The sequence below is a fragment of the Mustela erminea genome, chromosome 2 (assembly GCF_009829155.1).
Source record: "Mustela erminea isolate mMusErm1 chromosome 2, mMusErm1.Pri, whole genome shotgun sequence".
NCBI lineage: Eukaryota > Metazoa > Chordata > Mammalia > Carnivora > Mustelidae > Mustela > Mustela erminea.
This window is the reverse complement of record NC_045615.1, coordinates 142,126,317-143,279,749: the sequence shown is the minus strand read 5'-3', so window position 1 is coordinate 143,279,749 and position 1,153,433 is coordinate 142,126,317. Positions and strand designations below refer to the sequence as shown.

At 41.7% G+C, this 1,153,433-nt stretch overlaps 15 protein-coding genes, 3 long non-coding RNA genes, 2 other non-coding genes and 4 pseudogenes across 51 annotated transcripts; 12 read left to right on the top strand and 12 right to left on the bottom strand.

Annotated features, from left to right (window-relative positions):
* Positions 1-89,810: 89,810 nt before the first annotated feature.
* On the top strand, positions 89,811-91,836 carry LOC116584019 (annotated as a pseudogene).
* Positions 91,837-137,932: 46,096 nt separating this feature from the next.
* IGFBP7 (insulin like growth factor binding protein 7) lies at positions 137,933-214,369 on the top strand. Its single transcript, XM_032334413.1, has 5 exons — positions 137,933-138,499; positions 203,978-204,087; positions 212,027-212,143; positions 213,021-213,147; positions 214,112-214,369. The coding sequence occupies exons 1-4, from the start codon at positions 138,025-138,027 to the stop codon at positions 213,129-213,131; spliced, it is 813 nt and encodes a 270-aa protein (XP_032190304.1). The 5' UTR covers positions 137,933-138,024; the 3' UTR covers positions 213,132-213,147; positions 214,112-214,369.
* Positions 214,290-260,269, bottom strand: POLR2B (RNA polymerase II subunit B). Its single transcript, XM_032334410.1, has 26 exons — positions 260,200-260,269; positions 259,915-260,100; positions 254,206-254,278; positions 249,905-250,055; positions 247,755-247,867; positions 247,415-247,634; positions 246,677-246,835; positions 243,331-243,495; positions 240,186-240,382; positions 239,894-240,013; positions 238,559-238,745; positions 237,524-237,667; positions 237,143-237,282; positions 236,727-236,838; positions 232,485-232,639; positions 231,458-231,656; positions 230,981-231,149; positions 223,600-223,696; positions 222,243-222,337; positions 220,417-220,667; positions 220,247-220,336; positions 219,709-219,816; positions 218,338-218,451; positions 217,804-217,964; positions 214,989-215,184; positions 214,290-214,529 (listed from the first exon to the last, which is right to left on the bottom strand). Exons 2-26 carry the CDS (start codon positions 259,931-259,933, stop codon positions 214,440-214,442), a joined length of 3,525 nt encoding a protein of 1,174 aa, XP_032190301.1. The 5' UTR covers positions 259,934-260,100; positions 260,200-260,269; the 3' UTR covers positions 214,290-214,439.
* A 29-nt stretch (positions 260,270-260,298) lies between these two features.
* On the top strand, positions 260,299-273,345 carry NOA1 (nitric oxide associated 1). The gene is made up of 7 exons (XM_032334412.1): positions 260,299-261,845; positions 263,599-263,763; positions 264,430-264,635; positions 267,757-267,888; positions 268,966-269,082; positions 271,997-272,117; positions 272,820-273,345. Exons 1-7 carry the CDS (start codon positions 260,702-260,704, stop codon positions 273,017-273,019), a joined length of 2,085 nt encoding a protein of 694 aa, XP_032190303.1. The 5' UTR covers positions 260,299-260,701; the 3' UTR covers positions 273,020-273,345.
* A 17,856-nt stretch (positions 273,346-291,201) lies between these two features.
* On the bottom strand, positions 291,202-312,092 carry REST (RE1 silencing transcription factor). Of its 7 annotated transcripts, none has more exons than XM_032334407.1 (5): positions 311,738-312,092; positions 308,471-309,374; positions 301,412-301,495; positions 293,441-294,402; positions 291,202-293,407 (listed from the first exon to the last, which is right to left on the bottom strand). In XM_032334407.1, exons 2-5 carry the CDS (start codon positions 309,363-309,365, stop codon positions 291,833-291,835), a joined length of 3,516 nt encoding a protein of 1,171 aa, XP_032190298.1. In that variant the 5' UTR covers positions 309,366-309,374; positions 311,738-312,092; the 3' UTR covers positions 291,202-291,832. The 7 variants fall into 7 exon arrangements, with proteins under 7 accessions (XP_032190298.1, XP_032190299.1, XP_032190296.1 ...); XM_032334408.1 differs by lacking the exon at positions 311,738-312,092 and adding an exon at positions 311,358-311,437; XM_032334405.1 differs by lacking the exon at positions 311,738-312,092 and adding an exon at positions 310,936-311,059.
* A 4,393-nt stretch (positions 312,093-316,485) lies between these two features.
* On the top strand, positions 316,486-316,599 carry LOC116585375. Its single transcript, XR_004283576.1, has one exon. It is a non-coding gene; the product is annotated as a U5 spliceosomal RNA (small nuclear RNA).
* Positions 316,600-386,828: 70,229 nt separating this feature from the next.
* LOC116585316 lies at positions 386,829-386,920 on the bottom strand (annotated as a pseudogene).
* A 6,909-nt stretch (positions 386,921-393,829) lies between these two features.
* SPINK2 (serine peptidase inhibitor Kazal type 2) lies at positions 393,830-401,427 on the top strand. The gene is made up of 4 exons (XM_032334401.1): positions 393,830-393,999; positions 394,844-394,896; positions 399,188-399,297; positions 401,111-401,427. The coding sequence occupies exons 1-4, from the start codon at positions 393,945-393,947 to the stop codon at positions 401,154-401,156; spliced, it is 264 nt and encodes an 87-aa protein (XP_032190292.1). The 5' UTR covers positions 393,830-393,944; the 3' UTR covers positions 401,157-401,427.
* Positions 395,994-440,338, bottom strand: LOC116585115. Its single transcript, XR_004283470.1, has 3 exons — positions 439,972-440,338; positions 439,778-439,852; positions 395,994-396,556 (listed from the first exon to the last, which is right to left on the bottom strand). It is a non-coding gene; the product is annotated as an uncharacterized LOC116585115 (long non-coding RNA).
* Positions 406,180-408,137, bottom strand: LOC116585112 (annotated as a pseudogene).
* LOC116585114 lies at positions 429,683-495,411 on the top strand. The gene is made up of 4 exons (XR_004283469.1): positions 429,683-429,720; positions 443,074-443,280; positions 487,358-487,465; positions 495,081-495,411. It is a non-coding gene; the product is annotated as an uncharacterized LOC116585114 (long non-coding RNA).
* An 8,576-nt stretch (positions 495,412-503,987) lies between these two features.
* On the top strand, positions 503,988-533,430 carry HOPX (HOP homeobox). Of its 4 annotated transcripts, none has more exons than XM_032334399.1 (3): positions 503,988-504,275; positions 527,055-527,211; positions 532,740-533,430. In XM_032334399.1, the coding sequence occupies exons 2-3, from the start codon at positions 527,068-527,070 to the stop codon at positions 532,815-532,817; spliced, it is 222 nt and encodes a 73-aa protein (XP_032190290.1). In that variant the 5' UTR covers positions 503,988-504,275; positions 527,055-527,067; the 3' UTR covers positions 532,818-533,430. The 4 variants fall into 4 exon arrangements, with proteins under 4 accessions (XP_032190290.1, XP_032190289.1, XP_032190291.1 ...); XM_032334398.1 differs by lacking the exon at positions 503,988-504,275 and adding an exon at positions 508,195-508,300; XM_032334400.1 differs by lacking the exon at positions 503,988-504,275 and adding an exon at positions 525,916-526,038.
* A 31,943-nt stretch (positions 533,431-565,373) lies between these two features.
* THEGL (theg spermatid protein like) lies at positions 565,374-616,940 on the bottom strand. 4 transcript variants are annotated; one of them, XM_032334391.1, is made up of 9 exons: positions 616,341-616,940; positions 601,714-601,744; positions 592,378-592,443; positions 585,455-585,583; positions 581,743-581,880; positions 574,236-574,350; positions 569,682-569,813; positions 566,928-567,103; positions 565,374-565,742 (listed from the first exon to the last, which is right to left on the bottom strand). In XM_032334391.1, the coding sequence occupies exons 1-9, from the start codon at positions 616,813-616,815 to the stop codon at positions 565,655-565,657; spliced, it is 1,350 nt and encodes a 449-aa protein (XP_032190282.1). In that variant the 5' UTR covers positions 616,816-616,940; the 3' UTR covers positions 565,374-565,654. The 4 variants fall into 4 exon arrangements, with proteins under 4 accessions (XP_032190282.1, XP_032190281.1, XP_032190280.1 ...); XM_032334390.1 differs by having other exon boundaries at positions 565,374-565,716; positions 581,764-581,880; XM_032334389.1 differs by having other exon boundaries at positions 565,374-565,716; positions 616,341-616,939.
* LOC116585110 lies at positions 612,760-618,985 on the top strand. Its single transcript, XR_004283468.1, has 3 exons — positions 612,760-612,857; positions 615,944-616,218; positions 618,876-618,985. It is a non-coding gene; the product is annotated as an uncharacterized LOC116585110 (long non-coding RNA).
* Positions 618,986-623,332: 4,347 nt separating this feature from the next.
* ARL9 (ADP ribosylation factor like GTPase 9) lies at positions 623,333-640,590 on the bottom strand. Its single transcript, XM_032334394.1, has 4 exons — positions 639,872-640,590; positions 635,774-635,936; positions 632,925-633,100; positions 623,333-624,215 (listed from the first exon to the last, which is right to left on the bottom strand). Exons 1-4 carry the CDS (start codon positions 640,256-640,258, stop codon positions 624,036-624,038), a joined length of 906 nt encoding a protein of 301 aa, XP_032190285.1. The 5' UTR covers positions 640,259-640,590; the 3' UTR covers positions 623,333-624,035.
* A 1,197-nt stretch (positions 640,591-641,787) lies between these two features.
* SRP72 (signal recognition particle 72) lies at positions 641,788-672,562 on the bottom strand. Its single transcript, XM_032334383.1, has 19 exons — positions 672,420-672,562; positions 670,368-670,488; positions 666,836-666,959; positions 665,368-665,511; positions 665,177-665,288; positions 663,881-663,912; positions 663,114-663,238; positions 662,964-663,021; positions 659,059-659,190; positions 657,903-658,031; positions 656,650-656,722; positions 656,377-656,441; positions 654,884-654,979; positions 653,515-653,618; positions 653,297-653,374; positions 652,199-652,336; positions 648,043-648,080; positions 644,464-644,623; positions 641,788-643,833 (listed from the first exon to the last, which is right to left on the bottom strand). Exons 1-19 carry the CDS (start codon positions 672,526-672,528, stop codon positions 643,656-643,658), a joined length of 2,016 nt encoding a protein of 671 aa, XP_032190274.1. The 5' UTR covers positions 672,529-672,562; the 3' UTR covers positions 641,788-643,655.
* Positions 672,563-680,068: 7,506 nt separating this feature from the next.
* On the bottom strand, positions 680,069-703,877 carry PAICS (phosphoribosylaminoimidazole carboxylase and phosphoribosylaminoimidazolesuccinocarboxamide synthase). Of its 3 annotated transcripts, none has more exons than XM_032334385.1 (10): positions 703,672-703,877; positions 703,272-703,338; positions 700,315-700,512; positions 694,301-694,479; positions 691,405-691,584; positions 691,191-691,304; positions 690,437-690,520; positions 688,715-688,895; positions 687,217-687,375; positions 680,069-680,953 (listed from the first exon to the last, which is right to left on the bottom strand). In XM_032334385.1, exons 1-10 carry the CDS (start codon positions 703,756-703,758, stop codon positions 680,787-680,789), a joined length of 1,416 nt encoding a protein of 471 aa, XP_032190276.1. In that variant the 5' UTR covers positions 703,759-703,877; the 3' UTR covers positions 680,069-680,786. The 3 variants fall into 3 exon arrangements, with proteins under 3 accessions (XP_032190276.1, XP_032190277.1, XP_032190279.1); XM_032334386.1 differs by having other exon boundaries at positions 703,718-703,872; XM_032334388.1 differs by having other exon boundaries at positions 703,589-703,675.
* A 127-nt stretch (positions 703,878-704,004) lies between these two features.
* PPAT (phosphoribosyl pyrophosphate amidotransferase) lies at positions 704,005-738,232 on the top strand. The gene is made up of 11 exons (XM_032334384.1): positions 704,005-704,295; positions 728,450-728,516; positions 729,140-729,346; positions 731,589-731,701; positions 731,795-731,940; positions 732,501-732,573; positions 733,126-733,277; positions 733,682-733,809; positions 735,338-735,559; positions 736,562-736,682; positions 737,747-738,232. The coding sequence occupies exons 1-11, from the start codon at positions 704,168-704,170 to the stop codon at positions 737,941-737,943; spliced, it is 1,554 nt and encodes a 517-aa protein (XP_032190275.1). The 5' UTR covers positions 704,005-704,167; the 3' UTR covers positions 737,944-738,232.
* Positions 704,242-726,894, bottom strand: LOC116585107. Its single transcript, XM_032334393.1, has 8 exons — positions 726,459-726,894; positions 721,552-721,638; positions 719,171-719,605; positions 717,295-717,384; positions 711,209-711,280; positions 709,967-710,032; positions 707,131-707,267; positions 704,242-705,953 (listed from the first exon to the last, which is right to left on the bottom strand). Exons 1-8 carry the CDS (start codon positions 726,838-726,840, stop codon positions 705,888-705,890), a joined length of 1,335 nt encoding a protein of 444 aa, XP_032190284.1. The 5' UTR covers positions 726,841-726,894; the 3' UTR covers positions 704,242-705,887.
* Positions 738,233-749,876: 11,644 nt separating the features above from the next.
* Positions 749,877-792,203, top strand: AASDH (aminoadipate-semialdehyde dehydrogenase). Of its 10 annotated transcripts, XM_032334366.1 has the most exons (17): positions 749,899-750,077; positions 752,877-753,151; positions 754,858-754,978; positions 759,281-759,597; positions 764,245-764,437; positions 770,654-770,895; positions 771,868-771,974; positions 772,901-773,073; positions 773,711-773,903; positions 774,490-774,605; positions 776,635-777,427; positions 782,041-782,204; positions 783,640-783,762; positions 784,241-784,372; positions 786,079-786,350; positions 786,727-786,841; positions 790,078-792,203. In XM_032334366.1, the coding sequence occupies exons 2-16, from the start codon at positions 752,922-752,924 to the stop codon at positions 786,737-786,739; spliced, it is 3,189 nt and encodes a 1,062-aa protein (XP_032190257.1). In that variant the 5' UTR covers positions 749,899-750,077; positions 752,877-752,921; the 3' UTR covers positions 786,740-786,841; positions 790,078-792,203. The 10 variants fall into 10 exon arrangements, with proteins under 10 accessions (XP_032190260.1, XP_032190256.1, XP_032190259.1 ...); XM_032334365.1 differs by lacking the exons at positions 786,727-786,841; positions 790,078-792,203 and having other exon boundaries at positions 749,891-749,977; positions 786,079-786,564; XM_032334363.1 differs by lacking the exons at positions 786,727-786,841; positions 790,078-792,203 and having other exon boundaries at positions 749,900-750,077; positions 786,079-786,564.
* On the bottom strand, positions 790,499-1,059,367 carry CRACD (capping protein inhibiting regulator of actin dynamics). Of its 4 annotated transcripts, none has more exons than XM_032334353.1 (12): positions 1,059,168-1,059,367; positions 1,058,454-1,058,545; positions 927,012-927,154; positions 843,500-843,671; positions 816,974-817,109; positions 809,488-809,652; positions 806,983-807,051; positions 804,762-804,944; positions 801,109-804,094; positions 794,949-795,154; positions 794,241-794,403; positions 790,499-792,407 (listed from the first exon to the last, which is right to left on the bottom strand). In XM_032334353.1, the coding sequence occupies exons 5-12, from the start codon at positions 817,091-817,093 to the stop codon at positions 792,247-792,249; spliced, it is 4,053 nt and encodes a 1,350-aa protein (XP_032190244.1). In that variant the 5' UTR covers positions 817,094-817,109; positions 843,500-843,671; positions 927,012-927,154; positions 1,058,454-1,058,545; positions 1,059,168-1,059,367; the 3' UTR covers positions 790,499-792,246. The 4 variants fall into 4 exon arrangements, with proteins under 4 accessions (XP_032190244.1, XP_032190245.1, XP_032190246.1 ...); XM_032334354.1 differs by having other exon boundaries at positions 794,949-795,139; XM_032334355.1 differs by lacking the exon at positions 816,974-817,109.
* On the top strand, positions 1,039,628-1,039,765 carry LOC116585456. The gene has a single exon (XR_004283643.1). It is a non-coding gene; the product is annotated as a small nucleolar RNA SNORA8 (small nucleolar RNA).
* Positions 1,059,368-1,074,542: 15,175 nt separating the features above from the next.
* CEP135 (centrosomal protein 135) lies at positions 1,074,543-1,149,758 on the bottom strand. Of its 6 annotated transcripts, none has more exons than XM_032334357.1 (26): positions 1,149,505-1,149,758; positions 1,145,387-1,145,544; positions 1,143,681-1,143,871; positions 1,142,568-1,142,735; positions 1,140,064-1,140,205; positions 1,137,886-1,137,970; positions 1,133,019-1,133,147; positions 1,131,387-1,131,602; positions 1,128,031-1,128,096; positions 1,125,396-1,125,534; positions 1,120,811-1,121,034; positions 1,115,796-1,115,948; positions 1,114,751-1,114,903; positions 1,110,760-1,110,837; positions 1,103,005-1,103,156; positions 1,091,416-1,091,531; positions 1,090,996-1,091,150; positions 1,090,123-1,090,178; positions 1,089,200-1,089,368; positions 1,088,042-1,088,152; positions 1,087,550-1,087,735; positions 1,083,408-1,083,617; positions 1,082,128-1,082,330; positions 1,080,500-1,080,604; positions 1,077,841-1,077,953; positions 1,074,543-1,076,025 (listed from the first exon to the last, which is right to left on the bottom strand). In XM_032334357.1, exons 2-25 carry the CDS (start codon positions 1,145,497-1,145,499, stop codon positions 1,077,851-1,077,853), a joined length of 3,423 nt encoding a protein of 1,140 aa, XP_032190248.1. In that variant the 5' UTR covers positions 1,145,500-1,145,544; positions 1,149,505-1,149,758; the 3' UTR covers positions 1,074,543-1,076,025; positions 1,077,841-1,077,850. The 6 variants fall into 6 exon arrangements, with proteins under 6 accessions (XP_032190248.1, XP_032190249.1, XP_032190252.1 ...); XM_032334358.1 differs by lacking the exon at positions 1,149,505-1,149,758 and adding an exon at positions 1,148,866-1,149,460; XM_032334360.1 differs by lacking the exon at positions 1,074,543-1,076,025 and adding an exon at positions 1,080,324-1,080,358 and having other exon boundaries at positions 1,077,865-1,077,953.
* Positions 1,148,304-1,148,402, top strand: LOC116585325 (annotated as a pseudogene).
* Positions 1,149,759-1,153,433: the final 3,675 nt, after the last annotated feature.

The window sequence follows — 1,153,433 nt, the reverse complement described above, 5'->3', positions numbered from 1 at the left end:
CCTTCGGCTCAGGTCATGATCCCATGGTCCTGGGACTGAGTCCCGCATCAGGCTCCTTGTCCAACAGAGAGCCTGCTTCTCCCTCTGCCTCTGCCTGCCACTCTGCCTACTTGTGCTTTCTCTCTGACAAATGAGAAAATAAAATCTTTGAAAAGAAAAAAGAAAGAAAGAAAGAAAGAAAGAAAGAAAGAAAGAAAGAAAGGAAGAAAGGCAAAAGATCCAGAATAACCAACACAATATTGAAGGTCAGGAACAAAGTTAGAAGACTGACACTACCCAACTTCAAAACTTACTACAAAGCTACAATAATCAAGACAGAGTAGTACTGGCAAAAGAACAAACAGATCAATGTTACAAAACAGAGCCCAGAAACAGAACCCCATAAATATAGTCAACAGATCTTTGACAAGGAGCAAAGACAATTCAATGGAGCAAAGATAGTATCTTCACCAAATGATGCTAGAACAACCAGACATCCATAGGCAAAAAAATGAATGTAGACACAGACCTTACATCCTTCACAAAAATTAATTCAAAATTGATCATCAGAGACCTAAATGTAAAACACAAAGCTATAAAACTCCTAAAAGATAACACAGGGAAAAGATGACCTTGGTTAGAAGAGGGCTTTTTAGGTACCACAGCAAAGGCCAAATCTATGAAAGAAATAATTGGTAAGTTAGACTTCATTAAAATTAAAAAGGTCTGCTCTGCACGATAATACCAAGGGAATGAGACCAAGAAAAGCCCTGGGGGAAGATTAAGTGTAGAGGCCCTAAAAATAATGGTCAGCATGATGTGCCTAAAGGTCAGTCAGAAGAGCAGCAGCTGGGGTACAGGGAATGAGAGAGAGAGCAATGCAGTGTGAGTCAGAACAATTGTCATGATCAATTCACATCTTATAGAACACAATAGTGTCCACGTATACTATGTAAAGGAAGAACTTCCATGTCATGTTTAGGAGAGAATTTATGTATTTTTCCCACCTAAGTTTGTTCATCTTTATATTCAACTTAGGTAATAAATAAGAATGATTTAAAAGAGAGAGAAAGAGCAAGATTAAAGAGATAAGCCACAGATTGAGAGAAAATATTTGCAATAGACACATCTAATAAAGGACTGTTACCCAAAATATACAAAGAACTCTTAAAACTCAACAATGAGAGAACAAACATCTCAATTAAAAAATAGGCCGAACACCTTAACAGACACCTCACCAAAAAAGATGTACAGGTAGCAAAAAAGCATATGAAAAGATGCTCCACATCATTTCTCATTAGGAAAATGTAAATTTAGAAAACAATGAGATATCACTACTATCTCTGTCTACTAGATATCTATCTACTAATATATATCACCTATTAGAGTGGCCAAAATCCAGAACACTGACAATGCCAAGGCTGGTAAAGAAGTGGAGGAACAGGAACTCTCATCCATTGCTGCTGGGAATGCAAAACGGTACAACCATTTTAGAAGACAGTTCGACAGTTTCTTACAAAATCAAACATACTCTTACCATATGACTCAGCAATTGTGCTTATTGGTATTACCCAAAGGAGTTCAAAATTTTATGTCCCCATGAAAACCTGCACACAGATATTTATGGCAATTTTATTCATAATTGCCAAAACCTAGAAGCAACCAAGATGTCCTTCAGTAGATGAATGGATAAACATACTGTGGCATATCTAAACAATGGAATATTATTCAACACTAACAAGAAATTAGTTATCAAACCATGAAAAGACATGAAGGAACTTAACTGCATGTCATTAAGTAAAAGAAGTCAATCTGAAAAGGCCACATATTGAATGACTCCAACTATACAACATTCTGGAAAAGACAACACCATGGTGATAAGGACAAAATTAGTGGCTGCCAGGGGTGAAGTGGAATAGAAATGAACAGGCAGAGCACAGAGGACTTTTGGGCAGTGAAATACTGTATCTTATATTCATGGGTATATGTCATTATGTATTTGTTGAGACCTACAGAATGTGCAACACCAAGAGTGAATGAACCCTAAAGTAAAGTTTTACCCTGAGTAAAACTGTGGACTTTAGGTGATTATGATGTATAAAAGTAAGCTCATCCTTAGTTTCAAAAAAGAGAGGTACATTCTGGCGAGTGATGCTGATGAAGGGGAAGGCTGTGCATGTGTGGGAGCATGGATCTACGAGAAATCTCTGAGCCTCCCTCTCCATTTGGTTGTAAACCTAAAACTGCTCTTAAAAAAATGAATTCTTTAAAAAAAAAAAAAAAGAAAAAGAAAAAGAAAACAAGGTAGAATTAAAAAGGGATATAATAAATATTGAAAATGGAATCAGAGGAAGGAACAAGCTATTACAACCAGCGGTATAGGACAAGGAAGTTGCTTTCTTGAAAACTAAGTAAAATTTTTGATAGGCTACAGAAGTTTTGTGAGCCTAAGGACAGAGTCATAGCAGGACATGTGGCAGAGACCACCAGCTACTCATGGAAATCCATTTCTTCTTCCTCCTGGACCTGACCAGATTATATTTCCCAAAACTCTTGTATATTTCAGGGGCGCCACATGAGTAAATTTCTAACTAATAGAATATGAACAGACGTGAAGACTGGGCAGCCTCGCTGATAGAAACCTCTCATGTGAGCTTCTCTATGCCTTTTACCCACCTGGCTGGCTGGGACAAAGCTGACCAGGGCAACTCTGGAAGCTGTGTGATGAGGATGGCACGCCCTCCAGCAGTTCTATTCTATGTATCGCCTCTTGGATAAGAGCCTTTCTGCCCACCTGGGACTGTTCAGTAAGTGAGAAATATTTAAACTTCTTTTGTGTTTGAACCCATTATACCTTTGGGATCTACTTGTTGCAGGAGGTAGTGTTACCTTAACTAATGCAGGTGGTATACTGAGGCAAAGGTGAATAGAGAGGCCCGCAGCAAATACAGTGGGGGTTAACTGGAAACCTAACTGGTAGTGACATTGAGACAGATCACGTTAAAGAACTGAGGTTTCTTCTGGGGCGCCTGGGTGGCTCAGCTGGTTAAGTGTCTGACTCTTGGTTTTGGCTCAGGTTATGATCTCAGGGTCCTGGGATCGAGCACGGTGTGTCATGTGTTGGGCTCTGGGCTTAGTGGGGAGTCTGCTTAAGACTCTCTCTCTCTCTCTCTCCATTCCCCTGCCTTTCCCCTCACTCAGGTGCATGCACATGTGTATTCTCTCTAAAATAAATACCTAATTTAAAAAAAAAAATTGAGATTTCTTCTGTTAGCAGCAAGTCAAAATAAATCCACACTCTGATGAAATTAAACCATATGCAAATAAATTATGTTTTGAAGACCATTTTTATGAACATTTGACATTTAAAACTGTACTTCAGGTGTGAACATGAGTACCTTCTTACACTAGCATTCTTTTATTTTGCAAAAGAAGTAAGCCTCTAGAAATGATGCCCATGCTTTAATTTTTCCACTTGCCATTCCATTAATAAGCACTCATGAAATTGTTACAAGTTTTAGTTTCAGTTCCACCAACACATGCTATAATCAGCACCTGACAATGGAAGAGGACACTCAAGTAAGAAATACATGAATGCTCCTACTTTAAGGACAATCAACGAACAAACAGAGAAACAAAGATCGCAGCTGGCATTATGCTGTCAGAGAAAACGAAACGTTATAAAAGAGATTTCTATGCTCTTTCAAGCGTACTTTTCCCAAAGCCAGAAATGTGGCACATCGCCCAAGAAAGACAGGAAATAAGAAGTATATAAAAGCAATACTGCAAGAAGGAACAATAAAAAAATTAATTTGAAGCAGAAAGCAAGCACATTAGTGCAATCTTACTTTTCTGAATGAACAGTTTTCTCTCTAAATGCAATCTGTGAGATGAACGTTGGACATGGTTGAAATATCGTGATAGGTTGAAAGGAGGCAGGGGAAAAACTGTTTCTCAATTCAGAGGAAGCATGAAGTAGATTTTGAGAAGACAAATTTTGGTAGACTCCAAGAAAAATTCGTCTGAATAGGGAAGTGGAAGGCAGAGAAAAGAGTGGCAGACAATGTGAAGACGGGTAAGGAGAGTTCAAGATAGAGTGATGGAACAGAAAGAATCAAGAACTCAGTCATGTGACCACACCTATCTCCTGAGAAAACTGTGATTTGGGAGAAGAGAATGTGGATTTTCTTGAGCAAGCGTCAGTCTCTGTCACTGTGTACTTCTATGATTCTATCACTTCGCTAATCCACTGCCTCAGAATGAAATTATCAATCTCTGTTTTCTATTATAGAGTAAAGACAGACTTGCACTGATCAACATATAGCTATGAAGTAACTAGGTATAGCTAGCATTGTTAAACTTTGAGAACTGGAAAGGATATAGGAGACTTGATCCCAGGTATTTGATTATAAACAAAGGAAATAAGATCCAGGAAAGTCAAAGTTATAATTTACATTTTATCAGCTTTGTTGCACTAGTTGAGCTTCTATAACAAAGGAAAAAATACAGAGGCTTAAACAGACGGTTTATTTCTCTCACAGAAGAGTCCGGATCAGAGTTGGTACAGTAGCTTTCCAGCAAGAAGGGAGGAATGTTGGGAAGGACAAAGTTCTCTCCTTTTAAAGGCGTGATCCAAATGTACACATATTACTTCCTCTCACGTCCCAGTGGCCAAAACCAAGTCAAACTAGCAGCAAAGAAGGCTGAGAATTATGGCCTTTTGCTGAGCAGCCAGATGTAGAAGCAGAAACTTATTATGATGAGAAAGAAAGGGAAGATGAATAAATACTGCAAGTCAATACTTGTTACCTTAAAAAAAAGAGAGAGAGAGAAAATACATCCCCATTTATAGAATGAAACTCCTAATACTAATAATGTATTAGCCTGAAAGAAAATCATAAGAATGGTATGGCACTTCGATGGAGAATAAGAGCCTCAAATTCAGCTCTGTTGGAAATGAACTCTAGAAATACTCAAGGATGAGACAGATACCATCTAAAGCAATTGTTCCCAACATCACTGTGTGTCACAGGATCGCCAGTGATCAATGTCACTGAATGTCAGGGTCACCAGTAAAAATTATTTTAAAATATCAATGCCTGAGTACTACACATTCTAAATCTGGGTAGGGACTTGGACATCTAAAACTTTTTAAGTCCCCAAGAGTGAATAAGATGTTGGGGCTAAAATCAATACTAAAGGGGTGTCTGGGTGGCTCAGTCCATTAAGCATCTGCCTTTAGCTCAGGTCATGATCCCAGGGTCCTGGATCAAGCCCCACATTGGACATCCTACTCATTGGGGAGCCTGCTTCTCCCTCTCCCTCTGCCTTTTACACTCCCCCTGCTTGTGTTCTTTCTCTATCTCTCTGTGTCAAATAAATAAAATCTTTTAAAAATAGTTTTTAAATAATTTTTTTAAAATAAATAAATGAAATAAACTCAGTGATAAAGAGAAAATCAAAGACAAATATTCAAACTCACCTGAAAGGTTAAAATAAAAAGACTTATTTTAAAGATACTCCTAGTGCTTTTTTTTTTTAAGATTTTATTTATTTATTTGACAGATCACAAGTAGGCAGAGAGAGAGAGGAGGAAGCAAGCTCCCCGCTGAGCAGAGAGCCTAATGCGGGGCTCGATCCCAGGATCCCGGAATCATGACCTGAGCCAAAGGCAAAGACTTTAACCCACTGAGCCACCCAGGCGCCCCAAGACTTATTTTAAATAATTAAATATTGTCGAACTTTTCTGAGTAACCTCAATCAAAAGGATTTTACATTACAAAAGATTGATAATGATAGTATAGGATTGGTTTATCTCCTGGCTCTGTTACTGTTAGACTTTGGGCTGGTTTCTAAAGCATTCTGAGCTTAATGTTCCTAGCCCATAAAATGTGGGGTTTAGCCAAAATTATTGCTTATAGCATTCGCTCATGTTTTCACTTTTTGCTAGCTAGTTCTCTTCATTATGAACAACATAAGAGTGAAGCAAAAATAGGTAGCATTTAACAAATATTTATAAAGGTCTTGGTTTGTGTTAGCCTCTGCTAGGAACACAAAGGGAATGAAGATAAAAGTGGGCCAGGTTTCTTCCTTCTTCATGGAGCTTACAAGCTATCAGCTGCAAAATATTATACTGGGTCCTATATGATGTTGCTCGGAAGCCTAGTGATGGCCACCTTTCGGTGTTAGGAATATACAGAGGTCTTTCTTTCCCTTCCTCTGTCTCTGTCTGTCTCTGTCTCTGCCAGCCCTTCCCCATTTTCCCCTTTCTCCTTTGCAATCTCTTTTGTTTAAATTCAAATTTTTCTAACTATGTAATACTCTCATAATGGAGGAAAAAAGGAAATCCTATAAAAAGCATTATCTTTTTAAAACTTTTTAAAATATATATATTTTCAGGGTTACCTGGGTGGGTCAGGCAGTTCAGCAATCAACTCTTGGTTTCTGCCCAGAGTCATGAGATTGAGCTGCATATTGGGCTCTGAGCTCAGCACTAGTCTGCTTGAGACTCGCTCTCTTTCCCTCTGCCCCTCCCCAATCCACTCACTCGTGCTCTCTCTCTCAAATAAATAAATCTTTTAAAATCAAATAAAATAAAATATATATTTTCAAATTCCTGTTCTCTTCTGTAAGAGAGATATCTAAGCAAAATGTAGATAAAAATATTTGATAAGGTAGAGCTCATCCCAAGCAGGAAGAACCTCTGTAAGAGCTGAGTCCCTCTTCTATTTGCAAGGCTTTTAGGAAAGAAATCCAGATCCAGCAGAAATGTTACTGTGTGCATATGTTTGTCCACATGTGCCCACGTATGTGTGTACACACACGCTTGTACAGGTTTAATAGAGCAAAGGGGCAACAAAAGATGAATACAAATAAAAGACAGCGATGAAGGAACAATGAAAGAAAGAAAAATAGCATTACTCAAAAACAATTAGTTCCTTTTTCTGTAAGCCAAACAGCCTTGATAATTGAGGTTTCACAGGCAAGTCCTACAACATTTTCTCAGCTTTCTCTGGTGACCTTCACCTTGGCACAGCTATTAAATGCTGAGAGGCTAACTACTGTTTGCTTCTTGGATACAAAAAACGTTCAGTTCTCTCCAAGTGGTTCTGTGCTTCTCCTAAGGCAAGCAACCGCCCCCGCCCCGTCAGCTCACAATCGCTCCACTAGGGGAGAAGCACCATAGCAGGGTATATTCAAAAGACCAGAGAATCCAAAAGCTTTGGAACATGTGGTATGAGTGTTATTATTTTCCCAGTTGTTACCCTTTCCTTCCTTGTGTTTTGCTTAAGTTAAAGAATTCTGCACTTCTAGCACACACTAATATTGTTTGGGAGGAAGAAAGAGAAACCTAGCCAAGAACAGGGGCAAACTGAAACTAAATTCACAGTGTATCTTAAATGATACCACATGAACCTTTCTGTATTGCGTTTCTAAAAGGTCCCACTGTGGACTCTAGTATTAACATTTGCCTCAGAAACAACTAACACTTAATATACTTTATTGACACTTATTTATTAATAAGTTGTAGAGTTAATCATGGGACTTACTGTTGAAGCATTGCTGTTTAATCAATATACAGTAGAACCTCCATTTTTTTATTACCTGGTAAGTCTTTTTAACGGTATTCCCCAGTGACTCTTATCAATCAAACAAAAGGGGAAATGCAGTTATGTTCATTCATTACTATGCTTAATGATAGTCCATGGCATTTTTTTTAAAAGATCCTATATATTTATTTGTCAGAGAGAGAGAGGGAGAGAGGGAGGGAGTGAGCACAGGCAGACAGAGTAGCAGGCTGAGGCAGAGGGAGAAGCAGGCTCCCTGCCCAGCAAGGAGCCCAATGTGGGACTTGATCCCATGCACCAGGATCATGATGTGAGCTGAAGGCAGCCGCTCAACCAACTGAGCCACCCAGGCATCCTGAGCCCATGGCATTTTTAAAGGCAACTGTAAAAAAAGTCGGACATATATATATGAAAATGTGATGTCTCTCTATGTCAGTAATAAGTAGGAACAGTATTAAATGTTTGGTATTATGTGTTCGAGGAATAAATGTTTTGCCCCCTTTTACCAAAAAAGAACACGATATGTATACAGGAAAGTATTAAAGTTGTTTAGCATCCAACTAAAGCGACTGTTCTAAACTGAGGACTATTTTGCTCCTAGGGGACATTCGGTGATGTCTGGAGACTCGATTGTCACAACACGTCCAACTGACCTTCACCAAAGAACCTCCTGGCTTCTTTTTTTCCTAATAAATCTTGCCAAGACTGTAGGACCAGCCACTCATTAGTCCCTAAACAGTGTTAATTGGGGGCCACCCATGGGCTCAACATCACACAATATATATTTTATACATTTATATATATAACAATCACCTTGGAATATCATTTCCATTGAAGAGATGATGAAACTGAGGCTCAGGAAAATAACACAGCGTACCCAAGATCTTATGTCTGGGAAGGAAGTATTGGAGCCAAGAGGAAAATCCAAGGCTCCAGGCTCTAAAGCCGAAGCTCTTTCTATCACACCAACCTCTTAGCTCAACAGGCTCTGAGCTTGAGATATATGTGTAGATTTTGGGGGCAAGTTTCAACACCTGTGTGGGAGAGAAATATGATTGGGATGCTGATCCCAAGATCCTGTATAGGGCTCTGGATATGGATATAAAGGCTCTGATATAGCCTTTCTGGCCTTTCAGAGTCATCCAGCCTTAAGGCAAGGGAACTGGGCCTCCATATCCCACTGTCTCATAGACTAGTCCAGATTCTGGCTTCCCCAGGGAGAGAGTATGACCTTAGGTGAAGTAGCTTCTTATGGGGAGGATAATGGCAAAGAAGAACTCAGTCAAGAGTCAGCTTCCAGAGCTCCCAGAAGCTGAGAAAATGAGTGCCTTAGACCCACAAAGAGAACTGGGCAGGATCCTACAGCATCCATCACATCAGAGAACACAAGCCCCCCCCACACCCCCGCCATATTTCCTAACCCTAGCTGTTCTGACAAGGTTGAATCCTCTGTCCTTAGGGGGGGAAAAAAAAAACTGTTGCCTATTTTAGGTACCACTTACTATATGATTTTGAATCAGTAACTTAATCTCTTGGTACTTTAATTTCCTCATCTGAAATATGAAAGTACGACTCACAACGTGGCATTTTTCAGAATACAACTCCCGGAACCTAAGCACCTGGAAAATGTTTCCTGTTGCTGTATATTTCTTACTTTGGCTTTCCTCCCTTCTTACCAGCTGCTTCCATGTATAAAAAGTGCTTTAAAGTCAGATACCAACAGACATAGGTTATGGAAGTGCCCAAATCTCAGCTCAGGACTTTGGCCCATTGTTTACTTCAGTCCTACGACTGCTACTGCCACCTCACTTTACTCACTACCACTTAAGAGAATGATTCCTTAAAGGAAGCTTCAAGAGACTTCTTTATGCATACCTGAAGTACTCCTGGGCTCACTCCAGGACAGTGGTTGTTTAAATAATTCATGAGAGTTGTGCCTGCAATTGGCAAAGGCAAGGCAAATTGCACACAAACAGCTTATTCTTTACATGCCTGCACGGGGTCTTTGATAATACAAGATGCTAGCATAGAATTCAGTACTGCTTAAAAAAAAAAAAAAAAAGGAAAGAAAAGAAAAGAAAAAAACTTCAGTGCTCCAAAGAAGACAAGACAATATTTAGAGAACAGTTAAGCCCAAAAGCAATGGATGTGAAGGTGACAGCCACCAGGTGATAAACATAAAAGAGGTACGACATTCTTTTGCCAGGTTTGGACATGGTCCCTTCAAGAACCAGACCGTTCTCATTTTCAAGAGGATACAATAAATACAGAGTCGTTTTCTCCATACAGAAGCCTTGATGACTTTCTTAATGCTCCTGCCAAAATGAATGTTGGATGATGCTTGATGCTGTTGAACAATGACGATATTATCTATTTCTCTATGCTGTTAGAAAGCACTGTATTACACAGTTAAAGGTTGTGAAAATACACTGGGTCAGTGCAAAAGACAAGATACGGTTGGAATGGCAGTGGTATCCTTCAAATGCATTGTATTGACAGGAAGAGAAAAATGAGTTTATCTCAGAAAGCTGGCATGGCTGATAAGCCAGAATGGCCAATCAGGTAACCTATCTGGGCTTTCATAATTTTGTTTTTGTTAGAGTCATGAGCCCATTGCCTTCTCTTCCAACACAATTGCCCAATGTTCAACCAAAATGAACCATTCAATTTTATCCCCCAAACCGAAGTTCTCCCATTTCCAAAACATAGCTTATGTATCTTTCCTGTAACCAGAGCTGCCATCCCTCTATTTTTTTTAAAAGATTTTATTTATTTATTTGCCAGACAGAGATCACAAGTAGGCAGAGAGGCAGGCAGAGAGAGAGGAGGAAGCAGGCTCCCCGCTAAGCAGAGAGCCCGATGTGAGGCTTAATCCCAGGACCATGGGATCACAGCCTGAGCCGAAGGCAGAGACTTTAACCCACTGAGCCACCCCAGCACCCCCAACCCTCTATTTTTATCAGACAAACTCCTCTCCATCCTTTAAGGTCTATTTCGATGTCCTCTTTTAATACAAGTTTTTCTAGGCCCACACTCCCCAAACTAGACATGATCATTCCATGTAAACTTTAATAACACAGTCTGAATCTCCTTTCTAGCAATAATTATTCTTCCCTGTCTTGCTTGGCTTATTTTATTTATTTATAACATTTATTTTCCTCTATCTTGTAAGCATTTTAAAGCAACAACTATGTCTTAATCCTCTTTGCATCTTCTGTAGTACCTGACACTGTGCCCTGAACTTGAAAAGTTCAATAAATGTGGCTGGATTTATCAATAACACTTTCCCTTTGGCAGTTCGGAACTCACTATTCACCTTTTATTATCCCCGTACTTCCTCTGCTCATAGGAGTCAGCACAAAGTGACCTCAGCTACCCCTTGAAAATACCAGAAAATAGAAGGTTAGATAGCTGACACTGTTTATGAAAGGTTGCTACCCTTCTGACTTCCTGGGAGTTATGGGATTCTAGAGTTCAAATGCTCTTTAAATATCTGAATCTGAGGTTAAGTGAACTGCCCAACGTCACATATGGAGCAAACCTAGGACTAAGATCTAATGTAAGAATGAGATATTTTGTTGTTCAACACTGTTGTCATAGATTGGATTAGAGCTTTTCTCTTTTGAGGTCTTGAGCTCATTCATCCCAGGAATATAATTTTTAAGGTATAAACTTAATAACATTAATTTGCCAAAACAATAATAATCATAAGAAACCTTGGCCTTAACATGTACAGCCAGCATGCTCTATCCTGATTCAAAGTTTCAATGACAATTGTGTCAGATTTAAATAATACAAGCATGTACTTGCTTATGACAAAAACACTTCAGGTTCTGTTTGTACTATTGAGAACATCCAAAGAAAAATAAAGTTCAAGTAGAAACGTTTTGATGATTTTATTCTCAGTAGAACTCAACCACAAACCAAAGTCACAGAGGAATGATGCTTCAAATGAAGTGAAAATAATGAATCAATAACATGACTGGCAAATTCTGGGGAATGGATCAGAGTTCTGAAAAATCTTCACAAAAGATTTTCTTCCAGGGAGCTTCTGCAGCATCCAAATGCATTTATTATTGGCTCACTGCAATTTCTATGGAGCAGAAACTAAGCAAGACCCTTTCTGCTCACTTCCATTTTTCATGTGGTTGGCTATAACCTCATATCCCCTTGTTTAAGTGCAACCTCCAACCTGTCTTCATCAGGTTAAATTAAAAGATTTTTTACACCCTACAATCTGTGATTTTATAGCTTCCTTATACCCTAAAGTTAAGATGACCTTATGCCCCAAGACCATGTTTGGAAAGCTATCTAGTTTCAGTTTCTTTACAATGCCTGTGTGTGTCATTCTCCTCAGGGTGATTACCACGTAGTTGAGCATAACACAGTTCTATACCACACTTCTTCCATGTCATGAAGTTCAATACTAAATGCCTAGTGATTCTAATTATAATAAAGGCCATTGGAACTATTTAACACAAACTTCCATGGGGCTACATAGCCAAAGAGAAGCAAACACTTGTGCTATTATGTGGTAAATTCAGAGCTTGGCACACACAAAACCAAGGAAATTTTGATAAAGGCAGATTTATCTTTTTAGAGCTCTGTAAGTAATGAGAGGTCATATTGAAGATTTGCTGCATAGTAAAAGCACCTTCAGTCAACCTATCTGTCATCCCGGACAGGTCTTTAGGGGAAAGTCTATGCAAGGTAGAATGCCAAAAGGTTATATAAAGTATATGAATAAAAGTGGACTATAAGAAAAATGCTTTTAGTTTTGGAATTGATGAAATTTGACCATGAAATAATATAATTGGCTTCTATCAGCACAGTAAGATGTAAATTCTGGTTGAAACAGATACTGTCCATTCCAAATGGTCATCTTGGGAGTTAATATATACTCTAACTACACTACTCTTATTCCAAATACATCATCTTTCATAAAAATTAGTTTCAGGACACAGTCTGTCAAAATCTTCATCTGGGCTTTTAAGCTGGGCTTGATTTTTGAAAAACAACCTGCTACAGGCAGACTCTGAGGTGTCCCCATGCCCTCTGCCCCCGGGTTCATGGTTTTATGCAATCCCCCGTTCCTCAAGTGTGAGTGGGGTTCATAACTTGCTTCCAGCCAATAGAAGATGGCAAAGATGACAGAATATATATAATTACATATATAAAACTACATTATCTAAGATTATAACCCAACTTGCTAGTAGACAATCTCTCCCTTACTGGCTTTGAGGAAGCAAGTAGTAATGCTGGGAAGGTCCACTGAGCAAGAAGCTGAGGATAGCCGAGACAGCAAGAAACTGAAGCCCTCAGCCAACAGCCCACATAGAACTGAACATTGCCAACAACCATGTGAACTTAGAAGTCAACCCTTCTCCAGCCAAACATTCAAATGAGGTCCAGCCCTGGCTAATATTTTGCAACCTTATGAAGGACCCAACTAAGCCATGCCCAGACTCCTGACTCACAGAAAGCGAGATAATAGGTGAGATGGTTTTAACCAATAAGTTTGTCATAATGCTATTATGCAGTAATAGATAACTTACGTGAAAACGCTGGTCATTCTGAGCCCACACTAGTCAATGTAATATGTAATTTTTTTTTACCTTAGATACCATTCTTAAATCTTTTTTTAAAAAAGATTTTATTTATTTATTTGACAGAGTGAGAGAGAGAGAGCATGAGAGGGGAGAAGGTCAGAGGGAGAAGCAGACTCCACATGAAGCTGGGAGCCTGATGTGGGACTCGATCCCGGGACTCTGGGATCATGACCTGAGCCAAAGGCAGTCACCCAACCAACTGAGCCACCCAGGCACCCCCATTCTTAAATCTTATCCTCCTAATTACCTTTTCCTTACCTTGCTTTTCTACCTATTCACTCCTAAGATAATCAAGAATTCTCTGGAAAGGGAGGCACTTTCAATTTTACCTAATACTTTATATGTCAGATTAACAGCATCTAGCATTCATAGGACATTTACTATGGATCAGGCACTGTGCTAAGGACAGTAAAAGTTAGAAACATTCCCATTCCCATTCTAAAAGCGAGGAAATAGAATAAAATAAATTTCCCAAGGTCAAAAAGCTAGTAAACAGCAGTGCTGAGAATCTAGCTCAAAGCAGTCAACTTCCAGAGTTTACACAATTGAACATCTCTCCTATAAAGAATGTGCACAAGCACATTTGAGGTCCCTATAAGAAAAAAAAAAAAAAGACAAGCTATTCTAATGTTGGGACTTTGATTTAAGAGATTTAGTCATTTAACTTGTTAATAGCCAAGTAGAGCCTAAAAGAATCAAAGTTTCATTGCTGTGCCTAATCCTGCGCTCTTTCTACCACATGAATACCCGTCAGTTGTCGCTCTGAGGTCCTGAGGCTAATTATTTTGTGGGCAGGTCTTGACAGCCAGGGTGTGGCAATATCTAAAAGAGAATCTCTGAAACAGTTTTGAATGAAGAAACCATCAACTAAACACTTGGTGTAAATACACTCTAGGGTTCCATTTTGAAAGATAATACTCATCTCCAGTAGTATTTCTATGATCATAAAATTATAATCACCACACCTCATAAGCCAACACAAACTTTACAGTTATACCTCATTAGCAAACACAAAAATAAGTTAGTGAATACAAGGTACATAGCTCTGTGAAACTCAATTTCCTAAACCATAAAATGAGGAGGGTTGGAGAAGATCGATATTTCTCAAAGTATGTTCTAAAGAACACTAACCCCACAAGACATCAAAATGTGTTTGGGGGGGGACAAAACATGGGGAGGAAGAGTTTTTATGGTCAAACAAGTTTATGCTCTTTGCAGCTCTCTGGGAGGCTGATGTCAACATTAGCACTTAGAGGCTCTGAGAAGTTCTGTACTAAAGAAATCTATGAACTCTGCTGAACCCAGTGGCTTCAGAAGTTTTTAACCACATAACATTTTTTTCTGGGAACACTTTTATTAATGTCTTCTAAGACTCTAATTTCTACTTGGGAAATTCCATGAATTTACCTCAAGGTTAATTTTCATTTCACATGAGGTTAAAAATTAAGGTTGACCTATAAAAGGAGTTAGAAGTAGTTTGTTTAAGTTATATAAAACTTAGGAGGCAACTGCAAATGTCCCCAACAGCATACATTTTCTCCAGACTTCCAATCCATCAATTTCAGCTGTCTATTATCTACTTATTCTTTTCAAGGCACCCTGAGTTAATGATTTTGATGAATCTCAGAAAGAAAAATGACGTTTACTGATAATCAACCCATTTTCAGAGCAAAAAATCTTGGTGTAACCATTTATCCTACCAACTTGCTTCATGTAATCACACATTTCCCATAAAGAAACGGAAAAAGAGGACAAAAAGGTAACATTTCTATTACACAAGGACTTTGGGGAGTCTTCTCCATGCTGTTTCCTTATTTCAGCTAAGATAACCATGTTCAAAGGGTATATTAATCCTATTGACTTTTGCAAAGCTATTTAGAGGAATCTCACCCTTTTTTTTTTCTTTTTTGTCATATTAAGAAAATTTCCTCACCCAAGTCAGTTTTGCAGTCTGTAAAGTGGAAACAATAAAGCAAAGGCTTAGGGATTCACTTCATGTTCCTTTATCAAGCTACTTCCCACACAGCCAAGTCATTAGTAGCAGACGTAACAAAGATATCTTTAGGAAAATCGTGGGTGCTGCTTTACAGCAGTTCTTTTCTCTATGAATCATCTTGGCTTCAGCTCCTACTTTAGGCAAATCATCTTACTTTTCCCAGGCTTTGTTTTTAAGACTCTGTTTCCTCATCCACAAAATGGGCTCTTTACAGAGCTGTTGAGAGGAGTCAATGAAATAGTGTGTGGGAAATATCATTCAATACATTTACCAAAAAGGCATCTGTGAGCCTGGAACTCTGCTTTTAAGGATGCTACTGCACTTAACCATTATTATGACACTTACATGGTGACTTCTGTCATTCCAATTTGCATAAATGAGAGAACAGAAAAGTTAAGAAACCTGCCCAAGTTCACCCAGCTAATAAATAGAGTACTATGAATCTGAACTCTTCTCTATTTGCCTCTTGGTTCTTTCCATGGTACCACACCGGTGTTCAACAAAATGTGTTGTCTCCTATAGCATATATTTGCCAAGATGCTGAAACAAATTTAAAAATAAGGAAAGAAAAATAAGGAAAAAATAAGTCGGCCTGATCTCTAGGCAAAGTCATCAAGTAAGCCAAACTGTTCTCTATCCTTGCTGCGCACCAGGGAACAGAGTCCTCATGCTGCTCCCATACTAAGCCCAAGGATCTTCTCTCAGTGCCTCACTAGGGCTACCTCCCCAAACACCGGCCTGTCTTCTTGATCAATGCTACTCAAAGTAGTTGGTCCATAAGCTGTTTGTTAGCAAACAATGTTGAAATAAGGGGTTTGCACTAGAATGTAAATTAATATGTTGCCTCCTTCAATGAGGAAGCCTTGATAACAAAAGAAAAAAAAAAATAAAAGAGTGCTCAGTGACCTGAAAACTACTTATCTCAGGGTGGACTGGCAGCATTCCCCAGACCACACTATGAGTAGCAGTGTTCTACAACATTCTCAGGATCCTCTTTTTTGGGGCTCCTGGGTGGCTCAGTTGTTGGGTGTGGCTCAGGTCATGATCCCAAGGTCCTGGGATCAAGCCTCGCATCAGGATCCCTGCTAAGCAGGAACCCTACTTTTCCCTCTCCCACTCCCCCCGTTTGTGTTCCCTCTCTGTCTCTCTCTCTCTCTCTCTCTCTCTGTGTCAAATAAATAAAATCTTAAAAAAAAAAAAAAAAAAAAAAAAGAACCCTCAGTTCCCCATACCCAAAGCTGGATAACTGGAAGCCAATTCTGGCAACCACCTTTAACGAATAAGCACATATAAGGAATAGATCAAATTACTGACCCTAGTTTTCTATGGCTGTTGATATTATGAGTGTCAGTGTAATGGTAAAGACTGTAGACTTTCAAGCTAGACTGAGTTTGAATCTTAACTCTCATACTTAAAGGTGTGACATCTTAGGAAAAATAATCTAAAGTTTTCTGTACCTTGTTTCTTCATTTCTAAATAAAGAAATAGCAATAACAACAACAACAACAAAAAAAGAACCCTCTTTTTTCTTTCTCCAACAGAACATAACTGTTTTTATGGTCATTTCCCATATTCATTCTCGCTATTTTCTGTGACTAATATTAAAGCTAATTTATGTGAAGGTATTGGAGTGACTAACAGTTAATGTTTAGTGGCTTTGGGTAAAATAATTGTCACTTAAAATGGGTCTATTATAGATATTCCTTAACCCAGAAAATCATTCTAATAGTGAAGATTTTAGGTACCAAGTAAGACTATGAGAAATACATATTAGGGAGACAGATAAAATTTAGATGTTGCTTAAATCATAGCAAACTAACCCACAAATATGTGAGTATGTGCACATGCACACGTATGTGCTCACTGGTGACATTTGAGACACGATGTGTTACAGTATTATGATGTGAAAGTTAGGGAGAGAAGTTGCGTTGCTTACTCTTTAAAGATCCCTCTCCGCCCCCCCCAAAAAAAAGGAGAGAGAGAGAAAAACAAAAGATTTCCTCTGAGTTTTCCAGGGACAAATAGGGTAAACTTAAACCTTGCTTCTCTATCAGAGACAGATATATTTTCTTTCTCCTCTTCCCTTCCCTGAGTACTGAAGTACTAAAGCCGGCTATGCACCCAGTGGGCCAAGAAGAATGCCTGACACATCACAGGTACTCAGTAAATTCACTAATTCCCCAGCAAACATCCACTTAACACTTAAGTAGTGCCGGGCCTTTTCATACAGCAGGGAACGAAATGGATGAAGACCATGTCACTCATGATGCTCACATTCCAGTGGAAAACGCATTAAATAGAAGGGAGGAGGAAAGAAGGTGAAGCCTTTAAAAAAGTTCAAGTTGGGGGCAAAATGAGGAAAAAGCAAATTAAATGTGTGCAGCCTACATTGTATATTCTTTCACTTGACCATATCCAGAATGTTATGGAACCATCATAGTTCTGTGGCGGCTTGACTTTGGGTATTCAAATTGCTCCAAAAGGGACACGTTGGTGGCTCAAATGGTAAAGTATCTGCCTTTGGCTCAAGTCATGATCTTAGGGTCCTGGGATTAAACACCATGTCAGACTCCCTGTGGAGTGGGGAGCCTGCGTCTTCCTCTCCCTCTGTCTCTCCCCCTGTTTGTACTCTCTCTGCATCCCTCTATCTCTCAAATGAATAAATAAAATATTTTAAAAAATAAAAGTTAATGAATAAATTGTCCAAAAGGCAGCTGAACTGTGTTTAAGGAAAAACTTTCCTACTGAGATAAGATTACCATGGGAAGGCACAAACTCCATTCTCTTGAGTTTTTAAAACAAAATAAATAATCCAAAAATTATTAAAATTATTAAATTATATAAAATGATTAAAATCCAACTCTAATGGGGGACCATAAGGAAAAGAAAACACTGGATAGAGAATCTGAGCCCCTGCTGTGTCATTTATAAGCTGGTGACCTTGGCCAAGTCACCCCCCCACCATACGTCTCAGTGTCCTCATGTATAGAAAGAAGAGTGTTCAGTGACCTGTGGGTTCCCATCCAGTCCTATGATTTCAGTGACACTAAACTCTTCTGGTCTCTTCAAGTCCTGCACTTCTATATTTTCATTATTACAGGTTTTCAAAGAAAAAACTTCTGAAAGTATAGGCTTATCCTCAAGATTTTTTTCAAAAGTATAGCCCGCTACTGAGATTACCATCATACAGAGTCTAAGAGAGAAAGGAAAGAAAGAGGAAGAAACAGAGGAGACAGAGAGAGAGAGACTGAACCCACAATAATGTCATCATGTCTGCATATGGCTTTTAACATGGTTCTTACTGTCATGGCTGTATCTCCTTCCTTGTCATTACACACTTTTTACAGTATATACTGTTAAAAAGAAATATGAAAACCAAGTTTTGTCATTTAAAGCATACTGTAAGTGCACTACAGAACTTTCTATTAAAGTGAATCCTTTAATATCTTTTGTGATGTAAGTAATTGCCCCATATTTCATTTTTGTGATAATCTGGGTTTATATGAATTTATTTTTTTAAATTATAGCCAGTATTTACCAAGGGACCACTCTGACTCAGGCTCTATGCCAAAAAGTTTACACACAGTATTGTATCTAATACTAACAATAACCCCATGAAATCTGCAGTATGATTATCACCATCTTACAGATGGGGGAAATGCAGCTCAGAAAGGCTAAGTGACAATCCAAAGTCACCCAGTCGGTAGGGAGATGAATGAAGAAAGCAAACCTACATTTATGTGATCCTAGAGACCAAGTTCTCAAACACTACCCACAAATACTAAGGAAAAGGCCTACTCCAGGCACATCTGAACTATGCAGCCTCACTTTGTCCTTTGGCTTCTATTTTCTTAGACCCCAAAGTTCCTCCAGCCATCTCTCAGCTACTAAACCTTGTTTTCAGGTCTGACAAATGGCAAGGAATTTCCAGGCTAAGATACTGCTCTCAGAAGTCCAGGTCTGTGAGCAGAGATAGACCGTGGGTGGCTTAGAGGAGCGTAGACAGGCCAAGAGAAAGCTCAAAGCCATGTTATCTGGGGACACTTGGAAGAAGTGGGTAAGTTTGGACTGGAGAGGAAAAAACTCAAGGGAAACAGATGCTAGCATAGTCTTTTCATAGTTCAGTGGTCTCATTTGAAGAAGTTGCTTCAGCCAGAAACAGCAGACTTTTGGTACACTCAGCAACACAAATAAATCTTTAAAATACAGGAAGAAACAAAATGTGAGCTGTAGCACAATGCCATCTATTTAAATTAAAAATCTATGGCAAGAGAATAATTCCTGTTTTATAAGAACTCATACCAATAGAAAGATACACATCACACATATTAGGACTGCTGCCTGTGAAGAGTGAGGAGATGGGATAAAAGGGAAGATTTCTCCTATATTTTTTGGTCCAAATATAAAGAGAAACCCCTGTGCTAAATAAGCCCTGGCTGATAAAGCTAGGATTGGCAAGTAAAACTTGAAGAGTGCCATGCAAAACATATACCTTTCACACCTCTCCTTGCCCAATACACCACCATCTCTGGTCTGAACTACAGCCACAGCCTCTAACTGCTCTCCCTAAGTTCCCACTTTTCTCTGTACAGTCTATTTGTGGAGAAAATCTTTTAATGCATAGATCAGATCATATTAGTCCCTACCTCAACACACTCCAGTGACTCCCCACCTTATTCAGAGTATAATCCAGTATCCTTACAATGGCCCGCAGGACTTGGGTCCCATTCCCTGTTTAATCTCCTCTCGCACTCTCTCCTTGGTATTCCCCTATCCAACTGCATTGGCTTCCTCGGTGCTCCATGAACACACTGAGCACACGCCTGCCTCAGGGCCTATGCACTTACTATTTCCACTGCCTGGAATGCCCCAACTCCAGACATGTGTATGTCTCATTCAGGACTGCCCTTGAAAGTCACATGTCAGTAAGACCTTTCCTTACCGCTCTAGTTAAAAATTGCAAGTGCCCACCCGACACCATCTTTCTTCCTTTCTTAATTATCTCCCATCATGCTTTTCATTTTACTTGCCTTATTCACTATCTCCCTCCTGTAGAAAACAAGCTCAGGAGCAAAGGGATTTCTGTCTATTTGTTCACTGCTGTATCCTCAGAGTTTAAACTGTATCTGGATGCACTCCATAAATAGATGCACTCCATATATGGTATGCACTCCATAAATATATTTTAATTGATTTTTGTTCAACATAGAAAACTTCCTATAGAATTTTCCATTAATGAAATGAAATATCTCGTAAGAAAATGAGCTCCCCATCCTTGGAGGTATACACGCAAAGGCTAAGTGACCTTTTTGTAAAGACACCGAAGAAAGGAATCAAGCACTGGGTATTTGATTGGACCAGATATTAATCCAAGCTCCTGCTAACCCTGAAACACCATGGTTCGTCAACAACCCAAAAATGCTAAAATAAAATGCTTAGACTCCTAAAACTGGGCCTCAGGAGGTCAGCAAACGTTTAAGAAACCAGGATCATATTTCCAGTCTCCTCTACCTAGTGATCTGAGCACCAGCAGTTTGGGTTTGTTTTGTTTCGTTTTTAATCTTTTAAACCCCATGAGTCTATTTGGTAACATTTTCTCCTGAATACAAAAAAGCAGCATACATCTAATTGCAAATGAGAAATTTCAGGACAAGCTAGTGTTATCAAATAACTGTATTATCTGAAAAAAATTCATCATCTCACGTAATTTAAATTCTTGCCCTTTGATCCCTTGTGTATATTTTTGCATTAAAAAGTCTGCCTAAAATTAGTTCAATTTTACCCTTTGGGATAGATTTTAAAACAAAAACATGGAAGGATTAAAAAGAGGAACAGAATGACTGATAGTTGAGATTTCTTCTATAGAGTCTCTTGATTTATGTATGATAAGAAGGCTGAAAGCCTATGCGGAAAGACCAAAAAAGAAGAAAATGAATATTCTAGGGACCACACAAATTAGTGATGTCGCCATCCTCCAGGGAAGAAAATACTTTGATCCTATATATACAGTGATGAGAAAATCGCAGCACCCAAGAGATAGAGACCCTGCTTCAGAATCGATTAAATGCAGGCTAAAGTAAGGTCCAAATATTTCCTGTATTGCCTCTGCCCTCTGGTAGTAGATGGGATTCCTCAGTTGTATAAACAGCCAGGGGGTCCTACAAGTAACTAAATGATAGCAACAAGAGTGGCCCTCTGCTCCTGGAAGCAAAAATTCTGAAACCAACCTGGAAACTCTTCAGAGCAGAATAGGTGTTCCATCCCTGTTTACAGCTTTCCTTAGCACAGAGACTGGGGACCCATAAGGATATCCATTTACAACACTTTATTTTATCCAGGAAAGGGCACAGGTTTATCTCACCACTTTTACAGAAATCTATCCTTCCTAAACAAAGAAGGAGTTTTGAGTTTGGGATTTTTTCAGGTAATACACATTCTCCCACCTGTTGCTATCATACTCTGTCTCTGGAAAGGAGCCCACAAGTGCACAACAAGTAAGAACAGGAGCCAGTGATTATCATTTGTTCATTACATTACTTGTCAAGGTGAGGGTATCTCAGGGGATTTTTTTTTTCAAGTTTTTATCCAAATTCCAGTTAGTTAACAGTGCAATATAGTGATTCAACACTTCCCTACGACACCGGGTACTTATCACAAGTGCACTCCTTAATCCCCATCACCTATTTCACCCATCCCCCACCATCTCCCTTCTGCTAACCATCAGTTTGTTCTCTAGAGTTAAGAGTCAGTTACTTGGTTCTTCTTTTCTTGTTCCCCCCTAAATCCATCTGTTTTGTTTCTTAAATTCCACATATGAGTGAAATCATATGATACCCATATTTCTCTAACTAATTTCACTTACCATAATATTCTCTAGCTCCACCCACATCACTGCAAATGGCAAGATTTCATTCTTTTTCATGACTGGGTAATATTCCATTGTGCCTATGTGTGTGTAGGTGTGTGTGGCTGTGTACATACCACCTCTTCTTTTTTTTTTTTTTAAAGATTTTATTTATTTATTTGACAGAGAGAAATCACAAGTAGGCAGAGAGGCAGGCAGAGAGAGAGAGAGAGAGAGGAGGAAGCAGGCTCCTTGCTGAGCAGAGAGCCCGATGCGGGACTCGATCCCAGGACCCTGAGATCATGACCTGAGCCGAAGGCAGCGGCTTAACCCACTGAGCCACCCAGGCGCCCATACCACCTCTTCTTTATCCATTCATCACTTGATGGACATTTAGGCTCTTTCCATAATTTGGAAATTGTGGAGAATGCCGCTATAAACATCATGGTGCATGTAACCCTTCAAATCAGTATTTTTGTATCCTTTGGATAAATACCTAGTAGTACAATTGCTGGATCATAGGGTAATTCTATCCTTAACTTTTTGAGGAACTTCCACACTCTTTTCCAGAGTAGCTGCACCAGTTTACATTCCCATCCACAGTGTAGAAAGGTTCCCCTTTCTCTGCCTCCTCTCCAACACCTGTTGTTTCCTGTGTTGCTAGTTCTGGCCATTCTGAGAGGTATGAGGTGATAATCACTATAGTTGTGATTTGTATTTCCCTGATGATGAGTGACATTGAACATCTTTTTATCTGTCTGCTAGCCATTGGTATGTTTTCTTTGGAAAAATGTCTGTTCATGTCTTCTGCCCATTTCTTAACTGGATTATTTGTTTTCTGAGTGTTGCGTTTGATAAGTTCTTTATAGTTTTTGGATACTAACCTTTTATCAGATATGCATTTGCAAATATCTTCTCCCATTCCATCATCCATCTGTTTCGTTCACTGTGCAGAAGCTTTTTATTTTGATGCAGTTTATTTTTCATATACTCTGGTTTCTCTTCAGATTATACAAATCTTTCACCTTTTACCAAGAGTTTATTTTTGCTTTTGTTTCCGTTGCTTCAGGGCATATATCTATTAAGAAGTTGTTATAGTCAGTGTCAAAGAGGTTACTGCCTATGCCCTCCTCTAGGATTTTAATGGTTGGTTTTCTGTCTCACATTTAGGTCTCTCATCCATTTTCAATTTATTTTTATGTATAGTGTAAGAAAGTGGTCCAGTTTTCCCAAAATTGTTTGTTGAAGAGACTTCTTCCCATCGGGTATCTTTTCCTGCTCTGTCGAAGGTTAATTGACCAGATAGCTGTGGGTTCATTTCTGGGTTTTCTATTCTATTCTATTGATCTATTTTTGTGCCAGTACCATACCATCTTGATCACTACAGCTTTGTAATACAGCTTGAAGTCTAGAATTGTGATGCCTCCAGTTTTGCTTTTCTTTTTCAAGATTGCTTTGGCTATTCAGGGTCTTTTGTAATTCCATACAAACTTTAGGATTGTTCATTCTAGCTCTGTGAAAAATGGTGTTGGTGTTTTGATAGGGACTGCATCAAATGTATAGATTGTTTTGGGAATACAGATATTTTAATAATATTTGTTCTTCCAATCATGAGCTTGGAATGCTTTTCCATTTCTTTGTGTCTTCAATTTCCTTCATCAGTGTTTTATAGTTTTCAGAGTACTGATCTTTTACTTCTTTGGTTAGTTTTACTCCATCTTACTATTTTTGGCACAACTGTAAGTTGGATTGATTTCATGATTTCTCTTTCTGCCGCTTCATTATTGGTGTCCAGAAAAGCAACAGACTTCTGTACTCTGATTTTTTATTCTCAGGGAATTTCTAAAGGGAGTTCCCTAACACTGGCTGAATAGTGATCTACAGGGCCACTGGTCCTCTTTCTGAGATTTTCTCTTTTACCCTCCCCCCACCCACTCTCCTCCTGATAATGGGGTAGTTCATTCTATAGAACATATGTTTTCTTATAGAAATTGATACCCTAAAAGAAAAATGTTTTAAGTAGTTATTTAAGGGTAGATTTTGAGCAACCTCTGCATGCCTAGCATTGTGATCAGTAAGAGGTGAAGATTAGGGAGCAAGGGGAATGAGGAAAGGAAAGCACAGTAAAGAGAGATCTGTTTGTAACCACATGGAGCTCACAATCCATTGGATGGACAAGACTATTATTATAAATTAAAAAGTAACATAATATGGTATTTCATGCCATAGAAACAAAAGAATATTTAGCACTGGAGGAGATCAAATTTCATGTGGTTTAACCTGAACTAGGTTTTGAATGGTAGGAAAAATAGAGACAATAGTGAAGGTCCGTCTCTAGATAAGCCTGGCCAAAGTCAATCAGACAACTCATCCTGTCCCTTCTATGGGCCTCCCTTCTACAATGTAGCCATATGGGGCAATGGGGGCCACAAATAACCTCAGAGGAAATCAAATAGGCCATAGGTTTGCGGTGGGTTTTTTTTTAAGTTTTTAATTCCAGTTAGCCAACATACAGTGTTACTTCAGCAGGTGGACAATACAGTAATCCAATAGTTCCATACCTCACCCTGTGCTCATCAACACAAGCACACTCCTTATTTTCCATCACCTATTTAACCCATTAATAGGCCATAGATTTTGGTCCCACTTTATGACTCCCTTCAGGATTGTTCAACACATAGAACCTAATTCTCATAAAATACAAAATTAAAATGCTATGGCTAAGTCAGAAAAGTCTTCCCTTTCTACAGAGAACCATTCTATGCATATATTTGTGATAAGCTTTTCTCCAATGTGAGAATTTAAAATAGGAAACAACTAGTAAAAAAAAATTTTGAAAGCAGGTCCAAGATCAGGGCAAAGGGACCAGGTCCCAAAGAGCAGAGCAAACATTAGTGTTCAGATCCCAGGCAGAAGGAATCACGTCTTTAAGTGTGGTAGAGTGCCATCCTAGAAGTGACAGTCTCCTCCTATTAAAGGCCTTTATACTCATGTAAGTATGACCATACAGGTCCTGGCTATATTATCACAGACACATTACTTACATTTATATAGAGAATGAAGGCACGTCTACCTACTTCCAAGGGTATAAATATTGGAAATAATATAGACAAAGGTTTAAGACAGGCACTCTTTCACTGTATCAAAGCTTCTTGTTTCTTTCTGACTTTTTTTTTTACTACACCCAAATAACTAAAAAGTTACACACTCGGATCCCCACAGGGTTTTCTTCTCCTGTTAGTGCTGTGGGTCATCCTGGTTTAATCAGTCCTTTTAAAGAATCACCAGCCATTCTTCTGGCTGACATTTTAATCAGGTTTTCCCAAGAATCCCAAAGGAGGAGGGAAATGGAGTTGCAGTGAAAAAAAAATCCACTTTTCTCTACATGCCAGTAAATTATAACTTTGTAGCTGCCTCAGAAAAAGAACAAAAGACACATGGCAGAACATTTTTCTGGCTGAAAAAATTGACAAAGTGGTAGAACCAAATTCCTTGCAGTACTGATGGTGGGGTGGGGGTGCCAGACAGGGGCAGGGAACAAGTACAGTTCTGTAGAAGCTCAATAAATGCTTCAAATAGTGAATGAATAAATGAATGATGCAAAGAAGATTTAACCTATTATTATTCACTTTTTATATTCTGCTGCTTCCAGAAAGGATTTGAGGTGGTTGAGGAATTAATTATATGAGTCAGAGTTTATATGTTCTGACAACTATCACGGAAGTTAAACATTCAAAGATTCCAAATAGCCCAAGACTGGGAGCATTAATTAATTAATGCTAACTCCTCCTGCCTGAACAAGGGCCTCAGGCTAATAACATTCTGAAATTGCTTAAAAGCAGTTATAGTCACAAAACCAAGGTACACCAGGAGTCCACTGGGAGCTTTAATAACATTACACCTGAGCTCTTTATGTCAGGAGGGAGCTCAAGAGACCATTCACAGACTGAAGCAAGATGGGGAAAAAGCCTCACTCAGCAAATAACATGCCATTAACTTGGTGTGTGTGAATGGTACTCAGGGAAGCAGTAATTGAGTCAATAAAAAATCAGAGTGGATAAACAGGCCAGAATGGAAGGAGGGGTAAAACTGCCGGTTGCCGAGGAAATACAGAGTGAGACAAGTTGGAATATGTGGGTCACTATATCAGAATCTTAAATACAATGCACATTAAATAAATGGTAGCATATTATAATGACATGATAGAGGGAAGCAGACATTTAATAAAAATAATGGCTAAATTGTATCATGTGCTTATTACACACAGGGCACTGTCCTAAACATTTTACTCATGTCTAATCCTCAGTTAAGCCTCACAACAGCCCCACAAGGCAGCTTCCACAATAATGCCTATTGTGCATATGAGGGAACTGAGGTACAGGGAGGTTAAGTGACTTGTTTTTCATATATTATCTCATTTAATCCTCACTGCAGTGCTTTGAGGGAGTTCCCATTTCATAGAAAAGAAAACTGAAGCACAGAGAGTTTAGTAATTTGGCCAAGGTCACACATCTAGCAACTAATTATTCAACCAGGGCTCAGAGCCACCCACCCAACGCCAGAGCTGGTACTAACATGCTCTCTGCTGCATGAAATAGGTTTAAATTCACTGCAAGGACTATCTAGCATGAAAAGTTTGGTTTTCATAGTAATAATCATAGGAAATCCTCACAAAGAACTCACTGTGGGCCAGGGACTGTTTTTAATAATTAACCTACTCTTACAATATCCCTCTGGGGAAAAGAGTATATTATTTCCATTTTACAGATGTGGTAACTCAGAGAGGTAACACACCTGGCATAGAGTCACCTAGTAAGTAGTTGAGTGAGACTGTTTCGAGTCTGTTTTTAACCACCCTGCTCTCCTGCCTAAGAATGATGTTTTGAGGCCATGTTGAACAACATGACAATCGATAACGGGGAAAAAGAAATCAGCCAACAGCAGGGAATTTCCTTCCGAAGCCTCATCTTATCACAGAAGGGTATTCACATCATCATCGTGCCTCAGTGCCAACAATTACTTTTAAAACCGGTGGTCTAATCTGGGAGAAAATCTTGTTTCCAAGAAAGAGAAAACATATGAACGGAAGCACGGTGCTATGCCGCAGACTATGACAAGATGCAAAGACAGGACAAGCTGCAGCCCAAACACCTGTCATTTCCATCCCAAAGAGCAAAGCCCTCGGCTGCCTACCGGATGGGGAGAGCCTCACGACTGTTGATGCCGCCCACGAGTAACTAGAACGGCGCTTCCACTCCAGCATTCTCTCTGCCTTTGGAGAGCAGGCCATGACTTCATTTCATTTTTTCTGTACCCTGCTGGTTTTTTCTATAAATGCTATTGTGTAAAGAGACCCATAAGGAGATAAAGCTGAGAGATGCTGGCCTGTTGAAAATACGTTTTGTAGCCACTCACAAAATGTGACTCTCCCTGCCCGTGCTAAATGTGCTGCTGGGAGACCCTCCAGAGGTGTGAGCGCTGCTCCTTTCCCCTCTGCTAACACATCTCCATCTGCAGTGTACTGTGGGGAGGCAGTCACAAAAGATCAAACAAAAGGGCTGGAAAGGATTAGTCTCCAGTTCTACTAATGTCCTGAACTCCAGGAAAGTCCATATACTCCAGTGGCAGTGTCTGTCTCACAAGGCAAAGCTTTTGACCCATGGCGTGACTCTCTTTTGAGACCTTCCCATTCTCGTCAGTGATTCCTATCTGCTAAACCTGCAAAGATACAAGTCTTCTCCAGAGTATACCTGGGGTCTGCAAATCAAAGGAGTACCACCGGGGTCCAGATTTAAGGAACCTCATTAGATGCCTCATTCTGGATTCCCACACAACCCTGTGTTGCCCTCATCTCAACACACACCAATCACACTGTTTTGAAACTGCCCAGGAATGTGATGGTGTGTCTCTCCCAACAGGCAGTAATTTCTCTGTGACCAGAAACTAGGTTTAGTTTGCTTTTGTTTCTGCAGAACTTAGAATTATACCTAGTGGATAAAAGTACCTCAAAAATAGAGTGATGCAGGAGGCAGCTTGTAGCGGCAGCACCAGTCCAAGCTCTGTCAAAACAAAACCAGAAAGGAAGGAGGTAAGATGGTGGAATAGTAGGGAGACCCTGAGCTTGCCTGGTCCCTCGAACACAACTAGATCAATATCAAATCATTCTGAACAACTAGGAAATTGATCTGAGGATTAAGGAAACAATCCACACAATTGGAGGGAAGAACATGGCAGATATGAGATTTGGAACCATGAACTGGGGGACAGAAAAGCCACAATGCCACGAAGGGAAATGAGCCATTTTCATGGAGCGAAGTCAGGGAGAGAGGGAGTCAGTGAGAGAGAGAGAGAGAGAGAGAAGTGCATAGGGTTGGCACAATAGGCCACAGTGAGGGGATTCCCTTGATAGCACTGGGAGAGATCGTTCCCCTGCACAGTGAACATCTGGAAAAGGGTATTTTTACCTCTCTAAGGATGAAGGGCATTCCGGGAGCCAGTGAGTGACTGTTCAGCAGCAGGGGACAGAGGCACATGCATAGGGCAGATAACCTGGTCATATAGCTTTTCACCATGCACGTGCCATGCAACTGCTTTTCTGGGACAGAATGGTCCTGGGTACACCACAAGACTCTCATCCAAGGGAGGGGAGCGGGTCCACACTTTGCCAGGCCCTTTAATATTTAGAGTTCTGAATCCCAGCCACCAGCCAGCAGTTAAACCCAGGAGAACTGTGGTACCAGGCATGCTGACAGCCGGGTACAGATAGGTTGAGGACAGTGATCTGATGAAATCTCACACTTTTCCGTGAGGGTCCCCTGAATAGCAGTACCTGTGAGTTGCCCCCTCTCCACCCCCCTGCCGAACAAAGAGGCCATCTTGCACCTCGCACCACCAGTATGGTAGAACTTCATAGAGAAACACAGCACCCACAGAGGAGACTGGAGTCACTTACACCAAACCTTACCCCCACTTCAACCCCGTGCCCAGCAGAAGCATCTTTGTATGGGCAGGTCTGACTACGAGCCAGTGCAATGGGCCATTCCTTCAGAAGACTAACACAGGTCAAGCTGTCTGCTGATCACACGGTGCTCCAAAGTGTCAGCTTCTGTTCTGAGGGAAATAGAATCAGGCTTGCTTGCTTGCTTACTTTTTTCCTATCTTTCTTTTTTCTTTGGTATCAGATTTTGAGTTTTTTGTTCATTTATTGGTTTATTTCCTTATTTTTTGGATCAGGCTTCTTTTTTCTGTTTTCTTTTTTCCTTCTTTCTTTTTTATTCTTTGGAATCGGACTTATAGTTTTTCGTTTGTTTACTGTTTTATTCCTTTTTTTTCTCTCAGATCAGGTTTTTTTTGTTTTGTTTTGTTTTAATCAGGCTGAGAGAGAGAGAGCACACAGAAGGAGAGTGAGATGGAGAAGCTGACTCCCTGCCAAGCAGAGAGACTAATGTGGAGCCCCATCCCAGTACCCTGGGATCATGACCTGAGTAAAATGCAGATGCTCAACCAAATGAGCCACCCAGGCACCCCAATCAGACTTATCTCAACAAGAAAACCAAAGCATACCTAGTTAAAGGTCCAAAGATTCCCTAAGGCAAGCAAGGAGGAACTCTGTAAAGGACTGACCTATGGGAAAGAGCAGCCAAAACACAGCAGCAGAGTATTCAGAGCATACACCAGAAAGACTTCTGAAGCACAAGGCACAGGACAGCACATGACCTCTTCTTATTATAGTATTACTGTCAGGAGCAGGAAACAACAAGCTTTCACAATGCATAAAAGACAGAAATTCAGACATGATGATAATTCTCCCCAAAAGAAAGATCAAGAAGAAATCACAGCCAGGGATTTGGTCAAACAGATAAAAGCAATATATCTGAACAAGAATTAGAAAGACAGTCATAAGAATCCTATCTGGGCTTGAAAGAAGCATAGAAAACACCAGAGAAACCCTGGCTGCAGAAATAAAAGACCTAAAAACTAGTCGGCTGAAATAAAAAATGCTATAACTGAGATGTAAAACTGACTAGATGTAAATCACAGCAAGGACAGAAAAAGCAGAAGATTGAACAGGTGATATAGAAGATAAAATTATAGAAAATAATAAAGCTGAAAAGAAGAGAGGAACAAAACTATTAGATCATGAATACAGACTTAGGGAACTCATTATTTCCACAAAGCATGGTAATACCGGTATCATAGGAGTCCCAGAAAAAGAAGATTGAGGAAAAGGGGGCAGAAGCTTTATTTGAACAGATTATAGCTAAGAACTTCCTTAATCTGGGGAAGGAAACAAGTATTCAATCCCAAAAGGTACAGAGAACTCCCCTCAAAAATCAACAAAAATAGGTCAATACCAAGACATATCATAGTGAAATATGCAAAACATAAAAATAAAGAGAGAATTCAGAAAGCAGCCAGGGACAAAAGGTTCTTAACCTACAAAGGTAGCCACATAAGTTTAGCAGCAGACCTGTCCACAGAAATTTGGTACTCCAGAAAGGAGTGAGATGATATATTCAACACGCTAAATGGGGAAAAATAGGCAGCAAAGAATACTTTATCCAGCAAGGCTGTCATTCAGAATAGAAGGAGAAATAAAGAGTTTCCAACTCAAGCAAAAACTGAAGGAGTCTGTGAACACTAAACCAGCTCTAAGAAATACTAAAGGGAAAACTTTGAGCAGGCAAGAGAGACCAAAAAAAAGACTAGAAATGAACAGAGACAATTTATAGGAACAGTGACTTTATAGGTAATACAATGGCACCAAATTCATATCTACCAACAATTACTCTAACATAAATGGACACAGTGCTCCAATCAAAAGACACAGGATATCAGAATGGATTCAAAACAAAAACAAGATCCACTGATATACTGTTTACAAGAGACTCACTTTAGACCAAAAGATACCTCCAGACTGAAAGTGAAGGGGTGGAGAACCACCTACCATGCTAACAGACATCAAAAGAAAGCTGAAGTACCATATTCATATCAGACAAACTACAGTTTAAACTAGAGACTGTAATAAGAGATGAAGAAGGGCACCATATCATAATAAAGGGGTCGATCCAACAAGAAGATCTAACAATTGTGAATATTTATGCCCCCAACTTGGGAGCAGCCAAATATATAAATCAATTAATAACAAACATAAAAAAACCCATTGAGGGGTGCCTGGGTAGCTCAGCATTAAGCTTCTGCCTTCGGCTCAAGTCATGACCTCAGGGTCCTGGGATGGAGCCCCGTGTTGGGCTCTCTGCTCGGCAGGGAGCCTGCTTCCCCCTCTCCCACTCCCCTTACTTGTATCCCCACTATCACTCTCTCTCTCTCTCTCCGTGTCAAATAAATAAATAAATCTTTTTTAAAAACCTCATTGATTATAATACAATAACAGTAGGGGACTTTACCATCTACTCACAGCAAAGGACAGATCACCTAAGCAGAAGATCAATAAGAAAACAGATAAATTCCGGACGCCTGGGTGGCTCAGTGGGTTAAAGCCTCTGCCTTCGGCTCAGGTCATGACCCCAGGGTCCTGGGGATCAAGCCCTAAATTGGGCTCTCTGCTCAGCAGGGAGCCTTCTTCCTCCTCTCTCTCTGCCTGCTTCTCTGTGATCTCCGTCTGTCAAATAAATAAATAAAATCTTTAAAAAAAGAAAACAGATAAATTCCTAGAAACTTACAAACTACCAAAACTGAAGCAGGAAGAAATAGAAAATTTGAACATACCTACAACCAGCAAAGAAATTGGATTAGTAATCAAAAATATCCAGCAAACAAGAGTTCAGGGCCAGATGGCTTCCTAGAGGAATTCTCCCAAACATTTAAAGAAGAATTAATACCTATTCTGCTGAAGCTGTTCCACAAAATAGAAATCGAAGACAAACTTCCAAACTCACTCTATGATGTCAGCATTACCTTGATTTCAAAACTCAAGACCCCACTAAAAAGAGAACTAGAGACCAATATCCCTGGTAAACATGGATATAAAAACTCTCAACAAGATATTAGCTAACTGAATCCAACAGTACATTAAAAGGATCATTCAGAGGCGCCTGGGTGGCTCAAACATTAAGCATCTGCCTTCGGCTCAGGTCATGATCCCAGCGTCCTGGGATCGAGCCCCACATTGGGCTCTCTTGCTCGGTGGGGAGCCTGCTTCCCCGCCCCCACCCCTCCGCCTGCCTCTCTGCCTATTTGTGATCTCTGTCTCTCAAATAAACAAATCTTTAAAAAAAAAAAAAAAAAGAAAAGAAAAGAAAAAGATCATTCACCATGATCAAGTGGGATTTATCCCTAGGCTGCAGGGTGGTTCAGTATCTGCAAATCAATCAATGTGATACACCATATTAATAAAAGAAAGGATAAGAACCATATGATCCTCTCAACAGATGAAAAAAAAAAAGCAAAATACAGTATCTTTTCTTGAAAAAATCCTTCAAAAAAAAAAAATTGAGATCGAAGGAACATGCCTCAACATCATAAAGGCTGTAAATGAAAGATGCACAGCTAATTTCATCCTCAATGGGGAAAAACTGAGAGCACAAGGTCAAGAACACAACAGGGAGGTCCACTCTCACCACTGTTGTTCAACACTGTACGGGAGGTCCTAGCTTCAGCAGTCAGACAACAAAAAGAAATAAAAGGCATCCAAATTGGCAAAAAAAGAAGCCAAACTTTCACTATTAGCAGACAACATGATACTCTATGTAGAAAACCCAAAACAGTCCACAAGAACTACCAGAATTGATATATGAATTCAGCAAAGGTGCAAAATATAAAATCAATGAACCAAAATCTGTTGCATTTCTATACACCAATAATGAAGCAGCAGAAACAGAAATCAAGGAATCGATCCCATTTACAATTGCACCTAAAACCATAAGATACCTAGGAACAAACCTCACCAAAGAGATAAAAGATCTGTATTCTGAAAACTATAGAATTCTTAGGAAAGAAACTGGAGAAGACACAACAAAATGAAAAATCTTTCCATACTCATGGATTGGAAGGGCAAATATCGTTAAAACATCTATACTACCCAAAGCAATCTATACATTCAATGCAATCGCTATCAAAATACCACCAGCATTTTTCAGAGTAGAACAAACAATCCTAAAATTTTTAAGAGAGCAGAAAAGACAATGAATAGTGAATGTCCTGTGGAAAACAAAAAGCAAAGCAAGAGGCTTCACAGTTCTGGACTTCAAGATGTACTACAAAGCTGTAATCATCAAGACAATATGGTATTTGCACAAAAACAGACACACAGATCAATGGAACAGAATAGAGAACCCAGAAATGGACCCTCAACTATAAGGTCAACTAATCTTCAACAAGGCAGAAAAAAGTATCCAATGGAAAAAAGACAGTCTCCTCAGCAAATGGTCTTCAGAAAACTGGACAGAAATATACAAAAGAATGAAACCGGACCACATTCTTACACTATACAAAAATAAATTCAAAATGGATTAAAGACTTAAATGTGGGTGCCTGGGTGGCTCAGTTGGGTAAGCAACTGCTTTCAGCTCAGGTCATAATCCGGAAGTCCCAGGATCGAGACCTACATCGGGCTCACTACTCACTGGAGACTTTGCTTCTCCCTCTGACCCTCTCCCCTCTCAAGCTCTCTCTCTCCCATTCTCTCTCTCAAATAAATAAATAAAATCTTAAAAAAAAAAAAAAGACTTAAATGTAACACAGAAAACTATCAGAATCCTAGAGAAGAAAACAGGCAATAACCTCTTTGATCTCAGCCACAGCAACTTCTGACTAGACACATTGCCAGGGGTAAAGGAAACAAAAGCAAAAATGAATGATTAGGACCTCATCAAATTCAGAACTTTCTGCACAGCAAAGGAAACAATCAACAAAACTAAAAGGCAATCAATGGAATGGGAGAAGATATATGCAATAATATATCAGATAAAGGGTTAGTCTTCAAAATCTATATAGATTTATTTTTAAAAAGAACTTATTAAACTCAACACCCAAAAACAAATAATCTAGTTAAGAAACGGCAGAGGACATAAATAGACACTTTTCCAAAGAAGACATCCAGATGGCCAACAGACACAAGAAAAGATGCTCAATATCACTCATCATCAAGGAAATACAAATCAAAACCACAACAAGATACCACCTCACACCTGTCAGGATAGCTAAAATTAACAACTCGGGAAATAAGGGGGGTTGGCAAGGATGTGGAGAAAGGGGAACCCTCCTACACCATTGGTAGGAATGCAAACTGGTGTAGCCACTCTGGAAAACAGTATGGCTGTACCTCAAAAAGCTGAAAGTAGAACTACGGTATGACCCAGAAATTGCACTACTGGGAAATCAGAAGGATACATGCACCCCAGTGTTTACAGCAGCACTATCAACAACAGCCCAACCGTGAAAAAAGCCCAAATGTCCATCAACAGATGAATGGATAAAGAAGAGGTGGTATACACACAAACACACACACACTTACACACACACACACACACACACACACACAGAGGAATATTACTAAATGATCAAAAAGAATGAAATATTGTCATTTGCAATAACCTGAATGACTACATTGTATTATGCTAAACAAAATACATCAGTCAGAGAAAGACAAATATCATATTATTTCATTCATATGTGGAACTTAAGAAACAAAACATATGAACATAGGAGAAGGGAAGGAAAAATAAAAACAGAGAGGGAGGCAAAGCATAGGAGACTCTTAAATATAGAGAACAAACCGAGGTTTGCTGGAGGGGAGGTGGGTGGGGGATGGGCTAAATGGGTGATGGGCATTAAGGTGGGCACTTGTTTGGATGGGCCCTGGGTGTTGTATATGTGACGAATCACTGGATTCTGTTCCTGAAACCAGAGCTGCACTATATGTTAACTAATTGGAATTGAAAGAAAAAAGGAAAGAAGGAGTAAGGGAGGAAGGAAGGAAGGAAGGAATCTAGTCTTATAAACACATAAATTAATTAATTAATTAAATAAAACAAAACCAAAAAAATGGGGGCTCATTTTCATCATCCTTCATCGACTGCTTATGTCGCTATAGCAGATATTTTTTTTAAAGATTTATTTATTTATTTATTTGACAGACAGAGATCACAAGTAGGCAAGGAGGCAGGCAGAGGGAGAGAGGAGGAAGCAGGCTCCCTGCTGAGCAGACAGCCCAATGTGGGACTCGATCCCAGGACCCTGGGATCATGTCCTGAGCCGAAGGCAGAGGCTTTAACCCATTGAGCCACCCAGGTGCCCCTGTAGCAGATATTTTGATGGGTTGTCTCATTTTGTTTTTTGTGTGTTGTTGTTAGTGACTTTATTTTATTTTTTAATTATTTTTTATTATTACGTTCAATGGTTGTCTCATTTTATACTTCCAAGCAACCAAAATAACATAACTATTCTTACTCTATAGATGAGGAAACAGAAGCTCACAAGGGTTAAGTAACTTGTCCAAGATCATGCAGTTAGTTAGTGATCTGAGCTGGGATTTGAAACCAGGAAATTTGATTCCAACTTGCCTGAAATTAAACAAACTCTTCCACTCCTCCCCTCAAGATGCAAGTCCCATTTCTCCATGTTATGATTCTAGCTCTTCCCCCACCCCAGCCCTGTTTTCCCATGGGTGCTCTTTATCATTAACTTTACACCTAAATAAAAATGGCTGGAAGGCAGAGTACACAGCACCCCCAGTACTGAACATAAACCCAGACTCAATTCTCATAATTCAGACCAGACCAGACACACCTAGATTTGAACATGTTGGTACTGATCAGAAACCACCTCTGGTGGAGGGCAAGGCCCCTCCGGTGGAAGCATATGCTCCAGCCCCAGCTCTGCCTCAGGCCCACAGCCCAGCTGACCTTGGACAAATTTCCAGCTTCTCTAAGACCCACCTATTTAAAACATGAGGATAATCCTTCCTGCCCTGCATTTTTCCTGGACTAGTTTCTGTGAAGACTGCCTAACGGACACTATAAATGAAAGCACTGAATATCCTGTTGTACTCTCTGCCTGAGATGAGACAGCGTTAGGATCCAATGACTCTTATTTAGGCAGTGGAGGTGGATTGCTTTCATTTACTTATCTTCTGTATCTAATAAAAAGGAGCAAGAAAGAAAGCCTCCTTTCTAAGAGAGAGAGACAGAGACAGAAAAAGAGAATAAGAGACAGAAAGGAGAAAGGGAACAGAGAGAGGCAATGAGACAGGGAGGGAGAAACATAGCCTGAGACAGAATCACAGCCAAAGAGACAGAGGGCTGAAGATAGAGACAGAGAGAGGACTCAAAGCTAAGACAAAGTTTCATGTCTATTTCTTTAGACGCTACAAGCAAATTGCCTCCAAGATTGGGCACAAACCTAATTTTAATAACTTAAATTCTTTCTGTCCCCAACTGGTTAACATTGAATTTCCTCCTCTTTATTGGCCTTCTACTGCACGACAGTACTCAACCCACATCAACTAATACACGTAATAATACATGTGTATTACGTGTAACTAATACACGTAAGCGTGTATCAGGTTGGAGTAGGGTCCTGTTTGGAAAAGCCATATTGCCAAGTGAAGAAGCATTTCAGTTGCCCCTGACTTGTGACTCGGCATTTTCCCACCTGGGTCTCCCAGAACGTTCCCTGCTCAGCATCTTACTCTCACTGCTCTTACCAGCCCCTGGGCAAAAATGTGCTGGCCAGCTTGGGGTTCACTAAATGCGGCTGGACTGCACCAGGACTGCACCTGACCTCTGGCCAGATCTTCACATGAAGTCCTTGAAGACTATCAACCTGTCACAGTCTCAAGAATGATAAGCCTACTTCTCAAGGAGGACAGTAATGTTCCCTTATACTTTAAAGGTAAAAGGTAGAAAAAATAATAATAAAGGTAAAAGGTAGAACCCACATTTGTGGTGGGAACATTAGTCCTTGAGCCCAAGTCCTAAGAGCCTGACGACTGACTCTTCCAGAGATCTAGCTCCTGGTTATCATATAGATAAGCTCAAAGACTGCTCATTTAGGCACCCTCTGCTTGTCCTTTACTGATACCCTTTTTCCTTCCCAGATGGAAGTGAAGAGCTATATGCCTTATATTTGTCTCTTGCATCACAGTTTCCCTTTCACACACATCTGATGCCCTCAGCCTTCTGAAGTGATAATAAAGATAAGAAAGGTAAGTTTCAGAGTAGGTAGTTTGCTAATTAATACTCATGGAGCATCTGCTATATGCCAGGTACTATCCGAGGCCATTACACAAGCTACCTCATGTAAACCTCCAATCCCAGCAGCAAGAAAGTTATTACTTGCCCCTGACTCAGATTCAAGAGGCTGAGTGGCTCAAGTATAGGCATGTTGCATTCAGAGGGCTTTGGCTGGGCCAGACACCTTTGACTCCACATTTAGGCATCACAGCAGATTCCTTACATTTACCCCTTCAAGATTTCAGAGGTAGATTTATTTTTGAAGGGGGAAAAATATCTCACAGTGGGTAGATCAGTTTTGTCCTGGCCAATAACAGCTTGAAAAACAAAGTTCTGAAACCCAACATTTGTGTACCGTGAACAATTCTTCTGACTTGCCACTTCCCCTCCCTGTGCACTCAATAAAATGGAAGTGCTTGCTACTTAAAGAAGAGGTTTCTAAGAAATCCAAAACCTCACTTGTAGTGGTATCCTTACTACAAGTGTCTTGAACAATGAAAATTGCTTTCCTAAGTGAAACTAGACTCGAGTGGTTTGTTCTGCCCTGTTATAGTCGTCCAGTCAGTAGAAGTGTTTGTGTGATTTTTTTCAAAGTTCTGAAAACAACCCGAGGAGATAATAAAATACCATCCTCTTTATTGAAGTCTGAGATTCCCTAAAGCTGAAAACTGCAAATTGTGGTGTTTGATTGCCCTAAATGAAAATGTTGGAAGATAAAGAATCCCCTTGGCTCTAACCTTCAAGGAGCAAACCACACCCAGAGGCAAGGAAACACAGCCAGTCTAATACACGCTCCCTCTGCTAAATTCCATATTCTGCAAAAATTCGCTCTTCTACCTAACTACATTAGTGCAGAAGGCAATCAATATGAAAATGCCAGGTTCATCCTAAGGGATCCCGACAGCTGAACAAAATCTCGAAGCAGTTTCAGTACCAAAATTTAAATGGCTGACCCCTTATTCTCTGTGTGGCACCCTCTGTGTGGCATAAGATACTCACGCATTCTTGGTTTTCAAAGTGAAAGCTTTTCCTAATGAACCATGGATTATGTTGTTACAGTCTGATGTGAGACAAGGCCTTTGTAACCAATTGGAGGACCATCCAACCAGAAAGGCTTTGTTTTAGGAACCTTCGAGAAGGACTGTTTTGTTCTATGGCACCCTCTAAATAAGACCATCACTTCTCCACAACAACCACATATACCAGTGACTCTAGATGTACTCTTCCTCCTATTAAGTGATTCACTGTTTATGTTTCAGGTTGATTATAAGAAAGTGCTCCATACTTTCTGAGAGCACATTGAAGGAAAGCCACTACCTAAAAATCGTAACAAATCGAATGCCTCATTACTCCCATTGCCCTTCCTGTCACTGCTACAGAACACCCTGAGAAAAATTGGTAAATGAGAAAAGACTGCTTGACACTTAATGCAGACACCAAATTTGAGGAATAAGTCATGGTGAGCAGGGAGGATTTGATTGGGACTTTATTTAGAAAATGGAAGTATGCATTGAGAGAATATGCATATTATATTTATATTTAACAGAATATAGGTTCTAAACACCTTTAAACACTAAGTCTTAATGTGGAGGAGTTTTTCCATGTATGTTCCCCCAAAAAAGAACTGAATGACAACACAATTTAAGATCCATCACTTCCCCTTTGACTTTTATAGAATGATCATAGAGGGTTATTTTTATAAAAATATTCAAAGCTTTCTTCAGTGTTCTCAGGGGCCTCTATTTTCCTTTGATATTCATATCATTCTTTTGAGGCATTTTTCTAGTTATTATGGCTATGTAACAGATCACCCCCAAAAATTAGTGGCTTAAAATAACAACACCCACCTTGTTAATACATTCTCCCTCTGCTAAATTCCACATGCAGCAAAAATTCTCTCTTCTATCTAGAAGCAGCTCAGTACCAAAACTTAAATGGTTGACTTCTTAATAAGCAATCTGAGCAAGGCACAGTGGGGACAGCTTGTCACTGCTCTACTTGTCATCAGCTGGAACAGTCAAAGACTGGGGGCTAGGATCAGCTGTCAGCCTGCCAGTCATATGTCTGGCACCTGGTCTGGGAAGACTCAGCTGAAAGCCAAAACAGCAAGGACTCCTCGGGCTTCTTCCTCTCTCTCACTGGTCTCACCACATGGTCTATCCGACATAATGGCTTCAGGAGGCTGGATTTTACACAAGGCACCTCAGGGCCCCTGAGAGAAAAGGCTGAAGCCGTATCAGTCTTTATGACCTAAGCTGGGAAGTCACACAGAATCACTGTTCTGTCATATACTTCTATTCCTTAGAAGCAAACCTCTAAAGCCAGCCTATTTTCAAGAAGAGAGGAATTAAGGTCTGCCTTTCATGAAGGGGGTGTCAAAGAATTTGTGGACATGTCTTAAAATGACCCAAAGTGTCTATCATGTCATTATCTTTGTTGATTTCCTCTTCTGGTTGTTGACGGATTCAACTCTGCCAGATCTATTTGTCATTGGCTCTGTGTAAATTTGGTGTCAGGTCCATGAGGAATGGGATTTCAATCTCTTTTATTCAGGGCTAGGGTCCGATACCTAGTACATGCTACATGGAAGGTGTCCAAAAAATATTTGTTGAATTAATGACTGACTCAACAGTTACCCAATATTAACTTAGTCACCTCATGAAATCCTGCATCCTTTGTATGATGTGCAACTTTACTTTGCAACTAGTCTTCCTTGTCATTTTATTGTATTGTCTGAAGTTAAGAACTTGAGGCAATCAGCAAGAGACTGTTTCAAAAAATGTTGATGAGCAGAGATAAAAGCTAATACTACCCAAAGATATTGAAATGGGGATTAATATTGTAAGTGGTTACTTCATTTTACAGGGGAACATGAGGAGCTCTGTTCCCCACATGAAAGCTCATAATTGTAAGAGCCCAGATAATGGAAGACTTCAATAATAAGGACTCTCAGAATACCTTTCAGCAAACCAAAATCTCTCATCTCTTCAGGCTTTCCAGTTGTAGAAGGGCAATACCTCCCAAGTTTTAGCTTCTTGATGATTTTAAAATGTAGAATTTTAGACCAGGGTCAAAGATATAGATGGACAGATATTTATTATCTATAATAACAAAGTTATAACTAACACTAGTCAGCATCAAGTTTCCTGATTTCAAACTACATTTCAATGTTATAGCAATCATAATAGGATGTTGTTAGCATAGAAACAGACACATAGCTCAATGGAACAGAAAACAAAGCTCAGAAATTAACCCACACATATACAGCCAATTAATTTACAATAAAAAACCCAAGAATATACAATGGGAAAGGAGAGCCTCTTTATAAAATGGTATTGGGAAAATAGGAGAGACAAATGCAATAGGACGCAACTAGACCACTATCTAAACCATAAATAAAAATCAACTCAAAATAGATTAAAGATTGGAATGTAAGACTTGAAACCATAAAACTTCTAGTAGAAAACACTGGTAGTAAGCTCTTTGACACTGGTCTTGGTGATGATTTTTTGGATCTGACACCAAAAGTAATGGCAACAAACACAAAAATTTGTTGGACTACATCAAACTAAAAAGCTTCTGCACAGCAAAGGAAACCATCATCAAAATGAAAAGGCAATCTACCAAATTAGAGAAAATATTCACAAATCATATATCTAATAAGGGGTGATTTTCCAAAATATATAAAGAACTCATATAACTCAATAGCAAAAAAAAAAAAAATCCAATTAAAAAATGGGCAAAGGATCTGAATAGACATTTTTCCAAAGACATACGGATAAACCAGCAGACACATGAAAATATGCTAAACATCACTAATCATAAGGGAAATGCAAATCAAAACCATAATAAGGTATCACTTCCTACCACTCAGAATGGTTACTATCAAAAAGACAAGAAATAGCAAGTGTTGGTAAGGATGTGGAGAAAAGGGAACCTTTGTGCTCTATTGGTAGGAATGTAAATTGATGCAGCCATTACGGAAAGCAGAATGGAGGCTCCTCAAAATAATAAAAATAGGGACACCTGGGTGGCTCAGTGGCTTAAAGCCTCTGCTTTTGGCTCAGGTCATGATCTCAGGGTCCTGGGATCGAGTCCCGCATTGGGCTCTCTGCTCAGCGGGGAGCCTGCTTCCCCTTCTCTCTCTGCCTGCCTCTCTGCCTACTCGTGATCTCTGTCTGTCAAATAAATAAATAAAATATTAAAAATAAATAAATAAAATAAAAATTTAAAAAATAGAATTACCACATTACCCAGCAATTCCACCTCTGGGATTTTACCCAAAAAAATGAAAACACAAATTCAAAAAGATCCCCCACATACACTGCAGGGATCAAAAAGATCCTTCACATTCACAATAGCCCAGACATGGAAACAACCTACATGTCCATTTATGGATAAATGAACAAAGAAGATGCCGTGTTTGTGTATGTGTGTGGTACTATTCTTTTAAAAAGAATGAAATCTTGCCATTTGAGACAACATGGATGCACTTGGAAGGCATTATGCCAAGTGAAATAAGTCAAGCAGAGAAAGATAAGTACCATATGATCTCATTTACATGTGGAACCAAGTTCATGGATACAGAGAAGAGATTATGGTTACCTGGAGTGGGGTGAAGGGGAGAAATGGGGTGAAGAGGGTTAAAAGGTACACATTGCCAATTATAAAATGAGTAGCCATGGGGATGTAATGTATAGCACAGCGACTACAGTTAATAATACTAAACTGCCTACTTGCAATATGGATCTGAAATGAAATATGGATAGCAGATCCTGAAAATCCTCATTACGAGAAAAAAATTTTTTTAACTATGCATGGAAATGGATGTTAACTTGACTTACATTTTAGATGTAAAATGGATCATTTGCAATATATACAAATATCAAGTTATTACATTGTACACATAAAACTAATAAAGGGTTATGTCAGTTATACCTCAACAAAAAAAGGTTTAAAAATAATTTAAAAATTCAGATGACGTTTAAAATAGCTATCTAATTATCATTTACTATGCATCAGGAATTGTGCTTTCCACGTATTATCTCAGGTAATCTTTACAGCAAACCTTTGAAATAGGTGTTATTATTTCCTTTCTTGCAATGCTTAAATAAATTACACTTTCCTCTGGTAGTATGATGGAAACAGGACGAAACTCAAGACTAACAGCAGAGGGGTGCCTGGGTGGCTCAGTGGGTTAAGCCTCTGCCTTTGGCTCAGGTCATGATCTCAGGGTCCTGGGATCGAGCCCCATATCGGGCTCTCTGCTCAGCGGGGAACCTGCTTTCCTCCCTCTCTCTGCCTGCCTCTCTGCCTACCTGTGATCTCTGTCTGTCAAATCTTTAAAAAAAAAAAAAGACTACAGCAGAGCCCATGCTCTAACAGCCATACCTTCTCACCTCCCATTATTGTGGCGCAGAATGACTACATTAGGCCTGGCTATGAGACTAGTCCTACTGGGACAGGAACTCTAGTAAGGATCTGTCTCAGGTCTCAGCAAAGGACATTAAAATACCAGAAGGACTAGAATGACCCAGTTATAACCCAGCTGCATAAATAGCTTTCTACAGATGCTGCCACATATCCTCCTCTCTGCTGGTTTCTGGGCACTTTCTGAATAACTCTAATTCAAAACCCCCTCTTTTCAATTAAACAGAGCGCATTTTTTTCCCTGATAACTAAGTCATTGCTTCCACCCTATCTTAAGATTACACGGAATAAGAGTCTGACCCATTTTTAAGTAGTATGTTCAGAAAACCATATTTTTAAAAGCAACCTAAAAATTAGAAGATAACAAGGACCTTTGTCCCTACAGCTGATCTACAAAGACTCAAAATAGTTTACAGACACTATCAAACTCACGGCCACAACAAAGGTAGCCTTATCCTCTCCATTTTGCTTAATGGAGAAACTGAAGTAAGGAAATTATGTGACTTAGGCACTGTACGGAGATGATTCTGTTGACCCTGTTACAGGAGCTGGCTGGAAGGAGCCTGGGGGGTAGGGAGACTAGCCGTGGTGTAGACCAGTTTTCAAGCGACTTCGTGAAACATGGCTCCATACCCTGGCGATAAAAGGGTAGCAGATGGTACCTGCTTTACTGATTAGGATTTTGTGAAAGATTTCCTTTTCACAAAGGTATTGACCTCTAACAATGTGATAAAACCACCGACCTGGAGATATTTAGGGTATGCCACCTTTCACAAATAAACATTTAGTATTATTCGATGGCTATTCTGCAAGTCCAAAAGCAATCGCTCACAGCAAACCCTGAGCTCCTCTGAGCTATGCCCAACACATTACAGGTATTATTAACATTTCATCATTTTGCCGATGAGGGCATTGACGCTTAGGAAAGTAACTTGCCTATGATCATCAAGCCGGCAAGTGGTGGAGCCAGGATGAAGCCAAGCAGTTTGCCAGGATGAAGCCAAGCAGTTTAAGCTCCTTTATTCAGGGGCTCCGAGCGCGGGCTCCTGTGGTGCCAATCTGACGTCTGCCAAGATACGAGGCTGCAGCAAAACGCTCCGTTCCAGCGCCCTCGGGGTTTCCGGCCCTCCCGGCAGGGCGTGTGCAGCGGCCGGAAGTCCGAGTCCAAGTACAGCCTCAGGGCATTGTGCTCGCTCGCGCTCCCTCTCTCTCTCTCTGACTCAGTCCGAGTGGCAGCACTCTGCAGCGGGGCACCTGGCCTCCTCACCCAAGCCCCTCAGCCCGGGAACGTTCTCTTGTGAACACCATTGGTGCCGCTCCCGGGCCTGGTCGGGTAGGTAGAATGAAGTAATTCCCCCAGGAAGGGAAGCAGGACATGGCTGAGGCCTTTGGGGTGTTCACCCGGCTTAGGCTAGGTGCAGAGCGGAGAAGTAAGGCCAAGTCCAAACACTAGGGCGGGGAGAGAATGGGCTCTGACACGGTGACCGAGAGGGGCGTGAGGAACGCCCGCAGAAAGCAGGCCCCGGACGCCATCTCCTACAGGTGGGCTGATCTCGCGAGATCTGGGGAGTTGTCCGGGGCTGCCCCGAGGACCCCGGGATGAGAAACACACCAAATGCCAGAGGCTCCTTCCTTCCTTCTTCAGACAGTCAGTATGGATTGGGGGTCCTGCCACTTTTCAGGTAAACCCTAATCCTGACGGACACCTCCCCACTCAGCACATCCCCCCACCCAAGCCCTGTCAGAGCCGCAGGGCTGCCCTGGCTCACCCCAGGGGCTCGTTTGGGGGTGTGAGTGGTGCTGCGGCCCACGGGAGGCGCAGGGGCGGGACCGCCAGGGGTGTGGCGTGTCCGTGACCTGCGCTCGGCGGCCGGGCCGAGGGTGTCTGGAACGCGGGAGGCAGGGAAGCAGGGCCTAGGGGCGCCAGCTTCCAGGGCACCAAACCAGCCTCTGCTACTGGCCAAGGACGCAGCAACTCCAAAAGGCCCAGGCTGCGTAGCAGTCTGCTACTCAGCCTGTAACCCAATGAATGCCCTCACCCACCCCTGAAGCTCCTGTCAGAGAAAGAACTAGCAGCTTATACTCCAAACAAAGACTGCAGAACAAAAGCAAGGTGTTCTAGAGCAAAAAATCTGAAAGGCCTTTGTCCTGAGTTTCTGGGAGGGAGCCTGAGTTCTGGGAATTTCCGGAGTGATCGAAGTGTCATTCGTGCCTGAGTAATGAAGCCCCAGTAAAAACTGGACACAGACTAGCTCTTGGGTGAGCTTTCCTGGCTGGCAGTACTCTGTGTGGATTGTTACGCATCTAATTGCTGAGAGATTGATGCATCCTGACTTCACCAGGAAAGGATACCTCGTGCTTTGAGTCTCTTCTTTTGTCTGGTTCTGCTTGGTCTGACGTCTTTGCTGTAATGTAATGGTAATTGTAAGTATGCCACTTTCCTATGTTCTGTGAGTCATTCTAGCAGATTATCCCAAATTGGAGGGAACCCGCAAATTTGTAGCCAATTGGGCATAAATCAGCATGGCCTGGGACCTCCCCCCGCCCCCGACTGGGTGGTTTGTACTGTCTTGTGGAGGACTGTGCCCTTAACCTGTGAAGTCTGGCCTAAGTCTGGGTGGCTAGCATCAGGAGTCATTGCTCAAAGCTATGTGGAATATCCTGTATTCATGTTACTTGCCTAAAATTGATCTTCAGGGTTCAGAGCTGACCGTCATGTGGCTGTCACAAGCAACGGTTCTCTAAAGGCTGTAGGTTCCATGCCCATGTTTCATTATCCCACTTAACTAGGTGATCTTAACTTGAACACACCAGACCCAGGGTTTATTCACGGCAATGATGAACCACAACGGCTCTAAGACTTTGACCAGAGGGGAATTTCTGCTCATTGGCTCTTACATTTTTACTCTTTTTGACCGTCGCTGTGTCAGAATCTAAGATTTTGGGGAGCCTGGGTCAATCAGTTGGTTAAGCCTCTGACTCAGTTTCCATTCAGGTCATCATCTCAGGGTCAAGATCAAGTCCCACATGGGCTTGATGAAGTCCAACTTCATGAAGCCAACTTCAGATTCTCTCTCCCTCCATCTTCCCCTCCCCATCTCATGTACACACACTCAAGTCTCTCTCTCTCTCAAAAAAAAAAAAAAAAAAAAACCAGAAAACACTTAAGATTTTGTTCCTCATTAAAAGATAAAAGATCAGTATCTGAGTGCACCTAAAATTCTTTTGCACTGTGCTTCAGACCTCCAACTAGCTATAAGTCTGGACACAGACTTTAAAAACACTAAATAAGTGGGGCACCTGGGTGGCTTAGTCAGTTAGGCAGCTGCCTTTGGCTCAGGTCATGATCTCAGGGTCCTGGGATGGAGCCCCGCATTAGGCTCTCTGCTCGATCAGTGGTGAGTCTGCTTCTCCCTCTGTGATCTCTATCTTTCTGTCTCTCAAAGAAATGGGAAAAATCTTTTTTAAAAAACCACTAAATAAGTATATTTATAAGATTACAGATAAAGCATAATTTAGCTTGATCAGTGATTTAATGTGGATTTGAATTAAGCAAAGGAAAGGGAATAGAATCTTAGAATCATAGGATTTATATTACTCTTACAAAGAACTAAGTAGCAAATTTGGGAGCTATAAAAAGTCTTTGAGATAATCTAGTGAAAAACCTTCATTTTGGGTGTTAACTAGACTTACTGTGGTGATCACTCCACAATATATACAAATATCAAATCATTATGTAGTATATCCAAAACTAATATAATGTTATATGTCAAGTATATCTCAATTTTTTAAAAAAATTTTTTGTGGGTGAGGAAATTAAGGCCCAGAAAGGTTACAGTGAAATGTCTTTCCCTAAGTTACAAACTGTTATATCTGAAGACAGTATTTCCTTGGAATGTATTTTATTTTTAGAAACCATACTTGTTAAAATTCTCTTTTTAAAATTCTCTTTTCCAAAGCAGAAAATCTGAACCATCAATGTGATATCTTATTCACAACATAGTTTGAAAATGTCACCATTACTAATAGAATGACCTTACCTTTATGTCATGACTTAATGCAGGAATGTTCCAGGTTTTTGGAAAGAAAGGTCCCAGTTTTTATTTTCATGGAAGCTATCTTTCTAGGAGAGTAAGAAAATGAGAACCAGGTATCCTAGATCCTCTCTAGAGCTACACAAAGTTTCCATTGTTTTTCTTTTTTTCTGGATTATTCCCAACTCTTCAGTTATAAAATTGGATGACATAAAATGTGGCTTGTTTTCAAAATAGATGTATTCCTGAAAGAGAGTCTGGGCCACAATCTTAATCCAATAAGGCACTATGGTATTTAACGAAATCCTAATGTGAATCCTTTTGTAAAACCAAAAGGAAAATTATTTTCTAATGTGAATAAGCTCACCACAATTTTTCTGTTTTGTAAATTCAGATTTCTATACATAGACATTTCCTTTAAATGAGATTCCCCTGTATTACATATTCTCCATTATTTATTCTGGGATATGTGAAAAAGGCAGATAAATGTGGCAGAGTGTTTGGATAGTTCAGAAAGAGTCACCTGATTCAGGTAGAGCAGACAAAATTACAAAGGCTTATTTCCTTTATCCTGAACTAGGAAGGCTGTTTTTCAAGATCCAGTCAGTACGTAGTGCAGCAAATAGCTCACAAATGTTTAATACATGATCAACTGCACCTCACAATTTCACCCAAACACCCAGTGTATTATTCCAGTAGGCTGTGAGAGACAAGCATCAATCAACATTCAGGGTACCTCATCCTTTCTCAAGGTGAAAGAACTAAAACAACTGTATTATCTGTATGACAATCTCTCCTGTTTTATTTGGAGCTGCGTTCCACTCTGACCATCAGAGAAGCAATGACATAGTTTTAGTGCTGCTCTTATTAAATATTATTACTGTGGTGCAAGCTTGACGGTCGAGAGAGGAGAAAAAGGAGGCAGCTTCATTGCCCAAAGGAGATCCAGTAATCAGATGGTCTGCAGCCTGAAGAGGACATCAATCTTCTGAATCCAATTCTGACTACACACTTTAGCAGTGACTGTATAGTCTCAGTATAAAATGATGATGATATTAAGGCAATTGCTAACCTAAAAAGTGTGTGTTTAAGAAAGAGAACAAAAGGGAGGGCTCTAGAGATTCAGAGCACTGTTAAGAATACTAATTGATATTTTTAAAAAACAGTGCTGAGGAAATACACTACACTGGTCACGGGACTTTTTTTTCCATTGTAGTCCTTTGTCTTCTTTATCTTTTTTATGTTTTTTTGTGGGTATTTTTAAGATTTATTTATTTATTTGAGAGAGAGGGAGAGAGAAAAAAGGAGCACGTGCACAAGAGTGGGGGAGGCACAGCGGGAGAGAGAATCTCAAGCATGCTTGACTCCCCACTGGGTGTAGAGCTTGATCCCACAACCCAGAGATCATGACCTGAGTTGAAACCAAGAGTCAGTCGCTTCACTGACTGAGCCACCTAGGTGCCCCCTGTGGGGTTTTTTTTGTTTTGTTTTTTGTTTGTTTGTTTGTTCTTTTTAAAGATTTTATTTATTTATTTGACAGACAGAGATCTACAAGTAGGCAGAGAGGCAGGGAGAGAGAGAGAGGACGAAGCAGGCTCCCCGCTGAGCAGAGAGCTGGATGCGGGGCTTGATCCCAGGACCCTGGGATCATGACCCAAGCTGCAGGCAGAGGCTTTAACCCACTGAGCCACCCAGGCGCCCCCTGTGGGGGTTTTTTTAATGCCACTCTAACATCCAACCTATCCCTTTCCTGGTTTTAAGGAATACCTACCTCCCTGAGCATGGTCTTAGAGGGTTCCCACAAACTGCCACAGAGGAAGCTACAGAGACTGAATCCTTCCTTTCTCCAATCCCTAGCAGGCAATGCTAGCACATAATCAAGGCTCAGTCTGTCAGATGCTCTCACTCACCTGAATTTTGAGCAAGTGAAGCAAAGATAAAGGGTTGGTTAAAGGTACTCACAGCAGCAACATGACCACACAGAGGCATGACCAGATTCTCTTTGTTTCTTGACTCTCTGATTCTTGTTCATTTTCCAAACATGATCTCCCAATCCCCAGTATGCCCCTTTTTTGCATTAGAGTGAGAGTTGTTCTCAGTTACTTGCAACCCAAAGCATCATAACTGATACAGATCAGTATCAGGCCCAGAATGGGGGACATCCTGTGGGGGGAAAAATATATATGCTTTCCAAAAAAACTCATTATAATGTAATGTTCCTATCTTATATCTTATGTCTCATATCTCTACTATGAGAAAGACCTACAGAAAATGAATACTCCTTCTCTTGTATTTTTATTATTGCCACTGTATTTGTGAGACATTTTTCTTTTGTTACCTATTCTTCTGGTTGGGTGAATCCCCAAGAGTAACTAGGGAAATGGAATGATTGGTAACATGGCAGAGTTCTTTCAATAATCCCAGCTCTGTAAATGAGCATAAGAGATACACCTTAGGACTGAAGTAGGAACATAGTAAGAAATACAGCTGGGGACGCAAAGTTTTGAAGACAGAAGAAAAGTAGGCTTGGCTTACACTGGCAGGAAGCTGAACTGGGGTGAAGAGCCTCTCAGGATGGATCCTTCCACCATGGAAGCTCCAGAGCCTTAAGAGAAAGCAAGCCCAGCCACTGCTCTAGCTCAGTGAATGAAGAAGTTACGTGTCACTGCAAATGGAGAGTATGTAAACCAGGAGAAGTGAGATCAGAGCACCAGATAACCTGTATTCCAGGCAGGAATCGTGGAACTACTGAGAGAAAGCCTTCCACCTTCAAGCGAGACTTGCCTGGGAAGCAGAGAGACGGTACAGATGAAGGAGAGCTTAGCCAGAGCCAGAGGGAATGACCTTGAGGCTCATATGCACAATTAAAAGCTCAGAAGTAAGTCTGAGCAATGCCAACAAGGAACTGTCTGCCTTGCTTCAGATAATCTGTGCTCTGAAAAAAGCATCTCCATCTATGTTGTATATATTCTTTGGGTGCATGTTTATAGGTGTTTGGAGATTAGTACTGATAGTTTTTCCCATTGTTCTCTTAATTATTTCCCTCATCTTTGCTGAATCAAGAGCAAAAGATCCCTGGGAGAACTACCATACTCAATCTGACCTTCAAATAAACGAATACTAAGAAGTCTCTAAAAAGAAGATGAGAGGGGGCACCGGGGTGGCTCAATCAGTTAGGCAACTGTCTTTGGCTCAGGTCTTGATTCTGGAGTCCCAGGATCAAGTCCTGCATCGGGCTCCCTGCTCAGTGGGGAGTCTGCTTCTGCCTCTGACCCTCCCCCATCTTGCACTCACTGGCTCTCTCTCACACTCTTCCAAATAAATAAATAAAATCTTTTTAAAAATTAAAAAATTTAAAAAACAAAACAAAAAGATAAGGTAAACTCTGATCATCAATAATTGCTGACTCTCCAAGCCAAAGAACACACACAGGCACACATACATAAGTACACACACACATGCGCATATGCAAACCAGGAAGTCTGGCTAGAGCAGTCCTCACTGAAGCCAAATTATGCACATGAAAATTAAGCCCACAGAAAGCCTAAGTCATTGCCACCTGTCCATAGCAAGTATACAAAAACTGTAAGTGCCAATGGTCCTTTAAGAACTCACCTTTTGGGTGATTCATCTGCAAAGACCACTGAAGGGGTTCACCTCTGCAAGAGTATAGACTATTAAATAAAGTCCCCTGCTGAGGGTATGGAGCATCCTGACTAGAAACATAGGACCTAGAGTCAGCCAGACCTGAGGATGCCACCCAGCTGGATAACCTCTGCAAGTCACTTAAACCTAGTTTTGTCATCTGCAGGTAATAACAGCCACTTTGTAGGGCTATTTAAGATTACATGTTACATGTGTTGTGGACTGCATGTTTGTGTCTCAAAAAAAATCCATATGTTGAAATCCTAATTCCTAGTTTGATGACATAAAGACGTGGGCCTTTTAGGATGTAATGAGATTTACACGAGGTCACGACAGTGGAGCACCCATCATGAGATTACCTTATAAGGTCATCTTAAGAGGACACCTTATAAAAGAGAAAGAGACTAGGGCTCACTGTCTCTATGATGTGAGGATACAATGAGGAGACAACTCTCTGCAAACCAGGAAGAAGATCCTCACCAGACGTTGGGTCCGCTGACACTGATCTTGAACCTCCCAACTTCCAGTATGTGAAAAATAAACTTCAGTTTAAGCCACCCAATATGTGGTATCTCGTTACAGCAGCCTGAATTGGCTAAGACAGAATACGGAGCTTTTTGCATATTCCTTAGTATACAGCTGATGTTCAGAAAAATATGTGAATAAGAATATAGATAAATAAAAATAAATAGGTGAAGCCACTGACTAGGTAAGTCTGGGATTTCAGTGAAGTTCAGAAACGATCTGACTTACACCACTAACCTCATTCCACCAGGAAAATAGCTGCAAAGATGAAGGAGGGTGGACATACTTTTTAAATATACTTATTTGCAGTTTTTATTTTGAAGAAGTGGAAGCAACAGCTGCCACCATCCCCATGACAGGCCAGGCAGTTGACAAGTATTGGTGGAACCTGCAGAAGGCTCTGTTAGGGGAACGGTGACTCTCCAGCCGGCTTCATGTGGGAAATCAGGAGGACAGATTTTCTTAGGCAATGTTCTCATTCATTCCGGTTTCTGCTTGGCTAGAAAGAGTACATAAGCTGTTTGTCTCAAATGAACGCTCCAGTAGATAAAATACCAAAAGGGGTTTTGGGAAACATAACAAAATAAGAATTGCCACACTGGTTTAGACCAACTGTCTGACAATAGTACCAGGAGACATTTTGTAGGAAAGAGTTGCAACTTCCTCCATATTCGTGGCTTTGCAAGCTTAGAAACCACTCCTAAAAGTCCTTAAATTCCTACCAATGCGCTATTACCCACAACTTTATTTACACTCTCCTTGAGTTATTAGCATTGCCAACTAATACTGTGTATGTGGCAATGAGTTTATTTATTTAACCAACTCTCATTCCTATGTTTTGCTCCCCTTGAATGCAGACTTGATTCACTGCACAACCTGAAGCATGTCCCCAAGATGATTCTGTCTTAATATCTCCATCTATAAAATGGAAAAATAATAGTGGCTCCTTATTGAGGTCACAAATAAAAGGAAGAGATTCCTAGAGCTACATTTTTCTCTGCTGTGACCTCTACAAAGGAAGAAAGGGACTTCAAACCAGACACTTGAGTTCCATTTTCTGAGCTAATTCCTATTAATCCCACAAGAATCAAATAGTACAATAATGGAAGAAAGAAATATTAGAAAGGAAACAGACAAAAATCTTGGAATCAGGTTAAACTGTAACCCACTGAACCAACAAAAATGTGTGTGCCCATCCACAATTCAGGTATCAGAATTATAATACTGGATTATAATACTACAGAATCTATATGGCTCTACAAAATGGTCACTCATAAATAAAAATGTTTGGTGACAGTAAGAAGAGAGACAGCACTTTTTTTTCCATTCAAGCCAGAGAAAACCCAAAGACAAATAGTGCTGAATTATCAAAGTAGGAAAAATCAGTAACAGACTATGTATATACCTAAATCATGCAGGTCACATTGGAATTTGACAAGAAATTTTTATTGTCATATATCAAATTGGCTCCAGACATGAGTTACTTTAATCACATTTCATATCATATAGGAGTAATAATTAGAGTGAAGATTTGGAGAGAAGATTTGATATTTTCTATTCAGGAGGAGGAACTGTGATAAAGTACAATTATGAAGAAGTTAACATGGCAGGCAGGACAGAGTGAGCGATTAAATGACACAGTGGTCTCTCCCTTTCTTCCTTATTAAAAGCAAAAGAAATTTTTAATAAAGTAATATAGTCAGTTAGAAAGCCCAAATGAGTCCAGTGTGAAACATTTGTATGTAACTAAGTCATCTTACTTTCTTTGGAATTGAATTTAGAATTTATTGAGAAAATAATAATTAAAAGTAAATACCCTCTAAATAATTTATTACAATCTTATGATATGCACATTTGTTAACTATGTAAAGAGGCAAAATTTTGCTGCTAGAACAACATATATTATAGCTAAGGTAGTTTTATTTGTTAAAATGCTGAAAAATGTTTTTAATTAAGTGATATTAATATAAGTGCAAATAGAATTCTTTAGGGCTGCTGCTTCTTATAAAGAGGTCTTAAATATTAAATGAAGGAAAATGCAAACTACCTTAGTTTGTCCATCTTAAAAATGAAAGTTGTATGACCTTGTATCAAGGGAATGCAGTGTAGATTAATTAGCTAATTAGATCTTTGTTATATCCAGTGTTATGAAAGGCAAAATGTGCCTGTGGCCCTGGTTCAAGCCAACCTTTTTATCTAAAACACCAAGTCATTTAAGTCAACACAAGGGACTGTCACCAGATCAGAGCAAACAAACCAACCATAATTAAAGGTGTGGTTTAGTGCCTAGAGAATCAGGGCAATTTGCCCCTTTCTAGTTCTGTGGCCTTGTCAAGTTACTTGACCCCTCGGGACTCACTTTCGTAATCAGTAAAATGACTGGGGTTGACCTGTAAGGAGTTTTTCAGCGTTAAAATTCTCTGACACTCTATTTTTATATATAAGAGAAGCAAACAAATCACTCTCCACATCAGAGAAAGGGGCTGATTTGTTGTAGAGGATGGAACCACATCATGCGTCATTCCACGCAAGTTGGAACCACATCATGCGTCATCCCACACAGGCCCAAGGATGGGCCAAGTATCCAGAAGTCCTCCCACCTCCCACTACTCAAGTGCCTTCCTCTTGCCCAGCCACTAATAGACCCAGGGAGCACAGGAAGATCCTTAGAGTGTGAAAACCTGGTGACGAATTCGTTCAATCTCTAGCAAAGCAGGTATCTACACATCCCTTCTCATCAGTTTCTTCTTGACCTCTGTAACTCCCTTGCAAGTCTGTTTTACCAATAACTGAGTTGTCCCTTTGGTTTTTTTTTTTTTTTTAAGATTTTATTTATTTATCGGGGGTGGGGGGGAGAGCAAGCACAGGCAGACAGAATGGCAGGCAGAGGCAGAGGGAGAAGCAGGCTCCCTGCTGAACAAGGAGCCCGATGTGGGACTCGATCCCAGGACGCTGGGATCATGACCTGAGCCAAAGGCAGCTGCTTAACCAACTGAGCCACCCAGGCGTCCCCCCTTTGTTTAGACTATGCAAAATGCTTCCTCCTTTCTTCACTCACACAAAAAACATTTTAGGTTATTCTCATTCTTCCCACTCGTCGTTTATTCATATATTCACTGAACTAGCATTTACTAAGCAACTACTATGGGCAGCAGTCTTCACTAGGCCTTGATCTCCTTGTATAGTGAAGCCAGTGTGTTGCTTTGTGGTGGGTTTCTTCCATGGGGTTAGACTGTCTGGGTTCAGATCTCAGCTCTCCCACTCTCTGTGTTGTCATGAACAAGTGTCTTAACTTCTCTGTGCCTCAGTGTTCTCATTATTGTTAATAATAGGAGCCACTTCATAAAGTTTAGTGAAGAAGTAAGTCAATCTGTGGTTAGTGCCTCGAAAAGGACATGTTAAGACCTGACAAGCACTAGATAAATGTTAGTTTTTATTATTATCCTGGAACTATCTGAATTAGGCAGAAATCAGCAGTCCCATGACTGAGCTCCTGATGACATTTGACACAGTGCCTTCTATATAAAACATGATATTTCATGGCTGTGGAGTTGTTTGTCCACTTCAAAGGGCCATGGGGAATGGATTTGAGGAGCATTTGTCACTGACAAGGATTAGTGAAGCAAGCAGAGTTGCTACCTCAGAGAGCTCAGGGCAATGACAGCCACTTTGTCCAAGCCTGAGCAGTAGCAAAAGGATGGCAGTAGCCCAGAGAAAAGATCCCAATAAGGAAGCATTGCCAGGCAAATGCAGGATGACCTGAAGATTTGCTCTAGCTACCCCTTTTTAAAGATACTTAAGTGCATGTTGCATATTTATTAGAAAGGAACCATTTGCCGTGCCTGGACATTAATAGTAGTGGTAGTGATTGTAATTGTTGTAACAGTGGTAGTAATAGCAATAACGGTAGTATTTGAAATAAGAGTGATGGTAGCAGAGTTAGTCAGTAGTAATAGTAGTAAGAATAACTGTGATAATAGAAATAATCATAGCACGAGTAGAGTAGTAATCACAGTGGTGTCCACAACAATGATATGTCAGTAATCTTGGCAGTGGTAATGGCAGTGATAGGGCACAGGGAAGAGCAGGGATGTAATCTGGATGGCAACAGTGGTGGGAGTAAGTTCAGAGCAGCAGTAGGAGCGATGGTGTAGCAGTCATGGAAGCAGTGGTGACCATCGCAGCAGGGGTAGTTGCAGGGGTGGGTGCAGCAAAGTCACAGCTACACTGTTTTTTAGCACTGTTCAGAGCACTTTATACTTATCAACTCAATTGCATAAACACCCTGTGAAGTAGGGCTCATTAGAAATGTTGGTTTTACAATAGTGCCTATAACATTTTGAATTATTTCAGTTCTGATACCAAACTTGGATATGCTAGTTCCAGTGACATCTCACTAAGACTGTGGTCCTCCCATCTCCAGTCCTCCAGATCTCACTCACCAAAGCCCCCCACTCCCACTGACGTAAGCTGAAGCCCCAGAGCCTCTGTGCCTATGTTGTTGCTTCCCGTAGGAAAGACATCTGTGATGCTTGCTTGCTTTCAATAAAGGTGTCACTCTTGGCTTAGAAAAAGTGGGAGAAAACTGTTGCCCTCTGATGGTGGGCATGTTATAAAGTGGTTGCCTAGAGTATTAGAAGGGAAAGAGGGAAAGAAGTCCCTCACCTCCCTCTTGGTAGAGGCAGACTCATCACACCTCCTCAATGCCAGAAGGAGACCTGTCCTTGACTTTCTGTCACAACCTGCCTTCACACAACTCATTCTTTCTCTTTGATGAATTAAAGTGTCTCTAAAATGACCATTTGAAGTAGCGATTAGGAGTCAGATGAACTGGTGTGCAAATGTCAGATCTCTCCCTAACTGTGTGGCTTTCTTAGACTCAGTTTCCTCCTCTGTAAAATGAGGATAATTATTACCTCCTAGAACTGACCCTGCACTTGGCACATGTTAAGCCTTCATGACCATTACCCACTACTATCACTGAGGTTATTGCCATTATTCTTCCTTCAAACCATCAAACCTATTATTGTTGTGAATAAATATCCAAGTAACTCCTGCCCCCCCCCCCGCAGATCTTCCTTCACTATGTTACCCAAAATAACTCAGAAAATGAAACTTCAGGTCTATAGTGTCAGAGAATCATCCAGACCTCCATTCCTCAGACACCATATTAGCCTCCCATTGCTGCTGTAACAAATGGTCACAAACTTAATGGCTTTAAAACAATACAAAGTTATTATTTTCCTATAGTTCTGAAAGTTAGAAGTCTAAAGGGGGTTGTCAGGAGGCTGTAGGGGAAAAAATGCTGCTTGTTCTTTATAGCTTCCAGAAGTCTCCCACAGTCCTTGGTTCATGACCTCCCATCACTTCAGTCTCTGCCTCCATGGTCACATCTCCTATGACTCTTCCACCTTCCTCTTTCCCTTACAAAGACCTTTGTGATTATATTGGGTCCATCCAGATAATAAGGGTAATGTTATCATCTCAAGATCCTTAATCATCTGCAAAGTCTCTTTTGCCAAATAAGGTAACTTACGGTTTCCAGAGCTTAGAACATGGATACTTAGGGTGACCATTATTCTGCCCAACACAGATGTCCTGAAGAACTAGCTATAGAAAATACAGATGTCTGAGTGGCCCATTCAGTGTTTAAATATTCATTTCTGATCTTCTGTCCTCCCCTGATCTTCAGCACACTATCCAACTTCTTTGAGGGTCAGTTTCCACATGTGTCAAACAAGAATGGCTGCATTGCATGTATCAAAGTATTTGGGGAATAACCAATGTACTTGGGTTGTAAAATGCTTAGCAAATTTTAGAACAAAATGCCACATAAAAATAAGTAATAATTTAACTGTCTCGCAGTTCGATGAATAGACTCAAACTGCTTTAAGATCTTTGGTAAAAGACACTCTTCCAATGCCATGTATATGTTGGTGTTTTTGCCTTTGTCCTCGCTGCCAGCCATATATCAAAAGCATACTTTCATTTATTTTTCCTGTTTCAGATAAACAAATCTTCTGTGCCGGTGGTTTTGCTGAATATCTTCTCCCCTCAAGCCTTGCAGGGGTAGAAATGTAGCTTGTTTTCTTCCCTGGGTGTTCTGTGGGTGGTGGACATGGACGCGTTAGGCTTTTTGTCTCCATTTGTTCTCAAGCTACAGCTTTTGCTGCCTCTGACTTCGTTTTTGCTGTGTAGTTATGAGTTTGCCACCTCTCTTTTGAGCCTCACCAAGAGCCGCTCTGGCCTGATCTGTTTCTTTCTAGTTTTACTGTTTCCAAGGGAAATGGAGTCAATATGGCTGTTCACCTGCTGAGTTAGGAGTTTGCCCTCATACACACACCATGTTATTTTATTCTAGTTCCAGGGACCATGCCTCAATAGCACTTCCAAGGACACTTACACGAAAATGAAGTAGCCACTGTGTGTCCTTCACACAATTCCTTATGCATTGCCTTTGCTTCCTGGAGGGCAGGGATATATACCAACTATACCCAGGAAGGATGTACAGATGACTCTACTTTTTGAAGTTGACCTTCCCCAGAAACCAGGACCTACAGAGAAACAAACTTCTATTTGCTTTTAAAAAGAAGAAGAAGAGGGGCACCTGGGTGGCTCAGTGGGTTAAAACCTCTGCCTTCAGCTCAGGTCATAATCCCAGGGTCTTGGGATCGAGCCCCACATTGGGCTGTCTGCTCAGCAGGGAGCCTGCTTCCTCCTCTCTCTCTGCCTGCCTCTCTGCCTACTTGTGATTTCTGCCTGTCAAATAAATAAATAAATTTTTTTAAAAAAGAAAGAAAAATAAAGAAATCAACACTTGCATCACACTTTTTAACATAAAAAGACATGACTGTGTTTAGATAATGTGATGTTCCTGTGTATCTCCTCAAGAAAAAATAGTTATGTGGATGTATCAGCCCCATTGAGATATTTAAGAGAGAAGAAATTTAATATAGGGAAAGAGTGACAGTGGTGTTTAAAATGCTGGCTAAGGGAAAGGAGGCATTATCTAGAGGTCAGTAACTCGGGAAGTTGCCGTTGCCCCTATAGCTGGAGGAACAAAGGGGTGAATATGGTGCTACCCGAAGTCCACCAGAACACACTCGCTGTCCCTGTTGGAAATGGTGGATCTGCCCTTGTATTAGTTAACTATTGCTATTACATAACAAATTACCTCAAAATGTCATGAAACAACAAACATTTACTACTTCCTACCCTAATTGCTCTTTCAGAACCCCTCCTGGGCCTCCTCAATGAATCAGCTGATGCCCCCATGGTGTCTGCTCTACATGTAAAGCCCTACTCACCACTCCTCACTGGAACCTCTCATCTAGACTTGCTTTCTCAGACTGCACTCCAGGTTCCCATCTCTCCTGCCTCTTTGCCTTTTCCCTTCCTTCGAAGCTTAGCTATCCTATATTCCCTGCCCGTGCCTCCTCAGAGCTTTTTTGTTGCTGGTCAGCACTGTATGATAATAGGAAGCTTTGAGATTTATTCAATTCAACAAAATCTGTTAGGTGGATGCGGTGTTTCAGGCATTATGCTAGGCTGAGGGATACAAAGACGAAAAAGAAATAGTTCCTGCCCTTGAAGAGTATGCAGTTATATCAGGGACAACGATGTCTATAAAACAAAGTGATAAGTGCTACAATACAGGTACATTCTGGCAGATTGATTGACAAACCATACAGATCTGTCCTCAGTTGACTTCAGGTTATCTGCATCCTTGATTCTTGCTGGGGAAAAAAATGCAACCTTGAATTCTCAGTCATATAACCCTTATCAAATAAACTTACAATAAATAATTTATGGAGGTTTGCCTAAAAGACAAACAGCCCATCTATTACTTTAGATATCCTAAATTTTACTGTTCATGTACACAGAAGCATAATTCAGGTTTTTTTTAATCTATAAAAAACTAAAATAACATGGTCCATGGCCTTGTTTTCCTACCTCAGGAAAACTGCTTTTACTCAGTTGTATGTTGATGTCTCCTCATCTGCCTAGATCAAACAACATTTAAACATCTAAACACTGCTGAATGAAATTAAATATGTACCCAATGTAGGAATGTTGAGAGTGTCTTCCTCTACATCCCTATTTTTTTTTAAGATTTTTTTTTTATATTTGAGAGAGAAAGGGAGAGAGCATGAATTGGGGGGTGGGGGTCAGAGGGAGAAACAGACCCCTGCCCAATGTGGGGCTCGATCCCAGGACTCTGGAATCATGACCTGAGCTGAAGGCAGATGCTTAACCCACTGAGCCACCCAGGTGCCCCCGTTTCCATTTTCTAAGGACCCCGCAGAGAAGTTTTTCTCAGATCTCAGATTCAGGAAGAGTGTTCTGAGAACACCTCATTTGTTTTTGTCTTATGGATATAGCAATATCTTACAAGTCACTGGGTCTCCATTCTTGTTGTAGCTGCTGGAAGCGAAGATCAAATTATAGTGCTCCTCTAACAACTACATGAGAGTGGGTGATGGGCATTTGTTTTGCTGCCCTTATTTCCCCTTGACCCCAAATCCTCCTTTATCCTTTTGTAGGGATGTCAGTAAGATAGCTCAAATTCTCTATAAAATGGGGAGGTTTATGTTGATTACAAAAAATCATGCAGGTATGTCTATATGTTCTATTTGGGAGGAAGCATTAAGAAAATCATAGAAATTATATTTGATCTGAGTCTTGGAAAATTATGACCCTTCTCCAGTCTGAGAATATCTTCCCAAGTCAGGAGAATAGCAGAAGCAGAGACTTGTAAGCATAAAAATCCACATGGGCTTATGAGACCAGATCCAGAGGAAGGGAAGGATCTAACACTGATATGTTTGTTTTCCTAATCCTATACTATCCCCCCCAGTTAAAAGAACAGTTAATTAAAATGTAACTTTACATTGATGAGCCCTTAAGAAGTGACTCTAATAATAGCAGCTTCTTTTTTTTTTTTTAAGATTTTTATTTATTTATTTGACAGACAGAGATCACAAGCAGGCAGAGAGGCAGGCAGAGAGAGAAGAAGGGAAGCAGGCTTCTTGCTGAGCAGAGAGCCCGCTTTGGAGCTCCATCCCAGGACTCTGGGATCATGACCTGACCTGAAGGCAGAGGCTTTAACCCACTGAGCCACCCAGGCACCCCATAATAACAGTTTCTATCAGGAGAAATAAGTAGCGTTTTATCAAGTAAGCATTTTTCTGTTTACCCGATTTACAAGGCCTTCCCACTCTATCTGCGGGTTAGCTAAGTTAGATGCTAGGCCACCAAGAACAATAGCTGTCGCAGGCCTCTGCCAGTGAGGGTATGGCCAGGGTAAAACCGGAGCACTCATCCCTCAAAGCCCCGTTCATCGTCCCCTACTCCTGCAAAGCCATCTCCTGGCCTGGCTAAGCCTGCAGTAAGGGGAAAAGGGCAATGTGGGGGTATGAGCAAACCTCACATATAAGGGGAGATGCTTGTATGGTACCCACAGGAACTGAGCAATATACCTCCCCCTGGCTGCTCCTCATTTTCCTCTTCTGATTTGGACGTCTGAAATCGGATCTTTTTACCTGATCTCATTATTCTAAAATCACACTGCCTATCTTGACAATCTGTGATATTCATTGATTTTTCCAATCTGCAAACCATCTATATACATCACCAAAGACTCCCAGTAGCTAGAGATAACTTTAAAAATGAGTCATTCACCAGGCTCTAGGCAGGAAATTAAGATTTGTAATGTTGAGATATGAGTAATTTTAGGTACCTTTCATTACTTTGATTTCTTTTTTCTGGTAAATATTACAATTATTTAAGCAGCTGAGAACGTCATGCTAAAATGTCAGTAAGTACAGTAACAAATCTAGCTCCTAAGTGAGTCCCTACCAAGGCATCATGCAAACAATAATTTGCTGGAATCACGCATGAAAAACATAAGGCTATTTGAGGATTTGGGGTGATTTCTAGTCTGGAAATTGACCTATTTGAGAAGAAAGAACCATCTCCAGGAAAGAATTAACAGAGCAGTGGCTTTTGTTATTGGTTAAGTAAATTTCCAAGGTTTTTAAGTGTTGCTTTCTATAAATACCAAAGGAGAAAAATTGGGTAACCTTGATTGTAGTTTTACTATTTAGCTTTAATGGAGACCTTAGGCCAGCCTGGAGCCCAAAATGAGGGAAAGTCTCATGTGGGGGACCACACAGTGTAGTCAAAAGCAAACCTGCCTCTTATGCCTAAAGAGTAGTATCAACCTGAACAAACATCTTTCTGAATGCAAGCACTCCGCTAGCCTGAAAAGGCATCAGTAGCAAAAGGGATATATGGGAAACTAAATGTCCTCGATGCGCCAGCAAGAAACAGTGAAACGGCTCTCCTTGAATACAAATGAAAAGAAACCCTGCCATGAGAGTTCTAGCCCCAAGATGCCCACATACACCTCACTCTTACTAATCCCACCTCAGACCTAGCCCTGACTTCCCCACCCACCACACATTTACACAGCCATCACCTGTGTCACGACATGTGCTAAACACTCAGTAAATTGTCTCCAGGTGGCCTTTAGACTTTGTCTTCCTTTACACATTTGCATGTGCAAGTTAGATCTTTGTAGATTATCCCATGTGCCTGAGATCCATGCAGTTCTCACCAGGCAAATAGCTGTGTATAGCCATTGTCTAGACTTGCCCCAGATGCCTTAGGCTGAGACTATGAATACTAGAACATTTATTTTTATAAACCAACCCTCATGTGACAAAAGGCTAAATTACCTAACATATAAAGAGCCTTTACAATTAAAAAAAAAAAGGGCCAATAATCTTTAGGAAAGCAAAATATATGAAGAGACATTTCACTAAAAAAGAAATGCAACATTCTTTATAACATGAAAGAAAAATGCAACTCTCTTTCAAACTCTCTTACAATGAAAGAAAAATTAGAGGAGCAAAACACTTTTTTCCGTAACAGATTGAAAGAGATCAGAAATTTTAAAATATGTAGTAAAGTATCAGGGAAACCAGGTTCATAAACTACTGATGGAAGTATCAATTATTATAATCTCATAGGGCAATTAGGTGATAAGTATCGAAATTTTAAGTACATGTATACTTTGACCATTTTCCTGTGCAAGAATTTATCCGTCAAAAATACAATATTGCACATAAATAAAAATGAGTTGTGAGGAGATTTATGGCAATATTAACAATAAAAACAATAGACCAAAGTGAAAACTGATATTTGGATGCTTCCAAATGTCCAAGAGTCTATGCAGTTACTAAAATGAATGAGGTGGATCCAAAACTGTCTACATGACAAAGAGGTTTGACTGCCACACAACACATCACAAAGTAAGCAGGGTCACCCCCATGGCCCAGAACTCTTTATACAATCAAAGAAACCCACCTTGGGGCAGCATGCCAAGGCAGTACAGGTAATATCTGGTTATTTGATAAGGATTAAAGGTAAAATAGAACTCTTCAGGCAAGTATCTGTCTCTGGGTGTCTTAAAATTTCCATCCCACTGTGCTGAAAATATACCAAAGAGTGATCTTGCCCAGAAAGAAGAGAATGCCTAAGTTTAACAGGCCCTGGAACAAGGTCTTCTTTTCATAGTTTAAAAAAAAAAAGAAAAGAAAGAAAAAGCTAAGCTTCAATTCAATGAGATAGAATATAAAAACCTTTCTTACTAATTTGTTAAAATATACAACAAAACACCAGTTGCCAAGAGTTTGCCAATACATTTAATAAATAAAAATTTAAGACGACTAACTCTCTTTCATAAAACTTCAATTTTCTTCTCTCATTACTTAATGTAATCTCTCTCTTCCCCATGCTTTAAGAAAAAGCCTTAACTTTCCTTCACTGAAGTTCAGGTATCAAATAGCTTGTCCACAGTTCCCAGAATGCTAGCTTAGGGCAGCAGCTATCAGATTTCATTGATTTGCTGCTAGCAAATTGGAAGATTTAATGGTGTGACTTCCATATGTTGCTGGTTGGTGATCAGGTCTCACTGGGGTCTCTCCAAATGGGAAAAGAATTGCTTCCTGCTAATCTCAGGCAGCCGCATTGCATCCACATCCATTTGCTCACTGATCTTAAACAGAAAGAATACAGAGAAAGATTATGTTTCATTCTCCCACTGCGTCTACATAAAACCCAATTGCCATCCCTTTCTGATGAGCAAGATGTTACCTTGGCAACTACTTTGTAGAGCTCTTATTCCTCCCTCCCCTGAAGCTCGTCATTTATGTAAAAGTTATTTTGCCTCCTGATGGCTAAGATAAGACATCAGCCAGCCTGACTGGTTCCCTGGCTCTTCCAGACAAAGTTTTAAAACTGGTAGCCACGGGGCAAAATGGTGTATTTGACCACATAAAGTTTTTCAGTTTTTGTGTTTTTGTGTTGAAAAACACTTGGGCCTGAAAACACTGGGTCCACATTCTCAACGATCAGTTGTGGCTAGTACTGGTTTCTTCCCTGCACTCAGAGCTCTTCCTTTGATTAGATTACCTGGTAGGCATTTAGGTTGGGATCCCTGTCTGAAGATATATACCCTTTTAAAAGTGAAAATATTCAGAACAGAATAAAAGTTGTTCCTAAGCAAATATGTTTCTCTTTCTCAAAATTCAAAGGAACCTCAAACTCACCCAATGTCTTCCCAAATGCACCAAGTGTTCCAACACTATCCTTAACTTCTTGCCACCATTCCTAATTACAGCTAGCAATATGAGATACTTGGAGGGTTTCAACAAGAAAAAGCAAAGTTGAGGAGAGAAATAACTCATGTCCCCTGAGCAGTTAGAGTGACAGTGAAGTTGGTAAAGAAGGCAGTGGTCTTCAAACTGAAACAGGCATTGGAATCACCTGAAGAGCTTCTTAAAACACAGACTTCTGGGGGCGCTAAGTGTCTGATTCTTGATTTCAGCTCAAGTCATGAACTCAGGGTCTTGAGATAGAGCCCCCGCATCAGGCTCTGTGCTCAGCATGGAATCTGCTTGAGATTCTCTCCTCACACCCCCTCCCTTAAATAAATAAATAGATAGATAGATAGATAGATAGATAAAAATGAATGAATCTTTTAAAAAAATACTCACAGATTTCTGGATCTCAGTTTCTGATTCAGTAGGTCTAGCGACTTTGCATTCCTAACAAGTCCCAGTAATGGTCGTGCTCCTTGTCTGGCAACCATACTTTGAGCATCACCAACTTCTGGCTATATCAAATATATCTGTAAGTGCATAGTGGCCAAACACAACAGAGGTTTATTTCTTTTTTACAAAACAATCCATAACAAGTTTTCATTCATTCATTGAATGAGGGACCCAAGCTGCTTTGAGCTTACATCTCTACTAACAATTAGAAGCATATACAGTCGGGAAGAGAGGAAAGATATCAGGAAATCAAACCACCTTTATTTAAATTCAAGCATAATTAACATACCATGCTGTATTACTTTCAGGTGTATAATATAATAATGATTTTAATAATAATAATGATTCAATAATTCTATAAATTACTCAGTGCTCATCATAATAGATGTACTCTTAATCCCCTTCACCTATTTCACCCATCCCCCTACCCACTTCCCCTCTGGCAACTGTATATTTTGAGTCTGTATATTTAAGAGTCTGGTTTTTTGGTTTGTCTCTTTTTTCCTTTGTTCGTTTTTTTCTTTTTCTTTTTTTTTGTTCTTTTTTTTGTTATTCATTTTTTTCTTAAAATTCCATGTATGAGTAAAATCATGTGGTATTTCTCTTTTCCTTACTGACTTATTTCACTTAGCATTATACAGTCTAGATCCATCCATGTTGTTGTAAATGGCAAAATTCCATTCTTTTTTATGACTCAGTAATATTCCATTATATATATGTATATTCTTCTTTACCCATTTCTCTGTGGATGGACATTTAGGTTGCTTCCATATCTTGGCTACTGTAAATAATGCTGCAGTGAACACAGGAGTGCTTATATCTTTCCAAAGTCACATTTTCATTTTCTTTGGGTAAATACCCAGTAGTGTGATTACTGGGTCATATGGTAATTCTATTTTTAATATTTTTAGGAATCTCTATACAGTTTTACACCAATCTGTTTTCCCACCAACAGTGCACAAGGGTCCCTTTTTCTCCACAGACTCTCCAACACTTCTTATTTCTTCTGTTCTGTTTTTAGCCATTCTGAAATGGCTTTGTGGTTTTCATTTGCATTTCCCTGATGATTAGGACGTTGAGCATCTTTTCATGTGTCTGCTGGCCATCTGTATGTCTTCTTTGGAAAAATATTTATTCATGTCTTCTATCCATTTTAATCAGATTATTTGTTTTTTGGTGTTAAGCTGCAGAATTTCCTTATATATTTTGGATATTAACTCCTTATTGAATATATCACTTGCAAATATCTTCTCCCATTCAGTGTGTTGTCTTTTTGTTTTGTTGATGATTTCCTTTGCTGTGCAAAAGCTTTTTATTTTGGTGTAGTCCCAATAGTTCACCTTTCCTTTTGTTGCCCTTGCCAAAGGAGATGTAGCTAGAAAAATGTTCGTGTAGCTGATCAGTCTACTTTTTAAAAGCCTTGTCACAGAAGTGTCACATATCACTTCCATTCAATGCTTTATTGGTAAAACCTAGCCACGATGATAATATCTAGATGCAGAGAATGCTGGGAAACATAGTCCCTGACAGTACATCCACTTCCCAATTAAAATTCTACAAAATGGGTGGGAGAACATCTATTTTTTGTGTATATCTGCATCTCAGAAGCTATGAAAGTGGCTCACTCTTCCTCTACTAACTTCCTTCCCCATTACCAGAAGGCTCTTCTCCCTTCTTCTTGCTCATCCAAATCTCAACACCCTTCTGGTTATATTTAACCTTCACCAGAATTCCCAGTTAAAAAAAAAAAAAATTCTAGTCTTTTATTTTGATAAGTAGGTAAAGTGACTTCCCCCAAAGAGTTTGTTGCTTCTTTGGGGATATTTATTTTGATAATTATAACTTGAAAACAAGATTAATTCTTCTCCAGTTAATCAGAAGGAAAATATAAGCTGTTTGCATTGTAAGTTTTAGATTAAAGACTTACCAGAGTCAAATACCTCATCAAATTATGTTTCAAAAAATAGACAATCGAAATAAGTAATGAAAAGTGTCTAAAATAATTAATATTGTGACATTATAACCTAACAACTCTCCCTGTAGTGAATTAATACTTTCTAAAGTCATCTCTAGCTCCTGGGATCTAAAGTGAGTTATAGAGGTGATCTGTGGGCTTCTAAAATCAATTAAAACTAACAATGTGATAATAAAATGAAGTGTGGCTCATTCACCATTGCAAGTGAAACAACCCAAACTAGCTTAAGCAAAAAGAGAATTTATTGTTTCACTTAAAATGAAAAGTCTAAAGGCATATTTAGCTTCAGTCATGGCTGAATTCTGAATTCAACAAATGTCATCAGGATTGTTTTTCTCCATCTCTCAGCTTCATGGTGGAACAGAATGGCAATGACGGTTCTAACCCCTGTATCCTCTTTAGGTCCCAGCAGGTAAGATCAAGGCTACCTCAAAGAGGAAAACATCACTGTGGCTCACTGGAACCGATTAAGGGGTCATATACTCATCCTTAAACTAATCATTGTAGCCAGGGGAAATTAATTTTGGTGTCATGTGTGGAATCAGTTTCACTTAATCCATACTGAATTAAAGAATGTAGTTCTTTAGAGGGGAAATGTAACTTTTGGGGTTTGTGGGGGCTCAATGCCCCACACTTGGAACCAGTTGAAGGACCCAGGAGCCAGAAAGGCATCACAAGATTACCTTTATTACATGAGTTTAGGTCTGTTAACCAAGTGGGCTTGCTAATTCCTGAACTAGATGAATCTTCCCATCAGAGACATGCAGTCTCCCACAGGGGCCTGTCCCTATCAGATATGACAAGGAGAATCACGGAATCTTCTCTGCATACTGATAGGTGACATCAGAAAGGAAACAGGGCTCAGCCACTGCACCAAAACTCACCTCTCCAGTAAGTCTCTCTTCCCTCACTTGGGGTAAAGAGAAAGGAACCAGGGGTAAAAGAGCTAAGATTGTTACACTGAAAAATTTCATACACATAATATAGGAATAGAGAATAAATGTCTCCTGAAATTTAACAAGAGAATAAATGAATGCTGATAGCAACAACAGATGTCCACTACCAGTAAGGCAGGCGGGGCCGGGGCCGGGGTGGGGAAGCAGGCTCCCTGCTGAGCAGAGAGCCCAATGCAGCCTCTATCCCAGGACCCTGAGACCATGACCTGAGCCGAAAGCAGAGGCTTAACCCCCTGGGCCACCCAGGCACCCTAATTTAGTGTTTTTATACAAATGAAAGGTAACCAGGTATAAAAGTGGACATTATGTGGATGCGCTGGTATGAAATGAGAGTGAGTAGCCAGAAGAATCTGGTTGAAAGCTTAGGAACAAGAGTCAAGAAAAAGAGGAGATTCATATTGATCTGGACCTGATTCTTGAACATAAGTTTGATGAGAGTAGACTCCTTATCTTCCCTGCTCACCCTTGTATCTTTCCCCAGTCTAGAATGTGGCCTCTGGCATATAGTAGGTGCTCAATAAACATTTGTAGATTGGCTAAATTGGGTAGAGGGGGAGGGGAGAAATCAGAGGAAATTAAAATCCTGTTTGGAGTTACACTGGCCACAAAAAAAGTAGTGTTGATTTGTATCTAATATTGTATCTCGATCCTAACTAAAAGGATCCAATTTCATGCCATGTAGGAAGTATTTCGCTGACCTGGAAAAGTTCAAGGATTAGAGAACCAAAAATATTGGAAATGACAGGAGTCTTACAGGTAATTTAATATAATTCCCAATGTTTAAAACACTTGGGAAGCTCTTTAGAAAATGAGATACCCAGACCCCACTTCCAAAGATTCGGACCCAAGCAACCATAATTTGTAATAGTTCCCAAATGATTCTGACATGCAGCCTGGGCTGAGATCCACTGTTCTACTACAACCACTCATCCTTTAGAAGAGGCTGCGCTTAAAAAGATAAAAAGATGTAACTTGATTATCAATGAAAGAAATAGCCAGCTCTTAAAGTCAGCCCTAGTCAATTCCCAAAATGAACAGGCCTGAATCTCTCAAAATATTACCGGAACCAACTATTTTTATAGGCAGAAAAGGGTGTGTATTCCAGCCCAGTACTCTGTCTTGAAAGCCATGGGGAGCCATTGAAAAGATTTGCACACGGGTCATGATGAACAGGTAGTTTCCAGGGATGGACCTGACTATCATGGAAGGATAGGTTTGAAGGAACAAGTAGAAAGACAGGGAGGTCATGCAATGGCTATTGTCCTGAAATGAGCCCTTGATCGTCCAACATAAGATGAGATGGTGAACACGAGCAGTATTGTGTAAAGCTGTCGACAGCCTTCAGGAATGTTGGCCTGGGAGCATTAGTGGTGAGCTAGCACCCAAACAACGACAAGTTCCCAGCTCTGTACTTAGTCCAGCTTTGCATTCTAAACAGCTACCTGGCCTGGAGCTGCGGAAGCCCTTCTGAAGGAGGGGAGGAAGGGTGTAAAGGAAGAGAGTGTGAAGCACTGGCCTGGGGGCGGGGGCAATCAGCCTAGGGTGCTTAACACACTGCTGCGTTTTGTGACTAGAACCAAGTAAAGAAAGAGAGCAGTGATGGTTTTGTCAGGAAAAGCCACTTCTTGGTCACTTAGATGACCTCCAAAGTCCTCCAGGACACTGGGGCCATCAGGGAAAAGAGCTAGAGGAGTCACACCTTCTCCTTGGTAGACACAAAGCTGTTTCATCATTGTGATTTAAAGAGTAAGTGTGCTAGATGAGTAAACCTATCCGCCTCAAACAAGACTCCCTCAAAAATATTTTGCAAACCATCACCCAACCAGTGAAACTTTGTTTTCAGAATTTCTCCAGTTGGACCAAGCAGTCCCTCCCAAACCTTGGGGGTGGTGGGTGCTGCACGTATTTGCAGACAGGCCTGACCAGCACCCTCCTTTTGCAGAGGCTAAAATCACTCCAAGGTGAAATGATCCTCTGAAAGAGCTCGTGTTAAGTGGCTCTTCCAACAGGACTGAAGGCGTGGAGGTCTGAGTAATTTGCCTCAGGCCAGCCCTGAGAAGAAGCAATGCCATTCCCAGCAGCCCCCTCCCCTCTGCCCAGGGGGTTACCAGGGCCCCCTCAAATGCCTCCAGCAATGGGTTTTTTGCAACTTCCCTTAAGAGAGGATGCCATGGGCTAACAGACATCACTGTCAGGAAGGTTTTCATGCTGCGCCACTTACATTTTCTTTTCGGCAGTTTCAGCTCATTGCTCCTAATTACCTCCCCTTGGACCCCCCAGCGCACAGGATCAACAGCTTGGCCTGTCTCAGCACCTCTCTGCCAGAGGGTCTTCATTCAGAATGGCCCACTTAAAATGCAGCCCCACGCAGGCCGGCTCCGACTCAATGACAGGTCCCTGGAGTTGCCCACCTTCCTGCTACCCCGGCCTTGCTTGGGGCCTCCTGCTGGCTAAGCCAGGGAGCCCCAGCTGGCGAGAGCACACCAACGTCTCCTTCCTCTCTCTCTGCCCACCTCGGCTTTCTCACAGGCCACGTGTTCCTCCAGGACTGGGGGCCCCGCTGACGGAAGCTGAGCTCTGGGTACCAAGCCAAGGAGACGCAGCGTGAATCTCTCTCCTACAAGCATAGGTGTGAGAGCTGTGGCCTGCGATGCGCACGGACTTGGAGTAGAGTCAGCACTCCGTCGTCTACGGGCTGAAAACCAGAGAGGTTCATTCAATTCCCTCGCTCCTCCGGCGCCTTTTAACCAACTTTGAAATTCCTCTTGCTGCTGCAGGTGCCTCCCGTGCTTTGTCCAAGGGCCAGAGCCCTTGGCAGATTTATCTGGTAAGCATCGCAGGAATTTCAAAAAATGAGAACCGGAAGAAGAAGCCAGTCCCGAAGTAATTAAGATGATTTGTTTCACATGGTTCAGGTAGACACAAAGGGGAACCTGAACACAGAGAATAGAAGATCAAAGGGATAGCGAGGAGGAAGGGGAAGCTCAGCTCTGCCAAATGAAAACCGCGCTCCGTATTTTTAGCTTCTCCCAGAGATAAAACAGAGGGGAGATTTAAAAAAAAAAAATTTAACTTTTGCTTTCAGCAGTTGGCTTCCAGAATAAAATATTCAAATGCCTGATGCCATATTAACAAGGTCATAAGAGCTCCCCCACCAAAATCATTTGTCGGTAGAAAACACTGCAGTACTTAAGCCCCAGGAATTGAGCAGCAAGAATGAATATTCCTGAGGAAGTACTGGTGGCTCTTGAAAAATCCTCTCTGTGATAGGACCTCTCCTGCGCTTGGTACCCTGCCAGCCATGGGAGGTAAAGGCATGGTCGAGCAGCAGCGGGGCAGCACATGGGGGCACATGAGACCATCTAAGTGAGCCACCCTTCCAAGCCACAACATGGTATGTATGATACACGCCATGGCACATGGTATTTGGCTGTGTGGCTCTCCTTCCCAACAATATTGCTCATCAGCAATCAACTGTCATTATTACTTCCCACAGTGGTGATACTCAGCTCTTCTGCTACTTTGCCACAATAAGTATACACATCTCTCCTCTCCCTTAACTCTGTGGTTTCCACCTGATCTGCACCATCACACGCCTGCTCCTTGTTCACATTTTATCCAGAGTTCCTCACAGGCTCTGGGACATTACACTTTTCCAGGACCACAGTGACAGACCCAGAGCTAGATTCCGGGCTCTCGCAAAATGAAAGGAGGCTTTTCTCTTTGTGGTTCTTCCTTTCTCATCCCCTTTCCATACAGTGACTTCGAGATTCCTTCTGCTCCTGAAATAGAATTCTTTTTTTTTTTTTTTTTAGGATTTTATTTATTTGTCAGAGATTAAGAGAGTGAGAGAGCCCAAGCAGGCAGGGCAGCAGGCAGGGGAAGAAGCAGGCTCCCCAATGAGCAGAGAGCCCAATGCAGGACTTGATCCCAGGACCCTGGGATCACGATCAGATCCAAAGGCAGATGATCATGACCTGACCCGAAAGCAGATGCTTAACTGAATGAGCCACCCAGGCCCTGAGATATAATCCTTACCTCCTGTGAACAGCGTGAATACTCAGCTTAGTATTTACAACACACCCATAAATCAGTACCATCCTGACAATAAATGTTAAAATCCAGAAACTAAGGTTGGGGAAGTGAAATCCCGTGCCTCCAGTCAGAGCTAGCAAGTGGAGGACATGAGGGTCTGTACTACCTCTGTGGATAAACACCTGAATTCCGTTAGCACCCAAGACTCCATTCACCAGTGGCCTCTGAGCAGCTGTGGAGACTAAACCAAGCGATCAAACATCCACGGGGTATTGTTTGCAGTGCACAGACTTTTGACAGAATTGATTGATCTAAGTGTTGCCTTATGTGGGAGACTTCTCTGTACTTCACTAGAGCTTTGTCCTAGGAGGCTACTGCCTCCATGGTGGTCTTGCTCCAGGCCCCCTGGACGCCTACACACCATTGGAAGGATAATGTTAGAGATACCGACCACGATTATGGAAGGGAGCAAATTAATTTCTGTTGTGATCTCCAACCCATGACATGGTCTCATTTATCCCTTTGTTCTGTCTGAGCAGAAGGTCCCATTCATTCTGCCCAGAAGACCATGTTCACTCCTCAGCTCCAGTGAACCAGGATGTCAGGAGACTTTCTTCCCTGAGCCAGGCTTCAGTGGAGTTGTTTCCTGTGGTGGAGATTGCTATATGGACAAAAGGATGGTGTGGATAAAAAGAGACGGCCTTTTTTGTGTGTATCAGTGCTTCTCAGGCTTGGGCATACACACGAATCACTGGGGAGCTTGTTAAAAATGCCAATTCTGTTTCAGCTGTTCGGGGGTCCTGAGATGCTACATTTCTAGTTTGCTCTGAGGCGATGCCCACACCGCTGCACCTGACACTGAGAGGGGCCAGGTTTCCTTCGCACACAGCCCATTTTCGCAGCGAAGCCTTTGATGTGGCATTTTGACGAAGAAAGTCCTGTAAAGACTAGAGGCCACGGCTTGTATCATTGCTATGAGTAAAGGAGGGTTTTCCTCTGAAGCAGAGAACATTCCTCAAGTCAGTCACCTGGGAAAAAAACCCTTCAGGCCATCCAGAAAGGAAACTCCGATTTTGCTGGACGTGCACATCCAAAGCTGAGGCTTGAACAATTTTGAAGGGATCAGGGACAGGCCCACACACGAGGCCGTCACTGGAAGGAGTAAGTAAATTCTGCCACGTAGCCCTACCTGTATGCAGCTCCTTTGTTGGCCTGCCTGACTCAGCGGTGATTCATCTGGTGGGTTCGCCATAACCTGCGGTGGACCGATGTCACGTGGCTGCCGGAACCCACCAGTTTGCATATATGCTGGCAGGTGCTCACCACCCACTGGGCAGAATACAGACGGTGGCCCAAGGTTGGGCTGGCCCCACACGGGGCTTCCTCCCCGGCATCCCTCTCACACCGACTCACACCTGGTCATGTGTTTAGAACCTAGCATCTGTGCCCCCCATCTGGGGCCTCAGGGCCATGTCGTGATTATGTTTGTGTTGATTCAGTGTCTGCCAAAGTCAGGTGATTCCCATGGCTGTGAGCTGGGCTGGACCATGTTCTTCCCATCACACACATGCGTATGTACCTGTTCCTTAGAACCTGAAATAAAGTATAATTTTAGAAGAAATTTCCAGTACATGCAGATAGCACGAAGCTTAAAAATAAAAACAAATACAGTTTAAGTCTGAGAGACTTGGTTCCCCAATCCTGCTGGTAGTGGTGAGGTTCCCCGTGCTGTGGCTAAAGATGAGAACACAGCTCAAGAGAGGGAGACTTGGTGAAGCCAAGAAGCCTGACTTAGCACCCCCTACTGGAGGAGGAAATAGCATTCATGGCCTTTGCTTCTGATGAGCTAAGGGTCTTGAGCATTGGGATTCCTTGAAAGGTCATTTCTCCAAGCAGAAATCATTCGAAGTTTTGATCTTTCCTAATAGCATAACTACTTGGTGTACACGTAGTCAACTATAAAATAATGCCGGTTCCAAAGGCAGAGAAGCTGGGGCCAGACCAGCTTTTAATGAGCAACCCAGGGCCTGGCCAGGCTTTGAAGGAACTAGCATATTGAGGTATTAGTTGAACCTCAAAAACAATAGGTGCCTGCGCCCTCTAAGTAGCTCATGTGTTACAGATCTGACAAGTCTCATTGATTTAAATGGCTGGAGCACTGCTTGGATTTTAATCTCCTTCACCCTTATACCAAGGAGGTCGCTGTTTAAATGCTTTTACTTAATAATGTAAACACCTGTCACACGCCAGGGGCAAAGCTATTAAGGAGAAGGATTATTTAAAGCAATGTTCCTGAATACAACATTGCTATTATTGTCTTATCCTCAGTTGCCAAGGTTTCTTTCTTAGGACCAGAGCCAATGGCCAAGTCACCTAGTGCTCTGTCCCCCAGAGAGATCTGCAAAGGGTTACATTAACCCACACTGAGAATAAGCATCTATTCACATGCAGTCGTCTGAAGGCCTCAGACATCTGACCTGCAAAGAGTCTTGCAGTCAAAGCATGTGTCTACCAAAGTCCGTCATGAAAATGGAAAGCTATTTTCCTAAAGGAATCTTAGGCCATTATCCTGTAGATACAAGGCACAGGGACTAGACTCTTTACAAGTATCATCTCTTTTATACCAGCAACAACCTTGTGATTTAGTGCTATTGTCATCCCCATCATTTGAAGTACATTTGGTTAAGTGACTTTGTCAAGGACACACAGTACTTAGCAGGAATAAGATTAGAATCTAGAGCTGTCTTCAAAGCACATACTTTCAAGGACTAAGCACTATGACATATTGTGTCTCTCACTCTCAAGGGTGCATGAGTTTACCAGATAACCTAGTGAGATGAAAGCCTAGAGGAATGAGAGAGAGTAGAAAAGAATGAGCCAGAACCTGCAAGACGCTGAGGAGGAAAAGCCTAAGGCTGGGCTCTAAGGCTTGGACTGGGAGCTTTAGAACAAAATACTGGCATTAGGAGGCCCAGGAGTTAGGACCAGAAAAGCAAAGGACACTAAGACATTTAAGAAGATACCAAGATGAAAGATGTAAGAGCACTTCCTATAGCCCAGCTTAGAAGAGGGGTGGCCCTGCTCCCTAGTCTCTGTTATTTTTCCCAAACTGCTTCAATGGGGAGACACACCGGAGGCCAATGCACAAGGTCCTCCCTACCTTACCTGGTCACATCTTCTGAATGCTCACCATAGTGCTGGTCTTAGCAAAACCCAGGTCAGGTCAGCCTGGATCCTGCCAACAGGAACCAAGACCCTGATGTCATCTAACCAACTGTGGGTTAATGACATTGGCCCTAGAGGGGAGGGCAAGCTCATATGACAGCATAGGTCCCAACAGACACTGGTCTTTATCCAAGTTACTGATCAGATATCGGTATGGTTTATCAAGACCATTCCACCACAGACTTATCTTAATGATGAAAGCCAATCCCTTTGGCTTAGTCTCAGCACCTGAATTCAGCAACTCTTTGGTGAACAAACACTTTATGATACAGAACAAGAAGAGAGAAAATGATTCATTCAACAAATATTTATCAAACATCTTTTATAAACCAAGCACTGCCCCTGATACCGGGGATAAAGCAGAGACAGCGTCATCAATGTGCCCTCTGCATGTGGAGCTTTCAGTTGTGGAGGAGACAGAAAGCAAATGAGTAAAAGGGGGGGAATAATATTGTTTTGAAAGAAAATGATCACAGCATTATTTTTCCGGGAATGGTGCTCAAATAAGCAGCATCAGCATCACCCAAGAACTTATTAAAACAGAGGTTCTCATGCCTCTCCCCAGACCTGCTGAATTAAAAACTCTGGGCATAGACCCTAGCAATCTGTGTTTTAACAAGCCTAAGAGGGGATTCTGATCTGTGCTAAAGTTCCACTGAGACAGAAAGTAAGGGTGGGGAGGGAAGCATCTTTAGATATGATGATAAGGATAGACCTTTGTGGTATTCAGACTGAGACCTGAGCAATGAAAAAGAAACATGCCACGCAAAAGCCAAGAGAAAAAAAATTCCAGGCACAGAGAACAACAAGTGCAAAGCCCCTGTGGCAGGGAAGAATTTGTTATGGTCAAGTAACAGAAAGGAGAAAGGTACAACCAGAGCATAATTATTAAAGAGGAAGCTGATGAGAACAGAGACTAGCTCCTGTAAAGAATTATAGAATTCAGTTAAAAGCATAAATTCTTTTTCAACATCTCCTTAGCAATTCGGGGTCTCTTTTGATTCCATACAAATTTTAGGATTGTTTGCTCCAGCTCTTTGAAAAATGCCAGTGGAATTTTGACCAGAATGCCATCGAAAGTACAGATTGCTCTAGGCAGTATAGATATTTAACAAAGTTTATTCTTCTGATCCATGAGCGTGGAATGGTCTTCCATCTTTTTGTGTCTTCTTCAATTTCTTTCATGAGTGTTCTGTAGTTCCTTGAGTACAGATCCTTTACCTCTTTGGTTAGGTTTATTCCCAGGTATCTTATGGTTGGTGCTATAGTAAATGGAATCGATTCTCTAATTTCCCCTTCTGTATTTTCATTGTTAGTGTGTAAGAAAGCCACTGATTTCTGTACATTGATTTTGTATCCTGCCACATTATTGAAGTGCTGTATGCATTCTAGTAGTTTGGTGGTGGAGTCTTGTGGGTTTTCCATATAAAGTATCATGTCATCTGCGAAGAGAGAGAGATTGACTTCTTCACTGCCAATTCAAATACCTTTTATTTCTCTTTATGTCTGATTGCTGTTGCTAGGACTTCTAATATGATGTTGAACAAGAGTGGTCAGAGTGGGCATCCTTGTTGTGTTCCTGATCTCACAGGGAAGGCTGTCAGCTTTTCCCCATTGAGGTTGATATTCACTGTGGGTTTTTCATAGATAGATTTTATGAAGTTGAGGAATGTTCCTTCTCTCCCTATACTTTGAAACGTTTTAATCAGGAACGAATGCTGGGTGGGGTGGGGTGGGAGGTTGGGTGAGCCTGGTGGTGGGTATTAAGGAGGGCACGTATTGCATGGAGCACTGGGTGTGGTACATAAACAATCAATTCTGGAACACTGAAAAGAAATTTAAAAAATAAATATTTTTAAAAAATAAAATAAACTATCAGACTGGGGGGAAAAAAAGCATAAACTCAAAACTGACATAAATGTTCTAGTGAAAGAATCATGTTCCTATGTTGTAAAGCATGAATCTACCCCAGATTGAGGGTCAGAGAGGGATTCCCAGAGATAATGATTTTTGAGATAATCAATGACAAGTACAAGATTACTAAGGAAACATCATGTGCAAAGGCCCTGAGACAGGAAAGATCATGACACTGTCAAGAGAAATTGTAAAAGACTTTAAAATAGGCAAAAGTGAGTACTGGATATTCTAATGTACCCTTCCTAGTTATCTGTGCCTTCATTAACTGGGACCTATTTATAGCTATTGCAAATTATAGAAAACTGAGTAATACCCGTGACTCTTGTCCAGAGAAATGCAAATTAACTTTGCCCGGTATGCAATTCATTATTGTCCTATGAATATGACTAGCTATGCCTCTATTAACTAATTCATTTCAGCATTTCCTGATTGTCTGTTTACATGTGTGTGTCTGTGTGGATGTTGAATTCTCTTATGAACCAATTGCAACAGCTTACTGGTTCTCTCATTAATCAATGATTTTAAAGAATCTTTGACAGGGGCATCTGGGTGGCTCCTTTGGTTAAGTGTCCAACTCTTTTTTTTTTTTTTTTAAGATTTATTTATTTATTTATTTTTAAAGATTTTATTTATTTATTTGACAGACAGAGATTACAAGTAGAGAGGCAGGCAGAGAGAGAGGAAGGGAAGCAGGCTCCCTGCTGAGCAGAGAGCCCGATGTGGGGCTCGATCCCAGGACCCTGAGATCATGACCTGAGCCGAAGGCAGAGGCTTTAACCCACTGAGCCACCCAGGCGCTCCCAGATTTATTTATTTATTTTAAAGAGAGAGTGCAGGGAGGAGGGGCAGAAACAGACAGTCTTAACCAGATCCCTTGCCGAGCAGCACTGAGCACAGCACCCAGCACAGAGCCTGATGAGAGGCTCCACCTAAAGACCCTGAGATCACAATGTGGGCCAAAACCAAGAGTCAGACACTTAACCAACTGGGCCACCCAGGTGCTCCAAGCATCCAGCTTTGATTTCAGCTCAGATCATGATCTCAGGTTGTGACATCAAGTCCCTCGTCAGGCTCCGTGCTGGGTGTGGAACCTGCTTAAGATTCTCTCTCTCTCTCCTTCTCCCTCTGCCCCTCACACCCCCCCAAAATAAAAACCCTTGACACCAGTTTATTTTACATTTGTATAAGACTTATGATTTTATCTCTTTTAAAGATTTTATTTATTTGACAGAGATCACAAATATGCAGAGAGGCAGGCAGAGAAAGAGGGGGAAGCCGGCTCCCTGCTGAGCAGAGAGCCCGATGTGGGGCTCCATCCAAGGACCCTGGGATCATGACCTGAGCCGAAGGCAGAGGCTTTAACCCACTGAGCCACCCAGGCGCCCCTGATTTTATCTCTTTTAGAAACTATCTTTAACAATAGGCTAGTGTGGTAGTGGGTTGCCAAATGATGTGCAGGACACCCGTTAAATCTGCATTCAGATAAACTAGAATTTTCTTGCATAAATATGTCCCAAATGTCACATGGGACATACACATGCTAAAAAAGGAAAAAGGTATTCATTATTTATTGGACATGCACACTTGGATGGGTGCCCTGTGCTTTTATGTGCTAAACCTGAACGCATAGTAGTAAGGTCCCTACTGACAGTGCTCCCACAGCAGCCCTGTTTGCTACCAGGGTTGGGAACAGAAACCCGTTTCATTCAGTCTTTTGACTTCTGCTCAGAGGCCACATCAATGCATCTTAGAACATACACAATGGGATTTGATCCTGTTTCAGATCTCACACACGCTCACCCCACCTAAAATTGCCTGTCTCTTCCCCAGTGAGGATTCACTGCTTTAGTCTGAAGCTCTTCCATATTCAAGCTACCTATTAAGATGCAAATATCCCCCCATGAGGCTCTCCTAACATGGGCTAACATTTTAACAGGAATCAGCTGACAGGACATGATTCAAAAACCAAGCCCTTGAAGGGAAACAGAAGAGCAGCTCCGGAAAGGTGGAGGGGACAGGCAGGAAGGAGACCCCAAGAGAGGAGGAAGATCTTCGGTAGACCTGGGGTCATGCTTTAGTCCTCAGATCAACCTTGCAGGCAAAGTCTATAATATACGATCTGGGAAAGGATCATTTCAAATTTGAGGCTAAGTGCTCTTGCTCTTTTCCCCTGCTTTTCCCAAAATGTGCTATAAGACACCTCCAAAAGGCCTATCTTCATGGTAATATATTTTGGACCCAGTGGGCATCTCCACAGGCTGGCGATAGGAAACACCTGTGAAACGGATAACCCCACACAGACGCATAAAAGGCAGTTCCAGTCACCAGCAGGACTTCAATCACATTCTCCTGAGCCCCGTTAGGTCTCAGAGGAATTATCACTTCCTGCGTGCAGAGGACAATGAATGGACCCAGCTCTTCCCAGACGGGAGGAGTGGGAGCCTGGCAGACAGATTTTCTCCAGACTGAATAAATGCTGGGTGGTCTGGAGGGGAGGATCACTCTCCCCAAGAAGCATCCATCCCTTTTAAAGCAATGGCTACACACACCAACTTCAGTTCCCAACTTCTGTAATATTTCTCTGTTATAAATCGGGCAGCACAGCATGTGGTCAAGGAGCCATTACAAGCCCTCTCAAACGAGATTTTTTTTTCCCAGGGACTTAATTTCTTACAATGTTGGAGCAATTGTTCTCTTAGAAAGTAGGACAGGCTCTCTTTCAGCCTGCCAGACAAAAACAAAACTGAACCAAACATAAAAGCAAAGTCTCTGAAAGGATAGTGCACGAGCAGGTTTCCTTCCGAGCACCTGGAGGCCCCTCCTTCCCCAGCTGAAGCAGCTAGATCACTCTAATGAGAACAGATGGCACCTGTCGGGAGACGGGCTCCACGTTCTATGCTTCCCATGTCCTCCTCCTGAAACCCGATTTTAGCAGATTTGGAGCCGGTTGTTGAAGTGGTAGCCTAGTTGTGTGCCAGGAAAGTAGGATGTTAATACGCACTAATACATTTGCTGCTGACTTTTGGAGAGTTCAAGGCACTTCATAACAGAAGGGGTGAAGACTTCAGGAGGCCCGGCTTCAAGGATGCAGGAAAAAGTGCCACGAACAGCCACAGGACGTGACTCATCCCGTCAGTGCCAGAGGAGAAATTCAGCCCCGATGCCCCACTCCGTGATTGCAGCGACCTAAGGCCACCACGTGACTGGAGCAGGACCGCTCCAGGTGCAGGGTGTGGAGGGTGGGACGGCAAAGATTGCAGAGCTCGTTTTGGGTAGAAGAGGCTAGGCTGAACCTGAACCTGGTACCTCTGGTTGACCCCACCCCCACCCCCGCCAGTGGAGAAGTCACCATTTCTTCCCCTGTTCAGGTTTCCGGAGGCAGGTCAGGGGTGACCTTAGAAGCACCCCCACAGGGGTATCCACGGAATGAAGGCAGAGAGGGAGTGAGGTTTCCAGAGCAGCCAACTCCTGCATTTTAAACTCTCCTTTTCACAAAAGGTGTTTCATTGTCGTCATAATTGCCAAATTTAAATTACTTCTATTTTCAGGTCTCGGGAAGCCATAAAGAGAGAGAGGAGAGATTTTCGCGGTGAGAAATGAGAAATGATGAGGGGAAGAGGGCGGCCTGTGGAGCAGAGACTTAGAGAGGAAAAATGTTTCTGGAGTCAGCTGCGGCGGGGGCTTCGGGACAGCAAGGAGAAGCGCAGCGGGGGAGCGGGCAGGGGAGGGGCAAAGGAGAATCCAGACCTCGGGCTCTGAGTCAGGTCCGAGGTAAGGCCCAAAGGAAGTTGTAGGAAGGAATTTTTCAATCGGGATCATTGAAGATGAATATGAAAATGAGTGTAAAAACTGAAATCAGGTCGCTTTGTGTGCTCGTGAGCAGTGGTCGCCAGGGATGGGGAGGAACCCGCGGAGTTCTAGATTTCTTCTGTGTCTTTAAAAAAATACTAAAGCAAAACACAGGAGTCCCTGGAGAAATAAGGATGATAATCAACCATTGGACCCTCACTGTGCCCCAGAGTACAGGTGATATTGTGATGTATAATAAGAAATACCATTTGGTCTTGCTTCTAAAACCCTAGGAATGTCTTAAGTGATAAGAATGATCAAGGTTTCTTTTGTTACATTCATGTGGTGGCTTCTGGAATGCCCCTAGGCCACCTAAGGAGGGGGCCCAATTGGCAGAAGAACCAACCTGGTGAGGAGAGGGTTGGAATCTTTAGTCCAACCCCACACCCACACCCCCACACCCACACCCCCACCCCTCACCCCCGACCTCAGGGTAGAAGAATGGTAGTGGAGCTTGGCTCAGTCCCCAATGGCCAATGAGTTCATCAGCCATGCCTGTGGAATGAAGCCTCCAGAAAACCCCAAAAGGATAGGGTTTGGAGAGCCTGCAGGCTGGTGAGCCTGTGGAGATTCAGGAAGAGGGAAGCTCCACACCTCTTCCCCATACCTTGCCCTGGGCATCTCTTCCATCCGGCAGTTCCTTTTATAATAAAATTGTCATCTAGGAAGTAAAATGTTTCTCTGAGTTCTGTGAGCCACTCTACCAAATTAATCAAATGCAAAGAGGAGATCGTGGGAATCTCTGATTTATAGCCAGGCAGCCAGAAGTACAGGTGACAACTGGTACATGCATCTGTCATCTGACCACCCCCCCAACACCCCGGGCACAGAGGTTGGGGAGCCTGTCTTACAGCACTGACCCCTTAACCTGTGGAATCTGATGCTACCTCCAGGTAGATAGTGTCACGATTAAGCTGAATTCTTGGACACCCTCTCCAACAGGGATAGGCTCCCACCCCTTTCCCCCACTAAACACACACACACACACACACACACACACACAGAATTGGGTCCAGGAACCTAAAACAGGACACCTGTTGTCAACAAAGGCTGAAATTCCTTCCCCCTTGATTGTTCTTCTATCAGCTAAGTGTGTGTGTGCGCATTTCTCAATCATTTTTAAAGGCTTCGTGCAGGACTAGACTCCACTTTTCTTTTCTAAATAGATGATCCTTCTAATATTCAGAAACAAAAAGTGATATTACCTATTATTGGTAACTAGGGCTGATAATGATGAAGTTTTAGAATATAAGTGAGGTCCAGAGCTGACAACCAAGAAAGAATTCTTAAAACATCTCTGATGCAGAAAGGTGGTTTTATTAAAGCTAGGGGACAGGACCTGTGGGCAGAAAGAGCTCCTGCCCTGGGGTCTTGAGGAGTGGCTGATTATATCCTCAGGAGTTGGGGAGTCCTGAGTTGGGGAATCCAGAAGGACTGTCATATGCTAATGAAGATTCTCAGGATACTGGAGGCCTGGTTATTGTCAAGCCAAGCTGGTTTTTTTTCTTTAATGAGGTACCAACATGAAGACTGCTGGGCGTTTTCTGGTGGACTGTCACACTCCTCCTATCAGACATCCTTGTCAGTAAGCTTTAGGTTTAGAAGAAATTAACTTCATTTACATTTCCTTCCGCCTCAGTCTCCCTCAATTTTACGGCAGCAGGGAGATGCTAGGGCTTCAGGAACAGAGTCACGGGTCTCTGGAAGTTAGGCTATTGATAGGAAAGCCCTTGCTTGTAAATCACTAGGACATTTGTAAACTGAGGCAGACTCCTGTCCTGCAGGACTGTGATCTCTATTAGTTAACCATTTGTTCTCCCTGTAGACAGTCGGGAATGCCTGAGGAATGTCACACATGTCACAAGGTGAGGGGGTTGGGGGAGGAGTAGGTGCCAACTCCGCTTTGTCCTCAGCGAGCCTTTTACTCCCTCCTCAATAACTCTGAGGACCTATTACATGTATACACATTATATAATGTAATTTTTGCAAAAATCCTCTGGGTGTGCATTATTCTCCCAGTTTGCGAAGGAAGGAAGTGAGCCTCTGGGTGTTAAATAAATTGCCCAGGTTTACCAGTATGGATTAAATGTTTGTGTCCCCCCAGAATTCATGTGTAGAAGCCCCTAACCCCCAATGTAATGACAGTAGGCGGTGAGACCTTTAGAAGGGAACTCAGCGTGAGGGTGGAACCCTCACGAATGGGACTGATGCCCTCACAAGACTAGACCGGAGACAGCCTCGTGAGGGCTCAGCAAGAAGGCAGCCCCCAACAAAACAAGAAAAAAGCTCTCATGAGGAATGGATCAGCCCAAGACCTTGGATCTCCCAGCCTCTAGAACTATAAGAAACAAATGCCTATTGTTGAGGCCACCTAGTCTTTAATAACATCTCAAGCTGACTTACATAGCCACACACCTCGTTGGTACTGGAGCGAAGACTTGGCACGAAATCAGACTCTTTCTCCTACACGAGGCTGCATCTTTGCCTGACCCAATTCAGCTGTGCACGACCCCCACAGTCATATCCTCGGATTTGGGTGTCTCGTAGAGTTAACAAAGCCTTTCACATCTAGCGGTTAATTCAGAATGTGTTGCAAAAAGGAGGGCCTGGAATCTTTAGACCTCAGATCCTAGCTCCTAATACCCAGTGCACAGACCCACCATTGCACGTTATTTCTAACAGAAACAAACCAGTGAAACAAACTTTAAAGTAATAACATGTCGTGTTCCTGAGGATTCTCTTACCCCTGGCTGAACATGCTATGTGGCATGAACTTTCTGGACAAGGATTTAGTAATAAAAGTCTTTAAAAAAAAAAACCACATTCTTTGATCAAGTAACTCTGCTTCTAGGACTGTCTTAAGAAAAGGCTGAGTCATGTGCAGCAAGATTAAGAAAAAGGATATTCATCACAAGATAATAAATAAGAGTCAAAATTTGGAAATAGCCTGGGGCGCCTGGGTGGCTCAGTGGGTTAAAGTCTCTGCCTTCAGCTCAGGTCATGATCTCAGAGTCCTGCAATAGAGCCCAGAATCAGGCTCTCTGCTCAGCAGGGAGCTTCTCTGCCTGCCTTTCTGCCTACTTGTGATCTCTGTCAAATACATAAATAAAATCTTTAAAAAAAAAAATTGGAAATAGCCTGAAAGTCTATGATTATCTAAAGTCTAACATCATTAATTGACTGGATAGATTATAGACAGAATACCATACGTCCACTATGTATCAGGTCATCCAAGAATACATGAAGGTATGTGGAATGTTTCTAATACCCTTTATTTTTTTAAAAAAGATTTTATTTATTTATTTGACAGACAGAGATCACAAGTAGACACAGAGGCAGGCAGAATGAGGGGAGGGAAGCAGGCTCCCTGCTGAGCAGAGAGCCTGACACAGGACTTGATCCCAGGACCCTGGGATCATGACCTGAGCCGAAAGCAGAGGCTTTAACCCACTGAGCCACCAGGCACCCCTCTACTACACTTTAGATGAAAAAGCAAGTCAGAAAACAGTACATAAAGTATATGGTTCCCAATTTTGTTTGTAAAACATATCTACACATAAATATGACCAAACATATATTTTCCTTTATATTTTTCTAAATCATCTATACTGAACATGTATCTTTTCTAATCAGAGAGAAAGAAAATAGAATGTAATTTTTTATTTATTAACACTTGTACAATAAAGCCTCCCCACTAATCATTTCCTTGCCAAGAGGCTCCAAAGTCACTTTCACACCCACCCTTGGCCTCAGGTCTCGGTTGGAATTCAGGCTCATCTGCATTATTAACACCACCCTTCCCATTGTTCCTGCCCTCACGGAAGAGATTTGCTCCTAGGGCTCCTCCAGCATCATTCCTTCTATTTCTATACAGTGGTATAGAAATGGTAATTTTCTTTCTTAAAAACTGAATTTTTGGTTGAGAGTTTGGAAGCGCAGCAAATACCAGGTCACAGCCCGTGTGATAACTAGCCTCACAGGTGACGTTCTCCCCAGCCTGACTTGGAGCAAGCAAAGAGATCATCACTTCACTTCTAAATAGCCTCTAACCAAGCAAACTAAAAAAGGTTACTTAAGGTTTTGTGGGATATTTTTTTTTTAATTGCTTTGACACACACACATACCTGCCATGTCTTTTTTTTTTTTTTAAGATTTTATTTATTTATTTGACAAACAGAGACACAGCGAGAGAGGGAACACAAGCAGCGGGGGAGTGGGAGAGGGTAAAGCAGGCTTCTCACTGAGCAGGGAGCCCGATTAGGGGCTCAATCCCAGACCCTGATCTGAGCCGAAGGCCCACACTTAACAACTGAGCCACCCAGGCACCCCCTGCCATGTCTTTTGGGGAAAGGAGTGCAGGGAAAAATAACTAGGAGGCAACGTAATCAAGAATTTCATTTCTCCTGTCTCATTTCTGACCCTACCATCTTGTACTCTCTGACCAGTCCAATCTACAATAAGATCCGGAGGCACCCGCTCAGTTGCTCAAGTGTCTGACTCTCATTTTCACCTCAGGTCATGATCTCAGGGTCATGGGATCGAGCCCCACATCAGGCTGCTCATTCAGCAGCGAGTCTTCTTAAGATTCTCATATTCTCTCTCTCTCTCTCTCTCATGTAAATAAATCTTTAAAACAATAAAGATAAAATAAGTTTACAACCTGACATGTTGTTCGCACCGTGGGATTGCACACTTTACCGTTCTCTCAAATTGCCCCACTGACTCCTATACGCACATCCTCAGGGTCTCAGTTTGAACACCCGTGCTCCGACAAGCCTTCTCTGACCCTCCAAGACTGGGTCCAGCAGCCTGTGTCCCTCCAGCTGCCCTTTATTAGAATTGCCTCTTTCACTCGTCGGCATCTGCACCTGGACTCTAAGCCTCTCTAAGGCAGGGACTGTCTCTTAACCACCTGCGATTCTCTGGCAGGTAACGTGGTGTCCACCGCAAAGTAGACCCTCAATACATATTGGCTGAATGAATAAAGGTCTAATGTCCCCCCACCCCTCCCCAAAATCCCCAGCAGTTCTTGCTCCACACAGAGCAGCCATGGAAAGGACCACCCAGAGTCTCCCACCGTGTCCACAAATGATGTATTTTAGTTACTCCGGGAGGTCTGGCTCCAGACACGAAAGCTTTAGAAACTGGAGTGAATGATCCTATATCCACATCTGTCTGTGAGAAAATTTAAAAAGGAATTTATCCCTTTAAAGCAAAGTTCATCCCACCTACTACTCCAGCAGTAGAGGACCAGCAGGGTAGTGGCCCCATTAGAGAGCGACTCTGACACGTTGAACCAGCACTCTGTCGCCCTTGCTGGCTGCATTACCACTGAAGGCTGGTAGTTAGTTAGGCATTTTTAACAAGAACTGATTCAGTGGGTGTGAGTTTGCAAATGTGCTACTTTAATGGCCATTCATATTAACTCTGTGTAAAAAGGTCCCAGGTTATGTCTCCATCTAGTCTGCTGTTTATTTAGTGTTCGGTGTTAGAATGAGTAATAACCCCCTTAGCTTTGTGACAGATTGTTCTTTAAACACCAGACCCATCAGCACGCTGCCCTTGAGTTCCTGCTAAGCAGAGAAGATGCCTAGGGAGTAACTCCTCAGCCCCATGGGAGTTTGTGAGTTGTGAAATTGGAGGTCGGTGACAGCATAAACAAATCTGAAAATAGCTCTCATGAAAAATCTGCTGTGCAGTGAAGAACCCACTTCTGCTAGAGCCGGTTGAGACCTTCCATGGGCCTCAGAGCCCTCCCACTGAGACTAGTGCGGAGGTAGGAAGAAATGTGGATTTAGCCCTTGCAACTGACTTGGAAATACTAAGTTTGGATACAAGTCATTCTTTGTAGGGTTTGTTTTGTTGTTTTGTTTAAAATCCCAGGGTGTTTTTCTTTACCTCTGAGGAGACAGAAGTAGATAAGATACTCTTACCTTTTATTTTTTTGGTTGCAAAAGCAAAGCATGGACAAATTGATGGCTTGACCCATGCGGAAGGTGTTACTTGATAAGTCAGTAACAAGCGCTTAGGATTCTGGAGTCTAGAACATGTCCTGACTACTTGTTCATGTACCTGACACGGTGCCTGGCACATAACACATAGGCATACAATGAATGTTATTGGATGAATGAATGAATGAAATCAACTAAACCAATGTCTCTCAAACTTGAGTAACAGAAGGACTTCTTTAGGAGAAATAATAGTCTCTTGATCCCAGAGGTTATCTACCAAACCTCAATTTAAGCTTCATGCTTATTCTTTGAAATATCTATCAGCAGCAAATTATCATTGCAAAATATAATATCAGTCCTTATAGTTGATAAGAATACTTTATTATTATTGAAAGAAAAACACAATTTTTTTTAAGTTCTCATAGAATTCATAGACCTCAGTTAACACCAGCCACTCTCATTTGGAGAGAAACGGTACTAGATTAGATTATAAGCCCTTGAAGGAGGGCAAGTCGGAATGTTGTCCTTTCTGATACCCTCAGCACCTTCACCGGGTAGTTTTTCTGCCACTCTCTGAGAGTGATGGAGATGACGTGTTCGTGGCCAGCCTCCACCCTAAATAGTAAAGGACAACTCCCACTGCTAGGCAGGGAGTACCAAACACAACAGGAGAGCTTTGGAATGCACTGCAGCTAAGCAGAGCTCTAGTCCAGCTGGGTGTTCAGAGATGGTGTCACAGGAAATGTGGAATGTGACCTCGGCCTGGAAACATTAGAAGGACTTAATGATACAGAGGAGGAGGAGGAGGGCTTTAGCCATGAAGAAAAGGGAGTCCTTTCCTTTCCCGCTGATGTGCTGTCTTCTGTTTAACTGGATATGCCAAGAAAGGCAGGCCATAAGGACATCAGAAGTCCTGCCCAAACCTCAAAGAACTGCATGGGTTTTGATTAATGCCCAATCAGACTGGACATAATAGAAAGATCATTAAAAATTTAGGGGCGCCTGGGTGGCACAGCCAGTTAAGACTCTGACTCTTGGTTTTTGCTCAGGTCATGATATCAGGGTTCTAAGATCAAGCGCCATGGCAGCTCTACACCCAGTGGGGAGTTTGCTTGCGATTCTCCCTCTCCCCACTGTCCTCACTCTTGCTCTCCAGCTCGCTCGCTCGCTCTTTCAAATAAGTAAATCTTAAAAAAAAAAAAAATCTAAAGAGGGAGTACCTGGGTGGCTCAGTCAGTTAAGCATCTGCCTTCTGCTCAAGTCAGTATTCCAGGGACCTAGAATTGAGCCCTACTTCCGGCTCCCTGCTCAGCAAGGAGCCTGCTTCTTCCTCTCCCACTGCTGCTCTGCCTGCTTGCACACTCTCCTCAACGCCCCCACCCGTCAAATAAATAAATAAATAAAATCTTTTTAAAACATTTCAAGAAACTGTTAGTCCTCAGTGAAAAAATTCATCCAAGAGAGCTGGAAGAAAATTGTTCTTTTCTGCCACTTTGTCTTCATTCTACCCACTTCTGAGAATAAAAACGACTTTGGGCCACTCAGATCCTGTTCTTCTCCAAATCTGAAGTCTGTCTTCTAGGCTCTGAAACTTGCCTATGTTTTCCCCATGTATCTTTTTTTTTTTTTTTAAAGATTTTATTTATTCATTTGACACAGAGAGATCACAAGTAGGCAGAGAGGCAGGCAGAGAGAGAGAGAGGAGGAAGCAGGCTCCCCGCGGAGCAGAGAAACCGATGCGGGACTCGATCCCAGGACCCTGAGGTCATGACCTGAGCCGAAGGCAGCGGCTTAACCCACTGAGCCACCCAGGCGCCCTTCCCCATGTATCTTAATGCACAGCCCACACCCCTGCCCAGGGGGTCCTTGAAGTCTTTTTGGTGTGTATTTCCATATCCTACTGTCACATCATACCCAGGCATTCCATAAATGTTTGCTAAAAGAATACTGTTTGGCCATATAAGTACACAGAGTTATCCTATTGCGCTATCTCTTCTCCCACATTAAAATGTACTCCTAGCAAAGGAGCTGATCACTTCAGCCACCTTAAGATCTAACTAACACCACTTGGTATATTGCCCTGCCCAGTGGCATTTTAAATCCCATGTAAATCAAATTTTTTCCCAAACAGATTTGGAGATAGTACTTCAGAGTGTTCTTTGTTTCTAAGCAAATAGGTGTATCTTCTTAAGGCTGACTTTGAAGCCAGCTCTTATCAAACAGATCAAGTAAAATTTTGGCATACTTACAGAGAGATGGTAAAGTTGGTCCTGTGACAACAGATTTGAGCTGCAAAGAGCTGCCTTTAAAAAAAAAAAAAAAAAAAAAAAAAAAGCTACAGTCTAGTCTAGCAACACTTATTAAGATGAGATTTAACCAAAGACTATAAAATCTTAAATGGTAGATAATAAGGTCAAGCCAAGTTACTATTTTCAGCTCAGAACAGATGACAAGACAGGAGGACATAAATGGAAATTAAAAGAAAAGGGATTCAGAACAGATCAGAAGGTCACCAAAAATAATCAATGGCTGAAATGACTTTCTGGACTCATTCACTTGTACAGAAAATATTGGGTCATTGAAAAAGTAATGAGATGATATTCTTGGGAAATGGAATAGTTAAAATGAATGAGTCCAGATAGGCCCAGAGACTTTAATCATTCTGAAAAGAAACACTTGCTGGGACACTCTCTCCTAAACCAAGTTGAAATTTCATTCTAGGGAGACAACTAGGTATACAGTAAGAAGACTTCACTTTTCACATTTCATGAGTATATGCAATTCCTTCAAAGTTATAATGGTATTTAATATCAAGAGGCCTTTTATGAGTGGTGTCTCCTACAGGATTGTAACAAGAAAAAATGAGCAAGACAACCTCTAAAGACATGGAGCCTTGGAGTTCATTCTCAGCCAGGCTCCCATCCAAAGTGGAAAATCTCTGTGTACGCACACATCTCACAGCTGCCAATGCATAATTCCAGGGCCAGGACAATGCCGAGGCAGCCTACTTTGCTACTGGGTAGGGCTAATTGTTAGACAGCCAAAAGTGTCTCTTGCAGGGTCTAGCCCTCCTAGAGTTTACCCGTTGGGCAGCTCCATTGGATCTGTACACATATGTGTACAGATATCTACATATGTGGCTACTTCTGCTTCTAAATAGTAACTAGCAAATATTTAAAGGGAGCACAAGCTAAGCTTTCCTTTTCTAAGCCAAATATCCCCATTTCTTTCATAGGACATGTGTTCCAGACTCTATGCCCTCCTAACCACCATCTATGGAAATGTTCAGTCATGCACACTCACATGAACACATACAAACACAAACACACACACACACACAACTTAGAATCTTAGAGTGTAATGCTCCAAATTGAACATGTGTTCCCACATGCAACTATCTTCTTTGATCTAATAATGCCTACTCTGTTATCATAGCCAATTAATAGTAGTAGTAGCTACTATTTATTGCAGCCTACCATATACCAGATATAGGACTAGCCACTTTGCATATGTTATTTCTAATCATAACCACAGTTGATTTTAATATTCCCATTTTACAGATGAAAAAATTAAAACTCAGAAAGCAAACAATTTGCTCAAGTTCATAGATCTAGGAAATAGCTAAGCAAGGATTCAAATTCAGCCCCATTTGACTTCACAGCTGTCATTCTTCCCAAAATGCTATACAACCTAATATTTTCTTAAAGACTACCTCCCAGCTCTTTCATTAAAACTTGTGATCAGGGGGCCCTGGGTAGTTCAGTCAGTTAAGTATCCAGCTCTTGGTTTTGGCTCAGGTCATGATCTCAGGGTTGTGTGTCAGGCTCTGCACTGGGCATAGAGCCTGCTTAAGATTCTCTCTGTCCCTCTTCCCCACCTCTCCCTGCTTACACACGCTCTCGCTCACTCTCTCGCTCAAAACAAAACAAAACAAAACAAAACCTTGTGATCAGGCCCCAGGAGCTAGTCAAGGCCATGGCCAAGGACCAGGTGCTGCTGGTAGGTGTGGGTGGCATCAGCTGTGAGCTCCTCAAAAGCCACATGCTCACTGGCTTCTCCCACTTTGACCTGATTGATCTGGATACTATCCATATCAGCAACTTCAACAAGCAGCTTCTGTTTCAAAAGAAACAGGTTACCAAAGAAATGTACTACAGTTTTACCTGACAGCATCATGAACCCTGACTATAATGTGGACTTTTTTCAACAATTTATATTGTTGAATATTGATTATGAATGCTTTAGACAACAGAGCTGCTCTCAACCATGTTAATAGGATGGGTCTGGCAGCTGATGTTCCTCTTGAGAGTAGCTACCTTGGGTAAGTAATGACCATCAAAAAGGATGTAACTGAGTGTTTGAATATCATCCCAAACCTACCACAAGAATTTTCCCTGGCTGTACAGTTCACAGTACAGCTTCGGAACATAATTTGTTTCATTGTTTGGGTAAAGTGTTTGTTCAACCAGCTGTTTGAGAAGATGCTGATCAAGAAGAGACCCCTGGGGGCACCTGGGGGCAGCCTCTGCCTTCGGCTGAGGTCGTGATCTCAGGGTCCTGGGATCGAGCCCCACATCAAGACTCTCTTCTCAGCAGGGAGCCTTCCTCCCCCACTCTCTGCCTGCCTCTCTGCCTACTTGTGATTTTTCTCTCTGTCAAATAAGTAAATAAAACCTTTTAAAAAAAGAAGAAGAAGGAAGAAGGAAGAAGGAAGAAGAAGAAGAAGAAGAAGAAGTGTCCCCTGACAGAGCCATCCTGAAGCTTCCTGGGAATCAGTGGAAGCTAAAGCCAGAGCCAGAGCATCTAATGAAGAGGTGACATTAAATGTATTTTCACTAAGGAATGGACTGATCTGGTTAAACTTTTTACCACACTTCTTAAAGATGATACCTGTTATCTGTCGACAGTGGACAAAGTATGGTGGAAAAGGAACCCTCCACTGGACAGGGCTGAAGTACAAAGTCAAGGAGAAGAAACCAGTGCATCAGACCCAGAAAACGAACCCTAGTTAGGTCTGAAAGACCAGCAGGTTCTAGATGTAAAGAACTACGCATGTCTTTTTTCAAAGAGCACTGAGACTTCGAAGTTCACTTGGCAGAAAAAGGGATGGAGCTCAGCTCATATAGGACAAAGATGACCCATCTGCAATGCTTTTTGTCACCTCTGTGCATACCTCAGGATGCATATCTTCAGTATGAAGAGCAGATTTGATATAAAATGAATGTCAGAGAACATTATTCCTGCCATTGCTACAACTAATGCAGTGATTGCTGGGCTAATAGCATTAGAGGGATTAAAGATTTTATCAGAAAAAATAGACCAGTGTAGAACAATTTGTCTGAATAAACAACCAAACCCAAGAAAGAAGTTTCTTGTGCCTTTTGCACCAGACCCTCCTAACCCTAATGGCTACGTTATGTGCCAGCAAACCAAAGGTGACTACTCTCACATTACAGGAAAAGATGGTGAAAGAAAATTTTGCTATGGTAGCACCAGATGTCCAGATTGAAGATGGGAGAGGAAAAATCCTAATGTCTTCAGAAGAGGGAGAGACTGAAGCTAATAATCACAAAAAGCTGTCAGAATTTGGAATTGGAAATGGGAGCCCACTTCAAGCAGATGACTTCCTTCAGGACTAGGCTTTATTGATCAACATCCTTCAGAGTGAAGACCCAGGGAAGGATGTTGAATCTGAAGCTGTTGGTGATGCCCCAGAAAATGTGGGGCACAAAGAAGCTGAAGATGCTGCCAAAAGCATATGGCAGTGACAATGGGAGTTCAGCCTTCTACATCTACTGCACAAGAACAAGATGATGTGCTCACACACTCATCTTCTCGGATGAAGAAGGTCCTTCAGATAATGCTGACATCAGTGAAGAAGAGAGAAAAGTCATGAAGGAAATTAGATGAGAAAGAGACTATCAGTGCAGAGAGGTCATGTACAGAACAGACAGAAGAGTCTGATGATGTTATAGCTTCAGATTGAACAGAAATGCCTCTGAACAGAACCCTCTCACTACAGTAGATCATCTGGGCAGAACCAAGTTATTTGTCAAGTCCTTTGTTCCAAAGGGAAGAAATTGACACCAGAGACTTGAAGATGTGTCTGCTCCCTTTGAAGAAGCATTCATTTTGCTACAACAATTAGAAACATCATGATAGGGGCACCTGGGTGGCTCAGTAGGTTAAGCTTCTGCCTTTGGCTCAGGTCATGATCTCAGAGTCCTGGGATGGAGCCCTGCATTGGGCTCTCTGCTCAGCAGGGAGCCTGCTTCCCCCTCTCTCTCTGCCTGCCTCTCTGCCTACTTGTGATCTTTCTCTCTGTCAAATAAATAAAATCTTAAAAAAAAAAAAAGAAACATCATGATACACTGTATTGAAAGAAAGAATATAGTTTTAAAACCCTTTGAACAAAGCATGTGCATAACCAGTCATGAGATGAAACAACCCAATACATGTTGCCTTTTTAATGTCAATACTCTTAGGTATCATTTAACAGTTGTAAAATATTGTCGTTTAGTAAAGGTGACACCCAGTTATAAATAGTAGGCCTCTATTTTTGGCTAGAAGAATTCTTTTCAGCCTAGATCTAACCATTTTCATACTCTTAACTGACTAAAACAGATTCAAAGAATTATCAAGTGCTATGCACTGAAACTTATTTTTAAATGGTAACTGGCACAATGTATATTCATGTAAAACAATGTTAATTTACTCAAGTTTTCAGCTTGTACTGCCTGGTGTGTCTGTGTAGGAAGCCATTTTTTGTTATGGTTTTATTGTTATGGTTTGGGGTTATTTATATTTGATGTTTCATAAAACTCAATTATGACTATAATGTACTTATGAAACGAATAAATGGCATCTGCATACTTGTTAAAAAAAAAAGAAACTTCTGATCAACCCGACACATCTGCACTTTCATATATGTTAAAGATGTGCACCCAGCAGGGAGTAAGTTACTATACAAAGCAGTGGCATTCATCACAAGGCATGCTGGGAGAAAGGAACTGGGCCCAGGTTGGGAGGGACACAGGATTGTGTGGGCAGAGCTGTGGCACCGGTATAGGCCACTTGTCCAAACCCTTATCCAAGCAGACATGTAGCCAATGCAGCCCATCTCCAGGAATCTCACAGAGACTTGTGGGAAGACAAGAGCAGGGACGCAGCTTCCGACATAAAATATTAACCATGAGAATGTCAAGCTAACCCAAGGTCCTACACAGAATTCTGCCTCCACCAGGGCCTCAGAGAACAGTATATAAAGTCATGAGGAGAACAAAACAGAGCTTTGCCCCATGATCTAGAAAAGGGATGAAAAATAGGAAAACTCTTGGTATAGATACTCTAAGTATCTTAGAGATTCAGACAAAAGGAACCTAGGCCCAAGCTTGTAAAGCCTGATCTCCTGGGCAGTAAAAGATTAACGGAGCAGGCTTGGGGTGCTCAAACTCTGCACACTTCAAAGAAAGGACTCTCTCTTCCTGGGGTGGAGCCCCACATCGGGCTCCTGCTCAGCGGGGAGTCTGCTTTTCCCTCTCTTTCCACCCCTCCCCCTGCTCGTGCTCACTCTCACTCTCTCTCAAATAAATAAAACCTTAAAATAAATAAAGGAAAGAAAAGAAAGGATTCACCCTTAACCAGTTATGGAAAGATAACCTATAAGCCCTTGGGATATCCTAAGAAGAGTATCTTTGCATACCTGGTGGGGAGGAGACAGGACTGTCTATGTTAACAACGTGATACATGGTAAATGCCTATCTTTGTTTGCCTGGGATCCTGGCCCATACTCTGGGGAGGCTGGAGACTGATTAGCTAAGGTCACTTACACGAGCACTCTACGCCTACATGACAGATCCCTCAAACCCTGGACACCAAGGCTCAAGATGGCAAAACTTCATGTGTGCTGTCATGTATCATTGTGGGGGGACTGAGTGGTATCCATGCAACTCCACTGGATGAGAACAAGTGGAAACTCACACCTGGTCTCTCCTGAACTCTACCTTATATACCGTTTTTACTTTGCTGATTTCCTTTGCAGTATCTTTTCACTATAAGAAACTGGACCTGTGAGTATAAGAGCTTTTCTGAGTTTCTGTGAGTCCTTCAAGCAAATCATCAAACCTGTGGGTAGTCTTGGGGGATCCCATACATACCTCTCAATGGCGGGACATGGAGAGGAGTGGTTGAAGGGCTTGGAACTCAGAGGTAGAGCCCAACACAGAAGCTAATTCGAAAACTCCCTCTTTGTTGCCTATGTGGTTCTTACATAACAGACCCACTGACCTCTTGGTGGTCGTAGGGGAGAGCCAGGTCTGCATGCAGAAAATGGGGTTGTCATTTGGAATAACTGGGTTGGATCTAGGGGTAAAAATTCACACAGATGTCCCCATCTGGTATCCATTCAAATGACTTTTTTTTTTTTTTAAATAAATGCGTTGGCAGAATCTATGACTCTAATTGTGAAAGTAATACATATTCATTGTCAAAAATCTGGAAAACATAACAAAATATATTAAAAAGAAAACAGCCCATTGGAATCCCACCACCCAGAGGTAAGCATGGTTAAAACTGTGGTATAGCTCTTTCCAGTCAATTTCTTTTTCATGAATATGCAGCAGTGTCCCTGATGAGACAGAATTTAAAATTTTTCGTTAGCAAGAAAATCTGCAAGTTAAAAGTTGCCAGCCACTTCCATGTCTAACAAGTCATCTTGGGACACATTTTTGTTCTGGAAACAATCACATGGGCAGTTTCTTTTAGTTTTGCAAATGTAAGGCAGAGGCACCCATCGTAAGGCAACAATGTTCTTTGTCACAGAACATGTTTCTTGACAAAGGCTGCCCATTTCACCCTGCTGGCCCTAAAGCCAAATGTTACTGGGAAGTAGGTGAGCCAATCTGAGAGGGAGCCTAGAAGCTTCTAGGAGAAAAGAAATCAAGACCTCAGCTACATCTTCTCAGCTTTGCTAGCTTTCAAACACCTCTGATGAGTTTAGTTAGTCTTATATAGGAGCCCAGATTACAAAACAAGTGGTGTTTTCGTTTAGACATAACACATGGCCCAGACAGGAACCCTCTACTGCTGCGACCACCTGAGCACTATGGGTGTGAGAATACTGGGTATGAGGGCACACTAAGAAACTGAAACACTGGGAGCCCAGGCCATTACTGGTCCAGAACAGTGAGAAGAAATCTCTTTCCAGCACAGTAAGAACTATCCCCTGGCCGGCTGTGATAGCACAGCCAGGGGTGGCCCCAGGAGTGGCAGCCAAGTCACTAGACACCAGTGTTACCAGTGTTAGAAGCAACAATTCAGCCTACAGGGGACTAATAAGATTCTCCAGGGCCCTCTCCACAAGGCACGTATTCTTTAGTCTGAATAAAGTGGGACAGAGGAGGGTTAAGTACATCCCAAGAAGGGGATCACTGAGAAAGAGAAGAACATTTTCATGCTCAGTGAGATAGAGCCTCTATTCCATTCACTAGAGACAAGACCATATTTCATGCCCCAAGCTGACAAAGCAGAAGATACACACTTCACAAAAATATAAACCCACACGGTGTGTAACAAAAGGGGATTAAACTTCATAATGTAGATTTTGTTCCCACTTAACATTATATAGTTGACCCTTGAATAACACAGGTTTGAACTGCATAGGTCCATTACATATGGATTTTTTTCAATAAATATAGTCCAACACCATAAATGTATTTTATCATTCTTATAATTAATAATATTTTCTTTTGCTTACGTTTTATTAGAATACAGCATATATATGCATTATATATACAGCATATAATGCAGAATATGTGTTAGCTGATTATGTTATCATTCAGGCTTCTGGTCAACTATAGGCTCTACTAGTAGTTAAGTTTTGGGGAGCCAAAAGTGATATGTGGATCTTCAGTTGCACGGGGAAGTCAGCATCCCTAACACCCATGTTGTGCAAGAGCCAACCATATACTGAGCATTTTCTGACATTACACATATTTGGAAACACAGTATTAATAGGTAATAATAAATAAGACTCATGTAGTACTAATATAACACTTTTTTTTTTTACTTTTTTTTAATTTATTTGTTTATTCATTTGACACAGAGAGAGAGATCACAAGTAGGCAGAGAGGCAGGCAGAGAGAGAGGGAGAAGCAGGCTCCCTGCTGAGCAGAGAGCCTGATGTGGGGCTCGATCCCAGGACCCTGGAATCGTGTCCTGAACTGAAGGCAGAGGCTTTAACCCACTGAGGCACCCAGGTGCCCCAATACTAATGTAACACTTAAACTGTGTGAGGTAGTATCAGTAGCCTTATCTATAGATAAGGAAACTGAGGCACAAACAGGTTGTATAACTTGTTAACGACATGGCTAGTAAATGGAGAAGCTAGCATTTGAACCCAATTTTGTTTTGTTTTTTTTTTTTGTTTTTTGGTTTTTTTTTAGTCAGTTGCTTTTTTTTTTTTTTAAAGATTTTATTTATTTACTTGAGAGAGAGACAGTGAGAGAGAGCATGAGCGAGGAGAAGGTCAGAGAGAGAAGCAGACTCCCCATGGAGCTGGGAGCCCGATGCGGGACTCGATCCCGGGACTCCAGGATCACGACCTGAGCCGAAGGCAGTCGTCCAACCAACTGAGCCACCCAGGCATCCCTGAACACAATTTTGTATACATAGGATATATAATCATTTTCCTATAGTTAGAGAGTTCATTTTCCACCTATGTTTGCTATTACAGATATGCCGTGATAAATATCCTTATACATAAATCTTGGAGAGTCAATAAAAATTTTTACCTAAATGTAGAACTTCACATGCATTGAACTCCATCACTTTAAAAAGAAAAATGTTATTATTTGAGTACAGTTGATCCACAATGTTATATTTATTTCAGATGTGCAACATAGTGTCTCAACTTTTCCATATGCTCTGGTCACAAGTTGTCTACCACCTGCCACCAACCATCCCTATTATAATATCATTGGCTGTATTCCCTCTACTGTGCCTTTTATTCCCCCTTACTTATACATTCCATAACTGCAAGTCTTTGTCTCCCATTCCCCTCCACTCATTTTGCCCATCCCTGCCTGCACCCCCGTGGTAGCTATCAGTGTGTTCTCTGTATTTATAGGTCTGATTCTGCTTTTTGTTTGTTTAATCATTTGTTTTGTTTTTGAGATTCCACATATGAGTGAAATCATATAGTATTTGTCTTTCTCAGCCTAACTTATTTCACTTGGCCCAATACCCTCTAGGCTTATTAATGTTGTCACAAATGGCAAAAAAAAGCTCATCCTTCTTTATGGCTATATAATATTCCCATGTGTGTGTTGTACACACCACATCTTCTTTATCTGTTCCTCTATGAATGGACACTTGGAAGCAACCCAAGTAAATAATGCCTCAACAAACATAAGGGTACATAGATCTTTTCAAATTAGGGTTTTTGCTTGGGTAAATATCCAATAGTGGAATTATTAGATCATATAGTTTTTTAATTTTTTGAGGAACCTCCATATTATTTTCCACAGTGACTGCATCAATTTATAGTCCCTCCAATAGTGCATGAGGTTCCTTTTTATCCACATCTTTGCCAACACTTGTTATTTCTTTAAATTCCAGCACTTTTAATTTAGACCTGTGATATTACTTTATCTTGATTCTGCAATTCAGATTCTCCACTTTCTCCCCAACTTTTGTGTCATTCTGAGTTACCTGACCTGTTCTCCTCAAACAAATACTTATTCCTTCTTTATTTATTTATTTTTAGAAATCATTATTTTAGGTAGGCTCCACTCCCAACATGGGGCTCAAAAAACCCTGCAATGAAGAGTTGCCTGCTCTACGACTGAGCCAGCCAGGCACTGACCCAGTGCTTGACCCAGACCAGACAGGTTCCCATGGCTTGGTCTCTGTCTCTCCCAGCAGTTCTTCTCACACTCGGGCTCCCACTTTGCCAACCGTACCATGCTCTCTTGGGCCACAGGGCCTTGCCACCGTCTGTTCCCTTTCCTGAAAGCTCTCGCCTTCCCCTGGTGAACTCCCGACAGTCCTTCACGTTTCAGCTCAAGCTGAGGCCAGGGTGTGTTCTTTCTTATGTACTCACAGAACCATGTTCTTTTCCTTCCAAGTGGGAAATTCTTGCACTTCGTCATGAAATTATCTGGTTAATAGCTGTCTTCCTTTTCGCCGAAAGATTCCATGACAGCAACGGCCACACCTGCTTTCTTATCCTGGTACTCAGTGCTGCCCTTAGTGTGGAGTGATGTTCAATGCATGTTTGCTGAATGAATGAATGAATGAATGAATGAATGAATGAATACAGCATCCCATGGCACAGCAGTAGTACTACTGACCTTCTGCAGTGATAAAAGCATGCTTGGATTCATCAGCTTTCTTTCAGGATGATGCTCTAATCAGTATAATTTACGACCTACACACATTCTTAACCCCATGATATCACTAGAGGATGTCAGACACAGCTGAGATCAAGCCATCCTGTGATCAACTCCCTCCAGACAACCTCTTTACAGCCTCCAGTTATCCTTCCTAAGGCAGCTCTGATTACACAATTCCCTGATTAAGAAACTGTGGGGTCCACAGTGCCCTCGGGATGAAGTCCAAACTCCTAATCTTGACATTCAAGGCCCATCACATTTTGGCCTTCACCTGTCTTTTTCCTCTTGTCTGCTGCCCCTAGCATGGCCACCCCTGCCCCACATAGGGCAACACCACCAGTCTTCCCATACACCATGTGTGTGTATATCTCCGAGCCTTTTCTGTCTGTCCCCAGAATGCAAACTCTGCACCTCTGACAAACTCCTACTCATCCTTCAAGGTCCAAGGTCCAAGAACTAATGATTCCTTCTCTCAAATTCTTGTAGCATTTTGTACATCATTCTACTTTAGTATTTTCACCCTGGGTTACATGTAGATTTTTGTGTTCTCTGAGGGATTCTGAGCTGCTTGAGGGCCGGGACCATACCATTCACCTCGATCTCCCCAGAAACCACCTCTGTTCCTGACACAAAATAGGCATTCGATAAATGGTCATGCGGCTGTGCCTTTGGGCGTCACCCCATTCCACAAGCCTTGTGATACTTTTGAAAAACATTAGAATCTTAGAGCCATTGCTCACCAACCTGCCTAAGACCCAGGAGTAGGCAGGATGACGAGATTCTCAGCAACAGAACTGGTAAGTTCCCCGTGGGGGCCTTGAGTCTCTGCTTCCTCCACCATCACCACCAGCTGCCAACCTCCCCGGCTTCCGGCAGTCCGGTGGGATGCCTGCTTCATCCTGCTAGTCCTCTCCACTGCCTGTTCTGTTCTTCTATGCTTTTCCACCATCTACTTCTTCATCACTTAGCCACGGTTCTGGATGGCTCGAAGTGAAGCAGCTACTGAAAGAATACAGGAAAACCTACACTCAGAAATCAAGCACAGAGAAGACAGCTGGTTTTCTTGAAAAACTGAAATGGAGACATTCTGGGGCTCTAACCCTCACCTCTTTCTTCCTCCTTCTACTCATCTCGCTGCCTGTTTGCCCGTCGCTCACATGCTCCCTCTTCTAATTTACGTGACTTTTCGGCTCAGATCTCCATATTTAACTAGACCATTTCTTTCAGTATTCCAGTCCCCAAAATCTCAGAATAAGGTTCAGATCATCCCACTGCCCCTCCGCCAGTTTTATGGCTTTGGATCAGGGGTCCTGTCCCAGGCCAACGAGCCAGGGCTAGGACAGGGGTTCCGATCGTGTGGCTGGGTTTCCTGGACAGGAAGGGTGGAAGGGGAAGGGATGGTTAGATTTAGTGGCTGCATCTTTAGGTAAGCACGAGGTGAGGAGAGTTTTCAGTCTCAGACAAGCCTTGAAAGAGAAGCACCGGCTGTTTGGAGGTCAAGCATTGCCCACTATTCTCAATGGAATAGCCCAGAGACTGCTTTCTCCACATTGTGCCAAGCAGACCCTGTTAGTCTGGCCAAATGAAGACATGGGTCTGTAGCTCAAAAGAGAAATTTTGACTGGAGATGAAAATGTGGATATCATCAGGATTAATGGGCAATAAACGGTGCTGGTGGAGAGGAGGAGGTGGGCCTCGGCTCTATGCACGTAAATGGCTTCTCAGGGAGGTTGAGGCAAGTGGGAAGGAGGCTTAAAGGCAGAATGGGGGGACCAGGGACATGGAAAGCGTGGGCAAAGGACGAAAATTCCTGAAGAATAGAAAGGAACGGCCAGAACAGTGTTAGTCTTAAAACCAAGATCTCGCCAAGGTGGGATAGAGTTTGGAGGAAGGGCGAGCGTCAAAACGAAAGGGATCAACTATGACAAGGATGAGCTTCTGAGGAGTGGAGAGGGGGTGTTGGAAAGGGATTGAGGAAGTCAGCAAATCACAAGTTGGGGGGGTGTGCCCTGAGATAAAGGTGAACAGAGAGGAACTTGGCGTTACAGAGTGGTTTTTTTCCCTCTGAGATAGTTTCCTTGAAGATGTCTAAAAGCTGATGGGAGAGGGCCGATCTCTTCAGAGTGGTTGAGAAACAATGGAGAAGGAGGAGTATAAGTGGAATGAGATTTCTGAGGGTGTGGGATCCGGAGCACGCTGTGAAGGATCCCACTTGGTTAGGGAGAGGGAGCGCCCCACCACCGGGCGTGGCGGGTCCCAAGGTCAAGTCTAGGACATGGACCGCACGGGACCCAGCCCGCCGCCTTCCCAGCACGGCTCCAGCGCAGCGCGTGACGATGGTGCCCTCTCGTGGCTACCGTCGGCATCGCAGGGTACACGGAGCCTCTGCGGGCGGAAGACCCTAAACGAGAGGCGTGACCCCGGCCAGTGAGCGGCGGCGGCGGGAGAGGCGGTAGACCGAGGGAGGGGGGAGGGTGGTGAGGGCACGGTGGTCTCTAAGCATAAAGTTCACAACACAAGAGGATGGAGGGAGGAAGCCGTTTAGATAAGGGACATTGATCAGCCTTCCCTACGTTTCTCCGAGAGAGGAGGGGGTAGAAAACGATCTGGGCCAATTAGCCAAGCAACGGTTACGCCCGGAGCCACAAAAACACCTAAGTCTGAGTAAGCCCCGTGCCGTGCATTCAGACCTGTTGTGACCTGCCAGGCGCAGACCATCTGTAAATAGTGCAGCACAGCAGCATCAGGGGAGTCGGGAGGTGCTGCTACCTGCGCCTGGAAGCCAAGCACGGGGTAGTGGGGGAGGGAAGCCGAGGGGCTCGAGCGCCGAGAGGACGCATCGGCTGCACAATGCTGCCATCTACCGGACAGGTCCGGGGATGAGCGGCCGGCGCGGCGCTCCCAAGATTGCCAGGGCACTTGGATGCAGAGGGAAAGGGGTCCCGCTCTACAGTAGCATGGTGGGGCGGGGCGGGCTGTGTTCAGGCTTGACAACAGTGAGACTCACCTGACTCACATAGCGACTCAGGAAAATATGCAGGTGTTTCGTATTTTCCATCTTAAACTAACAAAGAAAAACCATACACCTGAAACAAATGTAACAATGTTAACGAACTGGAACTAAAATTTTGAAAAATAACAACAACAAAGAAGCTGCTAGAAACAGAACCACTCCCCAAATAAAAATCTCCGATGAAATGTATACAACAAAGAGTAGATCAGTCTCGGGGGTCTGGAATGGTGCGGGTGGCAGTCTTAGGGTCCAAGGGCATTCTCAGCCTTACAGATCTATGCACTGCATGGAAAGAAGGTTTGGGTCTCGAGTCTGTGAGTTTCTCTGAGGTCAGTTTCTTCATCTCTAACATGGCAGTAACGTTGGCCTCAAAGAAATATTCTTAGGATCAGATATGCTGGTCCTTGGAAAGAGTGTGGCAAGTGTCAAGCTACATGTCATCACAAATGTGATCAAATGCGAACTCTGGTTCCCTATCAGAGGTGACTGAACAAAAAGTCCCACAATCAGGAGTTGTTGGTGTTGAGGGGAGACTTTAAGATTCTCCATTCCGTTTTCCCAGATACTATTTTTAGTAAAACCTGTCTTTCCTAAATGGTTCTCCCACACCATCACTAGGGAGGTTGTAAGGAAGAAATTAAATCACTTTAGTAAAAAGCATAGCTCTCCCTGAGGAGAGAAAGATGGGGGCATTAGCTTTTTGGAGTTGTATCTGTCAAATCAAAATGTATGTCAGTCTTATTTTTGGCAGCTAGACCACATGCTAGAGATTTTTGCAGTAAGCATGATTTTCCCAATATTACTTAAGAGAATACTGAGGTTCAGAGAGGTTAATTCTCCAAGGTCACCAGGCAAGGAAGCAGTAGGTATAAAACTCCCCATGGGGGAGAGAAAATCAATAAACTTTGGATAAAGCCAGCCTTGAACATAGGCAATATACCGGCCCATCCATAATGTCATTTCAGATGCAGTATGAGGCCTTCCTTGCCTGATAAAAAGCACTTTCTCTGCCTGCTTATAAAGAATATGTTACCATTAGAGAATGATTCTTCAAGTTTAAGACATTTTTGTTTCCCCCCTTTTGAAAAGCAAATTCTCCTGAGAATGCTAATAACTTTAAGCTTTTTACATCATTTATACCTACCTAAGAAAAAGTTTATTGTATTCTTCCCCGGAGAGAAGCTTTTGATGGAGAAATGGATGAAAAACGTGTGGACAGTCTGCCTACTCACAGGAAATGAAAAGGAAAGGGAGGCAGGTTGCCCAAAATTGCCGATTTCATTATTTTACCTAGAATTTTGGCTTTGATGATAGGAGGTGGTTTTGGTGCCAAAACATCACAGACTGAAAAAACAAAGTTTGTTGGAGGACTCACATTTCCTCATTTCAACACTTAGTGGAGAACTACAGTAATCATGGTGTGAGTGTGGTACTGGCACAAGGCTTGACATAGAGAGAAATAGAATAAAATTGAGAGTTGAAAATAAACCTTAACATTTATGGCCAATTGATTTTTGACCAGGATGCCAAGACAATTCACTGGGAGGGGAAATGGTCTTTTCAACAGACGGTGCTGGGAAAACTGGATATCCACATGCAAAAGAATGAGGTTGGGCCCTTCAGTCACACTATATGAAAAACTTAACCCCCTGTGGATTACAGACTTAAACATCACAGCCAAATCTATCAAACTCTTAGAAGAAAAGATAGGAGTCAATCTTCATGAACTCAAGTTAGGCAAAGACTTCTTAGCTATGACATAAAAGCACAAGGAACAAAAGTAAAAATAGATAAATTGGACTTAAATTTTTAAACTTTACTTCAGGGGTGCCTGGGTTAGGCATCCGACTCTTGATTTCAGCTTAGGTCATGATCTTGGGGTTGTGAGATAGAGCTCTGTGCTGGGCGTTGGGGCTTGGAATCTGTTTAATATTTTCTCTCCCTCTCTCTCTCTGCCCCTCCCCTAAGTTTGCATGTGCACGTGTGTGTGCGCGCGCGCACACACACACGCGCTCTCTCTCTCTCTCTCTCTCAATAAATAAAAAAGAAAAAAAATTACATAAATATTTGTTGAATGAATGAAGCATGACCCCAGGAGACTTTTTCATTAACATCAAGCTGCCAAGTCCCCTGTGAGCACTCAGTTACGACCGTGCTTACCTGAGTATGAAATATCACCCATGCTATGAACTACCTGTTAAATGTCAAGGTCCAGAGGCACCTGGCTGGCTCAGTCGGAAGAGCACGCAAATCTCGATTTCGGGGTTGTGAGTTTGAGACCCACATTGGATATAGAGGTGACTTACATAAATAAAACTTAAAAAAAAATATGTCAAGGTCCAAAGCAGATAACCTGCCCCATCACCACCAGCAACAGTGATATCAAATAAAGAAGCCGAAGCTAAAAATAGAGTAAAGGCATTTAAAGATGCAGGTGAATATGGAGTGATCCAATAGAACCGTAATGTGAACCATGTGGGGATGTTGAATGTTCCAGGAGCAGCGATTTTAAAAATTAAGAAACAGGGGCACACAACTGGGTGGCTCAGTCAGTTAAGCAGCTGCCATCGGCTTGGGTCATGATCCCAGGTTCGTGGGATCGAGTCCCGCATTAACTCCCTCCTCAGTGCGGAGTCTGCTTCTCCCTGCTATTCCCCCTGTTTGTGCTCTCTCTTTTTCTCTCTCTCTGTCAAATAAATTAAAATCTTTTTTAAAATGAAGAAATAGCAGGTCAATATAACTTTAATAAAATATTTTCTAAATTATGATTTTTAAAAATAATTATTTTACCCAACATATCAAAATGTCATTTCAACATATAATCCATATAGAAACTGTGAGTGAGGTAACTTACCTTCTTTCATACTAAGCCTCTGAAATTCACACTCACCGCTCACCTGCATGTGGACCAGCCACATTCCCAGTGCTCCGTAGCCACACGTGGCTCCTGCCAGCGCCATCTAGAGGCAGCAGCATGATGTCCGACCACTTCCCAGTAAGGATGGTTGGCGTCTCTAAAGCCTTGCTTCTTCAGTGAGCCTGAACAAGTCTCCATGGGATTCAATGTACATGTCCCTTGGTCTTCTCTGATTTGAGAAAAATCAGAACCAGGGCCACTGTGTACCCCAAGTAATGGAGCCAGATGGGGCCAAGACTCAGGACCTGCTATTCACAACTAGTAAAACTTGGGGCAAACCACTCAGTCTCTCAAGGGGCTGATATCCTCCCAAATGAAATGTAGATCCTGCGCAAGGACCTTCAGAACGCCAGCCTGAACTCCCAGAACATGGAACTCGTTTGGGGTCCTACTACGGGCTGCTTCGGCAGAATGGCTGAGGCTTAACTTTAGAAAAAGAAGGAAATTGGGGCGCTGGGGTAGCTCATTCAGTTAAGTGACTGACTCTTGCTTTCAGCTCAGGTCATGAGATGGAGCCCTGTGTCGGGCTTCACACTCAGTGAGGAATCTGCTGGAGAGTCTCTCTTTCCCTCTCCTCACACCCCTCCCTGCTCATTCACACGTGTGTGTGCACACACTCTCTTGCTCTCTAAAAAGAAAAATAAATAAAATGGTTATTTAAAAAAACAAAAAAGAAGAAGAAGGAAACTCTACAATATATGACAATATGGATGGTTCTTGAGGACATTACGCTAAATGACATAAACCAGACACAGAAAGACAATTACTGCACGAATCCACTTACATAAGGAATCTAAAACTGTCGGATTCCTAAAACGCCAAGACTGGAATGGTGGTTGCCAGGAGCTAGAGGAAGGGGTAAGTGGATCATTATTAATCAACAGGCATAAAATTTCAGCTAATGAGTAAGTTTAACTTTTTACCAAAATTGGATTTTTCTTTCAACGGCTGAGCTGAGGCTTCAAAGGGGAGCTGCCGCTTTCCTGGGGCTTCATGAGACCCAGGAGGGAGGCCAGCCCAGGAGAGGCCACTATGCAGTGGATTTCAGGTGGCAGTCCATGGAGGGAGCTGGTGCTCCTTTCCAGCTCAGACACGGGAGACTTCACAAAGAACCGATCAACCGCCAGAACACAGAATGGGGGGCATTCTCTACAATGTGGCCGAGCAACGCACATGCTCGCACTCTCTCTGCCTTTTGTACCATCCCAGAGACTCAGAGACATGTGGGCCGGGACACTTACAGAAGCCAGCATCCCCAGAGAATGAGGCCAAGGTCAGTCATAGTAGGAGGACAATCCCAAACCCAGCAGGAACCCTCATAGCTGCTTCCCATCCTCTGCCCATCGTCTGGTTTCCCATCGCGTGCCCCCCTTCAAATTTCCATCAGAGCAGTTGCTGCATGTCATAGCCATAAAGAAAGCTAAACGTTCTCCTATTGTCTAATTTATGCATTGGGTTCCAAGAACACTTGACGTTAACCTCCTTCCAAATATTACCAAATTCATATCCCCATTCATGATGTCAGCCTCTTTGAAAGGTAACAAGGAAAAGAAACAAGCTTGAATGGCTTTTTTTTTTTTTTTGGCTGTCCATAGCATTCTTGGAAATCTGTTAGCGAGGCAGCCAACGCCTTCTCCCCTATTGTTAGCACCAGCTGGCCGGCCACGGGCTGACGGTACACTTGCCAGGGCCTGTGTTGCTCTCTATTGCAGAATCCAAACTGGCGGCTTTCTGCTCTCTGCTCTCTGCTCTCTGATAAAGTAAAAGAGGGGTCATGGGTAACTGGGAAATTATCTGAAGGAGATTTTAAAAAATGTTTAAGATAGTTCCTGTTTAAATGGAACCATACAGGATGGCCACTGAAGCAGGGACCCTTTCTAAGCGCCCCTCCTAGGCAGCTACACACCCTCAGGACAGCTGGGCAGGATGGGTTTGGAGGAAGCAGGTACAAGACAAGCAGACAGATGGAGGATGGAAAGAAGGTGGAGAAAAGGTGAAGAAGGGGACGGTTCTGATGCAGGGAGGTGTGTTTGTTAAACGCCTACATGGGAGACGTGTAGGTGAGCCACTCACCCTTCGGGAAGATGCTTGCTGCTTCACTGCAGGAATGCGGCCAGCAGCCAGCCTCCAGATGCCATCGCAAGCGGTGGGGGTGGGGGGGGGTAGGGGGATCCTGCCTCACACAGGAGGGACCCCTTCCCAGGGCAGCCACATCTGGCGGCTAAGTGAGGCAGGGACCCGCCACCATGGCCCCTTATAGGATCACGCGTCTGGACGGCACTCATCTTGGGACTCCTGGGTCCCCTGAGGCTTTGCAGGGCTGGCACTGTGTCTCAGCCTCTCTTTCTTCCTCCTCCTGTCTCGCATGGGAGCTGATCCCAGTAAATGCCTGGACCCCAAACTCCATTTCAGCCTCCGCTTCTGAAAACCCAAACTGCAGTGGCCTGGATTTGAGCATACTAGATGTTTGACATATGTTGCCCCTCTTAAGGTACACTGTTGTGTATAAGATACCGTGTTGGTTTATAGAAATACATACTATATAGTATACAGTATATGTAACATTGTGTATGGTATAATATTGTATAGTACACGTATCTGTAATATATGGACATGGACACATATTATTATTCCCCTTTTATAGCTGAGGACACCAACGCTCTGAGAGGTTGAGTCACTTGCCCTTGGCTCACACGGTGGCAGAAGCAGGTTTTCAGAAGGCCAGACTCTCGAGTGAACTGCTGGTGACCTAAAGTGTACCAGAAAGGCAGGGAAAGGGCGAGCCCTTCTCAGGGAAGAGCAGAGATGGGAGAGAAATTATAGTCACCTTACGGCGACCTTTGGAACATACCCTGTACCCAAAATACTCCTTCTACCTGGCCAACTGCTGGCTACACTCCCTTTCTCTCCAAAATTGGTGAGAAACTAGAACATATAAATCCTGAGAAGAGAATTGCTTCTCCTTACTGTAGTCACACGGTTGAGCCAGCCAGCCCCAGCCCCTCCCCGCCACCCCCCTCCGCCGCTGTCATCCCTGCTTCGCCTCCCTGCTCTCCTGTTGCCCTAGATCCCCGCTATCATGAGAGAAGTGATCTGACAAACTACCTCCTTCAGAGTGACACGCAAATGACAATGCGTGTACACGGGGCGAGATAATTCAGGACGCAGCTAATGTTTAACCTCAGCACTGGGGTTCCCGATTGGAAAGCTATTTAAGGCAGGAGGAGCATGACCTGTGCTGTCGCTTTGCAGATTTGTGTTTGGAAGTCCAATACTCCCAAAGCTGTTGATCTCTTTCTGGTTCTGTTGCCCATAATTGAGATAAGGTAGACAATGGTCCTTTAGAAATCGCCTCGTGGTAAAAGCAGCTATTCTTTACATGGATATGGTTAACATAGATATTTTCTAAAAAATAAAAAGCCAAAGCAGGGTTCTTCATTAAGCAACATCATGAAACCCTAGTCTCTAAATATAACAATTAAGGGAGGTCTTTTTAATACAAATAAATAAAATCACTTGAAATCCAATTTTACTAGTCCTTTCAGTAAGCACTTAATCAAAACAATGTGCCACTTTGGAACAGGGTCATTTTGAGTTAAAGGCAACTGGGGGTTGAGAGATGTAAGAAGTTCTCTGCCTTCCCCTTACTTGCCTAAAAGCAGGGCGTACATTCCTCTTTGTGTTTCTCTCCCCTCCAGCAGTCACCCCCACCAGCCGGAGAATCCTCTGTTTTTTTATTGAAGTATAGTTGACATAGAATTTTTGAGAAGAGCTGAGAAAAGCATTATCACACTGTGATGAGTTGGCGTAAACAGATCTTACTAAAATAAGCTTGATGTTCCATTAGTTCCCCCATATATTTCCTAGTCACTCCCCCACCATTGGTCATGCTTTGAAGCCTGTTGGGGACGGTTATTGAAAAGATGTGACCGCCAAATGACCCATGAGTGGGACCCAAGCAGTTGGAGGCTCTGCCTTCCCTTCCCTGCCCTTGGAAGGTAGGTTCTGACCGCCTTCCCGGTTCCCAGAGGCCACTCCAAGGACACAGCCTTGAGATAGGGATGTGGTATTGTGAACACCTGCAGAGTAGGTGTGACTAAGCCTGGGTAAGGCCTCTTTGTAACATTAAAGATCTAGTGGGCGGGCGCAGGGAGCTAGCCTTCCATTCTTTTCGCTGCACAAGATAAGCTTATTAAAACCTGCCACCTACCAACCTGGAGTGGCCTGCCTCTTTCTTCCCTCTCTTTGGGACCCAGGGAAACGGACTCTTTTCTCTTGTCAGTCTTTTATTACTTTATTTTTATAAGATTTATTTATTTACTTGGGTGGGGGGGGGAGACTCTCAAGCAGACGGCCAGCTGAGAGCAGAGCCCCACACAGGGCTGGATCCCACAACCCCGAGATCGTGACCTGAACCAAAATCAAGAGTCAGATGCTTAACTTACTGAGCCACCCAAGGCGCCCCATACAGGCATCTTTTTATTCAAGCCAGAGAGCCCTTTGGATTACTCTGGAGTTTCCCTCTGCCGGGGCTCCAGATTTACTCTGCCTCACAATGCAGGCTCTTGTTCTTAACTTCAAAAGAAAAACACTTTGTGAATCATCGGTCTATTGGAAGGGAAAACCCATCATCTTCTGGGCTTTCTCTAGGAGCGGAAACCCTTGAGACACATGGACAAACGACCAGCCTGGCAGTGGAGAGGTTTGGGTCCTTTTCTAACCCTGTTCTGTGACTTTCGCAATAACCAGTCTGGAGCCCAGTATCCTTACAGAGGGAAAGGAAGGGAAGCGGAAAAGTAGGCTCCAACTCCAAATCCTTCTCGCTCTCAGGGTCACCCCAGCCCCTTGCTCTCTAAGTTTCAATTTCCCCGTGTGTAAGCTGAGGGGAAGGGAAATTGACTAGACCAGCGCATCCCAAGGTGTGCTCCTGCCTCACCTACCAGCCCACCCCAGCAGCAGCGGCAACATTTGGGAATTTATTAGAAATGCAAATGTATGGGCTTGCAGAGACCTAAGCACTAATCCGAATCTCTGGGATGCAGCCTAGAGACCTGTTTTAGTAAACTCTTCAGGTGATTCTTGCTCCAATTCAAGAACCACTGGAGAAAGGATTTCACAGTTTTCTTCCCCATTAGAAACCCTTAAACTCTTTTCCCCCAACTTTAAGATCTCGCCCCCTCCCTCTCTCTTTCTTTCTCTTAAGAACAAAACAAAAAACCTGCTCCAAACTTCTCTCTCCACAGACTACTAACTTCAAGGGACTTAAAATAAAATTTGCATTCAGTCATTTCCATAGCAACCTTAACAAAACCATAGAGATGCTTTTGCTCTTTAATATACCTGCTCCTTCTTTTAAAGGGACTGTGTTCCTTTTTCACTTATAAATCCAATCTTACGTAAGGATAGCTCTTAAAAACATCTCAGTGGCACAAAATTACACTCCCAACCAGCAGAACAAAGATGTCATTTAAATCATACCGCTTAATTGATCCTATATTCCAGCTCTTCTAAAGGCCAACCCTCAAGATGGAACACAATCTAAGATCCTAAATCTGCAGGAAAGAATCTGTCTCCGTAACAGTCGTCTGCACACCATTATTGATTTCATACTCTATCCACTGACCCTGCTTCCAGAAATTGCTGCCGGATCTAGCTGGTGAGCCACCCTCCCGCACTCTCAGACCATGAATTTCTGGTGCAGCTAATTGTGCACCCAGCTCCAGGTTTGGCCCACAAAAACCTTCCTGGCCCTGGACACATGACCCATGTCATTCAGAGGTAGGAACATGACCCATAGAAAACAATGAGATATTGACAGAAACTTCTGGGATATACACGTGTGACATTTCTTCCTGGACTAGAGCGTGAAGTGATGACCCCTAGAACTCCACAGCCGTTTTAATCCCATGGCGGGAGACTTGTCTGAGATGGAGCCACTGAACAGGTGGAACCGTGAGGCCAGGAGAGTGGAAGTGGGGCCAGCTATCATTTCTGAGCCTGTCTCCGACAATGCCTGGAAGCAGCTCCCCTCTCTGGACCTTTTGGTCAAAAGCCCATTAAATTTCCTTTGCTCACTTTGGGTTGACTTTCCTATCACCTCTGACCAGAAACATTTTAATGGATACAGAGTATAAATTAATGCATCTTTGGGTAGGCAACTCGTCAGTGTCTCTAAAAAAAATCTCCCTGTGCATAGCGCTTGTCCTAGAAATTCTACTTCCAGAAATATATTCTTCAGAAATACTCTCACAGCTTTGGAAATACACACACACACACACACACACACACACACACACACACACACATTCATGAAGTTCATTGAAGTATTGTTTTCACAGCAAAGAGTTGGAAGCAGCCTAGTGTCATTTGATAGAGGAATGGACCAAGAAATCATGTTGCATCTGTACCATGGGACACCGTGGTGTCATTAAAATGAATGAGGTAGGGGCGGTTGGGTGGCTCAGTCGGTTAAGTGGCTGCCTTAGGCTTGGGTCATGATCCCAGGGTCCTGGAATCAAGCCCCATATCGGGCTCCCTGCTCAGCAGGGGAGTCTGCTTCTCCCTCTCCCTCTGCCCCTCCCTCTGCTCATGCTCTCTTTCTCTCTCTCTCTGTCAAATAAATAAATAAAATATTTTTAAAAATAAATAAATAAAATGAAAGAGGTACATCAATATAATGATGTAAAAAAAATTCAAATATCAGGGCTCCTGGGTGGCTCAGTGGGTTAAAGCCTCTGCCTTCGGCTCAGGTCATGATCCCAGGGTCCAGCATCTGGCTCTCTGCTCATCAGGGGGCCTGCTTCCCCCCCCCTCTCTGCCTACTTGTGATCTCTGTCAAAAAAATAAATAAAATATTTTTTAAAAATTCATATATCTATTGATAAGTAACAATTAGCAGTTCCAAAGAGTATTTTTATACTCTACTGGAAGCAAGAGGTATGAATATACGAATTGCAAAGGTCTGGAAGGATCAAATGGTCAATTCCATGGAGTGGGATAAGGGGACATTTATTTTAAAGCATTTTACATTGTTAAATTTTTACCTCTTATATAAACTACTTTGGTAAATAATAGAACAAAAGAAAGAAAGAAAAGAAAAACACTAAAAATACAGTGAGTTGTACTTTCTTCAGCAAACACCTAATCAGTGCCTACTGTATGCTTGGCTCTAGGCCAGGCTCTGCATATCCAGAGATGGACCTCAGTGTGAAGATAACACTCAGTGATCTATCTGTACCATAGGGTAACTGTGCCTCACCTACTATTTTGAAGATTTGGCCATAATGAATCAGAGACTAACTCCATCTCATAAAAGTAAACATGGGTTTTAGTATGTGTCTAGTAAAGTTATTACCACTAAGTTACCATTCAGGGCTATCAGGAAATTTCTTAGTTGCATTTTACAACTAACTAGTCTTTCAAAGACTCCCAAAAACCCCAGAGCTCCTGGAAATGGTTATGAGACTGGTGGGAAAGCCAATAGTTGGCATAGCCTTGAACCCTACTGGCCCCATAAACACTTGTGTTTACTTTGTGAAACAGGCAAATGAGTTTTTGATTAAAAGAACATCTCAAAAACGAAGATCAATAGGATTCCTATGTGCTGGGCTCTGCACCTCCTGAAAACTGACCCAAGACCACCAATTCATGTCCCAGAGACCACCAGACACCCTCTGTGAGGGAGAATGTGTAGTGGTTTCTAGAGAGCACTGGATTCCTTCTAGCAACGGAAAGATTTTAGCACACCTGTTTTATCCCCACCCCTGGGCAACCCAGTTTCCATGAAGCAATGAACTATTCACCACTCTCTTAACTATTAATCAGATCATTTGTTTACTTATGCCCTTGCCACTGCACTGTTAACTCCATGGACCATGTCAGGGGTACCTGGGTGGATCAGTCAGTTAAGCATCCGCCTTTGGCTCAGAGCATGATCTCAGGGTCCTGGGATTTAGCCCCTCATCAGGCTCCCTGCTTCTCTCTCTCCCTCTGCTGCTCCTTCTGCTTGTGTGCTCTCTCGCTCTCTCTCTCTCTCTCTGTCAAATAAATAAGTAAAATCTTTAATAAAAGAGAGAGAGAGAGAAGGACCATGTCTATCCTTCTATTTCCATCTCTAGCACAGGGTCTGACATGTAACAAGGGCTCAGTGAACATCGTTGAATTAATTAATAACCTATTCTGTAGTCAAACCATTTTTATAGATTTTTAAAGTGAGTATAGCATTTTCACTTCCCTTCTCTGAGCTGTACTACAAGAAGACTAAGAACTATAAATTAAGAAGAAGCAAATGAGATGGTGCATACGGAACCTTCTGTAAATTTCAGAGTCCTACACAGATCTCGGTGAGTAGTACTCAGGAAACTGGGTAATGTCTAAGGAATGGCTCCATCATGTTCCTAACTTAATAGTCGACTTCGAAAATGAAGATCGTGGAGCAGTAAACACTTCAATACATGGGTTAAAGTATGTTTTTCTTTATGTATTTTTTAGAAACCTGCCTCAATTGTGCATTCATGATGTTAACAAAGAGAAAACATCATGGGGTGGGGGATGGTGATCAACCCCAATCCTAAAGTCAAAGACTTTCAGAGGTAGATAAGACATGGGTCAAGTATTGCACTTCTATCCCCTGAGAGACGCAAAATCTAAGTCTATAACAGTAGAGTGACTTGGCTGGTGTCACCCAGCTAATTTTTCAAAGAACCAGGAGAAGATCCATTATCTCCTGGCTGACATTCTTCCTCTAAATCGTGCCAGGTCTGAAATTCTGATTGTGCTGGTTATTGTCAGACAATGGCTGGCATCTGGCTTTTCACTGTAAAATCAATACCTCAATGCAAAAGTTAAATCAACATTACACTGAGTGTCAGTGATAACAAATTAAGCTGCTTTAAGCTCAACAAATATAGCTTTTTCTTTGCATACAACTTTTTCTTTCCCTCTTTCCTCCTTCTCTTCCGTGCACCAAACTTGCACCTATCCTGGACACACCAATGCAACTGGCAATTCAGAAAGATTCAGCAGCAAAATGCCAGTCAGAGCAAAGCCCTGTTCTCAGCCACAGGAAGAAAGCAGTTGAAAATGCTGGGCATTCAAGTCACAAAAGATATGATTTCTGCCTGGGATTGTCCGATAACAGAAATGAATGATGGTTCTTTGCCTGAAAATACATATTGATTGTTGGCTGCGGATTTCACCATGTTTAATGCAGAAGTCACCATCCTTCAAATGTGTGTGAATTGAAGTTGCTGTTGCCTCTTCCTTACAGGATGATTTGTAGCAAGAGACAAGACAAAGCAGGAGAAATGTCTACATCTGGATCAGGCTTGACATCCTCCAGCCAATTTTCCACCCTGGATTATTTGATCTTCACTTCTATGGTGCCAGTTGATTGCACACAAGGGGCAGATGGATTGCCTGCATTTCGCTAAAATGGAGGGGCCCTGGTATTCTTTAAAAGCTTTGGCAGAACTGAACTCCGTAAAGATCACCCCATATTCCCAGGCCAAGCCACCATTTAACAACTTAAATCTCTAGCGGCCTGACCTCGCCTGCTTTCTGCTCTGCTGGCCTGTGAATGGGACCAAATAGAAACTGGCACAGAAGCTGGGGGTCATCACCTCTCCCCGAGCCAGACCAAACTTCCTCCTAGCTGCTCGAATGCAGCCGTAGCTCCTTGCCTCAATTTCTGTGCTTAAAAAGCATTAGGCTTTGCGGACTAATGTAGCTACCAAAATTCCTGCGGAAGATAGTTGACTGGTCATTCTTGGTCAACTGAGGAAGAGATCTGTCTTCCCAAGCATCAGTTTCATGCAGCTCACAACTTGAAGACCTCAGAGTCCAGTGAGCTCAGAGATTCTAAGTAGGAAGTTTCTTATAGTATAGAATTCAAGGGCTCCTAAAAGTTTCCCCTAACCCAAAATCCTTCCCCAACAGCCTATTATGGTATCAAAAATCTCACCATTATAAATCTGTTTCATCAGAGTTCTAGCAAATGAGGGTCTCTAAGTGGCCTTTGTAAAAATTCTAGAACCACTAAGAACACTAAATATTAGCTCCACCTTAGCAGAAATGTCTTCCAAGTTGACAAGCACTGAGCAAAAGGCTCAGTGTACGAAACATCCAGATTGGGGAGACACCTGGGGGACAGTAAGAGAGTCACAGACTGGAAATGCAGAACGGTGCCAGAGATTTCCAGTTTAGCCCAGGATCAGCTCAAGGAACACACCAATCTGGTTTATAAGAGAAATCAGTCCCACTGAACTGTTCTGAAGATGGCAGTAGTAAAATTCCAGAGGACATTCCCGGGAAGAGGTTTTTCATGCCTTTCCAGCTCTGTAACTCAATTCATTGCTTTCTCCTAGGTGCCTAATGAGGGAAACAGGACCGGCGCCTAGACACATGGAGGATTTGAAGAGGAGAAACATACTTTTCAGTATAACTGAGTGTCATTAAAAAGGTTTTTAATGCCTTATATAGCCAGCGAGACAAATTAGTTGACTTCACCTTGTTTTTTTAAAAGTATAAAATATTGCCGTTAGAGCAGCACCAAAAAAAATCCCGTTAGATACACCAATGCTTTATCATTGCTGTCAGTTCTTGCGTTATCTAACTAATGACTTAATCATCTTTCTCCTTCCCCAAGTTAGAACGGAGTTGGTTACCCCCCTACTCAGTTGAGACTTAGGCTATGCATGTGGTCATGGCCTCTTTATTATCTCTTCCCAGAAAAGTCTCTACTGCCTGAAATTCTTCTACTCTTTATGGATCCTGTATTGCCAGAGTTGGCACATTCACTAACTTTCCTTTATGGCTTGTTTTATGCGACCTTTACAGAGGGTCAGACTGTATAAGGCCACACAGTATGGAGGTCATTCTAAACATATACATGTGCCCACCTACTTCATGTGGATCTATTTTACTCTGATTTCTAATACTAACGGAAACAATTTACTTCTTGCATGTTAGGGCCACCAGATTCATCTGAGATTATCCAACAGAGCTATCTCAGTACTCGCTGGTCTCTGAGGAAAGCCGCCTAGGAATAAGCCCTCCCGACTCACTCCTCTCAAGCTTCGGACGTGCTTACCTCATTATCCATCATCTTCCTGCACATCTTCTCGGGATAAATGCTATGCCACTTCCCTTTTGAGAAAACCACCTCAACTTTCTCTTGGTTTTGTCCATTTTGCCTCCCACTATATCTTGAAATCCTAACTTTCTACCCCATGCTCGTTGTCACACTCCCTTTCCTCCACCTACTTTTATACTCTAAATGTGCACCTGGCTCCCCAAATTAAAAGAACATCTCAATTCTCTCTCCATGTAGAAAGAGAAAGACTAACTCAATGACTAAACGTTATGTCCCTTAGACCATCGTACGAAAGTGCCGGTCGCATGGTGGACACTCACAAGTGATCCTTCTCTCCACCAGCTACACCTCAGCGTTCCAGCCGAGCTGGATGGTGCAGCATAGTGGGAAGGGCAAAGGCAGACCTTCAGACTCAGGCGGATCGTGGTGTGCCTCTCAGCTCTCCCACTTACCATTGGATTTAAATAGGGTGTGGGGCGTTGACAATGTGGTGGGTCTTGGGATCGAGCCCCACAGCTCGAAGCGGGGAGCCTGCTTCCTCCTCTCTCTCTGCCTGCCTCTCTGCCTACTTGTGATCTGTCAAATAAATAAATAAAATCTTAAAAAAAAAAAAAAAGAATCAATGTGGGGTTTTTCCCTCTTCCACCATCAGGGGTAGGGACCATGATCTCAATGATCATTGCATCTATCTCCAGTCCCAAGAGACACACCTGGCATATAGAAGCCACTTACTATGTATTTGTTGCGTTAACATGCAACAGAGAACAAACATGACGATATCAGACCCCATGGACATATTGGGGGGGCAGAAAAGGGTAAGGCAGAGAGTATCATGATCACCACAGAAAAAAATGATAAGAAACTAAAGATTGCCAGAACAAGGGACTCTGACACTTGATTCCCTAGTCCTTTTTTATTTTAAAGTTTTTAAATATTTTATCTATTTATTTGAGGGATCGAGAGAGCACAAGCAAGGGAAGCCGCAGAGGGAGAAGCACTCTCTCCACTGAGCAGAGAGCCGAATGCAGGGTGTGATCCCAGGACCCTGGGATCATGACTTGAGCTGAAAGCAGACTCTTAACCAACTGAGCCACCCAGAAGCCCCCCGCCCCCGCCCCAGTCCTTCTTTAAGGAGATTCCTATTAAAAACTTTTTGAATGACTCTATAATTTTGATGGGGGCATTTTTAGTCATAAAATGTTTTTTGGGTTTTTGTGGGCTTTTTTTTTTTTTTTTTTTTTTTTTTTTTAGTCTTAAAATGTTTTTATGTCAATCCTTCCTTTTGCCAGAAAGGAGCAAGAATTTTAAACTTCCTTGGTTGGGTAGAAAGAGAAGACACGGAAGAAACTAAAGGAGGATAAATTATCTGAGAGAACACTGAGGAAACATATTCAGGCCTGGAATCCCGGAAACTCAAAGGCATCTCATCTTAGGTCCAGACTGAAGACGGATGTAAGTTCCCCTAAGGAAGGTTCCTTCTAACCTTTCTGAAAAGTGTTCTTGAGTGAGTCTCTGCCCCTTTGCCTTGGATGTTTTGAAATTAGGTAGCATATTATACTCCCTAATTTTAGCATTTATTTGTTTTGGTGAAAGAGTGTACAGAGAGTTGCAGAAGAGAGTCCAGATATTATTAGCAACTAGAAGCTCCACATGATTATTTAGCAAAAGACGGCTGACCAACACTCTCCCTGTGGAAGAGAATTTGCTGTCACAGAAAGAAGGAACACTTTGGTAACCCAGAGCCTCTGAGGTTGCACCTAAGGCATCCGTCCCAAGTTCCAACAGCCAGAAGGAAGGCCTTGATCAGAGAGAATCATCATCACAGAGACAAAGCTAATGATGACACCGAGGGCCGTTCCCAGGAGAAGCCAGGGGCTAGCGAGTTTCCACCTACGTGAAAAGAACATGACATTTTCCGAAGTGCTTGCTTGCTCTCCTTGGAGGAGCAAAAGAGAGCAAATCTGAAATACTATCAGTTCCCATTTTTAAAAAATAATACAATCTGCCGAGGGGGGAAAAAAAATAAAACAATAGATTCTGAAGATAAGAATATGAATTTTTAAAATCCTCTTCTTGGCTTTTCCTCTTCGTGATCCAAATAAAATGGAGTATTTTGTGGTCAGTTGCAAGACAGCTTTGCATGCAAAAGAATCCAAAAGAAAATATTGAGAAGCAATTTAAATCTTTCTAGAATGTCTCCTGAAGAGAAAATAAAGGGTGTTCCGTGGCAGGACGCTAGGGAAAGCCCCTTTAAGTCTTTTTTCCCCCATATTTCCCCCCAGCAGCTCCACACAAAAACTCCGTCTTTCTTCTTCTCCCTCCCAACCAGACCACGGGCTCAGAGATCTGTTCTGTTCTTCCAGTAGCTCCGGGCTCTTTCCGCCACAGGTCAGACCTGTCTCTCTCTGCCTTCCAGCTCTTTGGGCCTCACATCTCCACAATTAGCACAACCAACACTAGTTCAAGCCTCCTTAGAAAAGGATAGCAGGGAAAGCTGTGGTTATTTATATATTAATACTTTTCAAGGTCACCGACTCTATCATACCTGTACTTTCTAAAAATTTTTAATGAACATGTATAACTTTGCAATCAGAAAAAAAGGCCGTGTTACCTTTTTTCAGTAAAACATAGAGTATCCTTAAAATAGAATATCTTAGGGGCACCTGGGTGGCTCAGTCAGTTAAGTGTCTTCCTTGGGCTCAGGTCATGATCCCAGGGTCCTGGGATGGAGCCCCACGGCATTGCATGGGGCTCCCTGCTCAGCGGGGGAGGCTGCTTCTCCCTCTCCCTCTGTCCCTCCCCCCGCTCATGCACCCTCTCTCTCTCTCTCTCTAATAAATAAGTAAAATCTTTCAAAATAAATTAGAGTATTCTAAAAGAGTGATGCCCAGATTTTAAATCTTATAATCAAGTGCAATTTTAATAAAAAATCCTGGGGATTAACACAGGGCTAATAATTTTATATTTTGCTCCCCAAAAGGATTATTTTTTAAATCTGCTATCCTCGTCATTTCATAAAAGAGAGAGTATTTTAACAACCTGAACAGCAGAGTAGGCACGGACTCTCCCAGCTGGCTCATGGCTTGGACCAGTTCTTTAAGTCCTGGCTGAGAGTATTTAGCAAAAATAGAAAGAAATTGACTTCGGTTGATAAAAATTGGATACCCTTTTATGTTCAGAACAAGAGACAATTACATACACTTACCAATAACATAATATTTGAACTTATTTGCCGTTGTTTTTCATTTCACTCATTTCCCAGTATCCCTAAGTACAAAGCACTACACATTCACACTAAGCCCCTCCGACTCACTGGATAGAAGCAGCTTACGTAGCTTTTTCAAAGGGCTTTTATACTGTTTTCCCTTTGTCTTTCTTGTTAACAAAACATTCTCTTTCCTGAAACGTGTGTCCTTATTGAGGATGTAAATCTGGATGTTTCCAAACCAGATACATTTTAGGAGACATTACAGGCCTAAGCTGTATATGATAAAATAAATCACTTGTTCTCAGTAAGCGGGACTAAGGAATGAATTGTTGGGCTTCAGAATTTTAGCTGATTGCAGCTGCCAGCTTCAGACCACTGTCGGCTGGCTGGTTGGGGCTGGTTGGGGCTGACTGAGCGTCACACACGCTGGAATCAGAAACATGCAGACAAAACTGGCCCTGGCCACCACGGAGCGCTTTCTGTTTGTTTTTGTTCTTTATGCTTCCACCGGAGGGTCTCTATAGTTCATTAGGATTAGGAACAATATGCTTTTAATGCTTTTGAAAATTATGGCAGGTGAAAACCAGTGTTAAAAAGAACCATATTGCTGGGGTGCCTGGGTGGCTCAGTAGGTTAAGCCTCTGCCTTTGGCTCAGGTCATGATCTCAGGGTCTTGGGATCGAGCCCTGCATCGGGCTCTCTGCTCAGCAGGGGAGCCTGCTTCCCCATCTCTCTCTCTCTCTCTCTGCCTGCCTCTCTGCTTACTTGTCATCTCTGTCAAATAAGTAAATAAAAACTTAAAAAAAAAAAAAAGAGTCTCTCTCTCCCTCTGCCCCTCCTCCCTCTCCACCCCCAAACGTGCGCACGCGCACACTCTCCCTCTCAAAAGCAAAACAAACAAACAAAAACATATTTCTGATTTACACCAGCATCCCTTCTAGTTGCCTCCCCAGGAAGTAGCTCAGCTGACTTGCTTCTTAATCCGGCCCCACAAAATGCTCTTGAATAATGGGTTTGACTTTTAAGTACAGTTTAAAAACCACAAAAGAACAAGCACACACATCAGGGTACCCCAGAGAGTTACAATATGTGGTTGTAAAATGAAGAGTATTTTGAAAGTCTCACACGGTTATTGACCTGTTTCCCTGACGAGCATCTCCTCCAAGCCCAAACTGATAACAATTACTTTACCTTTGAAGTAATTAGCTATGACTGCTGCCAGATGTGGGAAGAAAAAGGGAAATGAAGAGAAGAACACCCCAGGTGATGACTGACAGGGTATCCTCTCTTTCCCAGGCAGGTGAAGAGAGGTGAGTCTGTGCCAAATGTGTCCATCTTTCCCCCCTCCGACTGGCCAGTGTCCCCTGCGGATAATCAGCTCAACGGCAGCAGTCTCTTCCCCTTCCCCTCGCAAATCTGCACCCACTGTTTTGTGCTGATGCAGACAGTTCATCCGATGTGCAGAGAGGACCCCACCCAGAGTGAGAGAATCAAGCCCGGATTCCTCTCCAACATCCTGGGGAGCTCCATCACCCCAGCGGCAAGCATGCCCACATGGATGGGAAATCGGGGGCCGTAGGACTTGGCACTTGCTGGTGCTGCCCTCTGAAGCTCATCCAATAATCCCCCCACTGGATGCAGGAGGTCTGGAGATAATGACTATTTCCTGAATATCGTGCTGTTTAAACAGCCCTGCTGTGGTGTTTGGAGAGATTCAGGATGTTTTTGCATCCCAGGTGCTGTTGGAGCTGCCGAGCTCAGCTAAACACAATGCACAGGCTTTGAGAACAGGTGGTGGCCCGCCAGATTGCTGGCAGTCGGGGTGGTGGCGGGTGTTTTTCTTGTTCCAGAAGTTGGCAGAGGAATGCATGCTTCAGTACAATCAGTAGCTTTCCATCCTCGAAAAAGGAATGTTTTCCCTGACACCAGAGCGTGAAGACACACTCTACACTGCTCAAAAGCCCTTTCTGAGACAGAACAAAGTCCAAAACTGCAGACTGCTATGCAGAATCATCCTCACTTTATCCCCGATTTTAGCTGAAGCATTTTGGCTGGTAAAATGAGCGACCCACTCAAGCTAGCTCAAGAGGGTATGGGTATGTGTAGAGGTGGTATTGGAGGAATGCCAGGGAAGAAAGAGTTCTGGGGCTCAAAGGAGCTAGGAATCCAGCAGGAATCAAATCTCTCGAGGACCACGTAGACACTCCCATCTCTAGTTCCCTCACAACTGTCAACTATTTTCCTGTTGGCCATAGCCGCTGAGCCTCCTAGTCTCTGTCACCCTCCTGGAAAGGCCTTCCCTGACCCCCTCTTCGCTGCTGTCTCTCCGAATTCTCTATCAGAAAACCCAGTTTTATCACTTCATTGCCTTTACCACTGCAGTGGGCTGAATGTCGTTGTTGTCCAAAGTCACATGTTGACATCTGATCCCCAATGTGGTATTATCTGGAGGTGAGGTTTTTGGGAGGTATTTAGGTCATGACCAAGACATAATTGCGTGGAACCTTCGTGAATGGCATTAGTGTCCTCCAGAAGAGGCCAAAGAGCTACCTAGCCCTCTTTTTGTCATGTGAGAATCTATAACAAAAAGCTGGCCATCTGCAAACCAGGAAGCAGGACCTCACCAAGACATGACCGTGCTGGTGCTCTGATCTTGGACTTCTGGCCACTAGAACTGTGAGAAATACATTTCTGTGGTGTTTTTACTGTGCACCTGGTTTATGGCACTTTTTATACAAGCCAGAACTAAGACAATTACCACCTGAATTTTTTTTTATTTAGCTGCTATTCATTTCCCCACTTTAACACGTGCACGGTGACAGCAGGACCTTGTTCTGGACATCATCGTAGCACTAGACCCTCAAATAGCACAAGGCAGGTGGCCCTCAGGAAATGCATGACCTTTCACACCCAGCACTCTCTGCTATGGAATTTATGTGATAACAGGTTTAAATTCCCAAGAGAGGATATCTGATGGGTTCCCTGACCAGTAAAGGGACTTGTGCCATTCGTCCAATCAGCCAGGGCCGGGGGAGGGGTCAGAGTCACCCTTTCCAAGGGACGGAAAGATGTGAGGTCTCTAAGGGGTCTAGGAGTGAAGAAGACACTGAAACTTGTCTCAGAGGGACTGGCCACCTTTGCAGAGTTACGTCCCACTACCCATGAACGTACACAAGCGTGTGGGCAACCCACTTCCTCTCCCCATGCCCGTGGGTCACCCTCCAAGATGCCTAGCTCAGACTAGACCCTCAGACTTGATGTTAGGCCACCCTGTATTTCCTGCTCCCAGATCTTGCCTCAAGCTATTCCGTCTTTGCCGGAAAGCCTCACCCCAGCTGGTCCAAGCTCCATCAGTCTAAAGACGTTATAACCTTATTTCAGAAATCAACTTGGATTCCATCCCTCGCCCAGATTCTGCCATTTGGAAGTAGCCCCTCCTTTCCCCAAACTCAGGAACCACCTTGTTGCAACCTCTATTAGGAACTTATTCCAGGCTGCTTTCCAAGAGAAAGGTAAGAATCATCTAATAAAATGCCACACAAAGACCCCTAGGGGTGATAACCCAAAGACTTACTCACAGTAAGACAGGAGTAAAGCATGATATCCATGCCAGGTACAAGAGGCCGTGATGAGTGTGCCCACACAGAGGACGCACGTCCTTGAGGAAGGCCATTGGGAAGAGGCTTCAAGGGTGATGAGGTTACATTTTGCCTACTTAACGATAAAGACAAGCCCAGTCTTTGCCCCAGTGCAGGCTGTCTCTAGATTTTACCCCTGAGACCAATGGTCATCAACTTTGGTTGCATATTAAGGTCACCCAGGATCCTTTTGAAAACTTCCCTGTCCGGACCTACTCTAGAGACTGTGACTTAATTGCTCTGAGGCAGGGCATGGTCACTGAGAACCACTTAAACTATATCAAACCACATGTCAGAAGAGAAAGACAAGGGCTCTGAGTCCCAGGTGGACTGAGCATGACCCCAGCTCTACCCTTTACCGGCTTCATCATCTTCAGCAAGTCACCAACAACATCTGAGCCTCCCTTCTCATACACACAAATAAAGTGATGCTAGTAGTGTTTATCTCAAATGATTATTGTAAGGATTAAAGAAAACAGGTTTAAAATTCTTAGAACAGGGGTGCCTGGATGGCTCAGTGGGTTAAAGCCTCTGCCTTCGGCTCAGGTTGTGATCTTGGGGTCCTGGGATCAAGCCCCGTATCAGGCTCTCAGCAGGGAGCCTGCTTCCCTTCCTCTCTCTCTGCCTGCCTCTCTGCCTACTTGTGATCTCTGTCAAATAAATAAACAACAACGACGACGAAAACCAAGTAGGCAGAGCAGCAGGCAGCGAGAGAAGGGGAAGCAGGCTCCCTGCTGAACAGAGAGCCCAATGGGGGGCTCAATCCTAGGACCCTGAGATCAGGACCTGAGCTGAAGACAGAGGCTTAACCCACTGAGCCACCCAGGCACCCTGGGTATGCATATTATTAAAGCCTCTTCCCAACAAACTGCTGTAGAATAGTATTGAACACTCTATGGTGTAAACATGTAAGGTAGTGTTGTCTCCACAAGAAAATATTAGTGCTTTAAGGAAGAGGGTTGCTTTGTCTTTAGATAGACCACCTCAGCCCAGTTATGGAGGAAAGCTGACTGGCAGGCCAGATGTACTCTACTCCAAAAAGTAACATGGTCCAGACTGACTTTTCAGGGAGTCGATATGCCCTCCAGGAGTGACATTTGTGTCAGCAACTCCAGCCCAGGAAGCAGCTATCTTGCCACAAAGCAACTGCCACAGAAGTCAGTAACTGCCCTTGAAAAAGAATGCTGTGCCTACAAGAAAGCAATGGGTAGCAAAGGTCCTATGGGAACATCACATGCATGTGGGCCTGGCATCTGTTATATTTTTCAGGCACGTTCGTATATGGGGGGAGGGGGAATGTCTCTGTGTACAAAAGACAAGGAGAAATACATTTCCTGTTTTTTATCAGCAAAATAATAGTATCCAGTTCCCAAATTCCATGAGAGAAATACGTCCTGGCTTTTTAGCTGTACTTGACCCTCTTCCCACCCAAAACTGGAACTCAGTCTGTAATGCAATGGTATGAAGCGGAGAGCTTGCAAAGTCTGGCTTGACTTTAATGAAGTTTGTCGGTAAGATACGCATGCTGTCCTTACAGTCTGGACCGCTAGAGAAGAAAAAATGGTCCATTGTAATCAGGATAATTATTTGCTGACTTAATTTAGACCGTGGAAATGTTGATGAGCCGAAGTCCCTCCTTTAAAACATAAGATGTGGGAGGAAATTCCAGCGTGGGAATGTACAGGCTAAATTAAGCCAGACAATTGCAAGACAAACCAAAAATATCTATGATAACAAAAGTATCCAGATCAGGACCCTAATTCGTGAATTAACCTGTTATTTTTCTCAGCTGTGTACATTAGCCAGGGCTTGGTTTTTTTCCTCCATTAGTAGAGGGTCAACAAACCATGGCCCGTAAGTCAAACCCAGCCTACCACCTGATTTTGTAAATAAAGTTTCCTTGGAACACAGCCACAGTCACTTGTCGACCTATCATCTATGGCTGTTTCCATGCTACAGCAACAGAGTTGTAGAGTTTTTGCAATTGTACAGCCTGAAAATTTTAAAATACTTCCTATGTGACCCCTTACTGGGAAAGTCTGCCAAGCCCTGCTCTGTTAAAGCATGGCAAATGAGGGGCACCTGGGTGGATCAGTGGGTTAAAGCCTCTGCCTTCAGCTCAGGTCATGATCTCAGGGTCTTGGGATCGAGCCCTGCATTGGCCTCTCTGCTTGGCGGGGAGCCTGCTTCCCCTCTCTCTCTGCCTGCCTCTCTGCCTACTTGTGATCTCTGTCAAATAAATAAAATATTTTTTAAAAAATGGCAAATGATCATCTCCCCACCAAAGCTAACCATGATAGCTTCAGTAAAAACATATTTAAATATATATGCTTGAAGATTTACTTTTGTATGAAATACGTAGAATAGCAATAATGTGTTTATTATTTGTTACATACCATTTGGGAAAAATTACTAAGTAAAATTGTCTTATACCACTAAATATCTATTTTTATATAGATAAGAGTTATACTAACAGTAAAGATTTCATTTCAGTCTTTATTCGTAATTACTAGATGGTTAGTTATTTTCACCTATCAGGGCAACTTGGAAAAGAAATACGATTCATATTATTTCTGTCTTGGTTTTTCCATGGATTAAATGTAAAAGGAAATGGAGCTGGTGTGTTTAATTCAACTCAGCACTTTCTAACAAGGATGAAATAGTGTCAATTATATGCACTGCAGTTGTTTTAAAGCAAACTGAAACATAAAATATACTCAATTTAATTAAAGCATAAAAATAAAATGAGGTATCAATAGTAAAAGAGTGAGAACAGCAGTATTGGTATGGTAATCTTATTTATGCATCTAGATTTACTGCATCCAAAATTGTGTGGGTTTTAAACAGTCATTAATGGGAATCTGGCTAAAATAGAGCAACAAAGGAGGAAAAAAACAATTTAAATAAGTAACATTTTTCTTTTTTGCATTTAGCCATCTTCTAAAGAAGGGGCTATTAAAATTTTAAATCAGTTTTTAATCAAAGTTTAGTAGTATAATATTTAATTGAAAACACCACCAGATGTTCTTTATCAAGACATCTTTCATAATGGCTAAATCAAGGCCTAAGAAGTTATTTAATGAGATAATTGTTGGTCTGTGAATACAGCAGCAATTTCTTATTTACTTATAACACTAAAACACACAGGTTTGGAGGTGAGCCGAGGTTCTGTTAACTGCTGTCTGTTTCTTGTCTCTCTCCCTGCGTGTTCCAAGCAAAGATGGGTGCTTTGCAACACCGAAACTCAAAGTCCAAGCCAACAGATGAGCCCCAAGTATCAGTGCCCTGGGAGATGGACACCCTCTTTGAACTCCAGGAAAAATTCCACTGATAAGATATAGGGCACAGGTAACACACTCCAGGGTTCACAGGCACACAAAGCAAGGAAGGGAAATCACAGAGCTTGGCTTGGGGGAAGAGTTCATTTCAGAAAACAGTATTTGACAATTTTGGTAGGCAGAATTCTCAACTGACCACCCAAGATTTCCCACTCTAATCTCCAGGACCATAAATATGATGATATAGAATGCCCACGATAGGGGCGCCTGGGTGGCTCAGTGGGTTAAAGCCTCTGTCTTCGGCTCAGGTCATGATCCCAGGGTCCTGGGATCGAGCGCCGCATTGGGCTCTCTGCTCATCAGGGAGTCTGCTTCCCTCTCTCTCTGCCTGCCTCTCTGCCTACTTGTGATCTCTGTGTATCAAATAAATAAATAAAATCTTTAAAAAAAAAAAAAAAAGAATGCCCACGATAATGTTATTTACATGGCAGAAGAGATGTTGCTGATAGAATGAAATTATGACTGATCCATTGACTTGTAGCTAATCAGAAAAGAGATTATCCAGGTGACCCTAGTCTAATCACACGAACCTTCTAGAGACTGAGAACTGTCACAGCTGGTGGGAGAAGAGGAAGTCCGAGGGATCTGAAGCTCTAGAAAGATTCAACACTGCTGTGACTGCTCTGAAGACACAGGGGGCTGCAGGACAGGATCCAAGAGCTGTCCAGTCGACAGCCAGCAAGCAAACAAGGACCTCCGTCCTACAACCCCTGGAACTAAGTTTTGCCAACAATCAAAATGGTCTTGGAAGTGGAGTCTTCCCCCAGAGCCTCCAGATAAGAACCCAATCCTGCCCATACTCTCCTTTCAGCCTCAATAAAGAACCCAGTCAACCTGCCAGCTGCCCAACTTATGTTAATTTGTTAAGCAGTGATAGAAAATGAACACCGCCATCCCCTCCATTATGAAGGCCAGAAGGACCCCACGTTTCCAAAGCATCTATTGGCTTTTCTTACTCAGACTCTGCTTGATCAAATACTGAGATCCCCTTGACACTCACCGTGACATTAATAAAACTCCCTCTCTCTGCAAGAAAAGATGGAACTGAGAATCTACAAATGTTAAGCAAGTTATACCAAGATCTGCAAGCCCCTTTCCCCAAGACAAACACTTTACCAGATGGAGCCTGTTAACCTCCCTGAGATTCCTGGGCAACACCTATCTTTCTCCAGAAAAGTTGTGCCGGGTTGGCCATTCAATGTGCTACTAACCGGCAGAGACAGACTTAGCTATGAACTTGATTCAAATGCGGTGATTGAATTCAGGTTAGACATTAACATCTCTGCTACATGGGAGGTAATAAAAAGAGTCCTTCCCCAAGCCCTCCGAATCAGTCCCTGTTTGTGAGAAGAACCCTCTGTGTCCACTTTGCCCTTAAAAGAGAAGGACTAGGGTGCCTGGGTGGCTCAGTAGGTTAAAGCCTCTGCCTGCGGCTCAGGTCATGATCCCAGGGTCCTGGGATTGAGCCCCACATCTGGCTCCTTGCTCCGCGGGGAGCCTGCTTCCCTTCCTCTCTCTCTCTCTGCCTGCCTCTCCGCCTACTTGTGATCTTGGTCTGTCAAATAAATAAATAAATAGAGAGAAGAACTAGAACTGCTTAGCCTTTTGAAAAAAATGTGTCTCACCAGCAGGGGCTGCAACCAGAATGGGGAATATTCAAATGTCATTTACTATTCTTTGAGATAGAGAATTAAAGAGCAATAGGAAACCCCTCTGATGCCTTGGAACCCCTGCCTTATTGCTTATTTTAAAAGAATGAGAGTCCCCAAACTTCCGTAGGTCCTAAAGAAGCCACTGGAAACTGAAGAACTCCACGGGTATGGAGGACGCCGTCTTTGTCAAGACTAAGGACTGTTCTCCTAGAGACCTTCTCATCAGCAGGTGGCTCAGAAAGCCAGCATGGAAGTCGTGCCGGTTTGGCTAGAAAGACCAGCGCTACATAAACTGGTTTCCATCTTGTCCCACTCACCATTTTAACTTCATCAGTATTCACACAAGTTTGCTTAAAAGGCGGGGGTGGGGCGGGCAGCTTGTAAAACTACTGAAAGATTTTCAAACTTAAGACAAACATTAGGCGTCTCTAACATTCTAAGTGTGGTCTGCAAAGTCGTTTAGCCCTAAGTTATACCAACAGAGCTACCCATGCAACCCCCTCACACCTCAGTCCCTCCCAAAAAAAATATGAGAGGAATCAAGTGGGGGGTAAAGAAAAAGAAAAAGAAAGCTGTGTTTATATAATTCCCCCAACTCAGTGAGAGGGGAAGTTCAAACAGCGATCTATTTGAGTCTATTCATGAATTTTAACAAACTCATTGGTTTAGTAATCCTATGAAAACACTGAGGAATGTGCAGGAAATAATGGAATAATAACATTTATTGAGGGTTAGTTATGCCCAAAGCACTGTTCCAAGTGGTCTATGAGTATTAATTCATTTAATGTCCCTACAACTTTGTGAGGTAGGTACAATTTTCATCCTCCTGTTACAGATGAGAAAACTGTGGCACAGACAGGTTAAGTTACTTACTCGAGCTCATAAACCTAGAAAGTGCTGGAAACCGGAATAAGAGAAAAAAGGGATCCCCCCAAATTTTATATATTTATATTTAAATAGAATATACACATAATGTACGGTGCTGAGTTGTCTTCGATAACAGAAAGTTAACCAGTGGGAGATGTACAGAGAAATTCATTCATTCATTCATTCATTCATCACGTATTGGCCTGAGTGCTAGAGATGCAGAAATAGTAAATCAGTTTTAAAGGCACCCATTATCCTTGCAATTGTACAGTCTGGTGGTTGGATTCAGGGCAGTAAAGCAAAGACCCAAAATGTGCCCCGGAGGGACCCCACTGCCAGACCTGAGGGTTAGAGAAGGCTCTTCCCACAGACGAGCAAGGATGCTCTGGGAGTCCGAGCAGATCGCCTCAGCCCTCTGAGAAGGGCCCCCCCCCCCAATCCTTCCAGCGCTAAATGTTTTAAAAATAGACCCCCAAAAAGAGAGGAAGAGACTGTGGCAACCAAATTCCAAAGGGGCGCAGTCATGGCCTCCTACCCTGAAACCCCCGGGGAGAGAGAAAGGGCTCGGCCAAGGAGAGCAGGACAGGGTGGATGGACCCGCAAGGCTGCAGGCTGGAATCGAAGTCAAATCCATCCGCAGATGCCATGGGGAGCCTGCGGTATGGACATGAGCGTGAAGCACACACGGAAGAGGGAGAGGAGTGGCCGCGAGCAGCCGACCCGAGACAGCCCGGGAAGAAGGAACCAAGACTCAGGTGGCTCGGGACCGCGGAGGACCGCGGAGGTCTACACCCGCAGGCGGGCATCACACAGATCCCGCAACAGCCGAGTCAGGGCTTGGCTGGGGTTCGGAAGCACGACCCTCAGAAGGAAATGGGGGCAAAGGAGGCAGGCAGGGTTCCGTCTCAGAGAGAGAGAGAATAGGATTTGGGAATGAGATAAATGTTAGCTTCTCTAGGGAACTCGAGAAGAAGACCGTGCAGGCGAGGATGGCACGTTCAGGGAACTGGGAGACGTTTGGTTTGGCAGGTCAGCGAGGTCAGAGGGGAAAGGTCCAGTGATGGGGCTGGAGGACACATTTTAAAATAATTTATTAAGGGGCGCCTGGGTGGCTCAGTGGGTTAGACCTCTGCCTTTGGCTTAGGTCATGATGTCAGGGTCCTGGGATCGAGCCCCCGCATCGGGCTCTCTGCTCAGCAGGAAGCCTGCTTCCCCCTCTCTCTCTCTGCCTGCCTCTCTGCCTACTTGTGATCTCTCTCTCTCTCTGTCAAATAAATACATTAAGCCTTAAAATAAAATAAAATAATCTATTAAAATTTTTCTATGAAGCCTGCCATTTTTCTTATCAACAGGGGGTGGTTAATCAACAGTACTTATTTGGGTCTAAACCTTCGATTGACCAGAGCTGCCTCAAGAGGCCCAGATTAAAAATGTTATATGTTCTAATTGGTTTGAGGCAGTTATACCAGAGAAGAGCTTTAATTGGGTCCCCAGTGAACCTCTTCTTGCAAATGCCTGTGGTATAGAATTACATTAAGAATGTAACCAAAAAAGATTCATCGGGCTATCTTCTGAGAGGTACATGAAGCTGGAAAGTATTGCTTTCTCACATTAAGCCAGTTTCCTGAACTTGGAAATGTCCATCACCACACGGACATGTCTTGGCTGAAAAGGTGAAAGGTTTCCCTCACAGGAACCTTTGCCACATCGTCAAAGCCCCTCCTAATACTCCCACTGTGTACTGACAGGACACCTCAGTTGGGTCTGCTTCCCACCCTGGGGGCTGCTCACGTCTCCAGGAACCCCACCCCCACCAGCTGTCAGTTATCCTGTCCCACAAAGGCCTGAGACATGGGATCACACACAGGACATGAGGGATTTCACCAAAAGCTAAAGAGACATGAGTTCCCGTCTCTTAAAGTTCTATCCTCTCTCCCCTCTCTTGACTATCGTATCCCCGAATCACTTTTTCTGCAGTAAGAATATCCCTGGGGCACCTCCCCTGCTCCTGAAGGCCTTGACTATGAAGCCAACCACCAGTACACCTCATGAGTTTCCAGAACCCAAAGATAAAAAGGTCTTCTCTGAAGCTTGAAAAAACCTAAAAAGGTTACTTCTCAATTAGGCATAGGAATAGACTCAAACGACCTAAGAGAATCCCACTCAACAAGAATCAAAAGAAGAGGGACTTTTTCCAGTATTCTCTCTGTTCTGGCACATCAATATTTCTCTTAAAAAGCAACCATTATGTGGGGCGCCTGGGTGGCTCAGTGGTTTAAGCCTCTGCCTTCGGCTCGGGTCATGATCTCAGGGTTCTGGGATAGAGCCCCACTTCGGGCTCTCTGCTCAGCGGGGAGCCTTCTTCCTCCTCTCTCTGCCTGCCTCTCTGCCTGCTTGTGATCTCTGTCTGTCAAATAAATAAATAAAATCTTAAAAAAAAAAAAAAAAAAACCATTGTGGCGCCTGGGTGGCTCAATGGGTTAAAGCCTCTGCCTTTGGCTCGGGTCATGATCCTGGGGTTCTGGGATCGAGCCCCACATCGGGCTCTCTGCTCGACAGGGAGCCTGCTTCCCCCTCTCTCTCTGCCTGCTTGTGATCTCTCTGTCAAATAAATAAATAAAATCTTTAAAAAAAAAAAAAAGCAACCGTTTTTATAAAGCATTAACACGAGGAGAAGGCAGTAATGAGGGAGGTGCCTTGGTGTTAGGGATTTGGATCTGACACTTGATGGCTCTGGTTGGTGACGATACCGGAATTAGCTTGTTACTCACCCAGGAGGCTGACACACCAGCCAGGTAGCTACATTGTAGTCACCGATAAAGTAACAATCCTGTCTTTTGGTTATCAGCTTTTAAAAAAGTAAATCTTTAGCATCAGTGAAAGGAATGTTGTTATTCTACTCCCTTAACAAGCTTTGAGAACAAAGCAAAGCAGTTATCAGTGAAAGAAAATTTGTTACTCAACATCTTTACGCCCTCGCTGACGATCTGTTCTGAAGAGAAAGGATCAAAGCTCTCGGGATAAATATCCTCACAGACTTTCTGACACCCATATAACCCCCCCATAAGCACAAAGTTTTCCTCACAGTTGAGTCTGTGCCTGAACCACTTATTCCCTGAAAATATTTTATTCATCCCGGCTTGATATTCTCCCAGGCCTCTAGCCACGATGAGGAGACATTCTTTATTTTTTATTTTTCTACTTTGCTACGGTGAGTTATGGGATCGGGCAACTAGAAGATTAATATGGGGGCACTGCCTCATTTACCACCAAATGATCATATCATTTCCCCCATAACAAAAAAGGATGGGGCCTAATTATGGAATAACCCAAGGAGATTTCTCTCTACTTGTTGTCACAGGATGCAATGCTTCTCTAATTTATTTTATAGGGGGATGCAAATGTAGAATTCTATGTTAATTCAAAGTTAAAGTGAAAAATAATGAATTTTCAACCAGGAAACGAAGCTCCCAGAGATTTAACAGGCTCGTGTGGTATGTCTGCTACCGTGAGGATTAGAGCGTAAAACCTAAATTTTCTTTGCAATTGTGTATGTTTGGAAGTCAGCTTGTGATTCAGTGACCTTCTGAACTCTTGAAAGGTTGTCAGATAATAGAGCAGAGAGAGAGAGACTGTCTGCCTTGATGATCTCTAAAAGTTCTTCAGGGATCTCTGTGCCCCTGATGACTTACGACTGGGGCTAATGGCATGCTCCGGCATCACCTTGCTTTCCATGACCTCCAGAGAGTCCTTCAAGTTCTGTGTCTCCAATATTGAATTTTATAGGCTTTTAATGCCTTTTCAATTATATCATTAGCTATTTCCCTGCATAGCTATAGCTCTTTTAAGAGATCAGATGTAGAATGCTGATAAGAAATCGGTTTCTGTCCTTTATTAAACAATGAGATTTTATCATTGAGGGACTTCACATAGAGAGAACCAACATCAAGGGCTCTGACTCTAAGTCAAATTTCCTGCAATGTCTCTATGACAATGTGGTATGATCACTAGGGAGCCTCCCCTTACCTTCCTAGAACTGTCCAAAAAGGATAGACCTGGTTTTGTAAAAAATCAGCACGGCCAAAATCAAACTCATCTGCTCCTCTCAACACAAAACTGCCTCAGCAGCAGCTTTCACCAAGTCTCCCAGGCCAGAAATTTTGAGGTTTTCTCTTGACTTCTTCTCACAGTTACCTTCAAAGACCCGTATGTTCCACATCTTAAACAAACAAACAACAATAACAAAAATAACTCTCACCCATCCCTTTCCCTCCATTTAGGATGACTGCATGTCCCTGTTGTCCAGGGCAATCTTGATTGATGCCTGTCGTCCCGACAGAAGTATGAGCAGTACTCCCTGTGCTCACGGAGGTCTCTGGGATGGGCAACAGATGACGTGGTCCATTCCGTGACTTCCCCTCGCCACAGCCCACTTCAAGCCCTCCTCGATTCTTGCCTGGATGGAAGTTGTAGTGGACAGTAGCAGTTGCCCAGTTATCTTGTCTCTTGTCTACTGATTTTTTAAAAATTTTAACTCAGGGGGCACCTGGGTGGCTCAGTAGGTTGAGCCTCTGCCTTCCGCTCAGGTCATGATCTCAGGGTCCTGGGATGGAGCCCTGCATCGGGGTCTCTGCTCAGCCGGGAGCCTGCTTCCCTCTCTCTCTCTCTGCCTGCTGCTCTGCCTACTTGTGATCTCTCTGTGTCAAATAAATAAATAAATAAAATCTTTTATTAAAAAAAAATATTGAACTCTGTGCCCATTCTGTATCAGACCCAAGGTTGGCACCAGGTTGGGCTTCCCTGTAAGGCTGTGCACTGTGCACACAGGAAGTGAGTGAGGCTGAAACTCAGCCCTCCCTTCACTTGCCGCACCGCGTATTTTGGTGTGGGCTTAGTTCTCCTCCCAGGAGGAAGAGGCGACTTCTTCTTCGCACAAAGACACCATCTACTTGCCAAGTCTTGCACCCCCTGTGCTGTATCTGCCCAGGAAGGGGGGAGGGGGCTTTCTTCTGGTTTATATAAAGACACTCCAAAGGTTAAAGGTAGCCCCTACTTTGTAGAAATGACACTCCTTCGAGTCTGTCCCTATTCGAATCCATTTGACTCTTCTGTACTGACCTTCCTATGCTGTAAACCTGATCCTGCCTCTCCCCTGCATCCTTCAACAGCTCACTGACACCTATGAGCTCGGGTCCAGAGTCGTGGGCGTGGTGTGCAAAAACCCTGATCATCTCGTATCTGCCTTCTCTCCAGAGTCATTTCTCCCCAAGCCTCCCCATGCACACCTCGCTTCAGCGGTGCTGGAGTTCTTCCTGTTGTTGGGATGTGCCAAAATCCTTCCCACTGGCCTCATCCTCTTCGTGTGCTGTTTGCCTAGGCTGGGGACATCATTCACGCGCCATCCCACCACCTGACAATCTACTTACTGGTGATGATGAAGAAGGGGGAGGGAGAGGAGGAGAAAATGAAATGATGATAAAGATGATGAGTGTCTATCGTAACAGACTGTTAGATAGAACAACTTTTCCTGTGCCTGGAAATGGAACTAGGATCCACAACCCACAACTACAGATGCTTTGTGTCCCCACATTCTTCAAAAGAGCCACCAGAATGTTTCCCAGTGCTAAATGGCCTACAACAACCAACCCCATCAGATACACTCACCTCTGCTCTGTATAAGCAGGTTGGGGGGGGTGGGGGGCAATGAGAGCCTCGTGGAGGACACAGAAGGGTTTTCCTCCCCTTCCATGCCTGCCCCTTCCCACCCAAAGAAGCCAAGGGGGCGGGGGGAGCCAATATACTTATGGTATTTGCAAAAATGGGAGACAAGTAGTCCATTTTCCAGTTAGATGTCTACTGGGGAGGCAGGGCACAGAGGGACACAGCAGAGCAGGCCGCATGGCCCCCTCAGCCTCCCACAGGTGCCATAGAAGTTTGCTGGACTGGGAAGTCTTGGAGATGCCCCCCGCCCCAGAAAGATGCTTGCTAGGTACATGGCCCATTGGCAAAGGGTTTGGGAATGTGCTATGGGTTGGGGTGGAGGAATGTTGAGCTGGAATAGAATAGAAAATAAGGAGCTGGGAAACAAATCTCTCATGTGCCATTGACCTTCATCCAAAGGTCACCAGGAACACACCTGTAGTCGAATACATCGGCTTTCTTACTCAATGTAGCAAGAGCGAATGGGCGGCAGAGTTCCCACAGTTAAGAGTGTTAGAAAGAACCGATTGTAGGATTTGGACTTCGTCTGAGTAATTTTGGGGATGGTCTAAGGAGGCAGGAGTTCACTCTGGATGGAGCAATTCTATGATTATCTCAATCATTCTCATCCATAGGGAAGGCAGACTTGAGTAATAGAAATAATTGGTAAAGCAGCAGTCTTTTTTTTTCTTTCAAGTTTTTATTTAGGTCAAGTAGTAGTCTTGCTTAGCGAGGGAGGGGCGGCTTAGTACTTTGTGGCCGGCCCCTCGTCTGGAGTACGGAGAAGAGCTTGCCCTTGTAGCCCTCGAGGAAACCAACCCTCCCAGCACCTTGATCTGGGGCTTCGAGACTCTGGAGCTGTAAGAAAATAAATTTCTGGGAGCACCTGGGTGGCTCAGTGGGTTAAACCTCTGCCTTCGGCTCGGGTCATGATCCCAGGGTTCTGGGATCGAGCCCCACATTGGGCTCTCTGCTCAGCGGGGAGCCTGCTTCCCCCCTCTCTTTGCCTGTTTCTCTGTCTACTTGTGATCGGTCTGTCAAATAAATAAATTAAATCTTTAAAAAAAAAATTTCTGTTGTTTATACCACCTTATCTCTAGTATTTGATTATGGCAGCCCGGCAAACTAATACGCATGTATAACAAGTAAAGAGATTGAGTTAGTAACAAAATACAGTCCGTGAAGAAAAGCCGAGACCCAGATGACTTCACTGGTGAAGTCTGCTAAACATCTGAGGAAAAATTAATACCAGCTCTTCAGAATCTCTTCAAAAACAAACAAACAAAAACAGAAGATGAGAGAATATTCCTAACTCACTCTGAGGCCACTATCACCCTGACACCAAAACCAAAAACAAAGCAAGCTGTGGTCCAATATTGCCAATGAATGCAGATGCCTAAACCCTGCAACAGCATATTAGCAGCATATTAGCAACAGCATATTAGCAGAAACATAAAAAAGGGCGATAACCATGACTAAGTGGGATTTTATCCCAAGCAGGCAAGTTTGATCTAACGGTCAAGAATCAATTAATTTGGGGCACCTGGGTGGCTCAGTGGGTTAAGCCGCTGCCTTCGGCTCAGGTCAGGATCTCAGGGTCCTGGGATCGAGTCCCGCATCGGGCTCTCTGCTCGGCAGGGAGCCTGCTTCCCTTCCTCTCTCTCTGCCTGCCTCTCCATCTACTTGTGATTTCTCTCTGTCAAATAAATAAATAAAATCTTTAAAAAAAAATCAATTAATTTGCCATGCCATATCAATGGAATGAAACACATCTTTAATTGATCCTCTCAACAGATCCAAAAAAGGCATTTAGCAATTTGAGAGTTAAAATTCCAACTCTTGGTGATAAAAGCACTCAAAAAAATGGGGGACAGAAAAGAATTTCCTCAGGGTACCTGGGTGGCTCCGTGGGTTAAGCCTCTGCCTTCCACTCAGGTCATGATCTCAGGGTCATGATCGAGCCCCACATAGGGCTCTCTGCTCAGCGGGGAGTCTGCTTCCCCACCCCCCCCCACCTGCCTCTCTGCCTCCTTTCTATCTCTGTCAAACAAATAAATAAAATCTTAAAAAAAAAAGAAAGAAAGAAAAGAATTTCCTCAATCTAATATGATCATCTATGAAACACAGGCAACATTATCCTTAGTGGTGAAAGAAAACATTCCTTCTAAGGTTAAGGTCAGAACCAAGACAAGGATGCCCACTCTTACCACTTCTTACCACATTATACTGGAGGCTCTACCCAGGACAGTTAGGCAAGGGGGGGAAGGCATCAAGATTAAACAGGAAGAAGTATGAAGTTCCCTCTATTTGCAAATGACATAATCTTTTCTCCAGACCCAGGCCTTTCAACGGACTAGAAGGAAAGCTGAATTGGTGATAATATCTTCTTTCTTGCAGGCAAGGAGTTGTCATATGGCTTTGTCCTCAGGCTCCATTTTCCTGCCATTTCTCCTTCTTCTGAATAACCACATCTGTGCCTATTTGCAGGTCTCCTTAGTAGCGCTATCACACAGCCCAGGCGCCCCCTTCAGTGACAAGAACGCCACTGCTCTTCTGCTTCCTGGGCAGTGAGGACCCCCAAAAGAATTCAACTGTCCCACAGGCTTGCATTCTTACTGCTGGCTTTGATGCAGGGTTTCAGGACACCATACAGCTGCTGTCAGTGTCCTATGCTCCCCCCCACACACACACACAACATGTAGAGCCTCAGAGCTTCATTCAGCCACACACCCACCTGGGAACTAACTTGATAAGCACCTTTGCTGCCTGTCTTCCCTTTCCGTCCATGTCCATCCGCCTCTCCAAACCCCACTGCAACTGGTGTGTCCTTATGTGGCCTCTCAAGTAAACTACTTGCCCTGGACTCCTTCTTCTCCTGTCAGGTTGTGGGGAAGGTAAAACTGTGACAGGATAGTCACAGTGGGTCATCATCAACTTAGTGGAACTTGACCAATGAGCTCACAATGTTGCAACGGAACAGGAAATACCAGAGTGCGCTCTGGATTTGTTTCAGTTTGGGAACGTATACTGGATCATGTAAACTGTATCTCACAGTGGGACGAAGGCAAGAATATTTGGGAAAACTCTGCTCCAAAGACTTCTCATCATTCCTAAACAATGGCCATGTCCACATATGACCTTGTAAAGAAAAGTGTCACTTTCCCAGAATATCTAAGGAGATGCCAAAAAAGAGTGCTAGGTTTTCTGGAAAGAAGGATGCTTCGTTTTTTATTACCTGAATAAATTTTGTGGTTGTATAATTTTCAAAAAAGTTTACAAAGGAATCCTAGGAAAGCCGATGAGACTGACATCACATTGTCGGTGGCATCGTGAACCGCACACTTGGAGTCAGCAATCCCATAAATCCTTGGATTTATACTAAGAAAAAAGAACTCTAAAGAACTAAAAGACATGTAGAATGACGCACGTTGCAGGGTTGTATGTTCAATAAAAAAGGGACAGAATTTAAAGGTCTGAATAGGAGGGATTTCTAAGGGCACACTCTCAGAAAAAGAGCCTTCGAGGGTAAGTCTGCAGAGCACTTTACAGGGAGATGGAGGAGGAAATGTCAGTCGTTTGTATCAAACACCTCATGGGATTACAGGGGAAATTGCTTCGGGAGCCTCAGCGGCACACCCAGCGGTGCCCTGCTCCCTGGAGAGGTGTGATGGAGATGCACCACAATTTAGAATGAACCCAAGGCGATGAAGCAGCTCTCTCTTGAATTCCAGAACTCACACTTGAGCTTGACCTGGCAGAAGCGAACACAGGGGGAGGAGTCAATCAGGAAGTTCCAAAAAAGAGGAGTGCTTGGCAATGGTTTGTCCTCTTAGCCCGGCACCCGAGACCACAGCCGGTCTGTGGCCGACGGGGACACAAATCCCCCCGTGGCGTTTTAAACACGATTTGTTCTTAAAAGAGTCATCAGCAGTCAGGTGTCCCAGGCCCAAGGAGAATTTAATCGATTAAACACAGGGTCGTCACGAAGTCGTTGTTGTCGTCAAGAAGTATACACATCGGGGCTGGGACAGGCGCCGTCCCCGCGGGCGACCCCGAGGGACTGGGGGGCAGGGCGCGGGGCTGAGCGCAGGGCCCCGGGCCCCGGGCGCAGCGGGGAGGCAGAAGGCGAGCGCAGCCGACGCGAGGCCGAGCGCCCCGGGCCCGCGCGCAAGCCCGCCCCGCCGGCAGGGGCGCGCTGGAGCCGGGCGGTCCCGGGAGGCGCGGCGCGGGCGGGGCGGCCGAGCTCTTACCGCCCCGGGGTGTGGTTCCCGAGGCCGGGCCGGGCGGGGCGCCGGGTTTAAAGCGCGGGGCTGCGGGACCGTACTCACTCGCGCTCCCGCCGCCTCCGCACCCAGCCATGGAGCGGCCGCCGCTGAGCGTCCTGCTCGTCGGCGCCGCCGGCCTGCTGCTCCTGCTCCTGCCCCTCTCCTCTTCCTCCTCTTCGGACGCCTGCGGCCCCTGCGAGCCGGCCGCCTGCCCGCCCCTGCCCCCGCGGGGCTGTCCGCTGGGCGAGACCCGCGACGCGTGCGGCTGCTGCCCGGTGTGCGCCCGCGGCGAGGGCGAGCCGTGCGGGGGCGGCGGCGCCGGCAGGGGGCACTGCGCGCCGGGCATGGAGTGCGTGAAGAGCCGCAAGAGGCGGAAGGGTAAAGCCGGGGCAGCAGCCGGCGGCCCGGAGGTGAGCGGCGTGTGCGTGTGCAAGAGCCGCTACCCGGTGTGCGGCAGCGACGGCGTCACCTACCCCAGCGGGTGCCAGCTGCGCGCCGCCAGCCTGCGGGCCGAGAGCCGCGGGGAGAAGGCCGTCACCCAGGTCAGCAAGGGCACCTGCGAGCAAGGTGGGCACGAGCGCTTTCCCTTCCGACCCCGCCCGGGCGGCCGCGCGCCCCCTGGCGGATCAGACCCGACAGGGCGTCCGCCGTCGCGGTGCCCGGCGACGACCCAGTGGGCATCCCGGGGGGGGGGAGACGGAGGCGAAGGGAGGAGTTGGCGCCGCCGGGAAGCGTGGACGACGCCCCCTCTTCTCTCTCCCTCTCTCTCTCCCTCTGGTTTTATTTTGATAGCTTGTTGTGTGCGCCCAGAAGTGAGGACTGGCGAGTGTATATACGTTCAGATGGCAAGTCGATTCGCAAAAGCTGCCCCCACTCTTTGGGAAAGCCAAGGATGCCCTCTTCCTCGTCCTTTCTTGGCTTGGGTGGGTAGGTAGAAGTGAAGTCAGAGAGGGGGAAAGAGTTTGACCATGAAGTGCAAAGCAAGGACTTTCAAAGAAGTTATTTATCCTGCGTTTAATTGGCTAGGCTGTAAGAATTTTGAAAATTGGATTTTGTGGTTCTTAATATTAGAGTAATTCACTTACTGGAAATTAAAGATTCTCAAACAGTAATCTAGCTAATTATTTGTGGACAAGAGGTACAAACTCTTGGAAGAATGTTTTTATGTAGTTTATATTATGAACCTTATGACCATTTTGTTTTCTTTCTTGTCCCATTTTTGTGTAACTCGTCCCCAGGATGCCCGGTTCAGCAGGAATGCCTTTGAGGTTATGTTAGATCATTTATTTTAATTCCAGACAGGTCCAAACTTGCCATAAATGAAAGAGGAAAATAAATAAGTGTCTGGACTTGTAAGGGGAAAGAGACCTCAGAGATTTTAACTCTGTCTGAAATAACATTTTCCGTAGGCAGTAATTTCAAGGGAAAGCTAGAGATCCAACCTTGGCAGTCCCTCTCCTGGCCCCAGCCCCAGCCAATGTAGAAAAAGGGAAGGAGGCAGTTCTCTTGAAATGACAGAAGCAGTTGCTTCCTTAAGCACAGCCCAGACTTTTCCCCACACTTTCCAAATAATTCTTTTTTTAGAGCTTTTCCCAGAAATCCATACTCTGATAGGTCATATGTCACTAATTTCAGAGTTCACTACTGAAAGCCTTAAGTCGTGTAACTTACTGTTGACTCCTTAGATTACTGTCACCTTAAACTTAGAAAATCACAACCCAAAATAATTCACAGACTTTTCCAACAGAAACACAGTCATTTGTTCTTTTGGATCTAATTTATCAGTCATTTCCTGAAAAGAGAAATGTGTGCAGTTTAAAAATTCATTCCAGGGCGCCTGGGTGGCTCAGTGGGTTAAGCCGCTGCCTTCGGCTCAGGTCATGATCTCAGGGTCCTGGGATCGAGTCCCGCATCGGGCTCTCTGCTCAGCAGGGAGCCTGCTTCCCTCTCTCTCTCTGCCTGCCTCTCCGACTACTTGTGATTTCTCTCTGTCAAATAAATAAATAAAATCTTAAAAAAAAAAAAATTCATTCCAAATACTGCGATTTTTCTTATAAACCTTCCAAGGGGAAATTTTCACCATAGTCTTTCCAAAGGACTGGTACTTGCTTATCAGAGCGGAAGGTTCGCTGGGTGATTGTTTAAGCATTGTTGCTGATTCTGGCTGGTTTTATTCCTTTTTCTCTCCTACTATGTGCGTCTCTAAATACACAGTGGGATTATAACATCTTGAGACTGAATAGTCGTATAGAATAGTCCCATCACCTGATGCCAGGTGTACCCAGTTTCTCAGCATCTTTTCAGACTGCAAACCCCATGAAGATACGGACCTAGTTTTTCTTTTTTTCTGGGAAAATGTGAAGGGAAATAGCATCTAAAACTGGCAACTTTGACATAAATTAGCCTTTTCTTCCCAAACTAAATTTAGAGATATGGGTCTAGTGCCTGGGACCGTTTATTATTACGCCATAGAAAGCAGAAAAGACCGTGAGGTCTACCAGTATACTTTTCTACAGCAGAGATGAATGGGGCCAAAACCAGATCTCCTGATCTATTTCTCCTGATGTGACAGGCAAACCTGACAGTGCTGTTTCTTTCTGTGCCATTTAGTCCAAGGGCTCTGCAAAGACTACGAGATGCGTTTTCTAGATTCCTCCAGCCATTTCTACCCCGAGAAGAAACTTGAGTTAGGCTTCCTCAAGTATTGAGAGGAAGGGGGTGTTCCTGTTCATCCCGTTTACCGGCATTTCTGGAGCATCTAGTACACGTCAGCACTGTGCTGACGCAAGTGTTCTCCAGCCACGGATGCACAAACAGATCTGGTCTTGATGAGTGAGAAACTATCCCTACAAGTCGCAATCTCGCCTCCTTAGAGTGCTTTCCTTGGAGCCCTGGAGACCCTCCCAATTATTCCCTTCTTTTCTGAGATCACCACCTACCTACAGTCTGGGGAAAGATCTTGGTCTGCTTGTTTTCTGTGCCTGTGATGAGAGGCAAAGCCGTCATCTTGAAATATGTCCAAATGGTAATGAGCTAATCATCTCAATCCTTGGAACTGCCGTCATGAATTTAGAACCATTAGATCTGATTGAGGTCCCTGATGTCCTGAGCAAGTGGAAGAGAGGATTTGACAATTCAGTTTGATAAAAAGTTCTGGAGGTGCTGAGGTCTACAACGAAATCACTCAGTTGGAAGAGAACAGGGTGCTTCTTTATTCTGGTTCTTGGTTGACACCTTTTGTTCGTGATGCTTTAAATCCGAGCTTCTTGGTGATTGCATTGCAGCCACTTTGGGTCTCTGTGTTGAGTACTTTGGGACCCAAGTTCAAACTACCTCTTGACCATAATGGTATTATTTTGGCCTCTTCTCTCCCACCCCCTCATGGTCCAGGCACAGAATGTTGCAGTTTGCTGTTTGCAATCACACCCTCACTATTTCGCACCCTTTGAATTCCAGGCCTTCCAGGATCAGCCCCTGTCCCTTTCTCCGTGAAGCAACCTACCCTCCCTGCCCCAACCCTACTGCGCTCCACCTACCCTGCACCCCCATGATGATGTCCTTGTCTTCCTTTGGTTCTCTGGAAGCATCCAGCCATTTTCCAACCATATTTATTGCACAGATACTATGTATATATAAGCAAGAGGCGTTCTACCAGAATACTAAGACACTGAGCTCTAGAGCCGGACTCTTGGGTGCGCATCTTAAAACCGTCACTTACCCTGGGGCAAGTTACTTGACGACTTGCGACTGGGCTTCCTCAACTGTAATAAAAAGGATTATAATCGGACCTGTCTCAGAGTCGCCCGTTGACATTCAGGGTTGTGGCGATTATCCACAGAAAGCACTCAATAGATACGTGTTGTCATTATGAAACTAGAAAGTATGCTCTGTGAGGAAAGGGAACTTTCGCTTCCTGATCTGTGCCTCCATCCCTGCCTGGCACTAGTAGATGCTTTAAACATGCGCTGAGTGAATTTTGAGTGTGCCAGGTGTTCTAGTCTCAGGGTGAGCAGCCTCAAATAAAATAAATAGGATCCCTCTCTCATGGCTTTTACTGAAAGCTTTAGACGGAAACAGCACATTTAACAGCGTGTGCCCTGAGAATGTACAACAGGGAAATGGGGTGGAGGCTGGGGATGGAGCCGTGTGAAGTGAGGCCGGGCCAAGCCCCGCAGAGGATCGTGGGACGATTTCGGCCAAAGGACCAGAATTCCCGAGGGAAAAACCAGCTCTGCGGGTTCGTAGAGCACTCCCCATTGTCCCCACACGGCTCTGGGAATGTCTGTCCTCCCCACTAGACCAGGAGCGTCCTGAAAGAGGGACTCCATCTTAGAATTATTTATAAACACAGTGGCTGGCGATTAGTTGGACACTTGCTAAATACATATTGGTTAAACAAAGGAATCCGTGGAAGAAAGAGCCTTCCCGTTTGGAAATGCAGGCTATGGACCCTGCTGCCTGTCTGTCTCTTTTCTCCGTGTATGTTCTGCCTTCCTGAAGTCTAGGCCAAGGAATACATCTGACCCTTGACTCCTCTTCCCTTCTAATGCTGTCCTGAACTCTAACATTAGGGGGTCAGTTTCCCCCTGAAATCCCAACATTTCTCCATCCCCTTTATGGTAAGAATTAGGCTCAGAGCTGCAGAAACGGTTGTGTTAATGGAAGAAGCTTCAGTAAAAGATTTTTGTTTTCAGAAACTCATTTCATTTGATGGGTTTTAAACATTGGCTCTTTGAAAAGCTCATTTAGTTAGCAACCTAAAAATGAACCTATCATTTAGCTGTTCCTGTTGTATTACTATCCACCAATGAGGTATGAACTTGGGATATTGTGATTTATAATAAGTACATATGTGATCTTACTCCGTTTCTGCCCCGAAGCTCCCAAAGCCTTTGGAATTTCCTAAGTGTGGAGGGTGGTCGAGTATCGTTTGCTGTGTTGATGAGTGACTTTGGGACTGAGGAGGGGCAGGCTGCCTGCTGGTGGGACCAACCACTTGATGATTCCATGGGAACTTTCAAGCCCACCCCTCTACCTCCCGGGAGGGGAGATGCCTGGAGATCAGGCTCAATCACCGATGATTGTCATCGAATCCTTAAATCATGCTTATGTAGAGAAGACTCCACAAATACCCAGAAGGACTGGTTCAGAGAGCTTCTGGGTCGGTCAACATTGGAGATGCTGGGGGAGTGGTGCTCCCAGACAGGGCATGGAGGCTCCAACCATACCCCTTTCCCCATACCTTGCCCTACACAGTTCTTCTGTCTGGCTCTTCCTGAATTGTGTCCTTTTATAATAAATTGGTAATTGTGTGAGCAAAATGTTTCTCTGAGTTCTGTGAGCCACTCTCTCTAGCAAATTAACTGAACCAGAGGGAGTGGTTGGAACCTCCCATCTGTGGCTGGTTAGAAACACAGGTGACAAACGACTTGTGATGGGCATCTGAAAGTGTGGGTATAGTCTGGTGGGACTAAGCGGTGCAAGCTAACACTGTCTCTGGGCAGACAGTGTCAGAAAAGGATTGTAGGACACCCAACGAGTGTCAAAGACTTGCTTGGTGGTATGGAAAAAACACGTCGCGACTGGCAACTGTAGAACTGTAGAACTCAGAACTGTAGAACTCTATGGAAAGTTGAAACAGGGATTCAAAAATTAAATTATTAAATGTCTGGTTTATCTCCAGGGATGGGGAGAATGGAAGTCCGTGCAATACTTTGTTAAGCTAACACAGTTACATCATAAGACGGCTCACAGGACCCAGAGGCAGAAGGAGCCTTCATCCGGATTTGTAGGAAAAGAGCTGGGAATGACTTCTTTGTAGAATAAGGCCCTGACGCCTGGGTGGCTCAGTGGGTTAAGCCACTGCCTTCGGCTCAGGTCATGATCTCAGGGTCCTGGGGTCGAGTCCCGCATTGGGCTCTCTGTTCGGCAGGGAGCCTGCTTCCCTCTCTCTCTCTCTCTGCCTGCCTCTCCATCTACTTGTGATCTCTCTCTATCAAATAAATAAATAAAAATCTTTAAAAAAAAAAAAAAAAAAAAAAAGAATAAGGCCCTGAGACAGGGATGTGAAGGAATTGGCTAGAACAGAGCTGGCCTGGGAGTTGGAATGGACTTAAAAGGGAGATGTGATGGGTATTATTAGCCGCAAAAGGACTGGCACGTGGTTCCATGGGGCTTCCTTGCAGTCGAGAGAGCAGAGGTGGCTAGACACTTGACAGAGCCCAGTGATGGAGGGAGACGTTTAGATGCGTCGAGGTTTAGAGGTGATCACAAGAGCAGTGGGACCTAGTGAGTGAAGTGATTGGATTTACGTTTTTTAAAAGTCTGTGTTGGCCACCCTTAGAATGGACTAGAAGAGGGCAGAATGGGGTCAGAGACTCCCATTAAGAAGCTGTTAGAATAATCCCAGCGAGAGATGCCTAGACTTGTTCACACCTTAAGCTTCCCAGATCTTAGAAGCATTGTTAAATCTGGGTCCCTAACCTACGGGGGCAAGCTGTGTGTTACCCGGGAGAGATGAGTGCATGGTGCTGCACTTTTTTCTTAGAAATGACCCGTCACATGGCTTGCTGGTTAGCCAGCCCTGCTCCCGAATTACAGACACTTTCTCATCTCAGGAAGCTCTTCCTTTCTCTCCCACAATCCCCGTTCCTCTATCCACGTTCCGATCAGACACAGAAGAAGTCAGACCCCAAAAAAGTCTACCCCAGCTTTTAAAATTTTTCTGGCCGCATTTTGCCCTTCTTGACCACAGAAACTTCAGGACCTTGGCTCATTCTTATTTTACCCAGTTTTAATCCCCGCATTTCAGGGGAGATTTGAAAGCCAGAAGAAACTTTCGACAAGACAATCGGCAGCTTTGGAAAAGGATCCTAAAGGACTTCAGATTCTTTTCAAAGAAAGTCATCCAAGAAACAAGTTAATGTTTCTCCATGGTTAGGAATGAGTTATTAAGTGGAAGGTGCCTGACCTTCTGTTCTAAAATTCCTCAGGAGATGGAATTAAAGGGCCTGGAATTTGTAGCCATGAGGCACATTTAGATTACACAGTAGGAAGAACTTGCTGGTTTAAAAAACAACAAAAACGTGGAATACTGTACCATGCTCCCGTAGGAGTCCAGAGAATTCTGTCTGAAAGTTTCTCTTGCGGAGAGCTGAGAGAGAATCTAAGTGAGGAGGGGAAGCATGCGGGAGAAGCTGTTACAAGTTTCAAAATCTTCGATGCTCTAGACCTATGCAATGGTATGATTGAGCTAAGTCGGCATCTGCTGAGGGCACTAAATAGGATTTCCATCCTTCCCTTAGAGCCTGCCCTCTGGGTTTACTGCAGATTTGCCTTCTACGGGAAGCTGCCTTATAAGGCCCTCTTTGGGGAGTTTAGTGACAACCCTGTCTTGGATGGAGCCCAAGGGCAGCCAGCCTTCCTCCGATCTAAATTCCTCCCCACAGAGGGGATAAGATGATGGTGCTTCCTTCACCTCAAGTTACCCCACGAATGATCTCACCTCATCTGTGTTTTTAATTGTAAGGTTCTTGTTTTTAGCAGCGATTAAGAAGGAACCCTGCATTGTCGTCGAAAGGACTTTTAAACCAGGGAGCCTATGAGTGTAACCTTTTTTTTTTTTTTTTTTTGGAATTTAGATCTAGGAGTGGCATTGTTAGAAAGATCCGAGGTGGGAGAAGACTTAGGAGTGTGTAAAGGAATGTCAGCTTCTTTTAGGCAGTTCTAAAGATTTCCCCGTGAGACCTTTACTGTTGAGGAAGGTGAGTGGAGGGGCTAGAAACGTCTAAGGAGAGCTTTCCCAAGACTGTGCTGGCTGGGTGTTCCAGGTCGATAAGACCCACCAGCCCACCACCCCCACAAAGCCTCCAAAGGAAAGTGCAGAGGTGAGGAGAAGAAAGCCTTGGTTGACTGGGGGGAGGGAGGAATTGGTTTTGTTTTACTTCAGATGGATGCGTTAAATTGCTGAACCCTTTTATCTCAAGTTGGGTTAATGGCAAAATGATCTGGGGCCCTTGAAAAAGCTGATGTGTTGAACTGACTTGACTGTTCTACAAAGGAGGGCGGGTTTGAGGCTGATAAGGACCCTAGGGGCAAGAAGGAGCGCCAGCTCCCACCTCCGATGGAGCCTGCGTGGGTGGATTCCCTGGGAGAGGAGGAGAGAAGCCCGCTGTAGCCTGGGCTGGGCCCCAAAGCAGGCTGAGGTTGCGGAGAAGTTCTGGGTCCGCAAAGGAAAACTGAGCCACGTTCATAAGGTAGGAAGTTCCTTACTTACAGTGGGAGAGCCAGGCACAAGCCCACATATTCGGAGTAGGGTTGATTATGAAAAAGCAACGCCCTCAGAACTTCAGGATAACCCACTTAATGAGTGAAGGAACAGTTAACCTGCTTCACAGGATGTATGCCATCCCATACCGTGTGTAGCACCAAATCAGTGTAGAGTCACTCTTGACTCTTAACTGGTCAAGAACTGTACATGGTTCTCATTAGTCATTATGGGTTCTCATTACCTTGTAGGTAATGAGAATATCTGATGTTTTTGCGTCATTTATGGTTAACGGTGATGTTTGCCCCTTTGCTCCTCACGGCAGCCTTGGAAGGTAAGGGGAGTTACTTATCCCAGTTTCCAAACACAGAAACTGCCCGTCAGCCATCCACAGAGCCAGAAGATGGCATTTCTGGTGTGTAAATCTAGGTATTCTCCAGGCTTGCTGTTCAAAGTGTGGTGCCTAGACCCGCAGCCTCGACCCTCAGCACGGTCTTTCTCCTCCATTAACCTAAAATTATTTCAAAATAAAGAATTTAAAACAAGAGTCAGGGGGCGCTGACTGGCTTAGCTGGTGGAGCGTGCAACTCTTGATCTCTGGATTATAAGTTCGAGCCCCACGTTGGGTGTAGAGATTACTTAAAAATAAAATTAAAACAAACAAACAAACAAACAAAACCTCTTCAGTGTGGAAAAAGTTTTAAGAATACCCTAGTGGATATATCTTGCTTATATTTTCTCTTTGATGGATTGACGGGGGTTGGATGATACATTCCTGTGTAAATAGTTCTAAAAGAGCTTTATGAGCATAAAATAGAAATTCGTTTTGATAACAAAGGTAATGTCTTAGTTTACTTGGCTTTTTGGGGTAATGGGATGCACCTTATAATAAGTGCCATATTGCATTCAGTGAAGGAGGGTATTTCTTGAATGTATCTACCCCACCACCCACCACCCACCCCCGCCAGATACCTGAGTTCCGTCTAGAGTCAGTCCCTCCAGGGCCAGATGGGGACGTCTCCTCAGTTGCAACCAAGGGCTTTTGAAGGGACAGTGCGCTGGGAGCAGCTGGCCTGAATATTTTCCCAAGGAGGACCTCTTGGAGCATAACGTTGGCATGTGGCGTTTGATCATTTGCTAGGCTGAAGGAGAAAAATTACTAAGAAAGCTGTCAGTACACTCCAGTGTTCTCTTTCACCTGAAATTTTAGCTCTGAGCACTGACTGAGCTCTGTCCCGCCCCCCATGCCCCCTAGCGCCCCCCACCACCCCACTCCCCCCACCCCCCACCCCACCCCCCACCCCGCCCCACCCCCCGCACGCTCTGGTGTCAGTTTTCCCAGCTGGGATAATAATATTTACTCCAGGTGTGCCTGGGTGGCTCAGAGGGTTAAACCCTCTGCCTTCCGCTCACCAGGGTCCTGGGATCGAGCCCCACATCAGGCTCTCTGCCTGGTGGGGAGTCTGCTTCCTCCTCTCTCTCTGCCTGCCTCTCTGCCTACTTGTGATCTCTGTCAAATAAGTAAAATCTTTAAAAAAAAAAAAAATAGTATTTACCCCATATCTAAGCTGTGATTCATTGTAGGGCTACTCTCTTTCAGGATTGAAGCGTATTTTTTGTCAGGTGATGACTTGCAAAAGAAGGAAAATCCTTGTCCGGGTTTGAGAACTCAAGCATAATCCATTTTGACTTTGTGAGAGGAAAAGAGAGAGCACTTTAATATTCTAACAGGCAGAAATGCAGCTGCCTTCAATCACCCTGTCCTTTCATGTTGTTTTTCTTGAAGAAGGGACGGCTCCAGCTTGTTTGGAGGCTTGTCTTTTCCCCGAGTGAGAGGGGCTCAAAGACATTTCCTTTACATCACGGGCGGATTAGCAGGCCAGCGGTCAAGTGGTTGAATGGGGAAAGCTTTAGATCTAACATCTGTTCTGCTCTCTTCTGGCCTGACCCCAAGCAAGGGAGAAAATGTTATCAAGAAACAGATCTCCTGGAACATTGAGAAGGTTCTGAAAGAGACCACACAGAAACGAGGCTTTAGGCGTTTGCCTGGGTAGCCCGCGCCTGCAGGATGCGAAGCGGCTCCTTCTCCACGGGAGCTCTCAGAAGTCTGTGCTCCGGGAACAGAAACCTGAACGTGAATTTCGGCAGCAGCGGCAGCAATTACCCTGCGGGCCTGGCTTCCCAGGGACCCCCCTCGGGAAGCCGTGCAGCATGTGACCGAGAATGAAATGCTTAGGCAGCAGCGGCTCTCCGTGAGAGGCAGCCAGGGGAAGGGATTCGTGCGGAGAGGCTTGTTAGAGCTGCGCGGCCCAGCGGGAGAGGGCCGGCTGGGGCAGAGAGCCAGAGGCTGCCCGGGTTTTGACCGGCCAGAGCCTCAGAACCAGAGGCCCCTCTCTGCTCGGGCAGGTCTCAGATCAGAGCTGCTGACGCAGCCTGGCTCTTTCTGCACCACCAAGCCTTTGGATCGCTGGAAGAGAACTGTCAGGGCCCGGGCAGGCCTGTTGGGACCGAGTTGAGACGAGGGAACATGAGCAGCCCCTCCCGCATTGCTGCCTCCTTGGAGGCCTCTTTCTTTTCACTCGCTCGGCCTGGCCTGTCCTTGCATGCTGCCCTTTTCTCCTGCCTGAGCGCAAAGAAATGTGGTTTTCTCTCTGCAACCCCAACCCTTTGTTAGTCACAGAGCTTGGCCAGCAACTTTATAAATGGGTGAACTCTGCACAGTCTGCACCACCACCACCACCACCACTACCCGCCCCCTCCGCGTTCCATCCCTAGACTCCTGAGCCACAGGAGCATGAATTCGCCACAGAGCTCGAATAAGCCAGAAGTTGGCTTGCCACCTCTGAAAGGTCCGTGTTAGCTAGGAGATGGTCGTTCTTTTCTTGAGGCTTCTTTGAGATGAAGCTTTTTTTAGATGCTTTAGGACCCTGGTTTATTCCATGCATCAGCGCAAACCCCGTGGCCCCTCCCAGGTCCAGTCCAGGAGGTTGGGGAGACAGCCATAGCCTCCTGGTGACCATGGGCTCGATAGGTCTCCAAGGCAGACCCCATACCTGCCCCTACCAATCGTCTTCAGTTCTTGGGACTTCTGGGCCACCCAGCAGCCGAAATCTGACCGATACAAGTGAGGAAATAACAGCAAAGATTGGCTAAGGGTATGAACTTTGGAGTCAGACCAAACGAGTTGGATCCCCCCTTTACCACTTAACTACTGGGGTGACCTTAACCTCCTTGATGCAGTTTTCTTGCTTGCAAAGCAGGTATAATAGTGACGTCTGCCACTTAGAATCGTTGGGATCTTAAGTGAGCTAATACATGAAAACCCTTGGTACCTGTCATATAGGAGAGCTTCAGTAAATGCTGTTTCATTTCAGTTTTTACTGTTCTTAGGATTATAAACCCTGATGCAAGTTAGTTTATAAGTACCTTGACTGTGACATGTTGATGTCTTTGCCAGGGAGGTTGGGGGAGGCGGGGAAAGAGAAAGAATCTTGAGCAGGCCTCCTGTCCGGTGCACGTCCGAACGCGGGTTCCATCTCACAACCCCAAGTTCATGACCTGAGCCCAAATCAGGAGTCAGGTGCTCCACCGACTGAGCCACCAGACGCCCCCACTTGATGTCTTACTTTGACCAATCCAGATGTAATTCTGTCCTATGTATCTTCAGGCTAGATCTGAAACCTGTGTTTAAATCTATGCCAACAAAATGCCAGGGTGATGTTCTTACAAACAAATCCCTGAAAACTTTCCATCTTGTTCAGGGATTTCAGGACAGGGAGTCCTCCATCTCTGAGAGATCCCACAGCAAATGCAAAGAGTTACATGGGAAAGCCCCAGGAGCCTGTCCAGAGGGATCACTTTGCTTTGTAGCATGGAATATTTCTGTCTTCCCTGTCCCACACTTTTTTTTCTAACAGCACTTTCAGATATAGAGGACATTTTAGATTCAAAGGACACTCAAATTATTTTTTTAAAGTTTTCATTTATTATTTATTTATGTATTTATTTATTTGAGAGAGAGAGAAAAGAGAGCATGAGCCAAAAGAGGGAGAAGCAGGTTTCCACTGAGCAGGGAGCCTGATGTGGGGCTCCGGCCCAGGACTCTGAGATCATGACCTCAGCCAAAGGCAGATGCTTAACTGAGCCACCTAGGCACCCAAAGGACACTCAAATAAATTATCGGTCTGTTTCTTCCCTGCATATAATAGGAAATGTTTTGGGGGTTCGTTGGTTGGTTCATTTAAAAACAAAGAAAAATAAAGATATTGCTCCAAAGAAGAATATGAACCCAAATCAGAGATTGGCAAAGAGTATGGTTAGTATTTATTAGGTACATATTGGGTATTATCCTTGACTCCTAGAGACTTATTGGTGCAAATAATAAATCCCTTTGCATGCAGTTCATGAATCTCCTCTTTGGCTTTCACATTAGCCTCAGCTTAGCAGGAACTCATTTAAAAATCAATACATTTAACTATAAACAGCCCTATTCGTCTCAGGAAGGTACCCACTTAGGTCGGTTCTTTGCATCTACTTGAAAAGTGGTGCCATCAACATCCCAGCATAGGGTGGAGAGCAGAAGAAAGGAGGGAATGGTAGCTTCTCAGCTCCACCAGCTTCCGAGGGTTTAAGTGACATGGACAGGGTACTGGAACCACCGACTCTCCCTGCACGCAGTGTGCTCTGTCACATTCTAAGGCAGTGGTTCTTGACCCTGGCTGGACATCAGAATCCCCTGGGGAGTTCTATAAAATTCTGAAGCCCAAGTTCTCCTGCAGGATTCTGATGTAAGTGGTTTTCTCAAAACCTGGGCAGCAGGACTTTAAAAAGCTCCTAGATGATTTAACATGCAGGCCAGATTCAGAATCATTGAACTAGAAAGCCTTCAGTGGACTTGGGGGTACATCGTTTCCTTAGGATAATAATGATGGACCAGTTTTGCTCTGTTTATCCAGCGGGTGACGTCTTGCAGCAGGGCGACTTCTTAGGATATCTGGTTCACCGTGGGAAAGGGGGAGCCCTAGAAAACTAAGCAGTCCATCCCAATGCAAACAGCCGGGTGGTTTGGCTGCTGCTTATCTCCTTGGCAGTTTCGGTGCTGTTATCGGAGTCAGACAGAATGGAACTGTTTCTACATCAGCATTTGTTGGTATCCAGGGAAGCTGGAATACCACCATACTTGAGGAAAAATACTGCCCTAAAGCCACACAACTCAGTCTTTCAGTCCTGTCACTAGACCCTAGGTTCCACGAGCCCCACTGCTTTGTATCGGTTTTGTTCACTGTTGAATCCCCGGTGTCTCTACTTGGGATAGGATAGTAGGGATCCATTACTTGTTGAGCAAATGAATAAATAATTAAGAGTGGATTATGGTGTGCCCTGTGGGGCAGGGGAGCCTTCATACTGGTGGACGCCCACCTTCTTTGTGTCACCTGCACCCTTGGATCTCCAACAGGGAGAGGTGACTGTCCAGCTTACAGGTCCCCCAACCTAGTGGAGGATCTTTCATCACTCAGCCTAGATCATCCTAATTGTCATCTTCTCAGATTGCCCCTTAAACTCCTATTCTACCGTCAAAACAACTGAGTCTGCTGTCTGTCTTAGTTCTGTTCAGTTTTTTTTTTTTTAAGATTTTATTTATTCATGATAGAGACAGCAAGAGAGGAAACACAAGCACAGAAGAGCTAGAGAGGGAGAAGCAGGCTCCCTGTTGAGCAGGGAGCCCGATGTGGGGCTCCATCCCACGACCCTGGGATCATGACCTATGCCAAAGGCAGATGCCCGGTGACTGAGCCACCCAGGTACCTCTGTTCTCAATTTTATCATCTCCCCCAGTCATCTACTGGGAAGTAATAGGGCACAGTATTCTACCACTGGCTGTGTGACCTTGGGAAATATATATAACCTTCCTGAGCATCCGTTTTCTCATCTGTAAAATGAAGCTGCTACCTTCCTCACAGGTTGGTTGTGAGAGTTACATGATGAATGCATTTTAAATGTTTAGCACTGTTTTGGGCCCACATTTGGCCCTTAATAAAGATGACTTCTGGTGATCTTTCCCCTCCAGTTAAACCGCAGTAGAGGAAGGCACAGATTCGCTTCATTCTTCTTATTTGCCCTGAGTTAGTGAGCACTGAGCCATTGCTCTGAGGGGCAACGCAGTTGAGTTCCTGATCATGTGTTTGTTAACCGGCCGGTCAGCACATAACTGTGTTTCATGCGTGTTTTTGCTTAAAGACAACTTAATTTATATTGTTGATTTGTTCCCATTGAACTCATAACCAACAGCCTATAAGTCCTGCTTGGATGAAGCTGATCAAACACACCCTGTCCCCGTGTGTGTGTTTGCTTAGAACACCAGACGGCACTTCAGCACTACACTTGGGGACCATTTTAAACAGTGAAATACCAGCAGGAAAAGAAAAATACAGTAAAAAAAAAAAAAAAAGTGGCAATAATCGACTGTGAAGGGGATTCTTGTTTACAGTAGGAGAGCCAAAACAAGGCAGGATGGCTGTGTTTGACCTCGGCTAGGAGACCTCAGTCTATTTTATTTTATTTTATTTATATATATATTTTTGTTTGTTTGTTTTTGTTTTTGTTTGTTTGTTTTGCCATTCTCCCTGTACATTTGATTTGGGAGGTTACAAATTTTAGTGAGTGAGTGACTCCACAAATACAGAATCCATGAATAATGGGGTTCAACTGTTGGACACAGGTCATGACCAGCATTTGGGAACTACAGGGTTGCTGAGGGCAGAGCCCACTGTGGGCTGTGCTTCCCTGGTATGCCCCAAAGCTGGAAGTTAAGAGCACAGAGCAGGTACTTAGTAGATAATTATTGGACTCCTTTTTTTAAAAATTATTTTTATTAACATATAATGCATTATTTGTCCCAGGGGTACAGGTCTGTGGTATCTGTACATTTTTTTAATTTTTTTATTTTTTTATAAACATATAATGTATTATTGCCCCAGGGGTACAGGTCTGTGAATCACCACGTTGACACACTTCACAGCATTCACCATAGCACATACCCTCCCCAATGTCCATAACCCCACCCCCCTCTCCCTACACCCCTCCCCCCAACCCCTCAGTTCGTTTTGTGACATTAAGAGTCTCTTTTGGTTTGTCTCCCTCCTGATCCCAATTATTGGACTCTTAATCCAATTTAATAAACACATGTCCTGTCCCTATGTCACCTGTCCCTGTGACAAGCTTCTGTTTTTCCCCTGCACCCATCTGCAAGCAGCGTTCCCATTCCCCAGGTGTTAGAAGGGTAGATTTTACTGGATTTCTATAGAGACAGCAGGAAGGTCCCTCCCCTTTCTCTCAGGAGCCTTCCCACCAGCTGGAGTCTCCTGTGAGGGTCCTCCCCCGCACAGAGCCCGGCTGGCAGGCGCCGCCCCTGACCTTGCCCGAAACCAGCCCTCTCCTCTCTCTTCAGCAACCAGGCTCTGTCTAGGCTCCTCCAGGTTCACCCATCACTTCTCTCAGGAGACAAGGTTACCTGGGTCATCACTGTCTTAGAAGCAGAAAATCGTAATGATTCCCTAGGAATCATGTCAAGTACCTTCTTGTAAATGCTGTGCTAGGTGCTGTAATAAGGAAATTTGCAGGGATGAGAAGGATCGTGCCCCTTCTCTGAGGAGCCTGCAAACCTGTGGTCTGATGGTTTGCAAAGTATAGGAAGGCAGAGAAGAGGCAGTTAGACTAACATGAAAGAGCCTCTTGTGCGTCAGATCAATAAAAATGTGTAGCAGCAAAGAAAATACATACAGCCCACCCCTCAACTCTTTATTTTTAATAATTAGAAGCCTTATTTTCAATGAAATTTCAAAGGGAACAAAGGTATGTTCACATTTGTAGTCTGTGACTACATTACAATTTAATTACAGACTTCATGAGCTTATAAATAATGGAACTATGGCTCGATGTGTAGTATACAAATGACCAGTTATTACTTTGCCCCAAGTGACATTCTGGAGTAGAGACAAATGCATTTTCTTTCTGTTTGCCCAGAATTGAGCTAAGGATAGATTGTCGATCCAAAAGAACCTCTAAGATTGTGTTTACCTGGGGGCGCCTGGGTAGCTCAGTGGGTTAAAGCCTCTGCCTTCAGCTCAGGTCATGATCCCAGGACCCTGGGATCGAGCCCCAAGTTGGGCTCTCTGCTCAGCAGGGGGCCTGCTTCCTCCTCTCTCTAAGCCTGCCTCTCTGCCTACTTGTGATCTCTTTCTGTCAAATAAATAAATAAAATCTTAAAAAAAAAAAAAGAATTTCTTAAATATTAAAAAAAAAAAAAGATTGTGTTTACCTTGGTAAACACTAAGGAAAAAATGTAGTAAATTCACTTTGTTTACCCAGTTCCCTGACAAATGTATAAAAGCAAGATATTGAATAGGTGCAAATGACTTCCCAAAATCACGAGGGTACTATTATTTTTTTAAAGATTTTATTTATTTATTTGACAGAGAGAGATCACAAGCAGGCAGAGAGGCAGACAGAGAGAAAGGAAGGGAAGCAGGCCCCCCACCGAGCAGAGAGCCCGATGTGGGACTCGATCCTAGGACCCTGAGATCATGACCTGAGCCAAAGGCAGCGGCTTAACCCACTGAGCCACCCAGGTGCCCCACAAGGATACTATTTTGACGTTAGTGATCCATTGTCAGATGTTTAACTTTTGGGACAAACTACAGTGGGTTTTAAAGTCTAGACTTTACTTACCCTTGTTAATTCATTTCAGCTGGTGTGCAGTTTGTGTGTGTTCTGGGAATGTGAGCTCATTTAATTTTGTTTTCAATTAAGATCTTTTTCATTACTGAAGAAAAACAAATGTTATGGAAACTTGCAGAATTCATTGAATTGTTAAGTGTTCATCATTGTTAATTTTTTTTATTGTACCCATTCCATATTTTATTGTATTTCATGCTAGTGTTTTTCTAGGCATTTAATTATAGAATTATTTAAATAGTGTTATTCACATTTTTATATCTTTTTCATTAATAACTATTTTCCAGGTGTTTCATTCTTATAAATTTCATAATACTACATGATCATTTGAGTGAATCCTAATTTACTCCAGTTTTCTTCTGTCATAAATAACCTTAAAATTCACATCTTTGGACAAAAAGCTCTTCTTTCTTCTTTCTTCTTTTTTTCAAGGTCTTTAGAATAGACCCTTGCATTGGAGTTACTGATTCAAAGGTATGGACATTTCAAAAACACTTTTAATACATATTGATATTGGTGATTCCATTTTATTATTTTTTTAAAGATTTTATTTGTCATAGAGGGAGAGTGAGAGAGAGCACAAGCAGGGGGAACAGCAGGCAGAGGGAGAGGCAGGCTCCCCGCTGAGCAGGGAGCCTGATGTGAGACTCAGTCCCAAGATATTGGGATCATGACCTGAGCTGAAGGCAGACGCTTAACTAACTGAGCCACCCAGGCGTCCCTGGTGATTCCATTTTAACAATTAGCTGCTTCTTGGGGCGCTGAGTGGCTAAACAGGTTAAGCATCTGCCTTCGCTCTGGTCATGATCCCAGGGCCCTGGGAGCAAGACCCGCTTCAGATTCCCTGCTCAGTGAGGATCTGGCTTCTCCCTCTCTCTCTGCCAGCAGCTCATGCTTGCTCGCTCGCTCTCAAATAAACAAAACCTTAAAAATAAATAAATAAAAGCAGTCTAGTCTCAATTAGACATATTTTCTCCAAAAAAACAAAAGGCCAAAAGCAAAGCATTTTAATGTGTAGTCGAAATTACTTTCGCATTATCTTCAGACTTGGATTATACTGTGATCGTCCCTCTCCAGTGTCTACAGATGGCTGAGAGTGACCCAGCCCCTCTGATAACATGTGCAGTGACTGGCCAGCACCCTGGAGCTCTGCCCATCATCCATTTTGCTCCCGGGCTTGCCAGGCCTTGGGAGGAGATAGATAGTTCGGGCTCAGCTGGAACTCCTCCATCAGGAGTCTGCTGCAGTGCCTTGCATTTGTTAAAGTCCGGTTTGGTCAGTCATACATTTCAAAATAATAGGGAGCTGGAGAGAATATGCCTTTTTGTACATCACTGAATTAGGATTCATTGAAAGCCTGTGCCTCTCTGCTAGAGTAGCTTGAAAACGTCTGTTGTAATGGCAGCCACCTCCATGCGATCTGAATGGTCAACAGTTTGCGAACTTTGGAGGGCTTTGTCTTTAAGGTTTTTTCACAGAGGAAAAATAAGACCCCTTCTAACTGTTTGACCGCAGTCAAACACATTATTGATTCTTAGCATCTCATTCAACTGTCGGTTCTCGGCATCTCATTAAATATGGGTTTGGTGCAGAGTAGTGAGCCCGGGGCTCGGCCACCTCTTTCATCAGCTTTTGTGAGGTGGACTGTCACACTCCAGCTCTCAGGGACAGCCTGTGGCCTGTTCCGCTTACTACAGCTGGAAGAGAATCTGCTTTCCATATTCTACTGCACAGGTCCTTGCGGCTCTCCTCGCGCCCTTAGAGACTGGCCAAGCCTTGCTTCCTTTTCCTCAAACCCTTCCTCTCCAGCAGTTAAGAGACAGTCGTCCTCTCCGTGCAGCGGTTGTTCCTGTGAGTACAGCAGTAACTACAGAGCACTGAGGATAGATTTATAAAACAGAAAAGCTGCACGTGATATTTCCAGCAGAGTTTTTCCCGTATTTGACCAGGAGTTAGGAATAGGAACGATAGCCTCCATCAATAGGGAATAGCACAGTTTATGAGCATTTTTACACATACACATATGTATGTCACCTTCCTAATCTTCCCAGGACCGCGTGGGGTATTATCCTTAGGTTACAAATGAGGCAGCCGACGCCCGGTGTGTTTGTGCCCAAGCAGAGCCCTAACTAACAGGAGTCGCTTGACGCGGGAGCAAGGATTCTGTGTAGGCAGGTGTGTACATGGGCGTACATGTGTACCCCCATTGAAAGCCCCGGAAGCTAAAATGGAGCCCCAGGACCAGTTGCACACAAGAGATGCTTCATTCTGGCTCCTGGTCTGTGGATCTTGGTTTCCGTTCCTCAGATGCAGTTCCCTGTATTAATGCCACGTGTCCACACCCTCCAGTGACTCTGATTATCACCAGTGTGCGGAAGGGCGTGTGCTTGTGCTGTGCTTTGTTTGGTTAAACCATACATGTCTTTTGGAAGGAAAAGATCCAGAAAATCTAACACTGTTCTTTGAGTAAGCTAAAAATAACTCAAAGTCAAGGTTTTGGCAGTGGCATTGCCTAGTACAGCAGGATAAAATGATTCCCCATGTGCCCGTGATTAACTTGGTTAATTACAAGTCGTCCAACTCCCAGTTGTGCACACTGCCTGCCTGGTCAGTTTTGCTCAGTAACTGGTGTGTCATTCAAATTTCTGAGGAAGGGGCGCCTGGGTGGCTCAGTGGGTTAAAGCCTCTGCCTTTGGCTCAGGTCATGATCCCAGGGTCCTGGGATCAAGCCCCGCGTCGGGCTCTCTGCTCCGTAGGGAGCCTGCTTCCTCCTTTCTCTCTGCCTGCCTCTCAGCCTACTTGTGATCTCTGCCTGTCAAATAAATAAATAAAATCTTTAAAAAAAAAAAAAAACAAATTTGGAAAATGCAAAATAAGTTTGGAGAGGTAATCACAAATCACTGCTTTCGCATTAATTTCTTAAAATTGTCACTAAAAAGCAGAAGTTACTTGGGGCCGCCTGTGCGGCTCAGTTGGTTGAGCCTCTGACTCTCAGGTCAGTAGCTCAGGTCACGATCCTCAGGGTCGGGAGATCAAGCCCTGCCCTGGGCTCTGTAGTAGGAAGTCAGCTTCTCTCCTTCTCACTCTGTCCCCACGCCCCCCACCCCCGCCGTGGGCTCACATGCGCTTGCTCTCTCAAATAATTACAAGTTTCTTAATTTTTAAAAAATCAGAAGAATTTTGTGAAGAACAAATTAAGTTTTCAGTCAATATGAATAAAACTGAGTCCTGGGAGATTTACGGTGTGCGTGTGTGTGCGTGTGTGTGTGATCTCTAAGGAATGGGAATGTGACCCACTCAGAAGTCCTTGAAACCAGCAGGGTGTATAATAACAACAGAAAGGCCTGACTTTGAACACTGCCAAAGAAAGCAGGAAATAGGTTTCTCATGAAGTATGACATTTATCTCAAGACTCAAGAAGTTTTTAGGCAAGGAGGTGAAGGAACATTTCTCAGCAGTTTTCTGAATCAGTCATATAATTTAGTTTGTAGTTTGTATTACTTTTTAGTTTGTAAGTACTTTTCTGTAAGTCTGTGCCTGATGAGAAGGTGCTAGTCTGGACCAGTTCCTTGAACACATAAGGGGATGGTTGGATTTGGGGAGGGGGAAGACCAGAATGATCACCGAAAGAGAGCAGCAGCTAGCGTCTCGGTAAGGAGTGTGTTCAGCTGCAAGTGACAGAAAATCTGGCTACAGTGTTTCATCCAACACGCAGTTCGTTTGCTTGCACAACAAGGAGTCCAGGTGTAGACTACTGCCAGTGTGGGTTTAACTGTGTAGCAGTTCCTCCCAAGGACCCAGGTTCTTTCTGTTCTGTCATCCTTTGCCTTCTGTTGGCTTTCATCTTCATGTTTAATAGCTCCAAGAAGGCTGCTGTGCCTCCAGCCATTGACTCTTAATTCAGGGTGGTGAGCAGGAACAGGAGAAAGAACAATGCTGGGAGCTAAAGTTTCCCAGAAGCTCTCCTTTCAGCGAGTGTCTGCCTAATCTCATTGGCCAAAAATGGGTCATTCGGCTACCCTAGCAGCTGGAAAGACTGAGAATAAGGAGAGTGGAGGTTGGGGCAGAGTCAACCCTTCCATGTCTGCCAGAGCGGGGCAGCAGTTTCTCTGCAGAAACAGGTGTTAAGGCAAATGCAAAGGGCGACTGGAAGTTTGGTGTTCTGTTGGAGTCCACAGACCACACACACCCACCCCAGACTTCACTCAGCAGTAACCACTTTTGAAAAACAGATGACAAAATAGATCATGTCTGGAAAAAAAATGAGACAAGCTTATTTATAGCAAAATATGTCATTCCCAAAATTCAGTGGGAAGAGATTCTATAGAAAAGGTGCCAAAGATCTTCACAGAGACCTTTATGAAAGAAAGGACATTTCACTCCTTAATGGTTTCCGTTCCAGAAGGGGTGGCTAGCAGATTTGAGGACTCCTGCCTAGCTTGCTTTTACTATGTGGAAAAGGACACTTTGAAGGTAAATAGGAAGAAAGTCTTTATTGTTTGTATGCAGATACATGCTATGAAGATGCTTAGAAAACAAGCATACTTTATGCAGCTTATGAAAATCAAACTTCAAATCATCCTCAGGCCTAGGTATGATGAATTGTTATGTTTTTATGCTTACTTAAGTTCCACATAGGGGCACCTGGGTGGCTCAGTCAGTTAAATGTCTGCCTTCGACTCCGGTCATGATCCCAGGATCCTGGGCTCGCCCAGGATCCTGGGCTCGAGCCCCACATCAGGCTCCCTGCTCAGCGGGGAGCCTGCTTCCCCTCTGCCTACTGCTCCCCCTGCTTGTGCTCTCTCTCTCTCTCTCTCTGACAAATAAAATCTTCAAAAATAAATTAAATTCCACATATTACAGAGGTGTTTGTTTAAAGAGCATGGGGTTCAAATCCCTGCTCCTCTAGTTACTAAATACCTGATTTGGGCAAGTTATTTGACACAACTGAGGTTCAGAGAAGTTCTCTGTAAGGTGGGGACCCAACAGCCTACCCCACCGGGCTGGTGAGAGGAGGTGCCTAGCGCACAGTAGGGACGAGCCTTTTGGTCGCTGTCCTCGTCATTAGAGCTCGTGCTGATGCTTCTGGAACACACCCAAAATACCATACTGTCTTCCCTCTTTTTCTTTGTTTAGAGACATGGTGATTGGAGATGGAGGCAGAGACGGAGTGGTAGGAGTGGTTTTAGGGATTGCGGGGAGAAAATTAGGGTTATTCTTGCACAAACTAGTCCAGATGCTCTCTGTTTCTATGTATGTGTAATTAAGACCCTGCCTTCTTCCGACATGGGATGTGAGCAGTGTGTGTTCCCACACTTTTCAGGTGTAATGACAGTGTTGTAAGAAAACACTGAGCTTGGAAGAGAGTCCAGATTGTACATTGACTGAGTGTGCTGGATGGTCATGTTACTTAGTCTCTTGCCCGCCCCCCATTTCCTTGCCTATAAAGCGGAGCTAGCAGGGCCTGTATTAAAAGGGTGGGGTTGGGACGCCCGGGTGGTGCAGTTAGTTAAGCATCCAACTCTTGGTTCCAGCTCAGGTTATGATCTCAACGTTGTGAGATCGAGCCCCGCTCAGGCTCCACGCGGAGTGTGGAGTCTGCTTGAGGTTCTGGCTCCTTCTTCCTCTGCCCCCCCCATTCATGCTCTCTTTCAAATAAATAAATCTTGAAAAAAAAATAAAAATAAAGGGGTAAGATTGTGGGAAATAAGAGAGTAATGGATCTGAAAGCCCTTTGTAATGGTAAAGCTTGATGCGAATGCAAGATCTTATTCCTTTTGGTTTTACCAATTCTTACGGCAGCAGCTCTCCAATATGCCTACTTAGTGAACTGTCTTGTGTACCTGTGTGTCAGGTGTTTCCTTTTTACTAGATTGTCCCATGTATGCCTGAACCACCTCCTTCCCTTCCAATCACTGCCAGCAAGTAGTGCCCAGGGACCACTGCTGTTACAGTGTTAGCCTGAACCAAGCGTAATTAGTAAGGAAATCCACCACCACAAATTCATACACAAGAAAATAAAAAGTACTTTAAAATCAGCATGGAATTGAGATAGTCTGCTCCTCTCCTGCCCTTCATTAGTTGGGTAATCAAGAGTTGGCAGTGTTCTTTCCAGAAGCTCATGTTTCATATTGACCTGGAAAGGTATTAGTCCAGGGAGCGATGGCAACTTTTATGTGAACCATCGATCACTTTAATGAGTACAAGAATGCATCCTATCACACTGCCAAAAGATGCGGGAATTAAGAGTGACTTGTTCACTGGTTAAATATGTGTTTTCACTGTGTCGGGTGCTATGTTGGTCCTGTGGCCATGAAACAGACTCCGGTCTCCAGGAGTATCTAGTTGAGTAATGGGCCTGTGGCGGCAGACTGTGTTGGTCCCCTGAATTCAATCTCTTCATAAAAACAGAGCCATACAAGGGTCGTTAGCAGAGGTTGGGGAAGAGAGAAATGGGAATTGTTAAATGGGTAGTGAGTTTTAGTTTTGAAAGATGGAGGAAGTTCTGGAGATTGGACTGCAACGTGAATGTACCCCCACGCTATTGAACTACACTTAAAAATAGTTAAGATGGGGGGCGTCTAGGTGGCCCAGTCGTTAAGCATCTGCCTTTGCTCAGGTAATAATCTCAGGGTCCTGGGATCGAGCCCCATGCTGGACTCTCTGCTCAGCAGGAAGCCTGCTTCTCCCTCACCCACTCCCCCCTGCTTGTGTTTTCTCTCTCGCTGTTGTGTCTCTCTCTGTCAAATAAATAATAAAATCTAAAAAAAAAAAAATAGTTAAGATGGTAAATTTTAGTTTTCTAATATTAAAATAAAGCCACTAGACACCAAAACCAAAACCTCATGGGCAGTATTTACCACACAGAGGTGACAAGCTATCCCCTAAAAAGAATCCCAAAAAACAAGTGTGTTAAACCACTTACGCCGCAAGGTCTGCATGATGTCGATAGCTTTGGGTGAGGAAGCAGAGGGAAGTCCTGAGGTGATGGACCCTATTATGGATCAATCCCAACACAACCAGGGGCACTCACTGGAAAGTGTGGTGCACCGAGTCCATTTGTGGCTGAGGGCAAGGGACCCACAGAAGGGTCCAAAGAGCTGAGGCAGTCTGGACCCCATTAGCTCTTGGAACTGACCAGCCCAGACTCTCTTCCAAGACAGGGTCCCTCACTAAGGAGAAACTGCTAGGAGTAGGATCAGAATTGGGCAGCAAAGAGACAACACAAATGAAAGAGGAGGCCAGGCAAAAGTGCAGAGGGAGTTAGCTCCTTGTGATCGCAGGACCACTCAGCAACAAACAGCCAGAGACAAAGAAGAGGGTCATGTCTTCTCCTGCATTCCACTTCATTCTTATGAGGGAAAACTTTTTTTCTAAGAAGTGCTCCAGTGGATTTATGTGTGGGTCTCCTCAGCCAGAATTGGGTCACACGGCCAGGCCTGAACCATTGACTGTCAAAGGGAATGAGACACTCACGCCCAGTCATCATCTACCCCTGAACCTTGAACCTTCCCTTAGCTCATGAGAGCCTGAAGACCCAAACACAGTCTAGTTTGCCATTAAGGAAGAAGGGGCCTGCCCTTTGGGTATATGATCAACAGTATTTGGAACAATTTGCTCTCATGCCCAGTTATGTGTTGGCTTCAGATATTGTACTCACAGTCTGTGGGAATCCTCCTGTTAATTGCATTCGGTAGACCTGTTACCACATATCCAAGATGAGTTCTCAGGGGTGACCTATGCACTTGTGTGTGAGCCTCTTTTCAAAATATCTTTAATTCTCTTGGATAAAATAGGGAAATGTTCTGCTGCCCTAGTATTAATTTAAATAAGTATTATTGACTACCTAATAGATCAGAGTCATCTGTGAATTGGGGTGGGATAGAAATGAATAAGGTACGATTTCTGTCTTTGAGGTTCTTATACTGTAATTAGTATAAAGATCATTTAAGCGTACAGCATAATTTTATTGTCTAAGTAGAATAAGTCTTAAGAAGCACCTGGATCTCTTGTCAAGCAATTCACCTACGAAGTAACTCAGCACCAATTACATAAAAATACAGTTCTTCCAGTTTAAAAAAAAAAATTGGTGGGGAGTGAAACAGCAAGGAAACCACACAAATCCAGTCATCATATTTTTAATACTAAGTGAAAATAGCTCAAAATGGAATTCTTGAGAGGTTAGTAAAAGGTGCCTTGGAATACCTCCTTCTAAAAGTTCAGGAAAACCAATTTTACATGAAAAAAACCTCAGAAGAGGATTAAGGTTGCTGCCATACTGAAAAGAAATCTTCTATAAGGGCAGAAGAGAGAATAACATCCTTGAAGCTAATGAAACCGTCCCCAAAGGCATGTGCTCCGAACAGATAAAACTGTAACTGGCTATTCAAAATGAGCTCAGACACCTCTTTCAAAGAAATAAGAGGTAAGAAATAACAATAAAATCAGACTTAGAAGAAGTAAAAAATGAGGTGAATAGTTCTAATTACAAATAAACAATTACTTTAGAATTAGAGGCAAAACCAAAAGAAACCCAATAACAAATAAACAAAACAAATAATTCATTGAAAGAAATAGAAAGGTCAACGAAGGATTTTTTTTGAGGCGGAAGGGGAGAGGCCGAGGTAGAGAATCTTTTTCTTTTTTTTTAAGATTTTATTTATTTGTTTGTCAGAGAGAGGGAGAGTGAGAAAGCAAGCACAGGCAGGCAGAGGCAGAGGGAGAAGCAGGCTCCCCGCCAAGCAAGGAGCCCGATGCGGGACTTGATCCCAGGATCCCGGGATCATGACCCAAGCCGAAGGCAGCTGCTTAACCAACTGAGCCACCCAGGCATCCCACAAGGCAGAGAATCTTAAGCAGGCTTCACTGACTTGGGATTCTGATCTCACGACCCTGAGATCATGACCCGAGCCAAAATCAACAATCTGATGCTTAGCCAACTGAGCCACCCAAGTACCCCCAAAAGAAGGAATTTAAAAAAAAGAAAGAAAGAAATGAAGAGAAAAAAGTAACTACTGAAAATATGTAAAGCAGATCTAGCATACTGATAATAGAGGTTGTTGAAGAAGGAAACTGATGCAGAACAGAATAAATACTTAAGGCTATATTCTAAGAGACCAAAATACAAAAACTGAAATACAAAAAAAATCAAAACCACATTTTGGAAGAGCAGACAGCCTACCTAAGGATATTGTTGTAGAATGGTAGACAACAAGTCATTCTAGAAATGTTACTGGACTTGAAAGAAATCCTTGAGCAATCTCAATAAAAAGGGAAGTGACTTATAAGGGGGAAAAAAATTTATCAGACCTTTAACAGCAGCTCTTTATGCCAGGGGAAAACAGTGTAACCACTGAGAAAGGGAGGCAAGTTAGGTTTACTGAGATCTGTTTTGTGAGCGGTGCTCTAGGAGTGGTATAAACAAGAATCACTAGAAGGGTCCAGGAAAAAAAAAGCCATCACCTTCAACTAGGAGGGCTTCATGGCAGAGGCAGAAGTGTTTGTACCTTAAAGAAATCTTGGAAAATTTTTAAACTAACATATTTCAGAATTACATTATATATAAATGTGATTTCTTCTCAATGTTCAACTATGTATAATATTGGATTCATTGCACTCCACCCTGTGTCCATATTTTCCTTAATTATTTTTACAAAAAATACGTAATTTCTGGCTAAAAGAGTTTTTCTTAATACTGGAATTTGAGTAATTTAGTCTGTGAGTCCAGAATAAGCTACTCTTTTAAAAATTATGTACAATTCAGTGATTTTTTTTTAAAGAGTAGATGTGATAAGCAGCATACTTAAATTTTTTTTAAAGATTTTATTTATTTATTTGACAGAGTTCACAAGTAGGCAGAGAGAGGAAGGGAAGCAGGCTCCCTGCTGAGCAGAGAGCCTGATATGAGGCTCGATCCCAGGACCCTAGGATCATGACCTGAGCCGGAGGCAGAGGCTTTAACCCACTAAGCCACCCAGATGCCCCAAGCATACTTAAATTTTTTTTAAGTGGAAACCTTGGTCATCGAGCTTTTGAATTGGTTGATAATTAAGACAAAAGTAGTTATATATAATAGAACAGAATTCTGAGCAAAATTAACTGTCAAAGTATTCTCCATTTTTTTTAATAGCATGTAAAATGGATGGCAGGATATATTTATATTTTAATGTATAGAATACCTTAAAATCTAAAGGGAATTTTCATTTTTTAAAAAATATTTTTTAAGGGGCGCCTGGGTGGCTCAGTGGGTTAAGCCACTGCCTTCGGCTCAGGTCATGATCTCAGGGTCCTGGGATCGAGCCCCACATCGGGCTCTCTGCTCAGCAGGGAGCCTGCTTTCTCCTCTCTCTCTGCCTGCCTCTCTGCCTGCCTGTCATCTCTCTCTGTCAAAATAAATAAATAAAATCTTAAAATATATATATATATATTTTTTTTTTTCTTTTTAAGAAATCTTTACACCAAACTTGGGGCTCGAACTCATAACTTCACGATCAAGAGTTGCAAGCTCTACCAACTGAGCCAGCCAGGTGCCTGGAATTTGCATTTTTATGTAATACTTTTTATACAAAGTAGTGGCCAATGTTAAGACTCCGTTTAGCCTGCTTCATACCACATTAAAAATAAATTCAAGAGGGATTAACTGCAAAAAAAAAAAAAAAAAGTACGACTAATAGAGCTATTCTAATGGCCCAGAAACCATAAAGGAGAATATTGACTGACTTGGCTGCGTAAAAATTCTAGGCTTCTATAGTTACTCATTTATTATTTTTATTGAGAACATGCTATTTACCAGGTACTGTTCTTGGTGCTAAAGATACAGCGGCGTCCTAAACAGCCAGTGTCACTGCTCACAAAGACCTTCTGTTGCGTGCTGTATGGCAGCCAATACCATAAATGTCTGGGGGGGACGGACGGACCATGACCTGAAGAGATTATTTGCAAAATACATGATAAATATTATAATACACAAGAGCTCATATAAAATAATAAGTAACCTAATAGACAAATACACAAAAGTTAAAGGTAATGAACTAAAAGAAGCAGCTGGAAATGGTCAACAAACATGGGAAGACTTGCTCCGCCTGCAAGGAGTTCTGGAAATGCAGTGAGAACCACCACGGCGGTGTTTCTCCCTTCAGCTTGGCCTAATTTCTGAAAATTCCTAACTCCCACTGCTGGGAAATGTGTGAGGAAATGAGCACACGTCCAAGAATTTCTAGCCTTTTTGAAAGTAATCTAGGAGTGTCTATTAAAATGAAATATTCTCATACCCTTTGACCGGGAAAGCATATTTCCTGGGACCTATCCTACAGATATAAAAGCACGAAGACATGAGGACATGTATAAGAGTACTTACTGTATCATAGTTTGTTTTGTATATAGAAAAAAAATGGAAACATCCCGAATATTCTTAAAGAAGTTTACCCATGTTATACAACGTTTTGCAGCTGTTGAAAAGCATGAATTTGATTTATGTATATTGTATTGACCTGACAAGAACATATATGGTATATTGATTTTTCAGTGACAAAAAGCAATTTGTTGGGTAATAGATATGAAATTTTTAATTTAAAAATGAAAAATATATGGATGCTAAAGAGGTTATTAGAGGCTTAGCATTGCTGTGAGATTAAAGTAGAGAGTTTACTGCCTTTTTATGCATTACTTGATAATATTTGAATTCTTACAATGATCTTGTACTTTTTTTGTTTTTTAACATCATGTGGGAAAACCTTTTAACTTACTCCATGATGTTTTGGAGGGTGGAACTGTAATCAATGGTAGAAGTTTCAGGAAAGCTGATTTTAGCTCATCTAAGGAAGAACTTTACCACAACAGTAATTCAGCAGTGGATTCGAGAACCTTGGGTGAGGGTCTCTGGAAATACTCAGGCAGAGAGCCATAAGCTGTTGAAGAGAAGACATTTGTATCTGGTTTTGAAGGTTGGACTAGATGTCTCTAAGATTCCTTCCAACCCTGATAGTTTTTATAATAGTTTTTTTTTTTCAGCATAACAGAAGTCATTGTTTTTGCACCACACCCAGCGCTCCATGCAATACGTGCCCTCCTTAATACCCATCAGCTGGCTCCCCCAACCTCCCACCCCTCCCCCTTCAAAACCCTCAGATTGTTTTTCAGAGACCATAGTCTCTCATGGTTCATCTCTCTTTCCAGTTTCCCTCAACTCCCTTCTCCTCTCCATCTTCCTGTCCTCCATGTTATTTGTTATGCTCCACAAATAAGTGAAACCATATGATAATTGACTCTCTCTGCTTAACTTATTTCACTCAGCATAATCTCTTCCAGTCCCATCCATGTTGCTACAAGAGTCGGGTATTCATCCTTTCTGATGGAGGCATAATACTCCATAGTGTATATGCACCACATCTTCCCTATCCATTCGTCCGTTGAAGGGCATCTTGGTTCTTTCCACAGTTTGGCGACCATGGCCATTGCTGCTATAAACATTGGGGTACAGATGGCCCTTCTTTTCACTACATCTGCATCTTTGGAGTAAATACCCAGTAGTGCAATGGCAGGGTCATAGGGAAGCTTTATTTTTAATTTCTTGAGGAATCTCCACACTGTTCTCCAACATGGCTGCATCAACTTGCATTCCCACCAACAGTGGAAGAGGGTTCCCCTTTCTCCACATCCTCTCCAACACACGTTTCCTGTCTTGCTAATTTTGGCCATTCTAACTGGTGTAAGGTGGTATCTCAATGTGGTTTTAATTTGAATCTCTCTAATGGCTAGTGATGGTAGTTTTTATAATAGTTTAATAATATTACGTAGTGAGACTTTTTTCTTGTTATTCTTTCTTGTTGTTTAATTGAGACATAATTGACATTATGATGTATTCGTTTCAGGTGTGCAAAATGATTTTTTTTTAATATATTGTGAAACAGACTGCAGTAAGTCTACTTAACATCCATCACCATACATAGTAACAGTGTTTTTTCTCATGATGAGAACTTTTAATGATCTACCCTCAACTATTTTCAGATACACAGTGTGGTGTTATTAACTTAGTCGTCACGCTGTACGTTACATCACTCTTATTTATTTTCTAACCGGAAATTTATACTTTTTGACCTTCTTCCCCCATTTCACCCACCACCCCCACTTCTGGCAACCACCAATCTGTTCTCTCTTGCATTTTTTGTTGTAGATTCACAAATAAATGAGATATTTGCCTTTCTTTGTCTGACTTATTTCACTTTGCAGAATGCCCCCAAGGTCCATCTATGTCGTAGCAAATGGCAAGATTGCCTCCTTTTCTGTGGCTGAGTAATATTCCATTGTTCTGTACCACACCTTTATCCATCCAACCATCAAGTGCACACTAAGGTTGCTTCCATGCCGTGGCTAGTGTATATAACGCTGTAGTGAACCTGGAAGCCCATATATCTTTTTGAGTTACTGTTTTAGTTTCCTTCACTTAACTACCCAGAAGTAGAATTGCTAGATCCTAGGGCATTTCTGTTTTTAATTTTCTGAGGAAACCCCATACTGTTTTCCATAGTGGCTGCAACAATTTAAATTCCCACCAGGAGTGCAGAAGAGTTCCCTTTTCTCCATGTGTTCACCAGCACTTAAATGTCTTGTCTATTTTTTTTTTCACTTGCTTTTGTTTTGTTTTGAGGGGGTGGAGAGGGGCAGAGGGGGAGAGAGAGTATTCCAAGTAAGCTCCCCACTGAGCAAAGAGTCTGACATAGAGTTCGATCTCACAACCCTGAGATTATGACCTGAGCCAAAATCAGGAATTGGATGTTCAGCCAAGTGAGCCACCCAGGTACTCCTTGTCTTCAGTGTCAAGGAGCTTATCATCTGTGTTTTATTCTAGGAGTTTTGTGGCTTCGGGTCTTACATTTGAGTCTTTAATCCTTTTTAAGTGGAGTTTTCTGAGTGCTATGAGATAGTGGTCCAGTTTTCCCAGATCCATTTACTGAAGAGATTCCTTTTCCCATTGTGTATTCTTGGTACCTTTGTCATAAACATACGTATGGGTTTGTTTCTGGGCTCAGTATTTTGTTCTGCTGATCTGTGTGCCTGATGTTTTTATGCCAGTACCATACTGTTTTGTAATCTAGTTTGTAATCAGGGAGGATGTTGCCTCCAGCTTTGTTCTTTCTCAAGATTGTTTTGACTATTTGGGTCTTTTATGTTTTCATACACATTTTTAGGTTTTTGTTTTCTGTGAAAAATGCCATTGCAGTAGGGATTGCATTGAATCTGTAGATTGCTTTGGGTAGTTACAGATATTTTAACAATATTAATTCTTCCAATCCATGAGCATGGACTATCTTTCCATTTGTGTGTGTGTGTGTGTGTGTGTGTGTGTGTGTGCGTGCATCTTCCTCAGTATCTTTCATCAGTGTCTTAAAGTTTTCTTTGCACAGGTTTTCCACCTCCTTGGTTAAGCTTATTCATAGGTATTTTATTCTTTTTGATGCGATTATAAATGGGATTGTTTTCTTAATTTCTCTTTCTGATAGTTTGTTATTAGTACATAGAAACATAACATTTTTATGTACTGATCTTGTGTCCTGAAGATTTACCGAATTTGTTGATTAGCTCTAACAGTTTTTGACTGAGTTGTTAGGGTTTTCAATATATAATTTCAAGTCATCTGCAAATAATGGCAGTTTTACTTCTTCCTTTTCAATTTGGATGCCTTTTATTTCTTTTTCTTGCTTTACTGCTCTGACTAGGACTTCCAATATTATGTTGAATAAAAGTGGCAAGACTGGGTATTCTTGTCTTGTTCCTGTCTTAGAGGAAAAACTTACAGCTTTTCACAGTTGAACACAATCTTAGCTGTGGGTTTATTGTGCGTGGCCCTTATTATGTTGAAGTACATTCTCTGTATACCCACTTTGTTGAGAGTTTTTATCATGTATGGGTGTTGATGATTATGTACTTGTGTGTTTTTCTAAACACCAACTAAATTTTTTTTAAACATTTTATTTAATTATTTGTTGGAGAGAATGCACAAGCCAGCAAAGTGGCAGACAGAGGCAAAGAGAGAAGAGAAGCAGGCTCCCCCTTGAGCAAGGAGCCCGATGCGGGACTTGATCCCAGGACCCTGGGATTATGACCTGAGCCGAAGGCAGCGGCTTAACGGACTGAGCCACCCAGGCATCCCACAAAATATTCTTTTAAAACACTGTATCATTGGGGCGCCTGGGTGGCTCAGTGGGTTAAGCCGCTGCCTTCGGCTCGGGTCATGATCTCAGGGTCCTGGGATCGAGTCCCACATCGGGCTCTCTGCTCAGCAGGGAGCCTGCTTCCTCCTCTCTCTCTCTGCCTGCCTCTCTTCCTACCTGTGATCTCTCTCTGTCAAATAAATAAATAAAATCTTTAAAAAAAAAAAAAAATAAAACACTGTATCATTACAACATTGGTGTTCTCTGTGTAACATAATAAAAGTCACTAAAATTGTAAGGTATTTTCCTTCCCTTCTTTTAGTTACACACACACACACACACACACACACACACACACAAATAGATTTAAAGTGGAGACTCAAAGATCTAGAGTGATTATCAAGTAACATTTCAGTTCACCATTAGCCATCCCCTGCCCTCTTCCCCATATCGTCCCGGTCTAGACTTCAAGCATAACCACCTCAAAGACACCAGTAATAGGAGAGTTCTCTCAGTTTGCTATCCACACTGGTCTAGAATGGAAAATGTCACAGTATCCTTTGCAAACTCAGGTTCTCTCTCTGGAAGATCTTTCTTATTGTGAGTGCTATCCTTTCTTTGGACTGAAGCTTACACCTGTTTTCTCCACCTCAATGATTAGAAACAGAGAATCAGAAATTACTCCGGGCTTCTATGGGACCTCCTGGAGGATTGCTTCAACCTTCCCATCTCAGAGGTTAAAACAAACAAACAAACAAACAAACAAAAAACTGAGGACCAGGTAGCACATGGAACCTGCCTGTGGTGAGAACTGGTACCAAAACCCACACACCCTCCCTGCCTGGCCAGGGCACCTTCTGTTGCTCTCGCCCTGCTTTTCTCTCAGACACCAGCATCACCTGCTTAGTTCTACGCTCGGTGCCTTTCGCCCACTGATACAAGGTCGCTTAGGTTCACACGACTCACAGAACTTGTGAAGTAGAAATTAATCTCTCCGTGTTGGGATTTGCCATCCCACACCGAAGTAGGAGTGTTTCAGAGCAAGGATGAAACTCAGAAACACACTCATTTTGGGCTGAGGACCTAGAACCTCTGCTTTTTCCCCTCTGGTATAGACCCCATGCCAAGATTTTATTTTAGTCAAAGCCTCACAGGATTAGGAACCAAGAGGAATTTTTTTTTTTTTTCATATCTATTCAAAACTGAAGCCTTACTGCCATTAGGAAGCTGGGGTTCTTTGCTCAGCGTCTGCTTGTGTTCGGGCTATGTGAAAACCCCTGGGGGGTAGTGGAGGCTTCCAGCACCAAATGGTCTCCACACAAGGTCCCAGCACTCCTCCTGGCCTGACAGGACGGTCACACCAAGGAGGATGTGACTAAGAAAGAATGTGACTTCAGAGACTCTGCAAGTCCAGACAACTTCTGATAAACATTTAAACAGAGGTTAAGAATGTTTTCTTTTCTGAAGGGAAACTATGTGGTCTATGGTGTGAGTGGGCGGGGGTCTTGGGGAATACATCTAAACATCAGCTTCCTCTTTTCATAATTCTTAAGCATTTTAGCGGCAGCCATTTTTAATACCCTGACAGGCTTTCATGCTTAGACTCCATAGCTGGGCGCTAGCCAAGAGAGAAGGGGGGTGGCATCTAGGAAGGCCAGCCAATTCCAAAGTGATTAGCAAGCAAGTTTAAAAATAAGCTGGACATGGAGGCCGGTTTCTCTGCTTCCCACCCTGAGTCTGGGAATGCTCCAAGAGGTGTCCACTCGAGGCACGCTCGAGGTTCCCTGGTTGGGATCCTCACTTCCTCTGCTGACAAAAGGGGGAAGCTCTGTGGAGGAAAAGGGTGTTGACTTCGGGGAAAGGTGAGGTGGACCAGATGGCACCTCTCAGCATCCTCAGCCCACCCCGGGAACTCGGGGGGCACCAGTCCAGGCCGGGGAGGAGAGAGCCAACACCGTTATCGGGCTGTCCGGGGAAAGGAAAACAGCCCAGTTCTGGTGACGCAAAGCACTTTTGTCAGTGGTGCTGAGCCAACTAATGTCTTCGAGCACTTTCTCCTCATGGGCTCTTTGCTTTATCTCCTCGCATTTCCTGCATGGTGTGTGCTGGGGAAGGCAGTGTGGATAAGAATGACACTTTCTCTGCTTGATTCTAAATTAAAAGTAAGAAAAATAATGTCATTCAGCAGGCTCCCTCTAAATGGCGGGGGGAGTTCAGGACAGGAAGAACAGGCTTTGATGTGGACGTAAGTAAAACCCTGCCTGTATCTGTAGTTAATATTCTTCCGAATCTCTCCACCTCCGTGATTTTAGCCATTATCCCCACAGCCAGGAGCGCTCAGGACCCACGGAGGGAGCGCGCAGGGCTGTCACTTCTTCTCCTTTGAATTTTAAGTGTGAGAAGAAATGATTTCATTTGGAAATCCCAAGTATTCCCATACTCAATTTCAGCCAGTTCTTGCTTTTCTGAGAATACTTTTTTAAAAAGCACATTCACTTGTTTGTTGGTTTATTCATTTATGTAGTCATTCCTTCATTCACTCATTCATTTGTTCATTCATTCATTCACATGTGCACGTTACCTGGCCGGTAAGCTCAGTAAATGTGGCAGGGACAGGATTCAGGGTAACCTTCAGGCTGGTGGCAGTTATCATCATCATCATCATTATTGTTATTATTAATGAGACCAACAGCACAAGAGTGACAGGGTAAAGCACTGTCAGATGTCAAGGTTGGGGAGAGGTTGCTGGACAGGCAAGCCTGCAAAGGTTCCCTGTAGAACTTGACTTGCTAACTTGCTTTCCCTTGAGCGCTCTCATTTTATTCCACTCATATCTTCACGGAGACATTGGGAAATTCCTTTCCCTTTGCATTTCACTTTCTCTCACATTCCCGGAGACTGAGGCTTTATTACCGTATTCAGCTGAAGGCCACATCCCAGCATTTGCACTGACCTTGGAGTGCCAGGGTAATTATTTTGTCAATTATTTGACTTTTGAGAGTGTGCTTACCTTGAAGAACCTCTGCAAAGGAGGGTCGTGTTAATGTGTAACACAGAGATAAGCGAGGTGCCGCTCGCTCTCTCGCTCTCTCTCTTTTCTTGGCTGTTCAACTGGAAAACTGAAACGGTTCCATTTGCATCTCGTCAAGCAGCGTTGAAAGGTGGGGGAGAAAAAGAGCTTTGACTAATGTACTACACCGGGATGTAAATTTGAGCAACGCAGGATGCAGTGAGTCATCTGCACTTTGCTTTCTGTTTTAAGAAAAAAGGACGTTACAGGACAGTGTAACACCTTGCTTGAAGAACTGGTGGTGTTTGACAGAAAGACAACAAATGGGATACTGTGAGTGGAGCCCGGAGGCTGTGCCCCCCTGGTAGGTGGGTTGAATGAGTGAGTCTCACTTGCGTGGACAGCAAGGTCATTTTTCTTACCCTAAATAGAAGATGTTGATCCTCAGGACTGGAGAACAACATGAGGGACAAGAAGAAATGACCCAACTGTAGCAGGAGGCACGGAGGCCCACCGGGAAGTGGGCGACCCTGTGGCTGGGAATCAGAGCTGCCCGGGTGGCACCCCGCAGGCCGGCGAGGGTGGGTGTTGGAGCTGGTGCACTTGAGCCTGAACAGTTCTGTTGGGAACTTTCCGTTATCAGAGAAACTTCCCAGTCATCATCCAAGTGCATTTCTGAAATGCCTGACTGTTCTCGGGGCTTGGTAAGCTCAGGATTAACCAGCCTTCCACACACCCAGTCCGTATTATAAGCAGAGATCAAGGGGAGGTGACTGAGCCAAAAAAAAAATTTTTTTAAACCCCAAACCTGAAGGTAAATGGGCAGCACGTATTTATTTCACTGACCCATCAAGGGTAAGGGTGTGCTGTGGAAAGAGAAGAAAAGAAATTGATTATCACGAATGAAGCTCTGGCATTTAGAGCTAGAGGGGTTGTTGAAGACTGAGAAAAAGAGATTGAAAGCAAACCCTGGACTTCTAACCACTTTCCATCCACCGCAAACAGTTGTTTGCTTGTATGTCTGTTCGTTGATTAGTTGAGGCCGACTTTTAGGTCACCTGTAAGATAATACGGGATAGTGGCTGGGAGCCTGGGTTCTCGAACCAAATTCCTTCATTTTGCATCCCAGCACCCCTACTTACGAGCCTTGTGACTTTGGGCACACTATTCAACCTTCCTTTGCCTCAGTTTTCCCTTCTATAAAATGGGAGACAGCCCCAACCTCAGGGTTGTTCAGAGGGTTAAATTAGTTACTTATCTGTCCATAGTGAGCAGTCAGTGAAGAGGACTTGTTGTTTTGTTATGACGGTTGGTGGGGAGGTGGGGGGCAGGAGTGAGTGGAAGGGCAGGGAAAGTCATGTGGAATTAGGGCAACAGGGTATGGGGGATGCAAGGAACTATAAAAGTCATTTAGTCCAGCCTCCTCCTTAACCAGGAAAACAAATCCGATTACATTTTGTTAAGACGTTATTTATTTATTTATTTGAGAGAGTGTGACCAGGGGGAAGAGCAAAGGGGGAAGGAGATGGAAGGGAAAGAATCTAGAGCAGGCCCTGGGCAGAGCACGGAGCCCACGCCGGGCTTGATCCCGCCACCCTGAGATCATGACCTGAGTCAAAACACATGCATACTCTCTCTTTGTGTCTCTGTCTTACTGTCTCTCTCTCTCTCAAATAAATCTTATAAATAAATAAAATGATAAGTAATTAAAAGGTTTCCTTTGGGATCAATCTATCATTGGACTGGATTTGGTTGAAACTATGAATAACACAAAGAATCCATCCCTCAAACTCTTCAGGCTTCGCTCATATCTCCAGGGCTGCATTTTAAGCAAGTCTGTTTCTTGTTGGACATCTTTAACTGCTGGAGCTTCGTTACCTTGACATTAAACTTGTGATGTGACTTTGATCTTAGTGTTTCCCTCTGGGGTCACTAAAATCAAGACTTCTCATTTCCTGACATGGCGTTCCTTCAGATGGTAGAAGATACGTAACAGGTGCTTCCCCACCCCAGGCTTCTCTTCTTTTAAACAGCCACATCACCTTCTGTGTTGGCTTTCAGACCCCACACCATTCTTGGACGGGTCTGGTCCACTCTTAACCTCTTAGATGGGACCCTGGGCTGCAGGACTGCAAGGATTAGTGCAGAACACACGAGAACCGTAGGCTCCCATGAATGCAGACCAAGGGGTCCGGTAGCCCCGTAGCCTCATCGATGTCATGGTGGGCTCCATGGTTAAATAAGGCAGAGCCGCAAGTAGAAACCGAGGAAAGAGCTTTCCCAGATTCTTCCGGGGTGAGCCACAGCAGTCGTTTGGTATCATTGCTGTTTGTATTTTAGATGAGAATTCCTCATTATGTTGCTCCTAACAAAGAGACCTTGGCATTCAAGATGTTTTCTTGATACTGATTTATTTCAGAGAGCACACAAGCAGGGGGAGGGGCAGAGGAAGAGGGAAAAGAGAGAGAAGCAGACTCCCCACTGAGCCTGATCTCAGGATTCTGAGATCATGACCTGAGCCAAAACCACTAGCCAGATGCTCGAGGGACTGAGCCACCAGGCACTCCAGCATATTCAATATTTTTTATAAGCTTTTACTAAATTCTCAGGCACAAGTTCCAACAATGAAAAAATGTTCCTTTCGCGTGATGCTAGGGGACATCTATGGCTGTGTTTATCAGAGATCTGTATTACAGATGGGCCAGGTTGCAGGAGAGATTGAAAGGTCTGGATATGGAGATTCTCTTGTGGCTCCTTTAGGGTCTGACGACGACGCTTGCTTGCTTTATGCCCCCCCCCCTTTCAGTTTGAAAATTATTGGACTTTATTTTTCCGGAAATATGTCAATTCTCTGTAGCTTTTCAGTTGCTGCTTTGAACTCTTTCTCTTAAAGGCATTTGTTGTTAGGCTGGTTGTTTTTTGTTTTTTCTGGTTTTTTTTAATGTTTTTGCTTCACTGAAACTTAGTGTGCTTTTTATGGTTTTAGACTTCCCTTGCAGAAATCTGATTAGAAAGGCACTTTAATATATTACTTGGCAACCAGACATCTGACAGTGTTGTAGTTCATTAGTTAGGAAACCTCCCCAAGCTTGTAGGAATGGACATTCCTCTGTGAACAGGGAAGCTTTGATCACTCCTGCAGGGAACAGGGTTTATCTTAATGCGTTTTGGGGAGCAAGGGGAAGAGGTGCTCTAAATCTGGCAAAAGGAAAATACCTGTGATTAAGAAAAACAATGAAACATTATTGAAGAAGAAATGTACTTAAGTTAATATTATTCTGTGGTAGCTCCGGAGCCTACTGAAGACAGAGTTTGTTTTGGAAAAATGGTTCTCCTTTCGCGAGCAAGAAGCTAGTTAAGCAGCCTCACACCAGATTACAGATTACACTGAACTGATCCTAATGAGGATAGACTTTTCAAAGCTATATTCATTTTACCATGAATAAATGGATTCAAAGTCTTACTCGTGGGTTTTTAATTTTCAGCTTTGAATTTGCAAACTATCAAATTCCTTCAAGGCTATGGTGTGCGGAGACGGCTCTGAGTAATAGGGTTGCTTATGCTTAAAGTCAGATGCCCTTTAGCAAAGCATTAGGCTTTGAAATGTGATCAGTCAAGGGTCCAGTAGGCTCCAGTATGCCCCACATGAGGCTGTTTCTTGTTGGGTTCTAGCCAGATTTAATATCTCTCTCAAAAAACACAACTCTACCCTGAGGGCTCCTAGGGCATTCAAAGTAGGTAACGCTCTATTGTTTTAACACAATGATACCAAGTGAAGTACAATTTAAATTCCTGAAGCATAACAGTACTTAGGCACTAGTAACTTTTTTATTTGGGAGTTCTATTTTTTTTTTATTTTATCTCTTTTCAGTGTTACAAAATTCATTGTTTATGCACCACACCCAGTGCTCCATGCAATACGTGCCCTCCTTAATACCCACCACCAGGCTCACCCAACACCTACCCCCTTTCTCCTCCAAAGTTTGTTTCTCAGAGTCCACAGTCTCTCATGGTTTGTCTCCCCCTCCGATTTCCCCCAACTCACTTTTCTCCATCTCCCCATGTCCACCATGTTATTCCTTATGCTACACAAATAAGTGAAACCATATAATAATTGACTCTCTCTGCTTGACTTATTTCACTCATATAATCTCCTCCAGTCCTGTCCAAGTTGCTACAAAAGTTGGGTATTCATCCTTTCTGATAGAGGCATCATACTCCATAGTGTATATGCACCACATCTTCCTTATCCATTCGTCCGTTGAAGGGCATTTTGGTTCTTTCCACATTTTGGCGACTGTGCCCATTGCTACTATGAACATTGGGGTACAGATGGCCCTTTTTTTCACTACTTCTGTATCTTTGGGGTAAATACCCAGTAGTTCAATTTCAGGGTCATGGGGAAGCTCTATTTTTAATTTCTTGAGGAATCTCCACACTGTTCTCCAACATGGCTGCACCAACTTGCATTCCCACCAACAGTGGAAGAGGGTTCCCCTTTCTCCACATCCTCTCCAACACATGTTGTTTCCTGTCTTGTTAATTTGGGCCATTCTAACTGGTGTAAGGTGGTATCTCAATGTGGTTTTGGTTTTAATTGGGAGCTCTATCCTTTTTTCTTTTAATTGAAAGCCTTGAAAGAAGCAAGATGTCTGGAAAGGTGATTTTTAAAAAAGAGAACTCGGTTATTAGAATGATCAGTATCGGGCAGAAAGCAAATGGGGTATTATGAAAGAAATTCAAGAGATAAAAGAGAAAGAAGGGAGAGTTTTGGCAAGAGTGACGTAGGCCCCTGAAGTAAGGCTGGAGAGTAAACTCGAGGGTCCCACATGGTGCGAGAGAGAAGTGAGTGAAGCCTGTGGTACTTTTCATACTTGCCGAGGGAGAAGCAGACCCCAGATGCCACTTCCTGCTCATGTTCACCTTGGAACCCATTCAGAGAGGGGTTGGAGGAAGCACACGGTAGTCAAACCATAAAATGGAGTTGTTCTGGGTCAGAGATGTGGTTTCCTAAGAGGAGAGCAGTTTGGAGCCGGCAGGGGAGCAGCGGTGGGAGCTCTGGCCTCAGGCGTGTTACTCACCTCCACACCGGTCCTCACTGCAGTTCCCAGTCAACACCACAGGACTGCGCTGCCGGTCAGCTAAGATAATGGACACTTGGAAGGTTCTCCACAGATGGGCAGTGATGGTGGGCGAAGTTGGAGGTGATGGTGATGACTGTGGTGTTGGATCTGGCTGGCTTACGGCCTGGCCAAGGACTGCGTACTCATGGGAGTTGACGGGACTACCCCCCACAAAATAAAGCCTATGCCCGTCCTAGTCTGATCCTCGTGCTCTAGAGACCCTAGTCATCTTGGGGGGGTTCTAGAACATTCTTAAAACCACCTCCCTCCAGCCAGTGTTGGCAGTCCATCTAGAACAGCCGTTCAAGACAAGACCTTCTAAGCAAACCCAAAGTTTTGGAAGCCCTTATGGACCTGCCTTCCTGGTGACCCAGATATCCGCCCTGCCACATAGGCCACCATACCGGCGTGGCTCCTTTGGGGCTGACCTGTTAGGATACTAGCCCCCTCTGCTGGGCTGGGCACTGGGTCTGTGGGCCGGGCCCCCAGTGTGGGCCCTTTATGGACTCCCACCCCCTCAGTGACCAACGAGGGAAAAGAAAGGGTGGCTTTCCTGCCCTGTGTGTTGGGGATCTGGGGTTGCTGTGTCTAAGCCTGAGTGACCAGTGCCAGACGTTTAAGTGTACAGAAGCGAATGTTCGTCAGCAGATGGAGGAAGGAGATGCTAGATGCGAGAGTCCCAGCAGGCTTCCAACTGACCAACTCTTCTCTCCCTACCGTGCACAACTCTCCTGGTGTGATGAGACACATGTGCGCTCCGTGAACAGCGTGGCATGTACCGTGTGACTAGGGGAGGCTTTCCAAAGGCCAGAACAGGAGGAGCGTTCTTTGTACATTCCAGCTGGCGTTTCCACTGCAGATGTATCAAAAATACGTGCCTTCCGTAGGACCTGGCAGTGCGCCCTGTTGGGCATCACTTGTGGCTATCGTCTACCCAAGCTGCAGTCTGAACGGATACACGTACTTCCTTCAGCCCGACTTGGCCACCGCCATAGGCACACGGGCCGCCAAGGCACTTGGTTAACCTGGTAAGGCAGCGTGTGCGGAGCAGAAGAAACAGGAGCTCCAGTAAAATGAACACGTGCAAGCTGGCCTTTGTAATTAGCAGTCTGATTTCAGTAAATTACTTAATAAATTGAAATGTGTGTGTTGTACCACCCGACATTGATCCTCAAGATTGATCACGTTCATTTTTCAGGATTTATCCATCTTAATCAAATAGGAAAATGCCCCAAGGCTCCACCTACTCCAGGGTTCATTACTAACCCTCCCCGCAAACTGTCAGCTGCATTGAGATGTCTCCAGCATCCGTAAGAGAAAATAAAGGTGTTCTTATTTAAGCTTTTGGTTTTATATCCACACATTTTGATTTGAGAACAGTGATAGTCTCAGAGAGGTTTTGGCCTGCAGGAAGAGACTGAGAACTTTCCATCATTATAAATGTGTCCTGGGGCCTCCACCTCATTTAACTAGAGCATAATGCAGAGGAGTGATTTGGGACTGACTTCTTCCCACAAAGTAATCTTTTTAAATGGCTTGCACTTTTTTTTCTGTCCCCAAAGGGATTTGTTAAATGTGCTTGTCGGCAGGAAATGTGTTTTTTTGGTGATAGCCATAATGGAAATGTGTAGATAAACAGAATCTTGGCTAATATCATAAGACAATCAGACATTTTTTGGGGGGAGGGGTTGGAAAGGAAGGCAGGATGGAGGAAACGAAGATAGGAAAACTTCTGTCAAATGCGAAAGGAGTATTTCTGGAAGAAAGAGAGACTCACCTAAGATTCCTGTAGGAAATCTAAGGAGAACTCCAGGGCTGAGGTCTCCTGATGGAGGAACTACCATTTGTGTTTTGTTGGAGGGGCCATGGGCAACCTCGAGGGACAGAAATCTCAGCATTTGGAAGTTCCCACAGTAGCCCAACCTATGGTTCCATCCAACTTCTCTCTGCTTGTTTGCTTTCTATATTTTTCTCTTCGGCTCCCTCCAGCCTGAAATAGTCCAAGAGACAAAAAAGGCATTTGGGTTTCCGCACCAGTTTGAGTTTCCTTCCCAGGCAAGCCAGTGTGTCTTGATGGTAAAGTTCTGTCTTGAAGCAGCACAATAGGAGGGTGTCATGGTGTCCTTCGTCCTGAGTCGTGGAAGCACACAAGGGGGAAGGCCTCTCAGGGGATCCTGCCCATCATCCAGGCACCCACCCCAAAGCCCCCCCTAATGTCTGGGCAAGGGGCTCAGAATATTTCTCTAGTCTTGGCCAAAGAGTCTTTCTTCCATGGCTTTTTTTTTTCCCCCTCTGGTGTCCTTAAGAAGGGTTCTACACCCAAGAGTGACAGTTGATAAGCTTCAGGGAATTCGTTTTTCATGTAAAAAGAAGTAACACGTTGAGAAATGACTGAAGAGAGAGGATACAGCGCTGTCCGTCAACTTTAAGAGCATTAGCAGATGTTCTCAATGTAGACACACTTGCCCCTTTCACCTTGTCCTTGGAATACCTGAAGTTTCCTTGCACTTTAACTCCATGCCTTCCGCTAATCCCATTCCTGGCTTACGGCCGTGGTAATTTTGAGTTTGAACTGTGAAAATTCAACCCTTATTATGCTATCTCCTCCCTTTTAATATTTTCTTTCCTTCTTCCTGGGGAAAATGTGGTGAAAGAATCTATGCATTCTTCATTTCTTACCCCAGTCATGTGTGAATGAACAGGAAGCATTTCTGTCTTTATTATCTTTATTTTTCTCTGCCATTACTGCTGTATTCCCAGGCTCCTCTTGGCGTGCCTTCGCTTGTTGCTTATCCCAGTCTTACTAGCTTCTGTTTTTCCCAGTTCTCTTGGGTATCGTGTCTACAGGTCTTTGACGTAGGGAGAATGAGATCATGCACTGGTGACATCAGGCCTTTGACTAGAGTTTAGCTTTTCAGATGCTCAGGTATTTTTTTAGGCCCACTTAATTTGAAACCTCAACACATCTCCAGAGCAGTAATTCCCAAACTTGTTGAAATTGCAACGCCCTTCCCTTATATTTGGTTTATAGGACATCCTTCCTCCTTCGCCACCCTGCCAGTCCTCCCGAGAAGAGAGTAACATTTGTGTCTGCTAATGTGAAAACAAGTAAAACTTTTGTTTAATTTTAAAGGGGTTCTTAAGACAGTATGACACTTACGTACTGGAAAAATTCTGGAGTGTTGCAAAAAAAGAATCACTGCCGTAAATCTTGGAAGAAGGTCATTTTAATCTCATGATTCCTTTTTTTAAAATTTTTATTTTGGTGGAAAATACATAACATGAAATCTACCCTCTTAACAATGTTTTAAGTGTACAGTACGATGTAGTTAACTATGTGCTCATTGTTGTACAGCAGCTCTTTAGAAATTTCATGTTGCATGACCGAAATTCTGTACTCCCTAATTCCCCTTCCCTGCAGCCCCTTGGCAAGCACCATTCTACTTTCTGCCTCTGTGAGTCTGGCTCCTCATGTACATAAAATCATGCCGTATGTGTCCTGTGACTGGCTTATTTCACTTAGCTTAGTGTCCTCGAGGCCCATCGAGGCCCATGCTGTTGTATGTGGCAGATTAATTTCCCTCACTAATAAAGTGTAAATACAAGACTCTTGAGGGGGGAAAAAGTCCCTTATATCTACTATGGGCTGTTTAAGTTTACAAATGCTCACAGTTAGGGCTTCTATTTTAAAAATCCTGGGGTGGGGGCGCCTGGGTGGCTCAGTGGGTTGAGCCGCTGCCTTCGGCTCGGGTCATGATCTCAGGGTCCTGAGATCGAGTCCCGCGTCGGGCTCTCTGCTCAGCAGGGAGCCTGCTTCCCTCTCTCTCTGTCTGCCTGCCTCTCCATCTACTTGTGATTTCTCTCTGTCAAATAAATAAAATCTTAAAAAAAAAGCTTTAAAAATAAAAAATAAAAAATCCTGGGGTGATAGAAGCTCTGATTATTATATAATGAGGAGGTAACATAAAAGATTCTAAGGTAGAAGTTACAAAGAGCATGTTAAGAATAGTCATTGGGGGGGGCACCTGGGTGGTTCAATGGGTCAAGCCTCTGCCTTCGGCTCGGGTCATGATCTCAGGGTCCTGGGATCGAGCCCCGAATCGGGTTCTCTGCTCAGCAGGGAGCCTGCTTCCACCTCTCTCTCTGCGCCTACCTGTGATCTCGGTCTGTCAAATAAATAAATAAAATCTTGAGGAGAAAAGGAAAAAAAAAGAATCATTGTTGGGGGCGCCCGGGTGGCTCAGGCATTATGCGTCTGCCTTCGGCTCAGGTCATGATCCCAGGGTCCTGGGATCGAGTCCCACATCGAGCTTCTGCTCAGCAGGAAGTCTGCTTCTCCCTCCCCCATTCCCCATGCTTGTGCTCCCTCCCTCTCCCTCTCTCTCTGTTTCTCTCTCTCTCTCTGTGTGTGTGTGTGTGTGTGTGTGTGTGTGTGTCAAATAAATAAATAAATAATCTTCAAAAAAAAAAAGAATAGTTGTCAGAAATATGTATTATCATCACTGCAGTCATCTTCTTGGGATTGAGCAATAATGGCCCAAATCAATAAATATCCATCCATGAAGACTCTGTATATGCGGGCATATTTTACCCTAACCCTTAGGGAAAGGACTTTATGACAAAAACAAAACAAACAAAAAACTCATTCTCCAAGACGTACTATGATTTTCTTTTTAAGATTTTTTTTTTTTTTAATTTGGCAGAGAGCACAAGCAAGGGGAGCAGCACAGGCAAAGGGAGAAACAGGCTCTCTGTTGAACAAGGAGCCGAACACAGGCCGGGATCATGACCCAAGCCGAAGGCAGGCACTTGTCAGGTGGCCAGGGATTAATTAATTCAAGAACAACTCCAGCTGACGATAGAGAAGGTTCAAAGATGTTGTATTGGTTGTTTATTGCTATATAATAAATCAGTGCAAAACTTAACAGCCTAAAAGAATAATGAATATTTGTTAATGTAACTCACACATTTTCTGGGGGTCAGAAACTGGGGACTGGCTTCTCCGGGCGTTCTGGCTTGGGACCTCTCAGGAGGTTCCAGTCAAGATGTCAGTGGGCACTGCAGTCATCTGAAGGTTTGACCGGGGCTGTAGGGTGTGTTTCCCCACTGGCTCCCTCACATGACTGTAGTCAGGAGGGCGTAGTTCCTCTTCACCTGGACTTCTCCACCGCAATGCTTGTGCATCCTGACAACATGGCGGCTGGCTTCTCCCAGAGCAAGTGACCCAAGAAAAAGCACGATAGAGGCTGCTATGCCTTTAATGACCTAGTCTCAGAAGTCCTATTTTGTCACTTGTACTGCACTGTATTTGTTAGAAGCCCACCCCACAGTCAAGGGAAGGAGAATTAGGCCCTGCCTCGAAAGGGAGGATTTGGTAAGGGGATGGGGAGACTCATGCAGCGGGAGATACACAGCAGACCTGGACTGACTATTCTAGTGATGATGCAAGGCAGGCAGAATTGGACACCAGTTCACATCTGTGGTTGACAGTCGGCTGGCGTGGGGCAGAGAGATCCAGGGGAACAACTGCCTAGCCAGACCAGAGCAGTGAAGAAGGTTGGGACCATGGCTTTGACCAGGGAACTAAGATAGATGCCCTGGGCCAGCCCAGGAGCTTGGTGCTCTGGGAGGGAAGAAGCAGTTTTCCCAATCAGACTCTTGTTTGCTGTTGCCAATGAACAGTGCACTAAAGATCCTTCCTCGGCTCAGCAGGAAGCTGGCTCAGAACCCAGACCCCACGGTTCTGTGAAGTAGGAGGAGGGCTGACATCTTGATGCCATTTGCCTCTGGACTTGCCCCTTTGTACGTGTCCGTCTGTTGGCATTTTCGAAGCTTAGATTGAGCCCTTCTCTGTTTTCTCTGTAAAGTTAAGATTCTGGGGTGGCCTCAGTCTTTTCTCCAAAGCCCCTTTCCAAAACCTAACTTTTGTTTACTGAGAAGAAAGTTGCCTGCATTGCCTCCGTAGACTGAGTTCATTTGTCTTGAGGGACGAATCAGAGTTTCGAACTAGTCTCTTTGGCTCCAGCTGTCTTGGCAGAGGACGGGGGAAGATAGTTTTTGCTTATGTGTGTGCTTGGGGAGGATTTCTTTCTTTGTTATTCTGGCTCAGCCATAGCCCGTGGGTGAGCCAGCACCTGGGACCTTGACAAGCCTCCATGCGTGGGCTGAAGTCACGTGGGGAGTTCTGTCCAGTAGTAGTACTGTCTGTGATGTTCCCGAATTCCAGAGTCAGCTGTGGTTTTCCAAATTCAAGACTCTGGGGACTTGGGGGGATTACTTTCCTGGAGCCATCCTTATCTGGTTTGTTCATGTTCTACTCATGCAAATTAGACGTCTTCCCACAACAAAACTCTGAGCTGCCCATTTTGCTTAAGAAATGGAGCTGTGGATGCTGAATGGCTTTGCTCAACAGCTTTTTAATCTCTCGGCTTCATTGCATCCAGGAACGAGTTAAGGCAAATGGCTAACACCCCAACCCCCAGCCTCACCTGTAAAATACCTTAGGGTCTAAAGACTAAAGTCTAAAGTTAGTGCCTATATGATAGTTGAAGAGTATGAAAGCATTAACAGAAAAGGATTTTCTTTTTTACTAGAAGAGGCAAATCTCAGTACTGCTTCTCGTCCCACTAAAACAGCCCCATCCCTCCACTGGAAGTTTCCTCTCCAGGTGGAATCCACAATTCTTCTTTCATGTTTGGAAACAGATTTTTAAGTTGATCTTTTCGCCTAAAATCTAGTATAAATGTTTTTTTTTTTTTTAAGATTTTATTTATTTATTTGACAGAGAGAGACAAGTAGACAGAGAGGCAGGCAGAGAGAGATAGGAGGAAGTAGGCTCCCCCCACCCCCGAGGAGAGAGCCCGATGCAGGGCTCGATCCCAGGACCCTGAGACCATGACCTGAGCCGAAGGCAGAGGCTTAACCCACTGAGCCACCCAGGCCCCCCTGGTATAAATTTTTTAACATCTTGGGTAACCGTGGCTTATGCTTTGCTGTTTTATTTTTCTTTAATCCATCGTTTCTAATTTAATAATATTGCTGGTCAGTGTGGACTTGCTTTTGCACTTGGAAGTGTTTGCCCAGCCTCCACTCTGGTCTCTCCCACTCAAAGTCTGACCAACGACCCTGGATTTTTGAATCTTCTAAATTGACTAATAAGCCAGCATTTTGCTCTAGAGCCAGTCTTTATCTCTTGTCTCCTGGGGCTTTATATAAGTTTTTAAATGAGATTGCTACTTTTTATAGATTTTTAAACATATGATCTATGTTAGTATAAGGGAAAAATACAGAATCAGCCCTTTTTCTGGCCCTTTGATTGCTTTCCTGAGTAGCTGAGTCAGCAACATAAGAAAGGCGTGCCTAAGCGTTGACCTGTCTATATCTATGGATGGTTGAGGACGACGTTTCAAGGCCACGGTTAACAGAATCTTGTCACTTTAACCCTTCCCAAGTGCCAAAACATGCCTTGTACAAACTCTGGGATAGGAGCGTTATATACAGCTGCCTGGCACCCCCCCCCAAAGTGTTTTTTAATAATCAACACAAAGTAAACCACTTTCTTGGAATGGTTCCTAAACTCATGCTATTTAAACCTTTTTTTTTTTTAAGATTTTATTTATTTATTTGATAGAAAGAGATGACAAGTAGGCAGAGAGGCAGTCAGAGAGAGGAGGAAGCAGGCTCCCTGCTGAGCAGAGAGCCCGATGTAGAGCTCGATCCCAGGACCCTGGCATCATGACCTGAGCCAAAGGCAGAGGCTTTAACCCACTGAGCCACCCAGGTGCCCCATGCTATTTAAACCTTTGCATAAAAATACTAAAAATATGCAACCCGGTGTGTGATTTGATAGAGGCATTGCTTCGCTCAGCTACTCAATTGTGTATTGAGTCCGTGCTGGGCAGTGGGACAGAAGAAAGGACTAAAGGAAATTGACAGGTCCTTACCAGGCACTGAGCTCACCCTCTGACGTGCCATGCAGACACAATCAGAATGCCTTGTGAAAATGCTAGGATAAGGGTAGATATAGAGAGCCCTGGAGAAATCAGAAAGGAGCCCCCATTCTAAATTGGGTGGGGGGAGGTGTGTGATAAGGAGTGGAGGGAGATGAGGAAGGAAAATGTGTTCAAATGACAGCTGAGGGTGCCTGGGTGGCTCTGTGGGTTAAAGCCTCTGCCTTCAGCTCAGGTCAGAGAGCCCCACATCGGGCTCTCTGCTCAGCGGGGAGCCTGCTTCCCCCCTCTCTCTGCCTGCCTCTCTGCCTACTTGTGATCTCTGTCTGTCAAATAAATAAAATCTTAAAAAAAAAAAAAAAGATAGCTGAGACCAAAGGATATCTAGTAGGAGTAAACCAAGCGAAAGTGGGGAGGAGTGGGAAATTAAGGCGGTGGGGATGGGGGATTGTTCCAGAAAAAGGAATGATATATGTAAAGCTTAGGGGAGAACAGGACATTCGAGGAAAACAAAAAGCTCTTTATGGCTGGCGTTGAGAGTTCAGGTGGGATGTGGCCAAAAAAAATATATATATATATATATGAGGCTGAGATGATACTCAGGGCCTGATATTATTTATTCTGGATTTTATGGTTTAGTAAATGTTTTCACGTAGGGCCCTTACCTTCTTTCTAGCAACTAAAAAGTTCTTCTCAAGATGAAGATGTAAATCTAAAACATAATCTATCCCATTTTCACTGTGGTAAGGATTGCTTGGCTCTACCCAGGAATGTTTACTAAGTGTTAACGTTGAACTTTAAAGTTCTCATGGGATTCCTGCACATATAAGGTACTTTCCAAGAATATGGCATCTTCTTCATGATTTGTTGCCGGGAATGGCCAGCAGTCCCTGTACCCACGGATGAACCGTTACTGTAAACTTTGCTGCGAGAGGAGAAGGAAAGGGGCTCAACACCGAGACACAAGACTCTTTGCTCTTTTTTGCTCCCACTTTTATTGGTCCTTCAGGATAATCGTAAGGCTTTGTCACTGTTTCTCAAGCATGTGATGTGTGACAGGGGGTCTTACTGAAACCAGGAGAATCTGTTTATAGGAAAGATATGACATGCTAATCTGCGTGTTCCATGAGTTCTGCTGTACATAGCCTAGGGGACAATGCAGACATGTCTTAGATCACAGGGCGGCTGTTTAGGTTAAGAAAGCTTCAGGGAACGCAGCTCCATAGGGCCTTCCTACGGCAGAGGAGTCACACAGGCCTCGCCATTCCAAAGGCCTATGCCCTTCTCTGAAACCTTCCCTGGCCCCCAGCGGCCTCCGTGTTACCTTTTAGCAAGCCAGGTGTTATGGCTGATTTCATGCTCTACATTAACCCCAACAATTTGTAAGACAAAACATGAAGTGTATTTTCTAATACTGATTGTCACATTAAACATTTATTGAAACCATTAAAATGCAATAAAAATGGGCTGCAGTTTCCAGATTGTTTTACTCCAAGAACTGGGTAGGACTCTAACCGTATGGTTGCAGTGGGGTGAGTGTCTGCCCAGCACGCAGTATAAGGGGGATAATTTTCACCTATCCGGAGCTGTAGGTCTAAACTACCCAGAACCACTCAGATAATCGCCTCTGAAGCATTTCAGGCCAGAGTGTGAATGGTGAGCCATGATCTCTCTTTAGGATTCTGTGGGACTCTTCTACAAAATGGCTTAATGTTTTTATTCTCTGTTGCCTTTTCCTCAGTATAACTTGTAGACATCGCTTATCTCACTGGTTGATGTTGAAAACCTCTGCAGTCTAGTTTGGCCTCCAGTTCTCAAGATTTCTTTTCCTTCTCTTGCAACAAAACAGAGCAAGATGGAACATTTCAGCCATCATGGATCATGTTGAGAGGCGACATGGAGGCTTAGGGTTTGCACTCAGAAAAACTAGAGTCATGTCCTAGCTACACTACTCTCATTTGGGTGACCTTGCACAAGCCACTGAACCTCAGCTTTTGTATCTGTAAAATGACTAGCTTATCTCACAAGATTATTGGGAAATCAAAAATAAAGTAATAGATAGAAAAGCTCTTTGTGGGGTATAAAGCGCAATACCAGTCTTACTTAGTTTTCCTGCAAGTAACACCTCCTTTCTTTGAGCACACTAATGCCTTTGCCTGCTGTCTCCTCACCTGCCCCATCCACCACCTTGAACTTCTGCAAGCCCCTTTCTCTTCTATGAATTCAGTTCCTTATATCATGGGACCAGACACATTCCATCCATATCATAATTGCTTATCTACCTGTGTACCCGGCCACACTCTCTGTATTGGGAACCCGTATCAGGTCCACGCCCTGTTTTTACCTGCTTTGTGCCAATGCAATGCCGAAATTCGGTTTAGTTAATATTCACTGTGGACTGTTCTTGCCTTTTGTGCCTTTTTTCATCGGGATTTTCCCTTACAGAATCAATTCAACTAGGCAACAGTAGAAGTTAGTGTTCTAATTACAGGGATGGATATTAAAGTTAATGATGATTAGATGACACTTTTTCTTTTGATATCACCTGATTATTAGGAATGAAATCTCTGGCCAGGCCACTTTTACATCTGGTGATCAGCGTATTCCAGTAAGATCTGTTCTTTAAACATCTTCTGAGTGTTACTAACATGACATTGGGAAAGCTATGTAGTGCCGAGCTACAGGATATTTGTGGAATTGTTATTCCTCAGTATTACTGTGTAGGTTAAGAGACTGCTTGCTCATTTAAAAAAGAAAAATTAGAACTGTCTGAATGGGATTAATCTCCACTCCCGAGATCATGACCCTCACAGGCCAAGTGTGGGTGGAAATATGGAGAAAGGTTCATGATTAGCCAACATACTTGTTCTTACTTACTTGAGTCTCCTTTGAGTTTTCTTCTCTTCAAATATCTGACGGGTTCAAAACCATAATCCTGGGGCGCCTGGGTAGCTCAGTGGGTTAAAGCCTCTGCCTTTGACTCAGGTCATGATCCCAGGGTCCTGGGATCGAGCCCTGCATCGGGCTCTCTGCTCAGCAGGGAGCCTGCTTCTTCCTCTCTCTGCCTGCCTCTCTTCTTGCTTGTGATCTTTGTCTGTCAAATAAATAAATAAAATCTAAAAGAAAAAAAACCATAATCTTTCCCCTGGACTAGAAGAGCCTTGGGTTACTTTTCCGTCTCCTCCCCATTGTTCACAAGCAGAACAAGCATGAACCCCCTTTGTGAACAGGCCCCGTCTTTGAAGATTCCAGCTTCCTAAAGAGGTCACACGTTTTGCTGGAGGTTTTTCCCAAGAATGTAGTCAAAAGACAAGGTCTGAGGGAGCACAAGCTGCAGGTTTTACATCAATTTCAGGAAGACTGAGGACATTTTCTTCCCCAGGTTTATAAAGAATGAGTTTTCTTACTTTTATGTGTGGTCGCTCTGAAGAGGTGCCAAATCTGAGGGCCCAGCTGCTCGATGAGGAAATTATTTTTCTTCACTCAAACAAAAGAGTAAACTCTCGAAGCCCGGGCCTGACGGTGGCTCTAGCAGGAACGCCTGTGGTGGAGGAAAAGGCTGGTTCCGTCGGGGCGAGGCTTTCACCTCACCTGTAGGATCCTTGGCATGCCGTTGTTCCCAGTCCTCACAAAGACACACTGTCTTCTCGTTTAAAACCCAATCTGCTCTTGAAACCATGAAAACTTCCCGTTTTTTCCTGCACTGTAAATAGAATTAACAACTTAAGGAAAAGAAAACAAGAAAAACCAACAAAACAAACAGACAACACATAGCACTGCTGCCTGCAAATAACCAACGTGCCAAAGCAGAGTCTGGTCCTAGAACTACTGGTAAGGGCAGCAAAGGGCATTCCCATGTCCCCGGGTCCCTTCTAGTAATGACTCCTCTGTGCACTGGCAAGAGCTTTGCTTTCCCTGCCTCCCCTGTCCCGGCTCACACCCACCCAGAGGGGCTCCACCCGGTAAGAGCCAGCAGGATTTGCCTCCCTAATGAAATCTGTGAAATCCTTATTCAGGGGGCACCTGGTTGGCTCAGTGGGTTAAGCCTCTGCCTTCAGCTCAGGTCATGATGTCAGGGTCCTAGGATCAAGCCCCACATCCGGCTCTCTGCTCGGCGCAGAGCCTGCTTCCCCTCTTTCTCTGCCTGCCTGTCTGCCTAATTGTGATCTCTCTCTCTCTCTCCCCCTGTCAAATAAAATAAAATCTTAAAAAAAAAAAAGAAAGAAAGAAATCCTTATTCAGAGTTCTCCAGCTCCTACCAGAAAGTTCCTCCTGAGCTGAGATCAGCCAGACATACCCATTTCTCTGAATCTTCGGAGCAGTGTTGTTTGGCACTGGTGAGCCCCATCAAACAGTCTGGCTAATCCAAGTCCAGACAGTCCACCGCATGCACATCTAGCACCTTCCATAACGTGAATCTCCTCCCAGCACTCAGGAAGAACGGCTTGCATGCGTGCCAGAACACAGAGCACGTTTGGAAAGCAAGTACCTGGTGGCACCCGTCACAAGGGCCCAAGACACACAGATGAGAATTAGCCCAGAAGGTAAGGAGAAGTGTCCTGCTCTGGCTTGAGCCTCAGGGACAGCCCTGGAAAATGCAGAACATGGGAGAAGAAACTGGAAATTCTGTCAGGAAGCTGGGAGGCCATCTGAGAACACTCAGCAGAGCAGCTGCAGACAGAGGCTGAGTCTGGGGGCAAATAGCTGAGAGCGCTCAGTCTGCGGACACAGCGGAGGAGAACAGGAGATAACCAGCGGGCACAGTGCAAGGCGGGCGCACGGACACAGAACAGGGGAGCTGTTGTGGGCGGCTGATTAACGTCCGGGGTTGTCTGCCAAGGAGGCAACTGTAACCATGAGCTCTAAGAAAGAACGAGGCTGGGGCCTGAAGGGAAAAACCTCACCAAGTAAAAATGCCAGGCGCCCGGTGCGCCGTTCCTCTGCAGCCCTCCCCCCACACCCCAGCCCCGAGGGGACTGTTTCCTCACACAGGGGGGTCCTGGGACCCTGCTCCTGGCCCTCTTCAGACCAAGACCAATGTCTTAACGGAGGCGAGCAAAGGGCAAGGGTCCGCTCTCATGGGATTTTCAGTAGGCCCCGCCGCTAAGGGTGCTGCCTGCCAGGAAGGGGGCAGTTAGGAGGCAGCAGAGGGGCAGGGGCAGGGCTGAGAACCAGCTGCTTTATTTTAGGAAAATGACCCAGAAGGAGAACTGCTAGGAGCTAGGGCAGCTGGGAGCTTCTGACAAAGCTTCAGACAAGGCCCGACTGTGGCTAGAGCAGGAGGAAGCCAGCTGGATCGTGTCGCAACTCTCTGGTGTCCGTGCCCGTCACCAGAACCGGCTCTCTGGAGTCTTCTCTCTCCCTCCCCAACGATTGCACCTCCCAGGGGCCCTCGGTCTCTCCCCGAAGACGTTTGGACGTGTTCTGTCTTCCAGGCTGGGTTCATGGCCTCTTGGCTCCCCGCCCGCCTTCTGTCTGTCTGTCTGTCTTCCTCATCATCTGCGTGTCCCCGGCTTGGAAGTGGTGTTGTAACCAAGTGCTTCTGCCTGGGGAGTTTTCCACAAGCCCCAGTGCCAGACCCCACAGCCAGACCAGTGAGCCACTCCGGGCGTGCCGCCCCGGTGTGGGCACTGAGTGCCCGGGGGTCCAGTGTGCGGCGGATCGGCAGCCTCCAGGGAAGGTGCCACCGCTGGAAGGCCAGGTCCCTGCCCCAGCGCTCACCCCGTGTCGGCCCCGGGTGTCTGGCTGCTGCTGGACGCCCCTCTGTGAGATGACCTGTGCCGACGGAACAGGTTTCCTCTTTCTGATTAACTCCTGCTCTAAAAGAACGACTCTCTACTGGCCTGTCGGCTCCCCCAGGCTTCCAGAACAGCCAGCCCACATGAAGTGATTTGCTGGGACCCCTACAGGGTCAGCCTCTTCCTGGACAGAGTGGAGCTACAGGAAGAGTTCGAGAACATCTGTTTCTTTGGGGCGGACCAAAGGGTAGCCCTTGTTCAGGGTGCAGGACCTGTGGGCCAAGACGAAGCTTTGAGAGTGAGTCACCTCCAAGCTCCGAAAGCCTTTTTCTTACACCGTGGGTCAGGAAACATTTCCTGACGCCTGACCATTGCTGGGCGCTGGGTGTGTGTGGAGGGGAGAAAGGGAGTGAGCAGGGACTCATCCCGGGGGAGCTCACGGTCTGGATTTTTAGGAATCCCAGAATCAGGTGGCAGAAAAGAGCCCCGTGATGGAAACTTCCCCACCCGTTTCTGTGCTCACGGAATAGGAACGAGCAGCCAACATTTTGCATATGTTGGATTTAAGGTGAGTCATAGTCCAGACGGGACAGGCCCATGAACTGTAGAGAAAAGGAATTTCCAAGACCATGTTAACAAGTTACGCCCACATAACTAGGGAGCTGCCCTTCAGAGTGTACTGCATATAAAGTCAGTTCTTCCGGAGGCTCCAACCAAGTAAAACTCTAGCCCGCTGATTTAACTTGTATGGACGTCAGTCCGTCTGGTAGGTGATGCTAGCAGGTTTTCCAACTTCTGTGCGAGCTCTGCCGAATCAATGACCTCACCACCCGGCATTGTTGCTGACGCAGCCCAGGTCTGCTCACCCACCACGTGGCTACCACAGTGGTCACCCTACCTTACATATCTGAACCCTCCGTGCAGGGTCCCTCCAAGGGTCACCCCATCCCGTGTGTTCCAGAGTCACCTCTGGGGGTCACACCCTTGGTCAGTACCCAACTCCTTCTCGTGCGAGACCCAAGTTGGAGGAAAGAATAAGAAAACATCAAAGTAAGATTTGTTTGTAAGCAGCAGATTGTTAAGAAGGAATTTTCTGTTCACGTTCCGTGGTCAACTTAGAGTGAAAATTTTGAGACACTGCAAGGTTCACAGTCCTCATAGAATGACTTGTGAATACTAGGATATCTGTGACAGTAAAAAAAAAAAGCGGGGGGGGGGGGGGGACTAATACAATTTAGAGAGATTTTCAATATGGAAGATTCGAGCCATAATGGGGTGTCTTGTTAAAACCCAGCAGTAAGTAGGAGTCAGGAAGTGTGATTCACAACGTCACCAGAGTTCTGTGTGCCATCACTAGGGTTTTGTCACTGGATGGGCTGCTTTCAGAGTGGCTGGGCCACGACTAAGCTATGCCTTAGCTGTCTCCTTCTCTGCTGTGGATGGGGTGGGGTGGTCACGTGGTCAGCAGCTCGCTAATTCTCGCAGACAAGCTGCCCATGGGGGGTGGGGGGGGAGTGCCAAAGCTGCCTGCCTTCTGTAGGAAGGAACCTACTACCTTGCCTTCCCAGGGCCAAAATGTCCACTAGACGGTGTTGACCTTGGTACTACTGGTCCCCACAGACTGTAGCCTTTCTTCTCTTTCCAAAGGGTCTCACACCTCAGTGCCCAGATTTAACCCCAGATCTGTCCTTTCCGCTTTCTTCCATGCAGCACCTTCCCCAGACCGGCATCCCACTCCCGCTCGTGGGTAGGCGCCTTCTCTTAGCCCGGCCCACAGCTTTGGACTCAGTCCCCACTTCCCCCATCCAGTCTGTTCCTGGACGGATGGCACTTGTTCCTCCTGAGTACTCCCTCCAGGCTGCCGCTCTCCTGTTTCCATGGCTACAACCTTGACTTTGCTCCCTAACCCCCACCCTGCCCTCCTCCTCCTGCAAAGGCCTTCAGAACCATCCCCTGAAATGCCGCGGGAATCCTGCCTCTCCGACACCGAGGCATGCGACACGGTAAAGCCCATGGCCTCCACCTTCCTTGGTGCCGCACACCGGATCTTCGCGGCTGTCCTGTTGCACAGTGCGCTCTCCCAGAGCCGGACCGCTGGGCTGGCTCTTGCCGTTTCCCTGCCCCCGCACCTCTGCTCTGACCAGCTCAGGCCGGTCCCTCAAGGTGGGAGCTGCCTTGACAGAAGTCCTACTCCTGAACTTCACGGTCTACCCAGGTGTCATTTCCTTTCCCCAACCGTTCCATGTCCAAGTGATGTTCTGTCTTCATTCTGAAGAGAGGATTTTTACCGGCTCCAGTCAGTAAGGAACCTACGTTGAAACCGAAGCAAGAACTAGTACTTACTGGTTTTTTCCTCTGTCCAGGTACCAGGCCCATGGCTGTATCTTCTTTGATCTTTCCACTAATCTAAGGATTTCAATATTGTCACCCCATTTCAAGATGAACAATCTGGGAGGTTAAATAACTTCACAGTGTCACATTACTTGAAATGCTAGAACAGAATCCTTGATTCCAAAGTCTGTGCTCCAAACTCACTATATAGTCTGTTACCTCCCCAGCATTTTGTCCTTAATCTAAACTGTTCAGCAACCCCCATCTATCCCAGTAGATTATATTTGGAGGAGAGGAAGCAATTCTTACATACTTTTGCCCCCAGCGGTGTTGACAGGGCCCCGTCCTGACAAACTACTGGGTCTTTGTTCACACTAAAGTGTAAATGACTAACAGTAACTAACATGAGCGGATGACTTTGCCTTAAACTAAAGCCCTGAAATGAAACCTGGCCTATGCTGCTTAGGATTTAGTACTTTTTCCTCCTGCCCTTGCTGTCCTCCACTGACACCCGGGAGACTGTGTGCTGGATTCCCATAGCCGGGCTCGGCTGCTCTGTCACCCCACCTCTGGAAGTTCCCAGAATGACTTGCCTTGGCAGATGGCTCTGCTCTTTAATTAGACACCGAGCTACTGCTTCCCCTTATTTAATATCAGGAAGTTTTTGCGTGTTTCATCCCCTTCCCCCTCTTGGCCATAGTGCCTTCCTACTATTCTTTTCCTAGTTTGTACTTTTGTTTAGTGCTTTTCCCTTCGATGTGTTATCAGAACTCAATCTGGGGATTTTTGCCAAGGTGTCTGAACTCTTCATCTCCATCTGTGGTATCACTGTTCTTTCTCCAACCCTCCTTTTTTGGTATGAATGCACATACTGTGTATGAACTGTTCCAAGATTCAGCATCTTTTAAGAGTTTAGATGAGTGTGGCTGGAAAATCCACTATAATGTAGAGAAGTCTTTATACTCATCTGTCTTAGCCATGTGGTTAAGTACTCAGAGCTATAATGCCCATCATATAACCCAACATGGCGCAGAAACCCTTTTTTTCACGTGAGGATGATTGATGATCCTTCCCCCCTGCTCCACTCCCGGCAGGCCTACCCTCCTTGCGGGGGATTCCGTGGCTAATATGCACAAATTAATTTGCATCCCCCGATCATAGATAGGTTAGTGAGTGGGCAGTAGCCAAGAAACATTGCTTATGGCAAGAGAAAGTCAAGTGGAGGATTAAAGAAAATGATGATAAATAATCCGCCAGCTGGTTAAGAAGTGGTTCTAGCATCACTTCGGTTAGGTGTTTCGGCAGCATGTACACGGGTGCGTTTTCAAGACAGTGGCTGTCTACTCCGTTCCAAATGGCTAATCATGTTTGTTGCGAATTTACTGCTGCGCTTGACCCACTGCATATAATCTGGGCTGTCCCTCCTTCCAGTGAACATGAGGAACATCTGATTCCAGAGTTTCCGGCTCAGTTCTGACTCCAGGAGGGCACTGGCATCTTCGGTTAGCCCTGCTGGGGCAAGCGTGATGATGTGTTAAGCTGTATGGCACTAACTGTGAATGCAACAGGATTTCAGAGAAGAAGGAAGTGGGAATCTCAGCTATACAGAAGTGCCAAGGGAGGGTGACGCTTCAGCTGCAGAGCTTCAAAGAAAGGATAGAGCAGAGATAATAGATGAGAGGAAGGCCATCCCAGTGGGCCATGCGTCATCATAAGTGGAACTCAGAGTAGTAATGAGCCAGGTAATGGTGGGGGAGCATGGGAGTGAGTTTGGGTAGAAGTTAGAAAAGCAGATTTGTAGCAAAAATGGAAGAGAAGATGAGGGAAATGGAAGCAATGAAGAAAAATACATGATTGAATGTAGTATCAATCAAATGGGACAAAAATAGACAATGGGGGAAAATTCGACCTTTGAGTATTTTCCAGTGGAATATAGTCAGCTTCAGAATGTGACCTCTCCTAACATCGTCTACGCAACTCTTTCAAATTAAAAAATTTGGCTCACTAGGCAACAGTTGAAACCTTTATAAGCTCTATTTTATTCATTCCTGGGAGAATGAACTTTGTCACGCGTCACGTACATTTGCTGGGAGCGGCCAGCAATCCCTGTAAGGAGGGATGAGTGATCACCCCAGACTTCACCGTGAAAGAGAGGAGAAGCCAAGGGGTCAACCTTAGACACAAAGAGCCTTTGCTCTTCTTCGCTCCCACTTTTATTGGTCCTTCAGGATAATGATAACGTCCTTCAGGTCCTTATCACTATTTCTCAAGCCCCTGCTGTGTGACAAGGGATCTTACTCAAACTAGGAGGATCTGTTTATGGGAAAGATACGATATGATAATCTGCTTGATCTACTAAACATAGACTCAGGGACAATGCAGACATGTCTTAGAGCACAGGGTGGCTGTTTGGGTTAAGAAAGCTTCAGGGAGGGGCACCTGGGTGGCTCAGTGGGTTAATCCTCTGCCTTCGGCTCAGGTCATGATCTCGGGGTCCTGGGATCAAGCCCCACATCGGGCTCTCTGCTGCGCAGGGAGCCTGCTTCTGCCTCTCTCTCTGCCTGCCTCTCTGCCTACTTGTGATCTCTCTTTCTGTGTCAAATAAATAAAACCTTTAAAAAAAAAAAGAAAGAAAAAAGAAAGCTTCAGGGAAGGCGACTCCTGGCGGCCTTCCTACAGCAGAGTGGTCACGCAGACCTCGGCATTCCGAAGGCCAGGGCCCTTCTTGGAAACTTTCTCTGGCCCCCAGTGGCCTCTATGTAAACCAGCTCTTATGGCTGGTTTCATGTTCTACATTAACCCCAACACAGACTGCATTTACATAGGCAGAGAGGTCACTGGGCTGAGTTGTGGGCCACCAGAGCTCCAGAGCCCGGCCCTGGAACTGCAGAACCTCACAGATGTTGAAGATTCCATAAGAGTGAGCTCTAGGACACGCTCCTGATAAGTATGTTCATTTCTAAACCCAAAGAGAAGATTCTCTGGCTCATCCTGGTTTCTTCTGTTAACAGTGGGTAAGTGGCTTGTCCGGGGTCTTGGCTTTCAGCAGTAGACACGGACCGAGAGCCAAGTGTTCTGTCTCCCAGAGGGCTTTGTTTTTTTAATGATGACATGGTAAGGACCTCTCAGATCAAGTCGAGGAGTGTTTTATGCTCTATAAGAGACTAGGAAATTGTTCACATATTTAAATACTTTATCATCATGCTTTTTATAGGATAACGAATTTTAACTATGTTCTACTACAAGTTCATGTAAGTCAGCTTGAGCAAAATATAGGTCAAATTAAAGATTCCACTTCAGGATCTATTCCTATGTCATTTGTGTGTGGGGTGTTTTGTTTGTTTGTTTGTTTGTTCGTTTATTTTTTTTTTAAGATTTTATTTATTTATTTGACAGACAGAGATCACAAGTAGGCAGAGAGGCAGGCAGAGAGAGGAGAAAGCAGGCTCCATGCTGGGCATGGAGCCTGATGCAGGGCTCGATCCCAGGACCCTGGGATCATGACCTGAGCCGAAGGCAGAGGCTTTAACCCACTGAGCCAACCAGGTGCCCCTCATTTGTGTGTTTTGTGAGAAATGCTCTTCTTAGCCTCTTCAGAATCAAATTGAAATATTCCAGATTCAAATCCATCCATCCACAATTTTCCCTTTTCTACATTTTTCATGGTTTCTCGGGATATAGCTCTTTCTAGGTTATAATTGAATATTCCTAAAATAATCTGGTAATCTGTGGGTCATTTGTCTAGAACTTAATTCAAAGGAGCTGAGGAGGAAGGAAGTACCTCTAGGTGGAAATTCTGTGGGAGACTTCTAACCCCTCCGAGGTAGTTTTAAAGTGACACTGACACATTAAATTGAATTTTAGTTTTCTTCCAACCTTAGGACTTCTTGCTACAACTTCATTTAGGATCTGGCTGTCTTCTGCTCCTCCGCTTCCTCCCTCCCTTCTTCTTCCTCCTTCCCTTCAGAGAACCATTAAAGAGAAGAGGTCAGGTAAGTTCACCAGGCAAGAGTTATTAAAAGGAGGGGGGGCAGGCAAGAAAATGAACTTAAAGAGCTAAGATGAAGAGAGATTGGATGAGCATGGGGTTGTGAGAAGTAGGAAAGGAAAATGCAGTAGGCTCATTTGGGTCCAGTCATCTGAGAAAGGTAAGTGTGTCTGAGGTGGGGAAGCGTTGGGGTAGACGCCTCATGCCGGCCACCGGGCAGTGCCGTGGCAGCTTGGTTGCCCGGGGTGGGGAAGGGGAGGAGACAGGTGGTGGGCAAGTCAGATATTCTCTGTACAGGATGTTTGCTAGACAGATGTCTGAGCAGCAGAAGTGCTTACTGGAACAAAGACAAGGATAAATAAATAACCAAACCTATCTGGTGTTTGTCCCCATACATTTAAATAGTCTGCAGCTTGTTTCAAATGGGATCCAAACACGGAATATGATCTAGACCGTATCATTGGTACCCTTGGCCCAGCCTCGAGAACTGATTTTCAGCTTTTTGCCTGAAAACAAGCTCAAAGGGTACCAAAACTTCCTTTACCCTTAAAAACAGAAACAAATTCTGGATCAGTTTAGGACTTCTTGGAAAAAAGGCAGAGTGGAAAGAGAAGCTATTTGGTTAGGAGTCGTTTCACCGAGCTCTCTCCTGAGGGCAGTACAGAAACTTCGGGAACTGGACTGCGTGACAGACATGCAATTCAAGATGACAGTTGGCGGTGAAATTGCTTATCAGTGGAGTGTGTGGGATGACGGTGATTTAGATTAGGGGGAGGGGAGTACAGTGTTGCTGGATCTGCCACCATATTACCCCCAAATATTTTCACTCTCCCTTTGCTTCCATACAAAACCTGTCCACTTGGTGTCCCTGCGGGTCCCATGAAGTCCCTCTCTCACTCTGTGTCACAGTGGCTGCCCACTCATCTTTCTATACAACTGCTGTCTTCTGCCTTCATCATGAGCTTGTCCATTCCCTCTTCACTCTCTGAGGAAATTTCCAGACCAGCGAGTGGCAAAGAACCAGGCAGAGTTTAGTAAGTAGGTGACCCAGTGGGTATCAGCACTGAGCAGCGTAAACAGGAAGAGTCTGAAACCATGGATCCTTCCAGCACAGGAAATCCGATCGGAGCCAGCGTGCCTCCGCCGGCTCTGGGAGGTTGGTTGGTGTCTTGAATATTAGTCTAATCATTCACTGATCTGACTCGGCTTTGCAAGAGACTACATAGCAAAACCTAAAGGGCATTCTGTAGGTCAGCACTTTCTAGTGTAGATGCTATTTACTCAAGTTTTCTTTATGTTCTTGAATCTGACATTTGTTCAAGGACATACGCAATAGCCAAGGGTTTTTGTGAATGTTGTGCAGCAGACGGGTCCTCAGAGCCCCTCTGCCCCTCCATCCCCATCAACTCAACGGATTCAACGAGTAATGCACAGTTTATGGTATGGAATCTTGTAGAATTCTTGGGATGGGCTGTTAGCAGAATTGATGAGCATTATGTCCTTAGAGTGATCTAAATATTGACTCAGCCCGTTCACCTCAGGTTTAATATGTGTTCCAAGGGTTGGGACAGAGAAAGAGGAACCCACAGACTGATTTGTCCTGATCTTGAACCTCCTGATGATGGCTCTCATTCAGAATATTTCTGGCTTCAGAAAGAGTTTTGAAAGAACTCTTGTGCTTCCTGAAATGTAATGCTTCTTGGAATAAGGAGAGGGTTAGAGAGGGGTAGATGTAATGAATCTGCCCTCTCTTCAGTGCTGTGCTCTGAATACATTTCTAAATTATACCACAGTCATTACTGGTGCAAGGACAGACACATAGAGCAGCGGAACACAAGAAAGAATCCAGAAGTAGGGGCGCCTGGGTGGCTCAGTGGTTAAAGCCTCTGCCTTCGACTCAGGTCATGATCCTAGGGTCCTGGGATAGAGCCCCACACTGGGCTCTCTGCTCAGCAGGGAGCCTGCTTCCGCCTCTTTCTCTCTGCCTGCCTCTCTGCCTACTTGTGATCTCTGTCTGTCAAATAAATAAATAAAATGTTTAAAAAAAAAAAATAAGAATCCAGAAGTAGACTCACTCATATATGGCCGATGGTTTTACTGTGATGGTTCGTCAAGAAAAGGATGGCCTTTTCTTTCTTTTTTATTTTTTAATTAATTAATTTATTTATTTCACAGAGAGAGAGAGAGATCACAAGCAGGCAGAGAGGCAGGCGGGGGTGGGGGTGGGGAGCAGGCCCCCTGCTGAGCAGAGAGCCCGATGTGGGGCTCGATCCCAGGACCCTGAGATCATGACCTGAACTGAAGGCAGAGGCTTAACCCACTGAGCCACCCAGGCGCCCCAAGGATGGCCTTTTCAACAAATGATGCCAAAACTGTTGATGTCCTTTGGGGGCAGTGGGGATGAACTTTGACCTCTACTTCCCAGGATACACAAAAATCAATTCAAGATGGGCCACAAACCTAATGTGAAAGGTAAAACCAAAGAGTTTATAGAAGAAAACAGGAGGTCTTTATGATCTTGGGCTAGGCAAAGATTTCTTTTAACAGGGCACAATTTCTTCAATAGGGCACAATTTCTTTTAACAGTCCTTTTTAAAGGACTAATCATAAAAGAAAAATGTGATAAATTGGACCATGTAAAAACGAAGAATATCTTCATTTTACAATTATGCCACGGGAAGAATTCATAGCATGTATTCAAGGCCTGTAACAGAAAAGCTTCTGTTCTTCCAGAAATTCTTCCAGGTGTCCCCAGAATGTGCCCCCTGACTAGACCGAGGACTCCGCGACTGGTTCTGACGTTAGGGAGACAGAGGCAAGTTAAAATAAGTGGTTTGTTATAAGGCTCAGGCATCGGGACCTCACAGGAAAAAGAAAGTCTTATATTCCTTGTGTGGTTTTAATACATGAGAGAGAGCTTTGTTCCCGAGCCCCTCCACAAGGGAATACTAGAATATTCTCTGAACAATCTCTTGAGGTCCCCTGAGCTTTGAGGTCATCCTAGAGAGTCTGTGTGTGGGAGGGAGGACAGAGCCACACGGACGGCCGCAGGGAGGTGAGGGAAAGTGGTTCTCACTCAGCCAGACCCAGTTCTCCTGTAGGCCCACCCTGGGGTCCCGGGACCCTGGGGGAAGCCAGGGATGCAGTCAGGCCTGGCCCAGACCTTTGCGGGGTCCTGTGTGGGTTCGGTCAGACTAGGAAGCACTGGAGACCGAGCCAGAAACACACACAAACGCAGCACGACCACGCTCACCCCATCCACATTTGTGACTGAAAAGCCAAGACCCCTGGCCAAGATAGAGGCTTCCTCTTCAGACCTACGGTTTAGAGGAAAGGAAGCACGAAATCTATTTAGGGCTTTCAGAACTTTGATTGTTTTGCACATTCTTACAAAGGGGAAAAAAATAAAAATACCCCGAGGGATTAGAAAAAAAAAAATCAGCATCTGATACTTCAGATGAGTGGGAAAAAATCTTAAATGCTGGAGTCATTTCCTTTCTATTTCAAAAAATTACTAGTGTGCTGGAAATAGCCTGTTGAAAAAGGGGAGATTTTGTGTCCTTTGAATCCTGATTGTGCCAGAAAAATTTTCCAGGCCTAAAGGGGAAGTTGTCCCTCTCCCAGGACACTGATGCAAGATGACCCCACAGTTAGACATTTTATTTGGCAGTGGACAGCCACGATTCGGAGGGACTGATTAACTCGTTCATTCAAGAACTGGCACTGAGCATTGAGGACTGGCCAGGTTTGGTTTGGGAGTAGGGTGCTGTCTTAGCTTCAGTGTGGGGGTGGGGCGGGGAGGCCCAGCACGGAATGTAAGGCTCCCAGCCCTGCCCCTACCTCTTCTGTGGACTGTCCCTCATGCCCCTGAAGGCCCCTGTGCTTGAAACCAGGCATTCAGAATGAGCAGAAGTGAAATACTAAACACAAGCCACCAAGAAGACGGTGTCTGTGCCTCCCTACAGCAGATGCTGGGTTTCAAAAGTGCCGCATTTCAGGAGTGCCTGGGTGGCTCTGTCGCTAAGCGTCTGCCTTCGGCTCAGGTCATGATCCCAGGGTCCTGGGATGGAGCCCCGCACCGGGCTCCCTGCTCTGCCGGCCGCTCTGCCTACTAGTGATCCCTTTCTCTTTCTCTCTCTCCGCTCTGTGTCAAATAGATAAATGCAATCTTTAAAAAAATAAAATTTTTAAAAAGTGCTGCATTTCAGAGCTGGGTTACTTGCTTGAGCTCCAGGTAACGTGTGAAGGATTGAGTGGGTTTCCCGTGCCATTGTATTTAGCCATTGGCTGGCGCTTCCTCCATAAAGGGCTCCACTGTAAATGTTTTAGGCCATTCGGCCTCGGTCACAGTGACCAGACTCGAGGCATGACTGTGTTCCAATAAAACTTAATTAATGGACACTGAAACGTGACTCTCCCATAATGCTCACATCATGAAATATCCATTTCCCCCTCCCCAACCATTTAAAAACACAAAGACCTCTTAGGCGCCAGGCAAAAACGAGTGGCAGGCCTGACTTGGCCCATGGGCCATAGTTTTGGCCAACCCAAGGACCTCTTTAGTAACAAAAAAGATGCGTCCCATTGATGATGACTTTTCTTTTCCTGTGAGGTCCCGGGGCCTGAACCTTACAACAAACCACTTATTTTAACTTGCATCTGTCTCCCTATCGTCAGAACCAGTCGCGGAGCCCTCGGTCTTAGTCAGGGGGCACTTTCTGGAGAGCACCTGTGTAAGGACCTTCTTACCAGACTGGATAATCAGACCGAGAAGGCCTGGAGAGATGTTCCAGAATGGGGAGGATGGGCAGGTACCTCTCTGGGCTCTGGCTGGGTGGTCTCATGCCCACCAAAGCTATGTGGGCAGTGCCTTGACACGTTCCCCCACTTGCCGGTGGCCCCTGCCAGGGACCTAGACACTTCAAGCCCAGGAAAGAGCTGTGTCCTTGGGCATCCTGGCCACGCCCAATGCACCTGTCACTGCTGCAGTGCCTCCCCCAGCTGAGAAGAAAGCCCTTTCCCCTTCCTCCGGGAGACCTAGGCCACCTCTCAAAGGTCTCTCTCTCCTTGCTGTCTCCCAGGTCACACGGCCAAGTCGCCATTACTTCTTGATCACCCTGACTTGTCGATTTTCAATCCTAAACCTTCTTAAAACAGGGACTGCCATCTTTTCTAAGTGCACAGCACAGTTTCAAATATCTTTAGATTTTTTTTCTTTAACTACCTACGTCAGTTATTCCCTCCCTGCCAAAAGTAGAAATTCTGGTAAATGGGCACCTGCGTGGTTCAGTCGGTTAAGTGACCAACTCTTGATCTCAGCTCAGGTCTTGATCTCAGGGTCATGAGTTCAAGCCCTGTGAGGGGGCTCCATGCTGGGTACGGAGCCTACTTTAAAAGAAATTCTGGTAAGCAAAAAGGAAAAACAAACATTTTGGAACTAAATCTCATTATATTAATTGGAATAGCCCAGATAATGCAAAACAGCTGGTAAATTTAAACCATTAAATGTGATTTAAGGGAGCAGAAAATTTTGTGAACAACACATTTTTCTTCCTACTGCTTTTTGTTTGTTTGTTTCGATGTATGCATTTCCAAAGCAGAGCTTCAAAGTCACGCTGGTGACAGGGGGATGCCAGTGCAGCCTTCGCAGCTTTCGATCGTGCACAGGAGGGACAGCCTCCCAAACAGAATCAAGTATTGACTTCCTAGTACGCTGACTGATGTTATAGACTGTTTAAAAAGATGTTCTCTCCTGCAGGGCCTTCCATCGTGACACCCCCCAAGGACATCCGGAATGTCACTGGCGCCCAGGTGTACTTGAGCTGTGAGGTCATCGGAATCCCAACCCCGGTGCTCATCTGGAACAAGGTCAGTGGCACAGCCTCCAGGAAGGTCTCCTAGGCTGACAAAGAGCTCCTCTCTCAGGCGCAGGGACAGCCACCATCTAAAACCTCTGGCCTCTTCTCTTCCCTGCTGCTCCTCAAAGGCAAGGCCTGTGGCCATCCTCCAGACACCGCCCCTGAGCCTGACCTCCAGAACGGTCTCCGCTCTGCTTTCCGTGTCGCTGCCTGAGCGTGGAGGTGTAGGAACTCGGAAACTGTCATGCCGAACACCCGAACCCACCCAGAGAGTGTGTGCACGTGTGAGTGCGAGCACGCGTGTGCAGGAGTGTGTGTGCCCGTCGGAGACGGTACAGCATGGCGGTTAACGATGTGAGTTCCTCAACCAGGTCGTAGAGTTCCAAGCCCGGGTGTCCGACCCTGAGCACTACGAACATTTGGAACTGGATAATGCTTTGTTGTGCGCACTGCCCTGTGCCTTGCAAGAGCTGGTCCCTGGCCTCTCGCGGCTGGCTCTACGCCAACGTGCCACCCCGACTCATGTCAAAAATGTGTCAAGGCACTGCCAGGTGTCTCCAAGGGGGAAAATCGCCTAGAATGAGAACAAATGCTCCCAAACTCAGTGTCTTTCTCTGTATGATGAAGGCAGCATGTAATGTTTGTAAAGATTGCATATAGTGATGTAGGTAAAATCCCTTGGCCTGTTCTCAGACACATAGTTAACTCTCCATTGATGTTAGCTGCTTTTCCCAGAAATACTTCCCTTCAAGTGGCATTGTCTTGTGTAACTGTCTTCACGTTTGAAGGGTAACCTATCCCCAGCGTGTCTGTAGAAGGGAAAAGAAAACACTTATTTGCCAGATCGAATAATGCATCACCATTATACTGCGCATTATTTTCCATGATTTCCCTCTTCGTGCATTTTGACTCGGTTAAGCCCCACAGCAATGTGAGGGAGTAAATGTCACCAAACTGGTGCTGTCAAAAAGGAAATAGAGTTTAAGTGAGAAGGCATCACCAGATACCCCTCTTTAGCTGGTTCTCCGCTCCAGCGAGCTCTCAGGTGCGCTCTCTTGATTATTTCCTTTGCTGGTATCTGACCAGAGGATCAGCTTCTGGAATTCCACAGGGTATCTTGGCTCCCGTGGTCAGAATCCTTATGTTGCAAGTTGTAGAAACTCCCTTCAGGCTGCCTTGAGCAAGAGAAAGGGAAGGTGAGGAGTGGTTCCAGCCTCCAGGGCTCGCACATCCAGGAACCCGGTGTGGTCAGGACTCTGTTCTGGACTCTCGACTCTCCATGTGTTGTTGGTCTCATTTTTGTCCTTCTACCTCCAGACGCTGCTTCCACACTGTAGGCGGCGTCGTTATTGGCCGCCCCAGGCTCCCATTATCCCTGGAAGACTCCAGGGGAAAGAAAGGGCTTCCCCTCTCCTTGCTGCACCGTGAATCCCATAGGACTGGGACTCAGGTGGGGTCACCTGCCGCACTCTGGCTCCCCCATGTGGCCAGAGGGTGCATCACCGTGTGTGGCCCACTGGTGGCCCTGAAATCAGGGTGATTCCAGAAAATGCCTGGCTATGGGGATGGGCAGAGACACCACCAGCTATATTACAGCTGACCTTTACAACTGTAACTCCTGTTAATGAGGACAGGGAAGGGGCGCCCGGGTGGCCCAGTCGGTTAAGCTTCTGCCTACAGCTCAATCATGATCCCTGGGTCCTGGGATCGAGCCCCTCATGGGGCTCCCTGCTTAGTGGGGAGCCTGCTTCTCCCTCTGCTACTCCCCCTGCCTGTGCTCTCTCACTCTGTCAGATAAATAAATGAAATCTTAAAAAAAAAAAAAAAAAGGACAGTGAAATTTCACCTCAATTTGTTTTTGAAAGGGGAGCGAAGAGCAGCCATCCAGGCCCAGATGTGCGCCTCCTGGCATAGGCTCCTCCGCTCCCCAATGCTTATGTGGAGGCTCCCGGTTTGTTCAGAGGGTGGAGACGCGGAGGAACAACTTTTCCAGAGAATTCCACAGAAAGCTCTGTTGCAGTTCTCTAGGGAGGACGCGGTGGGGGGCCAGGGTGACCCCAAGTGTGTGGAGCATGTGACCTTATTGGCCGATCTTGGCAGAGAGTAATTTCCTCCTTCCTGGCTCTGCTGTACCCCAGCTAACCTACGTACATCCCAGGACAGTAAATCCGCCTCAGGAATCTTTCCCTGGAAGCTTCCCAGAGGATCTGTGGCGGGAGGGAGGGGCCCGGGGAGGACTTGCCAGAACCTAGCAAAACCTCGGGGCCGGGCTCTGCTGAATTTCGTCTGCCTTTGTAGCAATTTGCCGCACACGTAACCTAAAGTAGTGTTTTTTTTTTTTTTAGGCAGACTGTGACCCACCAGCATGTCCTCAATTCAGTGTAGGGATCGCAACCAGCACTCTCTTTAAAAAGTAGAACAGAGGGGCACCTGGGTGGCTCAGTGGGTTAAGCCTCTGCCTTCAGCTCAGGTCATGATCTCAGGGTCCTGGGATCGAGTCCCGCATCAGGCTCTCTGCTCAGCGGGGAGCCTGCTTCCCTCTCTCTCTCTGTCTGCCTGCCTCTCTGCCTACTTGTGATCTCTCTCTGTCAAATAAATAAAATAAAAATTAAAAAAAAAAAAGTAGAACAGAAACTATCCTGAGGCATGGATCACATTAAGTAAGGGTATCATTTCCCACAACTCTTCTTTGCCACATACCAGATCCCAGTGCAAAACGCGTTTCTTGCTGCGGGCCATGTCCACAATTGAATAGGCCGTTTGTTTTCTCACCACTGTCCTTGGAACCAAACTGTTGAGAATTCAAAGAAAAAAATGTCACATTCAGATTCAGTTTAAGCACAGCATTGCTTTTTATTATGAATGGATATTAGAATCTCAGTTGTTAAGCCAGAGTTCAAAGAAGGTCGCAGGTCTTTCTTCCTCAAGGATTCTTAGCCACGGCAGAGCGAGCTTACAGAGCGATCCTTGTCTCGGAGACACTGAAGGCTACAGTAGCGCCCCCTTGTGGCCGCCACAGCTGGTGCGTGGGTCTGAACTTGACCTGTAGTTACTAAGTGATGTTAAGTCCCATACTTTCCCCGCAAGCCTCTGGCCTTAAAGGAAAGGAGCAATTTTTTTCAGATGGGGAAATGAACTGAAATAGCTGTATTTTAGGCTGAAATAGCCTTAATTCAGGCAAGTCAGAAATGCTCACGGAGAAGATAGAACACCTAGAATACCTTCCAAACACTTGCAGTTTCTGAGACTGAGACTCTCTCTCAGTTCTTTACCTGCCTGAACATTTCTGCAGATTTGAGCTTTCATGACCTCTAAGAATTTTTTTTTAATTAAAAACAGTAAGTGATAATGGTAATATTAGGAGAAACTCTCCAAAGATATAAAAAGAGTTCAGAATCTCCCACCTTCTTCCACTCCCTGAAATAACCAGCGTGGACTGTCCTGGTTTTCATCTTTCTGAAGCCTTACTTGTGCCCATAAACCAGCACATACCCCAGTGTGTGAGGTGAGGTAGGAATAGACTGAGAACATTACTGTGAAATTTGCTTTTCTCGATAAATACTTCCAGGGCATCCCTCCAGATTTGCTTCTCAGTAACTACACGATAGTCCGAGTATGGGTTTACAATAATTATTGAGCCATTGCTGTATTGTTTGCTTTTTCCAGGTTTTGACCACCTTAAATAACATGCAAGTATATATGTATCCTATATCCAAGTGCTCTTATTCCCACCCCCCTCCCCGTAGAGGATAGTTTCCCCCAGAAGATACATGACTAGGTAGAAGATTTGTTTCATGCCAGTTTTAATAGACATTCTCAGATTCCGTTCTAAACAGACTGTAGCAGTTCACACTCTCCCCAGTAGTGCGTGGGAACCATTTTCCTGCATCCTCAACAGCACTGAATATTGCCCAACTTTTTAATTTTTGTTAATGATAGGTAAAAATATCCTTTACTACTTTAATTTTCTTGACTACACTGAGAATATTTTTTTCACATTGTAGTATTTCCATTTCTTTGTGGTTTGGTAATCTTTTTAAAATTTTAATTGTTTTGAAGATTTCACTTATTTGAGAGACTGAGAGCAGCGGGGTTGGGGGGGCAGGAGGGTGCAGAAGGAGAAGGAGCAGACTCTCCGCTAAGCAGGGAGCCCAAACTGGGCTCCATCCCAGGACCCTGAGGTCATGACCTGAGCCAGAGGCAGAGGCTTAACCTATTGAATCACCCAGGTGCCTCTAGTTTTTTTAATTTTATTTTAGGTCCAGTATAGTTAACATACAGTGTAATTAGTTTCAGGTGTGCGGTAGTGTGATTCATCAATCCCACACATCACACGGTGTTCATCACACGTACATTCCTTAATCCCTGTCACCTGGTCACCTGGTCTACCCACTCCCCCAGCCCAGCCTCCCCTCGGTAACCATCAGGTTGTTCTTTGTAGTTAAGCGTCGTAGGGGCCAGTCGGATAAGCATCCCACACTTGATAGCAGCTTAGGCCTTGATGCGAGGGTTGTGAGTTCAAGCCCTGTGTTGGGCTCCATGTTGGGCATGGGACCTACTTTAAAAAAATCATCTGTTTCAGTTTGTCTTTTTTTCCCCTTTGTTCCTTTGGTTTCTTAAATTCCACATACAAGTGAAATCATGTGATATTTGTCTTTCTCTAACTTATTTTGCTTAATGTAATACCTTCTAGCTCCATCCATCTTGCAGATGGCAAGATTTAATTCTTTTTATGGCTAAATATTTCATTTGTGCGCGTGCGTGTATATACACACACCACGTGTTTATCCATCTTTCAACACTTGGGCTGCTTCTGTAATTTGGCTGTTAAAGATAATGCTGCTATAAAGATGGGGGCGTGCCTCCTTTAAACTAGTGTTTCTGTATTTGGGGGGTAAATATCCAGTAGTGCAGTAACTGAACCACAGGGTGGTTCTATTTTTCACTTTTTGAGGAGCCTCCACTGGCTGCGCTGCCCGCGGTGTATGAGGGACCCATTTCCTCCGCATCCCCCCCAGGCCGGTTTCTTACGGGTTTGACTTCAGCCATTCTGACATGTCGGCTGGCATCTCGCTGTGGTTCTGATTTGTATTTCCCTGATGGTGAGTGATGCTGAGCACGGTTCGTGTGTCTCTCGGCCGTCCGTATGTCTGTTTTACAGACACATTTGTTCCTGTCTTCTGCTCACTTTTAATTGGATTACTTTCTTGGGTGTTGAGCTGTAGAAGTTCTTGATGTATTTTGAAGAGAATATTTTCCTATTCATGTGTTATAGGAATTGCCTCTCCAGATATCATTTACCTATTTTTCTCTTGGGTTGTCTCTAATTATTAGTCTGTGGCTTTTTGAGCGATCTTGACCCTTTCCCGCGTATCACAATATTTTTTTCTTTGACATTTTGTCTTTAGTGGGTTACAGTGGCTGGGCATCTGGAAGTTTCAACACACATGTATTTATTTAATCATAAACCTCTTCTGAAACTTCACCAGAAAGGCCCAGCAAATATGTCCAACACTGCATAAATGTCCTTCAGTGGTTTCCTGAAACTCAGTGAACACCTTGAAATGCATTAACCTGTAAGAATCAGACTGTTTAGTCCTGCTTCTGTAACCACTGGCACTTTTCATTATTAATTGCTTATCTGCAGTAGCAGGCTTCAGGAAGACACTGTTGTAGCTAAAATACAAGCAGAGAGAGCTGAAGTGACTTCCTGGGCTCCCTCAGATTCTCCCCCTCGTTCAGCCTTCACAGCAAGCAGTGACTGCTAGCCAGTTTTTTCTGCCTGGATTTCTAAGGTTCAAACTCAGGAGCACTTCCAGCCCATTGCACATCTGTCAGATTGTCTTAAAAGCTACTTTTCTCAGCCTGCATCCTTTTTTTTTTTCCCCCCTCAAACGGTAAAGCACATTTATCAACAAACTCCCCCTCCCAAAAGGGAGCAAGGGAATGTGCCATATAAAAATTTACCATGTAGCAGTTCTTGACATTTCTGTGTGTTTTCTACGGGGTGTGTAGCTTTTTACAATATAGTAAAATAGGAGCTCTGTTAAATGTAAGTATTCACTTTCCAAACAAATGCTTGACGAGTACAGTTTCTCCGTACATAGTGGATCAGGCTAACAGGCACAGAACACCCCTTACCAAGAGCGACACAATCTGGGGACCAGCAGCTCTGTTGCTGAGGTGCCGTATTTCATGCAGGAGTGTTTTTCTGCTCTGGTCACACTCAAAGCTCTTAGAGAATTCTGAAATTCACTTAAGACCAGAGATACGTTACTTTGGCCATTGAATCAATCCTTACACCATTGTTAAAACCATTTTCAACTGTTTTCAAAATCTGCACTAGCATGAACTGGTTTTGCCAGCTACTGGGGAGACAGAAGGAAAAAATGCCTCCCGAATTTATCTGTTTTGTCTTGATAGCACTTCTGTGCGAAAAATATTAAGATAACTGGTTTTCTCTAATAATTGCAATAGGGGAAAATCCCAGGGGAAAAGAGCAAGGAAGCAAAATCCAGGCATCCCAAATCAGTAATAATGCAAGGATTTTTTAATTTAGTAATGCAAGGAGTAAGAGTTGGCCTGGGTGGCTCAGTGGGTTAAGCTTCTGCCTTCAGCTCGGGTCATGATCCCAGGGTCCTGGCATCGAGCCCCACATCGGGCTCTCTGCTCAGCAGGGAGCCTGCTTCCCCCTCTCTGCCTGCCTCTCTGCCTACTTGTGATCTCTCTCTCTCTGTGTCAAATAAATAAAATCTTAAAAAAAAAAAAGAAAGAAAAAAAAGTGTTGGCCCAAATCACCTCATAGTTTTCAGAGCCCCAGCCCTGGTGTCACGCCACAGGGAAAACAGAGTAGGTCTGAGGTTGAGACAAGAAGCTTAACAGCCTGTGGTAGGAGTAGGATCAGGAAGGGAGAAGCAACATACATGGAGAGAGTCCGCACTGGCAGCTGGACTCCTGGGACTCAGAACTTGCTTAGTAAGAAAAGAAAATGAGAACTACCTGTGATATTGCAAATCCTTTTTTCTAATTACAAGTAGTATCAGTAAACATCAACCTAGCTCTTAAAGGTGGCCCGGGATGGAATGAATACTACTTTGTGTATCCCTTTGGTCTTTTTTAAACCCATCCTCATTACAAGCTTTAAAATATTTTTTTGTACTCTGTGACTCAGCAGTTCCACTTCTAGAAATTTATGCTAAATGTGTATGTACAAAAGGGCTGCAAGTAAAATTAATTTTTCCATGTATTTTTCTGTATTTTCCAGAGTTTATTTTATGAACACAGTTCACAGGAGGAAAATTAGGAAAGTGTTCACTATTATCCTGAAGCCAAAGAGACTGAATGTCTTCTTAATCCATCCCTGTTCTCATCATGATGCACAGGGGTGGGCAGCAAGCAGCTTTTGTCGTAAGAGAACGGTGACAGCATGTACTTGACAGGCATTTTTGCTCTCAGGTCTTTCATAAGTCATTAGAATGAACGCTCAGCCCTCAGAACAAAAGGAACGGTATTGGTTTTGGACTCAACCTCCTGTTTTCTGTCATAGAGGGGGTTGCAGGACTTGGGCTTCCCACATGAGGTCCCAAGAATCAAACCTAAGGCTTGGTGACAGTTTGTCAAACACCGTGTGGCAAGCAAGAAAAAGCTCAGCAAAGAAAAGCAGTGTTTACAAGGGCACGAGTGAATGATAGTGGCAGCAAAGTGTGACGGTGTGTATTCCCCAAGCGTGCGGAAATATATATTAGTTCAAAATATATAGACTTCAAAGGGAAACTGACAGGAAGAAATAAAAGATCTATATTTAAGTATTCAGGAAAGAATAATATGGAAATTGCTGGGTTCAATCCAGTTAGAAAGTCTGACGTATGCCCCGTACAGTTCCAAGAATGTGGCTACTTCCAAGTTGATAATTCAGTGCAGGAAACTCAAGACTGTTTTCTTTTTTGTAGGTAAAAAGGGGTAACCACGGAGTTCAAAGGACAGAACTCTTGCCTGGTGACCGAGACAACCTGGCCATTCAGACTCGGGGTGGCCCAGAAAAGCATGAAGTCACTGGCTGGGTGCTGGTGAGTACTGAGAATTGGCAAGGATTTCATTCTTAGGATTAGACACAGCCAACCTGGCAAAGGTGCCAGAAGTCCTGCCAGGCTGAAAGGCTGTGCCTCACCAGCCACACCTCTTCGGGACAGGCCTCCCAGAAAACATGCTGCTCTTTTCGGGGTTAACTTAACAAAGAGCTAAGATTGGTTGAATGTTTTAGAACCAACAAATACATGGGAACTAATTTTTTAAGAATTCAAGGCAGGTGAGGGGGGAGAGAGAGGGTGGTGGGGTTATGGACATTGGGGAGGGTATGTTGAGCCCCACATCCAGCTCCTTGCTCAGCAGGGAGCCTGCTTCTCCTTCTCCCTCTGGCTTCCCCTGCTTGTGCTCTGTCAAAATTTTAAAGTTTTTTAAAAATTCAAGCAGAGGCGCACAGCTGACACAGTCCGTAGCGCGTGTGACTCTTGATCTCAGAGTTGTGAGTCCAAGCGCCATGTGGGGCCTAGAGCTTACTTAAAAAAAAAGAAAAAAAAAAAAATCAAAGCAAAGTCCTTACACGGAACTAAATGGCCTGAGCGTTAATTATTTTTATTTGGCCTTTGATACTCCTAAATTGTACTTACAACCCTATCAGCGTCTTCCTCGAACTGGTATGTGCACCAGTTTATGGTTCTTAAGCCTCGCAGCATGACGAGCAGCTGTCTGTGCTGTGTCCTCAGTGTGGATCCTCCCGCAGCACACGCGGGCAGCTGTCTGTCCCGCAGCCCGGTGCCTGCGCGATTTCTGGCAGTATCTCTGCTGTGAGTCCCCTATTCATCCTAAGAAATAATGGCCTCACTGAAGCCACGGGGAAAAGAGAGGTGCCCCAGAGGAGCTGAAGGTCCCTGCTTCCCCCCGCAGGTATCTCCTCTCAGTAAGGAGGACGCTGGAGAGTATGAGTGCCACGCGTCCAACTCGCAAGGAGAGGCTTCCGCGTCGGCCAAAATCACAGTGCTGGATGCCATACATTAAACACCAGTGAAAAAAGGTAATAAATCCATTTAAGGACTAGTGCTTTTGTTTAAGAACGAACAGAGCCAGGGATGAAAGCATCCGACACTGCTCTTACTGACGTTGTTATCAAAATGGAGAGCGCAGGGCTCTAAACGCGCGTCCCGGCGGTTAGTGGAAGGCTGCTGTCAGGACGTCACTGCTTTCACCTTCTCTCACATCCCAAACTTGAACGGAATGGCTTCTATTTCCCATAACTTCTCTATCCACATGGCAGTCTTCCCTGGTGTTGCAACTATTATATTAAATTTCCATTTTAAAGTAAGTTATTGTGAGCAAATCCGGTCCTTCACTTTGAGCTTTTATAAGAAAAAGCCAGAAGGGAGAGTATCCTGGCAGGAACCCAAACTCTCTTCTGTTGTACCATCAAAAGCTTCCTCTCAAGCACTAGCCCAGGAGCATCAGAGTAATGCTTCTTTACGTTTCTGTACTTCGCTTAGACTCATGTTTGAACTGGCTTCTTGTGAATCAAGAATAAGAAAATTTACTATCAGTATCTGCGGACCCATCCCCCTGGGGCCCTGCAGTATGGCAGGAGGAAGGACCAAGTAAACAGGGGCTTGGTCGGGCTCTCCTCGGCCAGGCTGTGCGAAGCCAGGTGACGAGACGACAGAGCTCAGCCTGACGTCCTGTTTGCATCTCAGCTCTGCCCCTTCCGCTTGGAATGCTGAGTGAAAGCTTCATGACCGAGGAAAGTTCTTCAGCCTCTCTGCATCTCAACTAGCTCGTCTGTGAAACGAGCTCTTCTACTTCTGTAACGAGGTCCATGTCTTACGCATAAAAATCCCAGAGCTCACGTTCCAAAGAGCACCCCAGCCTCTCATTTGTACAGCCCTCCACATCCCCTTCACATCTTTGTTTGGAAACAGTAAAAAGTACCTGAAAATTAGAAAGTCAGCCACATCCGTATCTGTAACTAATTTTCATCTTTTTCTAACTAGGTGAAGGTGCTGACCTGTAAACCTGCAGAAGTGTATCCGTCTGCCTCACTAGTAGTAGTCCTGGATCGCTGCAGCCCTGTTCTTGCCTAGTAACAGTTTCTTTTCCTCCAATCCACTAACGCTTAGTTACATTCACTGGTTTCGCACAGAGGAAATCCACAATAAAGATAACATCAAGACTCCTAAAAAAATTTATTGTCTATTTACAGAAGAAGAGCATGCATGTAATTGAAATCAGTAAAATGCTTTCTCTCACAATGCAGTACACTGGTTTTTTTAAATTGAAAAAACAAATATTTACAAGTATCTTGAGACTCTTCTGAAAGAGCTAAACACTCATCATTCGAGGGGCAATACTCATAGACATGAGTTCCTGGAAGAGCAGTTTGCACGCGTAAGGCATTCGCACCAAAGAAATCTGCGGGGGGAGAAAAAGGTCATTAGCAAAACTATTTGAAGTGATCCTACTTCCCTCGCCCAGAGAACGGTATAAGGTCTTGGTACTGAGCTGGTAGCGCTCGTCCTGCTACTGGGGCTTGTGGTGGTTCTTTCTCCCGAGAGGCTTTGGGATTTCAGCCTTCCTGCCAGACATAATTTATATTCACCCTTCTCAAGACTTTTTTTAAACTTCTTAATTTAAAATGTTTAAAATTCCTTGTACACATCCTTATTTCCAAAGGATGACCAGAAAAAAAAAAAAAAGCTTAGAGAAATTACCCCACTAAAACTGGTTTTTACAAAAATTTAATTTTCCATCATTTAAAACTAATCAAACCTGAAAATGCCAGTCTGTCCCACCACACTGAACCTGCCTGGATGATCAGACCAACATGGTTATAACCTAAACAAGTATCAACTGCCAGCAAGGTCTACACACCTGGGTTTTATTGCGGCAGCCCCGGCATTCGTACGTATGGGTCCTCGTGTTAGCAATTGCCATTATTCCGCAAAGATTGCAAACATGAACCTGATATGGATCTGATGCCTCAAACAATCTTTCCCTTAAAAACTGGGCTGCTCCATGGGCAATCTGACAATCTCGTTCCATTTCTCCAAAACGCAGGCCACCATCACTGTTAAGGAACAAAGAACAGATTATTTTGTACTTATAAAGCTGCTTCTCCACGAAGGAGAAGGCAGTCAAGCCTGAAATGATAAATGTTCACTGGCAAAAGTAATTGAAAGAACATGTGGGGGCGCCTGGGTGGCTCAGTGGGTTAAGCCTCTGCCTTCAGCTCAGGTCATGACCTCAGGGTCCTGGAATCAAGCCCCACATTGGGGGGGGGGGGGGGTCTCTGCTCAGCAGGGAGCCTGCTTCCCTTCCTCGCTCTCTGCCCGTGTCTCTGCCTACTTGTGATCTCTGTCTGTCAAATAAATAAATAAAATCTTTAAAAAAAAAAAAAAGAAAGAAAGAAAGAACATGTGAATGGTAACAGGTTTCCCCAGTATGGAAGTGGAAAGAAATGTGCTGTTTAAATGACCAAAAAGTGGATGGCTATGGCTTCCTTAACGGTCTCACACACAAATATAATGATTTCATACAAATGATTTCACCAAAAAAAGAGAAATCATCGGTCAACTCTGGAGGATACAAGACAACTAATTGATTCTTTTTCTTTACCAGTTTTCAAAACAAATATTTATCCTGCCTATATGAACTATGTCACGAGGTAACCAGTTGAGGAAACAAAGTTTCTCTCTACAGAAGTCTTCTAGCTATTAAGAGAAGACATAAAATTAGAATCTCATCAATTTGCAGTCCCTATTTAATTAAGGGCTTCAAATAATGATCACACATAGCTACTAAAATTCTAAGACACAACCAGATACTGGAAATAGACAACACTGTAAGCATTCCTGCAAAAGAATGCAATCTTTCCATTTCATCAAAGCTCAAGATCTAATTAGCTGTTTATAAGAAAAATAGGAATGTACAGCCCAGAAATGCAATCAGCAAAATCCAGAGTGTGAGAAACCCTCCAGGGCAAATAATCCAGTATCTTCAATAAATAAACTACAAGGAAATCAAGTCGAAGGGCAAGCTATAGTTTAAAAAAAATAAGAAACAAAACCCTTCAACTGTGAAACACAGATGTATTTGTATCCTGACTGAAATCAACCAACCTATTTAAAAATTATCCAATCAGGATGTACTATGGTTAAGTGCTCCAAAGTGTGTAAACCTGGCGATTCACAGACCTGTACCCCTGGGGTTAATAATACACTATATGTTCATTTAAAATAAATAACTAATCCAATCAGGAAATTTTAACATCAGATACTTAATAATAGCAAGGTTACAGGTGACCCCTGAAAAATGTGTAAGGGGCGCTGATAAATACAAATGATTCACTGAGATGGTTTCAGATTCTACATCACAGCTAACCTTTAAGAAACTACAACTGGTTTTGGCACAGCATCAAAAAACAATATCCATAGTCACCTAAAAAGGTTACTAAAATATTCCTCCCTTTTCCAAACACATATCTATGTGAGGTAGGATTTTTCCTCATATACTTAAATATAAAAAATACTGCAATGGAATGAATGCAGAAGCAGATACAAGAATCCTGTCATCATCTAGTAAACCAGCTCACTAAAGAGATTTGCAGGGGCACCTGGATGGTTCAGTTGGTTAAGCGTCTGCCTTTGGCCCAGGTCATGACCTCAGGGTCCGGGGATCCAGCCCCAGTCAGGCACCCTGCTCAGTGGGCAGTCTGCCTTTTAAGGGCATAGGATATGATCAGCACTGACTTATGCGCAACTGATGAATTACTGAACTCTACATCCGAAATTAATGATGTACTGTGTTTTGGATAACTGAATTTAAATTAAAAAATTTTTTTAAAGATTTGCAAAAAGGTAAACAAATGTCACTCATCACTAAATACGGTAAATGTATTTTCCATTAAAAATGTTATTTATGTTAATGTGTAATGGGTTTGTTTTTTAAGATTTGTTTGGGGGAGAGAGGGAGAACACGCACACAAAATGGGCAGCGCAGAGGGAGAGAGAATCCTCCAGCAGACTCTGAGCACAGAGCCTAATGCGGGGCTTGATCCCAGGACCCTCAGATCATGACCTGAACTAAAAACCAAGAGTCAGATGCTCAACCAACTAAGCCACGCAGGTGCCCCCTTATTTTTTAATAAATTAATATTTAAGTCTTAATTTCAATTAGTTACTATTTTAAGTCTTTAGCATGATTAACATCAATGGATACAATTCTAACAAAAGCTCTGAGGGGTCCTGGAACCAAGAAATTTGAGAACCACTCTTTCATAAATAAATGCTGAAATATATTTATAAAAGAAACTGATGTCTAGGTTTTGCTTAAAAATAATCAGGAGTTGGGGTGCCTGGTTGGCTCAGCTGGCTGTGCCTTTGGCTCGGGTCATGATCCTGGAGTCCCAGGATTGAGTCCCGCATCGGGGGTCTGCTTCTCCCACTGACCGACCTCTCTCATTCTCTCTCTCTTTCATAAATAAAATCTTAAAAAAAAAAAAAAATCAGGAGCTGGTAGGAGTGGGGAGATAAATGTAGTAAGACGGGCCACTGATAATCACTGATGGGGAGGGACAGGCCCACAGGGGCTTTCATTATACCATTATCTTTATTTTTGAATGTGTTTAACATTTTTCACTTAAAAAGGCTAATTAATAATAACAATGATGGTGATGCAGCTCTCTTACCGAGATCTACCCTCCATGGGCTGTCTGTTAAGGATCTGAATAGGTCCCCTGGCACGAGAATGAATCTTATCATCCACCATATGCTTCAAACGCTGGTAATATGTGGGACCAATAAAAATCTGTGATGTGATTTTTCGACCAGTGAACCCATTGTACAGGACCTGAAACAGATTTTGAAGTATAGACTTAAAAATATTAAATATACACACGTAGATTATATGATTTCATTTGTATGAAAACAAAGCAGACAGAATATAAAATCAAGAGACTATTTACCTTGGGGTTGGGGTGGGAGTAGTAAATGAAAGGAGACATGAGGGGGCATCTAGGCCCAAAAGTGCTCTGGTAATTTTTGAGATCTGGGTGCCAGTCACACAGGTGTGTTCACTTTGTGTGAAATAAATTCATCAAGCCATATATATATGATTTGTGCACATATTTAAAGCATGCATAGTTCAATATGAGAATTGATTTTTTTTACATGGAAACTACATACATACAGAAACAGAGCTACTAATGTAAGAGCAAACATACCTCATTTCCTCTAAGATGGTAGCCATAATCAGATAACAGATTAGAAATCTTCTGCACATTAACAGCATCATTAAATGGAGTGGCATCACCAATTTCGCCCTTGTTGGCTGATACCTTTTTTAAAAAAAGTAGTCTTTAAAAGGTGAATCCTTCTGTCGCCCCTTATAATCTTAATCAATAAAAATATATTCAGTTTTAAAAAGCCCTTCTAGGGGTGCCTGGGTGGCTCAGTTGGTTAAGCAACTGCCTTCGGCTCAGGTCACGGTCCCGGAGTCTCGGGATCGAATCCCGCATCGGGCTCCCAGCTCCATGGGGAGTCTGCTTCTCCCTCTGACCTTCTCACCTCTCATGCTCTCTCTCACTGTCTCTCTCTCAAATAAATAAATACAAATCTTTAAAAAAAAAAAAAAAAAAGCCCTTCTATATAGGGAAGATTTTGAACTTCAAAATCTGTTACAAAAAGATGTAATATTTAAATTTCATTTTATTAGTATCTTAAATATTTATAACAAACTAATCTGAAAAAATTAAAACTCAATTATAAACCTTCAAAAAGGAAGCTATCCATGAGAACAGATACAAAAGAGTGAAACTCCCTATTTCCCATGGCTCAAAGAAAATAACATTTTAACGCCATAAAACCAAGTCACCCATGTGTTAAGCTATAACCATTCTCTATGTTCATTCTCTATGAACAAGATACTTAAAAACAGCAAACCCCCACTGAACGATACATGAATATAGCTAATAATATAGCTATACAAATATTAAGTTCACAGTGAACTAACCACCAATGAATTAACTCCTCATCTACAGAAAAGAACTAGGCAAAAGGATAACCATATATGTATGCAGAGACTGGATGTAGTAAATTTTACAAAATTTCTGACTTAGCCAAAACTTCACAGATTTTTGCTGGGGGGGAAAAAACCCCACAATTAAAACCAACTTAAAAGCAGGAAAATAAGTATACTAGCTTTTTTCCAACAAAGAACTCAAATATGAGAAGTCACCATCATCATTTTGGAAGAAACACCTGTTTGGAACATTTCATTTTTATTTTATACACACACACACACACACACACGTGTATATATATATATATATATATGTGTATATATATATATATTTATTTGGGGGGAACATATATATATATAAATTTTTTTTTTAAGATTTTATTTATTTATTCAACAGGCAGAGATCACAAGTAGGCAGAGAGGCAGGAAGAGAGAGAGGTGGAAGCAGGGAGCCCGATGTGGGGCTCAATCCCAGGACCCCAAGATCATGACCTGAGCCGAAGGCAGTGGCTTTAACCCACTGAGCCACCCAGGCGCCCCAGGGGAACATATATTTTTAAAGGAAATCTCTTACCTTCCCTTGAAGACATTCAATCAAGTGACCAATAGTCATTCGAGAGGGAATGGCATGGGGATTTATGATGATATCAGGGGTGATTCCCTCACAGGTGAAAGGCATATCCTAGAAGGAAATTTTTATTTATTTATTAAAGATTTTATTTATTTGACAGATCACAAGTAGACAGGCAGGCAGAGAGAGAGGGAAGCAGGCTCCCCACTGAGCAGAGAGAGCCCGATGTGGGGCTTGACCCCAGGACCCTGTGATCATGACCTGAGCCAAAGGCAGAGGCTTAACCCACTGAGCCACCCAGGCGCCCCAAAGGAAATTTTTAAAAGGAGACAACTCTCAACTACAAAACTGGAACTGATTCCCCCCACCCTGAAGTTTTCTATGTCCTCAGTTCTGTTCAACATGCTCCATTCATATTCTTACTCAACACTAAAAAGTCAAGCCTCTATCACCTTTGCAGTTTTAAGTTAAAGCAGATTTTGATTCATTAAAATGTTAAGCAGAATTTTGGGTTCGGGTCAGGGAATTACAAGATACCTACCTCTTGTCTGTACTGAATACCGCAAGTACCCTTTTGACCATGTCGACTAGCAAATTTGTCTCCAATCTGTGGAATTCTAACAGAGCGGACCTGAATTCATATAAAAATAGGTTAACTTAAGCCAAACTGGTTAATTTTTATAAACAGCAATATGAAAAAGCTATACTCACCCTTATCTTACAAAATTTATATCCTTCCTGGTTGAGAGTTACCATAACTTGATCCACAATGCCTGTCTCACTGGTTCTCAGGAACGTGCTACAGTCTCTCTTGGTGTAGCGTCTATTAGTGCCCTCCAATTCATCTTCATTTTCAGGCAAGGTGACTGTTTTGCCTATAATAACATCATCTCCTGATACACGGACTCCAGGAGCTATCAAACCATCATCATCCAGCTTGTCATAAATGGCATGCCTCATACCTAGGAGGAAACAGACATGGAATTTTCCGAAATGGTACTACTATATAAAGTATTTAAAATGTCACATATTCCAGGCCATCTGGATGGTTCAGTCGGTTAAGCACTGGCCTTCAGCCGGGGTCAAATCGAGCCCTACATCAGGCTCCCTGCTCAGTGGGGAGTCTGCCTCTCCCATGCCCTCCACCTCCCACACCCACTTGTGCGTACACATACTCTCAAATAAAAGTCACATAATCCCTCCAAAAGATTAAAACCAAATACATATCAGTTCCAAGTTAGAGAGAAATTCATAGGAATCTTTAACACCATGAACCATGTGTAGTAATAATACAATGCTCTCAATTCTAAATACTACAAACTATTCTGAATTCTTAAAAAAAAAAAAACAAACAAACACTGGACTGAGCACTGGAAAATTAGATTATTTATATGCTGGCTGATTTTGGATACAGGTGTTGCCATCTTCTGATCTCTTACGTGAGAAAGAATATGCCCTCGGAGGGCCTGGGTGGCACTAGTTAAGCATCTGACTCTTGGTTTCACCTCAGTTGTGATCTCAGGGTCATGAGATGAAGCCCTGAGTCCTGCTCTGTGGAGAGTCTGCTTGGGTTTCATTCTCCCTCTTCTATCCCTCCCTCCTGCGCTCACTCCCTCTCAGTGAAATAAATAAATAAATCTTTTTTTTTTTTTTCCTAAAGATTTTATTCATTTTTTTGACAGACAGAGACCACAAGTAGGCAGAGAGGCAGGCAGAAAGAGAGAGAGAGGGAAGCAGGCTCCCCGCTGAGCAGAGAGCCCGATACAGGGCTGGATCCCAGGACCCCGAGATCATGACCCGAGCCGAAGGCAGAGGCCTTAACCCACTGAGCCACCCAGGTGCCCCTAAATAAATAAATCTTAAAAAGAAAAACAATATGCCCTCTACGCATATTCTTACAGAAATTTTGAATTTCATCGTATGTAAACTTAACTGCACTGGACATCAATTCACTACTATACAGAACCACTCACAGAAAATGAAATAATAGAAAGATGACTTAAAAACAAAACACATTTTACTTCACACAATACCATCAGAAGTCCAAACTGTAGCAGATAGAGTTTCCCTGGCATGTCCCATCCATCCCACTGCATACAGTTTTTAAGTGTCTGTGAAAATCGTAACTAGATAGTTAAGTTTGAGTTTTCTAGAAGAAACAAAAGTGCCAGGTATGACCTCGGTTTACCTGTTAACTGTATATGAATATTGTGGCTAGACAAATATGGTCACACTACAACGTGGAGAGGGAGGGAGTTCCCATGCAAACACATAAACTGAGGCAGAGTTCAGAGTACACGTAAAAAGGGCTGCAGTGTAACCCATGAAATCACATGACTTCTGTGATCGCCTCTTCAATGCAGAATCTACCAGGGTGGACCTTAACAAGCCAACTCCTATCTGCGAAGACATTCTCTTACTTATGAACTCTGCATAACATGAAACACACTCCCATGTGACGGGGCAGGGAGAGGTATTAAATTAGGAAAACCATGCTATGTTGACTTTAAATTCCATAATTTAAATGTATCACTTACCCTGGCATGTTTCACGAGTTGGCTTCTCAAAAACTTCTTCTTGATCAAATCCTTTTTTAGATTCCTGTTCTTTGTATGATCGATAGAAGACAGACCTAAAAACACATGGTGGTAAAGGTAACTTATATTTTACTTTTATGAAAGAGCTTAGAACATACTGACAATTTTCATTTTATTGATATTTGGGAGAGAATTTAAACCATGAATCTAGGACAAGAGTTTACTGTATTAAGAGTCAAAGTTAAGTCTTAAATGCTGTTACATGGGCCACACATACAAGCATTTGACCTGTAATCTTAACACTGCTAGATTATATGAGAACAGCAAAGACCTGAGGTCACTAACTGCAACCTCCTACCTAAAATAAGAACCCCTTCCATAATACTGCTCAGAGATGGTCACTCAGGATCTATTCCAATATTTCTCGTGAGAAGTTTATGGTAGTAAGCTATCATGCCCACCTTCTGGTCCTAGTGCTATCCTAACACTATACAAAAAAAACCCATCGGGGCGCCTGGGTGGCTCAGTGGGTTAAAGCCTCTGCCTTTGGCTCAGGTCATGATCTCAGGGTCCTGGGATCGAGTCCCGTGTCGGGCTCCCTGCTCGGCGGGGGACCTGCTTCCTCCTCTCTCTCTCTCTGCCTGCCTGCTCGTGATCTGTCTCTGTCAAATAAATGCATTAAAAAAAAAAAAAAATCTTCTAAATTTTCTTTTTTTTTTAAATTTCCAGTTTTTAACCAATCTTCACATGCTACGTATTTGAGATTGTCAATAAAACTGAGCATAATAAAAAAAGTTTGGGAAAAAAAACCCACTGTAATTTTTTTTTAAACCCACTGTAATTTTAATAGTTATTTATGGGTCCTAAGATTAATAGGTTTATTTTTAGACATTTCCATATTATCTAAATGTAAACATGTATTTGCTTAGCAAAAAAGAGTGGGGGTGAGGACCTCAAAATAGTAGCATCTGAAAATCCTTGTGAAGACACAAGACCTGTGTCTTCAGTCATTCATGACCATTAACCAGGCCTCCTGTTTTCTGGAGTAAGGCATTGATTTCACCACACTAAACTCCATACGGATACCTACAGAACAGTATGTGCCTGTCAGATTTCCAGAAAGTGTCATGAATGGAGGCAAAAGAATAAATATCTTAACAGAAAAATTTCTCTGTTGTCAGATCAAACCTTCCTCCAGCCTGACCTTCAAAACCACCAAAAAAGTTTGGATACATACATGTCAAATCTATTTTTAAAGAACTTTTTTTTCTTTTTCTTTTTTTTTAAAGAAAAAAAAGGTTTTATTATTACTGTTTGCACTGTATCTGTGTTTCAACAACTACTGTAAACAGCTGACCTGAAAAAGCCTCTGTCTACAGCTGAACGATTCATGATAACAGAGTCTTCTTGGTTATATCCCGTGTACGATGCAATGGCCACAATGGAGTTGATACCTGTAGTGCACATAAGAGCATATATTAAAGCCTCATCTGGGAAAAAATAAAATTGTTCCTTTCTTTTGTTTATTTATTTTTGAAAAGTTAAAGATTCCTTAAGTTTGTTATACCTGGTACCATTTCCACCATTTACGGAGCAATGTACCTGATACAATGAAAAGAAAAAGAAAAAGGCAAAGCTACAAGACATAAGACCCCAGGAATGTACATCTAGGGGCACCTGGGTGGCTTAATCAGTAGAGCAAGCGACTTGATTTCAGGGTCATGAGTCCGAGCCCCATGTTGGGTGTAGAGATTACTTAAAATATTAAAAAAAAAAAAAAAAAAAGAGGAACGTACATCTAATTGACACTACCTTATTTTAAGCAATAGCTGCACGTTTTGCAAACTGTGGCTGTGACGGTCCTGAACAAGACACGTTTCCTATCTAAGCTGCAGTAATTTTTCTGATCATGGATTATCATTCCTTCTGCGACAGATTTTTACATTCCTTTAATGCATTCAGGATGACTCGCAAAGTAACCTGCAGTTTTTCTGACAACTCGCTCTCTCCCTGCTAAGCACTGTAGCCCCGTTCTTCTGAGTTATTTCAGAACCTTGTGCTACCATATGCACCACTTCCACCACCAGATCTATAACCACTACCGAGGGGCTACCAGAGCTTCTTCCACCAAAATTGCCCCCCTTCATGGGTCCACAATTTGACTGCTGCTGTCCACTGTAAATTCCAAAATCATCATAGTTCCTACCACCACCATGGTTAACTCTTCCAAATTCCCCCCTTCAGGAGCACCTGGCTGACTCAGTCAGTTAAGCATCTGCCTTTGGCTCAGGTCATGATCTCAGGGTTCTGCGATCAAGTTCTGCATCCGGTTCCCTGTTCAGCGGAGAGTCTGCTTCTCCCTCTCCCCCTGCTTCACACTCTTTCTCTCTGATAAATAAAATCTTAAAAAAAAATATCCCCCTTCACCGTAACCACCATTTCCTCCACCACCACCACATCCACGTCCCTGGTGTCCATATCCTGGGCCCACCACAACCTCCTCTACTGCTATAACCAAGACGACCACCGTCATCACCACCACCCTCTATAACCATCTCTGCTGCCACACCACAGCCTCCTCTCCCACTGAAGTTTCCTCCATCACCTACGAAGTAGCCACACCCACCTCTACCACCTCTTTGTGATCCAGCACACTACATTTCTTGCTTACAAAATGTCTTTTCCACTTCACAATCCTGCATGTTAATAGTGTGGCATTTCTAAATAGCAATTATGTCAACTGTATCATGATCATCAAAAGTTACAAAAGTCCTCTCCTTTTCCACCTCTTCCTGTCTTCCATAACTTCCATGGTTTCAATCTTGCCACTCCTTTTTTTGTTGTTGTTTAAATATTTAAGTAATATCTCCACCCAACAGGATACTCAAACTCACAACCCTGGGATCAAGAGTTCCATGTTCCTCCAACTAAGCCAACCAGGTGCCCCAAGAGTTTTGTTATTAACTTGAATTCATTTCTAACACCTTAAAAATAAATTTACAAAGCTTAGAATTCAAACTTTTCTTGAAAAATCAGATCTGGCATCATTGGGCTCACTTACACACATCACAACCATAGCTGAAGCTGAATAGAGCTAACCCCAGTGGAAAGGCAAACCTCTCTCTAATCTGCCTAATGCTACAGGAGTCTAAGGCTGCAAGCCCTAACTGAAAGATAACACTAAGTACTTTGTGCTAAATATAACCTTGACTGCTCTCTACAAAAGAAGAATCATACTAACAAGAGGGCATTTGTTCTTCTGAGGACCTTGATGGGTTTGTGTATTTAAAGTTGGAGCTAAAGTGCTCTGCTTGGAGTGTGAAATTCTACAAGGAAAGGGCAGTATTGGGGAAGTGGACACAAGTGGATAAAACCCTCGTAGCAGGGAAGGCCTTCAGAGAATCAGGAAAGTCTAATAAATAGTCATTCTTCAGGTGTGCAATGAAAACTCCTCCTGAAATCTAAATGATTTCCTCCATGAAATCTTAGTAGCACCCACACTGGTCACCATCATTTCGTGTGGATTCTTTGAGAGAACTAGAAGAATTTTAAGTTTTACAAATGATCAAGCAGCATAATACAAGGAAAATACATAAAGATGCAGGTTCCTGAAGGCAGGGGAGGCTCTGAAAGGTGGACATTTGCAGAAATCTTGGGGTCCTGCATGATGTGATATGCTCCCACTAAGGAAGCCAGGAGTAGGGCATATATCACATCTGTGATACGGGGAACAGGCAAGACTTTCCCAGCATGTCCTCACATTGTGGTGGAGCACCACCTATGCCCTGCACCTCTATCCAGGTGATGCAGCCTATAGGTGCTCAACTGTCTTGGCCTTGTGAGGCTTTCCTGTCTCTTGTGTGACAATTCCTGGATCACCCACATCTGTGTGCTCCATCAACTACAGCCCAGGAGGCAGTCCCTTCCTTCCCAGAACCTTTACCCAAGGTATCTGGGCAAGTCTGAGATCAGCCAAATTTATCTAAAAACAGGAACTTCTTAATTATGCTTCTTATAGCTTTTTCTTAAAAGCCCCAAATCAAGATGCAATGTAATGAAGAGGAAAAGGAACAAGAAAGAGAGAGGAGAAAAGGTCAACATTTGGTCAAAAGGGAAAAACATAGGCCAGAGCCTTGAATTCTAGACTTCTATTTCTTAAGTTGTATAACTTTGGGCAATAACTTTTCGGCTCCTGTCTCCACAGCTGTAAATCAGAGATGATACCACCACCAATATTTATAATCAGTTAACATTTATTCCTCCCATACTAATTGCCAGGCACTAAGCCATGAGTTTTAAATAGATTTAGTCATTTAGTCATCACAAAAACTTTATGAGATAGGTACTATTATTATTCTCAATTTTCAGGTGAAAAAAATATCAAAATGCTTTTATGATGCTTAAAAGTAACATGTGTAAAGCACCTTGGATGGTGTTTCACGCAAACTCAATGCCCAATAAATACAAGTAACTTCAATAAAAGTATCTGTGAGCTGTGGAGCGCCTGGGTAGCTCAGCTGGTTGAGCAGCCAACTCCTGATTTCAGCTCAGGTCGTGATCTCAGAGTCCTGGGACGGACCCTCAAATCTGGCTCCAAACTCAGCAGGGAGTCTGCTTCAGGATTCTCTCTCCCTGTCCCCCCAACTCACTCTCTAAAATAAATAAATAAATCTTTAAAAGAAAGAAAAGAAAAAAGAAAGTATCTGTCAGCTAAAGGACTATAAAAATCTGAAATCTAGGACTACAGCCCACCTGTCAGCCAGGGTCACCCCTTCCTGCCACTTTGCTCTCACGCACGTCAAACCACAGCTCAGCACTGAGGACGCGCTAAGTCTCTAGACACACTTTTTTTTTTTTTTTTAAGATTTTATTTATTTGACAGAGAGAAATCACAAGTAGATGGAGAGGCAGGCAGAGAGAGAGAGAGGGAAGCAGGCTCTCTGCTGAGCAGAGAGCCCGATGTGGGACTTGATCCCAGGACTCTGAGATCATGACCTGAGCCGAAGGCAGCAGCTTAACCCACTGAGCCACCCAGGCGCCCAGTTCCTAGACACACTTTAACATGAAATTCTGTCACAAGGATTTTTGCTCCCAGAAGATGTCAACCACGGTAATAGTACAGTACAGAAACAGGAATGATACTCATCAAAAAAGTCATTCCTTAACATAACATGATTGGCTCCAACCCCTCAGTCAGGGCTCAGAATCTGGCCAATGAAGATGGCATGTAAGACAAGGCCAGGGGCAATAATTCAGCCAGGAGGTCGGGAGATTGGTTACATCAACAGAGTGAACCAAGAAGTACAAAAAAATGAGGTCAGTGGGAGCCAGATTTCTCCTTATCAGAAAATGGGAGTTCTAAAATAAACACTCCACTGTGGCGCAATGGATAGCGCATTGGACTTCTAAAATAAACACTCCAGTGTTGGACTACAATGAGCGATATTAGTGTGAACTCACAGTTCCTCTGACATACAGTCACAAAAATAGGCAAAATGGCAGGGGGGCAGTATGTGCATACATATTTTCCTCGGTTATCCGCTGAGAGAACCTAGAAATGATGATATCCTAATAGAAAGAAGCACACTTAGCACCCATACTATCCTTCGCTGAAAGGAGCAATGGCTGATTCCACGCTTAAGGAAAGCACAAAATACAAGTACGTAAAGAAAGATGATGGACCTATCAGGAGTCATCTTGAAGGTGTTCCCACTGGAAAATCTGGGGCAATTTTAGCATCAAAATGGAATGAATGATGGAATTAGAAAATCGCCATTTGGCAAAAATCATCCTGCTAAACTAATGGCTGAAAGTTTGTCAAGGAACAGAATATTTACATCGTCTCAAAGTATCTCTTCACAGAAGATTTACTATGACTTAGTACAAAATACTAATAATTAACAAAAAATGGAGAAATCTATTTAGACACCATCTTAATCATATGATAAACGTTAAAAGTCACTACTAATGGTACATATAAACAACATGTGCCTCCTGATAGGATGCAAAGAGAATACAGCATTATTTCTACACTAGTCCTGCCAAAAATTCATACCCTGAATATAATCATGGGGAAACAGAGACAAGGTCCAAAGTATAACTTGCCTGAATGCTTCAAAATGCGAGACAAGGAAAAACAAAAGAACTGCTCCACCCTGAGGAGACTAAGAGACATACAACTAAATGCACTGCACAATCCTGGATTAGATCCTAGACCCATGAAGGACATTATTAGGACAACTGGCAAAATGTGAACTAGGGATTGTTCACTAGATGGAGTTCAAAGCTAAGCTCCTGATTTTGACTGTGGTATTGCGGAGAATGGCCTTGTTTTTAGGAAAGATTCACTGAAGAATTAAAAAGTGATGTGGCTTCATGTCTACAACTTACTCTCTAATGGTTCAGGAAGAGGAAGGCGACAAATAAGGCAAATGTAAAACGTGAACTGGGAAATCTGGAAAAGAGTATACAGAAGTTCTTTGTACTAGTCTCACAACTCTTCTATCAGTTTGAAATTACCTCAAAATACAGTTTTTAGGATAGATACTGTGATTAAGGCATGAAGCCATAACAGAACCAAAAGGCATGTGTAGTCCCTACCAGCCATGACTCCACCACTTCATACCAGTATCAAAAGATTTTACCTCAAATCTAATCCTTTACCTTATTTCTTTTTTTCTGTAGCCATAAAGAAATCACTATCTAAATGTTGAAAAAAACCCAGCAGTGCAAGCATCCCCCAAAGATAGGAGCATATTGTAGGCAATCTAACAGACTCTGTTTTCCTAGACAAGAGTAACCCCTTGTGGAGGACTCTGAAAATAAATCATTCTAACTTATGAGAATATGCTATCAAAATGTTAGATCCCTTAGTATAGTTAATAATTAAGGCCATTATTTACTAAGCAAGTTCTAAACAGATCACATTACCCACAGTTAAAGCCGAAATCCTATTAATAATAAGGTAAGAAAACAGTTATACCAAAGAACTATGCTGCTTCCTTTAACATTCAACTCTTCTCTACCCTTTAGACTTTTTTACCTGTTGTCCAGTCTCCTTAAGAATCTCCTCCTGAAAATTCCTGATTCTCCTCATCAGCTACATCTCTAATCCCTTCTCATTTCTTTTCCTGGTGGCTAAAGTTCTGTCTCTGGCGAATTTCCCTCAGCCATTCTCATGGTATCCTATACTTACCACTAATAAACTTCACGGCTCTAGATTTGACCTGCTTCCAAACCACATTTATAACTATTAGAAAATCTTTTCTGGGGGCACCTGGGTGGCTCAGTAGTTTAAGCATCTTCCTTTGGCTCAGGTCATGATCCCAGGATCCTGGGATCAAGTCCTGCATTAGGTTCCCTGCTCAGTGGGGAGTCTGCTTCTCTCTCTCTCCCTCTGCTCCTCTCCCAGCTCATTCGCTCTCTCTCTCTGACGATAAAATCTCTAAAAAACAACAACAAAAAAACCCTAAAAACTAAGCATACTTAAAAAAAAAAAAAAGAAAGAAAATCTTTTCTGGGGCACGGGGGTGAGTCAGTCGGTTGTGTCTGCTTTCAGCTCAGGTCATGATTTTGGGGTCCTGGGATCCAGCACCCCCCACCCCACCCCTCAGGGAATCTGCTTCTTCCTCTCCCTTGGCTTCTGCCCCTCCCTCCTGCTCCTGTGTGCATGCTCTCACTCTCTCTCAAATAAATAATCTTAAAAAAAAAAAAATCTTAGCTATGGCAACAATTCAAAATCAACACACTGAAAACTGAATTTTTGGGGCACCTGGGTGGCTCAGTTGCTTAAGCAACTGCCTTCAGCTTAGTCATGATCCCAAAGTCCCAGGATCAAGTCCCAGGATGGAGTCCCTCATGAGGCTCCCAGCTCCACAGGAAGTCTGCTTCTCCCTCTCCCCTCTCATGCTCTCTTACTCTTTCTCTCAAATAAATAAAATCTTTAAAAAAAAAAAAAGCATTTTTTTTATATCTTACATCTAAAACATCTTCCTTCTAATGTGCTCCCAATCTTATGAAGAGTACCCCCTATCTTCTTGATCACCCAAGCCACAAATACTAACAATATTTCCAATCCCTATCTTCCCTCCCTTCATCACTCCACATTCAATTAATCGAGGGTATTCCAACAGGCATTTATCCCCTACTCTTCTTTCTTAAGGACCTTACCAATTCCTAACTTAGACCATTGCAAAAACCTCTAAATTATCTCCTTCCAATACCATACCTGACTACAATCTGTATCAACTGGCAGAATGATAGTCCTAAAATAAATCTCTTAATTGCACTACTTCCTTGCTACAAAAGGCTGGATGCGTCTTCATTCTCAAAATTCAACCTGGTCTCTCTGCACTATGAGAGACTCCTGCACTTACACTCCAGTCACACTAAAGTGCCAGGACTACTACTATTCCCATATCTCATACACGCATGCATCTAAGCCCTTCCTCATCCCATCTCTCAAATTCAAATACCCTTTCATCAACTTTACACTGGTCTAAAATGCCACCTCCCCTGTGAAACTGGCTCTAGATTTCCATTAGGAGTCAATCACTTCCTGTACCTCATCATAACACTTTCTGCGTATCTACCTCTTTATTATTTGTGTTGTTTCCCACATTATAAATTCTGAGAGAAGAAATGCTGTGTCATATGTATTTTATTAACCCTCCCAAGCACCCAGAAAAGTGCCAAGCATGACACGATCTTAAAAAACTAAAGACCGAAACTGAACATACCTGCTGGCAGCTCCCGAAATCTTAGATATTCCATAGACCGTGTAGTCACAAGTGGTTTTTGAGGATAATACAGAACATGGGCCAGTGTATCCATACGAACATGGAAGTTGGTGATATAAACTCCCATAGCCTGCTTACCCATAGCAGACTGATATGTGTTTCTAGGGGACTAAATGTAGAAACGAAAAGCAGAATCAATGAAAATTTAACTACTTCTAAAGGAACAATCTTCACAGGGTACTACATATATCAGGAATATGGTTGGAAAAGGTTATACTTTTTTCTGAAAGGTAAATGAACATTTGGAAAAATCAACTATGGCTCCTAACAGTGAAATATTCAGTATATTATACGCATATTTTGTAGGAATTCAAAGTCCTTTTCATCACCACCCTTTTAAGAAAAACTACAGATTAATCTAATTTTTTCTACTTCTCCCAATTCCTCACGAACCAGAAGTTAAAAACTGCTACCAACCTGGTTATGATCAGGAAAGGGAATAATAGATGCACAGACACCAAGTATCATTGACGGGTGGATCTCGCAGTGTGTATATGTGGAACAATAAGCTACTTCTTTCTCCTGTAAATCATCTGGAGTCATGGCAAGCATCACTGTTTCTTCTTCCAGTGTATCAATATATTCTACTACCCCACTGGCCACAAGATCCTGCCAACTAAAATAAAATTCACCTTATTTCCTTACTTACTTAAGTACTTTAACTAAACTTACTACTTAACAAAGAGTATTCCTGTATCTACATGTACAAATACAGAAAAGAGTTCCAAAATAAGTATATTATTAATAGTGGGGGGGGGAGCAAGTTACTAAACAATACACATGAAGTGTGGTCCTATAAATACTACTAGTTTGTCTGTCTTGTTTTGTCCTTTCTTTGAACTATGTGGGGGCACCTGGCCGGCTCTGTCACAGGACATGCAACTCTTGATACTGGGATTATGAGTCCAAGCTCCACACTGGTATAGAGATTATAAAATCTTTTTAAATAAATAAAGGAAATTATTTGTGGATATATAGATATGAGTTACTTTTTAAGAGGAAAATATGAATTGGGGGCTTTTATGTGTTTTTTAATTATATATGTTGTTTGAAATTTTTTTATAAAAAATATACATTTAAGTATTAAAAAGAAGCTTTAAAACAGGTTCATCCTTTTATTAAAATTTTTATTTACTATTATCCGTATTACATATTACATATACATAACTTATATGTTACTTATTATTATTACATTTTAACAGGTCACAAAGACTTTTATTCTTAAAGCCCTATAAGTCCCTTACGTGATGACAAAATTAAGAAACACAAATGTGACTGCTAAGAGTGTCTTTTTGGGGGCAATAAAAATGTTCAGGAATTTGGTAGTAGTGATTGATGCACAATCTTATGAATATACTAAAAACCAATGAACTGTAATACTTTCAAATGGTTAAATTTATGGTGTGTGAATTGTACTCAATTTTTTCTCACTGCATGTTCTTACCTGTAGTTGTTATATTCTCTCTCTTTCAATTGATCAATATGTCTCTTCTTCAAAAGTAGCTTTTGTTTTTCTACAATCAGAAGTGGCCTGCAAATACGGCCTGCATCTGTATAGATCCGAATCTCCCTCTCTCGAATATCTCTAATCATAGAAACCTGTAAGTAAAAAGACAAAAGAATCTCATGAATGTTTATTTTTTCTGTATCATTAAGACTTAGCTAAAAATAAAATAAAACTCCTAGTAAATTTCTTGAGGAAACAACTATCAAATAAAATGGACAAATTTTAGTTTATCATTGTTGAATATACTAAAAACCTAGGTATAATTTAAAATTTTGTAAAGAGGGGAGCCTGAGGGGTGCCTGGGTGGCTCAGTGGGTTAAAGCCTCTGCTTTCGGCCCAAGTCATGATCCCAGGGTCCTGGGATCGAGCCCCACATCAGGCTCTCTGCTCAGCAGGGAGCCTGCTTCCCCCTCTCTCTCTCTGCCTGCCTCTCTGCCTACTTATGATCTCTCTCTCTGTCAAATAAATAAATAAAATCTTAAAAAAAAAAAAAAAGAGAGGGGAGCCTGGGTAGCTCGGTCATTAAGCGTATGCCTTCAGATTGGTCATGATCCTGGGATCGAGCCCCACACAGGGCTCCCTGCTCAGCAGGAAGCCTGTTTTTCCCTATTCCACTCCCCTGCTTATGTTCCCTCTCTCACTGTGTCTCTCTCTGTCAAATACATAAATAAAATCTTTAAAAACAATAATAATAAAATAAAAAGTAAAATTTTATAAAGAACAAATATTTAAACTTGGTAATTATAAAGCTGAATAATATCTGGCAATAATGTCATGCAAGATAAAGTAAAATGAAGAAAATATATTTTTGGCCTCACAAACACTAGTATATAAACCTTATTTTGCCTTATTTTGGTAACTACATAGTCTTCACTTTGCAAACTTTCGGTAACCAACCCTGTATCACTGCATTGATATTTTCTCAGTAATAAGCTCAACTTGTGACACCTATCAAACAAATGACATAGTCTACCTGTCCAACACAGCAGTCACTAGCCACATGTCAATATTAAGCACCTGAAATGTGGCCATTCATTCTGAACCGATATAGGCTGCAGTGTACAACATGTACAAACTACAAAATAGACTTCAAAGGCAGTACCACATAAACACAAACAAAGCAGAAACAGATCCATAAATAAAGAGAACAAACTGGTGGTTGTCAGAGGGGAGGAGCTGGAGGGATGGGCAGATAGGGTAGAGGGAAGTAGGAGGTACAGGCTTCCAGTTACGGAATGCATAAGTCATGGGGATAAATGATACAGTGCAGGGAATGTAGTCGAGGATACTGTAACAGCATGTATGGTGACAGATGGTAACTACCTTTGTGGTGAGCATAATATAGAGAGCTGTCAAATCACTATTGTATACCTGAAACTAATGTAATACTGAGTGTCAATTATAATAACAAAAAAGTACCACAAAAAAATAAGGAATGTAAAATTTCCCATAAATAACCCTTTATTCTGATTAGATGTTGAAACTGTATTATTTTGGATGTATCAGGTCAAATAAAATATATCATTAAAATTACTTTAATGTTTCTTTTTTTTTTTAACATGGCTACTAGAGAAATTTAAATTACGTATGTAGCTCAGGTGCTACTTCTACTGGCAGAACTAGAAAATACATTCCCAGAAAACATAAAAAAATATTTTGGGCAGGGGCAGCTGGCTGGCTCAGTCGGAAGAGCAAGCAGCTCTTGATCTTTGGATCATGACCATGTGGGGCATAGAGCTTAAGCTGAAAAAAAGAAAAAGCAGGGGGAGGGGAATTTACAATTAAAAAAAATAATAATAATTACTAAAAGCACTGCAGAATTTGAAGTACCAATTTACAAAGAAATAAGTCAAAAAGGAAACAACTAAGATATAATCTTGGAAATCAGCTATAAAAATGAATTGACAGTGAGTTGGGAAATGAAAAAACAGACTGGTATTTCTCCTAGAAAAATACTTAAAAGTAAAATCACATCTTGATACTTCTATTGAAGGTTAAAGATTGGGTTTATTTAAGAAAGGAAAAGATTTGGATTACTGGCTTTAAAAATAAGAGTAAATCATAAAAGCTTGATCAAAAACATCAAGGTCTGGGGCACCTGGGTGGCTCAGTGGGTAAAGCCTCTGCCTTCGGCTCAGGTCATGATCCCAGCGTCCTGGGAGCGAGCCCCACATCAGGCTCGCTGCTCAGTGGGGAGCCTGCTTCCCCCTCTCTCTCTGCCTGCCTTTCTGCCTACTTGTGTTCTCTGTCAAATAAATAAATAAAATCTTAAAAAAAAAAAAATCAAGGTCTCCAAAACTAAGAAGTCGGAAGTCATTATAAAGGGAAAATGTTCTACACCCTTAACCCACATACTGTCCTTCAAAAACAATCTGAGGAGAAACACTATGTCTTTGAACAGAAACACCATCAGTGGCGCTGTCAATTCCTAGGAAAGATGTTGCTTTCAAATGCACTGCCTTGAATCCTTCGAAAATTCGTAATACAATAGTTTTATTGTCTTAACAGGACAACATAAACTGTGAGCTAGATCTCTTCAAAGCACCAAAGGAAAAAGGTGTATTTCAGTAGGTCCAGAGAGGACTACTGACAGAACAGCCTAACAGGTCCAACAGAAGGCAGAAATTGGTAAAATAAGGACCTCTGGTAGTTAGAAAACATGAAGGAAAAGAAAAAGTGCCAGACTCCTTCAGGAAAATATATACAATTCTCCCACTTACTTAGAGTCTCCCCAAATCGCTCTCTAACAGGGGATTAAAGTGGTTAGTCCAAGGACACAGGGTTACCTTGTATGTTCAATAAACACTTAATGTCTACTATTTGTCAGGTTCCATGCTCACAGCTGAAAATACAAAGTCATATTAATACATGTTCCCTGCCCCTGGAGAGTTAATGATGTGATGAGTGAGGCAGGCAAGTAAGTCAGAAGGTACTATCTGGGACAAGCACTCTGTCAAAAACATTTTAAGTTAAACCACTATATACAGTCATAGAGATCTAATAAATCAGGGGGTCATGGAAGAGCCCACAGGCCAAATCTACTCTCACTTGCCATCTATTTTTATAAATAAATTGTTTTATTGGCTTATCTACTGCCTCTGGCTACTTTTCACTACAACAGCAGAGGTGAATACACAACAGACAATATATGGTAAGCAAAGACTAATTTAGTATCCGGCCCTTTCTAGAAAACTTTTGCCAAGCTGTGATCTAATCAAACTTTTTTGGGGGGAAGGGGTGTTCAGGTAAAGTATCTTGAAGGAGATGAGAATATAAGTTTTACAGAGTAAGTGAGATTTACCTGAAAAAAAGTAGTAAGAACCTTTTTCCCTATTGCTCATTTTTGAAAAGAAATGGGGGACAGGGAACACATATATTCCAGGTTAAGGGAATGGGCCCATGGAAAGGTAAAGAGGCCTAAAACAGCATGAAGAATTTAATCTTATCCTAGAAAACACAGAAAAGCTAAAGGCGGCTCTTAGCAGAAAAGCATGGTATTACCAAAGTTCTCAATCACAAAAAAATCAAGCCAATTTTGGTTCTTGGGCTTTCTCTTAGTTACACCTGCACTCAAGTGAAGCATGCTGTTCCTGCCTTCAAGCTATGAGTACTTGCGGTTCAAAACCCAGGATCTGCCGGCTAGAGGAAAGCCCAGAACAATCAAACTCTGTTCCCTGCTCAGCTACATAGAAAAGAGATCAGCTACTGGCTTAACTGTGTTACAGTTTCTCTCCAGATCCACTTTCACCTAGAAAGAACCCACAGTGTAGATTAAGGGAAATCAAAAGACCAAGCCATATCCCTTAACAGTACACTAAAACCAAAAGTCCTATTTGGAGTAGTAATAAAGCCCATATAATATATATTAATGTTTAAAAAAAACTATCCTAATCCCAAAGTACTTCAATATCCACCTACATAAAGAAACCTTTAGAGATGTATCACATTTTAAGAATAAATCTCTGGGCGCCTGGTGGCTCTGTCAGCTGAGCATCCAACTCATGATCCCAGGGTCCAAGGATTGAGCCCCGCAATAGGCTCCCTGCTCAGTAGGGAGCCTGCTTCTCCCTCTCCCTCTGCCTGCCGCTCTGCCTACTTATGCTCTGTCAAATAAATACTAAATAAAATCTTTAAAAAAAAAAAAAAAAAGAAATCATGCACTCTTAATTAAAGACTCACTTCAGACACAATGATGTCCATCTGACGCCGCAATTTCCTTAGGGTGTTCATAAGTTGTTCAGGATCTTTATGTATTCCAACCCAACAGCCATTAACAAAAATCTTGGTTGCACTAAAATGTGAAACCAAAAGCATTTTACAGTTAGTACTCTATACTAAGCAACAACCAAAGATTAGCAATAGTTTCAAAAAAGAAATCCCATCTGGGTGCCTGGCTGGCTCAGTTGGTTAAGCATACACCTCTGGCTCAAGTCATAATCCCAGGGTCCTGAGATTGAGCCCCACGTGGGAAAAGCAGGGAACCTGCTTCTCCCTCTCCCTCTATTGCTTCCCCCTGCTCATGCTCGCTCCCTCTCTCTGTTAAATAAATAAATAAAATCTTCAAAAAAAAGAAAGGAAATCACATCTATACATACTCGGCAATAGCTGCAGGAGAAATTTCTTCTAAATTTTCCATACTCCATTCTTCTAAAAATTCCAAAATTGGAGAAGGCTGAGATCCAACTGAAATATAAGCCATCAGAGCTAAATTCTTCACAAGTCCTACAGCATGGCCCTAAAAATAAACAAAAAATAAATCATTCTGATTTAACATGCCTATCAAAATTCTTTTCCATAAACATTTTTCCTTCAATTTGATTTCAGGATTTACTCACGCTTTCTAAAAACAAAATCACAAGTAAACATTAGTTCCAAAACCACACAGCTTAATTAAATACTTACTTGTACAAGTAATTACATACCCTATGTAATTACTGGTAGAGTTTTTGTCCTAAATGTAAATTCTAATGTATTACCTCTGGGGTTTCAGCAGGACACACCATTCCCCACAACGTATTATGCAATTGTCTTGGTTTTGCTAGCTTGCCGTCTCTACCAATAGGTGAATTTAAACGACGTAGGTGAGAAAGAGTTGATGCAAAAGTCAGGCGGTTTAATACCTAAAAAACAATAGCAAATCTTTTAAGTTTGGACATTTCTGTTACTCAAACAATCACATTTTTGGCAAATACTGGAATGAGGCAAAGTCACATTTTTACCTATAATCAACTGTCAAACTCTCCTAAACCCTCCTTTCTGCATCTTGCCCCTGAATAATATCATGCACCCCCTAACTTAAGTGCCCCTTATAGCAGGGATGGCAAATATGTGATGTACAGTTCTAACATACCACATACTTTATGCTCACCTCCAATCACCAGACTGTTAATTCCGTTAAGAGCTGGCGCCCCTAACCACCAAACTGTTCACGGGTCAACACTGTACTGTACTTTGCATCAAGAGAAAGGAACACCCATTTATTCTCTGAGTGAGTGTCTAACATGGAGCTCCAAAAACAAAAAAATTTCACTAACATGGACTGTCTTACCCCCAAGCAGCTACACTTATTTAAATAACTATCTTGCTGCAAGCCAAAACCTTAATCTCTCTTAAGTAATCCTAACAGCTCGGACGCCTGGGTGGCTCAGTTGGTTAAGCAGCTGCCCTCAGCTCAGGTCATGATCCCAGCGTCCTGGGAACGAGTCCCACATCGGGCTCCTTGCTTGGCAGGGAGCCTGCTTCTCCCTCTGCCTCTGCCTGCCACTCTGTCTGCCTGTGCTCACTCTCGCTCCTCTCTCTCTGACAAATAAATAAATAAAATCTTAAAAAAAAAAAAAAAGTAATCCTAAACAGCTAATTCAAGAAAAATTTCATTCTCATAATTCAAAATCCCCCAATGCTACTATACCTGAGGGGGAAAAAAGCAAAGTCATTTATATTCAGTGAATGAAAGGATCTATTAGTTGCACAACATTTTTCTATCAAACCTGTAGTCACAGGCAATGTCCTACCTGAGATACTCCAGCTCTGGCTTGATGAGCTTTCTTTTGGTCGCCCCAATTTCCCGTAGCTAAAGAGTATTTTAGGCCATCAGATATAATCCTTGTTTTAATTGCCAACTCCAAATTAAAATCCTTTCCTCGATCAATAAACTTCTGTGCATAGATCCGTACTTCTTTAAGCAAATTCTTAAACATACTGCCAAATAAAATGGTATCATTATAAATATGTAAAGGTCAACAACATGCATTCTTAACATGGACAATATTGCCCATAATGCGAAGGAAAATAGGTGGGGTAGAGGAAGGGAAGTGTTTTTGTTTTGTTTTGCTTTAAGAATTTTTATTTATTCATTTAACAGACAGAGATCACAAGCAGGCAGAGAGGCAAGAAGAGAGAGGGGGAGGGAAGCAAGCTCCCCGCTAAGCAGAGAGCCTGATGTGGGTGGGGCTCCATCCCAGCCTGGGATCATGACCTGAGCCAAAGGCAGAGGCTTTAACCCACTGAGCCACGCAGGCCCCCCGGAAAGGAAGTGTTATTACTCTTTTTATGTAAAAAGCACTGATGTACTTACAGTACATAAACATACACGAGGGGAGCAACTAGGGGAAAAATGTCAAAAGTGGCTCCTTAGTGGGGTGAAAACAAAAGGCTGAAAATCAAGAAATCTATGACACATTAAAAAACAGAATGCATAGGGGTGCCTGGGTGGCTCAGTTGGTTAAGTGTCTGCCTTCAGCCCAGGTCATCTCAGGGCCCTGGCATCAAGCCCCGCGTCTGTTTCTCCCTATCCCTCTGACCCTTCTCCCCGCAGCCCCCTGCTCATGCATGTGCACACACTCTCTCTCTCAAAAAAATGTTTTAGAAAACAAAACAAAAACAGTATGTAGCAACTTTTTTTTAATTGAATTGTCTATTTTTTGTTTTTAAAAATAACTTGTCTGATTACAAAAGTGTTATATGTTCATTATAGGAAATATGAAAAACAAAGACATATGAAGGAAAAAACTCACATTATACCAATATTGCTAATATTTTGACAGATTTCCCTCCAGCTTTTGTTTTTATAAAATGTAAAAGCACAACTAAAAATTCCAATATCATCAGTACTCAGAAAATCAAGACAAATGCCTTATAAAGCTACAAGAGGAATAAAGAGGAATAAATAATAAACTGTTTTCATAAACTTGAAATTCTCAGACATAAAGCAGAATAAACTCTGGACAAGTGGTAAAGAGAATGTAGCTAACTTCAATGCCAAGGCAGTTTAGTACCTCTGTTAGTGCAACGATCAATCTAAAGTGAAATCTCTCTACTTTAACCAATATCATTCTATCATTCCTTACCCTCTAAATAAGAATGCAAGCAGTGGCCCAGCAAGATCCAATCTTTTGTTTCCATAGTGATCCCTGTCATCTAATTCTCTTCTACCCAAGGCTGCTAGAAGCAACCTATGAACCATGTACCTTTAAAAAATAAAATAAAAAAGAAAGAAAAAGAAGTGAAAAACAAAACATACAGCTTTCGGCTTTTTAAAAAACTCGTATGTTAAAAACACATTTCTGACATTTTTAACTTTAAGAAAAATTCCATCTCAATACTACCTTGGCAAAAATCTTAGAACGGTATTTAACATACCCCAAGAAATAAGCTTTTTTGGTCTCACAAAAGTCGCTGACACCAACATGAGGAAGCATTTCTTTTTGTAAGACTTCTTTTGCATATTTAATTCTTTTCTCTTTAGTGACACCAGGCTTTGCCCCTCTTGAACCAATGAAATTTAGTGCAACATTCTGTTCCTGGATGACAAAAGCTTCGTCGAGAGAAGGTTTCACCTATCAGATAATTCAAATGAAAGTTATTTTCAAATTTATATTTTCACCTTAAAATAAGTCAACTGTAACTTAAACTTATAACATGTTAAGTATCCCTATGTACCTAACAGGATATACAAAAATTTTTTTAAAAAACAAGGAATCATAAAATTGTAGAACTTGAATACACTTTAAGATCTAGAGATCTCTGACAAAATCCACTCATCAACACAGGTAATTATACTTCCTAAAAAAATAATAATAATAATAATTCCATCATAAAAAAAAAGTAGTAGTTTTTGGTTTTTACAATTTAATGAACAATGGCAAAACAAAAATCCCTTCTAAATATCCTAGACCAATTAGAAAAGTTTAATAGTCAACTTAAAATTTACTAAACTACAAATGAATAAATGCGCCAGACTGGTTTTAGCCTTGGTTTAAGAAGTTTTTAACCTATAAATAAAAGCACTCTGTGTTTTGTAAAAGAGAATATTTCAAAGGCACATTGTTATAGGAACCTACATCCCATCCCTGCTGCTAAACAGCCGTGGCCCCTGAGCAGTCATGTAATCTGTTTCCTTGCCTACAAAGTATTCAGTTATGATAATCTCTAAGTTTCACCATTCTAAAATTACAATTTTACACAAGGAGCATAAGGAATGAGAGGTACCACTGAGTAACTTTGGCGCCTGTAAATACACTTTAATCCTATCACATATACTGAAATGCCTTTCTTGCCTTTGACTTCTTAGGTCTATTTATCACTGATTCTCAAGTTTAAACATCCAAATTCCAATCATGGAACCAAAGATTAGAAAAAGGTAACATAAACCATTCAAAGTGAGGCCACATATTGGTAAATGGAAGTGGTCTTTTTAAATTGTCAATGTTGGGGACGCCTGGGTGGCTCAGTTGGTTGAGTGGCTGCCTTCGGCTCAGGTCATGATCCCCGCATCCTGGGATCGAGTCCCACATCGGGCTCCTTGCTCAGCAGGGAGCCTGCTTCTTCCTCTGCCTCTGCCTGCCATTCTGTCTGCCTGTGCTCGCTCTCTCTCCCTCTCTCTCTCTGATAAATAAATAAAATCTTTTAAAAAAATAAATAAATAAATTGTCAATGTTGTCGTGAAACTTCTGTTAAAAAGGGATAATGATAATATTTGCAGAAGAAAAAATTAAAGCACTTTTGCAAAGTGAACGCTTGACTCACAGACTGTAAAAATTGGCCCAAGCTTTGTAAGAGCTAAAGGAACATGTAGTAACTTTCAAAAATAAATAAATAAATAAATAGCATACAGAAAATGAATCATCTCTTTCACTTTACTAAGAAAATTCTAGTTTGAATTTGGTCCAAATCCAGTCTGAATCATTTGGGATGCCTTTAGATAAAAGATAACATATATTTTCCTTTAAATACTTAAGTAGTTAACATATTTAAGTATTTAAAGAAAACAAAAACAAAACAAAAAAATATATGAACACTGTTAAAAGCTTAAAGTAAAATCTAACCAGAATTCAATTTTCTCATGGAACTGTGTCAGTGCTCTAATAACATATACTCACTCCAACAATTCACTTTGTGACCAATGTTTAGCCTCCATTTAACCTTATTTCTCAGTAGTCTTAAAAGACTGGACAATTCAGGACAACTTTAAAACTATCAACTACCGAGACAAGAATCATTAATAAAAAGCACTGACAAAGAAATGGATATCTACCTAGACTCAAAGAACCTTCCCACAAAAACAGTAACTTTACTATAGAGGAACCTAAGAGGCTACTGTAGAGTTAATATTACAAATAATGGAACAAAATTCCATCACATGACTCCTGATGCAATGTCCTGGGAAGCACACAATATTGCTTCTTTATTTTTACTGGCAAAAAAGGGATAAATTGAATCTAATCATGAAGAAATACCAGAGAAGTCCAAATTGAGGCAAATTCTACAAAGTAACTGGTTTATTCTCTCCAAATACTTCAATGTTATTAAACACTGAGGGAAAAGACAACAAAACATTTTTTAAAGAGTCTGAAGAGACATAAAAATGACATCCAATACACAATCCTCGATTGGATTCTGAACCAGGAAAAAAAAAAAAACCATTAAGGGCATTATCTAGACAACTGGCAAAAATCTAAATAAGATCTATGGCTTGGGGCGCCTGGGTGGCTCAGTGGGTTAAGCCACTGCCTTCGGCTCAGTTCATGATCTCAGGGTCCTGGGATCAAGTTCCGCATCGGGCTCTCTGCTCAGCAGGGAGCCTGCTTCCCTTCCTCTCTCTCTGCCGCCTCTCTGCCTACTTGTGACCTCGCTGTCAAATAAATAAATAAAATCTTTAAAAAAAAAAAAAAAAAGATCTATGGCTTAACAGTACTGTAGCCAAGTGAAAGGTTCTGATTTTACTAACCATATTATGAATATGTAATTAATGTCTTGGTTCTTAGGAAATATACTTTGAGGAATTTAGGAGTAAAAGGCACAATGCCTGAAAATCACTCTCAAATGATCTAGAAAAAAATAATGTGTGTATATAAAGAGAATGTGAAATCAAATATAGCACAGCTAACAACTAGTGAATCTGGGTGAAGAGTATACAAGAGTTCTTTGCGACTTTTCTGTAAGTCTGACATTATCTCAAAATAAAAAAGAAGGCATCAACTATTCATTTTCCTTTTTTACTAAATCGCACCAGCGTTGTATGTTTTCATGATTTTCCTTACCAGGGTTTCTTCTTGATACTGTCCGTGAAATCTGGCTGCTTCTAGTTTTTATGTCTATTTTACACAAAATTGTCAAAAAAGAAGCTGAAGCAAGGCTGCAGGCTTTCACTACACAGTAAATGGCATGGGATTTGTGACAACTAAATTACTCTTCAGAGCATCTTTCTATTATGTTTTAAGATTAGCAACAGTAACTTTAAACCTCTTGTAAAACACTGCAAATACACTTTGTTTTCTCACATTACCATTTCCATCATCTCTGGATCTTCAAAATCGTAAATAATGTGCTCTAAAATATCTCTGTCAGACACAAAACCTAATGCTCTGAACACGATAATGATGGGAACTTCCTGCTTGATATATGGTAGGGTTGCCACAATGCGCTGACCAATAGCACTCTTTTTCGCACCCTAGAAAAATAAAACATCACTTGAATATCAATACAAAGAGATCATAGCCATGTACAAACATCTTGAGAATCATTTCATATACATGTTCATTGTATGTATTTCAAAGGAAGTATACCTTCATACTTTAAGGAACATACTATGGCTCCTTTTGAAAACCAATGGAACAGGTTTACTAACTTTATAAATCGGCTGATCATGTAGGCATGAGAGAACTTCCATCCTCTACTATCTGCCTGCCAAGACTCTCTTAGAATTACCCAATACTGCACTTGGAATTGACATTTGCAGCCAACTGACTAGCTACAAAAGAAGATGAACACTGATCCTGCACCCTGTCCCCTGGCAAAAAAACAAAACAAAACAAAACACACACACACAAAACAAAATGGACCACACAAAACTCTCTGGAAGAAAGACATGAGGGGTAAAAATATATACACACATATGGACAAATATGGGAAAAAAGCTAAGCAACAAATGAAAAACAAGTATTAACTCAGAGCTGGCCTGTAAAGTATCTCTCATTTGAATATTTCAAAATTAACAAAAAGCCTCTTTCCAAAAATTTATCTTTTCCAGTTTCTCTTTAACTGCACACACATACAAAAATAAAATGAAAGTTACTAACCTACACTTTCATACAAATAACTGGTTTCTCCCTTTTAATTATATTTCTTTCTTTAATATTAAGCTCTATCCTCTCTTGGCTTCATAACCCTACATTATCATGGTCCCTCTAATAACAATTTCTGTCATCTCTCTCCTATTCAGGCCTTGGTCGAGACACCTTATCCCAACTTATGGGTCTTCAGTTAACCACTCTTCATGAACAATATCCAAACCTTCATCTTGCTCTTTTTCCTGTACCCTCAGCCCTCATATCTCCAAATGCCATTTGGTTGTTTCTACTTCCGTGTCAGTTATTCCATTCAATCTATTATTTGTTTCATCACAGATCTTTCTCAGAATAAGAACACAAGAAAAATAATGCATACATCACGTACCCTCACAAAATCTTTTGTCTAAAAAATGAACTCATTACATTCTAAAAATCAATTCTTAGGGCGCCTGGGTGGCTCAGTGGGTTAAAGCCTCTGCCTTCGACTCACGTCATGATCCCAGGGTCCTGGGATTGAGCCCTGCGTCGGGCTCTCTGCTCAGCGGGGAGCCTGCTTCCCCCCCCCCTCTCTCTCTCTGCCTACTTGTGATCTCTGCCTGTCAAATAAATAAATAAATCTTTTTTTTTTTTAATCAATTCTCGAAAGTTTTCTTTTTATCCAGAACTTAGGGATAGAAACATCAGAATCTTGATTGATTCATACTATAACAAACATATCAAACTTATCACTAAATCCAGATGATTATTTTAAGATTTGACTTTTAAATAATCTTCATACCCAATGTGGGATTCAAAACTACAACCCTGAGATCAAGAGCTGTACGCTCTACCGACTGAACTAGTCAGGTGCACCAGATGATTTTCCTTTCTCTGCCTCTAATTCATTCATTTTGCCCATAGCTGCCACAATAACCTAATATACTGTTTTCATTTCTTTGCTCTCCATGATCCAGGCCAATCCTTCTCAACAAAGAATGCATATCTGCAACACCTGAGATCTTTTCCAAATACTTTTCCAAATACTTGGAAATACTTTTCCAAATACTTGGAAATACTTTTCCAAATACTTTTCCAATACTTCCAAATTCTTGAGCTTGGGCCCTGTTCTACCTATATTTATAAGTAAAAACCATTTTTTTTTAAGATTTTATTTATTTATTTGACAGAGAGAGAGAGATCACAAGTAGCCAGACAGGCAGGCAGAGAGAAAGGCGGAAGCAGGCTCCCTGCTGAGCAGAGAGCCCAATGCGGGGCTCGATCCCAGGATCCTGAGATCATGACCTGAGCTGAAGACAGGAGCTTAACCCACTGAACTACCCAGGTGCCCCCCATTTTAATTCTTTAAAACACCTATTCTACATATCTCTTTAACTTCAGGTAGTTAAAATTCTCTATCTCCAAGTTCTTCATTTGTATAAGACTTAAAAAGGTGGCATTAGGCTCTGCAGAACTGTTGGCAAGCCACAAGAATAGAGACCTAAATGTCCATCAAAAGGGAAAAGGTTAAATAAATTATGCTACATCTGCATATGGAATATAATGGCTACAAAATAATGATCAAGTGCTCATCCATGTTTTTAAAGCATACCAGCAAAGTCTAGTGTGTATCACATGCTCCCATTCGTATTTTTTGCATTAAGACTATTTCTGAACTGATTCATGAGAAATTATCAAAAGCAGCTGCCTCTGGGGAAAAGAATGGTCAAAAGAAGACTACTTTTTATAGTGTACTCTTTTGGGGCACCTGGGTGGCTCAGTCAGTTAAGTGTCTGCCTTCAGCTCGATCCTGGGATCGAGTCCCACATCAGGCTCCCTGCTCCACCGGAAGCCTGCCTGTCCCCCTGCCTCTGTCTCTCTCTCTCTCACTCTCTCCCTCTCAGTCTCTCATGAATAAATTTTTAAAACTCTTAAAAAAAATCACAGTATAACAAAATACAAAACTGTTATTTGAAATTAAACAGAGGCAATTACAACTACTTTCAAAAATAGTTGTAAAGATAAAAATCAAGAAATCTGAGTTACCTAACCAGCACATGACAAATATTCAAGAAAGCCTATCCATTTTCTTTCATAAAGATTTTATTTACAAAAAAAAAAAAAAAAGATTTTATTTACTGGGGCGCCTGGGCGGCTCAGCTGGTGAAGCATCTCCCTTCAACTCAGGTCATGATCCCAAAGTTCCTGGGATCGAGACCTGCATCGGGATCTCTGCTCAGCAGGGAGCTTGCTTCCCTCCCCCTCTCTCTGCCTGCCTCTCTGCCTGCTTGTGAACTCTGTCAAATAAATAAATAAAATCTTAAAAAAAAAAAAAAAAGATGACTGCAGCCTTATGAGAGATGCTCAGCCAGGGGACCCAGCAAAGCCACACCCAGGTTCTAGATTCACAGAAACTGTAAGATGATAAATGTTGGTACTGGAGTAATTTGCTACTAGCAATAAGTAAATAATACAACACCTACCTTAACACTGACAAAAGCTTTTTTGACTAAGAATGCAGTCTGATAAATTATAAGACTAGACAGAAAGAAATAAAGCCAAACAATATCATATTCCAGTCCATACCTGTCCTCCTCTTGCCAGCATGCTAACCCAAATAGTACTGGTGGGCCGGGAAGAATTCTCCAAACATGATCTACACTCTCCTGTGTAGGCATATTTAGAATCCTTTTTGGCAAACACATAGACTGTGTTTGTTGCCATTTTCTCTTGAGCAATCAGAACCTATAAGGACAACAAAAAAGTTATGCCATAAGTCCCACAAGTCTTTGAAGTAGAAAGAAGAGCAAAATCTGCATCTTAACCTGATCCATAGGCTCACTGAAATATCAATTCTTGAACTTTACAAACTCCATTTTACATAAATGCTTCACAGAAACATATAAGCTTGAACACCACCAAATCTCTAGCCTTTATAACATATAGCTAAATAAAGTTCTGGTTTATGTAAGTTGTCACCCTCTAAATAATTCCACTACCACCTCCAGGTTTTCTGTATATAAATTTACTTTTTAATTTGAACTTTCATAACTTAAATCTTAATTATATACTGTAATTTTTTTTAAAAAATGCTTATTATGGGACACGTGGGTGGCTCAGTCGGTTAAGTTGCTGCCTTCGGCTCAAGTCATGATCTCAGGGTCCTGGGATCGAGTCCCACATCAGGCTCCTTGCTCAGCAGGGAGCCTGCTTCTCCCTCTACCTCTGCCTACCACGCTGCCTGCTTGTGCGTGCTCTCTCTCTCTGACAAACAAACAAATAAAATCTTAAAAAAATAATAAAAATAAAAAATACTTATTATACCTTTTCTGATCCATTAATAATGAAATATCCACCAGGATCCAAGGGGCATTCATTTAACTCACAAAGATCACGATCTGTTAAGCCATTCAAGAGGCAATAAGTTGAACGCAACATAATTGGAATTTTTCCTATAAAAGTTTTCTGATGCTGAGTTTGAAGTTGTTCTTCACCTTCCTTAATGACTGTTTTTGTTATATCAACATAAAGTGGAGCAGAATACCTTTAGAAACAAAGATCACAATTATGTAATAGTAAGATATTTGCTAAACTCTCAACTGAACCGGTTAAAATTACATTTTCTGAATTGTATGTCAATACCAACTGCTGGAAAAAGTCTTACGTGAGATTTCTTAATCTGGCCTCATTTGGCATCATTGGTGAAGGAGCGCCATCTCTTTCCCAATGGGTAGGTTTAGAGAGGTAAATTTGTTCAAACTTCAGCAAGTATCTTGGCTAAAAGGAAACCAAAAACATGAAAAAGATAACTTTTTTCCGTAAGATTCCATTTTAATCAACATTAGCATTTTTCACTAGACGCAACTCTAGAAACTGCTGAAATTAACTCACTTTACTACTAGAGACTCTCCAAAGCCAATATCCATATTCCATAGATGTCAAGTTGAATACTTAATGGTTTTCTCAAGGCAAAAGACAAACAGTCTTAAAATATCCCAAGTAAATAAAGACTATGCACATAGCTCATATGCTCTGTGTTTATACCAAATAGTTAAAGGATTTGTGTAAATAATCTATATAACTTTATGTGCCCTCTCCTTGGTTAAGGTCAGAAGAAAAAAGTTACCAGAAAAGATAAATCAGATAATCAGGACAACTAAACACCAAAAAAAATTAACCTACCTCTTCAACACTCAAAAAAATCCTAATTGCTCTATAAAGGACTGAGAACTTCCAACTTCCAACCCTGACTATAGCTCACCCACCCCAAAAGGGAAAAAAAGTTTTCAATTAGTATCTATTTGCTCCCCAATAAAACAAGATCCATGAGAACTTTCCAGAGATAAATGGATATGGGTTTCTCTCTAAACCAAATCTTGGACAAAGAGACAATGGGGGCGCCTGGGTAGCTCAGCTGGTTGAGTGACTGCCTTTGGCTCAGGTCATGATCCCGGACTTCCAGGATCGAGTCCCGCATCAGGCTCCCAGCTCCTTGGGGAGTCTGCTTCTCCCTCTGACCTTCTCCTCTCTCATGCTCTCTCTCACTCATTCTCTCTCAAATAAATAAATACAATCTTAAAAAAAAAAAAAAAAAAAGAGAGAGAGAGAGACAATGCTCAGCAAGGAGCCTGTTCCCCCCTGCCCGCCCGCCCGCCTCTCTGCCTACTTGTGACCTCTGCCAAATAAATAAATAAATAATCTTTTAAAAAAAGAAAGAAAAGAAAAGGACAGATCAAGACAAAAATCATATACTGACTGTTGTGGTAATTCCATTCCCAAATCAAATAACACCAAGTATTTTCTTGTTGAACCCCTTAAGTATCTTTTCTCTACTAAGACAGTCCTACCCTGCCCTTCATGGTCAGCTTAAGTCTCCCCCCATTTTTTCCACCAAGTTCTGATACTCCAATTTCAGACCTCTTCCTCGATTATATTTAATAGTACTGGCACTTTGAGGCTGTTACATTGTTTTCTCTTTTGTTTTGCAAATACCAGGAAGAAAAAATGCTTAACCATAAAAAAGAAAATGTTTCTAAATGCCCATTTTCCAGCACAATGCCAGAAAGGCCAATTATTTTTGTTCTTAACAGCAAAAGTCTATGTAGCATCTCCAACCAGACTGAGAAGAACAGATCACCCCTCAGGAGATGAGCTACAGAAAAGGACTGAACTGGGGCTCTCCCTGACTCCCCCGACTCACTTTCTTTTTCAGTTTCACCATCTCTCTTCTCCTCAAAAACTAGGGATAGACTTGGACTATATATTTCTTTACAATCATTCATTTAAATTATAAAATTATAAATTACATTATAAAAGTATACTCTTGCTATGATTTTAATAATGCTAATAACAAAGACTATGAGGAACTTAGAAAAACAAGAATAGCTGGTACATTTGGGTGATTTTCTCTTATCTCTTATTTTGTTATAATAATGTATTTCTTATAAAATAAGGGGGAAAGTCCTTCAAATACATTTTCTTTCATGATTCCTTACTGTGAAAGAAAAAAGGGGGTCTTTCTGAAGCAATATGACTATTTATGCCTTGCTTCTCCTAGTAGATCATATTTCTTAAGTTCCCTCTCCCCAACTATTAAATCCCTACTATTTGAATAAGGATTAGGTTTCAGATTACTTGCAAAAATGTATCTCTTCATTAGTAAGAATAAATTAGGAACTGATAAAAGATGCTGTAAATACCCTGCTAAAAACACCAACTTTCTTTTCTCTTACCTTTAGACCAGGTAAGAGGCCTGAAATTTCAAAACAAAACTCTCCTTTCACATACGTTACTTTAATAGAATAATCGTCTTACCGGTTCTTCAACTTCTCCACTAGCGTGCTGAGCTTCAGCTTGTAGGTCTATAGGTGGAGCATCTTCCACAATTCTTTGAACAGACATCTGAATAAACTCATCAAAAGAATCCAGCTGTTGTCTGACCAAGCCTTTCTCATCAAAATAGGAACTGGGAAAATATTAAGAGTTCATAACCAGTTATAAGTCAGTGATTTCTCTAGCATATTTCCTCCTAATTAAATCCAACAAATAATCAATCATTAAATACCAGTCCATCATTACACAGATATGATGAGTTATCCAAAATCAGGGTGAGACCAGGAATACTTTCTTTGTAGAATTTGTTAGGCTTCGGGTAACACGACTTATACTTATGGGTAAAATAATTAAAGCACAACAAAAGAACTATAAGGAAGTGCTAATATAAATGTCCTTTATAGATAAGTTTTATCCAACCTCTTTAAGTTATTCATTTATTCATTCACTCATTTATTTGATTTCTACGGCCCACGTGGGGTTCAAACTCATGACCCCAAGATCAAAAGCTATACCCTCCTCTGACTGATGAGCCAGGCGCCCTTCATCCAACCCCTTTGAAACATTTTTTTCAAACTAAAGAAAATGTGGATACTTGAGCGGCACAGTTAGTTAAGCATCTGACTCTTCATTTCGACTTGGGTCGTGATCTCAACGTGATGGGATCAAGCCCCATGTGGGCCTCTGCGCTCAGTGAGAAGTCTGCTTACAATTCTCTCTCCCTTTGCCCCTCCCCATGTGTTCACTTGATCTCTCTAAAGGAAGTAAGTCTTAAACTAAAGAAAATGTGTAGTCAAAGATAAAAGAACTCTAATTTGAATAAGTGGGAAGATGATACCCATGACCAAAATATGGAAGATATAAAAACTTCAATTTTAGGTTTAATATTAGCTCTAATTTGTATATGTTAAAGGTGAGATGAGAGTAAGTCATTCAAGTGAAAATACTCAGCAAATGACTGATGATAAAAAATGAAGTATGGCTGGGGCGACTGGGTGGCTCAGTGGGTTAAGCCTCTGCCTTCAGCCCAGGTCATGATCTCAGGCTCCTGGGATCAAGTCCCAAGTTGGGCTCTCTGCTCAATGGGGAGCCTGCTTTCCCCTCTCTCTCTGCCTGCCTCTCTGCCTGCTTGTGAGCTCTCTGTGTCAAATAAATAAATAAAATCTGGGGGAAAAAAATGAAGTATGGGTAACAGATGAGAGTTACCAATAGATACAGAAATCACAATGAAGCCCTAAAGAAGAATGAAGAATCTGAAAGAGAGATACATGATTTACAAGGAAGAGACACTTATTCACATGAGGGAAAGGAGAAGAATATATATAATAAATGTACAAAAAAATGTGAGTACAAGAGCAATCTCACTCCTCACCACCAACCAGGAACAGCTGTATACCTGGTCTTCAGCGAGACTAAGGCTCTGAGATCCACCACAACCCTAAGGACTGGATTATCTCTCTGGCCCTCTGGAGATTCTCTCTCTGGCCCTCTGGCACACCCCTGTGTCTCAATTCCTTCACTTTGTAAGCCTTGCCATCTTGTACCTGTGACACTTTCTCAGCTTCTGCTCTCCTTTCCCTGGCCACTACCCTTATGCTCAAATCAATTTTCTAAGGCAATATGCACAGCCCAACTAATCACCAGTCTTCCATTTTGGCATCACCAGGTCACTTCACAGGTCATCAGCAGGCCATTAACTGGCTGACTTTAAGTCAAGATCTCACCCTGATTCAATCAATCATAGACATCAATACTAGAAGTTAGGTCCTATGGTAAATAACAGCACACAATCATCCTTACATAAGGTCCAGCCTAAAGAATGGATAGGGCAATTTTCTTCAGTATAGACTGTGAGCTAACAGGAAAGAAATTTCTCACAACCACTTGGGTCCACCACTGATATGTAAGAAACACATGGAAAAAGGCACTGTCTGTAATTAAAATAACAATAGTTTTTATAGACAATTAACAGTGAAAAAACCTTCACAAAACTATGGATAAGATTCATTCCCCCAGGAAGAATTCCCAAGATCATTATAATACTGTTTCATTAGACTGTTATCCCTGGGGAGCCTGGTGGCTCAGTCAGTTAAGCACCCAACTCCTGATTTCAGCTCAGGTCATGATCTCAATGTACTGGGATCGAGCTCCATGTGGGGCTCCGTGCTTAGCAAGGAGTCTGCTTCTCTCCTTCTCCCTCTGCCCTTCCCCCTGCTCACACGTGCGGGCACACATGCGCACTCTCTCTCGAATAAATAAATCTTAAAAAAAAAAAAAAAAGGTTGCCTTTTACACACCTAAACTACATAAATATCTCATTTTATAACTATCTGGATTATTTTACCAGAAGTCATCTTACTGAAGTCCCTAGTAATATTAAGTAACATCATAATCACACTGCTTGGGAAAAAATCATTTGATATTAAAAAGTGAAAAAAAACAAAGCATCAGCTCACAATAAACAAAGCACCTATAGTCATTTAAAACATAAAAATCAAGTATTTTGTAACAAATGCTAAATGGGTAACTATTCACAATAGTTTACCTTGAACAACCAATCACATATTCCGAAAACAATTCTTTAAGATCAAAATATTCCTTCTCCCTGGATATTGTAGAATATAGGCATACCCACAGAATATCTACCTAGTTATTTTTTCCTAGTCAGATGCCTCTTGGTGTCTAATACTGAATGATCATAGAAAATACAAATGTATTAATACAAAGTTTTTAGGGCACCTGAGTGGCTCAGTCGGTTAAGATGCTGCCTTCGGCTCAGGTAATGATCCCAGGGTCCTGGGATGGAGGCCCACATCAGGCTCCCTGCTCCACGGAGAGCCTGCTTGTCCCTCTCCTACTGCCTGCCACTCTGCCTACTTGTGCTCTCTATCTCTGTCAAATAAATAAATGAAATCTTAAAAAAAAAAAAAAATACAAAGTTTTTATAATCCATGTTTAGTAGTAAAAAATATACACTTACATTCCAAAATCTCAATACATTTTTAATAAAACAAGGTTCAAAAAGGTTCAGTTTTACTCCAAATACAACTGGTACAATGTTGGAAGCATATATTCTTTGAAAAGGAAGAAACTGTCAACAAAGAGGATGTGCATCTTGGCGATGAAGGGGCTCAAAGAGTTATCATCATGTTACTATATACACAGCAACTGTGGTAGCATTTTATATCCTAATACAGCAGGATGTTACTTCAATACTTAAAAGTTGTTTTTCTTACCTACATGTAAGGCTTCTGAGTTTTGTTACATTTTAATTACACATAGAACTGGATGGGGATTTGGGCTGAAATACAACCTAATGTAACTTTATCCATTTAAAATAAGAAAACCAAAAAATCAAATTAACACCAGTAATGGAAAAAAACAGCATCACATGCCTCCTGATAGACTGCAGAGAGAACATCACTGCTGCCAAAAGTAATCATTTGAATCTAATTACAAGGAAACATCAGAAAAACCCAAACTGAGGAGCATTCTAAAAAGCAACTGGCCTGGATTCTTCAAAAATTCCTAGGTAAAAAAAAAAAAAAAAAGGAAGACTGAGGGATTGTTCTAAATTATAGGAGATAAAAAGTAGCTCATGAAAACTAAATGCAGTATATAATTCTAGGTTAGATCTAGGATCAGGAAAAAATGTATCTTACTATGAACAACATTAGTGGGACAACTGGCAAAATCTGGGTAAGATCTGTAGATTAAATTATTGTACTGGGACGCCTGGGTGGCTCAGTGGGTTAAAGCCTCTGCCTTAAGGTCATGATCCCAGGGTTCTGGGCAGAGAGCCCCACAGCGGGGCTCTCTGCTCTGTGGGGAGCCTGCTTCCACCTCTCTCTCTGCCTGCCTCTCTGCCTACTTGTGATCTCTGTCTGTCAAACAAATAAATAAAATATTTTAAAAAAATTATTGTACTAATATCAATTTTCTGATTTTGATGACTTATGATTATGTAAAAGAATATTCTTAGTCTGTAACTTACTCTCAAATATCTCAGAAGAAAAATATGCAGAGAAAAGGAAAGGCAAAGAAAATATGTAAAGTTAACTAACATCTGGGGAATCTGAGTGAAATGTATATATGAATTCTTTGTGTAACTTTACTTAAGTCTGAAATACTTTAAAAGTTCAAGTTAAATATATAAATAGAGAAACCAGCTCCCATGTAGCATATTCATATAAACATCTCATTTTTAAGAACAGAATAAGCAAGAAATCCCTTTATAGGTTATTGTGCTTTTAAAGCTTATGAAGTTTGGTCTCAAAAGTTACCTGATTACAATCCAACATGCTTCTTGCCACAAGTCTGGGGTGATTTCATCATCATCTTCATCATATTGCATATCTGCAAAAACCAAAAATATTATACCCGTGTGCAATAAAATGCTAGTTGTTAACATCTCGCTCCTATGATTTGAAGTAGCAGAAACATATTTGTTAAATAAAAAGCAATTTTTTCACCCCACTTTTCTGAACTTTTAGTTAATTGAATTATTACTAATATATTACAATAGACATAGGTACACATCCAAGTACACAAAGGTCTATATCACATAGGCATTTTCCCAGTATACATTACAAAGGTTCAGTGTAAGTTGTTTGAGTTCATTAATATCCCATCTTCTCCAGAAAGTCCATGTAATTCTCATTAATAGCTAACTATAATGATAACTAGGAGCAAGCATACAGTCCTCTCTGATCAATAAGCTCCTCAGAGACTGGAGTGAAAGATTAGGGTAAGGGTGTAAATCCAGAGAAGGGTTCCAATAGTTGGGCAATACCTTCAGGTGCAGTGGTTCATTACAGCAAGATTTCATATAGGTAAAGGTATGACAGACAGATTTCCCAAAGATGGCCACAACTGTATCTGCCATTTTACATGCTCTTTCATAATGTCACTTGATATGCCTACCATCAAGATATAGGGGTTTAGGGGTGCCTGGGTGGCCGGTTATTAAGCGTCTGCCTTTAGCTCAGGTCACGATCCCAGGGTCCTGAGATCAAACCCCGCATTGGCCTCCCTGCTCAACAGGGAGCCTGCTTCTCCCTCTCCCACTTGCCCTTCTTGTGTTCCCTCTCTTGCTGTGTCTCTGTCAAAAAAAATAAAATAAAATCTTTGGGGGAAAAAGAAAGCTATAGGGGGGCCTATGTTTCCTCCTGGTAAATCTGGGTGGGTTTTTGGCACTGCCGTAACTAAAAGAAAGCAGCTGAAGCCACACTGCATGACTTAAAAAGCTAGGTAAGAAAAGGCAATGCAATTCCACCTTCTTTACTGAAACACATGCTTCTGGAGCTCTGAGTGGCCATTAGTTAAGTCCTACTACTCTAAGGCTGGTATTAGTACAAGGAAGCCCAAACCATACAGAAAGGACACTTACAGATGCTCCTATCAATCCTGGTCCTTGAGTCCTGCCAAGCCAGGTGCCAGACACGTGAGTAATAAACTCTCTAGATCATAGAGGCCCTAGTCGTCAAAACCCAACCTTTGAGTCTTTGCACTGAACCACTGACATCACGGAGCAAACAAGTCATTCCTACAACACTCTATCCAAATTCCTGACCCACCAAATTCATGAACACATTAATTTTTAAGCAGCCAAATTTCAGGATGGTTATGCAGCAATAGTAATTTGAACAACAGGGGATTTAAAAAATCAAGAGTGCACTGGTCTTCTGCTAATAGTCTCAACATCTTATCTAAAAGACAAGTGTGTTGTATTTTTGTTTTTATATTCTAACTTATATAGCCTGTAGAACTTAAGGGCTTCCAATTTGAAATTTAATACATGTTCAAAGCAAATTATTTAATAAATGCCTCTTGAGCAGATTGGAATTACTGATCCTGACATGTGGCTGGGAGTGAGTAAGAAAGACAAAGCTACCCAAAATAGCTCTGGGATATCTAACTTTGATGACAGATTAGAGATTACTATCACAGCCACAAAGAGAAGCAAAAAGGTGAGAAGGTGAGAGAAATGAGGGGGTTAGCTTTAGGTATACTTGTGAATCATTTATCCCTTTAAATACCTGCAGTAAACAACTGGATGTAAATATAAAGCTCAAATAAGGGAACTAAATTACAAACGGCTGAGAATCATGAGCAAGTCGTTGGTAGAATACGGAGAGCTTCCAAACAGAAGGAAGACTGAAGGCAGGATATTAAGGAATACCTCTATTACAGTCATGTGACAAAAAATGAATCCACGAAGGAGACTCATTCACTCAGCCATGCCCATTCAGCAAATATTTGTTGAATATATTTACTATATCCCAGACATTGGAGACACAACCTTCAACAAGTTAAGAGATGGCTGTATCCTCAGGGAGATCATCACCTACTAGAGGGATGCAAACAAGATGAAGTCAATTAAAAGGAAGAACAAAGTGAATGGACAGTTCTAACCAAGACCTGAGAAGTTATGGTAGACTTCCCCAATGCAGAGCTGGACAGAGACCTCAAGGATAAATAAATAGGAGTAAACCAGGCAAAAGGAAAGGGTGAGGAAGTGAGGGGCAGAGAAAGTAGTCTTTCAAAAAGAAAAAACAATTTGCACAAAAGACTTCAAAATGAAAGCTACTCAAGGAATGAAAGAAGGCTAATGTAGCTGAAGCACGGAGTGTGAGTGGTAAAAGAGACTGGTCTTTACCAATAGAGCTTTGAGGAACCATTCTAAGATTTTAACAAGAGTTTGGCTAGATCAGATTTTCATTTCTGAAAGATCACTGTGGCCACAGTATGGATGGTGAATGGAAACGCCAAGAAACCTGGAGCACACAAACCAGTTGAGAATCCAGGGAAATAATCTAGATAAGAGACGGTGGTGGCCCCAACTAGAAATTATAGCAGAGGGGACAGACAACTGACTAGATCTGACATATTTAGAAGACAGAACCCTCAGGACTTTGTGGCTCATTAGATAATGGGGGCAGAAGAGAGGAATCAAGAATGATGCCCACCCAGGCTTCTGGCTTCAACAACACAACAGGGGGAGAGCACTCACTGAGACAGAGAACACAGGACAAAACAGATTAGGAAGGATGATGAGTAACGGAAAATAGCTCAGTCTGGGCAGTGCCAACTTTGAGTAGCTTAGAGCACATCTATATGCATTGTGCAGTGGCAGTTAGATATGTTAGACAACTGAACTGGATATATAAATTCGAAGTCATCCACATATAAATGGTACCTAAAGCCATGGAGATGGAATCCTCCAGAAATAATACGAATAGAAGAGAACAAGAAGGAATGTCAGGTAAGAAGAATTACGTGAGAGTTATGTGGCAGAAGGAAGGAATGAGTTTCCAAGAGGAAGCCATCAACAATGCTGAATACCACGGGGTCTGGATAAGCTTTGAAATAATGTCCCTCTAATTTATCAATTGAGAAGTCATTGACATTCTTATTAAGAGCTGTTTTAATGTACTGGCTAGAGCACAATTAGATTGGAATAGGTTGAGGAGAAACTGGAAAATAGGAATTGGAAACAACAAAGAGCCTATTTCTTTTAAGAAGAGTGGCTGTGAATGAATGGAGAAAGGCTAAATATTGGAAGAAAAAGTAAACAAAGAGTTTAACAACAACAAAGAGTTTAATTTGTGAGTGTGTTTTTTTTTGTTTTGTTTTTGTTTTTTAGTACAAGAGATCTAATACTTCACATAGAAAAAGAAGCCAGGTGAAAAGAAGTGTCTGAAAAACTGATAAGGGTATATCCAATAAAGCTATCAAAATGGGGCACCTGGGTGGCTCAGTCAGTTTAAGCATCTGCCTTCAGCTCAGATCATGATCTTGGGGTCCTGGGATGAAGCCCCATGTTTCGCTCCCTGCTCAGCAGGGATTTCCGCTTCTCCCTCTCTCTCCCAACTCATGCTTGTGCTCTCTCAAATAAATAAATAAAACCTTAAAAAAAAAAAAAAAAAAAAGAGGGGCACCTGGATGGCTCAGTTGGTTAAGCACCAACGTTCAACTCAGGTCACAATTCCAGGGTCCTGGAATCAACCCCCAAGTCAGGCTCCCTGCTAAAGCCTGCTTTTTCCTCTCCTTCCCACTTATGTGGTCTCTCAAATAAATAAATAAATACTAAAAAAAAAAAAAAAAAAAAGATATGAAAGGACACAGGCAGGAAGGGACTGTAGACTCAATGCTGGAACAGACCTGATAAATGAAATAACTTTAACTCTCTTCCCATAGGATTATTATACATTGCTAATGAGAATATATTGGGGCACCTGGGTGGCTCATTCGGTGTCTGCCTGCCTTCACCTCAGGTCATGATGAGGAGTCTGGGATGGAGCCTCATGTTAGGCTTCCTGCTCAAGGGGAGCCTGCTTCTCCCTCTCCTCCCCACTTGTGCTCTATGTCTCTAATAAATAAATAAAATCTTCAAAAAAAAGAATATAAACTAGTATAATCTCTATAAAGGTCACTTCGTACCATCTGCAAAATGTTAAACATGTATATTGTTTGAGCTGACAATTCTATATTGAGGAATTTCTCCTACAGACATACTTGCATTGGACAAAATTACATGTACAAGATAATTCCTGGGGCGCCTGGGTGGCTCAGTGAGTTAAAGCCTCTGCTTTCGGCTCAGGTCATGATCTTGGGGTCCTAGGATTGAGCCCCGCATAGGGCTCTCTGCTCAGCAGGGAGCCTGCTTCCTCCTCTCTCTCTGCCTGCCTCTCTGCCTACTTGTGATCTCTGTCTGTCAAATAAATAAATAAAATTTAAAAAAAAAAGAGAATTCCTAACAGCACTATTTGAACCAGAAAAAGATCGGATATAACCCAAATACCCGTCAACAAAACACTACTTAAGGAACATTCGTACAAACTAGGTAGGTGTGAAAAAAAATGAGTGCTCAGGAAAATCTCCTAAAAATAATACACACACACACACACACACATATCCAGAAAAGGGTGTTACCTTTTTTTTTAAAGGGTGGAATACAGAATCCCATTTATATTTGCTTGAATATGCATAAAGCATTCCAGAATGAGAACCTACTGTGGAGGGGGCTCACCCTACACAGATGGTGGACAAGAATAAAAGCTTACACTTTAACCTTTTTATATTTACTACCTTGAGAGCCGTAAGACTATGCTACCCACTCAAAAAGTTAAGCTAAAAAAAAACCTTTTAACTTTTTTTCTGAGATAGAAATTAAGAAACCTAGTGATGCTAATAGGTTTTCAGACTCAAGACAAGAGAAAGAGAAGTTTAAACAGCAGAGTTTACGCTTTTGCTTCTTTTTCTCCATGCAGTGGCCTGGGAATAAGGAGAAACGGGAGAGGTGGCCACAAGACTGGGAGTCAGAAAAAAAGTGGTTTGAAATAGTAGCTGTGGAGTATGGAAGACCGAGCATTAAAAACACGTAATGAAAATAGACTCGACTAAGAATTCTACATGTGAAAAGAAAAAATAAAGACATACTGGCCCTATTCCATAGGATACAGAACACCTGAAAACTCTTCCATCTGTGGGAAGACGAAATTTAAAGGTCATCCTTTAAGACAATTTACTTAGACATATGACAGCATGAAGGAGCGCCCCGACATACACACTATACTCTTTCCAAAGCCTAGCATAATGCTCGGCACAGGCTGACACTCAACAATTCAACTATTCGAAATACATTCACTCTGGCTTTGGGGGAAATCAAGAAAGGAGCCCTTTGCTTCAAAGTCAAAACAGCGCAAACCGTCTTACTGCTCCGCACGCCATTTCAATCCGGGAAGGCGATGTCCGACTTAGCCAGGAGCCGAACGAGAAGAGAACAAGAATCACCCGCGCAGGGGCGTTAATGCGGTTCCCCGCACCCTCCCTCTCTCACAATCCCAGCTTCGTTCCCCTGAGGAATGTTGGGGGTGCGACTGGGAACACTGGAGCCGCGAGTAAGGGGGAGGCCGCGAACCCTCCATTGGGTCAGCTTCCCCTCTTTTCCCTCCTTAGGTCGTCGCAGAGTGTTCTGAGGAGTTACCTACCCTCGTCCGCGTCATACATATTGGCAAACGGTTCCCAAGTTCCTAACTCCTGGAATCAGAGAAAATCGAGCAGCAGCCGACAGCACCCGCAGCGTGAGGCGAGTAATTTCCGTCTCCGGCGTTCCCAGAATGCTCTGCTTCTCAGGCCAATGGCTGCCCACAGAGCAGCCAACGAAAGATCTGCGCCTGCGCAACTGGGAGGGTACGGTTTGTGAGGGTTAGAATTGCGCACGCGCAAATCGTAAACCACCGCCTCCAGTGGCTGATTGGGAGAACGGTTCCTACCGTGACGGTCGGATCCCGCCAATTAAATTTTTTGTTTTTCAATACTGTTGCACAAATAGTGACACTTGAAAAAAAATAAAGATTTATTAATTAAGGGGTTTTAATTGAGGCCGTGAGTATGAGGCATTTGATTTTTTTTTGCACTTCCCAGACCAAAAACATGAAGCTTTCAAATAATGTGATTCACTAAAAGCACGTTGTGCCAGCGGTGACTCGCTGAAGAAGCCTGAAAGGACACAAACCCTCACTACTCTCTCCAGCCCACCCAGCTGAGCCTAATCGCGGACGGTTTTGACGTAGCTTTGAACGGGATCTCCGGCCTTAGATACTTCATCGCGAGAACTCACGGAAGGAGCAGCGAAAGGAGACGTCGAAGTGCGCTTTCCGACAAATGACAGCCCACTCGTAGTCCCGGGCTTAAGTCAGGTTTTAAGGCGCATCTCAAACCCCAGTGCGCCTGCGCGCACGTGGCTCCGCCCCTTTGCCCGGGGTCGCGTTCCCCATGCTGCCTGCACGGTTCACCCGCGTGGTGCTGTGGCCCTTCCTGCGGGGATCCGCTCCCACCGTAGTGCACCATGTCCCTCGGGAGCCCCTTCTCCAGAGATGTGCGGCCGCCTCTTCCTCCCCGCACCCATCGGGCCTGGGACATAGGCTTTCCAGTGGCTCAACGGCGACTGGGGGTTACGAAGGGAGGACTGACACGGAGGAGCATTTTCTGTTCCCCGAGTACGTCCCAGAGCCCGAGCCCGCGCCAAACCTCGAAGAACAGATGCGAGAGCTGCAGCAGCGGCAGGAGGAGGAGGAGCGACAGAAGCAGCAGCGGCGGGACGAGCGGCAGCAGCAAAAGGTAGCCGGCAGTCGGGTACACCCGGTCGTGGGACACCCGGACCCCACGGTGCGGCCCAGCGGCCTGAACTGCTCGGGCTGCGGAGCGGAGCTGCACTGCCAGGACCCCGGCGTGCCCGGCTACCTGCCCAGCGAGAAGTTCCTCAGCGCGGCGGCGCAGACGGACGGCGGACTGGCGCGAACTGTGTGTCAGCGCTGCTGGCTGCTGGTGCACCACCGGCGCGCCCTGCGCGTGCAGATGAGCCGCGAGCAGTATCTGGAGCTGGTGAGCGCGGCGCTCCGACGCCCGGGGCCCGCCCTGGTGCTCTACATGGTGGACCTGCTCGATCTGCCCGACGTCCTGCTGCCCGACCTGCCCGCGCTGGTGGGCCCCAGGCAGCTAATCGTGCTGGGGAACAAGGTGGATCTGCTGCCCCAGGACGCGCCGGGCTACCTGCAGCGGCTGCGGGAGCGACTGTGGGACGACTGTACCCGCGCGGGGCTCCTGCGGTCCTGTGGCCACCGAGGGCCCCAGCACGCCGGCGAGGACCGGCAGCAAGACTGGACGGAGAATTCGAATACTTCCACCAGGCCCCGCACGGTGCTCAGGGATGTGCGGCTCATTAGCGCCAAGACTGGCTATGGCGTGGAAGAACTGATCACAGCGCTTCAGCGCTCCTGGCGTTACCGCGGCGACGTGTACTTGGTTGGCGCCACCAACGCTGGCAAGTCCACTCTGTTTAACACGCTCCTAGAATCCGATTACTGCATCGCCAAGGGCGCTGAAGCTATCGACAGAGCCACCATCTCCCCTTGGCCTGGTGAGTCTTAGGAGGCCCGCCCCCTTTTCTGAGAAGCTGAAAGTCTTGTTGCAGCCCAGGTACCTAGTACAGCCTTTCTTTTTTTAAAGATTTTATTTATTTATTTGACAGAGATCACAAGTGGGCAGAGAGAGAGGAGGAGGAAGCAGGCTCCCTGCTGAGCAGAGAGCCCAATGTGGGACTCGATCCTAGAACCCTGAGATCATGACCTGAGCCGAAGGCAGCGGCTTAACCCACTGAGCCACCCAGGCGCCCCTAGTATAGCCTTTCTTAATGTCCACCAGGGACTATCTGGAGCCTTCCATTTAAAAAACTCTCCCTGGGGCGCCTGGGTGGCTCAGTCCTTAAGCCTCTGCCTTCCTATCAAAGCATGATCCCAGGGTCGTGGAATGGAGCCCCGCATCAGGCTCCATGCTCAGCCAGTAAACCTGAGTCTCCCTCTCCAGCTTTCCCTGCTTGTTCCCTCTCTCGCTTCCTCTCTCTCTCTCTCTCTCTCTGTCAAATATATAAATAAAATCTTAAAAAAAAAAAAAAGTCTCGCTCTACTTTAGTCACTCCTCTCTTTTGTGTCGGTCTACTGCTTGGAAATTTAGTATATGTTAGTCAACACAAGGGAATATTTATGGAGCACTTCTATGTTCCAGTCACTGTTCTTTAGGCGCTGTAGATGAACCGGGGAACAGAGCAAGAATTCCTGCTCTCTTTGGAGGTTTTCCTGGTAGCTTTACTTCTTTGTTTCTCTGGAAGGTCCATCTTTTTACTTTTTTTCTTTCTTTCCTTCTTTTACTTCCTAAACTTCCACCCAGTCTTACTCTTCATATCTTAAGTTAATTCATGAGATCAGTATGCTATACACACTTAACACTTGAATAATTCACTAATGCTATATGATTTGTGGCTTTGAGAAAAAAAAGGTCAGCTTTGTGGGTTTTTTTTTTTAAGATTTTGTTTATTTATTTGGGAGAGAGACGGAGAGCGCAGGAGAAGGGAGGAGGTCAGAGGGAGAAGCAGATTCCCCGTGAAGCTGAGAGCCCGATGTGGGTCTCTATCCGGGGACTCTGGGATCATTACTTGAGCCGAAGGCAGTTGCCCAACCAAGTGAGCCACCCAAGCGCCTGGGTTTGTTTGTCTTTTTTTAAGATTTTATTTATTTATTTGTGAGAGAGCACAAACAGGGGAGCTGCAGGTAGAGGGAGAAGCAGGCTCCCTGCTGAACAAGGAACCCGATGCAGGGCTCCATCCAGGACGCTGGGATCATGACTGGAGCTGAAGGCAGACGCTTAACTGACTGAGCCACCCAGGCATCCCTCAACTTTGTGGTTTTAAGAAACTTTTGTAATTGCAAAATGGGTCCCTCTGTGACCCTGTTGGTATTTAACAGTTGGCAAAACTGCCTCATTTGTTCCTTTGAAACCAGTGTTTGACTTTAATAAGCTGTTCTTCTCTGTCCAGGCTTTTGGCTAAATTACACACAGAAGTGCTTTTATCCTGGATAGTAATGCAGTGAAAATGGAAAGAAAGCAGGTCTGCAGATTGGGGATTCAAACCCAGGTTGAGCCCTTGGGCCTGTCTCTGAGCCCATTTCCTCATCTGTAAAATAAGAATGATCTTGTAGACGGTTGTCATGAAGGTTAAGTGAAGTAAACTGCAGTACACAGGTCAGTGTAGCTCCTCAAAAATGTTAGTTTTCCTCCCCTTATTCCCTCTTCTCGGACAGTGTTTATAAGAACATATTTATTCTTTGGCATTTCAGGTACCACATTAAACCTTCTGAAGTTTCCTATTTGCAACCCAACACCTTACAGGATGTTTGAAAGACAAAAAAGGCTTGAAAAAACTGCAGCTGAGGCTGAAGAAGATCTTAGTCAGCAAGAACAACATCAACTTAATCACCTGAAAAAGCATGGTTATGTAATAGGTAAGCATCTTCTATAGGAGAACTCTTGTTCGGGCTATGCTAAAATTTTTTGTTGAACAACCTGAAATACAGCTGCCTAGGGCTAGCCAGTTTTTGTGGGGAGAGACTACTCTCCTTGTTCTGGAACAAAGAGGCTCTTGAGAGGCAAGGCTACTGTTTGGAAACCCAGAGTTCTTTGTGCTAAGAAAACTGAAACAGTAGGTACTTGGAGAAATCCAGGAGGGGAAACCTGCAACAAATGCCCAACCAACCGTTGTCAGCAGTGGAAGCATTTTCGCTGGGAAACAGCACCCTCTCCTTGCAAACCAGCACAGGTTGTGGACTCCATGTTGCAGCTTTAGATCAGATTATTGTCCCTCTTCCCTTGGTATCTTTTTTCAACCTTCTTTCACTGAAAACAGTTTGATTACCAGCACTTCCCCTCACCAGCAGCCACCGGCCCCTGCCCAGTGTACACAGCTAGCGACATATTTGACCATTGCAAGAGTCTGACCTCCACTGCCTTTGAAAACAAAGAGCAAAGGTATCATTGTAGTCTTGCTTCCCTACACCATAGTTAGTCTTACTTAGACTTATTTTTGATGCAAGCGAGGAGAATAAGTATTACCTGTCTGGAATCAAAAGCTTCAAAGGAGTGACTAATAGCTTAAATATAACTTGTTCTAGGAAGAGTTAGAAGAACATTCTTGTATTCAGAAGAACGGAAAGAGGAAGCCACCTTTGAGTTTGATGCTGATGCACTTGCCTTTGACATGGAAAATGAACCTGTTGTGGTTCCAGATAAATCCACCAAACGAGTAGAATTGACCCCGCAAGATGTGAAAGATGCCCACTGGTTTCATGACACCCCTGGAATTATAAAAGAAAATTGTGTATGTATTTGATGTCTTTTGGAACTATGAACTTTCAGTTGCACGAGTGCCGTCTTCATGGGCAGAACCCAGGAAAGGCATATCCTTTCACTTTAGACTCTGTTCTGGTTTCATTCGTAGAAGCAGTTTAGGGTGATCTGTGTGTCGACAAGATCTGTATTCCATTTGGTAGGCTCCACTGCTCACAACCTCTTTGTGTTATTGTGGTGGTTACTTCATTAGGGAGACATTTATAAAATCCTAGATTTTGAGGTTGGAAGAAACGTAACTATCGCTGTAGTTCAGCCCACCCATTCAGTGCTTGAATTCCCTCTAAACCTATCCATCCAGCTTAAACTGAAATAAGGAGGGACTCAACCATCCCCTGAAGCAGTGTTTCCTTGTCTCCCACGGTATCCCATTTGGCCTTTGACCTGCTCTTTGTGTGGAATTGAACAGTCTCCCTGTAACTTGTACCCTTTGTTCCTCCAAATGGTCCCATATGAAATGAACATAATGCCTCTGCAAGACTTTGAACTACTTTAAAGTGCCATGTCCTGTCTCTTCCCCACTCTATTCTGTTCTCCCAACAAATACTGAACATTTACTGTGCTGACATAATCCAGATGATTTCTCTGTTGCTTGCAACTGTTCTGAGAGATAGGCTTTTCATTAACTCAGGCCTCTTTTCAGACTATCTTCTAATTTGTTTCTGTCTTTAAAATATGACTAAAGGGTGCCTAGGTGGCTCAGTAAGTTAAGCATTTGTCTTCAGCTCTGGTCATGATCCCAGGACCCCGGGACAGAGCCCCAAATCAGGTTCCCTGCTCAGTGGGGAGAATGCTTCTTTCTCTCCCTTTGTACCTCCCCCTGCTTGTGCACGTGCTCTCTCTCTTTCTCCCCCTCTCTCTCTCCCTCCCAAATACATAAAATCTTTTAAGAAATATATGACACTGGGGCACCTGGGTGGCTCAGTCGTTAAGCAGCTGCCTTGGGCTCAGATCATGATCCCAGGGTTCTAGGATCGAGTCCTGCATCCGGCTTCCTGCTCAGAGAGAAGTCTGCTTCTCCCTCACCCACTCCCGCTGCTGTTTCCTTTCTCGCTATGTCTCTGTCAAATAAATAAATAAAATCTTTTAAAAAATATATACATATGACACTAAGAACTAAAGTTACTAAAGAACTAAAGTATAAAGTACCTTATACATATGTATGTATACATATATATACATATATATAAAAGTATAAAGTACCCTATATACATATGACACTAAGAACTAAAGTACTAAAGAACTAAAGTATAAAGATGAGCACAACTTAGAATAAGATTAAATCCACCTGTCTTGCCCTTAACACGTCTTTTACTCCAGTTACAATCTCCTGGGCAACTTTCTTTTATCTCATTAAATTAAGCCCATATCCTACGCACTCATTAAATCTCACAACTTTTTATTCATTTGCAATTTTGATTATCATCCAAGTTACGGCTTTACTGAAGAATGCATCCAGGATACAGCCTTACAACAGATCCATTAATCAGTTTCTTTTAATCTGGTTACTGACACTAGTTCCTGTTCTACCTAATTGTGTCTGTATATGCCTATGAAACCACAGTGGTGTCTTAGCTTCTTTTCATTCTCTGCCCTGCCTGGATCACTTAGTTTCATTCTCAGAATTATGCTCTATTTAGTCCCCCATGTGTTAGATTCATGTACATCTTTTAACTTTTTTGCGCTCCTAGAATAATTGCTTATGTCCTGTCTCTTCCTTAGAAGTCTATAGCTTCAGGGTGCCTGGGTGACTCAGTGGGTTGGGCCTCTGTCTTCAGCTCAGGTTGTGATCTCCGGATCCTGAGATTGAGCCACGCATTGGGCTCTCTGCTCAGCGGGGATCCTGCTTCCCCCTCTCTCTCTGCCTGCCTCTCTCCCTGCTTGTGAGCTCTCTGTCAAGTAAATAAATAAAATCTTAAAAAAAAAAAAAAAAGAATCAAGTTCATAAAAGTTTTTTATCCACTTTTTTACCTTTTCTAATATTTCTCTTTTTTAAAAATGTTTTTTGTTTTTTTAATTTTTTTTTTTTTTTTTTTTTTGAGAGAGGGAAAGAGAGCAAACACAGGGGGAGCTGCAGAGGGAGAGGGGGAAGCAGACTCCCCACTGAGCAGAGAGTCCGATGCAGGACTCCATCCCAGGACCCCAGGATCATGACCTTAGCCAAAAGCAGATGCTCAACTGACTGAGTGACCCAGGTGCCCTAAAAAAATATTTAAAAAAAAAAATACTTTAAGTAAAAATACTTTAAGTAACCTCTACACCCAGTGTGCGGCTCAAACTGAGAACCATGAGATCAAGAGTCACATGCTCTACCAACTGAGCCCCCAATGCCCCCATAATATTTTTTTTTAATCAGATTTTTATTCCTTAAATCCTACCAGAATCTTGTGCTTGCTGCTGTTTTCTCTAGTCTTTAGGAACTCTTCATCCTTAGAAGCCAGAGGATTCATAACTTTGTCATTTTTTGCTAAGCATTTGAGGGAAATAAGAAAACTGAAGACCAGACTTAAGAAAGGGCTTCTTCAAAGCTCTCTAACTGCTCCTAGAATGAGGGGACCATTTTGCATTTAATGCATGCATACTTGCCACTGGGACAGAAGGTAGCATATTGCCTTACCTTTAACTGAGAGCTACTGGTCCCTAGAAGCCTTGATGGAGAGAGAGAACAGATGTGCTGTTTTGGGATTAACACATCAGTGTTTTCAGTTCACATCAATTTTGACATGTGAGGGATGCTACTGACATATAAAGTCTCACACTCGCATATAAGTTCTTTTACTCAGTATTAAGTTGTGAAGTAAGAGTAGAGCCATCCTTGGGGTGCCTGGGTGGCTCAGAGAGTTAAGCCTCTGCCCTCAGCTTGGGTCATGGTCTTAGGGTCCTGGGATCGAGCCTCGAATCAGGCTCTCTGCTCAGCAGGGAGCCTGCTTCCCCCTCACTCTCTGCCTGCCTCTCTGCCTACTTGTGATCTCTCTCTCTCTATCAAATAAATAAAATCTTAAAAAAAGAGTAGAGCCATCCATATCTCCAATAAAAGTAAGTCTCAAAAAAAAAAAAGTAATTCTCTAAAAAATCTGCCCTCTGCTTTACAGATTTTAAACCTTCTAACAGAAAAAGAAGTAAATACTGTTTTGCCGACACATTCCATTGTTCCACGAACTTTTGTGCTTAAACCAGGAATGGTTCTATTTTTGGGTGCCATAGGCCGTATAGATTTTCTGCAGGTAAGGAAAGTCTGTACTGTTTAAAAATGACCTACGTTTACTTTAAGGATGCAGATGTATGAACAGGATTGGCAAATTGTTGATAACTAGCTCATGACTAAAAAGAATGTTGATACTTTTTTGTTTGCTTGTTTGAAAATACCCATAATAAAAATTTGGGAAAAAGAAATGGAGAGGAAAACAAGTAGTAGGTCTCTAAAACTAGATCTTCATTAGGATGTTGAATGCTCCATACAGCTTGGCATGAGGAAAAGATACTGTTCCTATCCTGTGGTGTTGTTTCACATGGAAATCATAGGTTAAAAAAAAAATACGTACAGGGTTAGTGTGCATTAAATAAATCCCACACTTTTTTAAGTTTTTATTTTGAAGTAATCTCTGCACCCAGTGTGGAGCTTGAACTCACAACTCCTGATATAGTCACGCATTCCACTGCCGGAGCCACACTACTTTATATCCCAAGATACGTATGCAATTATGTATGTGCTTTTCTGTTTGATATTCTTTTATATAGCATCATTCCAGGATCTTAGAGTATTTATAGAATTGCTCTCTGTCTTCCCAAAGTGAGAAGAAAAAGGGAATGAAACATGGATGTATCCAGCAATGGTATATGTAACTCATAGGCCATTGCTATAGCATATTTCTTGGGTTTTGTGTTTTTTCATAATTTGTTGGCACTTTAACCTTGCACACTTAAAACCCTTATAATCTTCATTAAAGCCCACAGAATGTTAAACCTAACTTTACACTGGCACAATCAAAGCATTTCCTTTTAACTTATATTTCCATGTATATACTTTTTTCTTTTCTTTTTTTTTTTTTAAAGTAGGCTTCGCGCCCTGCGTGGAGCCCAACATGGGACTTGAACTCACGACCCTGAGATCAAGAATTAGCCGCTTTAATTGAGCCACCCAGGCACCCATCCTTATGTATTTCCTTTATTTATATTTGTTTAAATCTCCATTTAACTTATAAAGGGAGCTTGATTGGGGGCGCGATAATTAATTGTAATTTGTAATGTGTTTTTGCAAGTTTTTCATTCTGTAAAATAACTTATTTTCTTCCTTTCTCAAGGGAAATCAGTCGGCTTGGTTTACAGTTGTGGCTTCCAACCTCCTCCCTGTGCATATTACTTCCTTGGACAGGGCAGATACGGTGTATCAGAAGCATGCTGGTCATACATTACTCAAGGTGAGGTAGCACACTTTGAAGATTACACAGTTAGGTTAACCTACACTGTGAAGCCCCACAGTCCTGCTAAGAAAGCCTTTGTTGGACATACCATTTTTGTTACATGATCAGCTAGCTCTTTCCTCACCTGTTCTGCTTGAGGATTTTGGCTGCAAAGTCATGTGGGCCCTATAAGAAAAGGGATGTTGTTTGGACTGATCCTAGAATACCTATAGGCTTGTGTTTTCTCTAAACTACACTGGCCAATACCGTAACCATGAGTGGCTATTTCAGTTTAAATAAAATTTTAAAAACAAACAAACAAATAAATAAATAATAAAATTTAGAATTTAGTTCTTCTGCACTAGCCACTTTCCAGCTGCCCAGCTATCACATCAATGCAGAAAGTTGTATTGGTTTAATGCTGAGTGAAGAGAAGATAGACATTTCTCACAACTGGGGGCATTCCTGGCATCCAGTGGACGGAACCAGGAATAATGGTGAACATCCCTTCAGTGCCCAAGACAGACCCTCACAACAAAGAATTATCTGGTCCAGAATGTCCATAGACCACGGTTGAGAAGTCCTGGGCTGAGTGGAAAAGCTCTCCCCCCAGGTTCTTAATCCCAGACACTTACAGATGATCCAGCTTTTTACTCCTGCTCTGCCAGTTCCCTTCTTCCCCTTGTAAGTATGCCCCAGTTTCTCTCATCTTTAAATAACAAAACAAAACTCTGTCCTGCTTATCCCTTTTTTTACAGCCAATACCACGCGTGCACCTCATGTCCCAACCTCTGCAGTCCCATCTGGCCCTTACTGTATCACTGAAATTGTTCTTACTAAGTTCACCAAATACTGCGTGAAAACTGTTTTCAACTTAGTAAGGCGTTACATACACGCAGTTAATGTGCAGTGTCTGTTGTATAATGTTGAAGATCACCAGCGCCAGACTGGGTTCAAATACCCTGTTCCACCACCCCACAAAGCTGGGTGACTCTGTGTCGTACCGATGCCACAGGGTTGTGGCGAGGACTGAGTTGCAAGGCACTGCTCTAAGCGCTCCATGAGTGTCTGTGATGACGGAACACATCTACAGAAATACCAGGTGCGTCCCGCAGAGGTGATTTAGTATTAATTAATGCTTATGTAGCCAAATATAAGCCAAAACCCAAAATACACACCTGCCCTTCAAACAGGCTAAAGATAAACCTCACGTGAGAAGTAAATGCTTCTTTCTTTCTGTATTTCCTAAGAAAGCCGGACTGAGATGAAAACTCCATTGTTTTCTCCCCCAGAGTGAATATTCCAGAGTCTTGTCGGATTTGCAGGGTGGGTGAGCACAGAAAGGCCATCAGCAATATAGGACCTACTGGTTTTTCTACACTTAAAAGCCTTTTGTTGTCCTGTTAAATTTGCTCACTTTTTAGGCAAAACAGTAATACACGAGTTGAAATACAGCTGGAGACTTAGAGGAAAGAAAACGACCTTAGTTTGTGTAATATGGCTCTTAGAAAAATGAACTCTGTGGTTCTCTACCGCCATGCATCTGTGTAGTTTTCAGAGTGGACATCAGGTAGATTCCACAGCAGCTGTCTGAGCCTTCTCTCCCACTGTAATGGAAATCTGTTCTGGGGGCTGCTCTGAGACTCATTCCTGCCTCCTGGTTTTCTTACCTCCCAAACCAAAGTCAGCCCTGCCTCCTCATTGTCACCCAGCCTCCCAATCCAAGCTGTAGTCTGACTTCATGAGACTGTTTTTGAGATCCGGAAGTATTGTCTTAGCTTCCAGCTTTAATTGCCCTCGCACCTCCACCCCAAATACACCTCCACAGCCACTAAAGCAGTGGTTTCAACCAAGGCTGACTTCTGCCCCCAGGGGACCTCTGACAATGACTGGAGACATGTCTGTTTTTCACAACTTGGTGGATGTTGAGTAGATGCCAGAGATGCTGCTAAAAATTGGACAATGCACAGGACAGCCTTCCCACTGCCCAACCAAGAAGAACTCAGCCTAAGTGGTTGATAGTGCCAACATTAAGACACCCTGCACTACAGAGATCATTCAGAAATGCAAAGCAGGCCACAGTATTTTTTTATTCCTATCTCTATTTTTCCTGCTTATAATGCCTTGGTAGTCCACATCACTGAGAAATCTAAACTCACACTCATCCACAGACAACATCCCCTGCACAGTTCGGCTACAGTTCCCTGAACTCACCATCCTTTTTCCTGTTCCTGTGTCTCGGCTACAGTTCCCTGAACTCACCATCCTTTTTCCTGTTCCTGTGTCTGTACATGATGCAAACCCAGAATACCATTCCAGTAACTCCAACCTGTGTCTCCAAATACTGCCCAGATACTGCTTGTTCATTAATGTTTTCCTCAACCAAAACGTGTACATTACTTCTTCCACCACATCCATCGTGCTTAATAGACACTTCCCGTCACATTCCTTACCTCGTAATTTATTTGCATGTTACCTCCACCCTCTAACTCCCTTTTGTAACATCTTGTGTCTTGTGTCCCCAGTGTTAAACACAGAGAGATCTGTTAGTAAATAATCATCCAGTTACTTCCCATGCATGGATCCATCTGTAAGCAGAAGCTGAACCTTACCTGTTACACCATGCCCTTCACTTGTAATGAGGCAGGGATTAATCTTTGAGGCCGGCCAGGCCTATGAGAACTAAGGTATTTCAAAGGATATTACCTTAATTGCCAAACACTAGTTTGTAAAGCTTTTTGAAGGGCTGTACAAATAGTGTAAAGTAAGAAAACAAGATGCCGCTGTCAGGAAGTCATCAGTAGACACTCACCTGCGGCTCTTGGCACTGGTATCTTCAGGCTTCATCTCCTCACAGAGCTCCCATGCTTTCCATTTGAACAGGAAGTGATTTGGGGTTTTCAGTAGCTGAGAATATTTATTTCGATGGCAGGTTCCAATGGGTGGAAAAGAACGAATGGCAGAATTTCCTCCTCTTGTTGGTGAAGACATTACATTAAAAGAAGGACTTGGGGAATCTAAAGCAGTGGCGGACATCAAGTTTTCTTCTGCAGGTAACTTTACACCAGGCACTTTTAAAAAGTGAACAAAGTCAGGGCACCTGAGTGGCTCAGTGGGTTAAAGCCTCTGGCTTCAGCTCAGGTCATGATCCTGGGGTCCTGGGATCGAGCCCCGTGTTGGGCTCTCTGCTCTCTGCTCGGCAGGAAGCCTGCTTCCCTTCCTCTCTCTCTCTGCCTGCCTCTCTGCCTACTTGTGATCTCTGTCTGTCAAATAAATAAATAAAATCTTAAAAAAAAAGTAAGCAAAGTCCCCTTACTGACTTCCGGTGTATTTTTATAGAAATGTTCATTTAATGGACACAGACTGAGGATTTTAGGAAATACATACTAGTTTATTCATTAAATGCAACCTACTATAAAAATAAATCTGTACCTTTTCACAAATGCATGCTTTCTTATAATATAGAGCAAAAGAGGGGCACCTGGGTGGCTCTCAATCATTACGCATCTGCCTTCGGCTCAGGTCATGGGTCTCAGGATCCTGGGATCGAGCCCCACATCGGGCTCCCTACTTAGTGGAAAGTCTGCTTCTCCCCCTACTTTCTCTCTCTGTCAAATAAATAAAATCTTTTAAAAAAAAAAAACATGGAAAAGAGAGTAGTAGCCTTCTTCGGTGCTCCATTTTGAACTTGAGCTTGGTGTTTTGAATAAGATGGTTGCTAACACCATTGTGTGTTGTGTCGCTTACCCGCATAGGCTGGGTTGCAGTAACAGCTCAACTGAAGGACAGACTGCGTCTCCGAGGCTACACCCCTCAAGGAACGGTTCTGACAGTCCGGCCCCCTCTCTTGCCGCATATCGTTAACATCAAAGGAGAGCGCCTCAGGAGAAGCGTGGCCTATAAAACCAAGAAGCCTCCTTCCCTTGTGTACAATCTGCAGAAGAAGAAAAAATAGATAAATAGTTGATATTGATCTTGTTCACACTGAATTTTAACTATACTAGACATAACTACATACGTTGAATTGTATTAAATATAACTATAATAAAGCTCTCTTTGCTCCCACCCTTTTTAAAACCACCCAGGACTGGGCCTGTTTGTAATGTACTGGATTTGTAAAAATAAGTTATTTTTTTGTAAGGTATGTATATGTATGTATTTGAGACCCAAAAGTACCTAAAAAGAAGTTCAGCTATGTTCAGTTTTCTCACACTATTTATTTATTAAGACCAGTTGTTAGGGGCACCTGGGTGGCTCAGTGGGTTAAAGCCTCTGCCTCCTGCTCAGGTCATGATCTCAGGGTCCTGGGATTGAGCCCCACATCGGGCTCTCTGCTCAGCAGCGAGCCTGCCTTCCCCTCTCTCACTCTGCCTACCTCTCTGCCTACTTGTGATCTCTCTCTGTCAAATAAATAAATAAAATCTTTGGGGTGCCTGGGTGGCTTGGTGGGTTGAAGCCTCTGCCTTCGGCTCGGGTCATGATCCCAGGGTCCTGGGATCGAGCCCCGCATCAGGCTCTCTGCTCCGCAGGGAGCCTGCTTCCTCCTCTCTCTCTGCCTGCTTGTGATCTCTGCCTATCAAATAAATAAAATCTTTTTAAAAATAAATAAATAATAAATAAAATCTTTAAAAAAAAAAAACAGTTGTTGGGCCGCCTGGCTGGCTCAGTCAGAAAAGCTACAGCTCTTGACCTCAGAGTCATGAGTGTGAGCCCCACGTTGGGGATAGAGATTACAAATAAATAAATAAATTTTAAAAAAAGATAAAAACACCAGATGTCATTTCTTGCAGCCTAACCAAGAGAGCAACACAACAGTTGGCATATGAAAAAATGGCAAAAAATTAATTTGTCGAAAATATATTGGTTTAAGGAAGATGGAAATGAGTAGGTGCCTCTGCACCATACAGTCATCCAAGTCTCCCAACTTCTGGAACACTCCGTGGCTTCGTCTCTAGGTCTAAGGTGGTTACTCAGGTTGTCTTCCCTTCCCTGCAAGTGGCAAGATAGAAAGTGAGTAAAGAACACAGTTTGCCTATTTCAAAGAAGGGGGAAAGGTTGGAAATCGCACACATTTTGTATCGTGCATTGGTCAAGTCATGGTCACACCCACCCACAAGAGAGCTGAAAGATCCTGGGGAAATGGAGACCAAGGGGGGGGGGGGTTTATTACCTAAGGGAGAATGAACAATGGGGAGTCAAGTAGATACTCACCTTACAAAATCCTACCTGAGAATCTTAAGACTCAGGTTATGTCTTTTTGGCATCCAGTCTATTCTGCAATTGTATCAGAGCACTTGTAACCCTTTATCGACAGCTGCCTGTATATACTGTAGAACATTACATCAGTCAGAAGTCTACTTTCATTCCAAGCTGAGTAAGTAGCACTGTAGCTGTATACAGTGACCAACTAGCAAGTCAAGTCCGAGATCCCAATGCTGAGATAAACGCTGGTGGGATTAGCCAGCCTGAAATGCAGTCAGGTCCATGCACTTCCTGTAGACTAAGGTTTGCCGTAAAATTAGTAGACATACCTATGTTCTCAGTCCTAACAGTATCCCCCAGCCCGCATCTCACTAACACAGCTTAGAATGAACGGTTAGCATTTTAAGATGCAACTTGCAAAAACTAGATCTCGCTTTCATCACATTTCAAAGTATATACTATTGGCATCTTGGGGAAGGAGTTCTTTTATGTGTGAAACTGCATTTCAATATGCCAGCATCCCTCATCCCCAGATAGTAAATGCCCATAGCAGATCCCCCTGCCCCATTAGTCACTGTGACAAACAAAAACTACCTCTCAGGCACCTGGGTGACTCAGTGGATTAAAGGTCTACCTCTGGCTCAGGTCATAATCCCAGAGTCCTGGGATCCAGCCCCACATCAGGCTCCCTGCTCAGCAGAGAGCCTGCTTCTCCCTCTCCCTCTAACTGCAGCTCTGCTTACTTGTGCGCTCTCTCTCTCTCTCTCTCTGTGTCTCTCTTTCAAACAAATAAAATATCTTAAAAAATAAAATAATAGATTAAAATTAAATAAATAAATAAAAATCTTTAAAAAAAAAAAGTACCTCTCCCATGTCCAAGCCTACCCTCCAGAGGGCGGTAGCCTCCCAAATTGAGAAAATCAATTTCTAGTTGTTTTTATTTTGGAAAAAATGAAATACCACTAATTTTATAAGTTAAAAATCTGGCATTTGTACAGAAATATAGAACTTAAGAACTGATGCTGCTGGGATGCCTGGGTGGCTCAGTTGGTTAAGCTGCTGCCTTCACTCAGGTTATGGATCCCAGGGTCCTGGGATCAAGTCCTACATTGGGCTCCTTGCTTGGCAGGGAGCCTGCTTCTCTTGCTGCCTCTGCCTGCCTCTCTGCCTGCTTGTGTGTACTCTCTCTCTCTCTCTCTGGCAAATAAATAAAATCTTTAAAAAAAAAAAAAAAAAAAAAACCAAGAACTGATACTGCTGTCATTACACCAATAATTTGTGAATATTTTAGAAAGCAAAACATTCCTCTTTATCGTCTCTAGGCTTATAGGCCTCTTGACTAACAAAGATCCGGTTTTTCAATGTTCTTTACTCAGACTCTCAGATCTCTTTGAGCTCTATAATTCAACGGTTTTGTTTTGTAAAGCTTGACTGAAGCAGACGTTCTAGGGTACCTTGCTAGAAGTTTCAAACAGTACAGTTTATTAGGCAAGTTTGGTTTCCCTGTTTGTATTAGTTAATGTCTTCTGGTCTTCATTTTCTCACCTATAAGGAGGGAAAGACATTATATTTTCTCAGTCCTTGTATAATTCTCAGCAAAAACAGGCAGGAAAGCCAGGAAAGAGTGGTTCCAATACCACTGACAAAAAAGATGCCCTGTGCCCAGAGAGTCGAGGACTTCAGCTAGGATCTGCGTTAATTAACTCCCCATTCTGCCAACCTAATACAGCCCGGGATCACTGCTGGTAGATTCAATGGCTCCACAGTGGATTTAACTTTAAGAAAGTTCTTACTGTGCTGGTTTCCAAGCTTTAGTCAGCGTAATGATACTTCTTAATCCAGTAGTCTAAGTATGAAGAGCTCCCTTGAATCAGTAAGCATTTCCATGATGGCAGCACACAGGAATCGTAGGAGAAATTAATGGCAGAGTGTCAAGACAGCCCACGCACTTTTCCACAGAACAGAGATGGTTTCAAGTGGCTAGAAAACAATTAAGCAAGTTTATACTAGATCATTTACAAGTTCTGCAGCTTTGTGGCATTCCGCATATCACCTCTTTTGCATTCAGGACACTAAAGGAAGTAAAATGCGTGCCATGAAGGTTTTTGACTTCTGTGTAACAGTAAACTCAAAAGTTGTTTTTATTTTAAGTTATACCTTATCTCTCCTTTTCCCCTCCTTGAAACAGCAGCATCTTCTTCCAAGTTCCTGAAACAAAGTTTAACACATTTTGTATTTTTAATCACCATAAATGGCCATCAGAACTTTACTGGGTCGTTCCCCAGAGTCTGAATTTGTTTATGTTACTCCCATGCTCACTTCCCATGACAACCAAGGAGAAGTCGAGCACAGATGCAATCCTGTGTGCTTGTGCTTCAGACACTTCTTACAAAATGGAGATCAAGGCCAGTTTCCTGCCGGTGACTAACTGGGAGCGCCCGCTGTGCCAGCGCGCGCTGGGGGCGGGGGGGGGGGGGCGGTGGAGGAAGGGGGAGCGGGCAGGGCTGCTATTGCTTCACTGAGTAGGCACCGAGTGCTCAAGCCGGGGCGAGCTGTTTCGTAGACAGCCTCTGATCATTTATCCTGGCTTCCCTCCCACTTGGCTCCGTCTTGTGGAGCAGCAGAATCATTTCCATTCTTTCTCAGACTGTTCCCTTTTCTCCTGGCTGCTTTCCTCCTCCCAAGGGGACTGTTTTCTCAACTGTCAAAGAGTCATGCTCAAACATTAAAAACAAGACCTCACACTCATGTGAATTGAGTAGAGAGCACCTCTGCCTGCTCCTAATGTTCTCTGCGTCGTGTTGTCTGCCCCATTAATGTCCTGTAGTGATAGGGGAGCGGTTCCAGATTCATATTTTAACACCAAGCAGGAACGATGCCTCAGTTCCCCCTTCATGTCAAAGAACATTGCTGTTCTCTCATTTTGTACAAGAGGTTCTTGATCTGAATATTCCCAATTCTGTCTAAAGCATCCTTAAAATATCCATGGCTTGGACCCCCAGGTTCCTGTTTTTCAAAAGCTTCCTTTTCTCTCCCAGATAATTCTCTATTTACCTTGTAGAAGAAATCCTACCTACTGGAAGAATTTCTTTGGTCTTAATATTCTCTCAGGTAGATGCAACAGATATGATGCTTGGTCGTAGATTTCATCAGTACTTCTAGCCAGTAGCTGTGGTAAATCTGAAAAGCCAGACCATACACACACACACACACACACACACACACACACACACACAAAGTAGACATGCATTGGAGAACACATCATCAGGAGATCTGGGAAGTGAAAGACTGCCAAGATCCTTTCTGTCTTTTCCCTGGAAAATAGCAGGTATTCAATGCATAATTGAATGAATTAGAAAATGAGGGGATTTTCTCATTTGATTGCTTGGGTTTTGCCTTCCCTGGAAAATAGAAACAGAGCAGACTTAAATTTGCTTAGTAGAGGGGCACCTGGGTAGCTCAGTTGGCTAAGCATCTGACTCTTGATTTTGGCTCAGGTCATGACCTCAGGGTTGTGAGATCGAGCACCCAATTGGGCTTGGCACTGGGTGGGTGTGGAGACTGCTTAGGGTTCTCACTCTCTCTCTGCCCCTACCCTCACAGGGCACACATGCAGGCATGCATGTGCACTTTCTTTTGTAAAAAATTAATTTTTTGCTTAGTAACATTTGCATTTTTCTAGGGTTTCTTCCTTTCCTGCATAAGGGCATCACATCGTGGTAGTTGTATTTTAGACTATTCATGGTTGCTATGATCACATGCTAGCCCACACATCTTTTTATTCCTTTACATTATAATAATAGTGGCTATCTTTTACATAGTACATACAATGATCTAGGCATTGTTTTTAAGTGCTTTACATATATTAGCTGAATCCCTACAGCAAACTCCACACAGGAGATACTATTATTACCTGCATTTACAGATGAGGAAACTAAGGCACAAGTAACTTGCCCAGAGTCACACAACTAATGAACAATGGAGCTGTGATTCCAACAAACCCAAGCCATCTAGGTTCAGCACCCCTGTGGCTTTGATTATACAGGGAAACACATTTTTCTCTTTCATTGTACAGTTCTAAGTATTTTGATATGGTATGTTTGTGTAACAACCACCATAATCAGGTTACAGAACAGTCCCATCTGACAAGCACCCAGGTTTCTAACCACTACAAAATACTCTCTGTATATGGGAACACATCACAAGTCTAAAGGAAAGAACTTTTCAACCTCAGGGCAGAAACATGTTATCTCAGAAAGGTCACTTTGAAGACCTCAAAGGCAATGACACAATCTCCATGGAAACTCTGTAATTGCCACGTAATTTTTTCTGGCTCCCTTTGAATCCTACTATGCACAATGGTACTGTGAGAAGAGTATTTCTCAGGGCTAGGGCAGAGTGAGTGTGTGATGTGCTGTCTTACTTCAGCAGTGCTGAGCAAACGTCAAGCGTCCCAGTGTGATTTCCTTGCTCTCTTACCATCTCAGAGAGCTTTAAATCAACTGCGCTTTCCTGGCTGGCTGGGAATCTTTTCACAGTGCTAGTTGAGCTTTGCCAAGTACCACGGACAGATCACAGCATGCGTGGAGATCCTGACCCACAGTTTTGATTAAGAAAATAGTAAATTACACAGGAAATGTGGAATGCAAACATCCAAAGAATTATACCACTAAACTACCAAAGAAAAGAAACGGACTTTTAGTCCTGACTCTATGAGTGACATAGAATTAGAACTGTATTAGAACAGAAGAACCCTATTCACAAATCAAATGGCTTCAAATACCATATTGATTTGGTCCTGAACTTAAATGGACTCGCATTTTCTACTTGTATAGCACTCCTTGTGTTCCTCATTTTTACATCATACTTTCACTAAAAGGGAATCCTGATTGCCTAACTGAAGACTTTCTATTATCTCCAGTTTTTCTTAGCATCTAACATCAGGCTTAAAAAAAAGTTGGTTTTTTTTCCTGTCTTTGACTTTAAACTCCATGATAACTCAACAGGAAGAAAAAATAGAGAAAGGGGATGACTTTTCTCTAAAAGTCAGATAAAAGATGTATTTTGCTGAAACACTAGCTAAAGAAAACGTCTTTTTCACAGAACAAATAAAGCTATTATGTAAAACCAATTCAAATTAGCTAAGCTTATTCTGAGAAATGTGAAAATTTTTAGCATGGGAACTTGGATGATACTCTTCAACAAGGGAAAACTATGCCTAATAGTCCCATTTACCCACTAACTCCCCCAATAGGCATGGGTTAAGTCACTTCTAGGTAGTTGCTCATTTGTTAATTGGAAATGCTTTTTTCTTTCTTTCTTTTTTAAAATTTATTTATGTGAGAGAGTGAGAGAGAGAGAGTGATCAGGAGCGGGGGGGGGGCAAAGGGAGAAACAGACTCCCCACTGAGCAGGGAGCCCTGTGTGGGACTCCATCCCAGGACCCTGGGATCACAACCAGAGCCAAAAGTATATGCTTAACCAACTGAGCCACCCAGGTGCCCCAGAAATGCTTTTTTATTAACTGCATTGAGAGCATTATTAGATTTGTATCCTTATCTATCTCTGGGTAACAAACTAAGTGACAAACCAACACTAAGTGACTTTACACGAGCATTTATGCTCCCATTCCTTAGTTCAGCAGTTTAATCTAGGCTCAGCTCAGTGACTCTCCTGCTCTGTAGGGACATGGACTTGCACAGCTCACTCTCCATCAGGAGCTCCAGCTGGGATGCTCGTCAGAGCTAGGAAACCTGGGCCTTTTTTCCAGCGGGTCACTCTTTCTACTGGGTCTCACCCTCAAGCTTGTTTACAAGGTGACAATGCTCAGAAAGAGCATGAGATAAGAGACAAGTTCTCCAGGAGCGGAAGCTCAGAAGCCATATGTCACTCTCCTGCAGTCTATTGGTGAAAGCGAGTCACAATGGCAGCCCAGATGCAAGCTGATTGGAAGGGCTACAAAGAATCTGTGCACCAGATTTTATCCACAAGTATCTAGCATGTTGAACACCTGGAGGAAAAAGCAGTGTGACATTCTATCTACTCTAACAACCTTATGAGGAGAATCCACTGTAAATCTACAAAATAAGAAATTTGGGGCTAGTTTAAATTTACTGCTGTATGTACCTATATGTCAGCTGCCTATAGCTATGTGACTGAGGAAAGGAGGGAGGAAAAGGCTATGGAATACTGATGCCGTCATAAACCTTTTAGGACTATTGGGTTTTTTAAAGATTTTGAGGGGGGTGGCTCAGTGGGTTAAAGCCTCCGCCTTCGGCTCCAGTCATGATCCAAAGGGATTGAGCCCTGCTCAGCCTCTGCTCAGGAGGGAGCCTGCTTCCCTCCCCACCACCCTGCCCACCTGCCTCTCTACCTACTTGTGATCTCTGTCAAATAAATAAATAAAATCTTTTAAAAATCTTTTAAAAAACAAGATTTAAAAAAAAATTTTTTTTTAAAGATTTTACTTGTCAGAGTACAAGCAGGGGGAGGGAGGGTAGAGGGAGGGAGGGTAGAGGGAGACGCAGGCTCCCAGATGAGCAAGAAGCCCATTGCCAGACTCCATTCCAGCATTCCTGGATCATGACCCAAGCAGAAGGCTTAACCGACTGAGCCACCCAGGCATCCTCCCCCCTTTTTTTAAGATTTGAGAGAGAGAGAGTGAAAGACCACAAGCAGGGGTAACGGCAGAGGGAGAGGGAGAAGCAGGCTTCCCCACTAAGCAGGGAGCCCAACAGAGGACTCCATCCCAGGACCCCAACATCACAACTCAAGCTGAAGGCAGATGCTCAATCTACTGAGCCACCCAGGTGCTCCAGGAATATTGTTTTTAACTGTGCCTGTATTACTTTTGTAAACTTTTTTTTTTTTAAAGTTCATTTATTTATTTGACAGAGATCACAAGTAGGCAGGGAGGCAGGCAGACGGGGGTGGGGGAAGCAGGTTCCCCGCTGAGCACAGAGCCCCATGCTATGCGGGGGCTCAACGGGACTCAGACCTGAGCCGAAGGACAAGGCTTTAACACACTGAGCCACTCAGGCACCCTACTTTTGTAAACCTTAAGTGAAAAAAAAAATCAGTTCAGATTCAAATCTAGCCTATCTTCACCCCCACGGAGCACTTAAGAGTTGTCTCAGTAAGTCAGCTATTCACAAAGTCTCTATGGTGGGGAAGGTAATGAGAACACAGAAATGAAGGACCTTTGTATCTCGAAACATTGTCTTACTGCTCTCCAAGAAGGAAAAAGCGAGGTTTGAGGCAGAATCCAAGCTGAGGTCCTGAGGCCCCAGAAATAATTCTTTCCCTGATTCCACAACCGGAGTGAGGGGTGGAGTGACATGAGGTTGGAACCCCTCTTTGACTTCTGGCCACCTACCAACACTTCTTGGTCTCTGTCTCTTCTCGGCTCTTTCCAGTCCTGTGGAAGGACACTGGGTCCTGGCTTAGACTGGAGCTAGAGACGGGTGGGGAGGGGTGGGAAGCGGAAGTAATCACACAGGCAGTCGCACTCGCTCCTAAAGCCAGCCTTTCATGTTTTACTAGAACTGTATACTGGGATATCTAGAAATTTGACAAAGTATTAGTTTACATTCTATCCCACTAGAGACGTCCTGCACACCACCCCTCCCCAACCCCTCGGGGGCCTGTGAGGTAGTGTTACTGCCTGGGACTAGATGAAGAGAGAAATGCCCATTACTATTACTGCTGTCAGTGTCAAGTAACTGCTGCCTGGTCAACAATAAATGAAACACGGAAAGATGGCACAAATAGCAGCTTACATTGTTTTAAAAAGAAGTTTAAAAAACACTTGGGTGTCCAGCAGGCACCAAGTGTATGGGGAGAAACCCATGGCAGGGACATCGGTCGCTCCCCTTCCTTCCCTCTGTGTCGAGTGGAGAGCCTACTACCGTAGGTCTCCACCACTGCCAGTCAGTTCTGGGAGACTGGAAGATATGCACACACTGCCAAGTATCTGCAGCTTGGTATTCTAATCCATGGATCGGACTAGGACAAATACCAAGACCTGTAATACAGCAGGCTCCCAGGGCCCAAGAACCAAGGGCATTTTCAAATAAATTCAGCTCTCAGCTTTAAACTATGACCTATTCTTGTGCTTTCAAACTGCTACCCGACAGAGGTACCTGGGTGACTCAGTGGGTTTCGGCTCAGGTCATGATCTCAGGGTCATGGGACCAAACGCACACTGGGCTCTACGCTCAGTTTGGGAATCTGCGTGAAGTTCTTTCGCCTTCCCTCTCCCTCCCCCTCTGCTCCTTCCCCAGCTCACGCTCATTCTCATCTTTAAAATATACATATGGCTACCCACATGATAGTGGCTTATCTAAAAATGCCAGTTTGTGCCATCTTAGAACTAGGCTTAAGGATTAGGGCACAAAATGCTTTTATCCTAGTTTACTTTTGTTTCAAAGAGGTGGATTAATCTACTGATGGTAAGCTTCTCATACGGTGTTTGGTAGATACAAACTGATTATTAGTTATGATAGAAGAAAGCCTATTTAAAGAGTATCCTTTTATCATGTTAATAGGGCACTGTAAATTGAGAACATTCCGATTAGGCGGATATCCTTTTGATCACTCCTAATTTTTTTTCCTTTTTATATATTTTTTCCCTTTTTATAACATCCATTTCCCCACATATTCTTCACTTAACCAAAAAGACACCGTGACACAGACCTGCCACTTCCTACTGTGAGATCAAGGAATGTACTTGTCTGTAGGATGCAATGTGGGAGAAACAACCTACTTATTAGTGATGCTGGGGGGTGGGGGTTCGGTTAATGTGATGTGCTTAGAACTGTGCTCGTACTTACACTTATACTTAGTACTTACACTCCTAGAGGCTAATACAGGATCTCCAAGCACTGCAGTTTCCCAATGACTAACGAGTTTTCTCACATGGGTTATGATTAAGTCCCACCTACTCTTACATGAAATCAGCCATTTTCTCTCTTTCCAATGCTTCCTTTAATGGAATTTCATACTTCTGTGCACAGGGAACAGAACATCTCATCAGAAAAATCGTTCTTTTATGCCAAGAAGATTCCCATGGGGCTCCTCACATGGTCAAATAGATGTGGCCCAGCTAGTTATATCTTATGTTCAAATTATAATTCCTTAATATGCCATTATATGGATAATATATTCATACCAGTAATAACAGCTGAGTGTGAGGCGCTATTACCTACCTCCATCTATGCTGAACATTCAATGTTGGGAATATTATTCATCATTCTGTTATTTTAAGCAACACTAAATTAAACATTCCAAATATATACATCTTCTGTGTAAAAAAAAAAAAAGCTTTAACATAAAAAATGCAAGACTTGATTGCCTAGAAAACCTGAAAGTTCTATCTTAAGAACACAAGCATAAACTAACACGATTTGTAAGACTAAAGGAAATAATGGGTCCTCTGAACCTTACTTCATACGGTTTCCACTCTCAGAATACTTGCAGGTTGTCAACCAATTTTGGCAGTAAGATGTCAGAAAAATAGGCATTGAAGAGATTAAACTATGACACATTCACCCTCTGGAATATTATGCAATAGTTACAAAGAATGAGGAAGTTCCTAGCTACTGACAAAGATCCCCAAATTCTGCAAACATCAATAACCCCATTTGTCAAAAGCCCAGAAACCAAACATTTTAATATGTATACAGATAGGGAGGTAAAGAGTTAACAGTAAACCATTAAATAGTTAAGTCTGGAGAACAAATCAGAGTAAGAGGGTCAACAGGAAGAGAGCTAGTCAAGATGGATTTTAACTCATTTATGAGAATTTAGTTCCATATGCATTATGTGCTTTTTAAGCAGCAATTAGGGCACACATACAAATACTAAAATGTGTGGTATTTCAAAATTAATTAAGAATTAGGATACTATTCTTTAAAATTGCCCCTTCCAGTGGTAGAATCTTGACCACTCATAAATTTACACCTGTAATTCATCCCTTAAGACATTCCAGAAAGTTTCCATAATTTTTAATAGTTATACCTTAAGAAGAGAGAAATTTGATATACCTGAGTTACAAAGTATTTGGTCATATATAAGTGTATTAAGTGTATTAGTGTATTAAGACTGGTAAGTCTCATGAAGCGACCAGAAAGGGCACTCCCCTTCCCCCCTGCCCCACTGGCTGAACTGGAGTAAAGTGAATGATTGCCAGATAACACAGAAAACAAGAACTGGAGTCTACCATAAGGAAAAGCTCTTTAGGCAGAACACAAGCGAACAAAAGAGGAAATCACTGATTTGGGCAAAAATAATTACATGCTAAAATCACTGGGTTTGTTGATAGTTTTGATATATCCTCCCACAGAATATTATGAAGGGAAAAAATGTAATAGTGAAATCTGGTGGACAACACCCTCATCAAGTAAGAGTTAACACCAATAATGGGACAAAATGACATGATGTAGGACCTCTGGTGTGCTGCACCAATATTTAGTATTCCTGCCAAAATGCATAACCTGAACTGAGGTAAAACAGTATTAGAATAATCTAAGTTAAGGAACATTCCTTAAACAGCTGGCATGGGCTCTTCAAACTCTTTCGTTGTGAAGCAGCAGCTAGGGAACTGTTGTCTGTTCGAGGAAACTTGAGACACGAGACAACTAAAGGCAATGGGTAACAGGAACAAAGGGATTGTTAAAGGTTAGTGTTAAGACATTTGGCACAACTTGAACAGACTGTAATATACTGTATCTGAAGTCCTAAATTTGGTAACAGAATGCCCTTATCCTTAGGAGACAAAAACGGAAATATTCAGAGATAAAGGGGTATGCCACTTCATTTCTGGTGGTTTGGCAAATCATACACAACACAGAGAAGGCAAATATGAGTGAATCCAAATGAGGGTACACAAAATTTCAAGGTACAATTACTGCGATTTCTAAGTTTGAACCGTTCTCAAAATAAAACTTAAGTCTCTTTCTCAAGATTTACTATTTCCTGCTACTTGGGTTGACTCTCCTTGCATCCAGAAAAATACCCTCCTCTAGGAATAAGAGATTTCTGCATTACCAAAATTTAAAAACATCAGCAAACTTACCATTATAATAATAAGCTAAAATCAAGGAGAAACAGAAATACACGCCACACACACAACTCTCAGCCCAGGCAACTATTTCCTCCACCAAGGACCACAAACTATTTCAGCTGCTTAATTAAGCAGTGAACATAAAAGCATTCGGACTCCTTAGATATTACAGTATCATCTGACAACAAAAGTTCACATATTACTTTAATATTAAAAGCTGTTTTCCAAGGGGCTCAGTGGGTTAAAGCCTCTCTCTGCCTTCGGCTTGGATCATGATCTCAGGGTCCTGGGATCCAGCCCCGCATCGGGCTCTCTGCTTGGTGGGAAGCCTGCTTCCTCCTCTCTCTGCCTGCCTCTCTGACTACTTGTGATCTCCGTCTGTCAAATAAATAAAATGTTAAAGAAAAAAAAAAAGCTGTTTTGCAAGACAAACAGGTGAATTACACAATTTACTCATGCCCAAATAAAGGACTTCACGTATTTTTTTTTTTAAAGATTTTATTTATTTATTTGACAGAGAGAGATCAGAAGTAGCCAGAGAGGCAGGCAGAGAGAGAGGAAGGGAAGCAGGCTCCCTGCTGAGCAGAGAGCCCGATTCGGGACTCGATCCCAGGACCCTGAGATCATGACCCGAGCCGAAGGCAGCAGCTCAACACATTGAGCCACCCAGGCGCCCTGGACTTCACGTATTTAAGGATAGTTACTTGGTGTGTCATGTAATGAAAGAGGTCCCAGTAGAACTATATACAAAGCACCAGGCTAAATCCTTAATAAGCACTTAACACTCAAAGCCACGCAATGGACAGAAATTCCATGTACCTTTTATAGATGAAAAAATAGGTTTAGTAAAGTTAAAAGGGTTTGCCCATTTTATATGGTTAAGGGAGAGAGAGACCCATTGTGAACCCAGCTCTAACTCAAAGGCCCTGGAGCACTTGAAACCATACTCTGAAGAGGCAATTTCTTTAATTTTTAAAGATTTTATTTATTTGCCAGAGGGAGAGAGAGAAAGAATGAGCACAAGTAGGGGGAACGGCAGGCAGAAGGAGAAGCAGGCTCCCCACTGAGCAGGGAACCTGATGTGGGACTTGATGCCAGGACTCTGGAATGACCTGAGCTGAAGGTAGACACTTAGCCCAGAGCCACCCACGTGTCCCTAAAAAGGGAGTTTCTTAACACTGAAACTTTCCCTCATTACCAAACACTAGCACACTGTTCCTAGCACCTTCACCAATCTGCCTTTATGGAGCTGAGGAGTGTGGGAGTACCCAGGTGGAAGCTCACACGACTATACTGTACTCTACCCACAAATAAGAGTCAAGTCCTCACTGAGACCTGGGGAGGAAAAAAGATGGCCAACAGGACAAGTGTAACTGTATAGCATATGTAAACATCCTAACCAAGGCTAAGTCCCTGGGAAAGAAAGGGACTGAAGACAGACACTTCTAGCCACTCCCTCTTTCATTAAAGGTAACATAACAAGTCAGACATCACTAGTATTTATATATTCAAGATAAAGGACCCACACAGCCCTGGTTGGGCCAACTTTCATGCTCTTTGTCATTGATTCTACCATTCCAATAAAGTGTTTAGAAATTTATTTTGCTTTTTGCTGTTAAGGAGTCTTACAAAAGAGGTCAGAAGGTGAATCACTCTCATCAGTATGAAGTATCCATTCTTTAGGACTCAGAACCTTCCAGGTCACTTGCTGTATCAGGACAAAGCAATCCAGTTGTTTTGATGCTTTGCATAGCCAGGTTTCTCTGACACCCTCTTTTTTTTTTCAACTCAACAAAAACACATTAAAAACACATTTCTCGGGCGCCTGGGTGGCTCAGTTGGTTGAGCAGCTGCCTTTGGCTCAGGTCACTGTCCTGGAGTCCCGGGATTGAGTCCCGCATCAGGCTCCCAGCTCCATGGGGAGTCTGCTTCTCCCTCTGACCTTCTCGCCTCTCATGTTCTCTCTCACGGTCTCTCTCTCAAATAAATAAAATCTTAAAAATAAATAAATAAAACACCTTTCTCCATTAACAACAACAAAAAAAAGGCAGATTCTTATTAAAAAGATGATTTACTGGGGCGCCTGTGTGGCTCAGTGGGTTGGGGCCTCTGCCTTCCGCTCAGGTCATAATCCCAGGGTCCTGGGATCGAGCCCTGCATCGGGCTCTCTGCTCCGCAGGGAGCCCGCTTCCTCCTCTCTCTCTGCCTGCCTCTCTGCCTACTTGTGACCTGTGTCTGTCAAATAAATATATAAAATCTTAAAAAAAAAAAAAAAAGATGATTTCCTTTCCTTTGTGTTTCATTTTCTTCTCAGAAAGAATGCTTAAAACAGTACCTTGGCAGTCAACACTCGGTGTAACTCAACTTATTTTCCCTTCAATGCATCTTTTCCAGTTATGAGTCAAAATGTACCAACACCAGGCCTGCTACTGAGAAAGGATTATTTATGTTAAAGCTGTATGGGAAGGGAGTATATAAGTACATACAGTAAAGCTGGATGTAAGGGAACCTGATTGGGAAAAAATTACTATGTAAAGCATGCCATGGTCTTCGGGTTGTTTCTCCCTGACCTCCATCTCCCAGAAAATTACAGTACAGGAAGATATGCTCTGGACTACTACCCACTGGATTGTCATCCCAAACAACAGACGGCCATGACCCTTCTACCTACCATGGTTTATCAGATGTAAGAATTTTGGAATTAATACACTTCCAATTCTAGCAAAATAAATTTGGTTTCTTTGATCCCTGACATATACCAATAATAAACAAAGGCATGGAAGGCTTTTTAAAACTTTATTTCAACATAACTATGCTTACAGAAATACACTCATACTGGTTAATAGAATGCCATTTAAGCTTAACTTACCCTACACAATTTGGACCAAAGACTTGGTACATGGTTTAAGCTTAAAAAAAAAAAAAATTATTTGCAATCTGGTTTATTTTTCATCTATTACAAATGTATATAAAAGATCCTCCCATCAAATGCTGCTAAAGCAGGCAGCAAGAACCTTGAGATATTAACCTTTGGTTTGTCTCGGAAAAATAACACGTATTGCACTGTAAGTTTATAAAATTGGTGCAACAAAACATTGTTGTAATGTTTCAATGCCAGTTTACAAAGATCAATTAACTAATGGATGTTGAAAAGGGTGGGGAGCCTATGTACACAAGTGAAAATGTAAAAGCTATCTGATTTAGTAAAAACTGCATGTAGATTGCAAGTCTACAGAAACGAAGATTCAGATAATTTACCAAATCTGAATTAACACTATCAGCTCAGTTCATCTGCTGAGGTCAACAAGGAAGCTGCACAGACTAGCTGTTTTTTCTGGTTTATGCAAAAAAGAAAATGAAGTTTCTTCCTCAGCTTTTCGGTCCAGAACTGATATTTATACTACAGGCAAGGTATTCCTTCCATTGTCAACATTCATGAGGTGACATGTGATGAGGTCTACTTGGGCTTAAATTTATTTGCATTAGCACTTAAATGCAAAACAGTCCCCAAAGTTAAAGACCACATGACTTTAGAAGTGACTCTAAAAAATAAAATGGCCCTTCTTGGAAGACTAGAACAAAACATCCAGCCAATTATAAGAAGCCTTATCAGAAATGTAGCCCCTTACAAATTACACCTCAATTAAAAAAAAAAAAAAAAGTAGCCCCAAAGCAGCTCTGAAAAGAGGAAAAAATATAACTTAATATATCTTGAAGTTCAATGTGAATATAGGTTGAGAAGACAGAAGAGAGATTTTCCTAAGACTACCTAGATTAGGCTTATCATGTATTCTAGTATTCAAGTTTATCTCTAGTTACTAAACATCAATTTACAAATAACATATTCACTTTTTATTCCTTTAACAAAAGGGAAAATTCTAGTTTCAATTCTATCCAGTGGAGGGGAAACTGAGAAAACAAAGATTCAAACAGTTCCATGCAAATATCACATTTTTCAAATGGAAGAACTCCCAACTAAACCAGAAGTTCTTATTACTAACATATTTTTCATTGAAACAATTTTAACAAGTACAAATACATGGCATTAAGGTTCAGAACCTAATATAGGCCTGACAATCAAGTCCTTGTTTTCTGGAAGAAAGGCCTCAAGTCCCACTCAATTTCCAGTAACAATGTTTTCACAGATCAATTTAATAACAAGGGGTTTTAATTTCCTTCATATTTTGTTTTTAGCACTCTAGTCTTAAAAACTAGATAAGAAAATTAGTCCAATTCCCCAGAAGTCTAATTTTTTTTCTTTTGTAGCATTGAACAATCCACAAAACCTCTTCCCCAAATGGATTCCCAATCTCCAATCTGTACTTAACATGAGTCTTTTCATACAGAATGTAAAAGTAACTTACATAAAATGTACCCATGAACATTAAAACTAGTTGTTAGAAAGATTTAACTAGCTTTATAATTTAAGATTTAAAACATAAATATTTGCAGCTTGATCTTCTGTTGACAATGATTGTCGGAGCCGTGAATTCATCTGGAATTCAACATCATTTATAAATTCCCATTCATGCACACAAAACACACACCATTAACACACAACTTACTCTTTTCTTGAGAGAATCTTCTCTTCTTTAAATCTTTGGCCTCCCAGTCAATTCCAAGTTCAAATGTCTTTTAACTCAAACTTCACTCTCAGATTTTTAACAAGTTTTCTACCCACACTTCATCAATGCTTTCCCTAGTCTTTCATGTTGCATTGCCAAACTCTGAAACCTGCCTCAAAGAGATCGCCAGGTGAAAGAAAATAAATGATATATAAAGTGGTTATTTCAGGACAGAACATGGGAGGATCAGAATTGTTCCAGATTCCCTACTGGAATCATACTTTGACTGAAATGAATTAACTGCTATTAGGAAGAAAAATCCTGTTGGATTCTTTCATACTCTTTGGCAACTGGCCAAAGAACCTACCAGGAAAGTTTAGAAGAACACTCTTTCTTAATATTAATACTATGTGCCCCCACAGGAACACCAGGATAGCTGCAATTCATCTGAGGCCTCACCTGTAGAAAGCGGCTGTCACAGGGACAGCCAGGACACCCACTAGTTTGTGGAGATCCCTGAGAAAGTGTGATTTTTAAAAAATCTGGACTGTACTTAGGTTTCACCTGCCTTTTTCACTGTATTCATAGGAAGTAAGTAGCAGCTGGTCTACCAGCACTCATACTACCTCTCTCAACCTAGGTTTGCTGTATCATTGCTATGGCTTTGGAATCTCACAACTGATATTCGGTATACCTTGAAGGAGTAATTATGTCTCCTAATTCCAGGTCTGCAGTTTCCAAACATCATTTACAGTTCTTTATTCAGCTGAGGAGCCATATGGACACCAACCATCTATGTAAAAAGGTCTTTCTCAAATATGTAACTTAACACTGTACATCTAGGAAGTAGTTGTACTAAAACAAGCCAAAAATTTTTATTTATGGTTGGTATCTGAGATTAAAATCCATTTAATAAAGAGCCTAGTGGTTTGTTTAAAGGTCAATATGAGAGCTGTGAACTCACTACATCCATTTAAAATAAATAACTTATGTGAAATACAGATTCCGGCATAGATGTAAGATGTGAAATTCAAAATCAATGGATTGAACCTGCATGTTTCATTTGCTCACAAATTTGCACACACTAATATTCTGCAAAAAAGACAATTGCAGCAAAGGAAAAAGAAAACTGCCCTTTTGCAAACAAGACTAAAAGCATCCCTCCGAAGAGGTCAAAATAAACATGCATATATATGTATAAAGTGTTACTGTTCAACAAATACTATTTCTAGAAAAAAATTGAACTGCATAGGTTAAAAAAAAAACAAAACAATGTGCAACATCTTAAGCCATTAAAGCACCAAAAAAAAAAAACCCCACAAATAAAAAACCCAAAACAAACAAAAAAACCACACCAAAATCAATTGTTTTTATGATGATTAACATATACAAATAAGAAATATTGATCAAAACTCAGAAGTAAATACCTGGACTGATACAATGTCCACTGCTGGGAAAATTTTTCTTCAATTTAAAGTCTCTCCTCATCTCTAAAAAAATCTTAAAGTGCTAACTTTATATAAAGCAGGCAAATTCTTCAAGTAATTTGCTATTTAAGTATGCCAATTTTTATAGAACTAAACAAAGAACTAAGAAAAAAAACTAACGTGAAACAAGCAGACAGACATGGCAAGGAAAGTGACAAGTTACAGCCAGACAAAGCAACAGAATGCTACAATACCACCTTGGCCTTCTCATTTCAATTAAACGTATAAACTAACAGATTTAGGTGTCTGCTGGTTTAGTACACTACCTTCCTTGGATTTGCTAAAATTTATCCATCAACAGGTATATAGAGTCCTAAGGAAAAGAGTGCCACTTAAAAATCAACATCGGACACTAATTAAAGCAATTTAAAAAATAAAAGGTTGTCTACAACTACAAACGAATATTAAATGTAATAGATCTTATAAACTAAGAAGTGAAGCCTTATCCTAAATTACTCCTGACCTTTAGCTGCTTTTTCAAGGAAGTAGACATTAACCAAATGGCGATTGAGGTGCTTGCTGTAATCTTTTTCCTTTCTAAAAGAGCGATCACAGAAGATACAAACAAAATCCCCCTCAGCCACTTTGACTGCCAAGGCTTCCTTTTCATTTTTCCTGCTGGTTTCTTGTGGCACTGGCCGGGCCCCATTTAATCCAGAGTCATCACTACCCTCTGACATGTTGTCACTTAGATCACTTCCATCATGACTATGGATGCCTTCGTCTTCATCCATTTCCTGAGACTCATTTACTGCCATGGTGACAGGAGGTGATGTCACAGCAGTTTTGGACACTGCTCCGTGATTTTCTATTGGCAGGGGAAGCAGCACTGGTGAAACAGGTTCTTCAACTGCTGGCTCTTTGCCAGGGGGGTTCTCTGTTTTGTTCTCATCAGTGTCTATTTCCATTTCACGAAGCTCAGTGTCAGTCGGACACTTAGCATCTAACATTTCACCCTCTGCCATAGTCAAGTTTTGCTCAGAGGATGAAATACCGGCAGATTCCTTGTTAATAGCAGCAAGACCAGCTAGAATCTTCCCTGCCTCTTCTACCTTTTGAAGAGGGGCTTCTTTACTTCCTTCACCTTCAGTGAATGATTTTTGGTCTTTTGACTCCTCTTCTTTTAAGTTTTCCTTTGGTGGTGGTGGTGATGGTGCAGAGAGATCCCGCGTACCTGCACTCTCCTTCAGAAGCTGGCTGTCTTTGACAGGCACTAAGCCAACTTCAATGAGGACTTGCTCCTTCTGAGCCACTTCACTCTGCGTGTTGGGCTTTTCTTTTTTATTATCTTTCCGAGGAGACTTTCTGGGACTTGGTTCCAGGTGAAGAGGCGGCTCTGTGGGAGGAGGCAGCTCCCTCTGAACAACCTCCATCTGAGCGGGCCCCCCAGGGGGAGGTGGTGGCTCTGTCTGAGCAGGTCCTATGTGAGCAGGCGCCACTGGAGGAGGTGGCTCCACCTGACCAACCTCCATGTGAGCAGACTCCATGGCAGGGGGCAGCTCTAGCTGAGCATGCCCCCCGGGAGGGGAAGGCACCACCTGAAAAGACCCCTTGGAAGGAGAAGGCGCCATCTGAGAAGACCCCTTGGAAGGAGAAGGCGCCATCTGAGGAGACCCCTTGGAAGGAGAAGGCGCCATCTGAGGAGACCCCTTGGAAGGAGAAGGCGTCATCTGAGGAGACCCCTTGGAAGAAGAAGGCGCCATCTGAGGAGACCCCTTGGAAGGAGAAGGCGCCATCTGAGAAGACCCCTTGGAAGGAGAAGGCGCCATCTGAGAAGACCCCTTGGAAGGAGAAGGCGTCATCTGAGGAGACCCCTTGGAAGGAGAAGGCGTCATCTGAGGAGACCCCTTGGAAGGAGAAGGCGTCATCTGAGGAGACCCCTTGGAAGGAGAAGGCGCCATCTGAGGAGACCCCTTGGAAGGAGAAGGTGTCATCTGAGGAGACCCCTTGGAAGGAGAAGGCGTCATCTGAGGAGACCCCTTGGAAGGAGAAGGCGTCATCTGAGGAGACCTCTTGGAAGGAGAAAGGGCCATCTGAGCAGGCTCCCCGGGAGGAGAAGTCTCCATCTGAGCAGGCCCCACAGGGGGAGAAGGCTCCATCTCAATGGGCCCCCCAGATGGAGAAGGCTGCATCTGAGATGGCCCCTTGGAAGAAGAGGCGGCCATCTGAGCAGGCCCCTCGGGAGGAGAAGGCACCATCCGAGCAGGCCCCTTCTGAGCAGCCTTGCTGCTTTTTTTACCTGACTTGTTCTTCAGACTTTTCTTCTTTGTACTTTTCTTCACGGAAGTATTTTGTTTTTTAGTCTCCTCTACTTTGCTATCACCTTTTGGCACTTCCTGACTACTTTTGGATTTGCCTTCTGCCTTCTTCTTCTTTTTTGTCACAGGTTCCTCATCATTAATAGTATCTTTTAAGGAATGGGCTTCAGTTTCCATCCTTCTTTTGCTTTTCTTGGTTTTACAGGTTGTTTCTGAATTATTTCCTGTATGCACATCCATTTCTTTAGTTTCCATTGCTGATTTGCGTGTTCTGGTAGTCACTTGAGTTGAAGCATTACTAAAAGACTTTTTCTCTTTTGAAACATTATCTTTTTTCTCCATTTTTACAGGCTTCTCATTCTTCTTTCCAGCCACATCCCCCTTTATTTTTGTCTGTTCTGTTTCTTTTTTTTCATTGGTAATATTGTTATCAGGCAGATCAGCCTCTCGTTTTTTGGTTTTCTTTAGTTTCACTTTTGAGACATCCATGGTTTTATTAGGACAAGTAGGATGCTTGGATTTGAAGTGATACTGAAGATTACACTTCTTAGAAGCCGCATAGTCGCACGCAGGGCAATTGAACTGCCGTGGATTAACGTGTAGCTCTACATGTTTTTTGAAATTACTTCTATCTGCTGTTTTGTAGTCACAATGTGGACAGTTAAGAGGTTTAGGCCCATTATGAACCTGTCTTGCATGGCGGGTTACTTCATGTTGATTAGAGGCCACATAACTGCACTGATCACATTTAAACGGCTTCTCACCTAAGGTAAACAAGAGATGTTAGAGAGAACATAGATTAAGACATGAATTCAAGCCATTTATTAAAATATAAGGAAATGGATATGTTGAAACACACACACACAACTATTCATTGAAAAGACTCGATCATGCACTTTACATTTACCATATTTATTTGTAGATCTTTTCTCTATCCCTTGACAATGACTCTCATACCAAATGGAAAAACAACGATTTCATTTAACCATCATCTTCTAAAACGTCCATCAAGCTAGAGCTCTTAAACACTATAAAGAACACCGATTCATCAAGAAGTACACAACAATTATTGGCAAAGTTGGTTGGGCTATGGATGTGAATTTGGAGGCAAGGGCACTCAAAGAGAAAAAATGTATTTTTTTTAAAAGAAAAGATCATTTTAATTGTTTTATGTTTCATGAAAACAAATGTACAATGGAACAGAATATATAATTCCCACACTTTTTAACTTGCAAGTTATTTATTATTATTATTTTTTTTATTTAAACATATAATGTATTATTAGCCCCAGGGGTACAGGTCTGTGAATCGCCAGGTTTATCACTTCACAGCACTCACCATAGCACATACCCTCCCCGTAATTCCCGTACATTTTTAAGATAAATTTTGAGACTTCTAAAGAAATATCTTACACTTCAAACTACACTCTCAGACCTTAGATGTAGAAGTTGTAAAAGTTTTGGGCTTAGGGAACAAGAGGTCTTTTCTTTAAATTTAAACCTTTTGCCTATCTCAGCAGGAACAGAGTCAAACTTCACTCAGCCAAGTCATCCAATGCCAGAATTGCTATTTTAAAGCAAAAATATAGCCAAGCCAGAAACCTTCTGATTTTTCTCTGCCTTCTTTTAACAAATGGGTAAAGAAACAGCATAGGTGAGAAAGGGCATACAAATAGATATGGTATGTAAAATAATTGAACAAAGTCATGATCATTAGAGATCATAGGTACATACAATACCAAAACCACCCCCACCCCCAAATTAAAGATAGAAGATTAACACATTCTACCTGAATACATACCCATCTAGATCACACTCTAGTAAATATTACCAAACGGTATCCATACCCCACTGGTCCAATGGAATGCATAGTAGAAAAATGGAAATTGACATTTATGAAAATTCATCTCTCAAACATTCTCAAATTCGTATCAAATCTAATTTTTTCATAAAGCAAATTTCTCAGACATTAAGCTTTACATGATGAGAAAATGTCTGATGAGAAAACCAAACTTACCCAGGTACATCAGATTGGTTAGATTGGTTATGTAGAAACCAAAACTTACCGAGGTACATCAGATTGGTTAGATTGGTTATGTAGCTAGCTGGACAACTCTTTTCCATGTTAGACTACTAACAGAGTCACAACCAGAGGTTTCTACAACATGCTTCATTACTCTTGTCCCCTCCAACGAATTACCTCAGTGGACACAAACATTTGCTTAACATATACAGACACAGAATGAGGAAGAAAATTAGTGGCATAATGGTTAAGAACTTTTTTTTAGAATGAGACTATCTGGGAGATCAAATATGGGCTCTTCTCCAACTCACTTTTGAGATCCTGAGCAAGGTACTGAAAACTCTCTAAGGCCCAATTTCTGCATCTGTAAAAATACTTTTAAGCTATGACCTATAAATAATTTAATCCATATAAAGCACTTAGCATGGCACAGACTTAGCTTGGCACAGCCAAGCAGTCCATATACACTCCCTATAAATCATCACTTTTGAAAATGGTACTTTTAGTATGGGTAAACAAAAGGCAAGATTCATATGTTTATCCTGCCCTTCCATTTAAACCCTACCTCTGAGTAAACAAGTAGCTGATGAATGAAGTTTATCTCTTTAAGAAAATATTTGTGCTGGGGCACCTGAGTGGTGGGTTAAGCCTCTGCCTTTGGCTCAGGTCGTGATCCCAGGGTCCGGGGATCGAGCCCCACATCCAGCTCTCTGATCAGCGGAAAGCCTGCTTCCCACGCCCCCCCACCCCCGCCTCTCTGCCTACTTGTGATCTTTCTCTCTCTCCTGTCAAATTAATTAATTAATTAATTAAAAAATATTTGTGCTAATAAAAGAATTGTAATGCCACTGTATAACCCCTAACAAATGAGAGTATTTACACAGCAAGCATCAAAGTGCAAGCCTCCACCTATGAAATGGTCAGAGAATGGGAGTTCATAAAAACCTATTTAAATTTTGATGGCAAAATTTACTTGCTCCATTCATTCCTTCTCAGTTTTATTTTCTTGCCTTTGAGTCGTGCTTGTATTAGATACAGTCATAAAACTGCATAGGTTTTTAGCACCTAATATATATTTTTTTGCTTTTTATCAATGATTTTAATTCTTTTCCAATTCTAGTATTATCTACATTTTTCATCTTTATAAACATGTCAGATGTCCACTTTATTCCTCCCAAATTAAATATATAGCAAATCCAAAAGAGGAAAGATTTTTATATACTTTACCTATTCTTTTCAAGATGAATCCAGAAAGAATAACAAAAGGGTCTTACTGAAGAGTAATGGGGCATACAATTGATTATTACTTAGCAAAAAAACACGAAGTTCTGATAAAGCAGCATGGGATGACTGTCAAAAACTATCTCATAGAAGAATGTCATAATATTCTTTTTGACAGAAGTCAGACTATCAGTTAGGGGTAGACCATAGGAGTACTAACCAGAAAGGGTGAGGAGGGAATATTTCTGAGGGTATATGAATGTTTCAGGTCTTCCTCTAGGGGGCAGTCAAACAGGAGAAACCATGTGAAGTCCCCGACCTGTCTGCTTCAGACACATGTCTCTGCATTTTCATGTGTGTAAACTGAACCTCAATAGAACACAGTTTAAAAATTTACTCTATACACCTAAAACTAATGTAACATTGTATATACTATACCTCAATAAAAAATACATTTACTGACTGAAAAAGCCCAAACCGCACAGTAAGTTGAATTTGACATGACATACTAAAATGAAAAAAACCACAAAGGCACTGGGAAAAAAACATTCTAGAATTCATTATACCCTCAAACCATAATGTCTTCCAAATAAGCCCAGCCTATTCAAATAGTGCCTCCACAATAATTATCAAATACTTGGTGAAAGAAAAATAAACTTATGGTTGAAAAAAGTATTTTCCATTTTAAGAAGAGTAATAAATAGAGATGGAAGTTGGCAAGTTGATGATCTTTAACAACAGCATCCATTACACTCATTGTGGGAAAATATTCAAGATGAATTCCTATGCTAGCAGAATGGGGAACTAGTCAGTGTGATATATAAAAAAATTATTATTAATAGCAAATACAAACTGGATGTATTTCATCTGGAATGAGATATTTCACCCAGGATGAAATGACAGCATCTCCACTGAGAAAAAGAAAGGGAGAACTGTGGATAATGTCCACATATCTCAGACTAGCCTGGTGGTGAAGGATACTTTTAATACCATTAGGGAGGAACACCAGTAAAATGGAGACCACCACCAGATAAGGTTATATTAGTGTGTCAATTTTTCACCTCATCAACATTCTGATCCCTTCCTAATTTGGCCTAAAGAAACCAAACTCTATGGTTGGAAATGCTCTAAGGAAATAACCACTGTAGTTTTGCTTTATAAACCCATCTGTCAGCTAAGCTAAAATGTATCAACTCCACAGAGCCTAATTTCTTTCAAAAATGAGAATGAGCACATACTTTTCCTCTCTGAAATACACTCACATGAACAAGGGAAAAAACAAGGCCCAGGGGACCTTAAAAATCAGATTCCAGACCACAGAGAAGGCGTGCAAGATATTCACTCCATGCAACCCATTCAAAAAAAAGACTACCTATCCAATCTGACCTAATTTAGCCTCAGTGTATTTATGAGGGCTACCAGCAACTTCAATTAAAAGTACTGAAACAGGGACGCCTGGGTGGCTCAGTTGGTTAAGCAGCTGCCTTGGGCTCAGGTCATGATCCCAGCATCCTGGGACCGAGTCCCACATGGGGCTCCTTGCTCGGCAGGGAGCCTACTTCTCCCTCTGCCTCTGCCTGCCACTCTGTCTGCCTGTGCTCGCTCTCTCTCCCTCTCTCTGATAAATAAATAAAATCTTAAAAAAAAAAAAAAAGTACTGAAACATAGGATCTCCTGGAAATAATTGCACACTCATACACCACAAACAAACTAACCATGTTTGCTTCCTGTTTGCAACTCAAACTACTGACACCCAGTAAAAGACGTATCTCTGCTCTCTCCATATGCTGTGGTTCCAATTCCGTTATGCTATAGCTTCTAGAGCCATTTTCTGAGACATAATTTTCTTTTAACGATGTTGATACCTGAAAATGGGAGGGGTGAGGAGTTCAAGGCTAAATCCTAGCTCTTCTGATTTAAAGGAATGACAATTAACCACAGATAAAGCATTTATGCTCTCTATATCTGTGTCCTAATCCATAAACTAGGATTAAATATTTAAGGGGTACTAAGATCAAAGATAACAAATCCCAATTTCTCAGTACCTGGCATGCATGCAACAAATAGTAGCTATTATTGGGGCACCTGGCTGGTTCAGTCGATAGGGCATGTGACTCTTGAGTCACATGGTTGTGAGTTTGAGACCCACACTGGGTGTAGAGATAACTTAGAAAAATAAAATCTTTAAAAACAGTAGCTACTACTCTTGAAAAGAATTTTAAAATACTTGCTGTACTCTAACAGTAGCTACTGAATATCATCTTTTTAATACAGCTAAGAAATTCAAAAGACAACAGTTAGCAAACACAAAATTATTCCAGCAGAAGTTACTGACTAGTCTAAAACACCACAGACACTTAAAGGGTGACAAAAGTATTACCCATTCAATGAGAAAGATCTAATCCAGTAAACCAGCAACACTAATAGTGGGTCAACCAGATAGGACTTCAAATGAGACACAAGTAGAATTCAAGCATTCAGATTTGATTTCTAGTGTACATATAATACAGGGCACAGAGACAGAAGAAAAACCCAGTGACACCGTGAGAAAGCAAGTAAGACAAATCCAGAAAGGGGGACATTCTATAGGAAAAACGGCCACGTTTCTTCAATCCCTTAGTTTAAGTTTCCCCATTGGTAAAATGGGGACAGCAACTGAACTTATACATTATTGCATAGTTATAAAGGACAAAAATTAGTTAACTCACATAAAACTCTTAAATGTTTTATTTAAGGGCTAGAGCAGAACTATCAATAGAACATGATGCCTACCGTCAAGGAAACCTGAAAGAGCTTCCCAATGACCCTCAGAAAATGAAACCAGGAAGCACCCCTAAGCAATAAACTCAGGTATATGGTTAAGTGACTCAACTCAATAGCTTAGGAGATTTAGAAAGAACATTCCAGTATATTAACATGACAAGCACTGAGGGTAAAGAAAAGCTAGCCCACATATTATGTGACTTCTTCATAGCTGCTCAAGTAAGAATCTGTACTATAATCAAATGTTACTCAATTACTGACTTAAAACAGCAATATCCAATAGAAATAAAATGCAAGCATATACGTAATTTTAAATTTTCTGATAGTCACATTTACAAAGGTAAAGAAAAGGTATAACTAAATTTTACTACTTATTTAACCCAATATAATTAATGTCATGTGAACATGTAATCAAAACTTAAAAAAAGTTTTTTTTAAAGTTATATTTAAGTCATCTCTACACCCAATGTGGGGCTTGAACTCATGAGCCTGAGATCCAGTAACATGCTCCTCCAACTGAACCAGCCAGCCACCCCAAAATAGGTTTTAGGTGCCTTTATTTATATTGTTTGAATTCTGCTATGTATTTTATACATTTCAGTTCAAACTAGCTATATTTCACAAGCTAATAACCGTATGTGGCTAGTGGCTACACAAGCAGACTGCACAAATTTCAGGCAATTAATGAACCTAATGGACATGAGTTTACATAGACTTCTGTTAACACCAAGATTTTGACATAGCTTCGCTACAGGGGTATATATTCTAAATTTGGAAGTCGAGTATTCTGATCAGTTGTGGTGGTTCACCAAGGTTCAAGGGTGAATTATAGCCAAAATGAATTATGCTAAGACCACCTATGCTGCTATTTACTTTTTAACTTTGCCATCTATCTACTTTGATAATGGGGACCAATTCTGGTTAGTGATCACCATTATTCCAGTCATTGGAGTGGACAAATCTCCCACTGCATTTATAGTCCTGCATTTTATCTAGTATAGGTTAATAAATTGAGATCCTGGATTATCTATTATTCTTTAAAGTTTGGCTTCTGTAAATCAGTTCACAGAAGCCCTATCAGCTCTCAAAAAAGGACAAACCCACATTTTAGGACCTGACAAGTGAAGAAGGAATTAGAAACCACACTATGAAATGTGGTGTTATATTGCGTTGGGAGTGGGGGAGAGGGTGAGAAGGTAGGCACTGCTCAAAATGTACGAACCAGTGTTGGTCTATAACAGCATTTCAAGTTTTATTAGTCAGAGAACTTGAAAATCTGGTGGAAATTATGGACCGTCCACCCAAGAACAGTGCATGTGCCTTTTATACTCAGTTTCAGAGTTTCACTATAGATTCCTTCTTAAGAACCTAAATTTAGGGGTGCCTGGGTGGCTCAGTGGTTGAAGCCTCTGCCTTCAGCTCAGGTCATGATCCCAGGACCCTGGGATCGAGCCTCGCATCGGGCTCTCTGCTCAGCGGGGAGCCTGCCTCCTCCTCTCTCTCTTGTCTGTCTGTCTGCCTCTCTGCGTACTTGTGAAATGTCTGTCAAATAAAAAAAAAAAAAAGAACCTAAATTTAGATACAGTGTCACATGAATACAACACTGATTTTTAACTCTGATTTCTAAATTAAAAATAAATCATAAATTGATTTTTAAAATAAACAAATAAATCATTAATAATGACCCAGTTTCAGGTCTGGAAGGATTTTGTTATAATGATGTATGGTTTACTAAAAATCATAGAAGGGTTCCCATTTCTTACCAACCTGAATGAGTACGCATGTGTCTAGTTAGATGAGTCTTCTGAGAACTTGAGTAAGGGCACAGTTCACATTTATATGGGCGTTCCCCTGCAAGAATAGAAGGGTTAGGGTTTAAATATGATAAAATAAGGTAAACAAAATCCTCACTAACAATAAACACAATATTCAGTACTGAGCATTTTTTGATAAGGATTCTTTTTCCTATTCCTGGCAAAAGAGTCCATTTTTTATTATAGATAAGTAAATGATTTAATTCAGAATTCACATAACTACATTTCAGCTTTGCGGACAAAAAAGATCACTGGCTTTCTGAATTCTCATAGCCCTTTTATTTTTCATAGTAATGCTACAAACTCTCACATTAAATATTAAGAACTGAATAATTACATTGATAAGGTATCAAGGAGCACCCTTAAAAAAAAAAATCAGAATTACCCTTAGGAAAAAATCTACCCAAATTTTCTCATGCTATCACTCAGAAATTTATTTATTTATTGGGATTTTTGTGAAGGGTAAAGCTATCATTTGAAATTGCTGCTTAAAACCAAGAATACGTAAGTGGGGATGCTTAAGTTAAAAATTTCAAGTAGGCAGACAGACATTTCACAGAACAGATCAGTGTTAAGGTAAATCCTGCTCATAAACCCGTAAGGACTGACAATAACTGAAGATGAAAAGATAAAGATTTCAGTACTAAAGAATTTAAGACTTCAACGGCAGGAAATATATGTTTTTGGGACATGGTTTGTCAAACACTAAACAGATTTTTTAAAAAGCTTCACACACACACACACACACACACACACACACACACACAGGCCTAACAATTTGTAATTTCTTTTCATCTGGTTTTGGCCACAAGATAATAATTACAACCCTGGGCAAGTTTCCTCATTCAAAGTAAAAGCACCTTCACTTACTGGAATTGTGAGAATTTAAATTTAAGATAATACACACAGAACATCTGATATTGTGCCTGGCACATAGTAAAGCCCTCAATACCACCAGTTATTATTTTGTCTATACAGTAAGTTACAATAACAGACGTGTCTAGTAAAATGGACATGGGAAAGAAAAAAAACAAGTGAAAATAGAGGAATACTGTAATGAGTAGGAAACGTGTTCCTAGTAGCCATACAGCTGTTATTAGCTGGTAGCTATAGGTCAGCTATAAGTAAGTCCTATCAATAGAATTCCTACTTCAACCTGGAAGAATTTTAGCTTAAAATATGTTGAAAGTATTTCTATAAACATATATAAATGACAGATAAGCACATGCAAAGATCCTCAATATCTTTACCCATGTGGGAAATGCAAATCAAAACCACAATGAGATGAAGACTTCGCAGCCATGAGGATGGCTATAATCAAAGGACAGATGTTAGAGTATTGGTCTGGGTATGGAAAAATCGGAACACTCATACAATGTGAAACTGTAAAATAGTGCAGCCACTTTGGAAAATAGCTTAGCAGTTCCTCAAATGACTGAACAGTTACCATATGGCTCAGCAATTCCACTCCTAGGTATGAACAGTTGACCCTTGAACAACATGTGTTTTAACTGTTCAGGTCCATTTATACGTGCTTCCCACCCCCCCCCCCCAACAAATATAGCACAGTTCTGTAAATTTATTTCCTCTTCTTCTGGATTTTTTTTTTTTAAACATACCTATATCCATTCATTCGTTCACTTATTTATTTATCTGAGAGAAAGAGATATGGAGCAAGGGCAAGACAGAGGGAGAGAATGCCATGCAAGACTCCCCCCAGAGTGCCGCCCAGAGACCAGAGAACCTCTATCAAATCAAGTCAGATGCTTAACCCACTGAGCCACCTAGGCTCCCCGTCATGAATTTTCTTTCAAGCTTACTTTACTCTAAGAATACAGTATATAATACATACAACTCATAAAATGTTTAATTAACTATGTTACTGGTAAGGCTTCTGGTCAATAGTAGGCTCTCAGTGGTTAAGTTTTGGGGGAGTCAAAGGGTATGTGCAGATTTTCTACTGCCCCTAAATTCTGCACTGTTCAAGGGTCAACTGTACATATCCAAGAGAAATAAAAATGTGTCCACATAAATGTGTGTATGAATGTTCATGGAAGAATTAATTATTCACAACAGCCAAAAAAAGGAAAACAATCCAAATATTCTGATGAATGGATAAACAAAACATGGTATCCCTACAAGAGATTATCTGGCAGCAAAAGGAAAACAAGTACTGTGCACAGGACATGAATGAACCTTGAAAACATTATGCTAAGTTAAAAAAGGCAGTCACAAAGGACCATATATTATTGTATGATTCTGTTTATCAGAAATGCCTAGAATGAGCCAATCCACATTGTATGGTATGTAAAATGCATCGCAGTTAAGCTGTCACAAAAAGAAAAGTTAATGGAAGAAATACCAAATACCATTATAGATAAACAAAGGGATCAATTAAGAATAATTTAAATTCTTTGTAAGAGAAAAGATTGCTCTGTGCAACTACGAAACAGGCATAAATACTCTAGAAAACTTAGTGATTTTTCAGTCACACATAGAGGCAAAAATGTCATCTTTTAGATTTGTGAACTGTTGTGTTTGTTTTTTTTTTTTAAGACTGTATTTAATTTATTTGAGAGACAGAGAGCTAAGAGTGGAGAGGGATAGAGAGGTAAGGGAGATGGTGGCTCTCTATGAAGCAGAGAACCCGATGAGGGACTCAATCCCTTCTGTGGGATCATGACCAGGGCCAAAAAAGGCTGATCCTCAACCGAGCCATCCAGGCACCCAGAATTTGTGAACTGATTAAAATTATCAAACCCACAAAATTAAAAATCTTTTAATTGAAGACTCAAATGAAAATCCTCAGCCGATCACATATTACTCACCAAAAAAACCCTGAACTTTGATTCTTAGTCTTAGTTGTATAGTATGACCTTGGACACATCACTTCAGGGTTTCCTCTCAGTAAACACAGGCTATTATAATTTAGTTCCTCAACAGATTGTTCTGCAGATTAGCAGAGAAGTACCCAACACTGGCCACTCGAAGAACAGAAAAAACCCATTAAGTGAATCTGAAAACTAAGGTACTTAAATGAGAAGTTAGTCTATCATTTATCTCTACTTTTCAGCATTAAATGAATTTATTTTCCTTTTAAACACAATTTTCAGAACCATGCATTTAACACCAGAGATACCCAGAATTTACATAATTGAAATATTATCCTCCCAATGCATACACTACCAAATTGTTTCAAAATGCTTACCAAAATTTAAAAAAAAAAATTCACAAAGATAACATTAAGAAGAAAAAAAAATCTTCTCAATAAAGTTCAACACTAAATTTTTGTGGGGGAAGGAGAAGACACTAAAATGTGAAATGAGATACATAAAACCAATGTTACCTTACTGAGAAAATATCAACTTTAAATTAATGGGAAGAAAAATTTATTGATGGTACAGTTAAGCATATAAAATACATCCATTAAAAATCAGTCACCTAAACTGCAGTTAAAATAAACCACTATTGGGGCGCCTGGGTGGCTCAGTGGGTTAAGCCGCTGCCTTCGGCTCAGGTCATGATCTCAGGGTCCTGGGATCGAGCCCCGCATCGGGCTCTCTGCTCAGCAGGGAGCCTGCTTCCCTCTCTCTCTATGCCTGCCTCTCCATCTACTTGTGATTTCTCTCTGTCAAATAAATAAATAAAATCTTTAAAATAAATAAATAAATAAAATAAACCACTATATAAAAAACATTATAAATGGCCAAGAGTTCTTGGTTTTCTTTTTCCCCTGCTATTTTATTTTATATTTTTTAAGACTTAATTATTTTAAGAGAGTAAGAGCATGTGCCCCTGCAAGCAGGAGTAGAGGTACAAGGAAAGAAAAGAGGCAGACTCCCCCTTTGAGCACAAAGGATCCATGTAGGGCTCCATCCCAGGACCCTGAAATAAAACCTGAGCCAAAATTTAAGAGTTAAGTCAGAGGTTTAAGCAACCGAGCCACCCAAGCACCCCAAGAGTTCTTGTTTTAAAAAACAAACAAACAAAACAAAAAATGCTTTACATTAAAAAATTGGAATACCAAAAAACCCCCCACAAAACTGGAAATACACACAAAATACTAAAAGAAACCTTTTCCAGTTCTTTCCGTTTTCTTTTTGGTTCTAGAAATATTCTTAAATTGACAAATTTAGATTTACAGTTGAAAACATTTTTAGCTTTTATGGGAAACATGAATTATCAAAATACAACTGACAAAATCAAAATGTATTAAGACAAAAGCACTGGGGTGCTGATCAGAATATTCTCTATATTGACTTGCATGGTGGGTAGGAGTACATGTATTTGTTAAAAGTCATCAATTATACTTCAATCAAAACAATTCATCAAAGTGTACAGATAAAAGTCAGGCCATGGCTACTACCTGAAAGCTCTACAGATCACAGCCAATCCAAAATTAAGCCCCAAGGTTTTAAAAAAAACTGTTAAATGAATATGAAGTAATTATGGCTGAAGTATATAGAGTAGCTAAGACTTTTAAGATATTGTACATGAGGTTTTGTCTGTTTAATTCAAACTATTAAGTGATTAATGGGATAGGATTTCCAAGTAACTATGACTTCCTATGCCATGTAATTTTGTTAATATTTGAACTTCTAGACTTCGGAAACTAAAATGGTTTTAAAACATGGAGACAAAAACAAACAAACAAACAAACAAAACAAAAAAACATGGAGACAGTCACAGGTTCTAACAAATTCCAAAGGATCTCCAAACATTTTTACTTGACTAGGTTTTAAGGCCATACACATAATACTGAGCATTCTCCTGGAGCTTAGAATCTTGCCACAGACACCCCACCCCCCCAGCCTTTTTTAAAGTTTATTTGCGAGGAAGAACATATCCCATGTGGGGGAAACAAGCCAACTCCACCCAAACAGAGCTTGATCCCACCACGAGAGATTATGACCTGAGCTAAATATCAAGAGTCAGGCGCTCAACTGATTGAGCCACCCAAGTGCCCTCACATCTTTCTTCTGACTGAATTTCATCTGCAAGTTTTACTGTTTAAGTCTACCACAATTCAGTAAAGCACTACTGATTCCCCTCCCCACTGTGCCCTACTTTACCTGTGGGTTTCAGTCCAGTGATAACTCTTGCAAAACGGATCTGATGCAAACAGCATCCTAAAACCCCTTTTCACTTGTGATCCAGACCACTATACTAGATTACCCTATCCGATTTTGTTCAGACCGCTAATCAGTCCTCAAAGGTACCAATTCTTAGCAGAAAAATGTAATGTGAGAAAACTACCAGGAAGTTGCAAACATTTCTTTAAAAAATGAGACTCTTTGGGGCACCTGGCTGGCTCAGTCAGTGGCACATGCATCGCTGCCATGATGGTGTTTCAGGGTGCTGAGAAGAAATGGGGGAGTAACCACAAACAGACAAGGTTTCATTTTGGTTGAAGATGTCCTAAAAATGGACTGTGGTGATAGTTACACACCTCTGTGAATATACTAAAACCAGGGAATTTTAACTTTAAATGGGATGAATTCTGCAGTAGTGGACTGTATCTCAACAGAACTGGTATTTACCAAAAAAATTGCCAAATGTGGTAAAATATCATTAACTAATGAGTACAGGTAATGAGTAGTACATATTGGTATTTTGAGATGTTTGAAATTTTTCGTTTTAATGTTGTTCCATTTTTTTTTTTAAGATTTTATTTATCAGAGAGAGAGAGGGGGAGAGAGCGAGCACAGGCAGACAGAATGGCAGGCAGAGGCAGAGGGAGAAGCAGGCTCCCTGCCGAGCAAGGAGCCCGATGTGGGACTTGATCCCAGGACGCTGGGATCATGACCTGAGCCGAAGGCAGCTGCTTAACCAACTGAGCCACTCAGGCATCCCCCATTTTTTTTTTTTTTGATAGAGTAACTTACAAACTAGAAAGGTTCTCTTACCTGTATGAGTTTAAACATGCTGAAAGACATGGTTTTTTATCTGAAAAATAGCTTCATTTTTCACGTGTGTTTGCTTTCTCAGGAAAATGATCTCAAGTGTGGTAATCCCACCAGTTTTTAAAAAACTTACTTTTCACATTTCTAGGTTTTGCAGACAAGGTTAAGTTGTTCCACTCAGGAACTCAATACCAAGATAATTTATCTTAAAAGTTTATGGCTTGGGCGCCTGGGTGGCTCAGTGGGTTAAGCCGCTGCCTTCGGCTCAGGTCATGATCTCAGGGTCCTGGGATCGAGTCCCGCATCGGGCTCTCTGCTCAGCAGGGAGCCTGCTTCCTCCTCTCTCTCTCTGCCTGCCTCTCTGCCTACTTGTAATCTCTCTGTGTCAAATAAATAAATAAAATCTTTAAAAAAAAAAAAAAAAAAAAAAAAGTTTATGGCTTCTGTGAAATGGATCTATGCAAGGGTTAATCACTGAGTTTTCCTTTTTGTCTAAGTCCTCAATTGCTTTAAGAAACTAAGCTGCATCTTAGATGTATTCACTACTAACTAAACACATCTTCTAAAAAAAAAAAAAAGTAGTCCAATTTAATTAAATGATCTACTTCAAGTTGTCAGAATAAAAAGTTTAACAAGAACATGGATAATATCTGTCTTGGTCATTCTGTGAAGTTAAGTGTTCTTCACTTATCCTCAATCCCAAAGTTATTACCGCCATGGAGAGAGAAACTAAAGCACAAAGCGATTAAGTTGACTTATTCAAGGTCACAAAGACAGCAAATAATGGGACCAGAACTTGACCCCAGAATCCCTTCTTCAGTGCTACTTTAACAGCCTACTGAATTAACTATCAAAAGTGAATTGAACTGGGGCGCCTGGTGGCTCAGTGGTTAAAACCTCTGCCTTCGGCTCAGGTCATGATCCCAGCATCCTGGGATCGAGCCCCGCATCGGGCTGTCCGCTCCGCGGAGAGCCTGCTTCCTCCTCTCTCTCTCTCTCTGCCTGCCTTTCTGCCTACTTGTGATCTCTGTCTGTCAAATAAATAAATAAAATCTTTAAAAAAAAAAAAAAAAAGTGAATTGAACTTATGGACTACAAGGTACTCTTACCTGTATGAGTTCGAACATGTTGAACGTAATTATTTTTTCTATCTGAAAAATAGTTGCATTTTCCACATGTGTATACTTTCCTTGGAAAATGGTTTCTTAAGTGTTTCCTCCAGTGATATTCGCTTACTGTGGTATACGTGCAAATGATGCACTTGTAGACTCGCTCATTATCCCCAGCTCTGGTGTGGTGTTTCAGGTGAGCAGTGTAGTGATCATACCGATTGGTATTATAGCCACAGCGGTCGCAGCGAATGGGGCCCTTGGAGAAATCTCCCTCCTCTGCAGTGGAAGACCCAGATTCTCTGGCTTTTGCTTGCTTCTCTGCACTTTCTTCCACGAAAAATTTCTTGGCACTATGAACTCTGATATGATGCACAAACTGCTCTTCAGATTCGGCTTCATACTGGCATGGCTTACAGCGAAAAGGTTTGCTCTTCAAGTTCTTGCATTTGTCCTCCGCTCCAGGGGTTTCGGGGGGAAGATCTTTATTTGAGCTGTAAATTTCTGGGGCAGCTGATACCTCAAACACAGGCTGTGGTTCTACAACACTGAGTTCCAAGCTTTCCAGTTCCATGTTTTCCAATCCACTGGGTTCACCTTTGATTTCAGCAGACTCCTCAAGTCCTTCTCCATCACTATCTGAAAAATTGTTATCTCCGACAGGCATCAATTCTGCCATCTGTCTTTCTTCACCAACCAGGTAATCACAGCAGCTGCCATTCACTTCCCCAGTTAAGGCCACATTTGCCAACATGATAAGCTGAGGCGCAGCCAACTCAGCTTTGGAGAGGTCATGCAAGTCATACATGTCGTTAGGCAAGGCCATGCCAATGTTGCCACTGCCCGTGAACAGCCCTCCTCCTCCAGAAGACTGCCCCATTACCTGGGTGGCCATGACTGTATTCTGAATTCAAAATAAGACAAAAAGTACAAAACCAGTTTAAACACAACATCCAAAACATTGCTCCAATACTTCATTAACTTAAAAAAAGGTTTTTATCAAATATAATCTTTCAATACAATGAGCTTTGTTAATCACTAAAATTAAAGCTTTGAAGTATTTTTGTACTACCAAATTTTCCTTATTGCAATCACCAAAAAAATCTCTATTATCCCTACAAAAATGTCTATCAATTGTCTGACATAACTCATCCATCAACTAGGCCTACCACTGGCATGTCCTTCCCTCAAACACTTTCAATTTTTTTGGTGAAAAAATAACTTCATTTTTATGTTAATTAAAATTATTTTTCAATTCAATACATGAATAGTAAACTGCTGTCCTCTCAATTCCCCCTTTCCACAGTTTACTGGTCAGAAAAGGGAGAACCCCCAAAACTATACTGTTCATTTGTTAAGTACAAACCTATCTGGACAGTAGAAGCCTGTAGTAGCTGGTCAACTGAACCGAATTTCATATAAACTCAACTAACTCCAGAAAAATAAACCACTGTGAAAAAGTACCACTTAAGTTTATTTTAATAACTAGACCCGTTTTAAAGAAAAAGAAAAAGCAGAACTTTTTTCCTTGTGTTTTTTTTTTTTTTTTTTTTAGAAAAAAGGAAGCTCCGTGTATTCAAAACTTCACAAATTAAAGAAACTTTCAAACCCTCTAATAACCGTACAACTCAACCCGACCATCAGCAACTTTCTTGCCTTGTGCTTGACTTGGCCTACTTGCTTAGGGGAAGCCATTACAAGATCACCTTCTTGAAAACATGTTGGGCTTTTAAAGTCGCCTTAACCACGTCACTTTCCAATCTAGAAGGTGCTATTCTCCAACGGAGTGCTGTCTTGCAAATTAGAAGCAGCAAAGTAAGTGGCAAGCACTCAAAAAATCGAATCGAACTCCAAACCCCAAAAGCAGTCCGTTTCACCCAGGTGCATTAAACACAAACCGACCGAGTTATAATGTACCAAAACTTGGAATCAAATGCCATCACAGAAAACAAACTGAGGGCCAGAGCAGTCCCAGGGCTTAACAGCCCAGGCTACTCGGCAATTTATCCAAACATCGACTTTTCTAATACCGCCCCCCCCCCCAACTACCGTCCCTAAAGGAATTTTCACGTTTGTCAGGAAGGCCGTCCAAGCACAGCCCGAAAACCCAACGTGTTGCACGAATTCCTATGTGCGGCTGCCACCAGCGCCGGCCTCGGCGGCGGCATTCCTGACTGAAATAGGCATTCGGCCATTTTCTCAAAATACCAAACACAAAGCAGCTCTTTGCAAACTCGGGCGCTCTCGCTTCCTCTCGGCTGGGCCCGCTCACTGCACACATTTACACACCAACTCGCGGGAGTTGCCCCAACACTCGTCCCGAAGCTTCTCCTGAGTTCCCCAACACTGAGAAAAGCAAGGCGGGCAAAGTCGGGGCGCCGTTGGGCCAGACCAAGTCTTCCCCATTCAGGGCTGCCCCCTCCCCGGCCCGCGGGCCCGAGTCCGGGAAGAGGAAGGAAAGTTACTGCGTTGCCGGCGTCCTAGCTCCTCTCACCGCCCCTGGGCTCACCCTCCGCAGAGGGCCCGGGAGGCTCCGCGGGCGCCCTCCCGAGGCGTCGGGCCCCTAGCGCCGGAGGGGGCCCCCACGCGCGCTGGCCGCCTCCCCCGCGCCCCGGAAGTTTGCGAACTCACTCCCCCACCGCGCCCCGCGGGACGCGCGCCCCGGCCCCGCCAGCTCGGGCGCCGAGATGGTCGGGTGCGGAGGGCCGAGGCGGCGGGGCGGCCCGAGAGCAGAAATCGCTGTCCAGCCCCATTGGCGGAACCGCCCGGGCCGCGGGGCTGACTCAACCCGCCCGGCCGCACTCAACGGCGCCTTCCGGCGAAAGGGAGAGGCCGGAGAGGGAGGGGGACGCGAGGGCCGCGGGCCGACGAGGGGCTGCGGCGGGACCTGGGAGCAGGAGGACGGGGAAGAAGTTTCAGGACCAGCGCCACAAGCAGCTCCGCTCCTCAGGACTGACTCGAAGGACGCTCGGGCCCGTGCGGAGGCGACGGCCCAGCCTCGACTGGGGAGGGGGTCCTGGCTCCACACCGCTCCCCAAGGACGCCCCCGGCCCAGCCCCCGGGCCGCGCCGGTGTAACCCGATCCCGCTCGGCCGCCCGCCCCCGCCCCGCGCTGCGGCCGCCGCCGGAGCCACAGTATCTGCAAATCAGCCCTGGACAGCGCCTCGCTCCGCGTCCTTCCGCGCCCTCCCCCTGCCACTGCCGCCGCCGCCGCCCGGCCGGCCCTCCCCCACCCCGACCGAGCCCCCAGCCCTGAGCCGCGCATACCGGCCTTCCTAGGCGACGAGGGGCGGGAGACCCGGCGCCGCCGCTCCTTCTCCGACTACTTTTCTTTGTTGCTGGAGTTTCGGGGGGAGGGGTGGGGGAGGATGGAAAAGTTGGGCGCTGGGGACGTCGAGGCCCGCAAAGGCCCAGGAGTGGGACTGCAGAGAACGCTCAGGCCGCCGGCTCTCGCTCTGCCGTCCCGGCCACCGCCGCCGCCGCCGCCGCCGGGGTCTGTGGCCCGGGGCCTCGGCGGCGCTTGTTCTGCTGCTGCGCCGCGAGCTCGCGGGAGCCGCACATTCCAGCACAGGAGGCTGCGCCGCGCACCCAGCCCGCGCCGCCGCCGCCGCCGCCGCCCGCGGGACACGCCCCCTCCACCGCCCGCGCGCGCCCGCGGGACACGCCCACCCCGCCGCCCGCGCGCGTGGCCGCCCGGCGCGCCCCGCCCCTTGGCGAAGGGGGCTGCTCTGGGCCCTGGCTGGGCTGTGGGCGCGCCTACTGGGAGCCGCACCTAATCCGCCCGGCCCCTCACTCTTGCCCTTACGTCAAAAAAGAGGCGAGCCCCGGTCCCTTTCTCGATTTCTTTCATAAACAAACGACAGAAAAGTTGCCCCTAGCCCTGGCGTGCAGGGATGAGAATAGATCTGTTAAAAGAAAAATCTGCAGGCTTTGACCGTTCTCTTTAGAACCACTGTCTAAAGCGTTTCGAGTGTAAAGCTCTCGAAAATACCCTTTAGAATCTCTTGAAATCTCCACCCATAGCCACCCTTAACTAATTAAACGTTAAACTCACGCGGTAGAAACGCATCCCAAATTTTAAACAATAAGCGAAGAAAATGCAGCCAGTTTCTGAGTTGTGAGAAGAAAATGTCTCGGTCAGATCACGGACTCAAAACAGAACTGAGGGGACAAGTCCATAGACCTGGCCAGTAGCAGGTCATTCCTGAGCCTTCAAAACACGATTTCAGCGGAGCAATTATCCTCAGATTACAAGGACAGTAAAGCAGAGGGTGAGGACATGGAGGCTGCCTGGTCACCACGTGTGGGAGAGGAACCTGGCTTCCCTGTTTATAGAGTGGCGCAACCTAAAAGAGAAAGAACGTACTCTCATGTCCCCCTTACCTTCTGTCTACAACAAATGCCTTCTTAGTTTGCCTTTGAACCCTAAATCATCATGCCCGTCCTCAAAAATTTATTAGCTTCCTTAAACCCCTTAGTTTGGCATTCAAGGCCCTGACCAACCTGATCTAGATACATTGGACTATCACTAGGATTAAAATAGAGGAAGCAGCAAGTGTTATGGGGGTTAAGAGTAGGGAGATGATCTTTAGCTACCAGAATCTAGATAACTTCTCACACTACAGCATGACCCAATCGTCCCTTACAGAATTAGGTGGAAAGTAGCAGAAGGAACATTTTACACAGTGAAAACAGTGTGCTCAAAAAACCATCAGCTGAGACTCGCCTAACTCCTCCTCCAGCTCCCCCAGTTCCTTCTCTTTAAAGTTCCTTCACTGGTTTCTCTTACAACACAGCTTCCACACTCTTCAGTTTCCTAGTCTACACCGCCATTAGGCTGTAGACTATATATTAGAACAGTATATTATTAATTAATGCAGCTTGTCCCCCTATATTAGAACAGTATATTATTAATTAATGCAGCTTCAGATGCAGGATGGAATAAAGGCCCTAAGGGCTTAATCACCAAGGGTCCAGTTACTTACTATTGAATGCAAGCACTCCCCCGTGAATCAAACTTGAGAGGTATTCATTTTCATTGAGCCAAAGAGAAAGAAATGAAGAAATGGAAGGAGGGAGGGAGGGAGAAAGAGAGGAGAGGAAGAGAGCGAGGGAAAGTAAGAAGGAAGGAAGGAAAGAGGGAAGCAGTGAAGGAAAGAAAGAGGGAAAGGAATGAGAGAAAAGAAGGGAAGGAAGAAAGAGAAAGAGAAAGAGGAAAGAAAGGACAAGAAAGAAAGAACTGTTTTAGCCTGCTACAAATTTGTCTACATTTATTCTTTTTTACTTTTTTAAAATTTTTTTCTTTTTAACTAAAATCTAATCTGAGTTGCATGGCCTTTTTAGATGCTGTAGCTCAGGGAACAATACTGGCCTCTGTCAAAGCCCTCAAAGGCATAAATTATTTTCTTTCTCTTTTTTTATATCCAAAAAGGCAAAAATGAAATATCTCTTCTTAAACTTACTAGATACATGTCCTTCATTTCCTCAGTCTGACTGCTTGCTGGAAATGTTTTATTAATTGCGAATTTATTCCCACATATTGTGATGCAAAAAGAAGAATGGCAAATTGGCAGCTGCATTCATTTAAAATTAGCAGAGGCCCTTGTTCAAGAGATGGCATATTCAGAGTGACCTAAATTATCATGACATGAAGGGCACAGGTCAAATTCAAGGCCAAGTTACAAATCAATAGAAAATTTCCTTGGGGGGAAGCTAGTGCTATGAACTTGAATTCTTAATTGTTTTTCAAGAGACAGTATAATTTGCTGCATCCAAAATTTAAGATCTTCTGCAAGATAAAGACTTTGACATGTGAATGAGTTCTAGTTTTCTTATTTTGAGAATATGGATTCTTTCCTATATATTTAATTCATCAATTTTTCAATTTTAATTATCATATGTTCTTAATAACATTTTCTCTGGAGATTTACTTCAAAAGTTTGATATGTTTTTGTGCTTTCATATGCTTTTTATTCCTATCCATGTTTCATTTTTTTTTTTTCCCTCTAGAACAGATCTTAGCTTGGCTGAACCCGCATGAATGTCATACTGAAGTTCAATTATCTGCTTTACATGTTACATAAACTCAAGGTTTGTGACTGAAATTGGGGTACAACTTCTCCAATATGATGTTAAAAGATTTTGCTTCCACTCTTTTGCTGTCACCAGCCCAAGGGAGACATTGGTGTGTCAAGGACTAACATTTTGGGTGTTTCTCCCACTGTCTGCATTTTCAGTAGTACCTGTCACTATTCACACTTCTGGGAATCTCTTCCCCATGTAACTGATCCTACAGGGACTGAACCCTGGCTCTGAAGTTTGTGCTCTGTGAGTTAGCCCAATTTCTATTTTGCATTTAGTTCAAGTGGACTTAAACGACAACACTGCACTAGCTTCTCTATAATTTTATTCCGAAACTTAAAAAAAAAAAAAAGATTTTATTTATTTTATTTGTCAGAGAGAGAGAGAGAGAGAGAGAGCAAGCACACAAGCAAGCAGAGTGGCAGGTGAAAGACCCCTGCCCTGGAGAGTCCCCTCCCTTAAGAGATAAATAGGATGGCTTTAGATGTCCTGACAGCAGCCCAGGGTGGCACATGTACAATTATCAAGACAGAATGTTGTGTGTACATCCCAGACTATCACAGGACTAATAAAGGATATGAATGCCCAAATTAAGGCCTTACAAGATCCTTCTCTCTCTCTCAGTGAATGGTTAAGTTCCTGGTTTGAAGGAGGACTATGGCCAAATCTCCTTCTCGGGCTTCTCATTCTTATCACCTTATTAACCTTAATATGTTGCTTTGTTCAGTGTTTCTCTACTTGGTGCTGAGACTCCCTTGCTACAATGACTTCACCACGGCAGATGATCCTTACCACGCACAAAGTCACTTCTTCACTGTCAGCGCTGGATTCAGCTGCCTCCGCCTTTCGTAACTCCCCTATACATTCCTCCACTGATCAATGTTGACCTGAGTAGGTAGGGACAGCTCTACGCCCCTATTCAGCAGGAAGAAGTTACAGAAGATGAGACCTTCCACCTTCAACCACCTTAAAGATTTAAGGGTCAAAATTGTTTAGGGGGAAATGATGAGGGAGCAGGAGGCTGGCTGAGGATGGAGAAGGGGCTGATGCCTTGCACCCCCTCTCTACCCACTCCCCTTGGTAATATGTGTGACATTCCTCAGGCACCCCTGACTGCCATAAAACGATAAATAGTTAACTTGCTGAGATCGCAGTCCTGCAGGACAGGAGTCTCCCTTGGTTTACAAATTTCCTTGGGATTGCAACGGGGAAGTTACCTTATCAATAGCCCTAGTGTCACCCTCCCCTCCATGAAAACGGAGGGGGGCAGAGGTAGAAGGAAAAGTAAATAAAGTTCAATTTCTTCTAAACCTAAATCTCATTAACAAGGATGCTTGATGGCAGGAGTGTGACATTCCACCAGGAGACTCCCAATTGTCTTTACTTGATAAGTAACCAGGCCTTCAATATCCTGGTAGTGCTTTTTTTCCGCATGCGTGGGCTAACCGGCCAGTTCTGTTTCTGTAAGATTGCTTTGTCTGCTTTTCGCGCGGGGTCCCCTGACCCAATCCACTGACGCCAAGTATGCCTGTTCAAAGGATCAATCAATCAGTGCCGTCCCCACCCAAAACTTGTTTGTACCTGTCTATAAAAACCCCCGCTTTCCCCTCGGTCGGGGTGCTCGGTTAGCTGGAGCTGCCGACCACCCGCCGGTACCTGCGTCCCAATAAACCTCTTGCTGTTTGCATCCAGTGGCAGTGTTGGATTCTTGGGTAAGGGGATCCGCGGGTCTTTCAGCAGGCAGAGGCAGAGAGAGAAGCAGGCTCCCTGCCGAGCAAGGAGCCCAATGCGGAACTCAATCCTAGGACCCTGGGATCATGACCTGAGCCAAAGGCAGTGGCTCAACTGACTGAGCCACCGAGGCGTCCCTATTCTGAAACTTATAGTGGGAGTTAAAAAAAAAAGGGGGGGGGTTGTGACAGAAAAAACACTGGATACTCTGATTCCTCTTCAGATCATATAAATGTTTCGCTTTTTACTAAAGATTTCTGTGGAAAGGGATGACTGAGTCTTAAGCCAATTTTGGGGATCCTTGTTTCATCAAGTTTACAAAAAAAAAAAAAAAAAGAGAGAGAGAGAGGGATTGAGGAAGGCAGGAAGGCAAAAGAGAAAAGAAAAGAACGGAGTGAGTGAGCACAGGGGTGCCTGGGTGGCTCAGTGGGTTAAAGCCTCTGCCTTCGGCTCAGGTCATGATCTCAGGGTCCTGGGATTGAGCCCTACATCAGGCTCTCTGCTCAGCAGGGAGCCAGCTTCCCCGCCCCCCCACCTGCCTCTCTGCCTGATCTCTGTCTCTCAAATAAATAAATAAAATCTTAAAAAAAAAAAAAAAGGAGTGAGTGAGCACAGGTCAGGTAGGCTAGAGAACTATTTTTCCTTCTCTCTACCTCTTTAATAAATCACTTCTCTTGAGTTTTCCCTGTAAAATGAAGAGGTTGAACTGTGATGTCTAAAATTCTCAGCATCAGGGTACCTGGGTGGCTCAGTGGGTTAAAGCCTCTGCCTTTGGCTCAGGTCATGATCCCAGGATCCTGGGATTGAGCCCCACATCTGGCTCTCTGCTCAGCGGGGAGCCTGCCCCCCCCCCCCCCCGCCTGTCTCTCTGCCTACTTGTGATCTCTGTCTGTCAAATAAATAAATAATCTTAAAAAAAATAAAAATTCTCTGAAGCCTAGGGTGCTTTTTATTCTGTTTGAAATTTCAAATCATGTGCAGTTTTTCCTAGTACAATTATATACATCTTAAGTTCAATGTACAGGTGTCCCTAGTTTCTTCTCTATGGTTCTCTTTTGCCCTCTGTGGAAACCCACCAGTAGCCTTGAGCCATACTGGCTTGAAGACTGGTGTTGTCTGAAGCCAGGGATCTGAGGCCTGGTCTAGCTCTATCCAATGCGGGATCATCTATCTATCCTAGCTTCCAGCAGGACCCTGACCTTGTGTTCTGGTTCTGACAGCTGGAACGCAATGTCTTATCCACTACAGTATCTGCAGCTTGAGGCACAGAGATGCCCCCTAAATGCTGAGAGAAGGAAGGGAGGTGACCAAGGGAACTCCAGAATGAGCTGAGCTCCCTCCTGCCCACTCCCAGAGCCCAGAACATTCTTTGAATTACTCTCCCCTTGTTCCTCTTCCCTTCAGCACCACTGGCCTCCTTGAAGCCCAGTTGTGGTTCCTTGTTCTGCTTGCCGTTCCTCTTCGGAAACACTCTCCAGTAGCCTCTATCCATGCTGCTCATTCCTGCCCCTCCTGATTCAGATGTCATCTTCCCATTTACCAAGTTTTTAGAATTACAGTTTCCTCCCCTTTGCATCCAATCCTGCTGTCCTTCCTGCTGTTTTTCTTATTAGCATTTATCACTAACTAGCATGCTATGCATTTTATTTGCCTTATTTATTTTCTTTCCTTACTAGAACTTAAGCTGCAGAAGAGAAATTGTTCTTTATCTCCAGTGCCTATAACACAGTCCTTGTTCAACAAGAGTTTGTGAAATGAATGGTTGGGGGATCTCAGCTTGGTTTCGGCAGTCTTTCAAAGCGAGGACACCCCTTACGTATATCAGTACCCCCAATTCAGTACCCATCACAGACTTCCCCTCATGCTAAATGCTAGCCTGCCTCTCTGACTCTCCCCTAAAATATTCCCTTCTCAATAATTAATTATTTGTTGAAGGAATAAAGATATGCTCCTGGACCCCTGGGCCCTGTGGTCTGCCTTTTTGTTGCAAATCTCCCTCTCACCTCCTCTGCGTATGGTGTTCTAGCCCACCGCTGGTTTCACACAGCAGTCTCTAGTTGGATTTTCTCTGGTGCCCCTACTGGTGCCCTTCCCCGCATTCTCTCTCTTTACTCCGGCCTTTGTCATTGTTCTTCCTCCCAGAATTCTCCAAAAATCTCACAACTGAAAGCGATCTTAGGGATCCAAGCTCTTATTTTATAAATGAAAGAAGATAGGCCTGCAAGTATTTGGCTTGTGCAGGTCTGCACTCAAGTTAGGGTACAGCTGAAACGAGGGTCCAGAGGCTCAGATTTCCAGCCAGTCTGGTGCTCTTTCCACATCTCTCAAAATCTCCAGTCTTCCCAAAATATAACCAGAACATATATATCCAGAAAATATAAGATTCTTCATATTAAAATAGGCTTAAACGGGAAGGCTAGGGAAGCCCTTATGGTATTCGATTGCATTTAAAAAACTCCAGCCCCCGGGCAGCTGGGTGCTGCAGTTAGTTAAGCCATTTGACTCTTGGTTTCAGCTCAGGTTCTGACCTAAGGGTCAAGACCCACGGCAGGCTTTAAGCTCAGCGTGGAGTCTGCTTAACACACTCTCTCCCTCTCCATCTATACCTCCCACCACCTCCCTCTCTCAAAATAAGTAAGTAAATCTTCAAAGTACTCATGACCCAATATTGACATTTGAACCTACAAAACTCACTATCAGTTTAGGGGAAAAGCGACTTACCTTAAAAGACAGCTTCAGAGAAGCAAAAAGCTCCCAATCTATGCTCCCGAAATGCCATGAAGAAAGTATACTCGTACCTCTTTTCTCTCCTGTGTCTTTCTCACCTGTGAGAACCTGGAGATAAGGAACTCAATATGATAATATTCCCTCCCCAAGTCCACAAAATCAAACATCTGACAGAGTATACCAACCTAGCCAAAGCTAAAACCAGGCACTGGTTTTATCAATAAATGTTTCTTAGATGAGTAAAACTGTCCCTTTTCCTTATTTGTCTTCAGATAATCACCTAACATATGAAAATGGCTAAAAATAAAAGAGCTGGCAATGTTAAGTATTGAGAAGAAGGATAAGCAAATGAAATTCTCATATATTACTGGTGGAAATGCACATTGGAATCGGTCTCTGTAGTTTTCTATAGAGACATTTAGCATATAATCCAGGTATCCTATTGTTAAAAAGAAAACCACAGGACCAAAATGGCATCACTTAAGCCAAGTTTCATCCTCCCCTGTAAATGGAGTCTTAACTGGTCAGTCAGGAATTTTCTGATCAACATCAATGAGGTAATCTGTCACATGGGCCCTCTTCATCCACCCCCCCCTTCCAAAAAAAGATGAGGTAATCTGCATGATAAGATTCCCGCTCTTCCCCCTAAGGGAAGGTGATCTTATCTGAAACAACCTTTTCTTTCCTTTTGCTAATAACTTCCTTGCCCCACCCTTCTTCCTATAAAAACATTCCATTTTTGTACACCTCCTCAGAGCGTCCCCTTTACCTGCTGGGGGTGGGGGGATGGTGCCCAATTCAAGAATTGATAAATAAAGCCCGTTAGATTTTCAAGTTCACTTGATTTTGTTTAACAGTACTAATTCGAGAGAACTGAAAACACACGCCATCCTTGCAAAGACCCTGTAGGAAAGTGTCCAAAAACTGGGAACAACCCAGAAGTCCAACTGGTAAATGAACAAACAAATTTTGATCTACCCATACAATGGAATAATAGTGTCAGGGAACTAAAACTTAGCCTTTACTCTCTTAGTTTAAGTGATTGGGGCCCTGCAAATTAGACTAACAAAGACAGATTAGCAAAAGATCAGATTTAATCATAGAAGGGTACCCAGTAAAACGTGACACAAAGGGGCTGTCAGAATTTGTGGCTTGGACACCACCGTGGCTTGGACATTTGTGGCCTGGACACCACCGTGAAAAGGCCAGGGGAGGAGGAGAAGGACACTTCGGGGAAAACTAATGACTTCTTAAGGGAAGGTTGGGGAATAGTACTTATGGGAAAACAAATGGCCTCAGGAGAAGAGATGGGAGGTGTTAAGAGTTTTGTGACAATGCCTTTGAAAAGATGTGGAGACCTCTCACCTTCTGGGATAAGTGACAAGAGTCTCTGTTACTGGTTGATCCTAGGGAGGGGATTTATGACAACTGAGGTCATTTTTTAGCTCTTCTGAGAGACTCTGCTTTTAGGAAGGTGAGAGATTTCAGGAACTCAAATGACTTCTAAAAATCTTTTTAAAGATTTTATTTTATTTTTATTTTTCAAATATTTATTTGAGAGAGAGTGAGTGAGTGGGGGGGCGGGAAGGGGCAGAGGGAGAGGGATAGAGAGAGAACTCTCAAGCAGATTCCCTGTTGAGTATGGAGCCTACACAGGGCTGGATCCCATGACCCATGAGATCACAACCTGAGCTGAAACGAAGAGTCAGATGCTTAACTGACTGAGCCATCCAGACGCCCCTTAAGATTTTATTTTTAAGTAATCCCTACACCTAATGTGGGGCTCAAATTCACAGCTTTGAGACCAAGAGTGATGCACTCTACTGGCTGAGCCAGCCAAGCACCCCTTCTTCTAAAAATATTTATGCTACATTAAGTGGCATATTCTGGACTCTTCCGGTAGCTATTGGAAGAATAGGAACTAGCTATAAGGCAACTGTATAGATGAGTCTGGAGAGAATTATGCCAAGTGAAAAAAGCCAGAGAGAAAAGTCCACTTACCGTATGATTCCTTTTATATAACATTCTAGGGAAGGCAAGAGACACAGTGGGATCAGTGCTTGCCAGGGGCCGCTGGTTAGGGAAGGGATTGACTTCAAAAGGGCAAAAGGGGGGTGCCTGGGTGGCCCAGTGGGTTAAAGCCTCTGCCTTCGGCTCAGGTCATGATCCCAGGGTCCTGGGATCAAGCCCCACATCGGTCTCTCTGCTCCACGGGGAGCCTGCTTCCTCCTCTCTCTGCCTGCCTCTCTGCCTATACTACTTGTGATTTCTGTCTGTCAAATAAATAAACAAAATCTTTTTTTTTTTTTTTTAAGATTTTATTTATTTATTTGACAGAGAGAAATCACAAGTAGACGGAGAGGCAGGCAGAGAGAGAGAGGAGGAAGCAGGCTCCCTGCTGAGCAGAGAGCCCGATGCGGGACTCGATCCCAGGACCCTGAGATCATGACCCAAGCCGAAGGCAGCGGCTTAACCCACTGAGCCACCCAGGCGCCCCAATAAATAAAATCTTTTAAGAATAAATAAATAAAGGGCAAAAGGGAATTTTGGGGGTGATGTCAATGGTTGTATCTTGGCTATGGTGAAAGGCTACACAATTCAACAAGTATAAACTCAAAATCCATAGACATGAGCAACTTAAATGGGCAAATTTTACTGAATGCATAGTATGCCTTAATAAGCCTCACCTTGGGGCACCTGGGTGGCTCAGTGGGTTAAAGCCTCTGTCTTCAGCTCGGGTCATGATCTCAGGGTCCTGGGATCGAGCCCCGCATCGGGCTCTCTGCTCGGCGGGGAGCCTGCTTCCCCTCTTTGTCTCGGCCTGCCTCTCTGCCTACTTGTGATCTCTGTCTGTCAAATAAATTAATTAATTAATTAAAAAAAATAAGCCTCACCTTTCAGAAATATAGCTGTAGAAAATAGAAGTGAGTTTTTCTTTGTCTAGGTATTTGTTTATTTGAGTTATTTTGGGAAGTGCTTGAAATCCTTTCACAAAATGATATATCTGGCAATGGTGACTTTTCTCCTAATAGAATCTCTGCCATTTTATTCTAAAAAGTCAATTTCTAGCCCTAAAGCTATTTTATTCTATAGATATTTACTAAGCACCTCCTCTGTTTAGGGCACAAGGGTGGGGTTGGGGGGTGGGAGGCGGTAAAGAAGTATAAAGTAGGTTTTGATCTTCAGCAGCTTACAACTGAGCTGGGGAAATAAAACCCTGCTTTAGTTAAAGAACAGATCATAAGAGCTTTTTGAGTTTGGAAGAGAAATTGCTTCCAGCTACAGCAAAGCTTCCACAAGGCAGCCCAGGATGTCTTGCAGGATGAGAAGCAGCCCATGGATATAGTTCATAAGGGAAGAGTTCAAAGTCTAGAGACCAGTTACCTTAAGGTCATGGCTAACGTGTCATTCCAGGAGGAGGAGGCTGGTTCTCTGATGAAACACGAAGAAGCAGGAACAGAGATGCAGGAAGGAAAGTCAGGTAAACCAGAAGAGCAAACCAGCTCGGGCTGGAGCAAAAGAGGACTAAAGGTGAAGTGCCTGGCATCAGTCTGGGCCTGGCACCCTGTTAAGTACCGGCTTGGCTTTCTACCAACGATGTCTTAAATAAGCAGTGATGAATTCTCTCAGGAAAACAGACAAACAAAAACACCAATGGAATCCGCAGGAGATGGTCACACAATCAAACCTTAACCAAATCACGCATGTTGATTGGGATGAAGAGAAAATGTAGATACCTGTACTCTGCTCAGAAGAAAGAAGGTGTTTCTGGAAGAAGCTGGTCCACCTCTAATCTCGAAAGGAGGAAAATGAAAGGGGAGAATTGGCTTGATCTCATGCTGTCCAGAGAAGACTGAGACACTGGATGTGGCAGTTAGAAACTAGATTTCTAGAATCCTAGATTTAGGACAAAGGACAGTTCACTGGATTCTCCATGACTTAGCATAGATGTCAAAATTATTTAAGCTCTCCTGACACTGACTGCATGCTCACAAAACAACTTAATAGTAATAATATTCGCCCCCACACTGTTGACTCCAGGACACAATTAAGTTATTAACTGGTATTCTGATTTTGGCATTTTCTCCTGCTGTTCTCCACTAACATCTACTACATCTCCTTTCCTCACCCTCCCACGCTGAACCCCAGCCACACTTGGCAGGCATCCTCCTGTCTCAAGGCCTATGCAGATGTCATAAAATTAAGGATCTTGAAATGGTGAGATTATCTGGGTGTGTCCTAAATCCACTGACATGTGTTCTTATAAAAGACACATGGAAGAGAAGGCAATGTAGAGACTGAGGCAGAGGTTTGGAGTGATGTGGCCACAAGCCAAAGAGGCTGGCAACCGCCAGAGGCTAAAAGAGACCCGGACTGGAGCTTTCCCTAAAGGCCTTTCAGAGAGAGCCCGGCCCTGCTGACACCTTGATTTTGAACCTCTGACTCCAGAACTGTGGGAAAATAAATTTCCATTGTTTTAAACCACCCGGTTTGCAGCAATTTGTTATAGCAGCCCTGGGAAACTACTACACAGCATGATTCCATCTATGTGACATTGCCAACTGATGGAGGTACACACTCAGAGTGGATTCGATGTGGCCCAGTGCTAAGAATGGGATGTGGGGTCGTGTCTTGCCAAGTTTGCAGGGGTACCACAAAGGAAATCTTTGTTGACATGGGACACTTCTGTCTGCATGTAAATCTTTTTTTTTTTTTAAGATTTTGTTTTCAGGGGCGCCTGGGTGGCTCAGTGGGTTAAAGCCTCTGCCTTTGGCCCAGGTCATGATCTCAGGGTCCTGGGATAGAGCCCCGCATCGGGCTCTCTGCTCGGCGGGGAGACTGCTTCCTCCTCTCTCTGACTGCCTCTCTGCCTACTTGTGAGGTCTGTCAAATAAATAAATAAAATCTTAAAAAAAAAAAAAAAAAGATTTTGTTTTCAGGGGTGCGTGGGTGGCTCCACTGGTTAAGCACCTGCCTTTGGCTCAGGTCATGATCCCAGAGGCCCGGGGTCAGGGCTCCCTGCTCAGTGAGGAGCCTGCTTCTCCCTCTTCCTCTGCCCCAACCTGTCCCCATTTGTGCTCATGCTTTCTCTCTCACTCTCTCTTGCTCACATAAGTAAATATATTTTTAAAAAAAAACATGAATTTTAAAAAGATTTTATTTCTATTTATTTGAAAGAGAGAACACAAGTGGTGGGATAAGTAGGGGGAGAGGCAGAGGGAGAAACAGGGAACCCCTCAGCAGGGAACCCTACTTGGGGCTCAATCCCAGGACCCTGGGATCATGACCTGAGCCAAAGGCAGACGCTTAGCCGACTGAGCCACACAAGTGTCCCTGTCTGCATGTAAATCTGATGAAAACTGAATAAGGTCTCTGGATTGTACCAATGTCAATTTCCTCGCTTCAATCTTATATTATAATTACATAAGATACTCTCATTAGAGGAAAGTAGGAAGGAGAACACAGGACCCCTCTGTATTATTTTTGCAACTTCCTGTGACTCTGTAATTACTTTAAAATGAAAAGTTTAAAGAGGTCATTTCACTTCTTTCTTTTTACTATTTTCAGTGCAGCTACTAGAAAGCTTTAAATTACGTATGTGGCTTGCGTTATATTTCTATTTGATCAGGGCTGCTCCAGAATGTTATTTTCCCCTGTGGGGGTTCTCTAAAGGAGTACAACAGCCTCCTGCTCTGAAATCTCAGCTTCACCTTCTATAATTGCAATAAAAACAATACAAGTCTGGGAAGTAAAGTCGTAACAGGAGGGAAAGTACAGGCTGAGTCAGACAGACCCGGTTGGAATGCTGGCTTGAGTCAGTCCTCAAGCCAATCATCCAACCTCCCTCAGTCTACCTCTCTTCGCCTGGACAATCAGAATAATGATGCCGTCTTGGCAGGACTCATGCGAGGACAAAATGAGCTCACAGAAGTGCCTGACACATATTGAACGTTCATTAAGTGTCCGTCTATTGCCTTTCTGCTCCAAGTTTCTCACGTCACATTAGATCTTGATGTTTCCAGAAAAGGGAAGAGGAGGGAAGTGATAATTAGGGCCATCTTAGGGGCGGTCTGCCGTGCACGGGAAAGCGCATTATTGTTTGGAGAGGCTTTCAAATACTTGATTTCATTCACTGTTCATGGTAATCCTTGATATAGATTATTGCTGTCAATCATTAACCTCCCGAAAGACCACCGGAAAAATTTGCTGATCAGGCAAAGGCAAGTTTATTAGAATCCTGCAGGGAGAGGGAGAAGCACCTTGACAGAATCTTAGTAATCGGGAAAGGGTATTTATAGGGTTCTAGGCCCAGGTTAGATGACTTCAACAGGTCTGGGAGGACAGGAAACTGGTTGGGAATAAGCAGAATTATAATTAATAGTTTAGGATTAGTAAGTATAGCAGGGTGAGGGTATTAAAACACGTATTAATGAGCAAGATGTTAATCTTGATTAGTAACTTGTTTTACTTGGTTCATAGTGGTATCTTTCAAGAACAAGAATTTCACAGCACAAATAGCTAAGTTATCTCTGTCTGAGCCCAGAACTCTTTAGCCCAGGGACAAGAAAGTAAGCAAGTTTCAGTTCTCATGGCTAGTAATTTTATAGTACAAACACATTAAATGATTAGGTTAATGATTCATGGTATATCAACAAGAAAAGATACTCTGCAGCCATTAAACATAATTATTAAAAGTACTGGAAATATGTTACTGTTGTATTTGATGATATAATGTTAAATGAAGGAAACAAAGGGGCTTCTGGGTGGCTCAGTTGGTTAAGCAGCTGCCTTCGACTCAGGTTATGATCCTAGGGTCCTGGGATGGAGCCCCAAGTCGGGCTTCTACCTCTCCCTCTGCCTGCCATTCCACCTGCTTCTGCTCTCTCTCTCTCTCTCTCTTCTCTGTCGAATAAATAAATAAAATCTTTAGAATAAATTTGCTTTAAAAAAAATGAAGGAAACAGAAGACAAAATATTAAGTTACACGGTTGTGACAATATCAAAATATGTGAGGATTTGGAAGAAAATATGCCAAGAAAATAATGCTGGGATGGTGAGGTGATGAGGGTAGCAATCAGGTCCTATCAGAAAACAAAATCCATTTCTAATTATTTAAAACAGAGGGAGCTGGAGACAAGATGCTGTTCACAGTGGTGGCGGAAGAGCTGAGAAGCCGACCAGGGCCGCCAAAGAGCTAGGGGTATCCAACAGGTGCGAGAACTTCCACAGTGAGCCTGTTGGGCAGGAGTCCAGCCAGAGGTGGAGCAAAGGCGGAGATCACTGGCCTGGCGAACACACTTCTCAGGACGGAGAGTGGGGGAAAATGCCAGACTTCTCACTTCCTCACCGCTGCAGTGTCTTGCTGGGGTTTTCCACTACCCAAACCCGGTCAGACAGCAGCTTCCGGGAAGCCTGGGAACTGCAGCTGGCCAAGGCCAGCCTCCTTCAGATGCAGAGGAACACAGCAGAGCAGAAAGAGATCTGAGGCCCCAGTGAGAGCTTTTCCTTGGCTTTCAAATATGTGTATTTGCTGGTATTACATTGCTTTTTCAATCTGGGGGCAGGGGGAGACTAAGCAGTCTCTTCTACTCTAAGGGCTGTGTAAATAGGTATCACCTCTTGGGAGGGTCATTTGGTTACGACTCAGAGATTTCATTGTACTGACCCCTTGTCCCAGCAATTCCATCTCTAAGAATTTACAGAAATATTTGCAAATATCTGCAAATATATGTATAATGTGTTATGTATATGGATGGTAATTGTAGCACTGTTTGCAACTGCAAAAGAACTGGAAATGCCCAAGTGCCCGTCAATAGAAAATTGGTTTTAGACATAGTCACAGGAATAAAATAGGGGCACCTGGGTGGCTCAGTCTAAGCGTCTGCCTTTGGCTCAGGTCATGATCCTGGGGTCCTGGGATGGAGCCCCGCATGGGACAGGGAGCCCCTGTCTTTCTGCCCCTCCCCATGCTTGTGCTCACTTTCTCTTATGCTGTCTCTCGAATAAATAAATATTTAAACAATAAAATAAAAGAGACAAAATAAAGTGTATATTGATATAAAAAGATATCTTAGGCACACTGTACCATTTTTAAAAAGCAGGTTTCAGGGGTGCCTGGGTGGTTCAGTGGTTTAAAGCCTCTGCCTTTGGCTCAGGTCATGATCCCAGGGTCCTGGGATTGAGCCCCACAAGGGGCTTTCTACTCAGCAGGGAGCCTGCTTCCCCCCTACCCTCCGCCTACTTGTGATCTCTGTCTGTCAAATGAATAAGTAAAATCTTTTAAAAAAAAAAAAAAGCAGGTTTCAGAACAGAACACAGAGGGTGCCTGGGTGGCCCAGTTAAATGACTGGCTTCAGTGCGGGTCACGATCCTGGAGTCTCGAGATCCAGTCCCCTGCATCAGGCTCCCTGCTCAGTGGGGAGTCTGCTTCTCCCTCTGATCCTCCCCACTCTCATACTCTCTCTCTCAAATTACTAAAATCTGTAATAAAAAAAAAGAAAGAAATTATTTAAAAAAATAACAACATAGAGTATGAGCCACTTTTTAATTTTTTAAAAAGGGCATATATTGGTATGGAAAAATAACATTTAAACTATTTGTGGTGATTTAGGAAGTAGGCTCACAGGAGACTTCTGCTTTCAAATAGCACTTTTCTTGCTGAATGAGTTTTTTGGGTTTTTTTTTTTTTAAGATTTTATTCATTTATTTATCAGAGAGAGAGAGAGAATGCACAAGCAGGGAGAACAGCTGGCAGAGGGAGAACCAGGCTCCCCCATGAGCAAGGAACCTGATGCAGGACTGAATCCCATGACTCTGGGATTATGACCTGAGCTGAAGGCAGACGGACGCTTAATGGACTGAGCCATCAGGCATCCCAGAATTTTCAAAATCATAATGAGTTTTATTATTTTATAAGTTGAAACACATTCAACCCAGCAAATACCTTACATGTCAGTTAGCCTAGATCAGTTTCGAGATTTTGGTACTGACATTTGGGCTGAATAATTCCTTACTGTGGAGGCACTGTCCTTGCATTCTGGGGTGTTAGCCGCATCCTGATCTCTCCCCACTAGATGCCAGTAGTACAACCCCCAATCCTGAGTTGTAACTGCAGAGACTGACAAATATCTCCTATGGATATGGTTGTCTCATACAGTGACCCAGTTAAATTTGAATTTCAGATAAACAACAAACAGTTTTTTATAAGTATGTCCTGTGTAATACTTGTTGTATCCTGTGTTTTTACTTGTTAAATCTGGCAACCCTACCTGGGGAGAAAATTGCCCTGGCTGAGACCCACTAGCCTGGGTGTTATGCTGCTTCATTGTTTTTCTGAGCAGCAGTCTTTGCATGGAAAATCCACCTGTTTGTCCCTTTCTTCACTGTGAAATAGACATGGCCAGAAGGCTGATTGGAAACCTGTAAAAAACTAAATCATTTTCCTGTTCTATTCTCTTACGCTACCACCAAATAATTAATAGTATCTTCTGGAAAATTCTCTCACCTAAACTAAGCCCTGCAATTTTTTAAAAACAATTTTATTTATTTATTTATTTATTTGAGACAGAGCGCACATGAGAAGGGAAGGGGGCAGTGGTAGAGGGAGAGAGAGGGACAAGCAGCCTCTCCACCGAGCAGGGAGTCTGGTGTGGGGCTTGATCCCAGGATCCTGGGATCATGAGCTGGGCTAAAGGCAGACACTTAACCGACTGAGCCCCCCAGGCAGCTGGTCTGATCCTTTTTAAGCCAGATCAGCTGTGCCTACAAAGGTTTATGCTTCAAACTTTGAATAATAAATAGTTAGACAGATATCAATAAAGGTTTAATGAAATGTCTATAGATATATTAAGTTGACATAACTTAATAAACTTAGCATTTTTACAAACGTCAATTTAGGGGTGCCTGGGTGGCTCAGTGGGTTAAGCCGCTGCCTTTGGCTCAGGTCATGATCTCAGGGTCCTGGGATCGAGCCCTGCATCGGGCTCTCTGCTCAGCAGGAAGCCTGCTTCCTCCCTGCCTACTTGTGATCTCTGTCTGTCGGATAAATAAATAATATCTTAAAAAAAAAAGTCAATTTAAAAATCTTATGGGCTAGATTTTCTCACCTCCTAAGAAATCCTGAGTAAAAATTATTGAGAAATCATAGCTGATAAATTATTTATAGCCAAGTATTTTTAAGAAAAAAAAATTATTACCCTTTTATATATTACATACACATGTAATATTTGACAGTGTACATCTGAAGATGATTGGTAAGATGTAAAGTAGAGTCTTGAAATGTAAATGTATGCAAGGCCTAGAAGGTTGAGGCGTGTTTCTCCCATTTCCTAGCACTGACATAAGTTGTTTACAAATGCTGGGGAAAAAGAAGAAAAGATAGAGTAACACTGGTTTTGGGAAGTGACTATATTGACTATATTGTTGTCTTATTCTTAATAATCTCAAAAATTGGATGTAGCAAAATTTAGCTTTTTTAAAATAGAAATGCACATACTTAATATATAATGTATTATTGGTTTCCGAAGTAGAAGTCTGTGATCATCAGTCTTCTATAACACCCAGTGCTCATTCCATCACGTGCCCTCCTTAATGTCCAGTTACCCCCTCCCTCTAACCCACCTCTCCTCTAGCAACTCTCCATTTGTTTCCTGCCATTAGGATTATGGTTTGTAAAATTTAATTTCCTACTTTTTTTTTTTTTTTTTTTTTTTTTAAGATTTTATTTATTTATTTGACAGACAGAAATCACAAGTAGACGGAGAGGCAGGCAGAGAGAGAGAGAGGGAAGCAGGCTCCCTGCTGAGCAGAGAGAGCCCGACGCGGGCCTCGATCCCAGGACCCCGAGATCATGACCTGAGCCGAAGGCAGCGGCTTAACCCACTGAGCCACCCAGGCGCCCTAATTTTCTACTTTGTATACTTCCAAATTGTTCCAACTCTTTTTGAACGAATGTATCACTTTTATAAAGTAAAATAAAATAATCATGGGCTATCTCATAACATTTTTGGGGGGGAATAAAAATTTTGCAACTTTTTTGGAGAATGAGATGGCACTGCCAAAACAAACACACACGGCATAGACCCAACATAACCTTCCATGGTGCATGGAGACGTACAAGAATGTTCAGTCCTGTGTCTCCAGTAAAGCTACTGGTCAGAATATTAGCCAGGATTATTTTGTGGAACAGGTTTATGGGAGGGTATTTTCATTTTCTATAACATGCATTTCTTTAATATGCATCTTTTTTTAAAAGATTTTATTTATTCATTTATTTGACAGAGAAATCACAAGTAGGCAGAGAGACAGGAATAGAGAGGGGAAAGCAGGCTCCCCGCTGAGCAGAGAGCCCGATGCCCAGGACCCTGAGATCACCCAGGACCCTGAGATCACGACCCATACAGAAGGCAGAGGCTTAACCCACTGAGCCACCCAGGAGCTCCTCTGTAATATGCATCTTTTAAGTTATAGTTAGATTCTAGGGTTCAAATTTGCTTATGAATTGCTTCGTAACTATTTGGTACTTAAAATGGGTCACCAAGTTTGCCCCTTTGTTTTTTTTAAATTTTATTTATTTATTTAAGAGAGAGTGCATGAGCCTAGACAGTGGAGGGTCAGAGTGAGAGAGAGAAGCAGGTTCCCCACTGAGCAGGGAGCCAAATGTGGGGCTCAATCCCAGGACCTGGAGATCATGACCTGAGCCAAAGGCTGATGCTTAACCTACTGAGCCACCCAGGCACCCCAAGGTTTGCCCCTTTGAATCTGCCTTCACAAGATTGGGGTGAAAAAATAATTTTAAAAGGAGACAAAATAGGGAGGTCATTAGCTGCTTGTTCTCGGGATAGCAGAGAAGCAATGTGGTAATGAAAGACTGGGAAGAAGGTAAAAGGGAGGGTGTTATCTGCAGAGTTCTGGATCCCATCCGCCAAAGAAGGCCCATCTCACCGGTCACTTTAGAAAAGAAACTGATAACCAAAGTGAATTAATCCTTTTATCAGTCAACTGCCACCCACCAAAACCCAGAGATTTCAGACTGAAAGCAAATAGGATGACCTCACCCACCTTCCATGAAATTGTTTCAGTGACTATAAACTATTACCTTTGCTTTCCATATTCTGAACCTATTAAATGAGTAATAATTCCCAGCTTAAATGAAAAGGAAAAAACAGAACTTCTTCAATTTTTAAAATTTTTTTAAAAGATTTATTTATTTATTTGACAGAGAGAGAGAGAGAGATCGATCACAAGTAGGCAGAATGACAGGCAGAGAGAGAGGGGGAACCAGGCTCCCCGCTGAGCAGAGAGCCCAATGCAGGGCTCGATCCCAGGACCCTGGGATCATGACCTGAGCTGAAGGCAGAGGCTTAACCCACTGAGCCACCCAGGCACCCCTTCAAGTTTATTTTTAACATGCAATATAAATTATAAATAGGCCACTATTTGGACACTCTTGGTGGTTTATGCAAACAGCGTGGAGACATTGATTACTCAGTTTCAAGGAAAATTTAAGGAAAAAAATAGCATTCATGGTTCAGGAAATATGGAAGATATATGGACTCAGTTTCGTTTCACAACATGCACTCTGTAAAAAGTTTTGATAAAAGGGATTCATATATGGGGACCCACTGAATGGTAGCTGCCTTGTGGCCCAGCCCAGGTCACAAACCCAAGGAAACCCCATGAAAGGATTTCAATCTAAAATGGAACCAGAGGCTGTGAAATGGAGAAGCTCATGACCATGCTTTGAGAAGAAATTTAAGAACCAAGAGACTGATTCCCAATAAATGCCTGATTTGTGAAAGACTGAGGGACATCTGCCAAGACTCTCTCCTATTCCTCAAGCCACCTAACTTACTTCTGGGACTCTGGCTGGGCTTCCCCCACTTTACATTCCCTGTGGGGGAGCCTATCCCAGACTCTCAACACACTCTAGCTTGCTACAGCACGTATTTCTCGAATTTCAATTCTTCTGAGATTTCCAAATAAACTCAATTCCAGGTAATTCAGACTTGCCCCAGTTTACCTCCTGATAGCCTGCATTTACAAGAAATGTCTCATTGTCAAGACAACCTAACAGAAACCAATCACAATCCTCCAACTCAGCTAGCTTACCCTACAAAATAGGACCTGCTAGGTTTTTTTGTTTTGTTTTGTTTTGTTTCGTCCCTGCCCTATGGACCTGCTAGTCTTATAAGGAAGTCCCCAGCCTCCCAGCCAATCACGCCCTGTTCCTATGTTCCCTCTTCTAACACTCTGTAGGACTCACGCCTGCCCAAAATCCCTTGGGAAGAGTGTTCAGTGCTTGTTAGGCACTGTAGTTCCCCAATCCATGGGTTGTATTACCTTGAACAAAAAACATAAACTTGTTATGAAATTGTATTAATTCTGTCATTTGACAGCGTGGACTCCCAATTTTACAGAAGAGCAAGGGCAGGGTTGGGTGTCTCTAGGCAAGTGCCATGGAGTCCAGCGAGCTGGCATTATCCATGACAGCAATCAGTCCTCATATCACTCTGCTGAGCCTACCAGGCTGGGAACCCGAGGGCGCTGTATAAGTAGAATAGTGCCAGGAAGCCCTCAACTGGTTTCCTTTTTTTTTTTTTTTTTTTTTTAAAGATTTTATATTTTTATTTGTCAGACAGAGAGAGCACAAGCAGGGGCATCAGCAGGCAGAGAGAGAAGCAGGCTCACTGCTGAGCAAGGAGCCTGACGTAGGACCCAGTCCCAGGAGCCTGGGATCATGACCTGAGCCAAAGGCAGGCGCTTAACCAACTGAGCCACCCAGGCATCCCCCCGGACTGGTTTCCTTTGCCAAATTGTTTCAAAGGCTTTAAATCTGACCTATGCCCGAAAAGTTTTAAAGCAATACTTTTTATAATACTGCATTATCATCAACATTTTCAAACATCAAAGTAAAGAATAGTGCAATGAGGGGCGCCTGGGTGACTTAGTCATTAGAGTGTCCGATTCTTGATTTTCGCTCAGGTCATGAGGTTAAGCCTCGAGTTGAGCTCCCTGCTGGGCATGGAGCTCGCTTAAGACTCTTTCCCTCTCCCCCTGTGTACCCCCCTCCACCCGCTCATGCACTCTGTCTCTAAAAAAATAAATAGTGCAGGGAATTCCATATACCCATCACTTAGTGAAGCACTGTTTTGTTGTTTTTTTTTTTTTCCACCCAGAAACTTACTGCGTTAAGAAGGAGATCCGTGGGAAGACACAAAATGCATAACTGATTTGCAGTCCCAGCTCTGCTGTGAATAAACCATGCAGCATTGACTACATTATGGGGCCACTCCAGGACTAGGTTTTCTCATTAATTGAGATAAAACTTGGATGGGATTTGGGGGACTTTCCAGCCCTTCTATCCTATACTTTGATCCTAAGGTTCATTCATTCAATATACACTCATTAAGCCACCATTACCTTTTGCCTTAATTCGTCTCCCTTCACCCATTCCTGCTCCTCTACATTCCATTTTCCCTCTGGTGGCCTGAAAAAGTCAACTTCTAAAATGCAGATCTGATCTCCTGATCACATCATTCCTCCACTAAAGTCCCCTTAGTGCCTTCCCATTCCTTGCTCCCTCTATGAGCTGTTCCAACTACCTGGAGGGTTCCTCTGGGCCTCAGCACTCCACCTCCCTCCATCCCAACACAGACACATTCTGCTTGGGCTACTCCTTCTCATTCTTCAGGAATCTGCTTAAGTGTTGCATCCTTCAGAAAGCCTTCTCCCGGCCTGGACCAAGTCCTACCAAGTCTGTATATGCTCTGTTAGTACTTGGGGGTCGTGGCCTTAAACACCGTGTTAGTTCGTCATTTTTGCGTTTACTTAACCACTCATTTCCCCCACCAGACTGTAAATTCCATAAGGCTGTGTTTACTGTGTTGGCCATCACTGTAATGCCAGCACAGAGCACAGGGCCTGGTACAGAATAGGCATTCGAATACGTATTTGTGGATAAATGATGCGTTCACTATGAGGCCTTGGGGAGAAAAAGACACTCATAGTTTGGTGGGGAAGACAGACTGAGAAGTGACAGGAAAGTGACAATGCATTACTAGAAGTAGTAGGATGAGGGAACAGATGCAAGACACCTCAGATCCACTCAGGAGACACCTAACACAGTTCTTGGCCAGGATAGACATACTAGGGGAGACAGGGAATTTGCGGGGGAAATCCATTCAACAAGCCTATATACGAAGTCTCTATGGGGGCAGGCAGGGGTGCAGTGAGAGAGGACAGTCTCAGTGACCTTTTGGGAATGTTCGGATGCTGACATGCCCACGTGACAGTTCCCCAGACTTATTTATTTGTCCTGGGGTCAGGTGCCGTCTACGCTTTCTCACTTATGGGGTTGGAGGCAGAGCAACTAATCATCAGTACTAAGTTGGGCTTGGTTAATAAATGAGTAAGAACTGGGTGAGCCCTTTTTTTTTTTTTTTAAAGATTTTTCATTTATTTGACAGAGAGAGCACAAGTAAGCAGAATGGCAGACAGAGGGAGAGAAGTAGGCTCTCCGTTGAGCAGGGATCCCGATGTGGGGCTGGATCCCAGGACCCTGTAATCATGATCCGAGGCAAAGGCGGACGCGCAACCACTGAGCCCTTTTTTCCCCGGGTGAGCCCTTTTTTCCCAAAGAAGGGAGTGGGGTTTACAGTTAAGGAGGTAGACTTTTCCTTAATTTAAGCTGCAAAATGACAGCATAACTTTTTTAAAAAGATTTTATTTATTTATTTATTTGACAGAGAGAAATCACAAATAGGCAGAGAGGCAGGCAGAGAGAGGGGGAAGCAGGCTCCCCGCTGAGCAGAGAGCCTGATGCGGGGCTCTATCCCAGGACCCTGAGATCATGACCTGAGCTGAAGGCTGAGGCTTAAGCCACTGAGCCACCCAGGCACCCCGCCCCCCACTTTTTTTTTTTTTTAAAGAGTAATCACCAATAACTTATCACCAAGTGTAAGGTCATCTTGAACTGAAAGTCCAGGGACACCTGGCTGGCTCAGTCAGCTAAGCGGATGACTCTTGATTTCTGCTCAGGTCGTGATCTCAAGGTCTTGAGATGGAGCCCCATATCCAGCTTCATGCTTAGCTCGGAGTTGGCTCCAAATTCTCTTCCTCTCCCTCCTCCGTCCCTTCCCCTGCTCATATGTGTGCTTACCCTATCTCAAATAAATATGTAAATGAAATCTTTAAGAAAAAAATAAAAAACAGGGTTGTAGAAAATAGAAAATATCGAACATTTCAGAAATGTGCACCTGAAAACTAAGATCTTCTTCTACATTACTTGTGCTCGAGAGTAAGTAGTGTCAATAGGTACATACTTAGTTACATACTTTTTTAACCATATACAAACATACATACAGAATAAAATTTTTTTTAAAAGATTTTTATTTATTTATTTTTGTATGAGACAGCGAGAGCACAAGCAGAGAGGAGAGGCAGAGGGATAAGCAGTCTCCCTGCTGAACAGGGAGCCAGATATGGAACTTGATCCCAGGACCCTGCGATCATGACCCAAGCTTGAAGGCAGCTTAACTGACTGAGCCACCCAGGTACCCCAGAATGAACATTAATTAAAATTACTTTGTATTGTCCTGAAACTTTTTTCCTTTTATTTTTTTTTAACTTTTTTCCCCTTTAATAATATATCTTGAAACTGTTATTTTATGCAGATCTATCTGGTTCTCTCTCTTTTTTTAAGGTTTTAATTTATTTATTTGACAGAGAGACAGACACAGTGAGAGACGGAACACAAGCAGGGGGAGTGGGAGAGGGAGAAGCAGGCCCTCCGCTGAGCAGGAAGCCCAAAGTGGGGCTTGATCCCAGGACCCTGGGATCATGACCTGAGCCAAAGGCAGATGCTTAACGACTGACCCACCCAGGCGCCCCTGGTTCTCTTTTTAAAATGAGATTTTATGTATTTATTTTTGAGAGAGAGAGAGAGAGAGAGAGACAGAGGGAAGTCTTTAAATAGAGATAAGGCTTTTGGTCAACTAGATAAAGATTGGTTTGCCCATTCAGGTCATTGCAGACTGATGTTGAAAATTCCTCTGGGACCTGGTTTAACCTGGAGAGAAAATTACCCACGCCCCCACAACCCTTCCCCAATGACTGTAGGTAAAATGTGTTTGAAAAAAAAATTTTTTTAACTTTTCAGATAGATATGTTTTGCTGAGATTTCTTTAGTGTTTAAGTGTTTAGTTTCTTTAAGTGTTTTAGGAGTTTGGATTTTTGTCTCTATGCAAGCAGAAACTAATAGGGGGTTGAAAGCAGGAGAAGGAGCTGATCTGACTGTGTTTGCAAAAGGTCACTTGGGCTGATGTGGGGGAATGAATGCTAGGGAAGTGTAGCAGCCTAAGTGAGGGTCTATAAATAATGCACAAAGGTCAAATTATTCCTTGGCTCAAAAGCCTTCATCTCAGGGTAAACCCGAATGCCTTTTAGTGTTCTGTCCCCTTTCCTGTCTTCTTCCCTCTTGCATACCCCCCCCAACACACACACACACACACACACACACACACGCAGCCACTGGGGGCCTCATGAGGGAGGGGTTTTGTTTTCTTCATTGCTAGAGGGCCAATGCTTAGCAGAGCTTTGCAGACTAGTGTTGATAATATTGGTTATCAAGTGCACGGTGCTCCTTTGTCTTTAGAATAAATTTTAAAATTACTGATTTGGTATCCAAGGTCTGTTTAGGGCAGTCACAGCCACATCTTATCATTAATGTTTAGGGCTCTTGCTGCAGCCACACTGACCTCACTTTTAACTTTCTCACAGTCTTAGAATTCCCTGTGGCCTCTGCCTACAAGGATCCTGACTTCCTCTTAGCCAACTCCTTTTCAAACTTCAAGTCTCAGCCTGCATGTGATTTCTTCAGGAAAACATTTGCTTGTGACCTTTATAGACCCTAACAACAAACACTTGTTTTTTTGGCCTTCTTGGTGTTTATCTCAGATTATTTGTTTTTATTGACAGTGAAGAGTTGGTTGTTGTTGTTGTTTTTTTTTTTAACTTCTAGACCTTTTATTTTTTAAAGAACAGTTTAAGATTTATAGAAAAATTGAACAGATAGTACACAGTTCCCACATACTTTGTCTCCAGTTTAAAAAAAAAAAAAAGCCACAGGCCCAAATGGCGTCATTTGGGGGCCAAGTTACCAAACCGGGCTTAATCCTAAACCCAACTGCAGTGTCAACTTCCCCCAGAAATAATAAAATCTTAACCTGTCAGTCAGGAATTTTCTGGTAAGTACAGCGAGGTAATCTGTCATATGGTGGCCCTTTCCACCCCACAAAGGACAATGAGGTCATCTAAGACCCCCTGTCTTCTCCCCCACCACCCTCAAAGGGAAGGTGATCTTGCCTGGAACAATCCTTTCTTTTCTTTTACTAATAATTTTCTTGCCCTATCCTTCCTATGAAAACCTTCCATTTTGCACAACCGGCCTTCAGAGCTCCTCTCTCTTTGCCAGATGGGAAGCACCCAATTCACGAGTCCCTTTATAAAGCCAATCAGATCTTCAGACTCTCTTGGTTGAGTATTGTTTTTTAACACCCCAACACACACACACACACAGTTTCCCCTCTTGTTAACATCTGTGTAGAGAGCAAGATGGAGTCACATGTCAAGCAGTGAGTTAAGCAGCCAAGGATGGCGCAGCCAAGACCAGGTATCACTAGAGCCAGCATGGGCTGACGGCACCCAGAACCGATAACCAGCAGAACCAGAAGAGGCCTGCACAGCCCCAAGACCGAAAAAAAATGCTTCAAATGGGAGATTTCTGCAGCAAACTGTCAGACTTCAGAAACTGACCCTCTCAGGTCTGACCACATGAAAAAGGCAACTGCCACCACAGGTTCTGTCCACCTGATCTCCTGAATCCTAACAGATTCTTCACTACCTGAACATCGTAAGCAGCATCTGCCCAGAGCTGACCCCAACTGGACTGAGTCCTCGTCTCAGCTGTGTGCTCACGGACTGACCTGGCACTTGGTTAACTTCCCATCTCTTGCATCTTGTTGGGCAGCTTTGTACTGTGCTTTGCTTTGTCTGACATGGACGAGGCCAAGTTAAGGATATTTGTTTTGTTTCACTCTTATTTATTTATTTTTCTAAGTAATCTCTACACCCAGTGTGGGGCTTGAACTCACAACCCCAAGGTCAAGCGTTGCGCACTCTACCGACTGAGTCAGCCAGGAGCCCCTGAAGCTAAGTTAAAAGCGTAGTGAAATGTCATTCGAGTTTGGAATCCTGAACTACAGTTAGAATCCTGCTCTACAGTTATGGTAACCTTGCTTTATGATTAAATAAAGCTGATATTATGGAAAGACATAACTCATGTCAGTGCCATCATAATGTGATTTTGATATCTTATATTAAAATGGTGCATTTTCAGGAAACAAACTGAGGGCTGCTGGGGGGTGGGGGGTAGGGAGAGGGTGGCTGGGTGATGGACAGTGGGGAGGGTATGGGCTATGGTGAGTGCTATGAAATGTGTAAGCCTGATGATTGACAGACCTGTACCCCTGAAACAAATAATACATTATTTGTTAATAAAAAATCAAATAAGGGCGCCTGGGTGGCTCAGTGGGTTGAAGCCTCTGCCTTTGGCTCAGGTCATGATCTCAGGGTCCTAGGATCAAGCCAGCATCGGGCTCTCTGCTCGGCAGGGAGCCTACTTCCTCCTCTCTCTCTGCCTGCCTCTCTGCCTACTTGTGATCTCTCTCTCTGTCAAATAAATAAATAAAATCTTAAAAAAAAAAAAAGACATTGAAAAAAATAATAATAAAATAAAATAAAATGGTGCGTTTGTTGAAGAACCATTATGTGTTCATTACTTTCCATACGTTATTATTATTTTTTTAAAGATTTTATTTATTTATTTGACAGACAGAGATCACAAGTAGGCAGAGAGGCAGGCAGAGAGCCCGATGCGGGGCTCGATCCCAGGACTATGGGATCATGACCTGAGCCGAAGGCAGAGGCTTTCACCCACTGAGCCACCCAGGTGCCCCTCGATATGTTATTATTAACTAAAGTCTGTAGTTTATTTAGATTTTTTAAGTTTTTACCTAACATCCTTTCTCTGTTCCAGCATCCTATGCAGAATACCAGATTACATTCTGTCATCATATCTCCTTAGGCTGTGACAGTTTCTCAGACTTGCTGTATTTTTGATAACCTTGACAGTTTTGAGGAGGCCTGGTAAGATGTATGGCTGGATGTTATTTTTTCAAGTAAACTTTCTATTTAAGTATAACTCCCCAATAGTAATTTAATTCTCTGTAGTGCAATCAGTATTAGTTTTTCCCAGTACACTGTAATCTCCATGAAGGTTAGAGTCACGTCTGATTTATGCATAGCTGTATCCCCAATGATTAGCATATAATAGACACTCAATATAAATTGGTGGATGAATAAATTATTTGCTCACGAAACAACAATTTGTGCAGCACTCATCATTGGAAATTCCCACTTACAGAAATTTTCCTTGAGGCAAAGTATGGCCTTAGTTTATCTGTACAAATCCTAGTCCTCCTTCTGGTTGAATTCCAGATTCCTCCTTTCCACTAAGTTTTTCCATATTATTTTACTTTACAATATGTCTCCTTTATCCATTTTTTTTTTTTTTTTTTTTAAAGATTTTATTTATTTATTTGACAGAGAGAAATCACAAGTAGATGGAGAGGCAGGCAGAGAGAGAGAGAGGGAAGCAGGCTCTCCGCTGAGCAGAGAGCCCGATGCGGGACTCGATCCCAGGACTCCGAGATCATGACCTGAGCCGAAGGCAGCGGCTTAACCCACTGAGCCACCCAGGCGCCCCTCCTTTATCCATTTTTTAAAAAGATTTTATTTATTATTTGACAGAGAGAGACACAGTGAGATAGGGAACACAAGCAGGGGGAGTGGGAGAGGGAGAAGCAGGCTTCTTGCTGAGCAGAGAGTCCAAATCCCTGGACCCTCATTATGACGTGAGCTGAAGGCAGACGCTTAACGACTGAGCCACCCAGGCGCCCCTTTATCCTTTTTTTTTTTTTTTAAGATTTTATTTATTTATTTATTTGACAGACAGAGATCACAAGTAGGCAGAGACGCAGGCAGGGAGAGAGAGGAGGAAGCAGGCTCTCCGCAGAGCAGAGAACCCAATGTAGGGCTTGATCCCAGGACCCCAGGATCATGACCTGAGCCAAAGGCAGAGGCCTTAACCCACTAAGCCACCCAGGCACTCCCCTTTATCCATTTTTTAAACATTCATTTTGTCATGTGCATATGGCTTTATTACCTGCTAATCCATAGCATTATAGAGTATAGTCCAGGAGCTGTTACTATAGCAATGTATTAGGAAATCAAGCCTCCTTTCTAAATTATTTATTTTTTTTAAGATCTATTTATTTATTTATTTGACAGAGAGATCACAAGTAGGCAGAGAGGCAGGCAGAGAGAGAAAGAGGAAGGGAAGCAGGCTCCCCGCTGAGCAGAGAGCCCGATGAGGGACTCAATCCCAGGATCCTGAGATCGTGACCTGAGCCGAAGGCAGTGGCTTAACCCACTGAGCCACCCAGGCACCCCCTAAATTATTTTTTAAGAAAACCCATCTTCTTGGGGGCGCCTGGGTGGCTCAGTGGGTTAAAGCCTCTGCCTTCGGCTCGGGTCATGGTCCCAGGATCCTGGGATCGAGTCCCACATCGGGCTCTCAGCTCGGCAGGGAGCCTGCTTCCTCCTCTCTCTCTGCCTGACTCTGCCTTCTTGTGATCTCTGTCAAATAAATAAATAAATCTTTTTTTTTTTTTTTTAAAGATTTCACTTATTTTATTTGACAGACAGAGATTACAAGTAGGCAGAGAGGCAGGCGGAGAGAGAGAGGAGGAAGCAGGCTCCCTGCCGAGCAGAGAGCCCGATGGGGGACTCGATCCCAGGACCCTGAGACCATGACCTGAGCCGAAGGCAGCGGCTTAACCCACTGAGCCACCCAGGCGCCCCATAAATAAATAAATCTTTAAAAAAAAAAAAAAAAAAGAAAACCCATCTTCTTCTGAGAGGTTTATAATTTTTTTTTTTAAGATTTATTTTATTTTGGGGCGCCTGGGTGGCTCAGTGGATTAAGCTGCTACCTTCGGCTCAGGTCATGATCTCGGGTTCCTGGGATCGAGTCCCGCATCGGGCCCTCTGCTCAGCGGGGAGCCTGCTTCCCTCTATCTCTCTCTCTGCCTGCTTCTTCGCTTCTCCGTCTGCTTGTGATCTCTCTCTGTCAAATAAATAAATAAAATCTTAAAAAAAAAAAAAGATTTATTTTATTTTATTTGACAGAGACACAGCGAGAGAGGGAACAGAAGCAGGAGGAGTGGGAGAGGGAGAAGCAGACTTCCCAGTGAGCAAGGAGCCCAACACAGGGCTCAATCCCAGGACTCTAGGATCATGACCTGAGCCTTAGGCAGACGTTTAACAAATGAGCCACTCAGGCTCCCCAGAGGCTTATAATCTACACGAGGAGACTGGACATGTACATAAATATAAATAACACTAAGAAAACATTGGATAAAGTGACAAATGAATGACATAACCCTGAAGTGTTTACTAGGTCTCTGGGAGCAGAAAACTCAATGGGACTAAGACAGTAGGCTTTAAGGAAATCTAGCAACAAGATTTTACCTTTCAAGTTATGAGAATACTTGGTCCTGGTAACAGATACTCAGTTGTCAGCCCTAGAGCCTGGAAATCTCTATAGGGGTCCTCCCAAACAAAAGATATCACGTGGCAGTGGAGTATGGTAGAAGGATATGAGCTTTGGAGTCAACATCGCAGCGCTGTCCATTATAAACTGTGTGCTCAAGGAAAAAGTGTGAAAGGACTCTGACACTGGTTAAGAAAAATTATCCAAAATTTGGAAATAGGCAAAAAGAAGGCTGTGTATCTTTTCAGTGATATACTTGAGTTCTGTCTTAACCGGCCTGCCCGAGGATGATTTAATTCTCTAGGGAAATGACTGCTTTTGCTATGCTCTTTGTTACTGATTAGGCCCAGATTCAGTGACGAGTTAACATGAAGTTACATGATAATTTGCAGACTTTTGTCTGATAGAGAAGCAAATAATTTCTCCCCAGCGGAAAAGATACCTCCAGTCTTAATGCCCTGTAGGACATCAACTGGTTTTCTCTCTCATCTAACACATTTATTTCAGAATGTGTTTCCTGGAAGACTTTATAAATCTCTATTCTTCAAAGGTTCTTTGAACTGGCTTTACCTTTGCCAGTTCCTAAGTTCCTTCACAGATAAGTTAAACAAATCTTACACGCACACACACACACGTCTGGGAGCCATATTTGAATTTTGGGTGAGTTACTAATAATTAATTTCCTAACCCCTTAGTTTCCCTCTTTGTAGTTAATGTCATATGACAAGACCTTTCCTTTGGCCAGAAACTCACCCTGTCTCCACAGCTTGTGGGGTTTATTTTTTCTGCTTATAACTTACTATCCAGTTCAGTTTTGAACATGTAAAGCTGGAAATGTCCATGACACATGCCAGTGGAGATGGCAGAAGTTCTGACCTTCACACTGAGGGAAGAGCCTGGGCTGACAATGTAAGTTTAGAAGCCATCACCATCATCAAGAAGGTATTTAAAGGGGCGCCTGGGTGGCTCAGTGGATTAAGCTGCTGCCTTCGGCTCAGGTCATGATCTCAGTGTCCTGGGATCGAGCCCCGCATCGGGCTCTTTGCTCAGCGGGAGCCTGCTTCTCTCTCTCTCTCTGCCTAACTCTCCGCCTACTTGTGATTTCTCTCTCTGTCAAATAAATAAATAAAATCTTTAAAAAAAAAAAAAAAAAAAGAAGGTATTTAAAGACATAAGGTTATGGGGCGCCTGGGTGGCTCAGTGGGTTAAGCCGCTGCCTTCAGCTCAGGTCATGATCTCAGGGTCCTGCGATCGAGTCCCGCATTGGGCTCTCTGCTCAGCAGGGAGCCTGCTTCCCTCTCTCTCTCTCTGCCTGCTTCTCCATCTACTTGTGATTTCTCTCTGTCAAATAAATAAATAAATAAATAAAAATCTTAAAAAAAAAAAAGACATAAGGTTAAATGGGGAGGGATGAGGGAGGAGGAAAAGGAATGAGAGAAGCAATGAAGACTGTTTACCTGATGCAACATCAAATTGGAATTCTGGTATAAAGAGACCCACGGAGGATGAAGAAGTAGCAAAGGACACTGGAGAGGGAATGAAGACATCAGAGAAAACAGTTTAGTGTCAGAGAAACCAGAGGGCTGATCCAGGTGAAATGCTGCTGAGTGGTAGTGACAGCAGGGACTAGAGTGCATATATTAGATATGGTAACGTGGAAGATGGCAGTGACTGAAAAGGTCACTTTTAAGTAATGAGTAATGAGACAGAAGCCTAGCTAGATTCAAATGGGTTGAAGGGTGAATGGAAGTTAAAGATGTGGAGACAGCACAAGTGGAAAACTTCTATTATAGATAAACCTGAGACTTCCAGTAGAGATCTAGACTCTACAACTATGTAGTACATTTTTTTTAAAGATTTATTTATTTGAGGGGTGCCTGGGTGGCTCTGTGGGTTAAAGCCTCTGCCTTCGCTTGGGTCATGGTCCCAGGGTCCTGGGATCAAGCCCCGCATCGGGCTCTCTGCTTGGCAGTGAACCTGCTTCCTCGTCTCTCTCTGCCTGCCACTCTGCCTACTTGTGATCTCTGTCAAAGAAATAAATAAAATCTTTTTAAAAAAATGCAGACCCCCCAGGGTGGTGGGTGGCTCAGTTGGTTAAGCAACTGCCTTGGGCTCTGTGGGGAGTCTGCTTCTTCCTCTAACCTTCTCCCTTCTCATACTCTCGCTCTCTCAAATAAATAAATAAATAAATAAATAAATAAAATCAATCTTAAAAAAAATTGCAGAATACCAGACCTCCACCAAGCTGTCTTGTACATTAAAATAATAAAAGCACTATTAAAAAAATAGGTAAAAGGAATTTAGGAAAACTTCAGGGAACTAAGAGATTTTTGTATAGAGGTAGGACAAATTAAAGCTAAATCTAATATGGAAATGTTTTCTAAAATCAGATTTATAAGTTCTAGTAGATTCTGTGACACTTAGTATTATTCATTCAAGTGAACTGCTAGAGAGGTTAAGCTCCTTTGTAAGTACTCAACTTTTTCCAGAGAGCTGGAATTTTGTATTGATAAGTAGAACTTATCTGATGACAATGAAAAAGACAAATTTCTTATTTTAAACTCAGTCCTGGCACAAAGTCATCTCTAAGAATACAGGTCAGATGGTAGAAGAGGTAAGATAGTTACTCTTCCCATATTTTTTTTCTTTCCCTTCCAAAATCAAGTATAGCCACTTAAAAAAAAATCTTTTTCTATTTCTAAAGAACTCATCTGACACTGCTTGTAGACAACCTAGCATTCTCTGTGACAATTTATTCTTGTTCTACTCCACAGTCAAGACACTGATAATTTTTTATTATGAGAAACCACCTTTCCCTTTCTGTGAACTTCTTGGCTTCGTGGAACTTTTGGTAACCACTTCTACCCGTAATTCTCTTTGCCAGGTTTGCAGGTACATTTTAATATCACTTATAGGAAAGAATTAGTCTATTTTAAATGTTGGGACAGGCTCAGAAAGACAAGGAGAAGAACGCCTGGGTGGCTTAGTCAGTTAAGTGTCTGACTCTTGATTTCGGCTCAGGTCATGATCTCGGGATTGTGAGATCAAGCCCCGTGTGGAACTCCATGCTGAGCCCTGAGTCTGCTTTGCTTGAGATTCTCTCTGCTTCTCCCTCTGCCCCTACCCTAGTTGTGCATGCACATGCTCGTGCACTCTCTCTTTCTCTAAAATAAATAAATAAAATCTTTAGGGGTGCCTGGGTGTCTCAGTCAGTTAAGCGTCTGCCTTTGGCTCAGGTCATGACCTCCAGGTCCTGGGCTGGAGCCCCACATGGGGCTTTCTGCTCAGCAGTGAGTCTAATTTTCTCTCTGCCCCTCCCCGCCGCTCATTCTATCTCTCTCAAATAAATAAAGAAAATCTAAAAAATAAATAAATAAAATCTTAAGGGAAAAAAAAAAAAGACAGACACAGATAAGTTAATGATGATAAGGTAACTTTTATTACTTCAGCATATTTGAAATGTGATTAAAAATAAAAAGAAAGAAATGTGATTGATTATGGAAGACATTGGGAGCCCAAAGTGTAACTTCTCAGGTATGTATGGCTGGCATCCTTAGGTTATCTTATAAGAAAATGGCCAAGATTGGGAACCTGGAAAGAAAGTAACTGAAAAAGGAGCCTCTCTTCCTTGACTAATTCTTGGAGTGTGATGGTCTGGGAATCAAGACACCTATTGAACTGTTTAAAGGTGAACATTTTACTCTAACTTAATTAAACTAATATGTTGGGGGACAGCTGGGTGGCCCACTTGGTTGAACATCTAACTCTTTTTTTTTTTTTAAGATTTTATTTATTTATTTGACATAGAGAGATCACAGTAGACAGAGAGTCAGGCAGAGAGAGAGAGGGAAGCAGGCTCCCCGCTGAGCAGAGAGCCTGATGCAGGACTCGATCCCAGGACCCTGAGATCATGACCTGAGTCGAAGGCAGCAGCTTAACCCACTGAGCCACCCAGGTGCCCCGAACATCTAACTCTTGATTGCAGCTCAGGTCTTTGTCTCAGGGCTGAAGAGTCTACTGTTATTTATTTATTTATTTGACAGACAGAGATCACAAGCAGGCAGAGAGGCAAGCAGAGAGAGAGAGAGGAGGGAAGCAGTCTCCCGCTGAGCAGAGAGCCCAACTCGGGGCTCAATCCCAGGACCCTGGAATCATGACCTGAGCAGAAGGCAGAGGCTTTAACCCACTGAGCCACCCAGGTGTCCCTGAAGAGCCTACTTAAAAAAAAAAAGATAGGGGCGCCTGGGTGGCTCAGTGGGTTAAAGCCTCTGCCTTTGGCTCAGGTCATGATCCCAGGGTCCTGGTACCGAGCCCCACATTGGGCTCTCTCCTCAGCAGAGAGTCTGCTTCCTCCTCTCTCTTTCTCTGCCTGCCTCTCTGCCTACTTATGATCTCTCTGTCTGTCAAATAAATTAATTAATTAAAAATAATTTTTAAGGGCGCCTGGGTGGCTCAGTGGGTTAAGCCGCTGCCTTCAGCTCAGGTCATGGTCCCAGGGTCCTGGGATCGAGTCCTGCATCGGGCTCTCTGCTCAGCGGGGAGCCTGCTTCCCTCTCTCTCTCTGCCTGCCTGTCTACTTGTGATCTCTGTCAAATAAATAAATAAAATCTTTAAAAAAAAATAATTTTTAAAAAAGATAAATAAATAAAACCACAAATAAAATAAAATAAACTACTATGTTGGATTATCCTATTTTATAACAATCCCTGTGAAGAATTGTCGTGGTGCCATTTACTGAGTATACCACTCCAAACAAGCCAATAATCTTGAATCCTATATCCCCACTCCCTCAAAGCTCCTTGTAGTGGAAAGGACATGATTTGATTTGATTTGATTTCACTTTATTGAAGCAATCTTTACACCCAAGTGGGGCTCAAATTTACGATCCACAAGAGCCACATGCTCCACCAACTGAACCTGCTAGGTGCCCCAAAATAACATGATTTTAGATCTAAATTTAGACCCCAAATGGAAACTCCTTTTTCTCATCTGTAAAGTGGGACTGATAGAACCTCTTTTTTTTAACTTAAAGATGTATTTACTTGATAGAGAGAGAACAGGGGAGGGGCAGAGAGAGAGAGAATCTCCAGCAGACTGCCTGCTGAGCACAGAGCCCGACGCACGGCTTGATGTAGGACTTGATCTCACAACTCTGAGATCAGGCCCTGAGCTGAAATCGAGAGTTGGTCGCTTACGCTTAACCGACCGAGCCACCCATGCGCCCCACTGATAGTACATCTTAAATGTGCTAGATTAAGACAGATCTGTAAACCTGTAGCCCATAGCCCCTACTCAGTAAATGTTAGTTCCTCACTCTGGCACTGCCTAAAATACGTTAATCCTTCCACTAAGACTGCCAAGTGTAGAAGGCAGGATGGGTGATGGAAGACAGCTCCTTAGGGCAGGATCTCTTTTCCCTACCTGTCCTCAGAGTCTCCCAGCTGCAGCCTTGCAACATTAACAATCTCTGTGACCACAGCAGAGGCAGCTTGGGGATGCACGGAAGATCCGAGATGGAGATGCCGCCCCAAACTATGATGGTGAACATACAGCGTAGGAAGAAAAATCACAGATTCCAGCGTGAGCGAACCTTTGGAAATTCCCTTGGCTCTTGGCGTAGCCTTCAGCAGAACGTGCAGCCCGGGCCACTGCTGGTACCACTGTTCCTGAGGCAACAGTCTCCATTGTTGTGGGCAGCCTCCCAGGGTAACTGACAGCGACAGGGGTTAGGAGAGGTAGAAAGGCCAAAGAACAGACATCAAAGGCAATTATCGCAAAACCCGACTTGCTGTGAATGGAGGCAGTCACTCAGAATCTCATTTTGGAACTCAACTCCCCAGACAGATTAAAAATTCTGATCATCCCCAAAAGAAAAATGAGACCCAGAAGCTTTCTATGAAAAAGATGTTTTGACCAAAAGCAGACCAGCATCTGCTTCCTGGGGCTGGGTGTTTCCTGGTTTGCAAATACATTCCTTTCCAGTACCTCAGAAGCTGTTTGATGACATTTCCAAAGTGGTCACATCTGTTTTCCATTGTGTGGCACGGTCACACATTCTTTCCTGCCAGCTGGTGGCAAAGAGTCATTCAACAGCACCTACTGTATGCATAGCATTGCTTCGGGTAATGTGAAAATCTGGCCACAGAGGTGGGCTCTGAGCACATTAACACAAACCAGAGATCATAGAGTAATTGGCTCCCTGTCAATTATTTTTGTCAGTATTGGCTCCAGGCCATCAGGAAAAATTCCTCTCCAGTTAGCCATAAAATCTGATAGAGCCAGTGGTTTCGATGGTCCCAGAGAATTAAGCTTCCCATATTCTTCTTATTCTTAATATTGGGAAATAGATCCCAAATTCTAATGGTCTCTCTCTCTCTTTTTAAGGTATTTTATTTTATTTATTTATTTTTTTAAAGATTTTATTTATTTATTTGACAGACAAAGATCACAAGTAGGCAGAGAGGCAGGCAGAGAGAGAGGGGAGGAAGCAGTCTCCCTGAGGAGCAAAGAGCCTGATGCGGGGCTCGATCCCAGGACCCTGGGATCATGACCTGAGTCGAAGGCAGAGGCTTTAACCCACTGAGCCACCCAGGCACCCCTTAAGGTATTTTATATACTTTTATTTTAGTGTATATATTTCTCAACTTTATCATTATTAATTTTGGGTAATAAACCTAATATCCCTAAAACTGAGATCCCTTTATGTTATTATTTTGCAATTTCCATTTTCCACTTAGCAATATACTCTCAAGATCCTTACATATCAATAAATACCCAAATTTGTATTTTTTAAAAGTTTATTTTCTTTTAGTAATCCCTACACCCAACATGGGGCTCGAACTCATGACCCTGAGATCAAGAGTCACGTGCTCCTCTGGCTGAGCTACCCAGGTGCACCCTCAAATTTGTGTTTTTCTTCTTACTACATAATAATAGCTAAAATTAAACATTCTATTATTATAACTATTTATCCATCCTCCACTTATTTCTGTTAATTGTCATGTTCTCACACCAGAGTGCAGAGGACTTGTCTGCTGTATTCCCTATCTGAATGCCAGGCACCTAGTAAGAACTTTGTACGTATTTGATAAATGGATGATTAAATGAGTAACAAAAAAATTTTACCTTAAATGCTAAGATATAACTATTACTGTATTAAATTTTTACTATTTTACTTTTCTGAAGTTGTTATTTACTCTATTTTAAAATAATCATGGAAGGAGCACATGGGGGGCTCAGTGGGTTAAGCGTCTGCCTTCGGGGCAGGGTCCTGGGATTGAGCCCCTCCCTGTTGAGCTCCCTGCTCTGCCCCTTCCCCCTGCTGTTCCACCCCCCTCCCCATCGCAACTAAATAGACAAAATCTTAAAAAAATAAAATAAAATAATCATGGCAATCACTGAATTATACTCCTGAAATGAATATTACATTGTATGTTAACTAACTGGAATTTAAATAAAACTTAAAAAAAATCATGGAACATACTCTTAAAAGCCCCTCCCCCCCCAAAAAAACACTTTAACAAGTAAAATAAAAATCAGGGAAAATTTTCTTTTTTTTTTCCCCCCGAGGCACATTTTCTCTCAGTATTTGGGGAACGTACTTAAAGGCCTGAACTACCTCCAAATATAAATCTGTAAAAGTAGAGAATTTGATTTTAAAACTCTTTTTTTTTTTTAAATATTTTATTTATTTACTTGACAGAGATCACAAGAAGGCAGAGAGGCAGGCAGAGAGAGGAGGACGCAGGCTCCCTGCTGAGCAGAGAGCCGGATGTATGCGGGGCTCCATCCCAGGACCCTGGGATCATGACATAGGCTGAAGGCAGAGGCTTTAACCCACTGAGCCACCCAGGCGCCCCGAGAATTTGATTTTAAATAACCTGTTTGAAAATGTTACCCAGAATAATCGGAAATCTAATAAGTCCTTTTGAAGAAGTCATGATAAATCTTCCCAAGACTGAAATTCGAGGAATACTGAACACCTGAAATGACCAGAAGAATCACTCACAGGAGCATAGACAGATAAAAATTATAAAACATCACAGTTACATGCTCCATTATATATTCACTTGCTCCTATTGAGCTTGCCTGAAAATATGCACTTCTTTATGCCTGGTTTCACAATCCTTCTTTCAGGACGGTATTTTTTGAAACATGGCACTTGTAGGCTGCAAAGGGCTAAAATTGTTGCTTCTTAAGAATGTGTTTATAGATCTCTCTGAATGAGAAACAGAGAACAGTATTCTTCCTTTGTTCCTTGCATGGAACAAATGAAGCTCAGAGTAACATGCAAAAATCAGAGGGAAAATGAGACTGAACCATAATAATAAAAACTCTGGATCATTCTGTGTTTGTTGATCATTATTAAAGATATCTGTGTATGGCTTCTCCAAACAAAACAAAAAGAAGAAAAAAGCCCTTTAGAGAGAAGAAATTTTCCCTTCATATTAATAGATGTTTACTAGGGGCATTCTCAAGGTACTATGGGAAATTCAGAGATGTCCATGACAGGACATAGACAGGATTGCAGCCTTTGGCCCCTGTTTAATCTTGGGGAAGATAAACCCAAAAAACCAGGCCCAGTAAAAAATGAAAATGTGGGGGCCCCTTCTTAAAAATTTTTTAGAATTTTCAAGAACATGACAACAGAGCATTCAATCAAAACAGAGCCCTTCTAATTGCAGGGCTCCATGCACTGAATAGATTACACACAGGTGAAGTGGGCCCTGAAGAAAACAACAAACCCTTAAGGCCAAGAAGAATGAAGTAAACACAAGAGAATACACAAGGTACTGAGCAAACAAAAAAAGGAAAAAGCCATCGGGTATTCGGGTATTCTTCATCGGGAAAGGATGGCTGTGTGGCTCAGTAGGTTAAGCCTCTGCCTTCAGCTCAGATCACGATCTCAACGTCCTGGGATCGAGTCCTGTATCGGGCTCCTTGCTCAGCTGGGAGCCTGCTTCTCCCTCTGCCTCTGGTCCTCTCCCTGCTTGTGCTTTCTCTCTCTGACAAACAAATAAATAAAATCTTTAAAAAAAAAAAAAAAAAAAAGGAAGAAAGGGGGAAAAGGACAACAGAAAGGGGCCAAAAGGTTATACAAAAAAAAGTCACTATTTCCTCCAAGGTCAGTGGGTGTGAGGCTGAGGAGGGTAGGGAATTAATAAGGGGAGATCTCCTTGTTTGGGGTCTGTACTGCTGTATTATTTGAATCTTATTATGAGTTTATATTTATGTATTTGTAATTTAAATAAATGGCTTGCCAAAGAATCTAGGCTACAGCTTATGGTTTCTTTCCTTTTTTCTAAGATTTATTTTTAAGTAATCTCCATACCCAGCGTGGGGCTTGAACTTACAAACCCGAGATCAGGAGTTGCATGCTCACTGATGGAGCCAGTCAGGAGCCCCCAGCTTATTGTTTCTTAATGCTTATCTCCAGAGTCAGGAGGAAAACAAATCTCAGTATTAAAAACCATAAAAAAAAATTAAAACCATTAGTTTTTCCTTCCTTCCTTCCTCTCTCTCTCTCTCTTTCTTTCTTTCCTTAAAGATTTTACCTATTTATTTGAGAGAAAGAAAGAGTGAGGGAATTATCAGGGAGAGCAGCAGAGGAAGAGGGAGAAGCAGGTTCCTTGCTGAGCAGGAAGCCCGACATGGGGCTCAATCCCAGGACGCCAGGATCATGACCCAAGCTGAAGGCAGACATTCAACCAACTGAGCCACTCAGGTACCCCTAGTTTTCTATTTCTGCACTAAGTCAAAGCTTAGTGGCTTAAAACAATAGTAAACACTAACTAGCTCAGAGAGTTTCAGAGAATTGGGAGCACCTGGGATACCTGGGTGGTTCGGTTGGATAAGCATCTGCCCTTGGCTCAGGTCATGATACCAAGGTCCTGGGATTGAGTCCCACATCAGGCTCCTTGCTCAGCAGGGAGTCTGCTTCTCCCTCTGCCTGCTGTTCCCCCTGCTTGTGCACTCTCTCATTCTCTCTCTCTCTTCCTGATGAAGGAATGAAGGAAAGAAAGAAGAAAGGAAAAGAAGGAAAAAAAATTGAGAGCACCTTAGGTGGGTGCTTCTGTCTTAAGGTCTTTGATGAAGTTGTGGTGAAGATGCAGCTGGGGCTACAGACCCATCTGGAGGCTTGATGGGGTAAAAGGATCCACTTAGAAGATGGCCCACTCATGACTGGACTACTTGGTACTGGCTTTTGGCAGAGGGCTTTGTCCCTCATCATGTGGACCTTTCTGTAGGACTCAAATGTCCTTATGACATGGAAATTGACTTCCCCCAAAGCCAAGTGACCCAAAACAGCAAGTCAAAAGCTGCAATGTCTTTTATGACCTAGACCAGGAGTTGGCAAACTACAAGTGGCCAATAAAGCCAGCTGCCACCTGTTTTTATAAATAAAGTTTTATTGGAACCCAGTTATACTCATTTTAGTACTTACTGGTTGCTTTAATGCTTCCGTGACAGCATTGAGTAGTTGCAACAAAAACCATATAGAGGTGCCTGGGTCGCTCAGATGGTTAAGTGTCTGCCTTCAGATCAGGTCATGACTCTAGGACCTTGGAATCAAGTCCCACAGCAGTCTCCCTGTTCAGTGGGGAGCCTGTTTCCTCCCTCTCCCTCTGCTGCTCCCCCAACTTGTGCTCTCTTTTTCTCTGTCAAATAAGTAAATAAAATATTTTAAAAAGAAAGAAAGAAACCACAGAGCTTGCAAAGCTTAAAATATTTACTATCCGGCCTTTTGCAAAAAAATTTTTTGCCAACCTCTGGTCTAGCCCTGGAAGTCACACAGCATTACTTTCATGGTATTCTATTGATTACAGAGATAAGCCCTGATCTAGTGTGGGAGGGGACTGCACAGAGTATGCACACCAGGAGCTGGGCGTCATTGGTGACCATCCTGGAGGCTAGCTGCCACATTCTTCCCCTCTCTAGCATTGCACTTGCCATTCAATATGATTAACTATCTGTCCTTGGGTTAGCCTCTCCCACTACTGTACTCAAGCACCCAGAGGCCTGGGCTGCGCACTGTTTCATCTTTGAGCATTCATGCATTCGCACAGCAGCAGCTTTCTGCGTAACAGTTCCAAGAGCTCAGTAATGGCTGGGCTCTGCCTGCTTGGGAACTTGGGGGAAAGTCTGACTTCACTGGGCAGGGGGCTTTTGAACAAATCTTTTTTTTTTTTTTTTAAAGATTTTATTTATTTATTTGACAGAGAGAGTTCACAGTAGACAGAGAGGCAGGCAGAGAGAGAGAGAGGGAAGCAGGCTCCCCTTTTGAACAAATCTTGAAGGATGGGTTTGATTACCTAGAGAAAAATGTCAGAAGGGAAGACAGATAAACAGAATACTGAAAAAAAATTAGATAGCAGTACAGCTGTTGATTATTTGGCTGATGAATTATCATAACCTCTTTTTTTTTTCCAAGATTTTATTTATTTATTTGACAGAGAGAGATCACAAGTAGTCAGAGAGGCAGGCAGAGAGAGAGAGAGAGAGATGGGGAAGCAGGCTCCCCACCCAGCAGAAAGCCCGATACAGGACTCGATCCCAGGACCCTGAGATCACGACCTGAGTTGGAGGCAGCAGCTCAACCCACTGAGCCACCTAGGCGCCCGACTTTCTCTTCTTAAAAGCCTATGCATGGGGCGCCTGGGTGGCTCAGTGGGTTAAGCCGCTGCCTTCGGCTCAGGTCGTGATCTCGGGGTCCTGGGATCGAGTCCCGCATTGGGTTCGGCAGGGAGCCTGCTTCCCTCTCTCTCTCTCTGCCTGCCTCTCCGACTACTTGTGATTTCTCTCTGTCAAATAAATAAATAAAATCTTAAAAAAAAAAAAAAAGCCTATGCATGAGTCCAGAACATTTTGGCTCCGAAAGGCAGAAGCCGAGCTGAAGGAGAATCAGGGAGGTGAAGAGGCACAAATGGGTCTCAGGGCTATCCTGGAGCCAGACTCTAATGTCACAGGAATCCCTTTCTCCCTATTTTCCCTGCTCCTTGCCCTGTATAGGGGCTACATGGCCTCTCATTTAGTGTTGTAGTAGAAGAGACTGACCCGGGAAAGGACTCTTTTTCTCTAATGCTGAAGGGAGAAATGCTAGGAAAGGAGGCTGGATTGAGACCTAGGCCCACTGCTGTGATGGTGGTTGAGAGTGAAGGCTGGGGTGCTTAAATTGGAGGTGCCACAAGAACCCCTGACTTGAGTCAGAGGAGTTGTACCTCTCGTGAAGAACCGGAGTGCTACCACTAATGGAAGAGAGGAGTACTGGGTGGACAGTGGTAATAATGTCTATTCTAACAGTGGCTTCCCTATCTTTTTTGATCTTGATGCCTCAAAAGAAAAGAAATTTAATCGTTAGGACTACTACCTGTATGCAATACTTTGGGTTACCTGGGAAGCAGATTCTGGATGGAGAACTGCATGCAACTTATTTATTGGGGAGTACTCTGGGATCAGCCCCTGTGACAGAACAAAGGATGCAGGACTGGGCAGAGGGAGAGGTTGAACTGTGATGCTCTTGCAACCCAGATGAAGTTTCCTTTGGTTCTACAGAAAGTTCTGAAGTTGGCTCATTAGTACTGTCTGAAATTGTGGTCAGAGTATGGTGGCCAACCATCCCACTTTGTCTAGGACTGGGCAGTCTCCCAGAATACAGGACTTTCAGTTTTAAAGTTAGGAAAGTTCCAGACAAACCAGGATAAATTGATGCCTATAGGAGGGGTATACCTCTGTACCCACCTTCCAAACTGACCAGCCATTGAATGTGGGCTTTCCCCGGGGGCAGGATCTTAACCCTGGATGACTTTGTTCTTTCAGACCAAGGGCAGCTTCTGGGGAGAGACTCATTTTGAGCCCTCAGTCAGCAGTAGGCAACATTCCTGGGAGTTGGGGACTATGTGTCTTAATCCTGTAAGGAGTCATCAGGGTAGAATACCACAGCATCTACTAGAATGTGTAAAACTAAACAAATGTTTCAGGGGAAAAAATACCTACTCTTTCTTTTTTTTTTTTTTTTCGTTTTTAAAAAATTTTTTACCCTTAAAAAAAAAATCTATTTATTTATTTATTTTTAATAAACATATAAGGTATTATTAGCCCCAGGGGTACAGGTCTGTGAATCGCCAGGTTTACACATTTCACAGCACTCATCATAGCACATACCCTCCCCAATGTCCATAGCCCCACCACCCTCTCCCATCCCCCTCCCCCCAGGAACCCTCAGTCTGTTTTCTGAGATTGAGTCTTTTATGGTTTGTCTCCCCAAAATACCTACTCTTGCTATGTATAGTGTACTCTTATATTTTCTGTTCTGTTCCTTTTGAAAAAATACACAGACCCTCTGAACAGGCACGTCACAAAAGATATTCACATAGACAATACACAAATAGCCATATGAAAAGATCCTTAACTTCATTAGTCATCAGAGAAGTGCAAATTTAAACCACAAGGCAGTACCTAGTCAAATGGCTAAACTGAGAAAAACAATGCCAATTGTTAGTAAGGCTATGGAGTAACTGGAATTTTCACACATCATTTATGGGAGTATAAATTGGCACAAGCTAAAAAAAAAAAAAAAAAACCAAAAACAAACAAAACTATTTAGCACTGTGTACTAAAGCTAAGCATACATACACATTTCGACTTAGCAGTTGCACTTCCAAGGTACAAACCCAACAAAAACATACATGTGGCCATGAGAAATATCTAAGAATGGTTTTAGCAGCTAGGGCATACCATATGTCCCAAAATGGCGACAACAATCTCTCCTGTTTGCTATCCTTTCCTCCAATGTAACCTAGAAAGTCTTCACTTTACTAAGAGGAGTAGGATCTGTGTTTCCACCCTCTGAAACTAAGCAAGCTTATGACTCATTTGTAGCAAACAAAATGGTGTGGAAGTAACGCTGTGTTAAGTCAAAAACAAAGTTAATGGAGGGTAGAAGAATACACCGCCCCCAAATACGGCATTTTGGCATTCTGATTCTTTTGAGCAGAAGGCAACTGAGAAAAAGCATGTATAGGCAAAGCTCTCTGCCATGGCTGTCTGTGCCTAAAGGTGGGGCATAGTTTGTAAAGGCGGTCCTCCCCTCCTCTCCACCAGGAAGGACAGAAGTTAATCATCCGATACAACTGTAGATCTTATCAGTCCAGAGATGGTACTGGAGGAATTTACATAACAAACCTTCTAACCTGAGCTTTATTTCCCAGTAGTTCCCTCATATATTTCCCTTCCCACAACCTGACATCCTAAAAACTTGAAGTCCTCTTCATCTGCCATTTCTCTAAAACTTTGTTACTCTTTTGTCAAGTTCTAAGGGCCCTTTGTGTATAACTCATCACCGAGTTTACATGTTAATCTACTGTTTTTTTCCTCCTTAATCTGTTTTTTTGTCAACCTAATTTACAGGACCTCAGCCAATCAACGAAGATGGGTGGAGGGAAAACAGCGTTTCTCTCTCTATCAGAAAAAGCCTCACAGTTTCTACCTCCTTCTTAAGGAAGGTTGTGCTTGCCCTTTGGAGATACTCTGTGAGAGGTCCAACTGCCCTAAGGCCACCATACTGTAAGGAAGACAACAACCAGAAGAATCCACTTACAGGTGACCTAATTGACCTACTTAGTCTTTTTTTTTTTTTTTAAGGTTTTAATTTATTTATTTGACAGAGAGAGAGTGTGAGAGCACAGGCAGGGTAAATGGCAGGCAGAGAGAGAAGCCGGCTCCCCGCTGAGCAAGGAGCCTGAAGAGGGGCTAACTCCAGGACCCCCAGGATCATGACCCCAGCTGAAGGCAGACCCCTAATTGACTGAGCCACCCCAGTGCCCCTTGACTTACTCAGTCTTTTTTTTTTTTTTTAAGATTTTATTTATTTTTTTGACAGACAGAGATCACAAGTAGGCAGAGACACAGGCAAAGAGAGAGCAGGAAGCAGGTTCCCCGCTGAGCAGAGAGCCCGATGTGGGGCTCGATCCCAGAACCCTGAGATCATGACCTGAGCCAATGGCAGAGACTTAACCCACTGAGCCACCCAGGCGCCCTGACTTACTCAGTCTTAAGAGCCCTCTCAAGACATGTACCAGCACCACCATCAATTCACCTCCAGCTGCTGGGTCTTTTCAGCCAGAGCCCCAGACCTCACCGGAGCAGAGCTAAGCTGTTCCCCACAAGTGCCCTTTCCAAATTCCCCACTCAGAGAAATCTGTGAACATGATAAATGACCATTTTTTATACCACTATCTATAATGGCCAAAAACCTGGAAACAACCCAAATGTCTACTGGGAACAGAATGGATAAATTGCAGTATACTCATATAATAGAATATTTTAGGGCAATGAGAACTATTGATACATACAACAACATTGATGAATTTCACAAATCATAATGTTGAGCAAAAGAAGTCAAATACAAAAAGTCAAATACAAAAGAAGACATACCATATGATTTCATCCGTATGAAACGTCAACATGGCAAAACTTGGGGCACCTGGCTGGCTCAGTCAGTAGTGTGAGTCCTGATCTGAGGGTTGTGAGTTCAAGCCCCTGTTGGGTGCAGAGAAAACTTCAAGATAAAATCTTTTTTTTTTTTAAAAAAAGGAAAAATTTGGGGCGCCTGGGTGACTCAGTGGGTTAAGCCGCTGCCTTCGGCTCAGGTCATGATCCCAGAGTCCTGGGATCGAGTCCCGCATCGGGTCCTCTGCTCAGCAGGGAGCCTGCTTCCCTCTCTCTCTCTCTCTGCCTGCCTCTCTGTCTGCTTGTAATCTCTGTCTGTCAAATAAACAAAATCTTAAAAAAAAAAAAAAAGGAAAAATTTATCTCTAGTGCTAGAAATCAGGCTGGTGGTTAGCTTAGGAGGAAAGTAGTGACTGAGGAGCGTTTCTGAGATGCTAGTAATATTCTGTTTCTTCAGGTCAGTCTGGCTACATGGGTGTGTCCATTCTGTAAAAATTTATTGAGCTCTTTTGATGTGTGCACTTTCTGCTTATACTTAAATAAAAACTTTTAAAGATGCTGGCCATGACCTACAAATTGATTTTCCAACCCACAAACAGAGTGCTACTCACAGTTCTATAGAAGTGGTGCCCTATGGAGTTGTATGGGACAGTGACTGGTAGTGATTTTGCCTCAGACAGCCAGATGGATGTCTCAGCCTCATAAGTAAGTGTCCCCAACATAAAGCCTCCTGAATATCAGAGCCAACTCTTGCCTGTTCCTGTCTACAAAGGCTGTGGGGAATATTATCCTTTCCCTTCAGATCAGGATTCAATTAGAGTGTGACCCTAAAGAAGTCAGAACTATCTTGGCATTTTAAGAACATGGACTTGGGGATTGGACAGACAGACTTTTGGCAAGTAGCAGGTTAACTTAATCACATATATATATATATATATATATATATATATATATTTTTTTTTTTTTTTTTTTTAAGCAAGCTCTACACCCAATGTGGGGTTTGAACTCACGACCCTGAGATCAAGAGCCACATGCTCTACTGACGGAGCCAAACAGGTGCCCTCTTTAAATATTTTTTTAGCGCTTACCCTGAGCTAGCATTTTACATGTACAATCTCATTTATTATCAGAACAAATCTGTGAAGTAACTTAGCTACTAGGACTCTCCATTTTGAGAGATGAGGCAGTGAAGGACTGAAGAGTTCTATAACCTGCTAGGGTTTCCACAGCTAAGCTCATTTCGATGGGTTAGAAATGTCTAAGGACTGGGGCACCTGGGTGCATAGTCAGTTAAACATCCAACTCAATTTCAGCTCAGGTCGTGATCTCAGGCTCCTGAGATTGACCCCCACATTGGGCTCTGCACTGGGTATGGAGCCTGCCTGAGATTCTCCCTCTGTACCTCCATCCCCTAAAAAAAAAAAAAAAAAAAAAAAATTTAAGGCTAGAGCCTGACATATTATTACAGTTTCTGGGCTTCCTGAATATATGGGCAAACTTCAAACTGAAGGACTCTGAGGTATGAAACTGGTCAGCCAAGAATGCAAGAAAGAGCTTACTGAAGATGCTAAAGATTCTTGGTAAAGGGTGATCAGGTTAGGAACTTGGGGTTGAGTTTCATCTCCCTTTGATTCATTTTGACTAAGTTGTCATTTCTGTTTTTCTTTTTGTACTGTTGTTTTTTCCCCTTCTATAAATCACTTTTTTTTTTTTTTTTTTAGATTTTATATATTTATTTGCCAGAGAGAGAGAGAGAGAGAGAGAGAGTGCACTTGCACAAGTAGGGGGAGCTGCACACAGAGGGAGAAGCAGTCTCCCCGCTAAGCAAGGAGGCCATGCAGGGCTCGATCCCAGGACCCTAGGATCATGACCTGAGCAGAAGGTAGACACTTAACTGACTGAGCCACCCAGCATCCCTACCAGTCACTACCTTTAGGGAAATGATTAAGATCTTCGTTCCTTTGCATATTTGTATGATTAGCTTCTTTGTATCATTCAGGTCTCCGCTCATTTCTACCTCCCCAGGAAACCTTTTCCTAACCTTGTCTGAAAGATCCTTCTTGCCGCTCTCCCACTCCTTTTATTACTCTTTAGTTTTCTTTTAACCAATTAGCAATGCTTGAAACCATATCATTTCGTTGTTTATTGCCTGTCTCCTCCATTATAATGTGAGCTTCAGGAGGGCTAAGATTTGTCTCCTTTGTTTACCCAACATCTCCAGTGCCTAGAATAGACCCTAGAAGGAGCATACTGGATGCTCATTAGAGAGGGAAGGAAGGAAAGAAGGGAGGGAGGGAGGGGGAGGGAAGGAGCTGGAGGGACAGAAGGGAGGGAGGATGGGAAGGCGGGAGGATGGCGGAAGAATGGAAGGGAAGGAGGGAGGAAGAGGAAAGGAGAGGAGGAGGAGGCTGGCATAAAGACTTTTAAGGACTTTGAGATAGCACTTTGTGTTTAAGACTATCTTGGTAGGGGCGCCTGGGTGGCCAAGTGGGTTAAAGCCTCTGCCTTCGGCTCAGGTCATGATCCCAGGGTCCTGGGATCGAGCCCCACATCGGGCTCTCTGCTCAGCGGGGAGCCTGCTTCCTCCTCTCTCTCTGCCTGGCTCTCGGCCTACTTGTGATCTCTGTCAAATAAATAAATTTTTTTAAAAAAGACTATATTGGAATACTAGCTGCTATGAGAGATTAATCCCTCAAAATCTCACTGGCTTAATACAAAAAAGCTGATTTCTTACTCACAAAATAGTCTAATGCAGATGTTCCTGGCTGGGCAGTTCTCCTCTAAGTAGTGATTTGGGGATCCAGGCTCCCTCCATATTAAAAATGTGGCTCCCAAGGTTGCCTTGGGAGTCAACTCCATTCCTGTCGGCTGGGAGGGTTCAAGGGCACAGCATGAGTCATGGGAATTCTAATAGGCCAGGCCTGGAAGGGCTCCATACCACTTTTGACCACACTGCACTTGATATACCTAAGTGGAAGGGAGGCTGGGGAGTACAGTTCTAGCTCCATGCCTAGAAGGAAACAGGTCAGCTGAACAGCTAGCCCAACTTTGCCGCTGTAGTTAAGTAAGTTGATTCCTGTTAGGTATCTGGAAATAAAGAGTTTAGAGTAAAATAATTCACTACTGTGTATTTATATTTATGAAATCTGGAAACCATTTGTTTTAGAGAATATCTACAGTCTCCATCTATAATAAAACCATTCCTTATTTTTGAGAGCTGTCTTTTATATTCCCTGGGGAGAGGAAAAAAAAGGAGAAACTTGAATTTGATCTTTGTAAAAACTTCATTTCTATCTAAATTGCCTTACAAGATTGTGAAATGTTTAAATATAAGCTATAGTTTTGACTTGATTACAAAACCAGCCAGAGTTGTATCCAAAGGTATGGATTTTCTAATAGTGTGACTGTCAACACTGCAAAATACATTTCCGAGGTTTTAAAATCTTACCACCTAGAAAGGAATGGGTATTTTTTAAACTTCCAAATCTGATTTAGGCCCAAGTGAAGCCTGGTATTTCCACTGTTTGCCTTACTATAATGTTTCTAACTTAATACTATATATAGTATTAATTATATATATATAGTATATATAATTAATATAATATATAGTATTAATTATATATAGTATATATATAATTATATATAATATATGGTATATATATTCAAAACTATAAGCTCTGAAAGAAGGGGTTTCAGGCCATTGGTCAGAGGGGTTTTAGAAAGGGGATACTAGGAAGGAAAAAAAAAAAACACCTACAGAGGTTTCTCAGGACTTTGCCAGGCACTGTGCCCATGCACTTGACTTCCAGCAATCCTCACATCGACACTGCAGGGAAGGTAGTGGGATCCCAGATTTACTGGTGAGGACCCTTTGTCTCTGGGAGGCTATCTAACTCACCTGTGACAGCAAGGGACAAAGCCTGGATGTGAGCAGAGGTGGGTCTGGTTCCCAAGCCCAAATTCTTGACTCGACCAGACTGGGGAAGAGAAAGAAAATGAAGAACTTAAGAAATGAGCTAGAGATCAACACTTAAGAGCCCTAGAATTTGATTCCTCAGCCTTCTCTTTCCTGGAAATGACAACTTCCTCTGTATCTCTGTTAGCTCTTAGACTGTAGACAGACGGAAGTCACCTGTGCAGTTAGAGTTTCAGATCCCAGGACCAGCTCTCTGATGTTTGTAGTCACTTATTAAAATCACCTCGCCAGGAGTTTTTCCGAAGTAGTTGTCTGCGGGAGCAATCAAGTTCCAACCCTCATTCTGACTGGGAAGTTTTGGCCACCCGGATCACGCCTCCATGGGAAAAATGAAACTGACAGATGAAGGGAGCAATTCCAAGAATAATTTTGGCGTTCAATTCAAAACTGGAAAATAATTTTCCTTCTTATTTGGGCAAAGAAAATGCCTCAGGGACAGTAAGAGCCTGCAGGAGAGGTTCAGCTGAGAGCCCTTTTTTCCTCTTCCCCTTTGCCAGGCTCATGTCTGTAAGAGTTGAACTATTTGCTACCTTCCCGAGTCTGTACTCAGTTGTTTCACACAGACCTGGAAATATGCACATCATTAAAGTAAAAATTAAGCCAAACAGCAAAACTTCAGATTGGGAGAAACAACTATCTTTACAAGTCTAAGAATTAAGCTAAAATTCCAGCCTTACCTATGAAGTAAGGTTTTTGAATTTTAAGAATTATATTTTGCAAAATGGAATGTATGTATCATTTTTAGAAAAGCCACTCCTGGGGCGTCCAGGTGGCTCAGTGGGTTAAGCCTCTGCCTTCGGTTCAGGTCATGGTCTCAGGGTCCTGGGATCAATCGAGCCCCACATCAGGGTCTCTGCTCAGCAAGGAGCGTGCTTCACCCCTCCAACTCTGTCTCTGCCTGACTCTCTGCCTACTTGTGATCTCTCTCTCTCTCTGTCAAATAAATAAATAATCTTAAAAAAAAAACCAAACCTTAAAAAAAAAAAAAGAGCAGCCACTCCTTTAGAATTTTCTTGGGTTGATAACATTTTCTTTTTTTTTTTTTTTAAAGATTTTATTTATTTATTTGAGAGAGAGACAGTGAGAGAGAGCATGAGCTAGGAGAAGGTCAGAGGGAGAAGCAGACTCCCCATGGAGCTGGGAGCCCGATGCGGGACTCGATCCTGGGACTCCGGGATCATGACCTGAGCCGAAGGCAGTCGTCCAACCAACTGAGCCACCCAGGTATCCCGGGTTGATAACATTTTCAAATTTCCTTTCTCACAGCTACTGCATATAAAGGAACAAATGTGGTAAGACCCAGTCCCTGTAAATTGGTATAATCTCTGTGGACCACAGTCCTGATGAAACGTACATTGGCAACATTTATCAAAATTGCAGTACAAAAATTACATACTTTTTGACTCAAAAATACTATATCCAGGAATTTATATTATAGATATACTTGCACGTGTACTGATATAGGTACATGGTTATTCTGCACCATAGTTTATACAAGGCAAAAGGATGGAAACAACTTAAAATTCAAGAGGAGTAGCTAAATAAGTAATAGTATATGTAGACAATACAATACTATGCAGACATCAGGGGCTACCTGGCTGGTTCGATCAATGGAGCATTCGACTCTTAATCTCAGGGTTGTGAGTTAAAGCCCCACGTTGGTTGTAGAGATTACTTAAAAATAAAATCTTAAAAAAAATAAAAAATAAATAAAATAAAATCTTAAGGGGTTCCTGAGTGGCTCAGTTGGTCAAGTGTCTGCCTTGGGACCGAGCTCCCACATTGGGCTTCCTTTTACCCCCAACCCCACATGGGGCTTCTTGCTCAGTGGGGAGTCTGCCTCTCCTTCTCCATCTACCTCTCCCCTTCTGCTCATGCTCTCTCTCGCTCTCTAATAAATAAAATCTTAAAAAAATTAAAAATAAAATCTTAAAGAAATAAAAAATAAAATAAAAATAGCATGCAGCCATCAGGATGAATAAGGAAGCTAAGATTTAATGAGCTCCAGGATATATTGTTAAATGAAAAAGGCCAAATGTGGACAGTGGTGCAAGCATAGACAAAAGTTTATTTGTATGGGGGGGCTATATATATTTTTTGCTTTATATGCAGAGACTGGTTTTAGAGGGACACAGAGAAACTTGTAACATTGATTACTTCAGAGAACTGGGAGCTCGTGAAAGACTACTGTACGCTCTTTGCATCTTCTGAGGATTGAACTATATGAACAATTTAAAAGGATGATTTTTAACTGAAAGAATTCAATTGCAAAATAATCACAAAATAAGAATAACAATAGCTTTTTAATAAATATTTTTTTCTTTAAAAAATAATAAATAACGGAAATTGTGGAGTTCCATTTTACACCCTAAAACGTTGACATTTGAAAGCACTCTTTGTAATAAGTTTGACTCCAAGAAAAATCCAAGAGAAGATCCAAGACGGAACTGAAAAAGATAAATATTATGAAATTTCTAGATATTTTCATGGCTTCAAAGTGTCTCTTCACAGATTGTTCATTAGTTGCAAGGGGCAAAACAGTATATAGTGAAGAAACTGGACAGCACCTTGACTGGATGATCAAAATTAATATCACCATCAGAGGCAGACAGATATTTTGTGATATCCTGAAAAGGTCACAAATCACTTACGGGAATGTAAAAACAGACTGTACTCAAAGGGAAACCCAAACTGAAGAACACTCTAATAACTGATCTGTGTTCTTTTTAAAATGTCAATGCTGGGGCACCTGGGTGGCTCAGTGGGTTAAAGCCTCTGCCTTCAGCTCAGGTCATGATCCCAGGGTCCTGGGATCGAGCCCCACGTTGGGCTCTCTGCCCTGCAGGGAACCTGCTTTCTCCCCTCTCTCTGCCTGCCTCTCTGCCTACTTGTGATTTCTCTCTCTATGTCAAATAAATAAAATATATAATTTTAAAAATGTCAATGCTATGAAGCACTGACTAGTCCACATTAAAAGAGACTAAACAGACATGAAAACTAAATTCAACTATATGTCTTCCTGGACTGGGTCTGGAACTAAGAGGAAAAATAATACTATAAATAACATTATTGGGACAATTCACAAAATGGGATTACAGATTATAGATAGAAGTAATGCACCAAAGGTTTATAAGAATGTTGTTCTTTGTAAATTCATGTAATTATAGTAAGAGATAAAGACATGTGACAAATGCAATTTACTCTCCAATGGGGGTAAAAAATAATAATGCATAAATATGCACACACAGGTATGTATCTACAGAGTTAGTGAATTATAAAGCAAATGTGGTGGGGTGCCTGGGTGGTACAGTCAGTTTAGTATCTAGCTCTTGGATTCCGCTCAGGTCTGATCTCATGGTTGTGAGATCAAGCCCCCACAAGGAGCTCTGCATTTAGCAGGAGTTAGTTTGGTTGGGTTTCTCTCTCCCTCTCCCACTGCTGCTCCCAACAGAGCTCATGTATGTGCTCTCAAAAATCTTAAAAAACATAATAAAGTAGGGCCGCCTGGGTGGCTCAGTCAGTTAAGTGTCTGCCTTTGGCTCAGGTCAGGATCCAGGGGTCCTAGAATTGATCCCGGTTGGGTTCCTTGTTCAGTGGAGAGTCTGCTTCTCCCTCTCCCCTTCACCCCTGCTCATGCTCCTCTCATGCTCTCTCTCAAATAAATAAAATATTTTTTAAAATTTATTTTTATTTTTTAAAAGATTTTATTTACTTATTTAACAGAGAGAGATCTCAAGTAGGGAGAGAGGCAGGCAGAGGGAGAGGGGGGAAGCAGGGGAAGCAGGCTCCCTGCTGAGCAGAGAGTCCCATGTGGGGCTTGATCCCTGAGACCGTGATCTGAGCCAAAGGCAGAGGGTTAACCCACGGAGCCATCCAGGTGACCCAAATCTTTTATTTATTTATTTTTTTAAAGCAAATGTAGCAAAATATCAGAAGTTGGTAGATTTATTGTGAATGTACTGATTGAATGTACTGAATGTACTGATTGCCACTCAATTGTTTCCTTAGTTTAAAAAAAAAAGATTTTATTTATTTATTTGTAGGAGGAAGAGAACACAAGCAGGGGAAGTGGCAGGCAGAAGCAGCCAGCTCCCCACTGAGCAAGTAGCCTGGTGAGAGATTCAATCCCAGGATCCTGGGATCATGACCTAAGCCAAAGGCAGACACTTAACCAACTGAGCCATTCGGGAGTCCCTCAATTGTTCACTTTAAAATGGTTAATTTTATATTATGTGAATCTCACCACAAATGAAAAAAATTGATGGATTTCAACAAAGTGTATAAAGGTACTGAGAATTTCTGTATACTATTCTTTAAACGTTCCTATAAGATAGAAATTATTTCAAAATAAAAAGTTAAAGAACTTCTATATGTCAGTTAGTTTCCAGGAAAATGGACACTTAGTAGATGGGTCAGCAGAGAGGATTTAATTTGGAAATCGAATCCCTTACATAGATCTTGAAGGGCAGAAAAAAAGCAAAGAGACATTGAGGTAACTCCAGGGTAATGCCTACAGGTAGGAGGGGCCATACTCTGGCAGAGGTCCCAACGAACTGAGACTCAGGCCTCTGAGGGGTACAGTGGGGCTGGTTCAAGAAGCATGGAAAAGAACCTGGAGGCTAAAACAAACTACTGCTGTTGCCACCACGGTAAACAGACATTGCTGGCTTCCTCCTCTTGATTTCAAGCACCCCCCCCACCAGTGCCCCCTCCTGGTAGAACCTAACAGCAGCCCACTGACAAAGAGAAGGAATGCAGCTTGTAGAGTTCCAGCCCCCGCCTCATGGAGCCCAACAGGGAGGATTCAAAACCACCAGCATGTAGGACTCAAGGTCCTCGGAAAGCAATTATTTCTGGGTTTGGATTTGACAGAGAATAGCTTAACAAAAAATACACTTCACATGTCAGAATGCTAAGATGCGTGTAAAGCCAAGCTTGAAAGAAAAGTCACAATCTTAAATACAAATACTAATACAGCTTGATTCATGATATTTGTAGTAATATTATTATCTGTAAATTCCTTTTTTTTTTTTTTTTTTTTTTTTTTCCCAACACAGGGCTTGATCTTACGACCCTGAGATCCAGACCTGAGCTAAGGGGCACCTGGGTGACTCACATGGTTAAGCATCTGCCTTTGGCTTGGTCATGAGCTCAGGGTCCTGGGATCCAGCCCTGCGTCAGGCTCTCTGCTCATCAGAGATTCTGCTTTTCCCTCTCCCTCTGCCTCCCCCCCGCCCCCAGCTCATGCTCTGTCTCTCTCTGAAAAAAATAAATAAAGTCTTTAAAACAAAACAAAACAAAACAAAAAACAAAAAATCTGAGCTAAGGTCAAGAGTTGGACACTTAGTGGACTGAATCACCCAGACACCACTATTTGTAAATTTTTTTTTCTATTTTTAAATTCTTTAAAGTTGATGCAAACACTGATTTAACAAATACTGAACCACTGCTCCTGTGGAAAATAGAGGGTTAGCTTCCCGTGACTCTTTGGTCATAATATTTTTGTCCAACAATCAATGCCTAAGTTTGTTTTATGGGTGTTTCTGCTTAAAGAAGTCTTAGTTATTATATATTTGTTGATAGGTTAACTTTGAACTAATGTCCAATAGCACTATAACTCATGTCTAAATGAAGCTCATCTAACAGGTGTATTTTCTCCTTATGGCATATCACAACATTCTTTTTTTTTTTTTTAAATTTTATTTATTTTTTTGACAGACAGAAATCTCAAGTAGGCAGAGAGGCAGGCAGAGAGAGGAGGAAGCAGGCTCCCTGCTGAGCAGGGAGCCCGATTCGGGGCTCCATCCCAGGACCCTGGGATCACGACCTGAGCCGAAGGCTGAGGCTTTAACCCACTGAGCCACCCAGGTGCCCCTCACAACATTCTTGTGCTTAGGAACAGTAGGCAGCCCTTCAGCACTTAATGTAGGGGTATAAACAGTGAAATCACAAATAAATAACCACACAAAAATGTGGAAAATGGGGATGCCTGCATGGCTTAGATGGTTAAGTATCTGCCTTCGGCTCAGATCATGATCCCAGGGTCCTGGAATCAAGCCCCATATCAGGTTTCCAGTTTAGCAGGAAGTCTGTTTCTCCCTCTACCTCTGCTACTGTCCCCTGCTCATGATGTCTCTCTCTCAAATGAATAAATAAAATCTTGGGAAAAAGTGGAATATGGGGCATTACATAGATTGTGGAAAGACATTCGTTTATAGTATGAGAGCTGAAATAAAAAGGCAAGAGTGTTACCTTATTCAACCTTATTCAATTCAGCTGGGAACAGGCACATCAGCCCAGTTCAAATTTTTTGCTATGCTGCACATGTCTGAGAATGATTGCAAAAGCACCCAAAGATTGATAATATGTAAGTGTGGTAGGCAGTACTGACATGGCTCTAGGGATTCCTAATTCCTATATTCACACGCTTGTGAAATCTCTTTCCCTTGAGCATGGATTAGACCTAACGATTTCCTACTAACAATAGAATACAACAGCAGCAATGGACTGAAGCTTCTTTAAGCAGATTACTGCAGGGGAGAAAGAGAATCCGTTTCCTTCTACCTTTCTAAGTCCTCAGCTGGGGCCTCTGTGGCAAAAGACGTAACAAGAACAAAACGAAGTGACATCGTTAACATGTATAGCTCATATATGCATGGGAGAGACTAAGAATAACTCAAAGAGCTGGCTTAGAGCTCTGGCTTATACAGTATCTTCAACAAACAACAATAAATCTGTAGAGAAATGACAGGACAAAGGAAAGTAGTTTTAGACTTCTAAAGGTGGCAAACTATAAGAAGGTAGATATATGGGAAACTAATGGCAAATGAAAGCAAGTTAGTGCGTGCCTGGCTGGCTCATTTGGAAAAGTATGTGACTTTTGATCTTGGGATTGTGAGTTTCAGCCCCATGTTGGATGTAGAGATTAGTTAATTTTTTATTTTATTTTATTTATTTTTTTAAGAGAGAGAGGTGAGAGTACATGCATGGGGCAGGGAGGGGGTGAGGGAGAGAGAGGATCTTAAGCAGGCTCCATGTCCAGTGCAGAGCCCAACTCAGGGACTGATCTCATGACTAAGAAAGCATGACCTGAGCCAAAATCAGGAGTCAGATGCTTAACCAAATGACCCACCCGGGTGCCCCCCCAAAAAAAATCTGAAAAAAATAGAAACAAAAGCTAGTTAGTAAAGCTTGTTAGGTAGATTCCTCTGTGCCATCTCCAGGTTGATATAGGTCTATCTAACATTGCCTCTGGTAATTTTTTGTCCTTCCTGGTAGAAAGAGGAGGAGAGACATCTTTTTAATATTTATGCTCTACTTTTACGCAAATAGGGGGAGTGCAGAGACATTTCCTTGTACCTGCTTCTTAACTGTCTTTAGCTCAAAATAATTTTTATATCAAAGAGGCATATATTAGGGGCTCTTGGGTGGCTCAGTCAGTTAAGTGTCTGCCTTCAGCTCAGGTCATGATCCCAAGGTCCTGGGATTGAGCCCCACATCAAGTTCCCCGCTCAGCAGGGAGCCAGCCTCTCCCGCATGCCCCTCCCCCACTTGTGCTTGCTTTCTCTATCTCTCAAATAAATAAAACTTTTTTTTTTTTTAAAGATTTTATTTATTTATCTGACAGAGAGAAATCACAAGTAGACAGACAGGCAGGCAGAGAGAGAGAGAGGGAAGCAGGCTCCCTGCTGAGCAGAGAGCCCGATGCGGGACTCGATCCCAGAACCCTGAGATCATGACCCGAGCCGAAGGCAGTGGCTTAATCCACTGAGCCACTCAGGCGCCCCTAAAAACTTTTTTTTTTTTTTAAAGATTTTATTTATTTATTTGACAGAGAGAGATCACAAGTAGGTAGAGAGGCAGGCAGAGAGAGAGAGAGAGGAGGAAACAGGCTCCCTGCTGAGCAGAGAGCCCGATGCGGGACTCGATCCCAGGACCCTGAGATCATGACCTGAGCCGAAGGCAGTGGCTTAACCCACTGAGCCACTCAGGCGCCCCTAAAAACTTTTTTTTAAAAAGGCATATTTTGGGGTGAAATCTTTTGGTTTCCTTCATTACAAAATACTGCTTTCATCTTCCTGGTTGGTTTTATCCTTGGCTCTTCTCTCATGACTGCTCTGATGGTGAAGGCCAGCTATCAAGGAACTAACAGCCAACCTCAAACCACCAGCTGGAAGAGGAACTGAGCCACTGAGTGAGTCTGGAAGTGGTTCTATCCCAGTTGAATCTAGAGATGATTGTGTCACTGACCAGTACCTTTTTTTTTTTTAAGTTTATTTATTTAGGTAATCTCTACACACAACATGGGGCTTGAACCCATGATCAGAGATCATGAGTTGCATCCTCCACTGACTAAGACAGCCAGGCACCCCTCATTGGCCAATATCCTGACTGCAGCCTCACCAAAGACCCTGAAGCAGGGGCCTGTGAAACTGGGAATTTTGACCCACAGAAATTATGAGATAATAAATGTATGCTGTTTTACAGACACATGGAAAGATGTTAAGCATCACAAGTATTCAGGTAAAAGCAAATTAAAACCACAATACCACCTCACACCTGTCAGACTGGCTATTACCAAAATGACAAGGAATAACAAGTGTTGGAGAGGATATGGAGAAAAGAGAACTTTTGCACATTGTTGGTGGGAATTTAAATTAGTGCAGCCGCTATGGAAAATCGTATGGAGCTTCCTCAAAAGAATTAAAAATAGAATGACCATATAACCCAACAATTCCACTTCTGGGTATTTATCTGAAGGAAACTAAAACACTAACTTGAAAAGGCCTATGTACCCCACGTTTACTGCATTATATACACCAGCTAAGACATGGCAGCAACGGTAGTGTCTGTTGGTGAATGAATGGATAAAGATGTGGCGTAAAACCAATGGATATTATTCCACGTTAGAAAAGAAGGAACTCTTGCCATTTGTGACAACATGAGTGGACCTAGAGGGTATTCTGATTAGTGAAATAAATCAGAGAAAGACAAATACCATATGATTTCACTCATATGTAGAATACACAAAACACATGAACAAATAAACAAAAAGGAGAAACAGACCCATAAATACAGAGGACAAACTGATAGTTGCCAGAGGGAAAGGGGGATGAGAGGATGGGCAAAAAGAGTGAAGGGGAGTGGAAGATACAGGCTTCCAGTTGTGGAATGAGTATGTCATGGAGATGAAAGGGACAGTATAGGGAACATGGCCAATTGTACTGTAATAGTGTTGTATGGTAATGACAGACGGTAGGTACACCTGTGGTCAGCCTAGCATGTCAAATCAGTATGGTGTACAGCTGGGGCAAATGTAACATTGTGTATCCACTATGATTTGATATTTCAAAAAGTATGCTGGGGATGCCTGGGTGGCTCAGTAGAGTAAGCATCTGCCTTCGGCTCAGTCATGATCCCAGTATCCTGGGATGGAGTCCAGCACTGGGCTCCATGCTCAGAAGGGAGCCCACTTCTTCCTCTGCCTGGTGCTCCCCCTGCTTGTTCTCGCTTTCTCGCTCTGAGAAATAAATAGATAAAATCTTAAAAAAAAAAAAATATATATATATATATATAAAAGATGTTATTTTACATCACCTTAGCAACAATTAGCAATAAGCAAATAATACAATAAGAAAAATTAAACAAATTAAGCACTGAATATAAAATTTTTTTAAAAAACATAAAAGATCAAATACAAAAATCAACAATTTAGAGATATAAGAAATGGTAGAACTAATAAATCCAAGAATTGACTCTTTGAAATGCAGTAAACTACTAACTTACCTAAGACATAAAAAAGAAGAAAAGATGAATATACAAAATAAGAAATGAGAATGGGGACGGGGCGCCTGGGTGGCTTAGTGGTTAAGCCGCTGCCTTCGGCTCGGGTCATGATCTCAGGGTCCTGGGATCGAGTCCCGCATCGGGCTCTCTGCTCAGTGGGGAGCCTGCTTCCTCCTCTCTCTCTCTCTGCCTGCCTCTCTGCCTACTTGTGATTTCTCTCTGTCAAATAAATAAATAAAATCTTAAAAAAAAAAAAAAGAAATGAGAATGGGGAAATAAGCACAGATATAGAAGAAAAATTTAGGAGTACTTGGTTGAGAAGCTAGTCTAATTGCTCTCTGTTGGGGCTGTTTATCCTTTTACCCTGAGCCATAGGCCCAAGAAAACCTTGCCTGTCCCTTTGGAAAAAAGAAAGAAAAGAAAAAGTACTTGATTCAATTTTATGAATTATTCAAGTTTAAAAGAAAATGTTTATTTCATACATGATTCCTTCCTTTTCCCTATGGGGAAGTCAGGTGATGTAAGTTTGGGCTTTATGTCTTATATCCTGATTATTCTCTGTAATTCAGGGTGAAACTGGGTAAAAATTTTACAAAGCAGTGTTAATCTACCAGCATGTCACCACCTAATAATGGTCATGAAATCCATGTTGTGACTCTTGACCAGAATTTTAAAATGACATACAATGAAAATTGGAATGTGATACACACTATTAATAAAATATACACTATTAATACACACGATTAATAAAACATAATAAGGATAAGTGTTGTTTTCATAAAACTTGTACTTCAGTTATGTGTGGGTTATGCATGCACATTAGTTGTTAGATAAAATGTATTTCTTGGGGTGTCTGGGTGGCTCAGTGGGTTAAGCCTCCTCCTTCAACTCAGGTCATGATCCCAGGGTCTTGGGATCTAGCCCAGCATCAGTTCTCTTCTTAGCCGGGAGTCTGCCTCTCCCTCTCACTCCACAGCTCCCCCTGCTTGTGCACTCTCTCCCTGTCTAATAAATAAAATCTTAAAAAAAAAAAAATTTCTTTCTCTTTGTCCAGTCAAAAGCATTTGAAAGTCACTTGTGCAGACTCAGGATATATGCAAAGTATTCTGTACACACAGAGAGCTCCCAAGAGTATCTTTAATTGGGAGCCCCAACACCAAAACATGGTGGGGATGACTTTTTGCCATTAAAACATATGCCACAACATTACAGGTTTCAAACTGTGACTCATTTTTTCCAGGGGTTAACGTTCCTTTTTCCACCTGCTGTAAAATACCATTGGTAATTTCCATCTGTTCCAATGATCTTGTATTTCATGGCAACTGCTAGACTTCTTCAGTTTTATCCATTTTAAAATTATGTTTGCATGTTTTTTTGTATTGAAAATTTGTTCGTTTCTTGCTACATGATGGATTCCTAAACTTTATGTTATTTTTCCTTTAGTTTTAAGCTATATATATTTTTTCCATATGGAATCTATCTGCCTAGCATATGGAAGAACACAAGGAAAACGCTGAAGATCAAACCTTTTCACCAGTCCTTTAGGTTGCCCTTACCTCGACCTTAATTCCTTCTTCTTGCTCTTCTCTACTTTACTCCTTAATTGCATTGAGAAGGCACTGGCATTCCTCTCTCCCCGCCCACACCCTGGGGGAGGAGCTGCCCATGGCATAAAGGAGCCCTCTGGAAAGGTCTGTGTGGCAGGGAACTGAAGACTGGCTAAGAGCCAGCAAAGATCTGAGGTCTGACAACAGCCACAGGAGTGAACTTGGAGGTGGACCCTCCCCTAGCTGAGCCTTGAGGTGACAGTTCTCCTGGCTAATAACCTTCCTTATCAGAGATCCAGGGCCAAATCTGTATCCAGATTCTTGACCCACAGAAACTGTGAGATGATGTTTGTTGTTTTCAGTCAGTATGATTTGGGGTAATTTGTTACACCCCAAAGGTAATGAATACTGAGGCAGTCACCATTGTTTCAGCCTTGTTGGAAGCATGGCTCAGCCTCTATCTTTGGTGTTGAAAGGAGCCAAATATGGTCTGTCCTCAATTCCAGATGAATATGGGCACATGTGGGCACATGACCCAGGCTCAGCCTGTCCAGGAATGGCCTGGGATTTAGTGACCTAAATCCTTAAAGTAGGGAGGGGTGAGAAATGATTCTTCACGGCATCTGCCCTGAGGGTTCCACAGCTGTGGTACCAATGGCAACTCCCCAGCGGGACTGTCCCTTTTCTCTAGTCCTCAATTTCCCTGTCTGTAACATGGACACAGTAACAGTTCCTGTAAGTTAGGGCTGATATGAGGATTGCACAGATTCCAGTCAAGTGTTTAGGTCAGCAGCTGGCATACAGCAAGTGCTATTTTAATGTTGATTTTTATTATTATTTTATACATGAGGAAATGAAGTCCCAGAGAAGTAATTCGCCAAGATTGGAACTCATATTGGAAGAGTGGAAGGGGATATAAGAAAAAGGGTGCTCCTTTCCCCTTTGTTTTTAGGGAACTTGTAGAAAGTTGCTCTAAAATTGGGAGGTGTTGACACTGAAGACAGAGATTGAGTGGGAGAATTACGAGTAGCAACGTAGAGTAGCAACGTAGAGTCCTGCTTCATCACCAGTTAAGTCATTCACTCTCCCTTGCATGTGTAAGACATCAGATTCCCAGTGTAGTCTGCTTCTTCAGGGCTGGACAGTGGACACACCTGGTTTTGAAAGGTGGGTTCAGGGCATCCCCAAGTTTTCCCTGTGGGCAGTCCCAAATAGTTACCACTTCCCGAGGGCTTCCTGTGTGACTGTGACTGGCACAAGTTAACCACGTGCTCTGTGCATTAACTCATGGGGTGAAGGAGCAGGAGGCTGGCTGAGGACAAAGCAAAAGCTGGCGCCTTGCACCCCCCCCTTCACCCGCTCCCCTCCATATGTGTAGCATTCCTCAGGCACCCCTGACTGCCATAAAATGATAAATAGTTAACTTGCTGAGATCACAATCCTGCAAGGCAGGAGTCTCCCTTGGTTTGCAAATGTCCTTGAGATTTACAACAAAGAAGTTACCTTATCAATAGCCCAATTTCCAGGGACACAGAACTCAGTTCCTCAAGCCCTAATGTCACCCTCCCCTCCATAAAAAAACCGAAGGAGGTGGAAGTAGAAGGAAAAGCAAATAAAGTTAAATTTCTTCTAAACCTAAATCTCATTAACAAGGATGCTTGATAGCAGGAATGTAACATTCCACCAGGAGACTCCAATTGTCTTTACTTGATAGTAACCAGGCCTTCAATATCCTGATAGTGCTTTTTTTCCCCTGCATGCGTGGGCTAACCAGCCAGTTCTGCTTCTGTAAGATTGCTTTGTCTGCTTTTGCACGTGGGTCCCCTGACCCAATCCACTGACGCCAGGTATACCTGTTCAAATTGTCAACCAATTAGCACAGCCCTACCCGAAACTTGTTTGTACCTGTCTATAAAAATCCTGCACCAACCCAGCTCTGGACCTCTCGGCGTTATCGGCAACAAGCGGCGCAGAGGTCCAGGTTCGAACCTGCAATAAACGACCCTTGCTGATTGGCTTTGACTCACGTCTCTGGTGGTCTTTTAAGGTGGGGGTAATATTCAATTGGCATTTCAGGGGCAGTTATTATTAGCTCTATTTTAAAGATGAAAAAACAAAAGCAGAGAGAGGTTAAGTAACTTACCTAAGGTCACACAGCTAGTGAACAGAAGAACTCTGAATGTGGGCAGTCTGGTTCCGGACCAGGCTCCTAACCACTATGTTTCCCTGCCTCTCAGGTGAAGTGTCTAGTCCTACCTACCTCTAGGAAGGCTCACTCAAGTGCCCAGTATCCAGCTCATGTGCTGGTCACTATGGTCAGCTGAATAATGGCCCCCAAAGATAACCCATGTCCTAATGTCCAGAACCTCTGAATGTTACCTTATACAGCAAAAAGGACTCTGCAGATGTGATTAAACAGAAGCTCTGGAAAGAGAGGGATTATCCCAGATTATCCAGGGAGCACTAATTATAATCACAAGTGCCCTTCTGCCAGGGAGCCGGAGGGGGATTTGAGGATGGAAGCAAGAAGCAAGAAGAGTGATTCCAGAAAGGTCAGGAGTGAAGGGACACAGGCAGCCTCGAGAACTTAGAGAAGGCAAGAAAATGGATTCTCTCCTACACCTCCAGAGAGAGCCATCCTGTTTACACCTTGCCTCTAGCTCAGCAAAACTGATTTCAGACTGCTGACCTCAGGAAGTGTAAGAACATACATCTGTGGGGTTTTAAGCCACAAAATTTGTGGTAATTTGCTACAGCAATGACAGGAAACCAGTAACAGTCACAAACTTTGAGGGTGCCTCATTTTTGGGGTCATGGCATTAAGGGTAGGCATTATAGGTAATTCTGCTCCCCTCGACCCTGCACGCCCCCCCCCCCATGAGTCATCAGTCCAATCATATACCAGCAGCTTTTGCTCCTTCATTCACACATATACAGAGTGCCCCTTAGAGTCTAGGCACTATCAGAAGTCCTGGGCTTACAGCAAGCAGTGAACAGGACAAGAGTGCTAGCTCATAGTTTCCATTTCCAACGAAGGAAGGGGACGGGGACGATACATGCACAAAGGAAGAAATATATTCTCTGAAGACAATTATTTGTTTAGCTTAGGCCTCAGTCATTGCTCACCTGGGTAACCTCACAGCCTTCTACCTGCCTCCTCACGAGAAAGACATCCTCGTCCAGTCTCTTTGTGAATAGGAGACCATGTGTGACGCACCTTCACCTTGCGCCCCTCCCCGCCCTCACCAATGCATTCACCAGAGTTCTTTTCTTTTTACATTTTTTTACATAAACACCACTCCCAACATGGGGCCTGAACTCATGACCCTGAGGTCAAGAGTCACATATTCCACCAACTGAGACAGCCAGGAACCCCCAGAGTTATTTATTTTAGATTTTTATTTATTTGTCAGAGAGAGACAGACAGAGCACAAGCAGGGGGAGAAGCAGTTAGAGGGAGAAGCAGGCTTCCTGCTGAGCAAGGAGTTGGAGGCAGGACTTGATCCCAGAACCCTGGGATCATGACCTGAGCTGAAGGCAGATGCTTAACTGACTGAGCCACCCAGGCATCCCCCAGAGTTATTTTCTTAAATGGCCCATCAGCCCTGAAGGATCAAGAGCAAAGAGCCTGGCTCAAAAGATCTTTCTGGCTCTGGTCTCCGCTCCCTATCCAGCCTCATCTCACTCTCCCCTTTCCTTGCCTGACCTTGCCTCCACAGCCCAGCTGACCCACGGATATTCCGTACTTAAGCCAGGACCCTACTCTAGGTCTTTGCCTTTCTACTTGCCTGCTGTAGAGTGCCCTTGCCCATTCCTCTTTCAGAAAGCCTTTCCAGGATCCCTAAGTTTGAGTTAGTTTTCCCAAGGGACCCGGGGAACATCCCACACATAGCACTCACCATATAGTAATATATGTACACGTTGTCCTTCCTTAATGAACTGCAGGCTCCTTGGGGAATGGGACCGCCCCCCTCTTTCATCTTGGAATTGTGAGTGTACCTTACAAAATCTCCAGGCACACAGGAAGCCCTCACAACACTTCCTGAAGGAACAAGTCTGAGTAGGGAGGTTTCACAGATCTCACCATGGGAGTGAAGAGAAAGAAATCATTCATGAGGGCTAGGTGTGCCTTTCAAAGAATGTGAAATTTCAGACATGCTGTGAGAAAGGGCCAAGGCTTGGCAGGGCGTCCCATGCTGGCAAGCTGGATCGGGTTTTTGGAGAAGTCCAAGGAGCCTGGGGAGGAGGCTGAGGGGGAAGCAGCTTATCCAGGGCTGCAGGCAGGAAGTTGGAAGAACACATAGGTTTTCAAACCACGCTGGCAAGGTACGTGGCTCTTAATGATTCAGGTATCAGAAAACTGTACCAGGCAGCTATGTTGTTGGGTTGGATGGATGGTCCATTAAGAGGTGCCTAATTTGGCCTAATCTGTGTGTGTTACACAGAGCCACTTCTGAACGCAGCTCTCATTCTTGCAGGAAAAGAGCTGGAAAGCTTCTTCCTTTATTTGGGCTGGGCTGCTTTAAGACACCTCTGACCGTCCCCCCTGAGGAGGAAGAGGCAATAGTGAGGAGGAAGAAGTCACGGAGAGGTGGCAGTTTTGAGATTCAGTGAAACCAGGCTGCTAGAACCACCAGAGAATCTACTGTAGGCCGGTTTCAGGCCCTGTAGGCACTTTTAAAGCAGGAAGGGGTGTGGCCTTTTTATTGTGGGTCTAAAGCTTGTGGACTCCCCTGGGGGTGGTTCTTTGGTTGCCATCCTTTAGAATGTTTACATATGACTTAGACACAATGGGACTGTAGTTGCACAAAGCCCTCAGGGGGCTGGTTTCAGGACCAGAATTAAAGGAAGATGGGCCTTCCATTCTTCTCAGAATCTCTTAAAACAACTTAAAGGACTGCTGAGCGGATCAGAAGATAGGCTGGGTGGGGCCCGAATTTGTATTCTCTTAACTGTTTTTACACTGATAGGAAATGGGAGAAGAGATTTGACTTGCACCCAGCGCCCACCTCATTCCCTCCCTGTACTGTTTTTACTCCACAGCAACCGCAAAAAGGTGCTTTCCTCCGGTTGCCACCAGATGTAGAATTTTCCAAGAGGCTAGCATTTTTGCGGTTGTTCCCGGTCGGTGACTATATCCTAATGCCAAATTTCCTCCCCCATTTCTGTGTCTTGACCCCTTCACGAACCCCACGTGTGTCCTCTCACCCAACATTTCTTCAGACACCTGGTACTGTGAGCTCATACTGCAGTGCTTGCTACCAGTGACGTTATTTGTGGAATTTTAGCTTAAAAACGGAACCCTGGGGCGCCTGGGTGGCTCAGTGGGTTAAGCCTTTGCCAACGGCGCAGGTCCTGATGGGATCGAGCCCTACATCGGGCTCTCTGCTCAGCACGGAGAGTGCTGCTTCCCTCTCTGCCTGCCTCTCTGCCCGCCTGTGATCTTTCAAATAAATAAAAATAAATAAATAAATAAATAAATAAATAAATAGGAACGCTTCAGTGACTGAGGAAAAAAAGTTTAAACCTAATTCCAAAAGAACTGAGGACCTTATATCCATATATATTTCTCCTCAATTGGGCCTCGTGTAGAAAAGACTTCCTCATGGGGCGCCTGGGTGGCTAGGTGGGTTAGATGTTCTCTCGATTTCGGCTCAGGTCCTGATTTCGGGGTCCTGAGGCCAAGCCCAAGCGTGGGCTTTGTGCTCAGCAGGGAGTCTGCTTGGGATTCTCTCTCTTCCTTTGCAGCCCTGCCCACGTTCTCTCTCTCTCTCAAATACATATATTTCGCAAAAAGAAAAAAGAAAAGAATAAAGACTGTTCATCACTACTCCATGCTTGGTTCACTGCCTTCTCGAAGTTTCGCAGTGGCCAAGACTGTGGGATGCCTGAGGTTCGAGGCTGTGTCATTTATTCCGGGAGCCGACACACAGCTGACATTCGGTCAACATGTTTGTATATTCAGGAAGAGAAGCCGCCCGTCTTCTCCGAGCTGACTTCTCCCTCACGCCCCGCCCTTTCTGCGGAAATCATAGACTCACCGCTCGCCCCTGCAACACCAAACCAAACAAGCACCCCCATAACCGTCCCCCTCGCCCCACGCCCTCTGGCTCGCCCCTGCCATCGGCTTTAGCTACTGTCTTTTCCCTTGCCAGAAAAAAAGCGCATAATTAGCCTCACTTCTCTTCACTCCCTATCCCCTGACATTGTGAAATCTGCCTCTAGCGTCCATTACTCACAGAAATTGTCCCCACCACATTGGTCAGGGGCCTCTTCATCAAGAACTCCGTGAGGCCTCGTTTGGTCTCCTAGCATGGCTGCTGTTGATTGCGCCACCTGCGCACGACCCCACGGCGGCTGCGCGGGCCACACCTCTTCCGGTTCTCCCAGGATCTCTTCCGGCCACTTCTCCCCGCCTCCAGTTCGGGGGTCTCTTCATTTTTAGCCCCTGCCTCGTAAACACACCTGTTGCCAAGGAGTCTAACAGTTATCCTCCTCTCCCCCACCATCAGTCTAGAACATTGTTCCCAAATGTGCTCTACCTCGATCGCCAACACGGGCATCAGGGACAGCCTGGGAGAAATGCAGCGTCTTGGCTCCTCCTTTGGCGTTCCCGCATCAGAATCTGCATTTTTCCCAAGTGACTCATCCACACGTTAAAGTTGAAGGATGGCTGGTCTGTAGCTGCACGGGCCAAGAGAAATATAATGCATGCCCTGTATGTGTAATTTAATATGTCTAGTAACTACAGTTAGAAAGGGGGCGAGAGGGGCGCCTGGGAGGCTCAGTGGGTTAAGCGTCTGCCTTGGTCATGATCCCAGCATCCTAGGATGGAGCCCCGCAAGGGGCTCCCTGCTCAGCCGAGAGCCTGCTTCTCCCTCTCCCTCTGACTGACGTTCTGCGCACTTGTGCTCTCTGTCAAATAAATAAATAAATAAATAAATAAATAAATAAAATAAAATCTTAAAAAAAAAAAAAAAGTGGAGAGTGGGGGCACCTGAGTGGCACAGTGAGTTAAGCATCCGGCTCTTGGTTGGGACTCTGGGTCATTGGACAGAGCCCCAAGTGGGGCTCTGCGCTCAGCCTGGAGTCTGCTTGGGACTCTTTCTCTTCCTCTCCCACTGCTCTTCCCCCATAAAAACAAATAAATAAATTTTTATTATTTTTTCTTTTTTAAAAAAGGTTTTATTTATTTATTTGATGGGCAGAGAGGGAGAGAGCACAAGCAGGGGGAGTAGCACAGGGAGAAAAAGCAGGCTCCCCTCTGAGCAGGGAGCCTAACCATGCGGGGCTCCATCCCAGTACCCTGAGATCATGACCTGATCTGAAGGCAGTCCTTAACTGACAGCCAATCCAGTCACCACCCACCACCCACTCCCACCACCAAATAAATCTTTAAAAAAGTGAAGAGAAACAAGTGAAATCAACTGTAATCACTCATTTAACTCAATATATCCACACTGTTATAACTTCAGCATGTAACACATATAAAAATGATTGCAGCATTTTTGCTGCTTCTTCTGTAGGAAGTTTCTGAAATTTGGTGACTATTTTACATTGCCAGCACATGTGGATTCACCCCACCGCATTTTAAGTACCTAGTAGCCACATGATCAATGGCTACAGTATTAGACACCTAGTAGCCACATGATCAATGGCTACAGTATTAGACACTGCAGCTGAGCAGTTTAGCAGGAATATAAGACTTTAGGGTTTAGAGCCAAACAAGTTTGTGTACGAACAGACTTTAGCACTTACTAGCTTTGTGATCTTGGGCAAATTCTTCTCTCTGCACCTTCTTTCCTCCGTTAGCAGGGAATAATATTCAGTATCCTATTCAGCCCCAGTGAAGATTAGAGATAATGTATATAAAAAGTACATTGCACTTGATAAATGGTGGCTATTAATACTTTTCCCTTTATCTAATTATATGCCAGGTTTGCCTCATTGATTAGCAACATGTTAATTATCATTATTATTTGCAAAGGTTTTTTAAAAAATTGAATGGTTATTAGAAGATGGCTTTGATGCTGCTTCATATGGTTCTCAGGGGTTGATTCAAAATATAAACAATGTATTTTTAAGGTTTTTATTTAATTTCTAGTTAGTTAACATATCAAAATGTAAACAATTTAAATCCTTGCTTTCCAAAGTTATATGGTGGCAGACTCTGAAGCCAGACTCCCTTGCTTCAAATCCCAGCTGTGCCTGTTTCCTCTTCTAAAATAGGGTAGGGCTTATAATAGTCTCTGTACTATGGAGTTTTTGTGAAGATTAAATACATAGAAGTTCCTCACAAGTACCTGACCCATAGTAGGCACTACAAATTATAACAATAATAAAGGACCCATTAACAATAACAATTATGAAGAGTTTGGGGATATTGGAAATGCTCCCATTGTGATGTTAAATAAAAGAAACAGAACACAAAATAGCTCCTCTAGTAACATCACAACTATAGTTAAAACGAAGTAGCTTAGAATTATGGCTAGGAGTGACACACTAAGTGTTAAGTGTGATTGCGTTTGGGAGATAGAATTTTGGGTGACTTTTTTCCTTTCTGCTTTTCTAAATATGCCTTAATTTTGTAACAAGGAGACCCAATTACCTTTATTTTTTAAATTGTTTCCTTTAAGAGGATGGGCTTTGGACTAAAACTCCCCAGGTTCCCTTGAGGGCATTATGTTAAGTGACATAATTCAGACAGAGAAGGACAAATACTGTAAGATCTTCCTTATATGTGGAATCTAAAAAAAAGGCCAAACTCAGAAACGAAGACTAGAATAGTGGCTGCTGGGAGCTCTGATGTGGAGGAAAGGGGGCAACAGACCAAGTATAAACTTCTAGTTATAAGATAAACAAGCTGTGGGGATCTAATATTCAGCATGGTGACTAGAGTTAATGATACTATATTAAAATACTAGAAAGTTGTGGGGTACCTGGGTGACACAGTTGGTTAAGTGGCCAACCCTTGCTTTCCGCTCAGGTCCTGATCTCAGGGTCATGAGATCGAGCCTCGCATTGGGCCCCACATTCAGGGCAGAGTCTGCTTGAGACTCTCTCTCCCTCTGCCCCTCTTGCTTGTGCTCTTTCTCTCCCTCTTTCTCAAATAAATAAGTAAATCTTTAAAAATATATATATATACTAAAAAGTTACTAAGAGTAAATCTCAAATGTTCTCACCACACACAAAAAATTGTAGTTATGTGAGGTGATGGATGTGCTAACTTAACTGCAGTAATCATTTCTCATAACTAAAATATGCAGATTGCAGTAATCTGATACAATGTGATCAGATCATCACTGTATGCCTTACACTTACACGATGTTATGCATCAATTATATCTCAAAAAAACTGAAAAAAAACCCTAAGAAATGGGGGATAAAAGATCTATTTGATAGATGTCAGAGAAGTGAATTTTAACTTTACTTAAGTAAAATATTAAAATAAAAAAAATTTCTGGGGCACCTGGCTGGCTCAGTCAGAAGAGTATGGTGATGTTTGAGCTCAGGGTTGTGAGTTCAAGCCCCTCTTTGGGTGTAGAGATTACTTGGAAATAAAATCTTTAAAAAAAAAAAATTCCCTAAGCTCCAATTCTGCCATCCTTTTCTCTACTGGTGACTTTGGGTAACTTGCTTAACTCCTCTGTGCCTTGATTTCCTTATCTATAAAATGGGAACAATAATTATACTTAACTCATAAGAAATGTGAGGATTAAATTATGTAATACCTGTAAAGGGTTTAGGAAAATGACTGGCACATAATTACCAGGTTTTTCGATGACGATGAAGAAGAAGAAAGCGATGATGATGGTTTGTGCTGGTGACGTGTGCCTCCTCTGGGTTTGAATCCCAGCATTCCCACGTATTAGCTGTTGGAGTGTGGGCATGTTTCTTACATCCACTAAGCCTCAGCTTCTTCATCTGTAATTGGGAATAATACAACAGGTCATGGTATCATATAAGATTGTCATGGGTGTTAAAAAACAAAGCCATTGGCCCAAGGTTGAGTCACTTTTGCCAGGCGAAGTCACCAAACTGGGGCTTACTACCCAGTTTAATTGCAAATTCAACCTTCCACAGAAACTTGGTCCTAACTGGTCAGTCAAGACTTTTCTGATCAGGCCCCCCCCTCCCCGCACAGTAACCTGTCACACAGACCCTCTCTGTCCTCCGCTGCCTTCTGCAAGTGAAGATGAGGCAATCTACATGGTAAGACCTTAGCCTGTCCCCTTAAGGGAAGAGGACCCTCCTTGGGACAATCTTTTTTTCATTTTGTACAACTCCTCAGGACTTCCCTCTTCTTGCTAGATGGGATGCAGCCAGATGGTTAATTCACTTAACAATTTGCCAATTACATCCTCAAATTTATTCCGTTGGTTTTGTTGTTATTGTTTTGTTTTAATGGGGAATGGGGGCTCCTGGGTGGCTCAGTCGCTTAAGCTCAGCTCAGGTCATGATCCCAGGGTCCGGGGATGGAGTCCCGCGGAGGGCTCCCTGCTCAGCGGGGAGTCAGCTTCTCCCTCTGCCTTTGCCTCTCCCCCTGCGAGTGCTTGCGGGGGGGGCACTCTCTTTCTCTGAAATAAACACAACCTTAAAAAAAAAAAAAAAAGCAAAAAACACACATGGGAGAATAAATAAGATCACTCATGTATAGTGCGTGGCTTACAGTAAGATCGATATTAATTTAAAAAATTTAAACAAATTGGAATAACAATATCTACCTCATAGGTTATTGTGAGAATAAAGTAGGAGCGCTTTGAAAACTCCTCTATGAGGCACTAGTTATGTCAACTCAAGGCCACCAGATGGCAGTAGACACCACCCAATACAGCTTAGCTCAGCTAAATCTGTAGCTAAGGGAGGGCTGTTAAGAGCACAATTTCCAGGAAATTACTTAGCAGGGTTATGTGACTACCGTGGAGTTCAGTGAGTGCATAGAGTATTTCAAACGAGTGAACTACCTGCTTGGGCTTAGGAATTGTTTTGTTTGATGTAGATTGCAAGAAAAAAAAATGATGATTTTTACCAGGGAGGCCTTGCACAGGGTCGTCTTCCCAAGTCAAAGCCACCTCCTTCCCCGACTGCTGGGCAAACTGGCACCTTATTTGTTCTTCTTATTAAACTCATTAGTGAAGGAACCAGCAGGACCGGACACCCGGCTCCAAGGAGAATGGAAGACACGAGTAAGCATACAGTCTGTGAGGAAAAGAACTTGGGGATAAGACTGCAATATCACAGGCAACCACACTGCTTTCTTGCTTTCTTTTTTTAAATTAATTTTTTTTTAAAGATTTTATTTATTTATTTGACAGAGAGAGATCACAAGCAGGCCGAGAGGCAGGCAGAGAGAGAGAGGAGGAAGCAGGCTTCCCGCCGAGCAGAGAGCCCGATGTGGGGCTCGATCCCAGGAGCCTGGGATCATGACCTGAGCCTAAGGCAGAGGCTTTTTTTGTTTGTTTTAAAGATTTTATTTATTTGTCAGAGAGAGAGAGGGAGCGAGAGCGAGCACAGGCAGACAGAATGGCAGGCAGAGACAGAGGGAGAAGCAGGTTTCCTGCAGAACAGGGAGCCCAACGTGGGACTCGATGCCAAGACGCTGGGATCATGACCTGAGCCGAAGGCAGCTGCTTAACCAACTGAGCCGCCCAGGCGTCCCTAAGGCAGAGGCTTTAACCCACTGAGCCACCCAGGCGCCCCACCACACTGCTTTCTGTGGTCAGAGGAAGAGCGCAGTGGGCTTCGGAGTTACCTTTTCTGCCTGACAATATCGTTTGCCACTGACCTCCCACAGGTTAGTATCTGACCTTACCGACTCTGGGCCCTGTCGATAGTACATTACAAGCCAAATAAGATGTAGAGTCAGATGAGCCCCACTTCGGTTTCTTAGACAATACTCCGGGATGACTTTGAAAAGGCGCATAGCAATATTTTGCCTTATTTCCAGGTTTTCAATAATTTTTCTTAAAAGCTTAAACTTGATGACAGAGGTAATAAGAAATATACATGTTGGGCTGTCAAACTTAATACAGTACAGTAGAATAAGTTCCTTTCAAATGATGAAGTGAATATCTACATCACAGAGCTGAACAGAAAGGAAAACGAGATAGAATTAGGCTTCTCTTTTAAAAGATTATCTTCCTGACCTTCCTTGGGCCCCACTACACTAACCATAAAATGGGCATAACATCTATTTCATAAAGCAGTTGATCTCAAATATTTTGTTCTTAGAGTTCGAGACCAAATTTTCTTTTCTTTTTCCTTTTTTTAAAGATTTTACTTATTTTACAGAGAGAGAGAGAGAGAGAGAGCACGAGCACAAGCAGGGGGAGCCACAGGCAGAGGGAGAGGGGGAAAGCAGGCTTCCTGCTTCTGGATCCCAGGACCCTGGGATCATGACCTGAGCTGAAGGCAGACACTTAACTGACTGAACCACCTAGATCAAATTTTAATACTCTTAAAACTTACTGAAGATCTCAGAGTGTTTCCTGTTATGTCTATCAATATTCCATCATATTAGAAATTAGAGTTGAGAAATTTAGAAAATACTCTCATTTAAATAATAATAAACTCATTACTTGTTAACATTAATAACAATTTTTTTTAAAAGATTTTATTTATTTATTTGTCAGAGCGAGCGAGAGTGAGCACAGGCAGACAGAGTGGAAGGCAGAGTCAGAGGGAGAAGCAGGCTCCCTGCGGAGCAAGGAGCCCAATGTGGGACTCGATCCCAGGACGCTGGGATCATGACCTGAGCCGAAGGCAGCTGCTTAACCAACTGAGCCACCCAGGCGTCCCACATTAATAACAATTTTTAAGAAAAAAAAAAACCTATGTTTTTAAAAGCCCCACAAAAATTTGGCTTTGATCCAGAGGACCCAGTTAAAGTTTCCACAGTGCCTTTGGTACTTCAATAATTTCTTTAAAAAAAATTTTTTTTTTTAGTAATCTCTATGCCCAACATGGGGTTTAAACTCATGACCCTGAGATCAGAGTCTCATGCTCCACCAACTGAGCTGGCCAGATTCTGAGGCAGTAATTTCTATTTAGATGAGATTTGATAACATACTGGTCCAAGACAAGCCTAGGAGTGACAATATATATATTTGGCATTTATATGGCTTGATTTACTACACTGACTAAATTTTTATACTCTGACCCATAGATTCCTGTAATCACTTCTGTATAGTGGGCTATATATACATTGACAGTGATTATTAATTTAACAGTTTGTATTTTTTTAAGGGCCTTTTATCATAGTAATATCACTAGATACTAGGATTAATCCCTGCTTCCTGAGGGCACAGATTTTAAGTAGGCTTTGCTCATTGCTAATCTGGTTCCTGAGATAGTGCATTTAATAGCATTTTGAATATTTGTGGAACGGATGAATGAACGGTAATGAACGGCATTTCTAGAATCACATATCCTTCTGGATAGTGACTATGCTTTCATTCAAAAATAATTATCTTAACAATTTTTTTTAACTTCCAAATTGTGACCCTGGAGGTTACCACCTATATTTCAAAGAGGGCTCTGAAAACTTCTCTGTGGTAAGAGTCATACATACCTCTTGAGAATTCTTCTCAAATGAGTATAAATTTGCTGATTAGTTAAAATTCTGAGAGCCTTTGGTAGTGGCCTAGGTAATGAGCTAGCAAAAAATGCTTCCATTAAACTGTTTTGACCACTACTTTCTGTTTTTTAGCTTTTTGAGACTGGGTTACTTTTCTTTAACTCAGCATAATGCCCTTGAGATGTACCCACATTGTTGCAGGAAATAGTTTTGGATTCACGTTTACTGTTGAGTAGTACGCCGGTGTGAATTACCACAGTTTAACTGCTCACTCGATAAAGGATACTTAGATTGTTTCCGGGTTTTGGCTATTACACATGAAGCTGCTATGAACATTCATGCTCAGGCTTTTGTGTCAACATAAGCTTTCATTTTTGTGGGAGAAATGCCCAAGAGTACAATTGCTGGGTTATGTGATATTTGTTTGCTTAGTATTTTTAAAGAAACCACCAAACTATATTCCAGTGGAGTTGTACTGTTTGACATTCCTGCCAACAACGAATGATCCAGTTTCTCCACAACCTTGACAGTATTTGATGTTACTAATATTTGTTATTTTAGCCATCCTGACAGATATGTAATGGTATCATTACATTGTGATTGCATTTCCCTCCTAGCTAATGATGTTGAACATCTTTTCACGTGTTTATTATTCACCATCTGTATATCCTCTCTAGTGTAATATCTGCTTATAAATTGACTATTTTCTAATCAGCTTTTTTTTTTTTTTTTTTTTTTTACTCTTGCGTTCTCTTTGTATATTCTAAATACAAGTCCTTTGTTGGATATGTGGTTTGCAAATATTTTCTCCCAGTTTATAGTTTCTTTTCATCCTCATTACAAGATCTATTTTTTAAAACCGTTAACAGATACTACACTTAATCTTAGCCAAAAGGCCGAGAAGCAATACTAGGTCTATTTTTTTATAACGATTTTATTTCTTTGAGAGAGAGAGAGAATGAGCAGGGGGAGGGGCAGAGAGACAAGCAGACTCCCGGCTCAGCAGGGAGCCTGACCCACGGCTCCACCCCAGGACCCTGAAGTCATGACCTGAACCAAACAGAAACACTTAACCAACTGATCCACCCAAGCACCTCCTCATTATAAGGTCTTTTACAGAGGAAAATTTTTTATTTTTGAAGAGGACCAGTTAACCAATTTTTCTTTTTATAAATCATGCTCTTCGTGTCAAGTCTAAGAACACTTTCCCTAGATCCTCAAGGTTTTCTCCTGTGTTTTTCTCTAAAATCTTTTGAAGATTTTTTTCTTTTTCAAAGAATGATTGACATACAATATTGTATTAGTTTCAGATTTACAAGGTCAGTCGGTGAAACATGCAACTCTCGATCTTAGGGTTGTTAAGTTTGAGCCCAATATTGGGTGTAGAGATTATAAAGAAAGAAACTTTTAAAAAATTTATAAAAAAATGGTCACCACAGTGAGACTGGTTACCATCTGTAACCAGGCGAACTTGTTATAATATTATTGACTAAATTCCCTATATAATGTACACATTACATCTTCGTGTCTTATATATTTTATAATGGAAGATTGAACCTCTTATCCATTTCACCTATTTCACCCATCTCCTGACCCCCCTTCTTTGGCAACCACCATTTTTACCAGTCTGTTTCTGTTTTGTTTGTTCACTTGTTTTGTTTTTTAGATTTCACATATATGTGAAATCATATGTATTTGTCTTTCTCTGTCTAGCTTATTTCATTTAGCATAATACCTTCTAGGTCCACCCATGTTATCAGAAATGGCAAGATTTTATTCTTTTTTCTCTTCTTTTCTTTTTTAATTTTAATTTTTTTGGAGGGGGGAAAGAGCTCAAATTGGGGAAGGGGCAGAGGAAGAGGGAAAGAGAATTTTTTTTAAAGATTTTATTTATTTATTTGACAGACAGAGATCACAAGTAGGCAGAGAGGCAGGCAGAGAGAGAGAGAGAGAGGAGGAAGCAGGCTCCCTGCAGAGCAGAGAGCCCAATGTGGGGCTCGATCCTAGGACCCTGGGATCACGACCCGAGCCGAAGGCAGATCTTTAACCCACTGAGCCACCCGGGCACCCCCAGGAAAGAGAATTCTAAGCAGATTCCAGGCCTAGCAGGGAGCCTGATATGGTGCTCCATCTCACGAAATCAAGAGTTGGGGTACTAACCAACTGAGCCACCCAGGTGTTCTAGATTTCATTCTTTATAGCTGAGTAATATTCTATCACATATATATATGATGGGTAAAGAAGATGTAATACATATGTTATATCTTCTTTATCTATTCATCCACTTCTGGACATTAAGATGGCTTCCATACCTTGTCTTTTGTAAATAACGCTGGTATGAACATAAGGCTGCATATGTCCTTTCAGTTTGTGTTTTTGTTTTCTTTGGATAAATACCCAGCATATAGATTGCTTTAGGTAGGATGGATATTTTAACAATATAAACTTCCAATCAGTGAGTACAAACTATCCATTTCTTTGTGTCATCAGTTTCTTTCATTGATGTGTTATAATTTTCAGAGTAGTGGTCTTTTACCTCCTTTGTTAAATTTATTCCTACATATTTTATGCTTTTTGTGCTTTTAAAATTCTTTTTGATGTAATTTAAAAATCTAGACGTTTCACATTTTACATTTTACAAATCCATATCTTATTGGAACATAGCCATGCCCTTTTTTTGAATTTTGGTCTATGTCTGCGTTTGTACTCTAATGGCAGCCTTGCCTAGTTGCGACAGAATACATGATCCACAGAGTCTAAAGTCTTTACTCCCTGGCCTTTTACAAAAAGTGTTGACTCTTGTTCCTGGTGAACAAATGCTAAGACGACTATATGAAAAGCACCATGGCATAAAATATTTCTAAGTTGTAATATCAACTGTTTGGAACCAAATTACATGAAGGCAGCAGCATCCACACACATAAATTAATAACAAATCTATCTTGAGGGGGTAAATGGCTTTCTTTTTTTCTTTTTAATATTTTAAAGCGTTTATTTATTTGTCAGAGAGCACAAGCAGGGGGAGCAGCAGGCAAAGAGAGAAGCAGGCTCCCTGCTGAGTGAGGAACCTGATGAGGGACTTGATCCCATGACCCTGGGATCATGACCTGAGTCAAAGACAGCTGCTTAGCCCACTGAGCCACCCAGGTGTCCCAGTGGCTTCCTTTTTGAAGCTGAAATTCCTACAAACACAACTTAACGCATCATTCCTGAGTCTATGTTCAGATCTCAGTTTGTGTTCGAGAAGCATCTGAAATAAAGATGTTTATTAGCAAGTATTTATTATTTGGTACTTGAAATCTAACAAAGTTGAATGTGTGTGTGTGTGTGTATAATATAACATATATACTCCTTGATGAACATCTTTGGCAAAATGAGCCATCTTCATTTTATGGCCTTTATTCCAAGAACATACATTATGTGACTCAGAAATGTATTAACACTCATTCCAAATGTACCTCTGGCCTCAAACTTGACGCTAGTCAGAACTCAGCCCGGCGTGGTGCCAGGTGGGAGTTTAAAACTGCATATTGTCTTCTCTTCCCAGTACTCGAGCTTGCTAAAATCAAAGGGTGGGATCCATGACTGTGCCAGTCATTATTTTAGGTCAGCTCTGAAACCACCCTTTCTGGACCCTGTGATGCCAGAATTCATTTCCGCGTTGCCAGCTGGCTTCCTGAGGTTTCCAGTAGGATGTGTTGGGAGGACCCCACAAGCAGGACCCAGGAGAGACTTGATCCCGGCTTGCTGGCTATTTCTTTCAGCTGTGCCCTCCCGGCCCCCCACCCCTCAAATTTCCCTTCACTGGAGGTAGCAGTTGCTTCCAGCCTCTGGCTTTGTCACGTGCCTCAGACTCAGACGGCCTCACTGTGCTCCCTCACACCCATCAGCACTGGGCTTGCAACATCCCTGCTCAGAGGTCCGAGTCTCTGCTTTCCCGCGACTCTCCTCCAAATTTCTAGATAATCTCTACCTGTTCTTTTCCCCTAGACCTAGAGGTGACACCTAAGGCGAGAATTTACCATCTTTGTGTGCTACCTCATGGTTCCCTTTCTGCTTTTTTGAGTTTTCCAGTACTGGCCTGGTCAATCCCTTATGTTAAATTCTCTTTGGGGGAATTTCTAGTGAGGCTTTTGTTTTCTAGACTGGACCCCGACTGATACAGGGACTATTTCATAGGGCCAACATCTGACAATTAGGCATAGGAGGCAAACAAGAAATGGATCTGCCAAGTCACTAACTTGCTGTGCCTCTTTGGCAAAATTATTTCTCTTTCTCCAAACTTCTCATTAAGATTTGCTGAATAGTTACCAAAATCTATATTCAGAATTAGTAAATACCTCAAAGGGTGCTTGCCTAGGGAGGAAAAAAAATCAGTAAATCAGTATTATTCTCCAGTACTATATTAGTTGTTGTTAGAGCGTATTAATGCATATGTTTCTTTCAGAATAACCATTCTTTTTAAAAATTTCTTAAAATGAAATCTTTTAAGACAAAATGATGTATTTGTTTATTTATGGATTTGTTTATTTATTTTATCACATACATAGACTAGTTTGCTAGGGTTGCCATAACAAAGTACCACAGACTGAGTGGCTTAAATAACAGAAATATATTTTCTTGCAGTTCTGGAAGCTGGAAGTCCAAGACCATGGTGTCGGCAGGTTTGCTTTCTTCTAGGCCATTCTCCTTGGACTGCAGATGGCCGTCTTCTGGATCCTCCCAACGTTATCCCTCTGTTGCGTTTGTGTCCTGATCTCGTCTTCTTGTAAGTAAGTACACTAGTGGTACTAGATTAGAATCTACCATAATAACTCTCCCTCCCGGGTTTGAATTCTTGTGTCCTGGATCCTCTGTCTTCCTCTTTTTGGTCTGTTTCCTTGTTGTAATGTCAGTTTAATGTTTCAGGGATTCACTCATTCAGCAATCATAGACTGGGCTTGGGTCAGGCACAGTGTTAGGCACAAAGGACAGGCAAGTAAGAGAAACAGACAATGTCCCTGTGTCCAGGCTGCAAGGGCTCCGTGGCCTTACAATGGCCAATGTGATCTGAAATAGAAGAAGGTGCCCCGTTGCCTAGGCACAGAATAACTGCCCTCTTTACAAAGGTCATCGTGGAGAATGTGGAAAGGGACTAAGAGGTACTGGATTCTGCCCTGTCTCAGCACATTTATGTACGTTACCTCATTTCATACTCAGAAGATCCTATTACCATAACACCACTGTATGAGGAGAGGGCAGAAATGGAAGCTCTGGGGTGTAGAGCTCCTTTAGTAATTTGTAGAGCCAGTCTTTTCGCAGCCATGTTATGTGATGCTGCAAAAACACGTACAAACCCAGGAATTAAGCTTTAACTCCTCCTTAACCCAAAGAGCCATTTTGCATATGCGCATTGGTGATTTGTTTTATTCTGACCACCCTTTCAGGTCAGGTCCTGATTCCCTAGGAATCCCTCATTTATTTATTCAATACTTGTCAAGCTGCTGGGATTCAGGTGAGGCACTCTTCTAGGTGCTGGAGATAAACTAGTAAACCAAAACAGAATTACTTCCCTCTTGGAGCTTAAACAGGTGGAGAGTGTCACAAAGTTAAAAACAAAAAGTCAAGATAAAATTCTGTGGCGGGGAGGTAAGGAGAAGAGGGAGGGAGGAGTACTAATTTTTTTAAAGATTTTATGTATTTGAGAGAGAAAGCATGAGCAGGGGAGGGCAGAGACAGAGAGAAGCAGACTCCCCACTAAGCGGGGCTCAGTCCCAGGCCCCCCGAGATCATGACCCAAGTTGAAGTTGGGATGCTTAACTGCCTGAGCCACCTAGGCGCCCTACTAACTTTATTTATGATCAGGGAAGTCATTTCTGGTGTGGGGCTGTTTGCGCAGAGACGGATGGAAGGGGAGGAGGAAGCTATGTTGGTACTGAGGCAGAGGGAGCAGCAAGTGCGAAGGCTCCAGGATGGGAGCAAGAAGGCCAGTGTGGCCGGGAAGAGTGAGTCAGGCACGAACAGTATGAGACCAGCAGAGGTGGGGGCACCTGGATGACTCAGTGGGTTAAAGCCTCTGCTTTCGGCTCAGGTCATGATCCCAGAGTCCTGGGATCAAGCCCCGAGAGTCTGGGCTCTCTGCTCAGTGGGGAGTCTGCTTTCTCCTCTCTCTCTGCCTGCCTCTCTGCCTGCTTGTGATCTCTGTCAAATAAATAAATAAAATATTTTTAAAAAAAGAGAGAGAGAGAGAGAAGAGCAGAGGCTTTGGAGACCATAGTAAGGACTTTGGTTTTCACTCCTAGCAAGGTGGGAAGACATTGGAAAGTTTCGACAGGACCCTCATAAGACATTTTGGAAGTCTCATAGGCTGCCTCCTGCCCATACCTGGCTTCCTTTTTATACCAAAACTCACAAGAGTTATCTAAACTCTGTCTCAACTTTTTCACTTCATTCCTTTCAACCCTTGCTATGTGGGCCCTGGACCCCATCACTTCTCTGAACTAGTCCTTCTTAAGGCCGTCAGTGACTGACTACATCCCGCTAAAGCCCATGACCGCACTCAGTCTGCCAAATTCTCAGCTTCATGGCAGCAGCGGACACGGTGGCACCCCTCCCCCGTGCTCTGTAACTCCAGACTCTGGCCTGGTTTTCTTCCTCCTTCACAGCTTTTCTCTCTACATGGTTCAAACCTCTGCATCCAGGGGTGCCCCAGGGCTCTGATCTGGACCCCTGCAATTCTTTCTTGCTGGGCGTTGGACCTAGGATTCTCGAGTACCTTTGACATGCTGACGTTTTCTTCATTTGTATCTCCAGCTCCAACTGTAATTCCAACTGCCTTGTCCACATGTCCACCGGATCTCCCACAGGCGCTGTCTCCAAATGGTCTCCATCACAGAGACCTCCCACCCTCACTCCCGGGGCTGCTCACAACAAAAGTCCAGCAAACATCCTTGGTTACTCTCTTCACGCCACTTGGTTCCACCTCCAGAGTCAATCATGAATCTGACTTCTCACCAGGGCATGCCACGCATTAATTTAAGCCTCCACCATCGCTTGCTTGGATTACCGCAAAAGCCACCTGATTTGTCTCCCTGCCTCCGCTCTTACGTATCTCTTGTCCATTCTTCATCCAATCTATCAAAGCACATGCCAGATCAGGGGCCTTCCCAAGCTTAAAATCCTCCATTGGTTTCCTGCTGCAACCAGAACAAGTCCAAATTCCTTATCGTGGCCGGTACCTCCACACCGGATGTTGGCCTTGGGGCCCATCTCCATTCCCCCTCCCTCTAATTCACCAGCGGCGGCTCGGCTGAAACCCTGAGCTGTCTGCTCCTGCTTCTGGGTCTCCGCGCTGGCTTTCCTTGAGCCTTTCCTCTTCACCAGGCTTCCTTCTCCCATTTCAGCTTTCAGCTCAAAAGCCACCTCTGAAAGGCTTTCCTCTCCACGGAGTCTTCCCCTTCTCCCACCACCTCTAGCACTTAATTCGAGAAATTACTGCCTGGATTCACTTGTTTCCTGCGTCTCCCCATCCCCAACACCTACACGAGAAAACCTCCAGAGAGCAGGGGCCTCCCCTGTTTAGCGCCCAAACACCGCCTCGGACAGAGTGGATGCTGAAGAAATAGGGGCTGGCTGACGGAATCTGTAATTCCAACTCTGTAGTTGTTCCCCAAAGTTGTTCCCCCAAAGTTGTTCCCCCAGGGGCTCCCACGAGGTTCTTGTTTGCTGCAAGGAGAGATCGCGCCCTCAACAGCTCACTCCGATCCTGGGCGGGATGGAAGGTGCGGGGTAACGACGGCCCCTCCCCTCGCGTCGCCCCTCCCCGCCCCCCGCCTCTCCCCCTCCCTCCCAGCCTGCCCGTCGCCGGTCCCACGCGGGCGCGCGGTGCTGGTCGCGCATCGCGGGAGCGGGCGGCGCTCAGACGGCGCTCAGACGGCTGACCGCGGAGGGAGCATGGCGCTCTCGGCCGTGCGCTTGGTGCTGTTGCTCCTGGCCGCGGACTTGGCAGGTAGCGCTCACCGCTCACCCGCCTGCTCGGCCAGGACGGGGTAGGGGGCGGTGCGGAGGACCATCGGGAGTGGGTCTGGCCCCCCCGCTACCCACCCCGGGATCCCGGCCCCCTGGCGGCCCTCCGCGCACCCGTTACTGGCGGTTCCCGCGGCCCGCGGCCGTCTAGGAGCGCGAACGTGGGTGGCGTGCAGGGCTGGGGGGTGGCGGGGGAGGCAGCGATGCTCTTTGGTTCCTGCCTGGCCTTGGCTCCCGGCTGCTCCGCAGTGACCCCCTGCCGTCTGCCCTTTCTCCCTTGAAGCCGATTTTCTGGAGGCCAATGCCAGACGTTGGTTTTTTACGGACACAGGGGCCTCCACCGAAGCTCTGCAGGAGAGCAGGGAGAGGGCTGGTGACCGCGGGCACGCAGAGGCTTAGGAGAAAGGGGCTTGAGGCCCGCCCCATTAGACGCCGGTTTGAAAACGGACTTAAAACGGTAGCCCTTAACGTTAAGTGGTGTGTTTGTTGCCCCGAGCCCCAGAGGAGAAAAATATCGAGAATCAGAGTTACTTCTCTTTTATTCCAAAGCTCCGAAGTTCTATCTCAGGCGAGCCTGTTAGGGTGGTGCATTACAGAACCGGTGCCAAATGTTCCTTCGCTGTGCCTGCGGGAGCGGTGCCAGAGGACGCCTGAATACCCTTATCTGGGGGTGTGGGCGTGGGCGGTGGGGGCTGTGCAAAGAAGCTAGGCATCTGAGACAACGGGAGAGGGTGGGCCGGGATAAACAACAAGCTGGATTTTAAAAGCCCCTTATGAGTAAGAATTGACCTTGACCGTGTACTTTAAGGTCTGTCGTCTTCTTGCAGCCTCTTTGGACTCTTTGAGCTCTGAGTTTGATCAGCCTTCGGAATACAGAACAGTAAGTAGGAAACCGCCTGTATTGTTTCCACTCATGTAGTGAAGACCAGATGGGTTGGGTTGGGGTTAGTTTTCAGGCCGGACCTGCCACTTTTTTTTTTTTTTTTTTTTTTTTTGACCTTCCACTTCTGAAACTGTTGACTGCCTCTTCAGAATTCAGATTCTAAGGCAGATCTTTTCATGCAGATCAAAATTGTAAATTTTGGTTGAAAATAGCTCAGTCCTTGAAGCCCTCAGCACATAGTTTCCTTTAATAGTTTCTTTGATGATTCAAAAAGTACTTGGTCTAATGGTTACGTCTTGTACTAGACATTTTATGAACATTATCTAAATAATAATGTCCACAGAGTGTCCTGACTGCAGCCTGTCTTTCTTCCTGTACCTTCCACCGCTTTCCCATAGCTTGTGCTCTTCTATCCTTATGCTATTGGCACACTGTTTTTTGTTTTATTTTTATTATTGTTTTTAAGATATATTTATTTATTTTAAAGATTTAATTACTTATTTGTCAAAGAGAGGGAGAGAAAGAGCGAGCACACGAGCAGGGGAAGCAGCAGCAGAGGGAGAAGCAGGCTCCTGGCTGAGCAAGGAACTAGATGCAGTCCCAGGACCCTGGGATCATGACCTGAGTGGAAGGAAGACACTTAACTGACCAACCAAGACACCCAGGCGTGCCATTATTTATTCATCTTAGAGAGAAAGAAAGGGCATGGTGTAAAGAGGCACAGAGGGAAGAGAGAGAGGGGAAAGCAGACTCCCTGTGGAGTGGGGAGCCTGATATGGGGCTCCATCTCCCCAACTCTGAGATCATGACCTGAGCCGAAACCAAGAATTGGACACTTATGACTGAGTTACCCAGGCGCCCCTGTTTTTTTTTTTAAAGGTTTTATTTATTTATTTGACAAAGAGAGAGAGATCACAAGCAGGCAGAGAGGCAGGCAGAGAGAGAGCCAGGAGGAAGCAGGCACCCCGCTGAGCAGAGAGCCCAATGCAGGACTCGATCCCAGGACCCTGGGATCCTGACCTGAGCTGAAGGCAGCGCCTTAACCCACTGAGCCACCCAGGCGCCCTTGTTTTGTTTTTAATTCCAGAGTAGTTAACATACAGTGTTATATGAGTTTCAGATGTTAGTGCCACACCGTTTTAATTACTGTACCTTTGTAGTAAGTTTCAAAATGGGGAAGTGTGAGTCTTCCAGCTTTTTCTTCAAGATTGTCTTGGCTTTTCAGGGTCACTTGCATTTCCACATGAATTTTAAGATTATTTTGCCAATTTGCAAAAAAAAGCAGTTGGCATTTTTGATAGGGATTGCATTGAACCTATAGAGCCATTTAGGGACAATTGCTATCTTAAGAAAGTGAAATCTTTTGATCTATGTATATGGGATTCCTTTTCACTAATTTAGGTCTTTAATTTCTTTCAACAATGTTTTGTAGTTTTTGGTGTTTAGTTCTTACACTTCTTTTGTTAAGTATGTTCCTAAATATTTTATTCTTTTTAATGCTGTTATAAATGGGTCTTTTTTCTTAATTTCATTTTCAGATGCGTCACTGCAAGTGTATAGAAATACAACTGATTTTTGTATATCGATCTTGTATCCTGCAGCATTGTTGGACTTCATTTTTAGTTGTAATCGTTCCTTTTGTATTCCTCAGACCTGTCTATATAAAAAGAGAAATTTTATATAAATCAGAAATAGTTTTATTTCTTCCTTCCCAATCTGATGCCTTTTATTTATTTTATTGCATAATTGTCTTTGCTAGAATATTCTATATGAGGTTGAATAGAAGAAATGAAAATGGACATCCTGGTCTTATTCCTAATCTGGAGGGAAAAGCATTCAGTCTTTTACTATTAGATATAATGTTAGCTGTGGGTGTTTTACAGGTGGTTGAGGAAGATGTCTTTTCTGCTTAGATTGTTGAGTTTTTATTATGAAAGAGTGTTGGATGCTCCTTTAAATTAAACTGCTTTGCTCTCAGATCAAACACTTCCCTCACCACTGTGCTTTTGGTTAGTCTGCTCTATTTCCTTGAGGTAGACATTCTCCCAAATCCCTCTGATCTACATTCTATCTGCCACCGTGTATATTTCTTTTTTTAAAATTATTTTATTTATTTATTTTTTCCATGTGTATTTTTTGTTTTCTTACACTACACTGAACTTCTTACAGGCAGGACTCAATTTGTCTTTGTCCTTGTTTATCATCTATCTTAAAATCTTTTTCATTTATCAAATACACAAACAAGGGAATATATCTGGTAAAGTATTTAAGAACTTTTCAGAAGAAAAGATTCAGAGTATAAAGCTCAGAGAATTATCTAGAAACATAGCACATCCTTCTACAGAAATTAAATTGATTCTAAGGAGTAAGTAAAAACGTGATGTGGCCCTCTTCCAGAATGAGAGTGTCTTCAAAAGCTCTGAGGAGCAGACTACCATGGGTAAACTCTCCTCTATAATTGGCATGTTGTGAGGTGTAATTTAGAGCCTCCCTAGATGGTGAACCTATTCTGAATTTATATATATATATAATAAAACTAGGGTTAATGGGGGCATAATATATTAATGAAATTATTTGACATCATTGATGAGTGAAAAGTATTTGTTCATAAAGCCTCATGTCTCAGCTCAAAGAAAATCCAGGAAGTGAGTAACCTGAATTTAATAAAGTTAAATGGTATATAGTCAAAGCTGGCTTTGAAATCATGAGAATTAGACTGAAAACAGCCTGGGATACCAACATTGTCTTCTCGCTGGATAGATCCCTTGGGGAATCTGAGAGACATCAAAGGTCTTCTGCTTAAAAAACAAAACAAAATAAACAGAACTTCCTCACCGGCCTGTTAGTCCTCCTCCAAATCCTTATATTAGTCATTCTTTGAGATGAAAGCATTTGAAAACTTCTGTTGAATATTAAAAAACCCTAAGATCTGCAGGCTAAATAGATTGATTTTGATTAGTTGTTTATCTAGTCCATCAGAGAATGTCTTCACATGATCGTTCCTCTGTTGGTGACTCTGTATTTAAATCCCCCCTTTTTTTTTGTTAAAAGATTTTATTTATTTATTTGACAGAGAGAGATCACAGTAGGCAGAGAGGCAGGCAGAGAGAGGAGAAAGCAGGCTCCCTGCTGAGCAAAGAGCCCGATGTCGGACTTGATCCCAGGACCCTGAGACTGTGACCTGAGCTGAAGACAGAGGTTTAACCCACTTAGCCACCCAGGCGCCCTCAAATTTTCCCTTTTTATAAGGATACCAGTAATACTGGATTAGGGTCCATTCTGCTGACCTCATTTTAACTTGATTCTCTATACAAAGACCCTATGTCCAATAAGGTCACATTCTGAGGTACTGGTAGTTATGACTTTAACATCACTTTTTGAGTGGGTACAATTCAACCCATAGCAACCCCTAAGGAAGGTCCAGTTATGAACCTGCTGCTTTCTTTGGTGCTGTTACATGCTAATACCTTAAAGGTCCAGACTAAAAGATTAGATTCTTGAATTTGTCTTGATATTATGCCAAGGGATTAAGGTGGAACGTAACAGCATTAATGTGGAGATAGTAGTAGGATGCAAATTACAAAGTTAAAGGATTGGAAAGTGAGTATGGTGTCCTGTCTTGGCCTTTCATTTAAAAATCAGCCAGGGCGCCTGGGTGGCTCAGTGGGTTAAGCCGCTGCCTTTGGCTCGGGTCATGATCTCAGGGTCCTGGGATCAAGTCCCGTATCAGGCTTTCTGCTCGGCAGGGAGCCTGCTTCCTCCTCTCTCTCTCTCTCTGTCTGCCTCTCTGCCTACTTGTGATCTCTCTCTGTCAAAAAAAAAAAAAAAAAAAATCTTAAAATCAGCTAGACTGGGGCACCTGGGTGGCTCAGTTGGTTGGGCATCTAACTTTTGATTTTGGCTCAGGTTATGATCTCAGGGTTGTGGGATTGAGCCCCGCACTAGGATCTGTCTTGAGCATGGAGTCTGCTTGAGATTTTCTCTATCTCCCTCTCCCCCTCCTACCTCCCCTCCCTTTCTAAGAAAAATTTAATTTAAAAATAATAAATGAATAAAAATCAACCAGACTGAGGTCCTTTTCTTACATATTAGGCATTAAACCATTGCTTCAATGTTGCATCTGGGTTTTTTTTGCATTTGAAAAATCATTTTGTGTGTGGCAAATAGAAATATTTTTGTAGGATGTTTCTAGGAAATCTGGGAGACTTGAGACTTTGTCTTCCCCTCCACTATTTTGTGAAAAGAATGTCTTAGTTCTGTAATTTCTGTCTTCCTCTCTCTTTTCTAGCCAAACTGCAATCAGTATAAATTACCAGGATGTCCCAGAGACTTTAGCCCTGTGTGTGGAAGTGACATGTCCACTTATCCCAACGAGTGTACTCTGTGTATGAAAATCAGGTAACATAATTTTACAGTACAGACTAGCCAAGTTTTCTTTAGTCTTTTTCTTGATTTTTGGTTGCTTAGGAAGTAGCAACTCTTTTCTTGAATGTCAGAATCATATGTGACATAGTAGTTCTGTTTTCAGACAACATTTAAAAAGACAATCTTTTAGTGCATTTTCTAGGTCAAAGCTAGAGAATGGCATTTGTGATTAACCAACTATAGACTAGATAATCAGGCTATGTTACTAACCATGGATGGGCAGTTTCCCCAAATTAGGAGTATATTTAATAGTTAAACTTGTGAAATACTAAGTAGTTTTTATTTATTTATTTATTTAAAAATTTTAAAAAAGATTTTATTTATTAGAGAGAGAGAAGGAACGGGAGAAGGAGCAGAGGGAGAGGGAGAAGCAGACTCCCCACTGAGTGGGGATCCTGATGCAGATGTCCCTAAAAAAATTTTTTTAAGTAGGTTCCAAACCCAGTGTGGGGTTTGAACTCATGACCCTGAGATTAAGAGTTGTATGTTCCATCAGCTGAGGCAGCCAGGTGCCCCTTGAATAGTCTTTTAAATTCAGAGGCATGTGCAGGTAACCTGTACCTCCTTCATTATGAGTTGGGACATAGGTCTTAACAATTCTACCTAGGAGAATACTAAGTAGTATGTGTTATACCTGATGTCCCTCACAGGTGACTGTGACGCCTCCCATAGGGGTAAAGCAGGGCGAATCGCAGGATTAGGCACATTTCAAATAACCACGTAGTGCCAATTTTAAATTCATGAATTCCTCAGTTTATTGCAAATTTTATCACACAAATTAGTCACACAAGAAAGTTAGTGGAGGGGTCCCCTGGGTGGCTCAGTCGGTTAAGTGTCTGCCTTCGGCTTGGGTCATGACCTCAGGGTCTTGGGATGGAGTCCTGCCTCGGGCTCCCTCCTCAGCAGGAGGCCTGCTTCTCCCTCCCCCACTCCCCCTGTTTGTGTTCTCTCTCTCGCTGTGTTTCTCTCTGTCGAATAAATACAAAATCTTAAGAAAAAATTTAGTGGAGGGAATTAACAAGCCCCTCTGAAGAGGATCCAGGAGGGCGTCACAAGGCGATCAGGGAGACACCTGTCCTGCGACAAGCTTTGGCCTGGATTTCAGGCAGGTCACCTTCTATGCTGACAGAGCCTCCAGCAGCATCTGTCTTGACATAGCATCTTCACACCTACAGCTTGGGTGGTCGATCAGCCTTCAGATGTCTGCTGGACAGCTCCCTTGCGTGAGAGTCTGCTTAGTTGGGTGTACCAGTTGTAACCAAGAGTCTCTGCCACATCAGCTCGGCCCCACTTGGTCTTAGCACATGTTTTTCAAGCAAGTTCTTACTTATGTGTTGGTCACAGAGCTAATGTGTATGGGCATGCCCTAGGTCCTACGTCAGACACCGACAAACAACTAATACGGGAGTTCACATTGGCCACTGACACCCTACGTCATCTTACTCTAGCTTAGCCTAATGTGTTCCGTGGGAAGGAATCATATCCAAAGTATCACGCCAGGACAGAGTATTCTGCTTTGTAGATTGGGGGTCCATTCTCTGATGTCAGTCTTTGGTGAGTTACCTCGGTCTTCTTGGAGTGATTTTTCTGAGGTTAGTGCCCAGGATTAGGAAAAAAAAATGATAGAGTTGAGGCTTTCACACTCACTGTGTACCAGATTTAGCTTTAAAAATGATTAAGTCAGCATCCCCTGAGAGGGAATCTCATGGGTCTTCTTGGTACAAAGGGCAGGACAGTTTCAGTATGATGGGTAATAAGTGTGTCTTTATGGTTGTTCAATTTGCAGGGAAGAAGGTCATGATATTAAAATAATCCGGAGTGGACCGTGTTGATGGAGCAGTTTATAGAAGAGAACTCGGAGGAACCACCTTCCACAGTATGCTAGATGAATTCCATTTCCCCTTTTCTCTTTCCTATGTTCCTTTGCATGGGATTTCTTAGCCCATGGGAGGTGTGGAAGAGGGCTATGTGCAGTGACGGATAATTAAAACAAACACAAAAAAAAACCTTGTTTCTTGGCTTTTGCCCTTTGAGTTAAGCTTATTGCCTGGTGCCCCTGTGCATTGCTTTATTTAGCTGGAATAAAATCAGCCTTGTCTTCAAGTAGTGCTGTTCTCTGTTGAATACCCGTTCTTACTCCGCAGCCTCCTGGTGGCTCTTCTCGCAGGCAAAGGTGACTTTCATGAGGGCGAAGTGGAGTCTTTGTTGAGAGGGCAAGATTTATTCTCTTTCCCCCTTCCTACACATCTTTCAAAGTTAAAGTATAGGTACCTGGACAGTGTTCTGCACTGGGCACATGCCTGTGAAATACTTGGAGCTGACTGTAACCCGAGCTGGTGAAGTCCAGGATCATGCAGGTAGAAATATTTCCTAGATTCAGTATCATCTTCCAATAGTTTCCCATCCGGGCTAATGCAGATATTTGGGTTTTCCCTCCTTTTAGAGCAGTGGTTCTCAGCTCTGGGGCGATTTCCCGCTCAGAGGACATCTCTCGATACCGTCTGGAGGCATTTTTGGTGTCACTGTTGAAGGTGTGGGCACCACTGACATCTAGTGGGTAGACGCAGGGGATGTTGCCAACCATCCTACAGCACCCAGGACAGCTCCCAACAACAAAGAATTTTTCAGTCCAAAATATCAGTAGTACTGAGATTGGGACATCCTGTTTTCGAGTTTGATACAAAATAAGAATAAACGTTAGCAATAATAAAGGCGATGGCGGTTACTTTATTTTTTTAATTTTTAAAAAGATTTTATTTATTTATTTGACAAAGAGAGAGAACACACAAGCATGGGTAGTGGCAGGCAGAGGGAGAGTGACAAGGACAAGCAGGCTTCCTGCTGAGCAGGGAGCCTGATATGGGGCTGGATCCCAGGACCCTGGGATTGTGACCTGAGCCAAAGGCAGATGCTTAACCGACTGAGCCACTCAGGGCCCCGGTAATTTTTTTTTTTAAAGATTTATTTATTTATTTATTTATTTGAGAGAGCACAAGTGGGGTGGAGGGGCAGAAGCAGAGAGGGAGAAGCAGACTCCCCCCTGAGCAGGGAGACTTTTGTGGGGCTGGATCCCAGAACCCTGAGATCATGACCTGAGCTCAAGGTGACTCGCAACTGGCTAAGCCACCCAGGTGCCCCTTATCTCTGTTTATTTTAGCATAAAGAGCTTCATTCTTAGACTAGCTTCACCTCCTGTGTAAGAGACAAAAATCTGAAGTTCTAGATTCCGTCCTAGCAACTTCCTGAACTAACAGGAAATCATTCTTTTCTACGAGCTCCAGGTAAAAAAAAGAATCTGAAGTCACAGCCCCTAAAATTGTACTACCTGAAAAGAAAATGACTCTTCTGGACAAAGACTCATGATTGGTTCATTACACATCCACGTTTCAGGCCGATTGTTGTGGCCACAGGAAGTAAGGTGGTGTAGGACCTATTCAGCTGACATGGTACACTGGGTGCATTGTTCCCAGAGGGAAGAAAGACGAAAATCCAAGAGAAAAAAAAACCAACAAATGTTAACTACAGGTTGTTTACAACTTCTAATGATTATAAAACTGTTTCAGAGAACGTTCCTCTACACACATCTTTGTCACTTGAAAAAAAACGTATTTACACATAAGATGAAGATAGCTCTAAAAAATTTTTGAGAGAAATTTATGCTTGTGTAGTACACATTAGTCATTGGGTGTACCCAGGACCTCTCCCTTCTGCCCTAAAGAAGCATGGTGACCCCTCACCATAGAAAGACTATAGTAAGAGGGCATGAGGCCAACACGTCAAGGAAGCAGAGACGGAAGACTCAGAGCATCTTGGTAAAAGGTGACATTCTGGGCTAGAGCTGAGGGATCCCTGTTTCCTGCCTTGCCAAGGTTTAGGCTTAGCTGGTCAACTTTTCCTTTGATTTTGTGGGCTGGCCCACTGTCCATTCAATATTCCCCGCTACACACCTTTTTTTTTTTTAAAAAGATTTATTTATTTATTTATTTATTTATTTGACAGAGAGAAATCACAAGTAGATGGAGAGGCAGGCAGAGAGAGAGAGAGAGGGAAGCAGGCTCCCTGCTGAGCAGAGAGCCCGATGCGGGACTCAATCCCAGGACCCTGAGATCATGACCTGAGCTGAAGGCAGCAGCTTAACCCACTGAGCCACCCAGGTGCCCCCTTTTTTTTTTCTTATAGCACTGGGAGTTGTGTTGTTATCACATAAACTCTTCTAATAAATTCAAGCAATTTGGAAACATATAAAGTAAAAAGGTCTCTCTCTTTTAGTCTCATTTTTTTTTAAAGATTTTATTTATTTTATTTGACAGAGATCACAAGTAGGCAGAGAGGCAGGCAGAGAGAGGAGGAAGCAGGCTCCCTGCTGAGCAGAGAGCCCAATGTGGGGCTCAATCCCAGGACCCTGAGATCATGACCTGAGCCGAAAGCAGAGGCTTTAACCCACAGAGCCACCCAGGCGCCCCTCTTTTAGTCTCATTCTTCTGTCCACTCCTCCTACAATGACATGGAAGGCTTTTATAGTCAGAAAGAATTAATAATAATGATTTCAATAAATGATTTAAAAAAAGATTCACCAGTGTAAGAATGTGTTAAAAGAATTTTGCTGCAGTACTGGTTTTATGACATTTAACTGTTAATACTTCTATGCTTTTTTGTGTAAACTTTTGTCTATTATCTTAAAGCATATATATACTTATATATATCTCCTATAAACTTGTTTTTCTTTTTAATATTAGGTTTATATTTATATTAGTATATGTAGTTTCTTCTTATTTACTTTTATTGTTTTTTTGAGTTTATTTATTGAGAGAGAGAGAGAGCGCGTGCCTGCGTGACAGGGATGGGGGTAGGGAGAAGCAGACTCCCTCCTGAGCAGGGAGCCCTATTCAGGGCTCCATACCAGGTTCCTGAGACCCAAGATCATGACCCAAGCTGAAGGCAGTTGCTCAGCCGACTGAGCCACCCAGGCACCCCTGTAGTTTCTTTTTTCTTAAAGCTACATAGTACATTATATTATTGTGCTATTATTTATCTAGTCTCAATTGAGCTGTATTTGGATTGTTTATTAGGATTTTCTTGGTTGAGGGTGGAAAAACCCCAACTTCAACGAGTCTAATTAAAGGGAGAAGTGGTTCCTGGATACAGCAGAATGACTAAGCACATGGGCTCAAAGTCACATACCTGCATTCATTGAGCAAGTTATGATTTAGCTTTCTTTCCTCCTCTGTAAAGTGAGGATGATAACAGTACCTATTTCACAGTGTTGTTGTGAGGAAAAAATAATACATGTCAGGTGCTTAGCACACCTGAAACATTGGCTATTTTATAGAAAACCATACCTTTAAAAAAAAATCAGCCTGCTTTTTTGACTTACCTGGCCCTATAACGAGGTATGATGTATATTTTCCCAAGTCATTACATAGAGATCTACTTCCTTTGAAAAAGAACTGCATTATCTTCTATTGTATGGGCATACCAGAATTTACTTACAATTCCCTAGTGATGGACATTTAGGTTGTCATTTCCCACCATAACAAATAATGTGGCAGTGCCATTTTGGTACATGTATCCTTCCTTATTTGTGCAAGCAATCTTTAGGATAAACTTACAAGATTGGGATTACTTGGTTAGAAGACAGGCAGATTTAAAATGTTGAAAGAGGGGTGCCTGACTGGCTTAGTTGGTAGAGCATATGACTCTTGATCTTGGGGTTGTGAGTTCAAGCCCCATTTTGGGTGTGGAGACTACTTAAAAAAAATGTTGAAAGAGACTGCAAAATTTCTTTCTGCAAAGGTTATACTTATTTATGCGCTTTTTTTGTGATAAAGGGAGTGCCTGGTCTTTTTTCACTTCCATGGTTGTGTAATTGAGGCAGTGTTGCCCCAAAGATGCTCAGAGTCATATTACAAATTCAGATTTGTGACCCTTTATTTAGTAGTTCCTTAAAAAATATTCTCTTAAAAATATTCTGATTATAAAAATGATATGTCGTCATTAAGTTACCCAAAGTGAGCAGTGAAAAGAATAATAGTACAAGTCTATGGAGAGTTCCAGAATAGAAGCTCCCAGAGGTTAGAGAGCTTGCCAGTCTTACTCATCATGGTATCTTCTTTGCTTGAGACAGTGCCTAGCACAGGGTGTATCTGTTGACTGAAGGAATGTTTGGGAGGCCTCATGAAATAATGACAACAAAACCACTAACCTCCCTGAATTTCCTTCCTTCACCCCAAAAGGCAAGACAATTCAAACACACAGCTCACGCTGCACAAGAGAAATAAGCTTTTGGATTCCTGCCCAGCACTGAATTTCATTTGTGTCCTTACGTTACTCTGAAAAAGAGAACAGCATTAAATGCCCAAGTAATCTTGAACAATTCTAGGAGCATGTCTTAAACCTGGTTTAGGACTTTTTTTTGTTTTTAATTAAGTATCTGCTCATCCACTGCTGGATGCCATAAACATTTGCGGGTTTCTGTTACGTGCTGGGCACTGGTGTACCATGATGAATAAAACATGCCTCTGCCCATTGCGGTCTACAGGGTCGCTCTTGTAAGTTTCTCTGAGAAGAGAGCACACAAAAAAGGGCACCAGCTGCAAGCATGTTAACAAATAAAAATGTGTATTATCCCTGATCAGAGACTTTGAGATGTTATACTTAAGAGTTTAATATTCAGTAGACTTTTTTGATAAAGCTGTGTGGGTTTAGGCATTACTATTTTTCGTGTATGCATAATACTGGCCAATTGCATTCACCATTAACTGGATCATTTAAATGACCAAATTCCACAATTCCCATAGGTCATCTCTATAGAAGGAAGTTTTATTTTTCTCTGTTGAAAATGGTTAAAGGTCTACATGCATTTTTTGTTTTTGGGTGGAATTTAATCTTTATTTACAGGTCACTGCAAGACAGGAGATTCCATATAGAAATCAGAAACCCACTTAGAGGGCAGCTTCCTACAGTTTGTATAGTTTGGAACTGGTCAAATAGATTTTTATTGTAAAAAGTGCTACAATAACAAAACATTTAAAAAGAGTTCTTAGAAGAGAAACAGTAAGACAAACTTCTACCAAACAGAGCACATAGCAACTTTCTGCCTCAGCTGTATGATCTAGAAGTTAAAGTTCCCAGGAGTGCGACCCTGAACTTGGGACGGATGGCCTTCAGAGATAGTTTCTGGCACAGCATTCTGATCTTCCTCTCCCACTACAGAGAAATACTTCTCAATCAAGTTTAAGGAAGCTTCGTACACAGACTCCTTTTCATGGTTTTGTAGAGCCTCAGTTTTGTCCAAACCTCCACATTCTTCAAACATTACACTAGGTTTCTCAGTTTCACCTAGTTTCTCAGCAGCCTGAAAGATGTTGGAAATAGCATCCAGAATGACCAGAATAATTTTGGTATTCTTTGCAGTTAAGAGGTTCATCAACGGTTCTATTACGCCACAGTGAATGAGGTATACAATCTGTTCAACTGTCCCACCACTTGTATAGCTGGTCACAGCCCAGACAGCTTCCTTTTGTGTCTTAAAGTCTGCCTTAGAGAGAACACCAATGAGGAATGGGACTGATCCATGATTCACGACTTGCTGGATCTGATCCTCGTGGCCGGCTGTAATGTTTGACATTGTCCACGTGACTTCCTTCTGAATATTAGTTTTCTAGCAGGGTTCGCGAGCAGGCTGGGAAAGACAGCAAGTGCTCCTGCATCTAGTACAACCTGAGTGTTCCTCTGTCCCAGTGACAAGATTTCCTATGGCTCTTAGTGCAGGAGTCACAGTGGGCAATTCAGTAGCTCCTAGAAACTTCACAAGCTGGGGCACAACTCCTGTTTTCCCAACCGTTTCAGTCCGTTCATTTGGACCATCAGGAAGGCAGGAGATGGCCCAGCAGGGATCTGCTAATACTTCTGTATCATCATGATGCAGGAGACGAACTGAGGTAGGACGAATCTGCTCAACAGCATCTAAGGGGCGTGCAGGATTCTTGTTGCTACAAAGGTTTGTGTCTGAGGAAGGTTACGGACGTAGCCACATGCTAAAGACAGATGACATATCAGGAACTTCAAGGAGAGCCAGTAGCGGGCCAACTGCACTGTACTGGATAACCTCTCAAAAACCTGCGATGTTTCCTAGAGCCCAGACAGCTTGTTCACCGATGTGGGCGTGGGAAGATGCCAACAGGGAAAGGAGTCCTGGGCTAGCACCTCCATCTGCCGCAGCCTTGGTCTGTTCTGATGGCCCGGAAGCAATGTCAGTGGGAGCCCAAGCAGATTCATACTGAACGGGACTACCATCGGTTCTGCCCACAAATTTTGGAATCAATCCAGCCCGGATTATGTTGTATTTTTCCCTAGGAAGCAGTTTCCTAGCAGCTTGAGTAGCCTGAAATTGGATTTCCACATTGTTGCTATTTATGCCCTTGACTGTCATCAACAGATGGTTCTACAGTGCCCTGGGTGTTGCGGGTTTCCTGCAGTGGAGGGGTAGCATCATCGGGAAATGAGCTTACGTTTCTCCTTTTCAGCATCTGGTCATCCTTCTTAGCTGTCCTCAGCGCCACGTGAACTTCTCTCTATGCCGCCTCGTTTCTGTACTGTCTTTCCCCTTGTTCTTGAACCCGTTAAGGTGGGCAGCTGGTGAATTAGCATTCTCGTTGGTGGACATGGTTATGAGACAAAAGGAGAAAGCTACACAGCTGGCTCAGGCGTCCACTGGAGGCAGTCTGGGGTGTGCTGGCTGCGGGTCAGTTGCCCTCAAAATGTCCACCACGGATCACCCCAAAGACGGTATCTACATGCATTTTTTTTTTTTAAAGTAGACTCTGTGCCCAGCGTGGCACCCAACACAGGGCTTGAACTTAGTACCTAAATTGAGATCAAGAGTTGGACGCTGAGCTGACTGAGCCACCTAGGTGCCCCATCTACATATTTTAAAAAGTGACATACAGGAAGTAGGTGGCCTGTGGGACTTTCTTTCTGTAGAATAAAGAGGTCAAAGTAATGGAGAACTACTGTTCCAGGGCTCTTTGGAAACAGCCTCTTAGTCACAAGGTCTCCAAAGAGAATAAAGGATCAGATAAAGCCACAGAATGACCTTGAACTTCCTCTAAGCCCATTCCAGTTCTTAGCCACGACTCACTCTGACACCGTATGTTTGTATTTATGTTGTATTGTACACACATCTAGATGATACAGACAAGAATTAAGATACAGAAGAAAAGGAACGTGGAGAAATGGACTCCTTCGCAGCTAGTTCTGGCTTGCCCAGATCTGTGCCTTTGTTTCTATCTTCTCCAAAGTGGGGAGGAAGCAATATATCTACACAGCATTTAGAAATATGACACACCACACTGGATCATTTAGACTGCCAAATTTCTGAATTCTGGGGGCCCTGGGGGGCTCAGTCGTTAAGTGTCTGCCTTCAGCTCAGGTCATGATCCCAGGGGGATCATGGGGGATCAGTGGGGAGCCTGCTTCTCCCTCTCCCACTCCCCCTGCTTGTGCTTTCTCTCTGTCAAATAAATAAATCTTAAAAAATCTGAATTCCACAGGTCATCTTTGGAACAGAGAATCTTATTTTTTTGTCTTGAAAATGAGATAATATTCAATTTAATGGGTCTAACAGTTGTATTCACCACTGTGTAATTCACAGAATTGGATCTATAGGCAAATTTTATAAGGCTCTATGATCTAAAGTGCTATCCTTTGTGTCTTATATTTTTTTGAGAGAAAAAGACAATCTGTTTCTTGGCACTCTAGTAAACTCAAAAGTTAATTTTCTTGTTGTGGAGAGAGATCATGTTTACATAACATTTATGATAAAATTAGATTTCATAGTTCTATGGCTTTTTTTTTCCCTATCCCCAAGTAACCTTAGGTTGCCTTATAAGGAAAGAAAAAACCATGGAAGAAATATATCCAAACGTTAACAAATTAAATCAATCTACATGAATTTTTCTTCAAGAAGTATACACTACTTTGATAATTATAACAAAACATGCCTTTTAAAAATTCATGGGGAAGAATAATTATAACCTAAGAAGCCATGAGATGAAAGGAAATCTTATTTGAATCAACAAATGTAAGAGCCAGGAATAGCCCACCAATAATCTTCTACAGACTTTTGCCGAATGTTCTTCCCCGTCCCAGGGTAATTCCTGGCCAGTGCTGAGACACAAGGGGGCAGTGGCTTCCTGGGAACGGCCAGTGGCTTGGGAGCTCAGCCAGAAACCAGTTAAGTGACGCGTTTCTCATTTGGTGCCACTGGCCTGGGAGAGTCAAATTTCACTTGCCAACTGCTTATTACAGCGTCTTTTCCTTTGATTCTCTGAAGACACATTTCTTCGGGAAAAAAACCCAAAAAACAAAAAAACACCACCACCAACAACAAAAAACCTGAGTGAATGGTCCATTTGGGATCCACATGGGGTCAAGGACCTAAGTGTCAAGATGGAAAATAAAGACACATAGAAACAGTTTTCCCCTCTGGAGGAGGAGTTAGCGAAACAGCCCCAGATTGTCTGGAGAAGCTGGAATTTGAAAAGATGCCCCAGGAGGAGGGTTAGCTGACTCAGCTTAGCTGACCGGAGCAAACAGCTCTGACACGGAAACTAGCCTAAGAGAATTTAGGAGACCCCTTCTCTGTGGTGGGCAAGTATATGAGGAACTTTCCAAACTTTCTTCCCAAGCTTTTCTTCTGCACCATCCCCCTCTGGTAGCCTTCATCCTGATGAAAACCTCTACCCTTGTGAGCTTTTGCATTACTTCTGATAAGGCACAATATCTAATATTTCCTTGGCTATTTTCAGTTTACAAAGTCTTCTATATTTTAGGGGCACCTGGCTGGCTCAGTTGGAAAAGCATGTGACTCTTGATCTCAGGGTCACGAGTTTAAGTCCCATGATGGGTGTAGAGATTACTAAAAAAACCCAAATAAATATAAAAAATAAAACAGTCCTTTATATTTTAGTAGGCATTTTTATGTATGTTTTCACCCACAATTTGAAATCTTTTGACTTTTGACCCTCACTTTAGTGAATTTTATTACTGGAAATAAGAACATCATCGTAAGAAACCTAATATATATTAAAACAAACAAACAAACACAACAACAACAGTGAAAGTCTGGGGACCAAGTGCCAAGGCCATTGCATTGGCCTGGCAACACGGACCAAGCTGAAGAATGGAGATGCTAGAATCTTGGCTATGGAGTTCCCCAACAAATTCTTCTCTGCAAAGGAAGAGACAGGCGGCACCAGAGAAGCATTTTCCACTCAAAGACTTTCAGAGGCGTCCATGCTCATGAAATTGGCAATGAATATCTGTGAGGCAGATGACCCTAACTTTCCATGTTGTATGTTAGTCTTTGGAGGAGTGAAGAAATCCTTTGTTTGCTATAGGGTGATTTCTTAGGAGAAGCTCTCCTATAAACCAAATATTTTGATAAGCTGCAAAAAGTCTGAGCTATGCAGAAAACCTCTCCAAAGGAGCATTTGCTATTAAGTTTTTAGGACTCTGTGGTTTTACATAGTTAATAAATGCCTGTAACCATATTCGAACTTTCTTGTTCGACTTTTTACAATTAGTTTCATCATGTTTGTGATAAGCATTGTGCTTGTAGGAAATAGGGGTTCAATTCATGATGGCTTCTCTTTTGTCGACCAGCAATGATTTGCTGTAAGTTGGGGGTTGTTGGGGCTCTGTTTTATGGTTTAGGGAACAGTCTGAAACAGGTTAAATGACCTTGGCTCCTGGCCAACTAAAGGGCACAGCGTGTCTTCTGACTCCAAATGTAGTGTCCTTATTTTATTATTATTTTTTTAAATCATTGTGCTCTCAAAATATCTAACTCAGTGGGGCGCCTGGGTGGTTCAGTGGGTTAAAGCCTCTGCCTTCAGCTCAGGTCATGGTCCCAGGGTCTTGGGATCGAGCCCCGCATCGGGCTCTCTGCTCAGTGGGAAGCCTGCTTCCTCCTCTCTCTGCCTGCCTCTCTGCCTACTTATGATCTCTGTCTGTCAAATAAATAAATGAAATCTTAAAAAAAAGAAAAAAACTAACTCAGTGAAGGGAGTCCTTTCGGCAGACCACCTCGGCTTCCTCTCTCTGTGGTGGATTTGGTGGCTGCCGTTTTCCATTCTGAACATACAAAACCACAGCCCTGAAAGAATTTGGTGTTTGCAGTGCTGCTGAGTGAGGTGCTTCTTCCTTAGACCCAGCTGGAAAAGGAAGCTGGTGTCCAAACAAGCGGCAGCCCTTGGAGGGGGAGGTGGAGTTAGTGTTTGTTGAATGCCTAGGGTGTCTGATCACAACATAGGGTACATCTGTGCCTCTGTGAGCCCCCTTTCTCGGCTTGGCTGAAATCACAGACAGAGAATAAAATAAGCAACAGACTGATGAGTGTAATGTGAAGCATTGGAAGTTGTCGCTGTCGTTCTACAGAAACCGTATTAGCAGCAAAATAAATCACAGCAACTTGGGCACTTTTTATACACTTAACTAAAATATAGATTCAATGTTAGGTCCATGAAATGGTAGCTTGTAAAGCTGGGATGCACACTTTTTCTGTGCTCTTTTGAACCGAGTCTCTCTCTTGCTTTTTTCTTTGGCTGTTTTTTTTTTTTTTTAAAGCTTTATTTATTTATTTATTTATTTTTAAAGATTTTTATTTATTTATTTGGCACACAGAGATCACAAGTAGGCGGAGAGGCAGGCGGGGGTGGGGGGTGGTGGGAAGCAGGCTCCCCGCTGAGCAGAGAGCCCGTTGTGGGGCTGGATCCCAGGACCCTGAGATCATGACCTCAGCTGAAGACAGAGGCTTTAACCCACTGAGCCACCCAGGCGCCCCTAAGCTTTATTTATTTGAGACAGCAAGAGCATGAGCTGGAGGAGGGGCAGAGGGACAGGGAGAAGCAGACTCCCTGCTGAGCATGGAGTGCCTCCCCCAGTGCTCTATCTTCTGACCCTGAGAATCATAACCTGAGCTGAAACCAAGAGTCAGATATTAACTGACTGAGCCACCCAGGTGCCCCTGAGTGTCTCGTCTGGAACAGATCTTCCTTTCACTTTCTTCTGCTCTCTCTCTATGGCTTCCCCCAAATATATACCTCACCAGCCTTCTACCAATGTCTGAACTTCCATTCATCATCAGTGTTTTAATCAAGTGTCGTCTCTTTCACATTCTTCTTCTAATGTGCAAACATCCCACCGAAAGGTAATGTGCTAAATTCTTAATGCAGAAATGGCTAGTTCTAGGCAAGTTTTGTGGCACGCTCCCAGCCTGTGGGGGATGTTACTAATCTGTCAGAGCTTGCTTTCTCATGCAGACCGGGGTTAGAACCCTCCACACAGCACGGCTGGCAGCCTCTACGGCTAATCAGAGCTGGCACAGGGGCTGAAGCCTACTTGGCATCCCTATCTTAGCAGTGTGATCTCAATGTGTTGCTAATATAATATCCCCTTGGTCAGGGTTCTAGAAACCAGGAAACTGTGAATAATAAGGGCATGAGAGCAGCTATTAAGGTCAAACTTGTCCTACATCACAGTTTCACCCCAGGCTCCTTGCCTGATACCATTTAATAACAGAAATAAGAAATCAGGGTGGCAGACCTACAACACAATACTTTTAACAACACACACTTTACAACAGTGGACTCTTATCCGTCCTTCCTACATGGATAACTATCCATCTCCGGATAGCTCATTCATCAAGTCTTGAGCACAGAAATTTGCCTATCTTTGAGCCAAGGGAGGACCACACATGGTGGGCCAGAAATTGCTAAGTGGAAAAATGTTAAGCAGCTACCGCCAAGGGGAGCTTGACAGTGTCACCCAGAAAATAACAAGTAAATGTCTCTCGCACACTTGGGGGAGATTTTCCTGGTCCTTCAGTGTCGCTTGAAGAACTGCCTTGAATTTCTCCTCCTAAACAAAAGTCAGTCTGAACTATCCCCATAATAGAGAAGCACTGGGAAAAATCATACAGAAAGAGAGAAGCCCTTTTAAGGGAGTGGCAGCTGCAGCTGGGCCGTGACATAAAGCACTGAACATGAATAAAACTCCTAATAAATATTAACAGCAGGAGGTAAAGCTGTGAGGTCATTTAAAGCTGTAGAGTCATTTCTGGGCTTGGTCTGACATTTGACCTATTGAGAGAGAAAAATCTTTGGTGGCGACCAGAAAAGTCTTGACAACCGTTCTTTCAAAATAAAAAGATTCTGATGTAGCTCTTGAAAAGTATTAGCAAAAAATATAGACTGAGGGGACAGAAAATGGGCGGGCGGCCATAGTTGAGGCAGGAATATTTACATTACCTTCAGCTAACTAAAGTTTCATTTATTCCTTAGTGATGGGTAGTCATATTTTATGTGTATAAAAATTATGTTTTTGAGTCATATTTTATTTTATTTTTAATTTTTTAAAAGATTTTATTTATTTATTTGACAGAGAGAAAGATCACAAGTAGGCAGAGAGGCAGGCAGAGAGAGAGAGGGAAGCAGGCTCCCCGCTGACCAGAGAGCCCAATGTGGGGCTCGATCCCAGGATCCTGAGATCACGACCTGAGCCGAAGGCAGAGGCTTAACCCACTGAGCCACCCAGGCACCCCTTACTTACTTATTTTTTAATAAATATGTATTGAGTCTCATGCCAGGGATGGGGCTGAGTGCCGTGGATATTCATTGTTACGAATAAGGACTAAGCTGGGCTATGTCACGGTTGGTACCATGTATTCAGCCAGATTGTCTGGATTCGAATTCCAACTCCAGGGGATCCTGGGTGCCTCAGCTGATTAAGTATCTGCTTTCGTCTCAGTGGGGAGCCTGCTTCTCCCTCTCCCTCTGCCGCTTCCCCTGCTTGTGCTCTCTCTGTCTCTCTTTCTCTCTGTCAAATAAATAAAAATCTAAAAAAAAAATTCCAACTCTGTCACTCGTCAGCTTGGCAAGTTAAATAACTACTTTGTGCCTCAGTTTCCTCATCTATAAAATGGGACTAGACATCGGCTCTATCCAGTAGGAGAGATGTAAGGATGAAATGAGTTAACATTAGTAAAAAGCAGTGAACACGGTGTGGCACGTCGTATATGTTGTCAAATAAACACACCAGTCTTTGAGTAGCTCACCGTAATGGCAGATGAAGAGTGACATGTAACAAAGCAAGTTACAGAATAGGTAATAAGTGCTCTAATGAGGTAGAGTGAGGAGCTGGACTGCCTTTGCTGCACGACAGAACACAGTAAGCCCTCTGGGGTCTGGACGGCATGTGTTTGTTCCATACCGCTCCCTTCTGTAGAACCACACTGGAGAAAACCCAGCAAGTTTTTATCACTCCTTTTTATAGCTGCTACCATGACAGCAACGTCCATTATGCTAATGAATAATTACCACAAATGGTTTTCAAAACCCTTTCTATCAAATTTAAATGATACTGAAACTTGTTTAGGGGACCACCTGCTAGAACTTTATAGGGCACAGGTGCAATTTATGTGAAAACAGGATTGGGCAGCTGTTCCGCAGTTTCTGCAGCTGGAACCCTGGGTGGGGCAGCATGGGAATTAGCCGTGGCAATGACCCATAGCAGAAAGGTGGCCGACGTTTGCATTGAGACGCTCGCTGTGTAGGGGTTGAAGGCGGACCGCCCAAGATGAGCCACTTTGGCAGGAAGATTATTTTGAGCTGAAGGCAATAGGGGCCCTACAGGCTCAAGAGAAAGTTTTGTTCCTCCTTTAACTACACAGAAGAATCTAAGCTGGGAGTCTTTCCCAGAATAAGGGTTATCAGCAGGGATAGAGTGACCCATCTCTGTGGCGGGACAAACATCTAATTACCAAACATCTGCTCTTCCAATTGCCTTGTGAAATGCATTCCTGTCCTCTGCAGTCTCAGACCCCCACCTCCTTCTCCTTAGTTCAGAATCACACTTATACCTTTTTGTCTATCTTTGGAACTTCGATGTCCGTGTAGATTCCCCGAATGTTGGCTATTACATTTGATTTTCTCCTGTTAATCTGCCTTGTGTCAATCCGATTCTTAGCCCAGCTAGGAGTCTTGAATGGGACAGGAATTCATTCTCCCTGACATCTACTTTATTTATTTTTCATTTTTATTTTTAAAAGATTTTTATTTGTTTATTTGAGAGAGCGAGCGAGCATGAGTGGAGGGAGCAGCAGAGGGGGAGGGACTAGCTGATTCTGTTCAGCAGATGCGGGGTTTGATCCCATGACCCTGACATCACGACCTGAGCCAAAATCGAGAGTCAGAGAGTTGGCCCAACTGACTGATCCACCCAAGAGGCCCCCTGACATCAGTTTAAAACAGAAGGTTCCACTTCCCAGGAACCCTTTCAGTCTTGGGCAAAAATGTAAAATTACAATCCTTCTGATAGGAAAGGAAAGCTTTAAAGAAGAAACACAAAACTAACATAATGATAGATGTCAATTGTATCACAAAAAAATAAATTAAAAAATGTACATTGAAAAAGCATTATTTCAGACTTTATACAAGAAGAAAGAAAGAGGGGTGCCTGGGTGGCTCCATGGGTTAAACCTCTGCCTTCGGCTCAGGTCATGATCTCAGGGTCCTGGGATGAAGCCCCACATCGGGCTCTCTGCTCAGTGGGGAGCCTGCTTCCTCCTCTCTCTCTCTCTCTCTGCCTGCCTCTCTGCCTACTTGTGATCTCTCTCTCTCTCTCTGCCAAATAAATAAATAAAATCTTTAAAAAAAAAAAAAGAAAAAAGAAAGAAAGGAAATGTAACTCTTGGGTCCTTTGAATTGGTGATAACTGGGAAGTACAGGAGAAATCAACAGACATTTACAGACTTTCTGCTGGGGGGACACCCACGTGTTCCTGTGCCTGATAAGCTACAATCTGATTCGGGGAGCAGGAAATAAACTGGTATAAAGTTAAATCAAAATACCTTTACATATAAGTTCAAGATAACAAGAGAAATGATATTACAAGATGGCTAATGGCCAAATGAGTTTCCCGTTCTAGAAATGCGTTGGGAATGGAGGTGAGAGGAAAACGACGAGTGTTCCCTGGGAGCTGCAGCATTCATGGGAAACTCCTAGAGTGGTTCTATTTCACGATGGTCCGGGACAACTGGTGGGACTTTGATACACAGAGATGAGGGGAGGAGCCATCATACACATCATACAGAGATGGTACGGCACAGGAAAACCCACAGAAGTGGGACAAGCCTCAGGCGAATGCAGGGGACGCGAGGCAGTGCAGGGAGAGGAGAGGACAGAGGAGACACGCCGTGAGATGAAGTTAGGAGTCACACAAAATTCTGCACTAACACACACAGCTCCGAAGCTTTGATTGCAAAGCCATCTGTTAAAAGACCAGTCTCCCTGTGTGAAGAAATACTACCTTTCCCTCTAAATCTATTTCTAAACTTACATCTATATTATTATATACAATATAGATATATATAGATATCTATCTATCTATATACAACTCAGCCATCAAAAAAAGAAATATGTCCATTTACAATGACGTGGGTGGAACTAGAGGATATTATGATAAGCGAAATAAGTCAATTAGAAAAAGACAACTATCATATGATCTTATATGTGGAATTTAAGAAACAAAACAGAGAAGCATAAGGGAAGGGAGGGAAAAACAAAACAAGACAAAACCAGAGAGGGAACAAACCATAAGAGACTTTTTTAAAAAAAAAATTTTATTTATTTATCTGACAGAGAGAGAGAGAGATCACAAGTAGGCAGAGAGGCAGGCGGGTGTGGGGGTGGGGGAGAAGCAGGCTCCCCGCCGAGCAGAGAGCCCGATGCGGATCTCGATCCCAGGACCCTAAGATCATGACCTGAGCTGAAGGCAGAGGCTTAATGCACTGAGTCACCCAGGTGCCCACCATAAGAGACTCTTAACCATAAGATACAAACTGAGGGTTTCTGGAGAGGAGGTGGGTTCGGGGATGGGGTAACTGGGTGATGGATGTTGGGGAGGGCATGTGATGTAATGAGCGCCGGGCTCTATATAAGACTGATGCATCACTGACCTCTACCTTTGAAACTAACAATACACTATATGTTAATTAATTGAATAAAAAAAAAAGAGTCAAGGAGAAGGGGCTCTGCAAGGGTATGAATGCCAGGAGGCATGGCTCATGGTGGGTTACAAATATGACAGCCTACACACTCCTTCTTAGGCTTCTACTGCAAGGTTCTTTGGTCAAAATCCTCTTTCACGGCCCAGAGATTTTACTTAACATTTAAGTTTATGCATCTCTGCTTGGAGGAAGAAGCCAGCCAGCAATTTCCCCCCAGGGAGGACAGAACCTAAACAGGAAGTTAAGTTTGTTGAGTCCTAAAAGGGACAGCTGTGATCAAGGCCCTGAAGCTGGTTAGGTGCCCAAAGCCAGGACAGAGTATCCGGAGAGGGAATCCAGTGTTTGGATTTGAACAACCAGGTTTCCTGTTCACATCTGCTGGGAAAGGTACTACAAGCAGAGAATTCCCCTAGTGATGCACAGAGCCCTGGCCCCCGGACATCTGAGCACTCCCAGGTGTGAAGTCAGACTCCACAAGACTTAGGATGGGAGGCCAGAGGAGTTGGCAAGTCAGCTGATGCCAGGTGAATGTTTTCCATATGTCATTCTGCATTGACTACTTTCTGCACTGGCTCCTTTTTTGTTTTGGACTTTTTTGTTTTGGACTTCCTCCTCCACTGCCCCCTCCCCCTTTTATTCAACATACCAGGTGCAGACTTGAGTTAAACAAACACCAGTCTCAGAATAACATTCTCATCAGCCCTCTATATAGAGCTCTTCTCTTCTTACAATTTACTTTTCCCCACCCACACCAGGCATGAGCCATGCCTAACTGTAGCCCTCCCACTCGGATGTGATTGAGATGTGGCCCTGAATACACATATATCCTTGAAACACATGTGTTGTGCTGCATATACACAAGCAGGAAAGGGGAGGGGGAAGTGTATTAAGGGGTCTGCCAGATGAGCCCTTTCCCGCTTTTGATGAGCTTTGTAGATGTCCTGCTCAACTTCCGCCTCCAGCTCGCCAGCCAGAGCGTTGCCCCCCACCTGCTCCTATGCGTCCACCTGAGAGGCTGGGAAAAGTGATGGACCACATTTACTGACCTGAACATATTGACGTTTGCAGTTCAAGTGAAGCTTATTAGTGACGAAGAAGGGGTAAAAATGGCTGTGGGTAGACACGTATCTCCTTTTGTAGGCAGGAAGAAGGGACCGGCAGAGGTTTCTGTCTGGGGAGAGGGGCGGTGCCTATGCAAGGACAGAAGCAAGGAAACAGGAAGGCTCGGGCGAGGAGCCTGGTTCGGCTTCATTCCATCCGCATTCACTTCCTTAGGAGCGGAGACGATAAAAAGTGACCACAAAAGACATTCACTATAAATGTGTTTTCACCCTAGGGGGAACATGGCCAGATGATCTTGAGATAATTTTAGAAACAAGGGAAGAGCAGGGAGGTGGTGGGATGGACGGTTTATGAACATGAACGGTAAGGGGAAGGGCGACTTCCCTTCACATTTGCCTTGCTTTCTACCTTCCTTACAAGAGCAGCTTGCCTACAGTGAAAAATATCCCTGCTGTGTTGTTGTTGTTTTTTTTAAAGATTTTATTTATTTATTTGACAGACAGAGATCACATGTAGGCAGAGAAGCAGGTAGAGAGAGAGAGAGGAGGAAGCAGGCTCCCTGCTGAGCAGAGAGCCCCATGCGGGGCTTGATCCCAAGACCCTGGGACCATGACCTGAGCCAAAGGCAGAGGCTTTAACCCACTGAGCCACCCAGGCGCCCCTGGTGTGTTGTTTAAATGCAAATATTTCTAAATTAAATCCCAACCCAAAGATAGTAAAGAAACCTTTGATGAATACTTTGTAAAAGCCACTGTGTAAACCCATGTGAAGGAGAAGACCGCTAGATATTTCAAGATGCTAAACTAAAAGAGAAAAATTCATGGGAAAAACTCTCATGCATTAAATATACACATGTGTATGGCACGTTTAAAGACTGGGATTGTGATGGTTCATTGTATGTGTCCACTTGACGGGTCAAGGGTGCCCGGGATTAAATCTATTTCTGGGTGTGTCTGGGTATTTCTGGATGAGATTAGCATTTTGATTCTTTGACTCAGTAAACTGAAGGCTCTCCCCAGTGTGGGTGAACATCAACCAGTCTGGTGAGGGCCTGAATAGGACAAAAGACAGAGGAAGAAGGAATTTACCTTTTATTTTTTCTGCCTCACTGATTAAGCTGGGACATCTCATTCACCTTCGCCTGTAATAGACTGGGCTTTACATCACTGGCTCCTCTGGCTCTAGGCCTTGAACTCCAGCTAAAAATGATACCACTGGCTTTCAGTCTCCAACTTGCAGACTGTAGATGGGACTTCTCAGGTTCCATAATCTTGTGAGCCAATTCCGCATGAGAAATTTCCACAAATCTATATCAATATCTGTCTTACTGGTTTTGTTTCTCGGGAGAAGTCTAATACAGTGACCTTTGCGGGGAACTGCTGATATTTCCATTACCCTGATTTTGAGATACCAATTCCGGCATTGCGAATGACTCTTGATTTCTTTTCAGTATTTTTTCAGTCTTGACATTAGTGTGGATTTATTCTTACACATTTATTTATTCTTGCAGCTGAAGTTGTCGCTCAGGCAGAGGGAAGGGATGTCGCACCCCAGTGCAGTTTCTCCCCCCTGTGAAAATTGCCAGGAGGAATCCCTGAGGGCATGCTTACTCACTGGATTTCAAGCTCTAGCATTAAAGTTTTGCCCACTTAATACTGAAATAACCTGGTGACGAAGCCTCTAGAAGGATTTCCTCGTCTCCTGGCAAGAGCTACTTTACCATGCTAACCAAGAAGCTGAGCTGTCAGCAGAGCCATCGGCAGAGCCATCGGCAGAAAGGGTGAAGATCAAAGAGGAAGTAGAAAGTTCCATCTCTTACAATTTCTCCCTGACTCCATGGAAACGTGCTACGTTTCCAAAGACACTTAAATTACAATCCATGACTGCACACCTATTTCTGAGCTACTCCAAGCAGGTACATAACTTATTCAATAACTGGACAGAAACCCAGCTGAGATAAACTTGGAAAGACACAGATCCTCTTCACCCCATTTGAGAAGACACAAGTAAATGAAGAGAACAATGGGCTGCTCTGGCGGTCAAACCTTTCAGGGAATTCTTCATAAAATAATCGGATTGGGTTTAGCAATATCTTCTCATCAGAAAATCCAGGCCTCTCAGTTGCTGGCCTCCATAAAATCCATTTGACTCCAACAAATCTATTTTTTCTCCTTGCTCTTGGCCACTGGGTATATGTATCTAATTTCTTTAAGCCAACTTCTATGTATTACAGTCTCATAATTACATAGTTCCCTGCATCCCAAGCCCAGGAAACAATTTGGCAAGTTGGCCCATGTCCCAGGTTTACTTCTACTATAGTCCAACTCAGTTTTCTTCTTCCTTAGAAAAGCACCAGGTAGGAGCACCTGGCTGGCTCAGTCAGAGGAGTATGTCACTCTTGATCTTGGGGTCTCAAGTTTGAGTCACCTGTTGGGTATAGAGATTATTTAAATAAATAAACTTAAAAAGAAAAGAAAAGTGAAAAAAAAAAAAAAAGCTCCCACTAATCTAAGACAGAAAACCACTGGCAAGCCAGCCAGGGCAATTCCTATAGTGCCAATGGGACTGTGAGGAGGGTCGGGGGGAGGGGCAGTGTTCTTTGTTCTCTTTGTCCAGTCTTCCCAGATCCAGAGCCAAATTCCATTCTTGCAGAGGTACAGTAGGTCAAAGGCAGAACTGCAATGTCCACACAATCTGCATTCCAGATTTTTCCATTCTGACTCTTCTCTGTATGCCTGGAATACCTTTCTCGATCTCTAGATACCTGTTAATTACTCTCTTCTTCTCTACCTTACTACCTCTTACGTAAAAAATTCCTCAACTTTTTGGTCGCTTCAAGCATTGATAGCAATTCAAAGTATTATATCTCCCAAATGTGCCTCCATTTTAGTAAGGATCAAAATCTCAGGATTTTGATTAAGGAACAGAGTGCTGACAATTGAATAGCAGGCATCACCTGCATCACCTGAGGGAAGGGGCTGCTTGAGTCCCTAAAAATCATACCGTGGAGGCAAAGGTATAACCCACCCACACTAAAACCAGTCCTGTCTTTAGGCTTTGGGGCAATAATGTCTGACTTTGTCTTGGGTTAGATCCTGAGCTGATTGCTCAGCCCCTAAAGGATTTCTCTGTGATCTTGTAACCTTATAATTTCCAGTGACTAAGAACACAGGTGTCTTTTCCACGGGCTATCTCCCCCTTACCCTCATCATCTCTTTGTCTCTGTCCCAAATACAAATGAAGTCTTGACTAAACAGATTGGACACAATGGATTAGTTTACCCCAGAGTGTTTGTCATCGTTGACTATGAAGTTCTTCTAGACATCAAATGGATGAATCCATTGAACATACACTGAGGCACTCTGTACTTCAAGCCCTGTGATAAGTACTGGGGAGCCAGAGATGAAAAGACATAGTCCTTGCCATGAGGAGTAGATAGTCTACTGGGTAGAGAGGCACATGAACAGGTTAAAAACTGTCATAACCTGTGATGGTTCGTATTGTGTGTCAACTTGACTGGGCCATGGGGTGCCCAGATATTTGGTCAAAATAAACATTATTTTGGAGTCTGTGAGGGTATTTCTATAAATAGCATTTGAATCAGTAGATGGCATAAAGCATACTCTCTCCCCAATGGGAGTGGACCTCATCAAATCACTGATGGCTTAGTAGAACAAAAGGCTGAGAGGAAGGAAGAATTCGCTCTCTCTGCCTGTCTTTGACCTGGAACATTGCTCTTCTTCTGCCTTTGGACTTGGACTGGAACTTACACCATCAGCTCTTCTAGTTCTGAAGTCTTTAGACTCAGACCAGAGCTATACCATTACCATTGACTCCTGGGTCTCCAGCTTGTGGACTGCAGATCTTAGATATCTCAGCCTCCATAATCATGTAAGGTACCTCCTTATAGTAAATCTCTTTATATATATCTTATTGGCTCTGTTTCTCTGGAGAACCCAGACTAATATATAGCACAAGCAAATTTTAGTACACATTCTAGGATGGGCAAGCAATGAAACTTTTCTAGTTTTTGCTGTAACTAAACTTGACTTTTAACTCCATTTAAGCCTCCATTCTGGCAGGTGGCAGAAAAGTAATCTTAATCAAGCTTTCTCAGCCGATCAGACTCTTTTCTCTCTCTTCTTCATGCTAGGGTTGCATCTCTATTCTGAGGGCTGGGTCAGGGCATTCTGATGAGGAGGGGGAAGAGTGGTTGGTGTGTGGGAATCAATGGCCATATTCTACCTGGTTTTTGGTTGTTCTTCATCTTTCTCACTAGAATCTCCTGAGGTGACTTTATTTTCTTATCAGATCATTGATGAGAAGATCCAGGCAATTATCTGCTGCTATGTTTTTCCTTGTAATCATAAGATTTCCTCAGGCTCATCTGCTCTCTCAGTTACCTTTACATCTCTTTTAGGGCATGGGAAATGTTTGGCTCTTGTTCAACTGACTCTATGGCTCTGGGAATGCCAGTGAAACAGTCTCGGGTGTTCTTGGTTTCAATGCACGTTCAAGCCATTTATACTCTGTGTCCACTCCATGCCGGGTGCAGGCAGGTCCTGTGATACTGGTGTTTAGGAACAACTTTCCTCTCCTTTGGGAGACCAACATGGAGGTTCTCTCTTTTTTTTTTTTTTAAGATTTTATTTACTTATTTGACAGAGATCACGAGTAGGCAGAGAGGCAGGCAGAGAGAGAGAGGGGAGGAGGAAGCAGGCTCCCTGCTGAGCAGAGAGCCCCATGTGGGGCTTGATCCCACAACCTTGGGATCATGACCTGAGCTGAAGGCAGAGGCTTACCCCACTGAGCTACCCAGGCGCCCCCAATATGGAAGTTCTATCATTTCTCCTCACTCCACCCTCAGACTTGGTCTGGAGCAGGACACTCATCAGAATTGTTCTTGATCCTCACCTCTGTTCCAAGGATCTTTACCAACTGTAAAGCGGTCTTATACTAAAGTCTTATACAAGCCTGCATTCTATCAAATTTGATGAAAAAATTTGATGAAAAAATACTTACTGCCTTAAATTCTTTGAGATTTTAGCTTCTGGTACTCAAAATCCAGATACTGGTGTTCCCAAGAAACTCTTAAGCTATTGCTTCTAAGCATGAGTTTCATAGTCTATTTTTAAGCTGAAAAACTAGGGGTTGATTCTCTCTTCTCTTGTCTGCATTTCTACTCTACAAAGCTGTACTGAGGGCAGTGAATATAGAATATTATCACTACTAGCCAAATGGGAGATGGGTGGAGGTGGCAGGAGATCCTAGAAACAGAAAACGCCAGATAACCATAGTGAGATCCACTGACACCTCCACTAGAAAAGCTAAAATTAAAAAAAAAAAAAAGAAAAGCTAAAATTAAAAAGACTGACAATACCGAGTTGTGAGGATGTGGAATCATAGCCAGCAGATAAATAGATCAATAGATGATTATCCATATGTCTATACTGCTTTGGGAAGTATAAATTGGAAAACTACTTATTTTCTACTAAATCTAAGCATAGGCATATTTCATGAACCAGCAACTCCACTTGGGTCTAAATCAACTGAATCTTTAGATTCACCAAAAGATAGCACAAGAATTTTCATAGTAGTATTATTCATAATAGTTAATACAACAAAAACAATAAAAAACTACCCTGGAAAAATTCTGATGCCCATCAACTGTAGAATTAATAAATTATGGTAATCCCACAGTGAAATACTCCTCAGCAATTAAAAAAATTACATCCCCATATAATAACACAGATAAAATTTAAAGAGATAATGTTGAAAAAAAGGAGTTAGACATAAAAAGATGTGATTTTACATGACTCCATTTATATGAAGTTCAAAAGTAGGCAAAACTAATCCATGGAATTAAAAGATTAGTGGTTACCTTTAGGGGGTCACTATCTGGGTTGGAGGGGGCATAAGAAAGCTTGCATTCATGCTGGATAGTTGTGTTCAGTACTCGCACATAAAAAAATCCACTGAGCTTCACACTTTAAGACTTGTGTACTTTCCTATTGCAAGTTATATCTTGTTATCATAGGAAAAAATAATTTAATATATGTGAGCTAGTAAAAAAATATATACTGGTGTCTTCTCTGGCTATAGGCATAGCGCTCCTAAAACCCTTGCAATTTTCTAAGTGATAAGAGTGTCCTTTGTTCTAATAAGACAATTCTCAATGGCCTCCAGGATAGCTCCTGGATGGGGACTCAAAAAACCAAATCACAATAAAAAACTTGAAATTTTTGGCCCCAACCCCCATTCTTTTGAGAAGGGTAAAGGACTGAAAATGGAATTAATAATTAATCATGCCTGCACAATGAAAGCACCATAAAAATCCCAACAGCACAGAATTTGATGAACTTCCAGGTTGGTGAACCTATCTATGCCTAGGTGGTATGATGCACTCCAAGTCCACAGGGACAGAAGCTCCTGGATTTGAGACCCTCCCAAACCTCCGCCTATGTATCTCTTCATCTGGCCATTCATTTGTATCCTTTATCATATCCTTTAATAAATTGATGAACCTAAGTAAATGTATCCCTCAGTTCTGTGAGCTGTTCTAGAAAATTAACTGAACCTGAGGAGGGGTTGTGGAACCTTTGATTTGTAGCCAAATCAGGCAGACATTGTAGGTAAACTACTACTTGGTTGTAGGGAACCTACGACTTGTGATTGGCATCTGAAGCAGGGAGGGAGTAGTCTTAGAGGACTGAGCCCTTAACCTGTGGGATCTGACACTATCTCCAGGTAGATAGCATTGGAATTAAATTAGATTGTAGTGGGGAGAGGTGCCTGGCTGGCTCAGTCAGTAGAGCCTGTGATTTTTTATCCAGGGGGAGGGGGAAACAGGGAGGGGGTTGTGAGTTTGAATTCCACGTTGGGTGTAGAGATTACTTTAAAAAAATCTTAAAAAAAAAAAAAAAAGAATTGTAGGGAACTGCACTGGTATTACAGAGAATTGCTTGGTGTGGGGACTAACCTCCACACATTTGGTGACCAGAAGTGAAGTATTTTATGAGTTGTAAAAAAGACACACAAGAGGGAAGGATTGAGTTTTTCCAACTCATTAAAAAGTGATCCTGCTTCACAATCTGTGTTGTCAATGCTCAAAGAGTTGTGTATGGATGGTGCAATGGAGAAGGCAGGTCAAAACCTGCCTTGGGGAGTCAGGGAAGGCTTTCATAGAGGGGGGACTGCCTGAAGCAGGTCTTGAAGGGCTTGTAGACATTGCCAGCTAGACATTAGGGTAATGTCTAGAGAATAGAACATGGAAAGGCAGGGAGGCCTAGCATATTTGGAGGTTGCAGGGTTTGGTATTTCTAGAGCATAAAATGCAATAAGGAGGGATTTACAGAATTATGAAATTGATGTAGAAGAAGACTATTTACATATAGTGGGTGGACCCAGTTATATTGTCCTGGATATGGATCCACTGAAGGTGAACAAAGGATTGATGTATAGATCTGCTTTGGAAGCATTGTTGTCGATATGTGGCCAGGAACTGTGTCTGAAGTCAGACAGACCAGTAAAAGGGGCTGGTGTCTTGTCCATCAAAGACATGATGAAAACTTGAAAAGAAGAAGGCAACAACAGTAGGAATGGAGAAGCAAATGTAGATCTGAGAAAGATGTCAGGGGCTGATGGCCAGGGCTTGAAAAAGGGCCAAGGAAGGACCAAAACCTCCAAGACTTAGGAGATATCTGGTTGGAGAGAAGCCTACAGAAGACTGAGAAGTTGACCAGAGAAAGAGGAAGAGAATTGAAGGGAGTGCAGACGTGGAAGGGGACAGGGGAGACATGAAGGAGACACGTGGGGACATCAAGGAGATATATTCCCACTATGGAGGAACTGACAATCCACTGAGCCAGTCAGATCAGGAGGAAAATGCAGCTCAAATTACAAGGAAGGTGTAGTCTGAGCCAAAGAGATGATCTGGGGATTTCTCTCTGGTTTTTCAACTTTTGCACAATTCTCCCAGGGCTTGACTTCTCTTTCTATAAAACAGGCAACTATGAGATTATCTTATTATATATAATAATATAATTATATATAACATAATTAGCAGGGTTGTTTTCTTAGATGAATGAAGTTATGTCTGTAGGATTCTTTGAAGTCATAGGGAAACAGAGCATTCTCATTTTCCTTCTCACCATTTTTCCATCATCTATAAAATTGGTAGCTTTCAACAGTTGTTAACTTCACTCTGGTCTGAAAAATAAAGCTAGATCTTAAATTTCTTGACCTCAAGAAATAGCCTCTGAGAACAAGTTTCAAATGACCACTATCATTCAGCCGCCCATATCAAATGTGTTACAATTATTTTTCACATATTAAAAGAGACGCATTTTAGCAAATATGAATCTCATGCCCACATTTTAAATATAAGAAATCCACACTACTCTTTGAATAGTTTTGTTTTTTAGCCTTGAAGCTTCTAGAACACACCTATCTTTAGAAAATAATGCCATGTGTTCAAAATGCTTCTCTTAGTACTGATAAAATATTTAGTAATATCATTTGCCTGAGCTTGTTCAATAATTTAGCAGGGCCGTCTAAAGAAATCTGGACAGTGTCCTAAGGCCTATAGAATAATATTGTCTGACCACCTTTAAGAGGAAAATTCTGAGAAGTACTCAGGAACCAGAGAGGGACACATGTGAATATAGTTTCTCTCCCCTAATTTTTCACCTAAGTTTACGCTGATGTAAGTAGGTATTTATAAAACACTTATTATCATAGCACATTGTCCGTTTATTTCTTTATGTCAGCTTGCATTATTTCTGTGATTCAGAGGTGCATTTAGTTTTTCAGCGCATTGTATTATTTATAAGTGGTGATTCTGCAGTGGCATCATCGCCTACCTTTATGACCACTCATCGATAAGAAATTGTTATGAGATCTCTCTCGGCAGAGATGTCATCGTCATTGTTTATGTTTGGAATAATGCAGGGCCACAGTCGCCCTTATTAAATGGTGCCAAAGTTATGAAAACAAAACCTACCAATCTAGAGATGTGTGGGTGGAATTAACCCCATCTTCTCTGAGAGGTTTGTATGATGACCGATTTACTGCAGCCGAGGAGGTAATGTGTTTGAATATACTTGAACCTACAAAATGTTCTGTAATTGTTGTGGCAGTTATAAGACTGCTAGAATTGAGTTTTTATCCTGCTTTCAATGTTTTGAAGAGTATCTATCTTACAGTGAATATTCACTGAATATTTGTGGAACAAATGGATGATTGAATGAATAGATAAAAATTGTCTTCCTAAGACCTTGTGAATTGTGGGGTAAGAGTAGAAGGCCATTATGAAAGCCAAGATAGTCAAATGAGGGATGATGAGAGGTTGCTAACTGGCAGAAGACAACTTGTCAGCAACCTATGGTATGGTCTTGCTATTGTTTTGGGGGAACTTGGTTGTTTGGGTAAGCAGTGATTAAATACTATCCTCTTGTTCTATGTTGCAAGAACATATCTGGTGTAAGACAGCACATGATATAATCATTGCTTCAGCAATGATTCCCTTAATCAGTGGTCAAGATGCCCTTGCCTTATACCAAATGCCGTGTTGCTAGGTCAGATTAGAACAAAATTTTAATTTGCATCTAGCTGTATAATACATTCTGTTCTGGTATATTAACATCTCATTTCATGCCTGCATTTCTAGGTTAATATTTTCAAATTTCATATATGTATGCATTTCTTTCCTTTTTTATACTTATAACACCTTAAATGTAATTCATGGTCTTTAATAAGTGGGTTTGTTTAATTTGATTCATTTTCTGTGGTAGAGAAAGGCCCTGACCCTTGGAGTTAAGCATGGAAAGAGGAGATAGATCTCCCTGTACCCTAAGTTCAGGCCTAAACTGCCCAGAGAAGGCTATGAGCTATACTGAGATGTCTTGGGAATGAGAGCATGGTGGTACTTCAGGCTTGAGCCTTAAATATAAACTGGCCCTGACATATCTGAAATGTCAAAAGGAAAACAAACATTCTAATATAAAATATAATTGTTTTATAGCATATAAAATAATTATAAATTATTTTATATCTTTAAGCAGAAAAAAGATGAGGGGTAGTAATTTCTCCTTTGGGGTAAACTATTCTTCTTTTTCCCTGTGAATTTCATGTAGGACAACAAGCTGTATTTCCATTATATATAGTTGTGTAACAATGAACATTAAAACATAGTGGTTTGGGGCCCCTAAGCAGCTGTAGTCAGATAGTGACCTGGCTGGAACCATCAAGATGGCGTCATTCATATGTGAATGGAGCCGTGGGAGATTCGACTACAAGACTGGCACCTCTATCGACATGACCTCTCCTTCTATGTGGTCTCTTCAGTAGTGTGCAGCCTGACTTTTTATGTGGTGGCTCAGAGCTCCCAAAGGTTCAAGCAGAAGCTGCTAGGTCTTCTTAGGCCTAGGCCTAGATCTGGCGCAATGTCACTTCTGGCACATTCTATTGTATACGTGAGTCCCAAGGCTAGCTCAGATTTCATGTCAAAGAGGACTACACGAGTATTAATTACAGGAGGAATGGTTCTTTGGGGGCTATCTCCAGAGATAGGCTACCATATCTTCTTTTGGTATGGATGGATTTGATACATGTGTCTCCAAGGAGCTAAACTGCCCTGAATGATAACGTGTAAGGGAAAGACAGGATATTATTTTTAATTTTTGATAAAGGGATACAGGTGTATTGCTGTACAAATAGATAGGCGATCAGGACAGAAGACTCTGAAAATAGCTGGAGGGTGGTTCTCTTGAATGAAAGGAGATTGAGAAAAACAAACTGGATTGGGTTTGCTATGCCTGAGCTGGGGCTACCCTGTGATCTAAATAAGACTGAATTGCCTCGACCTCCTGAGAAACTTTACCCAGAGGGGCAAGTTCAGCCCTGTTGGTTGAGAATGCGACATTTCAGCCAATTATTCTGGGAAAAGTTAGGCCCTGGAACTTAACACAGGCCTGCTGGAAGGGAGTTTTAGTAAGGGTCTGAATAGGGGCAGTTTTTTCCTCTACTTGGGTCTGAATTCTTGGCAGATAAGATGTGACCAAAGACTCACTCATGAAGTCAGAAAAGAAGTAAAATCTAGTGGCCTCACTGTGTGATTGCAGGCTGGGGTTTAGACTAAGCTGTGCTCCACAAGGGAGTTGTGCGGAAGGTTCAAGCCTTGTGAAGATTCGAAGCCCATGTCATAATTCCTTCAAATTAACCAGGAGCTTCCAGAAAATCTCCGTTGATTATCACAGCCTGTAAGCAACGTAAGTCAATCAGAGAAAGATAACTATCATATGATATCACTGATATGTGGAATTTAAGAAACAAAACAGAGGATCATAGGGGAAGAGGAAAATATAAAACAAGATAAAATCAGAGAAGGAGACAAATCATAAGAGACTCTCAAATATAGGAAACAAACTGAGGGCTGCTGGAGGGCAGGGAGGTAGGGGGATGGGGTAACTGGGCATGTGATGTAATGAGTACTAGGTATTATACAAGACCGATGAGTCACAGACCTGTACCTCTGAAACCAATAGTACATTATATGTTAGTTAATTGGATTAAAATAAAAACATTAAAATTTTAAAAAGAAGTTAAAAGTAAAAAATAATAATAATAAACATCACAGCCTGGTTTCAGCTAGTACTCTGTAGAAATAAGGGAGAGGCTGTGCTGGGTTGGGATGAAGCAGCACAAGGAAAGCAGAAGTTACCAGAGGGAGGGCATTTTAGGAATCTCTGGGGGAAGGATCTGGCAGAGCAAACAGTGCCCCAAGATAGCTCAGAATTGGCCGGATCATTGCTGAGGAGGCAGGGGACAACTTGGATGGACTTTGGAAGCAAATAAAATTTTCTAGAAATTTCCATAGTACTTTGGTATGTATCAAAATTAGGTTTCCTAAAAGCAAACTAAATGAGGGCTTAAGCTAATATAATTAGGCAATGAGAAGGAAAAGCAGCATTATGTGTAGTCTCTGGTGGGAAAGGCCTAGCCTACGTATTTAGTTTACAGGATACATAAGACCTGTGTTTGTCTGTCTGTCTATCTATCAATCACACACGTATATGTAAAAGGATTTAAAAAAATTCCTATAATAATAATCCTTTGGCATGATTTATTTTTCAAATAATCTATGCCCAGTATGGGCCTTGACCTCATGACCTCAAGATCAAGACTTGCATACTCTAGTGACTGAGCCAGCAAGGTACCCCAGGCATGATTCCTCCCCCCGCCCACGCATGATTCCTTTAAATTAAACTCCCCATGCAACAGTCTGACAGCCAAGAGAGACTTTGGCACAATCTGCTCTTCTGAACTTTGAGCTCCATGAATACATGATATCAGTTGAAAGTTGTAGTTCGAATTTGCCCTGAAGCTGACCAAAAACTATAGCAGACCACCTTGGATTTCTGGAGATAAGCTCACCTAGCCCCAAATATCCCCTCCAATCATGCTCTGGTCGCAAGAAAAACTTACACTGTTTGCATTTTCCATCATCATCCTTTCTGGCTTCTACTAGGAGATGAATGTATGAGCTCAGTCTCCTGGCTGGCACTGACGTCCGAGCTCCGCCACTTCATGTGACCCTATCACCTCCCTGTATCCTTCCTGAGCCTCAGCATTGTTGGCTCTATGTTCTGGTTTCCTAGTGGCCATTGCTTCATTCTGTTTTATTTTTTAATTTTTAATTTTTTTTTAGATTTTATTTATTTATTTGACAGACAGAGATCACAAGCAGGCAGAGAGGCAGGCAGAGAGAGGGAGGAGGAAGCAGGCTCCCCGCTGAGCAGAGAGCCCGATGTGGGGCTCAATCTCAGGACCCTGAGATCATGACCTGAGCCGAAGGCAGAGGCTTAACCCACTGAGCCACCCAGGCGCTCCTCCCCCCATTTCTTAACTCATCTCTATGTCCTTTATGAGCCGAAGGCAGCAGCTTAATCCACCAAGCCATGTAGGCACCTCTTCATTCTGTTTTAAAGAGTCATGATGGATTTTGATCCCAATTATTAACTGCTTCATAGAAACATTATTCTAGTGAATATTCTTTGTCTACCAGTTGGTTTCTTGCTCTTTTTCTTTTTTTGGGGGGGGGGTTCCTTAGAGGATCTTTGTGTAGTTCCTTGCACTGCTTTCTTTTCTATTTTTCACCATTGCAGGAGATGAGTTTTTGTCTTGGTGAACTCTTTACAGAAAGTTTGTAAGGGGAAGTGTCAGGCTACCTGAAATTCTTATTGATTTGGGTCAAAACAGAGGAGCATAGAGGAAGGGAGGGAAAAATAAAACAGGATGAAACCAGAGAGGGAGACAAACTAGAAGAGACTCTTAAACCTAGGAAACAAACTGAGGGTTGCTGGAGGGCAGGGGTTGTGGGGGATGAGGTAACAGGATGATGGACATTAAGGAAGGCATGTGATGTAATGAGCCCTGGGTGTCATATTAAACTGATGAATCACTGCACGCTACCTCTGAAACTAATAATATACTATATGACAACTAATTGAATTTAAATTAAAAAATAAAAGAATTTATTTATTTATTTACTTTAGGGGAGGGGCAGAGGGAGAGAGAGTCTTAAGCAGACTCCTTGCTGAGTGCTGACCCCAGTCTCACGACCCTGAGATCAGGACCTGATCTAAAACCAAGAGTCAGATGTTTAACTGACTGCCCCACCCAGGGGCCCCTGATTTGGGGTTTAAAGTGAGTTTGTTGAGTTTTGCTTCTCCCTAAGCAATGAAGGTAAGCAGCTGTGAAGTTCTTACAATCCAAAGAATTTTGTGCTACTGCAGACACAGAGTTTCTTGCAAACATGGCTAGTTTCTGGTTCCTCGGAAGACTCCTCTCTGTCTTTTAATACCAAACAAGGTCCAGGGAAACTCTTGGTGCCAGTGAGTGCACTCTTGCCCCAGTACTGTGAATAAGGGGAGTTAGGTGTTTTTTTTTTTTTTTTTTAAGACTTTCATTCATTTATTTGACAGAGATCACAAGTAGGCAGAGGGGCAGGCAGAGAGAGAGAGAGGAGGAAGCAGGCTCCCTGCCGAGCAGAGAGCCCGTGCGGGGCTCGATCCCAGGACTCTGGGATCATGACCCGAGCTGAAGGCAAAGGCTTTAACCCACTGAGCCACCCAGGCACCCCGGGGAGTTAGGTTTTGCCCCTCGATTTCAAGAGTTGCACCCAGCTCTCTCTGAGATACACAGCCACAGTGTTCCCTTGCTGTAGGTTTTTATCTCTGCATGCTCCCACATGCCGCCTTTCTTAATCTTTACTGCTTTGGGCAGTCCTTCCAACAAAGTGAGACCTGGGGCTTTCGTTATCTCCTACTTTCTAGGAAAAAGGAATTTGGGTCTTTGTTTTTCCATCTTTTTGTTGCCTTTGGCTGATTTCAAGGAAGAGAAAAGAAATGCTACTATGTTCAAGCCAGAAATAGAAACTTATGGGGTTTCAAGTCAGACAGACTTGGATTTGAATCTACTACTTGTTGTGTGATCTCTGTAAGCTATTTAATCTTTTTGTTCTTCAGTTTCCTTATCTATAAATTGGCCATCTTGGGATGGCTGGGTGGCTCAGTCAGTTAAGCGTCCACCTTCCGCTCAGGTCATGGTCCCAGGGTCCTGGGATCAAGTCCTGCCCTGGGCTTCATGCTCAGTGGGGACTCTGCTGCTCCTCCTGCCTGCCGCTCCACCTGCTTGTGATCTCTCTCTCTCTCTCTCTCTCTCTGGCAAATAAATGAATGTCTTAAAAAATAAATAAAATGGCCATCTTTATAAGGGCTGTTAATAAAATGAAGTGATGCTTGTAGATCTCTCAGGAAAATACTTAGCACCTAGTAGGTGCTCAATAAAGAGTAGTCATGACTATTAGAGTCATGGCCAAAAACTGTTTAACTTCTAGCCTGCTATTATTTGGGAAAAAATATTCTCCTAAATTAAAATAGTCACCTTAAAGAGATCAGAGTTTCCAAAGAATGTGGTCAGTAGATAAGAAATAGTTCCCAGGTATGACTCAACATCAAAGGGAGAGGGTGGATTTCATGGACAAATAAGCCCAAGAGACACCATGTACTGTAATCCACCCCTTTCAGGAATCACAAGACACATACCTCTGTGATGGTGTTGCAACAGGTCCCATCACGGAGGAACGCAGTACGCATTATCATAGAGCACAGAGAGTGTTCTGACACATTTGTGGGAGACAGCCTCTCCCAAGCATGCAGGTGAGTATCTCAAAGGACGATGAAAGAACTGGCAACTCTCCTCCCCCAGAGGAAATGGGCAGAACTTTACCATTGGGTCTGGGAGTCCTTCTGGGATAACAAAGGAAGCTGCTATTCACAAACACTCTGATTTCTTATTTTGGTAAGCATAGTTCCTACCACAGGCTGAGCCCTGCTCTAAATGTCGTCACATATACTAATGTATTGAAGGTACAACTGCTTGAAGAGTTTATTTATTGCCCTTTACAGAGGAGGAAAGAGTTCTCTTCTAAAGAATAAAGAAAGTGTTCTCTTCCCTGATAATAAGGTTCTAGATGGAAAGAGCTGTTGAAAGAGGAATGTTGCCTTTCTGGTGTGGGTGTAAATGTTCTTGGTTTCATTTATGTATTCCCTGGTAAAGGACAGTGTGTATGCAGCTCACACTGGTGGAATACTGAAAGAGAAAAATCCTATAAGGACAAGCTTGGTCCCACTGACTCTGGGATCTAAAGGCCTCAGCTATCTACCCCTCTATGTCCTTGATGTTTTGTAGTGGGTCCCAGCCCCTGGTAAAGGAAAGGAAAGAAAGCAGGATTGAATAAAGGGAGAAGCTGAGTTGTGATGTAGACCCAGCAAAAGGCTTCAAACCCTTCCCTCACGGAGATCTGGATCCAGAATGGCTCTGCAGAGTTGACCCAAGTTGTAGTGAGGGGTTGGGACTTTACACTCCTGTGTTGATGAGTCCTTGAAGAATGTGAACTATCCCTAAAAGAAGTTGACTTTGGGCAAGGCAATTTTATGATCAAAGGCAGTCTGCAGAGAGGGCTGACGGTTGAGCAGTCTTCTCACCACATTTCCAGCAGCTGGGAGACTAAGTCTTTCATTCCAGTAGAGGACCCAGGTAGTACATTTCCAGATAGGAAGTTGGTTTGTTTTTGCTTTTTGTTTTTTGTCCCCCGCCACAGACAGGAAGTTTTAATGTACCGAGTATGGCAGGGTGAACCCCAGGGCTCTGCATGTAGACTGGCTTGATGGCCAGGAAGTCGTGTTCCATGTCAGCGATAGCAAAGCTTGCAGGAATGGAACTGGCTCAACAGGAGGCAAAAGTTTTTAATTTTGATGAAGTCCAATGTATTTATTTTTCTTTCTTGTCATTTGTGTTTTTGGTGTATATATAAGAAACCATTGCCAAATCCAAGGTCATGAAGATACATACCAGTTTTCTTCTAAAAGTTTTAAAATTTTAGCTCTTACATTCAGGTCTTTGACCAATCGTGGATTAATATTTTATATGGTATGGTGTTGGGGCTCAACTTAATTCTTTAGCATGTGGATATCAATTTGTCCCAGCCTGATCTGGTGAATCTTATTACCATTGAATTATCTCAGGACCGTTGTTGAAAATCAATTGACCATAAGTGTAAGTGTTTTTTGCTGGATTCTCAATTCAATTTCATCAACCTATATATCAATCCTTATGTTAGTATTGCACTGTCTAGATTACTGAAGCTTTGTAGTAGGGTTTTTTTTTTAAGTTTTAAATTTAAATTCCAGTTAGTTAACATACAGTGTAATATTATTTTCAGGTGTACAATATTACTGATTCAACACTTCCATACAACACCCAGTGCTCATCACAACAAGTGTACTCTTTAATCCCCATCACTTATTTCACCCATCCCCCACCCACCCACCTCCCTTCTGCTAATCATCAGTTTGTTCTTTGTAGTTAAGATTGTCTGTTTCTTGGTTTGCCTCTCTTTTTTTTCCTCCCTTTGATCATTTGTTTTGTTTCCTAAATTCCACATATGAGTGAAATTATATGGTATTTGTCTTTCTCTGACTAACTTATTTTGCTTAGCATAATGCTCTCTAGCTCCATCTACATTGTTGCAAATGGCCAGATTTCATTCTTTTCTATAGCTGAGTAATATTCCATTGTGTGAATGTGTGTGTGTGTGCGTGCACGCGTGCGCACTTATGTGTGTCTGTATACCACCTCTTCCTTATCCATTCTTCAGTCAGTGGACACTTGGACCATTATCATAATTTGGCTATTGTAGATAAGGTTGCTATAAACATCAGGGTGCATGTGTTCCTTTGAATTAGTATTTTTGTGTTCTTTGGGTAAATACCTAGTGGTGCAATTGCTGGATCTTAGGATAGTTTCATTTTTAACTTTCTGAGGAAACACCATACTGTTTTCCACAGTGGTTGCACCAGTTTGCATTCTCATCAACAGTGCAAGAGGGTTCCCCTTTCTCCATATCCTTACCAGCATCTGTTGTTTCTTAAGTTGTTGATTTTAGTCATTCTGACAGGTGTGAGATGATATCTCATTGTAGTTTTGATTTGTATTTCCCTGATTATCAGTGATGTTGACCATCTTTTTATGTGTCTATTGGCCATCTGTATGTCCTTAGAAAAATGCCTATTCATGCCTTCTGCCCATTTTTAAACTGGATTGTTCATTTTTTGGGTTTTGAGTTTGATACGTTCCTTATAATTGTGGATTTTAATTCTTTATTAGGTATGTCATTTGCAAATATCTTCTCCCAAGGTTGCCTTTTGGTTTTGTTGATTGTTTCTGTTGCTGTGCAGGAATTTTTTATTTTGGTGAAGTCCCAATAATTTATTTTGTTTTTGTTTCCCTTGCCTCAGAAGACATATCTAGAAAGGGTAGCAAGTTTTTAAAATCAGCAAGTCTTCTAACTTGTTCTTTTCAAGGTTGTTTAGCTTCTTTGAGTCCCTTGAATTTCCATATGCATCTTTAGGATCAACTTACCAATTTCTGCAAGAAGAGAGCCAGGATTCTGATAGGGAATGTGTGGAATCTGTAGATCAATTTGGGGGAATATTGCCATCTTAACAATATTAAGTGTCCTGATCCATAACCATAGATGTCTTCTCATTTATTTAAATCTTTAATTTCTTTTAACAACATTTGTAGTTTCAGTATACAGAACATCCTCACTTAAACTGACTAAAACAGTAAGAGATCTTACTGTGTCCCTGGAGGGTTAGTTTAGAGTTAGGATGGGCTCCAGTAATGGTGTGGATCAGTTTCTCAATGATATCCTCAAGCACTTAGGCTCTTTCCACCCCTCCACTCTGCTGTTTTTCCATAGGGTTGTAAGTTACCTGCCAGGATCATCAGAACTACACTGCAGTGCTTCCTCTTTGAGGCTCTCCTGGCTTACCTTAGAGAGGGGTATGAGGGAGACACAGGGAGAAAGGAAGAGAAAATGTCTCTCCCAAACATGGACTCAACTCTTCATCCTCTGCTCCATTTAATTGGGCCAAATACCCAGTTAGGTTGCACAGCCACTCCTGGATCAATAACAGTCATCAGGGGAAACAAGGTGTCTCTGATTTCCCCAGTCATCACTCCTCTCAGTATATTACAGAACAGGAAACAAGCTAGGGGACCATTCTCATTTGAGGGAAATGGAAAAGCACTATAAATATTATTTTTTCTCCTATTAAATCCTATCACGTGTTGTGGTAGAACAGTTCTGTATCTTGATTGTAATGGTGGTTACATGTAATAAAATTGCACAGAACCACACACGCACACATACATACACACAAACACACACACAAAACACAAGAATGCATGTATAACTGATAAAATCTAAATGAGCTTTGTGGCTTGTACCAATATAAATTTCATTGTTTTGATATTATCTTACAGTTATGCAAGATGCTAACATTGGGGAACGTAGGGGGAAGGGTGCACGGGACTTCCCTATACAATTTTTTTTGTGATTTCCTATGAATCCATAATTATATTTTTAAAATTATATCAAGTGGATTACATATTGGAGTTTTTGGCAATGGTCAGCAATATGGAAGGGAGATCCACGGCAGATCTAGGAGTAGAAGGGAAAATTTGTTTATGTAGAGTATCAGGATCAGGTAGCTTAATCTCATATGACCCTTTTGAAAAAAAAGAAATTAAGGTATATTCTACATACAGTAAAGTGCAAAAATCTAGTGTAGCTTGAATTTACACACACACAAGCTCTTTACCAGCTGCAACCTAAGAAGGAACCCTCTCTCTCCAAGGAGATTGAAATCTCTCCTTGCTTCCTTCTTTGGAAGACCCACCTTCCCCCACGTTGAGCTAATGCAGATGAAGCTGCACTGGCGGGCCAGAGACCACACACCTGGCTTGCACCTGCCGCCCTGACTCCCCTGCTCTCCAGGGCTGGCCGGTGCCCACAGTCCCTGTGCCATGTCAAACTTGCCGCTCACAATTTTTTTTTTAATGCACCCAGTATAAAAAGTTGATGGTAGAGATTCCTCAACCAGCAGGAGAGGGAGTCCATAGTAAGAGTGTTGAGCACATTCCAAGAGACACTAGGTATGAGAGACCAAGTCTAAGAGGTAGGTGAAGGAAGATAGTACCTCTAGTCTTTTGTCATCTGCTGTCATCTTCTCAACTGCAGAGGTAGAGAGTGCCTTGCCTGGGGCCTGAAATCTCTGCTCTTCCCAGTGTTTTAAAACATGGCTGAAAGCTTAATGGTAACCAAATTGTTCAAGCTGCATTTACTTCACTGACTAGGGGCTTCTCTTTCTCAATGTGATTGGATATTTTAGGGCGAGAGGTCAAATTTCTCATTCTTGAACAAATATTTTATTTTATTTAAGATTTATTTATTTATTTATTTGACAGACAGAGATCACAAGCAGGCAGAGAGGCAGGCAGAGAGAGGAAGGGAAGCAGGCTCCCCGCCAAGCAGAGAGCCTGATGTGGGGCTCGATCCCAGGACCCCGGGATCATGACCTGAGCCGAAGGCAGAGGCTTAACCCACTGAGCCACCCAGGAGCCTCTTGAACAAATATTTTAAGTCCAAAGAGGCAGAGAAGCTAATGGGGATTGCCCATTTTTAAAACTTCCTGCAGCTCACTCATTTACAGGTACACTTAACTGAGCACAGGACCCAAGGTTAGGAAAAACCAGGCAGGGCTGCTCTATTTTCCAAATGGAAAGGCAAATTGCCAGAGCCAAGAACTGGACCACGCATCACCTCTGCTGAGGGAGAGGCTCCTATCACTTAAATCGGTCCAGGTCCTGCAACAGACAGAGGCCACACCAGTGAAGAACAACGGAAGTGGATTTAATAAAAGACTATTTTTAAAGGCGTGGGTAGGGTTAAGGGAAATCAGTAAGTGATGCTGAGGACCACAACGCATGCGCATAGAACTTTACCTGTAGGTCTAAAGAAACTGGGGAAGGAAGTGGTTACAAAGGTCGGACAGAGAAGCAAAGAAGAGGAACTGACTGACTGGCCAGCCTGGACCTTTAGCAGAGGAACACGTCAGTCTGAAGCCCAGCAGGAGAGACCCAGGGGACGTCGTGCCTCAACTGCTCTCTTTTCCCACTTTTAATCTTCTGCTGTTGCCTCCTGGTTTCCTAACCCAACTCAAGTCATGGCACCAGAGATCCTTGTTGATACAGTTCCTAAAGATCATGTCCCCAAAGCCCAGAGAGGGACCAAAAGCAGATCTGGTGGGATAGAGTGGAAAACACGCAGCGAGCACTCCTCTGTGCATCATGGCCGGCTGCTACCCCAGGGAGCACTGTCTGCCGGGGGAGGGGCACTTCCTACCCACTGGGGAAAAAGAACCAAGGAAGGAAGGAAGTTTGTCAGTGGTTCTCCTTGAGAATGTTAATCCAGGCTCACACACAGGGTCCAAATGGATTGAATCTCCCATTTTCTTTCTGCTGCTATACTCCTCGGTCCCCACATGGGTCGACACACAGTGTCCCACATGTAGGTTTGATGAAAACAATTTTACTCTATTTCTGGTGGCTTCGAGGATGCGAGGGTCACCAACACAGTCATCCGGCCCATAGCTCTATTTGTGAGGGACCATAAACATCGTTTGAAAGTCCATCTCAGGGAGGTTTTCAAATTAACCCAGACAACATTGATAAGGATATTAAGAACATGGAATAAGAACTTCTAGGCAGTCCCTGGATACCTGAGCAGTCATTAAGGTGGTTCTATGCAGACCAAGGGGTGGGGTAATTTTGAGCAAAGCGGGCAGAGATGAGGACACCATGGGGGCTGTTCCCTACAAATTTCTCTTCATCTCTCACCCAGAGAAGTGGCCTTACCTCCACTTGATGCACGTGCAGATATAAGTGCTTGGTACCTCAGAGAAGATCAAGGCAGGGACCAATCCTTCCTTTCTGTAAAAAATGAGAATTTGTTCGTCATGGATTTTTTTTTTGCATTAATTGATTTGGTAAAATACTGCATTATTATTCATCTTGATTCTGACTGTTTGGCATCTTCTCACTTGCCTCACCTTAGTCCGACTCCCAACCCTGCAGGGACCGCCTTTTATAAAACTTCTGGGAGAGATTTTTCAGTGACCTTGCCTGTTATTGTGAGTGGGAATCAGTTTGGAAATTTTTCAGGAACATAGCTAGTATACAACAAAAGGTCAGCTCCTCTATTTTCTCTCTGTGTGCAAAGCTCCTTGATGCAATCTAATGCCTCCAATAATACCTCAAGGTCCGGTCTCCAACTTTCAGCTCCCTCCCCAGCTCCGAAACTCCCTCTCAGCAAATGGGCAGTCTTTATCCTGAAGAGAATTTTGTTTAACCCTGAGAGGGCATTAAATTCGACTTATTAAAAAAACAAAGCATTTTTTTAAGTCTCCCTATTTTAGTTTCAGCCTGGCCTCTGCTATTTACTCAAAGTGCTTTTTTAACAAACTGGTCTGACAGAAACTGATACTGCAGGAAGCTGGAGCCCAAAACAAACAACCATATTTTTTTTTTTTAAAGGAAGCACTTGGGTTCAGCCCATGAATTGAATTGCTGAACAGGCTCCCAGCAAGTAAAACCCAGTTCTTCGCAGCCAATGCACTCCCTCTCTATCTTATCAGAGAACATCTAGCTCTGGCAGTGGGTCCCCTGACCCTCCGCCCTGGCCTTCCACCATAAAGCTCCCCTTCCCCCAACTTCGGCACCAAATGAAGGCTCCAGAGAGGCCGGCCTGCCTTCTGTCCTGCCTTGGATGGCCTGAGCAGGGGCCTCACCCTGACACACTGAAGGAGAAGTTCTTTCAGGGAGGCAGGACATTCCTCGACTACTTGAGTGTTTGAAGTGGCGAATTGGTTTCTACAAGTAGCAGATGGGGTGGAGGGGTGCCTGGTTGGCTCAGTGGGTTAAAGCCTCTGCCTTCGGCTCAGGTCATGATCTCAGCCCTGCATCGGGCTCTCTGCTCAGTGGGAGCCTGCTTCCCTTCCTCTCTCTCTACCTGCCTCTCTGCCTACTTGTGATCTCTGTCTATAAATAAATAAATAAAAATCTTAAAAAAAAAAAAAGTAGCAGATCAGTAAGGTCAGCAGGGAAAAAGACAGTAACATCATTTGTACTTGTACTTTCTTAAAGACAAAACAGAATGAAATGAAATAAAACAAAGCCCAGGTTCTGCTTAGAGGTCTCAGGCCTTGCCCGAAGGTACTCAGCCAGACATTCGACAGCACTGAAGCCCTGTTCAGCCCTACCTGCATGCCTTTCCCTGCACGTAGCTCTTAGAGAGCTTGATACGCTGGTGCTGCCTGGAAGGCCTTGGTCCAAGGGAACTGCTGTACCCTGAACAGACGTCTTAGTCTGTACCTGGGGTACAAGCCCCAAAACTGACAGGATTCTGCCTCTGACTTAGTATACCTTCTGGGTCTTTGGTCATTCACCTCCGATGGAGCCCAAGCTTGTTTGAGACACACCAGGCATGACCTTTGAAAACTGGCCTCCGCTGGGCCCGGAGCAGAGATAGAGACCCAGAACAACCTGAGGGGTGGAGCTGCCTGGGACTGAGCGGTGAAAACTTGACAAGCACCAAGCTGGCTATCTGTCAAGGGGTAGGAGTTGGGTCCCCTGGAATGGGCGGACCTGTCTGATTCACGGCTACAACTGGAGGTGGCAAGAGTCTCTTCCTTACTTCCTCCAAGTCAGCTGCGGACCCTGTGTTCTGGTCTTGGATACAAAGTTGTTCACTTAATGCGGTCACCGGATGTTCCTGCCCCCTCCTGCGAATGCGGGATCCCAGCTCCCTGCAAAGTCCGCCATGCTTGTGATCTTAAAACGTTCTGGCCAGCCCTAGGGAGTTTCTCTTGGGCCCTTATGATTGATTCAGTTCAATCACAGTATTATATCCCTGACCTCTGCCGCCTGGGTCCTGCACAGTTACTGTGTGCTGCTGAAGTAAAGGTACAGTAGGGGAGAGTACTTGTCCCCCACACCCTCTTAAGATTTTGCTTCATTATTAGCATGTGACAGTCCTGTGGTAGGCATCCCCCCCCCCCCCCGGCCAAAAAAAAGCCTGTGGAAGGAATGGTATTTGTGAATGTTACCTTATTGAGAGAGAAAAAAAAAAGATATTTATTTATTTATATTTTATTTTTTCTTTTTAAAAGTTTTTATTTTACTGAAAGAGAGAGGTACAGTGAAAAAGGAACACAGGTGGGGGAGCGGGAGAGGAAGATGCAGCTTCCCCACGAGCAAGGAGCCCAAGACGGGGCTCGATCCCTGGACCCCGGGGTCATGACCTGAGCCAAAGGCAGAGGATTAATGACTGAGCCACCCAGGTGCCGCTATTTTATTATTTTTTAAAAGATTTTATTTTTTAAAAGTACTCTCTACACCATACATAGTGCTTGAACTCAGCCCTGAGATCAATAGTCACATGTTCTTCCAACTGAGCCATCCAGGCACCCCAAGAATAAAAGTTTTTATAGATATGATTAAGTTAAAAATTTTGAGAGGAAGTGCTCATTTTCCACTATCCTAGGGAGCCCCAAATACAATTATTTGGGGGGTTTGGGGTTTTTTGTTTGTTTGCTTTAAATATTTTATTTATTTCTTTGAGAGAGAGAGAGAGAGCTTGCACAAGTGGGGGGAGGGACAGAGGGCAACAGAGTAGCAGACTCCCACACGGGGCTCGATCTCAGGACCCCAAGATCATGATCTGAGCCATCCAGGTGCCCCTAAATACAATCATTTGTACCCTTAAAAGACAGACATACAGAGAAGTCCCAGACACACAGATAAGAAACATGAAGACAGAGATTTTGGATGATGTGGCCACAAGCCCAGAAATTTCAGGGCAGCGTCAGAAGATGGAAGAGACAAGGGATGGATGGTCTCCTTGGGCCTCTGGCGGGAGTGCCGTCCTGATGAGAACTTGATTTCAGACTTCTGGCCTCCGGAACTGTGAGACAATAACTTTCTGTTATGTTAAGCCACCCAGTTTGAGGTAATTTTTTGTAGCAGTCTCAGGAAACAAATACAAACAGTGTCACTTATAGTCTCCTGCTATCCCACAGTGGTTTTTTGTTTTGTTTTTAAAATGAGGTGGGTGTTCTGTCACTGAAAGCGCTTTTGGTTATCTCCCACCATAGGACTAAGGCACGAATGAATGGGGATCCTGGGCTGAGAAACTAAGCCAAGTAGCCGCCACCAAACTCGAGAGCACATCTCTCCTCTGCACAAGCTTGTTCCATTGGGTTCTTCTTCCTTTAGAAAGAGTGCTCTCCAAAAGGTTCCTCAGCCCTGCCTGGAAGTCATAGAGACTTCGGACGGCTCACCCCCACCAACTCATATGACAGGTGAAAATCTTGCTGTTGGAAGGATCTCAGACTCAAATTGGGAATAACACAGATACACAGGTGTGTGTACACACAGTGTATAGAACTTATCTACCAGAGTTTCTAATGGATTCAAATGCATACGGAGAGCAGGACAAGCTTTTCTTTTTAGAGGACGTAAGGTAAAATTCCATTACACATGGAATCCCTATTGCCTTCCAGTTTTTTGAAACAGTTGGTGCTTTCCAAACCAGTCCTCCCTCAATTTCAAGAGGCTCAAAACTCTGCTGTGAAAATCTCTTTTATGTTGACAATTTATATTGTTGTATATTCTTCACCAGGAGAACAAGTTACCTCAGAGTGCAGCAATTTTTAAATAAAGCCACAGCTTACAGTGATGCACTTTTGAGTGCTCTAGATAATTCCCAAATAAAACATTGTCTTTATAAAAACATAATTGCACTGGGCAGCAGGCCCAGTGTAAATTTACTCTTAAAAATAATTTTTAAAACTATCAGAAAAGAATTTTTTGAATAAATTAAAAGGACTCAAAAGTGTGAGGGGGTCTAATGTGAAAATTCCCTTCCAGTTCTATCCCCTAGTCACCCAGTCTCTCTCTCTACTATACAGTTTACTTGCTCATAGGAAATAGAGAGGAAATTTGTTTCTTACTATTTCCAGAGATGTTTGGTACATAAATCGTAGCATGCTACATATACTTTGAAAACTTTTTAAATTGACGTATAATATGCATGAAAAAAAGTACATGACATTGAATCAGTGATCAAAAAACTCCCAAGAAACAAAAGTCCAGGGCCGGGTGGCCTCACTGGTGAACTCTACCAAACATTCAAAGAAGAGTTAATCCCATCTTCTCAAACTATCCCCAAAAATAGAAGAGAAGGAAAACTTCCAAATTCAATCATGAGGCCAGCTTTACACTGATATCAAAACGAGATAAAGATACTACAAAAAAGGAGAACTACAAGCTAATATTTCCAATGACGTAGATGTAGAAGCCCTCAACAAAATATTAGCACATCAAACCCCAAAACACATTAAAAAAATCATTCACCATGATTAAGTGGAATTTATTCGTGAATCAATCAATGTGATACATCACATCAATAAAAGAAAGGATAAAAAACCATATGATCATTTCAGTACATACAGGAAAAGCATTTGACAAGGTACAACATCCATTCATGATAAAAACCCTCAACAAAGTAGGTTTAGAGGGAACATACCCGACATCATAAAGGTCTTTTTTGAAAAACCCACAGCTAACCCCACAGTCAATGGGGAAAAACTGAGAACTTTACCCCTGAGATAGGAACAAGGCTAGGATTTCCAATCTCACCACTTTTATTTAACATAGCACTGGAAGTCCTAAGCAGAGCAATCAGGTAACAAAAAGAAATAAAAGGCATCCAAATTGGTAAGGAAGAAGTAAAACTTTAATTATTTGCAGATGACATGATACTACATATAGAAGACCCTAAAGACTTCACCAGAAAAAAAACCCTAGAACAGATAAATGAATTCAGTAAGGTTACAGGATACAAAATCAATGTGCAGAAATTCGTTGCGTTTCTATACACTAATAACAAAACAGCAGAAAGAGAAATGAAGAAAATAGTCCTATTTACAACTGCACCAAAAATAATAAAATACCTAGGAATAAACTTAACCAGGGAGATGAAAGACTTGTATTCTGAAAACTAAAACACTGATGAAAGAAACTGAAGACAACACAAAGAAATGGGAAGATATTCCATGCTCATGGATTGGAAGAAAAAAAATAATGTTAAGCTATCTATACTACCCAAAGAAGTCTACACATTTAAAGCAATTCTTATCAAAATACCACCAGCATTTTTCACAGAACTAGAACAAATAATCTTGAAATTTGACCCCAAAGAGCCAAAGAAATCTTGAAAAAGAACAAAACTGGAGGTATCACAGTCTGGTACTGGCATGAAAATAGACACATAGATCAACAGAATAGAGTTGAGAAATAAGCTGACGATTATATGCTCAATTAATTTTCAACAAAGGACTCAAGAATATGCAAAGAAAAAAAGTCTCCTGAACAAATGGTGTTGGGAAACCTGGATGACTACATTCGAAAGAATGAAACTGGACCTCTTTCTCACACAATACACAAAAGTAAACTAAAAATAGATTAAAGACCTAAATGTGAGCCTTGAAACCATAAAAATCCTAGAAGAGAGCTATAATTTCTCAGACACCGGCTGTAGCAACACTTTTCTAGTTATGTCTCCTGAGGTGAAGCAAGTGAAACAAAAGCAAAAATAGACTATTAGGACTACACTAAAAGAAAAAGCTCCCACACAGCAAAGGAAATAATCAACAAAATTAAACGACAATCTGAATGGGAGAAGATATTTGCAAATGACATATTTGATAAAGAGTTAGTATCCAAAATATATAGAGAACATATACAACTCAACATAAACCCCCCAAATAATCCAATTAAAAATGGATAAAAACACGAACAGGTATTTATCCAAAGAAGCCACACATACGGCCAACAGACGCATGAAAAGATGCTCAACATCACTGACTAGCAAGGAAATGCAAATCAAAGCCACAATGAAACACCCCCTCACACCTGTCAGAATGGTTCAAATCAAAGACAAGGAACAAGAGGATGTGGAGAAAAAGGATTCCTCATGCACTGTTGGTGGGGATGGTGGGAAGGCAAACTGGTGTAGCCACTGTGAAAACAGTATGGATGTTCCTCAAAAAATTAACAGAACTACCAAATGATCCAGTAATCGCACTACCATTCATATGGTCAAGGCCAGAGCCAGTTTAGGGCAAAACCATGAAGTTCATAAGTTGAAGGAGTTCCTGACCCTTGTTGAAGCAGGGGTCAAGAAGAATGACACTGTGATGAGGTGGATAAAATTGACCTTGGAGTTAGAAAACCCGTGTTCAAGTCCTGTGTCTGGCACTTACTAGCTGTGTGACTTTGGGAAAATCAGTTAACGTTTCTGAGCTCCAGTTACTTTTCTACAAAATGAAGCTAATAGCAATCAACTTTCAGTGTTGTTGAAAGTATTAAATTACATACAGTAGGAACTTATCACATACACAAGTAACTTATGTAAATTCAACACTTGTTCTTTTTATACATTTTATAGATTTCTCTCTCTCTGTCTTATTTATTTATTTGACAGAGAGAGTATGAGTTGGGGAAGGGGCAGAGGGACAAGCAGACTCCTGGCTGAGTGAGGATCCTCACATGGGGCTTGATCCCAGGACCCTGAAATCATGACCTGAGGTGAGGTCAGATGCTAAACCCACTGAGCCACCCAGGCACCCTTATGTTTCTTTCTTTTACATAATAAAATATCCTGAAATATTTTTATATGTAATGCTTATCATATATGCAAGATGTATGTTTCACACTAATGAAATATATACATGACTCGCTATATACAGTATTTTCTGAGTGACTTAAGGAGTTTTCATTTTGATCATATGCAACTTCTGCTTGACATGGTTATTTTGGAATCTCATCCACATAAGAGACTGGGTTCACTGTCCTCAGGAGATGCTCAATAAACTTCAGCTTCTTTCCTACCTTCTGCCTGTATTTGTTTCTATGTTTTAGAATCTTACTGAAGTACTTAATGTTCTCATGCTACCACATTCAACCCTTGTGAAAGGAAAGCATCCAATACCTCTATCATAAGGAGATAAAGATAGTTTGTTATAGCTTCCCAGGGTATCACTGCAGCGGAGAGCACAGGAGCAAGGATCAACCGAAAGGGCTGTGTGGGAGAGTATCAGGTATGAGTGGGAAAGGTATTTTGGAGCGAAAGTGGGCAGGGAGCTTCTCTGTGTCTCAAATGTCATTAAGAGGCAAGCACCAAATTTACCTCCATATAAGGCCAGCCCTATAACTAGAAAGGCATTATCCTGGTTTCATAATGGACCCGAAAGTCTTTCGTGTCAGAGAGTTTAGGTAGCCATGATCCTGTTTGTTGGCTGCACCATATAGAAGTAGTATAGTTTATTTAAGTAATACCCTCTTGATAGACATTTAGGTCACTTCCAGTGTTTTATTGTTATAGACACCACAATGGTGAATATTCTAATAGACACTCTTCTACATTTTTGAACTCTGAGATCATTAGGATAAATTCTTAGAAGTTGAGTTGCTGTCAAAAGAAAGGTATGTTTAAAATGTGGATGCACGGGGCGCCTGGGTGGCTCAGTGGGTTAAAGCCTCTGCCTTTTGCTCAGGTCATGATCCCAGGGTCCTGGGATGGAGCCCCACATCGGGCTCTCTGCTCAGCAGGGAGCCTGCTTCCTCCTCTCTTTCTCTCTGCCTGCCTCTCAGCCTACTTGTAATCTCTGTCTGCCAAATAAATAAATAAAATCTTTAAAAAAATGTGGATGCACATTAACAAATTATTTTCTAGAAAACATGTAGCAACTTATATATTTAGGAAGAGTGCATGGGTTTTTCTCACACCCTTGCCAAACACTGCTCATTGACAGCTTCTTCCTCTACCCTACCCCCTTCTTGTATAGTGTATAAAGTATGGTAATTAAGAGCACAGACTATGACAGCAGGATACCTAAATTAAAATCACAGCCTGCCACTTTCTACCTGTGTGTGATCTTGAGAAAATTACTTAACTTTTCTGTGCTTCAGTTCCAACATCTTTAAAATGGGGTCACAATAATATTTACCTGATAGGCTGTTGTGTAGATTCAGTGAGTTAACATTTGTATAGTGCCTAGCAAAATATCTAAATATCTTAGGTTAAGCCAATTGAAAGCAACAGTTTTAAGTTTCAAAAATAGTAAAAAAAAAAAAAAAATTTAGCAATTGCATAGTTTTTAATGCAAGCACCAACAAATGTAAGTTATTGTAGTTTTTGCCGATCTGATAATTGCATAGTTTTTAATGCAAGCACCAACAAATGTAAGTTATTGTAGTTTTTGCTGATCTGATAGGGGCACATAATAAGGTACTTTCAATTTAATATAGCTGTTATCTAGTTGAAATAGGTTAGTACTGAACCATGAACAGAGTATCAAATCAATGACTTGGAAAAGAAAACTTGGAAATCATCCTAAAAACTGAAAATGTAGGATATAGGTGCCATTTCAAATAAGTGCTTGGAAAATTGGGTTACAAGGGGTGTCTGAGAGTGGCAGAGCTCCCAGATATCAGTGTGGGGAAGCTGGCTGCAGAGATGGAGCCAAGGGGGGTGGTCCTCAGCTCAGGGTTACCTTAAACTGTGATCCAAGGCACAGTCAGGCCACTGCTTTTCAGATAGGGACCCAACCAGCTGCAGATCTGGGGAGACTCACTTTTCTCCTCCTGGAGGAGCAGTGCAGGAATCTGCTGTGTTTGGAGACTCCAAACGGGGCAGTGCACCAGAGATAGAAATCCTAGGTCACAGGCTGGGTGAGCATGGAGCATGACCGAGACCAGGGAGACAGGAGGCACAGAGGAGTGGGGTCCTGAGTGCTTGGCCCCTCAGGGTGGAGATTGGGAGCCCGCCATTTTCATTCTCCTCCAAATCTGCATGGAAAGCATTCAGGGAACAAAAGTTCGAAGAGCAAAACCGAGCAGATTACTTAGCCTGGGCCCTAGCAAGGGCGGTGCAATTCTGCCTTGAGCAAAGACATTTGAGGCAACGGGCCGCTCCCTTAGAAGATTAGCAAGAACATCCAGCCAAGACCAAGTTCGTCAATCAGTGAGAACTCCGGAACTCCAGAGCTAGTGGAAAGCAACACATAGAATTCATGGCTTTTTATCCATGATTCTTTAGTCTTTCATATATTTAGTCATTCATATATATATATATATTCGTATATTTAGTCATTCATATATATATGAATATATATTCATAGTCATATATATTCATATTCACATTCATATGTATTTATATATTCATACATTTAGTCATTCATATACATATGAATGACTATATGAAAAAAAATACATATATATGAATGAATTCTTTTTTTTCTCTCTCCCTCTTTTTCCTCCTTTCTTCTTCCCCCAGTTTTGGGTTCTTCTGATTTGGTTAGTGTATATCTTTCTGGGGTTGTTTCTACCCTTTTAGTATTTTGTTCTCTCATTTGTCTATTCTTATCTGGTTAAAATGACAAGGCAGAAAAACTCACCACAAAAAAAAGAACAAGAGGCAGTACTGAGGGCCAGGGACCTAATTAATACAGACATTAGTAATATGTCAGAACGTAGAGTTCAGAATGACAATTATCAAGATGCAAGCTGAGCTTGAAAAAAGCATGGAATATACTAGAGAATCCCTTTCTGGAGAAATAAGATCCCTTTCTGGAGAATAAAAGAACTAAAAACCTAATCAAGTTGAAATTTAAAAAAAGCTATTAATGAGGTGCAAAAAAAAATGGAGGATCTTACTAATAGGATAAATGAGACAGAAGAGAGAATTAATGATATAGAAGAACAAATGATGGAGAATAAAGAACCTGAGCAAAAGAAAGACAAACAACAAGGGGAGAAATCGAGAGCTAAGTGATACCATAAAATGAAACAATATTGGAATAATTGGGATCCCAGAAGAAGAAGAAAGAGAGAGAGGGTCAGAGGGTATATTGAAACAAATTATAGCAGAGAATTTCGCTAATTTGGAGAAGGAAAGAAACATCAAAATCCAGGAGGTACAGAGAACCCCCCTCAAAAATCAATAAAAATAGGTCCACACCCCATTGTTTAATAGTAGAACTTATAAGTCTCATGACAAAGAGAAAATCCTGAAAGCAGCTTGGGACAAGAGGTCTATAACAATGGTAGAAGTATTAGACTGGCAGCAGACCTATCCACAGAGACCTGCCAGGCCAGAAAGGACGAGTATTCAATATGAGAAACGTGTGCAGCCAGAATACTATGTCCAGCTAGGCTGTTTTTGAAAATGGAGAGATTAAAAGCTTCCAGGACAGGGACGCCTGGGTGGCTCAGTTGGTTAAGCAGCTGCCTTCGGCTCAGGTCATGATCCCAGCTTCCTGGGATCGAGTCCCACATCCGGCTCCTTGCCCCGCAGGGAGCCTGCCTCTCCCTCTGACTCTGCCTGCCACTCTGCCTGTGCTCTCTCTCTCTCTCTGACAAATAAATAAATAAAATCTTTAAAAAAAAAAAAAAAAAGCTTCCAGGACAAACAAAAACTAGAAGAATTTGCAAACACCAAACCAGCTCTATAGGAAATATTGAAAGTGGTCCTCTAAACAAAGAGAGAGCCTAAAAGTAATAGACCAGAAAGGAACAGAGACAATATACAGTAATAGTCACCTTATAGGCAATACAATGGTACTAAATTCATATCTTTCAATAGTTACCCTGAATGTAAATGGGCTAAATACCCAAATCAAAAGACACAGGGTATAAGAATGGATAAGAAAAAACAAGACCCATTGATATGCTATCTACAAGAAACTCATTTTAGACCCAAAGACACCTCCAGATTTAAATTGAGGGGATGGAAAACAATTTACCATGCTAATGGACATCAAAAGAAAGCTGGGGTGGCAATCCTTATATCAGACAAATTAGATTTTAAGCCAAAGACTATAATAAGAGATGAGGAAGGACACTATATCATACTTAAAGGGTCTGTCCAACAAGAAGATCTAACAATTTTAAATATCTATGTCCCTAACATGGGAGCAGCCAATTATATAAATCAATTAATAACAAAATCAAAGAAACACATTGACAATAATACAAAGTAATAGGGAACTTTAACACCCCCCTCATGAAAATATAGATCATCTAACAAAAGAGCCACAAGGAAATAAAGGCTTAAATGACATACTGGACCAGATGGACATCACAGATATATTCAGAACATTCCATCCCAAAGCAACAGAATACACATTCTTCTCTAGTGTACATGGAACATTCTCCAGAATAGATCACGTCCTGGGTCACAAATCAAGTCTCAACTGGCATCAAAAGATTGGGATCATTCCCTGCATATTTTCAGACCACAATGCTTTGAAACTAGAACTCAACCACAAGAGGAAAGTTGTAAAGAACTCAAATACATGGAAGCTAAAGAGCATCCTACTAAAGGATGAATGAGTCAACCAGGAAATTAAAGAATTTTTCCTTAAATTAACTTATTTAAGGAAAAATTAATTTAACTAATTAACTAACTAACTAATTTAACTAATTAATTAGTTAAATTAATTTTTCCTTAAATTAAAAAATTTAAGGAAACAGGGGTGCCTGGGTGGCTCAGTGGGTTAAAGCCTCTGCCTTCTGCTCAGGTCATGATTCCAGTGTGCTGGGATCGAACCCCACGTCTGGTTCTCTGCTCAGCAAGGAGCCTGCTTCCTTCCTCTCTCTCTGCCTCTCTGCCTACTTGTGATTTGCCTGTCAAATACATAAATAAAATCTTTAAAAAAAAATAAAAATATTCGGGGTGCCTGGGTGGCTCAGTGGGTTAAGCCTCTGCCTTCGGCTCAGGTCATGATCTCAGGGTCCTGGGATCGAGCCCCGCATTGGGCTCTCTGCTCAGCAGGGAGCCTGCTTCCCCCTCTCTCTCTGCCTGCCTCTCTGCCTGCCTCTCTGCCTACTTGTGATCTCTCTCTCTGTGTCAAATAAATAAATAAAATCTTAAAAAATTAAAAAAAATTAAAAAAATAAAAATATTCAAGGAAACAAATGCACAACTGTTCAAAATCTTTGGGACGCAGCAAAGGCAGTCCTAAGAGGAAAATATAGAGCAATACAAGCCTTTCTCAGTAAATAAGAAATATATAACCTAAACCTACACTTAAAGGAGCTGGAAAAAGTACAGCAAAGGAAGCCTAAATCCAGCCAGAGAAGAGAAATAGTAAAGATCATAGCAGAAATCAATGAAATATAAACCAAAAGAACAGTAGAACAAATCAACAAAATGAGGAGCTTGTTCTTTAAAAGAATTAGTAAGATTGATAAACCCCTGGCCAGACTTATCAAAAAGAAAAGAGAAAGGACCCTAATTAATAAAATCATGAGTGAAAGAGGAGAGACTACAACCAACACCAAAGAAATTCAAACAATTATAAGAATGTATTATGAGCAACTATACACCAGCAAATTTGACAATCTGGAAGAAATGGATGTATTCCTAGAGACATATTGTTGGGTCGGCGGTTCCGGTTCCGGGAACGCAGGAGGAACAATAGAAATAACCACCAGGGCCACCATCTTCCAGTCCCCTGCCCCCCTTAACCCTTGACTCTCCCGCCAAAAGGGTGTACGCCCAGGTCACATCTCCAAAGGTAACCCGATACCTATGCAGGAAACAGGAGTATCAGGAACCCTCACCCCATACCTTCCGATCACCAAATACCTTACCACATATGGATGTAAGCCCATGCCCTGCCTTGGCCTGATAAAAGACCTCCGCCAACTCCCTCCCAGTGCAACTTCCTTGACTCCCCCTTTCTGAGTTGTGGAACCTTGCCTGAGAGTGTCCACCTCTTCCTGGTGCGACTTTCCTTGCTCCCCTTCTCCCGAACCCTGAAACTTCGCTGGAGAGTGCCTTTAATAAATCTTGCCTTGAGCCTACCTCACCTGGTGTTGTGTTTACCTCGCCTGCAAAAATTTACACATATAAACTACCAAAACTGAACCAGGAAGAAATAGAAAACCTGAATAGCATAACCAGTAAGAAAATTGAAGCAGTCATCAAAAATCTCCCAAAAAACAAGATCCCAGGCCAGACAGCTTCCCAGGGGAATTCTATCAAGTATTTAAAGAATTAATACCTATTCTCCTTGAAACTGTTCCAAAAAATAGAAATGGAAGGAAAACTTCCAACCTCATTTTATACGCCAGAATTACCTTGATCCCAAAACCAGACAAAGACCCCATCAAAAAGGAGAATTACAGGCCAATATTCTTAATGAACATGGATACAAAAATTCTCACATACTAGCCAATAGCATCCAGCAGTACATTAAAAGGATTATTCACTATGACAAAGTGAGATTTATTCCTGGACTGCAAGGTTGGTTCAACATTCATATATCTATCAACATGATACAATATATTAATAAAAGAAAGAACAAGAACCATATGATACTCTCGGAAGATGTAGAAAAAGCATTTGACAAAGTACAGCATCCTTTCTTGATCAAAACTCTTCAAAGCATAGGGATAGAGGGTACATACCTCAATATCATCAAAGCCATCTATGAAAAACCCACAATGAATGTCATTCTCAATGGGGGAAAATGGAGAGCATTTCCCCTAAGGTCAGGAACACAGCAGGGATGTCCACTATTACCATTGCTATTCAGCATAGTACTAGAAGTCCTAGCCTCCATGATCAGACAACAAAAAGAAATAAAAGGCATCTGAATTGGCAAAGAAGAAGTTAAACTCTCATTCTTTGCAGATGATATGATACTCTATACAGAAAACCCAAAAGACTCCACTCTAAAACTGCTAGAACTCATACAGGAACTCAGTATAGTGGCAGGATATAAAATCAATGCACAGAAATCAGCTGCATTTCTATACACCAACAAGACAGAAGAAAGAGAAATTAAGGAGATGATCCCATTTACAATTGCAGCCAAAACCATAAGAAACCTAGAAATAAACCTAATCAAAGAAGCAAAGAATCTGTACTCAGAAAACTATAAAATACTCATGAAAGAAATTGAGGAAGACACAAAGAAATGGAAAAATGTTCCATGTTCATGGATTGGAACAAAAAATATTGTGAAAATGTCTATGCTACCTAAAGCAATCTACATGCTTAATGCAATTCCTATCAAAGTACTGTCCATTTTTTTCCAAAGAAATGGAACAGATAATCCCCAAATTTTTATGGAACCAGAAAAGACCCCAAATAACTAGAGGAATGTTGAAAAAGAAAACCAAAGTTGGTGACATCACAATTCCAGACTTCAAATTCTATTACAAAGCTGTCATCATCAAGACAGTATGGTACTGGCATAAAAACAGACACAGAGCTCAATGGAACAGAATAGAGAACTCAAAAACAGACCCTCACTTCTATGGTCAACTAATATTCAACAAAGCATGAAAGAACATCCAGTGGAAAAAAGACAATCCCTTCAACAAATGGTGTTGGGAAAATTGGACAGCCATATGCAGAAAAATGAAATTGGACCATTTTCTTACACCACACACAAAAATAGACTCAAAATGGATGAAAGACCTCATTGTGATAAAGGAATCCATCAAAATCCTTGAGAAGAACACAGGCAGCAACCTCTGCAACCTCAGCCACAGCAACTTCTTCCTAGAAACATCACCAAAGTCAGGGGAAGCAAGGGCAAATATGAACTGCTGGAACTTCATCAAGATCAAAAGCTTTTGCACAGCAAAGAAAACAGTCAACAAAACTAAAAGACAGCTGACAGAATGGGAGAAGATATTTGCAAACGACATATCAGATAAAGGGCTAGTATCCCAAATCTATAAAGAACTAATAAACTCAACACCCAAAGAACAAATAATCCAGTCAAGAAATGGGCAGAAGACATGAACAGACATTTCTGCAAAGAAGACATCCAAATGGCCAACAGACACATAAAAAAGTGCTCAATATCACTTGGCATTAGGGAAATATAAATCAAAACCACGATGAGATAGCACCTCACACCAGTCAGAATGGCTAAAATTAACCCGTCAGGAAATGACAGATGCTGGCGAGAACATGGAGAAAGGGGAACCTTCCTACACTGTTAGTGGGAATGCACGCTGGCACAGCCACTCTGGAAAACAGAATGGAGTTTCCTCAAAAAGGTGAAAATAGAGATACCTTATGACCCAGCAATTGTACTACTGGGTATTTACCCTATAGATAAAAATGTAATGATCCAAAGGGGCATCTGTACTCAAATGTTTATAGCAGCAATGTCCACAATAGCCAAACTGTGGAAAGAACCTAGATGTCCATCAACAGATGAATGGATAAAGAGGATGTTGTATATACATATATACTATGGAATACTATGCAGCCATCAAAAGAAATGAAATCTTGCCATTTGCAATGATATGGATGGAACTAGAGGGTATTATGCTGAGTGAAATAAATCAATCAGAGAAAGACAATTATCATATGATCTCTCTGATATGAGGAATTTGAGAGGTAGAGCGGGAGGTCATGGGGGTACGGAAGGAAAAAAAATGAAACAAGATGTGATCAGGAGGAAGACAAACCGTAAGACTCTTAATCTCACGAAACAAACTGAGGTTTGCTTGGGGTTTGTGGGGGAGGGATAGGGTAGTTGGGTTATGGACATGGGGGAGGTTATGTGCTATGGTGAGTGCTGTGACTTTTGTAAGCCTGATGATTCACAGACCTGTACCCCAGGGCAAATAATACATTATATGTTAAGAAAAATAATAATAAAAAAATTTCTGGATGGAAAAAGATGCCCTTAACAAAGTAGAAGAACCCCAGAAAAATACTTAGAACACCTATGATAGACAAAATGCTAATTTCCTTCATATATAAATAACTCTTATAAAACAATAAGAAAAATACCAACAACATAAAAAGAAAAATAAAACCAAGTGAATGTGTGAATAGACAACTCACAGAAAAAAGCTTTTAAACATTGGAAGATATGCTCAACCTCATTCATCATTAAAGAGGTGCAAAAAAAAACCCCAAAAAACAAAAAACCACCAAGGTACCATTTTTCACCCATCATATTGGCTAAGATTTTACAGTTTGATTCTCTTACCACATATATATTTCTCTTTTTTTTTTTTAAGATTTTATTTATTTATTTGACAGAGATCACAATTAGGCAGAGAGGCAGACAGAGAGGCAGGCAGAGAAAGAGAGAGAGAGAGAGGAGGAAGCAGGCTCCCCACTGAGCAGAGAGCCTGATGCGGGGCTCGATCCCAGGACCCTGAGATCATGACCTGAGCCGAAGGCAGAGGCTCAAGCCACTGAGCCACCCAGGTGCCCCTATATTTCTCTTTCAATAAAGCAATAGTATCGTTTTCAATAAAATAATGATTGAAGAAAATCTACAAGTGAAAAATAAGAACTGATGTTGAAACCAGAGATCTGATCTCAGATTATGATAAATTCTCCAGATTATTTAAAGTTTATCACAAATCTTGCTTTATTTCAACCCCTCCAAGATCTTCAGATAAACGAATGCTTCCTGTAGTAGTCACACCATGAGTGTTACACGGTGCAGGCTTCCGGAGAGCCAAGTTCCGCTGTCCTCCACTCTTCTCCTCTTCTCTCTGCTGCCCCTCAGGAAGACCGATTGATTGTCATGGAGTGCTCAAATTCTAGGATTCTTATTGGATCAAATTTGCTAGTGATCGATGTGCTTTAAAGTGTCATTCATTTGGGGTGTGGGAGGATTGGAGCTTTTCAGCGCTCTCTTCTCTCTCCTTGCTGCGGAGGTGGAGGATGTCAGAGCTCAGGCCTAGCTGCCTCTGTGTGTGTGTGTGTGTGTGTGTGTGTGTGTGCGCGCGCGCGCGCATACACCTCACCCATGTTGCAGAAGTGGACAGGTGGTGGCTTCTCCTTGTTACCCAAGGCCAGCCCCGCCACCTCTTTTTTTCCCCTTCAAATGCTGATGGGCCAAGGCCTGCTCTCTTTCCTGCACCTTTTTTTCACAGACACACAGGGCACACTACCCTGGTAGCCGTCCAGTCCAGCTCAGCACGAGAGCAAATAAGCATTCTCTATCGTGCTGCTTATGTGCTTCTTTTCTTTGTGTCTTGTTGGGTATGTCGGGTTGGATTTTGGTCTAAAGTGTCTCTTAGTCCTGGATGTCTGGGTGGTTCAGTCAATTAAGTGTCTGCCTTTGGCTCAGGTCATGATCCCAGGGTCCTAGAATCAAACCCCACTCAGGATCCCTGCTTGGTAGGGGGCCTGCCTCTCCCTCTCCCCTTCATATTGCTTGTGCTCTCTCTCACTTGCTCTCCCTCTCTCAAATAAATAAATTAATTAAATCTTAAAAAAAAAAAAAAAGTATCTTAGTCCTAATCAGGTTGGCAAAAAAAGGCTGAACCATTGTGGTTCTGTTGGGTTCCAGGACCAAACCTGGCCAGCAACGAAGCCACACCAGCTACTCCTGGGCGTGAGGCTGCTTGGGAAGGGGCCTTGCTTTAGACTTGGCTAAAGAGCAGCAGAGCTTGCCGCTGAGGAGACTGAGGAACTCAGGTAGACTTGGATTTTTGAAGGGATGCTTAGCCCAGAGCCAGGGCATAGTAAGGAGGCTCAGTAAATATTGACTGATGACTGAGGTTGGAAAGACAAAATCAACACATAGGAAAAATTTTTTTCCCACAATGTAAGAAGATGTCATCAGGGACGCCTGGGTGGCTCAGTTGGTTAAGCAGCTGCCTTCGGCTCAGGTCATGATCCCGGCATTCTGGGATCGAGTCCCACATCGGGCTCTTTGCTCAGCAGGGAGCCTGCCTCTTCCTCTGCCTCTGCCTGCCATTCTGTCTGCCTGTTCTCGCTCTCTCTCCCTCTCTCTCTCTGATAAATAAATAAAATCTTTAAAAAAAAATAAAAAAATAAAAAAATAAAAAAATAAAAAAGAAGATGTCATCAAACCCTACATTGTGAGGCATGGTCACAGTTATACAGGAGGCTGTATTAGTCAGGATAGAAACTGTGCACAATTTTTGTGCCACATAATTTATGCCAAATTTGACTGAAAGAAGATAGAAGATTTTTCTCTTTGACAGAACAATCCACGGAGCATAGGCTAGCGAGAGAACACCACCCTGCAAGGCCACTCAGAATCAAGGGCTTCTCTCACCATTGCTTAGGGCTGTAGTTCCCAAACCATGCACCACATTGTCCCAGAGAGCCTCAGCTAACTCTGAGGGGAACCACAGGATGTGTACCACTTCTGAGGCAAACAGAGGATCCTCCAAATCTGACAGACACCACATAGGCTAACAGCTTCAGTTAGTTCACAATTTCAACACTGAGAAAGAAATACACCCCTCCCCTTTGATGACATCTTACCTTTGGGAAGCTAGGTTTTTGGTGGTTGCTATGACAAAAGGCAAGTATTATGAAAAAATCGATGTGGAACAGGAAATGGGGTGGTGGTGTCCAACCTGATTCCAAGGTTTGAGGAGCTGAGCATTGCCCAGCAGGTGCACACATCCCATCACCAAGGGACTTTAGTTGTTTGGAAGTAAAAATATTTTTCTTTTGATTTATGTATATTATTATTTTTTTTCAAATGGCTTCTAAATGTTGGGAGATGATGCTCCATGTATCTCTCGTGGTTTTGCATATATTGTAAGTAGAGACTCTTATTGCCTTTGATCCAAACTTTTCAAGAATATGTGTATAGCTAATAGTCTTAGAAGACAGAAATAATGACTCTCTCTGGAACAAAGAGCAGGTCTATTTACTGTCTAGTTTAATAGAAATAATGTTTCCCTCTCAGGCAGAGATCAGGCAGGCTTACTGCCCATTATAAAAGACTTGGATTGCCAAAGCGTGGCAATCTGGGATTCAGGTTACCTCTCCTGTAACACAACCACCTGTGTGTGCTGGTGTCACACAGCTCCATGGAATGAATGCTCGGGAAACCAGAGCTAATGCTGTCACATGGGGTATTGCTACTGCTGTGAGTAATGCATTCCTTTCTCTCTCACCCAGGAGTCTCGTGTCTTCTGCCAACCTCCATGAAATGTGGCTGGCTAACTCATTAGCTTACAAATAGGATGAAATCTCAGACCCCTCACCGTTCTTGACACTCAGTTGTTAGGACGTAAGTACTTATTAGGTTGTTTGGACAAAGCTACTTAAGAAACAGAACTATTAATTCTTGCTTTTGGCCCATGAGGGCTGTGATAAAATTACTGAGATACTAAGGGTACTATAAACTGAAAAGTTGGACACTTCTGGCTCAATTCATTGTTCTCATCTGCATGTTTGAAAATAAGACTTGTTCACTTTCCAGCTGGCAGAGAGGAGAAAAGAAAAAGTCCAAGGAAGCAATTTCTTTTCCAAAGCAAGACAGGCACAAGTCACACACAGCTCTCCTGTTCACATCCCGTTGGTGAACTTAGTCACGTGGCCACAGCCAGTCACAAAGGAAGCCGGAAGAGGAATCTCTACACGAGTGTCCATATGCTTGGCTTAAAATCGACATCTATGGAAGGAGGGAGATGTATTTTGGCAGACAGCTAACATTCTCCACCACAGAGGTATTTCCCTCTGCTTAGTTATTGTTGCTGAAATAAGAGTGTAGGGTGAGATGTGTAAACAATCTCGTAATATCTTCACTGCAAGCTGGCTCTGTATGGCTTTTATAGGAGGGACATTTGCCTTGGTAACCACTTAAGCTTCCTTCCTTCCTTCCCTTCTCTTGGCATCCTATCCCAGTCCTAAATTCCAGGAACCCATTAGTTAGAATCTTTTCATTGGCAGACTCTGGGATGCTCTGCTTCTTGTCCTGGGCCTATCCTCTGTAGTGTGCACTCTTGGCGTCAGTTCTTGCGTGAAGGGTGGAGCTGGGAGTTGGGTAGGGATCCTGCACTTGTGTTTACAGCACGGTGGAGGAACCACATTTTTCACCAAATCAGGCAGGCTGGATTCAGGCTTTGATATGGCTGGAGTTTATACAATTTGGGGACCCTCTTTTAAGTACGCATAAAAAGCACAAAATAAATATCCAGAATGAGAAATCATAGTAGTTTTCAACTGAAAACTTGCGCAAAAGCTTTGAAAAAGCTGGCAAATATTACAAACATCAATTTTAAAAATATAACATTTTATTTATTTACTGTCTAACATGCCTCTCTAAAGTTTTGGGGTAATTTTTATATGATCAGTAATTCCAAAAAATATACAAAATTAATCTGAAATTAAGGCATACAGAAGAACAATTTTAACTTGCTTCTTGTTGTATTGACCTGAAAAAAATCATATAATCAAATTACTTTTATATCATTTACACTGATTTATGAGTGAATATGTGAGAGTTTTGACAGAACATTTGCTTCAACAGAGTTTGCTAGCACAAGGAGCATCAGACATGATGTGAGGCATAAACATCTGACTTCATACAAAGATAAGCTTGCCGTTGGTAATACTGCCACAGGTTCATAACCTATAAAACCTAGGAATTGTGATCAATTCTATTTTGCAAGATTTCCCTTAAAAAAGAAAAAAAAAATGGTGGTTTGATAATTATGTACACTGCGCTACCAAGTATATTTCTGATAGCAAACTTTTAACTAGATATAAATGAAAACTGGATCTTCTACTTACAATTGTATACATCTAATAATTCAAAGAAACTTCTGAAACTAGCTCTTGGTCCCATACATTCTAAACCTTATTGCTCTTCCACTACTGGGTGCTGGGTACCAGGGGACATGTTCATATCACCATTTTGTCCTTGGCCCTGAACTTTGATGTTATGGGACCAAATGAGTTGATGTTGTAGAGTCAGGAGAATTTCTGGCAGCCATTCCTATAACTAGGAGCTCTGGTGATAACTTCACTACTCATGGAAGTAACTGACAAAAACAGAAACGTGCCACTCATTCCAAACTTCAGAGATCCCCAACTCAACTTCTTTTTGGCCAGATACCAAAAATGCCTGTTGCCACTCATCACTGTTCAATAGGGAAAGACTGGTGGTGAAAAAGTCAGAGAGGAAAGATATAGTGGTCTTAACCAATTGCTGTTAAATATCATTATTTCCCAAACTTTACAAAAACACATGACCATCAGAATACTTTGTTAGGACTGCTCACTAGGCCCTGGCTAGAGCATGTACAAGTGAAGCTTAACCTCCATTAGCTTCCTCTGGCTAGAGGTTGTGAGTGACCACAAGGAGATCCATCTTAAAACAAATGCAATATCCTCAAAAACCAACTATTATTTTGAAGCACTTTATGATTTACAGAACTTTCATACTCATTATTATATTTGATTCCCAAAAGCAGCTTTTAGGTTGCCAAAGCAGATACCAAAATTTTGGGAAGTAAAATTATTTGCTCTAGGCAAGCAAAATCTCCCTGGACTGAAAACCGAGGTCTTCAGACTTCAGAATTCAAGCTCTTCTACTATATCATTCCAGAAAAGACTCATAAAGATATTTTTGCATGACATATATTAACTGCTCAAAAAATATCTGTGGGACAAGTGAAAGAAAAGAAAGAAGTCAAGCAGGAGCCAGGAATACTTTAAGTGACCAAGGAAAGACAGTCCTTCAGTGGGAAGGAAAATGGGCCAGAATCCTACCTTTCCAGCTGGAACGTATACTTCCCCTACATTTCTTCCAGATGTCAGCCTGTTTTCCATATCCCATAGTCCAGACCAACATTATAGGGAACAGGACATAGATGATTATTCAGTAAAAGGGCTCTGGGTCCATATGTTCTCATAAAAAAATTTCAGTTTTTCTGGGTTACAGGTGGGGAGTGGGCTGGATATTCCTCTGTAGGTGGGGGGTGAGGGCAGGGCAATGGGGAGCAGATAGGTGAGCCTCCATTAAGGTTAATTATAGCTCTGATACATAAATACGCCTAGATAGATTTTTGATGAGTGCATCATTCACCGGTTCAATGTCTGTTGCTTAATTTTAGTTGTTAAGTGTGAGGAGGCATGAAAAGAAATCTGTACTTTTAATTCAAAGATCAGCTGGCCTGATTTTTACTCCAGATGTAGTGAGATCGATGATATGTTCTTAAGCTTCCTTCCGTGTCAGGCCTCACACAGGAGGAGGCTTTTAATGCTGAATTCCAACACCTTAAACGCTGATGGAGGGATGGAAACATATGCAAGTTGATTTAGCATGGCCGGTCCATTCAGGAGTCTCGTGGGTCTCTGGAATTTCTGACGACTCAGTTTCTACCCCTCAGCATGAGAGTAGAGATGGGCTTATTTAAAACTGAGACCCAGTAATTTGGAGAACTGAATGATCAGAGTAGGAAGATCTCAGCCAGGAAGGTGAGGTCTGTTCTGAATCATTTTCATCTATGTTAAACCTTCAAAGACCTCTTTTTATTCCCCCTTGACTAAAATCCAAACTCCCTACTGTAGGGTCCCCACCAAGACCCATTTGTCCCAGCCTCTTATCTCCCTCACTCCCCATCCTCCTGCCACACCAGTGGCCCTTCTGGTCCTTGCACACACCACCATCTTTCTGTCTTGTAGCCTTTGCATATGTTGTTATGGCTTTTCGTATATTCCTATTATCTTCAGGTTTCAGCTTAGATTCGCTTTCTCATGGTGACCTTCTCCAACCACCTCATCTAAAGCAGCAGCATAACAGCCTCCTTCTACCACCCTTATGCACCATCATCTCACTGTTTTCTCCCTAGCACTTCACAGTCTAACATGTTCTTAGTTGCTTCCTTACTTATTTGCTTCCTCCACTAGACTATAATCTTCATGAGGACAGAGGACTTATTTCTGTCATCATCAGATATCCCCAGCTCCTAAGACAGTGCCTAGCCCATGAGAGATGCCCAATACATATCTATTGACTGAAGATTGAAAAAATTGTTTCCCTTCACAGCATTAGCTGACCTACTGGTGGAAGATTCATCTTAGCTCTCAGGGTTGTTTTTAAGGTATCAACACCTTTCTTTCTTTTTTTAAGATTTTATTTATTTATTAGACAGACAGAGATCACAAGTAGGCAGATAGAGGAGGAAGTAGAGAGCCCGATGTGGGGCTCGATCCCAGTACACTGGAATCACGACCTGAGCTGAAGGCAGAGGCTTTAACCCTCTGAGCCACCCAAGCATCCACCCCCCTTTTTTTAAAGATTGTATTTCTTTACTTGAGAGAAAGAGAGAGAGGGCACAAGCGAAAGAGAGCACAGGCCAGGGGGAGGAGTGGAGAGAGTAGCAGGACCTTAGGATCATGACCTGAGTCAAAGGCATATGCTTAACCAGCTGAGCCACCTAGGCGTCCCTCAACATCTTCCTTTGCCTTCCTACCCTATGTTAATGCTTTGGTCCATCTAAAGACCAAATAAAATCTTGACTTGGATTGCTCTGAGACCTCACTCCTTGTATACTGAGCACTCTAAGGGAGATGTTTTTGCAGTGGGTGAACCTGTTTCCCAAGGGTGTGTCCTCTCTCTGGTTGGACAAGACATGCCCTCAGAGCTTGCCAGGGCATGATTTTCCAATAATGGAAGCACTGTTCAAGTTCAACAGTCAGGGCAGCAAGAGCACAGCAGCCAGGAACATCTATGAGAGACAACCAGCAAGCCCAGGACAGACAGACAACACATGGAAAAAGAAAACTCTTGCATTAGAGCCTAACTAGGGCTGGAAATTCCACTTTGAATGAAATCCTCGCAGTTCAGAGCCAGGAGAGTTGGAGGAAACAGAAACACTCCCATCTATACATACATTCTCCACTGGAGCCCATTCCAGCTGCATTTGCTTCTTCAGAGCCTCACCAGGAGGACCTTTCTTGCATTGACCATCAAGAGCATTTGGTTCATGGAAACAAAGGAGACAAAAATGGAATGAAGGAAAAAAGAAAACGGAATGAAGATAGCAAGGCCACAGAGGACAAAAATGGGCTGCTGTAAAAACACTTTCTGACCCCAGAGGATGTTGATTTCTGGAATTTCCCTGAAGTCTCCTGGACCCTTCATCCGCACAAGGAGGAATACTACAACAGGGAGAGCCATGGCCTGATGGCCAGCAACCCTGAGTTCTACCACTCCCAACGGTGCCACTCACTTTGCCAAGTGACCTCGGACAAACCACTTCACCTTGAAACTCAGATATCTCTTCCATCAAGTGAGAAATTCAACTCAAAAAAATATGGCAAAATAGACATACAATTTTTCATTTTACCTACTTTTAAGGATATATAATTCAGTGACATTAAATATATTCACACTGTTGTGTAACCATGACCACCATTCGTCTCCAGAACTTTCTCATTTTCCTAAATTGAAATGACATACCTATTAAACAGCAACTTCTCATTCCTTAGCCCCTGACACTCACCATTCCATTTTCTGACTCTATGAATTTGACTATTAGAAGCACTGCATATAAGTGGAATCATGTAGTATTTGTCATTTTTTTCGTCTGGTTCATTTCACATAATGTCTTCAAGGTTCATCTTTATTGTAGCATGTGTCAGAATTGCCTCTTTTTTAAGGCTGAATAATATTTTTATATGTTTGCCCCATTTTATCTATTTATCCATTATTGATAGACACTTGGGTTGCTCCCACCTTGTGGCTATTGTGAATAATGCTGTTGTGAATCCGACTGTGCAACTGTCTGAGTCCCTGCTTTCACTTCTTTTGGGTATTTACCCAGAAGTGAAATTGTTGAATCATAGGGTGATTCTGTGTTTAATGTCTTGAGGAACCACCATACCATTTCCCGCAGTGCTTTACCTTTTATGTTCCCACCAGTAATGTACAAGGGTTCCAATGAGAAACTGAATTTTTATTAGTCAGAGGATCTATTCTTCAAAGGAAATATTCCAGGAAGCTCTGCATGCAAAAAGAATTATAGGGGAGTATCCCAGAAGCAATGGGGGTGAGGAGCCCAATAACTCCAAAGAACACTTCTGTGGAGTGAAATAAAAACTATAGAAGACATTCTCCCAGGCTTCTTCACACATCAAGCATCATTAGCTTACATTCATGTGATGTACTGAGCAGGTGTTAGACATACTTGATTTACTTATGCATTACCTGCTCCACAAAGGATTTGAAGAGATTTGCAAAAACTCATACAATAAAAATGGAAGAAACACATAGTTAAGGGTATCAGGGCAGAGAAAGGTAGAAGGGTGCCTTTAAGGTAGATATATGAGCCTGCACAGCCTCTGCCCACAGGCTCCCTCAGTCTGAGTGTTATAGATGAAGGAATGTTGGAGAAATCTAGGGGGAGACTTCTCTATGAACATATGGAATCTCATATGTCAATGAGGCCAGATTGTTTATGTTATACATGCCTTCACCCAAAGCTACGTTGCAAGACTCAAAGAATAAAAGGAATCTATTTTGAGTGGAACAGAAACATGTTGAGGCAGCAGAGTAAGTGCTTCTAAGCATCCACCCAAGTCATAGAGCCTAGATTTAAATCCTAGCTTCACTGACTGCTAATCCAGGGCAAAATACTTAACCTCTTTAAGCCTCCATTTTCCCTACTATAAACGAGAGTGATGCTAGAGATTGTTGTGAGAATTAAGTGAGACACTGTATTCAGACACGAGTCCAGGACCTGGTCTATAAGCTATCAGTACCTGGTAGCTACTCCCACGGGAATGATATTTCAGAGGTACACATGCCATATCATTCTTGTTCATTTCTCTGTCCCTGGCACGTAGCAGAATGCTGGCTTATAGTAGGTGTTAAATGGTATTTGTAAACTTGACTTGATGTATCTGTCTTTCTTGTTTGACGTGCCCTGTGCCACATTCCCTCTCTGAGTGGTAGGTGACAGGGTTGAAAAGCATGAGGTCACATTATTTAAAAGCCTTGCTCACTAGGTAACACCCAGAGACTAAATGCTCGTGGACTTTGATGAAATGCAAGCTGTGTAATGTACATAACCGTGACTGCCCAGGTCAAGGGCCTCTACAGTGCTTTTCTTCATGCCCTCCCTCTTTAAAGGAATGTGTCTTGCTTATTCCAACAAAGCATGTAAAATGATAAATTAGATAATAAATGAGGACCAGAGAAGTCCAAGCTTCAATTCAAATATTACTTTCTGAATGTTTAACATGAACATGTTTAAGACTCTCTGCTGGGCACTGTAGGATATTTGAAGTTCAATAAGAAAGGACTTCTCTCAAAGCATGTACTTTCTAATAATTGAGTGGCATATGGATTATGGTATAAATATAAGAAAAATGCCATAAAGAAGATCAAATGAATGATACAGGAAATGAAAGAAGGGAGAAATCATATTAAGTTGTAATTATCTGGATATGTTTCTTAAGGGAGGTGGTCGTTTCTGATGTCTTTGGATTTGTCATCATGGGGGGGTTGGGAGGAAGGCTTTGGAGGCAGGAGGAATGATGGGGGAAGGAGGCATGGGGCAGAGAAGCCGAGAAAGCTTGGCAATCAGTGAGTCAACTATTTTAGATGGATCATACAATACATGTAGAAGAACATGTCTAGAAAGAGAGCTTTGGGGGTCTTGAAGGTTCTGATGAGGAATTTACAGAGAAAGGAGAGCAACAGAGATTTTGAGCAAGAGGTTTATAAGATTAGATTGACATTGGGGAAGGGTCAACTGGCAGTGAAACGGATTGAGGTAGAGAAAAAAACAGGAAGTGGGGTATGACTTAGGGGACAGTTGAAGAGATCCACACAGAAGTTATGAATGGAGGCGTTGACAGCAAGAACAGATAAGAAGGACCGCTGGAGGAGGGGTTTTGCAGAGGAAGCTACTACAAGGTTTAACACTCCTGCTTTACTCGGAGAGAAAATGAAGCATGACTAATTCATCTTTCCCAAATCAGCTCTTGCAAGCTTCTGGTGAACAGACTCCAGGCTTGGAAGCCAAGTGTGGACCCTGGGTCTGTTGATTGGCAGAGTGGGTTGGAGAACTGGAAGTGTCTCTCGTTCTCCCTGATTCTCCATGTGCTTCAACCCAATTCACAGCCTCAGGGGAAAGAGCTAGATGAGGGAGATCTGAGGAGGAAGATTCTCCCCTTGACAGCCTCATCTGTGACAGAATATTGCACAATAGTCACGCGTCTTTTGGAATGTGACAAAGACCAAGATTATCAGCTTATGTGTTCCTAGCCTCCTGTCCTGTCCCCGCTCCACATCTTCCACCACCTAAAGAGAATTTTCTCTTGATTGCTCAGCTTCTCTCTCTCTTCACTTAGAAGAATTCTGTCTACATGTTCTGTGTTTTCCTTATGACAGAATAGCAGGGAGAGAGAAACCAGATGGGACAACTAGGAAGAAAGGAGGCGAACTCCTGGCTTGTTAAGTCCAGGACTACCCTTGGGTCTGTAAAATTCAGGTCATGGGCTAAATAAACAATATAATAAAAAACGAAGCCAGAAGATCAGGTCAATCTATATAAAAAAGGAGCTAAGAGAGAAATAGGGAAAAAGAAAATGAAAAATAATCTGGACTGGGTTTCAGAGAACACTTGAAGGGGAGACTTGGCGAATGAAAGGTTCTGAGACACAAAACATGTTGCTGGAGTTTCAACAGAATCTTTTAGTGATAATTAAATGTTGGAATTTCTGTTTGGGTTGCTTAATGTTTTTTAATACTTTATGTTTTTAATGTTTTGTTTGAATGTCCTAACACACTGAGAGTGGGCAACATTGCACCCCAGCTTATAGTCAAGTTGTAGACCAACAGAATGGTTACCAGTAGGAATTCTGGAACCAAACACTGGAATCTCAAATCCCATTTCTACCACTTAATAGCTGTGTGACCTTTGGCTAGACACTTCTCTGTGACTTGGGTGCTTTGTCTATAAAACGAGTTAATAAGAAGGTCTACTGTTGTTGTGTTAAGTGAGTTAATATTTATAAAGCTCATATAATGCTCACGTCAATCCTGGCACATTGTTAGAACCAGATAAGCATTAGCTATTATTAGCACAGCAAAATGTAAGATTGTAAGATTTTTCTGCTTTAGTTCAAGATGACTGCCAGAGAATTATCCTCAACAAAACAGATCCTAAGTTTTGGGGATCTAGGTGGTTGTGATAGGCAGATTTCTTTCTTTTTTTTTTTTTAATTTAAAATTTTTTTTTATTTTTTAAATTTCTTTCCAGTGTACCAGAATTCATTGTTCATGCACCACACGCAGAGCTCCATGCAATACGTGCCCTCCATAATACCCACCACCAGGCTCACCCAACCTCCCTCCCATCCCTGGTTCCTTCAAAACCCTCAGATTGTTTCTCAGAGTCCACAGTCTCTCATGGTTCATTTCCCCCTCCAATTTCCCCCAACTCCCTTTTCCTCTCCATCTCCCAATCTCCTCTGTGTTATTTCTTATGCTCCACAAATAAGGGAAACCATATGATAATGGACTCTCTGCTTGACTTATTTCATGACAGGCAGATTTCTAAAATGATCCCCAATGGAGGCAAACCATAAGAGACTTTTAATGATAGAGAACAAATTGAGGATTGCTGGAGGAAGGTGGGTGGGGGATGGGCTAATTGGGTGATGGGGATTAAGGAAGGCACTTGTGATGAGCACTGAGTGTTAGTATAATTGGTGAATTGCTAAATTCTACTCCTGAAACTAATATTGTACTATATGCTAGCTAACTAGAATTTAAATAAAAATTTAAAAGAAATGAAATGACCCCCAGTGATTCCTACCTCAGGGCTTTCACACTCTTGTGTAATTCCACTCCCCTAGATTGTGGGCTGGGCCTGGTGACTGGTCTGTAATTCATAGAATAAGGCAACAGTGATGGGATGCCACCTCTGTGATTAGGTTACAAAAGGTTGTGAGTTGGGTCTTGCCAGCAGACTCTCTCTCTCTTGCTGCTTTTGATGTCAGATGCCTTGTGGGAGAGGCACATATGGCAGGTAACTGAGGGAAGCCTGCGGCCAACAACCTGTGAGGAACTGAGGCCCTCAGTCCAAAAGCCTGTGAGGAATGGCCAATATCCACTGAGTGAGTTGGCAGTGGATCCTGCCTCATTTGAAACTTGATTGTAGCTTTTGGAGAGATCCTGAAGCAAAGATCCCAGCTAAGTCATGTCCAGATTCACAACCCCAGAAACTGTGAGGTAATGAATATGTGTTGTTTTAAACCACTAAGTTTTAGAGTGATTGGTTGCATAGCAATCAATAACTAATATAGCCATGTGCCGAAGCAGGAACTTGGGAACTGAGCCGAGGGCAGCAATCCAGCTGTAGGACATTGGGTGGAAATTGGGGGGGGGGGGCTCGAGAATGATAACCACGATAGAAGGAGTGTCCTCTGTTCAGCACTGGAGAAACCACACCCCAGGTCTACGTGCAGGACCAGGAGAGTGACTCAGGCTGAGCCCTTGGGGTTGGGGTAGCTGGGGCTGTCCTAATGCTTCCTGCTACAGGTGCACACCAGTCCGGGAACACGAAGTTCTCATCTTGCATCAGTGCCCTCTCCAAACATTTGCGTGTGGACTCTTCTGGAAATGCCTCCTTATCTTTAGGAAACCACTCCATTTGCATTTGTTTATTAATTCATGCAACATCTATGAGCTGGACAGTTCTACGTGGTCCGGATACACCATAAACAAGAAGAAGCGGTCTGCATGCACTTTACAATTTCTTTTAGCTTTACTCCTCTCTTTTAAATGCACCTCTGTCTCCTTCACTGTTGGCGGGGGAGGGAGGACACTTCTGATCACATACCTCTTCAAGTCTGATGTTCTCCATGGCGTTGTCCTGTCTCTCTTTTCTTTTTATCTTCTGTCTCCCTGAATGATTCCAGGCTCTATCCAGCACTTGTGTGTTGAAGATCCTAAATTTGCATTTTTAGCTCAGAATCCCGAATGTCAGATTATACATCCCACTGTAGGTGTTACTTCTATCCCAGATACTTCAAGCTCAAAAATGACCAAAATTAAATCTATTTCCTCTACTCTTCCCCTCTCCAGTCCTGTCAAAACCTTTTTTTTTCCTCGAACATTTCCTCTTCTAAATAACAGCTTCATCATCCAGCCCCAAACAGACCAAGAACAGGCATCCTCCCAATTCTTTCCTCCTGGCCTCCGCTTTCCTCCTCCAATCTCGCTAAGTATTACAGATTTTTATCCCCTCAAGGGCCATTTCCTGTTCTCCATCATGTCTGGGATGGGCCCATTTTAAGCTTGTGTCTTCCTTTAGTAGGTCTGATGCAATAACATTTACATTGATTTTCCTGTCTCTGTGCTCACCTCCTTCTGCCTCACCTTGCACACTAGCGTCAATGTGAGGTTTCTAATTGCTGAGCGATATAGCTCTGGCTCAAACCCTGCAATGATTCCCCATTGTCCACTGGGTGAAGTCCATATTAGCTTGCTGTTTGAAACCAGCCCTTCACAGTCTCAGCCTTCTCTCCAGCTCCTTCTGCACATAAACTCTGCACTAGCCACACCATTTGCAGTTTTCCTCACATGCTGTGACTAACACTTTTGCTTGAGAGGCCATCCCCTGATCTGGTCTATCAGGTGAATTCCAAGTCATCCTTCAAGCCTCAGCTTTAAACATTTCTAGTGAAATAGGCTCAAGTGACAGTTTGCTAAATGAATAAGGGAATGAATGAACAAATGAATCAACTGATCAGGCCTGAGTCTGTAGATGGGGAGATACATGGGCCCAGGCATGGGAGTTCTAGAAAGAGAGCAGAGGAAGTGGAGCTCTTCCTCTCCATCCCCAGGGCCCATAGCCCAGGCTTGTGCTCACCCCTTTATACAAATACACCTGCCACAAGCCTTCTAACCTAGTGAATTCGGCCCATATGGTATGAATCACATAAAGTTAGAATTAGCCCCTTAATTCCTTAAAAAGCCTCTAAAGAACATTGTGCAGATATACCATTTCTCAATCTGGTACATCTGGTTTTCTCTGGAGCACAGGAACAGATCTAGCTCTTCAGCTGAGAACCCAATGAAGAAGTTGGCTTACGTTCAGGTGTCTTGTTAAAAGATAAATGATTATCCTACTCATCATGGTGAGATGCTCCTCACTGAGACAAGTAGGAGAAAACACAGGCTGAATAAGGCCAGCTGACCCTCATTCCACATACCTCGATTCCACTCAGGATGGCGCATACTCAGTTAACACCCACTCACCTCCCTACTTCAGCCATCCAAGTCCCAAGTCCACTTCTTGACCTCAGAGCCCCTGCCTAAGCCTGGCCTCTCCAGACCAACCCAGACATGTGAAATGCTTCTCTCAAGAAGTACGCTCTGCTCGAGTGAGGTCAGCATTCTCTCTGATCTCTCTCAAAGCTCTTTCCTACCTTTCTGTCTCTGCTCAAGCTATGCACTCTGAGAGAAGGCCTTCTTGTCCCACTGACAGGTCAAAGCCCCACACATTTCAACCTCTCCCAAGTTTTTTCTCTCCCATGTTGGTGCGAATCTCTCCCATTTCTGAGTTCCTGTTGCCCTTAGGATCAGGTCTGAATATTCAAGCTCAGACTTTAATGGTTGGTCTATAGAACCTTTTCCATGGTCAGGAGTCTTGCAATCCATTAGCAAACATCTGTATTGCTTTGAGAAGGGTATTTGACAAATCAAGAAGAGTAGAGAATTAAAAAAAAAAAGAGTAGAGAATTAGAAGGACTCATAAAACCCACTGTTGGCAACTGAAACTCTCATACCCTGCTGGTGGGAGTGAAAACTGTTTGGCAATACTTATTAAAGCTAAATATTTACATAGCCTTTGACACAGCAAAGCCATTCTTGGATATACACATCCAAGAGAAAGGAGTACTCATGTCCACCAAAACACATGTACCAGCATGTTCATGCCAACTCCATTCTTAATAATCAAAAACTGGAAATAATTCAAATATCTGTCAATAGTGACTTGGATAATAGTCTGTAGACTGGAATGTTACACAGCAACGAAAAAGAATAAACTACCGCTATACAAATACCACGGAGGGATCTCACAGTCGTATTGTTGTTTCTTTGTTTTTAAATGTAATTATTCTTCAGATGGCCCAATTCAACATGTACTCTATTTTCATCTTACCCATTTTTTAAAATAAAGTATAGCTGACACACAAGGTTATGTTAGTTTCAGGTGTGCAACATAGTGATTCAACAGATCTATTTGTTATGCTGTGCTCACAAGTGTAGCTGCCATTTTCCACTATGCAGTGTTATTATAATACCCCTGATTGTATTCCTTCTGCTGTACCATTCATCCCGTGGCTTACTCATTCCATAACTGGAAGCTTGTTTCCCCACTCCTGTTAAACCTTTTGCCCATCTCTCCATGCCCCTTCTCTCTGGCAGCCACCCATTTGTTCTCTGTATTCATGTGTCTATTTCTGCATTTGGTTTTTTTAGGTCTCATGTATAAGAGAAATCATATGGCATTTGTCTTTCTCTGATTTATTTCCCTTTGCATAATATACTCTAGGACCATCCATATTGCTGCAAATGGCAAGATCTCATTCTTTTTTTCAGCTGAGTACTATTCCATTGTATAGTCACAGACATAATACTGAGTGAAAGAAGCAAAACACAAAAGATTCCACTTATATGAAGTTCAAGTACAAGCAAAATAATCTATGGTAATAGTGGTTATCTTTGGAGAGTTCTGAGAAACTTTGAGGGTTCTGAAAATAATACTGGTTTGGGTGGTGATCAAGTGTATATGTAGAAAGTTATCAAGCTGTATGGTTAAGATTGGTATAGTTCACCTGCTTTAAGTGATACCTCGATAAAGAGATAAACAAGAGTGTTCTATAGATATGTTGCTTTTGCTATCCAGCATTTATCTATCTTTTTCCTAAAGTAATTTCACCCAGATTCACCACTGGTCTTCACCTTCAGGGATTGTAAACAAGGCTGATATATAGGTCACATGATCCAGGACTATTCAATCAGAATGTTCTACACTCTGGCCATAATAATTGATTCAGGGCTAGACATCTGATTTTAACCAAACCAGTGAAATTCAAAGTCAGAACTTTTTTTTTTTAAAGATTTATTTATTTTAGAGAGAGAGAGAGAGTGCGCACACATGGGAGGGGCAGAGGGAAAGGGAGGGGAAAAAATCCCAAGAAGACTCCTTGTTGAGCATGGAGCTCTACCATAGGGCTTGATCTCATGACTCGAATGATCAGGACATGAGCCGAAACCGAGAATTGGTCACCCAACTGATTGTACCACCCAGGTGCCCCAAACCCAGAACTTTTAAACAAATCCTAAGCTTACATATACATTTACAAGAAGATGAGAGGTTCTATCAAAACATGTCGACTGCCTGTTGTTAGAGCTAGCTCCTCAGCGGGGCGGCGGGTGGGGGGGGGAACAAAACAGAAAAACGATTTCCTAATCCTCACAGTGTCCGTGCTGAAGCTGTTGTCTGACTGTGAGAAACAACTCCCTTCTATGCCCATCCTTCACTTGCCTTAAGGTTGTTGCCTCCCCGGTGAAGTGGATAGGAGTAGAAAGAGTATGTTTTTGGGGTTATCAGATGCCTCCATGAAGAATCAAGGATCACATGACCACAGTCTTGCTGCCAGAGAGGCTGGGCAATGTAGGAATGCTGAAACAAACACGTTCGGTGGTCCACGTTACATCACGTTGGCCACCACTAAGCTTGGCCATGGCTACCATTCTCACCAACAGCATCCCTCCTGTAAGCATGAGGTCTTGTCCTTGAGCATCCTGCCCCAGGACCTTCTCCAACACCATGAGACCTTGCTTAGACAACAGGTAAGAATAACTCCAGGTACAGGGGAATTCATTCATGTCCATCTCAGTAACTTCCAGTCACTGTGAGATGGAAACTGGCTGCTAAAGTCTCATCTAAAGTGATAGGAAACCTGTACCTTTCTCACCTTGATAACACGTTCCTATTTTTTTTTTTTTGAAACTTTATTTATTTGACACAAAGAGATCACAAGTAGACAGAGAGGCAGGCAGAGAGAGAGGGAAGCAGGCTCCCTGCTGAGCAGAGAGCCCGATGCGGTACTTGATCCCAGGACCCTGAGGTTATAACCAGAGCCGAAGGCAGTGGCTTAACCCACTGAGCCACCCAGGCGCCCAACACTTTACTTCTTGACATCACCTTCCCTACTCCTTCACTCCTACTTCAGATGATCTCTCTGGTAAATTCCCTATGCTAAGTGCTTCTGTCAGACTCTGCTTTGAGGTGGGGGGAGGGTGTGCACTCAAAGTAAGACAAGAGCTCATGGAAAATCTGGGAAGCACTAACTTTTCTCACACAGCAGGCTGCAGGGCTTTGTCAACATAAGGTAAGGAAAGGTTTGGAGATGTGAGAACCTCTCACAGGCCTCAGGGGTGTACAGAGCCCTTGGGAGAGGCAGGAGTACAACACCTTAGCCTCCCTCCTTCATGGATACATGTTGGATTTTACTCCAAAGTTATTTTGGAATCCCTTTTATTGTCTTATATTAAACCAGATTTTTGCTGAGAGGGCATCCCAGGGCTTAGTTCCTTCATGTAAAGGGCAGTAGCATGTTGTAATTCTGTTGTTTTTCTTTTCTGTTGAGATAATGTGACCCTGAGACTTTAATTTTTACATAAGATTATGCCCTCATTTCAGCTCTAATCTATAGCAAATCTGGTTGACACATTTAAAATCTATTATTACCTAGCTGTTATCTAACTTTGGCAAGTCATGCTTCAAAGGTAGTTCTGATCCCATAAGTATCTAATTGGGCCTAGAAGTTTCTGGGCCTTGCCAAGTAGATTTACAAATTTAGATCCCACTATGTTGATGGTGGTTAAATATCTACTTTTTTTTTTTTTTTTAAAGATTTACTTATTTGACGGATAGAGAGAGAGAGATCACAAGTAGGCAGTGGGTTAAGCTTCTGCCTTAGGCTCAGATCATGATCCCAGGGTCCTGGGATCCAACCCCACATCGGACTCTCTGTTCAGTGGGGAGCCTGCTTCCTCCTCTCTCTGCCTGCCTCTCTGCCTACTTGTGATCTCTGTCTGTCAAATAAATAAATAAAATCTTAAAAAAAAAAAAAAGAAATATGTACTTAGCTTTTACTCTGTGCCAGCCCCACAGACATTGTTAATCCCTACAGTGCTCTGGCCAGGTGGTAGTCATAATCTCCTTCCTTAGAAGCAAGGAAGCAGGAAGCAGGAAGCTCACAGAGCCTCTGTGACATCATGGGCCCCAGGTCATACAACAAGTACAACGAAAAGCAGAGATCTGAATGTGGGTCCAGTTGAGTCCAGATTTCTTGCTCCTTCATCTGTAGGTCAATATATCAATATATTGTTATATCAATATCTCTGGGTAAGAGAGTGTATGGGAAGGAGAAGGGGAAGGAGTATCCCACAAATCAGAGGGTCATAAGATCAGAGGATCTCAGCCTTGAAGGCAGTTTAGAGACCATCTATCCATACCTATGGGCAGGACACATGGGTCCTTCCTGAGGAAGTGCAGGCAGGTCAAGAATCAGGGGGAGGGTCCTGGCCAGGATGTGGGGCGGGGCCTATGTTGTGGGCAGGTGGTTGATGATGGCAATTATAATAAATGAACCACCTGTGCCTGCTTTCCCTGCTTTTTTCCACAGCCTTGAGTTGTGTATGTGTGTATGTGCACACTTGCACACAAACACAAATAGAATTCACCATTTTAACCATTTTATAGTGTATAATTCAGTGTCATTTATGATGTTGTACACCCATCATCGCTATGGAGTTGCTTGGCAAAGGGAAGCTCACTTCTTTTGTGAGCTTAAAAAGTCACTTAAGAAGTCACTCTTGGGGCATCTGGGTGGCTTAGGTGGTTAAACATCTGACTCTGGGTTTCAGCTCAGGTCATGATCTCAGGGTCATGGGATCCAGCCCTACTTGGGGCTTCCTGCTCAGTGCAGTCTGCTTGAGATGGTCTTTCCCTCTCTCTCTGCCCTTCCTCTGACTCCCACAGACTCTCTCACTCTCTAAAATAAATTAAAAAAAAAAAAAAAAAAGAAGAAGAAGTCACTTCATTCCCCTCATCCCCAGCCCCTCGCAAGCACTGCTTTTTCTCTATGGATTTGCCTACTCTGAACATTTTACAGCAATAGATCACACAATATGTAGTCTTTCTTGTCTCTTCTTTCCTACTTGGTATAATATTTTCAAGGTTCATCTCTGCTGTAGGGCATATCAATACATAATTTCTTTTTATGTTCACAATCTTGTCTTTTTTTTTTTTTTTAAAGATTTATTTATGTCAGGAATGCCTGGGTAGCTCAGTTGCTTAAGTTTACCTTCAGCTCAGGTCATGATCCCAGGGTGCTGGGATTGAGTCCAGGCATTGGGTTCCTTGCTCGGCAGGGAGTCTGCTTCTCCCTCTGCCTGCCACTTCCCCCTGCTTGTACTCATGCTCTCTATCTCTGACCAAAAAAAATCCTAAAAAAAAAAAAAAAAAAAAAAAAGGAAAGAAAGATTTATTTCAGAGAGAGAGAGCAAGCGAGCAAGCAGGGGGAGGGACAGAGCAAGAGAGAGAGGGGAAATAGACTCCCCGAAGTGTGCAGAGCCCAACAGGGGGCTTGATCTCCTAAACTAGAGATCATGACCCGAACTGAAACCAAGAGTCAGATGCTTAACTGACTGAGACACCAAGGCACCCCAGAATCATTATGTTGTACATCTGAAACTAATATAATAGATGTCAATTATGGCTCAATTTTTAAAAGTGTAGGTTAAAAAAAATCATCTAATCAATCCATTTTCACCTTTCCTTATCTGAGCCCACACCTGTTCTCTGTAGTGCTACCAGAGGAAAACTCCCAACTCTAGTGAGTAATGCCCATTTCTGTGGGGCTCTTGAGATGCCCAGTGATGCTTCCTTCCCTACGTCCCTGGGAAGGGCTTTCTTTTGCTCCCCTGGAGCGATTTCAAGGTTCTCTTGTCCAAATTCATTCCATGAGACCATTTCCTCTTTTGCTTCCACTGAATGACCTTGCCTCCAGCTTCTCAGTGAAAAGGCACCATCTGAGGGAGGCTCCGTGATTGCCCACGGTATACCTCTCACGCTCCTCTTCCCTTCCAGTTCAAATGGAAGCGACTTCCCTCCTTCTATCAAGAAGCATTCTGTTCTCTGGATCCCATCCCTTCAAGCCTCTGAAAAGATCTCACTTTCATAAGGCTCTAGGATTTATAAATCAGTCTATGTTCCCTTTGGCTAAAGATTTTACCAATTCCTTTTCATCCCAACCCCTGGAGATTCTGAAATGTTTTCCTCTCACAAGGTGTGCTTTGGCACCCTTTTCAGAATCCCTCTCTCTTCTCTATATCCACACCAGGTAGGAAGGATGGTGGAGGCTCATTGTGGCTCATTTGCATCATGTAAACCTTAAATACACATTGTGTAGTGTGTTCCGATATGGCGGGATAATACACTGAACCTTTGTCCTGGTATTTCCTGTCACTCTTTCCCTGCCCCACTGTTCAGGCAACCAGGCATTTTGTTCCGTTGTTTCATGGAAACGATGACACAGCAGAATGTGAACAAAGGACACTCATTTTTGGCTTTGGAATTTCAAAATCTCAGGTCTCAGGGCAAACACAATAACTTGGGAAGAATATAAAAAAAGCCAGGCTGTCCCTCTAGACTTTATAAAGATTCTACAGTCCAATTAGGGAGGAGAGAGAGGGGCCAGGGTCACAAAGAAAGCTCAGAGGCCAGTGGGCCATCATGGGGGATGTTGTGGCGCTGCCCACATACCCCCTTCATGACTGAACCCTCATTGCCCCCAGCTTCCAAGAGTAGAGACATCTCACCGAGAGACACCTCCCCAGAGCAGGCGAAGACGCTGCCTGGCCCAAAATAATACCCCTTCCCTAGAGACAACCAATAATAGTGATTCTTCTGTGTGGAAGGAGACAAGTCTGGCCTGCTAGCTTCACCTTAGGGGGCCTCTGAGAAGTCCTACATCTGTACCTGTACCCCACTTCAAGCTCTATCTGTCATTCTGAAAGAACCCCCTCACCCCACCCCTACCAGCTCCTGGCATTCAAATATTCACCTACATAAAAAGATTGTTCAAACAGGGCCTGGCTACTTCCAGGAAGATACACCTGTAAACTGAGGAATGGAAGGAATCTGATGAAGACCCCAGAGTTCCTGAAGTTTAACCTAGGGCATGAGAGGAGAAATGGCATGTGGCTTACATAGGTAGAGAAGGCCGGAGCCGGCCTCAGCATTCCCCACAGCCGTGAACTTCAGCCAGAACAGGACAGGATCAGGGATGTGGCCAGGAGGATCCGGTCATGGCACTGGCAGACAGCGGACCTGAAGATGCCTCAGGGTTAGGATCTGCACGGATGCAGAACTGAAGACCAGATGGGAACAAGGACATCTCAGAAGGTGCCACCGTGATGCCACCAAGCACCCAAATCCAGCCCCTTTCCTTGAGGTCCTGATACTATCTACACCACCCTGAACTTCATCAAGAAAAGGAAGTCAGGCTGGGAATAGACAGAAATGTCACTTACAGGGCACCTGGGTGGCTAAGTCAGTTGAGCATCTGCCTTCGGCTCAGGTCACCATCTCAGAATCCTGGGACCGAGCCCCATATCAGGCTCCTTGCTCAGCGGGGAGTCTGCTTCTCCCTCTCCTTCTGCCTTCCCCACCCCACTCATGTTCTCCCTCTCTTTCAAATAAATAAAATCTTTTTAAAAAATATCACTCACATAGGCTATGAAATCATGTTTATCATACCTCCCTGTGACCTCCAAGCCAAAAATCAAAACAAAAAATAAGCAACAGATTGGGGAAAGTCTTCAGCAAGTATAAAGACAAAGGACTACTGTTTTTAACAGGAGTCCACACAAATGGATGAGAAAAATTCAAAGACCCTAAATGGGAAGTGGGAGAGGAGAAATGGGCACCAAACAGTTGTAGTCAAGATCTTGGGTGGTGTGGGTGGAATTATGGAAGATTTTTACATTTCTGTATTGTTCAAGTGATTCCAAACTGTCACAATTTGGTTATAGTCAAAGCCAATCTTTCATTGTTTACGGTCAGACATTACTTTCTCTTTGTATAAACTGTATCAGTTTATCTCAATTGTCTTTTGAAGCACATTCTATCTTATTTTATGTGAGAAAAATGAAGCAATAGGCCTCACATAGTAAATGGTGGAGTTAGGATTTATACCCAGAGCCTGGCTCTAGCCTTGGTCTTGACCAGTATGTTATATTATCATATATTACATATGCCAAAGCAGCATATTTATCACAGTATGATTTATATGTATATATGTTTTATATATATCTATAAATATATATATTTTAAAAATTATTTATTTATTTATTTGACAGAGCGAGATCACAAGTAGGCAGAGAGGCAAGCAGAGAGAGAGAGAGAGGAGAAAGCAGGCTCCCTACTGAGCAGAGAGCCCGATGTGGGACTCAATCCCAGGACCCTGAGATCATGACCTGAGCCGAAGGCAGCGGCTTAACCCACTGAGCCACCCAGGTGCCCCTACAAATATATTTATATATAAAACATTCTTTGCACTGGAGGCATATATATATAAACATATGTGGGTTTTAATTTGCAGTTAAAATATTTGTGAGGACTACAGACACTAAAAATACTAATGACATAATATTACCCAAAAGATGACCCACGAAATGTGTGTACACAGAGATATGTAATTTTCTACACTAGCATAAATCTTTGAAGAGGCGCTCATCATGGCATGGCTGACAGTGATTTTTCTATTTGTCAAAGTGCATAAAGTGAGTACTACAGGCCAAGGGTTGAATTCATTTATCTGCAGTCCAGATGTCCAGGTTAGACCAGCTCCCTCTCCTTCCCATACCACCATCCTGGCTCATCCCACCATACTATCAACGTCGGGTTATTGTTCGCTATGGCACTAGGAATTTGTGAGGGAACTGAAGATCAGAGAGGAGAAGGGTCTTGGCCAAGGCTGCACAGCTAGGAAGAAGCCAAGCATGGACTTAAACCAAGCTTCTCCATGTTTATTCTAGTTTTTCTGACCCCCATTATAGTTGCTATTCCCATGCCATCATTCTACTTCCTTTTCTACCTAAGAATTGAAAGTTTTGAGAAAGAGAGAGAGCAAGCTCATGCGTAAGAGCATGCACAAGCCGGGGGTAGGGGGATAGAGGGGGGGAGAGAGAGAGAATCTTTTTTTTTTTTTAAAGAGTTTATTTATTTATTTGACAGAGAGAGAGAGATCACAAGTAGGCAGAGAGGCAGGCAGAGAGAGGGGGAAGCAGGCTCACTGCTGAGCAGAGAGCCTGATGTGGGGCTCGATCCCAGGACCCTGAGATCATGACCCGAGCCGAAGGCAGAGGCTTAACCCACTGAGCCACCCAGGCGCCCCCCGAGAGAGAGAATCTTAAGGAGACTCCATACTCAGAACCTAACGTGGGGCTTAATCTCATGACTCTGAAATCATGACCTGAGCTGAAACCAAGAGTTGGTCATTTAACTGACTGAGCCACCCAGGTGCCCCTGAAAGGTGTTTTTTTGTTTTTTTGTTTGTTTGTTTGTTTTGTTTTGTTTTAAAATACGCTTATTTTGAAATAAGTTTGGACCTCTAGGAACTCTGCAAAGATAGCACAGGCTCTGTATACTCTTCACCTGGGTTACCTTAATGTTAACATCTTTCAAAATGTGAAACATGTCAAATTTTTAAAAAATAACTATTACTGGGGTGCCTGGATGGCCCAGGGGGTTGAACCTCTGCCTTCGGCTCAGGTCATGGTCTTGGGGTTCTGGGATCAAGCCCCGCATCGGGCTCTCTGCTCAGCAGGGAGCCTGCTTCCTCCTCTCTCTCTGCCTGCTTCTCTGCCTACTTCTGAACTCTGTCAAAAAAATAAATAAAATCTTCTTAAAAAATCACTATTACTATGATTATTAACCAAACTAAGACTTCATTCAGATTTCACCAATTTTCCCACCAAGACCCTTTTTCTGTTCTAGGATCCAATCCAAGATACTACATATAGTTGAGCTAATTTTTCCTTTTATTTTTCTTCTAATTTTTTTTTTTTTATACACTAAAGCCATCAAAACCCGCTCTTCAAGTCCAGTGGAAAAGACTGCATAAACCTGCCTGTGATATCCCAAGGATGCTCAAGGAAATTTTGCTTTTTCAATGGCCATCCTCAAGAATATACAATCCAGTCAACTCTTCTAAGTACAAGGAACAAAGAAACCCTCAACTCAGCTCAAGGAAGGCTGTGGGGAGAGCTCATAGGAGTTCATGGAGGGGGAGCAAAGACTCAAGGATGGGAACTAGAAGAGCCGTATGGAATGGAGTCCATCATTCCTGGTTTGTCTCTGAGTCTCTCTCTCCCCGCGGCTACCCACCTCCCTTCTTGGCCTCCTTCTGTACCTCTCTTCTCTTTCCTAACCTACTTCCTCAGCTTATTTGTCCTACAAGTGCCCACATTGGCCATCTTGGCCTACAATCCTCAGAATTCAGCATGTGTCACCAACTGTAATTTCACTCTGATTAAATCCTAGCTCATATATCCCAGCCAACCCCTGATTCTCATGGGAGCTAGTCAGTCAATGAATGGCAGTTAAACTTGGGTCTCATTTCCAACCTAATCAACCTTGTAATACATCTATTACAATGTTCTTTCTTACTGTAGCATAAAAAATATTATGATGCAAGTTGTCACTAATCTTTGATAATAGATCCATTAGAATCTACTAAAAAAATAGAGAAAAGGGATCAAAAATGGAATTTTTAATTTTTGAGGGTAAACTAGACAAGAATAAATTCTCCAGGGATTATTAAATATAGTTTGCAGAGACTATCTCAAAGGATTTTGGACAAACTGCAAGGGATTCAAACATTTCTTAGAATTTCAGGGGAAACAGAATTGAGCTAATGTCCTAGAAAAGGAAGTTCACAGCTAATCCAAATCTCCTAATTAATCTAATAGAACATACTGGCTTTTGATGGTTTTCCCCTTTGGGAGAAGAAAAAATAACCTGCTTATAAATCAATGTTTCCTTAAACAGACAGACTGAAATTTACTACAGTTCTTCAGGGATTTTACGCTTCAATAAACCAACCAGAAAATTCTTCCTTCACTGTACTTACACACCCTGTTCTGCCACTGATACTTTCCATACTTCCTGTCTCTCTCTCTCTCTTCCTCCTTCACTCCGATCTGAGGGTCTACCAGGTGCCACATATTCTTAGGCCTTGATGAAACAGCAGCAAACAATAAGTAATAAAGGGGTTCAGAACATGTTACTTCAAAATATGCTGCTCTGGCATATTATTTTGAGCTAAAGTCACTTGAGAAACAACCCGTACAAGGAAAGCACTCGGAACTTTCCTTTTCTTCCTGAAAACGGGAGATGAAACTCCCAGTGTGAAAGATGCCGTCCTAATACCAGGAGGAAAAAAGAACATTTTTGTCACCAAAGACAGGGCGTCGAGATTGAGGGAAATTTGTAAACACAGGCCTTATTAAAATCTCTCTTGTCTTCTTCTAGTCTTTCCAAATATTGTAGTTACTTTTCCAAAACCGACACTCTTTTTTCCAACTTAGTATATAAGCACTTGGACTTAGATACTTCTTTTAATCTGTTAAGACAGTCCCAGCCAGAAACCCTAGGAGGCTAGAGAAATTTTGCCTCCCCTACAGTAGTAAATAAACAAACTTCAGAATTAGATGTGTAACACATTTGGGGACATATAAAGCAAGGGAGGGGCCAGGGGGTGCTGGGAAAGGACACTGCTACTTTAAATAGAAGGTCAGGGAAGTCTCATAAAAAGGGGATATTTGAGCAAAGCCTGAAGCAGGTGAAGGAGGAAGGTTTGCAGGTATTTGGGGCAAAACCAAATGGGAAAGTGCTGGGAGTGTGAGAACAACAAAGATCACGGCTAGCACCAGTGGGAGGCAAGCTGTACAAAATGGGCAGTTGAATCCAGCTCTGTGTCCAAGTTTTTATATTTTGTATGCCATGGTTTTGTTTTTGTTGTTGTTGTTGTTTTGTTTTGGGGGGTTTTTTTGGCATCAATTTTGGTATTTCATTCATTCAAATATTCTTTATCTCGATTACTGAATTTTTTGGCATCTCAAGTCTGATGCCTCCTCACAAGCTTCAGTCTGGCCCAGGCCCTGGAGTTGATGGAGGGGGTGAGGGGAGCCTAGAAGAGAGTAATAGGAAATGAGGTCAGAGAGAAGGGGAGGTAGGGATTCTGAGAGCCTGGCTTTCACACTGACGGCCATGGGAAGCTGCTGCCGAAACAAACCACTCCAGATGTAGTGGCTTAAAAAAACATACATTTGTATCTTATAGTTCTATAGCTCAGGATACAATTAAGCTCTCCGCTGGGCTGCATTTCTTACCCTGGGAACTCTGGAGGAGAATCTGTCCCATTGCTCACTGGCTTTGCTAGTGGAATTCAGTTCCATGCATTTGGGCGACTGAGGTCCTCCATTCCTTGCTGGGGGGTTGGTGGCCCCTTCCTGCATTTTCAAAGTCAGGACTGGAGGGTCAAGCCCTCTCAGCAAACTTCTCATAGTCTTCTGCTTCCCTCCTCCATGTTTAAAGACCCACGTGATTAGATTGGGCCCACCTGGTAATCCAAAACCATTCCTTCCCCCGCCCCCCACCAACCCATCCTATAAGCACATCTGCACAGCCCCTTTGCCATGCAGGATACCATCCTCACAGGTTCTAGGGATTAGGACGTGAACATCTTTGGGGGACCATCATTCTGCCCATCACCAAGGCTTTGAGCAATAGAGCAATGATCTCTCCAGCTGCTCTGCTGAGACCAGTGGGGGGAGAAGGAGGGGCAGGGAGGATCAGAGCAGAAACAGGGAAACTAGTAAAGATGCTGAAGCAGTAGTAATTCAGAGAAATATGGTGGCTTCGACAATGGGATGGCAGCTGTTATTGCTCAGCGTTACTTGTCAACGTAGCTAATCTGGGTGTTGCTGTGAAGATATTTTGTGAATATGATGAAAGTCCCTAGTGGGTTGACTTTAAGCGAAATGGTCCTAGAGTCAGGGTAGGCCTGATTCAATCGGTGAAGGGCCCTCAGAGCACACCTGAGGCTTCCCAGATGAGCAGTCAGCGCTGCCGGTGGACAGCGGCCTCACCTGACTCCTCAGGGCTCCTGCTTGGCTTTCCTGAGGGCCCACCCTATGGCCTTCAGACTCTCCTAACCAGCCCCACGATGAGGTAAGCTGAGTCCTTGCAATGAATCTCATATCCAACTGCTTCTGCTTCTCTTGTCGAACCACACAGAGGTAGAGGTACAGACTCACTTTTATAATTTAGATGGCTGTCGATATAGATACTGACTGATAGAGATACTGAAGGATTTTTTAAAACAGTGAGGAAGAGAGAATTTTTTTTTAAAGATTTTATTTATTTATTTGACAGAGAGAGATCACAAGTAGGCATAGAGGCAGGCAGAGGGAGAGAGGAGGAAGCAGGCTCCCTGCTGAGCAGAGAGCCTGATGCGGGGCTCGATCCCAGGACCCTGAGATCATGACCTGAGCCGAAGGCAGCGGCTTAACCCACTGAGCCACCCAGGTGCCCCAAGAGATACTGAAGGATTTTTGAATGCAGAGCCGATGGGACATGCTAGTGGACTGGAAGTAGGATGGGGGAGAGAGAGGAATCAAGGATGATTCCAGAGTTTTCTTCCTGAGCCCCTAGAAGGATGGCTTAGTTGTCTCCTTCTAAGACAGAGGCTCACTCTACCATGAAAGCCACTCCCAAGAGCGCATTCAATTTGCCCCCAAAGCAGCCCCTTTCAGAGAGAGGAGGTGCCCAGGCAGGAATGGGTGAGCGGGCCTGGCCAGCCCTGAGGTGGGCAGGCTTCTATCCAAAGGGGAAATGGAGAATAGAGTCACCTCTGTGTTCAGGCCATTCATCCAGAAACACTGTGGTTTTCCTTTGCATATTGGAAGAGCAGGTCTCCTTACTGTTCGCTACTCTGAACCTCACCTCCCCCGCTGTTCTGTGCTCTGTGGGAACCAGTTAGCTAAACCCTGAGCCAAAAACGAGCAAGGAGAGCTGAATAGAGACTTTATGAATAAATGTTGCTCTGTGGGTCATTTTCCTTGTGAGAGAACAGGGTGTGCTTGAAAGTAAAAAGTGTGTTGGGTTTTGTTTTTGTTTTTAATCTTCCTGGAAGGCAAAAAATAAAAAGATAAAAAGGAAAGAACAACATTTATTTGTCAGTCGGTACTGCTCTGGTTAGCAATGGTTGGGTCCCTGACCCCTCTCCAAGCCTCCCAACCTGGCACTGAATAAAACTGAAGACTGGAAAGGAACTTTTCCAAGAGTCTGGCAGCTCAGACAGATACTGAGGTGGCAGAGCTGTGTGGTACCAGCCCACACGCAGAGGGCCCCATTTCCTCTTACCTTCCAGAACGTGGCAACCAGGGCTCCACGAATCTGCAGTCCTGTTCAGGCAAACCTCCACTGCCCATGAACTGTTCCCAGAGAATCGGGACCCCCACCCCTGCAGGGGGCAGGGTGGGGTCACTTTCTAGCCTAGTCATTGCCAATATAAATGTTTGAGGGGCTCTCTGATAAGTCAATCAGTAGAGCATCTTCAACCAAAAGAGGGCCAAGTATTGTGCTTCTTTGCTCTCATACAAAAGGCAAAAGATTTCATGTCAGGAAGTACTTGCTTGTGCCCGCTAGTTTCCAGAGCCTCATCCTCCTTCTGCCCCTCTTCTGTACTGGCCCACCACCAGTCAGAACCTGATCCTTCCTCCCAGAGAAATATCAGGTGTTTGCTGTTCCTTCAAAAACCAAATCCTTGAGTTTCTGGTGGACTTCCGCTGATTCCTATAGGGTCTTTGGTTTCTGTCCTCCGGAAACGCTCACTGCTGAGGTAAAACCAGATGAAGTCCTTATCACCTCAGACCCATACTGCAAAGAACATGAAATATGTTTGTCCCATCTCCCCCCTGCCCTTGATCTCTACAGGAAAAGGAAAAAGCCCCCAAGGAGTCAGGTTTGGAATAAAAATATGCACCACACAAGATTTTTGTGAAGATTAAATAACTTGTGCCAAAACACGCTGGAAGCTGCCAAGGGCTCTACAGATTAGATATACAGAAGTGTTGGCTGAAAGCCAATCTAGATTGACAAGCACAATGCAGATATAAGAAGCTGAAGCCAACTCCGAGTCCCTGGTGGGTGGTAGCCAGACAAGGGATGTACAGTCATGGTTTGATGGGAAAAGAAGTCTCCCAAGAGAAAGAGACAAGATGAGATTCTTGGTTCAGGAAACAAAATCAAGAAGAGGAGAAATGCCACATAGTAAAGTAAAAAAAAAAAAAAAAAATGATCGTGCTATAAGAAGATCTATGGATTTTTCTTGTTTCTGTTCACTAGGACTATAGATGTATGAGAGACACACTCCGTGCTAAGGGCACACCACAGGGGCCCATGGGACAAGCAACCCCAGAGTCCTTGCCATCTCTGTCTCAGTGCATGGGTTCTAATGAGTTCTAGTTACTGGCATTCTCAGAGTCCTTGTAACTACAGCATAGATAGGAGACCAGTTTAGTCCAGCTGACCTGACTCTGTCGGGAAACTCCTCCACTGGGCATAATCTTGTTGACACGGGATGCCTGGAACTGCTGCAGCCATCTTGTTAGTACGAGGTAGGCAGGATGGAAACACACTGAGGACATCCAGAGCGTGGGATCTGGGGAGTGAAGGGAATTTGGGCTTCTACACGGTGTTTCCGGACAAGAGATTTGTTACTTTCTCTTAAACTTCTTTTCTGATGGTCTTGTGGTATGCGTGCTAACGAGACGATTGAGCTGCCTGTGTCTGTCCCACATTTCAGCTATTCCCAGAAATGCTTGGCAGAGGAAAACGGAGGTGGAAAGTGTGACAGAAAATGCCTTGGAAACCTGGGGAAGGACAGGGCATTGCTGGAAAGATGAAAACAAAGCGAATGTAAATTGATTGACGACTTGCTGTGGGCCAGGCACTGTTCTAAGTATTTTTCTATTTATTAGTTTGTTGGATCCAATTCTAGGAGGCAGGATGGTTATTTTCCCATTTAATGGATGATGTAACTGAGGGACAGAGAAGTGATTTTGCCCAAGGTCACAGAGGTTGAGCCAGGCTTCGAATGTGGGTTACCTAACTGTATAATCTTCCATGAAGTGGGTATAGCATATTTCCCTAGCCTGTCTCCAGTTAGAAAATGGGGAAGAACATACTAGCAAGGGCAAGATACATTTGTTTTTGACTCGGGTAACCTACAGAGATGTAGTATTACAGCTTTGAAGGTTAAAATGTTTTGGCCACTGCATCAGTAAAAATGCTTTTGGTGACAAGTAACAGCATACCTAACCAAAATTAGTTAAACAATAATATCGTTTATTGGTTTATATACCATTAAGTTGGATTCAGTCTGATTGGATCAATGATTTCATCAGGAACTCTTGGCTTTGCCTTCCTCAGTGTGTTTCCATCCTGCCTACCTCGTACTAACAAGATGGCTGCAGCAGTTCCAGGCATCCCGTGTCAACAAGATTATGTCCAGTGGAGGAGTTTCCCTGACAGAGTCAGGTCAGCTGGACTAAACTGGTCTCCTATCTATGCTGTAGTTACAAGGACTCTGAGAATGCCAGTAACTAGAACTCACAGCTTTGGTGAAAGGACAAACTTCTCCAACAAGCAAAAGGGAGGTGGGGTGGGGGGGCAGGGGTTGTGCCACTGATTTGGGCACCTCCTGAGCGTTTTTATGTTTTACTTTTTTTCATTTCTTAGCTAGATGCACAAAGGACAGACCAAGGTCATGACTTAATGCAAATTGCTAAATCATAACCCAAGCAACCCATAACTGGCTCCAGAGGGGTTTCTAGAAGGTCTGAGGCTGAACTTATGAGCTACACAGCTCGAAACAGCCACGTGATTCTCTGAAGAGACTGTGCCAACTGTAAAGCCGCATCTGCCCCGGCGTTCCCAGGGGTTATGGTGGCAGCAGCCGAGGGTCCTCGAATTTAGCCCAACCCTGCCTCCTCCCTGTCTTTTTGGAAAGAATCTGTATTGGTTTCTCTCTCTTTATTCTTTGATCTCATATCCTCCTGCTCACTCTGAAGAGAAAGCCGGCCAATGTAGGAAAGACTTAAATTGGGTCATTCCCTCCTAATAGAATTTTTCAAATACCAGAAATGAAGTTCCCAATGGTCACCAGAGAGAAGGGCTGCTATTTCCAGCACCAGAGTGACAGTAATTGTGCCTGTCAGAATTGAGTTCAGCTGCAACAGGAATATTAAACATGGCTTCCACATGGCCATGATTCGGAAAAGTCATGATTCGGGCTGGTGAGAAAGCTCCAGAGCTAGGACAGAGCTAAGGCATGATCAATAATTACCTTATAGAGTTGTCATACAAATTAAATAAGGTAATTTATTTGGTGTCTAGTTCATTATACACTCTCTCTTTTGGTTTGATAATGAAAGTAATAATAAATAGTATTAATTGAGCTTTATCTGTGTGCCAGGTCCTGGATAAGGGCTCATTTAATCTTCACAATAGCTCTATGAAGAAGGGACAGTCATTGTCCTGGTTTTATAGAGGGGGACACTGAGAGATTAGCTGTCTTGATAAAGATTGCCTAGATAGGTAGTTAGGGTGGAGCTGTGATTCAAACCCAGGCTGTCTGATTCCTGAGCCCAAAGGCCTAACCACCAGGCTACACTACCACCTCCTTATCAAAACCCTCCCACCTTCCAACTCCTTTACTCCCCTGACTGTAAAGCAGTCACAAGGTACCTGGGAAAACAGAACATGTAGACACAAAGAGCAAATTTATACTATTAGGCAGTGGGGTCTAGGTGTCAAATGAGGGTTATAGGTCAGATCAAGGAGAAGGCCCACTTCCCTGGAGTGGGCATGGAAGGTGCCACAGGGGAGAAGGTGGCCAAGCTGGGTCATGATGAACATGCAGGATTTATTTATTTATTTTTTAAGATTTTATTCATTCATCTGACAGACAGAGATCACAAGCAGGCAGAGAGGCAGGCAGAGAGAGAGGAAGGGAAGCAGGCTCCCTGCCAAGCAGAGAGCCCGATGCGGGGCTCGATCCCAGGACCCTGGGACCATGACCTGAGCCGAAGGCAGAGGCTTAACCCACTGAGCCACCCAGGCGCCCGAACATGCAGGATTTAGAAGAGTGGAGGAGCGTGGGCCAGGCACGAGGAATGGAGTGGGTAAGGCTTGGAGGTGGGAAAAGAAATAGCATGGTTAAGAAATAACAAGGAGGGGTGCCTGGGTGGCTCAGTGGGTTAAGCCGCTGCCTTCGGCTCAGGTCATGATCTCAGAGTCCTCGGATCGAGTCCCGCATCGGGCTCTCTGCTCAGCAGAGAGCCTGCTTCCCTCTCTCTCTCTCTCTGGCTGCCTCTCCGTCTACTTGTGATTTCTCTCTGTCAAATTAATAAATAAAATCTTAAAAAAAAAAAAAAAAAAAAGAAATAACAAGGAAACATTCTTGACTAAATCATAGGAGTCTTACAGAGGAATCCTGGGAGAGCAGTTTGGAAATAAAGATTGGAATTAGATTAAGAAGGAATTTGAAGGTCATTCTAAATTGCTGAACTATAGTCTGTAGACATCGGGCATTCACAGGGGGTCTGTGGTGGGGGGTGGTTTGAATGGTGAAATCATGTGATAGAAGCAGTTTCTTTAGGGAATAATGTGTTGATTGCGGAAGGGGTGACTTGGAGACACGAAGGCTGGGACTCTAGTTAAGAGGCTTTTGAAATGATCTAGACATGAGGTAATGAGAACTTGAGATGGAGTGTTAGCAGGAGGCATGAATGGAATGACAGGGATGTGAGAGACACCACTGGAACAGACTTGAGGGGCGGCTTGGTGACTAGGGCTGGAAGCAAGGGAACAGGAGGGATCAGAGATGCTTGCCAAACCTGGGGTGATGGGAGAACATTGCTGTTAATAGAAGCGCTCAGCCTTCTAGTCAGGTAGGAACTCTATTGGCCATCCATCCTCTGCCAGGTCTTGTGTCCACTGAGCATCCTCACACACTTGGCATGTACCCAAGGTACCTGGACCAGATGGCATCTCCTCTTTCTTCTTTGCTGCCAAGTGTTGCTTCCACTAGGGAAGACTCTAAGTCAGAGGGGAAAGCATAGAGTTTGGGCCAAATATGTAGGAATTTAAATCTGCTCTATCCATCACCAGCATGGTAAGCTTAGGCACATTCCTTAATTTCTTTGCAATTCAGTTCTCTTTAAAAAAGAGATGATAAGGGGCACCTGGGTGGCTCAGATGGTTAAAGGTCTGTCTTCTGCTCAGGTCATGATCCCAGGGTCCTGGGATCGAGTCCCGCATCAGGCTCCCTGCTCAGCGGGAAGTCTGCTTCTCTCTCTCCCTCTACCTCTCCCCCAGCTTGTGCTCTTTCACTCTCTCTCTCTCTCTCAAATAAATAAATAAAATCTTTTTTAAAAGGGCAGGGGGGGACAATAATACCTACTTGATTGGGTGTTGGAGGGATAAGATACAGAAAGCATTTAGTACTTAACTGACACAAGTTAGATGCTCAGTGATAACGGCTAATATACTGAGCTTACTATGTGCACTGTTCTTGTTGTTTTTTTTTTTTTAAGATTTTGTTTATTTACTTGACAGACAGAAGTAGACAGAGAGAGGCAGACAGAGAGGGGGCGGGGAAGCAGGCTCCCCGCTGAGCAGAGCCCAATGTGGGTCTCGATCCCAGGACCCTGAGACCATGACCTGAGCTGAAAGCAGAGGCTTTAACCCACTGAGCCACCCAGGTGCCCCTATGGGCACTGTTCTAACTGCTTGACTTACACTCACTGTTCATTCCTCACAACAATCTTATGAGGAGATACCACTATTACCTCCAACTCACAGATAAAGAAATGAGGTATGAGGAAGATACAGAGTCCACTAAGGTCACAAGGACAAATATGAGGCTGAACCAGAGCTTGAACCCAAGCAGTCCAGCTTCAGAATCTGTATTCTTCACCACTTCCCTGCCCTTAAAATAATGTTGTTTATGGGACGCCTGGGTGGCTCAGTCGTTCAGAATATTGCTTGCAAAAAAATTAGTGTTTGCAAAAAATTAGTCGTTCAAAATATTATTTGCAAAAAAAAAAAAAGCTATTGTTTGCACTTAAGGGATGCAAGAGGAGCAAAAAACTTCTCTAAGGGGAATATTAAAAGATACAGCCAGAACAGCTAGACCACCTACATGAGAGAATGGCAACTGGTCATAGTTTGGAATTGGTCCTTTAGGGCCCCTTTGGTTGCTGGATCCTGGAGAAGGTGAGTAAGGGAGATGTCCCAGGGGAGGCACAGAGTTCAAGGCCTGTGGTAGGTCCTCAGGAGGCTTGGGGCAGTGGTTTTAAACAATCCACACAGAGATTTCAGTATCTTAATTTCCATTGTGGCAGTATGAGTGTGTCCCAGCAAAACACTAGAACTAGTTCTCTTTTACAGTGTTCTCTAGTCAACCTGTAGACAAAACACAATGATTTTTAAAGGAAATTCTCAGTGTTGAATATTATGTGTTTTATTTATTATTAATTCCATGTTTACATTATTTAAAAAAAAAGATCTGAGGTGCCTTTGAGTAAAAAACTCTTTAAAAATAAAATCATTAAGACATGTATAAATAATAAACATTGTGAATGTAAAAGTTTTATACCTGAAAATCTAAACTGAGATGAACTGAAATATGGGACGAGTTTGCTACTATTGATTAGGAAAATAGACCTAACTGCTTAGATCCCTGTGTTTAGAATTAGGAGTATAGAACCAACATGGCATTTTGATATGAAGATGAGAAGTCTGAATTTATACTCTTCTTTTTTTTTTTTTAAGATTTTATTTATTGGGGCACCTGGGTGGCTCAGTGGGTTAAGCCTCTGCCTTTAGCTCAGGTCATGATCTCAGGGTCCTGGGATGGAGCCCCCAGTCAGGCTCTCTGCTCAGCGGGGAGCCTGCTTCCCCCTCTCTCTGCCTGTCTCTCTGCCTACTTGTGATTTCTCTGTCGAATAAATAAAAATAAAATTTTTAAAAAAGAGATTTTATTTATTTATTTGACAGAGAGAGAGAGAGGGCACACTTGCACAGACAGAGGGAGCAGGAGAGGGGAAAAGCAGGCTCCCTGCTGAGCAGGAAGCCCAATTGCGGGGGTGGGCCCGGGAGCAGTTGTCAATCCCAGGACCCTGGGATCATGACCTGAGCTGAAGGCAGAGGTTTAAGAGACTGAGCCACCCAGGCGCCTCCTGAACTTATATTCTTGCTTAGAAAGAGGCCCACATCATACACTATTCTACCTGAGTATCCTGTAATCAAAGCAAAACATACTTTATTAGCTGTATTTCCGCCAAGTAAAGAGCCAATCACAGCTTTAAAGTAAGTCACTAAAGAGAGAAGAAGGGAAAGGGTTTGCTTGGTAAATTAGCAGAGGAGCTTGTGATTTGCATTTCGTTTTTGCTTTAATGGCCTGCCTAAGAGTAAAATGCTGGTCTGGGTAGAGTCTCGAATGATCTTAAATAGGATAATTTGTATGCAACTATTTTTCCTTCACTCAAGTATAGGACCAGCCAATGATATGCAATTTTCTCTCATCAGAGGAAAAACCAAGAACTCTGCAAATACTAGGGAGCGTTATGGTGCCTACCAGTCTTCCTGGGGAGGCAGCCACATAAGATGTCTGGGATTCTGTCTGGCAGCACCTTCCTAGAACTTAGGAAAGACCATAAAGTTTGCTGTCATTGTTTGTTGGCTTAAGACTAGACCAAAGAATTTCAGAAGGCTTGTTTCAAGTAGCGTCTGTGATCAAGAAGATTGCAGTTTTCTAAGACTAGAAAGAACACCTTCCATACTATTTGTAGGATTGATACGTGTGCTGATTTTCCCAGATCTCATCACTCAGTGGGTAAAATGAGATTGCACTGGGATGCCCACCTTCTGACTGGGGCTTCATATCCCAAAGGCTCCCCTTCTGATTTCTGAGATTCTCCAGGGGTGTTTTATTTTATTTTATTTTATTTTATTTTAAGATTTTATTTATTTATGTGACAGATGGAGATCACAAGTAGGCAGAGAGGCAGGTAGAGAGAGAGGAAGAGAAGCAGGCTCTCTGCTGATCAGAGAGCCCAATGCGGGGCTCGATCCCAGGACGCTGGGATCATGACCTCAGCCGAAGACAGAGGCTTTAACCTACTGAGCCACCCAGGCGCCCCTCCAGGGGTGTTTTAGAAACACAAAGAACAGGCCTGCTCTCAGTGGGTACCTGCCTCATCGGCTGCTCCTCCAGTGACTACAGAGCAAAAGGGAAAGTGGGCATTTGGCTTCTGGGAAGAGGGGAAAGGGATGGGGTTGTGAGAATCTGTTCTTTGGTTTGCACAAAACAAAGCTTTAGCTCATGAAATGGCGGACACCTGGGTCTAGTCCTGATTTGTTATACTGCCTTGCATAGGTCACCTTGGTGCTTTTTGCTTCAAATCCCTTTACTAAAAATGGCAAGAATCCTCACATCTCACAAAGATATAGTGGGAACTGGCTATTTAAGGATTGGATGATATTTTGAAAACATCAAATACAAGGTAAGTGCTAGGTCAGGAAAACCAAAGACATGTGGCTTCCCTAATGAGGCAGCGGGAGGTGCCTGTCTTTCTTGCTTGCTTGCTTTAAACATCCAAAGGAAATACATTTTCAAGTGTCTGCACAAGATTAGGAGAGAATGATTTCACATTCCCCAAGTCAATAAATTGTTCTTTTAAATGAACTAAGTTGCGTACTTATGAAGCCCATGTTCCAAGGAGGATTAAGTCTTGAAAAATCTTACACAATTTGAAGTTCTATAACTAGTGGCATTAAGATTTTAGAGAATTTGAGAGGGAATGAGGTTCCGTAAACAACAGCTGATAATGACATCTAAAATTAATTAATTAGTTAATTAATTATCTAATGACTTTTTTTTTTAAATTTATTTGACAGACAAAGATCACAAGCAGGCAGAGAGGCAGGCAGAGAGAGAAGAAGGAAAGCAGGCTCCTCTGTGGAGCAGGGAGCCCGATGCGGGGCTCGATCCCAGGACCCTGGGATCATGACCTGAGCCGAAAGCAGAGGCTTTAACCCACTGAGCCACCCAGGCACCCCTCTAATGACATTTTAATAAAAAACACTTTTAGTCCTAAAATACTGGCATCAATAGCTTTAATGAAAACCTTTACTTTTAAGTAAAGTAAACACATGTTGAAGTCCAACCCCAGGAGCTCAGCATGTAAACTTATTTGGAAATAAAATCATTGCAGATATAATAAAGATGAGGTCACACTGGAATACGGTGGGCCCCTAGTCCAATAAACTGGTGTCCTTATAAAAAGGGGAAATTTGGACAGAGACACTTGTATCAGGGGGAATGCCATGTGAAGATGAAGGCAGAGATGGGAGGGATGTTTCCACAAGACAAGGGACAGCAGAGAGTCCCCACAAACTGCTAGAAGCAAAGGGAGAAGCATGGACCAATTGTTCTCTTATGACTCTCAGGAAGAATCAATCCTGTTGGCACCATTATCTCAGACTTCTAGAACTGAGAGCTTCCAGAACTGAGAGACAATATATTTCTGTTGCATAAGCCCCCCAGTTTGTGGTACTTTATTATGATGGTCCCAGCAAACGAATACAGTACATTACACCCATGTCTTTGACCCAGAAGAATCAGAGGTAATATGGAGAAGAAAGGGTTGAAGGAAGTTAACACAAGGTTCTTCAGTACATATTTCACTAATTTAGAGATCAATTGGGTTAACATTATTTTCTTTTTTTAAAAAAGATTTTATTAATTTATTTGACAGAGAGAGACACAGCAAGAGAGGGGCTGTGAGAGAGGGAGAAGCAGGCTTCCCGCCGAGCAGGGAGCCTGATGTGATGAGCAGGACTCTGGGATCATGATCTGAGCCAAAGGCAGACACTTAATGGCTTAGTAGCCAACCAGGTGCCTCAACATTATTTTCTTAAAATACAAAAATTTATTTTAAAGTTTATGATAATCAATTATCCTATCTATGGCATATTGTATTTTCCGAAGATGGCCATAATATCTCCTACCCCACATCACTCTTCTGGGACCGTGCCATTTCTGCAGTAAGAATTAAGAATTCTCCACTAATTCCCCTTGAGTTAGGTGGCCTTATGACCCACTTGTAACCATGTGAGAATATCGTAGAAGTGATGCCAGATGACTTCGAAGGCCATGTTATAAAAGTTGATGCTGCTGTCTTGGAAGCTGAATTACTTACACGGCAGCACTTGATTGCCATATTGTGAGGAAGCTCAACCAGCACCTGTGGAGAGACTGCATGGACAGGCCATGAGACTACCTGAGGGAGACACCCATTAAGACTGCAGCTTCTCTAGCTTCTCTGCTGTTCTAGTTCCAGCCACTGTCTGACTGCAACCATCTGTGGGGTCCCAGACCAGAATCTCACCTCCGAGTCCTCCCTGAATGACCTCAGAAATTGAAAGAGGTAATAAAATGATTGTAATTAGTTTAACCACAGCTTTGGAGTGATTTATCATGCAGTACTAGTTAATGGTCATGGCCTAATGCATTACTCAGATAATCAAATCTCTTGACTTTTGAATTAATTGTTCCAGACTTTAATTTTCTTTAGAAACGGGTGGGCAACACAGGAGAAAAATAATTTGGTGCCCTAGAAACATCTACTTTGCAGGTTTCCCCAGAGTCTGGTGGGCCATTTTGTGTGCCACCAAAAGCTGGAAATATCACTGTCCTTGGCATCCCCCCCTCATTAATTTGGGATATAAATATGAAGGAGGCACCATTGGATTTGAAACCACCGATCACACTAATGTTTATGTAAATCAGTAAATTTCTGATTTGAGAGTCCTTTTGTTCTCTCCTCCCATATGTGTCCTGATTACACAAAATTGTGCCATCAACTGCCTTGGACTCGTTAGTTATCACTGGTGCCAGAGTCTTGCATGTTGAATTTTCTAGTTTCTGCAACCTTCTATTTTCCATCAGGATCTGGCAGTAATTCTAATGCCTCTGACTTCATTTGTGGTGGGGTGGGAGGGCCGGGATGGTAATGATGGTCACGCTTTGAATCATCTCCAGCCCTCAGAACCTTCCTGATAAAAGCCCCCTCGTGTTGTTGGTGCTGACAATACTAGGAAGGACCATTTTCCTCAATCATTTCCTTCTGTTCAGAAAGAGCCTGGATTTTTTTACACCTTCATGTTCCAGATACTCCCTATCAGTCTGCAGCTTGTTTTCTTTGATTAAAGCCTTCTTCTATCAGGACATTTGAATAAATAATTCCCTTGCCTCCCTTTTGTTGTTAGAGTTCTTGCTCACTGCTTCTGGTCTCCAAGACAGCCCTCAGCAACTACTGCCAGGGATTAAGACATCTGTGAAATTCACCCTTGGGTTGCAAAAGGCCTTGCAAGGGTGTCTTTTGAAAACATTAACTTCTATTCCTTTTTCAGCCCTGAAACAGTAGTTACTGGGAAATAGTTACTCAGAACATGGCTATTAGTTAAGAATCTCCACGCACAATAGCTGAGGGGCAACAAGAAAGCTGAAAAGAAAGGGCTTCGTAATCCTTTATTTGTGACTCCTAAGTGGTAGCTGCTAAAAGTGACTTCTGCAAGTGGGCAGCTGCCTCTGCCATTTACACTTAATCAGATAATCACACGGCTGGGAGAGACCTTAATCCAGCCTTCAGCATTAGCCACGGCCGCAAGGCTTTCTGGATTGTTCCAGAATCCTCAAGTGCTGTGCTCACACCTGCACTTGGGAAAGTCAAAGCACATGGAAGAGAGGACACATTTCCCCCTTGAAACAGAGGCACAAAGACATTACTTTTGCCACCCAATCTTCTCTTTTCTTCCTAAATAATCTTTGGGTGGATATCAACCCCACTCCTCAAATATCACATGAGGTGCTGATCATTATCTTCATTTAACATATGAGAAAACTAAGGTTCAAAGAGGTTAAATTCCTGGAGCACCTGGATGGCTCAGTCAGTTAAGCATCAGACTCTTGGTTTTCACTCCAGTCATGATCTCAAGGTCATGAGATCCAGCCCCACATTGGGGTCCATGCTCAATGTGGAATCTGCTTAAGACTCCTTCTCCCCCCTCTCTCAGCCCCTCCCCACTCAAATAAATAAATAAATCTTTAAAAAGAAAAAAAAGAAAGAAAGAAAAGAAAAGAAAAAGGAGGTTAAATTACTGGCTACAATGTAAGAAAACTAGGACAGGTTGACCAACCCTCCCAGTTTGCCCAGGACTGGGTGTTTCCTAAGACATGGAATATCCAGTGCAAAAACAGGACAGTGCTGGGAAAACCGGGGCCATTGGTCACCATAGGTCTGAGCTAGGTCCACACTTTCTCCAGAATCTTCCCTCTGAATCCTGGTACCATCCTAAATTCTCTTCAGGCTGAGATTTGGCCTTGGGGCAGATGGGACAACGATGAACAGCACCATGAAAAACATAGTTTATTTCCCTTTGAGTCAGGGGACAAAGTCAATGGTGTTGATGTGAAATGTGAACAGTCAAGAAGGAATTCTGCAGATGTCTTCGGTGCTAAAAGGTAGTTTCATTATAACACAGGGACAGGACCTGTGGGCAGAAAGACCTGCCTGGGGTTGTGAGGAGTGGCTGACTGATCATATAAGGTTTTCTATCCTGCCGGAGGGGTGGGTGATATTAGGGCCTCAGGAAATTGAGTCTGTATGGTTCTGGAGGTCTGGCTGTTGGAAAGAGTGCCTTTTCTTTTCTTATAAGTCATGAGGACTGTTGCAAAGTGGTGGAGGCTCATGTCCTGAGTGGCTATGATCTCTGTCCTTTGACCATTTTCCCCCTTTGTCCTTGGGCAGCCAGGAGTGCCTGAGCAAGGTTACAAATATCCCACCTGGGAGGCGAGTGTACTTTGCCCTGAGCTTGCCTTTTGCTCCCTCCTCAATGTCATCTTTGGGAAGTCAACTCAGGGCACCAGGCCCTTTTGTAGTTTATTCAGAACCCACTGGAAAGACTAGTCTGGGAGCTGACTCTCCAGAGAGGTAGAAGTCCGATGCAAGAGTGTACACCACCTCTTATGTAATTCACCACAACAGAAGCCATTTTACAAGAGACCTTAAATCATCGCCCACTGCCCTGCCAAGACCTCATTACAGAAACCTCAGAGAAGGCCATGGAGGAGGGAGGTTTTTGCTGAAACGTGCAGAGCAGAATTGTGCTGAATTAGTTAAGAAAATCAGCATATTTTTGCCAAAAGCAGAAATTAAGAAATTTAGACATTTTTTCAGGGATGACGTAGAAACAGTTCCACCCACCCTCCCTTCTTCACCCACCCCCAACCCCAGCCCCAGGCCCCTAAATTCCCCCACCTCTCATCTCTTTTAAGATGTCTCCCTGGGCTGTAGTGGAAAGTCAGCACTGACCAAACACATGCCTGAAGTACTGTAGCTGGAGCCGGGTCCTGGTTGCTCCCTCTGTCACGCACGCATGCACGCGCGCACGCGCACGCACACATACACGTGCGCGCGCACAGCACGCACGCACACGCACGCGCACGCACACACGCATGCACCCACAGAGCCAGGTTTTACCTCTTATTGTTGGATCCCAGGAGGCTTAGGGAGGCCCAGGCTGTTGAGGAGGGGGTCTAGGGAGCCCTGGGGAGTGGATCCTTACCAATAGTAGTGAGTGGAGGGTTTCAGGGTCACAACCGTTGCTCACATTGTACCCATCCACTGATGTTTCCTCTCATTTCTCTCAACCCTAAGTGAGGGGAGCCATTCTCCCCTATGGCTGCTAGGGGTCCCTCCTCTCCACCCAGTAGCCCCTGACTCTCTCCCCTTGAAGTGCAGAAGATTAAAACAGAAAGGACCTCAGAGGGATCATCTACTCAACTCCCTCCTCACGCAGACGGGGGCTGAGGCAGGGAGAGGGGATGGGAGGTTCTGGAGTCACATGCTGAGTCCAGCCTGCCCCCCGCTGAGGTGAAGAGAAAGGTCTGTAGCTGCTAATCAAAACTTTTCTCTCCCTTCAGGAGATCCACAGCTTTAGCCCAAAGTATGTTCAACCCTTTCTCCACAGTATCAAACATGCATTTTTTGTTGTTTTTTGGTTTGCTTTCAGGCTTTATATTTTTGTTAGTTCCCTTTTTTCCTTTCTTCTTCCTCTCTGTTTCCAGACAAAATCATTTACAGAAGTCAAGTATCTTAAACAGACGGAGCTTGGTGGGCGTACCTCTGGCAGGAGTGGGGACGGCTTGTCCTTTCCTCAATGGGGCTCCAGTGAGTCACCCTGAGAAGTGGCCACAAAGGTCATGCTGGGTGGTGATTGGTAGCGTGGACTGTGCCGGGGTTTGACACCCAGTCGGGCAAGTTTCTACCGGAGGATTTAGTTTTTCTTCACCCCAGCTCCCCACCCGCTGCTTTCTAAAAGCACAGGGTCCACCCTTGAAATTTCATGGGTGTGGGGACTCTCTTTCCTCACCCTGTGTATTAGGGGATGACAATCAGGCTGAGGTGGCCCCAAGCTGCATTACCTTCCTGTCACTCAAGGAAGGGCAGCCTCTTTGGTGAGGCTCCACCCCTCTTGAGAATGTCACCCAGCAGCTCCTGCTGGCAGCAGTGAGCCCTCACACAAGGGAGAGGGGGAGAAGACGCATTTGGAGGCATTCATGGGTGAAGACAGATACCCCCTCCCCCTCCCTCCTTCCCCAGATGGCTGATGTTCCCCATTACCAAGGGCCTTCCCCTCCTCCAGTTGAGAGCATGAATGGGGTTTCTAGGGAAAACAATGCTTTGTGACCTCCCCATTCATTAGACTCTGGATGAAACAAAATGGAATGAGAGGAGACGATGAGTTTTAAGTCAAAGAGCAAAAGCCACGTGGACCATATCAGCTGGAACAGCCTTCCCCAGGCACCTTCGGCAGTGGGCGTGGGGCATGGGTTGCAGCACCCTGACTCCTCATCTTGCATTGACTCAGGACTCATCCACAAGGGCAGAGGTGGATTAGGTAAGAGGACAGAATCCACACTTGGAAATACATATGGCAGTTCACTGAAAGAATGACCTGATCTCTACTAGTTCACAAAAGGCCAGAGTGTGGTTCTGTTCTAACTCTCAGTCCCTCCTCACCAGGGAGAGCCATGGGAAATATCTCCAACCCAGGTCAGCTGACATCCTTTTCTGTAACCAGGTTCTCTGTCACTGCTGATCCTCTGCTACTTCCCACGCTGGTTTGGCCCAGGAAGGGAATGCTGGGGGTCAGCGCTTCCACACCATCCGCAGAGGGAATGAGGTTCTCAGTTGCTCTGCAAGTTCACACCTTAGGGGTAGAAACTTCAGCAAGTATGCTTCTACACTCTGGTCACCCTTCTTCCTAATCTGCTTCTGTCCAAGTCAGATTTTGGCCCTGGGGAGGTTTATATCCCTCATGATAAATTTTCTTAAATGTCTTTGGGAGTTTTCTGTTCCCCAGGAAATGGCTTTTTCTCTCCCGCCACCATTGCACACTTCTCATACATAAAGTGTCCCTCTGCACTTTGGTGACCTGCTTTGAGCAGGAAAGGAATAGCTGCCCGCTGTCCAGATATCACCGACTTCTCTATGTAGCTCTTCTGTGGGTGTTCAGAGTGTTCTGGTAGATAATTAGCTCACTTTAGGGGAGCAGTTGAAACTGGGTCTCCTACTTCTCCTCCATCTTGCCCCTCCAGTCTATGTAGCTCTTCCAAACACTCCCATTTGCTATGGCACCCAGGGCTTTCAGTTCACTATTTTGTGCCCATCGTGTGTGGGTTCCACAAGGATGACTAAAGAAAATTGGGCTTCTTTTTTTTTTTTTTTTTTTTTTTTTAAAGATTTTATTTATTTATTTGACAGACAGAGATCACGAGTAGGCAGAGAGGCAGGCAGAGAGAGAGAGAGGAGGAAGCAGGCTCCCTGCTGAGCAGAGAGCCCGATGCGGGACTCGATCCCAGGACCCTGAGATCATGACCTGAGCCGAAGGCAGCGGCTTAACCCACTGAGCCACCCAGGCGCCCTGGGCTTCTTTTTTTAACTGTTAGTGGCAACTACCATTTCTTGAGCATATACTATGTTCTAGGCATTATGCTAAGTGCTTTACGTATATTATCTCTAGCCCTTCTGGCCAACCTATTTTATAGATGGGGAAACTGAGTCTGAGAGAAGTTCTATAACTTGCCTTGGCTCACATAGGTGGGAAGTGGCAGAGGTTGGGACTTGAATGCAAGCCTGCATGGTTCAGTAGTCCATACACTTTCCTTTCCACCATTCTTCCAGTCATGCAACACGCACTTATTGAGCACCGACCATCTCCCAGACGCCGTTCTTTTCACCACACCCTTCATCCTAATTCTCTTGATCTGTGACAATGCAGAGAAGAGTTCCTGAAGCCCACCACAAGGAAGAGGTCTAGAACAGCAAAGAGAGGGAAAACGAAATTGCCTATTCGTGTGTTAATCTGAAGTTTGTTCATCACCCGGAGAAGATAAAAACTAGGTGAGAATTACTGTATCAGCCATCTGTTTCCAGCTTGCAAACCTGAAGCAGTAACTGGAGCTCCCAGATGCAAACGTGGGACTATGGGATTCTGCTGAAATATAATAGACAAGAGGAGGAACAGGAAAATGAATCTTAAACCCTTATAGACTGTTTGGCAAACTTTTCATGCTTAGTTGCAGCATGAGGCTTGATGTTCCTGAGAACAAATAGCTTCATCAATCCCATCTGACATAAGAGAAGATAAGAGGCTGCTAGCTTCTATGCTGTTCCTCGGATGCGCAGAAAATCAGTGGTGATACAGACTTATAATCCAAGCTTGTAGACAAAAATCACTGTAGCCAGCTACTTCCCTTATTTGTGGGCTGTTGAAATAGTTTTAACTAAAAATATAGTAATAAAAAATAGTAATAAAATAACTAAAGCTAAAAACATTAAAAACAAACAAAAAACCAAACCAAAAAACAAGTGCCATGGCCAGAGAGAGCTGCTTGAGTGAAACAGAATTGCCATGGCCTGGGCTGGCCATCATGGATTCAGCCAGTGTGGTGGCCACGTGACCCAGTTCTCAGCAAGGAGACATAACCAGAAGCCTGCCGATGGCTTCTGGAAAGACATCTCTAACAGAAAGAGACACTAAGGAGAAAGCCCATTTTCCCTCCTACCTGTCTTTGATTTTTTTCATTTAAGGATGGGACATACCAAGCCACTGCATCAACCCTGCTGCCACGATAGGAAGCAATGCTGTCACCCCGAAGACTACAAAATGGAACACAGAAGATGCCTGCGTTCTCGGTAACCTCATTGCACCACGGGCAACCTGAAACCACACACCTGCAGAGTTCTTAAGTGATGTCAAGTTGCCCAATGGTTTCTGCTGCTTTCGGTTTCAGTTCCATGATACACCGGATGGAGAGGAATTGCCTGAAGCCAATGTGTTATGCGGGAGTGAAAGAAACATGCGTGAACCAAGATGGGACCACTGATTCCAAAACTTCTGTCTCTTGGGTTACACAGCCTTCAAAGGAATTTAGAAACTAAGCAAACAGCACATATCTGTCGAGCACCTACTAGGTGCCAGACACTGTGCAGGGTGTTGGGGTTACAAGAGCAGGCAAGGCTGGCAAGGTCACCAAGGTCATGGGAATCACCTTCCGGAAGACTGATGGTAAACAAACAAATAAGGATAGTTGAAAACATTCTGAAGCAACTTCCTAAATATTGATTCAAATCAGTCCTGAGCGTAAACCCAGACATCAGCATCACCATCGTCATTGTCACTGTCCTGATAATTCGTGCCAGGCTCTGTGGGTGTCAAACGATAAACAAGACATAGACCCTGCATTCAAGAAATCTGGGAGGCGAGAATCCAGATTTGGCCATAGAACAGTCAAAAGTTAGGCAATGAATTAGGCAACAAAAGAATTCTTCTGGTAACCAGGGTTGGGATAGGCCGGCGTCCCCTGTCTCTGCTATTCTCCCGCACATGTTTTATCACCATTGCCTCTTTTCCAAGAGAGAAAGAAATATTCTTAATGATTGCTGCTCTTCTTTCCCATATGGCTTCTGTTCCTGAGAGAATCAAGGGGCCTTTTTCTTTGTCCAGCGAAGTAAAGAATGTAGGCTGTGTAAATCCGGGTGGCACTTACCCGTCTGTGCTACGTACCAGCAAATACTCACAGATACTCCCATAAATGATCTCACCAAAGCCTGTCTCCCTCCCTTCATCCTCTCAAAATCATACTCAGCGAATGTGTTTAGCAATGCTGTAATTGACTATTAACTGCCATATCTAACTATAAAAAAACAGATAAACATCGGCTAACTGGGTCCCCACACCCACGCACATACCCTCACCCTCAGAAACGCTTCCACTGACGGTCACATGAACCACGGAACACTCTCGCACGTTTGGAGCGCTTCTTCCCACAGGCTAGCTCACACACTGGCTTTTTATTTGAGCTCTCGTGGGGAATCTCTCAACTCTAAGATAGGAATTTCATTAACAAAGAAAGGGGAGGGGGGAGTCAGGAGGAAAAGTACGGCCGCAGAAGAAAGAAATTAAAATCATTTTTGAAGGGGATCTAAAATTGTATCCTCCTAGCCTGAACCTCCCCTATAACTGTTCTTTATTTGTACATTCTGTGACTGAAACACACACACACACACACACACACACACACACACACACACAACTTTTCATTGATCTGGAAACTGTCCAGGCTCCTAACTTGGCACCCAGCCCACAGAGCTGTGAAATCGACCTCACCAAGCCTGTGGTTTAAAATATGGCAACATCTAACTGGAAACCCATTCAAAATATAAGTATTATAGAGGGCACAGATTGCATGGAGCACTGGGTGTGGTGAAAAAATAATGAATACTGTTTTTCTGAAAATAAATAAATTGAAAAAATTAAAAAAAAAAAAAAAGGAACTTGTTGCAATGATCCCGGGTCCTTTGTTTCTTTCTTCCTCTCTCAGCTGCATCTCTCATGTCATCTAGGCACAGAGTCTTGCCTGGCCAAGAAAGAGAGCAGGGACAAGAAGGTGGTGACGAGAAAGTTCCGTGGAACTCAGAAGTCACCGCCTGCCTTTCAGACTCGAAGAACTAGGCGGGATGTAACCTGGGCATACTTTCAGCTGTTCCCCTGCTGCCCACGCTGCAGGTTTTTCAGGTCCTTGCTTGAGCGAGCACTCACAGGCGTAAATAAACGTGCTACCAGCAGCCCGCGTCAGCCAGACCGGCTATTTAAGCGGGCTGGCATCAGCAAACTCAGCTTCCAGATCCAGGACTTGCCTTTGCCACTCCACGTAAGTAACTTTCCGAGGTTTGCTTTTACTGCAGAGGAATGAAACTGTAGGAACTGGACCGCAGTGCCCTTCTGTTAGTTACTGCATGTGCTCTTCTGGCAGGGCAAGGCAGGGCTGAAAGGGAGGGTAAAAGTTCAGGGCTGGTCCGGAGCAGGGAGCTAGAGACCGCGGCTGGGAGGAAGGTAGCAGAGCCTTGGAGACCATGCAAGGCGCTGGGGGATCAGGCAAGGTGGGGTCCGGGCTGGCCTTTTGGCCAGCAGGTGAGATGTTTTTCTTGCTCTCTCCTCTCTCTGGAAGATACTCTGAAGCCTGTGTCTGCGTGACTGGGCCAGATGCGTTTGGGTTGATCCCTGAGAAGCTGATGTTATTGTTCATCTCCGTCTCGAATCAGACATCGCATTATTTTTTAGTATCTTTTTATGTCCGGTAAAGTAGAGTCAGTGGCGGTATCTCTGGAGGAAACAGAGATGGAGACGGCTCAGCGGTGAATCTGCAGCGCTATTTCTTGTTTTGTCTGGTTCTTCTAACACTTATTTACAACAGTGCAAACACTGATCTTGTTTAAGATGAAAAGGAACCCCACGCTCGAGGGGTTTGAGGCAATGTTGGTTTGTGATATTGGAGCCCAGCGGTACCCGGGTGTTTTGGTGGACTGTTAGGTACGGTAGGACAGGAATCATTGAGTAAAGAGGCACAGCACGCCACGGGACTTCGGTGACAGGGTCTTGAAAAGAAGAGGAATGCAGAAAGTTCCCAGGGGACAGCGCTGCCAACCCCACAGGCCTTGAGTGGAGCAGGGTAATAACCAGAGCAGGCAGAGAACAAAATAAAGGTACTGAGGGGAGGGGCAGGGAGGAGGAAGGGGAGCAGACCGGAGAGGAGTTCCAATTAGGCATCATATTAATAAAATACATGTAGGATTGCAATAGGAATAAAACACGACATCAATTCCATAGTTCCTCCTTTGGGGTCAAGAATCTGGTGATTAAGAATCTGGCAAAAGCCAAGGACCTTTCCCAGATAGTTCCCTCCGCCCCCCAACACACACCTTGACACTCATTTTCTGGAGCCCTCGAACTCCACAGACCCCCAAATGAATGCATTTAAGCTAATTTATCTTTTTTTTTTTTTAAAGAAGATTTTATTTACTTATTTGACAGAAAGAAAGATCACAAATAGGCAGAAAGAGATTACAAGTAGGCAGAGAGGCAGGCAGAGAGAGAGAGAGAGGGAAGCAGGCTCCCCGCCGAGCACAGAGCCCCATTCGGGGCTCGATCCCAGGACCCTGGGATCATGACCTGAGCCAAAGGCAGAGGGTTTAACCCACTGAGCCACCCAGGTGTCCCTAATTTATCATTTTAAACTGAGTGGAACTGCTGGTTAGGAGGCGTGGGGAGCTGGCCATCCAATCGAAGCTCACTTGTAAGGTCACCAAGGTTTGATTTCCATCAAGCAAATAATGAATAAGGGGTTTCTCTGTAAAGATAACTTAGGGGCCTGGAGGAAGAGAATAGAATACAAGATGGGCTCCTGTTCTCAAAGAGCTTGATATCTAAAATTTAATAAGAAGCTGGGTAAGGGGCATTTGGGTGGCTCAATGGGTTAAACCTCTGCCTTCAGCTCAGGTCATGATCTCAGGGTCCTGGGATCCAGCCCCACATCAATCTCTCTGCTCAGCGGGGAGCCTGCTTCCCTGGCCCCCCTACCTGCCTCTCTGTCTACTTGTTATCTCTTTCTCTCTGTCAAATAAATAAATAAAATCTTAAGAAAAAGAAGCTGGGCAAAAATTAGAGCATATTGTATGACTCCATTGATATAAAGTGATAGAAAATGCAAAGTATAGTAGCAGAAAGCAGATCAGCCGTTACCTGGGGAAGAGGAGGGGAGAAGAGAGGTAAAGGAATTACCAAGGGGCCCGGGAAACTTTTTGGGGTGGTGGATATATTCACTATGTGATTGTGGTAACCATTTTTTACGGATGAAAATGTATCTGATGGTCCACTTTAGACATGTGTGGTAAGGGGGCGCCTGGGTGGCTCAGTCGGTTTAGACATGTGTGGTAGTCTATGGCAATTAGGCTTCAACAAACAATACTTTAACAACACAGCTTTTCTATATAATTAAGGGCATTTCTAAAAAAATTCAGCCTATACAGCATACTGAAAATAAAAAGTATGTTTGGAAAAAAATTAATTCCATCAATAAAATGGAGGGTCAGAGGGTCAGGATTGAGGGCTAGTATAGAACCTGGAAGGTTCCAGAGATTATCTAACTCAGCAATTGCAGATCAGGAAAACAGTTTTTAAAAATACCCAGGATAAACCCCACCCTGACCAATTAAAAAGGATCTCTGGGCATTGTTTTTTAAAGCCCCCTCCACCCCCCCCATCCCCAGATTCTAATGCACGGCATGGGATGAGAACCAGTGAGACCCCAACCTCTCCTTTGCCACAGGAGGCTAAGGAAGCCCAGAGAGAAGGTGGGTCTGCCCCTGACCATAGAACCACCCCTCCCATGGCCCAGGGAAGACAGCAGATCTCAGAGGAAGAGGAAGCACTGAGACCACGCTCCTGGGTCCTCAAAACCACACTGGCAGCTCTAGCTAGGACAAGGCATCCAGCGCATTTCATGCAAATACTTGGAACCCAGACAGGCTCGGGGCAGCCAGCGGAAAGAATTACTCAGAACCACAAACGTGCATTATTTAGGGATTGTGCTAACACGTGAGAAGGGATGGCCAAAGGGGTGTTTCAAAACGAAGTCTTCCTTTTGTTCCCTCCCAAAATATCTGGGATAAGCCAGAGGATTATACTAATGGAGAGTCCCGCAGCAGACACACCAGGCTCTCTGCTGAGGTGCCCAGGGTGGCTGAGTTGTTCTTGTGGGGATCAGCTCGAGTTCTCAGCCCTGGAAGGAGCCAATCTGGCACCGTGGGGGCGGGGGGGGGGGGGGTGGATTTCTGTGTGAGTTCCAGTCGGTCCTGGGCAGCAGCGTGAGGGGGTGAAGTTTGCCTCTGGGCCTACTGCTGCTCCTGTCTGTTCCTCACCATGGCTCCCGGGTGGGTGCAGGGGTGCCCCTGGGACCGCCCACCACCCCTGCTCTGCCTGGGCCAGCTCCATGTGTTAGTTGGTTTCTCCGCTCCCTTCTAGTCCAAACGTATCTGATTACCAGGGTCTCATCCCCTCCGGGCTTGGCTTCTCCATCTCTGGAAAACTAATTAAAGTTATGATGTTAATAGACAATAATTGTTTAATGAGTTATGTCCCAGGATATTAAGTAGGTCCCAGCAAGATAATGTATCTGGGAATTCTTTGAAATGTTATCTAAATATAATTACCATTTGGGGCAATCAGGAGGATCAAAGTTGTAGGCGAAATGTATAATCCCGACTGGTAAAAATTCCAAGCAACTTGCTGGGGGAAAATACACCAAGATTGGGGGTTTGGAGCAGAATTCCTCAAATTCCATCCTGCAGGGCATTCCATAGGACTGCGGGGCTGCACAGCATGCTTTGTCTGAATTTGTCTATTTTTTGTTAAATGCATATGGGCTTATTGGAGATGGCGCATTTATCTTTTTGAAAAACAGAGCCACCTTAAGGACACTACAGTGGAGATAAAACATCAGGTAATTCTGCTCACAGGGCTTTACAGGTATTATATGGCTCACCCTCCTGCATGGACAGCTGGCGCTAGCAGTGCCAGTGCCTTGTCCTAGTGACAAGGGGCTTCCTTCCTTGGGGATGCAGTCCTGCAGCCGGGGACAAGGGACCCCCTCAGTTCCTGGGACTCTGGGTCCTTGACAGCCCTGTCTTCCCTCAGAAGCCTGAGATTGCTACAGCTCTCCTCGGCAAGTGGCAGTGGCATGTGGCACGTCCTGCCTCCAAAGAGGGGTGTGGCCAGGTGTGTGATTAACCTGTAGGGAAGCAGAGTCTGCAGGCAGCTGGGAGCCCAGAGCGGCTGGGCAGCCGGAGGGCACGGAGTCTTCCCCCGTGAGCGCGTAGCATCGAGGAGAGGACGGAGAAGGTAAGCACTGTCCTGGCTCCGGGGAGACCGGGCACTCAAGTTCGGAGGAACGGATTAGGCTATTGGCATCAGGTGGCCAGCCCACACTGGTTTCATGCTGCTGTTGGGAAGCCTGATGTTTCTTTCTCTGCCCAGAGTTTCACCAAAAACTGTTTTTTGGAAAATGAGTTGGCATGATTGCACAGCTGATAAACATCATTTTTGTAGGACAGTGACAGAATTTCTGCCTTCTTTGGATAGCTTGTCTTTGAATCCATCCCCCTCCCCTTTGTTTTCAAATTCTCTTACTGTGGAATGGCTTAACTCACTTGGACTTTTTTTTTTTTTTAAGACTGTGTCATGACTGAACCCAGATTAATTTTTAGATGTTGTTGATGGCTCCCTCGAACTTTTTAAAAAGCCAGGTGAATGGGGATGGTCCACAGAACTGTGCAAAGATGCAAATGTGGGCGGAAGTGTGGCATATGGCTCGCAGGAATTTATAAAGTACTTACCTGCCCATCTCAAAGCCAGCACCTGAGGATCCCGCGGCAGCCCCTGGACCACAGCCATCCAGCTCACCTTGGGCAGACTGGTAGAGAACAGCCTTTAAGGGATTCTCCTGGAGCAGGGGGTGTGTGTACCTGTTCTTTTCCTGGCTTTGGGTCCCTTGACCGCCCCACCCTTCAGTGACCCCAATATGGGTTTGACATGTCGGTGCTGTTGATTCTGAACACACGTGAGTTTTGGGTGTGTGGATTCATGACCAAACAGGTACAGGTCAGGTTGTCCTTTCTATTTGCTGGGAAACTCCCTTCATCGATCTTCAAGTGATAGGTTAAACACTCTTCCACAGAATCCCAGTATAAACAAGTCCCGGCAGACAACAGTCGAGCCTAGGGAAGTATGAGTCTGATGTTCAGGAGCCTGGGTCCTATTTTCAGTTCTCATTCAGCTCTAATGAAGTTTTGAAACAGAGGGAGCCTGAAATATCTTTGTTCCAGTGGATTTTTTTTTAAAGATTTTATTTATTTACTTGATAGAGATCACAAGTAGGCAGAGAGAGAGGAAGGGAAGCAGGCTCCCCACCGAGCAGAGAGCCCAATGCAGGACTCGATCCCAGCCCGATGCGGGATCATGACCTGAGCCGAAGGTAGAGGCTTTAACCCACTGAGCCACCCAGGCAGCCCTCCAGTGGATTATTAATAGCGCCTCCTTTCATTTCCAAAAGTACTTAACCTGAGCAATAAACTACATGGTTACCTCTGAATACCACACATAAAGGTTCAAGAGTACAATGAGTTGTCCTGCATCTTACGATGAGTTGGTGGCTGAGCTGGCTCTGGTACCAGCCCTCCCCACACCTCATTCTGGTCCCTGCCAAGTCACTTACTCGCTCTGTGACTCGGGTTCCCGGTGGGAAGCATTGTGTCCCAACAGCCCAGATGGAGAGCCGGTATATTTATGTTGGCTTGCCAAACAGAAGTTCAACATGAATGCTAGGGGCTCAAGGAATTGTTCATCACAAGGTCAAATTACTCTATTTGCTTCAGGTTCTAATGTTAGCTTATGGCCATGTTTGGATAACGATAGAAGTTCTTTTAAAAGTAGGGAAGTTAATTTTTACCTATTCTCATATGATTTCTTGTAATTTGCTCCTGGTAGTTTTGATAAAATGTGGCCAAACATGAAAATCCTCCAGATCTTTCAGAGCTTCTCTGTCCTTTGATGTTAAAAACAAAACCAGAAACAATCTAAGGCAGACATCGATCGGTTCTGATCTCTTAGTGTGTCCTGGGCAGGAAACTAATGGCTGCCACGGTAGCCACTAGGTCTAGAGGATCATAATGGAAGTTTTAAATTCTTGAGGACATGACGGGTCTACTTAGATAGTCTAGTCTTCATTTCCTTCCTGTATGGTTTCTCCCTAAGAAAATTTATATAAACAATGTCTCTAGCTCTTATGCCCCTCACTCCTTTCTAAATTTCTGGTCTACTGATGCTCAGGAGTGAAATTTGTTTTAGAAAATTATTCTTTTTTTTTTTTAAGATTTTATTTATTTATTTCACAGACAGAGATCACAAGTAGGCAGAGAGGCAGACAGAGAGAGAGGAGAAAGCAGGCTCCCTGCTGAGCAGAGAGCCCGATGTGGGGCTCGATCCCAAGACCCTGGGATCATGACTTGAGCTGAAGGCAGAGGCTTTAACCCACTGAGCCACCCAGGCACCCCTAGAAAATACTCTAATTCAGTAACTTGTACGTGGAAGTATCTGTCCTTCTATTGTGTGTTCTTCGTGCTCTTCTGTGGGAATAGAATGGCATCCTTTGGAGATGGCTGGCATTGGGGTGAATGAAGCAGGACTAAAGAAAGGGGGAAGTTTACTAAAAAAAAAAAAAAGAAAGAAAGAAAGGGGGAGGTCATCTCCTCTTTCATTAGCATTATGCCTGGTTCAGGTTCCACAATTTACTTGTTTATTTATTTATTTTTAAAGATTATATTTATTTATTTGACAGAGAGAGACACACAGAGAGAGGGAACACAAGCAGGGTGAGTGGGAGAGGGAGAAGCAGGCTTCCTGCGGAGCAGGGAGCCCAATGTGGGGCCTGATCTCAGGACCCCAGGATCATGACCTGAGCCGAAGGCAGATGCTTAGCTGACTGAGCCACCCAGGCACCCCAGGTTCCACAATTTAAAAGGGAGTTTTCTAGTCCTTTGAGCTAGCTTAGAAGAGCTCCTAAATGGCTAAATAATAATAAAATAAGGAACAGCAAAAGGATAACTTGGATAAGAGAAGGCAAGAAAACCATTTGATATCAGTGTTGAAAAGTCTGGAAGGTGATCATGGTGGTCAACTATCAGCTCTTCACCTGGCCAGCTGAGAGGAAACGGACCAACCCAGGGCTGGTGTGGGCTGCAGCATGAAGGGTACTGAGTAAGCCAGGAAGCAGTCCCTCATTATGCAAAAATACCTTAGGAAGAATTACACAAGCAAACCCTGAAAGAGGGGGCAGCCCAACAGTCCTTCAATTTTTAAAGTCTTTGTTTTGTTTTGAGGCTCGTGTCATCATATTCCTTAATTTGTGGTACACAGAAGACCCTTCTTGGGTTTTCCTTCTCATTCTACTTATTTACTCTCCCACTCACCCTTTATCTTGTTCTCTTAACAGCATATTCTTAAGACTGACCTATGTTGCCAATTATATTTCTAATGTATCTAACACCTTGTTTCTAACTAATTTTTATTGGTCTCCTATTTCTATGCACGCTTTGCTTATTGAATCCTCTAGTACTGAAAATTTCTGCTGCTTTCAGATCTCACAAATAATGCCATAATAAATATACTCCTACTTATGGTTGAGCACTCTTTAGATCTGGTTGATGGGAAACAGGAAAGGGAGAGGGGTGGGCTAGATGGTCTATGTTTACTTTAAGCGATGAGGAATACTGAATTGTCTGTGAGAAATGGAAACACATGATATCACAAGTACTAGTCCAGTATTTCAAATGTTTAGAAGTTTTTCTTAGTTCCTTAGTAACTTCCTTATTAAGAGACTGAAATAATATTCTGGAGCTTAAAGAGTGTGATCTTCAATGATCTTTCCTTTTCAACATGATGTTCTTCAACTTGGGCTGGTCAGTTCCGGAAGCATTTCATTTCCCCATATTGGCCATTTATTACCTGCACAAAGCAAATGAAATGTTCTAAGGGACCTTATTACATAGGGTTGGGTGAAGTTTCTAGAATGTTTTGCTATTTTAATGTTTCAAAACCCGTTGGCATTCAATTGCCCAACAGCAGATCCTGAGTCACCAGGAAAGGCATAGGAACCATAACAGGGATATCTTGTATTTATATAGTGTTTATAATTTATAGTGCTATTCATAAGCATAATCTTATTGAATCCTACAACAACTTTGTGAGACAGGTGGGGGTAGGATTAGTGTAGCAGGTGGGGATACCTTCAGCTCTAGATGAAGAGATGGCAGTTCAAAGCAATTAAGTTGTCCAAAGTCACTTGGAAATTTAAGTAACATTTCTGGAAGCAGAGTGAGGGTCTTCTGAGGCTCCGTCCAGCATTTCTTCTTCTTCATTTTTTTTTTTTTAGATTTATTTATTTGAGAGAAAGTGAGCAAAAGAGCATGATTTGGGGGGTGAGGCAGAGGGAGAAACAGAGTCCCCACCAAACAGGGAGCCCTCCAAGGTGCTGATCCCAGGACTCTGGGATCAAGACCTCAGCCAAAGGCAGATGCTTAACTGACTGAGCCATCCAGGTGCCCCCTCATCCAGCCTTTCTGCAACATCACTCTAATGCTCAGCGACATGACCTACAGTAGGTTGGTCATGGGCTGGACTTTGTAGAGTATCTGTCTTTTTCAATTATTTTGTGATGTTAATAAGAAGGCTCTAGCAGCACACCCGCTGTTTATCCCATTAGCTGAACACCTGTTCATAAAAACAAGTGGGTAAAAAAATAAGGCCCATATACTGAGTTTCATGGCAACAAGCAACATGCATGGTTGGACTTTGGCATAATTTGGAGAGCTACAAAGTACCAAGTGCATGTCATCTTATTCATTACCTAATTACAGTCATAAAACAAGAATGGTGGTTGGACCATAAAAAAGAATAATTGATTGAAGCACATCTGTGTAGAGATAATTCTTCAAAGAGTCTTTTCTTTCTTTCTTTTTAAGATTTTATTTATTTATTTGACAGAGAGATAGAGTCCAAGTAGGCAGAGCAGCAGGCAGAGGAAGAGATAAAAACAGGCTCTCTGCTGAGCAGGGAGCCTGACATGGGGCTTGATCTGGACCCCGAGATCATAAACTGAGACAAAGGCAGCCCCTTGACTGACTGAGCCGCCCAGGCACTCCCAAAGAGTCTTTCCTAGACATTTCAAAATGCAAAATAAACCTGAGAAAGTTATGCCTGCTTGCATTATGTTACAAACTCCTACAAACAGGCAGCCTAACCATCAACCCATCACGCATGTGCAATACCAGGAAAGTCCCTGACTACTCTTCTTTACCATGAAATCATGGCTCAGGCAAAAGTATTGTAGAACCCAGTATACATTTTTAAAAAGTAAATCATGATGAAATGTCCCCAGAATGACAAGTGAATAGCCTTTTTGAGAGTCAGGCACTGGGAATAAGAACCACTTCATAAAAATACTCTAATTTTTGTTGACATTCTAAAGCGACTAGATGGCTACAGGACCATATGACAATCCTACTCGACTCTCAGTTATCTGTGTGTGGCTTCACTGGATTAGATTTTTAAAATACCAGGCTGATTTCTATCATTAGTGTTTAAGTTTTGGAGCACCCTTCCTCTTCTAAGAAAGAAACCTATTTCTCCCTACCCTGCAACCTATTAATCTAATTAATTTCATTAATGTCTTCTAAGTCAAGCAGAATTAGGAAGCTAAGTGGGTTACCCAAAATGAGAAGTTTAAAACATAGAAAGGACATTGATAGGGGCATTTGGGTGGCTCAGTCGGTTAAGTGTCTGACTCCTGGTTTTGGCTCAGGTCATGATCTCAGGGTCATGAGACTCAAGCCCAGAGCTGGGCTCCTCAATCAGCTGAAGCCCCCAAAATAAATAAGTAAGTCTCTTTTTAAAAAAGGATATTTATAACCTGCCATTTTGACTTGTGCCATTTTTCCTCTCCACAAACAGTTTAGAAAGGTGGTCTTTTTGTTATTTGCTTCTAGCCTTAGCAGTACAAATTTCTCTTCATGTTTAATGGTTTGCTTTGGAAAATATTAAAGATTTCCCCCCCCTCATAACAGAAATCTATTTGTCTAAAAATCTGTTTTCTTGGTGTATTAGGGCATGAGACATTTTCAAAGAGATCTGATAAATCAATTTACTTCACAAGTCTCACCCCTCCTGGATTATCTGGTTTGAAAAGCCCTGAGCACACGGCTGGGCCGGTGGAAATCTCTAGTACATGCCGTTTTTTGTCCCTTTGTTTATATTTGGTCATAGGACTAAACTCTGTTTGGGACATAATGAATATTCACACTTACTAAGCATTAGCACAACCATACTAACAATACCCAAAGCAGGCAGAAGCCCAAGCATATTCACCCCATCAGACAAATTTCTATCCTACCTATTCAAAGTGAGGTAAAAATGAAAGGTCAGGAAATTTGAAGCTATAGTGTGCTCTCGGATCGGTGACCACAAAGCTGCAACCATATGATTTCTCAAGAGCAAAAAGAAGCCTCCTGTTCATTACTGAGGTTAGGAATATGTGTTTCTGTCCTCCAGGATTCAGAACCGCATCTTGCTAAACTCTAACAGCAGTAATGGATACCTAAATTCAACAGGAATATTTGTACTATCCCACACCTAAGTGAGAAATCGAATGTTTTATGTATACTAAGGGGACCAGATATCCAGGTTTGCCTGGGACGCTCTGACATATGCTGTTGTCTTAGTGTAATTAATCACAGCACCCCCTTTACACACAGATGCTCCAGGTTAGATGGCAAATTATTTGGTCATGTTAATTTAACAGGTTAAATATTAAAGAGCACCTTGGTTCAAAATGCGTTGTGGGCTCTTCAGTGGTCCTTTGAAGTAGAAACTAGGCACAGAGTGTTCAGCATACCGGGGACAGAGCCTGGAATAAGTCACTGCATTCCCCTTTCTCAGGTCAGTGACATTAGCAAGCTGCTGTTGGGGAATAGCATGATCATTTAAACCCAGGCCATGCCAAGCGTCAGAATTTTAGAGGAGAAATGATCTCAGAGGTCATCTGGCCCAACATCTTCACTTTTCTGGATGAATAAATTATTACACTTCTGGAAACATGAAGGTCATTTTATCGTTTTCTAAGTTGTTTCTTGAGCAGAATCTCACTGGATCACAATTGAAGTAAGGAAGGAAGTTTTTAGCCACATTTTATAGAGAAGAGAACTAAGTTTCAAATGCTAAAAACAAACAAACAAACAAAAAACCAAACACCTCAGCCAAGGTCATGTGACTACTAAGTAGAAGAGCTAAAATTGAAATGCAGGTCTGACTCTTTGCCCAGTGCTCTTTCCAATATCCCATACCAGTTTAATATTTTCATTCATTAACGAGGATTTAAAATCTCTCCCCTCTATGTAATTCAATAAAGATATACAACACTCCCTCTGTAACTAATGTTGTACACTCAAAATAATTTTATTTCTGCTTCTTTCTCCTACCTGCAAAGAGCTCAGGCCAGCAACTGAACTGTTCTGGCCTGACAGCGCCTCTTGGTGGCTGCCCCAGGAAATGCAAGGCACAAGACCTTTCCTACCACCCTCTTGTCCCTTGGGTAGAAGAAGGAGGAGGTGAGGAGTGTGCCAAATAATCTCTTTTTCTTTATTGTTCATTAATTATGTCTCTATAGGAAACTATATTTTCCTATAACCATAGAATATAGTTTCTATGGGAAACTATATTTCCTATTAATTATGACAACCTGCTTCTCACATCAGTGCTTCTCAGCATTCCCCTCCTCCCTCCTTCCCCCATTTTATTCCATTTCGGACCCGAACACAGCTCTGATGATTATGTTTTTATGGGTAAGTCATACTTCCCAAAGTGAAAATAAATTTCAATCACCCTGAATCCAATACGTGTTCACTATACACCCTACAATGTGTCAGGGACTGCTCCTGACTCTTGGGATACATCAGATTTGGGCTATAAACCTCTAGCCTCCTCCAAGTTCCCTGAACCCCCTTCAATGTCTGGACCAGAACCTCATTTCTCTGAGCCAAGGCTTAATTAAAACTGCTGTTTCTTAAGCATTTGCCTTCAAAGTGAGAGGACAGCTTATTAAATTTCCCTGAGATATTTCAACAGGATGAGTTTCTACCTTTTTTTTTTTTTTTTTTCCTGGAACAAACATTTTAGTTACACTCCCTCCGGTCGGTCAGTAAGCCTGACATTCTACCTACAGTTTACAGCGTTCTGTCTAGAGAAAACTTCTTCTGAACTCCTAACGATCACTATATAGACTTTCAGAAAAGCAACTGAAACAACAGGCAGATCTCCCGTGAGGAGACTAAGGAAGTGGGGTTGCCTTCTTCCATTTGCCTGTTTATTTCTAAGTAGGTTGACTCATTCCTCCACTTACTTCATAGAACAAAGAACCCAAGGTTTTATTACTGTCTTTAACCATTTCCCCCACGTCTTACCTACAGAGTTTCTACTTAGAGCATGAGTTGGGCTACCAGTGAAAAGAATTCTGTGTATACAAAGCATTTTCTGTCCAGGGTTAATTAATGACTAATTCACTGCGGGAAGACCTTCACAGACACCGCCCCCTCCCTTTTCATATCTTGCTATTTTCTGTAAGTGGCTGTAGAAAGTCTAGACCACTGACGGACTTGTTTCAACAACAGTTTCAGGAGTTTCCTTAATCACTTTGACTAAACTCTGTAAATCTAGGGAGTAAATAGCAGCCATAGTCACTAAGATCTACCTGGTCTGGTCGAAGCCAACCTTTCTGTTTCATTCTGTCAAATGCTGACCTCTTTTTCTCATTTGTCCACTATATTTTTCACATCATGTCATCTTTCAATTATGTCTGTACCCATTAGAGAAGAGCATGTGGGGAGAAGCAAGCCAGTCCGGCTGGTGGAGCTGGTAGCAGTCACTGAAATCACTAGCTAATCCATTTCGCTGGGTCACAGCCACGTCTGGTCACCGTGTTTCTGTTTCGAAACATGCCACAGGGAAGGGGTCATTGCTGCAAGACTGGCTCTGCCCCACAGGGGAGCCGGCATAGACGCAGGACACTGCCTTACTTTTGTCCCAGGAGCACCACCTGACTTTACTTCTCCTCTTTCCACAACCACCCTTCAAGGCTCTTCTGTCTACATGGCTACTCCATGCAAAGAGGAAATCTAGTATAGTGGCTAAGAACGTGGATGCAGAAGCTAGACTTCCTGGATTTGAATTCCTGCTCTACCACTCACTAGGCTTGTATTTGGGGAAAGTTCTATACCTCTCTTGGGGAAAGGGATAGAAGTTTCCATTTACATCAGTTACTACATGGATAAAATGGAGACAAGAAGAGTGCCTGTCCCATAATGCTACTTCCTCTGATGGCTACAGGATTTAACTTGTCTAAGACGTATGACGGTGCCAGGCATGGAGTAATTGCTCAATAAGTATGTTGTTATTGTGCTAGCAGGGATGAGGTGTCTGTATGCAACTCAAAAGCAGGAACCAACTCTGTGCTGTTTCAGGCAGTGTGGACTAAAAGATATTAGAAGGCAGGGAAGTTATTTTTTCCAATGTAATGTTTTGGTTTTGAACTTGGTCAGTCCTGGTTGTTGAAAACCATGTCTTTCCAACTTATGTCCTCAATCAAGTCACGCCAGATGCCACTGGCTAAGTTCAGCTCAGCAGACAAGTGATGAGTACCTGTTCAGTGCCAGATTCTCCTAATGACTGCTGGCGAGATGGAAATATGTAAGACCCATCCCCCACACGGGAGCATATCATTCAGTGGAGAAGGCAGGCCAGCAACAAATTATTTTGAAAGAATTTCAATTTGATCATTATTCTCATAAGCCAAGACAGCCTAGAAAAGTCTATTCACTAGTTCATAGAGTCTTTGTTCCTCCTATTTTGACTCCTCACTACTCATCTTCTGTATAGTAATGCTTCCTCATTAACAGATGGGAGGAGAAATTGAGAGGTGCCAGTGAGAAATGAGGGGGGAAAATCCAACAACTATATTCAAATCCACACACAGTGTAGAAGTGCTAATGAGAAAACATGCTACAGATATGACATCCTCACCGCCGCCCATCCCCACCCCATTAGTTTTGAGAAATTCCATCCAGGGATACATCTTATGATGAAGCAATACAGACAGCATTTGATTTTTTTTTTCCCAAAAGGTTATGATTTCAATGCTTATACTTTACCATTCCAGGTTAAAAAAAAATTTTTTTTAAATAAATTGCAGCCCAGAAAGACTGAAAGTATCAACTGTTCTTACCAGTTGTCCTCAGGAGACACCCCACTGAAGGCCTCGCTCACAGTTGTTGGAAGAACAGTATCTTCTACAAGCAAGCACTTCACAGTTTAGAAATACTTCCCCTACAATAATATCATATAAACTTTACAACAAAGTTGTGAGCTAGGTGAAGGTGTCTGTCGTATCCCTTCTTCACATGAGAGAAACGGAGGCTTGGCAAAGTGATGTTTTCTGTTTTGGTTTGTTTTAAAGATTTTATGTATTTGACAGAGTGAGAGAGGGAACACAAGCAGGGGGAGTGGGAGAGGGAGAAGCAGGCTTCCCTCCAGGCAGGCAGCCCAATACAGGGCTCGATCCCAGCACCCTGGGATCATGACCTGAGCCTAAGGCAGACACTTAATGACTGAGTCACCTAGGCGCCCCTTGTTTTGTTCTTTTTAGGTAGGCCCCACAACCAGCATGGACCCCAACTCGGGGCTTGAACTCACAACCCTGAGGTCAAGGCCTGAGCCGAGCTCAAGTATCAGACATTTACCCAACAGAGCCACCCAGTTGCCCCCAAAGTGATGTCTTGAATGATCAGTACTTGGGGCTTTTAATTGTTTGTACTCAGGACTGTACTAAGTCAAATTTCACTTTGCTCTTCATTCTGCTGCGTTTCCTGGAATAGGGGGTTCGAAAGCAAGAGGAAAGCAAGCTGAAAGAGAAATTCCTGGGAAGTAGTACAGTGAATTAGCAGCTCCCCACAGCCCGTAACGGCACACGTCAGATAGGCGGAAGTTAAAAGAAGGCAGGTCTTCATATTTTTTTTAAAGATTTTATTTATTTACTTGACAGAGACAGAGAGATCACAAGTAGGCAGAGAGGCAGGCAGAGAGAGAGGAGGAAGCAGGCTCCCTGCTGAGCAGAGAGCCCGATGCGGGGCTCAATCTCAGGATCCTGAGATCATGACCCAAACAAAGGCAGAGGCTTTAACCCACTGAGCCACCCAGGCGCCCCAGGACTTCATATTTTAAAGCCTTGGATTTCCAACTGCAAAGAGAGATGCCATCTCACAGCAGGGCTGAAGCATCAAAAACCAAACCTGATGACACCTTCGCCTGACAGAACCCAGGGCACAGGGAGGTCCTTGGGATGGGGTGGGCCAGCAACCAGCTGAAATGGCACGTGTTCAAGGACAAGTTGGCCTCTCAGTCTTCCTGCCTCATTGAGTCAAGTGCAGCATGTTCTGGGAGGACGGGTGCGTGTCGCTGTGAGCTGCCGGGTGTTCTCCATGCACCTGAAGCTGTTACACGGAGTCCAAAACCAGGAACTCAGATCTTACTACACAAACTTGAACAAATGTCCCCAATTTACCCATACCCCAAACAACGGAGTCAGAACAAAACCGGAGACGGGCAAGTCTGTTATGCTTGTGACCTTGGTGTCAGCCAGACACCAGGCTTTCTCAGGAGACATGGGGAGGTTTCTAAGAAGCCTGCAGAAGCAGCTAAGGGAATGAGGCTGCAGAGACCACAGCCAGTCAGCAGTGCTCGCCCCACACTGGGAAAGCCTGGCTGCCACCAGCACCTGCTAGTCGCTAAAATAACAGACAACAAGGCCAATTAGACCTCACAATCCAAACAGGTGATCCAGTGATATCTGAGAATCTCTGACATCAGTAGAGCATAGGGAAATTTTATATATATATATTTTTAAGATTTTATTTATCTGAGAGAGAGAGAATGAAAGAGTAGAAGCAAGTGGGGATGTAGGGAGGGGTGAAGCGGAGGGAGTGGGACAAGGAGACTCCACGCTGAGCTTGGAGCCCGATGCAGGGCTTGATCTCGTGATCCTGAACCCATGACCTGAGCCTAAATCAAGCGTCAGCTGCTTAACTGGCTGAGCCACCCAGGTGCCCGGAGAATATATGTTAAAGGTATAAATCAATGTTGTTGCCCAAGATAACCACAAACTGCGTTTCCTGCCTAGGCCAGAATAAAAAGTAGGATTCCGAGCCTTCTGCCGATGCTAACTTTTCTCAACTGCAAAACAGGACTAATTTCATTCTGATTACTGAGAGAGACAGACCCAAAGAACTAATAACAACTCGTTTTTGAACTGGAGTTCAGCACCCCGTGCTCGTGGCATCGCAGGCCAAACCCTTGAGCACGTTATCTGGTTTTTCATGTTTATACCATTTTAAACCCACGGCCTAACAGTCTCTTTCAGACTTCCTGTCTATCCCTACATCCTTTCTTTTTCTTTTCCTGGGTCATTTGAAATTCATACCCATTGTTTTCATTCGGAGACTTTGATATTCACTTTGCAGGGGTGGGGGATGGAGGGGTGGATAATTGATATGGTTAACAGGGGTTGGTTTTTTTTGAGCACAGAATCAAGTCCTGACTTCCAGGAACTCTGTAAAAGGGAAAATAGGAACATTTTTAGAATCAGACAGACAAAAGATCTACTATAATTGGTTTTCCATACATCTTTTGCATTGTTTTTGGTGACCCATGGAAAGAACAAGCTACCCTAGAGACAACCCTAAACTCTCAAAAAATACCTCAAATCTCTTGTTTGGCTGGAACAGGAAATACTTTTACACAGTAAATAGTAAACATATGGAGCCTTTAGCCCCGAGAACTTACGCAAGCTGCATACACAAATAGCTGAAAGAGATTTAGGTATTACTCACGCATGAAAAGAAGACATAACAATTTTGGCAAAAATTTAAAAGTTTGGCAGTATTGATGAGGAGGTGGGGCAAAGGAAATGCTATGCATGGTTTGTACAGTTTTGTTCAACAGAAATTTGGAAAAGAAGTTGATAATATGTTATAAAGTTAAAAGCCGCATATCTTGGGGCTCCTGGGTGACTCAGTGGGTTAAGCAGCCGACTCTTGATTTCCGGCTCAGGTCATGATCTCAGGGTTTGAGATCGAGCCCCAAGTAGGGCTCCCTGCTCAGCAGGGATTCTGCTTGAGATTCTCTCTCTCCCTCTACCCCTTTCCCTGCTCACACACACACACTCTCTCTCCCTAAAATAAATAAATCTTTAAAGAAAAAAAAAGTCACATATCTTGTGACCTGTTCCACACATGTATTCCCTAGAGAAACCCTCCCAGATTCACTTCAGAAGACATATGATTAAATGTTCCCGGGGCACCTGGGTGGCTCAGTAGGTTAAGCCTCTACCTTTCCATCAGGTCATGATCTCAGGGTCCTGGGATTGAGCCCCGCCATGGCAGGCTCTCTGCTCAGCGGGGAGCCTGCTTCTCCCTCTCCTTCTACTCCTGTTTGTTCTCTCTCTCAAATAAATAAATAAAATATTTAAAAAAGAAGTTCTAAGAGGCAGTGTTCGTAATAGCAAAAAACTGAAACCAATCCAAATATCCACCAACAGGAAAAGACCTAAATTATAGTATATTCACGAAATGGAAACATGAACGAATACAAATGAACTTCTCTACATGCAGATATATAGATGCATCTTGGAAAGATTCATCTTTTTCCCACATGTTGGTGGGAAAAAAGCATTCACAGAATAATCACATCAAATACTACTTTTATACAATTCAAAAATATACAAAGCTAAAATAATATGTTCTTTCAGGAATCCATACATATGTGATAGAACTAATTTAAAAATCAAGGGAATGATTAATACAAGAGGTAGAATCTTGATTTCCTCTGGGAGCAAATAAGCCATAAGGGTGGGATTGGGAAGGAAATACAAGTAGCTTCCATAGTCTTGGTCATGATTTAATTTTTAAATTGGATGGGGTTCACTGATGTTAATTTATTCTTCATAACTTACATGTATATTACAAATAATCCTTTTAATACCTAATGATCTTTCAAAATGAAAGTACCTACTTCCCTAATCTTCTAGGTAGACTTGATAGAAAACAACTTCCATGCTTTCCCTGAAAATGTCATTTTTAAAAAAGATTTTATTTATGTATCTGACAGAGTGAGAGACAGCGAGAGAGGGAACACAGGCAGGAGTAGGGAGAGGGAGAAGCAGGCTTTCTGGCAAGCAGGGAGCCCTATGTGGGGCTCGATGTGGGACTTGAGCCCAAGACCTGGGATCATGACCTGAACCAAAAGCTGAAAATGTAATTTGCCCAATAATCAGATAAAACTGGGCAAGATGGATCATTGGTCTTATCAGGGATACCTTATTAAGAAAAAATAAACTTCCTAATTTCAAAGTAATAAATGCTCATTATAAAAAATGGAGAAAACCAGAAAAAGATACAAAGGAAAAACTTTACATTATCTATAGTTCCATAATTTACATATAATCAGTTATTATTGTTTTTTTCCTTAGCTTTTTAAATATGTAAAACTAGAATGAATAATAGCATTTAAGAATATATTTTTTGGGGTGCCTGGGTGGCTCAGTGGGTTAAGCCTCTGCCTTCAGCTTAGGTCATGATCTCAGGGTCCTGGGATCAAGCCTCGCATCGGGCTCCTTGCTCAACAGGGAGTCTGCTTCCTCCCTCTCTCTGCCTGCCTCTCTGCCTATTTGTGATCTTTCTGTCAAGTAAATAAGTAAAATCTTTAAAAAATATATATTTATATTTCTGTTTCTATTCAGAATCCTCTTGTGTTATATGTATATGGTATATTCGTAGTCTAATGTTCAGTTTTAAGTTCTATTATACAAGTTACCCATATAAATGATAACTTAAATTTTAGCAGTTCTCTCACAGGAAACTTTAAGAAATAGGAGAAGGACAATCATTTGTCAAGTTTGTCAAATATTCTCCACTATAATTTTTGGCTTCTAAATCAATTACAGGTATTTGTATGAAGTGGAAATTTTCTTTTAATGACCTGCTTTCTTAAATTCTGATTTCAACATAAAAATACATTTTTCTGAAAGATTTTAAAAAGGTTTTATATTATTTCTAAATTTTTGAAAGCAGGAGAAAATTTCTTAAATAAAATTTGAGATTTTATTTATTTGTGTGAGAAAAAGCAGGGGAAGGGGCAGAGGGAGAGACAGAGGGACAAAGTCTTCCCACTGTTCATGGAGCCCAAAGTGGAGGGGCTCCATCCCAGGACCCTGAGATCATGACCTAAGCCAAAGTCACAGACTTAACTGACTGAACCACTTAGGTGTCCCAATAATTCATAATTTTAAAGGCAATTTCCCCATTCCTGACCATACATATAAAAAGAGTAATAACATAGTGGGCGCCTGGGTGGCTCAGTTGATTAAGCAACTGCCTTCAGCTCTGGTCATGATCCAAGAGTCCCAGGATCGAGTCCCTCATTGGGCTCCAGGTCCACGGGGAGTCTGTTTCTCCCTTTGACCTTCTCCCCTCTCAGACTTTCTCTCACTATTTGTCTCTCTCTCAAATGGATAAATAAAATCTTAAAAAAAAGAAGAAGAAGATTAGTAACATGGTTCTAAATTTTTTTTTTCTGGTGTGTATTTGTGTATTTTGAAAACTTTATTCCTTTAAGGGCAGTTGGGTGGCTCAGTCAGTTAAGCATAGTTTTGGCATGACTCTTGGTTTTGGCTCATGACCTTATCTCAGGGTTGTAGGACTGAGCCCCACATCCAGCTCCACGTTCAACAAGGAATCTGCTTGGGACTCTCTCTCCCTCACCCTCTGCCAGTCCCCAATCTCTCTCTGAAGTATTTCATCACATAAAAAGTCATCAAAGTCATGGGTTCGTGGAAGTCTGCAGTGAACACGAAGGAAATTTGGGCCAAAGAAACTTTGGAGATGGCCTTAAAAAATGATTCCATGGCTTTTTTCTCTTTTGGCCAGCTCACCACAGGACTGTCTATGAGTATCTACCACTAATAACCATTTGGTTTGCTATTAGTGGCTTTACAAAGAAGTCCGATGGCTGGGAGAGAAGAAAATAGTAACTGTGAGCTCACAGCAATTTCTGCAGGTTTGTAGAACCTGTAGAATTTGTAGAACTCGTAGAATTTCTACGAGTTTGTAGCACTGTCTGCGAGCTAGCTCATACAGGGAAATAGCTTTAAAATAACGATCAGGTTAGGGGACAATTGCCAAATCACCAACCAGGTGTTGGGATTAATTAGGAAAAAGCCGGCCATTTTCATTTAACCTCTTGAAAAGGTTTTGTCTTCCCTTGACCACGAAAGAAAACACTACAGGACGCATTACTCTTTGAATGTTCCATAAGTTATGAATATAACAACCGCGACAACAGAACTTGTGTTGAGATTAAAGTTTAAGGAGCTTTAAAAATACGTTTAGTTCTTTTCATCTGAAATTGTCTAGACTACCTTCAGAGAGGCTTTTCAACAGTTTGCTTACTGGAAAGAGTTGAGAAGCTTTATAAGGCCCAGGTTACCAGGGTGATTTGGTTTTTACATTTCCTTGAAAAGAGAGCGGAGGAGAGAAGAAATGAAGCAACAGCCGTAAACACTTGTCCGCCGACAAGGGCTGGAAGGACAGAGGTTTTGTGGAGAAACAGCAGGTGGATCTCACTCTAGAGGTCAGATCTGTTTGTTCGGTGTATCTTGGAGAAGTAGGTACGTTCACATGGACCTCCCACAAGTCTCCTTAGCAGCCAAACAAGTCCAGTGGCCCTTAGCCAACTAACCCACGGAGAACTTTGAAGTCAACCGGAAGCTACCCATGAAACCTCATACAAAGTCCTGTAACAGGAAGCCACACAAATAGAAAAGAAAATGCACCTGATTAAATGTAAGGACAGTAAGAGCCTCTGAGTTACGTAATAGTATGTAACAAAAAGAGATAAGTACATGCAGAGCAGTCCTTGAATCCGAGTCCAGTTTAGAAATCTATGTGCTTGGTTCATATTTCTGAAGGACTGAGAATTCTACAAAGCAAAATTTCTCCTAGAAAAGAGGCAGCATAACTGTGTCCATGGGATTAGATGGAAGGTTTCCAAGAAATAAAATCCGAGGCAGTAGTGTCTCCTCTCCTATACTCTTCTGGGCAAAATGAGCAGTGGTGGGTGTTTCCAGTGGGCAGATTAGGCTGGAGTTGGTATCCTATCAGCACAGTCAATGCGCTTTTCAAAGCCTCTGCCTTTAAACTGCTGCCCTCCTGATCTTTTCTGCCAGACTAAAGACAGGATGGCCTCCTGAGAAGGGTCTCAAAGAGTGCAGGACCGAAACCAAAACTAAGGCTCTCCCCTCTAGGGTGCTGGTCGTTAACTGGGCACGCTGGAATAGGAAGTCTTCCTGTGCCTCATTCTCCTGGGCTTTTCCAGGAGAGGACTGAAAATGTTCATCTCTAAGGTTCTTTCCAGATCTGAACTTCTGGCTCAAAGAAAAGGGGAGACAGGTGCCAACAGGAGATTAGGTGTTTCGGACCTAGAATCACCAGTACAGATTTTTAAATGGGGGAGGGGGCATATAACTCACCTAAAAACAGAGATTTCCTGCTGACCTGACAAGTGCCTTGAGCCCAAGACTCCCTCTCAGTAGAATGGCTTCTTATACTCCCTGCAAGCCTCTCCAAGTGACCTAGAAGAGCGGTAAAGACCTTTATCAGGGAGCGCAGGAGGCAGGTCCCAGAAAACCGTGTCCCAGTATCAGGGACGTTAGGCAGGCTCCTAGGCAGACTGCAGCTCCTCCCCAGGCACAAACCACCTCAAAACCGACTCAGGACTGTGCTGGATAATTTTGCAATGGTTTGTTTAAACAACAAACCAACCTGATTCCCACACTTGCGCTTCTCTTTTACTGCCAGCGAAGTCGAGCCCTGACCTGTCTCTGCCAAATCCTCCGGGACAGCTTCCAGACTGCAACGTCCGGCACCTCGGTACCTCTTAAATGGTGGGAAGGGAGAGGAGGGACGCACGTCTGCACCCCCTTTTTTTTGGACCCAGTTCAGAGGCTGTTTAGACATGGAGAGGATGCAGCAGGCAGTCTTGGTACCCCAAACCTGCCAGAGCAGTGTTTGGCTCTGAAGTAAGGAAATACAAGAGACTTTGAAGCTGGTCGTGCAGGGGGCTCCCGGCAGTAGCTACGCCACCGTGTCCAGACCACGCAAGGCCAGCGACCAGCCGCGCTGACTGGAAGCTGTGGATTCTTGGCTTCGGGATAATGGGGGGGGGGGGGGACGGGGCGGGCGGGATGGCAGAGGAGGTGGCAGATTGCAGAGTGACTCACACAAGCCCTCCAGGGGACATTTCTCCTGATGCTCAATTCCCGGTCCCAGCATGGGCGGGCGGACCCGACATCTCTGCGGACGCTGTCGCCAGCTCTGTAAGAGGCAGAGATGGGAAGCGCCGCTCCAGCTCCCCAACTTTAAGAAGTAACTTCCGTCCTTTGGGTCGTTTCTTCGGAGGAGGGGTGGGGAGCACCTGCCCTCCTGGGCTAGAAACCACTTTAGAGGCAGAAGGACGCGCGGACCGGTGAGACGTGTCCCACCCCCGCGACCTGTCGGGGCTGTCCCCGCGCAGCTCCCTCTCCCGCGGTAGGGGGGTGGGGGGGTGGGCGGGATTTGAAGGCGATTTTCAAAATCGCCGCCGCACTTCTTCCCCTCCCGCGTAGTCCCCAGAGCCTCGGGGTCGGGAGGGCGCGCCGCGTCATCTTCCTCCCGCCGCCGCCCCGGGCCCGGGCCCCGGGGAAAGTTGCCGTGAGAACCGCCCCGCACCGCCCCCAGTCCCGGGCAGGCCCGGAGGCCCGGAGACGCGCGGCTCGGCCGGCGGACCCTCGGGAGGCTCGGCCGGGGCCTCGCGCGACCGTGCGCCCGCGGGAGGGCGGCCCCGCGCCCGCGATCTCCGTCCCCGCCCGCCGCCGCGCTCACCGCAGCCGCTGCTTGCCTCCCCGCAGCCGCGCCGGGACCATGTCGGCGGAGACCTCGAGCGGCCCCACGCAGGACCAGGTGGAGATCCTGGAGTACAACTTCAACAAGGTCAACAAGCACCCGGACCCCACCACGCTGTGCCTCATCGCGGCCGAGGCCGGCCTTTCCGAGGAGGAGACCCAGGTGAGCCCGGCGCGCTCCGCACGCCCTTCCCCCGACCCTGGCCTGCCGGGGCCGTCTCGCGCACGCAGGGGTGCCGCTCGCCCTTCTCCGACCTGCGGTCGCTACCGGCCGCACCCCGGGGGGAGCCCGATCGCCGCCGCGCTCCCCCCGCCGCATCCCGGCGATCCGGCTCCGCGCGCCCCGTCCGCGCCCCCAGCCCCAGCCCAGGACCGTTCAGAATCCTCACGACCACCCTTCCCCGCGCTTCGCTGCGCTCCCCCGCCGGCCGGGAGGAGCGCGCCTTCCCTGCTCCGGCTCGGGAGCTGCGGCCCGGTCCACTCTCGCCTGGCTTCCTCCTCCTCCCGCAGCTCAATTTCTCCCCAGGGCGGTGAGCAAAACCTTCCGAAGAGGTGACTTGTGCGCCGTCGGAGGCCCCCGCTCTCAAATCTGTTCTCGAGAGGCGCGAAGGGACTTGAGCGATCGGCTGTAAATTCGGTCCTCGCGTTGGCAAACGAGGAAACTGAGGCCAAGAGGGAGAGAGTTGCCAGGATAGCAAGGGTCTTTCCACCGTATCACGCACGGCTTCCCCTTAGCGGCAGAGCTAAGATTGTATATAGTCAGGGAGATTTCATATTTTAAAAAATTCCCGGGCTCTAAGATGTAGTCTTTTTCTGGAGTTTTCCAAGAAGCAAAGCATCTGACATTACAACTGAAGGGAGTGGAAGCAGATGTCCCATTAAGTGCGCTGATGCATTTATCTATTTTTAAGAGTTCCTATGTTATTCGGAATATTGTTTAGGGTAGAGAATGCAACACTGCCCATGATTATTAACCTCCAGGTGCAATGTTGGCTTCTTCCGCTGACTTAAAACAAAAAACCAAAAAGCCCCACAACTCTATCCAGAGTTTTTCTAACTTCTATTTTCCCCCTGGTGATGGAAAAACAATTAGTTATGCATGATAACACTACTTGGAACTGCCCTAGCATCTCTCCCAGGGGAGCCCAAAGCACTTCCACAATTGTAGTCTCAGCTCTAAAGCAGAGACGGTCTTATTTTTCCCTTTTATAGACCAGAGCATCAGGCATTTTGACCTCTTCTCACCTTGAGCCATACTCAGCTGAGCCTTAAAAGCTTGTAATGGGTGCTCCAGGATAGTCTAGAACCAAGTCCCTGGATCCCAAGCCTAAAATGATTTTTACTAATTAAGCCAGATGCACTTTGGAGAATTTGCCCACAGAAAATCCTCTCATTCCTAGGTCAAATAGAAAGTCAAGCATATCCCTTCTTAGCAAAAGGGATGGAGGGAACAGCTGTCAGACTACCCAGAACCAGAACTTAATGGAAGGTGATTTAATGTAACCCAAGTCCTGCAGTTCATATTTCTTGGAACCCCCGGAGGGTGTAGCTTGCTGAAGCTTTCTCACTTAAAAACCCCACACTATATTTAGAAAAGAGGAGTGATCAGAGAGATAATAATGTGTCTTTTAAAAAGGCTGTAGATTTATTGTGGGCGCAGTTCCAGCTAGGGGTCTAAGCTGCTCTCAGCCTCTGTTACTCCCACGGTAAATCACTGTCACCAGTGAGGCAGAATAATTACGTCGCCCTCTGTGATAGCTGATCCTTGCCAGGTACTGTGCCAGGCGCCCTCTGTGTACTAAGTCATCTTTGTGTCACAGCAGGGCTCTGCGGTAGGTAGCATTAGCCCAGCTGGACAAATAAGAGAACCAAGGCACAGAAAGGTTGGATAACTGGCCCAAGGCCACAACTAGGAAGTAACAGAGCTGGGATTTGAACCGTGGCAGTCTGGGTCACAGTCCAGACTCCTCTAGCTCCCTTGTTGTCTTCACAGAGAGAAAGAATGGGACTGACTAGGGGATGGAGGTGAGGACCGAACCTTCCATTTCTTTTTATTTTTTTTTTAAAGATTTTATTTATTTATTTGACAGGCAGAGATCACAAGTAGGCAGAGAGGCAGGCAGAGAGAGAGAGGAAGGGAAGCAGGCTCCTTGCCAAGCAGAGAGCCCGATGCGGGGCTCGATCCCAGGGCCCCGGGACCATGACCCAAGCTGAGGGCAGAGGCTTTAACCCACTGAGCCATCCAGGTGCCCTGAACATTTCATTTCTGTTGTATTTCTTCCTGGAAAAAAAAAATCCGTGGATTACATGGATTTTCCATGTATTAGATGGGGGAAAAAATCTATGTATTACATGACAGACATCCCGGCTATGTTCAGTCTTTTCTTGACCGTCACCTTCTATGAAAGAACTGAAATGAAATCAGGTGAGGGGCAGGAAGAAAGAAAGGGCGCCTAATTCTTTTTGTGATTGAAGTCTACCAAGTCAGACTTCTGACAGCAGGTTCACCTGCCCCCCCCACCACAGGGCAGCCACTCTCCATTGCCCCCCCCCCGCCACCATCCTCAAGTGAACAAATGATAGATGTAACCCTGAAATGAGTGGGTGTAGGGGTGAGTCAGCCTCAGAGCAGGGCCCCTGGCTTCCTTTTCCTGCCACAGGGCCAACACCTTCTTCCTCTCTGGGGCTGCCACAGCTCTCCTTGGCCCTCTGCCTTCCTGTATGGACCCGCAGGGGAGCATCAGAGAGCCCAGAGCTCAGAAGGAGGCAACATTTAGCACCCCTTACTTGCTTTTGGTCCCATTTTCCAATTTCCCATCCTTTCCACCCAAACTCTTTTGCAGCTCGCTCCATCCCCAAGTGCATGGCTTGGTAAGAACGGTTTCTTCTTTAATCATCTCAAACAACATATATTAATTTTAGAGAGGGGGAGGGGCAGCAGGAGAGAGAGAGAGAGAATCTTAAGCAGGTGTCATGCCCAGTGAGGAGCCCAACATGGGGCTTGATCTCACAATCCTGAGATCATGACCTGAACTGAAGTCAAGAGTTGGACGCTTTCCTAACAGCCACCCAGCACCCCTCAAACAACATTTATATTTTTTTAAAGTGTCTTCTGGAGATATAATGCCCAATGGTGAACTTTCAGGCATAAACAAAATTCTGTTACATTGTAGCAGGTTTTGCTGGGATTCTAAATAACTCCGTGAAGGCCAGGGTCACGGGGCCTACATATAAGCTGTGTCTGGTGTCAGCATGTCCCTGTTTCTAGTCTTTATCTCTGTTGCCCCTTTCCACAGGGAGAGATCCCCAAAGCCAAAATAATATTTTATTTTATTTTATTTTTTATGCCTGATCCCTCTCCCCTACTAGAATCGGAGTCATATTCCAATTCAAATAAGCATGAGATGCTCGTTTGACACAATGAACTAGAGCTGATTCATATTGCTGGTACTTTGGCAGGGGAAGGAGAGATTAGAAGTTTGAAACATTCTCTGATATGATGACATTGATGACCTCTTCGTAACTGTCCCACTATAGGACAGTGCTCTCTGCTATTGAGGGGACACCTGCAGGAACCAAGAGGGAGATGAAGGGAGCTCTAATGTTAATAACTTTTTAAATTGCCTTTGCTGGGATCCTAGAATGGGTGTTTTTTTTTTTTTCTTCTCATGGTAGTAATAAGATACCTCCTCCATTTAAAAGATAAACCTTACAGAATCCCAACCCCTGTGTCTTTTATTATTTTGAAGTCAGTGTTAGAAGGGGCTGGGAAAGGTCTTTTATCAGTCCCTGGGGAGGTCAGGAAGACCTGGCATTTTCTATGATCACAAATTCAAGCCCAGTGTAGCTGGCCTTGGTTCTTAGGGAGGTTCCCAGTATCTTTATCTCCTCTTAATGCCCTGGGACTATTCCCAGAACTCCGTGGTTTTAGTTGTTGGACGTTGTATCAGTGGAATAAAGACCTCTAGAGGTCTCCCCCTGAAATGAACAAAACGTTAGTTACTAGAGAAAAGGACAGGAACAATGTTATTTTGCCTCCATCCCTCCCCACCGCTGTGTCTAATTATCATCTGTTCACTCAGAGTAAATAAATCTCCATCAATGGGGTGAGGTAATGAGGCATTCATTTATGAGCCAGTGAGGGATGAATGTCTTTCCCAGGGGATGACTGAAACAAGGAAGAAACGAATAAAGCCAGGTGGAAAGTTCGTATTGATATGAGGGAGATGTGATAAGACTCACCTCTGGAGGGAAAAAGAAGCAAGCGAGGTGTTTGATGGTTTTTGTTGGACAGCAACTCGTTTGCCAAATTATTACATACCCACCTGATTTAAAATATGTATCTTGAGAAAATTGTTACGCTTTTCTTGAACCTCGTGCCGTCCCCCAGCACCGGGGTTCGCTTTGTTAGGCATGTGGACGCCAATTTTCCAGTTCACAAATGTGGTCCTCGCCGTAGTTATTTTTGAAAACTGTCCATTAATATTCATTACTAGTATAGAGATATGGGTGGCTCTTCTGAATAAGGCCAGCTCATTTTGCCTTAAATGAATCCTGACAGAAAATGAGACTTTCCTCCTCCAAGTTTTAATTAGTCAGTCTTGAAAACGTCGCCATGTATTCAGCGGTAGTAACGGGAAATCTTATTGAATCAGACCTTGTCGCCCCAAAACCCCCACAGAGCTACCTCATTAGTGAAACTGGCGCCATGCAGCTCTCAAATATTCACATCTCACAAAAGAGACCATGGATTTAGGGAAGGCCCCAAGATGCGATGCTTCTGGACAGGGTCCTTGCCTTTTACCGTGCTGCTAAGGGCTGGGGGTTTTCTGTGCACAGGGGACCGGGAGACCCAGGCTGGCGAATAGGCTGGGATGTAGATCAGGTTGGCCGGGAGGAAACTGGGTTTTTAAAAAAACAATGTCGAGGAGGGACTAGTGAGGAAACAGAAACAGCAGACACTGATCCTCATGGGAGCCGATGAGTCAGAGGGCCCTGTGGGAAGTCAGACCTCACGCTTTATTCTCCTGTTTCCCAGCCTTTCATGCATCATGGCAAACATTGGGAATGATGATATTTCATGTCACACTGGGACAAATGGGCAAGTTGCTTGGGTAGGTGACCACTGGGGACTCTGCAGTCCGGGGCCTTCCCACAGGAATCTCTACGGTGATCAGTTGTCTGTGAGAACTTGAGGAAGCAGCCCTTGTGCTAGCAATAAAGGATGCGATCAGTGATGATAAAGTGAAAACCGTCTCTGCTTTCGTGGATCTTATATTCTAGAAGGAAATGTAGACTAAAAGCAAGTGAGTAAACATAGTAATTACAAATGGTAAAAGTTCTGTGAAGGTAGCAAAGTATTCAAATAGAGAATAAGGAGATGGTTGGAGAACCTGCTTTAGGTTCTCACAAAGTGGTTAGGGAAGACTTCATTGAGAAAGTTCTTTTTAAGCTGAGGCCTGAGAATGAGAGAGAGATCATCCGATAAAGAATGAAGACAGAACATGCTAAGCATAGGAAATAGCATGTACAAATGTCCTGGGGCAGGGAAGGTAAGTGTCACAGTGAGAAAAACCATCCCCGTGGACACATTCCTTTCCAGTTGGGCCACAGAGGCTACCTTTTAGAAAAGGAAGGGATGTTCAGTTTGCCAGTATGTGACAGGTAATTTTGCACATTTCCTTCCTCCAGAAATGGTTTAAGCAGCGTCTGGCTCAGTGGCGGCGATCGGAAGGCCTGCCTTCAGAGTGCAGATCCGTGACAGACTGAGGAGATGGTGGGCACTGGCAGCTGCCCTCCATGAAGACCATCCGCCATTTCTCTCCTCGGCTTAACCCAGCTTTTTGGTTTTTCAGTGTAGTGCTGTGTGTTCCACTGTTAGCTGTCCTGCTATTTAACACAACATTGTATTTTTTTAATGTACATAACCAGAAAAGAAAGTAACTGTAGGCAAATCCATGTAGCTTCTGTGTAAAGCAGTGGCTTGGCTGGGAAGCGGTGGGGCTTGCATTTCCTTTTGGTTCTTGATAATAGATGGTGTGAAAATCATCTAAGTTTGCCTTTTACCATCACATCTCAGTACCAATTTATTTTTACCATCCATTTCAGAGTAGGCAAGGCCTCTGTTGAAAACATAACATGAGGAAAACAACTTAGGGAAGTAGAGTCAGAAGGAAATGCTTCCTCCCTCATGTTAAGTTTATGAAAGAACCCAGTCAGGCTGGGAGTCAAAAACCCCAACTGGCAGAAGACCAAGTAACAGGAAAAAGATCCACAGAAGTCTTCGATTTACCTTATTTAAATGTATTTGTTAAATTTATTTTACTAAACAAAGTGAACGGCTTTTTGTCTCTGAAATATTCTAAATAAAAACTTTTTTGGTTGAAAATGTACTGGGTCCTCTGCAGGTTTTTAACTGAATAATCCACGCATCAAAGAAAAACAGAATAGCTCCAATGTAAGAGCAGACAAAAGAGCTGTCATTTTTCAAGTCCTTGCTACTCAAAGTGTGGTCCCTACCGGCATCCTCAGCGCTAGCTACAAGCTTCTGAGAAAGGCAGACCTCAGACTCCCATCCAGACCGACTGAATCAGCATCTGCGGTTTTAACAAGGTCCCCAAGGGTTTTACAGGCACATGGAAGTGTGAGCAGCACTGGTGTCTCACAGATCCTACAGGAAGTTTGCACCCATTTTCTATTATAGCACATTATTTTTTTTAAAGATTTTATTTATTTATATTTTTTTAACAATTTTTTTTGGTAAACATATAACTTATTATTAGCCCCAGGGGTACAGGTCTATGAATCATCAGGCTTACACACGTCACAGCACTCACCGTAGCACATACCCCCCCCAGTGTCCATCACCCCACCACCCCTTCCCTACCCTCCTCCCCCCGGCCACCCTCAGTTTGTTTTGTGACATTAAGAGTCTCTTATGGTTTGTCTAAAGATTTTATTTATTTGTTTGACAGACAAAGATGACAAGCAGGGAGAGAGGCACGCAGAGAGAGAGGGGGAAGCAGGTTCCCGGCTGAGCAGAGAGCCCGATGCGGGACTTGATCCCAGGACCCTGGGATCATGACCTGAGCTGAAGACAGAGGCTTTAACCCACTGAGCCACCCCTGCACCCCTATAGCACATTATTATTATTATTATTATTTATTTTATTTATTTGACAGAAATCACAAGTAGGCAGAGAAGCAGGCAGAGAGAGAGAGAGGGGAGGAAACAGGCTCCCCACGGAGCAGAGAGCCCAACACGGGGCTCGATCCCAGGACCCTGGGATCATGACCTGAGCCGAAGGCAGAGGCTTTAACCCACTGAGTCACCCAGGCGCCCCCATTATTTTTTTTAAAGACTATTTATTTATTTATTTGACAGAGAGAGGGAGAGAGAACACGTGCACAAGCAGGAGGAGCTGCAGAGGGAGAGAGAAGCAGGCTTCGTGCTGAGCAGAGAGCCCAATGTGGGGCTCGATCCCAGGACCCTGGGGATCACGACCTGAGCCGAAGGCAGAGGCTTAACCGACAGAGCCACCCAGGCAACCCTTATCATAGCACATTTAATGTCTTAATGGCCTTACCACTTCAAAGTGTGTTTGATTGGGGTACCTGGGTGGCTCAGTCAGTTAAGTGGCTGACTCCGGGTTTTGGCTCAGGTTATGATCTCACAGATGGGGAGATGGAGCCCCAAGTCAGTCTCTGCACTCCGCAGGGAGTCTGCTTGAAGATTCTCTCTCTGCCCCTCCCATCTCCCCCCAAATAAATAAGTAAATAAATAAATATTTTCTTAAAAATTGTGTTTCACTGCATGGGACAATAATTTGACCATAATGGATTAACCAAATTGGCTTTTTGTTTATTTAATTGATTAGTTGACTGTTTTTACCTGTAACATCAGCAAGTAAGTGCCTCTCTACTGTTGTCAAGGACTTATGGTCATTCTGTCTCCTACTTTGCTATCTTTAACTTGTAGCTTTTGTTTTCATGGCTATAAGGTGGATGCTTGGCCATTGAGTCTGCATTTCAAGCCAAAAAAAAGGGGCGGGGGGTAGAATGCCAGTGAAGTCTCTGATCTTTAAAAAGGGTTTCCTGGAGGCCCTCACCTGGCAACTGTCACTTACATATCATTGGCCAGAATTTAGTCCCATGCTATTCCTATCTGCAAGGGAGCCTAGGAAAGTGAACATTTTTAATTGGGCATATGGCTGCCTTAAGCAAAATCAGGGTTCTGTTAGTAAGAAAGAAGGGGAGAGGGGCACCTGGGGAGCTCAGCTGGTTAAGCATCTACCTTTGGCTCAGGTCATGACCCCGTTGTCCTGGGATGGAGCCTCAGGTTGGGCTCCCCGCTCAGTGGGGAGTCTGCTTCTCCCTCTCCCCTGTCCCTCCCCCACCCTGTGCTCACTTGTGCTCTCTCTCTCTCTCAAATAAATAAAATTTAAAAAAAAAAGAAAAGAAAGAAGGAGGATGGATATTAGAAAGGCCACTAGCGGTGTCTGCCAACCCTCCCTGGAATGACACTGGTCTGTACTTTCTTTCTTTTTTTTTTTTTTTTTAAAGTAGGATCCATACCCAGCATGGAGCCCAGTGTGGGGCTTGAACTCAGGATGCTGAGATCAAGACCTCAGTTGGGATCAAGAGTCCAACGCTTAACTGCCTGAGCCCCCGAGGCGCCCCATCACTGGTCTACACTTCTGACTCCGACCTACAAGGCAGGCACAACTTTTTTTAGATCTTTAAAATAAAGAGTCCAGAATAAGAAACTCTAACAGTTTTTCAGAATACAGATGTTTACAAGAACCCATTAAACATCCTTGGCAAATCTCCTCTCCCTATACCTTAAAACATTTCTTCTGGGAATAACACACATTGACCCAGGGTCTGGAAGAATAATGCCCCCTACATGCTCCCCTGCAACCTCGTGAGTGGTATCCTGAGCATTTCCCAGCACCACTGCTGGATGCTGACATCACTTTCTGGAAAGAAGGGAGGGAGGGAGGAAAAGAAAGAAAGAAAAAGGGGAAAGGTGGAGACGAGGTACAAGAACTCATCTCCACATAAGAAATACCTACAGAGAGAGAACATAAGAAATACCTTGTGTGCACATAAGAAATACCTACAGAGAGAGAACATTCTTCGTTCCAAGGCACTTTCATAGACACTGGCTAACGGAGAAAAGTAACTGTGGGCGAAGCAGATGCAGAGCACAGTGATGTACCCATGTCAGGGCCTGAGAGAGATGGTAAACCAGGTCTCAGACCCTCAGACATCTTCCTAGCACACCAGAGACAGGTTTCGAGAACAATCCATCCAGCACAGATGAGCTGACGAGCTGGGCAGAGAGTGTGCCCTGGGACTGAGAAGTACAGTGTGTGACAGAAGCATCGCTTCCTGTGCTGCTCAGGCCCAAGAGTCAAGAGTCCTTGACTGGCCCACGCTGGGACAAAATGAGATTCTGTGTCCTTTTAATTAACTAACTAGTTTGTTTAAACCAGTGCCAAGTTTTTATTTATTCATTTCTTGCCTTTGAAGTACTCCTTCATGATGTCCTGGGCTGAGTCTTTGCCGCGTCGTTCACTAGCGCACAACAACACCCTCCACCCCCGTCTTCAGTTTCCTGGCACGGCTCCCAGAAGCCCACCCAGTTCCCCAGCGGGGCCTCGCCATCAGCCTCCGTTAGGTGCATCTGGTGTTCGACACGATGGGCCTCCCCCAACCTGACTCGCGCGGGCTCGTGGCCATAGGATGCAGCACACAGGATGGGTGGCCTTGGAGCTCGTCTCAGGCCTTGGTGGCCGGGGCATCCCCGTGGCAGGCCCTCGCGGACCTGGGGGTCTTCCGCCTTCCTGGTGCAGCAGTCCTGTCCTCCACGGCACGGCCAGCTGCAGGGCCCTCCTTGCCCCTGTGGATCCGTTCCCCGTACTAACCTTCCTGAGTTGACTTTTTCAACTGTAATAGGAGGCTGGCAATACCCTACCTCGGAAAAAACACTTTGTAAATAGGAATAATAATTACTATCACTGCAGAGAACTAACGAGACCGGGACCAGGATCGGTGTGATGTCTGACAGCAGTCATAATGAAAGCCCAGAGCTCTACGTTTTACGATCAGGAGTCCCTTCTGGACACCCAGCGCCACACACCAGAGTGGTGACACCCACCCCAGACCGAGAACAATCGTCCAATCCCTCTACCTTCCCCGATGTCCAGGTTCTGCTGTTGCAGACGTACTGGCTGCCTAGACTGATCATTGCGCCCGGCCCCTTCCTCTGTGGCCACCTTTCTCTAGCAAGACTGTAGAGGCTGAAAACACTGAAATACTCCTTTTTCCATCCTCACTGGAGACTGTGGTGGTCGTGTGATGGGGTCCTGCTCCAGAGGCTTAGGATGAAGGGCTGGCTGGTGGTGAGGAGGTAGGAGGCCTCAGCGAGGGGGTTCACATTTCTCCCTAAAGAGGATGGAGACAGCAGGCTCTGCTTCTCCTGACTTGCCTTGAGCCAGTTTCATTTATTAATTGTAGAAATAGAGATAAGCAAAAAAGAGAAACAATAAACCCAACAAAATCCATAAAAATTGCCCATGACCCCACTACCCAGAGGTAAGCAGTGTAATATATTGAAGGGTGGCGTGCTTTTGAGGTTTTATATCAAAAGTTCCCAGGACCCCCTCCTTGGGTGTGATTAAGTGGCTAGAACAGTTCCCAGAATTCAGGAAAACAGTTTACTCCCTGGATGACCAGTCTATTGTAGAGGATTTGGTTCGTGGAAGATACGCTGGGCTTCCATGCCCATTGTGGGCACCGCACACTTCCCAGCACCTCCCGGAAGCTCTGTGAATCCTGTACTTTGGGGCTTTTCCGGAGGCTTCCTTATGTAGGCACAATTGAAGAAATCTTCAACTTTTAGGAAAGCTTTAGTCCACAAAAGGCCTGCCTTGGTGATTCTTCAGGGAATGGGGAAGAAACTGCTGGAGGCGCGTTTCTGGCACACGGCGGACTGAAGAAAAGTGTGTTTCCGTCTGCTCCCTTCTTGTAATGGGGTGACAGCATCCCTTTTCCTTTGGGGAACTCCTCCCACTTTGTCCTGGTAGAGCAGTTAGAGCCCCCCACGCTCCCCACCCAGGACCCCCGCTGGCCAATCACAGTGCCATCTCCCTGCACACACAGGGACTGAAACAAGGCAAGGGCTCTTGACCTCATGTGGGCAAAGTCCTGCACCAGAGTTTTCCCAGTTGGAACTGGCGGAGTAATTCTCTACTGTGCGTTTGCATGGAGAGTTAGGAGGAAGAGGGCTGGCGTTGCAGGCAGCCTTCTACCCAACCACGCAGAGAAGGGCATTCTGCCGTGGAAGAGAATGAAGCCGGGCAGAGATGGGGTTTCAAAGAGAAGCAGAGGAAGTGAGGTCAGGTCCGGAGGCCCTGGTTCTCACTCTTCCCTTGGGCTACCCCAGTCATCCAGGCTCTGTGAACCAAGGAATTCTCTTCTTACTGTGTATCTGTTATTGGCAGCACAAGGAGCCTGACTAATGTCAGAGTAAAGAAAAGAAGAGATGAATGCACAGAAGGAAGACTACCAGCTACTAGAGTAATTAAGAATCCAGGACTGGGGCACCCAGGTGGCTCAGTTATTAAGCGTCTGCCTTTGGCTTGGGTCGTGATCCCAGAGTTCTGGGATCCAGCCCCAGCTCAGGCTCCCTGCTCAGTAGGAAGCCTGCTTCTTCCTCTTCTCCTATTCCTCCACTCTCTCACTGTCTCTCTCTGTCATATATATCAATAGATCAATAAAATCTTAAAAAAAAAAACCTATTAAGAATTAAAAGACAAAAAAAAAAAAAAAAAAAATCCAGGAGAAGCAGGGAATCCAAGCCAAATTTTGAAAAAAGAGAAAAAAAAAAAAACAACCCAGGAATTTACAGGCCAACAAACCTTGAAAATAATTGGACAGAGTATCAGATTTTTCTCAATTGATGGAGACTCAAGAAAAAAATTAGTTTTGCACATTAAAGGACAAGATGACAAGTAGGTAATTTATGGACATTAAAGACATAACTTTTTGAACTGACAAAATGTCGTGGGTGACATTTTGCTCTTGTCTCTCAACCCTTGCCATCTCCATGTAGAACTTTGCTCCCCAGAGTCCACTGTCCACTAAAAGGTCATTTTAAAACACTTTCAAGTATATCCTTGCCCAAATTCAATGCCAAAGTATCTAGCCATAACAATGCTGATAAGAAAAATAATCTGAACCGTCACATTCTTTTCCCATGATGGAAGTATTGAGAGATGGTGAAGTGGATATAAGTCGGGCAAAGATCTGGGACATCAGCCACTGCTTCTGTTGGCAGGAAAGAACGAGATTTGGGGGTTTCATGAAGCCTGGGGCTATGCTGCTGTGCTCTACATAAATGATTACAGGCATGAAGAAGTAGAAGCTTCTAGAGATCTTCTCCCTTCTCCTTCACCGTCATTTTGTATGCTTAAAAGTACTTAAGTGCTGTTACTCTGGGGATATGCGCCTGTCAGTATAGATTTCGATGTGGCTTCCTGTAAGAGTTTACCACCTTAACTTAGAAAAACATAAGAAACATTAGATTTGAATCTCAATTTATGCAACTCATCCAACTCCTTACATATGATGGTAAACTGACTCATAGTTCATATGACTCATCCTTGGAGTTCCAGATTAGCAATGCAGAACGGTTTTCTTTTTCTTCTTCTTTTTTCAATAAACAGAGAGAGAAAGGATATGAGCAGGGGGAGGGGGAGAGGGAGAGAGAGAGAATCCCAAGCAGACTCCCTGCTGAGCAGAGAACCCAACCTGGGTTGGGAACCCCGTGATCATGACCGGAGCTGAAATCAAGAGTCAGTCACTTAACCGAATGAACCACCCAGCTGCCCCGGGAAGGATTTTCTTACTCTTTCCTCCAGACGGACGCTCCCGCTCTCCATTCCTTTCTTTGAAAGTATTTTATATGGGAGTCTGGCATTGTCTGGGAGTGAAGAAGGCAAGTTTCTGGGGATAGAGACCCTAAGGATGAGAATCCTCTGGGCCACAGCTGTGAACTATAATTCAGAAGCCCAGAATCTTTTTAGGATATATAATGTATATTCATGTATGAGAAAGAGAGTGCACATGTATATTTGTGTGGCTAGAGGCAAGGGCAGAGAATTCTGTGTGTCCCCTCAGCCCTTCTCAGCTTCTTCCTATAGTTTTATCTGAGGGGATGGTTGCCCAGCTGAAGACTAGCTTTTCTCACCTCTCTTCCAGTGAGGTATTTTAGCCTCCTGCTGTTCACACCTTCCCATAGTCCCTCCCCACACTGTACTAGGATTGGTCTGTGTGGCCAGTAAAGAAACAAATGATGATGGGTCACTTCTGAAATGAGGTTAAAAGACACTGCAGCTTCTCTGTCTCTGTGTCTGTCTCTCTTTGGGATCGTCTTCCCTCTGGGGGAAGCCAGCTGCCATGGCGAGCAGCCCTAGGGAGATGCCCACATGGCAAGCAACCAACACCTCCCGACAACAGCCAGTAAGGACAGACGTCTGCCTCCAACCATGTGAGTGAGCTTGGAAGTGCATCCACCAGCCCCTGTCAAGCCTTCAGATAACAGCAGCCCTTGAGATGTAACCTACCCAGCTAAGCTGCCCCTTATAAATGTTTGCTGTTCGAATCTCCTAAGCTTTGGGATAAGTGGTCTTGCCGCAATAGAGAACTAAAGTACTAGGTGTGGCTGAGGAAGTGACGTGTGCTACTTGTGGGTCATGCCTCTAAAAAGAATAATGTGCCCTCTTGTTTCTCATCCCACTTCCCCTGAACTAGAAGAGGACTATGATAATGAGCTGTTGTGATCATGTAAATGACAGCAATACCTTAGGGATTGGAGGGCAACAGAACGGAAGGAGCCCGGGTCTCTGTATTCTTCAAAAATATCAGGTTTAGCTGCATGAACAACCGACCTCCAACCAGTGGCTTAAAAGCACACTTTATGAATAAATGAAACAAGATGGGATCAGGAGGGAGACAAACCATAAGAGACTCTTAATCTCACAAAACAAACTGAGGGGTGCCGGGGGGGGCGGTAGGGAGAGGGTGGTGGGGTTACGGACATTGGGGAAGGTATGTGCTATGGTGAGTGCTGTGAAGTATATAAACCTGGTGATTCACAGACCTGTACCCCTAGGGCTAATAATACATTATATGTTAATTTAAAAAAATTTTTTTTTAAAAGCACGCTTTATTTCTCTATTTCTCCCACAAATCTGCTACAGCTCTGAGAATCTTTTCAGTATGGCTGTCCTTCATAGTAATAGTGCTTCCTTGCAAATCTCAGTGAAAGGGAAAACGTGGGCAACTAAATGCTTCTGTGGCACACTCCACACTCATATTTCACTGGCTAAAGCAAACTGCATGGCCCTCTCTAACCCCAACAGGGCAAAGAAGTACAATCCTCCATTATTTGCAGAGAAGGAAGACTGGAGATGTTTTTTCAACAGAACTAATATCTACCAAAGCACTGAACACCATCAAGTCATCACATCAGCCCTGGACTCCTTTCCGGGAAGGAGCCCAATAGAGAAATAATCTTTTATTTTGAGAAAGTCATAGTGTTTGGGGATCTCATTATAGAGCCTAGCCTGCCTTCTTTTTTGTTTTTAATTTTTTAAAAAAGATTTTATTATTTATTTGACAGAGATCACAAGTAGGCAGAGAGGCAGGCAGAGAGAGAGGAGAAAGCAGGCTCCCCGCTGAGCAAAGAGCTCGATGTGGGGCTCAATCCCAGGACCCTGAGATCATGAGCTGAGCTGAAGGCAGAGGCTTAACCCACTGAGCCACCCAGGCGCCCCTGTTTCATAAACAATGAAAGTTCGTAGCTTTAAAGAATGGATCTAGGACCTGCCTATCTATTAACTGGTTTTAAAGTTATCGACAAAGGAAGTGAAGGCACACAAACGGACAATCCTATTTGCTCTTCCAGATCCACTCTCTATCCTTTTCTACCCTGTTCTGTGGCCAAGGAGGGTGACGTTTACAGATTGCCTCAACCAAGCTCCCTTCCCTCTGACTGCCGGTTGAGTTACCCAATGATGTTCACTAGCAGCAAGATCCGAGGATAAGAGTAGGGTAATGTCAGTGTAGTTTTGTCCTGTCTCTGTCCATCTAGAGTCCTGGTTTGACAGCCACTATGTTCTTCTAGGCAAGGTCATAGCTTCTGGCAGGAGGCCCTCCCAAAGATATTGATCTCTTCACTTTCCAATAACCTCTCCCTTCCCTTGACCCATTCCAAGCCTAGAAGTAGTAACTGGTATTCGCCTTAATGTCTCACTCCCCCTTGTGGGTTTCCCACAATACTCTCACATCTTCGGAGGGCCCTTTCATGAATCATCTGCAGTACACTCTGCCGTCTATTTCCTGCCAGTACCCTGACCAATACAGAGCTTCTCCCTCAAATCACAGCTATAAATCAAAACAACCAATGACATAAAAAATGGGCAGATATGAAAGCCTCAAAACGATGATGATGACCTTTTGGATCGACAGCATAATTGTCAAAGCGAACAGGCATTAGCACCCAGATCTCACAGAGTCTGGGAAAGATACTGTCATTTATTGGCATTGTCACCATCAGGTGAGAAGCCAAGTGGCATCTCAAATATTTGTGATGCCAGGTCATTCTAGCGAAAAGCTCTCTGGCATACTTATTCCAAAATTAAAGCTTATCCTCAAATATCTCCATTATTCATTTCAAATATCACTGGCTTACCAGCTTAATTCCTTAGCTGGAGTTCCATGGAGTTCAGCCAGGAAGCTCTGAATTAGGATGGAATTTGCCAGGTTTCTGTTTGAACAAGATTCAGGAAGCCTCCAAAAATCCCACAGGCCACAAAGAACACTGTTTGCTGCCCACGTCATTCTATGGTGAGAGAAGAAAGAGAAAGAGAAAAGGGAGGGAGGGAGAGATGAAAAGAAAGAGGGAGAGGAAAAAGGGAGGAGGGAGGGTAGGAAAGAAAGAAAAAAGAAAGAAAAGAAAGAGGGGCGCCTGGGTGGCTCAGCCCTTAAGCGTCTGCCTTTAGCTTAGGTCATGATCCGAGAGTCCTGGCATTGAGTTCCGTGGGGAGCTCTCTTCTCAGCGGGGAGCCTGCTTCTCCCTCTGCCTCTGCAGCGCCCCCCCTTGCTTGTGTGCATGTTCTCTCTCTGACAAATAAATTAAATCTTTAAAAAGAAAAAAAGAGGAGCGCCTGGGTGGCTCAGTGGGTTAAGCCTCTGCCTTCGGCTCAGCTCATGATCCCAGGGTCCTGGGATCGAGCCCCTCATCAGGCTCTCTGCTCAGCAGGGATCCTGCTTCTCCCTCTCTCTCTGCCTACCTCTCTGCCTACTTGTGATCTATCTCTGTCAAATAAATAAATAAAATCTTTAAAAAAAAAGAAAGAAAGAAAGAGAAAGGAAAGAAAGAGGAAGGGAGGAAGGAATCTGCCTATCAAGTTCATCATCATCAAATGAGGAGCTGCCTCTTCTACATTAAAAAACCAAACCAGGGGCGCCTGGGTGGCTCAGTGGGTTAAGCCGCTGCCTTCGGCTCAGGTCATGATCTCAGGGTCCTGGGATCGAGTCCCGCATCGGGCTCTCTGCTCAGCAGGGAGCCTGCTTCCTCCTCTCTCTCTCTCTCTCTCTCTGCCTGCCTCTCTGTCTACTTGTAATCTCTGTCTGTCAAGTAAAATAAATAAAATCTTTAAAACAAAACAAAACAAAAAACCAAAAAACAAACCCAAAAAACCAGAAACAAAAACCCCTTTCATTTGGCAGTCTCTCCAAAGGACACAAAGTAGGGACCTAAAAGAAAATATGGTTTTGCTTCCAAACATATCTGCTTCCAATGGGGTATGTGCAGTGGCCAAAGAAGGGGTCAACATGGAAGGTAATTTTTTTTTTTTTGAGAGAGAGAGTACAAGTTGGGGTGGGGAGGGACAGAGGGAGAAGGAGAAAGAGAATCCCAAGCAGGCTCCGTACCCAGCATGGAGACCGATATAGGGCTCCACTCTAGACCTTGAGATCATGACTTGAGCTGGTATCAGAGGTCAGATGCTTAACTGACTGAACCATCCAGGCACCCCACAAAAGATGATTTTTATCCAGAAATATATCTACAATAGAAATTCCTCCATGATCAAACAGCACAGCTGAGAAGAAAATGAAAAATACAAGATTCTTCATTCATTTATTAAACTATTTCCCCATTCTAACCCAAAACAATGACAACAAAATCACATGTATTTGCTTAAATGCTTCTGGCTGTAAGTGACCAAATATCCAGCTGAAAGTAGCTTATCAGACTTTCTTTTGTCTCATATAAAAAATGTAGGTGATTCCAGGTTTGCCTAATTCAGTCGCCTGACTAGGCCAGAGCTCTAGGTTATCCTCTCTGGGGTCTCGTCTCCGTCTCCTCCTGATTGCAAGACACCGCTTCAGTCCCAAGCATCACACCCCACATAATATCCTCCAAATTCAAGAAGGAATAACCCTGGTTTTTTTCTTTAGATGACTCTCATTTTACCTTATCAGGGAGGAGAGCCTTTTCCCAGAAGCCCCCAGCAGCCTTGCCCCTCCCCCTCATTATCTAGAATTGGGCCCCAAGCTCCAACCACCCCATGCCTACAATTGGTGAAACTAGCACTTAGAACAGAATAACACATGGTGGAGCTCATTAAATATTGGTTGAATGAATGAATGGTGAATTGGATTACCGTGGTTGCCTTAGAAGACTAATTACAGGCCATCTCCTGGAACCCACGCTCCTAGCACACACTGCTGCTTGATGGATCAGGAAAACAGGCATCTCTTATCAAGGAAGATGGAATGAGTGGCTTTTGGGCAGTCAGTCAATAACAAAGGCCACATTAGGCTATTTTGTCTTATTTTATTTTATTTTATTTATTTATTTGAGAGAGAGACAGAGTGAGAGAGCATAAGAGGGGAGGTCAGAGCGAGAAGCAGCCTCCCCATGGAGCTGGGAGCCTGATGTGGGACTGGATCCCAGGACTCCGGGATCATGACCTGAGCCGAAGGCAGTCACCCAACCAACTGAGCCACTCAGGTACCCCTAGGCTAGTTCTTATTAAAGCAAGAATGAGAGCAACCCAGGAAAGGGTTTATTATTTTCTAATAGTTACTTTGGGGGAAAAAATGTTTTTGGGTTTAAACAAATCGTTCATGCAGGGAGGTATCTCATTAGCAGACAGTTACCATAGTCTAAAAAGAAATTAATCTTTTTTTTTCCCCCCCAGCTTAGACATCATTTCCTTCTGGATATTCTCTTTCCCCAAATGCAGGCTGCGTTAGGTGTATTTCCTGTCTATTACCAAGCACTGTCTACCTCCCCACAGAACAGCACTTACCACCCCGGACTGTATTTCCTGTTTCTTCTTCGTCCCTGCAGTAGCGGCTGTTAGGGTTCACCAGACTCGGTTTCCTTTTCTTTCCTTTTCCACCCAGCTACATTTCCCAACCTCCTTTGCAGCTGGGGGCGGCCACTGCTCCAGTCTGGTGGATGCGATGTGGGTAAGGTGGTGCGCGCCCCTTGCAGGCTTGGCCATAAAAACTCGCCGTGAGGTCCCCGGGCTCTCTCCTTCCCCTCTGCGGGCTGAACGCAGAGGGCTCTGCGGGCCCAGAGGAATGTGGAAGTAGCCCGACCAGGAAGGGCGGCCTGGAGCAGAATTCCTCTCCTCTTACCAACCTGAATTGGGCTATGAGATGCTGAGCTCTATGAGTTTTTACTGTGCTAAGCTACCGACAACAGGTGCCCGAGAGTGTGTGCGCGCGTGCAGGCGTGGGCGTGCACTTTTGTTACAGGTTACCCCCCCCCCGCCCCGCCCCTGACTAATACAGTTTCCCACTAGAATGAAAATCTCTTGAAACCAGAAGTCTCTTCTGTCTTGTATTTTGTTTGCTTGTTTGGCTCCAGACGTGGGTGAAGCCGGCTGGGGTCCGCGGGGAGGGGTGGGGAGCAGAGAGTAGAGTCAAGTGGTTGAAGAGGGGCCGTTGACCCAAGGGGTCTCTAGTGGCCTGGGGAGCCGAAGGTCAAGGTCGGCCTGAGGGGACAGGACAAAGAAAGCTTTGCTAGGGTCTCAGCTAGCACGGGCCAAGGGGCGTGTGTCTCTCATATTTTTTCATGGATTTTATATGCACTTTCCACGGGTATTCCTTGTCCTAGAGTAGTGCCTGTCACGTAACTGGCACTCACTGTATTTTTTAACGAAATAAATGTAATCAAGTCACTACTATGTGCCAAAATTGGCTTAACTTTGTAATGCTGTCTTGGTAATTTTCTGTAGCTCCTCACAGCTCAACATTGAAACTAAAAGTAAGTCCCGTTAAAAGGGGAATGGGGTTACCTGAGGAAATTGTCCTCCTACAACAAGAAAGGGAGAGAAAAAGCTTCATTACAGGATAGAACCTTTCCATCCCCAGCCCCGGGGAAAAAGTGAATGCAGGAAGCTTTTCCTCGATTTTTATGTGTTTAAAGGGACACTCAAAACGTTTACAGATCGAAAGGACAGTGTCAACAAGGTGCCCTAATATAAAGTCAAGTTAAATGGGCATATTCGTGCTGTTATCCCCAGCACACATTACGTGCAAACATGGCTGAACCTCTAAACAGTAGGAGTAGGGTTTGTTTTTTTTAAAGATTTTATTTATTTTTGGGGCGCCTGGGTGGCTCAGTGGGTTGGGGCCTCTGCCTTCGGCTCGGGTGGTGATCCCAGGGTCCTGGGATCGAGCCCCACATCGGGCTTTCTGCTCAGCGGGGAGCCTGCTTCCTCCTCTCTCTCTCTCTGCCTGCCTCTCTGCCTACTTGTGATCTCTGTCTGTCAAATAAATAAATAAAATCTTTAAAAAAAAATAAAAAGATTTTATTTATTTTTGTCTGAGAGCCCAAGCAAGGGGAGCGGCAGGCGGAAAGAGAAGCAGGCCACCCCGTTCCCCTGACCCCCAGCAAGGAGCCCATGGGGGCTTAACTGACTGGTCCATCCAGACTTCCCTCTCAGTGGTTTTTGAAACACTAGGGGTATCACCTGGTGTGTCTCTTTAGAAGTGTGAATTCTGGGACGCCTGGTCCATTAAGCAGCTGCCTTTGGCTCAGGCCATGATCCCAGGTCCTGGGATCCAGCCCCAGCATTGGGCTCCCTGCTCAGGGGAGAGCCTGCTTCTCCCTTTCCCTCTGCCTGCCGCTCTGCCCACTTGTGCTCTCTCTGTCAAATAAATAAATGAAATCTTTAAAAAAAAAAAAGTGTAAATTTTGTGGGGTGTCTGAGTGACTCCGTCCTTAGGCAGCTGCCTTCAGCTCCGCTCAGGTCATGATCCTGGGCACCTGGGAAGAGCCCAGGGCGTTGGGCTCCCTGCTCAGCGGGAAGCCTGCTTCTCCCACTCCCACCCCCACCCACCCCCTTGCTTGTGTTCCCTCTCTTGCTGTCTCTCTGTGTCAACTAAATAAATAAAATCTTTTTTAAAAAACCATAAATTCTGTGTTTTTAACCAGTTCTCTTGCTCAGTGAAGTATGAGAAACATTGCTACTACCTACCCTGCTTTTTCTTTTTGTATTATTGTTTTTCACTATGTTAATTGAAAAAAAAAAAAAGTCAGCTTCTCCTATTCCATCAAATCCCGTTAGCTAATGTCCACTCTAGGAAAAAGACCCCCCAATAACTGAGGGTTTCCTTCCTGCAGGCACTGGATGGGGCAAGACAGTTACAGGTGCCCTCTCTGGCCTCTGTTTTTATTCTTTTTCTTTCATCCCTCAGCTGCAAAGTGTTGCTGGTTCCCTATCTTCCAGATCCTTGCAAATTTCACGCTGCCAGGAGTTTGGCTCAGGAGTTTGCTGACTGCTCTTTAATCTCAGAACTGACCATGCGGGGGCGCCTGGGTGGCTCAGTGGGTTAAAGCCTCTGCTTTTGTCTCAGGTCATGGTCCCAGGGTCCTGGAATCGAGATCCGTGCATCGGGCTCTCTGCTCAGCGGGGAGCCTGCTTCTCTCTCTCTCTCTCTCTGCCTGTCTCTCTGCCTACTTGTGATCTCTGTCAAATAAATAAATAGAATAAAATCTTTAAAAAAAAAAAAAAAAAAACCTGACCATGGGAATTCTTCCTGTTGGTGAGTGAAAAATGATACAACCACTTTGGAAAAACCCTTCTGGCAGGACAGTGGATAAGCATTTATATTATGAAAAACTACACAGCAATATCAGAAGAACGAACTATAGATACACATAACAACATGCGTAGACCCCCAAGACCTTATCCTCTGCAAAAGAAGCCATGCACAAACCAACCCACGCTGTGTAATTCCATTCATATGAAGTTCAAGAACAGGTACAACTAATCCATAGTGATAGAAACAAGGACAGGGCTACTTCTGGGTGAGAGGAGCGGCTATGACTGGGAAGAGTTGTAAGAGGATTTTCTGGGAAGAGGGAAACATTCTCTATATTGATTTGGCCCATGGTTTCACAGATTTCTATATGTGTAAAAAATCACTCAGCTAGATTGATTCTAGAAAGTTAGTTGGTTTCCACGGCTCTCAAGAAGCAGATCCACATGTCTACACTTCCTACTTCCCTACCCTTCCTGCATTCCACAAGCCTCCGCGATTTTTTGTGTTCTTATTTACCAGAAGTTTCCTGAAGTCGTCCGTCTCTGCCTAGTCTTCCTTCTAGAGTTTCCTCCCATCGCTGTTGCTCTGAGTGGCGCCAAGGCTGATCCCGTGTGTTTACTGCCATCACCCACCTCAAAAGAGGGTTACCAGCCAGAGCTGCACAGGCTTGGCCTTCAAAACCTAAAAAGTAGCTGTTGCTGATCCTTTTCCTTTTTTCTAGTTCTTTTCAATTTTCTATTTTTTTAAGTTCTTCACCAATTTCTTTTTCACAAATTGCCTCCAGCTTCTGGGGAAGAATGAAAAAAAAGGTTAATACTTCAGTCGGTTGGTGGATTTCATTAGGGCCCCTGTGATTTGAGACCCAATCCCAGAGAGTTTAGCCAAACAGTGCACGTGGCGCCAAAGCAAGTTGGTGATCTGCTGGGCAGCGGACCCAAGAGGCTGGGGCTTTGGAAGGCTGAGATTAAAGACGGTTCAATAAAGCCGAGACTTAAACAGCTCGATTAAAAATAAAAAGAGGGGTCAGCAGCCCGGTGTAAAAGTCTTCACCTTCCCGGCTCCTTGCATCTTATTTTTTTGTTCAGAACTTCACAAACTATAACATCCAGATTTTTCAGAGCAGAAGTACCAACCCATTTGGACAGAATCCAACTTCAGTTCCACGTGGGAACAAAGATGCTCGCTGTCCGCAGCTGAATCCCAGCAACCCAACCCATGGTGAGAGAAGAACAGGAAAGCATAAAATAGGCCCTCTCGGAGGTACCAAACATTCCGAGTCACCCCCAGAAAGGAAAATAGCAGGGAATTAGGGGGGAGGTTAAGGGGCCGTATTGACTTGGAAGAGAGGCTTGTCCTTGAGGGCCACGCAGCTTTCCTTGCCTGTTACAGTTACTGGAAAGGAGATTGAGTGGGAGAGTGGTCACTTCTTTTTTTTTTAAGATTTTTATTTTAATTATTTGACAGAGAGAGAGATCACAAATAGGCAGAGAGGCAGGCAGAGAGAGAGAGGGGAAAGCAGGCTCCCCGCTGAGCAGGGAGCCCGATGCGGGGCTCGATCCCAGGACCCCGAGATCATGACCTGAGCTGAAGGCAGCGGCTTAACCCACTGAGCCACCCAGGTGTCCCTCTTTTGCATATTTTTACATGGGATTATTTTTCTTTCTACTGTTGAATTGTAAGAAATCTATATATTGTGGATATGACACCCTAACACAGGTATGGTTTGTGGGTTTTTTTCCTCCCATCCTGTGGGTTGTCTTTTCACTTTCTTGATGCATAAAATTCTTCATTTTGATGAAGTCCAATTCACCTAACTTTTCTTTGATGGCTTGTGTATTTTGTGTCATATTTAGGTCATACTACTTTGATTACAAGTAAAATGGTCACTTTCTTTCTCTCTAGCTGCGGTAGGTAGCACCAAAGATGGCTCTAGTGACCCCTGTCACCCGATACTCATTCCATTGCGGAATCCCCTTCCCTTGACCATGGGCAGGACCCTATGGCAAAAGCGATGGCATGTCACTTCCAAGATTAGGTGACAAAAAGACCATGACTTCTGTCTTGCTCTCTTTTGCACACTCTTATTCACTCTGAGGGAGGCTGCTGCTGTGTCGTGAGCTGCCTTCTGGAGAGACCCACGTGCCGAAGAACTGAGGGGAGCCTCTGGGAGGGGGGGCTAAGTCACCTCAGCTGCTCCTAGAATTCAGACACACAGAAACTGAGCTGCTAAGTATTCATGTTAAGGCACTGACGTTCGGGGTAGTTTGTTACACAGCAATAGGTACCTCATACAATGACTTTTTTGCAAGGGCGAAATGAGGGAAATTACTAAGCTGAACTAAACCCCAGCAGCTAAGCCCTCTTGCCCGTGAAGGTCAAGTGAATGGAATTCAGCTGGTTAGCACGAGCAGTCACTGAGCCCTCATTGCACAAGCATTTCATTTACTAAAGGGATTTCCAACCAGATAAGTATATATGGTAATTTAATATATGATATGCATAATAGAAATATAATGATACATAACTAGTTGCAGCTCAATAACACCTGTATCTCTGAAACACTCTTTCAGATCATCTGAACCATTTTCTCTCTTCCTTGCTTCCCCTCCCCCACAGCTGTTTCATTACCTTCAGACTGGTGTGAGGTTACAGAGAACAGGTAATTATACTACCTAAGCAAGGCAAGGTTAGGGAAATGACTTAGTTACCTAAATAATATGCAACATACATCAAGTGATTATATCTCTTGCTCCCGGGGCAGTCTTGATTTCAAGTCCTTCTCATGCTCTGAATGTGTCCTGTTTGGGATTCAGAAAATGGGATTATAGGGGCGCCTGGGTGGCTCAGTGGGTTGAGCATCCAACTTTTGATTTTGGCTCAGGTCATGCTCTCAGGTTTGTGGGATCAAGCCCCCCCACCCCCCACCCACCCCACCTCCCAGCCCCCCAACATTGGGCTCTGCGCTCAGCATGGTGTCTACTAGTCCTTCTCCCTCTGCTCCTCCCACCGAATGCACTCTCTCTCTCTCTCTCTCAAATGAATAAATAAATAAAATCTTGAAAAAATAAAAATTAAATGGGGCACCACACATAGACTGTAAGGTCAAACAGTAACCATTTGGAATCTCCTACAGGTTTATATAATTCACTTCTGTTTCAACTCACTCAATCCATTTGCACCATAACTGGGAGCTTTGGGGGCTCATGAGTGAAAACTTGACCAAGAATTCGAGATTCTATAATTCAAAAATAGGTCACAGACCATCTTCAAAGCCCAGAAAGTTCCAAAAGAGCAGCAGCAACCTAAGGGCTCCTGTGTATGGATTTAGCTCAGTCTACACAAGGATAATAATAAAAGAACTTGCCTTACACTGTCTGGGGGGAAAAGCCACGGCAGGGTCATGTTTAACACAAATCCCAGACAGAGGGTTGTTTGGCTCCGTGGAGCGGAGCTGCTGGCTGGAGGGAAGAGGGAAGCTTTGGCGTTCTGTCCCAGCCAACTGTCATTCCTTCATCTTCTCTCATCAGGAATCCACTATGTTGTCCAGTCCTGGTGCAAAATACTTATTCCATAAAAGCACATGCGTGTCTGGTCTGGCAATAAGAAGGACTCTCTCCCCTCACTTTCTACTCCTTTGCACGATGTACTCTTTACTGTTTGGGGGGAGCGGAAGAATGTGAGCCTTCTGAGTCAATTAATAAAGTTAATTTCTCTTTTAATGAGCCAGAGAATTGGGGGGATGTTAAAAAGCTTGGTAAAGTAGACCCAGATCCCATAAATGTGGGTTAAATGCAGTTTCATTTCATGATGATATATATCTACTGAGCGACTCTGGGGTGGCAGGTCTGGGGCCAGAAACTGGGGTGCAGGAATGAACGCTCCTGGACCTACTCTCACCAGATAGATCGCTCAGCATCCAGCCCCGGCACTGCAGCTGAGTCCCAAGGGCCGTGGGCTCCGGCCTCATGTAGTACAGCTGCTCCCTGAGGCCGCGAGCAGCTTCAGAACTGAACTCAGCTCGGGATCAGACAGAAGCCCAGACAGGGTTTCGGTAAGGGTCTCTGCCTTCCTTGCTTTTAAGAGGGGCAAAGCCGGAAATGGATATGCTCAGCCCATTATGAGATGTCCCAGCAGGGACCTCTTAGCCGCTTTTCAGCTCATATGGGGATCAGGAATCACCCCAGAGCCACTTAAGTGGGAACTGGAGAGGGGAAGGTGATCGCTCTAAGCAGCCGGTTCTCCATCTTCCGCACGCGACAGAAGGTTGGGCACCCAAGTCACTTGGTGTGATCCAGCTGGGGCAGGATGGACCCGTTGTTGGAGAGGAAAGGCTAGAGGACTAGAAAGGTTTAGAATGAAAGAGTTAATGTACTTGTGCTTGTGTTTTTGGGTTTTTTTTTTTTTTTAAGATTATTTATTTATTTATTTATTTGTCGGAGAGAGAGCAAGCGAGCACATGCAGACAGAATGGCAGGAAGAGACAGAGAGAGAAGCAGGCTTCCTGCTGAGCAAGGAGCCCAATGCAGGACTCGATCCCAGGACGCTGGGATCATGATCTGAGCCAAAGGCAGCCGCTTAACCAACTGAGCCACCCAGGCGTCCCTTAGAATGAAAGAGTTAATGGCCTTGACAAGGCTGCAGGTGGCCGTGGCTATGGAGAGCACTTCCAGCCCGGCTGTCCCAGGACTGGCGGCAGACTGGGCGGCTGGAGCAAAGAGCTCGTTCTCCCTTCCTAGTCAGCATGGCACCTGTCAGTGGTGAGACACCCACCCGGGGCCCTGGGACTCCAGCGCACCCAGCCTGGGGGGCCGCCTACCCCTACTGAGCGGAGCGGGGAATGAAAAAGCTATCATTGGACAACTCACACTGAAGAAAGTCCATAGGCTCATACAATCCCTTTGCCCCAGAAATAGGGTCTCTGTATCCTGGACCAAATTTTGAACTTTTGTCCTGGTTTCTGAGCCCCTTTCATACTTTATTTCTAATTCCAGTCACCCATGGGAGACAGTGGCCTTTTCCTTTTCAAGTTTTCACCCTTTTCCATCACAATGTACCTGTTCTGTCTCATTCCTTCAGGGTTTGTGTCCCGCTGAGTAACTACCAAGATAATCTAAGACTATCATCAAATAGCACGTTCACATTTTAAGATGGGCCTTTGGTGCCTCAGCTTAAAGGAATATAATATGTGAAAATTTTGAATCAACACAGCAGCGTTTGGGGGGTAGGAGACTCAATGTATTAAGGTTTCTGCCTCTTCCCTCCCTGCCCCCCACACACTAATACTAATATGATGACTTATACTCCCTATTTAATGATTTAATGATTTAAATCACCCTATTTAATGATTCAGACCCAAACCTTGCCACCTGATGAAAAACAGTTTTAAAATTGCATCCATTCTGATGAACTATGTTCAGATATATGCAGTATCTCCAAAGGTGACCAAAAAGGTAATAGTTGTCAATGACTGAGAAGGGAAGTCTTGTGATTTAGCGTCAGGGATGTGACCATCATAACCCCACAGGAGCACTCCAGAGCCTTCCTCAAAACTGGACAAGACGTAAAGAATAACAACCCAAGTTTGTCAGAGGACGCACCTTCTCTCTGCACAGGCATTGTGGAGGACACAAGAAAACAATTCAGACTATCAGAAGGCTTAAAATATACTAGGGGAAGACAGACCTACATACAATTAAAATATATGGCCAAATACTATTTTGAAACGCGGATTTCTTCCCTTTCTTCTCTGTAAGGCTCCTTTCCATCCCTGTAGCTTCAGCCTCCTTGCCTTGGGGGAGGGAGGTAGCAAGGGAGAAAAGAGATAGAGTTTGCAAGTAATTTTGCTCCTTGTTCCAAAAGCTTATATGTCCTTAGGGAATCCTTGGGGTGGGGCATTGCGGGGGAGATGAAAGAAAGAGAATCTGTGTCATCCCCAGACTGGAAATGTTTGCTCATTGGTGGGAGTAAAGGGGCAAAAATGAGAGGTCATGGATTCCAGGAGCAGAAAGGATCTGTGTCTGGCTTTGCAGAATAGTCACTACTAAGGCAAGAAAATCCCGGGGAATATGGCTGTGTCCAAGCAGGCAGGATCAAAGGCGGCCCTGCCAGAGATGCGACATCCCCGCCCCAGCAGGAAAGCAGCAGAAAGCTGGAGGACCTGCCGGGGACATATGGAAAGGGGATGACAAGTCTTGGCAGTAACTGTGTGGACCGAGCCCAGAGGACCTTCCCCACCCCACCCCACCCCACCCTCAAGCCCCAGTACTCAACATCTTGGCACTGGGGAGGCTCCTGGAACCCCAGAAAGGTGTGAGGCTGTTTTTTCCACCAGCTCAGTGGCACAAGGCTCAAAGTTAGAAAGCAAGCTGAGTTACAAAGAGGAAAAGAATGTTTTCCACAGACCTGAGTGTATGTCCATGACCAAAGGCAGAGAAGGTGAGTGGTCCCAGGGCTGGGGGAGACTGGGGTCCAGTTGTGGACAACGAGTTTGAAGTCTCCTGGATTACCAAACTTCCGTCCCAGGGAGGGCGTTAAGGAGCTGGTTCTCTGCCTGAGTAAAAACTATGTGTTCTGATGGTGAACTTAAATGAGGGATTGCTGATCAACGAGATACTAACAATTAAGCACTTTGTTAAACACCTTCATATATGTCTGTTGATGCGGTGAATCCTTTAATAAGAATCACTAAGATACAGCCTTTATTTACTGAGTAAACTGAGGGAGATTTGGAACCTTTCCTAAGGCTGAGATTTACTTCTCTGAGACTGATTGAATGTTCATGGTTGTTAACCTAATGAGAGAGCTTATTTTGGCAGTGGCTGTGAGACATGCTATTGCTCTCGTTTTGTTCTTTTATGCCCTTGCAAAATAAACAGTGCACCTTTATGCAAAGTAAATGAAGAACCAAAAGCATGTTTTAGCCTGATTTGTGTTGGATGATTCAAAATTTCCCCAAGAAGGTACCTACCAAGCAGCAATCTCCTTCTCCACCAGGTTACTTTTTCTCCTTAATTAATAATTCCATTTGGGGGGCAGCTTTAGGTTTTCAGAAAAATCGAATGGAAAGTAGAGAGTTCCCATGTCCAGGCATACCTCCTTTTATTGAGTTTCACTTTATTGAGATTTGCAGATACTGTGTTTTTCACCAGTTTAAGGTGTGGCAGCCCTGAGCAAGTCTGTCGGTGCTATTTTTCCAGCAACACCTGCTTTGTGTCTCTGTGACACATTTTGGTAATAGTCACAAATATTTGAAACTCATTATGATTATATTGCTATGGATGATCTATGATGAGTGATCTTTGATGTCACTATTCTAATTGTTCCAGGCACCACGAACCATGCCCATATGGGATGGCGAACGTAACTAACAGATGTTGATGTCTTCTGGCTGTTCCATCTACCAGCCACTCCCCAGTTTCTCTCCCTCTCCTCAGACCTCCTTGTTCCCTGAAATTAGGTCTATTAATAACCCTACAATGGCCTCGAAGCATTCAAGTCACATATCTCTCATTTTACATCAAATGCTGGGAATGATTAAGCTTAGTGAGGAAGGCATGTTGAAAGCCAATAGGCTGAAAGCTGGGTCTCTTGTACCAGTCAAGTTGTGAATGCAAAGGAAGAGTTCTTGAAGGAAACTGAAAGTGTTACTCTAGTGAACATATAGCTGATAAGAAAGCAGAACAACCTTATTGCTGATATGGAGAAAGTGTGAATTGTCTGGACCGATGATCAGGCCAGCCAAAACATTCCCTTAAATCAAAACCTAATCCAGGGGCACCTGGGTGGCTCAGTGGGTTAAGCGTCTGCCTTCAGCTCAGGTCATGATCTCAGGGTCCTTGGATCCAGCCCCATATCGGGCTTTCTGCTCAGCAGGGAGCCTGCTTCCTCCTCTCTCTGCCTACTCATGATCTCCCTCTCTCTCTCTCTCTCTCTCTATCTGTCAAATAGATAAATTTAAAAATTTTTTTTAAAAAATCCAAACCTAATCCAGAGCAAGGCCATGACTCTCTTCAATTCCAGGAAGGCTGAGAGAGGGGAAGTAGCTGCAGAAGAAAAGTCTGAAGCCAGCAGAGGTTGATTCATGAGGTTTAAAGAAGGAAGCTGTTTTTATGACCTAAAAGTGCAAGGTGAAGCTGTAAGTACTGATTAGAAGCTGCAGCAAGTTCCCCAGAGGATCCAGCTAAGAATGAAGGGAGGAGACTAGAAGAAACAACAGACTGTTAATGTAGATGAAACAGCCTTGTACTGGAAGACGATGCCATCTTGGACTTTCATAGTCAAAGAGAAGAAGTCAATGCCTGGCTTTAAAGCTTCAAAGAACAGGCCTTTGTTGGAGGCTAATGTCGCTGGTGACTTTTAAAGGAAGCCAGTGCTCATATGCCATTTCAAAAGTTCCAGGGTCTTTAAGAATTATGCTGAATTGGCTCTGCCTGTGCTCTGTCAACGGAACAGCCCAGCCTGGATGACAGCACATCTGCTTCCAGCACGGTTTACTGAGTATTTTCAGCTCCCTGTTGAGACCTATTGGGCAGAAAAACAGATTCCTTTGACAATATGACTGCTCATTGACAATGTACCTGGTCATCCAAGAGCTCTGATGGAGATGGACAATGAGACTGATGTTGCTTTCATGCCTGCTAACACAATGTCTGTTCTGCCGCCCACGGATCAAGGGATCATTGTGTCTTTTCTCAAGTCTTATTACTGAAGAAATACATTTCATAAGACTATAGCTGCCACAGATAGTGAGTCCTCTGATGGATCTGAGCAAAGTACATTGAAAACCTTCTGGAAAGAATTCACCATTCTGGATATCATTTAGAAGAACATTTGTGATTCATGGGAAGAGGTCCAAATAGCAACATGAATAGGAGTTTGGAAGAAGTTGATTCTAACTCTCAGGAGGACTTTGAGGGGTTCCAGACATCAGCGGAGGAAGGAAGTGCACATGTGGTGGAAATAACAAGAGAACTAGACTGAGGACTGGAGCCTGAAGAGGGGACCGAACTGTTGCAGGCTCATGAGAAAACTGAAGGGATAAGGAGTTACTTCTTATGGGTGAGCAAAGAAAGTGGTTTCTTGAGATGGAATCTACTCCGTGAAGATGCTGTGAAGACTCAAAATGACAGCAAAGGGTTTAGGATGTTACATAACCTTTTAGAGCAGCAACAGGAATTAAGAGGATTGACTCCAGTGCGAGAGAAGTTCTACTGTGAGCAAAATGCTATCAAACAGCATCACTGCTGCACAGAAATTGTTTGTAAAAGGAAGACAACTGATGTGGCAACTTCATTGTTTTATTTTAAGAAACTGCCACAGCCACTCCAAACTTCAGCAACCACAGCAGCATTCCACCATCAAGGCAAAACCCTCCACCAGCAAAAAGATTATAACTCACTGAAAGCTGAGATGGTGCTTAGCATTTTTTTTTAGCAATAATTTTCTCCTCCTGGTATGCCTGGGTGGCTCAGTTGGTTAAGCAGCTGCCTTGGGCTCAGGTCATGATCCCAGCGTCCTGGGATCGAGTCCCACATGGGGCTCCTTGCTCGGCAGGGAGCCTGCTTCTCCCTCTGCCTCTGCCTGCCACTCTGTCTGCCTGTGCTCGCTCTCTCTCCCTCTCTCTCTCTGATAAATAAATAAAATCTTTAAAAAAATAATAATAAAATAATTTCCTCTCCCTCCTCCCCCTCCTCCTCCTCCTGCCCCCCTCCTCCCCCAAGCACCTCCACCCCCTCCTCCTCCTTCTCCTTCTTCTCCTTTTTTTAAGGCAGACTCCATAACCAGCATGGAACCCCAAATGGGACTTGAACTATGAAACTGAGATCAAGACCTGAGCTGAGATCAAGAGTTGGATGCTTAACCAGCTGAGCCACTCCAGTACCCCCGAGTATTTTTAAAGTAAGATATACACAGTGTAGGGGTGCTTGGGTGGCTTAGTCGGTTAAGCCTCTGCTTTTGGCTCAGGTCGTGATCCCAGGGTCCTGGGATGAGTCCCACATCGGGCTCCAGGGAGCCTGCTTCTCCCTCTGCCTCTGCCTCTCTTCCCCTGCAACCCCTGCTCGTGCTCACTCTCTCTCACAAATAAATATTTTTAAAAAATATATGTACAGTGGTTTTTAGACATTAATGTTATTGCACAGTTAATAGATACAGTATAGTATAAACATAATTTTTATGTGCCCTGGGAAACTAAAAATAATGTCTCACTTTACTGTGATACTCATTTTATTGTGGTAGTCTGGAACCAAAGCTGCACTATCTCTGAGATGTACCCATACCCCAACACAGGTTACTTTCTCCCTTAACGTGCTACTTAACACACTACTGCCTTCAATCATGTAGCTCTAGGAAACTCTAGCCTAAAAAGATGAAGTTGCAAATAACTTTTATACCTGGAAGTATTTCACTGGTCTCATTAATTCTCAAAGCCTCCTTCAGAAACTCTTGCCCTGCTGTCTCTATCAATCCGTCACCCAATCCTAACTGATCCCAAACTCATAAATACCTAGCCACTGCCCTTTCCTTACTAGATGCGGCTAACATTCCATGAAGGTAGAGACCTCCCTTATCTTAGTAAGCTATAAATTCAGCTTTGCCTCATTCACAAGCTCTTTGGTGGTGCTTTGAGGGGAAACATTTGGCAATACTAGTCTTACCTCCGTTTTACAAGTGAGGAAATTGAGGCCCAGAGAGGTTGGTTAATTTATCCAAGACCAGAGCTAGTAAGTGGTGGGTCCGGGGCTGAAATCCTGCCATTCTTCTTCCAGAAAGTGCACTGCCAGCCACAAGTCTATACTTCCTCCCTGTGTATTTGAAATCATGCAGTGCAGTCATTTATTCCTTCTACACCAATGGTCAGCCTTGCAGTAATGATCTCAAAGAAGCCAGATCTCAAAATGGCTTCCTGAGCTAAGCTATGCTTTAAGCTTGCTGAAGCCAGGAATGTGGTGCTTTCAAAGTCTCTAAACCCTGAGGCCCTCTCACCTGCTTAAATTGTTACACAAAAAGAGGTGTATTACCTGGGATCTGTTACTGCTTTCCTTTGATGTCCTGCCTAGGCCACTGCTGCTTTCCACAGAGTGGCTGCCTGACCACCACCATTGTGTCTCTACTATCCTGGGGCGACTTTGCCCCCCCCCCCCCCCCCCCCCCCCCGCCGCTTCACACTGAAAGCAAACTGCTTCTTTCTTCTCCCCTGTGGCACACAGCCACCCTTCTCTGTCCCCTGTCTTATGCCTGCCCTGTCTTGCAATCCAGCCCAGGATGCTCAACATCCTGGAAGTTCCAGCAGACCACGCCTTGGCAACAGAGAGGGGGCAGGCAGACGCAAGCTGCCATGGGTGGGGAAGTTTCCCCGTCTGGCAGCCCCTCCCAGATGGAAAAGAAAACCCAACACAAATTAAGAAAGAACATGTATCTTCAGGCTCTCTCTGCTTACCGCCTGTGGTATGTCTCTGCTGCCAAGGGAGGCCATGGGCCAGGAACTCTTCAGATAGATCCTTAGGAAGCAAAACACTCCAGAAGGAGGAGTGGGAACTAGTTAAGGTGGAAGGTTTAGCTTTGTCAGTGACCAGCACACTCCTCTGCCTCAGTTCATGAAGGTTCTCACTTGCCAACTGTGCGTCACTTCAGCTCAAGCCTGCTGTGGGTTGCAGGTTATCTCACAAGTGGAAAAGGGGCTTAAAACACCTAATTGAGGGAGAAATGTCTGCCTGCTCATTGAGCAGACCAAGACCAAGGACATGCTCACAAGCCTAATGGAAGCCAGCTGCTGCCATCAGAACCCCTTATTTCTCCCCAACCCTCTTGGCATCGGTATGAGGCTCCACCAGCATATTACCAGTCTCAGTTAACTACTGCTGAATAACCAGTCAACCCAAACTTAGTAACTTAAACCAATAACCAGTTTTTCCCGACAATTCTGTGGATTAGCTGGACAGTGCTTTTGCTGGTCTTGCTGCCTCTCTCACATGGGCACACTTAGCCAACGGTGAGCCAGAGGATGGGCCCAGATGGGGGGTCTGAGGGGGCTGAGCCTCGCGACGTGGTCCTCAAGGAGGCTGGTGTCTTCCCAGGCAGCCCCAGGGCAGCATTCAAAGACGGCAGGAGCAGAAGTCACAAGGCTTCCTGAGGCCTGGGCGTGGAAGTCATACAACGTCCCTTCTCACTTCAGCCACAGTCTCTCAGTCTAAGCAAGTCACAGGCCAGCCCAGCCTCAAGGCATGGGGAAGCGGACTCCACCTCTGGAGAGGGCTGGGTTTCACTGGGACTGCAACGGGCAGCACCAAAGGGAGTAAACCCCATTATCCAGAAAGACAGGAGAAGCTTCTTAATCCCACAAGAAGGTTGAGAAAACAAGACCCACTTCCTATGTACTGGATAAGTACTTCCCAAGAACCCAGTGAGGTAGGGGTTAGAGACGAACATTTATCTCCCAGAGTTCCTTGGGAAGTCCCACTCTTCCATGTGGAGCGGCAGAATTCCCCAGAAAAGGACTTCTTGCCTCTTGCCCTCGCCCACCCCATTCCCTCCTACCCATGGGAGCAGTGACCCCTTTCCTAGTGATTCTAGGAGGAGTGCATGTCTTCCTTCTTGAGATCTCAGAGCCATGGGCGATTGCATTCTTTCTGCTCCTGGGGGTCGGGTGTGGCCCGTGGAGGGTTTTCAATTCAATTCCGGAAGAGGGGTACATTGGCAAAGCCATTTGATTTACCTAAACCGCCTTCTCCGAATAGCTTTATCCTTTGTAAATGAGTTATTTTGAACTCCATCTGCCTGGGTTTCTCAATTGTGTCTGAACTCAGGGAGGGAAAGAGGAAGTGTAATTTATTGGCAACTTTCAAATCCCAGCAGTGAATACTGTTGACCCCTTGTCACTGAGAAGGCAAGGAGCTTGTACATGGTTGCATAGCTAATACTTGGTGATGTTTCCTTCCAGCACCAGCCTCCTCCACCCGATCCCTGACTGCAGGAAGTCATTTAACATTTTTGTCCCCATTGTCCTTCCTTCAGTCAAATCCAGGCTGACAAACAAGTACCTTTAAATCTTCTCCTTCCCACTTATTCTTTACATTTCACATGTCAAGCATTTGCAACCCAGAGGTCAAGGGAAGCATGCTGACCCTTGAACATTCAAAGAGAATTAACTTGAAAACCCTCCTGAACCATAAGTTTGGTGAAAGTCCTGAATCCCTCCCATTCCCCTGAATGTGGGGTAGAGTACCAGTTGATCTTATATTACCTTATTCCCAGCGAATTGTAACCCCACAAACCTACTTCCACCAACTTATGAATTAACTCACCATTTTGTACATGCGATACATGTACAAAATGGTGAGTATCCCTGTATCCCTGGACATGGGATAAAGACACGTTGCCTCGAATTCCCCCGCTTAAACAGCCATGACACCAACCATTTGGGAGCAAAGCGGACCTCATTGAAAGTACCAGTGTTGGGGCAGTTCTGCATTGCCGAGGACCCCAAGCCTCCGCTGAGACCTGTCGCTGTCCATCCTGGCTCCCCTTCCACTTTATTATGCAAAGCTTGAAACACGTCCAATAGAAGTGAGAGTGCTATAACGAACCCTCTGTCCCTGTCACTTAGTTTCAACAATCAACTCACACTCTCATCCACTCCCTTGTTGAGGCTGCTTCAAAGCAAACTCTGGCGATCCCTTCATACACAAGTGCTTTAGCCCACACCTCTAAAAGACTGCTTTTATACCATACCAATACCCTCCTAAGTATAATTAGCAATTCCTCAATATCAGCAAATACCAAGTCAGGGTTCATACCTTCCTGGTCCCTCTTCTCTCCCCCCTCCACCCCAGGTTCAATCACACTTGACAGAGATGACTTGCACCTGTTAATCCTCAGTAGACAGGTCCACTCACAGCAACACAGACCCATATATGGACTGCCTACCTGAACAGGGCCATCTGTCTTATTGGGGACAGTAGGCCCAATGCCCGTAGCTCACAGTATTTTCAGGAGCTCACAAAGATGTTGCAGCTTTAAATGAGAATGAAAAAAGAAAATTTTAGTTAAAAAATATTTTTAATATGCAATATTAATATGTCCATCTTTATAAGAACAGTCATAAAATGTAATTTTTCATATTAATATAAGGAAGAACCCAGAAAGGCAAAAGTGCCCAGGAACCAAGCAAGTCTTAAGATAGCCCAGCACCTGGCATCTCCTTTGATCTCAAAGCATCCAAAAAGCGTCTTCTAATCTAAGTGTCCAGAACTGAACACATGCTTCTCTAGTTTCCTCTTCTGGTCCTCTCCCACTGAAGGGATAAATTGTGGAAATCAAGATTACCCAAATCAGGACACACCAGGCTATTTATTTAGAGCTTGTATTATGAGTCAGACATTGCTGCTTGCATCTGGCAGAGACTCAAAGACAGAGTGTTAAAGCTTTACAGGGGACAAGGAGGAGGTTTGGGCATGCTCTGATTAAAGGCTACTGGTGGGGGGAGCTCAGAGATGAGCTAACCAGAAATAGGGCATCCTGTGTGACTGGCCTGGGGAGTATATTTGGCTCTCTCTGGTTGGCCCTGAAACTTGGAGGTGGGGGCAAAAATTGGCAGCAGTAAGGACCACTGACCAGATCCTGACCCTTCTGGGCTAATTGTTACAGGGGTTGTGGTTTAGGTCCCTAACCTGGTGATCGCTGCGAAGGCTGTAAGTCAGAGTCTACTGTCGTAACGGCCCGGCCATTGTCCATTTGTGTATTCAGATGCTTCTAGCTTATTTCATAACTTAGAAATCCAGGAGTTCTTAACTGCTTCCCTCTCTCCCACACCATATTCATATTCAACCCATCACCAAATGCCATAAAAATTCACCTCCTCAAATCTCTTGTCAGTTTGTCATTTCTTTCCATCTTTACTATGGTACCACCAAACTGTTTTCTTCTTTCGTCCAACCTACTAAATAGCCCCCTGGTCTACCTACCTCTACTGTCTCCCTTCTAATTTATTTGTCCAAGGACGTTTTTTTCAAATGGCAACCCTGGTTACATTATCCCTGTGTGTACATTACTCCAACAACTCTCATGGGTTTTAGGATAAAAAGCATAGCCTTCAACATGGCCTCCAGGGCCCCGCATGGTCTGGCTTCCCTTCTTCTGCTCCTCTTGCAACGTGCAACCCCGTTTCTACCTCTGTTTGAATGAAACCGGCTTTCCTTCAGTCCCCACTGCATCTGTCCGCCTGCCACAGGGGATTTACTAGAAGGCTGAGGGCACCTGCTGAGTCAAAGGAGTAGGCGAAGGGTCACGGCAGCTCCAGGGACTCAGGGGGTAGGAGCAGAATAAGTCTCATCAGGGCACCGCTACTGGGAAACACCAGCCCTTGCACCACTCTGCATAAGCTCCAAAGCCCCAGGGGCGCCTGGGTGGCTCAGTTGGTTAAATGTCTGCCTTTGGCTCAGGTCATCATCTCAGGGTCCTGGAATTGAACCCTGCTTTGGGCTTCCTGCTCAGTGGGGAGTCTGCTCCTCCTTCTCCCTCTGCCCCTTACCCCCTGCTTGTGTGCTCTCTCTCTCAAATAAATAAAATACTAAAAAAAAAAAAAAAGTACCAGTAAAGCTTTAAACAATGAAGACAAAGTAATTCTCCAAAAGCAAACTGGGAGTTCTTATCAGGAGGAGGAGAAATGGATGTAGGATGGCTCCCAAATCAACAAATGTCCACTAAACACATGTTCCCACTACCTGGACTGACTTCCCACCTTCTATGTGGTTAGTTAACCTTACTCAATTTATAGATTCCAGCCCAATTATCCCTTCATTAAAAAAATATTCCTCTGCCCTCCCAAGGGAGTCAGAGTTCTCTATCCTGTTATTTCCAGGATTATAATCTCTCTGTCATGGCACTTTGCCACCTGTGTAGTTTTACATTAGTGAATGTGTGAATTACCTCCATCTCTCCCAATTGGCTCAACAGCCCATGAGAGCTGTTGGGGTTAGTGCGATGATCTCCAATGCCTGGTACAGTACGGGGCAAAGCAAAGCCACTCAACAAACATTCACTCGATGTATGAATCAAGCCATAAAGGTTTTTATTTTCCCATTGATATGAACTATCCCTTCCCCCTCTTAGAAGATAAAAGGAGCTAAATTTGTAAACAATTTTTTCCCAATTCATACTTTTTTACATGATTTTCTTTTTTTAAAAGATTTATTTATTTGAGAGAGAGTGTGGGAGAGAGGGAGTGCAAATGGGGGGAGGGGTAGAGGGGGGGAAAGCAGCAGACTCCCCACTGAGTGCAGAGCAGGATGTGGGGCTCAATCTCACAGCCCTGAGATCGTGACCTGAGCTGAAATCACAAGCTGGATGCTCAACTGACTGAGTCACTCAGGAACCCCCATAATTTTCTTATTTAATCTTTACAATAATGCAGCAGGAACCCATTTTACACATAAAGAAACAGGCACAGGGTGGGGGCAGAGGTTAGGAAGTTTGTTCAAAATCACATACCTGCCATAATGATCCATGGGGAGACTAAGCCAGGTCTGCCTGATTCCAAAATGCAAGTTCAAAATTACTACATGATATTGCCTCTCCATAACACTAGTTATCTCCTTAACACAAAGCATTGGAGACAGAACTCAGCCATCTGTAAAACTGGTTATCAGATAAGTTCATTTTCATGTAAATCTAAATATGTCATAAAACTTAGTTTCATTTGTAAAATACTGATCCCTGAAGAGAATAAAACAATTGAATAAAACAATTAAATTTTAAAAACTCTGGGCAGATGTAACTTGACAGAGAATCCAATGCTTACCAAATACCTTGCTTTTTCTGTCATTCCTGATAAATGACACAGCCTGAGTGAAGGAACAGAGATTGGGGCAGGGGTGATTATTTAAGGCAACCTCTTCCCTAAATTTCATCTACGGATTATGAAAAGCATTTCAAGTTATCCCAAAAGGCTTCACCGTTTCGGTCTTACTTCTTGGTTAAGGAGGGGAGGTTGGAAAGGCAACACAAAGAATTATTCCCGTTCCCAGGATTTACTAGAGCAGAGACTGAGCAGAGACCAGCTGCTGGGGAATATGGATCTCTCCAGGCAAAGGAAAACAAAGTCAGCAAACACAAGGAATTGTTTGCTCGGGTCAGCCAGAGCAATGAGATGGCCAAGATGCTTGTGAGGAGATAGAGCAAGGATAAGGCAGGCTCTCAGCTTCTCTTTTATTGTGTGCTCGAGTCTCTAAATCTGCTGAAGACATGACTGCAGGTAACACCAGGAATTGCTATTTGATGGTCACAGTGGTGTTCCCTGGAGGTCTCGATGGTTTGGAGAGGATGCGGGAATACGAGGTGATGAGCTCAGAGTAGGGAACTAAGTCACCTCATATGTTTTCTAGACACATAACTAGAGTCTGACTGATGCGGCTTTCTGTATTTAATGCACAACTGGTTCTGCCAGCTCCTGGATCCTTGGAGAACACTGACTTTTCAAAGCAGCTGGCTTGACTTTAAAGACATCTGGATCGTAATATATAATATGCACAGGAGACCTGAAATGGGGGAAAAAGAATGTGACCTGAAAAAAAATGAACAGAAAATGGAACTATGGTATTATTCTGTTTTGATTTTTCATAAGTGCCCCATGAAACAGGTGTCAGGACCCCCATGGTACAGATAAGGATGTGAAGGCTCAGGGAAGTTATAATAATGACCTGTGGTCAAATCCCGATTCATCTATCTATCAGATTCCAAAGCCCTGGCTCTTTCCACAGAAAGTTAATTCTGGAAATTTTTCAATAATCTGACAATGTTAAAACAAGCCCAGCAGTCTTCTGGTGGCCTAAAAGAAATCAAATTTTTGAAGTTCCCACCCGTAGCACCTTCCCACCAAATAATAACTTTGCCACTGGGGTAGACCCTGACACCTTTATCTTATTCTTCCCTTTCCTTTGTCAATGAACAGAGAAAGAGCTTCATTTCATTGCTGTTGAACTTTATTTCTTTAAAAGGCAAAACACGTTATAAAAATATAAAAAGATTATATAAGAATGAACATAGTCCCAGTTCCCCGAGCTGAAGACTTCTAAGACTCTTTCAGCTTCTCCTAGGCTTTCCTGACGATGCTTAAAAGGGGGATCAGGCATCATCTCATAAAGGAAACAATATGACCTGAGATTCAGGCAAGTTAAGAAATCTTCTAAAAAGTAAACAGGAATTAGAGTCCCTTTCTTCTTTGTGGAACATATTATTTATTTCAAGTAGGTCATAAACACACACGATGCAAAGATACGGAAAAACACAAAAGCTCTGTTTAGTAAAAAAGTAAATCTTTCTCCCACCCCAGTTCCCTCAGGCCCCCCAAAAGCAAGCATTGTTACTAGACTCTTGCATACTTTTCTGAGATATTATAGGCACATGCAAGCAAACATATGGCACATACCTGTTTTCTTAGAACATTCTTAGCATTGTGTGCTCTGTTATGTACTTGTATCACCTAACAATATGTTAGATAAATAGTCCCATATCCATCCTTAGAGTTGTTTCCTGGATTAAGTATCAGTACTCGCCCATTAACCCTTTAACTGCTGTCTTATATTTATGGTAAGACCATAGATTTGTCACAATTAATGTAACAGGTGATATGTTTTTGAACATTTCTTATATTTCTATGATTATTTTCTTCGGTCTTATTAGGTTAATTTTTCCCCCTCCCTCACACCCCCAGCTTTCCTGTCCCATCTTAGTGATAAATTTGACCTACCTTTTATTTGGATTGGCTAGTTCTTGAATTCTGGGAGATAGTTTGCAATGGATAGCAGCATAAGATACTGGCCAGTGGGCATCACGGTCAGGTCGATAATCTCGATGAAGAGGCCTGGCCTTAGCTAGAGCTATTATTCGAGGGGTAGGTTTGTATAGCAAGGCAGCACGGGGTATCTATAGTAGAAGAACAAGACATGAAAATAGATCCCAATTTTCCCATCTCTCTCTCTTTACAATGATTGCCCTAATTGAATCACCATCCAGGATTCTTTCCTGGATCACTGCAGCAGACTCCTCATTAGTCTCCTGTTTCCATTTTTGCTCTGTACGATCTAGCCTTCACATACCAATTACTGAGGGAGAGAATGAGCATTTTAATGAGAGCAGTCCATGAGCCAGACAGTGTTCTAAGTGGGGCACCTACATCATTCCAGCTAATCATCATAATAACCCTATGAGGTATGTACTTTCTGAAGCCCAAGTCAGATTATGTCACTCTCGGGGTCCAGAACCTTTCAACGGTTTCCCATTTTGCTGTGAATAATATTTAGACTCCTTATTGAGTCACCTAGAAGGCCCCACGTGACCTGACTGCTATCCCATTCCTCTGACCTCATCTCCCTCCCCTCCCCACCTTCATCATGATGAGCCTTGCCACACAAGGCCCCGCAGGCCCAGCCCTTTCCACCTTGGGACTTTTGCACCTGCTAGCTCTTCTGCTTGAAATCCTCTTCCCTCGACGGTGTCATGGCTGCCTCTTCCTCATTCAAGCCTCTAGACTCAAACATCACAGTCTCAAGGACATCCTCACTATCCAAAATACATCAACCTTTCTGATACCCTCTACAGAACACTTACTCAATCTTCTTTTTTTTTTAAAAAAAGATTTTATTTATTTATTTGACAGAGATCACAAGTAGGCTGAGAGGCAGGCAGGGAGAGAGGAGGAAGCAGGCTCCCTGCTGAGCAGAGAGCCCGATGCGGGGCTCAATCCCAGGACCCTGGGATCATGACCTGAGCCGAAGGCAGAGGCTTTAACCCACTGAGCCACCCAGGCGCCCCTCAATCTTCTTTATAGTACATACCAACACCCCACTTTGTGCACTTATCTCTTTGTTAGTATGTTTATTGTCTGCTTCTCCCCATTAGAATTTAAACTTCTTGAAAGAGGTACATGTTTGCCAAAAGCTAGAGTAAGTGCATAACTGGTGTGGAATATATGTTGATTGACTGACTGATCAACTCCTTCTGCTCTTACTTTGAAAATCACACCTGCCAGGTTGCCTTTCTTTCTTTTTTTTTTTTTTAAAGATTTTATTTATTTATTTGACAGAGAGAAATCACAAGTAGATGGAGAGGCAGGCAGAGAGAGAGAGAGGGAAGCAGGCTCCCTCCTGAGCAGAGAGCCCGACGCGGGACTCGATCCCAGGACCCTGAGATCATGACCTGAGCCGAAGGCAGCAGCTTAACCCACTGAGCCACCCAGGCGCCCAGGTTGCCTTTCTGTTACGTTGCTGTATCGGTGAAACTGGAAGGATGACATGCAGCTCCTGGTCTCTCTCTCTTAAATGCTCACTCGAAAGAATCACGATGGATAAAACACCCCCTCCGCAGCCCTGAAAGTACTATTTTGCATTGGTACAGACTTGTTTTGGGCTCTAAGAGTATGATTATCCACAGTGGTATCACTTTTTTAAAAGATTTTTTCATAAACTCCCAAACAAACCTAGCAACCAAAGAAAAACAACTGTAGCCCCATTTTGTACTCCAAAAAAACTGAAAATAAAGTGATTTGTCCAAGGGCCACAAGGCAAGTCATTTTAGCAAACGCAAATCCTGAGGGGTTTTGAATCCCAGGCTAGTTTTCTTTCCTAACAGAACTGCATATTATATCCTCAGTTCTCAGAGGGTAAAATTTATCCAACCTCCTTGGCAACATGGTCACTAGATATTTACTGAAAATTAAGTGGGGACTGGGCACCAAGTTGGCACTACAATGAATAGAGGGGAGTGTCAAGGAGAAAGAGGGAGGGAAGCCACTGAGTGTGCCAGGCTCTATGCTGAGCACCAACGCCTTCTCAATGATTTCAGACCGCAACAGTCCTCCCAGTGTCACCATTATAATCTCTCTGCTCACCTTGCTCCACCCAGCTTAAAGGTCATCCCCACTTCAAGATTTCGTCATGTGCTCTTCCCTTTACTAGAATATTCTTTTCTCAGATCTTCACCTAGCTGACTCCTTCTTGTCACTCAGATTTCACACCAGATAGTCCTTCCTTAGAGAGGTTCTCCCTGACTACCATATATAAAGTAGATTATTCCCCACCCTCACCCATAGTCAATCATTTCCTACTTTATTTTCTTCATCGCACTTATAATACCTGACCCTATCTTATCTGTTTACGTATTTTTTGCCTCCCTCCATCTTGTTCACTGGGAATGGTAGCTGGCATACAGTAGGCCCTCAAATATTTGAATGAATAAATAAGGTTCAGGAACACTGTCACAACATCACAGAGCTAGTGGTGAGGCTGGAATCTGAACTCAGCTCTTAAAGATTCCAAAGCCCATGCTCTTTGCCCTCTATCCTCAGTCTCTCAACATACTTCGAGCTAGGTCTTCTTCATACCACGGACCACTCTTTCAAGACTATCTTTCCCAACGACTTTGGCCTATGTCCTATAGTAGCAAAATAGCACTGGAGAAACAACCAAAAAATGAACTGAAGGATGTCAAGGCAGTGGTGGCTTACAGGACGGATGGGCAGTTCACTTTGTTCTCTTTCAAAGCACAGACCCTCTATCTTGATCCTTGGATGGGCAAGGTCTATAGTTCTTGGAGTGGCAACAGCAGTCAGGGCAGGTACTGAAATCTTGGTTCCAATCTAGGGGAGAAAAATAAAATAGGGTCTGTAAGTATTAAATCATAAATACCATCTCCATCAAGGTTCCAAAGAACGGTCTGACCTCTGGACCAGACTTCTCAACAAATCCAGCAGAAAAGATGAGAGTCTTGCAGTAACCCATGGTCATGGCTAAGAGGATCAATTTCCATCTTTCTCAAACTAGGTTGTATGAATTTCAACCCAGCTTTTCAGGAACTTACTGTTAAACTAAAGATGGGGAGGAAATGGCAACATTACATATTGACTAAGAGATAAACAGTAATGCTGATTTGTGGAATGAAAACTCAGCCAAGAGGATAGGCTCAGGCCTGCTACATGAGAACACCATAAAAGGGAGAGCTCTGTTTTGTTCTTAACTATTTTTGGCCTTTGGAAACTGGGACTCACGTTATCACAAATCCCCATGTTAAAATGAACTCAAGTGGTTCTCTTCTAATTGGAACAGGTAAGAAAAAGAAACCAAAGCCAAGAGGAAGAAAGGTAGAATCACATTCTCCATAGACAATGCTGTGCAAGTCCCCCAAGTCATTTCTAACTATCTGAATTGTGGAAATGTACTCAACTTATACGGTCTTCTATTTCAATTATGAGTATTTCAAACTCAAAACTTACCACAAGACTTTAAGAGGGAATATAATCAATAACTGGAAATAAAACAGGATTTTAACTGTGGGCAGAAAAACCATATACAAGGTATGTTGCGAATCTCTTTTTGTGTTAAGACAATGATGATACTAATGCTGACAGTGTTTTACATGTACTAATTCATTTATTCTTCACCTAGGGTATCATTTTTATTTGTAGTTCACTCATGGAGAAACTAAGGTACTATATGAAGTTCAGAAATTTATTTAAGTTTTTATTGTGAATAAGTTGCACAGCTGGGATTCAAACCTAAGGTCTTATTTGTCTGCACAATTCCACGATAAGAAAGTCTTTCTTGCGGGACGCCTGGGTGGCTCAGTTGGTTGGACGACTGCCTTCGGCTCAGGTCATGATCCCGGAGTCCCGGGATCGAGTCCCGCATCAGGCTCCCAGCTCCATGGGGAGTCTGCTTTGCTCTCTGACCTTCTCCTTGCTCATGCTCTCTCTCACTGTCTCTCTCTCAAATAAATAAATAAAATCTTTAAAAAAAAAAAAAAAGAAAAAAAGAAAGTCTTTCTTGGATTTTCCCACTCTTCTTTTGATATCTCTCAATACTTTATTTATTCTCTTTTATGAGTACCAAATAATCTTAATTATTTACCTATAGGTCTATGGTTTCTTCTAAATTGAAATTTACTTTAAGGAAAGGAACCATTTTGTCATTCTTATTGTATCCTGTATTATATAATTGATTAAGAACTATGTGTTTAATGAATTGAGTAAATGAGTGATTTATTTCCTTTCTTATTATAAGCCTTAATTGAAAACAGCGGTTGTCATATATTTCTTTGATTTTTCCAGAGCTTGTTGGAGACAAAGCTTTATTCACTAGAAATGATTAATTAGTACTTCTAGTTAGTACAGACACTAAGCCCAGACTGCTTCAGTGGTAAATTCTATCAAATATTTAAGAGGAAGAAATAATATAAATTTATATTAACCTACAAAGAATAAGAAATACTATTAATCTATGGTGATAGGATTCTGGAAGTGGTTGGCTCTAGGAAGGGATAGAGTGGGATTGACCAGAAACGGAGGAAATTTGGGGGGATAATGTTTTGTATCTTGATTGAGGTGGTTATTGAATGGATATATACATTTGTTAAAAGCTCACTAAACTATACACTTAAGAGCTATGCATTTTATATAAATTATAACTCCAGAATTTTAGAATATAAGCTGGGAAAAATATATATCTATATGGTGAAGAATATCTCTAATATGTAAAGAACTGTTATGAATCAATAAAAAATATACAGACCACTAGAAAAATAAATACAGCCATGAATAGACAAAAGTTTACAAAAGGAAACTACACAGGTAAATAAATGTTGGGAACTATTGAATTTATTAGCAATCCGAGAAATTGAAGAGTTTTATTAATGAGATAGAATTTTTAAAATTAATATTTTATAAAATAAATAATATCTAATGTTGCCAAGAACGTAGTGTGAAAGTCAGCCAAATAATCCAAGCGCATATGTAAATCAAAATCACTTTTGTTTGAACATATTTTGGGATAATATATGAATCACCTCAAAAATGTTCATACCCTTAGTCTGGTAACTTTACTTCTCAAATTTTTGTTCTCAGAAAATAACCAGATTGATGTCTTCGCCGAAATAGCTCAGTTGGGAGAGCGTTAGACTGAAGAAAATAACCAGATTGAGAATGATGGGGGAGGGGCACATTGGCAAAATGACCTTATAAATTAAGACAGTAAGTTAGACAAAGGCACGTGAGATATGCAGAGTACAGATGGTCAATACTCAAAGGTATCTGCTAAATATAAAATAAGAGTCTTCAAAGGCAAAATCTCTTGAGTCAAAGATTTTAAAAATCTACACAGGTCAATCAGTCTGAATAGGAGCTGCAGACATCTGTAAGTAGAAAGAGAATGATGGATAACAACTAAGTGAGCTATGAAACCAACCTTTTTAAAAAAAGTGTTGCAGTCTCTGTCCAAGTCACCATAAGAAGAGACAAAGTATGACATTCACAGAGGTTAAAAGACCTTCTACAGGGACACCTGGATGGCTCAGTCAGTTAAACATCTGCCTTCAGCTCAGATCATGATCCTGGGGTTCTGGGATGGAGCCCCACGTCAAGCTCCCTGCTCAGCTGGGAGCCTGCTTCTCCCTCCCTCCTGCTCATTCTCTCTCTCTTGAACGGTTTCTCAAATAATTAAATCTTTAAAAAAAAAGACTTTCTACAGTTCATCCATCCAAAGTCTCTGGTGACAAGTAACCTAAGGTACTTATGAGAGTAACTTGGCTTCCTTCATGGGCATGTGTATATTAAAACTCTGGAAGATTCAGCATTAACTGTAAAAAAGTTAAGAGAATTTAAATAATAGGATTAATACTTTGTATTAAGAATTGCAGGCGCCGGGGTGGCTCAGGGGGTTAAGCCTCTGCCTTCAGCTCAGGTCATGGTCTCGGGGTCCTGGGATCAAGCCCCGCATCGGGCTCTCTGCTCAGCAGGCAGCCTGTTTCCCCCTCTCTCTCTCTGCCTGCTTCTCTGCCTACTTGTGATCTCTGTCTGTCAAATAAATAAATAAATAATCTTAAAAAAAAAAAAAAAGAATAAGTTTGTGCAATGGAGCACCTGGGTGGCTCAGTTGGTCAAGCGTCTGACTCTTGATTTTGGCTCAGGTTATGGTCTTGTGAGATGGAGCTCTGTGTCGAGTTCTGTGTTTTGCAAGAAGCCTGCTTAAGATTCTCTCTCTCTCCCTCTTTTTGCCCCTTCCCCCTGCTCTCTCTCTCAAATAAATAAATAAATCTTAAAAAAAAAAAAAAAAAGAAGAAGTATGTGCAAGAACTGAGGAAATTTGGACATGGACCATGGAGTAGGTATAGTATTTATCAATTAAACTTCCTGATTTTGATAATAATTCTGTGGTTACATACGATGATGATCTTGTTCTTAGGAAATACACACTGAAATATTTAGGAAAATGGGTGTATGATGTCTGTACCTCTCAAAAATTAAAATACACCCACATACACACAACCCATATGGAGGAGATAAGATGATACAACAAATGGAACAAAATGTTAATTCTTGCAATTTTTCAGTAAGTTAGAAATTGTTATTAAAATAAAAAGTATGTTTATATTATTAAAATTAAAAGCATGTGCATGGGGGCGCTTGGCTGCCTCAGTCAGTGGAGCACATGACTCTTGATCTTGGGGTCATGAGTCTGAGCCCCACATTACTAAATATCAAAACAAAACAAAATAAAAGCATGTTGATGTTTAAGAGAATTTGGCTATTAGAGTGATCACCCTACAATGGCAACTTGAAACATATAATTGAGTATGTGACTTAGAATTATAACATTAAGTTGAAATCTTAAGTTTATGTCATTGTAGTAATATTGAGCCCTGGAAGTTACAGAAGAGAAAAGAACTGAGTGAAACAAGTATGAATTCCAGTAACAGTAATTTCTAATGCTGACCACCAACTCCAGGCCTGGGAGGAGGTATGACATTTTACCCCTTTATTGCTGATCCGTTTTCTACATGGAGAGAAATCAGAAATAAGGTCTAATTTTGCACTGCTGTTCTGCTTCTCTGATCAAATCCTAAGTGACACAGTAGCATAGAGGAGGTAGTTAGAAAGTTCATTTGATGAGAGGAGAAAATAGAAAGGGAGAAAAGTAAAATATACCTAGAAATAAGAGGAGAGCATGTTACAGTTATAAATGTGTTGTTACAAAATCAATTAGGAAGTGTTTCACATGGACCCACTTACCGTTTTTGGAGGAACATAGTTTGGATTTGTGGCTTTGGCTATAGAGAGTTGTAATATCCGGGCAGAAGGATAAGAGATTTGAAGAGAATCTCTTGTTAAGTAATCACTGTAGGGCCTATATGCAAATGGAACATGAAATATTAAAATCATTGGAGGAAAAATAACTGCATTTTTTCATTGCTGTACTCAACCTCTGATCAATTATGTATAATTTTTCCTATTTCAGAAAACTTTTTCCCCATAATCATTACCATAATCTGCCATATTGGTATTTTGTAAAAATTTTTTTTACTATGATCCACAGTAAGACATTATATTGTGATACAGTACATGTAAATCTGTGTGTGTGTGTGTGTGTGCGCGCACGCGTACATGTATTTAAAACAAAATTATTATGAAACAATGCTTGCTCTGAGCAAGGTATTCAGATTTTTAAAATTTCATTTGATTTCATTAAAAAAAACTGGAATGAGTTTCATGATACCCTGATGGATTGAGACTTGCAGTTTAAAAAACACTTCACTTCCTACCAAAACCTCGTATTAAACTCTGAGATAAAAATTCCAGCTACCACCAAGGACCCCTCTGTGACAGCCAGTCTCCTCTGCAGTGCAGCTTGAGATGGTACTGGCCATAACTCCCAGCAACCTGGTCAATTTTCATAGGCTGTTCCCCACATATTCCTTTCCTGGTACAAAAATCTATCAACCAACAAACCTACAAACCTAATTTGAAAAAAGTTTTTAATAAATAAATATATGATTGCACTCTAGGGGTAGTTTGTTAGTTTTTAAAACTGACACAAAATTAACATACCATAGAACTTACCTTTTTAAAGTGTACAACTCAGTGGTTTCTAGCATATTCACAGAGTTGTGTAAATACTGTCACTATCTAAATTCAGAATGTTGTCATCCCCCCAAAGAGAAACCCCATACTGATTAACAGTTCCTCTCCATTATTTCATTCCCTAAACCTGTGTCCCCAGAGCCACCAATCTATTTTCTGTTTCTATGGATCTGCCTATTCTGGAAATTTCAAATAAATGGGAACATACAAATATGTAGCCTTCTGTGTCTGGCTTCCTTCACTTAGCATGTTTTCAAGAGTCATATATAAGCACAGCATTCTTTTTATGGCGGAATAATAGTCCATCAAATGATTTATCACATTTTGTTTATCCATTCATCCATGGTGAACACTTGAGTTGTTTCCACTTTTTGGCAATTATGAAATGCTGCTATGAATATTCAGTACAAAATTTTGTGTGAGCATATACTTTTAATTCTCTTGGGTACATGCCTAGAAATAGAATGCTGATCATAAAACTCTATTCTTAACATTTTAAGGAGCTAGAAAGTGGTTTTCCAATTAAACTGCACATTTTGCATTTCAACCAGCAATATATGATGGTTTCAATTTCTCCACATCCACACCAATATGTAGTACTTTCTATTAATTATTATTATTATTATTATTGCCATTCTAAAAGGTTTGAAGTAGTAGCTTGTCACTTTAATGTGTATTTTGAAAATGACTAATGATATTTGGCATCTTCATATGTGGTTTCTGTTCATCTGTATGTCTTCTTTGGAGAAATATCTATTCAAATCATTTGTCCATTTTCTAAATTATACTGACTTTTTTTGTACAGTTTTAAAAATTACATATATATACATTCTGAATATTAATTCCTTACCAGATATATGATTCTCAAATATTTTCTCCCAATTTGTAGGTTGCCTTTTTACTTTCTTGATAGTGTCCTTTGGGACACAAAAGTTTTTACTTTTGAGGGAATCCAACTTATTATTTTTTGTCACTTATTTCTGTTGTCATATCTAAGAAACCATTGCCTAGGTCGCAGAGACTGAGGTCTATGTTTTTTTCTAAGGGTTTTATAATTTTTTCTCTTATATTTATAGATCTGTGATCCATTTTATTTTTTAAGATTTTTAACTTTTTAAATTTTATTATTATTATTTTATAGGTAGGCTCCACACCCAGCATGGACCTGAGATCAAGAGTCTGACACTTAACTGACTGAGCCACCCAGGCACCCCCAAGATTTTTTTATTTTTCAGTAATCTCTACACCCAGTGTGGACTAAACTCACATCCCTGAGATGAAGAGTCACATGCTCCTCTGACTGAGCCACTGAGGTGCCCTTGTGATCCACTTTAAATTAATTGTGGTTTGGGGGCGCCTGGGTGGCTCAGTGGGTGGCTCAGTGGGTTAAAGCCTCTGCCTTTGGCGCAGGTCATGATCTCAGGGTCCTGGGATCGAGCCCCGCATCAGGCTCTCTGCTCAGCGGGGAGCCTGCTTCTTCCTCTCGCCTGCCTCTCTGCCTACTTGTGATCTCTGTCTGTCAAATAAATAAATAAAATCTTTTTTAAAAAATCCATTTTGGTGTGAAGTAGGGGTTTAACTTCATTTGGATGTCCAGTTATCCCAGCACTAATTGTTTAAGACCATTCTTCCCCAATTAAATTGTCTTTTTTTTGGCACTTTTGTCAAAAATAAATTGACCATAAATATAAGGGTTAACTTCTGGACTCTCAGTTCTATCCCATAGATTTACATGTCTATTGTTACATCAGTAACATGCTGTCTTGATAACTGTAACTCTTAAATAAGTTTTCAGGGGCACCGGGATGGCTCAGTTGATCAAGCGTCTGCCTTCAGCTTGGTCATGATCCCTGGGTCCTGGGATAGTGCCCCACACTGGGCTTCCCACTCAGCGGAGGTCTGCTTCTCCCTCTGCCCCTCCCCTCACCTGTGCCCGTGCTCTCTCTCTAATAAATAAATAAATCTTTAAAAATAAATAAATAAATAAGCAAGCAAGCTTTCAAATAAGCTTTAAAGACTGTTTTTTGTTATGCTAGGTCCCTTCCTTTTCTATTGCCTTGTTAATTTCTACCAAAAATGGCAGCTAGAATATCAACAGGGATTGCACTGAATACATAGAGAGAGTTACCAGCATAACAAAATTAAGATTTCCAATTCATGAACGGAAATTTCTTCCCCATTCATTTCAGTCTTTGATTCTTTTTTTTTTTTTTAAGATTTTATTTATTTATTTGACAGACGGAGATCACAAGTAGGCAGAGAAGCAGGCAGAGAGAGAGGAGGAAGCAGGCTCCCCGCTGATCAGAGAGCCTGATGCGGGGCTTGATCCCAGGACCCTGAGTTCATGACCTGAGCCGAAGGCAGAGGCTTTAACCCACTGAGCCACCCAGGAACCCCATGTCTTTGATTCTTTTAACAATGTTTATAATCTTCACTGTACATGCCTTGAACTTCTTCTAAGTATTTTGTTTTTTATTATTTTTAATTTTAGTAAAACATATATAATATAAAATTTATCATCTTAGCCATTCTTTCTCTTAACATTTATTTATTTGAGAGAAAGAGAGCACAAGTAGGAGGGGGCAGAGGGAGAGACTCTTCAGGCTCCCCACTGAGCATGGAGCCTAATGTGGGGCTCAATTTTATGACCCATGAGATCATGACCTGAGCCAAAATCAAGAGTTGGATGCTTAACGGACTCAGCCACCCAGGGGCCCCCAACTTACCCATTCTTAAGTGTTAAGTGCATTCACATTGTTGTACAACCCTTCTGCAGAACTCTTCATCTTGTGAAACTCTGTAGTAAACAATTAATTTCCCCTACCCTCTAGTCTCAGCCAGCCACCATCCTACTTTCTTTCTTTACAAATTTGACTACAGTTGCTACCACATATAAATGGAATTGTACAGTATTTGTCTTTTTGTGACTGGCTTATTTCATTTAGCTTAATGTCCTCATGGTCCATCCATGTTGGAGCATGTGTCAGAATTTCCTTCCTTTCTAGGGCTGAGTAATATGGCATTACGTGTATTATAATGTTCTTTCTGGTGCTACTACAAATAGAATTGTTTTCTTACCTTCATTTTCAGATTGCTCATTGCTAATGGATATACAATTGTTTCTTTGTATATTGCTCTTAAATTCTGTGCCTTCCTAATTAGAAATAGTTTTACTTTTTCCTTTCCAACCAATGCATTTTACTTCCTTTCCTTGCTTAATTGCTCTAACTAGAGTCTCCAGTATGATGCTGAACAGAAGTGGAGAGAGCTGACATCCTTGTCTTATTCCTGATCCTAGGGAGATATCATTCAGTCTTTAACCATTAATTATTCCATTAGCAGTGGGCTTTTTGTATTTGCCCTTTATCAGGCTGAGGAAATTCCTTTCTGTACCTAGTTTGTTAAGAATATTTATTGTGACAGTCTTGTGTTGAAATTTGTCAAATGATTTTTCTGACTCTATTGAAGTGATCACATAGTTTTGCTTTTCTTATTCTATTAATTTGATGTATTATGTTGATTGTAGTCTGTTGATTCCAACATATTCTTGTATTCCTGGGATAAATTCAACTTGTTTATGAGGCTTTGTTAATTTTATTTCATTCTTTTCTCTTTCTGTTCCTCAGATAGCCTCAATTAACCTATCCTACAGTTTGCTCATTCCTTCTTCCAACTATTCAAGTCTGCTGTTGAGCTCCTCTAGTGAATCAGTTAAAATATATGACACAAAGTCCAAGTTCATATAATACATTTAATGGAGAGCCCTGTGTGTCTTCATTAAACGCTTGCTTTTTTTCCCCTTCACATAGTTCTAACAAGCTTAGTTATCTGTTTCTAATGCACAGAATTGGGGGGGAAAAGAAGCTAGTTAAAACTATGGAAGCAGCTAAGTGTCCATTAGCATATGAATGGTTAAAGAAGATGTGGTATATATACACAATGGAATATTATTCAGGCATAAAAAAAGAATGAAATCTTGCCACTTGCAACAACCTGGATAGATCTAGAGAGTATAATGCTAAGTGAAATAAATCAGTCACAGAAAGACAAATACCATATGACTTCTTCCATGTGTAGAATTTAAGAAACAAAGCAAATGATAAAGTAGAAAAAAGAGAGAGAGAGAAAAAAATAAAAAACCCAGACTCTTAACTCTTAATAGAGAACACACTGTGATTAACAGAGCAGAGATGGGTGAGCAGAGGAGTGAAAAAGGTGAAGGGGATTAAAAGTACACTTATCTTGGTAAACACTAGTGATATATTGAAGTGCTGAATCGCTATATTGTATACCTGAAACTTACATAACACTGTATGCTAACTACACTGGAATTAAAGTTTTCAAAAAGAGGCTAGAGCCCATTCCCCTGACCGCCCCCCAAAAAAAGGACAGGAAAACCATAAGCAAATATCTAATAATCTAAAAGCATAGAAGTCAGAATATTTAGTCTAAAGAAAAACTGTGCTTCAAACTTGAACAGCTCCTGGGAGGTTTTCCATATTGAAATATAAGAGTTTATGTTCATAATAAAGATTCAAGCCAATGAATGAATTCAAGCAAAGAAATCTCCTTAGGAAAGTAGGGAAACAACTTAGAAATACAGAAAGCTCTAGCATTCAAGAGGGTTTCACTTGTATGAAACAACAAACTCGGGTTGTGACATATTACTACTGGTTATTTATCCCAAAGATACAAATTGTGATCCAAAGGGGCACCAGGACCCCAATGTTTATAGCAGCACTTGTCCACAAAAGCCAAACTATGGAAGGAGCCCAGATGTCCATCGACAGATGAGTGGATAAAGAAGATGTGGTCTATGCATACAGTGGAATATTACTCAGCCATCAAAAAACTGATATCTTGCCATTTGCACTGACACGGATGGAACTGAGGGTATTATGCTAAGCAAAGTAAGTCAATCAGAGAAAGACAATTATCATATGATCTCACTCATATGTGGAATTTAAGAAATAGAGCAGAGGAACATAGGGGAAGGGAGGGAAAAATAAAACAAGATGAAATCAGAGAGGGAGACAAACCATAAAAGACTCTTAACTACAGCAAGCAATTGAGGGCCGCTGGAGGGGAGGTGGGGGGGGATGGGGTAACTGGGTGATGGATATTAAGGAGGGCATGTGATGTAATAAGCACTGGATATTATGTAACATTGATGAATCACTGACCTCTACCTCCAAAACCAATAATACATTATATGTTAATTAACTAAACTTATATTTTAAAAATAAATTAATTTTAAAAAGTTGTGACATTAACAAAGAATTTCTCTGGATTATATATACAGATATATAAGTGTATAAGTAAATATAGATCTATAACTATCAAATTATATGTATATTTTAACAAAATTAGCAGATTTTGTTGAATGAACTAATAAGCAAACAAAGAAATTTTGTTTGAGGAATTGGGGCTCTTTTGCTGGAGTCTATGATGGAAAAAGACCCAAGTTGTCCGGCTCAATCTCTCTATGAATGCAGGAATCTTTTCTAAAATCCATGTAAACTCATCATTCCAGCCTGTGCTTGAGTGAGCATTTTCAGGGGTTGGGGTGAAGGTGGCAGTTGACTTCTCCAGATAAACATTTCCATTACTGGAGAGCTGGTCAGAAAGATCTTCCTACACCTAGCTGACACCTGCTGCTCTGTAACTTCCTTGTTCTAGATCTAATTCTAGGATCAACACGAAGTAATTTTATTTTTCCTCCTTCCCTTGTTCAGACACTGACCCTTTCAATATCTGCGCACAGCTACCACTGCTTTCCTTGGTCTGTTCTCTAAGCTAAACATGTCATTTCTCTTAACTATATTTCATGCAACATAGTTTCCAGAGGCCTCAGTATTTCACTCAGCTTCTGAATACTCTCAGATTTATTATCAGTTTCTTTAGGTAGTTTATCAGTTTCTTAAGGTAGAACATCCATAAGTGAACACACACACTTAATGCATCTTAACTAAAGTACTAGACAGTAGTGCTGTTCCATTAATGCAACTTAACATTTTTCCAACAACCATATCACAATCTTAGCTCCCATGTGGAAGTACTACCTAAGCTATCTTTTAAGGACAAGGAGAAATTCAGCATTCAAAGCAAAAGGAAAAACATCTGAAAAGTCATAGAAACATAAGAGGAACATCAAGTTCTACAAATTGCAAAAATTTATGTTTCATTTGCCTGTTTCCTTTGAATTGGCTGACAATGCTAAGTTCAGAGTGAATTTGAGTTTCACCACAATTTGAGTCAAATGTGATTACTGGTGGGGCGCCTTGTGGCTCATTCAGTCAAGTGTCTTGACTTCTGATTTCAGCTCAGGTCTGAGGGTTGTGAGACCAAGCCCCAAGTCAGGCTCCATTCTGGGCAGGGAGTCTTCCTGAGGTTTTCTCCCTCTCTCTCTGCCTCTGTCCCAACCTACTCATGCGTGCTGTCTCTCTCTCTCTCTAAACAAACAAAACCCGCAAATATAATTACTGGTGAGGATCCTCTGATTACTGACAAGTGCAGCGTACAGTTGAGTTTTTACCCTGATCCTCCGAACCACAAGTTGACTTCTAGTTTATGAAACTACATACACTAAGATAAGAAAGATATTGTGAGGTTTAATGAAATTTAATTAGAATTTATGGAGATTATCAAGGTACTCTACCTATTTATTAGATATTCTTTCCTGAATCTGTTGGGCTGTGCCAGCTTCTGGATCCTTTTGGAGGGTCGGCTCAACAGGGCAGAAGAAGGGATCTCCCAAATTCCAGACTCTCTACCGCAGCTGTAGTAATATTGAGCCCTGGAAGTTACAGAAGAGAAAAGAACTGAGTGAAACAAGTATGAATTCCAGTAACAGTAATTTCTAATGCTGACCACCAACTCCAGGCCTAGGAGGAGGTATGACATTTTACCCCTTTATTGCTGAGCCATTTTCCACATGGAGAGAAATCAGAAATGGTTGCAGCCCTCAAGCTCTAGCTGGCTTCTAATATCCTATTCCAAAGTGGATTAATTTTCTGTAATAAACTGTGTTCTTTTAAATGACCAAAAAGGGGGTCTGGGTGGCTCAGTTAAGTGTCTGCCTTTGGCTGGAGTCATGATCCCAGGCTCCTCCGATCAAGTCCTACACTGGGCTACTGCTTAATGGGAGTCTGCCTCTCTTTCTGGGGCACCTGGGCGGCTCAGTGGGTTGGGCCTCTGCCTTTGGCTCAGGTCATGATCTCAGGGTGCTGGGATCGAGCCCCGCATCGGGCTTTCTGTTCGGCAGGGAGCCTGCTTCTCTCTCTCTCTCTCTGCCTGCCTCTCTGCCTACTTGTGATCTCTCTCTGTCAAATAAATAAATAAAATCTTTAAAAGTAAGTAAATAAATAAATAACCAAAACATAACTAATGGAAAGGGAAAATTTGCTCCTTTAAAACCAAATATCTTATTAGTCTCTCAGTGACATCAATAGAGTTTGCACAGATCTTAAAAGGAAAATTAAAGGCTATATAAACAACTTTATGCCAACACATTTTAAAACTTAGGTGAGGGGCGCCTGGGTGGCTCAGTTGGTTGAGCCTCTGCCTTCTGCTCAGGTCATGGTCTCAGGGTCCTGGGATCCAACCCCGCATCGGGCTCTCTGCTCAGCGGGGAGCCTGCTTCTTCCTCTCTCTCTCTGCCTGCCTCTCTGCCTATGATCCAAAATCTTCAAAAAAGAAATTTAAAACGTAGGTGAAATAGATAAAACTCTTTGAGAGACACATACTACCAATGCTCATTCAGAAAGATATAATCTGAAGGGCCCTTGTCTCGAGTTTCCTAAGCAATTCCATGGCCTTGCTGCCACAGCACCAGCTTTGTTTGACCAAGCAGCCTCCAGGCACCTTAAACTGACCTTAGCCCCCATCTCACAAGCACATGCCCTAGATATCAGTCCACCAAGTCATAAGTTAATGTACATTCCTGATATGACTTCACCAACAGCCCTGTGACCAAATCTCCAACTCCCAATGCCTTTCTTTCTTTATGCATCCTTTAGATATGAGTCCCAAGAAGCTTACCAAAGCCCTGCTCTTTTGTTTGAATTGACCAGTCTGGCCTTGGCCTAGGAAGTCCAAAGCACTCCCGCTGCAGATCCTAACGAGGCAGGGGCCCCGGGTCCTGCATCTCTCTACAATCTGCTTTAACTTCACATGTGACTCCTCGAGGCATGCCACCTACTTCTAGGATCTGTGAGGAACAAACTTCTCTATTTTCTCTATTTCAATTTCTGTTATGGTTTGTTCTTGAACTGTGACCCCATACCTCACTGAACAAGCGTTATTTTAACATATTCATAATAGCTGTATATCTATTAAATAAATCAAATTTATAGTTAATGAACTAGAGGGTATTATGCTAAGTGAAATAAGTCAGTCAGAAAGACAAATATCATATCATTTCACCCATATGTGGAATTTAAGAAACAAAACAGATGAACATAGGGGAAGGGAAGGAAAAATAAAATAAGAGGAAAACAGAGAGGGAGGCAAACTGTAAGAGACTCTGAACTCTAGGAAACAAACTGAGGGTTGCTGGAGGGGACGGGGGGTAACAGTTAACTGGGGGATGGGCATTAAGGAGGGCACGTGATGTGATGAGCACTGGGTGTTATATGTAACTGATGAATCACTAAGTTCTACCTCTGAAACTAACAATACAGTATACGTTAATTAAATTGAAGTGAAAATTAAAAAAAAAATCTTTCAACCAAAAAACTCCAGACCTAGATGACTTCATTGTGGATTCTATGAAATACATAAACAAGAAATGCAAATTTTATATACTTTCCAATTGATTCTATGAGAACAGAATTACCAAAAACAAGTAAAGACACTACAAGAAACAAAGACATTACCACAAAGACACTATAAGAAAAACCCAGACTAATAACCCTCGCAGGCACAGATACAAAAATTTTAATTTTATTGGAACACAGGCATGCTAGTTTTCATAACATCTGTGACTGCTTCCTGCTACAATAGTGGAGTTGGGGTAGTTGCAACGGAGACTTTGTGGTCAACTTTACTATCTGCCCACTTCCTGAAAAAGTTTGCTGACTTTTGACTAAAGTTGTAATCAAAAAGAGGTGAGAAATGGCTGCCTTGATTATCTTAGAAAACAAACTTCAGATAAATAATGGTATCTACACCTTTTTCTGTTATTTTTACCTCCCTCACTACTTGCGCTCATTCCCTCCCCCACCCCACAGTCTTTCTTCAAAGAACCAACCAGCAGAAAGCCTAGTTATTCAACAAACATGCACTAAAAGCCAATTGGCAATGGGTATCGATTATTACCTTTACATCTAATGATTAACTAATGGTAATCAAGCCCGTGGCGGTATACAAAATCCACCAGAAGCTGCCTGGATAAATAGTTCATGCACAACAATGTTGTAGATGGCACATATCCCAGCCTAATATTGCCAATTTATCAAAAAATTCAAGGGGCACCTGGGTGCCTGGCTTGAGGAGCCAACTCTTGATTTTGGCTCTGGTCATGATCTCGGGCCATGGGATCAAGCCCCATGTGGGGCTCCATGCTCAGCAGGAGTCTACCGGAGATTCTTTCTTTCCCTCTCTCTTTACAACCCCACAACTTGCTCTCACTCTCTCTTTCTAATAAATAAATAAAATCTCTTTAAAAAATATTTTCATGCAGGGGCACCTGGGTGGCTCAGTGGGTTAAGCTCTGCCTTTGGCTCAGGTCATGATCTCAGGGTCTTGGGATCGAGCCCCACATCGTGCTCTCTGCTCAGCGGGGAGCCTGCTTCCTCCTCTCTCTCTCTCTCTGCCTGCCTCTCTGCCTACTTGTGATCTCTCTCTGTCGAATAAATTTTTAAAAAAATCTAAAAAAAATTTTTTAATGCATTAATTTTTTATTCTTAAAGATTTTAAAAATTTATTTATGACAGAGAGAGAGAGCAAGAGAGGGAACACAAGCACCGGGGAGCTGGAGGGGGAAAAGCAGGCTCCCAGCTGAGCAGGGAGCCTGATATGGGGCTCGATCCCAGAACGCTGGGATCATAACCTGAGCAGAAGGCAGACACTTAGCAACTGAGCCACCCAGGCGCCCCTACATAAAATAAAATCTAAAAACAAAAACAAAAAACCCTCAAAATCTTGGTAAGCCAAAACATTATAAGATATAATACAAGTTAGCAATAGCTAACTTGCTCTGGAAAAGGTTTACTGTAGCGTCAGATTAGGAAATGTATAGAATCTTTAATCCTCAATAATTTTTTTACTACAGATTGGATTATTAACGGCTTTCAGATAAAGGCTGGGTTCCGTGTTCCTTTTCCCTAGGGACTCCTGATAAAGTAACCGGATAACACACAAACACTAACCTGTTAGGTACATATTGGTGGGAGACTTCTTTGGGATGGGCAAGCTCCTCGAGTCTCTTGGTCAGCTGAGTTTTCAAAGCAGTATGGGCGATAGGCCAAATAGGATCTTGATTCCCCCAAAACAGTTTTCTGTTTAAAAGCAGAAAAATCAAATGGTAAGGAATTCACTACTAATGAACATCTTATGATGTTCTCATCTTATGATGGCTTACACACTGATTTTACTTCACTTCCAGAACTATCTCTATTACAGAATTTAACAATTCCCAGTCATTAGAAACAGGTCAACTACTTATACAGTTAAAATAAAAAATAAAAGAAGATTGTTTTACCTACTGTCCTAAAACATGGTGACCAAAAACAAACCTATTTTCTGAAAGAGTTCTGTTTCTTCCATTATATAATTAACACTGTAATTTATAATCAGGTCAACATAAAAGAGGCATTCCATCTACCTAACACTGAGCTCCCGTGTGGGTGAAGCCCTATAGCAGGGGGTCAGAAAATCAAACAGGATCAGGGTAACATTAGTAGCTCCCATTTGTGAAATACTGTGGGCCAGGCAGTGGGCTCCGTACTGACATCAGATCTTAGGCATGTTTCCTGAGGAGAGAAAAGGAGAATCAGTGAGGGATTCACCTGAAAAGGCTTCGTGGAGGAAAGTGAAAGGCACAGATTTCCAGAAATGAGGCATATTCCATGTTGGGGTAACTGAGAAATGGGAATCATCAAGTACGGGTCAAGGCATGTTTGGACAGAGGCATGTTGGGAAATAATTAAGTAACATTGTTACAATGGGTAGGGAAGGCAGAAGGTGTCAGAAGAAGGTACCTTGGTAACCTAACTGAACTAGGCATATAACTGAAATTGCCACTTAATTGAGCTTAACTATTTAAAAGGCCCTGTTTTTTCTAACTTTATCTATATTTTTGTATACAATGTTTATTTCTCTACTTTGCAAGCATCAGCCAGTCACCATTAGAAATATTAATGAATGGGGGCGCCTGGTGGCTCAGTGGGTTAAGGCCTCTGCTTTTGGCTCCGGTCATGGCCCCAGGGTCCTGGGATCAAGCCCCACATTGGGCTCTCTGCTCAGCAGGGAGCCTGCTTCCTCCTCTCTCTCTGCCTGCCTCTCTGCCTGCTTGTGATCTCTATCTGTCAAATAAATAAATAAAATCTTTAAAAAATTTTTTTAAAATTTAAAAAAAGAAATATTAATGAATGAATTAATATTCCCATCCCCTACATTCTGCTGATTTCGTTTCCTATATATGGCTTAAATCTGTCCATTTCTCCTTATCCCTGTTGCTACTTTCCTTGTCCAGATCTCATCATCCCCATCATTGCCAGAGTGATCATTCTAAACCCCAATCCAATCAAGTCACCCCCTTGTTAAAGAGTCTTTAACAAGGACTCCCAACTCCTTACCATGGCTTACAAGGTCCTCCACAATTTTGACAAAGAGCACTGCTGCTCCAGCCTGTAAGTTCACCCGAAGGGAAGGAGCATGACTTAATCTTTTGGAGATTTCCCCCGGGACAGTTTAGGGCTGTACATGACACGTGTCCTGTCACAGTCTGATGAATGAAAGAATGGTGAAAACTGGGGACTCACCTGCTGGTGATGTAAAACAAAGAAGAGAGGAGACAATGACCACAGGGAGAAGAGGAGGCTACAGCAGAAGTCAGGGCCTCAGGTGGCAAGGGTCAGAGTGGGAGTGACTTTGGGGAAGATAGTAACTCTGTTTCCAAAAGAGAAGACTGGTGGAAAGAGGTAAGAGCACCATGGAATGGGAGAGGAAGATTTCAAAAGAAGACATATCAAATACATCAGAAAGCATCAAATATAACTTAGACATCAAGAATGGAAATGGGGGGGGAAAAAAAAAAAGACAATGGGACTTGGCCAGAAATAGAAAAAGTGAAAAGCTTCTTAAGGGTAAATACCAAACCTCTGGTGGAGAAAGGCTAAGGCAGTCAGGGATTAGGAAGCAGAGGTGACATATATACAGTTGACCCTTGAATAATGAGGGGTTAGGGGCACTCACCCCATGCAGTTGGAAATCTGCATAGAACTTCTGACTCCCCCTGAACTTAACTACTAATAACCTAATGTTGATCAGAAGCCTTACTCATAACATAAACAGTCAATGAACACGTATTTTGCTGTATTCTTACAATAAAATAACCTAGAGCAAAGAAAATGTTATTAAGAAAATCATAAGGAAGAGAAAATACTTTTAAGTACTGTACTGTATTTATAAAAAAAAAAATCTGATATAAGTGGACCCATGCAGTTCAAACCTGTGTTGTTCAATGTTCAACCCTGTATATTGGTTTTGTATTCATTGTTTCAAATTCAAAGCAAAAGGTACTTTAGACACAGCAATTATGTCAGTATAAAATATATGGTCCTGATGATGACTTCTAGGGACTGAACCTTTATAAGATCATTATCTGCTTGAAAATTTTGGCAATAAGGCACCTAGGTGGCTCAGTCGGTTAAGTGTCTCATGATCATAGGATAGAGCCCTGTGCTGGGCTCCACAGTCAGTGAGAAGTCTACTTGGGATTCTCTCTCTCCCTCTCTCTCTCTACCCCTCCCTCTCATGCTCTCTTTCTCTCTAAAATAAATTAACAAATCTTAAAAAAAAAAAAAAGTGTCACTAAGTCCTGATGTTTCCAAAATAGTATCTCCAAGAATTATCATGTATTCTCCTGAAGTGTTTAATTTGTATTTCCAAATGCTTACTAATGTCTCAAAAGCATCCCATATGACAAAATGTACCTCCCTCCCAAATCTGTCCCCCTCTCATATTTCCTTTTGCAGTTATAGTAACATTTTCCACTTTATTTCTAAAAACAGAAACCTACAAATCATATTTGACTCCCCCTCTCCCTCCAGTCTCTTCAAGTGTCACTAAGTCCTATCCATCTCCATCTTGCCTCTAGCTTTTCCTATAACCCTTAAAGCCACTCTCTTAAGACAAAACTTCATTATTTCTCTCCTGCTTTATTGTAATAGCCCCAAATCAATCTTCTTGATTCTAATTCTCCACGCTATCAAAGGGACCACGCCTTTCTAAAACAGCCATTGTGATATAATATAGGTAAATGGGCTTGGTGTGCAATGAACATAGATTGAAATCCCAGTTTTGGTACCTGCATTCTAGGTTACTTAACTTTTTTGAGCTCAATTACCTAATAAAATCAAATTTTTTAATGGTTTCAAAAAGGAGTAATTTGGAGAGGAGTGTTCTAAGATTACCGACAGTTCTAGCAATATTCATTAACACATCTCTTATCAATGTTTATGTGTATGTAGCCATCCATGAAAAAGAGACAATTTAAAGGATATTATATTCTTTGGCCAAAATTAACAAGACAGTAAACAACATGTGTTGGAGAGGATATGGAGAAAGGGGAACCCTCTTACCCTATTGGTGGGAATGCAAGTTGGTGCAGCCCCTTTGGAAAATAGTGTGCAGGTTCCTTAAGAAATTAAAAATAAAGCTTCCCTATGACCCTGAAATTGCACTACTGGGTATTTACCCCAAAGATACAAATGTAGTGAAAAGAAGGGCCATATGTACCCCAATGTTTACAGCAGCAATGGTCACGGTCGCCAAACTGTGGAAAGAACCAAGATGCCCTTCAATGGACAAATGGGTAAAGAAGATGTGGTCCATATACACTATAGAGTATTATGCCTCCATCAGAAAGGATGAATACCCAGCTTTTGTGTCAACATGGACGGGACTGGAAGAGATTATGCTAAGTGAAATAAGTCAAGCAGAGAGAGTCAATTATCATATGGTTTCGCTTATTTGCGGAGCATAAGGAATAACACAGAGGACATGGGGAGATGGAGAGAAGTGAGTTGGGGAAACTGGAGGGGGAGATGAACCATGAGAGACCGTGGACTCTGAGAAACAAACTGAGGGTTTCGGGGGGTGGCGATTGCATGAGCCTGGTGGTGGGTATTACAGAGGGTATGTATTGCATGGAGCACTGGGTGTGGTGCATAAACAGTGAATTCTAGAACACTGAAAAGAAATTTTAAAAAATAAAAATTTGATAAAAAGAATATTATGTTCTTAATTTTAAAAACAAGCACTTCGAAAATTAAACTTTCAAGTTATAGTAAAGTTTCAGGATGTAACATTAATATTCAAATTCTATTGACTTCATATACACCAGTAATGAACAATGGGAATTTGAAACTAAAAGCAGAAGACTACTTACATTAGCACCAAAAAAATATAAATACATACATGTAAATCTAACAACATAAGTATAAGATCTCTATAAAGAAAACTATAAAACTCTGGTAAGAGAAATCAAAGTAGAACTAAATAAATGGAGAGAGAGTCCATGTTCATGGATACAAAGAGCCAATATTGTCAAAATGTGAGTTCTTTCCAACTTGACCTACAGATCCAGTGCAATCCCAATCATTGTGGGATAGTGAATATCCACAAGTCACATCGTGGATATTCTTTCACAAACTGGTTCTAAAATTTGTGTGGAGAGGCAAAGGATCCAGAATAGACAATGCAATATTGAAAAAGAAGAACAAAATCAGAGGACTGCCAGTACCTGACTTCAAAACTTACTATAACCCTACAGTAATCAGACAGCGGTATTGGTGAAAGAATAGACAAAGAGATCAAGGGAAAAATACAGATCTAGAATCTAGAAACATCTTTCACAAAAATTAACTTGAAATGTATCATAGCTCTTAGTGTACAACCCCAAACTATAAAACTTCTAGAAGGTAATGTAAGAGAAAATCTAGGTGACTTAACTTTAGCAACTCATTTTTAAATATGACCAAAGCATGATCCATGAAAGAGAAAAATGGATAAGTTGAACTTCATTCAAATTAAAAACTTCTGCTCTGCAAAAGACACTGCTAAGAGAATGAAAGATGAGCCACAGACTAGGAGAAAATACTTGAAAGACACATATCTGACATCTGACAATCTTACAATACCAATACCACAGATGGGGTAGTTTATAAACAGAAATCTATTTCTCACAATTCTGGGAGTTGGGAAGTCCAAGATCAAAGCGTCAGCAGATTTGGTGCCTGTTCTCTGGTTCACAGTCAGGCATCTTATCGCTGTATTCCCACATTGCTGAAGGAGCAAGGGAGTTCTCTGAGGTCTCTTTCATAAGGACATTAATCCCATTCATGGGTGCTCCATCCTTATGATTTAAATCACCTCCCAAAGGCCTTACCTTCTAATACTATCATGTTGGGGATTAGGTTTTCAATTTATGAATTTTAGGGGAACATAAACATTCAGTCTATAGAATCTCATAAAAGATTGGTATTCAAAATAGACATAGAACACTTACATTTCAACATTAAGAAAAACACCCAATTAAAAAGTGCAAAAGAGCTGAACACATATGAAATATGCTCAGCATCAGGTCATCAAAGAATTACAAATTAAAATAATGAGAGAGATACAACTATACACCTTTAGACTGGCCAAAATACAAAACACCAAAGGCTAGTGGGGATGCGGAACAACAGGAAGTATTTTATTCATTGATGGTGGGATTGGTAGATACTTCAGAAGATGTTTACAATTTCCTACAAAGCTAAAACATTCTTACCATATGATCCAGAAATTGCATTCCTCGGTGTTTACCCAAATGAGTTGAAAACTTTTATATACATGAAAACCTGCACATCAATGTTGATAGCATCTTTATTCATAATTCCCAAAAACTGGAAGCAAACAATATTTCCTTCAAGAAATGAATGGATAACCAAACTGTGGTACAACGAGATAATGGAATATTCATCAGTGCTAAAAAGAAATGAGCTACCAAGCAATGAAAAGACACAGAGGAGCCTTAAATATATATTTATGTTAAGCGAAAGAAGCCAATATGAAAAGGTTATATACTGTATCATTTTAACTATATGACAGCATCGAATAACTGTCAAAACTGTAGATAGAGTAAAAAGAGCAGTGGTTGCCAGGGTTTTGGAGAAGGGAGCACAGAGGGAAAGAGGCGAATAGGTAGAGCACAGGTGATTTTTAGGGCAAGGAAAGTATTTTACATAATACTGTAATGGTGAATACCTGGCATGCATTTGTCAAAATCCAGAGAACTGTAAAACACAAAAAGTGAACCCTAATGTAAACTACAGACTTTAGTGAGTAATGTGTCAATATTTCTTCACCAACTGTAATAAATGTGCCAGACTAACACAAGATGTTAATAACGGGAAAAACGAGAGGAGTGGTAGTAATACAGAAACTCTCTCTGTACATCTGGCCAGTTTTTCTCTACACCTAAAACTGCTTTAAAAATAAAGTGTATTATTTAAAAAAAAAAAAAAACAATAGGAGATCAGGGGGAAAAAAGGAAAAAATTAAAGCTTTCCTCAAGAGACAAGAAAAGTGGGGATCCTGTGGTCAAGGCTCAGAGGTCACCAGGTCCTACTGGCCGGAGAGCCAGAGAAGAGGTTTGCTCTAGGCAGAGGCTTAGAGACGGTATGTTAGAAGCAGCAAAGTTGAATCCAAAGGATGGACTCAAGAATTTCAAAGTGGTTTTCAAACCCATCTGCTTATTAGAATCATCTGGGGGTTTTTAACACTCCCAAAGCCAAGGCTGGACTCCAGACCAAGTAAATCAGATTTCTGGGAAATGGGCCCAGGTATCAGTGTTTTAATAGGTCCCCAGGTGATTCCACATGCAGACTAATTTGAGAACACCGACTTAGGGGTAGCCTTCCATGTGTTGACTTAACTGAGGGGACAATATTGGTTCAGTGGGTCCAGCTGACGACAGAGTAGATAAACCTGGGATGCAAGGTTAGTGGGCAAGTAAAAACAATACTTACCTATTTAATGTAGGGAACACAGTCCTCCCAAACAAGTCTATGGGATGTTGTCTTACCTATCTGGGGTTCCCCATTGTTTTTTGGGCCTAGAAAGATCTTGGATTCTCTTCCTAGAAAATAAACTAACAAATACCAACTGATTAATTCAGAGAGAATGCTTTAAATATGATTATATCAGATAACTCCTACTCAAACAAATCCCATCTTGTGGAGGGGGGGGAGGAAACCCAGAACCCTATTTGATGTGATCTGAAGAGTAATGAAAGTTCAAAGTATTCAAAAATATTGTGGACCCCAAATTCTCACTCCTGAAGTCATGATAATATAGAACATAGTGAAACAGAGACAATAAATATGCAATAAAACTAAGAGTTTATTGTCTCCAGAAGACCTCAGATAAAATGCACATTTCATGGAAAGAATTCTCAATTCCCAAACTAAGTTAATTTGTAAATGGCCTGACGGCACTGGATTCTGAGGAGATTGCATAGATAAGTTTCAGACAGAGTATTTGGCTTTGGGAAAGCTACGAAATAGGCAAAATATGCTTTGAGTACCACTCAACCCCCTTTTCTTCCCTACTCTACTCCTTTGAACCTTCCCTGTTTGTTGCAGGGGGGAAAAAAAAAGAAATACACACACACACACACACACACACACACACCTATATGTGTTCCTCCACATTTCCAAGCCTCCCTTCAGTTGCTTATTTTCTTTATTATCACATAATGTATTATTTGCTTCAGGGGTACAGCTCTGTGAATCATCAGTCTTACACAACTCACAGCACTCACCATAGCAAGTACCTTCCCCAACGTCCACAACAGTTGTTTAATTTTTTATTTTTATTATTTGTTTGTTTGTTTTAGAGAAGGGGGAGGGGCAGATGGAGAGGGAGAGAGAGAATCTAAGCAGACTCCATGCGCAGTGTGGAGCCCTCCATGGGGCTTGGGCTCACGACCCTGGGATCATGACCTGAGCTGAAATCAAGAGTCAGAAGCTTAACCAACTGAGCCACCTAGGCAGCCCTCCCTTGTTTAGAGCCATGTGCATAGTTACATCCAACTTCAGCAGAAGTGTGGAGTATCAATTCCAGGGCAAGCTAAGAGCTTAGGAGCTAGTGTGCCTCCCCCATCTCCCTCTTCCCCTGTTGCAGTGACTCTGGAAGCCATATATTCCAGATGGCATAGCTAATAGAAGAGCCCAGCCATCTGACACTGGACTGCAACATGAGGGAGAAATAAACTTTTACTGCATTAAGTCATTACTGCATTAAGAGCCTAGCATCTTGTTACCGCAGCATTGCTTGCTATTGTGTTTTGTAGAATTGCTGAATTCCCTGTTTGTATTCATGATCTAATAATTTTCCTTCCCTCTTCTTTCTGGCTTCATTACTCTCCATGATTTTATCTCCTATATCACCTACTGATACAGGAGATACCAGTTTTTCCCGTCCAGGTTAGGATTACATCCAGTCAGTTCTGCATCTTAGTGAAAGCATTTTTTTATTTCGGCCTGACAAGTTTTTAGGTCTTTTATCTCTGCAGACAGGGTCCGGTGTCTTCTATGCTTCTTGCAAACCCAGCTAGTATGCTTATGCTGCTATCCTAAATTCTTGTGTAGGTATATTGCTTCTATCTGTTTTGAGCAAATCTCTGGGGGAGAGTTCCTCTGCCTTGTCATTTTGCCAAAATTTCTGTCTTTTGCGTGTTGTGGAAGATGGCATCTGCCCATTCTCTCATCTGCAGGTAGGGGGAACTCATGGCTGCTCAGGAGGCCCTCACAGAAGAGTGAATAATCTCCCCTCCTGTGTCCCAGGTTTCCGTCAGGTCCCTGTCCTCAACCTGTCCGGTCCCGGACTGCTGGCATGCCTAGCGCCACAGTTCTGTGTTTTATCTCTGGCCTCTGGCAGGGATTCAAAACCCCCAATCTTAAAAGACCCAGAAAGTGCGGACCTGCTCCCCTCCCCCAGAGAATAACCGTGCCATACGGGCACCATTCAGTCCCAGAAAAGCAGTTGCAGGGCCACACAGGTGCGTGAAGCATATGGTGAATGAAACGCAGTAAAGAGTTGTGACCAGGTATCTGCCCTCTGTGCACACCTCTGTGCACGCCTGTTCCCAGATGTGGAACAGCCACTCAGTGGCGCCCAGCAGATATTTTGTCCTTGCAGAGGCAATATACCCTCTTCCAAATGTACTCTGGGAAGGAGAACATTCTCTCCCAGTGTAACTCAGAGGATCCCCGCACCATGATGCCTTGTGCAAACCCTACGAGCTGCTCTCTCTTCCCCTCTCCGAGAAAAGGGCTCCCTTCCCTCTGCAGCCCTGTGGCTGTTCTCTCCTCCAGTTCATGGCTCCGAACCAAGCAACTGCCACATTCTCTCTCTCTAATTGTGCAGACTGTTTTCTTAACCCTTAGCTCCATTTCCTAGATGTTCAAAATGATATGTTGATCTGGCTGTGTTCAAGGGATGAGGCAAGCTCAGGGTGCCCCTCCTACTCCATCCTCTTACCTCTCCTCCCAAGATTTCATTCTTTTGATGGCTGAGCAATAGTCCATTATTTCACATCTTCTTTATCTACTCATCAGTCAATGGACATTTGGGTTCTCTCCATGACTTGGCTATTGTTAATAATGCTGCAGTAAACAACATCAGGCGGCGTGTATCCCTTTGAATCAGCATTTTTGCATCCTTTGGGTAAATACCAAGTAGAGCAATTGTTGGACCATAGGGTAGCTCTATCTTTAACTTTTTGAGGAACTTCCAAACTGTTCTCCAGAGTGGCTGCACAAGTTTGTATTCCCATCAACAGTGTAGAAGGGATTCCCTTTTCCCTGCATCCTTGCCAACATCTGTTTTCTGTGTTGTTGATTTTAATCATTCTGACAGGTGTGAAGTGATATCTCATTGTAGTTTTTTTTTTTAAGATTTAATTTATTTATTTGACAAAGACAGTCAGAGAGGGAACACAAGCAGGGGATGGGGTTAGTGGGAGAGGGCAAAGGAGGCTCCCCATTGAGCAAGAAGCCCAATGCGGGGCTTGATCCCAAGATCCTGGGATCATGACCTGAGTGGAAGGAAGCTGTTTAACGACTGAGCCACCCAGGAGTCCCTCTCATTGTAGTTTTGATTTGTATTTCCCCAATGATGAGTGATGTTAAGCATCCTTTCACGTATCTGTTAGCCATCTGGATGTTTTCATTGGAAAAATGTCAGTTTATGTTTTCTGTCCATTTTTTAACTAGGTTATTTGCTTTCAGAGTGTTGAATTTTGTAAGCTCTTTTTTTTTTAAGATTTTTATTTATTTATTTAACAGAGAGAGATCACAAGTAGGCAGAGAGGCAGGCAGAGAGAGAGAGAGAGGAGGAAGCAGGCTCCCTGCTGAGCAGAGCCCGATGCAGGACTCGATCCCAGGACCCTGAGATCATGACCTGAGCCGAAGGCAGTGGCTTAACCCACTGAGCCACCCACGCGCCCTGATAAGTTCTTTATAAATTTTGGATACGAACCCTTCATCAGATATGTCATTTGCAAGTATATCCTCCCATTCCAAAGGTTGCCTTTTAGTTTTGTTGATTGTTTCCTTTGCTGCGCAGAAGCTTTTTCTCTTGACGAAGTCACAATAGTTCATTTTGCTTTTGTTTTCCTTGACTCAGAAGACATATTTATTTAGTAAGAAATTGCTAAAGCCAGTGTCAAAGAGGTTACTGCTTGTGTTTTCCTCTAGGATTTTGATGGTTTTCTGTCCCACAGTTAAGCCTTTAATCCATTTTGAATTTATTTCTGTGTATGGTGTTAAGGAAGTGGTCCAGTTTCATTCTTCTGCATGGGGCTGTCCAATTTTCCCAAAACTCTTTAGTGAAGAGAAATTTTTCCACTGGACATTCTTTCCTGTTTTGTTGAAGCTTAGTTGACCATATAATTGTAGTTCTCTATTCTGTTCTCTATTCTGTTCCATTGATCTATGCATCTGCTTCTGTGCCAGCACCATACTGTCTTGGTCATTACAGCTTTGCGATAGAGCTTGAAGTCTGGAATTGTGATGCCTCCACCTTGGTATTTCTTTATCAAGACTGCGTTGGCGATCTGCAGGCTTTTGTGGTTCCACACAAATTTTAGGATTGTTTGTTCTAGCTCTGTGAAAAATGCTGGTAGTATTTTGATAGGGATTGCATTAAATGTATAGATTGCTTTGGGTAGTATAAACATTTTAACAATATTTGTTCTTCCAGTCCTTGAGTATGAAATTTTTTTTTCATTTCTTTGACTCATCTTCAATTTCTTTCATAAGTGTTTCATAGTTTTCGGAGTACAGATCTTTCACCTGTTTGGTTACGTTTATTCCTAGGTATCTTATGGTTTTCAATGCAGTTGTAAATGGGATTGGTTCCCTGGTTTCTCTTTCTGTTGTTTCATTATTGGTATATAGAAATGCAGCAGATTTCTGTACATTGATTTTATATCCTATGACTTTGCTGCATTCATGTATTAATTCTAGCAATTTTTTGGTGGAGTCTTTTGGGTTTTCTCCATAGAATATCAAATCCTCTGCAAATAGTGAAAGTTTTATTTCTTCCTTGAGAAGGATTTGGATGCCTTCTCTTCTTGTTGTCTGCTCGTTGAGGCTAGGACTTCCAGTACCATGTTAAATAGCAGTGGTGAGAATGGACATCCATCCCTGTCTTGCTCCTGACTATAGACGAAAAGCTCTGTTTTTCCCAATTGAGGAGATATTAGCTGTGGGCTTTCTGTATATGGCCTTTATGATGTTGAGGTATGTTCCCTCTATCCCTACTCTATTGAGGGTTTTTTTATCAAGAATGGGTGCTGCATTTCATCAAATGCTTTTTCTGCATCTACTGAGAGGATCATATGCTTCTTATTCCTTCTTTTATTAATATGGTGTATCACATTGATTGATTTGTGAATACTGAACCCCATATAGTTTTATATATTCCTGCAGCCCAAGAATAAACCCCACTTGATCGTGGTGAACGATTCTTTTACTGTACTGTTAGATTTCATTTGCTACTGAAGAAAGTTAAGTCATCACATTTTTGTTGAGAATTTTTACATCTACGTTCTTCAGGGATACTGGCCCTAGTTCTTTTTCAGTGGGGTCTCTGTCTTAAAATAAGCACTGGCCATGGTGTCAGGTAGGATTCAGGCCTGACACAGTGTGGGCAGATCCTTATGTGAAAGACATGGTCTCCCTAACTAAATGGTGACTAATGCCTCAAGAAGATCCTTTTAGGGGCGCCTGGGTGGCTCAGCAGGTTAAAGCCTCTGCCTTTGGCTCAGGTCATGATTCCAGGGTCCTGGGATCAAGCCCCACATCAGGCTCTCTGCTTACCAGGGAGTCTGCTTCCTCCTCTCTCTCTGCCTGCCTCTCTGTCTACTTGTGATCTCTGTCAAATAAATAAATAAAATCTTTAAAAAAGAAGCTCCTTTTAGAAGAGTGGGAGGAGGCAAGGCAGATTAAATCTTTAAATCAGGGGGCGCCTGGGTGGCTCAGTGGGTTAAGCTGCTGCCTTCGGCTCGGGTCATGATCTCAGGGTCCTGGGATCGAGTCCCGCATCGGGCTCTCTGCTCGGCGGGGAGCCTGCTTCCCTCTCTCTCACTCTCTGCCTGCCTCTGTGCCTACTTGTGATCTCTCTCTGTCAAATAAATAAATAAAATCTTTAAAAAATAAAATCTTTAAATCAGATTATCTATTTCCATGTTCCTCTGTCTAATTCATTTGTGCTGCTTCAGTCTTTAAGTTATAAAACAACAGGAGGCCAGAATGGTCAGTCTCATCTATAAATGAAAATAACCATGTCCATCTCAAAGGGTTGCTTGCCTAGCAACTTCTAACCATGAAGTATTCAATAAATGTTAGTAACTTTTTCCTTTCCCTCCCACGACATCTAGTATGACATCTTGTATATAGTCAATGCTCAGCAAATGCTAACTGATTTAAATTAAATTGGTACTTAGTGGCTTAAAATATAAACTTAGGGGCACCTGGGTGGCTCAGTCAGACAGCAAGTCAGTATCTGACTCTTGGTTTCAGCTCAGGTCATGATCTCATGGGTCAAGAGACAGAGCCCTGCATCAGGTTCCATGCTTTGGGAAATCTGCTTCAAGATTCTCTCCCTTTGCACCTCCCCACACACGTGCAAGCATTCGCAAAGGCACGCGCTCTCTCTAAAATAAATAAATCTTTAAAAAATAAAGAAAATATAAACTTAGTTTAAGTGCTTATAAGGAAAAATCATGGAACCGTCAGTAAACCTTTATCACTTGAATAGGTTTCTAGACAAAAGACAGGTTTAAAGTTAGTAAGAATGGTACCTCACGTCCATGCTCTTTTTTCCCTAATGTCCAATACTCTGGACTCCTCTAATTTTCCCCCTTTGCTATTGAAGTTAACCTATTTGCTTTTTGTCCCTCAGGACTCTGCTGCTTAATTCATGAGTTCCCAGTCCAAAGTTCTCAAATCCTTAAGGGACCTATGAGGATAATAATGGGGGGGGTCCACAACTCTAAAGGTCAAGTGGCATCCTACACCACCCACAGTCAGGCTGTAGAGGCTACCCCAAATACCCAATTTGTTTCTGAACTATATCATCTCCATGTTACTTCATGCTGATTGGAGGGTCTGATTATATGTACATCTGCCCTTAATTTTTAAAAAAATAATAAATGTGGCTTGTTTTGTAAACAACAACAACAAAATCTTTCAAAACACGAGATTGTGGTTGTTAAGTAGAGAAAAACAAAATATTTTTTGGTGGTAAAACATTTGTGATCAGCTATGTAACTGATATAATGCAACCCCCAAGTCATTCCTGTTAATATCTAGAAACAAGGAAGATACTGTCAATTGGGGGGAAATAAAAATCTACATTCTTATTCAGCAGCAGAAGGGCTTCATCAAGTCAGCCGGGCATGAGCCAACTTTCCAGGGAGGAGGGCTAGGTGGAGGAAAAAGAAAGCCAGAGTTGCAAACGAAAACATCTTATGTACCTTAATCTTAGAACACAAGTGAGCTTCTGGCTTCTGTCTTCACTTCCAAGCCAAGGTTTCTCTCACTACCTTTTTTCACTAGCTAAGTAAAGTTTTTTTAAATGTATTGTTTTATAGACCAATGACAGTTGCCTCATTTATTCCTACTGACATGTTAACAGAGTTGTGACTTCAACTGGAAATAATCTCATTAACATTTGCTAATTCTTAGTGGAGGTCTGCCTATCACCTATCCTCTTCTTTCACTTCTTGTGGATTATGTCAGCACAAATCCACCCTGTCTCTTTATCTTAACACAGTTTCCCCCTTCTTTCATGCCATCTTTACCTCACAATGTGTAGTCAGGGTTGTGGACGGAAACAAAAGAATGTGGTTGAAGGATTTTCACTCTTGAAAGTTAAGTTCGAGTTTGTTTGTTTTTTTTTTTTAATGAGGATTACATTGCTGTTCCATGTCTTCATTGGTTATTAGTCTCCTATAATTTGCCAATAGCTCAGAAAGTTTTTGAAATCCTTACCTTGAGTGCAGAATAATAATATACCTTTATGTAGCAGTAGTTATGGAAATGATTGCAGGTCAAAACTTTTGGGGTAATACAAACAACTCTCTCAGTCAAATGCTCTTTTACATTTAACTATGTTGTTTATTTGTTTTTTTTTGTTTTGTTTTAAGATTCTATTTATTTATGTGACAGACAGAGATCACAAGTAGGCAGAGAGGCAGGCAGAGAGAGGAGGAAGCAGGCTCCCTGATGAGCAGAGAGCCTGATGTGGGGCTCAATCCCAGGACCCTGAGATCATGACCTGAGCTGAAGGCAGAGGCTTTAACCCACTGAGCCACCCAGGTGCCCCTACATTTAACTATGTTTTTTATATTCAGAAAATATTTTCTTCCATAAAAATCAGGCACAGCATATTCCGTTAACAAGATTCTTTTTTTTTTTTAAGATTCTTTTTAGACGACAGGAATAAATAATAAAGATAGCATAGCTTTCTCATAGAATCAAGCCAAATTAACCACCCAAATAAAACATTTTCTTCACAGTCTTTTTTTTAAGTATAATACTTATCAGGTATAAACTATTTCACTGTCTAGTTAGGAGAGTTTGCTCACCCAGAATACTTTTATTTGCAGTAGTGTGGTATTTTAAGTGGGTACTTGGTAATACTTGGTAAATGTTAGTTCTACCAGCTCTTCTAATTCAGCCACCAAACAACCTTGAGAAAGTGACATAATTTATCTGAATTTCATTTTCCCTCAGTAAAATCTAGCTGGTTATATCTGCCCTATGAACTGAGGATTCTTGTGAGAAAAATGAAAATTTTCTCAGGATTCTTGTGAGAAAAATGAAAAATTTTTAACTGCAAAGTATTACATAAAGGTAAGGTGGTACTATTTACTTCCTGAAAGCGCTGAGGAGGAAAAACAAACTAGAAAGCATAGCAAATAAACCCAAAAAACTCTAGGGGTGCCTGGGTGGCTCAGTAAGCTGATCATCAGATTTTTGGTTTTGGCTCAGGTCATGAGATCAAGACGAATAGGGCACTGAGCTCAGCAGGGAGTCTGCTGCTCCCTCTACCATTACCCACCCTTGCCCAAGCTTCCACTCTCTTGCTCTCAAATAAATAAATCTTTAAAAGAAAGAGAGAGAGAGCTCTCCTTATCTCAAGGATGGGGGGGGGGATCCAAAAACTCTAAATAATAATTGTAAATGTTAAATAATAACAACAAATATGAATGATTTAATCCATTTTTTCAAAGAACAGATACCAATGAAATTATTATTATTTACTTCCCATCTAGATGAGCCATTGATATTAATCTTTGGTATTTCTCTTTAATGATTCTACTCTGTTACTTCTTCTAACTCCATTCTTAGCCAAACAAAGAGTAAGCACCAGTTTTCAGGAGGCATCTGTTTTGTGTACTATACTTACACGCTTTCTTTTTTCTATAGTGAGCACTTTCTCGAAATTTCATTAGCTACTGTACTTGAAATAGAGACAAGGGGAGATGGAGATACAATGACACGGAGCTTCACACAATCTGTGACATGAGATTGTCAATGCAGCATCCCAAGTCCCTTAAAGGTTCAGACCCAGCATGTGACATACACCTAGGATTTAGCAAACCAGTAAAACACTGAGTGAATCTGAGGAGAGCTCTCCTGCATCTCAATCTTCTTACCCCATCTCACTTCTTAATCAGTTTATCTCTCATTTCCTTTTTATACAGGAACTGTCATGAAAAAATGGCCTAATGAAGAAGAAAAAGTACAGGAACCCCAAAGATAGGCTTTTCCTTCAGATGCCCCAGATGGAGTATGCCCCATCAGCTAGCTAGTTGGGGAGAATACTACTATCCCTACAGTCTTACCGTTTTCTTGCAATGCCACAGACACCAGGTTCTACAAAAAGAAAAGTAAAAGCAAACATTAGATTTGATAAGAACAGAGAGATGATAAAGACAGCATCACAAATCAGTAAAAAAGAGACTGTGAAAAGTACCTAGGGGAATGGCTAAGTTAAATATGTCACACCATGTACCAAAATAAATCACAAGTAAATCAAGGAGTTAAATATTTTTTTTAATTGAACTGGAGCTAAAATAAGAGAATATCTACTTAATCACTAGATTTTAATCTGAGTTAAAGGTGACAAGAGAATACAGAAATAATATAAATAAAAATATTTAAAACTTAAAACTTTTATGTGCCAAAAAGTAAAACCTGAAGAGGAAATGAAAATATCTGGCAGCACATATGACAAAGGCTTAAACTGAGATTATAAAAGTATAGAGGAATAAGAAAAACACCGAGGTATGTGTCAAAACTTGAATGGACAAAGGACAGAAATTAAATTCATATATGAAGACATAAACACGCATATAAAGACATACAAATAAAAGTTCACTCTTGGGACGCCTGGGTGGCTCAGTTGGTTAAGCAGCTGCATTCGGCTCAGGTCATGATCCCAGCGTCCTGGGATCGAGTCCCACGTCGGGCTCCTTGCTCAGCAGGGAGCCTGCTTCTCCCTCTGCCTCTGCCTGCCTCTCTGTCTACCTATGCTCACTCTCTCAAACGAATAAATAAATAAAAAAAAAAAAATCTTAAAAAAAAAAAAAGTTCACTCTTGCTTGTAATTAAAACAATGTAAGTAAAGAATGAGATTTTTTTAAACTATAAAATTAGCAAAAAAAAAAAAGTTTTGCAGAGGATAATGAAACTAGATGGGTAAGATGAGATAAGTACTCTTTTGTACTGCTGTGGAAACCTAAACTAGTATACTTTATGAAAAATAATTTGGAAGTATAAGTCAGCAAGGCTGACATCCTTAATGTAATTCTACTTGTAGAAATGTACTCTAAAGGGGCACCTGGGGGGCTCAGTCAGTTAAACATCTGCCTTTGGCTCAGGTTATAATCCCAGGGTCCTGGGATCCAGCCCCACATCGGGTTTCCTGCTCAGCAGCGAACATGCTTCTCTCCCTCCCTCTGCCTCTCCCCCAGCTTGTACCTCTCTCTTTCTCTCAAACAAATAAAATAAAATCTTTAAAAAAATTATTCCAAGCAAAGCAAAAAATCGATGCACAAAAATGTTCATTGTGGTATCAGTGGAAAATTGGATAAACCTTAAGGTCTAAAACAGAATAAATGGTTAAGAAAATTAAAAATCATGGTTCGGGGGACCTGGATGACTCAGTTGGTTGAGTGTCTGACTTCAGCTCAGATCATGATCTCAGGTCCCTAGATCCAGCCCTGCATTGGGCTTGCCACTCAGCAGGAAGTCTGCTTCTCCCTCTCCCTCTGCCCCTACCCTTGCTCATACTCTCTCTTTCTCTGTCAAATAAATAAATAAAAATCTTTAAAAGAAATCATGTTCCCTGGTTGGCTCAGTTGGTCAGGTGTCTGACTCTTGATCTTGGCTGGTCTTGATTTCAAGGTCATGAGTTCAGGCCCCACAGTGGGGCTCAGCATCGAGCCCACTTAAAAAAAAAATCATGTTTAGTTTTTTGCTAAATGTGGGAGAACACAGATCATACGGGCCAAGTTATGTAAAGGCCTATTATAATAGGCCTCATAAGGACAGCTCGTTCCAGTTTTTTTGGGGGGGGGAATTTTTAATCACATCTGAGAGTTCTGAAGTACCACTGCCTACCCTCTGAAGTATTTTAGGTAAAGGAAAGTGGGTGTGCTCTGGCATCAGACAGGCACAGCTCAAGCCCCAGTTCTGGTACTGAGCCATACAAACTTTGGCAAACTGCTTAACTTCCCTGAGACCCAGTTTCCCTTTGTAGATAGGAAGGTAACGGGTATGTCTGTATAAAGATTAGTGACATATATGTGAAGTACCCTGCATATCGTAGATGAGTGGTGATCCGAATCATTAGTGACAACTTCAGAGTGTCAATGTGGGAGCACTGCAGGAAACACAGCAACCCAGTAGTGACTGGGTTTCTACTATGCGCAGCATGATGCCAGTGTTGAGAGAACAAAAGTGAGTAAGATAAGTTCACCTCTCAAGGAGTTTACAGCATAGTAGTAGATAGGTTACAAACTTTAAAAAGATGGAATTTTTGAATTGGGATGTTTTCTATTACTCTACTTTTTAAAAAAGATCTATCTATTTATTTTAGAGAGGGGAGCACAGACAAGTGGGCGGAGGCCCAAGGGAGAGGGAGACAGACAGAGAGAAGCAGACTCCCCACTGAGCGTGGAGCATGATGCAGAGCCCTGTCTAAAGACCCTAAGACCAGCACCTGGACTGGAATCAAGAGTCAGATGCCCAACTGACTGAGCCACCCAGGCGCCCCATCTATTACTCTACCTTTTAAGGCTCAGCTGACTCAGACCTAAGGAAAAGGGGAGAATGGTCTACAAATACTCCCCTAGTGTCCAGTCATACTGTCACCCATCACAGATGCAACACTTGTTCCGTGGATTTTTAGTGTTTCACCAAGCTTGGTTCCCAGCTTCTACACACAGGTCAGAGAGTCACTATAACACTGAATCAATCCTAAAAACACTTCTACAAATACTGATAATATGAATGACTAACATTTCTCCCATAGGCAGAGATTGCACCTTTTTTTTTTTTAAAATTTGACAGACAGATCACAAGTAGGCAGAGAGGCAGGCAGAGAGAGACAGGAGGAGGAGGCAGGCTCCCTGCTGAGCAGAGAGCCCAATGCGGGACTTGATCCCAGGACCCTGAGATCATGACCTGAGCCGAAGGCAGAGGCTTTAACCACTGAGCCACCGAGGCGCCCTACTTTTTTATTTTTTTTAAACAGAGGAAGAGAGGAGCAGAGCTTAGAGAGGGAGAGAGAGAATCTCAAGAGGCTCACACCCAGTGCAGAGCCTGATGAAGGGCTCAATCTCATGACCCTGAGATCATGAACTGAGCCAAAATCAAGAGTCGGACACTGAACAGACTGTGCCACCCAGGCACCCCTTGCACTCTTTATTTTAGAAATACTTTTGATGTTATTTCACCAATTGGTGGGACAGAATAGTTCTCAGGTGGCTAATGTCCCAAGCAAAACATTGTTACAATGGTTTCCAAATTTGTCTGCAGATTAGAACCACTCTGGGATTTTTTAAAAATTGTGGAGCCCAGGTCACACCCTAGGCCACAATCTTTGGAGATGGAACATAGGCACTGGTATTTTTCAAAGCAGACAATTTTAGGCTCTGCCACAATATTGTTTAATGGGTAAGACTACTGACTTTGGAATCAAACAGGCTGAAACCAAATCCTGCCTCTAATCAGACAGAGGAAAAGCATTTCAGACTGAGGAGATGGCAAGTGTAAAGGTCCTGAGGTGGAATCAAGCAAAAGACACAGGAAGATAGCTGGTCAGGGTGGCTGGAGGGAAGGGAGCAAGTGAGGGCAGCAGGATTTGTGGTTGGGCCAGAGCCCAGTGAGCCTTGCAGGAGTCACGCTTTTATTTAAATGCTACCAGAAGGAAGTCCCTGAAGGATTTTGAGCAAAATGATGAATACCAGCCTCCTCTAAGAGATAATCAAAACATTATGGCTGCAGTAGGCCCTTTAAATGTCGGTATTTTATTCTGTATCACACAAACTACACCACTCACGTTGCCACCTACAGCTAAAAAATGCCATGATCCAAGCCATTTGATGGAAAAGGCTGCCATCTGCTGGGAGAGAACCTCATGATGAAGCACTGTCCGCTGTGAGTTTCACTGCAAGCAGAGTAAAGCATTTTGTGATACAGAAGGATGAAATGTCTAAGTATAACTGTTCTTCACTTGGTCCTCCACTCTGCCTCCTAAAGAGCCCACGTTTGAGATGTTCAGCCTCGAGCCCTGGGTTGTACTGAATGGGGTACCACTGACCTACAAAGAAAAGGCAGGAAGCCCCTCTCAGAAGAGATCTAGGGGGCAGGCACAGGAAGAGGGGAGAGAGAGGCAAGCAGGAACTTGAGAGAAATAGAAGAGGTATTTTTGGAGATAAGCTGTCATGAGGATTGGGACTTGGGAAAAGTGGTGTCTCAACATTTTTAGTAGGTTTCACTTTATGACCGACGGTACAGTTACTTGCCTGTAAGATACTTCAGTAAGATCTACTTTAGTTAGTTTTCAAGGCTTTATGAAGTAAAATCTGTGCTTGCTCTATGTGCGCTATTGTTTTAGAGACTGGCTGTGAAGCAGTCCACTTCCACATTGGGTATGACAACGTAAACAGACAGTGGGATATTCTTCGATATGATGTAATAAGCCATGTGATCCATCACTACTGTTTATTCTCCTAGACACCGCTCCCTGGCACTGTGCTCTCCCTACTGCCTTAGCTCAAGGTCATGGGCAAGAGATAGGAGACTGAGGTTGAGAAGGCAGAGGCAGAAAAAGGCCAAGTCCTTCCGTCTGGTGAAACGACAAGAGCAACAGAAACCAGGGACTTCTGTGCAAACTAGAGCTCAAACGATTACATTCTCCAGCTAACTATGAAGCTGTGCCTCTTCTCACATGTACACTTTTGTGACCTTTTCTCTCATATTTCAAATCTATTTTTCATGTTCTTTTTTACCCGATTTCATCTATGTGAAGACAGCACTGGCAACCTGGGTAGCTGCTAAGAAAGCTGGATGTATAAATCACGCCAAACAGCCGGATAAATTCTGAACAGATCAAAGATTTAAATGTTTTTAGGAAAAAAAGATTATAAAAGAAAACACATGGGAAATTCCTTCATAACCTAGAAGGGGAAGAAGGCCTTTCTAATTACGATTCCAAACAGAAGCCATAAAATAAATGATTGACAAATTTTACCATAAAAACATTTTTGTAGCAGAATAAAATGAAATAAAAGAAAGTGAAAACAAGGAGACCAACAAACAAACAGAAAAAAAAAAAAAAAAAAAAAAAAACCCAGGTCATACATATCCTAGACAAACAGCTAATCTCCTTGTAAGGAAGAAAAATACCTAGGCAAGTCAAAAGGGAATTAGGCAAAGGACATGAAAAAATATGTATCAAAAAGGATGCTTAATGTTATCCACATAGTAAGATAAATGTAAATTAAAACTTAATTGACACACTAGCTTTTTAACAATTAAATTTTTTAAAACTCAGACATTCAACCACACACTACAACGGTGAGTCTATAAGAGAACAGACACTTTCATTGCCACTTTCATTGGACATACAAAATGCACCGACTCCCATGGAAGGCCATTTTGTTAAATCAAGTTCCTGGTGTGGGGCATCTGGGTGGCTCAGATGGTTAACGGTCTGCATTCAGCTCGGGTCATGATCCCAGGGTCCTGGGATTGAACCCCGCATTGGGCCTCCTGCTCAGCGGGGAGCCTGCCCCTCTGCCTCTGACTCTCTCCCCTGTTCATGCTCTTTCTCTCTCTCAAATGAATAAATAAAATCTTTTAAAAAAAAAAGTTCCAGGTGTGTTTACCCTCCAGTAACCCACTTCTGGAAATTTATTCTAAAGGCACACCTGTATGATGTGTACTAAATGACATCATGTACACGTTTATCTATTACAACATTGCTTGTAATAACAGCAACATCCTGGAACAAATGAGGTGTTACACTCGTAGTGGCACAACTGTGCCATAAAATATGAAGCACTGGATTTTTTTTAAAAAATGAGGAAACTCCCTATGTAGTTATTTGGGAAGTTATACTGTCAAGTGAAGAAGAGGATAACCTGTGCTACTCTTTGATAAGAAAGGAGGAACACACACATAAGCTTTACAGTATTTTCTTGTATTTATATAAAGATGCATAGAAATGAATGAAAGTGGCTACTTGTAAAAGGGGACAGAAGGACAGAGTAGGAAAGCAGAATTTCCTTGTAGTCCTTTTTTTTTTTAGATTTTATTTATTTATTTGACAGAAAGAGACACAGCAAGAGAGGGAACACAAGCAGGGGGAGTGGGTGAGGGAGAAGCAGGCTTCCCATCAAGCAGGGAGCCCGATGCAGGGCTTGATCCCAGAACCCTGGGATCGTGATCTGAGCCAAAGGCAGCTGCTTCAGGGACTGAGTCACCCAGGCACCCCTCCTTGTAGTCTTTTAAGATTGTTTTGGTTTTTTCATCATGTAAATGTCTTATAAATTTCAAAAAAGTTTTAAATTAAAAGTTTACTCAGTATGATTTCCCTCCATACTCCCACACTTGCCTGAGATTCTTTCTTTTAAATCACTTCCCTAATCCCTTATAAATTCAAATTAAAGGGAGCCTGGGTGGCTCAGTCAGCTAAGTACATCTGACTCTTTTTTTTTTTTTTTTTTGTCAGAGAGAGAGAGCGTGAACACAGGCAGACAGAATGGCAGGCAGAGGCAGAGAGAGAAGCAGACTCCCTGCCGAGCAAGGAGCCCGACGCTGGGATCATGACCTGAGCCGAAGGCAGCTGCCCAACCAACTGAGCCACCCAGGCGTCCCTACATCTGACTCTTGATCAAAGCTCAGGTCTTCATCTAAGAGTTGTGAGTTCAAGCCCCACACTGGGCTCCAGACTGGGCATGGAGCCTAAATAAATACATAAATAAATAAAACCCAAATGAAGTACCCTTAGTTCTGTATACTTTGAGAGTAAATATTTAATCTCTATTTCGGCCTATTTTAGGTAAGTACTTTAAATGAATACTTTGGTCCTATTTTTTTCCGAGTCTTTCTTCTCCATTAAAAGTAGACATTAGTATTGCCATTCAACTCAGGAAATTAAGTGATTGTGCTGTGGGATACTCCAATCTCCTTTACTTTGTATGCTCCATGGATGTGTCACTGTTACAGATGTGTTCAGCCTCCCCAACCACACTGACAGTCCTTCAAGGATGGGATCCTTGTCTTACTCATCTAAGGCTCAGTGTCTGCACCCTGAACATAGTAAGTACTCTATAAATTTCAAGAGGGACACTGAAGATTAGGTGATGATACACTAGTCAGGTGTTAGATGATGGGCCCTATTCTATAATACACATTTTAAAAATATATTCACAGGGGCGCCTGGGTGGCTCAGTGGGTTAAAGCCTCTGCCTTCGGCTCGGGTCATGGTCCCAGGGTTCTGGGATCGAGCCCCACATCGGGCTCTCTGTTCGGCGGGGAGCCTGATTCCCCCCCCCCCTCTGCCTGCCTCTCTGCCTACTTGTGATCTCTGTCTGTCAAATAAATAAAGAAAATGTTAAAAATATATATATATATTATATTCACAACCAAACTGCCATGTGTCAGTCATCTTTACAGCCCCACAGGGCACAAAGAGTGCCTTAGCAGATGTGCAACAAATGTTTCTTGGAGGAAGGAATCTTATTGAGCATAAGCAAGGTGACATGCTGACTAAACATTTCCTAATATTTACATGATTTTATATAAATATTGTATAAATATGCTGGATACTTATTAAGCTTTACTGAGGGAATTAATGTAAAGATAGGATTTTTAACCAACTGAGCCACACAGGCACCCAGTAAAGATGGGATTTTTAACAAGGAAAATCTAAAATCTAAAAAACAAATGGGTAAGATAGGAAATTTTAAAGTAGTATTTTCTAGGGGCACCTGGGTGGCTCAGTCGTGAAGCGTCTGCCTTAGGCCCAGGTCATGATCCCAGCGTCCTGGGATTGAGCCCCAGATCCTGCTCCCTGCTCTGCAGGGAGCCTGCTTCTTCCTCTCCCACTCACCCTGCTTGTGTTCCCTCTCTCGCTGTGTCTCTCTCTCTGTCAATAAATAAATAAAATCTTTTAAAAAACAAACAAACAGTATTTTCTAAAGCAGAGTCTGAAAACTTTTGAGAGTCTCATCATGAAGCTACTTCTGAGAGGGTTTCTACAGACATCATGAACAGGGAAGGCCCTCTAAGACTAGGCTTTCCCACCTTTTTAAAATGTGGACTGGCAGAGAAAGACCAGTAACATGTGATTTCACTCATATTTGGAATTTGAGAAACAAAACAAATGAACATGGGGTGGGGAGAGAGAGGAAAACCATAAAACAGACTCTTAACTCTAGAGAACAAACTGCTGGTTACCAGAGGCGAGATGGGTGGGGGATGGGTGAAATAGGTGATGGGGATTAATGAGTGCACTTGTGAAGAGCTCCCGGTATTGTATGGAAGTGCTGAGTCACTAAATTCTACACCTGAAACTAATATTACACTGTTTGTTTTGTTAACTAACTGGAATTTATTTTTTTTTAAGATTTACAAAAAACGTTTTTTAAGATTTTATTTATTGGGGCACCTGGATGGCTCAGTGGGTTAAAGCCTCTGCCTTCAGCTCAGGTCATGATCCCAGGGTCCTGGGATTGAGCCCCGCATCGGGCTCTCTGCTCAGCAGGGAGCCTTCTTCCCCCTCTCTCTGCCTGCCTCTCTGCCTACTTGTGATCTGTCAAATAAATAAAATCTTTTAAAAATATATATATTTATTTGAGAGAGAGAGAGAGCATGAGAGGAGAGAGGTCAGTGGGAGAAGCAGACTCCCTGCTGAGCAGGGAGCCCAAGGCAGGACTCAATCCTGGGACTCCAGGATCATGACCTGAGCCGAAGGCAGTCGCCCAACCAACTGAGTCACCCAGACGCCCTTAAAAAAATTTTTTTAAGTAATCACTACACCCAATGTGGGGCTCAAATCCACAACCCAGAGATCAAGGGTCACACACTCCACCAACTGAGCCAGCCAGGCACCCCATAACTAACTGGAGTTTAAATAAAAACTTGGAAGACAGAAAGGCAGATAAATAAATAAATAATTTAAAAAGAAGAAAGAAAATAAAAATGTGGACTGGGACCTGAATAGGGAATAATCATGAGACAATTCTGGAAAAATAATAACTATCTAGGGATAGGAAACCACAAATACAGATTCTGAAGCAGGGACAAATATAGAATTGGCCTTTTAGAGAACAGAAAAGAAGCCAGTATGACTGGGGCAGAGTAAGCAGGCAGGAATGGAAGGGAGTGAGGTCAGAGGGCCCACGGAATTCTAGAGACTCCTGCAAAGGTCTGGTTTATCCTAAGAGCAATGGGAAGCCACAGGCAGGATTATATAGTAAGGGTGGCATCCTTACTTTATAAAATAGCATCCAGTTTGATCAAGCCCCCCAAAATCCACTATTGCTCCCTAACTCCCCTTCCTTCACCTTCAAATCAAATGCTTCCAATGCAAGTTGTGACTTTTTCTACTTCTTGAATTCATTCATTTCCATTGGTACACCCTCACCCCAATTATAGCCATTTCTCATCTGGATTTCTAGATGAGCTTCTCAAGTAGTGTCCCTGATTCTGTGCGTTTCCCCTGAAATCTATTTGCCATTTTCTGGAAGCATTCAGTTGGAGGAGTGAGGGAGGAACAAGACTGGGAGAAAAATCAAGACTTCTATCTCAAAGTATATTATTTTTGTGATGCCTATGATATATCCATGGAGATGTCCAGTAGGCAGTTTGAATACATGAATGTGGGACTCAGGAAAGAGAGTAGAGCTGGAATGTGTAAATTGAGGAGGCAGCAGTATAGATATGCTATTTAAAGCTGTTAAGTGTACATATGACAGCCAGGGAGGGAAAAGTGAAAAAAAAAAAAAAAGGAAAGGGGTCAGAATGGTGCTCCTTAGAGTTCAGGAAAATAGGGAGGGCTCAGCAAATGAGCCCAAAAAGCAAACAGTCATGTAGGTGATAAACTGAGGGACTGTTGTGTCACAGAGGTCAAGATTAAGAGGTATATGTGTCAAGAAGGGTGTGGTCAATTGTATTAAATGCTGCCCAGAGGTTAAATAAGATAAAAATACTAACACCACTACTAATAATGGCTAACATCTACTAAGCACCTACCAGTACCACAATCTGCCTCTAAATGCTTCACAGGTATTAACTCAATTAATTTTCTTAACAACCCTAAGGATAGAGAAGGAACCATTGCACTTGGTGACAGAGACTGAATGAAGAAATCGTTCATTCAATAATAATTGCTAAGTCTTAACTTGTTCCAGACACTGCTTGAGGCATTGAGGATGAAACAGTGGAAAAGATTTTGCCCTCTGTGAGCTAAACAGTAAACAAACAGACACATAATATTGTACAGTCAATAAGACAAGTACTTTAAAGAAAAGGAGCAGGCTAGAGAGTGTTCTTTTTGACAGAGTGATCGAGTATATCTTCATAAGGAGACAAATACTTGAGGGAAGGGTGTCCTGGCAGAACAAAAGTCAAATGAAATGACTGTGAGGTGGGAGCAAGGAGGCCCACGTGGTTGGAGAGTAGAGATGGTGGGACATCTGAATGGGGAGGCCGGTTGGGGCCAGATCATGTGGGGCACTGCAGGGCTACTAAGGACTTTAGATTACCAACCATGTAACCATTAGATTACCAACCTCTCGACAGATGAGAACAGGAGAGTTGCATATAATTAATGTCCTAAGACCCGTGACCACCGTTTGAACAATAAACTGGAGTGGGGCAGGGGAATGGGGCAAGAGTAGAAGCATGAGCAAGCTGAAAGCTACTGTAGTGGATCAAGCAAGAGATGATAGTGGCTTATAAAGATGATGAAGCTTTAGGGGCGCCTGGAAGGCCCAGTGGGTTAAGCCTCTGCCTTCAGCCCAGGTCATGATCTCGGGGTCCTGGGATAGAACCCTGCATCGGGCTCTCCGCTCAGCAGGGAACCTGCTTCTCCCCCACCCCTACCTATTTGTGATTTCTCTGTCAAATAAATAAAATATTTTAAAAAAAAAGAAAGATGATGAAGTTTTAGATGTTGATAAGTGTTCAGTCACAATATATCTCAAAATTGAGGACACATTCAATTTTACATGCCTACTAAGTACTCAAGTAGGGATATTAAACAGACAATTGATTTGAAAACTCTGGAACTCAAGGAAAAATTTTGAGAAGTTACCAGCATACAATTAAAACCATGGAAGTGAGGACGTTGCCTAGGGAACAAGAAAAGTTCTAAAGAATCTAAGAAAACGAGCCATCTCTCACTTCAACCTAGAGGCTGGGAAGAGAAGTTCCTGACTCAAAGAAAACCGAATCAGATAAAATTGATGAGGTAGGAAGACAATGAAGGCAAGTAAAGAAGGACTTCCAAGAAAGAGGGAGTGAATGTGTCAAATGAGTAAGATGAGGATGAAGAATTAACCATTGATTTTGACAAGGCAGAGGTCATTATGACCTCAACAAGAGCAACTTCAGTCAAGTTAGAGGAGATGAATGTTAACGTGGTTCTTAAGAGAATGAGAAGTGAGGATATGGAGATAATAACAACTGTTTTTGAGGAATTTTCCTCTAAGGAGTAACAGAAGAACAGGAGTGGTACATGAAGGGGCACATGGGATTAAGGGAGGGTGTTTGGTTTTAAGATGGGAATTACTGCTGCATGTTCATGTGCTGAATGACCCAGCAGAGAAAATAAAATGATGCTAATTTTAGGAGCAAAGAGCTTAAAGTTAGATAGGATGGGATCCAACATACAGGTTGAGAGAATGGCATAGCAATAAAGACAGCTCATCCACCATTAACAGGAGAAAAGGCAGACTACATAGGTACAGATGCTTGTAATTTGATAGATTCTATGTTGGAAAATGAGTTGACAGGAGAAACGTAGTATGTTTGCCAAGCAGCATTGAGAGCCCACTTGAATTTCAAAGTCATTAATTTAAAATCAGTCAGCAGGACGCCTGGGTGGCTCAGTTGTTAAAGGTCTGCCTTCCGGTCCTGATCCCCCACCCCCCACTCCTGGGATTAAGCCCCACACAATAAGCCTTGCGTTGGGCTCCCTGCTCTGTGGGAAGCCCGTTTCCTCTCTCACTCCCCCTGCTTGTGTTCCCTCTCTCACTGTGTCTGTCAAATAAATGAATAAAACCTTTAAGACAATTTAAAAATAAAAAAAATAAAATCAGGGGCGCCCGGGTGGCTCAGTGGGTTAAAGCCTCTGCCTTCGGCTCGGGTCATGATCCCAGGGTCCTGGGATCGAGCCCCACGTAAGACTCTCTGCTCAGCAGGGAGCCTCCTTCTCTCTCTCTCTCTGCCTGCCTCTCTGCCTACTTGGGATCTGTCTGTCAAATAAATAAATAAAATCTTTAAAATAAAATAAAATCAGCATAGTTGTTTTTCTCTTGTCATTGCTTTTCAAGTGCAGGCAAGAACTGAATTAACTGGGCAAGAATGACAGAGGGAAAAGCAAGGGAGGTAAGCATATTTGCAAGGGAGTGATTCCATTAGTGGACCATGGACTATCAAGTGAGTAAAGGGAGACGGCAGACAAAAGGTGGTGATACATAATGAAAGTTTAATAGCATCAGTAGGTTAAAAGTCCTTCTGAAGCTGAAGAATTGATGGGGGGGGGGGGGGCTGGGTGGCTCAGTGGGTTAAAGCCTCTGCCTTCGGCTCAAGTCATGACCTCAGGGTTCTGGGATCAAGCCCCGCATCGGGCTCTCTGCTCAGCGGGGAGCCTGCTTCCTCCTCTCTCTCTCTCTCTCTCTCTCCACCTGCCTCTCTGCCTACTTGTGATCTCTGTCTGTTAAATAAATAAATAAAATCTTAAAAAAAAAAAAAAAAAGAATTGACAGAGGGGGTACAAGGAGGAGTGAGTGAGTTGGAAAGATAGGGCAGGGTTAGAGATTAGAGCCCTTGACATAGAAATTTTGGAAATAGCATAGCAATTGACATTACAAAGGCTAGAGAAGTAGATGCCCAAGATGGGGTGAAGGACACCATCATTCAAAGTGAGGAGGTCAAAGAACTGAGAAGCCAAGTGAATCATCCATATGGATACTGAAATCTCCATGCATAGTAACAGGGTTGGTGGTGGAGAAAAAGGCAATAAATCAGAGCATTTTCAGTGGAGTGAAGGGAAAAGAAAGCAAACTAGGTCGGTTGAGGAGAGAATAAGGAGTGGGAAAATGGGAGTGAGTATAGACAACTTTTTGGACAAGTTCTACGATGAAAGAACAGAAAAATGATGGCTATGGTGGGAGGAGGAGGGGTCTGAAGAAGACATGGGATCAAAAGTTTTTTCAAGATGAAAGATTCTCGAGAATCAAAGAGTTATAGAGTATAAGTGAGCATTCATGGGACTGATGCATTCGAAATGAAGAAATTAAATCTGTAGGAGAGAGGGGGGATGATGGCAAGAACAAAATTCTTCAGGAGACAAAAGCAAAATCCAAAGCAGAGTGGAGGACTTTACTTTTCACAGAAAAAGGCACAATTGTTCTTTGAAATATGTAAAAAGAATACATAGGTGTAGATTGGGGTAAAGAAATAGATTAGTGGGTAAGAAAATAAGAGATCTCGGGGGGCCTGGGTGGCTCAGTTGGTTAAGGGTCTATCTTCAGCTCAGGTCATGGTCCCAGGGTCCTGGGATCGAGCCCTGCATGTGTTTCCCCACTCAGTAGGGTGCCTGCTACTCCCTCTCCCTCTGCTGCTCCCCCTGCTTGTCCTCTCTCTCTGTGTCAAATAAATAAATAAATAATTTTTTAAAAAAAGAAAAGATGAGAGCTCATGACTGTTTCTATTTCCTCAATAAAATAGGAGACAGTCTTTAGCTGTTTTGGGGGGTTGAAAGTGTAACATTTGGAGGAGAGTAAAGAGGACAGTTATCTTCTCAGAGATTAGGAGAATTTACCAGATGAATAAAGTGGTCTAGCTAGGAAGTATCAAGCAACTAGTAAGACGTGTGGTCAAGAAATCGAAGTAAAAGAAACTGTATCATTGTGGGATTTTGTTCCGTTAAGAGTCAGCTGCTAAGGTGTAGGCAGAGGGTAGATGGTTAGGTTTAACCAGGGTTGGGGTTTTGCTTGGAGAAATATAGTGGGTAGCCAGAGTCAACAGTCAAACCACAAAATGGAGGCTGATAAAGAGGAGCCAAGGAAAACATGAGATTAAAAGTGGTCAGCTGAGGTACTGGAAGCCCAATGTGGACAAAGAATTGTTTAGGGTGGGATCATCAATGAAAAGTCCTAAGTGAACCAATGCGGTTAGAGCAAGGGATATTTATACCCAAGACTCACTAGCTCCCTAAGGTATCTTGTGAACTTGTTGAGGACCATAAACATTTAGCAAGTACACTTTGAATTCCTGCTCAATGAGTATTTTGTTCCTACAACTTTAATAATGTAATATCCTCCCTTCAAGGATGCCTTCCTTTAACTGGGGAGAAAGAGCATCTTAAGTGCTGTAACAGAGATAATGTTCAAAGTGGCAACCCAGAGTAAATGCAATGACTAACTATAGGGAAGAATCAAGAAGAGCTTCAAAAAGAAGTTACAGTGAATAATCAAGGACAGCTAAGAGGTCATCAGGGGGAGAGAGGAGAGAGTGAAGAAACTCAGTTTCTCTCATTTACCAAAGTCCTCAGTTACCCATCAGAGTCACATACGGTCCAGAGATAGATGACTGCAAAGCAGTAGGTAAATGACCCCAAAATCATCTTTCTTCAAAGTGAGCTCTTGCACGCAAGCATTCACATTCGGACTCCGGTTCCCGACAGGGCGGGGTGGCGGGGTGCCTCGGGAGGGGCCCCCACACCTACCACTCAGGGAAGATGGCGGAACCTTCGGCGGGAACCTGGTCACCAGAGAAGGGGAGATCACCATGGCGGCAGCTCTGGGAAGCAACTGGACTTCGTTGGGCCTGTGGAGCTCTCGGGGAGCGTGGGACTCCTGGGGTTTATGGGGCTCACGGAGCTTACGGGGCTTGCGGGGTGCTTGAGGCTCGTAGGCTCCGTGGAACTCATAGGGCTCGTGGAGCTCATAGGGCGCGTGGGGTTCAGATGTCTCCTCGGGCTCATCAAACTCGTCCCATTGGTCTCGGGGGCTCTGCTTGCTGGCCTCTTCCGGCTCCTCGGGTTCCTCAGACTCCTCCGGCTCCTCAGGCCCCTCATGCTTGTGCGCCTCCAGGAGCCTCAGTACTAAGGGCTTCCGAAGGGCTTCGGAGGGAGCGGATATTTTCCTCGCGCCACGCCCATCCGGAAAGGCAGAGGAGTCTAAATACTCCTCGTTCTCCATCAGGGCTTAGAAGCTCCAGCTGCGCACCGCGCGGATCGTCGAGGGGCGGCGCAGGCGCGCTCTGTGTCTTCCGCGGGGCGGGAGGAGCCCCGCCCCGCCCCACCCCCGCCCCACCCCCGCCGCACCCCCGCCCCACCCCAGCGACTCGGTACCGGGCCCTCCTCGCAGTTTCTCCGGTTGCCAAGGGGACGCGTCTCGCTCTAGGCGCCCGCCGGAGCAAAGGACCAGGCAGGCTCCTGACCCAGCTGTTCCCTGGGTTAAGGGCAAGGACTCTGGAGTGCTTCCCGTTACCCAGGCCTTGGGGACAACATAGCAGCTTCCGGTCTAGTTATGGCACCGCTCAGACAGCAGAACCAGGTCCCTATTGGGTTCAGAGGTTCTGTGGCACCGGTTCTCCAGAGGCCTTTGTTCCTTAACCGTGCTGGGAGGCCTTAGGGCCCTGGATCACTAAGATTGACTGCCGTCAGTTTCTAATAAATGCACAACAGTCATAATGTGGGTTGTGAGAGATGGGCGACACCAACATATCATCTGGTCCAAACTTAATATTCAGGAAAAATCTCAAATTCAGATTTTTTTTTTTTTTAAGATTTTATTTGACAGACAGAGATCACAAGTAGGCAGAGAGGCAGGCAGAGAGAGGAGGAGGCAGACTCCCCACTGAGCAGAGAGCTGGATGCGGGGCTCAATCCCAGGACGCTGAGATCATGACCTGAGGTGAAGGCAGAGGCTTCAACCCACTGAGTCCCCCAGGCGCCGCTCAATTCAGATTTTTAAAGTTTTCTTCTCATGAAGTTCTACACACAGTCACAGAGAAACACGGGATTACAAGAATAAGACGTTCATCCACAACTTGTGTTTCGTTACAGGGAACCTGTCTACTAAAGTGCACTATAAATCATTTTTTCATAAACCCTGTAATTATCATTGTATTTAAGTATAAGATTGTGGTATGTGCTATGGTGAGAATACATACATACATACATATGTACAAGATTGTACAATTGTATTTAAATACAATATACCAGAATTTTTATAGCCCTGTACCTGGCAAACTGCCCCTCCTCTTTAAATCATTATTATACTAAGAGATTTTGAAAGGTAAGTCATCTGGCCCTCTCCCAATCTGGAGGAGTGCTTTCAGCTAATTTTCATGTCCATGATGATATACTAGAGGAGAAAAGAAGTGGTAGGGTTTCCCTGATGTGGGGTTTTTGTTTTTGGTAGAAGACACTAGAAGTATTCAAGAATAAGTAATCTGTCCAAGTATATGATGAACCCAACTACACTTTTTGCACACTATGGGTATTCCTTGGACATACTCTGTCTCACAGATGCAAAAAGCTAGAAATATTTGGATTGTGGATGTCATCTAAGGAGAATGAGAAGATAGTGACATATTTGAATCGAAATCTGCTCCCTCAGACGTGATATAGACATGTGCAGTACTGTATGGAAATTCAAGAATTATATCCCAAATACTTGGAGAAATGAGAAATAAAGCTCTCAGAGTGTTTTAACTCAACACGTGAACAATAAGGTCAGAGTTCTCTAAACTCACCTTGAAGAGTCACTCCTAAGTCTGTACTAGTCCACCACTAAATGGAATGCCTTCAAGTATCATATCCTAGTGGTTATGTCTATTCAAAAATTGCAGAGAGGAGAGAGCACAAAGCCAACAGATTGCAAATGTTACATACGGCCAGTTCTTCAGGCCCTCTCAAGATGGATCTGTGACCTGATGCCACCATTATACATCAACAGATCCACGTTCACCAGGCACCTTTCTGACCCGACCCAGCTTCGCAGGGATTTCGATTACCGGGAGAGATTAAGATCACACAGAATTAATTCTGGTCCACATCACAGTTACCTATTTGCATTCTGATTTCATATACCGATCTCATGAAACTGACTTACATCTTTCCCAGGAGAAATTTAGGAAGCAATCTGGATTCTCTCTTTCCCTCACCCCTCTCCCTATCTCCCGTACACTGGCAACTCAAGTTCATCCTTCAAATGTGTTTTTAATCCATTATTTTCTTTCCATGTCCTTTCAGCAATGCCAGTCCAGACCACAATCAAGTCTCTGGATTCTGAAGTGCCCTCAAACTGGTGGAATGACAATCATGACCCTCCAAACTATTTAGAATAAATCTCAAGCTTTGCACCACAAGATGCCCCAGGATCTTGGTCCTTGCCTCTCTCTCCAGTCTACTGTGGGCTTGCCCCACCCCTGCTGTCTACATTCCAGCCTCCTCAGTCTTCTCTAACATATCAAACTCTTTCCCATTTCAGCATCTTACTACACCTGTCCCCACTGCCTGGAGCCCACTCCTCCCTTTTTTCACATACTGGCTCTTTTCTATCCTTTAGAGCTTGGCTTAAATATCACACACTCAAGTCTTTCCAACCCCCAGTAATTTTAAAAATGTTCCTGCCATTACTTTCTATCTCAGACCCGTGCCTCAACACAATTTATAATTACTTCGTCTGCTTTTTTGTTTTTGTGTGTGCCTCCGTAGCTAGAATATAAGCTCCTTGATGACAGGGACAGTCTCTGTCCTGGTAGTTGGTGCATGCCCAGTGCTAAGTAGAGTGGACAGCTGTGAACAGCTCTCATTCTCTCTATTGTTTTCCTGCCTAGAACTCCTTCCTCCTCCTTCTAAAAGTAGAACCCATTCTTTCTGTAAGGAACTCATTCCACACGGTTGAGGGGGTTAATCCTGTCCCCCCACCCCCACCCTACCACCAGGTCTGGGCAATTTGGCAACAGGGATTGGTTCAGAAATCAATATGTGAGTTCAGCAGAACCAAACTCCCCACCATGAGATTTGCTGGATGGCTGTTTTAAAAGAGAGGATCCATTTTACTCTGGGATCATGAGCTATATGGATGTTGTAGGCCTAGTGTTGAGAGCAGTTCCTTGCAGAGGGAATCTGAGAATAAAGCCAAAGAGAAAGTTAGCAGGAGCAGGAGGTGGAGAGACAGCCTTATTATCTCCAAACTCCTGAATCTGCCCATCCCTTAGATTTCCCAGTATAATGAGTGCCCCCCAAAATGCCTTTTTTGGGCACTAAGAGTTCTGGCATATAGTTGGTGGTCAATAAATGTTGACTAAATCAATAAGTGAAAAGACAGATTCATTCTTAGTGTGCTAACTACACTTAAAGTTTCTGAGCCTGGGAAGCTGGCAATGGTTATTATTTTAAGGTAATAAATGCCACTGATGAGGCCTATTGGAAAACCGGCAGCCAAGCACCCTCTTCGACAACCTGTCTTGGCTGAGTGTCATTTCAATAGGAACGCTTGTCATATACTTCCCTTGCTAGCCAGAGAGCATCTCAGGCTGTTGTTGTTGTTGTTTTAAGATTTTATTTATTTATTTGACAGAGAGAGAAACAGCGAGAGCAAGAACACAAGAGCGGGGGTGGGAGAGGAGAAGCAGGCTTCCCGCTGAGCCAGGAGCCCAATGTGGGGCTTGATCCCAGGACCCTGGGATCATGACCTGAGCAGAAGGCAGATACTTAACGTCTGAGGCACCCAGGCGCCCCTCAAGTCCCTGCTTTAATCATCCTTAGCATCAAGCAGCCACCATCATGTTGCCATTCAATAGCTCTTCACTGAGGGAAAAAACTCCGGCCACAACAGTTATTACCAAAATGCAGAAGCTAAAATCAGAGTGTGACAAAAACAAGACTGAACAGAGTTATCATTCCCTATCCAAAAAGCTTTTGGCATCACCTTTGAAATAAGTATCCAGGAACTTATATATACCCCCAACTACCTTAGAAAATCTAAAGAAGAGATAGAATCAGAGTTCGGGGCTGGAAGTAGTCTGCATTTGATTTAATCCTTTTCCGGAGTGAACACCAAGACACAATATAGTTAAAGGATTTGTCCAAAGGGCAGTATTTGGCAATCTTTAGGGCTGAGACTGAAATCCAGGGTTTCTGACAATCCTGAATCACTGGGCGATCCAGCTTCCATAGGACAGATAAAGGAAGGTCTGACTGACCTTAGAAACCCAAGTGGCTGTTGTGATGTGATACTATTCAACATTATTCTGCAACTCTGAAGGTGAGAAAGACAGTAACCTTAAAGTATCACTCTAACGTCTCATCTCTCAGAGGGCAATTAACATTTTGCACATATATGCCTAGGTTCAAGTATGTTTTATTTCAATCCAATACTTGATAGTGGAAGTTATGTGCTAATATTCAAAGGAGTAATCATCTTCACTAAATTTGTTTTTTATTTTGCCACAAATCCCAAATTTTAAAAGGAAGCATTTGCAGAACAAATCCTTTTATCAGGGGCACCTGGGTACCTCAGTCAGTTAGGCATCTGAGGTCTGCTCAGGTCGTGATCCAGTAGTCCTGGGATCTATCCCGGTGTCGGGTTCCCTGCTCAGCAGGGAGTCTGCTTCTCTCTCTGCCCCTCCCCATCTCCATGCTCAGTATCTTTCTCAAATAAGTAAATAAATAAATATTAAAAAATAAAAAAGAAATAGGGGCACTGGATGGCTCAGTCAGTTAAGTGTCTGCCTTCGGCTCAGGTCACGATCCCAGAATCCTGGGATCAAGCCCCACATTGGGATCCCTGCTCAGCAAAGAGCCTGCTTCTGGCTCTCCCTCTGTCTGCCACTCCCTCTGCTTATGCTCTCTCTCTATGCCAAATACATAAATAAAATCTTTTTAAAAAGAATTAAAAATAGAAGTTTTAATTTTACCTTCACTTATTTCTTTTCCAGTACTCTTCCTTTAATTAAGTAGATGTGAAGTTCTGACCTCTATTGTTTTCCTTCTCTCTGAATAACTTCTTTTAAACATTTCTTGCAAGGCAGGTCTATTGGCAACAAATTCCCTTGATTTTTTTTTCATTTGAGAAAGCCTTCTTTAATTTTGAGGATAATTTCACAAAGTATAGAATTCTAGGTTGGTGGGTTTTCTCTCTCAACACATTAAATGTTTCACTCACTCTCTTACTTGCATAGTTTCTGAGAAGAAGTACAATGTAATTCTTATCTTTATTTCTCTATAGATGGCTTTTTATCCTCTGACTTCTTTCATGATTATTTTTTCTTATCTTTAATTTTCTGCAGTTTAAAAATGATACGTCTATGTGTAATTTGGGGGCATTTATCCTAACTGGTGTTATGGACCTTCTGGGATCTGTGGTTTGATGCATAACATTAATTTGGGGAAATCTGCACACTCATTATTGTTTCAGATGTTTCTTCTATCTCTTTTTTTTCTTTTTGCTCCCTCTGGTATTCCCATTACATGCATTTTACATTTTTCGTAGTTGTCCTACAGTTCCTGGATATTCTGTTCTGAGTTGTTTTTTTTTTTCCCCCTGATGTTGCATATGGTTCTGTTGTCTCTTCTGTGTGGTTGTTTTTTGTTTTGTTTTGTTTTTTATTAAGTAGGCTCCACCTCCAGCACAGAGCCCAGTGCAAGGTTTGAGTTCATAACCCTGAGATCAAGACCCAAGCTGAGATCAAGAGTCAGACAGTCAACCAACCAACCCACTGGCTTTATGTAAGTTTTATAATTTTTCCTTGATAGCCAAGAATGATGTACTAAGTAAAAGAAACTGCTACAAACAGACCTTCAGTAATGTGGTAGTGAGGTGTGGAAGGGAGAAGTGTTCCGCAGTCCTGTGATTGGTCTTAGTCTTTTAGTGAGCCTGTGCCTCTGGACTGTGAACTTCACGTATCTGCCTTTGTCGTCTTCTTTGCTTATGTGGGACAAAATGCCTAGAATGGGCTGGAGTTGGGTATTTCTCTTCCCCAGGTTAGGGTTTGATAATACCTCAGGAAGTTAGGTTCTGGTTAACTAGTTTTCAGTGAAGACAGGCCTTGTTAATAAAGAAAGAGTGCTTTGGAATATTTTTCTTCCCTCTTCTGGAAGCACCAGGGGATTTTTCTCTGATATTTGCTGTGGGAACCTCATCAAGCTCCTGCAGCTGAGACTCACAAAATTGTAGGGACCCCACTATGCCTGGATTCCCTGGAGTTTTTTACTCATAGTCATCCATCTGAACCTCCAGCAATTCGTCAATCACAGTTCTGGTTTTCCCACCCTGGCACCGGTTCCCACAGTTGGTTTCCACTCATGAAGCTTTGCTTCAGTAAATTGTTACTCTCCGTATTCTCGTATTGGTTTCTTCAGTCTCAGGGGCAGGAGTTTGCCCTGTGTCCTCATCTCTCTTATGGATCTTAGAAGAGTTGTTGATTTTTAGTCTATTTAGCTTTTTACTTGTTAGAATGGAGGGGCAGCTTCCAAGCGTCTTACATACTGACTAGAAACTGAAGTCCTTTTTTTGTTTTTTAAAGATATTTATTTATTTATTTATTTGACAGAGACACAATGAGAGAGGGAACACAAGCAGGGCAAGTGGGAGAGGGAGAAGCAGGCTCCCCGCTGAGCAGAGAGCCTGATGTGGGACTCCACCCCAGGACACTGGGATCAAGACCGGAGCCAAAGACAGTTGCTTAAACACCTGAGCCACCCAGGCACTCTTTGTTTGTTGTTTCTTTTTTAAAATCAAAACAAGACACTAAATTTAAAAATTGGATTTATATCATGTTTGTAGATGAACAAAGTTATCATAAAATATTTCTAGTGAAGAAAGCTTATCTTTGTATAAGAGCAAAATTCAAGTATTTAAAAATCAAATCCTCAGTGTTCCCTCCTGTTCTAGTATATATCAGGCTCTTGAAAGAGAAGTCTTTTCTAAATCTTTCTAAATGCTATTAATTTCTATTTCTATGTATATCTGATAGTGCTTACTTTTCTCATTGCCTTATCCTGATATTTCTTTCCTTACAGTATTAAGTGAATCTTTTTAAGGAAAGGCACCTGGATTTTTACTTGAGAAGAGGTAGGTAGTTTATTAAAATATTTTACTATAAATCTCATGCCATCGAAAAACTACAAATGGTTTGAATGCTTACTAATGTTCACTTTAATTTTGTTGCTGAAAATCCAAATCCCCCCAAATATATTATTTTACTGATACTTTCAAAGTTTAAAATCTAAACACAGAGAGGCTCTTAATCAATTAACATTATCTTTGTATATATGTCATGCATTAAGAAAATAGGAAATGGCTTATTTTTTTATTTGACAGAGGAAACCTTCGGCTTCAAACCTGTCACTCAACAGTCCCCAGTGAGATTTAGATTGACAGCTGCACAGTGGGTCTGGGCGTGGTCACTGCATATCTGCAGCCAGGTGTGCAATCAAGTCTTTGGCATCTTGCATAACGGAGGGTATTTCTGAGCCGTTCTCAGTCACTTGGGTTCCAAACAAGAACATCTTCCTGTCATTTCCCACCTCAGACAATGCCAAAGCTTCATGGATATCTGTAATACGATAGGCTGCTTCGAGATCCTTCAACCCGAATAGAAAGAGCATAGGAAAGAGCTGGTTATTTTGCAATCCTTTTGGATAGATACATTTATTATTCTCATTTATTGCTCTCAATGATCTCACCTTCATTTTAATGTAAAGGATATTGTTACCCCATTATTATGATCCCAGTGGTTGTCTGAATATAAATATTTTAATCAGAATTATACCAACAGTGGGGCATCTATCTGGCTTAGTTGGTAGAGCATGCAACTTCTGATCTTGGGGTTTTGAGTGTGAGCCCCCTATTGGGTATAGAGATTACTTACCAAAAAAATGAGAGAGAGAAAAATAAAGGGCAGCAGAATTGTATCAGCAGTTATGAGCTATCATCAAGAAAGAATTTCTGGAATGAAGTTAAACCATTCTAATATCTTAATCAATTTTCCAAACACTGTAGTCAATATGCTCCTATTTTTTCCATTTCTTTTTTATTTATCCAAATCATTTTCAATAGGATCGATTTTTTTATTGAAGTATAGTTGACACACAGTTACATTAGTTTTCGGTGTACAACATAATAATTTGACAACCCCGTATGTTATTCTACGTTCACCGTAATTGTAGTTACCATCCCTCACCATACAATGCTATTACGATACCACTGACTATATTCAGCATATGCCATTGTATATGCTGTACCTTTCATCTCAGTGACCTATTTATTCCATAACTGGAAGCCTGTACCTCCCATTCTCTTTCACTCTTTTTTTTTTTTAATTTTTATTTGTTTGACAGAGAGATCACAAGTAGGTAGAGAGACAGGCAGAGAGAGAGGGAGAACCAGGCTCCCTGCTGAGCAGAGAGCTCAATGTGGGGCTCAATCCCAGGACCCCGAGATCATGACCTGAGCCAAGGGCAGAGGCCCAATCCACTGAGCCACCCAGGTGCTCCCCACTTTCACTCCTTTTTGCCCACCCCCCTTCCGCTTTTCCCCCGGCACCCACCAATTTGTTCTCTGTACTTATTGGTCTATTTTTCCTTCTTGTTTTGTTTGTTCCTTTGTTGTCTAGATTCCACATATAAGTGAAAGCATATGGTATTTTTCTCATTTCACTTAGCATAATAATCTCTAGGTCCACCCCTGTTCTCACAAATGGCAAGATCTCATTCTTTTTATGGTGAGTAATGCTCCAGTATGTGTATATATGCTACATCTTCTTTATCCATTTACCTGTTAATGGACACTTGAGTTACTTCCTTATCTTACCTACTGTAAATGATGCTCCAATAAACACAGAGATGCATATACCTTTTCGAAATGGTATTTAAGTTTTTTGGGGGGTAAATACTCAGTAGTGGAATTATTGGATCATAATGGTATTTCTGTTTTCAATTTTGTGAGGACACACAATCCTGTTTTCCACAGTGCCTGTACCAATTTACTTTCTTGTCAACAATGGACAGAAGTCCTTTTTTCACATCCTTACCAACACTTGCTATTTCTTGTCTTTTTGATTCTAGCCATTCTGACAGGTATAAAGTGATATCTCATTGTGGTTTCAATTTACATTTTTCTGATGATTAATGGTGTTGGGCATCTTTCTCATGTGTCAGACATCTGTATATCTTCTTTGGAGAAATGTCTGTTCATTGTATCTCCTACATATTTTTTAATTGGGTTATTTGCTTTTTGAATATTGAGTTGGGTAAGTTCTCTACATATCTTGCATATTAAGTCCTTATCAGATACATCATTTGCAAATATTTATTCCCAGTCAGTATTTGCCTTCTTTATTATTTATTTTATTTTTTTAAAAGATTTTATTTATTTATTTGACAGAGGGAGAGGGAGGGAGAGAGTGAGAGACAGTGCACATGAGCAGGGGCAGAGGGAGAGGGAGAAGCAGGCTCCCCACTGAGCAAGGAGCCTGATGTGGGACTCAATCCCAGGACCCCAGGATTATGACCTGAGCTGAAGGTAGCCACTTTTAACTGACTGAACCACCCAGGTGTCCCAGTATTTGCCTTTTAAAAAGATTTTACTTGTTTATTTGAGAGAGAGATAGAGAGACCACGAGCAAGGGGAAGCAGCAGAGGAGAAGGAGAAGTAGGCTCCCCACTGAGCAGGAAGCCAACGTGGGGCTCCATTCCAAAACTGGACCGAGGATCACGGCCTGAGCCAAAGGCAGCCACTTAACTGCTTAACCCACTGAACCACCCAGGTGCCCCTTGCCTTTTTGTTTTGTTGATGGATTCCTTTGGTGTGCAGAAGCTTTTTATTTTAATGTAGTCCCAACAGTTTATTTTTGCTTTTATTTCCCTTGCCTCAGGACATATCTAGAAAAATGTTTCTGGTGGCATCTGGTTGCAGTTGATTACATTTCTAGATATTGGTCATCCCAATATATTGCCTGTCTGAGATCAGAATTTACTTATTCTTAGAGCCTGTAGTGACATTTGAACAGTGTTAATAGATCCAGTAAACCTGTGTGCAATGTCTCAAGGTAATAAATTAATGATGGAATTGGAGAGGAAGAAAATATGAGGAAAATGTTGGATTAAAAAGAGGGTTCCTTGTAGTCATAAAAGCACATTATGGATAGGGTGCCTGGGTAGGTCAGTCAGTAGAGCATGGAGCTCTTCATCACAGCGTCATAAGTTGGAGCCCCACATTGGATGTAGAGTTTACTTTAGAAGAAGAAGGAAAAGGAGGTGGAGGAGAAGGAGGTGGAGGAGGAGGAGGAGAAGGAGAAGGAGGAGGAAGGGGTGCCTGTATGGCTCAGTCAGTTAAGCATCAGCCTTTGGCTCAGGTCATGATCCTGGAGTCCCAGGGAGCCTGCCCCATGCCTGGCTCCCCGCTCAGCAGGAGTCTGTTTCTCCCTCTGCCCCTCCCCCCAACTCATTGCATGCACTCTTTCTCTCTCTTTCACTCACTTACCATGCATTCTTTTCTGATCACAATGTTATGACACTAGTTATCAATCACAAGAAAAATCTGGAAAGAGCACAAATAGATGGAGGCTGAATAACATGCTCCTAAACAATGAGTGGGTCAACCAAGAAATCAAAAATTACATGAAGAAAGACGAAAATGGAAATACAAGGTACAAAATCTTTGGGACATAGCAAAGGCAGTTCTAAGAGGGAAGTTTATAGCAATACAAGCCTACCTCAAAAAGCAAGAAAAATCTCAGATAAACAACCTACCCATACACATTCAGGTGCTACAAAAAGAAGAACAAACAAAACCACAAACTAGCAGAAGGAAGGAAATAATAAAGATTGGTGCAGAAGTAAATGACATGGATACTAAAAAAATAAATAAATAAATTCCTAGAAACATATAACCTGACAAAACTGAATTAGGAAGAAATAAAATTTGAACAGACCAATTACCAGGAACAAAGTTGAATCAGTAATCAAAAAATTCCCAACAAACAAAAGTCCACACCACATGGCTTTGCAAACGAATTCTACCAAATATTTAAAGAAGAGTTAATACCTATTCTTCTCAAAATATTTCAAAAAAGAGGAAGGAAATCTTCCAGATTCATTCTATGAGACCAGCATTACACTGATACCAAAACCAGAGAAAGACACCACAAAAAAAGAGCACTACAAGCCAATACTTCTGATGAACATAGATGCAAAAATTCTCAACAAAATATTAGCAAACCAAATCCAACAATACATTAAAAAAATATTCATCATGATCAAGTGGGATTTATTCCAGGGATGCTAGAGTGGTTCAATAATTGCAAATCAAGCAACATGATACATCACATCGATAAAAGAAAGGATAAAAACCATATGATCTTTTCAACAGTTGCAGAAAAATATTTGACAAGGTAATTAATCCTTTCATGATAAAAACCCTCCACAAAGTAGGTTTAGAGAGAACATACTTCAGCATAATAAAGGCCATATATTAAAAACCCACAGCTAACATCATACTTAATGGGGGAAAACTGAGAGTTCTTCCCTAAGGTAAGGAACAACACAAGGATGTCCGCTCTCACCACTTTTATTCAACATAGTACTGGACGTCCTAGCCACAGCAATCAGCCAAGAAAAAGAAATAAAGGCTTCCAAATCAGTAAGCAAGAAGTCAAACTTTCAGTATTTGCAGATGTCATGACACTATAGAAAACCCTGAAGACTCCACCAAAAAACTATTACAACTGATAAATGAATTCAGCAAAGTTGCAAGATACAAAATCAATGTACAGAAATCTTTGCATTTCTATACATTAATAATGAAGGAGCAGAAAGAGAAATCAAGGGGGAAAATATCTCATTTATTAACTGCACCAAAAATAATAAAATACCCAAGAATAAACCTAACCAGGGAGGCAAAAGACCTGTATTCTGAAAAGTATAAAACTTTGTTGAAAGAAACTGAAGACAATACAAAGAAATGGAAAGACATCACATGCTCATGCATTAGAAGAACAAATATTGTTAAAATATCTATACAACCCAAAGTGGTATACAGATTTAATGCGATAGCTACCAAATACCAACAGCATTTTCCACAGAACTAGAACAATTATAGAATTTGTATTGAACTACAAGACCCCCCAAAAGCCAAAGCAATCTTGAAAAAGATAAACAAAACTGGAGGTAGCACAATTCTAGACTTGAAGTTATACTACAAAGCTGTAGTAATCAAAACAGTATGGTACTGGCACAAAAACAGACACAGATCAACAGAACAGAGTACAAAGCCCAGAAATAAACTCAAAATTACATGATCAATTAATCTAGGATAAAGGAGGCAAGAATATGCAATGGGAAAAACAAATAGTGTTGGGAAAACTAGAGAGCAACATGCAAAAGAATGAAACTGGACCATTTTCTTATACATACACAAAAGCCAACTAAAAATGGATTAAGGACCTAAATGTGAGACCTGAAACCATAAAAATCCTAGAAGATAGCACAGGCAGCAATTACTCTGAAACTGGCCATAGCAACATCTTTCTAGATATATCTGCCAAGGTAAGGCAAACAAAAGCAAAAATAAACTATTGGAACTACACAAAAATAAAAAGCTCCTCCACAGCAAAAACAACACACAACAAAATTAAAAGATAACCTACTGAATGGAAGAAGATATTCACAAATGACATATCCCGTAAAGAATTAGTATCCAAAATATATAAAGAACTTACACAACTTAAAACACAAAAAAACAAATAATCTAATTAAAAAATGGACAGAAGACATTAACGGATGTTTTCTAAAAAAGACATACAAATGGCCAAGAGACACATGAAAAGATGCTCTCAACACATTCACTCATCATCAGAGAAATGCAAATCAAAACTACAATGAGTTATCACCTCACACCTTTCAGAATGGCTAAAATCAAAACCACAAGAAATAACAAGTATTGGCAAGAATGGGGAAAAAAAGAAGCCTCATGTACTGTTGGTGGGAATATAAACTGGTGCAGCCATTGTGGAAAATAGTATGGAGTTCCTCAAAAGAGTAAAAATAGGGACATCTGGGTGGCTCAGTGGGTTAAAACCTCTGCCTTTGGCTCGGGTCATGATCCCAGGGTCCTGGGATTGAGCTCCGCATCGGACTCTTTGCTCAGCAGGGAGCCTGCTTCCTCCTTCTCTCTGCCTACTTGTGATCTTGTCAAATAAATAATTTAAAAACCTTTAAAAAAAAAAAAAAAGGAGTAAAAATAGAACTATCCTGGAATGCCTGGCTGGCTCAGTCAGTAGAGCAAATGACCCTTGAGCTCAAAGTCATGAGTTTGAGCCCCACACTGGGTATAAAGTTTACTTTAAATAAAAAAATAGAACTACCCTATAATCCAGTAATCACACTACTGGAATACCCAAAGAATAAAGAAACACTAATTCAAAGGGATATATGCACCCCTATGTATACTGAAGCATAATTTACAACTGTCAAAGTATGGAAGCAATCCAAGTATCCATCAATAGATGGCTAAACAAGATGTAACACACACACACACACAGACACACACACACGTACACACACACAGAGGAATATTACTCAGCCGTAAAAAAGAAGGAGATCTTGCCATTTGCAACAACATGGATGGATCTACAGAGTACAATGCTAACTGAAATAAGCCAGTGAGAGAAAGAAAAATACCATATGAAATTTAAGATACAAGAGAAACAAAGGAAAGAAAAAGAGACACCCCCCCAAAATATACTCTTAACTATAGAGAACAGTTTCCAGACAGGAGGTGAGTTGGGGGCTGGGTGAAATAGGTGAAGACAATTAAGATTATACCTACCTTGATGCACACTGAGTAATATTTGAAACTACTGAATTACCGCATCATACACCTGAAAGTAATATCTATTGCTCTATGTTCACTGGAATGAAAATACATTTTTTTAAATGTCATTTAAAAAAACAAATGGAAAGCTATGTATAAAGAAGATAACCATAAGCAAAGTAAAATAATAGTCAACAAGTTGCTGAGGAAGACACACAGAACGCCTACAAGTAATAAAGGATTATTTTTCTGAAGGATAGGAAAGATTTCTACAACTCAAATAAGAAAAGATAAACAACCTAATAGAAATTTGGGAAGAGATATTAAAAGAAAATTCACAGGGGTGCCTGGGTAGCTCAGTCAGTAGAGTGACCAACTCTTCACGTCCACTCAGGTCATGATCTTGGGGTCGTGGGATCAAGCCCCATGTTGGGTTCTGCACCGGGCATGGAGCTTGCTTGAGATTCTTTTTCTGCCTCTCCTTCTGCCCCTCCCCTCTCTCTCACTTGCTCTCTGTCTCTAAAAATAAATAAATAAAAGACAATCCACAGATGTGGAAATGAGTTTCAAAGAATGAAACGAATTTGAAACTAATAACCAATGCACATCTGAAAAGATGTTGAAGCTGAACTAGTAATTAGGGAAATGCAAATTAGAATAATAGGATAAAATTTCAGCTCCATCAGACTGGCAAAAATGAAAAAGGTTGACAATACCAAGTACTGAAATGGACGTGGAGCTGCTAAAATCTGTCATATTCTGCTCTCTGGAGAGTAAATTGGTGCAATATCTTTGGAAAGCAGCTTGGTAAGATCTAGTAAAGCTGATTATGTACAAATCTGAAAACACAGCAATTTCTCTTTTAGATGTATGCACTAGAGAAATGTTGATACATATCTACAAGGAGACACATACATGAAGATTCACTGTAACACTGTTTATAATAATAAACCATTAGAAATAACCCAAACACCCAGAATGAAAGTAGTAAAAATGTGGTATATTCATGCAATGGGATACTATAGAGCTCACTTGCATGTATCATGGCCTTTGTAGTTTATGGTATGTAAGATGCTCCCGTTTAAAACAAAACAAAACAAAACAAAAGCTCCTCTTTTAAATAAAATCTGCAGGACTAGCTTCTGTGCTGGACTGGAACATAGATTCCTTTAGGTGGTCGTTTGTAATTACTTAGTTTACTGCCATTAAGACATTCACCCTCAGAAGTGGCGGGACAATTAAGTTCCCTAATGACTGGCTATCTTAAAGCAATTGGAAGAGGGGCTTTACAAAAATAATGAATACTGTTATGTTGAAAATAAAACATAAATTAAAAAAAAGAAGAAAGAGGGGCTTTTACTATTACAATGCTGTAGATGTTTAGTATTTTTAACTTTTTTTATTGTGGTAAAATACACATAACAAAACTGATCGTCTTAACCATGCATGAGAGCACAGTTGAGTACATTCACCCTTCTGTGCAACGGTCCACCTCCAGAAGTCTCTTCATCTTGCAAAACTGCAACTCTGTACCCACAAAGCAGTAACTCCCATTTCTCCCTCCCCAAACCCAAGGCAACCATCGCTAGTATAAACCCCGGACCCGTTCAACAATGACTCCTCTTTCTCCTCTCCTCCCATTCCCTTGTAACCTCTCATTTATTTTCTGTCTCTATGAACTTGACTACTCCAGGTACCTCATGAAAGTGGGATCATATGATATTTGTTGTTTTCTTGCTGGGTTATTTCTCTTAGCATAAGGTCCACAAGGCTTATCCATATCACAGCATGTGCCAGAATTTCCTTTTCTAAGGCTGAATTGTCTGTATGTATCGTGTTTTATTTATCCATTCACCCACAGAGGGACACTTGGGTTGCTTCTACCTTTTGACTATTGTGAATAATTCTGTTGTGAATATGGATGGATGAGTATCTGTTCATGTTCCTGCTTTCAATTCTTTTGAGTATACACCCAGATGTGGAATTGCTGGATATGCAAATTCTATTTTTAATTTTTTTTTTTTTAAGGAACTGCCATACTGTTTTCTAAAGTGGCTGCACCATTTTACATACCCAACGACACTGTACAGGGTTCCAGTTTCTCCAGAGTTGTTTGTTTAATATTTTTTATGTGTGTGTAATAAATTCAGGTCAGGCTAATTGATCTAAAGCAAACTATTCCTTTATGTATTGTAGATGCTCAAATATTTTGTTGAAATCAATTCAACCACCAGTAAATGTTTACTGAATTAAATTCAACGCATATTTGTTGCATTTCTACTATGCTTGTCCAGTATAAGGGACACAAAGATAATGGTTTTTATTTTCAAGGAGTTTATAATCCAATAGATCTTATAAGTCTAAACTAAACTGCATATATAGCATATTGTTAAATATCTAGCTATTAAAAGTAGACATTTCTATTTCTTTAAGTAATAATAAAACTATTAAGTGAAACTTAGAGTTGCCCCGATTTTTACCTGTTTGTTTGCAAACACAACCAGAGGAAGGATTGGGTTTGTTTCAATTAATTGATGAAGGTGTTTCTTGGCTTCAGGTAATCTGTTGTGATCAGCTGAGTCCACCACAAAGATCAGCAGCAATCCTCTGGATAGGTACATTTCCCAATAGGAACGGAAAGGTTCACTGCCACCAACTACAGAGAACAGCAGAGAAAAAATATGCCAAAAACATAGCAGAAGCAGCTGCTGAGAAGGCAGGAAAGACCCTCTTAGATAATTTCCAAACACTGGACAGGTGTTCTGATAAAATGCCACTGTGTCAGAGTGTATCCAATTCTGAGAATGACCAGAGGCATGTTACTAGGGAAGTGGCTGCTGGAAATATTTACCCTCCATAAGTGGTTCAATCATTCTGGGACACAAAGACTCAGCATAAAGACTAGATACTACCATGAATACAGTGGATGCCCCCTGCCCTGTAACACAGAGCGGCCATGGGGGCCACCGCCTAACAGTTGAGCTCAGAAAATGGGAGTATGTCACTAAAATAATTCAGGGTGGTAGGTTAAAACACACCTTTCTCCAAAATAAGTTTCAAATAGACGAATTCCCTGGCCAGACTCACTTGCACAGTCTTTTTCCTTTATCAAAATCCCAGAACTAATTTCTCCTCTTAACACTGCACTAAGATTTAATAGGATCCTGTGGGCATTAAAGAAAGAAAATGCCTTTGGATTATTTCATTCCACTGATTCTTCCCAGAAGAAAGTTTCTGGCAATGATAATAATATATACACAATGGATTTAGTTTTTATTTTTCTCCTAGAACAGAGGCTGGCAAACTATGGCCCGCAGTCTAAATCTGGCCCACGGCCTATTTTTGGAAGCACAGGAACAGAGAATGGATTTTACATCTTTAAATGCTGCGGGGGGAGAGAAAAAATAACATTTCATGACATGTAAAAGTATCATATTTGGATTTCATTGTCTACAAATAAAAGTTTATCGGAACACAATCGTGGACTTGCCACGTATTGTCTGTATTGTCTGTGGCTGCTTCCACGGTGCAACAGAGTTTAGTGGCTGCCTAGAGACCATGTGGCCCCCAAAGCCTAAATTATTTACTACCTAGCCCTTTACAGAAAAAGTTTGAAGACCCTTGTTTTAGAAACTTAACAAAAACATTTAAAATACTTCTGGGAAAGGGCCTTGATTTGTCTGTTCTTTGTTTGAATTAGCTAGGCTAATTCCCTAAATAAAGCATTTTGTGTTACTAACTTTTAAAAAGAATATTGTGTAATCTTCTAAGTAATTCATATGGTTTCAACATATTTAGTTTAAGCATGAATGAACATTTGGGTTGTTCCTCATTTTTGTGTGTCTGTGTGTGATACCATCACATTTCACCTATATTGGGATTTTCATCTTTTTGTTATTAACTTCTAACTTAATTGCAATGTATTCAAAGAACATGGTTTGTATGATGCCCCTTCTCTGAAAAATTTATTAACACCTGTTGTATGGTCTACCAGGTGGTCAATTTTGATAAATATTACATGAATCTTTGAGAGGAACATGTATTTTAGCTTTGGGATGTAGCTAAAATTGTCTAATTGAACAATCTTATATTGTCCATTGGATGAAACTTGTTGGTTGTGTTCACATTCTCTGTATCCTTGTTGATTTTTTTCCTCTTTGATTTTAATAATTTGACAATATGTTGAAAATACCTCACTCCAATGGTAGATATGTCCATTTCTTCCCCTAATTAGATTCTCCCTTTCTTTTCATTCCTTTGTTTCCTTCCTTCCTTTCTTTTCACTTTTTATATTTTGAGACTATTTTCCTAGCTATCTATTTGGTTAAAATTATTATCTCTTCTATAGCTTCTGAATGAATTAAAACTTGTATTCCAGATAATGTTGTTAGCTGAAAGATTTGCCTACACGTTGACCAGTTTCTCTGCCCATACTTTCTTTCTGTAACTGAAAGGAAAAATTAAAAGGTGATTACAGTAATCTAAGGGAGAGACGGTGTAGGTTCCAGCTGACATAAGTGCAGTAGGAAAAGATGTAACTGATGAACTGATGAATTCCAGCTTTGTTTAGAGGTAGAAAACTCATAGTGTTTTATTTGTGGACTAGAGTTGGGGGTACAAAAGGAGACATCAAGGGTGACTCCTATTTTTTCTGGCTGGTAACACGATAGCTAAGGAACCATTTACGGACCAGTAGATTATAGGGAAAGGAACAGTAATGGAGATAAAGCAAGCACTTTGTCTCGACCATTTTAGGCTGGATTGGATTTATGGTTGGGTTGGATAGATAAATCTGGGATGGATAAATCTGGGTGTCATTAACACAGAGATGGTATTTTTTAAGGCCAATAGGATGGATAAATCATCCAAGGAGAAAATGTAAAGAACTGAATATAATGCAACTTTGGGGAACAACACGATCTCGAGAGGGGGTGACCCCAGAATTACTTTAGCATAGAGACTTCTGGGCTGCCCTCTGGTTACAAAAAGAGATTTGGGGCTTTTTCAGAGAAGGAAGTATGTGTATTTGCTGTATTTACTTAGATTGAATGTTTCTTGGGGTAGTGAGGGAATTGAGAGCATATTATAGGAGGGGGTGCTGTAGCCTTCCTTGCCACTCCCTCTCATACCAGCACTGAAAAAAGGAGGAAACAAGAAAAGGAAGTGATTTCCTCCACACTGAACTATTAAACTACATACGCATTCTAAAACCGTAGGCAAACCTGACCCAGTGTGACTTTTCATAAGGGTACAATGATGCTAACAATAGGTCTGGCTTAAGGTATAACAAGATAAGCCTATCCTGTTACTAATGAGAAAGCAGGCTTACTCTCCAGAAACTCCATCTGGCTATCCTCGGTGTTGATGCATACTGCATTGAAACCTTGGGTGGGTGCCACGCTGTGCTGGACTCTGTTTAAAGCTAGAGAGTGCAGAACGCTGGTCTTTCCTGCTCCATCCAGGCCCAACACAAGGATCTGCTTATTTTTCTCCTGTGAAAACAAAAGACCAATCAATAAACTCATGCAACCAGGGGCTTGTTTCCCTGGCTCCTGGCAGTGTGCCTGCCTGTGGTAGGACCCAATAATAATTGTGGAATTGTAAACCAGAACAAAAATTCATGAAACATTAATATGTCTAGGAGCACCTGGCTGGCTCTGTTGGTAGAGCATGGGACTCTTGGTCTTGGGGTCGTGATTTCAAGCCCCATGTTGGGTATAGAGTTTACTTAAAAAAAAAAAATTAATAGAACTAGGACAAGCCGTACCAGTCTGTATTTTATAATCAGCCATTAGTTATGTGGTATTAATCACACCCCCCACCTAGAATGGTGGTGATGAATCTATTAAATATAGACTGCATAATATAACAGGATTTATACGCGGTGCCATAGATCACAGGATGCGATCTTCACTTTGCTGCTTGAGTTCATGTCCACTGCGGATTGAAACAGAATTCAGTTTGTTGTTTGGGATCTTGGGATATCTGTGGTTCATGCACTCACTACATGCCATTCAGCATGTAAGCACCCGAAGTCTCATAGTATTGATCTGTTTTCTTTTCCCAATTGGATCACTAACTAGATAATAGACTAGGGGAAGTTTCCCCTCTTATACTTTTTAATAGAAGTATCATGATTAATGAAAAGGCTAAGGTTATAGAAACTGTTAAACAGGTTCCAATCACAAATGAACATTTATTTTAGAATCAGATGTTAAAACCTGTTGAACTTGACATAAACTTCAGAAAGAAGCAGACTTAGAAATTTTTATAACAAGTGATTGAGAGACAAGAAGGGCAGGTTGGTATGAAAAGTTCAGAGTGCTCAGAAAAGTGACTTTTAGGGTACAAAATTTAATGTGAACAGTAATAAATGACTAACAATACAAATTGCCCACAGGAACTCAATTCTATTTCCCAAACTGCCTACTGAAGAAGTTTCTCATGCACAAAAACACCAGTAATTGTCTTCAATTACATTGGTTTGGAAGTAACAATAATCTTTTACATTTATACTTGAACACTAAATGTTGATGTTAGATTTAGACTGGTTTTCTAGTAAAAAGTGAATTTTTTTCACTATCCCACTTTTTCTTCTTTTGAAAATAAGATCTATGTGAAAGTGAGATGTTTGAAGATCTGGTCTAGTAGGGTCTTGTATAGACAGCATAATTTATTAAAACTGTCTTGTGAATAAAAGAATTAGAAAAAGTACATGTGTGTTATGGAATTTTTTTTTTAAGATTTTATCTATTTATTTGACAGAGAAAAATCACAAGTAGACAGAGAGGCAGGCAGGGGTGGAGGGAAGCAGGCTCCCCGCCGAGCAGAGAGCCTGACGCGGGGCTCTATCCCAGGACCCTGAGCTGAAGGCAGAGGCTTAACCCCCTGAACCACTCAGGCGCCCTGTTTTTGGAATTCTTGATGGCTCTTAAAGCAAATGGTATTTCCATAGTTATTTTCTATCTTCATCTCCATTTCCCTCTCATCTGCATCTAAGCATGAGAGTATCATTCTGGAAGTGTGGTGGTGAGGAAGAAGGACTTCATGGATAGAGAATATCTCATAGGATGATTTAAACTGCATGCTCTAAAGCAGATTTGGGCCCAAGAAATTGCTGTAGGGTGTGAATTGTGTCCCCCTTACTGTCTCCACCAACGGCCCACTCAAGACTACCCCAACATACTTTATCAATTCCAACAAGCAATCCTCCCTCCATTTTAACATCTCCAAAACGAGGGTTTTACAATTCATGGTGTGTCTTTTTTTTTTTTTTTTTTTTTGGAGAGATAGATAGAGAGAGGGCAGGGTTGGGGGAAGGGGCAAAGGAAAAGGGAGAATCTTAAGACTCCTAGCTAAGCACAGAGCCCCATGGCGGGCTTGATCTCAAGACACTGAGATCATGACCTGAGCTGACATCAAGAGTTGGATTCTTGGGATGCCTGGGTGGCTCAGTTGGTTAAGCAGCTGCCTTCGGCTCAGGTCATGATCCCAGCGTCCTGGGATCGAGTCCCACATCGGGCTCCTTGCTCGGCAGGGAGCCTGCTTCTCCCTCTGTCTGTGCCTGCCGTTCTGTCTGCCTGTGCTCGCTCTCTCTCTCTCTGACAAATAAAAATAAAATCTTTAAAAAAAAAAAAAGAGTTGGATTCTTTTTTTTTTTTTTAAAGATTGTCTATTTATTTATTTGACAGAGAGAGATCACAAGTAGGCAGAGAGGCAGGCAGAGAGAGGAGAGGAGGAAGCAGGCTCCCCGCTGAGCAGAGAGCCCGATGCAAGGCTTGATCCCAGAACCCCAAGACCATGACCTGAGCCGAAGGCAGAGGTTCAACCCACTGAGCCACCCAGGCGCCCCAAGAGTTGGATTCTTAATCAACTAAGCCACCCAAGTGTCTGGGTATGTCATATTTTGATTGGCAGCATTTTTTTTTTTCTTTCTCAGTGGTGCCAAAATAATGGTATCTGAGATCCTAGGAAATATTGTGAGTAAAAATGGTTCCCTACTCTCCTGCCAACCACATGGCTGTCCTACTCTATCCTGTCTAGAAATTCTGCAGTCACTGCTTACATTTCACTTTATTTATTTATTTATTTATTTTTTGGCAAAACACATGCTAAAATACATGCTTTCTCATGTTGATCATCTCTTAAGGAAAGCTAGGATTATTGTTAAACCAAAAGTTCTGACATAATTTGTGATTTTGAGCGCCACTGTTCCCTGTCAATAGTCATTATTTTAACCATATATGGGTCTATAATAGTTTGTGTTTTACCAGAGATCAAATCGCCGTTAACAATTCAAATTGTTTAGAACCAGAAAGCACCTGTGAGCTCAGGAACTCCAGGAGCAAGAAGCTTATTAAGCTGATCCAAACAGTGCCAGTTTTTTCTTTCTTTTTATCCTACACCCCCTCAATTTTTTCACTGTGGTAAAATACACATAAATATAATATAAATAAAATATAAAACATACCGTCTTACCCATTATTAAGGATACGATTCGGTAGTATTAAAATACATTCAGAATGCTGAGACAGTCTCCCTCCCCTCAGAGCCTCAGGCAACCACCAGTTCTGCTCTACGACTTTGACTCCCCTAGGTACCTCATATAAGTAGTCATAGTATTTCTTTCTTTCTTCTTTTTTTTTTTTTAAAGATTTTATTTATTTGACAGAGATCACAAGCGGGCAGAGCGGCAGGCGGATGGGGAGGGGGCGGAGGGGGGGAGCAGGCTCCGCGCTAAGCTGGGAGCCCGACGTGGGGCTTGATCCCAGGACCCTGGCACCATGACCCGAGCCGAAGGCAGACGCCTCAACCCACTGAGCCACCCAGGCGCCCCCATAGCATTTCTTTTTGCGATTGCAGTGCCTGGGTCCTGGGACCTGTCCGTTAAAACTTTGCGACCACCCCCGTGGGCGCTGGTGGTGGGAAAACAATGGAAGCAGTAACCACGGAGAAGGTCCAGCCCTCGGACGCACGTGCACGAATTCGCGAACCCCGCACCACGGAGAGCAGCGGGACCGAGTCCGAGGGCCGCGAGGGCTCGGGGCTGGTGTCGGTGCGGGAGGCGGGATGCGTGCCGGTGCCGCGGAGCGCGGGCCGGAGATGCGGCGCGAGAAGGGCCGCTTCCGCCCGGTGCGGACCAACCGCGCCCTCCTCTTCCTCACCGCGGCACCACCCGCCGGGGGTGGGCGGGGGGACGCAGGGGCAGGTTAGGGCTGAGGGTAAGGCAGGTGACCGGGAGAAGGGGCCAGCGACGGGCTTGGGAAGCTTGGCACACTCGCTTCCATCCACAGAGTGAAATGCCCTCAAACCCAGACCCGAGTCCCTCCCGCGCGGGTCGGGGCCTCGGACGTAACAGAGCCGGCGGCGCTCGGGCCTGACCGTCCACGATGGCCTTGGAGAGCCGGGCGAGGCCCCGGTCCCTTACCGGCGGCTCCAGCGGGGGCTTTGTCAGGGCGCTGTTGTCCTTCTGCTCTTTCTCTTCTTTTCCCTTGAGCTGTTCCTTCTCTTTCTCGGTCTCCCGCTCTTTCCTCTTCTCCTCCTCCTTACAGTTACTCTTCTCCTTTCCTTTCTCTCTCCCCTTAATTTTCTCCTTCTCCACCTCCGTCTTTTTCTCTTCTTTTCCTTTTTCCCGAATTTTCTCTTTCTCTGGCTCCTTCCCCTTCTTCATCACCTTCCCCTTATCATTCACCTTCCCCTTCTCATTCACCTTCCCCTTCTCTATCACCTTCCCCTTCTCCACCGCCTTCCCCTTCTCCATCACCTTCCCCTTCTCCATCACCTTTCCCTTCTCCATCACCTTTCCCTTCTCCATCCCCTCCGCCCTAATTTCCTCTATCCGCGCGCCCGCGCGCTGGATCCTGGGTCCTGGGTCCTGGGTCCCGGCAGGTGTGGCCCCCGTGGCGGACGCAAGGTGGAGACGTAGGTCCACGCGGCGTAGACAACACCCGCGGTCACCGCGCGGCCGAGGCCAGTACCCCGGCGCGCTGGCTGCCGCCGCGCATCTGACGCCCGCTAGCGGGGGTCTGCGGCGCCGCGGATTCGCCGAACCCGGGGCGGGGGAGAGGACAGAGGGGGAGAGCCAGAGGGAGCGTTGAGCACAGGGAGGTGGGGAGGCCCAGCATCGAGAGTTGGGAGAGGCCCGTGGGACTTATCTTCAGGGTAGGAAAATCGCCCCAGGCGACCCAGGAGGTCGCACAATGCCCCCGATTCCCTAGTACTGAGCGCAGTGTCTCAGAAAGGCCTTCCAAGTCGACCCAGTTCCTGGTGTGTCACCTCCCCCACATCATCCTAGGGCCGCCCGGCCCACGTGTCTCCCATCCGAAGAACGCTTTGGAAGCCAGCGCCCAGAGCGTCCCAGAGGTTTCCCGGCCAGTTATCACAAGTCTGAAAGTGAAGTCCGTTATCTTCCCGCCCTCCGACCCGTGTTAATTCCACAAGGAAGGTCTAGAGGCCGATATCCAGGATGCTTAAGAGAAACATGCACAGTTCCTGTATTTTAAATTCCAGCTACACGTCGCTTAAATAAAATTACCTGGAGATTAAATTAGTAAATCCACCAGGAAATAGATACTAATAATGATGGGTAATAAAACTACAACTAAACAAAATGGTCATCCCCAGTGATCCTGTATGTGGCAAATTAGGTAACCACGGGACTTTTCAAAGGTGGTGTTAACATTTCTTAAATTGTTTGAAGGGTGCCTGGGTGGTTCAGTGGGTTAAAGCCTCTGCCTTCGGCTCAGGTCATGATCCCAGGTCCCGAAATGGAGCCTTGCAATCGGGCTCTCTGCTCGACAGGGAGCCTGCTTCCCATGCTCTGTCTGCCTCTCTGCCTACTTGTGATCTCTGTCAAATAAAACCTTAAAAAAAAAAAAAATGGTTGAAAAGTATACGGATTTTTTGTTGTTAAACTGCTCTCCATATACTTCACAATCTAAATTATCTTAACACAATAAACTGGCTTTCTTTCATCAGGATCTACTGTTCAGATAGGCTTGTAAACAACAGTGAATGACAGGCTGTTTCCAGGTTTGAGTGAATAATATGTTTTTAAGGTGAACAGTTTACAAGCAGCCTTGAAGATGCTGTGCTTAGTAACTTTAAAAATGTTTACTCCTCAGTTTGTTTATAAACACATATGAACACGAAGTTACATTGTAACACATATGAATCCAAAGTTGTCACTGAAGTTACAACTGGGTTCTCTCAGTTCCAGCAGGTTAGTTTTGAAGCTTTTTGGGAAGGGCAAGAAAGAATTCTAGATAGTCAGCTCAAAAAATTCTTAGATATACCAATCAGAAAGTCCTTTATAAAATGCCAAAACCCCAAACACCTTAATCTATACACACTGAGAGAATATTTTATTTTAAATGTACCACAGTGAATCGATGTATCCATACTGGTTTTTATAAATGTACATACACACACACACTCACACACAAAGTATATGTCCTTGATTAAAGACCTGTCCAAAAGAAATAATTACTAGAAAATTAATGTTTATACTTCATTTGACAATTATGACTTATTTAAATTGAGGTTTCAGTTGCTTAGTAATGACTGGTAGTAACAATGGCTAGTGATTCCAATGACTAAATAAAGAAATACAAATTTCACTGTTGGTGCCTTACTTGGGTCAAAATTTTTAACAATGGATAACTTTCACCAAAATTCTGGCTCAATTAACCTAAAAATGATTATCCTTCACCACAGAAATTTAATGGAATCCTAAATAACAGCTTACAAACAATTACTCCTGCGATGGGGTATATATTAAGAAGGAATAAGTCATCACTCTTACCAAAATATTCTTTAAGCTCAAAAAGTATTAGGTCATAATAAATCATTCATATATAAGAGGGTCTCTTGTTTAGATGTTACCGCAGATTCTGATTAGGCAGCACCACATTTCTTACTCTTGTAAAGGAGGAACGCCTTTTAAAAAACACCTTTGAAGAAGTTTCAATAGATATGTTCAGAGTCAAACACAGCAGCACTTTATTAACAAGGATGAAGTAATATCACAAGGAAATACTCAAAGTCTAAATTCAATGCTATCTTGGGCAGCACAAAATGAATACTAACAAGGGTGGCATCCCTGTGTGCCTGTCTCATAGCTGTTCAGTGGGAAAGTGGCATGTAAGCAAGGAAGACCAGAGCAACACCGACACCACACTGACTGTACAATACACTTCATTACTTTGAGAAGGGTAATGAATAGTTGTACCCCAGATGACAAAGGCAAATCATTTTAGTATCTATTGACTGGGCCAAAAAGTTCTGTTAAGTTGCCTACTACGGAACTCTGGAAGATTTCCTCTCTACCTAGAAGTCACTGTTCATGCTCCTGACAGGACCATTAAATCTCTCTATCTGAGACACTCCAACCCATCTAACCTCAAAACGCTGGGTCTAGGGTTCAACTTCCTGCAACACTGATATATTTTCCTTGAGTTCTTTAATGGGGCTAATGTCAGCATAATATCATCATAATCTGGAAACAATATGGGGTGCAAAAGAGTCCTAATTTATATGTGTGTGTGTGTGTATATGTACATACACACACATTTCATTACTATGTATTTAGTATGTATATATAGTTTCCCATACTCCAGGATCACATGACAGAGAATTTATGGTTAAAACTGATCATGACATTTACTTCAGTTTTTCGGTCGTCATTCATGTAATGAAGTGAAAAACACCAGTGTATTAGTAAGGTCCCTTTTTATCACATGATATTTCTAAGCAGATACATGGAATGCTCAGAAGATTCCACTTTCAGTCTCCTAAGGCCTCCTAAGACATAATTTAAAGTGGGATTTGATAGGAAAAAGTATCTTCAGGCTCCAGTTGAAACAGAAGTAGGTTCTGTTTAAATCCTAGGAAACTCTGGATAACATGCCTTGTTTGTGAACCTGAAAAAACACCAGATCACAGCGCACAAAGAGAAAGAATGCAACAGAGATCAAGGTAGGAAAATGCCCAATTATTTTGAGTCCTTATCATCTGTGCAAAGCTAGGTGGTACAAGTAGGCCACGTCTGACTAGGCAGTTTGAGCAAGGTATTTTCCTGTGTGATACCCAAGAAAATCATTTCATGAAAATGTGGAGATGGGAGAGGGATAGCTCTGTGCTTCTTGCTGTGTTACCTTTATTATGTTCCTAGTGTCAGTGAGACTAAAAATAGCCTGCAAAGAATGTTCTCATCACCAGCCACCTTTTCCACCTTTCTTCTTTTTCTGTTGCTGTTTCTTTTTTGTTGCTGGAGCCCCTGCAGGTTTCTGGTGTCTTGGGGGTATGATATTACTTGTAGATGCTGATGCTGTTGCTGCGCTGCCAGGTCTTGGGGAGGTTGGTGGGCTGCTCACAGTCTTACTGGCGTCCCTGAAATCATCAGATCAGGAGAGTGCTGGTCATTCATATATTCAACGAAGGAAAGGACTACAAAAACATATGTATGGGATTTCACTTTCTACTCCTAACAACCTCCCACACATATTCTATTTATTTTAAAGAGGGCTCCCAACTTCCTATCCATTTTTCTTTGGAATACAATATTTACTGCTTTAGAGTTACAGTAATATATGGTACATGCCTATTTTTAGAAAGCATAGGAAAAAGAAAAAAAATTTAAATGACTTATAAACTTACAATGTAAGAATAACTTGTTTAGTAACATTTTTAATATTTCTAGTCATCTTATTTATAGTATCTGTTGTTCTTTATACTCAATTAGTTGAAGGATTCAGTGAATTAAGCTTCCTTTTGAAGATACTGGAATCCTAACATTTACGATACAATTCTATAATCCTATATTCACTATATAATCAAACCAGAAACACCACCTTTTCTTTCCTTTACATACGCGTACTGGCAAAACACTTATTAAAGATAATTGACGGTATTCCTTATACTTAAAATATATCTTAAAAATTCTTACTAATGATACTGAGTCCATCTGAGAAGGAATCAACCTATGCTCTGAGTGACTTCAGCTGAGGAGCAATGACTTACAGTTCAGATGAAGCTCCTGCAGTTGCTCCCTGGGTCCCTTTTCCAATCTGATCCTTCTTTTTACCCTTCTTTCTTCCCCGGTAGTAAGAACGTTCTCGCATTGGTAGCCATCTTTCTGGGTCTGGGGTCACCTTTGGGTCATAATTCTTAGGCAATTTTCCTGTGTAATAAGTGATAAAGAAATAAGGTATGTCCACAATGTTTTCAAGATAGTTTGCTTAAAGAATGTGTCCAGGCCTGGGAATAAATAACATTAAAACTGAAATAAGTTCATCTGAGAAAGCTTTATTTGTATAATCTAGCCAGGGAAAAGACCTTATTAAGCATGACACAAAATTTTCCATCAAGGAAAAGACTTTACATATGTATCTATTAAAAAAAATTTTTTTAAGTTTCATTTATTTTTAAATAACTTCTATACCTAATGTGAGGCCCAAACTCACAACTCTAAGATCAAGAGTTCTGACTGAGCCAGACAAGTGCCCCTATATAAAAAATATTTAATTTCATTTGGTAAGAGATACATTTTTAACGGAAATAACAAAAAAGTTTGCATATTATATAAGAGAGTGGACTGACATTCTTAATACAGAAAGAGGTCTTAATAATCAATAGCTAAATCATGCAAAGAAAAACGGGCACTGCTGTAATTTGGATAAGCCAGGAGAAACTGAAATCGTAATCATGTGAAAAAATACTACCTCACAGGGCGCCTGGGTGGCTCAGTGGGTTAAAAGCCTCTGCCTTCAGCTCAGGTCATGATCTCAGAGTCCTGGGATCGAGCCCCACATCGGGCTCTCTGCTCAGCAGGGAGCTGCTTCCTCCTCTTTCTCTGCCTGCCTCTCTGCCTACTTGTAATTTCTGTCTGTCAAATAAATAAAATCTTGAAAAAAAAATACTACCTCACTAATTATAAATGAAAAAGGTAGCAAAATTCTATCAAACTAATAAATATTAAAAGCAGTAACAATACCCAGTATTGATGAGACAGTAAAAAATACTCAAACACTACAGCAAAAGTATACAATGGTATAGCTTTTGTAGAGAGCAATTTAATTTGGCAGTACTAGTCAAAATTTATACTTCTAGAAATTTATCCTGCAGCTACCCATTAGACACAAAGTTATGTGCAAGAATATGGGGGCACCTTGGTGACTCAGTCAGTTGAGCATCCAACTCTTGATGTTGGCTCAGGTCATGATCTCAGGATCGTGGGACTGAACCTGTTGGGCTCCACGCAGAGTGGGGAGTCTCCTTTTCTCCTCCACCCCCGCTTGCACTCTCTCTAAAATAAATAAATCAATCTAAAAAAAGGAATATTCCCTATGGTATTCTTTAAAATAATAAACTAACTTGGGGCACCTGGGTGGCTCGGTTGTTAAGTATCTGCCTTTGGCTCAGGTCATTATCTCAGGATCCTGGGATCGAGTTCCGTCTCTGGATCCTTGCTCAGCAGGGAGCCTGCTTCTCCCTCTCCCCCTGCTTGTGTTCCCTCTCTCACTGTGTCTCTCTGTGTCAAATAAATAAATAAAATCTTAAAATAAATAAATTGTCTATCAATAGGAGAATTATTAAATAAACTGCAGTATGCCCATACTCAAAGAAGCTATAGCTATGGGGACACCTGGGAGGCTCAGTGCGTTAAGCATCTGCCTTCGGCTCAGGTCACTATCCCAGGGTCCTAGGACTGAATCCCACATCAGGCTCCTGGCTCAATGAGGTCTTGCTTCTCCCTTTGCCTGCGCTCCCACTGCTTGCGCATGCTCTCTCTCACCTTCTCTGTCCCCAACAAATAAAAAAATCTTAGAAAAAAAAAATTAGAAGCTAAAGCTATGGGTTAAAAAGTACATTTACATTTAATAATTTGGAGAAATGTCTGCACAATACACTCTAAAGTAGAAGATTAAAACAAATTATCCTGATGACATTGTTCATATCAATTTTGTAAAAAATTTTATTGACTGAGCATGTAAATGTATAATAATATATGTTTCTATACACAAAAAATTAAATTGTAATTATCTCTGGGAGTATGAATTTTGGGGGAATTTTCCATGCTTTATTGCCATTGTTTGTTTGTTTGTTTTTAAGATTTTATTTATTTATTTGACAGAGAAAGAGATCACAAGTAGTCAGAGAGGCAGGCAGAGAGAGGGGGAAGCAGGCTCCCTGCTGAGCAAACAGCCCAATGTGGGGCTCAATCCCAGGACCTTGAGATCATGACTCGGGCCAAAGGCAGAGGCTTAACCACTGAGCCACCCAGGTGCCCCGCTTTATTGCCATTATATAATGATGGAAGTTTTATTTGTTTTTAGAATGAGCATATATCGCTTTTAAGTTTTAAAAAATACCCATCTGGAAACCATAAAAAAATAGAAAAAAAGTAAAATTGCAGGCTATTACTACCTCTAGTTATCAGTTGTTCCCTTGCAATATTACTAATACATAAAACAAATACTTAGCATTAACTCAATCTCAGGTTTGTTGAGTTCGAGCCCCATGTTGGGCATGGAGCCTAATTAAAAATAAACTAAAGAAAGAAGGAAAGAAGGAAAGACAGACAGAATGAATATGATTTATAGCAGAGATTTCCCAGACTCAGGAACAGGTAGATGGCTCCAGGGATAACTTCTGACTAGTTGAAGCCAAACATGATAATTCTACTACTCTTGCCAGGAATTAAAAACATGGCCTAAACCAATCAATGCATGTCATTCCCCTGGTTAATGGTTCCGGCTTGGACACTGACCTATGTTGGCCCATGAGATTAATCAGAAAGACATGACAACTGCAGAAAGGCCCTCTCTGAACTGCGGGATGTAAGTGACAAGCCCTGGGGGTGCCTGGGTGGCGCACTCAGTTGAGCATCCAACCTTTGGTTTCGATCTTAGGGTCATGAGACTGAGCCTTGTGTTGCGCTCCACGCTCAGCATGGAGTCTGCCTGGGACTCTCTTTCCCTCGCCCTCTGCCCCTGCCCTCTCCCACCCCCGCATGCACTCTCTAAAATAAATTAAAAAAAAAAAAAAAAAAAAAAAAACACAAGCCCCAACTGTTGCTAACAAACATATGACTCTAATGGGATTTGGTTTTGTATACAGATGAATAAAGAGATACAACTTCTAGATCAGTAAAGCTTTCCTATACATAGCCATTTTCATAAATATCCAGTCTGATGGGAGTTCAGTTTGTAGCTGAAAGCAGCCTAAAGAATAAAGGGCTTACTATGTACAAAGCATCATTCTGAGATCTTTACACATGTGGTATCTCATTTAATCCCATGAGGTATAAAATTGTCACATTCCATTTTATAGATGAAAAATTCGGGCAGGTACATTAAGTAATTCGTTTAGTCACAACAAAAGAGCAATGTTAACTACAGCAACAATCTGAATTCAGGCAATCAAACTCTCTAGAGCTGTAGTTTTTTTAAAAAATTAAATATTAGCTATAGTCAAGATAAGCATCACTGTTCAAAGACAGTAAAGAGAATGGTATTTTTGTCCAAAGACTTTTATACTGGGCTAAACTCAAGCTTTTATCTTGTAAAAGCTAAAGATAAAAAAAGAAAAAATCCTTACCCTTCTTTTTTTTCTTCTTCTTTTTCAAATCTCCCTGTCTACAAAGAGAAGAAAAATCATTACCATCGTCATGATAAAATGTTCACACAGCATTAAACATGTGCAGAAGAGTGAGCTGGGTACTTTATCCTTAGGCATTTAAGATTTGGCTCTGTCTCACCAAAGTTAATGTTAGCTAGCTGGGATACTAACATTGGTTAAGTTTATTTTATTTATTTATTTATTTATAAAAAGATTTTATTTATTTGACAGAGACAGAGACAGCAAGAGAGGGAACACAAGCAGGGGGAGTGGGAGAGGCAAAAGCAGGCTTCCCACTGAGCAGGGAGCCCAATACTAGGCTTGATCCCAGGACCCTGAGATTATCACCTGAGTGGAAGGCAGATGCTTAACAACGAAGCCACTCAGACACCCCAATACTGGTTAAGTTTAATCAAGCTTCGCACACTGTAGTTTTTGGAAAATGGTTTTAAATAGAGGATTAGCAATGTTTTCAGAAAACAGGTATCATTTATACTGCCATACATTAAGTCTATACAAAAAAAAGAAGAAATCTGCATAAGCATGAAAATCTATACTACTTTAAGTTACATGTTTGGCAAACTAGAGAACAAATAACTAAACTCTTTGGCAAAAGAACATGTATGGTATCATACATGCAGGGACTATCCCTGGGAGGGTATGTAAGACAAGTAACATTGGTTGTGATCTTGGAGAGAGGAGAGCACACAGGATGGGAAAAAGCTTTTACTTTCTGTTTTGATCTTCCAAATCTTAAACCTGGTGAGTTTGCTGAATCTTTAAAAATCTTTATTAGGGGAGCGCCTGGGTGGCTCAGTGGGTTAAAGCCTCTACCTTCGGGTCAGGTCAGGATCCCAGAGTCCTGGAATTGAGCAGGAAGCCTGCTTCCCTCCCCTGACTCTCGGACTCTCTCTCTGCCTACTTGTGATCTGTCAAATAAATAAAATCTTAAAAAAAAAAAATCTTTATTAGGTACACTTAAAAAAGGGGGAGGCGCCTGGGTGGCTCAGTCATTAAGTGTCTGCCTTAGGCTCAGGTCATGATCTCATGGGATGGAGCCCATCAGACTCCCTGCTGGGTGGGAAGTCGGCTTCTCCCTCTCCCGCTCCCACTGCTTGTATTCCCTCTCTCGTGCTCTCTCTCTCTCTCTGTCAAATAATAAAATAAATAAAAATCTAAAAAAAAAGGGGGGGGGGGAGGCGTGCTGAAAGGAGCGTGAGAAATTAAAAAAAAAAAAAACCAACCACTTCAGAAAAATTAAGTACTCTGACAGCTATAAGATGAAGACATAAAAATATCTCTGTACATAATCATACGTGATATGCCTCTATGGTCTATGGGAACTATGAAACAGTGAACTAAAAAGATGAGACAGCAACGATTTCTGCCGAGAATTCATTCTATCAAGCCATTCAATTGTGGAAATTCTTTCAGGGTATCCTGAAGAGTAAGAAATTGAACACACAATGTCGCACTTTAAAAAGACCTTCATCTCTCACCTGGACTATGTAACAGCCTCCTAAACTGTCTCTCTACAAATCACTCTCCAGCCATACCTGCAATTTCCCAAAGGTTCTCTGCCATTTGTTACTTATTTGCCTTTGCTCACACTTGGCCTAATTCATCCTCCTCAAGAGTCAACACAATCATCTCTTCTATGAGATGATTTCCTAACCTCCGACTGTCCCCAGGAAGGACTATACCATCCCCTCGCCCTGCCCCAGGGTACTCCTCTATGCCCTGCACAATCACAGCACATAAACCTTTATTGCAATTACTGCAATATTTTCTTCTACTAGACTTAGGTTCTTTTAAGGGCAAGGACCATAACTTATTTTTTGTCAACAACATAGTGTATCTTCAAAAGAAACTAAACCTCTGGGGTACCTGGCTGGCTTAATCAGTAGAGCACATAACTCACGATCTCAGGGTTGTGAGTTCAAGCCCCATGTGGGATATAGAGATTACTTAAAAATAAAATCTTAAAAAGAAAAACAAAACAAAACTAAACTTTTATATCAAAAAGTTAGCGCAGAAGCCTTTAATAATACCTAATGAAAATAATGTGAAATAATAATGTGAAATTAAAAAGCCTTAATAATTATCTAAGGAAAAGGAGAGGATTAAAGGACTAGAAAAGAACCTTATTCTAATTATTCAACTCTGAAAGAGGAAAAATAAATACTGAAATTAAATAGGGGGCACCGGGTGGCTCAGTCAGTTAGGCAACCACCTGAGCATGGATGGATGGGGGGAGGGAGGGGGAGAGAGAAAGAATGAGAGAGAGAGAGAGATAGAAGGAGGGAGGAGGGAGGAGGAGGAGGATTTAAAGAAAACGTTTAAATAGGCATTATTTGAAAATTCCCTTAAGATTTGGCTTGAATTTTTCATTCTGGGGTTCTTTATAAAGTTTGAGATGGGACTCATATGATGAAATGGAATTTGGGACAAGGTAGTATTTCTGAGACTCCAGTTCCTAATCTTAGTTTTAAAAATTGTGAGTAGGATGCCTGGGTGGCTCAGTAGTTAAGCATCTGCCTTTGCCTTGGGTTGTGATCCCGAGGTCCTGGGACCAAGTCCGGCTCCTTACTCAGCAGGAAGCCTGCTTCTCCCTCTGCCTGCAGCAAACCCCTGCTTGTGCTTGCTAGTCCTCTGATTAAAAAAAAATTTTTTTTTGTTCTATTATGAGGATGATAATGCTTTTTTACCAGAGTTCATAATGAAGTTACTCATATAGTGTTACTGACATATTTTTTTTTTAAGAAATAATTTTTTTTTTTTTAAAGATTTTATTTATTTATTTGACAGAGAGAAATCACAAGTAGTCGGAGAGGCAGGCAGAGAGAGACGGAAGCAGGCTCCCTGCTGAGCAGAGAGCCCGATGCGGGACTCGATCCCAGGACCCTGAGATCATGACCCGAGCCGAAGGCAGCGGCTTCACCCACTGAGCCACCCAGGTGCCCCGACACATTTTTAAGTTAGGAAAAAATTTACATTTCAAATGGCAGTCAGAAAAGGAGAAAACAGGGATGCCTGAGCGGCTGCCATTAACCATCTGCCTTCAGCTCAGGTTAGGGTTAGATCTCAGTGTCCTGGGATCAAGCCCCACATCAGGCTCCCTGCTCAGCAGGGAGTCTGCTTCTCCCTCACACTCTGGCCTCCCCCACCACCATTTGTGCTCTCTCTAGCTCCTTCTCTCTCAATAAATTAAAAAAAAAAAAAAGTTTTTTTAAAACGGAGAAAACTGAAAAACCATGAAAGCCACAAATTTGGGGAAGGGTTAGATCTCTTCCATTCTCTATTCATTCCAAGTCTCTATTCATGGAATCTTAAACATTTCACTATAGGCCTCACTGTGTTTCTGAGATGGCCAGCAGAAGAATAATAAGATTTGACTTCGTAAAAGTTAATGAAGCTAGCTAATCTTTCCCCCAAATCAGCAAAATAAACCTCATCTGAACTGAGTATAGAATGACTAAATGATGTGCTAAATATATATAAAAAATTTACAGGTAAATAAAGTAGGGGACAACCAGCTAATGGAATACTATGCATAAAAAGAACGAAATATGTCTACATTAAGAATACAGAGAAGGGACACCTGTGTGGCTCAGTTAAATGTCTGACCTGGGCTCAGGTCATTATCTCAGGTCCAAGGACTAAGCCCCGCCTTGGGGCTCCCTGCTTCTCCCTCTGCCCCTCACCCCTGCTCATGCTCTTTTCTCTCAAGCAAATAAATAATATCTTAAAAAAAGAAAAAAAGAACATGGAGGAATCTCCACAACTTAGTAAATGAAAGCAAGGTAGAAAACAGTTAAGTACAATGTAATCCCCTTCTGTAAAAAAATGATAAGTAAATCAAAAAACCCAAGGAAAATATTTCTAAATCACCTTTGTGTGTAAACACAAAGAAGATCCTGAAGGATATACACTCAATACAAAAGGTTCATTTGGGGGTGGGATGGAGGGAAGTGGTAAACAGAACGAGGACGAAGAATTGGGTATAGCAAAAAAGAGGGTAAAAAGAAACAAGAGGGACTTAACATTTATTCAGGAGGAATTTTCAGAGAATGCATTTTTCATTCCTTATGTAATTTAAAGTCCACATTAGTGAGGGTTACAACGAAAATATTACCCTTGCTCCTTTGGTTGACTATCTCCAGCAACTTTTCCACCCTTTTTCCGAATGTAAGTAGCACCAGGAGAATTTTCAAGAGCCTCCACATCTACTTTTAGAGACATGCTATCTGATGAGGGCAGGTGTTTACTAAGGCTGGAATCAACAGGAGTTCAGGAACACAATGTATACACATATATATGTCTGCCAAAAGAAAAAGTCTTTTTTTAAAATATCCTTTCTCAAAAGTAAAAAAAAAAATGTTCTCAAATCTTCTATAGAATAACAAATTAGGGGCGCCTGGGCGGCTCAGTCCATTAAGAATCTGCCTTCGGTTCAGGTCATGGTCCCAAAGTTATGAACTGGAACCCTTAATTGGGCTCCCTGTTCAGCAGGGAGTCTGCTTCTCCCTGTCCCTCACCTCCGCTCATGCTGTCTCTCTCTCAAATAATAAAATTAAAAAAATAAATAACAAATCAGTTGATAAGTTCAATTATATATTACATACCCTGAAAAAATAAATCATAATCTAATCATCTATTCGTTAACTCAGTGCTGTACTTCAAGATGGGGTTTAATAAAATCTCTATTCCAAAACAACTACCAAACATAGATTTGCTTGCCACAAAGGTCTGACTTGTGGCTACTTCCATGACTCCACCTTGGGTTTGGGAGCACACCCTGATGAGACTATGATCCAAACTCAGCCGATCAGGGCACTGAATATCTTATCTTCAGTAACTGTTAGGCATGTGATTTAAGGCAGTTCAGTGAGAATGACATTTCAGAATCTTTCACAACTACCCAAATAAAATATGCTTTTTCTTTTTCTTTCTTTTTTTTTTTTTGTGGCTGGACTTGAACCTGAAGAGATATAAACTGCATCTTGACTTCATTTTTGCTTCTGGATCAAACCGTACCCCAAGTTGGATCTATCACTGTATTTTTCAGTCATGTTGAAAATAAATTCTCATTTTTGCTCTTACTAGTTAGAAGAGTGCTCCGTTTGTTTGCTGATATTTACAACAGAAAAAGCCATGGTCAAAATAGGTATTGGAAGGGATCTAGCATGCTACTTGGGAACTGTCTGGAATAATAAAAAGCTCAAAAGGATACGCTTTTGCCTTCTCAGGATCTACAAGTGAGTAAGCAGAAATAAGCTGCGCCAGGGTGTGAATATCTTTTGGATTTTGTCTAAAAAAAAAAAAAAAGAAAGAAAGAAAGTTAGTGAACAGTTTATGAACCTGGAAAAAATAAACAAGCAAAATAACCTCCTTGTATCAAATAACAGCAATAAAATTTGCATTTTTACATCTTCAGCTTTCAGAACTTACTTCCATAGCTGTTCTAGGTCACTAATTGCCTCTTTCTTCCGCCCATATTTGAGTTTGAAATTTGCAGCTTCTCTTATCAAGGACAAATGAGCAGAAGATTTGGGCTAAAGGTTCAATAAAAAAGGGAAAAAATTTTAACTTAGATATCTACCAAGCACATGAAGTTACTATATTCATTAGACCCTTAAGATGGACCTATCTATTAAATTCCTCAAAGTTTGATTGAATGAACTGAACAACGACAACAACAAAATCACACAAACATACAGGGAGGGAGGTAGACAAATTATACAAGTGATGGCCAATTTTTCAGTGTATGAATTTGGATCACAGCCTATCTTATTTTAGATTGTGCACAATTAGAAGTATTTCCTTATATGGGACGCCTGGGTGGCTCAGTTGGTTAGGCAGCTGCCTTCGGCTCGGGTCATGATCCCAGTGTCCTGGGATCGAGTCCCGCATCAGGCTCCTTGCTCAGCAGGGAGCCTGCTTCTCCCTCAGCCTCTGCCTGCCATTCTGTCTGCCTGTGCTCGCTCTCTCTCCCTGTCTCTCTTAAGAATAAATAAAATCTTTAAAAAAAAAAAAGAAAAAAGAAATATTTCCTTATAATCAAATCTTAAAGATATGTCACCACAGTTCTCAAGCATTAATGCAGTATTTCCCAGAACACTACTATCCCTCTACTGTCAATAGCGCCAACAGTATAAATGCCACCTGTGTGTGTGTGTGTATTTATAAGCTGGATACTGCCTATGTAGAGACTCATGCTGGAAAAAAATGAAGATGTTCCTGTTCCATGTAAATATGAGATACAATTATTTTTTCTTTTTTTAAAAGATTTTATTTATTTATTTGACAGAGAGATAGAGCACAAGAAGGCAGAATGGCAGGCAGAAGGAGAGGGAGCAGCAGGATCCCCGCTGAGCATGGAGCCAGAGGTGGGGCTCAATCTCAGGGCCCTGGGATCAGGAGCTGAGCCGAAGGGAGATGCTTAATGATTGAGCCACCCAGGCGCCCCATGAGATAGAATAATTGCACATATTGATGTTCCACCACTTACTACCATCCACAAGCTCTCTAGCCACTAAAGATGAGCACTCCCATATGTGCTCATGTATTATCTTTTGAGATTATACACAAATACACATAATGAACCAGAAAGGACTTCAAAACCGTAACTGAGCTTTTTTTTTCATTTTGAAATAATTCTTATTTCTAGTAGCTTTATTTGGATCTGGTATACTTAAAAAAATTAATTTGACAATCTAACAGTATAGTGACTTGGAATATTTCAATTCTCGTAACTTGAGCTCACTCCTACACCTTTTTAGTTTTAGACAGAAACATGGCCTCAAAACAATTTACTTACCTGATGATTTTGATACCACTGGATAGCTTGCGTGAAGACCTCAATGGCACTATCAATATCCTCCTCATGGCTGTACATAGTCACTAATGCAGATACCTACCCAGACAAAAGTATAAATTAATGAATAAAATTTCCCTTTCTCTCCCAGAATAAGCTTTTTGAGAATGAAAAAATTAGGAAAAAATAGCAAATAAAAGTTGTTAGGCTCCCTGCCTATACCAAATTCATCATAAAAATTATTATATTTCTAGGCCATAATAACTAGAAATATCATGGTTCCTAAATACAAAGGTAGTTATCTATAAAATATAACTTTCCTATTAAACCAGTGTCAGTTCACACTTTGTTACTAGTGCATAGCAAGGTAAGTGTAACAGTTGAGAATAAGTGCTTAGAAAATTAGTTTATATAATAAAACACTGCTGGGACATCCAATGTGTGATCAGTGAGATTACACACACCAGTGTGGCTAAATTTCCATGGTAAGTTCTATCTGGCCTGAGCTACAAAAGGCCAGTGAAAAGCTTGCCTTGGTGTGTTGGAGGGACAGCAAGGAGACCCATGTGGCTAGAGTAGAGCGAGAGTAGGGGGAGCAAAATGAGATGAGGACAGAAAGGAAACAGAAACAAGAAGCTGGATTGTTGAGAAAATCATTAGAACTGATGAACCTCTGGCTAAATTGATCAGAAAACAAAAAAGAAGCCCCAAATAGCCAGTACCAGGAATGAGAGAGGGTCTTCAGCTATTAAAGGGATAAATAGGAAATACCTGAACAACTTTTATGCCAGTAAGTTCCACAATGATGAAATGGACAAATTTCTTGAAAGGTAATAGAAGGCCAGATGTGAAATTTTAGGAATTAGTATTTGATTCTAATATAGAATAATTGTAGTCCAGTCTTGAAAGTGTTAATCTTCAAAGGAGAAAGCATTATCATAATAGTATTATATATTTACTGAGTGCCAACTGTAAACGAGCTGTATTAGAGGATACAGACATGAATAAAAGTCCCTAATCAATAAATGTACATACCACCACCAACAGCGTTAGTCTCTATTTTGAAACAGATGCTTTCACAGCTATATTGGTGATTTCAATCTGTGATGACTGAATCAACACTGAACTAAAAACTACATTTATTAGCCACTATCACTAAATTTTTTAACTCAAAATATCACACTGAAGACATGATAAAATAATTTAGGCTAAGAAATATCCTATACGGGTCTTAGGTTGTTTAAGGTTGGCTTTTAGTGATAATATAAGGCTTAAATAGTGCCTGGCGTATTTGCCTGAATAATAAATCAATCCAAAGCAGAACACAAAATGACATTAAATGCAGACCAGATAAGTAACTTATTTTCACTACTACTCCTAGGAATAAACTACTACTCCTATGAATAAACAGAAATTAAATACAAAGAAACACCAAACATACCAATAGACTATATAATCCCACTGCTTTTATGGTCTTATTTTAGTTATAAACTCACCATGCCTGGTTTATGCTTTAACTCTTCTATGCTTCTCAATATTAGACATGCTTTGGATATATTACCTTAAGAAATTAAAAACATCATTATCATTATCATACTGAAGTAAGCTTATTATTAAAAACAACAACAAATTTAAGTCCTATTTTGTAGAATCTCAAAAAAAATTTTTTTGCCAAATTTTTAAAACCACATAGTTCACAACTACTTCAGAAACAATTCAACCATGTTTCCATTAAAATATTTTAATCATGATGAAATAATTATTAATACCTTGGGAAATTTTCAGCTGTGCCATGGTCAGCTTAATTTCAGCTGCATTTTCTGGATGCTGATCTGAAAACTCCTAAAACATTTTTAGTTGGAGAAAAAAAAAAACCCACAATTTATACAACTAACATCACACGGTTCAATTATCACTTCTACAGAGAACTTAAAATCCAATGTTTTGTTTTTTTTAATGATTTTGTTTATTTATTTGACACTGAGAGAGATCACAAGTAGGCAGAGACAGGCAGAGAGAGAGGGGGAAGCAGGCTCCCCACTCAGCAGAGGGCCCGATGTGGGGCTTGATCACAGGATCCTGAGACAAGGACATGAGCCAAAGGCTGAGGTACAACCGACTGAGCCACCCAGCTTTAAAATATTAAAGTCTGGTTTCAGGTCAAAATTGTAATTCTGGAAAAATTTCGAAACAAAATTTGAAAAATTTTGTTTTAAAATTATGCTCTGAAAGTGTAATAATACCAAGTTCCAGGAAATCACAATTAGAGAAATAATAAGATTACTATATAGTTTTGTTTGTTTAAGTAAAATACTCAAATAGATGCTGCCTCCTTACTGAGGATACCAGCTAGGTAATTTTGCCCTTCAGGATGGTCCTAATTTTACCCTGTTCAACTTTCCAGGATATTGAACCCTCAGGAATTACAAACATGTAATCTAATAGCTGATTTAGGATGATGAAAACCAAGTTAGTATCTCTGTATTGTTTGAGGTTTTGGACTGGGACTCATTGGAAAATATATTACTGGAAAAAAGAGGTTAAGCATACTCTGGCATCATAAACCTAAAACAAACCTTTAACTCATGCTAAATTGATCTTCAAATGAAAACCATTCTTCAGGTTTATGGTAAACATCCACTAATGCAAATGTTTTTAAAAATTTCTTTTAAAGTAGGCTCCTGACCCAATGTGGAGCCCAGCACAGGGTCCGAACTTACCCACCCTGAAATCAAGACCTGAGCTGAGATCAAGAGTCCAACACTCAACCAACTGAGGCACCCCGGTGCCCCAAAATGTATATTAATGTACATAAAATGTACGTAAAACATAAAACATAAAATGTACATAAAACAAAGCTGTAGCTCAAGAATTCACTACAGTGACACTCTGGAATTTGTCTAGTGGTATGTTACCTATTAGTTTTCCCACTTCATTTGCAAGTTTGCAGGCTATTATAATGAAAATGAAAGAACGATGCAACTACATGACAACTTATTAAAAATTCAAATAATTCCTTTACCTGAAGCAGCTCTATCGCTTTTGCATGTTGCTTTTCACGGCAGAGCTGGGCAGCTTGGATTAATACAGGCAGGAGATGCTCAGGACTTTGGGACTGTAAACTGGCAGATATTTTGCGGCACTGTTCTGCCTAAAAAACAGCATTTCCCCCCCAAAAAATAAGCTGGTTAATGAAAGTAAACATTAAGTGACCAAAGAGAAAAGGAGGGATGGGGATGGAAGGGAAAGGAGCTCAGCTGAAAGACAACAGTGAAGAACTCTCTGGATAAAGAAGTGGTTTATAGTGTCTATTCTCAATTTTCTCCTGTAAGAAGATTTCCATTTATTGAATTTAAGCTATGAGTTGCAAAAGGATTTAGGAAAGGACTAGTTCTTTGGGTGGCGGTGGTGGGCAGAAGGAGAAAGAGAGAATCTCAAACAGCTTCCACGCCCAGCTTAGATCCCAACACCCAACAAGGGCTTGGTCTCACAACCCTGAGATCATGACCTGAACCAAAATCAAGAGCTGGATGTGTAACCCACTGAGGCACCCACGCATCCGAGAAAGGACTAGTTCTAAATATTAATTTGGATGCTTAAGTTCCAGAGTTTTGTTTAAAAAAAGAAAATACAAGTATCACCCTTTGCTTAAAGCAACAAAATGTATAGGTATTTCTTGCCGAAGTATTCAAGAATAATCTGGCTCAGTTCTACATAATAAAAATGTTACTGCCTCTCACTCTCCCACTGAAAACCTCTGCTATGGAAGAATATGAAATCTTTAGAATTAATCCGTATTAGAATTAGAATTGATCTCCTCAGCATTTGCAACTTGAATAATTATGCACAAACTATAATGAAAGACAGATCTTAAACCTATAATCAAAGTTGACATCTCTGATGATTTCTACTTTAATTCAGAGAGATCAGAAATAAGATGAGAACAGTACCTCACTTACAAGTGTGGAAAGTGCTCTCTTCCTTTTAAAAGGTAGCTACAGACCTTTGCAAATAATTGGGCAAATCACTTGTTTAATAAAATCTATGAAATATGACATTCTGAAACATACACTGGTGTAAGACAAAAAATATACACAGATTGGACTGTTACATCCATTATGCCTCATATGCCATACTCCAAAAGGTTTAGCTAGAGCAATGAGAGATTTGTTACTTACCTGATTTGTGTACATAGCAAGTAAAGCTTTGTTAAATTCTATAGCTTGCAGCTGTTTCTTAGAAAGCTTAAACTCTACTCCTTCTGCATTGGTTAATTTCACCTTCTTCTTGGAGTCAAAGACATTTTGGTCCTGACAAAGAAAAGTTCATCTGCCATTAACAGCAATCTCAGACTTTAATCTTTTAACACTTCAAGGCTTTACTCCTCTTCCATTTAGTTATTTTATACACAAGAGAGCTTGGAAGATAATACATCTACCTGGTTAGGTTGTTTAAACCCCTAAAAAATCTGTCTTGGGTTCTTGGTTTTCTTTTGATTTATCCTTCCACTATTAACTGCTTGTTTTGAGCCTCTTGAAGAAAAGCAGACAGAACAAATCTGACACTGGAAATCAGGACTACAAAGGTACAAAGAAAGCTACAATCTACAAACTATGAATGAGGAAAGTAATTCTTTCCTCTTTGAAAGTCACTGTGTAAGCAAATCATTAAAATTCAGAAATAGATTCACACCCCTTTTGAAACCATTTTTAGCAAAAAAAGCTGATGTAACATAGCTACTATTTTTCTTTTCCTTAAGGCCCTTCTCACCTAGGCAGTAGCTCAAAGAAGCTCAAATTCCCAAACTTCTATGTGCAGCACACACAGTGTTATCTGCCTTTTAAAAGTCCTGTTAAGAATTACAGAATGTCCGGGCGCCTGGATGGCTCAGTGGGTTAAAGCCTCTGCCTTTGGCTTAGGTCATGATCTCAGGGTTCTGGGATCAAGCCCTGCATCAGGCTCTCTGCTCTGCTCTCTGCTCTGTGGAGAGCCTGCTTCCCCCACACCTGCCTGCCTCTATGCCTACTTGTGATTTCTCTCTCTGTGTCAAATAAATAAATATCATCTTTAAAAATATATATATTCACAAATATGTGATAAACTATGTTTTTCAAACCAGGTCTTCTACTAGTTTGAAGACTAAAAGGAGACAAAGAAGAAATCTAAAATAAATACCACTTATTCTGAGTTTGAAGCTTCACCACTGTAAAATTATTTTAACGTACAGCAAAAAACTTTCATATGTATCAATTTTTTTTTTTTTAAAGATTTTATTTACTTGAGATAGAGAGAGAAAGCACAAGCTGGGAAGAAGGATAGAGGGAGAGGGAGAAGCAGACTCCCTGCTGAGCAGGGAGCCCAACGCAGAACTAGATTCCAGGACCCCAAGACCATGACCCAAGCCAAAGGCAGACAGTTAACCGACTGGGCCACCCCGCTGCCCCACACATAAATCAATTAAGAAACCAGATCTCTAGTTGGTTCTCCTCTGTACTTTTTTAATACTTCAATTCATCATGCATACCACTGCCAGACTTCTCTTAAACTTTGTTATCATGGCACTTACTAAAAAATTTGATTTTCAAGGCCTTCTATACCATACCATTCAATCTAAACTTTTAAAAATTTTGGGGGCACATGGGTGGCTCAGTAGGTTAAAAGCCTCTGCCTTCAGCTTGGGTCATGATCCCAGGGTCCTGAGATGAAGCCCCACATCGGGCTCTCTGCTGAGTGGGGAGCCTGCTTCCCCCCTCTCTCTGCCTGCCTCAGCCTACTTGTGATCTCTGTCAAATAAATAAATAAAATCTTAAAAATTTTTTTTTTTAAATTTTAGCTAGCATGTATGTATCCTCTTAATTTCTGTTTTCTCACTTTCTTCCCCTAACTCATAAGTATTTCTCCGTATGTTCGTTTGCTTATGCTGTTGTTTAACCTTCAAACCATAACTCTCTTTATCAAGGGTCAGCTACAAATTTGCCAGCTCAGAGATCTTTTCTTTCGCCAATACTGTAGTTAAAAGTAAAAAATTTAAACATGCACAATTTTTTTTTCAATATCAGAGTGAGACTTTTAAATGATGTAATGATTGAGACTGACTTTCATTATTTCTTTTGCATTTATCTACTGAATTCAGCACTATTTTGAATAAAAAGTCTGTTGACTCAAGAAAGTTAGGGCGGTATATCCTTCTCCCTCTGTGATCTCTCTTGCTCTCACTCTCTCTCAAATAAATACATTTCTTAAAATCTTAAAAAAAAAAATAGAGATGGGTGCCTGGGTGGCTCAGTCTTTTAAGCATCTGCCTTCAGCTCAGGTCACGATCTCAAGGTCCCAGGATCGAGCCTCCCATTGGGCTCCCTGCTCAGCATCGAGTCTGATTCTCCCTCTCTCTGTGATCTCTCTCTCACTCTCTCTCAAATAAAGTTTTAAAAAATATATTTTTAAAAAAGTTTGGTATATATCTAGTGTTTCACACACTCTCCTTCCCGTAATTATAACAGGTAAAATGAAATCATCCTCACAGCATTTCAAATAATTCACACACACAGGCAAGTATATAATGTTGCTAAGATTCAAATGCCAGAATCAATTTTTGAAAACCTAAACCATGCCAAAGGCCTGCAACACGTTCTCTCTACTACTCTCTCTAATGCCATCATCTCAGCTCTGGAGCCCTCTGAATTTCTGCTATTGGAGGAGGGAAGTACCATGAAGGACTTTGTGGAGTCGAGACACTAGAATCTGAATCCAAGTTCTACCTCTAACAGGCTGTGACCTTATACAAATTACTTAACTCCTTTTAGCCTCAGATTATATTCCTACAAATTGGAGGCAAGTACTGCCACCTAAAAATACAAGAAGATAGCACTTGAAAAATCACAATTTATCAAAAGAAATCAAATGTTACTTTTCTTTTCTTTCTTTTTTTTTTTTTTAAAGATTTATTTATTTATTTGACACAGAGAGAGGTCACAAGTAGGCAGAGAGGCAGGCATCGAGGCAGGTAGAGAGAGACGGGGAAGCAGGCTCCCTGATAAGCAGAGACACTGATGCAGGGCTTGATACCAGGACCCGATCCCAGGACCCTGAGATCATGACCCAAGCCAAAGGCAGAGGCTTAACCCAGTGAGCCACCCAGGTGCCCCAAATGTTACGTATTTTCTACGGACTTTAATTTCAACTCTGAAATGTTCTTCCATTAAAACAATGTTCTAGGGGTGCCTGGGTGGATCAGTGGGTTAAAGCCTCTGCCTTCGGCTCAGGTCATGATCCCAGGGTCCTGGGATCGAGCCCCGCATCGGGCTTTCTGCTCAGCGGGGAGCCTGCTTCCTCGTCTCTCTCTGCCTGCCTCTCTGCCGACTTGTGTTCTCTGTCAAATAAATAAATAAAATCTTTAAAAAAAATGTTCTAAATGGTGGTTAATTTTACTAGTACGGTACTCTTTAGGATCATTTATATTCATACTTGTAATTTTTTTTTTATAAATTTTATTTATTTATTTGACAGACAGAGATCACAAGTAGGCAGGGAGGCAGGCAGAGAGGAGGAAGCAGGCTCTCCGCCGAGCAGAGAGCCCGATGCGGGGCTCGATCCCAGGACCCTGGGATCATGACCTGAGCCGAAGGCAGAGGCTTTAACCCACTGAGCCACCCAGGCACCCCTATACTTGTAATATTTTATATGTGGCTTTGGGGTGGGCATGTCTCCCTTTCCCCAAGATAAAAACCACCAGAAAGAAAAAAATTGTATAAAGAAAACTTGTCCTCAGACTCACTAGATGAAAATGACACATAAAATACACACATGCTTAGTTTAAAACTCCGAACAATTTATTTTTCAATATATAGATTCTCCACATTATTATAAACTGGGAAAAGGGTAAGACTGTCCAGAGATTGTAACTGCAAAAAAGTTTTATTAGCTGAATATAGCATGCAGAATCATCATCATAAAAGTTAAGCTGTGATTGTGATTTTGCTACAACCAGACTGTGCTACAGAAAAAAGAAGTTAACCGAGGATGAAGCAGGTAATACGTTTTCAATGTAAAATACAAGTTTAAGAAAGCCATGGATAAGCCATACCTTGTTAATAGTAATGATGTTGTTTGCAATCACAGCTAGCAATCCCACATCTGTTGGCCTGTGAACAATAAGCAACAGTCAAAAAGAAACAAACTTTTAAAAGAGGCTTCATCCCCTATAAAAGGTACTTCATTTTAATAACTTACTTACTTTAGTTTTATTATCTGATTGTAAAGTTGCAACGCTTCCTCTGTACGACCCTGCAGCTGCAGAATATAGGCCATCTGCCCATGAATGATGGCCAGTTCTGCCTGTGGGTCTTCCTCAGTCCCATCCTAAGGAGAAAAAGAAATTTTTTTCCCCCCGTAAATTCTCCAAATCCATCTCCATATTTACGAAGTATTCCAAACACTCAAAAGGTACACAATCTTAAAGAGAACTTATGATTTTCAGAAAACTTTCCTTAGAATCAGTTTGCTTAAATTTAGGAATTTGATAAAGGTGATTTCAAAAGCAAATTACTGTGTAAACAGGTGAGCACCAGAAAACAATAAAAGACTGGTGAAAAGGCTAACAACTGTTAAGGACCCTATAATGAAACTACTTCATGACTGTCTTTAAGACAACTGGAAATCATGACGGTTGGATTATTTGTGGTTCATTTAAGAAATATGCATGGGATCCCTATGAAAAGACCCATATGCAAAGATCTGAGCCTTACCTCTAAAACAAGAGAATGAATTTATATTAATATAAATTTAAAATAAAATGGATATGGCATATGAAAATTCTGGTATTGTAATTTCCCAGCCTAAGACTCCCATCAAATAATTGATCAAGAGGATTTTTTACTATGATTTATATTTAATAAATCACCACCTATTCTAACAAGTCAATAAATACTACAATGAAGCGCCCTACAAATTTATATTAGTCAGAAGTGTAAAATTTGGGTTTAATAACAGTGGAATACTTACAGAATCTTCTGATAATGAGCGGCGGCAAAGATCTATAGGAAAAAATGATTTTAAAATTAGTATTGCAGGAAACTCTCATTCCTTTCACCATTCTGAAGAGTAAGAATTAAATTTTTGGGCAGAAGATTTCAAGATAATTTTAATAACAAGCAAATTTGTAATTTATTATTAGCATCAACATAAATAATAATAAACATTACATAAATACTATCAGTCCTGGACTATTCTAGCTCTCTGGCATTTTTCTTTCATTTGTAATCTCTAGGTTAAAAAAAAATTTAAGGGCATTGAAAAAATATAAATGCAACAAATGTTCATCGCAAAAAAATCAATGACAAAAATGTAGTAAAGACAATAATCCCACCACCAAGAGACAACCACTATTAGCATTTTCATTACTATTTTTAAAATGCGGGCGCCTGGGTGGCTCAGTGGGTTAAGCTGCTGCCTTCGGCTCAGGTCATGATCTCAGGGTCCTGGGATCGAGTCCTGCATCGGGCTCTCTGCTCGGCAGGGAGCCTGCTTCCTCCTCTCTCTCTCTCTGCCTGCCTCTCTGCCTACTTGTGATCTCTCTCTGTCAAATAAATAAAATCTTAAAAAAAAAAAATTAAAAAAAAAATATTTAAAATGCAAAGGCACAGCTGCTTTTAAAATGAAAGTGTGATATTCCATATACTATTCTGAAACCTCCCTTCCCCATTTATTATATTGTGGACATCTTTATAATAAAGATCTACATTATTATTATTTTTTTAAATCAAGGCTTTTTTAAAAAAAGGATTTATTATTTATTTATTTTAGAGAGGGGGAGAGGGAGGGATGGAGGGAGGGAGGGAGGGGAGAAGCAGACTCCCCGCTGGGCATGGAGCCTGATGTGGAGCTAGATCCCAGGACCCATGAGATCATGATCTGAGCCAAAAACCAGAGTAGGACCTTTAATGGACTGAGCCACCCAGGTACCCCTAGATCTACATTTTTATTTTAAATGACTGCACGATATGTTTATGTCAGATGTTTATATTATGTTTATGTTAGATGTTTACCTCAAAAATAAGGTCTGGTATGGATGAAAATGGACAAGTACTCTGGCTTAGGGATTAGACACAAATAGGGAAGATATGCTGAACTGCCAAGAGAAAGGCTAGATGAACTTTGAGAAATTCCCACTGCATCATATAATTTCCAATTATATAGTTTCCAATTATAAATCTCACAAAAATCAAATTCAATTTTTGGAAATAATGTTTTACGTTATACGCACATTACAATTACACATAATTTTAATAAACTTCCAACCTTCAGCTTTTTGCAGGATTTTCATTGCTTGGCTCAGCTGGCCTTGTCCTATCAGAGCACATGCAGCATTGTAGCATAGTTCGTGTGTGCCTTCTTGGAGGCCCAAGTTCTCCTGTCATGGAGCAAAATACCAGTCAAACACTAGACAGGAATCTCATTTCATAGCTGTGTGGGTACACGGGGATACTCACTGGAACCACTTTTTCCCAATTGCTTTGAGCTGCAACTACTGCTGAAAGGTTTGTTTTTCTCTCTTCATCATAATCATCCTGGGAGTTTCGGACGAGATCTCTATACACCACTAAGCATTCATCATAGCGTTCTAATCGGTATAACTACGGGGACAAATACCAAGTAAAAGATCAGAGGGGAAGACAGATGTAGTATTATGCCTCAAACATCATATAAACCCTTTTTTGAATCACTAAGTAGGAAAGCTTATTCAGCATGATACAGGCAGTCAACAGTCTTTCCTTTACAATTTTTCAATTAGTTCTGGGTGCTATTAACTCTTCCAAAAACTTGGAATGAATGACTCTCTACTATACTGTAGATCTACAGCCATGATTCAAATAGAAGTCATTGTATTACCTCCCTTCCTGAGGTTAGGAAAGTGCCTAAGTAGGTTGTGAAACAAAACCTGTCCAAAGAAATCACCCTGCTATCTAAATCTAACTTATAATGAAAAAATTTTCCCACCCACAAAACGACTGTTAAGCCCCAGTGAACAGGAACAAAATTAGATGTTAACAAAAGGACTTAACATTTCTTAGGAGTTCACTATATTTAATCTTCATTTCCTTTTCCCAGATGGGGAAAAGCTAGGATAGGGTTAATATCAAGTACATAAAATATTATTCTTGTTTATTTCATTCAAGTTGTTCTCAAAGGGCAATAACAACTGCCACTCTGGGTAAATTAAGTCAACTATAAATGACCAGGATTCATGCCCTTCATCAAACTCAGAATGTTGGCAATTACCCTAAATTTGCCCAGCTTACCTTAAAAGTTCTTTATAAACCTACAATCCATGAACTTGTCCAAATCTTTCTCCAACCTGTATGTATTATTTAACTCTTACTATCTCTTGAAGACAATACATATATTACATCATTTGCCCTGACATTTTAAAAATCTTTAAGAGGGTTTAGTTACTTCTAAAACATTCCTGTCCTCTCATCATCAATAGCTCTTTTTTTACATTAAGCTTAATGAAGTCTCTCAAGCCCTTTCAGAATAAGATAGTTTTGAGGAATTCATAAACTAGTTAAATTCACCCAAATTCTTATCTATCATGATTTACTTTATTTTAACCTTAAAACAAAATGTGTTTAAAGCTAGAAAGAAATACATTTTCAAAACTGTATTAGTATATCCCTGGACTTCATCTTCCCAACTAAAAAAGTCAAAGTTTCATAGGATAGTTTTTAATTCTAATTTTCTAATTACCCTGGAGAAATAATTCATTCACAATTATAGATGCAACTGTTTGTGTGAAGATCAAGAGGAGAGATTATGTTCAAACCTCAAGAATTGGTTTGGTGGCAAGTTTTGTGGAGCATCAGGATGGGCTGAGGTTCCTCATCCCTGCTCCTCCCTACAGGTACAGTCATGCCCACTCAGGAAGATTCTCTACATGTACTTTAAAGCAGTAATTACCACTTGTCCATAAAGCTCCTTTAATTTGTCTGTCTGCTGATTGGCACTCTCTATTGTCTTCAAGGCATTCTCAATTCTGTTCAGCCTGTATTCACAATATGCCTTCTCAAAGGAAAGAGAGTTACTGAAAAAGAAAAACAAAACAAAACACAAAAAAGGATCTGATCATTAGTTAACACTGCAGAGCATCCACTATATGCCACACACTGCTGTAAGGACCTTATCTATAGTAAGTCATTTAATCTCCATTAACAATAGATGAGGAAGGGGCACCTGGGTGGCTCTGTCAGTTAAGTGTCTGCCTTCGGCTCAGATCATGATCCCAGGGTCCTGGGATTCAGTATCATATCAGACTCCCTGCCTAGCAGGGAGCCTACTTCTCCCTCTCTTTCTGCTGCTCCCCCTGCTTGTGCTCTCTCTCTCTCTGTCAAGTAAATAAAGAAAATCTCAAAAACAAACGAACAAACAAACAATAGATGAGGAAACCAACAAAGTTTAGTTACATGCCTGAAAATCAGTTCCCAAGTGGCAGAAAACATTACATCCATTTCCCTTGCCTCTCTGGCTTTCATGGACAATCTCAGAATTAATGGACCTTTGAAACAAACATTTAAGAATGAAATCATGAAATCAAGTAACTAAATACAATCTGAACACTATTTTATTTTTTTCAAGATTTTTTTTTCAGTAATCTTCACACCCAACGTGGGACTCTAACTCACAACCCTGAGGTCAAGCGTCATGTGCTCCACCAACTGAGCCACCCAGGTGTCCCTGAACACTATTCTAAATGAGTTATTACAGAAGTATCTTAGCTCTACTAATCAAATAAGCTATATAAATGTGTTCAAAAAGCAAATAAATAGCAAAGAAAAAGTAACTAGAATCTTAAAAGAACATAGTACTTGTAACCAAACAACTGATAAACACACAACAATAAAAACATTGCCTATCTACACTGACAACTCATCTACATTAATGTGACACTTGAAACTCATTTTGGAGTTTCACTTACTTATTTTTATTTTTTATTTTTTAAAATATTTTATTTATTTATTTGACAGAGGGAGACACAGCAAGAGAGGGAACACAAGTAGGGGGAGTGGGAAAGTGAGAAGCAGGCTTACCGCCAAGAAGGGAGCCCAAGCAGGGAGCCTGATACGAGGCTCGATCCCAGAACTCTGGAATCATGACCTGAGCTGAAGGCAGATGCTTAATGACTGAGCCACCCAGGGTCCCCTGTTTGCTTATTTTTAAAGATTTTATTCATTTATTTGACAGAGGGAGAGAGAGCACAAGTGGGGGGAGTAGCAGGGAGAGGGAGAAGCAGGCTCCTGGATGTGGTGCTCAATCCCAGGATCTGGGAACATGACCTGAGCTGAAGTCAGTTGTTTAAAAACTGAGGCACCCAGGCACCCCTATAAGTGACTTTTATTCACGGTTTCTCTATCTAGTGTTTGTTTCTGCAAGTAGAGGAAAATACATATATAAATTCTTATAACCTCCTTTTCTTTTTTTTTTTTTTTTTTTTTTTAAAGATTTTATTTATTTGACAGAGAGAAACCACAAGTAGACGGAGAGGCGGGCAGAGAGAGAGAGAGAGAGGAGGTAGCAGGCTCCCTGCTGAGCAGAGAGCCCGATGCGGGACTCGATCCCAGGACCCTGAGATCATGACCTGAGCCGAAGGCAGCGGCTTAACCCACTGAGCCACCCAGGCGCCCCGTAACCTCCTTTTCTTATACAAAAAGTATACTATATAGTTGTTGCCATTTGAATATGGGTTTGAACTGCCTAAGTCCACTGATTTGTGGATTTTTTCGAATAAATATAGTATAGCACCTTAGATATATTTTCTCTTATGATTTTAATATCATTTTCTTTCCTCTAGCTTACTTTAACCTAAAAATATAGTATGTAATACATAGAACATAAAAATACATGTTAATCAACTATTTATGTCATCTGTTAGGCCTCCAGTCAATAGGAGGCTGGCTATCAGTAGTTTTTGGGGAGTCTAAAGTCATACAAAGATTTTCAACTGTGCAGAAGGTTGGTACCCCAACCCCTGAGATGCTCAAGTGTCAACTTTATAACCCAGTATTTCATTAAAGAGTAAATATGTTGCCAAAAACTTTATTTTTTTTAAGATTTTATTTATTTTTTTCCCCCAAAGATTTTATTTATTCACTTGACAGAGAGAGATCACAAGTAGGCAGAGAGGCATGCAGAGAGAGAGAGGGAGAAGCAGGCTCCCCACTGAGCAGAGCCCAACCTGGGACTCGATCCTAGGACCCTGGGATCATGACCCGAGAGGAAGGCAGAGGCCCAACCCACTGAGCCACCCAGGTGCCCAAGATTTTATTTATTTATTTGACAGAAACAGTTCACAAGTAGGCAGAGACTCAGGCAGAACAGGGGAATGGAAGCAGGCACCCCAGCGAGCCTGATGCAAAGCTCAATCTCAGGACCCTGGGATCATGACCTGAGCTGAAGGCAGAGGCTTTAAACCACTGAGCCACCCAGGCGCCCCCCAAAACTTTATTTTATACATATTTCTTTGGGGGAATTAGACCTAACTGTAAATAAAAATCAAATTACAGTAAAAATTTAGAATATAAATTCACATTTCATGAAATGAGAAATTAAATAAATAAAAAAGATTAACAACAGCAAATCTGAGATATTCTGAAGACTGCTAAAGAACTCTGACACCAAACGATTTTGACCTAAAATCATAGTCACCTCAATAATTCTCAAAGGAGGTAAGCACAAAGGTCAGGCTATACCTGACTTATATACTGATAAATGTGTGTGTGTATGTATATATACATATACATATGTTTATATACATATATAAGTGTATATGTGTATATATATGTATGTGTATATGTATATATATAAGTATATATATATATATAAATACACTTATATACTGCCATACCATTCTAAAGGCCTCTACTTACACATCCTACCCTACATGTTCCACCCTGACTTTTTTTTTTTTTTTTAAGATTTTATTTATTTATTTGTCAGAGAGAGAGGGAGAGAGAGTGAGTGAGCACGGGCAAACAGAGTGGCAGGCAGAGGCAGAGGGAGAAGCAGGCTCCCTGCCGAGCAAGGAGCCCTATGTGGGACTCGATCCCACGCCGCTGGGATCATGACCTGAGCTAAAGGCAGCCGCTTAACCAACTGAGCCACCCAGGCATCCCCCTTTCTGACTTTTTAATTAAACTTCTGAATTGTTCTCCTTATATCCTTCAAAAATTCATTACATTTCTGACCCATATCCTTCAGCAGTTTACTTGCTTCTTAGTGGTTCAAAGGGAAGACAGAGGTAAAGAAAAAGGCTCCCTAAAGCAAAAAAGAAGATACTACTGCTCCTTCCAGTTTCAGAAATACTACTGCCAAGCAAAAAACGAAGGAAGATCAAAAATCACTGAATAGTGAGGAAAAAAGAAATAACATGGAAATGGTTATAGCTATGGTAACCATATTTCTAATAACTGCACAAACAAATAACTGAATCACTTACTTGGCTAACACTTTAGTGTGAGTATTGATGACATTCAAGGCTTCCTTGAAACTTCCATTTTGGATAAGGCATACCACTTTACAGTGTAGGGCAGTTACATCATCCTTGTTGATCTGCAGTACTAGAGAAAAATTTTAGGAAAACAATTTTAAAATCCATTTCCTTCTCACAGTTTTACTAAAATTTCCCACCCACTACCTCAAGAAGCTACATTTCTAATTGTATAGCAGCAACAACAATTAGTTGCAGCATTAAAGAAAATGACCCATCTTCATTTTTAACTTAGGAAGTGGCAAAAGGGCAGTTATAATTTAGTAAGATTTCCAATGAGATAGATTCCCAAGATGCATGTAGCAAAAAGAAAATTTTAAATAATGACATAAAGAACTAAGAACCTATTTTTCTCCAGTTTTTTCACCTTAGGACACATGCTACATCCTATACATTTCACCAATGGAAAGAAGTAAGTTCACCAAGAAAGAAAAAAGTTCATGTAGAATTTGGAAGCAAAAATGACCCAGTTTTGAATACAAGCTTGTCATTAGTGTCTTTAGGTCATGGGCAAATCATTTCACTGCCAAATGTTAGTTTTCTGTTCTACAAAACGAGTATGAAAGTTTATTAAGAAGATTAAATGAAAATACTTTAGTAAAAATTTTTAAGTTGTAAAGTATACAAATGCCACTTATTTTGCTGGCAGTACTTCCAAAAACCTTTCAAAATTTCCCTTTTCACATAAGACAACAGACCAAAAGAAGACAAGGAAAGACTCAGGTAGCAAAGTTTCAAAGCTAAACAGCTGTTTAGTGTCAAAATGACCCCAATCACCCTCCTTGCCCCTGGACAATGTTAGAAACCCAATTCTGTGTAAGAATCATAAAAATTTTCACCAATTAAGAGAATTATTGATCAACAAACTGAAAAAACAAAACAAAACTGTGATTAATTTCTGCAAAATACTCACTACACTGCTACTCAATAGTACTGGTTGCAGGTTTAGCCAAAGGCTAAAGCTAATTCAAAACAAGTTTAGGAATCAAATTAACTCTAATCAGTTCCTTAATCAGTTTCCTTACTGCCTGAAATCATCGAAAGTGCACTGTGGCACAATCACTTCTTTTTACATTAATAGGATACTGAAAATTATACAATCATGTATGCTACTGACATACTTTGTATGTTACTGCTTTAAAGAGCCAAACCCTGTCTTTGTAATCACTTTTTCAAATCTACCAAACACAAGCTGCATCTTCAGTAAAGAATTTACCATGGCAGAGAGCATTAAAAAGCATGGCCTTACTGCAATTACACAGTAAAAGATACATGAATATAATAAGTAAACCTCACACCAAAGGCAGCTGACTTAAGATTATTAGTTACAGGGCAAAAACAATCAAAAAACAAAAACCCAAAACGGAAAAACAAACCAGAAAACAGGCCAGACTTTTTTTCCGACGTTATTTCGAATGTTAATGCTTTCACACACACATCCTCTGATCTAATGACACAGGGGAGAGAGATTTTATCTAGGAGAGTGGCAGGCCCAACATCCATATCCAGCCCTCTCCCCTCTCCCCTCAATCTGTACAGCTCCCACCTTGTCAGCTCCAGCTTCAAAACTACGTGTCCCTAGCAGATTCCTCCCTGCGATGCGGCCCTAGAGAAAAAGCTCCCTCAGCAATACTGTCTTGATCACTCTTCTAAAAGGATGGAGAAAAGGTGGTGATGTGACATATTTGCGAATTAAGGAGTAAAAACGGAGGAGTCGAGTAAGAAAACAGTTTCAAAAAGGCGCATGGAGTTGCGGTCTCTTTAAATTCCACCCTCGCTACCCCGCGATGGGTAAAGAGGGAAGTACACGTGGCTCTAAGCAACCCTGGGTCCAGGGCTGATGAGGTGGAGCAGAGCGGCCGCAACCCGCGCCCGCCAGGTGTTCGGACCCCCGCGCCGCCGCCGGCTGGATCTCCGATCCCCGCGTCTGCTCCGAGGTGGTCGCGTCCGCCGGAAGGAGGCCGCAACCTCCCTGCGGCCTGGGCCCGCCCCAGCACTTACTCTTGTTGACGGTCTTAAGAGCGCGCGTGAAGTCACCGTTCTGGCCATAACGGTTTACTTCACCCCAGAGCGCAGACACCGAAACCCCCCCGCCGCCGCCGCTCGCCATCTTGGAGGAGACGCGGGGAGGGGCGGGGCGGGGCGACCTCTGCCCCGGAAGAGGATCTCGGAGGCGGCCCAGCGGAGGAGGAAGCCGGTGGTTGCTAAGCGTCTTGGATTCGGAAGCGTCGCTATCCCTGAGTCAGTGTTGGAGATCGTAATCTTAGACGTCTTCGCTAGAAATTTGCGTGGATAGAAAGAATTGAAACACCTTACCTGAAGCTGGTAGGAACGAACGAGGTGTCGGACCCCGGGAGGGGTTGAGAGGGGGTTCACCAGACAGTTTTGGCTCAAAGCAGCCTGCGTTTCTGGGGCTACAGCAGCTGGCGAGGCAGCGTCCGTGTCCCACGAGGCGGACGCAGCCGAATGACGATCTAGGGAAGAGAATAAGCGGTCTATAGGGTGGTACAAGTACTAGCTAGAAACCTTAGGGAGTCCTTTGAAGGAGAGTGGGGAGAGAAACGGCTTCTCTTTGCTGCTGGAGAAATTCCTTCAAAGAGGAATTATATTTGAAAAGGATCGTTAAAAGGCGGTTTAGGAAAACCTAGGGTAGGGTCTGAATAAAATTCTAGCAGAGAAGCGAATATGAGGAAAGGCACAGAAGAAAAAAAAGAACGAACAAGTGCAAAGCACCTTCGACGAAACCCCCTTGGCTGCGCTGTGAGCTCCAGTTCAGGAACAGTCGGCGGCAAGGCCAAGGATGATGTGTAAGGGATGAGAATGCCAGGGCTCAGATCCTGGCTCTGCGACTCTTGTGAGCAAGTTACTTATCCAAGAGTCCCAGTTTTCCCGACTGTAGAATAGGGAAAATATTATTATTGTTCTGGGCATAACATATACTTCATGCATCCTAGCATGTGCTGGCACTCAAGACAAAGACATAGGAGTTTTAGGGGTTTTGTAAGCGCTTAAATATCAAGATATATTTGAGTGTCGGAACCGAGTTTGTTCCGTTTGAGTTTGTTCTGTTGAGTGCTCTTAAAAACGAGAGGGCATTTTATTGAATGCCCCTGCGGACCCAAATACTGTCAAAATCCACTAACTCCTGCCACTTGCTCTCTCTTTCCCAGCATCCTATTCTTTTTATCCTTCAGTATTTCTGTACCTGCTTCCAGATTTTAAAAAGTACTTCTTTGATCTTGCAAACTAGGCAACATTCCCCGTCATTCTCTGATATAGCTCTGTACTTCTGAGCACTCATCGTTTGAAGCCTATCTCTTTATATGGATATCATTTTCATGAGGACAGGGACCACATTTACCTTTACCACAGTATCTTTAGGATCTAGTACACTGCCTGGCACATAGTTGGTACTCAACTTTTTTTTTTTTTTTATACTTTATTTATTTATTTGTTAGAGAGAGAGCGCGCGCGAGCACAGGTAGACAGTGGTAGGCAGAGGCAGAGGGAGAAGCGGGCTCCCTGCAGGGCAAGGAGCCTGATGTGGGACTCGATCCCAGACTCTGACATCATGACCTGAGCCGAAGGCAGCCGCTTAACCAGCTGAGCCACCCAGGCGTCCCGGTACTCAACTTTTTAACAGGAGTTTTTGCTTATTTCTTCCCTAATCTAAGTTCCTTCAGGGTAGAAAGTATGTCCAGCTCCTAGTTGTGTCCAGTGGTACCTGGTACGTTTCATGTCTAATCGATATAGTATAATGTAAAGCACTGCTGGTCTAATGAACTCTGTCTCAGGAGAAAATCTCTGTGAATTAGTAAAAATCATGGAAAGAGTTGTGAACTTTCATTGTGGAACTGTCAGAGATTTTAAGCTAATTATGCCCAGATTTCAGGAGGGCAAGGAAGTTCAGATGACATCTGATATACTCAAAATGTGTAATTTTTTCTGAGGAACAGTTCTATAGTTTTCACTGGATTCTTCAAAGGTGTTTTTATGCAACAGCCCCACTCCACCCGAGATTAAAAACCACAACCTTAGTGGTTATCCTGTTCTCAGAAGACTGACTTTATAAAAGAATTCAGTTTTAGTTTCTGCTTCAGGCTTGATCCCATACTGTATGTAGCTTCCAAAAATTCCTCAGAATTCTGGTATGAACTCCTATGGTTGTATTGCTTATGTCATTTTCATCAGGTTTTGTTGCAAACAGGATATAAGTATATGGATTTTATCTCCTTTTTTTTTTTTTTTTTTTTTTAAAATCTGCCATTTTTGAGATGAGTCTTCCTGAGTGGTCTTTTAAAGAATGTATCTGGGGCGCCTGGGTGGCTCAGTTGGTTAAGCGGCTGCCTTAGGCTCAGGTTATGATCCCAGGGTCCTGGGATTAAGTCCCACATCGGGCTCCCTGCTTAGTGAAGAGTCTGCTTCTCCCTCTCCCTCTTCCTGCTGCTCTGCCTACTTGTGCTTTATATCTCTGTCAAATAAATAAATAAAATCTTTAAAACAAATAGTTTATCTGATGCCATTCTTCTACCCTCAAGATAACTAAAAGCCTATCATGTAACATCCTTTGTGGCTTGGCCTCTACTTTTTTTTTTTTTTTTTAAGATTTTTATTTATTTATTTGACAGACAGAGATCACAAATAGGCAGAGAAACAGAGAGAGAGAGAGGAGGAAGTGGGCTCCCGGCTGAGCAGAGAGCCCAACGCAGAGCTCGATCCCAGAACCCTGGGATCAATGACCTGAGCCGAAGGCAGAGGCTTTAACCCACTGAGCCAGCCTGGTGCCCCTGGCCTCTACTTTCTATCTCCCCAACCCACATAGGTCTTCTGTTACTCCCTAGTCCCCTTGCATGTAATACTCCTTTGACATTTAGTTATGTGTGGTTCCTTGTTGCTCTACCTATGGGAATTTGCACATTTATTCACTCAACAAATATTTACTAAATACTTCATATGTGTTGGCATCTGGAATATATTGGTGGCTAGGGATACAATTAAAAAGATAAGACAACTCTGTATACAAAGAGTACATTCATTCACAATATATATTTGTTTTTTAAATTCCTCCCTTGTGTACTCAGAATCCCTGACCATTACTCCATATTAAGACAATGTAGTGTTTTGAAATTGTCTGCCCCTGAAAGACTCCAAAATTCATTGAGGGCAGAAATTGGATCTCGTTCATTGCTGCATCCCCAGGATCTTGCACATGACTGGTACTCAAATCCTTACTTTTTTGCACCATGGATTTAGCTACTTTTGATTTCTGAGAAGCTTCCGTGTACAGTACCTTGTCATTTTACCCACTCTGTGAAGCAGGCAGAAAACATATTTAGTTGTACCTTACAAATGAAGCTCACAGTAATGTGCCCAGTGGAATCTTTTCATTTCCATTCTACTGCTGTTTTCACTGTACCACAATGCTAAGTGAACAACTCCATGCCAAGTATTTTGAGGTCATGGGGTTGGTGCAAAAAGCACCATTAAGTATTTTCACTCCTGGGGCACCTGGGTGGCTCAGTTGGTTAAGCAACTGCCTTCAGCTCAGGTCATGATCCCAGGGTCCTGGGATTAGGCCCGTGTCAGGCTCCTTACTCAGCAGGGAGCCTGCTTCTTCCTCTCCCTCTGCCTGCTATTCCACCTTTGTGCTGGCAAATAAATAAAATTAAAAAAAAAAAATTCACTCTGACTTCCCAAGAACTGCTGGGCTGAAGATGTGTGGATAAGCCATATTATGCTGATTTTCTGTCCTTTTTTCCTGTTTAGAAATGAAATCAACTGAAGAGAATATTAAATTCAAGGTGATTTTCATGGCAAATCAGTTCCACTCATACCATCTTCTACAGTTTACCGAACGGGATATTACATAACATATTCATGTGTCAGGACATACTTTACATATGTTGACTCATTTAATTCTCGTAACAAACAGTATGAGGGAGGGAGTATTCTTAGTCTTATTTTACACTTGGAAGTAGAGGCATAAAAAAAAAAAAAAGTAATTTACTGAAGGTCACATCATCCTCCACCTGGACTTGTAATAGATCCTTAACCAATCTCCTTGCTTGTCCACACAATAGCCAGGAACTTTAAAAACATGTTAAATAGGGGCACCTGGGTGGCTCAGTGGGTTAAGCCTCTGCCTTCGGATCAGGTCCTGATCCCAGGGTCCTGGAATCGAGACCCGCGTCAGGCTCTCTGCTCAGCGGGGAGCCTGCTTCCTTCTCTCTCTGCCTGCCTCTCTGCCTACTTGTGATCTCTGTCTGTCAGATAAATAAATAAAATCTTAAAAAAAATAAAAATAAAAAAAATAAAAACATGTTAAATAGGTCATGTCATACCCCTACTCAAACTTTCCAGTGGTTTTTCTTTCTTTCACGCTTCAGTGTGGCCTGTAGGTCCTAAGTGATCTAGCCTTTGCTTACATCCTCTTCCAATCTTACCTTTGCTCACCAGAGCTCCAGCAATAGTGGCATGTTGTGAGAACCTCAAAAAGGCAGAGCTGTTTTCCTTCCGCACCTAGTCTGCGAACTTTGCCACATTTTTGCATGGCTTGCTTTTACATCATTGCTCTATTCTTTGCAAAAACCTTCCTCATCCCCAGCACTGTCCTATCATGTTAGTTATTTTCCATATGCACTTATACTTTTATGACATCTTTTATACTTTTAAGACATCTTTTATGGTTAGCCCCAATAAGATTTTTGTGACAGTGGGGGCCTTGTTTCTGTTCAGTGCTGCTTTCCTACGGCCTAGAATAACCAGGCAAACCATGTTATTTCATGAATAGATGAATGAATAAAGGTTCACACCACTTATCTTTATCTTTTATTTGGCTGCAGTGTTTACATTTCAGAAGGCTTGAAAGCAACAGCAACTGTAAGCATGCCTTTATGATACAAAGTATAGTACTGTATTACCTGGGACAAATGTTTCTTCCTTTTTATGTTCACCTACAAACCCAAAGAAAGTGTAATCACCCAAAGATGGCAAACCAGATAGGTTTGCATAAATTAATCTAACAGTTAAAATACTTTCAAACAAGTATTTTCTCTAGTATTAATGAAACTACCCTACTGAGGATATACATACTCTAAAAAACTAATAATGAAATTGATAATGACCATTGAAATGGTCAGTCCTATCTACTAGTCTAAATGTGTTTTGAAATTTCTCATGTACTACACCAAAGCAGGTGGAATTTTTGCAGATAAAGAAGAGCTAAAATTGCAGCCAATGACTATTCAGAGGCCACAAAACCAAAGTTTAAAAGATGTTAAAATCATCTATTTTTAATTTTCTTGTGAACTAATGTAAGAGAATAAAGCAGTAATTTCTACAATTCTCCCATGTCTAGCAGATTGCTAGGCATAGCACAACAAAGCAAAAGGCAATGTGAGGAAATAAAGTGTAAGATTATTCTCCTCTCTTGCAGCTTCCAATCCAACAAAGAAAAAGTGATTTGGGAAGGTTTCATGGAGAGAGTGAAGATGAAGCTCTAGTAACAGATTTTAATGACAGAATAGATACGAATAGTTTAAGAACTAAAAAGTACATTGAATAAAGATGTGGTATGTATATACAATGGAATATTACTCAGTCATCAGAAGGATGAAGTCTTGCCATTTGCAGTGACATGGAGCTAGAGTGTATCATGCTAAGCAAAACCAGTCAGAGAAGGACAAATACTGTATGATTTCACTCATCTGAGATTTAAGAAACAAAACAGATGAACATATGAGGGGGTGGGAAGAAGGAAAAACCATAACTCTTAATGACAGAGAAAAAACTGAGGGTTGATGGAGGACCTGGGTTAGGGATGGGCTAAATGGGTGATGGGTATTACGGAGGACACTTGTTATCTTGTGCACTGGGTGTCGTATTTAAGTAATGAATGACTGAATTCTGCTCCCAAAACCAATAGTGCACTCCATGTGAACTAACTAGAATTTATAAACTAAAACTAAAAATTAAGGAAAAAGAAAAAAAAAAAGATTAAAAGTACAGATAAGTGATAGTCCAAAAATTATAAGGAAATCATGTTCGCTTGATGGGTTGCACCAATGGTTCTTTTTTATTTTTTTTTAAAGATTTTATTTATTTTATTTGACAGACACAAGTAGGCAGAGAGAGAGAAGAGAAGCAGGCTTCCCACTGAGCAGAAAACCCGACGTGGAACTCAATCCCAGGAGCCTGGGATCAAGACCTGAGCCGAAGGCAGAGGCTTTAACCCACTGAGCCACCCAGGTGCCCCTGCACCAATGATTCTTAAACTATAAACCATGGATAGGCTTCAAGGGAATGCAGAAACTAATGGAATCTGTTAGTAAATTTTGAGTGCAATTCTCTAGGGAGAGTGTCAAGGGCATTCATATCTCCAAAGCAGTCTATGTTGCAAAAGAAATGTTAACAGTTTATGTTGTAGGTCCCTGGACAACTTCAAAATGTTGAAAATGCAGACCACCTAGATCGGTCCTATAATGTAGAATTTGACCCCCACTTGAGGCTTTTGTACAGAGGATGGGTAAACTGGATAAATTCAGAACTCTGTAGTAAGTGAGATGTGAGATGTCAGAGAGAAACATTAGGATGAAATAACACTTCTGGTTTGGGACAGAGTATATAGCCAGTTAACAGGCTGGATGGCAGATGAAGTAAGTTTGGAGCATTCAAACAGAGAGAGAAATGTACAGTTCAAAATACCAGTCTACAAACACAGACTCAGGAGTCAGTAATGCTAGTTTTAGCTGAAGGAGTTACTCCAACGATTACTTCTAAGTAATGTAGAGACTCAACAGAAGAAACATCAGTACTTAAAGGGAAAGGATAATATAAGAAAAATACCAGTATTAGGACTGGAATATCTTGGTGTCTAGTCCAAGAAACAAATGGTTAGAACAATCATATCCAGCCCCATGAGATGAGGTAAAAGAAGTAATAAAAGAGGTAGTAGCTTGTTAACAGTTCAGAGGAAGGTGAAAAGTTGTGGACAGTGTAAGACAGTGGCAAGGATCTTGTCAAAATTTCATCAGCAGAGATTTTTTCTCACACAACCACAGTGGTTTTTGTTTTTGTTTTTTTTTAAGATTTTATTATTTGTCAGAGAAAAAGAGGCAGAGTGAGCACAAGCAGGGGGAGCAGCAGGCCGAGGGAAAAGCAGTTTCCCTGCTGAGCAAGGAGCCTGATACAGGACTCAATACCAGGACGCTGGGATCACTGCCTGAGCTGAAGGCAGACACTTAATCAAATGAACCACCCAGGCATCCCTACAGCAGAGATTCTTAACATTTTTAATCCCTTGGATAAAGACCATGATTGCCCCCTTTCCACAAAAGCGAACACATACATAAAATTCTACATGGTAGTTTAAGGGGTTCATAGACATTCAGATTAAAGTTTAGTGATCTATAAAAAAAGTCCTCAGTGATTTCCAAACATGATTTATAGATTGATGATGAACTATTAACACCTCTTGGTAACAATCGCTTTTAGAGGTAAATCTTACTGGGTACCCTGCCCACACTTATGCTGTTATAAGAAAGAAACTAGTATGGTTATCAACTAGGAGATTCCAATTTTGGAAAATTGTGGTAGGCTGAGGATTGTTAGTTTTGCTAAAACATGTATTATCAGAATTAAAAGAATTTTATGATCCACAGAGGTACCCATTATAGCTAAGTAAGATTTACCAATTCTTTCATCTGGAATGACAAAGATGACTCTACCTTTTTTTTTCTCCGTGGGAAATTGCCCTGACATCCATCAGAGAAGCTCTCGGAAAAGGCCCCTATTTATGGTTTCCACAGTATCCCTTCATCTTATTTCATGTGTCCTCCCTACTCCCAACACCCATATCAACTCTAAACAAACAAATAAATGCAGAACAAAACAGCATCTTGGTCTATAGGTGGGGATAAATACACATCTATTTTGAGATACAGACTGCAAATAAAACACCACACCCTTAGGATTTTGTAAAGATCATAATGTAAAAGAGGACTATATTGCTCTTATCTCTCTAAGATACAAACATTTTAACTTTTTAAAACTTACGGGTTGAGATACAGATGGTCAAATAGTAGTTTAGAGCTCTATAATAGGACATTATTAGCAATTAAGAAATGTATTGGTTAACTACTTGTGACCATACAGTAGCTAAGAGATTTAAAAAGTGTCCTTACAGTAATTTCACTTCCTATAAAGAAATATTAATATGTCCATGGAGTCTACTGATCCATCAATCTAGAGAATCACTTATTCACTAGTAAATTTTATTGTTTTGATTTAAAAACTTTCACCTTGATCTTTTTCTGAAACTAAACAAGAAATGTAAAGTTTTTCTTAAAAAAAAAAAGAAGCAATGATGTTTTACAAATTGCCCTCTCGGATTTTCTTGTCAGCCTGCTTCAAGGAAATCCATGTGTTCAATATACTTGCTCGCAGCTTAGCCCATACCAAATGGTTGTTTAATCCAAATATCTGAGCAGCAAACTGAGCTGATCCTTCTGGAGAAAGTATGGTTGAACAGCCAAGACCTATTGGTTCAGAAAGGAAAAGACAGAATTTTAACCTGTTAATTAATAATGAAAAGAGCACTTAGTAAACTTTTTTAAGTAAACTTAAAAAAAAAAAAAATCTCTACACCCAACATGGGGCCCTCAGATCAAGGGTCCCATACTCTACCACCTGAGCCAGCCAGGGGCCCCAGTAAACTATTTTATGCTCAGAAAAGTCCTGCTGATAATAAAAAGCTACTGTATCATCCTTGTCTAAAGTAGGATCTGCAAAAGGAGTTCCATCTCTACTACTGGAGTGGTAAAGTGATTATTAAGAGCATTAAGTAATATTTCTCTACCACGAACCCGTATCTTATATACAGCTATCACTTTTTTTTTAAAAAATTTTATTTATTTGACAGCGCACGCGAGCAAGCACGCATAGCAGGGGGAGCAGCATGCAGAGGGAGAGAGAGGAGCAGATTTGTCAAGCAGGGAGCCCTATGTGGGGCCCGATGCCAGGACCCTGGGATCATAACCGGAGCCACCCAGGCACCCCACCTATCACTTTTTTGCACTGAATTGATCTGCAAAGAAATTCAGCTTTTTTGAAGTTCTTTTCATATACTGTAAAACCTTTAAATCATTAATGAAAGGCAATAGAAATAAAACAAGGATCAAGTAGACAGAAGCACCTATTCTTGGATAAACTTGAGGTATGTATTTTTTTTTTTTTTTATAATTTTCTAGCCACTACTTTTGTCTTTGCACTTTAACTATTCTAACATCTTTAAGCAGTAAAAAAGTTAAAAGCAAAGAGTAATTTTACAAAATATCAGGTTCTAAGTAAATTCAATATTAATAGCACCTAAGAAAGTAACTTCCTTGGGGGCCACACATTTACTCAGGCAGACTTTCTATTATAGACTGGTACTATTATACCTGTGTCACTTGAGTGAAGTACTCCTAGCTTACAGATCCAAAAGACCCATTTCCCCAATGTTCTTGGAATTCACCAGGCTCTTTGATTCCCACTACCTCCAGTAAGAATCAAGTATATATCACAAGGCAAATTTACTAGTTTATATTAATAAATCAATTTATGTAGCTCCCTCACATACTGTGTGATATTGGTCAAGGTACTTAATGTTAACTTAGTGTCCTTATCTATTAAGATGGGAGTATTCAACAAGTTAATATAGATAAAGTACTTGGAGCAGTGCCTTATGCATGGTAAGTACTTGATGAATGAAACAGCTGATGTCAACTGTTAGCAGTAATATTCTAGGTACAGGGTTCTATCTAGTAACTGAAATACCTGTGCCTACACTGCTCAGGATTCCCCTTCTAACATCAGGAAAGCTTAATTAGCAAAAAATTAGGTTATCTAGTGAGCATGCCATAAAAAAAAGACAGAGTTTTCAGGACTTTATAAAGGCCACTATAAAACTTTTCCTCAAAAGATTATCCCCAATTCTAGTGATTGGAATGTACAAATCTCCCAGGTTCCCTCTCTCTCCTTGGACAGTACTAGATAAAAACTGCCAAATTTTTCCGCATCACATTCTCCCTTTTCTAAACTCCACTGATAATACCTATACTATTCCTGTGGCATAAATTTATACTTTCGTTTATAGCCATAATAAATTTTTAACTAGAGAAGTTGATACAATCAGATATCCAGCTAAAGATCCAGTTAAAGATGGATTAATCACAAGGTGTATCCCTGAAACTATATAAAGATAGCATTAAGTAGCTGAATGTTACGTTTGTTCAGGACGTATACTGAGTACAAATCAAATATGCTCAGCTGTAAAATATATTTTTATTATGGTATCCTATTTTTTTCTATACTTGAGTTAAAGATATCTGCCAAAGCTTTAAAAAATAAAAACAAAAACAGGAGTAAATGGAATAAAGAAAATAGACACAAACACGTAAGAACAAAGAGAGAACAGTGATTACTTTTTGTCAGCCGAAAAGGAAATGGAGTGGTAACTAAGTAGACCAAGAAAATTTTATCCTAAACTGGAAGCAGGAGAAGCAATGTGACCAACGTTAAAAAATCCATGTAAAGGGACACCTGGGTGGCTCGGTTAGTTAAGCAGCTGCCTTCGGCTCAGGTCATGATCCCAGTGTCCTGGGATCTAGTCCCACATCGGGCTCCTAGCTTGGGAGGAAGCCTGCCTCTCCCTCTGCCTGCTGCTCTGTCTGCCTCTCTCTCTCTCTCTCCCTCTCTCTCTCTGACAAATAAATAAATAAAATCTTAAAAAAAAATCCATGTAAAGGTTTGGGCAATCCGTGGCCCTTGTACTTTTTTTTTTTTTTAAAGATTTTATTTATTGGGGCGCCTGGGTGGCTCAGGGGATTAAGCCGCTGCCTTCGGCTCAGGTCATGATCTCAGGGTCCTGGGATCGAGTCCCGCATCGGGCTCTCTGCTCGGCAGGGAGCCTGCTTCCCTCTCTCTCTCTCTGCCTGCCTTTTCATCTACTTGTGATTTCTCTCTGTCAAATAAATAAATAAAATCTTTAAAAAAAAAAAAAAAGATTTTATTTATTTATTTGAACAGACAGAGATCACAAGTAGGCAGAGGCAGGCAGAGAGAGAGGAGGAAGCAGGCTCCCCGCTGAGCAGAGAGCCCGATGTGGGGCTCGATCCCAGGACCCTGAGATCATGACCTGAGCCAAAGGCAGAGGCTTTAACCCCTGAGCCACCCAGGCACCCCTCCCCTATACTTTTGAAGGGAGACATGGGGGTGAAAATGCAGCTAAAAAAGGGGGGAGGGACTGGTTTTAAAGTCAAGAAGCAGTTAGGCTATCAAATCTCCTGCTCCACTCTCTGTACCTGAGGAATTGCCCCTTCTGCACCATAGCAGAGTCATAAATTCTGATGAAGGGAAAAAGAGGTTTTAGTCCAGACTTCTCTGGACTGGAGGGTACAAGGCATAGCTGAGACAAGCAATGCCGCAATGAAAACAGGAGGTGAAGTTTACACAAGTATTAAGATTACCAGATTCCAGAATGCTGGCAGTCAGGTTTATTTCTCAGTCAGGAGACTGAGACTAGAAAGATTCTCTGGATAATTCTAGTCACACATGAGAAAAGATCAAATGAATTCATGTAAGGGGTTATTCAAAGACCGACTCTACCAGATCACCCAACAGTGGAGCTTTTTTTTGGTGGGGGGGGTAAAGATTCATTTTTTTTTTAGAGAGAGAGGGGCATATTAGAGAGGAAGGGGTCAGAGAGAGAGAATCTCAAGCAGACTCCCTACTGGGCACAGAACCTTACAAGGGACTCAAACCCACCATCCTGAGATCTTGACCCAGGCCAAAACCAAGAGTCTAATACTTAGGCAACTGAGTCACCCCCTTCTGACAAGTCCCATCCCCTTACACAGACCTTGCAAATGGTTTTTTATAGTGCCTCACTCATAAGAACAGACAGCCAAGGATTACCAGACACCAGACAGGTGAGAAAAGGAGCTAATATGAAAGAAAAACTATAATAATTTCAGAGAGATAAAAGATATTATTGCAAAGATTAAACAAGAAAAGGATGGGGGGTGGTGGGAAGACCACAGAAGACAAAAAAGAGCTCTTAAAAGTTCAATATGCGGGGCGCCTGGGTGGCTCAGTGGATTAAGCCGCTGCCTTCGGCTCAGGTCATGATCTCAGTGTCCTGGGATCGAGCCCTGCATCGGGCTCTTTGCTCAGCGGGAGCCTGCTTCTCTCTCTCTCTCTCTGCCTGACTCTCCGCCGACTTGTGATCTCTCTGTCAAATAAATAAATAAAATCTTAAAAAAAAAAAAAAAAAGTTCAATATGCCATAACTGGAATGAAAAACTCAATAGAAGGGTTGGAGAAATGTTCCAGAGTATAGCAATGAGAAAGAGAAAAGAGAAACACAAAGCTCCTATTTTTATTTTTTTTAAAGATTTTATTTATTTATTTGACAGAGAGAGATCATAAGTAGGCAGAGAGAGAGAGGGAAGCAGGCACCCTGCCGAGCAGAGAGCCTGATGTGGGGCTCGATCCCAGGATCCTGAGATCATGATCTGAGCTGAAGGCAGAGGCTTAACCCACTGAGCCACCCAGGTGCCCCAAAGCTCCTACTTTTAATAGTAAATCCAAAAAATGAGAAAAGAAAGTGGAGGAGGAAGGAAAGTATTAAGTAACTGAAGAAAGTTTCTCAGGACTAAAGAATTAGAGTTCCAGGTTTAACCAGCCCACCGAAAGCCCAAGATGAAAATAATCATCAAGACACATCTCTGTGAAATTTAAGAAACACGGGTAGAGAAAGATCCTAGAAGTTTCCAGAAAAAAACAAAATTCACAAATGACCTAGGATCAGAATGGTAAAAAGGCACTGCAGTTTTCAGTAACTCTGGAAGTTGGAAGACAATAGAGTAATGCCTTCAAGATGCATTTCTTTTTTTTTTTTTTTTTTAAGATGCATTTCTGAAGGAAAGTAATTTTCAATCTAGAATTCCATTCCCAAATTACTGAGTGTGAGGCTACGATGGAAATGTTTTAGATGTGTGAGGTCTCAAAAAGTTTACCATCTGTAGCCCTTCCTCAGGAAGTTCACTAAGAATGCTCTCCAACAAATTAAGGAGTAAACAAAGAAAGGTGAAGACATGGGACCTAGGAAACAGGAGATCTAAAACTAGAGAAGGGCAAAATGGATGTCCAGGATGATGGTTAAGAGAAATTCTGAGATAATGACAGTACAGCAGGCCTAGAGAGAAGCCAGTCCATACTTGAACAGACGGGAAGGCTCAAGTTCTTAACATTTTGACACATCCCAAGAGCAGATTTACAATAAAATAAAAAAGCTTGGCATTTAAGAAGCAATCAACTCTAACTGAAACAACATGTATTTTCAGGACTGGATGATCAGATAATTATCTTGGACTACAATGTGCCTACCACAATACTGTTATTCTATGAGATAATGCTCAATTGAGAAGATTTCTTTGTATGTTATTTATTCTGTCCCCTAATTTATAGAAATAAAGTTTCATTTCCTTTACAGAAATAACATAATAACATTTATTTTAAAAAACTCAAAACCATGAATGATGTATTCTTGGGAGGGGAGCCCCAAATCTGGACTTGATTTATCTACAGATTTCACCAGCAGTTTATCACGGACTGAAAATTAGATGATTTAAAAAAAAATTACCATTAATTTTTCTTAAGTGTGATTATGCTATCCTGATTATGATTTCTTTTTATAGAGTTTATTTGAGAGACAATGAATGAGAGCATAAGTGAGAGAACACAAGTCGGGGGAACAGCAGAGTGAGAGGGAGAAGCAGGCGGGGGGGGGGGGGGCGGGGGCGGCGGCAATCCCAGGACCCGGGGATCATGACCTGAGCCATGAGCCAAAGGCAGCCGCTTAACCAACTGAGCCACCCAGGTGCCCCCATGATTATGATTTAAAAACTAAAGTTATGGCACTCCTGGGTGGTTCAGTCTGTTAAGTGTCTGCCTTGGGCTGAGGTCATGATCCAGGGATCCTGGGATCAAGCCCCATATAGGGCTCCTTATTCAGCAGGGAGCCTGCTTCTCCCTCTGCCTGCTCTGCCTGCCGCTCTACCTCCTTGTGTGCTCTCTCTCAAAAAATAAATAAAATCTTTAAAAAATAATATAAAATAATAAAACCTAGAGTTCTTATTGCTTAGATAAGCATATTTAAGTGTAAAATGCTGTGTGCTTGAAAATAATCCAGCAGAAAGGGCTACAGATATAATAAGATATTAAATGTTGAAGCTGAATAACAGGTACATAAGATTTCATGCTACTCTTTCTACTATTGTGCATGTTTGAAATTTTTCAATAAACAAGTTTTTTTTTTTGGAAGAGAGAAAGCCAGCCTGTGTGTGGGCGGGGGGTGCGGGAGGAGAAGCAAGGGAGAAAGAGAATCCCAAGCAGGCTCTACGTTCTTCACGGAGCCCAATATGGAGTCTGATCTACAACCTTGAGATCATGACTTTAGCCGAAATCAAGAGTTGGATGTTAAACCAACTGAGCCACTCAGGTGCCCCTTTAATAAACAATTTTTAAAAATTCATGTATCCTGGGGCACCTGGGTGGCTCGCTGGTTAAGGGTCTGCGTTTGGCTCAGGTCATGATCTCAGGGTCCTGGGATTGAGCCCTGCATTGGGCTTCCTGCTCAGTAGGGAGTCTGCTTCTCCCTCTCCCTCTGACCCTCCCCGGCCCCAGCTTATATGCTCTCTCTCTCAAATAAATAAAAATCTTTAAAAAAATAGAATAAAATAAAATTCATGTATCTTACCACTGGGTAGTCGAAGAGAAGACCACACATCCTGAGCTCCCCAGTCTGGAGTAAGTGGAGGGCAGCTGATAACTGGGTATGCGGTGTTACCAGACATCACTGGTCCTAAACCATTGCTTCTGCCTGCCACTGCCACAAATACAGTAGGAATGCCATCCCCTAGGGAAAGAACACATTTATAATTGAATTGAAGGTAGATTTTAAGATAGGTTAAAACAAAATGCCTATGTGTCTTAACTCCTTCAGTTCCTTTATTAGTAGTCTCCAGAAAAAGCATAAATAAGACACAATTATTGCATATATATTCAATATATATTTCACTTCACCACTTATTGTATCTTAAGTAACAAAGTAGCAAAAATAAGTTTGGCCATGTTTGAGACCTATAGTATAAATAGAGGACACAAGAGTATTAGTGAGGGAATGGCACAAAGGCCCTACTTAAAAGGATGTGCTTAGGCTCACTGAAACAAAGAATGACACTACTTGAACCAGTGTCTGTCCTGGGGTCCTTCAACCCACAGGGTACAGGGAGACCTTGTTAATGGAGACTAGAGGTTCAGGGGCACATTATCAATGAAGAAAGGTCAATTCAATAATATAGTACCTAAATATTTAAGACCCTTCAATATGTTTTCTAACACATCTCTTAAACATTTCATTCTTTGGTAAATTTTTAAGTTATTCCTTTGTTTCTTACCATAGAGATTTCTAACCTGGAATCCAGTATTTTATGTATTTGCACTTTTCTGGATATTTTATGTATTTGCACTTTTCCGGCTTTCATAACTTTAACAAACAGGTCTAGGAACTTATCCCAGTTCCGTAGCCCCTCAACACCCCGCCTAAAGCCTTAATAATTATGCTCCTATTAACAATTACCTTTAGAAAGAAAACTCAGATAACATTTTCCCCAGTTGAGAAATATTTGGTAGTTCCCAGGACTCTGTTATTTTAGATCAATACTATCCCATCAAGACATTTCTTTTAAATACCCAATTCTAAAATTATTCCTTAATTTCACATTCAACTACCCACCTCTTAGAAAAGGCTGACCACTAAAAATACTTGAAAGGATCTCTGCTTCAACCTCAGACCTCCCAAATTGATGTGGGGCCTATCTTCTGTTGGAGCATATTAGAAACAATACTCCAGGGGCTTCTTATTAGATAAAGACTCATTCTAGCCTTTATTTCCCTTCCCTGTTTCACTTTCTTTTGGCGGGTGGGGGCCTCTACTCTTTTGTTTATTCATTCTTAACATTTTTTTAAAAAACTTGAATGCCATCAACACACAACACTGCATTATTTTCATGTGTACCCATGCTGCATTTTCAATTCTTTTTCCCTGAGGCATTCTAAGTGCCTAGAGCATCTTACACTCTTTGGAAGCAAGTATAATGAACTTTGGAACTGTGGCAAATTCTTTTTCAGCATTATTAGTCCAAACATAAAATTTTTTGGCAAATCCTGAAATACTCTAGTTATGTGATATTTACCTTCATATTCTGCTTTAATCCTCAGAGTTTCATCTGGCCCTTTATGGGCAGACGTTACCCGAAGTTCACATGGAATGCCAAAATTTCCACAAGCCTTCTTTATTTTTTCACAGTGACTGAGATCAGAAATTGAGCCCATCAATACTACAACTCTGCACTGACTTTCTGATTTCAGAAGCAACTAGAAAAGAAAAACATGGATATGCAAAAGAAAACAGGAAAAATCGTCAAATACAGAATTGAGTACCATAAGAATAATTAGTTTACAGAGCTATAATAGAGTAAAATTATAACTGGACAGAATATTTTCTTTCTTAATAGTCCAAAGTCAAGACAGAGACAAAAAGGACAAAATGATAATTCATTTTTCAAAATAACCTCTTTATGGAAAGGGAAGCAGTCTTCATAATTAAGACCTAAAGAGTAATAAGAATTTTAATCAGGTAAGTTATACTTATTATTATGATATAAAGGAAAGATAAATGCACAACCCTTCTAATTAATACTCATGAAGCTATAATATAAAATATTTCATCCTAAGATTTTAGTCCATTGTGTTTAATGGAGGTTTTAAGGCAAAATCAGCCAAAATAAAGAGATCATATTATAAACCTTCTTTAAGTTAGTTGCTTAGAATTGAAAATACATGTTTCCAAGGAAATGAGGTCTTGAAAACTGGCTATGACCCTTGCATAACCATAAATCCCATTCAATTTTCATGGAATTATAGTAGTAATACTATAAATCTAAAAGATTTATTTGAGAGGGAGAACACGCAGGGGAGCAGGCGGAAGGGCAGAGGGAAAGGGAATCTCAAGCATAATCGCCGCTGAGTGCAGAACCTGAACAGGGCTTGATCCCAGGACCATGACCTCATGACCTGAGCAAAAATCGAGTTGGATGCTTTACGTCATGACTGAGCCACCCGGGCACCCTGACAATACCATACCATAAATCTTAAAAGTGACATTTAAATGGCACATGGAGTTCTAATTCTGAAACTCTACTTATGGAGCCCATGCTAGTACAACTCTGAGTAGCTGAGCAGCAGTGGAGAGGTGGGCAGGAAATATAAGGGGCAGGGAGGAGACAAGGACTCTAGGTCTCCCCATTAGAATCTGGGAGTGTACTGACCAGTTTAACAACAGGCGGTTTCAGTATGTCACTGAGGATAGTTCAGGTGGTACATTTCTTAAGGGTGTTCCTTTTTTTTTTTTTTTTTTAAACCACTGGGGAAAAGGACACCTGGGTGTCTTCACTGGTTGAGTGGATGACTCCATTTTAGCTCACGTCATGATCTTACGGTCCCTACATCAGGCCCTCTGCTCAGGGGGGCGTCTGCTTCACGATTATCTCTCTCCCTCTGGTTCTTCCTCCACGCACATGGACGCATGTGCGCACACACACTCTCTGAAATAACTGGGGAAAAAAATAACTGTGCCTTCTCATTTTTATTTTTTTTTAAACATTTTATTTATTTATTTAGAGGGCACATGCAAGCGGGGGAGGGAGAAAGAATCTGAAGCAGACCCTGCGCTGAATAGAGAGCCTGATGTACGTTTTGACTCCATGACCCTGAGATCCTGAGATCGTGACTCGGGCTGAAATCAAGAGTCAGATGCTCAACTGACTGAGCCACCCAGATGTCCCTATTGTCCTTTTTGAAGCAGATTTTCTTGGAGAAAAACACAGAACAGCATGGGTTTACTACAAAAGTTTTACCTCCACTCTTTCTGCAACCCACTCAAAATTTTTCTTCACCATCTGGAGCCCTTCGGGAGTTACTTCCTTTAGGTCACGATATGACTAGAAAATAAGATAGAAAGTTTAGAATACAGATATCCTACTGGTAATACTCTTGCTAAATGAACTTATTTGATTTCTGAGTTTTGGTTAGACTACAAAAAGCCTGCATAGCAAGGAATATGTCTGAAAATGGATCTGAACCTATAAATTCATTTCCTGAATTAGAGTAGAGGAAGTTCTGACAGTGAAGTACACCTGCATTTTCATTTAAGGTTAAGTGTTTTCTACACTAGTAACTAGGACTAACTGCCCTGACAATTCTTGTGTATTTAGAGAGCAACTGTCCTAATTTTATTTTTCATAGGACAGAGCAGAAATGGAACCTGGTAATATCCAGAACACTTGGATCCAGATTGACCCTTATTCTTGTAATTATGAAGACCCATCCTCTAGCACCTTAATTTTTAATTGTCCAAATAAGGATGACATTTGTTCTGTGTGACAGTCATAATAAATGAGTTATCTGTGCTGTAAATGCAAAGTATTATTCCTATTATTTTTTTTCAGGATATAGGAAATGTAAGAGATATTTATCTTTAGAAGTAAATAGCAATCAACTTGGTTCTTATCATATGGAATAACAGTTGCCTTTTCTTTTCCTCCCATCTTCCTAGTCACCCCTATCTTGCCTGATCAGGCAAAGGATTAAAAAAAAATCCTGAAGGATTACCTGTTTATCTTTCTGTTGGCTTCGATCTCCTGATGGCCAGAGTCTCCAGGAATCATTATCAATAACATCAGCAAGAACAATCTCTTTGGTGGTTATATCAACACCAAATTCAATCTAGAAATAGCATATCACCAAAGAAAAGTTTTCAAAACTCTACAACTGAAGACATTTTTCAGTTATAATCTTTACTCTCAAATCTGTATTTTATTTGTACCTTCATATCAACCAATGTACAGTTCTGCGGCAACCAGGATTTCTCCAATATTTCAAAAATAGCCTGTGTAGCATGACTCATGATATCCACTTCAGTTTGGCCTATAACAAGTCCAGCAAAGCAAAATTTTGCAGCAATTAGCTGTTCCTCAGACCACTGTGGATCATTGTTGGCATCATCCTGAAAATAAAGTATAGGAGTACAATTAATTTAAATATAAAAATTTTGAACTTTTTAAAATTTTTTTTATTTAACAGAGAGAGACACAGCAAAGAGAGGGGACACAAGCAGAGGGAGTGGGAGAGGCAGAAGCAGGCTTCTCATGGAATAGGGAGCCCAACGCAGGGCTCGATCCCAGGACCCCGGGATCATGACCTGAGCCAAAGGCAGACACTTAACAACTGAGCCACCCAGGAGCCCCCCAAATTTTGTATATTTTTTTTTTTTTTAAAGATTTTATTTATTTATTTGACAGAGAGAGATCACAAGTAGTCAGAGAGGCAGGGAGAGAGAGAGGAGGAAGCAGGCTCCCCGCCGAGCAGAGACTCCGATGCGGGGCTCGATCCCAGGACCCTGGGATCATGACCTGAGCCGAAGGCAGAGGCTTAACCCACTGAGCCACCCAGGTGCCCCGCGAAATTTTGTATTTTTGAGATAAAATGAAGTTCTTTTTTTCTTTGACCGTGAATTTCTCAGAAATATTTATTTTCTCTAAGGACTTAATTTCTGACATGCCCTTTAATTCACAATTAAATTCATAATTTAATTATTTTTAATTTGTCTAGTTTTTTTAAGTTTGTCTAGTTTTAATAGCTACTTTAAAATTTAAAGATATTTGGTAACTTATTCCAGCTGATAAAGTATTTGAAAGAATTTGCTCTCTCTCTCTAAACTAATTTAAAGAGAAGTTTGTGATTTTTTTCTTTGAGTCAACAAAGATAGTAAGAAGGCCAATGCACACTTTAGTCCACTAAATCTCTCCAGGATGCAGTTTTCATAATCTCCTGAACTTTCTTTTAAGATTTTATTTGATAGAATGCGCACACAAGTAGGCAGAGTGGCAGACAGAGCGGCAGGCAGAGGGAGGGAAGCAGGCTCCCTGCTGAGCAGAGAGCCTGATGCACACTGCTTGATCCCAGGACCCTGAGATCATGACCTGAGCTGAAGGCAGAGGCTTAACCCAGTGAGCCACCCAGGCGCCACCCGCCCTTTTTAAAAGATTTTAAATAATCTCCACACCCAATGTGGGGTATAGAGGGTGAGATCACAATCCTGAGATCAGGAGTTGCATACTCTGCTGAATGAGCCAGGCAGTCACTGCTCTTCACCTCATTTTTAATAAAAAAATTTATGTAAGACTATAAGTCTTGAGGATATTATTTAATAATTTAAGAGACTTTATATAACGATATTAGTGAAAAAAATACTTCCATTTTATTCTAAGTAGTGTTACAATTTCACATGAAATTTTTCTTTTATGAATTCTGGATCTGTATTATAACAATAAGATAAACATTTTAGGGGCGCCTGGGTGGCTCAGTGGGTTAAGCCGCTGCCTTTGGCTCAGGTCATGATCTCAGGGTCCTGGGATCGAGTCCCGCATCGGGCTCTCTGCTCGGCAGGGAGCCTGCTTCCCTCTCTCTCTCTCTCTGCCTGCCTCTCCATCTACTTGTGATTTCTCTCTGTCAAATAAATAAATAAAATCTTTAAAAAAAAAAAAAAAAGATAAACATTTTAAGGTACACAATTCACTGATTATACTTGATCTGGGCCAGAAGACTGAGAGGCAATTTTAGTTCCCTTTTTAAAAATGCTACACAAGGGAACTCTGGGTGGCTCAGTTGATTGAGCATCTGACTTTAGCTCGGTCATGGTCCCAGGCTGCTGGCACTGAGCCCTGCATAGGGCTCCCTGCTCAGCAGGGAGTCTGCTTCTCCCTCTCCCTCTGCCTGCCACTCCCCCTGTTTGTGCACTCTGTCAAATAAATAAAGTCTTAAAAGAAAAAAGTGCTACACAAGGTGCACCTCAGTGGCTTGGTCGTTTGAACATCTAGACTTGACTCCAGCTCAGGTCATGAGCTCAGGGTCGTGTGATAGAGCCCCATGTCCGGCTCTCTGCTCAGTATGGAGTCTGCTTAGGATTCTTTCTCCCTTACTCTCCCTCCCTCTTTGTTCCTCTCACCGTGTGCTTACTCACCATCTCCCTCTTTCTCTCTCAATAAATAAATAAAATCTTAAAAAAAAAAAAAGAAAAAATAAAAATACTATATAGACATTACTCCTGACATTGGAACTATTCTTAACAGCATGAACAAAGAGGGAAAGAGAAAGGCAGTTTTATTTTTTGTTGTTGTTGTTTTTAAAGAGTTTGTTTATTGATTTGTCCAACAGAGAGAGACAGCACAAGTGGGCGCAACAGGTAGAAGGCAAATCAGGTTCCCCGCCGAGCAAGGAGTACTGGATGTGGGATGCGGGACTTGATCCCAGGACTTGGGATCATGACCTGAGCTGAAGGCACACACTTAACCGACTGAGCCACCCAGCCATCCCGAAAAGCAGTTTCAATAAAGAAAACCAATACAAATTTATAATCACTGATTCCTACAACTTCATTACGTTTTTGCTTTAAGAGATATTGGTAATAGTTTTTCTGTATCTGAATATAAAAAGATCCCTTGTATTTGCCTTTATTTCAAACTCTTTAAAAATTTAAAAAGTTTCTGAATTGTTACTTTTCTTCCTAATAACTAATATTTTAAAAAAATTATTTATTTCATTTAAATAATTTAAGATAATTTAAAAGATTTTATTTAGTTTTAACAACATTTAAATCTTTTGGCTTTGAAATTATGTTTGTTGCTATATTATAGTAAGACACACAAGCACAGAATAATTACCTTGAAAAACAGCTCCACTTTAGGTGGGTAGAACTTATATCCCTCCTTGACACCAGGATTTCTTTTGAGAAAAGAACCAGTTGCTATTCTTCTACAGACCCATTCAATTGGAATCATTTCACACTTAGGTGCAATGAAAGCTGTCTCCCCACATTTTCTGGTGAAAGCAGTTTTGATACCTACATATTGATAAAAAGTTTTTAAAAAAGCATTAAAGTTGTATTAAAAAAGGTAGATCTGAGGCATAATAAAACAGCTGTTTACAAAAAACAAAATGAAACAAAACCCTATCTAGCCAAATGTGTTATCCCTAAATGGTACTATCAAAAATAAATTAACTTTTATTAAAAGTAGTAGAAGAAAATTATTAGTATGGCTTTCTTACTGCTCTTCAAAATATTCAAGAGTATTTCATTTTAATGTTGCATGGGAAAGTATATAGTGGATCAGAAGGTCTGGGTCCCAGTGTCTTTACCATTCATTCATTCATACATTCAAAAATGCTTTTGAGAAATTTCTCTGCCACCCAACTTTGTATAAAGCATGTAACTCACCTAAGTGATACTAAATTACCTTTAAATCAGATTTGGTTATACGATTCTCATAATTGACAGTCCAGTATTAAATGGGCCTTATTTATAAAATTTATATATTTTATTAAATATATATAAATATATATTAAATATATATATTAAATATATATATTAAATATATATAAATATTATATATTCACATATTTATATATTTATAAAATATAATATATATTTAAAATATATATTTAAAATATATAATATATATTATATATTTATAATATATATTTAAAATATATATTATATATTTTATAAATAAGGCCCATATATATATGGGCCTTAAATAAGGGCCTTTTAAATAAGGCCCATATATATATATATTATATATATTTTAAATATATACATTAAAAAATATATATATATTTTAAATAAGGCCCATATATATATGGGCCTTATTTATAAAATATCAATCTACTTGGGGCACCTGGGTGGCTCAGTGAGTTAAAGCCTCTGCCTTTGGCTCAGGTCATGATCCCAGGACCCTGGGATCAAGCCCTGCATTGGGCTCTCTGCTTGGCGGGGAGCCTGCTTCCTCCTCTCTTTCTGCCTGCCTCTCTGCCTACTTGTGATCTCTCTTTGATCTTCACAAATAAATAAAATCTTAAAAAAAAAAATCTAACTATTTAATCACAATCAGGTACAGCCCTGCATTTTGGATCACACTTTTTTCTTAATATTTGAAGAAAATAATCCCTGGAAAAAAGTATTTAACAGCTAGCAACGAGAACATAGTGGCCAATTTGGCCAAGAGCAAAGAAAACACTTATTCTTCATTTCCCTTCTATTTTACTCTAACTGCTACTAGAAAACTAGATAAAAAGCTAGCTTGTGATGGGAGCTATTTTACTTGGGGATGTTGGAAAATAACCTCTAAGGATAGCTATATCATGAACCACACAATCCAGCAATCCTACTCCTGGGTATTCCAGGTCCTAACACTGCAGCTTAAGATGAGCATTATTAATGTCAACCCATAACGGTTTCCAAGAGATGCTACAGGATTACTCTGTGCTGCCGTATAACAACATACATATGTATTTCCCTACATGAAGGGAATCTACATTTATGTAAGACCTGCACTATTCTAAGTGTTTTATGTTATCTCATTTAACCATAAAATTTTTCAGATAGCTATCACTACATTTTACAGTGAAAGAAACAGGGGCTCAAAGTAGTTAAGTAATCTGACATGTTGCCAATCAGTAATGGTGCCTGGACCAGTTTCAAAACCTGCATTTTCTCTGTACTCTCTCTGGGTTTCATCAGTAAGATTCAATTGAAACAGGGAATTGTGATATGCTGCATGAACAGGAACTATGGAAGAGAGTAAGAATGTAAGTAAATGGTCATTTTAACTCTTAAAGAACGATTGAGCTCATGCTAATGGATAGGCAAATGATTTAAATCAGTCCTGAACTACAGGTGTTAACTACATGCCTGACTTTAAGAGTTCTTCCTTTTAAGATCTGTGAATCTTTAGATATACATGCTCATTTCTCTAGCTTGAAAGACTAGTATCCAAATCTACTGTTCAAATAGAAAGAATAGTTACTTTTACTCAGAGGAAAACTCTTCCTCACATCTGAGAGAACCAAAAGCACAGAAGCAATCTACAGTAATGATTTAGTACAGGAAAAAAAAAATTGCTACCCCCCCCCAAAAGATTCAGTTTAGATGATACAATGATTGTTTCTAATATACATGCTAATCATCTTAACAAATTTCATGACTGGGTGGGGGGCATGAGGAAAAGAACTCTCCCCCATGTCTCACTGTTTGCAGAATGTAAGACTCTTAGTAAGATTACTAAGAAAGGGGCGCCTGGGTGGCTCAATCGTTAAGCATCTGCCTTCGGCTCAGGTCATGATCCCAGGGTCCTGGGATCAAGCCCCACATCGGGCATCCTGCTCTGTGGGAAGCCTGCCTCTCTCTCTCCCACTCCCCCACTTGTGTTCCCTCTCTCGCTGTGTCTCTCTGTGTCAAATAAATCTTAAAAAAAAAAAAAAGATAATATATTAAGAAAATGTCACTTCATACTCTGAATTACAATGGCAGTGTCTGACAGGAAATCAGCCCACATATCCTTAGGGCCACCCACCCATGTATTAAGCTTGCCTGGCTACTCATCTATGGTTTAACAACTGCAGGACTTACACCCATTATCACTACTAACACCTAAACATAATTATGGGAGGTTTCTGTGGGGGAACTGAGAATTTATAAGGTTAAGTATTGAAACTAAATCCACACATTTCATTTCATAACTCAGGTGTAGCATGTATATTATTTCCATGGAAAAAGTTTCACTTTTATCTATTGCTTGTATAGTATTTTTACAGTTTGCTTGTGATTGACAATGAGAAAACCAGAATCTTTTTTTACAAAATCTCATTTGGTGCTCTTCCCATTCTAACTTCTAGAAATACCTTAATTAGGAACATACATAACCTTGGTTATAAAGAAAGCAATTTTAAATACGCCACTGGTGGTCAACTAGGCATAGGATTTATTTAACTATCAGCAAGTAAAAATTAGATAAGGCAACAGAACCCCTAATCTGTCCTCTAAAACAAATCTAAGAATTTTTTAAAACTTAGGTTTTCCTTAATTTCAGTGTATAAAACCTGAAGAATATCTTTTTTTTTTTTTTTTTAAGATTTTTATTTATTTATTTGACAGAGATCACAAGTAGGCGGAGAGGCAGGCGGGGGTGGGAGGAAGCAGGCTCCCTGCTGACAATGCGGGGGCTTGATCCCAGAACCCTGAGATCATGACCTGAGCTGAAGGCAGAGGCTTTAACCCAATGAGCCACCCAGGCGCCCCAAAACCTGAAGAACATCTTTCAACATTTCTGTGAACCAAGAACTTTTAGTTATGTTAACGGTGCCAATACAGTAGTTTAAAGATAATTGTTGGTGGGGCACCTGGGTGGCTCAGTGGGTTAAGCCTCTGCCTTCGGCTCAGGTCATGATCTCAGGGTCCTGGGATCGAGTCCCGCATCAGGCTCTCTGCTTAGCAGGGAGCCTGCTTCCTCCTCTCTCTCTCTCTGCCTGCATCTCTGCCTACTATGATCTCTGTCAAATAAATAAAATCTTAAAAAAAAATAATGATTATAAAGATAATTGTTGGGAGTACTTCATTTAGGATTACAAACTTTCCCAACTTTCTCAGACACAGGACTTTCAGAGTTAAAACTGGGAAAGTCCTGGACAGAGACAATTTGGGTCACCTTAATTCACTTTCTGTTAAGGCCACAAAGTGCAGTGAATACTCCCTTACTGAATAAGCAAATACAAACTTGGGCCTGTACTGATCTTCCGTTTATTTAGGAATATATATATACCTATATATATATATATATCTCCATAACTATGTATAACCACCATGGAAACACAGGAGCTAATTTTTTTTTTTATTAACAATTATAGTATTAAGCAACTTTTTAAAATTTTAACATGTATAGGGAGAATGAGATAGCTTGGCAAGTTAAAAATGGACCACTTATCCATACTGCAAAAGGAACCTAAAATTAGTTTGATGCTCTCTGTAGCAATCAACTCAGACACTGAGAAACCACCTATCAAGGAAGCCTTTAAATAAAAATCCTAAAATCATATTATTTAGGAACTTTGGGTGGTCCTTTAAATTTATACAACATACACACTTTCCATGTATAGAGGGATTTATGATGTAGATGACAAATTAGGCTGGCAAACATTTTTCTCCCCACACTACATTAAAAATGTTCCACAGAAAACAAGGAAAGAAGAAAACTATTCAAGAACCCATTCTGTATGGACAGAATAGATTTAATCTGAACTACCTTGTTATTTTGCGGAAGGCAGGTAACTCTATGCTATCTGGAAATAAAGGTATTAAATTCCCCTTTGGATTTAGAAGATTAATTTAAGAGATTATGGACATACATTGAAGATCTTGCAGGTTTGGCTCCATGCCACCACAATAAAGCAAATCAAATGAATTTTTTGGTTTCCCAGTGCACATATAAGTTATATTTATACACTACTGTGGCCTATTAAGTGTTTGATAGCATGTTATCTAAAAAACGTATATGTTAGTTAAAAAATACTTCATTGCTAAAAAATGCTATCATCTGAGCTTTTTTAGCAAGTTGTGATCACTGATCACAGTTCACCATAACAAAATACTGAGAAAGTTGGAAATATTGAGAGATTTGCCAAAATGTAGCAGCAACATGAAGAGAACAAATGCTGTTGGAAAAATGGCGCCAACAGACTTGCTCAGTGCAGGGGCAGGGCTGCCACAAACCTTCCATTTGTAAAAACAAACAAATAAACAAACAAACCCCAACAATATCCAGGAAACAAAATAAAGCAAAGTGCAATACAACAGGGTTCGCCTGTTAACAGTTACTGGAAGCTCTAAGAAATGAAAGGGATAGTAAAAGGAGACAAAATTATTAAATTATAAAAATTAGAACTGGGAAAGTAAAAAACAAAGCTTTTTTTTATTACATAGATAAGGAACCAGAGGCTTCAAAGGTTGAGCAGTCCAAAGCAATGAGGCCTCTTACACTGGAAGAAAAGAGCTCAAATCTTTTATTAGCGAGATTTCATATACTACAGACAAATCAGCATTGACTGAACCCCTGAAGAAAAGCCCATTATCTTAATTCCCCTTTCTTTACTCCAAGTGCCCTCCACAGAATGTTTTGATCTAGTCTTTTTGAATAGATGTCTCTATAGGAAATGGTTTTCTTTCAGTTTTAGAGTAGGAGGTAACCCTGGAGATCTTTCATTGAGTTCAAATCCCTCGCTTGGGGCAGAATGAGAAGGTGTGGTAGCAATCTTCAAATACTTTTCAGGGCTTTCAAGTAGAAAAGGGATTTGAAATTCTGTCTGATCTCCAAGGATAAGAGCAAAGAATAACTGTATAGAATTGCAGGTACCAAATTTCAACTCCTCAATTGGAGTTGCCTAAAACCAGAACAGGCCTCCTTCATAGATCAGTCTCTCCCAGGATGTCTTCCTAGGAGAGAAAAGTTAAAGAGACGATATGCATGCCAGACAAAGACTGTAGCAAACTGTTAAGATTCCTTAACTAAAGGATACTGCTTACTAATTCCAAATTACATATTGTAGTGAAATTTAAGACTTCCTGGTTTGATTCAAGTAACTTTTTGAGACATCGCCAAACAACATGTTCTTAATCCAAATAATGTCATCTCCCCATGAAAGAGATCGGGGGTGTGTGTGGGGGGGCAACATTCAAAAGGGAGGAGATTGTGCGGGGAGCCACTTACTTGTTTTCCTGTAACAACTGAAAAATATAACTGGTAGTCAACATGTTGTTAACCCAAATAATACCATTTCCCCACGAAAGGACCAACATGTGCGTGTGAGAGAGAATGTGAAAGGGGAGGCTATCAGGAGAGCCACTTACCTGCTTCCTTTAACAACTGAAAAATACAACTGGTAGTTTTATTTGAGATTGCAGCTTTTCCTTCCAGGTGATTCTTTCTGGCTGCATTTCCTGCTGTTATCTGGTCCTTGGACTGCAGGAGGACTTTTCCTGGACTATCTGGCAATTCATAAACTTCTTTTGTTTTACCCTCATAGAGTTTCTTACCAATATTCAGTACTGTGGAGATAAAATGGAGACATCAGATTCAGAAAAAAATTTCCTAATTGAAGACTAAGTTATCTAGAATGATCAGAGAACACAGAATGGTTAAGGAATAATTTTAACAAAAAATTCATTCATCTGCATAGAACCTTATACCCTACAAACTATTTTCATAGGTATCCTCTTTGATTCACGTAACTGTGTGACAAGCCATAGTTATGCATGTAACTGAATTATGTGGGGCTTCGGGTTGAAAATCTAAACAGAACTTTTACTCCCCCCAAAACTTAAAGCCTACCATTGATCAGAAGCCCTGCTGATAACATTAAATGGCTGATTAACACATATTTTCTAAGTTCTATGTATTTTATGCTATATTCTTACAATAAAGTAAACTAGAGAAAAGAAAAAAAATCTTAAAGAAAATGTATTTGCAGTACTGTGTGGTAGTAATCGAAGGAAAAAAGTCCCTAGGTAAGTGGACCCGTGCAGTTCAAATCCGTGTTGTTCAAGGGTCAGCTGTATACAGATTAGAAAACTAAGTATCAAAAAGCTAGAGGTCATGCCGTTAGGAAATGGCAGAGCCAGACGAAATCCTATGTCTTCTGATAACACATTCTTTACTCTTCCCCCTATCAATCCTGCCTCTCTCATAGCAGAACTGAAGTAGAACTACTTTACATTAACAGTATTTTCACATATGTATTTACAATACAATTAACTAGCTTGTAGTGGGGAAAAAAAATGCTTATTTTCTGAGCCTTCCGCTTGGCATGACAGGCAAAATCGTTAAGTTGAGCCAAAAGGGTTTCTTGATTTTTAGTTAAAGTGCAAGGGGAGGCACTCCCATCCACTGAAGTTAGCCCATTTCTAAGCACCTCTATTAATCTTTCTTCCTTACTCCCCAGTGTTAATACTTTCTCCACACCAACAAATGTGGGAAATGGTGAGGAATAAGGACAAGGGAATCCAATTTAATGCAGGTCACAGACCTAAAAAAGTAGAGTCTGGTCATTAGAAAGAATGATTTAGATGAAGGTCAAAGATAAATGTTAAGTCCTTAAACTTAACATTTCCAAGGGGAGAAATCACTCCTCACGCTCCTAGAACAGACTCAATCTCAGCATTGGCATTTTTTAGTGCCCATGTACCAGGTACACTAGGGCTATACCAATACACAAGACAGAGTTCCTACTCTCAAGCAACCAAGTCTAAAGGAAGCTGAAATTAAACAGGACATCATATTAATTATGATGTGAGAAATACACAGTTTGTGGGATCACAGGTTCACAGCAGGCCCACCTAACCTAGTCTAGACACTAGAGCAGGAAGTCTGGAACAAAGTAAGGTTGAGTTTGAGATCTAAGGCAAGGATAAACATTTAGTCAGAAAAGGGAAAGGGGTTAGTAGTGGTGCTGGAAAAAAGACCATGGGTTAACAGTCCATGGCAGGACTTCAGTAGGGTTGGAGCTGTGTGTGTGTGTGTCTGCACACGTACACGCATAGTGAGGGAGAGCAGCAGCTACAGAGTAGGAAAGAATGGCAGAACTCAGCAGTGGTCAGATCACCAGTTAGTGGAGGTGACCATGAAACAAACCAGTTATAATTCAGTTTAATAGTTACTGCTGCAGGGTACCTAGAGGATGAATTCCCATCCTATTGTAATGTCCTGGTTCACTGACAAGGTTTAAAAGGCTCCTCAATTTAGAGCCTCAGCTTAGTGCTCCAACTTCAGATTTCTCTAGTCCCTTTCCAGAACTTTAATTTCTATAACTGAATTTCTAGATCCCACTCCCAAGCTTTTGACATGCTCTCCCTAGACCCAAACAGTGTTTCCTTTCCTTGCATTTCACTATTCATCCCTCAGGTCTCATACATCATGTTGACTGTGTTTCGATTTTATCCTAACAACCACCATGTGGCTTTTAAGCACTTTAGCAAAATGACAGATTTCTATATTAGATTAAGTCGATGATTTTTTTCCCCTAAATTCAATTTTTCTGTGTGGAAGACAATGTACTGACCAGCCAGCACAGCCAATTTGGTTCACCATAAATTTAGAAACTGAGTGTGGGGGGGAGGGCAAAAAAAGTTTTATCAGCATAAATGTCACATACAAGAGATCTTTTCTGAGGACCTAATCACTCGTAGATAAAAAGATTATGTAAACAGGATAACTGTAAAGTGAATCAGGCAAGTTTTGGCCTGGTGCTTTTGGAGCTCTTCTGAATCATCGTGGTATATCAACAGACTAAAAAACACACACACAAAATCTGGACCACAAAAAGTAAATTTTTCAGTAGATTCAAATATTAACTTTGGAAAGAGCAGGCTATTGACTTCACAGGAAAAGCAAGATTTTGAATAATCACTACATATGTTCCTGTGGTTGTTTTGCAGTGACTACTGATTACCAGTATGATTTCCAGGCACCTCTCCAACCCCTGTCCATTTCTTTGTAATCCCTCTCTTCCCCTACTTTGTTCTTTTCCTCAACCCGGAGCCAGTTCCGAGTATTTCAGAAAGTTCGGCGAGGTCGGGGAGCGCTGGGTTTCCTACGCCTCGGTTGGCGGGCCCGGGCCACGTGTTCGCCCGCCCAGCGGCCTAGAGGGGCGGCTGCGCGACCAGGCACAGCTCGGGAGGACAGGAGGGCCGCTGGGCACTCAGGTGGCGGCGAGTGCGCCCACTCCAGCCCGGGGTGGGGGGAAGGGGGACGGGAAGCCCGCGGAGGGCAGGGAGTCCCCGGCAGATTGCCGGGGATGCCTGTTACTCACCCTCAGCTGTCGCCATTATTCTGCCTGGGCTGGGGGCAGCGGCCGCGCCGGGAAGAGAGGAAAGACTCTGGAAAAGAGGAGTGGTCACAGAGGCTCACGGGGCGGGGAAGGGAAGGCGGCCCACAGACACACCCCCGGCCAGGCCTAGTATTGCCGGGCGCCCACACGCGCTCTCCGCTAGCTACACAGCCTGCAGCCACCGAACCCCCGAGGTCTCTGCCACGCAGGAGCAACTTCGACTCCCGGCGCTGGCTATACCCACTGAGACTTCCCGCCGCGCAGGCGCAGAGACACAGGCCGTCCCCCCCCCCCCCCACCCCAGTGCGCGGGCGCTGTTCCAAAAGAGGCGAAAAGTGGCGCGCGTTGGAGGCCCCTCCCGATTCTACAGAGGCTCGCTGACCGGCTCCCTTCTCCGCGGCGAGAGCAGATCATAGGTTGGAGCGTACCAAATAGTGACGGCCGGGGGAAAGCATGTGAGGAGGGCCATACAAAGTTTACATCCTCTGGGACAGAAGTGACGTTAACCCTACTACTCTCATCACCCCAGTCTTGGGTGTTAGAAAATAACGGAGATTTCCACGTGCAGAGAAAGTACGTCCCCGCAGGGAGCCGGAGGAGGACTAGCTCCACCCCCAGCAGTCTTGGCTCCTCCTCTCCGCCGCGGAGCCTCTCCCTCCCTCCTCACTCATTGGTGCAGCCTGAGGGGGCGGGGCAGGGTGTGCTGGAGGGGAGCGCTAATCACGCTTACTTTGGGAAAGCGCGCGCCGCCGCAGTAGCGAGGGTCGAGCGGCTGGGGAGGAAGCGAGCCTCTGAGGCGTCCGGGCCGAGCGGGCAGCTGGTTGGTGCTCAGGCCCCTGCTGCGGCGGCAGGTCCCTCCACGTGCTTTCGGCGGCGACATGGAGCTGGAGGAGTTGGGAATCCGAGAGGAATGTGGCGTATTCGGGTGCATCGCCTCAGGAGAGTGGCCCACGCAGCTAGATGTGCCGCATGTGATCACTCTGGGACTCGTGGGGCTGCAACACCGGTGAGCAACCGGCTGAGGGGTGGGGGTGGCGGCGTGTCTGCTTCTCTCTCCTTCAGCCCAAGCCGTTTCCCGCGGCACGGGTTAGCGACCTCGTGTGCGCCTGAGGGCCTGGAGACCGACCTCTGTTGCCTGGATTGATATCTGTCTGTGGCATCAGCTAGGTTGCCAAGGCGTGCGCGGGCACCACCTTGCATCCCTGGACTCGCTGCTCCCCCCCAAACCCTTAATGCTCTTTAGGGCTTCCCCCCCTTCCCCGGTGTGTGCACCCCTCATGAGTCTGGCCAATTTGTAAGTGTCGGGTTCTCTAGGGTTAGCGGAATCGGGACTTCCCCCCACTACTTGCCGGTTTTAATCTTGCAGAGCCTGGAGCTGCTTTTGTGAAGGTCTGTGTGGGGTGGCTGCTGGTTGAGGTCCTGCAACACGTTGAGGTGTTCTCGCGGAACCTTCGACACTTTTGTTTGCAAGGGCAAACAAAACAAGCCTTCGACAGCTTTTGTTTGCAAGGGCAGAGCTTTTGAACAACTTGTGGGTGTGAACGTAGTCATAGCTGTGAGAATTTAGGGATTCTAGGGTTCAGACCCTGGGAAACAGAGCTACCTGCTATTCAGAAGGAAGTACCGGTTGCAGATCTCCTATGAACAAACTAAGGGAAAATAAACCAGTCACAGGAAATAGTGCATCCGCAGAAGAGTCACGGGTTTCAGATAATGAAGGAGAAGTTTGTAGTAAGAGGATGCCAAAGAAACAACTCCCTTCTTTAAAAGAGGGGAAGGGGAGCAGTTCCTGTATGACTAGATACATACTGGTTTTTGAAAAACTGGTAGATCCCTTTGAGTTAAAAAATAACTTAAGTGATCCTTCCGTTTCTTACTACCTGGCATTTGATCTAAACGTAGGTTTGACATTCTCGCCGAAAGTATTACAAAGTTTTCTTAAGGCAATACTGCAGCAATAACTCTTAAGGAATTTGGCAGTAACATTTATCAGCAATATGGAAGCCACAAGTATAAATGCATTCCAAATGTTTTGCTTTCCCTAAACAAACTTGGATTGCAAGTAGTCTTTCTGATCTTTGTAGAGTTGCAGATACTTTAGTTTATCTTACGTACTCCCTTTGCTAAGAGCTGTTAGTAATTTAGAGTCAGGGTTGAATCAAAAATATTTTTAACTTGAATGACTCTAATCCTGGATAATTGTGGGTTGACCCTAGTATAGATCTTGTTTTAAAATACTGTACATTTTTTGAGAAGATTAGATAAATAATCCAAGGATAAACTAAAATCTGCTTATGTGGTAGTTCAGCACAACATTAGTTTAAAACATTCTTAGGATAAGTTATTTTAGATATTCTGTGAAGGGAAGAGGATCTTCAGTCTCTCCTTTAAATATGTGCCAGAAGAAAAAGGGTTTATTTGTTTGCTTAATGAATACAACTTGATTTCTAGCTACATGCACTTTTCTGTAGTTGCTTTCATATGAAAGAATAGGGATTAGACAGTACAAGATAAAAGCAATAAAAATGTAATTATATGATAATAGCACAGTAATAAATGGATTCTCTGAGGCTGCTCATCTAACCAAATAAGTCTTTGTTAAGCTGGTTTTGAAAATTGACCTTGTGATGTTTTCAGTAGCAGCAGCGAGGAACGTGGTAATTTCTGGGGAACAAATGTATTAATGGAAAACTATTTAAAATTTTCCTTGTGTAGACATCGAATCATTAAGGTACACTGAGAAGACTGGTTCTCTCCCATAAATTCATCCAGTTAAAAATTTTGAATTAGCAAAAGTCCTCACCCTTTAGAGAAAGTGATCTGATTGGAAGAATGATGAAATTCCCTAATGTCTTGAAGATAAAAATCTTCTGCTACTCTGAATTAATCTGTAGGATTAAGTTAGTCTGTAGAATTAGTCTGTAGAAATTAAAAACTAATGTTTTTCTATGACATTGAATCAAGGAGTGTTAAAACTGGACACCTAGATAGGTTGTCATAACTTAATATACAGTAGAATTAGTTAAATACACTGTTCACTGGTAAGTGGTGGTCTGTTGCAGTCTCTACCTCCTCACTTCCTTACACTCAATACTTAGTTGTTTTAAAACAATAGTAACAGGATTCTGTTGGATTTTTTTTTCCTTTTTGTAAAGGAATTTATCTCTTACACATTATCTTCCTAAATCACGGAATCCAGAAGGTGAGATTGCTATCACTTTTGCATTGTATTTGGTTCTGTTTTTGTCTTAAGTATAATCTGATCTAAAAACATTTAGTCTCAGGGATTACAGAGTACCTGAAAGTTATATTATGCATTTCATGTAAATGCAACTAGAACACCAATTACTAGATAGTCATGCACTGGATACTTAATTCAGATGGGTTCATTCAGAAGCACTTCTTTCTAGTAGTTCTGGCAATTTGGAGATTTATTCCATAGCTCTACTTTCTTTTGGGGAATTTTCGTTTAACATTTTCAGTGAGTTCTTTAGATACAAACTGTGTGTGTATGTGTGTTCACGACAGGTACATACAATTGCCACATGCTTTTTCAGTCCTAAAAACTTTGGTTCAGTGGTTCGCAGAATTCTGAACAAACCACACCTTTTTAGATCAGAAATCTTCACGTTTCTACCACAGGCATGTCTTTTGAAGACTAGAATGATGTGGACATACTTTGAGGATTCCATAAAAGGAATTATTAAAATTTCATAGATTTATCCCATCAATCAGCTGATGAAAATGCCCACCCTCAAAGTGAATTATCGTTTTCCTGGGTTAGGAATTGAATCTTAACTACTGATAAACATATTTGTACTTCTAAAAATTTAAGATTTACCTGATGAAATTGGATCGCGTATGGGGTTTCCTGTCTGTAGAAACATTCTGTAGAATCTTTCCGTTCTGTTACGCATTGAGGAAACCCATTTGCAGTGATCTCAGGAGCGGTTTTCTTAAGAGATACAGACACTGGTCCTGTAAATAGAGTATATGATATTATCAGTAGAAAGGTACTTGGGAGAAAGAAATGCACTCAGACAACTTATATAGAATTAGTTTCCAGTTGTCTTCATTTAGTTTGTTGGAGTATACAGGAATAGCTTGTCAGAGAACTTGCATTGAGTTGCAAAATTTAAGGCTGGGGATAACTTTATTTTGATTTTCATCTCTTAGTAAAAATGACCAAAATGTCCCATTTCTATAGTGTTTTACATACCCTTGGCTAGGGAAGTGACTTATGTTAAAACTGTCCTTGCTGGTTGTTCCAGTCTTTGGCTTTGAAAGACTTTCTAATTCAATTACTTTCGTAATTTAATGATCTCACTTTTAAATCATTAGTATTTTAAATTCTTCCAGTTATAACTATTATTTCCAACTTTGCTTTTTACATCAGTTTGAAGCAGGACTGACCCATCCGCAAAGGAGTTTCAAAGTACTACTGCTTTGTCATTCTGGTCAATATTGGAAATAGTTCTTTAACATAAGACTTGAAATCTACTTTCAGGTTTCCAACATCAGTTTGATCTTGGGCAAGTCTCCTAACTTCTGAGTCTCTTTTCTCATCTGTTGGGCTAGACTTATGTATTAAAAGTTTAATGGGCAAAATCCAGGGGGTTGGGAATGATACTTTTGTGTGGTTAGCCCCTAGCAATTTTCCTTTTCACTAGCATATACACTGTAGGGCATTAAGAGATGGCAAAGGTCAGGGCAACTCATCTGACATGCACTTTAGGTCCAAAAATGGAGAATAAAATTTTTAGCTCACTTGAGATACAATAAGGGTCGTTGGGGATAGGGATGTTCCTATTGTTATCTAATACTTCGTTCAAAAAATATTTGTTTAGGGGCACCTGGGTGGCTCAGTGAATTAAAGTCTCTGCCTTCAGCTCCGGTCATGATCCCAGGGTCCTGGGATCTAGTCCCCAATCAAATCCGGGCTCTCTGCTCAGCAGGGAGCCTCCTTCTCTCCCCAACCCCCACCCCCACCGCCTCTGCCTGCCTCTCTGTCTACTTGTGATCTCTGTCAAATAAATAAATAAAATCTTTAAAAAAATATTTGTTTAGCTCCTATTGTATATACATAAGGCACTGTGGTCAGTACTAGGGATATTCTTTTACACAGAGCAGATACCTGGATCTCACAGAGAGGCAGTGTTAGCCAGCAGGCTCAAGAGCACAGACTTCTCTATGCCTCCATTTCCTTCTCTGTAAATTGGGTGTAATGATAGCACCTATATCATAGAGTTGTGCTAGGAAGTAAACGCATTAGTATATGTAAAGTACTTAGAACTGTACCAGGATAGATGCTGATCCCATGACCCTCCACCCCACTCTTGGGTATATACTCTGCTGCAATGCATACATATATTTAGTAGCAGACATGCCCAAGAATTTTTATAGTATTATTTGTAATAACCTCCATTTGGAAATAATGGAAATGTCCCAACAGTGGAATGGATAAGGAAGGCAGTGGTGTGTGTGTGTGTGTGTGTGTGTGTGTGTGTGTGTGCGCACACGCACATGTGTATTTTTTATATAATAAAAGATTCTACACATTGAAAAAGAGCAAGTGCCTACTACAAGTAAAATCATGGTTGAATCTCACAGTGTTGAGTGAAAGAAGCTTGACATTAAAGAACACATACTAAAAAAGTAAGAACATCTTGTGTGATTCCAAATTTATGGTGATAGAAGTCAGAATAATCATAAGCTTTATAGAAAGATGATTATGACTGGGAGGCCTGCAGGGTGCTGGTGTAATTTTTGTTTTGTTTTAAAGATTTTATTTATTTATTTGACAGAGAGAGAGATCACAACTAGGCAGAGAGGCAGGCAGAGAAGGGGGGCGAAGCAGGCTCTCCACTGAGCAGAGAGCCCGATATGGGGCTCGATCCCAGGACCCTGAGATCATGACCTGAGCCGAAGGCAGAGGCTTAACCCACTGAGCCACCCAGGTGCCCTGGTGTAATGTTTTATGTTTTGATTTGAGTGGTAGTCTCACGGGTATGTCCACTTGGTAAAAATTAAGCTCTTCAACTATTTGTGTATACTCAAAATAATTTGATAGATTTTAAATCATAAGATGCTTAAATTTAATTATCCTAAAGAGAGATGTAGTGATTTGCTCTGTGTTAAGTTATTGGGATCAGAGAGAGACTGGAACTCAGGTTTTCTGAGTTTCAGTTCACTGCTTTTTCTTCTGTATTTTTATTCTTCTGTTTGCTCCACTATTTTGTATTACCTTTTCTGATACCTATAATGAGTCATTTTGGAACTACAGTTCACATAATTAGGTTGACTTATTTGTAGGATTGCTAAAATGTTATACTCATTACTAACTACCTTTAGAGAAAACTAAAACTGAGAACTTAGTACTTTGTGGGTTTTTTCCTTTTCCATCCCAGTCTTCTGATAGCAGCCACTGTAAATTGTAATTTAAAGACTCATGATGAATGGACAGTTGTGCAGAAATTTCTGACTCTGGGAAAGTTTCCATTTATTCTGTTACTTTTAATGAACTATGACAGAAATCATTGCTCAGCATTTTTCCTCTCACACAGCTTATAAACAATATATTTAGTCTAATTTGTCAAGGACAGGAATAAACATCTCTTATCAGGAAAAAAGAAACAAGTTTTTTTCAGTGCCAAAACTTGGCATTTCTCAGCTCTTACCATCTTCGTGTGCTTTTCTTTTGATGCTCAAAGTTCTTGGGTTTTTGGTATGACCTTCAAATAATTCTTAAAACAAAACAACACAGGAAAACAATCATTGTATAATTGACACCATTTAAAATATATTCATCTTCAAGCATTCAACTAAACTAAAGTAAAAACATTAAAGTGGTTGGGGAAATAAAGAGGAATGAGTTTAAAAATTAAGAATGCTTTGGTACAAGGTTTGGAAAGATTGAAATTCTTAAGTTAGGTATATGCTTCAAAATAATTTTTGGGGTCATTTGAACATTTAGTAGTGTAAGGATTTTATTTTTGAGAAATCTCTTGCACATTACAATGCAAAGAAAAAAGTTAATAGAATTTTTATTTTAAAAACTCAATTTCAAGGTTACCATGTTTCCATTTGGCAGTTCTGAGAGTTGGTCCTCTTAGAATGCAGTCAACTTCTTCATAAAATCTCATTTTTCTTTGAGGGTTGCCATTTTTCTTTTGTAAAACTCTGTATTCATATTTTAAATTTTTGTATTTGGTACGACATTGTTTCCAGTCTCTGTCTATTCCAAACTGCATTAGTCTTCTGGCAATTTCCTCAAATATTTCTTTGTTTCTTGTGGCCCTTTCAAGCATTTGTTTAATTTTTTCATCAGACCATATATGTATAAGCGCCTGACCTCATTGTCACACCAGTGTTTTCCAGCCTCTGTGTCGCTCACTGTTACAATCTGTAAATGATTTTTAGCATCTTCTAAAGGTATATGATTACCTATAAATCAATGTGATTTACAATTATGCAAACTTACAGATAAATCTTGTATTTGAATATCATTTACTTAAAACAACCTGGGTTGACATAAAGCACTGATAATTATAATAATTTCAATATGAGGGTCAAAATTTCTACCTATGTTCATATTCAAATAAAATATTTAAAAAATTAAAGCAGACTTATCTCCAGTATTGGTGAGATAATTTAGCTGCTTTTCATCAATAGGTAATCTTCACTGGATATTTGTAAATGTGGAGAGTCTTGGTATAACTACTTAAACTGGTATATATTAGCCTAAATTATTTTTTTCTTTTTTAAGTAGGCTCCATGCCCAGTGTGGAGCCCTATGTAGGGTTTGAACTCAGCACCCTGAGATCAAGACCTGAGCTGAGATCAAGATTCCAATCAGTGCTCAACTGACTGAGCCACCCAGTTGCCCCTAAAAAATTTTTTTAAACAGTTAGACCCTGTACCTGACACAGTGATACTTTGTGGTGCTTTGGGGCCGCCCAAGTCTTCTGAGACTGTACTTATGGTATCTTCCTCTGTCAGAAAACAAAGAGAATAGCAGTTTAAATTTGCTGTTTACAGAACTCGAATTTACTTTTGCAAGTGAAGGTTATACTGAAAAACTAGTAATACTGGATTCCAGCATCAAAACTAGCCTAAGGGCACCTGAGTGGCACAGTTAGTTAAGCATTTGACTCTTGGTTTCAGCTCAGGTCTTGACCTCAGGATGGTAAGATCAAATCCCACATGGGGCTCTGTGCTCAGTATGGAGTAGGCTTGAGACTTTCCTTCCCTTTCCCTCTGCCCTTCCTCCCCCTCTTTCAAGTAAATAAAAAAATCTTTAGGGAAAAAAAGAACCAAACTATAACCTCATAGCCAAGAACATTTGTCATCTCTAACCAAATTTTAAAATGCCTTTGTAGGATTCACCACCTTCAAAATCTTGGAAATAGTCTGTCTTAAAAGACCCAAAGCACATTCTCTATTTGGGAATATGAATATGATAGCACTTTTTTTTTTTTTTAATTTTATTTATTTAACAGAGAGAGAGAGAGATCACAAGTAGTCAGGCATGCAGAGAGAGAGGGGGAAGCAGGCTCCCCGCAGAGCAGAGAGCCCGATTTGGGGCTCAATCCCAGGACCCTGAGACCATGACCTGAGCTGAAGGCAGAGGCTTGACCCACTGAGCCATCGCGGTGCCCCTGATAGCACTTTAGACTCAATTTTGTAATGTCTTCATTGTTACATTTTAACACTTGACAAAGAGCTCTTACATCTCTTTTTCATTGGATCCTCATTGTAACTGAGAATGATCCTTATTGCAATACACATAAATAGGTAAAAGACCTTAAGATTAAGTGGTCTTGGGGGTGCTTGAATGGCTTAGTCCTTAAGTGTCTGTGTTTGCCTCGGGTTGTGATCCCAGGGTCCTGGGCATCAAGCCCCACACTGGGCTCCCTGCTGGGCGGAAAGCCTGGTTCCTCCTCTCCCACTCCCCTGCTTGTATTCCCTCTCTTGCTGTCTCTGTCTCTGTGTCAAATAAATAAATAAAACCTTTAAAAAAAAAGATTAAGTGGTCTTAGCAGTTCTCATGTTGTGTTGTTAATAGCAGAAAATTAAGAAACTAATAGTGCTTAGTGTGGTAAATATAACATGCATTTATCGTAGTATAGTATTGTGTGTATAGGAAGTTTACAAGTGAGCTGTTTGTAGTTTGGGGAAAGCTCTTCCTCAATAATATGTTGGATTGCCGTGTTGAAGTATCACAATGCTATGATAGTATTCCTTTACTCCTACTGTACTTTGCTGTATACACTGGGATTTTTTTTTTTTTTAAGATTTATTTATATATTTGAGAGAGAGGTGGAGGGGCAGAGGGAGAGGGAGAAACTCAAGCAGACTCCACACTGAGCATGGAGCTCTGTGTGGGGCTTGATCTCACGACCCTGAGATCAGACCCAAGCTGAAACTAACAGTCAGATACAACCGACTGTGCCATGGAGGTGCCCTGGGACATTATTTTCTTAAAAAACAGTTTGTGTTACTTTTGTCTGTGAAGTTACTTGTAATGGTTATTGTAAAACTGATACAATAATAGACCAGTGAGGCAAAAGGTGAGGTGGTTAGGGAGCCCAAAGCCTATGCAGCAATAGGTATGTGAGATTTATATTAGGACAGGACTAGATCTTATTTTAAGGACATGTTTGCACAGTAAGACTAGAATGAAGTCTAGCTTTTAGCAGTATCAATACATTAAATGACAGGTTGTACTTTGGAGCCACATAAGGCTGCCTAATAAGTTACTGTTTTTTAAAGTTGAAATTTTTATTGAGATAAACATGCAGTTTTTAGAAATACCAGAGATCCATTTCATACTTGGTCCAGTTTTCTCCAATGATAACATTTTATTAAAGTAATATACTGTTGGGGCACCTGGGTGGCTCAGTGGGTTAGGCCGCTGCCTTCGGCTCAGGTCATGATCTCAGGGTCCTGGGATCGAGTCCCACATCGGGCTCTCTGCTTAGCAGGGAGCCTGCTTCCTCCTCCTCTCTCTCTCTCTGCCTGCCTCTCTGCCTACTTGTGATCTCTCTCTGTCAAATAAATAAAACCTTTAAAAAAAAAATAAAGTAATATACTGTTAAATCAAGGATACTGACATTGTTACAGTTCACTACTCTGATTCAGAGTTCCTGTTCTACTTGTGCTCACTGTGTGTATGTGTGCATATTATGTTCTATAATAATTTTATCACCTTGTAGACTCATGTCTCCACCATCAAAGTCAGGATACTCCACAGTTCCAACACCATAAGGATCCCTCTCATTGCCCTTTTATAACTAAAGTTACCTCCTTCCATGCCCAAGCCCTTTCCCCACCCTCACCCCAGGGGAGAGCACAAGTTGAAGGTAAACTTTGGCAAACCTTATTTCAGCAGAATTGGAATTTATGACATTTTATCTAAGTGACTAAAACCATCACTTCTGGGCTCAAGCACATGCCCTACTTCTGGGAAATAGAAACATTTAGAGATTAGGTGTTTGGTGGAAATTTTGAGTAGTTAGTGCTAGAAAATAAGATATGTTGGAGGGTGGCAGTGTGGAAGTCCCTAAATTTAGCATATTTTAAGGAAAGAGAAGCATTTAGTTTCTGTTACATTTCTATCCCAACTGGTATACTGCAGTTCATTTCTGACACTCAGTACCTGGAGTCTAGCATTAGACTCCGAAGCTTTAAGGGATCAGTCTTCCATAACACTGCCCTTACTGCTCTCTGCTCAGCAATCTCTGTACCCGATGTGAGGCTCAAACTTAGAACCCTGAGATCAAGAGCCACATGCTCTACTGACTTAAGTCAGCCAGGCGGGTCTGTATTCTTTATTATGTCACAGCTCCTTAAAGAGTTTGTGAAAATATAAAAAGGAATAATTAGAAAATTCATACCTTTAAAGTTGCCTGTATTTAAATTTATCACCTTACCTAAGTCTCAACTTTTTTTGTACATTTATAATTTTGGGGTTTTCCGAAATTTTAACAATCAAGTCTTTATTTGGATCTTCTATTGGATTAAAAATTTAAAGTTTCTCGGGGCACCTGGGTGGCTAAGTCATTAGCGTTTGCCTTCAGCTCAGGTCATGATCCCAGGGTCCTGGGATTGAGCCCTGCGTCAGGCTCTCTGCTCATCAGCAAGCTTGCTTCTCCTTCTCCCACTCCCCCTGCTTGTGTTCCCTCTCTTGCTGTATCTCTCTCTCTCTGTCAAATAAATAAATAAATAATTTAAAGGGTCTTAATATTATGGTTCATGTGATAAAAATGCATGCATTATAGTTTATAATTTACCACTAAGATTATCCAAATTGTATTGAAAATGTACATAAGTGTTTTAAATATTTCATTTTAAAGAAAATTATTTCCAATTTTTGTTCTATTATAAATAGTAAATGAAATGGAGAAAACAAAAAAACTTGGCATAGCCTCTGACGTCATCTAACAATATTATCTAACAGTAGATAATTTAGTGCCCTCTGCTGGCCATCACATTGTTAATTTTTGTGAAATTGTGGGGATAGTGAGCCTTTTAATTTTGTAAATACATTTTACCACAGCCAAAAAAGAAAATAGATAATTTTAAGATCATTCTTTAAAGAACAGTGTAGTCTTTCACTTGTGATTTTTTAGGCTGATAAGAGTAACCTCCAATAGAATGTGTATATGTCGGTCTGCACCACTCACCCAAAATTGATCTACTTTTGACTGCCTATACTTGAAAGTGGTGACTTACGAGAATACAAAGATATTGAAGAATTCCACCTCATATATAAATAGCAACTGATACTGGAGATGAATTAAGTCAGTTTTAGGTTTACTCAGAAGAGTCAAGTAACTGACAAGACTGTCAAACACAGATTTCCTCGGTAGACAGTCCTTTTTCTGCTAACTTTCTGATTCCTTTTATCATCTCTTGCCTATGCCTCAGGCGGGGAGAAAATAAATTTATTTTAGATCCAAAGAAGTAGGTATTCGATTTTCATGGGCCATTTCTTTTTACTTATTGTAATAGGTAGGCATAGCCCAGGAGTTCTGTGATTCTTCCCAGTGATTAACTTCTTTCATATTGCATTACTCATGCATTTTTTAAAGTGATCATTGGAATTGGATAATTTTTCTACCCTAAATGGAATCAAATTGGATTTTATGTTTTACTTTCTTCAGCCCTCTGCTGGCCTTACTCTCTAAATATGACAACCTAGCTATGGTTTTCAACCCAGGCTGTGCTTGACGATCTTCTATAAAAATATAGATGTGTGAACACATCCTATAACACCCTAGGCCAGAATCTCCTTGAGTTCTAAATTGGGAACTAATTAGTTATCTAGAATCCAGGAGTTCCACAGCTCTAGTTAGATATTTATTTGAAGTAAGAATCTTATAGCACATATTTAAGATGGTTAACATTAAGTGTCAATGTTAACAATATGGGGCAATAGCAATTCAATTATGAAGTCAAAATGAAGTAACTTCTACTTATTTTTACATGAATGTTCATCACTTTATTGTGTTGTTGCTTTTATGTATATATGTGTGTATTTTTTTTTTTTTTTTATGTGTGTATTTTTTAAGTAGGCTCCATGCGTGGAGCCCAGTGCGGGGCTTGAACTCATCACCCTGAGATCAAGACCTAAGCTGAGATCAAGAATTGGGCCTACTGAGCTTACCCTGCTGCCCCATGTTTTGTTTTGAGTTTTTTTTTTTTTTTAAAAGATTTTATTTATTTATTTGACAGAGAGAGACACAGCGAGAGATGGAACACAAGCAGGGGAGCACCTGAGGGAGAGGGAGAAGTGGGCTTCCCACCAAACAGGGAGCCCAATGTGGGGCTTGATCCCAGTCATGACCTGAGCGGAAGGCAGACGCTTTACGACTGATCTACCCAGGCACCCCTTTTAAACATATTCCAAATTAACATATGAACATACCAGACAATTTTAAAAAATACTTTCAGTTTATATTTGATTTAATGTGTTTTCCTTTCACATATAAAAAAATTATCTTGAGATTTGTACTTAAGTGAGTCCAGGGGACTAACAAGCTAAAATCTTCTGAATGCTAAAGTTCTTAATTTTTTCCGTGGAAATCTTTGTCTTACTAAACACAGTCTCATTTGAGCTTTTTTACTTTCAGTGACAAGGGTCATTGCTGTGATGCCCTGAGAACCTTAGGAGCCCAGAGTTTTGCTCACCTTTGTTATCATACCCCTAGTCAGCTGCATGTTCCTATCTAATTAGTCTCCTTAATTTCTCCCTGTTTTCACCTTCACCATTCTTCACCATTAAAAGCCCACTGAGCTTTTAATCTATCGTATCTGATAAGTCAGAGAAAGAAGTTTGCCAAGAGTGTGGGGAATTTGATTACCTGGTTTGTTAATCAGTATGATTTTGTCCAAGCCTATATGAAGCTTTGAACTAAAAGACTATGTATGAGGTGTGTGATGGCTAGTTAAGCTTTTGCTTGGGGCATGATGATTCCCCCCATTACTCATTTTGGTTTGTGTAAAAGACAAACCATCATATAGAAAGCACTTACTTTCCTTCACCGCTTTAGTACCCTGTACCGTAGGACAGTGTTTCTCAAACTTGAGCATGCCTGAGCTCCCAGATGATGGTGAGGCTGCTACACTTTGAAAACCACAGTTATAGGGAACATTACTAACAGTTTTCACCTTCCATTTCTGTATTTTGTAAATATGAGTATTACTCTTCATATAATGTGTTAATAAGCTTGTATGTATGTTCTTATGATATCTTAGTTATTATAGAATCTCATTATATATAATATTACACATCAAATGTAATTAAACCATAAAACCCTTCATTAGGTCCCTACCCTCATGATCTCTAAACCTAATTACCTCCCGAAGTCCCCAGGCCCCATCTCCAAATGCTCTTACATATGTTGGTATGACTTTAGGGGTGACATAGTTCAGTCGATAGCAACATCATATCATAACATGTTATATATTTTTTCACACACAAAAACAAAAAATACTGTTTTACCTGTAGCAGGACTTTGTTTTACATCTCCCTCTCTTAGGTCTTCTGACATATGACCAACAAAGTCATCTTCAGCCGCATCTCCAGCAATGACTGTGGGAATATAGTGGGATATATGGTGGTTTGGTTTTATTTACTTTCAGGAAGTGTTTTTAAACTCTAATATGTTATTTTTACTTTTAAAGTGAACCTGATGGGGGTGTCTGTGTGGCTCAGGCAGTGAAAAGTCTGCTTTCAGCTCAGGTCATGATCCCAGAGTCCTGGGATCAAGTCCACCTCAGGCTCCCTGCTCAGTAGGGAGTCTGCTTGCTTCTCTGTTGCTTCTGCCCCTCCCCCACTAGTGTTTTCTCTCTCTCAAATAAATAAAATCTTTTTTAAAAACCTGATGCTAGATACTGTGCTTGTTTGCTTTTCTCTAGTTTACATTCCCCACCCATAAGTATCTTTAGTCTTAGGTCCCTATAGATACCTGGTATTCTAAGTCTTTAATGAGGTTTTCTGACATGACTGATGGAATCACCATCAGCTGTATCTCTGGCATTTACTCTCTGAACATAACCATGCTGCTGCTGTTGGGCGACTTTGTCACTAGTCATTTTAATTTTAACAGGACAGATGTGTGGTTCTCTAACAGACCAGTTTCTTCTCCACCAGCGAAAGATTTCAGGTCTTCTCGCCACCATTTCTCAATCCTAACTCTGTCATTGCCTCTCTTTCCGCTAGATACGAATTCATACTCTGAGAATTAGGACTGCATTGTTTAAGGCAGATATTAAATGATCTAGAAACTATATGGTTAGTAGAGGTCTTTAAGAACATCTTGTCAACTCAAGAGGAGACACGTGGTTCAAGATTCCACAAAGACTGAGCTAGAACCTCAATTTCCTGACTCTTGGTCTAGAATTCATCTAGTTTATTTCATGCTGTTATATCTCTGTGTGTATTCCTTCTCAATCCTTTGGGTTAAACTCATTTTAAAGAACTTTATGATGTGTCCCAGGAGAACTTATACTTCAAAGACATTCTCATGGATTTTGTGGTTTTCTAAGTTCTTTAATGTTCTTTTTCTGCTAACTCAATTTTACAGCAGTTACAATGAAAAACCTGCTTTTTTTAATAAAATATTTCATTTATTTATTTGACAGACAGAAGTCACAAGCAGGCAGAGAGAGGGGGAAGCAGGCTCCCTGCTGAGCAGAGAGCTGTGATACAGGGCTCAATCCAGGGACCCTGGGATCATGACCTGAGCCGAAGGCAGAGGCTTAAACCCATTGAGCCACCCAGGCACCGCGGAAAAATTTGCTTTAACTTCTGCCATTTAGAATGGCAGTTTTACCTTAGTAAAATTGGTCTATTTTTTTTTTTAAGGTCTTATTTATTTATTTGACAAAGAAAGATTGCAAATAAGCAGAGAGACTGGCAGAGAGAGAGGGGGAAGCAGGCACCCTGCTGAGTAGAGAGCCCCGATGTAGGACTTGATCCCAGGACCCTGAGATCATGACCTGAGACGAAGGCAGAGGCTTAGCCCACTGAGCCACCCAGGCACCCCAAAATTGGCCTGTTTTTAAACTTGTGGAAATCAATTTTATTTCATCGATAACTTCATACTACTTTCTGTGTTTTGGAGGATATTGCATATACATTAAATCTGTTTCATTAAGTGTGTAAGCCTGATGATTCACAGACCTGTACCCCTGGGGCTAATAATACATTATATGTTAATAAAATAAAAAATAAAATGACAAAAATATGTTTCATGATAAATTCAACCTTTAGCTTGTGAAACCTGTTTAACTTAGATTATATTCACGTTATTATGCTACTGAAATTTTCATATAATGTGACCTGATGTTTAGATTGCTTTTCTTTGCCTTCCTACCTGTCCGATTCTCTTCTGTTTTTACATTGGCACATCCGTTGGCTTGTTTTTCATCTTGGAATTCCTGTTGTTGTGATTTCTCTGTTTTATTGTGTCCCAAAATAGCATCCAACTCCGTAAAAAATTTCATACTCTTAGTTATGCCTTGGTCTTGAGCCATTCTTACAATCTTATATTCATGTTTTAAGTTTTTATACTTTGTTCTGCACTGTTTCCAGTCTCTTTCTATTCCAAATTTCTGAAGCTTGGCAGCAATTTGTTCAAATATCCTTTTATTTCTCACTGTTCCTTCTAGTTGTTGTTGTATACTTATATCAGACCAGATGCCAATTAGAGCCCTGACTTCTGGTACAGTCCAGTGTTTTCCTCCTTCATTTGCTATAGTTGGAATAAAAGGTGAGTTAATACAGGGTTCCATAAATGATGTAGAGTTACCTGTATCAGATGGGGAGGGAAAGAGATATGTACATAGGTTACATACATAATGATAAGTAATCAGATGTAACCTTAGTAAACAAAGAAATTTTCTCCTTAGGCAATCATAGCTTAGCTTTTTTCTGAAACTAATGGGGAGATGAAATACAGAACCTGAATCTATTTCTCACCATGACAGTGACTGGCTTTTAAAAAGTTGTGTTTTTAATTGGTCACATTTTTTTTTTAAGATTTATTTATTTATTTGACAGACAGAGATCACAAGTAGGCAGAGAGGCAGGCAGAGAGGGGTGGGTGGAAGCAGGCAGAGAGCCCGATGTGGGGCTTGATCCTAGGACCCCAGGATCACGACCCGAGCTGAAGGCAGAGGTTGTAACACTGAGCCACCCAGGTGCCCCTAATTGGTCACATTTTGATCATCTTTTTTCCCCCTGTCATTTCTTATTCTTCTATCCTGCTCCTTTGGTATGTGGTGTGTATATCACTATATACTGAATGTTGAATATATAATTTTGTATTATTTACTTTCAGAAAGCAATACATTTAGAAAATGGCTCATTGAGGGCAGCTCTTACTTGTTTTTTGTTCTGTGATAGGATAGGTGGAAGCAATTAATCTCCTCCTTTAATCCAGTGATTAAAGGAGGATGGCTACACCCGTTGGCTACTATCAGTATCTCCTGGGGAGCCTTTGTAAATGATTACTTTGCTGTTACTCCTACCCCTAATCCCCATATTGTGATTCTAGTGCGCAGTCAGGACTAAGAACCAAGACGGTGCACGAATAAAGGGTTGGAAAGAATCACATTATAACAACTGGTGCTTCTTAACTCCTTATTGAAAATAAAAGATGTCCCATTGACCAAAGACCAAATGTCATTTTAAGTAAAGTATTAGATTTTTTTTTTAAAGATTTTATATTTATTTGACAGACAGAGATCACTAGTAGACAGAGAGGCAGGCAGAGAGAGAGAGAGGAGGAAGCAGGCTCCCCGCTGAGCAGAGAGCTGGATGTAGGGCTCGATCCCAGGACCCTGAGATCATGACCCGAGCCGAAGGCAGAGGCTTTAACCCACTGAGCCACTCAGGCGCCCCAGTATTAGATTTTTTTAATGCAAGATAGTGTGTCAGAAATTCCATAATGCCTTCGGGAGAATGTCCCCACTTAGAAATCCTAGCATGGTACCTTCTGGTTATATCTCTTGCACAGTTTTGCAACTCATTTTATGGTAATGACATTACTTGAGGTTATACTGGTTATTTAAACAACCACATCTGTGTTTGTCTCAGATTTATGTTTATGTTTAATAAAAAAGGTTGTTCAAACCTCACTATAATGTAAGTCATTAAAAAACACTTTTTAGCATTTTCCTGAAGTATATAGGGAACTTTCTATTTTGTGGTGTGTTTAATGTTTTTGTTTTGAAATGCTTTCCAGTATTTTTCCTTGCTTGAATTAACAACCTTCAGTAAGAATTTAGAAGCAGAATGGGGATTTATGTTGACTTGAATTGGGTGAATAAAACTGTCCTTGACCTCATTGATTTGATACTATTTACTTTAAAATGTAGAGTTCTCTTTGTCTTGGACCTCAGAAGTGCAAAAGTGACATGTTCATTAAATATTAAGCACCTACGATGTATAATTTTCAACATTATATTCTTTATTATGCTTAAAGAATAAAGGGTGTGAATTTGAAGGCTAACATTACTAGGCAATTTACATTTTGTTAAAGAAATAATTTATTTTATAAATGTGACTATGGGATTTTAAAAAATCACTTATTTTAGAAATGATTTTTTTTTAAGTATACATAGGGGGAAACACAAGATAATCCTATAAATGTTTCTATCAGGAAAAGTCATGAAGTTTCTCAGAAACCAGTCTTACTTTCTGATTTGGAATTTGATCATTTTCATTGTATTTTTAACCCACGATACTATATACCTAGTTCCATTGGTCTGATATGAGAAACCAAAAGTAAAGGATTTCCTGAGAGGTCTTCTTTATCTTCTAATGTAACTGACATGTTGCCTGGAAAGAGAATAGAATTCCTGTTAGAGTAAGTTCTAAGGAAGGTAAAAATTGAATTAATAATGGCTGGGAATGCTAGTAGCTTGAGCTGAATTTGACCATATTCATGAAGGATTGAAGATTTGTAATGGACACATTTTTTTTTTTTTAAGATTTTTTACTTCTTTATTTGACAGACAGATCACAAGTAGGCAGAGAGGCGGGCAGAGAGAACGGAAGGGAAGCAGGCTCCCTGCCAAGCAGAGAGCCTGATGCGGGGCTCGATCCCATGACCCTGGGATCATGACCTGAGCCGAAGGCAGAGGCTTTAACCCACTGAGCCACTCAGGCGCCCCATGTAATAGACAGTGGTTTAATATGGTTTAAATACTTACCTATATAAAGAAAAATTTAATTTCTTCTGTCCACTGACATGGTTTATTTTGAACTTCCACTAGATTTGTTTGCTAATTTTATGTTTCTAGAGATGATTATGGTTTGTTTTCAAATTAAATTACATTTTTTAAAGTGAGATGTTTTCTTGGGGTGCCTGGATGGCCCAGTCAGTTAAGTATCTGACTTGATTTCGGCTCAAGTTACAATGTCAGGGTGGTGAGATCCTCAAGTCCTGGGTCAGGCACTGCACTGAGCAGTGCAGTGGAGCCTCAGCCGGCTTATAATTCTCTCTCTCTCTTCTCTCTCTGCCACCCCCCTCCTTATGCTTGTGCTCTTTCAGGGGGAAAAAAATGAAGTGTTTTCTTTATTTTTGTAATTTAGGTACTTTAACATAATAGACACTTGATAAATGATAGTAGCAATATAAAACAGAGGTCCTATAATGAGATAATCAGAAAACCTTGTTTAATTGGCATATTTGGTCAAATAGCTAAAATTTATTGGTAAATACTAACTTTTCAGAAATTAATCTATGTTTAAGTAGACCAAAGAATGTGTCACTTAAAAAGAGCCATGCCAACCTTGAAAAATGAAAATGATCCCCTCTTGATCTCCTGGTTTTATGGCTTGGGTGTTTTCATAAAATCAGGCTGAGACCACTTTTTAAAGTAATCAAATGAGGAAGGTAATTGTGAGGGAAAACTAAAATACGTCATTCAAAGGAACCCAACATAGAATTTTGGATTCAGTTGGCACATAAGATAAATCATAATTACAGTGAGGCTGAAGGTTGATCAAGAGGTAGTTAAGTACATTTTGATTGCCCTTTGTAACTTTCTGAATCAAAGATTTATTATTCATCATTTCCTTATTTCTTTTCAGTTTTGTTTTACCAGTAACAAATAGCATTCTAAAGTGTGTAAACCTGGCGATTCACAGACCTGTACCCCTGGGGATAAAAATATATGTTTATAAAAAATTAAAAATAAAAAAAAACAAATAGCATTCTATTTTACTTCATTATTAGGAGAACAAATATTAGGCATGATTTTAATCGCATGAACATTTAAAATCAGTTCATTATTTAGATGTATTCCGTTAAAGAATAAAAAAAGGAATGTTTGTCGTCTTGAAGATAATATTCGGGATTCCTATTTTAAACTAGAATAACAAATGAAAAATAAGGGAAGCACTTTTGTTTTCAAATGGTATACAGCTGGTGATACGAAAACTAAAAATCTGTAGTTACATAAGAATTCTCTTTAAGAGAAGTGTGGAAGATGATGTACCTAGTTAATGTAACGTGTGAGGTTTGTCGAGAACAGTAAGGGAAGATAAGGGTTTGATATTCTGATTTAGGGCCTAGTTTTATGTTTGTTGAAAACAGCCTAGAGCTAAACATTTAGGCCAGAGTGCAAAAGAAAAGCTTTCTTCCCAACTTCTTCAGGAGTATTTTTTTCTTAGGTTGATCATTCTTACCATCAGTTCCAAAATTGTATGCAAGGGTCCCATGCTCTGGAGGTGTTGTTTTTTTATTTTTTTTTTTCTTTGCTCTGGAGGTTTTAAATTGAAACCCTTAAGTCATTACTCCTGATGCGTTTGTATCAAGTAAGAGGAGGGAAATAGAGTGGAAATTTGGTCACTGAAGGAATGTGATCCAGGAGCAACAGTAGGTCAAAGGTATTCTGAGCTTGAGGATGATTAGAAGAATTTCCAGAACACGAAGCCTTTTAAGAGTTTGTATTTGAGTCCTTTGCCAAGGCTCAGTCAGGCTACCTGCTGGCTAACAGGGAACCAGATCCTCTGTCCTTACCACTCACATGAGGTTGATCCCAACAGTGGAAAAGGCACATTCATTTTCTTTCCTTCTTAAGTTTTCCATACACCAATAAAAATTATCCTGGTTCCACCACAGAAAAACCGGAAGACATTATAAATGAATCAGACCTGGAGAAAGGGCTTTCTAAGCCTTAAAAAAGACTGTTTGCATTAGCAATTTTAATTAAAAACCTTTGAAAAAATCCAGCCAAATCTGTAAGGCCAAAGAGATCATGCAATTTCTAAGACCTCAGTTGACATGAACAGTTAGTTTGTAAAAATAAACATATAGAAAACTGTTACATATCACTAGCAATTAAACAAATGCAAAATAAGTTATTTATTGCATATACCATCATAGATAGTTATTTGTTATTAAATTAGCATACTTCATTATTTGTTAAATTAGCAAAGTCTCTCTGCCACTTCCACCAGATTCTGTGATCTGATATGATCATAGAATGGGTTCTCTATAAAAAGGGACAGTCTTAAAAAAAAAAAAAAGGGACAGTCTAATTGTTACTAAAGTACAATTCTTTTAGAAAGCAGTTCTTTTGAAACACTATTTCAAAGTAATGATACCCTTCCTGACCAACAATTGAACTTCTAATAGTCTCTCCTAAAGTAATAATGTTAATTATGGACAAAAGGTATTAATTATAAAGGGGGCAAATATAAACTCTGCTTTATGCACTCAAATATTATGGAACCATTAAGTAACATTTAATCCTGAATTATAATTAGTTCTGGGTATAATTTAAAGATTATTATTAAAGTAAACAAACTGCTAATGTGCTTGTAATTTTATAATTTAAAAAGTTTAAAGAACAAACCTTGGCATCATTGTGGATATGTGGGAAGGGACTGCAAAGTAGGGAGACCAGTTAAGAGGTTAACTTAATATACCATGTGATAGATGAAGTTCTGCATGGTGGCAAAGAGAATGGAACAGAAAAAATAATGAAACATGTCAGTAGATTTTTTTTAAGGACTTAGTGATTGACCAAAGGTCAAGGGCACCTCAAATGTTTCTATGTAAGTGATTGGACATACAGTAATATTAAGGTGGAAGCAATTTATAGGGGCACCAGTTCTAAATGAGGGAAAAGAGTGTAGTTTTAGGATTTGGGTTTTGAGATACCTTAAACATACAAGGTTAAGTTGTTAATTATGGGCCCTCTGCTTGTAAGTGAAAGTGGAGATTTTGGAGCTGTAGGGGCACCTAAATGGGTTAGAAGGAGATCCTGTTCAGTGGAGATTAAACACACACACACACACACACACACACATGAGTAAGAGAGAGGGTGGGCAAGGAGACTCAGTGACACAAGAGAGGGGCAAAAAATTGCAGTTATTAGAACCCACATCTTTATTACACCAAGACCAACCTCTGGTTAAATTCAAAGCTTTTCAGAATCTGAGTGGTTTACTTATCATTAATCAATATTTATATAGCATTTAAATTTATATAGCATTTAAATGATGAAGAGTGCAGGATGGTTAATTGAATAAAATAATGTTATTGCTGTTTAACTTGACGATAACTGTAAAGCTTTCTCAGAATATGGTATAGTACCAGAAACGTAAAGGAGTATGTTAAGTGGAGTGGATTTTTTTACCAAATGATTATTGAGCTTTAAACACAAAGTTCAGATTAACCTAATTAACCAAATTAACCTAACTTCAGCTTCTGTCATTTTACCCTACCCCCCTTTCTCACCTGGTATTTTTTTCTACTACTTAAACCATTTTCTTTTGGGTGTTGCATTTATTCACCGGTGCCCTGTTTTCTGCGGTGTTACACATCATTGAATGTGTGTGCACGTAGCTCAGTGCTTTGCAGACAGTAGGTATTCGAAATTTTGAATTGAACAACTCTGCTCTTAAAAATAGCATCTGTAAGACTTTGGCTATGGGAGGTATCTCATTACTGCCACTGATTTCCCCACTTTCCCTAGTCCTACATTCAACTTCCACAGACCGAGCAAATTCTACGTAATTACGATGGGGCTTAACAACACAGCAGGTCAAGAACCTTGTTTTAATATCTAAATCATTTAATATCGTAAATCATTTATCAAATCTGTTTTTGTTTCACTGATGGTTTAAATGGAACTGTTCTTCCAAACGAATAATGAAATTGTTTCTTAGTTCCTAGTATTTTAGTGCTTTTATTGATAAATTTAGGAAGTGGGAATATAGATATAGAGCAGAAAGTTCTATCTTGTTTGGAGCTGTGGAGAAACAACAGCGGAGCATATATTAGATTTTTTTTTTCCTTTTGCCACTCTTAAAAAATTAAAACCTGAAATACTCTCAAAACCTAATCTATTTTCAAAAAAACATATCAGGTATTGCTTAAGGAGAGTTGGCATTAGTGGTTAATGTTGTTAATTATTTTAAGCATTTAATGTTGTTTCAGTGTTTTTTTTTTTTTAAGTATTTCACAGATTTAAAAAGTGGAGGTATTTAATCTTTAAAATTTTTACCTTGTGCAAAATAGCATAACAGGTCAGTTGTTTTTCTCAACTATGATATTCCAGGCTATGTTTATCATATGGACTCGGAAGTCCCTACTCTTATAGTTTGTTAGGTAAAAACAAAAGAATGCTACTTTTTCTTTTTACCTTCAGTGGTCCCTGGAGCTGCACTTTGGCTCAGCGTTGCCAGGCACCTGTCATTTGCATCTTCCTCTCTTAATTGTGTGGCAGGTTCATACTGCAGGATCGCATCCAGATCATGGAAGAACTTCATAGTTTTAGAGCTGTCTCCAGAGTTATGGGCATATTTAACTGTTCTGTATTCATATTTGAGATTTTTGTACTTTGCCCGGCACTGTTTCCAATCTCTGTATACTCCTAGTGCTTGCAGCCTTTTAGCAATGTAAATAAATATTCCTTTATTTCTCAGGGTTCCATAAAGTTGTTTTCGTATATTTTTTTCTGCCCAGACACTTAGCAAAGCTTTAACCTCTTCTTCAGTCCAGTGCTTTCCTGCTCCACTCTCCATGTTGAAAGTGACCTGGAAATGATTCACTATTTCTAGCCAAGGTTTTGTTTCCTAGGAAACCAGACGGCCGGTTGTCAATAAGCTCCAAAGAGCTGAAAAGATCTAGTTTAACTGGTTCAAGCTGCCTGAGGGGAGTAACTTGAGAAACTGCCAAATAAGCAGGCTCTGTGATTAAAGAAGCCTGGACCTAAATGATTCCTAACGTTTTTTCCATTTCAGCCTTAAGGGGAAATTACCCTTGAAATGGAAGGGAAGGAAAACCATTTTCTAAATTTCTTTTCTTACATAATGTACTCTGGCTTACTAAAGGATTGTTGATTTTTTTAAAAAATTATAAAAATGTGGTTGGCAGATGTTCATTCTGCCCTAAGATTTATGGCTAACATTAATTTTTCCCCCTCTGGTACGAATCATTTAGTCTTCTAGCACAGGTTAATATTAAAGACCACATCATTTCACTAAAGAAATCCTGTGTCACAAATGGACCAGTCTTACAGGGTGTATAGTATTATGCATGTCTATTTGATGTATTGATAATTTAGTAAAATTTCAATTTTAATTATTTTAGATTTTTACTTTGTAGGCATACTTAATGTTGTAGTTTTTCTTGTTATTAAAATGCCAAAATATCTACAGCATGTAGTTTAGAAAAAGATCTATTTTACCAAATAAGTCAATTTATTAATTAATAATGTGTACATTCATATATTAAAGATTTACTTTTTATTTCCACCCTGATGTATATTCTTTGGGACAAAAATTTGTTAATAAACATCTGATATTTTTATCATTTGTTCAGAACTATTAAAAATTGTGTAACATTTAGAACCTTTATTTTATCATTTGATACTCCACAGTAGTACAGATCCTCTTAAGTCTTATATGTTATCTGCTACCTCTGGCCTAGCCTTTGGCTTTCTTCTCTAATCTATATCATCGCCTAAAAATACGAACACAGGAAATGAAATGCAAAGTACCCAATCAGTTTAGGATTTTTAGAAGCAGTATTTGCCTTTTTTGTGGTAACTAAAGTGATAGATACTTGTTGGGAAAAAAGTGGAAAGCGCAGCAAAGCAAAGCAAAAACCTCAAAAATAAATGAATTTTGTTCATGATTGTATTACCCACCACTAGGCATTTTACCTGCTAGTTTATTTGGAGATTTCCATTTACATCTACGTACTCAACTTTATTTAGAGGTCACGTAGTACAGAGATTAGAAGCACAAGTTCTGTAGTCAGACTGTATTCTCATCCTGGCTGTGCCACCACTCTCTGTGTGACATTGGGCAAGTTACTTCACTTCTGTTTCTTTAGTGTCCTTATCTGTAAAATGGGAATTATAGTCATAGTATCTATTTCAAAGGATTGTTATGAGAGCCTAGTCAATCAGATCATTCATGTAAATGCTTAGGACAGTGCCTGGCATGTTAGTTAGAACTCAGACAATATCACTTGCAGCTGGCTGGTCACATCATCACGAGTGGAAGTAGCACTAGCATGCAATGTGTCGTCAGTTCCTGGATGCTCTTGAGAAAAGTATGCTTCATAGAGAAGCTTACCAATGAGGTAAATTTATATTTAACAGTTGATGCCTTTTTATATTCACAGGGGTCAGGAGAGTGCTGGTATTGTGACCAGCGATGGGAATTCAGTACCAACATTCAAAACACACAAGGTATATTTGAACATAATGAAATGTTGATGATAAAAATAACAATAGCCAGGTGATACCTAGTATGTTGGTGGGGGAAGGAAATTTGAACAGATGATTTGCATATAGAAGTCATACTCTGGATCAGCCCTTTCCATTTGTCAAATGAGAGTGCGTTTCTTTCAGCGTTTCTTTTCCTAGATGGTTTGCTAGACTGACTCATTGAAGCAGGTCATTTACTTAAACGTGCTTTGAATTTTTAAAATGCAATTGATTTAGTGTATTGTATTTGACAAATTTTATTGTTTAGTACATTTGTTCTTCAATGTTTTAATGAAAAGTATCTCATAAAACACAAACTTCAACATCGTGACTATATTAAATGCCATTGAATTGTTTACCCTTAAAATGGTTAGTTTTATGTTATGCGAATTTCACCTCAAATTTTTTTCTAAAGAGATGTCTTATTGTTCTTACAATTAGATTAGTCCTTATTTAAGATTAGAATTTGTAGCCTAGAGGTATTAAGTGAAGTGAATTGTCTAATTTGGGATTGCCTGAGCAGAAACTTATAAGTCTTTATTGACTAGGGCCACAAGTCTACTTTTTTTTTTGTCTAAGATGAGCTTTTACTTTGACTTTGCAAGGGAATGGGTCTTGTAAATCATGTCTTTACTCAAGACAATTTGAAGAAATTATATATTTCAAACCTTGGAATTGGACACACAAGATACGCCACTACAGGAAACTGTGAATTAGAAAATTGTCAGCCCTTTGTTGTTGAAACACTTCATGGGAAAATAGCTGTGGCACATAATGGCGAATTGGTAAATGCTGCTCAATTGAGAAAAAAGGTAAGTTTTTTTTTAATGCTTTTTTTCATGATTGGGATAAATGCATGAAATGAAAGTATTGGGGAACCTTGGTGCAGGATATTTTCTAATTGTTGCCACCTGTTACCTAACTGCAAAGGACAACTGTATTTGAATTACCTGGGCTACTTGTTATAATTGCAGATTCTAAGATATCTCCCCAGACTCTGGGGTGGGAGGGTGGTCAGTTTACATTTTAATATGCTTCCAAGGTGATCTGATGTGCTGCTTTAGAACAGAGATTTGGAAAAGTTAATATATGGTTGTTGTTGTTGTTGTTAGAAACAGAAATTAGGGTTTATGGACTCCTGTCCCTTTTAGCTTTGTCTTTATGTCCAAAGCATAAGAAGAAAATGGAACATAAATAAACTTGAAGATAACAAATATAAGAAAAAGTGATTTAGAAACACTTATAGGAAACCGGTTGGGGAAAGGGCAAAGAGAGTTTCCTTATGTTCTGTTTTTGTTCATAGCATGTTATTTGGAGCATTCTGTGTTAATTTGTGCTTATACCTTTATTCGTCAATTCATCTTCCTTTTTAAAAAATTTCTTGGTATGGGGCGCCTGGGTGGCTCAGTTGGTTGAGCGTCTGCCTTCAGGTCAGATCATGATCCTGGGGTCCTGGGATCGAGTCCTGCTTGGTCTCCTTGCTTTAGTGGAGAGCCTGCTTCTCCCTTGGGTGCTCCCTGTGCTTCTGCTTTCTCTCACTCTCTCCAGCACTCTTGTCAAATAAATAGAATCTTTACAGTAATAATAATAAAAAATAAAGTTATTTGGTATATTTATATTCCTGATAGCTTAATTATCCATTTTTGCCATTCATTTATGGATACCAAGTTTTTTTATTAATAATACCAAGATTATTATTCTAATAATCTTGATCTGGTCACATTGCAAATAAAACCTCAGGTGGCATTCATTAACAGGATGGTTCTACACACGCATTTGTCTCCTTAGCATTCGAGAACCAGGCATTTTACATGGGTTAAGTAGTGAGAGAAGTCAAACGATGGTGAATTTTGGTGGGTGGAAAATACCTAGACCCATGCCTCCATACCAATCATTGTCCTTTTATTTTTAATTCTAGCTTTAGTTATTTCCCAGAGCTTTCTTCTGCCCTCTTCTTAGGCTCTAGTATTATAATGATAATAAAATGTTTTTCTGCCCCCAAATGAAAAATCTTTTTAATTCATACCAAAAAAAAAATCAATATTGAAGTAAAACTTACTTAAAAAAAAAAAAAAAAGCCCATCGCTTAGAGATAACCACCAAAAGTTCGATTCTGAACAGTATCTAGCTCATTCTTTGTAGACATAACCCTTTACCCACGTGCTGGATTTCACTTCTACACATTTAGCTGCCTACTGAAAATGTTGTAGAGTATGAGTTTAAACTCAGCCTGTACATGTCGATGGTGACATTCTAGTCCTGGTCAGTCTTGCTCAGAACCTCGCAATCATCATGAAAGCACCCAACCAACTTTTATTACATCTTCTACACTTAATTGTTCAGTATGGTTAATTCCTTTCTTCTCGTCTGTCAGTGATAATCCGTGAGGAGTGGGTAGCCGCTGGCACTGCAACCAGCAAACCTGGCTTGAGAGGCCCCACTGTAGTATGCCACTCTTAAGGGAATGTGGCGTATTGGCCAGGATTGTCGAGGGCTGAAAATGTTAGAATCACAATTCCAAATCCTTGTGCCTTCTCTGCTCTCCCCCACCTTTATGGCGGGTCTACATTCCTTCAAACTCAGTTTTCAAAAGCTATTCTTTATGCCTCCTAGCACACTTTTTTTTTTTTCTTGCTTAAAAACCTTCAGAGACTTCCTGGGGCACCTGGGTGTATCAGTCGTTAAGCGTCTGCCTTCGGCTCAGGTCGTGATCCCAGAGTCCTGGGTTCCGGCTCCCTGCTCAATGAAAAGCCCGCTTCTCCCTCTCCTGTTCCCCCTGCTTGTGTTCCCTCCCTGCCTGTCTCTCTCTCTCTGTCAGTCAATCAATTAATCAATACATAGATACATACGTACATAAATAAAGCTTCAGAGACTTCCCATTGCCTCCAGCAGTGCTTCCGCATTACTGTATACATGTCATTAGTAGAATGCAGGATTTTCATAACTGAAATTTCACATGATGCCTGATCTCTTGTGTAATTGTGGGCTGTTGGTTGAAGAAGGGTCGGGTGGAGCTCTCCCTCTAATGATTACAATTTTCTCCATTCTAAATAGCTTCTGCGGCATGGTATTGGTTTGTCAACAAGTTCTGATAGCGAAATGATTACCCAGTTACTGGCGTATACACCTCCTCAGGAACAAGATGGCACCCCAGATTGGGTAGCAAGGTAAAACTAGACTAAGCTCATAGCTCTGGTAATGAGAGCTCTGTCTTACATGTGTTTATAACTGGAATTATTCATTCAATTATTTAATTCCAGGATTAAAAACCTAATGAAGGAAGCACCCACAGCATACTCCCTGCTTATAATGCACAGAGATGTTATTTATGCAGTAAGAGATCCTTACGGAAATCGTCCTCTATGCATTGGACGTCTTATGCCTGTATCTGATATAAATGATAAAGGTAATGCATTTCAGAAGAAATAAAATTTCATAGTGTTTTCCCAGGTCGTCGTCCTACTGTTGGCACACCCTCAAATCTTTAGGCATTGGAAGTCTAAGAGTGAGAAGGAACCAAGTGAAAAGATAGGTTTTAAAGTACATTTCCTTGAGTATTTCTGAGGATGAGCCATTTTTAAAGAATTTAATAGACATTTCCTGTTTTGTCTTGTCTGAATTGCCTTGGCCCAGCTTTTTCATTGATTGTGCTATGATTTCAGTGATTTTCTTTTTGACTTGTTAGATGTCTGTTTGAGACATTGAAATCGGTTTTTGAAAGAATTTTGGTATCATTAGTTTTATCCTTGGCTCAAGTTGAATGAAGATCAATTTTTTTTCTTTTCAAATTTTTATTTAAGTTCTAGTTAGATTCGTGTACTCCTAAAGTTGTAGAAATGGACCAAAAAGTTGTGGAAATGGATAGTTTTTAAATTTATCTATTTCGTGTTTAACTGTTCACTTGAAGTAGGTAGCCTCTTGTAAAATTTCTTAAATCTATTAACTAAATTGCCTTGTGATTTACAGAGAAAAAATCTTCAGAAACAGAAGGATGGGTGGTATCTTCAGAATCTTGTAGCTTTTTATCAATTGGTGCAAGGTAAGTTTTGTTTCACTCAGCATATTCACTTTTTCCATATCAATAAAAAATTTTTAAATGAAAGTTTTCTCTCTGATGTCTGTAAGAAGACATATCTATAAATGCAGTTTCTTTTGTACATTGTATTCAGCAGTTACGCTGACTTTAGTGTTCCTCTAATACCTTCTAATTCTGAAATTGCCATCTTGTATTCACAATACCATGAGACCTGTTTTTAGAAAGGAAGACTCAAGAATCTCCTCAATGAATAGTTACAATCAAAAAATTTAAGCCAGAATAAAATGTTCTCTTTAGCCTCTGTTCTTCTAAAACTCAGTAAAACTTAGGGCTTTTATTTTTCAAAATTCAAAATTAGACTTCAGAGGTAAAAGATAAACATATTAGATTTACTGCTGGAGGAATATTACTTTTTAATTTTTAAACCGTCTCTTAAATGGAACCACTTTTCCTTTATAAGGGCAGGGACTTGGTGTATACTTTACAATAGATTTTATTATCAGTCCTAAGGTCTGGTTTATTTAAAGTCTTCTTTCTTTAACATTGTTTCCCAAGATATTACCGTGAAGTCTTGCCTGGAGAAATCGTGGAAATAACCAAACGTAGTGTCCAAACTCTTGCTGTTATACCAAGGTCTGAAGGAAACCCAGTGGCCTTTTGTATCTTTGAATATGTTTATTTTGCAAGACCAGATAGTATATTTGAAGGTAAATAAAATATCTTTAACTTTTTATATAAGTGTCACATTTACCTCATCAAAATTTGGCAGTTCTTGGTTCGAAGGCTTACCTGGCTCTTCAGAGTCACACTGCTCTCTGTTGTGGATATGGGACTGAACCTACAAGTCATATGATGCCTATTTTTCTCTTTCATTTGACTCTTGGTTTTGTTTTCCTTTTTAGGAGGAAGGATTATGATGTTCAGATGTGTATTAAGGCTAGGTTTTTTTGAATAGTGAATTCCCCAGTTTAACTGTTTCCACTTTAGTTGTTTTATATGTTTTACTTTACTTCTTATACTCCATGTACAGCATTCTAACAAGCTAATTTTCTTAGAAAAATAATACCATGTTAAGAAAAAAATAATCCGTTTCCTTTCCCGAACATTCCAGACCAGATGGTTTACACAGTAAGATATCGTTGTGGTCAGCAGCTGGCAATTGAAGCACCTGTGGATGCAGATTTGGTTAGCACTGTTCCGGAATCTGCTACCCCTGCTGCTCTTGGTTATGCAGCAAAGGTATGTTCTTTGGACATGTAGTGAAATGCTTTTGTAGTTCTGAAATTGGAAATCCTTGTTTATAAAGAGAAACCAATATAGTGTAAAAAAAAAGAAAATGTTGGGTCCTTTATAGAGTTACTTTCCAGCCTTTTCATTCAATGGCCCTGTTTTAGTGGATTCTGCCCAAAGATTTGCAGAATGATCCCCTTCATTTAAAAAGATAACATCCTGGGGTGCCTGGGTGGCTCAGTGGGTTAAAGCCTCTGCCTTCGGCTAAGGTCATGGTCCCAGGGTCCTGGGATTGAGCCCCGCATCGGGCCCTCTGCTCAGCAGGGAGCCTGCTTCCTCCTCTCTCTCTGCCGGCTTCTCTGTGATCTCCGTCTGTCAAATAAATAAATAAAATCTTAAAAAAAAAAAAAAAAGATACCATCCTGAATATATATAGAATTTAGTGGTAATATTTACTTATTATTAAAACCCATTTCTTGAAGTAGCCTGGTATATTTGTTTCCTGTTTAGTATGGGTGATAATAAAGCCATTTATGTTCATTTTGCTTAAGGTTTTTAAAATTTAATTATTTTAAGTAGGCTCCATGCCAAGTGCAGAGCCCCATGCAGGGCTTGAAGTCATGACCCTGAGATCAAGACCTGAGCTGAGATCAAGGGCTGATCTCTTAACTGACTGAGCCACCCAGGCACTCCTTTTTTCTAAAACTTTTTTTTTTTCTAAAACTTTTTAAAATTTTATTTTATGTAATGTTTTTAGTACTATGCTTAATTTCATTTTTCATAACTAGGTTGATTATGTAACTATAGCGATCCTGGGGTGTCCTGCTCAACATTCACTACACTGAAAAGTTTAGGTTATTTGTTTTTAAAAGAAATAATATGCATACATTTTAGATTGGTATTACCTTGAAAGAAGGATAAATCACCATCTGCCTCCTCAGAAAGCATATCCTTTGTATACTGGTTTTAATTCATTTCTTACTGATAATTTTTAATTGCTATGAATTTTTTTGACAGTGATTTATCCTTTGTCATGTCTTCACATACTTAGTGTTCCCTTCCAAAACAGAGAAATATTTGTTTAAAAGCATTGAAACTCTTGGCAAATGAATTGGTTTTCCCACGAATTGGTGGAAAATATAATGAGTATATTACTTTGAATGATTCTTCTTTTTGCCTTTTTCCTGTGTAGTTTAAATAGTGAAGGAAAATTGTAATCTGTTGATGGTGAGTTCAGAATACCAATTTAAAATGTTTGTGTACATGGGGCACCTGGGTGGCTCAGTGGGTTAAAGCCTCTGCGTTCAGCTCAGGTCATGGTCCCAGGGTCCTGGGATCGAGCCCCAGATCAGGCTCTCTGCTCAGCAGGGAGCCTGCTTCCCTCTCTCTATGCCTGCTTGTGATCTCTGTCTGTCAAATAAATAAAAAATTTTAAAAAAATGTTTGTATACATATCATAATGGAAGCATGACCTAGAGAAAATAGGAACCTACAGTTCTCTATTGGGTCTCATGTCCTTTTATTTCTTGTCTATCAGTGTGGGCTTCCATACGTGGAAGTGCTGTGTAAAAACCGGTATGTAGGAAGAACCTTTATTCAACCAAACATGAGGTTAAGACAACTTGGTGTTGCAAAAAAATTTGGAGTATTGTCGGACAACTTTAAAGGCAAAAGAATTGTTCTTATAGATGATTCAATTGTAAGAGGCAATACCATCTCACCCATAATCAAATTGCTCAAAGAATCTGGCGCAAAAGAGGTAAGTGATATTAAAATTATCCTAAAGTGTCGATAATTAACCATAGGATACTGGCATAAAAATTGCAGTGTAGTACAGTGAATGAAAATGGATAGTTCAATAAAATTAATAGTCATTTTTCAAATAAGTTGTTTTAATAATAACTATGTGCAACTTGGAAAACATATATGTAGTTTCAAAACTAAAGCCACAAAATAGAATGCTTTTTAAATTTTTAGAGTATTTGTCTTTTTGAAGATGCAGAACAAATCCTGTTGTAATAAATTTGCCACATTGGGTTATATTTTTAAATCTCAGAGCTTATTCTAACTCACTGTCTCAGTAATTCTAATTATAGAAGTGATTTTTAAAAATAAACTACAATTACAGAAATGTCATTTATAACTAATAGTTGAATGGATTCAAAACTAAAGTCTGTTTTAGGAGGAAGTGGCATGGAAAGCAATGGCAGTCTTTCTACAAAGCTTTTAAAGATAATTGTGATTATGAGGGACGCCTGGGAGGCGCAGTCAGTTGGGACTCCGACTCTTGGTTTCTACTAGGGTTACCATCCGGGGATCGTGAGATCAAGCCCAGCCTGAGGCTCTGCGCTCAGTGTAGAGTGCCAGCGGGACTCTTTCCTTCTCCTTTTGCCCTGCCCGCTCATGCACGCTTTCTCTCTAAAAAGTAAATAAGTTGGATTGGTGTTTTTTTTAAAAGGTAATTGTGGTTGTGAGTTTCTACCTTTTTTATGACTGTTATTATGATTAACTCTTCAGAATTTTTTTTTTTTTTTAAAGAAAGCAAGAGAGAGCTTGGGAGCATGTGAGGGAGGTAAGGGGCAGAGCGGGAGAGAGAATCCCAAGCAGGCTCCAATCGCAGCTCTGTCTCGTGATGCTGAGATCATGACCTGAGCCAAATCAAGAGTCAGATTGCTTACTGACTGGGCCACCCAGGAGCCCCTTGCATGATTATTCTTAAAACGAATGTTAAGATAATGGGTGAAAATGATTTCTTTCCAAGGTACACATTAGAGTAGCTTCACCACCAATTAGATATCCATGCTTTATGGGAATAAACATACCAACAAAAGAAGAGCTTATTGCCAATAAACCTGAATTTGAACATCTTGCAAAATATCTGGGTAGGTATTAAAATTTCTCTAAGCTTTTTTTCACAGAGAAAATCCAAAGCTTGTCAGTTTTTACCCTTGTAGGAAAAAGCAATGTCCAGTATTTGTTAAAAATACGTGTTGTATGACATGTTGAGCAGATATTGAACACTCTTCCGAATAATGAGAGTGCCTGGTATGTATAGACCCCATGGTAAGTCTATATTGGAGACCTAGGCCAAGGTGAGATCCAGTGAAAAGGAAGAAAAGCTTTCCAGGTAGAGGGAACAGCAGGCATTTTAGTTAAAGCTTTCCAAAGATCAGATCCCAGGAAAAACAAAAACAATTTTACCACAGATTCTAATGGAATAATTTGGATGTGGGTACAAATCAGAAAGTGAAAAGGGTTATCTTTTATAATGAAGTCAGCAGACTTAGAGATCTAGGTTATCCTGGAGAAGACATTTGCGTTTCAAATTAGGTGAGATTAAACTATTTAAATGTTACACGGATGTTTAGCCGGTGTACCTTGGTACCTCCACACTGCTTGATTACGGCTGGTGTTTATTTTAACGTGGCTGTGCCTTACCAGTTAAAATATTTTGAATATCACGCAGTTGATACCTTATTGTGAACATTTACCCTTTGCCGGGAACATATCTATATTATTATAATAATATCGTGGCTACTCTACAGTTAGGCAAGGTTTCCCTAATCTTATAGATTAAAAAATAGACTTAGGAAAAGTAAGTGACCTTGAGCTTAAAAGTGAACCCAGATTTTCCTGACTTCAGAGTCTATTTTGTAATCAAGAAAATTACTCCTGAAGCTTTCTGAATGCATTCTAGATTTGAAGCTTCTACTGTTATTTTAAATTATATTCTTCCTTGAATTCCAATTTCATGTTTTAAAAAATAATAAAGGCCCAGAGTTTTATTACTTACTCCTTCCCTCCTCCTCCTCCTTTTAAAGAAGCTAAAGGAGGAATTTTTATCCTGGCTTGAGTTTTTCTGTTTGTAACTGTTGTCTTTTGAGGCAGATCATCTTTTCCAAAGGAAGTGTAATGACCTTTTCCTTTTTCTCTCTTTCCCCTATAGGAGCAAACAGTGTTGTATATCTGTCAGTGGGAGGACTGGTTTCATCTGTACAAGAAGGGGTAAAGTTTAAAAAACAGAAAGTGGAAAAGCAGGATATTATGATTCAAGAGAATGGGAATGGTCTGGAATGCTTTGAAAAGAATGGTCATTGTACAGCTTGTCTCACTGGAAAATACCCTGTGGAATTGGAATGGTAGCTGGTAGGGACAGATACGATTTTCTAAGATACAAAGTTGGTCAAGAAGTTTTAGTGGTGGTTAACACCCTATCCATTTACTGTTACTCCCTTGAAATGATGTAAAATGCCACATGCTTACGTTTACCTTTATAAGTTTTGAGATTTCTGAGAAAAGTACCAAAGTGCTTTCTTTAACAATCCTAGATAAATATTTTGGTGTTATCTAGGAATTTGGATGATCCTTTCAGTTTTTATTTCGTAGTTTAGTACTTTGAGGCTACCACTTCTGAGATCATATACATTTAATTTTGCATCAGCAACAATAATGCAAAGAATAGGTAAATTTCTGTTTTAGTGAGTATTGCCAGGCACTATACCTTCCCACAGATTCTTAGAGAATTTTGTGGACTGTTTCTTGAAAGTTATTGAAATTCAGTTGTGGAATATTTTCATAATTGAACCTTGCTAATTGTGTAAAATACTACAACATCGGTGTTTCTTTTGTTTTTTGTTATTTCTTTGAAACGCACAAGCATTGGCTAGCCTTTTTTTACCTGGTCAGAGAAGGCGGGGGTAAGTGGCATTTGGTAGGTCCATGCTTTAAAGAGTTAGAAGGAGGTTAGACTAAGGTGGTATGATGCAAACAGGACATGAGTTAAATAGAACATTTCATGCAAACCTTGAATCCTTTATATCCCCAAAGTGGCAGGTTCCTGGAGTTCTCAGTGTGGTTTTGACCTTGGCTTCCCTGTCTTACAAATATATGCCTTTTTGTGCCTCGCTTTTCCCGCCTGTGCAACGGGGTACTTATATTGCAAGATTAAAAATTACAGAAATATGAAAAAGTGTCATACTTTTGGAGGTTAGAATCATTTCACCCCTCAATTTTAAGATAGTGCATGATTATTAGGTTTTGAAATGTTGGCTGTTATTCTGAAATTGAGATTTCGTTCTGATAAAGGGAGACATACAGTTTAGCAGTGCTTTGCCGTCTGTCTTTGAGATGTCTTAAAAATGATTCTAAAAACAGGTCGGTGGAAGGAGTTTTCCTACATTTGACTATAAAGTATGATTCATACTACTTAGTGCCCTTATAGTATAAGCCCAGCAAGTAACCTAGTACATTTGAAGTAAAAAATAAATTTTTAGATTCTAACAACCTTTTTATCCTTATTAATTATATTCCTTTAATGAAGTGCTTGATCATTTGCAAACATATACACATATATCACACATATATGTATAAATATATATACATAGTTGAAATGAAATGATCAAGTAGAAACATGGTAGGGGCCAATTTTGTTTAAGAATCGAGATGACAACTATTTTGGAATTAGCATGCCCATCTAATTCTGAGCATCACCTTATCACTTTTTTCTACTTTTATTTTATTGGGATTTAAGAAACACAGTTTTTTAAAAGTGTTTTCTTATAACATCTGAGATTGAAAATTTTAAGTTGACCTGCCCCCAACTCCTGTTTATGTGAGATTTTTTAAAACATAAAGGTGTTTGTTTCTGTGTTATTAAGTTACCTTAATTTGATGTATATAGTGTCCAAATCCATTTAGAAATTTAATATTTATTAATAACTGAAATCTTCTGTCTTCATTTGGTATATAGTCTCATATGTTATATTATATGTGACAGGCCAAGATAAAATCTTGACAGTTCTTTAAGCCCATATGCAGCGGGCGGTAGTGGGTCACATAACCCTGTGGCAGTGACATAAGCAAATTGGCATTTGAATAAAGCCCTGGGACCATTTGAGTGTATAGCCTCTTGTCTTAAATGTATTCCTCACATCAGCATGGAGGAAACAAGACATGTGGGTCAATTTTGAATTGGCCTCACTTACATTTGATTTTTAAAAACAAGAGACTCAGGGAAAGTACTAAACCAAAATCTCTGATTTGACTTTTGTGTTTTCCATAGTTTTTTGTCTCCCATTGTTTTTATTTTGTTCTACTGAGATGCTTTTATAAAGGAATATGGTACTGTGAGAGTTTGGTAATTCTACAGATTTCTTAATGTTTCTCCATCATGACCTTTTATTTCCCAAGTTTCTGAAGTCAGTTAAATTACAGTTTTTTACATATACTCTCAAACGTTGTTTAACTGCTTTAAATTAAAATAAGCAGAGTATTGAAAATCACAAAACAGATTAAAAAATGTGTTTTCACAGGATCTTTATTGTGAATTAAACTAAGCCTACTTTTTTGTGACTTCATTGTGATGCGTTGGTGACAAATACATGTAATAAGTAATAAGTGTGTTTAAATATGCGTGTGTGCTTTTTTTAATAGTGACCTTTATTTAGTGCATTATAATGAATAGCACAGTAGTAGTGACATCCATGCTTCATTCTTGACACCAGCTAGTCAGATCTTATTTCTCTGATCCAGACATTTCAATAAATAGGCCATTGCTTATGAACAGGAAAAAACTCCTGGCTGAGTAGAAAGGACACATAACGTTATTTAAAATGTAATGCTAATAAGTAAGCACCATAATATTAGCAAGCTCTGCAGAAGGACTAGTGGGAATGGGGAGTGTAACAGAAGAGGTGTCACAGATTTCCAAAATGTGTGCGTGCATGTGTTTGTGTGTTGGGGGAATTTTTTTTTAAATCAAAGTAGGTAAATCAATAAACTGTGGTACATCCAGGCAATAGAATATTATTCAGTCCTAAAAAGAAAAGAGCTAGCAGACCACAGAGAGACACGGAGGGAACTTAAATGCATATTACCAAGGGAAAGAAGCCAGTCTGTGAAAGCTGTATACTGTGCGACTCCCAACTATATGCCATTTTGGAAAAGGCAAAACTGTGGAGACATGAGGGGTTGGTGGGGAGGAACATATGATAGGAAGGGCACAGAGAATTTTTGGACCATGAAACTGCTCTCTGTGATACTGTGATGGTGGATACATGTCATTATATATTTGTTCCAGCCCATGGTGTACAAAACCAAGAGTAAACCCTAATGAAACTATAGACTTTGGATGATAATAACGTGTCCATGTAGGCTTATCAGTTGAAAGATCATGGGGGGGCTGTGCATGTTTGGGGTTGGGGTTCGATTTTGCTGTAAACTAAAAGTACTCTAGAAAATAGTCTCTCTCTCCCTCTCTCTCTCTCTCTCTCTTTTTTTTTTTTTAGATTTTATTTATTTGACAGAGACACAGTGAGAGAGGGAACATAAGCAGGAGGAGGAGAAGCAGGCTTCTCGCCAAACAGTGAGCCTGATGTGGGACTTGATCCCAGGATGCTGGGATCACGACCCGAGCCGAAGGCAGACACTTAATTACTGAGGCACCCAGGCACCCCAATATAGTCTATTTTTAAAATAAACATACCAGGGCACCTGGGTGGCTCAGTGGGTTGAAGCCTCTGCCTTCAGCTCGGGTCATGATCTCAGGGTCCTGGGACTGAGCCCCGAGTCAGGCTCTCTGCTAGGTGGAGAGCCTGCTTCCTCCTCCTCTCTCTCTCTTCCTGCCTCTCTGCCTACTTGTGATCTCTGTCAAATAAAACAAATAAAATCTTTAAAAATATATATATAATAGGGGCGCCTGGGTGGCTCAGTGGGTTAAGTCGCTGCCTTCGGCTCGGGTCATGATCTCAGGGTCCTGGGATCGAGTCCCGCATCGGGCTCTCTGCTCCGCAGGGAGCCTGCTTCCCTCTCTCTCTCTGCCTGCCTCTCCATCTACTTGTGATTTCTCTCTGTCAAATAAATAATAAAAATAAAATCTTTAAAAAAAAAATATATATATATATATATATATATATATATAATAAACATACCAAGACCCACCTCTAAACAAAAAGTAATATATGCATATATGCTGTTGCCTCTGAAAATCTTGCCCCAGGGCGTCACTTCTCATGCCTTCTTCTTTGGATTTCAAATAGAGCCTTGTCAACTCCTAAGGAAAATTGCTTTCTTGTTTATAAGTAAAAATGAAAATCCAAGCCTCTCAGGAAAAACTGCATGTCCCTTAGACATTTTAGACTAAGCTATAGTACGCAATGTAAACTCATTTTTGAGTGTGCATAAATTTTTTCTGTAGCTGAGAAGTTGTTAAACGATGGCAGGAACCAATACTTTTTTTTTTTTTTTAAGATTTTATTTATTTATTTGACAGACACAGAGATCACAAGTAGGCAGAGAGGCAGGCAGAGAGAGAGGGAGAAGCAGGGTCCCATGCTGAGCAGAGATCCTGATGTGGGGCTCGATCCCAGGATCTTGAGATCATGACCTGAGCTGAAGGCAGAGGCTCAACCCACTGAGCCACCCAGGTGCCCCAGAACCAATGCTTTTAACTGTTTTGGAAGTTCTCAGGATCTACCATAATAACTGAACTCCTTGCCCTGTGACAAAATGGAAAATGATTGCACAAAAGGGGCCCACGGCCTTTGAATTTGCTTTACTGAAAATTAATTTGTTTGACATACTGATTGAGGAGATAATTTTGTGTTAACTTGGCTAGGCTGTGGTGCCCAGTTTGTTCAAACACCAATCTAGATTGGTGAAGTTATTTTTTAGATTTGATTAGCATTTAAATCAGTAGACTTTAAAAAAAAAAAAAAAAAAAGATTGATTTTAGAAAGAGCCTGAGTAGAGGGAGGGGCAGAGGGAGAGAGAGACTCTCAAGTGAACTCCCTGCTGAGCACAGAGCCCCACTCAATGCAGGGCTCAACGCATGTCGTGCTCAATTCCATGACCCTGAGATCATGACCCGAACCTAAATAAGAGTTGGACACCTAACAGACTAAGCCACCAAGGTGCCCCAGCAGTAAACTGAAGAAAGCAGATTACTGTCCAGAATGTGAATGGGCCTCATCCAGTCAGTTGTAGGTCCTTAAGAATAAAGATGGAGGTTTCCTGAAGGTAGAATTTTCAAAATTGCAACACAGAAACCCTGCCAGAGTTTCCAGCCTACTGGCCTGCTCTGTAGACTTCAAACTTGTTGGCTCTCACAATTTTATGAGCCAGTTTCTTTTCTTTTTTTTTTTTTTAAGATTTTATTTTATTTTTTTGAAGACTTTATTTACTTGAGAGAGAGAGAGAGAGCATGAGAGAAGAGAGGGTCAGAGGGAGAAGCAGACTCCCCGCTGAGCAGGGAGCCCGATGCGGAACTCGATTCCGGGACTCCAGGATCATGACCTGAGCTGAAAGCAGTTGCTCAACCAACTGAGCCACCCAGGCACCCCCTATGAGCCAGTTTCTTAAAAATATGTGTATCTCGGGGCACCTGGGTGGCTCAGTGGGTTAAGCCTCTGCCTTCGGCTCAGGTCATGATCCCAGGGTCCTGGGATCGAGCCCCACATCGGGCTTTCTGCTCTGCAGGTAGCCTGCTTCCTCCTCTCTCTCTGCCTGCCTCTCTGCCTACTTGTGATCTCTGTCAGATAAATAAAGAAAAAATCTTAAAAAAAAAATATGTGTATCTCTCTCTCTTTCAAACATATACTTATATATATATATATGTATATATTTTTTAAAGATGTTTTTATTTGACAGAGTGAGAGATCGCAGAGAGGCAGGTAGAGAGAGGAGGAAGCAGGCTACCTGCTGAGCAGAGAGCCTGGATGTGGGGCTCAATCCCAGGACCCTGAGACCATGACCTGAGCTGAAGGTAGAGGCTCAACCCACTGAGTCACCCAGGCACCCCTTTTATATATTTTATGTAGTATTTGTATGTATATAATGTTATTGGGTCCCCTGCAGAACTTTAATAAAATAGACTCCCTCTTGCGAACAATGGGACCTCCCTCATCACTTCGTTCTTTCCTAGCCATCTGACAAAACAAGCCTGAATGAACCCAGCCACTAATTTTCTCCATCTTCAACTGAGCAGCTGAGTACTGTTAAGAGTAAATCAAATAACACCATTATACCAGCTGTGTTGCTACAAAGCGCACAACAGGGAGCTAGCCTTGTTTTCAGGGTAGTATGATACTGTGATTTATAATAAATATATATTTGGTCTTTATCCTATTTCTAGCACAGTTATCCTAAAGTCCTTGAGATTTCCTAAGTGGTAGGAGAAATAAAGGTGTGGTTTAAAAAAAAAAATTCCAGTATAGTCAACATACAGTGCTAAATTAGTTCCAGATGTGCAATACAGTGATTCAACAGGTCCATATATTACTCAGTGTTCATCATGGGAAGTGTACTCTTAACCCCCCATCACTTCTTTCACCCATCCCCCACCCACCCACCTCCTCTATGGTAACCACTTGTTAATTCTCTGTGGTTGAGGGTTTTTTGGTTTGCCTTTAATAAAGATGTCACTATTCATAACAAACTCTTTTCAACCACACCTGAATTTATGTTAATGAGGTGACTTTCTAAAAACACCTACGAATAAGGACTACTTGCCTTGGGAACTAACCATGTGAACATCAGGTTGAACATCCAGCCCCATCTCCTTGACTTTGACGGAGGGGAGTGGAGCTACAGATTGAATCAACTGGTAACGTCCAATGATCTAATTAATCACGTCCTCAGGGCGCCTGGGTGGCTTCGTTGTTGATTGTTGGACATCTGCCTTCCGCTCAGGTCTTGATCCCCGGGTCCTGGGATCGAGCCCCCGCATCATGCTCCGGGTTCTGTAGGAAGTCCGCTTCTCCCTCTCCACTCCCCCTTCCTCTCTTGCTATGCCTCTGTCAAATAAATTTTTTAAAATCTTTAAAAAATTAATCATGCCTGGGGCACCTGGCCTCTGCCTCTGAAGCCTCTGTCTTCAGCTCAGGTCATGATCTCAGGGTCCTGGAATCGAGCCCCGCATGGTGCTCTCTGCTCAGCAGGGAGCCTGCTTCCCCCCCCCCCCCCCTCTCTGCCTGCCTCTGCCTACTTATGATCTCTGTCAAATAAATAAAATCTTTTTAAAAAATTAATCATGCCCTCACAATTAAGCATATAAAAACCCGGAAGGACACAGGGTATGGAGAACTTCCGGGTTGGTGACCTGGAGACTCGGGTGACTGGTATGCTTGGAGAGCATGTAGCTCCATGCTCCCTTTCCACATACCTTGTCCTCTGCGTTTCTTCCAACTGGCTCTTCCTGAGTTAATTGTGGGTTGGATGGAAAACCCACACATTGGAGGTAAGGTCAAGGATAATCAAAATTGTTTATGAAATTTTTATTCTTAAAAGAAATGACATTGGCAACTGAGATGAATGGGAAATTAGGTGAAAAGAAGTGAAGTTAGAATGCATCAATAAATGGACAAAGGATCAGCAAGGTTCTGGGATAGGCATTTGATATTTCCCAGGAATTGATGTAGTGGAGGGAGAAGAATAAAAAGATAGTTGGGGAGGGACGCCTGGGTGGCTCAGTTGGTTGGACGACTGCCTTCGGCTCAGGTCATGATCCTGGAGTCCCGGGATCGAGTCCCGCATCGGGCTCCCAGCTCCATGGGGAGTCTGCTTCTCTCTCTGACCTTCTCCTCGATCATGCTCTCTCTCACTGTCTCTCTCTCAAGTAAATAAATAAAATCTTTAAAAAAAAAAAAAAAAAGATAGTTGGGGAAACAGGTGCATACGAAATGAAACTGTTTTCAAGGTACTTAACTATTGAGTATAAGAAGTCAAAGAAATAATGCAGCTGTTGCCAGGTTCTGTATAAGAAGTGTAAGTCACCGTTTGGGAAGGGTCTAGGCTTGGACCCTACTGAAAAGCTATTACTGTCACTGTTTCATGGCAGTAGACCTGAGATTTCTGGGTCAAAGACAAATGCATTGCGCATGGCAAAAAGTGGCCAGAGCTTCATTTGTCAGTTCCCCGTTTCCCAAGTCCCACTGGGGAGATGGAGTTAGGCAGAGATGGATGTCTGCACTTGCAGTGAGTTGTGTGACAGGAAAGGAATATTAAGTTTGGGGGATTTGCTTTTATAGTAAATGGAAGCAAACCTGCTCCTTGGGAAAAACATTACCTCAGGTCTGGAGATCCATCACCCCAAACAGCCAGCCCTGACAAATGACCTGAATAAAGAGCAATCAATACCTTGTGTTTCTGGCATATCCAGCAAGAATTTGCAAGGACACCCAGGACCATGGCAGGAGTGTCCCTCCCAGCAGTTTGCTGGGTTCATGGGATGGTGAGGGGAGGATAGATACATTCTAATAAAGCGTTGAAGAAAGGCACCAAGGAGGTGGTTTTATTTTTTATGATTTTATTTATTTGTTGGCACACGAGAGATCTCAGGCAGAGGGAAGTAGGCTCTCTGCTGAGCAGGGAGCCTGATGTGGGACTCAATCCCAGGACCCTGGGATCATGAGCTGAGCCACAGGCAGACGCCTAATCGACTGAACCACCCAGACATCCCAAGGAGGTGATGTTTAAGCTGTGTTTTCATAAAAGGGGTAAATGTTCATCAAGCAAACTTGGGGAGAAGAAAGGGTATTTTAGCCTGAAACCCTGCCAGAACACAGGTGTGGATATTTGGCTCAGAAGATTTACTAGGGTCTTAATCATAGCTGAACTTCCAGGACCATGTATGAGGAATATGGAGGTTGGTTAAGTGTTACAGGTAGGGCTAGATAATGAACCATCTTGTTTATCTTGGTAAGGTATCTGAATGTCTTCCTGCAGCCAATGAGAGACCACTAAAGAAGGTCTTAAGCAGGAGAATGCTATGATTTTTTTTGAAAAAAGACTATATTTATTTCACAGAGAGATCACAAGTAGGCAGAGAGTCAGGCAGGGGGAGGGGGAAGCAGGCTTCCTGCTGAGCAGAGAGCCCCATGCAGGGCTCAATCCCAGGACCCTGAGATCTTGAACTGAGCTGAAGGCAGAGACTGAACCCACTGAGCCACCCAGGCACCGCAGGAGAATGCTATGATTAATCTGACATATATTTTAGAATTATCATTCTAGATTACCAGGTAAAAATGGTGTTTTGAACTTAGTCTTCTGCATTTGCTTTCTCTTAAGACCCCCTGAAAGTGACGGTAAAGGGACTTAAGAGTCCTAAACTCTCAAGGATAGACTAAAAGATTCTGGAGTCAAAAGCAAAGGGCTCAGCTGATTTGGAAAAGCTAAATTCTAAACCAGCAGCGGGAAAGCCAATAAACAATCCTATTTACATCACAGAACCTCTTAAAAACCTGAGAAGTTGGCTTCTGGAAAGGGGTGACGAGGGTAACAGCATTGAAGTTCATTTAGGAATGAGTTACATCTTTGTGCCCTTACCTATCACCGCTGTGTAGCCTAATTCTGAAGGCCCTTGTGTTCAGGAGAAAGTAAAACAATGTCTTTGGGGTTTTTTGTTGTTGTTGTACTAATTAAAACGTTAAAAAAAAAAAAAAGATCTGAGAGCGGGCATGAGCTGGAGGGACAGAGAGAGCAAGAATTCTTGAGATTTCTGAGCACGGAACCCTATGGGGGCTCAATCTGATGACCCTGAGATCATGACCTGAGCTAAAACCAGAAGTTGGACCTTAACCATCTGCGCCACACAGGCACCTTTTTAATAAAAAAAAATTTTTTTTAAAGATTGTATTTATTTGAGGGGCACCTGGGTGGCTCAGTGGGTTAAGCCGCTGCCTTCGGCTCAGGTCATGATCTCAGGGTCCTGGGATCGAGTCCCGCATCGGGCTTTCTGCTCAGCAGGGAGCCTGCTTCCCCCTCTTCTCTCTGCCTACTTGTGATCTTTCTCTGCCAAATAAATAAATAAAATCTTAAAAAAAAAGAGATTGTATTTATTTGAGAGAGTGGGCATGACCGGTGGGAGAGGGACAAGGGAGAAGCAGACTCCCCACTAAGCAGGGAGCCCTCAGGCAGGACCCTGAGATCAAGACTTGAGCTGAAGGTGGACTCTTAATTGACTGAGCCACCCAGGTGTCCCTTAGTTTTAAGTGGGCTCCTCACCCAGCATGGAGCCCAATGCAGGGCTTGAACTTACAACCCTGAGATTAAGACCTGAGCTGAGGTTGAGTTGGACATTCAACCGACTGAGCCACCCCGGTGCCCCTAAAACAATGTCTTCATATTGGAGGACATAAAAAACCTGAAATAGAATTAAGTGATAAGTTTTATACTCAATTCTGAGACACACACCTCCAAACATACAGCAAGCCCTTTTCTCTCAACTTGATTTTCAACAAACTTGTCCTACAGACTCTTTACAATCAAGTTAAATGTCCCACTTTTATTTTTTTACAATATTTTATTTATTTATCTGTCAGAGAGAGTACACACAAGCAGGCAGAGTGACAGGCAGAGACAGCAAGAGAAGCAGGCTCCCTGCCGAGCAAGGAGTCTGATGCGGGACTCAATCCCAGGACCCTGGGATCATTATTGAGCCGAAGGCAGCAGCTTAACCAACTGAGCCACCCAGGCGTCCCAAATGTCCCACTTTTAAATATGCGCAGGTAATTCATGACTACCAGATACCCCAGGAAGCCTCTCATGTGAAAGATAGTGTCCAAAACCAACAGAAGAAAAAAAAAAAGTAGATTGTACAAGGGGAATAAACAACTTAAAAAAAAACCCTATCATTACTATCCAAGTTGAAATTTTATAATAAAACCAACATCCTTCTAGCAGCAATTTAGAGTTAGAGCCAAGCGAGGCTAGATAGGCTTTAGGGAAAAGCTGACCAAGAAGACCTGAACTAAGGTAGCAGTAGCGGAAATGATGTGAGCATTTTGAAAACGCAGATTGTAGGCCCCTCAGTAGAAAACTTATTGAGAACCTATGGGGATGGAGGTCCATGAAACTAGAATCTTTAACATCCCACAGGTGATTCTGATGTAGTCAGCTGACTTTGAGGAGTGGAGACAGGCTCTGATTGGATATAGGAGGGTAAAGAAAAAGGCGAGGGTGGTATCTAGGTTTCTTTGCTGGCTGGATGATGGTGTTATTCTCAAATACAGAAACGTATGGGGACAACACCCCCCCCCCCCCCATAGTTTGAGTAGGCTGTGGTACATCCGTGTGAAAGCATTGTGCAAGGATAGATCTATCTCTTGCTTGGCTTACTGATAGTTTCTTGCCCCTGACCCTAAGGACAAGAGGATGTCCCATGACTTCTCATATATAGTCAATACTGGGCGGTCTTCTCAGTCCTTACGCAAAAATTTTTAAAAACCTGATCACTTCATCTCTGCTGTTGCAGAGTAGCTTAAAAATAACACTTATTGGGACGCCTGGGTGGCTCAGTTGGTTGGACGACTGCCTTCGGCTCAGGTCATGATCCCGGAGTCCCGGGATCGAGTCCCGCATCGGTCTCCCAGCTCCATGGGGAGTCTGTTTCTCTCTCTGACCTTCTCCTCGCTCATGCTCTCTCTCACTGTCTCTCTCTCAAATAAATAAATAAAATCTTAAAAAAAAATAACACTTATTGTTTCCTTTGACACCTGTAATAGTTTACATGTCTCCAACTGTAATAACTTGGTGACCAATTATTATTCAGGCATATAGCTTAGGTAACTCCCCCGCCCCCGAACTATTTTATTGCGACTACTGTACGCTGAAAATTTCTTAGTCATCGTTTAAGTCTGTCTCTTGCAATTAAAATGTCAGCCTAATTATAACAGGGACCTCCTTTGCAGGGTTCATCACGGCACTCAGTCTTCCAAACTCTACTTCTACTCTCAGGAAATGTCAGATGGATTAAGTCCATTTACTGTTGCATTTCACCGCTATATCACCTTCCTTCCCATCAAGCCTAGACATTCTCTTTCTCTCCACTGTGTGGACAAGGAGAGAGCGGTTTCAAATTAAAGTATCTCACCCGAGTTTAAGTATGAAAGGGCATGATTCTAAGCTGGTCAGCTCCAAAGTCTTGGCAAACCCTGTCCAAAATCTAGCGTGACAACAACAGGTGTCAGAGTTGAGCGCGGTAGGCAGAAGCAGCGCCAGGTCTCCTCCCAGGTTGCCGCAAGATCATACGGAGGGGGCAGGGCAGCGAGACACTGTCAGCCCGACACTGTCAGCCCTCGGTCGCTTCAGCTGACGTCAATGTAGCGACGCAGAAGATCACGCGAGAGCCGGTGCCTCTCAGATCCCGGCGGCCCGTGCGGTGGATAAGCTTTACGGCTTGTGGGTAATGGCTGCTTTCACGTGTGTTGGGGGAGATGCTGGGTTCGGTCGTTTGGAAGGTCCGGATGGGCTAAAGCTTCTGCCGCAGTCCTCAGGCCTTCTGAGTGAGTCTCTCAGGAGGCTGCATCCGGCGGGGGCCTGTGTGAGGGAACTGAAGTAGGGGGAGGCTTCAGGCTGGGTGTGCAGCTTCGTTCAGCCTCAGGGCCACCGCCTGGTCCGGGATGTGACAGTGGCGGCTGGCAGGTTGGTGGCGTGCAGAGGCTGAACTCATCTGTGTGATCTCTCCGGGGTTACCCAGCCTCAGACCCTTTGCCGCTTCGTTCTGAAAGAGAAATCTGCTCTACTGTTTGCTCGGATGGTTTGGAAGAGCGAACGAAAGTGTTTGGGGAGCTACAGAGTGCATTGTTACTAAATGTCATTGCAAAATGTAAACTAAGAAGCCAATGGATGCAGCACAGTAACGTTTCTAGATTATATAACTGTCTTTTTAAAATAACTGATAGCACCTGGGTGGCTCAGTGGGTTAAGGCTTTGCCTTTGACTCGGGTCATGATCTCAGGGGCCTGGGATGGAGCCCCACATCCGGTTCTCTGCTCAGCAGGGAGCCTGCTTCCCCCTCTCTCTCTGCCTGCCTCTCTGCCTACTTGTGATCTGTGTCTGTCAAATAAATAAAATTAAAAATCTTCAAAAAAAATAAAGTAACTGATAAGGTAGGAAGAGAACCCTTGGAGCACGAGAATTTGTTGACCCTCTTAAGACCTTTGGTAACTTAATAGCGTCTACTGTTGTAAAGGAAGTAGCGAATATGCATTACATATAAAATCTGCTTACCAGATTTGCTCCCCTCCATGAGGGGGGGTCTCAGAAATGTTTGGGAGTCGAATAAGTATATATTTTTTTATTGGAGAGAATGTATTTGATTGATAAAAAAAAAAACTTCACACAATAGATCTTGCCTTAAGTTTCTGTGGCAACCACCAGGGAACTGGCAGTTAAAAGTATAAAAACATCTGAATTATATAGATAATGTGTGGTGAGTGTTGCAATTTGCTATGAAAATATTTTTTAAAGTTTATGCTTTATAATCTTTCCCCTTTGATGTTAAGTATTTTGGAGAATAATAATCAGAATGTCCTCATGTGAAAAATACTTAACTGCTGTAATTGTTTTTGCATTAAAAATGCATTTTGGGGGGGCATACAGTATAGCATTTTATATATACTGTATACATACAGTATAACATTTTTGTGAAAATGCCTTATAATGTGAGCAATTTGTTACTGATAGCAGGAGAGAGTAATGGCAGATCTGCACTGACTGTACCTCCTGTAATAAATGTATTTGGCATAATTAATGCTATCAGCAGTCTTTATCCAATTTGTGTGTATGAGGAAAAATTCAATCTTTTTATCTTGTACATTACAGCAGAGAATATAGAAATGCTTATTAAAAACTACACTACAGTGATATTTTTACATTTTGTATTTAGATATCCTAACATTTTCAAACCTAATGGGTCTTTAAAGATTTTTTTTTTTTTTTTTTTTTATTTGAGAGAGAGACAGTGAGAGAGCATGAGCGAGGAGAAGGTCAGAGAGAGAAGCAGACTCCCCATGGAGCTGGGAGTCCGATGTGGGACTCCATCCCGGGACTCCAGGATCATGACCTGAGCCGAAGGCAGTCGTCCAACCAACTGAGCCACCCAGGTGTCCCCAAACCTTATGGGTCTTAATGGTGGTTGGTTCATTTTGCACTCATTAGGAATGTTCTGTTTCCTAATTCATATAAAATTTTTTTAAAGATTTTATTTATTTGACAGAGAGAGCACAAGCTGGGGGAGGCAGAGAGAGAGGGAGAAAGCAGGCTCCCGGCCAAGCAGGGGCCCCCATGCGGGACTCAATTCCAAGATCCTGGGATCATGACCGAAGCCGAAGGCACACGCTCAACGGTCTGAGCTACCCAGTCGCCCCTAATTCATATAAATAAAATTATATAGATAAAAGTTTTTTATTTTGAATCAATGAAATCAGTTCAAATATGTATACGCAAGTAAGAAAAAACTAGGCTACTTTGTAAATCTTGCTTTTGAAATATGGAAAGGAGTTCATAGAAGAGAAGAAAATCACTTTTATCTCAAGGAAATACCAGCAGTTGTTTCTTAACCGATGATCCCTAAAATATTTTTTTGATGAAGTACTGTTTAAAATCTTTATATTTTTATTGAAGTCCAGAGAATATTGAGAGAATGCTTTGAGTTGTAATGCTGTAATTTAAATGAATTTATTGGGAATTTAAATGTAGAGAATAAAGAGGTTATTCAGCATTTATAAAAGGGACTATTTGTGATCTCTGAAATATAATAAATAATATAGTTTATGTATAGTGGTCTAAAATTGGGTGGATGTAGGTAGTTCTTTCTTTTTTCTGTCGAGGGTTTATTGTGCTGTTCTTAAGTTCAGTTCCTAAAAGCACAGTTTATTCCCATTAGTCTTTTCAAAGACAGTGTACAGGATTTTAACCACTTTGCCTTAATCTGGGATGATAACCAAAAAAAGAAAAAAAATAAGCATGTAGTGCTTTAATTTGAGTTTTATTGGTTAATTTTTTTGTTTTTTCCTAATGTGGGCAGTCGAGAGAGACTACATTTTTACCTGTTTTTTTTCTCCCCTGTGTATACCACTCCTCTCCCAAATTTTCTTCCAGCACTGACCCAGTGTTAGGTCAGTGGTATCAAATTAATTTTCAACCATCTTGTATCACCACAGATCATTCCTGGGCTCTGAGATTATGTTTTTGATATATTTATTTTTGTGAGGAATGATTTATATAGAAGTTTCTCTCTCCCTTTCTCATCCTACCAGGTTCCCTAAAATTCTCTGTTCCCATAATATTTCTGTATGTAGGTGGAGTTCTCTGCTACCCATGATGCTTAGAGAAACTTCAGTGAAATGACTCTTCAAGAACTAGTGCATCAGGCTGCCTCCATTTATTCAGATAAAATAGCTGTATGTTTTGATGAGTGTAACAGCCAGCCTCCAGTTTATTATACCTATGAAACTGTGGTTACTGTTGCTTCAGAATTATCAAATTTCCTGCAATTACACTGTGACTTTCAAGGAATTCGGGAAGTTGGTCTCTTCTGCCATCCTGGGATAAACTTACCCTCTTGGATTTTAGGGTAATTGTTTTAATATTAAAATTTTAGTTTTCTAACCTAATTTATAATTCTTTAATACACAGAATATGTTGTAACTTAATATTCTGTTTACTATTTAATTTTTATGTATTGCTTGTTCAATTGTAAGCTGATGGAATTCATATTTACCCCCAAATTATTGTTTTTTAAAGATTTTATTTATTTATTTGACAGAGCACCTATGCACAAGCAAGGGAGACAGGGAGGGGTTCTCAGAACCCTGGGATCATGACGTGAGCTGAAGGCAGATGCTTAACCGAATGAGCCACCAAGGCACCCATACCCCAAGATTACTTTTAATCATTAAAGTTAATATGAGTTTATTTAGGAGAGACCAGAAGGTTTCGCTAATAGAATAGTTATATATCTCCAAAATATAAGGGCTTCTTTTGTCTGCCAAAAGAAAACAGTCATAAAGAAAACAGTCATAAATTCTGTTATATCAAAGAAAACAAGTGTTTCAGAAGTAATGTAACTGGTTTTTCCCCCCTGAGACAAAGTTTTAGGTACTCGGGTATTTAGTAAGTGAATGAATGAGTAAATGAGAGTTTTGGATGATGGTTCATAAAAACTGAGCTAGGAACTGAGGAAGACACTGATTTAAATGATCATTTGCGAAATGTTCATTGAGTTGTTCTAGAATATTATTCTTACATAGTGATTTCTGTATTAGGTTCTGCAGTAAATAAGAGCTGCTAAAAAAATTAGAAAAGTTGATCATCCCATGGGGTGTGTGTTAGTAGATTAATTGTATAAATGTAAAGCAAAAAATTAATTTTAAAAAAATTTTACTTTCATCCAATCATTGACAAATTTTATTGATAATTTCCTACAAAAATCTATTGTCCCCAAAATAATACCTCTAAGTATATATACCTACATATACTTTTTAAAAGTTTTATCTTGAAGTAATCTCTACATCAAAGTGGAGCTCAAACCCACAACCCCAAGATCAAGAATCATATGCTCTATTGACTGAGCCAGCCAGGTCACTCTACCTCAAAGTAATTTTATTTAAACAACTAACTGATTTTGGATCTTATTGCCACTTAAAAATCAATTTTAAAGTTGTTCCCCCACCGCCCAGGGTTTCCTGGTTTTAGTGAAATGTCATTTGTAGTATAGATGGTATTAATCTGCATACTAGTAAGTTACATGTGGATATTTACCTTACGTTATTATAGATAAGAAAGAAGACTCTGCTATTATTTGGTATTTTAGTAGTGATGTTAACCAAGTATATCGTACTTAATACATTATCTTTAAAAAATCTTGGATTGGGGCACCTGGGTGGCTCAGTGGGTTAAGCCTCTGCCTTCAGCTCAGGTCATGATCCCAGGGTCCTGGGATTGAGCCCCGCATCAGGCTCTCTGCTCAGCAGGGAACCTGCTTCCCCCTCCCTGCCTGCTTCTCTGCATACTTGTGATCTCTGCCTGTCAAATAAATAAAAAATAAAATCTTTAAAAAAAAATAATAAAAAATCTTGGATTTCTGTATATTAACTGATAAAAATTTAATAGTGGATATTCTCTCTTAAAGACAAAATAAAAATAACTGTAACCAAATATGTGTCAAGAAAAATATTGGGCATTTCTGATATAGTCAGTAGTAAAGTACATAGAGAAATTGAAATACTTAAAGATGACTTTCAGCAGATCTTCTGTGCTGACTCTGAACTATCTCTTTAGAATTCTCCAAGTCCCTGCTGCTTATGCTCCAGTTGATCCAGATTCACCACCAGCATTATCAATTCATTTTATGAAAAAATGTAATCTAAGTTATATTCTTGTTGAAAAACAGCAAATTAATGTAAGTGTGTGTATTTAAATTGGGGTTTTTAAAAAAATGTGTTTATCTTTCAGTTGAAGACCTGATGTGTCTGTCTGAAAATCTTTCCATATCCAGCTTTTCTAACTACAGTTTTTCCAATCTCAGCACTGTTGACATTTTGGGTTGGGTAATTGTTGTGAGGAGTGTCCTGTATATTACAGGTTGTTTTAGTAACATTCCTAGTTTCCACCCCCTGGATGCCAGTAGCACTGCTCCCCTTTGCCCCCCGTGAGTTGGGACAACCAAACTTGTCTTCAGAAATTATCAGATGTCTCCTGGAGGCACATTTTATCCCCTACTTCCTGTTGAGAAACACTGCTCTATAGCATGAACGTATGTTCTAGATGTGTACTAAGATACTGCATTGTTTCAAATTTCCTTTCCCTTTCCAAAGCTGTTTCTGTACTAGGAAAATTTTGTAATACTTGCCACAGATATAAAAGATAAATGTTTCAATTTACAGTAGTCAGCAACGTTAAAGAATTATAACCAGGCTTAAATTTTGAAAAAGAGATTAGCTCTTAAACCAGACTTCTCTGGAAAACTAAATTAATTTTTTAATTTTTTAAATGACTGCCAACCAGATACCTAGCCTAGGGACACTGCTATGGGAAATATTTGGTGTTAGGTGTTCATCAAGATGCATCCCATGTTTCATTATTTATTTTTAAAATATTCTTTTTACCAAGAGAAATAGAACATTATAGAACATAATGTAGCTTGTTTTTACCCTTTTTCTATCTGAACCAGTTTATTTATATATATATATATATATATATATATATATATTTTTTTTTTAGATTTTATTTATTTATTTGATAGAGATCACAAGTAGACGGAGAGGCAGGCAGAGAGAGAGAGAGAGAGAGAGAGGGAAGCAGGCTCCCTGCCGAACAGAGAGTCCGATGCGGGACTCGATCCCAGGACCCTGAGATCATGACCTGAGCCGAAGGCAGCGGCTTAACCCACTGAGCCACCCAGGCGCCCTGAGCCAGTTTATATTTGAGGGAACTGAAGTGCATTCCACTTGTGTACATCTCCATCTATATATAAAACAGAAATTATCAAGAGCTTGAGATGTAGAGGACTTCCTAGAGAATCATGGGTATTAAAGTCTCTAGAAAGAGACAACTGAGGTATAATGGGCTACATATAATGCGTTAATAAATATTCTCTAAATCTATTCATGTCTAGACAAGAAATTGGTTATTTTTTTGATGTAAGCAAAACTAAAATGGGGATGTGACGTTCGTTTTTCTTAACCTTGTTGAAAGTTTTTAAAAATAGGTGGTTGGTGTGAGAATTGTCAGTATCAGGTATTCTTTCTAACTGCTTATAAGGAGTTGGGCACATAGAAAATCCCCTAGAGGGGCGCATGGGTGGCTCAGTGGGTTAAGCCTCTGCCTTTGGCTCAGGTCATGATCTCAGGGTCCTGGGATTGAGCCCCGCACTGGGCTCTGCTCAGCAGGGAGCTTGCTTCCCCCTCTCTCTCTCTGCTAGCCTCTCTGCCTATTTGTGATCTCTGTCTGTCAAATAAATAAATAAAATCTTAAAAAAAAAAAAAGATAAGAAAATCCCCTAGAAAGTACCTTGCTTAATGTTCCATGACTCTTTTTTTTTTTTTTTTTAAGATTTTACTTACTTATTTGACAGACAGAGATCACAAGTAGGCAGAGAGGCAGGCGGGGGAAGCAGGCTCCCTGCTGAGCAGAGAGCGCGACTTGGGGCTCTGAAATCATGACCTAAGCTGAAGGCAGAGGCTTTAACCCACTGAGCCAGGCAGGCGCCCCTGTTCCATGACTTTACTATGAGTTTTCCTCCTTAACACATGAGCCGTCAAGAAGTATTTATTGAGCATGAACAATATGCTCAGCATCCACTAGAGCAGTGGTTCTCAGCTGGAGATTTGTCCCTCGCAGCAGACATTTGGCAATGTCTGGAGTTGTGTTGTTTTGTTTTTTTGTTTTTTTATAATGCTGGCAGTAGGGACACCTGGGTGGCTCAGGTGGTTTGGTGTCTGCCTTTGCTTGGGTCTCAGGGTCCTGGGATTGAGCCCCAAGTGGGGCTCCCTGCTCAGTGGGGAGCCTGCTTCTCCCTCTCCTTCTGCCATTCTCCCTGCTTGTGCTCTCTTGAGCTCTTTCAAGTAAATAAAATCTTAAAAAGAAAAATGCTGGCAGTAGGGGTGCCACTGGTGTCTGGTGGTTAGAGGCCAAAAATACTGCTAAAAATCCTACAAAGCACAATATGTGTTGTCCCTTACAAGGATTGTCTGGTCCAGAATGTCCAGATTGTCCAATTTATCTGGTCCAAAATGTCAAAATGTTGAGATTGAGAAACCGTACAAGTTGTTTGGGAAGGCATTAGTGTGCGAAAGAAGCCTGAGACCTGATTCTTGCCTTCTAGCTGCTTATAATACACAGTTGACACTAGGACAGCACAAGTTTGAACTCTGCGGGTTCACTTACACTTTTTTAGTAAACACAGTATAGTACAGTATCATACACATATTTTCTTATGTTTTTCTTTTTAGCATTGATAGGTTTTAATATAGTCATATTTAAATTCCACATTTGCCCCCAAAATATCCTTTTAGCTTTTTGTGGGGAGAGATTCAAAATCTGGTCAAAGATCATAGAATGCATCCACTTCTCATACTTGCTTAATAGCGTTTCATCTAGAACAGCTCCCCTGCCCCTTTAAAAATTTTTTTCTTGACCTACACATCTTTTAGAAATCAGTTATTGAGGTTTAATATATATATAAAAATCACCAATTTTATGTGTATATTTTAATGAGTTTTGACAGATGTTTTGTCAAACAGGAAAGCAGGTCACACCACACCTGATCCTTAATATACTTAACAAACGAACAAAACACTATAGGCTCCTGCATTGTGAACTTTTTCTCTCATTTATCTCCTTTATAGTAGTTTCTTTGATGTGAGAAGTTTCATTAAGCTGCTTTTTGTCAACCTAAAAAGGTGTACTCAAAGGAACCTCACTTTTAGCATGCAAAAATTAAATTTAGCATCTTTTTATCCAAATTCAGTAAATCTGTATTAATCTCTCTCCATCTCCCAAATACCTGAGCCAGAAACTCCGCAATCTTCTTATGCTCACTCCTTATCTGGAAAGTTATGCAATCCTTATTGACTCTAGCTCATAGGCTCTCTCTGTCCACTCTTGTTGCAACGGACTTGTTCAGGCCTGTATGTCGTATGTCAGTTGTTGCAAAAGGTTCATTAGAAGACTCTCACTTATTGAAAGTCTTACTAGTCTGTCCTTGATGGAGTAAAGTCTAGCCTATGCAGTTGCCACCTTCAGTTGGATCTCATTGCTTATAGATTATAGTGTAAAACCTTTAGTATGGAGTATACAGAGTTATTAAGGATAGCATCTCTTCTACTCACTTTCTCCCTCTCCCCCAATTCTTCAGCTCACTGGAGTGGTTAACATTCTCCATAACACTAGCTTTCTTGGATCATGTACTCTGCATTAGCTATTCTTGGACCAAAGCTACATATAACCCAGACATTACATATGATGTAGCAATTTCAGACCTTCCAGAGTTAAATTCAGTCTCCTCTGTTCCCATTAACATTTCAAGTATATTCATTTTCACAGTTGCCCTACGGTTGTATGTGTTTTATGTCTTTTTATTTTTTTAATTTTATTTATTTTTATTTTTTAAGATATTTATTTGACAGAGATCACAAGTAGGCAGAGAGGCAGGCAGAGAGAGAGGAGGAAGCAGGCTCCCCACCAAGCAGAGAGCCCGATGCGGGACCTGATCCCAGGACGCTGGGATCATGACCCAAGCCGAAGGCAGAGGCTCAACCTACTGAGCCACCCAGGCGCTAATATGTCTTTTTATTTTGAAGGTGACATTGAAAGTAAGGAAAGCACTGTATTCTTACAGGTTTCTAATATTTTTTAATCCCTAGTTATATAGAAGTACTCAAAACCATGTTGAAGGGGGGCGCCTGGGTGGCTCAGTGGGTTAAAGCCTCTGCCTTCGGCTCAGGTCATGATCCCAGGGTCCTGGGATCGAGCCCCGAATTGGGCTGTCTGCTCAGTGGGGAGCCTGCTTTCTCCTCTCTCTCTCTGCCTGCCTCTCTGCCTACTTGTGATCTCTGTCTGTCAAATAAATAAATAAAATCTTTTAAAAAAAAAAAAAAACATGTTGAAGGAAAGGAATAAATTAATACTTTGTATTACTTCTATGTAAAAAAGAATGTTTTTTAACATATTAATATTATGAACTTTGTTTCCCGTGTAACAGAAATTCAAATCTTCCTACGAAACATTATTGAATTATGATACACTTAAAGAACATAATGACCTAGTACTCTTCAGGCTTCACTGGAAAAATGTTGAAGTGAGCTTGATGCTAAAGGACAGAAAACAGAAATATGAAAAAGAAAAAATGACAAACAGCACAAATTCTGAGAACAGCAATGAAGAAAAGTCAGAAGAGCACATGGATGTGAGGTTAAAGCATTGCTTGGCCTATGTTCTCCATACATCTGGCACTACAGGGATACCTAAGATTGTCAGAGTCCCTCATGGATGTATAGTGCCAAACATCCAACATTTTCGGTGAGTTCTGTCCTTCAAATCCTTCTTCAAAACTTGTATTTTAAAAGAGAAAAAACATTTTTTTAAAGATTTCTTATTTATTTATTTGACAGAGAGTTCACAAGTAGAGAGGCAGGCAGAGAGAGGTGGGGAGGCAGGCTCCCTGCTGAGCAGAGAGCCCGATTTGGAGCTCGATCCCAGGACCCCGGGATCATGACCTGAGCTGAAGGCAGAGGCTTTAACCCACTGAGCCACCCAGGCACCCCAGAAAAAAATTTTTTAAAAGATTTTTATGTATTTCCTTGACAGAGAACGGGAGAGCACAAGCAGAGGCAGTAGGACAGGGAGAAGCAGGCTTCCCCCTAAGCAGAGAGCCTGATGTGGGGTTCTCATTCCCAGGACTGTTGGATCATGACCCAAGCTGAAGGCAGACACTTAACCAACTGAGCCACCCAGGCATCCCAAAAACATTTTTTTAAGTAAACTCTCCCCCCGATGTGGGACTTGAACTCATCACCCCAAGATCAAGAGTTGCATGTTCTACCAACTGAGCCAGTTGGTGGCACCCCAAAGGAAAAATTTAATTTTTATTTATTTATTTTTAAAGAATTCAAGAGAGAGCAAGCAAGCACAAGCAGCAGGGAGGAGTAGAGGGAGAGGGAGAAGCAGATTCCCTGGTGAGCAGGGAGCCCAACACTGGGCTAGATCCCAGGACTCTGGGATCATGACCTGAGCTGAAGGCAGACGTTTAAGTGACTTGAGCCACCCAGACGCCCCCTCAAGGGAGAAATTTTAATCTCTGTTCATTATAACTATTTTTTATTTTCTTATTTATTTATTTTTAAAGGTTTTATTTATTTATTTGACAGAGAGGGATCACAAGTAGGCAGAGAGGCAGGCAGAGGGGAGAGGGAAGCTGAGCAGAGAGCCCAATCGGGGCTCAATCCCAGGACCCTGGATCATGACCTGAGCTGAAGGCAGAGGCTTCACCCACCAAGCCACCCAGGCGCCCCTATAACTATTTTTTTAAAAATCGGTTCATTTATTTGAGAGAGCACGCACGTGAGTGGGTAGGTGGAGCAGAGAGAGAGGGAGAGAGACTGTCAAGCTGACTCCCGCTGAGTGCCGGGCGTGATGTGGGGCTCAGTCTCATGACCTGAGATCATGACCTGAGCCAGAATTGAGAGTCATACCCTTTAACCGACTGAGCCACCCACATGTTCCTGTTTTTTAGAACTCCTGTTCCTAAATTGATAGTCTTAAGTAATTGGGTCTCTTGCTTTGGCTATATCTGAACTTTAGTTCTTTGCAGGTTAGGACTTCACCTTTCTGATCCAGACCTGGAGCCAAACAGGGAGCAAACAAATGATGGTTGAAGCTTTGCTTCTAAGTTATCAATAAGAAGGAAGTGTATTCCTGGCAGAAGTGTGGGAGAAAGGAGGAGTGTGGCTTGCTAGCGTGTGCCTGGGCAGAGCTGAGGAAGAAGTGGGAGGGCAGGAGCCTTGTGACCAGAGGAGCAGGAGCCCGTTATGCCTTGTTGAAGAATCTTGCACTTAAATCCAGTAGACGTGAAAAGATTTGGATTTCATTAAGCTCATTCTTACAGCATTGTAGAATTGGGTTTGCTCATCAGGAAATGAAAAATCTCTATGAAGTCAATTCTCAGTTGAAGAAGAAAGAAGGAACTAGAGGAAGGGAACTAAGGGAGAGTCGTCTTAGGAAATCGAAAGAGGAAATAAACAAATAGTGATACAGAAACTTTGTGACTACAAATATTTGTGATATACAAATATATATTTTTATGTCATTTCAAGTTTTTTATAATTAAAAACTTCCTAACAACTGCATTTTAAAAATACAAAGAAATAAGAGGGGTGCTCAGGTGGCTCAGTCAGTTAAGCATCCGACTTTTTTTTTTCCTTTTTAAAGATTTTATTTATTTATTTGAGAGAGAATGAGAGCAAGAGAGAGAACATAAAAGGGGAAAGGGTCAGAGGGAGAAACAGACTCCCCGCCGACCAGGCAGCCCGACGCAGGACTCTATTCCAGGACTCCAGGATCACCACCTGAGCTGAAGGCAGTTGCTTAACCAACTTAGCCACCCAAGAGCCCTAACCATCTGACTCTTGATTTTAGCTCAGGTCATGATCTCAGGGTTGTAAGATTGAGCCCCATGTCAGGCTCTGTGCTGGCTGTAAATCCAGCTTTGCTTAAGATTCTTTTTCTCCCTCTGCTTCTCTCTCTTCCCCCTAAAAAAAGGTAGAAAGAAATAAGAAAATTCAACAATATCTTATTTAATTCAGAATATCTAAAATACCAATATGTAATCGGTATGAAAATTAGTTATTTTACACTCTTTATGCTTATCCTAAATCTAGCCAGTATTTTACACTTACACAGCCTCAATATGGATTAGCCGCATTTTCAGTGCTCAGTAGGTATACCCTTCTTATGCCTACCATATTGGACAGTGCAGATCTAGAAGAAGGGAATGGTGAAATGAGGCAGAGAGGAGTCTTGTAATTGATAATGTGGTCTTTAGTGACTTGATTTCCAAGTGCCCAAGACTGAAGACAGACTATTAGGCTGGGGATAAGGGAATGAGAAATAGGAAAATGGAGATAATCAAGTATTCATTTCTTGGAGCTAGTTTGAATGGGAAAGAAAGAATTCTGGGAGGGTATAGGTTTATCTTTGAGATGAGAGACTGGGACACTTGGGTGGCTCAGTCAGTTGAGTGTTTCACTCTTGATTTCCCCTCAGGTCGTGATCTGAGAGTCATGAGGTTGAGCCCCATATTGGGCTCTCCACTCAGTATGGAGTCCGCTTGAGATTTTTTTTCCTTTTCCCTCTGTCCCTTCCCTCACATATGCGTGCACACACTCTCTCTCTCTCTCAAATAAATAAAACCTTTTAAAAAGTTGGGGTGCACCTGGGTGGCTCAGTTGGTTAAGCGGCTGCCTTCGGTCAGGTTATGGTCCCAGGGTTCTGGGATAGAGCCCTGCATCAGGCTCCCTGCTCAGTGGGGAGCCTGCTTCTCCCTCTCCTTTGCTTGTTATTCTGCCTTACTTGTGTTTGCGCTCGCTCGCTCTCTCCCTCTCTGTCAAATAAATAAATAAATAAGGTGGGAAACATTAATAGGCTGGTGCTTGAGAATCGGTAGGGAGAATTGTTTTTGAAAAATCAAGAAAATAGTATTGTACAGGAGTAAGCTACTTTGGGATGGAAGGGCGAGGAATGTTAGAGGAAACTGATGGATAGTAATGTCCTAGGCAAAGTCACATGTTGAAGAGTATGAGAGGTGAGGCGGAGCGGAGGCGCAGGCTGCTTGAGGGGAGTGTAGCCTTGTCACTAACTATCTAATACTCTGTAATATCCTAACTACGTGTATTCTGCTCTTTGTCCAGCTCCTGAGAGAAAAAGCCAAAAGTGGGAAAAGTGAGTCAGTGGTCTGTGTTAGGCATCATTAAGTACGAAGGATAGAGTAAGTCAATTTTCTACCGGAAAAGCAGAACCAGGAGATTGTATCAAGGACTTACTATAAGGAATTGGCTTATGTTTGTGGGAGCTAATCAAGACTGAAGTCCATAGTGTAAATAGAAAGGAATGATCAGGGGGCAGCTGGGTGGCTCAGTGGGTTAAGCCTCTGCCCTCGGCTCAGGTCATGATCCCAGGGTCCTGGGATTGAGCCCCTCATCGGGCTCTCTGCTTACCAGGGAGCCTGCTTCCTCCTCTCTTTCTCTGTCTACTCGTGATCTCTGTCAAATAAATAAATAAAATCCTTTAAAAAATTAAAAAAAGAATGTTTAAAAAAAAGAAAGGAATGATCAGGTGCAAACTGGAACCCCATAGGCATGTGCTTGTTCATAGGCAAGTCAGGAAGGATCTAGGGGAAAGGGAGAATAATTGTAGATCTAGATGCTGTGTCTTTTTCAGAGAGGGCCTAACACTCTTTTTTTTTTTTTTTTTTAAGATTTTATGTATTTATTTGACAGACATCACAAGTAGGCAGAGAGGTAGGCAGAGAGAGGAGGAAGCAGGCTCCCTGCCAAGCAGAGAGCCCAATGTACCCAGGACCCTGAGATCATGACCTGAGCTGACGGCAGAGGCTTAACCCACTGAGCCACCCAGGTGCCCTAGGCCTAATACTCTTTAAAAGGCCTTCCAGTTGAGTAAATTGAGTTAACCCAGGATAATCTCCCTTTTGATTAAAGTCAGCTGAGTAGGGACTTTGTCTACAAAATCCCTTCACGGCAGGACCCAGTTTAGGGTTTGATGGAGTAACAGAGTGGTGTGTGTTCTGCTGAATGGCAGCTGCCTCCCTTCTGTCCTCCACCTCTTGAGAGAGGTCCCTTGTTTTTCACCCTAACAAAACATACTAGAAAGGAAATTCTGGGGAATGTGGTTTAATCCAGCCACACTTAACACATCAGAAACCCATCACAGATGATAAAATGCCATGTGAAGAAGTGGATACTGCTTTAAATGGCTTTTAATCCTCACATTCGTAAAGATGAGTTCTGGAATTAATAGCACCATTTTGGTTAATCTAAGAGTAAAAGAGTAAAAATCTGGCCAACATCCAGAAACTTCATGGTCATAATTTCTTAGGATATATGATTACCAAATGTTAGACATTTTGCATAACTGCATTCTGTTTTGCCTTAGGGTACTTTTTGAGGTCACACAGGAAGATGTTTTGTTTCTTGCTTCACCTCTGACCTTTGATCCTTCTGTTGTGGAAATATTTGTGGCTCTATCAAGTGGTGCCTGTCTGCTTATTGTACCAACTTCTGTCAAAGTGCTTCCGTCAAAGTTAGCTGCTGCTCTCTTTTCCCATCACAGAGTAACTATTTTACAGGTAGGTTTCGGGGGGCAAATGAAATGCTTTGGCTTTTATTTAGCATTTTTAAAGTCTTAGAGAATATTTTATATTCCTGTAGTTTTTTACAGTAGGTTAATGATAATCTGTTAGATTATTATGGGTTGTCTCTGATGATATGACGTAATTTGCTTGAGAATGAAAACAATCAGTTAATTCTATTTAGAAAATTATTTTACTATCCATCTGCTACAATAATAGCTAGAGGAAGTTGACCTCCACTCAAATCTTTCCCGATACACTGCTTCTTCTATCTTAAACTTTAGCTTTTAGTGAAAAACACAAAGTTAAACTATAATTAGTTAGGAATTTAGATTTTCTCACTTTTTATATCAGTATATTTTACAGTAACTAATGGAAATAAATTTTAAAATGTTTATCTGAAAGTATGTGACTGGTATACAAGCCTTAAGATATTACATTGCAAGTGGTTAAAGATATTACATTGCAAGTGATTAAAGATACTAAAGAGAATGAAAAATATTATATGCAAATCATGATAAACTAAAAATAGCAGATTTATATCTAGTGTAACAGACTCGAGGATGTTAAATTTCTGCCATAAAGGCAAAATTTGATACTGATTTGTTTCCAGGCAGTTTTTCATCCTTAAAAAAAAAAAAAATATATATATATATATATATATATATATATAAAATGTGTGTGTAATATATATAAAATCTAGTAATATAAAGATGCATAAAATATAGCAATATATAGTATATATATAAAATATATTAACGTAATATATATAAAACATAGTATATAGCAAATATATATAAAATATAGTAATGGGTATATCAATGCATATAAATTCTCATCTATGATGATCATTCCATCAGGCTTGACAAGACTTTAATATAATTTATTTTCCTACAAACTTCAAGGAGTATAGTTTTCAGGATACATTTGCAAAGTATCTAAGTAGATTTGAGAGATAGTTACTAAAGGAAAGGGGGAATTTCCTTCCATGTCAAGTCAATGAGTTCTGTCTCCTTAAATCTGATCCCCTTGCTTAACGTTTTAGCACAGTCTCAAATAAATTTACTTTAGCTGTGGGTTTTAACCTTTTTGGGGTCCTAAATCTTTGAGAAATGAATCTACATTTACTAATGATCTCAGACCACAGCAAGTTGTACATACAGTTTCATGGTGATTTTATTTTTATTTTTATTTTTTTTTAAAAGAGTGCCTTCTTTTTTTTTTTTTTTTTTAAGATTTTTTATTTTTATTTATTTGAGAGAGAGACAGTGAGAGAGAGCATGAGCGAGGAGAAGGTCAGAGAGAGAAGCAGACTCCCCGCGGAGCCGGGAGCCCGATGCGGGACTTGATCCCGGGACTCCAGGATCATGACCCGAGCCAAAGGCAGTCGTCCAACCAACTGAGCCACCCAGGTGTCCCGATTTTATTTAATTCACAATACTTAACTCTGGAGTATTATCAGCAGATCAAATTTGAGTTATTTTTGTTTTTAAAGATTTATTTATTTGAGAGAGAGCGAGCACAGGCAGGAGAGGGAGAGGGAATCGCAAGCAGACGCCCCACTGAGCTCGGAGCCCAACCTGGGGCTCCAGCACATGACTGTGAGATCATGACATGAGCCAGAACTGAGTTGGACACTTGACGGTGCCACCCAGACACCCCCAAATTTTGCGTTTGAGGAAGGAAGAGAAGTGCACAAGCTGATAGACTATCGTTTCCTCTATGTAAGGCATGCCCTGTCTTGTTAGAAGTTTGGGGAAGAAGAGCTGTAAAGTATCCTTCCAACTGCAAAGGGACTTTGAGATGAAAAAATGAAGCCAGCAACTCCTTATGGCTTAAACAGTTTCACGTGCGGTAATGTACTGACAGGGAGGATTGGGGACACGACGATGTGGAGGGGCACGGCTGTTATCTGCAAAGACCGGACCTTAGTGTACAGGTTTTACAAGACCAAAGGGATGTGTAGGGGAAGGCACTGTAGTAAGGCTGAAGGACTCTCTCCTCTGCAGGGAGCCTGCTTCTCTCCCCCCTCCCCCACCCCCACTTGCCTCTCTGCCTACTTGTGATCTCTCTCTCTGTCAAAAAAACAGGTAAAAATCTTAAAATAAATAAACAAATGTGAAACCATTTAGTTAGAGTGAAATCTCAGGTTGCTAGCTACCAAAATGTCAGCATAGTAGTGTTTTTCAGTTTTTTTTTTTTTTTAAAAGATTTTATTTATTTATTTGTCAGAGAGAGAGGGAGCGAGCACAGGGTGTTTTTCAGTTTTATGTGAATTTTTCCTTAGAAATTTTGAAAGGAACCTTAACATTCTGTTTTGTCTGTTATTTAGTAAGTCTTATTTTTCTGTGCCTAAGATGATCTGGTAACAAAGTGTATTGACTAGTATTCTGCCACTAAATTTTATCATTTCAGTTTATGAGTATCTGAAAGTTGTCGCTATTGCTTTATCTTGCTGAATATTCATAGCTGTGCCTTTTTTAGTAGTGTTCAAAGTTGAAATTATCTTCAGCACCAGAAATTAGGCTACAACATCTCTCTCTCTTTTTTTTTAAGAGTTTATTTATGAGAGAGGATGAGAGATCATGTGTACATAGGGAGAGGGACAAGCAGACTCTGTGCTAAGCAGCGAGCTCAAAGCAGAACTCTCAGATCACAGCCTGAGCTGAAACCAAGAGTCATGCCCAACCAACTGAGCCCCCAGGCATGTCCAGAACATTTCATTTTGACAAGAGATTTTCCTTATGATAAAACTTGGTGGGACAGATTACTTGATTTAGGATGCCTTCTAAGTAGGGTGGCCATTATAATTTATTACCAAAAAACCCAGAATCTTGAGAGTGAATCGAGGTGCTAAATTCCTAGACAGGAATCTGGAAAATAAATTTGTCCTGGGATATAGGGACATCCTGTTACTTAAATATTTTGGTAAATATTTAAAATATTAAATAAAATAAATTTTAAATAAAATATTTAAAATGTTAAATATTTTGATAAACCAAGACTTTAAATCATCTCTTTGAATTAAAATTCAAGTTGTCCATTGGGGCTGCTTCTAGCTTTTATTGAAAGAAATCATTTAAAAATCTTGATTCACATGGAAATTTTCTATGGTCAAGTAAAGAGATTGGCAGATCCTCTCCCTAATAGAAAGTAATGATAAAGCTGGAGAAAATTGACAAAGGCAACTACTCAACACTTCGGAAATCAACCAAAATTCTACAACTATCTAAAAGTGTTTGTTTTTAAAAACTGTTATTTTTTGCCTAAAAATGGAACTCGTGGCATTCTAGACTAAGCTGCTCTCCCTGCCTCCTCCAGCACAGTCAATACAGACTTTCCCGTCAGGGCCTCCTGCTCAAAAGGGCATTTATTCAGTTTGGAATGGTAGGTTATGTCCATGCCCCAAAGCACTGTTTGTGGAAATGATATTGATATAGGCCGGCATGGAGGGCTAAAAACTCCACTGGTTTGAGGTTGTGGTCATAGGGAGGGAAAGCACATTCTGGCTAAGGCTGCATTTGTGAATCAGACCAGATGTTCCAAGTACATTCCTGGCTGGCCTTGAGGGTATGTGCATGTATTTTAGAGATACAAAAAGACCCATGGAAAATAGAAGCTGAATTAGGCTTGAAAATGGCCTAAACTTTGAGTTCATACAAAACCATCTCTCTGGCCAGTCTGTCCAATCGCTGCTCCACTACTGAGCTATGCAGACACAGCGTGACTCGTAGGAAGTAAGAGCTAAAAATGAAAAAAAGAATATATGTTTAAGGGGCACCTGGGTGGCCTCAGGTGGTTAAGCATCTGCTTTTGGCTCAAGTTATAATCTTAGGGTCCTGGGATGGAGCCCCACATTGGGCTCCTTGCTCAGCAGGGAGTCTGCTCCCCACCCTCCCCATCCTGCTCGTGTTCTCGCTCTCTCAAATGAATTTAGAAAAAAAATACATATTTAAAAGGACAATTGAGTGATGACAGTGGCCACCCATCACCAAGAAGACAGATTTTACAGATTTAAACAAGGCTAGTTAGTAACAAGCAAAAAGGCAACAAAAACATAATGATAAAATGGTCAGTACATCTAGAAGTATGTTGTATCAAGAAGATGTAACAATAATAAATGTATATCCACCGAGAAATGAGGTTCCAAATACATGAAGCAAAATGGACAGGGTTGAAATGAGAAGTAGGCAACCCAATAGTTTGAAATTTTAATACCCCACTTTTAACAATTGAATGAAAAACTAGACAGAAATCAGAACATATAATATAGAGGACTTGAACAACATTATCAACCGAATTCCATTTACACAACACGACATCCAATAAATGCAGAATATTCATTCTTTGCGAGCATATTGAACATTTTCTAGGATAGATTCTATTCTCAAACCACAAAACAAATTTTGGTAAATTTAAAATAGAACCAAGTGGCATTCATTCCAGGAATGCATATTTGGTTTAAGTCCAAAAATCACTGATAATTATGCTTTTTGTTCATTATCTATGTGGTATATATTAACAGATGCAGAAGTATTTGGCAAAGTCCAACACTTGTGATAGAGAAAAAAACCTTAAAAAGGAATAAGACTTTCCCCAATATGATGAAAGGCATCTGCAGAAAACCACAGCTAACATCCTATTTGGTGAAAGACCACATGCTTTCCCCCTAACATTGGGAACAAGCCAAGGTTGTTTCCTTTTGTCCTCTCTCTCCATCATTACTCTGGTGGTTCCAGGCGGTGTGATAAGGGAAAAACAAAAAACAAAAAGCCAACACATTACTGATAGAAATTAAAGAGCTCAATAAATGAAGAGACATTAAATGTTTATGAATTGAAACCTCAATATTGTCAAGATCTATACATTAAACATAGTTCCTGTCAAAATCCTAGTGGATTTTTTGGGGTGAATTTTCTATGGAAATGCAAACACTAGTCCTAATCTGTACAGTGGACTACTCAGCAGTAAAGTCTCATAGTCTGAGTGTTTGTGCCTCCCCCAATCATTTGTTAAAATACTGATGAACAGTGTATTATACTATGAGGAGGTGTGGCCCTTGGGAGTTCTTTGGTCACGAGGGTGGAACCCTCATGAAAGGAATTAGTACTTGTGGAAAAGAAACCCTACAGAGCTCCTTAGCCCCTTCCACCTTGGGAGCCTACAACAACTTGACAGTCTGTAACCTTGAAAGAGGGCTTTTACCAGAACCCAATCATGCTGGCACCCTGATCTTGGACTTAAAGCCTCAGAACTGAGAATTAAGTTTCTGTTGTTTGTAACCTATTTAGTCTGTGGTATTTTGTTGTATCAGCCTGAACTGAGACAAAAAGGGAGTTCATAAATACATAGGTGCATCACAGAATTTTTTTTTTAATTTTATTTGTTTATTTGACAGACAGAGATCACAAGTAGGCAGAGAGAGAAGGGGAAACAGGCTCCCCACTGAGCAGAGAGCCTGATGTGGGGCTCGATCCCTGGACCCTGAGAGCATGACCTGAGCTGAAGGCAAGAGGCTTTAACCCACTGAGCCACCCAGGCGCCCCATCACAGAGTATATATATGGAGTGAAAGAAATCCGGTCCAAACAGAATACATGATGTTTGATTCCATTTTCATAAAATTCTAGAAAATGCCAACTGATCATTAGAAGATAGATCAGTGGTTGTCTGGAAAAGGGGTCCAGTCAAAGGGGAGAATTACAGCGGTAAAGTAGGTAATTTTAGGGCTGAAGAATATCTTCATTATTTGGATTATGGTGGTAGTTCACTGATGTATCTCTGTATCTGTATCTCAGTTTATGCTTTAAATATGCTTATTCTATGTCAGTTACACCTTACTAAAGCTGTTTTTAAAGATCTTCATATTGTTTAGGAACATTTTTTTTACTCCTTTATATACTTTTTTCTACATAGAGATAATGGAAAGGAAATATGAACTGATTTTATTTTTAAAAAATGTCCTTTTTATGTTTAAGACATCTTGTCTAAACTATCCAATGAAGCATAACTAATATTTTTCTTAAGTTTTTTGCTAAAGCAAAACTGATACCCCATTAAGAAGGGAATGCTGCTTCAGTAGATTTCCAAAATGATTTATACACACGGCCTTAATTTCCATGTGGGTGCCTGGTGTTAAGCTTTGAATTAATTATTACGGTATTTACTTTTTTAAAGAAGTAAAGGAAATAAATTATCTCTAATGTATTCACAGGCAACACCAACTTTGCTTAGAAGATTTGGATCTCAGCTTATCAAGTCAACCGTTTTATCAGCCAGTACTTCTCTTCGAGTATTAGCCCTTGGCGGTGAAGCGTTTCCATTATTGACTGTTCTCAAAAGCTGGAGAGGAGTAGACAATAAAACACAAATATTTAATATTTATGGTATCACAGAGGTATCAAGTTGGGCAACTTTTTACAGGATCCCAGAGAAGTTCCTTAATTCTACTTTAAAGTAAGGGTTTCAATTACTAAATAGATTAGAGAGAAACTGCATTTTTCCAATATCTTAACATTATTTTGATAGGCACTGCAGTAATAATTTTGGAAACATTATTTTATCTAGAAGTTTTATTTTAAAAATATTTTTAGAGAGAGTGAGGATGGAGGATGGGAAGGGAGAGAGAATTTTTTTTTTTTTAAGATTTTATTTATTTGGTGGCACCTGGGTGGCTCAGTGGGTTGAGCCGCTGCCTTCGGCTCAGGTCGTGATCTCAGAGTCCTGGGATCGAGTCCCACATCGGGCTCCCTGCTCAGCGGAGAGCCTGCTTCCCTCTCTCTCTCTCTGCCTGCCTCTCCATCTACTTGTGATTTCTCTCTGTCAAATAAATAAATAAAATCTTTAAAAAAAAAAAAAAAAAAAAGATTTTATTTATTTGGGAGAGCGAGCAAGAGGGAGCGAGTGTAAGGGGTGGGGGCAGAGGCAGAGCAAGAGGGATAAACAGGCTCCCACAGAGCAGGGAGCCCAATGTGGGGCTTAGTCCTAGGACTGTGGGATCATGACCTGAGCTGAAGGCAGATGCTTAACCCACTGAGCCACCCAGGTGCCCTGGGAGAGAGAGAATCTTAAGCAGGCTCCATGCCCAGCACAGAGCCCAGTCTCACAACCCTAGATCATGACCTGAGCCATAATAAGAGTCAGTTGCTTACCAACTGAGCAACCTGGGTGCCTGTTTTATCTAGAATTTTAAGATGGGAATCCAGAGCCTTTCTTATAACTGGTGCTGCAGATCTGTTATAACTTTTTTGTGACTAAACAAATAAATAACCTATAATAACCTTTCCACCTAACCTTTTGCTCTTGGCCGTCTTTGAATTATAACATAACCAAAACTTTTTATTTGGTATGATGTAATTTAAATACATTGGAAAATTTTCTATTCAAATGAGAAATTTAAATGTGATTTGGGTTATTGTGTTTTCGTAGATGTGAATTGCCGGTACCACTGGGATTTCCACTGCTTGGAACAGTAGTTGAAGTCAGAGATACTAATGGTTTCACGATTCAAGAGGGCCATGGCCAAATATTTTTAGGTGATTTTACGTTTGTTGATTGAGAATATCTTCTTTTTTTTTTTTCCAAGAAAAATACCTGATATGTTAATTTTATTCTATTCTTTTCAGTGATGATAATTTTTAATTTCATTCTCACAGTCATGAAACAGTTAATGTGTTACCATAGTCATTTCAGGTAACAATATTTGATACCCTTAGAGAAGATATAAAAGTAATTGAGAAATTGCAAGTTGGACCTTTATATTTATAGCCAAAATTCTCTATAATCGGTTTTTTTTTTTTAAGGTTTTTATGTATTTATTTGACAGAGAGAGAGACACAGTGAGAGAAGGAACACAAGCAGGGAGAGTGGGAGAGGGAGAAGCAGGCTTCCCACTGAGCAGGGAGCCTGACGCAGGGTTTGATCCCAGGACCCTAGGATCATGACCTGAGCCAAAGGCGCCTAACGACTGAGCCACCCAGATATCCCTAAATCAGTATTCCAAGAATTTTTTTTTAAAGATTATTTATTTGAGAGAAAGAGAGTGAGAGAGAGCATGAGAGGAGAGAGGGCCAGAGGGAGAGGCAGACTCCCTGCCGCTCGAGCGGGGAGCCCAGTGCGGGACTCAATCCTGGAACTCCAGGATCGTGACTGCCAAAAGCAGTTACTTAACCAACGGAGCCACCCAGGCACCCCTCTAAGAATTATTTTTAATCACTTGTATTTTTTAGAAATAAATCTTGTTTTATTCCTTTATTTTACTGAGGTTATTGTATTTACTTTTACCAGGTGACATTTAAAAGTGTGCTGCCCCTTTTTCATACAGATATTCAAAATGTGAAACTTAGTAATTGAACTTTTGAAGATGTTCTTGATTTGATGGTTTCTTTATTAATTTTCCATGGGTTGTTTATTATTATTATTATTATTATTATTATTACATTGGTGTTTATATCTTGTGAAGGTGGCAGAAAGAGAGTATGTTTTCTTGATGATGAGACGACAGTACCTCTTGGCACAATGCGAGCCACAGGAGATTTGGTGATGGTGAAAGATGGAGAAATGTTTTTCTTGGGACGAAAGGACAGTCAGATCAAACGACATGGCAAACGTCTTAACATTGAACTTGTGCAACAGGTAGAATTCTTTAAATATTAAGTCTCTACTAACAGATGTAGGTTTTAGAGGTAGCCACCACCAGTTTTCTGTGCCAGCATTCTCTATTCATGTTATTTAAACCTAAGATTTTTGGCATTAGTAATGAGTTACAGTAATAGGTGTGGGTTATTCAGTGTGCCCTTATTCTCAGCATGAAGAGAGTTGTTTTTTGTTTTAAAGATTTTATTTATTTATTTGACAGAGATCACAAGTAGGCAGAGAAGCAGGCAGAGAGGGAGGGGGAAGCAGGCTCCCTGCTGAGCCCAATGTGGGGCTCGATCCCAGGACCCTGGGATCATGACCTGAGCCAAAGGCAGAGGCTTTAACCCACTGAGCCACCCAGGCGCCCCAGAAGAGTTATATTTTAAATAAGTGACAGAATGGATTTTGATGACTGTGAAAATAATGGTTTACTTTGCTGTGAGAGTGATTATTTTAAAAACATGAAGAACCTAGTGTGCTGGTAATAGCAGTAGTAGCAGTCAGGTTTTTTTCATTAAGTCTCTAGCTATTTTACAATTTTATTTGACTGTTGATTTCAGACATGAGAAGTTTGAGCATTTAGGAAGTTTGCTTTTAAATGTCTTCTGACAGATTGGGGTAATCTCTCTCATAGGTTGCTGAAGGACTTCAGCAAGTGGAGTCTTGTGCAGTTACCTGGTATAATCAGGAAAAATTAATTCTGTTTGTGGTGTCCAAAAATGATTTCGTAAAGGAATACATCTTTAAAGAACTGCAGAAACATCTTCCAAGTCATGCGATCCCGGATGAACTCTTGTTGATCGAATCTCTACCATTTACATCTCATGGTAAAATCATCGGAAGCAGATTTGTTTTGGTGCTAAATGAATACTAATTCATAACTACTTTAAAGGCCTTTAAAATCCTTATTATTCTAAGTAATATTAGCATATATTGTGGTATACTCTGTTAAGGACTTTGTATAAGTAACTCATCTTATCTCTAGAAAATCCTGTGAGTGGATAGTGTAATTCCCATTTACAGATATGGAAAGTAAGGCTTAAAGAGGTTAAGTAATTTTCACAAAATTACAGTGCTGGTTAATGGTAGAGTTGAAATTCTATCTAAGACTTTTTGATTTCAAACATTTGTTCTTAATGATCATATTGTCTTCCCAATTTCATCTTTACTTAATATTTACATCAAAATACAGTAGTTGTTCAGTTAGTAGGGTCCTTTTTTAACTCACATTAGCTCTTCCTTTCTTACCACCCGTTACATTTTTGGTAGTGTGGAGCTACTTTCTTTAGAATTGATTATCTTTTACAAACTGTTGTATAAAATTTCAAAGTTTTTCATTGAAAAATGTGTGGATTCTTAAGACTAATGAAGATAGGGTCTGAACTGAAATTTTTAAACAATTTCTCTTTTTAGGTAAAATTGATGTTTTGGAGTTAAACAAGATATATTTAAACTATTTAAACTTGAAATCTGAGTGCAAACTCAATGGAAAAGAGGAACTCTGGGAAAAATTACAGTATTTGTGGAAGGTACAACTTTTACGATACAAGTTTGTTATTTTATAAAGAGGTCATGCTTTATCTTTTGGACTATTAACATCCTAATACAGCTGATAAACTTTTCTGAGAATGTTATTAATGCCCAAATGTTAAATAATAGAACATTGTTTATTCAATTTGTATTAAAATAGGGATTAGTTTCTCTAAAATTAAGCTCCTCATTAAGAAATTTATTTTTTTAAAGATTTATTTATTTATTTATTTATTTGACAGAGATCACAAGTAGGCAGAGAGGCAGGCAGAGAGGGGTGGGGGGAAGCAGGCTCCCTGCTAAGCAGAGAGCCTGGCGCAGGGCTCGATCCCAGGAAACTGGAATCATGACTTGAGTTGCAGGCAGAGGCTTTAACCCACTGAGCCAACCAGGCGCCCCCCACCCTAAAGAAATTATTTAGAAGTGAGGTAGACAGGGACACCTGGGTGGCTTAGTTGGTTAAGCATCTGCCTTCGGCTCAGATCATGTCCTGGGATTGAGTCCCACAACAGGCTTTCTACTCAGCGGGAAGCCTGCTTCTCCCTCTGCCTGCTTTCTCTCTCTCCGACAAATAAGTAAAAATCTTTAAAACAACAAGACAAAAAAAGAAGGGAGGTAGACATAAAAAGCACGGGTAGACAAGACCCATCTTGATATAACTTTTCTCCGGTGGGGCAGTGGATTGCAGTGCTTGTCAGAATTGAGAAAAATGGCCAAATCTTGCTATACTGCAGTCTGGTATAAGGGCTTAATGTCATTATTCCCGAGGAACTTGCAGTAACAACATGTATGGTTTCTGCTTAATGGAATTTGTATATACAGACCTCCCTCAACTTAGGATGAGGTTACATCTGGATAAACCCATTGTAAGTTGAAAATTTCATAGTCAAAATGCATTTAATACACCTACCGAACATCATAGCTTTGTCTAGCCTGCCTTAAATGTGCTCAGAACACTTATATTAGCTTACAGTTGGGCAAAAACATCTGACACAAAGCCTATTTTATAATAAATTGTTGGATATTTCAGGTAATTTATTGAGTACTGTACTGTAAGTGAAAAACAGAAGGGTTGTGTGGGTACGGATGGTCACAAGTGTATCAGTTGTTTACTCTTGTGGAGTAAACCTGGGAGCTGTGGCTTGCTGTCCCCCCCCAGCATCATGAGCTAATGAGTGTTGCTGGACTGGGAAGAGATCAGAATTTGAAGTACAGTTTCTGTTGGATGCATATTGTTTTCACACCATTGTGAAGTTAAAAAATCTTAAGGGGTACCTGGGTGGCTTAGTCAGTTAAGCATCTGACTCTTGATTTAGGGTCAGGTCTTGATCTCAGGGTCATCAATTCAAGCCCTGCATTGAGGTCCACACTGGGTGTGGAGCCTACTTAAACAAAAAAGCAAAACAACAGCTTAAGTCAAATCATTGTTAAGCTGGGGACTATTTGTATATATAGAAATATGTATAGTAAACATTTTAAAAAGTTTATTTTGAAATATGTGTATATTAAACCATAGGTCAGTACAGTTTTTCTTAGATAAAATGTGGAACTTTCTTGAAGGGTTCTGAAAAGAGGATGTAATTGTATACTCTTGCCTGAAAATAAAGGATATCTTGATAAAACGTCTCACTTCATTCTTAGATTCTTGAAACACAGTTTTGGTTTAGTGAAGCGAATGAATATAAATATTGTTCCCATGTTATAGAAATATCAGATTTTAATATTTTGTGGAGTTTATAATTAGTAAATACTATTTTTATAATTCCACTTGCTATTTTATGAGTAGGAAAAGTGCTCTAAAGGAAAATGTAACTTGTAGATTTAGAGTGAGTTTGTGACAAAATTGGTAGACTAGTGATCGTCTTCTTTACTACTTTAAAATTTAATTATTAAAAATACTATTTTGTGTGTCTTTTGTTCACATCATTAATGTTAAGTCCTATGCTCTATATAGTGTCTATAAATTCGTTGAATTGTTTTGGTTTTAGGCCTTTACTTCACTGTATTTCTCCCTTTTCTCATCTGTAGTCGATTCTGAATCTCTCAGAAGATCCTTTGAAGGTTCCCGATGAGTCACTCTTCTTAAACAGTGGTGGAGATTCCTTAAAGTCCGTACGGTTCCTCAATGAGATTGAGAAACTAGTTGGCACATCAGTGCCTGGGCTTCTGGAGATTATTCTAAGCAGTTCCATTTTAGAGATTCACAATCACGTCCTTCAGACAGTGTTTCCAGATGAAGATCTGGAATTCAGCAAGAATCATGCCACGAAAAGAAAATTCAGCGACAGTAACCAAGAAGAAACCAGTGGAAAATCTTTACATCAGAAATCTGTCATGACATTAAGTTGTGACAATGAACTAACTGCTTTTACTGCAGTGAGCAGAGGGAGTCAGATTTTGTCACTGAATACGAAGTCTTTCACTAGGTTAAGGCTTTGCTCTTCAGCCCATTCTTCTGATTTAATTTCACTGACTAATACTCAAAATGTAAAAAGCTTAAATCCTCCCGCTCTTCTTGGGAAGTCACAAGATGCATCCTGTGTTGCAGAGGTTTCTGAAGCAGGAACATGTGTGGCAGCGGCCAAGAAAATGGAGCTGCGCGTGAGATGGAGGTCAGACACCGGCAAATGTGTGGATGCTTCCCCGCTGGTCGTAATCCCTGCTGTCGAGAAGCCCTCCCCAACCGTGTACGTGGGCTCGCATTCTCACAGAATGACGGCCCTTGACCTTCACTCTGGCAAGGTGAAGTGGGAGCAGATTTTGGGAGACCGAATTGAATCCTCAGCGTGTGTATCTAGGTGTGGAAACTTCATTGTAGTGGGTAAGTTTCTGAATCGGAGGTTTATAGAGTTGAACTTAATTACCATATGATAACGCTGGTGTGCGCTAGGTAAATTTAAAAACTTATGTATGGTGGGTTTGTGGTGGTTAAAGAATAATCGTCACCCACGTGCTAATTCACAGTGCGGGCCTTGGGTCTTAGTCCCTGGATTTGAACCTAGCGCTAAAACTCCTCTCAGCTCTGTGAACTCTGACGAGTTGCTGAACCTCTTGGGACCACACGTGTTCTCCCGAGCATATGGGTATAATAAATAAAGCATGTTGCATCGTAAATTGTCCCAAAACTTAATGGTTTAGAGTAACAAACACCTCCCAGTTTCTGAGGTAAGAAAGGAGCAGCTTAGGGAGCCTGGGTAGCTCCATGGGTTAAGCCTCTGCCTTCGGCTCAGGTCATGATCTCAGGGTCCTGGGATCGAGTCCCGCATTGGGCTCTCTGCTCGGCAGGATGCCTGCTTCCCTTCCTCTCCCTCTCTCTGCCTGCCTCTCTGCCTACTTGTGATCTCTCTCTGTCAAATAAATAAATAAAATCTTTAAAAAAAAAAAAAAAGAGCCGCTTAACTGGAAGTCCTGGTTCAGGATTTCCCATGTGGCTGCGGTCAAATGAAAGCTTGACTTGGGCTGGAAAATCTGCTTCCGGGACAGCTGACTCACACTGCTGCCAGCAGAAGGCTTCAGTTCGAGCTGATGCTTGACAAGAACTTTCCAGTTTCTTGTCACATGGGCCCCTCTAGGCCACCTGAGCACCCTCGCAGCCTGGCAGCTCACTTCTGTCAGAGTGAGTGCTCCCAGAGGTGGGGGCAGGACGGAGGGGAGGGAAGGGGAGGACTTTATGACTTAGTCTCCCAAGTTGCATACCCTCACTTTTTTTCTGTTCGTTAGAAGCACATCGTTAGGGTGCCTGGGTGGCTCAGTGGGTTAAGCCGCTGCCTTTGGCTCAGGTCATGATCTCAGGGTCCTGGGATCGAGTCCCACATCGGGCTCTCTGCTTAGCGGGGAGCCTGCTTCCCCGCCCCCTCTCTATGCCTGCCTCTCTGCCTACTTGTGATCTCTGTCAAATAAATAAAATCTTTAAAAAAAAAAAAAGAAGCACATCGTTATTCCTGGCCTGTACTCAAGGGGAGGGGAATTTAGGCTCCAGCTCTTGAAGGAAGAGTATCAGAGAATTTGTGGACAGATTTTAAAACCGCTACAATCATCATAGAGCTTTTTTTTTTTTTTTTTTTTACGTTTCTTATTTTAATTCCAGTGTGGGTAACAGGGTTATATTAGTTTCAGGTGTGCAATGGAGTGACTCAGCAGTGCTGTGCATTGTCAGTGCTTGTCATGACAAGTATCCTCTTTAATCCCCACCACCTGTTTCACCTCCCCCCACCCCCTCCTCCCCGCCCCCCATAACCATCTGTTTGTTCTCTAGAGCTAAGGGTCTGATTCTTGGTTTGTCTCCCTACTCCCCTTGCTCGTGTTTCTGAAATTCCACATACAACATAGAGCTTTTGAGAAGATGAAGTGAGATAATTGCTTATGAATCCTTCGGTGCCTTGTTAGGTAGAGACGCGTGAAGCGTGGGCTCCCAGCTGCGGTTCAGTTTCATTAAGGTTATAGGTGGCTTGTACTTGACTAAGAATACGGGGTCCCGGGGGAATGCCTCCCCGTCCGTCTGCCATTCTCTTGACTCCCCACACTACATTAAGCTTTCCTTTATCTGCTTGTCGAGTCTTGTGGGAAGTGCTTCGGAGTATGTCTCCCTGCTCGTGGTATCCTAGCTGGGATGTTTGATCCTTCCCTCTGTCCATGTACATTTTGAAACCTCTGCTCCAGGAAACTTGCGGCGGTACCTGTGCGTGAGCACGTGTCATTCCTGTCCTGAAAGCTCACGGAGGTGACTGTTGGCAGCCCAAGGGTCAAGGCTTGTGGCACATGGTGGTCAGTTAGGACTTCAGACATTTTTTTTTTTTTAAGAGTTTGTTTATTTGAGAGGGAGAGAGAGCACGAGCAGGGGGTGGGGCAGAGGGAGATGCAGACTCTGTGCCGAGCAGGGAGCCCAGTGTAGGGCTCGATCCCAGGACCCTGAGCTGAAGTCAGACGCTTAACTGACTGAGCCACCCAGGTGCTCCAACATTTTTAAATTAAGAAAGAATTTACATGCAGTAGAACTTACCCTCGTTATAGCTCTGTTTTGACAGATGTGTAGTGTCATGTAAGCGCTCCCACAATCACAAGTCCATTACTTGGAAGATTCTCTGTCACTTTGTAGTGGTCCCTCCTCCTACTCAACGCTGGGCAGCCACTGATCTGTTTTCTGTCCCTTTAGTTTTGCTTCTTTTGGTTTTTGCTTTGGAGTCTGGCTTCTTTTCCTTACATGTGCTTGGGATTCGTCCATATTGTTGCATATATCAGCAGACTTGTTCTTTTTTTTTGAGAGAGAGAGAGAGAGAGAGCCTGTGTGAGCGGGGGTGGGGATGGGGTAAAGAGGCAGACGCAGGGCTCAGCCTCCCAGCCCTGAGATCATGGCCGGGGCGGAAATCAAGAGCGGGAGCTTCACTGAGCACCCGGCGCCCCAAGAGGTTTATTTTACTGCTGTGTGTATTCTGTTGTGTGAATGTACCGTAGTTTGTCCATTGACATGTGGGTTATTTCCAGTTTTTTTCCCCACAGTTTTTGATAATTATGAGTAAGACTGCTGTAAGCATTTGTGAATGGGATCTTGTGTGAATGTAAGTTTTTATTTCACTTGGGTCAATACCTAGGAGATGAAGATTATACAGTAAGTGTAGCTTTTTTTTTTTTTTAAAAGATTTTATTTATTTATTTGACAGAGATTACAAGTAGGCAGAGAGGCAGGCAGAGAGAGAGGAGGAAGCAGGCTCCCCGCTGAGCAGAGAGCCTGATGCGGGACTCGATCCCAGGACCCTGAGATCACGACCTGAGCCGAAGGCAGAGGATTTAACTCACTGAGCCACCCAGGCGTCCCCTAGTTTTAACTTTGTAAAAAATGGCCAAAATATTTTCCAAGTTGACTGAACCACTTTGCATTCCTACCATTGATATAAGAGAGGTTGTTGTTCCCGGTTGCTAACACCTGGTATGGTGAATTTGAAAATTTTTTTATTTTAGCCACTCAAATTGTTATGTTGTGGTCTTTCATTGTGGTTTTAATTTACATTTCTTTAATGACTAATGATGTTGTGTTTCTTTTTATAAACTTAATTGCCATCTGTGTATCCTTTATGACCTGTCTCTTCAGATCTTTTGCCCAGTATTTTTTTGCTTATTTTCATACTGGGTTCTGAGAATATTATGTATTCTGGATACAAGTCCCTTATCAGATTCATGTTTCACATATTTTCTCCTAGTCTGTGGCTTGTTTTCCCTTTTATTCGTTCACATTATGTCTTTTGAAGAGAAGTTCTTAATTTTAATGACGTCCAGTTGATCATTTATTTTCTATTATGGGTCATGCTTTTTGATGTCCTAGCCAAAAAATTTTTGCCTAACCCAAGGTCACAAAGATTTCCTTCTGGAAATGAACTGAACTGAAAGAAATGTTTCATTACCCAGCTGAGTCGTGGGGTACTGCACTGTGTAGGACGCTTCCCTTCGCGCGAACATCACTGAGCAGGCCACTGCCTTGCTACTAAGTAGTAGCTGTGCGAAAGAAGACGGCACCATCGCTATTCGGAAACTGGGCCTCAAGTGAGCCCCAAGGGAGTAGGTGATGCGCATAGGCAGAGCCAAGTAGAAAATGGCGGGCCATTGCCCAAAGGCAACTTCCCCTGAGTTAGATGCACTGCGGGGAACTTGAACAATCTTCTCCTTGTAGGTTTTGAGCACCCCTACGTCCCCCTGGGTTACTCTGGCTGCCCCAGGTCGGGACTCCTGCCCTGTCTCCTCATTCGCACAGTGGGTTGGGAGAAGCAGTCTGCTGGAGTGACGCGCCCGGGCCTGGAGCTCGACTTGTTGGCTTCAAGTCCTGGCTCTGCCACATGTCAGCTCATAGTTTTACCCTAGTAACATGAGCTCTTGGCGCTTCCTTTTGTCATCTGTAAAATGCGGATATCATCGCACTTGCCTCATTGGGAGGATTCCATGGATTAATAGATGTAAAGTTCCGAGAACGCTTCACCAGGTCAACGCTCAGTAAATGCTGGCTGTTGTGAATGTTCGCATTTCTTGAATAATATGCGCCGGTACCTACCCAGGTTATCCTGATTATCACACTAACTCTGGAGCAGAGGTGTCCACATACCGCAGAAAATAACTGAGGCTCAGCAGTGCTGGGTCATTTGGCCAGGGATGGCCTTGAAGAGATTTGATCCCGGGTCTGTCGAAGCCTCTCTGCTCTGCAGTGGAGAGTTTCTCAGTTGTGTTCTCCGCAGTGAAGCACTTCAGGGCACTTCAAACATAATAAGGTGTGTCTCCTAAGTCAATATTTTTTATAAGTGGTTACTGCTTTACATTGCTGAAATTTCAGTCTGAGCCGAACACAGATGGACACACGAAGAGCATCGAATATAAATCGTCAGGATCAAGGCTGGAGAATTATTTTCCAGGGACGTATTTAAATCTCATCTTTCCTATTTTGTCTCCCGACAGGCTGTTATAATGGGTTAGTTTATGTTCTGAAAAGTAATAGTGGAGAAACACACTGGACGTTTCCTACGGAGGATGCTGTCAAGAGCTCGGCAGCCGTGGATCCAACCACAGGGCTCCTCTACGTCGGCTCTCACGACCAGCGCGCATATGCTCTGGATATTTATGTGAGAATTCACCCCATCGGTTTCCTCTAAGCTTAGAAGAATGTGAAACTGTCAGGTGCTCTTGACTAAGGGAGCAGGTATTAACTCTTCCCTAAATTTAGCACTTTGGGAAGAATGAGTTAATTAACAGTCTTAATATCTGAAGACATTTTTAACTTCCTTACCAGATTTTCACAAATGAATTTGCTACTCAGAGTTTTTAAATATAAAGAAATTAGAATTACTATCTTGACAATAAAAGGATCACAAAGGAAAATATCAGTAAGACCTGATAAGTTGGGGAAACAATGTGAAGCAAGTGCTTTGGTTAAAAATCATTAATAAGAGGGGTGCCTGGGTGGTTCAGTGGGTTAAGCCTCTGCCTTCGGCTCAGGTCATGATCCCAGGGTCCTGGGATCGAGCCCCACATCAGGCTCTCTGCTCAGCAGGGAGCCTGCTTCCCCGCCTCTCTCTCTGCCTGCTGCTCTGCCTACTTGTGATCTCTGTCAATCAAATAAATAAATCTTAAAAAAAAAAAAATCAATGATAAGAAAACGGAAATAAAGAACAAAGGCAATTTATAAAGACCCATATAGAAAAATGAAGGCTCTAAACATAAAAGACCCCAAAGAAGAAATGCCTCGTAAGTATATTCAAGTGTTTCATACCTTTAATAATCAAAAGAATGAAAATTTTAAACTACATGATGAAGAAACAATATTAGATCGGAACGGTATGGTAAATGCTAGTGGGAGTTGGGGGAGGTCGTAACTAGTGAAGCCTCTGAGGAAAACAGTTTGGCCACAGGTAACTTTCATATCCTTTGATGCAGTAAAATTCTTCTATCCTGGCAAACCAGTCAGAAACATGGACATACGTGTACACCAAGATGTGTATTTCTAAGTTGTTCATAATACCAGGAAATCAGTTCCAGACAACGTTCAGTGATAAGATAAATTATTTTATGTTCAGATGGGATGTTATGGATTAAAGTAGTGTCTAAATAGTTTTACCAAGTAAGTGAGCTAAATGACATACGAGGTAGGGGCGCCTGCCTTCAGCTCAGGTCCAGGTCCCGGGATCGAGCAGCACATTGGGCTCCCTGCTCAGTGGGGAGCCTGCTCCTCCTCCCTGCTTGTTCTCTCTCTTCTCTCAAATAAATAAAATCTTTTAAAAACAAAGTAGATATATATTCAGTATATACTCAGAATGATCTCTGTATTAAACTGTGCATGTCCCAAAAATATCAAAAGGAAAAAATGCTAAACTATCAACATAGTTATCTCTGGGTGCTCCTTGTCTTTATGCTGACTGGAATCTATACGAGGAGCCTGTATTCCTTTTATACTAAGAATAAAAAGTTACTTAACTAAATAGACATAATATCGTGAGGATTAGGGCATGTAGATTTGTTAACCACCAACACAAGCCAATTAATTTGCTTTCTTATTTGCAGGAAAAGAAGTGTGTTTGGAAGTTACATTGTGGAGGAACTGTCTTGTCTTCCCCTTGTTTGAGCCTGCTTCCACATCACTTATACGTGGCTACACTGGGAGGACTTTTACTGGCTATAAATCCTGTAGGCATAAAATACGTATTGACGTTATTACCTATTTTTAAGTGTTTTATTTTTGCAATTTGAAGTAGTTTTTAATTAGATATAGTCGAGTTCTTACTGAACCAGAGCTCATTAAATATAACGTGAAGTCTAGAAGGATGAGAAAATAGAAGTTCTATGTGTCTTTTATCTGTTTTTTAAATTGACAGAAGTTTCCCTGTCATACTAGAACATAGAATGGTTTGAGGATAGATCTTATGTACTAATTATTTCCTGGTTTTATTGTAAGTTGTTATCACAGCTCTCATAAAGAGCACTAATTTCATAGCTGTGTGTACGTGTACTAGCTTCATTTAGGTTGTCAGCATGCCATTATAGCTTACTCCGATGTTTATAGCTTTGCCTCTGGGAGATTTATGAGTTTGTTTTGTAAAGGGTAATTGATTAGTAGATTAGTAGGATGACTTAAACGCTGTCAATCACTTTTTGCCCATGACAGGCCACTGGGAAGAGAGTTTGGCAATATTCCTGTGGAAAACCACTCTTTTCTTCTCCACGGTGTGGCCTGCAGTATGTTTGTATTGGCTGCGTGGATGGGAGTTTACTCTGCTTTACTCACTTTGGAGAACAGGTGAAAAATTTCTGGTTTTATTTTATGTATCTTTCTCCAAGTCATCGTAGTAAAATTTTATAAACATCGTTCAACTCCCTGTGTTGAAAACAAGTTTGATTTTAATGGTCAGGCCATGGGTTTCTTAATTTTGGAATGAGGGGATGGTAGATTGTCTTACTTTTTGAACGAGGGGATAGCAGATTGAAGATTCTACTCAAGCACGGTTCTGCTATTGTGCCATGCCGGCCTCTAATTTTAAAAACTTTACCAGCTTTTAGCCAATTTTATTATAACTTCTGTTGAGGTTTTGAATATTTAAAGAAGCCCCTGCCTTTTCTGTGAATACTGAAATAGGTTGCGTAACCCAGATTGCACCGAGTGGACGTCCCGTCTTCAACATCATGACTGGCAGGGAAGGGAGGCTGCTTCTGGGCGACATGAGCTCTTTTGTTGGGAGCATCATCTCTGCTTCTTTATCCACAGGTCACTGTCACTGAGGGCATAACTGGTGCTGGATGTGTGCTCTGGAGGCTTTGTGGTGGCCTCGAGCACACAAGTTCCAGCCCGAGTTAGCCTGGTCCTGGCCAGCATGGATTCTGCTGCTTTTCCTTCTACTCTCAGCTCTCATAGCCTGGCAGTTCCTCTTGCTGTGTGACAGTTACTTTGTGATGAAGTCTTTTATTATGTTCACTTAGTATTTTAATTTACAAAGTTGTTTGAATATGCTATTATTCCTTTTTTTTTTTTTTTTGGATGACCCATAGAAAGATGAGAGTGATTTTGTCTAAGTGAGGGACAGAATTAGGATTACAAATCCGATTTCGCGAAGAGACCCACCGTGTTCATTTCGTTCTTATTGTGCCGCTGTTACTGTGCATTTGCAAACACGACCTTAGACTTAGGCCTGAGGTTACTGCCTGTGTTCTCCTCTAGGATTTTGATGGATTCCTGGCTCACATTGAGGTCTTTCATCCATTTTGAGTTTATCTTTATGTATGGTTTAAGAGAATGGTCAAGTTTCATTCTTCTGTACATAGCTGTCCAATTTTCCCAGCACAATTTATTGAAGAGACTATCTTTTTTCCACTGTATATTTTTTCCTGCTTTGTCGAAGATTAGTCGGCTGTAGAGTTGAGGGTCCATATCTGGGCTCTCTACACTGTTCCACTGGTCTGTGTGTCTGCTTTTGTGTCAGGACCACACTGTCTTGGTGATCACAGCTTTGTAGTAAAGCTTGAAATCAGGCAACGTGATGCCCCCAGTTTTGTTTTCCTTTTTCAACATTTCCTTAGTGATTCAGGGTCTTTTACTTAATCTGTGGTTTGTTTTTTTAATCACTTTTGGTGAACCTGATTCTTAGTCCATTCCACATCCTTTGAAGCATTTTTACTCAGAGGGCTCGTACTGACTTCATTAAGAGGAACTGTGAAGTGCAGCTCCACTTGACCCTGAAAACTTAAACTGCTGTAAGAAGCGCGGCGGCACGCTGTACCCGGTTAACGTAGCATCCGTAAACACGGTGCGTTAACAGCCACTATAGAGAGAGAAATATTTTTATCTCCCTTGATTTTTTTTTCCCCTTAACTGTGTCTGATGAATTTCTCCAGTTTACAAAAATAAAAGGCTTTATTACTTTCTAAGAAAAAAAATTAAAAATCAAGCTTCACGCTGTAGGAGAATTGAAATTAGATGAATGAATGATTTTTGCCTTTATCACCCTTCAGGTCTGGCAGTTCTCCACCGGGGAACCAATCTTTTCGTCCCCATGTACCTCAGCATCAGAGCAAGAAATATTTTTTGGTTCCCACGATTGCTTTATCTACTGTTGTAATATGAAAGGTCATCTCCAGTGGAAATTTGAAACAACTTCACGGGTGTATGCAACACCGTTTGCTTTCCATCGCCAAGAAGGCAGCAGTGAAATGTTGCTGGCAGCAGCATCTACTGATGGGAAGCTGTGGATCTTGGACTCTAAGAGTGGACAACTGCAAAGCGTGTATGAACTTCCGGGGGAAGTTTTCTCTTCTCCTGTGGTCTGGGAATCAATGCTTATTATTGGATGTAGAAATAATTATGTTTATTGTCTGGATTTGTTGGGTGGCTATCAAATATAATCAGACTCAGTTCTTACTGGATTATCTGAGCTGTCTGAAAATATTATAAAGTATTTGGATAGTCTTATTTTTTACTAAAGATTATATTTTGCCTAAGACACTTGCCTATTATACTTTATTGGAGAAGGATTATACTTTACTTCAGTAGGAACAAGTGCTTTTAAAAGGAATTATAGGACAGAACCATCTATTTATTACTTTCTTTTAATTAGGCTACAGATATTCAACTTTGGGTTTTTTTCTTTTTTTTTAAAATAGAAGACTTCTGTGAAAAACAAGATCAGAATATACCCAGTGGGTTAAAAACTTAGTCCACGATGTGATGTTCCACTTAACCTATTTACAGTGAGATTTGTAACAAAGGTTTTCAAAGGTGAGGCTTTTTGTCAAATTAGGTTCCTTATTTATTAGTATTTTTAAATGAACAGAATACCAGTATTATATCTATATATCTGTGTCTTCCTATAGTAGAGTTTTAAGTTGATTTACCCTCTTTTTTCTAATTTTTGACACACAAACCTTAATATTTTTGTACCTCTGTTTATCAGTTTATTGATTTTGTGGCCGTAGGCCTTTTTTTTGTTGTTCACTGGCTTGGTGAAAGGGCACACAACAAACACTAGGAAGGGAAATACCCTATATACTTTCAATTATCCTGATTTCTCATAATTTGTATGGTTTGGGGCTGGAGCAGCTTCTCCAGTCCCATAGCACTTCGCTCACAGCCACATTTGCTGGCATGAAGATGCCCCCGTGGACCATCTCTCCTCCTCCTGGGAGCTGTGCCCTTTCTGCATCCTCCTCCTCTTGTACCTGGGCTGAGTCCATGTTCTGCTTTAGCCAGTAGAATGCACCGTGGAGGTGACGTTATTGTCACTTTTGAGCCTCAGCTTTAAGAAGGCCTGGCAGCTTCTGCTTTCAGGGAACTCCTGAGCTGCCACATAGAAAGTCTGGTGGCCAAATGGAGAGGCTGCGTGGGGAGGGAGAGGCCCTAACACCACGCTCTACAACCCGAGAAAGCCAGATCACGGGGACAGGGGACGTCCCAGGCACCGGGCTCCGGCATTCCAGCCAGCCCCAGCTGTTCAGGCTATCCTGGTGCCAGACGTTTAATTCCTCACCCACAGGATCCCGAGAAATAATAAAATGGCAGTTTTAAGCCACTAAGTTTTAGGGTAGTATGTTAGGGTAGTAAGTTTTGGGTGGTAGTAGCGAAGATCACTAGAACAAAACGTATGTGCTATTCTTTTTCACATCACTTAAATTACTCAAAAGATGGACAGATGTCTCAGTTTTCTTTGGAATTTCATGATCTAGTTCAGGTAATAAATCAGCATTTTTTTTTTTTTTTGCTGCGATACTGAGAATTTCGCCACTCGTGGTAGAAGTCACTGCTATTTAGGGCCTATCGCCTCCCAGACACTTGCTCCCAAGCACTTAACGTAACAGAAATGGGGGCGCTTGGGTGGCTCAGTGGGTTGAAGCCTCTGCCTTCGGCTCAGGTCATGATCCCAGGGTCCTGGGATTGAGCCCCGCATCGGGCTCTCTGCTCAGCGGGGAGCCTGCTTCCTCCTCTCTCTGCCTCTTTGCCTACTTGTAATCTCTGTCTGTCAAATAAATAAATAAAATTTAAACAAAACAAAACAAAAAAACGTAACAGAAATGTTTCCTATTGTTTAGCTTCCCTTCATCTCCATAGTCGTGGTATCAGTTTCATTTGTCCATTTGTTCTTCAGTAAAGGCCCAAATATCAAACATGCCAGAATTCTTAGCTGCAAGATACAGAAGTCAACTTGGGCTATTTTAAGCAGAAAATAACCTGTGTTTTTTTGTTTGGTTTTATTTTTAAGATTTTAATTTAATTTATTTGAGAGGAGAGAGAGAGATCACAAGTAGGCAGAGAGGCAGGCGGGGCAGGGGGGAGGGAAGCAGGCTCCCTGCTGAGCAGAGAGCCCAATGTGGGACTCGATCCCAGGACCCTGAGATCATGACCTAAGCCGAAGGCAGAGGCTTAACCCACTGAGCCACCAGGCGCCCCACTTTTTTTTTTTTTTAAGAGTTTATTTATTTGAGAGTGTGTGCATGAGAGGGAAAAGCAGACTCCCCACTGAGCAGGAAGACTGGTGCAGGGCTAGATCCCAGGGCCCTGGGATCATGACCTGAGCCGAAGGCAGAGGCTTAAATGACTGAGCCACTCAGGCGCCCCTAAGCAGAAAAGAATTATTAAAAAGAATATTGGATAGCTTAGAGAGTTGGGACAAGGACTAGAAGTCTATAGCCAGGAACAGTGAATTCCTGAAATCATCATGACTTTGGCCTGGGGAAGACACAAGCTGTTGTCCTTGAAGCTCAGATGCTCAACCCACTAACGCAGACGCCATCCCCGCGGCGGCCGGCCTGCCGCCCACATGCACATTCCAGTTACGAGGGCTGAAAGGGTGCTTGGCTAAGCCATGTGGCAAAGCCTGAGGCAAAAAGAAAAATCAGAATACTGACCCCAGTCTTCATTTAATATAGCAATAAAACCCCCTGTCTTTATTGAAAATTTTGATATTTGTTCACAATGGAATTTGTACTAATTTTTAAGTATTCTCTAAGCCCAACATGGAGCTTGAACTCCCAAGACTGAGTCCCATGCTCTACCAACTGAGCTAGCAAGTGCGCCAAGTACTAATTCTTATTTAAAAACAAATATTGTAATAGAGTAGGGTTTATCTTAATCAGCTTTGTGGCCCCCAAGGTGGAAAGCTTGCTCACCTCCCTCAACCATGCCTCGGTGTGTAGGCCTGTGAGTCAGCAGGTCTGGCCTGGGGCCGGAAGCCGCCTTTCCACCGGCTCCCAGCTTCCGCCACCGCGGCAGTTCTGCAGCCCACACACGGAGAAGGCGGCTGGTGGTAGTATTTTCTCTGACATGCAGAGCATTCAATTCCAATTTAGGACTGAAAGAAACATTTTATTTGCCCCTATTCATTACTTTTCTCTGGGTCACCTAGTAAAAAATACAAGGTAGCACGTAAAATGCCTTGAAATGTTTCTTTCTCAACAAAAGTTACATAACCGCCAGCTTACTTGTAGATGGTCACTGAAATGAGGAAAAACTTGACCTTGGAAAGGAAATTCCATCAGTGCTGAAGATCTTGTAGGTGTTTTTTATTGAAAGATCATTTTCCTTCAATAATAGACATTTTACATTAAAACTTTATACAACCAAAAATCTCAAAATAATATTAAAATCACACTAAGATATTTTTCATTGTTGTCTCTAATTTTATTATTGGTAAAAATATTGCAAGACACGTGTAACTAATGTTTCTGCTTTAAAATAAGCAAACTAAATGTGACAAGAAGAGACAATGAATACATACTATAATTTGCTGATAACTGGCTAAAATGATAATTTAATAGTAATGTGTAAGAAACAATTGCACTTGAAAAATTAAAAAAGTAAACAAAAAACTCTATAGTTATTTATATATATATATATATATGTTTATGAGCAGAGGTTAATCTGTTACCTTTGCCAAGAGAAGTACGTTTAAGTTAAAAAAAAACAAACAAACATATTTAACATAGCAATCATTCATTTAAAAAAAAAAGTTCTTTTTACAGAATTTCCCCCATAGTTCGTTGATCAGAAAAGACTGCAACACAACTAAAGCAAAATAACACTTCATTGGTATTTAGTGCAAATTTGGAGCCATTTTACACGAAATATTAAACATGGACCCTTTAGAAGTTGCTGGAAGTAAGTGCTGTGACTATCCTGTCCTCAGTGTACCCTTTTACTTTTGAAGACTTGAAGAGAAACTGTGTAACTGAGGTATTTTCTCCTACTTTGTGTGTGCTCGGTGCCATGTGCGCCAGCAGCGGTGGCTCACCTAGGACCCTTCGCCAGTGACCCGACTGCTTCCCCGTCCTCCACCCTCACTGCGGTGTCCCCCAGAGCTGGCGGGAGAGAGGAAAAGTTCAGGATTCTCGCTGCCCTGCAGACCAGGGCTCTAGTGGGAAGACTCCCATTAGAAAGTGTGTTCTGTCTGTAGTGACACCACGGAGAACGAACAAATGCCGCCACGTCTGATTTAGAAATGAACATCGGTGTGGAAAACATGCAGCGGGCTATTAATTGCTTCCCACAGAAATAAAAGAAAATTAGTTACACTGATTCTTAACAGATGGAAGGGCTGGTCTATAGAACATTAAAGCCAACTTGCAAGGGTACAACTGTCCGCTTGACCACACCTGCCCGCTGCTAACCATGGGGCTGAGCCATCGTTTCCAGAAAGAAAATGCCTTCTACACGGGGAGTGACAGCAACGATACGTTGCCAGTCAAATGAGCTCTGCGTAGAGGCAAATAACGATGGATGATGGTAAGATGTGTTTTTGCAAGAGAGGAAAAAGGAATGCAGCTCCCCATGCACTGGGCGAGAGAGGTGTACTTCTACTGTGGGGCTCGGTTCCGGCCGAGGAGAATGTGCCACCCCCGTGCGCTGTAATGTCCGTGTTGGCAACGTGTGGCTTTGCTGGTGGGTCTGTGCCTCATGCTTTTGAACTGCCACGTCCCTTCTCTGGACCACGTGTACGGATAGCAGCAAGGCCACTGAAGACTCGGAGGTGGTTTTTAAAGGTACCAAGGTGAATGCTCAAAATTATAAATGCCGTTGAACAGCTGACTGAATATGAATCACTCAACTATGGTGAAGAAACTTCCACAGAAGTCCTCAGTACAAAGGCTCCAAGTCTTGGCTTCCTGTTAAAATCTCCCTAAAGACCTAAGGAATATTCAGAGACATTCAACGTCAGTAGCTTCTCCTATCTTAGAGTAGAAGTCTGGCTTGGGGGATTGTTTTTTTATTTTTCCTCTCACTTATTTGGGTAAAATGAGCCTCCCCTTCAGAGTTTTAAAAGCTCGATTACCCTGGAAGCAGTGTATCCCCCGGTACTCCTTTGGGATGTGTCAGAATTCGTCTGCTAGACCTTCCCGGCCCGGACTCACAGGCTCTAACTCGGAAGGCAGGAGACGGAGCTGGACGCCTTAACCACCGCACTGGGGGAGATTCTCGGAGCTGGGAAGGCAACCTGTCGCTTCCTTTCTTCATGATCCTAAATAAAAATGTTCCCTCGGAGCCACATGGGCCAAATGTTTAACACGTCTTTACGGAGAGCACTGGTATGACAGGACCTATGGGACATCAGTGTGGCGGAAGGGTGAGGAGATGTGCTGTGTCAGGTGCAGATGAGGGGACGTCAGAAAAGCAGACACGGGCAGAGACGGCAGCCAGGCTGTTAGGATTCCCAGTTACTCAGTGCACTCAGGAGAACTGGCATCTTGTTTCTGTCTGTATGGCCCTTTCTCTCACCATGATTGTAGAAAAGGAAAAAACATATGGTAGGGTAAATGTTCCAGATTAAATAAGTTGGAGAACCGAAAAATCATTTAAAAGATTGGCAAAAGTCCTGTTCTAAATGGTGTGTGCATGTGTATGTGTAGAAGGCGCCTAGTAGGCTCTTGTGAAAAATTCTTAGTTTGGAGATTCTGCTTCACGTGGTCCCTCGAATGGAAGTTTCTCTTGAGAACAAGGAGGAGCCCCAGGCACCAGGATCTAGGATTGTGCAAATACACTTGACAAGGAATGCCGCCGATTCAGTTTCTGCACATGATTTTAGAGCCTATAACACATGCTGCTTTTCCCTAGTGTGGTGTCTTCACCTCATATAAAAAATAAATAACAAGGGCAAGAGAGGAGCCAAGAGCTGGCAGAAGTGGATGAAAGTCGCCCTACTTAATGATCTGCGGACAGTCGCTCCAGGCCTTGGCTTTCCTTTTGGCCAAAGCCAGCCAGGCTGGTTCTGTTGACACCGGGGCAGCATCCGGGGTTGAGAACCTCTTGGTGACTTCTTTCACCAGCGGCGCGGGGGGCGCAGAATCCGAGATCTCCACTGGGTTGCGTTTTGAAGGGAAAGGATAAGCGTAAGTCAGAGCCTCGTTCTGAGGAGTTAGAAGTACAAGATTCAGAAAGGAAACCCCGTGAGACGCTGGGCTTCTTTAGTGAGAAGGATTAGGGAAAGCAAGCGATGTGATCACAACTACTGCTTACAGAACGATAGTGCAGCTGCATTTAATCTCAGAGTTTCTGGAAGCCTAATTTTTATGCACAGAAGCTATGCCTCCATGATAGAAAATAAAAGGTAAATGCTGTGATTCTAGTTATCCAGCTGGACAGTTCCGTGAAGACAAACATCCAACCAGTAGCCTGAATTTATCTAACTGGTGAGGTCAAAAGCTACCTTCTCCCCCGAGCAGGCCTGGGCTGCCCGCCATCCCCCGCCCCCGCCCGCCCACCCGAGGCCCCTACTCCTGCCAGCTCTGACCACTGCCAGGCTTGTCTCCCAGTTCTTTCTTCACCTGACCTTAAAGGCTTCTTAAAGTGAGGGATCCGAGCTTATCTCGGAGTCCTATTTAGTGCCCGTGGCAATGGCCTACCCACGGAAAGAAGTCGGGAAATACTGATACAAAAGACAAATATGTCGAAACAAACGTTTGCTTCACTGAGCAGAGCCACTCTGAACTGCATTAAGTCTCTGGCACTTCCACAGAAGTCACACAGAGAAAGGTGTGATCCCTGACTTTGGAATTTTATTTTGAAAGAATGATCCCTGTGATAACCCATATGGTTAGAACCCTCAGGTCCTGGGTGTAAGATCAAATGGAATTACGTCCGTGAAGTTTCTGAGAAATTACACAGTGCTCCAAAGTGCTCTTCTAATATAGTTGTTTTTTTCTCCTCACCAGAACAGTATATAGAGCTTCCAGGGCAGGACCTCTTTATATCTCCAAACCTGAGCTAGCAGGTGACAGAGGCATAAAACAGTCCGGGTCTCTGGGTGCTTGCCCAGAAGGGAAAACAGGTGCTCTGCTAACCGCTGGGAGAAAGCTCGCGCCAACTCCTCTCCATCCTTCAAGTGATTTGTAACAAGGAAATAGTTTGAAATGTTACAGGATCGCTTTAACAGAATAAAGAATTTTTTTAAAAAATGTCTTTATGTGTCCCGAATATATTAACAGCAGTGTTTCATAAACAACTCAGCTGGAAAGCCTTGCCCTCTAAAGTCATGCTGGCCAGAAACTTGCTTTTTGAAATCCCCTCAGTAAGTGGAGACCATCCAGTTTTTGCCTGGAAACAAGACCCGGGTCCACTTTTCAGCCCAGGTTTGAAATCAGCCCCTTTATAGACAACTCTTGCTCTGTCCTGAACCTGTCAAAACCCCACTCCATTGAATCGTACCTAAACTTCACCCTTTCCCCCAAATCCTGTTATAACCTTGCCTCTTCCTTCCTTGAGACGATCTTAGGGTCTCCAGTCTCCCCGGCAGGAGCAGGTTAGTGCAGCTCACACCGCGGGGACTAGAGGCCGCCGGGGCGCGGCGAGGGCCCGGTCACATTCAGGAACTCGGGGGACCAGCGGATACCACACTGGGAACCGGAAACTGGCTGCAGCGGGAGGGTTTACCCCGTGAAAACTGTCAAATGCTACAAATCCGAGACCTCCCTGCGGCCCCAAGGGTGAGGGAACCGTGCACCAGCACACGCCCGTGGTGGAGGCTCCGGTGGGATTTCGCAGACGCTCCTCCGAGAGGCCGGGGTGGGTGGGGGAGGCAGCCTGTGCTCTGCCGGGCCTCGCGGGCTGCGCTCAAGCTCGCTCTCACGGACACAGGGCAGCTCGGAGACAAGCCTGTCACCACGCGACACAGGCAGGGACCTGCTCTCCCTACCTGTCACAGATGTAGGAAGCGTGTTGGCCTTTTTCAGCTGCTCCCTGCGCTCAAGCCTGGACGCCGCCGTCTCGGGCTGCTTCTCCTCCGGCGGGGCGCGGGCCTTGTGCGGGGACCCGGCCCTGCCGCCACCGCCGCCTCCGGGCTGCAGGCCGCCGCCGACCTGGGGGAGAGTCGGGCACGTGGGTTGTCAGCCTGGGGACACGGGAAGTCTGACCGTGCAAGGCCATGGGGCCCTCTGGCCGCTGGCCCGCAACCTCTGCCCGTCGCGGGGCAGCTGCACCGCACCTGGGAGCAGCGCGGGGCCGAGACGCCAACTGCGGAGCAGCGCGGCTCCAACGGAAGCCACTTTGCAGAGGCCCAGCGAGCAGCCCGGCAATTCAGGGCCGCAGACAAGACTCGGATCTTCCTCCCAAGTCCCTGCTCAAGTGCGATCCCGCTCCTAGTTCTCGTGTGGCCGCGGGCCTGGGTCCCTGCTCGTCCCGGGTCCTCCGGAGTCCAGGTAAGGGAAGAACACGAGGAAACCACAGCAAACCCGGAGCGCACCGCCCCGGTTGAGCGGGGCTCGGCTTCTGCTCTGGCCCAGGCGCTCTCCGCCGCTCAGCCGGGTTGCTTCTGCTCTGGCTTTTGGCTTTCCCGTAGGCCCGGCAACCTGAAAGAGAGCCGAACTCCGGGAGGGCAAAGTGAAAGCTGCGGACGGACACTCACATTCTCTCTGGAGAGCTTTTCTGCCTGCTTGGCCTCCCTGGCCTGCTTCTTCTCCTCCCGCGTCGCCTGCTGCTCCCGAAAGCCCTTCTGCTTCTGCAGCGCCAGCGTTATCCACAGCGGCTGCGCGGTGTCCGCCTTCTCCGCGACTTTGGAGCCATCCAAAGAGTGCCTGCTCTGAAGAGCCGGCTTTTCTGCGGAAAAAGAGACTGAGATATTGTGATTTATCTTTTAAAGATTTATTCATTTGTGAGAGAGAGCGAGAGGGCACGAGCAAGGCGAGGGACAGAAGCTGACTCCCTGCTGAGCAAGGAGCCCGATGTGGGGCTTGACTCCAGGACCCTGGGATCATGACCTGAGCCCAAGGCAGAGGTTTCAATGACCGAGCTGCCCAGATGCCCCAATACTGTGATTTAGAATATGTACTTGGGGGCACCTGGCTGGCTCAGTTGGTACAGCATGTGCCTTTTGATCTCTGAATCATGAGTTCGAGCCCCACACTGGGTGCAGAGATTAAACTTTAAAAACATTTTCTTAAAAAGAAATGTGTATTTGGCCTTTGTGCCCATTTCTAGAGCTCAGAGCTCCTAAAACCCTTGAAATTTCCTAAGCAACGAGAGCGTAAGTTGTCTCTAACTCTATTAAAGAGATGACTCTGGGACCCAACACTAAGGATGGGGCTGGTTGCCAGAAGAGCCAACCACGTGACTGGAGAGGCTGGATCCTTTCTTCCCACCCCCCCACCCCCCAACCTGCAGGAGTGGAGAGGGACTAGAGACAGTTCAGTTGCCAATGGCTGAGGACTTAATCAGTCACGCCTATGTAATGAAGCCTCCATAAAATTCCAAAAGGAGGGGTTTCAGGGAGTTTCTGCTTGGTGAACACGAAGAGATCTGAAGGGAGCGGTGTGCTCTCGGAGCAGAGAACGCTCCATACCGTTCCCCATAGCTTGCCCTTCTGTATCATTTCCATCTGGCTGTTCCTGAATTATAGCCTTTTGTAATAAAATGGTCATCTAGAAAGTAAAATGTTTCTCTGAGTTTGTGAGCTACTTGAGAAAATTAACTGAACCCAAGGAGGGGGTCATGAGAATCTCTGATTTCAAAGTGGACCGGAAGCACAGGTGATGGCCTGGCCTTGGAAATGGCATCTAAAGTGGGGACAGGCCTGTGGGACTGAGCCCTTAACCGGTGGGGCCTGATGCTATCTCTAGGTAGACAGTGTCAGACCTGAGCTGAAACGTGTCTGAGGATCATCTGGTGGTTTGGAGACCTGCCCTCCCAGCACACCGAGCCCCCAGCCCGGCCCTGCCACCCACAGAACTGTGCTCAGAACGGGGAAAGGTGGAAAGCAGGTTCGCGGTGAGACTGCTCACTCGGGATCCCGCACCCCCTACAGCTCATGACATGAAATACTCAATGGCCTTTCCTGAAATGAACTCTGTACGGATGCCTCAGAGACTTCTCTGCATGGGGAGGTAACAACTTTGATCGACAGAAACACAAAAGCATTTTCCTTCCCTCAAAATGGAAGTAAAAATAAGATCTCCAGTGTCAGAAAATCTCAGGCCTACAGGGGACCCAGGCTGTTATTTGATTTATTGTTCTTATTTATTGCTTTTCAACCCCTCTCCAAACATTCTATGTGAAACCCCAAAGGATGGGAGAGATACAAGGAGGCTGTTCTACCTGATGCGGCTGCTGGAGGAAACTGATTTTGGTCCAGTGCTTTCCGCTGACAGACGGGAATATAAGCGTCCACAGCAAGCCAGGGTCATGCTTGAGGTCACTCTGCCCAGGCTGGAGTTTGAACCTAGGACTTCTGATTTCCAGTCTGTGCTTTTCTTGTGGCTGACGGCCTCCACCGTGTGACCCGGGCAAACGTGCTCCGCAGGAGACGGGCAGCAGAGGTTGAGTAATTGGGCTTTTAAACTGAGCAGCCCTGGGTCTGACCGCAGGTCAAACTAAAGTTACTTGAACCTCCCTAAGGTCTTCTAATCCCTAAGTAGCCATGATAATGGCGCACACCTCCTCAGGCTGGCCAGAAGATGAAGAGATCGTGGGCGTCCGAACATTCAGAACAGGGCTTGGCATAGAGTAACTGCTTTACAAGTGACCTGTTCGGTTTTTGAGAATCATCCCCTTCTTTTCCCTCAAGTAAAAATTATGCCTTTTTAGAGATAATCATTCTTTACTATCTCAAAGGAAAAGGGCCCACCATAGTCCTGCTCTTCTGAATCCTTTACTATCTCAAAGGAAAAGGGCCCACCATAGTCCTGCTCTTCTGAAATCTACTACAAGTTCACAGTTTGATGATCTAGAACCTTACCAAACAGGGCTCTCAGGCAACTCGACTTTATATAGAGAAGAACCAAAGAAAATCAAATTAGGAATTCAAGCAAAAAAAGGGGCAGATTCTGCTTTTCTATACCTTTTAGATCTATAACACTATACAAAGAGAATTCCTATTACAGTGAGTCTTGGTTACACTATCCCTAATCATCAAATAAAGATTCAGGTATGATCTAACACAGTGAAGAAAACTGGCATACTTTGGAAGTATTTAAAAAACAAAATCCCTGAAAGGTATTTTTTATTAATCTTTAGTTAACCAAAAAAATTAAATACAGTTGACCTTTGAACAACAGGGGTTTGACCTGTTCAATTCTACTTCTATGTGGATTTTTTTTTTTATAAATACAGCACAGTACTGTAAATGTATTATCTTTCTTATGTTTTTCTTAATAACATTTTCTTTCCTCCAGCTTACTTTACTGTATAAATTCAGTAATGTACAAAATACGAGTTAATCAACTGATTACATTATTAGTAAAGCTTCCAGTCAGCTGTAGGCTATTAATAGTTAAGTTTTGGGGGAGTCAACTGTTATACACGATTTCAACTGTGCAGGAAGTTGGCGCCCCCTAACCCCCATGATGTTCAAGGGTCAAGTGCATTCACCACTTTAAGCATTATGCTTAACTGAGAAGCTCTAGATACATGGGGACTAATTTAATAAATTTTGGGTTTTTTACTCAAGGGCCGTGTAACACCTGTTTGTAAAATGTCTGAAAACCAAACTGCCAAGATCGAAATGGTTTCTATTTAAAGCAATTATGTAAAAGGATTTCTACACTAAACATTCCATCTGAAGGTCATTAAAACCATTGGCCAGTTTCCTGACAACAGTTTGACAGGTGTTTTATCACAAGGGTCAAAATACCTTTAAAGTATAATTGCCTATTTTTTTATTTGAAAAGGTAAATCACTAGCCAGATTTTTATTTCCTTAGAACTGTGGCTTGAATAGCACGTTCTGGAGTTATGACTGGACTTTAAAAAGGTACTAATACAGTATGAGAAAGGGCCTAACAGGTCCGGATTAGAGCCGGGGATCGATAAACAGAAAACATCTGAGGAAGGTAAAATGGGGCTTCTGTCTGAATTTCAGCCAAGGCTGCCCAAAGGCCTTCAACAAACAATGGCACCGACTCTCATATTCTGAAGTAAAGTTCTAGATCACCGACTTCGGACTGGTCCAGACAGCTACCACAGGGTCATGGAAAAATCAGAGTTGGGGGAAGAAGAAGCCCGAGTAAAACATTTTGTTTAAACCTATTCTTTCTCATTCTGAACTCAGTGGACGAGGGGGGGCACAGGCCATTCAGATGCCCTCCTTCGGGTTCTGGGGACACGAGCAAGTCCATCCCGGCCTTACAGGGTTTGAACCACAGCTCCTGAAGGCAGTAAATGCTTAGAGAAAGGGCCACTTACGATCGGTTCCACACACCATAAGGAGGTGGAAATTTCAGAACGAGATGACCTCTAGAGGACAAACGGGGGGATTACCTTTGTTATTTTCATTCCCACCCGGGGCGGATTCAGAGTCAGAGCCCTCCCAGTGGCTCAGCCTATGGACTGGTTCTCACTGGCCTCAGCCTTGGGGATGAAGTCTCTTTTACACCAGTGGCCTACAAAATAAAGGGTGTGTGTGCCCTAGGGAATGTGTCAGGCCATTCACTGGGCCTAAGTTAGGAAGAAAAGGTCAGAATTTCTGAGTATGTTTATATTAAAAAGAAAAATGAAATTAAGCTTTTCTAATATTTAATATTTGGACTGGCACAGACATCCTCACTCAGACCATATTCCAGAAGGCCACTAGAACAAACAGTGTATTGACAGCGCCCCCGCCGAAGGTGGAAGCACCAAGTGCAGGGAGCCAGAGAACTAGTAACGCTGCCCCTTGTCGGCTCTCCTCACTCCTTTGCTTTTAGCACACTGTGAGGTTACTATTAATACAAACACAAGAACCTAGCAGAGCTGACCAGCTCTTTGCCCGCTGCTTTATGACAAAGCCAGAGCTGTCAAGCAGCTGGCCAAAGAAAATAAAAGGAAGCACCATGATTTGCAACAGATTTATGTCCCCCTTGTTTCAGTGAACTTCACCCTAAATGCATGCGGAGCTCCAGGGGTTTTAGCTAATGACAGCACTACAGGCACACAATTAACAAAGGAAACTGGAGATCCAGGCTTTAACATTTTTATTCTGATGAGGGCATTCAGTCCAACACACCGTCAGCCTGGCCTAGCCTGGCCTAGCATGGTGTGGGAAAACCCCAGTGGTCTTTGGACGGTACCCCCAGGGCACGAGGCCCTTGCTTCTTTTCTAGCAAATAAAGAAAAATTCAGTTAGCAGAGCCTGACAGCCCAGAATCTGGATCCTGGGAAAGAAAACAGGGGCAGTTAGGGTTTTTGGTAGAAAATTACAATAAAGGGACTTCTCTATGAGAAAGAAGCACAACTGTTATTTCTCTGGGGAAAGCTAAGGAGAGTGATAGAGCCCCCCAGACTGTGAGAGGGAGATCATAAGAGCTAATGACACAAAAGCTAATGTCAAAACTGAAAATGGGGCTCCAGTTAAGATGGCAACAAAGAAGGATCCCGAACTCCTCTCCTCGCATGGACACACCCAATACACAGCTACATATGCAACAGTTTCCTTTAAAAGAAATCCAAGAACTCCTACACCTTGGGTGCACGAGAAAAACCCCACGTGGAAGGAGGCTGGAGAAGCTGGAGCACAGCCTCACCATGAACCCACAACTGGGACGGAGCCCACAACTCCGAGCTTCTCCTTGGGGAGCAAAGGGTTTGGACTCCACATCTGGTACCCCAACTTTTCAGACTTCTAAGAGCCAGGGCCCCCAAAACACCTAGCTCGAAGGCCAAGGTGGGGACTGCCAGTACGAGTCCTGCGAGGCTATGGGGAACTAAGGGACAGCTCTTACCCGCTTGTGGGACTACCATGGTGACCCCCCCAGGGCCCAGCACAGGGGGAAAAACAGAAACACAAAAGAAAAAACTGAGACTGGGCTTCTCATCAGCAAGACAAACAAATGAGGGAGAAATGGTCTGGAGACCGCAGGATCTACCTGCCGTCCAAGGCTTGGTTAAAAAAGACAATAAGACCTTCCTTCCGTAAGGCAAGTCACCACACCAGTACTGCTGGGCAAACAGCTCTTTTCTCGGCAAAAATCACTCTCCACCTAACAGTCCAACAAAAGAGAAGGCCTACGGGTTTCCTAATAAACCTGGGGTGGGGGGGATTTCTCTGAGAAACAGAATTTCTGGACTATCTTTCTGAACGTTACCTCCAACTGTACAAAACAAAAAAGAAAGTATCCTATGACGTTCTCAGGGGCCCCAGGCCCCTCCGAGCGGCCCTGGCCACTCTGGAGAAACCGGAGGGACTGCAGCTGCTCTGCAGGTTCTAGCAGGAGGCCTCCAGAGCCAGGCTGCCGGGCCGTGGCAGCGCGTTTGGCCCAAACTGCCGGGGAGCGGCCTGTGCACCCAGAAAGCGCCTCGGGCGACGCTGCGGCCGCTGCCCAGAGGACCTCCTCCGGGGAACCTGTGGGGACCAGCCCCGCACGGCCCCGCGGAGGATGAAGGACACGCGCTAATCAGGCCGGCATCTCGTGTGCACGGCCGACCCCTAGCGTGTCGCTCCGGGCGGCAGCAGCGGCCCGCCCGTCGGCCACGTCGCCGGCCCTGCGCAGCGGAGGAAGCGACGCGCCGGGTCGGGACCATCGAGCGGCCGCCCCGGCTCCCGCTGGGCCCCACGCGCGGCGCCGGAGCGAGGCCGAGATGCCCCCGACCGCCACCTACCTCTCCTCCCGGGCTCGGGGGTCGGGCAGGGCTTCTCGGGCCGGGCGGCCGGCGGAGCCGGGGAAGCGGGTTTGCGCTCGGGCTCCACCGCCTCCTCCTCGTCCCTCGGCGGCGCCTTCCTCGGCTCCGGGGGCGGCGGCGGCGACGGCGGCCGGGGCTCCCTGCTCTGCTGGGGCTCCCTGGCGGGCTCGCCGGACTCCGGGTCCGGCCTCCCCGCCCGGCGGGCCAGCAGCTCCACCAGGTAGGGCCTGCTCAGCTTGGAGAGCGGCGACGGGGGCGGCGTCTGACCCGCAGGCTTGGGGGCCAGCGCCGGCTTCGGCGCCAGCGGCGATCTGTGGGCCGCGCGGTCGTGCTCCGCGGCCGGTGGGGGCCCCGGGGCGGCGGCGGGAGAAGGGGGGGCCCTTTCGGCCGAGTCCTTCCAGGCGGACAGGCCGGGCTTCCTCTCGGGGGGCAGGGACGGGCCCGGCTTGGCGGCCACGGCTTCAGGCTCCTTCTCTCCCCTGGTGCCCCCGGGGGCCGGAGCGCCGCCGTCCGCGCTGTCCCCCGTGCTGCTGTGCCTCTTCTTCTTCTTCTGTTCCGTCTGCTGGTCGCAGTGGAAGCGCAAGGAGTAGTTGGTCCTTCTCAGTTTTATGCCAAACGGTGAGGCTTTTTCCTCCTGGCCGGGCATCGAGGGGTCTGGCTTCCCTCTCCCGCTGCTGGTCTCAGCGTCCGAAGTGGCCCCGGGCTCCGAATGGGCCCCTGCCTTCTGCGGCGGGTAAGCAGGGCTGGGGACAAGGAAAGACGGGAGGTCTTTGGCAAATTTGCACCCCTCCGTGGTGTCTGCTGGCTCTGGTTTCTCTGCACCCTTGGGGAGCTCGTTAGTATCCAGGGGCTGGGGCACCCCGGGGCCCAGCGAGGGTCTTTTTCTCGTGCTCTCTGCTTCTGTGTTCTGTTTGGAGGTCTCGGTGCCACCGTCAGAGAATTTCTGCCAAGCGGGCATAATGGAGAACTTGGCATTTACTGGGGGGGTCCTCCGGAGGTTCCCGCGGGAATCACTGCGGGCCCGGGGAGGGTGCTCGTCACCGGGCCGAGGCTGCTCGCCCTCCGCGTTCTTCAGGATCCTGGACCGAATGGACGCCCATTCGGCGAGGGCGGCCGCACTGCTCGGAGACTCCTGGGCGGCCCTGACCTTCCCGCTGCCTGCCCGGGGGTCGACAGGCGCTCGGGGCGGGTTCTCCAGGGCAGGGACGTCAACGTGCTTCTTTTCTTCCGACAAGCCCAGGAGGGACTTGCATGCTGTGTCCTTGATCTGGTTCAGGTTGACCGCCGGGCCGCAGAGCTGCGCTCCCGTGACCAGAATGGCTGTGTGGGGGACACTCAGGGAGGAGGGCAGGGCGTGGGAGGCCGCGCCGGCTCGCGGGGTCTTTGGCGCGTGGGGAGCAGAGGCAAGTCCCGCATCTCTCGCGGGTGTCACCGGGCTCAGATTGACTTTGGGGAAGAGAATCTGTTTCCCTCCCGATGACACCTGGAAAGTGTAGGGCCTTGGCATGCTCTGCCTCTCGTCCACTTCCTGCCACCGGAGTTCCTCCCCCTTTCTGTCTTTTTCCGGGGCAGTGGCTTCCTTCTTCTCCCCGGGAGTCACTTCCACTTGCGCCTCTTGTTTCTGGGGAGGCTGCGCGCTAGTTTCTGGTCTCTCTTCCCGACGCGCACGACGGTCAGGCTCCGGACCGTCGCCGCGCTGTCCGGGCTGCTCTCCGGCTGGCACGGCGTCCTGACTCTGCTTCTCACAAATCTTAGATTCCTCGGAGCTTTCGCTTTGCTTCTCGGGCTGCAGGGGCTCTCGTTTCCGGGGTTTCTCTGCAAAGTCCATCTTTGGACTCCTCAAGCCCCTTTTTTCGTCCAGCTGCTGCCACTTCTCCTCGTGCCCTCTCGCAGCTTCCCGACGCTCCCCTTCCGGCCTCCTCAGGGCCTCCACTTGCTCCCGCTTTCCCAGCTCTGCCCTCCTCCTGGCAGCTGCCTCTGCCTCCAGCCACCGCTTCTCCACCCATTCTCGCTGCTCCTCCTCCTCCTCCCGCCGCCGCTGTTCCTCTTCCAGCTGCCGTTGCTCTTCCTCCCGCTGCCGCTGCTCCTCTTCCAAACGCCGCTGCTCCTCCTCCCGCCGCTGCTGCTCCTCTTCCAAACGCAGCTGCTCCTCCCGCCGCCGCTGCTGCTCCTCTTCCAGCTGCCGCTGCTCCTCCCGCCGCCGCTCCTCCTCCCGCCGCTGCTGCTCCTCTTCCCACAGCCGCTGCTCCTCCCTTTCCCGCTGCTCCTTCTCCCACCGCCGCTGCTCCTCTTCCCGCAGCCACTGCTCCTCCCTTTCCCGCTGCTCCTCTTCCCGCAGCCGCTGCTCCTCCCTTTCCCGCTGCTCCTCCTCTTGCCGTCGCTGCTTCTCGGCTTCAAGCCTCTGCTGCTCCTCCAGCTCCTCCTGCCTCCTGAGCTCCCTCAGCTGCCTCTCCTCCTGCAGCTGCCGCGGCGTCTCAGCCTCCGCGCCGCTCCACACCGCCTGCTCTTCCTGCTGAGCGCGGCGCTGGAGGCGCAGCTGCTCTGGGGCCTCGAGGTGCCTTCCGTCCACCTGCTCCCTCCGCCCTTGGCCACCTTGCTCCTCCAGTCTCCGCCTCTCCTCTTGGCGCTGCCTCTCTTCGGCCTCCAGCTGCAGTTCTGCCCTCTCTCGCTCCTCGTCTTCTCCTTTCTCCTCCAAGAGTTCCTGCCTTCTGTTCTCCTCCCAAAGCCTCCTCTCCAGGGCCTGGAGCCTCTGCTCTTCCAGACGTTTCCTCTCTGCTGCCTCGGCCTTCTGCCGTTTGCACTTGGCCTCAAGTTCTAGCCAGTATTCCTCTTGGCATCTCTTCTCTTCTTCAGAGTCCAGCAGCTCTGGCTCTTCTTCATGCCAGACTGGCTTGTCTTCTCCCGAGTGTCCGTTCTGGTCCGGCGAGAGCTGATACAGAAGGCCACCATGTTCATGTGGTCCATCCTAACATTGGTAAGGAAAGAAAGAATTAGCCTTTTCCTTTCCAACAGGCAACGATTACCCACCCTATTCACAGTGCCCGTGGCCCTCTTAATCTCAGAAGAAGGGGCAGTTGTTCCTAAGTATGGAGCTCAGTAAACCCAGGCCAGAACACTGGGAATAAGTTGTGCGGGTGGAGGAAAACACATCACTTCGTGTTGACTTCTGGCCCCTTTGTTGGTCATTCTCAAGTTCCTTTTGCTGAATACAAATGAATCACAGGAGAACCAATAGTCCAGCATGAGAAAGATGAGAAAAAATGAGCTTTGCACGTCGTGTACCCTGAAACCTGTGACCTCAAAGGCCACCCTAGTCAAACCAAAGACCCTCTGGCTGAGCTGTGGCAGGAAAGCTGGGTCACACGGCAGGGGCAAAGCCAACACAGAGGGCCTGGGGGCCTTCAAAGGACAGCCTCTCGTTCTGGGGCCCACCAGCCCCCAGGCAGGCATGTTAGAAAGGGCGATGGAAAGTAAACGGGCTTGCTTTGCCCTGGTTCACTGCAACTCACCAGGTTCCTGATGAGACAGACCTAGTTCCTTCTACTGGCCCCTCATGGCACCGCCCTACTGGGTAGAATTAGCGCCAGCAAGCACGGGCAGCTGCCTGGTCAGCCGGGATGGGCCCCTCATACCCTGGCAAGTCGCCGGTGCTTCTTGGACACCCTCTGGTTTTTCGGCTTTACGGACAGTTTGTGCTTGGCGGCACTGTTGTCCAGGCGAGCGATGGCTAGGGGGATGGCATCCAGGTTGACACTTTCGATGGTTCCAGCAGAAGACAAGTGCCTTTTTGGCCGAGATGGTTTAACGGGAGCCACCTGTATGGAGAGGAAACCACATGGTCCCCATCAGAGCCACAGCCCTTGCTGGAGCCCGCACCTGGCCCAGCCCGGCCCCCGGGGATGGCTTGGAGCAGGTGGCACTCACTGGGACTGTGAGGGGAGCACGATTTGTTCTGCCAGTGTTATTTGCATCAACTCATAAAGGTCATTTAACCTTTCACAGACTAATTTTCCTACTTTGAAAAATATGGGGAGGGGGAAGGTTAGAGTAGATGGGGGGGGTAACATAGCCAGGGGGCGCAATCCTGCGCATAACTTAATTTAGCACTTAAAGTTTTGCGGGCACACAGCCATGCCCACTGCCCATTGTCTTCAGCTGCGTTTGGGCTGCAAAGGAAGAGCACAACAAGGGGGAGTGTCCTGGTTGGACCCTATGACCACGGAGCCTGAAATAAGTCATAGTTTGCTGAGCCCTGGACCAGCTCAACTCTGTGCTAATGACTCTCTCATTTAAGACATGACCTCAGACACCTGCAAACATCCCTCAGCTTCTACCTTAGTCCCTCTGAGGCAGGGAATGTGTCTTTTTCCTCTTTTCAGTCCCCTTTATGACCATGTTGCAAATCTCATTTGGCAAGTGCTCAGTAAATATTTTTAGGAAAAATAAAGGAAATGCAACAAACTAGATCGACCGTGCTTAGGGTATGAAATTGGTACCCACAAAAATGTTCTAGCACAATCACTCCAAGGCCACAGAGCACTGAGTTGAGTGCACCAAGCCCATGAGAGGGCGAGGCCCTGGCGCAAAAAGGAAGGGCAGAAATGTACCACCCAGGGGTGAGAGCAGCCGCTCAGGGTGACCAGCAGCACCGGAATGCAGATGGGCGCACTCAGAAACCACCACCCGGACAAACTACGCATCTAGGCAGGTCAGAGAGACCCAGCTCGGCCTGCACCCTGAGGCCACACTGAAAGAGGAGAAGCCACACCTGTTACTCCTGAGAACGCACCGGCCCGACAGGCGCGCGGCAAGGGGAGGGCTCCCAGCTGCACGGCGCCAGCGCGCAGCAGAGGGCGCTCTCGGCCCTCCCTGCGGAGCCGGCCGCTCCCAGGCACCGGCGGGGCAGGAGCGGAGGCCAGGGCCAGCGGGCCGCATTCGTGCTAGCAATGCAGAGCCCCTGGGGCTTAGCGCACAGCTTCGCTTTTTGCGATTACCTTCCATATTTGTGTGCTAAAGATAAAGGACCAAGCCAGCTCCAAGAGCAAAATGGATGCTCAGCAAATAATAACTTATGATAAGAAACAGAAGTAAGGAAAAATAATTCCAGCCTTTGGGCTTCTAGCTATTATTTCTTTATGGTTATCTTTAGAATACGTATCAAATTCTGAACTCTTGTTGAAGAGATGAATCAAACATTATTTCCACCCCCTAAGAGATGGATGAATAAAAAGCATTCCAGCCAAATGGGCCAGACTGAAGGCACAGAGAAGTACCAGCAGCTGAGATTTAAATGCAAGGTTGCATTTCTAGATCGTCCCATCTGGGCTGCTTCATTGTCTGGGCGGTGGCAGTCTGCGGCCATCCCCCTTCAGAAGACTCGGACACACTCTGCTCACTGTACCAGCCCCGGGAGGAGCCTCTGCAGACGACTGCTCTGGCTAGTGGACTGGCCTCTAAGGGTCCCCGAGACTCCTGTGGGCACAGTCCCAGGTTTCAACTGAACACAGAAAAGTTAAAAAACAAAAATACATACAAGTAGAGAAATGCTGAGGTGTTTTGTTTTGTTTTTGCATCTCTAAATGGAAACTCTTCCTTACAGACCTGTGTACCTTCAGGTGTTCTGGAATGCCTTTTCCAATGGCTTCTCAGGGTCTTGAAGGACCTGACACAGTTAGGAAGCCGTGGAAACGGACGCTCTAACATCTACCACTGGGGTAATGTTCTGAAGGAACTGAAGGTAATGGGTGTAGGCGGCATTTATGAATGGAAAAATGATACGGTGGATTGGAAAAAAAGGGTCCAAAATGGAAGTTGAAGTAAAGAAACTAAAAACTGAAGTTCAAATCACACTACCTTGTCTTCCATCTCACTTCTGGCTCCAGGCAGATTCAGAGGACTCTGAGAACTTGGAGGGTCACTGGACTGGAACAGTAAAGAGAGCGCTCAAGTCAGACGCCGCAACAGGAAGTTCTGGGCAGATAACCAGACTCGGCTGCGTGGGGAGAAGGCTGTAGCTGCCCGCAGAGAGCTGGCGGAAGTCACACTGGGGACTTTGCTAATGCTCAGATAAGGACTCCAGGCACGGAGCGTACACTTGCTTCTTTTCCTGAGTCCAGCACATCTCTAACTGGGCAGTCTCCAACCTCAGTCTCTGCTGTGGCTGAGACCAGGCGCCCCCCTCCAGCCACCCGACCTGGGAAGCAGGGCTGTGTCACACACCCGGCCTCCGACCTCAGAGCTTCTGGCTGTGCTCGCTGCCGAGGAGATGGATGAGGCAAAAACCCTTAGGACGGAAGGAGAAGAAAAAAGCTGAAGAGCCCCAGCCCAGTTGCTCCCCTGCCCTGGAACGCCCGCACCACATGGCCTGCACCTTTCTGATGGCCCCGCTGTACCTTCTGCCTTACATGGCCCATAGTTAAAAACAGGCGTTATCGGTTATTGTCCGCTCCGGAGCAATAATGTCAGCACCACACTTAGAAGCATCTTTAGGAAATACAGATCGGGTGCCTGGGTGGCTCTGTCGGTTGGACGTCCGACTCTCGGTTTCGGCTCAGGTCATGATCTCACAGTCCTGGGATGGAGCCCTGCCTCAGAGTCCGCTGAGCTGACCATGGAGCCTGTTTAGGATTCTCTCCTTCTCCTCCCTCTGCCTCTCCCCCACTGCTCATGCTCTCTTGCTCTCCCTCAAATAAAAATAAAATTTAAAGAAAAAAAAGAAGGAAACACAAATCAGACACTACTCCCAGAATGAGAAGCCCCCTTTTCCTGTGGTTTGTACAATCTGGCCTCTATACCTTGCTCTCCTCCCTTTGCCCCCTCCAGGGTCTGGTGGGCCACAAAGACCTGCTTTCTTTTGGGACACCCCCAGCCCCATCTCTGGGCCTCTCTGCTTGTTCTTCCCTCTGCGAGAACGTGGCCCCAGCCCCAGGTCTGCTCCGGTTGCTTTGACCTCCTTGCCTAGAGAGCAGCTCCTCACCCACCTTGTTACGCACTTTTCCATCACTCTGTTTTACCTTCTGTGCAGTACTTTTTCTTGATCCAGAGTTATTACATTTATACACGTACCTGTTGACTTGCCATGTGACCCTCCTGTCATCAGAATGTAAGCTACACGGAGGCAGCCCCTGCAGAAGGACTGAGCCCTGTCCTTCCTCGGGCCACAGTCCCCAGCACTTAGATCCTTAGTAACAGTGAGGACATTTGCTTCAGTCCTTGGAAAACTCAGGGCATGAAGGCTGATGGCCATCGCTGCTGCCTAGCGCTGGACAGGTTGGACCTGGTGGGGGCGCTGCGCCCGCCTACTTAACCACGGCAGCCCCCGCTGCCCACCTGTCTGGGAACCAGGAGGCAGGAGGGCCAGAGGCAGAAGTGGGCAACAGCGGGGGAATGGCCTGTTCTTTCCTTCCTCACTTTGCCCTACAAATCACTTCTCTTTCTTCCCGCCCTGATGATGTATTAGCTGATAACAGGCATGACTTCGGGGGGACGTCCATTTTAATAAACAGCCACGTAATTTCAGGCGCCTTGGTAGGCACAGAAAATGCTTTCTGTTGAGACTGGACGACCCGGTGGCTCAGCTCGAGGGCTCCCTGCTCCAGCTGCTGGGCGCCTGCCTCCTTCCCCAGTGGAGGCCCGAGGATGCCCTTCCCGCTGCTGGAAGGACTCTGATTCGGGGTCATGGTGTTTCTTTCCAAGTGTCAAAAGACCAGATTCAGATCGGACAATGCTAGACCAATATGACTTTCTTCCCTCGTTAAGTAGACTAGACTTCAAGATAGCGTGTTTGATATGTTCTGCCTCGTGAAGGACCTACTTCTTTCTTTTCTCATCTCCCTTTAAATTAGTCTAATCTGACGAGTAATCACTCGGTGCTACTACGTAAGCACTAGCTGAGTCCTGGGGCGACAGAGATGTGGAGACTCCAGTCTGTCCTCGAGGAACTCCACATTTAGAGACGGAGAGAGCACAATTACATGGACACGGATGAGTATGGGCGTGTGAGAAGCATGAAGGATGCCCAGCCCAGCAAAGACACAGGGGAGACAGCCCCGAGCAGGGGTAAGGCCGGCCAAGGCTTCCTGGAAAAGGTGGGCCCTGCGGAGTCTTGAAGAGTAAGTGGAAGATGCTTTGAGGAGCAACCGTGAAGGGCACGTCTCCCTTTCGCCACTCCCAGCTGCCCCCCGAAGTGTGCCTCGCTGCAGACCAGGGGGTGCCCTCCAGCCCCGGGCCACTCAGCAGAAAAGCTTCTCTCTCACATTCCCTGCTCCGCAGAGCCCAGAGTCTCTGGATGCCCTGGCCACTGCCCAGCGTCCTCCCCTCGCTTATCAGCAACCAGGTCACTCCCTGGAGGAGCCTTACTTTGTTCTCGGTGTCTGAGAGGAGGACGTCCTCGTGAGTCACAATCTCCATCGGACTGGTCAGGAGCAGATCCTCTTCTAAGCCGGCCTCACCACTGTCTGCCTTCTTCATGGGAATGGCACTGGGTGGTGGCCGCCCAAACTTGATGTTTTTGCTCAACTGTCGCTGGAGAAAAACCAAAGAAGGACATTCTGAAGCAGGGAAGTGGGTCGCGAGGAGTGCGGGCAGATGCCCCGCATAGCTAGGGGGTCCTGGGGCGCGTTCTGCGCACGTTTCTAGACTAAATACCATGCCAGTGAGCCACGATGCAGTTCTGGGATAAGTGGATTCGTTTTCCAGTGTCTGTTCCTTTCCCACCTTCAAGCCATGAGCTTTTTCATCCAGCCACCTCTTTCCCAGAGATGCCAACATTATCCAGGGGGCAGAGAGACCGTATTTTGAAACCAAAAGTGGGAATACATGTTATAACAAAATTTTTTCGTTAGTCCTATAAATGTATTTATTAAGAAGTCTCATAAAAATGATAAGAAAAGAGTTACATGAAATGCAGGAACCACTGGGGAAATTCTAGACCCTCATGGTTGCTGTAACCGGGGAGCCCTCCAGCTTCTCTTGGACACATTCTCCCTGAATATGTTTTAACCACCTTCCTCACCAGCCCTCACTCGAACACCATGTTCTGCTCACATGGGCACCGAGGTGAAGGGGGCCCCAATGCCGGCAAGTCCTTCCATAATCAATGCAGACATCACGGAAGACACAGAACGATCCTGTCCTGCCGTGAGGACTTCTCTTTGCCCGGCTGCAGTTTGACAGCGTGAACTGTGGGGCAGAAGGAGCCCAGTGGGGAAGGGACAGAGAAGGAGGCAGAAGGAAAGGGCCGAAGAGGGATGCACGATCCGTGGCAGGTAGGAGGGTGTGTGGGGGGGAAACGGGAGAGAAATTAGGAAGATCAATGGTGTTCAGAATTAGAGAAAAGCCAGATCAGAAAAATAAATATATTCTCTGAAGAAAAAAATTATAAATATAATGATAAAGGGCAAAATATTTAATGGGCTGTGGCAGAGAAAATGAACAACATTCAGGAAGCAAGAAGGGTACGCCGTGGCCACCTAAAGGACTACTGAATTAAATATGCTGTGCAAACCCGTGCCTTCGTCTACAGCAGGTTCACAAGCTCAGCGCTCCGGACGTGTCCCACCACATCGCTCTCTGCTGTGGGGAGCTGCCCTGTGCGCTGTAACAGCTCAGCAGCCGCACCGGGCCCCTGGGCACCAGATGCCAGCAGCAATTCCTTCCCTGTCCAGACAGTCCACTGTGGGGGTAAGAGTGCTGTGCCTGAGAGCTACTGCTCTAGACTTAGGGACTCCGGCTTCGTAGTCCTTTTGTGCCTCAAAAAAAAAAAAAAAAGAAAGAAAGAAAAGGAAAGGAAAAAAGAAGAGAAAAAGAATGGGAATGCATTATCTGATATTTACCTTTAATCTGGCTAATACTTAATCCCACAGAGCCACAGGGGGCTTTAGCAATCACACAGTCCAACCCCCTCATTTTATAAAAAATGTCAGAGGTTCAGTGGGGAGAGGTGACTGGCCCAAGCTTATGGAAAGAATGGCCGCGAAGGGATTTGAATCCAGGTCTCCTAAAACCATAGTCAGTGTTATTTGCTCTGCATTCCACAGGTTCTCACGAATTTGACATTGCGCCACTTTCTTCCTCTAGGGGCAGACATAGAGAGATGATGCTGCCTTCGTAACTCTGTGCCCAATTTCCTTGGCAGAGGACTCCCTTCGGGGAGATGCCCCTTCTGAACTCACGGGTACTCCGTCCACCCACTCGTGCCCAGCTCCCCCTCGGCCTTGCATGGTAGACAGTGAGACTGCAGAGACACGGAAGAGATGAGCCCAAGACTCCCCTCCCCGCACCCAGGGCACCCCAGCATGCCAAGTCAGGAGCACAGAAAGACAGAGGACTTGTATTTGATCTGCTGCTATTTCAGCCTGAGCCTGCCTCCCCTGGGAAGGAGCACACATCAAAAGCCCCGATATCAGCCAGTGAAGTACAGCTTGAGCAGCCTGAAAGGGATTTGGGGAGGGGAAGGCTGAGACAGGGTGCCTTCTCAGAACCATTTAGCGGGAAGCGGCAGTTAGTATCTACCCTAAGCAGATCAAGAAGCAGGCACGGTTAGAGCAGCCGATGGAGTTAGACAAGAGGACATGGTGTAACAAAGTCACAGGCCCGTCCAACTCTGCTGACCTGGGGGAGAGGGGGTCGAACGGTTCCTGTGTCCTAGTGAAAGCCCTAGCAGGAATTCCCTCGGGGACTCCCAGCCCGGCCTTCGGCTTACCAGTTATCCCTGCTCTGGATAGGAGTGTTGGCTGAGCCCTGGAAAGTGTGCTAAACCCCCCTCAGTGTTGGCCGAGCCTTGGAAAGTGTGCTAAACCCTCAGACTTAGACGTCCTGTTGTCAGGGTCTGCCATGTCTCCGTGTTCCGGAACGACTAAGATGAGGGGATTTCCTCTAGTTACAGTAGAAAGAATAGTTCTTTAACGAGCTTCCCAGGAGAACATGGCCTAACAGTCAGTGCCATTCCGTGAGGGGGTTTTGCCACCATCACAAAAAGAGAATGAAAATGCTGAAATTCTTCTTCATGAGGCACCTTATAAAATACTTATGTTGGTCCACCCTGATGCGTAAGAGACAGACAAGCGTATGACACGATGTAGTCGCAGTCTAGATGGAAACAAGCTCCAAAGATGGGAAGGCTGGCGTGGCGAGCAATGGCAGAGCTGCGCGCGGATGGAAAGAGAAGCCGATGGGATAAGAACAGGAGGAATGAGGCACACGGGACGAAGCTGGAAGTGGAGACGGTGGTTCTAAGAACTGAAATGGAGCATGAAGTCAAAGAGGTGAGCCGAGAGGAGGGTGCAGGGGTGTGGAGACGGGGGTCGGGGGGAGGAAGAGGTAGAGGGCGGAATGAGACCGTGACTCGCAGGGATGACTGATGTCACAGAGACGTGCACCCTGGCCAAAGAAACACAATGCTGTTGCCTTTGAGAATAACAACGTGCATTTCTGTGAAGCCTCTGATTTAAAATCCCTCTAAGAAAAATAAATTCAGGCTGGTGGTTTCGAGCTTAGGGGGATGAGGAGGGGAGGCCCCCGGTCATCAAAGAAATGCTGGCTGCTTTCAGGGATCGGGCTGCCGCCTCTCTGTCCAGACAAAGGACTGTCTTCCTAGACACACACCAGCAGCTGGCAGGGAGGAGACCTCAGAACCAGGCCAGGGTGGGACTGAGGGTTCAGGGCCATCGTGACCGACCCTCAGGTCTGCAAGGTGAGGCTCCTGCACCTGCACGTTTTCCCTCCCCCGGGCTTCCTGCTCCAAATGCTTCCTGCAGCCGCCTCAAAGCAAATAGGGCTGTCGAGACGCTGTGACTTACTGACAATTAGAATGTGCTTGCTGAAACCTATTTGGCAATCTCGGGTGTCATGTGACTTGAATGTAGGGCTCAGTGGGGCTTTTTTGTGACTTCATTTCTGTCCACTACTCAGGCATTGTCACGAGAAGAGCTTTGATAGAAGCAGCCCCTGACAACCAGACTGTCGGGGTGGAGCCTGCCCTGGTAAACTACTACCACTCCTCCACCTTCTCTACTACCCAGGGGCCCTTCACATACACTGCGAGGACAGCCGGAGAGGGGGGCAGGGCACTGCGCCTACACCGACGGGCCATGCCGCCTGCGGCTGTGAATGGGGTTACTGTGAGGACTGGAATGCAAGCTAAAAGGGACTATATTTTATTCATTCAAACTGGGCCATTTTGTTGTAACATGGAATGCCAGAGAGCGATGTTATAGGAATGCACATGCATATTTATGAGGCTTTCTCCTATGGTGTGGGAATTCCAAGCACATGGTATTCGGCAGCTCTGGCACAGCCAGGATTTAGATTCGCCCAGACTGCTCGCGGCCATCCTTTACACTGTGTCTGCGAGAACAAAGCAGAAGAAAAATAAAGTTTCTGTCCTCTTGAGTGAACTACAGATGCACCCGTAGTGAAAATGAATTCTTAAAGAAGGGCAAAAGAAAAAGCATATAGATTTACAGATATCTGCTCTACACAGAAGTGGCTGAGAGCGGGTATCTATCCTTTGTGTGCTTGACAGCTGCGTGAAGTGTCAAAAACCTCCAACATATGACACTTTGGCATTTTTAAGTGAAATCCAGCTCCGCGGGAGCCAGTAGCTACTGAAGACGGAGGCTGCTCCTCCCGGGCTAAGTAGTCCGTGGTCTAATAGAGCTAGCATCTTCTGACAAAGGTGTGGTATAATTCTAGAAATCACCTGCAGGCTTAGACTCCAATGTTCCTGAGTTTTATCGTCACTTGTTACCCACTCCATAGCCTGGGTCTGATCTGATCTAAGCAGGTACCTCCCTGGTCTGTGATCTGGGCCGCTGTAAGGAACATCAAGGTCACTGCAGTCCAAATGCAGCCAAGTGCGAAGCTTCCCTCAACGCTCCGTGCTACAGCAGGTGAGCAGTGGTTCCGTACAGATGGCAGACTTTGAAAACTAGAGGGCCCAGATCATCCATCATATTTACCCCCTTATTTTTCAGATGGGGACAGCAAGGGTCAGAGTCAATGACTTCCCTGGAAGCCGCACAGCCAGGTGGTGGGGAGGCCTGGGACAGAATTTTTATTTCACCCACTGGCCGTGGAACAGCTGACTGTTATGTGTAGGATTTTCAAAAAGGGCATCACTATTGGTCTGACCCCTATAACTGTCCTATATATTAGAATTTGTTCTCCCTACAAACATGCAATATTTTTATACTCAGGGAAAAAAAGAGTCATTTTTCTTGTAAAGTTTCAATCATTTGTGACGGAAAGTTTGGCAGATGACAGATTCACTTGATTCAGAGAATGCAGGCTTACTGACGACACTGCATTCAGTCACTCTGCCCTCAGAGCGGTTACAGACGACCCCGGCGCCCCCGCCAGCCAGCGCAGCTGGGATGACCACGTGTGGACACTAGAGGGCGACCTTTCCCAACACAGTCAGCACGTGCACCTTTCTGGGGGGTTCCAAGGACTGGGAAGTTTCTCAGGCCAGAGAAAAATGGCTCCCCTCCCCCACCCCCAATGGTATCACGATAGAAATCTCATTTCAAAAGAATGTCTTAATAGTGACTAATCAGCCTGCCGGGACATCTACTGTCAAATAGGTATCCGTTACTTTTCTGTTTTTAATAAACATACGTACATACACAAACACGATTTCGGACATAAAAAACATACATGCCTCTGACATAACTAACACCCTCATTCCATGCTGGAGTCTACGAGGGGGCGGTCTTTTATGCTGCTTACTGAGCACCAATATCAGCATAACGTTGTCATGGAAAAATGCAAAGCATTCATGCAAGTATTAATAAAGTTAACTACTGTTTCTATGACTTACCAGGAACATACTGCTTAGTCGACTGAAAAATAAAGCACAGTCTTTTGGGGGTGATACAGTCATAGCTTAATGTCACTCCAAAAATCACATTTTCTCTGATAATGGTCCCCATTTCCCTCCTCAAAGAGCAAAGCCTCTTTATTTAAAAAAAAAAAAAAAAAGTAGACTAGAGAGCAGTAAAGAAGCTTGTGAAGCCATACCACAGCAGAGGCAAAGTCAGGCAGACCTTGGGTGAGTAGGTATTGCCCGAAGGAGAGCACTTTCCTCACATTTTCCTTTCCGTTGTTAATAGAACTGCTGCTTCAGGGAAGTTGGTTGTTTTACATTTTATTTATTTATTTATTTATTTATTTATTTAAATTAAAAAATTTTTTTTTGGTTGCTTTACATTTTAACTGTAAGATCTGATTCTTTAAATTTGTGCCCCGCAGTGTGAGCTGGAACAGTTACTCGCACATTCTTACTGAGTTTCAACAGTGCAGAGTTATATGTTTTTTCCAAGTCCAAATCCACTTCCTGGTGGGGCAGTGGCATGCGGTGTGACGTTAGCACAGACATCATTTAAGACAACACACTATTATCTAATTTTTAAAGAACTCCTCGAAAGCCCTTATGAAATACAGCTGTTTCACGGACTTAACTCTGGAAGTCATTCCTCTTGGAAAGGGCATATTATGAGCCCGGGGTTCAGAACTTCTTAAGAATAATAGCCCAGGAGTCAAAATACTGCACGAAGGAAAGGTGATGTGGGGAGGGGGTCCAGCGTTTTCTTGGGCAGTCACCACCCTTCCTCTTCTCCAGCCTAGGAGAAGTGACAGCTTGCTTCGGAGTCTGTACACATGTAGCAGCACAGCCAGCAAGAACTGAGAGCAGAACCTGGTCAGGACATGCTAGAACCTGACGGAAGGGCCTGCGTCAGCGCTGAGGGCAGGACGGTGGCCCTGGGCCGTGGCTGGCAGCCGGTATAAAGACCCAGGCCAGCTCGGGTGTGGTTCTGGGTGTTAGCTATTTCCCCTCCTGCCATATGCTCTATCAGCTGAGAGTGTGCAGACATGTAACCACAGACCCCCAAATGCATAGCTAATGTTCAGTAGAAACAAGAACATTTCAAGAAAATAGAAAATTTCCTTTGAGTTATCGGCAGCTACTCAAGCCGGCTGTTCCCCCCGCCCTTCATTCATTTATACATTCGTTATTGTAGACTTACAGACAGATGGGAATCAGCAAACCAGAGTCCCTCGTTCATAATTTGGATCGCCTCCAAGCCTTCCCATCTCAGAGAAGTGCTTGCTTGGGCACTTCTGTCGGGTGAGTGAATCCTACCAGGCTATCGAGCAAACCTATGTGATCAGATCCCAGGTGTCTCTGCTCCTCTTGCTTTCCCTGGATTTCCCATGATCTCAATCACATTTAGTGAATAATTATTTTATTAAATTTTCATTATGAAGGAGTTACCACCTGCGTCAGTTTTATAGAGGAAAACTGCCCGACTCTGCAGCATGAGCAGGAGGGAGGTTGACGAGGTTCCTGGCTTTCCTCCAAGACAGGGTAGCTCAGGGGAAGCCAGATTTACAAATACAGCAAATAATAAAGAGTCTCCCCCATCACTGTCCAAGTAGGGGACGTGCTGTGCATGCCCTCAGCTACAGTCGACCCTGTGCTCAGGGATTATGGGCGACATTCAATGGTTACTTTTCCAACCCTCCCACCCCCACCGCCCAGCCAAGCCCTGAAGCTTCTCTTGGGTACCTGTCCTCATGACATGCAGTTAAAAATGAGGGAACAGCTCAACAGAACAGGAGTGGGGTTGTTAGGTAAGTGGGTACAGTGGTGACGGTGCGCCTCTCACAGGGCACAGAAGGCTTCCAGAGAACAGAGTCAGGGTTGAGAGAGCAGAAATTCTCACCAGGAGCTCCCCTGGCTCTCCTGCTGCCTTACTCGAGGCCACTCTCAGGATCTTCCCGCTTCCCCCCGTCGCCGGACCCCCTCCTATGGATCTGACTTTGCAATCTCAAGCTGTCTTACCTGAAGAGTTTTGACTTTGCCCAGGATGTTGTCCTGTGACATTGCTTGAACTGTCTGCTCACTCTCTGCTCCCCCATCAGGGATAAAAATACTGTCATGGGAAAATGCCCGGGTTCCCATAGAATAGTTGAAGGACCTGGAATGCAAATCATGTGCTTCATTTATTAGGATGATAATATTTCTTTTGGCAATTCAGTTTCCTACTCCTCCTGATTTAGGGGACTCCCCCCACAGCCCCTGTCTCCCTCAGAAAGCACTTCCAGCGTTGTGTCCTTTTCTGCGAGGGGTCAGCCAAGTCGCTGGTAGGAGAAAGGGTCTCTCAGAAATACGGGAGCTTGTCCCCAACACAGGGTTTTGGAGCCGCTCCAGGACAGAACTCAAAGACAGCTCTTGACTTGTAGAGGCTCCGGAACCCGAGGCCTGGCAGGAACTGGAACTGGAGGAGCCCATGTCCTGACAAGCCTTTCAAGCTGCCACTGTCCATTTTCCCCCAGGAAGCCTGTCAGCCAGCACTGTCGAAATCACGTGCAGATCTACAGGTTAGACGCAAGAGATTTTCTCCTTTAGATGACAGATTGTTAAATCCACGCCTCTAAGACAGAGACTTGACGAGGCCGAGAACTGCGGAGAGGACCTACAGGTATCGTCTCTGGGGCTGGACTCTTTAAGAGAAACACGTGTGGGGGCAATCCGGGGAGGCTTTGTGCACAGCGAGCGGCTCGGAAGCAGTAGGTACCCAACCGTAAACACGTTTCAGCTGAAGGGGTGCACTTCATGGAGTCCAGGCTTCCCCTTGGGGTGAGCTGCAAGAAGATGCGCGGCAGAAGCCCCTGTTTCCCCCACCCCCAGGTCTCGGACATAACTGCACTCTGGGAAGGCTGCTCCCAGGGGTGGGCGGAACCACACGCTCTCGGGAAGGCAGGGAAGGTGCATTTCGGTGATGCTGGTTGCGCATGCAGACTCCCGGGGTGAGAAGGGGCTTCCCCTGCTTCCCTCCCTAGAAGCGGGTCCCACCTGGAGCTTTTATCAGTGACCCAGTGTCAGTCCTGGGGGAGGGGCGCCTGCAGCTGGGGCTTCTAAACTGAATTACAGACACGCAGCAGGCGGGGTCCTGACCAGATCTAGATGGGGTTGGGAAGGCTGAGTACCAAATCCTGCCCTCGAATCGGCCAAATCTGAGCCAGCAAGGTGACAAAGCATATGAGGTTGAGAAACCAAAGGCTTGGATGCGAGCCTCCGAGCTGTGCGACCTTTGTCAATGACAGAGCCGCCACCAATCCCACCCTGATGAAAAGTTGTGCTGGAGTGTTACGGTTGTCATCTCAACCCGAACCCCTTGTTACAGATGAAACTCGGGGGGTAAATACCCATATCTAAAGTCACCTGAATAGAAGCAGTAGAGTGAGAAAATGAACTCAGAGCTGCGGATTACGACCCCTCTCCCAGTCAGCTCAAGTGTTTTAAAGCAGCAGAATAGGTTGGTCTTCCCTCGAGTGAGGGGAGGGGACGCCAGTGGGAGAGGAAGTGCCACGTGGGCTGGACCTGGATTAGAGAGACTGAACCGCTGGAACACCAGACCCTCTAGAGCAGCGACCCACTTTAGGAAACAGGAGGCACTGTTTCGGGTATGAATATGAAAAGAATCAAAGATCTCATTATCTCACTGTCTTCAGAGACTCTGGCCAGACGCATCGCCCTGTGCTCGGCTAAATCCCATTCCAGTTTCTTGGGCAACCTTAACTGGATCGTGAACTTGATCTCCCCGATCCCATTCTTCTTCCAGGCAGGCTAAGAATCCACACTCCCCTATCCTGCTCTTTCTGTGTTGCCCCAAATGTTCCTTGCTGCCAACTGAATGTCCAGCCATTCCCCACTTCCAGAGGATCAAACTGAAAAACGAAAAATGAACGGTAACGAGAGTGGTAGTGATAATTACAGCAGTAGGGGCAGTCACAGGGGCAATATCAATGCGGGCTAGATTGTATCAGACACGTGCTGTGTCCCTGTCGTTCGTGCTAACCTCTTCAGTATCATATCTGAATCCTCCTGATATATACTATTTAAACTGTATGTGGTAGGCACTAGTATGAAGCCTACTTACAGAAGAGGAGACGAAGGCTTGAAGACAGTGGGTGACTCGCAATGAATGAAGCGATGTGGATCGGTTTCCGGCCTCGTTTCCACTGGACTACTTGTCTATTTTTACAGCAATAATTCCACACTGCCTTTTTTTACTACAGCCTTTTTTTTTTTTTTAAGATTTTATTTATTTATTTGACAGAGAGACACAGCGAGAGAGGGAACACAAGTAGCAAGAGTAGGAGAGGGAGAAGCAGGCTTCCCACGAACATGGAACCCGATGCCGGCCTCGATCCCAGGACCCTGAGATCATGACCTGAGCCGAAGGCAGAGGCTTAACCCACTGAGCCACCCAGGTGCCCCAAGAATTGCTTTTGTGATAGCATTAGACCTACAGATAAATTTTGGGATAACTAACGTCATTACAATTCTTGATTTAGTCCGTGAGCATCAGATATCCTCATTCGTTTAGCTTCCACTTACTTTCTCCCAATGATGTTTTGTAGTGTTGTGCGTAGAGGCTTTGTACATATTTTGATAGACTTATTCCTACTTATTTGAGGTTTCTGAACTCATTGCAAATGGTATAGCCAAAAATTTTTATTTCCTAATTATTTATAGGTGGAATATTAAATTATAATTGATCTTTGCATACTGTTTTTAAAACTAGGCTTAGCTAAATTTATTAACTATAATAATATGACTTGATTCTTTTGGACTCTCTATGTATACAGACAGGTTGCCTGTGACCAAAGGCAGTTTTGTTTATTTTAAATCCATCCTTCCTTCCTTTCTTTCCTCCCTTTTTCTTTTCTTTGTCATCCTGCATTATCTAGGAACTTCACAAAGTTGAACAGAAGTCATGATCGTAGATTTGTCATGTTCTGGAACTAAGCAAAAATGCATTCAATATTTTACCATTAAGTTATGCTGTAACTTATAGATTTTGTGTAGGTTATATCACTGCTTCTTCAAAAAGACAGGCATCTTTTATTTATAGCTGATATTAAGATTTTTCTCTTTGCCTTGGTTTACAGCAGTTTTACTTTCTCATGGTCATTGTGAATTTCCTCTATTTTATCTATTTATAATACATACATAATACTTCCTAAAACTGTTACTTGTGGCTTTCATCAATTCTGGAAAATCTTCATCCTTCAAATATTGCTTCTACCCCCTTTTTCCTTTATTCCCCCTCTGATTCTCCAATGTTTGAATGCCTTACACTGTTTCCCATACCTGTCAATTATTTTCACTCAATATGATTTAGTATGGATTTTTTCTTTTTTAAAAAGATTTTAAGTATTTATTTATTTGTCAGAGAGCAAGCAAGTGAGCAAGAGTGCACAACAGGAGGAATGGCAAGCAAAGGGAGAAGCAGGCTCCCCACTGAGCAAGGAGCCAGATGTGGGACTGGACCCTGTGATCAGGACCTAAGCTGAAGGCAGATGCTTACTGACTGAGCCATCCAGGTGTCCCTTAGTATAGATTTTTCTACTGACCTAGATTTTAGCTCATTAATTCTCTCTTTAGTTATATCTAATCTACTGTTAAAACTATCTATTGAGGGGTGCCTGGGTGGCTCAGTCAGTTAAGTGTCTGCCTTTGGCTCAGGTCATGATCCCGGGGTTTGAGTCCCAGTTGGGCTCTCTGCTCAGCAGGAAGCCTGCTTATCCCTGTCCCCCTGCTTGTAGTCCCTCTCTTGCCATCTGTCAAATAAATAAAATTAAAAAACTAAAACAAAAATAAACAGCTATCCATTGAGCACTTAATTTCAGTACTGTTTTTCATATCTAGAATTTCTATTTGATTCTTTTTAATAGATTCCAGCTCTCTGGTGAAATTCTCTATCTTGTCAACTATTTTATTGAATGTATTAATCACAACTTTGAAATACTAAAACTCCAATATCTTTATATCATCTTTGGGTCTACTTCTATTATTCTGTTTTTCTCATAGTTTGTTTCTCAACTGCCTGGTAATTTTTTGATTGAAGTCTAAGTATCAAGAATGAAACCCAGAAGAGGCTGGGTTGTCTCCTTCCAGTGAGGACTCACCCAATCCTTTAGCCATCAGTGGCAGAGAGGATCACCTCAATTCAATTAGGGACTGTACTGAGCATGGCTGGCTAGCAATCTTGGTAATAAGGCTCAGACTACCTCTGCTTTGTCCTCATACCTAGGCTAAGGCCCCCTGTTGTCTCAACTGACAGCCTGGGTTGCTTCCTAAGGTCTCCCTCCTTGGTAGGCCCCAGACCCCAATTTTCATCTTTCTAACATCACACACTGTCAAAAACTGTGTTGCCTTTCAGCCTCTATCCTGGTGCAGCTTTATCAAGAAATCTATCGAAAGGAAAACTGATGGGGCCCCTGGGTGGCTCAGTGGGTTAAGCCTCTGCCTTCGGCTTGAGTTGTGATCCCAGAGTCCTGGGATCAGCAAGCCCCACATGGGGCTCTTGGCTCGGTGGGGAGCCTGCTTCTCTCTCTCTCTCTCTGCCTGCCTCTCTGCCAACTTATGATCTCTGTCTGTCAAATGAATAAATAAGATCTTAAAAAAAAAAAAGGAAACTGTCACCTAGATTAGATTCATTCTTCTGAGTTTCTCTTCTCTTGGGGATTTCAGTCCTTCAAGTCCTGACTATCTCGGCAGCCACAAACTCCAGTTTTTGTATTCCAGGCTCCAGGAGATTGCCTCCAGTTCTGCTGCCTTCTCCTCCTCTTGGCAGCCACTCTTAGGCTTTTTGGTCTCTTGCTCTCCACCAGGAATCACTTAATCCCACAGAGGAGAAACAATGTGCAGAAAGTTGGGCTCAACTCAGTGGGCTTGTGTTCTCTCCAGTATCTCATTGTTCAAGTCTGGTGCAGGAGCAGCGATCAGATGCCTTCAAACAGATGTCTTAAAATATTCTCTCTGCATTTCTACTTGTTTGTGGTGGGAGCGCTGATTTGCTTCAAGCTACTTCATCACAGCGGGAAGTAGACATGATTAAATAACTTTTTGATACTTACGAGGTTTCTACAGCTGTCAGAACCTACTTATTTATATGGCTATTACTCTTAAGAGGATTACTTTTCAAACCAAAAACATTTCTATCTTTTTCTTCTTAGATCTAGTTTTTGTCCTATTTTAAAGCTCTGAGAAGGAACAATGGAGGAGAATGGTAACTGGTTTATTGGTTACATGAAGGAACACTCTCTTCTAAATATTTCAGTTTACATCATGTAAGTTAACACTAAATCCTTGGCAATTTGAATAATCTTGAATATTTGGTGATCATGGCTACCAGCTCCGGTTCCAAACAACTCTACAACGTAGATTATTTCCTTTTCTCTGAAGGAGAAGCTGCGACAAAGAGTAGGGGAAAACACTGCCCAGAGTTCCGGAATTTGAGACAGGGCTGGAATTCAACTGAATAGGCAGCGTGTGGAGATCTCAGCTTGAAACTCGGTTTTTAGGAACAAAGAGTTTGGTGGCATCATTGTCCTTAACAGCTGGGAACTAGGAATTACATGATTGGGAGGTGGAGGGGCAACCTAACACAAACTGTACCTTAGCAGAGTTCATCTGGACTTCTTTATTCTTGACATTTAAAGACTTTTCACAATTGATTGCGAATCAGGCCAGTCCTTCCCCTTCCTTTTATTATGTGTGAACTTAGAGGCAAGGCCTCTGAGCCTCAAAGAGGCAACTTTCCCTCAGGCTTTATGTTCTCAAAAGGAAAAAAAAAATGCCACTTAGCTGTGTGGGAACCTTCTCTTCCCATGCCAAGAACACAGAGCAGCCTCTTGATCATGAGAAGAGATGTATAAGGACCTCTAAAATCCCCCGGATCTTGAACTTCTAAATGAAGGATTGTTAATACATTTAACAGTCCTTTAAATTTAAACAAGATCATCTAAAGTCAAATGCAAAGCACCTGTAGTAAAAACAAACTCCAGAAGGAAAGAAAAAGAGGCCCACTTGGGAAATCTGTAACAACACTGGTCTCTGAGGAGAAGTCTTCATTAGTTTAGGGAAGAATCACAGCCATGCCTTGCAGAGGTCAGAAAAATGGTCCCTTTGGCCGTGGAGGTCCAGGCAGCAGAAGCTCCTGGGGCCCTAGGGGCAGAAAGCATGGCTGAGATTCATAACTCTCATTTCCCTATCTCTGTCCTGGCTTTGTTGCTGATGTTACTGGAGATTGGTAGAGAGGCTCAGATTTCAGACATCTAATCAGAGGCCTCCAATCCTCCCACAGACCTCTGATTTGGTCTGTCCCTTTCACTCCTTGTTGACTCCTACTGTTATGTTTTCAAAGGCAAGGGTGGTGATTATGAGCTTGAGGCTCCTCCTCTGGTTTCAGCATCGCCTCTTACAACGGTCTGTGTGCGGCTCCCGTACTCTCCTCTCCTCTCCCCACGCGACCAGCAGCACAGTGGACCCTGCTACTTGGCTGTCCCACTGTCTGTAAACTCAACATCAATGAAATCAAGGTCATCAGTGTCTCCCACAAAACTCCCATTTTTTCCTGTTTCTTTGTTACTATCACCCCTCAGGCTCTGTGCAGTTATCATTTTATGTGAGGTCTGGTCCAGGTCAGGAAGAAGCCGTAGTGCATTAGACCTTAATGAGTAACATCATCTGTCCTTTCCCATTCAGAGATCCTTCGAAAACAGTGCAGAAATCAATGGGTAGGACAAAAAATCCTGAGCTCCCAGACCGACTTCGGCCTGCACTCCATGCGGCCAGCCAAGGCTCCTCCACCCCTGCTGCTTGGAGGCTGGGGCTGCTGCTCTGCGCGGCTCCAGTGGGCCTGTCTCTGCAGGGAACCAGCAGCTGGAGCGGGAGCCGCTAATCCAAGGCCCTGTCCGCAATAACAGATGGCAGGCCTTGCCCAGCCCACGGCCACTGCTCACAGGGCCCTCTGTGGCTACGGAGTCCACGACCGGACTCCTTTTGGACAACAGAAGCTGAGGTCCCAGGAGGTGAGCTTGACCAAGCCAGAACTGAAACCAGAACTCAGGCTCCTGAGTCACAGCGGATGGAGCTTTCTAGTTTGACTCAGTGTTAGTCATTAGAAATCCGTTAGTTTGGATGTCTTTAGGAACAAAGATGCTATGTAAATAACAGCTGCTTGACAATAAAGTAAGATTCCCAGTTCACCCAGGACTGCAAAGCTTATAGAAAAGAAGGTGAACCGATTTTATTGCTTAAATACCAAATCTGTGAACCAAATGAGGTTCCAGCACCCGTGAATTTTTTTTTTTTTTAAAGAGTTTTTATTTAGGGCGCCTGGGTGGCTCAGTGTCTGTCTTCGGCTCAGGTCCTAATCCCAGGGTCTTGGAATCAAGCCCCACATCAGGCTCCCTGCTCGGCGGGAAGCCTGCTTCTCCATCTCCCACTCCTCTTGCTTGTGTTCCCTCTCTCCCTGTCTCTCTGTCAAATGAATAAATACAATCTTAAAAAAAAAAAAAAAGATTTTTTATGTATTCATTTGACACAGAGAGGATACACAGAAGGAGCGGAAGGCAGATAGGGAGGGAGAAGCCAGCTCCCTGTTGAGGAGGGAGCCCAATACGGGCCTTGATTGCAGGACCCCAGAATCACAACCTGAGCAAAAAGCAGATGCTTAACTGACAGTCAACCAGGCAGCCATCTGCGAATTTTTGCGTATTTGTATAATATTGACTGAGACTATTTTGTTATAATATATACTTAAAGTGTTGTTTTAGCCATTTGTAAATGTATAGTTCGGTGGCATTAAGTACATTCACAATTATCACTGCATCTGTCTCTAGAACTTTTCATCATCCCAAACTGAAACTATCCCCATTCAACAATAACTATCCACCTCCTCTTCCCCTAGCCCCTGGTAACCACCATCTTTTTTTCTTTCTTTCATTTTAAAAAAAGATTTATTTATTTGAGAGAGAGAGAGAAAGAGAGAGAGAGAGAGACAGGGGTGGGGACAGAGAGAGAGAGAGAATCCAAGCAGACTCCACGTCCAGCATGCAGCCCAATGTGGGGCTGGATCTCATGACCCCGAGATCATGGCCTGAGTTGAAATCAAGAGCCGGACATGTAACCAACTGAGCCACCCTGGTGCCCTATCATTCTCCTTTCTATGTCTATGAATTTGACTATTCCAGGCACCTCATGCGAGTGGTTTATTTCACTCATCTGGTTTATTTCACTTAGATTAGGGTTCTCAAGTTTCACCCATTAGCGCGTGTCAGGATTTCATCTTTTAAGGATGAATAATGTTCTCCAAGATGTATACTGTCCCGTTTTGTCTGTCCATTCATCTGTGGTTGAACATTTGTTCCTACCTTTTGGCCAGGGTGAATAAATGCGCTTGGACACTGGTATTAATCAAGATTTTTCAAAATGTATAAATACAGCGTCATGACTTCTAACTATGTGTAGACATGGCTGAGGGTAAGTAGGTGTGCCTGATATTTTCAATTCACACCAAAGATTTGACATCACTTTCGTATCCTCTACCCAAATTAAACAGTCACTCTCTGGAAAGATGAGTGGAGACTTCACAGGACAAAAAATGGGGAAAAAAAGAGGAGAAGGAGAAGAGGGAGAAAGAAGAGAGAATCTCTTGACATTTGCCTAAAATCATGGGAAATCGGGAGGTGCAATGCTTCAAATGCTGATCGTGCTGAGTCACAGAGCAGCAGCCCCTAGGGTTCCATCCTGACCCCAGACAGCCCAGGAGGCTTAAACACCATAAACGGTTCTACTAGCTAGAGACCAGAGGCTTCTAATAGGTTGAATCTATTCTAACAGAATTGACTATTGATTATTAGCACTTAAACAGACTTGGAGTGGCTTAGGGGGTCCTGTCTTACCTACACCTTCTTACATTTAAGCCCTCTGATCGAAGTCATTATGGGTTTGGAAAGAGAGGAAGAAAGACTCATTGCTGTGCCTCCCCAACCCCACCTCCTTCCCTTTTATTTACCCAGAGTCGGCTGGACGGCCTTTATAATTCTACCCAGAAACTCTAAGAGGCTATTTCAGGATAAGTATTATAGTACTCTTGGGTGCGCTTTGGCAGCACACAGACCAATACCGGGCTGTTCTGAAGGGCCCATTTCTGAGCTTCAAGTTATCAAAGATTCCAGAAAACTCGGCTGAGGCCTGAGTGGGTGGTCCCGCTGTGCGGTAACACACAGAACTGGATGATTATGCTAGCAACCACGCCAAAAACAGTATCAAGTTCACACATTTAACCTTTGCTCAGGAGACGCTTTTATTTTTATGATTTTAAATTCTAAAATGACTTCAGAATTCTACAGTTGCTACAAGCATGATCTGAAGAGCTTCTGCTTTCCTGGGCCACTGGAGGAAAGTGCTGGCATGGTGCTCCCCCACCCCACTCCAAGGTGGACAGCGGCCACTCGAGGATCCATCCTTGAACATAGACAAGAACGTGTATGGGAGAGCTCCGAGGCAGGTGAAGATCCCTGAGGCAGCTGAAGAGCCAATGAACGTGTGACTGACTGTCACCGTGACCTGGTTTTACCTCCAGCCTATGGGAATATGATTGGCATCTCCAAAGGATCTCCAACTGAAGTTCTCTCCAAACCCACTTCTTTTTTTTTTTTTTTTTTAAGATTTTATATATTTATTTGTCAGAGTGAGCAGAAGCACGGAGAGCTGCAGGCTGAACAGGCAGAGCAGGCCAGGGAGAAGCAGGCTCCCTGCTGAACAAGGAGCCCGATGTGGGACTCGATCCCAGGACACTGGGATCATGACCTGAGCTGAAGGCAGAGGCTTAACCAACTGAGCCACCCAGGCGTCCCTCCAATTCCACTTTCTCTCAAACTCCACATCAGCCGTACAGCCATTAATTTGCCAGCATAGAAACTTCCAACAGTTCCCTTTTGTTAAAATCGTCCCAGATGAAGCTGCAATGGTTGGTGGCACTTAAAGTCTGCATGGCAGGGCCCCCAACAACTCTGGCTGCGTGTGCCTGCTGCTTAAACCTTGTTCTCCCACTAACCTGCTGTGTGGCCTTGGGCAAGTCACTACATCTCTATGAGTCTCAGTTTCCCCATCTGTAAGTGGGGAGGCTATTAGGGCCTACCTCATGAAACTTCTGTTGGGATTTATCGAGTTAGGATATGTAAAGCACTGAGAATAGTGCAAGCACTCACGTAAGCATTACCCTACTTCAGGCAGCCTGAAACACACAACTCCACTCCCCAAATACCCTCTCTGGGCTCTTCCTCTCCACGAATTGCCCAGTGCCAACCTCTCAGTTCAGGCCCTACTCATCCTTCCAAGTCCCGCTCAAATCTTATTGCCCCCACCGGCCCCTCCTGCTTCCTGGAAGAAAGGAGTCTTGTCTTCCTCTGAAAGGCCAATGCATGTGTCTCCTGCTGTTTTATGGTATGGCTGCTATAATCATGCCTTAAATAAGACAGAAAACAAAAGGGCTGTGCATGTTGTAAAGCGCCGCACAGACACTAATTCCAACAATAATGACGTCCTCTTATCTCCACTACAGTCCGGGAGCTGCATGAGTGCAGGGATCACATATCTCCCATAGTGCCTCCCACAGTAAGATTGTGAGTGAACTTTTTCAGTGCAGGAGTAAATGATTAATACTGTAGAAGAGTCAGTGTCTCAGATGGGTAGGTCACTGAGGGAATGGGAAGCTTGAGACAAACACCCTGAGGGGAGGAAGAGGAGTATTTTCAGACCATGGGTATTTTCCAGGTACAGTGGTCGTATTCATTGTGGTGGGCCTATGCCAGCACATGGGCAAGTGAGAAGGACAGTCAGCATCTTAAAAAGCTTCTTCTGGGCCTCCGTTTCGATTCAGATCAGGGAAGTGTTCCAGGCTCTGCTTCTTTCTTTCTGGGTCAAACCCTCTCTCTCCCACCTAGCTTTCCTGCTCTGTCAGTTTCATGCTCTGTCAGTTACAGTTCTTAGGTGCAAGCAAAAGAAGCTAACTTGGTCCCACTGGACCAAAAGAAAATTTACTGACAGTCTGGTGGGGGCTTGAAGAACCAAGAAAGCTAGAGTCAAAGCTTGAAAAAGATAGGAGTAGAGCTGCAGAGGTGCGGGCTGTGGGGGCCTCAGCAGCCACCGCACCACAGGAAAAGCCTCATTACAGGCACAGCCGCAGCTGTGTTCCTCACATCCTTGAGCACCGACCACATCAAAGTCCAGGAAAGAAAGACCAGCTAGCCAGGTGGGTCCCATGTCATGCCACACTGCACCCGAGGCGGGGGGCGGGGGAGTGGAAGATCTGGCCCTTTGGCTTGTCAAGGGAAGCAAGCACCATGTCTTATGAGAGGTACACACAGAGAGGCAAACTTGATTACCTGGGGGGGAAAAAAAAAAAAACTGGGGAAAAGAACTGTTGGAAAAGGAAATTGGATGCTGACTGCTAATTACCAAAAACTGCCACCACACCATGCTTCTGGGGCTGTGTCTTGATTCTCCTTTCCAATTTTGCCCACCCAGATGGACAACGTCCCTGAAAAGCACTCTGGTGTTTTGATTCTGCTTCTCTCGCAAGAGACTTTCTTGGTGGCGTGTGCCGCTGCCTGCGGTTCTCCACGCTACTGGGATGCCCAAGCCCAGGTCCTCCAGACTTTCAGGCACGGCAGATAATCTATTTCTTTACTGTTGAAGATACTCGTTGTGTTTTCTGCTACCACTGAAATCATCCTACCGGATACAGCCTTCCAGCCACTACTCTACACACAAGGCACACTCTGAGATGCGACTGCCATCATCCAACCTCGGGACGTGAGCCCACAGGGAAACTCTCCCCACCCAAAAAAGGAGAAGGCTTTCTGCAGCTGCATGGTTCACACATGTCTTAGGCCAGCCCCCCTACTCCTTATCCTTTGTCTTTTTTGGATAAGCATCATGTAATTTGGGACCACAGATATTGAGTAATTACCATAGCAATGATTAAGGATTCACTTCAGGAATAAGGAAATATAATTATAGTCCCCAGGCAGTTTGTTTCCATGACAACAGGGGCAATTGCAATTGATCAGCAGTTTTCTAGTTCTAAACAGATCCGTGAGTCTCATTCAAATGAAATGCTAAAGAGCAATTAAGTGCCCGCGGCAGACATCTCTGGAAGGGACTGGAGTCCGATCCTGCTCCATGCCACATCCCGGACTTTGGCATCCTGTGAAAATCTACAGCGCTCCACAGCTCTAGAGCACCAATCCCCTACTAAGCACAAGAGAAATGGGACAGGGCAAAAGAATTCCAGGAAGAGGAGGGAATTTTGGAATCTTGAAACAAACCGTCTTGGAACTGGAAGTCAAAGGATCATTTTCTCCAGCACGTGAACTCTGTCCTGGGTCTCCCTCGCAGAGGACAGCTGTCTAACCTAACATCAAGTTCTGTAAGGACTCCACGGGCGGTCTGTTCCATGCCTCAGTGGCTCCACCTGAAGAAAGACCTTTTCAGAAACCATTTTGGAATCAATTTAGTCTTGCTCTGGGCTCTGGAAATAGAAAACTAGTAGCTACCCCCTCCTTATCTCGGTAATAATATTACCCCAGCATTTGTAAAGTGCTATTTAATGGCAGATAGTGGAATGTCACGTGTGGTTTTTGTGGTCCTCGTGATAAGCCGGGAAGAGAACATATCTATTTCACAGCTGAAGGAGCCGGCTTGGTCAAGATCACACAGCGCAGGAATGAAAGCAACGCGTGCGCAAGAGACCATGACTCCCGCCCTGCTGCTCTCCCACACGCTGTGTCACCATGACTAGAGATCCTTCACCCTCCATCCCCTCTAGACTTGCTCGGCCCAGCTCCATTCGTTCTCCAGTTTAGCCCCTAGATGTCATTCACTGAGTGGTCTTGTCCCTCTTTTCTAGTCCCTGTTCAATCAGCACATCACAGGTTCCTAAGTAGAGTAGAGTATAACTGCTCAAGTCACTAAGTCTTTTATTTATTTTTTATTAACATATAATGTATTATTTGTTTCAGGGGTACAGGTCTGTGAATCCTCAGTCTTACGTAGTTCACAGCGCTCACCATAGCACATACCCTTCCCGATGTCCATCACGCAGCCACCCCATCCCTCCCACCTCCCTCCCCTCCAGCAACCCTCAGTTTGTTTCCTGAGATTAAGAGTCTCTTATGGTTTGTCTCCCTGTCTGGTTTCATCTTGTTTCATTTCCCCCCCTTTCCCCTATGATCTTCTATCTTGCTTCTCAAATTCCTCATATCAGTGAGATCATACGATACTTGTCTTTCTCTGATTGACTTATTTCGCTTAGCATAATACCCTCTAGTTAGATCCATGTCATTGCAAATGGCAAGATTTTGTTTTTTTGATGGGTACATAATATTCCATTGTGTATATAGACCACATCTTCTTTATCCATTCATCTGTTGATGAACATCTAGGTTCTTTCCATAGTTTGGCTATTGTGGACATTGCTGCTATAAACATTGGGGTGCACATGCCCCTTCAGATCACTATATTTGTATCTTTAGGGTAAATATGCCATAGTGCAATTGCTGGGTCATAGGGTAGCTCTATTTTCAACTTTCTGAGGACCCTCCACACTGTTCTTCAGAGTGTCTGCACCAGCTTGCATTCTCACCAAGAGTGTACGGGGGTTCCCCTTTCTCTGCCTCCTCACCAACACCTGTCACTTCTTGACTTGTTAATGTCAGCCATTCTGTCTCTGTGTGAGGTGGTATCTCACGGAGGTTTGGTTTATATTTCCCTTCTGCCAAGTGACGTTGAGCAGTTTTTCATGTGTCTGTTGGCCATCTGGATGTCTTCTTTGCAGAAATGTCTGTTCATGTCTTCTGCCCGTTTCTTGATTAGATTATTTGTTCTTTGGGTGTTGAGTTTGATAAGTTCTTTATAGATTTTGGATATTAGCCCTTTGTCTGATATGTCATTTGCAAGTATCTTCTCCATTCTGTCCGTTGTCTTTTGGTTTTGTTGGTTGTTTCCTTTGCAAAAGCTTTTTATCTTGATGAAGTTTCCATAGTTCTTTTTTGCCCTTGCTTCCTTGCCTTTGGCGATATTTCTAGGAAGAAGGTGCTGTGGTTGAGGTCAAAGAGGTTGCTGCCTCACTAAATCTTTTCTGACTTCACCTTCTGAAAAGCAGCAAGGCTGAATGATCTAAGGTACCACACGGGGACCGGAGAGCCTGAGCTCCATGGCAATCTCACCGACGACATGCTGTCTTATTACATTGCGTAATTCTCCTTTCCCGGTGGGCCAGGGGACAGTGAAACTCTACCATGGTGGGAAACTGAAGGATGAGGTAGATGAACACTGAACATACAGTGGAAAGAGTCAGCATAGCAAAAAAGAGCAGTATTTGTACATTCGGTACATGAATAATGTGAATGCCTGCTATGTGCCAGGCACAGCTGCAGAGGCCGGAAATACAGTGAACAGCCATGTAGGCCTGCTCTTATGGAAAGGTGAACCACGAGAACAATGGCAAGGAGGCCTGATCCAGGCTGAGGGGGCCAGAGTAAGCTACTCACTGAGGAAGGCACACTTGGGCAGAAAAATAAGGATAGAGGTAATGAGCTGGGAGCAAGTGGAGATGGGGGATGGGGTTCTTCCAGACAAAGGGCAGCCACACGCACAATCAGCTGACTTGGATTCTAGTCACACTTCTAAGACTAACAGCACCCCACTGTGATCTCTTCAATAGTCTGTGTCCCCATTTGTAAAGTGAAGGTATTGATCAGGACTAAAAATTACCTTAGACTTTTACTTTTTTTTCCCCCAAGATTATTTATTTATTTATTTGACAGAGAGAGAGGAAGGGAAGCAGGCTCCCTGCCTAGCAGAGAGCCCGATGTGGGGCTTGATCCCAGGATCATGACCTGAGCTGAAGGCAGAGGCTTTAAACCACTGAGCCACCCAGGTGCCCCTTACCTTAGACTTTTAACATTGGTGTGTGTGTGTGTGTGTGTGTGTGTGTGTGTGTGTGTGTGTGTGACTACTGAATAAGGGTATCAGTAGACAGTAAGATTTATATTTCTGTGTGTGCGCGCGCGCGCTTGCGCAGAGGGGCTGCCTGGGGGTCAATCACAGGCAATTTTTCTTTTTACAGTACAGATGTCTTTTTTTTAAGCATCTATCCTGCCATGAATTCAAAGAAGTGGATTTCAACAACTCAGGTTTCTTTCCATTTGTTCTAAAAAAGTGTGATTTTCTGGATGGAGCAGGCTGGCACTTGAACCCAAGGAACTTTCACTTTTGCTTCCTTCTTTTCCTGATCATTTTCCTTCACACGTTTCAGGAAGCTATCTTGGCTGTTAGAGGGCTTAACATGCGCAATATATATACATGAATTCTCTTGGCAAGAATCTTGTCCAACAGGACCTACAGCGTTCTGGGCAATGTTGTAGACTAACACTTTTGTCAGGGTAACACGTGTGCGGAAGTCCTTTTTGACAGATCCCATTGATGTCTCTAATATCACCTGCCTATAGATTCACAGGTGTGGGGCCAAAGGAACAAGTCTATGTATGTTTCCTAAAAGGCACAGACAACCATTTCCGATAGGCAGTCTCAAGCATGACCCCAACTCCTCCCCCTGTCCTCTGTCCCTTCAAGACAACTGCTTCCCTCAGTGGCGGGCCCTCAAGCAAACAGGCACCGCTGTTCCTCCCAACCAGCCTGCCCTACTGGACAATGATGTCCTGACACAAAATTATCATTTTCTGCTCTGTTCCACATTTCTACCTCCTATTTTGGGAATTTAGGAGAAGAGAATAAGCCCTGAATCTCCCCTGCCAATATGAACTTATCACCTCAGCCAGATAGGATCTCATCAATGCCACATTCATTATTTAAGACAAAGTCTTTTTTGAAATATAATTCACATGTCATAAAAATTCGACCTTTTAAAGGATACATTTCAATGATTTTTAGTCTATTCAAAGAACTGGGCAATTATCACCACCACCTAAGTTTAGTTTTTATCATCCCCAAAAGAATCTCCATACCCATTAAGAGTCACCCCCCAAACCACCCCATGCCTGGCAACCACTAATGTTTCTGTCTCCATGAATTTGCCTATTTGAGTCACTCATATAAATGGACTCATACATTAGGTGGTGTTTTCTTTTCTTTTTTTTTTTTTAAATTTTAATTTTTTTTTTTTTAAAGATTTTATTTATTTATTTGTCAGAGAGACAGTGAGCAAGAGTGAGCACAGGCAGACAGAAAGGCAGGCAGAGTCAGAGGGAGAAGCAGGCTCCCTGCGGAGCAAGGAGCCCGATGTGGGACTCGATCCCAGGACGCTGGGATCATGACCTGAGCCGAAGGCAGCTGCTTAACCAACTGAGCCACCCAGGCGTCCCTAGGTGGTGTTTTCTAACTTCTTTCTTTCACTTAGCATGTTTTCAAAGTTTATCCTTGTCATACCATATCAGTATTTCATTCTTTTTTATTCCCGCATAATATTCCATTGTATAGATATAAAACTCATTGTATTTATCCATTCATCTTTTTTTAAGTTGTCATGGATGCCATCGTGGGGCTGAAACTCAAGACCCCAAGATCAAAAGTCACATGCTCTACCCACTGAGCCAGCCAGGCACCTCAATTCATTCATCTTTTGATGGACTTTTGGATTGTTTCAACTCTTTGGCTATTATGAATAATGCTGCTATTAACATTCATGTACAAGTTTTTGTGTAGACATGCATTTTCATTTCTCTTGGGTGTATTTCTAGGATTGGAATTGCTGCATCATATAATTCTATGTTTAACTTTCTGAGGAACTGTCGAACAATGGCTGTACCATTTTACATTACCATCAACAATGTATGAGGGTTTCAATTTCTCTACATTCTCAACAACAGGTTACTACCTGTCTTTTTTTATTATAGCCTTCCTAATGGCCATGAAGTGATATCTCATTGTAGATTTGATTTGCATCTTCCAGATAACTAATGATGTTGAACACGTATATTTTCGTATGTTAATGGACCTTTTAATATCTTCTTTGGAGACGTGTATTCAAATAGTTTATTCAGGGGTGCCTGGGTGGCTCAGTGGGTTAAAGCCTCTGCGTTTGGCTCAGGTCATGATGTCAGGGTCCTGGGATCCAACCCAGCATCAGGCTCTCTGCTCAGCAGGGAGCCTGCTTCCCCCTGCCTCTCTGCCTACTTGTGATTTCTGTCTGTCAAATAAATAAATAAAATCTTTAAAAAAAAAAAAAAAAAGAAAAGAAACCACTACTTTAAAAAAATAGTTTATTCATTTAAAATTGTTTTGGTCATCTTATTACTGAGTTACAAGAGTTCTTTACCTATTCTGAATATGTCTTTTATCAGATGTATGATTTGCAGGGCACCTCGGTGGCTCAGTTGGTTAAGCGTCTGCCTTTGGCTCAAGTCATGATCCCAAGGTCCTGGGATCGAGCCCCACATAAGGCTCCCTGCTCAGCAGGGGGCCTGCTTCTCCCTCTTCCCTTGCCTGCTGATCCTCCTGCTTGTGTTCTCTCTCTCCAATAAATAAATAAAATATTAAAAAAAAAAGATGTATGATTTGCAAGTGGTTCCTTCCATTCTGCGGATGGTCTTTTCATTTTCTTGAAGGCATTATTTGCAGCACTGAAGTTAGTTTTTTTTTTTTTTAAAGATTTTATTTATTTATTTGACAGAGAGAGATCACAGTAGACAGAGAGGCAGGCAGAGAGAGAGAGAGAGGGAAGCAGGCTCCCTGCTGAGCAGGGAGCCCGATGCGGGACTCGATCCCAGGACCCCGAGATCACGACCTGAGCCGAAGGCAGCAACTTAACCCACTGAGCCACCCAGGTGCCCCTGAAGTTAGTTTTAATGAAGTCCAATTTACCAATTTTTTTCTTTTGTCACCTGTGGTTTTAGAACCTAAGCAATCACTATCTAATCATGAAGATTGACTCCTTTGTTTTCGTTTAAGAATTTTATAGTTTTAGCTTTTACATTTAGGTCTGTAATCGGTTTTGGATTCACTTTTGTGAATGGTTTAAGAAAGGAGTCCAACTTCATTCTGTGACATGTGGCTATTCAACTGTCCTAGCACCATTTGTTAAAAGGACTATTCTTTACCCATTGAATCGCTTAGCACATGTGGTGACAACCCATTGACTACAAATGTGAGAGTTTACATTTGTACTCTCATTTAAATTCCATTGATCTACATATCCTTATGCCAGTCCCACACTATATAGGCTACTATAGCTTTGTAGTAAGTTTTAAACTTGAGAAGTGTGAGCCCTCCAAGATTGTTTTGGTTATTTTGGGTCCCTTGCATTCCTATATGAATTTTAGAACTGCTAGCCAGTTTTTGTAAAAAAGTCAATTGTGACTGTGATAGGAATTGCACTGAATCTGTACCTCACTGGGGGGTACTGCCATCTCAACAATATTAAGTTTTCCAGTCCATGAATGGGAATGTCTTTCCATCTATTTAGATCTTTTTAAATTCTCTCTATGATATTTTGTTATTTTCAGTGTAAAAATCTTGTGTTTCTTTTATTTTTTTAAGTTTATTTATTTTCTTTTTAGTGCTCTGTACACCCAACATGGGGCTCAAGCTAACACCCCTGAAATCAAGACTTGCCTGCTCTTCTGACTGAGCCAGCGGGCACCCCTTGTGTTTCTTTTATTTAATTTATTACTAAGTATTTTATTCCTTTTGATGCTATTGTAAATGAAACTGTTTTCCTAAATTCATTTTCAGATTGTTCATTGCTAGTGTACTGAAATACAAGTGATACACAAAAAAAATACAATCTTATATTCTGCAACCTTGTTCAACCTTGTTTTTTAGTCTAGTAGTTTTCTTGTGGATTCTTTAAGATTTTCTAGGTATAAGACCACAGTATCTGCAAATAGTTTTACTTCTTTTCTTTTTTTTTCTTTTTAAGATTTTCTCTTTATTTTGAGAGAGAGTGTGTGTGTGAACATGGGAAGGGGCCAAGGAAGAGAGAAAATTTCAAGCAGACTCTACAATGAGCACAGAGCCTAATGAGGGGCTTGATCCCATGACACTGAGATCATGACCTGAGCTGAAATTATGAGCTGAACACTTAATCAACTGAGCAACCAAGGTGTCCCTTGGTCCCTGTCTTTTATTGCCTAATTATCCTAGCTATAATCTACAGTACAATACTGAATGGACATCCTTTTCTTGTTCCTGATCCTTCTTTTACCATTGAGTATGATATCTGCTGTGAACTTTTTGTAGCTGTCCTTTTTTAAGTTAAAGAGGCTCCATGTTAGTCCATGTTTTGAGAGTTTTGATCATTTGTCAAATGCTTTTTCTGCATCTATTGAGATGATCATGTGGTCTATGCCCTTTATTTTATTAATATGGTCTACTGATTTTGTATGTTAAACTAACCTTGCTCTCTGGGGGTAAATCCTGCTTGATCATGGTATAGAATCCTTTTTATGTGCTACTGGGTTCAGTTTGGTAGGATTTTGTTGAGGTTTTTATGTCTATATTCATAAGGGATATTGGTCTGTAGTTTTCTTTTTCATGTGCTAATACCACATCCAGGTAAAAGGATCATGAAAGGAAAGTCCCCTCCTTTTCTATTTGCCTGTAGTTTTCTTTTTCATGTCCTAATACCACATCCAGGTAAAAGGATCATGAAAGGAAAGTCCCCTCCTTTTCTATTTGCCACATTCATCCTTACATGTAAAGTCTGCTCATGCCCATCAGCCATTCCAAGTCCTGTCCATCACTTGGAGCCAATCTGAGGCTTCTTCATTCCCAAACCCTTTCTTGACTGCTGCAGTCCCAGAGTGAACTCAGCCTCCCCGATGCCCCTTCAGTTCTGAATGTACTTACAGGTGGCATTTACTATAAGGAGCTAGAGCTGAAATGACGTAGTAAATGCTGGGTGTAGGAAAGAAACTAGAAGCAGGACAGGTGGAGTCCTAGTGATTAGCAGAGCCTCGGGAAGGCAGCTAAGGCAGGAAGACACCTGAGTCTTGTGACCCAGGACCAGAAGAACAACTAGGGCCATGTGACTAGCTTTCCAATAAGGCCACAGCCTCTTGAAAGGCAGAATAATGGATGGTTAAGAATGAACTCTTTACTGCTTAAATACTTGATTCAGCAGCTTATCAGCAAGTCATTCTCTAGACTTGGCTTTCTTACCTTTGAAATGGCAATAGTGTCATGAACAAGACAAGAATAGCCACTCTTACCACTTTTATTCAGCATGGTACTGTAATTAGACAGGAAAATTAGACAGGTAATTAGACAGGAAAAAGAAACAGAAGGCATTCAAATTGGAAAGGAAGGGGTGCCTGGGTGGCTCAGTGGGTTAAAGCCTCTGCCTTCGGCTCAGGTCATGATCCCAGGGTCCTGGGATCGAGCCCCACATCGGGCTCTCTGCTCAGCAGGGTGCCTGCTTCCTCCTCTCTCTCTCTCTCTGCCTACTTGTGATCTCTGTCTGTCAAGTAAAATAAATAAAATCTTTAAAAAAAAAATTGGAAAGGAAGAAGTAAAACTCTATTTGCGGACATAATTTTATATATGGAAAACCCTAAATAAGCCACAAAAAAACCTGTTAGAACTAATAAATGAATTCAGTAAAGTTTCAGGATACTAATCAATATATAAAAATCTGTTGCACAGGGGTGCCTAGGTGGCTCAGTGGGTTAAGCCTCTTCATGATCTCAGGGTCCTGGGATCAAGCCCCACATAGGGCTCTCTGCTTGGCGGGGAGCCTGTTTCCCCCCTCTCTCTGCCTGCCTCTCTGCCTACTTGTGATCTTTCTCTGTCAAATAAGTAAATAAAATCTTTTTTTAAAAATCTGTTGCATTTTTATACACTAACAATGAACTACTGGAAAGAGAATTAAGAGAACAATCCTATTTACAATTGCATTAAAAAAAAAGACACCCAGGAATACATTTTTTTTAAAGATTTATTTATCCATTTGAGATAGAGCACACAGAGGGAGAGGAAGAGGGAAAAGCGGGCTCCCCATTGAGCAGGGAGCCTGATATAGGGCTTGATCCCAGGACCCTGAGATCATGACCTGAGCAGAAGGCAGATGCCCAGTGACTGAGCCACCCATGCATGCACCTTTCCCCCAGGAATAAATTTAACCAAGGAGGTAAAAGATCTATACACTGAAAATAATAAGACATCGATAAAAGAAAGTGAAGAGGACACAAACATAATGATATTCTGTGCTCATGGATTGGAAGAATTGTTAAAATGTCCATACTACCCAAACCTACAGATTCAATGCAATCCCTATCAAAATTCCAATGGCATTTTTCAAAGAAATAGAACAAACATTCCTAAATGTTATATGGAACCACAAAATATCCCAAATAGCCCAAACAATCTTGAGAAACAAGAACAAAGTTGAAAGTATCACAACCCCTGATTTCAAATTACATTATAAAACCTCAGTAATCAAAACAGTATGGTATCAGCATAAAAACAGACATATGGATCAATGGTATAGCCCAGAAATAAATACCTACATAAATGGTCGATTAATTTACAACAAAGGAGGCAAGAATATACAATGGGAGAAGGATGGTCTCTTCAATAAATGGTGTAGGAAAAGCTGGACAGCCACATCCAAAAGAATGAAATTAGACTACTCTCTTATACCATGTACAAAGTAACTCAGAATGGATTAAAGACTTTAATGTAAGACCTGAAACCATAAAACTAGAAGAAAACACAGGCAGTAAGCTCACTGACAGCAGTCTTGGTGGTGATTTTTTAGTTCTGACTCCAAAGGTAAGCACAACAAAAGCAAAAATCAAGATGTGGGACTATATCAAACTAAAAAGCTCCTGCACAGCAAAGGTAACCATCAACAATATGAAAGAGCAGCCTACTAGCTGAGAGAACATATTTATAAATCATATATCCAAAAAGGGGTTAATATCCAAAATATATAAAGAACTCATATAACTCAATAACAAAAAAACAGTCTGATTAAAAAATGGGCAGAGGATCTGAACATGTTTCTGAAGAAGACATACAGGTGGGCATCAGGCACAGAAAAAGATGCTCACCAACACTAATCAGGGAAATGCAAATCAATACTACAATGAAGTATGAATGTTAGAATGGCCATCACCAAAAAGATAAGAAATAACAAGTGTTGGCAACCATGTGGAAAAAAGGGTAAAGCCTCATGCACTGTTGGTCAAAATATAAATTGGTGTAGCAACCACAGAAAACAGTATGGAGGTTCCTCAAAAATTTAAAAATAGAACTAACATGTGGTCCAGCAATTCCTCTACTGGTATTTATTTATTTTTTTAATTTCTAAAAAGGATTTTTTTTTTATTTATTTGAGAGAGAGAGAGAAAGGGAGAGTGAACATGAGTGGGGGGCAGAGGCAGAGGGAGAGGGAGAAGCAGACTCCACACTAAGCAGAGAGCCCAATGTGGGGCTCCATCCCAGGACCCTGGGATCAAGACCTGACCCGAAGGCAGATAGATGCTTAACCAACTGAACCACCCAGGCACCCCCGCAACGGGTATTTATCTGAAGAAAACAAAGACACTAATTTGAAAAGATATATGCAACCTTGTTCACTGCAGTATTATCTATATGAGCCAAGATATAGAAACAACCTAAATGTTCATCAATGAATGAATGAAGAGGATGTTACACACACACATACACACACACACACGAACACTATTCAGCCATAAGAATGAAATCTTGCCATTTGTGATAATGGACAGAACTTGAGGGTACTGCACTTAGTCAGAGAAAGACAAATACCATATGATCTCACTTATATGTGGCATCTAAAAACTGAAAGAAACAAACATGAAGAACAAAACTAATAAATACAGAAACACACTGATGGTTGCCAGAGGGGAGGGGTTGAAGGAAGGGTGAACTGGGTGAAGGGATACAAATTTCCAGCTATAAAATAGTCATGGGGATGTAACATACACCATGGTGACTATAGTTAATAATACTATTATTTGTATTGTACTGGATATATCATTCTATGTATTGCACATATTATTTGTATTATATATTTGAAAGATGCTAAGAGGATAAATCTTAAAATTTCTCATCACAAGAGAAAAATTTTTTTGTTAATTTTGTATGGTGACAGATGGTAACAAGACCTATTGTGGTGGTCATCTTACAGTAGATATAAATACTGAATCATTATGTTGTACACCTGAAACTAATATGGTATATATGTCCATTATACATCAATTTTCTTAATCTCAATTTTTGAGAGAAATGGGGATGATAAAGTCAATCGCAGAGCATGTGAACATTATGAGTCATCTATGCAAAACATGTTGCATTAAGTTCAATAAGTGGGAGCTTTAATATATGCCATTGGATATTCCCTGTGAAAAAAAGGTGTGTGGTTAAAGGAGTCTTGAAAATGTTCCGTACTACATCCCCCTTCTCAAGAGATTCCCAGGACACATCAGCATCGTAAAAGGACTGAAAAGTCTGATGTAAAAGACCCTATTTGTTTTGGCTAAGAATTTCCCAAACCTATTTGCCAAGCTGACCCTCTCCCTCTTTTTAAAATTAAGCACATTTTGGGAAAAACAATTTTCATTGTATTTAATAAATAAAGGAAGTCACATTAAATTGTTAAAAACTGAACATGTTTTACTATTTTGCTTTCCCCTCAGGCAGGTATAATTTAAAGGCAGCAGCCTAGGAGAAATCAAGGCTTCTAACCTAGAGAAAGAACAGTATGCTTTAAGAGACTGAAGAAAATGAGAAATTTCAGGCAGAAGGAGCAGATCAATAATGAGCTATTTTTGGCCATGGAGACATTTCCAGAATTACAGATTCTTAGAGTTTGACAGCATGTTAAAGTTCAGCTCCTTTGAATTCTCACCCAGTGCAGAATTTCCCCTTCATCAGTCCAAACCCCTGCTGGCACATACCCAGCCTCCCTAGTTTTAGACAGCTCCAGAATTTAGGAAATTCTCTCTCACCCTGGGCTGAAATTTGCCTCCTTGGAACCTCTACCCAAGACCATGCTAGCAGAATTTCAAGGTTTGTGTTTTAGTGAGAGCTGTCCATTTTGGAGAGAGCAAACAAAATGCACAGAAACTTTGTGAATCATTACACAATCTAAAATAACATGATTATTAATTGAGCAGTAAACTGAAATTAAAAATTGTTGGAAACATGTTAATTATACTTCAGTTAAAAAAAAAGAAGTGTTGGAAACAACATCTTTCATTTTCTCCATCTGTGAAGGGGACACATAATCAGAAATTCAGCTATAGAGTAAGCAAGGTAAGCAATGATATAGTAGTTACTTTGCAGGTGGAGTTACTTTGCAATTGTCAATTTCTGAGAAGAAAAGGGGAATGTATATTTTAAATGACTCCTGTTTTCATGTCTTTTTAATTTAAAAAATATTTAAAGAGACATTTTAAAAAACTCTTCACCCAAAGTTTATCCTTCCAGCCTCCTTTATTATAAAAAACAACTGTTAAATAGTTAAAATATAATGTATGTCTCATAAACAAGTTTATCAGCAAAAGCCAGTAATAAGAACAGGGGACTTTACCTCTGTTTGAACCAATATGGAATTCTAAGGCTTTGTCCAACTTAAAACCTAAGGAAAACTCCAAGGGGGTAGATGGAATAGAACTTAAATGGGAGGAGGAACACCCCCCCACCCCCACCCCACCCCCGCCCAGGATCCAGGCTCTTCTAAAAGTCCCAAATCACTCACTAAGAAATCAGGGACTTGGCAAAACCATAAAAAGGGCAGGCTGTGTTTTCATAGAACAGTCCTTCTAAAGGAGAACTTTCTAGACTCAACCTCACTTTGCATTAAACTACTAGTTGGTTACACTTTAACACTTACACCTCATTCTGACACTGTAAGGCAAAAAAGGTTCACACTCCTGTTTTACAGCTGAAGGAATGGAAGTAAAACCAAAACATTCATACTGAACAACACTCAAGCATAGATCAGCACATACTGCCTTTGTGACAAATGATGAGTTCAGTGCTAGCTGTGTTCTCCTTTCAGTGAAATAATTTCCTTCAGTTAAATGTGATAGTGTTTCTACTAAAGAGAATAGAAAACAAATACAGGCCTGTCGAATAAAAGAGTCAGTATTAGTTGGGACCTAAAAATGCTGTCACTCAGCATTGCCCTGCTTGCCTAGGACTTTTCTAAGTTGTGCTCAACTGTAGTGTCTATTAGAATTTACTCACTGACATACAACCCGGAGGATGTTTTTGTTCTGGTCTGTCTTTGAGTCACAGCAGAAATATCACAGCCCACATCATCCATTCCTTCCACGCGTATTAGGGCAATTGGTGCGGTGCCCAGCCCTCACGGGAAACAGATTTCCAGCACCTAGTGCGAGGTTGCATAAAACCTGGTCCCTGACTTCATGGAACGGGCAGTCAAATGAGAGAGACGGACAGGTAAATCAATAATTTCCATAGAAAGTGACAAGTCCTCAGCTGGAGCCAGGCGTGGGATGCTCGGGGACTGCCAGCAAGGGTAATGGAAGCAGCCGAGGCAGTGGGAAAAGGCTTCTCAGCGGAGCTGACATCGAAGCTGCCCGGAGCAGAGTTTAACCGTCTCTCACTCCGACTTCAATTCCCAGCACCCAGGTGAGAAAGGACCTGCTCACCCTGCTTTTCTAAGTTCCTGACGCTGTCATGGCCAGATTTCTGTGCCTGGGCCCTACGGAGGGAAGAGGGGGGAAAGGGGAAGATGAAGAAGGGAGGGAGGGGGAGAGGGAAAGAGAAATTGGAGGGGTGAGGAAGAAGGTGGGGGACAAGTGGAGAAACAGAGAAATCAAAGAGCAGGGGCGCCTGGGTGGCTCCGTTCACGAAGCATCCAGCTCTTGGTTTCCTCTCGGGGGTGATCCTGGGGTCGCTCGTGGGACGGAGCCCCCCGCGGGTGTCACAGCCCGCTGGACACTGCTTGCCATTCTGTCTCTCCCTCTCCCGCTGCCCCTTCCCCTGCTTACGCCCTCACGCTCATGCTCTCTCTCTCTCTCTCCCTCTCCTTCTCTCTCAAATAAATCAATCTTTAAAGAAAAGAAATAGAAAACAAAGAGCAGAAGTTAAAACTTCATGGCAGGTTCCAGAAGTTGCTCGAGACTGCCAGAGGTAGGAAGGGCGACCGCCCCGCGCCAGAGCAGTCCGAGCCCCGCGCGCACAGTCGAATCCCGACCACCCTCCCGCTGCGCCGAGCGCCCGCCGCGGGGCCGCAGTCTCCTTCTACCCACGGGAACTTCTGAGCCAAAAGCTCCCCCAGCCAGCGGGGTGCTGCCTCTCCCACGACTGAGGGCAGCAAAATGAAGGCGCAGATCCCTGTGCTCCCCCGGAAAAGGGGGCCCCCTCCACAGAGAAGGCACCAAGAGCCCCAAGTCTCCCGCCTTCCCAGAGACGCGGCACACCTGGGATTCGTTCCGACCTGGGACTCTGCCAAGGCCCTGGGGCGGGGAAAGCGTCCACTGTTACCTTAGGTTGTCTTCTAGGGTCTCCTCATCTGAAGAGAAGGTCCCATTGCTGACTCTCCGGGGAGAGCGACTCTTATCCCCTGCCGACGCCTCCTGGGACGACGAAGGGTCTTTCTTTTTCCTCCGGCCGAACCACCTCTTCAAAGGCTGGAATCTGCCTCCTTTCTTCTTGTCTGCGGATGACAAGACAAACACACGCTGCCGTTTGCCAGCGCTGTACCTGGGCGAGAGCAAACTACCCCGGAGCCGCCTCCGGCCACGGGAGCTGGGGCAAAGGGCGGCCGGCGGAGGGAAGGAGCGACCAAGCCCTGTGCCAGCAATGTCAGGGCCAGCCCCTGGCTGGGCACGGTCAGGCACAGACACGCCAACCGCCCCGTAAGTCTCCTGCCACCGCGCTCCTCGGAAGCACCTGGGGGGGGGGGGACACGGTGGGGTCCCGAGGTTCACGGTGGCCGCACAGCAGCCCCCGCCCGTGCCGCACAAGGGTGGCGTCTGCGTTAGCAAAGCAGATGACCAGCGCCCTTCTCCACAGAAGCGGAGAAAAAAACGTAAGTCAGACACTTTAAAAAAATGTATCTACCTTTATATATGTCACTTTCTATGTGTGTGTGTGTGTGTGTGTGTGTGTGTGTCTTCTCCTGAGGATCACCCTGTTTTAGCTTTTGCAAGATACAGAAGGTAACTGCTGACTCTTGGCATAAGCTTTGCCCTCAATTCCCTCCATCCCTATATATTTCCAGTTTCTTTCTCCTGCCTCCTTTCAAAATCTACTACAAAGAGCCCCCAGAGGGCTGCTATGAACGTCTTTCCATATATCTCTTCACTCGTCGGGACCCGGGCTCAGGGCCAGCGTCTCTGACGGACATCCTCGGTGACACCGTTTGCTGCCCCTTCCTCAGTCACAAATGCATCCACGTCACTTCGCTCCTACCTCAGGGAAGAAAGCGGGTACCATCCTGCACCGGAAGAAGCATCTTTTCAGATCCTTCCTTTTCTTTAAGAAGTCATTTACCCAGTGGTCAATCTTTCTTTCTTAATTAATTATAGATTTATTTATTCACTTATTTATTGGCGAGAGAGAGATAGCAAGAGAGCGCATGAATGAGGAAGCAGCCTTCCCATGAACAGAGAGCCCGATGTAGGGCTCGATCCCAGGACCCTGGGATCATGACCTGAGCCCAAGGCAGATGTTGAACCTGAGACACTCGGGCCCCAGCCCCACCTCCACTTTTTAAAAATCACTTAACACTTACTATGCACCACTGCTTTAAAAACTTTCCAATTATGAATCCGGTTCACAATGACCCTATGAGGTCGACATTGTTAACATTCCCATATTACAGATGAGGAGCCTGAGGCACAGAGAGAGAGACTGTCTTCTCTATGTTATGGGAAATGTATCTTTGAAGCTGGGGACAGGAGCTCTGAGGGAAAAGAAGAGAAGAAAGCTTGCGGAGTGTATGGAAAAGTACCTGCACAAAACACACACGTATGGGTCCCCATCTGCGTATCAGAACTCCCGGACCTCTGCCGGCCAGAGTCTACAGAAAATTCTGGGTATAAAAATACAGTTAAAAATGTGCAAGGTAACCATCTCATTATTTCTTGTGATCTTCAGTTCTGGCCTTTCTGAGTCAGAGTCTGAAGTGTGGAAGAAGTAGTTTAAACTACTTGGCCCTGGGCTGTGATGTAAGACACAAAGAAAGCAGACAGAACAGTGACCTGTCACAAAAAGACAACAGCCTGCTGTGGGATCCTCACTCTAGATGCAAACAGGCCTTCCAACTTCAGTGGTCCCTAAAACAACAATGGGCTCTATCACACTTCAGAGATAGGGGCACTTGGTCTATCAGATGCCTCCCACCCATAAGGCTTTGTGCTAAGGCATGCAGTCCTCAAACCAGACTTAAATTCTTTTCATTGCGTTTATTTTTATTTTTTTTAAAGATTTTATTTATTTACTTGACAAAGATTACAAGTAGGCAGAGAGGCAGAGAAAGAGAGAGATAGAGAGAGGGAAGCAGGCTCACCGCTGAGCGGAGAGCCCGATGTGGGGCTCGATCCCAGGACCCTGAGATCATGACCTGAGCCGAAGGCAGAGGTTTAACCCACTGAGCCACCCAGGCGCCCCTCATTGCGTTTATTTTTTAACAGACAGTACCATGCTGTCTTAAGGATCACGGCTTTGTAATATAGCCTGAACTCAGGCATTGTGATGCCCCCAGCTTGGTTTTCTTTTATAACATTCCTCTGGTGATTCGGAGTCATTTCTGGTTCCATCCAAATTTGATTATTTGTTCCAGCTCTGTGAAAAACGTCGGTGGTATTTTGGTAGGGATTGCACTGAATGTATAGAGTTTTCTGGGTAGCACAGATATTTTCACAATATTTATTCTTCCAATCCATGAGCATGGGATTTTTTCCATCCTTGTGGTGTCTTTCTCCATTTCTTTCATAAGTGTTCTGAAGTTTCTGGGTATAGGTCCTTCACCTCTTTGGTTGGGCTTATTCCTGGGTATCTTACAGTTTTTGGTGCAGTTGTAAATGGGATTGATTCCTTAATTTCTTTCTTTAGTCACATTGCTAGTGTATAGAAATGCAACTGATTTCTGTACATTGATTTTTTTTTAAAGATTTTATTTATTCATTTGACACAGAGAGATCACAAGTAGGCAGAGAGGCAGGCAGAGAGAGAGAGAGGAGGAAGCAGGCTCCCCGCGGAGCAGAGAACCCGATGCGGGACCCGATCCCAGGACCCTGAGATCATGACCTGAGCCGAAGGCAGCGGCTTAACCCACTGAGCCACCCAGGCGCCCTCTGTACATTGATTTTATATCCTGCCATGTTAGCCAAACTGCGGAAGGAACCGAAATGTCCTTCAGCAGATGGATAAAGAAGATTCGGTTGCTCTATACAATGGAATATTACTCAGCCATCAGAAAGGGTGAATACCTACCATTTACATCGATGTGGACGGAACTGGAGGGGATTATGCTAATGAAAAAGGTCAATCAGAGAAAGACAATTATCATATGGTTTCACTCATATGAGGAAATAAGAAATAGTGCAGAGGATCATAGGGGAAGGGAGAGAAAACTGAATGGGAAGAAATCAGAGAGGGAGACAAACCATGAGAGACCCTTGACCCTGGGAAACAAGCTCAGGAGGGGTAGTGGGTGGGCGGTGGGGCAGCTGTGTGATGGGCATTAAGGAGGGCACATGATGTGATGAGACTAGCTGTTACATGCAACTGACAAATTACTGAGCACTACATCTGAAACTAATGATGTACTTACTATATGTTCGCAAATTGAATTTAAATAAAAAAATAAAAGACAGGAAGTGTGTGCAATATAGCTGAAATCATAATACTTAAAAATGGTGAAAACAAACGAAACAGATTGGAGGGTTTGATTTCAGAATGCTTATATGTTTTCAGTAGTTATGTATTTGGGAATATAAGCCAGAGATTTCCATGACACCTATTTCTGGTTCCCATCAATGGATAACTTTAAAAAATTATAATCCGTAGTCTTTGAAGACCATCAAAGAACATCAGGGCAGTGTTAAAAGAGCTGATCTCATAAAAAGGAATCAATTAAAATTTTTAAATTAAAAAAATTCTCTAAGATACTACAGGTATCATTATATAACTGGTCTTTGGCACTAATGAAATAAATGAATATTTTCTCTATGACTGTCCAAAACTCAAAATATGTAACTGATACCTGGTTTCTAGATTTGGCAGCATTATTATAAATGGTGAAACAGTAATTTTACATTTCACTTATTTAGGAGGTGAAACTCTTCCTTTTTCCATTTATATTGATTGCTTTTTTCCCACTGCAGAAATATCTAATCCCTAATTCTCTAATCAGAGATATTCTAAAAGGCCATAGCAAAATTCTAAATGTATCAGTTATGACATCATTATCCTTGGTCTGGGCCCACACATCTAGCTTTTAAGCTAAGCAGAGAATTTTAGATTACATCAGAATTTATGGATAGGGAAAAAAAAAAATCACTTGCTCTGAAGTCAAGGGGATTTGGTGGTATTCAGTTGAGCTGGAACCAAGGGAGTTAACTCTAATTAAAGATAATTATGGGGTGCTTGGGTGGCTCAGGCGGTTAAGCATCTGCCTTTTAAAAAAAAAAATTTAAAAAATAAAGATAAATTACAGTTTTTTACACTAGTGATAAGTTACATGTGTATTTCTGTATGGTCAGGGGGCTGATATGGTTATTTGTATTGCTTCAGTGTCCAGAATGGTGGCAGCCACCATATAACATTGGTCTGCACTGGTCATATTGTTGGGGAAGACAGAAAGTGAACAGAACTTGGAAGGAGCTGAATACGACGTTAAGGAAGGGATAAAGACAGCCTTGGGAGGACCCCAGGATATGCAAGACTTAGCTGAGAGAACTTGACAGGTTTTACACAAGCCCACAATGGCCTCCCTCGGGATCCATCTGTAGAGCTGGCCCCATTCCAGGGCTGCTAGTGAACCAGGCACTCTGGCACTTTGTCCCACACACTTGGTGTGGAGGCAATCACTTGGCACGAGTACACATACATTATCTGGGAAGACGTGTCAAAGTCCAAATGTCAATGCACTTTTCAAGAATTACTTGGAAAAGGCCATTTAGGCAATGCCTTATTTATTATGGGAAAGGTAGAAGAACAGTAAAACCTACCTCAACTATCCTCCAAAAAAACCAAACCGTCTTGCCACAAGAAAAAGAGATTCTAGGCCTAAGAACACCAGTTTCTCTTTGGATGAGAAGTCAGAATGCAGAAGCTTACAGGTACACTCCAAAGTCTTAGTATTTGGTCATACCTGAGTTATAAAAAATAAATTTCCCCTCCTCATTTCCAAAATACATTTCCTGTCAGAAATATCTTTACATCTGAAATAAAATTTTAAAAAGTTTGTTTTTATTATTATTTTATTATTGATTGGGACAACTAATTAATTTTCCAGGATTAATTTTATGAAAAGGCTCAGTAATTACGTTTAGGCCCACCTTACATTCCGAGAGCAAACCATAAGGAAACAACGTTAATAGGAAATGAAATTTTATAAATCAGAGAGGGAGTCAGATTTACTTGGTTCCAGTTTTACTCTCAAAGTTTGGTATAACATCTCTCACATCAAAAAAGCAAGTAGCTAAATTTTGTGAAACATTTCCAATTCTATGGCACAACTATCATATGAAAACCTGAGCATGGGTCTACAAACATCCATTAGATACACTATTTTTTTTTAAAGATTTTATTTATTTATTTGACAGGCAGAGATCACAAGTAGGCAGAGAGGCAGGCAGAGAGAGAGGAAGAAGCAGGCTCCCTGCTGAGCAGAGAGCCCGATGTGGGGCTCGATCCCAGGACCCTGGGATCATGACCTGAGCTGAAGGCAGTGGCTTTAACCCACTGAGCCACCCAGGCGCCCCCTAGATAAACTATTTTATGATCAGTTTTTGACTGGGGGGGCGTGCTGTGTCTCCACAGAATCAACTGGATTGAGTGCACGGTCATCACTGGCAGCCATCTTCTTCATAGGTGACACCAACACTTACGGTGAATATTTTTGTGTGGGTGGGGCCTAAAAGATCAAAGCAGTTTGAACAACATGGTAAAGCAGAACACTTCTGCAACACCAATGTGAACTATTCTAAAATACAACTGCCATATATTAGAAGTATATATAGTTTAGCAAAGTCTTCTCCAACATTAGTGTATTTAAGATGGCATTTTAGAGTTTTATAACACAAATCTACTTTTATTGGGTGGTTGGGACATTGAGGGTAAAGGCAAGGGAGAAGGAAGAAAGGTTATTCCTACTAAATTTGTTTTTACTGGCTGCAGCTCTAGTTAGGGGTTAAGTGTGTGGGCCCCAGAGGTCCGAATCTGGATCCCATCTCTTACTAGCCATGAGACATCTGCCTACCAGCCTCTCTGGAAATTTACCATCTTAAGTTTTAAGGCTGAATTTATAGCAGAACAGGCAGTGGGTGTTATATCTTCTTAATATTTCAGCAATTTTCTGTTGCAGTTTTTCACATGAAAGAATCCATATACACACACAGATTGCTTCAGAGGTCACAGTGATTTTCATTCTTTAAGTACTGAATTGAATTAATTTATTTTCATCATCTGATAATCACTTTAGGGATTTTTTTTTCATTTAAAAGAGTGCGCATTATCCATTATTTCATGGATATAATTACATGCCATTTGATGGCTGCATCATCATAATTGCTAGTTTATAGAGAAGATCCCAAAAATTAGAAATCACTGCTTAAGTCAAGCAAATCTGATTCATTTTCCATTTGTCATAAGGATGCAATTCTTACATTTTCATTTCATTTCTAAACCTAACATAATAAATGTGTACAATTTATCTGCATTGGATTCATATGGTATGTTTCCAAATGAGAAACAGAATTTCCCTATTATAGTTCATTTTAAGCATCACAAATGTTTTGGGTCTGGGGTTTCTCAGAACGTGCTCTATGGTTGGTACCAGGTTCTTATTCAAAGGCCAGTATGTTTGAGATTCCAGGTAAAATAAATTTCAGTATGTTTCTTCACTATGAGACCTTTCAGAGTCTCAATATGCTGGTTTCATTATCGCTTTCCAAAAGAGCGGTTCTGAATATGCGGTGCTTCCCAGGATTGACTTTCTGGTATCTGTCATGACTAGTGTTCCTCTGAACAGACCCTGGGAATCTCTGGTCTTCATTACTTCTTTCAAAAATCTTTTTTTAATTTACTTTAATTTTAAAGTCACCCCCACACCCAACATGGCACTTGAACTTCCAACCTGAGATCAAGAGTTGCCTGCTCTACTGTCTGAGCCAGCCAGGCACCCCCTCTTTCAGAAATCTTTTATTTTCTTTAGGTAACATATATTTCATATATTTCGTATACACACCTCCCCTGCAATCCAGAGCACAGTGCTCAGTAAACTCGAGTGAGTTGACTGAAGCATTTTGGTTAAATAAACCTAATGTTTACGACGGATTTCAAGCATGTATGTGAACAGCATTTATTACGACACGGTATACAGCAACTGTCTGAATCATGTAATTAAATTTCAAGGTAATTTCACAACATTTTTCCTAGGTCTGGAACATCAGAATACTTTTTTCTTTTGTTTTAAAGGTTTTATTTATTTATTTATTTATTTGACAGACAGAGATCACAAGTAGGCAGAGAGGCAGGCAGAGAGAGAGGAGGAAGCAGGCTCCCCGCTGAGCAGAGAGCCTGATGCGGGGCTCGATCCCAGGACCCTGAGACCATGACCCAAGCTGAAGGCAGAGGCTTTAACTCACTGAGCTACCCAGGCGCCCCCAGAATACTTTTGAGAAGAAACTGTTTGGTTAAAAATGATTACTAGAGGGGCACCTGGGCGGTTCACTCAGTTAAGCATCTGACTCTTGATTTTGGCCAGGGTCATGATCTTAGGGTTCTAAGATTGTGCCTTGCATTGGGCTCCCGTGCAGGGCGTGGATATTGCTTAAGATTCTCTGTCTCTTCCTCTCTTAGGGGAAAAAAAAAGATTACTAGAAGTACGGTGATCCACAGGCACTCGGTGGCTATCATATTTTTACTGCATCCAGTAATCCCAATACATTTTACCGAAGGAGTTGGCAACGTGTCAGGAAGGTCGCACGTCCGGTGCCATGTCATGGAAAGACGAAAGACTGAGATTCCGCTGCCAGAGAGGCGGGAAGGGGTATTACAGTGGCTGTCAAGTTACGTGAGGGAGGAAGGAAGTGTCTCCTTTTCTGGGGAAGCACAGAGGGAGGTAGCTATTTGCCTTGTGTTGATTCGGAAAATGAAGAGACAGGATCAATAAGACTCTTTTAGAAGAGGGCAGAGGTTTCTGGAACAGACGGTGAGAGGCCCAGGGCTGCTGGTGACTGGCATTCACAAGTCAGGGGCAGGGAGTGTGGTGACCAGCCCAAACCAGGGAACACCAGGGCCTGCACACACTCATGTGGACGGGCTAGGGCATATGTTTGATACCTCTGAGGCAGGCCTGAAGTTTGGATTTGCTGTTTCCTCAGACAGAAATATCATCTTCTTCCTTCTCAACCTGATGAACTTCTATTCATTCTTCAAGACCTGTGCCCTTGAAGATTTTCCCAAGTCACCGAGCCCAACAATAACTGACCACACCTGCCTCTGGCTTGCGTGTGCTTTGCTCACACTTCTGTGCCACACCATCTGTTATGAACTGACCTGCTGAACTGTGTCCTCTCAAAATTCATATGTTAAAGTCCTAACATCAGGTACCTCAGAATATGACTGTTTTTGGAGACAGAGTCTTTAAAGAGGTAATTAAGGTACAATGAGGTCATTACATGGGCTGTGTTCCAATATGACAGGTGTCCTTATAAAAAGAGATTAGATTATAAAAACAGGACCATGGGAGGACACAAGGAGAAGATGGCTATTTACAAGCCAAGGAAAGAAACCTCAACACCAACAAAACCTTGATCTTAGACTGCTAGCCCCCAGAATCATGAGCCAATAAAGCGTGGAGTTTAAGTCTCCCATTCTGTAGTGCTTTGTTATGCAGTCTTCGCACATTACAGTGTGATAGTAAAGCGGTCACTTTGGATCTTCTGTGTCTCTGTGGTTTCACACCTTTACTCACGTACTCCTACCTGGATGGAATACCTTTCTGCCTTTACCCAGAGAACTCCTAACTGTTCCCCCCAAATACATTCCAGGTGTCAAGATCCCTGGAAAGATGTCCTTTAACACTCTGGCCTGAGAGAATGACTCCATCCTCTGTTCATCTGAGCAGACGTCTACTCCAATACCACAGAGCAGGCTACAGCTCCCAGACTGCAAGGTCCCTGGGTACAGGGGCTGCGCCTTCTTCCTCCTATCCCTACGGCACCCACCATGATGCCTGCACTCAGTAATACGCATCCACTGGTCCCTATCCCTTCAGGGCATGTGTATCTTAGAAATCAGAACTTTTCAGATTATGTACATAAAGGTGTATTTGAACCCCAGTGAGGTCTGTGACAGCATTTTATCATCAAATGCAGGATTTCTGAAAAAACATCTATATTCACCTTAAGTTTTGCTAATAAATAAACCTGTACCAAACTTCTAAAGAATTTTTGAGATTTTGAAAATACAGATAAAGGATGGTGATGTCTTTATGGAGTACAGTCGCTCCTGTAATCACACTTGTTTTGACAATGCAAGCGTGTCCCAGGGTGATGGATCTACGCTATCTCATCCATAAGAAACATGTGGCGAATGCAGAATAGTGCACCCAGTCGAAGGGAGGTTATGTAGCAAAATGCACACAGACACAAGTACCTCAAATATCTACCAGTCACCCCAGACCACCACCGCCTATGTTCGAAGACACACTCGCTCATTAACACAGGTGGTACCGCAGCCTTCTGTCCAATTTCGGATAACCTGCCTTCCCCTATCTCCCGAGAGCTCACAAGTCACAGCCCTTCCAATGGACGGGTCCGCAAGCAAACTTCGGGTCTTTTTTGAGGCTTTGTCCTATTTACTGTAGTACTTACGTATTTCATTACCACTTAATATGTGGAAACCTGCTACTATTTTTTATTAAGGTCCTATTCTTTTAAAATATGTCATTGATCATTTTCTCATGTGTTAATACACCATTTTCCCCATTAGACTTGGTTTTCATCTTATGATTTTACACAGCATGTTGATTTGGGGCAGTGTATAGGTGATATTATAGCAGTCCTGAATGTAAATACCTATACAAAACCTACTGAATTATGTCTGTACTTAACCCAGGTCTAGGCAGGGACCTATGAATTAAAATCACAATGACCTGGCAGGTTTCTTGAGCCTGCTATTTCTCAAAGCCACATCAGTTTTTCAACTTTCTGTTTTTCCCACTGATCTGTCTCAAAACCTCCTTTGACATGTCTTACAACAATTCACAAGCAACACCAAATAATATTTAGAAATAGTAACAGAGGCAGACATGATTGCTAATGTGAAGCCTCAGTGTCTGGCCACATTTCTCCCACATGCTAGAAGATGTGTGGGTGCTACTTCTTTTGACTGCCAGATTATGCCACTTGAGTTTCAGAGAGTGCTGTGAGTAAAAAAATCAGGCTGACTTTGAGTGGGAAATATTGGCAGGGAGAGCCGCCTGCTACCTTACCCTGCAGATTTAGTGCAGTAGGACAAAAGCTTTAGGGACATCAGAGGCTATATTGATCAGGATTTTTTTTTTTTGAAGATTTTATTTATTTATTTATTTGACAGACAGAGATCACAAGTAGGCAGAGAGGCAGGCAGAGAGAGAGAGGAGGAAGCAGGCTCCCTGCTGAGCAGAGAGGCCGACACGGGGCTCAATCCCAGGACCCTGGGATCATGACCTGAGCCGAAGGCAGAGGCTTTAGCCCACTGAGCCACCCAGGCGCCCCATTGATCAGGATTTAATTAGAGAAACAGAATCAGTAGGAGATAGAGGCAGAAATGTGTGTGTGTGTGTGTGTGTGTGTGTGTGCGTGTAAGATGTAGTAAAGGATTTACTGCAAGGAATTGGCTTACACCAGGCAGTGGCTGACTAAGTAAGTCTGAAATGCACAGGGCAAGTCCTCAGGAAGGGCAGGCGAGAATTCATGAGCACAGATTGAAGATGCTGTTCACAGATGGAATTTCTTCTCTCAGGGAAGCCTTAGTCCTATTTTTAAGGGGCCTGTCTTTCTGTCTATCTGTCTGTTGAGAGGGAGAGAAAGAATCCCAAGCAGACTCCACGGCCAGTGCAGAGCCCAATGCAGGATTCAATTTCATGACCTGAGAATACAACCTGAGCTGAAATCAAGAGTCAGACACGTAACTGACTGAGCCACCCAGGCACCCCAAGTCCTTTTAATTTACTGATTCAGGCCCACTCAGATTATCTTGAATAATCTCCCCTACTTAAAGTCAATGAATTATGGATTTTCATTACATCTACAAAGTACCTTCACAGCAACAGTTCAATTAAGCAATATTTTTGTTTGATTAAATACCTAGGGATTATGGCCTAGCCAAGCCAATCCCACATCAAAATGATCATCATGCCCCAGGCCACAAGGGTGGCTCAGCTGGTTAAGTGTCTGATTCTTGATTTCAGCTCAGGTCACGATCTCAGAGTCGTGAGATGGACCCTGCATCGGGCTCGGCACTCTGAGGGAGTCTGCTTGAGATTTCTCTTCCTCTCCCTCTGCCACTCCCCCTGTTCATGGATGTACTTTCTAAACAAATAAATAAAATCTTTAAAAAAATTATCATCACACCCCACCCTATGTCAACCTGGCACCCATATACATCTCCTTTAACCATATTTAATCTCCAAATAAAGTCAGTAACAAAGTCATCCTTCCACTACCATGATACAGATAGCTCACATACATTTGAAAACACACAAACCTGCTCCAGAAGAGGATGTTTAGTTCTTGAGTAATTGTCACACTTCTCCTATAACTTACATACTGAGGTCTAATGCTATTATTAATACATCTTACGTTAAAGGATAAGGAGAGGGAAAAAAAATATTTGGTTGGTATATATACAACCATATTCATAACAAAATAAGGAAGAAATACCCATAACTATGAGTCCTTGTTTTAGCAACTGGCCACGTGGTCATAGCTTTCGTTACATGTAGATGTATATTTACATGAACACGTTTATGTAATCTTCCTATGTAATCTTTGTAGCCATCTCGTGTCACTACCTATTCCACATCCTTTTGTCCTTGGCAAGGAACTCAGCTGGCTACGGTTCTTTGCCTGGGAAGGTGACACAAACCTACATTCCTTCAAACATGGGCCATTAGCTGTCCTGAACTGGATTGCTGAAGTTTTCAATTACTCCACAGGACCCAGAGGTACTAGAAGATGCCATGAAAGACCTCCTATATTCCAGACATACTCTTCCTTACCTCTATTGTACAGTAGCAGCACAATTTTCCCTTGGTAGTCAGGATCAATCACTCTGGCCAGTACAGTTACCCCCTTCTTCATCGAGTCACTGAGAGGCATGAGGGAGTCCCAGAGGCCGGGTGACAGTCTCAGTTACTGGTTCAATGGACTCACCGTTGTGTTCCCCTGTGGAAGCACTCCTCCTCCCACTGCAACTAAGAACGCTAGACAAGCAGAACCTAAGGTCAAGGGGATGGCAAGTGAAAATTTTCCTAGCGGGTTACCAGGAGTAATAGTGGAACATTTCTATTTCTAGCCCTTTATTCCTAGACCCATGGAGCCCAGCTGTGAGAGAAACAGTCTCGGCCCGAGTGTTGCCCCTAGCTGCCACCGCAGCTGAGACTTCTAAAGCCCATCCCACCGTTCCATCAAGCCAGCCGCTTCAGAATGATGGGAACATGGTGAGACCAGTGAATTCCACGAACATAGGCCTATCAAGTTCCTTGCTCAGAAGGGATGTCTGGGTCAAGTACCATTATAGCAGGTAAGTCCACAGATGACAGTTTTGGCAGAAGCACTGTGTGCAAAAAAGGAAAATCCATGTCCAGAGTTAAGAGTCTGTTCTAGTAAGAACAAAGTGCTCCTCCTTCCATGATAGAAGTGGCCCAATGTAATGAATCTGTAGGTCGTAACTGTTTATCCCAGGGCATGGTGCCGTACTGGGGACTCAGTGCAGGTCTCTGTTGGTCTTGACCGGTGGAAGTCAGTGTTGCTGAGCTCACGTATAACTTCCATCCCTGCCACTATTGCATTTACAGGCTCAGTGACAAGCAGATGGGGAAAGGGGCTGACAGGTACCCACAAAATGTGTTGTCCTATGCACCTGGTTATCAAAATCCTCCTGAGGTCATCCTTTAGTTAGCGTTTACATGGGACATGACTATCCTGCAATCCTTTGCTCATTCAGAGAGGTCTACCCACCTCTTTGTCACCGATTTTCCAGTCATAATCCTTCCAAGTCTCTGACCATCTAAACCACTGGCTACTTATTACCTATGGACTGTAATAGACTTGTACCTCTGGCCATTCTTCCTTATAAGCAAAACAAACAATCAGAAGTACTGACTGAAGTTCTGTCCACTGGGAGGAGTCCCCTTCACCACTGTCCTTTGGGGCTATCTCGGAATGGGGCTGCAGTAGGACAGCTTTTGAGTGGAGCCTTAGTATTATGCAAAATATCCATAATCCAGAACTAAGTTTTCTCTTCTTCAGTTAGCTGGTCGTAGGGATCGCCCCATGAGGCCATAGGAAAGGGATGAGAGAGAAGGCAGTTTAGCAGGAATGGGGACCATGGGTCATCAGGCCACTTCTTCCTATAACTTTGTGCTTTATGGGCCTGCTTGAACCTGATCTTGCATATTCTACTTCCTTTTGATAATGGAATACTGTGCACACCCAGCCTTATGGCTTGGTGGGTCAGACAACACCCAGAGGGGCAGCTCAGGTCACATGGTAATTTGGTGGTGCGTGATGAAGTGTTCAGCGGCTATTAAGCCAAAAGCTGTCTACCCTTAGCAAGCCAAAAGCCGTTTCTCAAAAGACACGGAGTCATCTGCAGAGGATAGTAGGGTTTTGTCCCCAGATCCCGAGTGCTCGCTGTGATTCCTAGAGAGCCTGCCAAAGGCTCTACACAGTCTCCCTCTCAGTCAATGACACTCAGGCACTGCCGGACCTACTGGACCTGCTGCACCAAATGGCGGAGCAGCTGGCATGGCAGCCCAGGCCCATTACAGAACCTTCTCTTGTTCTGGGCATTACTCAGAGTTAGCAGAGTTTGGTCACTCAGTAAATGGCCACACACAGAAGAGAAACATGCTGCCTCCCAAAACCAGAGACCTCCTAGGTGTTGTGCCTCTTTCTGGTGGCAGAACGGGCCAGATGCAATGACTCACCTTTGACCTTAGGAGAGATATCACGACATGCTCCAGACCACTAGACCTCGAGAAACTTTGCTTATGTGAAAGGCCCCTGAACTTCAGTGCAATTTATTCCCCATTCTCCGGCATGAAAGGGGCTTACTTTCATGCCTAGAGTAACCAAACTATTCTAGTACTCTAGTAGCTCCCTCCTGCTCACCAGATCCCAGCACCATGCTTACACGTCTTCAGCCTCTCTGACATTCTTACGTGTCAGTGATTTCTGTGAAAAACAAGCTGATTTTTAAAAGATGCAGTATCTTGGTTTGGTACTTTTGTACTAGTAACGATGTCAAAATCTGTGTGTCTTTACATCAATACCTTCATTAAATTGAGAGCCGGGTGGCACTCATAAACCAGAAATAAGCCCTAAAGAATGTAATGTTTGTTGAGGACTGTTGAGTAGAGGACATTTAGGAACTTGGGTGGTTGTGACTGGCTTAACTGTGAATGAGTTCAGTGGTTAGATAGCTGGAAATCGTGACAAAAACTATAGTAATTACTGATACAACCCAGACTCAATAAAGGTTAATGAAATAGTTATTTAGTTACAGATGACAGAATGATTTGATTCACTAATATATTTTTTTTTAAACCTAAGGGCAGGTACAATCTCAGTTCCTGCTAGATAGTGTTTGGGGTTGAATTCTCAAACCATGCCTGAATATGTAAAAGTTCTTAGAAATAAAGGACAGAAGTCACTAGTTCTACTATGTGAGCAACAGTTCTTAATAACTTAGCCAAAATTCCTGCTGTGGCACCAGTGGCAAGTGGACCAAGGTCAAAGTGACGCTAACCTGTCGTAGACCCACCAGGCAAAGTGCTTATTGCTTGCGTGGATGAACTATGAAAAACAGACCTCAGGGACAGCAGAACGAAACCATGAGTGTTCAGATGGTCTAAGAAACAAATAAGAACCCACCTGGTCCTCTGTGCCTATCTGTAGATAGAGCTGCCTTGTTATCATTTCTGAAAACAGAAAAAAAAGTTGTTTTAAAAGAAAAAAAAAAATCTAGTCATCTCAGTGTTCCAGTCTGTGTCAGCAGTCCTGTCGGGCTGTTCTTCCTTGGTCTGAAACCCATTCTCTTGTGCTAATATTAAGTTTATTTTGCTCCTTATTCTGTTCTCATTGGCAGCACTAGGCAGGGACAACACAGTTCTTTGAGAATCACTGTCCTCCCCCAAGATTTCTCATTCTTAGACTAACTCTTGGACAACAACCCAGACAGGTAACAGACTCACTCTGGCATTGCCCTATTCTAGGGAGGGAGGAAAAAACAGCAACAACAACACAGCAAAAAAAAACCCACTACCAGTTTTGTAGAACCTTTCCATTAATTCATACGCCAGACATTGGTGAAATAAATGGTGATCCAATTTGGAGATGGCAAGGGTCCATGATTTAAATTTTCACTCTTGGATGTGATATCTCTGACTAGTAACCACTGGGTCTGTGTGATGTGGGAGGAGGGGAGAAAACCAAAGCTGTCCTTTGTCCTTTCCTGGTTGGGAATCACTTTTGTGAGGTAATCTACATTCTGTAGTGACGGTGTCCTAGAAATGCTAATGTTTGCCATACAACTCACTGTCCGAAGTGAGACGCTTCAGGGAGTCACAGGAGCTCCACAACTAACATCAGGAAACCTGCAAAGGTCGCTCCCAAACCACAAAGATTGTGGCCTGAATTTTGTTATCTAACTGCGGCCCCTCTGGGCAAATATTGCTGCTTGTCTGCCCATTTTAGCATCACCAAGTCCGACTAGTGGCTAACACTATTGACATTTTTGTTCACTGTTTCTTACCAGAGGACAAACGGTCTTCACTTCAAGAGGTTGTGTGAATATGGTGAAGTGAGCCTCAGAGTCTTGAAGATGTGGGCTTATTTAGTCACCTCTGCTATATACTAGCTTCCTGAAACCACAGCTTCCACATCTATAAAATGAGGTGACTAAACCATATGCTAGCTAAGGTCCCCTCCCCCACCCACCACCATTCTAAAATTCCATGAACTCTTTCCTTAAAAAGTAAGGCAAGCTCATAAAATTTGTAAATCTTTTCATAAGCTACCTATTAATTATGTTTTTTCTAATTCTGGTTTGTCCCTAAACAATGCTAGTTTTGTTAACACCGTGTCTATTTAGCAAAATGAAGGACGTCTTGGGCTTGGGAGAGGCAATAACGTAGTCTACAAGTTGGTTAAAAGAGGACCAAATCATTCCTTCTGTTTGTGTCAGGATCCAGGTCCCTATTGCTAGGAATGACAATGGTGATGGAGAAGAAACCAAGAAACCAAGAAAACCTCCATCACGCCATTGCCATCCTGAGGTCTGACTCAGTCAAGTTTTCTAAGAAAAGTGACCCATGTGTGAGCCTCAGATCAGAACAGAATGCCTGTCTGATTTTCTTGGTGTCTTACATATTCAGGAATGTATGCCCTCCCTGGACTCTCACCTCACCTAATATACCCTACAACTTTATATGCTGTCTATTAAACTCCGCCCATCTATGGCAAAGCCATACTATCGTGTCCAGCACAAGTCAGTGCTGTCTCTGCGAGGGCCCTGTTTCCACTGTGTACAGTGCAGAGCCCAGACCATGACTGATGAACAAATAGTTACCATAGACCTCCTGTGTACAGAGCACTGAACCAGCCCTGGCACAGCACAGGAACTCTTGGGTTCCTGACACCTGCTAGTACTCAAAATTTAGGAGAGTAAGTTGCTTTTCAAAATTCACAAAGTTTTCAAGATTCTGGCTCCTATGAGAAAAAGCTGGAATCTGACTAGGAGAAAAACCATGGAGCAGCTAATGAGGCTCTCTCTACCCGAAGGTCCAAAGGGTCTAGTCGTAGTGTCTGGGTCAAGAAGGTGGTATGTGTTTTCCCTTGAGGCATGGGAAGCCCAATGAGGTTTGGACTAAGGGGAATCCTCAGGCTAGTGTCTTTCAAATAACGGGTGACAGCCTATTCAGCAGACCCTCCAGTCAATGCAGTGGGCCATGACAAGGGTTCTTTAAGACTAAGCAGAAAAGAAGAGAATAATGTGGAATACAAAATGGGAGTGAGCTTGAGTTCACGAAACTTGTTTCTAGTTTACATGTGTGTGTGTTTATGTGTTTTTAGACACAAATTTATATACACATATGTTCTGACATGAAATAGTTCTTTCTCCAGGTCAAGTAAAAAATATCTCAGAAATGCTCATCAAGAGAAACTGCACACTTCCCAGTGAGTTAGACGTTCAGATGCAAGAGTCAGCAATGGTTCATTAACACAAGCCACTGCATACATGGCAGTCACTCTGGCTAAAGGAAGCCGGGAAACCTGTACTGTCACAAGCAATCAGAGAGCGGCCGGAGCCGTCAGTCACTTGGTGTCGCTAAAGCCAGAGCTGCTGTGCCCTGCTGTCACAATCTCTCCTTGGGCTTGGATCAGTCTGTTTCTCAAGCACTAAAACTATCTCAGAGTTGAACAAAACCTCCCACTTTTTTTTTTTTAAGATTTTATTTATTTATTTGACAGACAGAGATCACAAGTAGACAGAGAGGCAGGCAGAGAGCCAGAGGAGGAAGCAAGCTCCCTGCCAAGCAGAGAGCCCAATGCGGGGCTTGATCCCAGGACCCTGGGATCATGACCTGAGCCAAAGGCAGAGGCTTTAACCCACTGAGCCACCCAGGTGCCCCCAAAGCTCCCACTTCTTAATTAAAGAAGGAAGCTTTATTAAACCTGAGATTCTATGCCTGCTGAGCTTGGTATGGGGTATAACTTAAAAATTCATAATGGGGGGCATAACTTTAAAAAAGTACTCTGCTTTACCTTTGACAGACTATTCCTGCAATATAAAACTTCAGGCAGGAAATAGATCTGTGCACTAGATTCATTTCTGCTAAATCATGTTACTTAATGCTTTTCAAGCACCTTTCATACAACAATTTCAAGGAGTTGGGAATGATGGTGAAGTCGCTACCTGCTTTCCATATTATATTGGAGAAGCTAAGCTAGTTGAACAAGGTCAGATGCCAAGAGTAAAGAAAACAGGTCTCCGTACGTTGAGCCTGATCTCCAGCTATGTAGCTAGACAGGCACTCAGGTCAGAAGGCAGACTGTTGCAGAATATTCTATGCTTCTCCATCAGGTTTTCATGGATTTCTTTCCTAAACCAGTATCCAAAGTCCTGACAAAGCACCAGGGTATTAGGCAGAAGACTGAAGATCATTCTGGAACCATAAATTGGAAGTACTGTATTATGCTCCCTTATACAATGTGTGGGAAATTTTAGAGCTTGTTACTAACCTCCAGAACCTTACGAGATGTTCAAAAGAATTCACACACCCCAGTTAATGGCAGCAATGTTTATAAAAGCCAAATTACGGAGGCAGCCTAAGTGTCCCTTCATTGACAAATGGATAAAGAGTGTGATATGTGCGCACACGCGCGCACACACACACACACACACACACACACACACACACAGGAATATTATTCAGCCACAAAGAAGAATGTAATCTTGCCATTAGCAACAACGTGGATGGAGCTAGAGTATTATGCTACTATGCTAAGCACAGTCAGAGAAAGACACACCATGTGGTTTCCCTCCGATGTGGAATTTGAGAAACAAAACAAACGAGCAAAGGGGGATAAAAAAGAGAGAGAAAGGCAAACCAAGAAACAGACTCTTAACTCCAGAGAACAAACTGGAGGCTGCCAGGGGAAGCTGGCTGAGGGATGGCTGAAGGAGGTGAGCAGGATTAAGGAGGGCACTTGTGCTGAGCACCAGGTGGTGGATGACGTGTTCAGTCACGGTGCTGAACACCTGAGACTCATGTCACACTCTGGTAACTACCTGGGATTAAAATAAAAACTTAAAAAAAAGAACTGCACAGGATGAGGATGTGAACAGATTCAAGAAATACTTAGACACATTCATTCCCTATGGTTGCTAAGAACAATGAAAAATATTTCAAATATATTTATAATTAAATGAAGTTGATGGCAGAAGGGGCACGTGCTATTTTTCTCCATAAATAAGAATTCTAGCAAATGTTATTAAACTTTGGCTACATGCTGGGTTTGAAGTTTTACATGTAAGATTTCCCAACCACTCGGTAAGTTATTATTTTCCACATTTGTAGGTGAGGAAGCCAAGGCTCAAAGAATTATCCAGCCACTGTTAATATGGCTAATATATGGCTATGCTGAGTCAAACCAAGTCTGTCTAATTCCAAACACCACGCTCTTAATTGTTCTGCTGCATTCCAGAAGTGTGTACTGCAAACACTACGTGACTGAAACCTCACTCTACGTGAGGCATGTGACCTCTGAAGAGTTTGAGCCTCAGTTCACTTACTTACTAGTTATGAGACTTTGGACAAGTTCCATAATGTCTTAAGTTTCTGTTCTCTTGTCTATAAAATAGAGATAATAATAATACGTAATATCAATAAGCTTACTGATTATATACTGCATATAAAACATTTTGCAGAATATCTGGCACCTAGTAAGGATTCAAAAACATCAGCTAGTACAGTGCTGTTAGTATTAAGAAATTCATTGAATTAATGAATGGGTATGTATTGACCTTTACGTGGCATTTCTTAGATATTATGAAAAAGAGGGGCACCTGGGTGGCTTTGTCAGTTAAGCATCTGCCTTTCGCTTAGGTCCTGATTCCAGGGTCCTGGGATTGAGCCCTGCATGGGGCTCCCTACTCAGCAGGGTGTCCGCTTCTTCCTCTCCATCTGCTTGCTTCTCCCTCTGCTTGTGTGTGCACTCTCTCTCTCTCTCTGACAAATACATAAAATCTTAAAAAAAAAAAAAAAGAAAAGAATAAAAGGTGAAGAAGAGAGGGGAGAGTAGAATGGGAAATAAGGAAGCAAAATGGGAGAAAGCAGAATGAAGAGGGAAAAAATGTAAGGAAGTATATAATGAGAAAGAAAGTTTAAGAGCTTTAGATATTTTTCAGAGTAATTCAGGTTCACTCAGAAGATGTAAATAAAATTTCTTTATTCTGTTTTACCACAATCCCAGAACAAGTTAGTCCCTCTGGCACACAGTAGTATTCTAGAGAGCAGGAAAATAATGTTAACCCTCTTTCGAGTTGCCTACAGTTCTAGACAAACACATAAATAAGTACTATTTGTGATATACCAGATACATAGTCAGTAATACACACCTACACAATTTAAAATTAGGGGCGCCTGGGTGGCTCAGTGCGTTTAAGCCTCTGCCTTCAGCTCGGGTCATGATCTCAGGGTCCTGGGATCAAGCCCCGCATTACGCTCTCTGCTCAACAGGGAGCCTGCTTCCCCCTCTCTCTGCCTGCCTGCCTCTCTGCCTACTTGTGATCTCTGGTTGTCAAATAAATAAATAAAATCTTTTTTAAAAAAAATTAGAGTTCAAAGAACCATGAGGTGAGTCTCCTTTTTCCTGGGTGGGCTAGAAACTAACCTATATCCTGATAATGTCACTGGACTCTGTAAATATGCTGCAAGGCTCTGGGGTCAAGAAGAGACAGATACGTCTCTTAGGAGGAGGAATCTTCCTTCCTCTGACATGATCCAAGAGGACCTGTGGAGGGAGAGCAGGCCCCGGAAGACAACTGTGGAGGTAGGGCCTGGTGTTTTAGTGAAATTCAGTGCCTCTCAGTAATGCATTGAGTCCTGCTTACATCTCAATTTGTTTAAATCCACGCTTATGCTATCTTGGCAAGCAGATGGTAAGCTCCAGGAGGGCAGTGTCTTCTGCTTCCCTGCAACCCTTAAGTGACCTTCCTAATTGTGATGGGAGCAAAGGGACCTAATAAATACTTCTGACTGAGCTGTAGTTTCCGCTCAAAGCGAGCACATTAATTGCCAGAAGCTTAAAACACAGAATCTTTCATGTGTGAGCAAAACCACGTCCCTCAAATGTGTATTTTTCCTAGTTAAATGACAGCTCTGACTCAGAAGAAATATCTTCTAGGGCGCCTGGTGACTCAGTGGGTTAAAGCCTCTGCCTTCAGCTCAGGTCATGATCCCAGGGTCCTGGGATCAAGCCCCACATCGGGCTCTCTGCTCAGTGGGAAGCCTGCTCCCACACCCCGACTCTGCCTGCCTCTGTCTACTTGCGATCTCTCCCTCTGTCAAATAAATAAATAAGATCTTAAAAAAAAAAAAAAGAAATATTTTCTAATAACTTGAACGGCGGAAGTTCTGAAAACAAATTGCTCAGTGCCCACCTCCCTGGTGTCCCCACATTTTCGGTGGGAAGCAAGTCACGCTCCTGGTCTGCACCAGAGCCTGCTCAACAATGCGCTGAGTATTCTCCAACGGGCCCCCACAGCCCCGCCACTTGAAAGATTAATTCCCCATTTTGGTGCTGCTATGATGGTTTATTCATTTACTTATTTACTGGGGGGAAGGGTGTACCATTTTGAATTATTCTCTGCCTTGCAGAATTCACTCTTTCATACAGTTTCTCTTGATAAAACACCGTGGAGTGCTGCAAGTTTGAAGCATCCCATGCAAAATTCTCTCCCGAGTATCACAATACAACTTTCCATGAGGGTTCCCTCCCAGTTACTAACTGAAGGCTTCCAGCTATGGGGAAAGAGGAAAGGACCTGAGGCCCCTCACATAACTGTGAAAATGGGCTTTTCTTCAGATTTCCAAGTCACTATCAGTGGCCACTCAATAATGGCCAGATCACACAGCTGGAAAAGTGGCCGCTCTGTTATTAATCGCTCACAACACAGAAATAAGTCAGCCGAGAAAAGGCTATCAGGGGAAGAGTGCTTCAGTGACTAAGACGGAGCTAGCAAGAGAGAATTAAGAGCTTCCAAAGACACTGACTCTATCTGGGCCCCAGCTCTTATGAGGAAAGAGGAGAAGACAAAGTTCACAAAGGGGCTCATGCCACCGTGGTTTTTAGCCTCACTTTCCCCACCACCTTCACGACAGATGATGGCTGCAGAGCACAAAGCTTAGCTTATGGGTAACTCCTCTGCCCCAGCTCTAACGCACCCTTTCGTCTCCCATTCAACAGAGCCTGGTAAAATGTAGGTGAGTGGGAATCATCTACAGAGTGCTGATCTGAATGCACTCTTAACATTTCGGAGAACTTAGGTACCTCACTAATAACAGTGCTTGGGAAATACACCGTTGTATAAAGTTGCTGCCACAGAGGTAAAAAGCTGGAGGTTACACTTCAACGACATTAAAGTTAACGTTGGCAGCCTTTTGCTCCTATTCCCCAATTCAGGACAAGTCCAGAGCCTTCCCTTCACATTCCACAAACTTACCTTCTGGGCTGATTACTGAAGTCCAAAGTTTCCCGATCAAACCTATGAGATTCTTCTACCTGGCAAGTTATCCCAGTCAGAGATCCTGAAATCTGTGGGACACATGGCCCAGTAGGACATTCCCTAAGTCACGAGAGAAACTTCTACAGCAGGACTCAGGTTAGGTATGGGTACTGTTGAGTTGGTGTTTGACATGATTCTGCTTCCAGTAAGGAGAAAACGGTCAATGGAGCATTCCCCTCAGGATGCTGCCCGTGAAGTTGCTCTGAGAAACCTGGGTGAAACAGTGGAGTGCCCGCCATGCTACTGCGCACGCTTTCCCTCCTGACCCTGACGTCATTTCTAGGTCAGCTCATTTCATCTAGTCACCTCCACGTGTGGCCCCAGGGGAAGGTATGCAATCTTCTCATTAGAAGGTATCAGTGAAAAAATAAGGGATATGAGAGGGATTAGCTGCTTTAGTTCTATTCAGCCTTTTCTAGGTTCAGAGGAGAGGAAAATGGCATCTCAAGGAAGTTCCATTTCCACTATATCTGAAAAAAATAAAGATTCGCCAAGGAGTGCACTGCAGATGTGAGACCCGGCTGGGTGCTCTGGCCAGCAGGATGGGACCGCAAGCACGGGTCCTGGCGAGTGCCTCCTGCCCATCCTCCTCTCCATCAATCTACCTAGGGCACACGCAGACACCACTCCTCGAACGAGAGACTGAGGAACCACATGAGAAACACAACACGGCCTGTATCTTGCCTGAATCTTATTTACTTACTTATTTATTTATTTAAAAAAAGATTTCATTTATTTATTTGACAGATAGAGATCACAAGTAGGCAGAAAGGGAGAGAGAGAGGAAGAAGCAGGCTCCCTGCTAAGCAGAGAGCCCAATATGGGGCTTGATCCCAGAAACCTGGGATCAGGACCCGAGCCGAAGGCAGAGACTTTAACCCACTGAGCCAAACTCAGGCATCCGGCCTGAATCTTATTTAAAAGAAGAAAGAAAGAAATGAATTAGTTGAATACCAGGAAAGTATATTTGCCTGTACACAATGATCAGAAGTGCAAATGATCTGCTACCTTAAGTAATCACGGGAAGTTTGACTTTTACTTGACTTCTGTGAAGGGCAGCAGGAGAGTGAGTGCTGGAGAGAGATGATAGGTAGCAAGGTACCATTAGCTATTCTGCTGTTGTGTCTGACTTCAGGAAACACTCCGTCCCAGCCAAAGCAATGACTCAGCCTCCGCGGCCAGTGTCACAATAGGAACTTGATTTGCTGCAGCAAACACTGCAACACTCCTTAGAAAAGCTCTGCTCTAGCATCTCTGAAAGATTAATTAAATTAAGTGCAGAAAATGGAAAATTACTGTCACCATTGTACATTAAAAAGAGATGACTGAAACACAACGTGAACGTACTAAACACTTCAGTTCAGAAAACCGGCAAATATCTCTGCATTTGTTTGTTTCTGGTTGTTGATGATTTCATTTCGTTTTTTGACGTGTAACCAAATACTGTATTCTAGCAAACAGACCTCAGATTTAGGGAGGAGTCTGGGACTATTCCACACAGACATTCTAAAGAGATGGTGAAACTGGCCAGCAACTACACACCAGTGACAGCCGGCAGAGCGCTCTTTAGTACAAACTTACTCTCCTTTACTCAACAATTATTGCTGCCCTGCCATGATAAATAAAGACTTCATACAAAGTACTAAGATACCTGTAATATAAAGAGGAAGTGGTATGTTCCATGGAGAGAATCCTCATTTCTCAATGAGGAAGTCTTGCTGGGAGAAGGGAAAGACAGCCTGGGCATGAAGGATGAATACAACAATCCGCAGCAGTGAGCACAAAGAAACAAAGGTGAGAAAATGCAGGGAGTCAGGGAGCAATAAGCAGTTCAGACTGCCAGGAGTGAGGAGACTTGGAAGTGCTCCCAGATGTGGAGATCAGATCTGTGGAAGGTCACGACACACACTAAGCATGACGATATGTGGGAAATGCGTTCAGCCTTCATGAGCTGTGAGGAGGAGTTAAATTAAAAACTTCCACAATTAGAGCAGACTGGACAGCTGTAGGGCTGGAAAAGGGTCTTGGAGGCCCTTCTTCTGTGGTGGGTTTAACCCTTTAGCTGCTGGACCGTCAGGTAGTAAAAGGACTGAATGGGATAGAACAGTCAAGGTGTGGGCAAGAGAGGCATCTGGGGTTTTAGGAGGAGTGACCATTCACCAACGAGTATACAGTATTTCAAATTTTAGCAACCAATATAGCCACACCAATGTATATTAGCTGAATTTCAGCTCTAAACTAATTAAAAAAAAAAGTAAAAGCTAATTAAAAGCTTTCATTTTTCATATCTGTAGAGTAGACCTCTACTTGGATGCCCCAAAGCTACCTCAAACTCAGTATGCCTAAAATGAAAACCATCATATTCTCTCCTAATCATGTAACATCTTATGATTACCTCAGGAAATGCCACCCTAAGCTGATGGTACTCAGGTACTCAAGTCAGAATTCTGGCAATCACTCTTAGGCCTATAATATCATGGTCAGCAAAGGAAGCCCCTCCTAACTTCGGGAAGACACAACTGGGTGAATTTTGATAGGAACCAGGGCAATCTCTCTCTTTCACACTCTATGTTTTTGCATTCAGAACCTTCGAAAGTTTCCAGAACATATCAAATATAAGGTGATCCTGAATCTCAGGCACTTTCCCATTGTTCTAGTAAGACTGCCTTCTTGTCCCCAGCCAGAAAGTCTTGTAAGACTTCCTGGCCAATTTACCTGTATAATATTTTAGGCATACAGTTGAAATATACAGTTGAAATATAGTCAAATGTGTTCTTAAAATATTATATCAACTGAATTATACATTTACTTAACTATATTAATCTGAAAATACTGTATTACTCAACTTGGACATTTTATAAATCAGTGATATACAAATCTGTTTTCGATAATTTCTTTGAAAGTCCCCTTCACTATTTCATCTTACCAGTCTTTCTGAAATAGTTTAGTAAAATGATGGACTTAATAATCTTCATTTTTCTTATTTTTTCCTCACCATTGCCCATCTTGTTTTGTTTTTTTTTTAATTTTACTTTCCAGGAAAACTCTGTAATTTCACCTTCCAACAGTTTTATTGAACTCTCTGCTTCTTAAATGATTAATTTCCGAGAGTTCATTCTTATTCTCTGAATGAATAGCATCCTACTCTTTTTTCATGTAGACAGTTTCTTTCTCTTATCTCCCTGAGGATTTAACTATGTTTTCTTTGAAGTTTTCTTCAGCTCCCTGCATTACTTCTGATTCCCTTGAGTTCCCTTTTCCTGTTTCTTCACTCTGGTTTCAGCCTTTAATGCTGGTCACTTTAATCAAATGTTGAGTAATTCTTAGCTGTCCATTCATATTTAATAATGAAGCACTAAGAAGTTGTTTTGAAGCTGGTGCATGATATGAACTGCTTGGCTTCGCTGTATTTGGGCAAAAAGGCTGGTCTTTTTTGTTGTTTTTAACATACATAATGTATTAGGTTATGAGCTAAGTTGCTACAACAAAGAGGTCCCCAAATACAGTGGCTCAAACAAGTCAGGAGTTCATGTCTTTCTTTCTCGTTTTTAAGATTTTATTTATTTATGTGACAGACAGAGATCACAAGTCAGCAGAGAGGCAGGCGGGGGTGGGGGGGAAGCAGGCTCCCCTGATGAGCAGAGATGAGGGAAAGGGGAGGACAAGCAACTTTCTTTTAAGAGAGCTAAAGAAGCTGCTCACACGGCTGATAAGAATTTAGTTAGTGATTGGAACACCTGGGTGGCTCAGTCAGTTAATCATCTGCCTTCAGCTCAGGTTATGATCCCACATCAGGCTCCCGGCTCAACGGGGAGCCTGCTTCTCCCTCTGCCCCTCCCCCTGCTTGTGTGCTCTCTGTCTCAGTCTCTCTCTCCAACAAATAAATAAAATCCTCACTTGATCTTAGCCAAAAGGCCGAGAAGCGATCAAATAAACAAAATCTTAAAAAGAAAAAAAATTAAACATGAAAAAATAATTTAGTTTGTGGTCATACCTCCCCACGAGGGAGCCGGGAAATAGAGTCTCTAAGCATCCATGTTCCTTGCCAAAACTTGGGAGGGGTCTGTTAGTAAAAGGGGACTCTCAAATGTCAGTATCTTCAGATTTTTCTCCAGGATACTCCATTTTCTCTAGGAGTGAATCCATCAACCCCTTACTGAGCATATGCAGGCTACTGGTAATCACTGTCAAGTACACAAATTAGGGCTTCTCACTCCTACCTCCTCTGCGCCTAGTAGCTCAGAGTCTGGTGGTCCTCTGGTCTACCCTGGGGGTAGCAGAGACCCGGTTACCTGCCTGTATGGAATGGGAGTGGGGAACACCTGCTCCTTGGACAGACTTTCTCCCAAAAGCCCTCCTCTTGGTCTTCTACCAGGCCCCTGTATCCTGTGGTCCCTGATCCCTTTATTTCTGAGCTTTTCAGGGTTTCTTTGAATGCCTGCATGGTGAAAACTTAAATTTGAACTTGCTGTTTTCTTGCCATTCTTCTGCCACTTTTTGGTCTTCATAAATTCTAGTTTAGGGTTAACTATATCTCCTAGCATCATCAAAGATTAAGTCTGAATTTCGGTTTCTTGTTCTCTTTATTATTTAGGGGATTTGAAAAAGGAGAACTGAAGTGAAAATAGCTTTCCTATCTTTAAAGTGGAAATATCTTTTTCATCTGTACATGATATTATCACTGGAAATTTTATCTCAAGCCATAAATGTCCATTTGCTTAAAATAAAAACAGTTTTATTTTTCCACTCATCCTGTGGATGTATATTCATGATCTCCACAAAGTAACCACTAATTGCATTTCGTTTTAAAGTGATCTTTAAAAGGCTTATTTGCAATGATACCTAAGACTTGGAATTGTGAAGTCATTTCCCACTGCCCCCCATACTTATATTAAATCTATATTGAATTTCTCTGCTTCTTTTGTCAAATGGACAAAGTATACTTTGATAAGTATACAAGCCAGCAGTGACGGAGGTAATTCCAGGCTATTGTGTCTTTCTTAAACAACTGTTTGTGGTTCAAAATAATATAAGTGAGAAGGGTGCTTTATAATATAAAAGGGTTTTAAAGACCCGAATATAAGGCAACTCACTCTATTCTGAAAGATAATTTTGGGGAACAGTACTTAATATAAAAAACTTTGTAATCTGGCGTGGAAGAATTAGACTGGCTTTTTTTTTTTTTTTTTTTTTAAAGATTTCTTATTTGTTTACTTGAGAGCAAATGAGGGAAGGGAGACAGAGGGAAAGGGCGCAGGGAGCCCAGACATGGGCTCAGTCCTAAGACCCCGAGATTATGACCTGAGCCAAAGGCAGTTGCTTAACCAACAGCCACCCAGGCACCCCAAAACTGTCTTTTCTTAGCCCATTTGTTCTCATGTTGCACCATGTACACAATATGTCCTTGTCATCAGCCTCTTTCTCTGGCTAACTCCCACTGACCCTTCAAGACTCATTTCTGTTGTCTGCTCCTACAAGAAGCTTCCCTTGACTGGCTCCCAGGCTCTCCCCAAAGGCTAATCAGGTGCTGTACCTGTGTGTTTCCAGTCTCCACTGCTCCCCCTAAATAGCATTTATTATATTATAATCACGGGTTTATTTGTCAGTCTCTCCCACTAAACTGTGAGCTCCTGGAGGACAAAGTTCATGGCTTTTTTATCTTCGCATTCCTAGCATCTATAAACCATGCCCAGAACATAGCAGTTGCTAGTTACATATTCACTTATTGAATGAATGGGAGAAATGCTAATTTCTAATTGGAAATAAAAGTTCCTCAGTGAAATCAAGGGCAGAGGAATCCAGAGAGATCATTTACCTTGGTTACTTTTATTCACTCTTTCCCTTAGTGACTCAAATATTAACCGAGCGAAGCACAGAAAATGTTTTCTATATGCCTCAATTAAATGAAACTTCAGAAATAAAAATTTACCTTGGAGAATTAAGCACTGGATTGCTGGTTAGATAAAAAGATGCATAAATTTGTGCTTTGAGTATTTGTTTTAGTCAAGGCTCTTCAGTTCTACGGACGGAAATAGTCCCCGGTTAAAAATGGGGGTAAAGGGACGAAAAAAAACACAAAACCCCTATGATGAGAGGTCATATTGGAGAGAAGAGCCATAGAGGGTAGGAAAACTTTGTGAGCACTTCAGGCTACAACCCGCCCTTTTCCATATGTTAACCAGATCCAACGCAGAAAACAGCAACTACCCCAACACTTTGACTTGTAGGCTGAACAGCTGACTGGAAGATCTGAGCTCTTTTACCGCTTTCATCCACTATGGCTGCCATGATGCAGGACCATCCATCATGCTGATGTGTGGCAGGATGTCTCCCTGTCTCCCAAGCCAGGCCAGAGGCACAGATGGACTTCATCACAGCTGCACTAATGGAAGTCTTGGGGGACAAAATATGACTAAGTTTCCAAGATGTAGAGGAATGGGCTGATGGAGCAGAAGACACAGTGTAAGAGTCTTCTTTTAATTTTTATTTTTTTAAAAGATTTTATTTATTTATTTGACTGAGAGAGAGAGAGAGCACAAGTAGTCAAAGAGAGGGGGTAGCAGGCTACCCGCTGAGCAGAGAGTCCGATGCAGGGCTCGATCCCAGGACCCTGAGATCATGACCCGAGCCAAAGGCAGAAGCTTTAACCCATTGAGCCACCCACACATCCCCAAGAGTCTTCTTTTAATTAATTATTTATTTATTTTTAAAGATTTTATTTATTTATTTGACAGAGATCACAAGTAGACAGAGAGGCAAGCAGAGGCGGGGGTGGGGGGAGCAGGCTCCCTGCTGAACAGAGATCCCGATATGGGGCTTGATCCCAGGACCCTGGGATCATGACCTGAGCCGAAGGCAGAGGCTTTAACCCACTGAGCCACCCAGGCACCCCAAGAGTCTTCTTTTTAAAGACCAGGCACACAGCTGGCTAAAAGGAAGAGAACTCTGTGACTGAACCCGCCACCTACACCCTGCTTAAATTAGGGATGGTCTCCAAACATATGTCAATTTAATTATGAGACCAAGCTAGCAAAGGAAGAGGCAAACAGAGCAAAACATAAAACACACATACTGAACAAAACTGTAGTGATGGTTTTTGTGAAGTTGATTTATTCCTACAGGGACTCTCTCTTTGGGGTGCCCTACTTCCCCAGCCCAGTCCTCCCCTCCTCAGCCACCAAGCACTATGGTAGGTCTTTGGCGTATCTCAACCAGGGTATTTACTTCCACAGCCTTGTCAATCTTCTCTGCTTCTTAAGGTTGGGAATGATGACATTCATATACCTTTTGGTATGAAAAAGGGTCAACACATTTAACAAATGAATATAGTGCTGTATAGCTCCATATTCTTAGAACTTAGTATGTGCCTGGGTCATGTTACATGGATGAATAATAAAAAATCAATGAAATTAAAATATCTAGGATTTAATTGCTTTAGAAAAGTTCTATAGTAAGAGTTGAAGGGGAGCAAAAGATGCCACTTTGGCATATTGATTATTCTGAGTTAAAGTTACTTAAGAAACCGCCAGTGTAAGAATGATATACCAACCATCTCTTGTCTTCCTGAAAGCAGGAACTAAATCTCCATGTGAAATGTACACTCCCTGTAACGGGTGGGCAGAAGGCATCCTTACCACCGGAGACAGTGTATTCAAGGCTAAGAAGACTATATAAACTTTGTTACTTCCTCACTAACTTATTACTCCTAAGCCCAAACTTCTTTTCTTTTTATTTCTTCACAATATATTGTTTCCTTGTCTAAAAGGTATAAAAGTGGGGCACCTGGGTGGCTCAGTGGGTTAAAGCCTCTGCCTTTGGCTCAGGTCGACTCAGGTCATGATCGCCGAGTCCTGGGATTGAGCCCCACATTGGGCTCTCTGCTCAGCAGGGAGCTTGTTTCCCTTTCTCTCTCTCTGCCTGCCTCTCTGCCTACTTGTGATCTCTGTCTGTCAAATAAATATATAAAATCTTTAAAAAAAATAAAAGGTATAAAAGCTGCATGCTTTGGTCACTTCTTTGAATCTCCTACAATTTGTATAGGCTCTCAGAGGTACAAAATTAAATTTGTTTTTCTCTTGTTAATTTGCTCATGTCAAATTATAAGACCAGCCAAAGAGCATAGAAGGGAAGAAGGGAAAACTTCTCCTCCCCTACAAAGTTGTAGGTTTAAAAATTTCTCACAACTTTCATCTGATTTATTTCACACATAAACAGTAGCACAGCTGATGTCCATCTGCCCTTTAAAAAGTGTTTGTATTCCAGAAGTCTGCAAGTTTTGAGGTAATTATAACATAAAACCTTTTATTTGGGTCTGGTGTTCTTAACACATTAGGAATGTGGGGCAGGGAGTGGGGGTGAGGTCCAAGATATCCTGAAGCTGAATGTTAACTGACTCCGATGGTGACTGACTTTTTCTGCAATGGTTTATTTAAACTGACAACATCCATCCTATTGCTAAATTTCTTTATTTTTTAGCTGCTCAGATGACGTGAATTTGTTCCAGGATCAGTTTTGGTTAAATGCACTTAGAAGGCATTTGGGCCATTGCTCATTTTGGCTAAACTTGGTGGAAAGGGATGTGTTGATGGTTTTCTCTATCATCCTTTGATGAAAACAGGGAGTAGATACTGACTTTTTACATTAAAGGTCAATTTCCAGGGGCGCCTGGGGGGCTCAGTGGGTTAAGCCTCTGCCTTCGGCTTAGGTCATGATTCTGGGGTCCTGGGATCAAGCCCCGCATCGGGTTAGCAGGGAGCCTGCTTCACCCTCCCCCTCTGCCTGCCTCTCTGCCTACTTTTGATCTCTGTCTGTCAAATAAATAAATTTTTAAAAATCTTTAAAATAAATAAATGAATAAAGGTCAATTTCCACATCTGTAAATGGAGCATGATGATACCTACCTCACAAGGCCGTTGAGAGGAATAAATGGGATAATGTCAGTTCACCACATTGCCTGATCACAGTAGGTTTTCCATAGGTTTTTGTGGATCTGAATCAATTTAATTAAATAAGGGTGCTAGTCCAAAGATGCATGGAAATCAACTTCTCTGACAAAGAATTTCTTTCTCAGGGGACTACAGCAGATAAAAAAAAAAAAAAGGAAGTTTTGATACACCCATGGGGAATGTAAGTCTGAAAAACAGAGGACTTAGAAATCATCCCCATTTCCCTCTAAACTGCCCCAACACCACTCAATTCTATTTCACTGAGGAACCCCTAGGTCTTCATCATGTGGTTTCTCCCCTGCTTCAGGAAGTGAAGCCAAAGAGGAGTCAGAAAATATGTTAGAAGGTGTCTTTTCCTTCCTTGCCTACTGGAGCATGAGCTCAGAAAACCACATTTCACTCTGGATAGCTACGTGACGATACTGGAGTCAATTTGACATGGTAGGGATGAAATGAGAAGACGACACTTAGACAAGGGCTAACACGCCATCATCCTGTGAAACATAATCAAGGACAGTACTGAAATGTGCAATGGAAGTCCAACAAATATATGTCAAATTTCTGCCTATCCACATCAAGCACACCTGATCAAGACAGTCTCATTTTTGGCTGGACGACTGTAGTCCATTTACACATTTACCTTCCTCCAGTCCTCTTTCTGCAGAGTAGCTAAGAGATCTTTTGATAAGATAACTCAGATAAGGCCCAGAATCTTTATTATTGGCTCACTTGCTCTGGCCTGGCTGCTTCCCCAAGCTCATCTTTGCTCACTCTCCTGGGGTCACATTCCTTCCCTTTTGGTTCCTCAAACACACATTTCCTCCTTTCTTTGGGTCTTCGCTTCCTCAATGAAAATCCTACCCCTAATCTTCATCTAGATATCTCCTACTCACCTTTCAGGTTTCCGCTGAAATTGCACTTCCTGAAGGGTATTTAAACAGATCCCCTACTTTGTGCTCTCATGCATCTACACTTATTTACGACACTCATGGCAACTTGCAGTTTTATATTTATTTGACTGTTGTTTAAAGTCCGTCACTACCAGGACAGAAAAGGCTCCGTGAAGGCAGAGAACCTTTTTTGTGCACCATTGTATATACAGGCTCCAATACAGCACATGACTCATTGCTGAGCAAGTGGAAGCAAAAAGGTATTTGTTAATCATATACAATTTGGGGGGGGGATATACTCTGGAGTACTCCTAAAAACTTCTCTAAGGGTTATTATATGATTAGGCTTCTCTTTATAGAGACAGGCTTCCTTATTATAAGACTTGTATTAGAATGTTATTTCAATCCACTACAGTTCCCAATGACAAATTTTTTTTTTTAAGATTTTATTTATTTGAGAGAGAGACAGTGAGAGAGAGCATGAGCGAGGAGAAGGTCAGAGAGCGAAGCAGACTCCCTATGGAGCTGGGAGCCTGATGCGGGACTCGATCCCAGGATTCCAGGATCATGACCTGAGCCGAAGGCAGTCGTCCAACCAACTGAGCCACCCAGGCGTCCCGACAAATTATTTTTAATCACCGCCACATCTATCTAAAGTGTTTAGTATCTATTCAAAGAGTTGAATTATCGGACATAAGTTTTGTTTGAGTTTACAGAACTTTGAACTTGGGGTTCTTTGTGACTCAGTTTCCCTGAGGTATGAACTAATTCCTCTCAAATACTCTAATTTCAGATACTAAACTATATTATTATTTCTGCAAAAGATGTGAACCCAGAGCACACGCGCAACACACAAACACACACACACACAAATGGCCAACAAACTTCAGTAGTAACCAGAAAAATAAATTAGAAACATGAGACACTATCTTTGCAGATCAGCAAAGATGGAAAAAACATATATAACCTTGTTTAGTAGCTGCAAGAAAAAATTATTTTTTCACTGTACATTATTTGGAGTAGCTACTTAGCAATATATATCTAAAGTCTTAAAAAGTATGATCCAGATTATATTTTTCAAAGACAGCCACACCAATATAATCCATAATCCCATCCACTCTTCCTTGTGATGTTGCTACTCCTCCATTTAGAGTGGGAGTCTATGTGCCATGGGCAGGTCTGTACAGATGTGATGGTGCATGGCTTCCAAGGCTAAGCCAGAAAAGGTGACACTGCTTCCAATGGGTGCTCTACTGGGACACCCTAAGCTGCGTGAAAGAAGTCTAGCTACCCCAAAATCAACATGCCAGAGAGATGGAGAATGGCATCTGGGGAGTCCAAGCTATGCCAGCTCCCAGCTAGTTGACTCTTTGAGCCCTAGCACCACCCTAGAATGAGTAAAAGAGATTCCAGCCTCCCATCATCAAGCCAACCCAGCCCATCTCAAATGGAACAGAAATCAGCTATCCTAAGTGAGACAAGCTTAGTCTGAAGACTCATGGGTGAAATACATGTTGTTAGAAATATTAAGTTTTAATCATGATGTTAAACTTCCACTGAGGGGCAGGTAGGACATAAGGGTGAATTCTGAATTGTTGAAGAAAAATGAGAAGGAGGAGGAGAAGGGAGAGGGAGAAGGGGATGGGAAGTCCAAAGCAGCCAAAGCACCTGCCTTTGGCTTAGGTCATGATCCAGGGGTCCTGGGATTGAGTCTCATGTCAGGCTCCCTGTTCCCTGCTTCTCCCTCTGTCTCTACCTCTCCCACCCCCACTCCTGCTCTCTCTTGCTTAAATTCTCTAAGTAAATAAAATCTTTAAAAAAAAAAGTAGTACTAAATTTTGGGGTAGTTGGTTATGTGGCAGTAGATAACTATAACCTTATATATACTGTTGGGTTAAAAGATATCTATATCTATACATATATGTATACATATATGATAGGATGTACAAATATGTAGAGATAGGTATAGATGTTTATAGACATAGATGTCTTTTAACCTAGCAGTTTCAGTTCTAGAAATCAGTGCTAAGAAAATATTTAGAAAATATACAAAAATAGCTACAGAGCATTATTAATAAAACCAAACATTTTGAAACCATCTAAAATGTTCAGCAACTGGCAACTGATTAAATATTTTATATTCATACAATCAATCACTAGGCAGCAATACAAAAAAGGTGATGCATTTATGACAAGTAAATGAATCATTAAGTCATGAATCAAAAATTATAATTAATCTAATTCTTTCCACTTAAGGTCCATTTTTCTTATCATCTTTTATAAAAACTTATGTGCAAATAAATGGACCTTAGGTGTAAAAACGAGATTAGTATTCATATTCATTAGTTCATGAAGAGTCACCATTGGTTCATACCCAACTCTCCTTATATTATTTATTTGCATAAAGATATTAAAGCACATTGGTTGTTTTTAAACAAAAATTATACTCTACAAATTACTCTGCAATTTGTTTTTCATCTCATAGTTGTCACAGATTTATTATGTTATAGCATATCATATGTCTCCAGGTCTCAGATTTGGATTTAACTCATTCTTTTTTTTTTTTTTTTTAAGATTTTATTTATTTATTTGATAGAAATAGACACAGCGAGAGAGGGAACACAAGCAGAAGGATTGGGAAAGGGAGAAGCAAGCTTCCTGCTGAGCAGGGAGCCCGATGTGGGGCTCGATCCCAGAACCCTGGGATCATGACCTGAGCCGAAGGCAGACGCTTAACGACTGAGCCACCCAGGCGCCCCATAACTCATTCTTTCTAATAGCTTACCATAATTTATTCAAACTTTTCTCCTACTGATGGATATTCAGGTTGTTCTAGATTTTTCTTTTATATCATTACAAGCAATGCTATAATAAATGTTTCGGTTCATATCTCTTTAGGCACTGATGGTCTTATTTCTGTTACATAAATTCTAAAGAGTGGGTTTGCTGGTTCAGTAAATTTTAATATACATTGTTAGATTATTTTCCAAAAGGGATATAGCAGTTCATATTCTCAGCAGCAACTTCCCTGCAGCCTCACCAGCAACACATTCTTTCTCCCTCTCTCCCTCCCTCCCTCTCAAGGGTGGAAAACTTTCTCTATGTTATATACTTGCCATGTATTTAGGATATAAACCACTTGTCACATGCTACAAGTATTTTTTCCATTTCCCAATAAACTTTTCTTGTGGCATATTTTACAGCACAGAAGTCTTAAACTTTTTATGTCAGATCTATCAATCTTTTCCTTCATGGCTGCTGAGACCTTTATCTTAAAAGCTCCATACACTGTCAATGATTAGCCTTTGTGGGTATGGGCGGGGTTGAAGAGACTCACCTGGACAGGACTGTCCTTTCTGCACTGAGCACTTGAAGCACAAACATAAACCACTACTCTGCTGCCACTGTCCAGAGAGACTGTGTATCTGTGCGACTGTGAGCTCTAGACAAGTGGTCTGTCTGACACCTTTGTTCAAAAAAAGCAACTGCATTCCTTGAGCCAGCTTTACTGATGGAGATGTGAGCCAGCATATCATCAATCTGTAGCCCTATAAAAAACAGGCTAATCTATTTCTTGTTCCTTCAAGGAAATAAAAGTAACCTTCAAAATAATCTTTCTATAGCTATCTCACAAAATGGAACTTTCTAGGTTCTATAATATTTCATTGTTACTAAACAGAAACGTGGTTTATGCAAACCTAGGCGGCTCCTGCTTTAGATATCTCATCTGTCTTTGGTGAACGCTTTGACTTGATTAATACCCCAAGATTTATTGCTTTATGGCATCTGGTCAGCTCTGAATTAATAAGAGCTTTTACATTTTCTTCCTCTATTCATACTGTATTTTTTTCCAGGACAGAATCTTGCATGTTTTTCTATCAAGTGAAAGTAGGGTGAGGTATTTTAATTATTTTAAGAACTATAGTATGCAGACACCTTAAAAAGTCAATTTTATCATAAGTCCACAAATGTCAATGAATTGTTGAAGACATGCCCGTAAAAAGAATAGGACTCTACCCTGTGAATAAGATCAGAGGGCAGAGCAGAGGGCATTACATGCTTCATTCCCTATGTAGTGCTTCGGAGGAAATCAGAGGGCTCCCTTCACTGTACAGAATACACTTCTGTATTCTCAGTCTTTATCTTCTACCTAATTCTAGTTGTCTACCGATCTTTTTTTACTTCAGTCATATATATTTATGATACATATACTATATATGACATGTCCAATTATGCCATGAAAGCAAATCAATCAACATCCCTACCATTTCCCAATTTCTACTGATGGCACCATTAGGACTTTAAATCTTATAGTCACCTTTAGCCCAACATTGTCTTCACCCTATCAAATCCCTTGATTTTTAACAATTTAGTCATTCAGAAAACATTTATTGCACATCTACTATGTATTTTTCATTATGGTAAAATACATGTAACATAAAAATTTACCATTTGAACCATACCTACGTGTAGAGTCTGGTGGCATTAAGCACATTCACACTGTTGTATGACCATTACCACCAGTCATCTCCAGAACCTTTTCATCATCTCAAACTGAAATTCTGTATCCATTAAACAGTAATTTCCCATTCCCACCTCCCCTGCAGATCCTGGCATCACATCTATTTTCTATGAATCTGACTACTCTAGATATAATAAATACCACTACTTACTAATTTTTTTGTGTATCCTTAAGTATTTCTCTATGAGATATGGTGCTTAGTCAATAAATGTTCTTTAGCAAATTAATCACTGAAACATCAATTTTACAGCTGCTTGAATGTAAATTATGAAAAACTAAATTTCTGGATCAAAGAAACACTTTGATACTTTTTTACATGCTGGGAAATTTTACTTCAGAAAGATGCCAACTGTTAAAGAGAGATTGTATTTATCTATATGATATCATTATTTATGCATACAAACCAGCTGCTGATTTGTAGGTGAAACTGTTCAGCCTTGTTCCAATTTGCTAGTATTTATCTATAAGTGAGTTTGAAAAATATGAGTTTGATTACTATGCTTATTAGCCATTTCATTCCTTCTTCTAGCTCTTTTTATACCAGATTTCCTTAGCACACAATTAGTAATCCATGATACATTTTTATTTGTACTGAACAACTTGGTACTTTATCATCTTAATGTATGATGTGGTTATATATATTGCTGTTTGTGCTATTGTGTAGCTATTTCTGTAGCTTCTGTGGAGGCTTGGCTGGGCCTCTGATGAGATCCTGCTATTGGTTTTATAATCACTACATATTATATTATTTACTAATTTTTCCCCAGATATATATGGAAGATATTTTTTTTCCATTCTCTCCCTTATTTTCCTGTATATTTTTAAGTTGAATTTAAGTTAAATGATATGGGGACTATACTGATTATATATTACCAGTGTAAATGCAGATAATATAATCCAGTAATATATAATTATTGGACGATCTGGTTCAAGAAATAAAAGATGATGAAAGGGTAAGGTAGATTGCTGCTCTGATAGGATTCCAACTGTAGTTCTTACACCATTATTTTTAATGTGGTTTAGAGGATATTTCTTTTTTATTTTTTTTAAAGATTTTATTTATTTATTTGACAGACAGAGATCACAAGTAGGCAGAGAGGCAGGCACAAAGAGGGGGAAGCAGGATCCCCACTGAGCAGAGAGCTGGATGTGGGGCTCGATCCCAGGACACTGAGATCATGACCTGAGCCGAAAGTAGAGGCTTTAACCCACTGAGCCACCCAGGTGCCCCTAGAGGATATTTCTTTAGCTGTACTTATCCCCTGCATAAAATACGTGCAAACTCAGAAGGAAGGCATCAGCTTGGCAGAACATAAATAAAACAGCAGAATGTCTACCAGAAGCCCAGGACAGTGACCCTATTCATGGAGCTTCCTCTTAAGGACTATTCATTCTATGCATTCAACAAGTACTTGAGTACCCACTAGGTGCTAAGGATATAAATGAAAGACAGTGTTCCAGAAATTGGGCCCAAGATGGCAGTATAGGAACATCCTTAACTCATCTCTTCCCATGGACACACTGAATCTCTGCCTACATATACGGCAATGCCTCCTGAAGAAGAACTTTAGGGTTGATTAACCAGTTTCTGCACAACATAGAGGGACCACAAAGAAAGGGCAAAAGAGACAGAGACATGGTAATGGCAGGAATACCACCCCCCACTCTACAACCCACAATAGGGAAAGATATCGCTGAGGGGCCAAGCACAGATTCACCTCACCTGGGACACAGAAAACAAAACAGAACAATCTCCAAAAACCAACAGTGGTTTAAAGGGAAGCTGTAAGTAAAGGAAAATCTAGCTACAAACCTAGAGCATCTACCAAACAGTGGGAAAACTGTGAGAACTCTCACTTTCTCCAGGATCAAAGGAACTGGTGAACACCATGTTGATGTACCCACTCGTCCCTTAAAACACAGAGGGGAGCAGAATCAGACTCTCTAGTCAGCCTGATAGGGCTACCACAATGAGCCCTGGGCCCCTAAGCCCACACCAGTTCCAGCTGTCCCCACCAGGCAGCCCTTTGCCTGTACCTACCCTAGCTGTCCTCTGGGGGCACCTACCCTAGCTGTCCCTCCCTGCACAGATTGCTTCAGCTCATACTGACTCCAGCTCCAGCTCTAGCTGTCTTATTAGGGTGGCCAAGATATGGGGCATGCCAAGATCTCTCAGCCTTGCCTACTCCCACTCTTAACTGGCCAACCAAAGTTGCCAGGCACATGCAGTAGACACAGAACACATTTCCATACAAGGCTACTGATTTGAGACTGGGAGCAGTAGCTGTTTCACCTAATTCATAGGAACAAAAACAGAATGTAAAAAATGAAGAGACAGAGGAGTATGTTCCAATGAAAAAAAAAGATAAATTTTGGGGGGGGGGGTGCCTAAACAAAACAGAGATAAGCAATCTACCTGATAAAGAGTTCAAAGTCATGGTAAAAAAAGTGCTCATGAAACTTGAGAGAGGAGTGGATGAATTCAGTGAGAACTTTAAAAAAGAGACAGAAAATATTAAAAAGAACCAGTCGGGACACCTGGCTGGCTCAGTCAGAAGAGTATGTGACTCTTGATCCTGGGGTCATGAGTTTGAGCCCCATATTAAATGCAGAGATTAGTTAAATAAAAACTTAAAGAAAAAAAAAAGAACTAATCAGAACTCAACAATACAAAAGCTGAAATGAAAAATACACTAGAGTAAATCAATAGCAGATCAGAAGATGCAGAAGAATTAGCAAGCTAGAAGAAAGGGTAGTGGGAAGTACCCAAGCTGAAGAGTAACAAACAAAATTTAATGAGAATGGGTTAATAAATCTCTGGGACAATATCAAATGTATGAACATTCACATTATCAGGGTCCCAGAAGGAGAAGAGAGAAAAAAAGATGCAGAAAACTTACTTGAAGAAATAATAGCTGAAAAATTCCTTCACCTGGGGAAAGAAGCATACATCTGAGTCCAAGCACAGAGAGCACCGAACAAGATGAACCCGAGGAGGTCCACACCAAGACACATAATAATTAAAATGTCAAAAATTAAAGATGAAGAAAGAATCTTAAAAGCAGTGAGAGAGAAGCAAGTAGATACATAAGAAAGAAACCCCATAATGTTATCAGCTGATTTTTTTCAGAAGAAACATTCCAGGCTAGAACAGAGTGGCACTATATAGTCAAAATGTTGAAAGGGAAAAAAAAATATCTACAACCAAAAATACTTCTCAAGGTTATCGATAAGCATTGAAGGAAAGGGATGTCTGAGGGGCTGTCAGTTAAGTGTCTGGCTCTTATCTCAGCTCTGCCCTTGATCTCAGGGTTGTGAGTTCAAGTCCTACACTGCACTCCACACTGGGTGCCTACATAAAAAAAAAAAAAAGAAGAAGAATGAGGAGGAGGAGGAGGAGGGGAGAAGAAGAAGAAGAAGGAGAAAAATTGAAGGAGAAATAGAGTTTCCAGGAGGAAAAAAAGAAAAAGAAAAGTTAAAGGAGTTAATTACCAGTAAACCAGCCTTACAAAAAAATGTTAAAAGGGTTTTTTTTTTAAAGATTTTATTTATTTATTTGACAGACAGAGATCACAAGTAGGCAGAGAGGCAGGCAGAGAGAGAGAGGGGAGGAAGCAGGCTCCCTGCTGAGCAGAGAGCCCAATGGGGACTCCATCCCAGGACCCAGGATCATGACCTGAGCCCAAGGCAGGGGCTTTAACCTAATGAGCCACCCAGACACCTGAAAAGGGCTTCTTTAAGCAAAAAAGTAAAGGCTATAGCTAGAAGTAAGAAAATTATGAATTTATGAAAATTATGAAAGAAAAATTTCACTGCTAAAAGCAAACATATATAGTAAAGGTAGTAGATCAATCATTTATAAAGCTAGTATGAAGGTTAGAAATAGACGTAGTAACATCAATTATATCTACAAAAATTAGTTAAGAGATACGCAAAATTTAAAAATATAAAATATTATGTCATACACATAAAACATTACGGGGGGGAGTAAGAATGTGGTGCTTTTAGAATGTGTTCAAATTTCAGTGACCATCAACTTAATACAGACTGCTATCCACAGAGGATGCTATATATGAACCCCATGGTAACCACAAGCCAAAAACCTGTAATAGGATACAAAAAATGTAAAGAGAAAGGAATTCAGAATAACACTAGAAGTCATCAGAGCACAGGGGAGGAGAATAAAGGAACAGAGAATAACTATTAAAAAAAAAACACCCCAGAAAATAATTAACAAATGGCAATCAGTCAATACTTTAAATGTCAATGAACTAAATGACCCAATCAAAAGACACAGAGTGACTGAATGGATAAAAAAACAAGACTTATCTATACACCGCCTACAAGAGATTCACATCAGACCTAAGACACACAGACATTGAAAAGGAAGGGAGGTAAAAAGATTGTAAATGCAAGTGGAAGCTAAATTTAAAAAGCTAAGGCAGCAATACTTGTTTATCAGACAAAATAGGTAATGAAAAGAAAGACTGTAGCAAGAGACAAAGAACAGCTTTATGGAATGATAAAGAGATCAGTCCAACAAGAGGATTGTAAGAATTTTATGTATCTAAGCACCCAACATGTGAGCACCTAAATATATGAAGCAGTATTAGCAGACATAAAGAAAGACATTGACAGTAACACAATACCAGTAAGGGGACTTTATCACCCCACTTTATCAATGGATCGATCAACCAGACAGAAAATCAACAAAGAAACTGGCTTTGAACAACACATTAGACCAGATGGATTTAACAATGGATATACAGAACATTCTATCCAAAAACAGAATAAAGATTCAAGTACACATGGAATATTCCTCAAGATCACAAGTTATGCCATAAAGCAAGTCTCAATAAATTTAAGAAGATTAAAATCACATCAAGCATCTTTTCCAAAGTTATGAAACTAGAATGATTAAAAAAAAAAAAAAACCTGGAAAAATGTAAACATGTGGAGGCTAAATAACATTCTAGTAAACAACCAGGGGTCAATGAAGACATCAAAGAGGACATAAAAAAATACAAGGAGACAAATGAACATGAAAACATAGCAGCAGTTCAAAATCTTTGGGATACAGCGAAAGCTGTTCTAAGAGTGAAGTTTATAGTGTTACAGGTCTACCTCAAGAAACAAACAAAAATCTCAAACAATCCAACCTCATGCCTAAAGGAACTAGAAAAAGACAAACAAAACCCAAAGAGAGTAAAAAGAAAGGAATCATACAGATCACAGAGGAAATAAATGAAATAGAGACTGGAAAAAAACAAACAAACAATAGAATGGATCGATGAAATCAGGAGCTGGTTCCCTGAAAAGATCAACAAAATTTATAAACCTTTAGCCTGACTCTTCACAAAAAAAAAAAAAAAAAAAAAAAGAAGAAGAAGAGAGAGGATGCAAATAAATAAAATCACAAATGAAAGAGAAGTTACAACTGACACCACAGAAACAGAAAAAAGTAAAGAGACTACAATAAAAAAATTACATGCCACCGAAACAAACTTAGAAGAAATGGATAAACTCTCAGAAACATAGAGTTTTCCAAAACTGTATCAGGAAGAATTACAAAATATAGTAGAGACCAATTACTAGTAATGAAATTGTATCAGTAATCAAAAAACTCCCACCAAAAAAAGTCCAGGACTAGAGGATTTCACAAGTGAATTATATGAAACATTTGAAGAAGACTTAATACCCATTCTTCTCAAACTATTTGAAAAAAATTGTACAAAAAGAAATAACTTCCACATTCATTCTTTTTTTTAAGTGCTAATGTGCAATTTTATTTATTTTATTATTATTATTTTAATTAATTAATTTATTTTCATAAAAACAGTATTCATTATTTTTTTACCACACCCAGTGCTCCATGCTCAAACTCAACACACATGAAACAGGCAAACATATTAAAAATGGGAAGAAGATATGAACAGACACTTCTCCAATCAAGATATACAAATGGCTATCAGACACATGAAAAAATGTTCATCATCACTAGCCGTCAGGGAGATTCAAATTAAAACCACATTGAGATATCACCTTACACCAGTTAGAATGGCCAAAATTAACAAAATAGGAAACAACATGTGTTGGAAGGGATGTGGAGAAAGGGGAACCCTCTTCCACTATTGGTGGGAATGCAAGTTGGTGCAGCCTCTTTGGAGAACAGTGTGGAGATTCCTCAAGAAATTAAAAATAGAACTTCCCTATGACCCTGCCATTGCACTCCTGGGTATTTACCCCAAAGATACAGATGTCGTGAAAAGAAGGGCAATCTGTACCCCAATGTTTATAGCAGCAATGGCCACGGTTGCCAAACTATGGAAAGAACCAAGATGCCCTTCAACGGACGAATGGATAAGGAAGATGTGGTCCACATTCATTCTTTGAGGCCTACTCTACCTGACACCAAAACCAAGGGACTACTAAAAAAAAAATCATTGCCTAATCTCCCTGGATAAACATAGATGCTTATGTTCAAGCTATTACCAATACATTACAATGACCATTCATGACAATAAGGTGGTATTTATTCCAAGAATGCAAGGATGACTTACTATCCATAAATCAATCAATGTGATATACCACATTAACAAAATAAAGGATAAAAATTGTATAATTATCTCAATAGATACAGAATAAGCATGCGACAAACTTCAATATCTATTCATAATAAAAAGTCTCAACAAAGTGGGCTTAGAGAGAACATACCTCAACATAAGAAAGGCCTTACATGAAAAATGTACAGGTATTCCATGGTAAAAAGCTAAAAGCTTTCCCTCCAAGATCAGGAAAAAGACAAAGATGTCCATTACTGCCACTATTATTCAACAAGGTACTAGAAATCTTAGCAACAGCAATTAGACAAAAAAAAAAAAAAAGCACCCAAATGAGAGAAGAAACAAAACTGTCACTATTCACAAAAGACATGATACTATATATAGTACAGATATTCATATATATGATAATGACTCCATCAAAAAACTTAAAATTAATAAATTCAGTAAACATGGCATAAAATCAATATATAGAAATCTATTTCATGCCTATGCAAGAAAATATAATAGAATAAAAAACAGCAGAAAGGGAAGTTAAGAAAACAATCTCATGGGCGCCTGGGTGGCTCAGTCGTTAAGTATCTGCCTTGGGCTCAGGTCATGATCCCAGGGTCCTGGGACTGAGTCCAGCATCAGGCTCCCTGCTCGGCAGGAATCCTGCTTGTCTCTCTCCCACTCCCCCTGCTTGTGTTCCTCTCTTGTTGTGTCTCTCTTTGCCAAATAAATAAATAAAATCCTTTAAAAAAAATCTCATTTATAATTGCATCAAAAAGAATAAAATGCCTAGGGGGCGCCTGGGTGGCTCAGTGGGTTAAAGCCTCTGCCTTCGGCTCTCTGGTCATGATCTCAGTGTCCTGGGATCAAGCCCCAGTGTCGGGCTCTCTGCTCAGCAGGGAGCCTGCTTCCTCCTCTCTCTTTGCTTGCCTCTCTGCCTACTTGTGATCTCTGTCAAATAAATAAATTAATAAATCTTAAAAAAAAAAAAGAATAAAATGCCTAGTAATACATTTAACCAAGGAAGTGAAAAACCTGACTATACGACACTGATAAAAGAAATTAAAGACAACAAAAATAAATGGAAAGATATACCATGTTCTGAACTGTAAGGATTAGTACTGTTAAAATGTCCATATTACCCAAAGCAATCTATAGATTCAGAATAGTCATTATTAAAATTCCAGTAGTATTTTTTATAGAACTAGAACAAATAAGCACAGATTTGTATGGAACCACAAAAGACCCCAAATAGCCAAAGCAATCTTGAGAAAGAAGAACAAACCAGAAGGTATCACAATCCCAGATTTCAAAATATACTACAAAGTTATAGTAATGAAAGCAGTTACTGGCATAACAACAGACACATCAGTGCAGTGAAACAGAAAGCTCAGAAATAAACCCACATTGATACGGTCGATTACTCTATTACAAAGAAGGCAAAAATATACAATGGAGAAAAGACTGTCTCTTCAATAAATGATGTTGGGAAAACTGGAAAGCTACATAGAAAAAATGAAACTGGACCACTCTTACACATTTCACAAAAATAAACCCAAAGTTGATGAAAGAACTAAATGTAAAGCCTGAAACCATAAAATTCCTAAAGGAAAACATAAGTAATAATTTCTTAGAGATCAGCTTTAGCATTATTTGTCTATGTATGTCTCCTTTGGCGAGGGAAACAAAAATAAAAATAAAACTATTGGGACTACATCAAACTGAAAACTTTCGCACAGCAAAGGAAACCATCAACAAAACGAAAAGGCAACCTACTGAATAGGAGAAGATATATGCAAATGACATATCTGATAAGGGGTTAATATCCAAAATATATAAAGAACTTACACAACTTGACACCAAAACCCACAAATAATCCAATTTAAAATGTGGGCAGATACCCCGACTAGACATACTCCAAAGAGGACATATATATAGAGGACCAAGAAACACAGCAGAAGATACTCAATGTCACGCACCGTCAAGGAAATGCAAATCAAAACCACAGTGAGATGTCACTGCCCACTAGTCAGAATGACCAGTATCCAAAAGACAAGAAATAACAGATGTTGGCAAGAATATAGAGGAAAAAAGGAACCCTTGTGCACTGTAGGTGGAGATGTAAATTGTTGCAGCCAGTATGGAAAAACAGCATGGAATTCCTCAGAAAATTAGAAATAAAAATACCATACAATCTAATAATTCCACGGCTAGGTACTTACCTAAAGAAAACAAAGCCAGTAATTCAGAAAGATATATGCACCAAATGCTTACTGCAGCTTTATTTACAATAGTCAAGATATAGAAGCATCAAGAGATGAGTGTCCATCAACATATGAATTAATAAAGAAGATGTGATATATATAAAACAATAATATGCAGCAATAAAAAATAATGAAACCTGGCCATTTGCAACAACATGGATGGACCTAAAGAAAATTATGATAAGTGAATAAGTTAAAAAGAGAAAGACAAATGTATATAATTTCACTTACATGTGGAATCTAAAAAATAAAACAAAACAGAAACAGACTCATAAATACAGAGAACGAACTGGTAGCTGCCAAAGGGGATGGGGGTGGTGGAAAGGATGAAATAGATGAAGGGGATTATATTATATTTTTATATAAAGGAATTAGAGGTACAAAATAAATAATTCACAGGGATGAAAAGTAGAGCATAAGGAATTCAGGAAATAATATTGTTTGGTGATAATAACTTCGTCTGGTGACAGACAATATACTTACCATGGTAAGCACTGTATAATGTATATAATTGTCAAATCACTCTGTTGTACATTTAAAACTAATATAATATTGCATGTCAACTATACTTCAATTAAAAATAAAATTAAGGGGCGCTTGGGTGGCTCAGTCCGTTAGACATCCAACTCTTCATTTCAGCTCCAGTCATGATCTTGGGGTTGTGAGACTGAGCCCCGCATGGAGCCTGCTTAAGTTTCTCCCTCTCCCTCTGCCACTGCCCCTCACTGTGCTATAACTAACTAACTAAATAAATAATTTAAAAAAATATTCCCTCCCAGGAAACTTTTGGTCCAGAAAAATAGAAAGTTATAATATAGTGCGGTAAGTGCTACCACGGGGAGGTACAGAGTGACACTGGGGTATATCCATGGGCTAGCTTTATAAGTGAGTTCATACGAGATTCAATTCCACTTTTATGAGTAATATATGATCAAATCCTTAAAGTGTTCAGCAGTACTCTACCATTACACTGAATCACATATAATTTAGAAAACTATAGGAGTTTTTTCTTTTTTCCTTTTAGATTTTATTTATTTATTTGAGAGGGAGAGAGAAATCTGGAGCAGACTCTGCAGTGATTGCAGAGCTGGACACAGGGCTCGATCCCATGACCCTGAGTTGAAACCAAGTCAGATGCTTGACTGCCTAAGCCAGGTGCCCCCACAGAAGTTCTTTCAAAATTTAAAAATATAATATATATACAGAAAGTGAACGTATCTTAAATGTACAGCTTGATGAGTTTTTACAAGCTGACACAACTGTACAACCAGCACCTAGATCAAGAAATCAAACAGGACCATCATCTAGAAGTCTTTCTCATGCTCCCTCATCCTGATTTACAACAGCACAGACTGGTTTTCCCTATACTTCTTTTTTAAAGTACGCTCCCCACCCAGAGTGGAGCCCGATGCTGGGCTTATAAACTCACGACTCTGAGATCAGGACTGAGCTGACATCAAGAGTTGGACGCTTAAGTGACTGAGTCACCCAGGCGCCCCAGTTTTTCCTGTACTCTTTAATAGAATCATGGAGCATGTACTGTTCTGTGTCTGGCTTTGTGTTTGGTTGTGGATTGTTAATTATTAGTGCTGTTTTGTATTGTTTGTGTGAATCCACATATTTATTTCAACATACAGGCATCTTGGTGGTTTCTGGTTTGAGGCCTCTATTTATATTACTCCTATAACACTTCTGGTCATGTGTTTCAGTGAATATATGCATGCATTTCTGTTAGATACTCAGGTTGGAGTGCAGCTGCTGGATCCTAGAGTGTGTGTATATTCAGTTTTAGAAGTCAGACAACAGGAGTTTTAATATCATACAAGAAAAGCAGAAATAGCACTTGAGAAAACATCTACTACACTCTAAGATTAAATAAAAAGCCAGGATATAAAACTATATATATTCAAAACTATGTGGGTCTTTTGGTTGTTGTTGTTGTTTTAATCTTAATTTTTTTAAAGTAAACTCTATTCCCAATGTGGAGCTCGAACTCATGACCCTGAGATCAAGAGTCAAACGCCTAACTGACTGGGACAGCCAGGAGCTCCCGAACTATGAACTATCACAGCACATGGGAAAATAACCCTGGAAGGAAAATGAATCAGCAATGTAAGACTGACTATCTTTAAGTGGATGATCTGTTAGCAATTTCTTTTCAACCTTTCTATATTTCCAGGACTATCGAGCATATTAAATCCTATATATATTTTGATGTAAATCCACAGAACACCAAAGTGAAGATAGTTACGATGTTTAGAAGCTATGACATTCTCCAATCCGCAAGGAATTTTGTGAAGGTTTGTTGAATGACTCATATAGAATTCTATGTCACACACTTTGCCCATGTTTATGTATGTTCTTTCTTTAAATTTAAATTCAATTAGCCAACACAGAGTACATCATTAGTTTCAATGTAGTGTTCAATGACTCATCAGTTGCGTATCACTCCCAGTGCTCATCATGTCATGTGCCCTCCTTATATTTTGTGGCAAAGTCTTAGACTCACAGAAAATCAGAATTGGGAAAAATGGTAGGGCTCATCTGGTCCTCTAGCTTTCAAATATTTTTAGCTCCGGAAGCCTTTACTTGAAATTTTATATGAAAACCTAATACATACAAGTGAGAGACCAGGAACATTTTGAAGAGCCTTTGGGAGTCAGAGTCCTGCCGGTTTAGCCCTCTAAGGGAAACAGGTCCAAAATGTCAAGAATCCCTTTTTTTTTTTTTTTATAGATTTTATTCATTTATTTGAGAGAGAGAGAGAGATCACAAGTAGGCAGAGCGGCAGGCATCGAGAGAGGGGAAGTACGCTCCCTCCTGAACAGAAAGCCCGATGCGGGGCTCTATCCCAGAACCCTAAGCTGAAGGCAGAGGCTTAACCCACTGAACCACCTGAGCACCTCAAATGTCAAGAATCTTTAAGAGATACTCTTTGAAAACCATTGATCCAATTTAATCCACTCTGGGGGGTAAAATAAAAAGCTGAAGCAAGGCCATAAAGCAAGTTTGCTATAGAACCAGATTTTCTGACTTGGAATCTAATGTTTTCCAACACATCACTGCTTTTCAGTGGGACCTGATGCTCTCCAATCACAGGAATAATGCCTATGCCCTATGTCTCCCACCCAGGCTAGCACAGACAGCAGTGCCAAGAACATCTTTCTTTCTTTCTTTCTTTTTAAATCAAATAACTGATATATACCTGGCTACTCAATTAGAAAAGGCCAGATTACCACCCAGGGTTAATTATATACAGAAAAAGCTATGCCTGCTTTTTATAAAAGGAGGTAAGGATCACCTCAGTCTCTGTACCTAACCTCCTCAGTGGCACCAAGGACATGTCCCAGTACCAGTAAGGGGTAGATTAAGAATGTCAACAATAAAGCAGCTGGGTATGTAATGGACTTAAAACCAAAAGCAGGAAAAAGACCTACATGGAAGAAATTTCTTCCTGCCCAGAGCAATTAATGTGGTGAACAGATGGGAAGGGGAGCGGACTAGTTCAGGCTTTAAAGGGAAGATAAGACATATGAAGAAATAATAAGCAGTAAACCCCCAGTGCAGGGGCAAACAAAAGGGCATGTTTTTCTTTTTCCAAAAGATATTTTTAGTGCTGGCAGCAACTGCTCAGAGTGCTACCCTGTAGTTGTTTTTCCATCATTACAAAGGAACTGAGTACTAGAGAGACAGAATAAAAAATTCAGAATGAAGTCACAGAGAAGAGGCATCAATGGAAGCAAGAGGGATGAAAACGAGCTCCCAGTTCTGGTACACGTCTTACCCCAAGCCCAGTTCATACAAAGGCGAGCTTCTCTTTATCCATACGGTGGCATGCAATACTTCTAGAATTGGCGGTTATGATGAGGATTATGTGGTGGCATTCGTATCAGCAAGGAAGGATCAGGGTATATGATCAATGATGTTTTGATGTGGGTTTTTGATTGTGCTGGAATTACTGCTCCGTTGGTAATCCACACAGAGCACAGCCCAGGCCCTCCTCTGTTGATTCACCTGCTACCAATCGGGCTTGTCCCTTTTGTAGTGTCTCCCGTGATAATTCATCTTGCTCACACCTGCAAGCGTACTCTTCCCTTGTCACCACTGTCATAATATCATTGTTATTTCTGATATTTGCAGAAAACTTTATGACTTTTAAAGCATTTTTCACATCTGTTTTCTCACTTTACCCTCATGACGTCTCTGTGATGTGTAACTGCTGTTGGACAGATAAAGAAACTTGTGCTCCACATTATCAACAGCCAAACTATGGGAACAGCCCAGATGTTCATTGACTGATGAATGGATAAAGATGTGGTATAGATAGAGAATGGAATATTACTCAGCCACCAAAAAGAATGAAATCTTGGGGCGCCTGGGTGGCTCAGTGGGTTAAAGCATCTGCCTTTGGCTCAGGTCATGGTCCCAGGGTCCTGGGATCGAGCCCCGCATTGGGCTCTCTGCTCAGCAGGGAGCCTGCTTCGCCCCCCCCCCCCGCCTCCCTGCCTACTTGTGATCTCTGCCTGTCAAATAAATAAATAAAATCTTAAAAAAAAAAGAATGAAATCTTGCCATTTATAACAACATGGATGGAGCTACAGTGTTTTATGCTAAGTGAAATAAGTCAGTCAAAGAAAGACAAATAAATACTGTATGATCTCACTCATATGCAGAATTTAAGAAACAAAACAGATGAACATACAGCAAGGGGGAAAGAAAAAAATGAGAGAGGGAAACAAACCATAAAAGACTAGTTTTTTTTTTAATGTGGTAGGCTCCGTGCTAAGCATGGAGCCCAGTGCAAGGCCTGAATTCATGAACCTCAGATCAAGACCTCAGCTGAGATCAAGAGTTAGCCACTTAACCAACTGAGTCACCCAGGCACCACCCCACCGCACACCATAAAAGACTCTTAACATACAGAACAAACTGAGGGGGATGAAGGGACGTGAGTGGAGGACAGGTTATATGGATGATGACAGGTTATATGGATGATGACAGGTTATATGGATGATGACAGGTTATATGGATGATGACAGGTTATATGGATGATGGGTATTAAAGACGGCACCTGTGGGTCACCTGGGTGGCTCAGTCAGTTGAGGGTCCGACTCTTGATTTCGGCTCAGATATGATCTCAGGGTCCTGAGATCAAGCCCCTCATTGAGTCCTGCACTCACTGCAGAGTCTGCATGATATTCTCTTCCTCTCCCCTAACTCTTTTGAGCACTCTCTCTTGCATGAGTTCTCTCTCTCAAATAAATAATTCTTAAAAAAATAAATTAAATGATGAGCACTGGGTATTGTATATCAGTGATGAATCACTGAATTCTACTCCAAAACCAGTATTGCACTGTATGTTCACTAAAATTTAAATTAAAAAAAAAAAAAAGAAACTAATGCTCTAAGACTGTGAGTGATCACTTCAGGGTCTCATGGTTAATAAGTGGCCAGGTGGAAACAAGAATCTTGATCTTCAAGTTTTTAGTCCATCATTCTTCTATTACAACTTACTTTCTACTAAAACACATATAACACCATTAGATGTTACCTAACGTCCTTTTGAAGAACTTCACCATAGCCTCCACGTGGCTTTCCAATTCTTCCATACCTGGTGACTTCTCCTGTTTAACCTTCTCTCACACTTCTGTCCGATATGCACTGGCTGCTTGCTCAAAACAATACCCTCACCTGCAACATCCTCCTTTTTTTCATTTCACCAAACACCATACAACCTTCGAGGCTCGGCACCAGTGTCCGACAGATCAAATCTTCCACCAAAAGCAATTCACATTTTGACATTTCATTATATTCAATATAATTTGTAGTAAACCATAACTGTTAAATTATTTGTTACACCACAACAGTTATATTATACTTGTTCAATATTTTGTTTGTGTTAAACACCAAATCCTTCACCGTAAAAGGCGGTAAAACAGGGGCGCCTGGGTGGCTCAGTGGGTTAAAGCCTCTGCCATCAGCTCAGGTCATGATCCCAGGGTCCTGGGATTGAGCCCCGCATTGGGCTCTCTGCTGGGCTGGGAGCCTGCTCCCCACCCCTTCTCTGCCTGCCTCTCTGCCTGTTTGTGATCTGTCAAATAAATAAATAAAATCTTAAAAAAAAAATAAGGTGGTAAAATATACTTCTTTCATGAACATGTACTAGTGTCCAGCACAGAGGAGACACTCAATAACAAAAGTAGATGCTTTTTGTTTTTGACTCAAAACAGTACCTAGTATTCTATGAGGATATGGTCATCAAAACGACTGGGGTGAGGAAGATAGGGCAGAATTTCAGTCTTGAAGGAACTAGGGTACCAGGAAGGCTCCAAGGTAGGGAGCCACCTCCTGAAACTAGGTACACAATGAAAACAGAACAAGCAACAATTTGATTTGATGCTGCTTATATACATGTCTTGCTTAAGAAAGAAGACTAGCGGGGCACCTAGGTGGCTCAGTTGGTTAAGTGTCTGCCTTCAGCCTGGGTCATGATCCTAAGGTCCTGGGATCGAGCCCCGCACTGGCTTCCTGCTCAGCAGGGGGTCTGCTTCTCCCTCTCCCTCCACCCTCCCCCCCACTTGTGCACTTGTGCTCTCTCTCACTTTCCCTCTCAAATACACAAATAAAGCCTTAAAAAAGGAAAGAAAAAGAAGACTAGCTTCAATAGTGGACTCTAGGTATACATTAAGTAGCTCCTAAGAGACAGAGAGAAGGAAAGGGAGAAAGAAAAAGAGAAAATAAGTGTGTAAGTTGTCTCCTAAAAGACAGTTACCTTCCGTAGGACAGCTGGTATATATTATATCTAACGTACCTGTTGCTGATCATGGGAAGCAGCACTCATTTAAAAAATGCACGTAATTCCCTAAGACAATGCCTATCCCACACTTGTTTTTGTAAATAAAGTTTGATTGGAATGCAGCCATTAAAATCCTTTTTTAAAGACCTTCCTATGCTTACTTTTGTACTATAAGGATAGAGTCAAGTAGTTGCTGCAAAGCCTTTATAAAATATGAACTATCTTGCCTTTTAAAAAAGTTTGCTCACCTCTGCTATAAAATCTGGTTCTGCTTTTTATAGAGATCACAAAGCAATCTCTGGTAAGGGAGATTCAGAAGCTGTCTACAGATTTGGAAAGGCCAGAAGGTTTCCGCTAATTCCATTGCTTTGGTCCGTCAACCCATCATTTGACCATTCTGTGTTAGTGTATCTACCCGTGAAGCTGAGATTATTCTACCTACTCGTCTCCTGAGGCTGAAATGTTCTAGCACCTGTGTACCGTGTCCAGCTATGATTATTTCCTAATGCTCATGGGTCAGAAAAAGAGTGAATTGTCGGTGTATAACAGTCAGTCAAAGTAGTTACAGCAACAGCTTGTTTATCTGAGCATAGGAAGGAGTAGATTTTCTGAGTTAGCGAAAGTATATCCTTCACATTATGTTTATTGCTTTTAGTGGAATCCTTTCTTGAATGCATCTCATAAATTTTTTCGTAGCAACAGAGTATAATAAACACACTTAAACACTTTTTTGCTGACTCAGAATCACCATAATGAAATTTGTTACATTATAGCCCTCTGGGGCCACTACAGAATGGAGGTTAACTGAGCGAACACGAAAGAGCTAAGAAAACAGATTCGGTAGTTCTTGTATCTGCTTTTCTCCTTCCCTCATTCTCAGCAGCCATCCTGCAGTGGACTGTAAGGACTGCAAGGTGATCTAAATCATCTAACAATCTCATGCTGAAATTCCTAGTTAAAAATAAAAAAGTATCAATCTCATGGGATGGTCTGTCTTAATCCTCTTAGGCTGTTATGACAAAATACCATAGACTGGGTGGCTTACAAACAACAAAAGTTTATTTCTCACAGTTCTGGAGGATGAAAGTCAGTGATCAGGCGCCAGTAAGTGCCAGCAAGGGCCTCCTCTGGACTGCAGACTTCTTGTTCTGTCCTCACATGGTGGAGGGTGCCAGGGAGCTCTCTGGAGTCTCTTTCTAAAAGCACTAACCCCATTCAGGGAAGTTCTGCCATCATGACCTTGTCACGTCCCAAAGGCCCTACCTCCTAACACCATCACCTTAGGCATTAGGATTTTGACATACAAATTCTGGGGAAACACAAACACTGAAACCACAGCAGTTGGTCTAGTTTAGTTCACCAAATCATCAAATACACAGACATATGTGTCAAATACATAGACACATAGACACAGACACAGACACACACACACACACACACACACACACACACACACACACACATTTGGAAAGAGAGAGCGCACGGAAGGAGAGAATCTTTCAAGCAGACTCCCCCTAAACAAGGAGGAGCCCAACGCAGGGCTTGATCCACACAACCCATGAGATTCTGACCTGAGCCGAAACCAAGAGTTGGACACTTAACCAACTGAGCCACCCAGGTGCCCCAAATCATCAGATATTTACAACATGCTTCCTCTGGGTCAATTTACTGTCTTAAATTCAAAGCTGATTAAGACACAGTTTCTGTTCTTATGAAACATAAGATTTCAGCTTTGGTAGAAAGCCCAATGTTCTCCTCTAAGATTGTGTGTGAATAAGAAAGCCGCACCTAGAATGCAAGCTGGTGCAACCACTCTGGAAAACAGCATGAAGGTTCCTCAAAAAGTTGAAAATAGAGCCACCCTATAACCCAGCAATAGCACTACTGGGTATTTACACTAAAGATAAAAAGGTAGTGATCCAAAGGGGCACATGCACCTGAATGTTTACAGCAGCAATGTCCACAATAGCCAAACTATGGAAATAACCTGGATGTCCATCAGCAGATGAATGGATAAAGAAGATGTGGTATATATACACAATGGAATACTATGCAGCCATCAAAAGAAATGAAATCTTGCCATTTGCAATGACGTGGATGTAACTAGAGGGTACTATGCTGAGTGAAATACATTAATCAGAAAAAGACAATTATCATATGATCTCACTGATATGAGGAAGCTGAGAGGCAGGGTGGGGGGCCACGGGAGTTAGGGAAGGAAAAAATGAAACAAGATGGGATTGGGAGGGAGACAAACTATACAAGACTCTTAATCTCACAAAACAAACTGAGGGTTGGTGGGGAGTGGGGGAGCAGGGAGAGGGTGGCTGGGTTATGAACATTGGGGAGGGTATGTGCTATGGTGAGTGCTGTGAAATGTGTAAGGCTGATGATTCACAGACCTGTACCCCTGGGGCTAATAATACATTATATGTTAATAGAAATAATTTTTAAAAGAAACCTCAAAATTGAAAGAAAAAAAAAAAGCCCACTAACAAATTCACATGTATCTATTTTGCTCATTCAGTGTTATCTATTTTGTTTTCAGGGCTCCAATCACACATTCATTTTTCTGATAACAATAAACAATACCTAAATGGATAAGAAAAAAGTTCTTAGCAATCAAAACACATTTGCTTTCCACAGTCACAATCTGGTCTTACAACAATATCCCTTAAGGTGAGGTTGCCAAGCATAAATTCTATCTAAAAACGGAGACTTCTTTGTATTAAAAAGTAATATGTCAAAGAATCATTTTACAATAACTAATGTTCTGCCCTCAAATTACACTTTAAAGGTCCAAGGGGACATTAGGTATATTTCAATGTTTCAATGTTTCTCCCCTTGCAGTGACCTAAACCTCCTGTCTCCATTTAACAGTGATGAACTAAAGGAAAGTCCTAAATATTTCTACCTGATCATGGGTAAATCTAGCAGTAAGATTTTTCCTTTATAAGGACTTTAACCACCTCAAGACTCAAAATCAAACATAATACAAAATATAAAGGGTACCTGAGGTAAGAGAAAGACAGAAGAGAGAGAAGAGAGAAAAGGGAAGAAAGAAGGAGAGCGGTGAAGAAGGCAGAGAGAAATGGAAGCAAGAGAAAAGAAGATCAAGAAGAAAACGACAAAGACTAGTAATACCCAATCAAGATGTCGCTATTCAAAAAATCTCATCATTGAGAGAGGATCACAAATGAAGAGCTATTACCTTCCAAGAATAAGAATGGGAAGAGCCTAAGGTGAAGACCGAGGGACACGGCTTAAGGTCTGTATCCTTTGACACCTAACCCTTTCTAGATCTGATACCAACTGATGACACCTGGCTCCCAGCTCCGGGACAAAGGAAGGATGTACGTCACCTACTGTTCGGGTAGTGATGGAAAAGCTCGGTTTAAGACAAAAGCAAAATGTGGTAAAACAGTATTAGCAACTGAGGAAAAAAACCAGGTTTGAACCAGGATTAAGTAAGTGGAAGGTTTAGTCAACACAATAGAAAGGAATGATGAATAAAAGACTGGGGTAAAATAGGTTAAACCATCACTATTTACAGATGACATGAGGAAAAACCCAAGAAAGTCACCTAAAAACTACAAAATAGAACAGAATTCAGTAAGCCTGATGGAGTATGAATCAACAGCTTCATAAATAATAAATAAAAGATGTAATGGATGAAAAGACCTCAATTATAAAAACAGCCAAGACAACAAAATCCCAAGGAATAAACTTACTAAGAATATGAAGGAATATGGGAAGAAAACTTCAAGCCACCTTTAAAGGACAGGCAAGTGACCAAATGGAAAGGCACACCATGCTATTGACAGAAAAATGTGACATTATGAAGATATCATTCTCTTGAACTTTACCTAGAAGTCAAATGCAATTTCAGTAGAAAAGAACAGTGGGAAAAGCTCCGAGATAGGACAGTAATAAGGCAAAACCAGTCCTACCAGATACTAAGATTTTTATAGCCTCTCAATAATTAAAACAGTATGAAACTACTGCATGAATACACAGATCCATAGGAGACTAGAAAAGCCCAGAAAATAGATCCAAATACATTTTGAAATTTAATATACAACAAAAATGGCATCTTAAATCAGTGGGGAAAGACCATTCAATACATGTTGTTTGCAGAGCTGGAGAGCCAACTGGAAAAAAGATAAATTTGGAACCAATATCCACACCATATACCAAGATAAACTCCAAGCTGAGCAAAGATTAAAATGCTGAAAATTTAACCATAAACGTACCAGCAGCCACACAAAAAAAATTAGAACCTGACATTATCTGCCCCCTGGTGGAAGGACACCTATGAAATAGACTTCAAGTAAAAAAAAAAATCCAACTTAAGTCTGATCATGCCTTGATCCAATTACCAGTTTACAGAAACAGAAGAACAAAGAAACTACACTGCAGGGATGCCGTCAGTGAAACCCATGTTATGGGAGACTCGACACTCAGGACACTCAGGGTACAATTCTCCAGTGAAAAAATGCAAGAACAGTATGACAGTCATACGCATTTGTCATAAGGAAGGAAGAATACAGATTCATATTTTTTTATGTATACATCAAAAATCTCTAAAGAGATTCACATTAATCTAAACACAGTGGTATCCTGAGGAGGGAAAATTGGGCATTAGGGATGGGATGGAAAGAAGAGTTTGCTTTATACCTTCTAAACTTGAATTTTTGACCTTTGGAAATTCATTATTTATTTAAGAATTAAAGAAAGAAAGCAAAATTAAAGTACCAAGGAACTTCTTTTAAAAGGACAGTAGCTCTTAACCTTGAAATGACCATGATAAAAGCTCCTGAGTAGAAGCTCCTGAAGAAGTTAACAGCAGGACGAGATACTGAGCACCTAGATTCAGGTAATGTGTCTTGCTTTTCTCACTGGAGTATTACAGTAGTTTCCAAATGCATTTTTCTGACTACAGTCTTGCACATTCCAATCCATACTCCACGGGGCTGTTGCGATATCTTCATAATGTTGCAGGATCTTCCTAAAATGCAGATCTAATCATGTTTAAAGACTTTTGGAGGTTTCCTTAAAAATTAAAAATAGAACTACCAAAAAAGCAAACAAGCAACAACGAAAAAAAGTAGAACCACCATATGATTCAGCAATTCATGGGTATTTATCTGAAGATAATGAAAACACTAATTCAAAAAGCTATCTGCACCTCCAAGTTGACTGCAGCATTATTCTAACAGCCAAGACATGAAAACAACTGAGGTGTCCACTGACTGATGAATAGATAAAGAAAACACAGTATATATGTTTACAATGGAATGTTATTCAGCCATTAAAAAGAATGAATTCTTGCCATCGGGAATGAAATGGATGGACCTTGAGGGCATTTTGTTAAGTGAAATAAAAATAAAAATAAACTGAGGTCTAACGGAGAACAGATGGATGGTTGCCAGAGGTGGGGGTGGGGTGGGAAGGAAGATAAGAATGAAGGCGATTAAAAAGTAACTTCCGGTTATAAAATAAATAAGCTATGAGGACATAACGTACAGCACAGTGACTCTAGTTAATAATACTGTGTTGCATATTTGAAAGTTGCTAAGAGGGATCTTCTTCAAAGGTATACTGTTTTTTTTTTTTTTAAGATTTTATTTGTTTATTTGACAGAGATCACAAGTAGGCAGAGAGGCAGAGAGAAAGAGGAGGAGGAAGCAGGCTGTCCGCTGAGCAGAGAATCCAATGTGGGGCTCGATCCCAGGACCCTGAGATCACGACCTGAGCTGAAGGCAGAGGCTTTAGCCCACTGAGCCACCCAGGCGCCCCAAAGATTTTATCATAAGAAAATAACTAGAACTATATATGGTAACAAATGTTAACTAGACTTTCTGTAGTAATCATTTTCCAATATATACAAATATGGAATCATGTTGTACACATGAAACTAATACAATTGTGTCAATTATACCTCAATTAAACAAAAAACTTTCAGTGTCTCTGAAACCTACAGGATCCTGTTCAACTCCCTAGCATGGCACAACATTCAACAACTTTCACAGTCTAGCTTTACCTTCTCCCTTTTCCCAGGGTTTGCCTTATCACTTCTTGCTACAAATCCTAAACCCCAAACACACTGGATCACCTGCTGGATTCTGATATATTAAGCACTTTATTCTCTGTCCCTCGTAATCTCCCTGCTTCGAACTTGTGTCTTCTCTTCTCTAGCTAAGACCCACCTAAAATGTTCCAACTTTATGAGGTCCGCCCTCACTTCCCCCAAGCAGAACTTACTGGGACCAGCCTCCCCTCGTAGAACTAATTCGCACCTTCCATCAGGCTCAGAGTCCTCTGTTCAAATGTATAATACAGCGCTTGTCACAGCATGTCATAACTATTATTTGTTCTAGTCAGTATTTAATAAATGAATTATCATGCCTTACAGCCAACCCAACTCCTTCTCCAAAGATCCTAAATTCAAAGAATGGGATTCCAAAAAGAGAATCAAAAGCCAGGGTTGTAAACAAAAATTACTGGTTCACTGAAATGAATTTATTGGCTTGTCTTCATTCCAGATGGTCCTTGAAATCAACATCCTGAATTACTCACACAGCACATCGAGAGCAGCAGCGAGGCTTGTGCCCTTCTTCCAACAGGCTCCAGCAGGCTATCAGACTCCTTTGGAACAACGATAAGAACAACTTTCCCCCAGGCATATACCAACTAAAACCCCACTGTCTAATTTCTTAGGCAGGTGAGCGAAGCTGAATAGCTTGTTCATGGAGAGCCAAGAGTTGGTCATTAAGAGCAGAGACCAGAAATCACACATATTCCTAATTAGATCCCAGTGCTAATCTCCTAGAAAGCAAAGGAAGCCGTCAATCTCACTACTTTTTTTTCTTGCACATACAGGATATTTGAGTTGGTGAGCAAATGTGGGAGTGTGCGCTCAGAAATCCTCCGGAGCCCTGACAAAGCCACGGGGCATGGCTGCTGACCAAAGTGCTGGCGTGGAGGAGGCCCTCGGGACCAGCGGCTGCCTGCCCCACCTGTAGGTAGGTTGCCAAGAGTTTTGGCTTCCTTTTTTTTTCTTTTACTCAAATGTAATCTTTTGCATCTTCCTCATACACATCTATCTTGCCAGAGAACACCCGAGGCTACCAGAACCTGGGAGAGAGGAATGAGCAGAGTCTCTCTCACAGCCCTCAAAAGGATTCAACCCTGCCAACACCTTGATTTGGAGCTCTAGGCTCCAGAACTGTGAGAAAATGAGTTTCTGGTTTTCGTTTTGTTTTGTTTTGGTTTTGTTTTCACGTTCTATAGTGTAAGCCGCCCAGGACACGGTCCTCTCCTATGGCAGCCCTCACAAACTAGCACAACAGTTGGAGACCAATGGGATTCTCATAACCCCCAGCCAATACCAGCAGGAATCAAGCTCAGGTGAACAGAGGGACTGCCTCCTAATGTTAGTAGGTGGTACAGAGCTTAGCTCACCACAGAAAACAAATCCAAGCATCTTACTACTTCAGAATAATTTACGTCTCTATGCAAAGGTCAATTTTAAATGATGCTTCTCTCTAAATACCACACTCACTTTTTGTCAAACCAGGGTACAGAGAGTGGCCGCACGCATACACACATGCATGCGTGCATACACACACACACACACACACACACAGTAAATCCCTATATTGGGCTTTGAATAGATCGGAAGTTCCCACAGTTGTTGGGACTCTGATTGCAACAATTCCTGTCAGTTTAGCAGATGAGATTGGAACAGCTGCATCTTCAAAACACATCATTGTCTTAAAAAGATGTTCAGAGTGAATTGCAATTAAATTACAGAGCTGTCAAAAAGGGTTATAATAATAGCATTTATTCACCACATTTACAAGGCCAGACGTATACAAAAGGAAATAAAAGCTGAAGGAAAAAAAAAAGCCCTCTCCACATTACTTACCTCAGCAGGAAATTTGGTCGAGGGAAGAAGAAAAGATGAATTAGTTATCAGGCAACAAGCATAGCAACAACAATGCTCTGTGTTTCCGAGGGTCCTCCATTCCAGAAGTCAGAGGCACTTTAAGTCGCTTTAAGGCACTATCATCTGGTAGAGACTCATCTCTCTTTTACAGTTGGAAAAAGGAGGGCCAGCAAGGTTGCCATGACTCACCCACAGTTACAGACAAGCAAGGGAGGAGCTGGGATCTGAACCAAGAGCAAGGGTGACTCCCGCCAGTGGCCTGAACAAGGAAAGCAAAATCAGGACAGCCAGATCTGGCCCCTTGTTTTGCTCTCATCCAGAAGAGGATGTTAATTTATCCAGCAATTGTTTGTAATGCAGTTCTTGGAGAAGCCTGAATACTGTTCTTCGCTTCTGCCAAAATGACACAAGTAAAAGAGGGGAAGAAAATCCTCCACTGCCATTTATGCTAGTCAGTTCTGTTACTGATCAATAATGCATTCAGAACCACCGGAAGAATGGTACAGTTCACTTAGTCACCTTCAACTCGGTGTCCAAAAGATAAATTGAGGATAGTAAAGCTTATGCAGTGAGAAAACTCCTTGAATAAAAACAAAAAACAAAAAGCCAACAAAAAAACAACCCAGCTAACTAGATCACCATCCAATCCTGCAATCAACAAATATTGACCATGTTCCCTCTTTAAAAAAAAAAAATAAATAAAGATTTTATTTATTTATTTGACAGACAGAGATCACAAGTAGGCAGAGAGAGGGGGGAGGAAGCAGGCTCCCTGCCGAGCAGAGAGCCCTATGCGGGGCTCGATCCCAGGACCCTGAGATCATGACCAGAGCCAAAGGCAGAGGCTTTAACCCACTGAGCCACCCAGGCGCCCCTGTGTTCCCTCTTTGTGTATGATGTGCTAGAAACTGTCAGGGACACAGAGGGGTGTCACGTTTAGACCTGTTTCTCATGAGCTCATAATCTAGTGAAAGAGAAAAGATACACAGAAAGATAAAGCAAAACAAGGCAGCATATATACTGCATTCTAAACTACTAACTCGGCCATATAAACAAGTTCAGAACAAGAAGAAAACTAATTGATTCTTACCAGTTTCTCTTTCACCCTTTCTTCCCTGCATATGATCACATGATGGTGGCTTTCTTGGCGCCCTCAGGTTTACCTGAGTATTCTAAAAATCTACTTCAATTGGTCCTTCAATTAAACCTTCCTTTCCACTAGTAAGTGGTATTTCCATTATACATAAAGTCCCAGCCCAACCCCCATTTTAGACCCTACTTGGTGGCAGTGGAATGAATCACTGGGGAAAAGTAAGACATCTGTAACTGTGCTACACAGGATAAAATCTAAGACTTAATAGGAGCTGTTCTCTGAATTCAGTCTGAGGATAAATAACACGTGACATTGTTCTTCTATCCTGTGCCAAGGGCAGGTATCACTTATTGATCATGTAATTATTTTTCTTCTCAGTGCAAATACAGCTCTACAATCTTTCTTAACACAGTACCACTGAAAGCCACTGGTAAATGGTTAAAATTGACTTGGATAATAGAAGCCACTGGCAATTTAAGTCAGATGTTTGTGTCTAACCTCTTTTTAAAAAAATTTTTTTTAAAGATTTTATTTATTTATTTGACAGAGAGATAGCACAAACAGGCAGAGCAGCAGGCAGAGGGAGAGGGAGAGGGAGAAGCAGGCTGCCCGCTGAGCAGGCAGCCCGATGTGGGTCTCGATCCCAGGATTCTGGGATCGTGACCTGAGCTGAAGGCAGCACTTAACTCACTGAGCCACCCAGGCGCCCCCGTGTCTAACTTCTTAATAAGCGAAATGTGTCATATAACATTTACTGGGCTGGGTTGAGAATGTGATGAGCAGAGCATGATTCAAAGACAAGTGTGACAGGGACGGACAGCTATGCCCCAGTATCCGTTCTCCATTTCCTCAATGAAATGTTAAACTCCAGTTTTAGCCAGCTACCTGGCTCTCCGCTAAAAAGTCTGTAGCTAGGGACGCCTGGGTGGCTCAGTTGGTTAGACGACTGCCTTCGGCTCAGGCCATGATCCTGGAGTCCCGAGATCGAGTCCCGCATCGGGCTCCCAGCTCCACAGGGAGTCTGCTTCTCTCTCTGACCTTCTTCTCACTCATGCTCTCTCACACTGTCTCTCTCAAATAAATAAATAAAATCTTAAAAAAAAAAATTCTGTAGCTAAGTTCTAGATATAATCAACTTCCAGGAGTGTGTTTAAATGGGTGGAAAACACATACTAGGGCTGGCCAAGGAACAAAGAGAAGGAACGTAGGTCCCACATGTCCTCATGGAGAAAGCCACTATACTGTCCTGAACTTAAGCTGTTACAAGACAAATAAATTTCCATTGGATATAAGTTAATGTTATTTTCAGTACTGCTCTTTATGGCCAAGTTTATATCCTGACCGGTTTAAAAAAAATTATTCATACTATTATTTACACTATTATTATTAATTCACACTAACCTAGAGAACCAATTCTTTCATTAGGAACAAAACAATATGGAAGAGTAAAAGGAAGTTTTTCTTTCAAATAAAAATCAAGGAAAATATTCTTCCAATCTGCTTTAAATATTTTCAGGGATGAGTATCTCATATGCTTATAAAATCTGCATGTATGTAGGAAAAAGCTGAGCAAGAACAGATCTCATATGCCTTTGCATATACATCTGATCAGAGGGAATATCTCAGATGGAAGTTCCTGGATACAATACTGAGCCACAGGAGTACTGGAATGTTTCAAAATGACAGACCCTGACTTTTTGCCATCAGAGAGGGCAAACAAATCTGAAACAAATCTGAGGATCTACGTTAGAAAATAAAGTATGTTTTTCTATAATAAACACTGGACTTTTAACTTCCAGCCCTTTTCCCAACATGCTCACATCTATGCACACACACATACACACACACTTGCATACTCAAACACACCCATGCTTATACTCACAAACAGACATGTAGACAAACAAAACATTTACAAGGGTTACAGAAGAGTTTAGAACAGTACATGGGGGGCTTGGTCATCGGTCCTGGATCATTTTGGCTCTTAGAAAGTACCTCCCCCCAGTCTCTGCCCCACGTCAAAACACTCCGTGGTACTACCGTAGTCTGGACAGCAAGCGAGACAGATGTGTGGAGGCTCAGCCCAGTGCTTCTGCGACCCAGCTAGAACTTCACAGTGGGAACAAATGCAGGGTTTCCAAACCTTCCAAACCAAGCCAATATGAACGGATTCCATCTCCCATAACTCTTGGTGTGTACATTATTTACTTTTGGTGGGTGTGGGAAAGGAAGGGAATCTAATGTCCTTTTAATTTTTAACGTCAGCACCCTACTTAAAAAAAAAAATTTTTTAAACTCTGAAGACCTGATTACCTCAGTCCTCACCTTTCCCCGGCTTACTCTCAGGCAAAGCTAGCCAATAATCACAAAAAACCAAAAGGATTATGATGATTCACTTTTCTCTTTTTATATTTCATTGAAATTTTTCCTTTTTTAAACATGTATTATCTCACTTAGAAGTGAGACCTAAAAAAAATCACCAAATTAGAACAGAATGAGAGAAGAGTTGAGTGGATCTGTCTGCCTACTACTAAAGCAGCTCATTCAGGGAAGCTGGGGAGAAGGATTGCCAGATCCCAATAACAGACCCTTTTAATCATAAGAAGAGGAATTTTAAATATGCATGAGCAAAAACAACCCAAAAAAGTGCAAAGAGCTACAGCCTCGAGTATAAACCAGAGAAGCTGCAGTACTCAAGGAACCCAAATGAAGGGATCTGGATTATTGTATTAAGAAAAAAGGACAAGGGCGCAGGGGTAGAGCAGTCCGTTAAGTATCCAGCTCTTGGTTTTAGCTCAGGTTGTGATCTCAGGGTCATGGGATCAAGCCCCGCTCAGGCTCCATGCTCAGCGCAAAGTCTGTTTGAGACGCTCTCTCCCTCTCCTTCTCCACCCTAAGCACACACTTTCTCTCTCATATAAATACATCTTTAAAAAAAATAAATAAATAAGAAAGGACATTCTAGCTTACTGATCTTGCCACTCCGTGTCAAGGAACCCGCCAGGTTGTTCCGTAGGCCTGGTAAAAGTGTAGGGTTATGGGGCACCTGGGTGGCTCGGTGGGTTAAGCCTCTGCCTTCGGCTCAGGTCATGATATCAGGGTCCTGGATGGAGCCTCACATGGGGCTCTTTGGTCAGCAGGGGGCCTGCTTCCCCCTCTTCTCTCTGCCTGCCTCTCTGCTTACTTGTGATCTTTCTGTCAAATAAATAAAATCTTAAAAAAAAAAAAAAAGTGTAGGGTTATGCAGGCGTTTCCCTCCATAAGGACACCCAGCCAAGTGTGCTGGAGGTGAACGAAGGCACTCGCCATGTCCCAGCCAGGGGCTCCAGCACAGGACGGTGTCTGCCTGAAGGAGGGGCAATTTTTTGGACTATGTACAAGGTTTTGAATCATGGGCCCATGGGGCCGCATCTGCCTGGAGAGGACACTGTAGGATAGCAGATTATGCCAACTCCAGAATATGCCATGTTAGCACAAGGATTATTTTGAGCGGAAGGCCACTGAGAAGGAGATACAAGAAAAGCTCTCGGCCCTTTCCTTCTTTGCCTAGAAGCAAGACAAACATTTACAAAGGTATCCTCCCTCCCTTTCTACCAGGAAGGACAAAAGTTAGGGACTGGAGACAACTTAAACCATTATCAGCCTAGATACGGCACCAAAAGAATCTATGTAACAAACATTACTAACTAGCTTTTATCTTTCATTAGTTTCTCTGTATATTTGCCTTCCCGCAATTTGCCACCCCTAGAATTCAAAGTCCTTTTCCTTTGTCTTGTCATGTCTCTAAATATTTATTGTCCTGTTCCTAGATGGTATAGAAAATCAAATTCTAACCATCCCTAAAGTTATCGCCTCTGAGTACTCCCATTCTAAATGTGATACACACATTAAATAACTATTTTTTCAGGGGCACCTGGGTGGCTCAGTCAGTTAAGCATCCGACCCTTGGTTTTGGCTCAGGTCATCATCTCGGGGGTTGTGAGATCGAGCCCCCCGATGGGCTTGTGTTCATGTGGGGTTTGCTTGTCCCTTTCCCTCCCCTCTGCTCTTTCCCTGCCTTGCATGATTGCTCTCCCTCTCATTCAAATACATAAATAAAATCTTAAAAAAATAAACCTTTTCCCCCCATTAATCTGGTTTTTTTTTTGGTCAGTCTAATTTAGAGAGTCCCAGGTAGAGAACCAAGAAGGATAGTGAGAAAAACCATTTTTTTCCCTTACAACACCTGTCCCTCATTCTCAAAGAGTATTCTGTTTCAAGGATTAGAAGATCTATAGCCCCGTACTACGGAGTTAAGTACTAGGTGATCTCAAAAAATGTAAGGAGGAGGATTGGAGGGACTAACATGCGCACTCTCTCAGTATCAGGGTACCCCTGGGTTAGCAGGTGAGGCTAAGGTGAGCAGAGCCAGTGTAACCCGGAGAGTCCCAAAGAGCCCCGTGCTTGCTCTAGTGTTTTGCTTGTACTGTTTTAAACTTCTTGGTTTTTGAACAAGGTGCCCCACATTTTCATTTTGCACCGGACCCCACGGATTAGGTGGCCATTCCTTAAGGTACAGGTGGCACAGTAAAGGGCTGAGGATTTAGAAACCGCTCAATGCTGCAGCCTCTGGGAGCACAGTTCAATATGCAACTCTTGACTTGAGGGAGAAGGGACAACGGAACCTCAAGAAGCTACTGACCAGGCCCGCCTATAATCCGTGGGCTGGTAACAACAGAGCACCCAGGGCCTGCTACCAGGAGTGAGCAGCTCAGGGTGGTTAATTTTGTAACCTAGTTGTTCCTCCTGCAAGTATGAGGATTCGGGGCCCTCAGAGGATTACTCCCAGGTACCAGATAAAACAGTACTCCAGCTCAGTGATGGTCCCCTCCATCCTATGCGGGGATGCTTGACTGCTAGCTCAGGACAGCAGGAGGGAGAAACAAAGAGAAATTTCTTCACTGACTAGTTTGATCACAGACACTTCTTTTAAGAATGACAAAATTTGGGATGCCTGGGTGGCTCAGTTGGTTGAGCAGCTGCCTTCGGCTCAGGTCATGATCCCGGCGTCCTGGGATCGAGTCCCGCATCGGGCTCCTTGCTCTGCGGGGAGCCTGCTTCTCCCTCTGACTCTGCCTGCCACTCTGTCTGCCTGTGCTCGCTCTCTCTCTGACAAATAAATAAATAAAATATTTAAAAAAAAAAAAAAAAAAAAGAATGACAAAATCTGATTGTCGGACTCACCTGCCCTCCTCTCCTTCTCTATTACCCTTCAGCAGTTTTATCCTTCTCTTTTAACTTTTTAAACTATTTTTTAAAAAGATTTTATTTATTTATTTATTTGAGAGAGAGACAGTGAGAGAGAACATGAGAGGGGAGAAGGTCAGAGGGAGAAGCAGACTCGCCAAGGAGCTGGGAGCCTGATGCAGCACTTGAGCCCAGGACTCTGGGATCATGACCTGAGCTGAAGGCAGTTGCTTAACCAACTGAGCCACCCAGGCGCCCAACTTTTTAAACTTTTATTACAATGTGCAATACTACCAAGGCTAATTTTTTTTTAAAGATTTTATTTATTTATTTGACAGAGATCACAAGTAGGCAGAGAGGCAGGCAGAGAGAGAGAGATGCAGGCTCCCCACTGAGCAGAGAGCCCGATGTGGGGCTCGATCCCAGGACCCTGAGATCATGACCTGAACTGAAGGCAGAGGCTTAACCCACTGAGCCACCCACACGCCCCAAGGCTGATTTTTTGATAGGAAATATTCAGGAAACTTCATTAAGATCATAAGTATCCCCCCACTATCAGCAATGAGACAAGTGATTAGAGTGAAAATAAATTCTTTTGAAATTTCAAAATGATAGCACAAGTGAGGTTTTAAGACTTAGCCTACTTTATCTCCAAGTGATAGAATTATAAAGAATTTTTAAAAAGATTTTATTTATTTATTTGAATCTTAAAAAGGGGGATACACCTGGGTGGTGCAGTTGGTTAAGGGTCTGACTCTTGATTTCGGCTCAGGTCATGATCTCAGGGTTGTGGGATCCAGTCCCCTGGTTGGGCTCTGAGCTCAGCGGGGAGTCTACTTGAGATTCTCTCTCTCCCTCTGCACTCCCTCTGCTTGCAGGGAGAGAGAGAGCACGCACACGGGCCCATAAGTGCAAGCAGAAGAAGGGACAGCGGGAGAAGGAGGAGCAGGCTATTCACTGAGCAGGGAGATAGACGCAGGGCTCCATCCCAGGACCCCAGGATCATGACCTGAGCTGAAGGCAGATGTTTAACTGACTGAGCCATCCACGCACCCAAAATAGAAAGGATTTTTTTTTTATCTTCTTTAGATTCTTATTTATCTTCAAAATGTCTCATAATATTTTATGATTAGAAGAAACAAAAATTCAAAAGGTTTAACCTGAGTAAAAACTATTTTCACATATTTTAGAAAGACCTTTTTCCATATGAACTACTGATACACTATGGTTTTTTTTAAGATTTTACTTTTTAAGTATTCTCTACATCCAACACGGGGCTTGAACTCATGACCCTGAGATCAGGAGTGACATGTTCTACTGACTGAGCCAGCCAGGGGTCCCTAAACTGCTGGTATACTAATTAAAAATCAAATTTACCTATTCACTAAAGCTGGATCCTTAAGAACTTCTACTTGGCACTACTTCGATAGCTTAGCTCAAATTGCTCCATTTTCTCATCTTTGAAAGCCTGGGAAAGTCACATAATTTTTCAAATGTGGGGATTGAAAAACACAGAAAAAAGAAAAGTAAAAATCATTCATGATCCAGTTGGTAGGAAAAAATAAAATAAAAGCAAAATATCCCTCAACCCCAGTTTTCTTATATATGAACAAACTTATCTACAATACACTTTTTAAAATAAAAGGGAGATATACAATTTTCATCTTTTCACATGAAAGTATATCATACACATCTACATTGGGCATCACATACACACACAAATACACATGAACCTTGTTCTTCTTAATGGCTATCTGAACCATGATTTATTTCGCCAATTCTCCTATTGCTGAGCAATAGATTTTTTCTTACCATTGCAAATATGGCTTCAATGAATATGTCTATATATGCGTTTTTATATACAGTGCTATTACTTCTGAAAAATTCTTTTTTTAAGTAGGCTCCATGCCCAGTGTGGAGTCCACTGTGGGTCTGGAACCCATGACCCTGAGATCAAGACTTGAGCTGAGATCACATTGGACCCTTAACCAACTAAGCCACCCAGGCGCCCCTACTTCTGCACAATTCTTAAGAGTGTTATTCTTCAGCTAAAGAGAATAGACATTTTAAATTTTAAATAAATGCCATCAAATTAGCCTCTTACAAGGTTGACCAATTATACTCTCATAACATAGGAGTACCCCATTTCTCGCATCCTTTATTGCATATAACATTATCAGTGTTTTCCAAATGCTCTTAATCTGATTCCAAAAGAAGTTTTTTCATTCACATCCCAGAACATCTTTTCTTACAATTTTTGGTCGCTTGTGAAACTTCTGTAAATGTGCTCATATCCATGCCTACGTTTTCACTGTCTCTCTTACTGTTTGCTTTTATACACTTCATGGCTCAGCGCCCCCCACTGATGTCAGCTGAGTCCCTTCTTCATGAGGCCCGGGGCTGAGGCTGCCCTTACACTGAAGGGACAGTAGCATCTAAGAACACAATGGCCTCATTAGTTAATTTAATCTTTCATTGCTCTCACATCCTAGAAAGAAAGAATAAAAGATGCCATATTGCATGGAGCAGTGGGTGTGGTGCATAAACAATAAATCTTGGAACACTGGGGGGAAAAAAAGATGTCACCTGTTACGAATGACCCAAAGTATAAAGCTTTAACAGGGCTTTGCAATGTTCAAATACCAAGAGACAGCTTAGTGAAAAGCAACACACCACAGCATACACAACCATGAAGTTATTTTCTTCATTTGAAAAATTTCATGTGTACACAGAGCAATAAGAATCACGGCACTCCGCATCACACTGTGAGCAGCCTTAAAGAGACAGAGCCGTCCACTCCCACCAGAAAACTTGTAAATAACTGCACAGAACATTCCTATCATCCTTTGTAAAAATACCTGGATGTGTTATTAAAAAAAAAAAAAACAGAATAAAATTTATCAAAAAATGACAAATATTTGCTTAGAATGGTGAGTTTGGGAGATTATTTTTTCTCTTCTTTAAATTCTCTAAATGATATTTTAATTTCATCATTTAGAAGTAAGTTTTAATTCTGAAATTAGAGTGGTCATGGTTGCACAACTCCATGAATGTACTAAAAGCACAGAACTGTATACCTTAAAAAGGTAAATTCATGATATGTTTATTATTTCTCAATAAAGTTGTGATCTTTATAAAAGTAAAATTCTAAAGTTAAAAATACTGCATTGCAGGGACAAGCAATATATGAGAACTCTGCTTTCTGTTCAATTTTGCTAATAAAACTAAAACTGCTCTAAGAAAATAAAGTATATTTTAAGAAAATACTATGATGCGGTTTTTAATTTCCCACTATTTTATGTTAAGAATTCTGGAAGGCAGTAGAATACATAAAAGTTATAGCACAGACAAACCTCTTTGCAACCCCTTGTTCTTGGCCACAATATCTGATAAGCAGTTGAATGTGGCTTCTAAAAGGATCAGTGAAATTTGTGTCAGCATATTCAAAAAATTCTGTGTGACTTTGATCCTAAGGCAACTTCTTGAGCCTGTATAGTAGAGTGATCTATGCTTCCACTACACTTAGTAGAATTAACAATATTAAGATTGAGAGGGACAGTATCTTAGATATTCATTCTTTCTCTTTCTACTCTGGCTCAGGTTCTGGAGTCCCGGCTAAAAATTGCATTGCGTTGAACTAACTATTTCATATAAAAAAATTAGGTTCTAGGTTAATTAAAAAGTCACTAAGAATAAATTGATTCCATTTATCACCAGTGTACTTTAATGGACAAGAACTCTCTGGGGACTAGCTATTCTTTAGAACTTTCTATCTCAAGGCTAAGCTAAAAAAGGGAGAACTTACAAATATTGCATCTAAAGTGCTAAACAAGAAGGCATAATAATCAGTAAGATATAAGTGAACTGTTCTACTACAAAAAAAGGATAAAAATAGACTTCTGAATGTTTCTTTAATTTTTCAGTTCTTCAAGAAGATACATAAAAATAAGATCCATTTTTATTCCCAAATGATGAATGGAAACAAAAGAATATTTCTATGTTATGGCAGTCTGGTATATGGGATCGTACAAGTTTAAGTTAACTCCAAGTGTTATAAAATCTGTTGTTGAAAGCTCAGATAGGAAAATGCCTCATCCTGAAAAGAAACTTTTGAAATCCTCAGGAAGAAATCCTTAAATACTGGTTAGATTGCCAACTAAGGGCATAAGGAAATACTAGGTTCTTTTTAGCTAAGCCTATTTCTCACACCTAAATTAAGGTACTGCTAAAAACATGAAACAAGACTTAAACAATATTTCCTGCAGAATTTCACATTTCTTCTTTTAGTTTGCTACCTTGATCCAAGTCTTTTGGGGGGCTATATCTCGTTCAACTGACTGTGTTTTCAGATCATCTTCCCATGACCATGTAACTTAGAAGGGACATCTGTGACTGGAAATCAACTTTTGTTAAGGATTTCTTTTGCCCACTATACATCAAGCTGTGGGGACTGACCTTCCCAAACTGCCACTCTGTTCTGAAAGAGGTGAGAAGGAGCCCTGAAAAAATGCAAACAAATAATAACCCAGAAGCTGAAAAAATACGAAGGAATCCACCTGAAGAATGAAAACGGCTGGAGACTTTTGACTGAACTTAGGTGATCTATGGCTGCTCAGGTTTTATTAAATTTGAATCACTACCCATCAAAACAAAAATGAGTCACCTAAGGTTAATACTTTGGTCTCATTTTAAAGTATATTATTTTCTCTATGCCTTTTATTTTCCCTTCAACTTCAAGGGTACCAATCCTCTATTCAGTCTTGTTTTATTGTCTTTTTTTTTTTTTTTTAAAGTCAGCAGGGGGAAGGGACACATTTTCTTGTTCTATTTTATGGGCACTAAAAGGACATGGCCATGGCTCTAAGAAAAGTGTTACTTGTGAAGTCATATAGAGCACAATGCCTGGCATAATTAGATAATAAACTTGCATTAAGTAGAGAGTGAGAATTCTGCTTTTGAAGGTTCTGTGATCTACTTCATCACAGGCGCAAAGCGGTTCAGTGCATACTGTTTTTTCCTATTTCCATATTAACTACTACCTCCTACCCCATCTAAGGGACATTTAGACAAATATCTTGCTGTATTACAGGAGAGTAGGAATGAGACAGATCATTATGTGTCTGTTTCTTCCCTGATTAAATGCCAGAGTCAACTTCTAATGTCAAAGACCTACAATAACACAAATACGCTCTGGGGAAGGTGCCTTGTCCTACCTTCTGTTCGAGGCTCATGGTCAAATGGACTACATAATTTCTCATGATTTAAAGAAATAACAGCTTATAATGAAGCCTAGTTTATTTGGAGCTTGGATAAGAAATACTTGAGAAATCAACTTTATAATCACAGAATTGTGAAGATGAGCCACACGGCAAAATAAAGCTATGGTTTCTAATGAGGAAAGATAATGCTGTCAAGGGAGCCGCATAATCAAGGAAAAAAGAAAAACATTCTCCCCTGCCCCCCCCCCCAAAACTTACCCTAAACAATAAGGAACTAGGAAGGCCTAATAGATTTCTTTGTAACCTCCCTTAGGGATACAGTAAAAGCTTTATAACGTGAGTCCCAGAATATTACTCTGGGGCCACACTCTCACACACTGGCAAGCCATACTGGCCAGAGGGCCTGTGTTGTTGAGTGGGGGCAAAAAGGGAAAAAGAGAAGTTCAGCGCAGGCATAATGCAGAATGTCTTCCAAAGCTCTCATTTTCCCTAATTTTGATTTCTACATCATTGGAAGGAATTTTGGGAGAAAAAAATGAAATGAGAATTTAAAGTCAAAATATTCTAATCACTAGTAGTAAAAACAGATGTATTTTAGGGCTCCTTCAATGCAATATATTATGACAATTCCTATTTATATGGTATTATTGAAGGATGAGGTTAACTAAATGTTATTCCTTTCAGTATCACCAAAAATAAAAGCATTTTGAACAGAAATTTTTCTATAATACATTGTATGTACATGAATAGAATATAAACTGTTCCTGGGGTCTCAGGGCCATTGCTATTAGTTTCAAGGCAATAAAGTGATGTCTTAAAGGACGCATTCAAGATGGTCTGTTCCTATCAGTGCCCTGGTGCCTTAAAACATTTCTGTGCCCATTTTAAAGTAAGTATTCTGCCTCCTTCTTTCGTGTGTTTAACTGTCACTTCTTACTAGTTGGTGAGTCTGATTCTCAAAATTCCTTCTCCTTTTAAATCTGTGCTTCGTGTGCCTGTGAAAGAGGAGATTAAATGATCACGCAGTATAGAATTGTATGTAGAGAGAGAATCACTAGGTGTCAGGCGGAAGTCTAAGAAGCTCCCCCCGGAGTTTGGAGGATGAATGGCATCTGTTTTAGCGGCCTTTGCTTTGCTGTGTTCCAGGCAGTTGAGGTTGCTGTACAAGTAATTTATGGTTAAATCCGAGTAGTTCTGTACACTAGAAGCAGTAAGGAGAAGATGGCTTTTGTCTCTTTAATTTGCCGCTCAGAGTAGCCACTCAGTACCGTACCTGAAGCAGCAGCACCCAGAGTCTCATTATGGACATTCTGTGGGAGTTTAATTTCCTCCATGGCCATGAGTTTGTTAAACGTTACTGAAATTAAAAGTACAGCATGCAATCTGTGAGAGCAAACTTACAAAATTGTAAAAAGCAAACAAAACCAACAAAACCACATTCATATCATCAATTCTGTCCTAGACCTTCCACTTCCACGGAAGAAAACACATCACCCTTCATCATACAGACGCGTATAATTCGTAATAAAACGGAAGAGATGGGGGGAAGCAAACTGACACCTGTAATAAAACACTAAAATTATTATTACATTTCACAGTCCATAAAAACGGCACATTCACAGAATTACAGTCTCCATTAAACTGCTGACCCCTGCCAAGGGGGAGAATTTTACTGCACTCCTCACACCTGAAAGGGAAAGGTAGGGTTAGTTCATGGAGGCTTTCCCATTCAGTATTAATGGAGTCAGTGTTTACACTAGAGGAAACTACAGAACTCCCAAACTATGAAGAAGAAAACTCTACCTTGTCAAATACACACCTTCCCACATCTTATCTCTTCTGTATCAAAATGCTCTCTGATATCCAAAAATTTGTATTGTTATTATAGCATAATTTCTTATAATGTTTTTAAGCTAAAAGAATAGTAGGCTTATAAAATACAACAATAATCATGATAATGTTTTCTTTTGTTCCCATACTATTTTCCAAGTAGTTCAACAAATTTTGCAAATATTCGTTCTCACAGAGGTTGTTTATTAGGAAAAAAATGATCTTGGATTGACAAACTAAGGCAAAAATGATTTTTGAAACATTTAAATTTATATGAAGGTTGAATGTTACTCTCCTGCTTTGCCAGGTATAACAAGTTTCCATTTTAAGTTCTATTTCTTTACAAAAATCAAATTCTATCTGCTTTTCTAGCTATGCCCATAGTACCCATCTTCCTACCTGGTGAAAGTAATCACCTAAACAGTCCTAATACCATAATGTCTTTTTTTCTTTTTTAACTTTCTTCTACTTTTTCAAATACTAACCACATTTTTTATTAAGTATTACTTTCTCTGCATTCCTATAAATTTTAAACTTATATAAATTTAAAATTTTAAACTTAGATAAATTTAAAATTAAAAAAATAATTTTATTTTTTTAAAGTAGATTTCATGCCCAGCACAGAGTTCAACACAGGGCTTGAACTCAAAACCCTGAGATCAAGAACTGAGCTGAGATCAAGAGTTGGATGCTTAAGTGACTAAGCCACACAGGCACCCCTAAACTTCTGATCTCTATAATTTGTACAGTTTTTATCATCTACTTCTTTCTTTCTTTCTTTCTTTCTTTCTTTCTTTCTTCCTTCCTTCCTTCCTTCCTTCCTTCCTTTCAAGATCTTATTTATTTGAGAGAGAGAGAAAGTAGAGGGAGCAAGAGAGAGCGTGAGCAGGCTTGAGAGACAGAGGGAGAAAGAAAAGTAGACTCCCCACTCAGCAGGGAGCCTGATGTGGGGTTTGATCCCAGGACCCTGGGATCATGACCTGAGCGGAAAGCAAGTAGTTGACTGATTGAACCACCCCAAGATGGCCACTTTCTAATCCCCAGAACCTGTAAACATGTTACCTTACATAGCAAAGGGGCTTTGCAGACATGATTAAGCCAAGGATGTTGAGATGAGAAGATTATCCTGGATTTCTGAGGTAGGCCCAGTGCAATCACAAGGACCCTTACAAGAGAGGCAAGAGTGTCAGGAGTCATAGGAAGAGGGATGCTGACAGAAGCAGGGGTCAGAGAAAGACTGGAAGATGCTAGTAAACGGGAGACACTATGGCACCTCGAATATGCCATTTTTGCATATTGATTATTTTGAATTAAAGTTACTTGGGGGTAGTCAGTGCAAGAAGGACACTCTTAACTCTCCTGTGTGTCCCCCCTGAAAGCAGGAAATAAATCTCTCATGTGAAGGGTACCCTCCAAATGCCAGGAAGGCAGAAGATTCAAAACTTATTACCTCAAGACTTCCACAGGTTAGCCAGGGAGGCAAGTTAGGGCCAAGAAGCTGTATAAACAACCTTGGTTACTTTTTCCCTAATTTGGTACCCCAAACCCAGACCTTTTTGTTCTGTCAATTCTTCACAATTTTATTGTCTGTCTAAGAGGTGCAGAAGCTTCCTGCTCTGGTTACTTCTCTGAGTCTCGTGTTTTCAGGGGGCTCCAGGATGTATGAAACCAAATTTGTTTTCTTTCCTGTTTATCCATCTTATGTCCATTTCATTATTAAACCAGGCAAAGAACCTAGAAGGAAACATTTTTCCACCCCCTACACTACATTGCTGGCCTTAAGGATGGGAGGAAGAAATCAGAGGTCAAGGAAGTAGGCAGTCTCTAGAAGCCAGAAAAGGCAAGGCAAGGGATTCTCCCCCTTGAGCATCCAAAAGGAACATTGCCCCACTACCTCATTTTAGACTTCTGACCTCCAGAACTTGCATTGCTTTCAGCCAGTAACTTCAAGGGAATTTGTTAGAACAGCAAGAGGAAACTAATATACATCTTCAGATAATTATCAAGGTTTTTCTGGTCAAATAATTTTGGGAAACATCATTCACTCTATCTCCCTCTCAGTGCCTACAATTTAGGAAGTCCTACAGTAAAGAATCCTGTTTAACTTTGTTTAACTAAAATTTTCCATAAGTTCTGACCTTAGACTTTTGTACGGGCTATTGAACTGGAACTTACTTTGGGAAACAATGGTTTAAGGATTTACGCTATGGACGATGGCATCCAGAAGGATGTCGACATTCACTAATCTAGACTGAAATTCCATCCACTGATGCCATTTCAGTGAATTATTATTGAGTGTCCATTATAGCTCTTCATGTAACAGGTACTGGAAGAGGGAAGAAGGGACGAGATATAAAGACAAAAGAAAATATTACTGATTCCAAGGAAATTATCATTTCATATGGGATATAACATATTTACCCAAAAGTATAAACCGGGTAGAAAATGTTATGTTCTGTGTGCATATACAGGGGCAGAATGAGCTGTTATGGAAGTCTGGAGGCAAGAAAATGAGTAATTTATGGGAAGCAAGGGGTGTAAGAGAACGAATTATGGACGAGCTGGCATCTGATTTTGTCTTTGAAGGCCAGGAAGGCTGAGCGGAAGAGAGAGAAGAGAAGGAGAGCGTTTCGGAGTCGTGGCACCGGGTGATCACAGGCACTGTCTATCCCGGAACTAAGCAGTTCCCTACTGGGAAAGGTAAGACAAACCTTGGTAAGCCACATCTTTGTCTGCGCAATCATCAGAAGTATAAATTGGTGTACCAGTTCCAGAAAATTCTGAAGTCCTTATAAAAACACCATAATTTATGGCAAATAAACGAACATCAAATGACATGTTTTTTAAAATACACAAGTATTGGGGCACCTGGGTTTCAGCTCTTTGGGTAGAAGGTCTCAGCTCTGGTCTTAATCTTGGGGTCATGGGTTTGGACCCCGTGTTGGTCTCCTTGCTAGACGTGGAACCTCCTAAGAAAAATAAATAAAGTAAAATACAGTAGGGGCGCCTAGGCGGCTCAGTCAGTCATGTCTTTGGCTCTGGTCATGATCTCCAGGTCCTGGGATCAAGCTCGGTGTTGGGCTCCCCATTCGGCGGGGAGTCTGCTTTTCCTTCTCCCTCTGCTCATGCCCTATCTCTGTCTTTCTCTCAATAAATAAATGAAATCTTATAAGACATAAGATATAGAATCTTATCTATAAATAAGACATAGAAGTATATATAACCAAATACTTAATATAAAACTTTATCTTATGTGCTCCTTTTGGGGTATCTTTCTGCATGGAGTGGACTTTCTGAAGTTCCTTAAAATACATACTCAGTAAACTTTAGACTAAAGATGTTTTTTTGCTTTTCCTGGCTAATCTTCTAGTGGTAAGGGTGGCTTTCTTGATTGTTCCTTGGACCCCTAAACTTCAGTTCAGAATTGGAGTCACCTACTCCAAAAAGTTTCAATACCAACTCAGCATGAAGACTACACGTTAATAGTAAATGCTAAAGGAAGACCATCCCTGTGCTACTTTAGCTTCCTGTTTGGTGTCAGTTTTAGTCTCCTTGGGAGCAAAAACCAGCTCACTGTTCGTTCTTTGTAAGCCGAGACTCCAGAGCAGGGGAGGCATTCAACACACATTTGCTGAAATGGTGAAAGGATTATCAGAGTGAAATCTTGGCTCCACTCAAACCTAGAAAAAGAACTTTTTTAAACGTTTATTTCAACACGAAGAAGAAAGATTAAAACACATGGCAGTTTAGAGATAAGGAATTCAACAGAATTTTTTGGTGGGGAGTGGCCTTTAGCTCCTAGAAGAAACAGACTTACCACTTTCTAAAAGAGATGCCTATACTGTCCATGGGCTTGATCCAGAGATAGTGGCCAACCACGGAGTTATTTTCTGAAGTTTCATTAGAGAAAGAAAGGGCAGGATTTAGAGGATCATAGCCTCCTCCCAAGAAACATATTCACATAGGTGTGACCTCTGGAGATTGTGTGCCCCCACCCCGAGCCCCATTTGTCTGGCAAACACCTTCTCATCTTTCAAGACGGCTCAGATGACACCCCTGGGGAGGCCCTGCGGCTGCCTTTGGCAGTTGTTCACCCTGCCCTTTGTGTTGCCCAGCACTCTGTGCACAACTCTCTCAAATATCACTAATCACATTTTATACGGTTATCTGCTTACATATCTGAATTCAATTCCATAAAGTTCTGCTAGGGCAATGTTGGATTCAGAGGCTCCAGGGCAAGGACTCTGGCCTTTAGAAGCTACCTTCTCCTCCGGAAGACAGACAAGTATACAACTACTTCTAATGCTCGGCGACCGCAGGAGGACATGCATGGAGGGGAGACCAGGGGAGGGAGGGCGGGGTCAGAGTTCATACCCTGGCCCTCCGCACAGTGCCTGGCACAGGACGAGCTCCACACATGTCAGTGGAGGGAGGGAGACAGAAAGAGATGAAAGAAGAGGGAGGAAGAGCGATCAACAGAAGTGCCCCAGCCCATCCCTGTCGCTGCTCTGTGGTGTCCACTCATTGGTTGGTATTCTCAGGTCCCTGGAAGATATTTTGGAGCAGACAGTTGATGCCTCAGCCACACCTGGCACAGAACACACTCACAATAACCACCATCTGAGGGCAGCGAGTTGTAATTTGTCCTCCATTTAACGGTCCTGCCACTCCCAGGGGATCTGCCGGAGAGAGACTTCCAGAGGTTGCATTTGCTGAAAGCACTAGCTCTATGCCAATTTAATTCTCGAGTTCTGCATCACTAGACCAGCAGGATCTTTTGCTCCTGCAAAAAGATTTAACTAGAATTTGGGTCCCCTCAGAACCTTGTTTGCCATCCAGCTGCCCCTTTCTCTGCCAGCTTCATCTGTGCAACCTACCTTGGGTTACTGTGGCAGAGAGAGAGAGAGAGAGGAATCTCACGTCAGGCCCCTGCTGCCTGCATCCCGAGGCCCTCCCTGAGCAGCCTCTGTTCCAGGGGGGAGAGAAGGGAGGCGGCAGGATGGTCAGCCTCCTCTACAGATGAGAGTGTAAAGTATTTCTCAAATTTTCATCTTCAACGGCTGGTATCATTCAACTCCCCGGGGGGAGACTACGCTTTGTTGCTTAGCTAGCAATATAATCTCTAGCTATCCCGATGCCAAAGTATCAGTTACAGGTTCATCTGGATGATGGGATAAATTGGGGTTCAGACCACTAGACAACGACACAAAGTGGAGGTGGGGGGAAGGATGCCAGAGGGGACTGACCGCCATCCTGAAGTAAAGCTGAATTCTTCATATCCTCCCAAATTAAGTAACATTAACTTAAATCTAAACTGCGAGTTATCTCATGAAGAGAAACCCACCCGCAGCAGAAGTGAAGCAGGTATTCCTGAAGAGCGTTTTTTTTTCCTTCGAGGGCCTAATTAGAGAGACATTAACACTCCGGCAGCACCCCAGCTCTCCCACTGTTATGACAAGAGGAGACTGATATAAAAATGACTTGTGTTTAAAAATAAATGTTTTACCAGACACAAAAAGTCATATCCTGTATGATTCCCTTTATATTAAATAGCTAGAATAGATAAATCCCTAGAGACAGAGAGCAGATCGGTGGTTGTCAGTGGTTGAGGGGAAGGAGAAATGGGGAATAACTGCTTAACATGTACGGGGTTTTCTAATTTGGGGGGCGGTGAAAATGTTCTAGGATAGTTGCTCAACACTGTGAATGTACTAACGGCCACTAAATCGTTCACTTTAAAATGTCTAATTTGGGGGTGCCTGGGTGGCTCAGTGGGTTAAAGCCTCTGCTCTTGGCTCGGGTCACGATCCCAGGGTCCTGGGATCCAGCCCCACGTCGGGCTCTCTGCTCAGCAGGGAGCCTGCTTCCTCCTCTCTCTCTACCTGCCTCTCTGCCTGCCGACTTGTGATCTCTCACTGTCAAATAAATAAATAAAATATTTAAAATAAATAAATAAATAAAATGGCTAATTTGGGGGCACCTGATTGGCACAGGCAGTTAAGTGTCCTACCCTTGGTTTCGCCTCAGATCATGATCTCAGGGTTGTGGGATCAAGCCCCCTGAGCAGCCCCATATCAGGCTCTGCACTGAGGGAGCAGAGTCTGCCTCAGATTCTCTCTCCCTTGTCCCTCCTGCCAATAAGCACACATGCTCTGTCTCCCAAATAATAAATAAATAAATCTTTAAAATGGCTATTATTATGCTATGTGAATTTCACCCGAATTAAAAAAAAAATGTTTTATAATTAAATGTTTTCTAACTGAAGGCCTCAGTGTTTCTCATTTCTCAACCATTTACCACGACTGGGAAATAAGGAGGATTTTATTCCCATTCTGCAGTGATAAGAGGGATTAAGTAGGCCACTAAATTCTAATACTTGTCACCTTTAGGCCTTTCTTGTGAAAAGCCTCGTATTTTCCCAGAATGTCTGCAGCAGGGAAGTAATTCAAACCAGTGACCCCTGACTCGCTCGGCCCTTGACAATTAGCAGCAGCCGCCGCAGCAAGAGCAGCAACTGTTTCTCTGCCTTACCGGGTGCCAGCCAGGTCCTCAAAAGTCGGTGGGGCGCACCTGTGTTCACTGACCTCTGAGCCCGCCCCCCACGCCAGACCCAGGGGACCTTGCTGCATTCTGGGCAGTGGCCAGCTGTGGTGGGGACGGCAGACAAAGACTGTGGATCATTTTCATTCAGTAGGAAAATATGAAGACCTAGCTCTTGCCACACTCTTTCAGGATCAAAGAAAATCGATTTTAACAGAGTAGAAGCATCTTTGGAAGAGAGGCAGTTTTCCCTTTTGTGATTCTAAGAAGAATATATGCTTCAACACACAGATCCAAGCCAGTCAGCTGTTAAGTGAAAAGTGAAGCCCAAGAACTTGGGAGGAATAAATACATACTGAGAAAAGAGGTAAAAAGAAGGGGCCTTGAAAAGAAACTACAAGACTGTCACCACAAATCATGGGTAGCAAGTCTCTAAAAGCAGAAAGGGGCCTGCCCTCTCTCACCCCACACCATGCAGTCAGGGCCATGGACAAGGAAGCCTCGCAAGCCCTCAGCCAAGTAACTTTCTGAACCACTGAGTATGTCTCACATTCTACTTCTTGACATAGCTCTAATTTTTCTGTTTTGACCTTCTGATCTTTTTTCCAGCCACCCTTTGTCTCACCACCCAGACTTAACACTTAGCTTGAGGATTTGTTTTTCCTTGAGCAGGATCTAGAGATTCCTCTACACTGCCTTTGGTGGTTTTGTGCACATTTAACCTGACCCAGGGATGTCACCCTCATGACGTCATGGAAAAGTGTTCAGTCCTGTTTTGGGGTACCCTTCCTTTTCTCAGGTGCATCCTTCAAGACTAAGACTAAAAATAAAGCTCTAATGCTGATTTCAGGCTCACAAATGGCCAGACAAATTCAGTATTAAGAAAGAATTTTTTTAATATAATGAGAAAGGGAAATATATTAAATGCTCTAAAAATCCCCTAATTCTACTGTAATATGCCAACTGACTCAATCATATATTTTCCTATGTTGTATAAGAAAAACCCATGTACTGTCACAAAATGTTCTACACACCACAGAAATTACAGTATTAATTTTCTGGGAAAATTCTGAAAACAGGGAAATAGCATCTGTTTCCTGTGTCTTGTAATGCTATGGAATGAAATGCAAAATGGGAAGTGGGTTACGGAGGAGGCATCTACCTTCCCTTTGATAGGAATGCTGAGACAGAGCATCCATTTTGAGCTATCTTGAGGTTAAGCAGTATGGACAGGGACTGCAACGCCGCAGTGTGCAGTTCCTGTCCTCAGCCAGAACTGTCCCTGTCACCTCCAACTTCACATCCTGCCACAGGTGCGCACTGACCTGCTCTTCTGCTTACTGACGGACTCTGGGCAAGTCACTTATGCTTTCTGAACCTGCTTCTCCGCTAGGATGATGGGAAGAATAACACCTACTGTTAATTATTATTACGGGCTATTAATTTTTATTATGAGTTAAAATGTGCCCCCCAAAAGGTATACTTACGTGCTAACCCTCAGTACCTCAGAATGTGAGCTTATCTGGAAAGAAGGTGAGATCATACTGGAGTAGGATCCTGAATCCAGTATGCCTGTCATCCTTCTAAGAAAAGGAAAGACAGCCCTGGGAAGACACCAACACACAGGGAGAATGACATCGGAAGACAGAGGCAGAGTGATGTGATGTGGCACCAGACCCAGGAAAGCCAAGGATTGCTGGCCACCACCAGACCTATGAAGGGGCAAGGAAGGATTCTCCCCTTTATGTCTCAGAGGGAGCACTGCCCTCTCTCCTTTTTTTTTTTTTTTTTAAATTACACTCAGTTAGCCAGCGTATAGTACATCATTAGTTTTTAATGTAGTGTTAAACGATTCATTAGCTGCATAGAATACCCAGTGTCTCTCTTGATTTCAGACTCCTAGGCTCCAGATCTGTGAGACAATACATTTCTGCTATTTCAAGCCACCTACTTTGTGGTACTATGTTACAGTTGTCCTAAGAACTAACACAGTGAGAGAGCGATAACTTATTTGGTGTGTGTGTGTACGTGTATGTATTTTAAATGCAGAAGAAACACACACAGAAAAAAACCAAGTAGGCAGGAAGAAAACAAGGTAACTTTTCTTACGCATTTGAAGTAAGGAAGTGACATTTTCTCTGGAGCTGACGCTGCATCTCTAAACTCAGCCTCCCAACTACCGTCCTGTCCAGTCTCGGCGCCAGCTCATCGGCCTCCTGGCTATGACCAAAATAGCCCACCTTGTTCACTCCTTAGGGCTTTTGCTTCACCTGCTTCCTTTGCCTAGAACATGTCCACGGGGAACTGTGACTTCCTATCTTTCCTCAATGAAGCTGACCCTGGATGTTCCATTTAACACTGCAGTGTGTACTCCTGCGTCACCCGGCACCTCCAAGTCCCCTTAGGTTTTCTTTCTCTTGTTTCCATATTCTTACTGGCTTCTAATAGCCTAGTACTTTATTTATTTCTCTATTACATGCATTATTTATTATCTGTTTCCCACGATGCTAGAACATAAGGTCCACGAGGGCCTAGATCTTCATGTTTTGCTCACTGATGTGAACAAACACCTAAAACAGTACCTGGTTCATAATGGGTACTTGACAAAGATTCTTTAAAACCCATTATTTATTTTTAATTAACCACTTTATGAAGCTGTACGTGCGCACTATAAAACATTAGAAAAATTAAAAACTTCAAGTTCCCACCATCCAATAATATCTTCCAAGTTATGATAAATCAGAATGGTTTTCATCTTCTTTTAAGTGACTGTCTAAGGAATTCTGTCTTTTAAGGCAAAATGGAATGGATAACATCCATCTTACATGACTTGGTGCATGGATTACATGAAATAGTGTATCTAAACACTTAATGCTCATACAGGTATTTTCTTTCCTTTGATCTTGTCTTTAACTTTCATCCTTTGCCCCATCTTCTAAAAAGTAGCAGGTACTTGTAGACAAAAGAACAGTACAATGTTGTTGTTATGGGGGAGGGGGTGGGGGTCTCCTACACCTGACACTCAATATGGAGTCTCCAAATTCACAGTACCAAGTTCTATGGCCCAAATGCACCATGAGACACAAGGTCACTAACTATTCCACAGAATTTTATAACAGCAACAGAAGAACAAACAGTGATAATTACATTTTATATTATATCCTCCCATTTGCAAAAGCTTTTCATATTAATTTTTTTTATACAGATGAAAGAAAGGGGCTCAGAGAATTTAAGTGATGTGGCCAAGTTTATACAGCTGCTAAGAGCTGAGAATTAAATCTAGAATTAGAAGATCCTCAGCAACAAGGATCTTTTAACTTGACAGTGAAATGCATACTATCCATTTCTAGCATGCCATTCACAATAAATAAAATGTTCTTTAGTACTTTCTCCATAAGCTACTTCCTTCCCCATCCTCTAAAAGAATGACTTACCTATCTTAACAGCCACACGTCCTTTCCTTGCTGGGTAACTCTTCACCAAAATTTTCTTCTTGTAAGAAGGAGATCAGTGGTTAAGTGTGCCAGGAAATGGAGTACATTGCTGAGAAAAACCTGGGAGTCACTGCTCTTGTGAACTGTTGAGAAAAAACAAAACATCAAGAGCTTTATATCTTCAGTTCTCTTGGGAAGCCTCAAAATGAATCTCTTTTTCATTCCAGCAGAACTCAGTACAAAGGAGTGTTTTTATTTTTTTCCCTGAGGTTTTAAATTAGGTTTCATAAAATTAAAGTTCCTTAGCCTAAATTTATTCTAGTGCCTTAAAAGCATTTATTATAAATTGTTTCTACATTTGAAGGGACTGAAAGCATCCTCTCCATGAATACCAAGGTGCCCAATCCTTCTTACATACAGAATTATCATATTTATCTTTTTAAATTTTATTTTTTTCAGTGTTCCAAAATTCATTGTTTATGCACCACATCCAGTGCTCCATGGTAGTTTACCCAAAATTCAAGGAGCTAGAAGATACTAATTCAACCTAGCAGAGAATTAAAAGCCGTAATCATTAGATTGATCCCTCCCCCAGAGGTAGCAAAGGCACCTTTTTATTCAAATACCAATACCAGAGTTAATTTAATGGGCTCCCTGTGGGTAGGGCATGCACAATCTCTTAAAAAACATACCGGAATGAAAACCGTCACCCGGTGACCATAGATTTTTAACTGAAATGGATGTGGGAAATGTCTAGGAGACACTCCCCCCGCCCCCCCCCCCCGAATTCAGATATGCCTTTTGCATAGCTAGGAAAAGAAGACAAAGTTCTGAGGCAATGATTCAGAAAGAAATCTCTTCAAATCTCAGGATGACAACGGCTGTCTGGGCCGGAGGAGGAGGTGTCTGTATGGGCTTAGAGAAGGATTTCCAGCTCTGGCTATAAGGGGCTAGCTTGTATCAGACCAACTTCCCATCAAACACAACTAGAAAACCTGGATAAGTATTTAATAACCTGTTTAAAGGCATTAGAGTGCTACCAAGGTAGCCAGGACACGAGACGCCAAGATCTTAGAAGAAAAACAAAACTGACACAAATCATTATATTGCTTTTCCTTTCAAGCCACCTACTGATCTTGGGGCGCCTGGGTGGCTCAGTTGGTTAAGTGTCCCCAACTCTTGATTTCGGCTCAGGTCATGATCTCAGGGTTGAGAGATCAAGCTGCACTGGGCTCCATGCACAGCGTGGAGCCTAAGAGTCTCTTCCTTCCTCTGCCCTTTCCTTCCCCTCTCTCACTCAAAAAAAAAAAAAAAAAAAAAGACATCTATTGATGTTTAAGAGGCACAGGGCAAAACTGCTGAGAAGCCAAAGCAGAAAGCAGAAGCTTAGAGGCACATGAAGTGAGGAGACCAAAAAATACCAGAGCTGATTATCAAATCAGTTTGGTACCTCACTGGATTAAGAAGGTCTGCCCTACTATAACTGTCTATTAGAAGCATAAGCAAGCTCCATGGAGGAAGATTCATCTACAGTATCTGTGATTCTTTGTACGTAATGTCTTGCATTCAATCAACAATACCAGGCATGCCAGGGCATCTATTTAAGAAACAGACAATGAAAACAGGACCCAGAGGTGACGAGTCATAGAATATGGTCTTTAAAATAATTGCAATGTGTATGTTTGAAATTATAAAGATTATAAAATATTTTAACGCAGATCTCTCAGTAAGTCACAGAACAAGCAAAAAAAAGAAGAAGAAGAAGAAGAAGAAGAAGAAGACAAAGAAAAAGGATACATAAGATTTGAGTAACACAATTAACAAGCTCAGCCTTAGTAACCTATGTGGAAAAGGTTGTAACCAACTACTGTGACTACATATTCTTTTAAGATACACATGAAACATTTACAGAAATTAACCACATGTGGGTCATAAAGTAAGTTTCAAGAAATCTCAACAAATAGAAACCATGGAGTACTTTTTTGAACTTACTATTCTGAAATAATGTAGATTAGCAAGAAATAGCAAAAAGTAACTTTTTTAAAGCAAAATGTAATTTATATATAGTAAAATAAGCTACTTTTAAGTGTACAATTTGATACATTTTGATAAAGGAATCCAATTGTGTAACCACCAACAAAATAAAAATATAGAGCATCTCCATCACCACAGGAAGTTTCCCCATGCCCATTTTTGTGAAATGCCACAACCCAAAGGCAATCACTGTTCTCATTTCTACATTTCTATTACCACAGATTAGTTCTGAACTTCATACAAATGGGCTTATATAGAATGTAATCTTTTGTATGAAAACACCAAAACTTATAATATATTCTCCTGATGAATGGACATTTGGTTTCTATTTGAGAGCTATTATGAATAACACTGCTATAAACATTCTTGTACAAACCTTTCTATGAACATCTATTTCTATGAACAATATATTTCCATTTCTCTTGGATAAGCACCTAGGAGTGGAACTGCTAGGTTAGAGAGTTGATGAATGTTTAACTTTATAAGAAACTGCCAAACATTTTTCCAAAATAGCTGTATCATTCTATACTCCCATCAGTAACACAGAGAAGCTCCAGTTTACACAGCCTCATCGACATTTGGTGTTGGCAGACTTTCAATTTGAGCCATTCTAGTGTGAGGTTTTGATTTGCAACTCCCTGGTGACTAATAGTTGTAACTTTTTAAACATCTTCTTTTATGCTGGCTCTGTTGTAGGACTTTGGTCTATTTTTTAAATTATAGTTCTTACATTATTGATTTATAGGAGTTCTTTTTATATTCTGATACCAGTCCTTTGTCAGATACACATTACATATATTTTCTCCCAGTCTGTGGGTTTCCTTTACAATTTCTGTCTTTTTGATGAATAGAAATTTGTAATGTTGATGAACTCCAATTGATCATTTTTTCTTTATGTTTAGTGCTTTCAGTGTCCTTCAACAATCTTTGCTTAAAGTCTACTTAAAAGCCTAAAAAACATTCTCCAGGAGTTCTGCAGTTTTAGCTTTATGATCTACCTCAAACTGATTGTTATTTGTGGCATAAGACAAAGGCAAGAGGTTTATTTTCCTCGCACTTACTCTAGTAATATTTGTTGAAATGACCTTCCCTCCCTAATTTAATTGTCAAAGACCCTCATCAATTAATTGACATACAGTGCAGTATTTTCTCAGTTAAGCTAGAAATCAATATATAAGTGATAACCAGAGTCCTCAAGTTTTTGACAATTAAGCAGCACACATCTAAACAACCAAAGGGTCAGAGAAGAAATCACAGTGTTAATTAGAAAAAATTTTTGACCTAAGTAATATTGAAATGATAAATAAAAAATGGTGAAATGTAGCTATAGTTATATTTTAAAAGTTTAAAAAGCTATTGTTTATATATCTATCTCAAGGAATTCAAGAAAGATCATAGAGGGGTGCCTGGGTGGCTCAGTGGGTTAAAACCTCTGCCTTCGGCCGGGGTCATCATCCCACCTTCTTGGGATGGAAACCCATATCGGGCTCTCTGCTCCCCTGGGAGCCTGCTCCCTCCTCTCCCTCTGGCTGCCTACTTGTGATTTCTGTCTGTCAAATAAATAAATAAAATCTTAAAAAAAAAAAAGAACATAGATAAATCCAAAGAAAGAGAGAGGAAGTAAATAATAAAAAATAAGAGCAGAAATCAATGAACTTTAGAATAAAAAAAGTCATCAAAGGCAAAAAGTTGGTTCTTTGAAAAAGATTAGTAATACTAATAAATCCTTCAGCAAGCTCAAGGGCCAAAGCTGCTCCTTCTCAACTCTATTACCTAAGAGTGTTCTTCCCACAATGTTATTTCAGACAGACTAAGTCTCCTCAGTTCCTCTGTTGTTGTTCCCAAAGATAAGCACAGGGTCTATTTTGCTCATGAGAGTTTTGCTTTTATATTTTACAGAGAAGGGACTACAATATAACAGAAATAAACAGGGGGACACTGCAAAGTTCCCAGAATCTCAAATATGAGCTCTTTGCCAGCATCACTATGACGTCAAAACAATATTGACCCGATATCTAACAAGACAGCTGTCCCCAAGATCTGAAACTATCAATAAAACTATTTAAAATACTGATTTACATCCACTATTATCAGGAGTGAACTACATTCTTAGTGCATAGTCTGCCTTAAAATGGCAATTAACAACACAACAAGGCCAGTGTGATTAGCAAGACATTTTTTTAAAAAAGATTTTGGTTTTTTATATATTTGACAGACAGAGATCACAAATAGGTGGAGAGGCAGGCAGAGAGAGAGAGAGGAAGGGAAGCAGGCTCCCTGCTGAGCAGAGAGCCTGAAGTGGGGCTTGATCCCAGGACCCTGGGATTACGACCTGAGTTGAAGGCAGAGGCCTTAACCTACTGAGCCACCCAGGTGCCCCTAGCAAGACATTTTAAAATTAAGTCTCCAGCCCTATGACCCAACAATTGCATTACTGTATAATTATCCAAAAGATAACAAAAATACTGATTCAAAGAGGCACATGCACCCCGGTGTTTAAAGAGGCATTATTAACAATACACAAATTATGGAAAAAGCCCAAATGTCCATCGACTAATGAATGCACAAAGAGATGGTGTGTGTATACACACACACACACACGAATATTACTCAACCACCAAAAAGAATGAAATCTTGCCATTTGCAATGACATGATTGGAGCTAGAGATAGTATGCTAAGGGAAATGACTCATCAGAGAAAGACACATATTATTTGATTTCACTCATAAGTGCAATTTAAGAAACAAAACAGATGAACAAAAATGAAGGGGAAAAAAAGAGGGAAGCAAACAATAAGAGACTCTTAACTATAGAGAAAAAGATGAGGGCTGTTGGAGGGAGGTGGGCAGGGGACAGGCTAAATGCCTGATGGGGATTAAGGAGGGTACTTGTTGTGACAGCCCTGGGTGATGTACGGAAGTGATAAATCACTAAACTCTATACCTGCAGTCAGTATTACTTTACACATTATCCAACTCGAATTTAAATAAAAACTTGAAATAAGAAAAATAAAATAATAAAATTATATTAATTTTAATCTCCACAATGTGAATATAAATCTCTACATGTTTTTCACTGATGTTGACCCTGTTCACTGATGTTGACCCGATGATGTTGATACTCAATACATAGTAATAAGTATTTTCTTTTTCTTTTTTTTTTTTAAGATCTTACTTATTTATTTGGCAGAGAGAGACACAGCAAGAGAGGGAACACAAGCAGGGGGAGTAGGAGAGGAAGAAGCAGGCTTCCTGCTGAGCAGGGAGCCTGATGTGGGGCTTGATCCCAGGATCCTGGGATCATGACCTGAGCCTAAGACAGACACTTAATGATTGAGTCACCCAGGCAACCCCATAATAAGTATTTTCAAAAAAAGATAAAAGCCACACACCATTTGTAAAATACTCTACCACTGTGAAAAATGATTTAAATAATATACCAACATCAGCCACTTGTATTAGTAATTTATAGGTAATTACATCATGTACAGATGAAATATGGCAATCAAATTCATTCCTTAGTCAACAGTTAAAGAAAGTGTTGGTAGAAATCTGAGGAAATAAATATTTAAAAATTACTCACCATGCAAACATTTCATACTATCAATGAAAGTACACATGTTTCTGTCTAAAGAACTACTTTTTTAGTGAGCCGCTTAAGAAAGGAGTACCACGGAAGAAATATATGTTCCAATAATAAATGACTTGCTTAATGAAAACAATGTTTTATGGAGCACATATACACACTGAGTGAAAAAAAGGAGTCCTAGAAAAGTTAATACCACACGTGAAACTCACTCACAGGCAAGCTATTACTGAAAAGAAGTTGAATCTAGAAGAGCACCCAGAATGTCACCAATATCGTTAATTTCGTAGAGTCATTATAAAACCTTGTAATAACATGAGGAGTGATCATGACAATTTTTTACACTGGAGGCACAGTAGTTGCTTGGTTATTGTCATACCACTGCACCAAGAAGAGCTGTCAAATTTTAAGTTGCCTCACATTTTTTCTTTTACAAATAGACAAGTGTTCTCAAATACCATGACAGCTTCAGGGATGCCAACTATCAGCTATAAACTTCAGGAGAGAGATTTTTGATGTAAAAACATAAGCAGGGGCGCCTGGGTGGCTCAGTGGGTTAAAGCCTCTGCCTTCAGCTCAGGTCATGATCCCAGGATCCTGGGATTGAGCCCCACATCAGGCTCTCTGCTCAGCGGGGAGCCTGCTTCCTCCTCTCTCTCTCTGCCTGCCTCTCTGCCTACTTGTGATCTCTGTCTGTCAAATGAATAAATAAAATCTTTAAAAAAATAAAGATAATAAAAAATAAAAATAAAAACATAAGCATGTTTAATATTTTTTTCAAAAATAATTTAATAACAGTTCTGCTCACAGCCAGTTGTTATTTACTTTTCTGATCAAGTTGATGCTTTAAAAATAAGTGATAATTACTTGTCAAGGAAATTCATTCTATGGCAACAATATTTTGAAAATGGGTGCTCGGAGAGGTTTTTATCAGGTGATTTTGTTGTTGAAAATGATGAAAGTATCACCTAGAGGAGTCATCCTTGAATTCTCTCTTTTTCACATTTCCCTCAACTAATGTTAGCAAATCTTCCAAATACGTCAAGAACACAATCACTTCTCCCAGTCTACAGTGCTACCATGCTAGTCCCAACCAAAATCATCTCATCCCAGATGAGCTTCCCAGGTGAGTCCTGGCAAAGACTCTTTGCCCAACTCCTGCACCACACCATTGCCGTCAGCAGCCAGTCACCTTATTAACAACTAAGTCAAATCACACCACTCATTTGCCCCAAGCCATCTAATGATTTCCTGTATGTCTCAGCGTAAGGCCAAATTCCTTACAGTGGCCTATGAGTCATTACGTTATTTCCTCACTACCTCACTGACATCACTTCCTACTACCCTTGTCTTAACTTATTCCACTCAAACCCCAATGGGGCCCCAAAGGCCAGGCATGTTGTCTCAGGGCTTTCCACTGGCTATTCCCTTTGCCGGAAATATGTCCCCAGATATCTTCCCTCTCTGCCTTCAAGTCTTAAAGAACACTTTTCCACAGGGTCTGCCCCGGCCTCCCTACCTAAAATAGTAACGACTCCCACCACTCCCCATTCCCCTTCCTTGCTTTGTTTTTCTCTTTAATGCTTCTCACCATCTAACATATTTTAACTCTACTTATTTATCAGCTTACTGCCTATCTCCCTCTCCCACTGAATGAGAGCAGGAATTTTTGGTCTGTTGTGTGGTTACTGTTCTAGTCTGGTATGATGCCTAGCATTAATACTTGAATATGTGAATGCTGAAAGAACAAGTAGTCAGGGAAAACCCGCATATCCGCACACTTTAAAAAGCTCGGAAACAGAATTTTTCTAAATCTTCCAAATGAATTTTAATGAGTTTTGAATTCTTTGCTAGAAATATAAAAATGCAATACCTTAATAATAATCAGCAAAAATAACTGACTAACATGGGAAAATAAAACTTATCACTGAATTGAAACAAAAATTTTGGCATAGCTGATAGATATGACTGAAAAACATGTATTATGATTTACCAGGTGCAAGCAACAATGTCTTTCTTCTACTTGGTTCAACGTCTCTTTATGAATTATCTTTTTTAGCTACTTAAATTATGAAAATAAAATGAACTTATAACCATACCATCAATGTCCGTATCATACAGTGTTAAACCAAGAGAAAACAAAGAAAAAATAATGACATATTCAATGAATAAGTTTTCATGGAACAAAGGGAATTTTTTGTACTACTAATCAATAAAGTAAAATTTTAAACATGTTATCCTTATCTCACCCTTTAAAAATGTCAGTTTTGTAAATGTTTTATGGTACTCAAAATATTCTTATGTTCAACATTTATAAATAAGCGAACAACCATGGAGGGGGGCAGCGAAGTCTTCATTTACAGCGTGGAACCCACTATGCTAAAGACTTGGGAAAAGGGAAGAGGTACATCTTGTCCCAGTTGACAGAAACATAAAAAACACCCAGTAATTACCACAGTGTGGTAAGTACTATGATGCCACCCTCTGCAGCTCTGTCCCTCAATGACTCCTTAAATGACTCAAACTTTACAAAGTTCATGCTCCAGCAACAGCTAACTTCTGGTAATTTCTCATGCACAATTCTTGATTCTGGACACCTTCATTTCAATCTAGGGTTGCCAGGTAAAATACAGGATGCCATTTTCTGGGTAGCTAGGAACAAAAATAATTATCAACGTGGATTTCCCTAAGAAAATAGTAAAGGCTGAAAGCAACAAAAGAGCAAGAAAGAGAAAAAAAGACATTCCTCAAAAAAATTTTCTTTCTCTCAACCCTTTATCCTCCTTTTAGTGGCAAGTGAGAGCTAAGTTTAAAGTTTTGAGATTTCTAGAGGACCTCCCACAGCCTACCAACAACTGAAATGAGCTTATCCTTTCTCCTATAGAAGTTCCCTTCTTTCGCAGGGCTCTAGGATCTGGGCATCGACCAGAGATGCCAATACCTGTGCTGCTTAGATTCAGGAGCCCAGCTCAAATCTCACGATGTTTATAATTCTCATTAGTCAACTGGGATGGTGTTTGATATTCACCATTAACCCAAACTATTAGTGAAATATACCTCATTCTAAAGGAAGCATTCGCTTGATGAACAGTCAGTTCTCGTTATATACAGTGGGCATGCTCTGTTAGATTGCCATGGATACTGAATCAGCGACCGTGGAACCACTGCTCCTAGAAGTATAGGGTTAGGTTCCTGAGAACCTCTGGCCACATTTTGATCAAGCAATCAATATATCCACATAACGTCATTTCATGTGGGCTCTTATTGAAAGACATCTTTCAAAATACATATTGTTTATCTGTTAAGACTGGACTCCTGGCCAACAGCTCTATAACTCGTGCCTGAATGAACCTTATCTAACACACATATTTCTCTGTAAAGTCCACCACAGCCTCCTTGCACTTAGAGAACACTAAACAGCAGGCCGGCACTAGGCTGGGGAGGTGGGAGCGTATTTTTAAAAAGAGCACAATCACCACCAACAAAAAAACCTCCACAAAAATGCAAAACTACATGGTACTGAATTGACCACAAAAAGGATACTTATTTACAGTATGAGAGCTGAAACAGGAAGGCAGAACATTGCCTTGTTCGACCTCAGAGGGGAACATGCACACCAGGTAACTAAAATTTTTCGCTGATCTGTGCATGTCCGCAAATGACCACTAAAATGCCCCAAATATTGATTTTAGGGTTACAAATAAGTTTCAGTTAGCAGGCAAATTGGTAAACACAGAATCCATGAATAATGAGTATTGACTGCATTGTATGTATGGTACCAGGTCCAAAATCTGGTTTCTCTCTCTTAAATATCTTCCCACTTAGACAAAAGAAGCCAGTGGAACTCCAGTAAATCTGTGACTCCCAGCTCAAGTACACGAGCTCCGTGGAAGCCCACTTACTGTTCAGGTAGCAAGCTACAACGTGCCCTATGTTGAACACTCAGGTTTGGAACCCTAGTCCCACCTCTATTCATTTCCTTTCTCGTTTCTTCAGAGGGAACTTCGCGGAAGACTTCAACTGTTAATAGTTTGTGAACCAAGAATAATTATATCTGGGTCTCTTTTTCAGATATGACAACAAAATCAGCACTAATGAGGCAATATAGGCCTGGTATCACACCCTGGGGACTGATGGGGAAGAGGGAGAGGGAAGAAGAATAGGACCCTTCAGTGGGCTCAGAGTCGGTGTATCCAGGTAAATTCCTCAGAACAAGTTGATGAATCGACTTTTTCCTTTTGTCATAGCCATAAATAGGATGTTCCACAGCCCCTGCTGTCTGTGGAGGTCCCCCCTAAAAAACAAGTGCTGAGAGTCAGATGCTTGTAGTTCCAGCTGTCAGTCCAGCAGTGAGGAGTCCAGCAGGGGGGCAGGACAATATCTCCAGGATTCATTTACTTCCGCAAGGCATGGCTATGACTGCCACTTGAGAACAGATGGTAACAGAGAAACTACAGCTGAATTACTCAGAAAGTTTCTGCCTAGGAGCAGTAGCTATGCTGCTGGTTTGGGCCAGGTGGAATTGGGTTTCTCCTTGGGAAGCGTCCACTCTGTGCACAGGCACAAGCCAGTCACTCTGAGCGGCGTGTTCTCCATCCTTTCTCAACAACAATTGGCAAGAGAAGCTATGACTCCAGTTTGGGTGGCTCAGAGTGGACAGCAGGACCCATCCTGGGATATGGTTCTCCTTTTCCTTCTCCAAGGCCTGCAACCTGACAGCACAGTGTGGCAGGAATGTCTGGACTTCGGGTCAAGAACCTCAAATTCCAGTTTGGACTGGATATGAAATTATATGGTAAGACTGGGGTGGGGGGAGTAATATAAATTAGCTCCTTCCCTTGCCTCTCCTCATGCATGCACAAGCAAGAGGAGAACAGAAACTCTGCTCCTTCACCTCCTGCCTTCGTCTGCCTCTAATGTTCCAACAGAACTTCCGGGAACGTGCAGGTGCAAAAGACCTGCCCAACACTGTGTGGCTGGAGCTACAGGAGAGGGAAATCTAAAGCTATGAGCACATGGCCACATCTGCATAGATGTTTGATCTGCAGAGTCAGGCTGAAGGGTTCAAATCTAGCCCCTCCCACATCTTACCATTTTCTACTATTCCTCTGCGCGGGAAAGACCTCTTAGCCAAACTGCAAGTTTTGGTAATCTGAAAGGTTGCCGCTGGTATTAATTTTCATTTCTCATCTTCCTGTCACTATTAAATTTCAGAGGCAAGTGGTCTATGCCTTTTATCTCCATCATCTCAGCACTTTTCTCTCCTTGGCCCCTGAATCATTCCTAATCTGGCCAAAGTAATTGCACTTCTGAAAACCAACAATGACCTGTGACTCCCAAATAAAAGCCTTTGCTTAATATATTTCTTGACACTCAACACTCTCTCAGCTGCAGCCCCATATTGTGTGATGTTAACTGGACACCACCATTTAAAACTTTCTGCTTCTTTGGTTTCCTTTATAACTGTATGTTCCTCATTGCTTCTAACTCTACATATTTTTCTCCTTCTCTCTGATAAATGTTCAAAGCAAAGCAAATATCTATTTCTTACCAGCTGTAATGACAGCACGCTTTTCTAAGACTAACACCAGTCATTTCCTTACTCATTCTCTGTTATTCTCTAGGCCTGGTTAGTTTTTTTAAAAATCTTGTTTCTTTCCTTGAATGTCTCTTTAATCTGCTCTCTCTGTCCCCATCCTAATTCAGGCTCTCATCTAGTCATGCCTGACTTGCTACAACATCGTGCTATTTAGTTAGGCAGCCTCTGCTATGTGCTAAACAGTATTGCCAGATAACTCTGGGAAACTCTTCTCGCATTAAGTTATTCTCTTCCTACAAAACATGCATTAACTCCCTGTTATTCACAGAATAAATTTCTAAACTGAATCTGTCACTCAAGACTTCCCCACTAAACCTGGCCCTACTTAACCCATCTAACCCCTTCCTATTACCTACACCGACCACCGGCTATCACAAATTGTCTACTCTGGGCAAATCAGCGTCCTTGTATCCCACAAGTATCCATGATGACTCTCAAATCTAAGCTTCCTTACTTTCAATGACCAGCATAGAAAAAAAATGTGATCTTTCCTGAGCCTTCCAGTTAACATTCCCACTAACACTGTGATTCACGATCACCACTCCCAACAGAGCAACAGCATATCCATAAGCCCCACAGAGAGCTTCACTCTTCGTGGCTAATTGGATTGCACCAGGAACCACCATTCCACTCAAACCAGAAACCATATGAGAGACGGAGAGTCACAAGCCGAGAAATGACCTCTATGTTTGTAAAGACGGTATCATGGGGGCACCTGGGTGGCTCAGTGGGTTAAGCCGCTGCCTTCGGCTCAGGTCATGATCTCAGGGTCCTGGGATCGAGTCCCGCATCGGCCTCTCTACTCAGCAGGGAGCCTGCTTCTCTCTCTCTCTCTCTTTCTCTCTCTCTCTCTGCCTGCCTCTCTGTCTACTTGTGATCTCTGTCTGTCAAATAAATAAAATCTTTAAAAAAAAAAAAAAAGACGGTATCATGTTATTCCATTATGGAGGGGGAGGAGGAAGAACAGGGGAAAGGGAGGGTTTTTTGTTCTGCTGCTCAGTGAAAGTACAAACAGAACCTGATTATGAGACTGGACACATTCAGTTCTTGGCAGTAAAGTAGCTCACCAGATGTATATTTCTGTTGGTTGTCCTAATTACAGATGAGTAAAATAATCTATTGCTTTCTTTTCAACTCCCCAAAGGTAAATGTTTATAAGCACATCTTAGGAAATAAACTGCAACCTCCAAATAGCTATTAATTTCCTATATTTTTAGAGAAAAATCTAGGGTTCAGGCATGAAAAGATGAGCCTGGTAGGGGGTCATGAACCTGTACATCTGTTCGCCAACTCTGGAAGTTACAGCTTTGAGACAGATGGCCGAGGCGTCTTTCCTTTCGAGAGTACAGGCTTATCCGGTTTCACTGCCCTTTGCTTTACTGAGCTGCACAGAGACGGCAGTTTTTACCAAGTGAAGGTTTGTGGCAACCCTGTGTCGAGCAAGACGATCGGTGCCACTTATCCAACATTTCGTGTCAGTCACATTTTGGTCATTCTCACAATTCAGACTTCTTCATTATCATTATATTTGTTATGGTGATCTGTGATCTTAATACTGTAAATTGTTTTAGGGAGTCATGAACTGTGCCCATAGAAGATGGTGAACATAATAGATAAATGTTGTGTGTGTTCTGACTGCTCCAACTGGTTGTTCCCCCAACTCATTCCTTCTCCGGGGACCTCCCTACTCCGCGACACAATATTGAAATGAGGCCATTTAATAAGCCTATACTGGCCTCTAAGTGTTCAAGTTAAAGGAAGAGTCACAAGTCTCTCAATTTAAAGCAAACGCCACAAATGATTAAGGTTAGGAGGAGGGCATGTCAAAAGTCAACAGGCTGAAACATAAGGCCTCTGGCACTAAATGGTTGGCCAAGATGTGAATGCAAAGGAAAGCTCTTGAAGAAAATTAAAAGTGCTACTCCACTGAACATGCAAATGGTAAGAAAGCAAGACAGCCTTCTTGCTGACATGGAGAAAGTTTTAGTGGTCAGGACAGAAGATCAAACCAGCCACAACATTCCCTTAAACCAAAGCCTAATCCAGACCAAGGCCCTGACTCCTGTAATCTGTGAAGGCCAAGAGAGGTGAGGAAGGGGCAGGGCAGAAGAAAAAGGCTGGTGCATGAGGTCTGAGGAAAGAAGCCATCTCCAGAACACAAGGTACAGGGTGAGGCAGCACGTGCTGATGGAGAAGCTGCATCAAGTTCCCCAGAACATCCAGCCGAGAGAGAATTCATAGAGGTGGTCACACCAAACAGCAGATTTTCATGGAGACAAAACAGCCTTCTGTTGGAAGGAGATGCCAATTAGGACTCTCCTAGCTGGAGAGAAGTCAGTGTCTGGCTTCAAAGCTACAAAGGACAGGCTGACTCTTGTGAGAGGCTAATGCAGCTGGTGACTTCAGGTTGAAGCCAATGCACATTTACCATTCCGAAAACCCTAAGGCCCTTAAGAATTATGCTAAATCTACTGTCTGTGCTCTAGAAATCATACAACAATGCCTAGATAACAGCACATCTGTTTACAACATGGTTTACTATTTTAACCCCACTGTTAAGACTACTACTCGGGGTGGAGGGGCGGGGAGAAGACTTTTAATATGACTGCCCATTGACAATGTACCCAGTACTCTGACGGAGATGGACAATGAAATTAATACTGTTTTTGTACCTGCTAACACAATATCCACCCGTCCATTCTGCAGTCATTTCTATTTTCAAGTCTTATCATTTAAGAAATACGCTTCATTTAAAAGAAGACAGATACATTTCATAAAGCTACAGTGGTCATAGACAGTGATTCCTCTATGCATCTGGGCAAGTAAATGAAAAACCTTCTGGAAAGGATTCACCATTCTGAATTAAAAAATTCTGTGATTGGGGCACCTGGGTGGCTCAGTAGGTTAAGCCTCTGTCTTTGGCTCAGGTCATGATCTCAGGGTCCTGGATCGAGCCCCACATCGGCTCTCTGCTCAGCAGGGAGCCTGCTTCCCCCTGTCTCTCTGCCTGCCTCTCAGGCTACTTGTGATCTTTCTCTGTGTTAAATAAATAAATAAAATATTAAAAAAAAGAAGAAGAAGAAGAAGAAGAAGAAGAAGAAGAAAAACATATGTGATTCACAGGTCAAAATATCAACATGAACAGAAGTTTGGAAGAAGTTGATGCCAGCTCTCACAGAGGAATTTGAGGGATTCAAGACTTCTGTGGAGGAAGTAACTGCAGATGCGGCGGAAATTAGAATTAGAAGTGGAGCCTGAAGATGTAAGTGAATTCCAGTCATCTCATGATCAAAAATCTTTTTTAAACTACGTGATTTGTTGGACATCTTGGTGGCTCAGTTGGTTAAGCGTCTGTCTTTGGCTCAGGTCATGATCCCAGGGTCTGGGACTGAGTCCCACATTGGGCTCCCTGATTGGGAGTCTTCCCCGTTCCTTTTTCTCCCTCTATCCCTCCCTCCAACCTTTGCGAGCTCTCTCTCTCTCTCTCAAACAAATAAAATCTTTTTAAAAAGGATGTGATTTGTCTTATGTGCTGGTTTAGAAGATCAATTGTTGAAATACTGATGGTCTTTTCCTAGAAACTGGTTGACAAATGATCATTAGGTTTTCAGGCTAGCTCTCACATCTAATTATCCACATCTGTGAAGAATCCAAAGTTTTTCTGTGTTCCCAAATCCCCTTGATCTAACAGAATGCTGGGAAGGGATGGTTCCAGTTTCTTCTGTGTCTTTCCAGGGATTCTTTGTATATAAACCATGTATGTACGTGTTCCCACCCTTTCTCCTCTCCTTTTTCTTAACATCAAAATTGGATGTACAACACACTGTCCTTCACATTTGTTTTCCCTTAACAAGGCATGTTAGTGATCACTGCATATCAGTGCAGTACATCAGACACGTTCTTTTTAATAGCTATGTGGAGATAACATGCGTTACTTTTATTTAAAAATTAAAATAGTTTATAAATTTATTCATAATTGAATAATCTTAGGTAAATTTTAAATTTCCTTTTTTCATTATAAAAGCAGTTAGTAACAGCAATCACCCCAAAAGGCAAATCGAGAAGTGAAAAAAATTATCCACAGTGTCACTAAAACTATGTTGGGATAGTTCTTTCAAGAGAGTATTCTTAAAAAGTCTGGTGCATGGAGTGTTTACACCACAATCGCCAAACATGCTGTCAAATAGGCAGAGTCTAGGGCACCATCACACACTTACTAAATCAGAAATTCTCAGTTGGTCAAGTGTCTGCCTTCCGCTCAGGTCATGATCTCTAGGTCCTGGGACTGAGTTGGGCTCCCTGCTCAGTGGGGAATCTGTTTCTCTCTCTGCCCATCACCCCCCTTGCTCATGGTCTCTCTCTTTCTCAAATAAATAAAAAAATCTTAAAAAAAAAAAAAAAGAAATTCCAAATATGCAGTCTTAGCCTTACAAGAGTTATAGTTGAAGTTGGATAACCATTACTTGAAGGCCCTTTTCTCTGCCTTAAAAAAAAGTTTTACAAAGAAGATTAGTTGAGGTTTCACTTATTTGTGGAGCATAACAAATAGCATGGAGGACATGGGGACTTAGAGTGGAGAAGGGAGTTGGGGGAAATTGGAAGGGGAGGTGAACCATGAGAGACTATGGACTCTGAAAAACAGTCTGAGGGTTTTGAAGGGACGGGGGGTGGGAGGTTGGGGTATCAGGTGGTGGGTATTATAGAGGGCACGGATTGCATGGAGCACGGGGTGTGGTGCAAAAATAATGAATACTGTTATGCTGGAAATAAAAAAAAAAAAAAGCTTTAAAAAAATAAATAAATAAATAAAAATAAATTAAAAAAAAAAAAAAGTTTTACAAAGAAGACAAACAAACAAAAAACCAAATTCTTCGGAACAGAGAACAAATGGCCATCCCAAGAAAGGAGGTGGGTGGGGGGATAGGTGAAGAAGATTACGAGTACATATATCATGAATCAGCACTGATAACGTACAGCATTGCTGAATTAGTGTACTGTACACCTGAAACTAACATAACACTGAATGTTAACTATACTGGAATTAAATTCTTTTAAAATTTAAAAATTAAGAAAATTTGTAATTATATTTTACATGCATTATTGTATTCTCATTTTTTTTTTAAGGGTTTTTGAGAGAGAGGGAGAGAAAGTGTGACAGAGTGCACACACATGGGGGAAGGGGCAGAGGGCGATACAGAAAATCTTTTAGCAGACTCTGTGCAGAGTGCAGATCCCCACATGGAACTCAATCTCATGACCCTGAGATCATGATCTAAGCTGAAAACAAGAGTCAGACATCTAACCAACTGAGCCACCCAGGCACCCCCCTCCACTTTTTCAATCTGTAAAGCTAACGTTTTATAATAAGCATCTTTCCATGTTACTAAATTGTCTTCACTACCGTCATTTTAATGGCCTGCATAAACACTCCCCTGAATGAGCACTTCTTAATTTACTTATCTTTTCCTCTTTTGTTAGACATTTAGGATCATTCAAATTTCACCTTCACAATTCTTCTGTCCTTGGAAACAAGTAAGGAGTTAAGAGCTATGGCTGATACTTAGAGATAAATTTCACTAAGTGCCCATCTAATACAACTTTACTTTCATTTAAGCCATGTTTATCAAAGCCAACCATGTCCAAGTCTTACTAGGGACAACTAAGATGAGGAATTCAAGACTCTAGACCTGTTGAGTTTAAAATCTAGTATAGACAGTTTACAATCTAGAAATAATCCGCCAAAGTTCTATTTAATTTGATGGTCTTCGTAGGAGGTTGAGTTTTAACACCTCGAAAACCGCTACTCTTATTATTTCTATCTTATAGATGAAGAAACTGAAATCTAGAGGAATCAAGAAGCTTGCCCAGCATCACAAAGTGGAAGAATAGAGATTTGTACCTGAACAATGTGATTCTAAGGCAGAGATCAGCAAAGTTTTCCTGCAAAGGGCCAGACGGTAGATATTTTAGGCTGTGGGATCAAATGGTCACTGATGCAAGGACTTGACTCTGCTATTGCAGAGCTAAAGTATCCGACAATAGTCTAATGAATGGGCATGGCCATCCTCCAATAAAATATACCTGCAAAAAGACGCCCTTGCTCTAAGGCATATATATATATATATGCTGAGCAGAGAGCCTGATGTGGGGCTCGATCCCAGGACCCTGGAATCATGACCTGAGCCGAAGGCAGAGGCTTTAACCCACTGAGCCACCCAGGCACCCCAATGACTCAATTTTAAAGCTACAAATATTGTTAAATAATATTTTTCCTTATACAATATGAATGTTGTGAAAAATAATGAGACAGCTTATATATTATCATTTACTCAGCTGGATGTAATTTCTTTTCTTTTTTTTTTTTAAGATTTTATTTATTTATTTGACAGAGAGATCACAAGTGGATCAGAGAGGCAGGCAGAGAGAGAGGGGGAAGCAGGCTCTCTGCTGAGCAGAAAGCCCAATTAGGGGCTGGATCCCAGGACCCTGAGATCATGACCTGAGCCAAAGGCAGATGCTTAACCCACTGAGCCACCCAGGCACCCCTGAATGTCATTTCTTTTTAATGTTAAATTGGTGCTTGGTCTTTATTGGTTCCAAAGGAGATGAGTAAATAAATCAATCTTTTCTTTGCTCACATAGGAAAACCTTTATGTTAATAACTAGAAATTTTTATCGATTTGATTGCCACATACTTTTATTTTTATGAAGCACTATTAAAATTTAGGTGGCTCAGTCGGTTGGGGGTCTGCCTTCAGCTCAGGTCATGGTCTTGCGGGTCCTGGGATCGAGCCCCTCATCAGGCTCCCTTCTCAGTGGGGAGTCTGCTTCTCCCTCTCCCTCTGCCCTTCCTGCCCCCACTTGTGCTCTCTCTCTCAAATAAATAAATAAAAATAAAATAAAGTTTATGTTACATTGTATTTTCCCTCGGGACCAAAGAACTTTTACATTTTCATTTTTTTAACATGATGGGAAATAAAAAAATCCATATAACTCAGAAACATTGTACTATGTCCTCAGCAAGTTACACGTGGAGTATCTTCCTGTTATTTAGGTTTTCTGAGTTACAAAAGTTCTTTGAGTGTATCTCATGAGCAGTTTGACACTCATGGAGGTTCTGAGAAAAAACAGGCAGGAAGAGGCAGACATTTACTTTTAGGGAGTAAAGAAGATAATTTTTAAATTGCTCAAACAACTGCACACTCAAAAATAAAAAGGAATGAACTCCTGCTAGATGGAACAACAGAGACAAATCTCAAAAGCATTATGCTGAGGGAAGGAAGTACAAAAGGCTAGGACTGTGTGCTTCCATTTCTATGACGTTTGGGAAAGGGCAAAACTACGGGGCCGTACCTTTGATTGGAGGTTGCCAGGGGTTGGGACCAGGAGGAAGGGATGTGAGGGAACTCTTTGATCCCTCACACGGAATGATGGAAATGTCCTATACTTCGACTGTGGTATGGTTAACATGACTATACACAGGCCCAAACTGTACCTGCAAAAGGGTAATGTTTACTGTATGTAAATTAGACCTCATTAAGCTTATCCAAAACTGCTAATGGCAGTTTCTAGTCATTCTTCACAGACTCCTGAGAGGCTCTTGTTTCACTGTGTGAAGGAAGTTTCGGTAAATTAGATCACTCTGTGCTACGATCTGTCTCACTCATATCTTTGCCTCAAACTGCGTGGGAAAATAGAAATTGCTGACCGCTGACATTTTAACTTAGGTTATGTATTACTGCATTCAGAACTGTTTCTAGAGCCAGTATTTCAAGAACATTCACTGGGAGTCTACCAACTGCTGGGCAGTGACAGAGCAGCAAACATGACCCAGATCCCTGCTCTCTTGGAGCTCACATTCCAAAGGAGGGCTAATAGCTCACATTTATTGAGTGCTTACAATATGCCAGATGCTATGTGGACCGACATTTATCTCATTCAGCTACTAAGTGGGCAAACACTATTATTATCATTCTCATTTTCGGGTGAGGAAACTTGAAACCCTGAGAGTTAAGCACACATAGGTCCAAGGACACAGGGCTAGTAAGCAGCAGGAGCTCAGGCCAACTGCTCCCTAGTCCACACTCTTAGCCACTCTGTCTCTGTGCACTGAAGGGTACTGGTCAGCACAAAGGCTATACTTACATAGTCCCAGAATATCAGTACTAGAGGCTTAGGAAACACCTTTAACATGAAAGAAATCTATCCTATTTATACAGAAACAATGTTACCTCATGATATAGGGTTAAGCAACATTAAGAGATCATTTTTCTCAGAAGGAAATGTGAATTAACATACATAAATATGTTATACCTTATAGTCAAAGAAATAAAGGAAAATGAGATTTAACATTTTGCTTATTAAATTAGTGAGCAAAGAATTCAGACTGCAAAGATTAATGCATTATAAATGGAAATGGAAATTACTATAGTTTGAAAGGTAGTTTACATTCTGAGTCGTAAAATACTTACTTCTTTTGACCTAGTTTTTCCATTTATAGGACTTTATCTTGGAGCACCTGGGTGGCTCAGTTGGTTAGGCACTGCCCTTGGCTCAGGCCAGGGTCAGGGCTCTGGGATTGAGCCCCAGGCTGTCAAGCTCCCTGCTCAGCAGGGAGTCTTCTTTTCTCCCCCTTCGTCCCCCAAACACACGCACTCTCTTCTCTCTCTCACATAAATATATAAAATCTTTTTTTTTTAAGGTAGTCTAATTTTCTTTTTTATTTAAGCTTTTATTTATTTATTTGACGGAGAGAGAGCATGTGCACAAGAAGGCAGAGCGGCAGGCAGAGGGAGAAAGAGAAGCAAGCTCCCCGAAGAGCAGAGAGCCAATGCGGGCCTGGATCCCAGGACCCTGGGATCATGACCTGAGCTGAAGGCAGATGCTTAGCCGAATGAGCCACCCAGGTGACCAATAAATAAAATCTTAAAAAATATATATGTCTTTATCTTTAGGAAATAATCTAACAGATGGAAAAAAGTTATGCATGTAAAAATCTTTGTTGTAGCAAGTGATACAGATTTATAAAAACATTTATTATATAATTTAGTATATAAACAATTTAAAAATCCAAGCTTAAAAATTAAAATTAAAATTAAAATAAAACCTACACAGCTCTGATTGAAATCTGTCCTTTTCAGCAAAGTAGGTATTTGTAGTCTCACCTGCTCTGGTTTGGCTGTAGGTAACATCAGGTAAAAGAATGATAAGCAGAAGTGTGCCAAACCAAAAAATAGGCATCAAGATTTTAAAAAGGAAGAGAGTTCGTTTGCCAGAAGTATGAAAAGTCTGGTGGACATGTGTGACAGTATCAGGCCCCAAATTACATCAATCTGTGGTACTTCATTTTTTCTCATCTCCAAATGCCAGAAGAGAATAGAGTTTTTTTCTTTCCACAGTCCCTCCTAATTTTACACATTGCCAAAACACGTAAATTTATGCAAAAGCAAAGTGCTATTTTAGTCCTTCCTGACGGAATCACTTTTATTGTTATCGTCCTATAAAAACAAACATCTCATGCTGAGCTACCCCTACAAATCCAAAGGCTGAGAACTAATTATTACAATTACCAGGGATAATGAACATTTTTCAGCTAATTATTTTCCTTAGAGACACTAATGGTTTTGGGGTTTGTTTTTTTTTTAAACTATAGATCTTACCTAGGATGAAGAGTACCTCTGTGGTTTTCTTACCCTATCCAGACTCAATAAAGCTTTTGTCTGGCTTTATTATCCTGTGTGTCTTTATTGTCCTTTATTGTCCTGTGTGTCTCCCTCCTACTGTAGGGCACATCTTCAGGATAAAAGGTAATGAGGATACATTTACCCATATTCTGGTCTACCTTACAAACTGCAGGAGGGTCAAGGGCAGGAGCTCCTGGGGCAGAGAGTACTGAGAGTGAAAGCAGGACAGGTAGGCCAAGGTGAACATGCTAAAACCATCCTGCATGTATGCACATCAAATCATTTCATTTTCACAAATCAATTTATGCCTGCTTGGGAAAGGCAGGCATAACTGTCCTCATTTTACTGGTGAAGAAATAGAGGTTTCTGAGGTTTAAGCAGCTTGCCCAAAGTCACTTAGCTGCCAAGGGGCAAAAGGAGTATTCAAACCTGGATTCAGTGCAGTCACTTCAACCGGGTGTCCTTAATTACCTGTCATGCAGCACCTGTCTTCTGCTGAAGAAGGATATGTGATGTGCACAATCTGTTCATATTAACATGAACTTTATAAGTAGCTTGCTTTAAAAATTAGGTAGCAAAATAGTATGAAATCTGACCCTATCTGAAATCTGGGATGGTTAAAATATCAAAATACGGGAGTGACTTCGCTGTGAATTCTCTGGTATGGCTGCTTTTGCTAGGTTTTTTATAATAAATAGTCATCAATTTTAGAGAAACCCTAATTCCAATTAAAGTTATTTTTAAGATTTTAATATTTTTTTTTTAAATCAAGGATAAGAGGCCAGATACCATGTACCCAGCAGGCTGGAGAAGAGGCTACTGGGACTAGTTAGTCCTGGTGATGACGGACGGCATTTGCACAGTGTGACCATGGCTAGAAAGATTTTACCTGGCTTTCCTAAATGGACCCTCCCTCAAGAAATAGGAGAAAACTGTGATACAGAAGTAAGTGCCAGGATTTTTTTTTTTTTGCCTCTGTGGATACTAATGATATCTTTTTTTTCCTTTTCATGATAACTTTAAACCAGGGCCTTTTTTTTTTTTTTAAGATTTATTTATTTATTTTAGAGAGAGGGAGAATCTCAAGAAGACTTCCCACTGAGTGAGGAGCCGGATGGGCTCCAGCTCACACCCCACGATCACAACTGGAGCTGAAACAGAGTCAGATGCCCACCCAACTGGACTACCCAGGCGCCTCCCCCACCCCCCACCCCCGCCCATGCCAGGACTTTAAGAGTGATCACCGTCTCCAGGGACGTGAGTTACTGCAACCCTATGAGTGGTAACTGCTCTGCCATCACATGCAGCATGTAGCTACTTCTGCATAAGTAGGTGGGAAACATTCCACCGAGAAAGTGACTTTGGAGTGGATATGAAGAAAGAGATTTTTTGCCAGCTGGAGAAGCAAGAGCAGAGCAAAGGGACTTAAAGCTTCCGAGGAGTGAGAGTGCAAGCCTGTGTTTCTCTGGAGTTCAAATAACAATGCCGAAAAAGTGGTTGTGCGCGAGGATCTGTCCTGGATAAGTTCTCCAGCTTCCATCAATATGCAAAATTAGAATTCTGACAGAATCTTTCAAGAGTTGATTGATTGTGTGTCAGCTCAGTGACATCACCCTGATGGATGTGGCAGTTTGCTGTCCCCTTGTGATACACAGTCTTCACTCTCCATGTTGACATATCACACAGGTGATAGCCAGCCATAAAGATAAGGTATTATTTTCCCCTCAAACAAATACCAGGTAGACAAGTTGTGGGTCTTAAGCAGGGATTTATCTTCTTCTACAAAATACTACTAAAATAGTTGCCAACTGAGCTGAAATGATTACAGCTCCCCAAAATGTCCTTTCCTGAGAGGAACAGGCAGAATACGAACAAGGTCTACCTTTACCCAAGAAGGCAAAAGCTGGATGACCTTTGTTCTTGCCTCGAAGGAGTAAAAGACATCAATTTATTCATAGGATTTTCTGTAAGGACCAAGAGACTTTCAGGCAAAAGCGTTATTTTCACAAATTGAAAGAACACAAAAACAGGCCACGCATTTTCAGAAGGCTGTACTTGCATATTCCAAATATTTTAAAGAACATATTTATCCCACAGGAACAACAGGGAAACAGCATTTGGTATTTCTAATTCATCTGTGGAAAAGAGAGTATTTGGACGTGCTCAGCTGGTTAAGGTTCTGCCTTCAGCTCAGGTCATAATCACAGGGTCCTGGGATCGAGCCCCACTTTGGTCTTCCTGCTCAGTGGGGAGCCTGCTTCTCCCTCTGCCTGTTGCTCCCTCTACTTGTGCTCTCTCTCTCGGACAAATTAAATAAATAAAATCTTTTAAAAAAGAGAGTATCTGTAGTAAATGTCAATAACCACCTTTAGAGGCCTTTCTGGTTGTTGTTTTAGGACTGCAGGAATGCATGTATGCATGTGTATTTGTTTTACAATTGGCCTCATCCCACTGAGATTCGGGGTGGCTTTTGACAAGTATGTGTTATAACCAAATAACTGTAAAGTATTAACAGAAATTTTAAAGTCCAGACAGGGAAAACATAAGTGAGAGTAGAAATTCAAGACACAATGAAATGAAAGACACAAATAATTAATGCCATAATTAATGCCATAATTAAACTTCAAGTTAGACTTTGGGGCCGTAAGAAGTCAAAATAAGGAGAGAGGCACAGTTAGTCCCGTCATTCTCATTAGTAGAAAGGAAAAGGCGAAGAACTCCTCAGGAAAGCAAAGTTTTCTCGGTCTTGAATTTTAAAAGTAAATTCTCAGATGAAGCATCCTTTGGAGGGCACTGAATCGAGACAGCAGACACTGCCCTCAAAACTTCTTGTTAAATGCAATAACCGATTTCTTTTTTCCTCCTGATCATCCTTTGATTAAAAAAAAATATACACACAAACACAAGAACAACAACAACAGGAGAAACATTAAAACCCAGTTTCATGAAGGACATCTTTAAGCGACTGAGGTGATTTTTATTCAGCAATTTTATTTCAGAATGACTGACAGGACTCAGGAATTCAAAAACGAGTAGACGGGGCACATTCCTTTCAGGCAGTCTTCCAGAGAAGATACTCATTCATTCAGTCATTTATTTCTTAAGCTTCTCCTAGATGCTAAGAATCAAGTTGTGTGATAAGGATTTGAAAGTATGATAAGACATATTCCCAACTCTTAAAGAACTCATGATTTTAGTAAAGTCTGATTTTCAAAGATTTTTTTTTAAAGATTTTATTTATTTATTTGACAGAGAGAGATCACATGTAGGCAGAGAGGCAGGCAGAGAGAGAGAGAGGAGGAAGCAGGCCCCCTGCAGCGCAGAGAGCCTGATGCGGGGCTCAATCCCAGAACCCTGAGATCATGACCTGAGCCGAAGGCAGAGGCTTTAACCCACTGAGCCACCCAGGCACCCCTCAAAGGTTTTTTTTTTTTTTTAATCAGGAACCTTTTCTCCACAATTTTTTTACAATAACTCTTCATGGCAACTTAGAAGGGATGAGACAAGAACAGTATTTTCAGTGCTTCACTAAAAGCACTGATTACATGATTTCACAGCTTGTCTTTTGTTTCCTGCATGGCCTAAATTTAAAGCCCAGCTCTGCCCCTTACTAACAATGTGAACTTGAACCTCAGTTTCCTCATCTGTAAAAGAGAAGTAATTAATAATACTTATCTGATAGGATAATTATAGGGATGCAATTGAGTTAATAGATGTAAAGCACCTAAAACAGTACTTGGCAAATAGTATTCGGCCAATTTTTGCCAGTGTAGGACACAGTACTAATGTTCCCAAATACTCAGTCCCCTTCCTGGTTCCTCAGGTAGCCCCATGATACCCTCTGGTATCTTCACTGGTTACAAGGCATTTGCAGGATCCTGTAGGAGGATTATTTATCCCCAATCCACTGGACATTAGCACCTAAGTAGACATGATTAGATATGATACATACACTGTCTGAGTGGAAGTTTTAATAGCCAATGCATGCTTCTCCGGGCTCTCTCTTTTCCCTCCACTATGAGTACACTATGTCCAAAATAGGGACTGTTCCTTTGACCTGGATTATGGGACAAAACGACCCAAGGAGGGGTACCTGGGTGGCTCAGTTGGTTGAGCACCTGACTCATGGTTTCTGATCAGGTTGTGATCACGGGTATGGGGATCAAGCCCCACATTGGACTCTAGGCTCTGCATGGAGTCTCCTTGGGATTCCCTCTCTCCCTCTGTCCCTCCCCCCACTCATGCATGCACTCTCTCTAAAATAAATAAACAAATAAATAAATCTTAAAAAGAAAAAAAAAAAAAGGGCACAGGGAGCAGTAACAGATCTAATGCCAATTGTAATGTAATGTAGACAAGAACCAAACCTCTGTTCTTGCAAGCCACTGAAATTTCAGGGCGATCTGTTACCACAGACCAGCTGACTAAACAGCTATTATTATTTCAATTTTAACAAAAATAGTTTTGAAAAACTTTTAAAAATCAATAGATAGATCCGTATCTCACAACATCACAGCAGATTCTCCAAACATCTGAATATGTCTAACTGGCTCAGTCAGTTCAGCTTCCAACTCTTGATTAAGTCATGGCTTATGTCATGGTCTCAGCATTTTGAGATTGGGCACAGTGGTGGCTCTACACTCAGTGTGGAGTCTGCCTGAGATTCTCTCTCCCTCTCCCACTGCCCTCCCCTTCCATGTGTGCTCACAAGTACCCTCTCTAAAAAAAAAGAAAGAGTAACTTACTTCCTATTCTTTACTACTGCTTCTTTTTTCCCATTTATCTAGGAACTAAATCCCCTGACAAACCTTAGAGATAATGATGAACATCTCCCTGAGCCCGTTTTTTTACTCTACATGTATATCCTCTGCAGGAGCCAGTGGTTTACAAAATGGAAGTCAGGAGACTGGCTTTCCATGACCTTCCCTAGAAGAATGATGGCCTTGTATGACAAACTAATTTTCATTTTAAAGAGAATTCATTAATGCAGATTTCACAGAGGTTTATTAATAGATTCTCATTGATTCTGTTTTCCTGTCTCAGTCTTTTGTAGTTTTTAGAAAAAGGAGCTTCTAAAAATCATTTTATTCTCTTCCATCAACAACAGCATTTAATCTTCTCCGTACCTCAGAAAGGATGAGTTTCCTCTTCTAAGCAAATGCACTGTGCTCATTTTTGGCAACACGAGTACTGAACAAGTACTTACTGAATAAGTACTGAAGAGAGAAGTTCCTCTCTTCTAATATTAGTACTTTGGACACGAGCTGCTACTCTTATGGGCTTGGAATCTAATGGGGAAAATAAGAGAATAAGTAAATAACCAAATGCCTTCAAATCACATTAAGTACTACAAAGAAAATAGAGTATTTTAATGGAGAATGAGGTATGAAGTGAGATGAACTTAACTGGTAAGAGGCAGTTACCCTTTCTTACCTGAGTAGGATAAGGAAAACACAGCTGCGTAAAAGGCAAGAGGACACTGTTCAGGTGAGGCCCTGAGGTAGAAAAGAGCTCGGGAACTGAAAGAAGGGAATGTTTTCCTTGCTCTCCCCCTTCAGGAAAACAATGAGGAATATGAAATGGAGTTGATGAGCAAGGCCAAAGTTAGATCATGGAGGGGAGCTTCACTGGTTTGGATTTTATTCTGCGAAGAATGAAAAAAGACGTTGAGGGTTTTACGTAAGCAAGGGTTGTGACCTGTTTGCATCAATATAAAATATGTGGAAATGAACTACAGAGAAGCAGGAGTGAAAGTGGAAATACCAATGAAGACGAAGAAGAGAGCAAGCCAAGAGGAACTGGAGAAAAGTGGAAAGACATGCAGCATATTCTGGAGGTGAAATGTATAAACTCTGCTCACAGACTAAAATTGGGCTGTGGTAGCAAAGAGAGCAAAGGCTAAAGGCTGATGGTATGTTTCCAGCCTGAGAAAGGAGGAATTTAGCACTACACCTGAATGATATGAAGATGACGAAGGGAGGAATCCATGTAATGCCTGAAGTCGGGAATTCTATTTTGAACAGGTACAATTTAAGATGCCTGTGAGATATCCAACTGAAATGTCAGGAAAGAGAGTTGGAGAGCTACAGATGGAATTCAGAGGAGAGATCTGAGCAAGCAATAAACTTGGAAATGATCACACATCGGTGAGAGGGCATTCCCACTGGAGGACAGCTCAGCATGGGGAGTTGATGTCAGAAAGCTGGAAAATATTGATGTGTCAAAAACACAGAAGTCCCTTTGAAGTGGCTCTCACTGGCCAGAAATACTTACTTATTACAAAAAGAAAAAAAAGTAATTATACAGTGGAGAAGCCCAGTAGTCACCACCTTAAACAAATTTTCTAAACTAACAGCATCAGTAACAGGATCAATCAAAATCATCTGTCACTGAATAGAATGCAATGAGAAGAACACAGAAAATCACTGTGATGCTCGCAGAAAGATACTCAACAACCATTATTGAGAGATACCCAGCAAAATAAGTATCTTGAAAATGTTAGATCTATAAAAGTGTTAGAGTCATGAGAATCAAGGAAAGACTGAGGAATGGTTCCAGGTTAGACAGCAAAGGACACAGCAACCAAACACTACATGCGATCTGACCTGGAATTCATTATCATAAAGGACATGATTCAGACAACCAGCAAAACTTGTATAGGATCTGTAGATTAGATGGTAACAATATAATCATGTAAACTTCCTGATTTTGTTATCTTACAGATACCAAGTAGAATGTCCTCATTTGTAGAAAAAACAAACTGAAGTATTCTGGAATGTAGGGTACCATGTTAGTAACTTATTTAGAAACAGTTCAAGAAAGAAAAGGTTATCGGTACTGCTCCTGCAATTTTTCTGTAAGTTTGAGGTCTTTTTTTTTTTTAAGATTTTATTTATTAATCAGAGAGAGAGAGGGGGAGAGAGCGAGCACAGGCAGACAGAATGGCAGGCAGAGGTAGAGAGAGAAGTAGGCTCCCCGCCGAGCAAGGAGCCCGATGTGGGACTCGATCCCAGGACCCTGGGATCATGACCTGAGCCGAAGGCAGCTGCTTAACCAACTGAGCCACCCAGGCGTCCCCGAGGTCTTTTTTTTTTAAAAGCAACAAACTGCAATAATATACCTACATATCAGATTGTAAACATTAAAAGACTGACCAATACTAAGTATTTGTGAAGACATGAAGTATCAAAAACCACCATAGAGCACTGGAGAGGGTTAAGACTGGAACAATCATTTTAGGAAAAATCATATCCCCTATGACTCAGAGACAGCATTCTTACAGAATCTCCTAGATGTGAGTACCAAGATGTTTCATGTGGTGCTGTTTATGAGAATCAAAAACAGGAAATAGCTTACATATTCACCATAATAGAAGAAAATAGTAGATTTTTTATGGTATTTATATAGTGAAATATCACACTACAAAAATGAATTAGAGTAACACTCATCAACAAAGATGGACTCATACATAATATGAATGAAAGAAGCAAATACAGCCACTTAACAAAGTTCAAAATAACTAAACTACGTTGTTTAGATGGTAAAAACTGAAGAAATGTAAGAAAACAACTGTCACAGAATTCAAGGCAGGGAAGATGAGAGGGAATGGGTTATGAGGGTGAAAGACGCATAGAGAGTAGGGGTGGTTTCTGGATGTTGGAAGTGTTCCATTCTTTGCCATCAGATTGGTGCTCATTGTAAGGTTTTTTGGCAAAGTGTACATAATGATTTGTGTACTTTCTGAATATATATAACATTTCCTAATTTTAAAGTTATTAAAAACAACTATCTACATTTACTGAAAGATTACGGTTTGCCAGGTACTATATTGAACACAAATACATGTTATCCCATTTAAACTTTCCCAGCCTATGCAGCAGATACCATTACTGTATTCTCCATTTTACATATGTAAAATACATACTGAAGCTTCATAAATTATTTCACTTCCACACTAACAAATGGGGATATGACTACATTGGGGCTTACCTGAAACTTACAAATATAGCCATACAGCTGGGCGTTCAAGAACTGCTTTGATTTTTCTCTATTTTTCAACACATGTCATTAGAATTTGGACTTTTGGGGGCTCCTGGGTGGCTCAGTGGGTTAAGCCTCTGCCTTTGGCTCAGGTCATGATCTCAGGGTCCTGGGATTGAGCCCCACATTGGCCTCTCTACTCAGTGGGAAGCCTGCTCTCTCTGCTTGCCTCTCTGCCTACCTCTCTGCTGACTTGCGGTCTCTCTCTCTCTCTCTGTGTCAAATAAATAAAATCTTTTAAAAAAAGAAGAATTGGGGCTTCTTATGAGATTTTTCTATGAATTCCCTTATTATTTAGTGTGGTGCTTTAAAATTAAGGCTTAATAAGTATTGCTGACTAGCTCAACAATCTGTTATTTCCAATGGAACCATAAACTGTTATGTAATCTCCTGAGATATGTTTTAGTGTATCAGTAAGAGCCAAGAGCTTAAGTTTTCGATTATAAGGCAAAAGACCTTAAAGACATTTGAACTAGGAAACATTTACAATGAAACCAAAGCCAAGAGGTATGCATGACTTTGACAACAAGAATGAGTATAAACATGTTACAGCAATCTCAAGGAGACCAATGGACTTGAGTTAGTGTCCCATGTACAGCTGAAATGAAAAAGCTATTAAAGAGTTACAATAAAGGGGTGCCTGGGTGGCTCAGTGGGTTAAAGCCTCTGCCTTCGGCTCAGGTCATGATCCCAGGGTCCTGGGATTGAGCCCCGCGTCAGGCTCTCTGCTCAGCAGGGAGCCTGCTTCCCTCTCTCTCTCTGCCTGCCTCTCTGCCTACTTGTGATCTCTGTCTGTCAAATAAATAAATAAAATCTTTAAAAAAAAGAGAGTTACAATTAAAAATGGAGGCTTAAATAAATAAATAAATAAATAAATAAAATACAGGCTCTTACTGCTAGGATAAATGAGGCGGAAGAGAAAATTATTGATATAGAAGACCAAATGATGGAGAATAAAGAAGTTGAGAAAAAGAGAGGTTAACAACTATTGGATCACGAGGGGAGAATTCAAGAGATAAGTGATACCATAAGATGAAACAATATTAGAATAATTGGGATCCCAGAAGAAGAAAGAGAGAGAGGGGCAGAAGGTATACTAGAGTAACTTATAGCATAGAGTTTCCCTAATTTGGGGAAAGAAACAAGCATGAAAATCTAGAAGGCACAAAGAACCCCCCTCAAGATCAATAAAAATAGGTTAACACCCTGTCATCTAATAGTAAAACTCACAAGTCTCAGTGACAAAGAGCAAATCTTGAAAGCAGCATGGGAAAAGAACTCTGTAAAATACAATGGTAAAAATATTAGATTGGCAGCAGACCTATCCACAGAGACCTGGCAGGCCAGAAAGGATGAGCATGATATATTCAGACCACTAACCAACAAAAATATGCACCCAAGAATACTATACCCAGCTAGGCTGTCATTGAAAATAGGAAGAGAAATAAAAACTTCCAGGACAAACAAAAACTAAAAGAATTTGCAAACACCAAAACAGCCCTGCAGGAAATATTGAAAGGTGTTCTCTAAGCAAAGACAGAGTCTAGAAGTAATAGACCAGAAAGGAACAGAGACAATATACAGTAATAGTCACCATACAGGTAATATAATAGCACTATATTCATATCTTTCAACAGTTACCCTAAATGTAAATGGGCTAAATGCCCAATCAAAAGACACAGGGTATCAGAATTGATTAAAAAAAAAAAACAAGATCCATCAATATGCTGTCTACAAGAAACTTACTTTAGACCCAAAGACACCTCCAGATTTAAAGTGAGGGGGTGGAAAACAATTTACCATGCTAATGGACATCAAAAGAAAGCTAGGGTGGCAATCCTTATATCAGACAAATTAGATTTTAAGCCAAAGACTATAATAAGAGATGAGGAAGGACACTATATCACACTTAAAGTGTCTATGCAACAAGAAGAACTAACTATTTTAAATATCTATGCCCCTAACATGGGAGCAGCCAATTATATAACCCAATGAATAGAATCAAATAAACACACTGACAATAATACAATAATAGTAGGGGATTTTAACACCCTCCTCACTAAAATGGACAGATCATCTAAGCAGAAGTTCGATAAGGAAATAAAGGCTTTAAATGACACACTGGACCAGACGGACATAACAGATATATTCAGAACATTCTGTCCCAAAACAACAGAATACACATTCTTCTCTATTGCACATGGAACATTCTCCAGAACTGATCACATACTGGATTACAAATCAGGTGTCAACTGGTATCAAAACACTGGGATCATTCCCTGCCTATTTTCAGCTCACAATGCTTTGAAACTAGAGCTCAACCACAAGAGGAAAGTTGGAAAGAACTCAAATACATGGAGGCTAAAGAGCATCTTACTAAAGAATGAATGGGTCAATCAGGAAATTAAAGAGGAATTTTTAAAAATTCATGGAAACAAATGGAAAAAACAACAAATAAGCACACAACTGTTCAAAATCTCTGGGATGCAGCAAAGGCGGTCCTGAGAGGAAAGTATATAGCTATACAGGACTTTCTCAAGAAACAAGAAAGGTCTCAAGCACACAACCTAACTCTACACCTAAAGGAGCTGGAGAAAGAACAGCAAATAAAGCCTAAACCCAACAGGAGAATAGAAATAATAAAGATGAGAGCAGAAATCAATGAAATACAAACCAAAAGAACAGTAGGATAGATCAACAAAACTAGGAGCTAGTTCTTTGAAAGAATTAATAAGATTGATAAAACCCTGGCCAGACTTAACAAAAAGAAAAGAGAAAGGATCCAAATAAATAAAATCATGAATGAAAGAGGAGAGATCACAACCAACACCAAAGAAATACAAACAATTATAAGGATATATTATGAGCAACAATACGCCAGCAAATTTGACAATCTGGAAGCAACAGATGTATTCCTAGAGACACAGAAACTACCAAAAATGAACCAGAAGAAATAGAAAACCTGAATAGACTCAAAACCAGTAAGGAAATTGAAGCAGTAATCAAAAATCTCCCAACAAACAAGAGCCCTGCGTCAAACGGCTTCCCAGGGGAATTCTACAAAACATTTAAAGAAGAATTAATACCTATTCTCTTGAAACTGTTCCAAAAAATGGAAATGGAAGGAAAATTTCCAACCTCATTTTATGAAGCCAGCATTACCTTGATCCCCAAACCAGACAAAGACTCCATCAAAAAGGAAAATAACAGACCAATTTGAACATGGGTGCAAAAATTCTCACCAAAATACTAGCCAATAGGACCCAGCAGTACATTATAAGGATTATTCACCATGACCAAGTGGGATTTATTCCAGGGCTGCAATAATGCAAAAATCAATCTTGTCATACACTAGAGTAATCAAAAAGAAAGAACAAGAACCATATGATACTCTTGGGGCACCTGAGTGGCTCAGTTGTTAAGTGTGTGCCTTTGGTTCAGATCATGATCCCGGAGTCCTGGGACTAGGTTCCGCTTCGGGCTCCCTGCTCAGCAGGAGGCCTGCTTCTTTCTTGCCCACTCCCTCTGCTTGTGTTCCCTTTCTCACTATATCTCTCTCTGTCAAATAAACAAATAAAAATGTTTTAAAAAAAAAAAAAAGAGAGAGAGAACCGTATGTTATTCTCAATACATGCAGAAAAAGCATTTGACAAAGTACAGCATCCTTTCTTGATCAAAACACTTCCGTGTAGGGATAGAGGGTGGATACCTCGATATCATAAAAGCCATCTATAAAAAAACCCACAGCAAATAGCATTCTCAACGGGGAAAAATGAAGATATCCACTATCACTACTGCTATTTAATATAGTACTAGAAGTCCTAGCTTCAGCAATCAGACAACAAAAATAAATAAAAAGCATCTGAATTGGCAAAGAAGAAGTGAAACTCTCAGTCTTTGCAGATGATATGATACTTTATGTGGAAAACCCAAAAGGCTCCACTCCAAAACTTCTAGAACTCATACAGGAATTCAGTAGAGTGGCAGGATATAAAACCAATGCACAGAAATTAGCTCCATTTCTATACACTGCCAACAAGACAGAAGAAAGAAAAATTAAGGAGTTGATCCCATTTATAATTGCACCGCAAACCATAAGGTCCCTAGGAATATATCTAACCAAAGAGGCAAAGAATCTGTACTCAGAAAACTATAGAGTACTCATAAAAGAATTTGAGGAAGACACAAAGAAATGGAAAAACATTCCATGCTCATGGATTAGAAGAACAAATATTGTGAAAATGTTTATTCTACCTAGAGCAATCTACACATTTAATGCAATCCCTATCAAAATAGTATCAACTTTTTTCAAAGAAATGGAACAAAAAAATCCTAAAATTCATATAGAACCAGAAAAGACCCCAAATAGCCAGAGAAATGTTGAAAAAGAAATCCACAGTTGGAGGCATCACAATTTCAAACTTCAAGTTCTATTACAAAGCTGTCATCATCAAGACAGTATGGTACTGGCATAAAAACAGACACATAGATTAACGGAACAGAACAGAGAGCTGAAAAATGAACCCTCAACTCTATGGTCAACTAATCTTCAACAAAGCAGGAAAGAATGTCCAATGGAAAAAAGACAGTCTCTTCAACAAATGGTGTTGGGAAAGTTGGACAGCCACATCCAGAAGAATGGAACTTGCATACAGAAGAAAGAAACTTACTATCACACATAAAAATAGACTCAAAATGGATAAAAAACCTCAATGTGAGACAGAAATCCATCAAAATCCTTGAAAAGAACACATGCAGCAACCTTTTCGACCTCAGCCACACAACTTCTTCATAGAAACATCACCAAAGGCAACAGAAGCAAGGACAAAAATGAACTACTGGGGACGCCTGGGTGGCTCAGTGGGTTGGGGCCTCTGCCTTCGGCTCAGGTCATGATCCCAGAGTCCTGGGATCGAGCCCCACATCGGGCTCTCTGCTTGGCAGAGAGCCTGCTTCCTCCTCTCTCTCTGCCTGCCTCTCTGCCTACTTGTGATCTCTGTCTGTCAAATAAATAAATAAACAAAATCTTAAAAAAAAAAAATGAACTATTGGGACTTCATCTGGATAAAAAGCTTTCACACAACAAAGGAAACAGTCAACAAAACCAAAAGACAACTGACAGAATGGAAAAAGACATATCAAATAAAGGACTAGTATCCAAAATCTATAAACAACTTATCAAATGCAACACCCAAGAAACAAATAATCCAATCAAGAAAAGGGCAGAAGACATGAACAGACATTTCTGCAAAAAAGACATCCCAATGGCCAACAGAAACATGAAAAAGTGCTTAATATCACTTGGCAACGGGGAAATACAAATCAAAACCACAGTGAGATACCACTCCACACCAGTCAGAATGGCTAAAATTAATCAGTGAGGAAACAACAGGTGTTGGCTAGGATACAAAGAAAGGGGAACCCTCCTACATTGTTGATGAGAATGCAAGCTGGTGTAGCCACTTTGGAGAACAGTGTGGAGGTTCCTCAAAAAGTTGAAAATAGAGCTACCCTACGATCCAGCAATTGCATTACAGGGTATTTAACCTAAAGCTACAAATGTGGTGATCCGAAAGGGCACGTGAACCCAAATGTTTACAGCAGCAATGTCCATAATAGCCAAACTATGGAAAAAACCTAGATGTCCTTCAACAGATGAACGGATAAAGAAGCTGTGGTATATTTAAATACAATGGAATATTATGCACCCATCCAAAACCCCCAAAATCTTGCCATTTGCAATGACATGGTATTATGCTAAGTGAAATAAGCCAATCAGAAAAAGACAAGTATCGTATGATCTCACTGATACGAGGAATTTGAGAAACAAGATAGAGGATCATAGTGGAAGGCAGGGAAAAAATGAAACAAGATGAAACCAGAGAGGGAGACAAATCATAAGACTCTTAATCTCAGAAAACAAACCGAGGGTTGCTGGAGGGGAGGTGTGAGAGGGAGGGGTGGGATGGCTGGTGATGGACAGTGGGGAGGGTATGGTGAGTACTGGGAATTGTCTAAGACTGATGAATCGCAGAGCTGTACCCCTGAAACAAATGATACATTATGTTAATAAAAAAATTCATAATCCACATTAATTAATTAAAGACTGAAAAGTCCTGGGGCACCTGGGTGGCTCAGTTGATTGAGCAGCCCACTGTTGATTTTGGCTCAGGACATGGTCTCAGGGTCCTAAAGCCTATAAACTGTTTTAAGGAGTATCATCCAGTCTCAAACTTATTTAGGCATGAACACTTTTACTTATGAGCATTCTTTGTAATAGTGTTCCATGGAATACCACTTGGGAAATGCTGACACAGTTATATCTCTGGTGTGTATAACCAAAAATAAATGAGAAAATCTGAATGAAACATCTGGAATGAGAAATGAGATATAACAGATGGATGAGGTTAAAATGGTAAGAGGATTGTATATAAGCTTTGTATTTAAATTTTTGAAAATACACAAAATGGATGATTTTTAAGAAAAATATGCATTAACAAAATTTATTCAGAAAGAAGTAGAAAAAGGAATAATTTTTTTAAAAGATTTTATTTATTTGACAGAGAGAGCGAGAGAGGGGACACAAGTAAGGGAGTGGGAGAGAGAGAAGCAGGCTTCCTGCCAAGCAGAGAGTCCCATGTAGGGCTTGATCCCAGGACCCTGGGATCATGACTTGAGCCAAAGGCAGATGCTTAACCAAATGAGCCACACGGTTACCCCAAAAAAGGAATAATCTAACAATCATGAAAGAAATTTAAAAATGTATGATTCAACACTCCATTTAATAGGCTGTAGCCCAAGTACAGTCAAAATCTATTAGATCTTCTTAGAACAGAAGAGCTTTCTACTCTCTGGCATCCAGTTACTCTGGTTCTCACCAGTATTATCCCTTTCTAGGATTACCACAAAGACCTTCCAACTAGTCTGGCTCCATTCTTTCTTCCCTCCCTCGCCAACAAGTGAGGATCATCTAATAAAGGAATTTGATCATGTCACTTCTCTGACAAAAATCCTTTAATGGGTCCCTGTTAATCTCAGGAGGAAAGTCCATACCTCTGGTCATGTTCTACAAGGCTCTGAGAGTTCTGGTCTCTGGGAAGCACTCTAGTCTCATCTCTCAACTCTCACTTCTCCCACTCTTGCTCTAGTCCTACTGAACATTTTCCCTTTTCTCAGAAGCTCTATGTTCGCCCTCACTTTCAAATCTTCCCACAGGCTCTTCCATCTCTCAGGACATTCTCCATTCCATGGCCCACTATCTCTTTTGAGTGGACATTCTTACTTAAGTGTCAGGTTAAGCACTACTTCTTCTGGAAAGCATTTTCTGATTTCCCCAAACCTGAGACAGAGGATCTTCCTATTTTTTTCTCCATAGGCCATGTACTTTCCTTATTGTAGCACTTAATAACAATGACTTTTAATTTCCTGGTCCCATAACTCCATCCCTCAACAGACTACAAGCTCCGAGATGGCTGAGATTTTATCTTCTTGTTCACCATTTAATCCCCAGTGCCTAATAACATTCCAGGCACATAACAGAAGTTCAATATAAGTTTATTAAAAGAATAAATGAAGTTTAACATTGACACCAAAGATACAAAAGATAGCACCTACAATAAAACTGTAGGTTAATCTCATCTATGAGTATAGATGTAAAATCTGAATTAGAATGTTAGTGAATCAAATCCAGCAGTCTAATAAAAGATTAATACATCATGATCAAGGTAGGTTTACTCTAAAACTACAAGGATGACTCAGCATTAGGAAACCTGAAAAGAAAAATTATATAATCGTTTTGATAGATGATAAAGAATATTTGATCCACTTCAAAATTCATCATGATGAACTGACTCAGTATATTTAAAATAGAAAGATATTTAACTTTATATAAAGAATTTATTATAAAAGAATAGAAAATTCAACCTTAATGGTGAATCAACAGAAACAAAAACAAATGAGACAGGAGGCCTGTGAAAATGATTATTACTGTTTTGTATATTTTAGCTGAAAGGCAGTAAGACAAAAAGAAAGCCACAGTAAAAACATTGGAAAAAGAAACAAAAATTATAACCATTTCAGCTTATGGTTATCTGCCTTGATACTACTTAGGACTAAATGCAAATTTTAAGAAGTTTCCAGTTACATAAGCTAGTTAGAAAGTATAATAGAAGAAAAAAGTGCCTTAATGAAAAAAAAAAAAAATATATATATATATATAAAGTTCCTGAAAATGATCTTAACAAATAAAATATAGAACTTAATGAAAACTTCCCCAAAGTAACATCTAACTCAAGTCCAACCAAGTCAATGAAATTTCTGTCTGGAATTGGATTTTAAAATCTGATATTCTTCTTTTTTTTTATTTGACAGAGAGAGATCACAGTAGACAGAGAGGCAGGCAGAGAGAGAGAGAGGGAAGCAGGCTCCCTGCTGAGCAGGGAGCCCGATTCGGGACTCCATCCCAGGACCCTGAGATCATGACCCGAGCCGAAGGCAGTGGCTTAACCCACTGAGCCACCCAGGCGCCCCTGATATTCTTCTTTTAAAGGCTTTTATTTATTTATTTGAAAGAGAGAGAGAGAGAGTACGCACACGAGTCAGCATGAATGCAGGGGGAGGGGAGCAGAGGGAGAGGGAGAAAAAGATTTTCTACTGAGCAGGTGGGGGGCTCGATCCCAAGACCTGAGATCATGACCACAGCTGAAGGCAGATGCTTAACTGATTGAGGAACCCAGGTGCCCCCTGATATTCTTCTAATCAAATAAGCAATTGATAATATGTAAAAAAAGAAATTGTGAAAATCAATGAAAATTGGCTTGCCTTAGCAGATGGTAGATGGAATATAACACTGAAATTTCAGTAATGTGTTACCATAAAAGGAATATCCAGAAATAATCATGGGGACAGACTAGAAAATACATGAATAGACCAGAATTTACTAGAATTTAGTATAGGTAACATTTGGACTTTGAAGCTAACATGGAAAGAATGTATGGTTGAATAAATTTCCTTCTGACAGCAAAGTAAACATTTGAGGAAAACTAAGATAGGTGAAAACTTTATGAGTTCTTATACACAAGTAGATTAAAAGAACAAATATTTTTTAAAATAATAAATATTTTAAGGGCACCTGCCTGGGCAGCTCAGTGGGTAAAGCCTCTGCCTTCGGCTCGGGTCATGATTCCAGGACTCTCTGCTCAGTAAGGAGTCGGCTTCCCTTCTTCTCTCTCTCTGCCTGTCTCTCTGCCTACTTGTAATCTCTGTCTGTCAAATAAATAAATAAAATTTTAAAAATAATAATAATAAATATTTTAGACACTCATCAGAATACTAAAAGAAAATGTTATAGTGCTGAAAGAAGCAGGCTTTTACAAGCATGAAAACAAAGCCAAAATCATGAGAGAAAAGATTAGTAGAGAGAATTACAGAAAAATTCCAATTCCAATTAACATAAAATACCTAGCATAAAAGTTTTGTTTTTTTTTTTAAAATGTAAATTGGGAAAATATTTGATAATCCCCAGATTTCTGATGGATATAGGGAAATGGGTCTTTTTCTTACAAGATCAATAGTACAAAATGGTGTTTTCAGAAGGGCATTCTGGAAATATTTTCACAAAAAAATAAAGATGAAGAAATAGAATCAACCATAAATGCTATAATTAGAGAAGTGATTAAATTATGGCATAACCATGTAATAAAATACTATCTAGCCTTTAAATATCATAATATAGATCTATATTTTTGATATGGAAGAACACTAATGATATTTCAAAAAGAAAAATGGTTTAAGAAATAATCTGTGTAGGGGTGCCTGGGTGGCTCAGTGGGTTAAGCTGCTGCCTTTGGCTCAGGTCATGATCTCAGGGTCCTGGGATCGAGTCCCGCATCGGGCTCTCTGCTCAGCAGGGAGCCTGCTTCCCTCTCTCTCTCTCTCTCTCTCTCTCTCTCTGCCTGCCTCTCCATCTACTTGTGATCTCTCTCTGTCAAATAAATAAATAAAATCTTAAAAAAAAAAAGAAATAATCTGTGTAGCATAATCCCTTTGCTATAAAAGTTTTACATAGACAAAAGAATATTAACAATGGCTATTTCTGGGTATAAGAAACTGGGTGATTTTTATTTTATTCTTTAAAATTTTTCCTAGACTCTGATTTTTTTCAGTGAATATCTATTACTTAAGTAGTGAGTAAGGCAAACTTGTTCAAAATAAGAGAAGCTTATTATATAAAAAGAAGCTTTTTTTTTTAAGACTTTATTTATTTACTTGACAAAGAAAGAGAGAGCTAGGCAGAGGGAGATGGAAAAGCAGGCTCCCCGCTGAGCAGAGAACCTGAAGCAGGACTTGATCCCAGGACCCTTGCATCATGACCTGAGCCAAAGGCAGATGTTTAACCAACTGAGCCACCAGGTGCCCCTTTTTAAAATTTTTTAAAGATTTTATTTATTTATTTGACAGAAAGAGAGAGAGAGCACAACTAGGGGCAGTGGCATTCAGAGGGACAGGTAGAAGCAGACTCCCGCAGAGCAGGAAGCCCCATGAGGAGCTCGATCCCAGGATCCCAGGATCATGACCCAAGCCCAAGGCAGACGCTTAACTGATTGAACCAGCTAGGCATCCTGGAGTAACTTCTTGAAAGATTTAGTGACAGGCAAGTCACTGCTGGACGGCAGGTAACTATAAGGGAATTATTTCCAGTATGTTTTAAATCCCTCTGTAGTATTATTTAGTATTAATGTAGTAGTATTTCAAGACCTTCCTTTCCATCAACCAGCCCAGATTTATCTTCCAGTCTCTCATTACTCCCAATGTAAACTTCCTATCAAGCCAGTCTTTTGTTTCTTTGGTGGAAAACAAAAAAACCTGGTGTTTATCTCTGGTATGTAAGTTTTAAACAATTTTAATTTGTCACTCAATGTCTGGGTTTCATAAAATTCCACTTGATAGCAGCTACCAGAAGTAATGGCAGAAAACTGAAGGAAAGTTAAACCTCATCCCTTCTCTGATTGTCCCAAACCACAATGAATTCTTTCTCTGACTTCTAGAACAATTATTCTGTGCCACCATAACTTTTTATATACCAGTGAACAGTACTTTTCTCTCATTCATTCATTCATTCATGCTTGATTGTATTATTTTTTTATTTTCCAGATGAATTCAGCAGCCGAGGAACAGGCCTGAAGAAAGCAATAGCTAAAATTTGTCCAGGGTTTAGTTTTTAACTGGGTGTGCATTATGGAAGAGCAAGGGACTATGTTAGAAGGGACTATGAGCTCTTAGTGTGGATGGGATAAAAATGAAGATGAGAGAGAGCTGATAGGGAGGAAAGGGGATGTTTCAGAGCTCTAACCCTTTGAAATGCTAACTAGGCTGTTTAGGATTGTTTTTCACTTATCTTTCATTATCTGGGACTATAAATACACATTTTCAGAAAATAGGAATGTTTGTGTGCCCAGCAGTTATATAATACAGGAACATTTATGTCTAATAAAATACTATTAGGAATAAGAAATACAGAAATTCAATAGAAGAGAGAAGTTCCATCAATCATACTTACTAAGGAAGGATTTCTCTCTTTTTTAGTGATGTATATATGCATGCTTTAGAGACAGGTTCTCAAAAAATACAAATAGCAAAGGGAAACTACAGTAGATGGTGCATGGGACACCAAAAAGAGCACGAGGATAATGAAGCAGCATGTATTAGCCAACACAGATTCCCAAATTCACACAGAATCCTTTGCAGTCTCAGCAATAATCCTGAGCAAAGGCCAAAGAACAAGGTAAATTTGATGCATAGTGAAAGTGCCTGAGAGATTTCTAGCCCTTCTAGATTTCAGTTAAAATGAACTTTGGAGAGTATCTGTGGAAGAGAAGGGATAAAGGGCAAGAGGGTTGAGGCCTAAAATGCTAAAAGGAGTTAAAACATACATTTCCCCAAAAAAGAGAAGAAAACTAATTCTGTCTTTTGGTAATGATACTTTTATAAATATACATAGTGAGGCAAAACAAAACAAGTGTATAGTAATCAAAAAAAAATTCTTTAAAGCATGCAAAATCTATAATATGTAAAGCAGACTTAAAAACTCGAATACCAAGTTTTATTTATATTATGAATTTTATTTCAAATTCATTATGCAGGTGGGCAAATATTGAAAGGGAACAAGAAAATAAAATAATAAAAAAGAAAGGAAAAAGTTAAAATTGTAGGGATGGTTATGAACTTTTCTCCTTTTTAATATATAAATTAATTATATTTGTGCAAAAAAAGAAAAACACAAAAGACCTCAGTTTTTTCCTCTTCTACTGAATTTTCACATTCACTGTATTCCCAGGGATATAAGCCATGTTCAGATGCATTTCAATCATCTTGGTAGGCTGAAGCACTTTTCCTCCTCATATAGACAATGCCATGTGCAGACGTTCCTTATGAGGGAGGCTGGAGATGTGAGGCTGTGATATATGAGGAAAGCTGAGCGAACGAGGCCTCAGCCTTCCTTTCAGAACCTCATCTTTTTTAATCTATTAAAAAACAAAGGAAACGCTGTAAGCTTTCTAGTTACAAGATTTTTTTTTAAAGATTTTATTTATTTATATGACAGAGAGAGAGATCACAAGTAGGCAGAGAGGCAAGCAGAGAGAGAGGAGGAAGCAGGCTCCCTGCTGAGCAGAGAGCCCCATGCGGGGCTCGATCCCAGGATCCTGGAATCAAGACCTGAACCGAAGGCAGAGGTTTTAACCCACTGAGTCACCCAGGCGCCCCTAGTTACAAGATTTAAAGAGGATCACTTTTCTCCTCTACATCCTTGCCTCTAGGGATGTGGTGAAATGAACAAGACTCTTTCCCAGGTGGTCATGAAAAAGAGACTGAAGGACGGAGGCAGAAAGACAGAGAGGACTCTTATTTTCAGACTCGAAAAGGAGAAAGGTAAAGCAAGGTTTTTTTTTTTCTTGCTCCTAAGAAAGCTTCAGTGGCATGATGGTAATATTATGACAAATGAAACTGATTAAATATTGGAGCAATTTCACAAGTCCAGTACCATGAGGAAAAGAGATTTTATCACGTAAAGATACTTGTAATTGAGTACATGGGAGCACCTTTTGGTGAAAACGAACTTGAGAATGGCTTTTCCAGCTTCATTTGGACCAAATGATTTATAGATTTCATAACAACTTCACTAACACTTTTCTTCATGCCATTAGCAGGCCTTTCCTTAGAAGAACTATTATACATTGGCCTAATTCTGAAACCTACTTAAGTTATACTTATTATGGGAGGCTTAAATAATCAGAGCTTTTTGAAAGCTGCTGGAAAAATAAGAAGCCATCTTCAGGAAAGGATGGAAAACTGGGATCATCAAATGTATTTTCTTTGTTGATTAAAAGAGGGACAAGTTATTTTCAGTTTTCTAGGTTAAAACATTTGAAATTAGAATAGGCATCTCTTCTAATATTAAGCAGGGTCAAACCTTTTCAAATATCATGTTTCAGAGGATCCTGATCGAGAGATGAAAAACTGTCCTTTTACTCACAGAGAGTATGAGTGCAGTCACTGGTCTGGGTTAATAGAAACATTCTGAATTTAAAATCAGAGAACTGAAGTGTCAAGGATTTAATATCATTCCTTCATCATGCTATCTCCTAAGTCAATGATTTAAACCTCAAGATCATAATCTCAGAGAAAGTCATCAAGTCCAATATAGGACAATTGGGGATCACTGTCACCTAAACCTAGACTAGAATGTCTAATCCTTTGAGAGATATATTCAAAGGAAAGGCTTCATCAGCTAAAGTAGGCTTGATGCAAAAGTATTCCCTTGATGTTCAGTGGAGAAAGCAGCCTCTTCAATTGGTTACCCTCACCATTAAATCAAAAAGAATACCTGAAAATACAAACTCTTTAAATAGAGCTATTTCCATTTTTTCATTCTCTAAAATGTTGCCTGAATTGTGGCCATGTGGGATCAGATTTTCCTTCTTAGCTGAAGACAACTAAAAAAGCATTGGACAAAATATATGAATATATGAAGCAATGCTTTTCATATATTAGATAACAGTCAGTGCACAATAGGGGTCCCTAACAGAAGGGAAATAAGAGGTGAGCCCAGTTTACTGACTGCAGAGAATTTATAGCCAACAGTGCAGGTAGAAGGAAGCCAGGAGCAGCCCAGTGATCTGAGCTGATGAGAGTTGAAAGTTAGGGAAACCAATGGAATTGAAATTCAAGGACAGGATAGTAATAAGGAAAGGGCTACACAGAGAGGGAGGTGTGGAGATCTGCAGAGAATTATCATTCAGTCTTTAGCTGAGTACTGACTGGCACATGCATGTGAAAAAACTACCTAAAGCATGGATTAGAGGGCACAAGAAGTGGCGTTCTTACATGACCATGATTACTTCATGTTCCCACCATCCAGAATGGAAAGACTTTCTAACAGGGCAAAGAGTACAACTCTCACAAGGGTATTGCCTGAGGAGTGGGGGCAATGGAATACTGAGTTAAAGGCTGTAAATCAGATTGCTTAACAAGATCAAGAGAAAAGCTTAAACACATCAACTTTCCCATAAGCTCAACTTGTTCTCCAGGTACTACATCTTAGTACAAAAATCAAAAACTGTTTCAAGGAATTAAAAAAAGAAAAATCCAGCACCATAGAACATAAAACTCACAATGTCCAGCATCCAATAAAAATTTCTAGATATATAAATAAGCAAAAACCATGACCAATAATGAGAAGAAAAAGCAACCAATAGAAATAGACCCACAAATTATGGATAAAAGACAGTAGACAGAAGTGTTAAAACAGCTAACAACCTGAGACTCTGTTAATTTGAACCTGAGCAGATACAAAATATGCTCCATATGTTCCAAAAGGTAAAGGAAAGCATGAACATAATAAGGAAAGAAAGAGAAGATACAAAGAAGACCAAATCAACCTTATAAAGATAAAAAACACTCTCGGTGGGATTAACAGCAGATGAGAGAGTATAGAAGAAAATATGAATAAAGTGAAGGCACTGTAATAAAAAGTCTCCAAAACCAAAGACTACAAAATTACTGAAATGAAGGAAATGAACTGACTAAGCTGTGGGACAATATCAAGTGGCCTAACATAAGTATAACTGGAGTTTCAGAAGGAGAATATAAAGGTGAGAAGAGAGAAAATTTATTTGAAGAAATAATGGCAAAAAAAAAAAAAAAGAGAGAGAGAGAGAAATAATGGCTGAAATTTTCCCCAATTTTGCTAAACAAATCCTCAGGCATAAGAAATACAAAGAAAACCATACCTTGGTATAACAAAATCAAATTATTGAAAAACAAGTGGAAAAGAAGAAAATCTTTAAAGAGACAGAGAAAAAAGATACAATATATGCAAAACAATAAAGATAAGAATGACAGATTTCAGTTGAGGCCGGAAAACAGCAGTATATTTATAAAACCTGAAAGGGGAAAAAAAAAACCCACTAACTTAGAATTTGCTTTCAAAACCAAAGGTGAAATGAAATTCATCACCAGCAATAAAACACTACAAGAAATTCTGAAAGAAGTTCTTTAGGTAGAAGAAAAGTGATGCTAGTGAGAAATATGGACCTATACAAAAGAATGAAGATGACCAAAAATGGCAAACATGGGACTAAATATGAAATACTTGTTAAAATTTAAAATGTCTTTAAAAGATAGTTATTTAAACAAACAACCATAGTAAATTATAGGGCTTATGACCTAAAATCATGTCGAAGTAAAATATAGAAAAACAATATATAAAGGTTAATAAGGAAACGTGGAAATATACTAATGTAAGATTCATATAGCAAAAGTAAAGTGGGATAAGGTTATTCGGATATGAGGTATGACAAGTTAAAGATGTACACTGTAAATTCTAGACAACCACAAAGAAGATAATGTGCCAATACTGGAAATAACTGGAACCATAAAAAATACTCAGTTCTGCCCACACACCCAAAAAAACAATTCTGCCCCCAAAAGTCAGGAAAAAAAGAAAAAGAGGACAAGGAACAAATGTGACAAATAAAAAACAAATAGATGGTAGCTTTAAACCTAACCATATCAATAATCAAATGAACTCCAAATAAAAAAGAAGAGGTTGTTGGGTTATACAAAAAATAATAAAAACTCATTTGAAATACAAAGACAAATACAGACTGAAAGTAAAAAAATGGGGAAATATGTACCACAATAACACATTTTTAAAAGCTGGAATAGTTATGCTAGTATTAGACAAAGTAGAATTCAGAGCAATAATTATTAGCAAAGATAAAGAGTATCATTTGATAATGATAATTATGTACCTAATAACAGAGCTTCAAAATACTAGAGGAAAAACTAATAAAAGTGAAAGGAGAAACAGACAAATTTATAATTAGAATCAGAGACTTCAATACGTCTTCCAATAATTAATAGAACAAGTAGACAGAAAATCAATAAGACAACAGAAAACACACAACACTATCAACAAATTAACCGTGTTTATTGGGCCTAGTTGGGTCTATTGACTAAAAGATTGAAAAATGTATTACTCTCAAGTGACCACAAAAACCAGGTCAAATAAATTTAAAAGCACTGAAATCATACAAAGCATGTTTTCTAACCACAGTAAAATTAATTAGGTATTAATAGGAAAAAGATATTTGGAATATCCAAATAACTGAAAACTAAAAAATATGTTTTAAATAACCTCTGAGACAAAGAACAAATCAGCCACGAAGTCAGAAAATGTTTTGAACTGAATAAAAATGAAAACATGACATATCAACATTTGAGAGATGCTAAGGCAGTGTGTAGAGGGAAATTTCAAGTGTATTCATCTGACAAATCTCATCAAATTTCACCAATTTTATTTCAATAAAAATGTTTAGAAGCACCTTGAGCATTCAACTGTTCACTGTCCCTTCAACCTGTAATTGCCTATTTCCTCATTCCCAACCCACTCAGTAATAATACCTTTTTAAAGGATGACAGGAGCCCTGGCTTCATGGTGTTGACATCTATCCATGAAATACTATATTATTTTATTTTGAGAGAGAGAGAGCAAGTGAGCAGGGGAGAGAGAGGACAGGAGGGGCAGAAGGAGAGAGAAAATCTCAAGCAGCTCCATGCCCAGTATAAAGCCCAAGGTGGGGCTCGATCTCACAACCTGAGGTGAAACCAAGAGTTGGACACTTAACCCACTGAGCCACTGGGGCATACCCATGAAATACTATTTAAAATAAGATACCTCTTTTCCTCTACCAAAAAATATAGGTAGAGGTGAAAGGATCAGGAAATAAAGCAGATACTTGGTCAACACTAACCGGGGGGTTAGGGGGTGGAGGGAGCACTGAAGATGGACATTTGGCATTTCCTTGTTGCCTTTTATGCTCCCTGGGTATCCTCTTATGAGGAAATGCTTTGCAACTCCCGAAGTCAATCTGTCTGTCTTTGCCAAATGATGCACTGTTCCAAGAAACTGCCTGAGTTGCCCCCATGGCTTTAAGCAAAAAAAACCATGTAATTCAGCCTGTTTTCTACTGACGTACTTACATGCTATTCAGAAAAGAAAAACCAGTGTGATTCTATTCTTTCCATCTGAATCACAGATATAGCTCAGGTTCTACCCTCACCAGGCAATCGGCCTTCCCTGACCACTCTAGGACCTGCTGACATCCTTCCTCTTCCCATGATCTTTGATCTCTGAAGAAGTTTCAGTTTGTATCATGCAATTTATCATTACAATTGCCCGTTTTCTTTACTTATACTTCCTCCCCCCGAAAGATAAACAATATGACTCGGGAGAAGTTCAGTGCTCTGGCCTGAGCCAGCTTCTGACTAGCCTCTCTGGACGGAGCTGCTTGCCCACCAGCAGAGCACATCCTCCTCTTGAAGGCGGCATGCAGTTTTCCAGCTGTTATGCCTCCAACAAAGTAGACACTTCCAACCAAGGAGAAGGGAGAAAGGCTGTAGTGCCCATTTTGGCCCTGGGTCCTAGCCACACTCCTCAATCCAGCTTGATGAGCAATATAGTTGATAATATATTTTAATCTCCATCATCAGTAGGATTAGATGATGGGCATGACTAACTACTAGCACCAACATCCAAAATGCCTTACCTTCCTTTTTGTGACTGTCAAAATATCTACCTTTCCAGGGTGCCTTCCTATTCACGGAGCCTTCCATAATTCTCTGGGCCCCAATTTATCATTTTCTAGCATTTGCCCCAAAGTACTATCACTCCTACAATATTTATTCTGCTTGTCATTCTAGAATGTTGTATATATCTCTTTTGACACTTAAATTACAAGCTCTTTAAAAGAAGGGGCTATGTCAAATATTTCTTTTGTATCAATTCAGTTTAATTTTTATGTGCCTTTAACCTGGATCACCTTTGAAATTATTTACTGCTTGTTTTTAGGCAGATTGTAAATTCCAAGAGATAGGGAGTCGGCTCTTAGTAACACTGTATCTCTTCCACTGGCAGGGAACTTGACACAAAATAAATTCTCCACGATTATTGTGATGAATTGAATTACATTTTCTCTTACAAATTTATATCTACACCTAATCAATATCTGTTTGCTGACTAATTGACTGACAGGAAGAGAGTGAGATGTGGAAGATGAATTTAAAATTAGAGTATCATCTTATTTAGCTTCAGAATAACTAAAATCAAAACATCAACAAATATGTACAACAATTGTTTTTGAAGATAACAGTAAAATAATGAAAATTTTTCCTTTATCCACACTTTGTCCTTTGAAGTTTTCACACCTACAAATACTAATCTTTTTCGTATACTCAATACATAGGGTAAAAATCTAATTTGCATCATCACTGATTGCTCTTGTTTCTAAATGATCACTTTCTAATGTAAAATAGGCTTTCACATTGGAGATATAAGGAAGTCTTGGAAATAGAATCCAGTCAAGCTAACAGAGTTCTGAAACAGTGACTCAGCAAGAGTGCAAGCTACAAGGGCAATCAGACCTCCAGTAACTTTCTGCTGTGTTTGCTATTGCAAAATGGGTCAGACATTCGAGCTCTCTGCTATCCAGAGCCAATGCCAACTGGTGCATCTCGGCCTCGTAGCGGTCCCTTGACTTTCCTTCAGTAGCTCAGTAGCACTACAGCATACATTTCTTTTAGATGCTCACATTTAGACTTATTAGCTAATTGATTAGAAAGGGAAGGAAAAAAAATAAAGTACAGTGAGTGCCTAATAAATATGTATTTAGTAAGTGACTAATGATTGTCCAGTCTTAGACCAGGTTCTTTTGGTAAAAAATTTCTGTTCTCTAGAAGCCCGATAGTAGGAGTGATTAATACTGAAATAATACAGTCTGCAGTAAGTATGACTGAGTGATAGAGAAGCCACTAGAGAACAAGAGAAAGTGGAACGTGAGGAAGTGTGAGAGTCTGTGGTATAGCCGGTCAGAACAGAGAAGGGTAAGAGGGGTGTTTCATGGATGAGCTGAGTCTTGAAGAAAAGAAAATAGGGCTTAAAGTGGTAGATAAATGGGGCTGCTCATGAAAGAGGGCAAATCCCAAAAGTTACAATCTACTTGAAGTACTTTCAAACATCCATGTTGAATCTGATCTCCCTCAGAATAGGACAACCCATCAACAGATCAGGGTTGCAAAATCAAACCTGTTAAGACTCTCCCGAGTGGCTTTTGAATATGTCCCAGTTCTTTAAAAGAGCCCCTAAAATTGCTGTCATCCCTAAAGGCCAGGAAAAGGGCATACCACAGTTGTTACACATCTAAACAAAACATTTATTACAACCACTTTATTGAAGCTTCTGGAAGGTGTTAATTACCACAAACTGCATACCCTTGGGTGACTGGTCTGTCTAGAAAGTCCATAGTTAAGCTAGTTCCCTAGGGCAGTAGTTCCACATTTGTGGGAAACAGAGTTATTCCAAGGATTCCAGTAAGTTCGCATAAGCACCAAACTTTGTCTGAACACCATACTGCATTTCACGTAAAGATACTGCCATTTCCCAAATATATATGATTACTACTATTTCTAATTTTTAAATTATATTTTAAACTGTAACTAAATTCATAGACACATTCTTCATTACTATCATCTAGAACTCCTCAAGGAGCTTAAAGATAGTTACCCAACAAACGGTAAGTCCTAAGGAAAACAGCACAGAAAAGAGGTTCATCACATGGGAGGGCCGGGGGAGGGGATGCACAAAGATGCCAGAAAAGACTTTCCAGGGAAAGGCTTGAATTAGTGGTTGTTTTGTTTTTTTTTTTAAAGATTTTATTTATTTACTTGACAGAGATCACAAGTAGACGGAGAGGCAGGCTGAGAGAGAGAGAGAGAGAGAGAGAGAGAGAAGCAAGCTCCCTGCTAAGCAGAAAGTCTGATGCAGGACTCGATCCCAGGACCCTGAGATAGTGACCTGAGCCGAAGGCAGCGACTTAACCCACTGAGCCACCCAGGCGCCTTAGTATTTCTTTTTAAAAAGATTTTATTTATTTATTTTAGAGAGAGAGAGCAGGAGAAGGAGCAAAAAGAGAGAGAGAAGGAGATAATCTCCAGCAGACTGTACGCCAAGCGCAGAGCCCAAAACGGTGCTTTATCCCATGACCCTGAGACCATGATCTGAGCGGAAACCGAGTCAGACACTTAACTGACTGAACCGACTGAGGCACCCCTTGAATTAGTGTTTCTTAAAGATGAAAGGTGCCTCAAAAGTTGGAACACGGTCTTCAAGAGTTTTCGTATTTTTATTTTAGTAACATTCCTTAGAAATTATATAAACAAATTCCGGATCACCTGGATGCCCGCTTTATAACTGAGTGTGGTAAACAAGAATGAGAGTGGGATTTGCAACTGCAAAGTGGTCAAATGCCTGACCACCTGAGCTGAATGATACGCTAAGCCACTGAAGGGTTTAAATAAAAGCAACACAATCTGATTTATACTTTTAAGATCTCATACTTGTGACTGTGTGGGGAATGGATTATGCAGAGAGGCAAAAGTAAGAAACAGCAGTTGGGGGTTTCAGAGTAGTCCTGACATATAAGAATGACTATTTAGACAAGAGATACTAAAAATCAGATTGAAGGAAGTGGATGGATTTTTTAGGACTTGATTGGGGTTTTGTTTCTTTAAAAAGAAAACACAGGTCTCAGGTCAGGCCTAAAGGCTGAATAAGAGTTGGCCAGTGGAGGGGTAGAGGAAGAAACACACAGGGACAGCAGTTCCCAGAGGCGAGGGAAAGCATCACGGTTCATTCAAAGAACTAAAAGAAAATCAATTATTTGGGATGTTGACAGCAGTGGAGAAATACAGTAAGAGACAAGGCTGGAGGCAAGAATGGGGTCAAATGTGGCCATTTACAGAGTCTAAACTCCATCCTAAATGCAGTAAGAAAATGGAATGGTTTTAAGCAGAGAAGTGACATAATCTTTTCAAGCTGTGGACTCTGAGGTGTTCGAGGCATCCCCTGGATTTAGGAACATTAGGAGACAGTGCCCTGGCAAAAGCAGCTTCAGGGGGTAAAAATGAAAGTGGAGTTGGCAGAAAGCCAGTTTTGTCTCAGGCACAGAACGAGAAAACAGCTATGCAATTATTGTCCATTATGCACTAACCAGCTAGCAGGTGAGAAATTAAACAGAATGAAGTCTTTTTTTTTTTTTTAAATTCTGAGCTCCTTGGAAGTCTTTAATTCTGACAGATTATAAGATACACGAAAGTAGACAAATAGACAAAAAGAGGTGGGGAAGGGACGATCCATTGGATTTTGATTTTTTTTTTAATTTTACTTATTTATTTGACAAAGAAAGATACAGCAAGAGAGGGAACAAAGCAGGGGGAATGGGTGAGGGAGAAGCAGGCTCTGGTTGAGCAGGGAGCCCAATGCAGGGGCTCAATCCCAGGACCCTGGGATCATGATCTGAGCCGAAGGCAACTGCTTAACAACTGAGCCACCCAGGTGCTGCTGGATTTTGATTTTAAAGATTTACAGTAATTTTAAGGTGGTTTAAAACAAAATTAGGTTAAGAATTTATATTTATATTCTTTTACATTAAAACATTTATATTCTTTTAAATCTTGCTCCAAATAATATTCCTATATGTTTTATATTAAATATTATTTTTAGTAATAAGGATTTATGTCTTCTTTATTTGAATATATGATTGCAGTTTTACAGGAAAATGTAACTTGTTTAGTTACATATTACTTATGTACATTATGTTCTCTTAGAATCACTTATCCGCAAGACTATCCTTACTTTAACCAAAGTCCTAGTCATCCCTCAAGTACATAGTTCACAGAGAAGTTCCTTTCAGGACATCTTCCATCAAATAAGGTTAGCTTTGTTTTTGTCCTTCTGTAGAACTGGATGCCTAACTTTATCACTTTACTGATTTTGTGCCTTATTCATCTTTGTATCCCCCGGTGCACAGCACAGTGCCTGATGCATACTAAGTTGAATAAATGCTTCTCGAACTAATGAATCACTGAGATGCCTTCCAGTTTGAACCAGGCAGCCATTCCTAGGCACCAACATCCCCTGGTGGCAGTAGCCCCGAGGTGCAACACACCAGGTAGGAAGGAGTTAGTGCAGTTTGTCTTACAAGCCTAAAAAACTGTGAAGTAGCAGTAAATCCTCACAGACTCCAGCCCCCGCCCATCTTCCCTCCACCTCAACATCTAAATCCATACAACAAAAAGCCAGCTCAGACACAGTTCTAATGCTTGACCTGTTTCCTCAGAATCGAGCCAATAACACTTGTGATGAACATAACAAGAAGTTTTATAAACAGAATAATTAGTATTGTTAACTTTCAACAGATTCCTAAAATAACTATTTTTGACATATTTTCTTGGCTATTGAATAAATACCAGTTAAAATATTTTACCTCACAAATATTTTTTCTTGTTGACTCAAACAAAGACAGTCACTACAGCCAAATCTATTATTTATTTTAATGTGTATTTAACTCCTCTCCAGTGATCACAGAGTAGAGCCTTTCATTTTTTTTTAAAAATGTAGAAGAGAACATTTTATGTGGAGGTACAGAAACTTAAGGAATATTTTTATACCTTATTTGAACTATTATTTATTCATCTATTTCATAATAATAAACACTGAAACACGTTCCTAATTGCCTTTTTAGTTTGGGCGCATCTCGGAACAACAGAAAATGACCAGATCACCCTCGTTAAGAAGCATATACTGATGGCATGAAGGATCTGCCCAGCAAACAAATTAATTAAGCACCAGACTAAAGAATTCCAGAATCAGCAGTGACTAAGGATTCCTTTACACACAAAGAGAAACAGGAACCCTGTTTCATCCTGATAAAAGCTCTGCAATCATGTTCTCAGTGGTCTGTAGGTCATGCTTTGCAGACTACTTTATACTCCACGAAAAACAATAAATTTAAAGTCATCTATTATTTTATAGACCCTCAGTCTAGCGAGTTTGGATTAAAATTATTCCCACATTTGCCTACAGTTTAAGCAGCCTGTATTTTTCCTGCATTGTTTAACTTCCAGCCCCTCTGTGCCATACCACACCACCCCTATACACTCACAAGGAAAAATTGATAAGATGGGACACAGTGACAACTCCCATTTTATTTTGCTCAAATTCTAGTGCCTGCCTGTGTCTCAATCAATCTCTTCAACTACAAGAAAATACTGGAGAAAAGACAGTAACATTTCCCTCTTCCATCCATTGTGATACCAAGGACAGTATAATAGGAGTGTCCCATTGTGCAAACAAAGCCTACAGACAGCTTCAATATGTGCTGCCTTGGAGCTTGCTTTGGCTCTCTGGAGCAAAGCCGAGATTTAATGAGGCTTACCAGATTGAAGGTCACAATGGTATACCGAATAAGAGGGTTTTTACAGAGAACTCTACACTAATAAAACTAAAGAGCTACATATGGCTAATGGACAACAGAGACATACTAATAAAAGACAATCCATGACGAATAACCAGAATTTAATAAAGCCAGCCACATACACCCAGATACCTATCTTAACAGACTGTAAGGTAACATATGCTCTACAACAGGGAAAGCTCTGGTTCATAGGTAGAAAAATACTACAGTTCATTCACTTCCCAAAATTCCATGTGTAGCCTCTGTCTCCAAAAGTATCAGTCACTTTTCATATTAAATATGGGGGGTGGAAGAAGCGAAACCAGGGAATTTGAGAAAAAAGATTTCAATAACAGAATTCTTTTCTTCTTAAACTGGAAAATTCAGGTGCCCTGCTTCTAATTAACGTTTATTCTTAAAATAAAAATTTATTCCTCCTCTTTTCACTCCATAAGACCATTCTTTTTAGCTGAAGGTCCTTTTCTCACTACATTCCAGAACTTACGCTGAGGTTAAAAATGGGGGGTAGTTATTTTTCGTGAGAATAAAAAACAAACAAAAAACCCTAGGCTCTTGGGGCACCTGGGTGACTCAGTGGGTTAAGGCCTCTGCCTTCAGCTCAGGTCATGGTCCCAGGGTCCTGGGATCAAGCCCCGCATTAGGCTCTCTGCTTGGTGGGGAGCCTGCTTTAAAAAAAAACAAACCCTAGGCTCTTGTCTTGTTTCTGCTGGTGGGTAACCTTAGGGAAGTCACCTAAACCTTCATTGATCCAAGCTCCCTTATGCATAGGGGAGCAGAGTTGGAACACAACTGGGATCTTTAGTGGGGTTTCATCGTGACAACTGAACTTTAGAAGTACAAGAACCCCATAAAATTCTATGTAAAAATATCCTGTGGAAGAGTATTTTTTTTAGGGCGAGAATTCAGATTTTTCACACTTGGTAAAGAAGCACTGGCTAAGATAATTTCTAAGTACAAAGTTGTAGAGAGTCTATAATTCTATGATTCCACCATAACAACAGAGAAAGTAAAATTTTAAGTCAACTGGAGTAGAGAACAGCTACAAATTTTCATCCTCAGAGGATGGAAAAACTAGAAATACTGTTCACTCTACTGTGAACAATTTTAAGGGACCTGGGAGAGCCTAAGGAATTCTCTTAGCAGGGTTTAAAGGCCAGATATCCTCTCCCACCCTCAGCTGAAGACTCAAGGCCATGTCCAAAAGGGCATGGAAGAAAGTATTTGCATACACCTAGTCCCAAATCTTGATTGTTAAAATACCACTCCCCACAACAGCAATGGGAATTAAATAAATGGCGGAGTTTTAGTCTGGGCAGGGATAGGGATAGTAAAGTGACCCTGGGACATCTTGTTGGGCTAGTAAACAAGGAATTAGCAAAGACTAAAGCATCATGTTAAACGTCAACAGAAACAGGTTTGAAAGGTCTCCACTGATCGAATTTGTGCAACATGAACCTCAAAAAGAAATATGAGAGTAATATATCATAAATTCTAAAAATGTAAAGACCATGAGAACAAAACAATAAGAGAAAAAGAGGTATATAATGAGAGAGCAAATAAAAGACAAGGGAGAAAAACGAGAAGCTTTTCTTTGCAGAAGAATGCCAACTAATAATGTAGAAGATGCAATAAAATTAGAAAAATCACCATTTTGCTACCGCCATATAAGAGGTGATTTAGGATCATCAATGGATGTAAAAACAAACAAACAAACAAAAACCACTGGGAGTAAGATACTCACATGGTCTCAAAGTTATCACCGGACATAATCCTTACTACCGCAGCTTTCATTTCCTGAACCACATTTTAAGAATGAACGTAGCACTGGATATTCTAATTAAATGATATCATGGTGGGGCACCTGGGTTGCTCAGTGGGTTAAAGCCTCTGCCTTTGGCTCAGGTCACGATCCCAGGATCCTGGGATCGAGCCCCACATCGGGTTCTTTACGCAGCTGGGAACCTGCTCTCCCCCACCCCCTTCCTGCCTCTCTGCTTACTTGTGATCTCTGTCTGTCAAATAAATAAATAAAATCTTTAAAAAATAAAAAATAAATGACATCATGGTTAATGGGAATTAACTTTTTCAAACATATGTGAACTTAACAGTTTTCAAAGAAGTAGAACATATCACTTAATATACATTCAGCATCATTTGATAATTATTTGAGGATTCAGAAGGTACTCCTCTGATTTATATGACTATTTATTATCAGATGAACATAAAAGATGAAAAGATCACCACACAAAAGTAGGTCCCCACACAGCACACTAGGACTGTCAAGCTGGCTCTTGTCCCTTTCTGCTCCCCCGTGGCCAGTGGTTCCACTTAGGGATATCTCAGTCCACAATTGTTCTACTGTCCCTTCCTAGGCTTTAGAGAAATGAAAAGCAACTCTTCCCCATTCGAAGGTAGGGTGAGATGATGCAGAAAATTCTACAGGACAAATGTTTCCTCAACAAATGGTAAGAGGAAAGGGGGAAGAAAAGGAATGTTCACAGATTAAGAGACTTAAGAAACATATCAACTAAATGCAATGTAATAACCTTAGTCAGATTGAGATTCAAACAAACCAACCATAAAAATATATTTATTAAATAGGAAAATTGAAACACTCAATAGATATTAGAGGTTATTTTTAATTTTGAGGTGTGGCATGATTGAGATTATATTTTTTAAAGAGTCCTTTTTAGTAAGATACACACTGAAGAATTTATGAATAAAAATAGCACTTTAGTCTGGAGTTTGCTTTCAAGTATTACAACTGTGTGGTGGGGCAAGGGGATACAGAGCGAACAAGACTGGTTATGTGTTGATAAACTGTCCAGCCTGGGTGATGAATTCGCAGGTGTTTATTATACTACCCTCTCTCTACTGCTGTGTATGTTTGGAAATTTCTATAATTAAAGAATTTTTTTTTTAAGATTTTATTTATTCATCTAACAGACCGAGATCACAAGTATGCAGAGAGGCAGGCAGAGAGAGAGAGGAAGAGAAGCAGGCTCCCGCTGAGCAGAGAGCCCGATGTGGGGCTCGATCCCAGGACCCTGGGATCATGACCTGAGCTGAAGGCAGAGGCTTTAACCCACTGAGCCACCCAGGCGCCCCAAGAATTTCTTTTCTTTTTTTTTTTTTTTAATGTAAGGAGGCCCTATTAGTAATGGGTATGGAAAAATTGTGGTCAGTTAAGGTGTATGGTTGCCCAGCTTCTAGATCTATGAATAACTGATTTTGTTTCAGTAACCATTTACTGAATACCTGTTAGTTTCTGGTGTCTCTAGAATTTGTTGATACCCAAGGGTACTTTTAAGTATCACCAAGAATGTAGTAATTAACGGTGTGGTCTCTGGAATCAGATCGCCCACACTGGAGTCCCTAGCTCTGCCACTTATTGGCTGTGCGATACAGAGAAAAACTGCCTGACCTCTCAGTTTCCTCACCTATAAAATGGGAATATAATAAGAGCACCTGCCTCAGAGTACCTGTGAAGGACTTAGAGCAGTGCCTCACGCCTGGCCATGGATATTAAGGAGGGCACGTACTGCATGGAGCACCGGGTATTATATGCAAATGATGAACCATGGAACGCTACAGCAAAAACGCATGATGTACTGTATGGCGAGTGACATAACATATTTTTTAAATTTTTTTAATAAAAAAAAAAGAACAGTGCCTCACATATAGTAAGCATTCAACAAATGTCAGCCATTAATATCAGTATTCATCAGTCTCTCATATTAAAAGGAAATTTGACTCCCATTCCACTGTCACTGAAAATCTCATGTGAACACTGTCTTACTTACAGCTATTAAATACTTTAATACCATCCCAGATTTCCTAAATTTTCATGGTTGTGGCCTTTGTTTGTGACAAATCTATGCTTATAACAGTTTGAGGAGACATTACGTTCCTTCAGGATGAATTGACAAAAAAAGATACCAAGATGCCACCCCAGCTGTCCTTTAGTGAACCAGTTTATCTGGCAGTGTATTTTGTCCTCTGGCAGTACAGCCCTGATACTCATCTGTGAATATAAGGTCACATCATCATAAGCAGGGCTGGAAAATACCACCCAAGTTGATTCACCAGTAACTGTTGAGATTTTGAAATATAATAAAGCTGGGACATAGCAAAGAGGGCCAACCTCCTGCCTCTTTCTCTGACAGTGAAGATCTGGTGAGAGTGCGGATGCTGCGGGGGCTGGGAGCGAAAGCTGGACGGGAAGGCAGTGCAAGACACCGGAGGTGCTGGGACACGACCTGATCCTAGACAGGGATCGGGTCTATTCACTGCTGAATTTTAATAATATACATATAAGCTTCAAATTAGTCCATTTTAAAATCTGTGTCTCTACTAACCACTTACCCCACGTGGAATGAGTTTGGAGAACACCCGCCTATATCCGTGTGGAAGCAGATTCAGCCACACAGATTCATTTCTCAGAGGAAGTTTGTAATGGTTCAAAACTGCTCGTGCCTTCACAGTTGGTGGAGCCCACCATTCTACACATTCCTGCCCTCGGCAGACGGTACAAGGCATGTTTTCAGGGTAGGTTAGCATCAGTAGGAAATCAAAACAATAACTCAAGACTGGTCAGTAGATCTCAAGAGCGGGGCCATGGGAGTAGTCTGCTCCAGGTACAGAAAATAAGGGGATGTGATATCTGAAGACAATACAGAAACATGGATGGACCGACTAAAACTCAGTCCGCTATTTATTATCATCACGCACTGGCAATTCAAAACAGCGTCAATGATCGAATATTCCCCTCCACAAAAATCTTTTGTTCGTCTAAATTCCAAACAATTACTGTGGCCACTGCTGAATTTTAATAATATACATATAAGCTTCAAATTAGTCCATTTTAAAATCTGTGTCTCTACTAACCACTTACCCCACATGGAATGAGTTTGGAGAACACCCGCCTATATCTGTGTGGAAGCAGATTCAGCCACACAGATTCATTTCTCAGAGGAAGTTTGTAATGGTTCAAAATTGCTCGTGCTTTCACAGTTGGTGGAGCCCCCATTCTTATACATTCCTGCCCTTAAGAGCACATTCAAATAAACAATGATAGTCTGATGATCATAAAGTGAAAAGGCCGAATTTTAGTTGTTTCCTTTCTGTCACATATGTGACCATTTGAAGTTTGTTTTTTGTTTTTTGTTTTTAAAGATTTTATTTATTTATTTGACAGAGAGAGATCACAAGCATGCAGGGAGGAAGGCAGAGAGAGGAGGAAGCAGGCTCTACGCAGAGCAGAGAACCCGATGTGGGGCTCGATCCCAGGACGCTGGGATCATGACCTGAGCCGAAGGCAGAGGCTTTAACCCACTGAGCCACCCAGGCGCCCCACATTTGAAGTTTTTAACTTGCATATGGAGAACTACCAGGTGAGATATTTTTGTTTGGTAAATGCAGATTTTATCTTACACAGAAAATATTTTAATGGATATGAATAGTATCTTTTAAATCAGAATTTATTACTGTTTATAACTTTTTTCAAAACTAGATATATATCAGTAAACTAAATATATGTTAATAAATATATATCAATCTAGTAATTGTTCAGTGAAAGAGTGACTTACTGATATTATAATTACTATGTAGAAAATAATGATTGTTCCTGATATTAAATACTTATTAACAAAAAATAATTATGTCACATAGAGGAGCGGGTATTAAAAAGTGATGAATCCCAGGTTAAATGCACCAGATGCACCACTGTCTTTGATAGTCTTCTGTTCTGTGATTAACTCCATTTAGCAGTTAGCATTAGCACTTAGCATTAAAAAAATCCAAGACCCTGAGAATAAGTATCAGAGCCAGTAGTGCTGACTGGTGCTGGGTTCTAGCTATCAAATGCAGAAACAAACAAATCTCTATTATTTTGTTATATTCACATGTTTTAGAAATCAAACATGTTTTAGAAAGGGCAGGACGGGCACCTGGATGGCTCAGTGGGTTAAGCCTCTGACTTCGGCTCAGGTCCTGGGATGGAGCCCCACATCAGGCTTTCTGCTCGGCAGGGGGCCTGCTCCCCACACCCCCCGCCCCGTCTGCTGCTCTGCCTACTTGTGATCTCTCTCTCTCTGTCAAATAAATAAATAAAATCTTAAAAAAAAAAAAGGACAAGACAACACTAATCGAACAGATAATGGTCATTCACAAAAGAAATAGGAAAAGAGACCAACCTGTGAATTTCTGGCATTAATGCTACTGAACCATGGCTCATTTATAACCATTCCCCTAGTTACAATGACATATTATCTATCTTGTTTTTTACATCAGATTTTAGAATCTTTCAGAGTGAAATCCTAAACAGAGCTTTCTCATAAGATTCTAAAGGATACTTGGTTAGTAGGTAACACAGCCGCTCAAGATTTTTAAGCAGAGAAATTATATTGAGATTTAACAACTCATATTGTGTGAATTCATGTGAAAAAGGCTAAGATTTTCTAAAACTATCTGATCGACTGTTTACTAAGACAGAATAATTAGATAACTTCTTAGAAAATAAATTATGTTGTCCTAGCCTATTTGTGGTTAACTTTCAATTTTAATATTATGTGACCATTCCTTGAATGGCAAACAGTGGTAAATGTTTGCTGTGTGTCTAGCAGCGTGCTTGGTGGTGGTGGCTGGGCCTCACAGACCAAACCAAAGGAGCAAAGTCTCTGCTAGTCAATGAATTGATAAATATAAACAAATACACGTGGAAATGTGACCAGTGAGATCACAGAGAAACATACAAAGTGCTACAGAAACAAAAAGCAATAGCTTGAAATAAGCTCCGAACCTCAGCAACCCTGGATGCTTGTACTTCGAAGAAGGGCCTCCATGGTGAGCCATTAATGAATTTTGGAACAGGGTGAGCAGACACAGATGAGCAGCTCCTAAGTTTCTCTTTAGACACCTTGTGCATGGAATGTCTACGGGACAACGGTATGCATACATCCGACAGAGGTGGAAAAGCAGTTTGGAGTCATAAGAAAGGTGGGGCTCACTGATACAGTTTTAGGCGTCACCATCTGAGAGATGGGGATTAGAATCAGGGGACTGCATGAGATCGGCTTAGGGAAAGGATGTCATGTGGAAGAAAAAGACTGAGAGTGGAATTGGAGTATATATAGCTTCACATCACTGCTTAAAATTTTACCATGTGATTAAATGCATAAGCTTTCCTAAAGTATAGATCCCCATCTTTCACTTCTTTTATCCAGAAAAGTTGTTAAGAACACGGTGTCAGAAGATAGAGGAGGGTCAGTAAAGTATCTTCCGGACTGATTAAGCACTTTGGGACAGAAAACCGAGGCGAGCCGCTCCATACTGTTTACAGTTCCATTCAGGGTAACTGACCGCCAGAGGACACAAGGTGCTGGATGATCCGGGCACTATGCGGCCATTCTCTGCCCCAGGCTCTGCCCGGGCCGCTCCTTAACCCACAGCTATAATGGAGCGAGGGGCATGGTGGTGAGGGCACAGGGTATTTCTCTAAAGGTGTACCAGCCATCTCTACTACTTAGCTAAAGTGGGGCCTTCTGTGCCCTTTCCGCATTCCGGTCAGGGCATTCGTTAACTTCCACTGGACCTGCAACATGAAGCCCCAAGGCGGCTCAGGTGAAGGCACAAACAAAATGGAGGGCCAAAGAGTCAGTGTTGTCAGCTCTTCTACACATGGGCTCTGAGAGAGAGTCCTAACTCTGCCACTCAGGAGCTGGAGGGTCATGTCATGGGCCGGTTACACAACCTGCAGGCCTCAGTTTCCTTATCTGTACAATGAGGATATCATCGTGACCACCACACCATGTACAGTTTTTGTGAGAATTAGATGAGACGAAGCATGTGAGGTGCCTCCTACAGTGAATGGCACAGAGAACGCTCTCAATAAATGTTAGCTACCGTAATGGTGACAGTGACGAATCTTAACACACTTCTGGCCATATGGCAGGAACTTAATAAATCCTGGCTATGTTCCCCATGTTTTGAAAATCTATTTTCATCTCTTAATGAATGGCCCATATAGAGAGTATTTTGTGGAGCTGAATAAAAAATAATTCAATGTACAATACAGATTGACCTCATTCTCTGATTATGGACATACGACTGTCACTATACAAAAGAACTTGATTGAGAAATGACTGCACTCTTGTATTACTTCCCTGTTGATATTAAGTAACCTGCTGCTTCTGATCTTTTTCTACTTTAAACAGTCTAAGTATCTGTGAATAAATACAAAAATAAACCCCAAATTTCCTAATCACCCCTGAAATGGATGAAAATGCTTAGTCAGAGTGAACTAATGAGTTCTCAAAACTTCCATAATTATAGCTCCATTATTCCACTTTTTAAATTGTATCACAGTTAGCAACATGTGAGTCTATTTCTTCCCACAGATTTATAGGCACACTGAAGTCAAAAAATGTATTCATCACTGTATCCTCAGGATCCAAACTAGTGCAGCCATGTGACAGATACTCAGTAAGCATTCTGGATAAAGGAAGGAAAGAAGGGATGAACAAAGGAATAAAGTAAAGAATGAGCAAATGAAAGAACTCAGGAACATGCAGGACAGGAAAAGGGATAGCCTGGATTGTACAAAATAAAGAGGGTGGGCTGGATGATCTCTGCAGTTCCTTATGATTCAGCTGAAGACTAGTCTATGGTTGATGTATCTTATCATAATGCCTGTCATTAATGATGACAGTCTGTCAGCTGGATAGAAATAAATGATACAGTTTCAATATTCATAAAGTATTGCTATTTTTATGGAAAAGCAATTTTAAAAATTAAAAATCCACTCCGTTGGAAAGAGCCAAAGACATACTGTGGCACTTAAAAAAATTTTTTTTGACTCTGTACTCACCAGGCAAATAAACCAGTCCCACTTGGTATAGGGGTAGAGATGACAGACAACCGAAGGAAGAAAGAGGCTCAAAGGAAGAAAGAGGCTCAAAGTGCCATTCTGCAACACTGTCTGTGACTGGAAATCATAAGCATTAAACTGGTGTGCAAATGCAGAGATGGCATATGTCACAGACCATATGACCCTGGGTGCAATCAAACATAATAATTTAATACTTTGTGGAACTCTTAGGGGTAAAGACATCATTCTAGGTTAAAGAGGTTTCTAAATAACTGATCTCTTTGCCCATTTTTTAAAAAAAGATTTATTTTTATTGATTTATTTGAGAGAGAGAGCACACGTGTGCATGGGCAGAGGCAGAGGATCTTCAAGCAGACTCCCTGCTGAGAGTGGAGCCCAACACGGGGCTCGATCCCACAGCCCATGACATCATGACCTGAACTGAAACCAAGAGTTGGACGCTTTACCAACTGAGTCACTCTGGCACACTAGATACTTTGCCTATAGTAAAAATAACATCTTTTAAAATGTTACACTCTGGGGATGGACATCTCTCTGAGAGGTATCATTACAAAAAAGAAGCCATATTATTTAAGATGCTCTGGACTACAGGTAAAAGAAGACTCAACTAACAGAGGATTAAACAATAAACACATTTCATTTCCTACATAACAAAAAGTCTTTGGTTTTCAGAATTGGTTTAGAGTTCAGCAATGTCATGGAGAACTCAGACTCTTTCTGTGCTTCCTTGCCCCCATCCCCAGCATACTGGGGAAGAAGCCTTGTCACAAAATGGCTGCCACAGCTCCAAGCATCTCATCCTTCCTCACAAACGCATTTCCCAAACAGGAAGGAAGGTGTAGTGGTAAAAAGGATCTTCTAGTCTTAAGGCTCACTGCCTTATCATGGAGGAAAATCTTTCCGAGAAGCTCCCATGCTGACTTGACCTTACATCTTTTTTTTCCCCTAGTGAAGCAATTTTTAAAGGTACTTTTTATTCAATATATTTAAACAACAAAAACCCAGTGCAGCCATTTCTCCCACCCCTTGCCTCTGACAACCACCATTCTGTTCTCTTTATCTATGAGCTTGCCTTTTTTTGTTTTTTTAAGATTCCACATATAAGGGAGAACATATAGTATTATAGTACTTGTCTTGCCCTGTCTAACTTATTGCACTTAGTGTAATACTCTTGAGGCCCACCCATGTTGTTGTAAATGGCAAGATTTTATTTTCTTTTACAATTCATTAATATTCCATAGTGTATGTAAACCACAATTTCTTTATCTGCTTATCCATCAATGGACATTTACCTTATTTCTTTACCCTGGTTATATAAATGGTGTTGCGATGAACATGGGGTGCATATTTCTTTTCACATTAGTGTTTCTGTTTGCCACATATTTTTAAATTGCATACATTTATTTATAATAAGAAGTTTAAAAAGATAGCGGGCAGAGGTTTGACAGACTTGATGAGAACTGAAACTGTGAATATTCAGTGCTTTTAAGAAATCTACCATTGGGTGCCTGGATGGCTCAGTGGGTTAAAGCCTCTGCCTTCGGCTCAGGTCATGATCCCAGGGTCCTGGGATCGAGCCCCGCATCGGGCTCTCTGCTCAGCGGGGAGCCTGCTTCTCCATCTCTCTCTGCCTGCCTCTCTGCCTACTTGTAATCTCTGTCAAATAAATAAATAAAATCTTTAAAATAAAAAAAGAAGGAAAGAAATCTACTCTTAAGCACAGATCCTTTTCTAATCCTATACGATCACCACAGTGCCGTACAAAGTAGGATGAGAAGGATATGGGATTGAATTACAGCTCTGTTATTTATTTCTTGTAAAATGAAGACCAGAATGTCTACCCCCATAGAAATGAAGACAATAATATGTATGTTGATTGTGTAAAGGGTCTAATTTGCCATGTCTAGACTCAAGATAAAATTTTAATTTTTTTCTTATAGAAGTTCCTTTTCCCCTATATTATTATGAAAGCACAATATAACTGCTATGTTTCTGAGTCAAAGAACAGGAGTCCTATGACTCAAGGAAATAGAAAAGATCTATATATGCACATGAGAAATAAAATTTATTATTTCTCCCTGGATAGGTCTGGTATAACTTCTTATCATCTTCTGCACCACACAGAGAAGATGACTAAGCTTGCTGATCGAAGCAATTATTCAAGAGCAGAGGCAGAAGAAAACAAGGAGCAGCAAACACCTAACACTGACTGGCAAGGAGACAGATGAGCTGATCTTTTTGATTCTGAAAATGGGTCACTGTATCCTCAGCAGTAACCTCAGAATTCTAATGACTGTGGAACCCAGAGAATGCTGACCAGAGGAACAGAACAGTGGGATGAAAACAATGAACTTTGCTAGATGACATTATTACCAAATCATTTTCAAGGTGTGAAATCAGCTTGTATCTAGCAAGAATAGAGAGGCCCGGAATCGCATTCTCCTGGCCTCTTACCTTCTCATCCTTCTTAACATTACTAGCTGGAGGTAATAAAAACAGCAATGGCCTGAGAAGACACTGATCCAGGCTGGGTTCCTGGCTTAGGCTTCATTTCTTTGTGTTTGAACATCCATTTCTTCAGTAGAAATCAGGTGAGGCTGGGCCCCCATCTCTGAAGCATCTTCCAACACTTAAGACGCTCTGACTCTAGGAGCACTTTGATTTTTTGAACAACTTTTGCTTTATTTTATTAGCAATACCAATCTTCTATTTCCATAATAGCAAAGTTATTACTGGAAAAATAAAGGAGCACTTATATGATCATATTTTTCCAGTAAGATAAGAACAGCCAAGTATTACCTGAGACCTGGAAGTAAGGATGACTTGTCCAAAAGTCACCCTGATATTCAGGGATTTAGAAAAGGCAGTTATTTTTGAAAAAAGCAAAATTAGGGCAGCTGTGTGGCTCAGTTGGTTAGTTGGCAGGTGGCGACTACCTTCATCTCAGGTCATGATCCTGGAGTCCCAGGATCAAGTCCAGCATCGGGCTCTCTGCTCAATGTGGTGTCTGCTTCTCCCTCTGACCCATCCCCACTCTTGTGCTCTCTCTCTCTCTCTCTAATAAATAAACTCTAAAAAAAAAAAAAAGAAAAAGGCAAAATTAATAGTTCCAGAGTGAAATAAACATATTCTTAAAATTTTCATAACTCTAAAATATTTGGTTGTGTGGAAGTGCAGGTTCTAAAATGAGCACGATCAGCTCTGACGAAGGTAGGACCACAGCCCAGTGCATTACAGGGGCAGATAAAAAAGACTCAAGTCTCAGTTCAAAGGCCACTCCCTTCATTCAAAGATCTTTCTGAAACTCTACTCACATCCCTTACCCCTGTTCGAATTATTATAAACTGAATTCCACTGGCCTTCCACAGCACTTTTTTTTTTTAAGACATTTATTTATTTATTTGAGAGAGAGAGAGAGACAGTGAGAGAGAGCATGAGCGAGGAGAAGGTCAGAGGGAGAAGCAGACTCCCCATGGAGCTGGGAGCCTGATGCGGGCCTCGATCCCGGGACTCCAGGATCAAGACCTGAGCCGAAGGCAGTCGTCCAACCAACTGAGCCACCCAGGCATCCCTCCACAGCACTTTATTGGTACCTTTTATAGCACAGACAGCTTTCTTCCTGTCTTATGAGTATTTATACACACATTTTCTCATATACTCCCCAGCTGCTTATAATAATAATAAATAAGTACTGTGAAATCGACGATTCTCCAGAACAACAGATTTCCAGGTTTTTTTATTGGAATGTACAGGTAAGAAATACCTTACATAGTGACCCGGTGTTTCACAAAATACTTGCCGTAACTGAGTAAGACACACCCTGATATTTTCTATTCTTTTCTATTTTACTGTTTCATTCTTTTTTAATTCTGGTAGCCACTGACTAGACTGATGTTTACAAAACTCTACTGAGTCTCGTCCTACAGTTTAACAGTGCTCCAGAAGAGTTATTTAGAAAGAAGCAAACATTTAAGGGAAGACTTAGTTTCTGGAATTCCTTTCTGAAAATGATCCACAATCTACTTATTCTTCGCCTTCCTACAGTTGCTGAGAAGCTAAATACTTATCTTACCAGGCTCCCTTGCAGCTTTTTCTGGCAAATGAAATGTAAGTAAAAGTCACTCGGAAGTCTTGTAGGAAAGGGTTTTAAAGGAGCCAGAGTCTCCTGGCATGTCCCAACAGCCCTCTACCACTCTTCCCTTTCTTCTTGCCTGAAACGTGGCGCCAATGCCAGGAGCCGCACCATGCACCTACTGAAAGCCCAGGTACAAGACCTACAAGGACGAATGGAAGAACAGAAGGCGCCTCAGTCTATGGTGACGTCACTGAGCCAGCAGGTCAGCCGTGGGATGCCTACCCCAGACTTTCTACTATGTGAGACAAATAAAGTCCTTACTGCTTAAGCTGCTGTTAGGTTTCTGGTTATTTATAGTTGAACATATTCCAAATTGATCCTACACTCAATAACCATTTTTGTACTCAATGACCCTCCATGGGAGATAAATTTTTAAAAAGGGAAGAGTGTCTTTTCTGAAATATATTATGGAAGGTCTCTAATGCTTTTATTTATACAAGAACAGCTTTGGAGATCTCCAGTAGGCAAATGCCTCCAGTGATCAGTTCTCAGAAAAAAAAAAAAAAAAAAAAAGCTTTGTTTTGTAAACATTTTAGTCATGTATTAATTTAATTTTATCCCCAGGCACAAAGCTAGTCACTGAGAATCCAACTCCAATCTCCAAGAGGCTTATAGTTTGGTGTGAGAAGCAAACACACCCCTGAGATAAATGCTGTGACGGGATGCTGTCAGGGTACTGGGGCAGAACAGAGATGAGGCAGAAAAGATTCATATGCTTTTCAAAGTGTCAAAGGCAGTGAAATACAGAAAATTTTATTTAACCATCTTAGCAACTTCATTTCTCCTTTAAAGGAGGCCAAAAAAGGGGATTATTTTTTAAATAGGATAACATGGAGAAACATGTTCTCATGGCTTCTAATAAAACTCTTCTATGATCATGAGAAATGTCCCATGGAAATATCCCAGGGAAAAGAACTTTTTTTTTTTTTTTTTTTTTCAGTTAAACCTCCAAATAGCTTCTTACAAACTACAAAAAAAACCTTAATGCCTGTCATGTCACATCACGTTTATTTTGCATTTGTCGGTTAAACTGGTGCAATTGTAGGTGTTAATTCACTTAGCACTTCGAAAAGATCAGCAACCAAAGATAACTGATATTTTTACTCATCAACACACACTAGAATAGACATAGATTAGAACAAGACAGTAAATTTTGTCAAATAAAAACAGACCAAAATTTTAAATAACAAATAGTAGAAAATAGTAGAAACAAGAATTTGTTTTATTGCTTCCCTGCTTTTTGGGTAAGATCGAGTTTAGAAACAAGAATTTTTATTAATCCAGAGAGACTAAGTTAATCGACTCAAGCTATTAGAACAAAGTCCCATTTGGATCCCACTGACCTCCACACAGTAGTTTCACATGACAACTAGACTGAACAGATACACATGCCAACTATTTGGGATTTTTTTTTTTTTGGTCTTAGATGCAACACCTTTACTTACAGTGACCATATTTCAAACCAAAAATTAATGGAGCCTAACGGCTGAAATTGAAACTAATCTAAAAAGCCAATAACCTGATATAAATAATCACCATACCTGATCCCCAGCAAGCCAGGAGAAATGGGGGTGAGGGACTCTGTTAAAGGACTCTGTTAAACACAGAATTTAAGCAACATGGTCTAGGTACTTTGGCTCATGAGTATCTTTTTTCTCAAAAAAACAAAAGGTTTTTGAGAAGGTTTAGATAACCAGGACAAATGGCAAATTGTCATGTACACGAAGTCAGTGCTTCCTCTAACAATAACTCCTTCAGTTACTTTTATCTCTTTCTCTCCTCTTAAAGTTACCGTCCAGGGGCCATAAAAACTATGTTCTCTTCAGGTAAATTAAATATTTTAAACTTTTCAAATAACTTACATTTTTGGAGTTAGTTCTTACTTTTATTTTTACTTACTTTGCTTTTTTATATTTATGTTTCCTTTAGTAGCGAAGTTACGTATAAAAGTAGTTTTAAAAACCGAAGCGTTCTACATGGCTCATTACGCAAAACAGCAGTGCCTTCCCCATCCCATTTTCCCCACTTCCCAGAGGCAAACACATTAAAACCTTTTAATTGTTTATTTCGCCACTGACTCCATATCTCCAAAAACAATGTTGTATTGCTGTTTTTGATTTTTTTAGTTATAATTGTCTACTATCTTTTAAACTTCCACTCCCCATTCTCCCACTAGAGTTATTATCATTTTGTATGGCTCTATATTCAATGTCTACATTATTACTACATAAATATTTCCAGCTGACCACATGCTACACTAATGATTATATTTTCCCGAAGAACTCCTGTTCCTATCTTAAACCCAAAATCAGTGACAGTCTTGTTTTTAATTTTTTAAATGTAACTAACTACAATTATTATGAAAATTCTCCACAAATTGTTTACATCTTCTCTTAATAAGTTAAATATAAAATTCTTTCAATTTCATCTTCTTGGCAACATGGTCCCTGAAGACTTTGGACCTATTCAAATTTGGACTATTTTGTTCTCAAGGCTAACCACTAAGTTGTCATCTTTGAGATTTTCTTTCACCAATACCCTGTGCATTCCCTTTGCTTCACTTCTGTGTTAAAGCCTCTATTTCCTGCTTTTCAGGTTTCTCTCCCTCTTTCTCTCTGACATCTTTACTTTGATGAAGATATTCTTCTAGTAATCTGCTAGAAGAAAAAAATTTGAGACCTCAAATGTATGAAAATGTACTTATTTAACCCTCATATACTGAAGGTGGTTTTTTGTTTGTTTGTTTGTTTTGGTATTGGATTTCACTTTATTTTTTTCCTTTTCCTGTTTTGACAGAGAAAACAGTATCACCAAAAGGAAGCAGCCAGAAAGGAGCAGGTGAGCTGGACTGCAGGGATGGGAGGGGGCGGGCGGGGGCAGGGGTGGAGTTGATGGAGAGGCTCTATGTTCAGGAGTTCTGCTTCTGCTACCCAGATTGTGAGTTTCAGGGAGAAGGACAGGCACAGGGGTTGGCTAGAAATACTTCCCTCAGAATTCTGAAGGCATCACTTCATTTTCTTCCTCTATTCTTTGTACTGCTTTATTGTGCGCCCATGTGTTTCACCAGTGCTGCTGAGACCCTTGATGCCAGTTTGATTCTTAACAGTATGTAACCTATTCTCTCCATTTTCTTGGAAACTTTTTCAGAAACTCTCTTTCTCCCTTGTATTTTGCAATGTCACACCTAAGCTTCAGTGTGAATTCACTTCCATCTGCTGTGCTGAGTTCTCAATGGGCTTGATTTTCAATATGGAAACTGACATCCTCCAGTTCTGTGAAATTTCCTTGAATTATATCTTTGATGACTTTCTCCCTTCCATTTCTCCTTCTCGGTGGGTTTCCTGTGATTGGGATATTCTACTACTGATCCTCTAATTTTCTTTTATTTTCTCTCCTTTTTCTCTCCTTTCTGAGAGTTTTCCTCAACTTATCTTCCAAAACTTATTACATTTTAAAAATTTACTTGTTATTGGGGCACCTGGGTGGCTCAGTGGGTTAAAGCCTCTGCTTTCGGCTCAGGTCATCATCCCAGGGTCCTGGGATCAAGCCCCGCATCGGGCTCTCTGCTCAGCGGGGAGCCTGCTTCCTCCTCTCTCTCTGCCTGCCTCTCTGCCTACTTGTGATCTGTCTGTCAAATAAATAAATAAAATCTTTAAAATAAATTTACTTGTTATTTAAATTTCCTTTTTATATTTAACACTGAAATAACTTCAAATTTACATATAAGTTGCAAACTTTTTTTTAAAGATTTTATCTAATTATTTGAGAGAGAGGACATGAGCAGTGGGGAAGGGTAGAGGGAGAGGGAGAAGGAGACTCCTCATTGAGCAAGAAGCCCAAGGCAGGTCTTAATCCCAGGACCCTGGGATCATGATCTGAGCTGAAGGCAGATGCTTAACTGACTGAGCCACTCAGTTTCCCCTAAAGTGGCAAACATCTTAAAGTTCAAATATGTCTTTCACTCACCATTTCCTAATGTTAATAACCTATGTAACTACAGTACAATGATTAAAACCAGAAAATTAGGGGTGCCTGGGCGGCTCAGTAGGTTAAAGCCTCTGCCTTTGGCTCAGGTCATGATCCCAGGACCCTGCTATGGAGTCGCGCATCAGGCTCTCTGCTTGGGGGAGCCTGCTTCCCTTCCTCTCTCTCTGCCTGCCTCTCTGCCTACTTGTGATCTCTCTACCTGTCAAATAAATAAATAAAACCAGAAAATTAGTATTGGTATAACAATATTAACTAAATTTACATATTTTATTCAAAATGCACTAGTTGTTTCCCTAATGAACCTGTTTCTGTTTCAGGATCCAATTCAGGGTCTCACACTGCATTTAGTTGTTATGGCTACTTGATCTCTTCTAACCTATGACAGGTCCTCCTCAGTCTTTCTTTATCCTTCCTGACCTTGACACTTTGGATGAATACTGGTGAGTTATTTGTATTTACGTATTCTCTCAATTTGAATCTGATGTTTTCTCAAGACTGGATTGAGGTTATGCATTTTAAGCAAAAATACCAGAGAAGTAATGTGTTCTTCACATGCATCGTATTGGGGGTACTGGTATATTGTATTATTGGCAGTGTTAATCTTGATCACTTGGTTAGGTGGTGTCTGCCCTATTTCTCAAGTATAAATATATTTTTCCTTTTGTAATTGAAAAATGGAAGCAGGCAGGCAACTAAGCTAACTAGCCCATTTTGGGCAAAAGTAACTGATCTGGATTACAGTTACCTATTTTTTAATGTACTCCAGCTAAAACAAACAGAAAAGAGCTCTTTTCCCTCTGAAAACTTCAAAAATAGTGCCTTTCCAGAGAAACAGGACCCTCAGGATCTTTAGATCTAAGATATTCTGGGGATCTACAGACACAGTATTCATAGGCCCTTTTATTAAATAAGACTAAAAATTTGGCAAGCAACTCGACTGCATATTGTTTGCATCCTAACTTGGACTAAAATGTAGGTACCTTCCTGAGGAGGAAAGTATTTATTTATACAAATATGTGAGACCCAAGGCCTAAAATAGCTTGTTTGTTGGAGTCAACACATTCTCTTCTTGCCTCCCAGCAGCAAATTCCTACCTCAGCTAGCAAAACCAATTGTGTTCACCCTCCCTAAGGCAGAAGGTGAACAATAATCTAAAGAGGAAACTCTAACTTAGAAACTCGCTAGAGAGAGAGAAAGACACCCCATTTCTACAAGAGGTGATATCCCTGAACAGACCAAAGGGACGGACAGGGCTGATGGGCCCTGCCAGGTCCAAAAGCGAAGGAAATGACAAGATGGAAAAGAAGGAAAGAAAGGATGAAAAGGGTGTCAGGTAGAAATAAGAAAAGAGAAGAAAAGTAATCATAGTAGTTAAAATTTACTGAGTACATATGTGCCAGACTCTGTTCTAAATGCATTATAAACACAACGGCCCTTGAAGGAACTAATGTTCTTAAAACATTATGTACACTGCTTCCATTAGAAGTTCATGTGCAAGGCTGGCAAGTGTCACCAATTATCTCTGGTGCCACCGAAGGCAGATTCTGGGCTGCATGGCCTTAGGATGAATGCACGGAGCTTGGCCTTGAATAGGCCTTGTGCTTTGCTAGTAAATATAAATTTAGTGCTTTTCCACCAGGACAACCATCACAGCTCAATAGTGCTCATTAAATATTCTCATGTTTTTGTACAACCCAAGTGAGAGCCGATTATTAAAGACCAAGTTATTACAGAGGAACCAAGAAAAAAGGAGGAAAAAAGAATAAAGATTTCCCTCACCGTATTCAGATAAGCCAGCCTGCTATTTGCTTTAGGGAACTATATGACCTGCTCCGACTATAAAACAGCTTTCTTATGGCTGATGAGAAAATTTCCACACAGCTAATACTGAAAAGGTATGCAGATTGGAATAAATCAATCTTGCCAGCTTTGGAAATTTCCAAATATACTATTCAGACTGACAGTGTCAGAAGGTCAAGAAACGTACAAATCCCCTTCAGTAAGGACGAGTGCTTTTGAACACTGGCCGTCTCCAGAGTTTAGTCTTATAATTCTTTATAGAGTAGGATCCACTCATGGGACATGAACTTCATATCTCCGCTATCATATCTCCTGTGCTCTGTCAGCTATTTCTGGTTTATAATTCTAAGAACCCCTAGGGCCTTTCCCAACTCCAGCAGAAGTCTAAAGGACAGGGAGGATTTAGCTTGAGGAAGTGTGGCCTGAGAACAAATGGGTTTCTATGAAGAGCTTTAAAAAGACAAGAAGCCCAAACTTGAAGGGATAGTTCTGTTGTTGCATCAAGGGATATCAGAAGGGACACTGCCCCAGGAAAACACCCTATACATCATTCTACCTGGGCCTGAAAGTCCTTCAATAGGAGACCAAGCTCTAACATAGTAACTTCAATACCTACCCAACAACTTTTCAGAAAATAGGTTTTAATAAGGACAAAAGCTTGGGGTTGGAAGAATCCTCAAGGTAGAGATCACAGACAGGATTACTAAGGGTTTTAGCCCAAAGCTCTGGACGAAGCAATTAGATTTTCCAGGGATGGGATTGCAGAGTATCAAGAATGGAAAGATGGGAGTAAAATTAGCTATAATAAATATTTTTAAAAATCATAGATATTCCACATTTAGAATCATATTCTACCTAATCTCTAGACTCAATAAATTTTGACAAAAAACAAAGGTATTACAGGTTGAAAAGGATGCTGTCTCTTCACTGAAAAAGACAACCTAAGTTTGCGATATTGAAAGGCATCAGATAACAGTATTAACAATAAATAATTAATAGCCAACACCTTTAACATAGAACTTATTATGTAGGAAGCAATCTCCAAACTTATAAACTCACATTTATTTCATCTTACCCACACACAACCATATGAAATAGGCCCTTTTAAATGCAGCTAAGTCCTATCATTTTATTAAAAATGGGAACAGATTTATTTGCACTTTGCTCCTACCATATTAAACATATTAAGCTCAGAGTTTCAGTTATTTTTAACTTTGTCAAAAATAAAAATAACCGGCTGCTCAGAGCTGTCTTAAAGAGTCATTTGAAAGATCAATAACATACTCCAGGCAAATATCTTCTATTTTATATAAAAGATGTTACACTTTTTTGGGCACAGATAGTTCTGTTTATTAGCTTCAGTGTTCCTATTTGGCATACTTGCCACATCATAGTTGTTCTTTGCTTTTAGCGAGAGCACAGAGTTCATGCCTCTGAGAACCCTGAGTTCCCAGGGCTGGGAAGGAAGTGAAGACTTATAAAGAAAGTTCTTAGCTCCCTGGCTAAGAAAGAGATACCAGCACTAAACAGAAAATGGGACAGTTGGTTATCATCCATCCTGAAAACACGTGCTTGCTACCTATTGCTAAGTGAACAATCGAGAAATAACTTACTTTTTTTGATAATGAATTAAGAGTAACATTGAAGTGGGGTGCCTGGGTGGCTCAGTCAATTAAGCATCCAACTCTTGGTTTTAGCTCAGGTCATGATCATGGGGTTGTGAGACAGAACCCCATGTTGGGCTCCATGCTCAGTGGGGAATTTTGCTTAGGATTCTCTCTCTCCCTCCTCCTCCCCCTCCCCCTGCTCGTGCTCTCTTTCTCTCTCTAAAAAAATAAATAAATCTTTAAAAAAAAAAAAAAAAGAACAACTTTGAAGAATTATGGCAATGTAATGTTTTGAGAACTATGGACATACTCATGAAAAGATAAAGATATCTCCTCTTTTCTTCTACCTAAGGCAATGTCGAGATGTACAAAAGACATAGAATTAAAAAAAAAATCTAATAATAAAAGCAAGATTTCTACCTGGACACAGACTCTTACAGGACTATGCTAGGAGTTCGATCATTCTTTAAGGATTCTTTAAGGATTAAGGTAACAAAATATGACCCATCTTTGTCTTATGCAGGTAAAAGTAATAATTTGAGGAAGGCAGCAAAACTGCTTTTCATTCTTACAGAGTACCCTCGTTTTGAGTTCTTCAAAGCAGAATCATAGAAGGAAAGTTCTAGCGAAAATCTGTTCAGAAGGTTTCCCCTCTAAGTTAGTAAGTGGCCCTTCAAACCACTGCCCAGACTCTCTTAGATCTGGAGTTCACCCAGCCAGGTAGCTGCATCAGGAATGCTCAGAAAGTTCAAATGACCCATTGTGCAGGCTCCCTGATCAGGCAGTTACTGATCTAGAATTTCTTCTTCTAACGTCTAATCCTCTTTTTCCTTTTTCTCTCCTCTACCTCTCCCCTGCCATATCCTTTGAGTCATGAATATAAATCTTAATACAGGGGGGCCTGGGTGGCTCAAGTGGGTTAAGCACCAGCCTTCAGATCAGGTCATGATCTGATCTGGGGTCATGGGTCATGGGATGGAGTCCTGCATCAGCAATAGGGACTCTGCTATTTCCTCTGCCCCTCCCCCCCATCCTATGCATGTACAAGCACGTGTGAGTGCTCTCTCTCTCTCTCAAAAATAAATAAATAAAAATCTTAAAATAGGGCGCCTGGGTGGCTCAGTGGGTTAAGCCGCTGCCTTCGGCTCAGGTCATGATCTCAGGGTCCTGGGATCAAGGCCCGCATCGGGCTCTCTGCTCAGCGGGGAGCCTGCTTCCCTCTCTCTCTCTCTGCCTGCCTCTCTGTCTACTTATGATCTCTCTCTGTCAAATAAATAAATAAAATCTTAAAAAAAAAATCTTAAAATAAATAAATAACAGTACACTTATACGTAAACCTGCAACTGTGATGAGTGCTATGGAAGGTATGAGGCCTCCTGAGCGCAGAGTAGGGACAGGAGGAGTGCTCAGGAAGGCTGCTGCAGGAAAGAGACAAGAGCCCAGCCCTAAGAATGAGGGAGGGAGGGCGGGCGAGCTGCAGGCAGAGAGAGAAATGCACCTAATAAGGAAGGGAGATGGCGAGTGTGAAGCCAAAAGAAAGCCAGCGTGGCTGGAGGGCAGACAAGGAGGGATCTAGCGAGCATGAAGAGGGAGGAGTGCACCAACCCAGCAGAAAGAGCTAAGCAGTCTTGACTTTCCAAGGAGCAGTGAGAAACCCAGAAGGGCTTTTAAACCAGGAGATGATGGCTTGGGTTTTCAGAAAGTTCAGAACAAACAATGTCACATATGTCATTCACACACTCACTAATGAAAGTCCTCTGATCAACCAGTTTAGCCCCAGATCCTGTTATTAACAATACCAAAAAGTTAATTCACCCAAACGCATGATTTGACTATTTGGTAAAATAAAACAGAGGACTGGGAGGCATAGCCCCTGAGTTTTTGTCTGTTTGGAGACCTTAAATTACTCACTACATTTCTCTAGCCCCCCTGATTCCTTATTTGTAAAATGAGGAGATGGACACTAGGACCACTCAGTTCATTCTGTCTCTAGAACTGTGATTAGAAAAAAGAAAAAAAAAATACACTTTAAAAAACCCAAGTGGCCAATAAACATGAAAGAGATGCTGATATTCATTCATAATGAAAGAAATTAAAATGCAATAGATTGGCACAGAATCATGGCTGGCAAGGCTGTGGAATGACAGGAACCCATACTACTAAGCAGGAATGGAAACTGGTGCAACCACTTTGCAGAACGATTTGGCAGTATCTGGAAAGACTGAAAATGTACACAACCTATGACTTCACAATTCCACCCACAGAAGCATACTGTAAATAAACTTTCACACATACGCACAGGAAATATATTTAAGAACATTCATAGCAGCATCATTTTTTTAAGATTTTTTAAGAAGATTTTATTTATTTATTTGACACAGAAAGAGAGAGATCACAAGTAGACAGAGATTTAGGCAGAGAGAAAGGGGGAAGCAGGCTCCCCGCTGAGCAGAGAGCCTGATGCGGGACTCGATCCCAGGACCCTGAGATCATGATCTGAGTCGAAGGCCGCGGCTTAACCCACTGAGCCACCCAGGCGCCCAGCAGCAGCATTTTTGAACAAACTATAAGAACAGCCTAAATATCAGAAAGAATACAGAAATATCGTATATTCATACAATGGAAAACTACATAGCAGTGGAAATGAGTGAAATGGGGGAATATATACAACAACAAGGTTGACTCTCGTAAACAAGACTGAACAGAATAGAAACAAACTGAGAAGTATACATTTGACATACCTTGTATATGTCTAATTTTTGCACAATGATAATATATACTGTTTAGTAATACCCTCATTTTTAATAAGAGCACAGAGATATATATATAGGAAAACTAAATGACAAATTCAAGACAGTAGTCACCTCTAGGGGATAACGAGGGAAATATGACCGGGGAAGGGGCTTTGACTCAATGTGTAATATTGTAATAGCTTAAAATGAGTGCTGGAAGCACAGGTAATTATTATACTATTCTTTATACCTTTTTGAATATTTTGGAAAATATTCTTAACAACAACAACAAAGCATAGAAGGAATAGAAGAAAAACAGATTGCTTCTCAAATCAAATTTGCCAACAAAACAGCAGAACCTGATGACGTATAGGTAGGTTTAGCCTTGAGGAGAAAAGGGGTCAGGCCTTGAACCAGAAAGTAAGAGACCTGGGTCCCTGGCGTGGATGTGTCAATAAGGAACCACAAGCATCTGGATGAATCTTCTGGTGCTCCAGGTGTTAGTTTCCTCCTCTGTAACTAAGGAGGTAACAACAGATGATGCCAAAGGTCCTTTCTCCCCATGGTGCTCCCCACTTACCATCTCAGAGGGGGCTCCGGCACTGGGCAAGAGAAGGTTACCCCCAGATCCTTTGTAATCCAAATTAAGGTTTGAAATTTTGCACTTATTTATTTACTCATAAAATCTTATGTTTTTATTCTTTTGCTCACACCTGATACGTGTATTAGTTTTCCAGGGCTGCTATAACAGAGTACCAGCAGACTGGGTGGCTAAAACAACAGAACTTTATATTCTCTCACAGTTGTGGAAGCTAGAAGTCCAAGATCAAGGTATCAGGGCTGGTTTCTTCTGAAACCCTCTCTCCACGGCTCACCTTTCTCCTGTGTCCTCACGTTGTTTTTCATGCCCAGATTTCCTCTTCTTACAAGGATACCAGTCACGATGGATTAGGGGCCACCAAAAATCCTCATTTTAACTTAATTATCTCTGTAAAGATCTTATCTCCAAACAGTCGCATGCTGAGATACTAGGATAGGATTTCAACATATGAACATTGCTGGGGACACAGCTGAACCCATAACAACAGGAAAGCCTTAAATCTTTAGTGACAGGTTTGTGAGAAGAGATAGCAAAATTACTAACTTAAACTAATTTACATTTGCTAACCACTCTAATTCTATAACTGTCTGCTTCGAGTTACTAAAATGTCACACTTTTTCAAATGGACAATTTGCATCTAGGGCTACTTAAAAATTGGGTAAATCAATTATTACATTTATCAAGGTATGCTATTCAAGCAAGGTTAATTCTTTCTGACGTTAATAATGAGTAATTATGTCTTCTAACAATAAATCATTGTCTAGAAATAATCTGATTGGAAAAACACCACACAACTGGTTTCCACGGACTGACATCTGGTGCCAGAAATGACATACATGTGATTTCCACAGTATATGCTTCAATAGGCTCTGCTCATCAACAGACATCACCATTCCATAGTCTATAGCAACACACACGGCATTGTATGATGCACAGTTGGCCAGTCTGTCCCACTTCCAACATGCTGCTCACTTAATTTAGCCCAGTGAGCGACAAATTGAACTCTGTTGGCTTGGCCTGCCAAAGTCCCAATGTCTGCTAACCCACACAGAGCTTCCTTTCTTGAGCCTGTAAGTCACAGGAAAGAGAGCCAGGTCTCATTAGGGCAAAACCATCAAAGGACACTGAGGATCATGGAAACCAGCCATTTCGGAACAGTGAATATGCCAAAACCTAAAATGCCCAATGCGGGCAGCAGAAGGACACTGTTCTGAAGCCACAGACACGTCTTATTTTTAACTTGGGTAAAATGTGGTTTCGACCAAAGTCATACCAAAGGCAGGTGAATACAGCATCAAAACATGTTCTAAAGAACAGGTATTTATAAAGTCCAAATTCATTCAAAAAAATAAAGGAGCAGGATGAAACAGAGAATATGTCCAATGCGGGCAGCAGCAGGACACTGTTCTGAAGCCACACACACGTCTTATTTTTAACTTGGGTAAAATGTGGTTTCGACCAAAGTCATACCAAAGGCAGGTGAATACAGCATCAAAATATGTTCCAAAGAACAGGTATTTATAAAGTCCAAATACATTCAAAAAAAATAAAGAAGCAGGATGAAACAGAGAATATCAAACACTAATGTCAAACCCTAGCCCTAAAAAATGGTACCTGAACAAGGTATACATTAGCAGATGGAAAAAAGTCCAGACTACCCAAAGTCTTCCATGTGACTCTAAAGGTACCTACAAAACTCTTGAAGGATGAAGATGCAAGTTCTCAAAACAGACTTTGATAATTCAGACAGAGAGGTCCGCAATTACCTATACCTTCAAGTGAAAGTAAACAGCCACCTGCTCCTCAATCAAGGCTCACCAAAGTCAACACGAGTGCTGTTTTCAGGGGCGCCTGACAGCTCAGTTAGTTAAGCAACTGACTCTTGGTTCCAGCTCAGGGTGGTGATCTCAGGGTCCTGGGATGCAGCCCTGCATCAGGTCCATGCTTAGCACAGAGTCAACTGCTTGTCTCTCTCCCTCTGCTCTTCCTTTCATGCTTTCTCTCACATAAATAAAATCTTTTTTTAAAATGCTGTTTTTGGTGTAATTAACAGAATAGAAATTCACCAGAGAGTTCATATTGTTTACCTTGGTAAAGAATAGGTATTGGTGATGGGATCAAGAGTCAATATAGAGGTCTCCTGGGAAACTAGCTCTTGACTTCTGGGAATTATCCTGTTGACACCTTAAGTTCTTGTTATTATTAAGTGGAAGAAGTTTTAAAGAGTAGGCCAGAATAAGCCTCAGTAATTAATATTATTTTTTGAAGTTGATCGCACTTTATAGAATTAAGACCATAATAATAGTTACTTCCATTTTTACCAAAATAGTGTAAGTATATGCATATATAGTTAACATTAAACTTATGTCATCATATATAAAAATTAAAAACTTCAAATTTTTTTCAAAATTTCATTTATGAAGAAAATATGAAAAATCAACATAGATTTTACAACCTTTCCACAGCAGAATCTATTGTGCTGTTCAACCAAGAAAACATTATGTCTTTCATGGTTCTCATATTTTTTCACATAGGTGCCAGCTAGTTCCACTTCAATTCCAAAGTAACTTTACTAGGCACTCTATGTGTGCGGCAGTAAAATATTGGCAAGTCAATGTGCAAAGACAGCTTAAAGTACCAGAACTTCAAACTGGAAATTTACTAGACTTGCCAAAGAGCATTTAAAAAATATTTTGGGTGCCTAGGTACCTCAGTCATTAAGCATCCAACTTTCAGTTTTGGTTCAGGTCACGATCTCAAGGTCATAAGATCAAGCCCTGCATCAGGCTCCGTGTTCAGCACACAATCTGCTTGAAATTCTCTGCCTCTGCTCCTTCCCCCACTCAAGTGTGAATATGTCACTCATGCGCTCAAGGACCAGCAAAGTCCAGCAAAGCGTTCATGGTCTGAAAACTAAACAACCGTACAATTTTATTTTAGGGTTCCTTTAGAGAAATATAAGTGTTGATGTATAAAATATTAACAAGAGGAAAAATTAGCAAGAGGTCAAAGATCATTCCTTAAAATAACTGCCAACTAAAAATCAGATCAAAAATGAAAATGCCACTTCTCTAAAATTATCAACAACAGCAACCCTTCAATCCAATCCTCTGTCACTTCCTTTTCTCCCTTCAAATATCTCTAACAATTCCTTGACCCCCTGTACCACTGATCTCATATGATTTTTACCATCGTTCACTATTCTCTTTTCCTCTAATTTCTTCTTAGCCATCTTAGATCCATGGCCCCATCGTAATCATCACTTCCTTGAATGTACTTTCACCTCCCTAACACCTCTTCTCATTTCAACCCATTCACTTGTCAAAATACTTAAACTAGCTAAACCCAGTCCTTACCTCTCCCGCAACCATACCAGTGTGTCTGAACATGGCCAGAGAAACACATTCAACTAGATGTGTCATATTTTCAATTCATGACCACAAAACTCAAGCAACAGAGTCCCTGGCGGAGTCAGACAATCCTAATATACTACCACACGACCCATTCTTCCACTCTTCTAGACATCTATTCCACACCTTACTCTCTTTCCTCAAACCTCCAACAGGGCCTCCCCTGAACCCTCCGTCTCAGCCTTGGAACAGAGGCAGTCAGGCGAGAACTTGCACAAGCTCTCACCACTGTTCGCCCTCACTTCTCTAGCGGGGCCCACGTACGGTATTCTCTCTTCCCTCCTACCACGGCGAATGACATCTCCATTCTCCTTAGGCTAACCACCCCACTTCGTACATGAGACTTCATCCACTCTTGGCCACTCGAGAAGAAGGCTCCAGCAATTCTCCCCCCTCCCCTGTTCCTATATCATTAATTGACATAATCCCACTCAACCATTCCGGAAGCAGATGTTGGAAGATAGAAGCATGCTATATTTCCCATCTTTAAAAAAGAAAAGAAAAACTCTCTTGTTTCCATTTATAGCTTCTGTCCCATTTCTCTGCTCTCCATTACAGCAAAACTCAAAAAAGCTGTCTCTATATGCTGTCTCTGACTCAACTCCTTCTAGTGGCCCGTAAACCCATTCCACTAAGTCTGCTTCTACCACCATTCCACTGAGCTGTTCTTGTCTGTGTCACCGATGACGTTCATACGGCTACATCCAATGGTCAACTTTCAGTCCTCCTCATCCTTTTCCTGTCAGCAGCATCACACACAATGCACTGCTCCTTCCTTTCAAGAAAGGAAGAACTTCATCATCACTACCTCACTGGAGACTTTCTCAGGCTCTGCTAAGTCCTTCTCATATCCCAGGCCTCTAAACATTGAAGTAGTCCAGGGCTCAGTGCTTGAGTCTCTCCCTCTCAAAATTTATACTCATCCCCCAGTAACTTCATCCAGTCTCACAGCTTGAAATATCAGCTATATGTTGAGACATCCGGAATGTGTACTTCCAACTTGGCTCTCTCCCCTGAACCCCAGCCTCATCTATTCCTCTGTATCCTCTACCAACTCTACTTGTATATCTAATAGACATCTCAAACGTAATGTCCAAAGATGAAACTCTGACCTTCCCCTCCAAACCTGGCCCCTTCCAAAATCTTTCCCATCTCAATAAATAGCAACCCCAACGTTCCAAAAGCTCAGACAGAAAACTTTAGCATCATCCTTCACTCTTCTCTTTCTCTTACCTTCCTCATCTAATCCACCATCAAATTTTGCTGGTTCTACCTTTGAAAAATATGAAATATATAAAAACTCTGGCTACTTCTCACTACTCCGTAATACCATTATAATTTCAACTGTCTAAGCAAAAGTCTCCTACCTGGTCTCTGCCCCCTCACTATTATTCTCCATACAGACATCAAAGTGACCACTGTAAGTTAGATTACTTTTATTTTATGCATTTTAACCTCTTGTTTAAAATATTCTCAACACACATATAGCTTTATGCCATTTCTTTAAAAAGAAACAGAAAGTACCAGTCACAAAGAAAGAAATTGTTAAGCTTCCTTACTTCTTCCTGGCTGAAGGCAATATAAACAAAGCTAAAAGACAAAGAACTGATAGAAGATCCACAGTATATAAAGACTTCCTTGAAATTGGAAAGAAAAAAACAAAACCCAAACACAACTTGAAAGGGAACAATACTCATGATGAGGCAGTTCACAGAGGGGGGATATTCAACAGGTCAATAATGCTAAGAAATATAATTTCTTAAGTGTCCACCTTCAGCTCAGGTCATGATCCCAGGGTCCTGGCACTGAGCCCCACATCGGGCTTCCTGTTCTACGGAAGCCTGCTTCTCCCTCTCCCTGCCACTCCCCCTTCTTGTACTCTCTCTATTCCTCTCTCTCTCTGTGTCAAATAAATAAATAAAATCTCTAAAAAAAAAAAAAGGAAGAAGAAAGAAAGAAATATTTTATACTCATGAAATGGGCAAGAATCAAGCTGTCAATAACGAGTGGTGGTAAAGATATATATAAATTGTACCTCTTCCTTTACTGGTGGATATATAAATTGGCAAACAAAATACATTACATTTCTTTGCTTTTATTACAAGAACTGTAAATTTTAAGATTTCAGATTATTCTGTTAATTGTATATGGAATTCTGGAATACATATAAATGAATATATATACATAGATCATTATATAAATTTCTTCTGTATTTTTCTATGCCTACAATTCCAACCAAAAGGTGCAGTAGCCAGTAGAGTGGAGTTGCAAACATTATTATGACTCATTAGGGAAGATGGTGTAAGCAACTTGAGACACAAGGATTCAAAAGAAGCAAGTAATTCGTGGAAGAAAACATGTATCTATTAACCAACAGGGTTTTCAATGCATTTAGAATAGTTATCTTCCAAATACATTTTTCAAATCCCTCAGATATCTAATAAGATAGCAACCCACGGGGCACCTGGGTGGCTCAGTCGGTAAAGCAGCTGACTCGACTGCAGCTCAAGTCATGATCTCAGGGTTGTGAAATGAAGCCCTGTGTGGGGCTCCGTATCCAGTAGGGAGTCTGCTTGAGATTCTCTCTCTCTCCCTCTGCCCCTCCCCTATGCAGTGCTTGCGCGCTCTCTCAAATAAACAGATCTTTAAAAAAAAAAAAAAAAAAAACCATTTTTCTAACATTTAGGCTCAATAAATAATAACTGAACTAAAATTAAATTAATTTTAGTTTAATTAAACTGAAATTTAATAAATTTATTTAACTAAATTTATTTTAGTTATAGCTTAGTTTATTTAGTTAACTAAATTGACTAATTTAGTTTAGTTTATTTAGTTAACTAAATTTATTTAATAAATAATAACTGAACTAAAACCTTTCCACGCTATGCAACTGACTTCTGATCTTAACAAGGAGCCAAATTCCGGCTTCCAAATGATGTAATTGTAAAGTTTCCTTATTGGAACCAAGTCATCTTCATTGCCAGTGTCCCAGACCTGAAGCCCAGGGCCTGCCAGCCACAGTGCATACATTACAGACTAAGAGACCACCTAGGAAGTAAAGGCCACTGTGTTTCTGCCAAAAGAAAAGGCATCAGCATTTTCTTCCAACCAATCACTATCGTACATGGCCTTGGGCCAGAAGGGCTTCTAGTTACCTAATCTCTTGAAGCATAAACAAGGTCTTCAGAACTCTGGTATTGCCACTTTTGTAGAACAAGAATATCAGAAACATTCGGAAGACAAGGCATCACTTTGGCATGGAATCTGACACCAGAATTCCTACTCAGGGGCTTCCAGTGGAAGAACTCACCTACCTAGTGGAGAAAAATGACAGCCATCTAAAGGAAGGATAGTTAGCAAGGAGGCAGGAAACATGAGGCCCGGTTCTACGTGCTGACAGAAATCTACAAGGCCAAACTGGCTATAATATAATCTATTTGTAAGACAAGAATAATTATAAGACAAAAACGCAAATTAATATAGTGTCATAAACTCGCACAGCAATTTCTCAACACAGTCACTCCTTAGCTCCAAACACATTCAAGCACCCACAGGCAGGCATGACTAACTTATATCACACCAGAGGGGGAAGGAACTAACATTTCTAAATTAGAGGCCAGCATGATTTCCCAGTGTCTGGCATATAGAAGGCACTCTACCAAATCTGATTTAATCCTCAAAACAACTCTACAAGACAGTACAATTCCACTGAATAGATGAAAACCGACTAAAGAAAATCAAGTAAACTATCCACAGTTAAAATAAACAAATACAGAAACTACTACAAAGCCCTAGTAAGTACTCAGACCCCCATCAGTCTAAGTCCAAAGCACTGGCTAATTCATCTATACCAGTGCTGTCCCAGAGAAAAACAATACAAGTTACAGATGTAATTCTGAATTTTCTAGCAGTCACATCAAAAAATAAAAGTAAATAAAATTTAATTATGTATTTTATATAAGAATTATGTCAAAATATTATTAATTCATTGTGTAATCAACATTAGTCAATATTAATATTAAAAGGATACACTTTTTCATTGTAAGTCTTCAGAATCCAGTGTCATTTTACCCTTACTGAACATTTTGAATTGGACGAGTCACGTTTGGTGCTCAACGGCCACCTGTAGCTACTAGCCAGTCCAGGCCTATTTCAAAGAGATTGTTCTTCAGGGCCCCAAATTAACCAAAACTCTCCATGTCACAGTTGGTGGTATGGAGAGGCACATTTCTAGAAGCACCCTATTTCCTCCTTTCCCTGAGTCAGGCGCTTCTCACCCAAAATTTTCCCTCTGAAGTGACATCTTCCCTGATCCCAGGCACTCTCCACTGCCCCCTCCCCAGTCACCCACTTCCACAGCATTCTCTTCTCTTTGTCTTTTTAAAGATTTGTTTATTATAGAGAGAGAGCACAAGTGGGAGGGGCGGAGGGAGAGGGAAAATCTAAAGCAGATTCTCTAAGTCTGGGCTGAGAGCAGAGCCTGACTCAGGGCTTGATCTCATGACCCTGAGATCATGACCTGACTTGAAACCAAGAATCAGACACTTGGCCAGCTGCACTGTCCAGAAGCCCTTGTTTTATTTTTCTTCAAGGCACATATATTGTTTTTCTGTTCACTTATTTGCTCAGTTTATTGCCCACCTCCTGAAACTAAAATTTAAGCTCCATGACAGCAAAGCCTCTTCTTTTTTTTTTTTTTAAGATTTTTATTTATTTATTTGGCAGACAGAGATCCCCAGTAGGCAGAGAGGCAGGCAGATAGAGAGGAGAAAGCAGGCTCCCCACTGAGCAGAGAGCCCGATGTGGGGCTCGATCCCAGGACCCTGGGATCATGACCTGAGCCAAAGACAGAGGCTTTAACCAACACTGAGCCACCCAGGCGCCCAGCAAAGCCTCTTCATCACTGTCTCCAGAGTGTGGAACAGTATCTGACACATAAAAGGTATTCAAAAATATTCATTGCGTTAACAAACTGCAATAGCCAAAGGGCATGAATTCTCCCCACTAACTAGGAAATGCATTTGCCACAGACATAATGTCATATAGAAGTTAGTTCCACAGACTAGCCCGTGTCTGCATATGATACATGAGGATATGACGACATCAGTAAGAGGTTTAGCAGAGAGCAAATGCTCCTCAGAGGACCAGTGCATTATAAATATTTTCACTTCCCAGTGCCTAGTATAACCCCTAGAACATAGTAGGTCTTCAATATGAATGAATCCATCCATTTTAAGGAGAAACAAAAACCAATTCTAGTTACACTAGGGGTTAAACAATCATTTGACGGCAACCCAGGAATTTAACCAAAAATAAAACACAGTGTAAACATATGTTGCAAGTGGCTTTCCCTGATTCCTTAATTTGGTTTAGGTTCCCATGCCATACACGTCTGTATCAGACAAAAACTTCTCTGGTGTCATATAACAAAAATTCAACCCAAACTATCTTAAGCAAAAAAAAGGAAATTCACTGTAGAAATTCTAGGTACCCAGGTTGGATCTCACAAAGAACTCTAACCAGAAACCCAAATGCTGCCAGAACTTTCTGTCTGTCTCTGGTTTCCACACCTCTGAGTTTCAGATACATTTCCTCCCCATTCTCTTACTGGGGCTTCTTCCCCTCCACCAAGCCTTAGGGTGACCCTAAGAACTCCCATGCTTTCCCATTACTGTTTAGACATCCAGAAATTCCTTGGCTTTCCTGCCTCTGTTATATTTAAAAAACTCCTAGAGAAGTTATTGGCCTGGCTTAACAGGTGCTCACCTTTGAACCAATCAACCGTGGCCCCATCATTGGGTCAGCCTTAACAATAAGTAGGTGGACGAATGGGTATTAAGTGGAGATCCTAGAGAAGGGGTGCCAGATAGATGACCCCACAATAGTCCATTACTGCTTTCCGGAACCCTGCATCTCCCTTGTCACTAGAGGCATCACATGTGACTACAAGCACCCACTTAAGCATCCAGACTAAGCCATAAACTCAAGGAAGTGGCATATGTGTTTCTACTCGAACCCCTCACCATAGTAGTTTTTGGCATATTGATGCTGCTCAATATATTTGTTAAATAAATGGAATTATGCTCTTTTTTTAAAAAGGATTTTGTTTATTGGGGCACCTGGGTGGCTCAGTGGGTTAAAGCCTCTGCCTTCCGCTCAGGTCATGATCCCAGGGTCCTGGGATCGAGCCCCACATCGGGCTCTCTGCTCAGCGGGGAGCCTGCTTTCTCCTCTCTCTCTCTGCCTACCTCTCTGCCTACTTGGGATCTCTGTCTGTCAAATAAATAAAATCTTAAAAAATAAAACAAAACATTTTATTTATTTACTTGAGAGAGAGAGTGTGAGCACAAGCAGGGGGAGGGGCAGAGGGAGAAGCAGACTCCCCATTGACCAGGAAGACCAAGGCGGCTCAATCCGTAGGATCACGACCTGAGCCAAAAGCAGACACTTCACCAGTGGAGCCACCCAGGCGCCCCAAATGAAACGACTTTTAAACAAAATTTTTAGGTGAAGACATACAGTTAATGTAAAACTTCTCATTAAGAACTTTTTATACAAATGAGGAGTAACTCGAAACTCCATCAGCCCATGAAATAAAAGCTCTTCCTTTACAGGTAGGCACTTGGAGCAATTCTGCTGGGAATCCAGCAGACCAGACCAGAAAATCCTGCAATACCCTCACCAAAATGACTTCGTCTGAACGAGTCTTGTACACACACCAGCTAGGTTCCCTACAGGAAATGATGCCCACACGTGGCAACTTAACAGCAGACATCCTATCAAGAAAGGTGATAGGACTCAGAAAAAAAAAAAAAAAATCTGCAAAGTGAACCCTCTGGTAACAAAAGCAGCAACAGAGCTGAGCAGGAGAGGGAAGCATCATGTTTACTGCGCACAAAAGGCAGGATAAGGCGCTCCGTGGCTGGGGCAACACAAGCTCCGCGCGCTTACAGACTGACCCAATTTATCTGGCACAGCACGTCCACCTTCCAGTGGAAGCAGGAGCTTTCCAAGGCGTGTACATTTGTACTCCCAAACCTATACCGCGCATTCTAAAAGCTGCACTCTCCTGGCGATCCTAAACATGAATTCATTTGCTCCTCAAAACGAAAGGAAAATATACAACGCCATGAAAAAAAAACAAAAGTAACTTGGCCAAAATCTGTTCTCTGAGGCGTACCCATATTTGTAAACTCAAGTGGAAAGCTAAGTAAGCAGCCGTACTTGTACCCATTTGTGCAGTCCTTACTGAGCATTTCCACACTTAGGATTGTTCGATTATTATCCTGCCCAGGTTAAAGAGGAGGCCAGGCTCCGAGGAGATAACCTGCCATCAATCAGTTTGGCTAGAAATGGCTGGAACAATACTGTATAACCTAGGTCTTTGATACTAAATCTGTTGCTCTTTCCATTGTCCCAAAAATCACAAGATAATGTCAGTAAAAGTATTTCTTAAATTTACAATCAGTGCAAGGTACTGTTTCATTCCAAACGAGTAACTCGTCTGTGTAAATAGTGACAGAACCCCCACGCTCCGGCTATGTTAGCTACGGGATGTGGAGCAAGATATTTACTTAGCTTCTTTCGCTCTTTCCTTTCCTCCCCCATAGAACAGGTACAATAATGTCAACTGCACAGGGTTGTCGTAAGGGTTAAATCAGAGGAAGGCTCTGGGACTCCAAGAGGGACAAACAGGATTTCTTTGTCTTGGAGGAGCGCCAGTCCACGGAGACCTAGATATCAACAAGTAACTTCAATACACGTGGGCACGAATCTCAGCCGAGTGCCGAAGCACATACAGAACGAGCCAGGACGAGGGCGCCTTGGTGGCTCAGTCAGTAAAGCAGCTGCCTTCAGCTCAGGTCATGATCCCAGGATCCTGGGATTGAGTCCCACATCAGGCTCCCTGCTCAGCGGAGAGCCTGCTTCTCCCTCTCCCTCTGCCTGCCCCTCTGCCTGCTTGTGCTCTCTGTCTCTCAAATAAATAAATAAAATCTTAAAAGAAAAAAAAAAAATGAGCCAGGACAAAAGGAGCAGCCCAAGAAAAAATACGGAAACATGAAAGTGCATGCACTGCTCCAGGGCTCCAGGAATGTGGCATCCCTAGAAGAGAAAGTAGACAAAGACACAGGAAACGGGTCTGGAGAGGCAGAAGAGCCGGGTCATAAAGTCCTGTAGGCATGCTAAGGAGTCCGGGTTTCATTCTGTTAGCCTCTGAAGAGTGTGAAGGAGTGTGACATGGCAACAGATTTGAATATCAGATATGGCAACCCAGGGAAGGATGGATTTAAGAAAAATAAAACTGGGGAAAAAACCTGAAAGGGGTGATGAGAGCCTGCATTAGTAAGAGGGTAGCAGAGAGGAGGGATGCAGAGGAGAAGCAGTTAAGAGAGAAAATCAGCAGAATTCGCCAAATGATTAGGTGGGGAAGGAAGAAAACAAAAGAGATACAAGTAGGGGTGCCCGGGTGACTCACCCAGGAGACTTAGTCCCCAAGAGGTGGCCAACTCTTGATTTTGGCTCAAGTCATGATCTCAGGGTCCTGGGATCAAGCCCACATAAGGCTCCACACCCAGCAGGGAGTCTGCTGGGGATTTTCTCCCTCCCCCCGCCCCTCCCCCTGTGCATATACACATGCTCTCACGTTCTCTAACAAATATATAAATCTTTAATAAATAAATAAATACATAAATTTTTTAGAAAGCTCTTTTAAAAAAAGAAACATGTAGGTCAAGGAAGATGTTCACACTTCTGGCTTAGTGACTTGCATAACTAAGACGGGGAACAAAAGAGAAGCTTCAGGTTTTAAGAGAAGGGACTGGGGGAAATTTGATGTGAACTGAATTCTGTGATGTCTGTCAAGCATCTGGATATAGGAGGGTGAAATTAGGGGGAAAGGCACGTCCGACAGCTGCAAGCATGGAGGTGACAGTAAACACCTCAAATATAAATGAAACCATCTCAAGGAAGCACATAGAAGAAGGCTTTAGAAAGAAGCCAGGGCAACATGTAAAGCGCAACATTACAGGGGAGACAGAGGGGTGGGGGGTGAAACAGGGGTGCTGCTGTAAGAGAAGGAGCAGCAAGAAGCACGAAAATGAGCCAAGAAACCTGGTAATAAAGCATTTCAACGTGTGCCAGTGGCCAACAGTGTCCCTGCAACAAAGATGTTCAGTTAGGAAAGGGCTGAAAAAGCGTCCTTTCCATGTATCAGTGCCAAAATCACCAGTGAGCCTTCCAAAGGAAAAAGGAGACAGAGAGAGCATTTTTGTGGAGTGGAGGGAGCCATTACCAAATTACTGCGGTGGAGAAGGAAACAGAAGAGGAAAAAGTAGAGCTTGGTGTAGGCTTTCTCATCCCATGTGCCTACCTGAGGATAGAAGGAAATGTTCAAAGTGGTTCTGGAATCAAAGCGCCGAAGTCAGTAACTGGACCACAGGCAAGTCACTGAGTACACCTGCCAAAGGCACCAGCGGAGGGACTCACTACGCCACGCTGGGAAAGGGAGGTAGGACAGCTCCTGACTTCAGGGGAAATCACGTGGGAGAGGCAGAGAAGAGGAGAGACAGAGGTGGAGGCACAGGACATGGGGGTGCTGGCAGGGGAGAAGGTGGAGGGCAAGCAGAGAGTCTGGGGTGTGGAGTCCATAGTGCCCTCTTTGGGGTCTTGTCTTTCAGGAAACGAAAATGTTATCACATTCCAAAATGGGCTAAGGGGACTCTAAACAGAGCTTTGGACGGCTGGCTAAATGTGAGTAACAACATTCAACATTATCAGAAAGGAAGAACTGGAGTATTTCTTAACATTCACTCTCTGCCTCCCCTGGCCATTCCCAGGTCGCTCCCAGAATTCACAGTTGCTGGGGTCTACCTGTTTCATACTCATTTCTTTGCTCAGGCCTCCAGGAGCAAGACAATGGCTACTTCCCTTTCTGTAAGCGGAAAGGTCACACCTCCATATGCAAAAAAAGCCATTCCTCTAACCTGTTTCCTTCTCCCAAAAATCTGTATCCAATAAGAACTTTGGGGAAGGGGAGCCTGGGGGGCTCAGTCAGTTAAGCATCTGCCTTTAGCTCAGGTCACGATCCCAGGGTCCTGGGATGGAGTCCTGCATGGGGCTCTCTTCTCAGAGCTAAGCTTGCTTCTGCCTCTGCCTGCCACTCCCCCTACTTGTCCTCTCTCTCTCTGTCTCTCTGAAAAATATAAAAAATCTTTAATAAGAAAGAAATTTGGGGAATCCTACAGAATGGTAAGTAATAATATGTTTGGAATCCTGAAGAAGAATAGGAGATAAGAATGGAATCAAATTTAAAACCAAGGAAATAATCAGAGAAATTACATCATGAAAATGCATATTTAAAACAAAACCAGCAAACAAAAACCCTCGCCCCAGAATCTACTCTTTAGCCAGCTGTTGCTCACAGTCCTACATCTAAAAACAGCCAGCTCAAATCCTTCTTTTTTACTTTTCTCCCACTCCCCTTCTATTACATAGATCAGGCGTCAAGCAAATTAAGGCAAGGGAACCAAATCCAGCCCACAACCTGCTTTCGTATGGCTTAGGAGCTAAGAATGGCTTTTATGTTTTTGTAAGGGTTATAACAAACAAGTAAAACCAAAGTAGAGTATCAACAGAGATCTGGGAACAGGTGGCCTGGGAAGCCTAAAACATTTACTTTCTGGTCTATTATAGAGAAGGGCTGTCAACCCCTGTTAGACATGAAGACTCTGGTGCCAGTAAGGCAGAGACTTTCCTGAAGGCAGAGACTTTCCTGAGGGCACACAGCTGATTAGCAGGAGAGCTTACACAACAATCCTTTCCTTGGCTCTGGGTCCAGGGAGCTCCCCAACCATCACGCTTGGAGCAGATGTGACTGTCAACCAAACACAGACTGGCAGTAATTTCCACTTGAAGGTAAAAAAGGGAGTTGTTAAGGTATTCATGAGAGAGCCACATAAATAAACTTTAAAATAACAATACTACTACTATTTTAAGAACTCCTAGTTGAGTAATATCAAACAGAAGGCAAATATTTAGTGATGGGCAACACATCTTTCAGATTCTCCCTCTCTACTCTCACCTTTTCCTCTTTTTTTTTTTTTAAGATATTATTTATTTGTTTTTTAGAGAGAGAGAGAGAAAGCAAGAAAGCACGAGCAGGGGAAAGTGCAGAGGCAGAGGCAGAGGAAGAAGCAGGCTCTCTGCTAAGCAGAGAGCCCGATGTGGGGCTTGATCCCAGGACCGAGATCATGACCTGAGCGGAAGGCAGACGCCCAACCGACTGAGCCACCCAGGCATCCCTCGTCTTCTCTTAAGGTGCCTCCTAAAATCTATTCTACTCTCTGTCACCTGGGTAAGAGCGTTTGCAGACAAGGTATGTCAGGAAGCATGCCTTGTTCTTGGCCAAGAAAGCGCCAGCACTCCACTCTACCCACCCACATTCTCGCATAAACCCAAACTGCACAGCTATGTGGCAACCCACTAGCACCAGCTGCTGTTTGTGTTAACAGTAATTAAGTCAAAATGTCTATCTTTCAATACTTAAAATAGTTGCCTCATATGTAATCCATTCACCTAACCTTTCAAGTTATATATAATAATCAAAACTCACCTTGAAACTGCCAAGGCAAACTCCAACAGTAATACTTCCTGCGTAAACTTTCCATACCAACAAACTAGACTCTGGTCTGTTTTAGCTTTCTGTCTGAATGACCGTTCACACAGAACTCCTCTGGGGCAGACATTTAATTTCATTCACAAGCAACAGGTAGTGACAATTTCTCTGTCTTTATAAATCATAACACGTCCCCAGTCATCTCATCAGACATTTCTCAGTGCCCATGGCTTCATTCTGTCCTGAAGCCAGCAGAGCTGACCCTGACGCTAATAATATTAACATCGTCATAAATATCCTAAAAGGCAAGAAGCCAGGAAAAGAGGATAAATGAAAGTTTCACAGTATTATTTTAGAACGTTAAAATAGATTTTAGAAATCTAGTCCAGTTTTTTCACAAAAATACTAGGACATATTCATGAATAACAGAACCATGTGTAATGTTTTAATTAAGGTTCTCTACATGTCCTTTTGAGGAAATATAAGAAATTGTAAAAAGATGAGAAAAAAGAGAACGAGGGAGGGACAGAGAAAAGGAGGAAAGGGGAGAGATAAAAAGAAAAATCCTGGGGCACCTGGTTGGCTCAGTCTGTGGAGCAGGAGACTGATGATCTCGGGGCTGTAAGTTGGAAACCCACACTGGGTGTAGAGATTACTTTAAAAAACTAGGGGTGCCTGGGTGGCTCAGTGGGTTAAAGCCTCTGCCTTTGGCTCAGGTCATGATCCCAGGGTCCTGGGATCGAGCCCCACATTGGGCTCTCTGCTCAGCAGGGAGCCTGCTTCCTCCTCTCTCTCTCCCTGCTTCTCTGCCTGCTTGTGATCTCCGTCAAATAAATAAATAAAATCTTAAAAAAAAAAAACTAATAAAATCTTTTTTTAAAAAATTAAAAAAGGAAATAAAGAAAAATCCCCCACCATACATAGTTTCTGACTGTTCAGCCCAATTTAGTTCCATAGAGTAAAATCTCCTGGTTATTTTCTTTATTTGTGATAGTTTTGCTGGCCTTTTGGAGGGAAGGAGAGGGAAAGGCCTGGTGATACACCCCCATCTTAGAGTACACGTAAAATTCTGTCTTCTTGGCCTTCTAAAAATACACTTATCTAAAATCTTGTTCCTCATATCTCGCACTGAACTGATTCATTTGTAGGTTCGTGTGGAATTCTAGCAAAAACATTTTTAACCAATAACCAATTTTTAAGAAAATAAACACTGGGTCAAGAATGAATACAGATCATATTTCCAATAATCAAAAAGAAACTCAAAGTGTTTTTCTATTCTAAATGGAGACTATTTATTACACCAAGAAATTTAGGTGGGCTTAGGGTATGGTATGGTGTAGAATATATGCTCATATTCACTGAGTACTTGTCTATGTGTTTCTTCTCATAGCTCAACTTTACCCATTAACTGAAAGTTAATTTGTCACTTTTTCCATTAAGGAGAAAGAATCCCTTTGGGTGTCTCTTTTCTTTACAAAAGTGAATAACTGTGCTTTGCTACTGATCATTATTCAACCTGTCACTTGGCTAAAACCAAATTGTAAAAACCATTCTCATCCTGGACAAATTTCAGGGTACAAGATCCTCTCTAAATAACAAACAAACACAAAGGAACAAAGGCCATTTTTCTACTTCTGAAAATGTTTTCGTCTCGTTTGCTTTTAGTCAGTATCTTGGTATCACTTCTATAGTAAATTACAATAAAGGAAAAATGTTCCAACCTCCTTTCCACAGCCTCCTTAATCTCTCTTCAGCTCTAAGTGTGGAACACAGGAGAATGCAGAATCAATGTAGATATGCGTGTCCTTTGTGTCTTTAACTCTGAGTGTCTCTCTTGTTTTGTCTGTAATTTTTCTTTCTGTACATCTCCGTCTCTGTGTCTTTCTCTGACCTGCTTATTCCTCTTGCTTCTATCTTCTGCTCTCTCTTTATTTTCCCACATTTCCTGGTCTACTTCTCCAGACAACTCACAATGTAGGAAAAAAACTACATATTTATAACGGTTTTTAATTTATCAAGGAGAATGTGATGTCCTCTGTTCTTGGAAGCACAGAGTAAAAACTTTGTTTTCACCCAATCTAAAATGCCTACTTCATGTCTATTCATGTCTATTCCTTCTTCCATAACCGAAATTCCTGGCTCCTTCCCTCTAAATCCAAGCCTTTCTTTAAGGTTTACCACCATTTACCCAGTTGCTTACCCAGAAACCTAGAAGTTGTCCCTAATTTCTATTTCCCCAGTCCCATTTCAAAGCCGTCAGCAGGTCCTGTAGACTCTATAGCAAAACACGCCCCAAGTTTATCCACTTCACTTCACCCCCCTTACCGTCCTCCTCGTAAAAGACAGTGAAGTTTCTTGCTTAGACTTCTACAGTCTCCCCTCATTAGTAGCCCTGTTTCTCCTCTCGCCTTCCTTAAATCCATTCTTTACACAGCTCCAGAATGAAATTTTTAAAAATTAACCAGCTCATGGCCCTCCTTTACTCAAAGCTTCCCACGGCTTACCATTTCAGTAAGCATTTAATCCAAACTCATCAAAAAACAAAAAAAAAACAAAAAAAACACCCTACATTGATCTGGTTCCTACCAACCTCTCTGATCGCATCTTTTTGTCCCTCCAACAGACCAAACTCTTTCTGGAGAAAGGGTCTGGACAGCGGCTGCCCCACTGCCTGTAATGTCCAGATCACAGGATGGCTGGTTCCTTCTTGTCATTCAGGTCTCAGCTTAAATGTCACCCCTTTAAAGCAGCCTATATGGGCCAACAATCTAAAGTATCCTCTCAAGGGACTCTATCATAACACCCTGTCGTAAAGTTCTGCAGAGCCTTTTTCATTTTTTTTTTTAAAGATTTTATTTATTTATTTGAGAGAGAGAGAAACAGAGATAGTAAGAGCACTAGCAGGAAGGAGAGGGAGAAGCAGACTCCCCACTGAGCAGGGAGACTGAAGGGGGCTGGATCACAGGACCCCAGGATCATGACCCCAGCGAAAGGCAGACGCTTAACCAACTGAGCCACTCAAGCATGCTCTGCACGGCAATTTTCAGACATTTCTTGTTAAATTCATTTTTTTCTCTTTGTGTCTGTTCTCCCACCAGAATGTAAATGCTTCCAGAGCAGAGAACCGCTGAATCCTGTCCACTGCTCTAGTCCCAACATACAGAAAGTTTCCAAGAAATAACTTAGTAAGCTCTCAATAAACATGTGATGAATGGAAAGATGAACAAAAAAAAATCCCACATTCCTCCCAAAGCTCTCCCTTACCATCTAGCCAACAATATTTTTCCTTTATGACTTAATAGAATTAATTTGACTCTTACTGTCTTATTAAATCTGTTATACTGATGCTTTAAATTAACATATTATTTAACTTTTCATGAGGTCATTATTATACCACAAACATTAAATATGCACCTACTAGAGCTGAATGAAAAAGGCAGGGAAAAAAATGCATTTATCAGAAAACCAGTTAGGCCTTTTACCTGAGCATTCTATTTCAATGAGATCTTTGTATTTCTAGCTGTCACGATGAACAGGTACCTGAATCATTAAAAATAAAACTATATGTGATACACACTCCATAGTTCATCCAGGTGAGTCTTAGGTAAAGTAATGCAAAGCACAAAATGTTGCTGTTATTAAAGAAGTTAAACAGAAAATATCGTGCAGGGGTTTAATTTGATCTAAGGAAATTAGGTAACTGGGATAAGAGAGAAAACGCCATAAAGATCTAATATAGCTTGAGAAATGATGTATTTTAGAATTTCTTTTCTTTTATTAAGAAAAGAACATCTCTAAATATATCATTATCTTTGTTTAAAAAGGTGTGGTGTGCTGGCTGCTGGTCATTAAAGGATGGGTGCTTTATTTCTTATTTTTTAGAGAGAGGGAGGTGCGCAGATGAAGAAGAAGAGAGAGACTCTTAAGCAGGCTCCATGCCCAGTGCAGAGTCTATTGCAGGGCTTGATCTCACAACCCTGAGATTATCACTTGCGCCAAAACAAGAGTCAGATGCCTTACCAACTGAGGCACCTAGGTGCCCCATGGATGGGTGCTTTTAAAAGTAATAAATGTTGGGGTGTCTGGATGGTTCAGTTTATTGGGCATCCAACTGTTGATCTCAACTCAGGTCTTGATCTCAGGTTCTTGAGTTCAAGCCCCATGTCGGACTCCACTCTGGGCATGAAACCTACTTAAAAATAAAAAAAGCAATAAATATTTTAAGTCTTATCACTTTGACTTTGCTACTGAAACTCTTTGCTGATAAGAGAAGGCCTTGTATTTTGTTAACTATAGCATTCAGAAAACTGACCTTGTTAATGAGTTGGCAAACTACCACCATTTACCACAGCATGTACCATACTCAAGTTCAAAGGAGGCTCTCTGAGAGTGGAAGCTACTCTTCCGTTTAGAATCAGAGAGTATCTGACAGACAAGAATCTCTAGTTGCCCACACAGTAACATGTGTGCATTGTAATAGCACTGTAGAAAAACTAAAAATTATGAGGGACTTCTCAGATAGAGGTGACATCTGATCCTTGGACTTATGCCACAGCAGGCTCTTAATACAAAAGAAAACCTGCTGCAGTTTAATATCGGACCCAATGTACTTGGTTGCCTACAAATAATTTAAGATGATTTAGAATTTTTAAGCCATCTCTGAAAAAAACTGTATTTTATGGGCCAGACGAATGATCATATGTCCAGGGAACGTTACCATTTTGAGGTAATTCTTTCCTGTTTTTTACTGCCATTTCTTTTAATGTAGTTCTGAAAGGTATTTTAATATATTAAATACTTACCTAAGGACACCAATTACAACCATTAGAAACCAGTGTTTCGGGGCGCCTGGGTGGCTCAGTGGATTAAAGCCTCCGCCTTCAGCTCGGGTCATGATCTCAGGGTCTTGGGATCGAGCCCCATGTCGGGCTCTCTGCTCAGCGGGGAGCCTGTTTCCCCCTCTCTCTCTCTAATTGTCTCTCTGCCTACTTGTGAGCTGTCAAATAAATAAAAATAAAATCTTAAAATTAAAAAAAAAAAACAGTGTTTCTCTTTTTTTTTTTTTTTGAGATTTTATTTATTTATCTGACAGACAGAGATCACAACCCACTGAGCCACCCAGGCACCCGAAAATAGTGTTTCAAGGTTGCAATTGTCCTTATCCTGCCTCTCCTGTCCTACCTATGACACTCTCCTAGCACTCATGTTCTGATCATTCAAATTATTAAACTATTCAAGTGGTAAACCTACACCTGCCTTCAGATGCTGGGAAAAAGAAAACTCATCTATTACATAGTTGAAGTTGAAGTTTTTACATTTTTAAAAAAGAGAAGATTAAAAGAAAAAATTATTAAAGGGACATTAAAGGGACACCTGGCTGGCTCAGTCCATAGAGCATGTGACTCTTGAGTTTGAGCCCCATGTTGGGTGCAGAGGTTACTTAAAAAAAAAAATGCAGGGCGCCTGGGTGGCTCAGTTGGTTGAGCAACTGCCTTCGGCTCAGGTCACAGTCCTGGAGTCCCGGGATCGAGTCCCGCATCGGGCTCCCAGCTCCATGGAGAGTCTGCTTCTCCCTCTGACCTTCTCGCCTCTCATGTTCTCTCTCACTGTCTCTCTCTCAAATAAATAAATATTAAAAAAAAAAATGCAAAAAAAAAAAAAAAAAAGAAGAAGACATTAGAGATTAGTTTGGTTTTGACCCAGATGAAATAAACCATTATTAGGCAGAAGGAACAGAGAAAAATAATCTCTGAAGGGAAAAAAAAGTGTGATTCAAAAATGAATTAAAAATATTTTTTAGGGACGCCTGGGTGGCTCAGCTGGTTAAGCAGCTGCCTTCGGCTCAGGTCATGATCCCAGGGTCCTGGGATCGAGTCCCGCATCGGGCTCCTTGCTCAGCTGGGAGCCTGCTTCTCCCTCTGCCTCTGCCTGCCACTCTGTCTGCTTGTGCTCACTCTCGCTCCTCTCTCTCTCTCTGACAAATAAATAAATAAAATCTTTAAAAAATATATATATATATATATATATTTTTTTTTTAAATCCTCCTTCCACAAATAAAACAAAAAAAACAGGTGTGCACACACACATATATGCGCACACACATATATATACCCTTCAAGTCTGCTGTAATCGCCAATAAACTGAAGAGCGGTCTCCCCATCCTCACTCTGAAGTTGCTTTGGGAAAACATCCAGAGCCTGGTGTTAGATCCGGCACGGTGCCTGTGAACGGCTTCCCCGGCCCTGGCAAGACTTGCTGGACTGCACATAAAAGAACATTCTACCTCCAGCCAAGTGTCTGCAGAGTTGTTTCCTGTACAGCCCGACTTCACCTGCTCAGTGCTTCTCACTCCACTCTCTGGACCTGCCGTGCCTCTGAAAGTTCCCTCTGTGGATTGTTCTCTTGTAACTAAAATTACTTGCTCTCTCCCAGATCCCTCCCAGCCAGACCTCTCTGTCTCACTTTCTAGGTTGAACGCACTCTACTAATTGCATCCAGGGTAAACACTCTGCCCAACAAGGCTACAGACACCTCTTCCTCACAGACGTCTATAAATGGTAACCCTCTCCCCTCCCCCCACCAGGCCTATCCTGGCCTCCCAGATGAGACCCAGTCAATGGAAACTCAAGGGAAAAGGAAACTTGGGGTCTGTTTATCAAAAAAGGAAACAAATGGCATCCTGTTCTGCACCCTCTCCTAAAAACCTACTAACAATGTAGTCAGTTGGGTATTACTAGTTTTTTAATCTGGATATTAAAAATTAAGTACAAATACAAGTATAGGAAATAAACTAATTCACTCTAATACTCTGCTATAATAGTCGTAGGCTTCTATTTCATTTTATTTTGTTATAAAAACAACAGAGCAACAACATTAAAGATAATTCTAAAAAAGAAAGAGAGAAACCTCATAATTCCACAACCATAAAACACCAACTGCTGATCTGGAGATACTCCTTCTTCAACTCTTTACCATACACAAATTCATTTTTAGACCAGATCTTCCCATAGCTTCATGGCTTTGTATATTTCTTTCCCTCTTTTCATCTGACAAATTCCTACTCTCCTTTCAAAACCCAGCAAATGATAACTTCCCAAAATATCCCCAGGGAGAGTAGCATTCTGTCCCCATCTCTACTACAGCACTACCCCCCCCGCCCCGGGGTAAATCTCATCTGTTGTCGTAACTAGTCTTCAATAACTTGTATGCTCCATAGGAGTGGAGGCCGTTCCTATTCACTCTTGGATCCCAGGCCCTAACACCATCGAAGTCTAAGTGAAAAAAAGAAATGCAACAATTAAGACCCAGGTATGCAATACAGTAATATGGGTTCTGTGTCCAATACCCATCTCTAGCAAGTCCTAGAAGGAGGAAGGAATCTGTTTGCATCATAATCTCTAGTAAGAGGTTACTGAAAAACTATAAAACGACTTCCAAAAGGCTTTCTCACCGCGGTATGAAACAAGCCACGGGGTACTTAACTCCCATTACACACACACACACACACACACACACACACACACACACACATACACACACACACCACTGTGAGAGTGTGAAAGAGGCCTCTAGCATAGTGCAGAGGGCAGAACCCACTGGCATTCTTCTGTATTCAGAGAGAAAACCACACTCGTTGTGACAAATAACTCAGATGAATTATTAGGGCAGCAGCATGAGCTGCTGAGAAACAGCAACTGAGAAAAAACTAAATTTAGATGCCAAACCAAGTTCAAGTTAATAGCTCTATAATCTGATTTATCAATCAACAAAATATCATGGCATTCTGCTGGATGCTGGAAATACAGGGATGAAAGACAGGGTCCCCACTCACAGGACTGCCAGTCTGACTGAGGAAAGAGATAATAATCAGGCAATCAGAGCACAGTATGGTTGGCACCATGGGAGGAAATACTTAGTGCTAAGAACACACATTGGAAGGTCAAGGAAAGACTCCTGGAGGAAGCTAGGTCCTGAAAGATTTTAACAGAGAAAAGGGGTGGGTGAAAGGAAATATCTTTCTAGGCAGAGGGAATGGCAGGATAAAGGCCCAGAGGCATCTATATTATAGGATCTTAATACCTAATCACTGTATAGAGCAATTTTGAAGATCAAATTGGATACTGATGTGGAAGGATAAAGGACTTTGTGAATGGTACTTATTAGTAAGAATATAAAACTGAACGGTGAGTAAGAAAGCCTTATTAGCTCACGTGAAGCATACAACTTACTGAAGGCTAGTGCCTTTGCACGGTCTTCCCTTTTGTTTTGGTTCTCATTTCTTCTTCTAATAAAGACACTAGTCTCTTGAATCAGGAACCCCCCTAAGAACCTCATTTTTGCTTTAATTACCTCTATAAGTCTCTATCTCCAAAGGCAGTAATGTTCTGAGGTTTTAGGGGTTAGGACTTCCACATATGAATTTGAGGAGAAAGCACTCCCCCACCAGCCAATGAGATTTTTTAGACATTTTCTCCTAATGATACTTCCCTCATAGAATTTAAATACCTGTATATATACTGGGCCCCTTTAGAGGGCCACAAACCATTGTTATATCTAAGATTTTAGTCTCCAGCCCCAAAGAAAACAATTTTTTTGTCCCCCTGGAAGCAACATCACCCATGTTTTATTTTTTTGTTAACACTTTTCTGAATTTCATACTTTTTTTTTTTTTACAAGGATTAGGTTATACTCATTTAATCAGGAAAATAAGCGAAGTATTTTTTTAGATTTTATTTAAATTCAAGTTAGTTAACCTATAGTATTATTAGTTTCGGGGTTAGAACTTAGTGATTCATCGGTTGCATATAACACCCAGGGCTCATTACATCAAGCTTCCTCCTTAATGCCCTTCACCCAATTACCCATCCCCCCACCCCCATCCCTCCAAAAACCCAATTTGTTCCCTATAGTTAAGAGTCTCTTATGATTTACCTCTTTCTCTGGTTTTATCTTATTTTTCTTTCCCTTCCCCTATGTTTATCTGTTTTGTTTCTTAAATTCCACACATGAGTGAAATCATACGGCATTTGACTTTCTCTGACTGACTTACTTCACTTAGCATGAAACTCTCTAGCTTCATCCACACCCACATCCTTGCAAATGGCAAGATTTCATTCTTTCTAATGCTAAGTAATATTCCACTGTACATAGAAACCACATCTTCTTTATCCATTCATCTGTCAATGGACATCTGGGCTCTTTCCATAGTTCGGTCATTGTGGAGATTGTCACCATAAACACTGGGGTGCAGGTGACCCCTCAAATCACTATGCTTGTATCCTTTTGATAAATACTTAGTAGTGCAATTGCTGGGTCATAGGGTAGTCCTATTTTTAACTTTTGAGGAAACTCCATACTGTTTTATTATTATTATTATTATTATTATTATTATTACTATTATTAATCATCTATTTGTTCTTCCTTCTCCCATGGGCCAGTGATCTTCTTGAAGATCTTGGTAATCTGATGCTGGCACAATAAATGCTGACAGAATGGAACTAAACTCTAGAAAAATGTTAAAGTATGGAAAACTGCTTAATAGTTGTTCCTAAGGGCTGCACTGAGAGGTCACACTGTGCACTCTCCTGTCCCCACCATACACCTCTCAAAAGAGCCTCATTTTGGTGAAACCAAGATAAATGAACAATGTCATTCACTGGGAAAGAAGTCCCCAAAAGGCAGACCAAGAGAAGTGTGCGGGAGAAGGGTGAGCAATCCCAACAAACGGGATAAACCCTAGTCTTAGGGTTTATCTCTTCAAAAGTACTAGATAGTTGGGGCACCTGGCTGGCTCAGTAGGTAGGCTCTTTGTCTCGGGGTTGTGAGCTCAAGAACCATGTTGGATGCAGAGATTATTAAAATAAAATCTTTAAAAAAAAAAAAAAGAGTACTAGATGGTTAAAACATCACTTCCACTGCCCAGCCACCAGCAGTGGAACCCTCAAAAGGATTTACTATGGCCTAAAGTTTGACTGCTTGCCAAAGAGTTACTTTAACGGCTAAAATCAAAACTGTAAGACGGAGAGTTGGCTCATTTTTGTATACATTTTGATTTGGGGTTATAACAGTCACATCACAGCCACATGAAGATTCAGAAATTCAGCAAGGTGGCCTCGGGGGGAAAAGGGGGTCAGAAAGAAAGAAGGAGGGGGGAGAGAGGGAAGTACAGAGAGGCAGAAGGCAAAGAGCAAGTAGAAGAGATGGGAGAAGAAAATAACTGAAATGAGTCATGTCATCAGGTCAGCTAGCCATCTAGTCCATGAGTGTGTGTGTACAGTGAGGGCTTGCAAAAGGAGATGGGCATCTGCCTTGGACCCAATTTCAATGTGTACTGAAAATCCAGTGCTTAAAGGTAAGCATTTTTCATTCTTTTTTTTTTTTTAAAGATGTATTTATTTATTTGAGAGAGAGATCCTGAGTGAGCGGTGGAGAGTGGCAAAGGTAGGGAGAGACATAGAATCTCCAGCAGGCTCCTGCTGAGCTATAGGAGCCCAAGGGCTTGATCTAGCAATCCTGAGAAAATGATCTGAAATCATGAGCTTAAATGATTGAGCCACGCAGGTGTCCCTGAAGGTAAGCGTTTTTCAAATAGCAGAGCCCCTAAATGGAAGCCAATTCCTTCAGCTGGTGCTCAACAAAGGAAAAAGGTAAAAAACTGCCTGCTTTGGACCAATGAAAAACAGCGCTTGATCTCCAACATTGCACCTTCCTAAGTATTTGCAGGTAATAGCACCTGTGTTTGTTTAGCGCCTTTCCCACAAACTTTACTACCTAATCCAATAAGAGACAACACCACCATATGCAATATAAATGCCCGCTTTTGTAATGTGAGTATTAGAGAGAAGTAAAGCCACATTAATCAAGACAGGGCCGTACTGACATAAGAATAAACATACAGAACAATGGCATGGGATTGACAGTCCCGAAATAAACCCTCCCATTTACGGTCAATTGATTTTCAACCAGGGTGTCAAGACAATTCACTGAGGGAAAGAATAGTCTTTTCAACAAATAGTGCCAGACAACTGCACATCCACATGCAAAAGAATGAAGTCGAGGACCTTCATTATATCACACGCATAAGTTAATGGGAGTGGACCGAAGACCTAAAGGTAAAAGCTAAAATTATATAGTTCTTAGAAGAAAACCAAGGAACAAATCTTTCTGACCACAGTCAGGCAATGCTTTCATAACTGTGACATCAAAAACACAAATGACAAAATAAAAAGTAGATAAATTGAAATATACCACAATTTAAAACTTTTGTGCTTCAAAGGACAAGATCAGGAAAATGAGAAGACAACCTACAGCATGGAAGGAAATATTTGCAAATCATGCCAAAGGACTTATTTCTAGAATAAAGAACTCTTAAAAAATAATTTTTGAAAAACTAAACATAAAATTGCCAAACAATCTCAAGAGACATTTCTCCAAAGAAGATATACAAGTTACCCAGAGATGCTCAGCATCATTAACCATCAGGGAAACACAAATGAAAAGCACTGAGACACCACTTCATAGCCACTAAGATAGTCATAATTAAAAAGACCAATACTAATTAGCATTAACAAGGATGTAGGGAAATCAGAACCTTCATACACCACCAGGAAGAATGTAAAATGGTACAGCCACTATGGAAGGAAGTCAGGTAGTTCTTCAAGACATTAAACACGGTTAATCATATGGTCCAGGAACTGACTCTCGGAATAGCCCCAAGAGACAGAAAATATGCGCAACACAAACACTTGTACGCAACTGTTCACTGCATCATTATCTGTAATATCTAGAAAGTGGAAACAACCCAAATACCCATCAACTGGTAAATGGATAAATACAATGTGGTAACCCCCCCATGATGGAATAGTATTCAGCAATAAAACAGAATGGAGCACGGATTGTTGCTACAATATGGATAAACCTTGAAAATATCAGGCTAAGTGAAAGAAACCAGTAGTCACAAAAGACCACACACTGTATGATTCCACTTGTATAAAATGTCCAGAATAGGCAAATTCACAGAGACAGACAGTAAACTGGTGGCTGCCAGGGGCTGCAGGGACAGAGTAACGAGGAGTGACTGCCAACGGTTTTTTTTTTTTTTGGTGATGAGGATATTCTGGAATTAGTGGTAATAGCTGCACAAGTCTGGACACACACTGAAAACCACTGAATTGTGCTCTTTAAAAGGGTGTTGGGGCGCCTGGGTGGCTCAGTCAGTTAAGTGTCTGACTCTTGGTTTTGATTCAGGTCATGATCTCAGGGTCAGGAGACTGAACCCCTTGTTGGGCCCCAAGCTGGACATGGAGCCCGCTTAAGATGCTCCCTCCCTCTGCCCTTCTACCATCCTCATGCACTCTCTCTCTCTCTCTCTCTCTCTCTCTCCCCCCTCTCCCCCAAAATTAAAAAAAATAACATGGTGAATGTTATGGTATGTGAATTAAAACTTTAAAATCTGGTGTGTTTTTTTTTTAAAGGGATAAAAGTAGAAATTACATGATGGAACATAAGTTAATTTTCTTTTCTGCTCTTGCCTGTTCCCAGACATGAAGCAACATTGACATTAAAGCAAAAAGACTTCATTTCCATAAACTATCTTTCATTACTGTCAACAGCTTCAAACAAATTACCTTCAGGTTAAAAACTATGAGGGAATACAACTATGCCACACTATCAAATATAATGTATCCACTCATTTATTCAGTTCAGATGAACACCTTTTAAGGTACACAAGACAGAAAGCCTTAAATAAAAATAATTTATGAGAGTGAAAGTACAAACAGAAGCATAATTTAGGGCGCCTGGGTGGCTCAGTGGGTTAAAGCCCCTGCCTTCAGCTCAGGTTATGATCTCAGGATCCTGGAATCGAGCCACACATCGGGCCTCTCTGCTCAGCGGGGAGCCTGCTTCCCCCCACCCGCTGCCTGCCTCTTGGCCTACTTGTGATCTCTGACTGTCAAATAAATAAATAAAATCTTTAAAAAAAAAAAAAAAGGAAGCATGATTTATATTTCTTATACTACATTTCTACGTTAGAGTTCATACTTTCTGTTTTTTTTTTAAGATTTTATTAATTTATTTGAGAGAGAGAGAGAGAGAACAAAAAGGGGAAGGAGCGGAGGCAGAGGGAGAAGTAGACTCCCTGCTGAGCAGGGACCCCCCACACACCCCCCAATATGTGACTTGATCCCAGGACTCCACGATCATGACCCAGGCCGAAGGCACCCAGGAACCCCCAGAGTACATACTTAATCTGGATCTAATATATCTTAATCTGAAACTTTTTTTTTAAGATTTTATTGATTTATTTGACAGAGAGAGACACAGCAAGAGAGGGAACACAAGCAGGGGGAGTGGAAGAGGGAAAGCAGGCTTCCCGCTGAGCAGGGAGCCTGATGTGGGGCTCAATCTCAGTTCCCTGGGATCATGACCTGAGCCGAAGGCAGACGCTTGAAGACGGAGCCACCCAGGCACCCCCTAATTCTAAAACTTTTTTAAGAATTAAAGAAATATATAAATGCAACCTGTACTAAGAGTAATTGTTACAGTCTCAACATATTAAGGTAGAGGAGAAAACAACTTAGATCATCTATTGAAAAGGTAAATACAATTTTAGACAGAGAAGCAAAGGTAAATACAAGAAGAGTGATCTGTCATTATTGTTACCAAGAAGCTCTGGTATTAGTCTGCTCATGAAGCAAGAAAGGGTCCATCTGAAAAGACCCTGGTTACTGTGGGCACACAGCACGGATATCAGTATCTTTCTGCAAGGAATCAAGTTTTTCTTTTTCTGGGTTACCCTAAGTTTATCCTAGCACAAAAATTTTAGTAGAACACGGGTCTTACCAAAAGAAGTAACCTATTTGATTCTTAGAAGATGTCTGTTCAAACAGGATTATTATACTAGCAATTTGAATTCAGATAATATTATGAAAGGACCCAACTTTTAAAGCCTTACAAGGTCTTTTTACAAGGTAATAACTGTCACACAGGCTGTGCCAGACATAGCACACCGCTTCTGTTAGCAGGGCATCTGCAGAGCAGCTGCCAAGCAAAAAAGACAGCTCTCTTCTCCTCAAGTACCCAAAGGTACACAAATACAAACGTGTACACACACACACACACACACACACACACACTCTCTCTCTCTCTCTCTCTCTCTCTCTCTCTGGGCTGCTTCCCTCGGGATCTACCCAGCAAGCTCTGCTCTGCAACACAGGCTGGAAATGTCTGCAGGAGAGGTATGAGGACTAACGCTAAGAAGCACCAGACAGTGCCCCGGAAGTCCCGCGAAAGAACCAAGAACCGAGAAAGAACCGGGGAGAGGAAGATAGTAGGTTGGCTAGGCAGGTCTAGAAAGAATTCACAGGTGGTGTTGTTAAAGCTGTGAATGTGGGCGAGGAACTGGGGAGGGAGCAAAGAAGTGGAAGTGACTGCAGGCAAAGCGGAAAGGACTGAAGGCATGAAATCAAGAGGGAAGGACATGTGCACAGAGGGGACAGAAGTGCCTGGATGCACAGAGTCAGGGTGAGGAGAGAGAGGTGGCTGCCGAGCTGGAAGGGAAATGGAGTTGTACCCAGAAAGCAGAGGGCCTTGGAGGCCAAGCCAAGAACTCTTTGCTAATTTTTGCTTTCTGTGTAGATTAAGGGAGTCACTGTCAGTTCCTGAACATCTGAATCTCAATGTCTTTATCTGCAAAATGAAAGTTTAGGATTAAAAAATAGCTATTAACTAATAATAGTTTCATAAGTTGCTTACCCCAAGCTGTATGCTGAGCTCATACACACATGCCCATGTTAATTAAGCCCCTTTGAGTCTCAACCTGCTATGACTACTTGAAAGAGTCTACGATTCTAAGCAATCCTAATTCGTCCTTTGATCTGGTCCATTCTTTTGGAGTAGGAGTAGAGAAGGACCAGAGACCCAGCTGCCCTGCTGCGCCAGCGGTGTTCTGGCAGCTCCCTACTCAAGCTCCTTCTTGAGCAGGATAAAGGGCCCTCCCTCTCCTTTCTTCCTCCCATAATATAAAATTTCCCTGGTGGAAGCTATCTGAGGGTAGTATAGCACAAAAGCTTAAGAGCACCTTAAAAGTAGGAGGTCTCTAATGCAATACATTTTCCCCCTTGGTACTAATAAAGGAGGAAAGAGTCAGAGCTTCCCCCCACACTTCTGCCTGAATGACCTCACCAGCTAGCTTTCCTAAACCATCTTCACCTTCCCAACCTCTAAACATAAATGTGCCCTGGGGCTCAGTCCATGGACCTACTCTCTCAAAACACTTTCTTCCTGGGGGTCTCATCTATTCTCATTTATATAGATATAAATTTTTAAAGATTTTATTAAGTCATCTACCAAATGTCAACACAGCAGCCACTGAAAACAATGTCTGTTAAAAGAACTGAGATCTTAAGGGAGCTGAGATACCCGAGAAGGGGCTGAAAGGCAAGAAGACTGTGGTCAGAGAGGGGAGCTCCGGTCCGTAGGATTTAGAGCAAGAAGTCCATAGCAAGCTGGTAGGTAGAGAGAGGTGTCCTACGAGCTCATAGCTCAATCCTGAATCCTGACTGCCTAAATACATTGTTTCTACCCTCTACATAGTGCAGAGATATTTCCAGATGTTCATGAACTAAGACCTGCTAAAGTCAGGGTCTGGAAGTTTCAATCTAGTAGGAATGGGAAAGTCCTTATTTATTTCTTCTCTTGTTGCAAGTATGCTGGGTGGTATGGAATTTATATTAAACTATTCTTAGCTCTAACACAGATGCTAACACATTTGTTGTGGCTGAAGGAAGGAGTCCAAAAAACACTGCAAGACTCAATAACCTGAGGCTAGGTACAGAAATGGCTCACTGTCATATAATGAGACATTACTCAGCGCAATAAAACTCTGAAATATCCTCTGAAGAAATGCTTGTTTCCTTATTACCTTGAAGATACTGGCTCTCTAACCAATCAAATACAAATACTAAATGTTGAGAAAATATTTATAAATATAAATAAGATTGCATAAAAACAAAGTCAGGGGTGCCTGGGTGGCTCTGTCAGTTAAGAGACAGATTCTTGGTTTCCACTCATGTCGCTATCACAGGGTCTTGAGACAGAGCCCCACGTCCGGCTCTGTGCTTAGCGCAGAGTCTTTTCTCTCCCTCTCCCTGTGCCCCTCCCCTGCTTTTCTGTTCACTCAAATGCTCTTTCTTTCTAAAATAAATACATAATTTTTTAAAAAGATTTTATTTATTTATTTGACAGAGAGAGACACAGTGAGAGAGGGAACCCGGGCAGCAGAATGGGACAGGAAGAAGCAGGCTTCCTGTGAGCAGAGAGCCCAATGCGGGGCTCAATCCCAGGACTCTGGTATCATGATCTGAGCTGAGAACAGACGATTAACGACTGAGCCAGTCAAGCGCCCGTAAATACCTAAATCTTAAAAAAATTTTTAGTCATATGTATATGTATACATACATATTTATACATATAATTTTGATATAAAATTATCCCAGCAAAGCAGCTTTACGATGTCATTATTTCACTAACTAAAAATGAAGATGTGACTGCATCTGAGAACAATTCTTGTTCTCTTATAAAAAATCAAAATTGCACCCAAAAGTATCTGTGCTTGTTGAATCTATTTTTGTAATAGTGGCATCATGAAATTTATGCATTCTTAAGAACGGAGATGGAACCCTGGGCGTGGAAAGAAGATGTGATGAATAGTTCCTGCTTTGATGTCAACCTGTTTGCCAATGCTAACTGTACAGGAGACCGCACCTGGAGTTGATCAACTGCACAAAAAGTGGGCTCTTGTATGCACCCATCTTATCAATTAAAAAAAGAACCACAGGGTGCCTGGGTGGCTCAGTGGGTTGGAGCCTCTGCCTTCAGCTCGGGTCATGATCTCAGGGGTCCTGGGATCGAGTCCCGCATCAGGCTCTCTGCTCAGCGGGGAGCCTGCTTCCTCCTCTCTCTGCCTGCCTCTCTGCCTACTTGTGATCTGTCTCTGTCAAAGAAATAAATAAAATTTTAAAATATATAAATAAATAAATAAATAAATAAAAAGAACCACAGAGGCTAGGTTTTCACCTTTCATCTTTGCACCTCTACAGAGAAACATCAGGAACCAAGGCTAATTCTAAACTTCCTCACTGTCTTTGAGAATTTGTTCTATTTTGTGTTGATTTTACTTACTAAAATTAAGAGATGAGGTATCATGTGCTGAAAACTTACGTTATCCCCCATGCTACTTCTCCATCTATCACACTGTAAAGACAATTTCCTGAAAATATGTGCTGCATGTTTTTTGCTCACTTACTCAGTTTCACATAATCACTGTAGTCTTTGCCAGACCCTAAGAGCCAGGACTCTAAGTACATTGGTGTTTTCTTCCCATTATCCTAACTGTGGTTGGGTAGAGTAGTAATGGCAATTTTCTTTATTATAACAATGAAAACTATAAGCACACTCCTGCAACTTCAATTCATAAACAGTGACAATTCAGGTCAAAAGGGCAAGTTTCTTCAGAAAGCTGGATACAGCAGTTGCAAAAAGAAGACTTAGAGAAAAACATCTTGTAGATGGAACTATAATACATAACCCTGTCCCCAAAAGAAATAACCAGAAGGAAAGCTTATCTGGCTACTGATTGAACTAGTGGGTAGTATTTCTATCACCAACATGAGTTATGAGCATACCAAACAAGTGTACAATTAGCAAAATGTACAACTAACACAGAAGAAGATATCATGGGGAAAGGGAGAATCCCACAGGTAAAATATTTGTGCTGAATCAAAGTAGACAGAGATATGGAAGAAAATGAGAAGTATTGGGGTTATTAGCAAAGTTTTGGGAAGCAACATGGAGAAAAAAATACTTGAATTACCTAACTCAACTCCTGTGCATGTCAGATGGCGGGACTGTAAGCAGCCCTACATTTCTCAGGACTCACTCCTGGCTTTGCCCACTGGCTTCCCAGAAGAAGCAATTGTAAACTCTAAGGCAACACAGATCCAAACTGTGACTCAAAGACTTTGGTCATCTTGCCTTCTGGGAGCCTTCATTGAAAGTGGCAATATTATCATCTACTTCTATAGCTAGGTTTGTGCTGGCTGTTCGTTTTTTTTTTTTTAATCCCTTTTCCCCTTAATGTGTAACTGTTATAGTTAAGAAAACATGTGAACACTATCAAGAAAGTGAAAAGAAACTCACAGAATATGAGAAAACATGTGCAAATCCTGGACCTGATATGTGATTAATATCTAGAATATATAAAGAATTCCTACAACTCAACACCAAAAAAAAGGGAAACCACCCAATTCAAAATTGGGCAAAGGGGAGAGGATTCCGGGAGTTAAGCAGAATAGGAAGGACCAGGAATCTGTCTACCCCTCCAGAAAACAGCTCACTGGCAGAGCCTGTCTGATGCAATTATTTTGCAACTCTGGAGTCTGTTGAAGACTTGCGGCTCCCGGGGGTAAATGTGAACTACAAAATATAGTTAATTTGGGTCAATTTTAGATCTTAGCACAGTAGGACCTACCTATCCTCCACCCCCAGCCAGTGAGTTGCAGGCAACTGTGCCTGCATGTGTTCCTAGAGCAGCCTGCACAACTGGGCGCTAGGGTGGGCAAAAAAGCCTCTTTCCAATAAATATTGAGATCTGTGCTCTGATTAATGATTGCTGCTTCTGACCACAGAAATGCAGACAAAGAGGCTGGCAGCCACTGTTGTGGCACCTCCCCCTAGTGCTGCAAGCCTCTCACGGGCTTGACTGAAGTGACTTCGAGGGGATTTAAAGGGCCAGTGTCTCCACGCCTCCCCAACTTCACTTTTCACTTGTCCCCTTCTCAAGAGCTAGACACTAAAGACTAAGACATTTAAAAACAACTGTGAGTTACTCCACACAATCCCAGGGCAGTAGCTCTTTCTGACCACAGGTCTGTCCCCATGCTTTAACAAAATCACCACTTTGAGGCGCCTGGGTGGCTCAGCCAGCTGCCTTTGGCGCAGGTCATGATCCCAGGGTCCAGGGATTGAGCCCAGGCATCCCATCAGGCTCCCCGCTCAGCGGGAAGCCGGCTTTTCCCTCTCCCACTCCTCCTGCTTGTGTTCCCTTTCTCGCTGTATCTCTCACTGTTAAATAAATAAAATCTAAATAAAATAAAATAACCATTTTGCAAGAAAAACAAAACAAAACAACACATACACGGGAAAACTAGAAATGATCACACATGCCCAGGGAAAGACTCAGAAAAGACCTTCAAGCTAATCCTCAGCACAGACACGGCCTACAACAATTTAAAAAATAATAATAATAATAATAACAAAAAAGAGTAAACACACTAGGTAAAGGAGATACTCTGATTTCCAGAATTGCCACATTATTAGATTAAAATGTCCAGTGTTCAAACAAACAAACAAAAATCACAAGTTATACAAAGGAACAGAAAAGCATGACATGTTCAAGGAAAAAACCAAATCAACAGACTGTCCCTGAAAAAAGACCTAATGGCAGACATATTAGACAAAGACAGTAAAGCAAGTGTCTTAGAGATGCTATAAGAACTACAGGCAGATGTGGAAAGAGTCAAGAAAATGATATGTTAAGAAAATGGAAATATTGGGGCACCTGGGTGGCTTAGTGGGATGGGCCTCTGCCTTCTGCTCAGGTCATGATCCCAGAATCCTGGGATCGAGCCCCACATCGGGCTCTCTGCTCAGCAGGGAGCCTGCTTCCCCCTCTCTCTCTGCCTGCCTCTCTACCTACTTGTGATCTCTGTCTGTCAAAAAAATAAAATAAAATCTTTAAAAAAAAAAGAAAAGAAAATGGAAATATTAAAGAAAGAAAATCTAAAAAGCAAAACAAATTCTAAGCTAAAAAGTACAATAACAGAATTGAAAAGTCACTAAGGTGTATTCAAAGACAGTTGTGAGGAAGCAGAAGAAAGAATCAGTGGATTTGAAAATAGGACAACAGAAATTATTGTTGCTGAGAAACAGGAAAAAAGAGAGCTGAAAGGAAAGCAAACAAAGCTTAAGGGATGTGTGTGTATGTGACCACGGAAGAGAAGAACATATGCATCATGTGAGCCCCAGAAGAAGGAAACAGAAATAAGCAGGAAGGGGCACCTGGGTGACTCAGTCATTGGGCATTTGTCTATGGCTCAGGTCATGATCCTGGGGTCTTGGGAGGAAGCCCCACATCAGGCTGCCTCCTCAGTGGGAAGCCTACTTCTCCCTCTCCCACTCTCACTGCTTGTGTTCCCTCTCTCTCTGTGTCTCTCTCTGCCAAATAAATAAATAAAATCTTAAGGGGGAAAGAAAAAGAAATGAACAGAAAGAATATTTGAATAATGGCTAAAACTTCCCAAATTCGATAAAAGATGAATATAAACACTCAAGAATTTCAATGAATTCCAAGTACTTTGAACCCAAAGAGACCCACACCAAGACACATTATAATGAGACTTTCAAAAGATAAAGAGAAAGAGAAAATCTATAAAACAGCAAGAGAAGGGAATCACCACATACAAGGGAACCTCAATAAGAAAACCAGATATCTCAACAGAAACTTTGGAGGCAAGAAGACAGTGGACTAATATATTCAAAGCGCTAAAAGAAAAAAACTGTCAACTAAGAATTCTATATCTGGCAAATGTGTCCTTCAAAGGTGAGGGAGAAATTAAGACATTTCCAGATAAGAAAAAGTTGAGTGAGTTTGTGACTAGACACGGTCTGCAAGAAATGCTCAAGGGAATCCTACAGGTGAAATGAAAAGACATTACACATAACACAAAGCTGTATGGAAAAATAAAGATCTTGATAAAAATTAATATATGGGCAATTACAAAAGCTAGTATATAAATTGTAACAATGATTTGTACCTGTGTTCTTTGTTTTCCACATGATTTAAGCAACTAATACGTTTAAAGAATAAATATAATATTAACGTGAGAGTTGTTATTACTGTAACTTTGGTATGACTCCCAATCTTGTTTTTTACATAGCTTAGGAGACTAATGCATTTAAAAGGATTATTAGTTCGCACTGCATGGTATCTGCCCATAGCAGCTCATTCCTGCTGGGTGTTCAAAGGACAGCGCAATAGAAACTCAGTATCTGGCATCGTTGGTTTTCTTGGCTTCATGCATGTTAAACCTGGTATTTTTATTGAAACAGTATTCTTAACGGTTTTTCATACTGCTCAGCTTGAGATAATTTTCAAGAGGAAGTAATGCTTCTCCTTTTCTAGGGTGTTTGAAATTGAGAATCAGACAGATCCACACTCAGACCCTAAACAGGGCCCTGAAGTAAAGACATTGGATCCCAAAGATTACAGGTGGGGAGTTGTAAAGTATGTCCGTATTCAAATGGAGATGCAAGAAACCCAGCTGAAAGAACTCTGGAGTGACAGTGACAACTGTGGATTGATCAAGTTCTTTTTAAAAGGGATGTTTTGAAGATTATGATTCTAACTTTGGAGGAACTATGGTGATGAGCAGTGACTGGCAGTGGAAGTAATCACATGTAAAAACTCCATAAATAAAAATTTATTGGCTTTAAAAAAAAAGAGAGAGGATTATTAGTTTATGATTTGGGGCACACAATGTATAAAGATGTAATTTTGTGAAAACAACTAAAAGGGGTGGAAACAGAGCTGTAAAAAAAAGTTTGGGGATGTTATTAAAGTTAAGATATAAAATCATGTTAGTGTATTATAACTTTAGAATATTAAATGTAATCCTAATAGTAATCACAAAGAAAGTAGCTATAGAGAAATGAGAAAGGAATTTAAACATTTTACAACCAAAAAAATCAACTAAACACAAAAGAAGACAGTAATATAGGAAATGAGGGACAAAAAAGCTATAGGACATATAGAAAACAAATAGCAAAATGATAGAAGTCCCTCCTTATCAGTAATTACTTTAAATATAATTGGATTAAACTCCCTAATAAAAGACAGAGATTGGCACAGTGGGTAAAAACACATGACCCAACTATAAGCTGTCTGCAAAAGACTCACTTGAGCTCCAAAGACGCAAAGGTTAAAAGTGAAGAATGGAAGAAATATTCCATACAAAAAGTAACAAAAAGAGAGCAATGGTGGCTATACCAGTATTAAACAAAAGAGACTTTAAAAAATTTTTTTAAAGATTCTTTTTTTTTTTTCTTTTTTAATTTGAGAGAGAGAGAAAGCATGAGAAGGGGGAGGTTCAGAGGGAGTAGACTCCCCACTGGGCAGGGAGCCCGATGCAGACCCAGGACTCCATGATCTTGATCTGAACAGAAAGCAGTCACTTAACCAACCAACTGAGCCACCCAGGTGCCCCAGACTTTTAATTTAAAAATATTACAAGAGACAAAGGAGGACATTAAACATTAATAAAATGTTCAATACAGCAAGAAAATATAACAATTATAAACACATATCTAATGACAGACCATCAAAATACGTAAAGCAAAAACTTCACATGGGACATTTTCCAGGACACGCCATATGCTGGGTGACAAATTTAGTCTCAATAGATTAAAAAAGACAAATATCAGGGCACCTGATGGCTCAGTCAGTTAAGCATCTGCCTTCAGCTCAGATCATGATTGACATGATTCTGGGATCAAGTCCCACACCAGGCTCCCTGCTCTGGAGCCACTTCATTCTCTCAATCTCTCTCTCTCTCTCTCAAATAAATAAATAAATAAAATCTTTAGGGGGGGAAATAAAAAAGATGTCATACAAAGTACCTCCTCTGACCACAATGAGATGAAGTTAGAAATCAAGAACAAAAGTTAAACTGGAAAATTCACAAATTTGTGGAAATTAAACACTACACTTTTTAAACAACTGATGGATCAAAAAAGAAATCATAAGAAAAATTAGAAAATACTTAAAAGATAAATGAAAATATCTCTCAAAACTTATGGGGTATAGCAAAAGGTGCTAAGAGAAGTCTTCAGTTACAAACACTCACATTAAAAAACAAGAAAGAGCTCAAATCAACAATTTAACTTTACAGCTTAAGGAACTAGAAAAAGAACAAACTAAACCCATAAGGTAGAATTAATTTCTACCATAAGGTAGAAATTAAAACTCAGAGCAAAGGTAAATGCAATGGAGAACAGAAAATTTGAAAAAAAAAAAAACAAAAAAACAATGAAGTCAAAATTTGGTTCTTTGAAAAGATGAATAAAGTTTGACAAACTTTTAGCTAAATAAACTAAGAAGAAAAGAAAAGTCTCAAAACTACTAAAATCAGAAATGCAAGTGGGGACATTACTACTGCTTCCACAGAAATGAAAAGGATTAAGCAAGCACTATGAACTGTATGCCAGAAAATTCAATAACCTACATAAAATGGGCAAATTCCTTAAAACACAAAACCTACCAAGATTAAATCATGAGTAAAGAGAAAATCTGAAGAGACCTACAAGAAGTAAGGAAATAGAATCAGTAATCAAAAATCTCCCAACAAAGAAGAGTCCTGGACCTGAGAGCTTCACTGGTGAATTCTACCAAACAGGTAAAGAATACCAATCCTGGGGCGCCTGGGTGGCTCAGTTGTTAAGCATCTGCCTTCGGCTCAGGTCATGATCACAGGGTCCTGGGATCGAGCCCAACATCGGGCTCCCAGCTCCACAGGAAGCCTGCTTCTCCCTCTCCCAATCCCCCTGCTTGTGTTCTGTCTCTCGCTATGTCTCTGTCAAATAAATAAATAAACTCTTTAAAAAAAAAAGAATACCAATCCTTCTCAAACTTTTCAAAACAACTGAAGAGGAAGAAACACTTCATAACGCATTCTATGAGGCAGCATAACCCTGATACCAAAGCCAGACAAAGACATTAAAAGAAAACTACAGACTAACCCTTAGAATCACTGACGCAAAAATCTTCACCAAAATACTAGCAAACAGAATTCACCAGCATATTAAAGGGATTATGCACCTGACTAGGTAGAATTTATCCCTGAATTGATAGGGTGATCCAACATACAAAAAATTATCAATGTAATATGTCCTATCAATAAAATAAAGAGAATATACCACATAATTATCTCAATTGATACAGGAAAAAAAATCTTAACAAAAGACCACTAATAGTGCTTGACAACTCCTCAGCTGGCTTCCTCCATGAAGGTGAGGGAAAGGAGGCAAGAATTCCTGTTTTGATTTTAGAACTCCGAATTTAGAGTGATGAGCCTTTACTCAGAAAAATAAAGTGGTGTTTTTATTTCATTTAAAAAAAAAAAGGGGGGGGTGCGCCTTGGTGTCTCAGTGGGTTAAGCCGCTGCCTTCGGCTCAGGTCATGATCCCAGGGTCCTGGGATGGAGCCCCGCATCTGGCTCTCTGCTCAGCTGGGAGCCTGCTTCCTCCTCTCTCTCTCTGCCTGCCTCTCTGCCTACTTATGATTTTTCTCTGTCAAATAAATAAATAAAATTAAAAAAAAAAAAAAACCTCACAGCAAACATCATACTCAATTGCAAAAGACTGAAAGCCCTTCCTCTAAAACCAGGAACAAGGCAAGATGTTTTCTTTCATACGTTTATTCAATAAAGTACTGGGAATTCTAGCCAGAGCAATTAGGCAAGAAAAAAAAATTAAAAATGACCAAATTGGAAAGGAAGAAGTACAATTATCTCTGTTTACTGATGATATATATGGATCTTGTATGTTGAAAACCCCTAAGACTCCCTGCACACACACAAGAAAAGGTGTTCAAATACAGCAAAGTAGTAGGATACAAAGTCAACACACAAAAATCAGTTGTATTTCTACACATAAACAATAAACCATGTAAAAAGGAAATGATAAAAACAAATCCATTTACAATCACATCAAGAATTATAAAATACTTAGGAGGTGACTGGGTGGCTCAGTCGGTTAAGCATCTGCCTTTCGCTCAGGTCATGATCCCAGGGTCCTGGGATGGAGCCCCGCATCAGTTCCCTGCTCAGTGGGGAGTATGGGAAGTCTACTTCTCCCTTTCCCCTTGCCCCTACGCCTGCTCATGCTCATGCTCTCTCTCTCTCTAAAAAAAAAAAGAATATTTAGGAAATAACTTAACCAAAGAGATGAAAGACTTCTACAATTAAAACTACAGAAGATTAAAACTACAGAGATGGTGCCTGGCTGGCTCAGTCAGTAGACCACGTGACTCTTGATCTCGGAGTCATGAGTTCGAGCCCACGCTGAGCACAGACATTACTTAAAATAAACAAACAAATAAAAATAAAACTACAAAGTATTACTTAAAGAAATTAAATAAGATATAAATAAATGGAAGTACATCACATATTCATGGGTTGGAAGACTTGATATTATTAAAATATCAATACTCTCCAAAGTAATTTACAGATTCAGTACACTCCCCATTAAAATCCCAATGGCGTTTTTAGGCAGAAATTTAAAAACTCATCCTAAAATTCTCATGGATTTTCTGGGGGCCAGAATAATCAAAACCATCTTGAAAAAGAAGAACAAAACTGGAGGACTCACACTTCCTAATTTCTAAACTTACTATAGAGCTACAGTAAGCAAAACAGTATAGTATTGGCATAAAGACTGACCTAGAAACTAATAACATAGAACAGAAAGCCCAGAAATAAACCCTGCATATATGGTCAAATGATTTTGGCAAGGGTGCTAAGACCATTCAATGGGGGAAAAACAGTCTTTTCAACAAATGGTGCTGGGAAAACTTAATATTCACATGCAAAAGAAAGAAACTGGGGGCACCTGAGTGGCTCAGTGGGTTAAAGCCTCTGCCTTAGGTTCAGGTCATGATCTCAGGGTCCTGGGATCAAGCCCCACATCAGGCTCTCTGCTCAGCTGGGAGCCTGCATCCCCCCACTCTCCGTCTGCCTCTCTGCCTACTTGTGATCTCTCTGTCAAGTAAATAAATAAAATCTTAAAAAAAAAAAAAAAAAGGAAAGAAATTGGATCCTTAGTTAACACCATATACAAAAATTAACTCAAAATGGGTCAAGGACCAAAAGTTTTAGGATGTAAGACATAAAACAATAAAAGTCTTAAAAGAAAACACTGGACAAAAGCTTCACAACACTGAATTTGGCAACAATTTCAACACCAAAAGCACAGGTAACAAAAGAGAAAATAGACAAATTGGATTTCACAAAAATCCTCAAATTTTATACATCAAAAGACAATATTCATAGAATAAAAAAACAACCACAGAATGGAAGAAAATACTGTCAAAGCATATATGGGATAATGGAACAATACCTAGAATATACAGAGAAATTCTAAAACTCAACCACAAAAAAGCAAACAACCTAAATAAAAAACAGACAAAGGACTCAGACATTTCTCCAAAAAAGATAGAGGAATAGCCCATGAGCACATTAAAAGATGCTCAACATCACTAATCATTAGAAAAAAGGAAATCAAAACCACAATTAGATATCACCTCACACCTGTTAGGATGATTATTATCAAAAAACAAGCAAGCAAACAACAACAATAAAACCAATCCCCAAAAGAAAAGTGTTGGCAAAGATGTGCAGAAATTGGAAACCTATGCACTGTTGGTAGAATGTAAAATGGTATAGCCACTGTAGAAAACAGTACGGTGGCCCCTTGAAAAATTAAGAATGGAATTACCGTATGACCCAACAATTCCACTTCTAGGTCTACACCCAAAAGAACTACAAACAGGGTCTTGAAGAGCTATTTATTTGTACACCCATGTATACAGCAGCATTATTTACAATAGCTAAAATATGGAGGCAACCCAAGCGTTGATTGACAGATGAATGGAGAAACAAAAGGTGATATATACATTCAATGTAATCGTTATTCCCCTGCTTTTCAAAAGTTTATGACGTGCCACTTCCCTTTAACAAAAGACTCATACTAGAACCTGTTTTTGCTAACTGAAAGAAAGCTGAAAAGGATTTTTGATTTTACCAAAAAAAGACAAAAAGTAAAAGCAGGACTCAGCGTTTGTTTTGTAGAGACCCACGACAGAGGCAGCGCAGGGCCCAAGCTGCGAGCATCACTGCCCAGCTCCTTCCCCAGGCACCACACCCAGCATCTTGGCATCACGCAACCAGAGCTCTGAACTGTGCCTGTGAGCATCGGAGCTTTATCGCGATTTACTGTGTGCTTCACTGACAACAGGTGTTATAGGCATCCGTAAAACCCAAGAGGTTATTTTGGAGGTCTGAGAATGCTCAAAATATGTTTCATGGAAATTAATCGTAACTGCCTCTTCATTTTATGCCATTTCAGCTTACAGAGGGCTTCATGAAAGCACTCTACTTTCGGACAGCAGGAGAAACCCTTATTACCTATTATAACAAGTAATACCGAGTGAGGATGTAAGAAAGCAGAACCCTTGTGCCATTGCTGGTGGGATTTTAAAATGGTATGGTCATTATGGAGAACCGTATGGCACCTCCTCAAAAAGTTAAACCATAGGATTCAAGCAATTGTACTCCTAGGTATATGTCCAGAAAAATAGAAAGCCACAGCAATGTCCATAGCAGTATTATTCATAATCCAAATGTCTATCAACAGATGAATGAATTTTTTTTAAAAGATTTTATTTATTTATTTGACAGAGAGAGATCACAAGTAGGCAGAGAGGCAGGCAGAGAGAGAGAGAGGGAAGCAGGCTCCCCGCCGAGCAGAGAACCCGATGCGGGACTCGATCCCAGGACCCTGAGATCATGACCTGAGCCGAAGGCAGCGGCCCAACCCACTGAGCCACCCAGGCGCCCCCAGATGAATGAATTTTTTAAGGTGTGCTATATATATATACAATGTCATTTTATTCAGCCATAAAAAGGAATAAATGTCTGATATATGCTATAACATGGGTGAAACTTTAAAATATTACACCAAGTACAGTAAATCAGCCACAAAAGGACAAATACTCTGTGCCTCCATGAATAATAAGATTTATTCATGGAGGCACAAATACTCTGTGTCTCCATGAATAAAATGCTCCAAAGCATTTTGCCTATGTACGATAGGCAAAATCATGAGTAGAATCCAGGTTACCACAGGATGGGGGGAAGGGTAGGAATGAGGAGTCACTGTTTGATAGGCACAGAGTTTCTGTTTGGGATAATGAAAACGTTCTGGAAGTGAACAGTGGAGATGGCTGTACGACATTTTAAGTGAACTTAATACCAACGAACTATATACTTAAACTGGTTAGAATGGAGGGACACCTCGATGGCTCAGTCAGTTAAGCATGTGACTCTTGATTTCAGCTCAGGCCGGTCATGATCTTGGGGCTGTGAGACTGGTCACCTGGTGTCAGATCTGCACTCAGTAGCGCATCTGCTTCTCTCCCTCTCCCTCTGCACCTCCCCCTGCGCTCAGAGCACACACTATTTCTCTTTCTCTAAAATGAATAAATAAATCTTTTTTTAAAAAGGTTAAAACGGTAAATTTTATGTTATATATATTTCACTATAATAAATATGTTTTTAACCATTTGAGGAGAAAAAAACAAAAATATTGGAAATTCCAATATGATAATCACACACTAACGTGACCTGTTAGCACTACGTCCCAACAGAACTGCCTTTCCTCTCTTCTTCCTTCCTTCTTTCCTCTCTTCCTTAGGGTTTTCCTTCCTTCTTAGCTCTATACCAAAGAGCTAAACATTCTGAGGAAGAGAGATGCATGAGGGAATTCTAATGAGAATTTCATTTTAATAAAAAGCTAAATCGCATCACAGCAGGGACTGGCAGAATGAGGTAATCTAGAGCAGGGATGATAAACAACCAGCAGGCAGAACCGAAGACCCAGAAGGTACTTCTATCTTCAGTAAAAGGGAAAACGAAGAAAGAACAAAAATACATGTGCAAGCCCCAAGTTTTAAATCATTCAGTTCTATAACAACTGCTTGTAACTATCTTAAAGGATAAGATGAGTTAAATAATTCAGGCAGGGCCAGTTCACTGGCTGTGAAGTACCGGGCAAAGACACAAAGCAACATAGCCTGCATTCCAGGCCAGCAGACGCCGGGGGTCACACCTTACACCGTCTCTAAAAGTACAGCCTCCCACCCTGGCTTCCCAACACTGCAGACCTCATTTGTGGGAAATCAATTTAAAACTCTTCACGGTCCTCAATAAACAGTAAGTCCAGATTACCCAACCTAATATCTCATATAAAGAACAAGCCAGTTTCATGCATACTCCTCTGCTGATTCCTGCGCAACTATCTCCCATCTCCAAGAAAAAGGTTATGGGCCAAAGAAAAATGTTGGCATTCTTCAGCCTTTCGCTTGATTTGACAAGGATCATCCCCACATCAAACTTGGAAGACGTCAAGATGGACCTAACTTACTAATGATTCTTTAAAAAAAAATCATAATGCCACTGTTATGATTATAACTGGCAGAAATGGTCTCCTAAGATGCATTCCAGCTCTAATTAAAACAGGGCTGTCCCAGAGCTCCCACTTAATTTTAATTTATATTAAAATAACTCAGAAGAGCTATTCAATATACTGAGCAGCCTCCTTAAATCTAGTTGGTTAAATGTTAGCATCTTCCCTTTCCATGAGCCGCAAGGTTTGAGATGGATAATGAGCGGAGGGAGAGAGGAGGCATCCAAATTACCAACACAAGTGGCATTTTTTCAGACTCCGAAGAAACTGTTTTCTAAAATGAGATTATGCTGTACTTAGTCAAGCTATTTAAAAGATGGGAGTGCTAAAAAGATCCTGCCCATCAATAACCATATTGGTGGAACTAATCGAAACTGTAAGAACAACATCTATCTGGAAGCTGATTTTAATCAATGCTGAAGAGATTGAACTCCCGCAGCTTTTCACTTAATTATACCTATGATTTGAAAGCCAGGAGAGATTCCAAATATTCCCAGGGCTCTTCAACTTCAAAGTACTCTGGGCTACGCCATCCAGGAACAGCGCCACGTTTCACTCCACTCACTCAGCTTCACTTTAAAGCACTTGGGACATTATATTATATACTTACATGTTTACTATTTATTGCGCCTCTCCCACCAGAAAATCGCCACCATTGCAAAGGGCCCTGTGTGTCTGCTCTTGTATCCCAGCACCAACAACAGCTCTTGGCACGGACCAAGCCCTTGGTAGCTACTGTATCTGTTTACTGACTGACTGGAGAATTCTTGCCCAGTACCCTTTGATTTTATACATGAGACTATCTGAGGCCCAGAGGAGTGAAGTGACTTGTACAAGGTCACCAGGCTAATTAGAAGGAAAGCTGCCCTTAGAAGCAGGCCTCTTAAATCCCAGTCATCCTGCCAAAGTCAATGCAATTATGCCACTCGCTGCTTTGGATTACTCTCCACTGCCGTAAAAAAAAAAAAAAAAAAAAAAAAAAAAAAAAAAACCTCAGCACTCCTTACCTTTCTCATAGCTCTCCAAATTTTGCCTGGCCCACTTTTCTGCCTCTGCCACTGCCTTCCACACCAGATGTTCTTACCACCTCGATATGCATGGCTTTCCAGCTTACTTTCCACGCCCCCTCTCCATCTGTCAAAATTCTCCCCATCCTTTAAGACCTAGCTCAAATATCACTTCCTCCATAAGCGACCTCCTTAACTTTCTTTATTTGATCCTTCTTCACCAGAATAATCACTTCTTCTTCTGAGTTCGCATAGCATTTTGATCTATCCTAGCACACTTTACAGTCGGCCTTGTGTTTCTGCCTCACTAGACTGTGAGTTCTTCATTTTTATATTCGCTAGCAACTCCACACTGCCTGATATAAATAGCTGGATCAGGGGGAAAAGGAGGAACTAAGGGGAGGTGTACTCGATATGATTCCCCATACAACAACAGCCTCCCAAGCATCCCAACTGGCTGCCCCAATGACAAAGGAAACAAACTTAGCTGTTGCTAAAAATGAGAGGTGACATTAAACATGACAGCACATGAAATCAGCTAGTGAAATGCAGAACATAAATTGTAATGCATTCGTTCTGCAACAATGTAAGAATGCTACATTCTTAAGTTGGACTCTAAAACAAGATTATTAGTATTTTTGCATTCAAGTGAATCTGCATTCCTCCAACCTTTGTTCTTCTTGTGCTTTACCCATGGTACCAGCACATGGTGTATACAATACATGTCTGCTGCCATAAGATAAAGTGGGTTTCCGATGACTCAGGCTGGATGGAACTGGATGGTCACCATACTTGAGAAAATTAATAAAAGGATACCCCATTTAAAATGAAGTCTTGAGACCAGTAGGGGGAGCTCACACACTCAACACTCCTGGTCAATTTCAAACCCAAGGCAAAGGGCACCTTGCTGGTGGTACTACTTTTATAATCCCAGCAGCCCAGCCAAAGAAAGGCACTCACAGTTCTGGCAATTAGAAGCCCCTCCCAACTCGCCCTCGCCTCTATAACTACAAAGAGCAGTCCTCCCCTTTGTTCTCCAGTCTCGTCTATGGTTCTGCCATAGATTCCATGTCCCAGATTGCAATTCTCTGCTATTCCAAAATAAAAATCTTCGGCTGATAAAACAACTGGCAGTTTTATTTTTAAGTTAACATACTTTTCATTAAGCTTCATACCACAAGGCGCTGTTACTTATTTTCGCCAACTCAAGGGTAACCTTTAAGAGATTGCTATCTTGTTTTGTTTCTCTATACCCATGATCAACCAGGTTTTTACAACAGACAAAAAGCACAAAAAAATGGTAATCAGGAAATATTATTATAAGCCAATCTTCTAGAAGTAATCATGTATCTTTTTTCAATCTTCACACCACCCCTACTTAGAAAGACAAATTCCTGGGGCATCTGGGTGGCTTACTCCGCTAAGTGGCTGCCTTCGGATCATGCCTTCGGCTCAGGTCATGATCCCAGCATCCTGGGATCGAGCACCATGTCAGGCTTTCTGCTCACAGGGAGCCTGCTTCTCCCTCTCTCTCTCCCCCTATTTGTTTCTCTCCCAAATAAATACATAAAATCTTTTTTAAAAATTTTAAAAAGGGGAACCCTGGGTGGATCAGTGGGTTAAGTCTCTGCCTTGGGCTCAGGTCATGATCTCAGGGTCCTGGGATCCAGCCCAGCATGGGCTCTCTGCTCAACAGGGAGCCTGCTTCCCCCTCTCTCTCCTTGCCTCTCTGCCTCCCTGTGATCTCTGTCAAATAAATAAAATCTTTTAAAAAAAATTTTTTTAAAAGGTAAATTCCTGCATATTTCTAGCTAGTATGGATGATGAGATTAATTGAAGTGTCAGAGGCTGCCTGACAAAGTCATTGTTAACTAGTTGTCATTAGGTCACTGATAACAAACTGATAGTGTCTTAGAACTGTGTGGGCCAAAAAGAAAGACTAGATCTGAAGGTGCATAAAGTGAACATCTTTAAGATGTTCATTTGAACTGCGCGTGCTTATTGAGAAAGCAAAAATCTCAACCAGAAATAATAAAGACAAAAAATCTGGTCCTGAGGTCTTCTCCCTTTAAATTGTTGCCAATTCAAGACCGTAATGTTCACTAAACTGGCAGAAAACCCACATTCGGAGATCATGGCTTTGCCCCAGCCAGCTCTGGCTAGTTCTTCCTCAACTGGCACATGAGGAGCATTCATCGTTAAGAGGATAACAGCTCATAGCTCTTTCTTCAGAACATAGGCTAAGTACGTAATATCTCTTCACTTCAGCTCTTTTCCTTCCAAAAGGGATATAGCCTGAAAATCTTGCTGCTTTGTGAGCTCCAAGATGCATTCAAAACTATCTGACATTTTTGTAATAAGAAATACGTATTAAAGTACCTCTTTAATGAGCACCGTCTTATTTATCCAAGTTACAGCTGTTAATGTCTGATAGCTTAATGTGTTCTTCTCAGAAGCAAATAAAGCTGTAAGACCTCCGACCTATATAGGAAGCTAAAACATAGTCCACACATCAACATTACAAACAAACTCTTCTTCCTACAGATGAGCACACATGCTCGCACACACACACACACACACACACACAAATTGGCATAACACCTAATATACAATAACTCAAGCACAGCTCTTGCAACTTAATGATAATTGCCATGCACTAAATGGTCCTCTAATGGTTCAAAGAGTTCCATCTTCCAGAGCACCTAACCTATTAGCAAGAAGAGATTACAGACAACAGAACCCTGAACCTTTGCCTTCTCATCTGTAAAATGAAGGGCTGGTTTAGAACAGTGCTGCCTGGTAGAATGCAAATCACAAACGTGAGCTACAAGCGCGGTTTTAAATTTTCTAGTAGGCACATTTAAAAAAGTAAAAAGAAACCAGTAAAATTAATTTTAGTAATGTTTTATTCAAACTAACATAGCTAAAATGTTATTTCAATGTATAGTCTCTTTTGAAATTATTAATAAGGTATTTTACATTCTTTTTCCATACCAAGTATTTGAAACCTACACCACACCCATTTGGACAAGCCACATTTCAAATATTCAACAGCCACACGGACCCTATGTGACAGCACAAATCTAGATGATCTTTGGTATTTCTCTCATTACTGGAAATAATTTCAATGAATGGAAAAAGAGATGCGTACATCATGGGAGACTCAGAAAAACTGTAAGTGTTCCCTGTGAATTCAGTGAAGCTGGATCTGGAAACAACAGAGTAGGTACTACTTCATACCTACCCTGTTCTCGCTACCACAGTCACCAACCTACAAACCTAAAGGGCAATTGAGAACATTCAAGATAGTGTACAACTGCTTAATGAATGAAATGCCTAGAAAATCCTGACTAGGAAAAAACAACAGTTAAAATGGGACTTCAACAGAAAAGACAAAGAAAAATAATTGATGACCATGTTATCTTCTACATATTAAGGTAATGCTATGAAACGCAATTTGCACATGCTTTGGGGATTGCTTCTCTAATTACTCAGCATCCACTGTTCTAGAAAGAGTCATGCTGCTCCTCTCACACTGTCTTATTTACTAGTCCCTTTGTGATCAATGATCTGCCTCCGCCAGATGGCTAGTCTGGGTTAAGAGTACAATATGAGATCAGAGAACAAAGCAAAGCTAACTGGCCTTCCCAAGAATTGAACCTGTGACCCTGACCTCATTAACTCTAGAAAACAGTTAACCCATCACAAACATGCCTGGGCAGCTGCATCACTAAGTGCCAAGAAAGTCCACTCTGTCTGTCACAACAACGCTCTGCTAGAGAAAAAGTCACTCTAAATTTATTAACAACTTTTCGAAGTGAAGAAAACCCTGCATGCATCATTTAAAGCAGACTGGAATTCGCCACAAGCTTCCTAAGAACATCAGCTGGGGCCCCCACCTAAGAGCACAGAGGGCTTTGTCAAGGGGGTTCAGCGTACTGATATTTCTTTTTCCAAAAACAGTGATCACAGGACCATGGTCTTTCCTTTCTATGTCTCCTCTGTGAGGAAACCATGGGTTAACAATTATAAACAAGAATTTCCACAGATTAGGGGCGCCTGGATGGCTCAGTCGTTAAGCATCTGCCTTCAGCTCAGGTCATGATCCCAGGGTCCTAGAATGGAACCCCACATTGGGCTCCCTGCTCAGCAGGAAGCCTGCTTCTCTCTCTCCCACTCCCCCCTGCTTGTGCTCCCTCTCCCACTGTGTCTCTCTCTGCCAAATAAATAAAATCTTTAAAAAAAAAAAATGTTCACAGATTATATATTGAATCGAGCTTATCTCGGATTTAAATAAGAACCAAATTTCTCTATTGCATCCTCTCCCTCTCCCTACCTGTTCCCCTTTTTCCCTCTTAGTGCCAGCCAGTTCCTCACCGGGGAGCCAGTGGGCATCTGGGTGGATTGTTCTTACCCTCCCTGGTAAAAGCCCAACACCTTTTTAGTAAATTGTCCCTTCCTTTCTCGTTACTGGGAATAATTCCTCTGAGCAGCTGCTACCTGTTTTACATCTTAACAACCTGTCTCTAATGAGCTGAGTACTTACTTCTGATTTAAATATCTCCCAAAGTGTTTCAGGGATGCAGTTTCTGAATCTTTTCCTCAAACACTTAATATTTACTATAGTACAAGTTTTAGAAGCAAGTTTATTGAAATTTCCCCTTAAGCTTTAAAATACGCTTTTGAAAAATTCTGCAAACATCTGAAAGAGCTAGTCAAGATTTTAAAATCTGATGGAAAATATTCCTGCTTTTCCTTTTCACATTTCAAATAGAATCACCTTTTCACATGCAAACTTATTATAATATAAAAGCTATTACACATGATTGGGCTGTTGGGCTTCTTAAATGTTTCCGATAACATGTTAAGTATAAGACATTCAACATCTTTTAAAGGTTTTTACTCTGTATTTTTATTTCCACAGTTACTTAAGGATTTTTTTTTATTTTATGAACTAGGTTAAACATCTTGCGCTTCTCATGTATCTGTGGAAATCACACATATGTAAATCTAATACATGCATGTGGTTCTGTCTTAAAGCCACTAGCATAAACATCTAAATTGATTGTGCTCTTATTGCTAAGAATTTTCACATTGAGAGTAACAGTACTATCATTTTATTGTACATCTAAAATTAATAACATTGTATGTCAATTATACTTCAATAAAGAAAAGAATAATAGTACAAAATGTAATGGTAACCAAAGTTAATATCAAATTACAACAACGATTCAGCAGCTGGAACGTTTCTTGATGCTCATGGAAACTATACCAATTCACTCAGGGTCAAGTGTTAGACAAAAGCAATAAGCTAATAAATTAGCGTAAGATATAAGCTTACTAAATTTGTACAGATTTCTTAAGTGGCAAAACAATTTTTTGAGGGCTAAAGGACGAAAGGCTAAGGACGAAATCTGATAGCCAACAATAAATAAAGCAGTATATTCACTTTTATCTAATCTTAATAGAAAACAAAGACTGACGAACAGAAACACATGGATTTTCAAACCACATAAATAAACCATGAAACTGCTGTTCTTTGTCTAATATATCATCATGATCTACACAAACTCTAATTCTAAAATTACCAAATTTGAAAAGACTCACCTTAATTCAACAAATAAACTGTTTAAACATACAGTTAAAAGTTTAAAGCTCCCTGCAGAGACACCATAATGCAAAAACAGGAGGAATATTTCTAGATCTTTAAGCACCTAGTAATCATCTCATTTGTAAGAGATACTCATACAAGTTGACGGCAATAGGCAAACTAGACACTTCAAGAGTCTGAATCTGTAAGATGTAAATGTGAAAAAAACAGTGAAATCTGCTTTTCCACTCTCATTTAGAAATCACCCCGCCTTTGGCTCAGGTCATGGTCTCAGGGTCCTGGGATGGAGCCCCGCATCAGGCCCTCTTGCTTGGCAGGGAGCCTGCTTCCCCATCTCTCTCTGCCTGCTTCTCTGCCTGCTTGTGATCTTTCTCTGTCAAATAAATATATACAGTCTTAAAAAAAAAAAAAAATCACCTATTTGTAAATTCCAAGTACTATTTATAGAACATATTCCCTTAAAACATGCTTTCTTTCTGACAATAGTTTTAAAAGAGGAAATTCCCAAAAATCAAAAAATTAAAGTTGAAATACTGCTAAAAATTGTAAGAAACACTTGCAAAGAACTGAAATATTAAAAAAAATAAATTATAGGGCAGTTAGTTGTGCTTCCTTACAAGTACTTTATAAAATAAATACTGCCCAGTAAGTTTGAGACAAATCAATATACTATAAAATACTCTTCGTGGCTCTTAAGTCTTCATTTTGTGCCTTAACAAAAGCTGGCATTCATTCGTAATGAAGTCTTTTTATAGTTACACAGCTATTTCATGTCTCTTTTGAAGACATATTAAACCTTTGGATGCTCAATAAAACTGACCAATTAATTGACTCTATCATAAAAACCTGAGAAGCTATTCCAAAATATTTACATCAAAGAACAGCCAAAGTCAAAATTAATTACCAGTGTACCCAATATCCTTTCTTACTTTACTAAGTTGAAAATGTGCTTCAAGTGGATCCTTTCAAAGGAAACTACAAAAGATGTACCACAAGGGGTAAATTCTTGATATTGCCATTCAAATTTACATAAAAAGAATGACAGATCTACAGCAACCACTGGGACAGAATACTGGGACAGGGTGAGACTACAGAGAACTCAGTGTAAATTCCTGCTTCATCTCTACTAACTTTATGACCCTGGGCAAGTTAATAAAACCTGAGTCTTAATCTCAATTATCAAATGGAAACACAGGGCCAAATTACAGGCTGTTGGGAGCCCTAAATTTGATAACATATATAAATAGACTGCTTAGTACAGTACCGAGATCATGATAAATGCTCAATAAATGACTGTAATTACTACAAAATATTTAAGAATCTATTTGCAGTGTAATTTAATATTCATTCCAAATGATGTAAATGATTAAAAGGAAAAATATAAAGATTCATTAAAGATTTTTCTTTCATTTAACCTGATCATCCCTTACATTAGTGCTTTTCAAACTTAAGGTCCTGCTCATTAATGGAATTTGAAATCATTTAGTGGTTCTTAACCAGCATTTTTAAATAAGGTAGAATAAAAATATAAGCATGCATTGCACGTAGGAAGTTGAAGCCCTGATCCATGAATTTCCTTTAAACGTATTTGTAATGTGTCTGTATACTGGATGGCAATATAAAATTCACCTCTTACTGTGCCAAAAAAAAAAAAAAAAAGGAAAAAGAAAGAAAAATTAAAAGCCACTGCTTTAAGGGTGCCTGGTAGCTTAATCAGTTTAACATCAGACTCAGCTTCGGCTGAGGTCACAATCCCGGGGTCATGGGATCGAACTGGACCCAGGGTTCCACGCTCGGCACAGAATCTGCTTGAGTCTTTCCCCCTCCTTCGCCTTCCCTCTCTGCTCCTCCCCTACCCCTCGCACACTCTCTCTCTAAAATAATTAATAAAATCTTCTTTTAAACAAATAAATAAAAGCCACTGCTTTACATTACAATGAGAATAAAAATGATTAGTCGCCACTGAATGCTTAGTTTGTGCCACATACACACTGTGCTATGCACACACATGATTTCATTTGCTCATTTCCCCCCCAAACCCTATAATAAAGTACTACTACTTCCACCATTTTACAGATGAGGAAACTGAGACTCGGAGCTATTTAGTCACTTGCCAGAGATGCAGTGCTAGCAGCTTATTAATCCAGGGGTCAAATTCAGTCACCTGACTCTAGAATTCACACATTTAACCACTTCAGTTATTACTAGGTTGTAAAATATTAAGTTTTCCTTCTATACAAGTTATTCAAAAGTTAGACTTTTTCATGAAGCCTAATTTGAGAGTGATTTTCTGGAGTACAGTATTGCTTGAAAAAGGCAGTGTGATTCAGAGGTGAAAACACTAGGCATGAGATCCAGCTTCTGTCCCTGGCATTGCTGCTTCAGTGGCAAGGAGCTGGCAAGTCATTTAATCTCACCCTCTCTGGATTTCCTCACCTACAAAACAGGAATGATAGTATCTGGCCTGCCTTCCCATAGGCCACTGTGAGAAAGTATATTTACACGCAACAAATGAAATGCTTTAGCGTGCTACACAGTTATATGAGATGATCATTAATACCACCCAAGGAACCCATTTTTCATAGAAACGTACATCAAAAATGACCAAAAAAGGAAGGTCACAAGGCTTTCATAAACTCTATGTGGAAACACTGTGCCCAATTTTGACACACAGTAGGCCTTCAGTAATGTTCATTAAACTAAAAGAAGCAAATGAATTCAATCTGTATGCAAGTTTTATCAATTTGTTTTATTTTTCATTTCTTCATTCTTTGCATAGATATTTATTGAACACCTACTATAAGCCAAGTTAGAAATGCAGACTACAAAAAAAGACTATAAACTGTCCCTTGCCCTGAAGAATTTCATATTAATTTCAATTAATTTTTGTAAAATACTTCTTCATCTAGCAATAATTAAATTCATCCAGCATTTCTTATAGTGCATTATACTTTAGAAAAACCTACACAGCTTTTGTTTTCTGCACCAAACGCCTGGGTATGTCAAGTCAGTATGACTATTTTCTTGACTCCAAATTTACTGCTAAGTACTAAATCTTTAGAGTGAAAGTTTCTCAATGTCAGAAGCGACTGTAAAATAAGGTTTTGAAGAAAATACATTTTAATCCTGGAAAGGGGCAATCTAGTAGCACGATTTCTTTCCCTTCACATTTCTGAGTTGAAATAATCTATAGTGCAACCATATCTACCTACAAAAGATGCATTTTTCAAAATGTTTCTTTTAAAAAACCTGCCTTTGAAATTTCTTTTCTTACAGGCAATTTTCTCTTGAATGTACTGAACTAGGATTCAGTATTCTCACAGAATAAAGGAGGCAATCGTGAAGGTGTATTTCCTTTGTTGACATTTTAAAATTACTCGAAATTGATTCTTGTATTCAGATTCCTGAGTCACATACAATACCAAATAATTGATAGCCATTTTCTGTATAATTCAACAACTAAGATAGGTGATTTTTACACGTGAACATCCATTTACTGACAATTTAATGAACTGAAATTTGCTACAAGATATTTACTAAGAATCCTTTACTAAAACTGCCTTATCCTTTGTATTCTAACCACTCCCTCTCCATCACCACCACCCCCAACATTCTCACACTCCCTCACCTACACCAGATCAGTTTCCGGGCCATTATTCGTAAAACCGTATTAAAATTTCACAACACATGGTCGCAGTTACTAGATCCGCCCCCCCCCCCCGCCCCAACTACTGAGTCAATGTGTCTTTATGTGTACATTCTTTCTTAAAATCCAGAATTCAGAAAATATTACGATGCCTCTTTTCTGAGAACAACAAACATCAAATGAGAACGTCTGCCCTTCTGTTTACTGATAACCGTGAATAAAAGCCATACCCCACCTACCGTATCCGTAGGGTTAGGAGGTCCAATCTCACCACTACAGACCTCTGCAAGAAATGACGGTCACAGGACCAGGAAAACCATCGCAAGAACGCCTGGGAGAAGATAAGGAAAACACATTTTACACCACTGGCAGCGTGCAGTCCCCCGGCTCCAGCCCTTGGTAAACAGGGAGAACCTTTGTCTTGCCTCAGCCATCAGACTGGTGGCTCATCAGAATTGGGGCAACAAGAGTTTTGTGCGAAATGGCTTGGCAGAGGTTAAACAAAGCAATGCAGCTCCGGCGTGCGGAGAGGGCTGAGCGCGGTCAGCATCTGAGATCCCAGACGGCGAGGTCTCGCTCTGCCCCCGCCGCAGCAGGGACGCGACCCCGGGACCCCGGGACAGGATGCCGCCGCGCGGGTAGGAGAAAGGGAATTAGAAGGTCCCACGCTCTCGGCAAGTTCCCGGGGCGCAGCCGGTCCGCAGGTTCCTTCGCGTGAGAGTCAAAGCGGCGCACATCCAGCGCCCGTTCCTCGGGGAGGGTCCGCACCGGACACGCGGGGACACCGCCCCAAAGTCCCCCGGGCCCCCCGAGCCCACGCCCCCCGGGCCAGTACAAGGTCGGGACTCCCGGGGCGTCACGGGGGCGCAGCCCGGGGGTTCGCGCGTGCAAGGGAGAAGCCCGCCGGCTGCCCCCATTGTCTGGGTCCGACCGCGGGCCGACAGGGCGCTCACCTGAGTCCCCGCGTGGCGCCGCGGCTGGCAGAGCGACTGGACGGCGACCCGCGGTCCCGCGCGGGCGGCGGACGCGAGTAAGCCGGCGGCTGCCCGGCAGCACCCGCAGCCTCCGCAGCGGCACCAGCAGCGCACCCGCCCCTCAGGCGGCCGCGGCCTCCATTGCTCTCCCCGCCGCCGCCACCGCGCGGCACTGCGCGCCCGGCCCCGCGCGCCGTGGTCACGTGTTCCGCCGGCGCCTCGGGCGCTCGGACCCGCGCCGCCGCCCCGCCCGGCTTCGCCCCGGACCGCCTGCCGCCGCCGCCGGCCCCGGGCGCCCGACTTCTCGCGCCCGCCGGGAAGGGCGCGCCTCCGACAGCCCCGCTACCTGGAGGTGCCCAGGCACCGCAGCCGGCCGAGCGAAGGGCGTGGGGTTGACGCGAGCCTTCCGGAGCTGCAGGGGATGGCTCGAGGGACCACCCAACGCCCGGGGTCTGAGGCTGCTGGGGTGGGCTCGCAGGAAGGCTCGCGTGGGGTCGGAACCGGGCAGCATCCGTCATCACCGGCGGCAGGCAAAGCCGCCCGCTGGTACCTGGGCGAGCCAGACACTAACGGGAGAGCCACCTGGTCCCCAGAGGGAGCTTCCCCCCGCAGAACCCCCGCAGGGCGAGAGAGCCTTGGGACTCCTGGATGTCAAACTAGTTGAGAGATGCCCCGCAGAAACAGAAAGGCTCCAAATCGCTTGGCTGAGCCTCTGTACATCAGAACAGGGTGACATGGACTTCAGACACTATTGTCCCGAGCCACGATGAAATTAAAAATTGAGTTTGATATTTTAAAGAAAATGTTTTAACTTTTCATTTTGTGGCCTAACTGGAAACACTGAGACTTGTCCTCCATACTTCTTGCTTTGACTGTTTAACTGGAACTCGGAAATCAGTTCTAGAAACTAGTGATCTTTTCCTTCACCGTGCATGCAGAGATGCTTTATTTATTTAGATTTTTATTTATTTATTTATTTAACAGAGAGAGAGAGAGAGAGATCACAAATAGGCAGAGGCAGGCAGAGAGAGGAGGAAGCAGGCTCCCTGCTGAGCAGAGAGCTTGATGCGGGGCTCCATCCCAGGACCCTGAGATCATGACCCCAGCCAAAGGCACAGGCTTAACCCACTGAGCCACCTAGGCACCCCCAAAGATGCTAAAAGTAATTCAGTATCCTTATTAGTCAGGAAATTGGGAACAAAGTAAATAAATCCTCTGTGACAAAAGATAGGTGGGGCTCCTGCTCAACAGGGAACCTGCTTTTTTTTTTCTCCCTTTGCCCTTCTCCCCTGCTAGGTGCTCTGTCTCTTTTTCTCTCTAATAAATAAATAAAATCTTTTTAAAAAGATGACAGGTAACCCTCAGAGATACTCAATATTGAGCCAGATACCCCAATGCCAAAAACAGAACTAATAGTTGGAATGCAAGTGCATGACTTCGAAGAATAAACTTTGATACTGTGAGAACGTAGTGCATGTTGCTTTATCCAACTGGGTGTTTTTTTTTTAATAAATATTTTAATTATCCAGAATAAAATATGGTTGTGTATTTTTGTGAATATAGGAAAAATTCAGTTGTCCTGTGCTTGCATATTTTAACTGATGTCTGCTTTATTCCAAATAAACACAATGAAGAATTTTGCAAGGGGCTGAGCAAGTTCCTTCTGATTTAGAGAATCGCTATATTGTACACCTGAAACTAACACTGTATGTTAACTATACTGGAATGAAAAAAAAATCTTTCTAATTTGATCCAGTAGCACTAGGAGTTCTCAGAGCCAAAAATTAAATCTGTGTAGCACATATAACTGAAATCTTTTTCTTGACATATTTAGTCTTGCCAGCTACATGAAAACATACTCTATAAAAATTCAAATTTACATTAAAGAAGTGTAGATCTACTATCTTTTCAAATTGCAGAGCAAGATACCCTGAATTATACAGCCTTCAAATATTGAAAGAGTTCTAGGGAATTTAATGCTCATAATAGAACTTTCTAGTTGGACTTTGTGTCTTATGGGCCTCAGAAATCAGAAGCTATCAGCACCACTTTTGACAGGTGCTGTTTTTTCCCTCACTTTTCAAACACATTCCTGTGGGGCTATAATAATAGTGTGACACAGTGAACCAGGTATCAGCCCATTATTCTACTTTTGAAATAGCTGCCTTTCAGGGCGCCTGGTGGCTCAGTTGGTTAAGTGTCAGTCTTTGGCTCAGGTCATGATCTCAGGGTCCTGGGATGAAGTCTGTCATGGGGCTCCCTGCTCGGCGGGGAACCTGCTTCTCCCACTTCCACTCTCCCTGCTTGTTCTCTCTCTCTGTGTCAAATAAATAAAGAAAGAAAAATTTTTTTTAAAATAGCTACCTTTAGGGGCGCCTGGGTGGCTCAGTGGGTTAAAGACTGCCTTTGGCTCAGGTCTTGATCCCAGGGTCCTAGGGCCCCGAGTCCGGTTCTCTGCTCGGCGGGGAGCCTGCTTCCTCCTCTCTCTCTGCCTGCCTCTCTGCCTACTTGTGATCTCTGTCAGATAAATAAATAAAATATTAAAAAAAAAAATAGCTACCTTTCAGTTGAGACTTAGATTTTCAGAGACCATAATATAATACAAAAGATGCAGAAATGAGGAATTTTTAAAATATTTAACCACTGAACTGCTTGCTGTATTGGGGGTGTGGAAAGGGTGTGAGAAAGAGATTATATGGTTAAATCAGTAGTTCTCAATCCTGAGTAATTTTGCCTTCTAGGAGGCATTTGGCAGTGTCTGGAGACGTTTTTGGTTGCCACAGCTGATTAGCAGGTGCCGCTACTGGCATCTAGTGGGTAGAGGCCAGAGATGCTGCTAACCATCCTGCAACGCACGGGACAGTCCCCACAACCAAGAATTATCTAGTCCAGAATGTCAATATTGCCAAGGTTAAGAGCCCCTCAGTTAGATCATGGACTTCCAAAGCCTCTTGATTCTGTTCTCCAGCACATCTGCTTGTCAATCCTTTCCCTGTATATTAACATCAAATTTTCTTAGTGCTCAGTAAAGGAGTACAATAAAATCTTTCACTGGGTGGAGAGACTAATGAACTGAATTACAAAAAGTAATTGTGCAAACGTAAGTCATATGGATAATAAATAAAGACAAAAGATAGGGAAAGGGGTGCCTGGGTGCCTCAGTGGGTGAAGCCTCTGCCTTCAGCTCGGGTCGTGGTCCCGGGGTGCTGGGATCGAGCCCCTCGTCAGGCTCTCTGCTCAGTGGGGAGCCTGCTTCTACCTCTCTCTCTGCCTGCCTCTCTGCCCACTTGTGATCTCTGTCTGTCAAATAAATAAATAAAATCTTTAAAAAAAAAAAAGATAGGGAAAAACTGGGGCACCTGGGTGCCTCAGTGGGTTAAAGCCTCTGCCTTCGGCTCGGGTCATAATCTCAGAGTCCTAGGATCAAGCCCTGTATCGGGCTCCCAGCTCAGTGGGGAGCCTGCTTCTCCCTCTCCCACTCTCCTGCTTGTGTTCCCTCTCTCTCTCTGTCAAATAAATTAAAAAAAAATTTTTTTAAGGTAGGGAAAAGCTAAAGTAGTAGAAATATTGTGGTGTAGGAGGATCTTAATTGTCCCTTGCCACTTTTTCAGAGCCCTCTTGTGTTTGTCCAACAGCCTTGATCTCCAAAGTGAGAAAATTGACATGTATCACCATTTTGAAAGTTTCTGTGAATCAGGCATAAGGTTACTAATTACCTCTGACCACTCCAGGGGATGAGCTGTTGTAAATATTCAGAATTTATTGCGAGTGAGGTGGGCTTGTTTAAATGGCTCAGAGGGCAGGATGAGAAATCAGAATGCTTATCCTATCCATTGTCCTGACTTCCTGTCTCTGTGCATGGATCTGTCATTCAACATCAGACACTTCATCAAATCTGTAAAATGGGGGTAACTGTTGTATCTCAAATACCTAACACCTAAATTACAAAGTTATGATGCTATCTAAAAATAAAGTAATAGGAGGGTGTATTAGGCAAATACTAACAAAAAAATAAAAAAAATCATATGGGACATCTGGATACCCAGATGCAGAAGAATGAAGGTGGACAACTATCTCACACTACTTATAAAAATTAATTCAAAATGGACCATAGACCTAAAGGTGAGAGCTAAAACTATACAACTTTTAGGAGAAAACATAAGAGTAAATTTTTACATCCCAGAGTCAGACCATGGTTTCTTAGGTGACACCCAAAAGCACAAGCAATGAAAGAAAAAAATAAATAAATTTAAACTACATCAAAATTAAAAATGTGCTACAAACGATACCAAGAGAATAAAAATATATTTGAAAATCATGTGTCTGATAAAGGAACTTATATACAGAACATATAAAGAATTTATCCAACTCAAGAATTTAAAGGCAAACATCCAGGGCTGCCGAGGTGTCTCAGTCGGTTAAGCATTTGCCTTCAGCTCGGGTCGTGATCCTGGGGTCCTGGGATGGAGCCACGTTTTGGGCTCCCTGCGCAGCGGGAAGCCTGCTTCTCCCTCTCCTGCTCCCCTTGTTAGTGTTCCCTCTCTTGCCGTCTCTTTCTCTGCCAAGTAAATAAATAAAATCTAAAAAAAAAAAAAAAGGGAGAGAGAGAGAAATGAAAACAGCCAAACAAAACATGCACATGAATGTTTATGGCCAAAAAATTGAAACAATCCATATGTCTATCAACTGATGAATAGATCGAACAAAATGTGCTATTAACCATACAATGGAATATTATTTGGCGATTAAAAGAAATGAAATACTGATACATGAAGCTGCATGGATGAACCTTGAAAACCTTATCCTAAGTAAAAGCCAGACATAAAAGACCACATATTATATGATTCCATTTATACTAAATTAAACTGTATGACAGGTTAATCTATAGAGACAGTAATGAACTCATGGTTGGAGAAGGAAAGTTGGTGGAAAATGGTAACTCTTGGTATGAGGTTTCTTTGAGGGTTGATGAAATGTTCTAAAATTGGTTGATGTAATGGTTGCACAGCTCTGTGGATATAATAAAAATCATTAAATCATATAGTTTGGGTGGCTCAGTCAGTTAGGTGTCTGCCTTTGGCTCAGGTCATGATCTCAGGGTCCTGGGATCAAGTCCCACTTTAGTCTCCGTGCTCAGTGGGGAGCCTGCTTCCCCCTCTACCCCCCACCCTGCTCTTGCTCTCTCTCTCTCTCTCTCTCTCTCTCTTGCTCGCTGTATCTCAAATAAATAAATAAAATCTTTAAAATAATAAAAATAAAGTATCAAGAGATGTGTACCCAACAAACAGAAAATATGCATTCTGTACAAAACTATTGGTAATAGTCACAACAACTGATCAAGTTTGAGGCCAAAAAAACCCAAACCTCAATAAATTTCAAAAACAAGATCCAGGCAGCTCACATTCATTGAGCAAAATACTATTGAATTTAAAACTCGTAACTACTATGTGAAAATTTTAAGGCTTCTTTTTAAATAATTCTTGCATTAAAAATAGGGTGACCATAGGGGGAACCTGGGTGGTGCAGTTGTTTAGGTGTCCAACTGTTGGCTTCAACTCAGGTCCTGATCTCAGGGTTACGAGGTCAAGCCCCCCACTGGGCTCTGCACTCATCATGGAGTCTGCTTGAGATTTTCTCCCCCTTTCTTCTGCCTCTCCTGCTCATGCTCTCTCTCTCAAATAAATAAATCAATCTTTAAAAAAATACGATGAGGGGCGCCTGGGTGGCTCAGTGAATTAAGCCTCTGCCTTCAGCTCAGGTCATGATCTCAGGGTCCTGGCATCGAGACCCACATCAGGCTCTCTCAGTAGGAAGCCTGCTTCCCCCTCCCTCTCTGCCTACTTGTGATCTCTCTCTCTCTATGTCAAATAAATAAAATCTTTAAAAAAAAAATACGATGACCATATTTTCCTTCTTCACCCAGAACAGTCCTGACTTTTACCTATTGTCCTGACATAATATATATATATATATTTCATTGCAAAAGTGTCCCAATTTGGATGATATACTATGTAGTGACCCCAGTTAAGAAATAATTCAGAACTGAAATTGGAATCTATTTAGAAAATAATGACAAACAAGGACTAAAAACCCTGTGGGGGTACAGCTTGAAGTTCTCAAAGGAAATGTCATAGCTTTCAATGAATACATTAGAAAATAAGAAAGACTAAAAAGGAACTAAGTATATAATGCAAGAATGAAAACAAAAACAAAAAAAAAAGCAGAAATACAGAAGAAATGAAAAGAGAAGTCAATGAAACAGAAAACAAATCAAGCAGTAGATTTGATCAACAAAATAAAAAGTTGATTCTTAGGGAGAAAACTGGGCAATCTCTGGTCAATCAGTGAACACACACACACACACACACACACTTCACAAGAAAAGAGAAATTACGAAGGTATGGACTTTTAAAAAATCTAGATGAAACAGATTTTCCAGAAAAACTGAGTTACCAAAACTGACTTAATAAGGGGGAAGATGTGAATCATGAGAGACTATGGACTCTGAAAAACAATCTGTGGGGTTTGAAGGGGCGGGGGGTGGGAGGTTGGGGGAACCAGGTGGTGGGTATTATGGAGGGCACGACTGCATGGAGCACTGGGTGTGGTGCAAAAATAATGAATACTGTTTTTCTGAAAATAAATAAATCAATTTAATTAAAAAGAAAAGAAGAAGGGGGAAGATATCTGAATAGATCAATATTTGTTGAAAAAACTGAAAAGGTGGTCAAACATTTTCCTCAAAAAAAGATGCCTACCCAGGTGATTTCATGGGTCAGCTCTAACAAACTTTCAAGGAGCCAGCGATTCCCATGTAATGCAAAGAATTCCAGAGCATGGGAAAAGAGACATTTCATAGCTCATTCTAGAAAGTCAACATAACCATGACATCAAAGCTACACAATGTTGCTTTCACACAAAAGATGACTATGGGTCAGTGCCACTTACAAGCAGATTTTCAAAAATCTGAATAAATACTAGAAAATTAAAAATGCATTAATCAGAGTGCATACTGTACACTTGAAATTTGTTAATATGGTAAATTTTATGTATATTTTATGACAATAAAAGAGATGAATATTATAAAAGTGTCGGGAGATAATTTTCCACAGAACTCTCATTCTACCTCTGCCTCAGAGGCCCTGGCAGTTTTTGTTCCAGATTATCTTTTAGGGATGTTTGTTTAGCTTTGGAAACTAGAGATAGTGTCACTCCAGACCAGGGGACAGTTTTGTTTGCTGTCCAGTATAAAAAAGATAGTGTCGGGGCGCCTGGGTGGCTCCGTGGGTTAAAGACTGCCTTTGACTCAGGTCGTGATCCCAGAGTTCTGGGATCGAGACCTAGCAGAGAGCTAGGCGGAGAGTCTTTCCCCCCCCCCCTCTCCACCTGCCTCTCTGCCTACTTGTGATCTGTCAAATAAATAAATAAAATCTTTAAAAAAAAAATTAAAAAGATAGTGTCTCCCCCCAGGGCGATGGTTGGGCAGGTTTGCCTGAAGCCTCCTATAGAAGATAGAAGTTTCCTAAATTCTCATTCCTCTGCTGCCATATAAATCCACTCTATGTGCAGCATCCATCTAGGTCTACCGGTGTGGTCCCTGTGAGATTTGGGGACACGAGGAATTGCAGTAAAACACTAGCTGCTTGTTGCATGTGTGGTAATAAAGAGCTTTGTCTCTGACCCAGAAGTCTCGTGTCTTCTGCCGGCACTCATGAATCTGTGACAGGCTAACCTGCCAGGTTGTGAACAGGACAAGAATCTCAGACCATTCACTGTTCTTCACAGTTTGGGCAACAAGGATAGGACGTTGACAGGATGTGGCTACCTGGAAGAGAAAGGATGAGGTAAGGGAATATGAGGAGATGACACAGAACCTGGTAGTGACTATTCTCACCCAACGTCCCCAGCAGTCCTACAGTATTTCATTCAGTCCTGTACATGAATATTTAGAGTCTGAGCAATGAGAGGTGGGTTTGAAACAAGCTCACTGAATGGCATTCTCCTCCTCAGGTGGGCGACGAGACATCATCATAACGCTGGAGCGGCAGAGCCCTGGGGCCCTAGTTCGAAGGCAATATGACTTTGGCTGCTAGGTTGAGAGAGCTCCAAAGCTGAAATAAATGATGTCAGCAAGAAGGATCCAGAATTTTGGTTTTGTTTGATTGAGCCTGAGCCACCATCAGCTCCTTGCCTTTGCCTGATGAAGAAAGCTGTTCTCCGTGCCCTCTGATCGCTCCCTCCTCTGTCCTGACCTCAGGGAAGTCCTGCTACCTTAAGGAACCAAATGACTGGGTCAAGGTCTCCCTGTTCCCATGGAAGACTGAAGATCATACACACTGTACAAACATACTGAGACATTTCATGGAGGGGAGGGACTCAAATTTCTAAGCTTCCTTGGATATAGGCATCCTAGTCATGCTCCTACCTGGTCCAAAGGATGCTTAGGTTTAACAGATGGGATTTGGAAAGGGTTCTGAATGGGAAAGAAAAGCTAACATGACTTCTTAGTGAGACTTTTTGGTATAATTCAATGCACTGTTGTTACCTGCCCATCTGAATGAATAGTAGGGATTGAGGTGTTAAATACTCACATTCCCATCCGTAAGTGTCAGAGAGGCTTATCCCAGTCACGGAAGAGCAGAAAGTGGAGATATGCTTGTGGGACAAACTTGTTGCCGTTTGTCGCTAGCAGACAAGACAGGATTTAGCCTGGGTGACTCTACCCTCTTGATTTCACAGTTTTCCACCCAAAGAGGACATCCTGTTGCTTGGCAAGTCAGAAGCCTTCATTTCAAGGCCTCTGACTCTCACACTTACACCAGCAGGGGTGGCTGATAGCCCCCTACAAAAATTCAGAGGCCTACCTAACCAAGTGAAATTTCTTGGGCAGATTCCCAATGCTCAATTCCTCTGGCCCCTCAGGAAAAAGGGCTGTATCTCCAGCCATGCCTAGCCAGAAAGGAAGTTGAGCATCTTGTGGGACTTTTTGGGAACAGGCATTCTATTTGGTCCTTTATATCCGCTAATCCACAAATCAGCATTCTTTGAGCGGGGCCCAGCCAATAGCCATGAATGCTCTCTTTGTCCCCTACAAAGAGCCTACATTGCAGCCTGGCCAAAAAAAAAAAAAAAAAAAAAAAAAATCATATGGTCTGCCTGAATCAAGAAACTGCAATGTCTGCCAATCCAACCTGCTTCTGTATCTGTCATCCCTGTCCGTGTGCTATGAGAACAGAAAAATTCCCGTGGGTGTGGCTGTTCTTCTACCATCTTGTTATGCTTAAGGCCAAACATGGACTCTGCCTTGTCTATGTACAAACACACAGACCAGCACAATCTTTTTTCTTTCTTTTTTTTTTTTTTAAATTTTTACTTTTTATTTATTTATTTGACACAGAGAGAGAGATCACAAGTAGGCAGAGAGGCAGACAGAGAGAAGGGGGGTAAGCAGGCTCTCTGCTGAGCAGAGCCCGATGCGGGGCTCGATCCCAGGACGCTGAGATCATGACCTGAGCTGAAGGCAGAGGCTTAACCCACTGAGCCACCCAGGTGCCCCGTCTTTTCTTTTTTTTTTTAGTACAGTCTTTTAAAAATCTGACTGATGCAAATCCATAGGCTTCTCCCGACTGCTGACCAGACTTGGTTTATGCCATGTAGGCCTATCAAGGCTCCAACTTCTCAGTGACATGGCCCATATTTCCTAACCAAACCAATGTAATGTTGATCCAAATCAAGTTTCAAAATAAACCCCAACTAGAGTGACCTGTGACTCTTAAGGTTATCTGTAAGTGGGGGAGAGATAACCTCTCTCTCTGTTGTAGTTGAGGCCCATCTATTTTTTGCCTCATCTATTGCCCCATTGACAATGATACCGGAGATTAGCAGATATTTATATTTTACTGTTTCTCAGTTTCTTTTTTTGCTTTTTAAAATATTTTATTTATTTATGTGACAGAGAGATTAAGAGTAGGCAGAGAGGAAGGCAGAGAGAGAGGAGGAAGCAGGCTCCCTGCCAAGCAGAGAGCCGGATGCGGGGCTCAATCCCAGGACCCTGAGATCATGACCTGAGCAGTAGGCAGAGGCTTTAACCCACTGAGCCACCCAGGCACCCCTGTTTCTCAATTTATCACGTATTGTTTGAGTTCAGTTCTATATTATTTCTTGTACCAAATTTCAGCACTTTTTATTTTCATGGATTTTATGTATTTCACACATTAGCATATAGCCATTCTTCATACTTTCATATTCTTGAACCTCACATATCTGTAATTATTTTCCTATTTTCATTCTGAATTTTGTATATTTTATATCAAGATAAGTCTCATTTCAAATAAAGTTTATTAATCAGTCCTTTTATAGACCCAACTTTTGGCTTGTTCATCTCAACTTTTGTGGTTGATGTTATTGTTCTCTAACATTTTTTCTGTTCTCCATTATTAATTTGAGGAGGGAGAGAGAGCAAGGGTTGCTGTTACCTTTTCCTAATCTCTTGAATTAAGTCCTTGCTTGTGGGGCACCTGGGTGGCTCAGTGGGTTAAAGCCTCTGCCTTCAGCTCAGGTCATGATCCCGGGGTCCTGGGATTGAGCCCCGCATCAGGCTCTCTGCTCGGCAGGGAGCCTGCTTCCCTTCCTCTCTCTCTGCCTACTTGTGATCTCTGTCTGTCAAATAAATAAATAAAATCTTTAAAAAAAAATCCTTGCTCATTTGTTAATTATTTTTATTTCCTGATTAATATATTTAAGTTATAGTTTTCCTGTTCTACTACTTTGGCTGTGTCCCATAATTTTTATTTCAGTGATTTTATCATTTACTCATCAGTCTAAATTATTTGATTTTTTGATTTTCATCTATATCAGAGGATAATTTAGAAAGTCATTTTTTAGTTTCCAAACACAATAAAAGTTATTCTATCCTTTTATTATTTTCTAATTTTACGCACTGTGGTCAAAGAAATGATTTATATTATTTAATCCATCTGAATTTGAAGCATTCCCTTAAGGGCTAATATATGGTCTTTTTTTTTTTTTTTAAGATTTTACTTATCTATTTGACAGAGAGAGAGAGATCACAAGTAGGCAGAGAGACAAGCAGAGAGAGAGGGGGAGGAAGGCTCCTTGCTGAGCAGAGAGCCCAATGTGGGGCTCGATCTCAGGACCCTGAGATCATGACCTGAGCTGAAGGCAGAGGCTCAACCCACTGAGCAACCCAGGTGCCCATATGGTCTATTTTTAAATGGAAGGGATGTACTTGAAGAAAATGTGTATTCTGCTTGTTGGGTGTAAAATTTTATATACGTACATATACACATACAGTTGTATATTTGTAATGGATGTATATGTTCTATTGTTGTTCTTGTTCACCAGTATGTAATACCCTGGTTTTTTCTTTTTTCTTTTCCCTAAAATTCTATCTAGTTAGATAAGATTAGTACTCTAGTTTTCTCTTGGTTCCCATGTGCCTGGTGAATCTTTTCCTTTTATTTTCAAATTTTCCATGTGTTTTTATTTTTTATTTTTATTTTTATTTTTATTTTTTAAGATTTTTAATTTATTTATTTTGACAGAGAGAAATCACAAGTAGACGGAGAGGCAGGCAGAGAGAGAGGGAAGCAGGCTCCCTGTGAGCAGAGAGCCCGATGCGGGACTCGATCCCAGGACCCTGAGATCATGACCTGAGCCGAAGGCAGCGGCTTAACCCACTGAGCCACCCAGGCGCCCATGTTTTTATTTTAAACATCTCTCTCTTGTAGCTTTAAATCCAAACTGACTGCCATTTAACTGAAGAAACTTACCCGCTTACATTTATTGTGGCTACTCTTAAAAAAATTTTTTTTTTTTAATTTACTTATTTGACAGACAGAGATCACAAGTAGGCAGAGAGGCAGGCAGAGAGAAAGGAGGAGGCAGGCTCCCCGCTGAGCAGAGAGCCTGATGTGGGACTTGATCCCAGAACCCTGGGATCAGGACCTGAGCTGAAGGCAGAGGCTTTAACCCACTGAGCCACTCAGGCGCCCCTATTGTGGCTACTCTTATATAAAGACTTACTTTTGCCATCTTGTATCATATTTTCAAATATACTTTCTTTTTTTCTGTTTTCTTGCTTTCCACTGCAGGGATCATGTTTTCTTGTGCTGATTTAAATGTTAAATCACTTAACAGATTGTCTAAAAGTAAATTCACCTGTACTAGTTATATGTCCATAGACAAGTCTTGCCTGTGCTCTCATCTATAAAATGAGAATAAAGAATATGATTGTTGTGGGAATTAAGTGAGTTAACATATGTAAAATTTTCAGCACCTGGGAAGAATAAAGTGCTAGGTGTTTACTGTTATATCATTATGATAATGGCTTTTAAGACTTATAGCGGGGGCACCTGGGTGACTCAGTGGATTAAGGCCTCTGGCTTAGGCTCAGGTCATGATCCCAGCGTCCTGGGATCAAGCCCCGCATCAGGATCTCTGCTCACCTGGAGGCCTGCTTCCCTTCCTCTCTCTCTCTGCCTGCCTCTCTACCTGTGATCTCTGCTTGTCAAATAAATAAATAAATACATAAAATCTTTAAAAAAAAAAAAAAAGACTTATAGCAGTGTTATTTCACCCTGATTTCTGAAACATTAGTATATATATCTTCTCCCCCAAACACAAATATTTGACTTCTCATGTTCTTCCATCTAGCATATTGTCATTATCCAGTTTTGGTCTGAATTGTTACGGATTTTCCTTCCTTCCCTACTTGCCCCCTTCCTTCATTCCTTTCTTCTGTCTCTCTCTCCCCCACTTCTCTCCTTCCCCTCTCCTCCCTTCTTTCCTTCTCCTCTTTCTTGTTTTGTCCTTCCCTCTTTTTTTATTAGTACAATAGACTTCACCAACAATTCTTTTTCCTTTTCAGGTGAGCTGTTTCTCTCTGGGGCCTTTAAAATTTCTTTCCTTGTCTTTAATATTGTATCTAAATGTGGGTTTTCCCCTTCTCTCCTTTTTGGCTTTTTCTGAACCTCTTTAATAAAGACCTCAGATTGTATCCTTTGATTTAGTGGCATTTATTTCCATTATTTCTTAAAATATTTTTTGCATTCCTAGTATTTCTCTCTTCTAAGGATCATTATTACCTAGATGTTGGCACTCCGATACACATCCTCCATAATGATTTTCTTTTACATTTGCGATCTCTTTTTCTGATGCCTTCTGGAAAAAGTTCTTAATTTTATCTTCAAATACACTTATCTTAAGCTCTATTTATCCCTAGTCCTTCCTCAAAGGACAGAGGCAGTACCAAATAAGAACAAAATATAGCAAAAAGCACTAACTGGGAACATTATGTGTGAAAAAGGAAATAAACAACACATGGGGGTTTTTGGTACCTTGACAAAAATGGTTTGCAGTAATGGGAATTACTTTCCCATTATACCTACCTTTCCTTTCAAGAAGGAAAAGTTTAAAGAGGGGATAAAGTGAGTATAGATAACATCTTCTAAAAGATTTTTTTTCCCTCTAAAGGGTGCAAAAAATGGAATGGTTGGGCCTAGGAGGATTTTAACATGGGAGATTTAAAACAGGAGTTTTGCATGCAAGTGTGAACAAGCCAATAGAGCAAAAATGGGACCCAGGAATGTGGGACTAATGAAGAAGTCTTTTGAGTAGTAGAAGGAATGAACACTGATCAGGATTAGATAAAATAGCTAGAGGTAAAGATGGTTCATGTTATAACAGAATAGGAAATTACAAAGATACGGATGCCTCCAAATCTATTGTTCACAGATTAGGGAGAGTGAGGAAGTTTCCTGCTTCCATTTTCTCAGTGAAAAAAGAAACAACCTGAGAGCAAGAAAGGGGGAGGACGGAAGGTCTGAGTAAAGAGGAGGTGTGAAATGCTTGTTGAGGAGAGATTAAGTGTGAATTGACCAGGAAAATGTGTACAGATCCTCACACTGTGCTGTGAGCCCTTGATCTTCACGGCCAGAAATTTTCAGTGAAAAGGGTCAGCATGGTTGGTTTTTTTTGTCTAGCCCCATCCAGCTGCTTAGGTACAGATGCAGTGCAGTTGGAGCAGTTGGATACAATTAAGATTTGAGTTTTCAGTTTAGAAGGATAAGAGAATTTATGGTAAATGCCAAGAAAATAATGCCTATCCTAGATAAAAAGGAAAGCGAGGGACTTCTAGACAAGGGATAGGTGAGAGAATCAATTGTCTAGAGATCCTGGTAAAGCTACAGAATTGTTAGGGTAGGCATGACAGAGTGACCCAGAAAGTGGGGGTGAGTAGTATGCTACAAGTTGAGATTTCTGGAGGTAATGATAGGATCTAAAGCAGTGTGTTCAAACTATAGGGTGAGCCCCATTAATAGGTCATGAAATCAGTTTGGTGGATCAGTTTCTAATTAGCACATTTTAAATCTGATTACACATTAGAATCACCTAGAGAACCTAAAATTTAAAAAAACCCAACAAAAACAAAACAAAAAACCCCCAAATGCTCACACCTAACTGCCAGAGATTCTTATTTGGACTAACACAGGGCTCAGAAATCAGTTTTTCATTAAAATTGTCCAGGTAGGGGTGCCTGGGTGGCTCAGTGGGTTAAAGCCTCTGCCTTTGGGTCAGGTCATGATCCCAGGGTCCTGGGAACGAGCCTGCATCAGGCTCCCTGCTCAGTGGGGAGCCTGCTGCCCACCCCCTCTCTGCCTGCCTCTCTGCCTACTTATGATTTCTCTCTGTCAAATAAATAAATAAAATCTTATAAAAAGAAAATTGTCCAGGTAACTCTAATGTGCAGGCCTGGTCAGTCACCACTGTTCGAAGAAGATACTGACATAAAAAAGACTGATGATCGAATTAATGGTAGAACGACAGTAAGTCAGGTGCTCAAATCTTCTAAAAACTGGGGAGAGCCTGTTTAATCATTTTTTAGATGGATTTCAAACAAACTTTGATTTCATTTCTTATATTTGAACTTCCTAGAAATAAAGTCAATAAAAAAAAAAAAATCTGGCACATAAGCACTGTGATTTCCCCATATCCTATCATGATAAAGTTTCATTTGAATTAATTGTACTTAACTTTAGAATTAAGAATATTGCTAAAATTTAAGAAAAAACTATTTGTAAGAAAGAGAAAATAAATTGACTGGAAAGTTTATTGGAAAATCTATATCAAGCATAATTTAAAATTACTTAAAAACATCTATAAAAGGTCAGAACATTTGGTATTATAGGATAAAACTAATATAGAAAAATTGTAGTAACATGGTTAAGAAAATAACAAAGCTATACATGTTTAAATTATAGAAAACATTAAAAATAAAATATTAACACAATATGTCTTGCTGTTGCTTGGGGGGAAAAGGTGGGGACAGATATTTTTATTTACATATATTTATTAAAAGATTTTCCACATGACATTGCAAATAGTCCCATTTCTCTTGTATTTTTCTATATAATACATGAATTCACACAAAGGAGGCAGAATACATACAATTACAAAGATGGCAGAAAAGTAAACCACATCATGCCCAATACACAGTGGATTACTGCAAAGGGTATAACCCGAACATATAAGGCATATTCGTTTTGGAAAAACAACAGTGCCCACCCCTAGGTACACACAAACACACACACACAAACTCCACTGCAGTAAACCACGAGAGAAAACAAAACATATCAAAAATAACTGCTCTTCGACTTTCCTATGTTAGTTCTTAAGTTCTTTTTCAATCATAATGAAATCCACAGAGAACAGAGTTTTCTTCAAATGTGTATGGTTCAAACACGATTAGTTTTTGTATCTGATATTCTATTTTTTACTTCTGTTCTTCTATTGATGTATGTTTATATCTAAAGTCCTTAAAATTACAACTTTGAAAATTAATTGCAAAAAGTTGTTTTCTATTTAATATGCCACAGTTCAGTGTTTACTACTATTCTGCAAGACTCATAAATTAAAACACACAGGTTTAGAAGCAAATAACTGCTATTACTGAATGTATATTGGCATTTTAACAAAATACTGTACTTACTCCATATACTTCTATACTCTGAGATTTTCAATTAATATAAGGAGGACTTTTATTTACCAAAAAAGTGTCTCAAATTTCTGTTCTATACTTCGTCTTACAAAATTCTGAATGCAGCTTTTTGTTTGATTCTGATAGAACTTGTTATACGAAAACCATGTGATAACCACAATATTACATTGTATGTAATATATAAATGTATCTTTTCTATCAGTTTTGCTAGTTAGCAGTAACAAATTATATATGGTGATCATTATTTTATCAAGACCTCTGCTATTGTAAGAATAGACCTGAATATATTACCCTTGATGACAACAAAAAACTGGTGAATAATTTTACATTTAGAAGAAAAAAGTGAGAGAGCACAGCATCAAAGTTGATAATCCTCTGTGAATGCATTAAAGATACGGTTTATAAACACAGGCATGAAAACTAAAAACTCTGAAAATAAGTACAGTAAGAATATTTACATATACATATCATGGCTCATTATGAAAAAGATTATTAAAGTATAATGTGAACAATACATTATATTCACAGTATAAACAACACACTTTGAGGAGAAATTTAAGTCAGGAATAGTATAAATACAGATAGAACATTAGTTAGCACTATTAATGTTTTGTTCTGTCACATATATAAAAATATACACATAGATATGGCTCTTTTAAACCAAAATTTTTACATAAATATTCACTGATTTAAATAAAAGTTGACAGAGGTAGAATTTGTGTCAATGTTCATGATTTTCAGGAACAAGTATTTAAAATATTTCATTACTGTTCTGTCCTTTAAAAAATCCATATAGGTAACTCATTTGTAGCCATCATTCTGAAAAAGAAGGGACAGGAAAGGTGAGTTAAGAGAAAAATAACAAACAAAATTACTTAGAACATTTAAAGAAAACTGAGATTGTTTTCACTTTTAACTGAAATTGTAGTCTCTAATAAAGCCTTTGCCCATAATCAAGCTTTAATTAGTACCTCAGAAGTACTGTTCTATACTTCAAAAAGATATTCCCCTCAAACCGCCAGGTACATCAAAGTATATGAGGACTAAATGAATAATACAGAATGAAAAGAAACATAGCATGTCTCAATTAACAAAGCATGTTAATTGAGAAAAATCACTCAAAACAAGGAATAATATGACAGGTTAATAGACAAGTACTGTACAATGTATTGTCTGAGTCTTAAAAAGCATATTATAGGTAGTCAAATATTTTTTCAAGTATTTTAACCTTACATGCTATCTAATCACTCTCCCAATTAAAACACACACACTAAAATATGAAAAATTCCATAATGGAAACACTGAGAAAGTAACCTAAGTAAATAATGGAATAGCCATGTGATGGACTGTGAGATCCTTTTATCTTATTTTATTTAAAGATTTTATTTATTTACTTATTTGCCAGAGAAACACAGCAAACAGAGAGAGAGAGAACACAAGCAGGGGGCGTGAGAGAGAAGTAGCAGGTTTCCCGCTGAGCAAGGAGCCCAATGCAGGGCTTGATCCCAGACCCCTGTTAGATGATTTTAAAGTGGCATTTTTGAAAATACTTTTTATGATAAGAGTAGATGCTCTCAACAATTTATTAAGGGGAAAAACCCCAAAGAACAAAACAAAACAAAAACAGGATAAAAACTATTTCAAGTAAGATCTCTATTAGAATCGTATGTCTATGAGTGTGTGTGTTTATTTATTATACATCAAATACAAGAAGTATATACCAAAATGTTAATTGCTAATTTCTCTGGGTTGTAGGATTAAAACTGTGCTGAAGGCAGGCGCTTAACCCACTGAGCCACCTAGGCGCCCCAAACAGTTTTTCATCTTAATCCCTCCCTTGTATTCATCCAGTACACAGAAGGACCTTCAATGGCTCCCCCTGACTCATAGAACCAAGACTACACACAATCTCTAATTTTGCCTCACATTCAACATATCCTGTATGCCCCACTCTACCTTCCATGCCTTCTTCCCTAATCACTTCCCAACAACCTGTCAATCCCGTCAGATTGAGGCTACTGTGCCACGTGCATTCTTTTTTTTCTTTAAACTTTATTCTTATTTTTTTAAGATTTTATTTATTTATTTGACACACAGAGAGATCACAAGTAGGCAGAGAGGCAGGCAGAGAGAGAGGGGGAAGCAGGCTCCCCGCTGAGCTGACAGCTGGATGTGGGGCTTGATCCCGGGACCCTGAGATCATGACCTGAGCCAAAGGCAGAGGCTTAACCCACTGAGCCACCCAGGCACCCCGCCATGTGCATTCCTATTTGTACATCTTCGTCTACAATTTTACCACCTATTATCTGTACCTTGAATTTGGCACTTCATCCAATATTACCATGTGATATCTCATACTGTCATTTAGTTTTCTATTGTGAATGTCTTCTTTTTTTTAAATGAGGTATAATTTACAGACAATAAAATGCATGAACTGCTACTGTTCAGGTCACTGAATTTTTACAATCATATATATGCACGTAACCATCACCAAAACACAGAACATTCCGTTACTTCACAAAGTTCCGCTGACCACCGCTACAGGCAATTTCCCCTTCCCCGAAGCTGAAAACTACTTCCTGAATGTTCATAACTACAGATTAGTTTTGCCTCTCCTTGGTGTTACGTACATACCTTCTGATAATTAACAGTTTATATGTTCAGGAGAATGTAAAGGAGACTTTAAAGTAGAACAAAGGGGTGGCGTGGGAAGACCATGGCGACGCATCTCCTGGATTGCGCGTTCTCTGTCAGTAAAGAACAAGTAAGAGATTATACCAGAAAGTGGAATACAAATATAAGCTGCTGTTGTTGTTACCGGCTGACTAAATAACTTCTCAATTAATTAATGAGTATTTCTGTTACATTTAAATCCTGCATCCTTATATAATCTTTAAGTAGTGAATAAAAGATTTCAATTACAGTAATATGTACCGTAAGAGACTGTTCAAAGCCTCACTGAATAGAGGTTTTCAAAGTTGGCTGGTTCCCTGCTCTCTCCGCCCGTCCTTTCCCACCTCCCCTTGCACATAGACCTAGCCTCCTTCTTCCTAACAACTTCCAAATATCGGAAGTGAAATCACCATTTTCTCTGTTATGCTAGAGTCCAAGTCAGCCCCACAAAGCATGGTAACTGTGTGGCTACCTCTTTTGTGCACTATTCAATCTCTGGCCTAGACTTTCTGCCTTATCAGATATCTTCAGTATCCAGGATTTCTACCTAGTTGGGTGTTTCACAAACATTTTTTCATTATTAACCCCCTAAAGAAACTTTTTAAGATATTCCCTCCCCCCAAATTTTCTACCTCTCCCCATGAAATTTTAACATGTAGATACACTATTTATGTACTGAGTCCCCTTACAGGGCTATAAATCATTGTAATACCTAAAGTTTTTTTGTCCCACTCTCTCTTCCCCCAAGAACCAAAAGTGTTCCTTGGGGTGGTGTACAAATGTATAATCTAGTTGGATGGTAAGGAAAAAGAGACATGGTCATGCCAGTCAAGGTTTCTTTGAGGACTAGGGGCAACGGAAAAAGAAGAATTAATGGGGTCTTATAACCCTAGGCAAAAGAGGGCTTGATTTAGGGCCCTTGATTTTAAGAGAATTTAAATCATCATTAGGAAATGGAAATCATCATGCATGTGCAGTTTAGCACATTAAGAAACTACATCATGGGGTGCCTGGGTGGCTCAGTGGGTTAAAGCCTCTGCCTTCAGCTCAGGTCATGATCACAGGGTCCTGCGATAGAGCCCCTGCATTGGGCTCTCTGCTCAGTGGGGAGCCTGCTTCCTCCTCCTCCTCTCTCTCTGCCTGCCTCTCTGCCTACTTGTGATCTCTCTCTGTCAAATAAATAAATTTTAAAAACCTTAAAAAAAAAAAAGACTACATCTTGCCAATTACAAGAAATTAGTAACACTGCTTTTATGACACTGATACATTTCTTCATTTCTCAGGCTTCATTTCTTTTTGAAATCATAAATATTGATTTCCTAGTAAATTTTGTCTATAGTCCAAAGAACACCTCACTCAAAGTTCTGATGCCAATGGATAATAAGAGAACTCAAAAAATTGACCAGATAAGCAATATAACCAACTACTTGAGAAAGAAATCTCAGGAATGTTGATGTCTATGGTATTAACATAGCAAGAAAGAATAACAGAAGAAAGGTAACTTGACAAGTGATTCGCAAATTAGATTTTGATTTTAGCTGTGAAAGCAGGTGTCATTTCTCCTTGTAACATTTGGGGATTCAAGTTTTTAATGTAACAAAGCAAATGAACTGAAATATAACTGAGTATGAAAATTACTAAGCTATAGGGAATATATTGTATGTAAGAGCATGGGATATAAAATTGGATCTGCCTTTCCTTCATTTTAATTAATTAACTGTAAGATTAATTAACTAATTTAATGTAGTCTCCACGCCCAGTATGGAGCCCAGTGCAGGGCTTGAACTCATAACAGTGAGATCAAGATCTGAGCTGAGAACAAGAGTCAGATGCTTAACTGACAGAGCCAACTAGGCGCTCCATTAAATTTTTTTTTTTAATTCAAGTACAATTAGCATGCCTATGTTAGTTTCAGGCGTACAGGATCTACCTTGATTGTAGTTTTGGCTCCACCATTTACTATTTGTGTGACTTTGGTTTCCTCTAATATAGGCATAAGAATAGATTATTGGTATATGGTATCCGGCACATATTTATCAATTGTTCTTGTTTTTTTTTTAAAGATTTTATTTACTTATTTGTCAGAGAGCGAGAGAGAGAACATAAGCAGGCGGAGCAGCAGGCAGAGCGACAAACTGACTCCCTGCTGAGCATAGAGCCCAATGTGGGGCTCAATCCCAGGACCCTGGGATCATGACCTGAGCTGAAGGCAGACACTAAATGGACTAAATCACCCAGGCATCCCTTATCCATTGTTCTTACGATCATCATCACTCTTGTGATGACCTATATTTAGAGATTCCTATTGGATGATATCGTCTGGGTTCTTGTAGAGTCTTTACTAGCTTGCTGATTCCCTATCTTTACTCTTTCAAATAATGCCCTAACTTTGCCCTGAGAAATCCTATAGAAAACATTGAGACAATACTTGCTACTTTATTTACCGTAAGGATATTATCTGCCACAACACGATGACTTTCTAGGAATAAATAGCAGAAGAAATTTATTTTTGTATGAATGCTAAAAGGAAGTTGTCTATTTTTAAGCCATATTAAATCCTTTTTGAAATAGGACAGGGAATAAATAAAAACACTGCTCAGTGCTAAGAATTTTTTCTTACCGTTCGTATCTTTCAGTTGAAATCTGCCTTTTCAGAGCATCGTGATCAGTTTGTAATTGTGTCACTTTAGCCCGAAGCATGGTGTTTTCCCGGCCTTGACTAGTTCTTAAAAACAAATTTTAAAAATCAAAGATATAATAACAAATGTGTTGTTTTTTAGTCAAGTGCTATGGATTTTTTTGTTATTAATAAATACAAAAGAGGTGATACTTAAGGACAAAAAAAGAAAAAAACAAATTTTTTAACACAAATTTTCTCAACTTAGTAAGTTTTTCTTTTCCTTCCGGAACTTCTATTACTAAGTTTTCCTTTTTATTCATTCATTCATCTTATTTATTTAATAAACTTTTTTTTTTAGAAAAAGATTTTATTTATTTGACAGAGAGAGACACAGCAAGAGAGACACAAGCAGGGGGAGTGGGAGAGGGAGAAGCAGGCTTCCCACTGAGCAGGGAGCCCGATGCAGGGCTCAATGTGGGGCTCGATGTGGGGCTCGATGCGGGGCTTGATCCAGGACCCTGGGATCATGACTTGAGCCAAAGACAGATGCTTAACGACTGAGCCACCCAGGGGCCCCTTTAACAAACATTTAAACTGAGCTTCCAGTATGTGCTGGGCACTGCAGCAATGGTGGAAATACAAATTTGAACAAGGCATGAATTACAGCATCAAGATGTAAAGCATCTTTGTTGACTTTTTCTAGACTCCTGCCTCAGAAAGATAAAATATTTTTTTCTTTTCCTTTCTTTTTTAAAGGTTTTATTCATTTATTTGACAGACAGAAATCACATGTAGGCAGAGAGGCAGGCAGAGAGAGAGAGAGAGGAGGAAGCAGGCTCCCTGCTGAGCAGAGAGCCTGATGGGGGGCTCAATGCCAGGACCCTGAGACCATGACCTGAGCTGAAGGCAGAGGCTTTAACCCACTGAGCCACCCAGGCGCCCCTCTTTTCCTTTTTTAAAAGAAGATTTTATTTATTTATTTGACTTCTAGCACAAGTAGGCAGAGCAGCCGGCAGAGGGAGAAGCAGGGTCCCCGCTGAAGAGAGAGCCTGACATGGGACTCACTCCCAGGACCCTGGGATCATGACCTGAGCCACACTTAACTGACTGAGCCAATCAGGTGCCCCGAAAGCGAAAATACTTCTAACTCCTTTTAAAACAGTTCTACTTGTACTATCCACTCCGGGTTTCTTCCCCTCTTCTATCAAGCATGTCCAAACCTGACCATCTAAAAGACACTATCATCAATCTCCAAAAAGGTAGTAACACACAGCCTTTTTGAAATCTTTTCCTCGTCCACAGCAAGAGACACACAGATGGTTCTCCCCATCTTGCAATGCTTTCTCCTTTAACTGACTCCTCTTTGTGCCTCAAATTTAGAAATTTTTCTAGAGCTCACTCATTCCCTTCCATGGGTACCATCTCTGGTGAAGACAGACAAATCTACATTTCCAAACACAATGTTTCTCCTGAACTAAACCCTTGAATTCCCTAAAGCAGCCATCATGTAAGGAAGATATTTTGGTTTTATGCCACCTTACATGCTCCCATCACCCTCTCCCACCAAAAACTGAAAAATTATTTTTGACAAGCTGTTTTCTTTATATAGGTTGATTTATGCCACTTACAATTTGCTTTCTGAAAGGGTTAACTTCTCTTTAAGCAGCTGAATTTCTGTATCCTTCTCGTGGGATGTTAAATGAGAATGAAATTCCTTATCTCTATTTGTAGCCAACAATGTTTCAAGGTTTTTAATTGTATGTCTCTCACTTGACAGTTGTTTTTTTAATAGTTCTGCTTCTGATTTCACATTTTCTAATTCTGCCGAAACCTATAGGGAAAACAAATGAAGACTACGTCAGTACAATTTTAGGCTTATTCTGAAAAATTATTTGCAGAGCTATACACCCATCAGTTGTTTATTTTGGGTACCACTTAAATATTTTGAATCACTTTTTTTTTCAGTGTAAGAAAATCATCTTATTTTCAAGATAATTTTTGCTATTTTCAGTAAGTGCTTATTTGCTACAAGACCTATTCCAGCCCTCAAATAGTTTTTACTCACACTACCTTGTCAAGAGAGGGTCATTAACATAAAAATCCTAAAATGTGGCCAATCTTATCAGCAAGGAAGCCCTTCTGATCTATTATATATACTCTGACTACACAGTTGAGTCAGCATTGGAGCTTCTCAGTACCCGAAAATAAAGACACTACTAAATTTATGAAAATTGGAAACACGCTGGGTTGTTTAAAGTATTGCCTCAGTTTGAGAATGGGAAGTTCCAGCTAACAAAACTTTTAAAATTAAGTGAGACTTAAATACCTTAAATACTTAAATAAATAAAAGATCTTATTTATTTATTTGAGAGAGAGAGTGAGAACGCACACACTTGCGTATATGAGGAGGTGGGGGCAAAGGAAGAGGAAGAAGCAGACTCCCCGCTGAGCAGACACCCAGCTTGAGGGCTCAGTTCCAGGACTCGAGATCATGACTTGAGCCGAAGGCAGTCACTTAACCAACTGAGCCCACCCAGACACCCCTAAATGTCTTGGGATTTTTATCAGGAAAAACAACTCCATTTAGGAAGCAATAAATTGCTCAATCCTTCATTTAAATCTTACCTTCAAACAGAGAGAAGAAATGTACTGGGATATACTCCTATTCTGCAATAAGAAGACTCCTGTTTTCCTAAACACCCATCTACTCCAAAATGGAGAGCACCTAATTTCATCACCATGTTTGCCAGAAAAATCCTGGCAAAGAATCTAGTTGTCAGAACCCCGTAGTCAAATGTAACTCCTTTAAGGGGAACAAATATATTGGGCAGCGTCTGATGAAGTAAAACAGTGAGAGGAGGGCTCAATAAAATAATGTGCTACAAAACAGTATCTTTTAAGTGCTTACCCTCTCTAACTCCAGGCTTTTGGAATTCAGTTGTTGGGTCATAATGTCTTTGCCTGAATCAAGCTTAATGCAAAGTTCTCTGAGAGACGACAAATCATTCAACACTGCTGCTTTTGCATCTTCCTGATGTCTCAGCTCTTCTTCTAATCTGGACATGGCTTTGGCCATTGATGAGATCTGAGATTCGTAAGCATGGTGTGCATTTATGTGCTGAAAGTAGAAAAAGAAACTGGTAAAAAGTTAAAATAACCCAATAATTTTAAAGGCTTGAGTCTGTGCAGCCGAGACCCCTCTTTATGGAAACATAAGAGCCAATTTTTGCATACTTTAACATACTCTCAGGAAGCTTTCTGCTATTTAAAGATGGCCTATTTAATGCTTAACCAAATGAACTGTATGTACTTATTAATCACAGTACCTAAGTACCTCACGTATGTATTTGGAAGATGCAAAGATTAAAATTTTTGTTTTAGGGTGAACAAGAGGGATCTTTGAAGTTAGGTTAAAATTTTATCTTTATAAATTGTTATAACACCCTTACAAGAAAAAGTAACATATATACTTCTCACTTCTCAGATGTCTTTAAATTTTAAATTTCAAAATGGAGTTTGCCTTAAAACGAAATGCCTGAGTTATATTTAAATTTAATTTAACCTAATAGTAACACACAACTTTATAAGATTTTAATAACTGAAATTATAAAGTTTGAAATACTGATATAAATTTTTTTCTAGAATAGTCCACATTTTAAGTTTCTCAATTTAAATTGAGTGATAAATACAAATTGATATAAACTCTACTCTAGACTTTAATAAGAATTCCATACTTGAAAAATAAAATTATTTTAACAGCTACTAAGAAAAGAAACTGACATTAAAAATCTAACTGTGCTGTGAAGATTTAATAAATTCCAGTGATTGGAGAAAAGTATTTGGATTTTCCAAGTTAATGAATTTAAAGTCAAAGTTCCCCAAAATGAAATATAAATATGTAAAAGTCAGTTTTATATACCACATAAAAACATGAACAATGACAGAAGAAAAATATTAAAGAATAGTTTCTTCTGAGCATTTTTCTGAAGGTTGAAAAGCTTTCCTTCAGTTATTATATTCTTAATAGAAAAACTCAGAGAGACAGGGTAGTTCCTAGCCCTGCTGTAACCAATCACTGTAAATTACTGGGTGGTTTAAAACAACAGAAATTTCTTGTCACAATTCGGAAGGTTACAAGTCTGAAATCTAGCCATTAGCAGAGCTGGCTGCTTCTGCAGGTTCTGAGAGAGAATCTACTCCATGCCTCCCTCCCAACTGCTGGTGGCCGCCGGCAGTCCTCAGTGTTTTTGCCTTGTGGACGCTTTGCTCCAGTCTCTGCCTCTGTCTTCATCCGGTGTTTTCCCTTCTATCTTCTGCTCCGGATTTCTCTTACAAAGGACACCAGTCACTGGATTATGGCCTGCCCTACCTAGTCCAGTATGATCTCATCTTACCTTGATCATACCTCCAAAAACTCTATTTCCAAATAAGGTCACATTCACAGGTGCTGGGGTATAGGATTTCAACATAACTTAAGGCCCCTAATTCTATCCCCCCTTTATCTCCCCCAAATTCTTATCCTTCCTTTGTGCAAAATACATTCACTCCATCCCAACACTCCAGCATCAACTGAGTCCAAAGTCTCATTTAAGCATCATCTAAATCAGCTATGGGTAAGACTCTGGGTATGGTCCAACCAGGCACCAAACTACTCTCCCTCCTGAGATCTGTGACACTAGTAAACAAGTTACTTGCTTCCAAAGACAATAGCGAAACAGAGACTAGACATGCCCACCCTGAATGGGAGAAAATATAAGGAATGAAAGGGTTACTAGTCCAGAGTAAGTTTGCAACCAACCAAGGGAAATTCCATTCGGTTTTAAGGCCTAAGAATAATTATCTGTGCCCAGTGGTCTCTCTTCTGGGCCTGCTAGAGTGGCCCCACCTTTTTGACCCTCAGCTAGAGCCCCACCCTCTTGGCCCTCCTTGCAACCAAGGAGGTAACATGCCCTGGGCCTGGGGTGACAATCGCAGCACCGCCAGCCTTGAGCTGCTCTTGGCAGCCAGGCTGGTCCTGAGCTGCCTCCAGAGACATTCTTCATTTTTCTCTAGGGAGAACACATATTTGTAGCTAAGGAACTCTATCAGCCTATTTTCTGCTGGTAGGATCCCAGATGTTCAAAGCCTTCCTTCATCTCACCTTGTTTCTGTCCCTGTCAGTACAAGCTGGCAGTATTTCTACTGAGATGACTGACTGGCTACATGAGTCACCTACCTAATCTGTTCACAAACAGACTGTGGAGCCACACTTGGTCCTGTCTCCAGAGCACACTGCCTGGATAGGCTAAGAATTTTCCAAGTCATCAAGACCTGTTTCCTTTTCCCCCTGAATTTTAAGTCTAGTATATTTAATATTCAGTGTTTTATTAGTTTCAGATGTACAATACAGTAACCCAACACTTCTGTATATTACTCAGTGTTCATCATGGTAAATGCACTCTAAATCCCCTTCACCTGTTTCTCAGCCCACCCCCCCCACCTCTCCTCTGGTGACCATCAGTTTGTTCTCTACAGTTAAGAGTCTGTTTCTTGGTTTGTCTCTTTTTCTTTGTTCATTTGTTTTATTTTTTAAATTCCACATTTGAGTGAAATCATATGGTATTTTTCTTTCTCATTTTGCTTAGCATTATACCCTTTAGATCCATCCATGTTGTTGTAAACAGCAAGAATGAAAAGATTCGTTCTTTTTTATGGCTGAGTAATATTTCATTGTGTGTGTTAGTGTATACACATATATATATACAATGTGTATATCTACTTCTCCCCTGCTTGTGCTCACTCTCTCAAAAAAAAAAAAAAAAATCTAAAAGAAAAAAAAAGTTCTACTTTCCTCCCAAGAGTAGACCATAATTAATTAAGCCAAGTCCTCTGCCATTTTATAACAAGGATCACCCTTCTTTCTGTGTCCAATAACATGATCTCATCTACGACCTCAGAAGAAACCTAGAAGACTACGACCTAGAAGAAACATTAAGATTTCTGGAAAAATTCTGTTCTTGAAAATTTATGTATTTTGTAAATGACAGAAGTTTTGTCAATAGCTTGTCTTTCTTTTTTCTGAGCTCTTACTAGAATCCTCTCTAACATGAATCTTTCTACCAACAAGTTTTTCAAAGCAATCTGGGCTTTTCTGATCAAGCACCTCAAAAGTCCTTCGGCCTATATCCATTACCAAATTTTAAAGCCACTTTCATATTTTTATGTTTGTTATAGTTTTCCTTAAGGAAAAAAGTATGACAATTCCTGAAAAAAATCAAACATAAAAATTACCATGATTCAGCAATTCGACTGCCAGGGATATCCTAAAGAAGTGAAAGCATGGACTTTTACTTTACTTTACTGTACATTCCCGTTCACAACAGTATCATTCCTGGCGACCACAGAGGAAAACAAATGAAACGTCCAATGACAGATGAATGGATAAAGAAAATGTGAGGTATATACACAACGGCATATTATTCAGCCTTAAAAAGAAATGAAATTTGGATACATGCTACAACATACGTGAACCTTGAGGTTAACTGAACCTTAAGCCTAAGTGAAATAAGCCAGTCGCAGAAAGACAAATATTGTATGATTCCACTTATATGAAGTACAAAGAGTAGTCAGCCCACCCCTCCACGTCCACCTCTTCTTTCTAGAGAAAGAAAGGAGGATGCTTGCCAGGGGCTGAGATGGGGAGGGAGGGCAGAGTGGGGGGGTGCAGAGGTGGGGCGTAAGGAATGGGGAGTTAGAGCTTAACAGGTACAGAGTTTCAGTCAGGGAAGATGAAAAAGTTCTGGAGATGGTCATGACAGTTGCCTAACAATGTGAATGTACTAATTGCCAAAGAACTGTACTCTTAAAACCAGTTAAGGTGGTAAATTTGATGTTATGCATATTTTACTACAATTTAAAAAAAAGTAATGGGGCTCCTACACAAATGATCAGAATTGATAAAAGATTATATTGAACTTACTTAATCAATGCTTAAATTTCACTTCATTAAAGTATCTTCGAACGTAATTGTTTTACTAAATAATGTCATCACAAGATAAATGAATATATTACCTCCTGAATTTCTTTTTCTAATAGCTCCACCCTTTCTCGAAGGTGTCTCCTCTCTGTGTCAATAGAAAGAAGTTCCAGTCGAACTGAGCTGCTTTCTCCCTCAGCTTGATGGGCTTTGACCTCCCAGTCTTCAGCTCGGTTATGAAGCATCTGGAATCTATCTAACAAATCTTGATTTTCTTTTTCCTGGTTTTAGGCACAATTAAATGATTTCTAAATTAGTAATTGTCACCCACTGGAATACTCATATCATAAACATATACAGACATTGGGATTTTGTTTTAATTAGGAAGCGTACACTATTAGACAGTATACTACGTTAAGATCTGTGGGGAAATAGAAAAATACAGTAGGCAAGGTCTCCACTCTCATATCTTAATATCTAAGAGAGGAGACAGAAAAAATAAATATATAAACGAGGAGACAGAATAAATACACATGGAAATATTTTTTAGATATCAGTCTTAAATCCAACCTAAATGTTTTTTTCACCTTAGCAGCCATTAAGCTCTCCCATCGTGACACTTCAGTTATGTAATTATGAACTCTACTCTTCATTTCTTCTTTTTCTTGCACTGCTGCTTCCAATTCCAGTGAGATTTCCTATAAATCAGAAAATTGAAGACAGATAAATCTACAATGAATGTGGCACCTAATGAGTTCTATTTATATTCAAATAGCTCCTTTAGAATTTGGGGAATAAGAGTAGGAAAAAGGAAAACAGTTTCTAAGAGTTATTTTCATGTTTTTCCTGACCTCGATTTTTTAACCAAATATTACCATCCATCTCATATAGTAGGCTTGATCATGTATCTGGCATTTATATTATGGAGCTAGCTATGCTCACGGATTGACATTTTTAAAAACTCATATATAGGCAATATGCTGTATACTGAATACTAAAAGTAATTAAAAAAAATTTTAAAATATTTAAAATAGGAAAATTATTCATCTTCTTGGTATAATCCTTTAATAAACCAGCACAAACAAACCAATACTTTTCAGTATCTGTCATTCTAAAATATTCATTAATTTACTTATAGGTATATCTCTAAGTTGCTGGCAGGAAGTGTGAAAAATTAAAATTTATCATGGGTCTTTAAAACGTAGCACTTTGCCCTGAGAGTGATGCTGGGAGTGAGGCTGACAATGGTAACTGCCACAGAGAATACCACGCTCTCAGCTTTAGGATTCCTAGTAACAAAGACCAAAAGGGTAAGGAGACCACAGCTGCATCAATTAGACACCCTGTGATACACAGCAGCATTCTAAACCACATTTTTAAATACTCTCATAAGTTCCATTCTCCTCAAAGATTTATGTTGCTGATATTTATATCATCAAATTTTATTTCATTTATTTATTTACTTATTTAATCGAAGATTTTATTTATTTATTTGACAGAGTAAAAGACAGCGAGAGAACACAAGCAATAGGAGTGGGAGAGGGAAAAGCGGGAGAGGGAGAAGCAGGCTTCCCCCTGAGCAGGGAACGGGTATGGAGCATGACAGAAGCCGAAGGCAGACGCTTAACCACCGAGCCACCCAGGCACCCCTATATCATTAAATTTGAAAAAACATTTAGAGCTTTAAAATTTAGCACAGAATGAATATGCGGTAGAACTATCAAAGTTTATGCACTGTGCTATACCTGGTTTTCTCTTGCCATTGTAGTCAGATCATCTTGTAATCTTCTGTTTTCCTTAAAAGATATTTCTTTAGATTTTCCGACCTCATCGAGTTCTTTGTGAGCTGCATCAAGCTGGCGCCGGAGGCTGCTTATTTCTCGGTCCCGATTAGTCAACGTTTCCTTTAGCTGGCTGTTAACAGGAGGGATGTGGAAATAATAAAGAAAGCTTTTTGGAAAACTGTAAATCATTTAAAAGAAAACTGTTGTACTCTGAATTAAGTATACTAAGAATACAAGAAACTATACTGCATTAAGACACTGATAGATTAGGTAAAGCAGATATTTTAGATCCCTACAAATCATTATTTAGAAATAATCGTAAAATAAATTTATAATTCCAAAGTCAAGTAAAAATAGAGGACTTTTTTTTTTTTTCTTTTTAAACAGAAGGCTTTCAAATGTTAGGAGCAAAACAAAATAGAGTGAATTGGCAAATATTATCTAATATTTAAGTCCCCACTACTATGTAATATGTAAGGTATACAAAATAATCATTAGTGACTTTTGCCTTAAGTAGAGATGACACATAAAATGTAAATTCTGTAACTGTTCAAGATAGGTTTTGATGTAGAATAAATTCCAGACTGGCTACTAAAGTAAAAAACTTTTAATGATTAGGGTCTGAAGAGAGTAAGTATAGTAGAAATAAAGAACAAATAGGTACAGAAAAGAATAATGAATCAGACATTGACTGTTGAGATGTTGATGACGGAGCAAGGGAGAAAGTCCAAGAGGATGGCATGTTCACATAACAGACTTAGATGCTGTCACTGGCAAAACTGAACAAGGAAATTTTCCTATTGTCAAACTGCTACTTAAAGACAAAAGCTGCCCTTACTGAAAATTTCTAAAAAAAGCAGGATGCCATTTCATTGATTACTTACTTCATAGAAGATTCATACTCTGAGATTGTCTTCTTCATCTGAGCAATAGCTTTTTCCTACAGAAATTATGAAAATATATGATTCAAAAACACTCATATAAAAATGTTTTTACTTGAATTTATATAAATTATCACATTTATGTAAATTATGCTATAAAAGGAAGCTTCAAAGTAAATATTTCTATGTCCCAACTGTACTTCACATATTGGCATGTTTCTACCCACTTGAAGATCCTCAATTGTTTTCTTGAGTTTGCTATAATAATATCTGATAAAATTACGTTCTATAGATAGGTATTTTTTTAAAAAAAGATTTATTTATTTATTTATTTGGCAGACAGAGATCACAAGTGGGCAGAGAGGCAGACAGAGAGAGAGATGGGGAAGCAGGCTCCCTGGTGAGCAGAGAGCTGAACATGGGGCTCCATCCCAGGGCCCTGGAATCACGACCTGAGCTGAAGGCAGAGGCTTTAAGCCACTGAGCCACCCAGGCACCCCTATAAATAGAATTTTTTTTGAGAGAGAAAATGCATGCATCCAGGGAGCTGGGGAGCAGGGGCAGAGGGAGAAAAACAGTATCAAGCAGGGTCCATAACCAATGTGGAGCTCGACACAGGGCTCAATCTCACAATACTGAGATCATGACCTAACCCAAAATCAAGAGTCCAATGCTTAACTGACTGAGCCACCTGGGAGTCCCTATAAATAGAATTTTTGCAAATCCAAATTATTGGCATGAAATAAAATTTAAGCCTATTAGTAGCTATGGCTCTGGGTCTTAGGAACTTGTACATGGGAGGTAAGAACTGTGTAATTGAGAGAATGAAATTGTTTCTGTTGAGATGCCAGATAAAGGTATTTAACGGTCACATACTTTATTAACCAAGTTTTCTTGCAAGTTTGCAATCTTTTCTGTCTTCTCATCTACAGTCTCCTGAAGAAAGTCTTTTTCTTTGTCAATAACACCAATGGTCTTTTTCATTACATGAGCCTCTTCATTCTGCGAAGTCATCTGAAGGTGTAGTTTACCTATGGATAGAGAGAAATGTTTGTTAGACAAAGTAAATTAGGTTTAGCAATAGCAAAACTTAGGGGCGTCTGGGTGGCTCAGTCGGTTAAGCATCGGCCTTTGGCTCAGGTCATGATCCCAAGGTCCTGGGATTGAACCCCCGCATCAGGCTCCCTGCTCAGTGGGTCATCTGCTTCTCCCGCTGCCTGCAGCTCCATCTGCTTGTGCTGTCAAATAAATAAAATCTTAAAAAAGAAAAAAAAGACAAAATTTAAAAACATTTACCTATTTTTTCCTCCAGTATGTTAATTTGTGATTGGGCTGATTCAAGTTCACCTCTTTTCTTGGAGAGCCGGTGCTGACAATCATCAAGTGACCGCTGTAGCTGCTCATTTACCATCCTAAAGAACCAATGGACAAAAACAAACGGCATTATCTCTGGCAGAAATAATTTTTTTTAAAAAGATTTTTATTTATTTGACAGAGATCACAAGTAGGCAGAGAGGGAGGCAGAGAGAGAGGGGGAAGCAGGCTCCCTGCTGAGCAGAAAGCCCAATGCGGGGCTCAATCCCAGGACCCTGGGACCATGACCTGAGCTGAAGGCAGAGGCTTTAACCAACTGAGCCACCCAGGTGCCCCAGAAATAATTTTTTTAAAAATGAGAGATCTTAAAGTATATTCTTATTTTTAAAGTTCATTTCTTATTTTAAAGCTCTTCCAGTTTAATCAATGGTATTATATTAATGATTATTTCTTGCTGTCCACCATTCTTCTCCAAAATGGTTCCACTTCCTAAAAATAATATAGTCTATAAATCAAATTAATTGTATTTCTAGAGGTTTCTTGGTAGTTTTAAAGTCCTCTTCAGTTTCCTAATATTAACACTTCCCTTATAAAATCTATTTTTAACAGTGGAGGTAAAGGTATAGTCATTTTTATTGTATTGCCAGGAACTTCCAAGGATTATCCATAAATCCTGACAAGTGAGATTTAATTTTACTTTCTATTTTGACTTTTTGGTGGGTAGTCAACTAGAGGTCACAGTTAACAGGCAAAGTAGACATTATTGCAGTGCAATGAATATTTAAAAGTAAAGACTGATTTCAGGGAACAAAAGAACATTACAGAAGAAATACAGACAATTTCAGAAGAATGACTTACTCATCAGTGAGATTATTTTTCAGAAGTTACAAGAATCTGCTCTCCTGTCATCTAGTTCTGGGATGTTTTTAACCCTGACCTTGAGTTCTCAACCCTGCCCAGAGGGAAAGAAGTGGTTCTCACCTCAGGCTATTTATTGGGAACTCCCACATGTTCCTTTTTAGAGGATAAGACAGGCAAGTAACTACCAAGTGTGGCTCAGTTTAGAACTGCTTACTGGGCAGGAGTTTTGGATTTCTGAAGCCATAAGTAAGATGGGACATCTGGATAGAAATGAAATGTCATTGGCAATACCAAGGTATTCTGAAAAGACGAAAAACATGACTCTGACTACGCTGACAGCAAGTGAATAATGGCCCAGAGGCAGGGAGGAAGGCTGAACTGAGACTGTCTTCTTCAGGGTTGCACAGTCAAACAGAACCAAGTCAAAAGGACTCTAGGTTCAAGCAATTTTATTTTATTTTATTTTTTAAAGATTTTATTTATTTATTTGACAGACGGAGATCACAAGTAGGCAGAGAGGCAGGCAGAGAGAGATGGAGAAGCAGGCTCCCTGCTGAGCAGAAAGCCCGATGAGGGCCTCAATCCCAGGACCCTGGGATCATGACCTGAGCGGAAGGCAAAGGCTTTAACCCACTGAGCCACCCAGGTGCCCCCAGTTCAAGCATTTTTTTTTTTCCTAAAAACATTTTATTTATTTATTTGACAGAGAGAGAGAGATAACAAGTAGGCATAGAGGCAGGCAGAGACCCAGAGGGAGAAGCAGGCTCCCTGTTGGGCAGAGAGCCCGATGTGGGGCTCAATCCGAGGACCCTGAGATCATGACCCGAGCCAAATGCAGAGGCTCAACCCACTGAGCCACCCAGGCACCCTCGGTTCAAGCAATTTTATTGCAAAAAATTATCTCTGAGGACTAGGTGACTGCACTGTACTTCAGCTGTTCCTGAAAGCTGTAGCTATTGCACTGAGGGTTATAAGCACAGGCAGCAGAGAAAAGAAGAAAGCTAATATTCATTGTATTGATACTTTAAAAATATTAGCTCTTTCATTCCTAGAACAATTCCATAATTAGAAATATCATCCACATTTTATAGACACAAATAAGTAATAACTTGTCTAAGGTGACAAAGCTATTAAAGCAAAGAAGTAAGTCCAGGTAGGCCAACCTGATATCAACATTATTCTACCACACGACATTGCCTTCTACGAAGAATTCAGGGAGACCAATATCTTCTATCTGGAAGGGGAAATGTCTGTTCAAAAATGGAATGGCCCAGAGTCCTATGAAAAACACCAAGTGCTTGGCCGTCTTTGAAGTCCTAAGTAGAAATGTGAAGATTTCTTCACATTTAAGGTTCGTAAGGAAGGTTAATTCCTAATAAAAGTGGGATTGATACAGGAAGGCAGGCTAACATCTTGATTGTTCACAAAGTAGGCCCATGGTGAGTCCTAAAAATAGATTTACTTTTTCATACTCTAGTGTAGATTGGAAGGAAACAATAGAGATTTTATAACTTATCCTAGAAATAACTTTTCTCATAGAATTACTGCTAAGAAAAACGTCTGCTTGGGGCACCTGCGTGGCTCAATGGGTTAAGACTCTGCTTTGGCTCAGGTTGTGATCCCAGGGTCCTGGGCTCTCTGATCAGCAGGAAGTCTGCTTCCTCTTCTCTCTCTGTCTGCCTCTCTGTCTACTTGAGATCTCTGTCTGTCAAATAAATGAATAAAATCTTAAAAAAAAAGTCTGCTTAATGAAAGAACTGAGGTATAAAGTTCATAAGCACAAATAGTTGAGTGACTATCATATTATTTGTTCATCATGGTATTTGGAAAGGAAAATTTGAGAACTATATTATTAGGAGAAATGAACCAATTCCTTAGCTTTGAAAGTGTCATGAACACAGGAAAGGGAGTGATGACTTACCACAAGACAGTGAAGCAGTACAACTTAATATTGAAGTTCTAGTTCTCTACTTACCAGCCATGTGGCTGGATAGGACCATCTCACTGAGTTTCAAATTCCTTCATTATTCTATATTACATAGAGGTCACATACAGGTATACATGATTTCACGCTAGGGGGCAAAAGTAATTCCTTCCCTTCATGCTGAAACATATTTTAAAGACAGCATCTTTTTTTTTTTTAATTTTTTTTATTTTAAAAGATTTTATTTATTTATCTGACAGACAAATCACAAGTAGGCAGAAAGGCAGGCAGAGAGAGAGGAGAAAGCAGTCTCCCTGCTGAGCAGAGAGCCCGATGTGGGGCTCAATCCCAGGACCCTGGGATCATGACCCGAGCCAAAGGCAGAAACTTTAACCCACTGAGCCACCCAGCGCCCCTTTAGAGACAGCATCTTAAAGAGTCCTTATTCATAGGAAGTATTCAAGTTCTAAAACGGAGCAGAAGCTCCATCTAACAGGGGTAGTTTGGACTTTTAATGGTGTATTAGAGGAAAGAGAAACAATAATGATATCCCTGGTTTTTTTTTTTAATTTGTGTAATATTTACCAATTTAACCATCTGTAAATGTACATCCGTGGCATTTAAATACATTCACAATCCTGTATACCCATCACCACTCTCTATCCAAAAGTTCTTCATTATCACCAATATAAACTCTGTACCCAGTTAACAAAAATTCGATCTTTTCCTCTCTTCCCATTCCCTGGTAACCTCTAAACAACTTCTTGTCTCTCTGAATTGGACTACACTAGATACCTCACATAAGTAAAATCATACAATATTCGTTGTTTTGTATTTGGCTTACTGCACTTAGTATGATTGTACAGGGTTAATCTATATTATAGCAAGTGTCAGAATATCCTTTCTCTTTATGGCTGATGCAGTGTATGTATATACCACAATTTGCTTATCTGGTAACGGACATTTGGGCTGTTTCTTTCTTTTGGCTATTGTGAATAGTGCTGCTATGAACATGTGTGTACATACACTGGTCTGTTTTTAATTCTTTCAGGTATATACCTAAAATTGCTGGGTCATATGGTGAGCCTATGTTTAGCTTTTTGAAGACCTGATAGATTTTTTCTACAATGGCTGAACGATTTTACATTTGCACCAGCAATATGAAAGTTCTAGTTTCTCTACATCCTTGCCAACACTTGTATTTTCTTTCTCATTTATAGCTATGCTAGGGGATGTGAAGTGGTACCTCACTGGTTTTGATTTGGATTTTCCTAAAGAGCATCTTTTCATATGCTTGCAGGTCATTTACGTACTTTCTTTAGAGAAGTGCCTATTTGAGCCCTTTGTCCATTTATTTTTATTTTTTAAAATTAATTATTTATTTGACAGAGAGAGAGAGAGAGAGAGAGAGAGAGAGAGAGAATGTGTGTACGAGAGACAGCGCACATGTAGGGGGAGCAGCAGGCAGAGGGAGAGGAAGAAGCAGGCTCCCCACCAAGCAAAGAGCAGGATGTGGGGTTCTCATGATGTGAGCTGAAGGCAGATGATTAACTAATGAATGAGCTACCCAGGCACCCCAGGTCATTTGCCCATTTAAAAAAGACTGGTTGTGGCTTTTTTGGTTCAGTTATAAGAGTTCTTTATACATTCTGAATGCTAGACCCTTATCAGAGATAATATTTTCTCCCATTCTGCAAGTTATTACTTTTTTGGTAAGGTCCTTTGATGCACAAAGTTTTTATTTTGTTGGAAGTCTGATTTACCTACTTTTTCTTTTGTTGCTCATTCTTATTGGTGTCCCATCTAAGAATCCATTGCCAAACCCAAAGTCAAAAAAATTTATTCCTATGTTTTCTTCTAAGAGTTTTATGGTTTTGGCTCTTCTATTTAGGTCACTAATCCATTTTGAGTTTATTTTTTATAATTACTGTGAGGCAGGGGTCCAGTTTCATTCTTTTGCATGTGGATATCCAACTATTCTAGCACCATTTATCGATGAACTATTCTTTCTCTATTGAATGCTCCTGGCACCCTTGTTGAAATCAGTTGGCGAGAGATACATGAATTTATTTCTGGACTTTCAGTTCTATTCAATCGGGTCATCTCTATGTCTACCTTTATGCCAGTTACCACACTGTTTTGAATACTGTAACCTTTTTTTTTTTTTAAAGGATTTTATTTGTTTGACAGAGAGAGAGAGTGAGAGCGAGCAAGCATACAAGCAGAGGGAAAGTCAGGTAGAGGGAGACAGAGAAGCAGACCTTCTGTTGATCAAGGAGCCCAACATGAGGCTTGAACCCCGGCTCCTGGGATCATGACCTGAGCCAAACGCAGATACTTAAATCAGCTGAACCACCCAGGCGCCCTGCTTTTTTTCTACCTGATCCACAATATTATAACAGTTCCAAGTATATAACATTGTGATTTGACATTTTACACATTACAAAATGACCACAATAGGTCTAGTTACCACCTGTCACCAAAGTTATTACAATATTACTGATTATATCCCCTCTGCTGTATTTTACATTCCTGTGACTTATTTCTCTTTTCTGTTGGCCTTTTGTCACTTTGTATGAGAGCCACTAGGTCCCATCCATGTTGTCACAAAATGACAATATCTCATTCTTTTTCACGGTAATGTTCCATTGTGTATGTATATACCATATCTTTTTTTTCTAAACTCTATTTTCTTTCCACTTATCTATCCATGGACACTTGGGTTGCTTCCCTATCTTGGTTATTGTAAATAATGTTGCAATAAACATAAGAATGAATATGTCTTTTTGAATTAGTGCTTTAGTTTCCTTTGGGATCATATGGTATTTATTTTTAATTTTTTGAGGACCCACCATACTGGTTTCCACAGTGGCTGCACCAATTTACATACCTACCAAACAGTGCATGAGAATTCTTTCTTCTCCACATCCTCATCAATACTTTTTGTCTTTTTGATTCTAGCCATTTTGACCAGCCTGAGGTAATATCTCACTGTGGTTTTGATTTATTTTTCCCTGATGATTAGTGATGTTGAGTATCTTTTCATTTGTTTCTTATATACCTTCTTTGGAAAAATGTCTATTCATGTCCTCTATTTTTTAATTAACTGTTTTTTTGGTGTTCAGTCATATGAGTTATTAATATACTTTAGATACTAACTAACCCCTTGTGAGATATATGATTTGCAAATGTTTTTCTCATTCAGTAGGCCGCCTTTTCATTTGTTGATGGTTTCCTTTACTGTGCAAAAGCTTTTGTCTGATATAGTTCCAACTGTTTACTTTTGATTTTATTGCCCTTGTCTCTGACAGATCCAAACAAAATATGCTAACACCAATATCCAAGAGTTTCCACTGAGATAGGTTGGCTACTATTAAGAGTTTTATGGTTTCAGGTCTTACATTTAGGTCTTTAATCCATTTTGAGTTTATTTTTTCATATATGGTATAGGAAAGTGGTTCAGTTTCCCCGACACTATTTATTGAAGAGATTATCTTTCCTCCATTATATATTCTGACCTCCTTTGCCACAGATTAATGGACCATAGAAGTATGGATTTAGGGACACCTGAGTGGCTCAGTTGGTTAATTCTCTGCTTTTGGCTTGGGTCATGATCTCAGGGTCCTGGCATCAAGCCCCACATCAGGCTCTCTGCTCAGCAGGGAGCCTGCTTCCCCCTCTCTCTGCCAGCCTCTCTGCCTACTTGTGATTCTGTCTGTCAAGTACACAAATAAAATCTTAAGGGGGAAAAAAAAAAAAAGAAGTGTGGATTTATTTCCAGGCTTTCTTATTCTGTTCCATTGATCTGTGTGTTTTTGTGCCAGTACCATACTGTTTTGATTACTAGAGCTTTGTAGTCTAGTTTAAAAAAATGTTAGCATGATACTACCAGCTTTGTTCTTTCTCAAAATTGCTTTAACTACTTGGGGCTTTGTGGTTCTGTACAAATTTTAAGATTATTCATTCTACTTCTGTAAAAAAGTGCTTGTGGTAATTTGATCAGAATGCACTGAATCTGTACATTGATTTGGGAAGTATGAACACTTTAATAATATTCTTCAAATCTGTGAACACAGTGTATCTTTCTCTTTATTCTGTCATCCAATTTCCTTCAAAGTCTTATAATTTTCAGAGTATAGGTCTTTATCTCCTTGGTTAAATTTATTACTAGGTATTTTATTCTTTTTGATGCAACCATAAAAGGAATTATTTTCTTAATATTACCTTCTGCTTATTTGGTATTAGTGTACAGTAACCCAACAGATTTCTATATATTTTGTATCCTGCAATATTACTAAATTCATTTCTTTGTTTAACAGTTTTTTGGTTTCTTTGGGGTTTTCTATATATAGCATTATTTCATCTGCAAATAGTATTTCTTCCTTACCAATCTGGATGCCTTTTATTAGTCTTTTTCTTGTCTGCTGAGTCTGTATGAGGAGGTGAGCTCAAGATTCTCCTACTCTGCCATACAGATTGGGATCTCTTCTTTATTTCAGATGTCTCCCAAGAGTCTATGTTTATGGCCCACCACTAACTGAGATAGGTTGGCTACTATTAAGTATCATGCTTTGGTGAGTCAGAGAGAGGAAAAGGATCAGCACTGGCTTTTCTTTACCTTTCTACAAAACGATGATGATTTGAATATGGTAACCCTAATTTCCCTTAGCCCTTCCAAGTCCATCTCCATGAGCTCACTGTCCTCACTTGAGGCTCTGGCTCCTCTTCCTGCCTTTGTAGAAAAAATGTCAGCATGCCAGAAAACACTCCTTAGGCATTCAAAGGAGTCTGTGAACCTTCTTTCCCATATCTAAAATGGTTCTTAGTTCCGTTAACAGATAAAAACTTCTCAAGGGAGACCAGTTATATTTGGTTGTCTAAATATACCTCAATCTTACTATAACAACTGAAACTCATTACCATAATATTAACTTCAACTAGAGTTGTTGCAGCCCTTTCCAAGAAAGTCTGCTAATGCATTTATTTGATCCTGGATAAGTATATAGCCTTCTAGCTTTGAAAAAAGTACAAAAAGATAACGGAAGACTAAAGTAAACTGAAAACAGTCTGAGGGTACTTTCAGCCGTAAGAATCTAAACATTTAGAGCCTCATTGCTTGCAACTGTAAGGATTAAGGCTATTTACTATGGGGTTGATTGAGAAAAGTCAGTTGTCTAACTGGGCTGGAAACTATTCTCAAGCAGGGTCTGGCAAAACTACAGCCTGGTACCCGTTTCTGTAAGGCCCAAGAGGTAAGATTCTTACATGTTTACATAATTGAAAAAGTTTCAACAGAAGACTGATATTTTGTGACATATGAAAATTATATGAAGTTCAAATTTCAGTATTCATAAAGTTGTACGGACCACAGCCACACTGCTCCATTTATAAATTGCCTATGGCTGCTTTTGTGCTACAAAGGCAGAATTGAATAGATGAGGCAGGGACTGGGTGGTGTGTATAATTTGAAATACTGACTCTGTTCCTTTACAGAAAAGGTTAACTGACCCTAGCTCCAGAGGATGGCTAACATGGGACTAAGACCATCTTCCCTGGGTAGAGCAAAGTTGCTTTATAGCACTATGGAGTTTTGAATTGGGGCATTAAATGCCAGATCTCATTAAATGCTAAAATTCAAAGAAGACAAGAGTCATTTGTTTAACGTTAACAGGGGTCTTAAGGAGGGATTTTTGTATTACATCCTCAGATGCTGTATTTGAACAATTAGAGACCGTGCCTGATATGGAAAAGACTGTTGAGTGGCACTGAAATTGCTTAAAGATGGCTGCCTCAGGATGGGAAAGACAAAATGGGTTACCAGGTGGATGAAAAGGAACACATGCCTCATCTATCTGAATGTCAGCTTCTTCTTCTTTTTTAAGATTTTATTTGACACACACAAAGAGAAAGCACACAAGCGGGGAGAGAGGGAGACGGAGAAGTAGGCTCCCCACTGAGCAGGGAGCCCCACGTGGGGCTGGATCCCAGAACCTCGAGACCAGGCAGATGCTTAACCAAATAAGCCACGCAAGAGACCCTGAGTATCAGCTTCTTAAATGTCTCCCTGTTAAGGGTAAGATAACTTTATGTGATTAAAGGGGCAGCAAGGTCTCTACTAATGACATTGACAGTGGCATGAGGTTTGGGTAATGTGCTTTGCTTCCACAGAGTGCTTGGTATCATGGTTTGTATTGGGTTTAGCTTTGGATTGGACCTGAAGGTTAGAGCTCATGGTTCTACTAGGAGAATGATACGGAGAATGTGACTGACAAAACTTTTCTCAGAGATAAGTTTTTCTGTCAGAGCGAAATAAAGTTATGGAACCATGCAATTTCCCCAGGTTGTACAGGGAGACAGTGAAGTCTTCACAGTCCCTTCCTATAACACAGTGTTGGTGAGGGAAGTGGCACATTAAGCTCACAAGAGAGAAGGACATTGTTGTAACAAAAAAATGTGAAAGAATCTGTAGGATAGGTGATCCAAGAAAGGGCACTGAAAGCTCTTCTTACAAGACTGAGAAGGGCCTCCTGTGAAGAAAGAGAGCTGTGCCTACAGTCTGAGGGAAAAAGCAAAATGGATTAAATGCAAAGCTAGTCAGGTCAGCATAGTAGGGAAATAGGTAGACTAGTAATTCTGGGTGACAGAATTATACCATAGTATCTATACTTTGGAGCTGAATACAGATATGAACCTGAAGAGAGTCTAGTCCCGTTCAGCTAGCTTTCCAGAGGATTCATGAAGCACTCACCAAAAGAATAGTAAAAAAGCAGCTTTCACCTTAGTTCTTCCTAAAGTCTTACTTATCAAGATTTGTAGTCAGAGGAGCATACCCTATATTGAGTCCCTAAAATAGTATTCCTTAATTAATCAGACACAATGAACTCTTGATCTTATTTTATTAAATTTGTTTGATAATCATAGACCCCCTTATGAACAAACCCAGGCTTTTCTTTTCTTAATTATTCTTTGGATTTTCAATCCCACTGTTTATTTTACTATATATTTTACAATTCTCAGTGTTTGTATATCAAGTTTGTGTCTTTTCTCTGATCATTTCTTTTTGCTCTTCTGGGTTCTGAATTCTAGATGAATTTCTTGAGTTTGTTTTCTATTTTACTAACTCAGTTTTCAGAAATATCCATTCTACTGTTTACTAACACTTTCAGTTCTAATTTATCAGTCTTTTTTTTTTTTTTAAGCTTCTGTTTGAGAGAGAGAGAGAATGCGCATGTGTGCACTGGAGTGAGAGGACATGAACAAGGGGGAGGGGCAGAGGGAGAGGGAGAAGTGGACTCCCTGCTCAACAGGGCTCAATCCTGGGAGCCTGGGATCATGACCTGAGCTGAAGGCAGATGCTTAGCCAACTAAGCCACCCAAGTGCCCCTATCAATCTTTCTACTTTTTTTTTTTTCAATCTTCTTTCTAATCATCACTACAATTCTTTCTCATCTCAAGTAGTTATTATTTCATGACTGATTTAGTTTCACATATCCAATGTCATGTTGGCATCTGAAAATCTTTTCATGATCCTTACTGCAAACACAATTTATTTATTTTTATTTTTTTAAAGATATATAACTAAGTCAACCTTCTTTCTTTAATACTTGACAAAGAGAACTTTTTTTAAAAAAAATTTTATTTATTTGACAGAGATCACAAGTATGCAGAGAGGCAGACAGAGAGAAAGAGGGGGGAAGCAGGCTCCCTGCTGAGCAGAGAGCCCGATGCGGGGCTTGATCCTAGCACTCTGAGATCATGACCTGAGCGTAAGGCAGAGGCTTTAACCCACTGAGCCACCCAGGCGCCCCTGCAAACACAGTTTAGAGAGGAATATCTCCTCTGATCCTTCAGTGATCTCCTTCTTCTGATCGTAAGTCTTTTTACTTATTGCAGCTACCCAGTCCAGAAAAAAACTGTTGACTTTTGTTTCCTTTACTGTTTTGTAGTTTAAATCTACTAATAGCTAACCAACAGCCCAGTCTCCTAAGGCAAACACATTCTGCATTACTGTATCTTTCTTTCATTCTCATACAAATCATCCAATCCTTTTGATTTTAGGAAGAAGTATTTCCTAAATCTAGCCTTGTTCAAGTTCATTGTCACTGTTTCTAGTCCAGACACATGGTCTCCCCGGTTTGCCATCAGTCTCTTAAGACTCCAAATCCATCTTCCCAATTTCTGCCTGAGTTCACTTCCTAAAAGCCATGCTAATAACATCACCTCTTTGGTTAAAAATTTGTTCTCCATATTTATAAGGTAAAATCCAGACATTCTTGGTTATCAGACCATATTCTTCATAACCTGACTCTAACCTATAGCTACAGCCTATTCTTCCATACTGACCTTCCTACCTTTTAGACATATCACCTTTACAGACTCTGCATATGCATATTATCCTGAACTTACATTTTTTGAAAGAGGAAAGGACAATGATAAGCAAGAATTCTGTAATTTTTCACAATCCTACAGTAGGGAGTACAAATAATCTGAAGTATCTAAGGGGAATTTTTGAAGGAAGTAGGTATAAAAACTTGCCTGCAATCATATCAAGTCTGTGAGAGTCTTTGAAAATAGAGATACTCAACACCTACCCAGGTTTGCTCAGTGAATAAGAACCTCCTGAGATCTACCCTTAAATTCATACTTTCCAAAATCTCCACAGGTAGTTCTGCTGCAAGGCCAACCTTCACTGCTTAAAGATCCAGTCCAAAATGTCACCACTGAAAACCTAACATAGCCACTTTTTGTTCCCAGAAAAGAAATAACAAAACTTTCAATAAACTTACCTAAGCGAGTTCATCTCTGTCTTCCGATGGGATGAGTCACCAGCCACATGGCTAAGTTTTTGAGCTTGGAGTTTTGCTTTGTTCTCTAATGACTCTACTGTTTCTTTCATTATTAACACTTCAGACTTTAAATCATGTTTTTCATCTTCAAGCTATAATTTAAATTTAAAAAATTAATAGATGTCTCAGTTTTGTCTTCCTTAAGCACTCTTTAATAATATTTCTACAGAAAAACTAAGGAAATAAATTACATTTATTTAGCAATACTTTAAAAGTCATGAGTATACTTTAGGTTCTAGATGTTAGAATGGACATACACATTTATCTCTCATTAGTATCAGTGAAATGAAAAAAAAAAAAAAAAAAAACAAGATACAAAATTTTTTTAAAAAGCAAGAAAGGAAGGAAGGAATATACCCATAATAGCAATGAAAAAAGGAAGGGAAACCATTAGCAAACAGAGCAAACATTTTGAGGAATTTCTAAAAAACAGTAAGTACATAGGACTAAATTGAAGAAAAATCAGAGCAGAAAATACTGTAACCCAAACAAAAAATGGGTAAGATTTAGATGAAAAACTAAAATTTTCTTGAAAGACATAAAACACAACCTGATTTAATGTAAAGACAAAACATGTTTCTGAATGGAAATATGAATATTGGAGATGTATTAAAAGTTCCTGAAATAACCGTGAAGTCAGTAAAATTTCCATAAGAATCCTAACAGAATCTTTTTTTTTTTTTTTTAAGATTTTATTTATTTATTTGACAGAGAGAGCACAAACAGAGGAAATGGCAGGCAGAGGGAGAGAAAGAAGCAGACCCCCGTTGAGCACAGAGCCTGATGTGGGGCTCGATCCCAGGACCCTGAGACCATGACCTGAGCTGAAGGCAGAGACTTAACCCTCTGAGCCACCCAGGCCCCCTAATAGAACCTTTTTTAAAAAAGGAAGGTGGCTTAGATTTCATTCTGAAGTTCATTTAGAAAAAAAGTTAAGAAAACAGGAAAAATTGTGGGGGATTTATGAGATACCGGAATAAATTACAAGCTACTATTAAACTGTGGATTTCACATGAATGAGCAATTACAAGTACAGATATGAATTTAGAAAAGGTAGCATTTTAAAGGAAGTGGGAAAAGAAAAAGCTTTAAAAACCGAGTTGGGACAGCCACTCATTGAAGAAAAAATCAGATTTCTATTTTATTTTATATACAAAAAAAATTCTAAATGGAATAACGATCTATAGGCAAAACTCAAACCCAAGAAATATTTGTGTTAAATAGAAGTTTTCCAGTTAAAACTGTTGACTATACACATCTGATCCCCCCTCCCTCTTGAAATGACAGTAGAGGAATAGAAAGTTACATAGAGAACAAGACAGAAAACCATGGTTAAGTGATGTCAATAACCTGTGGAAGACAAAGAGTAGATATAACAGTGACTCAGAGTGGAAGGATATAATCTAAAGTAAAGCTTCTGAACCTAGGAACTACTGATATTTGGGGCCAGATAATCCTTTGTTGTGGGGGGCTGACCTGTGCATTGTGCACTGTAGGAGTGTTTAGCAGCATCCCAGTCTGTTGGGTAGGGAAGGCGCTCTAGTAGTATTTCTAAGTATGAAAAGCATCTTTTCCTCTATTTGTGTCAACTGCAAATTCTCCAGGTATTGCCAGAACTGACCCCAGCTGAGGAACACTGATCTAAAGTGACCACAGTTAGCAAATAGCTGATCTGCCCTGAAGAAACTCAGCACATGAAGGCACCAAGTGGTGGGCTGGGGTCAGGAGCAGAACAAGGAGACTGGCTGAAAATCTATAATGGGAGCATCACACCCCAGAGTGCTCCTACCTTTTTCTAGAAAGTTCTCTTGGAAACCAAAAATATAACTAAATTTTAAAATGAATCAATAGAAAAGTTAGAAGAAAGTTAGAAAGTTGAGGAAATCTCCCAGAAAGAACAAAAAGCCAAAGAGAAAATAAGGGAGAAAGGATAAGAACCTCAGATCTCTTTAGGAGGTCGAAAACCAACTAATAGAAATTCCAGAGGGGTGCCTGGCTGGCTCAGTAGGTAGAGCATGTGACTCTTGATTTCAGGGTCATGAATTCAAGCCCCATGCTGAGTGTACGGCTTACTTTAAAAAAAAAAAAAAAAAAAAGCATGCCAGAGAGAGAAAAAATAGTACAGTAAACTTACACAAGAAATTGAAAACAAGAAGGAGAAAATTCTAAAAGTTTTCAGAAATAAAAACATGTACAAAGGACTAGGATATAGAATAGCATCAGACATCTCAAAGAAAGTTGAGACAACGGGAGACAGTATTCAAAATTTTTAGTGAAAATAATTTTCTAATCTAGATTTCCATATACCAAGCCAAATCGTAAATCAATTGTGAAATCTGAATAAAGGCATTTTCAGACACGAAGTGTAAAAAACCCTCCTCCCATGCACTCTTTTCCAGGAAACTGCTGAAGAAGGCGCTATACTAAAATGAAGGAAAGAAAACACGAGAATAAATATAGGAGAGAACAGAGAAATTCAGAGAAATTAAGAGGAGAACATAGTTCACAACTGAAAACAACAGAACTGATTTGTTTGAGCATGTGGTAGAGATGTTGAAGCTCCTTTTTTTTTTTAAAGATTTTATTTATTTATTTGACAAGACAGAGATCAAAAGTAGGCAGCGAGGCAGGTGGGGGGGGCGCTCGGTGAGGCGGGCTCCCTGCTGAGCAGAGAGCCCGATGCAGGGCTTGACACCACGACCCTGGGCGATCTGAGCAAAGGCAGAGGCTTTAACCCACTGAGCCACCCAGGCACCCCAAGGTGTTGTAGCTCTTGACAAAAATTAGAAACAGGTTTAATGAAAACAGAAAAGTAACAAAAAATAAAATGAAACAAAACAAAAGCAATTATTAATTCCAGGAAAAAGATCTGTAAGAGAAGAGGCAAGAGTAGTACTATCCCATCTGGCTGACCCATGGGCCACTAGAAATCATAATAATACACAGTCACTACTAAGGTAAGTGTAATATGCAGCAAAACTCTTTGAACTAATAGTGGGAAGAAAAAGGGAAGAGTGCTAAGTTATCTCCCAACATCACAGATATTCATTAAATCATCTTGAATCAACAAAGAACGACAAGTTAGACAAAGCCGTTACAAGCACATTATTTAGAAACAGGGAGGTGAACACCAGGAGGAATTAGAACTGTAGGTAGTAGTTTTGGGGATAAAGAGGTGGGAAATGAAATAAAAAAAAAAAAAAGATTTTATTTATTTAATTTGATGGAGAGAGAGATCACAAGTAGGCAGAGCAGCGGGCGGGGGTTGGGGGGAAGCAGGCTCCCAGATGAGCAGAGAGCCCAATGTGGGGCTCGATCCCAGGACCCTGAGATCAGGACCTGAGCCAAAGGCAGAGGCTTAACCCACTGAGCCACCCAGGCACCCTGTTTTTTTTTTTTTTTTGCATTAAAAATCTTTCAAAATTTCTTGGGATCGTGTACAAACAAGAATACATGTGTAATATATAGAACAACAAGGACAAAAGAACATTTATGTATCTATTAACAGGCTTAAGAGTATTACCTATTACTTGAACCTTGAAACTACTTGTGAGCAGTCTCCAATCACCAATCCTATCCCTCAAACCCTACCAAAACAACCACTAGCATGGGTCTCGTGTTTCTCATTTCTCACTTTTTTGTTAGTATACGATATCTATATGAATCCCTAAATAATATACAGTTCAGGTCTGTTTATTTTTGAACTCTACATAAGTAGAATCATACTGCATATTCTTTGACTCTGTATTTGTAAGATTCATGCATACTGATGTTTGCAGCTACTGTTCACTCATTTTCACTGCTCTGTAATATTTCACTGATGAATTATTACAATTTTATTTTCCCCCTAACTGATACCAAGATTGTTTCTCGTTTTCTACTAGGGAGTTAAATATTTTAGGCTTTGTGAGCCTTGTGGTCGACTGCCACCACTTGGTGGTAACATAAAAAGAGCCACAGGCAATGCATAACAAATGAACATGGGTGTGTTCCAATATAAACTTTATTACAAAGACAAACTAGAGGCCAGATTTGGTCTGGGGGCCACAGTTTGCTGACCTCCAACCAGAGTTCTTATAGAAATGGATTTGCTGGCTTATAGAATATGCCTTTGCTAGGCAAGGCCAAATTATCCTCTAAAGAGATACCAGTTTGTACTTCCTGACCCTACATGTATTTGCTAAATTATGTGTGTTATAACTTGTTAATATATTTTTATTATTTATTTATTTTAAAGACTTTATTTATTTATTTGACAGACAGAGATCACAAGTAGGCAGAGAGGCAGGCAGAGAGAGAGGAGGAAGCAGGCTCCCTGAGGAGCAGAGAGCCCGATGCGGAGCTTCATCCCAGAACCCTGGGATCATGATCCGAGCTGAAGGCAGAGGCTTTAACCCACTGAACCACCCAGGTGCCCCTATTTTTTTTTTTTTTTAAAAGTAATCTCTACACCCAACCTGGGGCTTGAACCTACAACCCCGAAATAGAGTCACATGCTCTACTGACTGAGCCAGCCAGGCGCCCCTTTTTAATTTCTGATGCCCCGATGGATGTGAAGTGTTTTTTACTATGGTTTTAATCTGTATTTCCTCTATTACTGATGTAGAACACCTTCTTATATTTGTTAGCCATTTGTAATTTCTTCCGCCATGAAGTGTCAATTCATATTTTCTGTTGAGTTTTCTTAGGTTAAATGTATATAGCAAATCCTCTCAGTTAGTGGCCTGTTTTTTCAACTTATGGCAATTTTATGAACAAAGTTCTCGTCAGTGTAGTCCTAGTTATCTGTTTTCTTTCATTTGGGTTTAGGAGCTTACATTTTGGCAGCAGACACTTGCTACCTGTGTGATGTTAGGTAAATTTCACCCTGCCTCAGTTTCCTTATGCAAGAAATAAGGATAATATTAGCATTTACTTCATCTGATTGTTATCAGAATTAAAATCATATAAAATGTCGAGAAAGTGCCTGAACAAAGTAAATGCTATATAAATTGCTACTATTATTATTTCCCAAAGGTAAAAAAGATTTTCTCCTGCTGGACATGGAGCCCAATACAGGGTGTGAACACACGACCTGAGATCAAGACCTGATCTGGGATCAAGAGTCGGACCTTTAACCACTGAGCCACCCAGGTGCCCTATCTACTCTATTTTCTTTAAAAACCTGTGGCTATTTCTTGAACATTCAAGGTTGCAACTGATTTTTGGGTATGGTATATTTGAAGTAGGATGTAATTCCTTCTTAATTTACATATACATAAATATACATACACATGAATAGCCAATTGTCCCAGAAATAATTATTGAGTAATCCTTTCTTTTCCCATTGATTTGAGTTCTTGACAGATCAAGTTTCCGTATGTTTGTGGTTTTGTGGATTTTATCATTGTCCTTTAATCCTTGTGAACTACCACTATATTAATTGCTAACTCTAAAGCTCTCACACTTGGTAGGTTAAGTTCTACACCATGCTCTTCTTTAAAATTTCTTCTTTAAAATTTCTTTGGGATTCTTAGCTCTGTTTCCATGTAAAATTTAAAATCCACTGTCAATTTACATACACACACACCCTATCTTGGAATTTCAGCTGGAACTACATCAATTCTATATAGATCAATTTGGGGAGAATTTATATTCTTTTTATAAATATAATGTCTGTCACCTTTTTAAAAAACCTGATATATCTCTTCACTTATTTAGGTCTTCTTTAATGTCTTTCATTAAGTTTGTATTATATTTTCTTTAAAGATCCAGCAAATACATACAGAAGAATCTCACATTGCTTATTTCTATTAAAATGGTTTAGATTTTTTTTCCTGTTCTTTGCAATCTGTTATACTTCTAGCATTCATTGTGCATTCTGAATCAGAGAATCCTGTGTTTTTATAATACTTAGAAAATTAACAGTCATTTTATTTTCAAATACTGCCTCTCTCACACATTCTATTACATTCTTCTAGAATTTTGAGTAAATATTTTAGACTTTCTCACTTTATTCTCTAAGGCTTTAACTTATTTTACATTTTCTATATCCTAGTCTCTTTCCAATGACTTCTAGTACCTTAGATATATTTTTTATATTTTTCAGTTCATTAATTTTCACTTTCAGCTTCTGCACAAGCTGGACCCTTCTACCTGAAATAATTAAAAATTGGACAATGTACATGAAACAATGGTTTTCAAGACACTGAGCATCAGGCAGTGATGGACAGTGACCCCTGAGGGACAAGAAACCAATGAGATGAGCCCTACAATTGCTCCAGCTTCCTGCTTCAAGAAGTTCTAGGCTGTGGCACAGGGGAAGGAACTCAGGTGAAGTCTGGTGGTTCCCCTAAGTTCAGAAGATGCAACTGAGAGCCAACGGAGGCCAAGGCAGTTTGGATTTGCAGAGCAGACACTAGAGGAGAGCTGCACATACAAGAGCTCCAGAGATCTACAATCGGTGCCAGAGGAAGTTACCTAAGGCCAGAGAAACAACCAATAAAAAGGTAAAGGGAAAAATACTCAAAGCTCATGTAGGCCAGGAGTAATTCCTGTCCAATCAGTCATTTGAATACCTCATAATTCATGGGTCAATAGATAGTGTACTCAAAACAGTTCTGTCCCAGTAATGAAACAAATTAGTCCAGGACTACATGCTACTCTGATGCCACCTAATTAAGCTTAAAAGCAAAACTGGAAGGGTTCGAGCTACTCCCCTCTGACTTGATACTTGTTCTGTATCTCAGAACAAACCTCAAGAGTATTTATAGGGATACAAGCTACCCAGCAACCAAGAAGGTAAAATTCACAATGTATGAAATCCAAAATTACCAGGCACGTAAAGAATCAGAAAAATATAACCCATGATGAGGAGGACTAAAAAAAAAAAAAAAACCAAAGTTGATAGAAACAAATGACAGTATTCATAGACATGGTAAATAAAAACACTGAAGACACAGTAAAGGAAACTAGCCAAAATGAAACACCAAGAAAAAAAAAGATTCAGTATTCATAACAATTTGATTAAAAAATTCTATCTCTAGAGAGAGCAATGAGGAATGAAAATGAATTTCATTTTTTCCTCTATGTTTGTATTGCTTTTTGAACAAGAACAAAACAACAATAACTAACACCTGCTGAGGGCCTACAACATGCCAGCAGCTCTTCTAAGTTCTTGACATGTACTAACTTGCTTAATCTTAACAAAAACTTAAGAGGTACTACCATCATTCTGTTTTACAAATAAAGAAACTGAGGGATGGGGAAGTTTGAGTAGCTCGTCTATAGGACTAGGTGACAGAGAAGGATATGAACCCAAGTAGTCAGCCTTCAGAGTATATACTTTTTTTTTTAAGTTTATTTTATTTTATTTTATTTTATTTGACAGGCAGAGATCACAAGCAGGCAGAAAGGCAGGCAGAGAGAGAGGAGGAAGCAGGCTTCCCGCGGAGCAGAGAGCCTGATGCGGGGCTCCACCCCAGGACCCTGGGATCATGACCTGACCGGAAGGCAGAGGCTTAACCCACGGAGCCACCCAGGCACCCCCAGAGTATATACTTCTAACAAGTGTTACACAGCATCTCTAGCATACTATTTTGTAATTTTGAAAACACAGATCATATTGAAAATAATTGAATAATTAAAATAATTTAATGAATAATTAAAAGTTATTCATGTAACACAATTTACCCCAAATCTAGTTTGATAAATTACCTGATGGTTAATACATGTCAAATGTTCAATAGTTTTCTCTAATTTTGATTTTTCAAAAATACTCATTTCCTGGAGATTCTGAAAAAAGAATTTTATGGAAGGTGATTATTTACAGCAGATAACGGAACAAAATTAACAAAGTAAGTAACAGAAGACTACAATACTATTCTGTTTGTCTTTTTAATAATATGGAAATGCTTTGGAAAGAAAATCATTGGACATTTTACAATAATGATGTTTTTGGTTGAAAAAAAAAAAGGACAAGAGTGTCTTATCCTTTATATATTACTTTCATGTGTGATTGTAATAGAAGACAAAGAACGGCATGGATTTGTTTTTAAAGATTTATAAAGATCAATCCATTTATAAAAGGAAAAAACCCAGCAGGTTAAGTCTGATCTGATCAGGAGTATGCCCTCATGAGAGATGGCAGAGGAATACAGAGCAAAGAAGAAATAATGAGATCACAAAGACACGGAAAAGAATCCTACAGGGCCAAGCAAGAGATCAGAATTTCAAGAATAGGGTGGTCAACAGTGTAAACACAAGTGCTATTTCTTTGGTTAGGTTATGTTACCCAACAGTTGCTGATGCTAAGTGGGGGACAAATGATACAAGTTGGTATCCTCTGAAAATTTTTTTAGCGCAGATTCATACTTCTATCCATGTTATTCATTAAAAACAAATCAATAAAGATACCTGGACACTTGAATTATATATCTGGTTGGAAGAGTCTGTGCTGTGTGCATTTTTATTAAATCATTCAACCAGCATTGAGTATATACTACATACCAAGAACCCAGCAAGGCATTAGGAATACACAGTGAGTAAAATGGATAAAGTCTCTGACATCAGTAATTAAAGCCTAGTAGAGAAGACAAACCTTAAACAATACTATACTATAATATATACCATGAATATTCTGCTAGGAAAATGAACTTTATGGCAATATACTGGAAGGGAATCTAGAGTCTTGGGTTCATTTCCTGTGTGAGGAAACGATGTCTAACCTGACTCTAAAGGATGAATAGGAATTAGCCAGGTAAAAGTACTGTAAGGGATGAAAGACTTTTCAATAGCCTCTGCAGAAAATTGGGGCAAGAAAAAGTCCATTAAGCTTGGAGTTGAGAAAATGAGATGTGGGAAATGGGGGAGATGAGTTTGGGGAAAAGAAGCTAGACCCTGAAGCAGGCAAAAGCCAATCACTGAAGTCTTTGAAAACAATTCATAGATTTTATTTTTAAAAAGATTTATTTATTTGTCAGAGAGAGAGAGAGAGCGCGCGCATGCGCACACTCATGCACAAGCAGGGGGAACGGCAGTCAGAGGGAGAAGCAGCCTCCTCACAGCGCAGGGAGCCTGATGTGGGACTCGATCCCAAGACTCTGGGATCATGACCTGAGCCAAAGGCAGAAGCTTAACCGACAGAGCCACCCATTTATCTCCAGTTCAGATTTTAAATCTGATCAGATTTATATCTCTGAAAGATGACTCTGTCTTCAGGGTAAAATACATATTTAAGAGGCTGCTGATATACGAAGGCAGCTGGGAGAGAATAATGGCCAGAATGGGACAGCAGCAGGGGAGCAGAAGTGTGAGCTCAGGAGCCAGACTCCAACTGACTTCACAGTTAGGTGATCTCAGGCAGATTACTAAACTCTCTAACTTAGAGACCACATCTGTAAGCATTAGCTATTTGAAAAGGCAATTGTGAAGATTTACTGAAGTAGCCATGTAAAAAGCACTTAGAACAGAGCCTCCTGCATGAAAAGAGCTTAATAAGTGTTAAATATTATTTAAGAGGTAGCACACATGGGACTTGCTGATTAGTTGAGAGAAAAAAGCTTTACAGGAGAGTGGAGTCAGTGATGATGGCTGGTTTGACAACTGGGTAGATAGCTGAATAACAGGAAATTACTTAAAAATTGAGAGGATTAATTTAGTTTTTAAGTAAAAGACCTACTGTAAACTCATAAATCTTGCCTTCTACATTCTAGAAAGATTCTGGTAATATGAATATCACTTTTTCTGAGCTTTCACTACTACTGCTTTTTAAAATCCCATTTCTACATTCCTTGGTCTTTTTAACAAATATGGAAAGGAATAAATCAGCGGCTTGTGCTAAAAGCTGCCATATTGCACAGAAATTTTCCATTTGGTAATTTTAACACTTATTTTTAGGAGAAAGTACATTCTGGCCGGCAGTCTTCCAAAAGATCCCAATTAAAAATATTCTGTTGGGGTAAAATTTTAACTGAAAATATAAGACATAAAGACTACCCTTATAATGCTTCCATGTTCTTATTCCTAACTTGAGCTCCTAATTTCTATGCATTAATTCAATAATACTCTTTGGAAGTAAACTACGGAATCCATAATAGTAACAATAATAGCTAATGCTGAGCTCTTATAATGTTCCAAGTACTATTAAGCGCTTTATGTGCATTCACACTTTTTTTTGGAGATGATAAAAGAAAATATAACATACTGCCCCTAAATAGGTCACCAAAAGCACAAGCAGCAAAAGAAAAAAAAATACATAAATTGGACTTTATTGAAATTAAAAACTCTTGTGCTTTAAAGGATACCATTAAGGAAATGAAAAGGGAACTCACAGGATGGGGGAAAGTATTTGTAAATCATGTATCTGATAAGGAGCTTGTATCAGGAATATATAAAACATTCTTACAGCTCAGTAACAATGGGCAATAACCCAATGTAAACATGGGCAAAGGATGTGAATAGACATTTCTCCAAAGACATACAAATGGCCAAATAAGCACATGAAAAGACGCCTGATGCCATTAGCCATCAAGGAAATGCAAATCAAGACCACAGTGGGTACTACTTCATACCCACCAGCATGATGGTAATAAAGAAGACAGATAGTAAGCGTTGGTGAGGATGTGGAGGAATTAGAACACTTATACACTACTGGTGAGAATATAAATGGTACAGGTGATTTAGAAAACAGCCTGGCAGTTGCTCAAATGCTTTGGTTATCATATGAACCTAGGTATATACCCAAGATAAATGAAAACCTACATCAACAAAAAGTTATACATGAATGTTCACAGCATCATTTTTCATAATAGTCATAGTAAAAACCACATAAATGAAAATGAAAATTTCCTGTCTATCCATACAGTGGATGTTATTCTACAATAAAAAGGAATAAAGTATTGATACATACTACATGGATGAATTTGAAAACATTATGCAAAGTGAGAGAAGCCAGAGGTAAAAAACCTCATACTAAGCGATTCAATTATATGAAATGTTCGGAGTAGGCAAATCTGTAGAGACAGAAAGTAGCTTTGTGGTTGCCTAGGCCCAAGGAGGCCAAGGTAAAATGGAGAACCGCTGCTAACAGGTTTTCAGGGTTTCTTTTCGAGGTCATAAAAATGCTCTAAAATTGATTGTGGTGACAGGGTGAACAAGTCCGGGAATATATTAAAAACCACTGAACTGTACACTTCAAATGGGTGAACTGAATGGTATGTGAACAACTTAGTCAAGTTGTTTTACATTAAAAAAAAAAAAAAAGATAATGTTCCTCCACACGAGGAAGGAATTTCCTATTGTGAGACCTGAGGTCAGTAATTTTCTCTAAACCAGATAATAAGTAGTTTAGGGTTTGTCGGCCAGTTTCTGCTGCAAATACTCAATTCTGCCACTGCAGCAGGACAAGCCACAGTACACAAATGAGCATGGTATTCCAGTAATGACCAACGATGTAATTTGAATTTCATAGTTTTCATGTGTCATGAAATATTCTTCTTTCCATATTTTTTCAATGACTTAAAAATGCAAAAACCATTTTTAGCACATGGTCATGCAAAAACAATGGTCTGGATTTGGTTCCTGTGTCACTGTTAGCCCACCCCTTGATCTAGCTGTACATTCTAAACAGTCACTTCACAGGAAAACATAAAGACCTCCCTTTTCCCTATAAACGACCTTTCAAAAATAAGTTGATCTTATTACTTACTTTCAACTTTTCTTTTAAAGCTTCTTTTTCTGACATAATCCTTCTTAAGTCAGATAACGCAACTTCTTTTTCTTTTTCCATAAGACTTACGATATTATGGGAGATTGTGGTTTGAGTAGACTCTTGTCTTAGTGCATGTAACTGTTCCTGAGCCTTAAAGAATTAAAAAATATAAATAAAAAACACTTTGGATATGCTCCAAAGGTGAAAAAATGGCAAACTAAACTGCTACCTTTGCTCTCTTCTCAAATCTCAACAAAATGATTAAAATAACAACAACAACAACAACAAAATCCCAAAAGACAAAGATACTGCGGGGAAATGCCAGCTACAAAATTTTGGAAACCAGACAGCAGATGGACAATTAGTGACTAAGCAGACCCAAGAAGCTGAAATCCAAGCCAATAGGGGGAAAGTCCAGAAATGAATCAATTTGCAAATGCAGATTCCAAAAAGTCTCCAAAAGTAAAAACAGCCTTTTCAACTTGACCTTTTAACTTACATGGTCTTCTCCCTCCCTCAAAGTAGCACTAGAACTTCATGGGAAATTGGTATGGAACAAATTTAGACACTTTGCTCTGCTCATATGCACCTTGTTCTCTGACAACTGAGGCTTTGTAACTGTACCAAGCTGTATCAATTCTCTCTTCCCTAAGTTTTTTAAAACTACAGGCTAAGTCCTTAATATCCAATATATCCAAATTATGGGTGCTACCCACTGTTTGACAGATTCCTAACATGTCTGAATCCAAAGGATAAATTTAGCTCAGAGTCAGGCTAGGACCTGTTCCAGGTAGCTTTAGAAGTAGGAGATTATCTCTAACAGATTCAACACACAGATAGACTAGAAGAGAGGAAGAATATATACAGAAAAAATAATACAAGTCTCTGCTTTGGGAATAGGACAATAGAAACTACTACTGTACTTAGTTCTAATTATGAAGGAATAAAACAAGGTCCATATATAACAGTAATTTAAAAGATTTATACTGGTTCCCTTTAGTTACTTATTCTATATAATCTGTTGCCTTAATTAATTTCTTACTTCATTATATAAGACACTTAGTTTATCTCTTTCTGCTGTCAATAATTTAACATTGGACTGTATATCCTCCATATGTTTTTCAAATCTTTCCAGCATACGCTGCAGTTCATCTCTTTCTCTTGTGATCAGATGAATTTCTGAGTTGTAATCACCCTGAAACACAATTTAAAAACAAGTTATCATTTGTTATAATTATCACCATATGGTTGTTTCAGGATGTTGGTAATGACAGTGACTGAATAATGTTAACAGACATACAAAACACAATTTTTTATCCGTAATGAGAGCAGCAGAATAGAGTGCACGCAGGATTGGAGCAAATGTCTGGTCTTCAAATGCCCAAGAAGGGACTCTCCACCCTGCTCGCCCCCCTGCCAGTGATACCACTTGATCAGATCCTGTCAGACGCTTCCAACTGTCCTTTCCCTGGAGTTGTTTATAATGCTAGTAACTGAAGTGTAATCCCCAGAGCAGAAGCATCAGCAGCATGTAGGAACTTGTTACACATGCAAGTTGGTGGGCCCACGCCAGACATACTAAATCGGAAACTGTGGGCCTAGGGCCAGTAACCATGGTTTATCAAGCCCTCCAGGTGATTCTCATGCATGCAAATTTTGGGGAACCACTAGTTTACAACCCTCTCCAGGAAAGGGACTAGGACGATATCGTGTGCCTGCTCACCCAATGCAAGTAACTATTATAGCCTAACACAGTCTTCAGTGTTTTCTGAATGAATCTAAGATCAATTTCCCAGCCACACTAACCTCCCACAACCATCCCAGCCCCAACCTATGTGAAGTCTATTTTTACAATGAGATAAATATAAATATTTCTACCAGGCAGTATTCACTAAGGATGTTCACCAAATAAGCAAATACTTCCAACATTTCTAAGATAGGATGATGCCTCTTATTTTAGTCCAATTCAAAAAACCCACTATCTTCACAACTATGTGGAAAATAAAGGTGATAAATGTAGACTTGAGATCTAAGGTATCATTTTTTTTTTTTTCCCCTTAAGAAAGCAAGCAAGCCAGAGAGCAGGGGAGTAGGAGAATCTTAAGCAGGTTCCACGCCCAGCATGAGCTTGATGCAGGGCTTGATCTCACAACCCTGAGGGGATACGTTATCTTAATATTAAAGTACTAAATGCAGAAGCCCCAGGAAGAGATAATCTGGCACACTGGAAAGCATCCTGATATGTTATTCACTACCTACTGTGCACATAACCATGTCTAATATAAAATTGGTATCTGTGAGGTACCCCTAATTTGCCACTTGGAAGTAAGTTATCTTCTTGGTTAAACAAGCAAAATCAAAGCATAATGGATGAGATCAGTTATCTGGACACCTTAAAGGATATTTTATAGGACAAAAGCAGATTAGAGTTTGAGGACTTAATTAAGGCTTAGATAACTATAAAAGAAAATCTATAACTTAACTATATCTACATAAAAATATCTTACAAAAAGGAGGTGGTTTGCATAGATTTTAGAAAAGAAGAATTCAGTGAATAAAGACTTGACAGTCCTGCAGATGTGGTTATTGAGCGCTGGAACAAAGCAGTGCTGAGCCCTGTACTGTCCCACTGCACTGGGGTCACAGATGGGGCCATGGCTGGCAAAATTCAGCAGGTGAGGGCAAAACCCCAGAACTGGTGAGGGGCTCCCGAGTTCTGGGCTTGGCAAAAGGGCCAATGCTGGGGCGCCTGGGTGGCCAAGTGGGTTAAAGCCTCTGCCTTCTGCTCAGGTCATGATCCCAGGGTCCTGGGATCGAGCCCCAGTCGGGCTCGATCCCAGGGTCCCGGGATCGAGCCCCACATCGGGCTCTCTGCTCAGCAGGGAGCCTGCTTCCCTTCCTCTCTGTCTGCCTGCCTCTCTGCCTAATTGTGATCTCTGTCTGTCAAATAAATAAATAAAATCCTTCCAAAAAAAAAAAAAAAGTGTCACTGCTCATCCAGCTTCTTGCCCAGAGCTAAGCTGAGGACCTGGGGTGGGGTGGGAGCCGGGGGTCTGCACCGGGGGTCTGGTTATAAATAAGGTTGGGACGAAAAAAAAAAAAAAAAAGATCTGATAGTCTCTCTTTTTTTTTTTTTTAAGATTTTATTTATTTGTCAGAGAGAGAGAGGGAAAGAGCGAGCACAGGCAGACAGAGTGGCAGGCAGAGACAGAGGCTCCTGCCAAGCAAGGAGCCTGATGTGGGACTCAATCCCAGGACACTGGGATCATGACCTGAGCCGAAGGCAGCTGCTTAACTAACTGAGCCACCCAGGCGTCCCTGATAGTCTATTTTCATTACTGTCTAGGTCTCAGCTTAAAAGACTAGTCTTCTGACTCTTCAATCGAATTTCGATCTCCTTCTTTGTATTCTTAGAGCTCTGAAACCTTGTATTTTTTTTCCACTAACACTATAAGTGAGCTTATAAAGTTATTAACATAATTAGTTGTTTAATATACATCTTTACCACTAAAATGTGAGTTCAATGAGAAACACGCTAGGTATATTGTCTGACCACACCTTCAGTGCCTAGCATGGTACCTAAAACGAATGAATTCTCCAACATTACTGACTGGCCTTTTTAAGCAGGAACTCTAGATCTTTTCTAAATATATCTTGTATAGACATAAATATGTAGATATTTATATTTGTGTTCATATGTAGTTGTTAATAATTGCCTTTTACCATTCCATTGTTACACACACACACACAGGCTCATGCACATACATGCAAGACACTGAAGGCTACTAGTACAGCAACTATGTCTTCTTTATGTCACACCCAGTGCCTCATTCAGAGCAGGCACTCAGTAAGCCCCTATTGAATTGAATGTAACTTTTTACCTAGACGTGATGTGCTTTGAACCAACAAACAACAAGGGAATGAAATATTTACTAGGAACCAGGTATGATGCTGGGCCCTTATTATCTCATGTAACCTTGGAAACAGGGGTTTCATGAAGTGAGGTAACTTGTCCAAGGTCATAAAGGCAGTTTGTGTCTTCAACTCCAAAGCCCTTTCTACTCCACTATACTTGAAACTCACAATTGGAACCGTAGTGAATACAAGCACAAGGAGAAAGGAGGCAGTGCTCACCCTACACAGACTGTAGAAAATCAATGGGTATATTTTTGACAAAGATCATTGATATTAAAAATACCAATATTTTTTTCTGAGTTACTGCAATCCTAAGAAACTGTGCCTAAGTTTGCCATAAAGCAGGATTTGAAAACTCACAGTGTGTACCAAATCCAGTTTTAGAAGACTTTGTTGTTTGCTATGTAGCTTCTAAACATGTTTGAAATATCCAAGTTTAGATGCAGGTGCACTCTAGTGCCCAGAACTCCACCCATTTTACTCTCTACCCATTCCACTCACAGACACACCTTCCCTGCCATTCTTGCAACTTATTGGAACTCTAAAGTGCTCTGAACACTCCACCTTTCTAAACTTTAGAAAAGATTAAACTAATCAACCATTTTATGGAAGATTCTCCTCTGCAATGAAGGTGATCAATTCAGTGATTCATTTTTTCTGAGTCCTAAGTATGTATGGGGCTTAAAAACAACTCAGTAACACATAAATTAACGTATACCGCATTGCCCCACCAATTCATTCCACTTTTAACAGATAACACAGTGTAGTGTTTTTACTAACACCTTTAAGTCAAATTCAGCCATTAGCCAATGACATTAAAAAACAGTCCAATCGGAAAACAACCCCACACCATTTGACAATGGGCACAGGATCTTCAGGAAAAAGATGATGAAACTGGTCAAATCAGCCAAGTCTGAATTATTTTTAACCTATTATCTTCACGTCTATGTCAGTGACTTGATATTTTTAAACATCTGAAATTAAATGTTTTGAGTTTTAATTTTACTTCTAACTTCCCCTCATTTTATCTAGTGTGTAGATAATTTTAGAGTCATAAGCCTCCAGGACTCCTGTTGTTCTGAAGCTTGAAAAAGAAAAAAAAAGAAACAAGAAAAACCTGAATGAAGAGTTTAAATGATATTCATAAAACATTGAAAATAATGAAGACCTAAAATAGATACATGATTTTAATCACTCATGAAATATGGTTACCTTTACCTAATATACATCTTTAGACTATCAACTTATAAATGTGCTGGACCTGCCCTGCACTCACTTCCACACTCTACCTGCTTCTGTTGCTTGGTTAAAAAGGATGATGTCTGGTGTGCACAGTGTGACCCGCCTTTCTGACTGGTCCAAGGCTGGGCACAGCAAGAAGCCATGTTGTCTGCCATGTGGATGAAGCCACTCTGCTTTGAGAAAGAAAAGGCAGGTGATACCAAGAGTAAAGGATAGAAAGAAAGGAAACGTCCAGTAGCATGAATTAGTGGTTCCAGTTTCTGGAAGCCCAGATGTCCCTCTACTTACCCTATACACGTAATGAGCTAATCATCTTTCCTTAATTTCCAAAAATCAGTATGTTGTTATCTGTTCTTAAGTGGTTTTCCTAATAAATGCAATGTCTCTACAGTATAGGTCATGTAAAAAAAACAAAAATCAAAATTAAGAAAAACCTTTTGTTTTTTGAGGTTGTGAGTGAGTGCACACGCCTGCATATGTGAGCAAGGGGAGGGGCAAAGGGAGAAAGAGAAAGAATCTTAAGCGGGCTCCAAGCCCAGTGAGGAGCCAGACTCTTGGTTTAATTTCATGACCCTGAGATCATGACGTGAGCCTTTCGAAATCAAGTCTGACAATGGGTAACCGACTGAGCCACCCAGGTACACCACCCCTCCGCTTTTAAGTAGGCTCCATATCCAGCACAGAGCCCACCACAGGGCTTGAACTCATGACTCTGAAATCAAGACCTGAACTGAGATCAAGACTCAGATGTTTAAATGAATGAGCCACCCAGGGGCCCCAAGAAAAACTTTTAAAAAACAAATACGAATAAAGTTATATTTAATATAATCATCATGCCAGAAAAGTTTTTTCATAAAGATACACTCTTGATTATCAATCATCCTTAAAAAGAGATATTACCTTTTCTAGTGTTTTAAATATTGGAATTTTTTCCCGTGTAGAGTAATTTATAGAGCAAGATCTTCGCTGTATTATATGTTGGAGTTTTTCTAGCTCTTTCTTATAATAGTCTCGTTCTTCTTCTATACCTTTCAGAAATGTATCTAAACGAGAGGGTGACTTGTCTCGACGTTTTATTCCATGTTCTAGCCTCATCCTTTCAAGTTCCAGAGTAAGTTCTCTTTCTGTAAATTAATTAAATAGTAAAAGTATTGCATATAAATTATACAATTAGCCAAACTAAGTTTTAGAATACAAGCTACTAAAAATCATTAACTTTTGTACATCATCTATCACTGGCTGATATCAAAGAGATAAATATTGAGAAAAATGAGGAAAAAGAGCACAAATTACATTGAAAGTTTAAATAAAATCTAGTAAGTCAAAGTCCTCCTACTTTTGTCCTGTCACAAGGATGGTACCATTTAGTACTATAAAATGAATAAACTATCACATGGTACTTACTTTCTGGTCACCTGAAAATGCATTAAAAGAAAATTTATCTATAAGCAATTAATCATAATATGCATGACTTTTAACATTAAGCTTGAATTTAATACAGTTTTACACAAAGAGATCAAAACAACTCATCTTTCTCCAAAAAAGTACAACTGTTAACTTTTACAACAAAATTTACCTTTTCTTGAGTCAAAGTAGCCTAATACTGGTAATTCCATATAGTTCAATCTAACTTATCTCTGAGGCATGAAGTGATTTTCAAAACATATTCTGACTCACTCTCCTCTCTTCTTTCATTCATTTGATAGGTATTTATGGAGGATTTACTCTATGCCCAGCACTAGCTAAGAATACAAGTATGAAAAATATAGCTAAGGTCAAACAATTATTCTAACCGTGTAGAAGGATAAAATCTACAAAAGAATAACATGTAATGCAATCTGGAGGATGAACTGACAAATTTATCCCAAGAAATGACCGGAGAGGTAAGAAGAAAGACGAGTGGGAAGGAATGGGCTATTGGGGTAAATGCTAAGAAGTCAAATAAATGAATGAATGGAAAGTATCCACCACATTGAGCATAATGGGGATGAGGGAAGCCCTTCCAAGAGCAGCTCAGGTGGGGATGGAGGCCAGCTGGAGTGGACTGAGGAGGTAAAAGGTACTAGTGATCAAGCAGAAACAGCAAGGGTAGATGACCTTTCAAGCTGTTAAAACCCTGGAAAAGAGAAAAGGACAGCTGGAGGGGAATGGGTCAAAGTTTTTGTTATAGAATGGGAAAAGGGTAAGCATGGTTTGTTGTTGTGTTGTTTAAATTTCAGATAGCAAACAGTGTGATATTAGTTTCAGCTATACGATACAGAGATTCAACACCTTCATACATTACCCGGCGCTCATCACAAGTGCACTCCTTAATTCCCATCACCCATTTCACCCATCCCCCCCAACCTACCTCCCCTCTGGTAACTATCGCTTCGTTCTCTAGAGTTAAGAGTCCATTTCTTCCCCCCACCCCCTTTTTTTTTTTAAGATTTTATTTTTAAGTAATCTCTACACCCAATACGGGGTTCAAACTCACAACTCTGAGATCAAGGACTGCATGCTCTTCCAACTGAGCCAGCCACGTGCCCCAAGAGTTTATTTCTTTGTTTGCCTCTCTTTTTTTTTTCTCTTTGCTCATTTGTTTTCTTAAATTCCACATAAGAGCATGGTGTCTGGGTGGCTCGGTTGGTTGGGTGTCTGCCTTTGACTCAGGTCATGATCCCAAAGTCCTAGGACTGGGTCCTGGATTGGTCTCCCGACTCAACAGGGAGTCTAGTTCTCCCTCTTCCTTCTACTCCTCCCTCCTGCTCATGCTCTCTCTCTCTCAAGTAAATAAAATCTTTACAAGAAAATCCCACGTGAGTGAAATCATATATTTGTCTTTTTCTGACTTATTTCACTTAGCGTAATACTCAATTTCACTTGGCTTAATACTTAATAGCTCCATCCATGTTGCTGTAAATGGCGAGATTTCATTTTTTTTAATGGCTAATATTCCATTGTATACATATACACCACATCTTTTTTTTTTAAGATTTCATTTACTTATTTGTCAGAGAGAGAGAGAGCTCACAAGCATGGGAAACAGCAGGCAGAGGGAGAAGCAGGCTCCCCACTGAGCAAGGAACCTGATGTGGGACTTGATCCCAGGACTCTGGGATCATGACCTGAGCTGAAGGCAGGCACTTAACTGACTGAACCACCCAGGCATCCCACCACATCTTCCTTATCCACTCTTTTAATTGATAGACACTCGGTTGTTTCCATAACTTGGCTATTGTAGCTAATGCTGCTTTAACATCAGGATGCATGTATACCTTTGAATTAGTATTTTGTGTTCTCTGGGTAAATACCTATTAGTGTGATTGATGAATTATAGGGTAGTTCTATTTTTACATTTTTGAGGAAGCTCCATACTGTTTTCCCCATTGGCTGCATCAGTTTGCATTCCCATCAACAGTATAAGAGTGCTCCCCTTTCTCTGCATCCTTGCCAACACCTTTTGTTTCTTGTGTTGTTGATTTTAGCCACTCTGACAGGTGTGAGGTGATATCTCACTATAGTTTTGATTTGCATTTTCCTGATGGTAACCGATGATGAGCAGCTTTTCATGTATCTATTGGCCACCTGTATGTCTATTCATGTCTTCTACCCATTTTTTTTACTGGATTATTTGTTTTTCCGGTGCTGAGTTTTATTAAGTTCTTTATATATTTTGGATACTAATCCTTTATCAGGTATATCATTCGCAAATATCTTCTCCCTTTCTGTAGGCTGCCTTTTAGTTTTGTTGATTGTTTTCTTTGCTGCGTAAAAGCTTTTTATTTTGATGTAGTCCCAATAGTTTATTTTTGCTTTTGTTTCCCTTGCCTCAAGAGACATATCAGGGTAAGTATGTTTAAATGCCAATGGACAAAAACAGTACAGACTTAAGTTATAGAAAAGGGAGAATATGTAATGTTTTAAAACTAGGATAGGATCCGGAGAACAGATGGAGGCAGTGGCCTTTCCTAAGATGGACACACTTCCATAGTAACAGGAGGGAAGATAAAAATGCACAGTTTAAGATCTTGGGATAGGAAACTGACAGAAGGCTTCCTTGAAGGCTTCCATTCTCTTAGGGAACCTGAAAATCGCCCACTCAGAATGGGAGGTGGAATGAGAGTCATAGGCTTATTAAGAATGTAAAACATTTGGAATGTTCCCAGCAAAGAGTAGGAGATCAAGTGATAAGAAATATAGAGTAAGATTTCCATACATCACTGAGAGTGCTCCTGAAGTTCAGGACCATCTAATTTACTGATATGTCTGGTGCACATGCAAGCAGTACTTAGTTGCTCATGTGCACGTGTGTAGAAGGTAAATATTTTGGTTGACCTGTGGTTGGATTTTTGGCACCCTACTGCAACTGCACCACAGAAAAACAGGGAGTTTCAGATATGAAAGATCACACTGAAATGATAGGCCATAACTAGGTATGAAAGAAACTACACTGCAAACTTTTATACACAGGTCTAAGCACTTTAATGTATTAACCCATTTAATCCTCAGAAGAATGCTTTGGGTAGGTGCCATCATTAACTCCATAGACAGGGAAACTAAAGCATTAGAGAGGTTAAGTAATGTGCTCAAGTCACTGAGGCAGTAAGTGGAGAAGGGACCAAATAGATTATCCACATAGATGCTGAAGAGCCTAGGATACTGCCTCTTTTTAACATAGAACACGGGCTTTCTTTTACTTCTGAAGACACCAGGGAATTTGATAGCACCAGGCTTCTGCTCTTGCTGTTCCCTTTGCCTGGAAAAAACGGTTCCAAATCTTCATTTGGCTGGTGTCTTGTCTCTGAGATCTTGGGTCAATCTCTAGCACATCTCCCCCTAATTTTAATACCTTTTATCATCTAAAATTGGGCTTTTTCATTTATGTGCTACTAGTTTGTCTAGCTAGAACAAAGGCTCCACAAGAGCAGGGACTTTGTGTATTTTGTTTACCATCATATACCTTAGTACCCAAAACAGAGCCTGGCACACAACAGGCTCACATTTGTCGAATGAATGGATGAATTCTTACATGTTTCTTAAACTAACTCATTTAGGGCTGTTACCTAGCAGAAAGTTGCCCTACCGGGAGAAAGAGATAAAAAGAGAGAAAGAGAGAAAGAACACATGGGAATGTGTTCTTTCAATTAATACAAGTGCATCTCCTTATAAAGATTCTGCATTTCAAATTTTCACTATTTCCGAAGTTTTCCTTAGTCTTAATTAATTCTATTATCTGCATTGAAAAAGAATATACTTCTTTTGGAAAATATTCAAGCATTCCCTGTACCAACTAGTCATATAAAAATATAAAAGAATCCTGTAAGGTTGCTGAAGGAGATTTTCCAGCTATCTACAGCATCCAGTATGGTTTCTGGTATGTAATGAGCACTCTACAAATATTTATTGAATTTAAGAATGAATGAAAGGTAATCTACTAAGAAAAATAATATGTCAGGAGAGAATAACAATCACTTTTTAAAGTTATTGACATTTTATATTTTACCTGTAACCGCAAAACTTTCCATTTTTTTGTTAAGTCTTTGCTTTTCTTGTTCAAGCTGATGAACAACAGTTTCCAGATCTGATTTTATAAGTAGTTCATCACTCAGTCTCTCCTTTTCTTTATGGCATAAATTTAATTCCTGTAAATTTTAATACTATAGTTAAGATTTCTAGTAACTTGAAAAAATATTATAGAACTTAAAATTGATATTTTGGTAAGTACATTTAATTAAGGGTAAGTCATATACATACAGACACATACTTAGTCAAATACATGGGTTCAACTAAAGCTAATTATCAACTGTGGCTAAAAGGACCACAAAACCCAAATATCAATAGGGCTCCTTTCTGAGTAGTAGAATTATTAGATTTTATTTTTTCTTAATTTGCTTAGCATATTGTCTACTTTTTAAAATAAATATGTACTTTTGCAATAAAAAGTTTTAAAGCCTTTTTATTTTTAAAATAAGGCAGAAGTATACACAGTGCTCTAAGACTATCATAGGTATCACTGGTATTGTCTCAGGCTCATCTACACAACAAGAGCAGTACCTGGTTTCCTGGGGCGCCTGGGAGGCTCAGTGTGTTAAGCCTCTGCCTTCAGCTCAGGTCATGATCTCAGGGTCCTGGGATCCACATCGGGCTCTCTGCTCAGCAGGAAGCCAGCTCCCCCCACCCCTCTGCCTATCTCTCTGCCTACTTGTGATCTCTCTCTCTCCATCAAATTAATAAATAAAATCTTAGGGAAAAAAAAAAGCACTACCTGGATACTGAGGATTCATGGGTGAGGATGAAACTAAGGCTGAGAAGCACTCCGCACAGTGTCTAGAACATGGCAAGTGCTTAATAAATGTTAGCTACTAATATCATTAGTATTCATCTTAAAAATACTAATATAGCAGTAGTTGGAAAAAACAAGAAAGGTCAGAAAGTAGCTATTGCATCCTTGTCAGCCAGTACTACTGAGACTTGGTCAGAATCCGAGACAAGCATTACGAATCGCACTCGAGGGTTTATAGCGTACAAACAATAGCAGCAACCCCAAATCCCTGCCCTCACAGTTTAGTCTGTTAGCAAAAACACCATCAAAACATCTACTTTTTATTTACTGACCTCAGGGAAGAATTTCACAGTATCTATGAGTTCAAGAGTAGAAAACATTTAAAAAAAAAAAAAGAGTGGACAACATTTAGCAGTTTTAGTTAATTCAGTTATTCAATACTGACTTGAGTAGCTGCAAATGAATAAAAAAAGAAGTCACTGTGATTCACAGTGAGCATATAAAAGCAAGTGTTCAAGCACGTACAGTGTGGCGGCATATCACAATGGCTTCATTTCTAAATTTGCCTTACGCTATCAGAACATTGCCGCTACACTGTATAAGACTATATATAATGAGAAAACTGGAAAATTAGTATTAGTCTTATTTTCTAATCTTAAAAGAAATTCACCCAATTTAATAAGCTACTAAGAAAAAAAAAATCCCCAATCATCTTTTAGGTGACTACCCAGGAGTTTTCTTTTTTTTTTTTTTCACCTGGCAGTTTCTAACTGGAAGCAAGATATGCTGTCAGTTCTAGACTATAGAACTATATGCTACATCTGGGCTTATGCTGGGATGATTACTATTTTTCTTATTTGAAGACTACCAGAAGACGACAAATATTACCTAGAAAAATGATTTGCGCTACCAAACAAAGCTATTAAGAGAGGACTGAGTGTTTTGTTTTGTTTCTTAAATTTTATTTTTAAGTAATCTCTATACCTGACATGGAGCTTAAACTTACAACCCTGAGATCAAGAGTCACGCTCCAGGGGAGCCTGGGTGGCTCAGTAAGTTAAATGTCCAACTCTTGACTTTGGCTTAGGTCATGATTTCAAGGTCGGGAGACTGAGCCCTGCAATGGGCTCCCATGCTCAATGCACAGTCTGCTTATCCTCTCCCTCTCCCTCTCCCCCCACTCACATACACACATGCGCTCTCTTTCTCTAAAATAAATAAACAAAAATCTTTAAAAAAATGAGTTGCCCACTTCGACTGAGCCAGCCAGGTGCCCCAGACTGAGTGCTTTTAATAAAAGTCGACAACTTTAACAAATAATTAACAATTTTTAGTTTTCATACTAGCAAACTGACCAGTCATGAAGTAATTAATATGAGATTAAAAAATTATAAATACAGAAACAAAATGAAATACATCCATGGTGGAATATTACCAAGCCATAAAAAGTAAGTACTTGGATACATGCTATAACAAGCATGAAACTAGAAAATACTGTGTTAAATCAAAGAAGTCAGACAAAATGGCCACATTATGTGATTCCATTGGTATAAACTGCCCAGAATATGCAAGTCTATAGAAATAGAAAGATTAGTAGTTGTCAGAGGCTGAGCTGAGGAAAATGGGGAGGGACTGCTAATGGGTATGACGTTTCTTTTTGGAGTGATGAAAATGTTTTATTACTTGATCATCAGAATAGCTGAAACACTTCATGGTTACACCAATACCAGTGAATTAAATGTTTAAGAGTGAATAGTATAATGTGTAAATTATATCTCAATTAAAAAATATGTAAAATACAGCATGCAAATTTTCTTACCAAAATTTCTGGCGATTCAACATGACCTCTACTTACCAGCTGAAGTTTTGCCATTGTTTCTTCAAGATCCCGCATTTCAGAAAGCTTTCTTTTAATCTCTTTCTAGGAATAAAAAACTTATTAGATACAGACCTAAAAATCAAATATTTATCACTAAGTCACACTGCAAATAAGACCAAGTCATTTTGTTGAGTCATCTTTCTTCTCAACAGTGAGATGGGAAGCTTTAGCTGTTTTAAGGCTCAATTTCAGTGAAGAGGAGACAAAGTCCAGGCTTCTCTTTAATTTCTTGGTATCCTGAATGCTTATGGGGAGATATCTTTTTTTTTTTAAGATTTTACTTATTTATTTGAGAGAGAGAGAGAATGAGAGAGAGCATGAGAGGAGAGAGGTCAGCGGGAGAAGCAGACTCCCCGCTGAGCAGGGACTCTAATGTGAGACTTGATCCTGGACTCCAGAATCATGACCTGAGCTGAAGGCAGCCGCCTAACTAACTGAGCCATCCAAGTGTCCCTATGGGGAGAGATATTTAACATCTGAAACGAGAGGGCCCACTTAAAAAACCTACTTTGCCTGTATACTTGTAGGACCTTCCTTGAACCTTGATTTTTTGGGTTTTTCTTATGGCATTGTTATTTCCTAACTTTCCTATCTTATTTGATTTCCCTCTACCTGCTACTACCAATGTGGAACCTCTATACAGCAAATGAGAGCACTGAATACCAATATTAGAATATTTTGACCCAATGTGAGCCAAAATGTCATTCTTGAACACTGTAAATGGGACCTGAGAAGCAATGTTCAGTATGTTGTGTGCATGAGCAGAGAAAATGCAAAACAAAGTAGAAAAAGAGAGGAATGAACTACAGGAATGTTCCAATGAAACTAGAGCCACAAAAAATTAAAATAGCTTTAATTATGCTCTCAATTTTATTTTTTTAGTAGTCTCTACACCTAATGTGGGGCTTAAACTCATGACCCTGAGATCAAGGGTCACATGTACTTCCAACTAAGCTAGGCAAGGACCCCTATATTCTTCATTTGCAAGACTCTTTTGGCTACCCTGGCCTCTTGAGATTTTATAATTTTTTTTCCATTTCTATAAAAAATGCCATTGGGATTTGGATAGGGATTGTACTGAATCTGTAGATTGCTTTGGGTACCACGGACATCTGAACAATATTAAGTCCTCCAATCCAGGAACATAGGATGTCTTCCCATTTATTTCTCTCTTCTTCAATTTTCTTCAATAATGTTTTATAGTTTTCAGCATATGGTCTTTCGCCTCCTTGGATAAGTTTATTCCTAAGTATTTTATTCTTTTTGATGCTGTTGCAAATAGGATTATTTTCTTAATTTACTTTTGGATTTTAATCATTTGCATATGGAAACACACCTGCTTTTTTGCACTGATTTTGCATTCTGCTGAATTTATTAATTCTGGTTTGTGAAATCTTTAGGGTCTTCTACATTTAAGATCATGTCATCTGGAACATAATTTTACTTCTTTCTTTCCAATTTGGATGCCTTTTATTTCTTTTTCTTGACTAACTGCTTTGGCTAGGATTTCCGATATACACGAAACAGAACTGGAAGAATGGGGATCCTTGCATTGCTGCTGATCCTAGAGGAAAAGCTTCAATCTTTCACCACTGAGTATAATATACTGTGGACTTTTCATATATGGCCTTCATTATGTTGAGGTATATTACTTTTATTTCACTAATTAGTTGAAATGACATTGTACAAAATTGATTCAATGATATAGAGTCCTGATCCTCAGACTAAGTTATACCCATTCCTGGGATAACATAAATACTTCCAAAGTATTATGTAAAAACTGTGGTATACATGTAGTTTTCATGTATCCATATCTGGACTCTTAATTTGGATGTACATTCCTTTTTTAAGAATTATCTACCTGACAACCTGTGTGTGGTCTAAGTATCTCATGACCTTTCCCCTGTCACCTTCCCTCTCACAACTGTTTTCCCCCCACTTTTTAAAGCGAAGTCATGCATCTAATATCATTCAAAATATGAAAAACTTTTGAAGCACCAAACATAAAGATAATCAAAATTTATGAGAGATATGTATTAAGATATGCATTAATAAGATGTATCTTATTAAGAGATATATTTCCAATAAAATTTCACTTTTCAATTCAGTAGGTATCAGCATTTGTGCTATATTTGTCACTTTGATCCACCAATTACTAATAATTATATCACTATTCAGAGGAAAGTGTTAGCACTTTGAACTTTGTAGTCAAAGGACTTTTTTTTTTAAAGATTTTTATTTATTTACTTGACAGAGAGAGATCACAAGTAGGCAGAGGCAAACAGAGAGAGAGAGGAGGAAGGAGGCTCCCCACTGAGCAGGAAGCCCGATGCGGGGCTCGATCCCAGGGCCCTGGGATCATGACCTGAGCCGAAGGCAGAGGCTTTAATCCACTGAGCCACCCAGGTGCCCTGTCAAAGGACATTTTTTAAAATAAAAAATTTTTAAATAAATAATAAATAATTTCAATTCATGTATTTTTTATTGCAGAGATGTTTGATAGAGTGATCATGAAAAGATATTTAAGCATAAATATATTAAAATAGGATAAAACTGTGGAGATTTCAAGAAGAAAGAGTCATTTAGCTGTATGTAAAAGAACGAAGTGACAGTTTTAAGAGATCAGTATTTACAACAGACTGGAAATTACATCTTTCATTTCTATATATATACTCATTATTATTTTTTAAAAGATTTTATTTTTTTTGACCAAGTGAGAGAGGGAATACAAGCAGAGGGAGTGGGAGATGGAGAAGCAGGCTCCCCGTTGAGCAGGGAGCCCCATGTGGGGGATCATGACCTGAGCAGAAGGCAGACACTTAACGACTGAGCCACCCAGGCGCCCCTACTCATTATTATTGTTAAAAGATCTTATTTTTAAGTAATCTCTACACCCAACTTGGGGCTCAAACTCACAATCCTGAGATCAAGAGTTGCTTGCTCCTCCCACCACAGCAGGCAGGTGTCCCCTTTCATATCTATTTTAAACTTAAAGATGAAAAATGTTTGCTACCAAATTAAAAATGTGTTAAGTACAAACACTATTTCAGAAAATAAAGAGATCATGAGCACAAAATGACACAGAGGACAAACTTCCAAAGCTTGTTCACAATGTAGAGATGAAACTCTTGAGGAAAAATAGGACAAAATCTATAGGAGAGCTATCCTAAGAAAAGGTGTGCTTTAGAAACATACCCAAGGGTGTAAACACCACTTCGGAAAAACTTGAATTGTGAAAAAAACAAACCAAAAGACCAAATCAGGTATCAAAGGGGGCTTACGCTCACTATGTTCCAGGAGAATCAGCAAATGTTCCCACAACCTAGACATACCTTTGCTTCTTCAAGTTCTTTATCAGCAGTCTCAAGCACTTCTTCTTTATGTCTTTCTAACTGCTGTGCTAACTGGTCTATTTCAGTTAATTCCTGGCAGAGTTTTTCATTTTTGTTACTTAAATTAACAACTTCAGTAGTCACTGTTTCCTTGGTTTCCATAAGCTCCTGTATATGCTTCTCCAGGTCTTTATTAGCTCGCTGAAGAAAGTCAACCTAAATTGAATTTGTAATTCACAGGTTTATGAATTCCAAAATTATCCTAAATACTGAACTTTCAAAAATATTTCAAAATGCTGTATTTTTTTAAATAATGAAAATTTAAACCACAGCTATTTTACAGTTGCAATCCTATACTACTTTGATTCACAAAACTGACAGTGTGGGACGTAATAAAAATATATAGCCATTGGCTTCCAATCTTTAAACAGGAAAGGAAAGGAATAGTAAAACATTTGTGTGAATTTTTTCCCAACACGGAGTTCTAAAATTATGACAAGACTATCACTACAATGATACTCCTACTCTAGACTGTGCTGTCCAATGTAGTAGTCACTAGCATCCAGGTATGCACACTGTGGCTCCGCCCAACTGAGAAGTGCTATAAATATAAGATAGACACAAAGTTTCAAAGACGTGGTGCAAAAAAGAAAGAATGTAAAATACCTCAACATTCATATTTTACAACATTAATTATACACTGAAATTATATTTTGGATATACTGAGGTAGATACATTATTAAAATTAATTTCATCTGTTTCTTTTTATTTTCTTAATCTGGCTACTAGAAAGTTTTACAGTTTTATGTTTTACATTTTGATCTGAGATTCATTTTCTTCTCTTTTTTTTTTTTTTTAAGTGGGCTCCACAGAAGCTTGAACTCATGATCCCGAGATCGAGTCCTAAGCTGAGATCAAGAGTTGGTCAGATGCTTAGCCAACTGAGTCACCCATGTGCCCCTAGAAAATTTTAAATTACATAAGTGGCTCATATCATATTTGTACTGGACAGCACTGCTCTAGAGCTACTGCCGATATTCCTGACTTAGTCTATTCTGGTTACAGCCCAGGCAGCAATGACGGGTCTAAATTTCTCAAGGTAACATAACATGCTTTATATAACTCTCCTGTTCTTCTACTCTTAGGTCAAATGCATGGCAAGGGAATCTAATGCATTTTTAGCTTTTTCTATTTCTTTTTAAAAATCTTTTTTTACATCATAAAACAAACAAAATTTTAAAAACAATGAAAATCAAAAAGAGTATCTCATCACACAAAGATAAACTCTTAGTATACTTTGGTATATTCTCTTCCAGTGTTTTCTCTCTTCAAGCTCATATGTACATTTTTAAAAAGCAAACTGAACATCACACTGTGCTTACAGTTTATTCACTTCTTTTAAATACTTAACATTATGGTATATATTTTTCTGCCTCACTAAATATTCTTTTATTTTCATTAAATATTCTTTAAAAACATGATTTTTCAATAACTGCATCCTATTTCTGGACACTTCGGCTCTATCAAATTTTTCCTACTGTAAATAATACACTAGTCACTTTTACAAACATGGACTGTTATAAACATTTAATGATTTTACATACTCAGTGAAATAATTATAAAAGTCATTACCTGAATATTTAAATGAGCAATAAGCTTTTCATTAGTCTTATTTCTAGACTCCAGAGATAGAATATCAGGGGAGCGGCCACTGTCCAATGCAACTGATAGTCGTTCTATCTCTCGTTCTCTTAGTTCAATCTGAAGACATAAAGTCACGTTATTAATTTAAAAAATTTGCTTTGAACTAAAATAATTAACACTGTTTATAAACACTTATTTGGGTATACTTTCATTTTTCTTATGTTTCACAATGTGTGTAAGAGATTAACATTCATATATGTACCCATGAATGTAGCATATTATGAAATGTATACACACAAGCAAAAAATAAACACAGAAAATTTCAAAATGAGAATGCCAACAAAGATTTTTCTTTTTTTTAAAGACTTTACTTATTTATTTATTTGACAGAGAGAGCACAAGGAGGCAGAGTGGCAGGCAGAGGGAGAGGAAGAAGCAGGCTCTCTACTGAGCAGAGAGCCCGATGCAGGACTCGATTCTAGGGCCTGGGATCACGACCTGACCCGAACGCAGCCGTTTAACTGTCTGAGACCCCCAGGTGCCCCTCAACAAAGCTTTCATAAGTATTTTTACTGAACAAATTCTTCCCAATTAACTAATTTTTGTTCTTTTTTCCTCCCTCCTCCATGATTAGGCAATGTTTATATAAAAAGAAACTGCTGGGCACTAGAACTGAGTCTGAGTTACTTCAGTGCCTAGCTCTGAGTAAATGCAGAATGAACAAATTGATGTAGGATACAAAGAATTGCTACGAAAACTCAGTATGGAAAAGGACTGGAAGTTGGGGTGAATTTATTTCTATTATTTAGAAAACAACAGGGGTGCCTGGGTGGCTCAGTGGGTTAAAGCCTCTGCCTTTGCCTCAGGTCATGATCCCAGGGTCCTGGGATCGAGCCCCGCATCGGGCTCTCTGCTCAGCAGGGAGCCTGCTTCCTCCTCTCTCTCTGCCTGCCTCTCAGCCTACTTGTGATCTCTGTCTATCAAATAAATAAATAAAATCTTTTAAAAAAAGAAAACAAGGGCGCCTGGGTGGCTCAGTGGGTTAAGCTACTGCCTTCGGCTCAGGTCATGACCTCAGAGTCCTGGGATCAAGTCCCATGCTGAGCAGAGAGCCCGCTTCCCTCTCTCTCTCTCTCTCTTTCTCTCTGCCTGCCTCTCCATCTGCTTGTGATATCTCTCTGTCAAATAAATAAATAAAATCTTTAAAAAAAAAAAAATCAATTAAAAAAAAAAAAAGAAAACAACACACATAAAATCACAGAGATCACTACCAACCATGATACTCACATACATGATTTTGGAAAAACCCAAACACTTTATAGCTATGGGTTTTGGAGTTTTTGTTTTTTCAAAAAATTGAAAACAAAAGCAAAGCCTTCAACTCAACAATTCTCAAGCACAATTCTTGGTATATGAAGAATAAAATATGATCTTTGACTTTCAGGTACATAGTTTTACAGGGAAAACTAGCAAGTAAGCCAGTAATTACTCTATAATGTGTTGTTCAGTGGTAGAATAAAGAGGTATATGGCACTAAAGCAGTTAAGGGAATAAAATGATTTACTCTCCATGATATATTTATATGTCTATGAAAACTAGTGAAGGCTTTATCGAATAGATATGTATATTTCTCTTCATATGCTATGAAGAGAAAAAAGGAGGAATGTTCCAGGCAGTGACACAGAAGCATAAAGCCACACAGTATGACCGAAGGAGCAGAGATGGCTCAGTAAGACTGGATTGTAATGTTCAAGGAAACTTATGGTTGGGTCTAAAGAATCAGGCAGGATTTAACTATGATAAGCTCTGAATACTTTGCTAAGGAGAAAGACTGTTCTGGACTAAAAGATGAGTAAGAATAAAACTAGACGAAGGGAGGCCTATTGGAGAAATGTATGAGAGATGAATAAGGCATAAACAGTGAGTAAGTGAGAGCAGAAAAAGTAAGTTTACAAAGTACTTAGAAGTGACAGAACTTGATGAGTGGTAAGTGAAGGGAAGAGAATGAGACCTAGAAAGACTACAGAATGTTGGCTTGGGCAGATGGTGATGCTACCAAGCAAAGTAGAGAATACAGGAGGGAAAGCAGATTTGAGGTAGAAGATAACAAGTTCAGTACTAGGCATATGGTACAAAGAGCTTTTATCCGAGCAGAAATGCCCAGTATGAAATTGTATGTATGGGTCTGGAGTTCTATAGAGATTTGAGCCAGAAAGACTGAAAAGTTATAAACATTCAGGGAATATTTTATTTTATTTTATTTATTTTTTTATTTTTTTAAAGATTTTATTTATTTATTTGACAGACAGAGATCACAAGTAGGCAGAGAGGCAGGCAGAGAGGAGGAAGCAGGCTCCCTGCTGAGTAGAGAGCCCGATGCGGGGCTCGATCCCAGGACCCTGAGATCATGACCTGAGCCGAAGGCAGCGGCTTTAACCCACTGAGCCAGCCAGGCGCCCCTCAGGGAATATTTTAAACCAAGAGATTAAATTAGGCCTTCTGAGAAAATGTACAGGGGAAGAGGGAGGGGTCAAGAACAGGATCTTGAAAAACAGTAATATTTAAGGGAACAGGTAGAGGAAGAAAGCAAAGAAAAAATGGTAAGAGATTTTTTAAAAAGGGAAAACTGAAAGAAAATGAAGTCAAGAAAGCATTTTAAAGAGAAATTACCAATAATGACAAATACTACAGAGGGGTCAAGAAATTAAAGTCTAAAAATATCCTTTTGGATCAAGCAATTAATGTCACTGGTGTCATTAACTAGACCAATTTCTGTAAAAGGAGACATATGCCAGAACGTGATAGGACAGCAGGAGGTGAAGAAGTGGAGACAGAAGAGTAAGACTCTTTAGAGAAGTCTGCGTGAGGGAGGAGCAGGCATCAGCAACAAGGAGAGGTAGTTAAAGGAGATCTTTTTAGGGGATGTTAGTAATGACCACAACAGCACCTCTTTCTAGGACGGTTAGGGAGATTAAAAGCATTACTAGTTGTAAAGTGGATTGAAGTGTTTTTTAAAGAAGGAAAAAAATTTTAAAAAAAGGAAAGAATATTGATGAAAGCAAAAAAAGATGCCTGGGTAGCTGCTCATTTGGTTTTTGGTGTCTGCCTTCTGCTCAGGTCATGATCCCAGGGTCACGGATCAAGCCCCATGTCTGGCTCTCTGCTTAGTGGGGAGCCTGCTTCTCCCTCTCTCCCCAGCTTGTGCCCTCTCTCTCTGTTTAATAAATTAAAAAAACCTAGAAAAGAAAACAAAAAAATGGAGCAGCGAGGAAATAAGAGTAAAAGCACAGGTACAAAGACTAAGCTTTTTTTTTTTTTTTAAAGATTTTTATTTATTTATTTGACAAAGAGAGATCACAAGTAGGCAGAGAGGCAGGCAGAGAGAGAGGAAGGGAAGCAGGCTCCCTGCCGAGCAGAAAGCCCGATGCGGGGCTCGATGTGGCGCTCGATCCCAGGACCCCGGGATCATGACCTGAGCCGAAGGCAGAGGCTTAACCCACTGAGCCACCCAGGCGCCCCTAAAGACTCAGCTTTAAACAGGAAGAATGCCACACTGCGCATTAAGTCTGTAGAGCCTCCATGTGAACCTCGCTAATTTTAAAGGTAGAAACAAAGTTGAGACAAGGTGAGATCTTGAGAGGGTATTTATTATAGGCTGGGAAAGAGCTTGTGGAGAACAGCGAAATTTGGAATATAGATTGAGAAAAACAAAACAAGCGAAAAAGAAAAAGACATGCAGCAGAGTGGATTCAACTAAGATTGATAACCGTAATAAACTGACGGTTTCAATCAGAATGGTCAGGGAATTTTCTCCAAACACCTCAACTACCTCACAGAGATAGCAGAGACTGGTCAGCTAATGTTCATAAAGTACTTAGAAAAAATGTGATGAAACTGTGATTATAAATTGAAAAATATCAACAATATTCAACTTGTGAATATTTGATATTTTCAGTCTCTATACTGTAAGTTTTTTGGTTGACGTCCGGTTGACGTCTTTTCTACTGTGGCCCCCTGCTCCCATTCTTTTGCAGCTGACTTGTCTGTGCCTCAGTCTTCTCCCGTGCACCGTCAGGAGGTGGCAAACGTGATCACGATTCCTTTATACTGCATTTTTATCCAAATATCTTCTAAGTACTTTACGAACTTAACAGTAATACCAACACATAAGTTACATCTATATCTGCATGTGCAAATCACTCCAATAAAATGCAGTCATATGCAGAAAATGAAGAAACGTGTTACCCAATTTAAACTTCAGTACGCATATTAAGAAAGAAAGCCTGTAATTATACGAATCAGTATTTAGCCAAGTACCAACAGAAAGTATGAAAGAACAAAGCTCACTATGGTTACGATCTAATCCTGCATATATTAATTCCTCTGCTTCTTCAGAAAACTCTTTTACTAGTTCTTGTAGAGAAAACACATAACAAATACGGTGCCACAAAAGAGTAACTATCAAGAAGAGTTATGTTCCAAATAACAAAATCTACAGTAATATTAAAAAAATTACTTATGATACCACTGTAAAGCATAATACACTTCAATAAAATACCTCCCAAGATGAAAACAAGTAATATGATTACAATATTTGGGGAGATAGATGATTCACCTAAAGAAATCCTAAAAAACTACTATTTGCCTCAATGCATAATGGACTGGACTGTTGGCTCTAAAGCTATCTAAGTCACTCCAGCTATTATCTCTATTAACAAATTGGAAAAGATAAAAGCTGTGTAAAAATTCAGCATCAGTAATACCAAATATAACCCAACTTTATTTACAATTGCAGCATAACCATTTCAACAATGCAACCATGCATCCCTGCTATGGAAGTAAATAAAAATCCTACCTGCTCGGTATAATCTCTCAGTCCACTTTCCATCATTGCTAACTTTTCTTGTAACTGGTGGACTTCCAGTTGAAGTTCTTGAATTCTGAAACACATTTATAACTAATGTCAATATACTTTCATTAAGAAAGACATAAAAACAAGAAATGAAACTAGATATGTTCTCCTGTAAATTCTCTATTTTCAATTTCTCAGTAAGGTATGAAGTACTGTACCAAAGGGTTCCAAACCACAGCATAAATAGAGTACATCATCTTAGAGATTTAATTCTACAAGAATAGATTTAAAAAACTGAGTGTTAAATAATTTGAAATTCAGATACATTATGCCTCCTGTTGCATTTTGATCCTTAAAACTCTTTGAGGTACGGTTGCCAATTCTTAGGTTCAGGAAACTAGAGGGTCTAGCCCAGAATTCACATTCTGAAGTGAAAAATGGAACTTAAGTATGTTTTCTGAGCCTAAATGACCCTATATTTTCTAATGAACTACCCGCAATCCTGGAGAGAAGAAAAATATTGAGAAATACGATAGTTTACAAAATAACTACAGCAAAAACCTACTCCTTTCTGGAACTTGTTAATTCTAACAAAACCAAGATTTGTCCAAATTATCTCAATTCTACAACTACCCAATGGATTTGTATTACATCAAACTTTGCCAAACAGTAACATAAATATGACATAACCACTTTCATATTGGAAAAATAAAGCCTGAGGCCAGGTCTGCTTTTTTTTTTTTTTTTAAAGATTTTATTTATTTGTTTGACAGACAGAGATCACAAGTAGGCAGAGAGGGAGGGAGGAAGCAGGCTCCCTGCTGAGCAGAGAGCCCGATGGGGGTCTCGATCCCAGGACCCTGAGATCATGACCTGAGCCAAAGGCAGAGGCTTTAACCCACTGAGCCACCCAAAAGCGCCCCCAGGTCTTCTTTTAAGAGAGATTTTCTGTGAACTAGAGTAAGTGAGTAAGTGAGGCTGGCACACCTTGTCCCTGCTGTTACTGGAACCAGTACTTTCCACTAAGCTAGGTTTGGGAGAAAAGTAGGTATGCAGTTGCTCTCATATGCATGCACACAAATCACTCTGTACACAAACACAATGTTTCTGTGCAAAAGAAAACAAACAAGATCACCAAGAGGTTAATGCCACCTATGAGGGTTTGATAGAAAAGAAAGATGTTAAGGAAAAAATTTAAAGACAGAAACTGACAAAACACGCAGACCAAAAAACTCCTTAAACATACTAACACAGTGCTAAGTCCTAGATTACAATTGTTAACAGAAAAAACAACCCCACAAAATATTTCACAACCTAAGTTCAGATAACTGTATAAACATAGTCATGTAATACTGGGTAAGAATAACCAAGAGATCCTAATCAGTACCTCCATCAATATTCCTTTAGATTGTTATGAGATTAATGATGTGGAAAAACTCTTCCATATTCTCTGTATAATCTATAAAATAAAAAGTTATCCATACTAACCATTTTTACTAGTATAGTACATATTTTAGAATGTTTCTCCAGCTATGACCACAGAGGCTGTCATGAGTGTTTTCTTGTTCCTTTGAACCTCTTATAATTTTCTTAACAGCATTCTGTGTATTTCTTGTGTCATCTTTACTATTAGAATATGAGCTTCTCAAGAGTAGCAATACCATCTCATGTTCACATCCCCAGAACACTTACATAGAGCCTTTCCCAGAGATATTAACGACGTTTTATTTAAAACTGAATTTATATCTGATTCCAGTGTAAGGAAAAACAAGCATAAAGAGCTAGAGAACCATGAAGCAAGAATTCAAAGCCAGTTACAAAGCTACTCATGTTCACTGGCATTTGACATATCTGAAGTGAGAAGAGTCCTGCAAAAAGATGAACTGGGTGACAAAACTAAATATTAAAGCAACTCTACTAAAATGGATTCGAGATGGCACTAAATTATTTTACAGTAAGTAGGGACAGAAACATCACATTTATGATCTATGTGAGATCAAAGTTTCAAAACCAGTAAAAACAGTCTGTACTCAGGATACATTCAGAAAGTACTTCCTGAGTGCTCACACGAAGTTCTGTTCTAGGCCCTGGAGATACAATAGCAGACTGGAGCCCCAGCAGCAAGAGACTTAGAGTTAATCAAGTGATTAACTGAAAGCAACTAAATATTGTTTAATGCACCTGTTATCAGCCACCTGTAGGAGGTCTGCAATGTAAGGGTCATCGGGCTGCGGAACTGGATATGAACGGACTTCGGAGGGAGGGACTGGTTCGTCAATCTGCATACGTTGGCGCCTGAAAGCAATATTTCTTTTCTTGCCACCTGAAACACAATTGTGTGTTTGAAGGAATTTAAAAGAAACAAATATTAGAATTAAATATTCCAGAAGGTCAGGCTTTTTGTTATAAAGTGTATCTCTAGCTCATATTATCCAGCGACAAAATAGCTCCTCCCTTATATACAGACTCTCACCCTGATCTCTAACTGAACAATGCCTTCCTGAAAACCTCAACAAGACATGGTTATACAAGTTTTATTCTTGGCATGTTTGGTACATACACCCATCCACTATCTAGTGGGAACAAGACTTTTGTAAGATTAAAGTTGAGCATGCCCTGTGGTATTTGCTCTTATGAACTCAAGAAATCATTACCAGAAGAAAACTGTCAAATGAGAAGCTTAAAGCAGTGATAACTAAAATAAACATGTTTATTTAGCAATGCCAAAAGAACAGATTAACAGAAACTTTATGTAGCAAAACTAGTGTATAATGAATGAATCTCATCTGTAATATAAAATGATGCTATAACCTGAATTAGTGGGGCATGCCTACTTAATTGTCCTTAAAACTAGCAGGAGTAATTTTTTTTATGGACAGATACATCCAAATTACACGGATAATTTATATTTCCCAGTACCTGGCCAAGATTAGACATGCACTTGAAAAATTAATTTATCTGCACAAAGAACAAACATAATCTACAACTGTGTCTTCATTAGAATCCTGACACATTTTGTATACACGTATCTCTTGTCTTGAGGATGAAGAAACTGGATCAAAAGTATTTAAATGATTTGGGCGCCTGGGTGGCTCAGTGGGTTAAGCCGCTGCCTTCGGCTCAGGTCATGATCTCAGGGTCCTGGGATCGAGTCCCGCATCGGGCTCTCTGCTCAGCAAAGAGCCTGCTTCCTCTCCTCTCTCTCTCTGCCTGCCTCTCTGCCTACTTGTGATTTCTCTCTGTCAAATAAATAAATAAAATCTTTAAAAAAAAAAAAAAAAGATTTGCTTGTAGTTATACACCTAAACAAGGTAAACCGTTTTCTCCTTCTCTTACTTTTTTAAAATACCAACCTCCCCTCAGGGTCTGTTCTCTCTTCTCAGCTTACCCAATTTCACTAGCTAATTCCCACCACATCCATAGCTTTAATTCCCACAATATTCCAATGACCCCCAAATTAGAATTTCCATCTGGGACCACACATCTAGAGACTGATCCACATATTCCACTGCATACTAGAAATCTCACTGTGGGTGTTCCATGCGTGTAACATACGACACATGCAAAAGTGAACTCCTGCTCTGCTTTCCACCTTCTCTATCTTAAAAATAGTACCATCATCTACCCGCTCATTCACTTGAAACAGAAATCTGGGAATTCCTCTACTTCCCAAGTCTTCCACATTCGGTCACTGAATTCTAAAGATTACACCCCCTGAATCTCTCTGGAATGCGCCATTCCTCTCTCAGAAAACCTGATTATCATCTTCCCCCTTCATCTTCTAGTTACTTCTGAGATCTTCTCCCATGTTTCTCAATCCTTTTTACCTTGAGCCCACAGTCCCCTTCTCCATCTCATTTCCTGCCATTTAGATCTCCAACTCCCTCCTGATCTCAGTCTTCATTCTGACCAAATCACTCCTGGTCCTCACCATGCTCTTAATCCCTCTGTCTTTACCTCGTATCATAATCCAGCACTTTCCTACACCTCACTCACTCACATCATCTTCATCCAATGATTCAGACATCTTGACAATCTTGTCACTGGTACTGGAGACTCTTCCACCAACTTTAAGGCTGGACCACCCTCAACTCTGGATATGCCCCTTCATTTCTTTTCTCTTGCTACAGAACTACTGGGGATAAAGCTAAAAAAAAATACTGAATAAAATAATAATAATTTTAAAAAGAATTTAAAATAATGATTAAGGAAATAAAAATCTGGGTATTTAAGTTAGTTAAGTTAGACTACTTGCATCTAAGAAACTACTCTTATATAAGTCTCGAAGACCATGTATAAAATAATATGTAGGTCTTAAGAAATAAATTTAAAAGTTTATGTGACAATCCAAAATCATCTTTTTTTTTTTTTTTTAAAAGATTTTATTTATTTATTTGACAGAGAGAAATCACAAGTAGACTGAGAGGCAGGCAGAGAGAGAGAGAGGGAAGCAGGCTCCCTGCTGAGCAGAGAGCCCAATGCGGGACTCGATCCCAGGATCCTGAGATCATGACCTGAGCCGAAGGCAGCGGCCCAACCCACTGAGCCACCCAAGCGCCCCCAAAATCATCTTTTCAAATACTGAAGTTTAAGCATGAAAATCCAAACTCTTATTTTAATCAACAGCTTTAACATCTCTAAAAGATTAGACGTACATAATTGGTTTTGAGAAGGAGCAGACTCACCTGGAGTTTGTACCACAGCGTGCAAATTCTTTTCTTGAAGTTGCTGAATTCGTTCATTCTTAGCTTTGCTCTCTTTCTCCAAAAGTTTGAGTTTATGAACATATTGGTTATTTAGAAATTTCAGATCAGCTGTTTCACGTGCACACTTCTTCAATGTAGCTTTCAACTCTTAAAATGAAAAAGATTCAAAGACCATTTTACAGATTAGGAAATCTATGAAGTCCTTCTATGTCACAAAATATGAAAGCCACTTTAATTTGAAAGGCTCCATCTGATTCTCACCCAAGCCTTTGTCTAAAAGGCTATTACCTTTTCTACTACTGTTAATAAAACTATAAATGGGTCACTAAGCAAAAAAGGGAATTATATTTTTCTTCTGCTATATGGCTTAAGATAAATCATGGCATTTGATCCAATCCAGTAAACTGGGTATGTAGCTGAGGGACTATGAATTCATGCCAGGTATCAGACAGGACTTTCTACTGATATAAGAAGAATTTATAGTAAGATAGCCATACAATTACCCTCTGCCCAGGACCTCTGAAATCATTCTATTCAATCTTCCAGCTTGAAGACAAGGGTATTAAAGAATCAGAATGATACAAGGCTTTCACCTCACTTTAGTCCTCTTACTTTCAGTATGGAAAAAATGAAAGTTGTTTCAAGGACATTTCTTTGGTTTCAGCACTTAATATTTCCTAGAGCAATTTTTTTATTAATTAAAAAATTTACTGAATGTAATTGACACACGTTACATTGATTTCAGGAGTACAACATAGTGATTCAACTTCTCTGTAAGTTATGCCGTGCACAATGCATATGTAGTTATCATCTGTCACTGTGCAATGCTATTACAATAACCCTGACTATATTCCCTATGCTGTAGGTATTTCTACAGCAATTTTAATTCTAAAAATTTAATCTACATATAGTGAAGATGATAATAGCTATAAAATGCAAATTAATTTTCCTTGTTGGGAACTCTTCAATGCATTCTGCATTATTTCAAGACTGTTAGCAAGAAGACTATCATAATACTATATACAAGCTTTTCCTACAGAAAAAAACAGAAAGGGCAAAAAATATGGTATTTTAAAAATCATAGAATTTTACCTTTAATGTGTTGGCCTGATTGTTCTCTCAGTTTCATTAATTCCAGGTATAATTCATTATTCTCCTTGATCAATCTTGCATTTTCAAGTTTATAAGGTTCCAAAACAAAATCAAAATTGGCACTTTCTTTTTCAGCTTTCACAGTAGATAATTTTGATTTCCGAAGACTTTCTGTTGTATGAACTAGGTCACTGAAATTGAAGAATAAAAAATGTACATACAAGGAAACATTCCATTGCCTTTTAATAACTAAAAATATATTTCAAAAAAGACATAAATGTTAACACAAAGTGAGATCAAATCTAAAAACAAACAAAAACACCAGGAGCCTTTCAAGGTACCAGGTGCTCAAAAATTTCTCAAAGCAAGATTAAGAGGCATGAAACATCCCATAGAATCATCTTTCATTCTCTCCTCTCATTCACCCCCCATGTCCAGTCAGTCCCCTGCTCCCGTGGACCCTGCGAAACTTATCTGTACATTCAGCAAAGATTTACTGAATACCCGCTATATGCTACGTGCTAGCTTATAAGAATAAAAATGGATTCCTTGCCTCTTAGAACATAGGCCCGTAGAATATTCATTCCATCAGTATTTACTGAGCAGGAAACACAATATAGAACATACCATCATCGAACTTGTATCTTACTGACAGTTTGTCAGAAGTTATAATACTATGTGATAAACTCAACAACTGTGTGTTCAGCCTGTACTAGATACAGCAGAGATAAAGTCAGTCTCTAGTCTTAAGGGGTTTGCCTTCTCTAAAGGAAACACAAAAACAAGTTTCCAACGATGGTAAGTAGTGAAGGTAATATGTACCAGACGTGACAATCTTGTAGGCCATAGAGCTAAACAAGCATAGGGCAGGAGGGAGAGGTGAGAGGGCCTTCCCAGGCAGACAGAACAGCACATGGAAAGACCAAGCGGAGAGACCGGTGGGGAGTGTATCTGTTTAGGGAGCTCCAAGTGGTCAAATACATGGGAGATGAAGCTGGGTGTAAGATCACTATGGAAAAAGTCTGCCAGTTTCTCAGAAAGTTAAACATACTTCACCCTCCAACCTTGAATTGCAGAGCTAGAACTAGAGCATGAAGGATTCTGGAGGCCATAATGAAGACCAAAAACCAAAAAATAAAAAACAAAAACAAAAACAAAAACCACACCAAAAATCCCCACCAAGTCTCTCTCCTGCACTCTCTCCTTACCATCATCACAGCTTGTAGTCCTACTGCAAAAGTTTCCTAAGCAGTCCTGCTCCAGTCTCAAGGAAAGAACAAATAGTGGAAAGGAACAATCACATAGAATCTTTCAGTTAAAGTAAAACGTAACTGCTAAAGGATTGACCAACCACGTATGAGAGAACCTTTATCAAATCATAGAAATTAAAGACTAGAGAGGCAGACATTGAACACCCCATCATGTAAGAAAATCATATTTAAAAATTGTAATTCTATTCACGGAGGACTCTCAGAAACACCTACTCTGAAGAGTAGAGTGTGAAAGGTGACCCCTACAGTTTTGCAACGTGGAGGTCCTGGAATGATGATATGGGAGTAGGATACAAGAATAGATGAGCTTCAAAGGACTGAAGGACTTAAAAAAAAACAAACTACCCATTTCTTTACTGTAACATGAAGTTTAACAGAAGCTAGATAAATGGGATTAAGGATCACAGAGGTTTAGAACTGTATTTTCATCTTTACCTGAAAAGTTTTTTTACCAACGGTAAACACTCCACTGTCAGAGTCTGGCGGTATCCCAGCTGATCCAATCTTTTTCTAATATTAATGTACTTTCTTTCTGCAGCTGTAGTCATCTTGTCTTCCAAAACTAGTTTTATTCACTCCCGAAAATTAAAGTCCTAAAAGAGTAAAACATTATTCTGTTATTATGGCTATTACTATTTCATGGTAAGAAGAAAAGATTTTTTCAATATGAAGCAGACATTTTTGTTATTGTTGTTTCTCTTCAGGTAGGCTGCCTTCTGGAATATTGAGACTGACTTAACTGCAATGCTTATGACAGTCACATTGCTGCATTAAAATAAGTTTCTCTTGGGGCACCTGGGTGGCTCAGTTATTAAGTGTCTGCCCTCAGCTCAGGTCATGATCCCAGGGTCCTGGGATGGAGCCCCGCATCGGGCTCTCTGCTCAGCGGGGAGCCTGCTTCTCCCTCTTCCACTCTCCCTGCTTGTGTTCCCTCTCTCGCTGTGTCTCTGTCAAAAAAATAAATAAAATATTTTAAAAGATAAGTTTCTCTTAATAAATCTATACATAAAAAAATTAAAAAATAATGGAGAAAACAAAGAATATTTTCCCAAGCTTGAGGTAGGCAGAATCTTTAGATGCCTAAAGATTTAAATCTTTAAATGTCTAAAGATTTTAAATCTTTAAATGCCTTTTTGAGGGGCGTCTGGGTGGCTCAGTGGGTTAAAGCCTCGGCCTTCAGCTCAGGTCATGATCTCAAGGTCCTGGATTCGAGTGCCATATCAGGCTCTCTGCTCAGCAGGGAGCCTGCCTCTCCTCCCCCTCGCCTGCCTCTCTGCCTCGTGATCTCTGTCTCTCAAATAAATAAATAAAATCTTTAAAAAAAAAAATAAAATAGGGCACCTGGGTGGCTCAGTGGGTTAAAGCCTCTGCCTTCATCTCAGGTCATGATCCCAGGGTTCTGGTATAGAGCCCTGCATTGGGCTCTCTCCTCAGCAGCGAGCCTGCTTCCCTCACTCTCTCTCTCTCTGCCTGCCCCTCTACTTGTGATCTCTGTCTGTCAAATAAATAAACAAAAAATCTTTTTAAAAAAAGCCTCTTTGGAAGCACTAAGTACAAAAGAAAAATCTGATAAATTTTTGGAATTAATCAAATTAACAATGGCTGCTCATCAAAATATTCCATTAAGAAAACAAAAAGAAAAATGAAAGTGTAGGAGAAAATATTCATAATATCAAACAAAGGATCTGTATATGGCATACATGAAGAACTGCAGTTCAATAATAACAATAAAGAAAATTCGGTAAGAAAATGGGCTAAAGACGGGCAAAGATAAGTGAATAGGAATAATCATATGAAGAGGTGCTCACCACCATTAGTTATATGGGAACTATGAATTAAAACCACAGTGAGGTATAATTTCACCCATATTAGAATGGCTAAAATTAAAAACATGTTGTCAAGGATTTGGAGCAACTGGAATCTTCACATTGCTGATGGGAATGTAAAAGCACTGGGGAAAAAGTCTGGCAGTTTCTTTCTTTCTTTTTAAGATTTTATTTATTTATTTGACAGAGATCACAAACAGGCAGAGAGGCAGGCAGAGAGAGAGAGAGGAGGAAGCAGGCTCCCTGCTGAGCAGAGAGCCCGATGCAATGCAGAGCTCCATCCCAGGACCCTGGGATCGAGACCTGAGCCAAGGCAGAGGCTTTAACCCACTGAGCCACTTAGGTACTCCAAGTCTGGCAGTTTCTTATAAAGTTAAACTTCTACCCTAGAACTCTATAATATTGCTAGGTATTTATTCAAGCAAATGAAAATAAACATCCATGGAGTCTATGAGAATATTCATAACAGCTTTTTCATAATAGCCCCAGACTGGAGCAGGACAACAAATAAACTGAGATATTTGTACAATATACTACTACTCAGGAATAAAAGAAAAGAAATAAAAGAAAGGTCAACCGGGCGCCTGGGTGTCTCAGTGGGTTAAGCCACTGCCTTTGGCTCAGGTCATGATCTCAGGGTCCTGGGATCGAGTCCCGCATCAGGCTCTCTGCTCACCAGGGAGTCTGCTTCTCTTCCTCTCTCTCTCTGCCTGCTCTGCCTACTTGTGATCTCTCTCTGTCAAATAAATAAATAAAATCTTAAAAAAAAAGAAAGAAAGAAAGAAAGAAAGGTCAACCACGTGAATTAATTTGGAAAACATTACTTGAACAGTAGAAGTCAGACACATAGACTGCATGATTCTATTTACATGACTTTCAAGAACAGGCAAAATGAAACTATGTATACAGAAACCAGTAGAGCTGTGGCCTGGGTCAAGAGGAGTGGGTGGAGACTGGAAGGGTTAAGAAGGAACTTTCCGGGGTGATGAAAATATTGTTAATTGAGATACTGGTTACACCAAGTGTATGGCATTTATCAAAGCTTTCCAAATAGGACACTTGAGATCTGTGCATTTCCCCAAGTACATTTTAATTCCACACACAAAAAAGACACAAACGCATATGAATCTCTACACACATTTTTATCTTTGTCTTTTTCAATATTTATGAATATATTCCCTACCAATGTGCCCTAAAATGGAGTTCTCTAAAGACTGCTTGTGTAGAAACTTTGCAGGTAAATGTAGTCCTAGCACTCATATCCCTAAACCAAATAAAATTTGTTTTAACATCCCTATTGTCTTTCACAATTTATAAAACGTGAATGCATGTGAATACATGCAAAACGTATCCTCACAACTTACCCTGTAAAGGAGACAGGGCATTCTAGACATCCTCTCTATTCAAAGGCAAGGAAAGGCTGCGTCTAGAGAGCAACTTGTCCCAAACCACTGGGCCACAAAGAAGGTGGGCACTCAGGTCTCCTGAGCCCTGGTCCAGCACTCTGGCTTCTGTATCAAGCTGCAACCGCTTCTTGGCCTTTGGGCTAAGATCAAGTGTAGTATCTGCACCAAGCTGCGGCAACTCACCAAATCACTTCTAATCTACTCTTTCTACAAATCCTTCTTTCTCCACACTCTTGCTAACCTCTTCTTTTAGTGGCCTCCCCACGGACTTTCTAGGTTCGTTCCACAAGAGGGACCTGCCTGGTGAAGGGCTTTTCGGAGAAACTCCTGGAGACATCCCTGAAATGGAAATACACCTGTCAAGAACTAGGCAGGGCCTCGCCCCTCCAACATTTCTCTTTTTTGTGTGGTACCAACTTCGATTGCCCAGAAATAATACTTCCTCACATACTGGCTGAGACAGAGAATGAACACGAATCACCCCACCCCAAAGTCATCGAAACACAGGACAGACGGAAGAGTAAAATCCCAAGAAGAACAAAAAACATCCTCACCCATGGGCCGCTGTCCTCCCCCTACATCAGGCAAACACTGTGGCTATACTGAAAGTTTCTAGCACAACCCAGAAGCTTAGTTTGGAGGTCCCCCGAGCACACCTGTTTAGAACCACTCGCTAGCTTACCTCTGCGGAGGTGGGGGGCTGAAAGCCAGGGCATCTTTTTACAAAAGTAGCCTGTGTATATGTAGGCACAGCGGCTCCAAAACCAAAACAAAACACCAGCCTTGACTAGGGCTGCCGCCAAGTCCCTCCACACTGCACTTACACACTGAACAGTAGACTGGAAGGTAAAGGGGATGTTTTCGAAGGAGCAGGGCAAAGGTTAACAAATGGCTTCCGTCCCACGCTTAGGGCACTATGTTTTTACGAAGAGCCTGTAAGATTCTCGCACGAGAGGGCACTTTAACTTCTAAATCAACCCCGCGGTTGGCCGGAGGCGGGTGTGCACACACCGCACAGACGCCCGCGGGGAGCGGCGCGGCGGAAACCGGGAGGCTCGAGCTGCCCCAGGTCGACCTCCCGGACGCAGCTTCAGCGCCGGGTGCCGAAGCGTAGAGGTGTCGGACGCGCAGCCGGCGGGGAATCTTCGCGCCGCGCCGCGCCCCGCCCGGCCGGGCCCCACTTCCTCCCCGCGGCCGCGCGGCCTCCCTCCCGGCAGCACCCGGGCCCGGCCCGCGGGGACCTCCCTGGAGGCCACGGCCAGAGCGTCGCCGCCGCCGCCGCCGCCGCGCCCGGGCCTCCCGCCCCGACAGCGGCACTCACCCGCGGCTCCAGCCGCCGCTTCCTCCGCCTGCGGCCGCATCCCTCCTCACGCCTCGCCTCCCTCGCGGGCTCCTTCCGCCCCAGACTCCGGCTCCGGCGCTGGGACAGTTTGAAAATGGCGCGGAGAGACGATCCCTGCAGGCGCGGAGTCGGCGCCGCGGTTACCTCGGTAACGGGAGCGGCGCAGGCGGTGCGCGGCGCGCGACCGGGGCGCGCTCGGCGGCGACGGCGGCGCGGGCCCAAGTGCCCGGAAACGCAACGGCCGGAGGGCGCGCGGCCACGGCGCCCCCTGCCGGTGGGCAAACTCCGAACCTCGGCGGAGGCCAGAAATAGATCCTCCCTTTTCCCGGATTCGCTGCTTGTCTACCCCGCGCAGGGTTTAAACGCTCCCCAGCGCTGGGTCCCTGCGGCGGATAAGGCTTCACCCGCCAGGGGAACACCTGCTGACCACGAAAAGTCCAACCTAATAATCCCGTTTCTTTGCAACTTTCCCTGACAACCGCCCAATAAAATTAATTTTTTATTGTTGCCACACCCCTCTCCCTGTAAAGCTGTGCCGACACATTTCTTGTACTCATCCCATCGCGAGTAAAATATCAAATTTTGATTCCAAGAGTTATAGCTCATCCCTTCAAAACGTAGTTGTATGCGTCTCTCTGGGCCCCCCACGACTGTGAACTTTTTGAGTCCGAGTTTATTTTACTCACCTCTGTTTCTCTAGCACCTATCACAATAAACTTTTGTGAAGGGAATCCAATTGAAATAAACTGGTTGTAGGGTAGAGAGCTTGCTTACTTAAACCATATAGGTCAAATCCTAGAATCCCACGTCTCCTCTGAGGATTTCTGCATAATCAGAGAGGAGCTCGGTCCTTTCTGTTCACTACTCTCCCGCGTAGGCCTTACAGTCAGACAAGTTACTTAATCTTTGTAAGTCGTGTAACTGCTGCGTGGGTTGTGAATAACTTTCTACCCATTCATATATCGACATACACACATGTTCCCACTATGTGTACTTCGTTTCCCCACAGGTCTTAATGAGTTCTTTTATGGAATTTCTAGGAGACAGTGACTTAGGTACTGTCGGTGGCTTTCATAGTCTTGAACATATACAATAAACACACTTTTTTGCTGGAAACGAATACCTCTTTTGGAAACAGGGAGGCATAAATATATTAATAATATGGCAAAATAGTTGTGCAACAGCCATCCAGTCCAGATGACTCCCTTTGCCCCAAAACCACAGTAATCAAAGAAATTTAAAAAGGTGGGTGAAACCCTGAAGTTATGGGCCTGTTTTGCTCCAGGGGATGTGAAAGACCAGAATCAGGTTCACTGTTGGAGTCCAGGGCCTAAGGTCAGGGTCCCTGGCACACGCATACATATCTGGGAGGGCTACCACTCAACCCACCACACTTCCTTAGATTTTGACATTTAGTCTGGGTGAGGAGGAAAACAATCATGCCTATGTAATGGAACCACTGTGAAAACCCGAAATAACAGGATCCAGAGAGTTTCCTGGTTGGTGAACACATCAGGTGATGGGAGGGTGACACGTCTGGAAAGGGCGTGAAAGCTCCATGCCCTTTCCCCCTTCCTTGCCCTGTGCATCTCTTCTATTTGGCTGTCCTTGAGTTCTATCCTTTATAAGAAGCTGGTAATAGTAAGTAAAGTGCCTTTCTCAGTTCTGTTAGCCATTCTAGTAAATTATTTAACCTGAGAGAGGTCATGGGAACCCCAGTTTAGAGTTGGTCCATCAGAAGTATGGGAAGCTCAGGACTTACAAATGGCATCTAGAGTAGGAGCTGTCTTGGAGAGTCTTTTTTTTTTTAAAGATTTACTTATTTGTTAGAGAGAATGAGAGGGAGAGAGCAGGCACGTGTACACAAATACGGAGAGGGGCAGAGGGAGAGAATCTTCAAGCCCCTGGCCCACCCCCATGGAGCTCAATTCCATGACCCACGAGATCACGACCTGAGTGGAAACTAAAAGACCGACTGAGCCACCCAGGCACCCAGTCTCGTAGAGTCTTAACCTGTGCAGTCTGCAGTAACTCTGGGTAGTTTGAGTCAAACCTGGTGATTCACAGACCTGTACCCCTGGGGCTAATAATACATTATGTGTTAATTAAAAAATTAAAAAATTAAGAAAAAGAAATTATTTCATATTTTAATTGAAGTCTGGACCACTTGGAAAAGTGGTTTTGGAAAAAAAAAGTGGTTTTGGAAAAGACACCATATTTGGTGTTAGGAGAGAAAAACAAACAAACAAACACCTGGTGTCAAAAGTGTTGTGAATGAAAGTAACTCACCAGGAAACTACTAGGTATGTGCAGATAATGTTCAGGAGAAACTTAGCAGAGATAAGTTGAGGTTTCTTTTTCAAGTTTCCTCTCCATATTTTCCAAACATAGTCTGTGTATCTGGATATCATTAACTCTGCTGTTGTCACTGATTATCCCATTTCCCCTGTTAGACCACGGGCTCCTTGTACTATACATCACATTGGCATGATTGTTTTCTTGCTCACCCAGACTAAATGTCATACACAGAAGACTCATGTGATCTTCTTTGTGCCTATAACCAAGCAGAGTGACTGGCACTTCAAAGATCAGGATAGGTGAATTGAACTGAGCAAAACCGAATCAACCAGATTTTCCAACACCAAGCCCAGTATAGCACAGCTGCCTCCCCTCGTGACTGGCCCAGAGATGGGGCTAAAATGTCAACATGACCACAAGCTAACTCAGGTCCTTTTATTTAAGGATTAGGGACTCAGTTTCCCTATTACCACAGGTGTGTGGTTTGGCTGGAAACCTGACTTTTACTGGCAGAGAAGGCTAATGATTACAATAGTTCCCGTCTGTCTGGAGCCCTGCAGCGGAGCCTTGTAGTGACTTGGCCACAAAACACACTCAAGCTGTGGAAGTGATCAGATATTATGAGAAGCTATTCTTTAGCAGCAGAGACACTAGAAAATTATTTCCAAGAAAGGGGTCGCTTTTAAAAGCACAATGCTAGAGCATCTTAATGACATAGCAGTTTCTTCTGTGTGTCTCCGAAGACATCAGAACTTTTCACAGCATAATGCTAGTGCAAGGGATTACACCTTTTATTTTTTTATTTTTATATTTTTAAAGATTTTATTTATTTATTTAACAGACAGATATCACAAGTAGGCAGAGAGGCAGGCAGAAAGGGGGGGGAAGCAGGCTCTCTGCTCCGCAGAGATGTGGGGCTTGATCCCAGGACCCTGGGATCATGACCTGAGCCGAAGGCAGAGGCTTAACCTACTGAGCCACCTAGGCGCCCCTTATTTTTATTTTTTTTAAAGATTTTTCATTTGTTTATTTGATGGACAGAGATCACAAGCATGCAGAGAGACAAGCAGAGAGAGAGAGAGGAAGGGAAATAGGCTCTCTGCTGTGCAGAAAGCCCAATGCGGGGCTTGATCCCAGGACTCTGGGATAGGACCTGAGCCGAAGGCAGAGGCTTTAACCCACTGAGCCACCCAGGAGCCCCAGGATTACACCTTTTAATCACCATTTGGAGTCAGTAAGAATAGAGAGAAGAGTAGGGGCTCTGCATGAGTGAAAAGATTGATAAACACCAATATAATATTTTAAAAAATTTTTTCTTGCACATCAAAAGTTCTGTGGTCAAAAGACAAAAGATGGCTGGGAAAAATATTTACCACTATTATCATAGACCTAATATATAAAAAGCTCCTATAACTCGATAGTAAAATGCCTAGCAAATAATAGAATACAGTAGGAAAATAATTTTAAAATGAGCAAAGATATAAACATGTAATGCATCACATGGCTCTTTACCTGTATGAACAGGGACTCACTGAAAATAAGAGGCATGTAAATTGAAAGTAGTGGAAGTGTGAAGGATGAGTAGGTAGCCAAGCAAAAGGTAGAGAAAC

Coding starts and splice junctions, on each gene's coding strand:
- IGFBP7 (XM_032334413.1), top strand. CDS start 138,025: ATGGAGCGGCCGCCGCTGAGCGTCCTGCTCGTCGGCGCCGCCGGCCTG. Junction 138,500..203,977: donor CAAGGGCACCTGCGAGCAAG/GTGGGCACGAGC, acceptor TCTCTCCTGCAG/GGCCTTCCATCGTGACACCC. Junction 212,144..213,020: donor AAGTCACTGGCTGGGTGCTG/GTGAGTACTGAG, acceptor TTCCCCCCGCAG/GTATCTCCTCTCAGTAAGGA.
- POLR2B (XM_032334410.1), bottom strand. Junction 231,657..232,484: donor AGAGAATATAACAACTACAG/GTAAGAACATGC, acceptor ATTTTATTTTAG/TTGGCAGGATCTTGTGGCCA. Junction 231,150..231,457: donor CCTTTCCTGATCATAACCAG/GTTGGTAGCAGT, acceptor TTCTACATTTAG/TCCCCTAGAAACACATATCA.
- NOA1 (XM_032334412.1), top strand. CDS start 260,702: ATGCTGCCTGCACGGTTCACCCGCGTGGTGCTGTGGCCCTTCCTGCGG. Junction 261,846..263,598: donor CACCATCTCCCCTTGGCCTG/GTGAGTCTTAGG, acceptor TTGGCATTTCAG/GTACCACATTAAACCTTCTG. Junction 269,083..271,996: donor CTGGTCATACATTACTCAAG/GTGAGGTAGCAC, acceptor TTTCGATGGCAG/GTTCCAATGGGTGGAAAAGA.
- REST (XM_032334403.1), bottom strand. CDS start 310,876: ATGGGGAAGACTTGGTCTGGCCCAACGGCGCCCCGACTTTGCCCGCCT. Junction 301,496..308,470: donor ACATGTTCGAACTCATACAG/GTAAGAGTACCT, acceptor CTATTCTTGCAG/GGGAACGCCCATATAAATGT. Junction 293,408..293,440: donor TGGGGCCTGCTCAGATGGAG/ACTTCTCCTCCC, acceptor GCTCAGATGGCC/CTTTCTCCTTCCAAGAGGTC.
- SPINK2 (XM_032334401.1), top strand. CDS start 393,945: ATGGCGCTCTCGGCCGTGCGCTTGGTGCTGTTGCTCCTGGCCGCGGAC. Junction 394,000..394,843: donor CCTGGCCGCGGACTTGGCAG/GTAGCGCTCACC, acceptor GTCTTCTTGCAG/CCTCTTTGGACTCTTTGAGC. Junction 394,897..399,187: donor AGCCTTCGGAATACAGAACA/GTAAGTAGGAAA, acceptor TCTCTTTTCTAG/CCAAACTGCAATCAGTATAA.
- HOPX (XM_032334399.1), top strand. CDS start 527,068: ATGTCGGCGGAGACCTCGAGCGGCCCCACGCAGGACCAGGTGGAGATC. Junction 527,212..532,739: donor TTTCCGAGGAGGAGACCCAG/GTGAGCCCGGCG, acceptor TCCTTCCTCCAG/AAATGGTTTAAGCAGCGTCT.
- THEGL (XM_032334389.1), bottom strand. CDS start 616,815: ATGGAGAACGAGGAGTATTTAGACTCCTCTGCCTTTCCGGATGGGCGT. Junction 601,745..616,340: donor TCCGCCATCTTCCCTGAGTG/GTAGGTGTGGGG, acceptor TTCTTTTTGTAG/AACCTGGTGTCTGTGGCATT. Junction 565,717..566,927: donor CTAGCCAATCCAAATAAAAG/GTAGGTCAAATT, acceptor CCCCCATTTCAG/GTCTCCTGTGCATATTATAT.
- ARL9 (XM_032334394.1), bottom strand. CDS start 640,258: ATGGAGAAGGGAAAGGTGATGGAGAAGGGAAAGGTGATGGAGAAGGGG. Junction 635,937..639,871: donor AGCCCCCGCTGGAGCCGCCG/GTAAGGGACCGG, acceptor TTGTTTTCACAG/GAGAAAAATAAGCAGATCCT. Junction 633,101..635,773: donor CCAGATGGAGTTTCTGGAGA/GTAAGCCTGCTT, acceptor TGTTCTCTGTAG/TTGGTGGCAGTGAACCTTTC.
- SRP72 (XM_032334383.1), bottom strand. CDS start 672,528: ATGGCGAGCGGCGGCGGCGGGGGGGTTTCGGTGTCTGCGCTCTGGGGT. Junction 670,489..672,419: donor TCTTAAGACCGTCAACAAGA/GTAAGTGCTGGG, acceptor ATTTTTCTCTAG/TACTGCAGATCAACAAGGAT. Junction 663,022..663,113: donor AATCAGATAATAAAACTAAA/GTAAGTAAGTTA, acceptor TATTGTTCACAG/GCCAACAGATGTGGGATTGC.
- PAICS (XM_032334385.1), bottom strand. CDS start 703,758: ATGGCCCTCCTCACATGCTTTCCCCCGGCCGTCACTATTTGGTACGCT. Junction 691,585..694,300: donor AAGTGGAGCTGTTTTTCAAG/GTAATTATTCTG, acceptor CTTTATTTTCAG/GATGATGCCAACAATGATCC. Junction 680,954..687,216: donor TTCTCTTCGACTACCCAGTG/GTAAGATACATG, acceptor CTGAACCAATAG/GTCTTGGCTGTTCAACCATA.
- PPAT (XM_032334384.1), top strand. CDS start 704,168: ATGGAGCTGGAGGAGTTGGGAATCCGAGAGGAATGTGGCGTATTCGGG. Junction 704,296..728,449: donor CTCGTGGGGCTGCAACACCG/GTGAGCAACCGG, acceptor TTATATTCACAG/GGGTCAGGAGAGTGCTGGTA. Junction 736,683..737,746: donor ACATCTTGCAAAATATCTGG/GTAGGTATTAAA, acceptor TTTCCCCTATAG/GAGCAAACAGTGTTGTATAT.
- LOC116585107 (XM_032334393.1), bottom strand. CDS start 726,840: ATGGAGAGTGGAGCAGGAAAGCACTGGACTGAAGAAGAGGTTAAAGCT. Junction 710,033..711,208: donor ACAAAGTATCACTGTGTCAG/GTACAGGGTCTA, acceptor TTTTGTTTTAAG/AATTATTTGAAGGTCATACC. Junction 705,954..707,130: donor ACGCGATCCAATTTCATCAG/GTAAATCTTAAA, acceptor TTTGTTCCCCAG/AAATTACCACGTTCCTCGCT.
- AASDH (XM_032334365.1), top strand. CDS start 752,922: ATGACTCTTCAAGAACTAGTGCATCAGGCTGCCTCCATTTATTCAGAT. Junction 753,152..754,857: donor TTACCCTCTTGGATTTTAGG/GTAATTGTTTTA, acceptor CTATCTCTTTAG/AATTCTCCAAGTCCCTGCTG. Junction 764,438..770,653: donor ACAGAGTAACTATTTTACAG/GTAGGTTTCGGG, acceptor ATGTATTCACAG/GCAACACCAACTTTGCTTAG.
- CRACD (XM_032334353.1), bottom strand. CDS start 817,093: ATGGGAACCCGGGCATTTTCCCATGACAGTATTTTTATCCCTGATGGG. Junction 809,653..816,973: donor GCAAAGTCAAAACTCTTCAG/GTAAGACAGCTT, acceptor GTTTTTCTCCAG/CGACAGTTGAGCAAAAACAT. Junction 794,404..794,948: donor AAAAGCTCTCCAGAGAGAAT/GTGAGTGTCCGT, acceptor ACTCTCCCCCAG/GTCGGCGGCGGCCTGCAGCC.
- CEP135 (XM_032334357.1), bottom strand. CDS start 1,145,499: ATGACTACAGCTGCAGAAAGAAAGTACATTAATATTAGAAAAAGATTG. Junction 1,110,838..1,114,750: donor CTTTAAAAGAAAAGTTGAAA/GTAAGTAATAAG, acceptor TTCTTTTTTCAG/AATCTCCAGGAAATGAGTAT. Junction 1,077,954..1,080,499: donor TCAACTGAAAGATACGAACG/GTAAGAAAAAAT, acceptor CTTTACTGACAG/AGAACGCGCAATCCAGGAGA.